General features: G+C 41.1%; 11 protein-coding genes and 2 long non-coding RNA genes across 39 annotated transcripts in view; 7 read left to right on the top strand and 6 right to left on the bottom strand.

Annotated features, from left to right (window-relative positions):
* MEX3B (mex-3 RNA binding family member B) overlaps nucleotides 1-2068 on the bottom strand; it is a 3355-nt gene extending 1287 nt beyond the window's left edge. The window contains exons 1-2 of the mRNA XM_073304085.2: nucleotides 1420-2068; nucleotides 1-622 (exon numbers count right to left, since the gene is read on the bottom strand). The exon at nucleotides 1-622 is cut by the window's left edge and continues 1287 nt beyond it. Of these exons, the coding sequence (XP_073160186.2) occupies nucleotides 1-622; nucleotides 1420-1672 (875 nt within the window). The 5' untranslated portion in view covers nucleotides 1673-2068. The remainder of the gene's footprint in view (nucleotides 623-1419) is intronic.
* LOC140895004 (uncharacterized) overlaps nucleotides 1-25784 on the top strand; it is a 26581-nt gene extending 797 nt beyond the window's left edge. The window contains exons 1-4 of one of the 2 annotated variants that reach the window (XR_012154026.1): nucleotides 9445-9494; nucleotides 13175-13262; nucleotides 14152-14213; nucleotides 24190-25784. This is a non-coding gene — a long non-coding RNA (uncharacterized LOC140895004). Of the gene's footprint in view, nucleotides 1-9444; nucleotides 9495-13174; nucleotides 13263-14151; nucleotides 14214-24189 lie in introns of those variants that run through there. The other variant, XR_012154027.1, reaches the window with a different exon arrangement.
* Nucleotides 25785-40782: 14998 nt separating this feature from the next.
* Nucleotides 40783-57935, bottom strand: LOC140895003 (uncharacterized). 2 transcript variants are annotated; one of them, XR_012154024.1, is made up of 3 exons: nucleotides 57156-57935; nucleotides 55762-56182; nucleotides 40783-40850 (listed from the first exon to the last, which is right to left on the bottom strand). It is a non-coding gene; the product is annotated as an uncharacterized LOC140895003 (long non-coding RNA). The 2 variants fall into 2 exon arrangements; XR_012154025.1 differs by lacking the exon at nucleotides 40783-40850 and adding an exon at nucleotides 52758-52869.
* Nucleotides 57936-67731: 9796 nt separating this feature from the next.
* Nucleotides 67732-223211, bottom strand: EFL1 (elongation factor like GTPase 1). 6 transcript variants are annotated; one of them, XM_073304079.2, is made up of 21 exons: nucleotides 222928-223199; nucleotides 222524-222607; nucleotides 221876-221978; nucleotides 220250-220317; nucleotides 220014-220098; nucleotides 214689-214822; nucleotides 213868-214005; nucleotides 212704-212918; nucleotides 205495-205618; nucleotides 204343-204419; nucleotides 204065-204201; nucleotides 202256-202378; nucleotides 199002-199101; nucleotides 173748-173899; nucleotides 172512-172687; nucleotides 167936-168071; nucleotides 112697-112828; nucleotides 106552-106699; nucleotides 97031-98043; nucleotides 86237-86421; nucleotides 67732-68801 (listed from the first exon to the last, which is right to left on the bottom strand). In XM_073304079.2, exons 3-21 carry the CDS (start codon nucleotides 221964-221966, stop codon nucleotides 68613-68615), a joined length of 3423 nt encoding a protein of 1140 aa, XP_073160180.1. In that variant the 5' UTR covers nucleotides 221967-221978; nucleotides 222524-222607; nucleotides 222928-223199; the 3' UTR covers nucleotides 67732-68612. The 6 variants fall into 6 exon arrangements, with proteins under 6 accessions (XP_073160180.1, XP_073160181.1, XP_073160182.1 ...); XM_073304080.2 differs by having other exon boundaries at nucleotides 223140-223190; XM_073304081.2 differs by lacking the exon at nucleotides 222524-222607 and having other exon boundaries at nucleotides 223140-223211.
* A 67-nt stretch (nucleotides 223212-223278) lies between these two features.
* SAXO2 (stabilizer of axonemal microtubules 2) lies at nucleotides 223279-243404 on the top strand. Of its 2 annotated transcripts, XM_073304084.1 has the most exons (4): nucleotides 223279-223410; nucleotides 239308-239487; nucleotides 240452-240654; nucleotides 242332-243404. In XM_073304084.1, the coding sequence occupies exons 1-4, from the start codon at nucleotides 223370-223372 to the stop codon at nucleotides 243321-243323; spliced, it is 1416 nt and encodes a 471-aa protein (XP_073160185.1). In that variant the 5' UTR covers nucleotides 223279-223369; the 3' UTR covers nucleotides 243324-243404. The 2 variants fall into 2 exon arrangements, 1 of the variants encoding a protein (XP_073160185.1); XR_012154023.1 differs by lacking the exons at nucleotides 239308-239487; nucleotides 240452-240654 and having other exon boundaries at nucleotides 242332-242416.
* A 5201-nt stretch (nucleotides 243405-248605) lies between these two features.
* On the bottom strand, nucleotides 248606-527932 carry ADAMTSL3 (ADAMTS like 3). Of its 5 annotated transcripts, none has more exons than XM_073304072.2 (31): nucleotides 527853-527932; nucleotides 525522-525611; nucleotides 485574-485693; nucleotides 399450-399577; nucleotides 395133-395178; nucleotides 384050-384286; nucleotides 359102-359228; nucleotides 342335-342409; nucleotides 332732-332889; nucleotides 328835-328946; nucleotides 325279-325417; nucleotides 323294-323344; nucleotides 319257-319461; nucleotides 317818-317965; nucleotides 315150-315234; nucleotides 307875-308161; nucleotides 297379-297508; nucleotides 295117-295309; nucleotides 294265-294444; nucleotides 292565-292718; nucleotides 286793-287885; nucleotides 281980-282107; nucleotides 281543-281671; nucleotides 265606-265788; nucleotides 264809-264928; nucleotides 263268-263480; nucleotides 259462-259651; nucleotides 255602-255806; nucleotides 254138-254247; nucleotides 251987-252201; nucleotides 248606-250297 (listed from the first exon to the last, which is right to left on the bottom strand). In XM_073304072.2, exons 2-31 carry the CDS (start codon nucleotides 525594-525596, stop codon nucleotides 250188-250190), a joined length of 5346 nt encoding a protein of 1781 aa, XP_073160173.1. In that variant the 5' UTR covers nucleotides 525597-525611; nucleotides 527853-527932; the 3' UTR covers nucleotides 248606-250187. The 5 variants fall into 5 exon arrangements, with proteins under 5 accessions (XP_073160173.1, XP_073160174.1, XP_073160172.1 ...); XM_073304073.2 differs by having other exon boundaries at nucleotides 525522-525614; nucleotides 527853-527918; XM_073304071.2 differs by lacking the exon at nucleotides 527853-527932 and adding an exon at nucleotides 527352-527482 and having other exon boundaries at nucleotides 525522-525614.
* Nucleotides 527933-540880: 12948 nt separating this feature from the next.
* On the top strand, nucleotides 540881-560179 carry LOC140894996 (lamin-B3). Of its 4 annotated transcripts, XR_012154022.2 has the most exons (13): nucleotides 540881-541530; nucleotides 545204-545360; nucleotides 546690-546815; nucleotides 548082-548252; nucleotides 549783-549908; nucleotides 550077-550297; nucleotides 550972-551200; nucleotides 553752-553859; nucleotides 554613-554729; nucleotides 554825-554932; nucleotides 555076-555143; nucleotides 558381-558415; nucleotides 558546-558595. XR_012154022.2 is itself a non-coding variant. In XM_073304069.2 (12 exons), exons 1-11 carry the CDS (start codon nucleotides 541061-541063, stop codon nucleotides 558390-558392), a joined length of 1845 nt encoding a protein of 614 aa, XP_073160170.1. In that variant the 5' UTR covers nucleotides 540881-541060; the 3' UTR covers nucleotides 558393-558415; nucleotides 558546-560179. The 4 variants fall into 4 exon arrangements, 3 of the variants coding, with proteins under 3 accessions (XP_073160170.1, XP_073160169.1, XP_073160168.1); XM_073304069.2 differs by lacking the exon at nucleotides 555076-555143 and having other exon boundaries at nucleotides 558546-560179; XM_073304068.2 differs by lacking the exon at nucleotides 558381-558415 and having other exon boundaries at nucleotides 558546-560179.
* Nucleotides 560180-565290: 5111 nt separating this feature from the next.
* On the bottom strand, nucleotides 565291-639075 carry SH3GL3 (SH3 domain containing GRB2 like 3, endophilin A3). 3 transcript variants are annotated; one of them, XM_073304065.2, is made up of 10 exons: nucleotides 638759-639075; nucleotides 595348-595554; nucleotides 582916-582984; nucleotides 581539-581611; nucleotides 579360-579503; nucleotides 576408-576541; nucleotides 574861-575019; nucleotides 573039-573142; nucleotides 571916-572043; nucleotides 565291-566137 (listed from the first exon to the last, which is right to left on the bottom strand). In XM_073304065.2, exons 3-10 carry the CDS (start codon nucleotides 582922-582924, stop codon nucleotides 565932-565934), a joined length of 957 nt encoding a protein of 318 aa, XP_073160166.1. In that variant the 5' UTR covers nucleotides 582925-582984; nucleotides 595348-595554; nucleotides 638759-639075; the 3' UTR covers nucleotides 565291-565931. The 3 variants fall into 3 exon arrangements, with proteins under 3 accessions (XP_073160166.1, XP_073160165.1, XP_073160167.1); XM_073304064.2 differs by lacking the exon at nucleotides 595348-595554; XM_073304066.2 differs by lacking the exons at nucleotides 582916-582984; nucleotides 595348-595554; nucleotides 638759-639075 and having other exon boundaries at nucleotides 579360-579496; nucleotides 581539-581603.
* A 64149-nt stretch (nucleotides 639076-703224) lies between these two features.
* BNC1 (basonuclin zinc finger protein 1) lies at nucleotides 703225-803537 on the top strand. The gene is made up of 5 exons (XM_073361478.2): nucleotides 703225-703328; nucleotides 795827-795929; nucleotides 796086-796321; nucleotides 797547-799471; nucleotides 802038-803537. The coding sequence occupies exons 1-5, from the start codon at nucleotides 703320-703322 to the stop codon at nucleotides 802720-802722; spliced, it is 2958 nt and encodes a 985-aa protein (XP_073217579.1). The 5' UTR covers nucleotides 703225-703319; the 3' UTR covers nucleotides 802723-803537.
* A 55154-nt stretch (nucleotides 803538-858691) lies between these two features.
* Nucleotides 858692-917785, top strand: HDGFL3 (HDGF like 3). 4 transcript variants are annotated; one of them, XR_012154020.2, is made up of 7 exons: nucleotides 858692-859344; nucleotides 898153-898229; nucleotides 901316-901454; nucleotides 906007-906165; nucleotides 908192-908338; nucleotides 913497-913691; nucleotides 914226-915210. XR_012154020.2 is itself a non-coding variant. In XM_073304061.2 (6 exons), the coding sequence occupies exons 1-6, from the start codon at nucleotides 859261-859263 to the stop codon at nucleotides 913554-913556; spliced, it is 666 nt and encodes a 221-aa protein (XP_073160162.1). In that variant the 5' UTR covers nucleotides 858692-859260; the 3' UTR covers nucleotides 913557-914163. The 4 variants fall into 4 exon arrangements, 2 of the variants coding, with proteins under 2 accessions (XP_073160162.1, XP_073160163.1); XR_012154021.2 differs by having other exon boundaries at nucleotides 858693-859344; nucleotides 913537-913691; nucleotides 914226-915209; XM_073304061.2 differs by lacking the exon at nucleotides 914226-915210 and having other exon boundaries at nucleotides 913497-914163.
* Nucleotides 917380-950097, bottom strand: TM6SF1 (transmembrane 6 superfamily member 1). 7 transcript variants are annotated; one of them, XM_073304055.2, is made up of 11 exons: nucleotides 949827-949885; nucleotides 948140-948186; nucleotides 945914-946017; nucleotides 944232-944329; nucleotides 942799-942902; nucleotides 941609-941691; nucleotides 940051-940172; nucleotides 933701-933805; nucleotides 930949-931041; nucleotides 929547-929666; nucleotides 918658-919025 (listed from the first exon to the last, which is right to left on the bottom strand). In XM_073304055.2, exons 2-11 carry the CDS (start codon nucleotides 948163-948165, stop codon nucleotides 918834-918836), a joined length of 1047 nt encoding a protein of 348 aa, XP_073160156.1. In that variant the 5' UTR covers nucleotides 948166-948186; nucleotides 949827-949885; the 3' UTR covers nucleotides 918658-918833. The 7 variants fall into 7 exon arrangements, with proteins under 7 accessions (XP_073160161.1, XP_073160156.1, XP_073160154.1 ...); XM_073304060.2 differs by lacking the exons at nucleotides 918658-919025; nucleotides 948140-948186 and adding an exon at nucleotides 917380-917742 and having other exon boundaries at nucleotides 949827-950097; XM_073304053.2 differs by lacking the exon at nucleotides 948140-948186 and having other exon boundaries at nucleotides 949827-950094.
* A 12557-nt stretch (nucleotides 950098-962654) lies between these two features.
* Nucleotides 962655-987788, top strand: BTBD1 (BTB domain containing 1). Its single transcript, XM_073304051.2, has 8 exons — nucleotides 962655-963143; nucleotides 974076-974232; nucleotides 974868-974973; nucleotides 980236-980433; nucleotides 980703-980895; nucleotides 981474-981561; nucleotides 983539-983685; nucleotides 984883-987788. The coding sequence occupies exons 1-8, from the start codon at nucleotides 962773-962775 to the stop codon at nucleotides 985039-985041; spliced, it is 1419 nt and encodes a 472-aa protein (XP_073160152.2). The 5' UTR covers nucleotides 962655-962772; the 3' UTR covers nucleotides 985042-987788.
* Nucleotides 987789-990816: 3028 nt separating this feature from the next.
* On the top strand, nucleotides 990817-999435 carry C10H15orf40 (chromosome 10 C15orf40 homolog). The gene is made up of 4 exons (XM_073304052.2): nucleotides 990817-990925; nucleotides 991456-991582; nucleotides 993908-994035; nucleotides 997976-999435. Exons 1-4 carry the CDS (start codon nucleotides 990824-990826, stop codon nucleotides 998066-998068), a joined length of 450 nt encoding a protein of 149 aa, XP_073160153.2. The 5' UTR covers nucleotides 990817-990823; the 3' UTR covers nucleotides 998069-999435.
* Nucleotides 999436-1015689: the final 16254 nt, after the last annotated feature.

Raw genomic sequence — 1015689 nt, 5'->3', positions numbered from 1 at the left:
TCGGTGGAGGCGCTGCCCAGCGAGCTGGAGCTGTCGTTGCGGTAGCTGCAGAAGGGCTTGCGGCCCGGGCTGGGGGTGATGCTGGGCGGGGTGGGCTTGCTCCACAGGCTGCCCGGCCCGTTCAGCTCGAAGCCCACGTCCGTGCCGTTGGCGTGGAAGTCGTTCTCGTCCGTGAGCTCGATGATGCCCCCGGTGCGCATGGCGATGTGCGCCTCGATCTCCTCCCGGGCGCGGTCCACGTTCTCCGGCATGCCCGTCACCTCGAAGACCGGCTCCTTGTCCCGGCTCGGGGTCACGATGTAAGTGTGGGTCTGCTGCTGGATGCGCTTGATCGTGGCCCCCTTGGGCCCCACCACCAGCCCCACCACCCGGTAAGGCACCCGCACTTGGATGGTGGTCTGGCCGGGCAGGTTAGGGGGCCCCGGGACGGTGCCGTTCAGAGCGGTGTTCTTGTTCCTGGAGGCTCGGATCATGGAGAAATGCTCGGCCGCCGAGATGATCTCCCTCCTGGCCATGGCCACATCTTCCTTTCTGCCCGTCACAACAAAGAGCGGCTCCTCCCCGCGAACCGGGGTCTTGATGTAGGTGTTGGTCTTTGCCCGCAGAGCTTTGATTTTACAACCTGGGAACGAGAGGTGGAAGCGGAGAGAAAAGTAGGTTACAAGCCATTATGGGGGTGCAGCCAGAGAGGGAAAAAACCGCCCCCCATCAGGTTATAAATGGCATTTACTTCGCAAGCCCAGCCCTGATACACCCCCCAACACATATTGCAGTTGGCCAACAACATGTTTGCAGTGCAACTGACCAAATCCATACAACGTGCGGTTCAACTCAATAAAAACAATTCGTGTGCAGTGAAACTGGACAAGCAAAAATAAGCAGCCCCCGCCCCACAAAAATAAATTAGTAATTCCACCCTCCTGCTAAACACATTCTTCCGGGGGGGGGGGGGGGAATAATGGTTTGGTTTTTTTTTCTTTATTCGTTAAAGAAGGTAGGAAGCAGTCGCTGTGCTGAATGAGCCAGATTCCCCAATGCGGATGCTTTATTCCAATCCTATTGTTCCACTTCCCCACTCCATTTGTTCCTTGTTTTAAAAAACCCCGTGATTTCTAAATTTGTGGGGAGATCAAGACTCCGATTTTTTCAGTGCATTTGCCACTGAGCTTTCTCTTTCGTGCAAGGAGAAAAAGACGGTTTTTATTTTTGCTGGTCGGTGAAAGTGCATCTTGAAATTGATGCATACTGCGCCTCAGAAGCACCACGTCTACTGCACTTTCTTTGTCTGTGGGGAAACCTAGTACTGGCCATAATAACACTGCAGCTTTACCGGGGACAGCCAGTGTCGCATCTCAGACACGGACCAGCCAGCATGGAGGGGAGAAAATCTTTCACACACACTCACATACAGTTACCCACCTTGCCTCCCCACTATCTCAGCGACATGCTCGGAGCTGGGCACCGGGACGCATTCTGTCATGTTCACGCTCTTTTTCCGAGGCTCGTTGTCGTAGATGGAGCTCGTCTCGTCGTTATCCAGCCCCAGCAGGGAGAGCTGATCCAGGGCTATCTGAAGGGCTCTTTGGTCATCCAGGGTCTCTCCCCCTCCACCACCTCCTCCGCCACCGCCGCTCCCGTTCCTCTCCATGTCTGCAAAAAGCGAGCTGGGCATAGTCCCGGTGTGTGTCAAACCCTCCTCCTCCTCCTGCACTCGGTTCAGTAGTAAAAGATCAGACACAAAGGAAAACCCAAGGCAGATGGCCAGCAGGAGAGGAGGAAAGGGAGGGAAGGCGAGTGCTGGAGACCGGGGATCAGTTGCCTTTTGCTTGTATATTTTGTATCTTTTTTTTTTTCAGTGCAATCCGGTTTATAAGATGTTTTCAGCACCCCCCCCCCACGACTCCCCCCCGAAGTTTTTTTTGGCTGGGGGTGGGGTGGGGGGAAGAACAGCGAGAGGAGCTCCGATGATTTCCCCCCCTTGAGTTCCTTGCTGGCCACAATGCCAAGCGATGGCAGCGTTTCTTTAAGGAGCCCCTCCCAGACTCCACTCCACTCACTCAGCGTTTTTTCCTCTTCTCCCCTCCTCGGTCTGACCTACTGCTGCAGCCAGACAGCACTGGAGGGGGGCGTGGGGGGGGGGGGATCAGGGAGCCGCCGCGTAAGCGGCAAGAGCTGACAGCACAATGCTACTGACACTATCGCTGTGTGAGGCGATTGGACAGGCACAGTGCAGAGGGGCCGGCATTAGGTTGGTTGACCCACTCCCTCTTCTTCCTCCGCCCCTCCAGGCAAACTCCTCTCTTTGTTGTCTAATGCAGAACAATAAAGACTCTCGACACTGGTTTGTATGGCTCAACCTTGCATGCATCACTTTCCCCACATTTCCCTTTCCTGTGTGTTAATTATTTTGTTAAAGAGACCGACTTTAGTTTTAATCGACTGTACAAAAGGCCGGCCCGGAGGTCGATTAACCTAATGGACCATCTTCCACACACCCACCTTCCAAAAAGGAACCCACGTTTTTTTTCCCGTCTGCTCATAAATCCCTTAGTTAAAGGTGCTTCTTGGTGGGGGTGGGTTATTGTACAGCAGCCAGTTGTGTGCATTGCATTGGTTGATGAACCGTTTCCCCGGGCGGAAAGCAGCCACTGAGTGAGTTTCACACTCATCAATGGCAGAGAGACTCAGGGCAAGGGGGTGTGACAGCAGAAGCTGAAAGCCAGCCACTAAGGAGAACAATGCAATCGTCCTTTACACCGTGCGCTGGCTGCTAAACGGGTACTAATCACACAACAGACTCATACTGCAATGCAACAACAACAGAGGAAAGAGACAACAGTCGATTTCACACCGGAGGGGAAATATATTGCATTGCACTCCTCCAAGCTAGTTAATAGGAACAGCCCCGGTGCGGCAACATCTCACGGTAGAAAACTCCGCTTGCAACAGGGCTGCAGCCCAAATTCCCAGGTAGGTCTGATGTTGCCGGTCGTTTCAGTACAAAGAGTCCCAGCGCGGCTGCGAATATGCCGAGCAGACAGAAGAGCGCAGCCCGCTGCCTACTCGGACCGGCTGGCTTTGCGCCTGCGCCCCCCCGCTCGGCTGGCGCTGCTCCGCCATGCGCACTGGGCTTCCACGATAGGGTTAGGGATGAGCCGACTCCTGCCGCGCTCCCCGCAGACAGCGCGAGCCGGCGGCGAGTGAGGAGCTGTCAGCGCGGCGCGGCGCGGCGCGGCTCCTCCAGGGCAGCTGCTGGAGCGCGCCCCTCTCCGGGAGGGGCCCGCGCTCCCCAGGGTGGGAACAAGGCACCTCCCGCGGGATTCCCCACAGAGCGGGCGCAGCGCCTGAAGTGAGAGCCCCCAGGGAGGGATCACAGCATTTTAGGGAGATTCCAGGTTGGAGGGGCTGCGGGGCATAGCACCCTAAGAGAGATAGACCCCCCCCGCCCCCCCCAGCAAGGAGGTGGAGCACCTACCAGCCACACACCCCAGGGTAGGGGAAAGCACCCACAAGAGACACACCCCTCTGCGTGGGCTTAGTACTGATAGGGCAGGAGTGCAGCGCCTCCCCTGAGACACAGCCCCCATGGAGGAGTATAGGGCCCCAAAACCCCTGGGGAGGGCAAAGGGGGAACCATGCCCAGTCACAGCCTTCCTGGGGAGGGAGTACTCCAGCCTGGGTGCCTACTGCCTACCCAGGATACCTGCTGTGAGAGCTCCCCCATCAGCCCTGGGGTGCATCGCTTTGGGAAGGGCAAAGAGCTGGCCACCTTGACGCTTGCTGGTCTGCAGACTGGACTGGTTTGCACATTACTGAGGTTCTACTGGACACTTCTTCAAAGTAGAATTTTTTAAACGGATGTTTATTTGCAGTGACCTTAGTGCGACAGAGGAGAGGAGTGCGGCGCCCACACTATGAGCCACCTGAGGAGAAGGAGATCACAGTCCTATGCCCTATGGAGGGGAAAGGGATGCAATATTTGCAGTGAGATGGCTCCTAGGAGGAGAAATGTGGCCCACACGGAGACAGACCTCACACAGGAATGGGCCACCGTGCCCGCAAAGGGCCTCTTCTCCATCCTAATGATTTGGATCATGAGGTTTAAGAACAAATGCCCCTTGGAATAGAACAGCACAACAAGCACAAAAAAATGCCCTACCGGTACAGCAGTTGGAAGGAATAGCTGCTTCTCCAAGACGCCATCCCGGCCTATCCTGACAATCTCATGGAGTTTGTGCATCTTGTACTTTATGAGATTATTGTTATACAAGTGTCAGTGTGTGCTGTATGAGTCACAAATAAAACCACGCTTTCTTCATCAATCATCCTTCTACTTGTTCATTATCATGCAGGGGTAAAGCCAATCATTTACGGTCTACAGTGTGACTGGTAAATATTTATGAAGTGGCTTGGCCCTGTAATTTTAACATTTCTATTTAATAGAATCAAACTGGAAGGAAAACACCAAACATGGCAAAATGCAAATAGGTAAAATAGTGCCTGGAAAGGCAAATTGAAAGCAAAGCATATTGTGTCTGCCTGCCCCTTGGACGATGATCTGTTGGAATTGCTAGAGACATGTTTGCATTATCTCTTTCAGTGTCTCCCTGTTTGATTTGGTTGCTTTGTGCTCAAGTCCTGCCCTAGGGTCTCACCCTGACCAGTCACTAAAGCATCATATCCACCTAGTACCTTATTAGGCTTCAAGATCTGATGGTGGATGGCCAGAAAAGTGTCACTGTTCTCAGAAAAATGCCACCATTCACTTACTTATTTTTATCCTTCAGTTTTTGTAAAATACATCTATAGGCACCCACATTTGCTCACCCAGTTTCCTTGCCAGCTGTCACGTAGCACAAGACTGACTTTTTTCTGACTTCAGGGAAATTGACTAGTAATTGTTTTCCAGTGTTGCGTTTGATGGGCACAGACGTGTAAGTAGTGTGTCTGTTTAGCCAGCTGCCTGTACAAATAAGTGTAACAAGTCACAGGTAATTGTTTACACCTAGGGTTTATTGCAAATTGCTGTCATTTCCTCAGGATGTTTGCATGTTTTATAGCAAAGCTCCAATGGCCTGTTTTCTAGCAAGGACATACTTCGAAGATGAACCTTTTACAGTGCCTGTCCCACTCCCATGGCCTGATTGATTAACAATCAATTTTATTGACCACAGTAAAAATGAAATAATGATCAGGATCCAGGATCTTTCCCTGGGTTTCATGACATGTTCGAAACACTCCCATTCAAGAGATTGCTTATTTTACACATTTGTTATTCACTGCTATGGATACCAGTGATGGGTTTCATAGGAAAAAAAAATGCATAGATAAAGACATTTCTTATAAGATCTCCTCAAGGTTCCCTAAACTTCTTAGCTATTTCAGTATTAGACATCTTTTTAGACACTGTGAGATAAACAGGATGAACCAGACATTTGCTAATAATGCATCCATACAATAATTTGCTAGTAATAGCAAATAAAAACAATACTTTTCTCTTCTGTAAGGCTCTTCACCCCAGGAGCTCAAAGTGCTTTACATAGATGAAAGATCAGTATCTCTGTGAGGTAGGGAAGTACTATCCCTATTTTATAGATAGCGAAACTGAAACACAAACCGAAGTACGGAGGTGAAATGATTCTCCACATATCGGGGGCTGAATAGTGGCATATACAAGGGGGTGGAACAGCAGTTAGTTCAAAAAGGTGAATTGGTATTAGCAGTGAAATCCTGCAGTGCTTTTCCTTTTCCCTGACTTTTAAGGTTTCACATAGTAGCATAAGCGAAAGGATCGCTCATAAAGAGATACTAGACTAGTGCCTGGGATGTCACCTGTTCTTTGCATTTTTATGTGATTTCTTTCATCATTGTGTAATCCTTGCATTTTTTCCAGCATGGGCTGAGCCTGCTCTCTGACTGGGCTCCTGCCCAAAGGTGAGAGAGAAATGTTTTGTTACTAGCCTTTCCTGCCCCACATAATAGGGAAAAGAAAAACAGTCAACTCTAGGCTTATCTGCCCCCTCTAAAGCGCATATTCTACTCTCAGTCAAACTAGGGTTTGAAATGGCTCTAATTTTAGTTTTTACCCTGAGTCCACAAACTCAAATTAGTTCAGCCTTCTCTGCAGAATGATTTTGATACGTCTAGTGCAGGTCATTTTCTGGGGACTAATTACGAGACAGTGTTTCTCGCCTGCCATGAATCCCAGGGAAAGATCCTGGATCTTGAGCATTATTTCTTTTATACTGTTGCAGGAAACATTTGAGAGTAATCTACTAAGGGAGAAAAAAGTTACACTGATGTGCATTTGAACATGGCTACACGGAGAGAGTGGGGAGATTCAACAGGGTTCTATGGAATCTGGAATTCATACGGTTGTGTGCTTGTATGGTAGTGACCAAAATATATAAGATTAATGTGGATCCTCATTCTTCTATGAATGCAAGGTACTGTTCAGGGTCAATTCAGTCCCTTAAAATAACCAAAGACACTAAACGAAAATATTTTTGATGTGCATATTTCATACCATAAAATGCTAAAGCACAAAAACTCTATTCATACGGAATTACTGGAAAGCACCTGCCTCTGGGGTAAATGCATCAACCAACCAGTTTACAAGAGGGGAGGATGCATTTTGGTCAAGCACGTTGGGGAGTGCGGGGGACAGAATGTCATTCTCAGCCCTTTTAGCTTCTCTGTGCTTCCATTTCCCATCTGTAAGATGAGTTAATACTTGCTTTCTCCAGCTGTTTGTCTTGTCTAGTTAGATGGTAAGCTCTTTGAGGCAGCAGTTGTCTCTTGCTGTATAAATGTACAGCATCTCACACAATGGAGCCTTAAATTCATCTGGGTAGTCCTATAAATATAAATCATTAATAACATTAGGATCTAATGTCCATTCCATTTTTTAAAGTCTCATCTGAAAGAGTACAGTACCGTATCTCAATACAGGCACTTTAACCAACAGGTATTTCAAATTCCAGATTTACACCTCTAAACCATCCCCTCTGACTCCATGTATATTAAAAAGAAAAGGAGGACTTGTGGCACCTTAGAGACTAACCAATTTATCTGAGCATGAGCTTTCGTGAGCTACAGCTCACTTGAGCTGTAGCTCACGAAAGCTTATGCTCAAATAAATTGGTTAGTCTCTAAGGTGCCACAAGTACTCCTTTTCTTTTTGCGAATACAGACTAACATGGCTGTTACTCTGAAACATGTATATTAAGACAACACTACATGTATACTGTATTTTACGCTAGTGCAATTACTGGAAAAGTTTTTGTGCAATAATCTTGCAAATGAACATCCTTAGCACTGTGGGCCAGATAGTCAAATCAATTTAGGAGTGCAGTTTTGTTCATAATTTATGTATGCAGTTCCATAACACATACAAAGGAGCTTGCAACAATTAGCAATCTGTAGCCAAACAAGTTTCGCCATTTCTTAAAATATGCAATAGTATTTATGTCAGGATTATTATTGAATGCTTATTAACCTACATTCAACAGTGAAATCACAGAATAGTATTGGGTCAGAATTTATTTTCTTTTAATGATGTCAACTCCACCCTTTGACAGTTCTAGATATTTACAAACAGCTCATCCCAGAATCTAACCAACTGTAACTGTAAATATTTATCAAATCATGTATCCATAAGTTATTCTTAGGGTTCCAGACACTTTACACTATGGTTTGTGTAGAGATTTTTCAAACTATACTGTCGTGGAAATAAACTATAAGAAAGCAACTGGAAACGCAGCAGTTGCTTCAGTTTTGTGAATTCCGTATTTATATAATTAACTTTCCTTTAATTTTCAGAACTCTTTGTCCAAATTAAAAGCAACCCTTTAGGGCAATTTCTGAAAGAGCAAAAATAATCCCCAAACCATAGAATGGCAGTGGGCTGGTAATGGTCACGCTACCACATTATCTGTTTGGAATCACATTAAACAAAATAGAGCTGTGTCTCTCATCCTCCTACTGCCATAGATATGTTATATATAAACGTCTTTAGGTTAACAGTTTTCTTGCATGGATTTGGTTTCAGAAGATTGAAGTTGAGACACACACTTTAAAAAAAATCATATACTGTATTTTCCTTTATATTCATTTTTCCATTACGCGGCTAAGAGCAATGGTCAGGGTGTTGTAATTGCCTTGTAAACTTACAGTTTTGCTTAAAATGATTATATGTGAAAATCATGAAAATCACTTCTGAAAGGATAAATGCACCTTTACAATAACACATAAACAAGCAACCCAGGTTGCCTGCTTACTTTAAATTCTCTCCAAGTTTCAAAAGGCGTCCATCATTTTACATTTTCCTCATTTTTCACTTTGAACATTGTAGTTTAAGCAGAAGAACATAGTAAATTAATGCATAGTAAATTTAAGTAAAGGAGAAAGTAACAATAATATTGGCAAGGGGTTAAAAACTAAGGGAGGGGGAATCCCCTCTGCCCCTCTTTGTATATTGTCTGTTTAGGGCCCATTCCTGCAGACCCATACTCGTGTGTGGTCCTGTTGAAATCAATGGCAGCACACATGTACATCAGGGGTGCAGGATCAGGCACTTAGCTTCCAACTTCCTTGGGCAAAGAATCTGGTTTATTCTTGGGACCCAAGAACCTCTGAATACCAACTGGCAAAGGGGTTCAGAGAGGTTACAGAAATCTCATGAGTCTGGTGTGTACATTCTAATTCACCAAAGAATGTTATGCGAGGTCTCAAAGCCAGTGTTACACTGATATTTCACAATGATATTAATGTATATACAGATACTATGTAAGGAGATACGTATATACAGAGACTGGAAATATGTTTTAAAGTCTGTATCCAGTTATTAGTCACAAACAAAGGTGAAAAACCAGTTTTTCTCAAAATAGGAAATAGAAATGTGTATCTCTATGTCAGGATGTAAATTAAGCATTGTAAGCTAACACAACAGATGCCCATTTATATACAAAGACAAATCTTAAATGTTAATGTTATAAACAAAGACAATGTTAAAGTCAAAAGGGAAGCAGCACACAGGAAAAAGCAAACCACAGGGAGTTATCCTGTCTAAGAATACAGACAGTAAACTTTGGGGGTATTTCTGGAAGCAGACACCCTGGTACACTGCACTTAGGAAGTAAATGGACAGCATGCTTGCATTCAGAAAAATGGGGTTTCCACCAGCCTTGGTTGAAAATGCTGAAGTGGACTCTGAGTAACAAACATTTTTAGATAGAAGGTTACTGTTAATTATGTTTAGTGTTGTCATAAATATAAAGGGAAGGGTAAACACCTTTAAAATCCCTCCTGGCCAGAGGAAAAACCCGTTTATCTGTAAAGGGTTAAGAAGCTAGGATAACCTCGCTGGCACCTGATCAAAATGACCAATGAGGAGACAAGATATTTTCAAAGCTGGAAGGGGGAGAAACAAAGGCTCTCTCTGTCTGTGTGATGCTTTTGCCAGGAACAGAAAAGGAATGGCGTCTTAGAACTTAGTAAGTAATCTAGCTAGATATGCGTTAGATTCTGTTCTGTTTAAATGGCTGATAAAATAGCTGTGCTGAATGGAATGTATAGTCCTGTTTTTGTGTCTTTTTGTAACTTAAGGTTTTGCCTAGAGGGATTCTCTATGTTTTGAATCTGATTACCCTGTAAGGTATTTACCATCCTGATTTTACAGAGGTGATTCTTTTATTTTTTTTCTTCAATTAAAATTCTTCCTTTTTTAAGAACCTGTTTGCTTTTTCATTGTTCTTAAGATCCAAGGGTTTGGGTCTGTGTCCACCTATGCAAATTGGTGAGGATTTTTATCAAGCCTTCCCCAGGAAAGGGGGTATAGGGTTTGGGGAGGATTTTGGGGGGAAAGACGTTTCCAAGTGGGCTCTTTCCCTGTTATATATCTGTTAGACGCTTGGTGGTGTCAGAAATAAGTCCAAGGGCAAAAGGCAAAATAGTTTGTACCTTGGGGAAGTTTTAACCTAAGCTGGTAAAAATAAGCTTAGGGGGGTTTCATGCAGGTCCCCACATCTGTACCCTAGAGTTCAGAGTGAGGAAAGAACCTTGACAAGTCTCTAGAAAGCATGTTATGATTTTGTTTTATAGGTAACCTTTAGTTTCCAATATCCTTTTTATCTCCTGCATCTGGTATTTGATGATAAACTTATTCTTGTTTTCACTATAAATATACCTCAGTGCTGTGGTGTTAAGCAAAGTGCTGGTCCTGAGCTGAATCTTACAAGCTGGTGTATATATTGTTCCTTTGGGAACTGCTGGCCTGGTGGTTCTGTGAGTGTTCAGTGATTAAGGGAATGGACAAGGAATGCTCAGAGAGGGCTCTGGGATTGGCAGGTGCCTTTCACTAACTGCATAGAGGGAGCAAGGCCTGTGAAAACCTGGAAGGCAGTACTTGTGTTGCCAGAGGCTATTGGTTTTAGGGAGCTGATCCACAGCAAGCACAGAGAAGGTTCTTTATGCTAAGGACAGGTAGTGGTGAGGTGCCTCATATCCCTGGATACCCCTGGGGAATGTCACAATTCTAAGACCCTGCTCTTGTGTTGGGAGCTGCCAGCATGAGCCCCTGTGCCATTAGAAAGTCCCACTGAAAGCCCAGGGGTTCCCCAAAAGCACGAGAGGGTCTACACTTACCTCTCCCAATGCAGGATTTGGGCCCAAATCAGTAGAGCACCTAGCATGTTCTTGGGCATTGTACAATAAATAATAATAGATTTTGCTTTAACAGGAAAAAAAAAAAGAATTTTCTGTGTTTTTATGCGGAGCTCAGTCTTTTCCTCAATTTTACTCTCTGGAATGGTAGGTCACAATTATGGTGATATCACATGCAAACACCTTTGTTTTCTTCCCTCGTCCCCACCACCTTTAAGAGTCTATCAAGAAATGCAGCATATAATGGTTCCTTTATTCCTGCTTAGAGAGCAAGCACTTGGCAGCAGAGAGCATCTCTTTGTTATATGTTTGTACAGTGCCTAGCTCTTTAGACACACTGCACTACTACTAATAGTAAGAGGATGCTGTAATAGAGACCCAAATTCCCTGATGGGATCTAATTCTTGCCACAGTACTGCCCTTTAGCTTGAAGTTCAGTCACATATAGATGGGGAAGGATTATGAGTTAATTGATAAGACTTGATCATCATCAGTTTTGGTGTCCACACAAAAAATTATTTTAAAAAGCCTAGGTAATGTACTGCACAATATATAATCAGGGGACGGGAGGAGGGAACCCCTGAGCCTGTGTGTATCCAACTGTAATGCCACTCTTTCTTACGATAGCATGACATCCCTCAATTCTGAATTGAGTTTCTCTCTACTGGGACTGGTCCTTCTTGACATTTTTCCAGGTCTGAAGTAGATGTGGGCCTGAACCCAAACCCTATATGTGTGCAGCCCTGAATTTAAGAGTGTTTGAAGTGTGGATCTAGGTCAGAATGCTGGATATGGGCACATGGCAGTTCTGAAGAAATATACTTCTTTTGTGAAACTCTCAATGCCCCAAAGGATTTATGGCAGCCAGAATATCATTGGAGTTAAGCAGACGGCTCAGGGGAACGATGCCATTAATAATTAATACTTCGCTAGTAGAAAATTGAGCAGTATTTCTGGGTAGTTGAAAGATAATGTTTTTCCTGTACAAAGATTCCCCCATACCTGTAACTCTTCCTACACTGGATGATTCGTTTTAGCTCTGCATAAATAACTGAAAAAGAAACCGGCACTAGATGAGATTTGCACATCTAAAATTGGACATGTACAATACGTCTCTCTCTCTCTCACTGGCCCAGCAGATGCAGAGCACGTTTATATAACACAGACATTACTGTCCCAGCAGAGGCTGGAAAGTTTTGTGAGACACAGACGCTACTGTCTCCACAAATCTGTATTTTTTGGTAAAATTTTCGTACCACAGACACTACTGTCCCTACAGTTCTGCATCTGCTGGAGAGTTATTGTTCCACATACTCTTCTACCCCAGCAGATGCTGAGAGGCTGCAAGAACGACAGGCAATTTTTGTCACCACAGATCCACATCTGCAAGGAATTAAATTGCCACGAACACGCCTATCCCTGCTGATCACTAAAGCCATCCACTACTGATAGGGAGGAAACAAAATGAGTCAATGAAACAACAATGCAGAGAACCTAGAACCCCAATACCAAATCTGCCTGCTCATTAGAATCAATGGCTCTATCCTTCAGGCTATTTCAGGAAAAAAGATTTGCTTTGTTTTTAACTGCATGTTTGAAAGTTTTTAAAAACGAACATTTATTCTGAAAAGCATTGAGGGAACAAATATCTGAAGGCTTTTTTATGTGCCAAACCAGCAGAAATACAAGCTGTCCATCCCTAGTATGTTAACTTTAACCCCATGCTGCAGGTACACGTCACCTGTGCTAGCTCATTCCCAGCTTTCTTTTGAACAGATGCTTCCAATTGTGTAGGGGGTTTAGTGAGGACAATAATATTTAGGTCCAGACTCTCAAACACACCTGTACCTTTCGCACATGTCCATTTTAAGGGGACAAATACACAATGTGCCTCCTTTAATGATTTTACATGCTTAAGGTGGGAACACACAAGTGTTTCAAAATTTGGGCCTTATTGTATTTATGCACTTCAGATGAATTTGATCCTTCATTGCACTGGTGAAAGACGACAGTAATAAAGAGGAGTTATGGTTTATGTTAGCCCTACATTATCATGGCCTGCCCCCTCCCCTCATGGAGCTGGAGAGGGCTCCAGTCCTCTGTATTTTTAGTCATGGGCCTTGAGCAGATCCCCGGAGATTGATGTGGTTTGGGGGTAACATCCCCTATTCATTTTGCAAGAGGCCAGTGGGCAAACCCTACACCCCAGTACAATGATTTGAAGAAATGCTGCAAAGGGAATCTCAGAATTCTCTCTTCAGGGTGTTCTTGCCCTTAGTTCATGGGTTTTTGGTTGTTTTTTTTTAAATCTTCCTCTGAGGCATCAGGAATTTTCAACTGGGGAAGCCAGGGGAAGAATACCAGATGTAAGAGAGCAATGGTCTGATACAGCACAGCAAATCCTATGCTCCTTTGGAACTGATTGTGGGAAAGTGTTAAGATTTTGGTTATTCGGCCAAAGCAAATGACATCTTAAGCCTGGTCATATACTTGCCTGTGCTATCTTTTTCAGATCTCACGTCCTACTGGTTAGTGGCAACGGTCTCAAGTTTGATTAATTCCGTTTACTGGAAATCCGATATTCACATGCTTCGTTTAAGGTTGGTTTGTTTATTTAGCCCTATCATCCCAATGTGCACTCATCTTGTGTTGCTTGTATGTACATTATTTCATTTCAAATTTTGGAAATGATATCTTTACCAGAGTTCATTTAGAGAACAATTTCATCAATAGTGCATACTAAGGAATTGGCTCTTTCCAATGCCCACTGAACCCTTAGTATTTCCCCCCTCACTCCTGAAAAAAATAAAAACAGATGGGATTTAGAGAGAGAGATGATAATGTTGTCTTCATTCCAGGGTGTGTGGAACCCTAGGCTGGAACAGAAGCCACTGAGGAGTTTTGGAGTTAGAGTGAGTATTAAGGGTGGATTCTAGCACACATTCACTTGAGCTTTGTGCAATCCAGAGTACGTGAATCTCACCCAGAAAGAAAAATCTCTGACTTCAGAGAAGAAACAGTGTCCTTATAAAAGCTGGCCACCTATTTCCTGAACAGATCACATTGCTACATTTACTGTGGAGGTTAATATTCATTTCAGCATGAGTGATAAACCAACATAATTAGGAGAATAAACTGACTGCTAGAAGAAGTCAACTCTGCATTCTTTTCCTGATTATGAAATACGGAATAAAAATATGTGTTTTTAAATGGCATTTCTTTGTACCAACAAATGAAGGAGAAAGTTTCATTTTTACTTCCTGAAATTAGGTTCAGAATCATACAAGTTTTGATTTTCTTCCTTTATGCTGAAATGCAGGTTTTCCAAGCATTATGGAATAAGTGTTACTATGGCAGCCTGGGTGGGGTCAAGTCTTGCATAGCGGACTGTGTGTTGACATGCAAGCTATGATCACTACAGATTCCAATGCTAAAAAGTCTCATAACTGTCTGAAGATACAGTCGAATCCACTTTTCTTTCATCTCTAGCTGAAGAAAATAATGGGAAGATTTAAACAAAAGCCATACTTATGAAAAAAGGAGAGAGGCAGGTAAGCCATTTCCTTGTTAATGTTAACATGGCTTAAGTATTTCTGCAAATATTTATCACCATAACAAACTAGAAATATTGAAATTTTCTGGTCTAGGATTTTGTCCTTTTACACTCCTGCCACCTCATTGACTTTAACAGGCTCACGTGGATGTAATTGTGGACAGGAGTTTGTCCCTTTTGGTGTAATAGAGATTTGAGCACAGCAAAGTAACACAGTTTAGGGGAGGGGAAAGAAGGAAATAAAGACACTAAGTAATTAAAGATTATTTTGAAAAAAATGGTACTGACCTGTGGGCCCTGGTTATGTTTTTTGTTATATTTTAAAGCATTTTAAAGCTTGCTGGAATTGTCAGATGATTTGAATAGATATCTGTTTTAATTTCCAACCCCAGTAACAAGGAACAGCTGCTATCCTCCAGCATGGCCCAAAATAACAACTAAAGGCAGTCACTGAGAAGTGACTCTGAAAATGGCATTGGAGGCTTTCATTTTTATTGCCTTTCAATAACTCAGACTTGCTCACTTTACAGTATAAAGAGTTGAAACCTGCAAAGTACCTTCCCTCTCTCCCCCACACACACCAGTTTACACTGACTCCAACAAGAGCTGGGGGTGCTCAGCACCTCAAAGGTGAGGTTGCACAAAGATGTTTATCCTAATTGCTAGCACGGCAAATGCCCTGTGATCTAGAAGTCAGGCGAGGTTCTTTCTGGCTCATGCATCATCATCAGGACTGAAGAGTCTGTAATCAAAGCATAACTGACTTGTACTTCTCAAATCTGCCTGAACAAGGACTCCTGGTAGCCACAGTTCGAGCAGGAGAAGCTAGGAGTGGGAAATGGATTGTGTTACTCCCTATTGCTTCCTGTGCAGGGTGGTATACATTCAGAGGGCAGTGGCCTGACCTGATGGCACCCATGAAAAGACAGTGGAAGGGAACAAACAGCTGGCACCCCAAAGAGCTTAGTGGGAGGTTGGAGGTCTGAAGGTCCCCCTCCCCAAAAAAAGCAATGGTGGGTGGGGCATTTGGGAGGGAGAGTGCTGTAAACATCCGTGACATCCGGCAGAAAGACAATGCTGTGGGGAAGGTGGATATATCACAATGATATATGTTGCCATGACATTTTTGACCATTTTGGTTCAGAGCAAAGATCTACATCCAGACAAAAAATCTCAGCACCATATTCCAGTTCTGGCAGCATCCTGATGGGGACATCACTGAGTCAACCCATCTTCTCGTTTACATGCAAGGATCAGATCAAACCTACTTTTCTGACCATAATCCCACTCCAGGTTTAGTCCTAGAAGAACATCTCCTTTTTTAAAATACTGCAGTTAATTACCATGATGCTGCTTGTTGACAAGCTGTTTCTGTTACAGGAATAATGCCCTGCCTGGTTCAGATTTTACTTTCTGTACTTCGTAGAAATTTAGATGAAGTCACCATCATTCTGTCCCAGGAATATCATTAATCCAGATAGGGAGGTATGAAGTGTACTGTACATGTTGTGTCATGTCACTCTAAAGCATAATGTCTCAGATGAATTGTTAAGAACACATGTACATGTTAAACAGAGATGCTATCACGTAAGGATAGATAATTTATTTATACACAAATAATCCGTATATTTAGCATATCCAATTTCCACGTTGCTCGTTCAACATCCCTTTCACATTTAATCATACATTGTCCTGGCTTTGTATCCTCTATTCTTCACTTTACACTATTTTTTCCTCATCACTTCCTTTTTTGGGGAAAGTTTTCCACTTCCTGTGCACCACCCAGTACTTCTTGCAAATCCCTCCTCAAAACCCACTTCTTCTGTGAAACATCTCACCTTTGATCTCATTTGTTTAATGATTAAATATATGTGTAGGCTTTTCTTTTCTATTACATCACTGTAATATCCGAGTCCCTCATGTAGATTAATGAATGGATCCTCACAATAGTTCTGTGAGATAGGAGAATCTTGTTATCCCCATTTTATAGATGAGAAATAGAAGGACAGAGAGATTAAGGCCTACATTTTCAAAAGTGGCCTCTGATTTTGGGTGCCCAACTTGAGACACTGATGGTCTTGATTTTCAGAGGCTCTGAATACCCACAATGCCTATTGTAATCAGCACGATTTATTTCCTAGCCCCACCAAATTCAATTCCACATTTCACCACAGAAACACACACACACACAATCAATTTACACCCTGAGGGGGTAGGTTGATAACCATAGGACACCCAAGAATTATATTGGTGAAGGATGGAAAAGGCTCTGACCATATTTGACTTATGCCTTAGATGCTTATTTGTTGCCTAGAGAAGCTCAGACCTCAAATACATAGCTGGGTGGGGTCAGAAGCAGGCCACAGGCCCATGCAGTCAGATATGACATCCGTACCCTATTCTATCTTCTGTTAAATTTTATTGTCAACTGAGGGCAAAATCACCATTATACCAGAAACCCAACCAATCCCAACTACAACCCCCACCCAATCTGCAGAAAAATGAAATCTGAAAAAATCCCCTAAATCAGGGACCAGAGCTCTGTCCAACATCCCCGTGAAAGTATTATATTTCAGGGACAAAATTCTGCTCTCTGTTACTGGTCTTGCATATATATGTAGTTTCAGACAAGCCAACATGTCAGGACAGGACAAAAATCTTCCCCATTGAAGACTTTAGACTACTTTTTTTCCAGTTAAGTTAATCAATATTCCTGAACTTTCCCTTTTCACTGGGATTGCAGATCACTGCGTCTAAGGGCAAGCTGCTTAAACTGAATTGGAGAGGGTTCAGAGAAGAGTCACAATGATTAAAGGATTACAAAACATGCTGTCAAGGTTTCTTCCCCACTCTGAACTCTAGGGTACAGATGTGGGGACCTGCATGAAAGACCCCCTAAGCTTATTCTTACCGGCTAAGGTTAAAAACTTCCCCACGGTACAAACTTTGCGTTGTCCTTGAACAGTATGCTGCCACCACCAAGCGTTTTAAACAAAGAACAGGGAAAGAGACCACTTGTAGATGTCTTCCCCCAAAATATCCCCCGAAGCCCTACACCCCCTTTCCTAGGGAAGGCTTGATAATAATTCTCACCAACTGGTACAGGTGAACACAGATCTTAAGAACAATGAAAAATCAATCAGGTTCTTAAAAGAAGAATTTTAATTAAAGAAAAGGTAAATGTAAAGGTAAAATCAGGATGGTAAATACTTTACAGGGTAATCAGATTCAAAATGGAGAATCCCTCTAGGCAAAACCTTACGTTACAAAGAGACACAAAAACAGGAATATACATTCCCTCCAGCACAGTTTATTTTACCAGCTATTAAACAAAAGAAAATCTAACACATTTTCTAGCTAGATTACTTACTAACTTAACAGGAGTTGGAAGGCTTGCATTTCTGATCTTTTCCCTGCAAAAGCATCACACAGACCGACAGAACCCTTTGTTTCCCCCCCACCCCCCAGATTTGAAAGTATCTTGTCCCCTCATTGGTCATTTTGGGTTAGGTACCAGCAAGGTTATCTTAGCTTCTTAACCCTTTACAGGTGAAAGGGTTTTGCCTCTGACTAGGATGGATTTTATATAACTGTATACAGAAAGGTGGTTACCCTTCCCTTTATATTTATGACACATGCCTTCTATATCTATTTAGTTTAACAAAGAGAAGGTTAAGGGGCGACTCAATTACAATCTGTAAGTACCTACATAGGGAACAAATATTTAATAATGTGCTCTTCAATCTAGCAGAGAAAGGTATAATACAGTCCTGTGGCTGGAAGTTGAAGCTAGACAAATTTAGACTGGAAATAAGACATACATTTTTAATGGTGAGAGTAATTAACCATTGGAACAATTTACCAAGGGTCATGGTGGATTCTCCATCACTGACTATTTTTAAATTGAGATTCGGTATTTTTCTAAAAGATCCGTTCTAGGAATTATTTGGGCCTGTGATATACAGGTGGTCAGACTAGATGATCATAATGATCCCTTACAGCCTCAGAATCTGTGAATCTATGAATGAGAGACAGAAATCTCTTCCTCAAAACTCTTCTGAGCTATGTTAACTCTACTTCTGGGAAGGCCCCAGAGCTCCACCCTCCCTCCCTCTACTTTCACTACAGCTCATGCCACTGTGGCTTGAAGTCAGTGGGGGCACAACCAGGAGTATGCCAAGAAGAGTCTAATCTGCTGAAGAAGTCTGAGTTGTGCAGGTATTCAGATTCGCAGTTGAGAGACATGTCTTCCCCTCCACCCATCTCCCTCTGGGCTAATTTGCTTCCTGTAACAGCACACAGACATACTGAAAAGAAAAACAATTAGAGAGAAACCTGGAAGGGACTGATTAAAAGCACAAGCAGCAGAAGGCCTGATTCCTCAATCATTCATGTTGGGCAGTATTTGCATAAAGTGTCCATGTGGATTCAGTGGGACTGTTTGTGTGAGTAAAAGTGCTACTCAGCCCAAGTAACAACTGCAGAATCAGGCCCCGAATAAACAAGCACGAACAAACAAGAACAGGGATGGCCCCAAATGAATCAGAGTGAACACAAGCCATGGATCGGGGAGCCTCAAATGAGAGATTGCTCCCATGCACCCCAATTAAAAAGTGTCGTTAGCAGTAATGGATTCCTCCATAAATATGCATCAAACCTATTGGTAGTCATGCCTGTCCTCTTGCTTCAGGGAACACAGACTACACCACAAAAAGAATCCCCTCCTTCCCCCCTCCTATTTTCCGGCACTGAAAAAAAAAAAGAAAAAAATCTAGCAACAACCAACAAAGGCACAACTAAAGCAGTAATGGAGACTAACTGAGCTGGAACAGTTGTTTTGATGTTAGTCAGGGAAGGGTGGGGGGTCCAATCAGAGGGAAAGAGAAACATGTTCATAGGAGACCCTGTAACCTTTCACAGGGAGAAGAAAAAATGCATGACTGTTTCTGTCTGATGAGATGGGGAAACAGCAACAACTTTACAGATGTTGCTTTCAGTGAGTAACAGCACTGTGGGTGAAGGAGTGACAGATTTGACCAAGGGCCTGGTTTATAACAGATGCTCACTTCTTTTCTTCCACTATAAAGCACAATCTCTCTCTCTCTCTCACACACACACACACACACACATACACAATCGGATTTCCAGTAGCTGTATTGTCCCATTTCCTGAGAGCTGTTGCTGCAACTCTCAACACTGCTTCTATGAGACAGAACAATTCTAAGTTTATAAATCATTAAAACAATGCATTCATTTATCAAACGTTGGCCACCCCAAAGATAAAGCCATTGTCTGGCTAGAGAGGCAAATCCAATCATTCTAATGAACGTATGTATTTGAAATCTCAGGGCTCATGCTAGTTGGATCTGTTTAAAATGTTTCCTGTTAGGTTTGTCCACAAGCTTCAAAAAGAAAATCAAAATATGCCTCTCAAAGTGATGCGATGATGCTTGTGAAACAGAACTGCTAACTCACATGAGATCAGGGACTGAATTCAAAGCTAGGATGTTTTTGAGATCATACATTAAAGATCACAGAACTGTTATAAATCACCTCAAACTTTAAACATTTGGCATTACTGACTTAAAAATGTCTCTGAAAAACACACACCACCTACTGGCAATTATGAAAATAAATTATTTATATATATGGATACACAGATACATACACACACACACAAAGGTGCATTAAAATGGATATGACCTAAAAAGCAAGCTTTATTTTTACATTATTATTTCTGTACATAAATGTATTCCTGTGCATGTGGCTTCCACATATTGTAACAAAATAGATATATTTTAAATGGAAACTTACAGAAAAATAGTATAGAGACAGGGCAGGCAAAGTAATAGCTTTCATTGGACCAACTTCTGTTGGCAAGAGAGTCTGAGCTCTTAGAACTCTGTGTAAGTTCAAAAATTGGTTCAACAAGATACGACCTCACCTACTTTGTGTCTCTAATATCCTGGGACCAACATGGCTACAACAACACTGCACAGAATAATAATAGTTTATTTTGAAGCTATTTCATGTGTGAAGGAGCCTCTTTCATTAATGGATCAGTGGAACATATAATTTACAGTTTAAAGCCATTTCTGAGTTGTGGTGAATTACTGCGCTGAACAACAGAAAGTTGGCAACAGGGTTCAGGGCCAGACATAGTGGGCTTTATACTCTCCTCCGTTCCAGCACACTTGTAGGCACAACATTTTCTCTCCACTAACTATGCAGTAACATCTGAAATAGGAAATGGCTGGCTGGAGGGGGCCAGCACATGGGAACAATCACTCTAGGCAGCACATTCCACTCTGCATGCGGTGCATGGAACACTGCTATTTGCTGCTCAATTTATTGCTGTTCCAAGAAGCACTGCATCTACCCCTGTTTCCTCTGACTCGCACAAGGTAAGATAACATGAGCATTTCTGCTGCTAAAGAACTACCGGTGGTAAAGCAACTGAGCAGGAGGTAAAGCTGCCGTCAGGAGGTGCTGTAGGGTAAGGGGCTACGTGTGGATGCCAAAGCCCTTTGACACAGTTTTCACCATCTGTGCCATCCAACTTTGACCTTGTATTTGGCTGGCCATATCCTCTGTCCCTTGGGCACCCACACTAGCTCCCAGATTCCAAGGGGATGTTGTGATACAATAGTGGCTCCTGAAAAGCCTAACAACATTTGAGGTGAGAGCTTCTTTTCCACAGTGAAACACATCTTGAGCAAACTCTCTGCAAGCTCTCTCCCTTCATTTAAGTTCAGCTTTCCAGATGGTATCAGTTCTGATCCACAATACTCTCTACTGACCCATTACTGAGCAGAGACTGCCAATCAAACCACCTTATGTGATGGTTTTGTGGTTGCAGGCTAGGGACTAAATCAGATTTCAATCTGACATTAATTCACAGCACCACCTAGTCACCTAAAATTTACATATGAAGCACATATACAAGAATATATACACTATATCCCTGTGCTCACACACAAATAAGCAAGGATTAACTAAATGTAATAAGACAAATGGTATTAAAACTTGGACCACCAATTGCAAAAATTGATTTCCAGATATGAAATCCTGCTAAAAAAGCAACCATATACGCTGTTATTATTCTACCAGCTCTAAACAATTTATCCAAAGATTTTAGCATTTTATTTTAATATTTTTATTATTACTCACCCAATTTTAAGATCTGGGTGAATAAGTCCCAATGGTATATTAATGTATGATTTTTTAAAAATGAAATATTTGCAAAATTATTTCTTTCATTATCCACCCAGCTCTTACCCTTATACAAAGATATTCTTTCTGGCAAATATTTGACTAGCTATACAGTGGTCTTCAGATGTGCTATGCTAAAGGATGACACCCAGTAGCAGACACACTGCTCTCTCTTCAATATGTGCATTACAAATAGTATTTTAATTGGGTTTGCAATTCATGAAAGCTGGAATGGGCTTATAAATCAGTTTAGAAGCTGAAATACAAAGCAATCCAATTCACAGGCTGAAAAGCTAAAGAATTTGGTGAAAAAAGGATGCAGTGTGGGTTTGTGAAAAATTGCTATCAGTGGGGGGAAAATGGGAATTTATTTCTTGTGCCTAGCTGTGTCAGTCTACAGTTGTGTTAAGGAATTATTCAGGTGAGCCTTATTGCAACTATAACATTGCCTGAAATAGGGCATGGTTCCATTCAAAAACTCCATCAAGAGAGGATGCTCTTCTTGAAAAGTTTTCTTCAGTAGGGGGTAATTACCAGCACCTTTAAATTATTGTGATCTTTAGCATAACTCTCTTTCTGGAAAGGAAAAAGAATAACATCTCATTTATTGTGTTTCAGGGATTCCATTTAATGTGCGCTCAATTTACATAGCAAAGTTTTTTTTTCTCGTTGCCAACCCTGCAAACTCAGCCTGGGAACCAAGTGTACAATGAAGTTATCTGCTTATTGCACATCAGACCAGTTAAAAGTTCTGCAGGCCCTAATCTACACATGTGCAACTCTGTTATCTTCACATCATGCTCTCAGTGTCACTTGTACAACCTCATTGCTTCCAATAGTTTTCACAGGTGTAAGTGATTGGAATTCAGTAAACTTTCTGATGCACATGGAATCTCTCTCTTTTTCTGCTATGTCAGTTGTAAACAGCAGTAAAAAACATTTTACTCACTAAAGCAACCAAATATGACTCTGAACACACAGAAGCAGCAGGGCTGTTGAGTAAGAAGGTGCCATTTTTACATAGTCACTTTTCCAAGTAGAATTGCACTTCAACATTTTTGTCTCTCTGCTCTCTATGAGAAATCCATAAAATACACAAATGAAAGACCGGTTCAGTGAAGGCAGAAAATGCCAGGGTGTTTTTCACTGTCCTGAGGCCAAGTGCCAGGGCCCTTCTGGGACATGCAGAAAGTCTAGTCACTGTATCTTATTCAAGAGAAAAGCCATCTGTCAACAAACTAATCACTGGACGGATTCAGAAACAACTGAAAATGAAAAGCCAATACAAATGTGCAGATGAGCCTTCAGTCAGATGCCAGGGATAGAAAACACGAATCCCTTCCGCACAGCATGGCATTTGGATCCAGCCATTTCCGTCTAGAGGGGGAAGCAGAGCAGTGACAATGCAAAATGAACGTCCAACTATGACCTTTTAAATCAATCAATATAATCACGGAGAGATAAGCCCAAGCCAAAGTCCTATATTCAAATACCTCCTGCATCTGCCAGCAGCAAAGCCAAGTGTGAGCGGATGTGCTACCACATGCCATTTAGAACTGGAGGAAGCTCTACCCTTTTTTAATTTAAACCCCGGCTGATACAGGAAAAATTGATGTTTAGTCCTGGTCTGACAGCAGCCTTAGAGTCCTATTGTTCTATGGATTTTCTCTGCTGAGTGGCTAACCCTCAGACTGACCACTGTGTCCAGTGCTAGCCAGAAGCTGGGAGCACCAGTTTCTTCACTCGTCCCCTCCCTTATTCCCATCTTTCCTCAATGGGAGTCTCTCTCTCTCTCTCTCTCACACACACACACGTCTACCAACTTCCTCTACAGAAAAGGAAAATTAACTTTATAGCCACTACTCCAGTCCCTAGTGCTTTGACCAGAGCAGTGAAGGTTACCATGGATGATCACATGTTTTGCATGTGTGTAGCTTCAACACAGACCCCTGGCTTAAGATGCACTCCAGCCTCCACTTGACAAAGGTAATCACAGAAACATAGGACGGGCAGGGACCCCAATAGGTCATCTAGTTCAGTCCCCTGCACTGAGACAGGACTATGTATTATCTAGACCATCCCTGACATGTGTTTGTCGAACCCGTTCCACAAACTCCCTAGGTAATTTGTTCCAATGCTTAACTGTCCTTATAGTTAGGAAGTTTTTCCTAACGTCTAATGTAAATCTCCCTTGCTGCAATTTAAGCCCATGGTGATGATTTTTTATTCGTATTACAGTAGCAGGTAAAGGCTCCAGCTGAGATTAGGGCTTCATGGTGCTGGCATGGAACAAATACACCGGGAGAGAGACTTCCTGCCTCAAAAAATTTACAATCAAAACAGATAAAAGAGACAAAGGGTTAGGGAAAGGAAATATTATTACCTACATTTAACAGATGAGAAACTGAAGAAGAGCGTGATTAAGGCCCTGATCCAGCAAAGTGCCGAAGCATGTGCTTGAAGTTAAAATGGGACTGATGTGCATGCTTAAGAGCTTTGTTGAATCAGAGGGAAGGTCACACAGGAAGACTGTAGCAGAACTGGGAATTGAACCCAGATCCTTTCTCCTATTCCAGGGCCCTAATCACAAGACTATCCTTTCTCCTGAAAGGAGAATGTGTTTTATAAAATCATCCAAAGTGCACTTTTGCCAGGTTATTCTCCCCATAAGACAGATAATGCTTTGTGAAGCAGATCCTTCAGTGAGAGAGAAAATGTGTGTGCAGTCACTTCATTTCCTGATCTTGACTTTATATTTGCAGGTGGAAGATTACTTCATTCATTTGAATTCTGCACCAACTCTGCTTTCCTAGTGGTAGAAATATTGAACATCGCTGAGAGAATCAGGATGATTCAGAACACCAGACCATGCCATGTTAAATATACAATATACCTCAATTTCAGCAACGTTTAAAGAAGAGGAATTTCAGCCTTGCACTAATTGAAATCAACCTGAAGCAGTCAGAGCTTTTTGGAGAGCTAAAATCATAATTGCATTCCCAAAGGCAGCACCCTGTGTAAAATTAAATGTACTTGAGTATTCTGAAAGCTTGACTAATGCAGTAAATGATTGGTCCTTGAGGATTGCTGTAGATATTTGTCATTCAGCATGGAATCAGGTCAGCAGCTAAAATTAACTACCCACCTCTTACCTGTACAGCATATGGAATCACTGCTTTTCGTTCTGCTCAGTTTGGGGCCTCCCAAAATGGGTTCATTCTTACTGTGAGCCTAAATTATGGATAATCAATTAATACTGACGGACACCAATCATTCCTATTGTGTTGGGAATCAGACTCTCCCTTTGACTCCAGTCTGTATTGATTGGTTCTCGGGCAGCCTGCCATTGCTGTTTGCTGCCTCCTATTCCATCCCCTGTTAATCTGCCTAAGCAAGGCCTGCAAGCCCTACATAAATGATCATTTCTCTTCATTAGTGTGATTCTGCCTGCATGAATTCGGTAACATATGGGATATTATCATAAAGCAGCCTATTTCTCCAATTCATTTTCTCCTTTATGAAGATTATTAAATGTACTGCAAGTGTATTGGACACAATAAGACAGGAGATTCTACTGTATAGTTTATCGCTGATTTCATTTATCAAATGCAAATAGCCTCCCTTTCCCCAGTAACACTGTGCTAACATATTATAAAAGCTGCTGACTCTCCCTCCTTCATTTCCTCTAATTTATTATGGGTCTGATCTGTAATGCAAGGATGAGATTTTAGTGATCAACAGAACTAGCAGATACAGTCTGATGGAAAAACTAGAAGTACAATAACTGTCTAGTCAACTCTAATCATCGCCACAATCTGACTACGCATGAACATGAAAGATAATCATTTTGACGATGGATTATGTACGTTCAAAAATGTGCTTTATACCCCTCTCCCCTTCCCCGATTTCCTGCCTATTACAAGAAAGAGCAGATAACATGAGTCTGCTGGGGTGAGTTGTTTCCATGCTACTACTGAATGAGCACTTTGCTTGGGAATGTTGTGAACATCGGTGTAGTTCCATCTACTTGTGAGATTTATTAATTAGTAGGCGTGTCTCTCCATTTAATAAGATGTGCATGCCCTCTACTGGTGCATGTATGCATTTTAAAGAAAAAAATCACATTCTACACATCTAAATTGTTTGATAACATAAACCAGGTAAGAAACAATTCTTCAGTGCATGCAGCTGCCCATTGCTTTCTCTGAGTGCAGTACGTAATCATGTGTTTACTAACTCCACTTTGATCCAAGTTAACTGTTTTGTCATTGTTTGCGATTATTAGCTTTTTTAAGCCTGGTCACTTATGCCATTATTGCTTGGGTTTGATTTAGAGGATTAAAAACAGGTCATTGTGGTTCCACGTCACATGCATTTTTAAGAGGATTTTTTGTATGCACTGTTCCTTTAAGAGGTGCGTTGTATGAGCGGGCAGAGCAGAGCCACACAAACCTCGCGCTACTGACTACAGACTCATGGGCTGAGCTGCTCCTGAGTCTTCAGCTACAGCAGGACTTCAAGAAAAGACCTCAGCTTTCATGGATTAATCAGTTATCAAAAGCTGCACTAGCTACTGGGTAATCTGCATTAATTACCAGTAACAAAAATGCAGTAAGCCATTTTAAGCAGCAGTTTGCTCCTTAAGTTGTTTCCACCACCGATCCCAGCAAAGATGATGAGGGTTCATACATACGACGATGTAATCTGTAATCTTTACCCTGTCCCCATCTCTCAGGCCTTTTACAAACATTTTCATCGACCTATATTGGTAAGCAAAACAAAAACAAAAGTTGAATTTTAAACAGGAAAAATAGAAGAGAACGTGGTGAATCCCACTGGAATACCTCTTTGAAAAACTGGTTTCATGCCTCACTAACAGCAATAAAAACAGAGTGGGTGGTTGAGGCCAGGGCTAGAGAATTGCTCTGGTGTAAACTGATCTGTTCGTAACAGGTGCACAAAATCATTGGCACAGTTGCCACCTGCAAAAATGGAGAGAATGGGTTAACCATAGCACATCCAAAGGGAAACTCAGGAGTGAGAGTAATTGAAGGCTTTCCAGCCCAAGGCAAATTAGAAGTTGCATGAATTTTAAAAGCTTTTCATCTACAGCACTAGACTAGCAGAGCGCAATGACGACTGATGCACTGACCTGCTCCAGTGATGTTTGGGTTATCCGAGGAAATGTTTATTTAGATGTGTATCAACGAGTCCTATCTTTTTTCTTTTAGACGAAGTTACTTCCTGCCTCTGCAGAAGTGTCTGCATGCGGGCTAGAATACAACTCCTGCACAGAGGAAGAATGTCAACAGTCATTCAGTAGTAAAAGGTACCATCTTTAGGCTTCATTTCCACTGTGTCCTTGACTAGACTAGGAGAGTAGGTCAAGTTTGAAAATGTGTTAGTGAGAACAATTTTTAACATGACTTTGCACCTAGTGTAGACATATTTGAACACCTCTCAAAAAGCATTAGTTGGGCATGATCAGCACTGGAGCCAAGAGAAAGGAGCTTAGGGGCAGCCATGACCAGAAGACACATTATGAGAAGTGCTAAAATGTATCAATAGTAGGGGAAAAGTCATGTTTAAAATGGCGTTCGTTAACTCCTGTTAACCAGTATGTTTTCAAACATGACCCACTTCCCTCATCTAGATAAAGCCATGGGTAAAGTGTCATTTAACCACTGCCTCAGTGGAGTCTCTCTTTTCTGCACGTACCCATTCTCTTTTCAGATACTTGTTGCTGGCTAGACCGGCTTTTCTGGTGGAGCCATGTGACTGGCAGGGTAGCATACAGTTCCTATTAGCGTTAAACCGAAAGTGATCCCCCATGCCTTCACAGCAATGGTTGAAGTAGAACGCCTGCTTACAAATCAATTCTTGTTAGGCTTTTCCATTCCGGCAGCGCTTCCTTCTGACAATGCCCTGTCTCTCTCAGTGGTAGGGGTGTTTGATTGACCTGGTTGAGGGTGCAGGGCACATAACTTCTGGCACCAGTGCCCTCTCCCTTTCCTAAGCCCTGCCTTGAGTGCACATGAGGATCAGATATAGGCAAGGGCTGAACTCCACCTCCCCTAGCCACCCATTGGCCAAATCAGGAGGGCTGAGAGAGCTGATTAATTGCAGCAAACCACCACATCCCCTTTGTATTTTAACATTCCTGGATACATAACAACCATTCTTGCTACTGAAGGCTGCCTCATCCAATGTGTGGTGTGGGTATCAGAGCAAGGTTTGCAACTTTGCTGTGAATGTAACCCCAACATCTTATGGGGTCAGGAAGGAATTTTTCCTTCCAGGAAAGATTAGCAAGGTGTCACCTTCACACAGCATCCTAGAGGCCCGATAGGTGAGGATAGTAAAGATAAGACAAAGCATCTTAAAAATCAGCTTGGGGGCAATAAATGTCAAGAAGCGTTGTCAAGAGGCTTCCTGGGCCAGCTCCTGGGGTAAGCCTGAGCAGGGGCCCAAGACTGGCCGCTGGACTCTCTTTGCCTGTAAGGAACAGCAAGCCTTAAGTCTTTGTAGACACAGCTCCCCATCATTACTCCCGAGATGCTGGTGGGATTTAGCAATGTGCTAAATCATTAATTGCAAGAGTTTGGGTAAAAGAGACACCCTTCATTCCCCACTTGTATGGCATAAGGCCCTTCTCCCCTTCACTGGACCCAACTAATGGCTGGCAGTTTGGGGAGACGGAGTTAGTCCCCACTCCCTTAATATTAAAGTTTATAAAGCTGGAGCCTAGTGTGTCTATATGCCGGTTTCTCCTGTGTCCCCTGCTCAAACACCATGTTTTTTATTCTTTTTAGTCTCAAGAACAAGAGACGAACTTCATTTCCTGTGAATAGATCTGGCTCAGCTAGTGGTTTTAAATCTGATCCTGAGTTTAGTATGGAACATAACACTTAACAGCACTATTGTTTGTACCACTCTCTACTAAAAGTCAGCAGCAAATCAGAACACTCATTGCAGGCATAAAGCTTGATATTTAAAAATAACGATCCCATTACTTAAAGATCAAAAATACATTTTTAAAGTGAATTTACTATACTTATTAATGGGGACAGATGGATAACCCTGGAGAATAAAATCTTCTTTATATCCACCTACCAGCTGCAATCTGAGCAGTAGGAGCTGCCTGTTTCCACCTCACTCCTGTTCCGGTATCACATCTAGGAGTGCAAAAGTAGTTTGGTATCCATGTCCATTCAATTGGTATTACAGTAACACCTAGAGCAGGGATACTCAGGGTTTCAGGAGCCAAATTAGTGATCAACATTACCCAAAAGAGCCACAGGAGTGTGAATTCACTGTTTCATTTACTATAGTTCTATATATTCCTATTTAAAACAGAATGACAGGAAATTTTTAGTTTATATAATAAAATAATAATACATAATAATATGTATATATTATTCTCATAGCAAAATGACTGAAGTATTATTATTTTATCAACTACAATTGGTTAGTAACATAGTAAAAGCATCCTGATTGGTTAATAAGAAAATCACACAATGTTTTAGTATCATATGCTGCAAAGAGCCACTTGTACATCACGAGCCTCAGTCTGAGTATCACTGACCTAGAGCCTCCGACCGATTTTGAGGCCCCATTGTGATAAGCATTGTACATGCACATAGTACGAGAGAGTCCCTGCCATGAAGCACTTACAGTGTAAATAGACAAGAGCACACATTCAAGTCTTGGGCTTTTGTATGAAGCATGCCTATTAGTGCCGATGTGGATGTGTGACATGAAAATCTGTCTCCTGAGAACCAGATTTCACAGCTAGTGAGCAGCCCTCAGATAGGGACTCTCTTAGGCTACTTCTGGCCTTTTGAAGAGCAAATGTTTTAAAAGATGATGAAAGTATTAAGTGAATCATGCAGAATAGTCTGAGGAAAATAAGTTCATTTAGTCTTGCATAATGCTGCTTGTAACATGCTTAGGTATCTCTGGCCTCTGGGAGTCAAATTTTCCACTGCAATATTAGGAAGTTACTTGGTCTGGCTATTGAGTAATAGGGAAATTGTTTTCTAGTTTGTGCCAGCTTCTTAATCTTCAAGAGAACACAGACTCGTCAACAACACTGAAGAGTCTGTTGCAGTGAGATGCAGCCATAAGAGTTATGGGGACTCCTGCAGGGTGGGACGGGGATCAGGTTTGTGAGGCAGCAGTATGTAAAAAGAAAGTGAGAGGAATATGAGGAGAGGGATTTTTCAAAGAAAAAACTGATGTAGTTTTTAATGTTGGGCTAAATGAAAGAGGCATTTAGGAAACTTTAACAACAAGACTTGCAGAATGCAAGAGAATTATTCTATTGTAGGACTAGCTAGGAGAGAGACGGAGTGTGAAAAAGCCACCCAGTGAATAAGTTTGTTATTTAAAACACCAAAAGAGCTTTCAAAGCTAAAGAGCCTAATTAAAATAATCAGAAGTGTGACTTTTAACTAAGTCTTCATCTCCTTCATTGCTGCTTCAAGAAGCTTCTTATGTCAGTGCAGAATTGAAGCAAAAAAAAGACATTGCATATGTCTTATATTAAGGTGATAAGCTTCAGGGAGAAGTGATATGGTGCAGCTTTCCATCCCCAGCTAGATGCAAAATCTAGATAATTCCAAGACACCAAGGATAGAGTTTTCAAAAGTGCTCATCATTGGCCTAACTCTGTTCACTGGTAAAACTCGCATTGACTTCTATAGGAACAGAGTTAGGCCAACACTGAGCACTTCTGAAAATCCCACCCAAAGACATTCTAGGTATGTCAAAGGAAGGATTTGAAAGTGATGGGATCAGAGGATCTAGAACAGTGGTTCTCAAACTTTTGTATTGGTGACCCCTTTCACATAGCAAGCCTCTGAGTGCGACTCCCCCCCCCCTTATAAAAACACTTTTAAATATATTTAACACCATTATAAATGCTGGAGGCGAAGCGGGGTTTGGGGTGGAGGCTGGCAGCTCGCGACCCCCCATGCAATAACCTCATGACCCTCTGGGGGGTCCAGACCCCCAGTTTGAGAACCCCTGATCTAGAACTATGTGGATCTCCTGGCCATCTACCCCTGCAGAGCTGCACATAAATTGCAGGGGTCCTGAGCCGAAGACATCCTCTACCTCACATTTAGGATGTGTGCTGGGATCCTGAACTTGGGCCTTTACAGGACCTGCAGAGGTGTCAAGGAAACTTTTAAAAGTATTCTGTCCATAGGGAATTCTGCTGCTCATTTGCAGATTACATACTCTTCCCTTCATGAAATATTTTCATGAAAGCAGGTTGGTTTAAGTGTTCTTGTGCTCCTGCTGCCTGACATCATTCGTGATAGAATCGTGATTTAAAGCAACCAGCTGAGAGGCGACAGACAGATCATAATTACGGATGGGCCAACAAGCTTTGAAAGCTTTACAAGTTTGGTTCAACTTGGATGCTTAATCAACCTTGGAGAGAAGCCTGTGGAGTTTCCCATTTCTCTCTCTTCCAGGCCTGTGACAGGATACCTTCAGCTTGCCAGTAGGCTGCCAGCCCCTCCCCCTCTCCTCTGTCCACATCAGGATGCGCTCGGTCTGCTCTGAGCTGCTGTGCTGACTCACTACATTATGGTTCACAATGCAGAGGAGGGTATAGCTAGCCAAGGCTCAGTGCTTTATAGGTCCCAATAATACCAAGCTCCAGATTACATTAGAAATATCTGGATCTGGAAATACCAGGGACCCAACACTGTATCTTTCCAGGTAGGTGAATAGGGGAGCGAGAGGCCAGCAGATAGAGCAGCCAGCCCTCAAACTCAGAAGGAGCTGAACTTGGAAGGGGAGGATCAATTGTCTGGAGAACAGGTGAGGGGGTAAATGAGAGCTGGAAGCAGACGACTGTGTGGATTGTAAAGAGGAAGCCTGAGGCCTAGTGAGGAACCAATTCCGAACCTTATAGGTCAGAGGTCCTTTTTAGAGGTCGGAGAAAAACTATGTTCAAGCTGGTTCTACTATGACGGTGTGTCCAGACCTACACAGCAGCTCTGCAAGTGAGGAATACAAACAGCAGGGTCAGATGAACTCAGAAACAAAGGTCCTGTTTTCAGCAAGTAACCCTAATAATAAGGAGCAGGGCACAGAAAATGACACCAAAGCAGAATGGTCTCTCAATGGAATGTTTTGCAGAGTTTTCCATGGGTTGTCAGCAGCTCTCTAAATAGTTCAGCACAGCCCAAAAGCCACAGTCCAACATGAATGCAAGGAAGGCAGGTTCAGCACAGAAGTCTGAAAAGGGCATCCCTGAGCAGCTGCAGATCTCTAAGAAGTCAAGTGTCTGAAGGATTAAGATTTGATTTTTGAAATATCCAGTGGTTGGGGATGCAGAGGTTGAGGGGGCAGGTGGAGGAAGGGAGCAGAACCTGGGGCTTTGTGCCAACCAGACAAGATGCACACAGGGACAGGAAAAAGGAAGCCACAAAGCTCTGCAATAAACACTGGGATTATTAGTGGGGAGGATGAGCCAGTTGAGATGAAGTAAGTGACCCAAAACTTTTTTTGCAAAATTCAGATAGGGTTTGAGTTTCAAAAACATACAATTCATTTTTTTCCTCCTATAATTTTTGCACTTTTTGGTTTTGGCTGGAACGGATGAAAAAGTGCCAAAATGCTGCAAGGAAATCTGTCTGTTCTCACAGCATTTTAGGCCCAGCCAAGAGGAGGAGGAATCAGGACTCTCATGAGAGTGTTTCCATGCCAGTTCTGCAGACTCCAGAGGTCAAGGTAAGGTGCCAGACTGTTGGGTGCTGCTGAAAACCCTGAGCCACTGGAAATTTGCTCATTGGTAGCTAAGAGGAGAGAAATTGTAAACACAAAGGGAAGAGGATATAAGGAAACAATGGTCTAACTGGTGTCACTAGAGAGGATACTGGCTTCCTGCTAGGAATGTGGAGGGTTAGTTCCTGAGGGTAAGCCAGCCTGACCAGAACTGGTAGAAACAGCCGAAAATTGAAAATAGGGATGGCACAGCTTGCTTGCTTGCATACCACAGAGATAATAATGTAGCCTCTATGCTGTAGTTCTGGGGAGCTCCACCCAGGGAAAGCCTGGAGGTGCGTAGTGGGACCGAGAGAAGAGATAAGGGAATTTGGAACATGACTGATGGCTGAATAGAGCTGCTGTGCCCAACATCTGCTCAAGCAACATTCAAGTGCCACCAGTTTTTTTATATGGATACTATGAAATCACACAATGAAAGGGTTATGATGTCACATTAGCTCCCTCACCCTACTTAGCCAAACTAAGGGGGGAACCTAGAGGACATTGTGGGGTCTCATCTAATCCATTGTACACACTTGACAAGACACACACTTTCCCCCCCTAAATTTCTGTGACAAGAATGGCACCAGGATAGGTTCATGTCTACATAGAATTGTAACGAGTGACAGCGACCACAGCATGAGCAGGCATGAGTAATCAATGCATGAGCCAAATGTCACAGAAATGCAGTTCTTTGCTTAAGACCACAGTGGTGGAGTGAGAAGGGAGCTGTAACCAATACACGAGACACGAAGGATTTTAAAAGGAGACACCACATTAAATTTAAGACAGCAGCAAAGTGTCGTTTAGTTTTACTCACACCCTTCCCCACACACCCTCAAAAAGGGAAAAGAGTATGTGTATAGGAAAAAGGGAGAAAGTAAACCTCAGTCATACTGGGCCCAATCTAAAGGTCAATGGAAAGACACCCACTGATTTCCAAAAGTGTTGGATTATGCCCCTTGTCAACCATTTCAATAAAAACAGGACGGAAGGAGTATTGAAACAGTAGCCATGACAGGATTGAAGAGTGTCAGAGACATTTGAAAGGCAACCCAGAAACACCAGAATTGCCTCAATGAAAATTTTACATTACGATCCTGATTCAAAAAGCTTTAATATTCACAAGACCAGTGGTGTCAGTAAGTGTTTGTAGGGAGCCTTTGGCTGACAGGCAAACTGGCTGTTCTAATTGTGGGTACGTATGTGACTGTGGAGTAGCTTGTGAGGAATGTAAAAGCACAATGGACCTCAGTCATTTACCCTCCTTGGTCCTTTTCATGACCCTTCCTCCTCCGCCCCAGAGACAAAAATACCTAGCCATTTCTTTGACAGAGACAGAACCACGCAAGCAGAACCATGCAATGTTTGCCTTTTGGTGAACTCCCCTCCATGATACCCCCTTTCCCAAATCCCATGCTACTTTCTTTCCCCTGTCCAGTCTCTGATTCACAACAGTGGCTCATAGGACATTGTATGCAACCCGGGGTCAGGACCTGCTCTTCACTGTGCTGTAAATCCCAGACCAAGTCACTAAATAAGAATACTTTCAGCCACCCCATTCCTGAACTCACTCCAGAATCCACCGGTCAGGTCTACTGGTTTAAGAAAAGGACATTGGGGCTATACAGCTTCTGGGGGAGCTTAGCAAGTTTAGTTAATGTAGTGGTAAACATGCCAGGAGATGCTGAAGGCTTGTCCGCAGTAGGGCCCACCACTAGTGCTAAGATCAGTGCACCTAAACCAGTGGTAGCCTTGGCAGGGATGGTTTTCTGAAGTTCCCTAGCAGGGAGAGGAGTCAGAGGGAGAGGCATGGCAGGTGCTTTGTGGGAATCAGGGAGAAAGAACAGGTGTGGACTTGTTACTGGAAGACAAGGAAACTCCCAGTGCAATCAGACAAGGAGCAGAAGCAGAGCCTCCTGGGCTGTTTCAATTTGTGTGTTTAGCTTGTTCATCTTTGCTTTCCTTTTCCCATGGTAGCGGAGCTTGCATATCAGTATCATTCTGACATTCAAATCTTGTCCTGGTATTATTTTGTCGTTGTATCTCAACTCCACAGACTAGTCCTGACAAGATCTTAAAAAACGTTATGACAATTCTAAGTGCCAATAAAGTGAATGGTGAAACAATGCTGAACCTGTCACACAAAAAGATCTGAAGAGTAGTAATTAGGGCTTCTGTAGCTATGTTTTTCCCTCACAGTTAAAAATCTCGGCCCTCTGGAATAGATTTCTTTTCTTGCAATATACCAAAGAAGCCATCCATTTAAAAACATTTGCTTAAAAAAACCACCCCAGTAAATAACTAGAGACAAGTCACAAAGCTTCCCAAATTTTAGATATTTAAAGCAATGATAATCTTTCATGGACTATAGCCTTATAGACTTTAAGGCCAGAAGGGACCATCACAATCTCTAGTCTGACCTACTTCACATCACAGGCTATAGAACCTCACTCACCCACTTCTGTACTATACTCATAGCATCTGTCTGAGTTACTGAAGTCCTCAAATCCTCATTTAAAGACTTCAGGTTACAGAAAATCCACCATTTACTCTAGTTAAAACCAGCAATTGACCCATGTCCCATGCTGCAGTAGAAGACAAAACCCTCCCCAGCATCAGGGTCTCTGCCAATTTGATCTGGAGAAAAATTCCTTCCTGACCTCAAATATGGTGATCAGTTGGATCCTTAGCATATGGGCTATACCCACCAGGCAGACACCTGGGAAAGAATTCTCTGTAGTAACTCAGAGCCCTCCTCCTCTAATGTCCCATCTCTAGCCGCTGGAGATATTTGCTAATTGCAGTCACAGAGGGGTCACATGCCATTGTAGGCAGTCTCATCATACCATCCCCTCCATAAACTTATCAATCTCATTCTTAAAACAAGTTAGGTGGTTTGTCCCCACTACTCCCCTTGGAAGGCTGTTCCAGAGCTTCACTCCTCTAATGGTTAGAAACCTCTGTCTAATTTTAAGCCTAAATGTATTTGTTCATGATCCAACATTGTCCCGTAACTTAAATAACTCCTCTCCCTCCCTGGTGTTTATCCCTCTGATGTATTTATAATGAGCAATCATATCTCCCCTCATCCTTTTTGTTAATGCTAAACAAGTCATGCACCTTAAGTCTCCTCTTATATGGTAGGATGATCAGAGGAATGGAGAACCTAGTAGCCCTTCTCTGCACCTGTTCCAGTTCAAATTCATCTTCTGTAAACATGGAGACCAGAATTGCACATGGTATTCCTGATGTGGTTTCAAACCTCTGCAATTGTCATGTTTTAATAAGAAATGTTTACAATGACAATACATTGTCAGCTCAGTCCCTTCTACTTGCCAGTGCCACTTTCATCAAGTCTCAAGGAGTGTGGAACTCATCCCATTCCTCCTTTAGTTATATAAAATCTCTTAAACAGAATGCTGAACTGATAAATGCAACAGCAGGCATGCAGCTAGCAAGAGACTGAAAAAAGGAACAAAGAGGTAGCCAGGTTAAGTTTAGCTTATGGGGTGTTATGGCAACACATAGCACATAATAAATGAATGTGAAAGAGCACCTCAGAGTGAAATGTGAAAGCATACCAATACTCCAAAGTACTTCTAAAGAGAAATAAATCCAGAATGAGTAGGGCTAAAAGAGAGCTTATGTTGAGCTATTGAGAAGCACAGGAAGAGTGGGACTCTTCTTTCAAATGTCCAAAATACGGCATGTGAAGAAACTAATAACCAATTAATTGTCAGTTTCCCGCAGAGAAACAAGCTGACATCTCATCATAAAACAAAAAGAAGATGACAACAACTACAATACAATACTAGGATATACAACTTGAATATGGATGTTATAGGAGACCCTGAATATACCTGGCATGTAAATGGTTTGGGGGATAAAAACACTGTAGGGCTATATGATAACAGGGAATTAACAGTTATTCTGGAACTTCTCTGTGCATTTCTAACATTTGGGTTTTTTAAAAGGTGTAGAATTTTTGTAACAGAAGTATGATATTGTGATAAATTATTCAGAGATGTAAGATGTCATCTAACAACTCAATTGCCAAAGATATAGAGCACTCTCCAGAAGGTGGCATCTGAAATGTTTTTGAAGATGGGTTCCTGAATCTCAGATATTGTTCAGAGTGTAGTGGGCTTATATTTCAAAACCTGTTACCTGGCCTTCATGGAAACACACGTTTCAACCTTAACTTTTTAACAAAGTTTTTTGTTTAGGAACTTCCCAGGTTTTTTGAAGAAGTGTTAAAAGTTTAAATCAGGTTGGCATATAAGATCCACAGGAAGGGGTGCTCTGCTCTGACACATCCTAAGAATCTAGGTTGGGTTCCCTTCCTCAAGTCTTTGGCAAGTCTATTGGAGGCATGTGCATGAAAGTGAGGGCACAGCCAGGATTGGGGTATAGAGGCAGTGGACAGTGACAAGGACTGGAGGTGTAGAAACATGTTTTATCAGCACTGAACATTTGGAACGCCTATCATATATAATGTTGAAAGTTTTAAGTGTTTGAAGTGTAACATGGTTCAAAACTCTGCTTTTCCCAGTTCCCTCCATGCTCATCCCGTTTGCTATACCCTCTTATATCTGTGCCCACACCCAGTCTCCTGTCCCCATCTACGTGCCTGCTCCCCCACCTCTGTCCCACCATTCCAAAATAGTTAGCATAGCTCTATGCCACTCAGTTACCGGTCCATGTCCCTCCTGGTCTACTGCACTTTTCTCAATGCTCTCTACCCCCAGGATACCCACCTCTCCACATATTCCCTCCCTCCAATTTCCTGTCTTCCATCCCTACTTCTCCACCTCCAGCTCGCTCCAGAAGCAGCAGCAGCACAGTCTGGAGCCAGTGGGAGGGCAACGCATGTTTATAAACACATTTTAAACATGTCTACGTATGCATGTGAGAATAGCTCGGTGTGCGTTAAGGCCGCAACCTTAACTACAGGTAACAGAAAAAGGAGCAAAAGCAAAGAGAACTGAAATTATTACTACATCTTGTCAATACAAGGAATGCACAACCACCACACAGGGCATTTCTCCACCCTGGTCTAACAGCAAGTCAGAACTAGAGCTCTTCACAAGATGGTCCAAGAAAAGAGCTAAACAATGAACAAAGGATGGTTTACTTCAGCCAGAGAGAAAACAAACAATCATTAGTTTACAGAGTTTTAAGCAGTATTGACTTTCCCTTTCCCTTCTCCTCCTTACTTTCTGACCTTACTACAGACTGGGCAAATTCAAGGCCAAGCTCCTCCTGTTCCCTTTGTCCATCTTTCCTTGCCTCCTCTTTATATATCTCTGCTCTAATAAGCCTCTAGTTAATTCCCTTCCCTGTTTACAGTAGTATACGGGGTATGTGCACCGATCACAACTATATGCATTATATACATTTGCACTTCTCCCTCCACCCAATAACGTTAAAAAGGCACTTCTCCTGAGGAACATATGTGGAGTTTGTAGCCCAAGCCATCTGGGAGTTCAGGTGAGCCAAATACTCATTAGGAAAACTTTGAAAAGTCAATGACAGGAATGTATTTCAAGCACCACATCTTTTAAACCCATTTGCCGATTTTTTCTGAGCTTCCCCAAAATATTCTATCCCGGGGCGAGATGTGACGTGTTCCATTTAGAGGGACTGACTTCTTTTTGAAGAAGTTGTGGAAGAGAAGTCTGAAAAATAGGTTTATCTTGGGAAGCTAGTTTCAACCTTAACCCTGGTGCACTTACCGCCATTCCGCAAATATGCATTTCCGGTCACCAATTATGCAGAATACAGCATTACAAATATGTAACTCTTTTAGATGGTAAAGAGCATACAACTCTGAAGGCTCAAGGTTCAGTTATAAAATTATGAATCTTAGACATTTTATGTATTGCAAAAAAAAGAGTGAGGGATAATATTCATAAATGATACAGATAATGTCAGCCTGGGCTTTAATTTTTAGCTCTGCACAGATGGTGAGAGACAAGGGCACAAATGAATATTACAAAAATGCATAAACAAACATTTGATTATTTTTCCCCACTCTGAGCATAATGAATATATGGAATGGCTTTCCAAGCATGCTTGTTAAGGGAAAGTCACTGCATTCATGGCTGCTAAAATAAGGGCCAGGCCTGGAGACAGACCAAGGATAAACTATACTTAGGTGTTGTGTTCATTATGTAAGGTGTCATCTAACAACTCAATTACATTAAAGATATAGAGCACTCTCCCAAAAGTGGTACCTGACGTGTTTTTGAAGGTAGATTCCTGAATCTCAGATAATGTTCAGAGTGAGGTGAGCTCATGTTTCAAAAATGTGTTTTGTCTTTTCCCCAGACATTGGGAGGCAGTGACCATGGGATATAGGCTATAAATGACGACTCTCTTAAATGGTATTGATTATCAGGTACTTATTAGAATCATATAGATGACATACCATAGTGGAATTGTTTATTGTATTTAAGTATCCTGAGTTTTAATATTTGTAAAAAGTGTCCACAGCATCAGTTGGACACTTCTTGTTATAAATCAAATGCAGTAATAATTAATTAATATGCTGAGTGCCTTGCAGTCACTCCATAAATTCCTTGTTGCTGTAATGATTTCTGCCAGTGCATTTAAGCCTTGACCTAACGATTACCCTATAGTGGTCTGAGAGCATAGCTTATATTTATGGGGATTGAACTTTAAGGACTCCGTTGAACGCAGGCCATAATAAGACAAATAAGTAATGCAACTAACAATCCACCAGGGAACTGAATTCAAGCCACTAACACTTCAGCCAGCTATGTAGCTGAAGCAAGGCTTCAGAAGATACAAGACTAATTCCCTAAGTGCTAAACCACTCCGTCATCCTAATGTATTTCAATCAGAGATTGAATAAACATTTTGGCCACCAGCTTAATGACATAGACATCTAGGAAAGAAATAGTTAATTGACATAACAGATGATGGAGAATATTTCACCAACCTTCCTAGAATACAACGGCTGGTAGGCCTTTGACAGCAGCAGCAGCTGCAGGCTAGCTTGCAGTCTGATCCCTAGCTCAGCTGTCACATTACATACTGGGAGACAAGGAACCTCTGCTAGCCTAACAGCTGTCTCATTTAATGGATTGCCCAGTTCACTGCTTCCAGACATCATCAATTTTTTCCTACTTAAATCCTCTTTGCACACTTCAGTGTGGTTTCTAGTTCAAACCTGCCTTGGGGGATAAAGAAATGGTCAAATTCCGGACTACCTCTGCACAGGCTAGAAACAACATCCTTTTGTTCTGGCACTCAAATTTGAAATCAGATAATCCTAGAGGTGATCTTAACGGATCACAATTCAGAACTTTCAGTGAAAGCTGTTATGATTTGATAACAAGCTTCATATTAATTTCTAAATGGTAAATGTGCACAAGGAAAAGAGCGCTCTTTGCCTGAAGGACACCACAGATAGCAATCTTCCTACCCCTATTTTTGTTTCCTTCAGTGAAAACACGAAAAACTGTGGATGAGTGCTGAAGCACAAGACGAAGTCAACTGGTATGCATAAGAGTTGAGGCTCTTATCTTCACAATCTTCTAACTGTGCTAGGAGTTGGGTAAACAAAGCCAAGGTTAGAATTCTGATCTGGCTAACAATAGAAGCATGTGGTGCTTTTCAGAGGATGAATGCCAGTTTCTTACTGCAGGTGCACTTGTGGTGTGGCCACAGGAGGAAAGCAATAACTGACATCCTTTTCTAGTCAATTCACAGTCAAAAGAGTGTTTGTAATTTCGTAGTTGTCTAGCTGAAGCTCAGCACATATGGTAGCTGTTGTATGGCAAAGAGAAAAACAGTACAGTACTTAAGCAAGAAAGATGATGCAGTCTGCGTATTAACTCTGCACTTAAAGTGAGCTCCAGTGCAGTTTCTTTCTTATTTAAATCTCTGTGTTCACACTTTGGATAAGGACACAAAACCACATTTCCTGATACCACAATTTACTGTTTTCTTTTACCCATTCCTTTTGCCTCCTCTTTATTATATGAGAAATCTGGCATGTTAACTTGCATATAACCCCCTTGAGAAATGCTAAGGATTAAAAGTAAAACTAGCTGGAAGGAGATTATGTAGCCAAACACAAACTAGTTTGGTTATTTTTCCAGAGCATTCTCCCATTTTCCTGCAAATGTGGTGTTCTAAAAGCCTTCATCTTTAGCTTTACCCCTAGATGCACAAGTAGAACAAATGAAAATGGCACAGATCCTTTTATATGACCTGGGGGAAAGAGGAATACAATTTTGAATAACAATGTCTGCATTCATTAGGAAAATCTCACTCAGTTTGCTTTATAATCATTTGGGGGGTGGGGGAGAGGTCACCTACTGTTATTTCCTTAAGAATATGAAAAGAATGTTTATTATATCAAATACCACATGAAGCAGTTTTAAGCAAGGGGGTGGACAGTGAAAATGATCCTGAAGTGAATAGTGAATAACAATGATTGCAGATCTAAGTGTAGTTCTGGTTTTGAGGTATTTCAGAATAAATTAACAGATCAATTCAGTGCACACAGACTCATAGCAAAAAAAAAAAAAAAGTGAACTTACTTTTCTTTGATTTATTCTCTACAACTGTTCTTGAAATCCTCAATGGAACGATGGAGTGGTGGCTGAAATGAGGGAAGAGGAAAAAAAGGACAAGGAGAAAGGGGAGAAAGGACAAGATGGGAAAAGAAATCTAATTTGGTTTCAGGTTTCATTACATCCTCAAACTCAAACCAGGTTTATCAAAAGGTTCATGAAATCACTAAACTTGAAACTGATTTATGGCTTGGGAGTGAAAACCAGGCAGAACTGGGCAACTGTGATCACTTTTAACAAAAATTCTGGTGTTGAGAGTTCACGTGTACCCACACTACCAGTGCATAGTTCCAGATTAGCCAATGTGCACTCGATGCACTTACACAGGGTCCCCATCTCAGGGGTCCCCTGGCCACGAGATTTGGGTGGGTAGCAATGTGAACTGGCATATGTGGTTGCAATGCCACTCAGGTTTGGCCTGGCTGTCCTGACAGAGGGGTGACTAAGCCAAATTTCAGTGAGTGCATTGTGACCTAGTGCACGGGCTTGCAGTGCCACTCAGGTTTGGCCTGGCACAACCTTCATCATGATGGGGTGGGCAGCCAGGCCAAATTTGAGCCAAGGTGAGGGCTTCCCCGCCCCCCCTAATTTCCATAGTAAGGGATCACAACTCTTTAATCCCACACAGCCAATGCACACCAGCCCCAGAGATGGGAACTTCCACACTTCACACTGCAACATTAAAGAGCACTAGGCGAGTCCACAATTACACCATCAGTATACATACAGGCATCCGCTTACGGTATATAATCACTTCTTGCCCATTTTCCTTTCATTTTGAACAGGAACTAGATCCTGTTAATAAACTTAAAGGGATAGAAGTCAGCCTGAAATCTAGTTTAAAAAAGTTATAAACCATACACCTGCTTCTGAGTCTCTCTCTGTCAAGTTATAGCAGCTTGCAATCACATTTTCCTATTTTTTAAAATGCTTTTCTCTTCCTTGAGCATGTGAAAAAACCATAAAAACAAAACAGGAAACTGACTGAATATTCAGGGGAAACAGTGAAACTGACTACACATAAAGTGCTGTCAAATGCACAAAGTGACTTGAAAACGGAAGAGGAAAAAAAAGTTTGTTTCCTCTAATCTCTTTCAGTTATAGTAGTCTCAGTTGTTGTAACAATAGTAGGAAAAACATTTTCCGACATAAGCATGAGATGCTCAGATACTATGCTAATGAGACCCATATACATAGGTCAGTAAACAGACAACTACACAGATATTTCTAAATTGACATTGCCACTTTAAGCATTTACTGTTTAATCCCAATATATATGAGAGGCGATTTGGGGAATCTGTCTACGTACAATTTATGAATTCTGTTTGGTGTTGCAATGCTGTTTTTATGAAATTGTTACATCAGGGAATTCCTCTCTGGGGAATCCACCATTTGCTGACGGGGCTGTAGCAGATGCCTACAACCAGACCAAGGACTGGGCAATAGAGCGTCAGCGTCGTTAACCTGAACAACTGTGCTCTGACTGAATAATGGGTATACTGAAGAGGTTGACTAAACAAGGAAACCAGTTCAACCAAGTTGCTCCGCAGGGGCCTGGTGGAGTTGAGAGTGACAAATCCCTAGCAGCAGAACAAAGAAACCAGGTGTTGGCAGGGGGACAGATAAACTTGAGGGACTCACTGAGTGAGACAGGAAACTTTGAGCAGGAGAGAGAAAGAGATGGGCATGCTTTTGTAGCAGGGGGTCTTGTTTAACAGTGTGGCCAGACAAGGTCAGAGAAAGCTAATTGACCTAGAAAGGCTCCATAATTCTGAAAAACCACAACGACCTGTGGGGGAAGGATCCAGGACATCCCAGAGAACTCTGCCCAAGCCCAAAGAACTCTCCAGAATAGTGAGGAACCTGAGGCAGGGAAACACATATAAGTATGTCTATTACTCTGTATAGTTCTGTGTATTCTTCATGATATCTCAGTAAAGAGTAATTGTGTTTAGAATTGTGCACAAAGTCTGTCCATTGGCTTTTGCAGGCCCTTGAAGAGTTAAACTACAAACTTGGAGTGCCTACCTGGCTGGTGTTCTGGGAAAGGGTGTGTGTTGGCTGTGGAGAGCCTGAGGGGTCAGCAGTAGGGGGCTAGAGAGTTGGATCGTGGGATCCCAGCTCTCAGGAGGGGATGCGAGACAGAGGCTCTGCAGCCTGAGAGTGTGGCTACAGATCCCAAGCCTGGGGCAGTGCCTATGCTCTGTTCAGATGCTGAAGTTGTATGGGCTCAAAGTATGAGAGGGGCTCCAAAGACAACAGCCTGGGAAGTGTCCAGTCAGAGGGGGAGCTCTACCAGGGCTCCATGTGTGTGACAGTATGAGTTTAGCTAATATTCCAGAGGCCAATTTAAGCTCTGGTGTAACTCTGTTAACTTGGTTGATTTAAATGAAGTTACACCCGGGATTATTTTGGGCCCTCGCGCATAAGGCATCTAATATAGTATCATAGGGCCAGCCCCAAAGGGCAAAATACAAGCACAATTTAAAATAAACAAAGAAAAGGAGCCATCAGGGAAATATTTTCTTGTTCCGACCCAGTAATTGGCTGTACACAAAACTCAGTTCTTAGGACTCTCAAAAATCATTCATCCTCAACTGCTTACTTGAGGTTTACAGAAGTCTGAGCCACATTAAATGTTCTGGAGTACAACGTGGAGGTGTGTAGGAAGGAAGTGGATATACATCATTACAGAGATCTTAAATGAACCATTTTCAAGAAACCCAACTGAAGATAAGTTATTTTAAATGAGAAAACTCTGCTGTGTTTTGTTGTAAATCCATTTTTCAGTTTACATGGAAGCCTGCTTTTTTGATGAATGCAGGGTACTGCAAGTTGCAGAAGGTAAATGGATACATTTTGAGTTCTTTGCTAGGATGGAAATTTAAAAAGTGACTCCGAATGGAAAATACTTTTTCTCTTGGGTCTTATGTTTCACACTGTGCTGATAAATCTATTTAGATCATAGAATTAAAAAAAAAAAAAAATCCATGTTAGAACTCCGCAAGAAGAAGATAGGAATGTTAAATGAGACTACACACCTCCCTCATTACTAGCTTCTTAAAAATGTTGCCTCAAGTGGTTAAAAATAAATAAATTGCATTGCCGTCTAACAATTTCAAACAAGCACGTTGTAGCTGCAGGCTCTATCTCTGCAGGTTTTATTAGTAAAGCAAGGAGTCAACGGTTGTGATTTACAGTCTGTAGAAAAGATGATGTCATTGTAATGTGAACAAGGTCAGAGTCCCCAGAGACACATTACCCTGACAATAGGATGAGATCATACCATATACTTGTCTGCTCCAAGGGAAAATAATCAAGCAGACTTAAATGTAAAACTGTGCTGAGCATTAGTCAAAATCCGTAGAGGCAGCATTTAGTCTAACGTAATACAGTAGAGTGCTGTAGATTTCTTTCCGAGCTTTACTCATGAAAAAGCTTGCTCAGCAAGGGCCCAATCCAACTCCGACTCAAGTCAATGAGAAGTTAATTGGAGACTTCCCGAGGAGCTGGATCATACCCTGAGGGTCTGCCACAGGATACCCGTAGCACATCATAGGATGTGGCACCTGATGCAGAGAAACTCATTTTTAATGTACGTAGTTTTTTTAAAAAAGGTAAAAATGTGAACTCAGAATTACACAACCTACACAGATTAATTACACCACATCCCTTAATACAAAATGCTGTAAAGAAGGAAAGTGTTCTCGAGCAATTCTTTGAAGTTATGAGGGTTTTGTTTTCCCAGCAGTTCACATGTAGTTAACATTATATTTACTTTTGTTAAAATATTCCAAAGACAATGTTAAGTAGAAGATCTAATTTTATCTGTGAATGTTGTGATGTGTATGGAACAGTACTAAGGGGCTTAATGGAGAATAACCTATCTATACATTATTCATATCCTACTGTAAATTTTATAGAAATGTATGTCCCAGCAATAAAATTATATAGGCTGGTTAAAAAAATTCAAACCTACAGAAAGTATAAAATGGTCTGTAAAATTCAGGTCAGGTCCTCAGCTGGCACAATTTAGCATAGCTCCATTGACTAAAATGGTGCTACAGTGTTAACTACATGTTAACTCTGGAGACTTCAACACAGCTACATGTATTTACACAAGCTGATGAAATAGGCTCATAAGGGGATTTTTTGTTGGTGGTGTGTTTTAAAAAAAGTAATTTCTATAGATCCCTATTGACTTAATCCCCATATATTCTATAGCTCCTTTCTATAAAGGGGAATAAGTTAGATTTTTTTTGGTTGAAATGGAAAAACTGTCAGTACCTAGCAGGAGATACACTGATCATCTGAAACAAGAGTGATCCAGCTAGTTTATTAATGCACTGATTCACAGATTAAAACTGAGTGTTTAAAAAGAAAGTTTTATAAAATTGGGTTTTCTATCCAAGAGATTTTGTATACCCCTTGGAAGTGGTACGTTTGAAATTATCTGAGACCAAGACAAGAAAGCTAAACAAACAAATTGCCAAAATTTGGTGCCACTGAAGTGAAAGCAAAGACCTACGTGGTGTGCTTTATAAAGAATTACAATTGTGTTTCTGCTTAAGATGACTAGCTTCCTGGATGTGGGTGTTTCATTTAAACTTTGAAGAGGACATCAAAACACATTTACATGAATATAGATCATTGCTTCCGCTGGGAGATTTAAATGTATCCAACAGCTGTGGGGAAGGATTTTCTCACTTCTCTAAACATCCTTCCTTTAGACAAAGAATTAGTAACTTATATTATAGTCTTGTTTATATACTGTGACCCTAACAGCATCCCAGTGCAAGAGGGCAACAGGCTCATTGGTATCTGGTAGCGTGTTTCAGCTGGTCGGACCAGGTCAGGGCACCCCAATTAATTTAGGTCATAAACTGCATCTGATATGTGTCATACAAGGTATTATTGGAAAACTAATAACACACTGATCATTAATATTCTTGCATGGTGTATGTATGGTAAACGCCCACAGGACCATACAAATATGAAGGAAATATGGTGTTAGAATGTATTGACCAGACAAGTCTGAGAAGTGGGTAAACAGGTCTCTCCCAGAAAAAGAACAGGCCAATGCCTTTAGCCAGGTGTCGGAGTCAAATGTCAAGTGGCTGCTCATTTACATCAGAGAGGGCAAGGACGGATCAATTTGCATTTTATCAAACAACAGTGGAGGAAGAAACCAGCATGGAATTTCCTTCATCACGAGACTCCATGTCTCCTTCTGTCCAGCTTGAATTAACTTTACTTTGGGAGGGAACCTTCAGAATAATCCATCTCAAAGGTTCAATGGGCTATAAAAGACAGGGACAAAGAACCCCAAGTTATCATTCACCTAAGATGACAAAGGAACTGGGCACTTTGGACTTTATGGGAGATCCTGAGCAAAGGCGTGGTCAGTCATGTTGCTGAAAGGTAGTGTGGTAAAAATCTTATCTTGAACCAAGACTGTAGTTTTGTTATGTCTTAGTCTCTAGAAAGCATTTTGCACTCTTATTTGCTTGTAACCATTTGTGACTCGATCCTTTATACCTGAACTCTCTTAAAATCCTATCTACTCTGGTTAATGAACTCATTTTACTTTTAATCTAAACAAACCCAGTGATGTGTTTGAATTGAAGTGATTGTTAACTCCAGTTAAAGTGATAAGCTGCATTTTTTCTCTTTAGAGGAGCAAATGAACCTTCTTATTCCTCTGAATGGTCCAGGAAAGGACACTGCAGAGCACTCGGTGTGGGGAAAATTCAGGAGTGGGGGGCAGTGGCGTCATCTTGCCCCGTTTAACCAAAAAGCGGGTGGATACCAGAGTGTGGCTGGAGTGTAACAAGCAGGCTGCTGGAATCAGAGTTGCTAGTCCAGGGTTACTTATCACACAGACACTCATGAGCACTGGCTCTAAAAGAGAAAGAAACCATAGAAAAAGAGGATAGGCAATCTAACCTGCACAATTGCCAAGCCTTTCTTGTGATGAGATCAAAAGCTGCTAAACTTGGCTATATCACTGACAAAGGCCATTATACAAAGTCCTGCAATCTGTTTAACGCTTTGTTGACCAGCCTCTGAAAAGTGGTTCCTGCATTAATTAACCCACATGTAACATTTTGAATTCATCCATATCAGCAATAAAAGCAGAATTTTTCTGTGCATCAGGGTCCAAAGAAATCCACCAATAACCTTTCACAAGGTCAAACATGCCAAGATATTTAGCATTGCTCAAGATTTGCAGCATGTCATCAATTCTGGACATGGTATAAACATCTGGCATGCTGAGAGCTTTGAGTTTTCTACTCTCCACACAAAATCTTACTGTTATCTTTCTTAGCATAGGTCTTCACTGGCAATGGCAGCGCTTTAATGTGGCTTGTGTAGTCATGGCAGAGTGCTCTAAAAAAACCCATCTCCACAAGGGGCGTAGCTATACTGTGCACTGTCTATACTGGCATGTTACAATGCTGAAACCTGCAGCGCTCCGGGGGGTGTTTTTTCACACCCCATAGCAAGAGAGTTGCAGCACTGTAAAGTGCCAGTGTAGACAAGCCCTTAGGGACAGATACAATGGGCGATGTCCAAGAGCTGTCAAAGTCTTTAATTACCCTCAAGTTCAGCGTGCTCCGTATTGCGATACAGATTTGCTCTTGCACTGTACCAGTGGTAGAATAAGCTTAGCTGGGTGCATACTGAAGACCTACTGTGCCAGTTTTATGGGTGATCTCATAGGTCTTCCCAGTGTTGCTGGAGAAAACTTGTCTGTGGCTCTTCAGTATACACAGCAACACACAGAATCTCTTTTCAGTCTGGCTTAGTACTTTGCATATCTTAATGCCTTCAAGTGATAAGTCATCTTGGCATTCAGCCATCAAATCTATGCCTCAGTTTCCCCTTCAACACAACAAATCATGTTTATCATCGCTTCTCTATGGTATGCTTTAAGCCTGTTGGTATGTAAAAGCTGTGGGGCAGCATAACTGTGAGGCCTTTTGAACTATATGTATATTGTCACCTCTTCCATCACTTCAAAAGGTCCCTCCAATGAGCTTTGCATTTTGTATTTTTTCGCAGGGATAAGTACCAATACCAATTCTCCTACTTCTAAAGAGTGTTTATTGGTATGTTGATCATACCATGCCTTTTGTTTGGACTGACTGTCCTTGAGCTTAGTGTGAACCACCTCTGTCATGTCCTTTAACTCTTGCCTGAAACTTTGTACATATTTCTGCCTCAGTGGCCCTTTCCCAGGAGTCTCTGATAAGATCCAGGGGTCCCCTCATTTTCCTTCTGTACAAAAGATCAAATAGGCAAACACTGTAGATTCTTGGGGGCACCTCCTTATAAGCCAATAGCTAGGGTAACATTTCATCCCTATCCAGGTCCCGCCTGTTGGCAGACATCCCCAGCATTGATTTTAGTGGCCCATTAAACCTCTCCACCAGACCATTTGTCTCTGTGTGATACAGGGCAGCTTTTACTTGTTCAACCCACACAACTTCCATAACTCACCGAATAGCTGAGACATAGAAATTTGGCCCATGATCAGATAAAATCTTTTAAGGGAAACCCACTCTGCTAAAAATAGTGAAAAGGGCTTTGGCTACATAATCCGCTTCTATGTTATTTTGAGCAACTGCTTCAAGGTATCTAGTGGCAAAATCCACTACCACCAAGATATACTTTTCCCATTTGGGTAGGACCAGGCATAAGGCCCACAATGCCCATTGCTACCCTATGAAATGCCTCTTATCTCACAGGCAAGAGCGGTAGAGGGACTTTTGGGGGTCCTGCAGGTCTTTTCCTCTTCTGACATAAGTCACAAAATGTGCAAGATTCTCACATTATTCTGTATCCCTTGTCAGAAAAAATTCTTCCTTAACCTATCATAGGCTCCCGAGTGACCAGCAAAAGGGCGATTGTGGGGTAGCAACATTAACACCCCACAGTGCTGGGCAGGCACAACTAGCTGTTTGTGAGGTTACCCAGGGCTTCCGTACTTCCCTGGGGTGCTTCTCTGTGCAGCTTTCCTTCCTCTTCAAAAAACACTTCCCCTATTTGCCTTCCCTCAAGGATGTTCCCAAGGATGTGGTTCCCTCAAGGATGTTCCCAAGGATGCTTTCTAGCATGGGGTCTGCTCTCTGTTCGTTGGCAAAACCTTGGCAGCGGACAACCTGAACAGACTCTCCAGTCGCAGGGGAAAACTCCTTCCCCTTTAGCTTGGTATGCTTGCTACCCTCCTCTGCTACGAAGAAGCTGACCTTCTTGGCCCCTTCCACACTTGAAAGCTCATTGCTTTCTCTTGCTGAGCTGGGGCTGGGGCCATCCCCTCCCACCTCAACGACATTTTGTCTGTACAATTCTCTCCTGAGATCACAGAACAATAGTCCTTTTTCCTGCGAGTTACTACATTAACTGCTTAGGACAAAACCAAACTATCATTCCCCACAAGAATTGCCATGGAAATACTATCCAGCACACCAACTTTCAAAATTCCCTCCAGATCTTCCCATTCCACATGTACTTTAGCTAAAGCTACAGTGATTTCATGTAGTCCCAATGCTCGGTTCTGCTTTCTTGCCAGGGATCATGTCTGACTGTTTAACCGTGCCCCCCCTGATCAGAGTAATCTCCATCCACACATTCTTTGCCATGTACCTTGGCAGCTTTAACAAATTCCTTGTCTACCCCCCATGGACAGGAATGGGTTATCCCTAAAGTGAAGTCCTCACAAAATTAATCCTATAACCTGCAGGTATCTCTTGGGATTCTAGGTTAAGGACAGCTGCTTTAACTTGGGTTGGATGGGGTGTGGGCTTAGCTTCTTTCATTTTAGGGCAATTATTCCTCAGGTGTTCGGGGAACCACAGGTTAAACACCTTCTTGGATTGTTCTCCTGCAAGGGAGATTCCCCAGGGAGAATCTATTTTAGGGAGGAGAATACAGGGACTCCCAATAGTTCTCTTCCTTCCCAAGGACAAAATGGAGCTCTCCCGTAATGCTGGTCTTCTGCACTCCCCCTGTGGCTTGCAGTCACTGTATGCTTTAGCTTGCATATGTGCATCAGCAAGAGACATAGCATTTTGGATCAAATCCAGGGATTTATCCCTCATAGTTTGTCTGATTTTTTCAGAACATATGCTCAGGAATTGTTCTTGTGCACAAAAATCAAACAACTGATCATAACTCTCTGCCACCTTTGCCTTGGCCCATTTTGTCTTCACAGAATTTGTATCGATATTCTCTATGACTCATTTGCTCATGCATATTGAGACATCTAAATTTTATTCTATACACTTCAAGGGTAATTTAAAACCTTTGCATTAAAACCCTTTTAAATTCAGCGTATTTCAAAGCCTGTTCAACTGGCTTTTCATTAAACATTTTTTTCAGTGTTTTACCAGATAGCTTTCCAATCAGTGTGGGGACTTTCTTGTCTTCTGGAATTTTATGCAATTCACACAGCCTTTCAAAAGTAGTGAAATATTCTTCAATACAGCCTGTGTGCGCAGGGCACGGCTTCTCCCAGTTAGATATTCCTTGTGGGAGGGAATACCTGGTGTCTGTGGAATCTTTCCATGTTGCTCCATCATGATTAGGTTATATTACCTTTCCTTCTCTTTTTCTATGACTTCCTTTTCTTACCGCTCCAAGGCTTATCAGTGGGCTGTTTCCTCTGGTCTTAAAGTGTAAGCCTCAGGTAAAATAGCAAGCTGTGTGGAAATGCTGGTTCAGCCAGACCAATGTCAGGTTCTGGGGTGCAATCCAGACTAGCGAGGGTTGTCGTCACTACCTGCCCTGTAACCCTGGGTGCCTTAAATTGCTCTGCTGCTGTAGCTCCTTTGTCTAGATTCCCCAGCCAGCATACAAGCATGCACTGAGTGTCTGTGTGATAAGCAACCCTGGACTAGTAACCTCGATTCCAGCAGCCTGCTTGTTACACTCCAGCCACACACTGGTATCCACCAGCTTTTTGGTTACACCGGGAAAGATGACCCCAGTGCCCCCCACTCCTGAATTTTCCCAAACTGTGAAATTTTCCCTGCTCTGCAACAGGGGTGCTGGAACTAGGGGTGCTGAGGGTGCAGCAGCACCCCCTGCTCTAAAGTAGTAACAACCACCAAATCCATGGTTTCTGCTTTCAGCGCCCCCAGCTCTCTCCTGGGCCATTCAGAGGAATAATAAGGTTCATTTCCTCCTCTAAGGAAACAGCTTATCACTTTAACTGGAGTTACCATTTCAATTCAAAACACAGCACTGGATTGGTCTGGAATAAAGTAAAATGAGTTCATTCATCAGAATAGATAGGATTTTGAGAGAGTTCAGGTATAAAGGATAGAGCCAGAAATGACTACAAGTAAATCAAAGTGAAAAATGCATTCTAGAGACTAAGACATAAAAAAACCAGAGTCTTGGTTTAAGGTAAGATTTTTACCACGTTACCTTCCAGCAAGATGGCTGATCACCTCTCTGGTCAGGATCTCCCACTAAGTCCAAAGTGCTCAGTTCCTTTGTGATCGTAGGTGAATGATAACTTGGGGTTCTTTGCCTTCCTCTTTTATAGTCCTGTGAACTTCTGAAATGGATTATGCTTTGGGTTACCCGCAAAGTAAAGTTCATTCAAGTTGTGCGGATGGAGATATGGAGTCTCATGGTGAAGGAAGTTCCATGCTGGTTTCTTCCCTCGCTGTTGTTTGATCTGTCCTTGCCCTCTTTGATGCAAATGAATGGCCACCTGACATGTGATTGCTAATTGACTCTGATGACACTTGGCTAGAGGCTTCAGCCTGTCCTTTGTCTGGGAGAGACCTGTTTACCCACTTCCCAGACTTGTCTGGTAAACACATTTTAGTTCCATAATTTCTTCATTTGTACAGTCCTTTGGGCGTTTACTATACATGCACCATGCAAGAATATTAACCATCAGTGTGTTAGTTTTCCAATGATACCTTAACATGACTCTCATCAGATGCCATTTATGACAAACGAATTGGGGTGCACTGACCTGGTCCAGCCAGCTGAAACTCGCTACCAGATACCAGGGAGCCTCTGGCCATCTTGCATTGGGATGTTGTCAGAGCCAAATATACACTATTAAAATCATAGCTACCCTGGCCCTTCTGTCTACTATTACCAACTCCTCCCACCTCCCCACATGCCCAATCTTTAGAATTAAAACCAAAAGTTATACTTATTGCTAAATCTTTGAATGTATGTATATAAACCACTGTAATGACACATTCAGCCCATAAAGCCATTTTTATCTCAGGCATCAGGTGCTTTTTTCTGCTTTGCACCCATTCTCCTCACTTATTTCATTTCCCCCGACAGCACATCCCACAGAGTTTCAAAAATAGGATCATTCCATTACAGTTTAATATATTGTTGCACTAGTAAAGTTCACGTCATGAGGTGAGAGACTTTTTCTTCAAATGTCACCTCTGAACATCTTTGAGTTTACCTACCAGGAGGTTGTAATCCATCCTACAAAAGTCATTCTTTTGGAGGAATCAGAAAAAGTTATGAGTGGAAACTGACAGTTATGGATTCATTTTGTTTGGGAGTAGGGCGTTTGGCTTCCTTGAAGAAAAGGGAGAGGTGATACAGTGCTACGAAACCAGCACATCTTGGAAGAGTCCTTTAGACAATATGGTACATTAAGGAGCCATGCTGCTTAAAGCAGCAGTAACTTCTGATGGGATATTATAATATAACCTTGAGTAGACAGTGTATAAAAAACCCTTTCCGCTCTTGGAATCTTTACTGTAAAATCCACAAATCATTCATTTTACTTCCCACAAGTATGTAATTCACTCTTTAAAAATAATACACGCACACACATACACACACACACACACGTACGTATTCAGTGTTGAAAGAGAAATTCGCAAAGGCTAGGGAGAAGGATACAGCCATTTTGGCAGCAAAAGGCATTTCTAGGGCATCCTCCTTTATTTTTGGCATTCTGGTACAACCTAAAGGCAAAAAAACATGCTCTTGGGAACTATCATGAGCGAGGGATAAAAGTCACCACTGGGAGGGATGGTTTGGCAGCATCTAAAGAGTAAAGGAGGAAATCCATCAGTAGCAGGGAAGTCCCCCACCTTTGTCCTGAAACACTGAGAATATATAAGATATTCAATAGATTTCTTAAAAAAAATTAAAAAAAAAAAATCAAGACGCAGCTGACTTTTTCCACCCACAGAACAAAGGGACAGAACATATCAGACTCTCCCCACTTTCCCATTAACTTCAAGTGATAGTTTAACATGGACAATAATGCAGAACTCCTCTAATGTAGCTCGGGAATCATGGAAGAATGTTCTCTTTTGGCACAGTCTCAAAAGCTACAGGATTCTCCTCTGTTATGATCAAGAATAGAAGTTATTATCCCGCAAACGCTCTTCAGCATACTTCATCAGCCACTCCAAAATGCCATTTGTAATTCCCAAAAGACCTTTGAGCTGTTTAGATCAAGACCAAATTCTTCTTCCCCCTTCTGTGTGATCCATACTTTCTTCCAGTATGCTTACTTCTAGTCCCAATACTTTCTAAACTAAAGTTTGTCTGTTTACACAACTGTCCCTCTTTTGTGGTCATGATTACTGCTGCATCCAAAGAGTGTTTATTACTAAAAAAAAGGTGAAATGAAAAGAAAAAGTTGGGATTGTGTCTTTTTATTGCTCTTTTTATGATGAATAAGGATGCACTGAAATATTTTAAAAACATTTTGACTTGATTTTAATACAATATTTGAACTATCAAACATACCAAGTCATCATTTCCTTCTCCTTTGTGGTCAGACTTTGCCTCCTGGATAATGTCATCAGACGGGGCTATAATCTTAAATGTCTGTCTCTCTGAGTGACAAAGGAATGCTGACTCATAAAAATCAGCAAAGGGTGAGAGCCACATTAGAGTTGCTAGTATCATGGGATATCCCTCCTCAGGTCCCCCAAACCCTTGCCAAAGTCCTCCAGCAAAGTCAAGGAAGTGAAGACCTGATATTTCCACATGAAACCACAAGCACAACACAAACAGTTGTTTGGGTAGAGGTTTTTGTTTATTTTTGTTTCTTTTTTGGAGGGGTGTTGGAAAAAAAACTTTGAAAAAGTCTTTATCATAAAGCACCAATGAAGGACAAAAGTTAAACCAATAGTCCTGATCCTCCTGTCACTTGCACTGGTGTAAGTCAGGAGTAAATCCAGTGTGAGAGGGGAATCAAGACCAATATTTTCTTCTTTGTTGTTCACTGTCAATATTGTAGGTGAAGATTTACTACTAGCCTCTAGCACTTTAGTTTCAAATCATCCAAATCCAAATAAAGCTTAAAGCTGGAGAAAGAAGTGTCTGTACAGTCGAAAATAAGTCTCATTTTTGTACTTGTAAAAGGAATACATGAGGGCTATAAACAATGTTTCCTAAAAATGGCACAAGCTTCTCATTTTAAATGTCAGATAAGGATTTTGCAGCATGCATTTCAGATTTGTTAAACATAGTGGCTCTTCTAAAGAGTATACATTTTAAAAAAATAAAATGTAATAAAGTTGCAATAAGACATTATACCACAAACTCCAGTACTGCCAACCACAAGTGTTAAAAAATCATATTGGGCCCTAAAAATAAGGAGATAAAAAAAGTATACCTAGGGGCCCTTTTACATGCCCTCTGGGTTTTGCACTTGGCTTATCTTCAAGCTTCTCTTTGCAATCCTGAGGGCTGGAAATGTCCTTTTTAAATATGAAATCATATGACTCCAGCAGTTGGGACATCAAGAAAAACACCAAATATTGCAAGATGTCTGATAAAATTAAGAAAATTGGCAACTTTGAAACTCCCTTCCTTCATGCACAACTGGTTTGCTGTTTATAGGAGTTATGATAAACTATGCAGAAAAATATTTCTACTGTCCAATAGGATAGGTTTTATCTAGAGAGAGAAATGGCATAGCTAGCTAAGGTCTGGTCCACACTGGGGCGGGAAATCGATCTAAGTTACGCAACTTCAGCTATGTGGATAACGAGGCTGAAGTTGACGTATTTAGATCTATTCACCGCGGTGAGTCGATGGCTGACGCTCCCCCGTCTACTCTGCCTGCACCTCTCGCTCCGGTGGAGTACCAGAATTGATGGAAGAGTGCTCAGGGGTCAATTTATCATGTCTATACTAGATGCGATAAATCGACCCCCACTGGATCGATTGCTGCATGCCAATCCGGCGGGTAGTATAGACAAGCCCTTAGTCACAGGTTACTTGTGTGCTCATAAATTGAACACAAAAAGAGTTTAACATATTAAGGGCCAGATCCTCATCTGGTGTAATTCAGCATGCTTAACTGAATTCTCATAAACATTAGTTTATGTTAGCTGAGGAGTTGGCCCTAGAAATCACTCTATAGCTACCAAAAGTTGACAGCTAAACTGCATTCAAACTACACTTCCATGTAATCAACTGCTGGAAGGAATTGTGATAGAAAAAGGATGCCTTCTGCAAGGGAAGGAACACACAGACACTTATATATCATGCTAATGTTAACGTCATGCTCAATCACATGGGTAAATGCAAATAAGTGCTATAATTAACTAACAATTGATAAAAACAGACTGGAGAAGTAAACAAGAGTTTCTGTGCAACAATCTCAGTGCAATCTATTGATATTTTGTTGCCCTTCTCCCCCTCCGTCCCACACCCCTGGTGAAGATTAAGGTCAGTGCCCAACTCCCACTGAATTTCAATGGGTTTTTGGCATCTAACTCCCTTAGGCTTTTTTTAAAATCCCAGCCTAAAGCAATTGCACTTTGCTGTGTTAAGCAGTGGAATATTACGGATTACCCAATCTTGCTCTCTAAAAGTAAACCACATGTAATATGACAACGACCTCATCAAAGTCCAAAGACTGCAAATAATGAACAATAAATCTGTTTATAGAGCAATAATAAGTGAACCTACCTGAAAACCACATGATCTTTATACCAGGTTTGAAAGACGCAGCTGTTTTTCAGTCAGTTATGACTGGATACATTGTGTTGTTTTGCTTTGGCCAGTACAGTCTGTCACCTGCAGGCTTTAGAGGAAAGGCTAAGTCCACTCCATCATTTTGGCAGCTGTCAATTCTCTCATCTCTATATTCCTCAGTTCCCCGCTGCCAAATGCAACTGGAGCACTTTCTCCTTGGCTGGGATTGTGGTATGCAGACCTCAAGTGCAACTGACAGCTAGCAGGGAACATTCATACAGCTGTGCAGTTATTGCAGTTCTCCTCTTCTATAGGCCAGGTCTTCACTGGCTGAGAAAGCAGAATGGTCTTCATGGGACCTAGCAATATTCTATTATGAGTTCGTTCAGGGGCCTAGGCAGCTCTGATGAGACACCTGCAAACAAGGACCAGAGGGACAGGAAAATTATTAAGTTTCCTTCATGGAGTTTCCTACACATCATTCCCTCACGGAAGAGGGGTCTGGACTCAAAGGGGTGAGGACTCCCAACCTCTCAGAACCTGTGGATCCATGGGGAGGGACCCCTTTCACAGATCCATGTAGCTGCCAGGAGTCTTTTACATGGATAGCTACTGTTCTTTAGGCCTCGCTGTCCCCCAGCCTCTAGCAGCATGCTCCAACAGGAGCCATGGTGTCATTGCCTGGGTCTCCGCAGAGGGACTTGCCCACAGAGTTATTCTGATACAGCTGTGAGCTGTTTTAAATGTCCCTGCAGAAGTTGGACTGCTCTGAGGAGATGGCACTGCAGAGAGCCTCCTGCCCCTTGGTCTGCCCCTTCCCATCATGTTAACTAGAACCATAACCCCAAAGAGCTCCAGTGGAGGGGGTTCTGTGAAATCTAGAGGAGTGGGAGTAAGATGTGTAGACATGCAGGTTAGGCAGTTTCCTTTCACGCTGGTATGAAGATATCCACCCATGGAAGAGATTCTCTGAGCCCAGATAATTATGTTCTGCCTCCTAAGTTCCACCATACGGTTTCAACTCAGTGCAATAACCTTCTCTATTTCAAACCTGTGTAGCATTATTTTGCGCTCTTAAACAGTGTACATTTCACCCAAAAGTAAGTAAGGGACTAAGTAATCCCTATTACATAATTTACCAAAGTAGTTAATACACAGGATCCTCAGAATAAAAGCACCAAACAAGTGCAATGTATTATTTTTTCACTGGGTTTTTACAGCCAAATATTTCAGACGTACCCTTTTTTCAGCAGCCACAGTTACATTACTCACTGGACTCCACGTTCATAAAGTTTGAGTATGATAGGAATTGACTGGATGTTGTTTTGATATATAAAGGTTAATTTAAAATAATGTAAGAGATCTATATTGCATGACAGCAGCATTACCAATGAGAAGTCTTGGATTCAGAAACAAGATCAGCTTTCAAGCCCCCAACCAGCGATAGCTGCACTTGTCATGAACATACTGCACTTAGTCCCCAGGGGAAGTGCATCTTCAGCTGTCATGTATGCAGCTCCTTCTGTTAGTCAATCCATGAAGAAATACTGACTTTTTCTTCTGAAGAGTCAGTCACCTGACCTCCTAAAGGTAAGTGCTGCTGTGACAAGAGACGAAAGGCAGAGAATTAGCTAAACAGTGTGCTTGGTAATATGCTCATAGCCTGCTACAGTATTACATTACGAGTTGGTTCTGGATATATCTGTCTATATCAATGAACCAAAAATCAGCCCTTGGAGTTAGGTGGCTGTTCTAAACCACCTCATCTTAAGGATCATGAAAAAAACCACAATCAAGCGAACACAGCAGAGGCAGCCAGAACCCATTCATCTTTCATATCATTATTCATGCTATGCAAACTACTGTTGTTTTTGATCAAACATCGTAGTCCCTGTCCCGGTCCCTAGAGGACTGATCTTGTCTTTTCATCTTTGAATCATCCAGTCTATTTCACTATATTGTAAAGTTCTCTGACTTCTTGCTTTATATATAGTGATCTCCCCAGTCTAATTAATTTCCATTCACTAAGGATACTGCAACCCAAAGACCCATTTCAAGCTGCACATTTTTGCCTCTGTTGTCAAATGATTTTTTTCCCTCTTGAGCAAAGATGGACTAAAATCTGGGAAGAAGAAAGCAGCAATTTGACCAAACAGTACTTTGCCTTTAGTTCTAACATTTAAAAGAATAGTATTTTAAACACTCAGAAATTCCCAAGCAACTGTGGGACCACACTAAGTGCTCCTTAGGCTTTATTCATGGAATCATAGAATAATATCGTAGGACTGGAAGGGACCTGGAGAGGTCATCTAGTCCAATGGTTCTCAACTAGGGGTACATCAACTCATCTAGATATTTGCCTAGTTTTACAACAGGCTACATTAAAAAACACTAGTGAAATCAGTACAAACTAAAATTTCATACAGACATTGTTTATAGTACTCTATATACTATACACTGAAATGGAAGTGCAATATTTATATTCCAATTAATTTATTTTATAATTATATGGTAAAAATGAGAAAGTCAGCAATTTTTCAGTAGTAGTGTGCTGTGATACTTTTGTATTTTTATGTCTGATTTTGTGAGCAAGTATTTTTTAAGTGAGGTGAAACTTAGAGGGTACACAAGACAAATCAGACACCTGAAAGGGGTACAGTAGTCTGGAAAGGTTGAGAGCCGCTGATCTAGTCCAGTCCCCTCATGGCAGGACTAAGTATTATCTAGTATTATTGGTTCTCTCAATGCCATTGCCAGTCTCCTTGCAGTTCCTTCTAGGGGCAGTGCTTGCAGTGGCATTTGACAGCAGCCCATTACACTGCTTACACCTTTCTTAATGCCAAAGACAAATTATTGGCTTCTTTTGAGAGCATCCAGCAATGCTATTCTGCAGACAGTCTGTCCCACACAGTTGCAAACACCTTGGCACGGGATTAAAAATAAAGAGAAAATTCACAAAATAACATAGCAGAATGAAACCTAGCTAGAGTAAATCTATGGGAAACACAGGTAGTAGCTAAGGCCTGACCACAAATGCAATCTAACAGTGAAACGAGTTGAAAAAAACACACATTTTAGACCATCTCTGTTTGTCAGCAGCAGTATGTTGTCGCCTTCTGGTCTGGTTCTGCATTTCAGCCAGTTTAGGTGCCTCCCCACCCATAATTAACATCTCACTGTGTAACTAGGGACCCACATATATAATTCTCTGGGACAATGTGCAATACGTGCAAAACTCTTTGATTAGCATGATGCATATCACCTCACCCTGTAGTTCTAATCTTAGGACACAATTACAGATGTATTTCCAAGTGAAAGCATACTCGATCAGGTTCATTAACCCTTTTTAATTTCCTCCTAGTCTGCACTGACTGCATATTGGGCATTCCAAATTTTCTTGAACCTGTGTATAAGGCCACTGTACAGAAGACACACACCTTACAATGGACGATTTCACACTTTAACGTTGTGTTAAGTGCTACTATAACATACAACTGGTTTTGAAGCAAGTAATAATTTTGCTATATCCTTTTCTAAAATGCTGCCTATTGCTTTCTGTATAGACATCTTATTAAAATGAAGGCACTGAGATTCTCTTTTGAACACCTTATAGACAAAGGCTATTTTTTGCAAGGTAGATTTCAGAAAAACACATCTACAGGAGTGTGTGACAGAGGAGAGACTGGTACACACAAACATTACACAAGCTAAAGAGGAAGCTACATGCTCATTAAGTCCTGTCTCTGGTTCTGAGGCTTTCTACTCCAGCAACAGAATTACAGAACATTCCTGGGTAGTTTACGTAAGTCTAAGTCATTTGGAGAAGCAGTGAAACGTGAGTGATTCACTACCTGATTTCATTTGTTATTACAGTGCAAAGGACCATATGAAAAATACTGGAAAAGCTCTCCGCAGATGGGAAAAATGGGCACTGAATTGGTGATGACGAGCAATTTGCCTTCCATTTGTAGTTCTGCTTAAGGATCTGCATATTTTAGATGTGCTGTATGCCCATCTCACAAAAAGATTACTGACGAGGGGGAAAATCGTGTTTGTGCAGATTTAGGAAATGTGGGGGTTAAAAAGTCTGTAGATTCTTTTGACAAAAGTCCATTTCTGCTTCCTGTGCAGATGATTATTTATTGTTAACCTTTTATCCTATCAGCTTTTCTGGGGGAAAATGTACCTAGAAATCTCACTGGAGAATAGTGAGACATCCCAATTTCATAAGGGTGAAGGACAAGCCTTTTATATTGCTGTCAGAAATTCCAACAGGAAAACACTATTGAATTTTGCTTTCTTTTGTTCGGAATTCAGTATCAGTAACTCTTACAAAGACATGCAGTTCCCATATAAAAATCCCTGTAAAGAGTAAGGCAAAGGGTAGGGGGTCAGCTCCCTGGAGAAATGGAAAAAAAGGCTAACGAGAGGTAAAAAAGAAAGAAAAAGCTTCGGTAGAAAAACAGCATCTGTTGAAACAGTATTCTCCTTGCCAAACAGCCCAAACCACAACATTTCATGGCGTCTATTTTTTTTCCCTCTTGTTTGTTAGGGTTTGAGAGATTTTTATAATCATGAAGTGATACAGCTGTAACAGAGCAATAATCCCAAACTGGCTCTCTCAATAGCAAGAGTATGTCAATCAATACTGACTACCCTCTTTATTAATAGAAATTTTCATCAAACTAGATTTTTCTCCCATTCTCTTTTCAGTAAAACACAAACCAGCCCAGAACATAAATAAAAGCAAATGTTCACAACATTGTTGATACCCGTAAAACAGACTGGCAGAATCGAACTCCATTATAGGGAATTGGGCCACCGGTCAAGAAAGTAACCTAATCAGAACAGCACTTAAGCATGTGTTTAAATATATACTTAACTGCTACTGAAATCAACTGGGCTTAAGCACATGCTTAAAATTAAACACATACTTCCGTGCGTTCCTGAATCAGAGCCATAATGGCTAAATAAGTCAGATGCACTTGTGAATTTGCTGAAGATAGCAACAAGCTCCCTGATAATGTAACTCCTTCCACAATTGCATTATCAAACTGGTAAAGACAGAACTAACAAGAAACAGTTGTATACATTATTAATTGTTATTATATATGCACATTCATGCAGGCTTTAAAATAAAGAAAGCCTAATTTGGCTGGGCATTCGCTCTCCTCCCCAAACTCCTTTGAACCCAGTTCTGCAGAAAACTCCCAATAAGTGAGCGCTAGGGATGAACAACTGGCATTAGCTCTTCATAAAAGCAACTTTCTGCCTGGTAATAGTATAAAAAATAAATAGGTTGACAGGTGTCAGTCACAAAGCTGATGTGCAACAAGCAAATCCCAAGATGTCTGCCCACTCAAATTACAAGCAAAATAAAGTTAGAGAGTATTTGTTCTCATTTGAACTATTTCCCCCTCGTTTAAACATGATTAAAAGCCAACAGAGAGGGGAGGGGAAAAAAAGATGGAAAAATCCACCAGTATGAAAATAAAAACATTGGGTCAGCCATGCTTTACTACAACACTTCATCGGTACAGGGACCATGTTTGTTTTGAAGTAGTTTTTTTTTAAAATACGAAAACCAAGTACGCTGCCAGAGAAAAGCCATAGCCATGTAAAATGACTTTTTGATTCATAATCAAAGTTTTGGCTGCACTGAGTTTAAGTATATAGCGGAGTATAACAGTCCATTGATATCTCGGCAATGATAGAACACCATCACCTTACAAGTTTACATAAATATTTGATCTCCAGAATCACACATTTCAGAGAGGTTTTCATTCCCATGGATTTTACATATCAAAGGAGATGACAGTTGATTGAACTTTCTTGTAAGTATGCTGTGAACATGTGTTCAATAGTAGGTAATGAATAAATACTAATGATATTTTGCACTTTTATAGCACCTTCCATGAAAAAGACTCTCAAAGCACTTTGCGAATACTGATGGATTATGGTTCAACACCCATCTCAGGTACAGACAGTGAAGGGTTTTGGGGTCCCTCTTTGTTTTTAATCATTTTTCTACAGAAGGGGCAACAAAGGCACAGACAGTTTAAGCTATTTGCCAGTGTCACACAATGATGGTAGAGACTGGAATCCAAATCTCAACTCCCTATCCTGCATTTTAACCACTAGATTGTGCTTCTTCTCATTTCCACTAGACCTATGTTTTTTTTAACAGTAAGGATGGATAAACTGGTTTGAACAATCTCTGAACCAACCTGCGGCTGAGACAGAACTCAAACTAAACACCAAACATTTGATGGTAGAATCATAGAAGATTAGGGTTGGGAGAAACCTCAACAGGTCATTTAGTCCAATCCCCTGATCAAAGTAGGACCAACCTCAACTAAATCATCCCAACCAGGGCTTTGTCAAGCTGGGCCTTAAAAACCTCTAAGGATGGAGATTCCACCACCTCCCTAGGTAACCCATTCCAGTGCTTCACCACCCTTCTAGTGAAATAGTTTTTTTTCCTAATATCCAGCCTAGACCTTCCCCACTGCAACTTGAGACCATTGCTCCTTGTTATGTCATCTGCCACCACCGAGAACAACCTAGCTCCATCCTCTTTGGAACCCCCATTCAGGTAGTTGAAGGCTGCTAATAAATCCCCTGCTCACTCTTCTCTTCTGCAGACTAAATAAGCCCAGTTCCCTCAGCCTCTCCTCATAAGTCATGTGCCCCAGCCCTCTAATCATTTACGTTGCCCTCCGCTGGAAAAATAAGTTAATTCATTCACATATTCCCTGCACGTCCACTTTTGTTTCTAAAGAAAACCAGGGAGTGACACAAGAAAGACTCTCAGTATTTTTAACTAGGTCACAACGAGAAATAGGTGGACATCTAATGAAAAAGCATAATCTCAATACTTTCAGTTCAAAGCATTTTGCCTGAAAGAAGCTTTGGTTCTATCCCTAGCAATGGCACCAAATCACTGAGAGAGAGACTTTGAGCAATTACCCAACTGTGCCTCCATTTTCTCTTCTGTGAGATGATACTTTCCTGCCATTAAGACATTATACGTGAAGAATATTTCATTAATGTTTCTAAAGCACTTCGAAGGGTCTCTGATGAAAGCAGCTACTTGTACGTGCACAAGTGCAAACTACCGGTCATATTTTCCTTCTGAACAAAAACATACAAAGGGAACAAATTACTGCTTGAATTCCACGGCTTCACTGGAGATGTGGAGTCCACATATTCTACTCCCACCATCCCTCACCAGTCTCTGGGACTGAGGAACATACAGGAGTGGGGCTCAAAAAGAAAGTAAAGGTTGAGGCCCTGCAGAGAACTTCACCCTGAGTTTCACTGATCTCAGGCAGCTGGGTGGCTTCTTGCTTCCATGCAGCACACCCTTTTTCCTCGATATGGCAGCATGGCAAGTCCAGAAGCAGCAAAGCACTTAACTCACTGCTCCCTTTAAATCTGAGTAGGACTGACAGAACACCCCAGTAACATTAATGTTCCTGCAACCAGTAACCCTGCCACTTTTTCAGTGGATCAAGCCCACAAGTTTTCATGGGAGGTGGGGGAAATCATGTTGCTTAGTGTGTCATCTACTCCAATCCCTGGCCCCACCCACTTTTTCCACATGCCCCAGGAGCAAACTCAGATGTTTTACAAAATGGCAAGGTGCCTGAACTGTGCTACTTTCAGCCCCCAACACATGCGCCCACTGCAGCTCTCTCGGCAGATTGGTTACTTTCCATCATGGACAATCAGGGAGGAGCACATGGTTCTACTATACATTGCAACAAATTCAGAGGACATCCAAACTTTTGGATGCTTAGCCAAACCCAGTTTGGAAATCTGAGGTTCACCCCAAACTAGTTAATGTTTGGAGTCCAAACACTTTGAAAATCCATCTGTGCTATCAAAATAAAAACCTGACTAATTAAGGGAAGAATCCCAAATCAGCTACATCCAAAACTGCCATTCAGGGCTCAAAATTGTCTTATGCAGTGTATAGCTCAATATTTCTCTCTTCTCATTAGGTCCAATGACAAGCACGACAGACCTTGTGAATGAGTGAGGTGCTCTATTTCGCTTTGAGTATGATTCCAAGTATAATATACTATCCTGTACCCTGAAAAAAGGGTGGGTTAGTCCCCAAGAACCAGGGGGCTTGATAGTTATTTAACCAGAGCTGTTTTTGGAATTATACATTTTGGTGCAGAAGAAGTCTGCTTCTTGCCCATGTATCTTCTCCCTTCCCCACCTCCCCTGTTGTAATACTCTAGGGACTGCCTAATTCCTAAGCTAATACAGAAAAATGAGAAGCAGGGAAAAGACCATACTGCTCAACATTCCTGCCATGCTTTGATTACTATTAACCTACTGTTCTAGTCTTTTAGCTGAAAGTTTTGTCTTACTGCACTCTGCAGACAGGTTAATCTACTAAATTATTTGTGTTTGAGAAAAGGAAAGGTTTCCTAATGTAAGAAGATAAAAGGAGGACCCTATAGACAACTATTATAAGGGATCTGAGTGCCACTGGATGGGCCTGGTTTTCTCCAAGTAAACCCAACTCTTACTCCTGCTTGTTCACATCATGATGCAAAATAATCTGGGGCATCAAGAATGGTCATTGCTCTGTGAAGGGTTATAACTGCACAGCTATGCAGAAGCTTGATGTGTTTTTGCACACTAAGGGGCAGACCCTCAGCTGGTTCAAGTTGTCACAGCTCTACCGAAGTCACTGGAGCTATGCCAATTTACATCAGCTGAGGATCTGCCACTGAAAACTTAAAAATGCATGGAAAAATAAAGGCTGAGAAATACATCTTAAAAGCGGCTTGTATTTATTTTAATCAAGCATTACGTTTAGCAATAAAGCTGGCAATGGAGGATCAGTTGATTTAATGGTTGAGCTCTCCCAATTAAATCTTACCATGGTTTGCTTCATCACCAAGTTATTTGTCACGCTTAGCAGAGAGTTTCCAAAACTCTGTCATATTGTCATATGCATGTAACAAGCAGGGAAAAACTGTTCCACGAAGTTGTTTTTGGAATAAAACAGAGAAGTGTGGTTTGAGATTCATGCTTCATAGGCAATCGGATTCTCCTCCCACCAGTGGCTGTTACTGAGAAAACAGATTCTAGATAGAGCCGCTAGAGTGTTTCCAGGTTAGTTACATTTTCTCAGTTCGGTTACTTATTTCAATACATTTTATTTAAAAACTATTTATATTAAGCAGGTGTCCAAGAAAGTTACTCAGCTTTATTCATTACCTGATCATTTATAGCAGCATCTTACATTGTCCCCATGCTGCATATTTTTTGATGCACTTGAAGACAGACCATGGCAAAATAAGAATATTACTGCAAAATAACATATTTAAACAGCCTCTCCCTGGTTAGTCAAGTTTAATAGCTCAAAACCATTTAAATATTCTAGAATCACCCCTGAAGAGTTGCTGAACGTGGGCAAAATGAGAGGTTTTACCCACCCATCTCTCATGTAGGCACTGCTCAGAAGACAAGTAATTTATGGATCAACCTTCTGGAGAGGGTAATATTTCATCTGCTTGAATAAGGTTTCAATAAAATCGTTAGGTGAAACATTATATTTCTATAATGAAAGCAAAGAGGTTGGAAAAGAAAAAGGGTTACTATTACAGTAAAAGTTAAACATTACATCAATTATACACTTGTGCAACACTTAACAGTTGCCTTTACCTTAGGGAGCACAGGCTGTATAAATTACTTCTGACTACTCTCTCTAATTGCCACTCAGAATATTTACATGGAAATGCCAGGTAGGTGCTAAAGAAACAGTGCCTAGCAGTAGCGTATTAAAAATGTGGAGATACTCTGGGAAGAAAATAACCTGGACAACTATGGTTTTATGGTTGTTTGAAACAGAACACATACTGTCCTCTTCTTCACTATTTGCAGTAAGGTTCTAAAAATAGTTGGAAGAAGACTCTAAAGAACTTATCCCCCTTCAGCTTTATGAAATATCAACAGCCCTCCAAGGATACTTATCTGGATTATTCAGCCTTAAACCCTCCTGAATACACAATAGTTGTCTCCCCTTGGTTGCAGAGCTCTAAACACTTAACAATTAAATGAGTGGATACCTTATGTAGTATGTTTTCCCTCCTCTTTTCAGCTTTCTATTTCGTTCAACAGCAAGTTATGGCCACTGAAGAATTTCTTTTCATGTTAATTTAGTTCTGACCCATATAGAGCCTTCTGACTACCACACAGATGCCTGAATCAAATAGCAAAACATCTTGTATACTTTCCTAAGGGGATTCACCTTCACTGGATTTGAGGTTCACTGTGTTTGAAATATTTTCTACTCTAAGACTGAGTGGGCAGAAATTTATTTTATTGTAAATGTGAGTATGTATAAACGAGTGAGAGAGTGCACATCCCAAGCTAATAGTTAGTTCAGAGAGACCAGCTGTCTAAACTTAATTACTTGAGATTTTTGATGGATCTATGCTGGGGAGCAGTATAAAATAAGACAAAGCAGAGTTTCATGTGGCCACCGTTGCAAAATATTACGACTTTTGAACAGTGGCGGGAATCTTTTGCTGTGGAACAGAAGCAGCTTGTAAATCCAACAGAGCTGAAATTACAGATTAATAAAGTATTTATCATGTTTGGCTCTAGGTGATGTGGTGCATTAATGCACCAGCCTTTCAACTCCAGAAAGCTGAATCTAAATCCACATTAAATCGCAAATTACAATGAATTCGGTAGTCAGCACAAACAGCAGTTGTTCAAGATAGGTCCAGGGACCATCTTTCTCCTCTGTGTTTATATAGTGCCTAGCACAAGGGAACCCTAAACCATGACAGACTCCTAGTTGATATTGCAATACAAATAAACAAACAGTAATAATTGCAGTTGAGATTCACATCGTAACAAGGGTAAAGGTAACAAGATAAAGATTGAGGTGTTTGAGCAGAGCTCTGAGGAAACACACACAACACTACTGTCAAGGTTCCTTCCCCACTCTGAACTCTAGGGTACAGATGTGGGGACCTCCATGAAAACCTCTTAAGCTTACTTTTACCAGCTTAGGTTAAAACTTCCCCAAGGTACAAACTATTTTACCCTTTGCCCTTGGACTTCCACTGCCACCACCAAACTTTATCTGGGTTCCTGAGAAAACGTAGTTTGGAAACGTCTTTCCCCCCCAAATCCTCCCAACCCTTGCACCCCACTTCCTGGGAAAGGTTTGGTAAAAATCCTCACCAATTTGCATAGGTGACCACAGACCCAAACCCTTGCATCTTAGAACAATGAAAAAGCATTCAGTTTTCTTACAAGAAAACTTTTAATTGAAGTAAAAAAGAATCACCTCTGTAAAATCAGGATGGTAAATACCTTACAGGGTAATCAGATTCAAAACACAGAGAATTCCTCTAGGCAAAACCTTAAGTTACAAAAAAGACACACAGACAGGAATATTCATTCTATTCAACACAGCTATTTTCTCAGCCATTTAAAGAAATCATAATCTAACACATACCTAGCTAGATTACTTACTAAATTCTAAGACTCCATGCCTGTTCTGTCCCCGGCAAAAGCATCACACAGACAGACACAGACCCTTTGTTTTTCTCCCTCCTCCCAGCTTTTGAAAGTATCTTGTCTCCTCATTGGTCAGGTGCCAGCGAGATTACCTTTTGCTTCTTAACCCTTTACAGGTGAAAGGATTTTTCCTCTGGCCAGGAGGGATTTTAAAGGTGATTACCCTTCCCTTTATATTTATGACAACTACCAAGCCAGTGCTATTAGTTCCATGCTTTCACATTAGCTCAAAATTTGTTTGTAATTTTTGGAGTTAAGAACCGGTGACATTGGCAAGTCTGTGACCTTGTACTGATCCCAAAGTTCAATTGGTTACAGTAATTAAAAACTGCAAAAATTTGATTTTGAATATTTTTCCCCCCGCAACCCCCCCCTTGTTTTTTAAAAACAAAGCCTACTTTATAATTGTTTTCCATGTCAGCGTGGGTTATTCAGAACATATAACAAGAATTTTTATTACCTTATCTACAAAACAGGCTAATGAACTGTGCAACTTTATTGTGATTACCTGCAAAAAGAGTGCTGGTGAACTACGACTATTGGCAAACATGTTTAATAATGAGGTTTTGTTGACACAAATATTTGGTGAATAGCTGTTCTTTGTACAAACAATAGTATTCAAGTGAGTAACAGGGGTATCCATGAGCTAACAGGAGTATTCACTCTTTCCTATTTGCTATTCCTCTCTCTCCTCTTGGAAAAGTTTATATAATCCAATTTGGGAGCAGAAAGAATACCATATGATTTAGATGACAACTCACACACCATGAATAGTGCAGAGTGAACAGTTCATGAACATCACACAGGCTGAAATGTGTAGTTATGGCAAATACTTGTGAACCATAAACGCATAAGAGAAATCAGGATCAGTTTGCAACAGAGTTAAGAACAGAAGAAAAGAGCTAAATTCATTGCCTAATTTATTTGCAATGAATAACTGGACCAGGTCTAGTTTTGATTATATCAGGTAAATTAGAAAGAAAAAAGTTTAAGCAAATAACTTGAAATCCAAGGACAGCAGCTGGGGGACAGTCTGAAAATTGGAGAGAATAATTCCATTGAATTTCTTGTTATGTCTCATTCAAATAAATTACACAAACTGTAGTCTCTATATAAAAGGTTGGAGAGACTCAAGTTTATTAAAACTGAAGCCACAGACAAATTACAGCATATAAGAAATCTTGTGTAAAACCTGAAGTCCAAGATGACATTCTGAATCTGCTGTACAGAAAATAATCCACCTGCACTTAGCTGAGTTAGTGTAGAACTGAAAGTAGGGGCAGTTACTTATTTCTACTGAGAGTTCTTTGCTTCTCAGCATGCTCCACGATTTTTTCTTCTACGTACAGTCCTTTTCGCTTTCTCACTGAATTCATGTACTTGCGGGCCTGGTTCTCAGAGTCTGCCTTTTCCCCAAAGTGCAAATATTCCTCCTCAGTAGTTGGTACCCAGAATGGGTCACCTAAAATTACCTAAAAAGAGAAAATTATAGAAAGAGGTACATAAATTTTTTAAAAAGCAGATTAGAGCATTTTGGGTAAGTTTTTGTGTTCTAAATTACCATATTTTTATAAGTGAAATCTGAAAGAAAAGAAAAGAAAAGAAAAGAAAAGAAAAGAAAAGAAAAGAAAAGAAAAGAAAAGAAAAGAAAAGAAAAGAAAAGAAAAGAAAAGAAAAGAAAAGAAAAGAAAAGAAAAGAAGGTAGGTATGGCTTCCTAGGTGGCGTACAATAAGCTATTCAAGCCAAACACATTTAAGCAGCCTTAACATGTTCAATGAGTGGAGTACTCACTTTTTGTAACTTATCTTTATGCATTTGCTCTTGGATTTAAAAAAAAAAAGCAGAGATTTGGCAGAATGATCATAGAGGCATTAAAATCAAACTAAAAAACTCATTTTCAGTTTCAAAAAGCCACTTCTCATTTAGATTTTTGTTGGATTTTCCCAGCCTGTGATTTTACTGGCGTTCAGTTGCACTCAGAGAAAACACTCATTTCTATGTCTCAGATTCCTCAATCCCTGTGCAAAACCTTAGTAAAACCAGCCAATGTTCTTGACAAGGCCTGGGGAGAGATGAAATCCTCATTCCTGGAGCTAAAGCTTGCCCCTGGAGCTGCTCTTGTAGCCTAAAGTCTGTCATAATGCCTGTGGGACTTGTGAAACCTCCTCTACAGGAGGTTTTGGTTGGTGGATCTACATAGTCATGGACTAAACAGACATGCCCTTATCTCAGCCTTGTACCAGAAACGCAACACTCAGCACGGAAAAAGTGGCAGAGGTGTAGAGACCCCCCTGCATAGTCTCCTTGAAGCCTTCCCCACTTTACCCTGGACAGAAGCTGGGAGACTCTTTTTATCATATAATGATACATGGTATTCATATTCACCGTCCATTCAATGGTGGGCTACCAGGATAGCCAATCTTCATGATAAAGATTCTCTGTGCTCTTCAGTAGCACGACACCAGATTGAAACTGGTCCAATATGCCTCCTTACAGTGTAAAAATGACACCCACAACCTATGGATATTAACTACGGTAAGCTGTGTTAATATTATGAATTTAAAAGGTAAATAGGGACTGAGAACGTATTTTCATTTCTTTATTAGGTCAGAACAAATGGAATATTTCATGTGTGATGAAACAAGTAATATTGGATCTTATCATTGGAATTCATATTTTTTAAAAGAACACATTACAGAAAAGAATTGAATGGACAACTCTTAACTCACTAACTGAATGAAGCAAACCACAGGCTGGGTCTGTAGGGCTATATTCACAAAGGGGACTTAGGGACCAACATCCAACTTTTAGGCACCACTGTCATTCACAAAACCACAACTCAGCTGCTGCATAAAACTCTGCAGGGATGTAAAGTCTCTACGCACCCAATTTGCCACTGCTAAAGTCCTTAAGGTGCCTCAATTTTGGTGGCTGGGCATGCATAGACACTTTAGTCTTGACACTGCTCAGCAGTTTGGCATCTAAATCATGCCTAAACCCTGGCAAGATTCACAAACTATGTTCCCCTGCCTATCTTGTCTCTGCCTGTCTCTTCCCCTGCCTATCCTGTCCTGATCCGGGACGCATGCTTTGAGCACACCTAAACCCACCTTCTGCCCAGTAGTTAGGGAACCCTCCTGGGAGGTGCGAGAACCAAGTTCAAGTCCCTGCTGCATGTCGGGGAAAGTGGGGAGTCAAACCAAGCCTCCCATCTCCTGGGTGAATGCTCTAACCACTAGGCTAAAGGTTATAAGGTGAGCAGCCTTGTCACCACTACCTCTTTTTTTAAGGACTGATTCAGCTTAGGTGCCTAACTCCAGGAGAGGGTTCACAGTTGTGAATCCTGAGTGGACCTAAGTGTCTCCCTCCCTGAAGTTAGGCACGGTCCTCCATTTGAGGGGCAGGACTTAGGCAGGCCACATCCTTGTCCTTAGCTTTTCTTACGAGCTAACTCAAGCAGCTCTCTGTTCAATGTGCTGGCTTTTGTGAATCCCTGTTTGGGTGCCTAACTCTCCCCATGCACTGTAGAGGGAGCCAAGGTGCAGAACTTGGGACGGCATATTCCACTAGGCAGGCATGGTGCCTAAAAGTGAGGTGTTGCAGTGCCTAAGACCTCCTTGTGAATCTCAGTGTAGGCCTCTATTATCTTAAAAAAAAATTGGACTTTTTGATAAGCCACTGGGTGCGTGCAAGAGAGAAACAGCCATGATAAACTGATAAAGAGAAGACCTGACAACAATGTGTTTGTTCCAGTTATAAAAGATACTTAATTCAAGAGCTCTCAAGGTCCCAACTGATATATCCAGATAAAAAGAAAATGTTGACTTTTATACTGGATGGTCAAAGCAATTATTTTTGAGTTCTTGGAAGTCCAAAAAGCCAAGAAATAAACACCAGATAACATGAAGGTCTAGTAACCTGTAGGTGCCCTTTGTTGCTGCTGGGATTCTCGTACAAAGACACTTTAAACATGTCTTCTACACTGACTCATTGAAGATCTTTTCTTGGAAGAGACATAGCATAGGGGGATGTACCCCTCAAAACAGAATAGGGCTGCTTGTTCAAATTAATTGCTTTTCTTAAGCTGAAGAACATATGTGGACAGGAGATTGGAAAAAGCTGGATTCTCCTAGATTGAAGTCACAAAGAAATCCTTACTGGAAACATAAGAAGATTTATCATGAATACAGCTACCTGTTAAATGTATCTGTTTTCCAGTCTATAAGGAATGACCGCTAGAATCCTAGACTAAAGATTACCATTATCTCCTTCATTTACATTTGTAATACAATTTTTAACTGAATTGCTGAACTACAAGTTCAGCTAAATGTGGACAAATAATCAAGATCTTGTAATAGTTAACAGATATTTTCCACTGGATAATTATAAATTTTTTTTCTTAATCATGTCCTGAATAAGAGCACTTAAATCAATAACTCTGTGTTTGTATGTGTGAATGAGAGATCAAGTTACATTCAAGCCCAAATACAGACAAGTACTACTCAGACTACTGTGTTTGAACTTTGAGTTAGTACAGTGCTATCATCAGCTGAGATTGTGGAATTCTGTACACTGAATGAGTATGCAATAATGAAACACATTTGATTTTACTACTGTTAGTGACTATCATACTGAATTAAAAAGTTATAGATGTATACATGAATGTTCTAAGGACTACATTTAAGAATCCACTTTCGACTTATTCTTACTTAGTAAACTTTATCATAGGTACAAGGAATTAGTCCTAAATCATTAAGAGTGTTCATCAAATCTTAGGCTCATATAAAATGTGTGTGTAATCAAATCTGGGAAATGGTCCTTGGTGAATTGATGTTTGGGTAATTAACCAAAATTGTATGGGGCTTTAGTCCTGAGATTCAACTTTTCCTTTCCATTAGTGGACTATTATCTATGAAGGAGCCTAAAAGTAACTGGAATTAATAAGGCATTGAGGAACTTATAGTTACAATTAACAAGGTCACCTTGCAAGAATGTTACATACGAATACTGAATGATAAATCTGACTACTGAATGTCAGTTTAAGTTATTCAGTTGATAAGTTTCAAAATCATATGTTAAGTTTCTAATAATCATCAATGCACTACCCCTAACAGAAATTAATGAAATCAATACATTTGATAAAAGACCATGTTTCTTTAATTAAATCCCATGAATTACTGAGAACAGCAGTATAGGTAAATATCAATTGTGTTTTACACATTTTTCTCACAATAATCAAGGACATTATTTTAAATTATTTTTGAAATACATGGTTAGAGCTGTTTTAGTACTGAGACAAAGACCAGGAACTTCCAACTTTAGACAGTTTTACCCCCAAATCTGGAATTTTTAAGTGTGTGTGTGGGGGGGAGGAGTCTTATTGTATTTATTGTACTTGACTCCGTTTGTAACTGCCATATGGCATTTTAAGACAAGGAGGGCCATTTAAAACTATTTAAATTGAACTAACAAAAACAGGAAAGGAGATATTGACTTAAAATTGGCAAAATATGAAGAAAAATTCCCTAAAAGCATCACATTTTATCAACTATTAATTTAAAAAAACCCAGGTTTTAGAAAGCCCAGTTTTGCTGACATACTTGTAAATTATGAAGCTTAGTGTAATTCAAAAGTAAGAAATTACATTGCACTGTAAATCATGCAGTATCTGTTTCATAATGAGGTTACAGTGACTAAAGCTGGAAGTGACTAAAGCTGGAGATGGCTATTTTGGACAAGATGACTTAAAAGTGCACCATAAGCTCAATCTTGCAAAGCACTGAGCACACGGACCCGGAGCCATCAAAGTGCTGAAACATGCTTAAAATTAAGCATGTGCATAATCCCAGTGAAATAAATGGGATGATTCATACACAAAGTTACACCCAAACTCCCACTTCTATTGGTGGAAACCGAACATGCTCATGGTGGTCTGGCAGGAAACCAAGGAAAAAAATCAGTGCACTATATTAATATGAAAATTAGCTTCCCAAACAGGACTAGATTTTTTTTTTTTTAATATGCACATTTGTGATTCACTGACCACAGGAATATCTGTGAAAATAACCTAAATCTGCATATTTCTACTGTCTCTGGCAGTGGCACTTCTGATTAACCAAGGCTCACAAGCTCACAATGCATAGCCATTCTGATATTTTGAACAAGAACTCATGCTCTCATAATCTATACTTAAAACACAAAGACCGTCTCTTGTTTATGCTTATAAGTATGGGAACTTGGCTGCACAAAACTTCCAAAAAAGATTAGAATGATCCAGACTTGGGCCACTTACAAGGCATGTTACTAATTGCTCCACTTTGCTGAAGCTTCCCCATCATCGCAGGAAAATTAACCCAGGCATGCACATATCCGCATGCACACACAATATGCCTCAAGAAAAGCCTCCTCTAACCAAGGAAGGGATATGACAGAACACTCTATGGAGTCCATTAGAAACCTCATTATACAGATTTAATTTAATTGAGAAATGTTTAGATACTATGTGGATGGGTGCTTGAGGAAAAACCTAAGACCGACACGTTTTCCCATTAGTGTAGGAAGAAGTTATTTCACTTACATTAACTAAAATTTTATGCCTGGATGCCTTTTCTGTTGATGAAAGAACAGGAGCTATGGACTTCACAGGCATTTCTAGCTCTCAAGAAAGTAGACTGTATAGAAACAGGCTCCAAGAAAAAGTAACCACATTGTAGTAACAGTTAACAATAGGTTACGAAAAGGCATGGCTGGCCTGGGCACATTAGATAATATCATGCTAAATTATATAGCATGATAGATAATATCATGCTAAATTATAGCTAAATTATGGCAAAGAAGATACAACTAGAAAGAATTTACGAGAATTCAGGAAATAAATTGTGCATTTTCCCTGAGAAGTCACCAAACCAGCCACAGAAGTATGACCCTAACATAGCGTGCAGAGTCCTTGTGTGAGGCACAGAAAAAGAAAACTTTACATTGTCGGTCTGTGAAATATCCCCGACTCTGTGGGATGAAGGCAAGAGCACAGAAGAGAGATCATCTATCTCTTAGTAACAATCAGCCAATGGACCGAAGCAGATGAATGTACCTGGTGGTGACCATCCATATCCTGTTCAGAGAGTGCAGGCAGGCATAAGAATGAAACACTTCCCTATAATACTGCAGAGCAGTTCTCATTAGTTTGCTTCCATTGGGGAGCTGTCAGAACACTGGGCATAGGTTCCATAGGAGCAGTGCTGAGTAAGTTTTTGGCTCTTGAACTACTGTTTGTATATTTGGGGGCCACACAGGAAAAGGTTCTCGATGTCTATGTGGCTGAAATGGAATTTTTATCAAAACAGAACCCTAAATGATTCATTATGTTCTCAATGGAATAATCCTCTTGGCATAGTCTGAGCTGCTAAAGAGAAAGCAGTTAAGGTTGATCTTGGAGAGAAAAAAAAAAAAACATCCACAAATGTTATTTATCTTATGCTCCAAGTCATTTTCACTTAAAATTCCCTTTGTAAGTTTCCAAATATATTTTAAAGTTTTGCATTGCAACAAAAAGTAAGATAAAAGTATATCTTATAATACATTTTAAAAATAGATATACCAAACTATACTGCACATACATGTTAAATATGACTGACAGTTTATTAACATTGCTTTTTGCAGTGGAAAATGTTGTTATATTCCCACACAAAAACCTCTGTCAAAACAGAATTAGGGTTGAGAATATACTGCCCTAAAACAATAAAATGTTACAGTTAAAAAAAAAATCAGGAAATTCAATTAACAATCTAACAACCTTTACTCTGCCCTATTTTCTATGCCCATCCTCCACTTGGGGATTGATAATGCTGACCAGAGGCCACATGAAACTTATTTTAGCCTAGCTATTCACACTGTAATTCTAATATTGTCTAAGAGACATTGCTGGGAGGCACTATATAAAATATGAAGAGAAAAAATAAACATTGTAATTTGTAAATGTAAACTTCACTTGAATTTTTTTCAATCTGTGAGATTATGGTTTTCCTGCCATTATGGAATAAATGCTTTTGAGAGAATAGCAAGAAATCCAGAAGTATATTTTAAAATGCCACTACAGTGGATGCAATTTGACAGAGTTACAGAAATAAACATTTTCTTTTCTTTATGCAACTAAGAGTTCTCACTACTATATATGAGCTGATTTTTGCTGTAGCATGACCCAACCACTATCTGGTCAATGTTCAAAGAAAGTAGTAGGGAGGACAGTGACAATCCACAGCTATGCAAATATCATCTCAGAGTGGAAAATGGCTACTTCTCAAAAGGGCATACATTATAATTAGAAGAAAAAATGATTTTAAAGTTGATTTGCAAAGCTAATTAAAATTGTGGCTTTTAAAAAGTATATTTTGATTGAACATTTAGGTAACGGATCGTTAAAACATAATTTACTTCATTACAGGTGAAGTACTTTTCTAAACACATCAATATAAAACATGATACAATAAAATGAACTCGAGCACACTTCTGTGATAATAGATTTTGAGAATGGGATTTCTTAAATGCAAAGCAATCTGTTTATGATGGAAGTGTTTTTATTCTTCCATTTAATAATTATTTCACTGATCAACTTTATATAAAGATTTTGGAATTTATATTTTCTCTTTATTTAAGACTAAACTACAAGCAAGTCACTACTAAAATTCCAATATAATTAAATACATCAGTGAAATACATGCTGAAAATTGTGACAGAATAATGGCTAACCTCTTGTGTTCACCAACTCCCTTGCAAAAGTATAAGCCAACTGAAGGTATAAATAAGTGGTGTTTACAATAACATCAGCCAGGGGGTCATGTATTTTTAGTAGATGAACACATTAACTAAAATACTGTAGGGTATTCTTGAGAAAAAAAATTGTAAAGCATAGAAAGATTTAACTACACAGAATCAACAATCTTTAATACCAAATTTCCTAAACAAATCCTCAAAAGAAAGCACACACAACTCATTTACTACAGCAAGCTGAATTCTAAAAAGAAAACGAACCTAATTTTCTCTTAATCTAATTGTCTACATGTTAACCATTCAAGGCAGAAATGTCTTTGTGCCTTCAACACAGACACAACTCCTTATTAGAGAGACAGTCTCTAATAATTAACTCCTAAAAATGTTCATTTCTATTTAAATACTATTGAGAATGGATTTTTTCTTAAATCCTACAAACAGGTATATAACATGCTTATATGTAAATACAGTAAATAAATGGTTTAACACTTGATATTAATAAGGATTCATTTCAATTCTAATAATACTTGGATTATATTGGCATGGTTTTGATGATGGTGATCCATGTGTATTGCAGTAGCACTCTTGGCTCCATTGTGTGAGGCACTGTAACAACATATGGCAAGAGACATTTCCCGAGCCTTACAGCCTAATTAGACAAGACAAAAATGACCAGACACCTCCATTTTCTGAGTCCATTAAGAAGACAGCACTTATACGTTATAGTGATAGGTGCTATTTAAAAAACAAACAAACAGAGCTCTCCCCTTCTTAGTCTCCTGAGTTCAAAGATCACCATCTGATGGGGGCATATCCTCCAGCGTTTCAGTGAGGGATATTGCTTCTCCCTTATCCATGTCTGAAGCCATCTTCGAATTTTATTCGGATACAGTTAATTTGCAACTTGTATCCAAACAAACATGCACTCTTTCTCATACACACATGCTTTTTTTTGGTTCCTCGTAATTTCTCAAGCAAATTCCTTTGAAATTATTTTCCATACTTTGTGCTGGCTGAAAGTTATTTTTGGAAAGTTTGAGCCAAGTCCATTCTATTTTTTGAGTTGTGAGTGGAGGGGAAATACTTTCCCTATAGTTCCGATTGGGGTGTCTGTTCTTGCATATCTTTTTAAAATGGCCGAGATTAAAAACTTCAAACCTGACTTCTTTTATAGTCCTCATCAAGACGAAAACAAAAATGAAGAATCCACTTTTGAAGAAAACTGGGTTCAGCAGTTTTAAAGTTGTGTATGTTTAACCTCAGCAGTTCTGTATGTGCCCATTACACTGTTTCTGTTTTGGCTTTGAAGGATCCCCTTAATTAAAGGTGCACTACAGTTTAGCAGTCTTTTTTCATTATTTCTACCTTCCAAAAAGGAAGGAAATCCAAACAGCAATATTTGATCCAAAAAGCTAGTGTTAATGCAGTTTTAAGGATGAAAAATGTAGCACACAAGTCATACAAAATCCAAAGGTTAAAGTTTCTGTGACATTAATTGATACTTTTTTTTGGCTGGGAATAAAACTGCTTGCCAGATAGTAACTGTCCCATTCCCTAGTGTATGAACTGGATATATGGTTGTTTTAGGGCCATTCATCAAATACTATGGTGAGAAGTGTGGAACATAAGTAGAACAAAACAGAAGACTAATAGTAGTGAAGAGAAGGAGTACCTGTGGCACCTTAGAGACTAACAAATTTATTTGAGCATAAGCTTTCGTGATCTACAGCTCACTTCATGAAAGCTTATGCTCAAATAAATTTGTTAGTCTCTAAGGTGCCACAAGTACTCCTTTTCTTTTTGCAAATACAGACTAACACAGCTGCTACTCTGAAAGTAGTGAAGAGATATCTTTAAAAGGAAACGGGGGGGTGGGAATACCCAATAAGTGATTTCTCTCCAAATTTACTCTATGCCCAGAGTGAGGAAATAAGAGTAAAGCATTGCACTATATTCTGAATCAGCTGCTGGTGACAAATGTGGAGGATCTTTTCCATACTGACTCGCACTCTTTGCCACTTATCCTCATCCCCAACTAGATGTTTTATGTAAGACCTCAGAATCCAAGATCTTTAATGACTGTGATCGCATTTGTTCCCATTATTTAGAAAAAGTAAAGGCCCTGGTTCAATATTGCTCGGTTCAAGAATTATATCACTTTGTATTGCTGCAAATATGGAATGGGTTAACATACAACATAACAAGTTCTGAACCAAAGAATTATAAAGAGTACAATATTTTCTTTTCAAGTCTATTACATGTACTTTCATACAGGTATCTGAAGAGTGAAACTGTAAAAATAGATTGCTGACTTCAGTGACTAACTTGGGAAAGGTATGTAATTTTATTTCTGCTTTCTACTCCTTAAACTATTTTCCCTCAAAAGCTTGACTGGAAATTACATAGGTTTGGTAGAATACAATTGAAAAAAATGACAGAAGTCAGAAACTGGAGAGCAAAGACCATTTATTCCAATTCTAAAACCAACTTCCAAAAGCCTCTACAGACCAAAGAAGTATTTTGATCCATGATATTTAATTCTCTTTCAGTGGCTGGAGATTTCAAGAGAGTCCTACTCTCCCATCAAATACTTTATGGAAAAAGTTTACATTTTTACGACAGTTTTTCCCCCAAGCCAAAGAGCAAAAGTGACATTTTGGAGTACTCTGTAGCTCTTAATATCCTCTGAGGGGACTGATAGGTGGTTTTTCAATTTCTAAAATTTTCCTGGGGGTCAACCAGGGTTAATATCTGCATAGACCATTCAGCACCTTCTGGTTATCAGACCAACACTCGAGGTACCTGATCACTCAATGCTCTGAAAAGGTGGTTAAAAACCTAAAACAGGATGTAGCAGCCAATGAGATTTGTAGCTAGAAGTCACAAATCAGTTTGTTTAATGAAAACAATGACTAAGAATAATGATTTACATTTGTGTAGCACCCTTCAGCCTCAAAACTTATGTCAATACAAGGATTTTTTCTATAGGATTTCCCAACATAGCAACCACTGGTGCATTCCTTTGGTGGTAGCAACAGTGGCAAATTTTATTTTTCTACTCCTTTGACTTCACTTATTCCACAGCTTTTATTTCATACAATATGCTGACCTATTCCCAAAATGAGAGGAAAAAAAGATAGCATAAAACCTTGGCAGGTTACACAGCTGTCAGAAAAGGATTAGATCGTTTGGCAGTTCACCAGTATATGTTTCAAAGCCAGCTTAGCAAGATATTTAAATTTTAAAATGTGTTCTTCAGTTATGGAACTGCCCTACCACAAAACTAAAGTAACTGAACTAGGGCATATAGTTGCTTGTGTTTATAGTACTGAATTAAGAACAGCCCAGTTTCTCAGCTCAGTGTTACTCATAACATTAAAGTCTTTTCATGAGGTGTTAGACCCTGATCCTGCACTTTGACATAGTCGCCAAGAAATCAACGAGATCACTTGTGTGTGCAAAATAAAGCATATGACTAACTACGCATTTGTGTGGGGTTTCTGTTATTTGCATCCAAAACTGGAACGGAGACCTTCGTTTGTAAATGCCATAAAGCCAGGCGCACATACTTACATTTGTAAGTTGTGAACTACAAACTGACTAGGTGCATGAGAGATTTTAAAAAAGTTAACCAAAAAAAAGAAATTTACTAACTCACCTAGGCAGACACACATTATGTTATTTTTTAAAGATGTTTTAGTGTGTGGGGAAAAACTTGAATTTGGTATTTCTAAAAATGACTTATCTTTACAGACAGCAAATTCACTGCTTTGTTCTTCCTCTGTTTTGAATATTAAAATTATCTATCATCTTAGGTAAACATTAAAATTCTCTTCGGAGACATATGACATTTCGAGACTTTAGAAAATTTCCCTAATTAAATTTCTTCAGCTCCTGTTAGGGTGACCAGATAGCAACTGTGAAAAATTGGGACAGGAGGATCGGGGGCAATAGGCACTTATATAGGAAAAAGCTCCGAATACCAGGACTGTCCCTATAAAATCAGGACCTATGGTCACCCTAGGTCCAGTCCCACAAATTGATCTGTTAAGGTGGACCCTTAATGCCTCCCTTTGCAGTACAAGAGGCTTATGCAGCAAGTGTGAAAGTAGAAGCCGCTATATAAAGATGGAAGTTTCTCCAGTGGCACTCATCACATAGTCTTAATGTTTTGCAAAAACACAGCTTTTTACAGGATGGTGAAGGGTAATATTTTTCAATCTTAATTACCCAGAATGAAATATTTATGTATCAATTTATATTTTACACTCACAAAAACTGCATTAAAAGAACACTGAGGTTGCGAAGTCAAGCGCTCGAAAGACAGGAATGCCAGAATGAATGTTGCCCAGGCAACCCTAGTTCAGGCTCCTTGTGTGAAAGCATTGTGATAATCTTCAATTATATGACCACATACTAATTTTTCTACAGTACCCTTCCTCTTTCAGTGCACAGGCTGGACTTGCTCTGGGAATGAATCAGGGTTGTTTAGTGAAGAAGACTTATCTGTAGTAGTCCTGACTTATTTGTTGAAGAAGTTAGAAAATGTGTATTATTATTTTTTCCCCACATATTTAACAAGTGTGAGTGGAAGGAAAAGAACATTATAGCCACACTTTAATGAACACTAAAATCACAAAATCGGCTCAAGGAACCCTCTTTTCATTTTTATCTATTTTAAAACCCCACAACTGTTCTGGCTAATTAAATACCCACCATTTAATATGCCTAACATCTGGAGACAGGTTTGAAAGGTTCCAGATGACTTCTAAGAATTACTTAAGTGTCAGGACTACCATCAAGATGATGATTCATTTGGACCTCAGTCTGATTTCAGATTAAATAGATTTTAAGGAAAAAAGAACTGTTATGTCACCCCTTGTCTGACCACCTCAGACAATAGCACAGACCAAAGAACCTCACCCAATAATTTCTGCATCAAGCCCATAACTTCTGTTTGAGTTTTAAATTTTTAAAAGATACAGGCTTGATTTAAAGACTTCAGGTGAAGAAGAATCCACCATGTACCACATTCAATCTTCTTTTCCTCTAACTTTTCCTTTAACTTTATAGTAAATTGTGTAGATTATTCTAATATTTATCTAACACTACTCTAAAGAATTTGGACAAAGTCACATATTTACTTTTGAAATATGTTTCTTTTACCTTGAAATAATTAAAACACTAAAATAGCAGCTATCGTTGCCCAATTTGGAATGTGTAAATTAGCTTCAACAGGAGAGATTGAGAGAGACATGCCCCAGAATACCTTATGCCCCAGTAGTTAATAAGGGAACTTTCTTGGTAGGAAGGAGACCAAGTTCACATCCCTACCATACATCTGGCAAAGCAGAGACTTCAGCTTGCGTCTCCTACAGCCTGAGTGAGTGCCCTAACCACTGGGCTAAGAATTACAAGTGGGGACCATCTTCCCCACCATGCTGCCCTTCTGGCTGTTTTGTGAATCTAGCCCTTTCAAAATGCCCAGAAACAAAATATTGTGTTGAATTACATTTCATTTGACACAAACTGGACTTTTTATGTTTGCTGGAAAATGTTGGCATTTTTGGATTTGGTTCAATGTGAACCAATTTTTCCCTCCCGATTTTACAGAACTGCCAGCTAACTGAAAAATCAGTTATTCTCCCAGCTCTAGTCACATATTTCTTCTGCCCTGACCAATGAATCAGGATATCATTTCAATCAAATCTAGAAAATCCCATGACAAACAGATAGATTGTACAAAGATTGTATAATGCCAGAGAGTCGTTGTCCGAAACAGATTTGCCCACATTTCCGTAACAGCAGCAATTACATTTTCGGAACTGGAAATTTGCTAAGCAGTTACTGAAACTATGGCTCAGCTGCAGAAACTGTGATATCATACTACACATGAGCATATTCTTTCCATCCTCTTGCGAAAATCTGGGTATTTACGTACATATGGGTTCATTTAGTGGGAGCATAGTAGTTACGAATCCTAAAGAAAGTCAAAGGGAAAATTCATTTTCTGGAAACTTCCTATCTGGAATTAACACCCCCCCGATTGATTTACCTGCTGGGCATGGATACTGGAGGCATCTGAGATTTGGTACAAAGGTGCTCTGGAGATAAGCCACCCCCCATCAGTTGCTCATAACCTCAGCCATGCAGAACACAATGCCATCCACAGCCTAAGGAACAACTCTGAAATCATAACGAAAAAGGCTGACAAAGGAGGTGCTGTCGTCATCATGAATAGGTCGGAATATGAATGAGAGGCTGCTAGGCAGCTCTCTAACACCATATTCTACAGGCCATTACCCTCTGATCCCACTGAGGCTTACCAAAAGAAACTACACCATCTGCTCAAGAAACTCCTTGAAAAAGCACAGGAACAAATCTGCACAGACACCCCTAGAACTCCGACCAGGGGTATTCTATTTGCTACCCAAGATCCATAAACCTGGATATCCTGGACACCCCATCATCTCAGGCATTGACACCATGACAGCAGGACTGTCTGGCTATGTAGACTCTCTCCTCAAGCCCTATGCTACCAGCACTCCCAGCTATCTTCGAGACACCACTGACTTCCTGGGGAATCTATAATCCATTTGTGATCTTCCAGAAAACACCATCCTAGCCAATATGGATGTAGAAGCCCTCTACATCAACATTCCATACAAAGATGGACTACAAGCTGTCAGGAACAGTATCCCCGATAATGTCACAGCAAACCTGGTGGCTAAACTTTGTGACTTTATCCTCACCCACAACTATTTCACATTTGGGGACAATGTATACCTTCAAACCAGCGGCACTGCTATGTGTACCCGCATGGCCCCACAGTATGCCAACATTTTTATGGCTGACTTAGAACGCTTCCTCAGCTCTCATCCCCTAACGCCCCTACTCTACTTGTGCTACATTGATGACAGCTTCATCATCTGAACCCATGGAAAAGAAGCCCTTGAGGAATTCCACCATGATTTCAACAATTTCCATCCCACCATCAACCTCAGCCTGGACCAGTCCACGCAAAAGATCCACTTCCTGGACACTACAGTGCAAATAAGCGATGGTCACATAACCACCACCCTATACTGGAAACCTACTGACTGCTATACTTACCTACATGCCTCCAGCTTTCATCCAGACCACATCACACAATCCACTGTCTTCAGCCAAGCTCTAAGATATAACCACATTTGCTCCAATCCCTCAGACAGAGAAACACCTATAGGATCTCTATCAAGCGTTCTTAAAACTACAATACCCACCTGCTGAAGTGAAGAAAGATTGACAGAGCCAGAAGAGTACCCAGAAGTCACCTACTACAGGACAGACCCACCAAAGAAAGTAACAGAACACCACTAGCCGTCACCTTCAGCCCCCAACTAAAACCTCTCCAGCGCATCATCTACAACCTACCCTGAAGGACGATCCCTTACTCTCACAGACCTTGGGAGACAGCTTACAGACAGCCCTCCAAACTGAAGCAAACACTCACCAGCAACCACACAACAAAAACACTAACCCGGGAACAACAAACCCCATTGCCAACTCTGTCCACATATCTATTCAAGGGACACCATCATAGGACTCAATCACATCAACCACACCATCAGGGGCTCTTTCACCTGCACATCTACCAATGTGATATATGCCATCATGGGCCAGCAATGCCCCTCTGCCATGTACATTGGCCAAACCGGACAGTCTCTATGCAAAAGAATAAATGGACACAAATCTGATGTCAAGAATTATAACGTTCAAAAACCAGTCGGAAAACACTTCAGCCTCCCTTAACACTCAATTACAGACCTAAAAGTGGCAATTCTTTAACAAAAAACTTCAAAACCAGACTCCAATGAGAAACTGCAGAAGTGGAATTAACTTGCAAACTGGACACCATCAAAATTAGGCCTGAATAAAGACTGGGAGTGGATGAGTCATTACACAAGCTAAAAACTATTTCTCCATGCTAACTTCCACCCCCTACTGTTTCTCACACCTTCTTGTCAACAGTTTGAAATGGGCCATCCTGATTACCACTATAAAAGTGATTTTTCCTCCTGCTGATAGTAGCCCACTGTTATTGATTTGTCTCATTAGAGTTGGTAAGGCAACCCCCATCTTTTCATGGTGTGTGTGTGTGTGTGCGCGCGCATATGTATGTATTATATATTTATATTCCTACTGTATTTGATGAAGTGGGTTTTAGCCCACGAAAGCTTATGCCCAAATAAATTTGTTAGTCTCTAAGGTGCCACAAGTACTCCTCGTTCTTTTTTCTCCAGATGAGTACTCCCAAAATCGTAGAAACACTTAACACAGTGGTTCGAACCCTTTTTTTGGTTTGGAGCATCTCATTTGTAATGAATTTGAATGTAAATCATTCCCCCACCCCCTGCCCATATTCCTAAAGCTGTCACTGAATCTCACCTATTTTCTGTCTCTTTTCTCTCCCTTCGTTCTGGTCTGTTTTTTAAGGTCTCCTTTTTCCTTTCTAAGTACTTTTGAGGTTTTGCTCTCCATTTTTTTAAACTTTGTTTTCTTTCTACCCCATTGTTTCCCCAAATCTCTTCTCCTCTTCTTTGCCTTTCTGTGAAGCCTGAGTTCTCAATCTTTTCCCTTTCTTCCTCTCTACAGGTTATTCCATGACCTGTATGTATACTGAACTAAAATTACATAACGCTGGAAGAAGCTGAGAAAGCTACAGTATTATTGCTGCCTGAGAAGGTTAAGCACTTGGCACACCACATTTTGTAATACTGGTGTATGGTACCACCACTGAGAAAGAACAAAAGTAGTTTCTAGATGTACTACATCAGGTGTTCCCACACTCTTTCACAGTGTGGACCTTTCCATTGTGACTGCATAGACCCTTCCTCCTTTCCACCATTAGTGACCACATAGTATTCCTGTTGTGATTACAGCAATAGTTCACACAGAAATAATATTAAGAATGTATTTTTAGCAGTCTTTCAGTGCAATTTAGAAGCTGGAAATAAAGAAGAGGAGCCAGCATCATGACCAGCCATTTTCTCTGTGGATCACCAGCAAGCATTTCATTGACAAAGAGTGCTCTACAGACCATAGTTAGCAACCACTGTTCTACACTATCACTGTAAGAAACAGATCTCAGACACACTGGGGAGAACTGATTTATGAAATCACAAAATAGCAACTCCACAGAAGATAAAGATAATATAAATTTAATTTTTAATTAATTTTTCGAAGTCTGATTTCTCACTTTGAAAACAGATTTTAAAAAGTAACCAAAAAAGTTAAACTGCAGCTAAACATTATTTTAAAATATACAGTTTAAATGGATAGTACAGACCTGCTGACTGTTGTTACCCATGAACCTGCTTTTAGCTCCTTTGATGGGTCTGCTGAGTCTTTTTACTATTCACTTTTGTTCCTCTTGAACAAAGAACTGAAACTGAAAGCTTGCCCTGCCTTCTATACTTCAAGATCAACTATCCCTATGATGGGAACAGAGTAGCATGTCTCTGAACTGATTTCATTTCTTAGAAGTTCCCCCACCCTCATTTGTCCCTATGTAGAGGCATCACTTTCATCTCCCCATTTCTTTCTGAAGTGCCAAAGGCAGACACCATTTCCTTTCCTGCCAGTCCTGGCTTGGAATTATCCAAACATATTTAGATACTAGAAAGCACAAGAAATAGATGTTGATTAGTGCCTTATAACTACTGAAACACGAGTATTGTCTAGAAAAGTTTGCTGATCAACAACAGAATATTTTACTGACCAATAAAAAGATTACTTCTGATATGCCAGGAATTATATTTATTGCCACATTTTTGTCTTAATGGTAACATTTATTTGAAGCAGGTTACCACAGAACCCACATGAAAACAGCAGCATATCAACTCCAGAGAAAATATTTTGTGAAAAAGTTATTTTGTTATCCAAAACACTTTTTACTTTTCAGAACAATCTAAAAATATCCAAACAGGACAGAAATATTTATTTCTGAAGAGCATAAAAGCTACTTTTTCATCTTTATTTTGAAAAGAATGAATCAAATGCATGTCTTGACCAAACCTTTTCTCCCCCCCTTTTTTTTTTTTGCTGCCACATCTACAGGAAATAGATCACCAAGACAGATGAAATGAATAGATCTTTTACCTCCCAGTGGCTGAACACCAGCTGCGGACTGGCCAGGCCACTTGTCCTCTTCCTGATTTCATCGGCAAACCCAAAGCTTTCTGCTACTGGCAGCACTGCCTTAATAATAAACATGTCAGTCCCCTCTTTCATCTCCTCTTGTAACACTCGGCCCTCTCTTTTGGACAAGACAGCATATACACGACCTGCAAAGGCATAAGTCTTATTAGTTTGCTGAGCCTTTCTCATCCTTTGCTTTAAGGCAAATACATATTTATTTATTTAGGAAAGCTAAGTACTGAATATGGGATATATTTTCTATGACTCCGTCTCTTTCCTGTAAGATTGTGGGTGGACTAATTAAAATCATACAAGGCATACATTTGTTAGTTAGTAAAACATGCAAATCTACAGTATATACATGTTTAATAAATTACTACTACTGTGTGGTTGTTACACTGTGTACATTTTATGACAATACTATGTATATTTCTCAAAGGCATACTGTAGAAAAAAAGATTTTGCATAAATATCCATTAAGCTTGAATATTTTAAATTGTATTACCTGAAAAGAACGTGGGAGTGTGCTGTTAGGAATATTTTATTTGTAAATAGCCCCACTGTCAGTTAACTCACCTTTGCTACAGTACTTGAAAGTTATTATCTGTCACTCCTCACTACCTATTACCTATTCTCACACACTGTATAAACATTCCACACACAAAGATATAGATGCAAAGAGCAATTATTATAAAGTGAAATTAAATCCTCCAAGGCCAATGAATTGGGCTTTCTGTGGGGAACTTCGCAGAGGATGTGAGGTGATGGAATCTAACCCACAGAGAGGCCATAACACTTCAGTGCAGCCCCTATGAATGGGAACAATGGCTAGTGCATCTTTGCAGCCTCACTGCAGGATCTGCAGGACAGTAGATTCAAATAACGTGGATCCAACAGCTCTTGCCTATCACCTCCAATGACATTTTCTGCTCTTGCCAGGACACCCCCCACTCCTACCCCACCCCTCATTTGGTCCTCTGCATGTGGATGAATTTCACCTTTATAGTGTATCTTGTCTTCTTGTTACTTACAAAATTTGAAAAAAAGTGTTTTAGGTTCTAAACTGAGATCAGACACAAAGGTCAAAGCATTTTCAAGACAAATGTACTGGATGTGGCATGCACGTATGAGATTTGTTGATATAAGCTAAACAATTTCAAGCCTAAGGAATCCTTGAGAGTGTGTAGAGAATTCTGAAACACCAAAAGATTATATTTTTATACAGCTCACAACTGCTGATTTATTGTACAAATGCACATTACTGTAAAACACAAGCTTAGACATACATTGCTCAAGAGCATTATCAAGGTCACTGGAAATATTGATGGTAATGTACAGAATTTATTAAAATTATTAAAGGCAAATAAGTTCCAAACTACATTACAGGATATTATTATATTTTAAAATATTCATTTTATTCCTTATGTTTAATTGCAGAGCTGAAATCTTATATACAGATACACCAGATATTATCAGCACCATTTATTACAAAGAACTAGTCTGTCAAACCTACTGTAGAGGCACATGTTGAGCTATATTCTGGGCTAAGTGTTATTGAAGTCTGTTTTCCCAAAACATACAAGCTAGCAGAGATTTTTTTTCATCTCTCTAAAGGTTTTTCAATGATATGTATTTCATCCAACCAGTCTGGATTGTTGTTTCAGTCATTTCTACCAGAGAGAAATTATAGGAGGATTTGAGTCTAAAAAGTACAACTGTTCTTTGGAATAAATCCTGAAATCCACCCCCCACGCCACTCCTCCTTTTGGACTGCACTGAATGGAGAACTGGGGTAGGTGAGGGAGTCAGGATCTTGGAAGCCACAGGGGTTTGTGTGTAAATGTTCTGAATGCTGCAGAGCCTAGCCCTTGAGGAGAGGAGGGGGATTCTGAATCACTGGAAGAGGTGCTGAGGGTAGGCTAGATTAGTATACTGTTTTACCTAATAGGTTAAATACTGGCCACAGAGGGTCTGATCATAGCTGCATGCCCAACTGCAAGTGGGTTTCTAACCTGTGCTAAATTATCTTTTTGACTGGTTGTGTATGCACATGTACTTGTATGTATGCTGGAAACACTTTTTTTAATCTCTAAATACCTGAAAAGGAAATTTATTCTGAAGTTATGACAGTATCTCAAAAGTAGAGCAATATTGTGATGCTGCAATATACCAAAAAGCCTGAATAAGATGTAATTTACTTATGCTTTTGCTCTTAATGAAGTTCAACTCTTTAAAAATAAAGATGCAAACAAAAGTTCTAAGGTATCTATTCATAGCTATATGTACAGTAAATATGAAATTAACATGAAACTGACTACTCAGGCTCTATGAAGTGAACAGAATTTCTTCCTATATAGTTTTATCTATATATGAGCTAGAGCTGTAAAGAACAATACCAATGTTTATGTTATCAGTAGAACAGTGCTATGGTAAAAAGCATTTCATCAAAATTTCACTCACGTCAGCAAAATCCAAGACAGATACTTGCCAAAGGAAAAAGAAAAAAAGATCAACAGCCTAAATGATAAATTTCTTACCCAATCATTTTCTTACTGTTAGCAGCTTCTCTCCGAATTCATTACTAATGGGCTAATGCCATCGCCCCCATCTGTGGAATTCAGAAGTGGTCCAATGTTGTTGCTGGAGGCTCTGAGACTAAGCTCTGCCCTTCAGCTCAGGCCACCAGAAGAGTTTTTCCACAGCTGTAGAAACACTTCAGCAGCCAATTAGCATTAGGACAACTTGACAAAACATATTAAATTAACCTCTCCCTTTTGGTTAAAAATTCAATTTATATTCTGGTCATTGAATCTGAAGAGGAGCAGCTAAACAAAGAAAATTATCATCAGGTAAGAAATTTCTCATTCTGTTGCATACCATCTCTCGTCATTCGTTACTAATGGGAAGTAGTGAGCAGTGAAGCCCAGAAGTAAGGAGGGGAAGGATAAGCAGAGTTTAATTATTATAGTAGAAAAACAGACAGGAATGGAAGTTCACCCCATATAAAGCAAGTGCTTTATAAATTAAGTAGTTATTTGAGAACCAACCCAGTAGCACCTTCCTGCCCAAGGATGCCTCTGCAGAGGAATGGAAACATAGTTTGCAAATCTTTCTCTGATGAGGCTCACACACTTTCCCCCCCACTTTCTCTCTGGACTTCTGTGAACAGCTTTCCAGATGTGCAGCACACCGACTGCTGCAGGATTCTTACATCTTGCCTGCAGCAACCTTGAGGCCCTAAGGCATTGGCAATTTGGATACAATGAGATGAACAGGGTAAAACTGACATATGTAATCCATATGCTTAAAATACATCTTTAGACCTCTAGGAATGCCCATTTATGCCACAACTTTCCAAGGGTCAGAACAAAGTGACGAGAAAAGTTTTTCCCAGGAACTGTGAAAGAGGAGCTTACCTTGAACTGAAAGGTTACTGGAGCTATATGAATAACCTTTTCCTCATGACTAAAGCAGCATGGTTCTTGCATAGCTACGGTAGCTAATTGCAAAAATTACTTTTTGGAGATTATGGTGACTAGAAAGGACAGCCACAGGCTTGCCTAATTTGTCACTGTGATTAAACTTGGCAGCTGACACTCAAAAGGAGGATCCGATGTACTTGTCTACAAGATATTGCTAGGGCTGATATCCATGTTTTTAAGGTGCTTCTCTGTAAGATCTAACCAGACTGCCTAGAAAAATGCTAGTGTAGCTGAGATCACCACAGAACTTTGAGATTATTATAATATCTGTATCACAACAGCATCCAGAGCTCAGGGACCCACTGTGCTTGACTGTGCACAAAGAAAGAGGCAATCACCTATGCCCCAAAGAATTTTCTGTTTCCCCTCACATCAGACACATACATTTGACCAGATCAATGAATAAAATATTCTGGCTGAGTTCTGGATACTAAACTCTATGAGAGGAAAATGGAGAATCTGAAATGAACTACAGTTCTCTTCCAGTGCCCATACTATTAGCTGTAGGTGTTCCCAGTCTGAATGAAGGAGTTCCTGCTTCAAGAGGTCTGATGTTTTCTGCATGGGCAATGTGAGATCCTTGGTTACCTAGCAAGTCCCAAGTGCCTTCTGGATAGGTGGAGGACTACGAGGACCACAACTCTCCCTTTTCCTCTTTCCTGTATCCTTTATGTGAACTGTCTTGAAAGGTAGCAGATTCTTCTCTATCCAGGACATTATTTCCATTGCCATGAAGAAGCTTTGCCCTTTGTTTATTCCCTGGTTTTGGAACATATATAAACACTCACCCCTCAGTCATAAGCCAACCTCAACAGGAGGTAGGAGGAGGTTTCTTCTGTGAGTACCCACTACATTGTTTCTTGCACGTTCTACTGATGCAGCTGGTACTGAGCACTGTCATAGACAGGATACTGGGCTCAATGGACCACTCATCGGATCCCATTTTGCCATGTTTGTTTTTTTAAAAGACACTCAGAGAGGTGTAAAAATGAACTAACAGGATGTGTAACTGTGGGATTTTTGAAAGTTGTTTTTCCAATGCTTCCATATTGAGTACAGTATGCAAAGGTCTAGAATGAAAGTTGAACTGGCTCTCAGCATGTTGTTTGTACCTACCTGCCTACAAAGGGGCATTCAGATGTGATCTGAAAATGACACCTAATTTTGCACTGCATAAAGTGCATAGTTCTATGCCCAAAGAAGAAATTTCAGCAGGTACATTTTGAGAAAACCATGCAGCGGATGAAACTGATGCATGGCACCAGCAATCCTAGGCATTGGAGAGAATTCACAACTGATGACATCTCAGGAAATGAGGGGTACAATGAAGTTTTGGATATTTGCAAATACTTACCATTATTGTAATTATGCCCAGAGCCATGTTTGTTTTGACCTATGGATTAGCAATTCTCTGCAATAGGATCAGAAGCTCTTCTTGATTTTGAAGAACTGGTAGCTATGGATCCTTTCCAGCAACTGTTCACTTATTGTCCATGCACGGATATAGGTGCATAATATGCAGCCTGTGCCTTGCTCTGACTACAGCAGCCACTTCATACTCTGGGTGCAGCTGGTGGATCAAAAAGGCGAATCTGTGGGGTCTTGTACACAAATGTTTTTTTTGTTTGTGTTGTGCTGAGGATTTTCTTAGTTTGGAGGAACATCTATCTAGGCATCCTTGGAAACTTCTGCTCCAGATTTTTCCGTCTGCCAGGGGAAGAGATCCTTCCCGGAATTGCTATGGTGGCTTTGACAGTGAGGATAGAGGCCTCTCTGCAGTCCAGCTACTAGTCTCTCTAATGTTTCCCCAATAGCTCCTCCCCTGTAAGTTTACATGCACAAAATATCCATTTAGGATGACCAATGGCTATTCCCGGGTATAACATGGCTGCCTTATAGCCATCAGGTTAGAATGCACTGCTTGTCACAAATCACATCAAGGGTTTGATCAAGACAGAACCTAAGACATCTTGCTCCAAGCAAAGTTCATACTCCTAGAAGATAAGCCACTTTTTTGCCACAAAGTAGGCTTTACTTATTAAATATATGAAAAACCTTTGGTCTGAATAGCTACAGCTGTGCAGCGTGTCATCACTTTTATGGTCTATGGGGTCTTTTGGAAGGAAGTCCCTTTCTGACGGTGTGACTATGTCTTTCACTATTGGAGCTACTGCTGTACCAGAATTTGGCTCCCAAAATTATATAAAAAACAAAGGAATTCCTTAAAATGGTTGAATTTAACATTTAGTTTAATCAGGTGTCCTCATTTGGATCTTATGACTCCCTTAAGGCATCAATGAGAAAACAGGTATCTAATAAAGCTTAACAGGGAAGATATTTGATTAATATTAATGAGTGCCTTGCAAGCCATTGATGGACGTCCTGCTCTGGAAACGTTATGTAGGTTTTTTGTTTTTGTTTTTAATGCATGTGTGGTACTTCTTTTCTCAGCTGTTTACAGGTCGGAGGATAGTACACTATTCATCATGGCACTGGGATCACACAACAGAAGAGGGGTGCTGGTACACCTCTCTCGACTATGGCAGGCAGCCTTTCATTCTCACAGGGACATCTAGCACCCAAATAAGTATGGTAGGAGCAACCTAGTACTACTCGGAGCTTTACTCAGTAAATCAGTGTCATTTTGAACGTCGGAAGGGATTTACCTGTCTGTAATCTCATGAAGGTGCAGCTTCATGGGGAATGGAATCCTCATGTGCCTCTGTTCTGGTCACAAATGGCCTGAAGTGCTCCTAAGGCTTTCATGTGGCGTCAGCATGTGGAATGGTGGTGTGGAGGAGAGACTGTTTCCCACCTTTCAGCACCTCAAGCACATTTCCCTGCTAGAGCAAGGGTTTATGGCTGATGATGATAAGGCACAATTCCCATTCTGCTCCTGCCTGAAATCTGAGTCCCTTTCCCTGGCAGAATGAGGGCCTTTGGGTTGAAAACCAGATAGGCAAAATTTGCAGTAGGTTGCAGCCTGATGCAGGGCTACACAGGCATGCTGCAAGGTAGGGGAGAGACAGTGAGCATGGTACAGAAGAGAGAACTTATAGGAGAAGTTCCAAACACTCTCCTAGGGAGAAGGCAAAGGAGAAGGGTTTTAACCCCTAATTTTCGTCTCACCTCTTCATTAACAATATTAATCGCTGCCTTGGGAAGGACAAATTTGCTTTTGCCTTTTTGAGACCTGGAGTTTTCAGAACTTACTCCTGATTATCATGAGAATCCCCTGGTTCACAGTGGGAGGAAGGGGAGCTGTGTAGGAGTTCTGATTCTTTCCGCAAAGAGCTGAGGATCCACGTTAGTATCTGGGGTGGGGGACGGGAGGAGAGGAACCTCTGGATCATTTCAGGGTTTCTTCTCCATCCAGCCCAGGTCACCTGTGGGATTTATCCCCTGAGCTGGCCGGATAGCTTGCTCCTGGTCCTTTGACTCTTGCCCCAAAAGCTCCGAAGGCTCCTCATTGGGCTTTTCTGCAATGGACTGGCGCTCCTCGGTGCAGGGTGGGGACCTGACATGTTTGTTTGACTCCAAGTCCTATGCTCTAGCAGTGTGAGGATTGGCTGGCTGGGAACAAGTAGGGCATAATTCACTCTTTGTAGTGCTTGTAAATGCTGCCTCACATAGGGAACACTGCTTAGATTTAAGGCAAGTGTTTTCAAGACAGCTCTGCCATGCCTGAGTGGGAGCAGAGTCATCCAGCAAGGAGGTGCTGTAGCAGCAGATCCAGGTGGCTGAAATCACTGCACTGCTATTTACCCAATCCAGGGGAGGAGGAAGATTCTAAGTTGCAATTGCATGAAAATGTATAAAAATAAAGATTTTACAACAAAATGGTCAAGAGAAACTGAACCATGAACTTGTTCCATGCCAGAGGCAGCAAATCTGGTAGCCTGAGCTTAGTCCTGGGGTTTCAAGCAAAAACAACCTCTTAATTCGTCACAGGTTCAGGAGCATTACCTCATTAGTAACGAATGAGGAGAGAAGCTGTGCAAAAGAAAGACAGCAATATCAACAGGGAGCACCAGTTAAATAATCATTGAGCATATGATACTCAGAAAGTCCACGATGTATTTGGAGTTTTCCAGAAGAGAGAGGAGAAGTGGGTATAGAAGGAGTTTTGCAGTGAATGACCTAGAGGAATCAAACACTAAATATACAGTACAATCTACTGGAAAGGAGCAGGTGCTTGTGGGAAAGTTTGAAGGTGTTTGTGAGAGCCAGGTATATAATTTAAAATGAAGTCTCATTCAATTAGACATATGCAAGCTTACAACATATTTCTGCCCCTCCCCCCATTTTCATAATGTCTTCACTGCCAAAAACAGTGGGCTTTTACAACGAGATAGCTAACGGGTGTAAAATCCTAGTGGAAACATGGCGCAAGCAGTTTTTACTGCAGTGCGCCTTGGCAATATCAATGCAATACTCCCTATCCAGGTTTGACCTTACCTAGCTACATCATGGTAAAAACTGGCTGTGCCTTGTCTCCACTAGGATTTGAGAGTGAAATAGCTAATGTATATTAGTTATCTCGCTGTAAAAACCTCACCTTTTTTGGCAGTGAAAACATAGCCTTAAGCCTGTAAATTACACTGAATTTATAGTTTCAGAATTGCTGTATTTACTTAAAATCTTATGTAGTCAGGGAACCAGGAAGTTTTAAAAGGTAATATATATTGCTGAAGCAGTAATGGGTAATACTTCTAAAACATGCATTTGTTGGAAAAGTCTGAAATTATTTCCAGGGCTACACTGAAAAATATAAAATTGCTCTTACATAACGTCAGGAGTTGTTTCATCTCATTTTTAAAACTCACTCACTCTCTTCTCCAACTTTCCCATCTTTCTTAATAGCATTATTAGCCATTTCAGTCCATTTTGGCCAATTTCCATTATCTAGCACTCAACTCAAGTAGACAAAATGGACACTGAGGAGATATGCAAGCAGGAGGCTGTCAGGGTGGAAGTGGGGGATGCCACGGGGTGAATGACAGGAGGATCTGAATCAGCAACTGTCGCAGATGCCCCAGTCTCACCCACATGCTGCATTCTGCTGCATGGGAAGCTTGCACGGAGCAGGGCACACTGCTGGGCATGTGCATACACCTCAGCATCCAGCAGGACTATACCAGTTCTGTTGTACATGGGCAGTCTGCAGAAGAGGAAGATGGGTGGCTGAAATTACCCATTTATGTTCATAAGTATCTCTTGCTTTGATGTGAGGTCTTATATGCACAGAACAGATTAAGTTATAAAAGCTACATTATTACATATGAAAGTCATATTTCATAATACACTTTTATGGAGAGACACACTTTTATGTTAAGTTTGTTGTGTGCCTCCTCCCGTGTATGAGACCTATTCCAGGCTTTTGGATCTCAGAGTGTCTCTTGCACCAAACGGAAGTATGAGAGGTATACAAAGCACTACCTAAATCCAAAGCATCTCTCTTCACTAACTACTACCACACACATTCATTCTCATGTTTTGCTCATGAAATGAGTTTGTTTTGTATAACTGCTACCAACCTATATCTATTTACAACCTTAACTCTATTTTAAAGTATTGTGTGTGGCTTCACTTGTGAGCAGTAGTTTGTACTTAGTCAAAGTAGATACATTTGTGGCTTTGGGGCAATGAAAAGTTAGTTTAAATATAACCTGAATGTACTGGGCCAAATTCATTACATCAGTAAGTGGCTGCAACTCCCATGGAAATCTCTGGGTCAAAATCAGAAGCAACAAATGGTGATGAAAGTAGGTCATAAAATGGTGTAAGTAATAAAGTAATATCAATTACACAGGTTTGCATTCAATGGGTTTGCCAAATGAGTAATTTACACACTAGTGGGAGAAAAGTGAAGGTTTAAAAAAAAAAAGGCAGAAAAAGCTACCCAACTGGATATGAAGAAGGGTGTAGAATTCCCTTTTTATCTTACTTTTCCTGCTATCCTACCTAAATACACCACTGATTATTTTAACTTCTTAAATCAATGGGGACCTGGGACCTACAATCAAGACTTGACTCCGTTTACAGCAAGGAGACATTTCCTTTCAATCTTTTGAAGCATGATTTCAGCTTTATATTTAGCGCTCGCTGCCTCTTGGATACCACAAAAGCATAAACATTTAAATTGTGAAACAGTATTTTAAATATTTGTGCGCCTATTAAAGCTGCAATTTAATTCTTGTCAGACAATGAATGCTTTCACCTGGCGTCTCCAGAAGCATAATATATTCCTATTGCTGTATGATGCAAATGCATAAAGATCTTTTGTAATTTTTCAGTATGAAAAATTTCAAAATTTCAATTTTTCTAATCTCTATTAGAGAACCAGAGATTCATGGCAGTCATCAACTGGACAATTATAAAATACTTCTGGTAAAACTTTTAATTAAGTTAAGCTTTCTGACACAGTCTAATGCAGGGGTGGGCAAACTTTTTGGCCTGAGGGCCACGTCGGGTTTCCGAAATTGTATGGAGGGCCGGTTAGGGGAGGCTGAGCCTCCCCAAACAGCCAGGCGTGGCCTGGCCCCCACCCCCTAACTGACCCCCCCCGCTTCTCACCCCTAACAGCCCCGCCCAGGACTCCTGCCCCATCCGCCTCCCTCGCTCCCTGTCCCCTGATTGCCCCCCCCAGGACTCCTGCCCTATCCAACCACCCCTTCTCCCTGTCCTCTGACCACCCCTGGAACTCCTGCCCCTGACTGCCCCCCGCCACCCAATCCAACCCACCCTCTCCTTCCTGACTGCCCCCCCAACCGCTGCCCCCATTCAACCTCCCCCGTTCCCCGCCCTCTGACCACCCCACTCCCATCCACACCCCCGCTCCCTGATCACCCTCCCCGAAACTCCCCTGCATTCTAGCCAACCCCCACTGCTCCCTTACCGCGCCGCCCGGAGCGCCAGGACAGGCAGCCGCAGCTCTGCAGCCCCGCCGCCCAGAGCGCCAGGACAGGCAGCCGCAGCTCTGCAGCCCCGCCGCCCAGAGCGCCAGGACAGGCAGCCGCAGCTCTGCAGCCCCGCCGCCCAGAGCGCCAGGACAGGCAGCCGCAGCTCTGCAGCCCCGCCGCCCAGAGCGCCAGGACAGGCAGCCGCAGCTCTGCAGCCCCGCCGCCCAGAGCGCCAGGACAGGCAGCCGCAGCTCTGCAGCCCCGCCGCCCAGAGCGCCAGGACAGGCAGCCGCAGCTCTGCAGCCCCGCCGCCCAGAGCGCCAGGACAGGCAGCCGCAGCTCTGCAGCCCCGCCGCCCAGTTCTTTCTTACCTAGAACTTCTGCAGTGGCCATAATTTCACACGTGTACATGGCTGCCATAAGTCTCTGTGGTTTCACTTGTAACGCGTAACGACAAGCTTCCTTCATGGTGGCAATTAGTTGTCCAGAGAAAGGGCCATAACAATCTGCAAGCAAAGTTTCCCCCTTGCGTTTGCTTGATTTCTCAGATGAATTTAGACTACCTTGACAGCTATCTTGGAGTTCTTTATTTTCGCTGGATGATTCAGTGGTATAACTACTTGACAGAGAGGTGACTTTGTCTTCATTTTTTGTCTGTTCTGTAGCATCCAATTCCTCTGAATCCTGCCTATTAGCTGACATTTGCTCTTCTGCTTTACTCATGTCCCATTTCTCCACTATAAAACAGACACCCATGAGAGGTTCTTCACACATGGGACCTGAAAGCGTCGCCAACTGAAACCCACTTACTATGCTGTTGTCAAAATCGCGATATTTACTCACTTCTTTAGTAGTCTTATCAAGGCATTGCCACACAGTTTTTTTGTAGCCTTCACATTTACTTAACAGAATATTAGGCCCACATTTCCGTGGGCCAAATGACCAGATCTGATCAACAGCATTTCTCCACCTTCTTCCTTGCAGATTTTGCTCTAATTTTTGTTTAAATTCCTGGATGCTGTCAAGGATCTTTTGATTAATTTCATGCATTTTTTTATCGTCATTCAAAGATGAGTTGAACTGCTCCATAGTACGAATTAAGTCACTGTTTTCTTCAAGGAGTTGAGTTACCTCTTCTGGAAGTGGCATGGCTCTTACACTGAGAGTGGCATATTTATTTGGGGTAGACATTGTTATGAGGCCATCAGAATCAACCTGAACTCCTTCAGGGATTTTATTCTGGTCCTCTTTAGCCTGGTGTATGACTGCGACTTTCTGCTGTTTTCCTATTTCCTCATTCACCATGTCAACTTTTGGGGGTCTTGTTATTGTCTCCCTGAATGGGATAATTGGTTCTGATACACTAATTTGTATCTTTGCAAACCTACAAAAAAATTGTAAAAATATTAGTTTATAAACTTCTTAAAATAATGCTCTATATTGTGAAGCAAATATCCATAAATAAACCCAATTACTAAAAAAGGGCCAGATTGTGGCATTTTGGCTTCTGGCTGCGGTAGAGTTGGTGCAAAAGCACATCCACAATGGCAGTGCCCGAAGGCACTGCACTTCAAAAAGAAAGCATGGACACTGTGATATTTTTTAAAAGATAAAATTGGGCAAGCTTAATTAGCTCTTGTGGAGAGGCGCGAGGCCATCTCCCTATGCCATTCTGGGAGGTGATTACCACTGTGGGTATTAGCCTTGCTCCCTGCATGCAAGGACTATGATTAGGAAGTGGAAAGCGTCTTAGCCACCTCTCCCTCTTGCAGACCCATAGATCAGATCATAATCTAGTCCAAAACATATTTCATAAAGCACTGCTCTGACGCTAGAAGTTAGTAACAATCTCTTCTATGCTTACTTGTTCAGTTATACAAAAATCCCTTAACTAATACATTTCAAGTGAACAACATTATATTATACAGTAGCTCTAAATGGAAAACATCTGAAAGCAAATAAATGGTTTCAAGTGGCCTTCTTGTATAAGCAAGAAGACGACCACACAAGATTGTCAGACACAACAACATAGAATGTAACTACAGGAAATAATTAAAATAAATTTGACACACTACAGAAAAATACTAAACCTTTACACAGCAGCAGGAATGCCAATAACCTATTACTACAGCTCCTAAAATAAGAGTCCAGAATGTTAAAAAAGGGAAAGGTTTTTGATGAGGGTTCTAAAAATCAAAATACAATAAAAATACCACCAAGCTGTTGGTGAACCCCTTTATTGGACTACGTGAAGAAAGGCAAGTTTTTGATCATTGCCTTCATCAGGTCACAGAAAAACAGAGCAGCAAGGGTGGGGATACAGTGGGTCAGGGTGTTGATTAATAATTCATTTATTAATTAATCATAATTAAAATCTATTGAAAAGTTTAATCAATACTTTCAGATATCAAAAGAAAGGAAAAAATCATCTAAACCCAGCAGCTCAGCTTCCATCTGCCCATTATGCTGTTTCTGTTCTTCTCTGCTACTCAGCATCTCAGAAATCTTTATGCAAGTAATTATTTTAGGGTAAGAGTTTGAAGATATGCTCTGAAAAGGACTTTTTATAAATTAATGAGTGTTGCTGTATACAGCTCAAAAAAGGTGTTTTGTAAGCAAAAGACAAACAGAGCAGAGCAAGGGCAAAGCAGGAAACAACTAGTCCGAGTTAAAAGAAATTTCAGCAACATCACAGTATGCTCATAAAACATTTATAAGCACAGTTATTGAAGTGCCAATATATCGTTCACCACCAAAATAATAATGAATGGACATTTCTTTTCAGATTTAGCTTCCATTAATTCATTTTCTTGGAGAGTATTCTCCATGAAAACCTTCACCTCTTTTCAATCTTGGGTGCTTGTAGCAGCTTTTGAAGGCACAAAGAAAAATGCTTATAATGTCAGAAGCATCACGGGACTCAAACTGCCACTTGTAATTTTCTCAGACAAGAAATTATACTTAAACAAAACTTCATGAAACTACTAAGAAATATTATACACATAATATTCAACAAGATAATGAAAAATTAATGTATTAGATGATATGCAAGATTTAAAGACCCAGTGGGTTATGATTTGCCTGGGCAAAAATGCACTTTTGTGGGACCAGTACTAATGCTTTCAGGACCAGTAAAAACTTTTCTAATCCTTGATTCTAGTTCAATGATCAGAAAGAAAACGTGCTTCAGCATCAAAGTCCCAGACAGATCAACCCTAACTGAGTCAGTAACCCCACTACTGACCGGTACCCAGTAATCACAATGCAAGTAAATTAAGGTGGGACTCTGCACTAAAGAAGGTATACCCAAAGAGAAGGGTCACAGTTAAATTATCAATTTTGAGCACCTTGAGTAACAGTTGACTCCTCCATTTTACTCTGTGTGGATTATATAAATTTGGGGACTCTGATACAGTTTACTCCAAATAAACATAGCCAAGCCTTGAGGGCAGAGAGATTTATCCTTAATGCATATTGACCCTTTCCCTTTGACCGGCAATGGTGGTGTGTTTAAATTTTTTGATTAGGTCTCGTACTGAACCTTCACATGCAATTCCTTGCAATTCCTTGCATTGGAAGTTGTTTTGAAACAGATTTTTCAGAAACAACTGGTATCTGCCAAAAGTCAGGAATCCACAGGGTAAGGATCTCTTGGGGGAAAAAAAGAGAGTCTGACCAGGATTGTGTGTGAGTTTGCTCTGCATCCAAGCATGAATATAAAGTGCCAGGATGGTTGCTTCAGTGGAACCTGAAATGAAGCACAGCATCACTGAGACAACCAGCACTAAATTCAATATTTTTACCTTCGGTCTAAGGACTTCCATTATAATGCTTTCTCACTAGAAGGTGATAATGCCTTAAATTAAGTCAGATGAAAAGATTCTAAGCCTACAAAACATTGGATGTGGTGGTATGAGGCAAATGCTATCACAGGAAAGAGCACATTTTTTACATTCCCCTAATAATAAGGATCCAGAGCACGGGCAGAGCTGTGAGGTTCCAGGCAGGTTGGGGAGCAGGGTAGTTGGGGTGCCCTGGCATAGCTTTGGAATGCCTGGGTTGGAGCTTATTGGCAGAGCTGGTGGGTTGGGGTGCACTGGCAGAGCTAAGGGTGCAGGTTGGTTAGGATGCATGGATGATGGGGTGCACTGGGAGACCTGGAGGGTACAGAGAGTTGGGGGGCAAGATGGTTGAGGTACAACTGGCAGAGTTGTGCAATGTAGGGTGGTTGGGGTGCCCTGGAAGAGCTAGTACACCCGAAGCAGCCAATGAAGGATGCCTGGGGTGTACTAGCAGTGCAGAGGGTTGAGGTACACTGGCAGAGCTGGTGTGGAAGGTGGTTGGGGTGCAATGCCTCCCTCATCTGAGTCCCTAACCACTCTCAGCTCCCCTAACATCCCATTTGTCTTCCTCCCGTCATTGTAGCCCCAAATCTCTCTTCCCCAATACCTCTTCCCCTACCATCTAATGCCCCTCCTCTCCCAGAAAGCATTCACATGTCTAATTATTTCTCCCCAAAGTCTTTGATTACTTTCCCCCTGGAATGAAGTTGCTACCAATGACTCTCAAATTGTAGCAACTTCCAGCCACTCAGTCCAAAATTCCTTCTCTCCTAGGTAAGGGCTTGTGATTAACTTCTCCTTAGTTATGTTAATTGAAGGATGATTTCACAGCCATCTAGAGGTCTGTGATTCATCTAGTCATTAGTACCTATGAGGTTAACTGTACAAGGTAGCAAAGTGAAACTGATTTTGGGGGGAGCCCTGCAACTCATGAACAACTCAGTCAAATAACCCCAAATGTGGACCACTAATGCTACCCCAACAGGTACACCAAGTTTCAAAGTAATCAGAGTAACCATTTGGATTTTAGAGCACTTACAAGATTAAGCTTTAAATCATATAAAATGACAGGAATGGCAACCCTCCAGCACTTTTCTTATATTAGTGCACATGCCATTTAAAAATGTACATTTTCTTCAATACCATTCTCAGTTTGGGTCCCTGTTGCGTGGTAGGAAGAATCAAGGAGAATAGAGAGGCACATCTGTTTGCATCTGAGATAAATGCTTTATAAATGATAACTCTAAAGAAACACAGATGAGTCAATACGATCTCCAGACATAGTGAAATATACAACATTAAGTCTATGGCTACACTACAGCTTAAGTCGACATAAATTATGTCGCTCACAGTGTGAATTAGCCACCCCCTGAGCAACATAATTTACGCTGACTTAAACAGCGGTTTGGACAGCACTATGCTGGCGAGAGAGCTTCTCCCTCTGACATAACTATTGCCACTCCCGAGGGCTGGTGTAATTAAGCTGATGGGAGAGCTCTCTCCTGTTGGCTTAGAGCGGCTACACTAGAGAGCTTAGAGCGGTGCAGCTGCATCACTATAAGCTCTCTAGTTTAGCCATAGCCTAGTTTTCAAGTGCTTTCCAGCACTTGTACCTCTTTGTGGCAGAGATAGAGGCCTCTCTCCTAATCTGTATTAGATTTAGATAAAATCCAGTCCTTCTAATTCCTGGCACTGCGCTTTCATCACTAGACCGTTCTTCTAGGAACTTTCATTAACAACTAGGTTAAAATAAAAGAGGAGAGACCATCTAAAGCACAGGACTAAAAGCCAGAAAATCCACATTTTATTTCCATCTTTTTCACAGACTTCCAGCGTCACGAGTAATACACACAATCTATGCCTCAGATTCCCATCTGTAAAATGGGGATAATTACATCTTAAGGATGATGTGAGGCTTAACTTTTTACTGTTTGTAAAGTGCTTTAAGAAAAGGAGTACTTGTGGCACCTTAGAGACTAACCAATTTATTTGAGCATGAGCTTTCGTGAGCTACAGCTCACTTCATCGGATAGCTCACGAAAGCTCATGCTCAAATAAATTGGTTAGTCTCTAAGGTGCCACAAGTACTCCTTTTCTTTTTGCGAATACAGACTAACATGGCTGTTATTCTGAAAAGTGCTTTAAGATACTTGAAAAGTTCTACAGAAATGAAACCACTATAAAGTAGAAAAAATGCGAAACATTAACTGCGATAGTGAGTCTCCTGGAAAGATCTGATATGTTAGTCTATAAACTCAGCTAAATAGGAAAGAAAATAAAAGCAATTACTAAAACTTTGAAACATGGATTCTTAAAATTAGGCTCCTGAATACATATTTAAGCACTTGAACAAAAGTGGTTTGATTTTCAAAGATGCTGAGCTCCCACTGGCGTCCATGACAGTTCAGCATCTTTGAAAATTAGTGCCCTTTTTATCTGGGTCTCTAAATATATAATTAGAAAACTAAATTTTGTTTTCCAGATTTGAAAAGTTCGACTAACAATGTTACATCATAGCCTCCATGATGGAGATTCTGTTCTGTGAGACTCAGTCACTTAGAATTTCCTTTTAATCTCCAGACTTTTAAATCTCTTTTCTGTACATTGCCACAGATATAGGCCAATTTCCTTTTAGATCCATATTTATTGCAATCAATATATAGGATAAGGATTCAAAATGACTAAGTGACTTCGGAGCCTAAATCCTATTTTCAAAAACTGCACAGGTACTTAGGAGGCTAAGTCTCATTGATAAGCAATGGGACTTATCCTAAATTCTCCTGGCTGTACAGCAGCAATTTTCTTAAAGAAATTGCTTCCAGAGTTCAACTAACATTGATTAAAAAAAAGAAAGACAAATATCTTAGAAAAGGAAAGTACTACAAAACTGTAACAGAAAACAGTCAAGATAATTTTTGCTCTTTGCTGCATATTGGGGTAATATGGGAGGGAAAAATACCGTAACACTTATATTTTGAATGTACATTTAAATCATTGATCCTCCCATCAACCTTGTGAGGTTAGCAAACATCTCTGTTTTACAAATTAAATACTGTTTAACAAATAGGAAATCAGCTTTGGAAATATTAACCTGATCCTACACACACATACCAACACATGTGAATAAGAAAGTAAAATACTTGTGTGTAAGTGACTACAAGGCTGAGCCCTTATATCTGTAAGGCTCTGAAATATTAGAAAGAACAAAAAGAGTAGAAAGAGTTGAAAAAGCTATAAAAATGTTTTGATGCTGAAGCTTTCATGCTAAAGTTTATTTTCCATCTACCATACATATTAAATTTGGATTATGTAATAAGAGAGAAATTAACACAAACAAAATCCAAAATAAATAGGGATTATTTTTTCTTAGTGTTATCTTCTACACATTGCTTTTTCGTTAGAATCTTAGCCATGAATAATAGTGAGAATGAAAGTTACTGCTACAGTTATGGTTACATGAATGTTTCTATTCTGACTTTTTTTCAGTCAGTCATTCATAAAACTTTTATCTTTCATAGAATCATAGAAGATTAGGGTTGGAAGAGACCTCAGGAGGTCATCTAGTCCACCCCCCTGCTCAAAGCAGGACGAACCTCAACTACATCATCCCAGTCAGGACTTTGTCAAGCCAGGCCTCAAAAACCTCTAAGGATGGAGATTCCACCACCTCCCTAGGTAACCCAGTCCAGTGCTTCACCACCCTCCTAGTGAAATAGTTTTTCCTAATATCCAACCTACACCTCACCCACTGCAACTTGATACCATTGCTCCTTGTTTTGTCATCTGCCACCATTGAGAACAGCCTAGCTGCATCCTCTTTGGTACCCCACTTTGGGTAGATGAAGGCTACTATCAAATCCCCCCTCACTCTTCTCTTCTGCAGATTAAATAAGCCCAGCCTCTCCTCATAAATCATGTGCCCCAACCCCCTAATCATTTTCGTTGCCCTTTGCTGGTCTCTCTCCAATTTGTCCGTATCCTTTCTGTAGTGGGGGGCCCAAAACTGGATGCAATACTCCAAATGTGGCCTCACCAGTGCTGAATAGAGGGGAATAATCACTTCCCTCAATCTGATGGCAATGCTACTACTAATGCGCCCAATATGCCGTTAGCCTTCTTGGCAACAAGGGCACACTGTTGACTCATATCCAGCTTCTTGACCACTGTAATCCCCAGCTCCTTTTCTGCAAAACTGCTGCTTAGCCAGCCTGTAGCAGTCCATGAGTTTCTTCCGTCTTAAGTGCAGGACTCTGCACTTGTCCTTGTTGAACCTCAACAGAATTCTTTTGGCCTGATCCTCCAAATTTGTCTAGGTCACTCTGGACCCTATCCCTGCCCTCCAGCATATCTACCTTTCCCGCCAGTTTAGTGTCATCCGCAAACTTGCTGAGGGTGCAATCCATCCCATCATCCAGATCAGAAACTTTCTGAAACTTTCTAGAAGGAAACTAGAAACTTTCTAATTAAAGTTTCCCAGACTCGCTTTTTGCTCAAAAGGTGATTTTCTTCTTCTTCTTCTTCTTTTAATATTCAGCAAAAACAGTTTAGCCTATTTTCAGTAGGAGAGTAAAGTTTAACACAAGCACAAGTAAAAACTTTCGCCATTACGAAAAAAGTTCTTGGGACTTATCTACCTCTAGCTATTTTGGCTGTTCAGAATGATAGCCCTCACTGAAGGCCCCTTTGGGTGATCTGGTGAAAAGTGCATACTGAATCATACTTATAGATAACCTACAACGCAAGCTGTATAACAGAGAGTAATAGTAAAAAATGTGTATATGTCATCTAATTTTATAACTATGGGCCATTCCAACTTCCATAAGAATCAAATGGAAATAGGCTTTGATAGGAGTCGGAATGGGCCCAGGGCCCTAAATTAGCATCATAGTAATAGTCTCATTTCCTGAACTGCACCTAAGGCAGGTTGTGCTGCTGATTTAAAAGAAAAGGAAGTGCAATTATGTGGGTGCTGACATTACTAATAAAACACACCTTAGGCTTTGTCTACGCTGGCAGTGGCATGTTCAATACGTGTAGCTACATGCCACAGTGAAAAACAGGCTGCGTCCACACTGTTGCGTGCAGCCACAAGTGGAAGTGAAAGGCTCTGGCACTAGGCAGCGGGAAAAGGCTCTGGCTGTGGGGAGCTGTTGGAGCCTTTTCCTGCTGCCTCTCCCTGCTGCCTGAGTCTTTCACTGCAACAGGCAAAGGCTCTGTCATCTCCTTTCCCTGTAGTGGGGAAGGACTCAGACAACGGGACACTACACTGCTAAAACTAGCAGCACAGATGTGGAAGCAGGGGTTGAGCGTGCAATGAGCCATGTAGGGTATACATCCTAAGGTTCTGGCATGCCTTTACTCTGTTTGCCTAAGCAGTACCTCACCATCTACACTGTTATTTATACTCGTGCTAAGGGAGCTGTGCAGTGTACGTACACTGCACATCACTGTAAGTCTAGACATAACCTTAGAGAAAAAGTCTGAGTCAAGTAAGGTATACGGGGGAATGCAAATAGCGTAGGAGTAAAAAAAAGAAGAAATAAAACAAGATTCTTAACATGTGTCTCTAAGACTGGAGAAAGTTCAGTGACATATAGTATATGAGAAATAGCATAGGTTAATGCAATTAAAAACTGTCTTCTGCACAAGGGAGCAGAGTTAAGGGTGCATGTGCAGCCCCAGGCTTTGTTATTTCTTGACTCTAGAGGACTGAACTCTGAAACCTAACCATCTTCCGAACCATTTTTTTTTGGTACAGAATGTTTACTACAATTCAGAATGAAACTCTGAAACTACTGCAATTTATTACTTCTGCAGAGAAATAACCTGCCAAAAAGGTGTTTAAGCCATGCATGAGTAGGAAGTCAGTGGCATTTTCAGTTGTAGATAATTTTATAGCTATTAAAATTTATATTTATGATCCAACAGTAGTGCAAAAAGTCTTGGCTGAGGAGGCTTCAACCTCACCAGAAAATTAATCACAGTTAACTGACTGAGAAATACCACACAAAGCCCTTGAACCTGAAATATTTCTTTTTTCCCCTCCTAACCTTTCTTTCAAGTCATCCAAGCAGCGCTGGAGATGGACTTCTCCTGCTGTAACTAATACATGCTCTCCTGTCTCCTGGATTAAAACTTGGACACATGGGTCAGCTTGGTTTAAAAGCTTCATTCCTCTGACCAACTGAGGCATCTCACCTAGGAAGATAGAAATAAACCACTCTTAATAAACTACTATTGAGGAAACAAATATTTGTATCAGGACATATTTTGGGGCAAAGAGAAAAATCTAGAGGATACTTTTTAAGATAGCACCAACAGAATAAATACATAAAACTGATTAGGGGAGGATTAGAAATTTTTTATCAGTAAATGCTGTTAACAGTTGATTTCACCGTATGCATTCAAACCGATGAAAAACTATTATGATGATGATCAAAATTTACAGACAGGCAAAGGAAGAAAAATGTTGCTTGAAAACAGAGTTTTATTTAAGGTTATTTACTTTGTATATGTTGACAGTTTGTGCTTTGATTGTTATAAAGCTTTAACTTTTTGAATCTCAGCATTTACTGTCATTAAATTATTATAGTCTGTCCGACCTATAATTTCCCGTAACTGTGAAAATTTAAATAAAAATAAAAATACTTAAAAATAAACATCAATATTATTTGTTGAAATTAAAAAAAAAAAGAAAAAAGAAATGGATTTCTACCCAAGCCAAGTTTAGCAACACTTGAATACCCTGAACTCGGTCCTGAGGTCCTTACTTACCACTGATTATGAACTAAGTAAAAACTGATCAAGAACCTCAGGATTTGGCCCCTTATTTGTACTGATTGTCAAAAGATAATATATACAATGCTAAATAGATACATTTTGATGTGTCAAAAAGTACCACGACCACTTATTTACTAAAAGCTAATTTAAACTATACACACAAAAAATGATTTGCAAAACTCTACTTGCAAACCTATATGATGCTACGAAAAGTACTCAAATTTAAATAATACTGTATCATTGTTACTAATATCCAAACAGAAATCTTCCAAAAGCACTACTGGAAGGGAGTAAGATTGAAGGAAGCACAGAAAGGATTTAAATACACAAACTGGAAAATACTCAGAGTTATCAAGCTGTGATATTCCGAAAAATGGAAAACTCCCCTAACTATGAGATTTTCATTATTTTGTGTGAAATACATAACAAATTTTTTAAGAGGAAGATGCTTTAAGAACAGAACTGTCTTAAAATTAATGGAAAATTAGGGAATAACCCTCCATATGAGGGAGGCATGGCAGGTGTATGCTGTAGTTGTGCGCAGAATTTTTTTAAATCAGTATTTCATATGTGTCAATAGATTTTCATAATGTAATTAATACAATTTGAAAGCTTTAATTGTTTTTCTCTTTTCTTACTTGACATACAAGGCACAGAATACACACTGATTTTCTATGATCAAATGTTCATATTCCAAGGAAGAGTTTGACATCCTGTTTGTTGTCTGCTCCCAGAGGTTATTAAAATAAATATGACTTTACTCATTTATGCTAAGTTCATAAATGTACAAGACAACGTGGGAAGCTGGATAAACTGCAAACATGGAAAAAAAATGAGGGGGAGTTTCTTCAGGCCATATGCCCTAGGATTGCAGGTTTTTGTTCAGCGTCTTTAGCAACTGGCTCCTCAGGAACAGATAAGTAGGTGGACTTGTGTTGAGAGCTAATGGAAATTCTACATGAAGATGTGCAGGACTTCCATTGTATGTGCAGGACTTGCACCCAGTGCAAACATTTGCAGGGACAGTTATCAATAATTATATTTATTAACAACAATAATTTTCTCCAAATTAAAACACAGATGCCATTTCAGAGCAGATTAAAAGGAAACTTCTTTCTAAAAACATCCGAGTGGTAACTGTTAGAGCTACACAACATTACTGAAATTGATCTGAACATCTTCCTACCAAAAATACTTTGCAGTGCCACAATCACATTTACTTAATGTTTTCAAGTAAGAAAGAGTTTTACACAAGATAAAGTCTTAATGTGTTAGTATAAATGGATTAATGATGGACCCACCCCTAAACTCAGTGGATCTAGAAAATTTCAATCCAGAACACTTCCAAAATTGCATGAACAACTGCAGGATGCATGAGATGTTCTTATCTATTACTCCAGGAGTGAGGAACCTTTTTTGTAACAGTGGCCATAGTCCAACTGAAAATATAAATGGCAGGCCATGCATGTTAAACTCACCTGCTGGGGAGGGGGCTGAGACTCAGCTTCCTGTCCACGTCAGGGAGAGCCAGCGGTCGTGCACCCTGTGCACATGTGGGGTGGGGTGGGGTGGGGGGGGAGAGGGCCCCATGATTCGGAGTCCCGTCCTGCTCCCTGCAGCGGGGCAAGCCAGCGCTCGTGGCTCCAGCCCCGCGGGTGGGAAGCCCCGAGTTTCAGCGCCCCAGGGCCGGATCTGTGAACACCAGCTCGCCCCGCTGCAGGAGGAAGCCCCAAACCTTCGCTCTCCCCTGCCCCTCAGTTGAGTTGAACATGTGTGGATGAAAATGAGTAAGGGGCCAGATCCGGCCCGCAGGTTCCCCACCCCTGCATTATTCAAAACACTGGAACAGTCAATGGTACACTGCCCAGTAATTTGTAACCCACTAACCCCTCTTTTTGTCCTATGACTACAGGGGTGTTAATGGGCCACTTCACCTTGAATGGTCCCTTAGAATATGTGCTAACTACTTATGCTGAACCATTTGTTCAATCTTGTATGTAGCTGTGATCCTCTCAGTATCTTTCTCAGACCTGAAGAAGAGCTCTGTGTAGCTCAAAAGCTTGTCTCTCTCAACAACAGAAGTTGGTCCAATAGAAGACATTACCTCACCCTCCTTGTCTCTCTAACTGTCCAGTAATACAGTCCAACCCTAATCTGAAGAACATGTAGTCTTAATGTTACAGAAAATTTTGTAATTGAATAGAAAGACAGTTACTTTGATTCTGTCAACATTTCAGGAGCAAACGGAAACTGGACAAATTGAAATATGATGAGATTACAATAAAAGTATTCTTCAGCAAAAAAGGTTATTCAGTTGGAAGTAAGGTTGTAAATATGTATCAACAGACTAATGATATACATAAAAAAACAGCAGTGTTAAAAAGTCAAAGCCAGGGGCATGTTTACATTTAACGAAACAAAAGGATTTTGAAAGTATGGAAATAAAAAATCCAGATATCAGGTGGTTCCACAGTTGTGGAACTCTGAGGCTAGAAAGTTCATCAGGAGCATGGGTACACCATCACAACTGCCGATCTACTCAGGACCAGAGATGACTGGCTCACACAGTCCACAAGGAGAGGATGAGGCCAGGCCATTCAGGAGATATGCTGATTCAGCACATGTCATGTCAACCTCTCCTAACAGGAGTTCAATAGTCAGAATGAAAAGGAGTACTTGTGGCACCTTAGAGACTAACCAATTTATTTGAGCATGAGCTTTCGTGAGCTACAGCTCACTTCATCAGATGTTTACCGTGGAAACTGCAGCAGACTTTATATGCAGTTTCCACGGTAAACATCTGATGAAGTGAGCTGTAGCTCACGAAAGCTCATGCTCAAATAAATTGGTTAGTCTCTAAGGTGCCACAAGTACTCCTTTTCTTTTTGCGAATACAGACTAACACGGCTGTTCCTCTGAAAATAGTCAGAATGTAAAGCTATTTCCCTTTTCCCCCCAAGCAAATCCTGGCAGGGGGAGGAAGCTGATACGGTGCTGCAGGAGTGAATCTTGCCCACTAGCTCCATTCAGCTTTATGCATGCATTTTTGTTTGATATGCAGTTAGTAACTATTTCTTTATTCAATTTAAAAGCGATATACCATCCGTCTAATGATAAGGCAGGAGTTTCAAAGGCTTATGGTTCAAAAGTTTTACTACCCCCCCCCCCCAACATAAGTTGTACATGTACAAAAAACAAAGTTATCCTCTTTGGCGTATTCAGTGATGTAGTCCTCTCAGAGGATCTGATAGCATACTTCTCTTTTTTTGGTATGTTGTCTGAGTTCTAGTACCAGCACAGATTCATCGCTAAATAATTCTGTTACTAACCAGATTTCATATTTGAGCTGAAAATACACCAGCAATGTCTAATTTGAAAGTTGTTAACAGTTTTAAAGTATATTAAAAAAGCATGAACTAAATGTTATTGTTTACTCTCTATTCTGTTGGAGGCATATTTATTAAACTTATCTTTGGCATTATAATGGAATTGCAGATCAAAATGTGTGCGAGAGAGGGTGAGAGAAAAAGAGTACTTCAAAGAATGAGTCTTGAAGTTCTGAGAGTGCAAAGAGGCCTCCAAAACAAAAGATGGGGACAAAAGGGCCTGATTGCACCTGACCTAAGGGATGAGTGTAATGGGAGATGCGTCAGATAGTGACAATGACAGGTAAATCATGATAAGACCTTAAGATCATTTAGCTTAGCATTTACATTTTCTTGTCTTCCTTACTGCAATAGTCACTATTTTAAGATAGACACAGGTGAAGGATTCTGTTTGTTTAGACTTATTTCTTTATGTGGAATGTTTTAGCCTTATTTTCATAAATATCTGTAAAATAAATGCTAACAGTCCATGACTGAATCCAAATATGAGAGACAAGGGAGTGAGTTACTATCTTTTATTGGATCAACCTTTGTTGGTGAGAGAGACAAGCTTTCAAGCCAGACAAAACTCTTCTTCAGGTCTGAGAAAGGTACCAAATATGGTATGCCTAAAGAGAGGAACTATCACAGTTAACATTGTCAGCCTACGATCTGGGGACCAAAGGGGAAAAACATTAATCTCAGAGTCTCTAAGGTGCCACAAGTACTCCTTTTCTTTTTGCGAATACAGACTAACACGGCTGTTACTCTGAAATCTCAGAATACAGAAGGGAATTGTATTTACTAGTGCAACTCCTGAGTGTCTGAGGCTGTATGTCTGAATCACAATGATGAGTACAAATGAGGGTACTCAGGGGAGACAGAGGGGAAAAAAGTCTTTCAAATAGATAGTTCTTCTTTGTTTCCATGTAATAACATATTTAATCCCTTTGTGATTCAATGACTGTCTTTCTTAATCTTTTTCTCACAGCACTTTTCTCCACTACAGTAAGAAATGTGTCCCATCCCACATTAATAAAATGAAAAAAACACAAGTTCACACAAATATTTCACAAGTTAAAAAATTCTCCAGTTACCATTAATTTTGGTGAGTGCATGATACTATAAAAGTTAAGCACATTTGTTTGGTTCTGTACATTATATTTTCAATATGTAAACATAGGATGAAACTCATGAACCATATAGATTTTAGCTGGAGTTTAATTCTTTAGGTTTTTCTCTCACACCCTCCATTTGTCCCTACATTTATTTTGGGCTGTGTTTGTTTGAAGTTTAACTCAGCTTTAGCTTGGTAATCACGATTGTTTTCCAGTAGCTATGACATTTACCCTGTTATCGAAGGGGCTGATTTGGATTTCCAGTAAAAAAAATGTAACTTTAACAAATAAAAAAAGTCTTACATACATCATACAGCAGCCTTCTGAAAATATTTTTGTTCTCTTCTGATTCCATAGAAACTAGAGGAATTTGTTTTATATTCCTTTTTAGTATACCATAATTACGAATAAAAGTGATATTTTAAAAAGATGAGTCCTATGTTCCATAGTTCTAATGCAATTTTTAAAAATTGTTAGAAACAATTGCCCTGATTATGGGCAATCCTGTAAATACTTTTGCAAATGAGAAGTTAATGGCACGAAAACCCTTGTACAAGGGTATTTTCTCTTGGAATGTAAATAAACTGCTATTTGAAAAAGACAAAATTTACAGTTCAGAAATATCTGTGAGCTCAAGAGAAGGCCTTCCCTCCAAGGAAAGCTTATGGCAGTATGTATGCACATGTAATATATATGCATATGATTGTTTTTATTATTTATTACAGTCGTTTCCAGAAATGTATATCAGTATCAATGCCTCCTGTAGGACTGGAGCCATGAATAACACCACATTTTATACTGAAAAACATGATACTTCCCTTCCTGCTTAAGGAAAAAGTTAATACTCAAAGACCACCATGTCAAAACTTCACTTATAAAGCTATTATTCAAAAATGAGTTTCACTTATAAAAGAAAAAAACTAAACTCTTACTTGGATGTTTTGGTTCAACAGCAACTCGCACAATAGGGGTAGCTTCAAAGTTGAGAGGTGTAAATGGTGGGCAAGCTGGTGATGTTGATAAAGTTGCTGACTTCAGTACGAACTCTTGCAAACCTCCTATTCCTAATAAGCACGGAAAACAGAAGTTTGCATGTATAAAAGAGGAAAAGTTACCATAATAAAGTACAGTATATTTTAACAAAATCGAATAAAAATTACCTTACCCTGTCAAAGCAATACTAGAAAAAAAATACTCTGATTACAACAAGGATGTGGCAACAAGAGTCTTTAAAAAGTTCTCACTGTTCTTACAAGATATTTGCTAAGCTACCTTTATGCAATTTGGATATGAAAAGATTCAGTTTGGGGTGGGGAGATCATATTTTTTGGCCTCAATACACACTGATTTCCCTTTTTATTTTTTGAATGAACTATGTATACTAGATACAAGTTAAGAAAGGCAGGTTTTAAAACACAGTGATACATGCTAGAAAAAGGATGAGGACTTTTTCCTCTGATATTCTAACTTTTTCCATTAATGCGAAGTTATTCTGTGGTGATTTGACTTTGCAACATGAAATACTCGATGTAACCTGTCAGTGAGTCACAAGGTCTTAACCTAAAACATTGAGTCCTGTTGGAGAGGATGAAGGGAATTAGCCCAACATTTAGTGATAAAAAAAAACAGAAAAACCACTGAGGAGACAAATGAATAACAGTTGTACTTATGTAAAATAGCTGTTGTAAATGCACATTTAGTTTTGGCTGCCAGGTACAGTATAGCTGGTTCATGCCTGCTGCCTTCAAATTATAAATATGAGGAGCAAACCGCCCAGCACACACGGACATTGTTTATAACTCACTAGTTATAGCTGTTCCAATGACAACCTGACATAGTAAAAAATGACAAAGGTTATATAGATAAATGCAACCGTTTTTACTGGTTTTACAACAAATGCTCATTGAAATTTTGAAATTGGAAACATATCTGAAGCACAGGATACATTAATAATGCACACCCTTAATAACTAAGGATTTCAGAAGCAAACCTCTTAAACTTGAAGTTCTCAATTTTAAGTGTAGGAAATTAAATTTGAATGTGTAGGATGAGCGTGTGCTCCCATTTACGACAGACCAGCAACCAAGTATGAGCAGAACAATTCTTTCCTTGAGCCTTCACTGCCACAACTCACTTATACTTTTTTTTTTTTTATACACAAGACTGGTAGACTTGAGGCCAGGCCCAGAGTTGGTCTGTTCTCACACCACCACCTTGGCCTGAACAAGGGAGCTACTGCATCTCTAGAAAAGCCAATGCATCGTGGAATCAGCATCTGCAGCATTAAGCTGCTTCTACAGCTCAGAAGGCTTCATTTTTTGGCCAACTGGATACACTGTATCTGGAAATGGTACTACTTGGGGAAAACCTGCCTGGAAGTAACAGAAAATCCAAATGTTTAAAAATAGCACAGCAGATGCTATGAAGGAAAAACTTCTTCATAAACAGATCCTGCACCTGACCTATGACCTGCATACACTTCCTCTTTTTGCTCATGAAATGAAAAACAAACACTGGACCTTCATGATCACCAAGGACTGAGTCAATGGATGTTCAGTTTTTTCTGTTCTTCATCTGGTAAAGAAATGATGTACAGGGAAGTGAGCTGCTTCTTTTCACAGCACAATATGAACCAGAGGAATCAAGTTACCAAATCTGTTATCTCAGATCAAACTTACCTCTTTGCTGATGCATATTAGAGTATAAAAAAATCAAGTAAAAAACTAAAAAGGCACAGAGTGAGTGTGTATTATATTGGCATCTGGCAATGCAGTCAAAACCTGTCAGTGTTTCTATCAAAATCACAGTATGAGAGGTTTATAGCTTTGCATGCTAAGTTACAGCATGAAGCAATTACAATAGCCAACTCCCAACCCAGATGTGAGTTTTAATTTATTTAGTGTGGCCAATTTTGATGTAAATCTGTGTGAAACCTATAAAGATACAGGGGCTTCAGATGTTTTGCCTGCCTAACAGATTTCAACAGGACATTGCAGATTTACAGGTGACATTTATGTGCACCCATAAGGTGATTATGAAAGTGTCATTTTTGATACATATTTTAGTACACAAAATTTTGATGACGGGAGTACATAACTAATTCCAATTTATCAGATAAAATGGGAATAAAAGGATTATAGTAGTTACATAGCCATCATGAAAATACCTTAAACATGTAATCATTATGTTTAAACCACTGCAAAGTCTATAAAGATAGCTTATTTCAGATATTCTAAACAACAATACTCAATATATTAACAACTATTTGCATTATGGATACAGAGCAGCTACTCCTTAGTTAAGTCGGTAATTGGTTTCCATTGTATGACTGTTTTTGTTCCCTCCAGCACCTAACTTCATTAAAACAAGGCCATTTTGCCCGACCATTCTTATTTGTGATGTGATCATCTTGCAGAGGAAGATTTTGGGGGACCAGAGGGAAGATGGAATTTGACAGAAAAAAGATAAACTGTTTGAGATAAGAATTTGAAAAATTATTGGTATTTTCCTTTTCAAAATGCTCTCTAAATCATTTTGAATAGTCATCTCTCAAAAACAGTCTACAAAATGTAAATTTGGTTAATTCATGAAGAATTATGCCTTTAGGAAGTTTTATGGTTAATTTTCAAATTATTTGGTATGATTTTTTCAAACCACTCCAGTCAGCAAGGTCAGGAAATGTGTTATAATTTATAAACTCTACAGGACTAGTATATGTCACTTAGGTCATGGTGTGACATTCCCCTCTGGTGTTATCCGGACCAGTGATCTGCTAGGTCATGCCAATCCTTGACTCTGGGAGCCAGCCTTACCTGCTCTGCTGTGAGAACCCCCACTCCTAGGCTGTTCACGCACAGCCTCTGGCATGTAAGGTGCTCCTTCGATTGTGTAACCAAATGATACTAGCTAATATCTCTGGTCCCAGACACAACCCTAGGAACCTCCGTCTTGCAATGTCCAGTTATGCCCGCTGGACGCTGCAAGCTTATATGAGTTTGTCAATTTAACAAAGAACTTGACATGTACCAGACTTGTTATCCAAGGGGAGTCTCTGACATACTTCAAACCAAACACACTGCTTCAGGTAGAATAAACAAACAAATTTATTAACTACAAAGATTGACTTTTTGCCTATCACGTAATATCACTTAAAATCTGAATGGTTACCAAACGAAAAGAAAATATAAGGACACAGTCTAAGCTCTCAACCCTATTAGACTGGGTAACATCTAGATTAAGCAGTTTTTCTCAGCCCACTGGATTATATTAATGTAACACATCCTCATTTTATTTCCTAGCTGAAAGCAAGGGCTCAAAGTTCAGTTCTGATGGTAAAGAGCCCTATTCAGCAAACCGTTCTTGTCCATATCTTTTCTCCTGTGCATAGTCCCACTGACATTAAAATAACTACAGTTGGGAGTAAGGATATACATGGTACTGTCTGTAAGATCTGGCCCCTAAATTGAAATGTGGTACCCAGGGATTGGACAGGAAATGTCCAAACAGGAGGTTATGTGAAGACACAACACTACAAAAGGTCCCCCTCTCTTCCCCCGCTCTCCTGCTGGTAATATCTCACCTTAAGTGATCACTCTTGTTACAGTGTGTATGGTAACACCCATTGTTTCATGTTCTCTATGTATATAAATCTCCCCACTGTATTTTCCACTGAATGCATCCGATGAAGTGAGCTGTAGCTCACGAAAGCTTATGCTCAAATAAATTTGTTAGTCTCTAAGGTGCCACAAGTACTCCTTTTAACAACAGAACAGTCACTTCCCTCACTCTCTGCCTTCTACTCTGAGGTCTTGTTTATACTACAGATTTCAACCACCTAGGGTGACCAGATGTCCCAATTTTGGGGTCTTTTTCTTATATAGGCTCCTATTACCCTCCACCCCCTGTCCTGATTTTTCACACTTGCTGTCTGGTTACCCTACAACCATCAGAGGTCACCTATTGGTGCAGCTGCACTAATGCAAACATTTGATGAAGGTAGGAAAAACCACTATAAGCTATCTTTGCTCTGGTACAACTGACCCCTGCTTGAAACCTGAGTAAGCTACATCAACGTAAACTGTGGCTTATACTGGCCTTTTTACTAGAGATTTGCACTGGTGGCTGGCCACTGGCTCCTGAAATTGGGGACCATTCCCAAATTGATGAAGTCTAAGGAGCAAGACTAGGAAGGCAAACAAAAGAGTAGACCACAGTGCAAAAGCATTACTGTTATATTTACCACATACAAAACTATTTAAGAATTTACTTGTGCAAAAATCAGAAAAAAAATTTGTAAAAGATAACCCAACTTCTTATGCAAAATAAGACATACTGATACCTTTTGAAATGCACTGTATCTTGAATGTCATCTCTGACTGTAGCAGAGCTGCTCTGTAATACTTTATGAATACTATACTTTATGTTGAACGGGTTATTGGGATATTTATTTTATTAATATACTGGTTTAATTAGGGAGCCATGGGAAAAACAAGCAGGATAGGAACGGATGGCTCAAGACAAGCCACTTCTCACAAAACACTTGAGATTTGTTAAGACTCTTGGAAGTACAAGATATGAAAAGAACTGTGGCACATTTAAAAAGAAAAATACCCTCAAGAGATTGGAGGAGTTGTTTGGGGGAACTAGACTGAGATACATGAGACCTACTGGGGGAGTCTGAAGAAATTAGGTCTGCCTAGTTTACCATCATGGTATAGTAAACCTGTGGGTAAGGTAGGCATGTGTGTTAAAATCCTTCTTCTGTAAATGCTTTGTTCCAACTGAAAAACAAAAAACGCTTTTGTATTAAAAAAAGACTGTATGATCACTGTGTACCACTGATCACAGATGCTCAAAGAACTGCAGATGTACAAACTCAGTCGGACTTGCAGAGTAAGAATGGTTGATGCACAAGGTATTTCAGTACATGGTCTAAGAGTTATTATTATTTATTTGTATTATTGCAACTTTAGGCACCCCAGGCATGGACAAAGCCCCCGCTCCCCTTGTGTTAGGTGCTGTAAAAACACAAAACTAAAAGACTGTTCCTGCCTCAAAGAGCTTACAATTTAAGCATAAGAGGGGAGACAATAGATGGATAGACAGAAGGGAGAGTACTAGGAAACAATGAGACAATAAGAGTGGTAAACCTGGGGAATTCTACCCCAGGTTAGTTAAAGGTAAGAGGCATCAGACCTGAGGGCATGCATACAGAGAGTCCAGAAAGGGGAAAGAGGTGCACATTGGCCTAGCAACTGTGACATCATGCATAACAAATACAACCCGGATTTTTAATATTTGGCATAAAGGTGAGATTTCAAAACTGCTTACCAGTGGCCTTACTCTTGTCCCACTGAAATCAATCCTGTCCAGAATTGCTAGCCGAAAGTCCTACACATTTTTAGCTGCTTTTAAAATGGATTTTTTTTTTTTTTTTTTTTGGTTTTCAGCTTTTCAACCAAAACAGAATCAAGACAACAAAAGTTTTTGATGAAAACAAAAAATCCTGTTTTCTTCAAAAATGCTTGGTGGAAAATAAAATAGATTTTTCAACCTGCTGAACTCAGAAGGCTGACCATGCTACAAAGAGAACCGTACAGAAAATAGGGAAGGGAGAATGTTTAAAAAGGATACAAACGAAGGTCGTTTTCTTTTGGGATTGGATCATTTTGATTTTAAAGTTACATATTAAGAATACAGTCCACATAAAAGCGTAACTACAACCTCATTTTTTACATAGGCTATGTTCAGATTGGTTTGGCGAATTGTTCACATTGTGAAAGTAAATTTTAATTATCATTAGAGATAGTATCTCTATAGTGGTTACCAACCTGTGAGTTCAAAAGAAACACTGGATTAACATAACTGCCCTACTATACAGACCATGGAATAGGGTTAAGAAAAATGCTGGAAGCCCAAATCACTTGTACGTTTATAACTAGTCTGAACAAATCACTAGCAAATGTGCAATACGGAGCAAACCTGCACTGATAGGAATAGATTAGATTAACTAAGGTCTTTCCTATTTCTAGAGTATTATAACTATTTATATTAGTAGCTTCGAGCAACAAATCAACAATATGTGTAGTTGTATGTTCTGGCCAAAGTATGAAAAGTAAATAATGATGTGGTTAACAAAAAAAGTAAATAAAAGTACCAAGATATTATGGCTGAAATTTTCAGAGTGGTCTAGGAGGTTTAGGACATATCTTTATTTGCTTTTTGGTTCTGTATTTAGCTGTCACCCATCACACCTGACACAAAACAATTGTGACCTTTAAAGGTAAAGTACACCTTGTCAAGATATGGACACATGATAGATATATTACAGGATACAAATAATTAATCTCTCTTGAGGTGAAAAGAATTAGTATGTTCCTTCTAGATGCAAGAAAATGCAGCAAGGCACAAGCTATTAGAAAACTATTTTGATCAGATAAGGAAATCATTTACTTTGCTGTGTGAAAACCAAACAAAACAAAATAAGGGCTGTTTAAATTTTAACCTCTATCACATTGTTATTAGTCTCAGCACATCAGTTCAGAGGATCTTTATCCACTCTCAGGGATGACATCACCACTTAAGGATCCTTGACTGCTTTGGAATGGAGACCTGTCACGTTTTGGACTAACACTTTAAGTGAACTGAGTAAAACAAAGAGCTAATGGAATAAGCTTCCCAATGAGATACTGTCTCCACTCAAATGTATCACTTCTTATCAACGCTGTTTGTTTAGAAAGATTAAAGTTTCATGACACACAAAGCCTTGGGATTGAAATGCTACAGGCATACCACTCTGGTCAGTGAAGAAAGACTGAGTAGTAATGCTTGGTTCATGTAAATAGAGACATGATAAGATTTTCTGTAAATGCACAAAATCTTAAAACTAGTATTTATACCTCATTTTGAAGGGTTTAAAAATAAAGGCTTTTATAACTCTTTAATACAGTACAAAAAGACCAAAGTCAGTATTATTTTCTAAAATATAAGTGATCTATTTGGAAAGAAACATTTTGTAAAGAGCTATTATTAGAAACATCCATGATTACAACTGTCAGCAGGAGACTTACAATTCAAGCAAATCTAGGTTGAAAAACTGTAATTGACTCGGAAGTTCCTAACCTCTTTTCAAAGCACACTGAAAATAAACTTACTTCTGCATAGTATTAGTTTGTCCAATACTGCTAATATCAGCTAATATTCATATATTTGGAAATAATATATTTATGAGGCTTTCCCTATAAACATCCACAAATCTACCTCATTATTCTCCTTTAAATCCCTTCTTAAAACTCTCCTTTGCAATAATGTGTACAATAAACTTGACAATGTCTCGGCCACTGGTGTGCTAATACCACTGCCTATCATGCCAAGCAGCGTTGTTTCACTGTTGCCTTGTATTCCCATCTCCATCTGTTGCCTCTCATCTCATACTTAGATTGCAAGCTCTTTGGGGTAGGGGTTCTGGTCATGACACTATGGATATACAAATAATACATAATAAGATAACTACTGATGACATCTGTGTTATTCTGAAAATTTGTGAAAGCAGTAGATCCAGGGCTATAAGGCAGAAGAGAAGACGTTGTTTCCTTTACTCTGCCCAACTACTTGCCTCCTCTCTTTTTGGAGAACAGGATTTCCTCCGAATCCCCACTTCTGGGGGACTAGAGTGCAAGACACCCATTTCTGTATTTTACACACACAAAGCAGCAACTGTGTTAACACAGTCCACCTCATTGCATGTAATTTACAACCATTTTACCTATTACATTTAACTTCCAAGGCGATGATCATAGGGGAGGAACTCCACTGTCATTTTAAGAAGAGACCTTTTTTCAGGGAGAAGAATGCTTTTGGTAAAAGAGTAGAATTTGATTTAAGAATATGCCTTTCATATTCCAGGTATCTCAAAGTATTTTACAAAGCAGAGTTAAATAATGCTAACTGAAGTGACTTTAGGCAAGCCAAAGTAGCTATTACTGCATAACAATAGTTCACATACAGCTTTGGACACCTATTATGACCTCAGATTCACCATGGACTCCAGTGAATCCAATAAATGTTGCACTCTGGACATCTGAGGGAAGAATTTATCCTTTATATATTAGAATCTGTTTTACTAAGGTGAGGGCTGGAGATGGGGAGGGTATGCTAGTCAAGACAAAAAGGCTATCTCCTAGTAGAGATTTTATCAACCTTTTTCCAGTGTTGACACCTTTACTCCTATTTGTGACTGTCTGGACCACCTCCCTAATCAATCATGATCATATGATCCCTGCAGCAACTTCAGAATTGCTAATGTGGAAAAGTAATATCAGGAAATTATTTGTGTGTTCATAGCTGTTTTCAGCATAACTGCTTTGTTCTTTCTGAATAAAAGAGTTAACCACATCATCTTTTTATTCTTCGTTTCCTTGTCCGATCAGTTCTATTTCTCTCAGCAGGAAAAATGTGGAGCCCATATCGTGTATCCAAGCCAGGTCTCTTAAAATCACCACAGACCACAGCTTTAGAAATCTTTGCACTAAAGTCTTTCAAGAAAACGGACTTCTATCTCGAACTCTAAAGAAGCTTTAAGTCAGTGGTTCCCTAATGGTGGGCCATAACCTACCAGTGGGTCACATAAAAAAGTTCTAAGTGGGTTGCAAAAACAGACAACTTGTGGTTGGTGCGTCGCCTTAGGGCTCGTCTACACTGGCAAATTCTGTCGCCAAAAACTGCCTTTGGTGACAAAACAGCGATAGCGTACATAGTGCACTGTGACTTTTTTTGAAAAAAAGAAAAAACCCACGCCCAGTTTTGGCGACAAAAAACTTCCACCCCTGCGAGAGGCTTTTGTCTTTTCCCCTCCCTTTATTGTCAACAGTCAGCCAGTGTAGACACCAAAGCTTTTTTCCCCCGATTTTACTGGCCTCCAGAAAGTGTCCTACAATTCCCATGCTGCCGCTCTGGTCAGCAGTTTGAACACCGCTGCCCTGCAGCCAACCCGCCCCCCACCTTGCAAGCCCCAGGAATTTTAAATCTCATTTCCTGCTTGCTGGCTTCCCAAAGGAGCTTCTCAGGTGGCTTCCCAGGTGAGCATGGCTGACTATTGCACCAAACGCGCCCCTGCTTGGACCATGGCTGAGTTGTTGGATCTGATCAGTATATGGGAAGAGGAGTCTGTTCAGTCACAACTGCGAGTGACCCATAGGAATCGGGACACATACAGGCAAATGTCTCGAGGCTTGTGTGAAAGGACATGTGTGATCAGGACACGCAGCAGTGCAGAGCGAAGATAAAGGAGCTGAGGCAGGCGTACCATAAGGCGTGGGAGGCGAACCATCGCTCTGGTACTGTACCTAAGACCTGCCGCTTCTATAGGGAGCTGAATGCTATCTTCAGTGGTGACCCACCTCCATCGCCGATAGCCCGGTGGATACATCAGAGGCAGCAGAAAGAGCGGGTAACCCAGAGGCTGAAATTCTGGATGAAGAAGTCGAACTAGAAGAGGATGTGGTGCTCCCAGTGGGGCAGGCAGCCAGGAACTTTTCTCCACTCCAGAATTGCTCAACGGGGAGCAGGAAGCAGATGAGACGCCAGGGAAGTTGCTGTGGCTTGTGTAGGGAATCGAGAAGTGGGAGGCAGATAGTGTTTTCTGTGATCTGGACACTGCCCTTTGTAGTTAATCTGCATGGCCAAGCAGGGTGTTCATGGACCTTGAGACCTGCAGAGAATTCTCCAGAGAGAGTCTCTGGAAAGTTTCCAAGAGCTACTTGTTAATCCTCTGCTACAGATTCCAAGGGATTGCAGCCTTGTTAGTTCTCCCACTGTAGGAAACTGTACCATGCCATTTGGCAATCACCGGAGCTGGGACCAAAGTGGCACAAAGCTGAGCTGCATATAGACTGGAGTGAAAGATGCAAGCATGCAACAGTTGTGCCCTCGCTTTCCTGGCAGCAGTGAGATGTCAGCCAGCAGGTTGGCTGCCTGTGAAAAAGTGTGTGATAATTTTAGAATGAGTTCCCAGCAAAGCTGCCCTGCAAGCCGTGACCGTTTTGTCCGTACGCACAACCGCCTTCCCTCCACTCCCGACACTCATCATGATTGGGGCTGCTCGCAGAGTTGTGTGCCTGCCTAGAGTCTCAGAGAGAAAGTGACTTCTACTAGAAAAAGGCCCTTGTTACTAAAATGTTTCAATCATTTGCTGGAATGTAACAATCCCTCTTCTATTCAGCACAGACCTTGAGGAACACACCACACAGACCAACTTTGCCAGATAAGGAAGAACCAAGGCGCAGCAAAGACGACGTGCTGCAATGCGATGAGAGACAGACCAGGGAATGCAAAGAGTGCTGGGAAGCCAAAAGGCAGGACAGAAAAGAGAATGCTGTGTTTGCTAGGCAAGCGACAGAGCGGATGATAAAAGTGATGGAGGATCAGACAGAGATGCTCAAGTCTTTGATACAGCTGCAGACTGAGCAGATCCGTGGTCGACCTCCACTGCAGCACATGCAGATGCACAATTCTTTGCCAACCCCCACCCCTATGCCCACACATTCCTTTTCACTTCACAGCACTCCTGAGTTTCCCCATCACTCCACCCCCACTCACAGCTTGCACAATGATAGCTGGAGCTATACACAGTTGTGAGATTTTACCCTTTTTAACAATAAATAAATGCTAAGGTATTTAATGGTACAACATTTTTATTCTGTGTTCTACAAAAGCATATAGCAAACAATTCACTCACGGGAACAGGTTCTAGAGCATTTTGTTGCATGGATCTTGGGCCCCAAAATTGTACATGGATGCACCAGGGAAGCAACTCCAAAGCAGACATGTGTTACTGCCCCTCATTGTCAAAGTGGTTCCTCAAAGCCTCTCTGATGTTAATAGCAGCCCTCTGGGCTCCTCTGACAGCCCTAGCATCTGGCTGTTCAAACTGTGCAGCCAAGTGCTCTGCCTCAGTGCTTCACACCTGAGCAAACATTTCACCCTTAGATTCACACAGATTATGCAAAGTGCAGCACACGGCTATGACCACGGGAATATTATTCTTGGTAAGGTCTAGCCTGCCATTGAGACACCTCCAGCGACCTTTCAAATGGCCAAAGGCACATTCGACTACCATGTGGCACCTGCTCAGCCTATTAAAAAGCTCTTTGCTGCTGTCCAGGAGTCTGGTGTAAGGTTTCATGAGCCAGGGCTGTAAGTGGTAAGCCGGGTCTCCCAGGATTACTATGGGCATTTCCACGCCCCCCACTGTGATCTTGTGGTCTGGAAAGAAAGTCCCTGCCTGCGGCTTTCTGTACAGGCCACTGTTCCTGAAGATGTGTGCGTTATGCACCTTTCCAGACCAGCCTGCACTGATGTCCATGAAATGCCACCAGTGATTCACAAGCGCCTGCAACAACATGGAGAAGTATCCCTTCCTATTGATGTATTCAGAGGCAAGGTGGTCTGGTGCTAAAATTGGAATGCGTGTGCTATCAATTACCTTGCCACAGGGAAACCCATCTCTGCAAAGCCATCCACTATTTCATGCACATTTCCCAGAGTCTCAGTCCTCCGCAGCAGGATGCGATTTATTGCCCTGCACACTTGGAGTAATACAGCCCCAACAGTGGACTTTCCTACTCCAAATTGATTTGCAACTGACCGGTAGCAGTCTGGATTCACCAGCTTCCATACAGCAATTGCAACACGCTTCTCTACCAAAAGGGCAGCTCTCAATATGGTGCCCTTGTGCCGCAGGTCGGGGGACAGCTCCAGGAAGGTTGCTTTACGCATCGTAAAGTTATGTACCCACTGGTCTTAATCCCACACCTGCATGACAATGCAATCCCACCAATCAGTGCTTACTTCCCTAGCTCAAAAGCAACGGTCTACCATATGTAGCTGCTCTGTGAATGCATAAAGCACTGATAAGTTGCTGCTGTCCGTATCACACTCGAGTGCCTGCGATTCATCCTCTGTCAGTAACTTGCGAGTAACTCTGAGAGTAACTGTGCTGCTATGTGCGATGTTGTCACGACAGTTAACAGCACATAGGAGAGAAGTGCAGGATCCATCCTCTCTCACTGCAGATGCTGGCACACACTACAAAAGAATGACAGTTGGAAAACCTGCACAAAAGGAAGCCAGAAACCATTGGAGGGCTGGGACAAAAAGTGGTGCATGAGGGTACACTTTGCACATCCCAGGATGCGCTGCACTCCGTTTCCACATTCCCGCAACACCTAGCGATGATGGTGTTGTCAGGCACTGTGGGATACATACCCACAGTCCATTGCTCTCGCTGTCAACAATGGTGCCCCGAATGTGGGCACAATCTGTTGACAGAGGGAGCAAATGTAGACACGCTTTGACGACTTTGGCTTTGTCGATTTTTCCATGTTGACATTAGTTTCATCGACGAAACTTGCCAGTGTAGACAAGCCCATTACTAAAAAGTTTAGGAACCACTGCTTTAAGTCATACAAAAAACACCCAGGACTGAAGTACATTTGAGGTGGGACTTGAACATATGACCTTCTGGCCAGGGTGGAAAGAACGATCAACCAAGGCATTAGCTCAGCTATAATATATTCCCCACTTAAGGATTTCGATACTGTGATGGTGCACTAAATGCAGTTGCATGAAAAACCTCGATTTTTATTGAAGTAATGAGAAATAAAACATACCAATGAACCAAGATAGACATCTAAGTTTTTAAGAACAAAAAAATTGACAGTTCAAAAGCCAAACGGTATATGTGCTTTCTAAAGAGCTATGTAGGTTCCAGATAAAAATGAGAGTTTTTAGGTTGGAATACTTTAGGCGGAGCTAGTATCGCCAACTATTAAGATTCCCTGACAATTTACATAAAGTCCTTTATTCAGTTGTTTTGTAATTCTGACAATCTTTAACACTTAGGCTGAAATTTTCCATGCTGGGTGTCTGCCTCAGCCTAAATTTTTTTCTGGAAAATTTCTGAAAAAATGGTTTTCGTTTCCAAGAAAGAGGATAGACAAGAATACATTTTGCCCATGTTAAAAAGTTATGGTGACTCTTTATTGGAACAGTTCTGGTGCCCCCTTAGCAGGGACTTCGACTTTGGCACTGGGGTGTGTGCCGTTACACTCCATATTCTTCATAGAAATACTGTTATGATATGAATATGGCATAACTAAGATATGTTTTATGCAAGACTGGTCATGTGAGGTATCATTGGAAAAGTTATGATTTACCCAACGTGATTATCCAATTTGTATGCATGTATCATTTCTGTATCTAAAATTAGGAATATTGACTATATAACAATTACAGCTGTCTGTGTACTTGGGAAACACTCATCAGATAGCAGGCCATCAGCCTTGATGGGCCATTAGAAAGAAACAATAAGACTTTGAGGATAATCAATCACTTTCCTTCCTGAGAAGCTAGGACATTGCTTTGACACTACAAAGTCAGGTGGTCATGTCACCTGGTACTAAACACCATCTTGAACTTAATGATTTTCCACTAAAAGGAGGGAGAGGTCAAGACTGGGAAACAAAGGGTTCCCGCCTTATGTAAATTCTATTTAAGGCTGGGCAGTAAGTTGATCTGGGTACACTCCTCACTGAATCCCCACCCAAGATGACAGCTGGAAAGTTCTGAGAAATAAAAAAAACGGGGGGGGGGGGCGCAAGGAGGAGTTCAGCTCAGGCTGGAAAACGGATTTGGTCTGTGAATATGGTGTTTGAAGATTTAAGTTGCAAGCAGGGTAGCTAACCTTCAAGAATTTCTGCACGCTGTCCCAAAGCAACATTTAGGGTGAGAAATTACTTCTTGAAACCAGTCTCTTTAAGATCTTAAGCTTAGTATGCGTGTTTTGTTTTATTTGCTTAGTAATCTGCTTTGTTCTGTGTGCTACCCCTTAAAATCTGCCTTTTGTAGTTAATAAACTTGTTTTTGTTTATTATAAAACCCAGTTTGTGCAATTTATAACTGGGGAGGGCAAGAAGTTGTGCATATCTTCCTCCATATTGAGGGAGGGGGCCAATTTTGAGTTTACATTGTATATATTTCTCTACAGCGCAAGACAATATTATTTTGGGTGTACTTTCCAGAGGGGAGCTGCACTTGAGTGCTGGGTAATTCCCATAGCGAGTTATCTGCAGACTCTCTGTGATTCTACAGCTGGTGCATCCCTACCTGTGTGTGTGTGCTGCAGGAAAGCTTGATTCAGCAAAACAGGGAGAGGGAGCCCAGGTTGGTGGAGCAGGCAGGCTCAGTGAAACCCCAGTACATCAGGTGGCATCTCAAAAGGGGGGGTCCAACCCATTACAGGGTGGACTTGCATAATGTGCCTCCTGCAATTGCCATTAAAAATCCAGCCAAATTTGGCCAAGTTATATGCCTTTGAAAAATTGCAATTCGCACATGCTCAGTAGAGACTTTGATTTTAGCAGCTAAAATCTCCAGAGTCTGTCCTCACTGACCAGGCTCAAACTTTTTACACTTCTTCGTGCTGAACAGACCGTGCATCAGACACAGACCAAATAAGCATACTCCATCCAGTCCTGGGTTAGCAGGGTGAAGTTGGACTTTCCCTGGAATGGGTTCTACCAGATGTTCCAGGGTGGGGCTGAGCACTGGAAATGAGAGGGTCTGTCTCTCTTGTGCTCTCAATGACATCCTCCTGCTCCTTGCTAGTACCTAGGCACCACTGAGGAAGGAAGCTGTCGGATTTGAATGCCGAGGGGAGGGGACTGAGGAACGGAGAGATTAAGGTTAAGTATCCACCAATTCCAGGTGCCCAACTTGAAACACCTAGGATCTGATTTCTCCAAGTACTTGGCATCATACAGCACTTGATAGGTAGAAAGAAGTACAGCTCCCATTGACTTCAGCTGCAGCTCTGAGTGCTTAACATTTTGGCAAATGTGTTAAGTTGGGCACTCGGAAAATGAAGAACACAATCAATGATCACTTTAGAAAAGCTTGGTTTAAGTGACTTGATGACCATCACACAGGAACTCATTCATCCCCAGAGCAGGGCTATTCTGTGCACTCAGTAAGGCAGAGGCGCTGCTGAAAAATAGTATGTGATCATGTAATTTAAGACTATATCATAATGCATAAACACCAGGGGCTGAATTAAGGTTGCACAAGAAATCTTACTTTTGCCATTTCTTAACTTCTGAGTGCTTGACTTTGCAACATTAATTTTTTTCAGCATACAGTTTTTTGCGTTTAATTCTACATAAATCCTTTTCAGGATTAGAATAAGAACTAGGGAAGAAAATGTTTTTTAGAAAAATTATATAGAAATATGAATATTTCTTAAAACTCTTGGTTAAAATACTTTTAAGTGATAAAATGAATATATGGCAGACAATATGGAAAGCTGACATCCAAAGACATGCTGATGTAATCAGGAGGTTCTTTGCTAAAACATACAAATTTACTCTGAAGAGTGTAAAATCTGAGGCCAACATTACTTGATAGTCCATATAGGTTGAGTGGATTTCACAAACGGCTGACGCCAAAATTAACTTAATATACAATTCCAAAGTTTTAACATATTATGTTACATTTAGCTTGCTAAATATTACTAATAAAATACATACAAATTGTCCAATTATATTGTGAATAATGTTTCCCCTGTACTGACAAACACATTCAAGGAACCTATACAAACATTCCATGTGCCATGCGGAGCTAATCTCTGTGGCTCAGAAACAAGTAAATGAACCTGATTTTCAAATAGCTCCAGTTAAACTTCATTTTAATCTAACATTCTTAAAAAACCTGCATGTAATAGTGTGTTAAGACTGCACAATTAAGCACTAAAAAGCCATGCAATTATAAAGTTCAGGTTTGTGTTCATAACTTTAGCTCTGTTCCGTTATTTATATGCACCGACAGACTTTAAGAACACGATTACATGCTACATGATCAAACAACGCAATTTATATATTTTTTATATTTATATATTTTATACTTATTATTCTTATCAGCATGACTCGGTGTCTTTTTGTATAATATATTAACTTCTCTTCTCTCTGAGCTATACATCTAACAATTTTGTCAAGAGTCCACATACTACACATTTCCTTTCTGATTAGCAGCGCAACCTGCTTTAGGCGCAAGTCAGGAGATGAAGCAGTGAAAGATATTTCAGCTGCACATATATGCTAATACACTGGAAGTCTACTGCAGTGGTGGTTTTTGTAAGGTGACCACATGCCCACTGTAAAATAGACTAAGGACACAACAAATAATTTAGTATGAAAGTTTAAATCTTAATAGGTAGCCTGTCCATTAAATTAATATTTCCATTATTATATGTGGAATGTGTTTAACACTATCCAAAGCATCTTAATGCTAAAGGCTCTCTGAAACAAACCAAATTTTAGTGATAATTACTTGGACTAAATTATTTTAATTTGACCTGACAGGGATACATCTGAACTTACTTAAGACTTGAAAAAAAAATGACCATCAGAACTTTAGAGGCAGTTTATTGTGCTTGCTATAGCAAACAACTGAGATGTAGGAAAGTTTGTTTCAATACAGTCAGCCTGAAATCACGCTGAAATCCTGAACTAGTATCTTTCATTTCACTGTGCTTGAGGGAAACCATGAAACTGCATTTTACTAAAAAAACAGATGTTCCATTTGAATTGAGTAACCATAGATAAAGGAAATAACTTTGCCTAAAAGCATTAAGATAAAAACGAAGAAAACCTTCCATAAAACTGGAGATACTCAACTTTCTGACTAACAAAGTCATCATTTTTTCTTTCAGCATGATAACAGTGCTTTTCTAAGGGTGTCAAACTGACAGCACTGGAAATTGCTGAGAAGCTTCCTTACACTGCTGCACCACTGTCTCAGGGCTCACCTGGAGATAATCAACTTTAGGCCTGAGGCAAGAATAATTCAGTCAAAAATGTTCCTTCCTTGGCCCCTATGCTGACACCATCAACAAAGGTTCCAGTTACAATGTGGACACCTGCCCACTAGAACCTGAACAAAGAACATTAACTGATCATCAGTGATACTTCACAAGACTGCTCTGCACAAATTATAAGATATAAAATTAATACTCTTAAAATTGCAGTTGTGAAAATTTAAATTAATCCAATCCCACAAAAAATGAACAACGAATGAACTAATTTTCCAGTACAGGACTGGTGATAACCACAAAGAGAGATGAATATGATGCAAGCCCAGAGATATTTCCACAAAACCACGATTATATTTGGCCTACACACAAGTTATATAAAGAAAGATTTTTCTGTGTATATTTGGCAGCTGTTCGTCCCTTTCAGCTGTGTTTCTGGGTAATTTCTTCAAAACTGGCAAAACAATCTGATTCTGCAGCTTTGAACCTGTGTATTTATGATTTTTGAAAGCTTGAGGTTTTTAACTTGTTTTATCTTGATCTTTTATTTACACAAGTAAGCCTTACAACAAGAAACCAAGAGAGAAAATAATTGTGAAAAAGAATTGCCTACCACTAATCTGAAATTAATGCCTGTCCTATTAATATTGAAATTATCAAAGATGAAAAATAGGCCAAAAAAAAAAAAAGCCCTAGAATGACTGAAATTTGTGACCATCTGCCCTCAAGGTTAGTTTTTTAAATATTAAAAAACGAACCTCGAAGGTCTGTCATTAATGTACTTCTGATTGCCCAACACAAATATTGCTCTTTTTCAACTACCCCACAGTCATATGGCAATGAGCACACATGCTATGTACCACAATGGTGCTTTTGTTTACATTCAATAATTACATATACTGTAGGAAAATTAAATACTTCAAGCATGAAAATTCAGTCTCCAACCTTAGGCTCAAATCTTGAGGACCCTAAAGGGTGGCTACAGAAGATCAAAATTACAGCAGGAAATATAAAGAGCAGAGGCACTTTGTGGAGACTCCACGCCATCCACAATACCCAAAAGAACTATGCTACATGGTGGCTTTTTTCGTGGGCCCATGTTGGGATTTGGGAAGGCTATTGTAGGTGAGTCTGGAAAGTAGAAGACTGTTGCATGTGCTTTCATTAACTAGAGAAATTCTCTGAGCACTAAGATGCATGTATGTACGGGGGGTAGGGTGTGGCTGCTACTATCACTCATGTAGTCATTATTATGGCCATGCTGTGCAATAGCTCAGTGTGCCACGCCTCTTGGTGAGGAGGGAAGATTCAGTTCCTGACAGACTTCTATGATAGTTCTATGATAAAGTTCAATGAGCTGGATGGATGAATGCACTATAAGGTGGGTAGAAAGCTGGCTAGATTGTCGGGCTCAACGGGTAGTGATCCATGGCTCCATGTCTAGTTGGCAGCCGGTATCAAGTGGAGTGCCCCAAGGATCGGTCCTGGGGCCAGTTTTATTCAATATCTTCATAAATGATCTGGAGGATGGTGTGGATTGCACTCTCAGCAAATTTGCGGATGATACTAAACTGGGAGGAGTGGTAGATACGCTGGAGGGGAGGGATAGGATACAGAAGGACCTAGACCAATTGGAAGATTGGGCCAAAAGGAATCTGATGAGGTTCAATAAGGATAAGTGCAGGGTCCTGCACTTAGGACGGAAGAACCCAATGCACAGCTACAGACTAGGGACCGAATGGCTAGGCAGCAGTTCTGCAGAAAAGGACCTAGGGGTGACAGTGGACGAGAAGCTGGATATGAGTCAGCAGTGTGCCCTTGTTGCCAAGAAGGCCAATGGCATTTTGGGTTGTATAAGTAGGGGCATAGCGAGCAGATCGAGGGACGTGATCGTTCCCCTCTATTCGACATTGGTGAGGCCTCATCTGGAGTACTGTGTCCAGTTTTGGGCCCCACACTTCAAGAAGGATGTGGATAAATTGGAGAGAGTCCAGCGAAGGGCAACAAAAATGATTAGGGGACTGGAACACATGAGTTATGAGGAGAGGCTGAGGGAGCTGGGATTGTTTAGCCTGCAGAAGAGAAGAATGAGGGGGGATTTGATAGCTGCTTTCAACTACCTGAAAGGGGGTTCCAAAGAGGATGGTTCTAGACTGTTCTCAATGGTAGCAGATGACAGAACGAGGAGTAATGGTCTCAAGTTGCAGTGGGGGAGGTTTAGATTGGATATTAGGAAAAACTTTTTCACTAAGAGGGTGGTGAAACACTGGAATGCGTTACCTAGGGAGGTGGTAGAATCTCCTTCCTTAGAGGTTTTTAAGGTCAGGCTTGACAAAGCCCTGGCTGGGATGATTTAACTGGGAATTGGTCCTGCTTTGAGCAGGGGGTTGGACTAGATGACCTTCTGGGGTCCCTTCCAACCCTGATATTCTATGATTCTATGATCAAGGGAAAATTGGAACAACTTTTCTAACCCCCACATTAGATACAGTGATGAAAAAGGTGTTAAGGTGTATCTACTAAAAATATGCTTTCTGTGCTACAAGGATCATGAATATATTTTTAAAAGTGATGTTGAAAGGAATTTTATGACATTAAAAAAGACTTGAGAAGTTTGTTGTTGCTGCTGCTGCTTTAAAGGATGATTACTATTTTTCTGCATTTGAAATTCAAGTCCCATCTAGACTGGAAGAATCTACGATGCCTGGAGAGCTTGTGAAAACCACCACAAGAAGTAAACAAGTGAAAGTTGAGCTGGTCAGAGGGGAAGACGTTTTTAGTCAGAGTGACTACAACTCTTTTTTTGGGTTTGTTCACATCTATTTCATTCCAATAGCTAATTAACACTGTGACTAAAGATAGCTTCTGTTAAAGATCCAACTTCATCGACCTTCAGTTAAAGTTCCAGGAGCTCAAAATAAATCTCCCATATTTTCCAGTGGTCCTCCAATAAAGCCAGGCAAGACCAGACAGTACATTCATTACATTTTTAAGGTTGAAAAAACGGAGGGGGAGGGGGAATCAAAACTTTTTTTAAAAAAAAAAAAACTTTTCCGGGCCACTTCATACATCATAGGAAGCAAACAAAAAAACAAAAACAAAACAAAACAAAAAAAACCCCAAACAAATAAAAACCCCAAACAGAAACAAATAAAAAACCAACCCCTTCTCCCACCCCCCTAAATAAATGGATACACCCAATTTTACGAAATCCTTTGCTGGTCACCTTTAACAATTCTCTATCCTATAGAGAAAGTAAAGTGACCATAAAACCACAGATTTGTTTAGTTCTGGAAATATAACAGATAAATTTGGATCTCACATGATTTTGTCAGATATACACACACACACACACACACACACACAGAGTGTGCTGTTTTTTAATGAATTTCAAAAGGGTAGGAGAGAGAGGAGGGAAGAAACTGTCTGATCCAAAATTTGCTTGTGGATTTAAAAAAAAGGCATCAGCATTATCTTCCTTGTTTGTTTACATACAACTGGAAATCTCTAAAGGCCAAGAACAAAAGTGTTTAGTTAATACATGGCTTATTCAAAAAATAATCTCTTTCAATAGTAAATATTTATGCAAACATAGTGCTGTAATAATATCCATGTCTGTCAAACTAAATGGTAGCAAGAGTGACACAGGCTTTAGCTGAAAGCCCAGGCACTGCAAAATCATACAAGTTAGAGAAATAACTACTGTGTGAAATTCAATCCTGGTGTAAACTCACTGCCTTCACTGAAGATGTGCCTGTTTATGCTAGGACTAGATTTGGCCCACTAAGTCATCTTTTCTCGTTCCCTGCTCACTCCAGAAGATTCATCACAGTGCATTTTTTCTCCTTGTAGTTTAGATTTTATTTAAAAATTATCTATTTGTTTTTAAGAGACCCTTTTGAAAATGTACCCCTTGGTCTTTTGTCGCTATCAATCCCTCCAGCACTCCTCTTTGAAGTTCCTGAAATTTGTCAGTATCTTCCTGATAATGTAATGATCACACTGAACACAATACACAGTGGGACAGATTACATTACTAAGGATTGCAGGAACCCTACATTTATATATTTTTCTTAATTTCCCCTTCAAAATAATGATCCTCATGCTGTCAGCACACTACAACACTTGTACTCACCGTTAGGCATGGACCAGTCTGTGCAGGCCTGTTTTCAAAATGGGTCTATTCTTGATGCTTCAAATGGAAAGTGTGCTTTACACATTTAAAGAAACCAAAAGGCCTGTTGAGCTATTCAGGCTTCTCTTACCAGAAGAGACCAAAAATTAAGTCCCTTTTTCCCTCAATTCTTTTATTTTAAACACCAAAGACTGGTTTTAAATGGTACTGAAGTCAGAAGGAGCTGCTCAGCACTTCTGAGAAAATAAAGTTTAATTTTTTCCCCTGCAAATATTGGGAAGGAATGGAAAATTCATATTATAGCAGACTCATGCTCTATTTTCATTTCTATATTGACTCGTGTTATTTTTTTTTAAAAAGCCATACAGTGTTGGAGGCCTGATGTAGGTAAGTGTTAAGAGTAAGAATATAGTAACATATTATACAGCAGAGACTCTACAGTGCACTAAATTTTTTGATCCAAATATTTCCTACAAGTAAACAAACTCACTAATTTCAATTCACATATTAGTAACACGAAAGGACTTCTCTTACAGTTAGACAAGAGCAAATGTGGTCTAACCATTCGCAGAACATTGGGAGGGACTGCTGTTTTCCTTGTTTTTACCCTTAGCGCTATGCCCCAAACATGGGCAGACTGAATTTAGATACTGTTTTCTTAATTTGCAGATTATAAAAGACAAGTAGCATCTGTTACTTGCCAGATGTCGACTATAAATGGTGTTAAAATTAATGAGGCCTTCAGGCAGTGAGCAAAAAATTTGTGGTAATCTGTAGGAGTCTTGGAGGTTTTGTCTTCTTTGCATAGAAAGGGCTAGAGGAACATATTGCTACAAATTCTGCCATTGGAGAAACAGAGAATCTTTGGGATTTAGAAATTAGCTAACTCCTATTTAAAATTTAGGTGGGAAGCCCGGAAGACAAAATGAACTAGATAATTCAAAAACTTGCTAAAAGTCTCTGCTCTCACATGGTAGATTTACAAATTGTCTAGATTAAGGGTCCAAATTTGGTTGATTTGCATTAGTTGTTAAAAGTATTCCTTCTAGATTATAAATCGCATTCCATTCAAATGCTAGGTGACTGCAAGAATAGAACAGTCAGTTACTAATATGTTTTAAACATTATAAAGATGCATATAAATTAACATCTATGTATAATATCCTGTGGGAGATGCCTTATTAATCGTATTTGATCATTTATCCTGTGAACTTTCGAGAGATGCAAGTACAGTAGAACTTCATAGTTACGGACACCTTGGGAATGGAGGTTGCCCAGAACTCTGAAATGTTCCGGAACTCTGAACAAAAGGTTACAGACTCCAGCCAAGGGGAGGCTGGGGCAGCAGCCGATTAGGGGAGGGGGCGTCAGGGGCTTAGGGCTTTAGAACCGGGGGGAGTGCTGGAGTTTGGGGCTTCAGCCCCAAGGCTTCGCTCCCGGTTTCAGCCTCAGTGCTCCTGAGGGTCAGAAGCCCCGAAGCCCTCCCTCTGCCCTGACCCCGCCTCCTGCAGCTGTAGCCACCCCGCACAATGGCTGAAGCCCTGAGCCCCAGGGCCAAAGCCCCTAGGTAGTACAGTATTTGCTGGGGGTTTTGGGGGGTTTTTTCGTCTGTACTGCTGCCTGATTGATTACTTCCTGTTCCACAAGGCTTTAGATAACTAATTTGTACCTTCAGTCAATATGATGGGGGCATCAGCAATGAGAAGAAATATTCTAACAAAGCTATCTTTCCAACTCCTTTGACAGAGCCTTTGACACAGTGGGTGTGTCAAGAGATGGCTTGAAATGGAACATGGAGAATGTCTTAAATACACTTGAGAGACAAAGTAGATGAGGTAACCTTGAGTTCCAAACTTCAGATCTCAAAACGCATCTTCTGTTTTTATCTAGTGCTCATTCTGAAGGTATCAGAGCAGTCTACAATTGCATGTGAATCCATATAAATGGAATACTCAAAGACTTAATTTACTCAAAGACTATTTCCAAGGACTGGGAAAAAATAAACTGGGGAGAAATTGTCTAGAACGGACCTGTCCTACGATTCTTAAAGTCCTTTTGAATTTCTTTTTTTTAAAAAAGGAAATCTTATTATCTCACAAGTCTTCCTATATGAAATAATTACCTCCCCAAGTGTGTTCCATCAATTGCTAAAAACCTATACATATGCAGACACACAGAGAGCGAAATGAAATGTTTAAAATACCAACTATTTTATAATCACTAATTGAAAATTGGTCTGAGGTCCAAGGTCTTCTATATTCAGTCCTGGGCCAGCACTCAAACAAGCACTTCTAGAATAAACACCAGAGGGTAAAAGTCTAGCCCCACTGACTTCAGTAAAGCCAGTATTTCATCCCTGGAGAGGCTTGACAGTTTTAAGATCTGACATCTCACAAAATACAATTTCAGTATTCCAATGCTATAAAACAGTATCTCTGTCTCCTGGCTTATGAGATAAAGAAGGGTAAAAAAAAAGTGAAATGATAGCTGCAAAAGCAATTAGTTGGTGGGCCAGTAAATATGCTATCCAGACCAGTAAGCTGTTCTAAATATATTTTTTTCAGGGATCAAAAAGATTTGATCGCCAATATCATCTAGTCTGTGAATATTTTTTCATACATATTTGAAAGGATTACACACTTTAAAAAATTGATTGACTAAAGGAGAGGTGGGATGAGAAAAGAGTAATTGTGTTTGAGTGCAGTTGAGAAACAAAGCCTGTGGCCAAAAGTGTGTGCACTTCTAAAGAGTAATAAGAAAAGCAAATTACAATTATTACAGCAAAAGACCTAGAGGGTAAGAAAGCCAACAGGAAGAAGCAACAGCAACCTACAGTGTTGCTTTAACAATCAGTCCATTGTATAACTAGTTAGGAGACCTCCTTTCCTTTCATCCTAGCAGCATGTGGAGCAAACACCTCATGATACTGAAACAAGCTAATTTCTCTCAGTGTCTCCCTGACACCAAAGGCCCCTCAGAAACTAGACTGGTCTAGCTAATATTCTGCTGACTTAACAGAGTGCTTCACAAGCACAGTATCACATATCACCCACAAGCAACCCGTGGCTGGGCTGCCTCTTCAAGACAAAGTAAAACCTTAAAACTCAGAATGTCAGCTGCTTTTCTGAACAACAGAAATTTGACCATTTGCTACTGCTAGATATCAGCTTAATATATTGTGTAGAAGTACAACTCAGGCGCCTTACATTTCCACAAAAATGGTTCGTGTGGTATTTGATTACTTTAAAGTCTATCAGTTGCGAAGAAATGCCTGTAACACAATGTCATGCCTCCCCACTGGGATAGAACAGGTTCCTTTAAAAAGAAAAGAAAAAAAAAAGAAAAGGGTCCATAAAAATTGTACAGAAATCCCAAAACAATTAGCTTCTTGTGGAAAAACTCCGAAAAGTTTTAGACTTCAGGAACATTTAACTATTAATTCAGACTCAACACTTTTGGGGTCTGGTTTTGAATGGGTCTGCAATTGAAGTACAACGTTGCTCCCAGAATTATGTGCAGGCAAAAATCAGATAGTCTGTCATCAGAACATATCATTTTTCCTTACAATTACTTATACTCTCTAATTGGTTAAAAACGGGAAGACAATTTTTAAGACTCTAACCTTGGATTTTATAGCAATATTATTTCTTTGTAAGAATCAAACTTAGGTTCATGTTACCCATGTAAAAGATGTGAAATTATGCCACTGCCAAAGGATGACTCAATTTAATATTGCGTAATTTATTATTAATGAAAATCTCAAAATGCTGCGCTTCCAAAGCGCTTTTCCAGGGAGTGTATCAAAGAGCAGTGCTCAATAAATTAAAAACTTTAAATATCAGAATAGTAAAGAATGTAGATCACCTTTCATTCAAACCAGAAATGGCAAAGCTTTACCCTCCTCCATTTATAATGATAAAGACAAGATTATTAAATGAAAGCTTTACTGAGCCACCAAAATTTTAACCAAAAACTCTCCAATATTATAAATTGTACATATTTTCAGTATAAGATTTTTTAAAAAGTACACAGTGCTGGCTTAACTCTGTTCCCACTGAAGTCAATAGGGGCAGGATTAAGCCAAAGCTAAGTGCTTTTAAGAAACTCACATTTCAAATCTATCTTTAGAGAGGAACCTCACTAGCCCTGAAGGGAAGCCTTCACTAAAAAATCCCTAGCCTGTTCCTTTATGTCATTATAGGGTTACTGACGAGTTCCCACTACCTCTTACCCTCCAATTCAGCTCAGGATCAAAAGCTGGCAGTACACAAATTTCAAAATTAAATTGGTTGAACAATTTACACTCACATCCCCCCACTACAAAAAAATTTAGCAAACATCATAACAAAAAACAGAAATCAAAGTCCATAACTCCTATGGAAGAACTACAGCCTTAATAATGGGGCATGAAGTCTTTCATTTTGAAGTCACTTGTTTGTTGTGATGTGCTATGGATCTGGACCTAATTCAGAGGGAAGTAGATTGTAGAAATGAGAAAGAACTGTATGTATTTCAATTTATATTACATAGAAAAAAGCTTCTATCCTTGGTTCCAGGTGTCTTTGCCAAAAATGTAAAATACAATCAAATTAAGAGTAAAGCCAGCAGCTGCTCCTCTTCTTAAGCCAAAAAAACCCCAAAACAAATAACCCTCCCACCAAACCTCAGCCCTTATGCTCTTTCTTACCTAAAAGCCTGAGTAAAGAGAGAGGTTTTCATTAAAAAATTAAGTTCCTTTACTTTTGTTACCAAATTTAGTTGACAAATAAAAATAATGTTTTATTTATGTGGTTTGCTGTTTGCAGTTTCATTTTCATGAAACTGGAATAGTTAATTTCAACTTTGTTTTCACTTGGCTGTTAGTCAGTCACACTATTTGGGCTGTGAGATCTACAGCAAAATGTGTCAACTAAAAACATTTTTGTTTGGATATAATTTTACTTTTGCTTTCATGAAAGCATTTCTATTAGCTTTTATAATTCCTTTTTCTTTAATAACACACCCACACAACATCTAAATTTGGGGTCTAAGCTATCTGATGGTGTCCCTTTCACATTGCTGATTTTTGCAGTGTTCCACAGAGTTTGACATCACTTGATATTCCTAAATATAGCTCTGTCTTAACTCCCCCCACAGTTCACAAACCAGACAAAGCCAACTTTATGACTCACACCCTTCTTCAGGCCAAAACAACCCTCAAAAACACTTTTGCAATTTACCGTGCCGCATAAAACAAAATGGAAATCTCAGCAAAATACTTCAAAAATATCTCATTAAACGTAGCCTTTTATATTAACCTTCTGACTTACAACTTCCACTTTTAACAAATAGGATCTCAATCATCTCACCTCTGTGCTGACATACACCAGGATTAGCTGCAGAAAGGAATCCAAAATTGGTAGCAAATATATTTTTCTCTATTCTGTTGAAACTCCTTCAGCAAATTTTAGAAATGGTAGTAACAAAGGATAATGAAAATTATGCAGAAGTAAGCAAAGCAATAAATGGCTTTTGTGGTTAGTTAAAATGCTGAAGTAGACTGAGGCATTTCATAACCACATTACAACAATATCCCACATATGAACACTAGACCTATTACACAAGATACAAATTTAAAATAAACATTTCTTCACATCTGAGGGTCTGAAAGAGTATATGATGCTCTATCAGTTACAAAGGTGGCATGGCTAAGATAGGAACTCTTCTAGGAGAATTTAAAAGGGATTCAAGGGAATGTCCCTTATCAATTAGTGGTTTAAAATACATAAACAGTGTAAGTGAATAGGGGATAGTATTCGAGTTTGCTAAGCTGTAATTGGCTAAAATGCTCTCAGACAGTATCTCATTAACGTGGAATAACTTGAGAGTCATCAAAAAGAAAAGCCAGGGCACAAGAGGGACCAGCATGTGAAAAGGAGAAGAGAATGGAGGAGTCAGAAGAGGAAGATTTGCTTAACATTAAAACTGGAGAAAACATGGGAGAAACGGGGGTGGAGGGATTTCAAAGCCACATCAACACTCCACAGACAGGCTGACAAGAATTGAAGCCTAATTTCCACAATCTGCCTGTTATTTTGTGCGGAGAGCAGCTCGTGCAGACACATCAAAGTTCAGAGCTGCCCTGGAGAAGGCAGTAGCACCACCTGCCACTGAAATATTTGTGGCAGCTTTTCTCAGGCCAGATAAAGTGGCACTTTTAAAAACAAGATTCTCATCCCTACACTTCTTCTGGTAATGACAGTGCTTCAGCCTCAGCCATATTGTCTCTGAAGCCATTATGGTATTCATGATTTGGGATAAAGTAGAAAACCAAGTGCCACACACTGCAGATTTTAGGCTCCTAGGGTTTTACTTATTTAAATTTATTTATTCAATTTAAAATTATTATGATTACGAGGTTGTGTGCGCACATATACACAAAGTTTTTAAAAAATAGATCTGGAGTCAGTCTGAATCTATCTTTATAACTTTATCCATGACTGAGATCATTAGAAATGCTTTCATTTTATGAAAGCTAGTACCCACCCTATGACTGCAGTCCATAAATACATCAGGGGGTTAACACCTGTGAAAGTGAAGAGCCATTTAAGCTAAATGACAATGTTGGCACAAGAACAAAGGACATAAACTGGCCATGAACTGTGTCCTAAATATAAAGGGAAGGGTAAACCCCTTTGAAATCCCTCCTGGCCAGGGGAAAGCTCCTCTCACCTGTAAAGGGTTAAGAAGCTAAAGGTAACCTCGCTGGCACCTGACCAAAATGACCAATGAGGAGACAAGATACTTTCAAAAGCTGGGAGGAGGGAGAGAAACAAAGGGTCTGTGTCTGTCTGTATGCTGCTCTTGCCAGGGACAGAACAGGAATGGAGTCTTAGAACTTTTAGTAAGTAATCTAGCTAGGTATGTGTTAGATTATGATTTCTTTAAATGGCTGAGAAAAGAATTGTGCTGAATAGAATAACTATTTCTGTCTGTGTATCTTTTTTGTAACTTAAGGTTTTGCCTAGAGGGGTTCTCTATGTTTTTGAATCTAATTACCCTGTAAGATAACTACCATCCTGATTTTACAGGGGGGATTTCTTTATTTCTATTTACTTCTATTTTTTTATTAAAAGTCTTCTTGTAAAAAACTGAATGCTTTTTCATTGTTCTCAGATCCAAGGGGTGGGTCTGTGGTCACCTATGCAAATTGGTGAGGCTTTTTACCAAACCTTGTCCAGGAAGTGGGGTGCAAGGTTTTGGGAAGTATTTTGGGGGGAAGGACGCGTCCAAACAGCTCTTCCCCAGTAACCAGTATTAGTTTGGTGGTGGTAGCGGCCAGTCCAAGGACAACGGGTGTAATATTTTGTACCTTGGGGAAGTTTTGACCTAAGCTGGTAAAGATAAGCTTAGGAGGTTTTTCATGCAGGTCCCCACATCTGTACCCTAGAGTTCAGAGTGGGGGAGGAACCTTGACAAACTGTTTCAGGCTGGAAATCAGAAAGTTTCTAACCATCAGAGAAGTGAAGTTCTGGAACAGCCTCTGAACAGTAGTCATGTGGGCAAACAATTTAACTAGCTTTGGAGAGAGAGCTGGACAAATGTATGACCACGATTGTAAGATTGGCTTGCTTGTGGTGGTAGGGGGCAGGGCTCAGCAGCCCTGGGGCTCACTTCTGGTCTACATCTTATGTTCCTAAACGCTTCCTTCAGGGCTTCAGCTGGCCACCTACAGGTATCAGTGGTTTGAGCATTGGCCTGCTAAACCCAGGGTTGTGAGTTCAATCCGTGAGGGGGCCATTTAGGGATCTGGGGCAAAAACTGGGGATTGGTCCTGCTTTGAGCAGGAGGTTGGACTAGATGACCTCTTGAGGTCCCTTCCAACCCTGATATTCTATGATTCTATCATCAGGAAGGGGAACTGCACACACACTGTATTCTGAGGGGTTTTGGTCTTCTTCCTCTCAAGCCTCAGGGATGGCCACAGCTGGATATGGGACACTGGATAAGATGAGCCAGTGCTCTGAGGTGGCACCAGGAATTCTCTCTCAACCACTTCCCTGACATTGCATGTCGTTAAATTTGGTATGTGGGTGGTGTTGGTGGCCTGTGATATACAGGAGTTCTGACTAGATGATCTAGTGATCCCTTTTGGCTTTAAACTCTATGACATTATATTAAATGGAAGACAGCATGGCTCAGAGGATATGGCAACAGTCAGATCACCTCGGTTTTGTTCCCAGTTCTTTTAAGGAGACATTGGGCAAGTCATGTGACCAGTCTCCTCCTTTAAGTTTCCCATCTGTAAAATAGGGATAATAATAATTAACTGTTTTTATAAAGCACTGTGAATTTTACAGGTTCTATGTCATTGCACAAGCACTTTCTATTGCAGGTAAACTAAATTACTGCCCAACATCAATAGTCTAAAAATGCATCCTGTAAAAAAAACAAAAAACAACAAAAAAAACAATCGTAGTTGAGATGGAATTTTCACTCAAAACTTGCAAGATTCTTTTCCCATCAACAGCAAAACCTGACAATAGAAAATCTAAAATATAAAGGTGAGTCATAAATAAACTAATAGAACCTTGTACTTTTTAGATCAGTGGTTCCCAAATTAGGGGTGCCGCTTGTTCAGGGAAAGCCCCTGGTGGGCCGGGCCAGTTTGTTTACCTGCGGCGTCTGCAGGTTTGGCCGATCGCGGCTCTCAATGGCCGCGGTTCGCCACTCAGGCCAATGGGGGCTGCAGAAAGCGGCGTGGTCTGAGGGATGTGCTGGCCGCCCTTCCCGCAGCCCGCATTGACCTGGAGCAGCGAACCACGGCCAGTGGGAGCTGTGATCGGCCGAACCTGCAGATGCAGCAGGTAAACAAACAGGCCCAGCCCACCGGAGCTTTCCCTGAACAAGCAGCACCCCTAATTTGGGAATCACTGTTTAGATTATTCAGCTCTTCCAAAGTCCACAGGGGCCCTCGCATGCCCTGCTATAGCACTATTTGGTAAAGGGGCAGCACATGTCCGTGACCTTACAGTCAGGCAGTTAATGATTTCAGTTAACTCTCTTGCGATAGGCCTCTTTGCAACTTTTCTAAATGCAACTGCTCCAACCAAATCTCCAATCATAATTATTTGATTTAAAATAAATAATATTTTATTGGCACCTGTAGAGAAAGGCAGAACCAAATATACTCTTAAGACTATGATTTTGTGGTGATCTTCCGCAATGTAACTGGATGAATTTCTGTGATAAATTTGATAAAACAGTGGTTTCTAACAGATGAGTTTAAGTGTCTGGCCTGAGTGAGGCAGAGCATATCCACATCCCAGGTGAGCGCCACAATCACTGAGCTACTGGCTGACTGGGGTGAGGTCATTTTTACCAAAAATTCCATCCTGGATTAGAGAAACTTTCCCAAAGAAATTTTTGTAAAACTGATATCTTTTATTGAACAGTTTTGGTTTTCATAAATTTGGCATTTAAAAACGTTTAGTCAAAAAGTTCCTCTTCAGCTCTAGTTTTAATATTCAAAAACTTAAAAGCACAAAGACTGAGAGCAGTATTATTTATACAACTAGGGCTCAACATACAACTGTCTTCAAGCGTTTGCGTTTTCTGTGCACCTGAAAACCAGGGAATTAGATGGGAATACAGAATTTTAGCAATTAAAGACCCCTAATTTAAATTCTGATTTATGAAGATCTGCATAGGTTGAGACAGATTTCAGGATAAATGAAGGACCAGGAAAGGGAGGATGGTTAAGGAAAAATTAGTTAAGAAGCATGAACTGAGCCACCTAAAGGGCAAACTGCATAAAACCTCTGAAATTTAGGCTGGCCTTTCCCAGAAGTTATTTTTCTGCACTATAGATGCACTGTCCACTTACATGCATGGAGTGAGGACAGCATACTGAGGTGACCAAAAACTTTAATTTCTGCATCCCACCTCTCCCAATTTGCCGAGCAAATTAAAATGTGATATATTTCAAAATAAAGGGATACTTCCTAAACATCAGAAATTAGAGACGAATGGCTCTTTGTATTTGCTTTGATTAGCCAAAAATACATTGGAGAGTAGAGCAGATGGTTAATGTAGTTTAGAGAAGTTTTGGGAAAAGCACATTCTTTTCCTTCATGTTGAAGGAGAAGGAACACTTTATGTAGCAAGATAAAACCTAACTCCAGATAGGAGGGTGAACAGAAATATAAAAAGGTGTCTTCGAGATGTATAGACAAGTTATTTAAATTGACCAATTCCAGGACCTAATCAAAGGAAGTCTCCACTTCGAATTTTGCCTTTCTATTCCCATGTCTTACTAAATGCCTCAGCTGACAAGTATGAAGTAAGTATGTGGTTTCTCTCTCTGGGTTATTCAGTGAAGGGGAAAAAAAGAAAGAAAGAAATAACTAAGCCAGGCACTATAATATGGTAGATATTTACACTTTATAACCACCTTACCATACATCACTTGATTACCTCTTCAATGAAAGTAAAGGCCTTACTTCCTCTGATAGAAAGTAAACCATATCTGAATTGGAACAGATGCAGCAGCATGAGCTGATTAGAACTGCAGATGACTTTTGTAAAGATGTCACCATCTGATTAAAATAAAGAGCACTTCTAAAATAAGACTATAAAAATAAAGTTGCATTTTTCATATAGTCTGTTAAATATAAAGCTGAAGAGGAATTCTAGTCCACAAGGATTTTCTTTCAGTAACATTCACACATTTAAAATAAAATTAAGTGGATTCATGGCGTCTCATTTCATATCTCGAGGCTTTTTTTTTTTTTTTAAATAGACACATTGGTCCAAACTCGTTCCAATGTGTGGCTCCACTGACTTCAATCGCAGTACACCAGAATTGAGTTTTGTCATGAGTTTAATGTTCACAAATGTGCCTTTTTTCCATGTATCATTTGGATGATATATTTCCAACTAAATCATCTGTCAGTAAGGGTTTGGAATAACCACCACGAGTATAAAACAAATTGAATTGAGCTGGCTAGTTTAAAATTAAAATAAAAGGGAAAACATATGTATTGGTACAATTTTCATTTATTCACTCAGATTTAAAAAAGCCATTATTAAAATTAAACCACACATTAGTATTAAAGCACCTTTTAAACTGCTGCATATGAAACAGAGATATAATTTATTAATCATTTTAACCAGTTTGTTCTATTCTACGCAGAACACTGGAATTCTCAATGCATAACAATGTTTTCTCCAAACATTTAAGTGTGCCAGCCTCACCGAAAAATAGAAGGTTAGTGGCTCAAGTGCGATAGGGTCGAGTTAAAATCACTGTGCTTACCTGGATGTCAGATGCACATGACTACATTATGGAGGATGTAGATGTATATAAAGGGGAGGAGGGGGCATGGCAGAGATTGGTTACTATGGAATACAGTTGGGCAAATACTTCAAATGTTCTGCAAGTATTTTTCCATTGAAAAACTAGATTTCCTGTGTTCATACTCCTGGTGTGTTCATTTCCCAGGCTGTTTCTGCTAAACAAGTCTGTAGGCCAGAAATATTCACAAAAACAGCAAACATTCAAAAATAATCACTGAAAGAAGATTTTACACTCATATATGCAAGAAGTTAGACTGGAAACATGACTAAGATTTAAGCTCAACCATGCTGGGAAGGAAACAATACTATTTGTCCAATCAAAACTAAGCAGCACAGCTTGAATCTCACATATGGGATATTTAAATCACTGCTTGTTATTAATCTACAGACCAAGAACAATTTATAGAAAATATTCAGCAAATAGGTTCTGATTCAGGTAGGTACTTGTGTGAGCCTAATTTTAAGATCGTGAATAATTCTATTAAGACTTCAAATATCCCATTGTACACTCCACACATCCCCTTTCTCTTGTAAACTTCTCTTCAGATCTTCAACTTAAAACTAAAATAAGACCAAAAACTTTATTATTTCAAACATTTGGCACTTATTTTGTGTCTATATCTGGAATGTCCATGGGTATGTTCAGATTTTGAATAACAGAAGACGTTTAGCTATATGTAACAAAGGAAAAGTTCAGAAATACTTCTTCAAACAGCTTTCTGAAAGTTTTGTTAGGCAAATTTTTACAGCAAAATACTTCTGCAAAGGAAATCGTCTAAGTTGGTTGGTTATTTTAAACAAAGGAAAACAATCCTAATGCCTCTCTCCCCAGAAGAATAAAAAGATCCAGCTGCATAACTTACAGGGGGATCCTTGTTAAACCAGCAGCATGCTTCTGTGCTCAAGACTGAACATTGTACACTAATCCCTCAGATTACTTATGCTTAACTTGTTCACCCTGGGGCCTGAAAATCCAGGTTCCTCACTAAATTGAGGTCTCCCAGTTCATCATGGAATATTTCTCAGATACACCCGTAGGCAGGATGCAGTTACATATGAGATTCTAGTTGATGCCCTTGAATCCAGAACTGAAATAGGTGAAGTTCACCAATGTTTTCCAGTTTTAGAGGCAGGTACAGTCTTGAAACTTTCAAACATCTAAGATAAGTCAGATGGAAGCCTTCAGAACTGCATCACAAGAATGTAGTGAACACATGGCTACACAGCAGACTCATTTATTGAATAGCAGTACTAACATTTCACTCAAGGAAAAAATAAGTGATATTACTGAAGACAGAAAACTACTATGGAATTTATTTCTCATATAGATTTAGGATACAATTTTCAGAATCTGAGGAGTACTTCTTTAAATGAAACTTTTGAATGAAACACACTGAAAAATATCAAAATAATCTAAAGGCATTCAAGACTGCATTGTAGTGAATCTCTACAAGCAGGAAAAGGAGTACTTGTGGCACTACAAGCAGGAAGGCTTCAACTCACATTTTTCTCCTTAACAGGAGTATATTCATTTCCACGGCAGACACTGCTGTAAACGGCTCTATTTTTACTATTGTCAAAATGATTGAAAACAATGACAATGACTTCTATAACACTTGTGAGCATTTAGAATATGTAATTAGCATAAACTTGGTTGGCTAGACTCAGAGGAATTCTTAAATATAAGGCAACAAGCACTGTCTGCTTCTGCTTAAAAATTAATGAGTTCCTCAAATTATTAAGTACCAGGTGTCATCATGGGAGTTGTATCCCTTTCAACATTCAAAAGATCTGCTGCTAAGTTTATGGACTTTTGAGAGCCACTATGAAAACCCATCAAAATGTACATCCTCTATCCTTAGTTCACTGGACAAGTAATTTGAACATTCTCAAGGTGGCTTTGGTAAGATTTTATTTAAACCCACTATATTACACCATTCCCCCATCTTTGCTGTATGGTATTTGTCTATATTGATCTTTAGTGGGAACTATATTCTTCCACCAGCTGTATTTAAGCTTGTTGGCAAAACAGCTAGGAAGTAACTGATTTTGTTTTTCAGCAGTGACCCATCCTCTTTAGAATAAGTCCTTCTGAACCTGCCTTTTGATTTAATGGAACTAGCCAATGCTAAAAAGGTACATATTAAAAGATTTAAAATGTTAGTTATAGTGAGATCCTAACAAAAGGCGTCTGTGTATTTTGGGGAAAGAATAAGAAGAGGCTAAACCCAGAACTACACATAACAGATACATTTGAAAAAAAATTAAAGAAAATAAAATTAGCCAGTTAAACTAGTTTCTGTTCCTTTAGTCAATTTTTTTTTAGTCAATAGCTTGCCTTGGTATTTTCTCATTAACAACTAATTCTGTTAAACCATGATGAAAAAATATACATAAAAAACCACCTTCCTTCCTTTCGTCAAGTACAAAGGTGTGGAATTTCTATACACTTTTTAATGGTCTTTTCCATAAGTAGGATTAGTCTGGGATTCAAAATAAAGTTTTAAGACTGTACAGGCTGACATGGTTTTAACACTGTTCACTCAGTAGTTACCCTATTATTTTTTTCTTAAATATGTCCACTGCTGCTTCCATGGGGTGCAGCTCCCCCAGGTGTGCGTGTGTGTGAGTGTGTGTGTTTGTTCCTGCCCAGGTAATTTAATACTTCAGGTCTAGACAATACAGTGGTTAACATGCCAACAGCTACCAGCACTCTGTATACATACATTGCCACTCTCATTGGTGGAACTATGCAAGCGATAACAATGGTGGGAATCCTTTGTGAAAAAGCCTTGTATAAACAAGTTCTTGGTGTGGACCAGGCACAGAAAGTTATAATAGTCAGAGATAGGAATGACCTACTAGGTTAACTAGCCCATCTCCTGCAAACACAGATTAATACCTATAGTCCACATTCAAGCAATGGTTTTTCCAGTGCATTTTTCCAACGTCCAAAAGCAACGGCATTTCCATCACTTGGCAGATCCTTTTACAGCCTAAAAGAGTCATTAGAAAATTCTCCGGATAGTCATCCTAATTTTTTCTTCAATGTTAAGTATATTGCACAGGAATCAAATATTCTTATATCACAATGCAACAGAATGAAGATAGTGTTTTCTTTAAAGAAAACAATATTAAAAATGACATTCTAAACAGAAATTCAACAATGAAATAATCTGTACATCTCAAGAAAGTGTTTTTACATACTGCTTTAGAAACTAAGGGTGGGATTTGCAAAACGTTCAGCGCTGGCCTGACTCTGCTACCACTGAAGTCAATGATAATACTCCCATTTGATTTCAATGGAAACAGAGTTAAGCTAATGCTGAGTGCTTTTAAAAATCTCACCCTATTTTTGTTTTTTTTGTTTTTTTTAAAACTATTCTCACTCTATGCTGGTGATAGTCACAATCCTAATGCTCTTGTGCTATATGAGATTCACAAGTTTTCGAGTGAAGTGCTGTGAAAAATAAAAGTCAACAATAATATGTTTAGCATTAGCCAAAGGAAATGACTGTCAGATAATGGAAAAGATCACTATTCTCAGATATAAAAGGCACTCACACCCACCAGGCAGTCACACAAAGGGTTCTGAAATTTTACAAGACAGCTAGAACCAGAGGACTAAACCTACAATCAACACAGGTATTGAAACGTCAAGGACCAAGTGTGCAGAGGCAATGACTAGGTAAGAAGCCAATTCTCCCCTCCTCTCTTCCCCACCTCCTCCGCAGTTAGCGTACTGGGATTCCTCTGTAGGGGTTGTCCCTGAGTCCTGCTCAGGACTCCACTTTTTGTGCTCTTTGACTGGTAGGAGTCTGAGAATCTGAAAGCCCAATTCTCCAAAAACTTCTCTTGCTGCAGCAAGGAGGGCAGAGGGAATGTCTGCTACTCTAACCTCTCCCAAGTCTAGTTTTGGAGTCCTCCTCTCCACTGCAGTAGCTGCAGTGCTCTCTGCTGCCAGCTTTCCTAAGCAGCAATGGTGTGTAATTGAGCTGATTCTTGTTAGTTTCACTGCTGCCCAGAGGCATATGAGTAATAGCAGTGAACAGAGGCAAGCCCAGGCAGTTTTCACTCTGCTGCTAGGAAAAGCTCAAAGCAGTATTGCATTAGAGCTGTTTGCACACAGCCTCCACAATATCAGTTTGTACTTGGCTCATGTAAGGAAGGTTACCTAGAAATATATTATTTTAAATGAAAGCTCAAATTCTGCAGAAGATGATAGCACTTGCCCAGGAAAGATTACTACTTGCCCTAGGCAAGTTGATTCTTCAAATCCTACTTACATTACAGTATTATATAATCATAAAAATTTGCATCCTTAGCTTTAACAATGTTTTGCCACTGTATATTTTGTGGTATTTTTATGTTAGTTTAAAAGTTACTAACTTTAACTTTTACATATTATAATCCAACAGCCAGGAAGAACTAATTTAAAAGTTCTTTGGCCATTTGATCAGTAATATTACTTAAGTTTATAATTATCCTACACAGCTTTTTTATTTAAAAAAACAGTAATGCATAAAAAGCTTTCCCCCAGAGCTGAAATAGAACAAGTTTTTATGACCTCATCACAAGAGCCTGGAAAATTAGAGCAGCGCTTATAAAAATTTGGATAGCTATAAATTGCAAAACTAGAATATTCCAGGTAACTAACAAAATGAAACTTATATGAACATTTATTCACAAAAAAAATTACTAAATTGACGTGGTATTTTCTTTGGTAATCTTAAACAGGGAAGGCCCATGAGTGTAGAAAAAATACACAATTTCCTAAAAGCTCTTGAAATGTGATACACAACCCTACTTAAACTTCATTAAGTTTTTTTTAAAGTCAGCAACTTACATCAGCTGTAGATAACCTTCAAAAACATTAGTGTAAAATAAGTTATACTCACATTGTTACTGTACAAAAGATATAGAAGAAATAGACTATTAGAGACATGCATTATGCCTCTGACTCTCAAAACCTCTTACATTTCCTCCTCTCCGATATCTTACATTCAAATAATATGTCAACATTAGGTACAACCACAATGTAATAAACACTTGTTCCTTCATTTTTGCAATGGAGTCTATAAAATAAAACCCTTTGAAATTAGATCATCAATACAATAATATGCAGCACTGGTAGAAGCAGACAGTTGCTTGGAAGCATAAAACTTAACAAGTGATAAGCATAATACATTTCTAATTGCACTGGATACCAGTTTATTACCAATGTACTATACTATGCAACAATGCCCTATAAGCAACACAAGTGACACGCCTGTTTCTTGGAACTATCAGCACGCAAAGAACAATAATTTAACTGAACAATGACTGAGCACACTGCACTAGACAACTATACAACTGAGACAATGGCATTAATATAAAGCACTAAGAAAAAGGCAAACTGGATTCAAATGATAGGTTTATGATTATTCCTTTGGTTCAAAACAGCAATGTGAATATATTACAGTTTGACCAATTTAGTGTTTCATGATATTTATAAAACACTGTACCCAAATGGGAGGCTAACAGACATGAAAAGATACTGGATAGTCTTGATACTTAACAGAGATACAGCCCATTAAATAACAAAATCTATTCAATTATGTATCTTTAACCCAGTAATATTGTCAATGTTATACACCTCTTCAAAATGCTATGCTTCTTGTTTTTGTAATCAGCAAACAGCTACTAGCAAAAATTGCCAATATTATAGAAATAAAGACAAAGGTTCCAGCTTTCTTTGTTTCCTTTACTGTTTTCCCCTCTGTTCAATAACATTCTTGAGAAAGACTGCCCTCCTGTGTTCATTAATCAAGGCTGAGTCAAGATACTCCATACAGTCGGAATCACTTTAAGCTGGCTACTTTTTACAATCATATCACAGATTCAGAGAGCAAAATTAGTCCACCAAATGTTTACACAGAAGTAAAAGGCTGGTATAACAGCAGGACTGTTCCTAGGGCTTTCACAGAAGGTGGTAACGGCTTGCTAGTTGGCACTGATCCTGGAAAGCCTTTCTGGGCCTTTAAAATGGCATCATGGCTTGCAGCTGCTCTTAGCTCTAAGCAGAGGCTACTTATGAAAAGCTCCCAAATCGTTAGAAGAAATCCCAAAGGGATAAAATACTTGCTAGACACCCTGCAATGAACATAGCCATACTACTCTATACCCCACTCTACGTACTGCCTATAGCATCCTGTGCTTACCTTTAGAGAACAACAAAAAAACTGGCCATCCAGTAAAGTAAATCCATAATTATGGCGACTCTAGATTTCTTAGTAATGTGAAATTCTAAAAGGCTTTTAATTCCAGAATCTTAAAGTGCTTTACAAAACAACTAAGCCTTGCAAAGCCACATGAGAGAAGCAAGAATGACTGTTTCACATGGGGAAAACTGAGGCACAGAAAGGTCAAGTGATTTGCCAACAGCCATACAGAAAGTCTGTGGCAGAAATGGGAACAGAAGTGACTTCTAGTCCTCTGATTTTAACAGGATCCTTCCCCCTGTAATAGCAAGTTAAAGAAATAAACTCTTAGTTTTTCAGAACAGTTCAAAAAAATTCACATGCCCAAATAACTGCATGTGAAAGAATCAGAAAATCACCTCACCTGTTACGAGTGTCTAAAACAGATCTTAGTTAGGTAACAAGTCACACAATTCTAGAAGTTAGCGAGAGTTTCCCTCTAAAACTTACTCAGCAATATACCAACCTCACTGCAATAAACAGCTATAAGAATGTACTGATTATCGCCTAGTATGTCAGCATACAGCCAAACATCACTGTGGTATATCAGGCAGAAAATACAGTGCATGTACTTCTCCAGGGTGCAAAAGCTGTTCTGAACTGTAAACAGCAAACCCTTCAATTTACCTATGCTGATATACATGCTGCAACTGAGAGAAGTGACTCACTTTCCCCTGGAGAACAAAGTCACGCTAAGTATTTAAGTTATTGCTCCTTGAATTAACATTTGTTGTGAGCTAACTGTATGAGCAAAAATTGCTAGCACGAGGTACATATACAAGTTAAAAAGATCAACAATTAGACAGATATATAGATAGCAATGAGTTTCTGAATATTTGGTACTGATTTACAAAGTGTCAAGTTCTGTTTTCAGAAATATGTTATTTTGTTTGTAATCAGCCTTTAGCCTAAATCACTTGGCAATATAGCATGCATTCTGAAGTCTATGAAGCATTACTGTGACTTCCATATTCACCACAAAAATACCAAGTCAGCACTTTTTTTGCCTGCTTAAAATAAATCCTATGCATCACCACAAAGACAACTGTTTCTGAATCAAAGAGATTACAAACTTATTTTCTTCCATCAAAGAAGAAAAAAAGTGCATTTTGCTTCCAATTAAAGGACAGCAGTAAGAAAAATAAAGTCCATGCCAAAATGCTTTTAAGAAGCAGATGCACATGGTAGCTTCCTGTTTTTCCTCATGTGGGCATGGCCTTGCACAACCTCTGAGCTTGTGAGCCAAATTTATTTTCTCTTCAAACATCAGAATCTAATTTTTAACTGTCACCTAGGGGACAGCTGACTAAATTATTTTTATGCTCTTCAATCACAAAAATATCAAAACAAGGGTTACAAAGCTACCAGGCTCTATTTGTACTTTTCTTCTGTCTTGCTGAGAAACAAACATGTTCTGACATAGAAACCAGCAAATTATCCTTCCCTGCTTCTCCAACTATGTTGCTCCAAAAAGAACTTACTATTGCTTTATAAATCATATTAACCCTGTTATAGCAGCAATCACTGATTTGGACAAACCCTTCTTAAAAATACTTTTAACTAACTCCAACTATAAATGTTTGTGATCATCTACTTTGGGTAATTAAAAAATAATAATCTTACTCTCCTTTGTTTTCTCTACTCTCGTGGAAGCAAAATTTCTTCATTCTCTAAAGGTCTTTTCCTACCTGGCAAATATTGCTTTTAAAACTAATTTCACATGCAGTCCTGTGTTCATAGTAGAAATGAAATTTAGTTGTATTTTGTTAATGTCTTTATTTGTGCACTTGCTTCATCAGTCCAGTTATATGTATTTAATAAAGATTGCCCAGCCAACAGAATAACTTACATGTTTTGCATAAGAGATTTAAATTACATCTATTAACCTTTCAGTAATGAATTATTCATTTATACGGTTTTCTGTTTTACCTTTTTGTGAGTGAATTTAAGTAGTATTAATAGGTGCTGAGTTTAACACTCCTAGTGACCAAAGAGGAGGAATTCAAAGGGATTCACTCTGTAGCCATAAGACCCTCCTTGAGAATACCTCTGATGTAGAAGCTTCAATGGTAGCACAAGACCCTAGTACAGCAGATGTTTCCAGGGTGGGAGATGCCTGGCTGTTATGTGTAGAGGCTATTGTAGCCAGGAGGAGACAAAGATATTTTTTAAAAAGCAGGGGCTATCCTAATGTACTACTATTTTCAGGGCACTGGGCAAGAATAGCAGTGTCAGTTACAAAAATCTAAAAGGTGTGGTGAGATGTTACTCAAGTACCATTTTGGAGTTTATTACAAAATATTAATTGTCTCCTTTTTTTAAGAAATAAGGCCAATATTTTCAAAACAATTTAAGCACCTCAATGACCATCTAGGTGCCTAATAAATCATCTGACTTCTATTTGGGTGCTTCAGTGATTTTTCAAATGATGGGCACTGTATGTTCTCAGGATCTATGGGCATCCATAAATGATCGTGCCTATTTCTGGAATACTCAGGACCTGGCCAAGCGTTTAGGAATGGAACTGGAATTTTCAAATTTGATGTGGGGGAGCCAAGGAACACTTGGAAGTTAGGTATAGTCAGGATATACATAACTCATTAGGTACATCTTATATTCAACTCCACACTGGCTGATGAGGCTATAACACAACTACAAAAAAGGCCACACGTACACAAAAGCAGAAACAGAAAGAGGTGGAAGGGGCAAACTCAGGGACAAGTAGATGGACAATGTGCAAGATAGCACACAGAGTCAGGGTTTGTGTTGCATTGTGGTGGGGAGAGGGAGTAGAGGAAGAGGCCAAGGAACAACCTATAAACTGTGCCTCTACATTCTAAGGAAGCTGAAGGAGGAGGAGGAAATGCTCTTATCTTTTTAACAGCATCTACCAGCTGTACCAAAACTTTCTGGGGTTCTCAGAGCTGGAGACCAAACAGGGGTACAAAATCAGCCAAAATGCCAAATCAGTGTGATATTCTCAAGGATGAACTAGAGAACATAACACAGGTAAATAAGCCATCCTCTATTTTTCCTGAGAAGGTGACCATAGGCATGGGCAAGCTGGCCACCATCTCTTTGCAAAAAACAATGGGTGTTACCACAGGCATCAGTTAGTCAATTTTCTCACCAGCTCTAGAGCATTTCTGAAGGCTCGGATTCTTAAGGTTAATGATATAATCTTTCCCAATAACAGGCAAAACAACAGAGGAAAAGAAACTTATGTAATTATGCTCTGGGACTGATTCGACTACTGGGGCCATGAGCAGGCACAATGGGATAATCCACAACTCCCGTAAATTAGCGTTGACAGTAAAGGCATTTGTCCTGGAGTTAGACCCATAAAGTGGGTATGTTTTAACCCAAACTCATAATGCAACTGGAATATAGTCCAGGGATCTCCGTTATTACTCTGAGGGCAGGGTTGACAATATATTGTTTTCAGAAGGTGTAAGATGGCTACTAATAAACTATTTTCCAGAAAGTGCCAACCATAAAGGGTTTGGAAAATTTTACTGATACCTGCTAGCCCAACCCTAACAATCAGGATGAGAAAAAATGAAAACATGAACAGCCATGTCCAAGCCCCAATTTCATGATTCCTGCAATTGAAAGGAAACATTTTGTACTGTTTTATGCAGTCTATATTTTATGGTAGTATTATCATCATAATTTACTAGAGTCTCAGGCTGCATTAACTTTTCTGCAAATTTGCTGTTTCTTGCAGCTGGAATGAAACATAGCACAGCTATCCTCCTCACATGCTGATCTCTGGACAAGAAGTGGAAGGGGCAAGCTCGACAAGAGGTGGAAGGGACCTCTCTCCTATACTGATTACCAGACCAGAGGAGGACCATAAAACGGTCACATATGGTGCAGTCAGTTGATACTTCCATATAAGATGGGACAATACTTGTATGGATTCTCGGCCTGTGACAGGGGCACAATGAAGCCCTCTTGTGTTGCAAATACCTCAAATGCAGCAAGATGCTTAATGATGAAATTAAATAAAAATATACTTTCTAGATTGGCTAGCTTCATAGACAATGGCAAATACATGTTATATGACAACATAATGTAAAATAAATGTTTATATTTAAGACTCCATTCTGAATCAGGAAGTTTTCTGCCTAGCTATTTTTCTTTTTAAATCATTATTTGCTAGTCTAATTTAATCCACACATTTACCTCAAGCAAAAGATGTCTTGGCATCGTATTCTAAAAAGAGTTACTGTTTGCACAGTTAAGATATAGCTGGCATATGCTTATGATTCTCAAACTTTTTGCATTTTTAAAGGCCTAGTTTTCCAGTAAGAAATTTATTTGTGTAATAAAAATAAAGAAATGGGCAGCCCTTCAAGATGCTGAATTATATAGTAAAATTATAGGCAAGAAAACATGACTGAAAAGATTTAGATATCTAAAATTTTAGAGCAAAGCCAATGAAAGTATCTAAAATTAAACAAAATTAAGTAGGTTTAAGTTACTGGCTAATTATTTTGCCTTACAATGTTTTCCAAAGTTTGCCTGTATCAATATAGTTGAGGAAGAGTATAATGAAAACCATGCAGTTTCTTTCCATTTGATTTTGTGCTTATGCAAAGTATTATCAGTTGAAAGGATCTGGCTGTGGAACTAACTTCCAGAGCAGCTTAGACAATCCCAGATTCTGACCATTTTCAGAAAAAGCAACAAATAGAGTTGGCTGGAAAACCAGATTTTTGCTTGGTGAAAAAAAAAAAAAACCACTGACATTTCAAAATTTGTTTCCATTTTACATCAGAACAAAAATGAGACCTTTCAAAATGTTTTGGAAAAAACATGAAAGCCTTCCACCCCAGAAATAGCCAGTAGCATGGTTTTGGCACTCACCTGGGATGTGGGAAACCCAGGTTCAAGTCCCTGCTCTGAATCAGGCAGTGTGCCCAGACTACTGGCTATTCTGGGGGGTGGCTCTCTCTCTGAGTCCATGCATGGGGGGGGGGAAGATGATGTAGTCATATCATATTTTAACACTCTTCCCATTCCACTAGTATCTCAGGAGGATGTTAAACTGCAGTTACTAAAGTTAGACATTTTTAAATCAGCAGATCTGGATAATTTGCATACATGAATTTTAAAAGAGCTGACTGAGGTGTTCCAGAAGACTGGAAGAAAGCGAACGTTGTGAAAATATTTAAAAACGATAAACAGGATGACCCAGGTAATTACAGGCCTATCAGTCCGACATCTATTCTGGGCAAGGAAATGGAGCAGCTGATAGGGGACTGGATTCATAAAGAATTAAAGGAGGGTAATGTAATTAATGTCAATCAACATGGCCTTATGGAAAATAGATCCTGTTTAACGAAAATAGATTTTTTTTTTTAAACGAGCCTACAAGTTTGGTTGATAAAGATAACACTGTTGATATAAGATACTTAGACATTGGGTGAGGTGTTTGATTTGGTATTGCACAACAGTTTGATTAAAAAACTAAAATGATATAAAATTAGTAAGGATCAGTTCTTGGTGTTACAATATTTAACATTCAAATCAATGACCTGGAAGAATGTAGGCCAGGGGTGGACAAACTTTTTGGGCAGAGGGCCACATCTGGCTGAGGAAACTGTATTCAGGGCCAGGGTAGGGGGTGCCCAGGAACCAGCTCAGGGCAAGGGATTGGGGCAGAGGAGGGGTGCGGAGTGTATGAGGGGATTCAGGGAAGGGGGTTGGGGTGCAGGAGGGGGCTCAGGGCAGAGGTGCAGGAGGGGTGCGGACTGCAGGAGGGAGCTCAGGGCAGGGGGTTGAGGTGCAGGGACTGCGGGAGGGAGCTCAGGGAAGGGGGTTGGGATGCAGGAGGGGTGCAGTGTGTGACGGGGGTCAGCGCAGGGAGTTGGGGTGCAGGCAGGGGGCTTAGGGCAGGGGGGTGCGAGGTGCAGGCAGGGGGCTTAGGGCAGGGAGTTGTGGGGGCCAGGTGCAGGAGGGGTTCAGGCTCCGGCCCTGCGCCACTTACCTAAAGCGGCTCCAGGGTGGCAGTGGCATACATCGGGGCCAGGGCAGGCTCCCTGCATGCCTGCCCTGGCCCCATATAGCGCTGCTCTGGGAAGCGGCTGGCATCACGTCTCTGCGCGGCCCCTTGGGGACAGTGGGGCACAGGCTCCATGCGCTGCCCTTGCCACATCTCCAGGTACCTCCCCCGAAGCTCTTATTGGCCGCGGTTCCTCGTTCCCAGCCCACGGGAGCTGTGGGGGGCGGTGCCTGGAAGCAAGAGCAATGCACAGAGCCCTGTGCCCTGCCCCTCTCCCAGCCCGGGCCCCAAGGACATGGTGCCGGTTGCTTCTGAGAGCAGCGCAGGGCCTGCGGCACCACAGGGGGCAATCCCGCGGGCCGGATCTGGCCCGTGGGCCGTAGTTTGCCCACCCCAATGTAGGCCAGACTTACAGGATGGGGAACTCTATCCTGGAAAGCAAAGACTCTGAAAAAGACTTGGGGGTGGATAATCAGCTGAACATGAGTTCCCAGTGTGATGCTGTGGCCAAAAGGGCTAATGCAATCCTTGGATGCACAAACAGCGGTATTTCGAGTGGGAGTAGAGAGGTTATTTTACCTCTGTATTTGGCATTGGGGTGGACTGCTGCTAGAATACTGGATCCTTTTCTAGTGTCCACAATTCAAGGATGTTGACAAATTGGAGAGGATTCAGAGAGGAGCCATAAGAATGATTAAAGAATTAGAAAACATGCATGATAGTTATAGACTCAAGCTCAATCTATTCATTTTAATAGAGAGAAGGCTAAGGGGTAACTTGATTACACTCTATAACTACCTACAGAACAAATGTTTGATAATGGTCTCTTCAATCTAGCAGAGAAAGAGATAACATGATCCAATGGCTGGAAGCTGAAGCTAGACAAATTCAGACTGGAAATAAGGTGTAACATTTTTTTAACAGTGAGGAAAATTATTTACCAAGAGGCATGGCAGATTCCCCATTATAAGCAATTTTAAAATCAAGATTGAATAATTGAAAGATATGCTCTAGGAATTATTTTTGGGGAAGGTCTCTAACCTATGTTATACAGAAGGTCAGATTAATGTTCCCTTTTTGCTGGGAATCTATGAACCTCCCTCTATATTCCATGCTGGACTGGAGAAACCTTCCTCACATAAATTTAGTTGAGTAATTCTCTTCAAAAAGTTTCAGTTTCAACAAACTGGTATTTTTTTTTTTATGAAAATGTTTTGTCAAAACATTCCTGACCATCCGTAGCTGCAAAGCCTTCTGTGCTTAAACTTTTCCACCAAAACCAGAATGACAATATTGAACCATCTCCCACCCACATTCTTAAGTGTTTTGATGGACTGGGACTTTTCACTGAAAAAAAATTTAATTCCTACATTCAGTATATGTCCCTTAAAATTCTCTCTGTCCTGCAAGAAGACAATGTGTTTTTAAACAAGAAGTCACTTTTCTGAATGGAATTCATCCTTCAAGGAAAGAAATCCCCTACAGGACAGGAGGAATTTTGACACCAGGACTGAATGAACTCACTACATTCATGCAACCAGACGATGCCAGTGTAAATGATAGTACTGTGATAGTAAATATTTGATTACGAGTGTCCTGAATTCTGCTCTTCAGTTGTTTTAATATGAAACTTATCAAGATGAAATGGTGGTGGTCCTTGAATTTTACAGTTTTATTCTAAAATAATGCTTTTGTATTTGGTAGAAATTAGAGTTTTTCTGCTTAGATTTTTAAGAAAACAGTTTCATGTTCTAGGATCTTCAAATACCCTTTTTTTCCTTTTGTATTACCTGTATATTGCCACCATTTATGAAAATATAGTTCAAGATACCCCAGCACTTCCATCCTACACCATAATATGCAGGAGCATAAAATTACATTTGCAGAGTCAGTTCAGGATGAATTTAGGCATACAGATTTAAAAGATTACCTGCAAATATTTTAAAAAGCAATATTTAAAGGCATAAGTATCAGGACACACATTTAATTTATTCATTTGGTTATTGAGACTGCACACATTATATACGCGAGGGCAGCTAAGTATCCAGTTTTGAGCTCATTTAGCCATCTGTACATACAACCACTAATTGGATGCAAAATTAGGTGCACAATAGCATACCTAAATTTTCTGAATATTTGGACTTTCAAGTTCCAGACTGAGACTGCAGGACCGGCAGTTTGAAAGAAAACATTTTATTTGTAAAATGCATAAATGTGCAATTTTTATTTCAATTTAATTAATAACCTTCTCTATGGTATTCCTCACCACAGTGACTCAACCCCTCAAAACTTTCATGAGTGTACAGTATCCCTACAACATGAAGGAAAAGTAGCATTATTAACTTCATTTTACATTTTAGGAACTCAGGAACAGAAAGATTATGAGACCTGCCTAAATTTACACAGTCTATGGCAGAACCAGGAACTGGACTCAGACCTCCCGAGTTCTTGTCCAGTGCTTTTAACCACAAAACTATCCTCCTCTTTTGCCTATGAGTAAGGCTGCGAGTCTGTCACAGAGGTCATGGATTCCGTGACTTTCCGGGACCACCATGCGCCTCCCTCCCCACCCCCTGGAGCACCATCAGTGGTCTCAGACTGCACACCCTCCCCTCCTGCCCAGAGCACCAGTGCCAGTCTCAGACAGCACACCCTCCCCTCCTGCCCAGAGCACCAGCAGTGCCCCCAGGCTGCCGCCCCAGCCCCAGAGCCCCCACGGCGCCCCCCGGGAGCCCCCGCGGCGCCCCCCGGGAGCCTCTGCCCCAGAGCACCCAAGGTTTAGTCAGGGGTATATAGTAGAAGTCATGGACAGGTCATGGGCTGTGAATTTTTGCTTACTGCCCATGACCTGTCCATGACTTTTACTAACAATACTTATGACTGAATCTTAGTCTTACCTATGAGAAATAAATACATTGAAATTAATGGGGATCCTTATCAGAAGTGTGGATCAGTACTGAACTGATCCAAGGGGAAAAAAAACTTCTATGCATAACATTCATGGACCATTTGGGCTCAAGTGTTTTCAAATGGATTTCACAACAGCTTTCATGGGGCAGGGGGAGGGTGAGACAGCTATGGCTGAATATGTCTTAGTTACCTAAACCTTTCTAGCTATATTATAAGACAGGCGGGCATCACCACTGGAAGAATGGGAAAGTGTGAATAAATATTAATTTAAAAATAAAGGGGAAAAAAAAACTTACTTGAGGTGAATATGAAAAAAGTGTAAGTTTTATAGGATGGCCAGAGGGTCAGTCAACCTTTAAGGCCTGAGGAGAAAAATCAGGATAAAACCAAAGGAGGCCTCAGCCTCCCTCTCACTGGGTGAATATGCACAACAGATTTCCAGAAAAAAAAAAAGTTTAAATACCATTAAACAAAAGCCTACTAAGATGATGCGGAAATGGGCTATTCAAAACAACTGTGCATACACATAGTTTTCTATATGCAACTCTGCAAGGTCAAAGACCCAGAAGGGAACCTTGCTTATAAGTAATTGTTTGTTTGTCACAGGTCTCTTTTCTCCCATCCTAGAAGAGAAAGAAGACTGACGATGGTAGTTACTTCATCTACCAGAAAGGAAAATATCTATCAAGGATAAGTACTAGCCAACCAACTTCCTGTCAGAGAACTTTGAAAGTAAGAAACGAGTGCATTAAATCTCTCTCAATAAGCAGCATGTCTTAAAGGGGAAGGGAAGAATGCAGCAGAAGAAAAACTACTTTAAATCAACAGAGTTATCACCCTTGTTTTATGACTCTCTCATTCTATCAGAGACAGTAGGGACTGACAAGTGATGTAGCAAGCAGTGTACCAAAGAAAGAGGAAAAACTTTAATGTGCCACTTGAAACTTTTTTCAGCTAAATTAAGTTCTTGGAAGTTGACAGATCCAAATGGTAAAGCTGGATAAATCCACATCCAGAAGACAAAGTGGCCACCTTCTCAATTTGAATGACCAGTGCCCCACATCAAGAAGTCATTATGCTCCTGCCAAAGTGATATTGAACACATTTAGGATGGGGGTGTTTGGCCAAATGATGCGGCAAAAAATACATTTTTTAAAAATCTACTTACAGTGCTCTTACAGGCACCTATTGATACAACAATCAAAATATAAAATAATGTTTTAACTCCCTGACACTATTTATGGGTCAGATAAAACTTCAGGGCATGCGTTACGTAGAAGAGATACGGACTGCTCTTTCCTAAGAAAAAGGCTCAGAGCACTAAGAAGTCAAGTCAAAAGATTTGTTATGTGGAAATAAGAATTAACCTTCAGAAGAAATTTCTGGGAAGTGAAAAATACATACTACAATGATAAGCACAGGGCATATGGGCAGTCAGGTAAAAACTGCCCTGTCCTTTAAAAATTAGGGGCTAAAGAAGAGAGGTAATCAAGAAATATCTGTGGAAAAGTGGCTATAACAAAAAGGGCTACAGGACCTTAAAACATCTTGTACTGAATAAGTCCTTAATGATTTATAAGAGACAGATTTAGAATCCAAATCACTCTACCTCTTGGTCATAAGACAATACTTTAAGAGTTATATATGTTATGTTTTTAGATATTTTTCAGTGTCTTAGGATTCCGGTCAAGGCTTTTTCTCAGCCCAACTTAAAGAATTTTTCCAAACTTCAGTTCAATGGCTCTTAGCTTTTTCAGCCAACAGTCTCAACTAAATCATGCTTCCTACAATAGCCCTGAAAACATGTGTATTCTAATACAGTGACAACTCCTAAGTGCATTTTTCCAAATCTTTTCCGAGGACTTTGTAAATTTAAGAGAGTACAAGTAGGATCTTAATATCTAACTGCTGGCACAGGACCTCTCCTGGAAGTAAATGCAGAGGAGAAAGATGAAAAGTAATTAACTGATTACAGTAGCACTCACACTATTGACAAAAGAAATTTTTCGCACATACACATTTGTTGTTATAAACCTAACAGAGTAGATCAATCATTAGTGCATATAAATCTCTGGGTTTGTCTACATAGTTAGTGCACATCAGCATGTTGCACACCACCTGGCTGCATAGATCCTGCTGGCGTACAAAGTTCCTTAATGCGCATAGATGTAGCCCTGTTTGAAACAAGCAATCGTCAATGCACATTAGGGAACTTTTAGTGTGTTCCAGCAGATTCCACATGGCCAGTTAGTGTTCAACACACTGGCACGCACAGGAATTTATACCCCACCTGGTATACACTAACACGCTATATAGACAAGCTCACAGAGTCTACAAGTCAAATGCTTTTGTTACCAAAGAGCATTCCACATAAGAAAGCAGAGCTCCTGATAAGCAAGTAGTTCAAAATGACCACACTCTTATCCAAGAGACCCCAGAAATATTTTTATTTACTCTGACTGTAAGATATAACTAATTTCTTAACCAAAAACAGTGCAGAAATCGATAACTCATCCAATAGGTTTTGGAGAACTGAAATTGCAAATTGCAGGGGGGTACACTGAGGGAAACGGTATTTTGCTTCTATCAGGATAGATTATGCATGGAAATAGGCCTACTGTTTAAGAGTTTTTAAGAAAGGGTCTATGAAGAATAGTAAATATACACAGAACATTCTTGACAGTAAGGTTCTAATACAAATTAACAAAAGCAAAATGGAATCTCACTCCTTATACTCTTCTACTTCTACATAATAGCATACGAAAATACGTTGCCCACCTCTTGAAATTCCCTGCAACACATAGATATTAGGGAAGGATTGAGAATGGTGTTTCAGTCCTAACTCTGAATCTCTTTGATTTTGTTTGTCTGTGCTGTAACTCATAACCTTACTGTTATTTGAATACAAGTTTGACTTGTTAGCAAAGTTCCTTGCAGTACTAGGAAGAAGTTTTTGCACATTACAGACATCAACCCCAAATTTCTCAGATTCATAAACACTTATAAAAATCTTAATTTGTCAAGGAAAAGTAAGTTGAATGTAATGACCAATAGGTGAACACTTTCTCCATCTTCATTTATATACCTTCACATCAACCAATTTATTTGGCCATTACATCTGATTAGAAACCAAAAGGTAATGCAAGGCTGCTCATTAGGACATGGCTGAGATTATGACTTGTTAGAATTCGATCAGATACAACCTATAGCAGAAAAAGTAAAAACTATACAGTAAAATTTTAAAAAGAGAAACAGGCAGTCATGATTAACTCTATATTCCATATGGCAAAAATTTAATTACAAAGGGTAAAACTCAGCTTCCTTAATTTACTAGATAATTTACAAGTAATTTCCTTGTATGGCTGGAGAGAAAGCACTTATGCATCCTTTGAAGCTGAAAGATAAATTGGCTTTGAAACAGAAATCACTGTTATTAACTGCAGTCATAAAAGCCTAGCACCAGCAATTATTACAAGTTCACTTTTATATGGAAGATATTGCATTCTGTCTTTGAGAAGTCAGAAAAGGTGTTTGTTCAAGCTACATAAATTAACAATGTACCTTTACGGGAAGAGAAAAAACAAATGAACTAGAAGACAGACAGGGCTTTTAACTCTTTTGGAAATGCTTAAAATGACATCAGATTATTACTGATGCTTCAGTTTGCATGTTCTAGATAAGTATTAATTCAAACCCATTTGTCAATATACTCAGAGATCAGATGTAAGTGTGCTAAAAGTGTGAAATACTAAATATATTTTGGCTAACAGCCTTAATTGCTTTAGTGCCAATTCTGATCCTATGCTACTGAAGAATAATTCTGGTCATAAAATCCAGACAAAGCTTGGGATGTTTCATATTTCTGAAAGGATCTACACTTCAGTTCAATTAAAAAATTGCATATCCAGATGTTCATTATACAATGGGTGAACTTAATGAAGTTCCAAGATTTTGAAAGAGTTTTTTTGATTTCAGAAATAGTCCTAAAAAAAAAAAAAATTAGGAATTTTCTGGAAACAGCAGACTTTCAGACCAGCAAACTTTTCTAAGGGTACCTACTGCACAACGGTAAATTGCAATAACAGCTATAATAGACTGTTTTTATGGGTCAGATCAACACTTAAAGAGCTGGTTTTGTTCTTTTAAATATTTCATACTCATTCAGTTTACTCTTTGCAATATCAAAAATATACCGGGTGTATATTTATCCACTTATTTTTAACTGAAAAAGGGCAACCTAGCATATTCAAACTGCTTTAAAATCCAGTACAAAGCTCTAACAGAAGACGCTTGCAAATAAACTCAGGCTTTGTCTACATCAGTGGTTCCCAAACTAGGGGCGCCACTTGTTCAGGAAAAGTGCCTGGCGGGCCGGGCCAGTTTGTTTACCTGCCACATGCGCAGGTTCGGCCGATCGTGGCTCCCACTGGCCACGGTTCGCTGCTCCAGGCCAACAGGGGCTGCGGGAAGCGGCACGGGCCGACAGACTTGCTGGCCACCCTTTCCGCAGCCCCCATTGGCCTGGTGCGGTGAACCAAGGCCAGTGGGAGCCGCGATTGGTCAAACCTGCGGACGCGGCAGGTAAACAAACCGGCCTGCCGTGCCAGGGACTTTGCTTGAACAAGCGGCGCCCCTAGTTCGGGAACCACTGGTCTACACTACCACTTTTGTCAGTCAGGGGTGTGAAAAAAACCACACCTCCTGACCGACCTAAGTTTCACTAGCAAAAGTGCTGGTGTGGACACGCTATGTCAGCACGAGAGGCTCTCCTGCTGACATAGCCAACGCCGCTCATTGGGGGTGGTTTAATTATGCCAGCAGAAGAGCTCTGTCTCTCCAGCTAACAAAGAGCAGCTACATGGGAGACATTACAGCTGTGCTGTTTTAAGGTCCGTACTGTAGACATAGCCTCACATTCACCAGCTGCTGAGGATTTAGACAGTAGGCAATACACAGTGATTAGAATGTGATACTAAGTGATTAGCATGGTTAAATGCCTAGATTACTGGAATCCAATCTTAAGCCAGTATATACTAACCTTTCTTTAATTTTTAAAAAGGAACACACTACAGTACAAAAAGTTGGAGCAGGGTTATTTCTTCTAGCACCTGACCCAACATGTACAGAGGGTTTTTTTTCTTTTAAAAAGCTGGGTAGCATTTAACAGTCACTGTAATGCAACATCTGGAATTCTTTAGGTTAGCATGAGAAAGGTAAGTTTATGACAGAAGTCATATTGGCAGAAATCATGGCTTCACCTTGCCCTGATTATCTGAGCTCCATTTGCTCTCTGTCCACTCTGAGTCTTTGTTCCCAGCAGCAATCTGAAGAGCAGTCAGTTCATACCTGCCTTCCCTTTGTCTTCAGCTCAAGAGTCAGTTTTTTGGGAAAGTATGAAGTAAAATATAGCATATAACATAAGCTGCTTCAGTCTATGTTCTCATTTAGATGATTATGCTTTATTCAAATGCACTGGATTCATGTAATTTTGAATAATTTGTTTTACACTAAATGTATTAAAATATACTGTTCTTAACTATAGATCCACAGGGTATTGTGTAGACCTTGGTAAGAAAGTGTCATATACCATGATGTGTAAGCCATAACTACAATGTCCATTTGAATGGAATAAAGGCAAATAACTAACTATCACCACGTTTCAGCAAAGGACAAAAATATATTAAAAGGGATTAGCTAATGTCTTCTACAAATGATGGATTTCAGCTATCATTTACTAGAGAAATCTGATACTTAGGAAATGTTCCAATAAGGAAGGGAACAGCATCACTGCTTTACATGAAAGAAGCTTTTTAGACTTAGTAGGACACATTTACTCCTTGAAATATAGTTGAAACAGTTAACACACCATCTTTACATTATTATATGACTAAGTATCTACACAACATAGGAAAGTTACTTACTAGCACTACACTAAATGGTCCTCAAAATACATAATCATGACAAGTATGGACAAAAATGCAGTTTATTGGTATTCATTAATTTCTCAACACTGACAAAAGATTAATATATTGTGTCTGAGGATGTTTCTGCAGCACTTTAAAGGAGAATGACTTAAAAACATCTGGAACGGATTTAAGTTTCCATGATAGGTCTAAAGATTTGGAAACTTAATTTAATTTCCTGCAGATTTTATGAGAAGCTAGCAAACATCTATTTTTAGAAATACATGTGTGCTTTCACAAAAAGATGATGTATATTAAGAGACTGTTAGCCACTTCTAATTTCATCACTTTCAACCATAGTTAGATTAACATTGGCTGGTATTAAATGCTAGATCATCAACAGTTTCACTTCTAGACCATGAGCTGTTTTTATACTAAATCACTTCAAGACCTCCTACTTTCTGTAGCTGAGGTCAAATGTGAGAAGTGCTATATTTCCTGGGCTTCATGAGTCACACAAAGTGAACCTTCTACTGTTTATACAAAATACAGTCACCAAATAATCATGAATTGTTCAAGCTAGCCATATGAAGTATTTATCTGTTTTTTTGACAGAATTTTACATCTGGAATTTATAAGCCACACTCTTAAGTATCATATGGGTATTTTTATAAACTGGTTTCTATTTTTCTTTAAGCTTCTGTTACAAAAATATGACTGATATTTTACTGACGCTGGTTAACACAAGAGCTACAAAATAATGAAAAGTTAGTTGAATCAGTAATACTACGTAACAGTTTGAACATGGAAGTTCTCAGACATAAAAATTAGTACCCTTGTTTTAAAAATACAACTCTAGTAATATATACAGAAGACCGACCATACCAGATTGCTGTGTTATATTCACAATATGAAACGTATTTTTACATTTCATATGAATCAATTTATAGATTTCAAAATGCTAAGTTTTATTATAATGCAGGCAAATTTTGAAGGAAAACCATAAATATAATGTCAAATTAAAGCCAGGATCATAAGAACAAAATGCTGTTTTTGAGGTAAAAAGATAATTAATAAAAGAAATAAGTAGCAGGAAATGGTCAGTAACTGAAGCACCAAAGCAAAATGTTCAGCACGGAACATTCAGTATAGAGCAGAACAAAAGGATGAGGGCAACTTATTTATCCTTCAAAGAGTTAAGGGCGGGGGCAGGGAGAGAAGTGTGAGAATTTGTCACAGGCATAAGAACGTTTCTTAGCTATCACTGGTCTGAGATGAGGATTTGAAAAGTTTAGTGGTTGGGAAGAATCTGTATTGCTCGAAAGTATTTCCGGAATTGACAGGTTGGGAGATAATCAACCTTAAAAATCACAATTATTTCCAAATACCATATTGATTAACTACCGTCTTACCCCCTCAAAAAAGTCAATGATGATATGATTTTAGCAACCAGTATCAAACAGACATTACAATATGCGTGTAAGCACTTTGGGGGAAGAAATATGTAGTTTTATGATTTGTATACAAAAGCTAACACAATGGACACCGATCCTGATAATGGCCTCTCGATGCTACCAAACCACAACACAAATATTGCAATTAAAATGGCCTAGTCCTTTTTCATCTTCAATTCACTTAAACTATGAAGTTCAAAGTTTTAAGTGAATATTTATTTCTTATAGACTTAAATCACATCTGAAGGATTTCTACATCTTTTATATACTGAATGACCTCAGGATTCAAGGCTCTATTAACTGAACCATTAACACAGTCCTACCTAGAACATTGCCTGAAGGCACTTCTTCTAGATCCTCCAGTCCTCTTCCCATCAGCAAATAGAGATTCTCTAATGTACAGCAAGCCATGTGAGGTACTGATGGCAGATCATCTGCAGCAGAACAACCTGACGGTAACTAGGTACAGAGAAAAATAATCAATGCTGGATATTTATCTCTAAGTAACTGCTATTAACTTGGTTCTGAAGTGACTCTAGAACTCCAGAACTGAAAACAAATACATACCTAAAGCATTTTTAGTTTAACAAAGTTATCTGTCAGAAGAAATTCTGATAAAATAATTTGATTAACACTGATTTCTAATGACAGGTTTCAGAGTAACAGCCGTGTTAGTCTGTATTCGCAAAAAGAAAAGGAGTACTTGTGGCACCTTAGAGACTAACCAATTTATTTGAGCATGAGCTTTCGTGAGCTACAGCTCACTTCATCGGATGCATCCGATGAAGTGAGCTGTAGCTCACGAAAGCTCATGCTCAAATAAATTGGTTAGTCTCTAAGGTGCCACAAGTACTCCTTTTCTTTTTACTGATTTCTAAATCAAACTTGTGAGGAAACAGAGTTCATACAGGGAACCCATGAAAAATTACTGTTAGAATGACATAGTAGCAAGAGTATAATGTGATTTGTTACTTTGATTAATTTTTAGCTCCGAACATATTTTATTTTAAGGGTAACAGATATTTTCATAAGTAAAAAATTAGCTTTTATGAACACAGTTCCAAAATACCAAAAGCCAAAATTGATCACAATTCATTAACTAGTATTTTCCCCTGCAAAGGGAAACATTTCCTTCCTAATCATTTTCTTGAGATCTTCTAATGGTCTAGATATTGGAGTTAGCAGTGGAGACAGTACTCAAACTATTTTGACAACATTAACTCTAAATATATGTAACGAGATTGTTGGCTCAACACAGTCAGCTGAAACTTCAAAAACAGTCAAAAACACCTTCACAGCAACATACTTGCAACATGACATTAGACTATAAGGATATAGTGGGTGCCAGAGTAATGGAGTCTGGACTCAAGCATCAGGGGGTAGCCGTGTTAGTCTGTATCCACAAAAACAACAAGGAGTCCGGTGGCACCTTAAAGACCAACAGATTTATTTGAGCACAAGCTTTTGTGGGTAAAAACCCCACTTCTTCAGATGCATGAAGTGAAAATTATGGATGCAGACATAAATATACTGGCACATGAAGAGTTACCTCACAAGTGGAGAACCAGTGTTGACAGGGCCAATTCGATCAGGATTGATGTAGTCCACTGCCAATAATAGATGAGAAAAGGAGTACTTGTGGCACCTTAGAGACTAACCAACATGGCTGTTACTCTGAAACCAATAATAGATGAGGTGTCAATTCCAGGAGAGGCAAAGCTGCTTTTGTAATGAGCCAGCCACCCCCAGTCCCTATTCAAGCCCAAATTCATTCAATTTGCAAATTAATTTTAGTTCTGCTGTTTTGCAAATTTAACACCATTAATTTGGGCTTGAATAGGGACTGAAGAAGTGGGGTTTTTACCCATGAAAGCTTATGCTCAAATAAATCTGTTAGTCTTTAAGGTACCACCAGACTCCTCGTAGTCTGGACTGGATTAGAAGATCCTGAAGAAGAAAGTTACCAAATAGGAAAAGTTTCACATTTTGTCTTCCATCTTTTGTGTCAGTCCAGACAGTATTTATGAAATAGAAGGGAACGATTAGTGTTAACAATGCACGCAAGATGTCCACAGAAGCCAAATTTTCAAGTGACCTCTAATTTGGGGTGTCTAACTTCAGTCATGTAAAGCCTGTGTTTTGTAAGTCCAGAGCACTAACAATTCCAACTTTAACTAAAGTCAGTATGAGTTTCAAAAGCTCAGCACTTCTGAAAATTAGGCTATAGCTGTCTGGCACTGAACAACCAAAATTAGCTGTCACTTTTGAAAATTCAGGCCTAATTCTATAATGCATTAAAGCATGAAATGAAGCTCAAGTAGTTACATTAAATATCAAAAAACACGTGTCCACCTTTTCTGTTCTAGAAGAGACCATTGATCTAGTAGACTGATCTCAAAGATTTTAGTATTTCCTTTCCATTAATGCAGTAAGCCTCTCGGAGGAATTATTTTATCCAATTAGGTAAAATAGACTTGGCAGAGCCCTTGTGCAGAATGAATATACTTTCTGACATTTACGGTCTTGAACCTTCCTAAGATAAATCATGCTCTAGTAATGTACAAACATTCCTGGCTTCTTAAGTCTTACTTGGACAGGACGAAATAGGGTAAAAGGCTTTGTCATGCCTGAAATACAAGGAATTGACTTTTAGTGACAGTGTGGAAGAATCCCGGCACTACCTTATCCAAAATAAAAAATACGATTGCAGCACAGGAATTAAAGTTCACTAACTTGTCTAGCTGAGCAGACATCTATTAGAAACAAAACTCTGACAAATCAACTGGGCTCTCTTCCAGAGTTTCAAAGCCTCTCGGAATGCCTTCTAAGGAACATGTCATCATGCTCCCTGCTAGGAGATGGGGAAATGCTAATGAGCAAACAGGGTGGAGGGTGAGAGGAAATGGAGCACAGTTTGGCTTTGAAAGGTGAAGAGCTGGAAGGAATACAAGAAAGAATGCAAGTGTGGGAGACTCCTCTAGTTTCCTCCCAATGAGCATCTATGCCACTGAAGGAGGATCACAGCACGGATGACCTGAAAGCCATTCATACCTCCCTCAAAGGCAGCTTAGTCAGATGCACATTATTGGATATCCAAACCCAAAAGGTGATCCTCTTAAAAAAGATCTTAGCTGTTTTTGAAAAAGCAACAAAATCAATTTGGCATAATTTAACAGAAAAAGGAATTTAGAAACATCACAGTAACCTTCATAATACTTACTTAATATACGCACTAACTTAAAACCTCCTGCTATAGCATCCAAAAAAAAATCCCCCAACAGATGCTACCCATTACAAAGTAGTTTTTTTTATTTATTCTGCATTCAAAACTTAGGTCAGTTCTTCTGTCTGTGCCTGTGTGTCACAATCCAATTATAAAATATGAATTTGCATACCGAAATATAGATTCTAGCAATTCACTGAAGCTAACAGTAAATATATACGTTTTAAGTAAATTCTGTGTATGTGCAAGTGTGTGTTCAGATAGTGCCTGTGTGTGTTCTGTATGACAACATCTACATCAAATTCTATTTTTACCTTTCCGAATTTCATATTAAATTCAACCAAAATTTATTGAAATGTATGCATTTATCACAAATCTTTATGCATTCATCTGAAAGTACAGCACAAAACTGAGCACTCTTCACTAGCCTGAAATTAAACCAAGATACTTTGTGCACATTAAGTTTTAATTAGTCAGCTGTCCCTTCCTCCTCATAAAGGTGACCTGCAAAGAAAAAAGAACTTGGACTTATGTTCTATCTTGATAAAGAAGCAGAGAAAGTTCAGAATATTCACCTCCCACACACAACTTTTTTCTTCCTGCTTATATTTTACATTAGAAATTCAGGTTCTGTCTAGCTTGAAAGACTCCGAGATGACTGCAGAACTAGTGAACTAAATGACCTTACCAAAGTCAAAAGAGTGGAAGTTGAGTAACTGAGAAAAGAATTTTTAGCCAGAGCAAAACTAGACATGATGAGAAGTGAATTGTCTGATATTCCTAAAGGTAAAAAACACCAAAAATGAAAAAACTTTACACAAAAATTTTCAGGCTCTTTATCATTATGAAGCAGCTAAAAAAGGCACAGGCTCAAATTCTTTGAAATCCTTTGCAGGTCATCTTTAAGCTACCCTACTGGCTTAGTTCTAACATATAGAAAAGGCTAACTGTTATAGTCATCAAGCTAAGGTTTATTATCTGATTTTTTCCAGTAAAATCAAAGGGTGATCCACTATGAATTGATGAGCTCAAATTAAAAAAAATAAAATAAAATCACAGCTGTAGATTTTTGTGGAATAACTACATAAACCCTACCCTAGAGCGTAGTCTGGTTCTCCCATAAGAACTAGGACCCAATCACACATCCATAAAAAGGCATCTCTTACATACTAGGCAAAATCCCATCTTTCATAGATTAACGTTCAGAAATCCTGATTTAAAACCTCCAAAACTTAAGTGATAGCAATGAGTTGGCATTTAGACAACATACAACAACATTCAGATACAAGCCAATTGATTAAAATAGTCACATTATTACAAGTCACATGAAAAAATAGCTAATATAACACACACACTATGCATAGATTTTATATACACTCTTAAAACAGGATACACGACATACAAAACCACCAAATTTCCACTCAGAACTACAATGCAAGTGAGACTGATAGCCCCTCATTTTACAATCTATGATTAGGCACATAATGCTTAATTTTGTTATAATAAAAAATAATAAGTAAACTTTTGGTAATTAAGTTTCCTAACTCACTTTGACATTTCTGAAAAAAAAATTACCTGAAATTATTAATTGGTGAACAGCATTTAAAAAGCTGTTTAAGTTATCAATGTTGTGAAACAATCCCAAACTATGTTAACATTTTACTATCACCTCTTACCTTGTTCAAAGATTCAGCAGGATCATATTTTGGTCCCAAAACGAAGATCTTTTGCCCTCTTCGCACCACACCACTGAACACTCTAGCAAAAGCAATGAAAGACTCTTTGTCTGCTTCTTGTTTCACAGTTTTTGGGGCCATGCTCTCTGTTTGACTAGTGAGCTCCTGCTCATCACCTAATCAAAGTTAAAGAATAATGAAATGTTAAAACAGTTTCTGTACCATCTTGAGAAAAAATAATAATGAATCAAAGCGTCCAGTCACTTATGAAGAAATATTAGGAGAAAGCAAGGAACTGCTGTTATGACTCAAGAGTCAGGCCTTATCCACACATTTTTTGTTCTGGTATAACCATTTAGGTTAGGGGCAAGATTTTTGTATCAGAATAGTTTTAGCAGTATAACCCCTATGGTGGGCAGAGTTATATTACGATAAAGGTGCCTAACACTAATATAGCTTATTCCCCTCCCACATAGGAATCTCTATCCAGGTATGAAGCACCTTTATACTGAAATAACTGCACCCACACTGGGGGGTTGTACTGGGGGTGAAGGCATACACTGTGTGTGTAGATAAGCCCTCAGACAAAGCATTACTAAGAACCACGGAGCCAAATGTCCCTACCAGATGTTCTTTTAAATAGACAAATTAAATGCTTTTGGGAGGTGAAGGAGATTGGCGGAGACAGTCTGTAAGTAACACCACTACCATTAGGGATTAACCTTTTCATTTATTTAAAAGTCCATCATGCATACTTAACAGGCTATAACCACACTCAGGTTAAAGATAATAGCGATTGACTAATTTGATTGGTTATTTGCTCCAACCACTCCCACTCCTTCCCTTATACTCTTCTTCACCTCATCCTCACTCCATCTGGCCTCGAGGCTCCTCTCTTTCCTTCCCTTCCTTTTCATCCCTGCCCTACCCTCTTACCCACCTCCCTTGTCTTTCCATCTAGTTAATCCCACATCTAGAACATTTAAAAAATGAAACAAATACCTAATATGGTATCTGCAAACCATCACTCTGTTTGTGTATATATCCCTTTGTCTTGTCTATTTAGATTGTAAATTCTTCAGGGAGGTAGTCTCTCCAATTCTATGTTTGTACAGTGCATACCCAGCACAATCAGGTCCTGTTCTCAGCTGATCCCCAAGCACTACTGTAATAAAAGCAGAGTATCTCCCCATAAGAAAAATGGATGACAAAAGACAGTCCTGTGAAATACTGTACCTTTTGTCTCACCAGTCTTCACAGTCAATTCAGATTCATTTCCAGAAAGGGCCTGTTCTGGTAGCTCTTGTCCTTGACTGGCTATCAATTTTTCTGCATGTCTTTGTCTTGCAAGCTCACGTCTTTGAGCAATTTCTTCTTGTGTTAAAGGCCTATATTCCATTTGAAATCATTAACATTTGGAAATACCATTCATTTTCCAATAAATACAAAGTAACTGAAATATTATGTCTTAGAGAAACAAAACTGAACTTAAATTTCCCAAAAAATTTCAAGGTTTGTTAGTGAAGTATTTCCGGCAGTTTTTAAGGCAGTAATAAAATATCCCATTCTTCTGCTAAATCCAGGAGGAATCTATTATGCTACATTTCTGCTGATACTTGTGGTGTTAAAACAAACCCATCACATGTGTAATTGTTCTAGGAATTATCACTCTTTTGGTGAATAGTGACTTGATAACAGTCATGATAACTAGAATCACAAGCTAGTATGCTACACTAGTAGCGGAGAATAAAATGGAGTAAGTGTGCAGTTTAGAAATATTTAAACCACACTAACTTCGAACAAATTGCAAGAAAAATTACCATCTATCAGTGAATACATTCATTTTAGATTACTTGTACTACTTTTGGCATTTAAATTTATTTCTCTAAGCCAATATTGGAAGCTACCCAGAGCAGAGAAAAGATTTTGTTTGGTTTACCTGCCCTCTAAGCTAGTATCTACCCTAAATAGCATGTGAAACCATTTACTTTAATGAGCTGAACAGGAAACAGTGAAGGAACAGCTTAAAAAAAATTCCTAACAAATATGCAGAGTGAAATCCTGGCTTCACTGAAGTCAACGGCAGTTTTACCAACGACATCAATGGAACCAGGATCTTACTTCCTGTATTTCATACACCAATTCACTGGTTACTTCTACCTTACACTAATCAAAATTAATTCCTATCCAAAATAACTGCATCTTATGTGTCTTGTGGAGCAAAGGAATTGTGTTTAAACAGCCAAAGAGAATTTTAATATTCCCTTTCCTAAAAAAAAACAAACAAACAAAAAAAAACCACAACCTATATTTCAAACAAAAACAAATGTACTAAGTCACAAGCACAATAACCAGGAAAAAAAACTAGATTTAAAGAACTTAACAACAAGATTAGCTAGCCCTGAGGGAACCTGATCTTTATCATTTTTAAATTTTCCTTAGCAGCATAATTCCTTCCAAAAGGTAATATAGGTAGAATTCCTTCTAAATACAATAATAAATTTTTTCTCAGACATTTTCATTGCATGTCAATGGCTTATTTTAAATTTACTTTTAAATTATCTGTGCATTTTTCAAAATCTGGCCATAAATAAAACTTGTGATATGAGGCACTCAAATATGTGAAGGCCATATAAACACTTAATTTCAGTCCAACCACAGTTGCTCCCAGAACACCTTCCATTAGCTTCCCCTCTGTGATGGCTAATCTGTGAGTGTACCTGTGATCTGTTCCGTGAGCAGTTTCCAAGTGACAGGTCTCTGCCTGAACTCCTTCCAGAGTGGAACTCTGCAGTTCATTAGGTTGTAACCATCCCTATTCCCACTGTACCACCAGAGTTACAGGGTAAGTGGTACTTTATACCTCCCTGTAATCTCTCATGAGGGCATCCTCAGATGACAGGTTTTGCTACCTTCACCTCTTTCAGGGTGGAACCCACAGTTCTACCAGTCTCCAACTGGATCATGGGATAGCAGTCCCCATTTCCAACTGTGTTAACAGGGCTGGCCCAACTTTAGTTGTTAACCGCCAGATGCTTCTATCCAGGAGCATATGACTAGTGGCTGATTAAAGTGATTCAAAACAGCTCCTTCCAAACAGATGTACTGTCCCTATTCTCAGAGGTCCATGGCAAACAGAGAAAAGGGTGAAGACACAAAAGATCTACATGTCTGGGTCCCACCCAAAACTCAAACTCCCTCAAAGCTCAGGTGAGCCCAGTTACCTCACACACATCACACGGAGTTTATGCCTTACTTCCACCTCCCTAGAGTACTGAGCAAGGTATAGAACTATTTCTGGGCAGGGAGAGACAGGCTGCCCTCCTGCACACTCTCTCTCCCCCTGAGCAGCTGCTGGTTGAGCTCCACCTCCTTCATTCTCTTGGCAGAGCTTTTTAAGGGGTTAGTGTTCATCTGATTTTAGGATCTGACCCTGGAAAAAATCAGCCAGGTTAACCTGGCTGGAAACAGGCAGGTAGATAAATAGGTAGGCATTTTCCAATGAACAGCTAACCCACTGTCCTGTTATGGACTGCTGGTATTTTCCCCAGGTGATACACCTTATCTCTGTTATTGGTTCATTTCCTCCTTGTTTTCAGCTAACAGCCTTCTTTGATTTAACTTCATGAAGTCAGACAAAAAAAAATCAAACAGGTAAAATGAAGTACACATAATATTCATACAAAACACTACAGAACTCCCTCATCCTTCCTATTATAGGACAACATTCAATTCAAAGTCCTCCTCGAATTCAAGGCCCCACATAATTTGCCCCCATTTAGATCTCTGCTCTCATTTCCTCTTAGTCTGTACATCTTCAAATCCTATTGTCTTTCTTTCCTTTTTTCCTCTTCCTTTGTGGTTCACAGTCTTTATCATGCTACCCCATAAGCTGGGAAGATTCTCTCTTTTCTTGTCCACCTATCACCTTTCCTCTTCTTCACAGCTTCTGATAGTACTTCCAATATTGTCCTCATAAATCGTTCCATTTCCTCAACTATTGAGGCATGTCTTGTCTTGGTTTTTCCAAAGGAAAAAATCTCTTTAGGGCATTTTGTAAACATACAAATAGTAATGTAAACATGTTTAGGGCATTTTGTAAACATGTACATTTATGGAAATTATATAAATGACTTTTAATATTACTATGATGTGTATACCAGGTCCTCCATACCTGATGGTGAATGGCTTTGAAATTTAATGCTGCAAAATACACTGCTGTTAAGAGAAGGTTTCTGTTATATCTGATGTTGAAAAAAATAAAGCAAAAGCCACACGGAAACTTGAACAAAAATATAAGACTGTCCTAGTCACCTTAAAACCGATTCAGATTTTTCTCCCACCCCCAATTCTCTCTCCACCAACTTCTCTTCACTGAAAGATAGGTCACACAAAGTGTTAAGAATAACTAGACAATAAGCGAAAATTTTACCGGACCAGTATGGTGAAAGCTGGGAAACTAATAATCCCCTCTTTAAACTGCTAAAAAGAAGAGGAAAATGACAAATGAAGGTCATGACACACTACAAATCTGTAACACAGATGTTTCAACAGGCACAAAGAGGTGGTTTAAAACTTTGTAGACCCTAATATCATGCCCGGAGAACAGGAGATCCTAAGGTTCGGGATCATTACTTTAAGGAATTGCATTTTCCATGAAAAATGGATGAAGGGTCCACCCAAACTGATATTCAAGCCTCAAGAGAAGCTTACTTTTTGCTCATGTGTTTCCACTATTAAATCCTCACACGTAACTTTCTTTTTAAGATAAATACTGTACTAAATGTTAACAGTTCTTTCTGAGAGACCGCATAGCTCAACAACTATCACGGCCCAAATAAATCCACTTTGTTGTCCCCCTCCTTAATTTTGAATTTTCAAGCTGACAACTGCTGACATCGTCTCAATCAAACAGCAACCTTACGGATTTTTACACTTTAATAGATATTTACAACTTGAACTACATCTTAAAGATTTTCCCCTAAAATTCAGATTAGTGAAGTAATATACTATTTGTGATATTGTTTATATATTTTAAGGTTCATTTACTCTCTCACTGTAGGCAAATCTTTAATGTTATGCTATGATGATAATTACCAATTATTTATTAGAAATATATCCCATCATAATGCTGCAAAACTGGAGAGAAACTATGGTCAATGGTGGTTGTCATAAATATAAAGGGAAGGGCAAACCCCTTTGAAATCCCTCCTGGCCAGGGGAAAGCTCCTCTCACCTGTAAAGGGTTAAGAAGCTAAAGGTAACCTCGCTGGCACCTGACCAAAATGACCAATGAGGAGACAAGATACTTTCAAAAGCTGGGAGGAGGGAGAGAAACAAAGGGTCTGTGTGTTTGTCTATATGCTGGTTTCTACCGGGGACAGACCAGGAATGGAGTCTTAGAACTTTTAGTAAGTAATCTAGCTAGGTATGTGTTAGATTATGATTTCTTTAAATGGCTGAGAAAAGAATTGTGCTGAATAGAATAACTATTTCTGTCTGTGTATCTTTTTTGTAACTTAAGGTTTTGCCTAGAGGGGTTCTCTATGTTTTTGAATCTAATTACCCTGTAAGATATCTACCATCCTGATTTTACAGGGGGGATTTATTTATTTCTATTTACTACTATTTTTATTAAAAGTCTTCTTGTAAGAAAACTGAATGCTTTTTCATTGTTCTCAGATCCAAGGGTTTGGGTCTGTGGTCACCTATGCAAATTGGTGAGGCTTTTTATCCAACATTTCCCAGGAAAGGGGGCGTGCAAGTGTTGGGAGGACTGTTCATTGTTCTTAAGATCCAAGGGTCTGGGTCTGTAGTCACCTAGGCCAATTGGTGAGGCTTTTTACCAAACCTTGTCCAGGAAGTGGGGTGCAAGGTTTTGGGAAGTATTTTGGGGGGAAAGACGCGTCCAAACAGCTCTTCCCCAGTAACCAGTATTAGTTTGGTGGTGGTAGCGACCAATCCAAGGACAACGGGTGGAATATTTTGTACCTTGGGGAAGTTTTGACCTAAGCTGGTAAAGATAAGCTTAGGAGGTTTTTCATGCAGGTCCCCACATCTGTACCCTAGAGTTCAGAGTGGGGGAGGAACCTTGACAGTGGTGGTAAAGGGAAAAAAGGAAAGAATGGACAAAACAAAGAGGTGGAATACCTCCAGTTAAATACTGGCTTATATTTCAACTCCGGAAGCAAATAATAATATCTAGTTAAGATTAAAGGGGCAACACATACACAACCCTAATTCTATTAATGTTTTAGTGCCAAGCTGTGCATCATGAAGAATCACTTCAAAGCCATAATGGTACTTGACCAAAGTATGTCATAACAAATCTTGATATCACACATGCCCGTAACTAATTTTGTTTTGTTTGGGTAACATTTTAGGATTTACTGGTAGAATTTAGCTAGTGAGACTCCCAGTTCAGAAAAAACAACGAGGAGTTCTTGTGGCACCTTAGAGACAAACCAATTTATTTGGGTATAAGCTTTCGTGGGCTAGAACCTACTTCATCAGATGCATGGAGTGGAAAATACAGGAGCAGGTAGGTATAAATACATGAAAAGATGGGAGTTGCCTTACCAAGTGTGAGGTCAGTCTAACGAGACAATTGAATTAACAGTAGGATACCAAGGGAGGAAAAATAACTTTGGTAGTGGTAATGAGAGCGGCCCATTTCAAACCCTTGACAAGAAGGTGTGAGTAACAGTAGGGGGAAATTAGTATGGGGGAAATTGGGTTTAGGTTTTGTAATGACCTAACCACTCCCAGTCTTTATTCAGGCCTAATGTGATGGTGTCCAGTTTGCAAATTAATTCCAGTTCTACAGTTTCATGTTGGAGTCTGTTTAAGTTTTTTTGTTGAAGAGTTGCCACTTTTAGGTCTGTTATTGAGTGACCAAGGAGATTGAAGTGTTCTCCTACTGGTTTTTTAATGTTATAATTCCTGATGTCAGACTTGTGTCCATTTATTCTTTTGGGTAGAGACTGTCCAGACACAAGGAGCCACAAGGACTCCTCATTGTTTTTGCTGATACAGACTAACACAGCTACCACTCTGAAACCAGTTCAGAAAAGCACTTAAGCATGTGCGTAAGTCCATCCCTATTCAGGATACCACGTGCTTCAATCATGACTTCAATTAAGTGCTGTCCTGAATAGAGATGGACTTAAGTACATGCTTTAGGCTCCAATTCAGAAAGCACTTAAAGCATTTCTGCATGCTTTATGGATCTGGAGAGAAGTAGAAAGCCTACTCTGAGAAAAGAAAAGGAGTACTTGTGGCACCTTAGAGACTAACCAATTTATTTGAGCATGAGCTTTCGTGAGCTACAGAAAGTGAGAAGAGAGCACTTCACAGGGCAGTTGGGAAAGGAGTGCTCCCATATAGGAGGCAGTTTAGAGGAAAAAAGTTTTCTCTTTCTCCCCCCAATCTGTCCATGAAGAGATTACTCTTCAAATAAACCCACTTTGTTGTGGTCCCCCCCCCCCAAATATTTGAATTTCCAAGCTGACTACTGTTGTGTTTCAACCAAACAGGCAATATTAGGATTTTTACACTTTAACAGATATTTAAAACTTCAAGTACATTTTAAAGATTTTTATTTATATCTAATCTCCACTGGATACATACATAAAAAATTGATTTGATCCAAGAACAAGATGTCACCTTCATTAGCACAGTGCGGGAGCAGAGCTTTATTACAGATTCCAAGAGAAGAATGAAATCTAATGGGTCACTAGCAACACTCCCTGAAACATCTGGTTATCTCTGGAGGGCTTCCAAAAGTACTGCCTACGCCCAACAATATTTAGTTTATTAGAGGTCATCAGATTACAGAGATTATGTGGCATTATTATTCATTATTCTATCTCAAGAATTAAGTAGTCATCTCAATTGATTACATCATATAAGCAGTGATGGAAAGTGAAATTATTTATTGTCAAGTGCATAATTTTTCTTAAAAAAGACTCTACTCCTGTGCTCTAAAAGACAGAACACTGGTAAATTTATGAAAGGCATATTGTTTTCTAATTGAAGTGGTACTTTTTCTATTTTTAAGAAGTTCACATTTTTTGCCGCCAGACTCATAAGTTACATAACTTCTTTGGTACATTTAACCATTTTTAGTTAGCAAACCATTTTGGGGTGGGGCGGTATGGAGTGCAAACACATCTGAATTGCACATTTATTCTAGTGCAGCTTTTTAGACAAAATGATGAGGGGTTCCTAAAAATAAATTTGTCATTTTCCACTCCTGGATTTTCCTGTATAAAGTTTTATTTGCCATGCTTTCTCTATCATTCTCAAGAATACCCTAAATAGGCACAGCTTTAGCTAAGCAAAGAAACATAAGCATGACTGATCAAAGAACATTTCTTCCGAACTAAAATTCCTATTATAAGGTTATTATAAAGTATTAAAAATGGACAGAGATTTGAGTCCATTTGAAAACATATAGCAAATTCTATACAGAACTTCTTAGTAACCTTTGCACAAAGTGAAAATTACAATATGCAGATATTTATCAGCATAGTTCTGTTTTTAAGTTTATGCAGAATGTCATGGGAAGAGGATTTAAAACAGTCAAATGTTCAAAGTCAAAAGACAGAGTGGTTAACAATATGCAAAGAAAAGTCAGTTTGTCTGAAAAGATGAAACCAAAAACAGAGATGATAAAGCAAGAGTAAACAATGCAGATCAGCTTGCGGTGTCCTTCCTTTCCCTTAGTCTTATTTTCTTCTCCTGTTTTTCTAGTTAGTTTAAAATAAAGCAATGGTCCAACCACAACTCAAGAAATAATCACTTGATGCTGGTGTTCTTGCTTGTTATCATCCAGTATCACATCTTCCTTTTTAAAGCAAGCTGACCAAAAAGTCAGAAAAAGAAAGCCTCCATCATCATCTGCCAGTACCCCAAATTCCTCTAAGATCAGGCTTTAAGCCATGGAACACAGAGCACCTACTGAACTCCTCAAGTAGAGAGTCATTCAGTCTAAATGCAAAACAGATCTCTTCAGTTCATCAGGAGAGACAGACTCCTTTTCAGTTCAATTATGATAAATTTAAGAAAAAAATATTTGGTGTGAACAAAAAACACAATTTTGAGATCAAAATAAATGCTACAAATAAAAGAAGTGAGGATGGCTATTTAGGACTCTACTTTTTCTATTTAATATGTAATAGATAGAAGAACACAAAGAGATATTTGCATACATTGTGCCTAACTGGAAAGACCAGTTAGGAAGAAAAGGAGTCGAAAGGTGGCTGGCAATTCTTAAAAGATGTAATACTAGAGGCTCAACATCAAGCTATTCTGATGCAGAGGAAACATAAGAAGAGCCACGGGTGGCCACTGTGGCTGCACAAGGAGCATTTTAGCCATCTAAAAACCAGAAGGGATACATACAGAAAATGGAAGGAGGAGCATGTCATTAAGGAAGTTTACACAGGAAAAGCGCAAGCGTGTAGGGACAAAATCAGGAAAGCCAAGGTAAAGAATAAGTTACAGCTGGCAAGAAGTGTCAGAGACAACAGGAAGGGGGTTCTTCAAATAATAAACTAAACTAAATAATAATAATAAAAGAAAGATCAAGGATGGTGCGGGTCCACTGCTTAATGGAAAAGATGAGCTGGTAACAGAAGATGACAGGAAAGCAGAGCTGCTCAATGTCTACTGTGCTTCAGTCTTCTCACAAAAAACATGTGACCGGACAACTAGCAAAGTTACCATAGACAATAAAGGGGAAGGGATGCAGACAGGGATAAGTAAAGAACACATCAGAGAGCCTCTAACCAATCTGAATGAATTCAAATCAGTGAGGCTCGATTAATTAGCTGAAGAAATCTGGAGCCACTGGCAATAATATTTACAAATTCAATGATGACAGCAGAGGTCCCGGAAGACTGGAGAAGGGCTAACGGAGCGCCCATATTTAAAAAGGAGGAGCTCAGAAACTACAGACCAGTCAGCCTGATTTCGATAGCTGGCAAGCTACTAGAGCAATGCATAAAACATTTAATTTGTGAATACCTGGAGGATGAAGGGGTAATCACCAGCAGCCAGCACGGATTTACCAAGAACAAATCATGCCAAACCAGGTTCATTACCTTCTGTGACAGGGTAACTGATTTGATGGATAGGGGAAATGCAGTGGACATAACATACCTGGACTTCAGCAAGGCTTTTGACAAAGTCCCACATGACATTCTGATAAGCAAGCTGGAGAAATGTGGGCTCAACAGAACTACCATTAAGTGCATACATAATTGGTTAAACAACCACAAAGAGTAACTTTTAATGGAATGATGTCTGACTGGAGGGAGGTCCCAAGTGGGATTCCAAAGGGGTCTGTTCTGGGTCCAGTGTTGTATAACATCTTTATTAATGACCTGGATATAGGTACAGACAGCATACCGATCAAGTTTGCAGATGACACAAAGCTATGCGGGGTTGCCAATATTTTGGAGGATAGAGTTAAAATTAAGAGGGATCATGATAAATTGGAGAGCTGAGCGATAGACAACAAAATGAAATGAAAAACAAAATGTAAAGTGCTATACTTAGAGAAGAAAAAAAAATACACAGCTACAGAATGGGGGAAAATTGGCTTGGCAGCAGCACTGCTGAGAAGGATCTGGGAGTTGTGGCATATCAGCACCTCAACATGAGCCAGCAATGTGATGCCGTTGCAAAAAAAAAAAGGGGGGGGGGGAAGGGGGCAAATTCCATTCTAGGTTGCATTAACAGAGGCATAGCATGCAAGTCATGGGAGGTGACAGTACCACTCTACTCGGTGCTGGTTAGGTCTCAGAAGTCAGGCAGAGTGAGAAGGAGCTCTTGGCTGGTTGCTGGGACTCCATCAGGACAAGGCCCAGAGGTGAGGGCCTAGGGAATTAGAGCAGCAGCATGGCTTAGATAAAGAGACACAGCAACAGCTCCTATCTACAGGGTCTCTAGGCTGGGACCCGGACTGGTGGGTAGCCCCGGGTTCCCCCCACCCTCAGTTAGCTACTGGGGGAAGTGGCCTGGACTTTGAGGCACCCCAAAAGGGGAACTGAAGCCTTTAGTGGGCCAGCAGGAGAGCTGGGGCCTGAAACACCCAGAGAGGGTGAGGACACTACCTCCAGGGGGAAGCCCTGGAGTACAGCTCGATACCAGGGCTGAGACCATTGACAGACTACAGGACTAATTAAGGACCAAAGCCGAAGGAGCAATTAATACAATTTACCACATGTGGTGCCATATATATATATATACACAGTATGTGTGTGTGTGTGTGTGTGTGTGTGTGTGAGTACGCGCACACACACGCATGCACCCACACACCTCACCACACCTTAAAAAACATATCCAACAATATTCGTTTCGAGAAATCAACCCTGAGATTCATAGGAAAAAAAGCATAATGTATACTTTAAATAGCGTATAGTTTGATGTAGGACAGCTCTGATTCCAATTCCTAAAGGAAGAACTAGAAAATATCATGCGTGAGCTGATTTAAGTTAATTATATTCCTGGTCTGATACGTAATCCATTAAATTAGGGTTGTTGTTTAGCCAGTAGGTTCAATCGGGATTTTATCCTGGCTCCTCTCAATGTCAATTCCCACATGACTAGTCATTCCAAGTACCATTATTAGAAATTATATTTAAAAAATAACGCTTTCAAATGAAGTTTATATATGTTACAGCATAAGGGAGCAGAACACAAGATTAATGCACATCCGCCAGGCACTGGATCTATAAACATAGTAATGACAGTTCATATTTTGATTTTAAGGCCTATGTTCTGCCCAGCTGGTAAAATCAAGGAGAGGTAAAAGCAAACTTGAACTACTGGGTCACCCACACAGACAACCTCGGACTTTCAACTCTCAAGGAAGAGGGATGTGCAGCTAAATGGAGTGGTCAGGAAAAAGAGAACTGAAATTGCACAGGAAAGACTGAAAGAGGGAACTAGAGCAGGATGAGAGGCCTTAGGTCCCAATTCCACACATCACAGAGAATCCTCATGACACAAAGACTAAACACTGCTCAGCTGGCACAAGTAGCACTGCTCACTTAATAGGGCTTTCACGCTGTCACTGACTCCTCTGCAGCCGCATACTAGTTCTGCTGCAAGGTAAATAAAAGCCATGAAAACGTAAGGGGGGGCAGCAATAGCTTAGTGGTTTGAGCATTGGCCTGCTAAACCCAGGGTTGTGAGTTCAATCCTTGAGGGGGCCATTTAGGGATTGGGGCAAAAATTGGGGATTGGTCCTGCTTTGAGCAGGTGGTTGGACTAGATGACCTCCTGAGGTCCCTTCCAACTCTGATATTCTGTGATTCTACAATGTGTACAACCAACATCAAGCATTCACTGAATTACTATCAAGTAGGTTTTAGCTTGGAAATCCATCGATCTTTTGGGCAAAGCAAGCTACCCACTGCTTTGCTTGTTCTCTTGCAGGCAGCTCAGAAGCAATCCATGGACTTCCAGCTGCAGAGTGTTTGTGAAGAGGGGCTGAGAGAAAAATCAACCTCTCCCCCACAACTTCTGCTTTTTTGATGACCTTTCAGCCTCTTCAGATTCTCCTTTCCTCCTCTCTGGACCTCAGTGCTATGGAAAAAAGCATTCTATGCTAGGATTAAACCATTGCACTACAGTATTAAGGACAGGTATTTCAAATTGAATAAAACAAAAACTCACAAATTACAGGTTAATATAGTTATTATTTTCAAAATAAACTTGAGGCTTATTAAACTTTTAAGTTTAAACTTACATTCTAGTAAGGAACTATTGACTTTGTCTGACATATTAATCAAGAAATAAGTAAATATTAGATTTTAAAGGATTAATTAGATTATCTATGTAGAAATAATAGGTAGTCGGTAGTATTCTTTAGGTTGCAAAAGCATTTGAGTTCCTTAACTTTTCCCTCATTGACTAAAATTTTCCATGCTTGATCTCAGCCTCAAAATGGTTTAAAATAAATAAATAAATAAATAAATAAGGGGGGAGCAACATTTGTTCATGAACTATTCCCCACTCTCAAAACTCAAACACTAATTGAAAATATTTTTCAAAATTTTTGATTTTCCACTAGGGCTGTTGATTTATCGCAGTTAACTCACGCCATTAACTCAAAAAAATTAATTGCATTGTTAAACAAGAGAATACCAATTGAAATTTATTAAATATTTTTGAATGTTTTTCTACATTTTAAAATATATTGATTTCTATTGCAGCACAGAATACAAAGTGTACAGTGCACACTTTATATTTATTACAAATATTTCCACTGTAAAAATGATAAAAGTAGTATTTTTAATTCACCTCATATAAGTACTGTAGTGCAATCTCTTTATCATGAAAGTGTAACTTAGAAATGTAGATTTTTTTTTGTTACATAACTGCACTCAAAAACAAAACAATTTAAAAAACTTTAAAGTCTACAAGTTCAGTCCTACTTCTTGCTCAACCAATCGCTAAGACAAACAAGTTTGTTTGCATTTTCGGGAGATACTGCTGCCTGTTTCTTATTTATAATGTCACCTGAAAGTGAGAAAAGGTGTTCGCGTGGCACTTTTGTAGCCGGCATTGCAAGGTATTTACATGTCATATACGCTAAACATTCGTATGCCCCTTCATGCTTCGGCTACCATTACGGAGGACTGGCTTCCATGCTGCTGATGCTCGTTAAAAAAATTATGCGTTAATTACATTTGTGACTGAACGCCTTGGGGGAGAATTGTAGGTCTCCTGTTCTGTTTTACCCGCATTCTGCAATATATTTCATGTTATTGCAGTCTCGCATGATGACCCAGCACACATTCGTTTTAAGATCACTTTCACAGCAGATCTGACAAAACGCAAAGAAGGTACCAATGTGAGATTTCTAAAAATAGCTACAGCATTAGACCCAAGATATAAGAATCTGAAGTGCCTTCCAAAACCTGAGAGGGATGAGGTGTGGAGCATGCTTTCAAAAGTCTTAAAAGAGCAACACTCTGATGCAGAAACTACAGAACCCAAACCACCAAAAAAGAAAATCAACCTTCTGCTGGTGGCATCTGACTCAGATGATGAAAATGAACATGTGTTGGTCCACTCTGCTTTGGATCATTATCGATCAGAACCCAACATCAGTATGGATGCATGTCCTCTGGAATGGTGGTTGAAGCATGAAGGGACATATGAATCTTTAGCACATATGGCATGTAAATAACTTGCAACACCAGCTACAACAGTGCCTTTTCTCACTTTCAGGTGACGTAAACAAGAAGCGGGTAGCATGATCTCCTGCAAATTCTAACCAAACTTGTTTGTCTGTGCGACTGACTGAACAAGAAGTAGAACTGAGTGGACTTTTAGGTCAAAAAGTTTTACACTGCTTTATTTTTGAATGCAGGTTTTTTTGTACATAATTCTACATTTGTAAATTCAACTTTCATGATAAAGAGATTGCACTACAGTACTTGTATTAGGTGAATTGAAAAATACTATTTCTTGTTTTTTACGGCGAATATTTGCAATCAAAAATAAATATAAAATGAGCACTGTACACTTTGTATTCGGAGTTGTAATTTATATCAATATATTTGAAAATGTAGAAAACATCCACAAATATTTAAATAAATGGTATTCTATTAACATGATTAATTTTTTTAATCACTTGACAGCCCTAGTTTCTACATATCTCAAAGTTGATGTTTAATATATTAAGATGTTATAATTACTTAAAAGTTATCTGAAAAGGATTAAATAAAGTTGCGCATGTTCGCTGTTTGTTCATTTATGGTATACAAAGAAAGTTTTGATTTTTAAAATTTTTCCCTATTTGTTTTTTTACCTTAGAAATACCAGGAGCATCAACACTGGTTTCCTGTGGTTTTCCTGAAGGAGTCGCTAGAATGTCTCTGAAGATGTAAGCTCTCACATCTTTACTATGAGGGTGGCCAGTTGACTCCCTAAAAGTCTTCCTTTTTCTATAATGTGGGAAATTAGTAGAGGAAGAGTGGGGCGCTATATTTTCTTCTTATATTTTGAAACTTAATTGTACAGCATAAACTTTTAGATAATAAAATATTCCTCATGTTTCTTTCTTGGGGCTTGAAACACCCTACCAGACACCTGGTCATTGGGGAACTATAAAACGGAGATAAAGAGCTACATCCTCAGTCCAACTTATGGCCGCTTTGCAGAACCGGTCAAAATAATTTTGACAATGCCAAAACATTTCAATGAAAGGTCTCTCAGATCCAGAATGGAATTTCTGGTGGAGAAAGAGAGAGACAGAAAGAGAACGAGAGACAGACAGACACATACACACACCCAACCTCCACTATGACCGCACCCCCTCAAAAGCCAACAACCTGGGGGTTAGGACTCTCACCTGGAACATGTGACACCCAGGGTCAAATTGTTGCTCTGAATCAGGAAGTGCAGGGACTTGAATCAGCATCCCAGGTGAGTGCCCTTACCATCAAGCTACTGGCTATTCTGACCAGGTCTGGGTCTCCCTCTTTCTTAGGTGTTTTCACACTTTTTTTTTTTTTTTTGAAAGATCTGATGGGGATTTAAAACACAAGAGCAAAAAGTCTCAAAAATTTAAAGTTTTTCCTGAAATGTAATTTCATGCTCTGTTTTCTGGCTGTTCCTTGACAACAAAATAGCCTGTATGGGGCCATTTCTAGCTAAAGTTAGGACAATTCTTACTTATGACAGCTTATAATGGTCCTCTGACTCTTTCCATTCAATTGCACCAAGGACTGGCTGATCCACTAGTAGGCCTGGGCAATGTCTTGGTGAGAAAATCTAGTCCAGCTTCTGGGAAAGGGGAGGGTGTGTGGGACTGAATCTTTAGTATTAGCTACTATTAGATATGGTCATTTGAAGCTGCACTCCCCTCGAGATAAATGTAATCTTAACTCTGCCGTCCTTTGGTCCTTCTGTATACACCTCTTTACCAAATTATTTTTCCCCTCCAGCAGTAGCTGTGGATGTTTGGTGTAGCAGTTGGTTCTGCACAGTGCTTACAAATGTGATTGATTGGGACTGGGTTTACATATACCTGATTAAAGGCTCGTGGGCACACAAACTGTCAGATGAAACTTTCTCCATCAAAAGCTACTCCTTCATGTCAGATATTACTGTACAACAGAGAAGGTGCACAAGGGTCCATAAATAGTTGCTGATGGCTAAAATCTTCTCTGACAGCAGAAACAGCATTTCTGACACAAACTCACAAAACCAAGGAAATCGAAGGTTAAATAAGTTAACACTACATACCTTCTTCTCCCTCACCCACAAACACACACAAAACCTTTACTACAACTACTGTACACTACAGACCATGCACTGCAAACTTAACTCTGTTTCCCAAGGGTTGCCAGCTAACCATGTCTCTAACTGAGGTACTTATATGGCCCACATCATCACAGAATCTGAACACTTCAAAATCATATCCTTTCAACACCCATGTGAGGTAGGGAAGTGCTATTATGCCCATTTTACAAATGGGGAAAATGAGACATATAGAGACTGACTTGTCAAAGGTCACCTAGGAAATCTGTGTTGGAACTGATACTTCGGCGAGTGCCCTAACCACTGGATCAGTGCTTCCTCTTCTGCACAAACGCCTTTACTAAAGTTCCCTCTCCCAACACAACATTCAGTTATAGTTACTGAATGAACAATGGCTAAAAAATTACCCTAAATCCAAATATTAAAACAAAAATAAAAGAGCAGTTAGTTGTAACAGATTTACTCAAGATAGTCCTCTTTTTTAACAAGATTTCAGTCAATGAAAAGTAGGATTAACATGGACAAATTTCAGACACAACCCAATATCAGACTTGGCATTAATAACTTATGAAGAAAAACCAAACAAAAATACAAAGAAAATTTGAATGGCATAAAAATTAACACGGTGTGAAATTTCATACCAATTGGCCATCTACTTTTAGAGGTAAACAGGAATTTTTGTCCTTTTAAAATAGCAATCCTAATGGTGAAGTTACCAGGCACCTCCATAATTTCAGACTCTGATAGTTCTTTCAGCAAATGTCTAGAGATACCTTTCCTATGTACTCATGAATAGCTAAAGAAGCCTTGTGATCAAAACTGTACTTTAACAACGAAGTCTGAGGGCAATATGTCTCCAATTTATCTTTTCTAGTTATTTAACTGCCATGAAGTCATGGACACAAGCAAAATCCTAGCTATCAAACTAAGTAGGAACCTGCCATCTATAAAAAGCCTTAAAACTGAGCAAATTCCATGAGTGCTATGAGCTAATGCCATATAGAGTGCTTCATGATTATGCTCTTTGTGATTAAATCCAACCCATACAAGCTTTTCTGCCTGGTAAGAGGCAAGATAAATATTTGTTGAATTACATCCTTAACACAAAACTCACAAGGGCAGATTCTGTTCATTGAAATTTAGTGCACAGATATGACCAAATAGTCTTCCTGCCCCTTCTTAATTTCAAAACTTGTTTGTCAGTCTGAGTCCAAGAAAACACAATGCTCAAATCCCAACCATGAATTAATACCCAGAAAGCTGACTTTGTGTACAGCAACACCTTAAAAAGCTGAACTTGTAAGAGCAATTTCCATTCATAATAATTTAGAACATAGTAATAAGAAAAATATTTTTTGCCTCTGCTAGAGATAACTAGAAATTCTAGACAGCTCGTAGTAGAGATAAATGTGGTATAGCAATAAACCAACCAACTGAAAATAACTACAATCAATATATAAGAAAACATAAAACCACAGAGGTCTTATAAAGATGATGCAAAGAGAAGGTGAATTGAACAATTTTTCCATGCTCTCTTATAATAGCAGCAGTCATTAAATTTAATTTCACTATGTATACTTCAAAATTCAATAAGAAGCTACGAAGTATCATCTAGAAAAGTTCTAGTATGCAGCTCAGTGGTTTGGGCATTAGCCTGCTAAACCCAGGGTTGTGAGTTCAATCCTTGTAGGGGGCCATTTAGGGATCTGGGGCAAAAACTGGGGATTGGTCCTGCTTTGAGCAGGGGGTTGGACTAGATGACCTCCTGAGGTCCCTTCCAACCCTGATATTCTATGATTCTATATTCTATATCTGAACTATGATTAGTATGCAAGAGCAACTATAAATGTGTGATTGTGAACCTAAGAGCCCCTCAATGCCAGCTGGTAAAGGGTCCACCATACTGTAGCTCATATCAAGCCTGACACCCTCATTACCTCCAACATACTGTTGCCATAATATGTATCTAGAAGTTGTCATGTAAGGCAGTGGTTCTCAAACTAGGGCCGCTACTTGTTCAAGGAAAGCCCCTGGTGGGCTGGGCCGGTTTACCTGCTGCGTCCGCAGATTCGGCTGATCACGGCTCCCACTGGCTGCGGTTCACCGCTCCAGGCCAATGGGGGCTGCAGGAAGGGCAGCCAGCACATCCCTCGGCCCGCACCACTTCCCGCGGGCCCCATTGGCCTGGAGTGGTGAACCGCGGCCAGTGGGAGCCGCGATCGGCCAAACCTGCGGACGTGGTAGGTAAACAAACTAGCCTGGCCTGCCACGGGCTTTCCCTGCACAAGCGGCGGCCCTAGTTTGAGAACCAATGATGTAAGGTATCATATGTAAACTGGTGACACACTGGTCCTGAAAATCACTGCGTGATGTATGTACAGATTGGGTACAACGAGTTGTATATTTGCACTGGAAATATGTTCTTAAAATTGGTTTGGGAGGCAGTGCATAAACCAAGCTGACAAAGCCTAGACAAAGGAATGTGGATTTACCGGTCTAACCAATTTGATTACAGGCAGAGAACAAGACAAGTACATTTACATATAAGGTAAACAAAGCTATCAAGTGGCAGAGGAGACAGCTTAGTAAGCATGCTGGATGACAGAGTCTGCACTCTAGGACAAATTCCTGGCTCTTGAAGCAGAGACAATGGACTTTGGACAACAAAAGGGAGAAAAAAGACATCTGAGTTACCCATCACTTAATGTACAAAAGAGACCAGAGCCCTTGGAATCTATGAACGGTAGATCCTCCAACCATGTGGGCTGAAGACTCTGAGAAAGGAATACAGGTGAGGAATTGCCTGAGGCCAAGTTTGTAATCTATTAAATTTTAGATACTAGACAGCATGCTTTATTTGTTTTGTTTGTAACCATACCTGTTTGTGTGTCTCTTGCTTAGTATCACTTAATGTCTGTTCTTTATTGATGAATTTATTCTTGTTTTATTATAAACCCTCTTAAATGCTGTGGAATATTGTGAAGTGTGAATCTTCAGCTAACTTAACAGGCTAGAGTGTACACTGTCTCTTTGGAGGCAGCACAAATTTAACAATTTCTGTGAGTGTCACACAGAGGGATTGGACAACGGAGAAAGATGTCTCTGGGGGAGTCAGGTTCACTGACTATTCCCTGCAAGGCCAGGTTTAAACTGGCAGAACCTTGAGGAGTTTGCTGGTAGACCTGTGTGGCAGGAAGCTGATACACATTCTAATCTCCAGCTGAGGCAAAGGGATAACACAGTGGTTTACTGTTCTGGGTGTCCTGAACAGAATGTCACAACGATAAATAAAATAAAATTAATGTTTGCTGTGATACTTTTGTACGATGCTTTAAGCTACTCCTTTGTAATCTCACAAATACTCAAAGAGATCCAAATTTCACCCATTAATGCAAACTGTACCTTCAATCAGTTCCATATGTTTTAGTTGAACTCAAATGTAGCATGTTTCCATACAAATGAAGAATGTATTTCAAATCAAACACATTAAATAGGTTTTTTCCTTTTCTGAGACCATATTTTACTTTGTTAATTACATAAGTAGGTGTCATTCCCAAATGTTGGCCTGTAATTCTGACAGGATGTTCAACTGAATAGTTTCAGTGTTCACTGTTACAGATTACTTAAATAAGGTTCAGTGCAAACCACAAATGCAATCCAGGAACAGATCAGCTCAGAGCAATAATTGTAGCTGCACTACAAGGCACAGAGCACTTTAAATGCAAGTGTCAATTTACCTGCAAGAAGATGGTGAGTTTTCACACACTTTAGAACTTTATAAATGTTCACTTCTTTTGATTAAATACATTCGCAATGTTGTTCGTTGAAGTGTAGCAAATTGTAACTGTTTATATTTCTTTAAATATAATCTTTAGGGAATATCAGACAGGAAAGTGAGTGCATTAACAGTTGAAGTATACACCAACCTGTTGATTTAAGACATGCAAACAAGCAGCTAGCAGAAAATGAGGCAATCATCATAGTAATTTCATAGAGAACTGTTGGGGAAGTGCCAATTTAATGGTGATATCTAGGGAAAAATGCCGATTTCATGCAGATGGAGCAGAAAGTATCTTTGATATCATTCAGAGGAAAGTGGTAGGGATATTATGGGATCCATACCACCTGCAATAGTCATAAAAAAGGCAGAACCCCTATAGCTTTTATGTGACTAGTATATGTGTTCTGTAGGTAAAACTAATCAGTTCAAGATAAATGGAGCTTTGGAACTTTTGTATATTTTAATCCCAAATTAGGTGGATAATACCTACTAACCAGGTATAGCCTGGGTAGATTCCAAGCATTTTCCATCTTGCACTAATGGCTTAACAGCAGAAGAACTATTTGTTTCAATAGTAAGAGATTAACATATTTCTGATTACAAACATATTTAATCTTATCATTGAACAGTGTGAAGGTAGAAGACATTACTTGTTAATTTCACAACCTTTCAGCAACCTTTCACAACCTTTCAGATAAAGGCTTCTAGTAGCAGACTCAGAAGAGGGAATTTTAACCAAAATCCTCCCCCACCCCTGACCTCCATTACAAAACATGTTTATACAGGACTTAGTAATACTTAGTAATACCTACTTTTTAATTACTCAATTTCTAAAATACTCTACTAGAGTAAAACGGGCGAGGTCCTCTTTCAATGTTTTTTCTACCTAGAAGGCAGGACACATCACAAGGATGAAGTTCTTCGGTTTTGTGAACTCATCCTCTCGCTACTGAATATCTCATGAAAATGCATTTTAAATCTAAATATGATATGGATTTTATTTACTCATATTTGTGGTACTTGAGGTTTATCAAATTAGAAGATTTCAAGTCAACAGAATACTACGTCTGAGCTACTTCTCACATGAAACTGAAGGGTTGGTTAGTGAATTTCAATTTTATGTATATAACATGAAAAATTATGTAATGCTCTCCTTATACTTCAGGTTTATGAAATTAGTATTCAGTACTAATTTCTTGGCACTGAGACTCTAATCTGGTTTATGATGGGGAGTTCACAAGCTAAAAAATGAAGCAGGTAATGAAAAAAAAAAAAAAAAAAAAAAAAGCAGTGGTTGGCCCAGAAAACAGTTTCATGAATGAATGTAATGTGACTTTAAAAAAACCCATGAGGTTACAAAATTAGACAAGTCTACTTTGTGAGACAGATGCCTAGTAGGTAACCTACATTGACAGTGACCTTCCACAATGCAATAATATTTTCACTCTGATGAACTACTGTTTTCTTCTTCTTCTTCTCTACTAGGCACAAACATGCTTTTCTTCAGTTTCATGGCTTCTTATCGGTCATCCACCTACCCTTTACTATAGTAAAAAATTTCTGCGGCCCAAACAAGAAAAAATGTCCAACCATTCATGTATGTTCGAATAGCCATATTCCTCTCATAAAGAAGGGTCCGCCTCCTCTCTCTTCTCCTTCTTGCCTTTTTAAGAATTTAGGACTGAATGTTATAGAGCAGACTTATGACAAAAGCTGAGCCAAGAATAATCATCACTTTTATGCCCAAGTCATGCCAAGTTGTAGAACAAAGCACATTTACCTTGAAGTTCTAAACTACTAAATGCAGTTGTTTATGACAGATATGCAGGCAAAATACAGTAGATGCTCATCTCCCAGACCTGACACCTTTTTTTCCAGTTGCTGATTTTACAGCAAAGAAAAAAATAGGAAGTGTCATCCCAGAAAGCAATTCAGGGCAATTACATGTCACTAGCTGTGGACAACTGGTTGTTCACTTACAATACACTATCAATAGGTTCCTTAACAGGCTGAGCCTCTCCACGGACTAACCTGCCACGTCCATTGCTAATTCCCAGATTCAAAATTTAATTATCTCCTATTCTGAAATTATACAGAATTTATAGGAGTAGGAATATTCTGTTATATGAGAACCCAACAGTCATGAAAAAAAAATACAATTTTTTGCTTTGAAGTTTACCCACACAGGACAAAGCCATCACAAAGTGTTGAGCAGGGAACAAACCTTCCTTGGAAGGGAGATGGACACCCAAATTAGTCTAATCTATTTCCAGCCTGTATAAATCCTGTTCTAATTTATTTAGTTTCTTCAATTTATTATTTCAGTTTGGTTTTGTTATTATAACTAATGCCCTAACAGATTAACTTTAATGCTTATTTCTAGATATTAATTTTTATTTAAAAGATCTAAAAGTATTTCCCCATCCCCGTTTCTTCCTATTGTTGAGCAAGACCCTGTCCTCTTCATGTTAATCACTCCCCGTCTGCACAGGATGGGAAGGTTAACCACCCTGAAGCACTGTTGTACCCCAAACCCAGAAGAGCCTTCTCCACCTGGTACTGGAGTTAGTACAGGGAGCAGGGAATTAGAGACTGGGCCAGGAGACAGGCCAGGAGGAAAAGCGGATGGCAAGAGATTGCAAATTGTCTCCCCTCCACCCTCTACAGAACTTATGCACATAACCCTTCCCCCACTCTGGGGAACTGTCATGGCCACAGAAGAAACTGTGTGCACTGTGGCCAAGTTAAGATAGCTGGAGCAACTTTCTGGAATTCTTGATCTTGCAGTTAGTACTGCCTTACAGCTATTTTTGCTGTTAACTATGTATATAGAACACAATGACTGCTGTAATTACAAACACACTTTCAAATCTCTCTCTGCAAAATTAATTTTTTTTTAATAAGGACCATACTTTGCTTCACTGAGGTATTTTTTCTCTTAAAAAAATGAATCGCATATATTTGTGGATTGTTTAGGAATTGTTTAGCTTTAAACTCGAAGACTAAATACAAAAGAATTTATAATTGGCTAAGTCACTGACTTTCATAATGGCATTCAGTGTTTAATCAGATCATTATTTCAATGTGAAATTAATAGAACTGTCTAATCACTAAACCTCTATGGTTTTGATAATGAGAAGAAGTCTTGGCAAAAACAAAAGTGTAATTTAACGATACTATTCAATTATCAACCAAGTTAAACACTTTAATTGGCTCGTTAAAGCTAATCATCTATTAAAATACTTTGGATGTGAATATGAAAACATGAGGCATTAAGTATTTTAAATGTATTGAAAATGCGGGGAACACTTTTTTTTAAATCTTCACAATCATGAATATATCTAAAGTCTTCCAGGAAGAAGTCAATTACAACTAACACCTGATTTTGATGAAAGTTCTGAAACCTTAACTTTTGATGAAATAATCCAGATACCAAAAAAAGATTAGATCAGAGGGTTTCTGTACCAATAATACATTACTTAAAAACTGCCAGATAGATGCAGGTTTCTCCAGATTTATGGAAGTAGCTTACTCAGCACAGATGCATTGTTAGAGGTTTTTCAAAGCAGGTCAGTGATACTCAGAACTATGGATTTATGTTTCAAAATACCTACCAGAGTGGAAAAGCGTAATCCTATTTGTGACTACATGTATTCAACTAATACTAGCAGAATTTATTCAACTGAAGAGAAAATGCAACAAACATTAAAATTTTGCAAATACATTTTGCACGTAAGTGCAATTTTCACAAACTACAGTCAGTCATGCATGTCATCATGTTACAAATCATTCATTAAAAGGCAGATGGGTTTGTTTTGGAAACATGACTTTTTAAAAAAAATACATATCCTAAAGAATAAAAAGTTGGATACAAGTGTCTACAAATATCTGAAACATGTAAAGCATCAAGGAGGGAGATGAATGGCTAAGGAGGGTAAAACAGACAAAAGAAAATGTAGGCCGAATACCCAGGGAGAATGGGGGTAGGAGGTTAAGAGTGAATTCTAATGAGCAGTGGAAAAAGTAAGGGGAAGAAGAACATAGATGAATGCTGGCGTCTGAGGAATCCATTAGCTTTGCAAAGTCAATATCAAACGCAATCTGTTTTTTAGGAGCCCAGATTCCACTTAGAGCATAGGACTGACAATTATTACCATGTAATTTTGGCCAGAAATTTGAAATTAAAACTAGCTTATTAAGGTTTTAGCCTTTTGTGATCCGCTTGCGTAAAAGCTGACAGCATTTGTCTGAAACACCCCCATTTCGTAAACAGGTTTTGATCCTGCTGTGAAAGTGGGCTCTTCTTTCTAATTATTCCACTCAGATATTGGAGTAGCACAATTGGCTCACTAGGGAGAAAATATCTAAGGTTTGGACTCTACATAGTGTGTGGGCTATATTTGTAAAGCAGGCTGAGAAAGGTGCCTTCTCATGGAATGGAAGAAAAAATAGCCACAATGAATGTTAATTAAAAGTTAAGACTAAGATGACGACAAAGTTGGTAAATTACATCACAGATATGAAAAAAACATACACTAGATATGATTTGTACCATATGAAATAATAAACAGAACAGCACCATCTAGTGTTCAAATTCATTCTCCATAAATCCAATGCATTATTCCCATTTGTGAATGACTATTCAAATCGACATAATCTAAAGGAAAATACTTTATAAGCATAATAACTGAAAAAACAGAAGAAGCTAATAGCATAGCTCTCTTTGCACATCACCAGCCAATAATTCATTTTAAAAATGTAGTCAAACATCTCATCTCAAACTTGTTTCAGAAAATGTATCTATTTTCAGGAAAGGAAATATATCTGTGTGCTGGAAAGGGAAGATTTTATATTGCCTTCATCTGGAGGTTATTTTGGCAATTAAGCATTTGAGTTCTCGAAAAATCAACTGTGTAATCAGTTTAAATGTAATTGTGCTAATTGGTATTCTCACAACCAAAATTACAGCTTAAAACCAAGTATTTTTTTCTTACAAAATTCCGAAACTCTCAGCAGTCGATCATAAACAAATCTTTTTGGCATAATATCCAGGTAACTATATTAAATCTATCGCTATATTAAGTCTAAAGCTGAATGGAATATATTAAAATGATCATTCAAATACTATATATTACAACTGTGATGTTTCGCATTTCACAATGTTAGAAATGCAAAACACATTTAGAAATAGTTAACCTTATGATCAAACCGAAGTTTTTAGGGCCTCCTTGAAAAATAAATATGACAAGAGAAAAATGGTTTGCTTAATTCACTGCTATTATACCTCTTTTTTTAGGCTGGATAGGGCAAAAAATGAAAATGTAGAGATTGTAAATTACAAAACTGTGTACTGAATTCTTTATCAGTGTTTACAAATGAACATGTGGAGAAAATAAAAATATTTAATTAAAGAATTACAAAACTGTGGTTACACAAACAATTTCATTGCCAATTCAGACTCAAATGCAGATTTAAAATAATCTCCAACTAGGAAAATATACCATAAAACATTCAGAAAATATAAAAAGACTTAAAATGTTGTCTAGAAGATTTTGTTAGATCACAATATAAAGGAAAGAAAATTCATGTGAGATTTTAGCATCAATGAATTGTCTGTGTGTAAAAACTATAGAGATAGTAGTCCTAATTTTCAAACATTAAATATGGCAATAAGCCACACCAAATTCCATTAAGTAAGCAAGTTTCAGCATATGAAGACTAAGTGAAACAGTAATAGGCAAAGATCTAATATAGTAAGAAGACAAGTATTTTCTTAAATGCTTTTCCACATCTATATTCATTCATTCTGAAAAAAGCAGTCCTAGTATTCACAATGATACAGATGTGAAGAGGCTACTTAATAGAGTTGTAAACTATTTAAAATGCCCTAGAGATTTACAGAGATTAAAGGTTACAACTAATCCCATTATTATGAATGTCTCAAGGAAATGTAGTTCCTCTTAATAGAATCTGATAAATTATTTGAGTCCGTTTCATCTAAAGCACTCCACTGTCACAACAAAAGGGTGTCAGAGAAACATGTTACCAGTGATCTTTGAATAATAATGAGCAATATAGGTATCGTGATGGGCTTTTGAGTAATAATGTTGTTTTCCAAATAATAAGAGTGCTTTTCAGATTTTGACAAAAGATTTAAATTAATCTTCAATTAATCTTCAACATGTACACTAAATTTTCAAAATGAAACATGAAGCAAAAGAGTCAGTCTTAAATTTATTTAGTGCTCCTTCTCCTTGTTTAAACCACTTGATATTATTTCAAAGAATAATTAATAACTTCCTTACACCAAAAGTAATCTATCAAAACTTTCATTATAACTTAGTTACACTGGAGTGATGGAACCTTAGTTGGAGGTGTCTAGTGTTATCAACGTGGATGATGGCCGAGTGGCACATTTTTCTTACCTTGGTTTGTTGCGTGGTAATGTTTTAGCGTCAATTGCAAACATTTTGGAAACAAAGACAATGACAGGGGCTGTGTCTTCACTGCTGCATTTCATGAACACTAAACAAATGTGAAAGGAAATGATGACGCAATTTTCCAAAACTGTGGATAAAGATGTCTATTTTTTTTATACATACTTTTTCTTTCTGTTTTGTATAGAACATGTCAAAGGGTAAATTAACAGGAGCAGGGGACACTGATTTAGCATTAATATTCAATAAGTTTGCTTATACCTTCAAGTCTGTTCCACAACATGAAATCAGAAGGGGAGAAAATCTGTGAAAATGAAAATTCTGAGTAATGGATGACAAGTTACACTCAAATAAAATGAAATAATCTTAAAATATCAAAATAACATTTAGGACGTTGGTTTAGATTAGACTGAAAAAGAAGGCACAATTTAACAGTAGAATGCTGAACCATCTAGCGTACTGTCTCAAGTTCTTTTATTTCTTTCAAAAGTAAGGCCATGGTCCTCCAAGTAGCTATAAATGAACTGGATGTCAGTGTCTGCATGAATCTCCACTGATTTTAATGGGAGTCCAGCAAACATGGAGCTCCTTGCAGGATGACTGACCTAAAACCTCAATACGAGGTGTTTGTATGTTATTTCCCTCTTTTCAAATTCTGTACTTTTGAGACCATTGTAAATGAGTTCCATGACACTACAACTGCCTTTACGTTTATTTTTGTACATCTCTGAGCACATTTTGTATATCTACAATAATTTTTCTTTAACTGGTAAAAAACAATGTCAAATGGTAAACAAAATAACAAATTCCTCTGACCAACTTATAAACATGGAAAACTAACTCTTCTCTTGACCTGATATAGTCAGAAAACACCCTGTAAATTATTTGGCCAAACAACCTACAGGACTATTACTATGAAGCAATAAGACACTCACTAAAATAGCTAGGAATACAATTGTATTTTCATAACTGAAAACAATCAAGAGACATAACAAGGAGGAGATTTCCTCTGATTAACTTTTATTGCCATAATTTTCAATGTGGCTTATGGAGGTCAATATATTTGATTGTCTTGCTTCATTAAGGAATGCGTTAAACAGTTCCCACTAGTTGAGAAAACAAAACCGAAGGACTGTCAATTGAACAATGATAAGCTCCATCCCCATGGAGTTCTCTCATCCCTTGAAGTTCTTTCAAACATAATGTCTTCACTATAGAAATGAAGTTATGTAAATATTTTGGTAGCCAATGTTCAGATATATACTTTGAGCCGTTATTAGCATTTTAAACATATATCTCCCCTCTATTGTTAGTTCTCCTGGAATACTTCCTAAAGCCGAACAGAGGGGATCTTTTTTATTAAATTGTATTACAATCGTATTCTGTAATAAACATGGGTCCAATGCAAATCAAACTTTTCACACAACCCAAAAATGTGTGGTTTCCTATTTGATTATATCCTTTCCTACAGAAAGCTGAAAAATCTGATTACATTTTCTTTAGGATTACTAGAATGTAGGGGGAAAATAAGATGTTTTCTATTGAAAACCTAGAACTGACAACTATTAACTGATCAAATGTTCTCCTATACAGATAAGTCATAACTATTCTTAATAGACATCTGCAACACTCAGTACAAAAAAGGCTTCCCCATTCAAATGCCAGAATTAATTTCTACACTATTTTTAAAATAAATAATGAAGCATTTTCTCAATAATAAATCCATATGTAATCATGGTTTAAATTCTTAATGCTATCTTCAAGCTTTCTACGATGAAGTTATTGCCTGTACAGACTCAACGGAACAGCTTTCTTTGTTATGAACAACAGTTTCCCATGGAAATAGGTGAACATGAGCCTGCTAGACTACCTTTCCACACATTGCTAGGGTACGCCAGACTAATTTGTTCTAACACAGAATGAAAGGTTATTTAAAGACACAGCCAATTCAACTGAACATGATTTTTACACTATGATAACATCAGATGGGCATAGCTGATCAATACACCTATAAACATCAGATCCAAGTTTAAACGTTGTGACAAAGTTCCTCCTCTGCCTTGGTGGGTTCTGCGCTTATTGGCGGATTTGCTCACCTCAGAGGTTCACGGCAGCCCTCAGTTTGGCCACTTTCGTGGCTCAAAACTGCCATTCACTCAGTTAGCCTCATCACTTGCCAGCATCGGGAAAAGAAAAAAGAACAATCCCAGCAGTCTCTGCTGATCCACCTAGTGGATCGGGGAACAGGCCAGAGACCTTCCCTTCTGGTGGAACCCACAGTCCAGGTCAACTCCTCTGGTATCAACTAGGGAGTTGGTTGGATGGAGGGATGGGGGGAACCCGGACCTGCCCTCTACTCTGCATTCCAGTCCAGGGCCCTGTGGATTACAGTTGTCTACAGTGGCGCCTGTAACACCTGTGTGACAGCTATAACTCCCTGGGCTACTTCCCCATGGCCTCCTCTCAACACCTTCTTTATTCTCACCACAGGACCTTCCTCCTGATGTCTTATAATGCTTGTACCTCTCAGTCTTCCAGGAGTATGCCTTCTCACTCTCAGCTTCTTGTGCCTCTTGCTCCCAGCTCCTCGCACGCACCCCACAAACTGAAGCGAGCTCCTTTTTAAACCCAGGTGCCCTGATTAGCCTGCCTGTCTTAATTGATTCTAGTAGCTTCTTGATTGGCCACAGGTGTTCTAATCAGACTGTCTGCCTTAATTGTTTCTGGAAAGTTCCTGATTGTTCTGGAACCTTCCCTGTTACCTTATCCAGGGAAAAGGGACCTACTTAACCTGGGGCTAATATATCTGCTTTCTATCACTTTCCTGTAGCCATCTGGCCTGACCCCATCACAACACCTAGTGACTATATATGTAACTTGGTATAGCAGTCAATTCCCTCTCCATTACATTTGCATTTAGTTCTAGACAACAGGAGACAATGCTTACCTCCTACCCTTCTCTCAAAACCCTGTACACATAATTTCAAGCCATCAATATATTGTATTTGCAACCTGAGGGGGTCGAAAAGCCATGCAATACACAAGGTCTCAAAAACATACTGAACAATAAAATAAGACGCCTAATACTCTAGCACAGCATAATCAAAGATCTGGTGAACGACAGCATGTTCACTAAATGACAGTGGCAAAGCAGAGGTTATACAGATACTTAAAGACAGATATGGTGAGTGCATTTAAAAAAAAACTGACATTTTCAAGCTGTTGAGAGAACATTTACTTACCCTTTTTCAGTTCTTGAGTTTCTGGGGGTAGAGAATCAAAAGTTCTAGCTCCAACACACATCAACTTCTCTACCCTCTCAACAGTAATATCAAGAGGACTGGGAAGTTTACTACACACCATAGCTAAAGCACATTGTTAAGGATGTACAGAAACTTCATATACGGTTCTTTATTAACTAGAAATTAGGTATATGCGTCAGATATTGTATTTATCAAAAATGTTACCATTTGTGTGCACCAACTGCCAATGTAGTAATCCTTCAAAAAAAGACTTTTTAAAATATATATATTTATGATCAAATAAACTACAAAATAGAAGCATATTGTAAGCCCATCCGACCTCAAAAAACTTCATAACATTATTTCTTTCAAATGTACACATACATGCAGGAACACCAAGATGGTGGAAATCAGAGATTAAGTACTTTTATGTCACTGAATATTAGAACAGAGAAAATAGGTCAATCAGTATACTTATTTGGATAGTATAAACTGCTTTAAATTTAAATCTCAATCATTTTATCAATAAGGGAAACAGACTGAAAACATAACAGGTAAGATTTTTTTAAATTCATTAGGACTATATCAGCAAACATCAGATTACAAAGGAACAAAACCACTTCCAGTGGTGACAAAATAGAATTGAAACTAGAATTGATACGGAGTGTAACCCTGGTGAGAAGATGAATCAGAAATGGAAGACATGCAGGGAAAGATGACTCCATGCAGAGAGATGCCATGTTCACATGCCTCACTAACTAGTCCACAACAGATACAGAATTTAGAAAAATTTTATATGGATAATTAATGGACAAGACCTACAAAGTGACTTGACAAAAATGCAGCTTACTAGAAAAAAGTAACAGGAAAAGAAAGAATTAAAAGGGTATTGAACTGATAAAGTAGACTAAATTATTAGATGAAACTAACAGGAATTTATTGCAGTCCCAAGACATCCTCCCTTGCCAACAGAATAACCACTGAAACAAGTTCTTGGAAGACTGGAGCAACTTTTGACATCAGTAAGTCCTCCCAGCATCAGAAAGCAAAAGTGTTTAACTTGCAAAATATGGCTAAACATGATCTCTTTTTGGAAAAAAATGACTTTTTTTTTTTTTTAACATAAACACCAGCTTGATTAACTTATTAGCTTCTTTTCAAATAATTATAGTCAACTGTTCGATATACAGTGGGCACCCTTACAAACTATTTCCCAGTGTGCAGTGATTCTGGTACAAATCATATTCCATGTTGTGATAGGTGCAGGAAAACTATCTGGGCCCATTAAACAAAGAGTTAACTACAGTGCAGTTTCCTTCTCCCCTTGTGCAGGTGCTCAAGAGAAAAACTATAAAGAACAGCTATCTTGGAAGAAGGGGATGGGAGGGAGAATGCCTTCAACTACATTTTTATAATCACATATATTAGTTCAGGGGTTCTCAGACTGGTGGTCAGGACCCCTCAGTGGGTTGTGAGGTTATTACATGGGGGGGGGTCACGAGCTATCAGCCTCCACCCCAAACCCCGCTTTGCATCCAGCATTTATAATGGTGTTAAATATATAAAAACAGTGTTTTTAATTTACAAGGGGGATCGCACTCAGAGGCTTGCTATCTGAAAGGGGTCACCAGTACAAAAGTCTGAGAACCACTATACTAGTTAAAAAGACAAAGATGTATAAAACTAGATTTCTAGGTGATACCTTTTTTTAAAAAAACATTTTACACAAATTATACAAAAATACATAGGTAACCCTTTGAAGTCTAAGAACTGCTGGTAAAAACCAAATAGCTTTTTTCTTAAGGATACAGAGCACTGCCTGGGATATGGGTAACCATTGACTGCAAATGGCATTGAGATGAACTTTAGGATCCGCATGATGTGACTCACGTGCACCAATTTTCAATCCCAAAGAGGTGACAATTTTGTCTATTTTCTCTTTGTCTCTATGGAAAAAAACAGCAGCAGAATGACGTGTCACAAGCATCTACAGTATTTGATTGTGATAATCAGAATATTTCAAGAACCTTCATCTCTGCAAAAAGCATGTGAAAAGGATTCAAAGAGAACATTGGGACTTCTCCTACCTTTTCAGAACAGCTTCATATAGACTCCAGATGTTGTCCAACACCAATTGCACGAACAGAGGTTTCTTTCCTTTTGACTAGAAGAGCACACACAGTATTTAGGAGCTTGAATAAACATTACATAGCCGATAGCTTAGCATTGATCAGTTTCACAATGAATAGGTCTGTATGATTAAACTACAAACCTCCATAAGTAGTGTTTAAAACTAGTCATATTAGATGAAATCTGTTGTTAATCTGTCTGTATATAAAGTGAGGTTAATCAACAGCCCTAATCAAATTTGGATGGAGTAAATTATTGGACCACATGCCATCAAAAAAGTCAAAGGACAAAAGGTTTAATTTTTAACAAGAGAGACTTATCAATACTGATCATGCCTGTCCTGAGTCTGGTTATACTTAATAAGTATTAATTCTCACTTCTACAGACAGAAGAAAAACTATGTTAAATGAAGAGGGAGAGAAACTGCTCTGCTCTCCCAGGTTTAATAGTGGTTTAATACTTCATACAAGAGAACTAAAGATTCCCAGCCATGGTCTTCATAGGCTAAAAATACCATATTCACTCCATGAAGCAATGGAGTGACTAATGAGGCAATAATCTCTAATCTGGGAGGGTACATTTATGATGCTTTCCTGGAGCAAAACTGCTCTAAAGCTGGAAGACTCCACAAATAGCATAGAACTGCCTTAGTGGCTCCTACACACCCTTCCTCTCCTACCAGCTCTCATCTTTCATTATAGAAGCATAGCTAGCATCTCTGTACCCTGATGCCTGGCTGCTGGTATGCCCTGTATGTTGGGCATAGAAATGAGGCATGTAGGAGGGGTTATGCTGGCTCTAAGATATCTGAGGGTTCCTTTGTGCAAGAATAATCCCTCCAATAGCCAGATTCACCACCAATCTCCTGAGGCAAAGCCGCCCCAATGAATGAGAGGCTATTACTTCTATTTATGCAATATGAATTTTAAAAAATATTGATGGCAGAATTTTCATGCCATACTGTGAGGAATGGAATTAGAGACTATCAGGCTACAGCTCAAATAATGTATTACCCATGGATATTTGACAGAAAACCTTTTATTTGTTGGAAAGAAATTATAAAAGGTCAACAAGGAGCTTCAAAGTAACATGTATCCCAGCAATATTACCTGGTCACCCTTCATTATCTTCTTTGCCTTTGCATTTAGATAATAATCTCCCCACAAGGTCTTCAAAAGTACTCCATGTTTGATTCCAATCTTTTGGCTATACAGTTTTGCAAAATGCTCAATGCTAAAAGAAAGAAAAATCTATCTTGATACAAATTGGTATGCACAACATTACACTTATCAATGTAAGCCTGTGTCAACTTATGTGATATTCATATCTAAGTAGTCTTGCATCCCTATTTTACCCCCACAGTTTCTACTGTTTTCTCTTTAGTTCAGGACACTTAATTTTAAAAATAACAATATTTAACATACATCTGTATTAGTTTGAACATTTTTTTTTTTTTTTTTTACATAAAGGCCAACTTGAAGTCTGAATCTGTATCCTAACTAAAGTAACTGATGTTTGTATAATGTCTTGCAACGTGACAGGACACAACATAAATTATTATTCATATTAAGTCAGGAATTTCAAATTCATTCTGCGGAGAGGACCATGTTGTTTTTTAATTAGGTCCGTGACCAGAATCGCAAACTTAAAACCTAAAGCCACGTGAGGATTATGATATGCTACTGATTATTTTTATATATACACAAAAAAAGAAAGAACGCGTATCCACAGCTCCCCGTGACTTTGCCAACATTTATAGATACAATTTAACAAATCTATTAGCTGCTTTAACTACTCCAAAAATTTCTCCCAACTCCCATACACATCTATATCAAGGGAAAAAGAAAGAACTAAATAAAAACCCTAACACCTGCATAATGGTTCCTCACATGGTTTCAACAGCAAGGGAGAATAAATGGGCTTTACAGTGGACACTGAAAGACAACAAATGCAGGCTATTTCAGACCAAGGGAAGAGAGTGAGTTCTAAAACCCCCTTGCTGAGAACACTACCAGCAATTCCCTTTCTTTTATTTTGTGAAGTCTCCAGCTTGGGCTCCTCTGCTTATCGGGACTGCAGAGGAGTAATATCTCTGCAGTACAGTAATATCAAAAGGGAATAGAGGCACTCTTTCAGACAGGTAGATCTTAAGATATTAGCCCTAAATGGCCTAACTCCCACCCAGAAATCAATGAATAGCTACTACAGATCATAGATCACCTGAGTAATATACTCACAGGAAGATCTATGTAAATCTTGTTAAGCTGTGTCAGCCATAAAACGAAAACATCTCTCTTTAAGTATAGATTTCATGATCATATATTCTTCAATATCGCTTTTGGCACTTATGGAATATGCTTCCAAATTTTTAAAATACACACTACTATTGTACTGTCTGACCATACTAAAAATACATTCATGGAAAAAGGCCAAAAGCAAAGTATGTTATATTTTATAAAATAAATCTTTTTACATGACACTTTTGGCAGTTTTTCTTGGTATTTATATGACTTAATTATCCAGTATATTCAAACAAGAAGGATATATCTATTTTGAGTCAAACAAGTCTTGCTAATTGACTTCTAATTTGATTCACTGTGCACCAAAAAGCTATCTTTTCAATCCAAAAAGATTTCTCTTTGAACAGTAAGAAGGGAGATAGAAATAATCATTGTAAAACATTTCATTTCTACATATTGTAGTTTGTACATTATCCCTTGTAAAGAGAGGAAATAAAAGTGAGATTTTATACAGAGAGGAGACACAGACAAATCACAGACAAGCAGGGAGAACTGGAGGTCCTGGTGATGTCAAGGAACTATGACGTGATCGGAATAACAGAGACTTGGTGGGATAACTCATATGACTGGAGTACTGTCATGGATGGTTATAAACTGTTCAGGAAGGACAGGCAGGGCAGAAAAGGTGGGGGAGTAGCACTGTATGTAAGGGAGCAGTATGACTGCTCAGAGCTCCGGTACGAAACTGCAGAAAAACCTGAGTGTCTCTGGATTAAGTTTAGAAGTGTGTGCAACAAGAGTGATGTAGTGGTGGGAGTCTGCTATAGACCACCGGACCAGGGGGATGAGGTGGATGAGGCTTTCTTCCGGCAGCTCACGGAAGCTACTAGATCGCATGCCCTGATTCTCATGGGTGACTTTAATTTTCCTGATATCTGCTGGGAGAGCAATACAGCGGTGCATAGACAATCCACGAAGTTTTTGGAAAGCGTAGGGGACAATTTCCTGGCGCAAGTGCTAGAGGAGCCAACTAGGGGGGGTGCTTTTCTTGACCTGCTGCTCACAAACCGGGTAGAATTAGTGGGGGAAGCAAAAGTGGATGGGAATCTGGGAGGCAGTGACCATGAGTTGGTTGAGTTCAGGATCCTGACGCAGGGAACAAAGGTAAGCAGCAGGATACGGACCCTGGACTTCAGGAAAGCAGACTTCGACTCCCTCAGGGAACGGATGGCCAGGATCCCCTGGGGGACTAACTTGAAGGGGAAAGGAGTCCAGGAGAGCTGGCTGTATTTCAAGGAATCCCTGTTGAGGTTACAGGGACAAACCATCCCGATGAGTCGAAAGAATAGTAAATATGGCAGGCGACCAACTTGGCTTAATGGTGAAATCTTAGCGGATCTTAAACATAAAAAAGAAGCTTACAAGAAGTGGAAGGTTGGACATACGACCAGGGAAGAGTATAAAAATATTGCTCGGGCATGTAGGAATGTTATCAGGAGGGCCAAATCGCACCTGGAGCTGCAGCTAGCCAGAGATGTCAAGAGTAACAAGAAGGGTTTCTTCAGGTATGTTGGCAACAAGAAGAAAGCCAAGGAATGTGTGGGCCCCTTACTGAATGAGGGAGGCAACCTAGTGACAGAGGATGTGGAAAAAGCTAATGTACTCAATGCTTTTTTTGCCTCTGTTTTCACTAACAAGGTCAGCTCCCAGACTGCTGCGCTGGGCATCACAAAATGCGGAAGAGATGGCCAGCCCTCTGTGGAGATAGAGGCGGTTAGGGACTATTTAGAAAAGCTGGACGTGCACAAGTCCATGGGGCCGGACGAGTTGCATCCGAGAGTGCTGAAGGAATTGGCGGCTGTGATTGCAGAGCCACTGGCCATTATCTTTGAAAACTCGTGGCGAACCGGGGAAGTCCCGGATGACTGGAAAAAGGCTAATGTAGTGCCAATCTTTAAAAAAGGGAAGAAGGAAGATCCTGGGAACTACAGGCCAGTCAGCCTCACCTCAGTCCCTGGAAAAATCATGAAGCAGGTCCTCAAAGAATCAATCCTGAAGCACTTGCATGAGAGGAAAGTGATCAGGAACAGCCAGCATGGATTCACCAAGGGAAGGTCATGCCTGACTAATCTAATCGCCTTTTATGATGAGATTACTGGTTCTGTGGATGAAGGGAAAGCAGTGGATGTATTGTTTCTTGACTTTAGCAAAGCTTTTGACACGGTCTCCCATAGTATTCTTGTCAGCAAGTTAAGGAAGTATGGGCTGGATGAATGCACTATAAGGTGGGTAGAAAGCTGGCTAAATTGTCGGGCTCAACGGGTAGTGATCAATGGCTCCATGTCTAGTTGGCAGCCGGTATCAAGTGGAGTGCCCCAAGGGTCGGTCCTGGGGCCGGTTTTATTCAATATCTTCATAAATGATCTGGAGGATGGTGTGGATTGCACTCTCAGCAAATTTGCGGATGATACTAAACTGGGAGGAGTGGTAGATACGCTGGAGGGGAGGGATAGGATACAGAAGGACCTAGACCAATTGGAAGATTGGGCCAAAAGGAATCTGATGAGGTTCAATAAGGATAAGTGCAGGGTCCTGCACTTAGGACGGAAGAACCCAATGCACAGCTACAGACTAGGGACCGAATGGCTAGGCAGCAGTTCTGCAGAAAAGGACCTAGGGGTGACAGTGGACGAGAAGCTGGATATGAGTCAGCAGTGTGCCCTTGTTGCCAAGAAGGCCAATGGCATTTTGGGATGTATAAGTAGGGGCATAGCGAGCAGATCAAGGGACGTGATCGTTCCCCTCTATTCGACATTGGTGAGGCCTCATCTGGAGTACTGTGTCCAGTTTTGGGCCCCACACTTCAAGAAGGATGTGGATAAATTGGAGAGAGTCCAGCGAAGGGCAACAAAAATGATTAGGGGACTGGAACACATGAGTTATGAGGAGAGGCTGAGGGAGCTGGGATTGTTTAGCCTGCAGAAGAGAAGAATGAGGGGGGATTTGATAGCTGCTTTCAACTACCTGAAAGGGGGTTCCAAAGAGGATGGCTCTAGACTGTTCTCAATGGTAGCAGATGACAGAACGAGGAGTAATGGTCTCAAGTTGCAGTGGGGGAGGTTTAGATTGGATATTAGGAAAAACTTTTTCACTAAGAGGGTGGTGAAACACTGGAATGCGTTACCTAGGGAGGTGGTAGAATCTCCTTCCTTAGAGGTTTTTAAGGTCAGGCTTGACAAAGCCCTGGCTGGGATGATTTAACTGGGAATTGGTCCTGCTTTGAGCAGGGGGTTGGACTAGATGACCTTCTGGGGTCCCTTCCAACCCTGATATTCTATGATTCTATGAAATGTATACAGGTGTATAAAATTAGACCAATGATATTTGTACCACACTGGTACCTGATAATCTATCTTCGGAACCTGTAAAAGCTTCTAGTTAGGACTTCACACTCCTAACAAAAGACATTAATAACCTGTCCAAGCCAGCAACATATAAGTTATGCCTATAAAAAAATTTCAAAAATGTACCTTTTTCAGCAGCTTACCCTAAGGCTTTGGAAGGGAAAAAACCCTCATGATTTGTTGTATGTCAGTGACTGCTGTATATAGATTTACTGCATCCTTTCAACACCTGGACTTGATGAGAAAAGCAGATGAACCATTCACTGCACTGGATCTGGCTAATACTATATAATGACTTCATTTATTCTACCATGAAAATATGGAATCTCCTTAGGAATCATACCACAAAACACTATAACAGTCAGAACCTGCCTTGATTAAGGCAAATGCTTCATTGATCCACATTTCACCAGATGGTCATGCTGGCAGCCTGGACAGATCCTCCTGAGATTAATTAAGAAGAAAATGCTCCTTTTTTCATTTAAAGGAAATTCTACCACTGCCATCACTAAACCAGACCATGCCAGCTACTAAGAAAGAAAGAAAGAGAAAGAAAGAAAGAGAAAAAGAGAAAGAAAGAAAGAAAAAGGAATGGTCCCTTGGACCAAACAGTTTTCATCCAACTTTAGCAAAAACAGGAAAGCATTTTTCTGATGACAGAAAAATGACAGAATAAGCAGCATGAGGAAACTACTATAAACACCACCATCACTGTTCTGTTTAAGCTGTAGGACACTGTATACTTCGGAGAACAGGGTAACAGAAGCTATTCTATTACTTATATATAGATGCAAGAATGAAAAAAGTTGACTTAAGTCAAATAGGATTCCAACAGAAGACTCATGAGCTCCTGGAGTGCTCCCTTGGCTGAAATAATGTCCTGTACACAGAGAACCCAAAATAATTCACTAAGAATTTCAAGTCTTAAAACCGAAGGAAAAAGCTTCTACATTTTAGTAATCCATCAAATTAACCTGTGGGGAATTTTAACATTGAGTTGTATTATCTTTTTGTAAACAAACTTGGGCCTATTTTCAAACTTTTTCTTATGTCTGTATTGTACTGCCATATTATAATCAAAAAGCTTCTCTATCCTCTCTAGCACACCAAGGTATCAAATGCACAAATGAGCTCAGGTCATATTCTTAAATCCTTCTACCATGGGAAGCTTAAACAACAATAAATCAGTTTGTGATTATTTATTTAGATTTCAGTCTTTCAAAAGCTTCACATCCGAAGCTCTGGGCACCCCAGCTTAAATTTTAAACACACAAGAACCAGCCCACAGCAGATACAAAGTAAACATTAAAGTAAAAACAGACCAACACAACTCCCTACCTTACCACACTTAATTTAATCACCAGTCACGTGACCAATAAAGCTTAAAAACCCATCAAACTTTCTACTAGACAGAAATACTATTTTGTTACAGCTACATATCAAACATTAACTGATTTGAAATAAAGCACACACACACAAAAAACCACGATACACAAAACCGGTGTCCGAGAAAAAATAATTTGAGCTCATTATGAATTGCAGCTCCAATCTCTATCAGTGCCCCTTTCAACTACTTCCATCCAATTTAGCCTTAAAAATTCCCACATAAATGATTGTTATGAACACTTTTCCCTCAAAGTCAAATAAACTTTATTCTACACCATTCTCTGTGTGTGAATCAAGCCTACATCAAGAATGATATAGGACAAGTGCTCCCTGAAAGTATAACAGGGAGTTTTCACCAGTGTCAAACTCTCAAGACTGAGGTCCTCCCATATTCTTTTCATCTAGCTCTTTGTGTTAGAAAAATAAATAGATTTTCTGACATGTTTGCATACAAACCATCTGCAAAGGAACTATTAGGGGAACAGAAGTGACAAAAAAAGAAGTTAGCCAATCAGACCATGTATAGCATCGCTTTTACCAAAAAGTATTACATTCACCCAACATTTATGAACAAGATATATTTAACTTTTTTTTTAAATAAACAGATTTTAATTTTGTCAAATCAACAATAAAAAATATAAAATTTGAACCTAAATTAATGGGTTGTATCCCTTTAAGTACATGTTAAAGACAAAGACAAGCACTCCACCTTGTGGTAAACAATCAGAATGTTTACAAATCTTTATTACGACCCACCTACCCTTTCTGAAACAAAAAGCTAAAAACAGACACTTAAGAACGTAAGCAAAGAAATTCAAAAAACATATGCCCTTAACAACACACTATGAAATATGGAATTCTAGATTTCTTATGATTTAATGTAATATCTCTGCCACCACTGTGTATCTGATTTACAAATATCTGCTGAAATACAAAAAAAAAAACTTTATAGAAGGTCACAAGAAAACAAATATGAAATTTGTGTGCATGCAGAAACCTAAAAGAAAGACAGCAACTAAACATCATAGTATAAGAAAATATTTTTTGAAGAACATAAAATCCTCGAAACTGTAACTGTTAAGAACCAAAATAGTGATTTATTTCAAGGTCACGAATTGAAACTTTGGAAAAAAAAACTATTCAGCTTTCACATGCCATTGGATGTACAGGAAAATGCAAAATGGTTACCTCTAAAAAGTATTTAGACCAGTTCAAAAGATTTTCCAGCTGCCTTAGTATTAAATATGGTAAATGACACTTTAATGAAATCCTACACTTATTTACTTACCCAAAGCCCCAACCATCAATTGCACTGGCAAATACCACATTCCCCAGGTCTGGCGAGAAATAAAGATGTGAATCATCAGTATCTTCCAAGCCAGCACTCCAGTCATAAACTTGATCTCCATGTATAGAATCTGAATTCCCTTGAGTTTCTGTTTCTTTCTCAGCTCTTTCTTCTAAGACTTTAGAGGTGAAAAGAGCTCCAGTGATTGCATTAACCTAGGAACCATACGTAAAACCACAGAAAATTATAGCTAGTGCTCTAAAACACTGCAACCAACCTGTGAAATCTTTTCACAAAGAAGATTTCAATTATCTAATCATATGACTGTTGCTTAAACATCCAAAGGCAGTTCGCTTAAGCTTAGCAAAAAAGTTTATATATAGACATTGTGGATGAAATCCTGGTCCCACTGAAGTCAATGGGAGTTGTCCCATTGAATTCAGTGGGACCAGGATTTCACCCCATGTCTGTAATACTTCACAAATCATATCTAGTCTTAATGGGATTTAGTGATTTAGTTCTCGGCTTTAAAAAAAAAGTATCCTTTTTCACAATGAGAAATGGTGAATTATTATTTCCAATATGTAAAATAAATAAAAACAGAAAGGAAGATATGACATATAAGGAAATAGCTGTAAATACAGTTATCTCAAACCATTAATGAGAAATCAATTTATAATTAAATATTTAAAGATGACTATTTAACAATTCCAACCCCAAATCAGGCAGTCAGTATTTTTGAGATTATAAATATAGTCTTATTTCAGCCTCCAAAAAACTCAAAATACACAGTAAATAGGGGTTTTAAAAATAGTATTATATCGATCAAATCTCTGAGATATGCCATTAACACTGTTAGTATGCCTCCTGCTGACTTGTAGAGAAGAACTCAATATTCTTTTCAGAGCTGTGTACATTATAAATGCCCAGAAAGATAAAGAGGAATAGGTATTAAATAATCATACGTATTCTTAAAAAAGTTTAATTAAAATAGACAACAATGCATGACTATCAGAAGGTAGGGAAAACTGGTTATCTCACACTACAGTTTGCACTGTTTCTAGTCCAAATAAAAAGGGCAGAAAGTGGCAATTAGAGCATTGAGAAAAAGGGGAAAAAACTACAAAAGGTGTTCTCTTAGTGTTACACTGTAAAGCCTCATACCTGTTCTAAGATATTCTTAAGGTGAGAATATGCTTCCTGAGGAGTTAACTTGAGCTCCACTATCAAACGATCAATTTTATTAATCACCAAGACTGGACGGATATTTTCTAGCCATGCCTGTCGCAGAACTGCTTGAGTCTAGCAGGGGAAAGAAAGTGTTAAAAAAGGCAGGAAAGAGTTAAGGAAACCCTAACATCACAAAATTAATACTTACAATGTTAAAGAAAAAGCCACTAAGTTTAGAAGCAAAATTTAAATAAATACATTATCGACTTCTGGTTCTAAACATCTGTGGATTGTATCCCAAAATACATGGAGTTAGTTATTACAGAATTATGCCATAGTAAGCATTTTCATAGCAATGTAAATTTTAAAAACATTTCTTACAAAAAAACCTTATAATCATAGGAGAATAAATATACTAGAGATATTCTTTTATTTTGGACAATTTTGCTCTTTAAATACACTAAAATAAGAAAAATATGTAACCTTTAAAAAAAAACCACTCTATACTCCCCTTTATTTTTATCTCTTCTGTGCAATAATATTCCATTGCCAGTGAGAGCACGTACTTGTATCTCCAACACCAAGGCAACAGTATCTCAACCACATATTCATGAACACATTCTATGGTTAATCACTCAGCAGTAAATCAGACTTCATATGCAATACACAATTTATTAAAAGAGAGTAGCATTTTACAGAAATTCTGACCGTTGGTTTGTATGTCTCTTCTGTTTAATGTATTTAAGACAGCTAAACAGTAACATTTTTGTCTAGTCTCATCTCCATCCTTTCTCAATCATTTTTTAAAATCTCACCTGTGGACAGACTCCTTCCACAGCATCCAGCACTATGATACAACCATCACAGAGTCGGACAGCAGTTGATACTTCTGAAGAGAAATCCACATGCCCTGGGGAGTCTATTAGATTAATGAGATACTCCTGATCACCTAGAATCAAACAATTTACTTTTAAATACACAAAGTGACTGCTATAAAAGTTTCTATGTTCCTTACTTAGCTATAGACATTAATATTAGCAAGGACACCAGGAGCCTGATTGTCAAACATATTTAGACAACTAATGTAGATGGTGGAATTTTCAAAAGTGCCTAAGCAGGTTAGGAACTCAACTCCCAACGACTCCTGCTTAGGTACTTTTGCAAATCACAATTGGTGCCTAGTTACATCTTTAGGCACTAAGTACCTTTGAAAATCTGGCCCCACCTAGCTCAGGAGAAAGCATACCAATTTTGGAATGCCAATAGCCAAATCGCCAAACAACCATATTAACATCTGTGTTTAAAAGACACTAACAGTTGCTCACCATGAAAGTCAACCCTTTACTCTTAAAAGATAAATTGTTGAAGTATCACTTAAGATAGAAGCTACATTTTTTAAAACAATTTTCATTATCTGCATTACTAGCATATATCTTTAGATTATTTAAAAATGGAAGAATTTTTTAAATCTACTGTCATTTGTTCATTTTTGCACTCTACTCATCTTAGAAATGACAATATGGTCGACTACATTTCAATTTCTAATTTTCATGTATAGTCACAAAATTAAAATGCGTCTGCAAACACTGGAGGGGAATGTTTCTATAATAATAGTTGAAAGAAGTTTTCCTCAAGCTTAAAGAAAACATTTGCATGATGCTGTTAGACTTTATTTTTACAAAATTTAGATTTCATTCACTATTGAAAGTTGCCCTTTAAAAATATATACCTGAACACTGAACAACTTCCATACCTAGCCACCCAAATTTTTATTTCAGATATAGTAATATATTTAATATTGTAATACCTTCCTTTAATAAAGTCTGAAAGAAAACAAATATAGAATATAGCAGAATATTCTAACCAGTTACAGCAGTTTTCATTTCTAATATGCCTACTAGGTAGAAAAAAGAAATAAAGACTTATGACATCTAATCCAATCCCCCCATTAGCATAGGTTTGTTCACCACTAGTGTTTTGTCCAACTTCATTTTACACATCACAAGTGAAAAGCTTCTAACACTAACCTTGGGAGGATAAGTCTTCTCTACTACAACTCCTAGGAGATTATCACACAGCCTAACAGATCTCCCAGTCAGGACATTTACCCTGATACAAATGGTGCACTTAACTTGAGCTAGAAAGAATGTTTTTAATTGAGGACTTGTGAACCCTTTCCCCACTCCATTCTACTGCTGTTGGATGGGACAAGTGGAGGAGAAAGATGTGTTTGCCCAAGAGCTGCAGTTGTGTTGAAAGAGAAAATACACTCAAAAGCAAAAATATACACAAGACAAATCAGGACCACCAAAAAATAAATATTTAAAACAAAACAAAAAACAAATCTACATTTGTAAATAAGAAATCCAAACCACACTCATCAGCAAATAACTAATGCCTAAACAACCAAGAAAAATTCACACTCTAAAACAGTGGCTCCAGCATAAGATGCGTCTCTGAAGACAACATCCAAGTATGCAACAAAATTAGTTATGCAATACTCCTTAATAAGCCAAGAGAGACTAACAACAGCCCCAACACCACTTAAACAAGATGTGCTAGCCAAGAATCTTCATCATGCCTTGATAAGTCAAAAAAATTCGGTTTATGTATCACTTTTACTCCTGAACAATATTTATTGCACTTTGAAAAAATAAACATAATTAGTTTCAGTGGCTTTTAGCTGTTTATTCTTTACATACTATGACTTAATTATAGGAATTTCCTAACCAGTTCTTTAGCTTGGCCAAAATTGTAGAAATGTGTTTAGGACAGAACAGACAGCATATTTAAGAACATGTTTTGATAAAAAGTGATGCATATTAACTATTATTGCATTAAATTATAATTAATGGAACAAAAATTATTCTCTGTAACTGAGTCAAGACAGTAGGTACTGCAGCATGTAAAGATAAAACACAGGAAGCTATCACTAATGGGGATAAGCTTCACTCATGATATCCCAAATTCAGAAGTGAATTTTCCTTATTGAAAATTGTTGTTTTTTAAGTAACTTTAAAAAATACAAGTCTGAGCCAGAACCCTAAATGTTCAAATACTATAAAACACCATAAAATTACCAACAAGATTTCCAAATTCTGCAGCAGGCTAGCACCAAATTCGTATATTCTTCTTCATTAGTTTTGTGGAGTTAGACACATTGAGATTCTTTAAATTTCATATGAAACTCTAATCTTAAAGCTGGTTTTGTGTAACAGATCCACAAAGTCTCACAATGCTCAAACCAACTGTCACAGGACAGTTGGCCCTCTAAGGGGAATTAAGTCCTCCCCACCTGAGATTGATCGGCTACCTCCCAACTAATATTGATATCACTATAATCCAATGATTATAAAAGCCAACTAGTGGATTAGGTGAGTAGGGGAGCTGCTGGAAGTAAATGGGTCCCCTATGGCTAACCCTAGAGCTGGGATGACAGAGACAAGAAGAAAGGCCTCTGGACTCCTGAAGCCTGCTTTGGGCAGGGAAATAGCTTCATGAGTTTTAGGATAAAGAATAAAGCTATGCCCAGAAGGAAGAGCCTGAACAGATTGTGGGCATGGCATTAGTCCTTCCTGGGCTGGGGGAAATACGCCAGGAGCCTCACACCAACATACATGGAAATGTATTTTAATTCTTTCATGGCTATTCTTTTCAAAATGGACAATCTAAGCACAAGTGAGCCAATTCCCCAACACCTTAACCAAATGGTTAAACTGAAACCAGGAAGATGAAGAAAGAATAATCACAGTCTGGAAGTTCTCTGGTTGTCATTCACAAATAAGTAAATAAACAGTCTCCCACTTTCCCCAGAAAAGTTGTCTTGTTTTACAGAGACACCAGTAAATGCCTCATGGAGACACTGAAAGCTTAGTTTAAAACTGCTCCCTAACTGAATAGGAAATTAAAGTGGAGAGTTCAACATTTCTATTTTCAAAATGTCACAAATACTAATGAAAAAGATGCATGCAGTTTTATAAAAATCTAACCAATTCTGTGTTAAAGAAGCAATAAAAGAATTAATCTAAATGTCAGCACAAAAGCTAAAGAGCATAAAGATAGTGGAAAAAAATTAAAAGCAAGGCAATGCTATTCAAGCATAAAGCTAGCCATGTCTTCCAATGCTTGTATACCCCACATTGCCCTCAACTACTTTATAATCACAATGTAACTAAAACGGAAAGGCTTACATACATTATTAGTGCCCATGTGTTTATTTTATCTCTCAAAGTTAGCTCTACTATATCAGCCTGGTAGAAATCTACTCTGCCCAATCGCTCCCATACTTAAAGATGGGGGGAGAGAAAGAAGAAAGGGCACTCGGGCAAACTTAGCTTATCCAAACCTACAACTAACATTGTGGCAAACAGACATCCTGAAATAAAGAGTATAGCAGACTCTAATTAGGACTGTGTGCAATTATTACAGAACTAGTCAGATGTACTTAGAGAAGTGGTCAAAAGAAGATGGTGTTCATTGATGCCATTGTTTCAGGGCCGAGGACTAGAAAAATAAAAATAGGAACATTTGGACTTAAAGTAACAAGACATCAAAACCAAAATATACAGGGAACAAATATGGAAGATAATGAACAGTTGATCATCCTACAATGTAGTATTTTTAAGAGAAAATACAAAATACAGGTTTGTACAAAAATTCACCCCACACACTTACAAAGGCGAACTTTAACAAATCCCACTTCTTACATTTTCCCATCATCATTTCCATTCCAGGAGACAAAGGAAAATAATGTAACTGTAATGAATAATATCTAAAAACAGCATGGAGAGGGTAAGGGAAAGTTCAAATATTAGCAAACTCAGAGCAACAGCAGGTATTTGGGTCTCATCCAATGACGTTCCTATTGCTCTCAAGAGTCAGCAGTTGGGAAATGTGTGGTTAGTTTCATGAATTATCAATGTGGGCAAAACTTTTTTGAGTAACTTCTTCTATATCAATAGACATAGGCATGTTTTTACTACAAAAAACAAGCATTTCTCTCTCTGATGCTAAGATATCAGCATCACTTACTCAGCACAGGTGACCACTTACTAAGTTTAGTGAAATAAAATCTAATTATCCAATCTGGGAAAATTCTGTATATCCATCAAATAGTACTAATGTTGCATTTGCCTACGATCATTCTATCAAGAAGTTAATTGTTCTAAATTGTGGCCAAGTTATTTAAAAAACTGATGTTATTTCTGAGTTCGGCAATCTTAGATAAATAAAAATGCTAATTAAAAACTATTTCTGTGCGTATGATGGAAAGTTTCCACAACTTTGGGAGCAGAGACTGAACCATCCTCCCCATCAGTTCCACCTCTAAAATAAAAGGTAGCATGAAAACTGAAGTTCCAGGCATCCACAGAACATTTACACTAGAGGTAGAAACTTCCCAAATACTGTTCCAATCAACATGCTTCCACCATGTAGGAGTGAAAGGACACTTCATTTCCACATGATTCTTCTTGGAATACTCAGCAGAGAAAGGTTTCAGAGTAGCAGCCGTATTAGTCTGTATTTCGCTGTAGCTCACGAAAGCTTATGCTCAAATAAATTTGTTAGTCTCTAAGGTGCCACAAGTACTCCTTTTCTTTCAGCAGAGCAAAGATTTCAACTTTAAAGGGGATTTAAGTGATGAACACTTAACCAGTTTTCAAAAAATTTATGCTACGTGTTACATATTTGCATACAGTGGCCATTTTTGCATGAAGAGGTATAGAAAAAAAGATCCTTTCCTCCACAATTCACTTGTAAAGCAGACTCCAAGATGAAGAAAGATATGCTGCACAATGTTCATACGATGTTATCACTCATAAATGTCTACATCTGACTCATTTAGGCCTTGATCCTCCAAAGACTTTCTCACATCCTGAACTTTAAGCACAAGTGGGTCCCACTGAATTCATGAATGCATGTGCACCACACAGAAGTAAAACTGTGGTTATGTTTTTTAATTAGAATGATTAAAAACACAAGGTTGCAAAATGTAAATCTCTGCAGAACCAAGGCCTAAGGGACAGATCCAGGAGTTAACTGCAGGAAAAAACTTGAAAGGGATAATTAATAGAAGGAAAAGCAAAGCAAAAAAAAAATCTCAGTAGTCTGTACATTTTTGTGCAGCCTCTCTACCTTACCTTTTGCAAAGTGCAGTGATATAGCACTAGATTTCATAGTAATTCCTCGGATCTGCTCATCTTCTCTACTGTCTAGATATCTCAGCTAAAATAAAAGACCACAAAAAGAGGTGATAAATTTGTACACAGATATTTCCCTAAGCTATTCTTTTAAATGTGAAAGGGTATGTCTGGAAGAAAATTTGTAGGAACTCTCAAAAATGACACTAATTAATTATATTAGATTATAACTGTACCTTTCCTGCCAATCGATTGGAGATTATTCCATTGCTAGATATCAGACAGTCAGCTAGAGTGGTTTTGCCTTTAAAGAAAAATAAGTGACTTTGTTTAAATACACACACACCAATGGGTTATCAAACTTGATATTGTTACAACCTAGTAACTATCAACAGGCACACAGGTTTCTTTAAAAAAATTAATAAAAATGCTTTATTAAAAACCAGTTATGGTTACTCAATATCACCTACATCTGCCTCTGACAAGATATGCCTCTCATCTCCATCTCCACAAAAAACATGCAACCTTAACTGTGACCAAAAGAATATGTTGAAGAAGAAACAACAACAACAAAAACCCAACCATAACTCCTCATTACAACATGGAAATAAAGATTAACCACTACTATTAAACAATAACCTCCCAAAACAATAAACACTATTTCAAATTATTTCCACTTAAACAGCAAAATATTTCTTCCATTAATCATCCAGCACAACACAATTAAAAAAAAAAAAATCAAACTAAAAAAACACTATATAGACACCTACCATTTACTACAACACACTACCAATTAAACATTCTAAACAATAAAAAAATATTAATTTCTAACCATCCCACATGATCAAAGTTCCATGTTTTACGTAGAAGCCATAGGAAAAGACAACTTAGGTGGGCAGTGAAAGCAAGATAGGTAAATTCACAGTTTTCGGCTTAACTAGGGATTTCCTGGCTTTTATATGGTTGTGTTGGTCATATGTGCACTTGAGTAATGTTAACCAATTTTAAACAAAGTTCTTCATTTTCTGGAACATATATATCATTTAATGTGTGCATGCACATACACAGCCTAGTCCCATGTACACACACGTTTTGATTACTTTTATTACAATGTGGCTTGGGAGGGGTTTTTTTTTTCTATAGCCTACTCCCCACATTTAAAAGCCACATATTGTAGCAGCCCTCCCATGCCCATTAATGCCACCCTGCCTTGCCACAAAAATGCAAGGCAGTTAGTCTATACCAAGGGAAGAAAGGGACTTTTCAGATTTCAATGTACGCTGATCCAGCGAGTGAAGAGACATCACTTGACTGCATTATACTTTCCCTTTCATTTTTTCCCCCCCAAATAGTATGGATGAGCACAGTTTTCACAAGTAATGCCACTGCTCACTAGTGCGGTGTGAGGCTGGGGGGCAATTTATACCACCTTTCACCAGGGATCAGTGCTGCACCCTACAGCAGATTCACACTCCACTAAAGGTTTAAGTTACAGCCAGAGTTCCACAGCCAGCTATGTAAGGGGGAGGGGGAATATGAATAGCATATCACCCAGCAGTTGTTGAGATGCTCCGTTATTGGCCATTACTGTCCACTTTAAGGGCTATATTGTCAACCACCCCCACCAACACCACAGAACATTGATTGCAAGGGTGCCTTCTAGGAGGACTTCTCACTATCAGTGGCCCTGTGCCTAGGGTCAAATCAGCCCTGAACTGAACCCATGAATTTAAACACATGAGAAATCAATGGTTTGAAACACTTATCTTCAGCAAAATGACAGAAATATTCTTTTACAATTTAATCTGAACACATAAGAACATATCTCTAAATGACTGCTTATAGCAAAAAGTCCCTCTTACCATGGTCCACATGAGCCAGTATACAGATATTCCTGATACTGGCAGGCTTTTTCTGGAGTCCAATCATCTTCTCCAAACTAGAGAGAACCATGATTACCTATTTCTGTGAATAAGGAAAAAGCATTTTATACTAGCATCATAACTCAAGAAAGATCTGAATTTTTTAAATGCACACACAAGTATTTATAGTTTAGTTTATATATAAATATCAACTAAACCTAAACCCATCCATGGGCAGTACTTAGGTAGCTAATAAATTATGTTTCTATAACACCAATCACTCCAAATCAGATACCAAAAAGATTTACAAACAGAAACACAAATTTTCAGTTTTTAATCCTATACATTTTTCATGTATTTGTTTATAAATACAACAAATACACAGTGGAAATCTGTCCATTTAAACTGGGCAGAACCACACACAGAATTTAAAGGGACAGTGTAAATTTGGCAGCCACCACTCTTTAAAAAATAGGTAAAACAATTCCTGTGACGACTATAATGGAATCACAGATCTCTCTTTTTCCAATGTGCTTACTTTGTGTGTTTGACAGCACTCTGCATACATAATACGTTTGACTGTTTCCCCAGACAGTTGTGCAAGCCCTGATCCTGCAAACAATTAAACAAGCGCGCAACTTTACTCACGCGAGTAGTCCCATTGGCATCAGTGGGAACGCTCATGAGTAAAGTAACACGTGCTTAGATGCTTGTAAGCTTCATCATGTGCGTCTTGCAGAGCAGCAAAGTAGAGAAAATCATTTTTAAAGAAGGAAAAGCGCAGCGTAAAACCACAATGGCTGTCGCGGGGCTCGGGGAGCACATGTGCAGTACCCACAGGTATTTGATCTTTATTTATGTTTAACTGATTGCAGGTCACACTAATGGTGCCCCTTTCGTGCAAACCCCTCTGGCAAGGGGGGCAACGCAACCGCCAGGTAGACAAGACACTGCACAGCGGAGCGCGGGTGTGCGTGGGGACACCCCAACTCCTATTACGAGTGGCCGGGCCCACCCACCGCAGGAGTGACCGTGGGCCCCGCCCGCTGTACCGTGGGTGTGGAGGATGAAGAGCCGGGGGGACGCCGGAAGGCAGGGCCGGTGGAGTGGATTAAACACACCGGCTGCCGCCCACCCTGGCTGATCCGGAGATGACCTCAGCCTGGTGTGAGGCAATTGAGAGACCCCGCAGCTCTCTTCCACTGGGGGCGGGGGGCGCAGGCCGGGCCCCCGGGCGAAGGACAGGGCCCGGCTGGTCACTCACCCCGCGAATCCCCCCCTGTCCTCGTGACAGCACAGCCAACTGCCCACGACCGGAAGTCGCTGCGACTGCGCGCACCTTTTGTCTCCACCCCCTTTGTGACGACTTACGGAAGCCGGGAGAAGGCTGGCGGAAGCACGCCGAGGCGGTTGCCAGGCGACGGGGCGCTTGCCTGGTTACCATGGCTCTGGGGGGCGGGTCAGGAGAGCCGGGCAGGCAGCGGTAGCGGGAGGATGAAGGAGAAGCGGTGCCTGTGCGAGATTTGTACCTGCGGGTAAGAAGCAAAGGGGACCTCCGAAGAGCGGCCCCTTCCCCGAGTCCCCTAAGCCTGATCCACTGGGAGACCTAAGTCCCCCCACAGGGACCCGCCCTCCCAGGGCCGAACCCCCTTCCCAGGGAGCCTCAAACCGCGCCCTCCTCCCCCGTCCCCGAGCAGCCCGGGGACCAGCGCCCCTTGCCTCCGGACCAGAACCCGAACGCCAGCCCCGTAACAGGACCCGAACTTCCTCTGCCCCGGGACCGCGCCCAGCCTCCCTGGACACGAACTTCCCGGGATCCAAAACCTCCTGCCCCAGCCCAGGCGCTCCCGTGCCCCTTGGCTGGAAGTGGTTAACGTTATATACAGGGTTTACAGTTTGGGTCAATGGCTCTTACAAATTGTTCCGGCACCATTGTGCCCCAGGACCCGAATCAGCAAATCCCATCAGGATCCAAAACCCCCCTGTCCCGAGAACCAAACTTTTTGGGGCCAAACTGCCCTAGGGCCAAAGCCCAAACCCCCTGGACCCTGGGTCAAACCTCGCTGAGCATGCACCTCCCCTACCCTAAACATGAACTTTCCCTCCACACACCAGATCCCCTGCGTCTGGAGACTGAACCTTTGGGGCCCAAAATCTGCTTTTTCCAAGCAGCCCAAACTGTCCCTCCTTCCCTTCAAACACTCTGATACTGTTCAAGAGCAGGTTTCAGAGTAGCAGCCGTGTTAGTCTGTAGCCGCAAAAAGAAAAGGAGTACTTGTGACACCTTAGAGACTAACAAATGTATTTGAGCATAAGCTTTTGTGAGCTACAGCTCGCTTCATCGGATGCATGCATGTAGCTCACGAAAGCTTATGCTCAAATAAATTTGTTAGTCTCTAAGGTGCCACAAGTACTCCTTTTCTTTTTGTTCAAGGGCAGTTTCATTGCGACCCTGTCTAAGGGCATGTGCATTTTACCACCATCTCTTCTAGACCCAAGGTGGAAGATTTCCCTAAATTTTTGAATGTAGATACAGCCAAAAAGGAAAAAAAAAAAATCTACAGAACATTGTTTTACTGTGGATTAGCCAGCTTGTATACTGCTACTCACACACCCGTATATGCTTTATCTCAACGTAGCCTAGCATAGTGGTTTTCAAAGTGCGGGTCACAACCCAGTACTGGAACATGGAATAGAAGGCACTGGGTTGCGGTGGCTCTGGTAAGCACCGCCGACCAGACTATTAAAAGTTCCATCAGCGGTGCTGCCCGGCTAAGGCAGCCTAGTTCCTGCCTATTCTGACACTGCGCTGTGCCCCGGAAGCAGCCAACAGCAGGTCTGGCTCCTGTGGGGGGCCCATGGGGCTCCTCATGGTGCGACCGCCCCGAGCACCGGCTCCGCACTCCCACTGGCCAGGAACCAGCCAGTGGGAGCTGAGAGAGGGGGTCGGTGCCTGCAGATGAGAGCCGCAAGGAGGCACTTGCACGCCTCCACCTAGGAGTTGGACCTGCTGCTGGCTACTTCCGGGGCACAGCATGGGTCCGCAGCGCCAGGACAGGCAGGAAGCCTGCCTTTGCACCCCCACTGCGCCGCTGACTGGGAGCCACCCAAGGTAAGCCTGCGCCTCAACCCTGTGCCTCAATCCCCTGCCCCAGCCCTGAGCCCCCCACAACCAAGAGCCCCTTCCTGCACCTCAAACCTCTCTTCCATGGCCCCAGCCCAGAGCCTGTGTCCCCAGCCCAGAACCCTAAACCCCTCCTGCACCCCAACCCACTACCCCAGCCAAGAGCCCCCTCCCACACCATCAACCACTCATTCCCAGCCCCACCCCGCAGCCCTCACCCCCGCACCGCAACCCTCTACCCCAGCCCTGAGCCCCTCCCATACCCAAACCCGTCATCCCTAGCTCCATTGGGTCATGGGCATTTGTCACGGTTCCTCCCCCACTCTGAACTCTAGGGTACAGATGTGGGGACCTGCATGAAAAACCTCCTAAGCTTATCTTTACCAGCTTAGGTCAAAACTTCCCCAAGGTACAAAATATTACACTTTGGACTGGCCGCTACCACCACCAAACTAATACTGGTTACTGGGGAAGAGCTGTTTGGACGCGTCCTTCCCCCCAAAATACTTCCCAAAACCTTGCACCCCACTTCCTGGACAAGGTTTGGTAAAAAGCCTCACCAATTTGCCTAGGTGACTACAGATCCAGACCCTTGGATCTTAAGAACAATGAACAATCCTCCCAACACTTGCACCCCCCCTTTCCTGGGAAATGTTGGATAAAAAGCCTCACCAATTTGCCTAGGTGACTACAGACCCAAACCCTTGGATCTGAGAACAATGAAAAAGCATTCAGTGTTTTACAAGAAGACTTTTAATAAAAAATAGAAGTAAATAGAAATAAAGAAATCCCCCCTGAAAAATCAGGATGGTAGATATCTTACAGGGTAATTAGATTCAAAAACATAGAGAACCCCTCTAGGCAAAACCTTAAGTTACAAAAAAGATACACAGACAGAAATAGTTATTCTATTCAGCACAATTCTTTTCTCAGCCATTTAAAGAAATCATAATCTAACACATACCTAGCTAGATTACTTACTAAAAGTTCTAAGACTCCATTCTTGTTCTGTCCCTGGCCAAGACGACTACAGACAGACACAGACCCTTTGTTTCTCTCCCTCCTCCCAGCTTTTGAAAGTATCTTGTCTCCTCATTGGTCATTTTGGTCAGGTGCCAGCGAGGTTACCTTTAGCTTCTTAACCCTTTACAGGTGAGAGGAGCTTTCCCCTGGCCAGGAGGGATTTCAAAGGGGTTTACCCTTCCCTTTATATTTATGACAGCATTAACAATTTTCTTCAACTGGGTCACCAGAAAAAAAGTTTGAAAACCACTGGCCTAGCACACCCTTGTTCCAAGGGCTCCAGGGAAAAGGAGGCGTTTCAGAACCAGTTATGCGAGTTCTGACTGCCCAGGAGGACTTCTGAAACCCAGTGGAGAAGGCTTTACAGCTGTTTCGCGGTCTCTTACACTAGCAGAGTTGACATAAAGGGGACACAATACAACTGTGAATTCCTGCCCTTGACTTTTGTTTTAAGCTCTGTGAACTGTAGCCACATTTTACAGCCCTAATATACATCTGCCACGATGGCCTTATTAAGTCTGGAGAAGTAAAAACAGCTTTTTAAGAAAGTATCTGGTTTCTTTAGAAAAGGGAATTCAGAGACAGGTTTCAACTCTCTTTGGAGTACTGTTCTGAAAAAGGAAAAGAATGTGGGTTCTTCTTAGTAGAAGTGAAATACACTTAGGCTTTGTCTAGACTAAGAAAAGGTGGTTTTAAAATGTTAATTCATTTTTTTAAACACCTTTTTATGTAGTCTAGACTGGGTCTTAAATTTAGATTGTGCCTTAAAGCATGGCCCTACTTTAATGTGTTTGCAGACGGGCTGCACAGCAGTGGGAGCAATTCTGGCTAACTCGTCTAGAATTCATCCTGGGTAGAAAACACTGCCACACCAGCTCTTCATCCTTTTTAAATAAGTGCAACATGCTAATCCTTTCCCTGCTCACAGCCAACTCTGCTCACTATTACGGAGCGGAGCTTGGCCATTGTCTTACTTTCAACCATGTCCTTTGGAAGAGGCCCAATTCGTCTTGTCCTACAGCCTGTTCAAGCCAGTGAGGCTCATGCAAAAGGGTAGGTCAGGAAGAAGGCGTCCTACAGGGAATACTACCTCCTCCCACTATGGGTAGTACACTGGAATGCAGTATTACCTACCTCAGAAAATTTCAAAATCATGACTCAGACGTGAAAAAAATCATATGATTGGCTTAAAACTTATGAGATTTAAAAAAATAATACAAGTTGGGGTGTTTTTATTTGCATTTAGTACTGGAACTGTTAGGGTTCACATTTTAGCCCTCATTCAATCATGAGAGCTAAACGTTTACAAAGCAAGCAAGCAAGCTGTGATTCTCACATAAATCCTGGATCTGTGCCTTTAAGAAAAACATCAAGTATCATGAGACTTGTGAAATAAAACCATGAGAGTTGGCATCACTTTGTACAGGAGGCACAGAACCAGCTTTCCCAACTCTCTACCACCTCTCTCACATGCAGGGGGCATCGCAAGTTCCAGGACAAATAGGACAGGCCAGATTAATTGGAGAGGGGAGGGGAGGGGTGGTAGTAACCATAATACAGTGGTCACTTGCAAGGACACAGAATCATCAGGGCATTTGAACACCCCAGCCCTGTGGTGGGGCATCGGCTTTCTGCCCTTAGCCGCTAGTGAGTCTAATGCTGGTCCTCCTTGGCGGACCCCCTGAAACCTGCTCGGGGCTCCCTGGGGGCCCCTGGATGCCTGGTTGAGAACCACTGGGTTAAAATACACATTGCTGAAGGTTTTGCAGTCAATAAAATCTCAAGAGGTTATTGTTTGAGGCAGCTCATTAAGTTTGCTTTGCTGTAGCACTACAGTGTTTCTGTTTTTATGGGAAGACTAGTTGCTTGGCAATGTTACCTGGGCATTATGATGTACACACAAGAAAACGGGGATATATTGCACAAGTTCTATTTAGCAATCTGCTAGAGTCTTACATACTGTAATTCTGAATTATTTTAGATACATTTATATTTCATTCTGAATATTAAAACAGAGGGAATAATTCTGCTACCTGTAGTTAGGTCCTGGGAACAAAAATGTCAGCCAGAAGGTGTTTCTGTGTCTCAGAATAGACAGTGCATTAAAGGTTTGATTCTGCAGCCATTACCCATACTGAACAGCATTTACTCATGAATAGTCCCTTTTAATTCGGGTAGTAAAGTCTTTGGCATTTGTATCCAGAGGTTCTAGGTTCAATCCCCACTGCCAGCAATACAGTCTGGGGTATGGTGTTACAAATGGTGGCCCTGGCCCATATAGTGAATTGAGCTTGGGTGGTGAATCTCTGAAGTTCAGGAAGAGCTTCCCTAGGGGAAGTGTGTAACCACCTCACTGTAGTACTTAGTGGGACTTCTCATGTGAATAAGTGCTAATCACTATAGCTAAGGATTGTAGGATCTGGCCCTTATTTGTTGAATATTAACATTACTAAGAGTATTTTAAGAATATGGAGAGTAGACACCCTTCTCCCTAGGCTGAATCCCCTTTTCAGTGCCAATTAAAAATGTATGCTTTCAATAACTTTTTCCAACAAATAATTGTGCTGCCAAAAAGACTGGGTGTCTGCAGGGGCTGAGCACAATCAGCTCCCATCAGCTTGTAAATGCTTAACACTTCTCAGGGTCAGAGTCAGTGCTGGAGACTTTTCTGTATACCAGTCACCACTAAAGTTCCTAGCTTCTCAAGTCTAGGATGTGTCTAGCAGTAATATAGGATTGCGCCAAAGTGTACAAATGATCATCTCCCAGTTGGTTTGCTTAAAAGGCAAGTTTTGGTTGTTATTTTTTAAACCAGAAAAATGTTCTTGTAACTGCATTTGTTCAGAATAATGGTTAAATCCTTTATTGCTATCCCTGGAGTATATATCCCCAGACCCCCTTCCCAGTTTCCAAGTGATATTTTTTGAGAATGGACCAGGTATCAACTACCAACTGTTCTTGGGATATTTCCATAATAAAAAGCAAACATTTTTATTTCCTTATTTCCCATGGGTTGCAAATGTGCTACATTAATATTAAAGAAAATGAACCCCTGCCTGTGAACAGAGTCAGGATTCAGATTGCTTGCTTGATATAAAAGTCGTTAACAGTTGGCAAACAAAGGATGTGAATTCTGGCCTTCAGGAGCAGAGAATAGCTGTGCAGTAGTTAGATGACCTCCCAGACTATATCTAAGAGTAATATTTGTTTATAGACAAGAAAGTTGCCCATATACAAGAGTTTCTCCCTATACTTATCTTCATTTTGGCATATAAAGATATAGAACTATTTACTAAAACTTATTTTTTTAGTCAATCTCCCAGTCCTTTCACAGTCCCCTCATGCTTTTTATAATTTCCTGAAGAAGATAATAATTTCTCAATAAATGATAGATAAAAGGAAAGGGGTAGTTTGAATGAAATGTTAGATACTTAATACTCAATACATCTAAATGCTTGTAAACCCAACAGAAAATTAAGGATGGAATTAGGGAATACTAGAGCACTGTGGAAGAGAATGTTTAGTCTTTGTTAGGAAGTCCATCCACTGTCGGAAAAGGAAACAGGAAAGATTAATCAAATGGAACACTACAGAACAGTTCACAGGAAAATGGAATAAGCAAGAAAGTCCCAGGAGCTCTTCATTCAGCAGGTAAATGGAGAATTTAAATATATATTTTTCAGTTAAAATAATCAGAACAATTAAAAAATAGACATTCCAAATAGTTAAAAAGAAAACAAACTGGCCTCATTGCGGTGAGGAGTGCCCTATGGGAGGATCCCTGCAGCCACACACAGCCTCACTGACTTCAATGGGGCTCCACTCAGGCACAAATATCTGCTAGTGCAGAATTCCTTGCAGGACTGGAGGCCTAAATAACCTTCACACACACGGTAAATTATGCAATCTTTCAGTTTTTATTATAGGTTTCCTGACACTTTCCTTTATAAAACTGTTTTCAGTTGGATATAACTTTGCCAAATTTTAACCGTTTGGTTTGAAAGTTTCCATGCTGGGTGTCTGCCTCGGGAAGATTATTATTTGTTTGTTTGTTTAATGTAATCAAGATCAGTTTAGCTATTTCTCAGAACGAGGTTAGGAAAAAATAAGTTATTTTCCCATGTTAAAAAATTCTTACAACCATTTTGTTGAGACATTCTAGCACCTCCATGCTTTAGAGCAGGGTCTTGAAATTTGGCAGGAGGGTCACTCTGGTGTCAGGGATATACCTTTTGCTGTCCCTGGGAAAATAATTGAAAATTTTGCCAAATTATGAGTTTACATGTGCTTGGTAAAGGCTTGTTAGCATTTGGCAGCAAAATTCTCCGAATATTCCATTTCTACTGAGCATGCTCCATTCCAGGGCTACAATGGCTGAGCAGGACTTTCCCTACAATAGCTCTACTGGCAGACAGAGACTGCTGTGGTGACAGGCACAAGAACTGAGGGCACGGAGACTGTCTCCCCAGTATTCTCAAACTTCCCACTGCTGGTGCTCAGGCAGCAAGGAGAAGGAGAAATAGGTTGATTGGAATGCAAAGAGGGTGAGAAGCTGAGCCTATGAAGGTGGTGAGTCAGGGAAAGCGAGACAGTGTCCAGACAGGAATAGGAAGAGGAGCTGAGGAGGGATTATGGGGGCTGAGTCAAGGGAGAGTGGGGAATTCGGACATGGACATGGACCTGGGGAGGACTGAGGGTGTGGCAGTTAGGCACTGAGGTGCTTTTGCAAAACCCACTAAGTGCCTATCTGCTTCTTTAGGCTCCTAAATACCTTTAAAATATGCCCCATAGTCTCTGCTGAAGTCAATGGAAGTTTTGTCTCCCAGGGGCTTCAGGAGCAGGCCCTCTGAAATGACTAATACAGCAGCCCAGAGCAATGTTAACCAATCAGAATACATACTCAAGGTGCCTCCTGATTGGCTACAACTGACTTTGGTGAAAACTCTTCATAACATTGGCATCAGTCAGACAATATATGCATCTTGATTGGCACTACAGATAATAGATTTCTTTCCGGACTTGTAATTCAATCTCCCACTTAGAATGCAACTTTTTAAAAAAATTGTTACATGTGGGGCTGTATATACATACCAAAAAACTGTCCAGATATTTCTGATGAGGAATTTCAGAATGTATGTAACAATATACTGATCATCACTACATATTTAAGTAAATATAAACATTTATTGTTCCTCAAGATAACAAGCATTTTTTTTCAGTCCTCCTTACCCTTCAGGTAAAGAAATCTTGATGTTCAAGAGAAGTGAATGCCTGGTTAATATTGGTGAATTGGATTTGTCTGATATTATTTATACAGAAAAAACAAGAAAAGCAATAGGAAACCAAGAGAAAGCACAATAAAATGGTGGAAGGGAAGGATACAAGGGGAGGTCAGATCAGTGATGTCAGAAGAGACAGGCATGTAGGCTACAAAGCAGTAGGTTCGTCTCTAGATGAATGGAACAGGCAGTTAAATTAGGGTGTGGTTTGAGGATTTTTATGCTCATAAGCAAGGCAGGCAGCAAAGCCCATGATTCCTCACTTATAGAAACATTAGAAACTTTTAGAGACATTTATCCTCCTTGACATCTCAAAGATACTATATATTATATTTTAGCTGTCTTTATTGAGTCTTTTTGTTTAACTTTTTGTATCTATTTGCTAGCGTGCTAGCACCAAGCAAAGAGTAGGCCTGAGACAAAGATAACAGAGAGCCCAGTACACAACTACTAATTCTCCCTTGGGGGATAGTCTGCAGCTGACTCAGTAGAGAAAACAAACCCACCCTACCTCCAATCGCATTGGATGAATGAGGAGTCCCCTTCTGTCAGTCAGTCAGTCAGTCAGTCAAGGGATTGCCCTGGGAATTTTCATACCCCAGTTTCTCCTCCTTCTGGTAGGCTGGCAGGCTTCCCCAGTGACATTCCAGAACTGAAGAAAAATAATGGGAAGCCTACACTACTTAGGTTATCTAGCCATTTTGCCCAGAGCATCCTGGGTGAATGTCCGTAGTGGTGTGCTCCCATAATGGAAATTAATTAGCTAGGTAGGAAAATTTCACACTCAGCCTTCTATTCATACAATAAGGTTTAGGACTTTAAACACTTTCAGACAGAGGCTTGCAGTGTGTGAAAGGATGAAGGGAAAAGAGGAAAGAGGAAGACAAGGAGGAGGATGACATGCTGTCTTATCTTTAATGTTACAATCCAACCCAACATCAAACTGATCATCAAGCAGCACCAGAGGCAAATGTAGGCAGGAAAAGAGGTTACATTTCTTCTGACTGTGCAGGTATTCATCTAGCTGTTTGGAGCACTTTGAGATAGTTGCAAGAATATAACTATGTAAATATCATAGATGAGCTATGACAGTCACAAAAATTCTCTTTATAGAATCTGTTGTCCCCTCAGTCTATGTGTATAACGCTCATTGATGTTAATGTTTCAAGGTGTTGTCCTTTGGCAGGCAGATATACAGTATGCCTCTCTCAATGGTAGTCAATCCATGACACAATTATAAAGGACTCTGAGGAATCAGCAAAAACAGACAACAGCCTTCTCTTTGCACATTCACATAAGAGAATAACTACTTGCTAAAGATTAATTTTGCTTTTGTCATGAAAACTGGATTTCCACATTCCTCAGTTTACTAGTTCTACTTAAAGAGATTCAATGAGATGTTTCTTTGTCTATAAATCATGTATGTTCCCCCCAGAATTATTTTTCCTGCCAACACTAGGGAACTCAGGTCATTTAAGCAGCAGAATAGTTTCAGTAATCTAGTGTCCAAATATAATTTCTTTCACTCAGATGGTGATGTTTACCTTGGCAATTAAAAAACGTATTGAGATATTTATTTTGTTTATAAACTCTTAATGATTTAAAGTCTCCTAAAGGAGACTTTTCTCATAATAAATCTTATTCTATGGGAGGGAATGCTCTAGAAAGCTCTCAGGGATGAATCTTTTTGGCATGAGAAAACAAATTATGTGCCAGATCTTTGGCTGATGTAAGTCAGCATAGCTCTGTTAAGTCAACGGAGCTACACCAGTTTATACAAGCTGAGGTGCTCGCCCAAATGGTGTCTATTTACATTTTTTGAAATTTACCTGTTAACATGTTATCTAAGCAATAAATTAGCAGTCTTGCTCATGGAAGGAAGAAAACATAACCCACCAGAGCTGACATCAATCATTCATGAGTCAGGAACACATGCACTTCAAAGTACATTAAAAGATCAATAACTCTAGCATAAAAGATAATAATGAAGTGTAGGTAACATGTTTGTAGGCAAGACACATAAATCAGAGACTCAAATAGTTCTCAATTAGCCAAATTATAAGTAACCTATTTCATTAGTCATGTCCCATCCTTTGATTGATGGGTTCTCAACAGATATTTAGAATTCAGATCTCATTCTCCACTCTCTCTCTCTCTAAAAGTTGTGATTTGGTTGTAATCATTTCTAGAAAGATAGTCTCTTAATGATCATTTTTTTATTATCATTTGGATTAAACCCCAAACTGAATTTGTCAGTTATCCAAAGCCATGAAGTATACTCTCTGAGGCTGATTCCCATTTACATTAAGGCCTCCTTGACACTGCCACTTACTCCCACTTTCAGTCCTCTTTACACTGCCAGGACAACGTAAAAAAGCCTCAGTGTCAATGAGAATCAGGCCATGTATGTTTTTTGGTGCATATATTTTATATTTCACAATTTGTAAGCCCTAGTCTGCTACCATTACTCACATTGATAGTACCTTACTCCTGAATAGTCCCATTAAAATCCAGTAACTGTTTGTATGTTATGGGATTATTCAATCTGAGTTAACAATTTTGACTCATCAGAAATAATGGAGTCTTACGCAGTCATGCATAATTACTTTTTGCTAGAGATGCTTTGGCTCTCTTTGACAAAAATAAAATGTCATGGCACATTTTGATCATTCAAACATTGATGGACTCCATTTAAATTTTTAATTCATTATAATCTTCAGGGTCCTTCAGGAGGAAAGTATTTTTCTAATGGATGTTGTTTCTGCTTGTAGCAAGTATGATAAGTGCAGGAGATATAACAATGATGAGGGGAGTGTGGGGGATGTTGCAGAACAGAGTACAGAATGTGGAGACAGCTGAGTGTATGAATCTGATGATATCAGAACAGCCATTTAGAATAGATAGGGTCCTATCAAATTCAGAGTCCATTTCATGGTCATAGGATTTTAATAATCATAAATATCAAGATTTCAGCTATTTCAATCAGAAATTTCATAGCATTGTAATTGTAGGGGTCCTGACCCAAAAAGGAGTTGGGGGGTCACAAAGTTATTGTAGGGAGGGTTTTGCAGTACTGCTACCTTTACTTCTGTGCAGTTGCTAGTGGCAGCACTGCCTTCAGAGCTGGGCAGCCTGAGAGCAGCAGCTGCTGGCCAGGATCCCAGCTCTGAAGGCAGAACCTCTACCAGAAGCAGCACAGAAGTAAGGATGGCCTGGTATGTGTGACAGCTTGGATCACAGAAAGCCCCTTGGGAACTGCTAACTTGTAAATTCCATCCTATTCAAATTATGACCTGATACTTGGTAACGGTGTTTAGATGGTTTTGTTTATTGTTCGCCCTTTTGTTTTGTAAAGAAGAAGTAGGCCACCGTGTTGGAAAGGAAACAATAGGCGGGAAATCTAGTAGCTAGTTGCTAGGCAACAGAAGGATTATATAGGCTGGGAAAGAGCGGGAAGGCATTGCTTCTCCTTTTGCTCTCACCTTGGAAGGAAGGGAAGCGATCAGACACCAGTTATCTGCCTATTTAACAGCTCACCTCGGAAGGGAAAAAATTTAGATTATTGTTGGGGTTTATTATTTGAAGGGAAGCATCCATCCATCCATGGGGTTCTACCTCGATTGGTTAGGGCTCTCACCTGCAGACAGGACGTCGCAAAGGGGTTAGGGTGGGAAGTTAGTTGGGCCTCTCACCTGAATCATCGTCATTCATCGCCTTTATCCGCTGCAGTAGCTGTTCCAGTGGTGATCATGGTCCAGAGAGTCGTCATCATCTATTGAGTCCTGGTCTCAGCAGCAGCTCCTGGACAGGGTAGAGAGAGCAGTTATCACTCGTCCCGTTGTAATTCCTGTGTGAAAGAGTGCATGGTTGTTAATCTGTTCAGTATTATTAATCCTTCCTTTCATTCCTTTGTTCATCCCATTCCTTTTCCCCCAATGAATAAAAGTTTGGTTGTTTCACTTGTGGTTTCTGTAATAATTTTATATAATCTCTGATAGATAAGCTACACTGAGGGAATCTTGGGAGACTTCTGTTGGCTCCCCTCAGTTTTCTGAAAGTAGGATCCTGAAATAAACAACAAAAACTAACAAACTGATGTCTCAAGACTACTTCTGCCCCTGCTTTCCTGCCTGGCAGCTTAGGACTTCAGAGCCCTGCCTGATTTGAGCCAGACCTGCTAGCCTGCTGCAAATCCAGACCCAGGTCTGAACCACATCCCCTAACAGCTGTAGACTTAACTGAAAGCAACTTACAGAAGTGTTCCTGAATTTAACACTCAGATGCCCAACTCCCAATGGGGTCCAATCCCTAAATAAATCCTTTTTACCCTGTATAAAGCTTATACAGGATTAACTCATAAATTGTTCGCCCTCTGTAACACTGATAGAGAGATACGCACAACTGTTCCCCCGCCCTCCCAGGTATTAATACGTACTCTGGGTTAATTAATAAGTAAAAAGTGATTTTATTAAATACAGAAAGTAGGATTTAAGTGGTTCCAAGTAGTAATAGACAGAACAAAGTGAATTACCAAGCAAAATAAAATAAAACATGCAGGTCTAAACCTAATACAGTAAGAAAACTGAATACAGATAAAATCTCACCCTCAGAGATGTTTCAGTAAGCTTCTATCACAGACTGGACGCCTTCCAGTCTGGGCACAATCCTTTACCCTGGTACAGCCCTTGTTCCAGCTCAGGTGGTAGCTAGGGGATTTCTCATGATGACTCTGCTCTTTTTTCTGTTCCACCCACTTATATATCTTTTGCATAAGGCGGGAATCCTTTGTTCCTCTGGGTTCCCACCCCTCCTTCTCAATGGAAAAACACCAGGTTAAAGATGGATTCCAGTTCAGGTGACATGATCACATATCACTGTAAGACCCCAAGCCTTTATTCCTCCCAGCCTGACTCACAGGAAGGCCTGCCTGCAAACAGAGCCATCCACAGTTAATTGTCCTGGTTGATGGGAGCCATCAAGATTCCAAACCACCATTAATGGCCCACACTTTGCTTAATTATAATAGGCCCTCAGAGTTATATTTCATATTTCTAGTTTTAGATTCAAGAGTGATACATTTATACAAATAGGATGACCACACTCAGTAGATTATAAACTTTGTAATGATACCTTACAAGAGACCTTTTGCATGAAGCATATTTTAGTTACATTATATTCACACTCATCAGCATACTTTCATAAAATCATATATAGAGTGCAACGTCACAGTATGGTATTGCCACCCTTACTTCTGCGCTGCTGTCTGCAGAGCTGGGCCTTTAGTCAGCAGCCGCAACTCTCTGGCCACCCAGCTCTAAAGGCAGCAGTGCAGAAGGAAGGGTGGCGATACCATACCATGCCGTCCTTACTTCTGCACTGCTGCTGGCGGGGTGCTGCCTTCAGAGCTGGGTGCTCGGCCAACAGCCGCCGTTCTCCAGCCAACCAGCTCTGAAGGCAGCACAGAAGTAAGGGTGGCGATACCGTGACTCCCCTACAACTCCCTTTTGGGTCAGGACCCCCAATTTGAGAAACAGTCTCCCCTGTGAAATCTGTATAATATAGGGTAAAAGCACACAAAAGACTAGATTTCATGGGGGAAGACCAGATTTCACAGTCCATGACATGTTTTTCCTGGCTGTGAATTTGGTAGCGTCCTATTCCTAGTTGTGCATGTGGTTGGTGCATGGTTTTCTGAAATAAAGTGATGAAAAAGGTATGAGGATGCAAAAATGAAGCTGCTGTCTGTGTGAATATTACGCTGTTTGTTTCAACCTCTCGTGGGCTGTATGCTTAAAATCCATGTGATAAGTGCCTCTTGGAATAAACAATTTCTGATGGCATGTATGAATCTGATAGTCTGTTTTGTTAACTAGCTTTTGATAGTTATATATAGTATTTTCTATTTGCTCCTTAAGATGATGTTTTTAGTTGTGAAATCTGGAGTACATGCTGTACTTTGTGAATGAATATTATACAGCATTGATGACTCCCTGGAAAAATTCAGGGTGGGTGGAGAGCTATGTGATCAGAAGAAACACCTTCTCACTTCCCTTTTAATCTCTTCTCTTCCTGTTTTTCCTTCCCTCCCCTAGTGCTTTTCAAACTGCTCAGTTCATTGTTAAGTGGTGGGATTGTGACATCAGAGGTAACTCAACCTTCTCTTCTCTCCCTCCCATTTTTTTCTGCTGCTGCCCTGCCGTCAGGTCGCAGTTAATGGTGGGATTGGGGCATTAGTGATAAATAGGTGACATGGGAGTATTATCTTTTACAGAACCTTCTACTTTATTGTGCAATTTTCAGTTGTTATTGTTATCCCTTTGGTAGACCAGTTTGATTGAAAATAAATTGGCAGCTTGAGGCTCAAACAGACCATACACTCCACATGAGGCATCTGCTGAGACTGACTTGTTATGTAAGGTTATTTACTTAACCATTTAATCTAACTAGTGAGCTCCAAAATCACATGGCCCAAAGTGCAACTAAAACTAGCTTTAGGGATTTCCAATCACAGGTAATTCCTTTCTCTGTTTCCTTTTTTACTTTTCTCAGCAGGAATCCTATATGCCTGTTTCTTTAGTCTATTTAATTTTTTATTTCACTTTGATTCAGTTTTTTCTTCTTAGTATTCACTGCTAGCCCAATTTTTCTGCAGGTCTTCACTCTGTTCTTTGAATGTCTAGTTTCCTGCGGTTGAAGGGTATTTTAATCTAGTAATTGACGTACACTTTTGCCCTTCCAGATCTTGTCACTGTGTCTGCGATTCTTGTACAGCCTTTCATTAAGTTCACTTATTCACCAAGTAACATTTTATATTTGGTAACCTCTCATTAGCTTGTACCTGAACCACTGCTGGAATTGAGCTAGCAGGTATAGGAGGACCTACTTTCATTTCGTCTGTCCTCTAAAGGAGAGAGAGGCTAGCATAATTCCAGTGCACACTACACAAAGCAAATTAAGAAATTCTGACCATTCATTCTTGATTAACGAGTCTTCTCTTTGCCAATGGTTCATTCAATCAAATCTGAAGAAGTATTTTTTAATAAATACTTCAAGAGACAGAAAGCACCCACTAGTTCCTGTAATACTGTTCTATACAATCCGGCTGCATTTTGTGTATAAACTGTGATTGAGATTAATGGAAGATGATTCTGAATCACATTTAAACTAAGCTCCTTTATCCTGCTAGCGAGGTGTAAAGAAGCTCTGTGTAAATGACGATTAGGCCCAATGTGTCTTAACCTGTATATTATAATTTCTTGCAAATCATATCCCAAAATTACTAGGGTTAAATAGTACAAGACATAATACAGTATATACACCCAAAAACAAAAATAAAGCCAGTACTTTTGGGGGTTAGAGAATTTCAGAGATATGGGTGTGAAAAAAATTAATTGAGATGAGAATTGAGGAGGGATAGATTCAGGAGATTTATTCTAGAGATCTGGAGCTGCAGTTCAGAACGCCATAGCACCGACTGTGATGAGACTGTGTAAAGTAGGGAGGTGGCTGGCACTGTTATGAGAAATGGTGAAAGACGTATTGAAATACACAGGGAGAAAAGGAATGAGGAAAAGAGAAAGGGCAAGATATCAGAGAAGTAGGGAGAGGTATTGAGTTATTGTTACAGATTAGGGAAATAATAGCATGAAAGAAGGAAGCCAGTGCTTGGCAGAGAAAAGAGTGCAAGTAAAGAGTGAGTTGGGTAGGTGACAGATTACCATTTAGAAGACTGACAGCTATATTCATCCTCCCTATTCTGTACTAAGGATGCAATAAATATTCTTTCTTCCTGTGCTGTTGTGGCCTATGCAGTGCTACATAAATGGTAACATCCTTCATAACTACAGAACAAAATAATTTGTTTCCCTTTCACACTCAAGAAGTGTTCTAGATGCAAGATACCGGTGATGACAATCCTATTTCTTGTTATACACTCAGAATATCTGAAGTGTGTTTCCCATAGATAAAAACTATTTGAAATTATCTTGTTTCAATTTCTTATATAGGCGCCATCATTGCCCTCATAAATCCACAAGGATTTATGATACTGGAGGACAAGCTTGCCTCATGACAGAATACGTGGACAAATATCCCCAGTATGGCAATCTCCCTCCACCCCAGAGTCTTAAGCCAAAGGAGGAGTACCAAACACATCATGGAAGAATGGAAGGAATCACTACATTTAAGTAAATATTTTGAAGCAATGTGTTTTGGAGCTGATGTTGTTCTACAGTGTCCTCATATTTTTTCATTTAGGGAAGACAGCTCTGTTTATTGGAATCATTTTCCATTGTGAAATAATTTGATTATTCATTCTCTTCAAGGATATATATGCATAAAGTTTGAGTATTAGATGGCACAAGTCAATCATTTTTTAGAGTTGGCAGATGGCATGCAAAGGAATTTTTTTTTTTGTCCTTTGGGGATTCATTTTTATCTCTAAAAAAGATCTGAAAGGTTTTTTTGTGGTGGGGATGGTTTTTCTGCTTGGTTTATACATTAGAAATCCAGGTCTCACCAAAAGTCAGTACTTGTGTGCTGAAACAGTCTTTTGCATGTAGATATTGTACCTGTTTGGGTGTCCAATTATCCAATGTCCATATACAAAAGCAGTTACCCAGGAAAATGCTGGATCCTTTTGCTTTCAGTTCTCCACCTGCACTGTTTAAATGCTTGGCCCTGAATGATGTTTAATTTTTTCCCCTGGGTTCTCTCTACTTACTGGTTGATCACTTTTTATATAACTGCATAGAAGTTTTTCAAGTCAGATAAGGTATGAAACAATACTGAAAACACATTTATTTTTATTTATCAGAGTTTAGAAATCTGAATATTTGTTAAATTATGAATAAAGGTAAACTGCTGTCAGGTTTGACAAAGGGATTCCACCACCTTACTACATACAAAGAATACACCATATGTCAGACTCCAAATATCTGTTGAATGATTATTTTCTCATCGTTGATCCTGTGATGTTGATGATGCTGATCCTAAATCAGCAATTGCTTTCAAAGAGTTAACATTTTAGTCCTTCCACAGTGGATACAATATAGTTTTTGTTAAGTTTCTATATATGGAAAAAATGTCACAAATGTCTCAATCAGAAAAAGGTAACATTGTGAAGCAGTACTGCATGTTTCTCCTTTTCAGGTCTGATTATCTTCCATACGATGTTGTAAATCGACCTCTTCGGGTACAAGAAGAGTATAAACCAAAACCCGGAGAGATTGATTTTGGAACTACATACAGGAGAGATTATAATCTTCATAAAATACAACCAGTGACATTAGTAAGACCATTAGAAAGAAAACAGATTAAGGGAGGAAAATTAGACACCATACCAACCTATCAAGGTAATTACATATGCCATTTTTAAAAAGAGAAACAGCCACAATGATGGTAGTATTCTGAACTGCCATATTGGAGTTGAGGTTTGATTTCTGACTTTGGTCTCTTACTCTGGCCCAATAGGTGACAGTAGTGAAGAGGGAATACCCTATGTTTCTCAGCAATGGATTCTATTAATTTAAGAATTAACATTAATAGGCTCTGAAAGAGAAGCCCTCTCCAGGTTTTCCCAACTGGAAGGAGGGCAGCTGTTAGATTGTGGCAGAAATATAGGAAACCAGCTAAGGGAAGGAGAGGGAAACTTTGGGTTCTAATGCTAGTTATAATCTAAGCACATCTTCAAGATACATTTGGAGAAAATTGTAACTCCTTTGGTAAGAAAGATTATTAAACAATGTCAAATAGAAACATGTTAATATTATTATGGACGCAATGTGCAAAGAGTCTCGCTTTCCTGCTTTGCTGCTGGACTTAATTGAAGCTTTGGATATCAATAATATTTAGCAATGCTTTTGGAAGAGCTAACATTTGGTACAACTCAGGTGTTTTCAGACTCGGCATGGTGATGGGCACTTTGTGAATCCTGTTTTTAGAATGGGACTGGAGCTTGCTGGAAGGACAATATACCTTATTTTAAGACCATCACTGTCTCCACTATGAGGTCCAAGCATACCTTAGTTTCTATTGTGGTGGAGTTCACAATTACTGTTTTTCTACATAGACTGATGAAACAAACTTGATTTCAGATTCGTCTTTACTATATACTTGGTATAGCATTCTGCTGATGACCTGTTTCAACAAGATGATCTTCTATTACTTATTGATGCAACAGTTCCTAAACAGCCTCCCTGTAGATTATCCTGACAGGTTACCTTGGTATACAAATAATCTTTTACATATGAGATGTTGTACTTAAAATTTGATTGTAGCACATCTGCTCTACAATCAAGATTAAAAATATCTGAATGTGGATTATGAGCTATGACCTATTAGATCTGCCTGCATGAAAGGCAAGAGATGCTCTGATGGTAAAGACCAAGGACTAGAAGAGAAAGATACTTAAGATGCTGAAGATCAGGCGAGGCCACTCAGAGTAGGAAGTTAGAAGAATCGGGGTAGAGTTGGTAGAAAGCGAAGAGCACGTAGTGGCAAAAGTAGAGGTAGTAGAAAGAATTGGGCAGCACTGGGCCTGAGGGGAAAGAACATCTTTGATAACAATATTATTATTCACCAGCTTCTGTACACTTGTAGTTTAAGATGTCACCAGCATCTGTCACTAAAATTATAGTTCATAATTCACTCATCTTTTGTTTATATGTATTTCATCCACAGTCCTGAGATAAAATGTAGACTTTTGCAGACATATCCTCTATACAGATATTTGTGTGCAATAGAAAACAGAAATCAAATATGTACATAGAAAATATTTCCTTTTTCTAAAAGAAATAGTCATCTTGTGGTACCAGGTGGCATTTTACTGGCTGTTTGGTCTATTCCCATAGTAGCAGGTAAACAGAACTCCTGTATCTAATAGTAAAACAGAATTATCTTTGTTACTCAAACTCAACTCTTTTGATCAAAAGGGTTGGTGGGGGAAGAAATTAGATTTTTTAATATGGGACAGCCACAAATCAATAATAAAATCTATAATCTTTCTATCAAGTATTGTTTTTGTTTTAAAGATGACTATAGATCATGGGAAGTTCAAAGAAGGGAGCCAAATAAATTGGGACACACCTATCATCCCCCTACAGAAAAGTTTGGGAATTCTACTACATTTCAAGATGACTTTGTTCCTAGGGAGCTGAACCCCAGACAAAGCTTTAAGCCTCCAGGTGTCGCCAAACTTTCAGATGTACCTTTTGACGGTGTTACTAATCATCGCAGTTCTTACATCGCTCATCAACTGGAACCAAAATTTGTAAGACCAAAGGAAGAATACAAGCCAAGCAGCCAACCCTTTGAAGATCTGACAACCCATCGGAATGATTTTAAAGGGCTACTTGGAGAGTTTACAAAAAGCTGCAAGCCTGAATACACTAAAGTGGGGTCTAATGCTCACTTTGCTGGATGCACTGAATTCCGGGATCGTTTTCAGCCATGGTCAGTCTCCTTGCCTGAGGCTCGCAAGATAAGAGATTATGTTCCACCTCCAGGTAATATGGATTTACACTCCACAAGCCATCTTGATTATGTTCCACACGTGATCTGTCCTGTTGCCCCCATAAGACCAGTTTCTTATGGAAGAAGAAGTAATGTCCCTTTCCAGGGGAACACCACAATGAAGGAAGACTTTCAAGCTTGGGCCAGCTGTCGGCAAGAAATTATTAGAAGACATCAGGAAATTCCAAAACCTACTGGAAAATTTGATGGCTTGACCACATTCAGGTCTCACTATATACCACATGAGATAATTCCAGTTCAGAGTTTCAAACCTCTACGTGTTGTAGTCCCCAGTTCAGCTCATTTTGAAGATGAAACCATGTATCGTACAGAGTATACTCCAAAGAAACAAGAGATCTGCCCAGCAAACTATCCATCTCCTCCAGGATACGTCTTTGTAGACACAGATTCTCGTGGTCACAAGTTCTTCTGCAGAGTTACTCCAGAAATCAATACATTTTCCCAGTCAAATGGTAATCATATTCCAAAAGAAGTAGCTGTTACTTCATAATTTTTTAATTTTAGTAGTTTACATATTTTAAAAAATGTTTAGAATCCTATAGCTTAATTTTTTTCCAGGCTAAACCTCAATGACAGTTGGCAAGTACAAGTTGTTATTGTAATTTTAAAATTGTTAAATCACTTAAACTCATTATAGCTTTTTTAAAAAAACTGGGAATGACTTTATTACAAGATTGATGAAGATTAGGCAGCCTGAATATGCATCTGAACATTTTGTATGGAATCTGTTCTCCCTAATTATGCATTTTACAATTACTGTGCTTTTCAGTTTTTACTGTCTTCCAGCCCAAGCACATACTGTGTACATTTAAATGAGATTATGACTTGCTGGAAATCATTTTGGAATCACTGAATCTGCCCACACTACTTTTGAAATGTTTTAACATGGCTTCTGTGACCAGTATGGAAAATAATTCCTCCCCCTCCTCCCCGGAAATCTTGATAGCCAAATTGCATTACAAACTAGCCTCGCACGTAGCCTATAACATAATCATAAGATAGACTTCAGAAAACAAATATCCTTTTTATGCTGGTCCAGGAAACTATGCTAGGACACTGCTAACACTAGTCTTTAACTTAGCTATTATTAATACAGTTTCAGCTACTATGGCCAGAGCCTAACAGTGAGATTCTAACTTCTGATGCATGGTACATATTGACCATATAATAAAAAAGATAATCTGCTAACTTTTGCATACAAATGCAATAGCAGATTTTTTCTGAGACACAAAACAGAGCTGATTTGACTTTGCTCCTTAGTTTCCCAGCTAAAGAATTTTAACAAGTTTCAAATAAGTAGACGAAATAAATGGTTTATTAAGATAATGTGTGTGTGCATATAGGAGATGTTAAGCATTATTTCAAAGTATTATCTCAGTTTCAGTCATCATGTCCAGGATTTACAGTGATCCCTTCTTACAATACTTATTTAACAATATTATGTTGTCTTATCACTTTCAGTATGAGTATCAGTAACTTATAAATATATTATCTTTTACTCATTACTATAGGAAAGCCATTTTAGCTTTGAAGTGTCATGTATTTGTATGTATACCAAATCTCCAATAAAAGGACTGAAATCAAGTACAGTACGATGTTGAAAGCAGGAACTGAATCATATGAGCTCCACTCAGAAAGGCAGAAAAAGAGACCAGGACTGCTGGAAATGCTTGTTTTGTATAACTGTTACACCAGGCTCCCGTTGTTCTTACAAGAGTGGTTGTTTTTAAATGTTCTTGTTTCTCTTTGTGCTATGTCAATTTGCTTTAGTCTAATTGAAAAATCAAGTCAATTAAAATTTTTTTTTAAGTTCATACATGTTTTCCAGTCTGTAAAGAGATATTTTGGATTGGATTTTTCATTAAATGTTTAGGGCTGGACTGGCTTGAGCAAGTAGCACCATACAGCGGGGCAGGGACTGAATTCTGATTTAGTTGCAGTTATGTCCCTGGGAGGTATTTAAGTGCTTTGCTTCGCTGACTGGACACTTCCCTGAATCAGAGTCTGACCACTGAGTCCTTTTCATTTTTATTTAGCAGATCTCAAATTTCTTAGTCCCACTATAGATATATTATCCTGATATGCATTTTCTTTTCTTGCCTAAATAATTTAAGGAAACTCATATGCTGACTCTACCAGCTACTCACAGATACAAAAATGTAATGATAAATACCGAGGGGAAACAGAAGTGCAAACTCAAATAGATGTAATAGAGTTTGAAGCAGATGTATTTGGAGATCAGGTATTTGGGGGGATTTTTTTTCTCTCTCTCTTATGGCCCTGAATACTGCCTCTAAACTCATTATTTGAAGGATGGAGTGCCTAGGGTGGGGATCCCTACCCATGGGAACCCAAACCCAAGGGCAGGGACCCTACCCATAGGAACCCTAACCTTAGACCCAAGTCCCCTACCCATAGGAACACTAACCCTAGGGCAAGGACCCTTTCCCTTGAGAACCCTAACCATAGCCCCAAGTCTCCTACCCATAGCAACCCTAACCCTAGAGTGGGGACCCCTACCCATAGGAACTCTAACTCTAAGGCAGGGATCGTACTCAAAGGAACCCTAACCCTAGGGCTGGGACCCCTATCCATAGGAACCTTAAACCTAGCCCCAAATCCCCTGAAATAGGAACCCTAACCTAGGGCGGGGACTCATACCCATAGAAACCATAACACTAGTGCAGGGACCCCCTACCAATAGGAACTCCCAGTACGATTTGCACCCTCCAGACCTTGTTTCTACCTACTGCAGACCCCCCACACACACACCCCCCACGGGCCTCAGCTCACCCCACTGAGTGTAGTCTGAGCCCAGAGAAGAGTGGCAGGGCAGAAGAGAGACTGGACCGTCCCTCTACACACCAGTGCCCTGACACAAACTGGTAACTGACATGTAAATATAAACATTTTCTGTGATGGGGATGTGATGTTGGATTATGAACTAAATTCTCTGCCTGCTCTCTTCTGGGTGAGGGTTTTTATTTTCTTAAAGGTAAAAACAAAATTCAGAATATATTATCTTAATATAGTTGACTTAATATATCAACCACAGTTGCCAGCTTTCACACAGTAAATAAGCACCCCGACTTTCACAATAAGCCAAAAATCAAGTTAATCCCATTTCAAAACAAGGCCAAAATAAGCCAATCCCTAAGAAGCCCAACACTCTATGTAACTAGATTTCCACACACCCCCCCCCCCCGACATGCAGTCTGGGACTGTGGTGGGCCTGCTGTGCATTCCTGACTCTCTCCACCCCTTGCCTCTGCTTGCCCCTTGCCCCGGCTTACCAGGAGCTGATAAAAAAAGAAGCAACAAGCTACACCAAGCCACAAACTACAAGCTACACCAAGCAACAAGCTACAAGCCAAAAAACTAGCCAGCAAGCAACTCGCAAGCCAATTAAGCCAAAAACAAGCCCAATTCCTGTGGTTTTTTGCAGGTTTGGCACTTCTGATATCAACATGTTAGTGCCTTGTTTTGTTAATCTTGAGATAGCTGGTATCAAATGTAAATTATAGTATCCTATAGTTTTTACATCAATTTTGTCATGGCTTACTAATACTCTGCTAAACATGGCAAATGGTGAAACTGTAAGCATGCAGGTTTATGTTTGATGTGCTCGCTGCAGCCGTTTGTGCTGTTCCCAGGGGGGGTGCTAATTAAACCAATGCAAATTTACAGAGATGGCCTTGCAGAATTGGATGTTACACAAACTGGGCAAAATACCTACGTTAACTTTAGCTCCCCTGAAAACAGAAAAATTGTAATTAAGCATCCACCTTGGGTTTATGCAAATACTATGGCACAGATCAGATCAAATCAAACAATAAAATCTCACCATCATTTTCACTACACTAGCAGGTTCTAATTTAATTATAAGTCAATGGGGAGATTAAGTGAACTCAGGAAAAACTCAGTACAGTTGTACATTGAAATAGAAAGAATAGGAAAGGGGAATATTAAAAGGCTGTGAGTGTGCTAACCAGGGGTAGTCAATAGGCAGACCGCGAGCCAAATCCAGACTGCCAGACGCTTTTGAACAGACCCCGAAATCTTTTTATTTACTTATTATCATCATTGTTGTTTTTTATTATTTTCTCTGGTGTCTGGATCTCCACTATACCTTGACCAAGAAATGTGGCCCTTGACAAAAAACAATTGACTACCCTGGTGCTAACTGTGCTCCTTTTCTGAGCCAGAGCCCAACCACTGTGCCCCAACTGGGCAGGTGGGCAGGCTCCGCATCAGCTCTTCCCAGCCAGGCTCTGCAGGCAGCAGGAGAGTCCCGGGAGAGAGGGGAGTGAGCGAGGTGGGAAGTGGAAAGCGAGGGACAGAGGGAGGGGGCACAGGAGTGAGCAGGGGTGGGGCCTCAGGGGAGACGCAGGGCCCCAGGGAAGGGATGGGGCAGGGGGTGGGGCAAGGCTGTTTGGTTTTCAGCAATTAGAAAATTGGCAACCCTTTGCCTTTCTGATGTTACTGTTGAAAATACCGGAGGTGATGCTTCTAAGAATAACAACATCAAAAGCACAGCAGCTCAACAGTGCTGTAGGTAGTTTTGGTATTATCAAGATTCCTACAGCAACAGACATTTTCAGGTTTTTATGTCAATTCTTCTCCATACAAAGTGGTATTAAAAATGTCAGAATAAATAGGTTGGAATACTAATATTCCCAGTGAAATATCCTTCTTGACCATTAAAATGAAGATTTTATGGTGCCCCAGTATTCAAAGATGAAAAAGTAGAAAAATTACTGAAACAGGCTCAATCACAATTCTAAAAGACATTTTATACACCATGCCACCAAAATGGTCTGTATAATGGTTATGCAGAATTCCTTATCTCTAAAGGCTAGTCAGAAAAAGAGCTGGTTGGTGGCACATAAACGATACTGAAAATAGGATTCCATGTATAGTATTTCATTATTAACATCTAGGATTACTCTTCAAACACAATTATTTCCTCAGCAGGGAAGAGCGGAAGGGCTGTACTCCACATTTACATGCAATCCTGGTTCAGTGCTCAGTGCAACTTATGACAGCCCCAGGCGTGTTCTAATTCACACCCATCTGCAATGGCGTCCAAGGAGCTGTTTCAGCATCTGGGGTTGCTAGTGCACAGCAGCATTTTGGCTATCTCCTCTCCTCTACCACCCACACATATTCCATATGCCGGGAGTTACAAGGTGTGAATGAGAGAAAGAGTGAGAGTGTATTATAGAGCTGCTCACAAGAATCTGTTAGTACTGGAAGAATCTCCTACCTATGTAAGGCAGTTTTAAGTCTGCATCACATCTCTAGAGCAGTGTCACGCAAACTGTAGTGGGGCTGAAGATCTGGTCCAGAAACCAGCAAAATTAGAGAAATACTGCTCTTTTTGAGAAGTTAAAAATAGGGAAGGAACAGAATGGTAACATAACACTGGTAACAGCAACATATCCTACCTTCTATGAAAATGACTTAATAAACAATCTCTGTATAATAGTGCAGATGAATAACTAAAGTAGAGTTTATTTCAGAAATATCAATGAAAAATAAATGTTAGCCATCTTTGGTTACTGGAGAAGCAGTAAAAATAACCTATAGGAATGTCATGCCAATTGCAATAACAATCATTTACAGCACTGCCTCCAAATAGCATGCATACTTAACCAAAGATAAAATAAAAAAAGCAAAGGAGTGCTATGTGTTAACATTTAAAAACTTTAAATACAAAGAAAAAACATGAATAAGAAATTTTGGTAATAAGAAAAATATATGTCTCAAAATCTTTATTACACACTGTACAAAACAAAATATTGCACTTTAAAATCAGACAATAAATATATACAAAAGTATTTTACAAGTGTTTTCTTTTAATTTAAAAAACTGCTTAAGCAATCAAGACCCATTATTGATTAAAAAGGTAATGATCAGGAATATCCTCCCTTTGCAGTCAGCTAGGACACAACTGCCCACTTTAAACACTTTCTATACAGTAGTGCTAGTCTAATTTTCAGTGATGCAAACCCATGGTATAGGAATACTGTTTCTAAAATTGTTCTTACAGCATGCCTACTAATCACAATTCAATGCAGTCTAATAATCTACTAACGCAGGCTCCAATTCAAGATATGCATTCAGGCTTCCAATTTGTGCAACAGTTGGAAGCTGCAAAAGAAAAAAAATGCCATCTTCAGCCTTGTGCAGGCTTCTCTGGGGTAAAGCAAAATGTTTAGCCCTATCAGGCATATAATTTGTAGTCCAGAAAAAGATTTACTTAAGAATGTCATGGTCAGAATTTACTAACACACAAAAGGCTTGAATGGATAATGATCATGATGAAAAATCAGCTTGAATGGAATTGATTTCTTACACATTTACCTTCATATATAACAACTCTTTCCTCTTACTTTTTTCCATGACTGGAAAATAGAAAATATTTATTGAAGGGATAGAGTTGGACAGGCACATTTGACCAGTTATTGGCTTTAGGTCCCCAATTGACTATGAGCAAGAGAATAGTGCTCATGAACATTTCATTCACAGCTCTTATAAGAAAGTCTTGAGTCTAATTTAAGATCAATAGAGAAGATTAATCATGCCACTATTTTGATCATATTTCAGTGAGACTGGAGTACAAAAATAGGAGCAAAGGAAAATGACACCTCATTTATTCAAAAACAGAACCATTGCTGTTTTGAAAATCATAACAGCATCTACAATGCATACACATAATACAGGAATGAAAAATGAAATGTACTGCTGTGTATCCAGCCGACAGCTAATCTCAATAAAATTGTCCTGTGAGATTGACCCTTATTCATAGTTTAAGCTCAGGCTGTTTATGAAAATGTAATCACTGCCAAAAAACGTTATAGCTACAAGCCACTGCTTCTATAGATTTAAATATCTTGTTAAATTTGATAACACAATGAAAATAAAAAGGGACCTCAGTTGCTGCATTCCAAAATTCTTCAAAGGATTTTGTGATTTAGACTTTCTTATAAGTAAAGGGAAGTAAGCATTACCTGGTGCTTTCTAGATAATGTTGTTTTTCCCCAATAAAATTATACTATGATGACCTGTGACGTTCCACAGATGATGTGCCATGATATTCTCCTCTTAATCCAGACATGAAAATCTTTAAAACATTAAAAGTTCCACTGCAGTAGAGTGGCCAATGTAAGCTTCCAGCAAAATTTCCGCTCAAGCACATCAATCTACAATGCTGGTTTTCATCAATCCCATGCATCCATTTAACTATTATGCCTACTGTCTTATTTACAAGTACATCCTTTGAACAGTCTAGATTTAATGAACCTGTTTTCTCATCTCTTCACTGCAGCATCATGAACTTTCCATAGAAGAATTACACTTCTTGACATGACTGACAACACCTTTGTTTGTAGAGGTCTATTAAGCATAACTTTAGATGTTTTACAAATGTACAGTAGTGAGTTGTATCCTTGCATTCGCCTTCTGAAAAATATATTTAAACATTAAAAGGCTTTATAATGAATAAGGGATAAATAGTAAAACTAATCATTATAGTTTCACACAAACAATAGTTTGATGGTAACCAGTGGTGAGCTGGAGCCGGTTCGCACCGGTTCACTAGAACCGTTTGTTAAATTTAAAAGCCCTTTCAGAACCGGTTGTCCTGTGAGGGACAACCGGTTCTAAAAGGGCTTCTAAAATTTAACCACCGGCCAAAAGTGGCGCCTTAGGCGCCGACTCCGTGGGTGCTCCAGGGCTGGAGCACCCACAGGGAAAATTTGGTGGGTGCAGAGCCCCCACCAGCAGCTCCCCGCCCCACACCTGGCCCCAGCTCACCTTACCTCCACTCTGCCTCCTCCCCGGAACGCACTCCCCCCTGCTTCTCCGCCCCCCCACCCTGGCTTCCTGCAAATCAGCTGTTTGGCGGGAAGCCTGGGAGGGCTGAGAAGCAGGCGGCGGCTTTGCGCTCAGGCCCAGGGAGGCAGAGGTGAGCTGGGGTGGGAGGGCGCGAGGAGGGCCGCCCATGCCGCAGCAGGTAACCCGGGGGCATGCAGGGGAACCGCTCCCCACCCCAGCTCACCTCCGCCTTCCTGGCCTGAGCGCGAAGCAGCCACCTGAATCTCAGCCCTCCCAGGCTTCCCACGCGAACAGCTGGCGGCGGGGGGGCCGAGAAGCGGGGCAGGGCGGCGCGTTCAGGGGAGGAGTTGGAGGCAGAACGGAGGTGAGCTGGTGCTGGGCGCGGGGCAGGGAGCTGCCGGTGGGTGCTCTGCACCACCAAATTTTCCTCGTGCAGGCTCCAGCCCTGGAGCACCCAGGGAGTCGGCACCTAAGATGCCACTTTTGATGTGATCAGTGCAGGAGTGGCCACTCCCCCTGCTCCCCCCCCAGCTATGCTCCCCCGCCTCTAGGAGCCAGAGGAACCTGCTGGATGCTTCCTGGGAGCTGCCCCAGGGAAGCACCTCCGGGACTTCCCATCTCGCCCCAGCAGGTCCCTCTGGCTCTTAGGGGCGGGGTGGGCACCCACTACAGTGGCCCACGAGACCCTCCTGCCCGGTTCTGGGCGCAGTCAGGGGACAGGGGAGGGGGTATATGGGGCAGGGCTCCCAGGGGGGCGTGCGTCAAGGAATGCGGGGGGTTGGATGGGGCAGGAGTCCCGGGTGGCGGGGGTGGGCCACGACCCTCTCGTGGGGTGAGGTGGGAGCCAGTTTTTAAGATTTTGGCAGCTCATCACTGATGGTAACAATTATTATGCTAGCATTTCATCTCTAGCAACAGGGGTTCAAACGCTGTCACAAATAAAATGACTGGTGATCTCATCATATCCACTTATCTATTGTCCATTTCACAAAACTACCCCACAATTTGGTAAAATCAGCAATGTGCTCAGAGATTCATAAATGAGTTGTACTGGTTGTGTTGGGTAAACCTATATATGATTAACCCATAATATGCCTGATGCTAACTGATGCTTTTAATTCTTAAATATCAGAGTGACCCAGAACAGGAGAAAAGTATAGCAGGGATAATGAAGTGTTTGTTGGAGAAAATAGCTTTACCTTTGATGTGCAATCAGACGCTTGCAAAATTATTAGGGTACAGTTTGGAGTTGCTCTCTAAATATAACTACTACAAACTATGATTATGCTCAGATATAAATAAATGTTTACGTACTGCCACAGGAAGCGACATTGCAATGTTGCCAGGTCATTGGTCTCTTCCTCCACCCACAGTACTGATCAGCCACAGGTTTATTCTTCTTCCTGTGTACACAGTTTACTCGTCGTGACTGGAATCCACTTCCACAGTCTACACTGCAGGGCCTCCATGGACCTGTCCGCCAATACACATCACACATCTCTGAAGAACAGTTTCTTCTGACAGCTGATCTGTGGAGAAAAAACATGATAGTTAAACAGTTGTGTGCTAGATGCTTCTTAGCACAGAGTTATTTGTTATATGTCAGTCATCACAAAATGAGAAGAAATATGTCCCAGTTTATTTTAACTACTGCTCCTTTACCTTGGGACAGAAGAAACTGTTGGTGTTTATGCAAAATATCGACAAGAAAGTTTTTAGTTAGAAAACAAAACCCCATTTTAAAGTCAATTCACCATTTAACGTATTGAATGCTATAGATGCTTTATACATAAGCACTCCGATACAGAATAGCATCCTCCTATCCCACTGATACTAAAACTTCTCAAACATTTTTACCTTCTGGGGTGAAATCTTGGCCTGTTGAAGTAAGGGGGAGTTTTGACATTTACTTTCTGGGGCAAAGATTTCAGCCCTAATGTTTAGTGAAAATGCCTTTAAAATGCTCACAATTTAGAAGGACAAGGTGGGTGAGGTAATTTCTTTTATTGAATGAAGCTTATCTCTCTCATCAACAGAAGTTGGTCCAATAAAAGATACTGGATATTACGTCACTCACCTTGTCTCTCTAATATACTATATTATGGGGCAAATTGTCCTATTAATTTTTGAGGTTATGCCCACCCTATGTAGGCCCTGATTTAGTAAAACACTTAAGCATATGCCAAAAAAATTTCACATACGCTAACACAATCTGCTGGAATTAAGATCTTGTGATGTCAAAGCTGTAATTTTCCTTTAACAGGGAGCTACTTAGAAGCTAAAAACAAAAGGAAAGGATGCCTAGAAAGAACACGGCTCTGGAGAACAGATTATCAGAGTCATATGCTCATATTTATTCAATTTTATATTTCTTGGCCTAAATGTAAAAGGGTGTACAGCTTTGGCATCATACACTTAGAGGAAGCATAGTGTGTGCTTTCAAAGAAACATCTGCCTTATTTCAGTGCTCACAAAACATCAGATTGATCCATATGCTGCATATTATGATGCCCAGAAGAACTTTGTAATTTTACAAAACTTAATCTTCAGCACAATACTCTGAGATCAGTATTATCAGTAGAGGCCCAATTCAACAATGACATGAAAACTATGGCAGGCCTCTACATATTTAATAAGATTTATTTAATTTTAATTTTTTACTGGACCCAAACATACAGTAGGATATTAAAAAAGTAAAAATCTATCACATACAATATATGCGTGTCACAGAGCAAAAAATACCCCATTTCTCTTGGCCTGTTTAGTCATTAAAGTTGTTCTAAGTCAAAGACACACACTGTGGCCTATTTAGGATTCAAACAGTGAAAAGGCAAGTGACTTTTCTGTTCTGGAGGAATGTAGGGCTTGGACTGTATTGTGGTATCTGACAAGTAGTTCCCTTACCCTCTCTTTCAGCAGGAGAGGGTTTCAATGCAAGGATGAGGGGGATTCAAAAATAGTAAAGGGTGGTGTTTTATTTCTAATTTTTTTCAGCTTCCATTACAATTAACAGTGATAATTAATTTGAGTGATGCCTGAAAAAAACTCATATACAATCTCTAACCTAAAATTAAGCAGCTTGATTCTATATTTTCTCTCCATCTCTCTTTCTTGTCCATCATCCTTAGATTTTTCTGGACCTGCTCCCTATCCTGGACTAACATCCTTTGTGTGGTTAATGTTGTCTCGTGTGCTTTAAACATGGGACTGGGACTCAAGACTCCATGGTTCTAGTCCTGGCTTTGCCATTAACGTACTAAGTGACACATGGGAAGTCAGTTAACTTCTCTAGACCTGGAGTTCACTCAATCTGTAGCACTGGAATATTAATAATTACCTATTTCCTGGGGGATTGGCTTAATTCATTGTTTATAAAAGTGCACTGAAATATTGGATGAAAGATACTATAAAGTAAAAAGTATTATCTAAAGCAGGATAATTTCTATACTATATCAAACTGCGTACCTTTTTCTTTCGTCACAATAAGAATCTGGAACGAGAGATCCATTGTGATGTTTACATATAATGTGACGGTGCTGTAAACCCACAGCATGGCCAACACAGCGACCAGAACACTAAAAATAAAATTTAAAAAATCTTCTATTAGAAAAGATAATCTTTATGTCCATATAAAGTGTAAGTTTTACCTGCTTGTTTGGATATGATTGTGCATGGTCCATTAAAACATTTTTTCTTTGTTATACCATAGTAAACAGAGCTAAGAAAATAATTCAGAATGAAAACTTAACTTGCCAAAGTATCTTTTTTTTTTTTTTTTGTGAATTGTCCATCAGAAGCTTTTGAAATTACTACTTGAAATTATTTGCAAATAATTCTTGGTCTGTAGATTGCTCACAAGCAGTTTCTTGTGAGTATTTGATATTTAAAATTCAAGCTGTATTTATTAATTTTGACTGGGCACATGGAACGGAATCTGTTCCATGATTGGTTATATGTATCACTTTGAATCAGGCTTTCAGTATGAATGTTTGCAAGTACAAGTTCAAAATTTCATTTTACAAATAGTTTCTAAAATTCACTTAAAATTAACCATTTCTTCAAGCTAATTCTTCTGGTAAATGCCTTTGTTAAAAGAACTGCTGACGATGGACATAAAAGGGAAATAATCATAACTGAACACAAATCAATTTTATTTTGAGTGAATATTCAGGGAAATGTTTCTGAAATGTTTATTAAGGTCAAATAGTAAACACCATACCAGTCCTCTTGAAAAGACACAGTAAATTCAAAAGCTATTGCAATTTGTAACATGAAAGTAAAGAGCACAATTCCTCTTGTTTAAATATTGTGTCATCTACTGTTAAAGCACATCCACATGCTGCCTTTTCCCAGATACAGTTCCAGTACAAGTGCAATAAAAGCAATGTACCAGTATTGGGGCGGGAGAGAGAGCGAGAGAAACAGACCAGGTTATAAAATAAAGTGACGCTAACATTAGGGTTTCAAAGCATATGTTTTGTTTTCTGTGCAGGACTCACTTGTCAGATAAAACCTGCATATACCCTGCCTACATCTCCACAGAATATCTTTTCTTTGACCGATAAAGTAAACTTACTAGACATAGCAAAATAAAGGAGCCAAGACTTGTAAAACATTGTTTGAAAGCTAACATTAACCACATCTTTGGGGCTCTTCCTATATGCCAGTGTACAGCACCTTGCACAATGCTGATTAAGGCCTAATCAGTGCTGATTAAGGCCTAATCACAATGCTGATTAAGGCCTTCTAGGTACCACCACAAAACAAATAATATTAACTACTATAATATGAAGAAATATCTACAAAGATTTCCAACAGTAAGAGAACTACCAAGCATGGAGGTCAGAACATAAATTTGAAGATTGTGGTATGATGGCATAGCTGTATTTACAGTGAGTTTCAAGTCAAGATTTTCAAAGGGTAGATTACCTGTCCCCATGACTGAATTATCCACTCTGTACATGAACGAACTGTGCACCTTTTCTTTCCCAGTGGACTATCCTTGTTGACACAGGCATCTGGTGACAACATCAATGTAGTGCCATTTGCTTTTGTTTGTTGACAAGTTACTTGTCGTTGGCGAAATCCATTACCACAAGAAGCAGAGCACTCAGACCATGGACTAGTTACCCATCTGAGGATGTAAGATAAACTGACAGTAAATAGGAAAGTAATGCAAACACAATAGTATATCACAGCAAATTCTCTAAAAATAAAAACTACAGGAACTTACTATCATTTGCCTAAAGTCAGCTCCTTAACATGAGAAAAATATGAGCCAGTATTATGACCTCCTAAGCAATGTTTCGTCTGAGCCAGGACTGATAGGGATGATTTTCAGAAGACATCCTTTTAAGAAAATATGCCATACAGAAGTTATGGACTTTATGTAGAAACTATTGGATGAATTTCTTTGGCCTGTATTATGCTGGAGGTCAGGCTACATGATTACTCATAGACTCATAAACTTTAAGGTTAGAAGGGACCATCATGATCATCTCATCTGACCTCCTGCACATTGCAGGCCACAGAACCTCATCCACCCACTCCTGTGATAGACCCCTAACCTCTGGCTGAGTTACTGAAGTCCTCAAATCATGGTTTAAAGACTTCAAGTTACAGAGAATCCACCATTGATCATAATGGTCTCTTCTGGCTTTAAAAATCTATGAATCTAAGAGATTCTTTCAGAACTGATAACAGACCTCTCTTTCATATCTTATAAAATGACATGTAGTGACCCAAATGTAATTAATATAACAGGTGTCACAGGTCACCAAAATTTGCTTGATAAAGCGCTTGTTATATAAAGGACTGACCTGAACATTTTTCTATCGATGATAAGTTGAATAATTTAGTGTTTATCTGAACAGCTGGGAACAACGGGCACAACAGAAGAAGCAAGAGGTGGTTCAATTTATTCTATTTAATATTTTTCTAAATCCAACCTAAAAATAGGGATTGGGAAATTACTTGTCGTATAATTGTGAAAATAGGAGGGATATGCTATTCTAATCAGCAATTATCTAGTTCCCTTGTGGCCAAGTAGTTTGTCCACTCAGGATGGATTACTGCCTTTAAAAATAAGACACCCATTCTTTTCTTCATTTTACTTTTCTTGCAAGTACTGTACAAATTTACAGTATCTGTACAATAGGTCAGTAAGGCCCCAGTTCAGCAAGTACTTAGTGCATTTTAAGCATGTGCTGAAGTCCCAGCATGAGCTTAAAGATAAGCATATGCTGAAATGCTTTGCTGAATTGGTGCCTATGACTTTGACCTTACACTGAAATTCCATATACTTCTATGAGTCATCCTGGGAGTGGCCCAGTGGGTTAATAGCAGTGCACAGGCCACTTATGTGGGGAATGGAGTTGGAAGTTCAAATGCTTTCTACTTCCCTTCCCTGGTCAATGACCATACTGGAGGCAACAGGAAAAGGGACAGTTTGTGCCAGTCACTAGCAGCTCCTGCTACACCCATTTCTTAGGGATCAGGAGGCTCTCTTTATGTAAGAGACATGAGATTCTTTTATTAAAGGAAATGTTTTTATTAAGGAAATATACTCAAATATTTTCATACTGCTCTAATTCAAAATCCCAAAATAAATATAGAAAAATTTAAGTACTGTAGATATGGAAACAAACATTTCAATTCATGCAAACAAATGCAAAATTCTAATTCTAATTAACTATATACATATTAATAGATATATTCTAAAATTCTAATAATTCTATGCAAAATACACAATACAAGTAAAACAGTACGTTAAAGCACTTTAGTGAATATTTTAGGTCAGAGAGAACTTAGGTATTAGTATGTTTCATCATATGAATTAACTGTGAGAGTTTTGATGTAATTGCTCTCGGACCAGTTTAATACAGTTTGCCAAGTTGTGTGCCAGAGTTCACTACATGTTCGGAATTCTCCTCAGAGGTGCATTAGTGCCTCAAGTATTTACATTACTCTCTCCTTCTTTCTTTCACCTGAGTCGACTGGCCTGATTTTAGAAGAAAGCCTGCAGTGGAGTCCATGCTTCTCAAACTCCTTCAGATTATTATTTCTGTTTTAGTATTTTTCCATTGGCAGGAAATTCACTTGTTATGGGATGGCTTGAGTTCAGACTCACAATTTCGAGTGATCTGTTTTTTGGCTGCCAATATTGAAATATAAACACATTTCTTCTTATATTTATCTGTTGCTATGTTTTGTTTTTTTATATATTTAGAATACAAAGTTTAGAACATACTGGCAATTGTACTTCCACAATGTCAGTTAAGGACTTAACACTTCTTGCCAACAATTTTCCAATGACCAGCAACTCCAACACATGTGCATGAGTTTTCCCTCCCTCGTGAATTTTACATTGCTGGCAATTAGGAGACGCCCTTTCCTGACAGGAGATGCAAAGTGCTTGTATTCATGTGGCAGCAAGTGTTGCTGCTGCAGGCTGGGAACAGAACTTTGACAGGGAGGAAAGTTCCTTGCAAGCCATGGGAAGTGAGTGGTAAAACTGGAGTTGAGTTCTTGGCTGTTACAACTAAAGCTTTTGGTGTGTCTGCATCACGTGCACAGACATGTTGTCCCAAGAGCAGTTCCCAGAGGCATTCTAGTTGACTTAGCCAGAAGGCCAACAAGATTGGTGAGGAACTGCATGCCAGAAAGCAAGCTGCAACACAGTCTGAAAGACTGAGATACTATGGTGATAGGTCCTGTAGGTATATGATAGGTAGATCAAACAGTAAGCAGTTACAGTACATATTCCCCCTCTGCATCAACCCTGTTCTGCTAGCCAGTGGGTAACAATGTTCCATGGCAAGCTCCGCTGTCTAGCACCACTGTTCATGATACATTTCAGAGTAGCAGCCGTGTTAGTCTGTATTAGCAAAAAGCAAAGGAGTACTTGTGGCACCTTGGAGACTAACACATTTATTAGAGCATAAGCTTTCGTAAGCTACAGCTCACTTCATCGGATGCATCTGCATCCGATGAAGTGAGCTGTAGCTCACGAAAGCTTATGCTCAAATAAATGTGTTAGTCTCCAAGGTGCCACAAGTACTCCTTTGCTTTTTGTTCATGATAAACACACTCTAACTTTGTCCTCTGCAAGTGCAAACACCAAGCCTTTGGCTCCTGTGCAAGTGCACAAGGAAGAGAAAGAACACCTTGCACCACTCTCTTCCAAACACCTTGTGAACCCAAGCAGAGCTAGACACAATCTACTTCACAGACAGATTAGCCAGCCCTGGGGATGTCCCCACTCCACTCGGAAACTGTCAGGAATTTTGGGAAGGCCTCAAGTCTATCTAGGACAGGATGCATGGCCAAACTAGATCTCTATCTAAAAGTAATATGCAAGTATATCAATATTTTAGCTGTTTGATTGATTACCATTAACACTTCCTTAGCAAGTATGTTTTACAAGGAGTTTACCATCTAATCCACAAATATGAACTGTTCCATCTTGAGAGTCTACTTTGGTGTTAAAAATGACTTCAGGATGACCCCTTTGGTAGATATTTTGAAATTTAGAGCTCTGAACCATGCTGTTCTGATATCAAGTTGCTTAAAATTCTGACTGAATGCTGCCCCGTCTCTAAAAGAATTAGTATTCCTATAATTGCTGATGGCGGGTCTTCACATCTCCCTTGCCTTAGGACTCATCACTGCACAAAAGCTAGAATATTTCAGAGTCACAGTAGAACACATGGAAACAATTTCAGGGGTTCATGTACATATTTTAAAAGGAAGTATTAATAGAGATTGAAACACAACACGAAGGGGTTTACCTGGCAGGGCAGTCATGTATGTTGCAGGACTGATAACTAACCACTGGCTTCTGACGGTCTTCACATAATGATTCATTCACTTTTTGGTCTTCGGAATTCACACACTGCAGCCTTCTGAAGTGGGTTCCTGAATTCCCACAGGTAGCAGAGCAAGGCCTCCACTCAGCATATTCCCATTTATAGTCTGTCACTAGGAGAAGAAATGCAAATGAAAATTAGTGAGAGAAACCATTATAGATAGTAACTGTGTAACAACTGTGTTTATGCTACAGCAGTTTCCGTGAGACAGAAGCCGCCATGCTCATTGTGGAAAAAATCTTAGTTCCTGTCTAACATGTAAGGTCAAATTCTGCCATCAGGTATGCACATGAACCTCCCAAGGAAGTCAATAGGATCAGTGTGTGTGCAGAAGGACAGAATTTGCTCACAGTAGGAACTGATGAATCTCTTTAAAGGCTTTCATAGCATTCTTTATATAGTGAGCATTAAAAAAGGAAATGGTAAATAATGCTCTCCATGTTTCTTGCTGTTCTGTAAAGAGCCAATTCTGTATAGAGCTTATCAATACTCCAGACCCCTTGCATAATTTCAAGATTTAAGAGAATCTTGCCTGGTATAAACTACAGAAAATGCACCTAATGCATAAATAATTAGCCACTAAAGCATATGGCAAGATGAAAAAGGATTTTTTTTTTTGAAAAAAGAACCCACTATATTAAAGACTGGTCATCTCCAACAATTATAGCCCTTATGTTTGATCACAATTCCAAATGAGTTCCTTTCCACACACTCTCCCCCCCCCCCCCCGTTTTTTGACACTTGGTAAAAGATGAAGTACTATGCAATGCTGACAGATTTTTATATGATTACAGAAGGAGTCAGATTTTTCTGTAATAACCAAGAATAATTGATAGCTACCAGCTGTATCCACAGCCTCAGTCCAACAGCACATACTGAATTCTTTAACTCATTGTTTTTCAGTGTTTCCTAATTACTTCTGGGTTTCTTAAAATAATACCAAAGGGCTTTTTTCAAAGTAGAAATGGTTAAATTTACTGGCTGAACAGTGATGGAGAAACTGTATTGTTTGTTTCAGAGTAACAGCCGTGTTAGTCTGTATTCGCACAAAGAAAAGGAGGACTTGTGGCACCTTAGAGACTAACCAATTTATTTGAGCATGAGCTTTCATGAGCTACAGCTACATCCGATGAAGTGCTGTAGCTCACGAAAGCTTATGCTCAAATAAATTGGTTAGTCTCTAAGGTGCCATAAGTACTTCTTTTCTTTTTGTATTGTTTGTTTAACTATGATGCCACTGTGCAGCAGTGCCCTCAGTATGTCTACTGTACAAAAACCACCAATGAAGTCCTCACATTTTCAAAAAGGTTTGGATACATAAATGATGAACCATCCTCATGTGCAATTCTCAAAATCAAAGCTCATGACTGAAAAAAAATCCCCAGTAAAAATACTGACCAATATGAATATGAAATGTATTGGTAAACAAACAAAATGCAGGCAGACAAAAGACACCAGATGCCATATACTTAACTAGGTCTATACGCAGAACTCCACTAGCTTCAATAACATACACACTCATGGACTGAGGGCAGGATATGACCCTCACATGTAATGTTTTCTAATAGTTTTAATAAATTAATACTTAGCTTTACTTTTAATTTCAGATTTGTCATCAATAGGCCATATTTTGACCACGGATACATTTCTAGTAAAATCACTACACTGTAGTCAGATAACTCTGGCTCTGATCCTGCAAGCACTTACATACTAAAGTAGTCCTCATTCACACACACAGTCTAGTGGCAGTCATTGGACTACTCCTGCTTATCGAAGTAAAGGATTGCAGGATCACACATTATATCTTCTGTTGATCTTTTGTCCATAAACAGTAAGCCAAATCATATTGCTATCCGTAAAATATGAGCAAGGCCCTTTATTTCTGATTTTTATGTTGTTTAAAATTCCTCAGGAATTTATCAATGCTTATAATAAAAATTTAAAAACAGGTGAAAATCAGTGCCAAAAATGAACGTCACAGTTTTCTACATAAATATCAGAATTATTAGGGGATAGGAGGACAACAAAACAGCAACAAATGGAGAAAAGTAAGAGTACTTCCAACCCAGCTTCCCACTCCAGCATGAGAGATGGCTGCTTGGTAACCTGTATGGACCCCAGGGATTCCCAGAGGGAGAGATGGCAACTGGTAACCTGTGCAGCCCAGATAATTGACCTGCCATCTCTCTTTCCAGAGCAGGCCTAGAAGCAGAAGAGGTGGAGGAGGCCAGGGTGCCATCTCACACTGCCTTCTCCACCTCTTCTGCTTTCAGGCTCACTCCAGAAGGAGAGATGGCAGCCCAGAATTACTTGAACTGCTTAGGTTACCAAGTCACCATCTTCCCTTCTGGAGCAGGGAGCTGGCTCTGGCGAGTTCCTACCCTTCTTTTTTTGAGGAGCTGAGCACTGACATATGCATACATACGCCTACATATACACATACCTCTACCTAATGTAATGTACTGGATTTTTTTTTAACATAATCAGTATTCTCATGTTCTTGAGTGGTCCAAAATTCAGGTGAAAATTGGTAAAAAAAATCCATAATATCTTTTGTAAACCCTGGGGGGGTTTTGGTTAAAAAAAATCAGTAAAAACTGAAAATGAAAGGCCTTGTACATGAGATATATGATAAATAACTGATTCCAATTTTCAAAAACATTTGCTTTTAAAATCCCTTTAGAATTCTCCTGTTATTGAGTTATTGGGTGAGAATTTCAAAAATGTCTAAAAGGGAGGCAGGTGCCTAACTCCCAAACTTTCAATGGGACTTGGGTACATAGCTTTCTTAGGTGCTTTTCAAAATCACACTCCCTACTCTTATTATTTATTATTCAATATGAATGAATTATAGGGCACATTGAAGACTTATGAACTTCACAATAAAGTGTTTGCAGATGGGGTCTACTCTCCTGTAAGCACGTATGTAAGGTAGCTCTTTAACACCCTCTCTCTCTCAGGCCCCATTCCTATGCTCTGTAGCTAAATGAAGCTAATGGGGCTCTGTACATGCACATATCACAATGCAGGATCAGGGCCTTACTGGTTACTCTTAAAAATTTAAAATAGCTTAAAATTTAACATTGCCTTGGTATCTTCAGTATTTTCCAGGTATGACCTACAGTAAATACAGAGTAGTATAGTAATACAGCCAGTACTGAGGTTACCCTATCTATGTATTAAAGGCAAACTGGTAAATTTAAGGGAAACCCCTGGAATAGATTTAACATCATATTACCAATGAAATGTTAATATTCTAATTAATATCTTTTCATACACATTCTAAATCATCTAATATTTACAATCTTTATCCGCAAAACAATTTTGCTAGTCAGATAGTACTATCAAGATGATAATATATATGGCCTGTTGAAGCAGAAGTTTGTGTATGATTGGCCTGATTTAATATCTGTGTAACATATCAAGTCACTGAATTGAGCAGCATTATCTTAGCTTTTTGATGACATACTATAAAATAAATTAATAAAATAAGCATTCACATCAAATTCAAGGCCTTGATCCTGCAAACATGTATGCACCTGCTTAACTTTAACTGATTGAAATGGGACTACTCACATAGATAAAGTTGAGTATAAACATTAGTGTTTACAGAACTGGGGGCTTAATACTTTATATATAAAAACAGGCAATAGAGCAATACAATTCTCAAAACATTAGGGAGAAATATTATTAAAAGGTAAGAATTTGTCATAGAACTTTCAACAAACCTTCCTTCTTGACATTTACCCAAACAGACAATGGCTTTACACTAGCTGAAGTGTGACATCTGTATTGTCCAGCAAATTGACCAGACACAGTGTTCACCTCTAGGATACGTCCCCCAACCAAGGCTCTATATACCAAGTCTTCAACTTCCTCAACCGGACGATTCCTGAAGAACCAACGAATCATGTTTCTGTGATTAGGATGCACTGGACAACCTAGAAATAAATGGAATTTTAGTATTTTTTCTAAGTTTAATGTATATATTGTGATATCTGTGTTTTCTATTTGTGCACGGGTGTGTGGAAGCTTCCCGCAGTATAAGTAAAAAGAGGGGTATGTATTAATTTACAAAAGTCTGAGGTAAGGCAAAACTAGTCTCAAGTGCTCCCAGGTGAGCTATCTTCCACATAAGCTAAAGTGGAGGATCTTTTGTATATTTGCCACAATAATTTACATTCTCCCTCCACTTTAAGTGAGAGTTTATTATGTTCTTTACGAACCATCGGTGAAACCCTGATCCCATTTAAGTCAATGGTAAAACTCCCATTGACTTTGACGGAGTCAGGATTTCACTCCAAGACTGTGAACCATGTTTAAACGTGGCTTAAATGTTGCTGCATACCACTTTATAGAAACAGAAAAGAATGGAAACAGACATATTAGTTTAGATGGAGAACTCAAAATCAAGTCTACAGTCCAGGTGGATCTCTCACAGTTTTCAAGGGCAGCTCAAAGAAAAACTTCACTATTCGGTCCAGTGATGATTCATTTAGATAGACCCTATGATACGGAGAGTTACCATTTTAAAAACAGTTTTTGAAAAATTCCTTATATAAAAATTAGACTCCATCATTTCTTACTTTCTCCCACCTCAGTAAAAATCTGGGAGAGCAAATAGCATGTCCTGATGGCTAAAAAATCAGGGCTCTGACAAACCAAGGCAGAAGTAAAGACCATGACCCATAGGAAAATTGGAAGAACCCTCAATATTTCAACAGGAATGACAAAATTTGGCTGAAAACAATACATCGGTTTAGCATGCAATCACGATATATTGGCACAGCTATATTTACATGCAGGATCTACACTAAATAGCAAGATGGTTGTGAGCAACTAAGAACCAACAAAATAAAATCACTTATATGTCTGTTATATCTTTATTGTTCCTCCTCCAGTTTTGTTTCTATATTTTTAAGTTTTAAAAATCAGTCCTGAACTACTATTGCCTTTGTTTGTCAGATGGTACAATTTTTAACAGCAGTTTTGATAATGTTGGAGAATTCACTGCGGACCATAACACAGCACCATGGCTTCTTCCATCACAATGCACCACAGTTGGGGCAGTGTAGAATGTGGTGATGAGGCAGCGTTTCGGGACATCCTCCAGTTCCTGATTGCAGATGTTTCTCAAGAGATAAAAATAGATACTTCTAGGGGTTTAGTCTTTGTGATGGGGCCAATCTAATCATGTCCTTTCCATTTTAATAAAATTATTACTAACAAAACTTTTACTTCTAACAAGAATGAAGCCAAGGCAACATACCTATCCTTAGCAGGTCACCACGTATCACACTAATATTTGTACCAATTCCAGATGCCATCATGACACGCTTCCTCCTGCTACCTTTTGTTGATACAGTGTTAGTCTCTGGAAACTTTTGTTCTGGAAAACAATGCATTATAATACTTGATAAAAAATATTTACAAGGATGATTTTGATCAAATTGTCCAATGTTCTATTTAGGAAAAGGAAGAATTACAGTATTTTGGAACTCTTTAGGACCATCATCTTGTACATTAATGCACCGGAACATCTCTCTTTCTTTTGGAGGCTTTTCAGAGTAACATTTGTAACTGACTCTCTTTCAAAATTTCATCTTTTAACAGAACAACCTTGTTATCCTTCCACTGTAATAAAAGATTTAGCAAAACTTTGGCCTTGTTTATTGTTTCTCATGACAATGCCATTTATCATTTCATTATCAGACATTCATATAAAGCAATTTTTAAAAACCCTCTCAGTGGAGTCAGGTCAACTCTTTGGTTCCTTCTGATGGAAATATGACAAATTGTTAAAATAATAAAAAGAAATCTCTTAAAAATCTGCTCTGCCTGGTAGAGGTTGCATAATATGGATGAAATTATATGCCTGTCAGTATAGTACCTTCTTTTTTCACATTAATGCCAGAATAACTGCTAAAAACATGGTCAATCTGTCAATAACCCATGTCAGGATTAAATATTTCTCCAAACACATCCCTATACATTCTAAGAACAACACTTTATAACCACAATGGTTTGTCATTGCTTATGAATGATGAACTATGATTTAACACTTACCGAATAAGTAAAGGACAGATGTGGCTACTGCTTTTCCAAGAGCACTGGTTGCTGTGCAAGTATATGTTCCTGCATTTTCAAATGAAACATTCTGCAGAAATAAGGACCCATTCAAAAGCAAGAAAGAATTGTTTCGTAGGGATTCTTTCTTCTTAAGCCATGTTACTTTCGGTTGGGGAACACCTTAAAAAGGCAAATAATAAAAATGCTGATTACCTTATATAAATCTTGGGTTTTATCTTTTGCACTGCTGCCCTTCACTGTAGTATCTAAGTGCCTTGAGTTCTAATGTCATTTTTCAGACAGCGCAATCTAAAACAACAACAGTTTTAACAAAATAAGCACATTTTTGCATTCACAACAAAATATCCTCAAATGGCTAGTTCTCATTTATCATACTCAGTTCTAGTAGTACTTCAGCACAGAGCAGCGATGAAAGGTTAAGCACTCTGGGGGATGCTAACAGAACGGCTTTACAAATGATTGTGAATCCTTAGAAAGTAATATATTACAATTTAAGGGCCTAAGCTCTATACCAATGTTCAAGTGATTATTCCCACTGGATGACATGAGACTGCTCACATGAATAAGGACAACTCATGTAAAGGTTTGCAGGATCAGGTCCTTATTTCGAATAGCATTCTTTATACAAACTACATCCCAGAACAAATCACAGGATAAAATAAAGTTACAACATTTTAAAAACAAAAGCAGAGAAAGAGAGAGTAATTAAGAGGCATAATATACACCTGGGGTGAAATATACACATATTTGCACATGAGATTTGAGAATAGATGGGGTCAATGTGTACCAAGAATACAAGAAGGCTGTTCCATATGACAAGAGCTGCAGAGATTATTTATATCAGCAGCATGTGAAGGGATAGAGAGGGGAACAGTCTGACATAGAACCTCAATCATTAACATTCTTATTTGTTGTGCTGCAGAAGGCTAACTGTATTCTAGTTGCTTTTTAATTAAAATTCTGTCATCTTTCCTATTATAACCATTAACTTCCAAGAATTCACTCTTGTCTGATACTTGACATCCCAACTGTCAAACTATGAATTTTTTTTCTTTTAAAGGAGTGATGTTTGTCAATCAAATAGCATTATCAATCCTGGATGCTTTCTAAAGTTTCTCCTATCCCCAAACATCTGCCTTTAAATGGAAATTTTGCAAGCCATTAATTCCAGCACATTAAAAGCACTTTGTTGCTGGCTCTTCATGCCTGCTGCTGGATCAGGGGTATTCTTCTGAAGTCCCAAAGGTCCAGTGAAATCACACTGAATCATTCTGTCATATCTGGCACAATGGCCAACCCGAGAGGGGCACTAAGCATGATGCATATGAAGAAGCTAAATTGTCTTCTGCACAGTGTTTTCTTGCCTAAAAACACTTATCATTGGCCATTTAAGGATCTATAATGGGTGGACCTACCTGATTATGTGGGACATTTGGAAATATTAACCATATTGAATGCTAATTCAGCCCCCTTTCTTCACAGATCATTGTGTGGTATTATGTCTTCATGATGTGGAATGGCCCTTAAGAAGAACTTTAACAATTCAATCACTGGCTTAGTACTTTCAATGCACACCTCACATTTTTCCTCCAGTTTAATAGAAACCAGATATATTTTTTGGATTCAGCTATTTCACTGAAGGAAAATGTTCCTCACACCAATTTGTCTAGAAAGCCACCAGACAGAAACACTCTACCACATTATCAGATATTAAAGCTAGACAATTTAGCAACTAGTAAAAGTGTTTTTAGGTTCAAAAGATTGTGTACCACTGAACAAAACAGCACAAAAGAAGCTATGGTCTGTAGAGTGCACAAGTGTCCAAAATCAGAAGTTATCTTTCTACTTTTCCAGAAGAAGTTTTACACCATTTTGAGAAATCCTGCTGGGATTAGGAAGAGCTCCTGTTTTAAGTGTCCTTTTTGTAATTAACTCAGACTTTCTGGCTAACATAAATCCTTCTCAGATAATAATGGGCCTGCAATGGGCCAGTCTAAATCAGAGATAGTGTTATTTGTTTGATTCACTAAGCCCTATGGGACATTGCTCTCAACACAGCATGCACCCACCCACACACACACACCCCCATCCAAACTATACCAAATTCCTAGGTTTATCTGTATTCTTAATTTAAATAAAATATAAACCACAAAGTGCAGTCTAAGCTTTCTTACAAGGTAGTCTTGTTTCTATGGTTTCTCCCTGTGAGGTCGCTCTGACCCTGCTCCTCGTTCTTTCCAACTCTCGTTGGGTACATCTACATAGAGAGTGGTAGCCTGTGGCAGCAAGTCTCAGAGCCAGGTTAACAGACTTGGGCTGCCAGGGCTTGGGCTACCGTGCTAAAAATAGCTGTGGATTTGTTGTGACGTGGGCTTTGAAGCCTAGGGAGGGGAGTAGATTTCAGAGCCCAGGCCACAACATCTAAGCCTTTTTTGGGCCTGTACTGGAGCAAGTGAGCTCCCCCGACCTGGGCTCCAAAATAAACAAGGAGTCTGAAGAACAGTCCTGCCTCTTCCAGCAGGTCCCAAACCCCACCACCTGTCACACCCCCTTTGTAAATCAACTGGAATTATTAGTAAATAATCCTTCTTTCTGCTTCAACGGCCTCTGTGAATTTCTGCCCGGTGAAAACTAGCAAGCAGTACTGCCCATGCTGGGAGATGTGCCGAGTTCCTCAAGCGAATAAAGATTGAAGCGCTGATTTTTCAGACCCTGCCCCTGACAAGGAGGATGGGGCTAAGGAGTAAACAAAGCTTCATGTGGCTGTTTTGCAGTTTACCCCCAACAGAAATGCACAATTATCCTTAAATCTGCTCCGTAATGTCACCATGAGGGGAAAAATATGAAGAAAATCTAACGTCTTTAAAAATGTAATCTAATCTGGGACAACGAACACTATTATGAATTAATCATGATTGTATGGTTATTAAATCGTATCACTACAGTGCAGAGCTGAGGTTGTTTGAATTCCTTTACTGCTCATTTCCATGCCTCAATATGTTTGGATTTCTTTTAAGGTTAACCTTAGCTCTGAATTTCCTAGGATGATAATATTTGTTTTGCAGATAACTGCAATGTATTTTACCTTAAATTACTGAATGATACTTGCGTGCATGTTGTGTTTTTATCTGGAAATTGATAATAATTAAGCTTACCTCTGATACAGAGTTTGTTTATATTACATTTAGTTCAGTTGGCCTCCTTGAGGCCATTCTGGGGCTCCTCCCCTAGTTTTTGCATTTAATATTCTTTTTTCGTTTCCCCCAATCTTCTTATTAACTGAAAAATGATCCTTCTGTGAGTGGGGCTGAGGGCTACTGGGCTATTTGGTTAAGGGTGGATGGATTTGCCCTTGGGCTGTCTTTCTCGTTCTTTTAAACATTGAGTGGCAGCACCTGCATTACACAACACACAGCTATGGCCCATAAGACATCCTCGGGGCCATACAGGTAGTCGATATAGTGTGTGGATGTGGCCCACAATAACACATAGAGAGCTGCATACGCAGCCTACAGTGGTAAATAGGTTGAGAATCACTGCCTTAGGGTATATCTACACAGCAAAGAAAAACCCGCGGCTGGCCTGTGCCAGCCAACTCGGGCTCACAGGGCTCAGGCTGTGAGACTGTTTCATTGCTATGTAGGCTTCTGGGCTCAGGCTGGAGCCCAGGCTCTAGTTTCCAAATCCTGCTATGTCTCTGTCATACTATTCTGGCGGTGACCAGAGGCCATAGAGGACATGGAGCAGGGCAGGGCAGTGCGGGGCCAGTGTATGCTGCTGTGCTCCACCATTCAGAGCAGCCCATAGGCTGCAAAGTCAGATTGCTGTAAATTAGAGCAGCCCCATACTCCATTCCTTGGTGCAGCCCAGAATCTGGGAAGCATAAGGATGGCACAAAGCTTTCCAGGCTGTGCCTTATGAGATGTGTATCCAGAGACATGAAGCAGTCTGTCCAGAAATTGGTTTTTATTGTATGATGCTTTCAGGTCTGGAGATATGCATCCTACAAATGGATTAAAGAAACAAAAGAAAAATATAAAGCAACCCTTTGAACTGCTCCTTTACTTTCTCATAGTGTCCCCTGGCCACTCTTTGCTCTTGGGTATGGAAGCATGCACATTGTAAGCTGTTTTGCACCCCTTCAGTTTATCTGTATGTTCATGCTTCCAGTGACAGATCTATTTCTGCCCTGCCTCTCACTCAAGACACTGAGTTCTTGCACACACTGTGATTTCTCAAATTCCTATCAGTAGAAACTCTGACTTTTGGAAAATACTCTCGAAAAACTATTTTTAGAAGTGCATTTACCTTTTGCATGTAGCCTACATTCAACAGTGCCTTAAATACAACCCTTTCTCTCAAGATTACACACAGTGCCAGAGCCAATTCAAACCTCATTTTTACACTTTTGTTGATTAGCCTTTCATTATGTAGCTTCCCTCTAATTTGACTTCAAAAACTACACCATATTTAATACAAATGCGCTGAGATATTACTTTTATTTTTGCTTTTGTGCTGCATAACGAACGAACTATCATCAGGTCTTGTGAACAGCGGGGCAAGGCATACTGATTTCTCCCATTCCTCCCGTGACAGGGCTCTTACAGTACTACTTTAAGAAGCAATGAATCAGCTGCCCAGAGGATTGTTCACATACTCAGGATGTGGTACACAGCATGGCATAGAAATCAAGAGCTGCCTTTCCTAGAAAGAATAGTTAAGGCTTGTGTTTTACCCTTTAAAAGCTCATGTAAATAAGCTTTAAAAGTTATTATAAATATTAAGAAGGTTTCTTTGCCAAACTAGTAATAGGACTATGTGGAGGTTTTCCCTCTTAGCAGTGACAAATTGAACAGAAGCCAAAATGTTATGTAATCCTATTTGCTTAAGTAGGACTTAAGCAGTACCTAGCCCTCTGCACAGGAGTGAATTTCACCCTGTGGATCTGATTCTCATTTTCACAAAGGGCCATTAACTCGGCCTTCAAAAAAGCATAAATTATATTTACTCCCGTTTAGGGCCCCTTTACATTCCCAGAATGGTGTGAAGCAGGGGTGGGCAAACTTTTTGGCCTGAGGGCCACACCAGGGTTGCAAAACTGTATGGAGGGCCAGGTAGGGAAGGCTGTGCCTCCCCAAACAGCCTGGCCCCCGCCTCCTATACACCCCCTCCCACTTTCCACCCCCTGACTGCCCCCCTCAGAACCCCAAACCCATCCAACCCCCCTCCTCCCTGTCCCCTGATTGCCCCGACCCCTATCCACACCCCCGCCTCCTGACAGCCCACCCAGGACTCCCACCCCCTATCGAATGCCCTCTGCTCCTTGTCCCCTGACTGCCCTCTCCTGGGACCCTCTGCCCCTAACTGCCCCCCGGGATCCCACCCCCCCTGCTCCCTGTCCCCTGACCACCCCCCCGACCTCTATCCACACCCGCGCCCCCTGACAGACCCCCCGGGACTCCCCTCCCAACCCTCCCTGTTCCCCATCCCCTGACTGCCCCCCCAGAACCTGCAGCCCATCCAACCGCCCCCTGCTCCCTGACTGCCCCCCGGGACCCTCCGCCCCCTTACCCAACCCCCCTGCTCCCCGCCCCCTTACTGTGCTGTTCAGAGCAGCAGGAGATCGCAGTCCCACTGCAGCCAGCTGCGCTCCCCGCGCTGCCCAGTAGGAGCGGTGGGCCAGAGAGTTGCCCATGCAGCGGCGACAGATGGGTGCCAGCAGAGGAGGGGCTGGGGGCTAGCCTCCCCGACCAGGAGCTCAGGGGCCGGACAGGAAGGTCCCGCGGGCCGGATGTGGCCTGCGGGCCATAGTTTGCTCACCTCTGGTGTAAAGTGTCCTTAGCGTACGGTATGTCTGCACTGCAGATGGAAGCGTGCTTTGCAGCTCGAGCAGACAGACATGCTAGTTCTGCTCAAGCTAGCATGCTAAAAATAGCCATGCAGCTGGGAGTCGCAAGGGTTGCAGCTCAGGCTAGCCACCTGAGCACAAACTTGCCTGGACCCGTTGGGTACATATTTGTGCAGCTAACCTGAGTCACCAACGACGCTACCCCAGGCTATTTTGCTATCTTTTTGAATCCACGGCCCTGTGACTGCTTTAACTTATGCTGAGGGCAGGTTTGACTGTCAGATAAACCAAGAATTAAGGGAGGCAGAAAGGTAGCAGTCACCCTCCCTGGGATCAGTGCAACTGAGGAACAAACCCATGGGTGTCTAACCTTCCCCAAACAATCAGAAGGTTCTGAAACTCTGGGCACAGTCCAGTTCCCACTGATGTCAATGGGAGTTTTGTCATCATACCCTATGGCTTCAATTGAAGAAACCACCTAAACACATGATTAAATCCATCCCTATTAGGGAAAGGAATTAAGCACATGCTAAAAGTTCAGCATGTGCATTACTGCCCTTCCTGAACAGAGATGCTTTCCTGAACTGAGGCCTGATTAGGTTTTAAAATAATCTTTACAACTCTAAAAATCAGAATTTTAATCCTGCAATGGATCTAAACCCTCTGATGTCAAAACTGTGTGCTATAGACCTAAGGAGCTATAAAACCAATTTTAAAGTTTAATCTATTTCTCTGACATCAAACAGAGGTTACTTTCCACCAGCACCAGAGCAGCTCTAAAACACTCAATGTTCCATGGAGGAAAAAGAAAGTTATTTCCTACAATGAGTGGCCTTGGAACAGCAAATATTATGGAAAAATATTTCAGCTCTGGAGGGACTGTGAAACAAGACTTTTAAAAAAAATCTGCACTATAGGGTATCCTTAAAATATTCAGTGTTCAAAAACAAATTTCCTCCAACCTTGAAAGCCCTATGAATTATTACACACTATAAAAATCTTGGCCTACTAAATGATTACTCTAAAACATTAGATATTTCTTAAGAACTTTTTCCCCCAGCCATGTGGAGTCTCATAAAGTATACTGTATTTCCCATTCAAGAGCAAGGCAGAATTGTGCTGGCACAAATCACTTATTGCTGAACACTTTCTTTTTCCAAAAGTTTACTTAAGAAGCTAAGCTAGCATGTCTTTAAGAGGAAAATACCATGGCTCAGTAACTTACTCCATGAAAGTCACCTGAATATTGCTTATCCTACAAACATATTTACAGCAGTCAAACTTTTATTTCTGATAAACTTTTTGAGCTCATTTAAAAAATTCTTCTCTCTAGCAGAAGTGACTTAAATCCTTCTTTACTCACCTGAATTATCTCATAGTGAGCAATGCTGGGTCACAAACCTTCTATGGACCCATTAATTGATTCTATTGAAGTTCACTGCAAGCTAACACTGACTTCAGAAGGAGTAGAATCTGGTCCGCCCTTTGGTTCTCTAGCTGCCACTCAAGGAGAACTCAATCTGTGCTCCATCTACCGAAATTTAAGGCCAAGATTTTTAAAAATAGGTGCTTAAAACAAGGCTGTAAATCCCTATTTAGGCATCCAAATAAGTGGACCCACTTTCAAAAGTGCTAAGTTCTCATTAGCTCCTTCTGAAGTCAATGGGGGCTGCTTAGTGCTCAGCTTTTAAGTCAGGTCACTTATTCAGACACCTAAATATTGATTTAGGAGCCTAGCATTATTTTTGAAAATCATGACCTATTTCTAAGGGACAATATAAGAATTCATAATGTCTGACTGTGTCCCTACAAACCAAAGTAATCACAGCAACAGTAATTCAGACAATTGTTGGATTATCTTGCTTCTACACCTGTGAGCTGCTAGTGCAAGTAATCCCACTGACAAACATTTTGGTGGAACCGAACACTTGCAATCCTGCAACATACCCTTGACTTCAGAGAGTTTTGCCTGAGCAAAAACTACAGGGAAAAATGCCACCCACATGCATCAATGTGGAGGGAAAATTGTTGTTGCATGTGGTGAAAGGGTGAGAATCTCGGTAGCAAGGAAGGAAGACACTTGCCAAGGGTCAATAAATAGCTCCTTCCTCTGGGAGTCTCTGGCAACAATTGGCCAGCTGGAAGACAGGGGTGCTGATGGGTCAGCATTCTCCTGGCCTCAGGATTCAGCCCAGTGAAGCGGTCATGTGGAGCTTCTTTCAGCTCCGTTCCAGCAGCTCACTCTATCCACCTGAACTAGGAATGGGAACCTGGCCTGACAGATGCTATGGGTTGAGCCAATTGTGTGATTAGGGAATCAGTAGGAATTTTCTCTCCCCTGGGGGAAATGGCAAAGGACCAAGGAGGTGTTTTGCCTTCCTCGTAGCACCTACAAGCCACTATGGGTTAAGTAGGAACGTGCTTAGTGCCTAACTGAGGTACTAAAGTAGTGCTGTTTATTCGTCGCAACTTGCGGCCGGTTTCCAGTGCGGTTAAGAGTATAAAATGAATGGATCCCAGAGATAAAATACCTGAAGTTTCAGTGATGGACCTTGGGCTCATGTGAAAGAGTGAGACCTTGCGGCTTTCACAGGCCAAGGTCCCCACTGTGCTGCACTCTCTGTCTCCCTTGCATGGGGAAGGATGCTAGGATTAAGGGAGAGCTGGGTCCTGTCGGTCGGCTGAGGAGAGCCACCCCACATTATAGGTTATATGTTTAGGAGCCCTGTAAACCTGGCACCAGTTACAGGTTATATGGTAAGGAGCCCTGTAACCCACACACTGGAACCAGTTAAATGCCTGGTATTGGAAAATATTGGTGACGGGCGAGTAGCGCCCCTCCCGAGTTAAAGTTTAATGAAAGTTGCAGGCTGCCGCTTCAGTTCATGCATTTGTCTGGCCTCATTTTGCCTTTGTGTCCACATCAATGGCCTTTAGTTTCTAAAGTGTAATTGTTCCTCACCAGGCCTCCTCTCTGACCAAGATTAACATTGCCTCAATTCATGTTTCTTTTGTCTTAAAAAGGTAATGCAGCCTCAGGATGGAGAACCCCTCAATGTCATGGAATAATTTCCCCAGGCCTTTTTTTAGGGAGGCTCCAATGGCAATGGTCGCAGGAGGCATCCTGTCCACAGGAAGTGGAGGGGACTGGTGAGCCACAGGTGTCCAGGAGTCAGCATAAAGCCAAATGGACTATCTGGGCATCCACCAAGATCCAGGCACATTTCTGGGGATCTGTGTGTTCTGGGTTTGTAACTCTTAGCCATTCTTTGTGGAGGTAGTGCTAGTGGGGGAGGGGAATTCCCCTTCCCAGCCCCCTCCCACTCCTACTGCAGAATAATTACTGCAATCTCCATGTCAAAATCTCACTGACTTTTCATTCCCTTGTGCCCTCCAGTGGATTTTTCAGCAGGAGAGGCTAGTCTGCTTCTTAATCACTAATGACCAATATATCTATGGTCACAAAGGGAAGTAAATATAAAGATTTGGGAAAGAGAAACATGCCAGAAAGTTTCCTTGACTGGAGTGTGTTGTCTGCTGAAGGGAGTTGAGGCAAATGAGGTGGTGGAGGGGGCACAAAAAAGAAAAAAAACAACGATGTGAACAGGTAACTTTTTACAATCAGTCCATATAAAGGACAGAGAGATAAGATTAAGACACTTTCCCTTCATTAAGCTAGTTAGGAATAGGAACATTTTGTTCTGTATTCCTACTACTATATTTGATACTTTTTACAAAATACTATAGTGCTTCCCTTGACAGACTTTTGAAACCCACTATTAATTTGCATTTAGAAGCACAAAAAGGAAGCTAAACAACATAAATGATTCATAAACCCAGAGATTTTACTGTTATAGTCTTCTCATCCCCTGCCCCGATTTTTCTGAAGTGAAAAATAAAATATAAAGGATAGAATGACAACATCAAAGGCACATTTGGAATAGTGTAGCTAAATGAAAACGAAAGATGGAAGATCAAATTGTTGGTTTCATCTGCAACGATTTCAATTGTGTAAAATTGCTTATCTGATACTCATGGTATATAACTGGTTCATATTTGTTTAATGTGTGTAAACAAGAACTTCTAACAAGCTAACACAGAGGTTCAATATGTTTCAATAATGTTTGTATCATTAATGGATTTTAACAGTATATTACTATATGTAGAGCAGCAAAAGTACGTTCAGCGCTATACAAAATATGGATTAAAATGCGGTCCCCTCTCTGAGAAGCTTCCAATACGAAATAAGTTCAGAGGTGCAATAAAATGTGTTTCAGAGTAACAGCCGTGTTAGTCTGTATTCGCAAAAAGAAAAGGAGTACTTGTGGCACCTTAGAGACTAACCAATTTATTTGAGCATGAGCTTTTGTGAGCTACAGCTCACTTCATCGGATGCAGTTTCCACGGTATGCATCCGATGAAGTGAGCTGTAGCTCACGAAAGCTCATGCTCAAATAAATTGGTTAGTCTCTACGGTGCCACAAGTATTCCTTTTTTTAATAAAATGTGTGTAATCTATACCACTTAATACTCAGCAGTTTTCCTTTCTATTTTCTCACCAGAAGGTGGCACACGATGCACAGTTTATACATATTTGTCCATTTCCCACTCCCCCATTTTACTTCAGCTTAGAACTTTCAGCCTTTTAGAACAAATAGAGTCTGACAGGTTTAGTTTATTTTGTGTAATAATCACAAAAGATCCTTTCTGCAAATACAATAAATGTTATCCAGGCACAATTTGGAGCAAGTGCTATTGATATTTACACCATATATGTTGATTGAAAAGTAGCTGGCTGTAACAGTGCAATATAAATCTTTCCAGAATGCTGTAAATATCTCCTAACATACGTGGTGTGGGACCTATAAAAGTGAGTTTATTACAATTAGTGGGAAAATATTTTTATTATAAATTGAAAGGAAAATAGAAATCTATACTCTTAGCTTCAGCAAATCAGTAGAAATAACTTTCTTAGCCCTTGCCATGATGGTCTGTTACTTATTAGAGTATATGCTTTACACGACATATCTCCATTTTTGTAATTTGAAACTGATGATTAGAGCATGAGAGAAAGTCTTTTGGAGAGAGAGAAAATCAAATTAATGAAACAGTGAGACAGGAAAAAATATGAGGCACATATACATAATATTAAACCTTTTTGTTTGATGATGTTAACAGATACTTAAATTGCTCCATGTAACACAGGCTAATAAACCTAGCATCCCAAAGCATTTTGTTCAGAGGCATTATTTTTGTAGGCTTGTTGGTCAAGAGTAATTCAATTACAGAGTATACTGTACAGCCACTAGCTGGCCACTAGGGGATGCTAGAAAGTTCATCCATCCCCCAGTCCTCACATCTGCAGCTCTCAGCATACTCTTTGCCAGTTTGCGTGGCAGGCTGCTCCTAGTCCCAGAAATTCTGCACTGTGGAACAGTGTTCTGTTGCATGAACCACTAAGGTGTCATTTTTGTACGGATCCATCACTCATATTTTCTCTATGTTGCCATAAGAAAATTGCTACATGCACATCCACATGGCAAGAGAGAGGGAAGTGTGTGTACAGTGAGACGGAGTGCAAAAGTACAGTATGTAAAGAATTTCCCAGAGAGAAACCCCTGGATTGCACAGCTGTAACTGAAAGTAGAATTTGGTTCAACTTTAAAAACACCAAAGCCAAGAAATTGCGTAGGCATTTAAAAATTCTGCCAAGAACATGGCACTACATAAAATATGCCATAGTGTACACACAGACAGACACCTTGTGGTCCTCTCTAAATACATCCTTTTTTGTGGCATGGCAAGCATCTAAATGGCCCACAGGCAACCATAGTAGCTCAACATCAACGGGACAGCTGCATGAATAAGTCTGCAGGATAGGGCCTTGCTGAGCCCACCTCAGCATGCCTTACTGAGCCTTGTCTGGTAATACTTAATGTGCAAAAACAGGCAGGCTGTCATTCAAAGAAAAGAAGTTAGACATTGCAGCTGTATCCTTCCTTTTGCCTACTTACGAGAAAGGATAGTGGGGGAAAAACTCCTCCAGGTCTAATCAGGGTCTCCTGGACACTAAAAGAAGAAGCCTACCTTCTAATCAACATTATCTGTAGGTACTGATGATGAGGAGAAAGAATGTGTAAACCCATAAATCCTACAGACCTACATTTGATATCAGATATGTTGGATACTCATTCCAATGAATTTCCTAAGGGATGAATGAATAAATAAATACAAAAGTAACAATAACAACAACATGTGCTTATCACTTTTCATCCTAAAGTCTCAAAATCACTTTGCAAATATGGGAATATATCGACATTTCCTGTTTGCAGGTGAAGTAACTCAGACACAAGTTAGTTACACAGCAAGTCAATGGCAGAATCAGGAATGGAACCCAGGTCTCCTGGATTGCAGTCCACTTGCAATCATGAAACTATGAAGATTCTACATGAAAAGCAAAGCCATGATTTTATCAAAAGTATTGGATATGTTTTATTTACTACTTGAGCTTCAGGTGAACCATTCACAAATAGGATATAAAAGATAAGGCCAATAACATAACATAGTACACTATTTCCTTTTCCTACATATATGGACTAAGCAGTTTGGAAACTGCAACTTTAGCCAAAAATTGCTTATTCCTCAGCTAGGCCCCTATTCTACATAGCACTTAGAGCATGCTCAACTTTAAGCACATGATGTAATCCACATGGGGACTTGTAGCGAGGCGGTGTGGCTCCCCGCCGCCACGGAAAGGGTCAAGCCCCTCCAGACACCAAAGTGGGCAGAGCCAGGAAGCTCTGAGCCCAACCCTTAGAGGGACAGGTGGTGACTCGGAAGTAGAAAGACGCGGCCTGGAAGTATATAGGGGGGCCCTCAGAGCTCACTAGAGGACCAGCCGCTGGGGAGGCCAGACGTAGCCAGCCTAGCCCGCGACTGGGAAAACCCCACGGCCCCAGGTCCACGCCAAGACTGGCCGGACCTGCCCTGCGCCCGCTCTCCAGGGGACTTGCCAGGCCTGCCGCTTGTCCACTACCCTGAGGAACCCCTGGTGCTGGACCCCCCGGAGAATGCCGCTGTGATCCAGGTACCAGAAGGAGGGGCGCTAGGAAGTAGCCCAGGGACAGCTGACCCTAGTCTGGCTGTAACTCTGCCAGAACCCATGTCAGTGTGTTGCAGTCAGGATCCCCACTGACCCAGCAGTGGGTCGTTTGCCGTGCTCGGATGCAGTGCAGTGGGTGGGCCTGTGTCCCCCCTGCCACGCAACTCGTGGGTGGCAGTCTCCCCCTCTTCCAGGTCCTTGGAGGCCTGGGCCAACTCATACATGCTGTGCTGCTCAGCCCCTGCCTGAGGGCCTGAGCTATTGACTGTTTGTTGCCCTGCCCTCACCCAGGGCCTGGCCTGCTAACATTGGGCTATTTGTTCAGCCCCTGCCAGAAGGCCTGAGCTACTGACTGTTTGGGGCCCCGCCCTGACCCAGGGCCCGAGCCTACAGTGCTCCTTCCAGTTACTGCAAGGGCTGCTGAGGGAGACTCTGGTGGCCAGACAAAGTCCCCGCCAAAGTCAATGGTGTGTAGCAAGCTGGTGTGGCTCCCCGCTGCCCTGGAGAGGGTCGAGCCCTGGCCTAGCCCCTTTACAGGACTACTTACATAAGCAAAGTTATGCGTATGCATAAGTGTCTGGAGGATCCGGTTTTAAATATGCTGTCCTTATAGCAGTGGTTCATATTATGTAATATGTGCCACATATTTCTTTTGGGGACCACTTGAAAATTGCTGAGCGTCTCGGTGGACCGCTTAATGATCTTTCCAAATGTTGTCTGTACCGTTAGCTAACTATTGTAAAGTGCTTTGGATAAAAGCGCTATATAAATAAAAAAAACCTTAATAATAAACGTTTGTTTGTTCTACAAATAAAAGCACACAACTCATATTTTAAAATCAGTAGCCTTTCTAATGTGATGGATGTGCCCTCTCTCCCTGGCTGCAGCAGCCCCCGAGCTGGAACTGGGAAGGAGGGGGGGGCGTGTCTCCCCTGCCACAGAGCTGAGGCTGGGAAGGAGGGCCATCTCTCTCCAGCAGCCCTGGAGCTGGGGAAAGTCATCTATTTCTCTGGCCGCCGCAGCCCTGCAGGTCCCAAATTCCCCCCACCACCTTTTCTCACCCCACTGCCCCCTCCCACCTACCCCTATTCCCCCCAAGGCCACCACCTCACCTTCTTCTCCAGGGTCCAGGCACCTAATTAGTGGAGCTACGCCAGCGCGGCTCTACTCATTAGGAGCGTGGCTATTCATTCTCTCGTGTGCGGCCGCCCAGGTGCGCACCTCAGAGGGAAGTATCCACGGACCACCTGAATGGACCTCGGATCACAGTTTGAGAACCACTGCCTTACAGAGTACAGAGACAGTCAATTCATTTCCAGTGCACTTTTTCAGAGATCAATCCCTAAAGTGTCCTGCATTTTCACCAGGGTTTGAAGAAATCTGTAAACATTGTGTTACTAATAGTCTTAACAAAAGTTCTCATTTTTGCTACAAAGCAAACTCTGGCAGGTTTCTTCCCCTCTCTTTTAATAAAACAGATTAATAAGGCTATTTAGCTCTCTACTCCTGGCGCAATTCAGTGGTGCACTATTTTTGATTAATGTGTCCTTACCTCATTTTCTAAGTTAATTTTTCTGCTATTAATTTGATGGAAGTTTTAAAAAGTGCAAGCTACATGTATAATTCACAAATAACTTCTACTTCCTCAGCAATTACAGGAAATAAAGCAATAAGATGAATCATTTTTAAGTCAACAGCGGTGTCAGTTTTAGCATAACAACTAAAGCCTGCCCCACTAACCTACACAACTCCAAAGTGTGTGGAAATCAAAAGTCCCATGTGTGAATATTAATTGATATTTAGATTACTAAATGCTCACCCGTCCTAAAAAAATTAATACTAACAGTGTGGCTTAAATTCTGCTGACTCTGAGATGTAGGTCAGTTGTACAAAAAGTTGCCAAAGTATAGCTGAAAAATATTACTTCCCCAAAGCTATAGCTTTGATGCGAATAGTGGGGCCATATGGCCCAATATCCGTCTGTCTGGCACCACCATTATTTAAAGCTATTTGCAGAACTATTCATGTTCATATATTTCTATCACTATTTTGGTCTAATATCAACATCTTTCTTCTGGACAACTGCAAATACAGTTTCCCAAAAACAATAAAAATGGAAATGGCACACTGACTTGTCTAACAATTTATTTTCAATTAGTTGTAACTCTCATTGTTTCCAAATGCATGTTCTTGATTAAACAAGACACGAAATGTTGACGCATATTTTATGAAAATAATTGGCAGGATACTATTGTTACGGTGAATTAACTTTTAAGGTGATCAGTTTAAAGCACAGTGATGAAGAGATTAACAGGTAAAATATCTACCTTGCCTGCACAAACTGAGATCAAGAAAATAAGATGAGACACAGAATTACTTAATATATGTAGCGTCTACTCACTGTAAGTGCTGCTCAGAGGTGTTGACCTAAAGAAGCCTATAGACTTTTGTGACTTGGCATCTAATGAGCCTCATCCTCTTTGTTTCTTTCCTGCAGCTGCAAAATGCTAGTTGTAATAGACAAACTCATTTTACCATCAAGTTTAAAGTTCTGTGAAGGTGAGACGGGAGATTTTATTTGCAGTTCTATACGGCCGAGACACATGAGCATTTCCTACGAGGGCAAGAGACCAAAAGGGTGCAGCAAATTTTCTGATGAGCAACTCAGCTAGCTGTGGAGCCAGTACTGAAGATGGGCATCAGTTTTGTGGTCCTTAAGTACCGCGGTGGATCACAGACCATTTCACGGAAAAAAATTTTCAGAGCGAGAGAGACTCTGTGTGTGTATGTCTGTCTGTCTGTCTGTCTGGAGAAAAGAAATAGAGAGATGAAATAGAGTGACCAAGGTTGACGTGCCTAGTAAAAAGGAATAACATTCTGCTGCTACTGGTAACTTTTTTCGAGACTCCAGGTGAGCTTCTAATTCCAACACAACAAGGAACTCCACTGGTGTTCTTGCTTACCTGTCACGGGACAGTCAATTGTAATGTTTGCTCCAATTCTTCCCACTATCACACCTCCAACAGTTACAGAGAGATTACTAACTTCCAGCTTTGTGACATTTATTCCAGGGGACAAAATGACAGGAGCCTCTTCAAAAGAAAAGGAAAGGAATTATATTTATTTTAAGTTTTATGTGCTTTATAGATCTTGTATTCAAAATGATCATTTAAGCAGAATTAAGTTTGAAAAGAAACATACAGATAGTAGGGTGGATCAGCTAACTTAGCTCATGGCTGTTGTGGCTTTAGTTGAAATACAATTTAACAGCGATCAGAAATCCTTATTTCTAGTTACTAATTCAGTCAAACTCAATCCAGATTTGGGACTGGAGGATGGGTGTTAGTGCTAAACAAAGAAATGACACTCACGATACTACAGATGCCATGATCAACATTACCTGCATACAACAGCAAAGAAGTTTCCATGTCAGAACCAAAGTCATTGACCACCATGCATCCATACACGCCAAGTTCCTTTCGGGTAGGACTGAGAATCTGTACTTTTCCAGTGACATCCAAAACCACTCTGAAGAATGTTTAAGGGGAAAAAGAGGTTTATTCATGTAGGAACAAATCCCATGCCCAGCTCACATATCTCAGCTGCAAACCAAGTCTCCCTTCAAGAATATAGGAGAGAGAATCTTCCCATCAAGGATACAGAACAGAAGCAGAACTGCCCTGTAGAAGCTACCCTAATCCAACGAGGAGAGCAGCCTCCATGCCTGCAGTGTGCCCTCTTTCTGGTAGCAAGGAGAAGCACTGAACGATATGTGCAGAGATGGCTCCTCCAACTCATCCTCTCCTCTCAAACAGCAATGGAGAGTTGCAGTCTGTGCCATGCAGGAGATGGACAGCATCTGCATGTCCTCACCAAACCCTTCCTCTTCACTGTGCAGCAGAACAACCCTGCTTCTGCTGCCAAGAGACCCCCCCCCCATACCCACAGAGGAAGGAGCAGGATTGGACCTGAAATGAACATGTTTCTGTGGGACAATAATAAAAAATTATGAGCAATTTTTAGAAAAAAATACTGTATGCCCCATGAACAGCCCTCTAGAGCAGGGGTGGCCAACCTGAGCCTGAGAAGGAGCCAGAATTTACCAATGTACGTTGCCAGAGAGCTACAATAATAGGTCAGCAGCCCCCCATCAGTTCCCCTCCCAGTGCCTCCCACCCACCGGCAGCCCCGCTGATCAGTGCCTCCCCCTCCCTCCCCCACCTCCCAATCAGCTGTTTTGTGGCGTGCAGGAGGCTCTGGGGGGAGAGGAGCGAGGGCACAGCAGGCTCAGGGGAGGGGGCGGGAAGGGGTGGAGTGGGGGCAGGGCTTGTGCCAGAGCCAGGGGTTGAGCATTGAGCACCCTCCGGTACATTGGAAAGTTGGCGCCTGTAGCTCCAGCCCCGGAGTCGGTGCCTAGACAAGGAGCCGCAGATTAACCTCTGAAGAGCCGCACGTGGCTCCGGAGCCTCAGGTTGGCCACCCCTGCCCTGGAGCATAGTGCGCTTGTCACCTCAGACCAGCAGGGTTGGGAACAACACGGGCAAGGTGGCTGGGGTATGACTTACGGAAAGTCTGAGTCCTGGCACATGGTGGGACCTTGGGTTCTCAGCAGGGGGAGGAAATAAGGATCAAGGATTTACAATTTTAAGGGTTACCTGACTTTGTGTATTGATATAGTTTAATTATTTTTTCCCATTAGCAATAAAGCTGCAGTCTTTCCACAAAATACTGTTTTCCATCTGAACCCCTTTCCTAGTATCTCAGTGGCAAGGTATGTGACCCAAAACCATGTGGGAAGATTCTGAGAATGCCAACCTGGTGTATTTATACTTTTTTCCCCTTGTTGGATTTCCCAGCACTTAGTAACTTCAGCTACAGTGTGCACCAATGCATACATACATTGTCGATCTGACATCCTACTTGATTGGCTAAACATACAAAAATGAAGCTATATTATGTGGTGAAACACAAAAGCGTGTTAAAAATGAAGTCCTGCTTCATGTATGGGACAAAACCTGGCTTTCCCCCACCCCTGGGGCAAATTAATACTTGTATAGCACAGCACGCATACCTACAACATATTTTGCAGAGACATTAGTATTTGTCTCATACATTTCTAAATATATAGCTATAGATATAATTTATCTTTAAACAAAAAAGAAGGGAATGGAGACCCAGTTGCTAGTGAAACCCTCAAATGGTAAGGATCTCTACATTAGAAAGTGCAGTTTATAATTGTAGACGTTAGAAATAAAAAAATACTTACATATCATCAAAACGTACTAAAAATGAAAACATCAGTTGCAACAAATAAATGGGAAATTACAAATGCCCCACAAACTAAAGAATAATTGGCAGGAGCATCATGCTCCAAAAACATTTTCATTCTTAAAAAAAAATCTTATTTTTGGCATCCCTGCTTTAACTGATAGCCCTGCAGAACTATATTTTTCTTGGCAATTGGGTTAATCAGTTAAGTATGTTGAGAAATGTCCAAAAATGCCTTTTATCATTTCAGAATAATTCCTTCATTACTGAAAGGCTAGTTAAAATTCCAGCAGGCTAAACCATGAAGCTAATGTTAATGTTATCCGGTGAGTTTCTCAATTCCCAGCAGTGGAGTAAAAGTATTTGCTCAAAACTGAACAAATATCTGATAATATGATAACTTTTCTCCAAATATATTTCCAAACTGTGGTTGTAATATAAATTTTAAAATATAAATTTTGACATTCCATTATCTTTAATAGAAAGATCTGTAGGTAATGAAGGATCAAAAAAATTCACAAGAATTTGTGGTTTCTTTCTAAAACAATATTGTGTTGTACAAATTATGCACAGTGGGCACATCTAAAAGTTCATTCTAGTTCATTCTAGTTTTAGAAAAAGTAAAATTTTCAGAGATGTTTCCTGTACATAAAATGGTGAATAATATGAGAATTGGTAATATCTCTAGAACTGGAAGGAACTTTTAAAGTGATCCCCCTATCTGGTATAGAATCATAGGACTGGAAGGGACCACAAGAGATCATCTAGTTCAGTCCCCTGCACTCATGGCAGGAATAAGTATTATCTAGACCAGTGGTTCTGAAACTAGGGCCGCTGCTTGTTCAGGGAAAGCCCTTGGCGGGCTGGGCCAGTTTGTTTACCTGCTGCGTCCGCAGGTTCGGCCGATCGCGGCTCCCGCTGGCCACAGTTCGCTGCTCCAGGCCAATGGGGGCTGCGGGAAGCGGCGCAGGCCAAGGGATGTGCTGGCCACCCTTCCTGCAGCCCCAATTGGCCTGGAGCGGCGAACCGTGGCCAGTGGGAGCCGCGATTGGCCGAACCTGCGGACGCAGCAGGTAAACAAACTGGCCCAGTCTGCCAGGGACTTTCCCTGAACAAGCAGCAGCCCCAGTTTCAGAACCGCTGATCTAGACCATCCCTGACAGGTGTTTGTGTAACCTGCTCCTAAAAATCTCTAATGACGGCGATTCCACAGCCTCCCTAGGCAATTTATTCCAGCGCTTAACTACCCTGACAGGACGTTTTTCCTGCTGTTCAGTTGGTTTACCTCTTGCTGCAATTTAAGCCCACTGCTTCTTGTCCTATCAGAGATTAAGAAGAACAATTTTTCTCCCTTCTCCTTTGTAACAACTTTATATGTACTTGAAAACTGTTATGTTGTCTTCTCTTCTCCAGACTAAACCAACCCAATTTTCCCAATCTTCCCTCAGAGGTCATGTTTTTTTAGACCTTTAATCATTTTTGTTGCTGTTCTCTGGACTTTCTCCAATTTGTGCACATCTTTCCTGAAATGTGGCACCCAGAACTGGACACAATCCTCCAGCTGAGGCGGAAGAATTACTGCTCAGGTCTTGCTCACAACACTCCTGCTAATACATCCCAAAATGATGTTTGCTTTTTTTTTTTTGCAACAGTGTTACACAATGACCCCCAGATCCCTTTCTGCAGTACTCCTTCCTAGGCAGGCATTTCCCATTTTGTATGTGTGCAACTGATCATTGCTGCCTGAGTGGAGTGCTTTGCATTTGTCCTTATTGAATTTCATCCTATTTACTTCAGACCATTTCTCCAGTTTGTCTAGATCAGGGGTTCTTAAACTGGAGGTCGGGACCCCTCAGGGGGTCATGAGGTTATTACGTGGGGGGGGGGGTCATGAGCTGTCAGCCTCCACCCCAAACCCCACTTTGTCTCCCGCATTTATAATGGTGTTAAATATATTTTAAAAGTGTTTTTAATGTATAAGGGGGGGTCGCACTCAGAGGCTTGCTATGTGAAAGGCGTCACCAGTACAAAAGTTTGAGAACCACTGGTCTAGATCATTTTGAATTTTAATCCTATCCTCCAAAGCACTTGCAACCTCTCCCAGCTTGGTATCATCCACAAACTTTATAAGTGTACTCTCTATGCCTGCGGTTCTCAAACTGTGGGTCGGGACCCTGTTTTAATGGGGTCACCAGGCTAGTTTAGATTTGCTGGGGCCTGGGGCCGAAGCCAAACCCTGAGGACTTCAACCCTGGGCAGTGAGGCCCAGGTTGGGCTTTGGCTTTGGTCCCCCGCCTGAGAGGGTGGGGCTTGGTTGGGCTCAGACTTCAGACCTCCCTCCTGGGGTTGTGTAGTAATTTTTATTGTCAGAAGGGGGTCACGGTGCAATGAAGTTTGAGAACCGCTGCTCTATCCCATTATCTAAATCATTGATGAAGATTATTGAACAGAACTGGACCCAGAACTGACCCCTGTGGGACCCCACTGATATGCCCTTCCTGCTTGACTGTGAACCACCGATAACTACTCTCTGGGAACTACTCTCTCTACCCCATGGTATATCAAAAATGCTCTCACACATTTTTCCCTTTATATTTACTTTAGTACACGTCTATTTATTCTCTAATGCAGATAAGTTACTTTAGGCAGAATGTATAAAACACACACAGTATAGCCTCATTTGTGGTATAAAATTCAATCCTGCCATATAATATCATAGACTTATATGTGCACTGTTTCTTTAATAAATGATTTGTGACACAATCTAACACAAATTTCAAATAAAAGTATAAATGTCGTAATAAAGAGATGAAAAGCACAGTGCTCACATTGACTTCATTTTCACAATACATTTTTAACATTACACAACACAGTAGATTTTAGTTTTTGCCAATAACAACATAAAGAAGATCCATATAAAACCGAAAGAATCCATATTTACTTACTTCTCAGAGGATTTTAATGCTTCTCCATCTTTTGTCCAAGTATATTTAGGCTCATTAATGTCTGCAGTTTCACACAGTAAATTGACAGCGCTAGTACTCTGGGTCAGAAAAACTGTATTTCCAATTCGTGCAGTTATTGTTTTATTAAAGGAAATTCCGGGCACTTGTTTTTGCCTTATAATACCAGGTCCTTTTTGATTGAACATCGGCTTGGCTAGGGTTTTTGTGTTGAAACGTTCAGATACGTTTGGTGATTTACTGGTGAGCTTTGAGGCTAACTTTTCTTCATTCAAGCCTTTCCATTTTTCAGTAGTAAGTTGTAGTGGTCTAGATAATTCAGCAACTAACTGATATATGACTTGGGATGCCAGATCATCACTGACCTCTCCAGCTTCAATGAGTTGACTCATGTTTCTTATCAGTCTGTCGAACTGTACAGTGTCCATGCTGTAAGCTCCTTGAAGAATTGCTGCCTCCAGATGTTTGTTCTCGAATTCATGAGGGCTGTATTCTTCTGCTGAATTACTCACATGGGTTTCACCATGTCTCAGAAATGGCTGATCATTAACTTGTCCATCCCTGAGATACAGCTCATTCTTTTTACTCCATATTTGCCACATTTTGCTCATTTTATGCCATTTGGCTCCAAAACTGTTCGCTTCGTTGTGATCTGTACCTCTGGTCTCACTTGCGTGTTTTCTAAAAGTTGGAGGTTCTATCAGCCGGTTGTCAGTGCCAATAAGTTTGAGAACAAATGTTTTATGCACAGAGCCTGCAATGCACCTGTACACTCCGATATCTGTAGCCCCAAGGCTATGTATTTTCAGTGATCCCGATTTAGTGATGCCAAGTCTTTTAGAGTTTTGTAGATGTTGTCCATCTTTCTCCCATTGGATAAGTGACTTTTGAAACCTTCGTACTGGGCACTTAATTACAACGGATGTTTTTGGAAGCAGATAGGCTCGGCTTCCAATGGTAAAATTAATGCGTTTCTCTTGTCGTGTCTGTATGTAGACTCGGTGTATACTGACAATCTGAGGTCCATGGGCAGCATGCTTCTCTGGACGCTTGGGTTTAATTTCTTGTTTAATCTCTGAAACAGTAATCAAGTGTTGAAAATGACTGAATCACTGGCACTCTCCCTAACAAATTCTGCTTTTCTGAGAATGCTGGTTATAGCATTTTCTCTGATTTGGTTCAGGTAAGCTCCCAACTTGCTGACTTTTTATCTGTGTCACATACACACAAACAGGAACAATGATATAGTGAAATTTTCTGGCCCCAATTTAGGCATTCTCCTGCTTCTCTCTAAATCTCCTGCAGGTCTTATCATATCAATGAGAAAGCACATATAACACATATCTGTACAGAGGACAATACTTGGAAGAGGGGGAAAAGTGCAATAAGGTAGGCATGCTATATCTGCTATTCTTATTGCTGCCAGTTGAAAGGGAAAGAAAGGGGGTAAAGGAAGAGGAAAAAGCAAATAAAAGGTAGAGCACAACATCACTCTTCCCGCATTTGGGCACTGCAGCAAGTGCAGGGAACCTAAATAACACAAAGTCCATTAGAAAACGCAGGACTCTTTTTTCTCTGGCCGTTAGACCTGCTGGCTGGCTGGCCTTACTGGCTGGCAGGCAGATTGCAATCGAGTAGACAGCAACCCAGGAGATGAGAACAGGAGTCAATGAATGGGCAGTAAGGGAACAGAGAAGGCCAAGCTACTATCATTGGACTAGTGATCACTTTCTTTGGCTAGAAGAGGCTTTGGTCACAGAGTCCTGCTGTTGGCAGGGGTCAGGAATACAGGAAGGAAAGGGGAAAGAAAGAGAGAAAAAAGTCAGATCCCGGAGAGGGCTGGTAAGTCAGAAGATGGCTGTGGGCAAGCTGAAGAGAAAACTGAGGAGAATTTCATGCAGGAAGGTGCGGAGGCAGAATGCTGAGTATGGTGAAGCGCCTCCTGATTTACGCAGCAGGAATTTGAACTCTACATGGTTTCTGGAGAGCTGCCTCCATGACGATAGCCAAAGACAGGCCTTCCCAGCAGTGGCCGGATAGACACGGGAACACAGTGTGAAAATGACTACAGTATTTCAGATACCATTTTGTTGACTCATTACTGGCCACTACTATGCCCCTTTCTGATCAGCAGAACTAATCTTCCTAAGAAAGCATTAGGTAGCTGAGAAACAGAACAATGCAGAAGGAACGTAACAGAAGCATACACCTCAGCTATTCACTTTGTGCAAGGCAAGGTGAAACTGGCCAGCCAGGGGAGTCAGGAAACTCCCTAGACGAGTGTTAGAGAACACTCAGTTTTTACTAGTGACCCATTCTGTTGGTATGTGACAGAGAACAAAACCCAGCAAGCTGCAGAATGACTTGAATGAGTCAGAGAAAAAGACAAATTAATCAAACACTCCTGCATGTGATTGAATCTAAAATCATTACTACTCTACCATTTGGTGAGACCATAAATAAATAAAATGACAAAGCTTGACAGCAAGTTATTGCAAAAATTTGAGTGCTTCAGATATCATATACTTACATTTTGGATAGGTTGTAAAGGAAGAGGTAAAAAGCTAAATACTTCAAGCATTCAAAGAGTGTGCATGCTGTCTGAACTACAGCCCAGAGTGCATTCTTATGCTTATAAAACAGAATAGTTATTTTCGATATTTTGGCTAATGAGTTCTGACCAATGTGGATATCCTGGTTTCATAATTACATAGCTCTTAAGTCAGTATTTGTTATCTAGATGCATGGTTCCCTCAACCAACCATTTTATATTGTTCAACAAATAAACTGTTTCAGGCACTGAGTGGAGTAAGATTATTAAAAGAGTGTCCTGTTTTTAATAACTATTGGGCTCAAAATATTTGTTTTAATGAAAATGTTCCAGTATTAAAGCTTCAATTTCCAAAATCCAGCATACATACACAGTAAGTGTAACTTTATACACACAAAATACTTTGTGCTATGCTATGTTTACATTAGTTATTCCAATACAGAATTAAACCCAGCACGTGTTTATAAATATGTTCAAGTCTGACTGATCAATTGTTCTTTTTTTAAAGAAAGACGTCATCAATTCTTCTTAACAGTGCAACAACAGAGGGCACGTGTGTGTGTGTGTGGGGGGGGCTGTAAGTATGTACTGGCGGAAGAGTTAAAAGTGAGAGAGCATTCAGTTTTGTGTACTGCAGGAGAATAGTCCACAATGAACTTTCTGGATCCCTGGAAGCATCATAATTTGCAGCTTTGGAAGGGGTGATCTTTTTGGGAGGGATTCCATGAAAGGTAAAGCTGCTGAATACATTAGCCTGCACTAGTGCCACAGGGCCTGATCCTCAGCTGATGTAACCTGGTGTAGCTCTGTTGCCTCCAACGGAGCTACACACATTTTTACCAACTGGAGATCTGGCTTATAAACTGTAAGCTCCTAAGCTATTTCCCAGGACCTAGGAAGCCCCAGAGATATTTCTGCCTGGATTGGGCCTTCATAAAGTAAAGAGCATGCCCAGATACTGTGTCTAGGGAGTCAGGCTTAGACTAACAAGCCCCATCACCATAAGCAGATAGTAAAAATTAAGCGCTCAGTTGTGCCCTGAAGACTGAGCCCTGAAGAGGGGGCATTGAAGAATGCCACTTTAGTGCAAGCTCTGGGAGGCACCAGCTCTCCCAAAGCAGCCCTGCTTGGTGACAAAAGTGTGCATGGTGCACCATCCCTAAGAACAGTGCAGCCTGCTCTCCTCTTTGTAGCCTCGAGCTCTACTTTTTGGGGTGATGCCAAGTTCCTGTCTCCCACCCACTCCCTTCAGGTGATTTGAGGTGAGCCCCTGGATGTAGTAGGAGGAAACAGTCCCTGAATGTTCCTATGAATCCCAGGATTGCTACTGTCCCTGGGCCCTGGTGCAAGAAGCAAAGTGAGGATCTGGAGTGTGCTCTCCACTCTCACCTTTTGTGTACTCATATAAATGCCAGGCAGAATCCAACCTTAGAGGCTAATACATCTAAAACCTTGTCCTGAACAGTTTGAGAACTTGAAGGGAGAGGCTGGTCACTGGCCTTCTTTCATCATTTCAGTCTGCACCCCATTACCTGCCCTAATAACTACTGTATGTCTTCACATGTTGCTCCCTTCTTACTACAATGGAAGCTGAAATGTTACTTTAACATCACTCTCCACTAAGCAATTTGCAGGCCACATTGCCATTCAACTATCCACAATTAATTAAATTCAGATAGATATGCAGCTCAAAATATTTTATTAAAGCTTATGCCAAGGACATTCCTGAAAGTCCACGGGGCTTTATTTAAGTGGTGTTTTGAACCTCAGGATTCTGGCATGTTAATCTGAAATGAAGTCCAGGAAAAGAAGTTTCATATTATGTATGAATCAGAATTGCACTATTATTTTGTGTTGTGAATAACCATTTATACAAAGCTAGAAAACACATAATCAAGTAGCTATTTCTGGACAAGACCATTAACTGGATCAAAACCAAAAAGACTGCACATATTACCGGATATTTACAGATCTGTATGATGCAAAACTTTCAATTCTTCCAAACCTAGAGTGAATGTTTTCAATTGAATAGTTGTCATTAAATATATTGTGTTCAGTAGAGTTTTATCAACTTGTATCTGACATTTAGGCCATTCATAAGAGCCTTCTTTTTTAAAGGCACAAATTTATATCCTCCTTTCTAAAGGAAGAAAAACAGAGGCCCACATTGAGGAATGGTTGCACATTCTTCACTGTAACTGTACCTAAAAGAAGAAAAGGAGGACTTGTGGCACCTTAGAGATGAACAAATTTATTTGAGCTGTAGCTCACGAAAGCTTATGCTCAAATAAATTGGTTAGTCTCTAAGGTGCCACAAGTCCTCCTTTTCTTTTTGTAGATACAGACTAACACAGCTGCTACTCTGAAACCTGTACCTAAAAGAGACGTCTACCTGGCTATTTTACATGTGCAGTTAACACAGTAGTCTACCTTGCTATTTTGCATGAGCTGTTGGCACAATTACAATCATTATCATGACAAGATCATGCTCAAATTACAAAACATGCATTTTTCTGGGAACATTTCTAGAAGTAATGAGCCAAATGTTGTATTTTTTTAAAAGGTATCTACTCCTGCTACGACTGTGCCTGCAAAACACCTTGTGAAGCCAAAGGGAATAGGTTTCACACTCCCTTAGGCACTGATAGAAATTATTTCTGCACCTGCCACTGGAACGGGAGTTTTGTAACTTTTAACAGCATTGACGGGAGTGTAACGCCCAGTGTTCTAAGAACACACACTGAACAGATACACATTGGGCCCAATTCTCATTTACACCAAGGCCCCCTTTTACTGCTCTGGCAGTGTAAATGGGCTCTATAGCAGGTATACAAATAATTTATACCCACTCAAAGGCACCTTTATACCATCAGAATGGTGCAAAGGGTAAATAAGAATCAGGCCAAATATATTTAAGTACATAGAGAGACCAAAAAACCAACCCCTTAACATGTATTCGTATATTACATTTAAAAAAAATTTAAACTGGAACCATTGCTTTGGGCTGAGAAGGTATAAATTTCATAAAATTAAAATAATCCTATTATTGTTGGTCTTGTGATCACAATGCCTAAGTTGCTCTCAGATCAGTAACGTTATGAAATGTAGCAAGGATAGAGAAATGAATTAATTTAGCAGCACATACACAGGTTTTTCTTGATCATGTCAAATCAGCAGGGCACTAGGTAAAGTAATACACTTACTGTTACAGTCATTCACGTGACAGGACCTTACAAGTGAGGAAGTAGGGAGACTGCTACACATTGATACATTTAATGTGACATTTTGGCCCTTTGCTGTTAGCTTTTGGCAGGCAAGTTTCCTTCTCTGGATTCCAGCACCACAGCTTAGAGAGCACTGTGAAAGGAAGGATGTAGTCAGAGTGAATTTTGTGTCGTGTCTCATACATGCTACTTTTAAAGTGAATTCTTTAAAGGATGCTGTTTCAGATGGATCCCCATGCTCTCCAAAGCTCTAAGTGCTCTCCAGGCTTTAAGTCAATATGAATATAAAGTGACTAACCCTTTCCACCAAACAGCTCAGAAACAATGATAGGAAAATGACAGTATTTCTTATGGTCCCACTGTGGACGTAATGCAGAATGAGACTTGTTATTCTCAGATGTAGAATTCAGCAAGTTCTAAATTGCCTGGGCCAAGTCTCTCAAGTCACTCTGCATGTTCATATTACATTTGAACAGGATTTTTAATTGTAATCTTTAACTATTGTGACAGGGTCGGGCCGGATGGCTACAGGAGCGTAATAGAAGGCAGATATATTAGCCCCAGGCTAAGTAGGTCCCTTTTCCCTGGGTAAGGTAACAGGGAAGGTTCAAGAACAATCAGAAACCTTCTGGAGACAATTAAGACAGGCTGATTAGAACACCTGCAGCCAATCAAGAAGCTGCTGGAATCAATTAAGGCAGGCTAATCAGGACACCTGGGTTTTAAAAAGGAGCTCACTTCAGTTTGTGGTGTGCGTGTGAGGAGCTGGGAGCAAGAGGCACCAGGAGCTGAGAGTGAGAACGCGGACTGTTGGAGGACTGAGGTGTACAAGCATTATCAGACACCAGGAGAAAGGTCCTATGGTGAGGATAAAGAAGGTGTTGAGAGGAAGCCATGGGGAAGTAGCCCAGGGAGTTGTAGTTGTCGCCCAGCTGTTCCAGGAGGCACTCTAGACAGCTGCATTCCACAGGGCCCTGGGCTGGAACCCAGAGTAGAGGGCGGGCCCGGGTTCCCCCCAAATCCTCCCAACTCCTTGTCAGACACAGGAGGAGTCGACCTGGACTGTGAATTCAGAAAAACAGCCAAGCTGAGGGCTGCCGTGAAGCTCCAAGGTGAGCAAATCTGCCAATAAGCGCAAGACCCACCAAGGTAGAGCAGGAACTTTGTCACACTATATTTATGCCTTTTAGTGGATCTTTTTTAGGAGGAGACTGGAGGCTTGGATTAAAGGAGAGGGAGAAAAATAGCATTCAATGCACTATTGTGCCTTTCAGAAATTCAACTAGGGAGTAAATCTGAGTGGTTGGAAGCTAAACATGCTCCAACCCGACGCAACCATACTGGAAACAAACAAGAAGCATTATGGCCTCTTGTTTTTCAGTTTAAACATGAGTGCAGAAAGGGGCTACGGTTAGTTGGGTCTCAGGTAGGGAGCTATGTTTTGGGCCTGGGTGCACCTGGATCTGTTGTAGCAGGCCTCTTGAAATGCTCTACCTCCTTCCTCCCCACAACTGCAGGAACTGCTTTGGGTGGGTAGGGCCTTTTGCCTAATTGCATTCCCTCTGGAGTCCACGCTACTCTATGTACTTTAATGATTATCTGGTAGTCTCCCAGCTAGAAATCCCTTGAGTTCCCTTTGTATTGGGAGGTTTGGTGAACTCTTACTCTGGACCACTCACCTTGGACCATTCCCCTACAACTAGCTGAGGGGGACAATCAACTTTGGCACACAATTTACGAGCAGCCAATCTAGGCTCCTGGCAGATCTCATCAGAAAGTTTCAGGAAGCTTCCATCTGTCAACAACTGCTTACAGTGAACTTTGCGACTCTGAGTCCCTCCGCCACAGGTACGGGAACACTACAACGAAGATAAGAATGTGGAAAGCCTAGCCGCATGCACACCTGTCTTCACTCATTTATACTGTTATTTTATACAGGCATTTTTAAGGCAGCTATCACCATGTTTTCTTTGAACACTACTGGTTTAGATTAAAAAGTGAGCAGCATTTTCCAAAAACCAAGCAGCATATGCTCCTGGTAGCACTGATTTAGTGAATGGGCCATGAGCCAGGAAAACCTAACGAATGAGCTCAGTGCCAGACAACTGCAATGCAAGTACTTAGTGGAAAGCCTAGAAAAAGATGTACACTTTACATTTGAACTGGCCAAGTTAAGGCTCAGGTGCATATCTGGCATGAGCTTGGGAAGTTGCACCTTTGGGACAGGTAAGTTAAGTATTGCTTCCAAATGCAGGTGATCTCACTTGTGGGGTATGGGGAGAGAGGTGAGCTCTGGACTAACTGGGATCTAGGCCTTTTTGGACTTCCAAGATGTTAACTAGCACCTTGAATTTCACCCAGAAGTGAAGTGAAGAATGGAGACTACGAGTGTAATAAGTTTGATGTCAGCTGAAACCCTGAACAATCACAAACTTCTGAGTGACCTTCCAGGTTACTCTAATTAGAGCACATTAGGAAACTAACCAGAAGAAAAATGCTTACAACTAAACCATTTCCATAATCTGTTGTACCTGCTGCCATTCTTCAACATGCCAAGCAGGGGGACAGTCAATCTGGTTACAGGCTTGTAAAACATGAGGCTTTTCATCATTGCAGTCTTCATGAGTAACAATGGGTCCCTCAGGTTGCTGGCAGTACACATCTCTTGTCTGAATCCCAACTCCACAAGTAGCAGAACACTGTCTCCAAGGGCCAGTTTCCCACCTGTGCCAAAAACACATCGGCAAAAAAATTCACTCTAATTAAACAATGCAGAAGAATGGGGTATTGGGGAGGGATTATCCGGACACAAATGATACCCATACAGAGCAAAACAAAGCAGAAGCAAAGGCATATTTATATTGCGAGGGTTAGACTATCATCTACATTTGCCATAAAAAATATGAATTACATTTATAAGCTTGAATGTAAGGAAAATATGTATTTTATTTACTATAAATACTAAAGTCGTAAAGAGCTAATCCAAATAAATGTTATGTGGTTCCAGAATTCACATTTAGAACATTCCTCATACGATAATCAGTTCCTGTTAGCTTCATGCTGACATTTATATGGTTTAAGGGGACTTTTCTTATATCTATTACATTTTTATTACATTTGTATACATTTTCTATCAAACATCCTGCTCCTGTTAACTTTCAATCCACATGTTTTGCAGGAGAAAGTCTCTGTAAACAACTTATTGTTTTTTGGCTTTGACCTTTTCCTCTGAACCATAATTTTCTCACTGAATGCAATATTCTAAGTTTTTGATAGTTTAATTATATTTTACAATTAAAAGGGGAGATCAGAGTTTCCTTCACAAAACATATATCACTTTCTGAACTAAGGCTACGCCCTTTAACTCTATGCAATTACTATTTAACACTGGGCTCTTGGGAAAAGGAATCTCTCAGAAGGGTTAATGCAAGGTCTGTTGAAGAGCGTTGTATAAAAGTGGTTTCCACAAAGACCTCTGCATTGTGAAGCTAAAAAATTACATCACAGTATATAATATCTTCATTCTGTTTTCTTAGGTGAATAAAAAAGGCTCTGCAGCTGATGTATTTGTTAAATCCTGCCCTGCCTTTCTGAGATGGCTATATTTTCCAAACAATAAATTGTACTGTTTGAAGATAAGAAAAATAATCCAACACACAGATCTACTTTAGCAATAAATAGTAAATAGATAAGGAACCACATTTATAGATTTTGCACACACACTTATTTTCAAGGAATAAGACTATCTTTTGTTCTTCCCACAGTATTCCCTCAGAAGACTAACTCAGATTAGTTAAAGAAATGAAACTGAAAGTATTATATGGCTCCTGAAAAGAGCATTCCATAACAGGAGTATAACATTCAATCTACAAGAGGATTTCATTTGGGTTATTAATTTCTGCAAGTGAAAGAGTAAACAGTCAGTCCATGTAAGTGAGGATGTAGCTAGTTTCAAGAAAAGTGAAACACTGTGTCTTTGCATCAAATTTTTATTCCCCCCCCCCACAAAAATGAAGAGCAATTTATTTGGTAATATACTATTATTCTTGGGTATTGTGCTGTTTTCACTGAGAAAATGTGGCTTTTTCACTTGTCGCGTTGTCTGAAGATAGTGGGCGAGAGGGGGATCAGGGCTGGGGCAGAGGGTTGGGGTTAGGGTGTGTTGGGGGGTGAGAGCCGGAGCGGCTGGGGGTGCGGGCTCTGGGATGGTGATGGTGATGAGGGGTTTGGGACACAGGAGGGTGCTCTGGGCTGGGACCAACAGGTTCGGAGGGTGGGAGGAGGGAGCAGGGCTGAGGCAGGGGGTTCAGGAATGGGGCGTGGGAGAAGGTCAAGAGTGCAGGCTCCAGGAGGTGCTTACTCCCGGAAGCAGTGGCATGTCCCCCCTCCAGCTCCTATGTGGAGGCATAGCCAGGCAGCTCGGTGCACTGCCCGGTCCGCAGGCGCCGCCTCCGCAGCTCCCATTGGCCATGTTTCCCAGGGGCAGTGCACAGAGGTGCTTGGGGTGGGGGCAGCGCTTTGGGGTGAGGGCAGTGTGTGGAGCTCCCTCGCTGCCCCTACATCTAGGAGCTGCAGGGAGGACATGCTGCTGCTTCCAGACTTTTAACATCGTGGTTGGCAATGCTGACTGGAGCCACCAGGATCCCTTTTCAACAGGGCATTCCGGTCAAAAAACAGACACTTGGCAACCCTAAGCCTGATCCTTGTCTGAGAAAGTCAGTAGACAATGTATGGTTATTTAAGTCGTATTAACCATTTCTTTTCCACAATGTGATTTCATTATTACAGCGTACCTTGGTGGGCACAGTTTCATGTTGCAAGTGCGAGTCATTGCTGGTGGTCGCATGGCATTGTCACACAGGGTGTCGTTGACAGCTTGTTTTGTCAGCACATGCAGGCACACTGCAATGGCTTCTTGTATCCCTGGATTTAAAAATAAAAACACACACGAGATGCTCTATGGACAGATGAACAATTTTAATAACCTCTTCTTTCTTACCCCCAGTCTCAACCTGAACTCATTCTGGATGCCAAATTAGATGGCAAGTTTAAAATTAACAATCTGACTCATAAAAGCACTGGAAATATTTTAGAATATGTTTGAAAGTCAGAAGACGTTTTTTAAATTAAAAACCGAGTTACAGTGCAACATTTCTGGGATTTCTTATTCACAGGCAGCAATGCCCCAATTTAGGATTTCTTTTCTAGATTCAAATCAGCTCTTTGAGTGGATACAAATAAGCAATATTTATAGGTGCCAGTTTGTCATTGTGCCCCTCAGAAAAACAGAAAATTGGTGACAGATTTTGTCTTTCTCACTGTAACACCCAGAAAACAAGAAACCATGACTGGCACCCCGATGACACTGATTTTTGGAAAGCTCTCTCTATTTAATCGTGCTACCCCAAGGCAATTAGAGTGATTTGGTTGGCAGTCAGTATATAATAAATGCCTTTTCATAGAGCTGGAGTCACCCCATAGGAGCAGAATGCTGTTTTATTCCTACTGATTTAAATGGGATTTCAAAGAGCTAAGTATTTGAAGAGACAAAAATTACATAAATCTTTCTAAACTACAGCCAAGGCAATGGCTGACTCAGCATGTAGAGATACCCGCTGGGCCAGATCCTCAGCCGATGGACACTGATGTAGCTCCCTTAAAGCCAATGGATCCTCAGCTCCAGCTAAGGGTCTAGACCCAGTGTATACAGCATTCCCTGACACAGGTTTTCCCTCAGCTTCTCTCCAAAGTGTAGCTATAATTATAGTTATGCTGAGACATGAAAGAATATTAATAATTAAAGTTTTATCAGTCAGAAAAAATGAAGTCCGATAAGTCTGGTTTAGATCAACACAACTCGGTGAACACTTGTCAATTAGTTAGCTTCATCGTTTATTTCAAAATTGCATGGTGTATTCCATTTCACATATACCGTTATTCTGCAAGGCAGTATTATGTCTTCAGTGTGCAAACCCTATTCACTTAATGGCGAAATGCACGTAGAAATAAAGGACACAAAACTTAGTGAAGTGCTTTGGAAATCTTCTGTATCTATGCAATAAAAACAACAGTCATTATCATTGACTTATTGAACAGCACAGCACTGAAATGCACTCTAACATGCACTTTTGTTGGTACCATGTGAAAATGGCTAATGTAATACACAACAGGTAACATGGTCACAGTTCAGAGAATCTGCTTCCTTCCTTCTAAATTTACTTTCCCCCCAAGAGATCTCCTAGGGCTACAAATGTGTTTTCCATAGTAGGTTATATTATTTGTCTTATGTCTAAAAGCGTGAAAGGTTTCTAATATGTTTGTCTTTCTAACTGGAATTCCTCTTGTTATTTATGTATGGTACATTAAAACATCACAGGTTTTTCTGTTTTATCTAACTACCACTAGGTTATAAATACCCTTGCTTCTAGATAAATTCGTACACCATTAATTGTTTCTTAACACTTGTTGGTTATTTAATAATCCGTTTGATTTCAACTGACTCCATGAAATATTCTGTGTTGGAAAATTTTCTGCCTAAGGTTAGTGGTGCATGTTTTATGACTTTCAGGTAATAACTGGTCTTTTTCTTTCCTAGTGAGAGTTACAAATGATTTTAATGTGCTCTGAAATGCTTCCATCTGCCACTATCATCTCAGACTTTGCACTTGTATAGCCAGTGACCATCATAATGGTATGTAGAAGAACAAACTGAGCTGCCTCATGCACTTTAGCCAGAAGACATATTTTTCTTCATTATTATAATTTAGTAGCAGGTGCCCAGCATTTGAATTTACTCTGTTAATCATTATGGTAATTGTCTCTCTGTCAAGAGCTAGTACAATCCATTCTTGAACACTGGCAATTCCTATCACAAACCAATATTGCCCACATCTATGAATTATCTTGATACAATCCAGCATATTTATTCTTTCAAGACCAAGGCTGCAAGTCTTCATTGTGATGATACAGGTACCAATGTAACAATTTCAAGCATAATACAAACCATACGTGTAGCAGGAGTGGATGTATACAACACTATGGACTCTAGCTTTCTTTTGGGCTTTCACTGGGATCCATCTTAATCCCTTTTGGGGCTCATGTTCATTCCAGGAAGCCTTTGCTGTGTAATTGTTTTGACTATGTCTGCACAGTGCTGAGTTTTTATGTAACAGGAGCACTGACCTTGTGCATAACTGACCGCCTAGTCACTTCTATTAAATAAAAGTCATTAAGTGTTGAAAATTGCGTTACCAGCAACACATACATTTAATAAAATGTTCTTTCACACTAGGGACTGGATTATATCCTTTACATCAAATGTCCGTACAACATGATCCAAGGGTGAAAATGCAGAATCAAAGCAAATCACTACACACAAGTTTTACAGAACTCCAAGGTTCTATCCCCGAGACTAAAAACCAGGGAACCATGGATACTGCAGCACCTCCTAAATGATGGATGCGCCTTCAGAAGTATTTATTCAAACATTTTGGTTTCCTTCAGTTTCCTTGAATAAGAAATATGTTGCTTGTAATGTACAATTCAGAAATAAAGATCCAGATGTACAGTTTTGCTGAGGTATAGCTCTGGAAGAGGTTATCAGATGAGCACTGAAACATATATTTATCATTCATCCAGTTGCAAGGCCCAGGCCTTCACTGAGGATAGTGTTAAGGGTTTGTTTCTGCTTCAAGTGCCTTGTTCTGGCTAGCAAGACAAAATTGGCTTCTTAGTTGTTATTTTAGAACATAACATGAGAACATAAGAATGACCCTACTGGGTCAGACCAAAGGTCCATCTAGCCCAATATCCTGTCTTCCGACAGTGGCCAGTGCCAGGTCCCCGAGAGGGAATGAACAGAACAGGTAATCATCAAGTGATCCATCCCCTATTGCTCATTTCCAGATTCTGGCAAACAGAGGTTAGGGACACCATTCCTACCCATCCTGGCTAATACCCATTGATGGACCTATCCTCCATGAATTTATCTAGTTCTTTTTTGAACCTTGTTATCGTCTTGACCTTCACAACATCCTCTGGCAAGGAGTTCCACAGGTTGACTGTGTGTTGTGTGAAGAAATATTTCCTTTTATTTGTTTTAAACTTGCTGCCTATTCATTTCATTTGGTGACCCCTAATTCTTGTGTTATGAGAAGTAGTAAACAACACTTCCTTATCTACTTTCTCTACACCAGCCATGATTTTATAGACCTCAATCATATCTCCCCTTAGCCGTCTCTTTTCCAAGCTGAAAAGTCCCAGTTTTATTAATCTCTCCTCAAATGGAAGCTGTTCTATACCCCTAATCATTTTTGTTGCCCTTTTCTGAACCTTTTCCAATTCCAGTATATCTTTTTTCAGATGGGGCGACCACATCTGCACACAGTATTCAAGATGTGGGCACACCATGGATTTATATAGAGGCAACATGATATTTCCTGTCCTATTATCTACATTTTCTTAATTATTCCCACCGTTCTGTTCCCCCCACCCCTTTTTTTTTTAAATTTTAGGCCAAATTTTGCCCTTAGAACAGATTTAAATTACATCTCTTTTACAGGGATTGGAATGGAAACATTCATGTTTGTGCAAAAACAAAAAACAGTCAAAGCTGATAACCAAAAGAGCTATTTTGCAATGGGTTATGCTGTATAATATTTTCTAAACTTCACACACAGAGGGTGATATGATAAGAGATTCCTATATTGAGCCCTCTGCAAGTCAGCATTTCTCTCATCAGCAGTTTATATTACAATGTTGTGGTGAGTATATCCAGGGGGAAAAAAAGGCATGTCACACCTTTTCTTTTCTTTTGGCTGTGACATGCCACCTTGGTTTGGTCGGTGTATGAGATGTCTTTCATTTCACTCATCAGAGTACCACAGACTGCTGCAATTCTCTACTCCAAATGCTTTAAGAAAATAAGAAAATAAAAGCTATAGTGTTCTGGTGTTTTAAGGTATAACAGAACAGATATTGTAAAAAGTTTGTACAAAAACAGACTTGTTTTTCAGATCTATGGTGCTTTCCAATAAACAGTTACGCTCCATTGATGCAGCATTTCCTTATAATTTACTTATAAAATGTGTAAGAGATTGATCTTAATTATAAATTTGTTTGCCACCACAATTTAATATTGACTTGTAATGTGAATCAGTGACAAAACTTCTTATATTGCAGGGTTTGGGAAGCATCTTGCATACCATAATAGTGATAAAATCTTCAGGCAAACAAACACAGTGTCATATGTGTGAAGTTCTTGCCTTGTGATGCTAACATAGTAGAACATTTACACCCCCCCCCCCAAAAAAAAAGTATTAGATAAGTTACTCAGGCAGATCTCAATAAAGCACTAAGTATGTTTACAGTATTTTGATGTACTATCAGTAATTTTTCTACTAATCAGTGCAACAGAATATTTTCTATTTTAACTGAGCACACAACCCTCACAAACTCACAGTTTTTGACAGCTGTGGGAAGAAATATACAGAGCACAAAGTTGTGTTTAAAGATCAGAGTGTTTGCAAAATGTGTACTTTACTTTTACTCTAGAAAGGGAAAACAGTAAAGAGTTAGGACAGAAGATGCTAAATGTAAATAGTAGAAGGATGGTCTCTTCACTCAACCTTACACCTAGAAAAGGAAAAAAAAAGTTTACTTATTTCAGATTACTTTTGCCTTGCTGTCAACTTAAAGAGAAATTGTCGTCAATTGTCAATTAAAAAGTGAGTTAGAAGAAATTTCATATATTACACATGCCTGAGTCTCTCTGCCAATTTTTGTAGATGTACAGTCATATTTCCCTCTGTTAAGGAACAGATTGTAAATCGACCACTCAATGGTGAACAGTTTTTCTCAAAAAGCCAACAGGACTACTCATGGGAGTAACTGCTCACCAGCAAGAACACCACAGTATTGCCAAGACACATCATTTTATTGTGAGTCCTGTAATACTTGGTGCTTTACTTAAAGCCCCAGTGCCTGGAGTCCTGTGATTTTGTAAGAATCTCATGTTTCATAAAATAATAATTTCTAGCCCTCAGGATTAGAGAGAAAAGCTTGAAAATGTAACCTAAGTGTACCCTAACATCACAAAATCCAGAAAGCAAAGAAAAAGAGTTGCACATTTATTGTTTGTTTTTGTTTGTTGGTTGTTTTTTTTAAATCTTATGATTTTTAAACCAATCTCATGATTTTGGGGGCTTGGCTCCAGAATGGATGTTCAGTTGTATAGAGGTTCAAAGTCTGTCCCTCTATGTTTTTCTATCCCCTGTTACTATGTGAAAGGTCCACACAGCTAAAGCACAAACAGTGAAATCAACTATATGAAAAAAGAAAAGGAGTACTTGTGGCACCTTAGAGACTAACCAATTTATTTGAGCATGAGCTTTCGTGAGCTACAGCTCACTTAGCTCACGAAAGCTCATGCTCAAATAAATTGGTTAGTCTCTAAGGTGCCACAAGTACTCCTTTTCTTTTTGCGAATACAGACTAACACGGCTGTTACTCTGAAACCTGTCAACTATATGAAAAGTGCTAACAAATTCCAAAAGTACAAGTAGAGGTATTTCTCCAGTCTCTTTCACCTTTCTTAGATGTTAGGTACAACAATTTAAGAGACAAGCGGGATTCTTAAGCTGATGGCATCTTTTAAAGGGATTGAGTTAAATATGGTCCAATTTTTTTGTGCAAGCAAGCTTTTGTAGAACCTTCAACTAAAAGAAACTTTCCCACAATTTAAAATGAAATCCAGTGAAAACAGTTGATAAACACACATTCCCCTTCCATGTTTGAAACCCAAATATTGCAGCTCTAGGAATCTTAAAATGAAACTGGTAATTACTGAAAGTGAAATAGAGTTAACTCATTCCTATTGTCCAAGTAGAAAGAAATGCAAAGACGTATTCAGAGCATTAATAATGACAAGTACATTGGACTGGCAATTTTTCTTTTATAATCAAAAGCATTATTAGGAAAGTAGGTAAAGAAATCTGTTTTTAAAATTAGACTGTATAATTTTGAAATAGAGAGAATCTATTTAGAATACTGCATATTCATTAACTAATTGACATAAAGACTGAAGAAATACTGCAGATTTAAAACAAAAACAAAAAAAAATCTCATAACCAGGAATGTTACAAGTACTGGCATTATTTCTTGCAGACAGTATCATGAATATCAATCTTATGCATACGTCCCATGTGCTTGCATCAGGGCCATAGTTCTTCAAACAGTGAAAAAAACACTTACCCTTTCTTTGGACAAATGAGGCAAAACCTGGAGTTCCCCACACAATTTTTACTCAAGCCAAACCCTAAATAAATCAATGCGAGTTGGGCTGATTAATGGCTCATATGAGCAAAGTCCTTGAGATCTGACCCATCATTTTTGTGGTGTGTGGACTTTCTTCAGGTACTAAATGAAATATAGACAATTCTTCACATTTCTGGAAATTTCTCTCTCACTAGGAATCTTTAAAATGATGCCTACTTCATAATTAATTAACATGGAAGAACTCTTACTTGCCTTCATAGAAAGACTGACCACAGAAGTAATAATTCTGATAAGAGACATAACATAGGCTAATGGTCAGAAGGCAGTAACTTTTATGACACCCAAAATGCTGCTGCATCATGGGCCGTAATGGTTTATATAGATGCAGTGCAGAATAATCATAAAGAATAACTAAAGAGTTCTTGTCAACAGCACTATTATAATTATTATTACTTGTATTACTATAGCGTGTAGGAGCTCTAGTCAATAGATCAGGACCCATTGTGTTAGGTGCTGTACAAAGAGAGACCAAAAGAAGGTCTGTTCCTCAGAGTGCATACAGTCTAACACAATAAAAAGCCTGGCTAAAATAATTAATTTGAAGAGAAAGAAGCTGTTGGATAATGAATGGAAGACAGGTCTTTCTCCATATTTCTAATAAAAAAGAATGTTACTACGTGCATTTTTACCTCTTTTTAGGAGGGGCTGAGGGAGTTTACACTGAATGCATAGTTAAGGTTATGTTTTAGTCACAGTTATTTTGAGTAAAAGTCACAGGCAGTAAACAAAAATTCACTGCCCATGACGTGTCCATGGCTTTTACTATATACCCCTAACTAAAACTTGGGGGTGGGTGGTGGCTCAGGGGGACGGCCCGGGGGCTCCATGGGTGCTCGGGGGATGGTGGTTCTGCAGGTGCTCGGGGAGGGGGCCAGCCTGGATGGGTGCCCTGGATGCTCGTGGGGGAGGGTTGGCAGGGCTGGGACAGGCTCCCTACCCGGCTCCTGAGCTCCATGTGCTGCCTCTGTTCTACCCCAAGCCCTGGTTCTGCAGTTCCCATTAGCTGGGAACTGCAGCCAATGGGAACTATGGGGGCGGTGCCTGCTGGCAGAGGCAGCACATGGAGCTAGGAGCTGAGGGAAGGGAGTTCCTGTCGCCTTTCCAGGAAGCCCGGCCTAGGTAAGTGCCACCCCACAGTCCAACCCCCAGCCCTGAGCCCCCCGACACCCGAACTCCTGCTGCTGGAGGGCGAGGGGGGAGCGAGATTGCACCAGCAGTAGCTGGTGTGCCTGGCCCAGGGGCTGCCTGAGCTGCTCAGGTGGCCCCTGGGCCAGGCACACCAGCCGCTACAGAAATCACAGAAAGTCACAGAATCCATGACTTCTGTGACCTCAGTGACAAACACGGAGTCTTATGCATAGTCCACATGCGGATTTGGGGGTAAGGTATAATAAAAATGACAAGCCTTGCAACACAGATTCATTCCTTGCTCAAGCAATATATGACATAGTGACAATAAAATCTGCAGCTTGTTTAGACTGAGCAGGCCTCCTCTCGGTCAGGGAAAAGTGGGCATTAAGAAACTGAGCGAAAAGTTCCAAATATAGAAATCTTAAGGAAGGTATTTTAAAAGCCCTTGATAGATATATGCATGTTAGAGACACAGAAGCTCTCATACTTCACATTAAATTTTGATATTCCTATCTTAAAATGTTATATTTCTTTCCTTATAACTAAAAAGTTAATCTTACTGAAATGAGATACGGATTTAAAACTGAGCTGAAATTGATCAGGCCCTTTGAACTACACAATGGAAAAAAAACAGACATTGTGAGATCATTAGTTAGTACACTGCAATCAGTTGGAAACAGAAGAGAAGTCTGGTTTCTTAAAACAATTTATCCACAGGTAATTTTTAGTCTGTTTGAAAGTGTCTGCTAAGGCAGCTAGATGAACAGCATTGATAGGAGAACAAAGTCATGATTATCTAACTAGCATAACAGCAAAGGTATTGCTGTTCAACTTTGATCAAATAGTCTCAAAACTTCCCACATTTCCTAGGAGTAGCACTTATGAAGAACATCTAGACATGTTGTGCTATAGATTCTACAGAAGTCTCAAGAACACGTATGAAAAGTCTCTTCATTTCAAACGTTCTGCATTACATGCTGAAGAAGTAGTTTCAATTCATGTATATCCAGAGGCAAATGTTTGGTTGAACTGCCTCTTTAAATCACAAAGGACCAATACTGTTCTCAATGAAGTCAATGTCCAAACTCCCATTTGGCTATAACAGGAGCAGAATCAGGCCTTGATTCTGATTCTGATTATTAGCCATTTAAAAAAAACGCTTTTTGCTTCTCGTATATGAAATTATGGGCCTCAACACAGCCTCTGAAATTTAATCGTCAACTTGCAGGTACAATTTTTCACATGTAAGTTTTTACACTTACAAGGCATATATATGATATCAGTTAAAATTTGAGAGGCTGTTTTTGAAAATCTGGCTTATGTGTCCCCCGTTCTATGCTCAAAATTCAAAACTACCAGAGAGAATTCAACACCTTTTGAAAACAGGTGAGTTGAGAAGTCCTCCAGAAGTATTGGTAAAATGGATTAAAGATGGAGATAAAATGACTAAATCTTACAAAATTAAATGTAGATAGTAAAATCAAGAGAACTGAAAAAACTTATAGCTAGTGAAAGCCTTGTTGCTAATTTAAAATACCATTTCCTTTATTGTTTTTAAATATTTTGTCAATTTTTTAAAGCAGATAGATATAACAATCAATCACAATAGTCATTGTCAAAACTGCGAACAAATCATACATACATATAACTCATATCCTCCTGGGGCTAAGTTCCTGTAATGCCCAATGAAACAAGTGAGGAATGGCAGAAAGCAACACTTTTCATGATCAGGTACATTGTCATTATTAAAGATCAATGCCATCAATAAAACAAGAATGTTAAATGTTAAGGGAGGCTTTTATATTGGTCACTTACCATCATGCTGATAGTTATCTGGGCATCTTTTCCAACTTCTCCTGTCTTCAAACTTCCAGATGGTGACCACTACAAAGGAGGCCACTTTCTATGAGCTCCAGATTGGCTCTTGACTTCCAAACTGTTGCTGCTCAGCCCTTTTCTACTTATTATATTTCTTCTGTGGGTACAACTGTCTTCACTTCCCATTGATGTCATCATTCCTGTCACATACAGGTGTGTTCACAATTCCACTGCTTCCACTTCGCACTTCATAACTCACTTCTACGGCCAGTTCCAAAGTACAGTACATAGTAGCAACACTAGCAACATTGTCTAGCAATATGTACTTCAGAGAGATTAGATTACATCTAAAGGAGGAATGTGCCTACTTGCAGACAGATGTATGGCACAGACTTCCTACAGAAGGATACGCTGGACCAAATCCTAAACAACATCCTATTTGAGTTCCATCTCAGCCATTTCTGGAGAGATGTCTCCCTGTGCTACCATACCACAGGTCTACAGTACCATAAAAAATGGCAGCATTTTGAAGACAGTGAATAGTTAATATGCACATTTTAGTTCAGAAACTGCACATATAAATTCCTTGGAGAAAAATGAACATTTAGGCATATTTGTCATTGATTTGTCACATATATTTTCATTTATCTAAACCCATAAACCAGCTGATAGTCTGAAGTGATTCCTTGTAACTTATCTTTCGATAATACAAGACTAACTGCTGCATCAACATTGACAGAAACTTTCCGTAACTTGGTTGACTGAATACAGCCCAGTTTCTCATTCAAAGATTTATAGAAAACCAATTTTATCTCTATTACTACCTTGTGAGGCATGTGGAAGCAAGGGACATTTAGATGCTATCGTCAAAGGTAAAAAGAATTAACACAAGTTAGAAGTTCAGAATTTTTTTTAAATGCCAATGGTAACTAATTTGGAATAATATCAAACAGTTATTTGACAATGTCAAATTTAAACACCATAGATGAAAACATGTTTAAATTACCTCCAACACATGTGGCTGAACATGGAGTAAAACCAATGTATTCCCAATCATAAATCAAACTGCTATCTTCCGCACGTGAAAATTCTGGGGTGTATGGGACAGGATCACTGTCGCAGGACGGCTGGTGGCATATTCGTTCTGTTGCTGGTTTGGGGTCTTCACATTCCTCATCAGGCAGATCCATTTCAGTCTGAGTAAATGTGAGAAGAACACGGCACTTCACATCTCGCACCTGAATGCCACGACCACAAGTAGTACTGCATGGAGACCAGGGTTCTGGAATAAACCTGCAAATAATCATAGTGCAGCAACTTAAAGAAAACTGAAGGAGGAGAAATTTGCACTTGATATGTGTGTGCACGTGCAAATGTATGTGGAGAGTTAAAATATTGCTACAAAAAGTTAATGTAACATAACACTGCAAATGTGGCCAACATGCTAACAAAGCACATGATGAATAATATGGGTTATACTGAGATACAGTTTCAGCACGTACCCAAATCCTATCATTAAACCCCAGGAATACATCCTCTTCACTTTCCCCCTACCCACAATTCCACATAACTAAACGAAGACAACAGACAAGATTGTGGGGGAGAGGAAGAAAGGTCATATGGAGCAATGAAAAGCAACTCACCTTTCTGGGGAAAAAAAACAATACCGAAAGGTAGCTCAAAACTCCTGGAGCACTCAGCGGGCCAAACTGTATATATAGGTCTACACATTGAGTTACAGTAGCTCTCAAAGCACACAATGTCATACATATGCCAAAAGCACGTCTGCACTCTATTCACATCTCCCAGAAGGGCTACCACAGGACATCATTGTAATGACATTTAATAGACCTAGTGAAAGGTACTTTTTGAAAGTAGCCACCTCCAATGCAGAACATTACAGGATGCTATTTAGATTTCATCTTGTAGGAGGCCCAACTTTGATGAAGTGATTAACTTGCTCAGTGGACTATCACTTTCATCTGTGTGTCTTTATGCTCCTGATTAACTATAATTAATTCTTATTTGTACACATCTCATTAATATATGGACTAGAGGTAATATTTTTAAAAATGTGTAATCTTCTATTACTTCAAGGGCCTTTATTATGTCACATATTAATGTTCAAACTAGACCATTACAATAGGGCTGAATTCCACAAATCATCTTGGGTGGATTTGTGGATAATTTGACAATAAGTTAAATACATAATTGCATAGGTCATTTTCTTAAGGTTTCAAACACTTTGGTGAAAGAAATACATTTTTTTTAAATTTTCCATCTGGAGCAGATGTACGTGAAACAGAGGAAATGAAAACATTTCTTTATTATCTCCTAAAATATCAGCAAAGGACACCTCTTTAGGATCCAAATTAGACATCTATTTGTTCCAACAGCTTTTCCTCCCCTTTCTTCAATTAAAAAATCCGTTGGTTTGTTGCAGAGAATTTTTTTTTTAAATTTAAAAGCAGCCAGTTATGTAAGACTGAGACATGTCTACACAGGATGGCTGATACTCTGAGCTCAAGCTCAGAGTGTTGCTAAATTTGAAGAATAGAGTTTGCGGATAGACTACTATGTCAAGCCAACTGTCTTCTGCCACTGCAGAGAGGCATGAGGAGACAAGAGCATCTGATGACACAGTAGTTATGCTATAGATATATTCCCACTAGGCCTCTGGGCTACTTTCCAAAGAGCACCTGCTGTGGAGAAGAGGGAAGAGTAAATCTTTCCCCTCCTCTAAAGAGCACTGGCTAATACGGGTTAGGAAGAAGCTGATCACCCTTGAGGAGCTGCTGCTGAACTTCCCTGACAAGTTCTGCCCAATAATGATTTCCAAATTTGTCAAGATTTGGCCTTTTTTGAAGTTTACCTGAATGGAACCATCCCAAACTTTGGCCTGATCCTGCAGGATGCTGAGTGCATCCAGAAAGGTGCTGAGCACCTTCACCTCCTACTGAAGTCAACAGAAACTGAGAGTGTTCAGCATGTCACAGGTTTGACAACATTTGAAGTGCACTAAAAGAATCTTCTACATTGGAAGAGTATTGCCAGAAACAAATTACAGGTGCTCATTTACTGCAGTGACAGGAAACATAGGAAATCCCATACTGGGACAAAATAGTTGTCCATCTAGTCCAGCAACTTGTCTCTGACAGCTGCTTATGAGTGAGAAACCCTGAAGTACACAGCAATGGGAAAACCTGCTAACAAAGAAAGTTACCTCAGAACCTGAATAGAGACTAGATTAAGGTCCAAAGGGAGCCATTTTAGAAATCTAAAATTAGATTTAGATTTTAGAAATCTAAAATTTCTAGATAGTTATGTCAAAAATGGCCCTGATGCTCCAAAACAATAAGCATGTGGTTAACTTCAAGCATTTTAGTAGTCCCTTGAAATCAACGTGATAGTAACGTGCTTAGAGCTAAACACGTGCTTATGTGTTTTGTTGAATCAGGGCAATTGTGCATAATGCTTTGACAAAATTCTGATCTTCTCTCCATAAAAAGAACCATATCTGGGTAATATTATACATACATAGAATTTATAAAGAAACTCAGAAAATTCTAAGCAATTATTCCTTGACTTACACCTGACCTAAATTTTACTAGTGGGTTTCCTGTTGAATATTTGTGCATGGGATTTCATAGCAAAGTTCAAGATTAAAAAAATTAAAACATGGGTTTTGAAATTCTACTTTGTCATTTGCTAAACCAAATCACATGACTGTAGGGTTAATTAGAACGACCCCATATTACAGCAATTCTTTTCAAGTTGATGACCTCATCAAAGGCATGCTGTAGTTGAAATAGCTAAAATTAAGCAAAAGCCTATGGAGACTACTAGTACAAAATGAGTTCATATAGCTGGTTGGGCAGCATTACAGAGCAGTAGAACTCTGGAGACAGGACAGTACTCTGTCTAAATCATGAATCTGGATCAGGTGCCAGTTTTATATTAATTAGCTAAATCCACAGCCTGAAGCAGAAATTATGGAACTTTGCCTTAAATGTGTGACTGAGATAGTAAAAAGGAATAATCCACCAACATCAGAGGCTGTATATTTTTCATTGTGTGGCATATTCAGCATACAATTGGCAACATATTGAGCCTGATACTTCTCCATTGAAGTAATTGGTAACTTTGCCTTTGACTTCAATGGGAACAGGCCCAGACTGAGTTTAGATCAGGATTAGGTTGCATCAAAGCAGCTCTCAAATTATTGTCCCTTGCAAGTCATCAGGTAGATTATAATGGAATGTTTAGGATTCTGAAGGTTTTTTGAGGCCTTTAATGAATTTCATAGACAAGGCTCCAGTTTTTAAGATATGTTCATAGTGATTTGCATGAATGCTTAAAAAAAATCAACCAAATCAAATTGAAAAATCTATTTATGCAAGTCACAGGAGGCCTGATTCTCCACTGTCTTGCCGTCTTGTGCAATCACTTACGTCTGTGCAAAGTGGGGGTAAAATGCTATCATTATGATTTGGCACACTTTGCACATGTGTAAATGACCAAACACAAGGTGCAACGCAGTGGAGATCAGGCCCACCAATCATGACCTAATGGGGAGGAAAGTGGGTGTTCAGTAGGGCCATGTTGGGATGGCTGGGAAAAAGAAGCAGTGATCTAAACTATTGATGAGCAAATTGGTAAAGATAAGGCAACAGTCAACCCAAACCTTTGCTCAAACTCAACCCTCTCTGTGTTTCAGAAGATCTGGAAAACTTTACTTCTCTCATTATTATTAAGTTTTCCCATGCCTGCACTTTTGGGTTGGGACCAAAAATGCCAAAATCCCTCAAGAAAGGCTGTTCTTTTGATATTTCCAGTCCAACTTTGCAAATCCAAGGAGACTGGATAAGGTTTGCAGAAGCATCTAAATGTTTGGGTGCTTATCTGAATAGAACCTTTGAAACATTGGAATCCTGCCCATCACTGAACTACCTCTTTAAAATCCAGAGCCACAGATTTTATCATGTTGAGTGGTTACTTATTGGGCAAAATATATGACCACCTTTCTGTGGAGAGGCTGCAAGAAAGACTGAAACACATGTACTTAAAATAAAAAGGGCACAAATGGGGGAATTTTTCTAAATGCAATGAACAGGAACCTTCAAGGACCCCACCACATTTCAGTTTTAGTAAATGCAATTCTATACAAACCCAGTGAACAATTATTTTTGATGTTCTCATGTTGCTGAGAAAACATACCAGCTTTTGAAAGCATTCTAAATTTATCCTCTATTTCTCTAAGTTATTAAAAGAAAAGGCTGCAGAGGTGTCTATTTCTTTAACTTATTATTAAAAGAAAAGGTTGTAAAATCTTGCTGAAGCCTCATTGCGAATCCTACTGTAACTAAGAAGGCTCAAGGGAGGAACATTTAAAATAATGATGGGTATCAACTGTCATCACATTCCACAACTAAAAACTAAAAAGGTCAAACCTACATTTTTCTTGGCCTTGCTTTACAAGCAGTCATTTTTAAATTTTCCTAATAATAATAAAAAAAGGCTTTTGAACATTCACCCTCTATGTAAATTCAGGACATCAGCCATGGTAGACCACAGCGGCAGAGGTATTTGTCTTCCTGGTTTGGCAAATCCCCTGTTTGTGGGGTTTGAAAACACAGCTGCATTTATTCCCTTATTCATTATCAACTAAAATATCGCCTGAAGGCACAAAAGACAGCTGTAATAAAAGGATGAACTAGGAGCTGAGATTTCATGTTGCGGTTTTAGTTCGGATGACAAAAGAATAAATAAAGCTAAAAGTGGCAACGTACCAAGGAAATTGTAAACCCTATGCTAGCCAGAGTTGGGCTAGAAGTTGTCATACTGTGTCATGTATAAACTACAAAAGCAAAGTTAAACATACTCCAAGCAGGAGGGAATTATTGTTACTGTTCGCTCTGGGGGAAGTAACAACCGTGTGTTACAGTTTTCTTTAGACCCTATGCTCTGCCCCCAAAAAGCTTATTCCAGCTGGAAAAGGCCAGATCAGATAGAATACAAGATTCAGAAAGGTGGTGTGACAAATCGTTGTGATTGCAAAGCACTGTTCATGTACCTGAAGGGCAAGCGGAGAGAGAGAATGAAGGCAGAATCCTTCCATTTTGCTGGAAAATGGTGGCCTCAGTAGCCAGTCTCAAGGACTGTAATGAATTTTAATCCATATTCTACTGTTACAACTTAGTACTACATACAGTATTTTCATTCAAATAAGGAGGTTAGCTGGGAAGTGGCCTACTCTAGTTCATCTACTTTTGTTCAAGGTCAGCTTCACTTCTAGATCTATTTAATGGTGTTTGAGTTCCCCTTACCTACCAGCCTCCTCAGAAGAATGGGAAAAGAACAGGTCTAGCATCCTAGTGGTGATAGGAGAAGACAGCAGCAACTTATGTAGGTGAATGGGGGATCTGGCTGGGGTAGTAGAGTTGGGTCCCAGGGGAGCACAGAGTACCCAGAGTAGTTAGTAGAGGACACCATAAAAATTAGTAGAGAAAAGGTGTGTCATGGACTCACTAGTGATGAGTGGCTGAAGGGGCCTTTTGGACCCAGGTCCAGACATTTTTGCTATGACAATGGTAAAGTCAGATCCTTGAAGGTGGGGCAGGGTAGGATGGTTGAAAGGTGAGCAGGAGTTAAGTCTCCAAGGTGGGAATAAAGATTGTTCAGAAGGGAGGACCAAAGGCAGGAGAATGAGGAGATGTGACAGGGCATGCACTGAAAACCTAATTACATGCATGGTGTCTTTCAGAATGTGGGACACCTGAGAGAAAAGGCATCAGTACAGTAATTCAGCCATATAAAGTGTGTATCTGGTGTAGTTGTATAAAAGTGAACCCATTAGAAAGTTTCTGGTTCTGCTGCCATTTTAAGACATTCAGACTGCTAAGCTGGGATGACCTGTTGCACTAGTTTGTGCTTTGCTTGTTCTGTAGGGATATCACTGAGAACCCTAAGGGCCTGGAGAGTACATTAGTTCTTGCTTCCCACCAGCATACACCAGCACACCTGATTTTGGATGGCCAAAGAAGCATTTCTTTATTTTTTCAGGCTGAATCCTCTTTAGAGGAGGTTTCACATCTGTCCATTCCCAGATGCAGACACTCAACATGAAGAGGCTCATTCAGCTAGCATTACTGTCCTCAACAATCACAGTTCACATTCAGACATGGCCTCTGCATTCATGGCCACCAATTTAGAGAGGAGGGTAACTACTCACGAAAAGTCAACTCTTGGCCATAGGTGCCAGTCAATGAAAAATTTCCAATGGCAGCTAGCATAATAGTGCAAATAACACCTGTTTGGCAGGAGGTTTCCTTTGTGAGGCAGTGCAGGTGTCAAATGCTTTATTATTCTTACTGTCATCTGTTAATATGTATGAGCCAAAATAAAGAATAGCTAAGCAGCAGAAGAAAAATAAAATATCAGGGGCCCATATTCTTGCTCTCAGGTACAGTGGTGTAAATCTTGAGCTCCTCTGAGTAACTTCAGATTTACATAATTATAAATAAGAGCAGAATTTGGCCCAGACACAACATATTACAGTGAATGCCTTGGAAACCCATGTAAACACCTGCTGTAATTAAAATATATGAAGGAGATAAGCACCACTCGCAGTTATTCTACACACACGTGATTCTATGAATGCTCATTGCATCACAGATATGAACTAAACTAAAGGGGTGTGAATAGAGCTGGACTCAAGAGAATGTCAGTTATGCACATGCTGCGAACACAACTATTTCTCAGCCCCAGGGCCAAAGTGGTGGGTGGCTCAAGCAACATCTTCTGAATGGCTCAGATTATTATAATTAACTCCCCTCAATTCACGAGCATGGTGTGTAATATTTGAGGGTGGAGGCATAGGGGTATTTCTCTCTCCAGCAATGTGCCCCTCTCCATCTCCAACACAATGATTACATTATTGAGAGGGAGGGAATGGTTAGCTTAAAGCAGCATACACTTGCTTTACATCAGTTGAAGATTCTCCCACACTGGGGAAATCCTCAACAGCTTTCATGGCTAAATTAAGGTCCCCTTGCTACTGCTCCACTGATGCATAGGGAGCCATCAATCTGGCCCATATATTCTATGCCACTCAGGACAGCTGTTCCAAAAGCCAGGCAGTCAAAATATAAAACCAGGAATAAAAGCCCACAAGGTAGCCCAGTCCCACAGAGCGTCAAATGCCAAATCCATCTGCATGACAACAGGCTTGACTTGTACAATATATAAGCAACATTTTTTCCACCCAGAAAGGGGAACTTACATTGGTTCTTCTGATGCTGTTCTGGTCTCTTCTATTTCTTGTGCTTGTTTGAACCAGGGTAGTTTAGCTTCTACAGGAATTTTTTCTGGTAGGGAAAAAAGCATAATTAATTCCATCAAATTCAGAAGCATTTAATACATATTGCATTATTCACTTCAGCACATTAGTATCTACATAGTGCATTGATTAAAGATGGGTCCAAAACAAAATACCCAGATCCAAAAATCCTCTTCTGAACTATAGAAAAGTTTGGAACTGAATCTGCCCACAGGTCCATCTCTGCTATTGAAAACACTTTTTCTTCTACTATTATCCCACACTGTGATTTTGGAAATTAATACTAGTGACACATATTACAGTTGAAGTATTAGCTGTTACTTTTTGAGACTGTCAGGTGCCTTAATCGCTATTCATTAAGTTTTTATATAATATTCCATGTGATTTGTCTGCACCTGGGCAAAAGTACAAGCATTTTGCTTGGCAGGTCTCACATCAAGAGGGGAGAAAGCTGCAGCAAGAACAAATTTGGCGTTGCTTTGTTTTATTAATAATTGTTGGCATTTTAAATGCAAATTTTGTATTATTTACTCACTTCAGTGTCACTCTATCTATGGAAAGGTAGAACTTAAACAGGAAATGAATGAGTATTTATGGCAAATTGAATACGACTTGCCACAATTTCTATTCCTAGCCTTTTCCTTATTCCAACAATACTAAACAAAATGCCACAATATTTCTAAATCTGCAATTTTGAGCATAAAACATCTTAGAATTCTTTATAAGGTAAAATTTATCATTCAGATAAGTAAACTGTTTTCTTTTTACATTTTGTTTGCCTTGTAATATTCATTTACTATTTGAGAAATGTACCAGATAGGCAGCACTGCAAATCTTTTATTCAGTAATACAACTACCACCACATTGTTATGACATTGTTACTAAACCCTGACCTGCAGGAATACCTCTGTGGGTGGGAAGGTACCAGTAATTCAATCTCCATATCCATTCAATCTTTGGCTTCTTTTCTGAGTTTCCCAAAAGTGCAGCTGGTTAGTGCCAATTGCAATGATGTTATTTTGTGATGTGGACACCCAAATCTTGAAGTAATAGAATGGCAATGCCAGCTCACCGTATATGGTTAGAAGAATTGTCAAAGGGTAACAAATTTCAATCATAATACAGATGGACTGGATTCAAACTAGAGTCTTGGATGTGAAACACTTTCTCTCTTGATTGCCTAAACCAGCGTATCTCAACTGGGCTTAAGTTTTTTTTGGGGGGGGTGGGGAGGAAGGGGTGTTTCAAGCAGGGCTGGCATAACGGGGTAGGAAGCAGGGCAATTTCCTGGGGCCGCACAAAGCTAATTTACTTGTTTCAGCCCTGTGCAGGGCTGAAGCCCTGTGGCCCAAAGCGTGGAGGCTGGAGTCCCACATCCCATAGGGCTGAAGGTAAGGGGTCACAGTTTTTTTCTGGTAGCGGGGGGTCACAACCTTTTTTTTTTTTTTTTTTAAGTCCAAAGGGAGTCGCCAGCACAAAAAGGTTAAGAAACACTGGTCTAAGCTCTGAAGTCTTCCAATATATTCTCCATGTACTGAAAAGAATGAAACTTCAAAGAACTTTATCTAAACTCCTTTTGGACTGTGCAGATACACACCACATTCATACCAAGTTCTTCTCCTTGCAGGTCCCCTGAAGTTCCATAATACTTTCATTACCATTTTTACTGCAAGACTTAGAGAATTCTGTTGTATTTGTCCCTTGATGGTTTTTTGCCTGGAGAACTCCCTAAAACCTCAAAATATCCTGCTCTACCAACTTATCTGTGGTAAGTCATTGGGTTTCAATAGCACTTAACTACATTTGCTATTAATTTTACTATGTAAATCTTACTGTTAAGTTGTGAATATTCCCAACAAGTTTTTCCAATAAATATGAAAAGACTGAAAAGACCTTCCAAGCCTAAGGTTCAGGGACCAGGACTGAGACAGAGAAGCCTACCTAGCTATCTACCTACCGATCTACTGTACTTATGAGATAAGAATGGAATAGGAAATGTCACTTTTATATCACTTCATACCTCTTGCTCTTTGTTTCCCCTTATTTCCCTACATCATCTCATCTATCTTTTATTCCTCAATTAATTTTTAAAGGACATTTGTTAATCCATGTCATTAAGCATTAAAGATTATTTTAAAAAAATTAAAAAGTGGAAAAGAAGAGGAGAGGGAAATCAGCATGGACATTATTTAAGGTTTTTCCATGTTGCCTGCAGAATTCTGTAGTTCTAGCTGTCGATATAGAGGAACAAGGGCCATGGTTATATGTACCATAAGCTCTACGAACATATTACTCTTCCCATTGAAAATGTTATTGAGCAATCCCCTGGCACCTAATGTATTGCTCCCACTTTTCCCCTATTTAACTTAAGTTATGTATTTTAATTTAGAGAGCTTGTAGTTTTCATTACATGGTATCAATGTTATCAGCAAAAAATATCACACATATACCTTTCTTACCACCAATGGCAACAACACTTCCTTTTACCAACACTGGAACAAGTCCTGGCAAATTTGAGCTTCTGGTACTTTTGGGAGAGGTGACCACGGACCCTTTACTTCTGTTAACAAAAATGCAAAACAATAACACATGCAGACAAAGTTCCAGTTACCTCTTGGTTTGCAACATGGTACTGGCACAATGCACTCTTCTTTTATATGTAGCTTAAGTTGTGGATTACAGCCCCCGACATGCTGGCCACGGTGGTCAATACACAATACCACTCGGTAACGTAAGCCTCGGCCACAGGTCACCGTGCACTAAAGGAGACAATACAATAATCTTACTCCACAGATTCTTTTAAAAATATTTTTTAAAAATAATGTCATTCATAAATATGAATTTGGAAGCTTTAAGTCCTTACCCAAAGCCCACACTTTGGCATCAGGCCTTAAGTGAAAACTATAATAGCTGTTCCATCAGATTTCAGATGAACATTATTTAAATATAATCTTGCATTGCCAAGTGACTAAAGGATATTAGTGATGGCTAGTAATGGACAAACCTCTAAAGATGTGTGTGTGGGGGGGTGAAGGGGGATGTCTTCCTGGGTTCTGCAACGCCTATCTGAACAGCTACAGTCTATAATGGAACTGTGAATCTACTGAGAATAAGCTCTCTCACAACATTTTTAGTGGTTTTTGGTTTAAGTTGGGTCAGAAAAAACATCAGAATGCTTCTCCAACTGTATTTCAGTGATCTTATTTGGATGAACTCAGGAAACATAGAAGTGTTATCTATCCATGTCAGATAAGCAGAACCAAGATATGTTGGCTCTGTATTCCTGTTACTATAATGAAAGGTAAGGAGAATGCTAGGAAAACCACCCATACAGATATCTCTCAATTCCCAAACAGCCATGTTCTTGGCAAATTATCTGCAGTGGAGGATTACATCCAGAGGTGAAAGTAAGCCGGTACAGTCTGGTACGGTGTACCAGTAAGAGCCGGTACACAGTTGATCCTACCGGCAGGGGGCAGCTTCCCCAGGGCCTGGCAATTTAAAAGGGCCTAGAGCTCCCAGCAGTGGCCAGAGCCCCTGGCCCTTTAAATCGCCACCAGAGCCCTGGGGCTCCCAACCGCTGCCACAACTATCATGGAGCTCTGGCGGTGATTTAAAGGCCTGAGGGCTCCCAGCCGCCGCTAATGCAACTGGAGCCCCCAGCCCTTTAAATCATCATCAGAGCCCCAGCGTGGTGGCAGCGGCCAGGAGCCCCTGGCCCCAGCCCCCGCCCCTTCTGGTTGAGCCACCCCCCACCTTGCTCAGGACCCCGGCTGCCCTGCATACCAGTAATTCCCTTAAGTTACTTTCACCCCTGATTACATCTATCAAGAAGTGGGAGACAAAAGTCCTGAAGTATAGTTCTGAAGGCACAAAAACCTGCACATGCATTTTATTCCACAGAGATATCTTACATCATGAATTGTAGGCTAAATATCTACTGCTCAGTGCCACAAAATGTGCCTGCAATTATTTTTGCCCATAATTATATCACTGTATACAATTGGAGGCTGCCTTTCAAAATTAGGAACAAATAATTTTTCAGTTTACCTGAGACCATTCCATAGCTACCCACTTAGGACAATCAAACAGATTACAGGTTTGCATGACCTTGGGCTTGGGAGCATACATGCATTTCCATTCCTCCACTTGCAGTATCTCTCCATGTATGGTCTCCTCTACACAAACAAAGCTCCTCCTCTGAATTCCACCTCCACAGGAAACAGAACATGCAGTCCAAGGATTATGTTCCCATCTAGGGGGAAAAAAACAACCAAACCCCAAATACATTAAAAATAATGCCATCTATAAAGCAAAGCAAAATATTGAACCCAATCTTATTTCCACTGATGTGAATGAAACTTTTGCCACTGACTTCAAAAGGGAGCAGAATCAGGTCTATTTTCTGACATTTGTACAAAAATGTATATAGAATCAGAAACATATTGTGCCTTTGTTTCAGGCTTTCTTTCTGCTGTGTGCCAAAATGAACACACAAATAAATGGACTAAAGTGCCCAGGTAAATTTCCTGAAGTGTTTGGAATAACCTGATTCTCTTGTATACATTTTGAGGAGTTAAAGCAGGAATACAATGTATTTGATTATTTGAATAAGTCTAGAATGAATCAATATAATGAAGTGTGTTCCACACTTAGGCTACTACTTTACATGGCTACATGTAATTTTTCATCATTATTATTTGGTTAGCACCAACAATGTGCTTGAGGCGGTCTAAAAACAAAAGCCCCTGCTCTGAAAAGCTTACAGCCCGAGAGATAAACATACTGAAGATCAAACTTGCAGTGACATCAGAAGTGGGGAAGACAGTAAAGTTATACATTTTCAGTGGCTTTATCTCATACTCTAAGCACAAACCACACATTTAGGCATCTACTCTTTCACAAAAGACAGTAAATAAATATTGAAGACATACTCAAGGATCTTCCTGACGTAAGTGTATCATTGACAATTACAAACTACAAGGCCTCAATCCTGGGCTCCCACTTTGGTTCTCACACAGCCCTATTCAATCCCTCATTGCCCCATCCACCTGCCCCCAAAAAGAAACCTGGGGAAATAGTTGGGTCCTGCACCTGGTCTTTAAAGCTCGTCATATCTTAGCTTTGGCAAATCAAGGCAGGAAGTGAGTAAGAAGACTTTACTATAGCCAGTCTAAAACCTTTAAATATTACAATTGCAGTGGCTCAGAAAAGAACTGTGAAAAAAATTACATCATTTATGAATGATAGACTCAGCCAGTACAGAAATATCCCACCTAAATCAATTCATCAAGAGTAACATAGGTTTTGTAAAGGAAGTCATAATATCAGAGTAGATGGAGCAGAAGCCTATAAATCAAAGGCAGACGTCAGTAAGTACTACCTACTCCCTACAATACAGAAGGTAACTCAAGAATACTTCCTATTTTAAATAATTCATTAAACTGTCTACAAGAAACATATCAATCATGTTCAAACACTATAGCACAGAGTCAATTTTAAACATACAAAAACCTCCTTTGAACTTTAAACATAGGATATATGCTCAAAAGCAGGCAATATATAGCTGACTGACTAAATATTCATTTCACATTACCAGAGAAAAAGGCTTTTAAAATGTCACAGTTATACTTTTCACTGTTTTACCTAAACAAATGGCCAGTGTTAAAATCAACTCATTTTCTTTGAAAATATCAGGAACTAAAGAGCAATTAGCTGTTCAATGAGTTAGCAGCTCATGGATTCATCTGTGTAAGGCTGACTGTACTAGATGTAATACTACTCTTAGAAGTGTTTATAGCATAAAGTTTTATAGTTGTTTTTCTTTATCTCATCAGTTTCGAACACACTCCAGTTCCCATATTCCCTTGAGCATTTTCAAGATGGAGTGAGGTCCAGGGCTACTGGGGGGAGGAGGGGAAGTGTCGTGGGCAGGCAGTCAAGGAGACACTTTCCAGAACCCACAACTGTCAAGGGATCCTCAACAGTCCAGCAAGTCTGAGATATATGGAGGCATTCCAAAAGCCTTAAAAGAAAATTTTTATCCTGGGAAATTTTTCTGTTTATTTCAAAGATCTCCATCTGTAGAAATATTTCAGTAGGACGTTTACAGCTCCAGCCGCAAGAGAACTCTTTCAAGAGCCTGCAGTGTGCATTGTGACTTTCTCACAACTTCCTCATTTGAATGAGAAAATGGTGGTGAATGCCACAGGATTGCAAAGCAGCCCTCCACGTGGCCTTTGTATTACATGGGAGGTGATTGCTGCTCAAGAAAAGCGAGCCAGTAAAGCTTTGGTGAAGAGCATCTACAGCACTTTGTTTTATGCCTGTTATGTGTGAACAGCCGGGCTCAGCACTTGAACAGGTAAAAAGCAGAATTAATGTGGAGTATGTGCAACAACTTTACAGGCAACAAGCACAGAGTGTATATATGTGAGAATTGCTGCAGTATTTAGCTCCTGACTGGGCCAGATTCACCAGCTGGTGCAAGAATGTGCAAAGCGGCCAGGTGTTTCCACCATCGCCCTCTTCTAGTTCTGTTAGAGAAGGGCAGCTTTCTTCTCCCACTGAAGCGCTTTAAGAGCGCTCCCAGTGAAGGCTAGAGCAGCAATACATTGAATCAGCCTGCCTTGTTCTCGCCCCTTCCTTAAGCAATGCCACCAACTTTTGGGTGTATGCTTGCTGCTCGCTGGTCTCTGAGTAGATGGGGTGATCATGACTGCTTTAAACCAACAAAACTAACACAGCCCGCAGTGAGATTTCACACATGGGGACTAGGCCAGTGTCTGCTGGCACAGACCTGGAGTGATGTGAGCCCTTATCTGCAGTTCTTAATGCTTGAAATGAGAGCAGCTGCCCATGACTTCACCCTCCTTATGATCTCCTTCACCATGGACAGTGCTGTACAGACTCTATAGGCATAGTGCAGCACAGAAGGGAAACGGAACCTTAATTTCAACTGGTTTCCTGAGCCACTCAGAACACAAAGCATTGATATAAAGAAATTGTGTTGAGGTCAACACAGAGAAATCTGCAGTCTGGCAGCAGAAGGAAGAGAGGAAAGGGGAAAAGATAGGAGCAGGATAATTGCAAAACTCCAGTACTAAGCCACAGGAGAAAACATCTCCACCTATCTGACACAGCCAAAAAACATCAGAGAGCAGCATATCCTCTGCTGTGTAAATTGTCAAGTCAATGGAGCTATGATAATTTACACCAGTTGATGGAATCCAAAGAGTTCCACTCAGTCAAGTGAGTCTGCAAGTTCACTCTTCTCCCACCATATTCAGAAAAATATATTTTTAATTTTAGCTTTTCATTAAACAATTGACCAAATCCTCAGATGGTGTAAATCTGCTTACCTCCACTGACTACACGGATTTAAACCAGCTGCAGATCTGACCCAGTGTTTTTAAATTGAAGTCCCTAAGTTCTTTATAAAAAAAACCATCTAGCATGTTTCAGAGTAGCATTAAATTAATTTTCTGACCATCTCAGGTGAAACAATGCTCTCAAACCACTTAGGTAATGAAGAAGCACAGAAAATTCCATATCGGCAAAGCACTAAAGCAGTGTGTATATGAACAAACAGCATGTAGGAATAAACAACAAAAAGAACAGAAGAGCAATATATTTTAACAAGCAAAGAATTCATTCCCAGAGTGCCACATTACATGAATAGTTACACTGAATGCATGCATTTTTTATTAATCAAACCAAAATATACCTTCACAGAAAAAAATGAATAAATACATGAATTTTAGAGGAAATTTTAACAGACTATTACTTCTGCACTAAACAGTTATGCACTTAGCAGGTTTTTGTTGCAGTAACAGAGGGCCCAATCCTGCAATGCTTTACTTAGGAATAGTCCCATTCAAGTCACTCACATGCACAGTGTTTGCAGGATTGAGCCCAAGATCTACTCTCTTCTGTATAACTTGGAAGATCAACTACTACGATAGTATGCAAAGACAGTAGATAATGTTCTAAACTATACAGTGATTTGAGTCTTTGTATCTGAATCTTGAATTCCCACGGAAATCTCATCCTAATGCTGACCTACATGTTTTAGTCCCCATACATACCGAGGAAGAGGCTGGAAGTGATCATAGGGCATGATTTCTTTAAATCCATCACTGTCAATAAAAGAAATATGGCATCATTATTTCTCATATCCGAGATGGTATTTGCTCTACATGTTATGCACAATCATATTTAAAAGTGAACAAATCCCACCATGAGATCAGGAAATGTGAGACCAACTACAGGATCTTCCTGTGGAACAAGCTGACCCATTATGTACCCATCATTTCTGAAGATGCTGGAAACGCTCTATTAACTCCTTAATTCATTCCACAAAAATGGAAAAAGCAATTTCTCCTCAAAAGGCAGTGAATGACCATTAAACAGTTCTACGTAATCCTCCTGTGTGTGACTCCTCCCAGGTTGTGCCACTTCCCCGGGATGCACAGTCATTTCTTAACAAAGAAATGGACACCACAGAGAAATCTGTAATGAAGGGATCCGTGGAAGGTGCATGCAGCTGAAAAAATGCATGATAAGGGTTCAATCTATGGAGGTGCTGAGCACTTCCTGGAAGGTGCTCAGCACCCTCAACTGCTGCTTACTTGAATTACAGAAGTTGCTCAGCACCTAGCAGGAGTAGGCTCCGAGGTTAAGGGAAGGTCTATTCCTCAGGTCTGCAAGGAGAAGTGAAATAGGACATTATTTCCCCTCATCCCCTGGTCTGTCTTTGTAGGGTAAATCTGTATAGCAAGAGCTCATAATTTCTACTTTTTTACCTGTCGTGCTCCCACAGCTTTTTCAGATATACTGTATTAAAATCTTGCCATTCTATCAACTAGCATTTTCGAAAAGAACTTTTAAAGTCTGTGCATCTATACTTAGCAGAGGTCACAATCAATGATTATATTTAACACGGATTAAAGGAAATGGACAGGTTAGCTATAGGAAATGAAATCTATTCAGAGTGTTTCCTCCTTTTCTTATATATAACTCTAGTCCAGCCAGATGGCATATTAATGTGAGGTTCTGGGACCTGACACTGTGAAGTATTTTAAGATACTTCAGCAGAGCCAGGAAACCTCACCAGACAATCCAAAAGTAAGTTAGTTTTAAATACCACTGTGCAATTCAATACAGTTTATGTATACTGTAGCCTTTATAATTTGGCAATAATATTCAGTGGTATTTGCACCAGAAGTACCTTTATTTGAATTGATTTTTTCTGACTATCTTGTAACTTTAAAAAATATCCCCCCAAAACTTTAAATATTATGTGACCAATTGTAGAGTGAAAATGGCGAATGAAATTTTTATACCAGACAGATGGACAAACCAGAATAAACCACGTGCAAAAACTTCATGCTGAATGAGGAATGGAGCTACTACCTGCCTTTAATGGGAAATCCTGAATAACATATGACAGCATCGATAAATCCAAAAGCAGACATACAGTCCCTCATGTTCACATAATCCTACAAAATGTGTGCACTGGTGCCATAGGGTATGTCTACACCACAATCGGGAGGCACCAGTACAGCCTGTGTAGACACATCCAAGCTAACTTTGATTAAGGTAGCTTGCTAAAAATAGTGATGTTGCCACAGCGGCCCAGGCAAGCTATCTGAGTACAACTTCACCTGGGACCATAGGCACATATTCGGGGGGGCTAGTCCATACTGTTGTTTGTGCCACAGCAGCCATACTGCTATGTGTAGTGAGCTAGTTCAACCAAAGCTAGCTTGAATATTTCTGCATGTGCTGTTCTGATGGCAGGGTAGACATATCCATAGAGCTCAGCAAGAAATCTGCAGCAAAGGTAGGCCACGAACAAAAACAAATGGACTATTGAAACCACCTCTGTGTAAGATTGAGAAGTGCTCCAAGTCTGTTCGTGTTGGTGCAAATGCCAGACTTTCTTTAATGTCCTGAACAATTAAAATTAAGCAGTCCTGAAGATCAAAGTGTGTCAAAAGTCAAATAAATATGGTTACTTGCTCCTTAGTAACTAAAAATACCATCCCACTTGCATATTTGTCATACAAACCTAGAAGGACAGGGATCCATGTTGCATTCCTTTAGTTTAGGCTTTGGTTTCTTATTTTCTGGGTAGTAGTGACAGTAGTGATCAGGAACAACTCGCTTCAAACGAATATCCACACATTCAGCAGAGTTAAGTTGATAACCTAACATGGGAGCAAAAGATGAACATGCTAATGCTTGTGATGAAGGAAGATAAATTCAAACGGCTTTCTTTTCTCAAATACTAAACTATACATCCAGTTAAATACAGTGATTTTTGTGGGTTTTTTTTTTAAATAAGGAAACGCTGGGGTTTTTTTAAATAAGGAAATGCTGTACTCGGACATATAGGGCCAGATCTTCAGTCAGCAACTGAAGTCAAGGAAGCTATATCAATTAACATCAACTGAGAGTCTGGCCCTTTGTTCCGGGAGTGTTTTAGGAAGACACTCAAAATAACAAATTTTTAACAGATGCAGTTATACACCTACTAGGACACCTCACTGGTCACTTTCTTGAGGTGCACAATTGGATGGCCGTGTTGTACGTCCACATTTATAAAATCCACACAGAAGTGTTTACTGAGTGCACTACTGAGAGGTGTATTAGGTGGTCATGTGTGGTATGAAAAATACTTAAAACAGAAAGCCAGAGGAATTGGAGATGAGGTCCAAAGACATTGTTAAGTTAAACTTTAGAAAACAAAGAAATATTTTCAAGAACATTCCTAGTTAAAGAGCCAAGAAAAGAAAACCTGAAGTAACTACTTGGTGCAAATATCTGCATAAAAGGACTGGTTAACAGAAAAGATCTGAGTTTAATAAACCACTAGGTTGCTTTCTTGGCTAAGAAAAAAAAGCTTATTCACAGGAATTGTCTTTCACTGAAACAGAGAAGACAAGAAGGATGTTCTGGTATGTGCTAAAAAAGAAAAAGGATGAAACCACAAGAATGAAAATCCAAATAGAGTCAATAAACTAATAACATAACTGTGTCTACTGAAAATGCTGAAGTATCATATAGCAATAGCTTCACTTATGTGTCTCTTGGCCGATCCAAAGTGTCATCATGCATGAGAGTGATAATCATAAAGAAAAATGAAGCAGTTCCAGCACCTTAAGCATGCATGTGCCAGTTCTTGTAAGCACCCAGCAGACCAAGAAGAATTACCAGCTGCAAAGAAAATTCAGGTTTTTAAAACTTTCCTGTTTATTTGTATTTGTTTGTACAAATACAACCACACCTCTCCTCTCTGCACTCCCGAGACTCTCCCTCACCCACACAGAGATTACAGAACTGAATGTGGAGTGATCCAACTGAGACATGATATCCTGGTGAACAGCTGATTCTAATTTTTTGTTGCATGGAACTTTTTCTATCTGAAATGTCTGAGTCATTTTAGTGCTGGTGAAAGAGCTCAGACAGCATCTGGAGACCAAATCTTCGAGAAGATAATAGGTTCAGGCTGGGCAGCAGCAGTGCAAGTTTCCCCAGTAACATACAGCCCTCAACACTGCCGCTGTCTGGGGTCAGTGTGTAGCTTAGTCTCCAGGCTCATTTATTTACTGGCCTTTCTCTCAGGACTGCCAACAAGAACACCAAGCTTTGTTGATAAAGATGGTGTGATTTCCTAATAAGGACATCCATCCACAAGGAATTGCACTGAAGCTACCAGCTAATTTCAAAGAGAATAAGCAGCCATTAGATAGTAATAATTTTTCAAGACAACACTCTCTTAGATTGGATTTGAGCCATCAACCTAGAAGGGAAGATGTCCATTGAGCTATCCAGTGTTTGCAATGCTCACAATAAAAAATATTATACTGTACACTTCTTCCCCTGTGAGGAACATCAGGGAAAAACACTTAGGCTTGCAATTCTACTTCTTTGACAATACCATCCCACAGGATTAGCATTCACATTTCAAATGAGGGTCATGTTTCAGAGGGCCAAAAAATCTTCTGAGATAGAGGAGTTTCCCACCATGACTCTGGCTAGAGGCATGGGACCTAGGAATAGTAATTGTGAGTGTATGTTATTTCCATTTTTTATGGTGGGGAAACTGAGGCACAAAGAGATGTTGTGACTGGTCTGAGACAGCTGCAAAGAGAACCAGACTCTTCACTTGTACTTTAAGCACTTGACAAGGCTCTCTTATTTTTTTAACAAACACACGAGCCATTCTTTGAAAAACAGCATTTTAATGGGTCCTGCAATAGTGGGGTAATTATTTAGACTATTTTGATTTTTTTAGTCTATATGAATAATACTAGTGTAGTCTCTAAGAGAATGAGTATAGGAGTGTTACTATCAGACTCCCCTGGAGAACTTCCCTGTATCAGATGAATCTGCACCGGTGTAAAACAGGTATAGGTTGTATAATCATTTCCTATGCCAACTACTTCTCCAACCACCACCTCTGCATAAGGAGAAGATAGCCTTGCACTTGTGATGTCCTGAGGCAGGAGGAGAGGGGGATGGTGGAACTGAACTATCTTAATCCCCTGGTTGTATAAATTGTGGAGTTTAAACTAGCAGTGGAAGTTGGAGTAGGCCCCCTGCTGGTCTGACTTTCACCAGGACCAACCTGCTGGGGTTCAGAGTGCCATACAGGGGTCACTGCAGCTACCACTGTCTACATCATCCACTTGTAGTGGAGAATCAGGGGCAAAGCAAATAAAATTGTAGTCAAGTGAATAAGCTTTAAAAGTGGATCTCAAACACTGTGCTATTTCTTTTGCATCACTCCATTTCTATCCCTCACTCTTTCTTCTTTCCCAGCTTTTTATTGTCTATAATGTTCCTGTCTTTCCAGGTGGTTCCACTAGAAACTCTGATGTTACCTTTGACCCTCAATGTCCTCTCTCCATACACATTTCTCATGTTGCTAAATATTAGAAATTTCGCCTTCTAAACACTTCACATATCCACAAGTTTCATATTTTTGATACAGCAAAAATACTGCCCATGTGCCTCTATTTCTGCAAAGATGAGTATGCTAGTTTGTCAAAAAACCTCTGTTTGGCCACTTCACTTGGTCCAATACCATGCACCAAGTCTACAGTGTTTTGCCTCATTGTTCACCTACCTCATCTCTCTTTTCTTCACTCCACCGACTTTCCTATCTATTAGCACCGCTCTAACATTCTCACTCTAACATTTAAATTTATAGCCAGAAATGCCTCCTTCCTCCCTTCTCGCTCTTAATCTCTATCTTCCCATTTGATCTCTTTGTTCATCTTCCTGTGATCTTCATACTGCTATCCATTTTTTCTCACTTCTAGCCCCACATCACTCCGACTCTCCTCTCTTTATTTTTCTGAATCTCTTTCTCATAAGGTAATTCATTATCTGTACACTGACATTTGATAGTATGTAAAACAATAAAATATGACTAATATGTTTATATTAACTGCAGCTATTACCTTGTACTCAGTCACTTATTTATCTGAACAACCACCAACGTGCAAAGCGGCATAACCTTATTTAACTGATTTAAAAAATGACACTGTATGAAAGTTATAAATCAGCCATGTATAATCCACAGTTGTAAACACTCTTGAGCCACAGCCATTACTTACCTCCTCCACATGTTACAGTACACGGGAAGAACTCTGTCTGTCTCCACTGATGACTTATGGGTTGATAGAAAAAGAACTGAACCACACTGTCTTTTGGGGCAGTATACCTGGTCTAAAGAGATTTCCATTACAACACATTTGTATACTGTATGCCAATATTCATGACATTTCACAACATAACTCATATGTAATAATAATGCAGAGAGCTATTTGGCAATAAGGCAGAAAACCACACAGAAATCTGGAGCAATACAAACAGAAGTTTCTAATAATCAAACATTTGCATGTTGCCTTTTTCAAATTATTCTCCTGTAATTATGTAACAGTGCTGAGAAGCCCCTCTGGCGATTTTTCTTCCCTGGCTGGCCAAGCTCCTGGGATGTGCCCTGCTGCTTTATAGCATTATAGGCTACATTTTCAAAATTCCGTGGCGAATATATGGGTCTAGAACTTGAACTGAATATGGGGCATACAGATCAGGTTCAGATAAGACATTGATCAAATTGGATGTGCACACAATATCTGAGGTGTAAAATATTGTGCATTAGTGTATTTCTACAACATGCAAAACCAATGGCCTGCATCGAAGTGGAGTTAGGACATAGGATCATTTGGCCTCAGTGTTGTTGTAGCTGTATTGGTCCCAGGATATGAGAGAGAGACCTGAAGAAGAGTTCTGTGGCGCTTGAAACCCTGTCTCTTTCATGAACAGAAGTTGGTCCCATAAAAGATACTACCTTGTAAGACCATTTGTCATTTTCAATGGAAAAAAACTATGAGTACCTTCCTTTGGGTACACGCAAATTATTGATATTTTTGTGCACTTTTAATAGCTGCACAGAGTCAGCCTGTGACCTGGGCAGATCAATAACTAATAACCTGGTATAATCAGCACTTGGATGGGCAACTCCAAAGGGTACATCTATGCTTGATAAAAGACCCATGGCATGGCTGTGGCTGTCCTGCATCAGCTGACGGGCTTGCGGGGCTCAGGCTGTAGGGCTATAAAACTGCACAAGGTGGGAGCCCACACATCTACACTGCAATTTTTAGCCCACGCTCTGCAAGCTCAAATCAGCTGACCCACGCTCTGAGAATTGGTGCTGGGGTTTTTATTGCAATGTAAAGATACCCGAAGGGAAACCTGGGGTGCTGCCGAAAGTGAGGCTGTTGCTTCAGGAAGTGGCAATCGTCCCTTTGATTTAATACTGAACCAATGCTACATCGTTTTGCCAGGGAGCATTGCAACACCATCTGTTGGATTACATTCAGAACAGAGATCCTGGTTGCTTGGGTCATTAATGATCCCATGATGCTTTACGCTACAGTAAGGCTGTTAGCCCCAGAGTCTGGCCAAATTTCAGTTTGGCTCGTTATATTCTGCCCATCTAAATTACTTCCGCAGCTTTAGTTAGACAGAATTTCTCCTTCCCTTTGCTTCCTAAACTCTATTGTTGTGTTTGCTGCATGCTGTAAAACAGCTTCTACTTTCTACCCTAAAGTAGGTAAAAGAACATCTATATATAATTTGTACTGTACTTTGGCATCTTGGGGATGAAGTGTGCCCTATAAATGTAAGACATTATTTATAAATTAAAACATGACAGGCTCCAGTCATTCGCCTTAGCTACTAAATGCTTTTCTAGGGCTTCATTAGAAAGATTAGAATGCTGAGTCCTATCTGGGCCCATATCCACACAGGAATAATACCTACAGGATCTTCACAAAGAAATGAAAGTGTCAAGCTAATAGGAGTCAGGCTTTGTCACCAACAGTGAGAGCTAAATTATCTATCCCCATTTGAGCAACAGTCTTATTTGAAAAGTAGCTTTAAAAAAAAATAAATCACAATTTTGTTCTGCTGTCAAGGACGGAGGCTGGGAAATTTCAGTGCAGGGACCCTGACTGTAGAACGGGCTTCCCTTGCATGATCCACCAAAGACAGAGTTTAAAAATCTTCAGAGCATGGAAGAAGGCACATCTTTCATATTAGACATTTGTTTGATTATGGATGATGTTTCCTGGGGAAAATCTTAATTTTTATGTTGGTGGATAGTTTAATGTAAACACTGTTTGGTTTTTTTCAGAGGTGCATATGCCATTGTGATTAGTGCATAAAAAATCATAGTAATAACAATAAAAATAATTGGAAGCCATAAATGAACTGTATTAAAGCTTAGTAATTTTCCTTCCCTCCTGGGAGTTACGTGTTATGCACCTAGAACTTTTGGCATCGTCTTCAAAGAAAACATTATTTTAAACTCAGAAAGGCATTTCATTCCTTATATATATTACCCAAAATGGGAGAGAAAATTTCCAGGAACCAATCAGCCAATGGCAACTTATACAGAAATTATTTGAGGGTGCAGTGAAAGAAAACAATTCAGAAAAAAGAACAAACATTTTTCAGTGTATCTTAAATTTGGAATGTTTTAATAGTTAGGGAGACAAGGCGAGTGAGGCAATATCTTTTATTTACTTCACCCACCTTGTCTCTCTAATATTCTGGGATAAACATGGCTACATCATCACTGCATCCTATTAATAATTAGGATTATTTACCTTGCAATTAACTCAACCTAGACAAGCATAGAGCTCAAACCACTACAGAGAGGAAATGTTTAGAAATGCTAATAACTTCCATTTTCAAAACGGGCAATTAAAATCAGAGTCCATAAAAATACAGGCCCGTATGTTTGAGCATACCAAATAGGAATGTACAAATAATGCATGTGCAAATATGTACATACATTTATCACCATCTTCATAGTCCCCTGCTTGACCCAATATTTATTAGAAGGCATGCTTTCACCCAGTGCACAAAGGCCCATAGAATGTTCTTTACATTTAATTCCTGTAGGAAAAACCTCGCCCACACTCGTAAAAATGTAGTCTTTAATCTCCTGATTTGCACCGACCTGAATTTGTAAATCTGATGATTCTGGGAATCTTCAGACACAAAATTCAGTCTCTTAAGAGAATGAAGCTAGGATTGTTTCATATTATTTTGGGGGAGGGGAAACTCACCAATCCTGCAGTTTCTTTATTAACTTGAATTATCTCATATCAGGGCTATAACATGGCTTTGAAATGAAATCATGTGAAATTCACTAGTTTCAAGTGAATTTCACTTTGAGAATTTAAGTTTATTCAAACTTTTAAATTTAAAACAAAAACTAATATGTGTGCTCCCTGATACCTCCCTTCTCTTCCCTTCCCTTGTGAGATAAGCAGGCCCTAGAAAGCTAAAAAGATTAGACCCAACTAACCTGCTTCTTCCAGTTCATCTCAGTCTTGCCTTTCTGATATCTGTATGCACCATTCAATCCCCCCTTTTAATATACATATATCTACTTTTAAGATAGAGCACTAAATTCACCACCAGAGTGAATGCCAGAAAAAGTGTTTACAGCATTTTGTGCCATTGTAAATAATGGTGGAGATCCTTAGGAATGGACAAGGTTCCCATAATGACTGGAAGAAATTAGTTGCATCTTTCCTTGTGTGAAAACTGTGTGTAAAATCCTTCACCATTCTCAGTGGCTTATTCAAAGCTGATAAGGTTCTGACTCTGCAATCAATCAGGTTTGTGCACACAGACTGCTGCACTTATGCAGACCTCCACTGAAGTCAATGGAAATACATACAGGAGTGTGCCCATGCGGATCTGACTGACGTATCAAGGCCGTATCAAGGACGTATCAAGTTCAGTGCTATATGCAGTGGTCCATTAGAACAAACATATAAAGAACAAGGGAATATACAAATTGCCTTGTAACTATAGCACAGTTGCATACACTTAAGTATAACATCTTCACTCGCCTTTGCTTTACGTCCCAATATACTTCAAATATATTGGCAGACACAGCTTACAGCATGCCTAAACACATATCCTACCTTGATAATGAAATCTGCTCCCAGAGGTCCTTGAATTTTTATAGTTTCTCTATCCAAACTCTTCTGAAATTCAACAGTTGTGTTTTCTACGATAAATATTCCAGGGACATTAAAGCTGTGTTCTCCCTGGTCTCCCTGCAGTGTCTTTGACTCAATAACTAACAAATAAAACATATAATTGATTAGGTCAAACAGAGTATATTTTTTATTTTCAAGTAAGTCAGAAAGCAATTTGAACAAATCATGACTTGCAAGAAGGAGTAGGTGTGTGCATAGGAAAATTGCATGAGCAGAGAACACTTCAGCTTTTGTGTTGTAGGATGATATATACATTCATGAAGTAGTTCGCTCAGCATTCTTTGGACACAATAATTATCTGCCTGATCATGCCATTCTTTTACATGGGATATAAAGAGAAGTACTGTTAATACCATTTAACACAAATCAATTGCCTCAATATTATGTATTAAGCGATAGATTCAGTGTGACAAACTGCAGGTGTTGATACAAACATTTACATCTTGAAGTTTCCACTATCAATGGACAACCACCTCAATATCTTTACCCTTCTAAGCATCTGAAAGCCATAACATAATTCTGAATATTTACTATGTTAACAAAGAGTTAGGCGAGTAGGGATGTCATATTCTTGGAACAGGTGATGATAAAAACCCTTCCACTGCTATTTTGCATTCTTTAGAAACAGAGTAAGCCAGTAAGCTACAATTTCCAAAATACAGAAAAAACTCCCACATATTGACTGTCCTATGTTGTCCGACACTGGATGAAAAAGATATTAAGGAAGGAAAACTTCTGGGCACCCCATAACATGGTACGTGCCAGTGCTGAAAGGTAATATTGAATGCATGCGTTGGAATCAGGGGTTGGCTACGCTCTTATTGAAGGGGTGTTTCAGAGTAAGGCATGGTCTATGCACAGATTTTGTATTGCATAACTATGTCAGTTATGGAAGTGATTTATAATGAAATAGTTATACCAGAACAACCCCTATCATTGATGCAGTTATACTAGTTTAAGGTGCCTTATACCAGTAAAGTTTATTCCTCTTCCCATACTGGAATAGCTATACCAGTATAAGAACCTTTATGAAGTTACCTTTATGTCCATATGTGGGGAAGCTGTACTACCTTATATATAGCATTACAGTTAAAGCAATACAAATTGTGTGTGTAGACAAGCCACAAGAGATCAGACTGGAGGAATTAAGGGATCTTAATTAAGTCATTTCTCCCTACTATCTTCTTTAAAATGACTTTGGATTAATCACCTCTCAGTTTTTTCTGTCCAAAGTGCCAACTTCTCTCCTCCACTCCGAACATCTTAAAGGATAAAGCAATTATTTTGCAACATAGAAATTTGTGTTTTTTTCAAGAAATATGCAAAGGACAATTGATGTTCCTAAACCACATTTTTGTCACATATTTGTACATTTGATGGAGTGCCTATTTCCTTTCTTTAGTGACCTAAGTTTATTAGTGAAAGTAGGCCCTTAACCAGGCTAGAAGGGTCCTGTCAAAAGCGTCCTTTCAGTCCAGTTATGACAGAGGAAAAGTAGTCGTCATAGGAAAGGGCAAATTGGTGGACAATGAATGTTTCAGGGAAAAGAAAAGGCAATTGTTTAACGATTAGTAACTGAATTTATATAATTCACTCCTCAGCACTCATGAGTTGGTTTATCAGCCCACCGAACAATTAAGAGTATCAGCAGCAAAGGGACTATGGGTCAGTGTAGTTGAGGACCTGTCTTCATAATCTCCGACACTGAATGTCTTCTGTAAAGTGTCTCCCATAATGCCTGGTGAAGGTGCTACTACAAGCCCAAGCTAGAGTCTTACAAAATATCCAGGAAGAAGAGCATTTGCAAGAGTCAACTGAGAAATCTGGATAAGGTACAGTGGACCAAATCCATCACTGGTCCACTGAAAGCAGTGGAGTTAGAACAGGAAATAATTTGGCTCACTACATCTAGACAGTAAAAATAAAAATATTTGCTTTAAGGGATACAGTTAATTAGTTTAGATTTCTTTAAAAAGAATTGACATCATTTAAATAGCTTTTTGAGCCATTCTAAGCCTTAATGAGATAATAGAATCTGCCCTTTTGGAGACTTGGTGGACATGCAAACAAAGCTTCAAGACTTACTTTGAAATAGATGTTAAGATCTATGTTTACTTTGTGGGTTAGCAGAAATGTTTTATATGATAAAAATTATGAAAATAATTTTTTTAAAAGGCCTCTTGGTGACAAGAGCCTATACCCTTCACGAAGAAATGTAGTTTATATGCCACAGTAAATATACTAACTCTTCCCAATCTGGAGCCTTGGATTAAAATCCTGAATAAATCCCAAAATGAAATAAGTGTCGAGAAATTAACCTATTTCTTAATTTACTAGTTAAAAAAATCCCTTTGATTCATAGCCATTTTCAGATTCTGTTTTAGAAAGACCTGGGAATGCAGTGGTGTCTAGGTGAGGAATGAAGTACATAGACAGAACCGTGTAAGGAGATTTTTTTTAAATCAGAGCCTATAGCATGATTGAGTCACACAACTTCCCATAAGTCACACAGAAATGGCAAAAAAAAAAAAAAAAAAAAGGGATGGATAATAAAAAGGATACTTTACAAAATACATACCTATGTTCAAGAGGGATTAAAGGTAGCTTGTTAAGGCACTTTAAAATATTACCAGATCCAAGCATTTTGGTTAAAGTTTTCTTCAATATGGATATAGACAGGGTCTGATCCTGCTCCCACTGAAGTGGTTTGAGTTTTGCCATTTACTTCAAAAAGAGCAGGAACAGACCCTTAATTCCTAATCCCATTACTGAAATAAGATCCAAGAGTGTTAAATTACTCTCAGAGACTGTACAGGAGCAAGGAAAGCTGAAATTATGCTAAAATTGCCTTAAAATACAGGGTTATATTAAATTAAATTTTAAAAGGTTAGTCTAAAATACTGGCATTTTACAGGTTGTGGAATTTTGATGGCTATCTAGGCACAAGGCAGGAAAGTGTTGTCATTTGGTGCAATAAATTCTGTACTGTATCATACAATAAAACTTTTTGTTACTGTACTTATTATACTCAAATTATTTAAAGAGTTACTATTTTGCTCATACTTACCCTGATCATGTGACCAGCATTGTCTCAGGGGAGTTTCCTGCAGAAGTCAAACTTCTAAAACCAAGCTAGGAGTTGACTAATAGACTAGCTGTAAATTTCAACTTAATTTCTGTGGCAGTGATGCTCTTGGACTGTTAACACTAGAGAATTACCTAGATCATAAATAAAAGTAAGGAAAATGGCTATTGGACACTCCTTTTCACGTAAGAGATGCATTCCTGAAGCAGCCTCTCTCATTTTCTAATCTCTTTTTAGACTCAAAAGTAGCTTCTTGTATCCCTAACCAAAAAAGGAGACATACAGTTGTCACTTTAGAAGAAGCAGTCATATCCTTGAACAACTACACGTGTAAAACTGTATAAAATCTGTATTAATCTAACCAGTGCCCACCAAATGCTTTCTAAAGATTGTATTCTACTCTTCTAATGGATAGAACAGTGAGGGTATCCTGTACATGCTTTGATAGAAATTTCAGTAAAAGAAACTCCTCCAAAAAACAATTCCAGCATGGTCATGGGTTAGAAATGTAGCATGAAGTTGAATATAATTATTTTGAGAGCCATCAAAAAAGTGATCAGAAATTAAAAAGCCCCATTTTCTAAGCAATTACAACCAGGAAGAGATAAGAAATAACCACAGAGAGATCAACAAATATTTTATAATACTTTAACTCTTATTTCAGTTTCTCTCTCATGTCTTTTCCCAGCTATTATTTTTATTTGAGTATTTTTCCTATAATTTCGGGAAAAGACTGTGTGCCACAGGCTTCAGAGATACTGGTACATTTTGAGGTTCACTTCTGCTAAGAAAAAGACAAAAACCTATTTATGGGTAGCAGTGACTTTTTTATTTTTCAGGAACTGAGTACATGGCTACACTAGAGAAATTCATTAAGGGAAATTGCTGAGCACTTGCAACTCTTGATCTAGTCAATGGGAACTGCAGGTGTTTAGCACCTCTCAGAATCAGGCCTTAGAAGAGCATAAAAAAAGACACCCGAGTATCAGAGAAAGACGTGAGACACCTGAAGGTTAATCCATCCAAGGAGCTGAGCCAAATCAGTATGTTAACGTTTCCAGTCTCTGAGCTTTTCTTAATAAAGTAATTAAACACAATTTACAAAAAAGGTCAAATGGAGAATACTGGCTAGGAACTGACAATCCCGAAAATACAGTGGGTCAAATTCATCCTTGGTGCAATGCCAGCAAATGTAATTAAAGTCTACAGAGCTACACCAGAGAGGAATTCAATGTGTTTAACAATTTGTAAGATACAGCTGTGCAGAGACAGTCTGTATTTCAGGGGCAGGTCTCTGCTGAACTTAGAACTAGCTACTCAGATTTTCCAAGGAAATGTGTCACCCAGTGAGATGAAGAAGTGTTCCACAGCACAATAGATAACCTTTGCTGCAATATATTCTCACTCAGCCTAAGCCACTGCTTGTCATCTTAAGCATCCCATACAGAGTAAAATCAAACAACTGACGTAACATTATAACATTACCTCTGAAAACACTTAGGTAAAACACTGAGGATTTTTTTTTTCAGGCTACCATCTAGGCATCTGGAAATATCTACAAATAACCTTCCAGGGGCTTCAGCAAATGGCTCTCTGAAAAACAAATATTTAGAATAGCCCTACATTTACCACTCACATCTAGAGAGCTGTGTGTATGTATATAAAGTTACTACCCACATAGACTTCGATTGTGAACCCCCTATTCCTATTGGGGAACAATTACCTGCCCAAGTGCTCCCACTGATTTCAATACAGTAAGTAACTGCTAGCTGAGAAAGGAGTCCACAGGGAATGGTAGGAAAAGAGTTCACCAAACACGCACCCAAAACTCAGAAGAACTCTGAGCCCTGTGCTCCTGCAGAAGTGGGAAGCTATACCTCCAGAGCATGCTCCCCCAGCCCTGACCCATGGAGCCTTTCAGGGTGGGGAGCGGAGAGTTCTAACTTCAGAGAGTCAGATGGGGTAGGAAACCCAGCTGGGCTCCTACAGATTCTCTCCTTGACAAACCTCTGAGGAAAGCAGTCCAAGTTTATATAGGCTAAGGCTGAGTTAACCTGTTTTGGTGCCTTAAGGGTTTTATCAAGTATGCTGAGGACCCAGGGCTGTACTATCTTGTGCTGTTTCCCCCTTCACACCGTAGAACCTCTCTTTCCAGAGGGGAATTTGTGGGGCTAGCTGTGGTTGTGGGATCCCCTGGAAAAATGGCTCCCTGTGCTTTCAGAAGCAGGCTACAGCCCTTAGGGCTCAGCAGCACAGGAGCCAGTACTGATCAGCAGCTCTGCAGTGGCTTGGGACGTTCACAAGGAAGCTCTGTGTGGATCTCCCATCTTCTGCGTAGATATTAGGAGAATATGTTGGTTAAATAGGGGGAAATCCATAAGTGATGGCTATTCCATGCCCAACGTAAGGATGCGCAGGAAATTCTACATGTTAAATTAATGGAGTTTCCTCTCCTCTGCATAGACTATTCTCACATGGGGGAAATGGGACCCTGGAATAAAAGCAGCTATTCTTTTCCAATTATAAACTGCACACTACTTCTTTTAATACTAGCCAAGAACAAAAACAAATATTTGTATGTATGGCTAAATACTTAATAGTTCAACTAATGCAAGTAGCATAATCTAAAGTAGAAATCTACATAAGGGGGAAAAGATACAGCATCTTTCAGTTTCTTCTAGTTAAGCTCACTCTCCCAAAGTTCATGAACTCAGTTATCTAGCATTAGCCACTTGTAAAAATATTAGCTTCTGGTTTTCCTGTTTCTTCTGCAGGAGGATTATTTTCAGAGGACTCTCTGTCTTTCTTTTGATTCTAAAGCTCTTTAAACAACTATTAGAAAACCCATAATTTATTCCAAAACAAAACAAAAAATGTTATTTCATAAACCAATCAGGTGCAAAGTGACAATGCTGTTGCCTGTTGCATTATTCACAAAAGGCGGGCATTAAAAAGTGAGGCTATGAGAACTGTAAGCTCCCGGGAACAGGGACTAGGGTTTCTTATGTGTTGCATCCGATGAAGTGAGCTGTAGCTCACGAAAGCTTATGCTCAAATAAATTGGTTAGTCTCTAAGGTGCCACAAGTACTCCTTTTCTTTATGTGTTAGTAAAGAGACTAGTGAAATGGAGTCCCCTCCTGATTGCTTCATAATATGTCATACATCTTAAACTATTCACAAAATAAACAAAAAAAGTGGACTCTTTCCAGCATGCTTGGATACCGACAGAAAACCAATTTTGTGGAGCACTTTTTTGTTTGAAATTTGCTACCTGCTACATGAAAGACCAAATTTTAGTCTATGAATCACCATGACAGCTGTGCTATTCTGGGACAATGCAGATCACAGAGACCAGGATGAAACATGTGAAAGCTGGGGCATAGCATTCTCTGTCAAGGAGACCCAGCTGTGGAACTATCTTCTAGAGGAGATCAGGCAAATCCAAAGTCTGATCATCTTTATAAAATGCTGCAACGCCTTCTTCTTTGAGAAAGTCTTTCCACCATAAGTGGCAATCACAATTCAAAACCCCCTTTCATTCCCAAACCTCTCACAATTCTTTTCCTCTCCCCTCTCTGCACAAAAATGTACCCCAAACAGAGTTCTGACTCCCTAAAAGGGAGAAATGCCAGACTCTATGAAGTCCACTAGAAACATGGCTACTGCTATTGATTTTACATAGAAGGCGCTCAGACACTCTGACATGGGTGGCAATAAAACTGAGAGAGAGAGAGAGAATCTACCCCAAAACAAACCGACAAAAGAGCCTCAAATAACAGAACAGTGTCTGGTATTTTAAATAAGTCTTCCTAAAATTCTACCCATAAGTATGCGAACACACTCCCATTGAAGTCAATAGAGTTGCATGAGAATAACAGAGTAGCATTTGGCTCTGTCATTAAGTGACCTTTACAACATCAACACACTTCAGTCACAGGAGGGGGTCAGGCAGATTGTTCAGTAGCATATTTCCAAGTGTCTCTACTGTAAAGATTTGACCACAGAGTGAGAAAAATTGTTGTTTCTGCCCAGCACTCACTTTTTTCACTTTTGTCATATTTAAGATTATAAGTGAAATGAATGTGGAGTGTGAGCTAATGGTTTAAATGTGTCTGACCCCTCCCAGATTTGCAGAGGGATTGGTTGGGGAGAGGGTAAGAGGAAAAAAAGTAGCCTCCCTTAAGCTTTCTACCCCAAAGGTATGTCTAGACTGCAGCTGGGAGTGTGCTTCTCAGCATGAGTAGACAGACACTGGCTAGCTCAACTGGAGCTAGTGTGCTAAAAATAGCAATGTAGCTGGGGAACATTGGCTCCACTGGATTCATTGAAGCTGAGGCAACAATCAGCTCCCTTCTACAAGTACTAACAACTAAAACAGGCTAAAACAAAATCAGAGAACAATAGTTCTGCTATGAACTAATCATGATCACTGCATTAAATAGCTCTTGCAACATTTTAAAAAAGCAATATCATTTATGTTGACAGAAGTTTCTGTTTTGTAGACAGTATGGGAGGAAGAATAGCTTATTTTATACATTCATGAAACCTTTCGAAGTTACACTCAGGGGTTACATTAATGTTCTCAGCTGCAAAATTTAAACCTAATGTCATTTGAAGTCTTTTAAATAAAACCATGATGACATTGTCTTAGACCAGTGGTTCCCAAACTTGTTCTGCTGCTTGTGCAGGGAAAGCCCCTGGCAGGCCAGGCCGGTTTGTTTGCCTGCCATGTCCGCAGATTCGGCCGATCACGGCTCCCACTGGCCATGGTTCGCTGCTCCAGGCCAATTGGAGCTGCTGGAAGCGGCAGCCAGTATGTCCCTCAGCCCACGCCGCTTCCAGCAGCTCCCATTGGCCTAGAGCAGCGAACCGCGGCCAGTGGGAGCTGCGATCGGCCAAACCTGCCGACGTGGCAGGTAAACAAACCAGTCTGGCCCGCCAGGGCTTTCCCTGCACAAACAGCGGAACCACTGTCTTCGAAGAAACGCATGATACACGGAGGCAAAATATGTTTAATTCTCACTGTTTACACTTCTCACAGAAATAGAAGTCCTTTTAATGATCATGATTCAGACTAATAGCCCTAAAATATTTTAATTTCACTAATAAAATATTGTTTGAAATATCAGATTAAAAAGTTTATTTCATTGTCTGCGGGGATGTTCACACTTTCCATTTAAATGATAAGTTCGATATGGAAAAACTGCTCATTTGTAAAGAAATGAATTCTAAGTAATAACCACAAATGTAACCAAGAGCCACCCGGAAAACATTTGAAAATAAATGCTTCACAAAGGCACCAAACTCTTGATGAAAGGTGGGAAACACACACAAAGATTTTATACATCAGTTAGAGAGGAAGTACCACACACCTGCATCAACTGTTTGGGGAACCTGTTGAGGTCGGTGGTGAAAGAGGGACAGCCACAGTAGCAAGTGAGGGAGACACTAGGTAGCTTCTCCTCCTGGGAGTCTCTGGCACCCACTGGCCAGCTGTGGGAGAGGGTGCTTATTTGGCCAGTGTTCCCCATTTCCCAGGATTAAACCCGGTGCGGGAGCCACGTGGAGTCTCCTTTGGCTTTGTTCCAGGATAGGCTTTTTGTAAGTTACTTTACTAGTTTTCTTTGCATTCTTTAACTTTGCTCAGACTTTGTTTTTTCATTTATTTATTTTACTGAGCAGCAGATTTAGGGATGTGACACTGCTCATACACTTAGAGTTAAGCATGTGCTTAAGTGCTTTGATGAATCAAGGGCAGAATGCTCAACACCTTTTGCAGGATCAAGCCCTCAAAACTCCATGGTCAGTCATTCTTTGGCCTCTATGCTAAGACTGCCAAGAGAGGTACCTATTAATCCCAGTTGTAATAATGGTAGGTTTTGTAACACATATCCATGGGGAACTAGTCTGAGATCACGTTACTCATTTCACAGAGGCCATGGAACCCATTTTGGGTCATTATCAGCCTTTTCTGGGTTTGAACTGGTGACTTGGGCTCTAAATCCGATTACCAGTCGTCTCTCTCTCTCTCTCAAAGATCTGTAAATAGTGCCTATTACTGGTGTATATAAGTGTGGTTGATCTAAATCCCATTCAGTCCTCCACTGAACACAGTTTTGATGGAAGTTTTTCCAAGTCTCGTGAACAGTGTACTTTATTTTAGATACTCTATACAAGAATTCTTGTATAGTTCAGCATTATAAAGAAACCAAAACTACACATATATTCATACCATTGTGATTTTTAAACCAACTTCTTTGAAAACAAGCCAAAATCAATGTAATGTTAATGTTCTGTATGAACAATTTGGGTTGAAAATTAAAAAGGGGAAGAGGAATCAAGGCTTTGACCTTGCCAAAACACTTCAAGTTGGATGCACTCAGATAAAAGTTTCTGGTTTTATTCTCTGTCTAGTAATAATATATAAAACTGTTCATACCAAGGTGTGCTGGTCCTTTCAGTGTAAGTCTCACACTGCGGCTCCCATGAGGTATAGCAATCACAATTTCTTCCCCTAGGAAAATTAAGAAACTGTTTTAGAAATCATCTTGCACCAGGGAATTATCACATCACATAACTAGACTGAAAACTGTCAAATGTGTCTCAGAAAATATTTAACAGGTTCCACAATTTTTCTATTAAAAATAATGTGTTATTTTATTAAGTATAATACACCAAGTCTGTTTGCTGAGCTATGCAGCTATTAAGACCTACATATGGACTTGTAAATCTTTCCTGCTATTGGTAAATTATTTTCTATTAACAAAAACAACTAAAATGTCAGTAGTACATTAAGTACATATTTATACTTTGTTGTCCTAGTTTTATTTCCTAATCACTGGACAGACTTAAGGGATTTGCTAAGTTGTGTTTCCCCTGGCAAACCTTACATACCCCCAGCTGTTCAGTTTCATTTTGCCCACACCTCATTTCCTAGAGCAGGTCACAACTTTAATAAGTGGTAGGATTTACAGGAAATAAATCATCTACATAACACTAACCCTTAACCAATTACAGACCAGTTAAGAGAAAATTATAACAAGGTCTGCTTGTAACTTGCAATATAAGATCATTCCTTCCAGGAACAGTCCCAAGTTAAAACTATAAACCAAACCAGCATCAAACAGGACAATCCAACAGAAAAAAGCTTTTGTTTGCCTGAAATACCCCTTAACAATAATCACACTTAACACATATATAACTATTTTTATCTGTAGATCTCGGGGGGGCTTTACAAAGGTGGGTGGGTCTTACTACCTCCATTTTATAGATGGGAAACCTGTGATTTACCCAAGGTCCAATGGCAAACCAGTGGAGAAGCCAACAGACCATGGGGTCTAATAATTCTGGATACTGGGCCTCTCCACTCCATCATGTGCCACACCAAAGAAGGAGGAAGAGTCAGTGTGCAAAAGGGATCAACACTGTCCTGAGTTTTAAACCCCCATAGGTTCTGGAAGGGAGGGGGATGATGCCACAGAGACCTGACAGCCCCTAGACCTTGCCCCTTTCCACATCCATCATGTTCCAATCCAAACATCATAAAGCCGCAAACCCATTTCTGCACAGATCAACCACATTGGCCAATATCTACCCAGAGACACTCTCTGCAGACACATCCCATACAGGTTAATCTGTCCTTTAAATTACCTACAATAACACCCAGGTGCTATTAGGTTGCATTGAAGTAGGTTTCTACATCAGAAGTCCATGAAAAAATGTAGAGAGAGATGGAAGATAGACTAATCCTACTTTCATTTAATTCAATAGGAAGTTTGCCATTTGATTCAATATAAACAGCGTCAGGCCCTCAGAAAGTTAAAAATAATGTAGCTGAGGCTAAAGGAATGGTGAATATCTGATAAGGCTTGCTAGCCCAGTGCCTTGAGAGACCAAAAAAACATAACTTTTCTTTCGCAAAAGAAGAACAAATCCTGCAAAGTTATCACAAAACCATGAACATAATGTAGGATAAACACATTTTACATTTCTCCTAGCAAACTGCCCTGGTATTGCCAAATACCCAGAGGAACAGTAAAGTCTCATATTCAATCACTCGATTCTGTAGATAAGTCTACCCTTATGCTATGTGTTTGATGAGATGGATTTCACTGTAGTGGGTTCAAGAAAATAATGGTAACTATTCACTGAAGTTCAGTGGTACATTGCTTCAGAAACACTCACACAGTATTTTGAGAATATTTGGGTTATAATTTTTACCTAAAATAATTGAAGAATTTTTTCTTTCCATGTGAAACGAGGCCTTTTTACAGTAGATGCTAAATTATCAGTTTCGGGTTTACCTCTCCTTAGCATAAAGTATAAAATGCTTCCAAATGTTCAGGATACTTCAAGCAAACACTGCAATTATTTTCTTCTGAAATAATCACCTTCTTACATTACAGTTTTTATATTTCCAATCTCTAGGAAGGTTATTTAAATATAACCATTTATTTTGGACATAATGAAATGTGATCCTTATTAATTTCATATATAAGTATTCCATCAGCGTGCAAAATACTACAGTCAGAACCATAATACAGCTAAGGAGCCCTGGAAAACACATTAACTACTCAGCCACTTAATATCTCTTTGCTTCTTGGTTTTTCATCAACTGAATTGCAATCAATAGCCAAAAGGTAATGAATGACTATACCTTTAAATACAATGAAATAACTGCTGAATTCGGGACTAGGCATTACGGTGATACAAATAATAAACAAACAATAATAAGAGCCCTCCAGCATTAGAAACAAGACAGGTTTCCAGGGGCCTGTCTGACCCCACTTAATCGATGACTCTACCTCTCCTTGTAAGCCAAACAGACCCTGGTCAGGGCACACAGCCTCTAAGAAGGGTTTGATCCTGGAAAGCACTGAGCACCCTGAGCCACTGGTTTCAGTGAGACTTTGGGCGTAATCTGTGAAGTGCTTCAAAGTGGCAAATTTGTAGGGTTGTGTGCTAGGGGTGACTATAACTCTGGTCTTTTAAGAGGGTCAAGGGCCGATCACAGGGTGACACTGGCCCTAAGAGGGAAGAGGCCAGTGCACCTGTGACTGGTCAGCTGACCCCAACTGGGGCTCAGAAGACGGTCTGGGGGCCCTAGAAAGGAGGATACCTGGTTAGTCAGAGACCTAGCAAATCACAGCGTGAGGGAACCAGGAAGGGGCAGGTGAGAGGTGCTTGCAACCCAAAGGAGAGAGAAGCAGCAAGGAAGACCTGCCAGGAGTTACTTGGCAGAGGCTGAGTTTGGAAGCAGAGCTGTAACTGAGTTGGAGGAGTTTGGAGAAAGCTGTTGGTAAAAACTGACCAAAGCTGGGGACCCCTGATTAGGAGGCGGCTTGGGCAGTGGCCCCAAGGTAAAGGGGAAGATCCAGCTTGGTCACAAGAAGCCAACTCTGGAAGCAAGAGGGTTGTTGCAGGAGGGTGGATCCCCTGAACAGGGGTATGACTCCCAGGCAGGGAGGTTTGCGGGAGTGGAACCATGCAGGATGAGCAGGCCTGAAGCCTTGAGTGAAGGGCACTGGGAAGACTGGTCAATCTCAGTCAGGGAGTCCTAGAGAGTGGTGCCCTGGATCAGAGGCCAAAGGAACTGAGAACAAGTGCTGCTATTGACTCTTGCTGGTGATGTCTGTGGAGAGAGGAACAGGAAAAAGGTTTCTTTACTGTGGCTACTGGAAGTTGGTTTTACTACAAGGTTTGGGGGAAGTATTGCACTGGTGCATGTGAATAAATTATGCCCAGAGGCAGGCTTTGTATCAGACACAAAGAAATAATGTTCCTTTGCACTGGCCGTGGAAAGGGGAAACTAAGACAGGCACGCTTGTCATGCTGCGGCCTGCTGAAGGAGGGTGCTCCAGGCGAAGCCACCCTATGACTTCTGCCATTCTGCCCCCACTTCACTAGTCTAGTTCAATCAAGTAATCCTGAAAGCTCCTGTTTCACATTCCTTCAGCAGAACCTCCGGCATATTCCACACTTGCTGCAATGTTCCCTGGTATGGCCCAAAGTTCTGGTGGGGGTGCTCAGTTTGCTAGCATGCTACTTGGGAAGGCTGGCACCACAACAGGACTTTGCTTGCCTCGTGGGAGACAAAGTGGGCATACACAACAATGTGTTGGACCAGCCCAGCCACTACTGCTGCTCAAAACAATATTTCCAGCTGCCAAAGAAAAACTGAGGAGTTTGAAAATGGGACACTCCCAGAGGCAATGATGAGCTGAGACTGCATTCAGAAACTCAGGCAAATGTTCACTCTTACCAGCAACAGAGGCAAATTTCAGGATAAGCAAGGACCATCAGTGTTACTGTGGCGAATGCAGGGAAAGAACATGATGCTGCTTCTCTGCTGGGCCTGAGCTACTCCTGGAAATCACTGGGCCAAGCGTAATGCTTGTATGCACAAACAGGGCTCCTTTTCCTGGAGTTGGAAGCCTTCCTACACCAGTGGTTGCCCTGTATCCAGCCAACAAATGAATTAGTTAGAGAAGGCCCTCAGGAAATGGGCTCATTATAAGTGGCTTCCCAATTCATATTATGATCATGGACAATAATGCTGGCAAGGCATAGCAGTGTGAGCTTTTGGATTGTAAGCTCTCTGGGGACAGGACCATCTTTTGTGTTCTGGGTTTATACAGTACTTAGCACAATGGAGTCCGGGGCTATGACTAGGGCTCCTAGGCACTACAGTAACATTAATAATGGAGGGGATGAGCGGATATGGAAAGAGCTAGCCTAGGTAGCTCCACATCAACCGAGAATTCCCCATGCCATGGGAATCCTTAGCTACCTCTGCCTTTAGGGGAGCTTTATATCAGTGCAAAGGGAACTTAGCATGAGCCAAGATCTGGCCCCAAATCTAACAATTTAAAAAGTCTCTGGTTCTCACTGTAAAGTACATACTCCACATGCTTACTGGAACACGAGCCCTTGTATTTCCAAAGTGGTGTGCAGTGGTTTTTCAGTGGCACAGTTCCCATTAAATCAATGGGACTCCTACTGTTAAAAGCATACAAACGCCTATAAAAATTTAAGAGGAAGTGGCTACTCCAGGTTCTGTACTTAGAGATTCCAAAACCATTTTTATACTATTTCTGTATCTTTGAAGGTTAATTAGTAGCTTTTCTCTACAGCTGAAAATCAAATGAGCCAAAAATCATAACACTACCATGCACGAAAGCTGGAAAGAAATGCCTGGCATTAGGTCACCACCGTTCCCATTAAAAACCAAGGCGCACATGACTAGCATCTTGTATCTCCTGCCTGAGACTGCTTATTTTATGGACTCCTGTTTTTTTAAAGTCATCATTATCCTGCATCTTGCTGTGTTGGAGTAATATTCCACCTTCTGTCGTAGCTCAAGGACTGGTCATGATCCTCTGTCAAATATCTCAAACACACACAACATTCAGATGCACGTAATAAATTTGGCACTCACTTTTCAGCATATTGGATCACTTCAATTTTAGATGATAATTTAAGATGATCCTGTGGGAGTTTGGACATTGGATTTCAGAAAGAGCCTCAGCGACAGTAAGATCACACCCAGATTCCCCTAGGACTGAAAATGGGGGAGCCACATTCCTGAGTCCCCTCTGAGACTGTTATGCAAATACAAGTGAGAACCTAAAATACATCCTTATCTTCATCAGCTTCCCAATATATGTGATGGAACAATGTAGTCTCTCTCCTGTCTAATTATAAAGCAGACTTACAAAAGGCTCCTAGAATATTCATGCTCTCCTGGAATGCTTTCCAAAGGGAGTTGCATGAAACACTCTTATTACAAACTTGAAGACTGGGGCAGAGAAAGGGTGGCATGACACAATGCAGTAAAGCTGCTCAATTTAAGTTGGTCCAGCCCAGCATAGTTAAAAGTTAAATACATTGTGAGTGGAAAAGTGAACTCACTACAGGCTTGTCTACAGAGGAAGCTAGTGTTGTAAATTTAAAGCACAGCAGCTATTTGGCACTAACTCCCTATGTGGACACTCATATTCCCACACTAAAAATGCCTTTGTGCCATTTAGCCTAGTTCACTTCAACGTGTACTAAAGCTAAACTGCAAAAAGGTTCTCTCAGCGTAGAATAAGGAAGTGCCCACACGCGGAGTTCATGAGTAGCTACTGGACTTCAAAATCACAGCCTAGCTTTTTCATGCTAACTTTCTGTGCAGACAAGCCTTAACATTGAAACATTTATGGCAAGTTTTATAAAATAAAAAGGATAATGAATCATTAGAGAGAGGAAAAAAATCAGCTGAGACTGGTGCCACTCAAGACGATGAAATACCAGTTGCTGACACTTCTTCTAAGCTAATGTTGGATCTCCAAGCAGAATCCCCAGAGATGTCCTAGAGTAGGGGATGGGGTGAAATTACATAAATCACAGAATAGCACCAACATTTGGGAATGCTGTTATATTTGCGTAGCCTGCGGCAGAAGCTTAAGTTATTGTAGCTTTAGGGTATTTGTTAGGATACAGCCTTTGAGTCAAACACATATGACTGGTTTAAGGCAAAAACCAAGATGATTCTCATGCTGCCTTTGGACAGTGACTAGACTGTTGAATAGTTGCTGAAATTATTAAAAATATTGTTCCTATAAAGGACACTAGATAAATGAAACTCCATAACTCCTATGAGCTCATGAATGGAAGCTCTAATGTCACTAGCAATGACTCCACATCAAGTAAGGCATGAATCATGCGCAAGACTGGAACTGGCTGTCGATTGTGCATTGGAGAATACAGACTACTTCTGCAATCTCTCCTCTTTCACATATATATATAATCTTTAACATTTATATAGCATTTTGCAATAATTAGGTGACTATTAATCCCATTTTTCACCGATGGGGAAACTGAGGCAGAGAGAGGTTAAGATACTTGCTGCAAGTCACTGGCAGAGATGGGAACAAACCCCAGGTGTCTTGAATCCCAGTTCCTGCATCCAAGTCTGAGAGAAATAAATACTGAAGGTTTTATTTTTTCTATCTTTGTCTTATCAGAACCTGATAAATTTAACAAATGAAAGCATTGCGAGTGTTTGTTTTACTAAATCCTAACTTGATTGTTTAGGGTGTATCTTATTTAAATAGCTCGGCAACATGAATATTAAGTATCCTATTGCAATGCACATCCAAACCGCATATTGCCTATGAATGCCAGTACTTCACCACATCTATGGTGCTATGAAGGTGCAATCTCTGGAGTCAAATGATTTGAACAGCAGAGACCGCAAGTCTGCTTTTCCCCTCTAGTAGCTGTCTGGAAATCTTGGGCTTTTTGTTTGCTTATAGCTTTTTATAGATCACATTATCTGCCTATGCTATAAAATTATTATTATAAAATTACACCCACAATTATTCCCTGTAACTACAGTATGAAGGAAAAGATAACCCACTTCACAGTATCACTGCCAGTTATGTCAACCAACAAGCAATTTATAGTCAGGTTCTAGCCAGTGACCAGTGTGCACATCACTAGCCCACGTTCCTGTGCGCGTTTTACTGTTATTGTCATCATTTCACTTTCATGTTGTATCTTGTCATAAATTAGATAGAAAGCTCACTGGGGCAGGGGCCACATCATCCTGTGTGTTTGTACAGAGCCTAACACATTAAGGGTGCCTGAGCCTGACTGAGGCCTTTGGGTGCTACTATAATAATAATAATTAACAGAAGAAGAAGTCCAACAGAAATATTACATGGCTGTGCATTCATGGCCAACACCACTTGGGACCTTGGCATGTTGGGGCACCATTATCTTAACAAAATCAAAACCCAAGATGAGTAGAAAAATGGTCTCTTTGTGGCAGGGTTTAATCCAGTTGCCCTAACCTAAATTAATAGTTGTATAAGAGCTTCCAATCAGCTCCCATTGCAATAAAATACACCAGCCCCCAATACTGTCCTAACAACTTTCTCTTGATACAAGCTATTGCTGGGCGCTATCCAACTTGTTATCAGTCCTGGCTCTCACCCCTGTATTCTAAGTGATGCCCTAGCCTGGATCACACTTTACTTTGCAGAGGCAGTGAGGCCATTACATTAGTGGAGCAAGTTACATGATGCCTTCTACACTGCTCTGATTGTGTCTGATTACACTCGAGTACATGACATGTCTTTACAGAGGAAAGCTGGACAAATATAGAAGTGTTTGCTTTCCCTCATTTGACTTACTTTCTAGACCATACCCTGCTCAGATTACTTACGTGAGTAGTACCACTGACTTATGTGGGACTACTCACAAGAACCAGCCATGCTTTGGCCCTTTATTTTCAGTTCAAGCAATGTCTCAGCTATCCGGCATAGGCAGACAACTTTTGGTGTAGCTCTTAATTCAAAGACAGGTTATTATTCAGTGTTCTTTTTTATTGCTATTTTTAATTGTTTGATAATCACCCAGCAGTGCAGTATTCTGAACGATACAGGAATAAAGACCACTGATCTGAATGAAAATGAATTGTATTATTATTATCCTGTGATATAGCCTTTATATTGAGATTATTGATTATTATTATTAAAAGCTGATCTACAAACAGAATATACAGCATAAATCATACTCAAATAACATAAAACAGGGGGTCTATATAGCATCCTTGCTTTCTGGTATTCTGTGGCAAGTAACTAGCTTGGCAAGTGAGCTCAGGCTCTGAGCCTGCAATGAACTCTGCATAGGTAGATCCTCACACCCATGGTGAATTTAATTGACACAGGGGTCTGCTTGCACTGACCTCATTGCCTAAGACTACAAATGAAAATACTTATTATATACTAAGCTTCTGTACTATGCAACACAGAGACACATTTAAAAAACAGGACAGACACTGTTGAGTTTGAGACCAAGCTTTGTTTTAGATCTACCAGAAGTATCATCAGCCTCTTTTATAGGGAATTTTAGCATAGGAGTAAGAATTTTTTCCAGTTAAAATTTGGAACATAACGACTCAGGCTGTCACTTAAATCAACAAAACTCTCTCACTGATTTTTATGAATAAAGACATACAATTAGCAGCCCATCAGGCAAATGGATCTCAGGGAAATGAAATGTACAATACACAATGGGATAGCCAATGTCCATAAACCAGAGTTTTTCTACACAAGCCAAGACAGATCAGGAAAGCAAGCAAGTCTCGTAAGTCCCAGAGTAATTCCAAACCAACCAACAAAAGAAACTCCGATGAAGAGAAAGTAATAGACTGTTCTTCCTTCACAGAAGTATGGCTATTTAGAAAAGTCTGAATGGATTTCACTCTGTAGAGTTACTGGTTCATTCTCCATTTGGGGAGGGAATAAAGAAGAGAAGAAAACAGCTCATGCATTACACACAGTGAACAAGCCTTACATTCTAAAATGCGTTACACACACACACAAACACTCTTCTTCAGGCAACCACTTACAGAAACACAAAGTTCCTCTGCATAACAGACTACGTAATGAGAGCTGGTCAAATAGCACTGAACATTTTTTGTGAGCTACTAAGTGAAATACATAATGAATTCTGGGGCACAATGTTTCCAAACCAATTATTTGTTTTGTATGAGTCAAGAACTCAAAAGTTAGAAAATGCCAGAATTAATGTTTCCTTAATTTGTCCCCGTTGAGATTATGTATTATGATATTGTGTTTAATTACATTATCATATGCTATTTTTTCCACAAGATCCCTTCTTCATTCAGTGCACACAATGGACAGTGCTCACTCACTTTTGTTTACTCCTCATTGTTCCAGGTCTTATTTGCTGCACACTAATTGAACCTGCTCTGAAGGAACTCCCTAGAAAGAAATTGATAATTCTGGAATTTCCTAACTTTTGAGTGCTTGAATTGCAACGTAATTATTCTCCTATAACACAGTTTTTGTATGTTTAACTTCCTAGGTTTTTAAAGAAGCAAACTGAAAAAAATTCCACACTCATGAAAAATGCCCATGAAACCCCCCCATGAAAAACACGTCATGGACCGTGAAATCTGGTGTCCCCCTGTGAAATCTGGTCTTTTGTATGCTTTTACCCTATACTATACAGATTTCACTGGGGGAGACCAGTGTTTCTCAAATTGGGGATCCTGACCCAAAAGGGAGTTGCGGGGGGGGAGGGGTAACAAGGTTCTTTTAGGGGGGTTGTGGTATTGACACCCTTATTTCTGCACTGCTTTCAGAGCTGGGCAGTCAGAGAGTGGTGGCTGTTGGCCAGGCGCCCAGCTCTGAAGGCAGCTCCCTGCCAGCAGCAGCACAGAAGTAGGGTGGCAATACCATGCCACTGTTACTTCTGCGCTGCTACCTTCAGAGTTGGGTGTCCAGAGAGCAGCGGCTGCTGACTGAGGGCCCAGCTCTGCAGGCAGCAATGCAGAAGGGTGGCAATACCATACCATGCCAGCCTTACTTCTGCGCAAGTCCTGATGGCAGCTCTGCCTTCAGAGCTGGGCTCCCAGCCAGCAGCCACCGCTCTCCGCCTGCCCAGCTCTGAAGGCAGCTCCACCGCCAGCAGCAACACAGAAGTAAGGGTAGCAGCACCACACCCCTCCCTACAATAACCTTGTGACCCCCCCCCAATTCCTTTATGGGTCAGGACCCCTACAATTACAACACCATGACATTTCAGTTTTAAATAGCTGAAATCATGAAATTTACAATTTTAAAAATCCTATGACCGTGAAATTGACCAAAGTGGACCATGAATTTGGCAGGGCCCTAATTATGTGGCATTATATTGATACCCATGTGGGTCATCAGAGGGGTGGAATCTTTAGATGCATTGCACAGACTTCAGCCTTTAAAGGAGTAACTAATAGCAGGACTGTAATAGGCCACCATGCTCCATGTGGAACAGCATGGGGGATGAGATACTTTGCCAGAGGGTTTCACAGATATGTGCTGACAGAAGAGGAATAGTGAGACTTAGGAATCTTCCATTCCAAGCTCTGGAGGGAAGTGCGCTCTAGTGGGCATAGCCTCTTCTGGCCATTTCCTCTAAGCTTGACTCCTTCTGCCTCGTCCTTTTCAACCTGTCCCTGACCCAGTCCAGTCTCTTCCTCACACCTGTCTCTTTGTCCCAAGTCCTCTCGCTGATCGAGTCCCAGTCTCCACTCCTCTAGCTTCTCATCCCAGTACTAGTCTCTTTACCCAGCTAGTTCTATTCTTCCCCTCCAGGCTCACTGTCTGATTCCTAGTTTCTTCTCCTTCCCACACCCAGCTCAAGTCTCCTTGTCCAGCCGTTCCCAGGTTTTCCTCCCAACTCTTTGTCCAATCTGTCTCTCCCCTCCCCACCCACTGGCTCACAGTCCTGGTCTCCCTCCCCAGACTTCTTATCCAATCTCAGTCTCCCCACCCAACCCTTTGTGGTTTCTTTTCCAAGTCTCTTTGGCCAGCCACTCACAGGTCTCCCCAGCTCCTTGTCAGATCTATCTCTCCCGCTACACTCCTGGCCCTGTTCTTTGCATTAGTTCATAGTCCAGTTTCCTTGTCCACCCAGCCCCAATCTCCCCCTCTCTCCCCAGCTCCACATCCAGTCTCATTGTTCTCCCCACAACAAGCCAACTGGGTCCCAGTCCCCCATATTTCCCTCATAGGCTCCCAGTCTTTCCCCTTCCTCCAGCACCCAGGATGAGTTTCTCTCTTCCTTCTCCCGTCCCAGTTTTACTAGACTCCTTGTCCCACTCTACTCCTTTTCCTCCCTCCAGCCTGGTTTCTGTCCCCAGGGCGTCATTAAGAGTACAGCAGAGACAGGCTTTCTGCTCTCAATTCCAATGCCCAGCCCCACCCTGTCCTCGAGCACCTGGAAGCACAATTACAGGGAAAATCCTTCTGATCCACTGCAGCCTTAGGCTGGAGCATGCTAAGGCACTCTGTAGGGCTGGTGCATGCACAGAGGGATCAGCACTATGTAAGCACTGTCAGGATGAGCTCCGCCCTGACATCTGGTGGTGAGGTGTGGCAAGTTGTGGAAAAGAACTTCAGGGGCCAATCTCATTTGCATAGGCACACCCACCCAGCCTAGAAAGAGGCCATAGCTGCCCAAATGGTCACTTTGGCTGCTGTGGGATCCCCAGTTTCTCTGTTATTGGGGCAGGAAGAATAAATTGTTATTACCCTGATTATGGGAACTGTGCTTGGAACTGTACTTGGCCTTTTGTTATGATGGAGGGACTCACCATCAACTAAGTAGCACTCGCTAGGCAAGGGTCATGGGTTCCAAAACTGTGTGAATAGAGAGAGGTTGGGGACAAGTATTAATACTTGGTGGCATGGGCCCCTTGGTGAGGGCCTTACATGCTAATTGCACTTCCTCCTCTCTCCACTGTGGAATATCAGAGCTAATTTTGATTTCATTAGAAGTCTAGTTACAGGCCACTGAGCTCACTTTGGGCTAATAGTGCACCAGCACTGAGGCTCCCCTACTACATGCTGAATTCACCTAAGAGCTGAAATCACTGAGCGTTGTGTTAAGTAGTGGAGGAGCCCGAAGATATATTGTGGAGCAGTTCATAGGACGGCGGGAGCTGCTGGTGGGACGTGGAGCAGTTTGTGGACCGGCTGGTGGAGCAGTTCAGCGGGAGCTGCTTGTGGGCCGTAGAGCGGAGCTGAGCGAAGCCATTCGTGGGGCGGCTGGCGGAGCAGAGCCCTATGGAGCTGTGGGGCGGTCAGCTTCAGATCATGTAAGGTGCCTCTGACCCCCGCTCCCATCTCCACCCAGGTTGGGAGGTAAAGCTCTGCAAATAAACTTTCGAACTCTGGGGCTGCCCTGACCAGGGACAGAGACTTTTGCGTCATTGGACTTTTGGGACTTTGGGTGATTTGGGGTTGCTGGACTCAAGAACCAAAGGGAAAGGGCATGCCCCAATTTGCCTGGGGTGGGTTTTTTTGCTCATCGGTTGTGTTATGAATCCTGTTGGTGGTGTTTCCCCAACATAATGCCACATTGTTTCTCTCTGTAGCTTTTTGCTACACTCAGACTCTGTGCTTGCGAGAGGGGAAGTATTGCCTCTTGGAGGCGCCCAGCGGGGGTGGTACCTATTTGTCCCAGGTCAGTGGGTGGGGGCTCGAGCCGGTTGGCATTGTGTTATTGGAATGGATCCCCTAGATATCGAACCCGGCCCTTGTTGCTGCCACAGAAGGGTTACAACTAGAAGCTGTGATGGGTGGGACCATGCTGCTAAAAATCAAATAATTCTCTACTGGGCATGTGTGAACTGCAATTTTTCACTGGCTTATAACTTTGCCAAATTTGGGCAGGTTTTGACGGGGGTGGTAAAAGGGATCCCTGATGCAAAGGCCCCTTCTCTGACTTATGTGAACTCCCTGCTTCAAAGCATGGAGGAACTAGAACATTGCAAAGATATCTGGAGGGAAAATTTCAGCCCTAATGGTCATCGTTTGGCAAAGTTATAAGCAACCAAAAACAAGGCCTTGTAATGGGAAGTATCAGGCTACCTTAATAATAGGCGGTACCTACCAGTCCTAGCTATAGTATGGTCAAATTTAAATTAGTTTTGTGATTAAATAAATTATGTTTTGGGATGAAATTGGAAAGTGACCATCAGTGACCAACTGTAAAATGCACATTGACAGTGAGAAATAATAAATAATGAGAAAATTAAATTATAATAGTTTGCATCTAAAATCTTTTGTGTAAAGTGTTTAGTGAAAAAAATGACAAAAATTAAAACTCTGCAGCTAACAAAGAATTTTTATGAATTGAGTAAGGCCAGATTTCATTAACTCCCCATTTCAAATTCTACTTCCTGTTAGTGTCAGATCCAGAATCTTTCCTTCTCTGTTGCTACAGAACCAGAACACTTTCCTATCATCTCTTGCCAGTCACTGGGCAGAAAACAAACAAATGGCCCAATCCTGCAAGCTTTCCATGTGCACAATTCACTTGCAAGTTAACGGGAGTCCTATGTATAGAGTACCAACCACACCAGGCCCAGGATATTCTGTTTCCCAATGGGATGGTACATTTTACAATCTATTTCACTTTCTGTTTGAATATCATTCTATTATTATTATTAAACATACCCTGAAACTCTACTTCAATTGTCACACACTGGCCACATTCCTCAGTCTGACAAATTTACTGTGTGCTACTCAAGTGGCACAAAGTGCATTTAAACCACCTGGGTTTTACTCCTACACCAGAGGTGGGCAAACGACGGCCCACAGGACCCGGCCCCGAGCTCCTGTCCCGGGAGGCTAGCCCCCAGCCCGTCCCTCACTTTCCCTCCTCCCCTGCAGCCTCGGCGCAAGGCTCTGGGAGGCCGGGCAGCGCAGTTGCAGAGCCACAGTCTGACCCGGTGCTCTGGGTGGTGCGGCTGGAGCGCCGCCAGCCACTGGTGCTCCAGGCAGCGCGGTAAGGGGGCAGGGAGCAGGGGGGGTTGGATAGAGGGCAGGGAAGTTGGGGGTGGTGGTCCGGGGATGTGGGTGTGGACAGAGGTCAGGGCAGTCAGAGAGTGGGGAACAGGGGGGTTCAATGGGGCAGGGGTCCCCGGGGGGTAGTCAGGAAGGAGAGGGGAGGTTGGATGGGGCAGCGGGGGGCAATCAGGGGCAATGGTTCCGGAGGCAGTCAGGGAACAGGGAGAAGGGGTGGTTGGATAGGGCAGGGGTCCCAGGGGGAAAGTCAGGAATGAGAGCGGGGGTTGGATGGGGTGGCAGGGGGAAGTCAGGGGTGGGGTTCCGGGAGTGCTCAGGGGACAGGGAGCAGGGGGTGGTGGATGGGGTAGGAGTCCCGGGGGTGGGGGGGGGAGATCAGGCAATGGGGGGGGGATTGGACGGGGCAGGAGTCCCAGGGGAGCCGTCAGGGGGCGAGAAGCAGGGGAGGTCAGATAGGAGGCGGGGGCTGGGCCACGCCTGGCTGTTTGGGGAGACCGGCCCTCCATACAATTTTGGAAACCCGATGTGGCCCTCAGGCCAAAAAGTTTGCCTGCCCCTGCCCTAGACAATTCACACTGTGCAGAGCTTATGCCAGCAGCATAGAATAGGCCTCCTGCCACTCTGACTTCCACTGGGGCTAAGAGGCTGGGGGTCAGGAAGCCACAGCCTACGCCTTCTGGCTGCCACTGTTCACTATGTCAGAGTTGTGCTAGGATGCATCAGAGAATCAAAAATAGACTTTACTTAGAAATGTTGGGCCAAATTCTATTCTCAGTTACATCCATTGCAAACCCCATGGAAGTGAAGGGAATTGGAGAGGTACAACTGAGAACAAAGTTTGGCCATGCATAAAGAGGCCATATGTCTTGATTTTTCATATGAAGTCCAAATGTCCCAAGAACTTGCTTGGGGACACCTGAAATGTCCTGTTTTGATTACATAAAAAACATTTGGTTTTGTAATAATTACCATTTTTCTTCCTGCTAAATTAAACAGAATTTGCTCTGTTTACTGGGGGCAACCAGTCTAGTGAAATGAGCATTCAGCACAATGAGCAGTGCGTAGAGTGAAGAGAACAGTCAAATGAGCTGCTGTTTTGCTCTACATGAACATTAATCACACCTGTTCAATGTTTCATGATGAACACATTCAGAACCCTAAATTACTCAATAAACTCCTCCACTCCAAGAAATATGCCTGTGTCTCTACTGAGTCAGAAGGTAGCACTAGCAATCACCAGTGCAGACAAATAAATTATGTGCTTTTGTCTTCTAGAAAAGAATTCCTTGACCCTAAAAAGTATTGCAACAAACGTGTCCCTTTTCAAAATTTTGTTACATTCGCTATACATAATTGTCAAATAACATGAAATATAAATCACAGTGTTGGGGAAGCTCTGGCATGAAATTTTACAGCCCAATCTACGTCATCACAATGTAATGTAATGTGCATCACCAAGACAAACTAATATATTTCAAATTACGTTCACATTTAAGCAAGTGTAATATACGAGCTATGACACAAACAGCATAAAAATATTTAGAGCTCCTGCAACAGGTATTACATATGACTTTACGTACAACAACTCTTTCCAAATCTTATTGATAGTGAACTGTTCACAGGCTGAATTACAATGATTAACCCCGAAACGCGACAATTGGTGTAGTCCTCCAAGATGGGCAGTTACTCCACTCTTGATCATTGCTAAAATGTCTGTTCATACTTGCACTGATCTCTCTGATTTCAGAGGGGCTAGACTGTCACTCCGCCCTATGCGGCTCTGCAGGGGAGTAAGGAGCCAACAGGGCCCCATTCCACTGCATGGTACAGGATTTATCCACACTGTGAGTCCAGGAACAGTTGTGGGGAGAACAGGCTCCATACAGCTGCTACTCACCCACTGTGAGCAAGTGGGAAGGGAGGAGGTGAGGATAGAGGCAGAGAGGGAGTTGTGAGGACTGGAGAGCAGGCAAAGCCACAGCTCTGTCCACGCAAACACCTACTACCAGAGCTGGTTGAACAGGAGAAGCAAAACATGAGCTGTGGAGAAACAGTCAGAGGGGTACCTCTGAGCCGCAAATCCTTCCTGTGACTCCTCATGGGGCAACACAACTACATGCCGCCCTCTACTCAATTCTAACCCAAAGGGCCCAATTCTGCCTCCTTCTCACTCTGGTAAGTACCTTAACCCATTAATAGTGTTCCTGAGGTCGACAGAACCACTGGCAGGGTCAGGTGCTACTCACCATGAGTAAAGATGGCAGAATCTGCCGCAAAATGTACAGATTAACTCAAACACACAATAATGAGCGGACAAAATCTTACTCCTAATTCTTTAAACCTTGTATGTCCCGCACCATGGAAGTAGTTAACTTGCCTCTGAACCACAATTGTCTCAGAAGCTTAAAAAAGGAGTAGAGTTAACTTAAAAACCAGGCATTTTCAGTCACATGCAACAATTTCCATAAGTCTGTCCATAACATGTTTCCCTGATTTGAAAATGTTGCCACAGTGTCACATACATTGCAACATGAGGATACCCTATAAAATGAGATGCATATCTTGATGGTTATTCCTGAGAGAATAAATTGAATGGCTCTTAAAAAAAAAAGGAGAAAAAAAGCATATCTCAAATTCTTTCCTAGCTATACTCCAATGTGTGGTATCCCTCATGGAATTTCAATAGACTAATCTAGCACAGACTTTATATTAAGTAGCTTTGGATAACTGCAAACAAGTATACAGTGAAGAGGTCAGACTCTGCAATAGGTTGGGTTAATATATAAGCAGAAAACATAGGCAAGGATAAATCAACATAGGATCAATTTGCAACCTACTTTTTTCTGGTGAAACATGAGCCTTAGCTTGCCCCCTCACAAGCCTGCATGCGGAACCATCTCCTGCGCAGATTCCACAGTTGTCTTCCTTGGCATTACTCCCAAGTTGTCGATCACAGCCTACTGCCTGCCAACAGCAACACCACAGTCAGAAGAGGGCAAAGCTATAGTAGACATGCTCAGGTTTCTGGAATTTCATTTATTATGTTATCCTTTTGATTTTATGAGCTGGCCTCATTCTTTCAAAGCATACCTTGCTTTTCAAATTTAAGCCACATAGGGTCTTAAAAGCAATTTCTATGATTTTAATGATGAGCTACAACAATCAAATACATTAAGATATCCAAGCACAGAAATACAGGAGTCACTTTCCCACTGTTTTTCCAAATGTATAAAGCTGGGTGTTATTCGCTATAACATAGAAGGGTCAGCTGTTACTTGGTTATTTAGAATTTGTCTTTCATCACCTGCTAAATTCAGTCTGAGAGAAGAAAATCATTTAAACAACCAAAGCTAAATATTAAAGAAGCACATTGGTTTTAGATCCGTAGTTAAGAAACTCTTGGCAGTTTTCATGATCTAATATCTTGGTTTTTCACAATTTAACTGATATGGGCCCAGATCACTAGATACATTTTTTTTCCAGTTAGTTAGTTCACATCAGTTATTTTGGATTTAGAAAACCCTAAAGGTTTCAGTTCTGTTTTATCTGAGTTTATTTTGTGCCCCTGTCTCCAAACTAAACTTCTTAATGCTGATGCAAATTCTACCTATGGGAAAAAAATCTTCAGAAAAGCAAAGTGTTAAAGCAGGCTCCTTGAAAAAATGTTAAATGAAAACCCTCCAAACTATAAAGCACACAGATGTTATATCTGTCCATTTTTATTTGAATCAGTTTCTTCATAAGAAATATGGGGCTCAGGAGGGAAAACAGTTGAAGAGCAGTACACAGAATTTATTAAAAAGGTCTATTTGTTGAAAGGGAGATCAATATTTTGTCCCACATTTTTTTCACCTGAGATTTTGTACCAAGCCATGTGCAGGTGGCATCAAATATTAAGTAACATGTTAAGTACTATCTTGCAGCCTTAAGCCTGCCTTGTATGACAAGCTGCTCTAAGCAAGTACACCCCAAAGGTGCAGCTAATCCATTATAGAGAGAAATTCTTTGCAAACCCAAAAGTGACAGTGTGAAAAATGCCGTGGAAACTCACAACTTACAGCCGAGTTAAAACTGTGAAATTGGCCCATACGTTCCCTTTGCCATATAAAAATGCATGGAAGGGGCAAGGTTAGCTGCCAAGAAATGACACATGCTTTCCTTGGAGAATTAGGGATGGAGTCAGCACATAAAAGGCAGAGTCCTACAATTTCTGTGTAAGCCAGAGATCCATGAACATAGAAGGCCCAAATCATGCAGACAGGTGCTGGAACTAGGGGTGTTGCCACACCTCCTGACTTGATGTGGTTTCCATCATATACATGATTTACACTTTGGTTCAGTGGTTCCCAGCACTCCCACTGCAGGCAGATCCATAGCCAGACATGAAGAGGTGGAGCTGCACCATGTCTATGATTTTGTTCCCCTCTGTGCTACATGGTAGAGAGGCACAAATAGCACATTTTGCTTGGTAGTTCAGAACTGGGTAATGTGTCACAACTTGCTGAGTGGCAGGAATCTAAAGGATGTAACCAAGGAACCCTCTTGGGCTAGCCAGCTTCTACCTCCTCCCTCCCAGCAAAAGGGCCATCTGGGGGAACTGGAGCCTCATGACTGGATCCTGAGTGTTGGGGACACACAGTGGTTGCCTCACCACAAATTTGGACCCCTTAGACTTTTGCTTTGAAGGAGACCACAAATATTTTATTAGATAGCTGGGTAACAGATATTTGAGATTCTGACTACTCAGCTATGGTTTATTGCTTAAACCAAGCAGGACTGTTTGGCATTGCTATATAATTAATGAGTAGCAGAATCAACATTAACTTGCTTTTGAAGATCAAAAAACAAGTGAAAGATAAGATACAAGAAATAAGGGAGAAGGAGCGATAAGGAAAAGGGGAAGGAAGCATTGTGAAAAAAGAGAAAGGAGGAGAGCGTAGGGAGACGCAAGTGTCTCAGGACAGTACCCATTAATTTAGCATTTTACTGTTAACAAAGAAACAATCAGTGTTTCAGCTCTGTTATTCCTGTCTCCAGGAGGCTTACCAGCCTTCTCTGAATCTCAAATCCACAGCTGAAAGGAAGCAGCTCCAGAACTGGAACAAAATGATGGGAAGGCCAGGAGGCTTCTCAGAGTTACTGGACTAGATTCTGTCCTCAGAGTGGCTTACAGTCCTCTTGAGACAAAGGACAGTCTCCCTGAAGTCAGTGGTAGAATTCCACCAATTCCAAGGGATCAGGATTTGCCCCATTGACTTCAATGGAAGGTGCATACAATTAGCTGAGTTCTGAATTAAGGTGAATGGCAAAACTAGGGTTCAGTATGAAAGGCTCAACACTGTTCCTACTCAGGTCAGTGGGAGATTTACTATTTGTCTCAGAGAGAGCTGAACTGGTGGCAGAAAAACAAAAACAAAGCAAACCCTCAACTGATCTGCAACTACAGATTGTTTATGACTACTAAACAGTGTGGAGCATGACACACTGCAATTTTGGGCACATTTTTGGGGCGCAACTCTTCAACTGATCAAGGCATTTTCCTTACCATTCTATGGAACATATGCTCCTCTATGTACATATGAAGTTGACTAGCAGAAAAAGGGTTATGAATATGCAAAGCAAAGAAAGCAGACTTCCAAATGCCTGCCTTTTAGGCTCTGATCTTTGATTTCCTCGTTAACTGTTTTAAGAAACAAAACTTGTCAATTCTTAACCCAAGGTCAGATGGTTTCTGAATTGGTTTTCTCTAATCTAGACATTATTTTGTATACTGTGATATCAAGATAGAAAGAAAAACTTAGTTTAGGTGTACCAGGAAAGTGCTTACTTAAAAGGAAGTGGCTTTAGTATCATGGTAAGTACTGCTGCAGAATAATACATTTCCAAGAAGAAACTTTTCTTTTTCTGCAAGTATAAAGGACTTTGGTGTGTGCTAACCTGAGAGGTTTAAACCCAGTATTAATTTAAAAAAGAAATACGTGCCAGTCTTGAGCAATTATGCACAGGTCTATAAGAGGGTGCAAAACAATTTAGACAATGTTGCCCATAAACAGCTTAACCCATGAAAAGTTGTAGAAGATGACAAATGCTGCCAACATCATACATCAGGACTGGGTTAAGGATTTAAAAGCCAGGACCTCGGATCTTATACTATGAATCTACCACCTTAGATAAAAGACTGGATGTAAAATTTTACAGAGCCTAGGATGCTTTTATAACTTCCACTAAATGCCCATCTGCATCTCTAGGTGCCTAAATATGTTTGAAAATTTGGACCTTAGTCCCTTTGGAAATTTTACCTCAGGTCCATTACTTCAGAGGTAGAATCAGACTCATAACCCTCAATACTTGGTCCAGCCACTAGAGGGGGACAAAGAGTTACAGTGCGTTAATGTGTTACATTTGCATATGCTTTATAAGGCAGAGAAGGGGTATGTTCTTGAGAAGGAGGATGATCCAGTGGTCAGGGCACAGGGCTGCAACTTGGGTTCAATTTCCTTCTCCACCACAGACTTCCTGTGTGACCTTGGGCAAGTCATTTAGTCTTTTGGGATATATCTACACTGCTATAAAAAGTCCACAGCACCGAGCATTGGCCTGCTAAACCCAGGGTTGTGAGTTCAATCCTTGAGGGGACCATTTGGGGCAAAAATTGGGGATTGGCCCTGCTTTGAGCAGGGGGTTGGACTAGATGATCTCCTGAGGTCCCTTCCAACCCTGATATTCTATGAGTCTATGAGTCTATGAGTCTCGGAGCCTGGGCCAATGGACTTGGGCTTATGGGGCGTAGACTGTGGGGCTAAAAATTGCAGTGTTCGGGCTTGTGCTGGAACCCAGCCTCTGAGACCCTCCCTCCTCATAGGATATCAGAGTCCGGGCTCCACCATGAGACTGAATTTCTACACTGTGATTTTATAGCCCTGCAGCCCAAGCCCTGTGAGCCTGAGTCAACTGACCCAGGCCAGCCATGGGTCTTTTATCACAGTGTAGACATACCCTTTGGGCCTCAGTTCCTCAGCTGTAAAATGGGATAACAACACTTCCCTACCTCACCAGCATGTTGTAAGGATAAATACACTAAAGGTTGTGAGGCTGTCAGGTACTACAGTGATGGGGGCCATCAGGGCTTGATTAACCATTTGTGGGCCCAGTGCCAAATATATTTGTGGGCCCCTGTCATAAATATAAAGGGAACGGTAAACCCCTTTAAAATCCCTCCTGGCCAGAGGAAAAATCCTCTCACCTGTAAAGGGTTAAGAAGCTAGGATAACCTCGCTGGCATCTGACCAAAATGACCAATGAGGAGACAAGTTTCAGAGTAACAGCCGTGTTAGTCTGTATTCGCAAAAAGAAAAGGAGTACTTGTGGCATCTTAGAGACTAACCAATTTATTTGAGCGTAAGCTTTCGTGAGCTACAGCTCACTTCATCGGATGCATACTGTGGAAAGTGTAGAAGATCTTTTTATACACACAAAGCATGAAAAAATACCTCCCCCCACCCCACTCTCCTGCTGGTAATAGCTTATCTAAAGTGATCATTCTCCCTACAATGTGTATGATAACCAAGTTGGGCCATTTCCAGCACAAATCCAGGTTTTCTCTCTCCCCTCACCCCCCCCCCCACACACACACAATGAGGAGACAAGATACTTTCAAAAGCTGGGGGGAGGGAAAAACAAAGGGTCTGTCTGTGTGATGCTTTTGCCAGGGACAGAACAGGAATGGAGTCTTAGAATGTAGTAAGTAATCTAGCTAGATATGCGTTAGATTATGATTTTTTTAAATGGCTGAGAAATTAAGCTGTGCTGAATAGAATGGATATTCCTGTCTGTGTGTCTTTTTGTAACTTAAGGTTTTACCTAGAGGGATTCTCTATGTTTTGAATCTAATTACCCTGTAAGGTAATTACCATCCTGATTTTACAGAGGTGATTCTTTTTATTATTACTTCTTTTTTACTGTTACTTCTATTCAAGAACTGAATGCTTTTTTTTATTGTTCTTAAGATCCAAGGGTTTGGGTCTGTGGTCACCTATGCAAATTGGTGAGGATTTTTATCAAACCTTCCCCAGGAAGTGGGGTGCAAGGGTTGGGAGGATTCTGGGGGGAAAGACATTTCCAAACAACACTTTTCTAATAAATAAACCCAGATAAATGTTTGGTGGTGGTAGTGGAAGTCCAAGGGCAAAGGGTAAATAGTTTATACCTTGGGGAAGTTTTAACCTAAGCTGGTAAAAGTAAGCTTAGGAGGTTTTCATGCAGGTCCCCACATCTGTACCCTAGAGTTCAGAGTGGAGAAGGAACCTTCAGAGCCCCCATGGCGAGGCAGGGGCCAGGGGCAAGAGCACAGCAGGACAAAGGGAGGGAGTGGTCCCCAGAACGAGGCAGAGGCCAGGGGGAAACGCACAGTTGGACCAGGGTGGCGGTCAGTTCCTGGAGTAAGGCAGGGGCCAGAGGAAAGCACAAGGGGCGGGGGGCAGAGAGGATCCCCCATCAGGGTGGCACGGAGCCGGTACCTACCTCTCTCCACTGGAGCTGGGTCTTTGAGAGCGGGGAGGCTGGTTGCAGTTACTCCTGTAACCAGACTTTTAGTGTCCAGTCAGCAGTGCTACTCACAAGATTATAGTTAAGTATATGTGTACATATTTTGCTGGATCAAGGCCTTAATGAACATGGCATACATAATAGGTCAATGTTTTCCAATGTGGATGCCTGAAGTTAGCCTCTTAGATCTGTATTTTGATACCTATATAGAGCTGGCCTGAATTTCAGAGTTGCTGAGCACGAACTAATCCCACAAAAACCTGTAGAAGCTGCAGGTTGCTTGGCATCTTTGAAAGTCAGGCCACTTCTACTTGAGTGACAAAATATGCATTTTGGAGCCTAACTTTAGACACTCAGGTTTGAAAATTTTGGCCAAGGGTTTTATTGAAAAATAGTCAGAAATCACTAATTTGGGATAAACATTTAAAACAGGTAGTGTTATATTTTGTTTCAGGAGAGAAATTCAGTGTGGAATCCAGCAATATGCAATAATGAATTACCTTCCTCAGCTTGATACTCCATGTCAGCCAGCCAGAAAGGTCTGAAGATTTTAATGATTAAGGCATTTGTTAGGGTTAATCTACCCCATATTGTTGGCTATTTACAGAGCAAAGGGATCAACTATAAATATTATAGGCAGACTGGGAGAACATCTGCAGGCTTTCGGGGCATATTCAGAAATAATGATATTAGGTGATTTTAACATAGATTGCATAAATGAAACAAGTGACAATATAAGCTGTGTAATGTAAGAATAGGGACCATATTAAGTTATAAAAGAACCAACATGACATAATTATAAAAAGTGATAAAAATACTATAATGAGTGGGTTGTAAGTAAATATCCCCAAACAGATAAATTGAACTGGTACATTTTCAGAGAGAATCAGTGGCTAATAGAATATAATGTAACATAACTGGAAATTTAAAATAAAGAGAGTTTTGAGAAATCAGTGCACAGTGTATCTAATAAAGTTTTTACAATAACTGCATTGATTGGGCACCTGCAAATTTGGATAGACTGCAATTATTTTCAAAAAATGTTTCAACTAGATAACATTTTAGGGCTGTATCTGAATAAATTATTTTGTTACTGTGCTCTCTTAAATAAAAAGGTACTCAAAAACTATGCCAAGGACCCAATTCTCTGCTGGTATAAATAGGCAGAGTAGCACACGCTTATGCTAACAGTGAATAGAACCCAAATGTTCAACAGCTTTTCCAAAATTTAATATAAGCTGAATATTGTTTCAACTGAGGAAGTAGATTTAAATGAAAAACACAAACATAGGATATTTAATTTTGATTTGTGAAGGTTAACGTACAATCTGTTTCAGAGTAACAGCCGTGTTAGTCTGTATTCGCAAAAAGAAAAGGAGTACTTGTGGCACCTTAGAGACTAACCAATTTATTTGAGTGTAAGCTTTCGTGAGCTACAGCTCACTTCATCGGATGCATACTGTGGAAAGTGTAGAAGATCTTTTTATACACACAAAGCATGAAAAAATACCTCCCCCCCACCCCACTCTCCTGCTGGTAATAGCTTATCTAAAGTGACCACTCTCCTTACAATGTGTATGATAATCAAGGTGGGCCATTTCCAGCACAAATCCAGGGTTTAAGAAGAACGTCTGGGGGGGCGGGGAGGGGGTAGGAAAAAACAAGGGGAAATAGGTTACCTTGCATAATGACTTAGCCACTCCCAGTCTCTATTCAAGCCTAAGTTAATTGTATCTAATTTGCAAATGAATTCCAATTCAACAGTTCCTCGCTGGAGTCTGGATTTGAAGTTTTTTTGTTGTAATATCGCAACTTTCATGTCTGTAATCATGTGACCAGAGAGACTGAAGTGTTCTCCGACTGGTTTATGAATGTTATAATTCTTGACATCTGATTTGTGTCCATACCAGCAGGAGAGTGGGGTGGGGGGAGGTATTTTTTCATGCTTTGTGTGTATAAAAAGATCTTCTACACTTTCCACAGTATGCATCCAATGAAGTGACCTGTAGCTCTCGAAAGCTTACGCTCAAATAAATTGGTTCGTCTCTAAGGTGCCACAAGTACTCCTTTTCTTTGTACAATCTGTCAAATTCAAGAATCTCCATTTTTTAAACAGATACTTAGATTTAATTATAATGAGAAAATGGATAGGACTGGAAAGCATTAGCATTATTAATTAAGGCCCCAATCCTGCAAAGAGAACCATCCTGGTGGACCCCTTTCGCCATGCCAAACCCCTTTTAGTCAACAGGGCTCCATGCAGGCACTTGGGTTTGCCCATGCAGAGCTCAGTCTAGCATCAGGTCCCAAGCTTCAAATCTTTGGGAATTTGAAAGGTTTTCAGAGCTGCATTTCTTAGAACTGCTTAATCTTACTTTCCCCCTGCAGCTTCCCACTCACCCACCCACAGACACATCCAGTTTACTTGAAAATATGAAGTATGCTCTTTTTTTGGTGTGGAATACTAATGCTTCTTGGGCACTCGAGCATCCTGGACACATACATTTCATGAAGCATTGGAGTTAAAATGCACTAACTCCATTCTGAGTTTGTTTTATGCCTGTGTTGTCTTAGACTAAGCTCCTCAGCACAGGGACAACTTGACTTTTCAGAACACTTCAGGACTGAAGACGTTATATACAATAAATAATAATTACTTCCCTGAACTTTCTTTGATGTTACATAGTGCCCTAATTTAATGGAACTGCCTGTCACTTATTCATGTCCTGTTTCATTAAAAAATTGACACTAATTCATTGTGCTTTTCAATAGTCTATATTCCACTGGGCAAGAGGCAGTGAATGCATCATTGCTCTTTCTTAGCATGATGATTTTTTAATAGAACAGAAATAGAAAACCAGTTCAGTCTTATCTTACAATGACACAATTATCGCTTCACTCACTAGTGATGTATGGCAAGCCAAACAATGCATTCTGAAATTCAATCTGCTCCCTGTACATTAGTACCTTTGAGTTTCTACTTGCAGTACTAATTTTGAAAGCTGCGTAAATGTTTGCACCCATGCAAAATGCTGGTAAGGAAATGAGAAATAGAAACATGAAAATGTAAGTGAAAATCTCCCAAAGCAAAACAAAAACAAAAAATAATTAATTTCAGGAAAAGTCTTGGCTTCCTCTCCACTGGCACATAAGGGTTGAAATACAAAAGGAACACCACATTTCTGCTGAGCAAGAAGACAGACCACAGACAGGCAGGGTAAGGGATAGTCCAGTGATGCGCAAACAGGGGGCAAGAGATTCTCCTCGGGAAGCGTGAAGAACCTGGGATCTCGCGGGTCCCACAGGGTTCACTGTCATAATAGCGGCAGTGGGATAAAAACGGAGTGGGTATTATGGGGCAGGATTGAAAAATAGTCCTCCTGCTCTGCAAACAACGTGAAGACCCAGCCAGCAGCCGCTGCTCTCTGGCCACCCAGTTCTGAAGGCAGTGCTGCTGCCAGCAACAGCGCAGAAGTCAGGGATTACTTCCGATTACAAGTAATGGAGGGGGGAAGTGACAAATTCCGTGAACGGTAAGGGAGACCATGATTGGAAGTTTGCACACCCTTGGGGTAATATATGATTCTCCGTCAAATGAGCTCTGTAGAAGTGCTGTACATGGGAACATGGCATAAGGCATTTTGTTTCAGGGCATAAGCCAACTTCTAGCTATCAGGGGGTAGGAGTAAATTTTCTCTGATGGCAGGTATCCCACAACTGTCTATTGCTTTTTTTTTAAACCTTCCTCTGAAGTACTATATCTAGTACTGGCCACTCTTGGTGAAAGAATGCTGTATTACCTGGACCACTGGTCTGATCCAGGATGGCAGGTTCCATGTTCCTATATTCTGGGTGGACAGAGTGTAGAAGGGAGGCAGTCAATGGACTTGCCCACACTATGGATCCATCAAGCCACAAAACCCCACAGGAGGTGGTGATCACAAAGAGCAGTAGCTGCTGCTTTAATCCTGCAGCTATCTCCAGGTTGTCCCACCATAGTTTCCACACCCAAAGTATTTTTAACTGGGCTTTGCATGGGGGAAACCAAGATATGACATTTAATTTTGTATCTTCAGCCTTACAATACTAGGAATTAAAACTGAGCTCAGAAACAGCTACATAAGCTACATATTGCAAAAGACAACAAGCACTGTGCAAGATAAACATTTCCTCAGCAGTCTCTGGCAGAAATCTCTCCTTCAAGCATTGAATAGGCTGAAAAGGGCCATAACATTTATTTCAATGCTTGTAGTTAAAAAAAAAAAAAAAGAGTATGGCAAATCCCTGAGTGCTTACTCAAGCAAATTTCCTTTTAAATCTGCTTATGGCTGATTATAATCCTCAGGACTTTGCAGAGAAAAAGGATTTAATTTGTTGTTTTTGTTGTAAACCACAAAATTGAAAAACAAAAGCTGTAGTGGAATTTATGCTCACATAAGCTCACACACTGCACAGCTCTTATTCCATGAATGACAGTTACCTACTGTACTTTCTCCTGCCTTATTTGTCTGACAACAAAACCACATGACAGGCAGATGGTAAGGATTTTGGCATCTATACAACAGATAGTGAATTTTAAATATGGTCATGGGAATTCCTTTTTATGACCACACAAGCATGATTATAAAATCCATCATGGGAAATTTATATTGCATCTTACTCTACCATTTCCCATGTATCTTTGCCCTGTTGTAAATTGCAGGGTTCTATCATGTAAAGCATCTCTCTTTACTCACAATGTAATCCATACTCAACCTTCTGAATTATGATAGAATCAGCAGATAGCTTATGTGAAAGTAGAATGAATTATATTGAAATTATAATTCATTAAAGAAATGCTACTTGAAGGGTTTGTTGAAATATAGTTGTCAGGAAGAGAAACATTAAAGAGTGTGAGACAATGGGTCCTCAAACCAATTAACTTAGAGCTCCTACTGAGCTAGGAGATTGGTAAACGTTAGTATGCAAATAAGATATGTATGTATATTTGTCAGTTTCTGCTTTCTTTTGTCTCTTATGTTAAATTGGCTTCAGCTTAGCTGTATAAATAAGTTATCTTGAGCCTCAGAGAGGGGCTCACATATGGGTGCATTAGCAAAGTGCTTTGTTAATAAACAGAGTGGTCTGACAAATTATGTGAGTCCTGAATCTGACTTTGACAATTTGGAGGTTCCACCAAGATGGCAACCATCTTCACTGAGGCCTTGTGACTCCTGACTGTTCTTAGGATGGCCGTGGCAAGCCGGCACCTGGGCATTTGGCCCGAGCGGTCCTCCGCCAGAATGGAAGGGTGCATGACCACAGTGAAGTCTATGCCATCGAACCTGTTGGTTCCCACTCTGTTCTGACAGGGATCCCGGGATCTGACATCAGGAATCTGGTCAGGTAATTATTTCTGTGTTTTGTCCGGACTGAGGACTGTCTTGTCTCTGTGTCTATCCGTCCTCCCTGTGGTGTGTTTGAGTCTGGGCGCCGTCTCCATCCGGGGATCAGCTGACCAAAGGGTTCCTGTCCCCACGGTCTGAGTGAGTGAAATCTGCACAATCGCAGCCGCACCGTGCCTTGGGTAAAACCTTTGGTGTGAAAGCAAGGGCGATTAAGGCAGCAGCCTGTGGGCTCCTTTTGTGTGTTGCACCGGGCATCGTTCTGATGAACCCGACTTTCCTTCTTGTGTGATTGGTGTGTAAAGACCTCTTGTATGGGTAACTAGACGTCTAAGTTGGGACAGTTCCCTAAAGGAACGCCGGCTCAGTTTATGTATGTTAGGAAGAGTCTGGACTCCTGTAAATTTCTGGAAAAATTTTCTAGGCTAAGGGGGTCAGGTAGAGTTGCTACTACCACCACTACGCTTCCGTCCCCAGAAGCCTTTACAGCTATTCTGAGGGAAAATGGGCCCTTTTCCCACAGAAATGGTCTGTAAGGGACTGTTGCAGGCAGCAGGAAGAGAGAGAATCTGATCAAAATTGTTTGACTATTGGGTAATGTAATCAAAATCACTAAAGGATGTAAGGGGTTTCTATTGGAACTTAACTTGGCTGCTCCTGGGTGTGTCTAGTTGTACAAGATGGAAGTGTAATCAGGGTACAGTTGTGTAAAAGAGTAATCACAGTGCAAGGGATGTTAGGCAAAAGAGAATTTTGTGTGTGTGAATAGTGCTAAAATCTGAAGCTGTGTCTCAGCTATTACCTGAGAATAAATTTATTGCTTGGTACAGCAGAGAAACTATTGCAAACATGGTCTGTTGCACAAGAGGGGAAACTGAAGTACACCACCTCATGAATTTCATAAATGACCAGTGAGTGGGGTAATTCACTAGCCTGACTATAGAACAGCCTGACTATAGAACAAAATAAGTACAGCCTGGAGATAATTCTTCTGTTTTTCCAGCAATTAGCAAGGAAATTTGTAAAAGAAAGTGGTATTATTATTAAGCAATAATCTGTCCCCACCAGGGGAGTGGAAATTGTTTCTTTTGTTTTTAGACTCTACAAGCAAGCTGGCAACAGAGGAAGAATAACTCAGAATACCATGGATCTATGTTTTGTGTTGTTTGTCTGTGGTGTTTGTCTTGTTGCTAGCATTGTTGTGTTTTAATGAACAGAAAACCTCATGACATGGGTGGGGGATGGCTTCAAAAGGCTGACCTTGAAGGGGGAGGGGGAAAGATGTGTATGGGAATTCAAAAGGCTAACTCGGGAGAATCCCAAAATTCAGTGGCCACTGTTAGGATCTTGGGACAAAGACCGAATAGACATCTTAAAAGATAAACTCGGCCAACCTAAAACTAAACTGGCAAAAGGAGAGGTTGATTGTTTCATGCAGTGGTGGGAAGAGGCATATCATAGGTGGACAGAATCAAAACTTGCCTCTCTAAAAGATTCTGGCTTCTATCCCACCAGACGCAACTCATTTTACTGTTGTTGATTTGTGCTCTGCTTTCTTTTCTGTCCTGGTTCACCCTGACTCCCAGTTCCTGTTTGCCTTTTCTTACAAGGGGCAACAGTACACATGGACCACACTGCCCCAGGGGTATACTGAAAGCCCGTCATATTTTTCCCAGGCATTAGCCCGAGACCTTGCTGACCTTGTTTTCCCGTCCAGGTCCACACTAGTCCAATATGTAGATGATCTACTCCTCTGTTCCCCTTCATTGTCTGCCTCTGAAACTGACTCTTTAGCGCTCCTTACTGCCCTAGCAAATAAGGGTCACAAAGCTTCTCACTCTAAACTACAACTCTGTCAAGCTTCTGTCACATACCTTGGCTTTCTCCTCTCCCAGGGTTCCCGTGCACTTTCTCTCACCCATGTCCAAGCTATGCTTAGCTTTACCCGACCCCACTCCCCACGCCAGGTCCGGAAGTCTTTAGGCATGGCTGGATTTTGCAGACAATGGATTCCCCAATATGCCTCCCTTGCAAAACCTCTCCAGGAACTCACTCGATTCTCTGTGCCTGACCCCATGCTGTGGCCCCCTGAGGCCAATTCTGCCTTTGTTTCCCTCAAACAGGGTTTGGCTTCTGCCCCTGCTTTAGGGCTGCCTGGCTGTTCTAAGCCTTTTACCCTTTTCTGTCATGAACAATCTGGGTCTGCACTTGGAGTTCTCACTCAGATGCATGGAGAAAAGAACCGCCCAGTGGCTTATTTCTCTGCCACTTTAGACCCTGTTGCCCAAGGCTTACCCTCCTGCCTGTGTGCTGTGGCTGCTGCAGCGTGCCTAGTCGAAATGTCTGATTCCCTTGTTCTCCGCTCTCCTCTTACCCTCCTGGTCCCTCACTGACCTCGCCCTGCTCCAAGACTCTGCCCCAGAAACTGAGAAAGAATCCTGGGTTGCCCAAGGTTGCTCTCTACATCCCGATTCCTTTTGGCGCTCGCCTACTGGCGCCTTTGTAGCCCCCTTTTCACTCTACCCATCTCTGGCCGTCCTGCTACACAGTGTTTCGCATGTCAGAAAGGGGGGGATGGTCTCTGCTGTAACAAAGACAGGATGGTGGCCCCCGACCCATTTTAGCTGTTTTGCAGCCCGCCACTGTGCAGCCTGTACCATTTGCCAAAGCCATAATATTGGTAAACCTGTAAAAGTGGCCCAGGGGTTCCGGGGCCTTCCTCAAGCACCGTTCTTGCACAAATGCCTAAGTGTCAACAATATGAATTTATATTGGTTATGGTATGTTTATTCTCTGGTTGGATTGAAGCCTTTCCTTGTCGCAAGGCTGACTCACTGTCTGTTGCCAAATGTTTGTTAAATCATATTATGCCTGCCAAGGGAATTCGTACTACTCTGTCCAGTGATCGGGGTACACATTTTACTGGACAACTTGTTCAACACCTGGACCGTATATTGCATACCAGACACCTGTTGCACTGTCCCTACCACCCACAGAGTGCAGGTGCAGTTGAAAGACGAAATGGTGTACTTAAGAATAAGCTTGCTAAAATTTGTGACTCCACAGGATTAAGCTGGCCAGTAGCCTTACAATAAGCCCTTATGGACATGAGATCCACTCCATCCCAAAGGCATAAATTAAGTCCCTTTGAAATTGTTATGGGACGCCCTATGCGAGCTATGACTACCATTACTCCCGTTCCAGATTTTAACTTGACTCACAGTGCGCTCCTTCAGTATTGCAAGGGACTAATGCAAGCTGTAAATCACTTCCATTCACAGGTTCGAGCTGCCTGGCCCACGGAACCCACCTCCGACGGTTGCCACAACCGTGAGCCACGTGATTGGGTCTACGTACGGCGCCATCATCGAAAGCACGCCTTGGAGCCCCGGTGGAAGGGTCCTCATCAGGTACTGCTTACTACACAGACGGCTGTTAAACTATCTGGCATCGCAGCGTGGATACATGCTTCACAGTGTAAGAAGGCACCATACCCAGAGAACCAATCATCACCTCAGGACAACGCAGAGTCAATTTTGACTCCAGAAGAAGACGTAGAGGAACAGTCTGCAATACCTTACAATCTACGCTCTCGTAAGGGTTGCCAGAAGCAGACGCTGTTCCTCGGCTGCTAGTATCTTATGGTCTGGGGAGACCACAATGACAATTCTTTTATTCAGCAGCAGGTGTGGATAGCTCAGGCCCTTAATATTTCTAATTGCTGGGTCTGCAGCCACATCCCAGCCCACTCTCAAACTGGTGTTCCTGTCCTGGCTACCCCACGCAAGTCCCTAGACCTCACTGGAGGGCCTCGTCCGTTAACAAAATATGGAACAGCAATGACACTTGGGAAGCGGTGGGAATAAATGCATCTAAATGGATAAGTGTGGTGGAGGGAAAAGGTCATTGGTGTTGGGTGTGTAATGGGACAGGGCTGGATCTGGGGAAAAGCCATTGCCTTCAGCATATTGTGGCCAATGGTGTATGGGATTATTCAAACAAGACTAAAAAGTGGTGGGCCGGGTATGGAGATATGAATTCAAACAGAGAAATCAACCTCATGTTCCCCCTACAGTCATGCAAATAACACCACTCCTTGTAAGGAGAATTACCCTGTACCCTTTGGGGGATACTCCTCCTCCTTTGCAAACACCTATATGACAAATGGGCGCAATCGACCCTTCCCGGCCTTAATAGGCCATCACTGGGTGTGTGGGACCAGAGCTTATACCGCACTATCAGCTAATTGGTCAGAAATCTGTTATCCCGCCCGACTCTTCCCACAATTCCGAGTGCTAGGAACCATTTCAGGCATAAAAGAAGGGACTTAACAGATGCCCAATGATATGTAAATAACATAAGCCCCTTAACCTGGGAAGAGGCCATTGGCGGTTCCTTCATACCATTGGGGGAGTAATACACCATGCAAAAAGGCTCCTAAGGTTATAAGCAGTAGTTGAAACAATGGCAAATGAAACCGGAGAAAGTTTAAGAGCCCTGGCCAAAGAAACAGGGGCAATCTGACAGATGGCCCTCCAAAACTGTCAGGCCTTGGACATAGTGCTGGCGGCAAAAGGAGGGACTTGTGCTCTCATTGGAAAAGACTGCTGTGTGTATATACCAGACAACACCAATGAGGTAATAGATCGTGCTAGCCACTTAGAACAAATCGCATATCTTCCCCACAGAGCCAAGTTCTTTATGGAAGTGGCTAAGTAACCTTTTCAATTTCTCTGGCACAGGAACTGGTTGTTTCAGGGAGCCCTAACTCTCCTGTTTGGAATCCTAATAATTTTTATATGTTTTCAGTTACTTATGTGAGTCCTGAATCTGACTTTGATGCTTATTTCTAAAATGGGTGAAATAAAAGTCAAGTAGAACATGGAGAAAAGGCTCACAAAGCTCCTTCTCCACACTGAAGATCAGCAACTCAGTCCCCGCAAAAAGATGGACAGATAACAAGACCTGCATACATTAAGGAAAATATCTAATAATTTCCTGCCATCATTAATAGCACATCACCTACACCAGTGTTATCCCTAGTTTGGATGGCTCATTAGCTGCCACAGACATTTAAAAGTTTTGGTTTTGGTTTCACTGGAGATGTAACTCAGTGAGAGACACAAGATTAATATGCTCTGTTTTCAGATATCAGTACCTTTCAGTCATGCCACACTGCTTTGGGCATGAATACATGACACAGCATTAAAATGGCTTCAGATACCAATGGGTTGTCTATTCTTGGGCTTCCAACACCCCCCTCCCTCCCACCTCATGGAACTGGACTGATATTAGCGGCAGTGGGAAATGTTAAGAAAATTTCCCTGGAGTGAATGTGGCCTCTCATGTATGTATGGGGCAAGGAAGTTGGGGGTTGAGAGATAAAGAAGGCAGGGAAAGAAAAAATGAGGTTTGAAGCTTGGGGAATAGGAGCATAACATAAACCAGATTAATGGGGTTTACCATCAAGAGACATAATCAGATGCCCAAATCCCTCTGTCCTCAATACCAGGGAAAGGAATGTTAAGCAATGAAGAAAACAGAAGAAAAAGAAATGCAATACCAAATATTCACTGCGTACTAAGAGGGTCCTCAAAAGACTTCCCACATATTTTGCAACATTTTATATATGAAGGCAAGAAGCTAAAGAATGTGTTCCAGAACATTAAATCCACTTCCATCAAATAAAACCGAGTATTTCAAAACTATTCAATTTTTATGAAAGAACATATTAAAGCAGTAGGGGCAGCTCTGAGATTACAGGACCCACTATTGGAGCAAGTGCCCCTTCCCACACACCGATGTTTCCAGTTCATAAATATACAGGATAGTACAATAGGATTCCATTGAACTCAGTGGGAGTGGGTTTTGGCCCAATGTGGTTAATCTATAAGAATGCTGTCAACTAACTAACTAAATAAATATACAGAATTCAGATTACTCTGTCTCCTGCTTTTCTGATTGGGTGCATACACTTTTACTTTATATTAAGGCAAATTTGGCTTAGAGAGATTTGAAGGTGATTAAGATCCCAATTCAGCAATATACTTAAGCATGTACCTAACTTTAACCATCTGAGCTGTGCCACTGAAGGAAATGCCACTACCCACATGCTTAAGTACCTCACTGAATTGTGACCTACAACCACATCTGTGCAAAGCTAACACAACCCCCCCAAACAAAAGAAAACATAGCAAACTGAGTACTAGCAGTCTCTTAGATAAGAAAAGTGTGGATAAGACAAATTAGAGATCAGAGGGAATCCACTACATATTTGACAGCTTTATAGAAAGAAGGGATAAAGTGGTAGGAAGTAAAAGTGCCTGCAGGCAATACTCCAGCATTAGCAACAGTAGTTTGGAAAACAAGGTATCTGGCAAAAAGTTACAATGTCAAGCAAAAGTAGAAAGTTACTAGGAACAAAATATAAATAAGGGCTTCTGAAAGACCTTAAAAATGCCTTATTAACACCTTAAATGCCTTCACCATAAGCGCTTTGTGATGCTTGGTGAAGGGTGTCTGATGTGAATCACTGTATATACACACCCCGGGGAGTTCACACTGCAGGCACTTTTGGATGTTAGTAAAGTATTTACATACACACACACACACGGTAATGTATTATTTTATTGTTGTGTGTATAAAAATTCAGGCTGAGAATACAAAGAAACTGCCTGAATTTAGAGGTCCATTCAAAAGATAATATACTTCAATCAAAAGATATTTCCTCACAGATCCAGTTACGTCTACGCTGGAGCTGGAGATCTGGCTTCCAGTTCAGGAAAGCCTACATGCACTGACTTTGATTGCTTCAGCACACTAGAAATAGCTGTGCAGCCCCTGCAGGATAGGTGGTGGGAAAGCCTCGCTGCACCAAGTACAATCCCATCCAAGACCCTAGTTCGTCACTTGGATGGCTAATCCATCCCTCCACCTGCCCTACTGCAACTACACTGCTACTTTCAGCTTGCTAGCTTGATCAAAGCTGGCATGCGTACATGTACCCGAGCAGGGAACGACACCTCCAGCTCCAATGTAGACAGACCCACCTTGGGAAGTGGTTATATTTTGAGACAATGCGAAGCAGCACCAAGGAGAGCATTTTTAATTGTATATGCCCCAAACCTTTACACGCTATGAAAAAAAAATGAGAGGAAGGATGGTCTCGTGATTAAAGCACTGGGTTGGGATTCAACGGATTTGGGCTGAGTTCTTAACTCTGCCATAGACTTCCTGTGTGGCGATATGCAAGTGCCTCAGATCCCAATCATTAAAATGAAGTTAATAAATCTTCAGCCAGCCTTGGCCTTTCTTGTCTATTTAGATTGTAAATTCTTCAGGGCAGAGACTTTGTCTTACTACGTGGATGTATAGTACTTAGAACAACGGGGTCCCTGATCACAGTTGACACTTCTATTTGTGACTGTAATATAAATAATAACAAAGACAAGGAATACACAGACATTATTTCCATGCATATTAGTGGCAAAATTTTCCTACCAGATTTACATAAACGTATATCTGAAACATATTTTAACTGAGGTCTGTTATGGACCAATCCATTTAACTGATACTTTTTGGGATTCTTTATACTCCAACATGTGGTTAGCTCCTGACCCATATTTGCTGCATAATGCAGCTAATGCAGCTCACAAAGAGAATATGATTTTGGCATAAAGGCTATCTTAGCACAAAGCACCATGAAATCAATTCTTCCCATCAGTAACTTGCTTTAAGTTGAACTACTAAGAGGATGAGGAAGAGGACTTGTGCCTTTTTTTGCTTCTTTCTGCAGCATAAAGAAGACCTGAAAGGTTTTATTTCCTGCTGTTTTTCTTAATTAGAAATTCAGCTTCTCTATAGCCTACACGTATCTAGGAGGACTAGAAAACCAGTGGCATCACAAAAGCCAGGAGCAACTTTATTTATTTTTGTTAGCAATTAAGTACTAAGACCAATTAATATTTTGGAAAAGGGACATTTTTGGTGAAACCTCAACACTACTTCCCCATCAATTACAGTGTGAGAATAATAATATATACAAACTCAGATTCCAGTCAAGTGCTCCAGCAAACCCAGTAAAGAACGGACTGGAGATACTTGATATTTTAAGGTTAAAAAAACAAAAACAAAAAATCTATTAAAAACAAATTAAATCAAAATATTTTCTGTGCTTCTTTAGACATAAGAAAGCAAAATAGGAAACAAGCCCTTTTTCAAAATATTTCTTGAAAGTTACATCTGAGATTGAACAAGCCCTTAGTGAAAATAGTTGCACATTAACAAACAAACCCAAAGGGAAAGTACACAAAATACCTCAGACTAGCACTCTAAAGAAATAATATTCAGAATGAAGGAAGTCAGGTTCAGATCAGATGACTAATTCAATCTGATTTTAAGAATTAAGCATAGAAAACAGGCAGGACAGACTTCTAACAGCTTATGATAACCATATTTAAGAGATAAAACCAAGAAATATTTACACCTGGGTCAAAGTGTGTTTTATTATTAATTATTATTATTATTATGTGGCAAGTGTGAAAGGTACATGACATACCCAGCACAGAACTAATATGGCAGAAGTTGATGGCACTCCACATGACAGCTAAATTTATACCATATGCTACAAAATATAGCACAGTAACTGTCTTTCTTTTAGACCACAGACTGGCTGACACTTGATGGAAAGTTCAGCTGAGAGTTTATATCAGTTTTGACCAGTTTGTGACAAAACTGCCCTGTTTATTCATTAGGACTCCAGTCTTTCAGCAGATGCACATACATGCTTCCAAAAGTATTGTTTCAGGTTGGGAAGATTATCAGTGCCAGGTGGTGAAATGAGTAAGGTTTCTGTGTTTGGCAGACAAAATACGGCTTCATGAGTTAAAAAAAACCAAAAAAACAAACCACACACACAAAAACCAAAATGAAGGGTTGGCCCTGATACAGGGATTGTCACTGGTTAAATGCTGCCCACATGTTTCTGACATGCAGATTTTTTTTAAACCTCCCTGCCCACAGACCTCCCGCACCCAGACGGACACAGCAGGAACACATTATAGGGAGAAGTAAGGTAGGAATTGTGCTGCTGTGCTCATGTACAGAGACCAGCTAAGTATCAGAAGTTAAGTGTGAAAATCTTCTTGACAGCAGAACTTTGACTCATTCCTGTTTAACATAAGAGCTCCAGATATTTTCTTTGGTAGCAGGAGCTAGGCAGTGGCAAACGAAGACATGATTGAATGGTTTGGCTGAGGTGAGCCTCAAGCAGCCCCCAAAATAACTTCATGGTTTTCCCCAGAAGCTTTTCCTTGCTGCATTCTCCTCAGATTTTACTCTCCCAGAAGCACCAAACCTCTCTTATCCAGAGAGCAGTTTTGTGGTCTCATGTTTTTGTTTGATAAGGGGTTTTATTTAGTTTGAATCCATCTGTTACGTGAAGTACATCTAGTGAATGAGAAATCAAGCTGGACAACACTGATTTAATGCTACAGTAAATATGTACTGTACTAAGGAGAGTATATTAGGATCTGGGTTGAATGAGAGAATTAGTGAACCAGATCAACCCTACCAAGAATATGAAAACAGATGGAAGTGAAATCATGCTTATGTTAACAAGGCTGAGAACTTATAAAACTTGCCAACATTTTAAGACACTAAATGAGCAAAAACAGGAATAGTTGGAGAAGAGAATCAGGCAGGCCCATCGCCTCATACTAGTTTTTAGTGCTCCCAGGCACAAAAGCAAAGATCTCCACATCAGCAGTGTGACATGTTTATTTAGATGAGTTAACTATAAAAACACTTGCCAAGGTATTTGCAGTCTATGCCAAGTATATGTCAGGACTCAACAGACTGATCTTATAGCAACAACTGTGGAGAATCACAACTTGTGCTATCTCTCTCCCTAACAGCTGTTGACTACGCAACCACATTTTTCAGGAAAGATTATATAGCAATTTGTTTATTTTCCCTGCTTAAGTAGAGGTATCGAGAAACATTTGTGTCAGCTTCTGAGGAAGCCTCCAAATATTACTTTTTACTAGAGCAACCTCCCTTTTGCCCCATACCAAAAAAAATTCCACTCCCAACTTTTACAGCAATTGATATTATTACACAATAAATGCAATGTCCTGTCATTCAATATGATTCAAGATGTAAGAAGTAAGGACATCAATTAGTCACACTTCTTTAATAAGAGAGTTCAAGTACTAATGAAACAAGAACTACAAGTTAATAAATCCTTTAAACCACAGGTTCTCAACCTTTTTCTTTCTGAGCCCCCCCCCCCCCCATGCTATAAAGGCTCCACAGGCCACCTGTGCCACAACAATTGCTTTTCTTCATATAAAAGCCAGGGCACACGTTAGTGGGTAGCAAGCATGGCAATTGCCTAGGGCCCCATGCCACAGGGGAACCCACAAACCTAAGTGGCTCAGGCTTTGACTTCAGCCCTGGATGGCAGGGCATGTGGCCCCGGGCTTCAGCCCAATGGGATGGGGCTTCAGATTTCTGTACTGGGCCCCAGCAAGTCTAATGCTGGCCCTGCTTGGCAGACCCTCTGAAACCTGCATGCAGGCCCCCCTGGGGCCACGGGCTCCTGGTTGAGAACCACTGCTTTAAACTATTCATTCCATACCTCACCAAAGTATAATACATTTTGATTTTTATTCTCTCTATGGAGCAAAAGCCCATACTGGGTTGTGCAATCACAAAAGGATTTCAGCAGCAAGAGCAGGCGAAAGAAGGAATCTTATGTTTGTGCACAAATACTGTGGCAATAAGCAGTAACTTAGAGGGATCAGAGAAAAAGTGTCTAACAGTTTATTGAGGTTGGATGAAATTAGGAAGCACTCGACCCAAACCCACAAGTCATAGCACAGGGCACACTAGTGTTCTAAGCATTTATTTTTTCCCCCAACAGATGCTGAAGAATCTTCGCACTTAAATTAGTAGAAACAATAATGAAAAGAGGCACGATGAAGAAGAGTTCTTGGGTCATTCCATTACCTTTAACTATGTAACAGGGCTCCCTCTGCCTGTCTCAGGAATTAAACTAACACTACCATCTGGGTTATTCTAATAACTGAACATATATAGCTCAAAGTACTTGGTGTCAGCCATACAGAGCATAGGAGCACCTCGTGATACTAGAAAGAGACACTCAGGGAAGCTCTTATAAATATATATTTAAATTGTTCTCCACAAGTTCAAATACTGGTAGGCTGGATTCAAACTTCTCAGATATATAAACTCCATGCAGCATACTTGGGGAGAGGGTAGGAACTTACAGTAGACACTGGAAGTCCCATGGCGTTCTTTGTGAGAGCCCCAAAATCCTGGCAAAACACACCCTTCTGTGCTGCTTGCAGTGTGTTATATCCCACATGCCTGCCACTCTGCACCCCAACAGCAGTGGTTGTGTTTAAATGATACTCTGGGCACCTCAGTGATACTCTGTGAAGCACTTTGTCATCCTCCAAGATGAAAGCTGCTCTAAATACTGGAGATACCACTAAAAAAAATAATAAAAATCAATATTTGCCAACTGCTCCCACAGTTACTACAGTTAACTTCTATTTCAAAGATAAGGGGAAATGGGGCAGTATCAGAGACCACTGTGTGGTTCTGTTGGCAAATGCTGACTCTTTAATGGGATCACTGTATAAAATTGTTTTTCTATTTCAGAGGCAGCGGATGAATTATGTGTTGGCGTGACTGGTATTGGGAGTACAGAATACATAAAAGTCACATAAAACCAACAGTAAGGTCCAGATCACATACTAGGGTTGCTGTAATCCATGCACCAGTCTTTTGCCAAATGTGTCAAATTTTCCCCTATAACAGAACTACTTCACTCATCAGGCCGTGTCATTCATTTCTAAGTCACACAAGTTTTAGGCATTTAATATAGCAATAGCCACTTGCAGAGAGAAGGAGTCTAATTGCAATACCATATCCATGCTATATAAATGTGTACTATACATTAAACCAGGGGCACAATATTCCTTTGCTAATGGGAAACTGGCAAGGCTGGCAAGCCTCAAATATGACCATTCTTTTCTTCTTCTGTTTTTGCTTGCATGGATGATATAATTCCAATTATATATATTATTGCGCCTAGTAAAATTATCCTAAAAATCTATTAGCTTAGGCATAGCACATACTGACTATCCCTTCTACAATGATTCTCAACACCTGGAACGATTGCTTCTTGGAACAGCTAGTTCTACAGTACACAACAAGAAAAGTTATTCTCAACATTGTCCTAAGTAAAACAGGTGAGTAGGTTCTGGTTGAGCCACTAAGAAGTATTGCCCACAGTGGCCCAAATAATGCCTCATATAACCATGCATGCAGAGCACCCTTTGTACGTTTATTTCACCCCTTCCATGCACTAGTGGAGCTCACTTGCCTGTGCACCACCATCCCCCACCCACCTCTAGAAGCCTCTCAGCCTGGGTAGTTTCCAAGTAAGGAGAAGGGGTGTATACTGGGTAGGCTAGAGGGAGCGGGGAAGGAACATGAGTGGAGCCAGGAGGGTTGCACACCTGAATGAGTATCAGATGGCTAAAACAAAAGCAGAGAGGAGAAGAGATGATTAAGGTAAGAGGGAAGTTTTTTAAAGAACTATGCAAAGCTATGGCATCCCCCCATCATGCATATTTGTCCCTGGATTGTCAAGGTAGCACACAGTACTGAGGCCCTGCTGGATGTCTTGCTATTCCAGGACACCCACATAATAACATTAGCCAGAAATGCTGTGTACATCTTTGGGTTCCAGGCCTAGCCATGGAGATCCATGCATTCATCACCACTAGGCTCGGGTACTGCAATGGGCTAAACCTGGATATGAAAGTAAAAGCCACAAGGAAGTTTCATTTGGTTCTACAAGCAGTGGACCACCTGCCAGCTAATACAGACCAACAGCAAAATTTCACTCTGATGCCGTGGGTGCTACATTCATTTCCAAGCCAATACTAGATTCACTCCAATGTTAGTCTTGCTCCTAATCTACAGAACACTCCCTGGACTGGGTCCTGACAGCCAGGCATTGGCTCTCTCTTCAAGGCACACCACAGCAGCCATGTTAAGCAGGAATTTGGTGTCTGACAGAGCTTCACATATGGTTCTGGGTGCTGTGGGTAAAGCTCTCTCAGTGCCAGGTCTTCTACTATAGAATTTCTGTCCATAAATGAGAAGTTCCCTGGATCTTACTATACAGAAGCATGTCTTTGTGAAAGCCTTCTCACAATAAGAAGACTTGGTGCACAGGCTAGGAATGCTTCCCTAGAAATAAATAATAGGAATAACACACATATTACCCCAATCCTGCAGCCACAGAAGTTAATAGCAAGCCTGTTATTGCTTCAGTGGGGACAGGAGCGAGGCCTTAATGAAATACAAGGCTAGAGTGAAGAATACACTCCTTCAGAACAAGTGTTATTTTATCCAATTTGCTCAGATGCCAGAGTGATGGGCATACTAGAGAACAGCGAACTAGCTCGTTTTGATAGAGTACACAGATTATAGTTGGCTAGATGTCTGAGAACCAAGCTCTGAATATGGATGCTATTTAATATTATTAACCTATACAATATCTATGGCCATGACAGTTAGGTGCTTATGAATAAACGTAGAAGACAAAACTTTCTACAATGGGTTGTATTTAAGAACTGCTAGTGCCTACAGAAATGTTAGTAGTCATGTTCCAGGGTATAAAGATAAACAAGAACAGAACAAAACAATTTTACATGCAAAACCCAAACAAATGTGCCTTCCATCATGCCTTAATATTCTATAATAAAAGAAAAATGTCTCATGAAAGGACACTTTAGACAGACAATACTGACATACCTGACATATTCCACTGATACACATATCCAGGGATTCAATATTACAGCGAGTACCGTCTAGTACTTTTGGGGCAAGCTCCACAACCAATTGTTTCCCCAAAGCTTGACACTTTAAGGCACATGGTGCACTGGGATCATTATATACAGGAAGCCACTCATAAAAATGTCCTTGGTACTTGACATCATTGTAGGCTGAACACTGTTCTGCTCTGAAGTCACCAACATCTGAAGGGCAGTCCTAAAAACAATAATAGGAAATCATTTAAAAAAAGAAACCACCTCTCATTTGCAATCATTGTGTCTGATGAATTATATAGAAACTACCCACGTTGGCTTGGAGAAGGATTGGCCCAACCTAACAGACAGCCCATATTAGAGGTCCTACTTTAAGGATTAAAACAATCTATTTTGCTTAATCCGCTACTTGCTATGAAGGTTACAGTGTAAAGCATGTTACCATAATAGTGACCCCACTGGCACAAGTTCATATCCCTAGCTTTTTTACAATGGTCCATACAGCAAATAAATTGTTTTTCAAATTGGATTCTGTAGGAAAAATTGGCTCTAAAAGAATACATATTTTTAATCACTAAGATGAGGTCTCCAATATATTTAATACTTCATACTTTCATAGTTCCTTTTCACCTCAGGATCTCAAAGTGTTTTACAATCATTCAAGAAGTTTCATACAAGGTATGGCTTACTAGCCCCATTTTACTGATAGAGAAACAGAAACACAGAGAAGTGAAGTGGCTTGCCCACTTTCACACAGGGAGCAAGTGGCAGAATCAGGAGTAGAGCCCAGAACTTCTGATTCCCAGTCCTATAATCTTACACAAAAACATGCTCCTTTTCATGGGAAAACAGTTTTAAAAATAAAACATACCTCAAGTTTGTCATGATGGATCATGTAATTTAAGTTTTATTTAGAGAACTCAATATCTTCGTTCCCCAAGCACATACTGCTGAATTATTAAATATATGGAATTTTTCATTTACAAACATTTAAATAAACGATTTTTAAAGGTTTAGTACATGTAAGCATTTAACCCAAACATAATATAAAATTCTAGTGGCAGCAGTGAAGGCATACATAGATTAATATGAAAAGAACTTTGGGAAGGATCTGACAAAAGAATTTGGTGTGTCAAACAATCTCTCACGAAAGACTCCATTTAAAAGTATGGCCAGTGTCAAAAAGTCTATATGTTAGACTGAATGCATATTCTTCCAAGAATTCCAACCACACGTACATACCGTATGTGAGACTGATTCCAACAAACAAAGTTTTATTTTCATTTGACATAAAAATGAAAGACTGTGACATGTAAACTAAATTCAAGGAACTAGTTGCTAAGTGTCAGCTAGCCGTGCTGCACCTGAACAATGCATCAATGCCATTCAGATTGATGGATTTAAATCCTCTCTGGAAAATGCTAATGCATTTACAACTACATTTCACAGCACTGGCTACAGCTTGCAGTAGCTGGAAGAGAGATTTATATGAGAAGGGTAAGATTTCCTCTCCGATTATGAGTCCCTTTTAAAGGCATCCTCTTGCCGCCGCCTCAACCACATGCATACAGCAGGACGAACTGCAGAGAAGCCATTTCATTAGCCTACACCACTTTGCAATGCTCTACCTTGTTTATTTTAGTTTTAGTACGAAGTAGTAATCAAATTATGTTACTGGCTTCTTTGTACAACGTGTAAAATATTTTATTAAAACAATAATCCTTAATGTTTCAGACTGGTGTGCAGAGTTTTAGCCAAACATCTTCTGTAAGTCAATGGGTCCCATGCAGTAAAACCCCTGACAGTGCTTTGAAACTTCATCCAGCGCTAACCCTTATCAGTGAAAGTAGCTCAAAAAGATGTTACTACATTGCATTATTATTGTATTTAACATAGGACAATTTCATTTGGCAGTTATGAGTCAGATTTGCTTAGAAAATCCACAGTGAGTGAAAAAGAGAAGTTACTTAGCTGTAGCTCACGAAAGCTTATACTCAGATAAATTGGTTAGTCTCTAAGGTGCCACGAGTCCTCCTTTTCTTTTTGCGAATAATGACTAACATGGCTGCTACTCTGAAACTTAACAATTACTGTAGCTCTTTGAGTGTGTTGCCTCTGCACATTCCTACAAATGGGAATATGCAGAGGCTACCTCAAATAACATCATATATATGCTGCACCAAATTCTTCTCTCATGTGCAGCACTCCCACTTCAGAGAAATTCACAGGACTTTCACTGTTATAATTGACAACAGAATTTGACTGTCTCGTATCTTCCACAGAAGAGAACCTAAAGAGCAGAGAGGAGTCAAGAGACCCTGAAGTTTTTATGGGCACAGCACAGTTCTCTTCTGTCACAGCAAATTCAGTTGCAGCTAGAGGAGAAGAATAACTTATGGAAGTCAGTTCTGAATCAAGTTAGAAGTTGCACGTCAGACTACAGAGCAGTGCCACTCAGCTCTAAGCAGCTGCAGAGCCACCTTTCCATCACACAGACACAAGCATAGACAGCCACCCACAGAATAACTAGGGAGTGATGTCATTAGACAGGGTTGTGACATGATGTTGTTACAACTCATGATCACCAGGTGCTGATGCAATGTCAGGACATAAACATCATAATGTCAAGACATCACTCACCGGTTATTTTGCAGCTCCCACCAGCTCAACACTACACAACAGCTACTTTTTCCTCCCACTCACTTCTTGCTGCTTGAAAGAAGAGATATTTCTCTTTTTTCCCTATTCTCTCTTGGCTACTTGGAGGGACATGAAGGAACCATAGCAGCTCTTGTTTCTTTGCTCAATCCACCTGCCTCACATTTCAGCTTTACTGAAGCAGAGACTCAACAAGTGCCCCAGGAGTGACCCCAAAGAACTACATTTTTATTATTTACTATTTGTATTATAGCAGCACCTAGAGACCAACCAAGATCGGGGCCCTGTTGTGCTATGTACAGTACACATATATGGAGAGAGCAGAGCTTACAATCTAAACAGAGAAGATAGACAAGAGGTGGGAAGAAAGGGATGTAGAGGATACAAGCAGAGTGAACAATATAATGATTTGTGAAAAATATGACGGTTTGCAAACGTTAGTTCCAATTTTGTGGGAAGAGGGCGATTAGATAAACAGAAAGGAAAGGAGAGAAGATGTGAATGGAAAGAGTTTCAAAAGTTTAGAAAACAGGCATGAAAGGCGGCCTGAGGGAAGTGATTGCACTAATCAGCTACGTGTGGCCTGAGAGCCATAGGTTCTACGGTGATAAGTGCATCAGCGGTATGATTGCTACAGCTAAAATTAAAAAGTGAGTGATACAGGAACATAGATGAGAGATATACAGATAGAAATATTATTGGACTAAAAATATTTATAGGTCAGCCAAGATGCTCAGAGTGGGGTACAATGAGGTTAACATTACTTAGTGATTAATATGTGAAAGCGAAGGAGAGAATTTGAATGCACTGTATTTTGAACAGGTGTAAGAATTATCTGTGCATAATGGAAGTTGATAATGGAGTTTGTGTGGGCAAATCTCTGTTACTACATAGTGTTATTTCTGACTCGGGGAAAAGTCACTCTGGCAAATAAACGTGACTTTCTGGCACATAAGAACACAAAATTTATGCAGAAATGGCCCAAACAACTTGTTCTATGAATAGGACCCTAAGGGATTATCTTTAACACTTCCACATACTGCACATCATAGCATTAGAATTTAACAGTGTATATGAAAATGGAAATATAAAACAGAGGGCTTAAGAAAGATTGAAAATCTCACTGGGTAGCGTATAATGAATAGCCTATATAGTTTATTTCTCTGAAGTACCCATAAAAAGGTTTGACACATGCATACATTTTTAAGGAATCAAGTAACTGGAATCGGAGTTATGATCAAAAAAGGTAAGCAGGTTTATAATGTAGATTTCTTTTGTTCAAACTCATTTTCTGATTGAAATATCATGAATATTACTCTGGGACCTCCATACAGTGCTGGAGTTTTGTGAACTTCCTACTATTTTATTAGAAATCCAGATGAAACCAATTTTCTGGTAAAATGATTCTTGTTCTTTTCATTAAAATCACATATATATTAAGTTGTGCTTCATTTGTACTCCTCAATATAGATTTTAGTGGTGCAATGTATCATGTAGCAAAATTACATTTGCAGACAATCAGTTTTACGCAGTATATATACTGAATTTCTCATGTGGTTAACAATAACACCTACTAACACAGAAAGAAGATGGTATAAAATCCTAATTTTCGAACTAAAATTGTGCTCATAGAAGAAGTATTCTTTTAAAATAATACTATAGGTATAACAATTCATTTTAAATAAAGTCGGGCTGGATTGGTCAGATCTGGATTACATGTAGGCTGGAGGGTTGCATTCAAGCTAAAATCGGGACTAGAGTTCAGGTTTTAATTCAGTGGGGCCAAAATGTCATGAGCTCTTTTCTTGAGATTTCAGCCCAAATAAGTGGTAATCTCACCACAGCAACTCTTCTCAGGAGTTTTCCCATCATCTATGCTGAAAGCTCAGGAGAACAGCGGTCCTTGAGAGATTCTGGCCACATCTGAACTGAAATTGGAAACTAGGCTCCTTCCAGACATGGCACAGAACCAGAACTGTAAAGGCAGGTTCAGACCTCAATCAGGTTCTGAACTACCATAACATTCAAAGGGATTCAGATTCAAGGTTCCAGTTTGGGGCCACCTGTCACTTTAAAATATAAAATTCAAACACTCATTGATTTCAGTGGGACTAGGAATTCACCCTGAATCTCTAACTACTTCAATTTTATAAACCAGACTGTTAATTCTCAAAATCAATCCTTTAAATGCATCATCCTTTAAATCTGGAGTGCCCGCAATAGCTCTAACTTTGTGATTGCTCAAGCTTTCGAAAATGCAGCCCTCCATTTATTACATAAAGATGCTCACAGATGGGTCTCAAATGTTTCTTCCCTTTTTCTATATGCTGCATGTGTATTTTTTTCTGTTGTTGCTTTTGCAAGATGAGTCACAGATTTTATGTTTAATTTTTTGTATTAGTGTGTAGGTAGAGTTACAGTACATATGTTCAAATGAGCCTAGGCATTATTTCTTTATACACGGCACAGAGTTTATCCAGATCAGGAATGCACCAAATGTAAAATTTATATAGTGGCTTGTTTATTTTAGTGCCTGAGTACTTGTTGGCTGCATTTTTGTTTATGACAACTTAAACTACTTATGTTATTTTCTTGTACATGGTATTTTCATTTTGGGATCATAGCTGTTGTAGCACTGATATTACCCTTTTACTCTTGAAAGGGTGAGTGACTGGATTTATTTCCAGAATCCAATGTTTGCATGCATTGGGCTTGACTCAAATGGTTTCCACTAGCTTCTGCCAGCAGAAACCTGGGCTTCTGGCCCCAGTGGTGGAAAGTTAAGCCCAAGCTGGGGTGCATGGTATCAAAGCAATTCAAGGTGCTTGTGTGCCCCATTCTGCAGGGTTCTACTAGTGACTGGAGAATTGGGAGCCCTAGGGCCTCACGCTCCACTAAAGGTACCACCCACAGGGAACTGACTGGAGTATCTCTGGAGTCCCTGATTGAGCTGGGTGCAGTATTTAAGCTGGAGAGAGACATAGGAAATTATCTGTGCAACAAGTAGAACCTAGCTTGCTGCTGATACAGACTCTGCCATATGCAACCTGACTCCCTGCCTCATCCTGTTTCCTAACTTTGACCCATCCCAGTTCCTGCCCTCAGCCTTGTTCTGCCCCTGAACCCTGTCACCTTGGTGACTGACTGATCTGGTGCCAACCCTAGGCTAAGGCTCTTCGGCTTCCAACTCAGCGCTGATCCTTGGCTTTAGCTCCTATTTCCTGTCTGACCCCACCTCCAGCAGCTGACTCCTGACCTATCCATTCATTTCTGATTCCTAAACACCACAACAGGTCAGAAGTCCCAGTCACTAGTACCGGTCATCCACAGACCCTGATAGCCAGATGGCACATCAGAGAAAGTAGATGTTCCTGCTTCTCCACGTGGGCACCAATGATACTGCCAAGAATGACCTTGAGCGGATCACTGTGGACTACGTGGCTCTGGGAAGAAGGATAAAGGAGTTGGAGGCGCAAGTGGTGTTCTCGTCCATCCTCCCCGTGGAAGGAAAAGGCCTGGGTAGGGACCGTCGAATCGTGGAAGTCAACGAATGGCTATGCAGGTGGTGTCGGAGAGAAGGCTTTGGATTCTTTGACCATGGGATGGTGTTCCCTGAAGGAGGAGTGCTGGGCAGAGACGGGCTCCATCTTACGAAGAGAGGGAGGAGCATCTTTGCCAGCAGGCTGGCTAACCTAGTGAGGAGGGCTTTAAACTAGGTTCACCGGGGGAAGGAGACCAAAGCCCTGAGGTAAGTGGGAAAGCGGGATACCGGGAGTAAGCACAGGCAGGAATGTCTGTGAGGGGAGGACTCCTGCCTCATACTGGGAATGAGGGGCGATCAACAGGTTATCTCAAGTGCTTATATACAAATGCACAAAGCCTTGGAAACAAGCAGGGAGAACTGGAGGTCCTGGTGATGTCAAGGAACTATGACGTGATTGGAATAACAGAGACTTGGTGGGATAACTCACATGACTGGAGTACTGTTATGGATGGTTATAAACTGTTCAGGAAGGACAGGCTGGGCAGAAAAGGTGGGGGAGTAGCACTGTATGTAAGGGAGCAGTATGACTGCTCAGAGCTCCGGTACGAAACTGTAGAAAAACCTGAGTGTCTCTGGATTAAGTTTAGAAGTGTGTGCAACAAGAGTGATGTAGTGGTGGGAGTCTGCTATAGACCACCAGACCAGAGGGATGAGGTAGATGAGGCTTTCTTCCGGCAGCTCACGGAAGCTACTAGATCGCATGCCCTGATTCTCATGGGTGACTTTAATTTTCCTGATATCTGCTGGGAGAGCAATACAGCGGTGCATAGACAATCCAGGAAGTTTTTGGAAAACGTAGGGGACAATTTCCTGGCGCAAGTGCTAGAGGAGCCAACTAGGGGGGGCGCTTTTCTTGACCTGCTGCTCACAAACCGGGTAGAATTAGTGGGGGAAGCAAAAGTGGATGGGAATCTGGGAGGCAGTGACCATGAGTTGGTTGAGTTCAGGATCCTGACGCAGGGAAGAAAGGTAAGCAGCAGGATACGGACCCTGGACTTCAGGAAAGAAGACTTCGACTCCCTCAGGGAACGGATGGCCAGGATCCCCTGGGGGACTAACTTGAAGGGGAAAGGAGTCCAGGAGAGCTGGCTGTATTTCAAGGAATCCCTGTTGAGGTTACAGGGACAAACCATCCCGATGAGTCGAAAGAATAGTAAATATGGCAGGCGACCAGCTTGGCTTAATGGTGAAATCCTAGCGGATCTTAAACATAAAAAAGAAGCTTACAAGAAGTGGAAGGTTGGACATATGACCAGGGAAGAGTATAAAAATATTGCTCGGGCATGTAGGAATGATATCAGGAAGGCCAAATCGCACCTGGAGCTGCAGCTAGCAAGAGATGTCAAGAGTAACAAGAAGGGTTTCTTCGGGTATGTTGGCCACAAGAAGAAAGCCAAGGAAAGTGTGGGCCCCTTACTGAATGAGGGAGGCAACCTAGTGACAGAGGATGTGGAAAAAGCTAATGTACTCAATGCTTTTTTTGCCTCTGTCTTCACTAACAAGGTCAGCTCCCAGACTGCTGCGCTGGGCATCACAAAATGGGGAAGAGATAGCCAGCCCTCTGTGGAGATAGAGGTGGTTAGGGACTATTTAGAAAAGCTGGACATGCACAAGTCCATGGGGCCGGACAAGTTGCATCCAAGAGTGCTGAAGGAATTGGCGGCTGTGATTGTAGAGCCATTGGCCATTATCTTTGAAAACTCGTGGCGAACGGGGGAAGTCCCGGATGACTGGAAAAAGGCTAATGTAGTGCCAATCTTTAAAAAAGGGAAGAAGGAGGATCCAGGGAACTACAGGCCAGTCAGCCTCACCTCAGTCCCTGGAAAAATCAAGGAGCAGGTCCTCAAAGAATCAATCCTGAAGCACTTGCATGAGAGGAAAGTGATCAGGAACAGCCAGCATGGATTCACCAAGGGAAGGTCATGCCTGACTAATCTAATCGCCTTTTATGATGAGATTACTGGTTCTGTGGATGAAGGGAAAGCAGTGGATGTATTGTTTCTTGACTTTAGCAAAGCTTTTGACACGGTCTCCCACAGTATTCTTGTCAGCAAGTTAAGGAAGTATGGGCTGGATGAATGCACTATAAGGTGGGAAGAAAGCTGGCTAGATTGTCGGGCTCAACGGGTAGTGATCAATGGCTCCATGTCTAGTTGGCAGCCGGTATCAAGTGGAGTGCCCCAAGGGTCGGTCCTGGGGCCGGTTTTGTTCAATATCTTCATAAATGATCTGGAGGATGGTGTGGATTGCACTCTCAGCAAATTTGCGGATGATACTAAACTGGGAGGAGTGGTAGATACGCTGGAGGGGAGGGATAGGATACAGAAGGACCTAGACAAGTTGGAGGATTGGGCCAAAAGAAATCTGATGAGGTTCAATAAGGATAAGTGCAGGGTCCTGCACTTAGGATGGAAGAATCCAATGCACCGCTACAGACTAGGGACCGAATGGCTAGGCAGCAGTTCTGCGGAAAAGGACCTAGGGGTGACAGTGGACGAGAAGCTGGATATGAGTCAGCAGTGTGCCCTTGTTGCCAAGAAGGCCAATGGCATTTTGGGATGTATAAGTAGGGGCATAGCGAGCAGATCGAGGGACGTGATCATTCCCCTCTATTCAAGATTGGTGAGGCCTCATCTGGAGTACTGTGTCCAGTTTTGCACCCCACACTACAAGAAGGACGTGGATAAATTGGAGAGAGTCCAGCGAAGGGCAACAAAAATGATTAGGGGTCTGGAACACATGACTTATGAGGAGAGGCTGAGGGAGCTGCGATTGTTTAGCCTGCAGAAGAGAAGAATGAGGGGGGATTTGATAGCTGCTTTCAACTACCTGAAAGGGGGTTCCAAAGAGGATGGCTCTACACTTTTCTCAATGGTAGCAGATGACAGAACGAGGAGTAATGGTCTCAAGTTGCAGTGGGGGAGGTTTAGATTGGATATTAGGAAAAACTTTTTTACTAAGAGGGTGGTGAAACACTTGAATGCGTTACCTAGGGAGGTGGTAGAATCTCCTTCCTTAGAGGTTTTTAAGGTCAGGCTTGACAAAGCCCTGGCTGGGATGATTTAACTGGAAATTGGTCCTGCTTCGAGCAGGGGGTTGGACTAGATGACCTTCTGGGGTCCCTTCCAACCCTGATATTCTATGATTCTATGATTCTATGTGGTGGGTTGAGTATTGGGTGTAGCCAGTGCTCCCTGGAGATGTAGTGATTCACCATATCTCCTGTGTAGCCACCAATATCAGGCCTCTGATAGTCACACTTTACCGCTGCCCACTACTGAGGCTGGCAGCGATGCAAACACCGTCTGCACTTCATTGGGTAAAATTGCACTGCAAGCCTCACTGGTTAAGGGGTGCTTGTGTGAAAACAGTTGCCCCTTCCCCAGAATCAGTGGGGCTGAATCAAGTTCACAACAACAAAACATAAATGGGGATCTTTTTAAATAATAAAACTATATGCTTCTGTCTTAATTTTTTAACAACCTTCCCTCCTCTCTTGAATGGGATTACCTCAGTGTCAAATTACTCTGGGAGGTAAACCATGATAGGAATTCGCAAAAAGAAAAGGAGTACTTGTGGCACCTTAAAGACTAACCAATTTATTTGAGCATAAGCTTTCGTGAGTAACAGCTCACTTCATCGGATTAAATTGGTTAGTCTCTAAGGTGCCACAAGTACTCCTTTTCTTTTTGCGAATACAGACTAACACGGCTGTTACTCTGAAACATGATAGGAATTGAGTGCTTGTCATGAAACCAACCTATAACAATTTACAGTACATTTACACACAGGCTTTTATTCAGAGGGATCACAAAGTACTTTACTAACTACAAACCAAAGAAATGCAGCAACTTCTGGGAGAAATGTGACAGCTATTTAACAGCACAAAACAACATAACAAGACAATTTAGCACAACACAGGGATAATTTAGTTGGGGATTGGTCCTGCTTTGAGCAAGGGATTGGACTAGATGATCTCCTGAGGTCTCTTCCAACCCTAATCTTCTATAATTCTATGAAGTGTGCCATATACAATTGATTTTCATAAACACGTGCAAAAATGCATGCAAAATTTCCACATGCAATTATCGCAGTTATGACAACAGCATACCCACATGTCAACTCATATATGAATTTACTGAAACTGCTTACACAATTGTGGGAATTGCGCATGAAATATAATATACAAAATTGTGTGTGTAAGTAAGAAAATCTGGGCCTGACAGTGCAGAGGAAATACTGGTAGTAATTACTCAATTTGAAATTTGAAAAGGGCACAGGGGTTAGTGTCCTTGCTCTTGTGAAAAGTGCCATGGGATCTTTCATGACCACAAGTGCTCAAGAACTCAGTTTTATGCCTCATCTGAAAGGCAAAAGCACTAGCTAGTTTAGGATGGAGGGAATAGCTCAGTGGTTTGAGCATTGGCCTGCTAAACCCACGGTTGTGAATTCAGTCCTTGAGGGGGCCATTTAGGGATCTGGGGCAAAAAAAAAAGAATTGGGGATTGTGCCTGCTTTGAGCAGGAGGTTGGACTAGATGATCTCCTGAGGTCCCTTCCAACTCTGATATTCTATGATTCTATGATGAAAACAGATTAATTAGCCTAATAATTCACATAAAATATTCTCAAGCATAAATGGCATAAAATTCCACAATATAATGTCCGTTCAGGAAACGTAAATTCAAAACCTGATGGTGTCAATTAGGCAAAGAGTCAAATCTTTAACAGTGGGCAATAATACAGAATGGGAAGAAAATGATCCACCATTAGATTTCAAACAAGAATTAGAATTTATGAAACTTTACGTATTATTTGATTTGAAGAAATAAGAAAAGTAGTAAAACTAAATTACAGGCCAGACTCACGTTATTGCTGCAGGTTTTGTATCGAATATTCCGACCTTCACAATTCCTGAAAAACACAAGGGCTTTGACTAGAAGTAATAGTTAAAAAAATAGCATGTTTTACAACTAGTTATTCTCTTGAAAACTGGAATTTTATTACTACAGCCATTACATAATCTGTCCCCAAAATGCAAGGTTTAAACACAAACCTCCACCATAGGTTTTGGGAACTGAATAGGTTACATTGCTGTCCACCTTATGAAACACAGTTTGGCTTTTCCTGTTAGGTTTCATTTATATTGTGATCCTAACCCTTTGCAAAGTTTATGAAAGACAAATTTACATTCTGAGAAGATTTCACAGTGTACCCTACACCTGATTCTGAGCCTAACTCAATGGACTTTAACAGAATTTCTTCTGATGTATGTGGGGCAAGTCAGAGAGGAATCTACATTCTGCACGTAACTAATGTGTATTGATTTCATTTTGATCATTTTTGTTTTTGCAAAGAAACAGCCGCCTGCATTTCAACCCAAACTTCTTCCTTTTCTCTCCCATTTTTCTCCAGTGGTGTGCGCAATTCTCCTGACCCACAGCCAAATGAGCAGAATGCATTAGAAAAAATTCCTCTATACTCATACCAGTCTTATTTGAACTGAAACACTATAAAGGTAATGTGTGTATTTCTCCAATGACCATAAAATGAAATGCATGTAGCCTAGACAATTCAAGTCTTTTACAGTCTTCTGTTGGAAACTGAAATGGCACTGATTTAAAAAGGGAATTGTCATTTCATTCAAGCACTGTAACCTCTTTGTATTTATATATGTATCAGTGGAGGCTTACACACCACTGATTAAGGGCTAGGTTTGCCACCCTTACACAGAGCACTTAATTCATAAGCAGCCCCACTGGCTGGAACTTTTCATGGAATAAGGCACTACCCATCATGAGTACAGGTGATTGAATGTAGCCCTAAATCCTAAATTCTAATTTTAAATGACTTGATAAGCAATTAGTTAAAATTAACATTGTTTCTAAAACTTAGAATAGTTTTAGTGTTGATAAAGAACTGCTTTCCATGGAGAGAAAATGAGTGATATCCAGTAATTTGCATCTAGTGTACTGAATTTCCTTCTTTTTGTATTATTTCCATTTCAAAAAAATTAGAAAAATATCCAATAAAATTTATATGAAACTGAAAAAAATATTACTAGAAAAAGAATGGTCAGTGGAGGCTAGAGCAAGAGCAAAGCCAGCTGTGCTGAAGAGACAGCTCCCCTAGCTCAGGATAGCACTGCTTTGTTGCCTCCAAATCCCTACCTTGCACAGAGATGGTGTGTGTTAATTATGTTTACAGCATATAAAAATGTGAAAATGTTGTCTCACAATGTGTATTTCCTGGACATAACAATAATAAAAAAAATACACATAAAAAGCTTGGAAACTATAAATTTGTCAAGGTATAGAAAACATGTGTTTTTCCCACAGGGGAATATATTAAAAATATTAATGAAACCACACTGGAATTTATATTGCAACAATTTATTGCATTCATTTCACAGTTACTAACACATTGATAGAGTATTGTGGCTGTTTTCTGCAAATGTTAGTACATTCAAAGATCCCTGTGCAAAATGCACACTGGGAAACAGGAACTGTTTTAATAATGGTCAGCTTTAGCCATGTATTTCATATTGCTGGGACTTGACTGGCATATCACATTACAAGCCTTCATTAAGAGAAGTTGACTTTCTGGCTATCATACCATATATTGTGTAATCATAACAAAATGGGAATTTAAATACAATTGATAAAGGTTTTGAACAATGTAAATCAGCAGGAATTCAATAACAAAAGCAATTATGGACCGAATGGTGAAACCCTTAACCATGTCCGTAATCCTTTCTTATAGTAACAGACCCACTGGATTACTCTTGGGTGAAAGGACCACAGGGTCAGGACCTATATTAATCCATCTTTACACTTCTAGGAATATTGAATTTAAAGGGTTACAGTCAAATACTTTTGTACTGTTTGGTGGTTGGTTTGCTTTTCTGATTGTTTTGTTTTTACAGACTCTTCACTGAGGGCAGTTTCCTCCCAGGCCCAATCAAGGCTTGTTTGTGAGATTTGTGTGAGCTTTCTGGGCTGCAAGGTTATGGGTAAGTAGCCCTTCTCTCACAGATGTGGAATGCTATATTAGCAGGGCGGAAAAAATCAATTATTTTTTTAAAAATAAATGGATTTATTTACTTTAATTTAAATAAAAATTTAATTTAGTGCAGGTTTATTTAAAACAATAAACCTATTTAAAATTAGTGTTGAAATTGAAAACCTATGTCAAGGACTAATCTATTAAAATAATTTAAATTGAATAGTAAAATATTATTTAGCAGTACATGTTTGCTGCCAAGTTTTAAAGAAAGTCAAATCCCTGAATGGTGGAAGTCACTGACTTAAGCACTTGGCAACAGAATCTGTTGAAGAATTAAACCAGCTTTTGACAGCAGTTGACTCTTCTGCAGGTGCAGAGAGAATATTGTCTTCAGTTAATTCAACTAGTCCAGTTCAATGGCTGACTAATTCAAAGTTTAAAAAGCAATTGGGAGATGTCAAGGTAGGAAAGTTTGTTTTCTTCTTCTGATCTGTGGATAAAGGCAAGGTGTGAGAAGGCAAGATCTACTGGTTTTAGAATCTTTGAGGACATGGTGACCAGAAACAATCAGTTCAATTCATTATCTAGAGATACTTCCTTTGTTTAATGTATCAGTCTGTTTTAAAATTTAAAACATTTCAAAGTCCATTTTTTCTTATGTATCCAGCACTTTTAAGATAGCTTTAAAAACACATTAAAATGCTGGTTTTGTGCATTTATAATTGTATTCAAATTCCCATCCGAATGCAGCTTAACACAAATCACAAGGAAAAAATAATCATCCTCTAGTAAATAAGAAATGCATCATTCACCATTTTCTAATATAATAAAAATATAAAAATTAAGAATCTGAATAAATATAAGTTAAGTTAAATAATTGCTTAAATAAATACATATAAATATAGTGTATTCTTCTGGCTATCAAAATAAAGCCCCAAAATTTAGTGTAAAGGCTACATTTAGTTCCAAATGAATGTATTCTAATGGTTACCAACTGATGACAATCAACCTTTCTTTAGGAAAATTACTAAAAGATACAAATACAAAACACAATTAAAATAATCCACTTTAATGAAGGTTTCCTGCTTTCAGATTTAAATCATGCTTAAAATCAGCAATTTAAATTGCTTTGATTTAAATCAATCCACCCTGCTTACTACACATTCTACAGATACCCCTTCGTCATGCAGTCTGATCACACAATGTTAAACTCAGGGGAAGATATCCAGGTACTACTGGGGACAGACTGTTCACTAGCAGTCTGATCTAGGAAAAAATTAAATGCACTGTGTATCTGAAGTCTTTGTTCTCTATACTTCCTTTACAAAGTATAGCTAGAGAGAGAGAGATCTGAGGCCACAGTGATGAAGAGTTCCTGTTTAGTCCACCATTGCTCATCCAGGGATAGGCACAGGAGAAACTACAGTTGTTAGTATGGGATAGATGGACTGAAACCCCCTAGAACTGCATGGGAGGGCAGGGAGAATTTGAAGCCCATCACCGCTACTAAATGGGACAAAGCCCCCGCAGGCCATTACCCATCTCCAGTGACTGGGGATGGGAAAGCCACAGGAGACAGCTGCTTATGGGAGTTACTCCAGCCTATAAGACTATTGTAACTTCTGAGATCTTCATGGCCCCAGCAGGGCAAAGAGGACAGGAGCCACAAGGGAGAGAAGCAACATGATACATCTCCTGTATGTGGAATGAGTTGTTTTTTATAAGAAGGTGGTCACGGGCGATCTTCCCCTTATACACTGGGCTAAAGTACACAGCTAGTTTGACATAGACTTGCATATCCCTTTTTATACTGGAGGGGGCTTTTCTGCTGTGCTGAATAGGGATGCTTTCCTGAATCAGGGCCTTAAATAGCAAGAATGACACACTTAATGTTATAGAAAAACATTGAGTCATTCTTGTCATTTAAGGCCCCAACTCAAGAAAGCCTCCCTGTTCAGCACAGCAGTTAACCATGTACTTACATTTTTTTCCTGAATTGGGGCCTAATTATTTATCTGACTACTCCTAGAGAGTTATAAAAAACACTAGATTTCACACACACGCACAGTCATTGGTTCACAAAGAGAATACAACAATACTTCCCAACATAGTATGGGAGGAGAGGAAATCACACCATAGTTGATGAGGAGTAAAACCATAGCTGTAGGTATGTGGCTAACCTGCCATTTAAACATCTCCTTAGAGAATATGATGCTCCCCCTCCACAAGTCCGCGAGCAATCGCTCCATGCTCCCCACGCATCCCAGGCCCCTTCTTTATCTTCATCAGAACGTGCAATTCTGGAGGTCTGTAAATGCGGGGGGGAAAAAGAAAGTAACTGAATTTGCTTGGAGTATTTTACATTCTTTTGCTGATTATTTACCTTTGGAAGATTACTGCTCTGGTACATGGCAACAAGATTCATATTCAAAGATTTAATGTTTCAGATTAAGTTAATATTTTAATGAAAAAGATGTGATAGTTACAATGAGAAAAGAAACAGACTACTTGAACATGAGGTTTCCTCAGTACCAGGCCCATTGTTTTACAGCTATTGGTTTGTGCTGTCCAACGCCACACTGAAGTCTGTTATCCACTTCCCCCTTTATTACATGCTTCAGAATGTAGCTCTCAAGAGAGCACAAAGAAAGTGTGCATAGTTTTTCTGTGCCATCTTACTATTTCCTACATTTCCTGTAGTACTAATAGGGATGGAAGGATTAGATTTTTATCAGTAAATGTTGGTAAACATCAATGTCACTGTACACACACAAACCAATGACAAAATTTCCATCCATAATAATAAAAATGTACAGATAGCAAAGAAAAATGCTGCTTGAGTTTAATTTAAAGATACTTACTTTGTATATTTTGACAGATGATGTGAACAATTTGTATTTTAATGCGTTATAAAGCTTTAACTTATTGAATCTCAACATCTGTCGTTAAATAGTTATTGGTCTGACAAACTCCCCGTTATCTGAGCTCCTCCCATAATATCCCACAACTATGTACATTATTTATTTATTTAAATCTAAAAATTTGCTTAAAACAAAAATATATATTTTCCGTCAAAATTTAAAAAAATTGTATTCTGCCAACCCTAGGTATCAGGCAGTTATATTCCCATACTCAAATGCCAGAATGGGGATGTGGTGGTGTCATGGTTACAGGGCAGGCTGTGCTTTAGACACCTTTCAGTCCCTCTAAAGTGCACCCTTCAGATGACAAGCCTGGCTCATTGCATATCTCCCAAAGAGTGGGACCCCACAATTCAGCCACTCTTGGACTGGATCTCTGGCAGCCCCCTGTATTTAAAAACGGAGAAGTCTGGATGTCCAGCAAACTGTTTCCAGGAAAGAAAGGGAAGACTTGAGAGGCAGGTTGGGTCCTGTGATTAAGGCACTGAACTGGGACTAGCAAAGCTGGGTCTAAGTCCTGGCTTTGATATATACTTGCGTTCACTTATGTTCTGTGCCTCAGTTCCCGCTCTGTAAACTGGAGATAATACTTCCTTTGTCCCACCCATTACCTGTCCCGTAAAATCTTTGGGGGTTTATGTTCTGTGCCTCAGTTCCCGCTCTGTAAACTGGAGATAATACTTCCTTTGTCCCACCCATTACCTGTCCCGTAAAATCTTTGGGGGCAGGGACTGTCCCTGACTAAGTTATAAGCATAAAAATTAGCCCTTTACTCAGCTGGGGCCTCTGGGAGCTACTGTAATACAACTAGAATAGTAATAAATTATTATAAATAACATATGATAACAATAAATGCAACTAACAACAATAATAAGCGTCAGTAAAAGGAAAGTAGTCCAATGTAAAAAAGCTGCCATATCCATTAACACAGCAGCCTGAATAGTTTCTTTAACTAGAGACAAGGTGCTAAGAAGACTCTGAAGGAATTATGGAAGATGATATAAAGTACAAAGAAAAAGCCAGTAATCCTAGTTTATCATTCAAAATTTTAAGCAGAGTCTTTTTTCTTCCCCCATAATATTAATATTAAATGCCCCCAAGATGGAGTTGCTGCGAAGTGAATTTAAAACATAATTCACAGTTTTTCATAATCTGAAATTTTGCAGATGAGCACATTATATTTTGTCCTAGCAGGGTACACAAATGATAATCCCTGCACAGGAAATGTACTTCCCAGTACTACAGACTGTCAAGAAATCTATCAGTCTGCACATTAGACCATTTGGCATGAGAAGGATCTTAAACTGTTTTCATTGGCAAAACAACAGTATTTTGACTTTTGCATAAGTTATTGTATGCATTCCAATTTGGTTACTTTTAACAATTTCTCTTAGATACAATTAAAAACACATCATATTATCCATACTCATTTCCTATACAAACAAAGACACCTCAAGAACTGCTGATTATTCACAGTTCTCACTGAGGTCACAGGGATCTGCAGAGGCTCAGCACCTATCAGGATCAGGGCCACTGTGAATAGTTCCATGGTTTTATTGAAAATGAGCACGACACATCAAAGACCGAGTAGCTTTTTATCATTCAGAAGAGTGTTGAAATATATGGATGCATTTCTGTTACTGTGGTGTGGCAGGACAAGGGCAGGCTCTGCTGTGGGATACTTTTCCAAAGGAAATCAGGCAGAGTGAGATTCTGATAATTTTCAGGTCCATCTCTTTCATAAGTGCTATGCAAGACCCATCTCTTTCATAAGTGCTATGACCAACCCCCAAATGAGAAAACGGGACAGAGAGAAGTAGAAGGTAAGAAGAAACAATACCAAAAGCAAAATAAAATGCATATCTAGACCTAGGGCAGCCTGTGAAAGAATTGCCTTTTTGATCACACTGCGTTCTATCAAACTGTTGTATGAGCTTAGACACCACTGTGTTTCTCTCTAGACATCTTTTTGAGGTACTTATGTGGTCACCATTACCATACCATCAGGACGTCTCATGAGCATTTGAAAATTACACCCCCCAAGCAATCTTGGAGGTGAATCAAGTCTTGAGTTTTACAACCAAATTCTGGTTGCAGTGAAGTCACTTGGAATTATTCTAGTAACTTTTAAAAAAGGACCAAGACTAAAGACCTAAGAAGTAATTTTAAAGCTATTTGAAAATTGAACCACTTAATTAGGGAGCCTGAGGCTCCTCCAACAGACTTCAACAGAAGCAGAGTAGACTTCCCCCAACAAACTTTGATTTCTTTGAAAAATGAATAAAATTATGTTCCTCCCTATTCCCTGCTTTATAAAACACACTGCCTTTCCATTTCGCAGAATTATCCAAAATCCCCAACAAGCAATATTTTGGAATGTGGCAATTCCTTAATCCAAGCAGGCCCCAGTTAAAATGTAATATAATCAGAATTAAGGGCTAACCATATCCTGTTTAAAAGAATTGTGGTTCTGTTCATTATTCTGAATCTATATCCAGTCTGTGCTTCATGATGAAAGAATGGGAAAATCAAGTAGCAATTTTCTCAAGCATTCCCCTCTGTTTTCAGTACAATTCTTTAATGGCTGTTCTATTTACATCCTACTTTTACCCTTCAATGTTTGAAATTTCTAAAAAACTTTTCCCTGGGGGAAAAAAAAAAGACACACTGTGCAGATCTTCTGTAACCAAGAGACAAACGATGACAAATCCATGATTGCTAGTGCATTTACATGATGGAACTGCTATCCTAAGAAAATCAGAATTTTTATAAGCAAACTACACTCTATGAGGAACAGCAGCCATCAATTACACATGGAATGAGAACATCACAATCAGGTGATTTCTGTGTTCCACAAAGCTAATGCTTAGTTATCACCTACTGTAAACTCATAATGTAAATATGCTACTAGTATCACTAAAGAATGAAAGATATATTGTGGATAAAATGAAATAAAAGAAATAGCTTCCCTAAGATGATACAGAATCATGAATCAACATCTACCTCAGTACAATCATAGATTGACCGAACACAAAAAATATTCATCAAAGCTTTATTGAAATGATTATATATACAGTCAGTTATCTCAACAGCAGATCATTTCAACCAATCAACCCATAGCAAACCCACTTATGTAATTAAGAACCTTAAATCTCTGTACTAGAAATTAAGAACCTGATTCAGTGGTCTACGAAGTCAGTGGAGATACTCCCATTGATATCAATGGGCATAGAATTAGGCCTCATATAGCTAAACAGGAGCATACAACCTCATGTAAGAATGGTGCATCCTATCAAAAGGTGCTGCAGAATCCTAACCAATCACTCATCCTCTCTCTCTCTCTCTCTCTCACAAACACACAAACAGTCTCCAGTAAGAGGATGAATATATTGCCAGTAAACACCATGAGACAAATTAGAAACTACACGAACCTCTGCTCCAGTTTAGAAGAGTCTTTAAAATAGACAAAAATATTTACCTTGATCTCAGCTGTATGAATAAAGCCAGGCAATTTCAAGAAATTAGGCCATGACTTAACACCCAAACTAATGAACATGTAACCATCTGTTTGCTCCACATATCAAACAAAATTTCCTGGATCCTTACCTAGTCCATTTACACAGCACTGCTGAGATCAATGGGATACTAGGGAAAGTTCTCTGCAGAGCCACAAGAGTACTTCTTAAGTTTATTCAACTATTTTTAAGTTTGTCTGAAACTAGATGGTTCTGAGAATGGACCATTTACCTCTACGTAAATAGTTTACGTTTAAACCAGGTCACTAGTGACCAAAAGCTGTTACCAATTGATGATCGGTGGCTTACTATATGGGAAATGTGTTGGTTGTCACTGTCCTGTTCCTTGAGGATACTTTTAAATAGGCAAATAGACAGACAGACCTGGGCTGGGATGCTTACACTGCTGCTGTCAATTTTATACTTGTTCTAGGGATACACAAAGGACTCCTTTTTTCACTTCTGTCAACATGGCACTTTGTGCTAGCATTAAACTTATTTAAAAAATAAGCAATATCATTGTTGGATCACCTGATTCAACCTGCTGGGGATAAACCTCACTGAGCAGTAGCCTTAAAAGTTTGCATTAATTATTTCTATGGCCATCTCCTTTCTTCGCCTCATTTACCAATCCAGATGTCAAAATGGATTATCATCCTGCTACTGACAAAATTTAAAGTAATCCTGTAATGCAGAATATAAGTAAATGTCTAGTCTGTTACATTTAGCCAACACTGTTACTTTACCTCTGCCTCACTGATCTTTTTCTCTCACTGCTATTGTAAGGAGTGACTGTTGAACCAAGCAGCATTCTAGATATCCAAAGAGCAAAAATTTAATAACCTTGCCTTACACCAATAAAGTTAAGAACAATTCAGACAATTCTTTAGAAACTTCAATAAAGGCAGTCAGATCTACTGTAATAGAAGCATTCCCAATTTTAAAGTATATTCCTAGCCACAGATGGGTAAGTAGGTTTCAGAAAAATAAAAGAACAAATCTCTTGTCACCAAATTTATTATATAAAACATGAACTAAGCAATCTCCATTTGAGCAATAATAAACTGCAGAACTTGGTCTAAACATTTAAATTAGCAGCTTCCTTACCTTCTTGCTCCCAAAGGTTAAAATTTAAGAAACACTTACTATAAACTTTAAAAATACACTCAGGCCATCTTACTGTTCCAGAAATGATAGAGCCTTGCTCTGCCAAGATCCCCTAGGAATTTTAGAATCTGCATTGGGTTTACTTTCACATCAGAAGCAAGGCCAGTATTGAAATGCCTGACACAGACAACTGAACCAACTGACTTCAGATATGGATAGAGAGCTCTTTAATACTACTGGGAATCATGTCATAATGGGAGACTAACTTCTCAAATATAGATTGGAGAATAAATGCTACTAATACTGGTAAGGCCCAGTTATCCCTGAATGTGATAGATAATAGTTTTCTTAATCAAATCATCACTGACACGATGCAATTTTAGACTTGGTTTTGGTGAGTAGTGAAGACATAATACTCAGTCTTGTCTAGAGTGCAAGGGACTGGACTAGACCACCTTCCAGTCCTACACTTCTATGATGCTATGATATCATAGAAGGGCTAGTCATAAGAAATAAACTTGGATCAAGTGATCATGAGTTGATTCACTTTAAATTAAATGGAACGATAACCAAAACCAGACTGACAACTATGGTTTGTGATTGGGAAAAAGACTTTGGGAAATTACGGGAATTACTTAAAGAAGTCAACTGGACTGAAAGGCTCCAGGATTTAAATGTGGAGGAGGCTTGGAGTTTCTTTAAATCAACTATGAAACAAACCCAAAAACTATCTGCATCTTGAGCAAGAGGAAACAACTTGTTGGGAAAGACGCAACTGGATGAATAAGCATATCAAAAAGATTATTAGGAGTAAGCAGAGATTCTACAGGAAGTGGAAAAGGGGACTGATCAGCAAAGAAAGCTACATTTTGGAGGTTAGAAAATACAAGAATAAAGTGAAAATTGCTAAGAGTCCAGCTGAATTAGCTCTTACCAAGGAAATTAAAAATAAATAACAGAGGGGTTTTAGTTATATAAATAAAAGGAGAATAAGGAAGGATGAGGTTGGGCTGCTATGCTGGGGAGGAGATTAAAGTTAATCTAGATATGGCCCCAAAACTCAATGAATACTTTGCCTTGGATTTCAATAAGGATGATAATATGGAACACGGGTATGAAGCCAGAATGGATGATGGAAATGAGTATACAAATATGGAAATTACCACATGAGATGTGGAAGCAAAACTTTCAGAGCTTAATGCATTCAAATCAGGGGACTGGGTAATTTGCATCCCAGACAGGGCTGGCTGTAGGCACCAGCAAAACAAGCGGGTGCTTGGGAAGGCACATTTCTAGGGGCGGCATTCCGGCGCCGGCCATGCTATCCCTAGAAATGTGCCCCCGCCACTCCAGCTCGCCTCTGCCTGCTCCCCTGAGCGCACCACCACCGCTCCGCTTCTCCCCACTCCCTCCCAGGCTTGCCGCGCATGAAACAGCTGTTTCGGGGGAGGCGGCGATGGTGGAGCGGAAGCGAGCTGGGACAGGGAGTGGTTCCTCTACCCCCCCCCGTTACTTCCTGCGCTCCCCCCACCCTTGCTCACCTCCACTCTGCCTGCTCCCCTGAATCCTCCCTCGCCTGAGAGGGAGGGGGGAGAAGCAGAGCGGCGGCGTGTTCAGAGGAGCAGGTGGACCAGAGGTGAGCTAGGGCGGGAGTTGCAGGGTGGGAGCCGCAAGAAGCAATGGGGGGAGGGAGAAATGCAGCACACCGGGGAGAGGAGGCGGAGCCGGGGATTTGGGAAAGGGTTTGGGAAGGGGCGGAGTTGGGGGGGCACGGAAAAAAAGCAGGGGCGGTCAAAAAATTTTTGCTTGGGGCAGCAAAAATCCTAGAGCCAGCCCTGATCCCAGAATACTGGAGAAATGACACATGAGATTGCTAGTCCAGTAGCAAGGATTTCTAATAAATCTACCTATTTGGTGGTAATACCAACTGGAGAATAGCTAACATTGTACTTATATTTAAGAAAGGGGAAAAAATGTGACTGAGGCAATGACAGACCTGTTAGTCTGACCTCAGTAGTATGCAAAGAAAAAATAATGAAGATAAACTGAAAAGGGGATGTAAAGCAATATGGGTTTTCCAAAAGGTACATCGTGCAAGACTAATCTGATTTCCTTCTTTGAGAAAATAACTAGATTTTTTAGGTGACAGGAATGCAGTACATCTAATATACTTGGACTTCAGTAAAGCATCTGACTTGGTACCACATGGGAAATTCTTACATGTAGAAGATGTACAAAAACTGTAAGGTGGATAAGGAACTGGCTAAAGGGGAGAGGGCAATGGGTTGCATTGACAGGTGAATTACTGGGGTGGAGGGAGGTTTCCAGAGGAGTTCCTCAAGGATCAGTCTTAGTATCAATCTGATCCAATATTGTTATGAATGACCTGGGCACAAAAAGCAGAAGTGTGCTAATGAAATTTGCTGATGATGCAAAGTTGGGGGGCATCATCACTGCATGGTAGAATTGGCATATTATACAGGAAGAGCTAGATGACACTGAAGTCAGAGGTAACAGATATGGAATGAAATTCAGTAGCACAGAGTGCAGGGTCATGCACTTATGGTCTAATAATAAGAATCTCTGCTACAAGCTGGGGGCTCCTCAGCTAGAAACAACAGAGGAGGAGACAGCTGTGTGTGTTGGTCCATCAAAGTATGACATTCAGCCACCAATGTGATGAGGCTGCAAAAAAGGCAAATGCAATCCCAGGATGTACCAGGTAAGGCATCTCCAGTAGACATAGAGCAGTATTAATGCCATTGCACAAGGCACTGGTAAGACCTCATTTAGAATACTGTGTACAATTCTGATCAAGCATGTTCAAGAAAGATTAATTCAAACAAACAGGTCCAGAGAAGAGCAACTAGGATGATCAGGGGAATGGAGGGCCTATCTTACGAGAGGAGACTGGAAGACCTTGACTTATTAAGCCTAGCAAAAAGAAGGCTGAGGGGAATATGATTGTGCTTTGTAAACACATTACGAGTGGAGGGGTAAAACCAGGGAGAGGGAAGAGCTATTTAAGCTAAAAGACAATGTTGGCACCAGAACAAATGAGTATAAACTAGTCCTGACCAAATTCAGGCTGAAAATTAAAAGATTTCTAACTATCAGAGGAGTAAAAAGAAAAGGAGTACTTGTGGCACCTTAGAGACTAACCAATTTATTTGAGCATGAGCTTTCGTGAGCTACAGCTCACTTCATCGGATGCATACCGTGGAAACTGCAGCAGACATTATACACACAGAGATCATGAAACAATACCTCCTCCCACCCCACTGTCCTGCTGGTAATAGCTTATCTAAAGTGATCATCAAGTTGGGCCATTTCCAGCACAAATCCAGGTTTTTTCAGTTTGTGTGTGGGGGGGTGGAGGGTGAGAAAACCTGGATTTGTGCTGGAAATGGCCCAACTTGATGATCACTTTAGATAAGCTATTACCAGCAGGACAGTGGGGTGGGAGGAGGTATTGTTTCATGATCTCTGTGTGTATATAATGTCTGCTGCAGTTTCCACGGTATGCATCCGATGAAGTGAGCTGTAGCTCACGAAAGCTCATGCTCAAATAAATTGGTTGGTTTCTAAGGTGCCACAAGTACTCCTTTTCTTTTTGCGAATACAGACTAACACGGCTGTTACTCTGAAACCTATCAGAGGAGTGAAGTTCTGGAACAGCCTCTCAGTAGGAGTTGTGAGGACAAACAACTTAATTAGTTTGAAGAGGAAGCTGGACAAATTGGTGAGTGGTGTTGTATGCCAGAGTTGCTTCTGATGGTAGGGGGCAGGATTCAGCAGCCCTGGGTACCTACCTACTACTTGCAAGGTAGATATTCTGGGTTGTTTTTTTGTTTTTTCCACTAAAGCATCAGAGATGGCTGTGACTGGAGATAGCAAACTGAACAGGGTGGGCCAGTGCTCTGAGGTGGCACCGAGCATTCTTTCTCTCATGTGCTTGGCAGACTGGTTCTTGCTCACATGCTCAGGCTTTAACTGTTCGCTATATGTGGGGTTGGGAAATAACTTTCTCTCAGATCAGATTGGCAGTGACCTGGGGGGTGGGGGGTTACTTGTCTCTGCAGCATGGGGTACAGGTCACTTGCTGTCTTATCTGGGAATATCTCAATTAATCAATTCCTTGCCACTGCAGGGGCCTTAAGCACTGATGAACATCGGACTCTCCTATTCTCTGCCAGTAGCATATAATAGTTTAGCCTCCTGTCGGCTGCAATACTTCAGTCTAATTTCAGTTGTTTAGTGTGTGGATGCTGGGTAGTATTGGTGGCCTGTGATATAGAGGAGGTTGGACTAGATGATCTCTGGTCCCTTCTGTCCTTCAACTCTATGACTCAATGAGAGTAGAAGGTGCTCAGCACCTCTCAGGAAATCACATAACAAGATCAGGCCCTAAAGCAAATGAAAGACAAAAGGAACACAAGAATTATATCATTTAAAATCTATGCGCTAAATCAGAATGTATAATTACCTCTTCCAATCCAAAGATAAATGATATTTTATCCTATTACAAAGAAACCAGAAAAGTGAAGAACCTCATGATACCAAAGATGACAAGTCAAACCAGTCTCTCGCTTTCAGAATAACTGGCTTCTTTGGACAGTGCAGTGATAACATCTAACCTAGTCATCATAACTTCATTATTTGTATTAAAACCAGTCACATGATGCTAGCAGGCAGAATATCATTTAGACCCCTAAACAATGTACAGTTGTTCACTTACTAAATGGCTTAGATAAAACTATTGTTCTGAACTGTAACTAATTCAAAAACTCCAACTACTAGGCTGATCAAAGCACAGGTTTGTGCCAACAAAGCCTTCTTCATAATCACCAACCTAATCAGTGCCCAGAGTGTTGACTTAAACTTCAGCCAGTTTAAATAATTTATCCCATGGGAAAGAGTTAAAAGCAGCTTGAGCTGGCCTGGTAATTTACTAGCAAAATAATATTGATTTACTAGCTGTCAGCTTTCATAAACTTTATATATTACATTTGTCTACACTGTGGTACCAAATTCAAGTATAAGAAAGAAAAGATTACCAAAGCTATGATTTAAATTCAAAGAGCTTGAAAGTTCACAGTTAGGAATTAAATCAAGAGCTAATTACAATAGGACACAGAAGAGCTGAATTGTGCATAGGGACCATATTCATACTTTGCTTCTGAACTCTGAGTTTTCATGCTTCTGAGATTGTAAGACAGGATTCTAATGCTCTTTGATAATGAAGGTTTTGTGTGATTTTCCTTTCAAATTTTTTTTAAATGAAGAAGTGTTATGTATATAAGTGTGAGTATGTGTGAGAGTGAGAAAGAGAGACAGAGAGAGAGATTGAATAACATCACTGCAGCTATAGCGAATCCAGACACAATAACTGACAACGGCTACAAATGTAATTTGGTGGAAAACTTGGGTGATTTGGTGGTTCTTTATATAGAGTTTGATGGCAGTTGCGTCCCATACCGTCACACTTCTATTTAGTCCAGCTAGTCTAGATGGGATTGTATCCATTCCCAATGTACTTTATATGAAATCACGATTAGAATACATTCATTGCATTTAACAGAATTTTACTTCAAAAACCAGTGCAATGTGTCACAAAAAAAGTCACTCCGACTTATAGGCAACAGTTGTTTTTATTTAATATTTCATCACAATTTTCACTTCATCTATAACCATTTCTTTAAAAAACAAGACAACAATCCATCCCAATGCAGAGGGTCTGTGCAAGGCTTTCCACAATTCGGAAAGGTTTCAGAGTAGCAGCCGTGTTGTCTTTCTGTATCCGCAAAAAGAACAGGAGTACTTGTGGCACCTTAGAGACTAACAAATTTATTTGAGCATAAACTTTTGTAGGCTAAAACCCACTTCATCAGCTGCATGCAGTGGAAAACACAGTAGGAAGATTTTATATACACAGAGAACATGCAACAATGGGTGTTACCATACACACTATAACGAGAGTGATCAGTTAAGGTGAGCTATTACCAGCAGGAGAGAAAAAAAACCTTTTGTAGTGATAATCAAGATGGGCCATTTCCAGTAGTTGACAAGAATGTGTGAGGAACAGTAGGGGGAAAAATAAACATGGGGAAATAGTTTTACTTTGTGTAATGACACATCCACTCCTAGTCTTTATCCAAGCCTAATTTAATGGTGTCCAGTTTGCAAATTAATTCCAAATCAGCAGTCTCTCATTGGAGTCTGTTTCTGAATTTTTGTTGTTGTAATATTGTGACTTTTAGGTCTGTAATCGAGTGACCAGAGAGATTGAAGTGTTCTCCGACTGGTTTATGGATGTTATAGTTCTTGACGTCTGATTTGTGTCCATTTATTCTTTTACGTAGAGATTGTCCGGTTTGACCAATGTTAGTCTCTAAGGTGCCACAAGTACTCCTGTTCTTTTCACAATCCTGAAAGTATCTGAGCAGCTACTGAGAGGTGCTAAGTGCTCTCAACTCCCTAGATCTATGGCTATGTCTGCATGGCAATCATGAGATGTGACTGCAGCTCATGTAGACATACCCAAGCAAACTTTAATCTCGCAAGCTCAGGTACTGGGAGGAGTAAAGTTGTGGCAGCCACACAAGCTTCAGCATGGTCTAGCCAGGCAAGTAAGTACCCAGGGTTCCAGCAGGGTTTGTACTGCCTGCATTAATGCCTGCGCTGCCGTGGCTTCTCCGCTCCCATACTCGCGATAGATAGACTAAAGCTAGCTCAGGTATGTCTACCCACCCTTCAGTCAGACGCAATGATTGCAGCATAGACATCTCCTGTAACAGGAGTTGAGGGTGCCAAATATCTTGCAGGTATGAGGCCCACTTAGGTATAACGTGAGCCCCTAATATGGTCCTTAAGTAGTGAAGAGGGCCTTGCCCTTGGCAAATTTTACTGGAAGTGTCACACTATCAAATATGAATTTGTATGAAGGAAAGAAAGCCTCATTCTCACCACATCGCTCTCTCTCTCTTTTGGGGCCCCATTCTGCCTTTGTTACCTTAGCTCATGTTTAGCAGCACCTTATTCTGAAAGCAACCTCATTCATTTCGATGGGACTAAGTGAGTAAGCATTGTAGAAGCAGGCCCTTGAAAAAGCCCTGGGCTGCTGATCAACATAAAACAAAGTGATATTGTATTGTACAGTGTCACGCCCAGTAATCAGTCAATCATAAGAGCTGCACTGACATATATTACAGTGTCAAATACAAAGCTGTAATGTGGCAGAAAAATGGTTATTTGGCCAAACTTTTGTTTGGCTATTATGAGGAATGACATAATTGTATTGAATTTGGTCATGCAGGCTTCAAAGGAGATATGGTGCCAAAGAATGAAGGTCAGTTTATGTAGTTTTAGTATTATTCAGACATCCATTACATAAGGCTTGGATATGTGAATGTTTAGCATTCAGTGGAACAAAGATTCTGCTTCTTAACACAAATGCCCTGGTACATTAAATGTTTGTCTTTTCACAATTGTTATACATAATTTAACTTTAACCATACACATACACACAAGACAAGTACAAACATTTTATTCTGTGCCTCAAGTTTGGGTTCTGAATACTTTTATATGTTTGAATTGGTGCAACTCACAGAAAGTGCTGCAACTGAAACTAAAATAAATGAGAGAGAAGAGGCCAGATTCACATCCTGGGCCCGGACACTGGTAAATCCATGTGCAACAATGCAAGCTGCCCTAAACTCCTAATCCACCAGGAGCCCAACAGCCAGTGGGGATAGACCCAAAGTGGACAGGACTGGCCTGGGAAAAGGAAGGGCCAGATCAGCCAGAATTACCACCCTCCTGCATTTAACAAATCCTGCTGCAGGGGCAGTGTGAATGAACCAGGGAGCAGCTGGACTAAGAGCTGCAGGATGGAACTAGAGTCCAGCTCCTGCTGCAGAACTTGGAGCCCAAGCTCATCCCTCAGAGAGTGAGGAGATGGTCATAGCTGTGGGGTGGATATGTCAGGGCAGGGGAAGGGGTTCAGAGCTGCAGCACTGGTGGAGAAGAAATGGCTGGAGCTGGGAATTGTGGCTGGCCCTTTGACACTGAAACTTTGGGGTATGTTGGTGCATGGGTGGCTTCAGAGGTGGTGTTTTGGGGAGACCGTGTTCATATCCAGCATTTTGGGTATGCTGGGAGTTAGACCTGGGGAAGTTGTGAGGGGAAATGTCTGAAGCTGCTTGTTTAGGGTATGTTGGTGGGGCTAGAGGATGTTTGGAGCTGGGGTTTTGGGCTGCAACTCTGTCACATTGCCACATGTTCCTGATTTTTTTCCTCTGGAAAATCTGGTCCCCTTTTCAACATCCCACCTCAAAACTGACATAAATTGGGGGAGTGGTAAATTATGAAGAGGAATGGTCATTGATGTAGAACAATCTGGATTGCTTGGTAAAGTGGTCGCAAGCAAACCTTGTGTTTTAATACAGCTAAATGTAATATGCATCCATCTAGGAACAAAGAGTGTAGACCATAATTATAGGATGGGGCGAGGGGCAGGGAGCAGGGAATGGGTGTGGGGGGAAGGGCGGTTCTATCCTGGGAAGCAGTGACCGAAAAAGATTTGGGGATCGTGGTAGTTAATCAGCTGCAAATGAGCTCCCTGTGCAACATTGTGACCAAAAGAGCTAATGCAATCCTTGGATGCATAAAGGGTAGGAGTAAAGAGGTTATTTTACCTCTGTACTTGGCACTGGTGTGACCATTGCTAGAATACTGTGTTCAGTCTTGGTGCCCACAATTTGAAAGAGATGTTGATAAATTGGAGAAGGTTCAGAGAAGAGCCATGAGAATGTTTAAAGGATTAAAAAACATGCCTTAGAATGATAGACTCCAAGAGCTCAATCTGTTTAGCTATACAAAGAGAAAGTTAAGAAGTTAGTTGATTACAGTCTACAACTACCTATATGGGGAATGAATATTTAATAATGGGTTCTTCTTCAGTCTAGCAGAGAAAGATAAAACTTCAATATTTGGAAGTTGAAGCTAGACAAATTCAGACAGGAAATAAAGCATAAAACTTTTAACTGTGAGAATAATTAACCTTTGGAACAATTTACCAAGAGTTGCAGTGGATTCTCCATCATTGATCATTTTCTAATCAAGGTTGGATGTTTTCTAAGACATATGCTCTAGGAATTATTCTGGCAAAGTTCTATGGCCTGTGATATGCAAGAAGTCAGACAAGATGAACACAGTTGTCCCTTCTGGCCTTGGAATCTACAAATTTGTAAGAGCAGATTCACTGCAACTTCCTGGCAGCCTCTGCATGTGAGGTGCTGTGGAGCCCTGAATGGATTTTAAAGATGCCTTTGTCCAGCGGAACTGGTACTCAAAGGGACGAGGCTCATGAGTAAAGAATAGTCATGGGAGTAAGGGCTTTTCTACATGGGGAAATTTACTGGAATAGCTATAATTATGCCGGTATAACTCTTCATGTGGCCCCTCTCAGGATTTAGATGGCTTTCTTTGGTTTCACCTTATGTCTCTTTGGAAGTGGTTTATTCTAAACTGAAAAAAGGCACTCTAAATTACAAAGGATATTATACCACTCTACCTATGCTGGACAATTATACTGATATGGCTATACCAGTAATTCCCCCACATTGACAAGCTCTAAGAGTTTATAGGATGAGGCCTTTCAACACATAAGGTGAAATTCACCCCACTTCAGAGGTCCCACTCAAGGGTATGAAAACCATTTAAACCCCGTTGAAGTTCTAAATTACGGAGATAAGTGGTACATAGGGCCTGGTGCTGGCCCTTTGCACTGAGATGAATTTCATCCCTTGATGGTATTTTGAACAGAGATTAAACCATTTCATTTTTATTAATTCTTTTCATTCTGGCAACCCATAAATATTAACTCCATCCCAACATTCAGGGTCTTCCAAACCAGAAGGGTATTTTGGTATTCACTGACCTTTATGCATAGGACAACACACTGCAATTTCTTTTGGTCACACTTATGATGCCTCCAAACAGAGGTAGCTCAAGGAATTATGGCATTGCAGGAAAAATATGCTTCCTGAGTGCCTCTGTGATGTGATTCCCAGATTCTTCTTTCCAGACACTCGACTTAATGGGAAAGATATCAAATTGCACTGTTGAGTGTATCCATGAGCAGAGCTGGTATCTGAAAGAACCAGTACTTACCTGTGGATAATTGGTGGAAATGCTATTCGGTTGTACAATCATATCTTTTTTGGGCTGTTATGTCTATGGCTTCACAATAGTCTATACTAGAACTTTGTCTACATGTTATGATCACATGAAAATGATTTATTCCTATAGGTTTAATACAATTTAAATAAGGTATAAGATGTAGATTACATACTTGAAAGGAATGATTTGATTTATTGCAGCAACTAAATAGGCGAACAGTCAAAACATATTTCCTGACAAGTAGGAATAATGAGTGAAATCCTGAGTGCATTGAAATTAATGACAAAACTCCCACTTGACTTCAGCGGGGTTAGGTTTTCATCCCATATGCTTATATTTTTGTGCCATTGTTCATGCATTATACTGAGCTGTTTGCTAATGTAAATGCCATTTAATTAATATTGTTGACCTTATTTTACCTCTTGATAACAAAGGGTTAGGGGTTGTTTTTTTTACCTTAACAGGGTTGCACCTGGAGTTATAAGTTACTGAACAGGAAACCAGGTGGTGGGGAGGGGGAAATAGAGATATGCCCACTTTTGATAAAGGTAAATTATGATGTTGTATATACTTGGAAATAATTTTACCCACTTTAAACCAATTTAACATTTTTAGCTACCAATTATAAGTAAATCATTTTAGTATTACTAACATTAACTTTGTTTACACTTATTAATAATTCCTCGTTTCAGGCTTTGCCCTGCAATTGTACTCAGGGATCCCTTAACATGAATCCAGGTGCAGGATAGAGTCCTTAATTGGGTGTAGAAAAGAACATTTTTAAAAACCAACCTGGTGAAGTTATCGGTCAAGTGGAAGTACCAACACTAAATGAGCTGCGGAAACAAAGGATAGCTCCACCAAGCAGCACAGGAGAATACATGTAGAGCCCCACATAGTGTGGGTCCTTTAGTGCTCAGTCCTGCAGCACACTGACATTTCTACAGCAGCTTTGAGTACAGTACATTGAAAACTAGGCTTTTGTGGAATTAAATATGCAAATGAATCATGCACCCGGAGAGCATTCACTGGATAATTGTATTTTGATATTAAATTGAAAGCAAATCTCTATATTGGAATGCTTTTTAATGTTATACTGTACCCTAATTTTCATTTGTCAATGTGCTGCAGAATTTCATATTGACAACACAGAACTGCACCCTAAGAGTTGTCAGGACAAAGATGGATGTTTTGGCAGCTAGACCTGGGATACTTGAGGCTTTTGGTATCCAGAAAGGGATGAAAAGTAGTTTGGCTGCTTGGCATCTAGGAACCAGCCAAGGCTTTTGGCACTGTTGAGAGTCTGTGTCTCCTCCTTCCCTTCCTGTGAGCAGCAACAGAGGGGAATTGGAATCTGTGGGCATGAAGGAGTTGAATGCCTGGTTCCCATTCCAACAACCTGAGACAGCAAAGAAATACAACTTTATCCCACCCCAAAATATATCACTGTGTCCAACAACAATGGGTAACACATTACCCGCATGTTTCTGCTCAAATGATAAGCAGTGATGTAGTTAATAAAATATTGACATTTAAATTAGTGTCAGTAGGGTTCATGAGACAGAAGCCTATTGAAATGGATGAAAGAAGATATGGTACAGCTCAAACAGAAGTTATGGGCTTGATAAAGAGTTTCTGGGTGAGATTTTCAGGCCCGTATTATGCAGGTGGTCAGACTAGATCAGCTGTCCTCAAACTTTTGAGGGTCATGTCCACCCCTTACCCCTGTCTGTGCCCCCAGCCCCTCCCCGTCACAGAGCTGCGGCTTGGGGGGGGGCATGGGCAAGGGGACTGAGCTGGGGTTCCAGCTGAGGGTGGGTCTGGGGCTGGGAGTGGGGCCACAGCCAGGGGCCAAGGCTGGGGGAAGGAGCAGAGCCACAGCCAGGCTGTGGTGGGGGCCAGCAGGAACAGAGCCATGGCCAGAGGTGGGGGAGGAGCTGTGGAGACAAGGCCAGGCGCAGGGACGGGAGCCAGGGACGCAGCTGGGGGCAAGACCAGAGCAGAGCTGGGATCAGAGCAGTGCTGGGTGGTGCTCCCTCCTCACCCACATGGGGGCTGGCTTGCCACGCACTTCCAGATGTTCCTCCCCGCTCCTCTATGGGGGCACACCCTACAGTCTGGGGACTTCTGGACTAGATGATCACAATGGTTCCTTCCAGTCTTAAATAGTTCACTCATTCTAGGCTGCCAACACTGCACTGGTTACATTCAGTTCATAATCATTAGGCAAAGAAACTTAGGCCAAAATTTTCAAACCTGAATATCAGGCCACTTATTTAAATGTCTAAATATGGATCTAAGCAACTAACATGAGGCATACAGAACTGAACATTTCAATCTTTAAAGAAAAACATGTTAGTTTCTATAATAAGAGGTGGATTCTGCCAATTTCACCTACAGATTCACAAATAATTCACAAACAACTCAATACTCGAATATATCTTCACTCTAGACAAACCCTAATAAATTCATAATAAGGTCAGGCTTGACAAAGCCCTGGCTGGGATGATTTAATTGGGGATTGGTCCTGCTTTGAGTAGGGGGTTGGACTAGATGACCTCCTGAGGTCCCTTCCAACCCTGATATTCTATGATTCTGTGACTGATTCACTAAACCAGCAGTAAAAATCTTGCAGATACTTAGGTGATGACAGCTCCACACTTTGAGGTTGCCCATCACTGGTAAGCACACAATTCTGATTATTTAAGACAGGAGTGGCCAGCCTGTGGTTCCAGAGCCACATGTGGCTCTTCAGAGCTTGTATAGGCACCGACTCCGGGGCTGGAGCTACTGGCGGCAACTTTCCAGTGTGCTGGGGGGTGCTCACTGCTCAACCCCTGGCTCTGCCACAGGTCCTGCCCCCACTTCCCCTCTTCCCGTCCCCTCCACTGAGCCTGCCGTGCCCTCACGCCTCCTCCTCCCCCACATAGAGCTTCCTGCATGCCACGAAACAGCTGATCGGAAGGTGCAGGAAGGGAGGAGGAGGTGCTGATCCACGAGGCTGCCAGTGGGTGGGAGGGTGGAGCTTATGGGGGGCTGTTGATGTATTATTGTGGCTCTTTGGCAATGTACATTGGTAAATTCTGGCTCCTTCTCAGGGTCAGGTAGGCCACCCCTGATTTAAGCCAAAACACAGGGTAGAATCATAGAATCATAGAATATCAGGGTTGGAAGGGACCTCAGGAGGTCATCCAGTCCAACCCCCTGCTCAAAGCAGGACCAATCCCCAACTAAATCATCCCAGCCAGGGCTTTGTCAAGCCTGACCTTAAAAATATCTAAGGAAGGAGATTCCACCACCTCCCTAGGTAACGCATTCCAGTGTTTCACCACCCTCCTAATGAAAAGGTTTTTCCTAATATCCAACCTAAACCTCCCCCACTGCAACTTGAGACCATTACTCCTTGTTCTGTCATCTGGTACCACTGAGAAAAGTCTAGATCCATCCTCTTTGGAATCCCCTTTCAGGTAGTTGAAAGCAGCTATCAAATCCCCCCTCATTCTTCTCTTCTGCAGACTAAACAATCCCAGTTCCCTCAGTCTCTCCTCATAAGTCATGTGTTCCAGTCCCCTAATCATTTTTGTTGCTCTCCGCTGGACTCTTTCCAATTTCTCCACATCCTTCTTGTAGTGTGGGGCCCAAAACTGGACACACTACTCCAGATGAGGCCTCACCAATGTCGAATAGAGGGGAACAATCACGTCCCTCGATCTGCTGGCAATGCCCTGACATAGACATCCCAAAATGCCATTGGCCTTCTTGGCAACAAGGGCACACTGCTGACTCATATCCAGCTTCTTGTCCACTGTAACCCCTAGGTCCTTTTCTGCAGAACTGCTGCCGAGCCATTCAGTCCCTAGTCTGTAGCAGTGCATAGGATTCTTCCGTCCTAAGTGCAGGACTCTGCACTTGTCCTTGTTGAACCTCTTCAGATTTCTTTTGGTCCAGTCCTTTAATTTGTCTAGGGCCCTCTGTATCCTATCCCTACCCTCCACGGTATCTACCTCTCCTCCCAGTTTAGTGTCATCTGCAAACTTGCTGAGGGTGCAATCCACACCATCCTCCAGATCATTTATGAAGATATTGAACAAAACTGGCCCCAGGACCAAACCTTGGGGTACTCCACTTGATACCGGCTGCCAACTAGACATGCAGCCATTGATCACTACCTGTTGACCCCGACAATCTAGCCAACTTTCTTTCCACCTTATAGTCCATTTATCCAGCCCATAGTTCTTTAACTTGCTGGCAAGAATACTGTGGGAGACCATGTGAAAAGCTTTGCTAAAGTCAAGGAACAACACGTCCATCGCTTTCCCCTCATCCACAGAGCCAGTTATCTCATCACAGAAGGCAATTAGATTAGTCAGGCATGACTTGCCCTTGGTGAATCCATGCTGACTGTTCCCGATCACTTTCCTCTCCTCTATGTGCTTCACAATTGATTCCTCGAGGACCTGCTCCATGATTTTTCCAGGGACTGAGGTGAGGCTGACTGGCCTGTAGTTCCCAGGATCCCCCTTCTTCCCTTTTTTAAAGATGGGCACTATGTTAGCCTTTTTCCAGTCATCCGGGACTTCCCCCGATCGCCATGAGTTTTCAAAGATAATGGCCAATGGCTCTGCAGTCACATCTGCCAACTCCTTTAGCACTCTCGGATGCAGTGCATCCGGCCCCATGGACCTGTGCTCGTCCAGCTTTTCTAAATAGTCCCGAACCACTTCTTTCTCTACAGAGGGCTGCTCACCTCCTCCCCATGCTGTGCTGTCCAGTGCAGTTGTCTGGGACCTGACCTTGTTCGTGAAGACAGAGGCAAAAAAAGCATTGAGTACATTAGCTTTTTCCACATCCCCTGTCACTAGGTTGCCTCCCTCATTCAGTAAGGGGCCCATACTTTCCTTGCCTTTCTTCTTGTTGCTAACATACCTGAAGAAACCCTTCTTGTTACTCTTAACATCTCTTGCTAGCTGCAACTCCAGGTGTGAGTTGGCCTTCCTGATTTCACTCCTGCATGCCCGAGCAATATTTTTATACTCTTCCCTGGTCATTTGTCCAATCTTCCACTTCTTGTATGCTCCTTTTTTGTGTTTAAGATCAGCAAGGATTTCACTGTTAAGCCAAGCTCGTCGCCTGCCATATTTACTATTCTTTCTACACATCGGGATGGTTTGTCTCTGTAACCTCAATAAGGATTCTTTAAAATACAGCCAGCTCTCCTGGACTCCTTTCCCCCTCATGTTATTCTCCCAGGGAATCTTGCTCATCAGTTCCCTGAGCGAGTCAAAGTCTGCTTTTCTGAAGTCCAGGGTCCATATTCTGCTGCTCTCCTTTCTTCCCTGTGTCAGGATCCTGAACTCGACCATCTCATGGTCACTGCCTCCCAGGTTCCCATCCACTTTAGCTTCCCCTACTAATTCTTCCTGGTACATTTTAATTCAGGATAGATTTTTACAGATACAGTATTTGCCTCTGCTCCTCATTCTACTGAGATCTTGCTTCTCTGAATCAAGACAGTCAATCTTATTTTCCTGAATGATATTCTGTAAATCATGACATTTCATACAACATATGTTTAACAAAGAAAGTTCCATTTTTTAAAAACCATGCAAATTTTGTGACAAAAACAGGTGTTTCCCACTAGTCATACAACACAGGCAGTCTACAAATATAGATAGACCTCTACGTGATAACCGTGACAGCCATGCCAAATTTTCTGACTGCAAAGAAAATTCCATGGAAATGTGATGCAATTCTCATGTGATAGTAAGGGGTGATGAAAAATCCATTAAAGTGTAGTCTTGTTTTGCAGATGAGTTACTGTATTTAAGCATTTGTGCAACAGAGGAAAATGTTAGCTAAAACCACAGTAAGACAATGGATGTGGCTGTACACCAAATGTAAAACACTACAAGGTTCATGATAACATTGGACCAATCTCGAGGCCCCTTACTCAGGCAAACTGCCATTGATTTCAATGGACTGAGAACAAATGGAGCAAGGACCTCAGGATTTAACTATCTGTCTAGATTTTATTTCTAGCCAGTAATGCTCGTTCTGATGCTACACCCTTTGCCTACAGTGCTTACTATTTGAATGCACTGTTCAATTAAACTGGTAACCAACTCTAAGAGCTGTCATGCTTCATGCCTCTGACTGATTCAGCTTTAGGAAAAGAATACAGAAAAAAAAACAGTTGAAAGAAAAATGTAATTTTATGTCGGTTGAGCAGAGTGATGAGCGAATTTGGAACTTTTCAGAGTTCATGTTTGGATAATTACCTAAATGTTAGGGGAGTCCATCCGATGCTTGTCCAAGCTCTCTAAGGTGGAAGCCCAATCCCCCTACAAGCTCTAACTCTGCTAACTCTGTCCCCATGCACACCCAGAGTGATATCCTGGTCCCACTGAAGTCAATGGGAGTTTTGTCATTGACTTCAACGGGGCCAGGATTTCACACACTCATTCCCTCACGATTTCCAACAGACCCTGCATCCATCCTATCCATCTAAGGATTTATTCCACATTCATCAGTGCAATATTTGAGAAGAGGTTTCATCTTCTGGGGTGTGTGAGAAAGACGAGTAGCCAGCCTCATCTACAGCCTTGGTGGTATCCATTTCAGAGAAGCCAACGCTCCACTAATGCTTTTAGGTACTATCATCCAAGACAGAAACAAGAGATCTCAGGAACTTCTCTACTGGCTGCCAGTACTTTATCTTGTTCAAGATTTAAAAGCACTAGCACAACATGGCTACATGACTGGGAATATATATTTGAAGTCCAATAATATGTTCACTCCACACCCAAAGTAGAAATTACACTGAGACAGTTCTAAGTGTCACTCTATTTCTCTCTATCTGCAGAACTAAGCTGCTTGGAGAACTGTGAAATAAAGATTTGTACATGCAATTGGCAAACAATCTAAAAGCCACAAGACCTGGGAAACATGCACAATTTCTGAAGAGGAACAGAAAGCAAGAGAATAAAATGAACTGCAGCAACCTTTGCACTTCTCTTCAATAACCAGCCAGTAGCAGATACTTGCCTGGGCCTGGAAAAGAAGACGACAAAAAAGGAAAAAGCAAAAGGGAAGGAATGGGATTCTTTAAAATCTTTATATGAAACAGGATATTCGTTTTAAAAATACCTTCTATTTTATGTTAATATTCTCAATGCAGAATTTAAAATGCATGATGCATTATTCAAATAAAATTATTTCTACTTTTTTCATGGCAATGAATTACACAGGAACTTGTTACGGTATTATATATGAATGCAAGGACCATTTCTTAAACCATAAATAATATTTATTAATTATTATTATTATCAAAGAAGCAGTCCTTGCATTTGGTTCTGTGGAAGAATTCTTGCCACTCATTCTTCTTCATGAAGAAAAAAAACCCATTTTCATGTTATAACATCTAGTATTACATAGTGCTTTTCAAAAGGAAGTATCATTGTGTCCATTTTACAGATAGGGAACCTGAGGCTCAGAAAGGTGAATGATCTTGCCAAAGGCTACCAAGCATGCTAGTAGCAGAGGTAGGAATAGCACCCATGTCTCCTGCATTCCGTTCCAGTGTCCTATCCATCGGACTACACTGCCTCCCACACTGTGAATACAATCATTCTCCCCCATAATACTGAGTCTATGATAATGAATACAAAATGTGAATGGGAAAAATAACATATTCTTTATGACCTTTTGGATATGATTATTTCTCAGTCCATCAATAAAATCTGCGTTAGCAACATGCCATATCTAATCTGGAGTCCATAAAAGGAATAAAATTCATCCATGTCTTATTGAATGCTTCTTTTAGAGCTGCAGTTGGATACACTTTCCCCTCAGCACCAAGCACACACACTTTCACACTGTGCACTGCATGGTCCTCATCCAGCACAAATGTGTGTATGGGGGAGTGCAATATGCAGCAGTCCTCAGAAGCGTCACAGAAAAAGGGATTCCCATTTCAGAAACATGTCTGGCATTATTTCTTCTAACTCATTTCACAGATATATTTGCTAATACCTGGGTAAAGTTACTTTCAGTTTATCTCTCAGTTTCATAACCTGGGCCCAAAAGTTACAAACCGCATCACAGTCCTGAACACAGTGGAGGGAAAACAACTACTACTGATTATGAGAACAGGGACACTTGCCTCAAAGTAGGGACCTATTAGGCTGTGGCTTATTCAGACATGCTTGCTAAAAATGAGCTACATGAATAACACTGTAAAGTGCTAAATGCAACCTAATAAAGAACAATATGGATTAAAGGCTGATCCTTCTTCCACAGAATTCAGGTGCAATCTGAGCAGGTTTGGGCCCAGACTCTATTAGTAGATTTAAAACAATATTATATAACTGACACTCCACCCATAATATCTGGCAAAGAGTCTGTGGTGTGCTCAGTTTGTTTAAGCATTGGTTTAGCCTCTGCTCTTGCATACAGAATTTGCATTTCAATTATAGGTTTGTAAATAATATGAAAACTGAGAGTGTAGGTATTTAGATAACTTTTAAGCTACATAATTATTTACCTGACAGTCTACAACAGCTTGTTTGGACACAAAAAAGGTGTTATCGGTCTACGATGACTCATGTTACAATGACAGCATGTAGGTGTAAAGTTTAATTTATAATGTTATTCTAAAAGCAAATCACTTTGCAGTAGGTGAGCTATTAATGATTGAAATTTTGCTACTATGCTTATTCAAATATACAGTAGTTAAGAAAGTGCCTAGTCCATATTAACTAAGGAACTTGTCAATTCTTTGGGGGCAGCATGACCAAAAGCACCCCTGTATTCATACCCTGCACACTAATAATCTTTGTGCAAAATATGCCTTGTGAAGTATCATTTAAAAACTAAAAATACACAGCTCATCAATATTCTTGTGTAATGTATGTACAAAATGCATATTAAGAGTTTTTAACATAAACTGAAATTATGACTACGATGTGTTTACCAGACAAGTCTGGGGATGGAATAAACCGGTTTCCCAAAGACAAAGGACAAGCTGATGCCTTAGCCAGGTGTCATAAAGGTGATTGTCAATCACCTGTCAAGTGGCTATTCTTTGTCAATGAAGCGGGGGCAGGAATACATTGATGTGCATTTTGGCAAACAACATGGAACCTCTATCACCACTAGACCCCACCTCTCCTTCCTCAGAGATGGAATGAACTTTATCTAGGGGTAATCCTTAGGAAAATGCGTTTCAAAAGGTGACTAGATTATAAAAATGAGGTTGCGGGGCAGGAAGTAACAACCTCTCACTGGTCTGGATTGCACCCCAGACATGACAGGCAGGGACTATCTTTTTGTTCTGGGCTTGTACAGCACCTAGCTCAATGGGGGCTTGGTCTAGGACTGAGGTTCCCAGGCTCTACAATAATATAAATAATAATTAATATTATTAATTAGATTTTTATAGATTAAACATTTGAGTAACAGGAATTAAAATAAAAAAGGATTGAAAACAATACATTTACAATTTATTTATTTAAAATTTTAAAATGCTCACTTCTATATTACAACATATATATTTAAAATTTGTTAAAAATAATTTTCCTCGCTTGAGATGATGTCTACCAAATTTAGCTAGAAGCAAAAATTTATGGCTAAATTCAAAACCCATGAATATGGGAATTTATAGGGGAAACATGAACATGAGAATAAACTGTTGCAGAACTAGCTGCTATAGAAAAGACTTCTCCATATATTTTTGCCTGTTCAGAACCTGTAAAACCCTGGTATTCCAATCTTGACTCTGTCTAATGCAGAGATTGTTGTGCCAAATTGTTTTGATAGTTTCATTACATGTTTTTATACCACATCACTCAGATGAGACTTTCAACATCTTCTTCATTTGTGACCTAAACAGAGATTTGACCCACATCTCCTGACTCACCCTGCTATTTAATACTATATATAGAATTTTAAATAGTAATATTTCTATAAAACTAATGCAAAACAGATCATAGAATATGTAGCAGATACTCCTGGCAATTGAACAAATCTGTCAATCGGGAAAAAAATTAAAGCCATATTGTTAGCTGACAGCAATTTTAAGAATCTAATTCTCCTTTCCAGAAAGGTTAACAAAAATAACAAAATTCAGATTACAGAAAATCTATTACATTATTTCATAGCAGCTTTGTCCTAATTTGTGGTGGTAACTACTGAATTGTATGGGGCTTTTGTTAATTAATAAACTACAGCATAATTCTGTCTTTTCCCTCATCTGAGAAGTGGTTTGAGTGTACTTTATGTTGTCCAAAGTAAATCTAAGATCTATGAGCCTCATTATGCTGTCATTTATACCAGCATAAATCCAGAGTAACTCTACCAACTTTTGTGGAGTAACTTAGTTTACATTTATGTAAGAAAGGGCAGAAATTGACACTAACTGCAGGCTATTCTATCAGCCAATGTGGTATGATTGATTCAGAATCTAAACATAGTTTTAGGGATTCTCTTTATTAACCCCATTTGGCAGCAGCCTCTGTCTTAGGGCCAAATTCACCTCTAGAAGACACATGCTTAGCTCCACTGCCTTCACTGGATTTGCTGCTACTTTACCCAGGTATGGATTTGGGCCTTACTGTGAAAAGTACCCTTTACACAATGGTACTCTGACTCAAAGGGGTTGTGAGAATGAATCAGTGGTTAAATGTGCAAGAATGACAAATGACTTTCAGCCAAGAAAAAATGTATGAATTGCTTCTATCTTTGCTGATGACCCTGATACTGCCATATCTAATGCTGAGAGAGACAAGGTGGGTGAGATAACATCTTTTATTGGACCAACTTCTGTTAGTGAGAGAGACAAGCATCTCTCTCACCAACAGAAGTTGGTCCAAAAAAAGATATTACCCACACACCTTGTCTGTCTAATATCCTGGGACTGACACGGCTACAACATTGCATATCGAATACTTGAAAGATGTATCTTTCCATACTCTGCAAGTGCCAATCCATACTCAAAGGCTTGCATCCATTCTACTGTCTCCATCCTCCTTTAGATTTCCACACTTATCTACCTCAGAGAATACAGCAAGACACACACCAAAGTTTTGGAGGAAGCATACACCTTTCATGTAATTTAAGTGCAAAAACTACCTGTTTCTAGATATTTTTCCGATGGAGAAGTCTAAGATATGAAGGTGTCAAGGCAAAACAATGTTCTTGGTGTGCAGATTTGTGATGGCAACTCTGTGTAGGTTGCAGTGGAGAGATTTGTTAAGCAAAAATTGCAGAATTAAGGCCTATACTCAGTTTTATAGAACAGTCTTGTTATTTGGGATTTTTAAAAATATAATATTCTTGTGTGAGGAGATGTACGAGGCTCTCTCTGTCCCCTGCTGTGGGCAGTACTACCATGACACACCCACTAGAAGGAAAACTGTCATCTAAGAAAGACAGGCATTGAGTTTTTACCTCCAAGCAGCACCTAGAGAAGCCACTCAGACTCTTGTACCAAAAGAACCACCAAGACTTGGTCCTCCAGTGGCTTGAAGGGCTGAAGGAGGCAATAACCAATCAGGATCTACAGGGCTGGCCCACAACATTTTGGCACCTGAGGCGGGGAGCTCAAATGATGCCCCCATGCCTCCTCGCTTGGGCCAAAACTTTGAAAGGTCTCAATTCTGCCTTCTTCCTGTTCTACTCCTCTAATGGTACTGCTCTGCTACCTACCCCAAGAAAGGAGAACTTAAAATGCCTTGTTCAAAAATTTGAAGTAACACTTAACTTTTAAACGCCTGAACAGCAAATGTAACATTTCTTGTCTGCGTAGTAAACACTGGCATTTTTATCTGTTTGAACAATCAAAGTGGTGCTTGCCGTGCCTTCTTGGTTGCAAAGATTTGAACTGCTTCCTGAAGATCCACAGTCTGGGCCAGCTCATGCTCTGTTGAGATGGTTGCAAGGCCGACCAGCCTCTCCTGTGTCATTGTGGAGCGTGGATGTGTTTTTATTAACTTCAGCTTGGAGAAACTGTGTTTTCCCCTGGCAACTGTTACAGGAAATGTTAGAAGTATGTGCAGAGCAATAAAAGCATTTGGAAAGAGGGTGGTCATCTTCTTTGTGCACATATATTCCAGAGCAGCCTTTGGAGTTGATCCTGCTGAAATGTATCTTGAAAGGGCTTTTGGTTCATCACCTAAATCACTCACATCAATATCGCGCATGTCATCATGTGTCAACACTGTCTCTAGTGCTGTGCATTGCTGGTGTAGGTCTTCTTCAGGTATAGTGAGGAGTTTTGGAATATCATACAACATCCCAAATATACTGCTGTGTTCCTTGAACAGCATGAAACGTTCTTCAACTGACTGTATTGCACAATCTAGCACCTTGTTAAACAATTCAACTTTGAATTGTTGTTTGGGGTCTCTTATGGGATTATCCTGTGTCTCGTAATCAAAATGTCGTCTTCTTCGGTGACTCTTGTATTCTTGAATGGGAAAATAGCTTCAGTGTGAAGTTCCTCTGCCAACTTCTGTGCACTCTTCAGAACGTTTTGAAATCCCCCATCTGACCAATAAGACTGTCGGTATGACTTTGCTTTGTCCAGTTGTTCCATTGTTCCAGATATATCGAGGTCAATACCTTGGAGTCTCTTGCTTACAACATTTATTTCAAACAGTATGTCATGCCACAACACTAAGCCACACAGAAATTTGAAGTTATGTATGTTTCTGGTGATTCCGTTTCCCTCTGCCACTGTTCTCCCACGAACAGTTCCTGTCATAGCATTATCCTCCATAATGGCAATTATGGCACCATCTATCTTCCCAGTTTGGTGTTTGATAGGCTTTATTGCCTCCACATGACTTTCCCATCATGTGGCACTCAGTGGTTTCAGTGTCAGAGAGGATGTTCCCAGATGTTGCTTCAAAATTTGCCATCGATGAGTTGATGCAGAGAAAAATACATAGATGCTTTGAATTACATTAAAAAATTCAGCAGCCTCACTAGAAACTGATGCTGCATCACTGACCACCAAGTTCAATGAATGAGAACTGCATGGGACAAAAAAAACCTTGAGGCTTTAACTCTCGGATCTGTGTCTGCACTCCTCTGTTCTTTCCTCTCATGGGCACCATTATCGTAGCCCTGACCTCTCTTGTCAACTATTGCAATTCACGTATCTTCCAGCTTTTAAAGAAGCACATTTGTCATACCAGCTCCTGTAGTATCATCAATGTCAATAAATTATAGAAAATGCTCTCTGACAGTCACCATTGCAAGGACATTTTCACTAGGTTCTGCTGTTGTTACAAAATGCACCATTAATTTGTTCCATATGGCTGATGTCAGGTGTGCAGTCCAGAATAACAGAGTAATATCTTGCTGACTTCCGATCTGCCACAATCTTCTGTTTGACTTTTGTTGCCAGTAACTGTATGATCTCATTTTGAATTGTTTTTCCAAGGTAGTTGTGTGTGTACGTTCTTTGGGTGGTGACTCTTCTTCGATGCTCCTGGAGTACAGCATCAAAATTAGCCATCAGCTCCACAATTTTAAGGAAGTTTCCATTGTTTGGCACATACAGCTGATCTGAAGTGTCACACTATGCTAGATTTTGGGTAGCAAGCATTCTCACAAGGGCAATGAGCCTTTTCAGAACATTTTGCAAGTAAAGAGACTCTGATGCAATCTTCTCTTGATGGTCATCATCTATGGTGGCCTTTAACCTTTGTCTCATCTGAAGCTCTTTCCACCTATGGAATGCTCTCTGGTGATTTGCTGCCTTCTCATGGCATGCCAGATTCCTAGCCAGATTTTTTCAGTCCTTTGTTCCTGCAGAACCCAATGTGACTGGAACATTAGACTGGAAGAGTTTGCAACAAAAACAGTATGCAGCATTCTGGGTTTTTGAGTACATAAGCCATGGCATCTCCACTTTGTCACCATTGGGGATTTCACACCAGTTATATGTTGGATGGAAACTTCTATTTTCATTGTCTTTGGGGAACATGACGTTTTTCACTTGCTGTGGCCCATGGAGTACAAGGAAGTCCCTCAGGCTACTGCTCAAGTGGGTCCACGGCCCTGAATCATCTAGACCAGAGGTTTTCAAAGCTGGTCCACCTCTTGTTCAGGGAAAGCCCCTGGCAGGCCGGATCGGTTTGTTTATCTGCCGCGTCCACAGGTTCGGCCAATCGTGTCTCCCACTGGCCTCAGTTCGCCGCTCCAGGCCAATGGGGGCTGCGGGAAGCGGCGCGGGCCAAGGGACGTGCTGGCCGCCCTTCCCACAGCCCCCATTGGCCTGGAGCAGCGAACCCCGGCCAGTGGGGAGCCGTGATTGGCCGAACCTGCGGACGCTGCAGGTAAACAAACCAGTCCGACCCACCAGGGGCTTTCCCTGAACAAGTGGCGGACCAGCTTTGAGAACCAATGATCTAGACTTAAGGAACTAAACTTAGCAGCAGCTGTTTCTTGCACCTCCACCATACTCTTCTCTGATCTACACTTTTCTTCAGGAAAGTGCATGGTTACATCCATTTGAGATGGAGATATGGACGCTGCAGTAGCTGCCAGGTTACCCACACTCTGACTAACTAGACGATCAGGCACCTCCTCACATCCTCACTGGGGCCGGAAGGCTCCCCATGAACATTTGTGTCTGTGTATCTCAGGAGAGCTCCTTCCTGCTTAGATATAAAAGCTTCCTTTGCTTTCTTTCTTTTTCTGAATGCTGCCCCAGGGGGGCATTTTTTTCTTTCACTCATGACTGCTGTTCTGTGCCAGCTATAGTGGCTCTCAACACTCAATTGAACGATTGAGTAGCAAGCTGGTAGCAGGGCCTGAGTGAGGGGAGATATCAGCGTCTTAAGGGCCTAACTGGCTCCTACTACTTCAGTTGACTGCCTGTTCTCCTCAAGTGGGTTCAGGGAAGCAGCAGGAAACAGGAAGCTCCCTGAGAAGCTGGTGTTAATCAGTTCAGGCTCCTGGGGGTGCTAGAGAGGTACATAAGAGGCTCCTCCTCCTCTCTCTCCCTGCAGCTCCTGCTGCTTTCTGTTATTCCCTCTCACCTTTTCTCCTGCCTGCCTGTTATGTCTCTTGTGCCCTCCTTCCTCCAGCACAGCACTCCACCATCTCTGTGCATCTAGAGCAGAGAGAATACATATGCACCAGCAGCAGACACAATTTTCTACACTCTGGGTCCTAGTAGTGCCCCCCCCCCCGACACACACACACAGCCTGGCACCCGAGGCGGCCGCCTCAGTTCACCTCATGGTAAGGCCAGCCCTGAGGATCTACCAAATGAAATAAGAAGGCTTGCTTGATACCCATATGGAGAACTGCTGGGTGGAGCTCAGGCAGGAGAGGAGAACCAAGCAACAAGCCCTGGGACAGTGCCTCACAACCTGACTGCACTTTGTTAAACTGCACAACAAACTGTTTCTTTTCGTTGTGGCATTAGAAGGCCAGGCAGCCATTTTGTAGCTAAATTTCAACTGTTACGGGAGTAGCAAGGGGCATACAGCATGAGACTCCTTGTTTCTGGTGAGCTGTGACATCTATATATTTCTCCTGTTATTTCTTTCTATTTTATTGCTACAAATAAAATGTAGTCTAGTGTAACTTACTTGCTATCTGGAGAATAATATTTTCCTTTATTGATTTCCTAGCTCCTAACTTAAAAAATAGGCATCCTGGGAAAAGTTGCACATGAATCGTAGGGTTTGGTTCAATTCCCAATTAAGTTATTAACAAAACTCCCACTGACTTCAATTGAAGCAGGACAAAGGCCATACTACATATTTTGTGTAATGCAATACATTCTCTGTTCTGAAACAAGTTAGAAAGTAAGACAGTTTATATTATTTTGTGTCTGGCTTCCCTGTTCTTATTCCCAGAGCATAAAAATTTCAAGTCCTAATTATGGATGATCAGGGAAGAGAGATTATTTTATCTTGAGTCTTCATCTTGACTTTATTCCAGATCTCTACGACTGTGTATACCTAATTACAGCATCTTTAGTACTGGCCCAGGGTAACTAGAAATAACCAATATTAGCACAGGCTATCTCAATAACTATCCAGTGGTACTGTTTCCTACTATCAGTCCAATATGTTATGGTAACTATATTAGCTGCCCACCAATATTGTCTGAAGTTCTGTCGCCTGAAACCTCCATTAGCAGATGCTAAATACAAAAGTTAGTTTTTTACTTCTAGGTCTTGCAAAAGGCCATAAAAATGAGTGGTCAGCTTGTCCAATTTCTAAAGAATTTTTCCAAGATTTGAATGGGCAACATATAAAAATACTAAAAGTGCTCTTGGCAGGCTGTTCATTTGGATTGAGTTCCTACTGCCAAGCCAACTAATGAATAGCTTACTCCAAGATAGGACTTCCGTATGAATTTTCTATAGCAATGGTAAGAGTTTCTATTTATATAATTCTGATAGGTTGCCAGTATGTGAAGGTTTTTGGGATTTTTCCCTCCTTCCTTTCCCTCTTCATTAAAAGGGACATTAGTATTACAGCTTTGATGTCTTTGGGACAAACCTGCCAGCAAAGCTCCAAAATTCTGTTGCTAAACTTTATACTTTGATAAACTCAATTAATTTAGAACAGAAATAAGAGTTGGCAAGACATTTCTGAGTTGGCAAATAAAGCCTGATCCAAAGCCTACTGAAGCCAATGGAAAGCCTCTCATTCCCTTTAGAGGGCTTTGTATCAGGTCCTAAAAGAAGAGTTGAAATTTGTGCTCTATTTGACATAAAACCAGAGATTCATATTTCATTTCATACTTGTATTGCTAGATGAAGATCAAAGGGGAGAAGGAAAGCCCCTGTTTAATTGCTCCCCTAAAATGTAGTTCTTTTGCCAGTTCCACATTTATAAGGATCCTGCTATAAAGTAAGACATCCAGTATCTAAATCTGAGTCCAAAACTATACCTCTCCAAACATCCCAAAAGAAAGGAACACTTAACCCAGTCAAATGCTTTATTTGTATCAAGAGAAAGGATCAGTTACTTGTTATTTAATCAGCCCAAATGGATGCAGTTCAAGGTATGCCTCAGATTATCAAGGATTCCCCTCCAATAATAAAGTCCAGTTGACAGTTATTAACCAATTTATGGTTAATCTCAAGCCTCATTTCTAGAATATTTGCAGAGATCTTCACATCCATGTTGAAAAGTATGATTGGAACATACTCAAGAGGAAGATTTCTGATTGTTAACATGTAACTGGAGACTTTTCACAACCAAAGTCTGATATGCTTCTAAGCAACCTAAAAGAAATGTAGCCACAGGTTTTGCTCCAATTTTAAGCTAACAAAGGACTTCTCCACTACTTTAAACAGACAGAAAAGCTCATGTAGTGCTGCTTTTTTAAAATGATCAAAATCAGGTGGACCTGTTTTTATTTTATCATTATAATGGGATATGTGCAATTTTGTTTTCAAATCTTAAAAACTTGCCTAATGATCTTTGGATCTCTGTAATCATTTCAAATTTTTTCTTATTCTTCCCTATAATCCTTTTCTTCAGAAAGATTTTCCAGAACAATAATAAGTTTTAATTAGACTATCCATTCTATTAAACCCACCAGGTAAGAGATTTTACCAAAGTTCACCACAGTATTGTTTAATCTTTCTGAATCTTTTATATCCTAAGACAATTCTCCTCCTTCTAAGCTTCCAGGTGCATATCTTTCCCCCACAAATAAAGATCTGCATTTCATTCCATATCAATATAGTGATCACTTCAATTACATTCACACTTCTTAACCTACGATGGAGACCAACATCCACCATTTTTCTCTTTAGAGTGTCATGGTGCTTCTAACAAACAATTTCTTCTCTCATATACAAACCCACATACCATACATATCTACAAGAAAATATCCGTGTAATAGTAACAACACAACATCTCACTCACTCAACATCTCATGTCATGCACATTGTGTAAAGAGTTGTCACTTTGGATGGGCTATCACCAGCAGGAGAGTGAATTTGTGTGGGGGGGTGGAGGGTGAGAAAACCTGGATTTGTGCTGGAAATCACTTTAGATAAGCTATTACCAGCAGGACAGTGGGGTGGGAATAGGTATTGTTTCATATTCTCTGTGTATATATAAAGCCTACTGCAGTTTCCACGATATGCATCTGAGGAAGTGAGCTGTAGCTCATGAAAGCTTATGCTCTAATAAATTGGTTAGTCTCTAAGGTGCCACAAGTCCTCCTTTTCTTTTTGCGAATACAGACTAACACGGCTGTTACTCTGAAACATCTCACTCAGTTACACATAAAAAAAGAGACTTGTGTGTATCTTTAAAGAGAGAGATAATTGTGAAAGTGAAAAAAATAATACTTGGTTTGTGTTCTTGATCTCCTTTTTCTTTGTGTATCCAGAGCAGGATCCATATAAGAATAAAGGATAAATAAATAAAACCTTTTCTTTCCCCCCGTTTTGTCTCCCATGTGCTTATAGTGTTAACAACTTGAGACTTTTTTCCTACTTCCAATCTAATGTAGTTAGCAAATGTAAATAAATCAAACATTATTTTCTACCCTATCCAGGGAAAACTTCCAGTAGTAATTACAGAAAATTCAGACTTGATCAGCCAGTGTATATGATGCCATATTGGAAATTTGTTGCATGGCCTGGAGGGTAGTTTAGTTTCTCTACGAGAAGTGAGGCTACCCTGCCTATGAACATATTCTTGGATGTCAAGAAATGTTTTGGCTTCCTCTGACATTGTCAAGAATTTGGACATTCTACTGTGACTATAATAGTACGGTTGTGCCAGATACTAGAGTGCAAATTGCATGCCCAAGTCCTTATGCTTTTTTCCCCTTCTTTTTTCTGTAGAAGCATGGGAATAAATTCTTTCTCTGGGTTTCTGCACTGAAATCAGGAAAAAACACTTAATGATTTCCATTATATTGTACAGAATCCATCTCATGTTAGCCATAGGAATGTTTCCCTTATCCTAATATTTTAATTACATCTGCACAAGTTCTATATCTCGGGGTAGATTTGGCTGTACGTTTCTATGAGTCCATTCCAGGAGCAGTATTTTTTGTGGGAAAATCCCCTTTAGCAAAGAGTTAAATGGAAGGATGTGACTATCCCATCTCCCATCTGTTTATCCAACCAGTCTGTAACTGATCTGCAGAATCTTCCATATTATCAGACAGTCTTGAGTTCAGTTTTCCTTTTACTTAGGTAGGTAGAGGCAGAGAACTTGCCAAGCTACTACATTTCCCATCCACAGTTCAGCATCCGACTCTTTTGTATCCTCCCCCTCATCTCTTCCAGCTTGAGCAGGGAGCAAGATGCTGACTTCTCTTCAGATTACGCCATAAAGTCTATCCAGAATTCTATTGTTTTCTCACTCCCACTCCCCTGCCCCCCACTTGTAGAATGTTTCCCCCAGGTTTATATTTGAGTTATACTTCGGGGGAGGGGGATGGATATAATGTAGTGATTCTGGTGGGGCAGCTGGGATTCAGGAACCCAGAGCTTAGAATGAATCAAGTTACTACCATTTGGATCATCCCCCCACCCCCCAGCCCCCATTTAATGCACCGAGCTGGATTCTGTGCTGCACCTCCTAAGAAGGGAAATACAGAAGGCATGGGAGAGGGGAAGGAATGGGTGCAGAGTGAGTTTTATAACACCTTTGTCCCATCTGGATTCTGGGCTGCTGCAGAGGTCAAAATGCCCCCTGGTATAAGTTAAAGCATCCCCAGTGACTGCTCTAGCTTACAGCAGCTTCCCCACAGCTGTGTGTCTATGGGCTTTACTGAAGCCCAGAATCTCTGTAGCACTCAACTCTACAGGCACACCCTTTCTTACCTATGGAACCCCCCTTATGCTATTAAAAGAGGGCAGCACGGTGCAGCCCACAACAACCCTATACTTCTCATGCCAAGTGATTTCTCCCAAGCCCCGGGTATCTCCTGCAGAGCCCCTATGCACAGCGGTGTATAAGGGCATGAATGCAAGGCAGAATCAGTCTCACTGTTTTTGATTCCTATTTTAGTCATCTCATTCAATCAAGATGGTTGCTCTCCCTACTGTTAAGTACGGTCTTTCTCAGCTATTACATATACTGCTAGTGTAACCCACACACCTTACACTAACAAGGTGGCAAATACAATTTTTCATATCTATATCCTAGCCAGGAGTTTACAAATACAGGAACAAAATCCATAAGATGTCAATACAGGGTTTTAAAAATAAAACTATGAAAACATGACAGGGAAGTTAAACCTACTTTGTGTAATTTGGCTAAAGTTATCAAGTTGCAAGACGATTTATTCATGGGCAATCACAAGGGTTTTTAAAGTCTAGTTCTCACTAGAGAATAAGAAAAAGTATTATATAATAAGGAAACAATGCCTTTTTATAGTCTTGGCTAAATCCAAGAATATTTTCAGTTTAAGAGTGTTCATAATCTCATAAAAACTGACACAATTATTGCATTACTTATCCATACAAGTAAGACATCTAAAAATATGTTTCCTGGACAGTTTTCTAAATGTGACCTACAGTATGATAAACAGTACTGTACGCTTGAGCCACATTTACATGTATGTCCTATCCTGTAATTAAAGACAGATTTCAAGTGTGTCTGTGCATACGGGGAAAAAAAATACATAAATATCCCAGAGTCAAAGATGCTCCAAAGGAAAGTAAGGTTCTGCTGGCATAAGGCCCCTCAGACATGCAATGAATATCACGAAATAAAATACATTTCCTCCGTTAACAGTAAAACTCCTTATGGTCTCAAAAAAGCTTCCCTAAAATTACAGCTACTGAAAAGATTTTTCTAAACAGAATGACAAGCAATAGGACATAGAAAGGTCCAGTCAAATTAACCTTGGTTCTGGTACAAAGTATAATAATAAAATAAGATATAATTTGTATTTATATAGCACCTTAAGAAGCTCAGGATACTAAAGTGCTTAAATCATTAATAAATTAAACCTCAAGCACTTCTGTGAAATAGAAATAATGTTGTGGATTCACAGATTTTTTAAGGCCAGAAGAGACCATTATCTCCATTTTTCCAGTCTGACCTCCTGTAACATACTGAAGAATCTGGCACTCAGCTGGCACGGCTGCACCTGTTATAGTGGATTCATAGATTTCAAGGCCAGAAGGGACTGTTGTGATCATCTAGTCGGGATTAGGGTGACTAGATGTCCCAATTTTATAGGGACAGTCCCGATTTTGGGGTCTTTTTCTTATATAGGCTCCTATTACCCCCCACTCCCTGTCCCAATTTTTCACACTTGCTGTCTGGTCACCCTACATCGGATTCCTGTATAGCACAGCCCATTTAATCTAGTTTCTCCCATACTAAGCCCAATACAGGAATAAGTATAGAAACATTTCCCAATTTTTCATATGGGAAGAGATGAGGTACAGAGTTTTTCTTGACTAGGCTAAAAGGCACTATTTTAGATGGTGTTAGCTAGCCTTTTCTAATTAACATGTTCTTTTGCAGAACAAGGGAATTATAGTTTAGCCCATGCTAATTTGTTAGAATGAAGTTTATGCTGCCTGCATAGGATGATACTGTGTATCTGCTTCCTAAAAGTTACACAACTTTTTTTTTTTAAAACAGACTCAACATATTACTTTCATTTGCTCTCCAATATGGAGAACCTGGCAGTCTGGATAACAGCTCAAGGATACGAGCAAGTCAGTTTGTATCAAAGCACAGCTCTATGAGAGAGCAGCACAAATACCAACTAATGAAACACTTATTCTATTGAAAACTAGTTCAGACATTACACTAATTAATACAAAGGATTATAATCAATCCAATCACTTCATGACTACAACATGGTAGTTAAATCCACTTAATCAGAAAGCCATTAAATGCGAGGACTGGTTAACTGGGATGCTTGCTAGGGAATCCTAATAGCTCTTGATGTTATCTTAGAAGACAATTCTATGGTTAATTGGTATAGGTTTGCCTAATTACCCACTTATAGCCAAATCCTGCAATCCTTTCTCTGTCCTTCAATAGAAGTTTTGAATAAAGACTGAAGAAATTGGCTCTCAGTTGGCACAATTGCACCTTTTTATAGTGTATTCATAGATTCAAAGGCCAGAAGGGATCACTGTGATCATCTAGTCTGATTCCAGAATAACACAGGTCATAGAACTTCCCCAAATAAATTTCTAGAGCAGATCTTTTAGAAAAACAATCAAACTTGATTTAAAAATTGTTAGTGATGGAGAATCCACAACTCTTGGTAAATTGTTCCAATGGTAAATTAGTATCGCTGTTAAAAATGTACACCTTACATCCACCTGAATTTGTCCAGCTTCAACTTCCAGCCATTGCATCCTGTTATACTTTTCTCTGCTAGACTGAAGAGCCCATTATTAAATATTAGTTCCCTTTGTAGATATGTATAGACTGTAATCAAGTCACCCCTTAACTTTCCCTTTGTTAAGATAAATAGATTGAGCTGTTTGACTCTATCACTATTAGGCATGTTTTCCTAATCCTTTATTCATTCTTGTGGCTCTTCTCTGAACCCCTCCAATTTATCAACATCCTTCTTGAATTGTGGGCACCAGAACTGGGCACGGTATTCCGGCAGTGGTCACACTAGTGCTAAGTAGAGAGGTAAAATAACCTCTGTACTCCTATCTGAAATTCTTGTTCATGTATCTCAGGATGATATTAGCTCTTTTGGCCACTGTGTCACACTGGGAGCTCATGTTCAGCTGGTTATCCACCATAACCCCCAAATCTTTTTCAGAGTCACTGCTTCCCAGGATAGTCCCTCATCTTGTAAGTATGGCCTATATTCTTAGTTCCTAGATGTATACATTTAGCCATATTAAAACACATTTTTTGCTTGCACCCAGTTTACCAAGTGACCCAGCGTGCTCTGAATCACTGACCTGTGCTTTTTATTTACCACTCCCACAATTGTGTGTCATCTACAAACTTTATCAGTGATGATTTTGTGCATTTTTCCAGGTCATTGAATAAAATGTCAGCATAGGGCCAAGAACCAATCTCTGCGGCATCCCACTGGAAACATACCCACTCAATGACTATTCCCCGTTTACAAATACATTTTGAGGCCTATCAGTTATTCAGCTTTTAATCCATTTAACGTGTGCCATGTTCATTTTATGTTGCTCTAGTTTTTTACATCAAAATCTCCTGCAATACCTAGTCAAACCCCTTTCAGAAGTCTAAGTTCCTTATGTTAATACTATTACCTTTATCAACCCAACTTGTAATCTCATCAAAAAAAGATATCAAGTTAGTTTGATGTTATCTATTTTCCATAAACCCATGCTGATATGCATTAATTACATTACCCCCCTTTAATTCTTTATTAATTAAGTCCCATATCAGCCTCTCCATTATCTTGTCCGGGATCGATGTCAGGCTGACTGGCCTATAATTACCCAGGTCATCTCATTTAACCATTTTAAATTGGCACAATAGTTTTCTTCCAGTCTTCTGGAAGTTTCTCAGTGCTCCAAGACTTATTGAATATCAATATTAATGGTCCAATTAGCTCCTCAGCCAATTTTTCAAAAACTCTTGGATGCAAGTTATCTGGACCTGCTGCTTTAAAAATGTCTAACTTTAGTAGCTTCTAACATCCTCCAGAGATACTACTGGAATACAAAAAGTGTTATCACCATATGATGAGACTATATCATTTGTTTTTTCACAAAATGCAGAACAAGGGTCTTAATTGAACGTGTCCGCATAGTCTGCATTATTATTGATAATTCTGCCATTTCCATCTAGTTATGACCAATACCATTGTCAGGATTTTTTGTTTGTTTCTAATGTATTTTAAAAACTCCTTATTGTCCTCTACTCTGCTGGCATAGATTTCAGCTTCTATCCCTTTGCTTCCCTTATCAATTTCTACAATTCCTAACTTCAGATATGTATTCTTTACTGTCAGCTTCCCCTTTCTTCCATTCCTTATATTTTTTATAGCGGTCTTCACTTCCCCTCTAAACCAGGTTGGTTTTTTAACCCATACAAGCCTTCTTCCTTGACTATAGCTTTTTTTGGGGCATCAAGTAAGATGTTCTTAAATTTTCCCAATCATCATTCGCATTTTTCTGATCAAATTTTTCCTCCCAGCTGATTTGGCTCATAATTGTTTTCAGCTCTGTGAAACTGGCCCTATTAAAGCTCCAAGTACTTATATATTACTTGTCTGGACTTTATTCTGCTTGCACTTTATAAATATGATAAGTCATGATCACTTGTCCCTAAGCTACCATTAATTTTTAGTTCTGTGATCAGTTCCTCTTTATCTGTTAAAACAAGGTCTAATAAAAGAATGCCCCGTTTTGGCTGCAGCACCTTTTGAGTTAGGAAATTCTCATATATAATGTTTAGAAATTCCAGGCCTGCTTTATTACCGGCAGCATGAGACCTCCACTCAAACTGAAGTCCCCCCATGATTACACAGTTTTTTTCCCCCTATAATGCGCATAAGGAGGCGGCCATCCTGTTCCCTAGTGTGAGTCACTGGTCTGTAGCAGACACTAACTAATATCCCTATCTTGTGCTTTATCTGTTAGGACATTGATCCATATGCATTCAAGATAATTTTTTTCTGCATTATCAGTGAGGGTGTATTGGTAATTTCCACCCAATTTGGACCTGTTAATAACTTGCCTTCTTCCTGCTGCATTGCTAATCAAAGCAATCTGATAAGACTACAGTGTTTGAGACACCTGAACCTCCCCTCAAGTTGCCCTCATCATTAGTAAGGGATTTTAATATTTCAAAGGGCCTGTCTCGGAGAATTACACCTCATGCAGGAATCTTATCATTTCAGGGTCATAAAAATGTTAGTTTGCAATATAAATGACAGGAAGAGGGGACAATGTGTTGAAGTGACCAAGATGTCTAGCCGAAAAAACTAGGATTTCTGGACCAACGTTGATGCAAAAGCCATTAACTAGCTACAGTCAATGATTAGGCTGCTTGTAGCTAAGCTTAATACACTGACTTGTACTTCCCAAATCTGTTTGTCTGTTTACAGCTGGTGGCTCTTGTCTTATACTTAGATTGTACACTCTTTGGGGGCAGGGCTTGCCTCTTTGTTCTCTGTTTGTACAACACCTAGCACAGTGGGGTCCTAATCCATGACTAGGGCTCTTATGCTCTACAGTACTATTACTACCTATAACAACAATAATAAAAGTGAAGAAAACTGTTAACCAGTCGGCTGCCACACCTGAGTGACTGATCTATTACTGATCTATTACCTTCCTCAAAAAATAAGAGTTAGGTGAACAAACCTACACACTAGTTCCGTTCTAAATAACTTCCAATAAAGGGAATTCTCACTTAACTGGCACATTTGGCTGTCCATGGAAGCCAGTGAATGAGATATCATAATGTTAATACAAGTCCTTTTTAATAAAATGATAAAGGTGAAAGACTGCTTCTGGAGAAACAGCGAAGTGGTGAGCACAAGGTGAAGATGGACAACACAAACTATTCAGCGGGTCCCATTCTTCCACTACTACATGCAAGTCTCAGGCAGTCTGGCTGTGGAGAATGGCGGTAGCACAACGCATCCTATCCGATGGAGCTGAGCAAGAGAACAGACTCCATTCCAGGTACATATACGTCCAATGAAGACAAAATGGGTCACCGAGGTGGTGGGCACTGTTTCTTTCAGGGAAAGCGGTGCAGGCTTCACAGGACGATATTCTATAGTTTATGGTTCTTTATTAAAGGTAGAAACTTAAAAAAATGGGACAGCAAAATTCTACAGTGAGATGATCAATCACCTCACTAGCAGCAATAGAAGGTTACTATGAATATCAGATTAGTAGGGGTCTGGAGAAACTAGGGTATCTCAGAGCTAAAACTAAAACCAATACATAAGGATGCTTTCCAATCATGCAGAACAAAAGGGGTCAAATCCTGCCCTCAAATGGGTGAAGGTCTGCAAGACTTCAGTGCAAATTACATTCATGGATATGAGGGCAGGATTTAACCCTAGGGCTCCCTCGTTAAGATTTTAATTTTATTGTTGTCTGTCAAGGGATCTTCCCACTGAGCCCTTTCGAATGGGGAGTGCCTCAGATTGTGTGTGTGAAGAGGAAAAACCAAAAGATTAGAGGGAAGGCTTTATTCTAACTCTCTCCCACCAACCGAGGTAGCAATGATAGCTAGTTGGGACTGATAGCCGAAAGGAACTCTGATATCATCAGACACTGTGAAGGTTTGCTTTTATTTCCTGCACTTTCTCGGGCCATTCCTGCTTCCTTAAGGGTTAGGGTTGCCAATTTTGGTTGGAGGTATTCCTGGAGGTTTCATCACTTGACATAATCTTTCATTCCTAGAGACTCCAGGACAATCCTGGGGGATTGGCAACTGTATTAAATGTAGTTCAGTTCCCCTTTTCACAGTTCCCTGCCCCCTACTACAGTGAACTGCTAGAGCGGCTTCTCTGTAATAGAGCTGCCGCCACCATGTTTCTGCCCCAATTAATTAAAGAGCTGAATGGGGATGTAGTTCCTGCTGCTGCTCGGACAAAATCTTCCACATCCTTTGTACTGCAGAAGGCAGTGGGGGAAGGAGAGGCTTTAGGCCACACTCCTTGTTTTGGCACAGTAGCTAGCGAGTGGGGACTTCATCTTCTTCTACCCTTCTCAGAACTGGTGGGCACTGAGGCAGAAGAGCTCGGAAGCTGTCACATACCACAGATCCAGCCGTCCAGTAATTGTCAGGCAGAGCCACAGCCCCTGTTCAACCCTGACTCCAGGCCCACTCTTACCTAGTAGTAGCCTCCACTGGAGAACAAGAATTGCCTTTGAATAGCCATGTGCTCCCCACAGTCATGCAGGGACTATAACACACTGCTCGATACACTTGCATAAGTCTCAGTGATGCCAAGAGAATAGTTCATGTACTGGGGAAAAAGACCACACTCCTTAGTTGTTCAAAACCACAAAGCAAAGGTATCCGTTCACACCATGTATTATCTTCCATTAATTTCATTTTTCTCTGTGCCGCCTTTCAATGAATAAGGAAATGGAAGCATGACTTCTTCCAAAGTGTTGTGATCTCAGCCAGTTTTGTGTCTCTCAGTTATATTTGAAACATAATGACAGATTACAGGAAATGAGCATATGGACAGGGTGATTTATAAACTTCTTTAAACAATGTAACTTTTATCAGTCGTGCTACATTAATCACAAATATAGGAACAATTATTTTCTTGTATATGATACTCACAAGAGTGATCAGGACAAGATTTGCTGACAACATATTTTAAAAACTAAATAATACATTGCATTTGCTTTCTGGGCCAATTTAATAGTTTCATACAGATAAGAGAAATCATGTACTTTCTGCAAACAGCCAAGAGTGAACACAGAATCAAAGAGCATTTTGTTATGTATGCTGATGGAAAATAGGTCTTGACAAACAATTTTATTCTTTGATGAGATTAGAAGTGTGGTTGACAAAGGTAACTGCATACATGTAGTGTACTTAGTAAAGCCTTACAAAAGGTTTAGGCTTCAGTACTGCACAATATTCCAGTTAAAAATTAGCCCCATACAATATCAATAAAGCACACATTAAATGGATTAAGAACTGGCTAACAGACAGATCTCAAAAAGCAGCTGGCACTAGGGAGTCATTGAATGGGGGTGTTGCTAGTCGGCTTCTGCAGGGATCGGTACTAGGCCCGATGCTATTTAAATATTTTCATTGATGATCTGGAAGTAAATATAAAATTGCTGTGAATAAAATTTACAGATAACACAAAGATTGGAGAAGTGGTAAATAATGAGGAGGACAAGGAAGTCAAACAGAGCAACATGGATCACTCAATAAGCTGGGCCCATTAAAACACATTTTCTTTGAACACAGCCAAATGCAAAGTTATATATCTAGGAAACAGGAATGCAGGCCATACCTACAGGGCAGGTGGGGCAAAGGGGCACTATATACTGGAAAACAAATGCAGGGGGGGGGGCGGGGTCAAAGCAAACAAGCCACTAAACTGTGGCCAAAATTGCTAATGAGATCCTTGGATGAATAAAATGAAAATAAACAGTCCAGTACTGACTAGGCATAGGGACCTGATTTTACCTCTGTGTACAACATTGGTGAGACATACTGGAATACTGTGTATGGTTCTGGAATCCAGATTTTTAAAAGAACATTGAAAAACTGGAGACTGTGCAGAAGAGATCCACAAAAATAATTCAAGGGCTAGAGAAAATGCCTTACAGTGAAAGACTTAGAGAACTTGATCTATTTAGTTTATAAAAAAAATTTCTTTTTTCAGCGGTGACTTGATTATTGTGTATAAGTATCTACAAGGGGAGAACATACCAAGTACTAAAGGGCTCTTTAATCTAGCACAGAAAGGCATAAGAAGTAGCAATGGCTGAAAGCTGAAGCCAGACAACTAGAAATTAGAAATAATGCAGAATATTTTTTTTAATTTTTAATTTTTATTTTTAAACAGGGAGGGTGATTAATCACTGGAACAAACTACCAAGGGAAGTGGCAGATTCCCCATCACTTTTTGTTTTCAGCTCAAGACTGGAAGCCTTTCTGAAAGATATGCTTTAGCCAAACCCAAGTTATTTGGCTTTATACAGGGGTAACTCGGTGAAATTTAATGGCGTGTGATATAAAGGAGGTCAGATGATCTAATGTTCCCTTCTGGCTTTAATCTCTATGAAAATTGTGAAAAATTAAGGCTAATGTGAATATTTATTAAGGGAATGAGAGAGAGAGAGAGAGAGAGAGAGGCAAATAGCTTAGGAACATTAAAAGAGAATACAAGTGTTTGTTTTGTCTCTGTATAGCGGTGTGTAAATAGATACAAAGACTGCTCATTAAAATAATGCTACTAAGGTTGAGAAGTCAAGCACTCAAAAGTTAGGAAATGCAAGAATGAAATTTGCCCACTCCCTATCTGTACATATCCTGAAAGAGAGAAAATATATTCCATATTATCATTTGGGGTGTGAAGCAGTAATCAGGTACTTCTGAAGTGTGCTCTTCATCATTCACACAAGTACCAAAATGAAACATAGCGGGCTTGTCATAAATATAAAGGGAAGGGTAAACCCCTTTGAAATCCCTCCTGGCCAGGGGAAAGCTCCTCTCACCTGTAAAGGGTTAAGAAGCTAAAGGTAACCTCGCTGGCACCTGACCAAAATGACCAATGAGCAGACAAGATACTTTCAAAAGCTGGGAGGAGGGAGAGAAACAAAGGGTCTGTGTCTGTCTATATGCTGGTTTCTGCCAGGGATAGACCAGGAATGGAGCCTTAGAACTTTTAGTAAGTAATCTAGCTAGGTATGTGTTAGATTATGATTTCTTTAAAGGGCTGAGAAAAGAATTGTGCTGAATAGAATAACTATTTCTGTCTGTGTATCTTTTTTGTAACTTAAGGTTTTGCCTAGAGGGGTTCTCTATGTTTTTGAATCTAATTACCCTGTAAGATATCTACCATCCTGATTTTACAGGGGGGATTTCTTTATTTCTATTTACTTCTATTTTTTATTAAAAGTCTTCTTGTAAAAAACTGAATGCTTTTTCATTGTTCTCAGATCCAAGGGTTTGGGTCTGTGGTCACCTATGCAAATTGGTGAGGCTTTTTATCCAACATTTCCCAGGAAAGGGGGGGTGCAAGTGTTGGGAGGATTGTTCATTGTTCTTAAGATCCAAGGGTCTGGGTCTGTAGTCACCTAGGCAAATTGGTGAGGCTTTTTACCAAACCTTGTCCAGGAAGTGGGGTGCAAGGTTTTGGGAAGTATTTTGGGGGGAAGGACGCGTCCAAACAGCTCTTCCCCAGTAACCAGTATTAGTTTGGTGGTGGTAGCGGCCAGTCCAAGGATAATGGGTGTAATATTTTGTACCTTGGGGAAGTTTTGACCTAAGCTGGTAAAGATAAGCTTAGGAGGTTTTTCGTGCAGGTCCCCACATCTCTACCCTAGAGTTCAGAGTGGGGGAGGAACCTTGACAGTGCTCTTCATCATTCACACAAGTACCAAAATGAAACATAGCGGGCTAAAATTCCAAGCTGAAACCACACTAATTCAATCACCTGAGGAATTCAAAATTAACTGGCAACCTGCATGGCTGGCTGTCAGGGAGCCTACCAGCAAATTGTACATTTAAAATGCTGAATGAAATGGAATGTGTGGTCTGGTGTATATATAATTACACACAAGAGGTGCTAAGCTCCCCTAGCTTTGCTTGCCCTGGAGGGAGAGAGCTATAGCTGGAGGAACCAGGGGTGGGGAAGTCAGGGTGTCATCCAAGGCAGCAGCACCCACTCTTCTGCTTGACTCCATTGTGTGGAGTCCATGGAAATCCTTTCAAAGTTGAAGGTCAGTAGAAGTGGAGGGGCAGAGCAGGAGGAACAGCTAGAGTATGTGGAATGCTCTCTATTGAGCCAGTTGGATTTCTCAGTGGTAATTAACCCAGAAGGTAATTCTGGGCCAAAGAAGCATTAACTTACTGTCTGAGCCTTCTATCTCCTCTGGGGTGTTGGATGGGTTGGGCGCAGCACAGGGGCTGGGACAGAGCTGACTGCAGTGTGGCTGCAGAATAAACCATACAGCAGAAGAGAGGGAGCAGCCACAAGAAGCCAGAATTCTGTGCCACAACTCTTGGATCATCAGGATGGCAAATTGGTTTCACAATGTTGCCTAGGGATATTTTACATTTCCAAGCCACACATTTTGCTGATGACACAAAACAACTTAGGTTAATCTGGAAGGGATAGGTGGGGATGGGGGAATTTATGAATTCCAGAATAACCTAAAAAATATTATTTGATCATCTCAGTTTACAGCATTCACTGTTGGTCACTTCATCTCAGGAATTCCATATGGAAAGCCAGAAAAGGTGCAAAGCAAGTGAACAGAAATTGAGGCAGTGGTTTCCATAACAGAAGAGATTCCCAAAGACTTGGACCCTTTTGTATGGAAAACAAAATACAGAAGATTACAGAGAGTTAAGTCTCCGCACTGTTCCCTAAAAGAATGACTATAAGGATACTTTCCACCTTCCTACAAAGACTATCTCAGCTCAGTCTGCATGGCAGCTCCTGGCCTACCATCCATCAAAGATTCTGGAAAGGATGTTGCAAGCCACCAAACCATAACCCAGTGTGACAATATTAATCTGAGGGAGGGTCTATCATAGCACCTATTGGAAGGATGGAGGGTCAAGGGCATGATATGGGTCTCCATGTATTCAGGTAGTCTGGATCAGATAAGCACCCAAATTAAAGCTCTTTAGCCCTGATTTTCAATTTAAGGTTATGGACACCCACTTCAGTGGAAGCTGTGGGTGCTTAGCGCCTCTGAAAATCAGGCCCTAAACATTTCCATTTTGAGATCCAAAAACCGAGGCCCCCACCGGTAGAAAACATTTGTGAAAATGTCTAATCCTTTCTCTACTCTCTTGCTGTAAGCAAGTTGACACAAATAAAACACACCAGTGCTCTCAGTCTGAATCATGTTGTAGTCATAGAAAGAAAAAACATCTCTTCAGAGAGGTGAATTTTTAGCACAATACATATAGTTTTTCAGCACAATACATATACAGAGACACCCATGATTATCACGAGGAATTTCACAGTGTAGTGGCCATTAGCCCAAAAGAGAAAGTAAAACAAAATTAAAGAGACTATGGCTTTTTTTAAAAGCAAGAAAATAGCACTATTTAATAGAGCAGTAGAGGGCACTAAAGCCCAAATGTCGTTCTGGAGAAAAGGAGCTGCCAATATCACACTCAAAGCATGGTCTAATGGTTAGAACACAGGATTCCGAATCAGGAGACCTGGATTCTAATTCTCCTCTGACAGCGACATGCTGGGTGACCTTGAATAAATCACTAAGCCTCCCTCTGACTCAGTTTCCCCATCAGTAAATGGGATTAAATAAGATTTACCCTAACAAGCTCACACAGGCATTGTCAGTCTTAGTAAACTAAGGCCTGATTTTCAGAGATGCCAAGTGCCTGCAGCCTCCACTTTAGTCAATGGATGCTGAGGATTCACAACACTTCTGACTATCAGATTAATACAAAAGAACGACCATACTGGGTCAGACTAAAGGTCCATCTAGCCCAGTATCCTGCCTTCTGATAGTGGCCAATGTCAGGTGCTTCAGAAGGAATTAACAGAGCAGGTAATCATCAAATGATCCATCCCCTGTTGCCCATTCTGGCTAATACTGGAGAATGTTTAAGAAGCACTTTCTGAGGCTCAGAGAGGAAGATGCTATTTAAATGCTAAGTAATGTTACTACAATATACTCCTAAGGGCTACAGTTAGATTATTATTATTGTATATTAATCAAGGCAAGGCTACTTGAAATAAGAAGTTTTGACCTTTGCCACTTCAAATAGCAAGTCATACCACAAGGTCTCCAAAAGGAGAGCCTTCTATTTGCATAAACACTGCATGGTCCCAGATTTTATAGAGGTGCACAAATCTGATTTATGTTTGCCCCTAAATGCTGATGACTCTAGATAAATAGTTGCTATTAAACTTTGTTACAAGGCCTAACCAGCATAGAAGAAACCAAAGTCAGTGGAAAGTATATTATGCAGGAAAGTCCTTCCTATTATACTGATGCATTCTCACTAGCCAGTGTCATTTAAAAAAGGGACCATCCCCTAGCCCCAAAACAGGAGACCTTTCAAATGACTCGCTAGAAAGAGAGCTGGGTCTGCTCTGTGATATTCGTGTCTGACTTCAGCATCAGTAATGAGGTGAATGATAGATTTGTAGACCCTGAAGCCATACTTGACACATCTGGAGGCTAATGCAAATAGTATATTTCTGAGTGCATATATATGAGTGCATATATAATACACCAGATCTGCATAGTAGGCAGGGAAATCAGTCATTATTTTATCTCTATGTACGGTAGAGGTTCTTCTGCTCCATTCATATTTTGCATGTGAAATGCTCAGCTGAGAAAGCCTCCACCAATAGTATCAGTGACTGCACCATGAGCTACAAATCAATCACTTCATTATTGCTGCTGAAGCACAGAGTCAGTTTCTGATCGCTGACAACTATTCTGCTCATTTGAGGAGGTTAGGGAAGTAAAAATACATCAGAAAGGGTGAAATACACACACCCACACACGCCATATTTCATACTCAGGATATCCTGAAGTATGTTGTTATGATAGATATAGGTAATGAAGTGACTCAAAAGGCCACTGGCATATAATGGGGTCAGAGTAGCCAAAAGAAGCACTATAGAGTTGAGCTCCCAGGTTCCCAAATGATTTCCTCACTCCTTACTCGCTCCCCAGATCTCTACCTGCTGCCCAGATCTTGTGTTTGTTTCCTTTCATGGTTCACAGTACCTTCCACCCAATGCATTCTAGAATACTTTGTGTAAATGGGATGTTGCCACGGTACCTTTGATGACCTGGAAAGTTGAATCCAGGTGTAGCAAGTTCTCTTGCTTAAGGACATATTATATTTGTTTCAGCACATGCATATCAGCAGAACCCAAGAGCTGAAGAATGTTCCTGGGGGACTATAACCAAAAGGCAAAGGCAAAAGTCAGAGCTTTGCAGAAGAGTTATTGCTCCCTGGGTAGATTTAAGGGACAAAGACTAAAATCTGCTAGAGGCCAGATTATTAAAAAGTGTCATGTACAAATACAAAAAGAACCTTTCTATTCTTCAGTACATAGACTATCCACTCTCCCTATAGAAGGTGGATTTGTTCCAAAACACTGTTTTAGGATCTTCTCCTGGTCCCATTGGAGACAATGGCAACACTCTCATTAGCTTCAATTGGAAAAGGATCAGGTCATTACAGACAAATCCAACGTGTGTGTGCATATTAAACATGGAGGTCCCCAGATGCAGTGTACCCAGTGTGATTCCATTTGCACAGGGACCTAGCTATCTTTGCAGACTCATGTGAAGGATCTGCTCTCCCTGTAAAGATCTCAGAGGTACCACAGGGTCTGCATGTTTTTTCCACATCTACACTACAATTTACAACCATGTTAGTTAACTAGTGTAGAAGAGCTGTAACTGAATACTTCTTGATTTTCTACTGTTTGGATTTGAAATTTTGATGTCCCACAATCCAGAAGGTACTAGGATAAGGTCCTGTTGTGTGGCTGCAACCTTCATTCCACCTTCATGTAATTTTTCTATATGTGAATTTGCTATCCAAAGAAAGATAACAGAAAGAATGATAACAACAGGATCTGACAAGGATTTACATGTAGCCTAGAAAAGAACAAATGTTTGTTTCTGGTCATGATTAACCCTCAAGTTCATGCAGCATTTGGCATCCACCTGGGGGTTAAACATGACTAGGATCAAATATCTGTTCATTTTGTCTGCACTACAATATACAATCCTGTTAGCTAACACCACTAGTTAAAACTCAATTAGATGTTGTAGTCTGGACTACTGCACAATGTCTCCAGACATATTCCTGAAAACCTGGAGAGTGACTAGAAGAAAACCCAAAAAACCCCAAACCTTCTGAAGACCAGCAAATGTACATGTAAGGTGTGGATTCACATACAGCCCCATGACTTTTGAAAATAACTCAGGAACCCCTTGTTCAAATAACTTCAACTCCCGCACGCATCCTCCCACCTTGGAAATCGACCTCAGCCTCAGATGAAACTTTCCAACTTTCAGGCTGTTTCAGGAGTTTTGTTTGTTTGTATGTTTGTTCGGGGTGGGGGGGCGGGAAATAGATCTTGGATGGGACATGAAAATGTGGCTTTTCACAGAAAACCAGTTGCAACCTTGCTAGCAAGAGGCAACTACCTTCCTACTATCAACAAAGCCTTAGGAAACAATAATCTAGCCCTGTGGCAATTGACACATTTCTTTCATTGCTGTCCAGAGAAAGAAGTTAAAGAATGCTGGTGCAGCTAACAACAAGCTTTTGAAATTGAATCTTAAAACCTCAAACCCAGTAGCTGACTTCAAGTCTTCACCTATCAGAGTCTGCCTGAGCACCAGGCAACACATCCTTGTTTGAAAAGTGGCTCTGGCAGTAACAACTACAACTGTCATTTTACAGTTAGGGAATAAAAGAAGACAATTATATTGCAGGGGAAAATCACCCCCAACTCTCATCAGGTGAAGGGAGATTTTCAAAGTTCTACCCAGGCTTTGTGCCAAAGATACACAATATTTATACTATGTCTACACTACTACTTGTGTCAGTATAACTTATTAGTCCTTCAGGGGTCTGAATATCCCTCCCCCCGAGCAATGTAAGTTACATTGAAATAAGCACCGGTGTGGAGAGCACTATGTTGCTCTCCCACCAACATAGCTACCGTCGCTCATTGTGGGTGGATTAGTTATGTTGACAGGAGAGCTCTTCTCCCATCGACATAGAGCAGCTACACTAGAGATCTTACAGAGGCGCAGCTACTTCGCTGTAGTGTAAACATAGCCTTAGTGTACATAAATGGATGCAATCTTTTTTTAAGCCATTTATGGTACCCGTCAACCAAAGCTCCTGTTGAGTGCAAACCTTCCACAAGACAAAACACCAGAAGTGGAGATATGAGATAAAAATAACAAACTGGGTTATTTCATTTCTGGGCTGTCAAATAATGTTTCTTCCAGAAGCTTGTTTAAAAACAGTGCCCTAAAAAAATTGATCTGGGTTATGTTCCCAATGATTTTTGGCACAAAAAACAATGTTTCTCTATATTAAGTAGCCAACGATGAATAGAAGTAAATCACCAAGTTAAAGAAAAAAGCTCTCTCTATATATTTTGAAACATTATAAAGCATGTTTATTCCCTTGGCCATAAGAAGAAAAAATCACTTGGGTTTCTCAGTTGATTTAGTGTCTTCATATGGATTTAAGATTTTAGATTAGAACTATTTCTGAAAAACAGTTTTGTGGTACTTACAGTAAATTCACAGGGCAGGACTGTACTCAGTCCTTCTGTAAAGGGGAGGAAAGGTCCAAGGAGCACAGGGATGCAGGATAACAAGCAGCTTTGTGTGGAGGGAACACAAGAACTGCTCAAAGCTAGCACTGTTGCTGGGGCAGACAAGAGCAGGTGTCACACCCTCGTCAGTGGCCGTGCTCTTCCTGCCCACCTTGTAACACAATGCCTTCCCACTGGGACAACTGGTTCCACCTACAACAATGGACAGCCATATTCTCATACAACATTCATATGCCAAATATGGAAAACAAAAACTTATTGATATTATCATTGATATTAACATGAAATACCATTATTTTAAAAAGCTGAGCATTCTCCCAATGGGGAAAAAGGTAAGTCTTGCTGAATAAGGAATAAAGGAAAGTTGTCTGGTGTCTACATAAGAGAAGCTGGAGTGGCTGGAGTCTGAGTGTATCAGAGAAGGAGAGTGCCTGGTAGGGCCTACTGTCTAGTGGGAGTTAGGGAGCACCTAGAAATCTGAAGCTCTCACTGGGGGGAAGAGTGAATGAGTGGAGCAGACGAAGTCTGATCCTGCAACATTTAAGTCAATGTGAGTTTTGACACTGACTTCAATGAGAGCAGGATCTGTGCCCTAAAAATGAGCAGATGGAAGCAATAGTCTACAGGCTTTAGGAGCAGATAGGAAGCATCATTTCAGACATCAACAAAAATCCAGAGTTAAACCCCACATAAAAAGGTCAAGCTGGAAACAAATGTGCAAACAAATGGAAGAACAGGGTGGAAAGCACTTAAAATTAACCCTCTTAAATACATTTCTTTTCAAAAATTCTTTCAGTAACTTGCCCCCATAACTACATTTAACCTAGCAGATTCTGAATGCTTAATTAAACAGCAAAAGTTACAAACTTTCCATTCATTTAAATGCCTGTTTTGGAGAAAAATTTGTAACTGAGAAAAGGTCATTTAAATTTAATGACTATTTTGTTGCTAGAGTTAAATAAAGTGATTTTTTATAAGCTGGGCAACTTAATAAAAAGTATCAGTGCAATAGAAATATAATTGAAATAATAACCCAGAGATGGCTAACAATATAAGCTAAAAGAAAAGGAGTACTTGTGGCACCTTAGAGACTAACCAATTTATTTGAGCATAAGCTTTCGTGAGCTACATCCGTGATACATTTCATGATGCATCCGATGAAGTGAGCTGTAGCTCACGAAAGCTTATGCTCAAATAAATTGGTTAGTCTCTAAGGTGCCACAAGTACTCCTTTTCTTTTTGTGAATACAGACTAACACGGCTGCTTCTCTGAAACCTGTCATTATGCAATATAAGCTAAAAGAACACAAGAGTTTGTGAAGCTGAACTAAATTTGGTGAGACAAACTTCAAGGTGACAAAGCAAACAAAGAGCCCACAGTGTCTATGATTTAGTTATGAAGCAGTAGTACAGAAGGTACTAAAATAGTTTTTCCTCTAGCCTATTGAATTACATGTTAAGTTTGTCATTTCTAATTAATTTGGTCATAGAGTATACATGTGGAGAAAAGATTTATTAAAGAAAAATAAACGTTATATATACACACATGATCATTCATTCTAATTAAACAGCATTCCAGACAGAAATACTGTTCCAACTATAGACTGCTTCATCAGGGAAGATGGAAAAAGCACAGATGAAAGGAGCAACCAGAAACAGGCCTGATTCTGCACATAGAACAATACTGCCATGAACACAAAAAATCTTAACCATGGTAATAAACCCAGGCCCTAGCCCTCATGCTAGCAATTTTAAAAACTCCTTGTGTGTTGTTGGAAGGATCTTCAGGTGGCAGGGGATACACAATTATTCTGCAAATAATGTAGTTTTCCCCTAGCATCAGTCTCAGAGCTGTGACTCAACATGAGAGGGTAGCTATTCTGGGAGCCTGACATACAGAGTAAGTGGGGAAGAACGCAATATAGTGTAGTGTCGCCAAATCTTGTGATTTTATCATCAATATCTCTATATTTGGAGGTTTCTGAAAACCCCACCTTCTGAAGTCATGTTAATACATCAGTCTCAGCTTTCATTTAAAAGAAAAAAATACAAATATGTTTCTAGCCCTCATGGTTGTAGAGAAAAGCTTGAAAATATACCCAGGAAAAAAAACTAAATTATTGTTTTTTAGAATCTCATGATTTTTTGGGGACTTGGCCTGTGATTTTTGAGGTTGAAAATACTGCACTGCCTCTCCATTCTCAAGCAAGATAGACAGGGCTTGCGAGGGGGTGGGTGAGAGGTGAAAAAATACCATACGTAACAGGAGCTATGTAACTACCTACCTACACAGGCCAACAGAACCCTCTGCAGCACGTAAAGTAGCCATTGATCCAATATGTGGCTTGATTTAATACTGGAAGCAGCGCATAGGCTGGAAAGTACTTTAAAGAGTTAATGATGTACACAACCAACAGAAATGCGGATTCCTCTGTTACTTCTGGGTAATTGCCAATGAAGTATTTAACAGGTGTCTGCGGTCCTTACTCCTGCACAACCCAACAGTAGCCTGATCCAGATGATACTACCCTAGGTGGAGGATGAATCCAAATTACTCCAGTGTAGTTCCCCACATCTGAAATCAATGGGATTATTTTGGTGAGTAAACATAGGCAGGATTAGGTGTTTGTATTGTTTCCTACTCAAAAGAAAGTGAATACAGTGGGCTGTTTGATACTATACTATGGGGTTTACCAACAGTGCCTCTTACAGCATGTACTCAAAGGTAACAGGCGCCTTCACAAATCACAGTCTGTCATGCTCATTGAAATATCAACCCAACCAATTTTCAATGCCTATCTCTGTGTTTGGCAGCAGCACCACCTTTCCTTTGGAGCCATTCTGGTTTATCGTAACTGTTTAGGTAGGCAGTTCATAAAAAAGATGCTTTTGGAACTGGCAGACCTCACAGCTCCGCGTCAGACGTTATGTGACTGTCTAAACAAGCTGCACTGTCTCATTAACTCAACCATTTTCATTTTTAATGTCAACTCCAAATAAAATAATGACTGATACCACTTTGACCTTTTACAGTGCCTTCCATCCATGGATCTCAAAGCACTTACTAACTCTCACAACCCCCTGGGAGGTAGGTATGTGTCATTTACCTCGTCTGTTAAAAATAAGGGACAATGAGATACGTACTAGTCACAGGGGTATTGTGAGGCTTCATTAATTAATTACAAGACTTCTAATGGCATCTTCCCTTTGGAATAAGTGACATGCTCCGTATCACACAGCAAGATAGTGGCAGAGCTAGGAATATAATTATAGATTTCAGATTCGCACGATTTTAGTGTAACTGTCTGATTTTAGTGATGCCTTTCTGTGATGAGCATCAATAAAAACTAACCGTATATTTTTTGGAAAACAAGAGTGTTTGGGGATCAAATTTTACAACAATCATTAAAATAAAATAAAAAGTCAAGAAAATTTAAAATTCCTATAATTTAAAATCGTGACCAAATAGATTTTTAAAGCCTCTGAAACTTAAAAGGGTAGAAAGGAAAAGAGCCATAGTGCCAGGCCCAAGGTAGGCCTAGTTTCAGTTCTGAGCGTGCTTTTACAACCAACTGAAAACTTCAAGGGGAAAAAAAATAGGGTTTATAATGGAAAAAGGTGGCAACTAAAAGGTGAAGAATATTTCACTCCTTTTAACCATGTTAACAGTACAGGAAACAGTATTAAAGCATTTAAAAATCATTAGTGTTAACAAATATTAACAGAGATGGAAATACAACAAGAAGGGCTCATCCCTTGGTAGGTCAATGAGAATTTTTGAGCTGCTTCTCCACTGATAGCACCGAGATAGTCTTTTAAACATGATCAGCACTCCAGGCAGAACGGTCAAGTTCAAATGCACAAAATGGGCAACTCTAGTAGGCCTTGCTCACGCAAACCTTTCACTGAAGTCACTGTGAATTTTGTTTGAATAAGGATTGACAGAATTATCCCTCTGTCTCCCACAATAGTGTCCTATTTCCTTGGCTAGCTCCTTAAAGTTCATAAACCACTGATGTTAACAATACAGAAGCAGAGTTCCAGACTTTTTACATATGCGCACCAATGGTTTTACAACCTCCCTCAGCATAAACACAGACTGTGCTTCTATTTGGCATCTTTCCTTTAATATGAAGGAAAATATTGTACCTTTCACTACTAACTAAGAGAAAACCTCTGCTATTAAACTCTGCCACCTCTGACTCAGTGTAGGGCACTCTAGTCTAGTCTCATTTAGGCATAACACCTGACCAGAAGTCAGCCCTGGATGTCACAAACTACCCAAGAAATGAATATTTTATGTATTTTGTACACTACTGAATTATCAGGAATCTACAAAGTTTGGGCTAAAACTGTGAGAAGAAACAATGTTACATATTAATATTTACAAAACTAGCTCAAAGATAAATTGGTCTAAGCAGGCAGTAGCTTATTTTTAGAAAGTTATCTTCAAATGATATTCAGATAGTCAAATTTGTACAGTATTGTAGCCATGTCGGTCCCAAGATATTAAAGAGACAAGGTAGGAGAGGTAATATCTTTTATTGAACCAACTTCTGTTGGTGAGTCAAGCTTTTGACCTGAAGAAGAGCTCTGTGTAAGCTTGAAAGCTTGTCTCTCTCACCAACAGAAGTTGATCCAATAAAAGATATTACCTCACCCACCTTGTCTCCCTAAATTGTAGAACAGCAACGTTGCTAAGTGTTACATAACTTTATCAGTGTTGATACGAAGCATTGAGCCAACATTTAATAACCAAAATGGCAACAGATTAGGGCTCCAGTGTCTGTGCATAAACAGAACCTTCCGCATGCAAATATCCTTTTACACCTCCCTCATGGAAAGGGGTTAGCTGTACCTATGACACTGTCCTGTCCACTCCCATTCCCACCCATCATGGCCCACCAACTCCACAGAACATGTTCAGAGAAGCTGATACTATTTTCATCATAGAACTGTAACTATAAGGAAATGTTTTGCCCTTGAATGCAGCTCATTCTTAATTATTGCAGCATGGTATTGAAGCACAGCAGAGGTACTGGTTGGCACAGCTCAGTCACAAAGACTTTTGGATCTCAAGCACTGGAAAGTGTTCATTTATATGGAAAAAGGGCATAACACTTCTCCATTCAAGAAGAACACAACAGGAATAATACAATGAACAGGGATGATGGATACTTTCACATTATACAGTAGTGAAACAATTTGCTTTTACCATAAAAGGGGCTTTGCCTTCAGCTCATATAAGGAATTTGTATATAGCCTTATTCTCAAATGCATTGTAGCCAATAGCAAATTCCCTGCAATCACAGATGAGTCAAAGGAAAAATGTCCAGAACCACGTGCCAACAGACGACTGATTATGCATCAGACCCATAGGCTGTTTTGCAGCCAATTTAGGAGCCAGCAGTTAAGATTAGCCAAAGGAGCAAATCAGTGCCAAATCAGTACTGCAATTGTTTGTTCCATTAAGCATAAGGAAAGCCTTTGCTTCACAATTTGATATAGCAAAACGTAATATAGGGTTAATGGTAATTACTAGCTCATAAACTATCCTTTAAAAAGTCAGTCATAATTTCACTGATCAGATGTCAGAAAAAGATTTTTCTTAACAGTTTTTAAATCTGTTTTTAGAAATGATCACAACAAAATTATTGTAAAAAATCTGACTGTAGGATTCTGTATGATGAAGGTTTTCAATAATGTTTCATGGTGTGGTTTCTCCCTTGAATCCACTATCATATATAAAAGTAAAGCGGTAATGAAATAGTGAAAAAATTTCATCAGCGAGTTCTGGTGATGTGATATAAACTACTCAGCCTTGCCTACTGCCAGGCCTGCCAACAAGGATTATCTGAGAAGCAAGAACAGAACAACAAGTAATTTGCACTGTTGTGCCATAAAGATACACACAAACTTTCCACACTTATACAGGTAGAACTCAGTTTGTCTTTTTTGTCTATCTTGTTAGAGATATGTATTACCAGTGTACTGGTGTGTATCTTTGTCTAAATGGGAATTGGTATCCTGAGTGGGAAGCTGGCATACAATACCTTTAGCAAATATGTGTCTATTAGCATATGAGCTCTGTATAATGAAACAAATATCATTACTATTTTTATATGGCTATGTGTCTCAGACACAGACCAACCGTAAATTTTTTCTCAAAAAGAAGAGACATAAAGAGAAAACTTTTATGCCACAAAATGAACTCAATTATCCTGCCCCATTTTCCTCAAATACCAGGACCACATATACACAGTCTTACAGAATTCTGGCAATTCCAAAGTGAAATACTTATAATGTCATTTTTAATTAGCATTTCTAAAAGCATTTATTTAATAAGTCTTTTTAAAGTTCAGGATGTTGATTTTTCACAACACTGGCTCATTTCAGTTGAAGCTTTGGGGATTGTAGCAGCTTCCATTCACTACTAATCTAGACTGTCTTTGAACCAGTTAGTTTGAGGTACAAGACTCCATACCTATCACTGACTGCTTGGACCATTCCATATTCTGTAAGAAATTTTTTTAAAAAAGAACTTCAGCACCTCTGCAGGGAAAAAATAATACCTCCCCTTTAAAAAAAAAACAAATAAAGCATAAAATTCAATATATATTTTGACTTAATTATGATGTATGCACGTTACTCATTGATTTTGGGAGAACACGTCCCGACGTGTTTTTGTTCAACGTTTTATTACTTATGCACTAACACAGAGGTTCTCCAAATTCTCAATCTGTGGACTGTTTTAGAACAGGAACAGTCCTCAGGGATCATCTTCCTTCCAACTGGCCTCTGGGCATGCCTTGTCCTTTCTGATGTGTTACAAAACTAAGGACTGTACTCTGCAGTTCTTAATCAGCAACTCTAACTTCAAAGGAAGTTTTGGTCAATTAAGGATGGTAGAAGTTTGGCCCCCAGTTTGAGAAACATGGCACTAGCATACCCAGTTGTCTAGAAGAGGCAGCCTCCCTAATCTTAGAGGAAGACGTGCCATATACTGCACATTTAAATCCTGCCTGTGTTAATCCTCTTTTCAGTACCTACTTAAATAGAAACTTAGATAAAGGCATTCCATCTGCATGCAGCAAGAACTTAACCTCCTTTCAGTACAAGTGGATGTAACTGGATACAGTCTGAAGTGCACAGAAAGCAAGAGTTTCTCTGTCTGTGCTGTCACCCTCTCTCTCCTACTTCATCCTAGATTGCCCACTGGAACCCTGACCGTAGCACCCAGACAGAAAACATGTCTCTTCAGAACTCACAGGTAGTCTAGTGCTATCTTTGGAAGAAGGGCACCAATTCTCTGACCAATTAAAAATAATGATAATTAATGCCGGAATAATAAATGAGTTGAATTCAGGTAATTTCACAGTGTTTACAAAGGTTAGTAGTGTTGCGTTAAGTATTTAATTGACCCTTCTAAGTAGAAGAGAGAACTGTGCTACCTATAGGCATTGGGTTATGATATTCTTTTACTGCTTTCTCTCCCTCCCCCCTCCCATCTAAGATGTGCCTATCATATCCTATGGGAACATGTCCAAAAATAAATGAAGTACATATGTCAATATAAATTGATGTATGATCTTCCAATAAGAACTACTCAAACAAAAAAACTACTTAGACCAGCTTCATGCCACACCTTCAGAAAAACAGGGGAGAAGCAGAGTCCAAAGCCTTCCATTGAGAACTCCAGGCCCCTGTGTGTACGAACTGAAGGACAATCACCAACACTTTTCCAGTTATTCTCAACTGCCAGACAGAAACAAGGAGATGGCATTCTAAAGTACACTGGAAATGAACCTCAAATGGCTTTATACATTAGACCAAAATCCATCACCTGGAAACAAGCTGTCAGTCAGTGCTGTCAATGGTGTTACAAGCGTAATATGCTCCATTGTGAGAAACACAGGTAAAGTAAGTGGGCGGCTGCACTGTGCACTAACTGACGTTTCCATGTAATCTTGAAGGCTCACCCTATTAAAGCATATTGCAAAAGCCAATTTGGATGGTGCAAAGGCATGGGTAAGAATGATGAAGTCTGCACATGAAAAGGAGAAGTTGCAACTCTTCTCAATAAAGATGGGACTCTTGGAACTACCATCATCAGGACATCCAGGTGGAAATAAGGAACCATTAGGAATTCAAGATTGCAAACTTCGTTAACCATACTAAATGAGCACCATTTCCTCTATATGTAAACTTGCAACACTAGGTCATGGTAAAGCAAACTCTGCATATATGCGCCTGTTGACATATTGAAACCAATGGTTTAGAATCTGGAAAGTTTCCCCTGCTTCAAAGGAACCAGTTATTTTTTCTGAAATACTGAAAGCATTGCATCATATTGCTTATCTAAATTCTTTCATAAATTCAAACATTAGCCCTGGCACAATCACAACATTTATGTTTAAAGCACTGTTCACAGTCATGGCCTGTTTGCTCTGTTATTTCAGTAATTTTGTCCCGGTGAAAACTGACCTAACTCTCTCACAGTCCTTGGTGAATAACTAAGCTTGCTTTTAAAGTCTGCATTAGAAAACAATTTACTGATAACTTAAGCCCTCAAAAGGGCATCACTTTTTTGGGATTTTTTTAAACCACGCATACTATAAACTGCCTTTGTTGTTAGGGAAGTCAAAATAAAGTTCATTTTCCAAAACAATACAAAGATTTCTAACTTAAAATGTAGCCAGAATATCTCTAAGGGATACATCAAGGTAAAAGAGGCACAAAAATTGAGTTCAGTTTTTTTTTTAAATGCAGAACCTGCTAAAGAAATGTTTAATTAAAAAAAACCCCCAAAAATGAGAAATTAAATTTGCTCCCCCCACAACATTTGCAACCTAAGCATTGCAGCATTGTGTGAATGCAAGAGAATCAATAAGAGAGACTAACTAGTTTACTTCCCCTGTTCCAAGAAAGTGAAACTCAAAGACTAAACAAACAGCATGAACAGTGAAAACTGACTTTGATTTTTAAAGTATTCCTTCTTTTCGTAATTTAAGGAATTATAAGTAGATAATGTAAGGGAATTTTGAATAAAATAAATAGGACTTTTCACCTAATATTATTTTACACCAAAAATTATATGCCATGTGAAATAAATAAAGTGACTACTGATTTTAGACCCTTGTTACACAAGAATGTACGGTGTATATATATATATGTTGTAAAACAAAGAAACAAAACAACAACAACAAAAACTTTGTTTAGGCCTATGGAAGTTTGAAAGCAAAGCATGAACTGTATGATCAGTTGCTAATATGTTCTGATCTGATCTGTATAAACATACAAGCAAAGCTACATAATAGGATTTTTTTCTCAGTTTTGTCTTATTGGCATTGGTATTAGGGGGTGACATAGATACTTGCAATGTAAACATTGTTTACAAAATTGCCTTTGTGAAGTTATTAATCCAACTGGCTGATGATTCGTTGTGTAGGAATCTGACCTAACTGCACAGGTCCCAATTCATTAGCCAGCTGTTGCAAAAATACCAACAGAAAAGCTCTACAAAGACAGTCATTTAGATACCAATGACTCAAGATCAACCTCCCCATGAATGCTGGCTCTGACAAGCAGTGGTCTGAGGGTTTTTGCTTGCTCTGAGCTTTCTGAAAGTGCCCTGCAAGTTCTAGAGCTCAACCTGAAAGTCCTGGAGAACCACTAAAATTAAGAGAGCAACAGCAGGGCCTGGCTAAGAGGCTATCAGGCCCCAACACCATGCTAGGTGACTTTGGGGAGACAGGAGGTGCTTTTGGGAAACATCCAGCTTCCCGCCTCTGCTGAAGATATTCTCCACTAGTAAAGCCCCATAATTAGACTTTGTTACTCTCAGCAGCGAGAGAACAAGAGAGAGAGAAAAAAACTGTTATACAGTAACCATGCACACACACTAAAGATATATTCCTACCAAAAAGACAGGGATGACCACAGGTAGGGTAGGTATGTCCCATTCAGAGGATTTATTTGCCTGCAAGAAGGAAAGAAACCATTTGAAAGGGTTTCTTATAGATTAAGTAAACTGAATTTTTAGGGGTTTCTCTAAAAGCTGAACCTTCAGACTATTCTGAAGACTCTTGCATTGCTACAGATCTGATACACTGATGAGCATCTCCTAGAGGCCATCTCTGCTACAACAAATGACTTCACCACAACTAAAGTGGGGCAAAGTTTGTCTGGGACTTACCCAAAGAAGGGCAGCTCTGCTTGGGGGAGATGAATAATATGTGTGAATAATATGCACAGGAGGAAGTAATTAATTGCTACTGGAGATTCAAGGGGGGGAAGGGGCGGAGGTCAGAAGCTGCTGTAAAAAAGGTGCTCAGCGGTCAGTGACTCACCCCCAGCCCCCAGGAATGTGCATAAATGTACGAAACCTGAGTGGGACTAGTCTCTTTGCTCCATGCAGCGAGGAAGCCAGCACCCACCCTCCCTCCTCTAGTGGATGCGAATGGCAGGCTGGGATGGACCTGCTGTGGGCTTTACACGAGTTGCCCCTTTTAAAGGGGGGCTGGGAAGGAATTTTTCCCGCACCACAATTGGCTTCGGTGGAGTGTGGTTTTTTCACCTTCTCTACAGCGGGTGTGAGGGAAGACCTTTTCTGGTGAGAAGAAAAGGTGGTAGGCTATATGTCGCAACTTATTTTGTAAGGTTGGGTGGATGTTCAGTGCAGGTACTCCATAGGGAGGGCAGCCAGTGACCGGATAAGTGGCCTGGTAAAGGACTTAAAAGGAGGTACTGGATAATGGAACAGAACGGGGGAGGGGGTTGGGGACTCCTATGATTGGTATGATGGGGAGCCAATCCCCCGGTTCACATAGCCCTCCTTAACCCTCTTACGAGGGTGGTGGATGGTAAGGTCCAAGCCATGGCTCGGCTGGGGGACCTGGATGGAAACAAAGAGGGGCTGGTGGAAGCCCCGGAGAACTGATTTGAATAAGCATAGATTTGCCTGCACTGTAAACTTAATCTGCTGGGTACAGTCCCAGACATCTATATAATAAAGTTGCGGCCTGATTAAAACCCATAACAAGTCTCCTGTCCTTCTTGCAGTGTACCCAGACACTCACCCAGATAGACTGTATATCAGGTGCTCCATTATTAGTGTCAGAGAGAACAGGCAACACACTCCTTTTAAGTTCTTTTTCTGCCGTTGCATGTTCTTTGGATGCTCAATTGGAGGATATCTACTTCTATAAAAAGGGTCTAATAAATGGAAAACTATACACTTTATAAAGTAAGTGCCCTATTCACAATTGACACATGCCAAGAAAAATCAAATTAATTTTAAGTTACAGTAATGCAGAATTATTATTTACCTCTTGTGAGGTACGTAACTTTCTGTCTCTGACTTCATCTCCTCTTTCAAATGTTGCTTCCTCAACAGAAAGAAGTAATTAAGATTTGCAGAGCACTCTGGAGATGCAGAGCACTATTTTAGTACCTAGCACTGTATCCTACTTATTATTTTGTCCCCAACCCCCATCCAGCCTCCTATCACAAATCGGGAAAGAACATGCCAACAGAAAAGTTCCCTCCACATCTGTCCCATTTTAAGGGAAAATGAAAGTCAGTTCAAGTACTTTCAAGTGTGCCCTTAATTCATCAGTTATTGTATTATAAAGATTTTACATTTGTTTTTTCTTTGTAATTGTCATTTTCATTTTCATTCTGACATCCAGTACCAACCTGGCTGTGGTTTCATTAATGCTGCCCACAATAAAACATTAATGAGGCTTTTAATTTTATTAAAATATCAACACCAGAAGAGTTAAACACATCCTGGTTTCAATTCTAAATAATCATTTAAAAGCCACAGCGGCAGCTTGAGAAAACTTGTGTCTTTGTATTTTCAATACATTTTGAAGTTTCCACTCTCCTGCAATTTATCCCATATAAAGCTTTAGAATAGTTCAAATAAAGAGAAATACAAACCCATTTCTTGACATTTTTATTTTTGTATAATGAGTCCTCTTCACATGCTAGTGTTTAAAGTGATGCAGTTTTTAGTTTCATAATAAGTGTAACAGTTGTGACAAAGCTCTGTCCTTGTCTCCATGGGTCCCACGTTTCCTGGTGGATTTCACTAGCCTCAGAAGCTCACTGTGACCCTCCACGTAGCCCTTCTCTCTCTAGGCAAGGGTCAAGCCTACTGAGCCATTTTCATCATAAGCCAGCGAGGGAGGTGAGGAGAAGCTATCCTCCCTTGCACAGTCTCCATTGTCTCCCAGTCTCAGTGATTAATCAGGGGGCGAAAGGGGAGCCTCTACTCCAGCCCAGGGACCCTAATAGTATCAGCTATGGTAGCTGACTTTTTAGAAACAGGATGTGTACAATTCCCTGGGCTACTTCTCCACAGCAGCCCCCATTTCCTCAAGCTCCACTTGACCCTTACCTCAGGGCCTCCTTCCTTGTGCCTAATATGGTGTGTATTGCTCAGTCTCTCCAACAGCACAACTTCCTCCTACAGCTCCTGACATGCACACCAATCTGACTATCTGGGAGGCTTTTAACTAGTTTCAGCCAGCCCCTGATTGGCTTCAGGTGTCCCAATCAACCTAGCTGTCCTCCCTGCCTTCTGGAAAGATCTTAATTTGCTTCAGGTATCTTAATTAACCTGGAGCAGCTGCCATTTGCTTATTCTGGTAACAGGGATTTGTTTAGCCTGTGGCTAATATATCTGTCTCCCATTACTTTACTATAGCCATCTGGCCTTGCCCCATCACACAGTATTGTCACTAACTATGTAGCACCTTCAATCCACGGATCTCAAAGTGCTTTACAAACAAATATAGTCCCATATCACACAGAGGATGTGTGTCTGACCCATCAAACCCTTTTCTATGCCAGAAGTCCCACTATAAGGCCAACTCACATGAATAAGGCTTTGACGATCAGCCGCATCCTGCAAGGTGCTCAGCACCTTGTATGATCTCACAGAAAGCCTGTGGCAAAATCTAGACTATATCCCAAAATCTGATCCCCGCTTCTGTGCCTTAACCACAAGAACATACTTTACCTTCTTCTGGTCTTTTAAAACCACCACAATATTGTTAATTTTTAAAAAATGAAACAACAGCAACAGGTTTTTGATCTTGTGACTTAAATAGAGTGAGAGAGATGGGCATGGAGATTTTTTTCTTGCTTTGATGGCCTCATTCAGCATTCTAGATCTCTAATGACAGTGGCAGTTCTCTCACACATGTGAAGAAATAAATACAAGAGCCAACAAGTTTAGTTTTGTCTCTAATATATATTTGAATGCTGAAAAAAATAAGTATAAGGAAGCCAGCTTAATTCACAAGCCTCATCAGGTTGTATTCCCAGGAGGCATTAAGGCAGCCTTTGCATTTAATTCATGCTACTGTAATAAACGCACCATCTCCTATATAAAAAAGAAGCTAGTGACTCGCTCTTTGTTTTTACATTTAAAGTCACAATAGCAACCCAAACTCAAGTTAGAAGAGGAGCATTCAGTTCCTACCTGTGCAGGCTCAAAGCTGATGACTGTGACAGTATCCAGCACTGAGGCATTCTGGGCATGCTTTTGAACAAACATATTCCTCTCTCAGATCACAGCCAAAGAAAGGTGGCCATTCTTTCAGCCATCCGCTTTATGACTGACAAACACCTATCAGACTTCATAGTGATTACTGCTCAATCTGAGCATACACAGAATATCCTCAAATGACCTTATCTATAGAGCAAAGGTTTTTAAGGCTGTGCAGAGGAGCTATGCTGCTGATGTCAAGTGGGTCCTTTTTTATCTGGAAGGCCAAATGTTACACGTGCCTTGCAATCAGGTACCAAATTAAATTATTTTCAGCCAAGTTTACAAGTGCAACTTCTAAAGCCCAATGGATATATTTACACCAAGAGTGGTAAAACCCGTTGGTTTTCATAGGATTTTCTGCTTGGCAGAAATGTGGGATAACATAATCGCTCTCCATAACTGGTCAGAACTACTACAAGGAAATTGCTGGCAATATTTAAGCAGCTATTAGTGTTTCTAAGGCAAACACATAAAATGCAAGGATGACTGATCAGAGATGGAGACACACCTCAATACTAATGCAAAAGTGATATTAATAAAATGGTTATAACTTTTTTTGTCATTAAGCTTGTGTGTGCCTTTACTGAAGCTTACAATATATTTATTATTACTTTCATATATAGGGTGCTTGGAGAAAAAGTACCTCACATACATATAATTTTGTTTATGTAATTATATGAAATATTCATGTTAAACAAAGGCATTCCAGGAGACTTCTACTTTGTCTCCTAACAAACAAAATGTCCGGAAGATAAACAGCCCTTAACAATAAAACCATGTTTATTACCCCTAAAAGTGTTATACAAACTCAGAAAAGCTGCATTTTAAACTTCACATTGCTTTAACTTTGTACTAATTTCTTTTGTGCTATGTTTAAAAGATGTATTTGTTATTGAAATTTGTGCTTTTATTAAATATTTTGTATGACGTCTAATTGCTGTAACACATTGCAATTCTAAGGAGTTTGCGTCAAGAGATAACAAACCACTAAGAGTACAGTGCTTTATGTACCAACATGGAATCTATAACCTTGTTAAATTATGAAGAAGCCATTTAAGTAGAATATTTATATTAATCGGAAATTAATTAATTATTGGTAGAGCTCAAGCAATTCTCTCACCCAACTCAGGCAGTCTTTTATATAAAGAACAGGAGCTTTTGGACTTTTTGACAACAGAATTGCATTTTCTGTCAAAATAATAAAATTGAAGAATTTATCTCAGAAAATGGACTGAATAAAAAAAAGTTAAAATTAACGTAAAAAGTTATCTTATGTTTTCCTGCCATGAGAAGAACAAAGGCAAGTAGAAGAGTGTGGCATATTCATTAAGCAGACGGCATATTCAGGAGCTGAAGGTGTCATCTAGACCAACCCTGAAAGCATGGAGCTAATAGAAGAGTGAAGGCAACCAACTCTGAATCTAAACTACCCTGAAAGAGGTGCATTTTCCTAGTTTCATAGAAATAGGAAGGAGAAGAGCATAAAAAAACCTCTCTCACACACACACACTCACACCCCCTCTTAAAAGCAAGCACTCTACAACTTATCCTCATCTCTACAATCAAGCTGCCATGACAGCTAAGAAGAACAGAAAAGACTCAAGAAGAGACCAGCCCAAGAAAAAACACCCCAACATAGGTGAGAGAATGTTACTAAAATGCTGCCAAGAGATTCGATTTTAAAAATAAACAAACTGTCCAGTTATTATTCTGACTGATTAATAATTATTGATAATAATTTGATGGGCTCCACTTGTCCTTAAACAAATATTTTGATATATAAAAAGTTTTCAAGTATCTATAATAAGATACTAAGATTGAATTCACAATAATTTTGGGAAACAATACACTTTGGTCTTAACTTACCAAATGAACAACATCCCACACGTGTCCACTCTCAAAAGATGTAATCTCTGCTTAAAGCTCTCCAGCAGAAAAGGTTGTAATGGAAATAACCAGTTTATTATTTATTGACTGTCATTTGTGTTGTTTTATTTAATGTTTTCTTCTCCTTTCTTTAAAAATAAAATAACCATCAGTATTAACCGGGGCTATTTTGCTTGTTTTTGATCATGGTGTCCCCTAAGGAATGTAAAAGAACCCAGGACTAAAATAGCGGAAGTCATATGCCCTGAGATAGTCTTATGAATAGCCTGTATCAATAATTTCATCTTTTAATTCTTGTTTTCCCTAAATTGGCAGTAAGACAAACCATTAGTAAGAGCTGGCCAGCCATTTTCTGTTTCTCTGGAATAAGTGTTTTAGTAATTTTTAAAATAAAATTACATGGCTGCAGCAATTTAAAATTACACTTTCCACCTCACAGAATATTTTCCTTCCATGCTTTTGCTTTAGTTTTTAAATCATATTTATGATTTTAGCTCAGAAACCTGAACAGAAGCATAGATGCAATGGCCTGCACTAAGAACCATCTGTGCATTAGTTTCACATTAATGGCTGAATTACACATCTCTCCTCATCGGAGCACTAAGCAGCAGGGAATCGGAGCACTAAGCAGCATGCAAGCCCATGCAAAATCTGTCTCCAAGAGCACAATGGATGACAGCTAGTGCTGTTCACATTTCTGGGTGAGGGCAGATGATTGCCCCCTGGACTGTACTGAGGGAGCTCTGGACACACCTCTTGCTACATCTGTTAAGAAAAGCACATCTCCCTATGCTCCCCATGAGGCCTCTCAAAAGACACGGTATTTCCAACCACTACCATTTAATGATCTTTCTTCCTTCCCCAGAGTAGTTCAGGCTTCAGAGCCATAACTGAGTCCTAAACTTAAAACATATTGATCCCCAAATTTTCTCTGACGGTACAATCCAGTCGTAACTACACCAAAATGTCAAAGAAAGAACACACAACATATTAACACTACGATATCACATCCTTCTGCAAAATTGTAACAATAAAATAATGCATCATGGCTTGGGGCCAGATCCAATACCCAATTAAGTCAATGAAAAGACTCCCACGGTGAAATCTTGGTCCCAATAAAGTCAATGGGAGTTTGGTGACTAACTTCAGTAGAGCCAGGATTTCAATGGCTTTGGATCAGGTCCTTAAGCAGCAGGGCAGGGTACACGTGAGACGCAAAGCCAAGACAAAAGGAAGGAAGGAACCAAGTACACCTTTCAGCATCAACATTTTAACAATGCTACCTGTTGACTTGGTAAGAAATATATAATGTGCTGAACAACTTAGCCCAATACGTGGTTCTCAAACTGACCTGAAGCACCCTAATCTTATCATGATTTAAGTAGCTTTTGTGTCTCTTGCATGAACCAAAGGTAATGCCACTAAACAGGAAAGCAAAACCCTGGCTTGACATGCAAACTTGCATGGGTGATCAGAGTTTAACCAAATCATGCGGGTTTGGAAGTGCATTCCATTTGCCATTCCATATGAGCAATAACAGAAACCAGGTAAGTAATACCTTTACTTATTATACACTAAAACAAATGGTTTCAGGCAGGTTTTCATATGACAAAAATCTACCCTCTAGATAATACTTAAAATCAGCAGAAGCCATCCTACTCGAAGGCAAATATACATAGAAAAAATCAGTACTATTGCCAAACAAACTTAAATAGTATCTGCATGCATTTCTGTTACTATTCATTGGCAAAAAATCTGCTGGAAATGCATTCTTCACTATATATCACCTATGGTATGTTAATTTAGTGGAAAGAATTTTACTTTTAACAAAAAGGTTAATAATTATAAGGGTAGTAAGATAAACTGTAGTAACAAGGGAACATAAATCTTTATAAGTAGTACATGGAGTACTTATCACCTAACAGCAGCCCAGGAATGCTCCTAAATCTAGTTTTTTATGTGTATCTTTTCACTTTTAATTTGATATGCATTGCAAAAAATAGTTACAATTTTTTTTAAAGAGGCAATTTATATTGTGGACCTATGTATAATAAAACTTGATGGTCCCTGTATAACCATCACGGATAACTATTTAAATCAGCATTCCTTCATGAAGTGGTAGCTAATTAATTCACACATTATAAAATGTGAAATGCTGCTGCAAGCTGAAGGCAAAAAAAAAAAAAGATCTAGATTATTCTTTACAGTGTGCATTTTATTTAACATTATTATTTTCATTCTGTTCTAACAATTACAACAATTAATTCTGTTCAAGACATGAAACGTATCCTATTTATGGCTCAGGATAAGTGATAAGTAGCAATTATGTGTTTTTTTTTAAATGCAGTAAGCCAGAAAATATTTCCACTTTAAAATATAACTACACAGCTCAAAGAAACAAGCAGAAAAATGGGCTACACAATACTCTAATAGTTTGCTGTTCACAGGTAATGCAGATTCAGAAACATTATATCTCACGTTGTATTGTATTACCTTTCTACTGAATCAGCAACATAGAGAGTACAATATGAAAGAGAGTAAATCATTTTGCTCCTGGCACTAGTATTTTATGCCTACAGTAGAAATTGTTATATCTGGACACAACAGATAATATAGAAACACAGCTGTCTGCTGTGGCTGCTGCTTTTTTGTTCAGGCAGCAAAACTGAAACCAACATGAAAGTGAGGTTTTGCACTGGAGAAGTGTTTGTGCTCAAACGTTTAAAGGGACAGGACATTACAGTCCTCTACCCTATTTTAAAATCTTTCCAAATACATAAACATTATTATTCACATAGCTAACATAAAACACTATATAACCTAACTAAAAGTTGTGGGTGGACTATCCCAGACTCTCAAATTGCAAGGGATTATTCTGCCCTGGAATAGCAACTCATTAATTTAACAATTTATAAATTCAGGCTCACAACTGGTTTAGCAGGACATCACAGAATTTGTTACCAATTTTTATACAAAATGGTCTTTAATAGATAAGGTGTTGACACTAACTATAGATTTTCTCCAGTGGTTCTACAGCTGGTACAACATGATTATTAAATTCCAACTGAGAATCAAGCACACATCCTTTATTTTTAATCTGAAACTACTCTTCTAAGCAAGTCCTCAGTATTAGTAACAAAATAAAGTTGTTCTGTATGGTTTAACTTAATCCATATAATCTAATGCTGTTCAGATAATATAGGGCCCAACTGGGAGTTCTGTCTGTATCAGGAACACAGGATCAGATCCCTACAGTGAGAAACCTGACAGAAACACAAGTGAGTCTGTCTTGCTTTTAAAAATATCCCAGTTCCTTAGTCCCCTTTGCACCCCGTTCCACTGCTGCCTCTCTTTTCCTCCAGCCAATTCATTTTGGTTTGTACTTAACAGATACTTGCTCAAGTATATATTACTCAAGCCCAAACCCATGTGGAAGTGCCTTGTAGTTAGTTGACATCATATTCTTGCTTAAAATAATGTTTTGATTCAGGCAGAAATGTTGTTTTTCTAAATGCACCTCATTTATAGTCTCTAAAGAAGTGAAAATTATTCTGAATAGAAGAACAACTAGCTTGCAGAGATGGAAAAATGTTTTACCTGAGCTGACTGGAAGCCCTAGAAACAGATGACTGAAAACTTACATGTTTCAGAGTAGCAGCCCTGTTAGTCTGTATTCGCAAAAAGAAAAGGAGTACTTGTGGCACCTTAGAGACTAACAAATTCATTTGAGCATAAGCTTTCGTGAGCTTAAATAAATTTGTTAGTCTCTGAGGTGCCAAAAGTACTCCTTTTCTTTTTGCAAAACTTACATGAATCTTGTTAATTTCATAGCCACTCACCACTGAATAGCAGTGATGAAACTGACCAGACTTGTTGACTTGAAAATGTTCATGTTTTTGGCTTTTTGTCCCAGTTTGGGAGAACAAATATTCCCAAAACCTCAAAAATTTTCATGAAGTTGAAATCAGACTACTTGGCTAGCTGTACTTACATTCCTAAGTCACTTAGACACTTCTGAAAATTTTACCCAAAGCCCCATAATTTTTATGGCTCACCTCTCATAGGGGAAGTGCTTCAGTCAATGGCCAACAGCATCTCAACATGAAACAAACGAAAAGAATCCTTACTTAAGAATGTAGCATAAACCAGGGCATGGAGCGCATGATCCTTTTTTGAAGAAAGCAGCTCCCTCCTTGTCTGATGTAACCTTTTGAGATCTGGTCTTACGGTCTCCCAACTCTTATGAGAACATAAGAATAACCACACTGGATCAGACCAATGGCCCATCTAGTTCAGTATTCTGTTTTACAACAGGTTTCAGAGTAGCAGCCGTGTAGTGGCCTGGCCAGTGCCAGATGCTTAAAGAGAACGAACACAACAGGGCAACTATTGAGCAATCCATTCTCTAGCATCCACTCCCAGCTTCAGGCAGCAAGAAGTTTAGAGACACTCAGAGCATAGGGTGGTGTCCCAAACCATCTCGGCTAATGGCTAGAGACCTGCATGGATACAAATTTATATCTGTGGATGCGGATATAAATCGGTATGTGTGAAACCGCAGGGCTCTCCTGGGAACCACAGCAGCGAAAGGAGCAGAATGTGGGGCGACTGCTCCCAGGAGCCAGTCCCCCACGCTGTCAGCTCCTCTGTACACAGCTGTACTGCCCTCAGCCCCTCTCACTGGGGTGGGCAACAGGTAGCTGTCCCTTGTCACACTCTTGTGTTTAAGCAGCACACATGCCCCAAGACAGGAGATGCATACACCTGTGTGGAAGGGATCGGGGATGGGGTTGTGGCAGTGCGGCCATGTCAGAGTAGCTGCCAGCACCGGGCACTGGCTCCTGGGAGTGGCAACCCCACATTCTTCTCCTTTTGCCACTGTGGTTCCACAGATACCAATTTATATCCACGGCTATCTGCATCCACGGATATAAATTTGAATCTGCACAGGGCTTTACTAATAGCCATTGATGGACCTATCCTCCATGAACTTATCTGATTCTTTTTTGAACCCAGTCATGCTTTTGGCCTTCACAAGATCTCCTGTCAGCAAGTTCCAAATGTAGCAACTTAAGTTGTTTCTAGTCAACTCATAAAATCTGTCTTTAGCACTTTTTTCCTACAAGAAAAAAAATTAAAAGAAAAGAAACCCTGACATACCTTAAGATAAGATTCTGGATATAATACCAATATGACTTCATTGAGTATCTCGTAAAGCTCCAAAACAATACTAGATGAAAGTTTATATATAAAGTATGAGGCATCTGCCAAAATGAAAGCAAAAACCTAGCAAATTGTATTTCAGGTACGTAGACTCATTATGTATGGTCAGTTTCACTGTCCTTTCCTATGCTGTAGGCCGAAATCTTGAATACCAATCTTATTAAATTACAGCTCTGAATTTATCCACTATATGTAACATTCCAGATGTTGTACCAGCTGGGAACAGGCCCTTAGGCCATCTTAGTTGATCTCTTAGTCACTTTCCAGCTTTTGCCAGGCATTCTTCCAAAAATATGAGGGAAAGTGTTAAAAACAGATGTCAGAATTAATGTTTTTTTCTTAGTGGTAGGAAATACAGAAAACTTGCACCCCACACCTATTTTATGAAATATGAATGTTGTCAACAACCATAAGTTAATTTAAAATTAAATCATAACACAGTCAACTTAATTCTTACAGTGCTTTTTTGACAACGGGCCAGTCTCCATCAGTTTGTTCTTTGAAAATATTACAGTCATTTGGATTTTTTCGTAAGTTGGAGAAAACCTCTGATGTTGTCAATGCACAAAAAGGAATTTATATCCCTCATTCTTAAAAAACAAAAGTAGCATAAAATGTAAAATGTAGGCTAGAATGACTGATTCACTATAAGCTTTATGAGAATGCTTAAATAACCATACATCATTAAACTAGTCTTGTGCATTGCTGTATTGTGTGTAAAAGAAAGCATGATGGACATAATCACGCAAGATGAATTATTTCAACTTTCATTCACTACAATGTGAGTGGAAGGTGCTTGGTTCCTCTCAGGAGCTGTTTGCTATGGTCAGGAATGGGTCTGATGGGAGATTTGCCATGTACTTCAAAAGGACTGAATTGAGAACTACACCCCCTGATCCCTGAATCACTTCTCCATGTGTGTAACTTATGTGAACAGTCCCACTGATGTCACATGAATTAAGTTATACATGTGCATAAAAGTGTTTTCAGGGTCAGGTTGTAGACTGTAAGGTTTTGGGGGCAGGGACCATCTGTTCTGTATGTTCTGTGTACAATCCTAAAAACATTCTGTCCAAACTCACAGAAGTACTTAATAAAACCATGCAGAATGAATCTTCTGACAGACTTCAGCAAAACCTTTGTGCCCTATGTAGTACTTTAAGTCTGCCTTGCAGCATATTTCAGAGGATGATTTGGGATGTGATTAGAAACTGCAGAACTTTATACCCTGCTTTGGGACAAGTTTTACACTGTCTCTTTGTACCCGAAGATTGGGCCCAATCTTTTAAATAGGGTTGCCACCTTTCTAATGCTGGTAACTGGATTCCCAGGGCCCCATCCCGCTCCGCTTCTTCCCCCCACAAGGTACCACCCCCATCACTCACAGGGTCTTCAACAGCACAGCCGAGGCTGCCTTGCCCACTACCTGCAGGCTACACAGAGCCATGCACCACCGCAAGCTGCGCAAGTAACCTGGCCCCAGAGGTGGAGTGGCTGCTGCTGTTGTGATGCCTCCTTCCTTCTGCTTAGCGTTGCCATCTTTTCCACAGATCAAAAAAAACAGAACATCAGGGCTTGTCAAATGGCATCCGGACACACAAGCCGAAACCCAGACTGTCTAGGTGAAAACGGGATGGGTGGCAACCTTACTTTTAAACCAGTTCTGGGGTGTAGTCTACTAAAAGACAGCAAGTCAACTTGACAGGGGCATTGGATACACAAGACTTTCACTCACTCCCTTCATGTTCATTACAACACAGAGCTGAAAATATGAGAAAAACAGAACATTTTCTAGCCTTAACATTAATGCTGCAAAGAAGAATGAACATTAACTGGCAGGTTCATGGCAAAAAGTATTAAAAAAATTTGCAGAAGGAACAAAACTTCTCTTTGAATTGGAATGATAAAAAGGGAAGGGCAGGCTTTGATTTAGCCCAAGTAATAAAATTTTCTCTTTAGGAGCCAATTCTGTTATGTATATTCACCTAGAATATTACCTTGCTATTGCAAGTAGACCCCCCTTCCCGCCCCACACGCAAATCAACATTTAAGGTGGCAGAACTGGGGTTTCAGAACATAATATTTACTCGTAAGAGAATACATTTTGTACCGTCTACTATTACTATCCAAAAGGGCAAATTAGAAAAAAAATGCCTTTAAGCCAGTGCATCCTATTACAAATATTGACACGTATTTTAAGTACTTAATTTTTGCAGTGTAAGCAATATGCGAAATAAGTTTATTTTTGTAGGTGGTGTAACAACAAGAAGTATTTTGTTACAGTGCCTCGTACTGAAGTTTGAAGAGTTGGCTTAGGGAGTGAGGTTTGTTACAACAGCTTAACTACATACAAAATTATCAAAATTAAAAGCACCCAGAAGAACTTCACTGATCCACAGGATACATAAATAATACAAAATGTTATTCACATTGTCACTAAAGATGCAATAGAAGCGTACTAAAGAGAGGTCCATTTTGCTAAGACTTCATGATGTGCTGTGGCACATCATACAAATAATGAAGTAGAAAATCGTTAGAACTAATATTATCAAAACACAGTACATTTCATGATTTGTGCTTTGTGTGTATTTGCTCACTTACTTGCTAATTCAGAAAATTCTATTATTGTCAAGGAATCTGTCCATCACTGGTGCAACTTAGTGAGGTTTTTCTATGTGATGTGTTTTTTCCTACAGCTTTTTGCATTTATTACATCAGATTTGAAAATATTATAGCTAAGGGTCTTTCCCTGAAAAGTAATGAAGCAACAGGGGTGTTCATGTTCTCTAGTATTTATCCAATTTTCCATTACCTGCTTAACCTGGCATTAGACAGTATTTCTGTTGGTGTATCTATAACACCTCAGTGCTTGATCCTGACCCCACTGAAGTCAGTGGCAAAACTTCCATTGATGTTAATGGTGTAGGGCCTGAACCAAAGCCCATTAAAATCAATGGGAGTTTTTGGATCAAGTCCTAAATCAGCAAGCAAAGTGAAACCTATAGATTTCTTACTACACTCACAACCAGCTCCTACAGGTTAATTTAAAAGCTACACTTCAGAAAATTTTTGCTGTTGAGCCTAATCAGTCACAAATTATCTTGCCCGTCCTTCATAAACTGGGAAAGCAGTTGCCCATCCTCCAGCCCACACCGTGGATGGGTCCCATTACAGTTTCTGCAGTGGGAACAGTCAACTGTCATCTTTTCCTTTGCTCAGGAAGGGACTTTTTGACCTTCTCTCTGAGCATCTGTCAAACAAATGTAGAGGCTTTAGACACCATATAACAGGAGTGTTGTTCCAAACTGAGAAATTTGTTTATAAAGCAACCGAACATTTTAGCATGTATGGAATCATGAGGAAAGGGAGAGAGTGGCTACCTTAAATCACATTGTGACTGGATCACTGGTTACATTAACAAAGACATATTATTACAGTATTTATAGGTAACATGGCAGCTACTGAGAGCTGGGAAATAAAGAATGTAATCCCCTTTTTACTGTTAATTAGCAGCACTTCAGTATTTCATGTTACAAAGCCTAGTACAGTTTATGGTTGACATTAAGAGCATTAAAAGGCTCAGAATGCCTCTTAGTCTATGTTGACATGTATCACAATGTGTAATCCTTGGTAAATGTTAAAAATAATAATAAGAAACACAGATGTCAACAACTACTAAAATTAATCCAAAAAGGAGAAGATCCACTCAGATATCTACGTTTAGTGTTTTGGCTATTTCCGCCAAAATCTTTAATGAGTGTATGCAATCCTCCTTGTGGCCAAACAGCTTTTGAAGACCCTGAGCCGGTGTAAATAAATCAAAATCATTGTCAATGTTGACAATTATTTTTAAGATAGTGTGGAGTGAAATAAATGTTTTAAGTGGCAAAACTACCATACGTTAGCTGGAATTAATGGGTCTGTCCCATGGCTGGTTCATTATACAAGTGTTAACAATATCTGCCACTTTAACTATTTCTAGAAATAGTTAATGAATGCAGATTAATAAAAGAATGTATCTGCAAAATTAGTAGCAGATATAAATTAAACAGGACTTTGTTTAGCTTCAAGTATTTGGAGATCGACATGACATGCAACATGTACCATAAATTTACTTGCCACGATGGAGAGACATTGAAAGGATAATTGCTGATTCAATGTGAATGTAAGGAGATTTTTCCACATAACCATACGCACTATATTGGTTCTGACACACTATTTTATTTAAATTATCCAGACTATCTTGCAAAGTGATGAGACTATATTATTTGAAACTTCTTCAGCATGGTGAATTCTGCAAGGCCACAGTTGCACTCAGAATCCTTCTTGAGCCAAATTAACTGAAACATCTTCAGGGTTGTTTTTACATTAAGTATTTATATGTTTAGCATGTCGCTAACATACAGTAGCTACTACAGATTCTCACAGCAACTCTAAATGTTGTCTGTGATGAAAGCAGCCCAGAAAAGATATCAAATTAAACATACATATTTTTATTAAAACACTCAGCAATTAAATAATTATTTTACTTCTTAGCTTTTCAGACAGCTTTTAAACAGTTTACCCTTATTATTTAAAAATAAAATGCAATCTATGTTTTCCATGACTGAGAAAAGATATCCTAAAATAAACCTGTGAAAAACTATTGCTACAAAATGTATCTATACCACTTTAGTAACAGAACTGTGTTAATAAGTTGATTATAGGCAGAAAAAGTCCATTGACATATTAATGTCTTCTTTGGCCATGCAGAGGCCAAAGAATGGCTTTCCTGGACATACAAATACAGCTCCAAATGACATGCTTCCTGCAGTACTTGAAGTATATCTTTTCTGAATTAGAAGCATCCACTGCTCTACTGTATTTCAATGAACTCTCAGTGATAGGTGAGAGCAGTGATGTGTCAGAGCTGTTTAAGCAAGGGATCTCTTCAGCTAGCTCCAGCCTTTTTAGCATCTTAATTTAGAAGGCAAAAGCTAAACCTTTATCAATGTCACAATTCTTGGATAAGTACATGAGCCAACTGGTGGGGAGGGAAATGTGCTAATTATCTTGTACAAATCTGAAAATAATGCTCCTGTGCAATGCTAAAGAGGGTTTAACAATTTTTACATTTCACTCTATTTATTCATCTTTCAGTCAAAGGATGTCATGTAAAAGATCTGGTATATACATCGTTAATTTAAATCATATGTTTTCTTTGTTACTAACGGATTATAACAGAAACAAATACAAAACTTCAAGATGGATTTATTTTCATGTGCACCACTTTCTAGTAGCTCTTAGAGAATTAAAGCGCTAATCTAAAAATACCACTAGGAATTTAAAAACAATTTGTGAGTTATAAATAGAAAGTCTTGAAACTGGAAAAAATTAGTAAAGTGGAATTTAAAAGAGAGTGTGAAACATTCACAGTAAGCACAGAAGAGGATGGAGAGATAAAACAGCAAGACAAGAGATGAAGGGTTCTGTCCTACTGCAAACCATACTTATGAGAATAGTCCTGACACATGCACATTCATGTACTCATCAGGGTGGATCCTGCAGATTCCCGTCTCATGTAACTCATGTGTTTCAGTGAGATTACTTGCATGAGTAGAGGTCTGCAGGATCACCCCATTCGGGAGAGAGACAGGGCAAAAGAGAGAGAGAGAGGCACACACACAAACTCACATCACACTCAAACATATATTTTCAAAATAAAATTAGACCTCAAATACAACTGAGAGATACAATTTATTGTTGAAAATATAATTAACCAAACAAGGAAAATACTAAAGTGGACAAAAAGATCAGAAAATAATGTTTTAATAATCCAATTGTGTTCACCCTATTAAAAAATAAATCTAAATCAGCTGTCATAACTAAATTGTTTCTTCTCATCTTAGGGCCTGATCCTATTCCCACTCAAGTCAATGACCCAATCCTGGGCTGTGCCCAAGATGTTCTCAGCACAGTGCAGCGTCTGGCATATGGGAGAAAAAAAGCTAACTTTATGCCACCCTCATTCTTCCTCTTCCCCGCTCTCCCCTGATCCTGGAACCAGCTGGAGTCAGTTGGTCCCTTGTGTAAATTAGAGCAGCCTCAGAGACCCAATGAGCCCTTCCAGCATCCAAGAACTGTTACAGAGTAGGGAAGTCTTGGCCATGCTCCTTTCTTCCCAGACAAGCCCTCTCTGGGAAGCACCTGGAGAAGGTTAATGCAGCAGCTTCATGCTATGGGGAACCTCCACCACTAGTTAGGTAAAGACAGCATTATCTCAACCACAATAAGGCCAAGCTTCTGGCGCAAAACAGACTTCATGGGGACAGGACCAAACTCTTACTTGCTGTTTGTGGCAGGTATTTAATTAACCAAACCTTAAATACTATAGTTTATAACTGGCTAACTATATTTTCAAGCAGACATAGGGTTTTCAAACTCTATGTTAAGGCACTGATCTTGCAAAAGGGCCTGTGCAGAGACCCACTTGCTGCAGCGCATAAGGGCCCACCTGCACTGATCTTTTTCCAGAGTCAGAACTTATACAGTAATACTAGGTTTGGAAGCCCTTCCCTCCCCCATCCCATTGTCTGACCCCCTATAACTTCCCACAGCTGTGAAAATTTAAAATGAATAAAAATTGAAAACTATGCTTAAAAATAAACACCAAAATTATCTGTCAATTTTTTTTAATTACAATTGAATTCTGCCAAACCTAAGTAACATGAACAAAACCAAACCAAGAAAAGTCTCTACCTACTATATGTGGCATTTATAGTATAAAGTGCAAACAACAAAACCCTTGAACCTAAAAATGTTAGTCAGAGCTTAAAGAATTACCAATCCACAATCCACTTTGCCAAAAGAACTAACATTTGTTTAAAAAGACTATTTAGCTCATCAATCTATCATGCAAAGAATATACTACTACTGCTTTAATTACTCAGGAATCAGCTGGCTACAAACTACCCACAAGTGGTTAACTGAAATGCAGCCAACCAGTTAGCCTAAACAAACGTAAACACATCTAAAATTTCAAACAAGGCTATAATGTTTGATTTATAGTATATCAACTCATGAGACAAGATCTGCCTTGAACTGTAAGTGATTTTCATTAGTCTTTCATTGATGCCTCCCAGCCCCAACTTCTGACTCCCCAAATCAAAAACACATTTCAGCTGATTAAGGAACTAAAATTCTTTATTCAAATATTTAAATTATTTTCTTTAAATTCATAAAAAAAATAGTGACAAACAAACCTAAAAAGACAGAGAGTAAAGGAAAGGGAAAAGAGAAGTCAATATAAATGAGCACCTGAAATCATCCTTAGTTAAATTTCACAAACAACGAAACACCTATTCATGATTATATCTTTACACAGCTTTATCAACCTTATGACCTTATTCAACTCCCTTTGAAGTCTGAGGAGCCATCAAAATGCCAACCTCTTCATAAGCCACCTTGAAGAAGAATTTCGAGACAAATGCACCAGTAAACCAATGCTGTATCTGAGATACATCAAAGATATTTTCATCGTCTGGACAGACAACTTAAACTCCCTCATAGATTTCCATCACAACTTCAACAACCACCACCCATCCATTAAACTCTCTGTGGAACACTGCCACACCAGCATCAACTTCCTGGACACCACAATCAGCTTCAACAATGGAACCCTCCAGAAACCATATACAAGAAACCCACGGATCATCACACCTACCTTCATAGATCCAGTAGCCACCCCAAACAAACGAAGAGATCTGTTATCTACAGCCAGGCACTCAGATACCACAGAATATGCTCAGAGGAGAAAGTCCAGGATATATACCTCTACACACTCAGAACCGCCTACACCAAACAAGAACACTCCACCCAAGAAGTACATCGCATCATGGAATGGGCCACACAAATACCCTGAGAGAACCTGATTCAATACGGAAATAAAACCCCCTCCAACCAGACACCCTTAGTTGTCACCTACCATCCCAAACTGGAACCCATACCAGATATCAAACAACTACAATCCATACTCAATGGGGACTCCATCCTGAAAGAAATCTTTCCTGAACCTCCTCTTCTGACTTTCAAACAACCCCCCAACCTCTCCAAGCTCATCATCAGTCACAAGCTCCCTACAGACCAGAACACACCAACACAAAGCGGCACCAGACCCTGCCATAACAACAAATGAAAAACCTGCAGACATATCTCCACTGCTGCAATGATCAGCACCCCCACAACATACCTTATCCAATCCATGGATCCTATACATGCCTATCACAACATGTGGATTAACTTCATCCAGCAGTCTAAATGCCCCAATAGCAACTCCATGGGTGTAACCAGACAATCACTATGCTCTTGAATGAACTCACACAGGAAAACGATAAAAGACAAAACACACTATATCACCTGTGGGTGAACACTCTATCTGACCAATCAGTCTTCATCCTTAAAGTAAACCTGCACACCCCCTTTAAAAGATGAGCCTGGGAGCCTAAATTCATAACTTTGCTAGATGCTAAAAATCATGGACTGAATAGACAGACTGGATTTATGGTTTATTACAACAATATATAACCCAGTAACAACCTCCGTCCCTTTCCCCCCCATGACTGAAGGGGTGTTAATGAGCCACTTCACCTTGAATAGTCCGTTGAAATGTGTTAATTACATATGCTAAACAATCTGTTTAGCTGTGACACGCTGAGTAAGTTTCCTAGACCTGAAGAAGGACTCTGCGTAAGCTCAAAAGCTCATCTCTCTCACCACCAGAAGTCGGTGCAGTAAAAGACACCGCACCCACCTTGCCTCTCTGATATCTTGGAATGGACACAGCTACAACAACACTGCATACAGTGTTCCTTGTATGTTACACAGTAAATACAAATCTGTTGCTAACTGCGCATGGACACATGAGAAGTAAGAGCTGGCAAATGAGGATTTACATCAGTTCGTTAAATTTCATGTTAAGGCCAAAGACATATAGCTAGCTTCGAAATGTGTTTGAAAACATGCACTATAAACACAGAAGTGGAGCCCATGGTTTCACTGGAGAGAATATGAGTCCAACAGAGAGATAATCCAGTTTCACCTATGCTTATTGAACAAACTGTGGTCACTGATCTCAGATTCTGATCTCAGTTACACTAGTGAAAATCCAGAATAATTTATGAAGTTACTCCAATTTTGCCCCATTGCAAGCGAGACCTAACACATTGTTTTCTGTGTTTTACTATGGATTACAGCATCTTAAAAGCATTGTGTTATTACATGAACCTTAGCTTAATATGTACTTGGAAGAGTAAAAGGAGCTCAGATATTCTTCTCTTGACATCCTTGAGGTCCTCCAGGTCTTTATAATATCATTCCGATAGTTTTAATTTACAAGACAGCCAGGATGTGTGTCCTCTTGGAGGACCAGGCATACATAGACATATTTCAGTCTCCCTAGTTTGACCTGCACCCCACGGTAGATTTCTTTTGCTGGCAAATCCAGAGGAAGGCTAGATATTATCATAGCTACACCAGCTTGTATATTGCAGCATATACTGGAAACAGACACACTGGCCTTCATCTCACCTGGAGCATCCAAACACACTCTCTGAACTCTCCAAGTGCAGATTTCCATTATACTAATTTCTTGCTGGGTGATTTCTCAAGAATCTAATATTTACCCTCTTTTCTGCTCAAAGTTTTTAAAGATTTGTTTAGAAAAACTGTTTCCTTGCCAAGATTTGACAGTTTAGCTCCACATCTGATGCCAAAATCATGACTCTCTTGTTAGGAGTTTAAGATGACACACACATCACAAAACTTAGATGATGCAAGATCCACTAGAGGCAAAGAAGTCAAGAAAGCCTTTTCTCACTTAACAAGGGAAGATACCCTCTTTATTCAAAATATGTCTTCCCCAACCAACCAAAGTGGGAAGGTGCTTCAAATAGTTTTTGACCAAACAAATTCTCACTGCTGTCTTTGTTGGTGGTCTGTCATATGGAATGGTTTTAATACTTGGAAGGTGTACCTCGAGTGTCAGAAAATAAGAACATTTTATTTCTGAAAGAAAAATTTCCAGTACTACTAGTATTTTGGAAAAAAAATATTTCCTTGTAGTAGATTAAAAGGTGAGAAGCCAAAAAAAACCCCAGCACAGTAAACTATTCCTTATGGCAAAGTACAACTAGCATCTCAAAATGGGATGTGTTTTTTTTTGTTTGTTTGTTTGTTTTCTTAAAAGCAAATTCAGAGTGAGGGGGAATAAGTGAAGTTTTCTTTCTGGTCTGGCATTTCTCAGGGCAAGCAAGATCTTTGGCCACATACCAACATTTATTTCAAACTAAGTTCGATTTAAATGACATTGACTCAATAGATTTTTAGAACTGTGGTACACAAGGTACCAGTGCACGATGTAGCTTATTTAACATTCCAGGAGCTATTAGAAAATGCATCCTTCTATGTTTGAGCAAGTTTCTGCTCTTGGGAAACCCTTGAATGTACCAGTTTTAATTTACTGTCTTCATTTTTCCCTGAAGATAAAAGAGAAAATGTGCAAGAAACCATGTTACATACTATTTTTATACAGACATTCACAAAAATATCTAACTGTGGACAGGCAGGCCCTACACAGTTTCTTCTGCAATCATAGATTTCCTTAGAAAAACCATTTGATCAAACATATTTAACAGTGGTCTCAGAAGCCATCTAAGAAAAGTACTTCATCTGCTTGTAATTCCTTAGTATACTCACAGCAACCCAACATGTGAAAGGTTTAGTGTAATCTTGTAGAAAAATTTAAGCACACTCTTGCCAGACCAAACCAGAACAAAACGTACTATGTTGTATATCCATATGTAATTCTGTCGGGCTAGAACAGAGTACAATGTGTTCCCATTAATACTTACTTGCTTTAAGCTTGTCTTTTAAGATAGCAAATACTATTGAATATTTAAGTAACAGCTCTATTTTACCAAGATTACTTACTAACAAAGGAATGAACGGTCCAGATTAAACTGGCTCACTGCTTGAAAAATATCACACACAACAGCCAAAGAAAACTTCTTTGAAACATTCCTGTGTTTGGAGAACATAAGGAAACTAATCTTGGATCATGACAATGATGATGATGCTAAAACAACTGATTGCTGAACTTGTCCATATTTTCTAAGCATTAAAACTGAATACAAAATAAATGCAACTCAAGATACAGACTATTTCATAGATACTTGGGAAAGGTGGGAAATGGTGCTCCCGAGGTCTGCCAACGATTAAACCATATCAAGAATCTGACCAAGATAATCATGGTTCAGATCTTACGCTGGTGTTTTTCTACTGATTGATGTCAATTTATACCAGCTGACGATCCAGCCCAGAGACTTCAGAGAGAATTACCTGGTGAAGAATTTCATATTCTGCCTTTAGAGTTTCTTCCATTCCAGAATGAAATATAGAGAATTAATACATTCAAGGTTTCAGCTTACTAACAGGCATATGGTAAATTCTGTATTATACACACACATACACTCACATATATAAATTCATAGGAATAATCTATCTTTTATCTCAAACATGTGTCACTTTCATAAGTGATAGTAACAGTAGCTTTAATTATTATAAATTCTTTTATTTATATCATTAACCAATTCTGCCAAAGAGTTTTCCCAATCATTTAAGAGTTCTTAATTTACTCACAGGAGGCTCAGCCATAGAGCTATAGCAATTACTGTTTGAATTCAACGGTTTGATATTATATTAAAAAATCCGATAGGACAGACTTCCCATTCTAAAGCACTAGTACTGTTATTTGTATTTACTTTTGAGCTCTTCATTTGTAGGTCTACTATTTTAAGAGTTCCAGGAATCCAAAGTTATTTTCAAGATGACTAATTTTAATTTCTTGGGAGGAGCTGTAAGTAGTATAGCATCAGGCTAATTCTAAAAAAAAGCCCTTTTCCTGCCAGCAAGCTCCAGAGTTACATGTCGTCTGTGGAAGAACTACTCAGGTTGTTCACAGGCAGGATTTGATCCAGACTGCATTGAAGTGAATAGGAATCTTTCCACTGACTGCAATGGGATTTGGAACAGGCGTTTTCAGAAATGAGCTATTGTGTTCACCATACAGTGTACTGTGATTGATTAAAAGTCTCTGAAATGCACTCAATTATGTTTGGATTTATTGTCTTCTTCTCTAGATGTTGCTCCATTCAATGGAAGCTATTTTCATCAAAATGTGTATAATCTTTATTGGGTTTTTTACAAGTTTGTCATTAAATGCAGCCTAGGCTGCAGCTGTGGTTTACTATTCTGTAACTTATTGCTTTCCCAGGTGTGGAGTCCAGGGGACAGCTCCTCTAGGTACCTTCTCTATAAATCAATCAAAAGCCTCTAGGGTAACAAAGTACGAATTACTGTTCATACATTTCAACAGTATTCAAACAAATAATTTACAGTAGTTGAGCATGTTTTCAGATTCTAACTACTCCTTTAACTCTTCCTAAACAGATACACAGTTTTAGGCAAGAGGCTACAAAGCCCATCTCAGTCTTTGCCCTTAGAGTCAGTGGTTAAACACGACAATATTTTTCCTAAAAAAAAGATACCGTGATGAAATCGCCCTTCACAATAAAATTGGCAATCAATTGCAGACAGCATACCCAGACCCGAGGGCAAGAACTGCTCTGCTTTCACTTTCGTGCCTTGTTTTCTAAGAATCTTCCTACTTCGCTTACATTAAAAAATGCACTCTGTGTGTCTACAAATGCAACTCAGACAGTTTTGAAGTGAAGTTCAGTAGGTTTCTGGAACACATTGTGGTATGAGTAAATTTCCACAGCATGGCATACACTTCCTAGGTTTACTTTAGATCTTTTGCCAAGATTAACAGGATTTCTTTCATGTACTTTCTGTACATTTATATCTGTATTCCATGTTTAGTATAATTTATCTATAGGGTCTGGAGAAAGCATTACTGTTTTTTAATTACGATACAAAGTTTGTTACTTTCCAGATACCCTGCTTCATCCATTATGATGCTCCCTGTGTTTATTTCTTTGCAATTCACTTTAAGAACATGCTAGGTCACTGACCTCTTAAATAAGCTAGAAATACAAAATACCCAGTAACATTCAAACAACTTATAAGATACAATACTTCATTTTCCAGTATAATTCAGCCCATAATGCTAAGTCAGTTCTTTTGGTCATTTGGAAAACTGCATTCACTAATCTTTCTTTATAAAAATAGGCTTTCTAAATAATAAATATTTCTGATTTCTTTTTAAAGTGACATATGAAAACTAGCAGCAAGTTTGGGGCAACTAAGCACAGGATCAGGAACTTCTGGGTTCTAATCTTGGCTCTACAATTGACTGTGTAAACTTAGAAAAATTGAGAGACTTGTCACAGAGGTGTTATGAAAATCACTTATTGTCTATATGCTGTTATACAGTTGTAAAGTATTAACATACAAACAAGTTTCCCCTGTGAAAAAGTCATAGAATTTAATGAAATATGATTTCTGTAGGTTTTTTAAATATCTCAATAGACGTCTTCCTTAATAGAAATTTATATCCCTGCTACAGAATTCTTTTAGATAGTCCAAATGACCCACAGAAAGAATGCCAATTGTTATTAGTTGCATGTATTTTAGAGTACTTCTGTAGAAATCTATTAAATATCCTCACAACATTATAGAGTTCCTCTCAATTAAACTCTATCAGACTTTTCCATAAGTTTGTTTTATTTCTACAAAGTGTTGTTTAATTTCTACAATTAACTTCTCTAATTTTGCTTCTTGTTTAATGTGTTATCATTTGATTCACTGTATTCCAACCTGATGCACCATCCAAAAGCAATACAAAATGAATGACTAATTTGTTTCACAGGAACATTCAAACAATTCTTAGTGTGTCACTATGGGGTGAATATGACAAAGCTCTATTGTTTTTACATACAGCATACTGACCTGATCATCATAGCGGTAAATGAGGAATTGTTCTCCTGTTGTATCTTCAAGAAAACTCCCCTGTGGAGAAAGTGCAAACTCAGGCAAGAAGTATGCACCTTGCACCTGCTCTGCTCTTATCTGTAAGAGATACAAAGAGGTCACTTTATGGCTTCTGGTGACAAGCATCAAAACTTTCAAACACTACATGCACACAGTTGCAACACAATTATGGTGACCGCACGCCCACATATGAGCAAATTACGTGATGTATTTTACGCACAATTTTGTGCACAGGATTTTGAGCATTTGGTCCTGAGTATATGTGATGAGAATGTTACAGACAGGCTGATAGATGCTACCAGCTTGATTTGGACTGTTGACTTGAAATGGAAGTATCAATTATAGGGTCAGTAACCTTAATGGTCAATCAGAAATAGACACCCAACATATCGAAATGGTCTACAAAATTTCAAAAACGTTCCATAGAGTTCGAACACTAATTCTCTGGACTGAATGGAAGAGAGCCATGATCCTTTGCAAAGAGGCTGAAGCCTGCAACCTGTCTCATATCAGTAGAGTGACAATATCCCTGGCAAAGTAGTCTGGAGAACCTTACATTGCTACTGCTTTCCATGAATCCTTTCTGCAGTGAAGAGGGGATGACAGATGTTTAGGCTATAAACCCCATCACATATCAAGAGAGCTAAGTTAATTTGTTTTAAATTAATGAATCATATAACTAGAAATTGTTTGTAAAAAGCATGTCTAGAATAGGGACAATGGTAGTGTTTTAAAAGTGTGTTAGCAAACAGGATTTTAAACAGGGCTTCACACCTCATGTAGATAGGGCAAGACATGATTATATATGTGTTAGCTGGTCATGGTCAACTTAGGATTCCCACTAAAGTCCATCATACAAATAAGCATAGTTTTCAGTAATGCTTCAGTTAACCCAGCTACTTTTGGAGGTCTGCTCGTGGTGGCTCCAAAATGCCCACATCAGTCACAACCTTTGACATATTTCGTATGACACTGATCCTAAATCTTCTGAAGAACTCGCTGAGAGATTTTCCATTGATTTCAATGGGCTATGGATCAGGCCTTATATGAGAATATAGGAATAAATTAGAAGAGCGTAATCTAGTGGTGTGAGCAAAGTATTGGTGGCTAAGAACAGTGCTCTTGGATAAATTACTTAACATTTCTACCTCAATTTCTTCAGGATTAAACAGTGGATAGCAACATTCACTGACCTACTTTACAACAGTGTTGTGAAGGTTAATTATGTTTGTACAATGCTTTGAAAGTGAGCAGTGCTAAGTGTTGTTGTTATAAATTGCTAACATTTTGGAAAGAGTTGCTGAGCTCAGGGATAGAAGAGAATCCAAATTATTCCACCACACTTTCCAGAAAAGGGTCTATAACATACTGCTGCTTAATTTCCCATAAACAAGTTTGCCAGAAGGATATGCAGTGATTAACTAACTTGTGTTTCTCATCTTTATAAGGTAAATATTTAAACTACAAAGCATTCAGACATATATCATTAAGCTTTGAATATATAAGATGCCAACATTTGAAGCTGAAATAACAATTTAATAAGTGTTACAAGAAAAATTGAAATATGTTTCACACACACATTTATTTAAGTGTCAAAAGCTAATGAGCAGTTAGCCACTGGGTGAAATACAAGACTACTTGCTAGATTAAGGCAAGCAAACTTTGGCCACAATCATGGAAAATTTCAACCCAAGAGGTGAGTGTTTTAGAAAGTGATATGTGGGGATTATAAGAGAAACTAGTTTGCTTAACTATTGTGGGTGCTACTAAGTACCGAATAGACCTGAAGAACACAGAGATATATAGCAAAGATTGAGGTAAAAAATAATAATCTACTAGAATCTAATATCAGTCAACTGTCATGGCAAGCCAATGCTGAGATCTAATTGATTGAGCTCTGTTAAAAAACACACACGAAATCATGAATAGCTTTCTAAGGAATTTCAAAAAAGTTTCAACAAAGCTACCAGCTAGTCAAAAAATAGAAAAAAGTTCACCAAAAGTCATCTAAATTTAGACATTTTTTCTACCAGTTCTACTAATAACATTTGAACAGCTTTAATGTGCATTCATTCCTACACTGTATTTATTTGAATGCAGTATGTCCTAGTTTGTTCCATGGTCCATTTTTTTCTATGTGGGATCTTTCAGGATTCTTTATAAAACTTTTATTATTATGAGTATTTTGCTTAGATAGTAATTCAAATTTTAGAACTTTGTGAGAGTTTACCACATTTTTTAGTTGATGGCATCAATTTTAATGGCTTGGCTAGTCTGCAGTAAACTCATTACTTAAATGAGAGCTGAAGATTTAAAGTGCCTCTACTTTCAGAAAACAATTATACATCATCCTGGTTTTTTAAGAACACTTAACAGACAGTTTAATGCTATTCACTTCAAGTTAAACCTGTCAGGTAGACTATAAATGTACTTAAGATTTAGAACAGTCATTTTAAACCAGATTTTATGCTGTTCTTAAATATTATTGTGATGAAGTGGAAAGGTGGTAGGTGATAATATAGGTGGGCAACCATAATAAAAATAGTAATTGCGTAAAATATTTTAAAAATAAATGTCAGATTGCCATTAAAGGAGGAAATATGGCATAGGCATTACCATACCTGGCAAGAAGATTTAAAGGCAGGGAAGAAACAGACAAACAAGTTTGAAAAATTTCCCAGATACCTGCTAGCCAGAGACCAAACAAACAATGGAGGTCTCCCTTGCCCTTCAACTCCATTCCATCCCACCAGTGAGGTCCAGGAGACATGATGAGATGACCAGTTCACACCTCTGACTGCTGAGAATGGGAAGATAGTAGGATTTCTATTAAGGTGCTCATCTTCCTGAACCAAGCTTGGTATCAGCCTGAGGTTGGTAGATACTTGCTCAAACCGAATTTCCCCAGCCCCCTGACTACTGGAAGGGAAATCTCTCTCTATTTTTAATCCCTTTCTCCCCTTATCCCTGAACCACTTCATAGAATATCATGATTGGAAGGGACCTCAGAAGCTACTGGACTGGTGAGGAATTAAACTATTCTCACGTCTCCAAACTTCTGATTATGGGAGAGGAGGAAATCAACCGATACCCAAATCCTCATTCTTGCAGTTCTCCCAGAGACTGCCTCTGCTTCTACTGTAGAGCAAAAGAGACATGTTTTTTGTCAATTTCATTGCTACCCACAGAGTTCTGAGCAGCAGCAGTAAAGCCATCTATCTGTTTTAGGGTTTTCTATAGCTACTACAGCAATGAATGTTAAGGGCTCTGCAGATAAATTAGATCTACATAGCCCCTAGCAGACTGTATGGAATCTTCCAGAGTCTGGTTAATTTCACTCTGCGGCTGCCTGGAAAAGCTATGGGCTGCAGCAGAAGCAATGGAGCTGTCTGTCTGCAGACTCAGTCAGACAACACCACAGCAGTTCTATTCAAAAGGTCTTCTTTGCAACCACAAAAGCTGGAAACCTGACTTTTTTTTAAAATGAAGGCTTAAATTATGCAAAAACTGATGTCAGGAGACTTTTCCTCCTTAACTTGCCCGGGAAAGTTTCCTACTAACCATTGCCGGTAGATTTTAAAACTCTTGAATTAACGAATCAGTTTTAAAGAGTTCCATAAGACTATTCCTCAAGTTCACACAGGAAATCTTTCAAGTAATGGTCCTTCCTCATTGTGCAATTATGTTAGGGATGTGAAAATTCCCTAAGCCACAATCAGTTTGCATGCAAATCTGCCCATTTTGCTGGATTCATATTCATACAAGTCTGATTCTAAAATTCACTCTGGATATTGGATATGTAAAATGGCTTCTTCCAACCATGTTCACCAAGCCTAGTCCCAGTCCCATTCATTCCTTATGAGAGTGACTCCCTCCCCATAGCTGTTTGACTCTTCTCCATTCACTTTTCCTGTAATTCAGGATTCATATTTAGTATCAATATTCAACTGATACATATTAGTCATATCTAATGAATCCAGAAGTGTGGATTTTCCCTAACCCTAAACATTACAGAACTCTTATATGAATATTAGTCTTCAGCAGCATATTAGACACTATATGTTGAAGAATTCATCCAAGTACTATAATCCATAACTATTAGTATGGTTTCCGATTCCTAATTAAATTGAAAGATACAGTTTTGTTTAAAGTTGTTGTAGTCAGTTTGATATGAAGGTTATTACAAAGTTCAACTGAACGTTACGTAACATGCCTCCATTCTATTTTACTATAACCACCAGACATCTATAGTAATTGTTTCATATTTATATATAAACATGTCTTCTGGTATTAATTTGAGGTTTAGAATCAAAACAGCAGCACTAGGATTTAACTTCTGTTAATTCTTACTGATGAAAGGTCAAGAATGGAGGTGGAACATCTCAAAGAAATGACTTGAGCACAACTCACTGAATTCTTTCATGCCTATGACATGGGTATGGTGACAAGTTCTAGATCTTCAGCACAGGTTTCTGAGAACCAAACACTCATTAAAAGAAAATGAATGTACCAATAAGTACATTTTCACTTCACACAAACCTACATTACCTGAGATAAATCAGCTAGTCCCCCTCTAAGCCTATGTGGTGTGTTAGCTAACAGGGGGAAGCATAAGCAAGGTGTACTCTGCGCAAAACAAACTGTACTACATAATGAAAAGATAATGAGAAAAATCAAACAGATTTTAAAAATGCCAAAGATTATAAAATACTATACATTTTCCTGGAGCTTCTTAAATGCTTAAAAACAATGGCTGATTTGAAGAAAAGAGGCCAGATTCACTCAATTCACTCATATTGCACAATATAATTTTACCTCCCTGCCTCAGCTAAAATTTTGTACCACCTTTGTAATTCAAATTTGCTGTCTGACATCTATAGTTAATTATTTCTGGTATGGTTACAACAAATAACCTGCTCATGTTTGAGGTTAGAGATTTTAAGATAGGGTGTTGCAAAATACTTTTTAGTCCAGAAGGGTGTTAGTAGCTCCAAAAGTTTGGGAAACCAAGATATAGTATAAACAATTACACAAGATTACATTATTTTCCAAGAAAAGCTCAGTTCAAAAGTAGCTTCAGGTTTTCAAAGAGGTCCTGTATTTTACCTAATTTATATTTGGATTGACTGAAGCACAAGGAAGCCAAGTGACTTGCCAAAAATTAGAGTCACTCAGTGGTTTGAGCAGCATTAGCTCCAAGATACTCCTGGTTCCCAATACCTTGCTATAACCAGAAGACCACAAATTCAAAGCACAACCATAAAAAAAATGGTATATGTTGATTATGTAACATTCAGTCAAGGATCCACTATAGGGGGAGAGCATACTTAAGAACAAAACAGGATAGACTGAGGTTCACCAATATTTACCTTTCTCTCACCTTCATGCAACACTGTTAATGCACAATAACACCCACGTAAGCCTAATAGGTAACTGGTTTTCGGTGTTCCAAGTGAAGGTTAAAAGCCCCAAGGTCTATGCCACAAAGTAAAATTCCTTCCCAGCCCTCTCTTGGCAATAAAGTTTAATCCTCTACATCCGAGGGTAAAAGGCACTCAGCCTATTCAGTTTACTACTAAAGTAGCAGCAAAGCCCCAAACCAGCAAAATACTTATGTATATAAATAAGTGCTTTGCTGAATCATGGCCTCATACACTAGAAAATGTACAGTAAGAAATAATCCTTCATTTTTATCAAGGACTGGATGAACTATGAAGTCTCTTCCATCTCTAACCCTATGATGAAACAACAGCCTAAGAGAATGCAGCAAGTTCCCTGTGACTTGATGAGTCTTGAACTGGCAGTGGTTGGAAAGGGTAACTTGAAGAAAATTGGAGATGAGGAGGAAGAAATGGTTAGTCTCCAAAATCAGTCAAAGAATTTTTTTTTAAAGAAAGAACAAACGAACAGATGGCAAACAGAAAAGAATTGGAATCACATTCTTATTCACTTGCAAATACATGTTTGTCAGATTACTATGCACTGCAAGTCCCATCATATACCAAAAAAGTGTGAACCTTTGATTTGATTCTTACAGTTAAATATCTTCCAGTCGGTTAAACTGTAGTAGCATATGATTTGTGCCCTAGGGAAGAAATATACCAGCTAACAAGAAGCTAATTTTAATGCACTTTCAAGGAATCTAGCACAGAAGAGTTGGGTGAGCTATGTCACTAGACTTTATCACAAATCATCCAGTTGTGAAGTATTTAAATAAAGAAAATCACACTGAAAAGGTCCATAGTTTCACAGCATTTCTATTGTTAATAATTATGATGAGCAGATATTAAAGTAACCATGACTAAGACTAGCTATTTGTCATGGCCAATATTTTCAAAAATGGGTTTGTGACGGGGTGATGTCTCTTAAGGATAGTGGGGCCCAATGGTCAGCTCACCCCATCATGTAGCATGGCCCTTTAAGAGGCTGAAAGGTCTGGTTGTATATATAGGAACCTGTCTCCCAAGACTCATTGGGAAAGAGGAAGCAGTCCCGGGAGTGAGAAGCATTTGGGAGGAAATCCTGTTACTGTTTCTTTGATGACCTGGGGCCAGGAGCCTTCCAGAGAGGGCAGGGCAAGGCTCTCCTCTCACACAGCCAGCTGGAGGATAAGCTGGGAGAAGGGGACCAACACAAAGGCTGCCTCCTCTCTCATAGCAGGATAGACACCAGGAAACATCAGCAGAGAAAGGCTGGGCTTGTGAGCACCCTGAAGCCTAATTAAGGAAAGGGGTCAGTGGGTGGAAAAACTGGGCTAACCAACAACTCAGCTCCAGGGAAGAGAGCTAAGGGCTCCTGCTTAAGAAGGAACAGAGGATTGGATTAATAGAACCTAGCTCCAGAGAGGAGAACGGAGGGGAAGGGGGATCCTGTTTAAGGTGAGAACAAGAGACTAAATCAATACAGCCCAGCTCCAAAAAGGAGAGCTGCGGACTCCTGCTTAGAGGGACTGAAAAGGAGTAACCCAGGGTGGTACTAGGAGTGGTTCCAGAAATAGAGATTATTTACAAGAGCAAGAAAGACCAATTTCCTGACAGAAGGAGCCAGAGACCACTAGTTGGACTAAGCCAGAGATGACAAATGTCCCCGGGTGTATCCAAGTGAGCTCCTACTTAGGTTTATGGCTCTTGATAATAAACACGACCCTTGGAAAAGGGGTGCTCCTTGATTTAAAAGGTCTGTCTGGACTGGTTTATAACCTAGGTGAATAGAAGTGAGGAAGGGTTCACCAGCGGCACGACACCTGACCAAAAGGAAGCACGCTGGAGTGGCCTCCACTCTACAGGGTTCCTAAACTTAGGCCTTTAAATCTACATTTAGGCACCTATATAAGTGAGCTGATTTTTCCATGAGAGCTGCCAGGTGCACTGCACTTATGAAAACAAGGCCACTTATTTAGAATATTGAATAATATTCAATTCATAGTTAAATCCTTGAAAGTTCACTTTATAAATATCCACTACAATTAACATTTATAGGTCCGTATCTGTAAAATATTCATGGAGGAATTTTGCTCAGCAGCTGACTGTAGTAACAGAGACCAAGCATTTTTATTTTAAAACCCCTCCCTAAAATGTTTCATTTTTTGGTCATAAAAACCATGGTCATGACGGACACACAGTGACATGATCAACAGTACTTCGAGTGTGTGACTCTCCAATCCCTCTCCCTAGTGTTCACTCTGACTTGCTGAAATCAGACTTCAAACCTCTCTGGTTCAACTAGAAGCCCTAATGTTTTTCCATTGTCAACTAACTCCTATTCTAGACTCCCTTAGTCCAAATGTAAATGGAATGTGCCTCGGGGAAATGTCCCAGTGGCTCTAGAGAGTCATGTGTAGGTATCTGAAAGGTATTTCACAGAGCACATTTGGTTTTGAAAGGAGAGTGAGGCACCATTAGTGAACAACTCTAGTCATACATGGACACTGACTATTTCTAAAGAACATATTTACAAACCAGTCCTACAGCCATCAATCCATGTTTGTGAGAAGGCAACATCTGATACAAGTTCTGCTGTTCAAATACGGCCTGACCCAAAGCCCATTCAAGCCAATGGGAGCCTTTCCATGGCCTTCAATGTGCCCTAGATTAGATCCAGAGCACACAGAAAATAGGGTTTAGAGTGAATTTTTCCATTGCCCTAGGTTTGCTCAATTGAAGCCAAAACTGAAAGCGAGAAGGACAATCCAGATGATTTTGTTTTTAAAAATATGGTGTTGTCATTCTTTCAGGCTCTTTTAGAAAAAGCCTATTTTCTCCAAAATTCATCTTGATTAAATATAAATACATTTCCTTTGGCAAAACTTTTGCTGCAGGCTGTAGATAAAATAAATTTGAACATTTTTCCTGTGCTTTTTAAAATTTATCCTGGTGATTAAGCTTTTGGATATTTATCAACAACTAATTGTATTTTCTCTTGACATAGTTTGGCTAAGAGATTTAACTTTTCACTGAAATGCTTCAGTAGTGCTTAGCCAAAATATTATTTAGTTTCAAAAATCCAGCTTAACTCTCAACTCTGCTTCATGTTTCCAAAAGAAATGAATTCTAGAATTTTACACTTCTTTTCCCCAGATGAGCATCTTCTGAACATTGAGTCAGGAAGAGTGTACTTCTTCTCCACATGATTGGATATGTAGGGTGATCATATTTCCCTAAACTGAAAACTGCACACATGGGGCTGGCCCGAGCTGCCTGGAGTTGCCACTTATCTCCCATGCCCCAGCTCATCCCCCCATTCTTCTGGGCCCCTAATTGGGCCAAGTAGCAGAGATGGGGGCAAAGGGAAGAGGAATTGGTATAAGCTGGGATCTGGGCAGCAAAGTAGGGTGTGAGTGTGCAAGTGTGAGAACTTTTGGGCTTGGAGCCAGGAGTTGAAGCTATTGGACTATGATCCAGATAGCAGTGTCATGCTCCTTTGGGGGCTGGGATAGCAGAGGGGCAGGAAGGAGGCTCCGGGTAGTGGGAGGGACCAAGGACACTCCAGAGGGCAGCCCTGGGGAGGTGAGGGAAGGCCAGAATGCAGGGCTACCATTTCAGATGTTGGTATGGGGAGGGGCCAACCCCCAGCTGGTGAGGGGATGGGGGAGAGGAGCAAGCAACAGGGGACCAGTGGGGGGTTGTTCACAGCTGGTGGTCTGACACTCAGAAGGCAGAGCAGGTGACCCCCATTTCCCTCCCTAAATGGCACCCTTTCCAGAATGTGGCAGAAACAGATGACTGGAGGAAGACTGTGGAGGGAAAGAAACAGGTTGGGGTGGGGTAGGCTGGAGAGGACTCTGGAGACTGGCCCTGAAGGATGGTGGGTGGGAAGGACATGAGACCGGGATGGGGGTTCAGTGCCCTGGCACAAGCGGACGCTGCAGGACCCCGTTGGGCACTTACCAGTCGGGCTGCGGGATAGGGCCCGGGGCCCATTAGTCATAACTCCATGGCCCGGCCAGATAAGAGTTTGAATTAGGCCCCTAACCATGCTGCCCTCTGATTGGGCTGCAGAGTAAAACGTGACACCCCATCACTCCCCAACTGGAGGAACAGGGCATAACAGACACAGTCGGCCAAACTCTTGTCCCCCTCCTCCAAACATTGCTGCTCCCCCCCCATGTTCCTCCACACCCCACTAGAGGGGTGCACCCCACTTTTTTGGCAAAACTGGGCATTTTTCCCATTTGCTTTTGGCAACTGATTGGCAAGAGCAAAAGGGACAAATGCCGAGTTTTGCCAAAAAAAGTCAGAACACCAGGGATAGGTCTTAAAAAGGGAACTGTCCCGGCCAAATCAGAATGTACAGTTACCTTAGTGACACGCCTATATTTAAATCACCCACCTGAGGGGCTTGAGTTGACCCTACTCTCACTGAAGTCAATGGCAAAGTTCCCATTGACTTCAGTGGTGCAGAATCCAGGCCTAAATGTAGGCATCATATTTTCAACAGTACAATACTACATAAAATTAACTGTTCGTTCATTACTATTATGACTGGAACTGGTTACCCAATGCATTTCAGTTCTAGATAGCTAAAAATGAAGGTGAAAAATATGGAGTAATCCATAGGTGCTGGAACTAGGGGTGCTGGGGATGATATCGCACCCCCTGGCTTGAAGTGGTTTCCATCATATCCAGGGTTTATAGTTTGGTTCAGTGCTCTTAGCACCCCCACTATACAAATTGTTCCAGCACCCCTGGAGTAATCTCCAAGAGAAAAGCTGGCCCTGGACTAGATCTCTTCATATCAGTGTCAGAAAGTAAATGGCTGTGGATCAGATTCTGCCCTTAAAAACATGCACACCACTCCCGTGCATATTCTTAGTGCCTCAGTTTCAAGTGTAAAATGGGAATAGTGAGATTTACCTCCATTTGAAAGTGCTTTCAGCTCTATGGATGAAAAGTTCAATATAGGAACCAAGTATTATTTCTACTCATCTGAGGACAAACTTTTCTCTGTCTAACCAAAAGGCATCCAAAAAGTGTATTCTTCAAGAACTAGAGCACAGATTTTTATCTTCCATACAAGTCACTTGACTACTCTGACATATAATTTTATTGTGTTGCCTCCGCACAGAAGAAAAAATATATTGGTTTGTGTGACTCTTTTTCAAAGAATGTATTTTAAATAAAGTATTTACCTTCTGTATTGTGAAAGTGTAATAAAGCACATTCTTTTGAATGAGAAAGAGTGCAGGGAGGAAGAGCAAGTCCACCTACCAGCATATTTTCTTGATAAATTTCATTTAAAAGATCAAGTTTAGGTTCTCTCAAAGTCTTGGATGAAAATTCTCAGTGGAAAGCACCTCAACTCTTAAAACAGTAAAAGAGAAGAAATCTCTTGTAAAAAGTCTGGAAATGAGACAGAAAATACTATTTCATTAAAACTCATGTATTTTCTATATAAAAAAAGAAAAGAAATCTTGTGAGCGAGACACAGACAGAGTTAACTAAAGTCTTCTGAAGAGGTTTTTTTTCCTCCCCACGCCATATGTTCAGCCCCTTTCCAAACAGAAACCACCTTTTTATTATTTATTTAGTAACCTAATAATTGCCAAAATTCTTCTCATAAATCAAGCCCCTTCAGCATTATTAGGAGCATGTTCTCATAGAAATCTATTTATCTCTTACTCAATGATATTTTCTAAGGGTCTTTATAGTCTCTGTAGAAAAAATATATTATAAAGGGATATTTTGTCAGAGCCTTTAGCAGAATCAGGATTTTTTAAAGATTTGTTAAATGGCCCTTTAATGTCTAACATTATACGGTGAAAGAATTTCTTCTTGCCACATTGGCAAACTGCCACAGATTGAATGGACTAATTTGTAGAAAACAAACAGACCATCTTGCTTGTTTATTTATGGGCACATGACTGCAGTTCGCTCTGTGATATTCTGAAGGAGGCTGGAAGTATACTTGGGGAAGAGCAGATTTATTTTTGAAAGGCAAGAAAGGAAAGCAGCTAAAGTAATGTTGGATTACTATCAGAGGTAGCTGAATAATAAAATCCTATGAATGAATACACGCTCTGGAATGAATATAGCCCAGTAGTTTAAGTGGTACAAAAAAGAGGAGAACAAAAGAATCTGGTGAGAATCTCTAGTGGGAAAAATAGTCTTGAAGAGCAATGATTCTCTCAGCAAATCAGCTGTGGGTAACTGCTCCAGTGAAGCTGAAGAGAGGGGAAAATGAAAAGATACGTATATGCCAAATAACCAAAAACTTTGCTGGAAGTGGGAAACCAGATAAAAATAAATAAGTGTCAGGTGTCGAGCATGAGAGACTTGACACCACAATCTTGGAATCAGATGTGCATAGGTGGACTCTTACACTCACAAGGTATCCCTTTGATTTCAATGGGGGTGTGGAGTGGGCACAGGGACTCACCCACAGAGATGTGATTGCAGGATCAAGGCTTTAACCAGCAACATCTTGAAGTTCATACCAGCCACATGTCCACATGCAGTTATAAATAGAATACTAAAAGTTACACAAAAAGCAAGCAAGTAATGGTCTCTATGTGTACTGTAAAGGCCGTAGCACAGTTCTGGGCACTGTAGAAGTAACCAATTACCAACAGATATACTATTCCCTGATGAGAGATAACAGAACACACACGCAAAAATGAATACTTAGCTCTTATACCGTGCTATTCATCAGTAGAGCTCAAATCACTTAACAAAGGTGTCATTATACTCCTTTTACAGTAGGTAGTTTCAAGAAAGTCCAGCTAAAGGGAACATGGGAAACCTGACTCAATTTCCTTATACTTTTTAAATTAAATTATAACCTTAATGTTATTAATGTTATGTTAGTGTAATTATTTGTATTTAATTTCCTTTGGAGTTTTTTTCTTTAATAGTGATATAATTTGAATTGACATAGTAACATGCTTTTCATATACTTGGGTTGAAATTGTGCCCTAGGGCACTGAAATTCTCATCCATAAGCCGTGCAAGCAAAAACGCCACAGCATTAGCTGCCAAACACCTGCTATGTCTACTGGACGATCCAGATTTTTAAGAGGATTCCTGCTGCATAACGAAAGAATGGAGGGAAATGTGTGAGGCTAGAGAATGGTATTGCAACCAGAGCAGTTATGGAAAGAAAAGTCCTGTCACCATGAGACACTACAGAGCTAAGTAAACGCAAACTTTCATGGGTACAAATATAGATGGCAGGGGGGGAAATGGCAAATATTCCAACCACAACAGAAGACCAGCCAGAGGCACTACTGGTTTTCATCAAACTACGTATGCAGTGTTGTCACTAGCAATAAGATATTATTTGTCACTAACTCAATGTGTAGGTGAAGAAGTGCATGAAGTGGCACAGCTACAATGGAAGAATTCAAGTTCTAATAAAAGGTATCAACCCAAGTGCAAGGCAAACTTTCAGTCCTGAGAGACAGACACTCCTTCAAAAGAAAAAATATCCTTTGGGGCAAGAAAGACAACACATACCTTCTATTAAAATATACATCAAATATGGGGCCTAAATCCTGCACAGATGCAGCCGGCTAACAGAGATCTCAAGACGAAAGGAAGAGGTGTTTGGCAGTCAACACCTAAGGTCACAGATACGCTAAAATTACTCCATAAACGACATTTTCAGTAACTCCTGTAAATATCGCATGATCAGCTGTAGTTCATGTAACAACCAACCATGCTATTTTCAGGAAATGGCAGCTAATATAGCACAAGAAGCAAATAATCATCTATGACCACAGCTAGGTCACTGGGACTTGCAGTTTTGGTCAAGCCATATCAGCTCACAAGTGGACCCAAAGAATATGCTTCCAGCATACTTGCAAAGATGACCAAGTCATTGAGGCTAAACAGTGTAGAAAGTGAAGACACTCTAATTGCTTGTTGGCCTACTTCAGGGACTTTCACCAAGAGCAAACATATGCAGATAGGACTAAGTACAGGCTAATAAGCACAGATTCACAGAATGAAATCCTGGCCCTAGCAAAGTCAATGGGAATTTTCCACTGACTTCAAAGGGGGCAGGATTTCACCTATAGATTCCAAAAGGGACCACTATGACTTGTGCACAACACAGGCCATGAAATTTCACCAAGTGATTCCTGCATCAAACCCTTAATTTCAGTTTGAGCTCAAGTGTTCCATTTAGAAAGACATCCCATCTTAATTGAAAGATTTCCATGTAATAGAGGTTCTATCACATCCCTAGATATGTTGTTCCAATGGTTAATTACCTTCCCTGTTGAAAATTTTCACCTCATTTCTATTGATTTTGTCTAGCTTCTGTTTCAGCCTTTGAACCTTATTATGCCTTTGTTATATTAAAGAGTGTTCTGCTATCAGAAATCTTTTCCCTTTGTAAGTACTTCTAAACCACGACCAAGTCACCTCTTAATCTCCTCCCTGTTAAGACAAATAGCTTAAATATAGCTCTCCCCCCTGTTAATTCTAGCAGATGTCTTCTTACCAGATAGAAAGTGTGGAGTAGAGAATGTCCCAGCCCAATGTTCACTCCATCCTAACTCATGGCCGGCTCAAAGCATGACTACCTCTAACACAAAGGGGAGAGTCTCAATTTTCCCCACCGCTAATGATCCATCACCTCTAATAATTATTTTCGTATTAATAAGAGTCCCCTTGTTCTTTGACCATTCCTCGGTCTTTCTATTGTTCTATTGTCAATAAGTATCTTATACGGATCATGGTCTGAGCAGCCTAGCACACAGACTCAACCAGCCACATTTTCACAATCAAAGAAGCAGTTAACTGGTCATGGCTCTGCTATAGGAATGTTGGTTTAAGACTAGTAATGAGGCATGTGAGGTGAATGCCTCCCAGCCATGCACCCTTCACTCAGGCACACCTGTTTCAGCATGATTTTTAAGAGACATTTCCCAAAGAAACTCTGTGCACAACATGCAACCCATTACCCATCCAGCCCCACTATAGGTCTCATAAGTATATTTACAAATACTCCACTCATCTAGTCTTTTTTGGACTGTGCTGACCCAAAGAAACGCTAACACACCAGGAGACTTAAGAAGCATGCTAGTTCCTAGTAAACTATTTTTCCCCCTAGGTGGAGATGATCATATGATGTTAATGTCATAAGTTTGTCCATTCCCTCATCATTTCCTACTTCTATTAATGCCTACCCTCCCCGTGGTCCTGACAACCAGATAATCCCCCATCTAATCTGTTACTGCTAAAATTATCTTTCTGACCCATTGATCAGACATTGTCACACCCCTCTGCAAACACCTTTCCAATTGTTCCACATTTAAAGTTCTCATCCTCAACTTCAAGGTTTTGCATAACACTCTTGCCCAGTATCTTTGATCTCCCCTCAGTCCCTTTCCTGCACCAATGATGCCAGTCTCAGTAGCCCATTCCATTCCCCTCTCCAGTTTCTTTCCATTCCTCTACCATACTGCCCCATATATATGATATGATCTCAACGCCAGGCCCCAACCCTCTCCTGAAACAAATCCCTCCTGAAGTCTCACTTCTGCATAGTCAAGTAACACTAAGCCACAAACACCTTCTCCTCTCCAACTTCACAAAGAGATTAAGTGAGTTTTAAAATAAGCTAAGTTAACACTCTCCTCTGGATCTCCCACTGCAACTTTTCTTCTCAGTGTCTTTTACTGGGTACATGCCTCAGGTGGATGCTGTTTTTAATTTGTGTGCCTTTTATTGCACCAAGCACAGAGGTAAGATTTAACATAAACAGTAGCTTGGGAAAATGCCTGCTTTTTGTTTATGTTAATGGACAATATAGAAAACACAAATAGTAACCAAAATACATTCCCTATGGCAGAAAAATATGGGCCACACATCAAACTAAAGAGATGGTGGGATTTGCACAAAAGGGCTAGAGAGAATATAGATGAACACACATTTGTGAGCAAAATGTGCAGACACCCCAAAACAAATAATATCCCAAACCCAACACCCTAAAAAAGATTCATGTTTCTCAATATGAAAGGGGAGTTATCATCAATCCTATGGCTGTTTCTGGTCACAGCTGATCAGCTGGAATTAGGTTACAATAATTAATGTATATGCTTAATAACAAGCCAATATGTAGGTGAGTATCTAGTATCTGTGCAGAAAGACTTCACTGGAAGGTATTGCAATCATCTGGTCACTGGCAGCCATTAGTAGTAAAGGTCATTAGCTTAATGGACTGTTGATTTTTCTTCTCTCCAGGATGTATGCAGGAACTCAAGGAAGAGCAATTAACCCAGCTGCTGGCCACTTAGCAAATTCAGAATGAGCGCGTACTCTCCATTCTAATTCTTCATCTCAGGGATTTGGTGGAAGGTACTTTAACATATCAGGGGCTAATACTTCTGCTGCTAAGGACCAGAAGTCTGAGGAAGATGAACTCAGAGGTCCAGAAGGGATAGACACTTCGAAGAATGAAATGGGCCTGACAAACCCAGAACAGAAACGTAGGAGGAAATCACAGTCAGAATGGAAAAGAGGGGGCTCTTACAGGAAGAGGCTAAAGATAGCCATGGGATCGCCTACTGGGAAGAGTAAGTAAATAGACCGTGGGAGTGAATAGAAAGTGTTAAAGAGTTAGAGAGAGAGCTGAGCAGTTATATGTAAAATGGAACCAATCTATTGATTCAAAACAAGATGACTGCCAGAATAATAATTAGAGTGATCCGAACGTAACTATCACACCACTCATCTTCTGTAGCCAGCAATGAAAGTTTAATAACTAACTGATTCAGTTGACTAGACAGACAGACATAAGGCAATGAATGAGGCGGAAGAAGGATGGAGAACCTATTAATGTGGCTGTAGCTTCTTATAGTATATAATCCATGGATGAGGAATTGTCCAGTGTCTCAGTACCAAGGAGAGCAGTAGAAGCTGCAACAGAACATGGCAGAGAACCCATTGTGTTGCCCTGTTTGCTGTTTTGTAGTGTGTATGGAATGGAGCATGAAACTGATTGAAACTCCTATCTACATATGAAATTGACGTGCCAGCTCATACTTAATTTTATGGTATTTGTTTTAGTACCTAAGGATCTAGAGAGCAGGTGCTATCTTCTTGTAACTGATCAATGTCCACGTTTATGATGTCCACTGAACACTGATGAGAATTTAGCTGCAAAAATTATATTCGAATAACTATTGCCTGACTTTTCACATCTCAAATCATTTTCCATAGAGTGAAAGAGGAAGTGTTTTCACCTCTGTCTCATCTTAAGCTGAATTCCCCCCTTCATCTCAGAATATGCTATAGGTTATTCATTAGCATGCAGAACATCACTCAAGGAACTTTGGGCAGTTCAGAGCAATGTGGCCCCTGATCTATCCAGGCACCTAAGCTGCTTTAAGTACCACTGTCTGTACTAAAACTGATATGGTGATCTTATAAGCCTCACTGTATCTTTATACTTTAACTCTGTAGGTGTTTGGGGATTTAGAAATTATATCATAAGCCACATCTTCAGAGGGTGACCAACAGTCAGGGCCATTCCATGGGGTGGAAATGACGGATTCGTCTCCTCTGGGACCGGCCAATCACACAAGCCTGCAGGGCCCCCCGAAGCGTGGGGCCCCAAGCAGTCACTCCAATTCTCCCTACCCAAGCTATGGCTCTGCCAAATAACTGCAGGTGGCAAAAAACAGAATTAGGTGCCCTCAATTAAAAGCTTAGAAAGAACACTGAAAGAATAGCTATGGGATTGTGTTACTTACTAATTAGCCAACCATTTTTTAGTCTAATTCAAAGAGCTGATGTAGGCCAAATTGCCTCAATACCTATGCAACATGATACAATCCTGGGAACTTGGTTACTATGTCCAAGATCTGTGATTTGGCAACACATACAACCTGCATGTTGAGGGAACTGAAGACTTCCTGTTGCTGAAAAGCTCCTCATTCTGCATTGGGTGTTTAGAAGCAGATGTGTATGTACAACAGATAGCTCCCAGGACAACTGAATTGAGACGACATGTCATAAGTCATGCATTGTTTTCCATTAGTGGTGTCTTTCTTTGGGAATGTTAATATGATTTTACTTCTTCAGTGTAGCACAGTGAAGTTTATGATGGCATGGCAGATGGCTAGTAAGCTAAATTGTCTTTTGTCTCCTTTTATAGCAGGTTGTCAGGCTGCCCAGTCTCAATACAGCAAGGTACTTAAGTGCGTGCCTAATTTTAGGTTTGCAAGTAGTCCCATTAACAATCAGTCCCATTAACATCGGTGGGATTACTGACATGTTGAAAGTTATACACATCCTTGAGTATCTTGCTGAATTGAGACTAGTCAGGAAGCTTAAAACCACCTTTACTTTGATCACTACAGTTAAGGTGTAGCTGGGCTGACTTTCTCTATGTCCTTATTACTGCTGGAAGAAATCAAACTGGTCTCTTTGTCACATTTGTCCTTCAGCAAGGTTGAGAAATGCATCTTTTATACACCACCCCTTCTTTCATATTCTCAGTTGCTTCAACCACATTGAGATCGTAATTGTGCCTCTCAGAGGTAGCAGCTAACAGGTGGACAGCTGTTCAGAAGCAGCTTTATATACACCGAGGCTAACTGCCAAATCACTTCTTTCATCCCACTAAAGTAGTACATATTGTTTTGATTTGCCCCCTTATTTTTGTATTTTGGAAAAATTTTACATATGTCCTTATGCGTATATCTGCACTGCAATTAGATACCCACAGCTGGCCCATGGCAGCTGACTCAGGATCATGGGGCTGTTCAACTACGGTGTAGACATTCGAGCTCAGGCTGGAGCCCAGAGACCTTGCCTGAGCCTGAATGTCTACACTGTAACTGAACAGCCCTGTAGCTTGAGCCCCGCTAGCACAAGTCAGCTGGCATGGGCCAGACATGGGTGTTGAATTGCAGCATAGACATATCCTATATGATATGGTACACTCTTCCAACTGCCTTTACAATGCCTCGTACCCTAAAACAGCAGGGGCATTGGGAATTGTGCAATTCTGTGAATATGTACAGGACATCTAACCAATAGCATATAAGAGACTATTCTTGTGTCTCCTACAGCCTCTCTTGCTTGTATTTGCACATAAAGTTAAATAGAATTGTTGACAGTAGAATTTAATTTAAAAAGTTAACCAAAAAGTAGCTTTACCCCCACACTTCCCACAGGATACTTCTTAATAGTTCTTCCTTAGTATGTTTGGATCAATCAGTGGCAATAACTTATCCAGGATTTTCTTATCCATAGCCAGTGCTTGGTTTACTAACACAAGCTAAATTTAACTATGAGACTAGATACACAGGAGCTCAAGTCTACAGTTCTAGCATGGTTCCAGATTCTTATGTTTACCACTTAGCCTTCTCAGACTTTTCAAAATCGAGAATGTACCCAAAAGTGATGGATCATGAAAACATTAAGGAGCCAAATTCATCCATTTTAACTCCAATGAAGTTACACCACTGATTAATTTAATTCTATCTCGAAACTCATGTAGGAGGAGCTCACATCACCAGAAGCTGTTGAAGCTTCGATTTGTACAGTGTAATCAATTATCCTTGCAAACAAGACTGCAGAATGTTATGCCACCAAATGCCCGTGCTGATCTTACTCTGCCTAACTATATGGTGCTCCACATCTTTTGCTGCCTTACAGGTAAAAATGCTATAAAATACTCTTACTTTCATAGCCAAATCCTGCTGGCCTTAATCAAGTAAATAATCCTGTTGACTTCATTGGGCCTATGTAAACAGTGTAGCTCCCACCCTACTCTGAATAAAGTAAATACATTATATATAATCCAAACATACACACTCCCTGGGATTTAGTGACTCAAACAGCAGCCAAACGTAAATCTCAACCCACATTTTCTTCCAAAGCTTGGCTGTGCCTAGGATTATCAATGCTGGACCTCTCTGTCCCAGATCTTAGTTCCCTCTATCCAGAGGGTGAGAAAACCTGGATTTGTGCTGGAAATGGCCCAACTTGATGATCACTTTAGATAAGCTATTACCAGCAGGACAGTGGGGTGGGAGGAGGTATTGTTTCATATTGTCTGTGTGTATATAAAGTCTGCTGCAGTTTCCACGGTATGCATCCGATGAAGTGAGCTGTAGCTCACGAAAGCTCATGCTCAAATAAATTGGTTAGTCTCTAAGGTGCCACAAGTACTCCTTTTCTTTCTATCCAGAAAGATACTCCAATCCATTTTATCCTGGCTAGAGAATACAAAACCCACCAGCTATTCTGGCTCAGCATAACTACACTGCACCTTCATGCAGGTTCATGCACCTGACATCCAAAGGACTCAGACGAGTCCTGCACCTACATATAGGGTACTGAAATCTGCCACCCTGTTTCAGAGTAATTTGAGAATAAGTTGAGCAGGATTTGTCCCTTACTCCTGATTTCTCTCTTCTCTCAAGGTTCCTATATGCATCTATTTTCCTTATCTTCTATTTTATTCCAGCTTTAATAATGGCAGCAGGAACATATTTTATAGAAAACTAAATAATGTAACATAGCAAATTCAAAAAACAGAAGGTTAAAAATGGAAATTTACCCACCTATATAAAATTACTTCCTGGAATAAAAAGGAGCTGAATACTTTAGAAGGAAGTGTGAAGCAGTAATAAAATCTCCAAATGTCTGCAAGAAGTCAAAGCCCTCTGTTGAGATAACCTAATAAGGTTTCTAAATCCCAAAATAAGACAAAATCATTCATCACTACTATTTACAAACAAGGAAACATCCCAGCTTGCTTAAAAGTCACTGAGATCCCCAAACCAGTCACTTACATTATGCAGATTAATGAACTTTTTCTGTAGACTGGGGAATACTAGGTTCCTAGAGCCTCAGCCCCAAGCCAAAATGACACTCATTCTTAATTAACAGGCTTAAATTCCTCTGTTTCCTGGGTAAGCAGCATACAGGGGTCTTTATTTTCACCCCATTAATACATATGAAGTTTACATGCAAAACTCCCACTAGCATTAAGGTAAGCTGCATATCTAAATCCCCAATGAAGCAACAAGTTGACAGAACTCTGTGGTATTCTATTATAATAAATACTTACCTATCACCCTACTAATATTTTTCTCCTGTCAAACATGTAAAACACAGGCAATCCTGTACTATTACTTGGATTATTATTTTTCAGGAAATAATAGAAGTGATGGTAGCACCACTTCTTTAAAAAAAAAAAATCTAAAAAACCAAACCCAATTCAATTTCAGTTTTGAAAAGTTTTAAAGAAATTGAAGTTGATAGAATAAAACCCCCTCTGTAAAGCTCTTTTTATAAATTTCCTTTAGTTAAAGATAACATATTGGATTTAAGTCCATATATAACATATTAAATACTTTTTTGTTACAGAGGATCTATTCATAGCAGTTTGTATTTGCAACATATGCAGCAAATTATGCTATTAAACACTTAATCCTAATAAAGCTTAAATTTCATTCTTAACAATAAAGCTTGTACAAAGCTTGCTATGCTTGAAATAGGAGTCTAGAACTAACCTATAAAAGAAGTCTTAGGTAGCTGAAATGGCAATATTAATTGGACGCTGGGGATGTAAAATTAGCTGGCAGAATTTTACCTGTTATGATTGAAAATCAACAATAATCATGCATAAAAGTTATTTTTTAAATTGCATATTATTTTTTAAAAGCGTGTCATTTCCCCATCTTTTAGTTCAAAGATCTCTGCTGGAGAATCCAAAGGAAAAAACAACAACAACAAAGGGTGAAATTCCCATGGGTGTACTGGGTTCACATGTGGCCCTAAGAACCACTAGAGCTCCAGGTTTACCTTCCATAGGGCAGCGCAAGCAGAACTGTCCAACAGAGGGGGCTCCACAATTCCTGTACATCCTGGGGTACCTGAGCACTGTGCTAGTCCCTTACAGAGCAGTGGAGGGCAGTAAAATGGCTATTACAATTACAGAGATCCACTGGTCTCAACTCTTCATGTAAAAGGTAGGAAGAGGCCACAGCTGCCATGGGAGCCCAAGAATGGTATAGTGATTACAGATGGGCTGTGCCGCAATCTCATTTTGGGTTGAGGGAATAGATTTCAACCCTCTAGCCCCCAGCCATTTCATCACATAGAACTTGTGGTGCTGGCTTTAGGCAGACAAACTAAATGTCATCCTAACTGAATAAAATTCTGGAAAAAAATATTCAAATGAGACAAAAAAGAGACAGTAAACTATGACAGGTTTCAGAGTAACAGCCGTGTTAGTCGGTATTCGCAAAAAGAAAAGGAGGACTTGTGGCACCTTAGAGACTAACCAATTTATTTGAGCATAAGCTTGCATCCGATGAAGCGAGCTGTAGCTCACGAAAGCTCATGCTCAAATAAATGGGTTAGTCTCTAAGGTGCCACAAGTCCTCCTGTTCTTTTTACAGTAAACTATGTATACAAAACTGCAGGGTTGGGCCTCAATTCCACAAATGCTTATGTCCATGATTAACTTTACACATGTGCTTGAATTCATTAGAGCTACACATCTGCATAAAGTTACTCACGCATGTAAGCGATTGCAGGATCAGGGCCTTCCAATGTACTTTTAAAGAGGGCCAAAGGGCACTAGAGTATCACAGAAGCACTTCATTTACCTGCTGTGTTATAAATAAAAAAAATTAATTTGCTGAACAGAGCTGAAAAATATTGATATAGCAGATGCCTCTACAGAGACTATTAGAGGTCTGTGAAAGCAGGATCCATGATAATCTGTCATGCGTTTTAGTGCATTCTAAATTTCATATTTAAAGTGACATTACCTTTGTACCTCCTAAGGACTAAGTATATAATATTTGTCTTAGAATATGCCTCCTCTAACCAGTTCCTAATATATTTTACTGAAATCTAATGAAATTGCTATAAAAAGGTATCCGGAGTGAAGAGATTTTTTCCCCTACTTATACAAGTGCACCATAAGAGCTCATTCTAATTCAACATTCAAGTTTAGGAAGCAGGCCTATCTTCTTACAAAACCTGTCATTCCTCAGTATGAAGCCACAAATCAGAACAAATATTCAAGCTGCCTGGAGCATGAAACTCTTTTTCGATCCCCATTTTTTAGCAGCAGTTGTTTAAACATGCTAGGACATCTGAGTGTGTCCACTTTCTCTATTTAAAATAATTCCAGAGTGTGACCACAAAACCACATACATGTTGTTCTTGCATAGCAGTCTTGAAGCTTAACTGCAGATAAGAATCTATCATCAAGATGCCCACATCTGATATAGTGTCTCTAACTAAGTTCAGGTGAATGCTGTACCTGATTCTATGTTGTTTTGTATACTTTGAAAAGAATATAACAGAGGCTTTGGTACTGACTCCATAGCTAAGGTTGCACTGAGATTTTGCACAAACAGGACTACTATAATCCCTTTGTTTCACACTTTAATGATGAACTTGGTCTCCAAATTTGACATAATAATACTTCAAAGGGAGAATGAATTTTTAAATGCTCCCTTTTTTAAATTTATCCCTTCTCCCCCCCTCCTTTTTTTTTTTTTTTTGGACTACACAGACTGCAAAGAAACACTCTTTCTCTTCCCCTTCATCCCCAAGGATTTATGGGACATAAGTCACTTTTGAAATGTTAAAATTAAACATATAAAGAATTAGGCACCTAAATACCTTTGAGGATCTGGGCCTTCAGGTTTACAACCCTGTGACTGGGACTGAAGCCAGATCCTCAGAGATATTTAGGTACATAATGCCTGGTAGTTAGGTACCTAAATACCTTTGAGGATCTGGTTCTTAAACCCTTTCACAGGATTGCAAGTCCCTTATGGGAAGCTGGACCCACATTTACCTGTGACTTATCAGCTACCTCCTAGCTGAGAATCAGGTGATTTTAAAAGCTAGCGAGTAAGTCTGGGTATGTCACACTTTGAGCTAGGAATCACAATCCCCGTTCAAAGACACATACTCACAGCAGCTCTCACTGAGCTAGCGCATTAATATCAGAACACAGTAATGGGAGCACAAATGGCAGGAGGGGCTCACAGCCCTGACTGCATGCCTGTCAGAGACACCATGATATTCAGGCTGGCTTGCCTCTCCTGTCTCTTGCACTGCTGCAACTACACTCTATTTTTAGCATGCAAGCTTGATGAGAGCTACCTCAGGTCTGTCTCCTCAAGTGGGAATTATACCCAAAGCTCAAAGCGTAGACGTACTCACAGTTGGGTGGGAGAGCTGCAGGAACAGATCAGTGCCTGTGGCAGTCTGACTCCCAATCAGACAGCCTTTAGAAGGACTAAGGAAGAGCTTCTAAAAGCAGAGAAGCTGTGGCAGGAAGCCCCTGAGTCATGGGAAGGAACAGGTTTGAGATGTGGTATTTGTGTTACCAGTTTTACATGGAAGAAATAGAGCTAAAGACTTGAGAAAAAGGGCCTGAACCAGGCCGGTACCAGACTCCGTGCATGGTGTATATCCTTTTTGGGCTGGAGAGACAGGCCAGCAGTTTATAGTCCTCTACTTAGCGAGAGTCTAATTAAGTTTTGACAGTATCACCTAATTGAACTGTCAAGTTCATTGGCTACTTCCATTTTCTAATGCTAGAAGTCTGCCTTCTTGACTCCCCATGGAGGAGTCACTTCCTCATGGAGAGCATGTGGATCCAAGGAGGCAAGATAGGCTGTGGGAGAAATGGGGGTGAGCTCTAGGGGAGACACAGTACTCAGCATGGTAAATAGAGAAGTGACCAGAGCTTTGGGGATCATGAGGGGTTGAGAAACACATGAGGAGATGGTGAGGTTAGTAGGGATGCACAGGGGCCATGTGGGTGGAAGCAAGCTAGGGGAAGTAAAGAGGTAGTAGTCTATGGATGTATACAGTGCTATGGGTTGCAAGAGGGAACAGTTTATTGCCCCTGCACTGAAATATCTTCAGCACATCACACTCCATTAAAATATATAAGGGCCTGATTCTGATGTCACTTACACCAGGGTAAATCAAGATAAGCTCCGTTGCAACCAATGAATTTAGATTAGTGTAAAACATATATAGTTCAGATTTGCATTAGGCCCTAAATGTTTTCCCAGTGTTGATTTACAGCTTTAATCTAGATCATAATAATGCACAGTTTCCATAATATTGAAAGCTTTCTAAAAGGATTGATTTTTCTATACAATTACTGTTAAATTATAGGGGCCAGATTATGCCCCTACAGCTGAATCATGTTGAGATATATCTCTTCCATGAGTAGCCCCATAGAAATCAAAGGCAGTACTCAGAGTTAGGTACGACTCATCTTGAGTAAGGGTGCTAGAATCTAGTTAATAATTATCTTTGATTTTTCTGATGAAGGCATGCATGTTACCAGTTATGAATGAATTATGCAAAAATTATTTTATGCTGGAGCAATCTCTTATTTCATGAGTTAAATTTTATTCATAGTTGAATTCCACATTCAAAATAATACTGAGCTATTATGGAGACAAAGACTTATAAAAATCAAAAACTCCCTTTGAAACACATGCTTTCCAATAAAAGCAGCTTGCAAAATGCAAAACATGGTCAACATTCCAGCACAATGATGTCAATTTTCATATGCATGGACAAAATGCTATATGTGGAATTCAACTCTATATCAGATCTTCTTTATTTATGATGGGCTCATGTTTTCCTCTTTACTTACATCAGAACAAATGCACTGTGCAGTTGAGAGTACAACCAGTTAAAGGGTTCAAAAGTATCTTTTAAATACAGCTTAGATGGCAAAAAGCCACATAGATTTTTAAAAGTGAATTTCCATGTTCTGCTTCAATTCTTTTGAAAAATAGCATACATGCACTAAGGACCATTTCTGATGTTTCCCTTTGCAGTAATTCAGGGAAATCCCTGCCAACAGAGATGGTCTGGAACACCTGATAAAACGCTCCTCAATGACACACAATAAAAAGTGGCTGTAGAAAACGGGAATCGCTTCAAATTTTGCAAGGGTTATAAGCAGTAAGCAAATTATTTTTCTGAAGATCTCTGTTGTTCTTCCCCAAAAAGAATAAACAGAGCCAATTTCTAAGAAAACTAACAGCTGTAGAAACAGCTTTAAATGTCATCTAACCTTTGTAGTACAATGAAGAAAAGATAAAATGATTCACACCATCCAAGAGGATCGGCTATCATAACCAACTAGTTAACACTAATAAAATTCAGCCTAGATTTGCTTCTTATCGGTAGGCCTTACTCAGAAAAAACTCGCACTTATGTCTCAGGCAAAGCTCCCATTGACTTCACTGGGAGTTTTGCCTGTGCACAGCATTCACTGGACAATCCTACTGAAGTAGAAATCCTGAACTTTATACATTTAAATCCCAGGCTTGGAACTGGCCCACTCATCTGGAGGTTATGCCTGCATAAAGTCCCACCAAAGTGTATGGGGCTCTGCAAACATGGATGTGATTCCAGGATCTGGGCTTATGTCACCAGGCCTGTAGTCCCCACACAGGCAAAACTACTGCAGAAGTCAGTTAATGGGAATTTTGTCCAGATAATGAATGATCAGGCCCTTATTCGCCATTCCTACATTACAGTCAAAGAGAGCAGTGACTTCCTTTGCACACTACACTGATGGAGTATTGGCATTTCAGGTTAAAATAATAAGCAATGTTGGCTTATAAATTCTTCTACTTTTTTGCAACCATTTTTTTTAAAATAATGGTTTCTAAATGATGGCTGGCTCACAAAATTCTAAAGTCTGCCACAAAAATAAGCATTTTTGTTTTAACATTTCACAGGTGGCCATTGAGGGTGAAATTTTCTCCTGTGCAAAAGATCAGAACAAGCCCATGTATTACATATGCCCCACTATACTTAAGGGCTTAATTGAGGCCATAGTGATATACAGGTCCTGTGCTGACCCTCTGCAAAGGGGTGTGTCACCACTGAAGGTTTAGTTTTTCTGAATACATTTCTGTTATCCCTAGAGAAACTGTGTGACTTTAAAAAAGTATTACATTTAGCCTACACTGGTTCTGGATACAACCAATCATATTTCCTATTGCATATTAATCATGTTTCCATGAGGCAACTTAGACCCATTAAGTAAAAATATGGATAATTTTCACTTTCAAAGAACAACTGTTATTTAAAACTATGTAAAGATTTAAAAGGTTGTGATTTAAAAAGGTAATATTAACAGGATATTCGAAAGGCCCAGGAGACTCACAAAACTAAGTAAAATGTGTTTTCCTACTAATCTAATTGCTTACTAATTTTCAAGCTATTCCCACAGGGTGAGTAATGCATTTTAAGTCTAACTCTTGGCATTAAAAATACATTTATAGCTTCCTCTTAGCATAAGACAAACAGCTACACAGTACAAAACCATACATTAAGATGGCATTCTAGAGCCTTTGTTATAGTATTAAACTAACCTATTGTATTCTAAAATCTAATTCAAAGGGGTTGGAAAGGAAAATGTAAAGTTTGAGTGCCCGATATCACACTGAGGTTAAGCAAAACACGCAGTCATGCAGGGAAGAAGTCTGGAATATGTGCATCTTACTCACTGGACCAATCACATGGTGAAAGTGCATATTATGCCAAGACTTATTTAGTAAAATATCAGTAGCCATTACTTTGCCGTGCTCCCTCAGTAGCAAGAAAATATTAGCATGGGACTAACAAACAAAACACCACAGCAATCAGTCAGCATAGCCAGTCTCTCTGCAAACCTAAAAGAATGGTCTATAGAGTTTTTGAGTAGAACACAAAGAGAAAAGAATATGAAACAAATAAAGAGTTACTTATTAATCAAAAAATCTGGTACCAACTGGCATTGAAAGTCTGGAGACCAATTTAAAAAACAAAAATGTAAACTTTTAAACAGTGATTTGAGAGTGAATGCTTCACAGACTGTACACTCTAGACAGAAAGTGCAGCCATTAACCACAAAAGGAATCTCATTGGCTTCACTGAAACAACTCTTGTGAGCAAGGGTTACAGAAGCAGACCACTTTTGAGTAAAGTACAATCATAGACCACCACCCAAATGGTGCATCAGCTTCTGGTATTATTTGACTCCATAGTTCTACAGAACAGAAATTACATGCTAATACTACTATAGGAAGTGTCCAGAATCTATAAAGCACATACAGAACATATCTCTGGTAGTAGGTAGACTCTCTCCCTTGCCTTTTGAACAAGTGTTGATGGGGTCAGCTGAAAAAGCAGCAATATGCTGAGTGTACCCTAAGTGCTCCAACTAGATCACTGCCCTATAAGCAGTCTATACTAAAGACAATACTACACAACTGGCTGATCTCAGCCAGCAGCCATGTCAGTCAACCAGGGAACAGTTTAAGATTAATTGGGGTGTTTTCTGAGTCTCCAAATGAATGAGTAGTTCAAGACCTTTTAGAAAAAGGGACTCTCCCCAAGGAAGCCAAGTCATGTTTTAAAACAGGCCATTATTTGCATTAGTTTTTCACATCTCCTCTGCATGCCAATATATGGCCTGCAGTATCCACAAACAAATACACAAGTAAAATAACTATAACCAAAAGAAAAAAACAAGTTATTTTAGGAGCTAGCTAATTTCTCGCTGACTCAGCAAGCTCGGAGTGAAGCCAATTTCTGCAAACTTGTAAGGGCTTCTCCTGCAAGGTGCAGGTCAGGAAACATTTATAACTGAACAGAGGGATACCCTGACTTACTCCTCCATTACATAGAAGTGCAGGTATGTCAGTATCAGCCCAATTCTACTTTGCATTAAGTAATAAACGTACAGACCATGTATTTAAAACTCTTCTGCAGTTTGCCATGGCCCAGACAGCTAACCACTGTAGGTCACCTGACATACACAGTACATAATCCAAGCAGCTTGCATGTACCGACAGAAGAATGTATCCCATAAATCTTAAGCAATCTAGGTTTTTGACAGCAATCTTGGTTTTTGACAAACCAGCTGACAACAGAAAGAACATTGTACAAAGAGAGAAACAAGACATTGTTTCCCCAAATAAATAAATGCTCCACTTACTTAGTTCTATAAAATAGCATTGATAAACAATGGAGATCTCCCACCGTGACAGTAATGACAACAGTTAGCATACAGCAGCAATCTAGTAATTACACCCTTAAGTGCATTTTTAACATTGTTTTACATTTCAATCAAGTTGACTTGTGTTCACTGTTTTTCTAGTGGATCCAGAAGTATGACAAACTGACAATTCTTGGAAACCACATTACTCAAAACAGACTGGGAGTACTGTTTTCATTTTCTTTCCATAATGATGTTAAATCTAATAAATATAAATTAGAAACAGAAATAACACCATTCCAAAACAATAATTTATATAACATGATGTCTGGAAGTGATATTTCAGCCCAAATTTTCCTTTTGTGCACATGTAACGTTTGCACATGCAATTTTCAAGCACTGGCCGATATCTGCATACGTCACAAACCTATTTTTCAGATTTAAGAGTAAAATTATCAAAAGTGCCTAAATGACTTAGGAGCTGAAGTCTCAATTCAAAAGTGATTTAGGCTCTTAAACCCAGATTTTCAAATGTATTGAGGTGCCTAGAGATGTAGATATATGTTTTTGAAAATCCCAGTAGGCACCTAAGCGGATTAAGTGCCTGACTCCTAATGAATTCCTAGGAATTAGACACAAAGTAAAATTTACAGAAGTGCCTAAGCAGGTTAAGTGCATAACTGTATCACCTGTGTGCTGGTGACAGTGGTCAAAAAGCGAGCATGCAAAATTGCATATAAAAACAGACTGAGGACGTTTTGAAAATGTGGCCCTGAAATTCACCCCACCCCACCCCATCGGAGCCTCTGCTGGACATGCTGGCCACTTCCGGGAGCAGCGCAGGGCCAGGCTAGGGCAGGCAGGGAGCCTGCCTTAGCCTGCTGCGCACCACGGCCACCCCGGAGCCACTCGAAGTAAGCGGTGCTGGGCTGGAGCCCACACACCGAACCCCTCCTGCATCCTGCACCCCAACCCCCTGCCCTGAGCCCCCTAACCCCATCTTGAGCCCCCTACCGCACCCCTCCTGCACCCCAACGCCCTGCCCTGAGCACCCTCCTGCACCCCAACCCCCTTCCCTGAGCCGCCAACCCCCTTCCCTGAGCCCTCTGCCACACACAGCACCCCTCCTGCACCCCTGCCCTGAGCCCCCTTCCACACCCCGCACCACTCCTGCACCCCTGCCCTGGGCCCCCTCCCACACTCTGCATCCCCTCCTGCACCCCAACCCCCTGCCCTGAGCCCCCTGCCACACCCCACACCCCTCCTGCACCCCAACCTCCTGCCCTGAGCTCCCCTCCTGCACCCTGCACCCCAACCCCTTGTTATAAGCCTCTTCCTACGCACAGCACCCACTCCCGCACCCCTGCCCCAGCCCTACATTCATGGCCCTGCATACAATTTCCCCACTCTGATGTGGCCCTCAGGCCAAAAGGTTTGCCCACCCCTGTTCTAGATCCTAAACTGCATAATTCACATGCAGCCCTGTGAAGAAGGATGGGTAGATCTTAAGTAGTGCACATTACTTTTGTGGATCCTCTGCACAAAGGAGAATTTCATTTGTATATGGATATTTGTACAAGTGTGACAGGTTGATCTGAACAACGCACACAAGATTCACAGGATTCCAGTGCATTACTGCACAGCTAAGGAGTGAGACCACATTAAAAACAAATACAGGCTTTATTTGTGTCTGTGTATTTTCAATTTTATAAGCTTTTGATATCCAGTCCTAATATATGTACAAAGGAAATGTTGCAAAAAGAGAAACAGAAACAATGTTCTTATCCCTAAACTGACAAAGATTTAAAACCTCTTTCAGGACCCATGCACCCAGTAAGGGTATGTCTACACTAGAAACGGTACAGTGGCACACAACGGCTATGCTGCAGCTGCACTGATATAGTGAGTCACTTACTACAGAGATTGAAGGGGTTCTTCTATTACTGCAGTAAATCCAACTTTCTGAGAGGCAATATCAAGGTTGATGGAAGAATTCTTCCATAGACTTAGTGGCGTCTATACAAGGGCTTAGGTCAGCTTAGCAACGTCTGTCAGGGCAGTGAATTTTTCACACCCCTGAGCAACATAGCTCGGTCAACCTAAGGCTTAGTGTATACTAGCACTTTTGTCAATCAAACTTTTGTCAGTCAGGGATGTGAAAAAACACACCCCGACCAACATAAGTTTCACCCACAAAAGCGCCGGTGTGGACAGCACTATGTCAGCAGGAGACACTCTCCTGCCAACACAGCTACCGCCGCTCGTTGGAGGTGGTTTGGTTATGCCGGTGGGAAAGCTCTCTCCCGCTGGCATACAGCGGCTACACAGGAGACCATACAGCAGCGCAGCTGTGCCGCTGTAAGGTCTGTTGTGTAAACATAGCCTGAGTTTTAGGTGTAGAACAGGCTTAAGTAATAATTGAGTGACCAGATTATTGAACAGACCTGCCTTCAAAATAAGACCCCTCTAATGTCAAGCTGCATGCAGAAGTTGACCTAAGACCCACTCCAGCCTCACTCCTTTGAATGCCAACTCCAGTTCCACCAGCTCTCTGCTTTTCCTTTCTAAGGCCTGCCTTCACAACCAGGCTACACTCACTCAGTGGTTTCTGGAGTTGCCATGGCTATACCCAATGTCTAGTCTGGAATGCTGAGCTCACTAAGAACACTAATGAACTGCACTCCAAAAACAAACTAACTCTTTCACTGTACACAAACTATTTCAGGAGGATTTTGCATCTTAAGAATTATCCTGCAACTGTTCCATTAAGACTGTATTGGACTGAAGATAATGTACAGTGGCCATGCACAATTTATCAGCTATACAAAATTTTGGCAGCCATTGATTTAATGGCACATTTGAGCTGTTGTAATGTCCAAAATTTGCATAGCATTAATGCAACACTATTCCATCTCCAGAGGTTTTTTACAGTATTCTTATGAAACAAATACAAATAGAGAGCCCAATTAAATACCTGCTCCCAAGGAAGTTAATAGGAGTTTTGCAATTAACTGTAAAATGTTGCCAACTCCTGTGATTTTATTGCAACCTTCATGATAGCTGGTGTTTTTTAAAGCCCCAGCACCTACAGTCAAGTGACTACATAAGAATTTCAGTTTTCATTGTTTAAAAAAAAAAAAGAAAAAAGAAAAAAGCAAGATTCTAGGACACACAGTTGCAGAGGAAGACTTGAAAGTGGCTCAGAAACCAGAAGGTAAATTTTAAAAATTAAAATAAAACAAATAGTTTTTTTAATTATGACATTTAAGGTAATCTCATAATTTTGGGGGGGCCTAACTCATGATTTTTGATCAGCTGAGGTTGGCAATACTGCTTTAAAAGGAGCAGAATCATGCCCTCAGGTTTTCTGTGGGACAAGGGCAGGAATGGAATTTGGTGTGCTACGCAAAACTGCAGCCTCAATACTGGACTGATTTGGTAAGGAGCATGAAATATCCATTTGAACATAATATAGGCTGAATGAGTAATTATCTGTGATTAAGCCTTCACATATCTACTAAAGCAGGGGGTGGGGGGATATCAAACCAGAGCTATTCTTAGGTTTGTTTACCTAATTTATCTTGTCAAAGTTATGTTATTCATTTACAAAACATTATTCCTACACAGAGACTCCTAGGCAAGTTTTTGATATCTTGGTAGCCCAGCTACTATGCTGGTTAGCAGGAGGTCAATGTGTAACTAGCTGGGTGATCTCAGTGCAATTCTTTGTGTGACCACATCATAAAACTACCAACAAAATTAGTACTAACTGGCACCATTTTTGGAAGTCTCAGGAAACTCAAGATCAGAACGGTGATGGAGACTGAATCACCTTTTCCCCATTAGGGTGGTCTCTCTAAGACAGTTTTAAGACACATTTGTGAGACAGTATAAGTAAGCTTTACTTGCTTGGACTGTGCCATTACAAGACATCTATGTATGTGACACCACGCACAATCACTACAATAGAAATATTCACTCAAAAAAATGGAAAATGGACAAATAAAATCATAGAAACATAGGGCTGGAAGGGACTTTGAGAAGTCAGTCATCAAGTCCAGCCCTCTGCACTGAGGCAGGATCAAGTAAATCTCCCCCATTCCCAACCATCATCTAGACCAACCTGATTCTGAAAACCTCAAATGATGGGGACTCCACAACCTCCCTTAGAAGCTGATTCCAGAGCTTAACTGCCTTTATAGTTAGAAAGTTTTTCCTAATAACTGATGTAAATCTCCCTTGCTGCAGATTAAACCCATTACTTCTTGTCCTACCTTCAGTGAACATGGTGAACAATTGATCGCCTTCTCCTTTATAATAACCCTTAACACATTTGAAGAGTTCTCTGAGGGGGTCAACAAACATGTGGACAAGGGGGATCCAGTGGACATAGTGTACTTAGATTTCCAGAAAGCCTTTGACAAGGTTCCTCACCAAAGGCTCTTGCATAAATTAAGTTGTCATGGGATAAGAGGGAAGAGCCTTTCATGGATTGAGAACAGGTTAAAAGACAGGGAACAAAGGGTAGTAATAAATGGTAAATTTTCAAAATGGAGAGGGGTAACTAGTGCTGTTCCCCAAGGGTCAGTCCTGGGACCAATCCTATTCAACTTATTCATAAATGATCTGGAAAAAGGGGTAAACAGTGAGGTGGCAAAGTTTGCAGATGACACTAAACTGCTCAGGGTAGTTAAGACCAAAGCAAACGGTGAAGAACTTCAAAAAGATCTCACAAAACTAAGTGATTGGGCAGCAAAATGGCAAATGAACTTTAATGTGGATAAATGTAAAGTAATGCACATTGGGAAAAATAACCCCAACTATACATACAATATGATGGGGACTAATTTAGCTACAACTAATCAGGAGAAAAATCTTGGCGTCATCGTGGATAGACCTCTGAAGACATCCACGCAGTGTGCAGCGGCAGTCAAAAAAGCAAACAGGATGTTAGGAATCATTAAAAAAGGTATAGAGAATAAGATGGAGAATATCTTATTGCCCTTATATAAATCCATGGTACGCCCACATCTTGAATACTGCATACAGATGTGATTCCCTCATCTCAAAAAAGATATACTGGCATTAGACAAGGTTCAGAAAAGGGCAACTAAAATGATTAGGGGTTTGGAACGGGTCCCATATGAGGAGAGATTAAAGAGGCTAGGACTTTTCAGTTTGGAAAAGAGGAGACTAAGGGGGGGTATGATAGAGGTATATAAAATTATGAGTGGTGTGAAGAAAGTGAATAAGGAAAAGGGGCCACCAAATGAAATTAATGGGCATCAGGTTTAAAACAAATAAAAGGAAGTTCTTCACTCAGCACACAGTCAACCTGTGGAATTCCTTGCCTGAGGAAGTTGTGAAGGCTAGCACTATAATAGGGTTTAAAAGAGAACTGGATAAATTCATGGACGTTAAGTCCATTATTGACTATTAGCCAGGATGGGTAAGGAATGGTGTCCCTAGCCTCTGTTTGTCAGAGGGTGGAGATGGATGGCAGGAGAGAGATCACTTGATCATTACCTGTTAGGTTCACTCCCTCTGGGGCACCTGGCATTGGCCACTGTCAGTAGATAGAATACTGGGCTGAATGGACCTTTGGTCTGACCCAGTATGGCCATTCTTATGTTCTTATGTTCTAAGACTGTTATCAGGCCCGCCTCAGTCTCCTTTTCTGAAGACTAAACATATCCAATTTTTTAAATCTTTCCTTACAGGTCAGGTTTTCTAAACCTTTTATCATTGTTGTTGCTCTTCTCTGGACTCTCTCCAATTTGTCCACATATTTCCTAGAGAGTGGAACCCAAAATTGGACACAGTATTCCAGCCTCACCAGTGCCAAGTAGAATGGGGACAATTACCTCCCATTTCTGACATATAACACTCCTGTTAATTCACTCCAGAATTGTACTAGCCTTTTTCACAACTGTATCACATTGTTGATTTATAGTAACTCCCAGATCCTCTTCAGCAGTACTACCAAATAGCCAGTTATTCCCCATTTTGCAGTTGTGCATTTGATTTTTCCTTCCTAATTAAAATACTTTGCACATATCTTTATTGAATTGCATCTGGTTGATCTCAAACCAATTCTCCAATTTATCAAGGTCATTTTGAATTCTAATCCAATCCTCCAAAGTGCTTGCAACTCCTTCCAATTTGGCAACATCAGCAAATTTTATAAGCATTGCACTCCACTCTATTATCCAAGTCATTAATGAAAATATTGACTAATACCAGTCCCAGAACTGATCCCTGTGGGACTCCATTAGACATGCCCTCCCAATTTGACAGCACACCACTGATAATTCTTCGTAAAATATTAAAGCAAATCACTTCATTGATACTGGTGACAAACCCGTCCCTTGGTCATCTTCCAGTGTTGATTTTAGTCTATTTTTGATCAGAGTAAACTTGAAAAAAATGAGCATTCATCCTCACAGTTTGTGACTTGACTCACAGACTCAAATTCATAGAGAAATATTCTGGCAATCCCATTATTTTGAATTGTAAATTGGGGGCAGAAGCAGTTCAAATCCTATGAATATTAGTTGAGCAACCACTATTCGTCATAAATTCACGACAGGAATTTACATATGCTTCTTGGTAAAGCTCTCACTGAATAACTAATCCGTCAGTGATAACAGATACTTCAAGATAAAGTACATTCTGCAGAGTCTTTTAAGTGCTGCTTGTCTGAGGGAGGGGGAAGAGCAGGGTTCTATCTTCAAAACATACAGAATGAAATCCTGTACCCACTGTGGTCAATGGCATCACTCCTATAGACTTCAGTGGGGCCAGGATTTTACCCACAGTGTCTTAAAACTGCACCGAAACAGTTTAACTGTTGTAGCTTTGGCTCAGGATTTGCAAATCTCATCATGACATTTTTTCATGAAGATTATTGAGTGGGTTAAGCATCCTGATTCTCGTATGGTATGTGGATCATAATCTACTTTCTGAACATTAGTATACAATACACTCAGTTACTGTAAAACAGTATTCCAAAAGTTTTCCATGAATATGGTCTCCAAGTTCACTATGTCATATAATGGACATCAGATTTTTGGACTTGCAACATCAACCTAACTTTAAAGACATTTACTATGTTGGTAGTTTTTGGCAGAATCAATTTGAGCAGATAATGTTTTCAGCATGTATATCTTTTGAATCCAGAATATTACAGATTAGAAAAAGGAACAGAATACATGTAGGGATTGCAGAAACACAAATTAAGGCAGCAACCAACACTAGTTCCAATTATATGTGGACTATGAAACTCACTTTTCGAAAGAAAGCCTGGTTTAATACCCTTTTAATGTCCAGACAAGGTGCATTTGTTGTTATTCTATCCTCAGATATTAGCAATTCCATTTCTCAGAAGATAAAATGAACAGATCCAGAGAGGGCTTATCTAGTACAACTCTCAAACAGTAGCATCTTAAACTGTCATTGTATCTGTGCTTTGAAAACCACACAGCAAAGAGTAACTGAGTGCACAGTATGAAATCTGGGTGTGAAAATTATTGATGGAAATAAATATTTTATCTATTTAAATTTGCTAGTGATCGCTAATAACCACAGATAGTCCATTATTAAGGATATAAATTAGCATATTTCATGAAAAGTGTAACTGTGTGTACCTAACAAAACTACCTTAACTAAATGGTATCCCATGATGTTAATCAGGAGACCAATCCCATGATGAGAGGGAGAGGCTGTCTCCATTATCACCGTGCAGAATCAGGTCTCCTTAAGAAATAAATGTAAAAACAACAAAACTGCATTTAAGTACTTCTATTTTGCGTATTAATTTTCAAACTATTTGTCTTTTCAGCATCCATCATATCTACAACACATCCTTTGTACCATTGCAATCTAGCAACACAAGGGAGCAGTTCATTTTTGTGCTAGAACATTGTTTGCATACTCAGAAACATATACAAGTGAGTGTTTAAAACCAAGTCAAGGGCAAGTGTGAGCTCACAGAAATATTTAGTGAATGGCCACAAATTCAAGTACTGATTCTGTGACAGTGGGAGTACAGAAATCTCTGCAGATACAGAGTCATCATCCTGGATCTTTGAAAATAATTAATGCTTTAATGACACTTCTGCTATCCTTTTCACTTAAAATGGCGAATAAAACTGTACAGACCTATTTCTGCTCTGATTTACACCAGTTTCATACTGGTGTAGTTCCACTAACTTCATTAGAGTCACCCATGATTTAAGAAGTCACACCTATGCATACAAAAAGCCCAAAAATCTAAGGTCTAGCCTATGAATGATCAGTTGATCAATTCTGTGGTCCCAAAGAGTCAAATTTGTGCTGCAACCCTTGATAACAACATGGATTTCTTCAAAAGGAAGCCCACACTTAAGTATTCAGTGGTAAAATATTTACTGGATTATCCTATGTAGGTGGAGAGATTGCCAGTAATATCGTCTGCCATTATAATGATTAATCTGCACATGACAAACTAGTCTTGCCGCAACTTGAGACAGAAACTGAAAACCTATGGAATGTAATTCCAGAGTCAGAATCTATCTAGACATTTATGCAGTGCTCATCATCATGGCATCCAAGAATCAGAATGACCTGCTATAACCCAAGTTCACTATATTTCTTCTCAATAATAGTACCCTCTTTTGACAAGTTATGCTGCAGTTTTCTTTGCATTACATTCATGCTACATTTCCAGCAGATTCTTTTAACCTGGTCATTATTTGATTCAGTACCTCCTTCAAGCAGGATAAAATTAATCAATTTCACATAAGTGGCATGGCACAGACTTCTGACCTTGCCCAGCATCCAATTGTTTGAAATTGATGAGCTCCACACATAAGCATTTTAATAGCCAAAAACAATACAACTGTAAATTATGGTACAATATGTGGGTAGAATGGCTCTGTGTGGCCCACAGAGTATGGCCCTAAGCAGCCAACTGAATAATTAATGGTTACTAGAAACCAGAAATGGTATGTTAAATAATGTAAAATAGCTATAACGTCACTAAAAGTGCGAAAAAACAGCTAAAACTGAGGAGCATAAGGGGCTTCCTGCAAGGTTGGGTTTAGCATCCATGCCTTATACTGCCCAAAATCATGGCAAATAGATTAGAATACTAAAAAGGACGATCAAGACCAAAATTTGACCGGGCTTAAAATGTTCGTGAAGCTACTCACAATGGACTATTGATTACTTCAATGTGTTCTTTAAAAAAAGAAAGAGAAACAGAGACAGAGACAAGTGAAGCAATGCCAAAACCATTTGTGGGGATGAGGGACCTGTGCCAATACTGGCTTCAAATCTACAGTGAAGAAGAAAAAAATGTAAGGTTTAGGTTTTGTCCATGATCACAAGATTAATATACAGAAACGTAGATAACAGATCGCTCTTTACCATGGACATTGATGCAGAAGCTGTCTGCCCTGACGCTTTCGGTGACCAAGACCCAGCCATGGCTGGTGCAGCAACACATATGTCCCTTGAGACTCTCAGTGACCAGGATCTTGAGGTAGATGGGCACTAGCAGAACTCCTCGTCTTGCATTCAGGGGATTTTTCAGCACTTGGGTCAGAAGCCAGACTTAAGGCTTGCTCCATTAAGAATAATAATTTAAACTTGATGTCCCCATTTTTTCAAGATCTACTTTTAAAGGACTTTCAGATTTTACACTTGCTAGGGATATCAGTTCCTCCCAAACAGGCGAGGTACCAAGGATGCCCATCACTGACCAGGATAGCATCCCATCAGGAAAGACACCTCTTAAAGCCCAAGGATCCTACATACCCCAGAACAAACTCCAGAACAACCCCTTTAAGGGGGTAAAAAACAAAAAAGGGGAAACGGTCCCAACTAACACTAACAATACAAAAACTTAGTTGTGAAGACCACAGGCACGCTGTATGCTTCATCTCAGGCAGAAGGCAGTTGATGAGGACCTGAGGGCAGTTTACCCACATAGTCCTATATATCCTTATTACCACAAGGCACAAGGATGTGTAGGGTGCATGTGCAGGTCAACCAGGCACTGCTATCAAAAATTTCTGATCAAAGGCACAGCGGCCCATGTGCCCTGGAAGTGGAAAGTCTGAAGCAGAGCCCCCACAGGGACACTCCTTGAAGAAGAACCTCATTTTATTATCCCATTCGTAAATTTACCAAGCTCTGGGCTTCGCTATGCTACAGGCACGAGAGCAGCCCAGCTAGGTGCTGCAACTGTGCCTCTGTAGCATCATAGTGTAGATATTTGCTTCAGCAACAGCAGGGTTTTTCCATCACTGTAGTTAATCCACCCCCTTGAGAGGTGATAGCTTGGCTGATGGAGGAATTCCTCGATCAACCTAGCGGTGTCTATACTGAGGCTTAGGTTGATTTAACTACGTCTCCCAGGAAGTGACTTTTTCACATCCTGGAGCAACATAGCTAGAGCAAGCATAGCTAAATTCTGTGTGTAGACTAGGCCTTATTAATCTTATAATTAGCTAGGCTGTCTGCCCCACATTCCTATTGAATTAGATTGTAAACTCCTCAGGACCTGTGTTTGTAAACAGCACAATGGGGCTGTGGTCAGTGACTGTGGGACCTCAGTTACTACCACAATACAAATAATAAATAATAATAATATGAATATGAATAGCAACAACATTATCTATGGTTGCTTAATTCAAAACTATTGTTTTATCAGGTATTTATTTTAAAAGTTTCACCACAGTATGATTTTTGGAGACTGGTAAAATATTGTTTCAGCAATGTTGTCAAACTCACTTTGCTTTCTTCTTCTAAAGGGATTTAGACGGGGATTTAAAACTTCAAAGAGCACTTCACATTTACTGCACTATGGGAAATATTAGTGCAGAGAATGACATACTGTGATGACATTATGCTGTATGGAAGCACTCAATTTTTAAAACTACTCATTTCTTGGAACTGATTAGACTTATGTGTCAGGCAATAGATCAGTTGACAGCCAAGGCTTTCCTCCATGGATCCTGAATGCAGGAAGGACCTGATCCAAAGCCCATTCTGAAGTCAGCAGAAAGACTTCCACTGGCTTCAAAGGGTTTTGGCTCTAGCTACCCACACACTTATATAGCCCTCTTCACCATAATAACTGAGCACTCTCTGTTCCTGAGTCTCCTGGGGGCAAGAGGCAGCTGCATCACCTTGAAGCAGCCCAGCCACTTGACACCTAGCAAGAGAGTCCCCAAGTTGTAAAGGCAGGTAGAATGTTACTAGCAAAAAGGAAAATACCGATTTCCTGCCTTGATTCCTTTGACTCTAGCTTCAATGTCAGGAAAGTCTTGTTCATGGCACCACTGGATACTGGGGCACACAGTTGCCTCAACAATTTTCCATTTAAAATCATAAATGGTAGTGTCTAAAATGCTCAGCAGACCAATGTCTGGCTGTTAACACGGCAACATGATCATCACCTACCTGTAGATGGGTACAGATGACAACTGCAAGCCAAGTGATCTCCCAGGAAAGCCCTGTGGTTTTGGGGCTGGCCATCTTCCTTCCCGAGCTCTGCTGAGAGAGGTGGTTTCAGTTATAATTAAACGAAGTCAAGTGCCTCCTGCCAGAGTCTCAGTGACTAAAACAAACTGGGCAAGGACAGGGAACTGGGCTTTGGAAGGAATGCAACCCAAACACCCAAGGTTTGTACTGGCCAGCAAAGCAGACTCGCAGCTTACGCCATAAGCACAGCCTGCAGGGTGAGGCAGTTCCAGTTAGGGACCAGAACGGGAAACAAATATGTTTGGGGACGCTGGCAACACGGGGCGAGTTAGATTCTCTCCTACGTGTGAGTTAATTTATCAAATCAGCAACCCCTCCCATCCCAGACCTCAGAGAAGAGGATTTCTCATGAGCTCTTTCTTCAGCATCCTCACCCACTCAGAGCTGAGGGCCCAGCCCAGGGACTTGGACATTCATTTACACCGCTTCCAAACGTGCTAGCTCCACGCAGCTCATAGGCAAGCATCAAGAAAGGAAAAATAAGCCCATCAATTTAGCAGCGATCACCCTGAATTAGAAGGCTACATCCATCTGTCTGCCGTTTTTACTGCAAACTTCCATTTAAACCCTCCAAAGGAATCATGTAATAAGCCCACTAATTGTAACTGATCTTTAATGTAAATAAATCTTTTCGCCTCGTACTTAAAGCTGGAGTGGGCTATACAGTCATTACCAAAGTAATCACTTTAAAAAGGTGACCGCACGCTTCCCCACCGCCACCCTCCTCCTTCCAGGGACATTGTGCAAAGCCTTAAAGTGGTCTAAATGCAAATCTGATCTTAAAAAAAAAAAAACCCTCCCCCCCTCCGCCCTTCCCCCCCCCCCACCCATAGACCCTTCTCCTTTTTTAAATAGGCCAGATGTCCCGAAGGAAAACTACCTATCCAAACAGCCCAGTTCTTGCACCTGTCAACTAACTCTCATTAAGATTCCTTGCGGAAATCAGGCTGTTTACCTCCTTACAGTTCGGCAGGGCTGCCGTATGCTTTTGTCATTCAAAAGTTGTAATCAACCACAACATTTCAAGAATGAAGATTCCCTCCCCCCACATTATTGCTCCGGTCTGCGATTGACACAACTGAGCCAAGCTGTCTATTTGACAGGCTTTGGTGTATATAGATTCCCAGGAGGTTTTGTTTGTTTGTTTGTTTTTAAGTGATCTGCCGGTGTAGCAAATGAAGCCCTGCGATGCACAACAAGCGAAGGGCAGGGCGCCTCTGTTTACAATGAACATGACCTGCCTATTGTGGTGGATCGCTTTGTCCAATCTGGAGAATGAGTTACCGGGCGGGGGGCGGGAGGGGGGGCTAATGGAATCCGCAAATGTCCGAGCATCGGGCCAGCTGAGGGCTGGGTCAAAGCGCCTTGGGGTGGGGGGCGTCCCTGGACACAGCCCCGTTCTCAGCACCCTCTTGCCCTCCCCTGAAGCGAGCGCTACCCCCGGCGCTGAGCGGGGCTGCCACCCGCGTCCTCCCCTCCTTGCATCGTGCCAGCCACATTGCCTCGCCTCTCGCTGAAGCGCTCTCCCCTGGCCAGGGAGCTCATGCACGGCCCCCGAGTGGGAGCCGCCGGCCCCTTTCCGCGCCCGCCCCCCGATTTCAGTAGCCCCCGGACGGCTGCAGCGGGAGCCCCGCAACAACCAGGGGCGCCTCCCTCCCGGGGCAGGCAACAGCCCTGCGTAACTGGCAGCCGCGGCCGCTCTGGTCCAGGGAGCTTCCTTCGCCCAGCAGTGGCCGCGACCTCACCCACCTTGTGCAGGGCCGAGCGCCCCGGCTCCTCGGGCAGCGTGTGCAGGGCTCGGCGGGACGCTGCTCCCCACCGCCCGGGCCGGGGGACGCCTCTCCTGTCAGTGCCCGCGGGCTACAGCATCCCGAATTAAAAGCGCCTGCCCCTCCCTCGCGCCAAGCCCCAGCCCACCGCCGGCTGCTGGAAACGGGCCGCCCCCGTCCTGTCACAGCGAGCCGCCCCTCCCTGCACCCCGCCGGCGCGAGCCGGGAGAGCGCGCGCGCCTCCACCTGCAGCGCTAGGGCCAGTGCGCTGGGGCTCCCCGCCCCTGCCCTGGGAGCGCGGCTGCCAGCACCCCCTCCTCGGTGCCACCGGCCTACAAGCCGCGCTTCCAACTGCCCTGCAGCGGGAGTCCGGCTTCTAGCTCCCCGGCCCCAGCACCCCTATGTCGGGAACCCGGTACCCAGCGCCCCAAGCCACTACCCTGGGGGAGAGCCACCGCATCCGTGCATCAGGTACCCTCACCTTCCAGCTCCTCCGCCCCAACTCACGGGGCTGCCGCCGTACAGCTTCCTGCAGCAACGCACAAGATCCCGCCTCAGCAGCCCCCGGCCAATGCAGACCGATCCCTGAGCTACAGGAGTCCCAGCTTGTGCAGGTAGTTAGACGCTCAGCCGGTCCTGGAAACCTCTCAGCCAGTTAGCAAAAGCCGACTCTCACTCACTGCCTAGCCCATGTGCCCTGCCGGGACAAAGGAACCTGCACTAGCAGACAGTTCTTCTTCCCCAATGTAACTTAGCCAGCAAATTGAGGCTAATCAATTCCCAGACCTCAACAATCCTGATAACTCTCAATACAGCTGCAAATCTCTTTAGACACCAAAGACGGCTTTAATCACTCTGTCTTTTAAGATATTTTAGGTCTCCGACTGTGTATGCCCCAAACAGCACTTGGTAACATTTTATCCCCTTACTTGAGACGGATGAACTATATATAACATTGTAAAAAGCTTTTGCCCTTGCACTGTTGCTTCCCACTCATGGGCCAAAGGACATTTTCAGTTATACAGCATCAATACTCAACAGACAGTAAAAAGGTCTATTATTTTATCTGTGCCACTGAAGTTTAAAATATACACCAGTGAACTAAACAACCGATGAAGGGTTTGTTCAAATACGTTGCAAGGGAAACTTTTCCAATTTGTTCAGACTTCTCGAAAGCAAGCTAAAAAAAGTCTCTTCCATAGTTAGGACCCGAGCGCCCTCCAGTGAAATAACTAGTTTGTGAAGAGAACCAAAGAGAAGAAGATGGACGTTAGGAAGGTGAGTTGAAGGGTCATGTTGAGGGAGGTCCTCAAACCCAACTGTAACATCTTTCACAGTGAAGGTTCTAATGAACTTTACTGACTTTGTAAAATAGCTTTATGGGGTCCAGCTTATTTGTGTCTCTATCAAACGTGCTCAGTTTTCAAGTAAAGATGTCTATCTAAATATCAGCCGCGGAAACTCATCGGGAAAACTGAGAAATGCTGTCTCCTTTCCTGTTCACGCATTACCATGAATAATAGGCTTGTGCTATAACAGGAATTATAACTAAAACTAAGAGATTGGCCTGTCCTAGTCACCTGACACAGGACTAGAAGGTTAGTACATCTGCTTCATGACAGAGTTCAGTATCCAGCTGAAGTGAGCTGTAGCTCAGGAAAGCTCATGCTCAAATAAATTTGTTAGTCTCTAAGGCGCCACAAGTACTCCTTTTCTTTTTGCGGATACAGACTAACGCGGCTGCTACTCTGAAACTTGTACAACACTATTACCATTTGTGAGGTTGCACAGATTTAACTAGGCTATGCATTGATGCCAATCAGGTTACACAGGTGGCCCAAAATTGGAAAACAGTTAGCAGTTCTGTTGAGTCAGGAGCCACAAAAAGATATAGTTCACTGTCCCAGAGCTGTGTTGGTTCTAAAGGGCTAACAACAATAAAAAGTGTTTTCACTAAAGTAAGCAAATCTGACTCTGAATGCAGACAGCTCAGCATCTGCTGTATAAGGAGGTGCCCTAGTTACATAATCACTTTTTAGAGCAAAACTACATGGTGAAAATGTGTAGCACTCTTGAGATCCTAAAATCTCTCTGTTCCCAGAATAAAGGCTGCAGAGTAGGGAAAAAACACTTTGCTGTGCTATCCTACAGTAAATAACTGACAGAATACACAGTTTGTTTTCCAAAATGGGCATATTTAGAGAGTATAGCAACATGAACTGCATGAAGATATAGTAGTGCCTATTTGCTCTCAGTTTCCAGAAGTACTGAAATTAGTGAAATTGACAAGGTTTGGAGATGTGGTTCTAATAAATATTTTCCATTTGAGTGCTTGTCCAAGTGTTTTTTTAATTGTTTCTTTTCCCTCTTCAACTCTATGCTTTTCAATTTTCTTCTTCTGTCCTCCCAACCCAACCAAATTCTTTCTCTAAGGATATCAATTGCTTCTGACACCCATTTCCAGACTGGTAGGCACAATCAGCTATTGCACATTATACCCATTTTCTACAAAATACAGTGGCACCATGTGCCTGCATATCAGAGGAAACTATCAACCCGAAATACGACTCTTGGAAATTTTGATTCATCTTCAACACAGTTGTGAAATGGGAGAAAAGTATTGTTATGGCCAGTAAAATAAATTATAGACTCAACCACCAGCAGAGTGTTTAATACAGAAAAATAAATATGGATTCTAAGACCCAAATCCTAGCTTTATGCATGTGACTAGATCCACTGGCTTCAGCTAAGCTACTCATGTGCATAAAGTTACACAGATGCTTAAATCTTTGCAGGGCCTTCAACTGTAAATTATTTGGGAAAGAGACCGTGTCTACCTTAGTGTTTTTATAGGACCTAGCACAATTGAAGCATGATCTTGATTGCGAGCTCTGAGCACTACACATTGTATACATAATAAACACTGGTTTCAGAGTAAGAGTGAGTTTGTGGGGGGGGGGGGTTGAGAAAACCTGGATTTGTGTTGGAAATGGCCCACCTTGATTATCATACACATTGTAAGGAGAGTGGTCACTTTAGATATGCTATTACCAGCAGGAGAGTGGGTTTGGGGGGGGGGGTGAGAAAACCTGGATTTGTGCTGGAAATGGCCCAACTTGATTATCATACACATTGTAAGGAGAGTGATCACTTTAGATAAGCTATTACCAGCAGGAGAGTGGGGTGGGAGGAGGTATTTTTTCATGCTTTGTGTGTATAAAAAGATCTTCTACACTTTCCACAGTATGCATCCGATGAAGTGAGCTGTAGCTCACGAAAGCTTATGCTCAAATAAATTGGTTAGTCTCTAAGGTGCCACAAGTCCTCCTTTTCTTTTTATAATAAACACTACTAGTGCTTGATGGATTGATGCAGTCTCCTACAGGTATTCTGTAAACAATACATCTATTATAGTTAATATTTGGTAGGAAGTGCTCCTGACTTAAACCATCCAGGTGTCATGATTTTTTTTGTTTTGTTTCTTCCATTCCACGCCACCCTCTGTCTGTTTTTGACTCTCTTGGATTAGACTGTTGCTTCTTGTAAAGTGTCATAAAAACTCATGAAACAATAATGTAGTTGGAACATATATTGCACAGATAATTATCTTGTATACCCCAAATCTTAATTCAGAGTTATCCCACACTGGATATGTGGGACTTAGATGTACTCTTTTTAGTGGGAAACAATTCTGATATGCTTGTAGACTCCAAAATTCACATGCATAATTTCTTTATTAATCTGTTGTCAGTAGTTATGTTTTTCATAATACATATTCTTTCTTTTTGCTGGACTGTAAAATATGTATAATTTAGATTAATATTAAACATGGCAATTGTGAGGCCCCCGCTGTTCATAAAACTGTGAAATATGAAGATTTATGCTTATTTCATTGAACTATTGCAACTATGATCCTGTCCATCTGTGCAGCTGGCATGTTCCCACAAGGAAGCTGGTTGGAACTATGATAGCATTATCCTTTATTTATTTTGGGTTAGTTTAAAACCATGGGCCTTTGCAACTGATCCCAACATTGAAACACTTTCTCACACCCACACTTAGGCTTGATTTTAACTACTGAAATTTCCAAATGAGACTGAGCAGTGCAAACAGGAAAGACATGAGAAAAGAGGTTTTTTTGTGGGGCATAATCAAAGGCAAAATCAAAGAGGAAAAAAAAATCTGATTTTAGCCAGTCTACTGTTATTTACAATAGCTCAGTTTAAGTGAATTGTGACCATCAAAATTCAGCCCCTAGGTGTATGCCAGCAGAGGATGTGCAAGCCTAAAAAGGAAAATTGCACATTTTTTTAATATGTCATCATCATATTCAAGAGCAGGAGCGGACTATCGCTCTCTTTGAGATACTTCAACCCATTTATGACACAGTTCTCTGAAAGCATGCTCAGCTGAATCAATCGGATGTTCATGAGGGCCAATTTCACTACATAGGGAAATTCTACGATAGTCAGGGAGTGTTTGGCAAAGCTGGAGTCTAAGCTCCATTTAAACAATGCAGAACAGCTTTTGTCTCCTAAATCAGGATTCAATTTAATGAGTACCAAGCTGCAAGTGACCTGCAGAGGCCTCGTGGCTGCAACTGCAGAAACTAATTTTGGCTTCAGATCCCTAAATAATCAATAACAGCAACAGCTGATAGACTAGTAAAAATAAAATATTTAGTTTCATGTAACCAATATCACGTGCACCCCTATATTGTATAACTTGTTTTGTGGTTTTGTATTGTACTGGTGTTTGCTTTTAAATGACAAGCTCTTTGAGGCAGGGATCATACACTGACAGACCTCACAAGTGTACAATGCTATATAAGGACCAAATTCTTTGCAGGTGTAAGTTGGTGCAGCTCAAGTATGGTTGTGTAGCCTTGATCCCCAGGATCTGTGGAAGGCATTGTGCTCCACATCACCCTTTATCCAGCGATATTAGTATATGGCCAGAATAGCAGGTAGGAAACAGTGCCTTTAGTTTGAATGTTTTAGTTTATGGTTAAATTAGTATAATATTAACTCCCGCAATGAATGCAAATGGTCATTGTTTCAAGTATTTTAATAAAAATTGTCCATCTTTTCTGATCAAATTCCTTTTCAGCCTCAACTGAAACAACTTGTGACGCATTTGCATATTTATGATCCTGTACAGTAGTAGATGTCTTAAATGTCACCACTTTCCTCTCCAAAATAAGCACGACTTGATTCAGATGGGATACATTTTCATTTTTATTGTACTTTAATGGTCAAAGCCCTCAATAAAATGTTAGTACTGACATTTGGAGTTCAATTTTTAACATATTTACATGATTGTTATGTGGTTTTGTGGCACATCTTTTTACAGAGGGATTGAGGTGATTATTGTGTGCATAATTTGAAAATGTGTAAACATGCACAGATGAAGATCTGTATGCAGAGAAGTCAAAGGGAAAGTATACTGCAGAGGCAAAGTATGTTATGTTTACTTATTCATAATGTCTGTATTCCTTACCAATTTTTTTCAAACTTTGCAAAAAATGCATCCCTACTGAGGACTATGAACATGCCAAATTTGAATTCCTGAGCCTGTGTTTTCTGTCCTCCTGCAAATGTGTCACTGATCTACTTCCCCAAAGTCTCTGATTGCGGTGACTTCTGCAGTTGTCAGGAGTAAAGTGTTCTGGGGTACATCAATGCCACATCAGGTCATGGTAAATAAATCGGCCCAGGAGCTCTGGGGAGATCAGTGTTGTTGCAAGCCATGGACAACAGCAAATAAACAAAACTCAACAGTAGGTAAAGAGTATTACTTACTTTTGCTCACTGAAACTCTGCAGTGATGGTGATGGGAAGGGCATGAGGGCAGCAGGTACCCCAAGTATGAGGTAGTTTTACTTGTCCTGTCACCATGCAAATTACTGAAATGCAGATGAAATGGGGAGAAGGAAATGAAGAGTGAACCAGAGGGGAGGGTACCAGAAGCATGGAGTGGCTGAGGGAGGGAAAGAGGGATAAATAATGAAGGAGAGGGAAGGAATAATTGAGGGACCATTGGGACCTGTGAGGAAAGAAATGCAGTGTGAGTAGAGGAGGTTTAGCAAGGTTAAAAAATTAAAAGCAGACTACTTGGAAATTCTGGAGATTCAGACTTTGAGGATATCAAATACAGCTGGTAGGAAAAGAAGTGTGAATGTTTCTGTTTTCCAATATTTTTGTCAAAATTTTTATTTGATAGCAATTTTTCTACCAGCACTGGGACTTCCTCTGCCTTATAACCTGGGCCATTTTTCCTCAAAGTGAAAACACAGATTCAAATATGACCTAATATTGAAGCCTGCTGTCATCCTGGAATGAATCCACAGTATCTCTGTTTAAGTCAGTACCGTTATAAATCTGGAGTAACTGAGAGCAAAATTTCGGCCCACTTTCTTATTCCACACAGGGATCTTGTATGGATATCGATGTGTGTTCTTGGCAACTGTCAAGGGATGAGAGCATGAGGAGGTAGATATCCTTACAGACTGTGGTCATGTGGATAGAGTTATTCTGTATTTGTAACTGAGAGCAAAATAGTTTAATACACTGATAAGTAAAGAAAGAATATGACACTATATCAGACAAAAAAAGACACCAATGACCAAACACTGCTATCAGGTACACACATCTTACTTCAGATTTTGTCAGGAAAAAAATCAATTGTTTTATTTTTACACTTGGCTCATAAATTGATAAAATCAGTGCTAAAAGTTCTATAATTAAAAAAACTAAAAGAATCTTCAAAATATAAAACATATATAGGGATGGGGAAAATGTACACAAGAATACTTGTGTGTATAAAGAAGTATAAAGTGCCACGACTCTGGGTCCAAAAGTAACTTTTGAAAGTCATTTTATTTTAAAATAACCACTCTTAAATGTCTGTCATTTTTCAGTTCCAAAACCTCATTTTTTCTGACTGCTTAACATCTATTAGTAAAAATATATGAAAAGAAAAGGAGTACTTGTGACACCTTAGAGACTAACCAATTTATTTGAGCATAAGCTTATGCTCAAATAAATTGGTTAGTCTCTAAGGTGCCACAAGTACTCCTTTTCTTTTTGCGAATACAGACTAACACGGCTGTTACTCTGAAACCTAAAAATATGTGATGTCTAGCTGACGCTGAGCCATCAATTCTGCAGTATAATGGAAGAGAACGGATCATGAGGCAAATAAAGATTTTATAAATAGCTCAGGTGCTATTGCTGTTTCTTTGTTTAGTGCTGACCATTGTGAAATAAGGCAATCTTTAAAAAGAAGCCTGTAGTGCTGACAGAAGACAAAAAACACAAGCACTATGAAACTCGCCCTGATTTATTTAGACAGATAAGTCAAGTATTATGTGTACGATACCACATAGAAATTTCATGTGTGGATATTTTGTATGATTCAAAGGCCAAGAAGGGAGTTAAATCCCTATTTGTGTATATTACAATCAGTGACATGAAGACAGTACTTGCCTTTTCACCCCTTGAAGTGAGGTGTGTTCCAATCCATTTTATAAGCCACACAACTCTAGTCTAGTATTTAACTGTGGTATATACTACTTTTCTAACTTCTATTGCTCTAATTTCCTGGTGGGAGACTCTTGACTTTCTCAAGGAGTTTCCATCTCCCATCCAGTTATTATTAGTAATACATTAGCACAACCATTATCAAGCTGTCAGGTCTCACAATCCCATTTCAGTGAGGCTCGGTACAGAGACAGAAGCACTGAGGACTAATGCATGAGCCAGAAGTATTAGAATGTTTACAGGCTGATTTGCGAGTGTCCTGTCCATAAACTGATCATTATGAGAAATGTTTATTCATACATTCAAATGCATCCAGTTTAATCCTCTTCACTTAAAACATCCGATGAAGTGAGCTGTAGCTCACGAAAGCTCATGCTCAAATAAATTGGTTAGTCTCTAAGGTGCCACAAGTACTCCTTTTCTTTTTGCGAATACAGACTAACACGGCTGTTACTCTGAAACCAGGAAAATAGTAGTGGTATGTAAACTGGGTTTTTTTGTTTTGTTTTATTGTTACAATACAATTCTGGAGGCTGTCCACTGTTCTGTTTTGTCTCCAAAAGCTGGTTGAGGAAAGGGTCCTCTTGAATGAAAAAGGAGAGAGGATGTAAGAGAAGGGAAACTGCTGATAGGTTGTGAAAACCTCTGCTAACTATGTAAACTCTGCATTCACTCCTAGAATTTGCCAGTGCAGATCTCATTATTTTTATATTAATGAATCCAGCCTGCCTACTGTCTTTAGCCTCAAACATTTTTGTTTAAACAATATTTGTAAACTATATCAGTCTGAAAACCTGTTCAGATCAGTCATATATCAGGTGGATATGTCCGTCTAGAGAGCAGGGACTTCTAGAACCTTGTCAGTTCATGATTATTATTGATAGAGTTAGTCAGAAAATGGGGGGGGAACCTGCAAATAATTTTGTTGGATTTTTTCCCCCTGATTTTCATTCTCATTTTTCATTTTCTTTCACCAGTTCTAGATCTGGTAAAAGAAATAGGGGAAAAAAACCCACAAACATTTCAGAGGGTTTTTGATTTTGCTGTATTTCATTGTGATTGTGAACTTTTCTGTGCAGCTCTAATTATTTATTATGGGTCAAATTCATTCACTCATGTTGAATACTACCTTACTCCATGAGTAGCCCCGCTGCAGCCAATGATATCACACATGGAGGAAAGTCCTACTCCACCCCAATAAAAGTGTCAGAATCTGGCCACATTTTTGTAGCACTGCAAGTTAACCAGCTCTGTACAACAGATGAACTGTGCCAACATATAACCAATCCCTGTCCCAGAGAGCTGACAGTGCAAATGCACAAGTGGAAGTGGGATGATGCAATGCAATATACAACCCTTAAAAAAAAACACTGGGGTTCAATGGCTGAGAGAACATGAATCCAGAAAACAACCATGGGCCAGAATCTGTATTGTTGCCCAAGAGGGAAAAGAGCAAAGGGGGTTTTATGCCATCTTTGCACCTTCTGAATTCTGGCCTGATCCTGTGGAGCCCAGGGCATAACTTTGAGTAGTTCCAAGGTCTGCTCTAAATTATGGATGTCTGCCTACATGGGTATTAAACAGATTGGCATGGCTGCCTGTGGAACACACAGGAGCCCAGAATAGCCATAGTCTAGTGTACTCTGGTGGCATCTTTTCCTGCTCCTGAGACATTCCTGACATACCTCTATGCCTGGAGCTATTTGGAAATGTGGTATAGAGTTAATCTAGCCTAATTTGTGGGGATTCCCCAATGAGGAGCTCCATCTGGATTCCAGCCCCTTTCCTCCACCCAAGTGGTGTAAAGAGCCCAGACTGCAATCCTGAATAAGTGAGGTTAGGGCAGAAAATCAGAATCAGCTCTTGATTTCCATTGTCCACTCATAATGTACCTTCCGCTGTCTTCTCCTATTCTTGCATGGGGGGGTTAGATGAAGAATACAACAGATAAAACTGATTGTGTCTATTTTTGAACACTCTCCTATAGCACTTTTTGTTTGATCTATTACATAAGTTTTGGGAAGCAAAGTGAAGATTCTTAGAATAGCAGATTACTTGCTTTCTTCTACATTTGTTCCAAATGCATCAGAACAGCTGGATAGTACACGACACCCTCACACATGATCATGACATAGGATCATACTGAGCCTTTGTAGGACACTGAGGATTCAGAGCCAATGTCTGCCCTTACATGTCATGTAGCTCCTGAAGTCACATGTTCAGATTTAAGTCATCCTCAATAGTTTTCTTGAATCAATCTTTATATTGGCAAATAACAATATTAAAGTAAGAAATGAAGCTGATTTGCAGAAAAGAAGAGGAAGAAGTTCCTGTTACTTTTACAGGGATAAGAACTAGATGATCATATGTCACTGTCATGTTGCATATGGTTGCATGAACTGTGTGCCACTTCAAATACAATCTTATGCTTTTGGTCTTTTACAGCTGTTATTTGACCAAATTAAGAAGAGTAGAATAAACCCTGAGTCACCCATTCTTCAATTACCCCATCTATTGTATGGTTTCAGAGTAACAGCCGTGTTAGTCTGTATTCGCAAAAAGAAAAGGAGTACTTGTGGCACGTTAGAGACTAACCAATTTATTTGAGCATAAGCTTTCGTGAGCTACAGCTCACTTCATCGGATGCATACTGTGGAAAGTGTAAAAGTGTAAAAGATCCAGGGTTTAACAAGAACGTCTGGGGGGGGGGTAGGAAAAAACAAGGGGAAATAGGTTACCTTGCATAATGACTTAGCCACTCCCAGTCTCTATTCAAGCCTAAGTTAATTGTATCCAATTTGCAAATGAATTCCAATTCAACAGTTTCTCGCTGGAGTCTGGATTTGAAGTTTTTTTGTTGTAATATCGCAACTTTCATGTCTGTAATCACGTGACCAGAGAGATTGAAGTGTTCTCCGACTGGTTTATGAATGTTATAATTCTTGACATCTGATTTGTGTCCATTTATTCTTTTACATAGAGACTGTCCAGTTTGACCAATGTACATGGCAGAGGGGCATTGCTGGCACATGATGGCACCCCCTCCTCAGACGTTCTTGTTAAACCCTGGATTTGTGCTGGAAATGGCCCACCTTGATTATCATACACATTGTAAGGAGAGTGGTCACTTTAGATAAGCTATTACCAGCAGGAGAGTGGGTTTGTGTGCGGGGGGGTGGGTTTAGAAAACCTGGATTTGTGCTGGAAATGGCCCAGCTTGATTATCATACACATTGTAAGGAGAGTGATCACTTTAGATAAGCGATTACCAGCAGGAGAGTGGGGTGGGGAGAGGTATTTTTTCATGCTTTGTGTGTATAAAAAGATCTTCTACACTTTCCACAGTATGCATCCGATGAAGTGAGCTGTAGCTCACGAAAGCTTATGCTCAAATAAATTGGTTAGTCTCTAAGGTGCCACAAGTACTCCTTTTCTTTTTGCATCTATTGTATGTAACTCTTAGTAGTTTTCTCGTGTATAGTAGATATGATTAGATAGCTGGCTCGTCACTCCAGGGATTGGGTCTTCTGGTATGTTTTGTTAAGTGCCTAGCAGCCTGTGAAGTGGCTGCCATGAATAAATAATAACAATGAAGAATGCAAGTTATAAAGTGCTTCCATAAATTTACTAAAGCCCTGATTATTCCTTTAAGACATTTTAAGACTTTGGGGCCCCACTCCTGCAATTTACAATGCATGCAGACCACTCATACATTGTAAACTGTAGGGTAGGGCTTAATTCATTTGTACATAAAGGGCCAGAATGTCCTGGGCATGTAGCAGTAGGGTATATAAAATGGGGAGGGTGCAAGATGCACTCCACAATGGCCACCTACAACACTACTGAGAGTGCAATCTCTGCTCCTTCCTACCAACTCTGTGAAAGCTAAGGCCCAAATCCACAAAAGCATTTAAGCTCCTAAAATAAAAGTTAAGACCATAAATACCTTTGTAGATCTGAGCCTCGGAGTAAAATCCTTGCCTTACTGAAGTCCATCAAAGTTTTGCCAAAGACTTCAGGTGAGTCAGTATTTCAGCCTCGCTGCCTAAAAGGAGGCAGCGTGAGAGCACAGTTGTGACTGCTTCTCCCCAGCATAGTACCTGGCCGGCAGAGCTGGTTAGGGGCAGAATAGGCAGCTTGCTATACCCCATTCAAAGTAGTGTAGCTTCTTCATGGGCCTACACAGCTGAAAGTACCACAGTCACAAACTACACCTAAACCATCTCCGAATCACCTATGTCGTATTATTAGTAAAGAAAACAGATGTTGGAATAATTTTCTTCAGAGACTATGATGCAGTCTGAGTGATGGAACCACATTAAAATGGATAGATGGCACTTATTTGTCTTAAAATATTACCTGTTTTTTATGCACCTGGGGCCCAATCTAGTGGGAAGCACCATGGTATACATAGGGCACTGGACTAGGAGGCCTGGGTTCTATTCTCAGCTTTGCTATTAACCTGCTCTGTGAATTTTGGACAAGCCACTTCACCTTTCTATACTTCGGTTTCCACTCCCACCCTTTGTCTGTCTTGCATATTTGGACTGCAAGCTCTTTGAGTGCAAGGAACTCTCTCTTACTTTGTGTAGAGACAGTAGTTAACACCTGGGGTCCCTGATCTTGATTGAGGCATCTTGGAACTACTGCAATACAAATGATAAATAATGTTAATAACAACATTCTGAAATCCTCCCTGCAATTTTACTCAGGCAAACTCCCAATAAAATTTGTGGGAGTTTGCCTAAGGTTTGAGTATGCAAAGAACACAGGCTCTGCCCTCCAAACAGTAGGAGTCATCAATGGAAATTACAATCTCAAATAAGAATAAAGGAAATTGACAACCGCCAGTGAATTTCCTTATGAAAGGGACATTACAAAAATAAAGTGTTGTTAAAAAAATCAATTTTATCAAACCTTAAAATTAACAGAATTGTTTTCAGGTTGGCTTCAAATTTAAATGACAACATTTTTGTTTGGATGTAAAAATCCCCCAAGCAATTTGCATCCAAAACATTGCACATTGTGGTACATGGATGAGAACCAGAACCAGAACCTGACCTTAAAGCTAAAAATGGCTAGAAACAAACAATGAAAAAAGACTAATTTATTTTTCACTGACCAGTCTGACTAAAATGTTAAAATAAAATAAAGGTAAACAAAGAGCAAAGGACCAACCGGACAAGGTAAGTGAGATATGAAAGATTATTTAGTGTGTAATAATCTGAACACATCAGTGCTTAATTTGAAATTTGAATTAAAAGATGTGCACGGGGTCCAGGGGCTCAAGCAATTAGGTGCCGGGGATATAAACTGCCAAACCTAGAGGGGGAAGGGGGATAGACCTGGCACAAATTAAGCCCTGGAACGGGGCTGTGGGTAGCACAAGGAAGGACGCTTTTCTAAATATGAAATTTTCAATCTGTCCCTTTATGGTGCTGAATATAAACTCAGAGCTAGCAACTGTATTAATGGGCTCTCCCCACTCCCATGAGTGGCATGTCTTAGCTCACACCTCTTGACCAGGACTATATCCAACTCAACTATATCCAATTGCCTCTGCTTCCTGGGCTGGTGCAGCCCCCTTGTGCTGGAAATGGCCCACTTTGATTATCATACACATTGTAAGGAGAGTGATCACTTTAGATAAGCTATTACCAGCAGAAGAGTGGGGTGGGGGGAGAGAAAACCTTTTGAAGTGATAAACACCCATTTTTCCATGGTCTGTGTGTATAAAACATTCTCACTGCATTTTCCACTTTATGCATCCGATGAAGTGAGCTGTAGCTCAGGAAAGCTCATGCTCAAATAAATTGGTTAGTCTCTAAGGTGCCACAAGTTCTCCTTTTCTTTTTGCAAATACAGACTAACACGGCTGCTACTCTGAAACTCCTCTATCCAGCAGCTCTATCCCTTTAAATTGCCGCCGGGCCGCAGCCCGTGCCGGAAGGACCCTGGGACTGCAGCTGGTGGTGGCTATTTATACCCGGGCCGGAGCAGGGGAGCCGGATTGCGCCTCTCAGTGCGAGCGTGGGCAGGGAGAGGCCGCGGCGCGCAGGGGGCGGGCAGCGGGATTCCATGTCTCCTTGGCTGTGCAGGGGCTGGGTTTGGGGGTGACCTGCAAAGGGGCGTTTCCTTCCTGCCATGGATGCAGCAGGGGCCTGAAGGTGCCCGCCCAGCCCGAGGCGCCCCGGGTGGCGGCGGCGGCGGCCGCGCTAGCTCCGAGGATCGTGCCCGTAGAGACGCTGCCATGGCCACGGCCGTGTCCTCCACCCCGGGAGGCAGCGGGCGAGCTGTGGGTCGCTCGGCCGCGTTCTCCCCTCTCAGCCCGACCCGGCTCAGCCGGCTGCAGGAGAAGGAGGAGCTGCAGCAGCTCAATGACCGCCTGGCCGCCTACATCGACCGGGTGCGGGCCCTGGAGGCCGATAAGTCCGCGCTGCAGCAGCGGCTGGCGGAGCAGGAGGAAGGGAGCAGCCGGGAGCTGGGCAACGTGCGGCTCCGCTACGAGACCGAGCTGGCCGATGCCCGCAAGGCGCTGGACTGCATCGCTATCGAGCGGGCCACGCTGCAGGTGGAGCTGGGCAAGCTCAGCGAGGAGCACCGGCAGCTGCACGCCAGGTCGGTGTCCCCTCCCTTCCCTCTGCGCTAGCCGGGCTGCGAGAGGCTGCTCTTCAAGGCCTGGCCCCGTCACATGGCAGGGGGAGTATCCTGTGGCTCCAGCGGCTACTGGGAGCGCAGCCTCCCCCCTCCTCTCTTCCAATAGCTAAATGCCTCTCGAAATTCCCTGCTGGTCTCTGCTCCTGCAGGCAGCTCGCAGACTGGTGCGTGCTACTGACCGGGATTTCCCGGGAACCGGTGCTTAGAGCCCAGAGACAACGAAATCTGCTGCATCTCCCAGAACTGATAAAAGCATAGGGGGATCGCTCACCTGTAAACAAATGACAGGCCTCAACTGCGTTATGAGGCAGCCCGGTTTTAATGGATTAACCGTGTGGGGTATGGCATATAGATGCCTGATTTAACTGACTCCTGTCGAGAAGTACCTATTAGGTTAAGACTCCTACCCTAATGTGTCCTTTACATGCCAATATGTATTCCTACGGTTTAGCTGTTGACTAGGTGGCTAAAGTATTCCCATTCCAAACCTGTACAAGACCCTTGCCTGCTCTTGGCATAAAGCCTCTGGGTGTTCCTAGACTGAAGTAAATCTTTTCTCTACTTAACTACTTTCAGCAGCTTACAACTCTTGGGCTTGTCTTGCATGCTTGGTTTTGGTTCAGAAGTTTAAGCTTCGTAAAAACTTAATCTCTCATTTTGTGATTGGAGAGCAAGGAAAGGGCTGGTGCCAGTTCTGAAATTTTTCAACTACTTTTAGTGTTTAGATAACTCCGCAGGCTTTGTTTATGGAACCTTAGACTTGGCTGATCTGTAATCCTGTGAATTGGTGCTTTTTACTTTCTGAAGCAGCTAGGCTTTAGAAATGACTTTACCGCCTCCTGAAAATGGTGAAGTGCTTACATATGCAGTGCATTCAGCAAAAGATGTACTAGATCGAAGTCCTAATATTTAGAGGTGCTTGTTTCTGTGCAGTCTAACTGCAAGCATCTCCGATGTCTTGGAACAACCTTATCTTCCTGGCTGTCATGAACATGATATACCCTTTAAATAGCTTAGAACTCTTATGGTGTGAACAGTATCCAACACTCCTCCTGCAAGCAATAACCATTAGTTGTTTATCTTGGTTTACTACCTAGTGCTTAGTACAACTCGTTTAATGTATATTAAGAACTGAGATGCAAGTGCATACTTAGATGAATAGTGGTAACTGACGACAAATCAGTTGCAGGATGCTTGAAAGGAATGACTGGCATAGTCAAACCAGCTCACTCAGTCTCATCGCATTTGCAGGAGAAGGATCAGAACAGGAGTGACGGTACAGGAAGAGAACATGTGTATTAAACAGGAAGATAGTTGGTCTAATTGGTTTTAGAGATACAAATATAATAGTTCCACCTCAATGTGTAATGCAGTGATGCAAAATGGGGCCTCTTAAGTGAATCTTATGAATGTTTGGATGTCCTCAGATCTTAGACACATAGGTGAACCCCAATGTTTTGTTTTCTTTAGTAAGAAACAGGCTTTGAAAATACTGGCTTAAGCTCTTCTAGTCAATCTGAGATCCACATCTCAGTTTGAGGACTGAAGGAAGAATAAAAATAACTCTGTATATGATGGGGTGGCATCCATTATTCCTAGTAGCGGGACTGTCTTAGTGGTTGGCTAATTATGAAATGGCTTATACAATTCTAAAAGCCAGCATAGCTGTTGAATGACTGTCTATGTTAAGGAGTAATGTTTAATTTGGTTTTAAAGGAGTAAAGTAGCCTTCTAGATGGCAGGAATATGGCAGCACATTTCCACAAAGGGAAGATGAGTCTAATAAAATTCAACCTGTAGAATAAGAATTCCACATGAATGGGAACAGATGACCTACAATGTCTGTCCTCTTGCTCATGACTACACAGAATAAAGATTTATTTGAATTTTATAGTAGCTGTTGGCAGGGGAATCAATTGTCTTAATTTTTTGTATTAACAGCAATAATACACAATTGTACTGTGAGATAGGGGAGAGAGGACAAATTCAGTGTCCAATTGGAAACCCTGGCGCTTAAACTCTCACAACTCATCCACTTTCCAGATTGTTTTCACCATGAGAAAACAAGGGATTGTTCCTTACAATCCTAAACTTGCGCAAAGGACTGTCTGACAATCAGAAATGTCACTTTCCAGTGTCTGTTCTAACAAATCTGTCATAGCTGTTTGAGGCCAGAAACCTTATGGTGCCTTCAATGAGTCCTCTTTTGTGCTTGGCCAAAACCACATAGCCACTTCCTGCCCTAGCACTATTTATTGCTGGGGGAAAGAGGTGGGCATGCCATACTTTCCAGTGCATACCTTCATGGCCCCACCAAACTTCCTACACTATATTTTTTTTCCACATAAAAATCACTTTACCAGAATCCTCTCCTGGATGCTGGGGTCAGATCTCCCTCTGAGAATAAAGTGGAAGTGGGTGAGCCTGGCAGCCCGTCTAGTCCTGAGGCAGAGGCCTACTGGCTGTCCGATACCATTCTCCTGGCTCATCTCTTCTCTCCTCTCCCCTCCCCTTCCACATTACCACACTCTATTAAGCCCTAGGCTCCAGGAGGCCAGTGACTGAGCATCTTTCCCAGTGAGCATGCTCAGCTTTGTGCCCTACTCTGACCCTAGCCAGGATGGTGGTCTCTTGGGGCCAAAATTCCTCCCTCTCTCATGGGTGGTGCCATTACAGGCTGCTGGCACTTGGATTAGTGGATGGCCCCAGAAATGTTTCCTGTCAGCGGAGCTGCTTTACCAGAGATTTGGCTAAAGTTTGAGGCAACAATTAAACATCCCTAATGTTAGTGTCCACCTGAGCCAAGTAAGATGCTAAGCACGTGCCTGGTGTGACACGGGGGTGTAACTAGGGTGACCAGACATCCTGATTTTTGGGGTCTTTTTCTTATATAGGCTCCTATTACCCTCACCCCTGTCCCAATTTCACATTTGCTGTCTGGTCACCCTAGGTGTAACTGAACTAACAGTTCAGCTGACTGAAATTCCCCCTCTGTCCTGGCATTACATGTTAAACCTGGGCTTGAAAAACTTACCAAATGTGCTAGTCAGAGAAGTAAATCACCTAGCCCAGAGGAAGATGTGAAAGAAAAGATTTTAAGGGTCCTATTTGAAGGTCAAAGGGGCAGTGCCCATTCTCACTCCCAGCTGGTGAGAAAAGATTGTTGGCATTTCTACCACTGCTGCCCTTTCATAGGACTCACTTTTTTCCTTCTCTCTGGCTAGCAGATGTCCTATTTTAAAGATCTGTCCTCTAGCTACTTGAAAGGAGAATTGCTCTCACCATTGTCACAGCCACTGCTACAAGAGCTTCTAGCTGCTGTCTGTTCCGAAAACGCTCAATGGGAGATAGTGAAATTTGTGACTACTTTAGATGGGTGGGTGGGGGTCAATGCCACTGCAGTGAGCACTGTAAGAGCATGTACAAAATGATCTAGTGACTCTAGGGTACAATGAAATACAGATGTCAATGTTTGCATTTGGGTATTGTCTAGTTTACTCTTTTGGGTGGTGGTGGATAGTGAATTATACTCCAGTGCTACTCTTAACCTTTTATAAATAGACAAGAAAGCAAGATTAAATAAGTTCCCTTCACACCAGCAGTAAACTTATGAATGTAAAACTTTCACTTGCAGGAATTCTAAAAAAGAAGCTGACTTAAACCTGGCACAGGCTCGTATAAGAGACCTTGATGCTCAGCTGAACTCCAAGGAAGCTGACTTAGCAACCGCTTTGAGTGGAAAAAGAAGTTTGGAGGGCAACCTTCAAGAGTTAAAGGATCAAATAGTCACTGTAAGATTGTTGCATAGAATCTACCCTATTTCATGGTTGATACCAGAATTTCAGTTATGACTTCCCATACTGGACTCTATATTTTGCTTTGAATTGCTGTTCAATCTTATTGTCCCCAAAAAGTTCAGTTTTTAAAAACTCATGAAGTTTGTTGTACTTAATAGGTAAGGATTGGGAGAGACGGACTTACAGAATTTTGATGAAAGCACATATCCTGGTCACCCATCTGCGCTGACCAAAATATTGTGCCATGGAATCCTGTTGCAAGGCTTGTAACCCTGCTTCATAACACGAATTTTTAAATTATGAAGACAGAAGGGCCATTGTCGTCGTCTAGTTTTCATTTCTATAACTGAAGGACCCTCTTTGGTCCTGTCCATGTAGATGAGACTGAACTTTGCTCTTAACATGCAGTTACAGCCTGTGTAGCCTCCCCTGAAATGGCATACTAGGGAGAGAAAAATTCATGTTTACCTAGTCACCTGGATTGAAGGACCTTCTTACTGTATCTTAAGTACTTTACCCTAACTTTAAGAGGAAACCCTCTATCCATTTGATGTTTTTTTGTTAAAGGCTCTTTCTTACTGTAAAAATTGCCTGAAATGTATTAAGTTTTGGGTTTAGGATTTTATTAGCTCAGTTTAGAGTTCTTTAGGAGTTGGAGATTAATATAATACTGCAGTTTGGGGTCTCTTAGATATGAGGTAAGTGTCTGTTTCACTAGGATGGTTTAAAATGCTGCCATAAAATGTAGACATGTTGGCTTAGTGTAAGAATTACACTTGCAGGATATAATTGAGTTTTAGAAGGAAGACTTAATTATAATAAATGCAAACCATCTTGGCTTCAGGCCTTTGGATTTTCATAATTCTCCTCTCAAATTAAGAGGCTTGGATCATTTAGTGTTATGGAGGGAAATGACAATGGTCTTGTACAACTGATAATCCTAGCATAACTGGGTTCCTTGGCTGGGTAGGGTTAGAAAACAGTAGTTCTACAACTTAGCTGCTCAGTGATTAATGAGGCTTCTCTATACTTGGTTTAAGAGGCCTAGTTCACTCTGGAGATCTCATCACTTATGGAGCAGAAAGCAGCCCTGTTCCATTAAGCTTTATGGGGCAAGACTGCAAGTGTCTTCTGTGTGAAGAACACCAAACCTATTCTGGGCCTTATTGATATAAATTAATAGTGAACTAAATCAGAAAGGTTCCTTCCTTTACTCAAAGTTGTTGACTGTAGGAGTAATTCTAAAATCTAATCTTTGACTGTTTAGTGTAAAAATGTCACTTCTTGCATTCTGACCTATGACAAAAATCTTTACTTTCCTAGCTTAAGTTGGCATTGGAAGATACCAAGAAGCATCTCCACGGAGAAATGTTGAGGAGAGTGGACCTGGAAAACCAAATGAAAACTCTGCAAGAACAAATGACATTCCAGAAACGCCTTCATGAAGATGTATGTCTAAGTTAATTTTAGCAAGGATTTCCTAGATGCCAATTGCTATTGCCCCTGGATACCCTTACAAAATCAATGTTAAAATGCACTTATTCCTAAAAAGGTAACTAGCTGAATCAACCTTATGACCCTCTGCCAGCCAGCAAAAGCCACCTAGGTGGGTAGACTCCAGGGATGTGCATAAATTTAGGTAACATCAGTATCTCATATGATATTTGAGCATGTCTCTCCTTCCACATCACAGCTTCATTGAAATCCAGTAGTTACTATTGTATTATGCTAGTGTAAATCACCCATAAAGTCTAAGTTTATTTTCTAATACATGTGGGAGGTGTGTGTGTGGTTTTTTGTTTAAACAATTACCAGCTGGAGGATGAGATTTGGTTTACTTTAGGCTTTCTGCAAACACCTGGAAACCTTTACAATTTTGACTGTTATATTTTTAGCTTTCTCTCAGATTACACCTGCTAAGATAACTACAGTCTAATACTACTTGGATGTTTAATTTAAAAAACAACCAACCACTAACTTCAGAGAACTTAAAAACAAGAACTTGTGTTCCCCTATTTCTTTTTGTATCTTTCATGTGACTCTGCATAATCAGGTTCTATATACTATAGGATTAATTACATTTAGTCTCCATTCAGGTGTAGAATGGAACTTTTAGGATGAAATTTTCAAAAATGTCTAAGTGACTTAAGAGCCAAAATCCCACTGAATTTCAAATAAAGACAAGTAGGGGAAAAGACACTTCTGATTTCATTTTAAAAAAAGCACTACTGTCTTTTCTAGCTAGAGTGGTAACTAGGAAAGTGTGACAGCATAATGAACAGGCAGGGGAATACACTTTCAGCTTGAGACCCATCTGGAGATCTTTAAAACAAGAATGGAAAGTAATAGATTTACTATGGGGAAAATAACCCAGCAGGGTCAGATGAACTTGACCTAATGAGCCTTTCCATCTCTAAATCCCCTGTGATTGAAAAACAAATGACCAAGTACTTGACAGTAGACATCTGCTTTAGTATTGAGTATGTGACTTGCTACATTGTTTATTGTTAAAGCAGTTGCATAAGATCAGTTACTCAAGCTAGCTGTAGCTCATGAAAGCTTATGCTCCAATAAATTGGTTAGTCTAAGGTGCCACAAGTACTCCTTTTCTTTTTGCAAATACAGACTAACACGGCTGTTACTCTGAAACCTGTCTAGCTAAATGGTGGTATTTCATTTGACCTTTAAGCCATATATATTTTTCTCCTCCTCTAGGAGCTCAAGGAAACAAAAAGATTCCATGAGAGCAGGATAGCGGAAATAGAATCTGGCCGTCAAAGGGAATTTGAGAGCAAACTTTCAGATGCTCTGCAAGGACTTAGAAAGGAGCATGAAGAACAAATTCAAGAATACAAAGATGACTTGGAGCGCACATTCAGTGCCAAAGTGAGTCTTCAAAAGTTGCAAATCAAGTGAACAAGCTGTCATGCTTTCTGCAGCTTCATATGACAAGGAAGCATTTAACACTTCCTTAAACTAGTTGACTAATGTATTTGACACAGAGTATGGTCCATCTGCTTCAAGGAGGAGAGGCCCATTAATTGAAGACTTTCTGCAGTAGGAGCCAGTATCCTGAATCCCTTAATCTCTGAACAGTCTAAGATCTGCCAATTGAATTTGCTGTCTGCTGTCACTTCCCTATCCTATAAAATTGGTTGAGATGCATAAATATATACTATCCTCCATAACAGGAATAGTTAGTATGAACTATAAAACTTTATACATTCCCATCAGCAAACTTCAGTCTTGGTTCTGACGTGCTTATTACAAATCTAAACTTTCTGCATAGATGTTATAGGCACAGGGCCAGGTCAATCATAACAAAGCTAATGTGGTATAATTGAGCAGAATTTACTCTATTGCCAATATCATGATCTTAATTCCTAGGAAATATGGTACTAAGTTTGAAACTGTGTACCAGTTACAGCAGAGTTAATTATTCCTCTAACAGAAATGTGTGCAGACATGTAATGAAGGTAAATTAACTTAATCTACCAGTTTTAGTAGCTGATAGAATTTCAACCTTCCTACCAGGACAGGATTACACAAGTACCTTGATATTAATGGTGTCACCCCCAGCCCAGAACAGAGTCCAGTTACAATAGATAATGTCACCAAAATACCACAGTCACAGGTGAAAAATCTGGAGTGAGATTGGAATCTGGTCCAAGAATTTTATTAACGGAGACACTTCTAGTATTACAAGCCCTCTGTACTATCTGCAGAGACATGCTTGTACTCCTCTGAGTGGATTCCTTGAACTGTTTTTTCTCACTTTCTTCCTGTTTAGTTTTCAACTCACTAACTTTACCTTTACCCTGCTTGTTCTCTTTTCTCAGTAGGGGTCCTGCTGCTGGCTGTTCCAGTTTTTTCCCTTTTCTTAAAGGAACATCTCAAACTCTCTGCTTTCTCTAGGACTAGTTTGATTCCTGAATACCCTGTTAAACATGGCTATATAGGCCTGTTTGTTCCCAAAGCTCTGGTACCAGCACTGGGGTGAAAGAAGCATTTGATTACTGGCACTCAAAGAAACCTATCTAGTGTCCTGTACTGTCCCAAGGCAGCTTCCTACTCCATTAGCCATGGTATGGCTAGTGAACTTGAGTTTCTTCTCTAGTGGCTTCATTTCTATGCCTTTTCGACTTTTCTGTGTAACAGGAAATATTCCATAGTTTAGGCAGTGGTGGAGAGCTGGATTAGGGTTATGTGATGTTGAATTGTGTCTTGGTAAATTGATTTCAGTGGAAATTGATGATAAAATATCTTCTGATTTTATACCAACTGTGACACTCTACATCTTCATACACATGCAACTAAATCTGTATCTGTAAATCACTTGGTAACCCTTTCTACTAGAACAAAGGGAAGGGTCACCAGAGTCTTAATCAATTGTCATTAACAACTGTTTCTTCACAGATGGAGAATGCCCAACTTTCTGCTGCAAAAAATAGCGACTTTGCCAATGCTGCTCGGGAGGAGCTGATGGAAACAAAGATGAGAGTTGACACTCTGACATCCCAGCTTAATCATTATCAAACCCAGGTACCGTTCTTCAATGAGGTCATTAGATTTTTTTCCTTAGTGACACTTGTATTTTCTGCACACTATCTGCTTCCCCCCCCCAAAAAAATTGCTCTTCTTACTGAGCTCTATTTTTAGCATCTTACTCAAAATAATCACTGATAACTAAACCTATTCATTAAATCTAAGAACTGTGTATTGGAGAACAGAATAAGAGAGTTACAGGAGACCCTGGATTATGACCGTGAGATGCATCGAAGGCGTATGGCTGAAAAAGATAAAGAAATGGTACAAACGCGGCGGCAGATGCAAGCACAGTTGGAAGAATATGAGCATTTACTAGATGTGAAACTGGCTCTAGATCTGGAAATAAATGCCTACAGAAAGATGCTAGAAGGAGAAGAACAGAGGTATGATACAATATGAACAATACAAGAAGACTTTTTCTTCCTCCAACATACCTTCATTCTATAAGTCTATGTACTGAGTGGGAGGGGAGAAATCTGAAGTTAATCTTGTTCCCAGTTGGCTACTGGGAGAACTTCAACTACTGGCTTCAGTATGTAAAATACTGAAGATGGGCTCTATGCTGTAATATATGCAATCTCTTCTAAATGATAAATGCATGGATTGAAGGTACATGAAGTTTCTAACAGCAATTAGTAACATTATGAAGGGACAAAATGGCAGCAAGGGATTCAAACTTTACTATAGACCATATAGTAATGTTAACTCTCAATGCTTTAAGTCCCTTGGCTGCCTAACAACTTACCATAGAGGGTTTGTTCCTGGAGATCTTAATTCCTGCAGTGCCCATGAGGGAAAGAAACTAATGCAACAGCTGAGGGACAGGGAGAGGAGGTAGAAATGCAATAGCTTGCTCTGAACTCTGCTTGCAAAAATTGGAAAGCAGGCCATAAGCTTTCGCACATTGTTCACTTGAGAGATTCTTTGCCATAAGATAAAATACCACCTTCAAGACTTCAACTAAGCTGGTGTGGGCAGAGGGGAAGCTACACTAGGTCTGGGCACAATGGGGTAGGCACAACTTGCATACCTAACATGGTCACTTCACTCTTTTTAGGCTAAAACTGTCATCTAGTCCATCTTCCCAAAGTGTTGCAACCCAGGCAACAACCAGCCATGGGCATCGCTTCCTACATGGAAAAAAGAGAAAACTGAAAGAATCCAAAAAGGGAGAGCACAGTGTCAGCTTTAAGATTGTTCAGCATGCATCATGTTCAGGAAATGTGTCCATAGAAGAAATTGACACAGAAGGGAATTTTGTCAAACTTAAAAACAACTCGGATGAGGTACTCCTTCCCTGCTCTCTAATGGCAAATAGCCCATCAAACTTCAACCACCTGTTCCCATGCATAAAACCAATGTCAGCACATTAAACTAAGTGGTGCCATCTAGCCTAGTAACAAGGCCCAGTTTGTTCAGCATGTTGCTTTTTATTACTCCTCTCTCGATCCTCAAGAACCAGTTTAAATAATATACCCATCTCCATATTCAAGAAATGGTCAATAGCAACTGCTGCTAGTTAGAGCAGCCACAAGACCGTTTGTGGGAAACGGACACAACTTTACTGAAAGCTATAGGTCTCTTTGCATCCACAGACACCATCAGTCCAGCTTAATCAAGGATAAAAGCACTTCTGATAAGCTACATAAGGTGCTTAGTGTCAGATAATACCAATAGCTGTTTAGATCCCTTGTAGCTTACTGTTTTAGCTGTGGCAGGGCTCCTACTGTGCTGCCCAATTAATCGTATAGCTTTGACCCAGTCTATCCAACAGTCTACAAATATCTAACTGCTTGGTGTTGGAGGGTTCTGCTCACTCAGTTAACTGTTTCTGTGCTGGGAGGCCTGGCACAAGCCACAGTCAAGATTGATATCCCAGTGTTCTTCAACTGGCATGTTAAGAATGTGTGGAGTAACCTACCAAATTAGGTAGTGGTCCAAAGTAGGCTCTCCCAACCCTGGCCAGTTAGTGGTTAGCTTTAGGCTGACTACCTGTCAAAGGCTGGACAACATCCACAGCTCTCAAAGTCACTCTTGTACATTCTAAACGTGACTTGCTGAACCAGAGCAGCAGAGTCTCTACCCAGAGGCAGCTTTTAGTAGCCCAAGCTGCCCACAATCCCTGCCTCGCTCGTGCTGAGAGTTAATAGTTTTGTGGAGGTGTTCAGAGCAGAATGCCCAGGTGAAGGTCAGACAGACCAGGAAACTTTTCAACTTCTGACTGCTACAGATTCCCTAGAGGAGTAACAAGTGGAATGGGTAATACTTGTATTGCTGTTCTGACTGAGGACAATTCAGGGGCATAAGATTCCTAACCAACTCCATGATATCTGTTCACACAGAGGCTAAGGATCTTGGCACAACACCCTTGCCCCAAGAGATCTTGGCTTCTGAAGGTACAATGCCATTGGATTACCTTCCCGGGGCAGGCTTTCTACTGCCTATGGGATGGACAGGATGATTGTGGACCAGAATGTCTTAAACAGGGAAATCACAGATTTGAAGGATGATTCTGCAAATAAGTGGTTTGGTCCTATTCCCAAAAATTGCAGAGCCCTAGACACTAACAGGGACAGGAGGGAAATTCTGCATTACAAGGGTAGCTTTTGCTCTAAGCAGAGGGTATGACTTGATTAGTTCTTAAAATGGCAACTGGACTATAGAAAAGCTCTGCAATTCAAATACGTCTTAACTTGTAACGCTGCAGCCAAACAAGCCTATGTGAACAATGAACTATAGCTGCAGGGTAGGATAGAGGTTAGATTCTCAGACCATACCTCTTGGTCTCAGTTCTTACCTTGGGTAGAGAACTTTAGAACCATTCTAAGTGTCTGGAATCCCCTTATTGACTGGGACTGTCAAAGACCTGTCTTCTGAACTAATGAATAACTTGAAACTGAGAAGGGGAGTCTTAATGTGGAAAAGTTGATAATTAAAAAGGATGTTCTGAAATGTCCCAAATAGTCAGCATAATCCTAGCTGAGAACACATGTAGACTGAAATGGTGAAGAAGCCTGACAGAGGTGGCATTCTTCATTGGAGAAGATGATCCAGTCTGACTTTCATAACCACTATCCTGAAGTAATGTCTCCAAACACTCTTAAACCAAAAGGAAGAAGTGCTATTGACACCTGTTACCCTGAATTAAAAGCTGCTTATTGGCTATCCTGAATGCTTCATAAAATCTAGTGCATGGTGAGGCTGAGACAAACATGTATATAGTTATAAAGTCTAATATTTACTACATGGCGGCTGATTGCTGTTTCAGAAACTCTTATGGGATCAACCACTGCTGCAAGAATCTTCAGTGTTAATATGGAACATAGTGTTAAATTAAATTTATACTTTAAGAATGACCCCTGTCTTGAAAGGAACAGTACCTTGCAGACCAGAATGTAGAAATGTAAAATGGCCTAGACCAGGGATCAGCAACCTGCCAGGGAAAGCCCCTGGTGGGCAGGGCCAGTTTGTTTACCTGCTGTGTCCACAGGTTCGACCGATTGCAGCTCCCACTGGCTGTGGTTTGCTGTCCCAGGCAAATGGTGGCTGTGGGAAGGGTGGCCAGCACATCCCTTGGCCTGCACCGCTTCCTGTAGCCCCCATTGGTCTAGAACTGACTCAGTAGGAGCTGCAATCAGTTGAACCTGTGGACTCAGCAGGTAAACAAACCAGCCCAGCCTGTCGGGGCTTACCCTGATGGGCCACATGCCAAAGGTTGCCGATCCCTGGCCTAGACTAACAAATGGCAACAGCACATAGGTGTGATCTCTTTAGGTTGTCCATCTAGTTACAAACTTCATATCCTCTTGTAATGGTATCTTGCCTTCCTAATTGCAGGATCAATCACTAAATGGCTGGGTACTAAGACGACGACTTGGAAGCTTGTCTGAAATAATATACAAATTCCCTGCTCGGTTTGTCCTTCAGGCAGGCCAAGTAGTTACGGTAAGTAACTTAACACTGCCTTGCCAATCTGACTTGCCAAGCAAGTAATTGTTTGACTTTAAAAGTTTTTTTACCATCATTTAAAGAAGGCAAGTATACTTAGTGCCCGTGCTGGGGAACTTTTTTCTCCTAACAATTTGGTAAGACTGAGATGGCATGACTGGTAAACCTAAGTATAAGTTAGCACCATTTTAATAGTTGAGGCCTGATCCCAACTTTAGAAGCAACTGCACTTGCAATTGTTGAAGTGGGGCATAGTCTGAGCCTAAGATGTTTAGTTTTCTTCCATTACAAGCTAAGAATGGGCCAGTGGGGAATGGGCTAGGGGAACATAAATGCTCACTTTCTAACCTGTGCAATTTTTCCTGTCACCTTCCCACACAACTGATTAGGGCACTAGATAAATGACCTCAAAAGTCTGGCTTAGTAGGACAAAGTGGGTGGCCAGAAACAAGAACTCTCTACATTCAGAGGGTATAGTAGGTAGAGCCTCCCATTAGCAGCTCTTCCTGCTGCACTTCTTCCACACCACTGCCCTAGTGGGTAGACTAAGTGTTCCACCAACTCAGAACTGTTTCTGAGCACCTCACAGCAGATTTTACCCTCAACACGCTTGGTGTAGATTACATGGGAGCTATAGACACTTACTCCAAACTGAATTTGGCCTTTAATGTTCCAATACCAGTCTACTGACTGTTAAAATGAAGATTTTTTTTAAAGCTCATCCGTTAAATGTCTCCTCTGTGTCTCAAGATCTGGGGTGCTGATGCTGGTGTAAACCAGAGTCCTAGTGATCTGGTCTGGAAATCACAGCGGTCTTGGGGAACTGGGGATAACATTGGTGTTACACTCATCAATGCCGATGGAGAGGTAAGTGAAGCAATAACCAGTTGCACTTTTTCTAGTCTTCAACTTGCTTAAGAACAAATAAGCTTATTTTGTTGGGGGGACACAACTTATTGCAGGAGACTGCAGAACGGAAGATCATACATGTATCCAGAGGAGAAGGTGAACTGGATGATGAGTTTGATGAAGAAGAAATAACAGGGAGCGAAATGGAGTTTCATCGTCGGGTAAGAATCTTTCTGCATTCAGAACAGAGTAGCAACAGAAGTAATCAATGGCTTTCGCTTGTAATAGTTAACAGTACTTAAAACATGCCCCCAAAGTATTGCCCATGGCCTACAACTCTTGCCATTTTTCTCCCTGATGTCAGACCAAAAGAAGAAAAAAGAAATGTTGTTTGGTGTCATGATTGTGTTTCCTGTGAGCATCACAAAATAGGTGAGACCAGAGCAAGCATCATGCATGTTTCAGAGTGCACATTGTGCTTGTTTTCTTGCAGAAATGTTTGCTTTATCAGTAGTGCTGAAATCTCTTGCCTCTATTTAGTCTCTGCATGGCTTTGCACGTGAGTTGAAAGCAGTGCTTCACATATCTGACCTGGGAGCACAATGTTGCTGTAGTTAGAGGTTCACATTTTATTTAACTTTCTGACCAGTAAAAGATTGGTTATTTAACTGAAACTACAACTAGCAGAGCCTTTCATGTTTGTTCATGCCCAGGAACAAATTCACCAGCTAACTGTAGTATAAGACAGGAATGATGGCAAAATACTTATGCCAATATTGTGCATCTAGTGTATTGCAACTAGAAATCTTGTGTACTGTAACCTAGTTAAATCTTTTGTTGGTTGCACAATTGTGGAAACAGAAGAGGGAATGGGGAGTGACTGCCTTCATTTGGAATATCCAATTTCAGTGTGTCCTTGCTATTGTTTCAGAATAGCAACTTCAAATCTGGACTATAGAAGGAAAATATTTCCACTGAAATGTACTAAAAGCCCTTGGATACTCCTAAGTGCCTTGGGCTCCTATGGCCATTATTAATAGGTGCTTTTGAAACTTATCCACTGCATATAGGTATCTGCTTAATCCCCACCTCCCACTAGCATCTACTTTTCAGATGGGATCAGAGAACAGATGGAGGTCTTACTGTTAAGTAAGCCCCCTGTTAGAGTAAGCATACTCATAATCCTACTGTTAGAGTAAGCATGTTCTGGCTTCAAGTTAACTAGTGTCTTCTGTGGCCACTTTCTGGATCAGTCTCAAGTGAAAGAACTACCCCACACACTCCAAACAAGCCTTGAGTTGTGGATTGCAAAACAGCTAGTGATAAATCTAATACACCAATTAATCTTTGTGCTGGTCACCTAAATCACTTAAAAGTGAATTCTAATTAAAGTTTGGTACAAAGACTTGTATTGCATCACTTATTCACAGCTGTGAATTCCTCTAACAACTTTCAGCATTCTGACTGAAAGTGCTGACTCCTGTAGGACTTCCCAGTTTGGCTGGAACAGTCATGCAAACCAGTAGACTGATTTATACTAGCTGTGTTGGGAGGGATATCTAGGTATCCCTCCCAACTTCAGAGCTCTTACCACCCCAAAAAACAGTCAAACATTAGAATAAAATTGGTCTTTGGAGTTGCACCTTCTAGTACAGGAATCTAGTATTGAGCACTGACTTGCAGCCCTGGGTCTTAAGAGTGTCTACAGTCTGTCTCATCCTAGAAAATGACTGGCTGTACTAAACCAGTTCTTGCTCCAAGTCACACATACCAGGGATACAGGAAATTCCACACAGAATGAACCAGTTGTCTCTCTTGTTCAATATACATCCAGGTGCTTTAGAAGGGAAAATAACAGGCACTTAATTACAGTACTAGGGTCTTGGAAGAATAACTTCTTCCTGATGTTGGTGACAACCTTACAGTGCAGAACTAAGGTACAGAACTTTCTGAAATGTTGCTGTAGATGAGGAGGGATTTTAAATTTTTTTAAAACCATGTACCCCTAATCTCAACTTGGAACTCCCCAAACACACTAATGTAGAATCTAACTTAAATAAATCAGACCTTTTGATTCTACTGTCTAACTGCATAGGCTAGGCAACCTTTAAGTTCATTAATACCCTGAAATATTTGTAGGTATCAGAGTGCTAATGGGTTTTGTGACCCCTATGCACCAGGTCACATTACTCACTGAAATTTGGCCCTCTATCATAGAGAGGTGGCTGGGCCAAACCTCAATGAATGAGTGGCATTGCAAGCTCTATGAGTAGGAAGGCTCATTGTGTCCCATACCCTCCAGTTGAGACCTGCTGGTGTAGATAATGACCGTCTACACACAAACTGGACACTCTAGTTTGAAGAGAACGTTCCCCCTCAAGTGTTTGGAAGCTGTGGTTTTAAGAACAAATTGATACTGAATCATTGTTCTCTAATAAAATGGTCTTGGTAAAATTGTTAATCAGCTTGGGTCCAAAACATCTGTTAACCTTCATGAGTGGCTTATGGTGTCATGTAAGTGAGCTCCTGAATAAAAACTGGAGACAAACACATTTTGCCATTCCTTAAAGGAGTGCAATTCTACACTCCTAAGCTATTTTGGAAGATACTTGGACTTCATATTAAACATTATGAACTCTGTCTGAAACTAGATTGAGACAGGTTGCTTAATTAGTCTAAAATTAAATTGACTCCTTTTCCCAAGTGACACTGTCCTAGCAGGATGAGCAAAATGGGATAGAAATCAAAGGATATGCAGGGATTCAACATCTTTCAGCTGTTTTTGCTATGCAAACTAGCAACTTCTTGCCCATCCACAATCCCATGATTCACTTAACTCATGCTGGGTTGGAAAATTTTCAAATTCTTTAACAAAATGTTTCTATGAAAATGTTTCCATTTTTCAGTCTAGCTCTATTTGTTAAACTGTAGCTCCCATTTTTAATTGAGCACCAATACTCAACCCTGAGGCTGACAGCTTTGCTTTCATTAGCCTCACTTCAAGCTGAGGAAGGAAAACTAACCCCTCTGTCTGCTGCTATGAAAGCTTTGAATCTAGTACGTTTCTTGTGGCTCATCTTAATATATCATTAAACAACTCTTATTGATAGCCAGCATCTTTCTAAGATGGCTCTACTTAAGATCTTAAACCAGGTTGAAATTCAAATACAGTACATACTGAAGATTTTTTATAATCCTGTGTAAAAATACCAACACATCTTTGCTAGCAGCCTAAAACTTTGAAGGCACTATTGACTGTGTAATAAGAATGTCCAGCTAAAACCTGTTTTGCTACCATCTGTTAACAAAACATGGTTTAACTAGCAAGACTCCATACTGTGAGAGCCATAAGGTCCTATAGTATTACAAGAGGGAAAAGCCAGAACAGTAGTGAAGAGATTTGTAAAAATTCATCATGCATTGTATAGGTGAAAAGAATATGTGCTGTAGTTTTTAACAAGGCTATCTTACAACTTTTTCTTATTGCTTTGCCCTATGCCATTTTAGCTATCTTAAAGCATGAGTTTTGCATGTATGTAAGACCAGCTTTGAGTTCTCTACTGTCTTGCTTGCTTTGAGCAGTTTGCAGTTCAGAAGTCATCTTCTATGTTACAGCTTTTCCTTTCCTTTCATGCAGAAATAAATTTAACCTTCAAAATTTTTCTCTAGGACAAAGAATAAACCACGTGGGAATTAGTTAGAAGGTAAATAACTAAACTCCTAATCATGCACTTTTCTCCATTCTTTCTTATGAATCTTGATTACAATAGGGATACTAAACTGTGTATACCCAGTAATTCATCTGGTTTAACCTATTTAATTTTCTCTTTATAGTGTCTCCAGCAAAATGAAGATCCTAGCTGTTCTGTCATGTAACTAAACCCAAGGTAGTGACTACCTAAAACCACTCCTTAAACCAAAGTGACCCTTCAGACTGCATGAATTTTCAGCAGCTTCTGGAACATGTGAATCTAGGAATTTTTTCCCCTATCAGATGTGTTTGGCGAAAGGAAGTTTCCAATTTTGGAGGATGCTATTTGTTGATATTGGGCCCTGCCTTCAATGAAACTAGATCAAAGTGCACATTTCCTTTTTCTAAGTCTCTTTCCAGGACAAATAGAAGTATTTGATTTATTCACCCACAACTACTTGCCCTAAAGTTTACAATAACCTCCTGCTAGGCATGTCTCTTCCTAGCCAAGGATGGTAACTGCTCACAAATGTAATAGCTCCAGCTTTCTAAACTCCTGATTTATTCAAAATATTTTTCTCAAAAGCAGACTTAGAAGGAAAACTGTTTCAAGCCTGACTGAAATTTAGGTGGACCAAATACTGCCTTGACTTACACCTTGTGCAACTCCACTGAATTGAAAGTCAGAACAAATTGTTATCCTTGTTTCAAACACCCCAAGATCTAAGCCAAATGATATGATGATCTACTGGTGTAAAGTTTTAAAATGAGCAATCTATTTGTAAAACATGTGTTTAAATAAACCAACCATTATACTGTTTCTATAGCCTAGTACCTGTTAACCTCAAAATCTGTATTTATTAAACTATGTATAGTGAAGTGTTAAACTTTGAGGTGAGTAGCTTTGTACTATAAATGTGAACTGAGTCTGATGCCAACATAGCAATACTGTGGTTAAATATATCCATACCTAAGTTAACGGCTTACTTGGCAAAATATTAATGGGGATAGAATTTAATTGAACAGTTTGGTATAGCTAGAGATCTTGCACTCCAATGATTGCTAAGTCTTCTTACCCTTTTAAGAAAGTTCCTGTGCTTATTAAACATGTGAAATACAGATGTGCAGTTTACACTGTCACTTCAGTATTCATAACTGAGGTGAGGACAACTTCTGTTTTTGTCAAATAGCTAGATATGTTCCCTATTAGAGCACTGAGTTCAAGTGGATTAATATTGCATTGTAACAAGGTACAGCTAAAATGCCTAGCACATAGAGGGGTTGATCATGGGTAGCCACTACAGTTAGCCACTGTAGCTTTATTTTTTTGTTTACCTAGTGGCTATACTAAAAAGGTAGGAAATGGCCCAGCAAGAGTCCCTAGTTAAGCAAAGCAAGTCTGTTTCCTTGCTTAAAAAGTTAGCTGATAATGCAGCCCCATCTGAGCACCGGAGCAGCTTTCAGCATTTTGTTGCCTTGCCAAAAGTCTCTACTGCATAGTATGTCTGAACTTTTAAGATCTGGCCCATGTTAGGACCATGCTTTTTAGAGTGCTTTAGAGTTCCCTTCAATTGGACTAATTAAAATATAGTATTTTAAGACCCTGGAAACCTAAATGGTGACTGAATTTGGCCTTTCATATTTTAGCAGACCCAAATCCTTCATTTTGTTGCACCTTGTCACTTTAGAATTTAAAATAAGCTCTGTTTATGATCTTGCTGTGTTTATAATCTTGGGCTGTTCAATTATTTTTTTTATTAAAGATATTTTCCATGTACAGTATTACTCTTGGGGGTTTATTGTTTAAACTTAAACTAAATCTTTCTAGCAAAGTGAGTATTTTAACAGCTGTATTGTCTGAATTCTAATTGTAGTTAAGAAACATACACCTAAAGAGCTAAGTCTTCTTTCCCTTAAGCAGATAGAAGCTTTCAACAATAGACTAATCTGCTTTAGAAACTATTGCACACTGTTCACATTAGTACATTTTCTGAATAAAGCTGAAATTGCAATGACCCTACTGCACAAAGAAAAGTGGCTTTTTACATGCCAAATAGTAACAGGAATTACTAGTATATTATGCTATAGGTATTTGAGAATGAAATGCTGAAAATGTTTGCATCAAACTGTTGCAGCTTCTCTAATTCAACTGTGTTCAAACAGCTAGTAATTTGGGTATTTGAAAATGAGTCTTCTAGAAAGATGTAAACAGCACCATAAACATTAAACCACCCCAATTTTTTTCCACTATTAGGCTAAAAAAGCCCAGTCAGCATTGCTTAAATATCAGTTGCATAAGAACAGCCATACTAGGTCAGACCAAAGGTCCATCTAGCCCAGTATCCTATCTTCCAACAGTGGCCAGTGCCAGGTGCCCTAGAGGGAATGAACAGAACAGTAATCAAGTGATCATCCCCTGTCACCCATTCCCAGCTTCTGGCAAACAGGCTAGGGCTACCATCCCTGCCCATCCTGGCAATAGCCATTAATGGACCTATCCTCAATTAACTTATCTAGTTTGTGTGTGGGGTTTTTTGTTTTTTTTTTTTTTGAACCCTGTTAGTCTTGACCTTCACAACATCCTTTGGCAAAGAGTCACACAAACTGTGTGAAGACATACTTTTGTTTTAAACCTGCTGCCTATTTCATTTAGTAACCCTTAGTTCTTGTGCTTTCTCCATACCAATCATGAGTTTATAGACCTCAATCATATTTTCAACCTCCCACCCTTAGTCTTCTCTTTTCCAAGCTGAAAAGTCCCAGTCTTATTAATCTCTCCTCATATGGAAGCTGTTCCATTACCCCCAAATCATTTGTTGCCTTTTTCTAAGTCTTTTCTGTTTGGTGTGTTTTTTAGATAGTATTCAAGATGTGGGTATAACATGGATTGATGTAGAGGCAATCTATTTTCTGTCTTAAATGCGTTCCACAGTCAATGTTCCAGTCCTACTGTAGTCAACCCTAATTTAAGTAACTTAGAGCGGACACTTCCCCATAGTTCTAGCCATAAGCAGAGGAAAGGCATGAAGAGGAAAAAAATTGTTTGTCTAGATAATATATTTTAAGTGAGCACCAGTTTTGGTTACATCTTTGGAAGAGACCATAGTCCCTAGGACAAGGGCTCAAGTTTTAACATCAACCAATGAGGACTTTGCCCTCATGTATGGAGGAAATTCTGAACAAGGTGAGTCCTCCTGCTGTCTCTGCACTCCTGTTTCAAAATAGTTCCAGGAAGACAAACTGCCCCTTGTACAGATAAAAAATAGAACCAAAACTACTTAAATATCTCTCCATTCCTCTTTCCCACTAGAGTGAGGACTTCACCACCATGCCCTCTTTCAAAATGTAGACCCTTCCTGGGCCCTTTGAGACTATCCACTTCCCTTTGTGTAGCTGTCCTTCCTGAGGACTAGTGGGCTGCAGATCTTATCCTTACTTTATTAGTTGCTGGAGTTAAACTCTATTCTCAGTGCATAGTATCCCCACTGAGGGACTGAGTGAATAAATTAAAATGCAACCTCTAGGACACACAAAGCACAAGTTTAATGTGAAAGGTAAGGGGGAAAAGCCAAGGAAGAGCTAGATGAACAGGTTAAACCCTGCACCTAATGCTCAGATCCACCTTAAAGGAAATATCTTCAGACTATCGCTTCAGAATAAAAAAAATCAGATACAACCTCAATCTGTCCCTAGCCATAGCTGATCTTGTGGTGGAGGTCTAGAGGGCTGCCTGAACAGAAAGGAACTATACAAAAACTGGAAGCTACAGGCCTGTTGCTGATGTGCAATGGAGGTACCCTCCTCCATCTTTAATGTGCCTGTGGCTCCCTAGCTGGAGCCCTTTCCTTTCTAGTTAGGTGAAGTATCCCCAATACTTACAGTTAAAGCTGCAAGGCAGATCTTTCAGTGGACGGAACAGGTCCCAAGTGGCTCAAGCTCTGGACTTCTGGAGCAAAGGTGGCCTAACAGGTGAGGTCTGAGGAAAATCCTTTCCAGCTCAGGCTGTTTAGGCTGACAGGTTTTCCTCCCTGACCAATGCTTGTAACAGCTTGGCTATTTCAGGGGTAGGTAGCTAAGGGGAGATGCACCTTGTGAAGCAGAGTGCTCCTGGTCAACTGGGCCATGCAGGTGAGCAGCAAAATGGAGTTCTCTGCCTACCCCTGCAGGGAACAGCTCAGTTTCATTCTGCTGATGCCCAGTAGCCAACTCCCTTCCCCTGCATACTGGCTATCCGGATGGCATACACAGGACTGGGCTGTCCTAGAATGTCAACCTAGCCTCCCAGCTTCTTCTGCTGATTTGGGGTTCCACATGCAGACTCAGCCCAGCAGTTGCAGCCAATCTTTGGGAGGTGTTTCTCAAGATCCTAAAAAGGCAAGTGTTACTCACCACTTGCTGTATAGCTTGTACTAGTTGTTGGTAAACCAGGCTACCTTAACACAAAATAGCAGCTCTGGTTTAGGGCAAAGTTGTATTCCATATTCTCATCTCTGCTGTCCCCTTGGCACCAAGACAACCAAAAGCTAGCTTAAAATGCTTTTCCCTAGGGGTAACTCCCAGGTGGCATAATATCAGCTCACATCCTCCCATAGTGGGTCCTAGGACACTTAGTGCTGGCCTGGGGCTAACTGTTGGTTAATAGACACTAAAGCTAGCATATTCTGAAAGTACTAGGTCTCGCACAGATAGTTCTACAGTTATACAATGGGGCAAAAAGAACATGTACTGGCTATAGGCAAAGTAATAAATCCTAACCATGTGTTTAATACTGGCTTCTCTAGGGCCCATCTTTAGAAGCTATACCAACCTGCCTTTGCTAGATCTCCTTGATGTCTTGTACTTAAGACAAGCTGTGCTATGAGGGGCATATGATAAATAAGAGCCGTGTATGTAAAATTTCTAGACTTAGGCACTGCAAATAACCAAACTGGAAGCCATTAAAGTGAAAGCTCCCCATTTCCCAATTAAATGCCCCTGGAAAGCACCCAACAGCGGCGACAAGGATGTTCACTGGGTTGCTGTATGTTGTGCTGCTCTTATGTGGCTGAAGTGGGCATTAAGGTCAAGGAAGTCTCACTCTGACTTCGTCGTGCTGTCTATTCTGGAAACTTCTTTTTGCTAGAACAAATCAGGTGTAGAATATCCTGATTTTTTCCCCCTACACTGCCCTCAGCCTCTGGATTGTGCCCTTGGTATTATTCTGTTCCTGTACAAGTTTCTGTCCCTTGTTGACTGCACTCAGTGGGAGGAGACCATTCATTCTCTGGTCTAGAACTAGGTTAGCCTACCTAAAGGTATCAATGAAGGCTTTAAGCATTTAAAAGATGCATTTTCCTGTTGAAATAGTATCACTTAGCTCTGATGAAGAATGGGGGAGTTACATATAATAATCAAAGCATACTATCTGTGGGGTTAGTACATTACACTGTGGAACAGAGTTAATTCCCACCAGAGCTTTTTGCTCACACACACACGACAATGATTAGTGCACCTGGGAATACTCAAGCAGGCATGGAAGAGAGAATTCTGACATTCACCTCTACTGTTGCAGACTAGGAACTGGCTGGGGGGAGCATAGTTTGAAACTCCCAGGATTTCAAGGTTGTAATTTCCAAATGAAGAGCTTGAAAGTAGTTTAAAAGCTGAGTCTGAGGCAAGGGAAGAGAAAAAAAGGTCTGCAGAGAAACAGATAGGGCCCCAGTGCCTAGATACGGAGGCAGACCCCCACTTAATCTTCATGCCTGTCTTTATGAGGCAAATGTTAAGTTTAGATAAGACAATGTGTTTAGACTCATTACTTTAACTAGTTTCTCTCTGCATGTTAAAATTTTTATGAACAAATAAATCATACTCTTTGAAAAAGAAGCTGCCTTAAGTCTCTGCTAGTTTTATACTAGTTACAAGCTCCTGGAGTTAATTTTGTAGTAAGGTCCAAACCTAGTTAGGGCTGCAGAGGTAATATAGTTGGTAAAGGAGTACTGTCAGCTAGTGATCTAGTCAAAGAGTGGAAGTGAATTACAGGATTCCATAGTGGAAGAAACAAAGGTGCAGGCCTCTGGCTGGAAAGGGTGCCCCAGAGGGAGGCTGGCTGAGAGAGCAAAGGTACAAATTCATCCCTGAATTGTACCACCTCTACTTTCAAATCACTGGCTCTGGTGTCTAAGCCAGTGGGCAAGTTGGCTAAAGTTCATCTGTTCTTCCCTGCTAGCTGATTTCTTTGGCTATTGCTATTCAGAAGGTCCATAATTAAGGCCAAGGCAGCTCAAACAGGCTATACCTCCATTGCAAAAATAGACTAAGTCTCTGTCCCTGCCTCGGTTTGTGCCTCCTGGGCTATAGAGTGGCTTGCATCTTTCGCCGCACATTCTCTGGTGCTCCTCTTCCTCCCTCCCCCTTTAAAAAAAAAAAGTCAATTAGCACTGTCATTTCAATTGGCTACAACCCCATCTCTAGAAATACACTTCCGCATTCATCTCAATCAAGTTATCTTCTACAGCTCTGGCCATAGCAGACATGATCTAGCATCACTTTGTACTTGGCTCAAATTAATATGAGGAGAGAGGCTGCTTTTCTCCTATCCTGTCAATAAAAGATAATATAAACAGACATTATGAATGAATGTGACTGAGCTACATTTCTATGATTCTATTTTAAGTGAGACCCTTATGTTACAAATGCAGCCGTCGAAGATTCAGGGAATTGGTCCTGACAGTTCATTTTGCACAATGTCATTAAAGTGTTCTGAAAACGGAGGTGCATCTATAGAGGAAACAGAGTAGCAGCCATGTTAGTCTGTATTCGCAAAAAGAAAAGGAGTACTTGTGGCACAAGTACTCCTTTTCTATAGAGGAAAGTGCTCTTTCACAGCATTGAAAACAAGTGCCAGAAATCCAACTGTATAAGCAGCAGTCTTTACACTTTCCCCGCAGTAATATTTATTAAGTATAGTCAGTAAATTAGAGGAATATTCAATTCTAAGACTTTGTACTTAGTACACCAACACCTTAGCCTTTTGTCAACATACAATGTGAAATACAGATTAGGTCGTTTACAGTAAGTTACATTGCGATGGATGAGAAAGGCTGAGAGACATCAGTAATTCTTAAGAACTGGTTACAGTTAGCTTTACTCAGTGTTTTTAAAAATAGTTTCCAACAGTAAAATCATTGCAGCCAGAGGATTATTAAAAAAGGCTCCACATACAGTAAGAGCACAGGAATGCATTTTTGGAGCAACAGTGAGCTACCAGTAAACACGTCAGACAGTAATCTTCCAGGCACAAAGCAAAAAAAAGTGGAGGTTGAGTTTTTTGCATTTTCATGTAGCCAAGGAAGGGTGGTTGGTGGTGGTGGTTTTTTTTTTTTGTTTTTTTTTTACAAACTAAAGGAATACAAAATAAATACATTTAAAAAAGATGCATACAAAAATCTGTAAGTCAAATAGCAAGGCTTTCACAGAATGCCACACTGATGAAACAATTGTGAATCCATTTCAATCATGAAATTATGTTCACAGTTTGAATTAGGTGTTCACTGAGGCAAAGGTACCATCACTTCGACATAATTAATGGGAAAGAAGCCAGACTCTCCATTTAACATCCCTTCGTACCAATTCTCATCAATTTGATTGGTCAAAGTAATGATGTCGCCTTCCTTAAACCCAAGCTCGCCTTCATTTTCTGGGTCAAAGTCATACAGAGCTTGGCAGCAAGGCTGATCCATGTGCACTGAAGAACCTGCCCCAATGACAGAAAATAAAATATTTAATAATAGCTTTAAAGTACTCCACTTACCTATTGAGCATGAGAACAAAGAGACAAACTTAGCCCTGCTATGAGTGGCAATGGGCTGAATGGGCCCATATTGTGGGTGCTGTTAGTTTTCCACCACTTCCACCTACAGAAAATCTGCTCCTGCCATGTAATGTCCTGTACAGCATAGAGGGTGATGAACTACGGGCAGGGTAGCTCTCTTTTCCTCCCCTTAAAAGCAAATATATTTTTACTGCCATTTGAATTCCCTTGGGAAACCTGAATCACTTTAACATTTGGGGTGGTCATGAATTATATTACCATGGATTTTTTTTTAAATAGGTGAGTGGACAGGCATGATGGCAAACAGCTGAACAAACGTCTATTCAATCTGTAAAACTAAGAACTGGGCTGCATGGAATCTACTAGAGGAGAAGAACTCAAAAAGAACACTATACACCAGAATTATAAACAATAGTTTAAAGATCCAGTCCTACAAACATGTATGCATGAGAGGGGCCCTACTGATTTCAGCAGCACCACTCTCCTGTGAAAATGTTTTCAGGACCAGGACCTTAATTACCAAATGGGGACATGAGGTTCTATCCTCTTCACCACATGAAGAGAGACAATTATCTCTAAGTTGTATTTACAGATGTTTGCTCTGATAAGGCAGCTCATGTATTCAAACCACTCACTGCATCTGCCCTTTACCTCAATTAGATCAATAGTTATAATAGGAACAACAGTGCCTCTTAAAGTTTTTAAAACTATTTTTTGGACGATGATTAATTGCAGCCCCACTCACACAGTATCTGACTTTCTTTGTGATTTTAGTATATTGTGTTCGGCTTAGTTACACTGTAAGATGTTCGCTCCAAACCTTCTCTTGTGTTTAAATATTAGTGGCATTCTATACATAATACTAAAACCAGTACTTAAATTTATGGGGAAAAGTCAACATGGATAATTATTATACATGTATGATTAATAAAGTACAAGGAATTTTCACTGCTCGCCAAAGTGGCTAACTTTACAAATGTAATCTTTTCAGTGTTATAGACATTCTCATGTATGCATGGTTAGCATAAATCCAAGCCAGCTAGGGATATGTGAATAATACATTATTATAGTCATTCACTCAATCTCTGAATAGCAAATTATTCTAACAGCTCATCCTCCGCTAGTCATATGCTAGAGATCAGTTCCATGGGCAGAGGGCTACCCATAGGTTCAGCTGAGGTTCATTTTTTTCCTATGATTTTGGTTTTTTAAAAAAACGTTTACCTATTTTACTAAAAGAAAAATCCAGTGATTTGGAATAAAGTGTATTCACAAAGGGGAAATGCGGGGAAAAGGTTTCATGCTGCCTCTTGCCAATTTACAGTAGGAAAGTGCATTGTATCAAGACAAAGAAGTTTTTAATGCTCTCTTCAATACTTACAGCAAAACAGCTAATGAGACTCTTTAATATTAAATTATTCTAGCTTCCCTTTTTGCTCAAAATCTTCACTATTCTCAAATATTCTAATCTTGGCTGTCTCTCCAAATTATCTAGCATGCTAATCAAGCAATCCGATTGAGGACTAATTTCTGTCTGGAATAGTCTATACATTCTGTTAAATATTGCAATACGCATGCAGATTTTCAAAACCAATGAAGCTGTTAAAAATTGCATGTCACTCATTAAAATTTGTTTTTAAATCAGTGCTATTGTTATAAAATGTGAGCAAAGGAAACCATTAAAAAGTAGCTGCTCAGACAAATTTTTTAGCAACGAGAAGCAGAAAGAGCACCTTGAGCAAGCAAAACTACTCAACCCAGTAAATACTTCCCTTGTATCTGTGGATGAACATTAGCAAGGGACGTTTAAAGGGATGATGACAAAAGTAGGGGCGCAATGTTACATTTTTTTTGCCTCAAAATTTTAACATTATGCTTCATGGATGGATTCTCTACTCCTTCCCAGCTGGTTTACACCACTCTAGCAGTGTAAAAGGGCAATAAACACAGTAGAAATTGCCCCCAGGGAATTCCCTCAGCAAAAGGGGGTTTCCCTTAGATGCTGAAGAAAAGATGGAGTGCTTTTATGCCATTTCCTTCACAGCCCTGCACTAGGGGACATAATGGGGTGGGAATGGGGTGTGGCCAGAATGAGCTGTGCTCTGGCTATTTCCATTCACAGCCACAATGGCAAATCAGGCAATTCCATGTCAGATGGTTGTTTAAAGCTACTTTTGTACTCTCTTCCTGACCTGTGCTAAGCCCAGCTCGGACGCAAGCCAGGATTTGGGCCATAGTCTTCCACAGAAATAGGGTGAATAGTTTGAAAACACTCAGTTATTCTTTAAACAGCTTCCTCGGTATAGAATGTGGAAGCTGTATCTACTCATATGAAATTTCAACAGCAGAAGAAGCCTTTCTCAATAACTGAAAACATTTCTTGTTTTCACCAGCTGTTCTGGCAGGGTCTTGATATACAACATTTACTCCAGCAATCAGTTTATTTCTGATTCAGCAAGATGGGTAATGTGACATTGATAACGCTGGGTGCAGAATTTATTTTTTTTAAAGCTTGAGCCTTTTAGGTTCATAACTACACAATATATTGCATTGGTTTTGTTTTTCTTAAAGAGAGGAGGGATAAAAGGATTGGGAGTGGGGAAGGAACTTTTTGCCTTTCTCCAAACATTGCGGGGAGGGGGGAAATCTCAGACAACACAGAAAGATCTTAAACTAATGGCCACAGCTACTTCAGAGCCTAACATCAGTCAAGGTCTTCATTAGAGTAATGCAACTGCTGATAATCTACTGCATCTGGTGTCACTGCTATACAGTCCGGCAAAACAAAGCTCCCCTCCTGAACAGAACAGAGGCAGCGCTGGTTGCTAGTTTTAAAACACAATTTAACGAACACAAAGAGGTCACATGGCTCTGTCCTTCTCCACTGTGCAAACTACAGTATCTGAAGGCTGTTGGAGAGATTTAAGAAGCTAAGGAAACTGCAGCAGCATTTCTATTAATTTATAGTACTGCACCTGCCTCTCTAACTGTAGCTGAAGCAACATGCTGCCTACTGCAGTTGCTGAGTTCATGGATTTAGACTGAGAGCTCTTGGGACAACAACTGTCTTTTTGCTCTACACTTGTCTAGTGCTTTGCACAGGGGGGTCCTGGTCCATGACAAAGCTCCCTGGCACAATGCTAATGCACATAATGAATCATAAATAAACATATCTAAAGACTATTTGTGCTGACCTACTGGACTTCCCAAATGCAGATTGAATTTATAATGAACAAACATGGAGAAAGTATTGCAAAGCATGAAGCTGAATGTATTTTTGGGACTGTACTAGCTGATGCCAGATGACCATCTAAAAATGCCACTTTTCCTCAAAAGAAACTTCCAGTAGGTGTCGCTCCTCTGTTTGCTGCACACTGAAGTACACATACAGTAGCAGAAATATATAGTAAAGAAAGAATCACATGCTAGATGTGCCTGAGGATAGGATTATTCTAGCCCTCTTTTCCAGCCTGATTCTGTAAACACTTAGACAAATAAGTAACTTTACTCCCATGAGTTAGTCCCATTACATTCAAACATAGGACAGCTAACCACAACTACTTTCCTTTGATGAGCAAAATGCATGAAAGGCAAGATGTGACTCTGCATTTAAACTGTTTCATAATGAGCCAGATGATACTCTCAGCTTCTGCTGATTAATTAGGACAACAGCAAATTAGAACAAAACATAGATTTGTCATCTGCACTTAATCAGTAAAGCAGTTAAATCATCCAGGACTTTTTTCCATAAAATAACATTTCTAAGGACCTGATACTTCACTGTGTTTGCATGTCACTCCTGTAAGTAGTCCCACTGTACTAGGAACCATACAAAGGAAAACACCACCCCTATTCCAAAGAACTTGCAATGTACAAGGCACAATGTGATGAAATATGGAATAAAGCATTCCAACATACAAGCAAAGGGCTGGACTATGATAGCTGTTACACTTAACGAGTAGTATCTTACTTTGCAAGAAGTCCCATTGAATTCAATGGATATATTTGAATAAGGTTCTATTTAGTATGAGAAAGAGTGTCGGGATCTAGTTCAAAGTGACCAGAGGGATGCCAGACACATATTTTGATAGTGTCAGCCAGGATGGAGGGGTGGGCAGAGAAGTTAAGTGTGAAAATGCTCGTTTTTGTAGAAAGTAGAAGAGAGTTTAGAGGAGTGATCTGAATGAGGTGAGACTGCTGAACATATTGTCAAGCTTCCCAGCTCCTAACATCTAAACCACTTGGCACCATTTTGCATAAACTGTCTGAACTGTATTTTCTAAATCATATAGTATAAGTCAAATCTGTTTCAGTATTCTTGTTTAAATATAAAATAAGCACAGCAAGCTTCCCAGGTTATACTGCCAGAGCCACATTTATCCCTGGCATAGAACTCAATAGTGTTAGTGCTCACTTTCTAATGCAGGGAAGGAAGAGACAGAGGAGAATTACCCATGGCTTTACTGATGATCACACCTGCTGGAAGAGGTAAGAATAAATAAGAGGTAAGGACAGCACCCAAGTCCTCAACTCTGAAAAAAAAATTCAGAGTGCTAGAATAGGTAACTACAATATGTACCTTTCTGGTATCATTAGAAAGTCTACAGAACAGTTACAAAATATTTCCCTCAATCCTTCTCTTTGCAACATCCACACTGCTATTTGTAGGGCACTAGCTCAAGCAGAGCTAGTGAGTCTATCTACCCGGGCCACAAGGCACATTCCCAGCCTGGTGTAGATATACTGTTAGCCTTTTTTCTCTCTTCAAGCCAAGAGCATGAAGTATAGCCCCATATTTCCATCCTCCTCCATTTCTAACTCTCTCTCTCTCTCTTTGTTTCCATTCCAGCTCTCTGTAAAAAGAAACAAGACAGGAAGAAAGCAGAAAGTGGAAAGAGTGAATAAAGCCAGAGGGTAGAAAAGTAGCCCAGAGAGTAACTGTGTCTCAGAGTCAGCAGCCAGCTCCTAATGCTCAAGCCAAGTGAAGGATGGGACCCTTTGGATCACTGCTTCCTTGGTGCTTTCGTTTCAGATCCTTGCCTATTCTGGTTATGGGAAAAGTGCTGGTGGCTTCTCACTCTTTTCCTTTTGCCTTATTATTGTTTGTCTTTTGTGTTTCATTATTTGCATATAGCTCACAAAGGGTATAAGAGACAGAGGAAAAGTGCCTCTGATCAGTGAGATGAGAAATAAAGGGTCTGATCTAACATTTAAATCAGTTATTACATTTAGCTTCTCCACTGACCAGTGACAAGATTAATAATATTAAATAACTTGAAGAGAATTTCAAAAAAGGTGACCATAGTTTTTTTCATGAGATCAGGGTCTATGCATGTGAAGTGGTGACAGATACATATTAATAGGTACAGCAGTCTCTTCTACACAGACTAAGTTTGCATTTTATTGATCGGCTTTTCGAAACCAGAAGTGGTTACATGCTAACAAAATAAGTTGTGTTCATATTTTATTTTATGTGTTACACCTAAAGTTTTACCTTTAACTGTTTTAATAAAAACATAAAGGAGATCATTTTCAAGTGTGGGGGCTAGCTGTAGGCATAGGCAGCCTAGTTGCATGGACAACAGTGGGACTCTACGGGTTTTCAACTAGCATTATATGAGCAATACTTCAACTCCAGTAACTATAATTCTTCCATAAAATGCACACATCAACACGCTGATTCCACAATCATGGGCTCACCTGATGATTTCACTGAAGAACTGTATGAAATCCCATTGTGCTGCTGATTATCACTGATTTCCAGAGTTGAAGTTATTACAGGTTTTGGCTTGAATTCATGCTTCGGACGACTAGATGCTCCATTTATTCTGTAACACAGAGGAAGATTGGCATGCGATTTAATTCTGGAAGGCAACAGGAGCTATGGAGCTTCTACTTGGATTCAGTGCTTTAACAACTGAAGGACAGATGGTTTAAAAAATACAGTTTGTAATTTATTTACCCAGAACTGCTTGACTCCAATGTAACATTTCAGAAAGTGTCTACTTTTACGCAGTTTTATAGCTGTGTTGACTGAGGCACAAAGATTAATAGCATGGCTTTCAGAAGTGCTGAGCACCCACAGCTACCATTGAGTTTAGTGGATGCTCTGGGTGATTGAGCACTCCTGAAACTCAGGCTACAAAATGACATGTGCAGAAACACAGCCAGTAAGCCAATGATGAGTCAGACCATTTAGAACCCAGATCTTTGTTGGTTCTAACTATGAGAGCATAAAGCATAACGACTAGTGGTATTTTTTTTTCTTTTTGCTCCATTAGTATCACACAAAGTCTCTGTGGCCAATCATCAACATATCACACCAGAACTGTGCTCCTAACTGGCGATTTCTTGATGCATTGTAGGATTTTATGTTTACAACCCTCAGTATGATAAATATGTCAGTTTTTTAACAAGGCTTCCAAAAATGTGTCTCAGAAAATGTACGGCCATGTCTGTTTGTACGTACAAAACCCACTGGTAAATGGGAAGCTCCTGATTAATTCCTGTATATGTGGGTGTGGGGTTTGGCATGTGCACAAAAGGATGTATCCATAAGCTTTGTGGTCGTATTTCATTGTACAGAGGGGCGTGAACTTTTAAAGGCCTATGGTGCATCAAGAAGTGACAGTTAGCAAGAGTTTAAGGTGATTAACTCCACTGAGATACAGAGATATAACAAATGAGTATGGATATAAAAAGATGCATCTGTGAGGTATCTGTGAGATGCTGCTGCTTCTGAACTGCAACTCAATGTCTTCTCATACTCCTGAACGTTAGCTCCAAAAGATGTTGAGAATTCTCTGATCAGGTTTATTCTTACCGGTTTTGCAGTGTGCTCTGCAGTTCCTCCAGAATTTCTGTGGACTGTTTATGGTAGTCTAATGCTGCTTCTATAAATACTGCCAACTGGCTAACTTGCTCTACCTAAAGTATAAAGTAGAAAATGACTTTAAGGAGTCTGTGTGCCAGCTATGGAATCAACTATGAGGATTATAAACAGACAATAATAAAACCAGTTAAAAACACGCAATATAGACCAGGTATCTCATAAGATCTTGGGATCTTACAGGTCATATTTCTATATAGTAAGGATTTGACATAGCCTGCAATGAGCTCTATGTGGGCAGAGCCCTGTGACTATGCTGACCCTCAGTGGGGCTCACTGCAGGATCAGGACCACAATACAGGGCATGTTCTCGTGTCCATAATGGGGCTTATTCAAATAAAGTAACTTGATCGAATACAAGTATATTTTCCCCTAACTTAACTGGGAAATATTCTGAAACAGACAAGGACAAGATACCATTTCAGTTAGCAGTGGTTTTTCAGATCAATGAGGTCTGGCTAAGTGAGGTTATACCATATCTTATTACACAACCCATTAATGTTGTTTTCTAATTGCTTTAGCCCACAAACTGCAGTCCTAAAAAGGTCCAGACTTATCTCACTAGGTGGCAGCATTTATAAACTGATAAATTAAATGTGATTTATTGGCTCAGATTTAAAAATTGCAGCTAATTGTTCCAGAATCTGTATATTGACATGGGGAAGGGAGGAGGGAAACACCGTTCTCTCATGCATTCGCAAAAAGATTTTTAAAAATGGTAAAAATACTCTCCGCCCCACAGCACAAACTGGCCAATCCAAGAATAGCACTCTGATAAAGTAGTCTTTATTTCTTCTCTCTCTCTCTCTCTTTTTTTTTTTTAATACATGACATTTAGACAATGAGCCCCAACAAAGTGAAATGCAACATATCACGCTTTCAGGCCTCTACTGGGTCTGATTAGGAGAAGGTGTCTGGGTAGATTTGTTAAGGTTAAATTACTGGTTCGTGTTGAATATTTTATCTGCTTTTTCCTACTCAAAGTGTTTACTGAAAACTCTGCTAGAACCCTAATGAAGCAAAACATTGCCATACTATGTACATAATTTAAATACATGGGGCCAGATCCTCAGCTGGTGTAAACTGATGTGGCTCCACTGAAGTCAAGAGACCAACACCAGCTGAGGATCTGGCACAAATTTTTTTCATTTTACAAGACTTCACATATGCATTTCAATACATACATAGACATGCCTGCCAGTCCCTCCCATTACAGTTCAAACACTAACCTAAACGGCCACAGCTGCTGCATTAATTTAGACATAATTTGATGATGTACCTCCATGCTAAGCAAACTCTGACCCTGAGTAAGGCCCAGATGAACAAATTTTGTGCATGGGACATGCATGGGCTGGTGGGGACAGAATCCTCCCTTCCAAATCAGCAGCAAGATACTCACTAGGAGCTCAGCTACTCAACGACTGCTGTTACTGCCAGCTGTCTGTAGCAGCGCATGTACCCTGCACATTGGCTTTGCCTAGTTCTGAGCACGGGGGCCATGACCCTGCCAGCTTCCTCCCTCCGACAAACTTTCCACATTCACAGCCCCAGAGTGTGCTGCTCCACAGTGCAGGGTTGTGGAGTCCCCTTCCGTGGCTCTGCAGCGCATCCCTTTCTGAGCCACAGAACCATAGCTGCTTCTCTGCCTTTTAGTCCTTGCACATCTAGGAAGGAGAGGAGATGATTTATCCTATCGCACGTACCAACTCTCCCTTCCATGTGCGCCTCAGGACTTGCAGCAGCATGACAGACTTACATCATTTTCTAAAAAGTTGAACATGCTTCTTTCTGCCAGCTCCTTTGACTCTTCAAATTTTTCTACTGCCTGTTTAACTTCTTCATCTGGGATCTTCCCTAAACGCTTCTTTTTATAGTCATAATCCAAACGACGGCCTTCTAGCTTCTTCAGGTGATGCTAAATTAGAGAAAAAGTTTCCCATTAGATCAAATGGAGACAAACCCAAACAAGCATGTTGTGATTGTAAGTAGGTTTTCGTTATGAATACAATTAGACTTATTCATATATGAAATTTAAAATTGTACAGAAATCAAGAAGCACCACCTATGAACATTTTGAGAATTGGCTACCTAAATTTGCTATACAAGACATCCACCTCATGAACTTTGCTAAACATGCAAAAGCTGCAGCTTGTCTAAATTAGAAGCAGGATCCAGACTAAATGTGCTTTTCGTTTACAGTCTGGAGGTAATTCAGTTCTAGTGGTTGTATTATTTGTAGTGACAGCTAAAATTTAAGGGGCTATTTTCTCCTCCCACTACAGGAGCGGAACTCCAACTAACTCCTTCATTCCTGAGTTCTTTGTCAGTTATTAATCTTACATTCCTAGATGAGCAAATTGCACAAAGCTTTCTTACCCCCAAAAATCCTGCACTTGACAAACTCTCAAATTTGAGTGAAAGCAACTGCATGAGGTGCTTAAGGCATGTTAATGGTTTTTTTCTCTTTTAGTCAATTCAGAACAACAATAACTGAGAATAGAGTCATCCAGCACACGAGAAATCTGCAGTCATTGAGAGATTACTGTCTCTCTGCTCTTTAATTTGGGGCACAGGTTTCTAAATCCATTTCTGTCTCAGTAAATATGACTTCAATTTCTGTGTTTCATCAGGGTTTTAACTTTCTTATTACTCAAGTCTATAGGAATCCAGAGGCCCAGATTTAAACTGTGCCTGGCATTCTGGACAGTTGTTCTATTTTTAGCAAAAGCAATGAAAAACGTTCTTCTGAAGGCTAAAAATTCATTCCCCAGTTTCCTATTTTTTTTGCCACAATGGTTCATGTTATTTGTCGTGCTGCTCTTTGGTCTCATATATGCCTCACTGTTGTTGTCTATATTAGTAGTCTTATTTGACTGCTTCTTAGAGCTAACTCCAGCATGAGAGAGCCAGAGGCAGGCAACTCAATAACACAATAAACCAGGCAACTCAAAATCAACCAGAACTAAACTGAAATAATTGGCTAATAACCACCATGCTAATAACAATTAAGGAAATGTTATATTAAAATAAGCAACAGAAAATATTAATATTCATTTTCTTTACTGTCCTTTACTGTATTCAGCTTTATTATATTGTACATAGAATAAAATAGGTGCCCATGAGCTATATATCCTGATACTAGTTTTTAAGTAGATTTCATCACTGATTTCACAGGAGAGTTCTGCTTAAAATTTGATGCCATTACATACTGCATAAAAAGTTCCTGTGGATTTGGTTTCTAATGACCTTGTTTATTCATATATTTTCAATGTCATAGGACCATTTTTAACCTCAGAAACTCACCACAATCTCTTTTAAGTCTTTGTCCTGTAATAACTGTAGAGGATCAATGAAGTTTTGCTTGACGTTAATATCGAGAGAGTCCTTCACCTCTGCCATCTGCTTCATGCTTTCACCAACATCCAGCAGTGCATTGCCTACAGGGAAGAACATGATATTTATACACAGTAGATAGCACTTACTGTAAAAACAGAAGACATTTTTTGTTAGATAACTCTTAAAAATGTTGGCTGCAGGCCCTTTAAGATGTAGAATATAAGACTACACTCTTGCCCTCTTCTCCTAGAGTTTCCAGAACTAGAAAGAATTTTGTCCTAATGTTTTCCATCCTTCTTCACTATCCCTCCAAGAAAACTATTTTTGCCTTGCATTATTGTCTCCATTCTTGGATTATTCAATATGGGATACACAGTTTCTTCTGTAGCTGCTTCTCAAGATGGTAGGACCGCAGAAATATCACAAGGCCAAAAGATACAGTATGTCACTTTAACTTGACTACTGTCACAGTTTTAGGGCAACTGCACTTGGTATTCCCCCTCCATGTCCCTCAAGGGTCCCACTTAGGGTTTCGAGTTCCCACCTGTCACCTCTCTTGGGTGGAGACAGTTTCCCTCTCCCTCCTCTTTGGGGGATTGGAAGCTGCACCGCTCCCTGTTGTACACTGTGATACCCCCAGCAAGCCAGTCTGCCTGAAGGCCAGTGCCCGCACTTTGCTTTCTCTCTGAGGGCTATGAGAAGTATATTGCTAGGTGTTACAAGTTACCACACAGCTCTTTCTAAGCAAGCATATTTATTCTTAAGGTAAAAGCATTATAGAGAAAACATTAAAAACAAGAAAAGTTCCTTTAACACATGCTAAAAACTTACCAGAGGTCACCCAGCACTCTTATGGGCCCCTTTCCAACCCTCCCACAAGGGTTGGAGCCTCCCTGCACAGAGAAGGTGCTGTCTCATTTGTTGGATCAGAAAGAAGGCCCCAAGTCAGTTGCAGCCTTTTTATGCCAAAAGCCTTTTCTGTTTGTTGGTCTCTGGAAAACCCAGTATATGCAAACATCTCCAGCAAGTGGTGCCTCTCTGGATGTGTTTACAACTAAGGTGAGTCACTCAAATCACCTCCCACTGTTTTTAGTTCCTGGAGAAGCTAAGTGCCACCCTCCCCCCAGAATTGCATAGAATCCTTAGCCCACAGGGATATGTAAACTATTCATAATCTTAATACAGTATGTTCCCCCAAAGATACTGCATGAGGTCGCAGTAAGTGTACCTACAAGTCTGAGAACTCTTGTTCTCAGGGCAACAGATGTGCAAACAGAACAACATGAAGACAGTAAGTGATCTTTTACATTTTACAAGTTGGAAACCAAAATGGCTAATTTGTGTTCAAAGTGCCCCAAAATATGAATATCTTTTAGCTCAAAAATGTAATTTTACAGTATCTCAGATTCATTACAATTACTTTTCATTTATCCCAGGTTTTGGCCAAAGCTGTTATTGCTAAAAAAAATTTTGGAACAATGGAACAAAAAAAACTAAGCATGTTAGTAATGTAGCTGATTATTTGTTAAGCATGCAGAACATGCTCAAGTGTGCTCATGCAAAACATTTTGTTTGATATTTCTTTTCCCCTGGCCTTGGTTCCAATTTGCATCCCCATGGCACCTGCAAATGCACAAATATTCACGGCTCGTGACTGGGATTGCACCACTCACTCATTCCTAAGAGAATAAACAAACCCCAAGAATATAACGGCGTCCTCCACAACGTGTCTCACAGCCTGGAAAGCTAAGCCTTATCTTGAGGCCTAGGCCTCCAGTGCCTATCTTGCTGTTGCTCTTTCAGCAAGGCCTTCTTATGCAGTACTACAGATACAAACTTACATAATGTAATACCAGCTTCCCCCTCCACACGGCTTGGGCACCAGCAGGGAAGTGGTCACAGAGCATAGCAGAGACTTGCTACCTGCTCTCAGTTCCAGTACCCAACCCCACCCCAGCCTGGAGCAGCCATTACAAGGAAAGGTTTCAGAGTAGCAGCCGTGCTAGTCTGTATTCGCAAAAAGAAAAGGAGGACTTGTGGCACCTTAGAGACTAACCAATTTATTTGAGCATGAGCTTTCGTGAGCTACATCGGATGAAGTGAGCTGTAGCTCACGAAAGCTTATGCTCAAATAAATTTGTTAGTCTCTAGTCTAGTCTCAAGTCCTCCTGTTCTTATTACAAGGAAAGTCCTTCTGAGCCCCTGTAGCCCTAGATTGGAATATGCTCAGTCACTCTGTACTTCATGTGCAGTCTGTTCACATGGAGAAGCTGTGAGGGGATGAAGCATACTCAGTTGCTCTGTGGGGATGGTACATGTGCCGACTTGTCAGCCCTAGGTGCTGCCAGAGGCTTTACCATGCTCAGCAGTTCTCTACTGAGCATGTGCACACTGCAATTTTTCAAAGTCTGATAACTTGGCCAAACGTCAGTTGGATTTTCCTGGGAATGGTGAGAATCACAACCCTGAAACAAAGGCCACCACCCTACCAAATTCTAGGTCCCTGCTCCAAAGCATGGGGGCCCTACAGCATTTCACAGAAAAGGTTGCTATGATTTTTTAACATGGGCAGAACATATTTTCCCCCAGCTTCGTTCTCAGAAATGACTGAACTGTTTTGTCAGAAATTTACCGAAATCAGCTGGAGGCAGACAGTCTGAAAAATTTCAGCCCAAACAGTTGAAGTTTGACAAAGTTACAAGCAACTGAACACAGAGTCTTATAATGGGAATTATCAGGCAACCTTGAGATAGGCCATAATACTGGCACCACCTATAATATAATGGAACAAAAAAATGCTTCAAGGCGTCATATATTTACTGTATCTATCAATACCTAATCACTATATATATATATAAGTAGTGTTACTCCACGTACAACATATGCTGAGACATGCACAGGAGAGCTATACAAACTCACCAAATGTAGAATCCTCCCCAAGTTCTCTGCCATACCGTAGCATACAATCCCCTAATAGCCCTTCTGTCTGGGGATATCCTGTGGTTTTAACTTGTCCTCTGATCTTCGACATAGTGTTCAGCATTCCCAGCTTGGCTCTATATGCTTAGAAGTATTATAAATCATATGAAAAAAGCATCCATTTATAGCATGATTTTCTGTAATTGGTATGTTACTTTAAATTATTTGACAAATAATTTCAGTGAGTGAAAAGAAAAGGAGTACTTGTGGCACCTTAGAGACTAACCAATTTATTTGAGCATGAGCTCACGAAAGTTCATGCTCAAATAAATTGGTTAGTCTCTAAGGTGCCACAAGTACTCCTTTTCTTTTTGCAAATACAGACTAACACGGCTGTTACTCTGAATTTCAGTGAGTGACTGTTGGTCTGTAGATTAATGAACATTTTGTTGCAGGAATTCGATAATCAAAATGTGAGAGATGTTTTCATATGGGTCATATGAAACTGTTCCATTCACTGATTGGATAAGCTTAGCTCTTATAGGTTTATGGTGTCAATACTTGCACTGAAGAGTTCAATAATCACCTTCAGTCAATATATACTAATATTCACTATTCCCAGGAAGATTCTGACTAGTAAACTCTTTACTAGAATTTTTACAGAAAGCAAACACCAAAAGGGATATGAATGCCACCAAAGTCAACTTCATGGTCTTATTTGATTTAACATTTGCAGACCTACTTTCCCTTGGAGTATCTGCTTGGCTCCACTGGCCAAGACACCGGGAATTAATTTTTTAGAACAGCTCTAATGCTGAATAATGCTGATTTCATCCATGTTCTATGCATGCAGCGTCAAAAGCAGACAATTATTTTTAGAGTTTTTCTCACTCCACTCTTAATTTTCGTCACACAATAGCCTCATAATACAATAATGGACTTGTGCTGGACATTCATGGGAATTATTTAAGCTCAGTACCAATGTGGACACAAGAACAAATGGATATAAACTGGCCACCAGGAAGTTTAGACTTGAAATTAGACGAAGGTTTCTAACCATCAGAGGAGTGAAGTTCTGGAACAGCCTTGCAAGGGGAGCAGTGGGGGCAAAAGACAAATCTGGCTTCAAGACTAAGCTTGATAAGTTTATGGAGGGGATGGTATGATGATATAGCCTAATTTTTGGCAATTAATTGATCTTTGACTATTAGCGGTAAATAAGCCCAATGGCCTGTGATGGGATGTTCGATGGGGTGGGATCTGAGTTACTACAGAGAATTCTTTCCTGGGCGTCTGGCTGGTGAGTCTTGTCCACATGCTCAGGGTTTAGCTGATCGCCATATTTGGGGTCGGGAAGGAATTTTTCTCCAGGGCAGATTGGCAGAGGCCCTGGGGGTTTTTCACCTTCCTCTGCAGCATGGGGCACGGGTCACTTGCTGGAGGATTCTCTGCACCTTGAAGTCTTTAAACCATGATTTGAGAACTTCAGTAGCTCAGACATAGGTTAGGGGTTTATTACAGGAGTGGGTGTGTTAGATTCTGTGGCCTGCGTTGTGCAGGAGGTCAGACTTGACGATCATAATGGTTCCTTCTGACCTTAAAGTCTATGACGCTACGATCTCTGGCTTCATCTGGAGCCTCCCAGACAATCATTAAGCTTTGATAAGGGCAGGCCTAATTCTACACTCCTTACTCAGGGAAATCCATTGAAATCTCCCTCTGGCCATGGGTTTCATAATGCACCCACGCTGGGTAGATATCTCACTGAAGTCATTGCATAAGGAATCTGGGATCAGCCTCTGTTCTAGTGTTCTTGTGAAGACAATGGAGGTCTTTCCATTGAACTGAGTGGACAGTGGATCAGTCTCTTAATGCCCTGTGTCTTGATCACATTAAATCAAACCAATGACCAACATCAATGTCCCTCCTTTCTTTGTTCTCAAACTGAAATTTGAAAAATCCTGTAAATGAACTTCTCAATGTCTGTTATGGAGACTTCGGAGTGCTCAGAAAAGGAGATGAAGTCATTCAAAAAGGGAGAGAGAGACATCCTTATGTTTCACTGATATGTTTCATATTCCCTAAAAATATTAGCAACCCACAGGGGTTCAGTATATCCCTTGTTCAAGTCCAACTCATAGGCTAAGTATGATAGAGGAACTGTAGGAGTTCAGTTTACCTGGATTTGGCTGAAGATACTCTGTGGATTTTGACAGAAGCTCTGCTACAGCTTTGCTGGTGACATCAATTTTCTGGAAGAGAAATGTAACAGGACATTAAATACCACAATCCCTTATTGAGTATCCTCCCACTAGATACAATGTATTATTCTGGCAAACTAAGACATTTTAATTAAAATTAGTCCAAAACATCATCATTTTAATTTTTGTGGTGCCAAAGCTTTCATTATTGATGGTGAAAAGAAATGAAGTTGAGTGTTGTGTTGAGTAAGCCCAGTTGCCAGCATCGAAGTGTAGAAAGATAATTAACCCTTCAAGGCTCAGAGTTATTCTTCATGAATAACACTTCCCACATTTTGGAATCACAATTTCCTCCCCAGCCCTCATCACTACTATATCAACCATCTACCTGGGAAGCAGATTCAGCAATTCCTACCTCCCAGTCCTATGTCCTGTTTACTTCAGTGCATGAGCCCATATTGCATCTCCAGTCACTACTATCTAAAATATACGAATATCTCTTCTCTTTTCCAGTCTACGGCTCACATAGTGTTTTCTTCTTATCAAACAGATGATTATTTTGGAACCAAAGAAAACTGAAGCTTAAACATGTTTATAGATACAAAATAAATGTGTTGAAAAAAGAAACTATTTATGCAGGACATTTTTCTTAATCCACCAATAACAAAATATCAGAGAGAGTTATGGGGGAGGAGGGGTGAGGGCTGTTTTCCCCCAAAAAATTTCAAGCTTCAGGCAGGTGCAGAATTTGCTCCCCCCCCCCCCCCCCACCGCTCCATTGGCCTGACTGGAGCTGCTCCCCAAATATAGAAGTTAAACTATGCCCATTGAGAGGAGTCTGTAATTTATGTAACAAATACATCTGACAAAGAGCCAGAGCGAAGGACGGAGAGCCAGAGAGCAGGAACAAAAAAAGCTGAGAGTGACATTGTTCCAACTGCCATGCTGCAGTGCTTACACAGTGGACAATTCTTACACGTTTTTAAATTCTTGCAATTTTTTACACTTCTACCAAGATTATATCTGCAACACAAATACTTTACTGTTCATGCTAACAAATTAAATTCTTAGAGCCCAATGTTGTTCCTGATAAAGTCACAGACAAAACTTTCAGGGTCAAATTCTTCTCTCAGTTACAAGCGTGTGATTTCATTGAGTTCAATATTCTTGTGTTACTGTAAGAAGAATTTACCCCTTATGGACTTCAAGGAGGACAGGATTGGATCATATAATATCTATGAATTTTTTTACATACTTATTTTTTGGATTACATATTTTGTTTATGCTAACGAATGAATGAAAAAAATTATTTCATCAATGGTGTAACCTTGAAAAGCTTATGTTGGCTTCCTTACCCTTTCCATCTCTTGAAATTCTTCATCTAGTTTTGTTCCTTCTGCTCCACTAATTTTTTCACTGAACAACTGCAAAAAACAAAATGAGGTATTGTTACTTTATGAAAGAATACATATACCTGAGAGACAGAAGAAAGTTATTAGAGATTGGAAAACATTAGTCAAGTGTGTATAGTAAGTACAGGAGAAAAGAAACATTCCTTTCTCTTCAAGGGAAATACAATCTATAGGGAAGGGCAAATGCCCATCAGGGATTTTTAGGAAATCACCAAAGTGATCTAGAAGAACAAGAAAGGATTTCTCATTCTTGAATCAGTTGTACTCTAAGAAGCTACACTGTAGGTTTCAGATATAGAAGTCTACCGGCCAGATCACATTTAAATTGGTGCAAATCCAGAGTAATTCTTTCAAGTCAATGGTGTTACTACAATTTAGAATGAGATTAGATTCTGGCCCTGGATTCCTGTAAGTGCATTCATAAAACTCCCTTTAACACTAATGGGAGCTATGCATGCACTCTCCAATCAGATAGCAGATTTATCAACAATGGTGCAGTGTAACATATCTGTACAATCCACTACCTTTTATGCTATTTAAAGGGACGGGGGGAGCACACTGCCTTCAAAACTATGCATCTCATAAAAGCAACTTTAATTGCAGGATTCCAGAACCATTCTAAGATATCGGAAATGTCACCTCATCTTTTGTATGCAGGATACATCAACCCATCAGAATTATTTTTGGTCTTCACAAAAAAAAATTGTCAAAAGACTTGTGCTCCTAATTCACTTAGGTGCTTTAAAAAAATCCCATCTGACATCACACACAAGTCATTGCTTCTTGTAATTTAAGATCTCAGCACTATGTTACTAATAGGATGGAAAATCACAAAGGGCAAGATCCTTTGCTGGTGTAAACTGGCATAGCTGAGTGTCACTGTACTTTGGACAGTGTTTTAATACATCTTCCAAAAAACAGTAAGTTTTTTCACATGAAATTTGCTCAAAGGTTTTTACCAGTTTAAAGTGAGCTCTTTGCAATCATTTGAAAACAGCAACAATAAAATGTTAAAAACAGAGCACAATAAGAAGTCTATAAAATCATGACTGGTGTGGAGGAAATAAATAAGAAAATGTTATTTACTCCTTCTCATAACACAAGAACTAGGGGTCATCAAATGAAATTAATAGGCAGCAGGTTTAAAAACAAACAAAAGGAAGTATTTCTTCACACAATGCACAATCAATCTGTGGAACTCTTTGCCAGAGGACGTTGTGAGGGCCAAACTATAACAGGGTTCAAAAAAGATCTAAATAAGTTCATGGAGGATAGGTCCATCAATGGCTATTAGCCAGGACGGGCAGGAATGGTAGCTCTAGTCTCTGTTTGCCAGAAGCTGGAAATAGGGGATGGATCACTTGATGATTACCTGTTCTGTTCATTCCCTCTGGGGCACAAGCCATTGGCCACTTTGGAAGACAGGTTACTGGGCTAGATGGACCTTTGGTCTGACCCAGTATGGCCGTTCTTATGTGTTATATCTTCAGTGCTATCAGATATACACAGTGTAGTAACTCCAAGTGATGTATCTTACACACGCATAAAATAATCTAGTTACATATTACCTTTTCAGGTTCAATTTTGCTTTCATTTCTGAAGCACAGCAAAACACTTTTCAGTGTTCTTTTGTACTGGTGCAGTTTGATCCCACTGATACAAAGATGGAAAATTTACAGTGACAACGAGTCACCGAATATGAGGAAATCAGTAGGCCTGCTGGACTGCCAGGGAGTAAAGAGAGCGATTAAGGAAGAACAAGATGCTGCAGAAGAGTTAAGTGATTTCTTTGCATCAATCTTCATCCAAGAGGGAGCTGGAGAGATATTTATCCAACATCTACTATTTGCAGATAATAAATGAGCAATTTTGCATTCAAAATTAGTTGTCCAAATTATATAAATTGAATCCACATATAAATACTAGATTTGCAGGCAGTGTCACATTACATACTTAAACATCTAAATGACCTACATCATGCTCACAACTCATTCCAGGCACAAAAGAATTGGCCAGATTAAAAAAAAAAATCCAGCTGTACAGCTTCAAAGTGCTGTACAAACATCAACCAGTCAGGCAATTCCTGGCTCTGCTGCATACTTCCTGTATAACCTTGGAAAAGTTGTCCAGCTGCTTTCAGCCTTAGTTTCCTTAGCTGTAAAATGGGGTTAGATACCTCATTACCTCACAGAGATGCTGCAAGATTTATTCCTTTCATGTGAATTAAAGATCTAGATAAGTTCATGGCCTGTGAATTCCTTCAACCCCCTCAGATGGAAGGTGCTATACATGTGTTATTGTTATTATTAAATTTTACAATTACAATTAATTTCACATTGGTGCAGGATCAGTTTTACTACCTACTCTCACATTAAGAAACGTAAATTCTTCTGCTGTTTCTGCTCTGATCATACTGAAGTTAACAGTTGTAACAGCGGCACTGCTAATTTGACAATGAAAAGTCACAGGATACCCAACGAATTATTGAGAATGGATGCACCATGGAAATGACTGCTGAGTTTTAGTTATATGACTATCTGACAAGCATCATTTACATGTATGCAACATAATGGTTTGGATTTAAACAGGAACATGGTTGACCATGGACCTGTGTAATTATAAGGCTATATATATCGGTTTTGATAAGTCGGCCAGTCAAGTAAAGAACCCACTACCACAATTTATATGGGCCTGTGCACTGCAACCATTTAGAATTATTTGTATGGGGCAAATCCTGACCCCTCCCTCAGATGCAGTGAAATCAGCGCAATTCCACTGCACAGTGCAGGGGCCAGCATTTGGGCATCTAACTAACTGTATGAGACCATTGCAGGGCCTCCCTGCACATCCATCCTCAGGGGCAGAGCGAGAGCTATGGATTCACTGGCTATTCTGCTGGTGGAGCTAATGCAGTTTCACACCTAAATAGGGCTGTAATCTGGCTGTCATATATTACACTGATGACTAGAGAGGAGCTCCACAGTGTGGGAATGGGGGAAAATTCCTTCATCTCAAACCTCTGTGGAACCCCCTGCACCAAATCTAGCCACTCACGCTTGGTCAGGGAGTAGAGTGAATAGAGCCTTTATTCACTTCCCACAATAATTCTCCTGTCCTAGATGAGGGGAGCAGAAAAGGGTTCACGGCTCAGAACTTGTTTTTTTCTTTTATACAGTAGGCTGAAAATAATGAGTGAAAAACTGTAATATTATAGGATACAAATTCCACAAGCTAGCAAGAGCCTCCTTGGGTAATACACTGTACATGCTTGTACACTAGGGCCTGAGTGACATCAGTGGCTGCATTAGAGCACAGAGTTGAGCCCAATTACATTACTGCAATAAAACCCTTTTTACCATCTCTATTACTGTTCTGATTAGTTCTTATTCATAATTACATACTACTGCAAGCTACCAAGCCACAGTTTATAATAGAGCCAGTATTCTGTCTAGCATACAAGGGGATAGTTTCTGCATGAAGAAATACAGAAATACTGTACTTCCATATGCATAAACACCTCTTGGCTCCAATCACTTTCCAGATCATGCTGTTCTTTTTCATATTGAAACATTAAATATAATGTAGCAGACACACAAGCTAAAAGCCTTTCTCTGGAATGTGCCTGACTGACAGATTTGGAGAAAATATTCAACTGGGATTTGAAAAGAAACAAAACATTGTGATGCTTTAGCTAACTCCATATGCGCAATTAATGTTGAAAATATAAAAGACATTTCTGTAGTACAGCTTCATGCAGCACTGTGAACATCCATCTTCTAAAGAATTAACACCTCCAACATCCTCTGGCTTTTGCTGTGTGGAAAAATTCTCTTCCATGAACTAAAAGATACACAGGGCTCAATTCTGCTCTCGTACCAGTTTTACGTAAGTGCAATTTTACCAGTTTCATTAGAATTCTGATATACATGGTCTAAACGAAATTAGAATCAGGCCCAGAGTATAATGATCCTCGATAGTTTGAAATAAAACCTACAGCTAACTAGCTATTTGCAGTCAACAGGACCTATCTTCCATCTAGCTTTTTAAATATACTTGTTTCCTTTCAACATTTTACGAGAGCGATCTAAGGAATTATAATCTATGTTGCACAAGCAAGTGCAGTTACATTTCCACCATCATATATATTGTAATACGAATTTTAGAAAACCTTGTCTTGCAAAAATGATTTATAATGTCAGATATACCAAGTAATCACCATTTCAAAACATGCTCCTTCTTCAAACTCTGCTAATGGGGGTTAATGAGCATTAGAAATTTCCAAAACAAAAAAAATCTTATTTACATCTTCCGGTAATGCTGCTTTGTCCCTTCAGTGCTAACTACTGAGCTCTGATGTACCACTGTTAGCTCTTCCTTCTTCCTAGCTCTTGTATTGCACATAGGTTAGTTGATATACTGGAAAAATAGGGTAACATTTACTGGAGACGCTCTAGGTTTATAATGGTGTAACCGAGCAGACTATCCCCTGTCAACCAATTGAATCTTCAATACAATTTGCCTTAAAGAGCTGTAACTTAGAATGTACTTAGGAGCCAAAGGGGCAGATCCTCAATGGAGCTGTGATAATTTACACAGGTTAAGGGTCTGCCTGCCCAAGAATATCTAGTCTGGAGGAAAGTCGGCCCATGCATTATTGAGATCATTGTCAGAAGCATCCACTAATTTTCGATGCCCAACTTAAGACAACTAAAGCCTGATTTCCAGCGCTCCATGGAATTTTTGGGTGCTCAGCACTTCTACAAAAATCAGGCTGTAGGTGTCTCAAACTGAGTTTCCAAAATTAATATATTTGAAAATATTAACCTAAATAAAAGGCTCCTATTTATGTAAGCCAGTTGCATGGTACTTTGCTGCAGAAGTTCCAGCTGAGGGCATGGAAACAAACAAAGAAACAAAGCCAAACTTCAGAGCTCCATTAACTAGGGCTATGCACTCTTCGTGCGTCTAAAATTCCCAACGAATACAGGGTTAGGCCCCCAGTTTACACTAGCTGATGTAAAGGAATAAACAGAACCAGGAAGTTTTATAGCAATCTCTATGGCAGGGGTGGTGGAACAATTTTTATAGTGGGGGTGCTGAAAGTAGAAACTATGTATTTGGTTATTACTACTTCAAAGCCAGGGTGTGCTCCTGCGTGCGCACACACACACACACACACACACACACACATCACCCCTGCTTCATGGAGGAAAACAAAAACAGGGGAATAATTATCTGCAAATGAAAATGGGCAAAATATACAGAAAGATTTAAACAGTGGAGCTCAAAACAGTCAAACCACAAATGTACCAGCATTTGAGGGTGTTCTTTTAATTAACCTAAATCACCAACTCTGAAGAACATATATCAGTGGTTCCCAAACTTGTTCCGCCGCTTGTGCAGGAAAAGCCCCTGACGGGACGGGCCGATTTGTTTACCTGCCGCATCCGCAGGTTCGGCCGATTGCGGCTCCCAGTGGCCGCAGTTCGCTGCTCCAGGCCAATAGGAGCTGCTGGAAGCGGCGCAGGCTGAGGGACGTACTGGCCGCCGCTTCCAGCAGCTCCCACTGGCCTGGAGCAGCGAACCGTGGCCACTGGGAGCCACAATCAGCCAAACCTGCGGATGCAGCAGGTAAACAAACCGGCCCGGCCCGCCAGGGACTTTCCCTGCACAAGTGGCAGAACAAGTTTGGGAACCACTGCTTTAATGGATCAAGATCAGCATGCTCAGCTCCTTGCAAGACAAAGCCCCCAATGGGCATCACCTGTATATTAAATACTTTGGGTCATCTTCTCCCACTAAACAGTTGGCCAACTGTAGTACTAACTCTCATTTATGGGAGTAGCCCACATTATTTCTCCACAAGGAAGTAAAACCTTTTGTTTAAAAAAAAAAAATTGAACAAGTAATTGAACTGGGTCCATTCATATGTACAGATCTATTTTCTGTTCCCCTGTTCCTATGTTGTGTTTTATGCTTCTTACCATTGAAAAAATTAACAAACACACCAAACCAAATTTGTGCTTATTTCTAAATTTGCTAGTTTCTCCACACATCTTTAAAACATGTGCCTCAGAGCAGTGGAAACTTGTTTTTGAAATGCAGGTGCCTTAAGCCTCTTCACATGGAAAACTATTTTTTAAAATATCCTGTGCTGCCATCATGTTTCTCCAAATATTTGCTTTCTGTGTCAAGCTTTGTGTTATATATGTTTTTTTTTTCAGAAATCTCTGATTTATGGCTGTTTGTACCTTTGTGGAGGCAGAATAGTGAGGTGCAGAAAACAAATATGGCTCTCTTTTTTCATGAGGGGTGTAATATTTCTGATACAAACAATGCCTTACACGTGAATATTTAAGGGACTAGCGCTGTCGTTTTATATCAACATTTTTTCAGGTTTTTTTTAAACTAAAGTGTATAAAGAATGATGTCGACTTTGTGGACAATATGTTCAGAGGTAAATTTTCATTGGGATGCTTGAGGTTACAGGCAAACAATTATTAAATATAATGGGATGGTTATATAATGCATGGTTCTTCTTGTAATTTACTAAGACTCAATTCTACACACCACAAATAGAGAGTCAGTAAGACTAAGCTCTAAAAATATACCCTACACATCCAAGGGCCCTTAGATTCCCACAAGGGACCTGATCCTATTACCACTGAAATGAAAATTTTAGGCATATATACATGCACAGGGACCCTACAAAGACTGAGGCAGCTGCCATAGCAATACTGTATTTCTGTTTGAGAAGGTAGAAAGATCTGTTTGTGGCCTGAAGTATTCATTGCTGCTTTTCGGTGGATCCACCTGCAAACCCTGATCCACAGCCCAGTGAAGTTAAGATCCTATTTAAAGAATACTGAGAGCCTCACATCCCAAGATACCAAACATGTCTTCTCTGCCCAGGTAGCTCTGAATCTGAGGGACACAAACACACACACACACCAAACACAAACAGGAAACAGAGCAGGGAGTCTTGGATTTATTTCCTATCTGTGCCCCAGTCTGTCTACCTACTCTTTATAAATACTTCATTTCTTAATTCAGTATTTCTAATGTGAACAGTCTACAGTAATACAAATGAGACCACAAAAGGTCAAAGGTAAATTTAGGCCCAGAAGACGGGTGTACAGTAATGAGCCTTATGATGAGGAACAGTGGAAAAATCCATTTGCAATGTGACTGGTCTCCACTTGCCTTGGGAGCAGGGATCTAAGGCTGTCCCCATGAGCATGTTTCCTGCATAGTGATATTGTGTGAGCTACTACTACACCACTGTTAGCCTAAAACATTTTTACTGGTAATGGGTTGCATATGGATCTACATAAATCATTATTATTAAACCTACATTATAGCAAGGAGCAAATCTTTCACAGCTAAGCATGATCCAAAACCTAAGGCAGTCCAGCCAAGCAATCTGCTGAGACCAACTAGAGTCAATTCTACAGCTGCCAGCATCAACAAGGATGGACTCAGTCCACCAAAAACCCCATATGCTAGTACAGGAGGGGGAAAAAAATTCAGACCTAGGAATGCTAGTCTGTAGCTACCAAGTTCAATCAATGAACAGCTTACAGCTGTTGAGCTGCAGGAGCACAGTCCTGGCAGAGAGTCAGAACTGGCAGTTAGGTTTTATTTAGAAAGGAAGCCCAAATTGTGAGACCAGTCCATGCAGGTCTGAAAGTCTCTACATGTGCCTTTAAATACATGGAGCTCACGGCCAAATTATTTTTTGCAAACCAGACGTGTCTATGTAAACTCTCACAATATAATCACGGGCCATTACCATGACATTTGTTATTCAGCAAAACTCCCTAATGAAGTCAATGGGGAATACTGCTTCCAAACCAATGGCATGATAAGACCTCTATTAAAGTCCCAATCCTACTCACACAAGGAGCCCACTGATTTCAATTCCCTAAGTACAGTCCTATTTTGCTATTACATTTTCAGTAGATCTTCCCACTCACTTCAGTGTGACTCCTTGTAACGACTACTTCTGGGGGAATTCTGCACCAAAAAATTAAAAATTCTGTGCACAATATTTTAAAAGTCTGCATATTTTATTTGTCACAACAACACAATATAATCATGCCAGTTTCGATTATTTTGGCAATTTATTTCAAAATACCTGTCAGCAAGTATATCTGTGACAATACAGACAAGAAAAAAGATTCAGGAAATGTTTTTTGAAGAATACATCAGCCACCCCCTCCCCACATCTCCATGTGGCCCTGCATCCCCACTACCATTCAGCCCTCTCCCCAGTCTGTCCCGCGACTAGACCTTCTGAACCCTAATCTGTGACCCCCCCAGTAGTCCCCTGTGCCCATGCTGTCTATCCCTCCCATATCCCATGCCTCCCCATTGGCTCCAAGGTCAGGGTGCTGTGAAGAATGCAGCCTCTTTTCCTCCCTATCCACAGAGGGCTGCTCCCGCCCAGGAGCGGCTGCCCTCTGTTCTGGTGCCACAGCAGCCTCTGGTGGGTGAAAGGCATAACTGCAGCGCCTCTCCAGCAGAACAGATTTTCTGTGGAGAAAAAGAATTCTGATGGGGGCATGAATTTTGTGCATGTGCAGAGGTGCAGGATTCCTCCAGAAGTAAGCTACAGTAAGCTTTGGTGACTATGGGTTGCAGATTCAAGTGCTAAAATAATAGCTTTGACATTTATTTTATCTAGTGGCCTAGGCTTTAGAAGCTACATCAAACAAAAAAGGGGGGAAGGGGGGAGGGAATTCAAGAAGTGAGAGACATTGGTTAGGAATAGAAATGCATTAGGTTAGTTACATTAGGTTAGCGATAGAAGTTCCTTTCATTCTTTCAATAGGATTTTTAAAAAATAATTAAAAGAAGGATACATTTTGCACAGTTAAAACCAAAGATTTCTGCATATGAGTATTATTTGTCAAGAAAGTATTAGGAGATATAACTGCAGACTGTTTTGACAAAGATAAGGATTTTTTTACGGTGACATCAGCTGGTATGTGATACATGAGATGTGGGTGTTTGACCACTTTTGAATGTCCCTAGCAGCCTTGCAACTATTTCTACTGATGTAACCATCATGTGCCTGAAACATTATTGATTTCTGCTTTTTAAAATAAGAACAGGACAAAAGTGCACAGAAGGCCTGGAAAATCTTTGGAGACTCTGTGTAGGTGCTTTTGAAGTTCCAAAGGTTTGAACTAACTGGGAAACAATGCACTTGACTTCTGGTTGCTCTAAAGAAGATCAATAATTACACAGGCAACTTGAAATGTCCAACATTAACAGTTTAATCAGCTGTAAAAACACCACATTGTGCCAGTCATGGCCCTATCATTTATGAAGGTCAATGATGACTTTTACTGGAGTATTATTTATGACTCAATGTGTTATGCCCCATAGCTGTGAAATAAATTAATGCTGAGTTCTGTTTCCTCTGGCAACAATGCTTTAAGCTTTGCCCCGTATTATACCTATATTATTTCTAGTATATTCCACATATGTAACTTTTTAAAGAAGCTGCTTTTTTGGTCATAGGAACATTATCAAGATAAGTTATACTGTGGCTGTGATTCCCTTTCATCCCTGGTCCAGTGGATGCAGGATCAAGCCTCAAATGAATCCAGATGCAGTCTTTTAAATGAATCATCTTCAACAATCTACCTTATTATGATGTAGACTTTACTAATCTGCCTGAACTACATACATTTTACAGTATATATGTATGTACTGTATATACATTGCATTACATTGCATTACAAAGTATATACATTGCATTACAAAGCTCTCTTTGATCTAGACTATAGAATCCTTTCTTATGTTGGCAATCACTTACTCACAAGAACAGTCAAACTGAAGGCAATGTAAGTAAAGGTTGCGCAGTTTAGACCTTTGGGAATTATGCTAACTCCTCCTCTTCTAAAATATTCCCTTTCAGACGCCATTCTCTTGAATTCTTAACATATTTCAGAATATTTTATCTTCACCATGCATGAAGGTACAGTTGGTTTGGCAATTCAGATGGAATTCTCAGCGCCCGGGGTATATCATAAAAGAAATACCATGCCCTGATCAGTAAATTCTACTTCTCATATTCCCTGCTCAGCTTCTGACTTCCATTCTGAGCTCTGCATTCTGAATGGAAAGTCTTAATAGAAGAGAAGGTATGCTGAATATGAATAACAATGCTTCTACAAACATTAACTGAAGTTTCCCAGTAATGTATGTATTGAAGCCACTTGTTTACAGAAGGGGAAACCTAGGCAGAAAAAGCTCGTCTGCCAGTAAAGAGCAGATCTGGGATTAGAACCCAAGAATCCTGACTCCTAATTCCCTGGGAGTTCCATGCTTCCTCTCATATGCTATTCTGTTTATGTGCTTTTATGTAGTGTAAATAAGGTCTAAGTTATATTTATTAGGGAAAAAGTAATGACAGCGCAATAACTGACAGTCACAAAATTAATTACAAGAATTCCAGATTTTATCAGGAAACAAGATTCAAACGCACACAGTGCATGCATGGTACAGTCTGTTGAAAAACTGAAGTTGAGAATGATGTTAATTAAACTAATCTGGCCAGATGTTTCCTCGGTCATCTGGATTTTCAGATTTGGAATGATAACACTTTTATTAAGATCTGAAATCTGCAAAATGATGATGGTTTACAGTGCTGACCTATGTAATCACAGATTCTAAATAATTCCCGAATTCCAAATAGTTCTATTTTCTAAATAATGGCAGATATGTACACATTTTGAGAAGCTTTCTTTAGTCTGGTTCTCATGGCTGCAGTTCTTAGAAATGCATGCCTTATCTGTGACTAATTAGAAAGAAACTGTCAAACATGACATCTACAAGTGAAACTTACAAAATGGAGCAGAAACTCATTTTTTGTCCTAGACGCACAATTCCAACGATAGGGTAAACTAGACATGCAACTCCCATCAAAAATACTGGGAGCTGTACTGAAAAAATTTACCCTGTGCATAAATAGCACTGAGGTGAAACCAGACATTGCAAGTACACAATATTCAAAGAAGTCATGACTATGGCATAAAAATGAGAACTGCAAATATAACCTAGTGAGAAGGAGGAAAAGAGAAAGTAAGCAGCTATAATAGGACACTTTGCACTGAAAAGTATGCAACTACTTAGGAGCCAGAGAATTTTTGTTAGCCTTTTTTAATATATTTATATTTATTTCCCACTTCTGTATCTTTGAGAGTTGAAACAACAAACTCTGTAATTCCTCAGAGCCTTATTGCTAGGTGCAGGAGTGAAAGGGAGAAATATCAGAACATCTGTGCTCCTTGTTTAGCTCCTTGTCTAGCTTTGCAGATATATCCACCTAAATCACATTGGATTTTATAGTATCTTTTAAACGGCCAAAAATTAACAATCATTTTAAAAGTGACTAATTGAAACATCAACCCCTGTCATGTGATAGCCACTGTTAAACAATTAATGAAACCATAAAATGAACATGAGCTTTCTGCACCCAGTGCAAAAGCAAGATGTTCTTGAATGGAATCCAAAGAATAACTATAGATGTGTTCCCATCTTTAGTGCAGACACCAACACAGAAAATTGTTGTTTTTTTTTAAATCTGAGGGGGAAGAAAAATGGCAAAACATCAACTGTAATTATGAAAAGGTCACTTTTAAACCAATACAAGATTGAGATCCCGAAATAATTCAGAGAATAACCTTTGAACTTAATGTTCATCTGCAGTTGTGGAATCAAACTAATGACAAGTAATGGGAAGAAGAGCTGTAAGGACATCACAGTGGAATACACACTGTGCATGAGCTGCATGCTAAGACCACTCAGTTTATAATGTTGTGCTTTCACTGGTGTAGATCACTTCACTAGCCCTGAACAAAATAAACTATCCTGGTGAAAGCACAGTTTTGCCAATATAACTACAACTATACTCCATCAGGAGATCTTTAATGACCCTGTCACCGTGCCTCAGTGGGCCACAACTGAGAATGCCAAACTCAGGACGAACTGCTGAGAAATAGGGCAGATACACCCCGAGACTTGTGGCTAATCCCCCATAGGATATGCCAAACCAGCAACAAAAGTAAAAACCTCTGTTTCACCACACTGGCTATCAAGAAGTCATAAAAGCAGTTTCCTCCAGTATTCCAGTCCTCGTATTACCACCAAAAACACTGGATTTAAAGGTGAGTGGTTCTTTACAACCAGTCTCATCAAATAAAAGATTCTTCTGATCCCAATGGACCAGCCATACACCCAGGTCAATACAGAACTTAGATCTTACCCAAAAATCATGCTGATGCCAGCGCTTTAGTATCTAAAATCTAAAGATTTAATCAAGAAAGAAAGAGTTGAAATTGGTTAAAGAAATCAAATACATACAGTAATTGCAAAGTTCTTGGTTCAGGCTTGTAGCAGTGATGGAATAAACTGCTGGCTTAAGTCAAGTCTCTGTCTGCTTCCAAATCATTGGAAGGTCCTCAGTCCATTGGTTAGAATTCTCCCATCAGCATTGTCCATAGTCCAGAGGCTTATATCTTCTGCCATGTGGAGGGAACCCCATTGTTTTAAACAAACACCTCAGCACAGCTAGTGGAAAATAACAGGTAAAAGATGGGAGTTTGTAGTCACATGGGCAAGTCACATGTCCATGCCCAATTACGCTCAGTCATTGCAGGAAGCCATTACCTATATTCCAGACAGCACATTTACAGGACAGTCCACTCAGTGTAGATGGGGATTTCCCATGGTCCACTGTGAGTTAAGTGTCCTTTTGATGCGCCGCTCAACTTGAATAGTCCCTCCAAAATGTGAGGGCTAACTGCCTTGTTAGTTACCCCAGAACCAAACATTTGAAATCCAGATATAGAGCCAATACTCATAACTTCAAATACAAAAATGATACATGAATAAAGATAGCATAATCCTAATCGGAAGAGCTGTAGCTCACGAAAGCTCATGCTCAAATAAATTGGTTAACCTTTTTATTGACATCTTACATGCCACATTTTGTACAAGATTTGTTGCAAATATATAACAGTGGTTGCAACTATGATCTATATCGGGGGAGGGCAAACTACGGCCCATGGGCCGGATCTGGCCCATCAGGGCTTTCAATCCGGCCCACGGGATTCCCAGCCCTGTGGCGCAGCGGGTCTAAGGCAGGCTCCCTGCCTGCCCTGGCCCCACGCCTCTCCCGGAAGTGGCCGGCACCACGTCCCTGCAGCCCCTGGGGTGGGGGGAGCAGAGGGCTCCATGCGCTGCCCTCGCCTGCAGGAACTGCCCCCCACAGCTCCCATTGGCCGGGAACGGGGAACTGCGGCCAGTGGGAGTTTTGGGGGTTGTACCCACAGGCGAGGGCAGTGTGTGGCGGAGCTGCATGCCCCAACCTACCCCCAGGAGCCACTCTCAGACATGCTGGCCACTTCCAGGAATGGTGCAGGGCCAGAGCAGGCAGGGAGCCTGCCTTAGCCCCACTGCCACCCTGGAGCCGCTCGAGGTAAGCGGTGCTGGGTCAGAGCCCGCACCCCAAACCCCTCCTACACCCCGCACCCCAACCCCCTGCCCGGAGTCTCCTAACCCCCTGCCTTCAGCTCCCTGCTGCACCCGTCCTGCATCCCAACACCCTGGCCTGAGCCCCCTCCCACACTCCACACCCGCTCCTGCACTCCAACCCCCTGCCCTAAGCCCCCTCCTGCACCCCGCACCCTTGCCCTGAGCCCCTTCCTGCACACCACACTCCCTCCCACACCCTGACCCCCTGCTCCAGCCCTATATTCATGGCCCTGCATATAATTTCCCCACCCAGATGTGACCCTCGGGCCAAAATGTTTGCCCACCCCTGGTCTATGTGGTCATATTTTAATCAGATAATGTCACAGACCTAAAAATCAAAATGGATGCTATGCCTAGCAAGGGACATAAAAGGGAATAAGGCATTATAAATACATTAGGAGCAAAAAGATGATGAAGGAAAGTGCAGGTTCTCTACTTAGCGACGTAGGAGAGCTAATAACTGATAACATCAAGAAACCTGAAGGGTTTAGAGCCTATTTTGCTCCAGTCTTCACTAAAAATGTTAATGGTGATACTCAACACTATTAATATTAACAAGAAGGGGGAAGGAATGCATGCCAAAACTGGGAAAGAACAAGTTATCTGATATTTTAATCAGATAATGTCACAGACCTAAAAATCAAAATGGATGCTATGCCTAGCAAGGGACATAAAAGGGAATAAGGCATTATAAATACATTAGGAGCAAAAAGATGATGAAGGAAAGTGCAGGTTCTCTACTTAGCGACGTAGGAGAGCTAATAACTGATAACATCAAGAAACCTGAAGGGTTTAGAGCCTATTTTGCTCCAGTCTTCACTAAAAATGTTAATGGTGATACTCAACACTATTAATATTAACAAGAAGGGGGAAGGAATGCATGCCAAAACTGGGAAAGAACAAGTTAAAGAATATTTAGATAAGTTAGATGTATTCAAGTTGGCAGGGCCTGATGAAATCCATCTTAAGGTTCTTAAGATACTAGCTCAACCAATCTTGGATCTATTAGCAATTATCTTTGAGAACTCATGGAGGATGAGGTCCCAGAGGACTGCAGAAGGGCAAACATAGGAACTATCTTTAAAAAGGGGAATTATAGACCAGTCATCCTAACTTCGATACCTGGAAAGAAACGGCAACAAATTATTAAACAATCGATTTGTAAGTACCTGGAGGATAATAGGGTTATAAGGAATAGCCAGCAACGATTTGTCAAAAACAAATCATGCCAACCAACCTAATTTCCATCTTTGATAGGGTTACTGGCTTAGTGGATGGGGAGGGAAGCAGGGGACATGATAGATCTTGATTTTAGTAAGGCTTTTGACACCGTCCCTCATGACATTATCACACAAACTACGGAAATGTGCTCTAGATTAAATTACTGTAAAAGGTAAGTGAATAACTGGTTGCAAGACCATACTCAAAGAGCAGTTATCAATGGTTCACTGTTAAACAAGGAAGTTATATCTAGTGGTGACTTACAGGGGTCAGTCCTGGGTCTGGTGCTATTCAATATCTTCATTAATGACTTGGAAAATGGATAGGAGATTTTGCTTATAAAATCTGTGGGTGACACCAAGCTGGGAGTTGTTGCAAGCACTTTGAAGGTACAATTAGAATTCAAAATGACTTCAGCAAGATTTGAAGAATTGGTCTGAAAGTACTTCGGAAGGAAAAAATCAAATGCACAACTACAAATAGGGAATAACTGGCTAGGTGGTAGTACTGCTAAGAAGAGTCTGGAGGTTATAGTGGATCACAAATTGAAGGAGAGTCAACAATGAGATGCAGTTGTGAAAAAGGCTAATATTCTAGGGTGTATTAACAGAAGTGTCATGTATAAGACACGGGAGGTCACTGTCCTGCTCTATTTGGCACTGATGAGGCCTCAGCTGGAGTACTGTGTCCAATTTTCAGTTTTAGGAAAGATGTGGACAAATTGGAGAGAATCCAAAGGAGAGCAACAAAAATGATCAAAGGTTTAGAATACCTTACCTTTGAGGAAAGGTTTAAAAAGGTTTAAAAAGTTGGACTAGTTTCGCCTTGGGACAAGAAGACAGACTAGGGGTGACCTGATAACATTCTTCAAAGAACTAGATAAATTCATGGAGGATAGGTCTACCAATGGCTATTAGCCAGGATAGGCAGGGATGGATCACAAGTAACTTTACCCACCTAAGTAGTCCTACTGACATCAATGGAACCACTCACCTGAGTAAAGTTACAGCTCAAGCCCATTGTTATACATTTTGTAAAGAATCATACAAACTTACAATGCTATCTTTTAAAATAAAATAATAATAAATAATAACAAAAAATAAAGCATGAAAGCTTGTAATATCTGTGCTTATAAAAGTTGCAATTACATTTTTCTTCCTATTCAGTACTGATTAGCCAAGTAAATACAACAGTCTCTCACTTTTTCTGATCAGGAGAACCATGAAAAATTAGCAGAAACAGTAGGACAATACACTACAAAATATTTGTTGTTCATTAATTCTTACAAATGTATTTTCGTTTTAGCTCTTTACATATAAATCCCTCATAATGCACTAATAAAAATGCCCTGTAAAAAAACTGACATCTCAGTAATAAATAAGAGACCATATTGCAGCACTATGATATTAAATGTGTGGGGAAAGACTACCACTTTTCATGTGAGCCACCAGGGGTAAGGATTAGTGAGATTCTGCTCCAGTTTGAAAACGAAATAATCAAACAAACGGGAAGGAGAAGAAAAACAACAACAACAACAATGGTAAGAAAAAGGAAGACTGGAAGTTACTCAAGCTCAATATGTATATTTATGAAGTGACTCAGTAAATTGGTGTTGGACTATTGAGCTTTTCACCTCTCCGTAGCTCATTAGTTCAAATGTGAGCTAGGAAAGGTAGTAATTGAATACATTATCTGTTGACTGTTTTGTTCACTATGGGAAATGAGCTGGAGGCCTCAGGAAAGAAGCTAAGTATTTCACGAGTAGTGAGACTGAACTATCTTCTTGCACCAAAAGTTGGTCTCTCTGAAAAATGAGATTGAGACACATTGGCAGGGCAGTGTGGGCAGACTGCTTTGCTGTTACCTTTGTTACATCTATTCTGTGGATAAGGAGAAGATTTCTGCGCCAGGCTGTGAATCTGGTATCTTTCACAAACACTAATTTCACTTAGTAATTTGAACATATATGCAGTTGGCAAACATGATCTCCATTTGCTTTGTTTCAAACATGTATGAAATCAATGGGAGTTAGGCTCCTAGGTGCTTTTGAAAGTCCCACTAGGCACCTATCTGCATCTTTAAGCACCTAAATACCTTTGAAAATCTGGTCCAGAGAGACATATTAGAAAAGTGTACACAAGTAACAGTCCCAGGGTAACAGATGTCTATTTTATTTCAGATTCCGGCCATAAACACCTAGCATAAGCTTGATTAGCTTCTACTATAGCACCTTATTTTTTTCAAGACGCATTTTCTTCCAGACACTGTTGTTTCTGCACAGAAAAGTCCTTCAGACCTCAAAGCAGAACATACTGTGTTTACAAAAAAGGAGTGGATAGGTACATAGGCCCAGACTTGCAAGGTATTTAGGCTCCTTACTTTCACTGATTTCAGTGGAAGTTATGAGCCTAAATACCTTTGAGCATCTGGGTCTAAGAGTCTCTTTATTTAAATAATCTTATTCACACACACACACATCACCATGCCATCTGGATGAATGAGAAATGAATGAGAGTAAAAGAGAAACACAATCATTCGTGCTGTCCAGTGTCAGCAGTTTGAACAACCATCTCGCTGCCTGGTTCCAAACGATCATGAAGAAAACCACTCCAGAGATGATCCATAGTCACACCAATGCTTGACCACAAAGGTATGTGGACAAACATGCAAATTTGTACCCATTATTTCATTTGTAAACTATGTTATGTGTAGAGATCTACAAAAGAGCATCTAACATACTTGAAATATCCTCAGAATTTTGAGCACAGGACCTGAGAACAACACCGAACCTTTTTTCCCAGCAGGATAAATCTCACGTTTAAAACTACAATACAGTATGGAAGTTGATAAATATTTTTAAAAAGGAAGGAATTTGTACTGCACCTATCACAATGAGGTCCTGGTCTATGACTAAGGCTTCTACAGTCTACAGCAATAATAATTATAAATGGATAAAGTTTTGTAAAGCGAATCAGATACTACGGTGATGAGCGCAGTATAAAAGCCTATATAGAACAGAATAAGACATTGCACATTTACATCCAAACTAATGTAAATTTCTCCTTGGACAAAAATTGCACAGATAATAATGTTAAATTAATTAATTAATTATTACTGCAGAAGTCCTATAGCAATCCTTTTCTTTCTGTAACGGACTCATTTATTTCTTTTAGGAATTTTCCATTCTGCCTTACCTACTACTTCCCAATCATTAGCATTCTCTGTTAGGTTAGTACAGCTTAACCAACTAGATATTTTCAGAGTTGGAAAGATTTCCAAGCCAACTTTCCAATCTGTATCATTAGTGACAGCACTAGGAAAATCAGAAAAATGTTAAAGGAAACTGCAGAGGTGGAAAATGTTTCTATGAAAGAGCAGTATACTTGGTACACTGAAATAAATGGCTTAACATTATATTTATTTACTATCCTAAAACTATGTGGCTCAACTTCTACCTTCCATTTCGCTTATGCAACTCCCATAGGCAGAATTTGTACCTAATACTTTAAAATGAAAGGTAATTGGCTAAATTCACCCCAGGATTATACCATTTTATGCCAGCATAACCCAGGGGTCAGGGCATCAGCTTGCAGAAAGTCCATCCCTACGAGGGCTGTTGCTGTACAAGTGACCATTAACTAGTCAACACAGCTCGAAAGGTGAGCAGAAGTGACAAAGGATGGAGCATGAGTCAGGCAGCCAGGGATGCACTCAGAATATTCCCAAGGCAGCTTCTGACAGCAGGGTTCTTAAAAGCCCTAGCTACAAGTTAAAGCTTTCTTACCTTAGTGGACTACCTAGGGAAGGCAGCAGTACAAACGCTGCCCACCTTCCCTGGGGAAGAGAAGAATACAGTTTAAATTCCTATGTATCATCAAAGGTGAACTGATGCCAAACAAGTGTAAATGCCTTGGGCCAAACCCTGCTCTCTACTATTTTCCCTTCAGTGGAGCTGATGTAACTGAGATCACAATTTGGCCTAATGCTCACAAACCTAATTAAAAAGAAGGGGGGGGAGGGATCACTTCATCATTGACAACTATTGTATTAGATGCAGCTACATTTCAATGGCATTCAGTTGAGTTAACTGATTGAGCTATGACAGTTTTTCTTTGCAGTCCTATTTGCATGCTTAACTACACTGTAGTATATAATCACAGAGCTGTCACTTTCTCAGATCTCTCGAGTATTTCTACCAAGCTCTGTAGCTTTCTGATACTTCTCTTTTTTTAGTTTCAGGAATGTGAGATGGCTGCCAAGTACCCTAAATTACTGGTATATCGTTTAACCCATTGTAAGCTTTAGATTTCACCTACTCTGCATTCCCCGACCACCACCACCACCACCTTAACAGGCAGAATATCCATCTGCTTTCAGTATTTTTGATAATGTGTACACATTTTTTGCCTCATGATAAGAAAACTATTTACCTCTTAATCTCACCTCCTTGCCTTGCAGTTTATTCTCTTCTCTCCCTTGCATTTTACCTCCATGTAGTCTGCTCTCAGTTGCCTCACACCTTGTGATTTTTTCCTCTCTCTCTCGCTCTCTTGTTGTTTACTCTCCTCTTCATTTCCTCTCTCTCTCTTTTAGTTTTGTCTCACTTTCCTCTCCTCACCTAAAGAGTATAACATGCTTTTCCTGGACAAAAAGGCACTATTTCTGATCTGGTATAAATCTAGTACAGGGGATGGTGTAGAATCCCACACTAGCAAACAAGAGATGGCACACAGTCAGAAAGGACATGCCCAGGATGCATGGATCATTTCCCCTAACCCCTGCAATTTGCTATCATAAAACCGCCACATGAGCAGAACTATCCATGGAATAGTCTTCAGTCTGTTGCGGTTTTAAATTTAAACCTGCCTAAGGTGATTTTCCATTCATGCGAACCATAAAAAGAACTGGTATTGCTGCACTGCAAAAGCTTAAGACCACAAAAGGAATAGATGGCAAAGCTTTCCGTTGCCCTTCAGGTCAGTGACATAGTGATAGGTGTCACGGACACCAGTGTAAGATAAAACAGTGTGGGCTGTCATCAGAGTAGGCTACTTGATCATATCATTATTTATCTAATCTATCTATCTATCTATCTATCTCTCATCCAGAAATTTCATCATCATCATGTTTATGGGCCAAATTCTCTGCCATAGTGCCATATTACTCTAGCAACACACCTTGCTGATTTACCAGAGGCTTCAGAGGTTGGGTAAAAGGGAATTTTCCAGAATGAATTAGAATGGGAAATAGGCATCTTTATTCCCACTCCAGAGTGAGCTTCAAAATTGATTCCAGAAACCATGTTTTTTTCCCCCACACAGAAAAGTGTGGGTGGCTATATCCACTGTTTCTGTAGATGACTTGTTTTTGAATGCTTACGTTTTCAAGAAGTTTCCAGAAGCATGTAAGCCCTGGAACAACTGAATATGTGATTTAAAATGTACATAAACTGAAAAAAATTAAAATTAAATATTTCTCAGATGCATGGAACTATGAGCAAAATTAGTATTTAAATCTAAACTGTTTTACATATTTATTGTGGATTTGTGGGGGTCACTTCCTCATTATACACAGTACTGATATTGCAAACTTAGGGCTATATTCTTTTCCCCACACATGCAGGTAGCACTCAGTAATCATAATGGGGTGATGCATAAATAAATAAAGAAGAACAAGGCCCTTTATTTTGATGCTATTACATTGTCACTATTAATCCTAACCAGCCTTAAATATGGTTTCTTATATTTTCAATTTGTATCTTATGGGAAAGAAGATTGCCTTCTGTTAGTTTTTTCAGTAGGACTTCAAGGTTAGTCTGATGAGTTTTTAACAGTCTGTACATTTCGCAACAGACTCTGTGAGGAATCTGGCATTTATGTACTTATAGATGTTCCTATCTGGTATAACCAGAGATGGGCTAAACCATTCTTGAGTAGCTTGTTTCTCAGAACACACTGATATCTATGTTTGTGTGTGTGTATAAGATAATTATTGCTATGCTATCTACACCTCATTTACTATCTTATGATAAAGTCAGTAATTTTAACCACTACTTCAACTGGTCCTGGAGGGATTCAGTTTACAGAGATGCTATCAACTTCAAAACAACATGTTTGCCCGAAAAACGTTTCTTATTATTGTTACAAAACTAGCCACTAAGAAAGCTACATCTGGAAGGAATTGGGTGGTGAGCAGGGATGGAATCTCTTTTTTTTCAGTTGATTTTGTGCAATTGGCAGCTCCTTCTGTCCAGTTATTTCCACTGTTTTCCCTTCAAATCCAGGGCAGTGGCAGTATCTGAAACTAATTCAACTATTTAAAAAATATCCACATTTCAAACTGATGGTGTCCGTTTATGCGAAAGACCTCCTGGTGTTGTAGTGCCCTTTTTTATTTTGCCATATAGTCAGTCTGTCAGCAAGTTCTGCGTGCTGACGTACACTTCCTGGTTGTGAGACAAGAAACACTGTGGTACAGTAAACTCAACAAACGCTAACACAAACAAGACAATGTCATAATACTCAGGTCAGAGGTTAGTTCTGGGGATTGCTAAAGCGATAGGGATGAAGCCAGTTCTATCTATGCCCAAGCTATTCTTAAGTCATTGTTTAGAATGTATTTTTCCCAAAGCATGATAGAATAGATGTATAGCAGAATATTACTTTGGGGCCTAAAGTTTCAATTATTGTTGAGTGATAGAAGCTGAAACTAATACAGCTGTTATCTAGATGTGCCAACACTGTGATTATGAAGAGCTGGAAATCTGAGGTAAGTATTACAAGCCAACAAAGCTCAGAGCTGAGAGTGATGCCACCACCTGCAGTTAGCTTGCTTCAGCTGCACGGACAAAACAATGTATAAGAATAACAAAAGCTGTCAGAAAAGCTGCTGGAAACTTATGTATTTGATAGGTTACGGCATGAGAATAGGCTATTTCTGAAGCTACAAATTATAGGGTTTACAGAGGTTTTGTGTGATCTGTAATCCATTATATCTACCAGCAGGAGCTGCATAACAAAAGTATTGATTGGGGATCTGTTCTATGCAGCATTAGGGCCCTTGGCAATTTGTCCAACAGGCAGATCTGGTACAGAGATTTACATTGCACTTAGTTCAAACACCACTTACTTGCCTATTCCGTCGTCCTTGGGATAAGAGTAACACCAATAACAATTAAATACTCCTCTGATAAACCAACACTATATAATACCATAGACTTTTCATGACTGCCCTAAATAAAATTAATTCTCCTTTTTCTTCCCAACAGACTGTCAAACTTGGGCAGGTGGCTATTGCTGTCCTCTGCCCCATGAGATTTCTTTGACTGCATGCAAGCCATAATACAGTTTTATTGGAATCACAAGGAAAAGATTTAATATAAAAATGAAAACAAGTGCAATTACAGGGGCAGAGATAGAAGAAATACACTATGAAAGTCAAGAGTAGCCTATTAAATATGATTTACACAACACTGTGGGGATTAATTCAATCTACTGGCATTTTCAAATGCCCTGGCTTCTACCGCACTCATCAACAAATGTCCATCGTTCATTTACTGCTTGGTGTAAACCATCTAAATCACTTGCTTCCAAAATAGTTTTGAGGTTTGCAATCCAAGGGCCACAGCTTTCTGGCCTTTACTTACAAAAGTAGTCCTTACTCACCAGAGTAGACCAATTAAAAACCAAGAGTTTTTATTCATGCAAGTAATTGCAAGACTGTCCCCAAGTTTCCAATCCACCTCCTTTTTACTGAAGTTCAAAAAATTGTTCCAGATCCTCATATGCAAGTCCTCTAGCCTTTGGCACTATGTGTCAGAATTCACTGTGCTAAGTGCCAATTCAAAATTAATCTTCACTTAGAATGAAATTTGCCCCTCTGCAGAGCACCAGCACAAGGTCTATGTGCCAGTTAAGTCTCACTTATATGGTATCTTGAGGGCCTAAATGGTGCCAACGCTTTTTGTTCTGGCTTTCTGCACAATGATGAATTTCACACTTAGGGTATGTCTACACAGCAACTAGAGACACATCCTAGCCAACTTGGACTTGCGGTGCTCAGGCTGGGTTCTAGGAGCCTGTGGGGTGGAAGTGTCCCAGAGCTTGGGCTCCAGCCTGAGCCCAGAAGTCTACACAGCAATGAAACAGCCCCACAGCTCAGATTGGCTAGCATGGGCCAACTGCAGGTTTTTCTTTGCTGTCTAGACATACCCTTAGTGTCACGAAAAAAACTCCACTGCCAAGAGCATTTGGTTGACGCATCTACAGGAGGCAGCTTTGTTATATTCACACAAGAAATGTGATGTTTTTAGAGTCTGTGAGTTAATTAGTGATTCTATTTATGATGATGATAGTTTGTGCAGCCTTCTTTCTCAACCACCAATACGCCCTCTCTCTCCTTCCTCTATACCGAGACTATAAAAATAGGCTACATATTGCATGGCTTTTTTTTCAGGCTCTGCTCAGCAGATGTTTATTGGCTCGCCCTTATGCTTTTCTCTCAAACTAGGAGCCTAGTTTATATTATCGATTTATGCTGCCTCAAACTCAAGGCTGAAAGAATAAAACGTCCTAGGAGACAAATACTGTAGCAAACAGACCAGAGAAGAAAATGTACTTGCTATTATTTTGAGAAACAGATAAGGAGGGGAGAGGGGGAAAGAAGAGGTAGAAAGAAATATAATGTTGCTCTTCTGCTTCCAAGGAGAAGAATAAAAAAAACTTTGTATGGAAAAGCTACTTGCTTTCAGCTTTAACCTCTATCACAATGATATGCTCTGTTTATGATTCTTTGTTTGATTACTCTGGCCTTTACTGACTTTAAATTGCCAAAGCACTTTCTCACAAACACACTGACACTTAAACTTGAGACCACAACAGATTAACGCCACCCTCTTGTTGCTCACTGGAAACAGCTAGCTATTAGGATGCCTATTCTGTTATGCCTATTCTGTAATGCTGGGTTCCGGAAAAGATTGTATTCTCATGCCTCCATCATCTAATAGGAGTAGAGGATTCCTATAGAGTTCAGTCACTTGGACAAAAATACCAACACTAGGTATTAAATGGACAAAACATTTAACTCCGAGCATGAAAAACTTGTTCCTTAGGGTCTTATCCTGCTTTCTCTGAAGTCAATGGCAAAACTTCCTTTGACTTCAGCTGCAGCAGGTCAGACCCTGAAATTCTGTCAGATAAGATTACAAGACAAACGTATAGTCTGAAGAGCATGTGAAATGCTTAATGTTATTCTAACATGAAACTATTAAATATGTTTAAAGGAGTCTATTTGGCCATCTGTAGCTTAAAGAGATTAAATGTTTTTTCTTATCCTGCACACTGTACATGGGGCACAATATTTCCATTTAATAATCTGTATTTGTTGCAAATTATTAAGCAGTCAGTGGCAAGACAGCGTGCTATAGCTGTAAAAGTGTTGTCTTTTATTTCTTCCTGATTAATATATAACAGCTTCTCCCGCTTCCTAATTACATACATCCCTTATTCTTTTTAAACAGCACCACAGAATGTAAACACTAGTTGTTGAATAATGTGAAAATATATGGGTTATACACTAGAAGAAAAAGATCAGCTGTCATCGAGCAGAAGCTAGATTCCCAATAAAGAGAACTAAGAGAATGTCTCAACTCAGATGATCAGCTTTAGCTAATCCAACCTATTTTGGCCACATGAATTACACTCTGCTAAAAGAGAAGAGTAATTTGCTATTTGAGCAGAATGATAGGCTTTTCCTCTATCCTAAAAAAATTATTAAAAAAAAATCAACTCCCTTACATAGCAGGCAAAATATCATCACTAAGCAAAAGAACCAACCTGCTTTGAATTAAATTAGGAGACCATCTGAGTATGCAGTACAGTTGTAGCCATGTTGGTCTGAGGATATTAGACAGACAAAGTGGATGAGGTCCAATAAAAGATATTATCTCACCCACCTTGTCTCTCTAACATCTGAGCACACAGACATCAGACCAGCCTTGAGTCAAACCCAATCCCTTTAGGCTAGATTTTATTACCTGTACTCACATGGAGTCATATCATACATATCAAATAATCGCATTGAAATCAAGTGGATTACTCATGAGTAATGGTCTACTTGTTACAAACCGGTCTGGTAACCAGTAAAGTCACCATTCTGTAGTCAGTGGACCTAATCATTGGGTTCCAAATTCTTTCAAGCCCACAGGTCTGGGTAGAGTCTAAAGTCACTAATTCTAGCTCTCGACTCTAGGGCAAACACCCGAGTCTCAGACCTCGTCTGATGCCCTTCCTTCAGACATGGGACACCTCAATCCAGTTGTCCTAGACCTTGAAACCAACATCGGACTTCCAAAGGCCCCAGTCACATGCACATGCTCCCTCAGAGCTCCACCTAGGCTCACAGGCACTCTGTGCTTATTCATTTGACCCTTCGGAGAAAACATGGCAGAAAAGCAAGGAACACAGCCTTAGCAGAGGAATTTCTTAACCAAAATCTCTGGAAAAAAACAAAGTTCTGAGATGCACCCTCCCCTAGTCTGAGCTGATTCCTTCTGAGAGTCCACGGTTTGTCAGCATTTCAGGCTTGACAGAGTCCCTCTTGCAAGACCTTCTTATGTTGGGCAATGGACAGCCCTATGCACAGAGTAAAGCCCACTCTTAAATAGGGCCTCCATTTCTGTGCCACATGCTCAAAATGTGGAGTGGCATATCTTCCAGTCACCCTTGTCTTCCTACACATTGGCCTCCAAGAGAATGGTAATTTTTCCATGGGTGGGCCAGCAGCTGAGATTCAGTCAAATTTGACAGGTTTCAGAGTTGAGACACCCAGATTGCAGCCTGGATGTTGGTCCTAAGTTGGTGCTTAAATGACATGTCAGATGTCTGGACTGCAGCACACCAGGCTGTCCCTGAGCAAGTTCAGTACTCTATGTGGGTTTACTTTAAATGCCTGCAGTTACTGAAGCAAAACTTAATACCATGGACAAAGGAACTTTTTGTCCATATGTGAATAAAATAAAAGATTTTGGACTACACAATGTGATTTTGCATTTCTGCATAGAGTGAGTCATTTCACACCAGGCAGTGACACATCACAGCATTACTGTGCCTTCTAGTCAAATCTGTCTGCTAAAGCTATTCTTTAGCATATGCACTGTACAACAAAAAGTACTTAGTTATTCCAAAACCTTCAAGACTTGCACAATTCTTCCCTAAAGAACATGCACTGAGGCCTAAACATGAATTTATAAATTAAAATCATCATTCATGGCAGATGTCCCAAAAGGAAAGTGTCTGGCTAAAACAGGGGTCGGCAACCTTTCAGAAGTGGTGTGCCGAGTCTTCATTTATTCAGTCTAATTTAAGGTTTTGCGTGCCAGTAATACATTTTAATGTTTTTAGAAGGTCTCTTTCTATAAGTCTATAGTATATAACTAAACCATTGTTGTATGTAAAGTAAATAAGGTTTTTAAAATCTTTAAGAAGCTTCATTTAAAATTAAATTAAAATGCAGATCCCCCCAGACTGGTGGCCAGGACCCGGGCAGTGTGAGTGCCACTGAAAATCAGCTCGCGTGCCACCTTTGGCACGCATGCCATAGGTTGCCTACGCCTGGGCTAAAACCTCAAATCTAGCAAACAAATCTGACATATCTGAGACACGTAATATATACTCAGACATATACATTAAAAAGGAAAAATGGATATCAACAGCCACTGTGGACTTCATGGTCATAATAAGGGACAGAACTGAAGTCCTTCTGCTCCTAAAGAAAAAGCATTTGCTTCCTGCTCGAACGTGGAATCAGCAGTAGTTTTAGGGTGAAATCCTGACCCTGCTGAAAATCAATGGCAAAATTCCCATTGACATCGGTGGAGCAGGATTTCGCCCTTAGGGCTTATAATAGACAGTCTGATATTCCACCTGCCCAGGAGCAGTGGCACACTGTAAATTACAGGCTCCCAAGAGCCAGAAGTACTTTTTCATTTCATGGCCACTATTTGCAAATCATCACAGGATTGTTCCAGGAATCTCTTTAAAATCTTGATGCATGTGAACATATCACACAGGACGTTTTTAAAAGGCACCTATCAGCTCCCATTTCATTGCTACCTGCTAAGAATTGTAGCCATGCTGTAACTGAGGAACTGGACATTGCACACATATACATTCCATTCTGCTGATGCAAAGTTGGCATAGCAAGGCAATGGTGGATACTCTTGGCATGGGAAGCCCTTAGTTGGTATAGAGTTATATGGTTTCCCCCTTCATAGCTACTGGTCATAGTCAAGGAAAAGTGGTGGGCCTGGGGCTCCTTTACACCCAGCTGATCCCTGGCACTCAGCACTGGGATGGCCCCAGGAACCGGGTATCAAGAAGGTGATTTAAAGTCACATTCCCCCCTCCCAAGTTGTGCTGAACACCCCTCACCTGCAGCCCACTTTCTGCCTCTGGAAATTTAGTCATTCTAATAGGAGATACATAGGAACAATGACTAGGAAGTGTTCATTTGTTTTATAATTATTTTGAGGTCTCCTCACTAGAGGCTGAACCTCCAATTAAACAAGGGAATCACCTGCTCCGCTTGCTTTGACAAAACATTAAAGGAATGGATTTGTATTTCTAATATTTTATGTAGAGCTTTAGAATGAGCTACATGAATAAGAAACTTGCTACCTAAAAAAGCAAAGGCCTTCTAGGCAGTATCAGAGACTGCTAATGAATATTAATATGAGGATTGGGTAAACTGGTTTGGGTAAAATAAATAAGTTTAAGGTGGTCACCTGAATCTTGAACCTAACCTTTTTTGATGTTCAACGGGTGCAGCTAACTTTTATTTCTCCTTATGAATTCCAGTGACTTCCCACTCAGTTCTGCAGACTTTAGAGGAGCAGGTAATTCAGATAGACAGTTGTACTTTTGAGTTCTTATTCTGAACTGTGAGCCTTTTGAAGTTCACCTGTCAGACCTGAAGAAGAGCTCTGTGTGGCTCAAAAGCTTGTCTCTCTCACCAGTGGAAGCTGGTCCAATAAAAGATATTACTTCATCCACCTTGATAAGCTAAGCATGATTATGAACAGAAAGAAGATGCATCATGTCTGAAATGAAGCATGTGAGCATGCAGGCAGCATGTCACAGCATTCATTATGATGAATGAGAACTGAGAGGGAGAGTCAAGGCTAAGCATGTAACATGGCATTACATTTTCTGCATTTCTTTCAAATATCTTGTTTAAAAGATAGAACAAATGGCCAATACTCTTCCTCTCCATAGAGAAGAGTTGGGTTTATGAAAACAGGGCAAGGGATTACACTGGGATTTATCATACTAAATATTTCCTTTTACGGGATACCAGAGCAACTACTGAAGCAAAAATTCAGTTGGCAAGGACAGAATTACAGGTTCTAACTCTTAACTCGGCCTTAGAACAATCTCTGCTTTTTGAGATGTACTTTGTACTTATAAGTAGATTATGCCTTTCTGATGGCATCCTCTTATGTGTCCTTTAACAAAACTGAGAAGGACTGGTTTGGTGATATAAACACAATCCTCAACATTCATTTAAGGTGAGTATCTCACTTAACATGCATAGTGCTCTGCTCCCCTCCCTGTACACACAAGGACTCTTCATATTGTCTTTGTAACTCCTCCAACTCCTGCTCGACCTCGATCTCCCTTAGAGAAGGCTCTCAACAGCCAGCTTGAAGCTTGTTTCTATGGACAGGAGCAAGCCATCATTAAGAGGTCCCTGAAGAGATTTAATTTTACCCCAAAGAGTATCTAGAAGAAGTTTTTATCCTTCAGTGCAATGAATATTTAACAAGCACATGTCTACATTACACATGTTACTAGGAGGGTGACCAGGTTGCTTCTCCAGGTTTCGGTTGGGGGGTCATGCATGGTGTTGCAAATGCATTCATTAGGTGGAAGGGAAGTCAGGTTTAGTTGCTTCTCAGAGAGAGTGTAGTGGGGGGCCTGGGGTGTGTTGGTCAGCAGGTTCATCTGAACGGGGGGTTCAGATCTTGGGGACACCGGGCCCAGAAAGTTTTGGCAAGTTCAACAACTGGGTAGAGCAGATTATACTGCATGAACATACATTTGTCTCTGGTCATTCTGGAGGCATTTCTTAGTAATTTATCAGTTTCAGTTCTGCCTTGTTACCTTCTAGTCTCTTTGGAAGTCTGTCTCTACCTAGGGGCTTGTCTACGCTTACATTTTATAGCGCTCTAACTTTCTGGCTCAGGGGTGTGAAAAATCACCCCCCGAGCGCAACAAATCTGAGCGCTTTAAAGAGCTAGTGTGGACAGGCTCCGACCATTCCCGCGACAGCGCTTTGAAGTTTCCAGTGTAGACATACCCTTAGTCTCTTCACTCATTTCATCCCACACCACCTTCAGATCCTCTAGTCTACTGCTCAGGATCTCCTTCCATGCTGCCCCTTACACCTGAAACAGGCTCCACTTCCCATGAACCAAGCATCCTCTCTCTTCCCTCCTTCTTCAAAGGCCTGATCAATTGACCATTGAAGTCAACTGGAAGACTCTTGTCGACTTTAGTGCACAATGGATCAGGCCTCAAATTAATGCCACCTTAAAACGTACTCTATCTGCAAAGCTTTCATGCATTGATCTCACCAATGTTTCCCTATTTACCTGTGTCTGGGGTGTTTTTGCTCCAGTTATTATATTCATTAATACCATTTAGACTGTAAGCTCTTTGCAGAAGGGATCTTACTTTCTGCGCGCATTGTAAAGCACTGTGTACTTGCATATGGTTATATAACCACAAGAATCAAGATTAAAGTCATAGTAGTTGACAACTCTATTGTTAAAGCATTAACAGAGTTTCCTTCTAGTAGGCAGTGTTTTATACTCATACTGTAGCCTCTTCTAGTCTGTGTTAAAGCTTTCATTCTTCTTGTCAATAATAAATTAAGATCAAATATTTTTACTGATTCAAAAAACCTAATGCTTTTCTGCCTAGTAAAAATAATTGAGCACAACAGTAAGCTAAAACCCTGCTTTTGAGACACTTATCTCCTGTATGTTGGTGCCTCATTGTCTAAAATAAATTAATATTACCTTACCTGCACAGTGTCATTGTCTGTCATTTACATTACATGACATTCACATCTACATTTCTGTCATTGTCACAGGGCAGTTATCAATTCCTCCTCCATCTAGCAAGTATTCATGCTCTGTTTTGTCCTAGAAAAAACTAGCAGATGTCAGTCACAATTGTGGTAGACCTGAAGAAGAGCTTTATGTAAGCTTGAGAGTTTCTCTCTCTCTCTCTCTCACACCAATAGCAGTTGGTGCAATAAAAGATATTACCTCACCCACCTTGTCTATCTAGTATCCTGGAGCCAACATGGCCATAACAAGACTGCATGGAGCATATTTTAGTAGGACAGGGTGGCTACTAGTGGCTGCCTCACATTTTAATGAGTACACTATAGAATGCTAAAAGTACAGCCCCCATTTCAGCACGGTGCATGACAAAGGCCACAGCAACCATACAAGCGAGGGGTGTGATTCCCAGTTCGTGCACACATACTTGGGCTAGCTCTCGTTGAGCTAGCGTGAGTATACGTAGCATAGCTGCAGTATCATGGGCAGTGCCAGTGGAGGCATGGCTTTGCCATGCCGAGTACCTACCCACTGGTTTCAGGCAGGTTTGTGCACAGCACAACTTAGCCATGCCACTGGTGTTGATGCCCATGCTAATGCCATTACACTGCTATTTATACTTGTGCTAGCTCAGTGAGATCTAGAGTGAATACACCTACACAAGCGGGGAAATCACACTCCTAGCTCAGGGTGCAGACATAGCCTAACTTTAAGCCCATTGACTTCAGTCGGGCTATGCACATGCTTTAAGCTGGACACATCACTTTTTAGTAGCTTGCTGAATCAAGGCCATAGTGATCTGCCAGTGTATTGCTGGGTATCTACCACAAATACTATGTGTAGCATTAAGTCTCACCTGGACATTTCAGAGAGTTGTGATTAACCTGCAACATTTTTCTGCTAAAAGTAACATAAGCTGGATTTCAAATCAAGAGTTTGCCCAGTGCAACTCCCAGTGAAGTCAATGGCAGTCTTACAGCACCTCTGGCTTTAATGGGAGTTGGATGAGGCCCTCGGTGAATTGGGAAGGAACCTAGGATGTCTGCTCTCTGTACTGATGCCGCCCAGAGGCTAATTACAGTTCTCATGTATTATTTAAAAAAAAACAAAAACAAACCCCCCAGCCTCAAACATTACTGAGACTGTTAAGGATTCTATGCATTCTACAGCACAATTCAATAACAGAAGAAAAAACAAAACACAAATAAGCTTGCTGTTTGCATCATTGTCCCTGATCCCACCTCAGCTGCTACTGTTGTGACTGCTATTGAGATGAGGAAGACCCTGCTTCTTCTTGCTTTACTTTATTGCTACACCTCAGAGCAAGCCAGTGTTCAGCTGTCACAACTTTGTTACATGCAATCCTGCACGCAGAAACATATGTATGTCTGGCTTGTGGTTCTTAAGCCTTAGCATGGGTGGTTCAGACCTGCATTGCCCAGCTAGGGTTCTGCTTCTCCATCCCTCTTTGCCTCTCTTTTCATAACCTGCTTTCAGGATGGGTGGGAACGGGTCCAGGAGCAAGCAGTCACTGATGTGGTTGTGACGTTGCACTCCATAATGCTTTCCAGAAATAAGCTTATGAGTGTAAATATGACATGACTGAAATATGTTTTATGCTAGATATGCCATGTAACATAGATTAGAAAAGGTTATGCTTTACTGAATATATTCACACTATTTGTATGCATGTATCATTTTTATATCTGAAGTTATGAGCATTCTATGCTTGTATTTGAAGTGTTTGCTGTAGGACCCGTTCCCACCCAGATTTGGTCAACATAGTGTGAAGGGGTTATTCAAGTAATTGGGAGTACTTAACTAACAATGGACATTGAGAGACACCAATCCACATCTGAGCTTTCCTGGGAACATTCAAACTAACATGTAAATGATAGGGTCGGCCTGCAAAAAACTTGAATCATTCATAGACATGTGACTTTCTCAGGTGGTTAGAGAACCTATCTTGTGGCTGTGATGTTGCACAAAAGAAAGACTATATAAGGTCCTGGAAGCCCCTCCATTTTGTCTTCAGATGGCTCAAACGATAACCTCTCCACCTCAAAGAGATGCCTGAGAGAAACTGGAACAAAGGACAGTAACTACAGGGGTATGAGTGATTGCTGGACCCAGAGTAGGAGGAAGTCTAGTCTGTAAAAGAAGCGTATTGGAACATTTCTAAGAGTGAGATTTACCTGCATTTAGTTTCCTATTGTATTAGGTTTAGACTTGCATGTTTTATTTTATTTTGCTTGATAACTTACTTCGTTCTGTCTATTATTACTTGGAACCACTTAAATCCTACTTTTTATATTTAATAAAATCACTTTTTACTTATTAATTAACCCAAAGCAAGTAATTAATTCCTGGGGGAGCAAACAGCTGTGCATCCCTTTCTATCCGTGTTATAGAGGGTGAACAATTTATGAGCTTACCCTGTATAAGCTTTATACAGAGTAAAATGGATTTATTTGGAGTTTGGATCTTATTGGGAACTGGGTATCTGGGTGTTGGAGACAGGAGCACTTCTTAAGCTGTTTTCAGTTAAGCCTGCAGCTTTTGTGGGACATGGTTCGGACCTGGGCCTGTGTTTGTAGCAGGCTAGTGTGTCTGGCTCAACAAGGCAAGGTACTGAAGTCCCAAGATGCTAGGGAAAACGGGCTCAGAGGTAGTCCCAGCATAACAGGTGGCAGTCCCAGGGGAGTTTCTGTGACCCAACCCGTCACAGTGGTGTGCCACTCTTGTGCTGTGGGGCAAGCGGTGGGGGTAGGAAAGATTCTTGTTTACTCCTCCACATCTGTGCAGCCAGTCGGGCCCATAGCATATAAGACATGCAGAAACTGATTTTCAAACAGTGACCTCCTTCTGTGTTTGTGAAAAGTTGTGTGTGAGAGCACCGATGTACAACTTGGCAACACTAATTCCTGAGCAGGTAGACAAATGATTTTAACATCTGAGTGTCGACCAACTGCACATGTAGCCAGGTAAAGCTCAACACACAGACAAAGAAGAAATTATAACTGAAGCCCCTTTGAAAGGCAGCCCTGAAATGCTAGTGCAAGAGATCAAGAAGAATTTCAACCCCTGTGTGGGCACAATGCCTTGTAGTCAAAGATTCCTATTGACGACCAGTGAGAGAAAGGGATAAATGTGCTTTGCTACAGAGCATAGCTGAAGGAATGTAAAATAAGATCATTTAACCACAACTTGAGTGATCACTTAAATCTAAATCCCTGGAGCTTGCAAAACTGCTTCCAATGGGAATTTTATGATAGATGCATTGTAGACACATAGTGAAGCCATGGATGAGGTCTTGTACATTCTGACCAAGTGATAAGGTGACCAGAAAACATCTATGGAAATGAGCTCATCATTTATTAATAATGTTTACAACTTTAAGAGTGTTTTTGAGATTTCAAAAGAGTCTTTGTGGAAAAATAAATGAAAGAATAAAAAAAAAGCTGGGATCAGTCAACACCCGAGTCCCTTTGCTAAATCAGCTCATTGTTTTTTTTTTTTAATATAAATTTGATTCCTGACCCAGACATCTATTCAAATATATTTTCAGTGTCTGCTATATTTGCTTGGTATTAGATATTTTTGTGGAGGATGACAAAATTCATTCAATATTCATGTCATTGTTCTTCATTAATTAAGACTTTAAAAATGAGTAATCCTTGCAAACAGCTTGAATGAATTTTTCTAAATGAATGAAATCTAAGCACATATTGCAATTTTTATGTGTATTGAATACTAGAAAGGCAAATAAAAGGCAGGCACAGGCAGGCTTCCTGCACAGCACTACTGAATCAACACTAATGATAAGCTATGCTGGAGAGTTGTAATTGTCAGACTTAAAATTAATTCACTTTACATTAAAAAACTCCAAGACAATAGAAATTGAACTTACTTTCATGCAACTTAGAATAGTTGGATTGTATGGGCGTGCTAAACATAAGAATTACTCCAGTTTCATCTGTTAGAATAACAGAAACTGTTAGTGGAGTTATAGTCTTATTGCTCTGTGCATGTCAGAATGCTTATTTAAAAAACGTTCATTTGAAACATTTAGCATGTTACATCTGAGAAACTGAACATATAAAAAATACTCCATCAAGCAATGCAATGGCAACATCTTTAGGGTTGCTGTATGAATGAATTAAAAGATATGCCATGTGAATCAATTAAATTAGCCCATTTCTCTTTTTGAGCTGCTTGTCAGCTAGGACCCCTAGATCCTTTTCAGATTCACTGCTTCCCAAGCTACAGTCCCCTGTTCTGTATGTATTGCCTACATTTCTTGCTCTCAGATGTATAACTTTGCATTTGGCTGTATTTAAACACATTTTGTTTGAATGAACCTAGTATAAACAAGTGAACCAGATTGCACTGTATGGCTGCTCTGTCTTCATCATTATTTACCTTTTTGCCAATCTTCATGTCATCTGCACATTTTATCAGTAGTCATTTTATATTTAATTCCAGATTATTGATGAAAATGTTGAATAGTGTCAGGCTTAGTACCAATCCATGCAGAACCCCACTAAAAAAACACCACCATTCAATGATAATCCCCTACTGACAACTTTTTGTAGTCTTTTTGTCAATTAGCCAGTTCTTAATCCGATTTACAAACATCTTCTTTTTATTCATGCTATTAATATTAGTATTTACTCTGGTACTAAACCTCAAATAACTCAAGGAAAGGGGTTAGGCTTTCTGGTTATATATTTTAGCACACACAGGACAAATGTTCATAAATCAAAATATTCCAACTAATCTTCTTGTATTTTATGCTGAATCTCTGTGGAGTATTGCTAAGGTCTGCTTAAAGGCCACCATCTCTTCCCCCCCTCTCTCCAGTGGTGCCTGCAGATATTGCTGTAGTTATATCATATGTATAGTTTGTGGAGCACATTGGGATCTTTAGATACAAAGTGTTATATAAAAGAGATCCACAAAGCTTAACTCTGGAGTCAAACTTCCCTGCAGTTTGGGAGCACCTGAATGCGGCAGTTTGGTTCAGGCCCATCTCTAATATATATAGCACTTATCTGTCTCAGGATCTACATTTCAAAGCCATAATGTAACAAGTTAGTAGCTCACCCATCTTGTCTCTCAGCCTATCTTTTATTGGAACAACTTCTGTTCAGACTTCACACCTGAAGAAGAGCTCTGTGGTATGTCTACACAGCAACTAGATATTCATGGCTATGGATCAACTCAGGATCACAGGGCTAGGGCTAAGGGGCTGTTTCATTGCTGTGTAGATGTCTGGGATTGGGCTGGAGCCCAGGCTCTAGCAAAGCCTGCAAGGACCTGAGCCCCGCAAGCCTGAGTTTGTCCTCAACTACAAAGAGTGTAAATCACACCGTTCAGGGCTTAATCCAATGATCACTGAAATCAATAGGAGTTCTTGAACTAATTTCAGTTGGGTATTGGGTCAGGCCTTTGAATAGCTTTTAACATTTCCATAATTATGAACCATAATCTCTTTTTATGGATTATCGCAATTTTTTATCATCGTCAGTAAGCAGCAGTTTCCACCAATTATTTTTACAAATTGAAAGTCCTCAAAGAGGAATACAAACTATAATATCCAAAATGTATTGTTTGACTCTATAAAAATGGATCATCAAACCTCAAAGGATAACTACCAGTGAATTTATTAATGGCTTATGAACCATACAAAATATCAGAAGCTATAACTGGATTTAAAAAGTCAAGATACTTCACTTTAAAAAAATTGGTAAGGACTATCCCCTTGAAGGGATATAAGGTTACATTCGCACTGAATGTGCTGTAGGAAAATACACTTAATCAAAAATAGACAAAATTAATTGATCTGGAAATACAGCTTGACTCCTAGAGTAATCAAAATAGAGATAATTGGTGGAAAGACTTTGAAGGAATCTCTACAAAAATAAAGTATTTGAGGGCAGAGAAAACTGGGGGCAATTACCTTATAAAATGGAAAGATGACTGGAAGAGCAAATAGGCTAGACAGCATGTTAAGGAGGTATAAAGGGCTCACAGCTACAGAAACAAGCAAAGTAACTAATGACAATAAGCCAGCTTCTAACACACAAAGATCATTAAGGCCGCCAATTTTGCACCATTTTTTACTTTCCTCCAATTAATGTATATTGTCTTATCCCAGAGAACTCTGTGACAAAACAGGCCTTATAATTAAGCATTGCAACCTGTTGTAGCATTGGATATGTGAGTGAATTTTATCTTAGAGAGTCACTAAAACAAAACCAAGGAGACACATTCAGTCCTCTTCAACTTTGCCCCTCAGAGGAAGGCAAAAACAAAACTGCATTTTCGAATGTATATATACAGACACTTGTAACTAACTGACAAAACTGCGTGCTTTTGTTGGTCTACAATCTGGAACTTCAGCAAATTCATTCATTTGAAACCACTGAATACATAAGAAAATCTGAAACTTAAATTCTATCAATTGCTTGGGAGTTTGGGGTGTGGGGTAGAATGGACACTGAAATCCTTAACGAACATTATATCCACCACAATCTCTCCACCACCCAGAGGACAGTCCCTAACATCTAATCACAACATACCAATCAAATCAACAGACAGACAAAGAGGGTGCCATCATCTCAATTGTGATGACTATGTCAACAAGGCCAACCAACAACTCCTCAAATCCACCTACTATAAAGAACTGAAAGAAGACCCCACGCTACAATTCACACAAGAATTTAAGGATATCATCAAATCCTTCCCCAAACAACTCCAAGAGAAACTCTACAATCTCATCCCCCATGAATCCAGCTCAGGGACCTTCTACATCTTTCCCAAGATACACAAACAAGGGAACCCAGGCAGTCCCATCATATCTGGCCATGGCATTCTTACTGCAGGAATGTCAGGACTCATAGAAGCCATCCTCAAACCACTGACCACACAAAGGGCCAGTTTCCTCCAGAAGACAGCCAATTTCCTTCAAAAACTGTGCAACACTAACAACCTCCCTCAGAACACCTCCTTGCCACCATGGACATCACACCTCCCTATATGCCAACATCCTTCGCCATGATGGCATCGCTGCCTGCCTCAAATATCTACAAGATAAAGGACGCTGCTCAGAAATCCACCCCAAACATCTCCAAACTCATCCATTTCATCCTCACCCATAATAATTTTACATTTAACATCAAACACTTTATCCATCATGGGAACAGCCATGGGTTCTAGGATGGCTCCTCAATAAGCCAGCCTCTTCATGGACCACCTTCAGAGAGAATTTCTGAACAAATGTGCCACAAAATTAGTGATATACCTGAAATACCTCAATGATATTTTCATTTTCTGGACAGGTGACCTAGACTCCCTCATAGATTTCCATCACAACTTCAACCACCACCACCCATCCCTCAAATTCTCTCTGGAGCACTCCCACACCAGCATGAACTTCCTGGACACAATGGAATGCTTCACCAATGGAATGCTACAGACAACTATATACAAGAAACCCAAAGATCATCACACTTACCGCCACAGATCCAGTAATCATACCAGATACACCAAGAAATGTTATTTATAGTCAGCGTGACAAAGTTCCTCCTCTATCTTGGTGGGTCTTGCGCTTACTGGCAGATTTGCTCGCCTTGGAGCTTCACGGCAGCCCTCAGCTTGGCCGTTTTTCTGAACCCACAGTCCAGGTCGACTCCTCCTGTGTCTGACCAGAAGTTGGGAGGATTTGCGGGGAACCCAGGCCCGCCCTATACTCCGAGTTCCAGACCAGGGCCCTGTGGAATACAGCTGTCTAGAGTGCCTCCTGGAACAGCTGTGCGACAGCTACAACTCCCTGGGCTACTTCCCCATGGCCTCCTCCCAACACCTTCTTTATCCTCACTATAGGACCTTCCTCCTGGTGTCCGATAATGCTTGTACACCTCAGTCCTCCAACAGTCCGCGTTCTCACTCTCAGCTCCTAGTGCCTCTTGCTCCCACCTCCTCACACGCACACCACAAACTGAAGTGAGCTCCTTTTTTTAAAACCCAGGTGCCCTGATTAGCCTGCCTTAATTGATTCTAGCAGCTTCTTGATTGGCTGCAGGTGTTCTAATCAGCTTGTCTTAATTGTCTCCAGAAGGTTCCTGATTGTTCTTGAACCTTCCCTGTTACCTTACCCAGGGAAAAGGGACCTACTTAGCCTGGGGCTAATATATCTGCCTTCTATTACGCTCCTGTAGCCATCTGGCCTGACCCTGTCACACCAGGCACTCAGATACTACAGAATATGCTCAGAAGAAAAAATCCAGGATACACACCTCCACCAAAGAAGTAGATCACATCATGGAATGGGCCACCCAAATACCCTGGAAGAAACTGCTTCAATTCAGGAGAAAAAAAAAGCCCACCAACCACATATCCCTACTTATCATCTACCACCCCACACTGGAACCCATACAGGGTATCATTAAATAATTACTACACATATTTGATGGGGACCACCATCCTGAAAGAAATCTTTCCTGAACCTCTTCTTCTGGCCTTCAAACCACTCCCAAACCTTATCATCAGAAGCAAGCTCTCCACAGACCAGGACACACTAACTCAAAGCAGCACCTGATGCTGCAAAAACAACAGATGCAAAACCTACAGACATATCTCCACTGCTATAACAATCAATACTGTCAGTCCGTCTGTCCCCCCGCCACCAAACACACCTCTCAAGATCCATGGCTCCTACACACACCTATCACAACACATGAGTATCTTATCCAGGGCATCAAATGCCCCAACAACTATGGAGTGAGACTGGACAATCACTACACTCTTGAATGAGCTCACACAGAAAAATGATAAAAGACAAAAAGCACTGTATCACCCATAGATGACCACTTTTTCACAAAGCAATCACTCCATATCTGTCGTGATCCTCAAATAAAACCGATTCAAAAGATAAGCCTGGGAATTTACATTCATCACTTTGTTAAGTCCATAGTTTTCATTGTCCAGCAGAGTCACTGATTTTATGGCCCATTACAACTTGTAACACACCCTGCTGCCTATTAACCCTCCATTGTCCTGTGACTACAGTGATGTTAAATTGCCCACTTAATTTTAACCAGCCTCCAGTGACATGTGTGAACCCTTGATGCTTAACATTCTGTCCCATCTTGTATTTAGCTTGGACACTAGTTTCTTTCTCCAGACCTGAGGAAGAGAAACTTGAAAGCTTGTCCCTTCCACCAATAAGAGTTGGTCCATTAGAAGATATTACTTCATCCACCTTGTCTCTCACAAAAGAGAAACAGTCATTTTTACTGGATTTTGATTTTTCAGGCACTCTTAAATGAGCATTATGGATAACAATTTTAATTTCTTCCATGAGGTGCTCATGTTGGGTCAATGCCCCTGAAGTTTTGATAGGCCCAGGCCTTATTTACTGTAATCCCATTTCTGATTCCACAAGAATATGTGTAATTTTCAGTACAGGAAGTAGCTATTAATGGAAATAAATTACTAAGAGCAACCATCTGGACAACTGCTATCGTAAGCAGGGTCTGAATGAGCTCTCCCCTAACATCTAAGTGATGAGATGGGGAAAAGACTTCAGGAGCAGACCGTGTTTGCGTAGACATGCCTGCTCTGCCTAGCACACCAGATGGAGCTGCTTTGTCAAAATGTTCAGTTTTGCCTGGTTTGGGGCTACAAATCACTCTAGTATTTTGAATGCGGGGGTAATGAAATGTTGTTATCCTTATTGTGTGAGTAAAGGGTAGCAGAACTGTGTTTAGTATGCCCTGGTTGAAGGGGTCACCCTAAACTGAACCCCACTTGCTAAGGACGTAGGGATGCCAAATCCCAGTGAAAAAGAGAGTGGGTGGGGACAGGGGTTCCTATCTAGTGCTGTGGATTCTGCCCAAAGAGTCTTAGACACCATTTGAACTGCCCCTCTCCAGCATTTAATATCAGAGCTGATTAGAATCACTTGAGGGTCCTCGTTTCCAGCTGATATTTCCTAGAGTGGGCATCACTGCTGAGCTGGTCTAGGAGCTAAGCTTTCAACCTTATGTAGGGACAGTGCCCATGGAGACTGCACTGGCTGTGAGGTTCCCCACTATCTGCTGAAATCACTGAGAGCTGAAATTGCTAAGAGCTGGGTTAAATGGCAGAACCTCAGCATATGATGTCATGGGAGCAGGAAGCTCCAGTGGCTAGTGAAAGAAGAGAACAGCGACCAGTAAGTGGAGAAATATTGCCTCAGAGGCACCATGGGACTGGTGTTAAATTTTCTCAGATTACTGCGTGGGGTTCAAGCCAGTTCTGTTTTGTAGTGTTAAGAGGAACTCCTCGCTATTGAACCCGGCCCTTGTTGCTGACTCCTGCACCTGGCAGAAGGGTTGCACTATAAACAATCTTTAGAAGAGCAGAACAAATATTTGGAATAAGAAGGCAGTTGTACTCCACAATTCTGACTAGAGAAAGCATCCACTAGAGAAATTCACATTTCACTCTGTGTGTCTTCTGTTGCATTTTCCTCAAAAATTGAGATTTCTGCCAGTTTATTTTTCCCTTGCCTAATTCAATAGCCTGCGTTTCCCAGTGATGGTACTCTGGAATATTGCCAAGGTTATGTTCCCAAGCAACTGCAAGGAGTGGAGTTAGAGTCTAAGTAATCCTGGAACGTCTTTAATTTGATGATAAAATGGAGCACGACCAATTGAGTTCTTAGTCTCCAATATTCCTCTGAACTTCTGGCACTATTTCATTTGAATGACGAATTCATGCTGGATTACAAGGTACTCTTATAAAAGAGGCTACAATACCATTTAATACGAGTGCATTGGGATTAGTGACAGTACAGTGAATATGAAACTAATTTATTTTGATGGTGCATTAAAATTAAGGCTTAAATAACAATACTCCCCTTCCTCCCGCTCAACCAAAAACAGAGAGAAAATAGCCTTCAGATTCCTTTCAGTCAACTTTGTATTGATATTTTTTTTAACTGTAAAGCTGCAAATCAACGTCACTTGTGTTTCTATGCCTGTCTTTCCAACTACATGCCATTAATTTAATAAGAGGGGAAATGAAACACTGAGGAGAGAGGCATCAAGATTCAAGCTAGCATGAATGTAAATTACATAATAAGAGGGGCCAAGTTCCACTGAGTTGCAGCATTGTAAATGATGGTAGATCTTGGCCATTGCATATGTGTGTTGGGGCTGCAGAGAAGGGTGAGGAAAAGGCCAATTTTTTGCTATTATTTTGTTTGGTTTTACTATATTTCATACTTTTTGCACAGCTATCTAGTTTGAATCAGTTAATGGTCTTAGTATTTTGCTTAGAAAATTATACTAAGTGGGAAAATTTAGCTTTTGAAAGATCACAAAATGAGAAGCTAGCAAACTCTGTGCTGAGTAAAGGTTGAGAGTCAGATTCTCTCCGCATTTACAACCCGCTTTTATTGACTTCTGTGGGATTTACTTTGGATTTACACCACTGTAAATGACAGCAAAATTTTACCTGTTTTCTTTTAAAATCTTATCATGACTTTCTTAGGAAGGGATTTCTAGATAGCAAAATGAAATCGCTAGTGCTGAAGAGGATGAAAAGTTATAGGCTTTGATTAATAATTTATTTTCATGTGGTTTCTTTTCCCCTTCCTCCCTCTTTGCTGTGACAGAAGCCAGACTGAGAAGTGTTATATCCTCTTCTGGAGATGGAAAACAATGCGTACTGGCAGCATGCTGTGACTTAGGAGACAGTGAGGCCACCTTCCAAAGTTCTGTTTCTACTTCTACCAACAGGAAAATTAAAGGACAAGTATAGAATTTTGAATGGGAGCAACAACCTGAGACAGATATCCTATATTAGATAGAGTCTGGTTAATCACTACCTGAAAATCCTAGCTCTTAAATTGTCACTTGACAGTAATAGAAGCATTTTAAAATCAGAAATGTTAAAGGAAAGGGCGAAATTCATCCCTGCTGTAATTCTGATTAAATCAGTGAAATGACACCAGCAACAAATTTGGCCCAAAATATTTATATGAAGGTCATACCAACAGTTTTATGCCAACCAGCAATTGCATGCAAAATTTAATGGGGGGAGGGTGGGGAAATATACTGAGTGGTGGATTGTACCTTTCTACACTGATCCAAATCCCATTAAAGTCGGAAGGCAGTATTTCTAACTGAAGGGCACTGGATTTGGAGTAAAGACAAAAGAAATCTAATACTGACTTTGCCACTGACATGCCATATGACCTTGAACAAGTCACTGCACTGCCATGTACCTTAATTTTCCCAGCTGTAAAATGGGAACAATGATACTACCTTCCTTTGTAAAGTACTTTGAAATCTAGGGAAGGAAAAGGCTAGATAAGAACTAAATATTATCATTAAGCATTGCTTATATTAGAGTCATAATATTCTATTTCATTAAGTTTCAACAAAGAGAAGAGGAAAATTTCCCCTTCCGTTTGGCTATAAATCTCTAATACAAGCATGCACACAAAGATCATTGGAATTGCCATTCATAGAAAAAACCCCTAGATTTCATATAAGGTCGTAGCCTCTGTACTTAGTCATACTCTCTTCCTAACTAGACTGATGTCACTACAGTGATGGCTCTTTTGTAGGATTCATTAACCTAGGTACAATATAAAAAATATAGTTTAATTAGTGTAGTACAGAAACAGAACTTATTCTCATCGGAGACTCAAAGCCCTGTTCTTTGGAAAGGAAGCATACAAGGCCAAGTTATTTTTGTGTTTCACTTACACAGCTGTTGATAATTGAGATGCTTTAAGAAATTAAAGTATATATGCTCATACATATGAGTAACGCATATGAGTAACCGATCTTAACTTTAATGGTAAAAACGTGTATGACGATGAGAGAACGGGGCTGTATAGTGTAGAATTCAACATACAATGTGACAGCACTCAACAGTCCACTTTCTAATAGGGCCTGTTAAAAGTGTTATTAAAAATTGTATCTTGTGCCCTTCATCTCCCAATTTTCTAAATGTCAAACCATAAGAGAACTCCAGAAGTGGCTTAATTTCTGTGGTGTGTGTGCATGAGATCCATTTATAATAAGAATGGTACAGAATACAAAGTTCTCCTGTTCTAATATACAAACATGAAAGTGGTATTAATATAAAATTGTTTTAACAACACAATTACAAATCAAGGCAGCAATTTTGTTACAAAGGGAGTGACGAAGGAGACATTCTCTAACTGTCAGGTTTCTTACATGTTTATATGCAAGTTACAGAGGGGCCAGATTCATGGAACGCACAATAAGCAGAAGGAATATATATTTCAACTCATTCTTCACTTTAGTTTTGTTCTTAAATTGCAACTGTGTCATGCCCTTGAACACACAGGGATCTCCCATTTATGTCAACAGGAATGGTGCATATAGAATGAGGCTGTGAGGGGCAGATTCTGATCTTGCTTATACTGTTTCTTTTATTAGTACATATGCATACTCCGAGTCACTGCAGATTTACCCCAGTGTAACTGAAAGCAGAATCTGTCCTTTTGTATTTAAAATATGGCTTCTGGGCTAAATTCTGCATTGGTGTAACTGATAAGAGGATTTGGCTATGTTTAACAAATAAGTAATATTTAAGACAGATTCAAGTAGCATTTAGGTAGTGATGCAAACTAATAAATACAAGGACATTTAAAAGTGACACTGTTATTTGTGCGTAACTCGTCTACTTGTCCTTAGTATTGCAGGTTCTCAAGAGAACATAGTGTAATATATCACACAGTATGTTCTGCAGTGACTCAGACAATAATATGAGTTAACAATGGAGTGTCAGCTTCAGCCTGGAGTTTCATTATGCTTGTGTGACACGCTCCAATAAAGCAAGAAAATTTTAAAAGGATACGTGACTTAAGGAAGACAGTTCCAGATCTGACTTTATTACAAAACAAATTTTCTCTACTGTAATGATTTTCTGAGAATAGTATTTAAATACACACATGCAAACTCTCCAAATTGCAGGCTGCGTCAATACTAGATTCTCAGCTCCCAGACTTGGTGACCCACCTACTGCAAGCCTTAAGAGTTCCATTTCTAGAAATCGTAAATGCATGTTTACATTACTACTGTCGTCTTCTGCTAGTTCATGACCTGGAAGGAGATTGAAATGGTCACAACTGCTGCTCTTGGAGACATGCCCTTATATGTGGGTTTCCTGGCATGGGGATTTAAACATCCTAGCACCCCTAATTGTAGAGAGCAGACAGTTTTTAGAAAATATCTAGTCTAAAAAGACATTTGAAAACTGGAAATAGGCTTGCACAGACATCAAATAATGTAATCATTTGTATTTCTAAAGCCCCTTTCATCTGGGGATCACAATGCATTTTACATGTTTGGGTAAGAAAGCCCCAGGCTGAAAATATTCCAGGACAATAGATATTACTGTCACCAGTTTACAAGTGTAGAAATTGAGAGACAGAGAACTTAAGCAACATGCCCACTATTACAGAGGTAGTAAGTGGCAATGCTGGGAATAGATTCCAGACTGGCTTTCCGTTTGGTGATGAACTACAAGTTCATCCTTCTTTCCTTTTTTTCTTGTCCATCTTGACTGCAGTCCTTTTATTGTGCCCTCGTTGTGAGTGTTATTGATGTTTAAAGTTTTACATGCATTTCCTGCTGTGCAAATGAATGCCTTAAAAATTAGGGAGGCTTCCCCTCATCCCTCACTGTCCTGCCACCATAGACATGCAAATTTGGCAAACATTTTGCTAACATGCTGACTGTGCAGACTAGCTAAACACTTTTATGACAGGTGTAACTAATTCTGCCTTGCTCAGGATCATCCCATAGTATTTCAGTGTCTCAGGGGTTAACGGATTTATCCTCACAACACACCTATGTAGTAGGGAAGTACCATCCCTGTTTTACAGATGTGGAACTGAGACACAGGATGATTACATAATTTGCTCAATGTTACATAGGAAATCTGTCACAGAGCTGGGAACTAAACCCATATCCTTCTTTAACAGGGTACTAAGGCTTGTGAATAGCTCAGATATGAAGCAGTAGATGTGATATCTCGACTTTAGTAAAGCTTTGATACTGTCTCACATGGTCTTCTCATAAACAAATAATGGAAATATAGTCTCGGACAAACCTACTATAAAAGGTGGGTGCACAAATGGTTTGAAAACTGCACACAGAGAGTAGTTATCAATCAGTTCACAGTCAAGCTGGAAGGGCATATTCAAATGGTGTCCCACATGGATCTGTCTTGAGTCTGGTTCTATTCAATATCTCCATAAATAATTTGGATAGTGACATAGAGCGTACACTTATAAAGTTTGTGGATCATACCAAGCTGAGAGAGATTGCAAGCATTTTGGACAACAGGATTAGAACTCAAAATTATCTTGACAAACTGGAGAAATGGTCTAAAATAAATAGGATGAAATTCAATAAGAACAAATGCAAAGTACTACACTTAGGAAGGAATAATTAATTGCACAAATACTAAATGGAAAATGACTGCCTAGGAATGAGTACTACAGACAAGGATCTGGGGGTTATAATGGATCACAAACTAAATGAGAGTCAGCAATGTAATACTGTTGCAAAACAAGCAAATATTATTCTGGGATGTACTAACGTAAGTGTTGTGAGCAGGACATGAGAAATAATTCTTCCACACTACTCACCACTGATAAGCTTCAACTGGAGTATTGTGCCCATTTCTGGGCACCATGCTTCAGGAACAATGTGGACAAATTGGAGAGCAACAAAAATGAATCAAGGTCTAGAAGTTCATGACTTTCAAGGAGTGTTTGAAAAAATTGGGTTTGTAGAGAAGAGAAGTCCGGGGAACAGGAGGAGAAATTATAACAGTCTTCAAGTATTTAAAAGGTTGTTATAAAGGAGAGGGTGATAATTTTTTCTCCTTAACCATTGAGAACAGGACAAGAAGTAATGGGCTCATATTGCAGTAAGGGAGATTTACATCAGACATCAGGAAAATCTTCCTAACTGTAAGGGTAGTTAAAGAGAAACGAGTTACCTAGGGAGGTTGTGGAATCTCTATCCCTGGAGATTTTAAAGAACAGGTTCGACAAAGACCTGTCAGGGAAGGTCTAGCTAATACTTTGTCCTGCCTCCGTGCAGGGGATTGGACTAGATGACCTATTGAGGTCCCTTCCAGTCCTACTTTTCTATAATCTCTGAAGTCCCAGATCAGGGCCTTAGCCACAGCACCCTACTTCCTCCCAGTTCTTTACACTCTTCTACTAAAACAAAATATTTGAAGAAAGAACTTCTCATTTTCCAAGGACCATTTTCTCTAGAAAGAAAAAAATATATTTTTTAAAATATACAGAAGCCTACAGTGTCTCTCTAGAGCCTTTTGCCACTGAAAATCTACACCTATTGCATTATAACTATCAGTCTGCAGCTTACATGAAAATAAACCACCAACCACATAACATCATCTAATATGTGTGGAAGAGGAAGAGGATACTGCAGATATTGTCTGGTTGAATATTTATCTCTATGTACATGGAAAAAAGAGACACTGAAATTTTGACCTTGGCAGCAGTATTTTTTAAATATTCAAAGATGTAATATTCCACCATGCATAATTAAATAATTCCAAACCAAAAACACAAGACAACAGATGGAACAATCAAATTCCTTTCCCCACTCTCCTTTCCTACCCAAACTTCTGATCATTGCTACCCAAAAGAGAACAGCAGACAGCGCTCTGACATCTAGCTACAGGATACAAGGGCTTTCTCTGTAAGTTCCTGATTCATCATACCTAATTCAGATTGGTAGTGGCTGAAATACTCCACCATTTGATGGACTATGTGATAAGACAGGTTTCAGAGTAACAGCCATGTTAGTCTGTATTCGCAAAAAGAAAAGGAGTACTTGTGGCACCTTAGAGACTAACCAATTTATTTGAGCATAAGCTTTCGTGAGCTACAGCTCACTTCATCGGATGCATACTGTGGAAAGTACAGAAGATCTTTTTACACACACAAACCATGAAAAAATGGGTGTTTACCACTACAAAAGGTTTTCTCTCCCCCCATCCCATTCTCCTGCTGGTAATAGCTTATCTAAAGTGATCACTCTCCTTACAATGTGTATGATAATCAAGTTGGGCCATTTCCAGCACAAATCCAGGTTTTCTCCCCACCTTCCCCCACAAACCCACTCTCCAGTTGGTAATAGCTTATCTAAAGTGATCACTCTCCTTACAATGTGTATGATAATCAAGTTGGGCCATTTCCAGCACAAATCCAGGTTTTCTCCCCACCTTCCCCCACAAACCCACTCTCCAGTTGGTAATAGCTTATCTAAAGTGATCACTCTCCTTACAATGTGTGTGATAATCAAGTTGGGCCATTTCCAGCACAAATCCAGGGTTTAACAAGAACGTCTGAGGGTGGCGGGGGTAGGAAAAAACAAGGGGAAATAGGCTTGAATAGAGACTGGGAGTGGCTAAGTCATTATGCAAGGTAACCTAAGTTAATTGTATCCAATTTGCAAATGAATTCCAATTCAACAGTCTCTCGCTGGAGTCTGGTTTTGAAGTTTTTCAAATCGGAACTGTCATGTCCGTAATCGCATGACCAGAGATTGAAGTGTTCTCCGACTGGTTTATGAATGTTATAATTCTTGACATCTGATTTGTGTCCATTTATTCTTTTACATAGAGACTGTCCAGTTTGACCAATGTACATGGCAGAGGGGCATTGCTGGCACATGATGGCATATATCACATTGGTGGATGTGCAGATGAATGAGCCTCTGATAGTGTGGCTGATGTGATATGTGGCTGATATGTGGCTGATCATAGGCCCTGTGATGGTGTCCCCTGAATAGATATGTGGGCACAGTTGGCAATGGGCTTTGTTGCAAGGATAGGTTCCTGGGTTAGTGGTTCTGTTGTGTGGTATGTGGTTGCTGGTGAGTATTTGCTTCAGGTTGGGGGGCTGTCTGTAGGCAAGGACTGGCCTGTCTCCCAAGATTTGTGAGAGTGTTGGATCATTCTTCAGGATAGGTTGTAGATCCTTAATAATGCGTTGGAGGGGTTTTAGTTGGGGGCTGAAGGTGACAGCTAGTGGCATTCTGTTATTTTCTTTGTTAGGCCTGTCCTGTAGTAGGTGACTTCTGGAAACTCTTCTGGCTCTATCAATCTGTTTCTTCACTTCCGCAGGTGGGTATTGTAGTTGTAAGAATGCTTGATAGAGATCTTGTAGGTGTTTGTCTCTGTCTGAGGGGTTGGAGCAAATGCGGTTGTATCGCAGAGCTTGGCTGTAGACAATGGATCGTGTGGTGTGGTCAGGGTGAAAGCTGGAGGAATGTAGGTAGAAATAGCGGTCAGTAGGCTTCCGGTATAGGGTGGTGTTTATGTGACCATAAAATGGACACAAATCAGATGTCAAGAATTATAACATTATAACATTCATAAACCAGTCGGAGAACACTTCAATCTCTCTGGTCACGCGATTACAGACATGAAAGTTGCGATATTACAACAGAAAAACTTCAAAACCACACTCCAGCGAGAGACTGTTGAATTGGAATTCATTTGCAAATTGGATACAATTAACTTAGGCTTGAATAGAGACTGGGAGTGGCTAAGTCATTATGCAAGGTAACCTATTTCCCCTTGTTTTTTCCTACCCCCCCCCCCAAACGTTCTTGTTAAACCCTGGATTTGTGCTGGAAATGGCCCACCTTGATTATCATACACATTGTAAGGAGAGTGATCACTTTAGATAAGCTATTACCAACAGGAGAGTGGGTTTGTGCTGGGGGTAGGGAGAAAACCCAGATTTGTGCTGGAAATGGCCCAATTTGATTATCGTACACATTGTAAGGAGAGTGATCACTTTAGATAAGCTATTACCAACAGGAGAGTGGGTTTGTGCTGGGGGTAGGGAGAAAACCCAGATTTGTGCTGGAAATGGCCCAATTTGATTATCGTACACATTGTAAGGAGAGTGATCACTTTAGATAAGCTATTACCAGCAGGAGAGTGGGGTATGGGGGGAAAGAAAACCTTTTGTAGTGGTAAACATCCAATTTTTCATGGTTTGTGTGTATAAAAAGATCTTCCGTACTTTCCACAGTATGCATCCGATGAAGTGAGCTGTAGCTCACGAAAGCTTATGCTCAAATAAATTGGTTAGTCTCTAAGGTGCCACAAGTACTCCTTTTCTTTATTTGATAAGGAGTTGGTGGTCCCTTGGCACAATTATAAGTGTTGTTCAGTCAAAGCGAGTTTCTCTCTCAATAGTGAGAGAGACTTAGGGTTTCTTTCACATATATTATTTGCCTCTTTTTGGTTTATCCAGGTACTACATTCTCTGCTTCTGTTAATATTTATAAACTCTTATTAGGAGATACAAGATGTGGGAGGTAATATCTTTTACTGAACCAACTTCTGTTGGAGAAAGAGACAAGCTTTTTAGCTTACAGAGAGATCTTCTTTGGGTCTGGGAAATACATTCAGAGTGTCACAGCTAAATATAAGGTGGACATTGGGTAATTCACAGGAAAGTTTTATTTACTTAAGACATTATGTATGCAGTGTTGTAGCCGTGTTGGTCCCAGGATATTAGATACAAGGTGGGTGAGATATCTGTTATTTTAGTCCTTTTGCTTAGCATCACTTAACCTATGTTATGCAGTTCAGGGTATAATCCAGACCAGTAAGGAGTTGAATCCCCACCTACCCTGTAACCCTGAGTGTTCCAAATGCTTTGCTACTGTAACTCTCTGCCTGGGACATTCACAGGTAGCATCAAGCATGCAAGTCACACCCTAAGTGTCTGTGTATAACTGCAGCAACTCTGACCCCAGAAGCCTGCCAGAAGCACATAAGTCACACTCCCTGGTCTCTAACAGTCTTAGTTACTTCTTGCAGGCTGACCCCAACACACTCCCAGTCCCAAATTTTCCCCAAAATGGTGTGCTCTGTAGTGTCCAGCCCTCTCCTAGACACTACAGAGAAATCAGAAGATTTGTTGGTTCCTCTAAAGCAGGGGTGGGCAAACTACAGCTCAGGGGCCACATCCAGCCCTCCAGACGTTTTAATCTGACCCTTGAGCTCCTTCTGGGGAGTGGGTCCGGGGCCTGACCCACTCCAGCCAGGGAGCTGGGTCAAAGGTTTGCCCCACTCCGTACAGCTCCCGGAAGCAGCAGCATGTCCCGCCTCCAGCTCCTTTGTGTAGGGGCAGCCAGGGGGCTCTGCACACTGTTCCCGCCCCAAGCGCTGCCCCCGCAGCTCCCATTGTCCAGGGAACCATGGCCAATGGGAGCTGAAGGGGCGGCACCTGCAGACAGGGCAGGGTGCAGAGCCGCCTGGCCACACCTCCGCATAGGAGCCGGAGAGGGACATGCCACTGCTTCAGGGAGCTGCTTACAGTAAGTGCCACCCAGAGCCTGCACCCCTTACCCAGCTCTGATCCCCCTCCCACCCTCTGAACCCCTCAGTCCCAGCCCAGAGCACCCTCCTGCACCCCCAACCCCTCATCCCCAGCCCCACCCCAGAGCCCACACCCTCAGCTGGAGCTCTCACACACCCCCACACCCCAACCCCCTGCCCCAGTCCAGAGCCCCCTCCTGAACCCTGAACTCCTCATTTCTGGCCCCGCCCCAGAGCCCTCACCCCCAGCCGGAGCCTGCACCCCAACCCCCAATTTCGTGAGCATTAATGGCCCGCCATACAATTTCCATACCCAGCAGGCCAAAAAGTTTGCCCACCGTGCTCTGAAGACACACAAGCACATTACAGGTTATTAACTTAACTGGGGTAAATACACCCTTCCATTTCAATACAGCACTGAGTTAGTTTATAGTAAAAATAAAACAAATTGATTAATATCAGGACATTGACAACCTATGTCAGCCCTGATTTAAATAAAGGTATAACAAGTGGGGGTGTTACATGCAGGCTAATGTCATCCACCTTTGAGATATGTACATTAAAGAAAGAGGAAAAGAAAGACATACAGAGACACATTCTTCCGTAAGGAAGTAACTAAGCTCTTGATTCTGATCATACTTACATTAGAGTTACTCCTGATTTAGTCCACTTAAATCAGTGTAATTAGAACAATGTCAAAGAGATCAGCCTCTGGCCTGAAAGTAGGCATTGGCGACAGCAAACCGTACAATCAATACAAGGAGGCCTTCAAAAATATTTGCTACAGATCCATTACCTAGAGAGACGTTTGTGTCATTAAGGGCATATAAAGAGACAAGATCACAGGATAAAATTTCCTTTGACATTGTTAGATGAATCATCATTAGTCTTTGGGCATCAATCATTAACATCTACTACTGCTATCTTTCAGAAGCCAATGCAAGGAATATCCTTGATAACTATTTAAGCAGAGTTGTTTGAGTAGGCTGTAAATACAGAAGATGTTGTTGCATAAGGACTCCTGCACTAACCACAGGTTTTATAATCATAGTATATTTTTTAAAAAGCCAAAAATGTATTGAGAGTTCAATTGAAAGCTCCCTGACTCAGACACCAAGGCATTAATTCTCAAAGGAGAATAAGGGCATGAGGCACTCAACTCCCACTGAGTGGTGCCCAGCCCCTTTGAAAATACCAGCTCGTGTCTCCTTATATTCAGCTGCTGGGCCTTACACAGTTTTGGAGCTCAATAAATAATAATAGCTCCTAAGTTTAAGGTACATGATGCACCATCTCTGTTTATAGCTTTATTAAAAACAGAAACCTCTCTCTAAAAAACATTCCTAGCTTAACCTGAAAATGAAATACAACCACAATTTAGGTTACCACACACCTGTAACTGTGATATGAAAGGATTACAAAAGCAGTACAAAAAAGTAAGACAAACTTACTGTGGCAAAATGTTTTTGAGTTAAAAAACAGGAAACAGAAGCTACAACTGTGGTAGACAAGCTATTGATCAAAAGGAAAGTTCTCTGTAGGTTGCTTTTTTTTTTTTAATTTCAATTTGGAAATATATCAATAAACAGGAGAAAACCTGTGTTGTAAATGAGGCCCATAATAGAATTAATCAGCTCTCAGAAATGTCCTGCCCTCAGAGCCAATGATAGACCAATGAGAGTTATTTTGATGTTCCAGTGCTTCTATCTTGTGCATCATTGGTTAAGTGTCTTATCAGTCAGAGGAGGTACATGGGAATGAGAATGCTCCTGGCTCCAGTTTGCTTGCATTGTCTGTATTTAAATTCAGCCTAAATAAGATACATAATAAAGTGGTTGTTGCCTTTCTAGTTTTATTCAAGATTCTCAACTCTTTCACTACCACCCCCAAAAAGCTATTATGTATTTAAGGCCAAATTCTAACTTTACTTACACCATCTGAAACCAGAATGAAGTCAATGGGCTTGCACAGGATATAAGGTGGGGCAGAATTTGCCCCTAGAAGCTGAAATAGGCAAAAGTACAATTGATATAGCAATGAAGAGCTGAGTTCATGTAGTAAATAAAAGACAGACATCTCATGGCTTTCTATCACTAACCATCAAAAATTACTACCAAATAGTGGGCTGATGAAATGAGGGTCATTGTGGACTTGTACTTCTAAAGGTGGGGGGGAATTCAAATAGGGCAAAACTTCAGGAAACAAACATTTATCATGAACTAAAAAATACAGTTACAAATCCACAGGCAAGAGAATCTTTTAGTACCCTGACCAAAGAAGTAAGACCATGTCATCAACTTTCTGTGAACTCCTTTAAAGCAGTAAAAACTGGCCACTTTTATTTAGGACCTTTAAAACAAAACAAAAACAAAATTTATTTGCTCACAAGTTTTGACAAACTACATTAACATTTTAAAGTCATATCCATGTTATTTAAATAGTCAATTCAAATGTTTGTGGTTTATAAGACATTTTGTAATTATGTTTTTTCCTGAAATTCAGAACTTGTAAGTAAAATTAACGGACAAGAAGCTTGTAGAAAGGTAATGTAAAAACTGCAACACAGAAAGAAAATGAAAAAGCACTCTCTTTTTATAGAATGTTCTGAAGTCTTCTCTGGTCCCAAGAGCAGCAAGCAGTTCAATGACAAATTTTGTAAGTTATATTTACAATAAATGGAGACATATACTCATGAAATTCCAGGTTCAAGAGACTGGAACAGAGAGCTTTGGGTTATGCCAGCCGAACAGAATATCCCACCTGTTGTAACAGGATAAGAATCTCTTGTAACATGAAATGCCAAGATCTCTGTATTTTCAACATTATTAATGCATTTGGTAAGTGTAGACTCTGATCTCACTTGCTTCTTTCTTTAGATTTCTTGTCTTCAAGTTCTGTCAGTCTTTAAATGTTCTCATTTCTTTATCACATGCCTGGCATGATCCTCATTCCCTTTAGTATTTCCTCACCCTCCTCTGGGAAATTTGCCTGTTTCTGTCATCTGCCCCCATCCTTCTTTGGGAACACTAAGGCAAAGAATTAATTTCATTTTTCCCCCCAAGCAAAGCCTTCCTACCTCTTCTGTCAACAGTTATCCTTGACATCTCTTATTCATTCCATATACAGAGAGATACTTATGCCTCCTTCAATGATCTCTTATTCTTTATGCACTTACAAATAAAAAGCCCTTATGAGCAATATTCCGTTCATGCTCCACATTTGCTTGTCTTGTAATTATTATAAGTACACTCTCTAAATTTAATTCTATCATAATATTTTCATTTGGCATAACCTCTTTATTGCCCTGGCTTATTTTTTGCTCTCCTTGTTTGTCTGCTACAAATTAGTTTAAAGTATATGAGTATATGCATGGGGAGGATGGATTGGTGAGGGTTAGTCATATTAGTTAGACAGCATATCAATTTTGATGATACATAAACTCCTAATTTCTCTTGCGTGTTTTCCATCTACTACTTTACCCTGTTCCATGTCACCCAATACTAGCTGCTGAATTCTTCCAGAATTTGTTCTAAAACGACTGCCTTGGATTTTGTTCAGCATTTTCGAGAACACGATGCAATATGCCTTCCTCGCTCCCAGCCCACCTTGGAATTTCAGCTATACTATTGCTTTTACTTAAGAATCACAGGTGTCTTGAGTCACTTTACTTCATACTATGGATTCAATCCTGCACCACAGAAAGAAGTGGGAGCTTTGTCTTGACCACAATAGGAGTAACATCAGGCTCTGGGTCATGATGTGCTTTTTAAAATGTCCTAGTTATATGCCGTACTAAATATTGGAAGCAGTGCAGTATCACATCTCACTACATTTCTATTATCTTGTTCCAGACATACACCACTTTGGTTTCTGTTAGCTCATTATCTCCAAGAGGATTGGGTAGATTGCAACACACTGTCACTGGCAATTTCTACACTGTATGTTGCTTTTGTTGTGGGTTACATCTCTAACTTCCTCAGCTATGGGGCTTTTGTTGTCTGTATTATGAAGGCACCACACTTAAGGTTGTACCATTTATCATCATAAGAGATCTTACACTCAAGGTGCACAACAAGCCTGAACTATCTTAAAGTTACCCCCTAAATATCTTTATCTAGGGGTCTCCACATTTTGTCATGGGCATGATGAGAGTTGAGCAGAGCATGTAGATTCGTAACACTGTTTCATCCAAACATTAGTCAGATGCCTTGAAAAGACATTATTGCAAGGAAAGACAAGAACATGACTCCCTTCCAAACATTTTTGATGTGTGTGCATTGTTCACAAACCATCAGATACTAGAAATAAAGACAACAAAACACAACAAAATGAAATCAATCAATCAAATCAGGCAGTGAACCTTCATTTTCCCCATTCACAGCAAGAACAAGCTGAGCCTAACTAGACTCAACAGGTTACAGCTGATTTCAGTGCTGCCATTATCATTAATAATAGCAAACCGAATTACATAGCTCTTGGGGCTTAGAACAAACAAACAAACAAACAAACAATCTAACCTACACAGGTGTCTGGTGCTCAGCATCTTCACTGGACAGATTTCTATACACTTCAGCTATAGAGAATGGCTCCTGAAACTATCAGCAAAAATACATTCTTTTCATGTCAGCTCATGATACACTGCAATCAATTCACCTGCTACCAAAGGGGGTTTCATATCCTGGAGAAAATCAGCAAAAGTATGTAAGAGAGTCACATGACATAAAGGTGGTAGAAAATAGGAGGGGAAATGATCACGGTAAAAGATGAACCATGGGGAGAGGAAGAGGAGAAGTGGCAATTCCTTGGAAGCTGAGAGTGGTAAAGTCCCCTAGAAATGGATGATAGAATATGACACCTAGAAATGGGAGAAACTCCTTGGAAGGGGATAACCCCTGTAAGACAAGAGGGTGACATCCCAGAATGGAAGAGTAAATCCAGGAGAACAACAGGATAGTCCCCCAGAGGGACTAGTAAAGGGGCCATTTGTGGAGGGACATGATGTAACTAATAGTTTGGATAAGAGAGACCTGTATACAGCACCTAGCACATCCTTGATTGGGGCAGTGCCACAAAACAATTAATTAACATTAATAATAGCATGGGGGGGGGAGTAATGTCCTGGGTGAGGGGTGTAATCCAACCTCAGGAAGGGCAGATTCAAGGGGGATCATCCTTCCGGGTGAATAAAGGGATAAATTCCAGGGTACAAGGGGGCGATGAGAGTAGTTTGACAACTCTCTCCCTGGAAGGGGAGGGATTGGAGGTAACCCCCCGGGTGAGTGGGTAACCACCCCCAGCAGGGGAGGGTTAAAGTGTAACCCTGTATGGGAGGGGGTAATCCTGCTACCTGGACAGAGAAGGTGAAGGGAAACCCCTGCGTGAGAGGGGGTAATTCCCCGCAGAGGGCGCGCAGGGGTTACCCTTGCATGCCAGTCAGCTGGGGCACGCCCCGGGGACCGCTGCTCTGACCTGGCTGGCTTTGTGGAACTGCTTCTTCAGTCCCGCCACCGACATCCTGTCCCCGCGGCGCCCGCTGCTCTGGGCTCAGCAGCCGCTCCCAGGAGCCTGCACCGCAGCCAACAACAGGCGGCTCCTAGCGCTGCCCAGGCCGAGCGCCCGGCCCGGCCCGTCCCTTCGCGGCTGTTCGTGCCAGCCCGGCCGCTGGCTCTGTCACGGGCACCCCCCGCGCTGGAACCCCGCGCGCGGCTGGAAACATCGCCTTCCAGACGGGCTCCACAGCTGCCAGCCCATTGGCCCCCGGCGCAGTCTATGCAAATGAGAGAGCCGCTGCTGTCTGCCGATTGGGGAATCCGATGACGCCCACGCTCCAGTGTTGCATGGAGACGGTAGAAGGAGGGAGCGAAGAGCTTCCAGCACCTCGGGGAGGGAGGGAGCGTTGAGTAGGCCGGAGAGGTCCCTGCCAGGCTGCTACCAGCCCGAGAACACACACACAGGAACGTCTGAATGCAGGCTGGGGCATCATTCCCACGCTGCACACTTCTCCAAGCACCCGGAGGCCTGGCCGCCTATCCCTTTATCCATCTGGCTGGCTGCCCAGCTCCCTAATCAGTTTCCCTGTCAATCTCTCAGCCACTCTGTCTCATCTTTCTCTTTCTTTATCTCGCCTCATCTCTAACCAGTAACTCTGTCCAGTCAATCCCATGCACCTTTCCCACATCTCTATTATTGTTATTTATTGTAGCACCCGGGAGTCCTCATCATGGACCAGGACCCCAGGGTGCTAGGCGCTGTACAAACAGAACAAAAAGACAGTTCCTTGCCCAAAGCATTTAAAATCTAAGTGTAAGACAAGAGACTGCAGCTGGGGAGAGAGAAAAACAGTTGGGGGATTGCAAGGAAACAATGAAACACTAATGGTGACCATGATAGGCTGTGGACTTAATACACCAGCAGCCTATATTTCTTCTCATCTTTTTCTAATTTTTCCTCTCTTTCTATTTTCTTCATTTACCCATCCCAGACACCCCCCCCCCCAAGACCTGCTTACCTATCTATCTATGCTACACCTATGTCATTCATATAGTGCATTTCACTGTTGCGTTTGGCACAGGATTTTGATTGCTACAAAAAACTTGGAAGATGTAAATACAGTAAAGAAGAGGCAAGGCATTGCCAGAGTGATTTGGAACTGATTTGGTTAATAATAATGATCAAGGGATGGGGCAGCAGCAAGACCACGCACCTGAACTCAGCCAAATTTCAAATTCCGAAGTCATGGATCCAAATTTTGCAAATAGGGCTATCTGTATTCAGGCAAAAACAAAATTTCTGATCCAAATTTGGTGTAGTCAAAATTCACCTCCTTTAATAGTAAGAGAAATGATTAGTAACACTAATAGTAATAATACTATTCTTTAATTGAGCAGTGCCCGTGGCAAAGGAATAACGTGGTGGGGCTTGACTCAGGATTCTTGAATGCTTGGGATGGGCAGTGCCGACTATAGTACTGTCCCTCTAAAGCCTTCAAAAAATGATGAGTCAGGTCCCCCCCCCCCAAGTCATGAGACTGTCTTAAAAGACATAAGATTTAAATATTTTTTCAGAGGGAGGAGATAATTTGCCTTGACATGTTTGAACCTTTGCGGGAAGCCACTCACCCCCAAAGTGTGTGTATTTCAAGGTCAAAGTTCAATCTGAAACATGCATAAAAAGATGTCAAATGAAGGGATCTAGTTGTCTGCTGAATGGGACTCTTCTCTTAGCCATTAGAATGGGGCAGTTGCCATTCTACCCTCTCCAGGCTCCTCCCTTATCTTGATCCCGTCTCCTTCACCTCCGTTTTCCTCCTTAGCTCACCCATTCACTTTCCCTACTCTCCTCTAGTCAGGCCCCTGTCCCCAGCTCAGCCCTTATAATTACTGCCCTCACATTTTTTTTCTACCAACCTTTATTCCGTCCCCGCTTCTCCTAATTTTAACTTTTTATTAAAACAAAGTTACAATAAAATGTTAATATACTACACTATGTTACATATTAGGGACCAGGTTAATATTTAAAGAACCGGGCTAAAGATATTGGCTTGTTGCCTGGGGAGCCCTCCTCCTCTGAGTATGCTAAAACTGTAAATACCTGTCCTCTTTTTCTCCTGATCTTCAGTCTCCCTCTTGCACCCCACGTTCCCCTTCATTCCACTCCATCTCTCTGCTCCTATTCAGACTCTCTCTCAAATCCCACATTCTTCTCCCTTGCCCCTGTTGAGCAGGAGATCCCCTGCTGAAGAAGTCATGAACACTAATTCTTGGCATAAGTGGGGAGCTTGTTTGTTTCTCTGGGTATTTTTTTTTAAGTTTGTTTAAAGTTTACAGTGTGGTCTGTTGAGGACTGCGTGTTTGGAAGTAGGAGCCCAGGGGCTAGCTGAGTGGGTGCTAGTGAGGTTCTAGACTCCTCTGCTTTGATCTTCACCTCTGATGACATTTGCCCCAACATTCTTCATCCTCACCCTCTCCACCCTCTCCTCCTGAGGGAATTCTGTGCCAAAAAAATAAAAATTCTACGCACAGTGTTTTAAAATTCTGCAAATATTATTTGTCAAAGAAATGTGGACACTCCAGAATGGCAGTAGGGAGCACAGGCCACTGGCCGCATGGAGGTGGGAGATCACCCTGCAGCCCTCTCCACGCGGACTTGGCATTGAGGCTGCACCTGACCCTAACACAGCGCAAGGACCAGGCCTGTCCCAGAAACACTCCAGGACCTTCCCCTCTACACCAGGCGTGGGGCAAGCAGGTTCAGCCCAGCAGAATCAAAGTGTGGAGGGACTTACTATGGAGGGATCCAGGTGTGGAGTGAGAGGGTTCTGTGTCGGGCAATCTCTGCGTGGACAGCTCAGTAGGGCGTGCGGGTACAGGGGGATCTGTATGCACAGAGGCTTGTTAGGGAATTGCGAGGGCAATGGGACTCTGCAGAGGGGTCCAAGTGAAGGTGGCTGGGGCTCGGCAGGTGGGTCTGGTTGCTAGGGGGGAGTGGGGCTTGTGCTCAGTGGGGGGCTCTGGGTATGGGGGGATCCAGATGCACAGGTGGCGGGCAGGGGGAGTAGTTCCCCTCACAGTGATCCTTCCCTCCACAGCTGAGGAGCAATGGGACAGGAAGGGGGAGAGGGTGCAGAGCTTCCTCCAGCTGGCCAGGGGAGGTCTGACCTGACCCCAGCTGCTCCTTGAAGGGAGAGAGGAAGTCCCGTCTTCCCCCACCCTCAGCCCAGCCAGAACTAGCAGGTAGGCCCAGCACAGGACAGGACATCCTAAGCCCTGCTCCCCGCTGTGATTTACCTCTCCACCTGCTGCTCTGGGTGCCTGAAATGATGTGCCTGCTCTGCTGGGGAGGGGTGCGTGACCACTCTTGCGACTTCCCTTTGCTTCCTTGTCAGAAGTAATTTTTCTGTGGGGAAGCAAAGAAATCTGCAGGGGATATGAATTCTGTGCATGCACAGGGAGTAACACTCCTTGTGCCAACTTTCCTAACCTGAAATCCATCCCCCACTCTTACTATATTCCCTTCTCTTGTTGTCCTGGTCCATTCACAATCTCTTCATATGTTGCTCTCTCTCCAGCTCCTGGCTCTCAGAGAACTAGATTGCGCCATTTGACACGGCCTCTGCAGCTGCCCCCTCTCTTATGGAAGCCCCTCCCAGATCAGACCATGGTGGGGCAGTTGGGCTGCTTCTCTCACATCCCTGCTGTTTGTCGCCCCAGTCCTCCTGCTTCCTACTATCTCCTCTTTTGAGCAGCACTGCATCCAATACTTCTCTCCTCTCCCCCTCCATGTTCCTGTCACCTACCATCCACCCAACATCTTCTCATCGGCCTTCCTCTCCGATTTCAATACCTGGTTCTCCCTCTTCACCAAGGATGAGCATGGGAGACTGTGACTTCAGCTTCCATGTCGATGACCTATCTGTCCCCCTAGCTGCACATTTGCTTACCCTCAGACCTTCATTTGACTTGCAGGCCTGTTTCAAATGTCCCACTCACCAATAGGGCTGTTCACTTGACTTTGCTTTTGCAGAGCTCTGCTCCCTTTCTGATATCGCAGTTGTTGAGTTCCCCCATCACCAGGTCTCTTTCAGCATTGCCCATTAGCCCACTTTGTCCTGTCACTCAGCCTTTCTGTGCCTCCTTGGCTGCCCTCAGGCCTCTCCTCTAAACTTTTTCTTCCCTTTCTTCCACTGATACAGCTGTTGAATTCTCTCCATGTTTCAGTGTCTTCCATCCTTGACACTTTTGCCCCTCTCTCCTATTGCAAGGTCCACCCGGTCAATACCCAGTTCTGATTCACTCCCAAAATCTGCTTCCTCTAGTCCTGCTCTCATGCTACAGTGTCTCTGGTGAAATTCCCATGACCATACTGACTTCCTCCACTCCAAATTTGTTTTGTTCTCCTTCAGTTCTTGACATCATCCAAGCTAAACAACTCTACTTCTCCAGCTTAATTGAATCCCTGCAATCCCAGCTGCCTTTTTACCACCTTTGATCCACTCCTCAAACCTTCCCCTCCTCCTCCCTCAATTTCTCTCTCTACACAATATCACACAAATTTCATTCAAGAGAAAACTGACAAAATATGACATGACACCCTTCTCCTTGGATTGCCTTCTCTTCGCCCCTACAACTCTCTCCAGTTGTAGTTTGGGTGCCTAATGCCCAATTCTTCCCTATAGGTTAGGCTCCCTAGCTAAACTACATCTCCCAAGATGCACCTGCAGTCACATGAGTCCCATAATATACCATGTTTCAGAGTAACAGCCGTGTTAGTCTGTATTTGCAAAAAGAAAAGGAGTACTTGTGGCACCTTAGAGACTAACCAATTTATTTGAGCATGAGCTTTCGTGAGCTACAGCTCACTTCATCGGATGCATACCGTGGAAACTGCAGCAGACTTTATATACACACAGCAAATATGAAACAATACCTCCTCCCACCCCACTGTTTCATATTCTCTGTGTGTATATAAAGTCTGCTGCAGTTTCCACGGTATGCATCCGATGAAGTGAGCTGTAGCTCACGAAAGCTCATGCTCAAATAAATTGGTTAGTCTCTAAGGTGCCACAAGTACTCCTTTTCTTTTTATAATATACCATGTGGCTCAGTCAGAGGGAAGACTATTTTGCATCATGGAAGATGTAGTCCAGCCAGGAAGGACAGTACATAGAGGAGAATGGAGCATCATGTATCCAAACTACAACTCCCATGAGGTCCTGCAGCAGCTTAGGAAGAGGCAGCTTAATGTTGAACTGACTCAAAAGGTCATTCAAAACACTGAACACAACCATTTTGATTCAGCAATACCCAAAAGGTTAATTTTCTGATTGAAAATTCCAAAATGAAACATTTCATCTTTTCCAAACTGAATTTTTTTTTATATTTTTCATTCCATGAAAAATTTAGTACTTCCACAGGATAAGAATTCTTATCTTTGCTCAACATTAATTAGCCTAGTGTCAAAAGTGCCTTCTAAAAAAAAATAATTGAAAACGGTGACTGGACTAAGGCAAGTGTTTTAACAGAAACCATCTTCATTCATTTAAATGCAAAATTAATTTGTACATTGGTATACATTACATATCTTAAACCGATAAGAATCAAACAAATAAGTGCAGGGATGCAATAAAGCTTAGTCTGCTCTTATATTAGAAGGTAAGAGCAGACTAATTATTCAGGAAAGGTAATGCATATACAGTATTTTTTTAGTAATAATGTTCTGTTCAGCTTTGTCAGGAACAGGTTTGCAACCAGCAGGGGTTTGAATAAAGATCTTTTGGGGTAATGTGTTTAGAGATTTTTTTTGTTAATTACAAAGGGTGAAATATTAAACATTTTGGCTTAACCGCACTCACAAAAATACATGCTCAATTTTCTTTCAATTGGCTCCAATTCATACTATGGAATGCAGGGTAAAAATCATTCTTGTGACAGACAGCACCTTATATAATATAAATTCAACTTAATGTGACATGGAAAATGTCTTTTACCTGTAATGCGGATGAAAGTAAATTGGATATCTGCATGCCCTGGATGTTTTAAACATTCTTGCATCTTGGTAGGAGTTTGTGAATATTTACATGTGCCTAATTTTAACAAGTTTTACAGCATGGACATTGTTTTCCTTTCAGTGTAATTTAATAGACCTTTTGGGAGCTGCCATGTTTGAACATCTGGGAATCACACATGTTATCTGTTGATCATTGAGGCAACAGGAAAGACCTGATAGGTCGCAGATGTTAAATATGGCAACAGTCCATAGACCCACTGGATCACGAAAGGGAACAACCAGATTTTCAATATCTCATTAGGCTTCATTGACTGGATCAAGTTCAGATAAGCAACACAAGCAGAAGACAGACCTTTTTGTGACAATGGTGGAGATTACTGGGATTTATGATTTATTCAAAAATGTGTGGATTTGGGGGAGTAAAATGACCTTACTGAAGCGCTTTTACTATCAAATCTTTACAGTGAGATAAGAACCATTTTAGAGATCCCTGCTTAATAGAAATGGTGATGGTCTGTCTGCTAATGGGTAATTCTGCCATTCCTTACAACATGAAAAGAAATACATGAGGTTGCTGGGCACATGACATTAACCACTGTAGTTAACTGTGTAAATTATATTATATTAGAGAGACTGTATTGTTCTTCCAGATGCTTTTCTGACTAGTTATATACACAGATGTGCAAAGAAGAAATGGCATTTAGTAAACTATTAATGCCACCTTCTGGCTTTACAAAGAAATTTTAAAAAAATTCTAGAAGAAAACATAGGGCCTTCACTCAATAGTTACCAGATATAATTTTAATTAAATTTAAAAGGATAAAATTGGTAAAATTTCACAAAAGTTTAATGTACAAATTTCTATGCATTTTCTAGCTCGCTAGTTGAAATTTGAAGGTCCTAATATATTTACTTTCCTAAGGAAATTGAATAGTTTTAAAAAATAAACACACCTGACATTGAGTTTTTATAGAAACAACCTGGAAACTATTGCAGCGTGTCCTTTACAGTTACAGCTGAATCAACATTATGGGTGAAATCCTGGCTCAACTGACATCAATAGGAGTTTTGTCATTGACTTCAATGGGGCCAACATTCACCCTCTAAATTTAGAGAGTTGCACTTGTGCATTGAGATTGGGATTTTCAAAGGGCCTTAAAAGGAGTTAAGTACCCAAATCCTATTACAATTCAATAGGATTTTAGTGCCTAATTCCTTTAGGATTATTTTCAAAAAAAGGTCCAATTCTGGAAAGTGCTGAGCAGTTCCTGCAAGAAACTGCAGTTGTTTTCAGTATTCTCAACTAAAAGATATTGGGACAGATTCACTATTGCACTGTGGCTACTCTGTGCTGTAAAAGATTTATGGATGATTTGTTCCACTGGAGCAGCTCTATGCGGACAGAATGTACTATTTAATATGACCTATTAAGTATTTGTATTAAGGTGAAATGAGTTGCTGAGTTAAAACAGAATCCCTACCCTGCTATATTATATGGATGCACAAGGAGAGGGGAAAAGAGTCAGGGAGCTTCTCTAACTTGGGCAAGCCGCAGAGGACGACTCAGGAGAGCGTCAGGGTAGATGGTCAGCTAAACTCCCCTGCACATGCAGCCTATGTGAACCTCTTTTAATTTCACATTCTTTATCCTGCTATCCTAATTGGGTGATCACTTGCAGATTGTTCGATCATACTTTTTTTACTTTTTCTTATCCTTATTGGATGGTCATTGTCAACCTGAGAGGAAAGGAAAAATAACTTAAATGGGCCTAATCCTGCACCCATATAAATCAATGGGAGTTTAGCCATCTTTCTTTCCTCTTACTCTCCCCCTACTTCTTGTGTGTCATATGTATAATACTGTTGGCCTAAACTAGCAATTCATGTCACCTTAATACAACAAAACTTTAACAGCTTTTCATATGCCCAAGCTGACAAACAGATGTCCTCTAAATTTAAAGATTCAGTGAAACCAAATAAAAATGGAAGAGATTAAAGTAGTCACTATTAGTGTACTAGCAACCACTGTGTATTCAGATAACAAAAAATAATTGATACAAAAGTGAAAACATTTTGCAGACAAGCTAACCTTCCACCTGCATTTTTCTGTATTTAGATATGGAAGAACCCTTGTTTTTACACTCTTGTTTTTCTGTACAATTTCTTTTAGATTCTATATTAAATGTAATGGGCTTTTATATTATGTACATATGTATAGTTCTATTTCAATATTTTAAAAGTGCACCAGGCTTCTCCAGAAATTCCTTAGCATTATCATAGTGGGGAGAATGTCATATTCTCCCTATCTTTCAATCTAAACTATAGCTCCAGATTTTTATAAGGGCTTCTAAAAGTGCCTCTGCATTTGTGAGTGTATCCAATTGCAAATACAACCGGGCACTTGTGCATGTAATTAGGTGTCCATTTGCCCAACCCAAAACCACAAATATCCACAAAGTTTTCAGTCACTGTTTGAGAGGCCCTTCAGAAAATTTCATTCATAATGAATTTTATTGTAGCATGTGAATAAAAGTCATGGGTGACTTTTTAAAGTCAGCATGAAACTTCAAGGTTCTCTAGACTCTTAAATACTGTATGGCACAATAGACACAGTGCACTTTTCCTACAAGATGAAAGTATTACTTCAGGAAATAGGGAAAGTGGCTTTTTTTTGGGTGAGGAGGAGCTGAGTAGAGGAAGGGGAGAGTGGAGACAGGGAGGGAAATGGGATAGAATCTCTGGGCCAAAGACCCTTTGTACTGCTATGTGTTTTTCATTACAGTACATACTAATACAGAGATACTAATTCTAATCCATAGGTGGCAGTGACCTTCCACTATTACATTAGAAAAAAATTACACTTGAAAATATAATGTCAAATGGATCTGTAAAAACAAGTTAAAAACATAAAATTAACTGTAGGGGAGGGATGCTGTATCCAATATTAATACTGTAAACCTGGATTTTATGTTTAAAGAATGCATATCAGAATTAATATCGCCTATCTTTTACAAAATGGAAATTATGTATTGCCTTTAATCCACAGAGATGATCCCATTAATAAATATAAATTAAACAGTTTCAAGTTAGATCAAAAGATGGTGGCATAATCCATGGAATGAAATACAAGTAGATTAATGTTGTCATCAGAAACCTGAGATGGAGTTCTCCTTCTCGTATGTATACCTGAGACATTGTTTTATTTATTAAATATGTTAACTGAAATATTTCCCTCAGGTCTTTCTCTGATGCTTTGCTTCTTCCTAGACAATGGTTTTAAAATAGGAGCAAATCATCTGCATTAATTTTCAGCCATTTCCGTCAGTAGTTAGGCTCATGGCAATAGATACGTTTTCAGTTTCCAGTCAAATAAAGAGATAAATTGACAGTTTATAATGCTCTCAATGTACTTAGCTGGTGCAATTAAGGACCTGATCCAAAGCCCATTGAAATCAAAGACAGTCTTTTCATTGATTTCCACGGACTTTGGATCAGGCCTAATGTGATAGGAACTCTTTTAGTGGGGTTGGGTCTTGCTTGGAAGTATTTTCTCTTCCCAAATCCCAGTGTTTGCTCCACAATCTCTTTCCCTGATAACTAGTTGAGAAGCCTTTCAAAATATGACAGTTATAAAATCCATCTGGCTGCAGGATTTTAAAATACAGTCCCTTATGATGAAAATTAGACTGAGTAAAAATGTGAAGAGTGCCTACGTGACATAGGAGCCTTTTTCAAATCTCACTTAGGGCCAAATTTTAAAAGGTATTTGGAGCTAAAGATATGGGTAGGTGCCTAGTAGGGTTTACAGAAATGCTTAAGCAGGTTAGATTCCTAACTCCCATTTATTTTTAAGGTAGTTTGGTAGCCTGTGTAGTCATTTTTGTAAATACTAATAGGTGCCTATCTGTATTTTCAAGCTCCTAAAGACCTTTGAAAATCTGCCTCCTAAGAGTCTAAATCACGTTTGAAAATGGGATTTGGGCTCTTAAGTCACTTAAGTGCTTTTGGAAGTTTTACCCTATTGCTGAGAAGAGCAAAAATACAAAAAGTGCCCTTCTGCTTTTAAGACAGTGGTTAAAGGCCAAGATGGTTTTAAATGGGACAAGTGTTAGATATCACAGGATGAGTCATTTCTGAGACATTTCTGTCACTTTAACAAATGCATGAAACATGCATGCATTGTGTCAGATTCTTGCAGGGTCATTGGAGATTATACTGTTCTGTCTGTCCACACAGTAAGATCTCTGCAATGTTAGTAGAACTAGGCTGTAGACACAGGGCCTGTCTTTCTCTCATTGCAGTCAACTGGAGTTTTGACAGATGCAGGTCTAACTATTACTCGTGTAGAAAGCCTGCATAAGATCTGGGCATCACTTAAGATGTTTTTGAGGGCTTAAGTAGGAGTTAAATGATGCGTAGGACTTTTCTGCACAGAGCTAAATTTTAGCCAATATAAGGCAGAGTAGAGGGGGGCTCACATTTCTCATACTATTGAAGTAATAGTATCTTCTACCACTCCCACTGGCAATTACCATAGCGTAAGAGATCTCAATATCTTGAGGTTTTTCCTGATACTCTGCCTAAATTTGCCTTTTCTTCATTTCATCCAGTTTAGGTATTTAGGTATCCTCCCCTCTTGCTGTGCTAAACATCTCCTTCCTCACTTTTTACACAAACTCCTCATCAAAGGGTGCCCATCCAAGGCCCCGATGCCCTTGACATATATTTACAAACAAAAGAACATAGGAGATATGAAGTGTTAAAAAAAAAAAAATCAAGCAAAGCAACAGCACTTCTTTCTCCTAACTTACCACCTCATTTGTATGTACCTTGTACACTCCTTAAAAAGAAGTTGCTTTTTAATGAGACAGTGAATATTTTGCCTCTTACATTTCGTTGTCAGACGAGTAATCCTTCAATCTTCCCTAGATGTACTGCACCTAGTCACCCCTTTCCCCGCTAAAAAAAAATCCCAAAATGTGAGCAGCCATAATGACTCTCTCCTTGAATGCCCTCTTTATAGACTTCACTCCTTTAATTACATACACAATCTCTCTCTCATGCAGTAGGTCAAGAAAATAAAGCACAGTGAATCTAACCCAAGTACTCAAATTGTTTATGTCTCTAAAATAAAAATTAATGTAGTAGACAGAACTTACTTGAGGTTCAATGAACTAACTTCCTACATTCCTAAAAAAGAAAAGGAGGACTTGTGGCACCTGAGAGACTAACCAATTTATCTGAGCATAAGCTTTCGTGAGCTACAGCTCACTTCATCGGATGCATACCGCGGAAGTGAAGAAACAGATTGACAGAGCCAGAAGAGCTCCCAGAAGTCACCTACCACAGGACAGGCTCTTCACTTCCGCAGTATGCAGCCAATGAAGTGAGCTGTAGCTCACGAAAGCTTATGCTCAAATAAATTGGTTAGTCTCTAAGGTGCCACAAGTACTCCTTTTCTTTTTGCGAATACCGACCAACATGGCTGTTACTCTGAAACCTGCCATTATACATTCCTAAAACACATACATTAGCTAGCATTGAAGCAACAGCTCCTCCTGTCTCTGGGAGATGCTCTTTGCCACACAGTGAACATTTCAGAGGGATAATCCGGTAAAAGTTGTAAGCTTACATTCAGATTAAGATCATTTAATTCAAACAATTTGTTTTTTAAATATACCAGAGACCTTAAAGTATGTGCGTGCACACACTTAACTTTATTAGACTAAAGGTATGCAGCGCCCTGTCATGCTCTGTTGTCACACTTGTGTTTTTTGTTTATCCTTTCTCCTATTTTACTTATTTTCATTTGCATTCTCCCACTTCCTCTTATTAATTCCACAACAATTCGTGTGTGTGTGTGTGTGTGTAAATGTATGCACACCATCTACAGTTACTTTTCTACTTCCATGATTTGTATGTCTGGATACTCCTCAGATACTATGAGGAGGAGATCCATAGCACCTAACAATCATTCATGGATTTTATCTTATAACATCCCTGCAAAGTAAGTAATAAATCCATCTCACAGACAGGGAACTAAGGTAGAGAGCAGATTAAGTAACTTGCCCAAGGTCACACAGGAAGTCTAGAGGTCAGCCAGGAACTGAACTCTGATTTCGTGAATGCCAATCTAGTGCCATATCCACTAGACTAGCCATCCTACTTCAAGATTACAGTTTATAGTTTCCAACGTTTCTGGCATTTCTCCATCAGCATATGACCTCTTGCCTCCATGAAATGTGTCCTTCTAGACAATTGACAACCCAAGAAAGTTAATAGGACTTTGGAAGAAATAATAGCCTACGCTACAGAAGTATCAATTACCCTTTATACCCTATATTCAGAGCCAATCAGAAAGCAGATTTTTTTCCTCATGTCAAATTTTGAGTTTTCAGTGAAATATTGAAAACCGAAATATATATTTTGATTCTGAAATGCTGACAGTACATTATGCAAATTGTCATTTGGAGGTCTTATGCTTCCATTATTCTCTATGGGCTGGGCTCCCTGGTTTGACTACATCTCCCATGATACCACCACATTCTGGTCTCTTGGTAACAGAAGATCCTGCATAATAGCAGTCACATGGTTGCAGTGCACAATGGGAGACGTAGTCTGGCTGGGGAGTCCAGCCCATAAAGGAGAATGGGAACATGAAGTACTCAAACTACACTTCCTATGAGGCTGCGCAATGGCATTTCAAAATATTTCAGTTTTCAGGTCTTCAGTATTTCAACAAAAAATTTAAAGTATTCTGTGGAAAGCAGATCCTTTTAGTGAAAAAAATTCATTTAGCTGAAAATCCAAGTTTACACTGAAAACCAATTTCCACAAAATGTTTTAGACCAGCTTTACACATATTACAGCATATAAGAAAGGGCTGACAATTAGGGAGGAGTGCTTTGTTGGTAATGCAGAGTGTCCCCCTCAGTGTAAGTGTCCAGTGGAAGGGCTGCAGATTTAGGAATACAGCAGCATCCTCAGAACAGCATTTTAATATCAATTCTAAATTAAAAAAAAAATTTAAACATGTGAATTTGCATTCAAATATTTTAAGATTCAAGGTGGGGACTTCTAAAGCAACAGAGGCTAATTCTCAGGATCACTGAAGAACTGTGGGTGGCAACACAGAACATCTGGGTGCCAAACAATTAAATATGATTCAGCAGTGTTGTGAAGCTCCATAGGAACCTTGTCATAAATATAAACGGAAGGGTAACCACTTTTCTGTATACAGTGCTATAAAATCCCTCCTGGCCAGAGGCAACATCCTGTTACCTGTAAAGGGTTAAGAAGCTCAGCTAACCTGGCTGGCACCTGAACCAAAGGACCAATAAGGGAACAAGATACTTTCAAATCTTGGTGGTGGAAAGGCTTTTGTTTGTGCTCTTTGTTTACATGTTGGTTCTCTCTTGGGACTGAAAGAGGCCAGACAGAAATCCATCTTCTCCAACCCATCCTAATCCAAGTCTCCAATATTGAAACCAGTATAGGTAAGCCAAGCAAGGCAGATTAGTTTCTCTTTTGTTTTATGTGAATTTTCCCTGTGTTAAGAGGGAGGTTTATTTCTATTTTCTGTAACTTTAAGGTTTTGCCCAGAGGCGGATCCTCTGTGTTTTGGAATCTGAATACCTTGTAAAGTATTTTCCATCCTGATTTTACAGAGGTGATTCTTTTACCTTTTCTTTAATTAAAATTCTTCAAGAACCTGATTGATTTTTTATTGTTCTTAAGATCCAAGGGTTTGGTCTGTGTTCACTTGTACCAATTAGTGAGGATTATTATCAAGCCTTCCCAAGGAAAGGGGGTGTAGAGCTTGAGGGAAAAGACATCTCCAAGTGGTCTGTTTCCCTGTTCTTTGTTTAAAATGCTTGGTGGTGGCAGCATATTGTTCAAGGACAAGGCAAAGTTTGTACCTTGGGGAAGTTTTTAACCTAAGCTGGTAAGAATAAGCTTAGGGGGTCTTTCATGCGGGTCCCTACATCTGTACCCTAGAGTTCAGAATGGGGAAGGAACCCTGACAAACCTCCACAGACATTTCTGCTGATCCTAGGTAGACCACCTGCAATCCTATCTGGTCCACCAGGGTGCCACTTCCCCTTGATTTACTTTTGATTCTGAGGAATTTTTTCAATGCAATAAGAAAATCTTATTCAAATTCATTATTACACCACCTACATTGTCTTTTATGAAGTGGATAATTCCCAGTGACTAGATATCTACTCTGCATGTGCGCATCCCTGCATTGACTAGAAAACACAGCCACATGAGAACTTAGTGCACTTGGATAGCTGTTTTATTTTATTAGTTGGGAAAGGGGGAAAATAGATAAAGTAGTTCTGTTCCATTAAAAGAGCTGTGCAGCTTGGGGTAGGCTACTACTGTATAAAATGTACAGAGAAAATATGTAAAGCAGAGTAAATCAACTTTCTTGGAACAAACAAATTAATTTGTTTATTTGGCTCATGGTGAATTTTGTCACCCAAAGTTAATGCAAACAAGTATCTCAAGTAGCGCTACTACTACATTTCGTACATGGTTGCAAAAAGGACAGAAGCGGAGTGTAATTTTTCCTTTGTGTTAGTTTGTGAGGACTGTAGGAGACCCCAGTTCATCAATCTCAAGATACAGACTGCCTGGCCTAGTGAAAACCAGGCATGTTTTGGAATGGATTCTTACTGAGCCTGCATTCCTTCTGCATGTATAATTCCCACTACAGTGTATAAAACAATGTCAGGATAGGAGCGATACAATTTTTAGGGAAAGCAGTGTCCAAGTTCTAGAAGCGCTCCTAGGGCCATAGCACAAAGAAAGTGTTTCGTCTTATAGAGGACTTTAGCACTAGTGAATGGTTCAGCATTAAGAGCTTTGTAACCTAACTAGAAGTTTCCAGTTTGTCCACAAAACAGTCCCAGGCAGTGCAGACTTCTCCACACTATCCTGCCAGTATGCTTCAACTGGGGCCCATAGAGACAGCTTAGGGTAAGAGGGAACTTCATTTTCTTTGCTCACGCAACACTTAGTCTTTCTGCTGAGGTTTCACACAACAGTTTGTTCCTTTTACAAAACACAATAATTTAGAGCAAACAGAACCTAACCCTAAACCACTGAAGTAAACAGAAGGAGGATCAAGACCCTAGATTGTCAACTCTTAGTGGGAGAGGCCATGTTTTTGTTCTGTTTGTACAACAGCTAGCACAATGGGTTCTGGTCCATGACTAGGACTTCTAGGAAGTACAGTAACAAATAAATTAAAAATTACCACCACCATATTATGCAGTGGGGATAGGGCTGGAGACATGGTCATATTCTGCATCTTCACAATAATTAAAAAACAGCTTACAAGGCAGTTTGATGTACATTGAGGAGAGTCCAACTCAGTCGCTCTTAAGTGTGTTGGTTCTGCATAGACAATGGCAGTAAAAGTGCCAGCAGACATGAATACGTACAGGGGGCACAACATTTTAAGGGATTTTGTGCTAAACCTTCAAAAAAAATCTCACTCCTGGAGAAGATACAAAGTTTAGACCACTTTGTAATGTTCAGATTTTTTTTTCCTTAAAGTTATGAGCATGTACCACAGGGGAAAGACAATCCTTGTTTTTAATTAATATCACTTCACATTTTTACGTCTCAATGATTCATCACTATTACTTGCAGTCAAAGCATTCATGTTTCTTATTACCAAATCTCTGTGCTTAAGTCAGATTAGATCAATAAGGTTATATAAATTGAAGATTTTTTAAAAGAGTTTTAAAAAAATCCTGACACTGAACGGACCAGTTATATGGTTCTTAGGGTGTATTCAAAACAAAAAAAAAAAGTAGGGAAAAAACCCACACATGTTAAGCAGAACCACAAACCAGTTGTATGTAAACTTAAGAATGCAAAGAGGTTACTTATAAGAGAACAAGATTTTTTTAAGTATTTTTACATAGGGCCAAAGGTATGATGGGTTCTTGTCTATTCTTAGAACCAGCCCTTCATTGACTTATGGAAAGAAGCATCTTGAAGACATGGCAGCTAATCCACAGTAATTGTGTTATAATGATAGGTAAAAGGTGCCAATAAAGTACCTTTTTTATGTGTATGGTAAACCTAGTTGTGATTGAGAGTATACCCATTGCTACACCTATACAGAACCTATAGGACTGATAAACAGAGGCTCCCCCAAAAGACTCAACGGTGTTAGATCTCAGTCACACAAGTCCTGAGAGACAATTTTTGTGCCTCAGCTCGGTCTGTAAAATGGAAACAATTTCTTTGGTCAGTCTTGTCAGTGTAGACTGTCTTCCCGTGTATTTGTACAGTACCTAGTACAATGTCTCCCAGCTTTAACTGGGGCCTTTATCATGTTCCCATTATGCCTCTGGCATTTAGGGCAGTGACAAAGCTCCTCCAATCCTGTCGGTTTCTGACAGGACTTTCAATGCTTCCCCAACTGTGCCCCAAGTTTTTCAGCTCAGCTTCCACAGCTCTTTGCCACATTGTTTTCGGGCTGCCTTGTTTTTTCCTTGCCTTCAGGTGTCCATCTTATTGCTACTCTGGGGATGGAATCAGATTACACCTGAAGCACATGGCCAATCCTGGCAAGGATGGTGCTCATATCCTCAAAGCTGCACTGTATCAATAGATCTAGATTTGAGATTTTTCTGGGCCAAAAAGATATGGAGGATTTTTCTGAGGCAGGTTGTATGGAATGAAGACAGTTTGGACATGTCAGACTCTCTCATTCCCCAGTATTCTGCACTATAAAGTAATGTTGAAAGTATGCAGCTCTGATAAATCTTGAGTTTGGTTTTGGTGTTGTATCTTGATTTCCAGACTGAATTTAAGCACCTGAAGGTGTTCCTGGCTTTATTGATTTTGTTCCGGATGTCCTGGCTTGTTCCACCTTCCTGGTGGATGGTGCTGCCCAAGTATGTGAATGTTTCTATCTGTAGTGGTGATGGTGAGGCAATATTAAAGGCCATGATATCTGTCTTATTGCGGTTTATTTTCTGTCCAATTTGCTGGCCGGATGTGTTGAGTTTTTTCCTTTTATATGGTGTTGAGTATGTGATAGGAGCTCGAGATCTGCAAAGTCTAGGTCTTCAAGGGATGAGAAGGGTGTTCATTTAATGCCTCATGGCATGTCTTCTGTTGTACGCTGCATTACTCAGTCAATAGCAATGTTGAAGAGGCCTGCAGACATGACATGCCCCTGACATACTCCTGTTTTGACTTAACTGAGCTCACTGTAATAATATAACATTAATTTTCCACAGTGTAGATGCAGCCCTTGAGACTTAGAACAAGTGTGATGCAGCAGGGACGGGGGAGTGTTGACCTGGGAACATGGCAGGGGAGTTTCACTGGGGATGGGATACCTAAGAGCCTGTAACCTGAGCCAGGAGGGGGAGGTAACACCTCTGCCTGGGAACGTGGACAAAGGCTGCAGGAGAGAGCCTGCTAGAGGGGAGTTTAGTTTCAGGCTGGTGCTGGAATGCAGGGAACCCCAAGGCTGGGGTCTAAGCTCCCTGCTCCCCCAGAAGGGCTTAACTGAGGGGTCCTGGTTGTACCCACAAGCTGTGTTTTAGACTGTGTTCCTATTGTCTAATAAACCTTCTGTTTTACTGGCTGGCTGAGAGTCACAGTGAATCCCAGGAAGAGGGGTGCAGGCCCCAGACTCCCCCACACTCTGTGACAACAAGGAAGGGACAAAGAATGTCTAACCCCAAAAATACACAGGACATATTTGAAATGTGCTTTTGTATATGTTAGCATATCTATAAGGATCACATTCCTCCTCCAGGACTCTAAGCTAGCACGCTCTCATTAACTTTCACAAGTGAATAAAATGCACTATAGAAAAATGTAATGTTATTAATGAGATATGGACTTTTACTACTCACTGTTATTTCCTGTCATTCTCAGGGGTAAGTAACCATGCATCTTTTTAAGAGGGACCTGTACAAGATAAGTGGAATCACTACACACTTGTCTACTGTCCCGATAGATCTTGATTAGGGAGTGAAAATGGCAAGGCCATGTTAAACCAAAACTGAAATTCTCCTCATACTCCCCCTGCCCAAACTGATGTAGCAGTGAGTGCTGAGAACTTATTTTACCATCTTTTTTGTTTATATATTTAAGAAAGTAATTTCTGGATAAAGGAGTTTATACCATCCGTGTTCTTGAATCTATGGCAAGACTAAAAAATTCTATAGAAGAAATACCAAGGAAGTGAGTTGGAATTCTACCCTTATATTACCAACCAGGGAGTTTTTGGATGTACAAGGAGTGCAAAAATCAGGGTATTTAAAGTTAAAAACACTTGCAAGTCACACTTTGTATGTTGTGCTATCATCCATTTTGAATAGCTTACCATATTAGTCCAGACACCTAATAACAAATGTTAGAGAAAACAGACTATGTTAATAATTTTTACATTTGAAATTTTGCTGCAGATTAGATTTTTGAATAATTAAATATAAAAACCCAACTAAAAAAAGCCCCCCCCCCCCGAGATATTAAACTGCATTATTGCCTTTAAGGAAAAAAGGGGAGGGGAAAAAAGAAATTGTTTTTGCTTAGTGAATGTAGCACTGAAATGATCTCACTGAGGTCTTGTCTACACAGGGAAATAGCCCACAATAGCTAGTGAGGGATTAATCCACTTTGGAAGTGGACTGAACTAAAGTTCAAAATGACACATTTTGTGCCATACAAGAGAGCCCACATGGGAACCAGTGCAGGATAGCTATTGTGCTCTAAATTTATACCCAAGCTTATTTTGCAATAGCTTTCCTGTGTAGACAATCCCCTGCCTGGACTTTGAAGGTCACACCTCATTGAAATAACCAGGATTAGGGAAGTGGTAAGCTCCAACTTTTGCTGTTGTTGCTATTTGCCTGTAGCCTGTCTTCTGCAAGGCCAAACTAACAGCACATCTATCTGTATCTATTTAAGTGCTTATATAGTCATGGCAGAGGGTTTAGGAACTGAACCCTTAATTCAAATTTCTTTTGAAAAAGAAAAATTGTTTAGGGGATTTTAACAAGAGGCCTGACTGAAACTGCAGACAGTCAACCAAGATGGTCTGTGAAAGGTAGTGTCATGGTGCGAGACTCACCCCTGCAGCACCTCCTGCTGGTCTCTCAAGGAATTAGCTCTTCCAGCCTCCAGAGTGCCCTCTGCAGGTAGTGTCCCACTTGTCACAGGCCCCCCATGTCCCTCCCAGACCCCACTGCCCCTTTTACTCAGGGTGCTGCCACCTGGCAATACCTCCACAGTTTTGGGTCTCCCCTCCCCCAGGGAACTCCCACCCACTATCCCCACCTCACCTTAGTCTTTAGCTACTGCCAGTCACCCTTGAGGCTGCACACACTGGGGCAGACTGTAGTGTATAAGCCAATTATCAGAGGCAAGGGGAGTTTGGACCTGCTGCCTCTGCAACTCCAGTACCTATCTTAGGCCATCTGCCAGGCCTGCAGCCCAGGGCTTTTCCAATCTGTAGCTTCTCAGGTCCTCTAGCCTTCCCTAGACCTACTCCATGCCAGGTACCATCTCAAGCTCCCCAGCAGCCAAGCTCATCTCCCTCCCCCAGACAGAGAAGACTCTATCTGTTACTAGCCCACTGCCCTCTTATAAGGGCCAGCTGAGCCCTGATTGGGGCATGTCCACAGCTGAGCCTGCTTCCCCCCATCAGCCTGGGAACTGCTTGCTCCCAGCCACAGCCCTCTCCCAGGGCTGATTTCAAGCCCTTTAGGGCAGGAGCGGGTGACCACTCTGCTACAGGTGGTATCTGAGGTAGATCATTGAGCCTTTGAAAGTCATATATTAGTCACTGTTAATTAGCCTTTTCATCCTCAGTGGTTCATCTCCAAGAGAAAATGGTGAGTCTAAACCCTACTGTGTGTATAAGTAACAGGAGAAAATCACTTTGGAAAGTGAGGGATAGCTGCCCTCGATCAAGGGATCTGGGACAGAACATAAAAGCTGACCCAGCTACAAGGGCTTGATAAGAAAGATCTGTGGATGCAAAGGTGTTGCTATCTGGACAGCAGTATGATGGTGAGAGGCTGACCATACAGGTTAGAGAAAGGAAATTGCTTTCAGAAGATGTAAGCTATCTGCTGTTTTTCTTTTCTGTTCTGTAAGTATGCTGAAAAGGCCTACGTAGTTTAGCTTTTGAGAACAGTACATTTAGATAGGTTAAGCAAACCATTCCTTTGTTTTAATTCCATTTTCTCTCTGGATAAGGTTTTAAAAAGTGATTTTGAGTGTCTCCGTTTTTATGTGCCCAATCTGAGACAGCTGAAAGGGGCCTGATTTTCAAGGGCAGATGTTCCGCACTTTCTGCAAATCAAACCTCTTGAAGTTATCTCAGGTTGGGCACCAAAAAGCAGAGGCATCCAGAATCACTAGCCACTTTGGAAAAATCTTGGACGCGGGGAGAGGGGGGGAAACTTTCTTACGACAACTGTTGTATTGGTAATAACATGCAGCTCTCCTGAAAGAAAAGAGAACTCTCAGGAGAGATGCTAAAAGACCATAAACCCCTCAATCAGTCTCACTCTAAGGACGTGGATAGAGGTGCCTTCTCCCAATGAGTTGTGTTGCCATGAGTCTGTGGCAAGTGAACACATGGGAGAAGCCAAAAGACCAATGAGGAGACAAGAGATGTTGATGGGGTTGGTGACAATGGTTCATCAGTGTAGTATTGGAGCATGTCCCTAGTATTTAAAAATAGACATCTGCCTTGCTCGCTTTTCTCAGTTCCTTTGCAAAGAAAGAGTGTTTTATATTGATATCTAATAACTTTAGAGAATGTAAAGCCTACAGAAATGACTAGAAGAGTTAGGAAACTCAATTCCAGTTAGTGCGATGGATCTGCATAACATGGGTCTGATTAAAAAGTCCATAATATTTACTTTTTGAAAGTGTCCTTTAAGACTTACTGCCCCATCAAGCTTCCATTCATCAGTGAAGAGTCTGCTGAAACTTTTTTAAAGCATGATCGGTTCCCTTGACTTGTTTGAGTTCAGGGAAAAAAAACCACTTACTTAAGCCACTGGTCAAAAAAATGTAAGGCAAACTATGCAGAGCAGACCAACCCTGGAATTTGAGCCAGCTCATGTGAATTTCAGGTCAACCAATGGCTAATAGCATCTCCACAGGGATTAGAAGCATTGTCTGCTAGTAAACTGAGCAGCCACAAATGTAAACTCACTCATCCATTGAAGTCATGTTGAACATTTATTGAAGCATGACTTGAATCAATATACAGAATTCCAGGCAACCTTTGGTGAAAGTTTGCTGAGCAAACTAATGAAACGTGATTTAAAGTACGTTGTCAGAAGCCCATTTGTACCTGCTATTGTTCCAAGTTCTACTTTTCTTTAAAGGCTTGTTTAATACAAAATTGCCTTTGTAGCACCTAAGGGAGTTTTCAGGTCTCCTGACCTCCAGAGTCAGGGAGGCTACTCACAGTTTCCACAGGATAATTTAAAAATGCCCTCCCTCTTTGGCATCTTTGGAGTACCATGTCTGGCATTCAGTCCCTGTCCCATGTGTAGTCTATGTCTCTGCTGAAATCCCTTTCCATAAATGGGATGAGTGCCAAGAATATCAGATGATCCCTCCTATAAACCTAACATGAGAGTGTCCTCTGTTTTGGTTGACTGACACAGCCATCCCTTAGATTAACCAGGAAGAACTGCACAGAATACATCAGTTACACAATTGGCCCTGCTTCTGAACTCCTTTACACCAGTTTTATACTAGTGCAAATCAATTGACTTCCATAGACTTACTCCTGATTTACAGAGCTACAGATCTTCTACCTTCTACTGATGTGGCTATTAAAACAACATGACTTGTTGAATTGTATTGAGTTCTACATTTCTGTTTGTGTAAATTCCCGATTAATGATAGATCCTGTACTTTTAGAGTGATGCCCAGACAGATTTTTGTTCCTTATTTATTTATTTTATTTATTTTGACAGATCTCCTTAATAAACTTTAACTTCAAGTTCCTTTAAAAATGTGCTAAAATGGATGTGACAGACCAACTACGGTCATTAATAAATTGATATCTGATAACCAAGGAAGGTGAGGAGGTTAAGATTTATGGGGGGAAACATTCCACCCAGCCAGATGAAGGTATGCTCCGCAATGACAATGAGTATGCCCATCAAAAACAAAAGCTTGGTGGGTCAGGCAGAAATTTACACACCAGCCTGTGAAATGCAACACTTAAGGCCCAGCAAAAGGGTCATTTGGAGGGGAGATGACCTAGCTCAAAGCGTTAGAAAGAACGGGTCTGGGAAGAAAGATGACCCCACCTGATATGAAATGCTAGACCAATGGTGAAACTTGGATATAAAAATTATATTAAAATATATTTTGGAGACATGGGAACACAAGCTATGAATAGATACAACACAGATAAACCCAAATCAATTGTAAAGGTATTAAAGTATCTAAAAAAAGCCATGTTCTGAAGAAAGGATTAGCTGTTCAAATGACCTTAGTAAACAACGTGAGTAAACTGGCTACTGGACCATTGAGTGAGTTCTGAGGGCACACTCCACCAAACTGTATAAAACTAGCTTTTGCGCCATTACAACAGCACCACATGCCAGCACACAACAAAGTATAGGGCTGAATTTGACCCTTTAATATTTTCTCTTTTTTATTCTGCTTACAAAAAAGTGGGTTTTTTTTAAAGAAAAAATAACAAACCCCCAAATCTGGGGGGAAAGGCAATTTTCTACAGAAGGTTCTCACTAAAACATTTTAAAATATGCAGAAGTTCACAAGTCCTGGAGTATTGTTAATGTTGCCCTGTTCACCACCTCTCCCCCCGTCTATTCTGCAAGAACAGAACACCACACAGCCATGGCATATAAATACTGCAGCTTTAATAGCCATATCTATCCATAAAAAACAAGCATTAGTCATGAACGCTACATCAGCTTAACATACACAAAATCCATATTATTCACCTTACTCAGAGCCATGTCCATAGGACGGACCAGGGCAACTGCCCCAGGCCCCGTGTTGTGCGGGACCCCGCACTTCAGGATGCGGGGTCTAGGGTGCTCTGGACGGTGACCGGGGGTCTGGCACCGGCAGCAGCTAGCAACTCAGACTGCCCTGCTCCACCACACCCTGCCAGCTCCCAGTGTCGCTCAGGGGAGGGGGCGGAAGCCGGAAAGAGGCAGGGCGGAGGCTTGGGGAAAGGGGTGGAGTGGCGGCGGAGCCTGGGCCAGAGCGGGCGTGAGGTTGTCCCGGGCCCCACAGCCCCCTAGGGATGGCCCTGGCCTCACCAGAGAGCAGAGCTTTCAGTCCAGAATCACTATGCACTTCAAATGAAAGAAAAGAAATCTTCCTGCCCACAAGCCCATGTACAGTACTATGTGATGGAAGTGCTCACCTCTCCAAATGAGGCATACCTGGAATTCCTGGCATTACATAAAACAAGCTCTGACCTTCCATATTCCAAATATAATGTAATGACACTTTGCACTTCTATAGCACCTTACACCCAAGGATCTCAAACATTTTACAAATGTTAATGAATTAAATCTTACAACTACCTTCTGTGATAGGCAAATACTATCTCACTTTGCAGATCAAGAAACTGAGGTCCAAAGACATTAATTAGTGAGACGAGGTCACAATGGATATCAACAACAAAGTTGGAGGTAGAACACGTTCCCTGATTCCCAGGCTTCTGCTTTAGCCATTCAATTATCCCAAAGGCTGGCTAATGCTCACACCAATGTGTGACTGAAATGATGGATCTCATTGCTATTTGATGACCAGAGCCTCACCCCACTGCATTGGAAGCTAAAGGTAAAACTGTTTTTGCTATTATCATGTCTTGACTGTGAAAGGAGAATTCTGAAAAGTATCTTTGACCCAACATGCTCTCTCAGGTGGTGAGCATCACCTCAACAGTTTGTTCCTTTTCCCCAGACATGTGTGTAACATGCGCTTTAGGAAAAGAACAGTCAGTACTTCCCTAACAGAACAGTCAGAATCAATGATTCCTCTGCTCCGTGGGAGCAGTCACTTCAACCTGACCATTTTGGATACAACAATTAAATGTACAGGCCTGTGAGTGACATGTACAAAGTACAGCTAGTGCCATGGTCCAAGCAAGACAAATTCATAATTTGAAAATTAATTATACAAAAAGTAAAAATCGTAAGTGTGATGTTGGCAGCCCAGGTGCCAGCTCATGCTAAGGCCCCCAGCCTCAGTGAACACTTACAAATGCATAGCTGGAAACCAGTTTTGGTTACCTGTGAGTTAGCATTAACCAAAGAGATATTAGATGTTAAGTTGTTACGAGTCTGTTTAGTGTTTAGGCTTTATGAAATGCTTGTAGAGTGCAGCATGTATTGATCTCACTTGTAGCCTCCATAGCCCAGGTATAACTTTATACTGGGTGTTTCCATTGTAAACCTCTGTAATTGTGTAACTCACCAAACAGAAAAAGAAGCATTAATTAAGGTAAAGTGCTCATCCTGCATACAAGATGGCCCATTGGTGGCAGATGAGGTATTGTGTAGCATCAAAGGACAAAGACCCTGTTGATTGCATTCCTAACTCCCTCTAGGAACCAGAGAGCTACACATGAACTCATCCCATCACTTTGGACTCTGGGATGGAAGAGATAAAAATCCCTGACAAGGAGGAACTGGATCTCTCTTTTTGGCTGTTTGGGCTCTCACAGGGATGGAGCTATGAAACAAAAGCAGAGATCCTTAGGGTATCAAGTGGAGTGCCCCAAAGGTAGGTCCTGGGGCCGGTTTTGTGCAATATCTTCATAAATGATCTGGAGGATGGTGTGGATCGCACTCTCAGCAAATTTGCGGATGATACTAAACTAGGAGGAGTGGTAGATACGCTGGAGGGCAGGGATAGGATACAGAGGGACCTAGACAAATTGGAGGATTGGGCCAAAAGAAATCTGATGAGGTTCAACAAGGATAGCAGGGATAGGATACAGAGGGACCTAGACAAATTGGAGGATTGGGCCAAAAGAAAATCTGATGAGGTTCAACAAGGATAAGTGCAGAGTCCTGCACTTAGGACGGAAGAACCCAATGCACCGCTACAGACTAGGGACCGAATGGCTAGGCAGCAGTTCTGCGGAAAAGGACCTAGGGGTGACAATGGACGAGAAGCTGGATATGAGTCAACAGTGTGCCCCTGTTGCCAAGAAGGCTTTCATAAATATAAAGGGAAGGGTAAACCCCTTTGAAATCCCTCCTGGCCAGGGGAAAGCTCCTCTCACCTGTAAAGGGTTAAGAAGCTAAAGGTAACCTCACTGGCACCTGACCAAAATGACCAATGAGGAGACAAGATACTTTCAAAAGCTGGGAGGAGGGAGAGAAACAAAGGGTCTGTGTGTCTGTCTGTAGTCTGTTTTTGTCGGGGATAGACCAGGAATGGAGTCTTAGAACTTTTAGTAAGTAATCTAGCTAGGTACATGTTAGATTATGATTTCTTTAAATGGCTGAGAAAAGAACTGTGCTGAATAGAATAACTATTTCTGTCTGTGTATCTTTTTTGTAACTTAAGGTTTTGCCTAGAGGGGTTCTCTATGTTTTTGAATCTAATTACCCTGTAAGGTATCTACCATCCTGATTTTACAGGGGGGATTTCTTTATTTCTATTTACTACTATTTTTATTAAAAGTCTTCTTGTAAGAAAACTGAATGCTTTTTCATTGTTCTCAGATCCAAGGGTTTGGGTCTGTGGTCACCTATGCAAATTGGTGAGGCTTTTTATCCAACATTTCCCAGAAAAGGGGGGGGGTGCAAGTGTTGGGAGGATTGTTCATTGTTCTTAAGATCCAAGGGTCTGGGTCTGTAGTCACCTAGGCAAATTGGTGAGGCTTTTTACCAAACCTTGTCCAGGAAGTGGGGTGCAAGGTTTTGGGAAGTATTTTGGGGGGAAAGACGTTTCCAAACAGCTCTTCCCCAGTAACCAGTATTAGTTTGGTGGTGGTAGCGGCCAATCCAAGGACAAAGGGTGGAATATTTTGTACTTGGGGAAGTTTTGACCTAAGCTGGTAAAGATAAGCTTAGGAGGTTTTTCATGCAGGTCCCCACATCTGTACCCTAGAGTTCAGAGTCGGGGAGGAACCTTGACAAAGGCCAATGGCATTTTGGGATGTATAAGTAGGGGCATAGCCAGCAGATAGAGGGACGTGATCGTTCCCCTCTATTCGACATTGGTGAGGCCTCATCTGGAGTACTGTGTCCAGTTTTGGGCCCCACACTACAAGAAGGATGTGGAGAAATTGGAGAGAGTCCAGCGAAGGGCAACAAAAATGATTAGGGGTCTGGAACACCTGACTTATGAGGAGAGGCTGAGGGAACTGGGATTGTTTAGTCTACAGAAGAGAAGAATGAGGGGGGATTTGATAGCTGCTTTCAACTATCTGAGAGGTGGTTCCAAAGAGGATGGTTCTAGACTAGTCTCAGTGGTAGAAGAGGACAGGACAAGGAGTAATGGTCTCAAGTTGCAGTGGGGGAGGTTTAGGTTGGATATTAGGAAAAACTTTTTCACTAGGAGGGTGGTGAAACACTGGAATGCGTTACCTAGGGAGGTGGTAGAATCTCCTTCCTTAGAGGTTTTTAAGGTCAGGCTTGACAGAGCTCTGGCTGGGTTGATTTAGTTGGGGATTGGTCCTGCTTTGAGCAGGGGGTTGGTCTAGATGACCTCCTGAGGTCCCTTCCAACCCTGATATTCTATGATTCTATGTTCAATGCTGACAGATTGCTACAATTCTGTCACCTTTTGGAACCATAGCCTGTAACTCACTTGTGTATATACATTTGCCTGCTTTAACCTGTAAATAACTGTAAATTTTTTTTTCTAGTTAATAAGTCCTTAGTTTACTCTAGGATTGGCAACAAGCATTGTCTTTGTTTGAGATCTGAGGTACAAATTAACCTGGGGTAAATGACTGGAAGCAAACTGAATCTTTTGTGTATGGCACCCAACTATCACTAAGTCCAGCTTGCCTGGATGACCAGTTAGTGTGGAGTGCCCAAGGGGACTCCATCTGGGAACAATGTATACCTTCAAACCAGCGTCACTGCTATGGGTACCCGCATGGCCCCACAGTATGCCAACATTTTTATGGCTGACTTAGAACAACGCTTCCTCAGCTCTCGTCCCCTAATGCCCCTACTCTACTTGCGCTACACTGATGACATCTTCATCATCTGGACCCATGGAAAAGAAGCCCTTGAGAAATTCCACCATGATTTCAATCATTTCCATCCCACCATCAACCTCAGCCTGGACCAGTCCACACAAGAGATCCACTTCCTGGACAGTACGGTGCTAATAAGCGATAGTCACATAACCACCACCCTATACCAGAAACCTACTGACCGCTATTCCTACCTACATGCCTCCGGCTTTCATCCAGACCACACCACACGATTCAGTGTCTACAGCCAAGCTCTACGATACAACTGCATTTGCTCCAACCCCTCAGACAGAGACAAACACCTACAAGATCTCTATCAAGCATTCTTACAACTACAATACCCACCTGCTGAAGTGAAGAAACAGATTGGCAGAGCCAGAAAAGTACCCAGAAGTTACCACTACAGGACAGGCCCAATAAAGAAAATAACAGAACACCACTAGCCATCACCTTCAGCCTGCAACTAAAACCTCTCCAATGCATCATCAGGGATCTACAACCTATCCTGAAGGACGACCCATCACTCTCACAGATCTTGGGAGACAGGCCAGTCCTTGCTTACAGACAACCCCCCAACCTGAAGCAAATACTCACCAGCAACCACACACCACACAACAGAACCACTAACCCAGGAACCTATCCTTGCAACAAAGCCCATTGCCAACTGTGCCCACATATCTATTCAGGGGACACCATCATAGGGCCTAATCACATCAGCCACACTATCAGAGGCTCGTTCACCTGCACATCTACCAATGTGATATATGCCATCATGTGCCAGCAATGCCCCTCTGCTATGTACATTGGCCAAACTGGACAGTCTCTACGTAAAAGAATAAATGGACACAAATCAGATGTCAAGAATGATAACATTCAAAAACCAGGCGGAGAACACTTCAATCTCTTTGGTCACTCGATTACAGACCTAAAAGTGGCAATTCTTCAACAAAAAAACTTCAAAAACAGGCTCCAACGAGAGACTGCTGAAGTGGAATTAATTTGCAAACTGGATACAATTAACTTAGGCTTAAAGACTGGGAGTGGATGGGTCATTACACAAAGTAAAACTATTTCCTCATGTTTATTCCCCCCCCCCAGGCTCTCCTGCTGGTAATAGCTCACCTTACCTGATCACTCTCGTTACAGTGTGTAGGGTAACACCCATTGTTTCATGTTCTCTGTGTATATAAATCTCCCCACTGTATTTGCCACTGAATGCATCCGATGAAGTGAGCTGTAGCTCACGAAAGCTTATGCTCAAATAAATTGGTTAGTCTCTAAGGTGCCACAAGTACTCCTTTTCTTTTTGCGAATACAGACTAACACAGCTGCTTCTCTGAAACCATGAAGAGATTGTTATAGTGCTTCAGGAATTCACATTTGTTACTGGGTTGGTGAAATCGCATTGTAGAACATACCATCAGTTTGGGATGTGTGCCCTGCTTTTTGACAATCTGTCCTGAAGTTGACAGTCACAGTTGTGAACCACTTCAGACAGCATATACAATAAGTACAGATAACAATATGTTCTTTGCAAGCATCAGGCCAAGGCTTCCCAATACAGGGTGTGACCCAATGCCTACTGATGTTAGTGAAAAAGACTCCCCTAGACTTCAACAGGTATTGGATCAGGCCCACCGTGAGCTTCATTCAGAGGTGTCAAAAATAAAGGCCAATCCCTCTTTTGGGTCCAGCTGGTGTAAACTGATGTAGCTCAGTTGACTTCAGTGGAGCTAGACTGATTTACACCTGCGAAGAATCTGAGGTAAAATCCGAGCCCCATGTAAGTTACTGGGAATTTTGCCATTGACTTCAGCGTGGCCAGGATTTCATACCTGGTCTTTTGTCTCTGCCCCAGTTCCCACTAGCGTATACATTTTGTCATATACCTCACATCCCTACACCCCACATATCAAATTGACCCCCTTAAGCAACCCGCAAATGAACACTTCACTGGGCAGCAGAATAACCTCAGCTCTCTGCCATAAGGCCAACAATGAATCCTTGTTGAGCTTCATAAAATGACTGATTTCTGCCTGATTCTTCTCCTGCTTGCCCAACGGTGTGCTGGGGTATGACAGACAAAAATCTGTCTTCTTAAGCAAATTCCCCACTTTTAATTTGTAATATAATTTCCAAAATTTCATTGCTCCCCAGTGACTTTTTCTCCCAGAAGCACATCTGGAGCAGGGAGACAGTGTTGTGCAGGAAGCAACTGTATGTGTTAAACGACGTCCTTCTGTGCCTTTTTCTACCCTATGTAATCTGACCATTTCCACCGTAATGGCCAGCTAAATGTCATAACTTCTGGCCAGTATCACCACTTGCCTATATGTCTAATCCTGTATTCTGTCAGATGTAAGGATTTAGCTGAGATGACTGCAATAATCCTAAAGGAATACGTGCCATATTCTACTAGGTCAAAAAATTCAAAACCCCAAATATGCGTATTAGAAACATCACTTCATTACCTGTACAATTTGGAATCCAGATAAAGGTGTTCCTCAGCCCCCAAACAAGTGTACTTGCAGATGTATTCTGAGAAAACTGGGTGCCTCCAACATGGAATAAAACAAGGTCCAACAGTTTATGAGAACAGGAGTACTTGCGGCACCTTAGAGACTAACAAATTTATTTGAGCATAAGCTTTCATGAGCTACAGCTAAAGCTCATGCTCAGATAAATTTGTTAGTCTCTAAGGTGCCACAAGTACTCCTTTTCTTTTTGCAGACACAGACTAACACGGCTGCTACTCTGAAACCAGTTTATAAGAGTGGCCCATACCTCTGACTGCTTGAAAGCGCTAGACCCATTTCCCTGAATGAAGAATGAAATAAAATAAAATGTGATTTAAATAATTTGGGCACCCTCTAAAGTGCATCCAGAAGCCACCAGCCTCTCTGTATTTCTCAGCAAAGATTTAAAAAGAGAGGTACGGAATAGTCGCCACACTGAAGCAGGTACTTAACTTTATAAACGTGCTTAAGTGCTTTGCTGAATTAGGGCCAGAGTGCTGTACTGAAGTTTCGTATTACCAAGACTTTGTTGATTTTATAGTCTAGACTATACTATAACATGGAGATTTACAAAGTATTTTCATAAATTATTTAACTACACTTGCTAAATATGGACCCAATCCTGTACAGTATTGAGCAAATTGTAGAGGTGCTGAGTGCCCTCAGCTCCCACGGGGAGCTGCTTGGCAACTTGCAGACTCAGGATGCAAATGAATAAGTTAATTTTGTCTTATAGGTTCCTTGGAGTGTTGTTTGTTTGTTTTTGTTTGAATATTGTGCTGTTTTCAGTCTTGCCTGAACCACAAGTGTTCAAAAACCATGAATCAGGCCATAAAATAAAAAGGGATTAGCTTAATAATCATGATATCTTTAAAAAACAATACATTTGGGGTTCTTTTTAGTTGTCTTCTGGTTTTGAGTCTTTAGAGTTCACCTGGGTCATGTTTTTTCAAACTCACTCTCTGCAACCATGAGTGCTGGAAACCTAGGTTGTTTTTGTTTTTAATGGAAGCAGAGATTCTCATGTAATCACATCTCCCAGAGTTGTGACTTTCAGAAAAAGCACCAACTATCATTAGATTAATAAAATCACAAGAGTTGGCAACACTGTTTGCTAACTCACTAATTTGCAAACATAATAATTGATATTGGTGTTCCCAGTCACTGGTGTTTAATTAGTAAGGTTCTATTGCATAAAAGAAAAGAACAGTTAATAATTTATGTTCCATTATGGGATTGAAACTACCAGGCACTAGAAAGCCTTCTGTACAAGTTATAGATAAAAATCTTTTGTCATCAGACTGTGAAACCTGTTACCATTGGCCTTAAGAAAAGTGAGGGTTTCCTTCACTTTGTGAAACAATACCTCAGGACTAGAAATTACTCTGTTTTGACAGATGAGAATGTTGTTCTTCCCACTCTGCTTCAGTTCTGTATGCCCCTGGGGCAGTTCCACAAACCCACTTTTTCTTCCAATTAAATATAAATATCTTGTTAAATTTGCTCTTCCACTTTCTGATGGATTGAAAATAATCAGGGCTGGGTTTTGAACCAAATTCTACATAGGACTGTAGACCTGTGACCAAGCATCTGACAGCTGTGCACAGTGTTGGGAAGAGACAAGGTCACACGGATATGAGAGAGGGAGTGGATTTGGGGGGGGAGGGGAATGAGAGACTGAGAAGACGGGGTGACTAGTGTCCAAGGAGGCCATTTCACTGAATATAAGCAGTGTTTTTCCAGGGGTGAATCCTTCTGAAGATGTAACAGTTTGGGTTGCCATGTTTTTCCCTCTCATTTTTTCAAATGGCAGGATTCAGTTGATGCCTTAAGACACTAAAACACGCTCTAAAACTTCTGGACCAGGTTTGCACTCTGTGTTCTGTGGAAAGAGTGAACAATTAGAAAAATTTCTAAGTTGATTTAATGCAGTAGCTGACTGCTGGATGGTGTAGATTAACCTACAATACCACATTTTGTATGTCTGGATGTTCCACTGATTTCAATGAGACTTCAGTGGAAGGAAATAGTATAAAAGGAGAGATTTTGAAAGAGGTGAGAACCAGTGGGAGTGGGGGGCCCCCACTGTTCTTTGAAAATCTCCCCCAAAGTTGATAACCTCACTTAAAATATATTTAAAGTACACAGATAAAACAGCTTCCATTTAAATAGCCTCTTTTAACAATGTTAAACAAGTAAAAAATACCAGACATCTTCACATTTTAAATCATGAGGTAATTGAGCCCTTCTCATTTTATTACTTCATTCATCTGTAATTTGTCTTGGAAATTACACACTGCTCTGGCTTGACAGAAGAAATTTAGCTTGTTCATAAAAGAATTGAAGACATATTTCTGTAGCTTTTACTATACAATACAGTTTGATGACAGACATTCCCGTATTGTCATATATCAGCATACAAGAATTTTGGGCCTTGTTTCTGAGCATAAGTAATAGTATTAAGGCTTGTCAAACTGGTAGGAATCTATTCACCAGTTTTTCCATAATGTTCCAATGTCTGGTGTTTTAAATAAGTCACTGTCAGTATCAGTGCTGAAAGCTTTAGTGTATATTTCATGCAGAAGTGTTTTACTTCAGAGTCAACTGAGGAATGAATGATTTTGTATTTAGTTCATCTAATTCCCTCTGCTGGGCTCAGTGAATTTGCAACTTGCTGTTCCTTAGCAGGATCTGCCAAAGTCCATCACTCAATTTTCATGTAGGTTTCAGTTGAGGTCCATGACCTTTTGTTATACGTTTGATGTGATTTATAATTCCATATAATTCCAGAAGCTGGGAATAAACGACAGGGGATGGATCACTTGATGATTACCTGTTCTGTTCATTCCCCCCGGGGCACCTGGCACTGGCCACTGTCAGAAGACAGGATACTGGGCTGACCCAGTAGGGCCATTCTTATGTTATGTAATTACCTCATTATTAGTAACTCCTTATAACTGCTGTATTATATTATTATGGTTCATGTTTCCTGTATGTTCTTTTACAGCTGAACTTCCACCCTTCATCATAAAGGAGGAAATTTTAAGAACATTTAGGGTATGTCCTCTTTATTAATTCTATTGGGAGTTACCAATGTAAATCCCCAAAATATTACCACCTTCTTGGTGTTATGTTTTTACAAATGCACAGTGCAACCACATTCTATCATTCTAACTTTTATATTATATTGAGAGAATGACAGTAGAAAAGACCAAAAGTGATGTTTTCATGAGACTATAGTGCCTAGTTCTCTTCTGTAACAACAGTCTGCACTGAAGTGAACACAAAATGTCTGCTAGTTTCTGTAGGAGACAAAAACAAAGTCATAACAGTTACATAGAATTTGGGCTTGTTTACAGTTATAGCACTGCACAGCTACCCCAGTACAACTGCCCCACTGTAGTGTGCTTGTGAAGATGCTACCTATGCTGATGGGAGAAGCTCTCCTGTTGGTGTAGACACTCCACCTCCCCAAGAGATGGTAGCTATACTGACGGGAGGGCTTCTCCTGTCGACATAACGCTGTCTACGCTGGGAGTTAGGCCGGTATAACTACATTGCTACATTGAATTTTCCACACTCCTGAGCAATGTATTTATACTGACATAAGTTGGTAGTCTAGACCAAACCTATATACTTCATTGTTGCTGTGTGAAGTCAGTGGAAGCTTTGAGTGAGCAAAGAATGAAGGATCGGGCTTTTGATTTAGAATGCAGTACTTAATTACATAGATATTTCCCATATTCTAAAAAATCTACTCTTTCAGAAATGAAGGGCTGCATTTAATACAGGCGAGGCTGTTGGGTGTGTGGTGTTGCTGTTGTTGAGTTGTGGGTTTGTTTGCTGTTGTTCTCACAACATATGTCTGAGAGATTCTGGGCCTGAACGTGTAAGCCTTCTATGTGTAGTATTCCCATTGAGCTATTGGCTGGAGTTCTGCCCAAGAAGGGTGTTCAGGGCTGAGCCCTTTAACTAAAAAAATACTTCAACTCTTTAAGAATATGCAACTCTCACTTTTAAAAAAAAATGCAGTCTCGGCTGTTTGCACTGTAGTGTTAGGAGTGTTTGGAATACAGGAGAAGGCTGATGTCTTGATGTGTGAGTATCCGGCAGTAGTGCTTCAGGTAGAAGTTCAGAAAAATGCACAAGGAGAACACAAAGTGAAACTACTTAATTTTTTTTAAACATCAGGGTCACAGATTTTAAAAAGGGGACAGGAATGATATTAGAATTAAAATGACCAGAATATATGTACTGCAGCTGTATTTTAATTTGTACATTGTACACATGCACATCTAAATTTGTTTTTATATTGCGACAGGCAGTTACACAATAACTCTTCTGTTATATTTCCAAACTAGTTAATTACAGTTATCCCACTTAAGATGTCAAAATGTGAGCGTTGTGTGGATTGCTCTTTGTTTCTTTTATAAGTAATTATTATTATAATTTTTTCCTCAATCACACAGGAAGTATGTGTGAATGAAGGAACTGTCATTCTGGATCTGACCCTTTACTCCAGTATCTTGCCTCTCACAGTGGCCAGTATCAGCTGAAGGTCTATGAATCAAACCTACTGATTTTCGTTTGTGAAATCCTCATGAACTAAAACTGGCAGATTTCACAGAGCCTTAGAGAAATGCTTATCCTCTTTTGCAGACTCAAGAGCGTGGGATGGTTTAGAGAAGTACCTCATTGTTTGGGTCCTTAGCCAAATGGACCCAAACCATTCATGATTTGCTTATTGATACTTCTCATTTTGTATGATTGTCCATGATATCTAGTTGGAAGAAAGAATAACTACTAAAGTCTGCCCACACACTAACTGCTAAGACTACTCGGACTGACTGCTAATGCTCATTACTCACTTACATGACAGCGCTGCCCTATGCATTGCAGTGAAAGAAAACCTTCCACATTATTTGTTTCTTGTTATGCAGGAACAAAAAATAAAATGACTGGGGGCCTGTAAATAAAATAATTATAAAAATTTAAATAATATTCCACGCTTTTTCTCTTCCTCCATAACCTCATACATTCCTTTCAAACATGAAATAACTTTTGAAAGAGGGATGGCTGTGGTGAAAATCAATACTTTTCCTCTAGCTGGGCCTACTTCAGAGAAAAGTCAGATCCTGCCCAGGCTCTGTGCTTGAATCTAAAAAGTCTAGGTTTCATTCCCTGTGGTAGCTATCATCACTATACAGCTACTTCATACCGTATATATTGACTTTGCTAAACTGTGGTTGTTCTCTGGTGCATGGATCAGTATTCTGGACTGAGCATCCAAGTGTGGAAACAGGAAAAGTCTGACATGTTATTAGATGCATCCTTACTCATGCTCTTTGTACAATTTCCTGCGTATCCCTGGATAGAAAATCAATGGTTACGTATGAAGTATCAGTAGTTACCTATTGGAAAATAGAGAGATGCTTCCCCCACTCTTGAAAGATGCTGGGATTTCTTATGTTCTCAGCAATGGTGATAAAAATGTAGTTGTAATATAGTAAGTCTTAGGGCTGCTATGCCAACCTGATAGTGGGAAGCACCAAGTTTGTAGTGAAGGGCTAAACACATTAAGAAAATCCTCTGCCATAACTCTAGCATACAATTTTGCCTTTGAGCAGAGCAGAACCTACTGGTATTACAGGGCAAGTCATAAAAAGAATGAAGTGTTTCAACTGAAGCAGACAAACAAGTACCTATAAGAAACAAAATAGGAAAGAGGAAAGAATTAAGGACAGAAAAGGAGCTTTAATACCAAAGCCATTGATAAGTCTCTTGGACCCTACCCTATACCAAATGCTTGGGGCCACTCCAGACTAAGACCTTATAGTACATTTAATTGTTATTAATTATTGTGGTAGAAGCTTGACGTCCTGATCAGAATTAGAGCCCCATTGTGCCGGGCACTATCTAAACACAGAATAAAGACGTGGTTCCTGCTCCAAAGAGCTTGCACTCTAAATATCAGTCAGACAAAAAAAGCAGCTCGCAACCAATTATAGTTGGTTATTTTTCCTATAGTTCTTTAGAAACCAGTCTATATTCTTATCCTCTAGAGATTATCACATATCAGCAATGAGCTCATATGTTTTTAAAGGGGCTAGCAGTTGCCGCTCTGAAAAGAGCAAGAGCCACTCTTCACTGCTTTTCAAATGTGGAAAACAAAGCAGAATAGACGCACACGTTGGCCTGCACTGTTTTTGGTTGAGGAACCATATCTTACTAAAAATGATAGGCCTGATTCTGCCCTTGGTTATGCCCCTGCGCCAACCCACTGATAACATTTAGATTGCAGATTAATATAAAGTGACACACAGATTAAGCATTTTCACAGCTCAGAGAGCGGCGAGCTCACCAAAGAACACCTAGATAGTCTAAGTTTAACTAGTAATATCTTGCAGCTGCTAAATGTGCTTACAACATAGAGTATATATATTACCTATCATGCAGGTGGCAGTCATATCCTATCACTATTGTAAAACAGTTTATTAGGCATACACAGTGTGACAAGGAAATGGAAGACAGCCAGGAATCTGATCTTACCTGGTGCTTTGTGCTGCTGCTTCACGGTCTCTTAACATGCTCTGAAGTCCTTTGCTTTGTATTTGCTTCAGGCCTACAGCGTCAAAGTGTATCAGTTCTTCTACAAAGCCACACAGCATCAGTATGACATGTGAAACTAGCCAGTTCTACAGCACTTTACCCTTCAAATGCTTTCATGATATTGAGCCTTACAAGAAAAATATCAACCAGGCCTGATCCTTAAGCCTTTCACAACTGAACCAACCCATGTCTGTCCCAGATATGTAATAGCAAACGTAGGGTTGGGTGAACCAATTTGGAAAAATTCCTGACCCAGCATGTGTCCGTTCTAAAAACCTTCTGAACCCTTTTTAAAAGCTTCGGTTCAGGGAGGGCTTTTTATTTCCCTTTGTTGCCCCTTGGCTACTTCCTGGTTGTCATCCCACCTCCTGGTGGTGTAGTTAAACCACCATTCAAAATCCTAGCCAAGCCCATTAGTTTGGGCAGTCCCTATCATGCGGTCACTAACCCCTACTAGGGCTCTAATCCACTGAGGGATTTAAGTATGTATCTTACATGAGGCATGTGAGTCATCCCACAAAAGTCAATGGGATAACTCATAGGCTTAAAGTTAGGCAAGTGCTTTAGTACCTTTCTGAACTTGGGTCCAGGCTTCTGTGCACTAGGAACCTGCATTACAGGGGACGGATTAAAACAAAAGGAGGCCAGAGCTGTTTGAAAGTGTAGCTCCCTCCTCAACATATTTGCTTAGTTTTGCCATCTCACTTTCTGTTCTCTTCCTCTCTCTTCTTCTCCAGCAACATTCCATCACCTTACAACTCCATCTTGCCTTGTCCCCACTTTGGTTCTCCACCTCTTTACCTTCCCTTTCACTGAGTTTTTGCTCAGACTCCACGCGGCATGAGGGATTTACTTGGTAGCTACAACTCTACTTAGTAGAGTATGTTGAGTAGGGTTTTTTTGTATAATGTAACATTCCAGCTAGTACATATGCATTCCACTGTCTGCCCAGAAGGAAACAGACTTGCCTGTTTGTAACTGTCTTGTCCCCTGCGGCTGGTACAATATAAGACTTGCCACTATTAATTGCTGACACAAGTGCCTTTTTTGACTTAAGTGGTAGCAGCCTGTGTTTTGAAGATGTCAGTCATGAGTTACATAGTCTTTTCCAGGCAGTACACATATGTTTTAGCTCAGGACTGCAGTGTCTGTGTCTGAAGCCCTGGACCGTTACACCAAGAGAGAGACCACCAGCTTATTTGACATAGGCCACCAAACAGCCATTAACTGGTAATGGCTCTCAGTCACTACTGACCTGGGTCAAATTCGTACTCATGACAGAAGTAAAGGGCTCCATATCTCACTACTAATACTCTGAGTCACCGAGTCCTACAGTTTTGTGCTCTCATAATGAAACAAATATTCATGTGGTTTAAATAAAATGTTGCAAGTCGTTAGTAAATAATAGGGAACTAAACCTGTTGGCATTTTAGCAAAATATATGACTTAGCAATCTCATGTTGAAAGCTGGTTAGTGCATACACAATTTTTTCAGTCAAAATTTCATAATGAGTTTTTAGCACATAGACTTTGTTCTCACACAGGGCAACTGAATAATCTATGGATATAAGTCTCTAAGTATTGGTATGCTAAAGAAGCAGTTACAGTCCGTTGCGTAAATAATAGGAATTTTAAGAAGTCCCTAAATACTTATTTATCTGATAGACCTTAACTTTTCTGGAGTCATTATGGTCTGTTGAATTCATACTAAGCCTCATAAAAGTCTCCGAAGTACATTTTAACACATGAATAGGCATTTGAAGGAGTTCCTAAATTCACATGCTATGAGCTGAAAAGCTTTCAAAAAATTAAATTACTTAAAATCCCAAATCATTAATAACATTTATTTGTAAACATAAAAATGGAAAATAATTATGTTTTAAAACCAAATAATTTCCTCCTTTCTGGTACCTGAGTCTTAACTGTGCCTTCCGTTCTGTGTCTGAAACATTGGGGTGCAAATAACTATTGCACACTTTAAGCCATTTAGACATGGAAGGCTCAATCCTGCAAGTGCTGAGCAGTCTGGCCCCAATCCAGCAAAGCACTTAAGCACATGCTTGACTTCAGAGGGACTGCTCATTAAAGATAACCATGTGTTTAAGCTCTTCCATGGATCTGGGCCACAGCGTTCAGCATCTTGCAGGATGAAGGCCCCAAGAGTCTGATTTGTGGGTGCATTTAGGTCCTCTGAGGTCTAAATTTTTCCAGCAGATAACTGTGGGTGCAAACTAGACAATGCATTCACAATCATGTGTGCCCACCAACTGCAAGTGCAAAAAGGGAGGGCAAGTTTAGCAAATCTGTCTCTCATTGTTTTTCCTGGCACAACTGATGGCAACAAAGTCCTAAACCAGATCATTTTCCTGTATTCCTGTCACTGCTATATAGCACCATAATGCAGTCTTAATACAAACAAGAAACCCATCCAAGTCAGGGGAATTTATAATCCTGTAAATTGCTGTGTGTCCTCAACCACTGCTGAAACATGGAACCATAAACTCAGACCTAGGCAGGTAAGTGAAGGGGAAACTAATTTTCAGTATTTTGTTTTAGACTAGAAATATGTTTGTAATGTTGAGTTTGCAGATAGCACATATTCTGTGACTGATTTGGGCCCTTATGGGTGTTTTATTTATTTATAGGAACTTTTCAGTCCGCCTTTCACATGAAAACGTTCCCCTAAATACTGTGGTCTAGATTCATTGTACTGCCTGGGGCAAGTGGGGATGGCCTAATGGCACTAAGGGTCACTGCAATTATATATCTGCAGCTGGCCTGTGCCAGCTGACCCAGGCTTGTGGACTCGGGCTAAGGAGCTGTTTAATTGCAGTGTAGACGTTCATGCTCATCTGCAGCCCAAGCTCTGCGACCCTCCCACCTCTCAGGGCCCTAGAGCAGGGGTGGGCAAACTTTTTGGCCCGAGGGTCACATCTGGGTGGGGAAATTGCATGCAGGGCCATGAATGTAGGGCTGAGGCAGGGGGTTGGGGGGTGGGAAGGAGTGCGGGGTATGGGAGGGGGTGCAGTGTACAAGAAGGGGCTCATGGCAAGGGGTTGGGGGGCAGGTGGCATGCAGGGGGAAGGAGGGGGCTCAGGGCAGGGGGTTGGGGTGCAGGAGGGGGTGTGGAGTGCAGCAGGGGGCTCAGGGCAGGGAATTGGGGTGCAGGGTGCAGGAGCGGTTCGGGGTGTGGGCTCCGGCCTGGCACTGCTTACCTTGAGCAGCTCCGGGGTGGCAGCAGCACGCAGCAGGGCTAAGGCAGGCTCCCTACCTGTCCTGGCCCCGCGCCACTCCCGGAAGCAGCCAGCATCACGTCCCTGCGGCCCCTGGGGGTGGGGGGAGAGGGAGCAGAGGGCTCTGTGGTACAGCCCTCACCTGTAGGTACCTCCCCTGAAGCTCCCATTGGCTGCAGTTCCCCATTCCTGGCCAATGGGAGCTGCGGGGGGTGGTGCCTGCAGGCAAGGGCAGCGTGTGGAGCCCTCTGTATCTCCCCTCTCCCCCAGGGGCCGCAGGGACGTGGTGCTGGCCACTTCTGGGAGTGGTACAGGGCCAGGGTAGGCACAGAGCCTGCCTTAGCCCCGCTGCGCCACAGGGCTGGCAATCCTGCAGGCCAGATCCAAAGCCCTGATGGGCCAAATTCGGCCCGCGGGCCATAGTTTGTCCACCCCGTCTTAGAGCCTGGGTGCCAGCCTGAGTCTGAAGGCCTACACCACAATTAAGCAACCTCTTAGCTGAGCTCTGTGAGCTCATATCAGCTGGTACAAGCCAGCTGCAGGTTTTTAATTGCAGTGGAGATATACCCAGAGGTCGCGTTGCAGCTCCACCGTCCCAGCACAAGATAGCAGCACAGGCACCCCCAAGTGCTCAAAATACACGAGTCAGGCTCCCCAAAGTCCCAAGGTTGTTTTAAAAAATCATGGATTTTTCTTTTAATTATAATTTTGGTTCTTTTTATTTGCCTTCTGGTTTCTGGGCCTTGATGGTACACTTGGGTCACATTTTCAAGTTTTTCTCTGCAATCATGAAGGTTAGAAACTTTTTATTTGGAAATGAAAGCTTAAATTCTCACCTACTCACAGGATTTCAGAAGCTGGGGCTTTGGAAAAACACCAAATATAATGAGACTTGCTATGAAACCATGAGAGTTGGAAATAACGTGATGGAGCAGCCTCAGGGCTGTTTAGTCTTGTAGCACCAGCCTATGGCCCCAAGGGGCCCTTCTGCCTGGCAGCTGGGAATCAGGTAGGCCACGGAGTTCCTTGGCCACACACTCTTTTGCCCAGCCACACCTCTTACACTGCAGCTAGAAGGTAGGGGATACAGAAGTCATTTCCTCAGCCCTGCACCACTTGGAGATGCTCCTACATCCAATGAATCCCTAGGTAGCCCATTAAACTGGCTTTCAGTCTGCTCTTTGCTGTGGAAGCAGACTTAATGAGCTTTCAATACAGGACCAAATTCATCTCCACATTCTCAGTAGCAATAATGAGCAAAACTTCTTGAATCTTAAAAATAAAAGCACGCGCTCCAAATGTCACTCAAAGCCCCACAGAAACTAATGTAAGTGCAGTGTCGCTCCCATTGCCGCTCAGCTCCAACAAAGCTTTTCTTTTCTAAGTCGTCAGCAGGACTGGCATGCCAGCTCTAAATGTCTCTTTCTGCAACATAGCACTCCAGATGCAGCACTTGTAGCACTGATCCCAGGATTTGGTTACTCTAAGGGTTTGAAGTGTAATACAAACAAACCCTGCTGTTGATACAGAAAGAGATTTCTAGGTTGGTGGCCTCCTATTTACGGTAAAGCAAACCAGATCCTGACACACACTGGTAACCATTTTGCATTTAAATCCAGCACATTATTCCTACCAAAGTGTGGGAGTTTTGGATCATCTTGAGAGTTTTGATTTGGTATATTCAATAGAGAGGACCATGCTATGAAGTCTGGATCTATATCTACCTTGTTAGAGAGTTCTTCGCAACTGTATAATCTAAGCAGAAGAAATGGATGCTCCTTGCTTGCCCCAGAGGCATTTTGCAATTCCAGTGTGTGCACCCTCATTTCTTCTATTTTCCTAGAGATTATCTCCAGTTTTTTCAATCAATGACTGATAGTCAAAGTATCCTAAGATAACATCAAGGCCTGAAATTCTTTTTCAGCAAGAGAAAAAAGCAGACACACTCATTGAACAATGAACTGCAAAAGGCTAAAGACCCACAGGCAAAGGAATGAATATGTGTACAGTCATTATACAAATTAAACAAACAAGCCAGTATGGACACCTAACTGGAACGTGGCTGATACTGTAATACAGATTACACTGATTTTTATAAATTTCAGTATGATAGCATGAGACTTTAATAACTCTGTTCATAACCAATCTAATTAATTACTAGTTTGAATCTTTTAAGCTAATAGCATTCTACCATTTCTGTTATAAACTGAAGCTCTTTTGTGATACTATGACAGACACGGTACAACCATGCAACAGCCAAAAAATATCAAATATTATATATTAATGAATTTAAAAGACAAATGTAGCAATTTGGGATTTATTGATGAATTCTTCCCTTCACTCAGTTTTTTAGGTGATATGAATAGTCATTTCATTAATTTTACTATCTCTAGTAAACACTGAAACAAAATTTGACTAGAGAAAATCTGAGCTATATTCAAAATAGTCGTGCATCAAAGCCACTGGACTCTAAGTAAACAGGCTATCGTTATATATTCTGAGAGTGATTGTGTTGGAGGTGTCAAGCAAACAACTCTGTTACCAGACAGATCCCATGGACATGACCATAGAACCAGCCTGTTTGGACTAAAAACCCAATAAATAAAGGAACTAGGATCAGGAAGAGAAATACCTCAGTATTGACCTCAGCCCCATTGAAGTAAATGAAGCTGCTTGCATTTTTAGCTGCTCATCAACGTAAGTGGTTCACAATCTAGATTTAAGTAATCTGCATCTTCTCAAGCTTTTTGGGATAAGGCTTTTCTTCAGTTATGGCTGTTCTTTTGATCCAAGAGATATTTAAGTAATAAAGGTTTTAAAAAAATTTTTTTTAATTAAAGGCTGTAAAGAGCCATTAAGATTATAGGCACAGTAGAATTCTCACCAGAAATCAGGTAACTTTACAGTATGGCTTCACTACAGCTAGTAAAAATTATGTACAATTAGCTCCAAACTTAATTTGTATTGAAGGAGATAAAAACATTGTTTACTTAGCCCTCTCGGTAGAAAAAATCCACAAGGGCATTGTAGTTCAGTGGGAAATGCTGTACTGTATATTGACTTTCAGACCCAAAAAATAAACTAAAGTAATAAGGACGAAGTGATGTAACTCACATATTGACTGGTAACTCCTATATTGGTGAAATAGTGCATCAAATACGAGTTACATAAGGAAATTCACAGCTGGACTCTTTCTTTGAATTGATTTACATAGCTGAATTAATTCAAGCTTGGAGTGTTACATTAGTGTATTGATACTGAAGAGAAGTTTAATGGGTACTTTCAAACTGTGGTTCAAAGAATGTATAGGATGCCAAAATAATGGCTGAAGATGAACCAAATTCATCCTTGGTTTAACTCCACTGATTGCGACAGATTTACAGCAGAGATTTATTTAACCCATTTTGTCCACATAGGTTTACTACTTTCCTGTTCACATAAGACTTCTGGATTTATAATAAATTAAGCTATTTGCTTTTTCTACTTGAAGGGTATACATCTATTAATTTGATCATAAACGGACAATGCTTCACACAACTGGTCCTGGTTCAACAATGAGTTAAGTGGAACAACTAACTCCAGTTATGGCAAATTTGGAATAATTCTGCTTCGTTTAGACACCAGGGGTGAAATCTTGGCACTACTGAAGAAAATTCTCATATAAATCCAGGATTTCACCCCAGATGCCAACATCAGCCTAGAAAAACAAAGGGTGCATAAGGCCAGTATTCTGCTTCTGCACCCAGAGTTTGTGCCATGATGCAAAACAGTGAAAGAGGTGTGGTGTGGGAGTGTGGTCATGAGTGGGTTTTCTTGTGCCCAATCCTGAAGCAGCATTATGTGCAGCATTTAGGAAACTATCCGATCCCTCAGAGTCTGTTTATTGGGTATCAGTGCACTATGAAAACATTGCTGCATTTTTCACTTGTTCACCTAGTCAAAGTGGAAATTTACATACTGACTTGGAGCCCTCAGGTTTGGACACAAAGAAGCTTTGCTAATAACATTAAAGTAAGCTTCTTGTGACCATTTCCATGATAAATGTCTCCTGTTCTATTGTGTATGTTGGGAAGGGATGGTGAAGAGGAGACCATGCTGTGATTGTTGTGATGCCTAAAGCCTCTGTTATTGTTTTGTTTTTTAAAAGAAGACAACCAGACCACAAAGTATACTCATCCTCTTTGATTTCTAGGGAAAGAAATGTATCCGTCTTTCAAAGTCGAGCTATACTGATTTACTAGTCAAGGATGGTGAGAGTGGAGATCGCTAAGAAGAGTTTCTTTACTGCAGCCTGTTTACAGTATAATATAGAAAGACAATATGCTATGATGCCGGTTACCGTGATAAATTCTGTCTTAGCTGCACCCTTGTCCACCCCATTAAAAACAGGGTGGTTGCATGTATCCAAGGGCAGAATTTGGCCCCAAAGTGTTTTGCACGTTCCCACTAGTCTTCACTGTTACTGAATACCATGTACACTGGTGATACAAGTTAACTGCTAAATTATATAGGTACCTGAGGTCACTGTTCATAACCTACCAGAGTAAGTTAATTGATTAACACTGGTGACACGGCATGATATTTGTGATATCCTATAGAAACCATGCAAGTCAAGTCTTGTCTAGCAATGTGCAACATGAGTTATACAGCATTTAGTTTATTTTAATAAACAAAACTAACCAACCTGCAGTGGTCATGGTCATGCAGAGAGAATTCCATTTAATATTCTCAACTGTTACAATATTCTGTACTTGGCATGTTATGCTTTGCGTATTCTCATCTTGACCTCAAGTGGCTCGTTTTCACAGCCTGCTGAACAATGCCGAAGAAAAATGTGCTACTTAAGATCACAAGTGTGAATGTACATTTTCAGTTCTCATCTTTTATTTCCATAATTATACAAAACTTTTATATCATATTTTCCCTTATGATAGGAAAAATGTAGAGTAGATTGTCTGATGTGCCCATTGCTCATTGGGGGCACACAGGGTGGGGCATGTTGGGAGCTACAAAGCAGCTGATACTGCTCTCACACAGGTTTTACTCTGGTGTAACTCCACTGACTTCAGCAGAGTTACTCCTGATTTACAGTGGGGTGGGTGAGATCAGAATTGAGCCCCATATCTTTCCAACACAGGCATGTGATGCAAAAGCCTTTCTTTGTGTTTATAGCAGTAAGAATAATCTAGGAAAGTAATCGACTTGAAAAATAGCTTTTGTAATGTATGCTTCACAATGTAGCAGACCCAACAGAACATTTGAGTAGACACCAGGGGCGCTTGACTTATGAAACCTTTTTTAAAATGTTATTGTTGTGTTCTCTCTGAAGCCAGGGAAATTTGTGACCATGCAAATAGTATAGTATGTGATAAGACAGAATACAAGCCTTGATCCTGATCCCTCAATCCTTATTCATGTGCATATTCTCATTGACCTCAGTGAGACTACTTACATGAGTAAGGAGTATTTGCATAAGGGTTACAGCATTGAGCCGTTAACCAGGAACAAGAGAAGAGCCTCAGTTCTCAGCTGTGCCCAGTAAGTACTGGGGTCAGCTGAGGGGGGAACCGAACCCAAGGACTCCCAGGGGCCATTTCATCCCTTGGCATAAATCAAAGCACCCTCAGGACTGCTCTAAATTATGTCTATCTGGCTATGGGCCCCAAGTTGCTGGTGCACCAGCTGGGGATCCCCAGAACACAGTGTGATCTATCCATACCCACTCATTGTACTGGCATACTCCTCTACTGGGGCAGTGAAAGGATTGTGTAGGAGGGTACCATAGTTTTTATTCAAGAGGAATCCCCAGGTGGGAAGATCTGCCAGGTTTATGGCCTCTTTAAGCCACCAGAGTGGCACATGAGCCAGAGCAGGTCTCAGGATTGAGTCCAAGAACAATCTATCTACCCATGTACCTGTGTATTTATACTGTGCTCATCACCATGATATCTTGTTCTGATGTGTTTCATGCTTATTTATTTTATTATGACATCAGCATTTCTTGGGGAACTTTCAGTGAATTTACAATTAACCAGTGTGCATTAAAGCTTGAATTCACATATTGTAGGCATATGCCAGTAGTAATGAGGGGGCGCTCTTCAGTTCCTACCCATCAGTGTGAAACGAAGATCACTACCCCAGCTGGTATCTTGCTGTAGCCACCCATACAGCAAATTCTGCTTCTTTTTCTTCCGCAGTATATTAAATTATGTCTAGTGTATCTCCCTGGAACAGATCAAAACTGGTAAAAGAAATACCTTGTAACATTTTCTTTAATGAAAAACTGTGCTCTAAATAGTCTCTACACAGAGACTTTGCCTCTGTATTGAATTCAAGAAAGAGACATCACACCGAAGCTTAAACACTGGAACCTGTCACTTAGGAACGGATTCTGCAATGTGTAGAATGACTCCCATTAGGGTTGGAGGATGTGCTTAGCACATTGGCAGGATTGGCCCCTTCCTAACATATTGTTTACTTGGGGCAGAAGATACATTATGTAATGTTCAACTAAGGAACGAAAAAAAGAAAAAAGATTAAATCTACATGCCCTACATTATCCTGTTTGGCAGTGAATATGACATCATAATGAGGAGTGTAGTGGCATATTGTTTATTGTTTCGTTTTTTAAAAGAAGAGAACCAGATCACAAAGTATACTCATCCTCTTTGATTTCTAGGGAAAGAAATTTATCTGTCTTTCAAAGTCGAGCTATACTGATTTACTAGTCAAGGATGGTGAGGATGGAGATCGCTAAGAAGAGTTTCTTTACTGCAGCCTGTTTACAGTATAATATAGAAAGACAATATGCTATGATGCCAGTTATCGTGACAAATTCTGTCTTAGCTGCACCCTTGTCCACCCCATTAAAAACTGGGTGGTTCCTAACCCTGACCAGTCCTTATTTGTGTAATAAGGGGCTGCTATGCTGGGGTTTATTGCTTAAATAAAGCCTACAACTATCTTGTATTTTGTACTTGTTTTCATAAAGAGTCCATTAGAAACAACCATCCTTGGGTTGCTTCTTTTCCATATAGTGTAGATTAGTTTTATGAAAACTACAATCATTTTTGCAATAGCACGAAAATAGATGATTTATGTCAATCTATACATTCCCAGCAGCAAGACACTTTGTCACAGAGCCATTAAAGCATTTGCATTCCCAGGGACAAATTCCTGTTCCCTAACAGATTTATCATTTGTTTAAGACTTCTGAAATCATGCAAAATTTATAAAATGGTTGTTAGGTCTTTCTCCAAATGACACTTAAAACCAACATGCAGCATTGCAAAAATGTCCCAGTTCACTTTTAGAATCAGATCTAGGGTTAATCTCAAGATTTTACCAATTGTATGTCTTAAATCCACTCATTCCATCTGACCTGCAAGTACACATCTGCTGCATGTTAGCCTGAGCCTGCCATCTGACAGTGGCACTCATTTGAATCCTCATCATTTTGATTAAAGACTTGGTTTTGTTAGGATGTCATACACAGTATATCAAAGGAGATCAGTAACCAGTCTGAAAGTCAGATGACAAAGAAAACAATCAGCACATGCACAGTTAAGCATAGTTTCATGAAGAGAAGGCTTAATGTAATGAGTCATCATTTGGAAAAAGTGTCCGTAAGTGGTCTCAGCACTCCAACTGCACGGTGGGCACTTTAGATTTTGGAAATAATTATAGCGTATAGAGATATAAGAGATGTGTTGTCTTAGGCTCTGCCCCAGTTTAAGTACAAATTGGTCATCTCAGATAATCAAATAGTATAAACATCCAGTCTGAATGCTCAGGACAGGCAGGACATAGTATATTTCAAAACATTTGGCAATAATTTATCTAAAAAGTATTGTGATTTGTCCAGCTGTTCATGGATCTAGATTAGGAAACTCGTTTTCCTTTAATCAATGGATAATGAGGAGCATTTGTTTCTGACTTGTAAGATTATCTGAAGTACTAACTCTCCCTTCCTTTAGTAAAAATATGCATCCCCACCCCTCAAACACATACATTGAAAAAAACAACAGCAAATTCCTTGTTGGCTTCTACTCTTCTGATTCATTTCTCTTTTCAGCATCTTAACCCATTAAGTTTTCTATTTTGTGTATATTAGTTCTAATTTGTGTGCATATGTGTGTATGGAAGGAGCATTAATCACAGCAATGGCAGGAAAATGAAAGAGAACTTCTAAGCCTGTTGAAACAGCAATGCCGTTCCAGTAAATTCAAGGTCTGCCAGGATTAACATTTGGCTGATCTGAGCCACCTGTTCCGCAAGTGAACACACAGAGATGGAGTACTATTCCTGAGGAAGAGAACATGGATTAGCCTGGGGAAAGGAGATAGCCAGACCTCTGTGTAGAAGTAAAAATGGTCTGGGTTATAGGTCTGCTGCAGATCACATCAAAATAAACTGCAGTGTCCATTTTTCACTGTTGCTATTCAGATGGTTACATCTCAACCTGTCTTTGTGGCATGATTATTTAGGAGGTAATAACCATTTGTATAGGATCTTCATGTATCTTCTGAGGAAACACTCTGGTTGATGCTTGAGATTTTCAGGGCTGATTAGGAAATTTAGTTAATTTAAAAATTAGTGTGTGACTAAATTCCCTGCACCGCTTCTAAAATTGCAACCAGTGCTCAAATGGTCCCTTACTCCTTTGAACAGTACTGTTTTCAGGCTGATCCTGCAAACTCTTAGCTATGTGAGTAATCCTTAATCATCTAAGTAGTCCTGTTGCAGGATCCTATTCTTCCACGGTATATAAATGGCCACGTCTCTCTTAAAACTTAGGGAGATCTGTAAAGAGTTGCAGGGAAGCAAAAAATGGTGGACTACCTATGATCAAAAACATGTTCATTACAGAACATCTCTGAAGAAAGAAAACAGTAGAACTGCAGGGTAAATTATGATTGCGCCAGGACAGTTACCTGCACCACTATGTTAAACTCATTTGGAAGGATAAAGAAAAGTTTCTTATACACTTACAAAGATATTACATTAACATTGCTATTTAATAGGAAATTATAATCTTGTACATTTGGCTGATGTATTTCCCAGGTTTTCTTTTAAAATAATTTGTGTTGTTTTATTATAGTTTGAGGATATCCTGTGTTGTATCTTCGACACTGGTATTTGCACAGAAATTTCCATGGTATTTTAGTATTTATGCATGATTTTCAGCAGAAAGGTATCATCTGGCCCTGTAAGTCCAGTGCCAACTATTATGGAGCAAGGATAACAAGTGGTATTTTCAAAAGTGATTATGTTACTTAGAAGCACAAGTTCTCATTGATTTTCAATGAAACTCGTGCTTCTAAGTCACTTAGGTGCTTTTGAGAATTTCACCTAGCAACTTTTAAACAAACTCAGGTTTTCTTCATCAAATCATCTTGATGATTTCACATATCACTCTGATTATGCTGTGAATTCAGCCAATTACCTCCTCATTAGTCATGGAACTAACGTAATCACTGTTGAAAATACCACTTGTTATCCTTGCTCTGTAATAGTTGGAAACATTTATCTTTCACCATGGACTTTAAGAAACTGAATCACTACATGTATTCATTCTCTTTTTGGTTCTCTTTGTAGGGATGCTTTTCTCTTTCTAGCTGTTAGATTCTAACTTGTTTACCACATTTCAAAAGTCCTGCAAGGTGGGACAGTCCCATAACCAAGGCTTCAGCCTGAGCCCAAACATTTACATTGTAATTAAAGAGCCCCACAGCCCAAGCCCCATGAACCCAAGTCAGCTAGCATGGCCCAGTTGCGGGTTTTTAACTGCAGTGTAGACATATCTTAAGAGGCTTTCTTCCTTCAAATTGAAATGCGCCTCCTGTTGGTTGGTTAGGAAATTAGCTCTTTCAGCGGCGTGCCTTTGCTAGTGGTGTCTCGTCCTCCATTACTTTCTTGGTCTCCACCGTCCTCACAGTCGGACCCACGTCACTCCCAGACTGCAGCGTCCCCTTCTGGACACAGCCCTCTCCCCCGTTCCGAGGGACCAGCAGCTTCTGGTTCTATGACTCGCCTCAGTGGTTCACTGCAGTCCTCAGTCTAGCCCCTTCCTCCCAGGGCAAACTGCAGTCTGGCTTAGCCACTCTCATCACTGGCTCCTCTCTGCCCTGCAGCTTTCTTATAGGGCCCAGCTCCTCCCTGCCCTGCAGCTTTCTTATAGGGCCCAGCCTGGTCCTGATAGGCTGCTTTCAAGCCTCCACTTAATTGGCTCCCTCTTTTCCCCCCACTTGTCCATGGTGTAAGATAAGTGTTTACAGGTTTATTAGTATCCTAGGTTAAATAAGTTTCACTACATCAATGGGTAAAATGTGTAAATAAAAGCTGGTTTTCAGAAAGGGCATGGATGCACAGACCAGGTCTTCACTCTACGAAGCATAATAGAACAGTACTTAGAATGGCAACAACAACTCTACATAAACTTCATAGACTTTGAGAAGGCTTTTGATAGCATTCACAGGACCAGCCTATGGAGCATTCTGCAGGCATATGGAATTCCTTTCCATATAATCAATGTCATCAAAAGCTTCTATTTCAACTTTATGTGCAGTATTGATCACAGTGAGCTCAGTTTTGAAGTCAAAACAGGAGTACATCAGGGGTGTCATGTCTGCAATCCTCTTCAATGTTGCCATCGACTGAGTAATGTGGCGTACAACAAGACATGTCCAGAGGCATTAAATGGACACTCTTCTCATCCCTTAAAGACCTGGACTTCGCAGATGATCTCACACTCCTATCGCATCCCAACACCATATACAAGAAAAAAACAACTCGACTCAATGCATTCAACCAGCAAACTGGACTGAAAATCAACCACAATAAGACAGATATCATGGCCTTTAATATTGCCTCACCATCACCAGTACAGATAGAAGATTATGTTCTCACCAATGTAGAAACATTCACATACTTGGGCAGCACCATCAGCCAGGAAGGTGGAACAAGCCAGGACATCCGTAACAAAATCAATAAAGCCAGGAACACCTTCAGGTGTTTAAATACAGTCTGGAAATCATCAAAATACAACACCAGAACCAAACTCAAGATTTATCAGAGCTGAGTACTTTCAACACTACGTTATAGTGCAGAATGCTGGGGAATGAGAGAGTCTGACATGTCCAGACTGTCTTCATTCCATACAACCTGCCTCCGAAAAATCCTCCGTATCTTTCAGCCCAGAAAAATCTCAAACCTAGATCTATTGACACAGTGCAGCCAAGAGGATCTGAGCACCATCGTTGCCAGGAGGCACTGGAGATGGATCGGTCGTGTGCTTCCGATGTAAACTGATTCCATCCCCAGAGTAGCAGTAAGATGGACACCTGAAGGCAAAGGAAAACAAGGCCACCCGAAAACAACATGGCAAAGAGCTGTGGAAGCTGAGCTGAAAAACCTGGGGCCCAGCTGGAGAACCACTGAACGACTTGCCAGAAACAGACAGGAGTGGAGGCACTTTGTCACTGCCCTGAACACCAGAAGCATAATAGGAACATGATGATGGTGAAATGTGTAGTGAAACGAATTAAAAAATGCATATTACTATCACTCATTTACATCATTCAGAGCAACCTCTAAAGGGAAAGCTCTGTAAAGACTTCCACCTATCTGCTTTTTCCTCTAAATATGAATTTATCAGCCACACTCACTAAACCAGCACATCTGCATTGCGACATGCTTAGCCAGGGGGATCTCTGCTGCAAATTGCATGCATGCAACTGACCTTGATGTCAACAATAATTATTTGTGTAGCACATGCCTTCCGGAAGGCTCCCAAAGCACTTGGTAAATTGGCCCTATCTTTCCTTCATTGGGCATCCTAAACAACCATTTAGACAACACTGAGACAAACCCCTACAGTTACAAAGAAGGCCACGTACCATTATCCTATGGGCACACTCAGAGTCTACGTGCATTTGTTGTTTGGATATCTTTGCATGCACAGTTGCTGAGCTCATGGACGCAAATTAGATATTTGTCTTACATATGCTTGTTCACAAACATTTGCAGGTGCAAATGGCCAGTTTGCATCCATAATTACATTGATTGCACATGCACAGATAGGTACACAAATATATAATAGATGTAAAAATGCAAGTGAACCCTATATATCACTTAATGAAAACCAGCCCCTTCATGTCCACCTGCAGACTACTGTTGTACTGGTGTCAACTGAAAAATCTAACACCCACCCACCCACCCCCGAGCATTCAGAGGAGAGTTCGATTTATTTCCTTGAAAGGATGATGGAGCAAGTCAACCCCATAACAATTTAAACCTGTGGTTTCTGGCTGTCTTTGGAGGTCTAGGCATGAAAGAAGGAAAGAATCTGCAATACAGAGTCTCAATGCAGATAACAGATTTGACCTGAAAGTAAAACTTTGTCCTATGCATTTCCAATTTATTTTCCAGAGGTCACTGCCAGCTACATTTAGTCTGAATTTCTGATTTCTGCGTTTTCATTACTTGAAATTGTCTTTTCTCCTTGAGTAGAAATTTGTGGAATGTTTTGGGAAGACGGCATCCCACAAAAACCCATTTTATACTTATCACTAAAAAGGCACCTTCCTTCTGACAATCTCAAAGCTCTTTACAAACCCAAAATAACTAAGCTCCACAACTTTGTGAGATAGGTATATCTGTCCATAGGTTGCAGTCCCCTGTTTTCACTTGCCATATCTATTTTATGTCTCACTCAGTGGGAAACCAAAACTCCTTCAGTAACAAGTTTAACAGAAACCTTGTTAAAACAGAGCCACTCAGAAGCATGTGCTAAGTCATTCCTGCTAGGTTAGCTATTAAAATTACATGAATGAAGTAGAAAAATACAGTCACTAGCAAAAATACTTTTTAAAAGTGTGTGTGTATTGGAGTGTGGTCTGAGATGAGCTGCATGTGTTAGAATATGTAAGGACTACTTTTATTCATTTGACTCATTCTCATCCATACAAACAGTCCATTTACTTCAATGTACTATTCGTCCAAATAAGGATTACTCATAAGAGTAAAAGTTTCATGATTGGGCACTAAGTACTAAACCAAATAATTCCAGTGTTCGGAAATGCCATGGGAATATCTTAGATTTCCATCAAGTTAAGTCTTGCATAGATAGTAATGCTCCTTTTTTCCTAATGTGACTATGGTCACTCCCTTCTCTGACTGTTGTTTGGGTGTAATTATAAGGTGCCTGCAGAAATCCCATTAAATATCTTTAGTTTTTGTTTGTAAATTATCTGGTTTGTATGGGTTATATAGTGATTTATGTGTTCAAAAGTCACAGCAAAATTCCATATCAAGAACTATGTCATCTTAGAACATCTTAGAACATTTTAAAATGAATCACAATACTGTAACTGCCATTTCAGTCTTTGAAATTGAACATTTAGGGTTTTTACTTTTTCCAGCTCAGTAGAATCTGTCTTTCAAATATTACCAAGGACACATGAACATTGCCTAAGAGGTGGCAGTTTGCCCGCAAAGCAGTCAGTGGGCAATTTATTTATTAAGGGTGCAAGAGATACAATATGCAACTGCACATCTTGCCCAGACCTAAAACCAAAAATATAGCTAAGGCCCTGAAGTTCTCATTCTCACTCTGGCCCTAGTTCTGAGTTGTATTTGGTGTACTGCAACTTTGTGGCCAAAACTGATGCACAGAGAGACAGGAGAAGGAACAAGACATTTTCCTAAAAAGAGTTTGAGTGTGCGAGGATCTGAATTGCTGAGGATGCTGCAGAGAACAAATGAAAGAGAACAACAAGCGAGGGACACGCTTTTCCTTATGAAAGAGGAGGTGAAAATGAAGTAGTGGGGTAAAAGTATGTGAAATTTCTTCACTTAGGTGGACTTGCTGAGGATTTATACTAATCGTCCTGTCTTAGCAATCTCTTCTGTTTCCTTATAACATTGTGAATGTATCTTATTTCTGCATATACCTTATGTTTGGAAGGGGAAGACGAGTACTGACTGCAAGGTAATATAGACCCCAAAACATTCAAACTGTGCCTCAGCCTGTGGCTGAGGTTCGGTTGATAGTTTGAATGCAGATTCAACTATAACCAAGATAGGGAATGGCATTAATCTTAACACAGTACACGGCATGCACTTTATACAGCATCTTGCCGTTCACAGCAGCGCAGAGTCTCCCTTTAGATCTTTTTCTACTATACTGCAGTAGTGTCAAGAGTCTCCAGTTGGGATGGGTGCCCTGCCAAGCAAGGTGCTGTACACATAAGAAGCCATGGTCCCTTGCCCTGAGTTTTTTACAGTCTGAGCTCTTGTAAATCTTCTCTTTTCTTATTTCGATTTTAAACTCTTCCGGGAAGGGAACATATCTATATGTGAACATTTACTTCATATTATCAGAATTGGGCCCAGTGACTAACAAAACTTTTAATACTGTCAGCTGACTATGGCTCTTAAGCACCTGTGTAGTCAATGAGACTATTCCCATGCTTAAATGTATGCATGTGCTTAAGCGCTTTTCTGGATCAGGGCCTAAGATTTTAGAAATTCCCCTAAAAGCTTGAATTAACAGATGTATTTGAACAAATCATCCATCACCTGCATAACAGAATACTGGATATAAACTATGGGTGACACATTATCGGTTCTATTTGTAACATGAAATAGAATTGGGAAAGGGTGTGTTTTTGCACGGAATCCCTCTCTATTACCTCTTCTTTGCAGTGATGATCAATGACACAGGATGTGATTAGAGGTGTCAGGAGTTCCTACATTCTGCACTTCTGGCAAGGTTTTAAACCTGGGCAGACTGAAAGCCACAGAATCCTCCACAAAAAGACCTTATAAGATTACTTTTGCCAATGACAGTGCTCTTGTTGCACACATTCCATTAGAACTCTAGTTATCATTGAAAAATCTGCTGAGGTAGCTAAAATCTATAGACTTTTACCATTAATCTGAAGACAACTGAGGCAGTGTAGCAACCCACCTCTTGGAAAATGCATCACACTGAGTATAGCAATCAGTAGTAATGAACTCTACGAGGCAACGAATTTCACCTCCCTGGGAGGACTTTTGTCAAAAACTGACTTAACCGATTAAAAATTGTTACTTGAATTTTAAAAAGGCAGGGTTTGAGTATGGCACATTGGAATGCCAGGTCTCCATCTCCTTTATACTAGTTTTAAACTAATGTAACTTCACTGACTTCTGTGAATTTATTCCTGATTAATATAGTTTTAACTGAGAAGGTCCACTGAGTCTGGAACCAGCATGGTATCACCCAAAGGACGAAAGACAAACTTTGCCATGCTCCACTGATTTCCAATTTGCTCTACAGCTGGAAAGCATGGAAATGGCAGAGCTGGCACATCAAAGCACTGGAAAAAACTTAATCAACGGCACCTTTGAGCTATTATGCATATCAAGTGGCAAGATAAAATCATTAATAAAAAAGTTCTGGAAAGAGGTTGCACAAACAGCATTGAAGCAATCTTATAAAAGCACAACTTTACTGGACTGGACATGTCCTTTGCATAGATGACAAAAGGCTCCCAAAGAAAAATATTCTGGAAACTCTTAATGTGTAAAAGATCAAGGGACTGATAGAAGCAGGAATACAAAGATACCCTGGAAAAAAGAACCTCACCCACTATGACACAGATAGCAACATGTGTGAAGCTGCAGTGGCAAACAAATCATTTTGGTGAGCCAAAATAAAATCTGGTGTAGAACACTTGGAAGCAAGACAAGTCAACAAAAAACGAGGGTAAATGGCAAGCAGGGAGAGTGCACAGGAGTTGCAGATGCAAGCAACAAAAATGAACTCTTATTCCTGCCCTACTTGTGGAAACTGAGGAGTCTTTTAGCAATCTGCGATTCCAGAAATGCTTCTGCTTAATCTGTTGTCTTCAGCATGAAAGACAACTGCTGATGTTGACAATTCCACCTCTGAGACTAACTGCCAACACTTAGCATTAACCACTGTCTGCTAAAATTCTCTGAGCTGTGCAGATTCCTCCTGATATCATCCGGTGCCTAAAATTAGATGTAAACTAAAAGAGCTATTTAAAAAATTAGTTTAAAAAAGCATTTAAAAAATCCAAAGGGAAGCTCCTTTCAAATTTCTAAAATGGAATTAGCAATGACAGATTGTTTTTACAAAAATAACTCTCTAAAAGTTGTTATGAACACCTCACGTTTCCGAATGATCAGTGTGTGTAACGGAAGTGGCTGATTTTTACATTTTGTCCTTTTCCCTAGTAGACCCAGTTCCACTTGTACACGTTACTCCATATATGAGTCTTACTTGCATAGGAGACATGAAAAAGGACATTAAGTTCACTTCCCTTCTGTGAACATGTTGCCATGTCAACAAGTAGTACTGTATGGCTTAATTATTGATTGACTCATGTTCCTTTAGGACATAGCACAAGCATTAACAGCACACTGAACAGCTTTGCTAGCTTAGATACTTATGCCCACGTAAAAGGTGTGGCACTCCTAACCTAAGGACAAATGCACCCTATATTAAAGTCTTCCTAGAAGACCCTAACGCAGTCAGCTTGCACAGAGAATAAGTTTCACTGTTTGGATTAAATCTCTGGGTCTGATTCTTCCCTCACTCCAGTGTAACTCCATTGACTTATTCCTGATTTACACGAATGTAAATGAATGATGAATCAGGCCCTCTCTTCTCTGGAGCACCAACTACAGTAATCCACTGTGTCTTCATCTGCTTTATAGTTGCCCCAATGTCAGCTACAACAGTGCTTGTTTGGGTGCTTCATCTGATATGTAACAAATCCCCGGTTTGCAGAAAACAGACACAATAAATACACAAATCGCAGTCACACACATAACTGAGATTAGAACCTTTGTACTTCAGCTCCAAAACATTGGGCTCTACTACTTGAGTTAAAGAAAAACTCCTTTGGCCGCTGCTTGTATCAGCTCACTAGCCTTTCTGTGATGCAGCCCTAGAGAACACCTCACATACTCATTCACATATTTCAGAGTAACAGCCATGTTAATCTGTATCCGTAAAAAGAAAAGGAGGACTTGTGGCACCTTAGAGACTAACCAATTTATTAGAGCACAAGCTTTCGTGAGCTACAGCTCACTTCATTCACATATGTGTGCACACGCAAAGCCAGTAATTTACAGATGGGCAAGTAGCAGAGCAGCAACTATCAATGATGTTGAATAAAGCACTGTCAGATAGCTGGCACAGCTGTCAGTAATAGGGGGGAAGACAAGCGTAATAGCAGAGAGGGTGGCAACTCTTCTGAACACAACAGACCTGAATCAGATCTAATAACATTGCAAATCAGGAATACCTCCACTGAAGTCACCTGAATGACATGAGTGTAAGAAGAGTCAGGTCCAACATCAGTAGTATAATCAGGCAGGGTTCATGGATGGGATACTTAAGGACAGGACAAGAGCAGGGTTAGATCAAAGGCATTGGCTTCAATTTTCAAAAGAAGTCACTTACACTGTCTCCAGTAAAAGACACTTAGGCATGCAAAATATGAGCCTAAACCATCCATTTGTGCATACAAATGCATGATTTATACACTTTATTTAAGCAGCCACTTTGAAAACTGGATCCCCAGTTTAGATTGTAAGCATAGTATGCTAGGAATTAGGCACAAGTAGGGAGAACAAAATTCTTGGAATATGTGTGCTGTCATGTTCACATCTTGCATAGTTTTATATTTCAGACCCAAGTTGTAAACATAGCAGTTCCCACACTTGCTCACTTTGTCAGTGCTGTTCTATCATTTGCATATCATGGGACAAAATAAGTAATGTGCACAGTTGGGTTCTTTTATTGTACAATGGTTACATAAACAGGCATGAAATTTAAGACAAGGCTTCAGGTTATAACTTAGTCATATATGATTCAAGCTAGATTTAATTAGGAATGTTGTATCATTTTTTGTAACATTGTTAACCCCACAGAGAGCTAACTACTGTACATATTTTAATGTGCTCTCACAGGTCACCCAATGTATTCAAAAGACTTTGCTGCAGCTGCATATTGGGGTGACGCTGCAAGATATCCTTTTACAATAAACCCCAGGTCTCTTTCCTGGTTAAAATGTTTCAAAATATCAGTGTGGAAATACATTTGACATCTGTCGAATTGGGGATATTTCCCTTTCAGTGCATGGCTCTGCCGGGGTGCTGGAACAATTTTTATTGGGGGGGTGCTGATGATGGAAACATGCATTTGGTGTTTGTTATTACTATTTCAAGCCAGGGGGTTCAGCAGCACCTCCAACCCCTCTAGTTCCAGCACCACTGGGCTGCTTTGTTGTTCCTCAGAATTTTCTGTTGTTCCCTATGAAATGTCATCCGCAAACTGTAACATCTGTGATTCAGAGAAGGGATGGTTTTGTGACTAAGGCACTGGACTGAGACTCAGGAAAGCTGGTTCAATTTCTGGCTCTGACCATTTTTCTGTGCAACTTTGGACAAGACACTTACTCTCTGCGCCTCAGAAACTCCTTTGTAAATGAGAGAAATAATACTTCCTTTCGCCTACTTGTGGTCTGTATTGTCTATTTAGATGCTAATCTCTTTGGAGTGTGGACAGTCTCTTAGGGTATTCCTGCACTTGGAGCTGGGGGGTAACTCCCAGCTCACACGGACATGCTCGTGCTCGCTCTCATCTAGAGCACTAAAAATAGTAGTGTAGCAAGGGTAGCATGGGCAGTGGAGAACGGTGGCCTAAGCTAGCCGTGCTGATTACAAGCCCACCTAAACCCTATGGGTATGGAGCTGGCATGGTTAGCCCATGCTGCTGCTTGCCACGGCCCGTGCTACCCCAGGTACACTACAATTTTTAGCATGCAAACTTGGTAAGAGCTAGTGCAAGTACGTCTATGCAAGCTGGTAATCACACCCCTAGTGAATACTGCAGATGTAGCCTAAGTATGTGAACGTACAATGCCTAGGACTCTGGGGCCACAATCTCATTTGGGGCTTCTAGGCACCACGAAGAAATAATCGTACCATTTCAGGTTCAATACTGTACCTCCATCCAGATAATTTAATTAAATAAGTTAACTCAGCATAGATATGTGTGGGGGCCTCACATATATATTTTTTCTAGCATATAAAAATTTTCATTTTCAGCTATCAATTGTTCTTGCCTTATAGCTACTTTTCAATTTAATGAGCCAAATGTTCTCCTGCTCCTTGACCCTCTTCTCCTTAAACATTAATCTCCTGTGTAAAACATTGTCAAATAGCTTCTGAAAATCTAACAATATAATGTCCACTGTATACCCTCTCTTGGCAGTGTTATCTTCAAAGAATTCCAAAAGGGTAGTGAAGCGTGACTTTCTCCTCCTAAAGTATGTTGTCTATCCTTAATCAGGCTGAAGGATGCCTTTACTAGGTACTCCTCCTCTTAATCTGTTAAAGTACTTTCTAATATCTTCCCTACATCTGAAATTAAGCTAACTGGTCTGTAATTCCAGATGCTAAGCGCTTTATTAAACAAGGTTCACAGTGAAAGAAAATAATGACTCAGAAGAACATATAATTTGTGAGGGTTTCACAGTTATGCTGCCATTGTGGCTGTAGCAGGGGCAGAAAAGTCCTGGTTTGCATAAGAAAAGATTAGATGAGTCAATATTTCACAGTGACTCAGACTTTCTGTTTGTTTTTAAACATTAGAATTATATTGACCATTGGCCAACCTTCAGGAATCCCTCCCAAACTGAGGCCAGATTCTGCTGGGCCCTTATGTGGGTGGGCAGAGAGGTGACCTTAAGAAGTCTTATTGCACCTTTTGCATAGCCTGCTGAAGGCACAATTCCAGATTTTTCTCTCCCTACTCCCACAGGAACATAGATCTCCGGGGGGGAAGGGAGGGAGACATACAGATCCCCTCCACACCATCCAGGCCACCCATGTGTGGGGTAGCATGCTCTACTCCATAAATAGAAGAGTAGAGGGAGCACAGAATGCCTCCTGGTGCTCCCTCTGGGACAGTGCAACTGGGCTCTGCCCACAACACAGGGCTATATCTACAAGACACAATCAAACCTTCAGTAAGTTTTGGCTAAAAACAACAATAGTGTTTTCCCTGTTTTCTACCCCTTTGCTATATGATTTGACCTGACAACCTACCTATGTGAACACCCATAGCTACCTTACAAGCTTTTTGTAACAAACCAAGAGTTTGAACACATAGGACCTGATTCTGCCACCACCACTCACATTCCAGGTCTCTCAGAATGAAGAACCACTCAGCCTGAGTAAGGGTGGCAGAGTCAAGCCTTTAGCTAGACTGGCATGAGTAACCATAAATTGAGTTGAGGGTCATCACAACCTTGCAAGTTTAGACCCATAATAAAGGTACAAGAAGAAACAAGAGTCAGAAGTGAAGCTGCACCATATCATTTTCAGAAGTATGATTAGACTGTTTGTCCTTCTGTGAATGGACATGTATCTTACTCATTTGCTGGCGGCAGGGTAAGCTAAAATACCAAAAGCAGAATATGTGGTCATGTGTGAGTTAAGTCACCATGGCACTGGATAAATTGCTTTTTATGCCCAAATGCCATTATCCTTTAAGCCATTTTTGATTCTAAGGAATTTACACACTGCTTTATGTTAAAACTTTACACACAAATTCTTTTACTGAAGACTCATGCAGTGGACTCTTTTATGATGATAGCAGGGGCTCAATAATTATATTCATCTGGTATGATCATCTGATCATTTCACAGTGCTTAGATCAGAAGCGATCACTTTTGTTCCAAGCTGCTTTACTCCAAATAGTTTTGAATATAAGTGATTTAGTAAATTTGTTTAAGAAGTACTCCAGGTAATATTTATTATGAAGTATTAAAAGTTATTATTATAGGACAAGGTTGGCTCTGGATTCCTTACACAGCTGCTACTGAATATGCAGTGTTTGTAAAACCTTTATAGCAATGTGTTTTTCTAACAAAATAACATGGCATCCCAAACAAATTATGGGCCAGATGTTGCTACCCACTACAGACCCTGTGTGATGCTGTGTCCACCTATTATTCAATGAAATTCTGACTGCTTACAGCAAGTCTGAATTTAGCAAGGTGAGATGGGGGAACCAAGAGGTATCCTTCAGAGATCTCAGAATGCCTCCCTGGGCTCTTGGGTTTGCATATTCCCTGGCGGGGGGAGGAGGGGGAATGGAGCTCAGTATTTCTCCAGGCAATTGGTTGGCTCTGTTGGCTAGTGCACTGGGTGGGGAGGAACAGAACCCTGGCCGCCTTCTCTCTACCCATTTTAGGGTGTCATGCTCCTCTGGAGGAGTAGCAAGAGACATCCTTCAAGCTTCCCCGAGTGCAGGGATTGCAACTGTGCCTAGCTCATACACAGGCTGCACAAGTGTGGGAAGGCTCAGCCCCTCCACTCACACATGCCTGCACAAAGCAGAATCCCAGCCTCCATTTGCAAATGGTGTTCAGGATGCACACATGCTCCCAAATCTTTCCACTTTGTTCCAGAACTCAGAAACCAGCATTCTAGGAAGCAAATGGAAAGGGGGAAAGAATGATGGACAAAATGAGCATATCAAACCATTTCATTTTGCTTTGGACTTCCCTTTTGTGGAAGATCTCACACAGCTGGTCATGGTCACGGTCACGAACTTAAACTCACTGCACTGAAAAGTGTTCAAGAGGCTGGCCTGGTAGACTGGAGTTAGTCCTGCAAGCTGCCAAGAAGGAGATCCTGATTCAGTTTCAAGTGCTTTGACCAAATTCAATGGGAACTGCACACTTCTATGAAGGAGCTGAATTCAACGGCTTCTCTCTAGTACTCTTTGATCTACCAGTCTAACAGTGCTTTCAGCCCTTCACTTTCATAAGCATCAATTCACCTTACAAAAGAAAATAAAAGGGTTTTAAATTCCTGTTTACAAAATTGTAGCAATACTCAAATTCTTAAAACTGCCATTCATATATTTATCCAATTCAGAATCATTATTTGTCTGTGTATTTAGATTTTTTCAAATCATTAGTATTTAGTGACTTTTAAAAATACATAGGTACTACAAGAACTTTGTTCTTTTATATAGAATAAAATTAAACTGATTACAAATTTTCCACTACCCTTGTAAATCCTTAAATGCACTATATTTGTACAAGACTTAATTTTCTAGACTTTCAAAGCAGAAGAAATTTCATGGCTTAGCTCATCCCAGTGTCCTGCTGATACTATCACAAATGTCAATTAAAAATTTGTCCTATCAAATGTCTTTGTGGTGGTGTTTAATTTCAAAATTCTTATTAAAGAAAGATATAATTAGTAATAATTCAGATTACGGTACTAAATTGCGGTGATATTTTTTACCAAAAAAGTTGCACCTCTTGTTCAATCATTATTACAATATACTGTATTTTTTTAAAACTTTGAGTATTAAGTATTCTTAACATATTCATTTTTTTTCTAAAATATATTCATTGTAGTAGCTCTGATAGAAATATGCAGCAAATACAAAAGGCACAAACTGAAAAGGTCTAATAGCTAAAGAAATTGCAGTGATATTTTTAAAGCAACAGCCATATATTACTCTGAGATTACCTGCTTTTAGTTTATTGCTTAATTTTTAGTTAATTAATTAGCTGAATATTTGTTTGTGTGTGATTAATACTCTGATGTTGCAGATACTCCCTCATGTGATTACCTTTACATACTTGAATATTCCCATCAGGAAGTCAATGGGATTACAATATGAATAAAGAAAAGGAGGACTTGTGGCACCTTAGAGACTAACCAATTTATTAGAGCATAAGCTTTCGTGAGCTACAGCTCACTTCCTCAGATGCATGCATCTGAGGAAGTGAGCTGTAGCTCACGAAAGCTTATGCTCTAATAAATTGGTTAGTCTCTAAGGTGCCACAAGTCCTCCTTTTCTTTTTGCGAATACAGACTAACACGGCTGCTACTCTGAAACCTGTCAATATGAATAAAGTTATTCATGTGTAAACGTTTTCAGTTTTGGACCTAGCAAGAGTACTTAATCATATTTGTCAGCTGCTGTGTAAAATATCATCTCTGTGATGTACAATATACCTGTTCCATATAAATTACAAAACATTTATGTTATAACTGTGTATTACTGAAATGGTAGTGCTGCACCTGTACAAGATTACCTCCCAAAATAGTACATTAGAATCTCGACACTCTCTTTACTAGTTATTACTTCCAGAAAGAGTTAATAGATTTTTTTCCATGTTCCCGCACACACAGTATGTAGGGTATCCTCAAAGAATAGGTAATATCCATGCTGTATTTATATTAATTTTGTCATGGATGTTTGTTGAAAGTTCCACTCTTAGACTCCTGTATTTCCACATATGTATGTCTGTTTGGGAAAAAAATATATAAATCATTCAGCAGTTTACATTTCAATCTGTGAGCACACCGGACTAAATCCTGGGCCCCTTGGGTAAGTGTAGAAGACCCAAAGATGAAGGGAAAACTCTGTGGGCCAGATTCTCCTCTCACTTACACTAGTTTTATAGTGGTGTAATTCCATTGATTTGAATGGAATTCCTCCTGATTTATATTGGTAAGATTCATAGACTTTAAGGCCTGAAGGGACCATCATGATAATCTAATTTGACCTCTTGCACATTGTAGGCCACAGAACCTCACCCACCCATTACTGTAATAGACCCACAATCTCTTGCTGAGTTATTGAAGTTCTCAAAGCATAATATAGAGACTTCAAGTGCCAGGAAATCCACCATTTACTCTAGTTTAAATCAGCAAGTGACCCATGCTGCAGAGGAAGCAAAACCAAACCAAACCAAAAATAATAAACCAAAAAACCTCCATGACCTCTATCAATCTGACCTGGGTGAATATTCCTTCCTGACCTCAAACATGGCAATCAGTTAGACTCTGAGAGTGTCAGCAAGGCCCACCAGCCACACTCTTTGGAAAGAATTCACTGTAGTAACTCAGAGTTCTCCCCATCTAGTGTCCCACCTCCGGCTGCTGGGGATATTTGCTACTAACATTGACAGATGGCCCCCGGAACAGAATTAGGCTCTGTGCTTCAGCTGGAAACTTCTAACGAGATACAGAGGACACAGTAACTGCATAGGTGGATAGATGGGTCTCTAAACCGTATCTTATAAAATGGGCATTGGGGGTCTGATCCTGAGAGGTGCAGTCTCCATAACTAGGGATAAGGAGACTATGCCACCGTCTAAGAGCCCAGCAGAAAGCCCAGCTCCTTAGCAGAGTTGAGGGCCATGCTGAAGAACTTTGTGGGCTGCCTGGAGATTAAATTGTAAAAATCCTTCAGGCCAGGAGCAGCACCCAACTTTCCAAACGTGGACACTACAGTTGGGTGCCCCAGCGGCCACTTGCCTTCGCCTTTTGGCTCAAGTGGCCCAGCACCAGCGGGTCCTTGGCACCCCCTGTGTGAGGACAGCTGAGGAGGAAGCTAGCAGTTGGGGCCAGAGCAGTTTAGTGCAGGGAGAGCCCCGGCCTGCTCCCTAAGAGAGCGGGGCTGCTAAACAGTCGTCGTTCTCCTGGAGCACACCCAGCTAACCCTTCCTGCCCCAGCGGGAGGATGTCTCACGCTCACCCCCAGTTCGGGACCCTCCCCGCCCGGGAGGGGCACTTGGCCGGGGTAGGGCTGAAACCCGCGCTCCAACCTCGTGTGAGCCTGGCGCTTAGTTGCCCCCCCCCCTCCCCTCCCGGGAAGGTTGGAGGCGGCAGCCCCCACGCAGCGCTCCCAGGTGTGGCTGGGCAGGTTCGCCCCCGCGCCGGGGGACATGCGGGGCAGGTGACAATCAGCATGTGTGTCCCCCACCCCCCCCTCCTTCCCGCTGAGCAGGCAGGGCCATTAAACGGCGGGGCCGCTCAGCCGCCCTCCCCTCCCGCAACGACGGGGGGTGGCTGCTGGACTCCGAGCCGGGGCGCTGGAGATGGAGGCGGTAAGTACTTTCCAGACCGGCTCAGGCAGGCGGCTCTCGCAGCAGCAGCCCCAGCGCTCCGGCTGCGGGACCAGCTGGGTGACTCCGCAGGTGATGCAGAGATGCGTGCAGCGGAGCCGGGGAGGGCTGGGGTCCAGCCCCATTGCTCACAGAGCTAGGCAGGGGAAAGTGTAAAGTGCCTCCCTCCCCCTGGCCTGCAGCCCGGGGCAGGCTGAGGGCGGCCCCTGGCTGTGGGGCAGGGTGACCAGACAGCAAGTGTGAAAAACCAGGACAGGGCGTGGGGGGTAATAGGCACCTATATAAGACAAAGCCCCACATATCAGGACAGTCCCTAAAAAAAATCGGGGCATCTGGTCACCCTAGCTGGGGGCCACGGGGTGTCATGGGGACTGGAGGGGTTTGCCAGCCGCTTCTGCACCAGCGCCACCACTATGAGCCCCCTTCAGCGCAGACGCGCAGGGGGCTGCGGCGAGCCCGCGGAAGCGCCGCCCGGCTCCGCCCCAGCGGTGTCTGATTGCAGCGTGCTGCGGAGGCAGAGCCAGGTGGGGAGCCGAGCCCGCTGCGTGACCGGGTCCCAGCTGCCCCCTCGTGGGACATGCTGCCCCGCCGGGGAGTCCTGGGGAGAGGACTCCGGGGGGCCGCCCAGAGACACTGCAGTGTGCTCCGGCGAGGCTAGGACCCTGCCAGGAACTTTCTGCAGAGCCCCGCGGGGAAGCCTGGACGGGTGGGTGTCCCAGGCTCAGCTGCCCTCCAGTGAGGGGGGCGGCAGAGTCCAATGAGGAAGTTTCAGGGAGCAGGAGGTGAACAGCACAGGGGGCAGTCACAGCGCTCAGCTGCTCCCCAGGGCGCAGGGGGCACAAGCAAAAACACAACACTTGAGGCTGCAGTTAAAGCCTTTGGCTTCTGCTGCTGTTGCTGCGACCGGCCTCCGGAGGACTCCCTCTTGGCGACTCGGTGTTTTAAACTTTTGTCCGATAGGCAAGCGTGGTGCAGCAGATCGCTCTCTGAGCAAATGGCACTTCCATGATTCTTGAATAGCTTGCATTTATCGATGGTAGGAAAGAATGAAAACTAAGGGGAAAATATCTAAACAAGCTGCAAAGGTACTGGGGGGATGCCGACTACAAAGGTCTCCTCTTGGAGCTTCTCCAAACCACTGTGTGTGGGGTGGGCTGTGTCCCCTCCCCCTCTGATACAAACAAAGGGGATGGGGAGGAATCTGTCAGTGAGATCTCTGGTGTGCTGACCACTTCAGGGACCATGGTCCCATACTGCTCTGAGAGGCCACATTTGTGTTGTCTGGCAAAGGCAATACGCTTTATTTAGACTGTGGAACTGTGTTCTCTGTCCCAGAATCATCTTGCGCTAGGGTTGTGAGGAAGAGGGGCACATATGGATGTAGCTCCTTAAAGAATTCACAGGCAGACTGGGGGAATATTACCCTTGGACAATGCAGATATTAGAGGGGCAGATTCCAACCCCAGGGCCCTCACAGAGTAGTTTGCTGGAATCTTTTTGACCTCAGGATCATTGAATTTTCTACTCTTACCCTCTTTGGTATTTATTGCAAGAGGGCATGATTTGGCCTCTGATGTTTAGACACACATGATGTGGTTAGATAATGGCTAATTGTTAACAGATGCAGAACACTCAGAAACAGACAAATGGAGTTTTTCTAGTGCACAAATTGAGAAGAGTTTAAAAATCCTTACAATGCTTTAAAATTTCAACAGTAATTGCTATAGATTTGCCAAAAGTAATAATCCACAGTGATCCTCCACATCATTTTAGTGACTGGCTGCTAGTCCAGCTATATCCTCAGGTTAGCCTTGAAAACTCAAATTCTAAGAAGTCATTGTCACAGCAAAGGTCTACGTGTTATGAGTTTAATTACTGTATTAAAACATTCCACCTCGCCTTGCTGGGAGTGTCCCCTGCAATTACAGGGAGTCTGGCACCAAGATGAGCTCTCACTTGCTAACAGACTTTCTGATTATATTTATTACTCAGAGATGAATATGACCTTTTCATGTACAAAAGTCTACAAACCAAAAACATGAAAGGCCTCTCTAAAGCAAGTGGATGTAGACATGGAAATGTGCTTTTATCCTTTTTGCTTTATATCCTAATGTATTTTCTCCTTGAAACCTTGCTATAACTCTTCTAACAGCCAAATCAGCACGTGTTAGGCTTCAAAAAGACTGAGAAGCTTATCTGTGGAATGGGATGTCCTAATTTCAGAATTTCATTTGATGTTGGCATCTGTTGATCACTTCTCCGATTGCTGTGTAACAGCTTTGAAGGGCAGTTTTGAATTATGCAAAGTTTTTTGTTTCATTTATTTATTAACTTCCATCCTCTGGATCTTTTATTGTATTTTCAAGGTATTTTCATAACACTCTGGGTTTATATTTGTTATCACTATTTTTGTGTTTTTCCCTCTCTTTTTTAAAATTGCTGTCATAAAACCGTTTTTTTTTTAATAACTCTAATTGGAGATGTCAAAACCAAAAAATCCACATGTGCTTGAGTTTTAGGAATGCTACTTTAATTCTCCAATCAGACTGAGACAGGACCAAGGTGTAGTAGAGGGTTGCAGGATTAGGGCCACATTCTGATCTTGAATCATTGGGTCTAAATTCAGAGAAAATAATTTTAAATCAATGAAGTTAGTCTGGATTTAGGCCTGTGTAGCCAAGATCAGGATCTGGCTCTACAGAGCAAACATAGCAAACCACAGGAGGATGGCCACAAAATATCATTGTTCAGAGTCAAAACCCCAAAAGATTGCTTCTTTGGCGGTCTGCAGAGAATCAGACTCTTAGACAAGTACCTGAAACGGGGGAAGAAGGCCAGGGTTTAACTATGTACAATGTAAGTCACTTGCAGTTTCCTGTGAAGGCTAAACATCCACGCTCTCGTCATGGCTGATGGGTGCTTGGAAATTTGCTACCATGTTTCTATAAAGCATACAAAAAATCCTGTGTTAAAAGAACATTAAGACTATGAAGCTAAGCACTCAAAAGTTAGGAAATGCCAGAATGCCTGTGCTGCCTTCATCCAGCCCCATTGTGCATGTAGATTATGATACAGTCTTTAATTACCTAATCATATATTAGTTTTTTCCAGAGGGCCCAGCTTCATTCAGTGCACATAATGGATAGCGTTCACTGAATGGGGAAACCATTTAATATTTATTTTTATCCTCATTCAGTGTGGCCTCATGCCTTATTTACTGCACACTATTTAAACTCTCACTAAATACAGTATTATTCATTTTCTCATTGGCTTTTCTAAAACACTCATCATAGTATCTGAATGCTTTGCAAACATGAATGAATTTAGCCTTGCAACTAGGGTTGCCAACTTTCTACTCTCACAAAACTGAACACCCTTGTCCCGCCCCTCGTCCGATGCCCAGCCCATGACCTGCCCCTTCACGCCATTTCCCACCCCCATCACTTGCTCTCCCAACCCTCACTCAACTTGCTCATTTTCACGTGGCTCTGGCTGTGGGCTCTGGGGTGGGGCCAGAAATGAGGAGTTCAGAGTGCGGGAGGGGGCTCCAGGCTGAGGCAGTGGGTTGGGATGCGAGAGGGGGTGAGGGGTTTGGGGTACAGCAGGGGGGGATCTGGGCTGTGGGGTGGAGCCAAGGGGTTTGGAGTATGGGAGGGGGCTATGGGCTGAGGCAGGGGGTTGGAGGAGGTACTGGTTCTGGGCTGGGGGTGTGGGTTCCAGGGTGGGGCCAGAAATGAGGGGTTCAGGGTGCAGGAGGGGGCTCTGGGCTAGGGCAAGGGGTGTGAGGGCTCTGGATGAGGGTGCAGACTCTGGGGTGAGGCTGGGGATGAGGGGTTCAGGATGTGGGAGGGGGCTTCAGGCTGGGGCAGGGGTTTGGGATGCAGGGTAGGGTGTGGGCTCCAGCTGGGGTACGGGCTCTGATGTGGGGATGAGGGATTTGGGGTGCAGGAGGGTGCTCCAGTCTGGATGGAGCACAGTCTGGGACTCCAGTTTGGAGTGTGGGAGGGGGCTCTGGGTTGGCGCAGGGGGTGCGAGGATGTGTGAGGGCTCTGGCTGGGGCTGCAGACTCTGGGGTGGGGCTGGGGGTGAGGGTTTTGGGGTGCAGTGGAGTGAGCCAGCGCTTGTGGTTCCAGCCCTGTGGGGCGGGCATCAAGACTCAGGGCTTCTGCCCCCTGCAACAAGGTGAGCTGGCACGGAGGGGAGAGGGCCCCGTGGGCCAGATGAAATGAACTACGGGGCCAGATCCGGTTCATGGGCTGTAGGTTCCCCACCCCTGCCCTAGGCATAGGAGCTGGAGGGGGGACAAATATGCCGGCTACTTCCTGGAAGCTGCACAGTGCGGAGGCTAGGAGGGAACCTGCCAGCCCCCCTGCGCTGCCAACCAGACAGTCAACGGCCCACCGGGATCCTTTTTCGACCGGATGTTCCAGTTGAAAACCAGATACCTGGTCACCCTACTTGCAACCCCCCTATGAGGTATAATGGTATTGTCTCTGTTTTACATCTAAGAGTCTGATAGGATTATGGCTGAAAAATTGAGATGGGCCTGACTTTTTCACAGTACTTAGCATATTTATGGCTCTTTGTACGTTCACACAGCTCTTACTGACCAGTTGACCGAGTGCTCAGCAGTTCTGCAAATCAGTTCCCAGGTGTCTCAAGTTAGGCACTGAGAAAACAAGGAAGCCACAGGGGACACCTGTGAAAAGATTTATTTAGTGATTTACCCAGCATTACACAGATGCTTTTTGGGAGAGGCAAGGATAGAATCCAAATCTCCAGAGTGATATTCAGTTGCCTTAAGCACAAGGCCATCTTTTCTCTTCCCTTGCCTCATTCACTGTACATCTCCTAGTTTCTGCAACAAATGAGGCAAGATCATACAGGCCATAACTTCACCCAGCACTGTCCATCCTGTGCACTGAATGAAGCAGGGGTCCTATGGAGAAAAAAAACAAAAAGTGTGACCATGTAATCAAAGACTATCATAATACAGGTATAAAAGGAGGCCTAATTAAGGTTGCACAGACAACCTTCATTCTGGCATTTCTTAACTTTGGAGTGCTCAGTGTTGCAACTTTAATTTTGTTTAACATAATGTTAATGTTCTTTCCTAAAGTGTTTTTTAACCAAAATGAAAAACCATCTTGACCACCCACAGCTGGGTCATCAGCGAGGTTGGAAACTTAGTTTAGAACCTTATACAGTACAGACCTGTAACTTGGGGTTAGTGGTGGCAGTAGCTGACTATAATCCTATGTATAGATCAGCTATTTGAGGGGGATTAGACATGCATTTTCCTATTCAGTTTCACAGCTATTTGGTAGCAGCAGAGAAGTGTTGGTAATCAGGAAGACTGGGTTCTACCTATGGGTTTCTCTCCCCACCCCACTTCTATTTCCCCCACCTACATATACAGATAGATATATATATATATATACAGCCTATCCCTGTCCTCCTCTGCTCCTTTCTCCCTTGACCTGCACCCCCTTCAGTCTGCTGCTATCCTCACCTCTCTACATTCAAGCAAGTCAAGATGCTTCCTCCTTTTCCTTCACGCTGCTTGGATACCAACAGGGGGAGTATTGAGAGCATAGGAGAGAGAGTCTCCCTGCTCTCAGTTCAGTACATGGTGCTAAACTTTCACAGTTGCATGAAATTGGGAGGGGCAGAGAGTCAGACAATTATTTTACAACAGTAGACACTGAGATTTGGAAAATTAAAGCTTTATAACCATTAAAACACAAATTGTCAACATCACATGTCAAAATATACAAAGCAAATATCCTTAAATCAACTAATCATATCGGTTTTTACTATTATTTGGTAGTCCATTTGTAACCAGCCAAATTCAAAGTCTAAATCACTGGATTTTGTCTCTAAATTCTCAGGCAGCATTTTTCTTACTTTGCTTATTTGTAAATTTCAGTTATTATGGGAGGAAATATTTTTGTCTCCAGTTTGTGTGTGTGGACAACGAAATCAACATTTACTGATTAACATTTAATCCTTCCAAGCCTACCTGTAATCCAGGGATTTTGCACATCTGTAGCACCTTCTGCCTAAGAGTGCTCTATAAACAGTGGTGAATTGACCTTTGCAACACCCCTGTGATGTAGGGAAGTATTAGTTGTCTTTATCCATAAAATAGGAGATAAGTCACACGAGGTTGAGGGTCTGATTTTTTTTTCAGTTACTAAGCACTGGCAACTCCAATGGGAGCTATAAGTGTTCTGTGCTTCTGAACAGCATGCCCTTATGAGTGACTTGCGTAACACCACACACAGGTGTTAGAGCCTGGAGCAGAACCTACAGCTCCTAAATGCAACTCCTGTGCCTTAGCCACATGATCTTCCCTGATAGCTAGTGTCTGGGATTTTTAAAATTACATCTGTTATCCTATTTTTCTCTCTCTGGGTCTCAAGTCCCAGGAGCATATGTGACTGTCCTGCACAGGAGAAAACTCATGGAATTTCAGACCTGCCTAGCTGAATCTACCCTTTGTATTTTGAATAACTTTATAGGTGGATATTTACATCCTGGAGCATGTAGCTGCAAAAGAAAGTAATGCGATTACATAAATATCTATGAAGTGCATTAGCATAACTCATGTTTTCCTGTGCGCCTTGTCTTATGTAGAATTTAACCTTCAAATACTGTTATGTCAATATTTTCAAAATACAAACTAATGAATACATACATTTATAAAAAAGGTTTACACTTTAGGAACAGCTTGTTTAGCAGACACTAAAAGAGTTTAATTTTCTGGCACATTCCTTATTGCTTCACATCACCAAGGCCAGGTCTTATACCATGACTGGAACCAAATGTTACTTCCTAATGAAAAGTAATGCATGATGCATGAAGTGTCAGGCAATTCATCAGGAACAAGGAGGAGATGGCCCTAAGGCGCAAACAGTGTGCTCTTTAGAATATTATAGCTACTTAACCCTTTAGCATGAAATGGAAGATGTGTAAAGAGACAACTTTTTAAAATACATTTGCCTCTCAAAAATATCAACTTAATGCAGAACATGCAATGAAATACAGCTTCTGCAACTTAAAATGTACAATAGCCAGTCAGATGTTAAAAGTTAGTCCTGAATCCACCAGTGTTAGTGTGTGTTGGAGTGGTAGGGGTGGGGGTGGTTTAAACAATTGTAATGAATCTCAGCTGAAGTTTTCTTCTTTTTGTAGATGAAATTATATTTAGTGTTTTAGCACAGTCAACGGCATGTTACTGAGATTAAAAATAGTTACAGGAAATATTAAACTTAATTTTTGTGACCAACATTAATTTTTGAGTCCAACACTAATGATTGCCATGTTGCTGAAAGCAAAACTATTTACACTAAAAGTTTTGAAAGAGTTCTCTCTCTCTCAGTATAACTTCAGTCACAAATGGCAGAAAATTGAAATGGGATAATTTATAATCATTTAAAGGGATACTGTCAGCTTGAAATCTAGTCAATCTAAGAAGTGAATAAGAAGCAGTTCCATGAAGTATGTTGCTCATGAGTTCCCTTTCCAATATTGCTGTTTGTACCACATTTTCCTTTGAATTATATTTTTCTCTCTATTGCTGTAAAAAAGAACCACACAAACTGGGGAGACTAACAAATGAAATGCAGGAGAGACAGTGAAATGAACTAGACAAAGTGCTGTCAAATGCACAAAGTAAGCTAAATGAAACAGAGGGACCACTTTTTTTTCTGATACTTAAGTCATTGTAGGTGTTACCTGTATCTGTAGTCACATTTATCTACAATACTAAGTGAAGCAATTTCAGAGGACATTTGATTTTTTTTTTAAAGTTGACTCTGCCCTTTTAAGTCAAACAACACACATTAATGTTTATGGTTTCTTGGTTACTGTTTACCTCGTGAATAGCTGCTGTACAATTTAAGATGCAGAATTTATATTTTGTTGGATATTTTGCATTAAGATGCTATTTCAGAAGGAAAATGCTTTTTTTAAAAAGCTCATTCTTTACACAACCTCCATTTCATTCCAGAGTTAAGTAGCAGTCCCAGGCCCTCATTCAACAAAGAACTTAAGCATGTGCATAACTTTAAGCCAATGGGGCTATTCACATGATTAAAGTTATGCATATGCTTAAGAACCTTGGGGCCTGATCCAAAGCCCAGAGAAGTCAATGTGAGTGCTTTCATTGACTTCAAAGGGCACTGGATCAAAAACCTTATGAAGTGGGGCCCTAAAGAGCTCACTGTTTGGCTTAAGGCCAATTAATGGAAGTTCTGTGTGCACAATGAATGCGGAATTGGATCCCAAATGTAATAATCCTAACGTATTACTCTGGTTTTTTTTATTGTCTTATAGTTGAGTAAACTACATAAACTATGTTTTGGTAATCAAGTCAGACCATGGAATGTAAAAGATGTAACAAACACCCAAGCCTTTGCATTTGTCTAAGGAAAACTTATTCAGGTATTTCATATATTTACATAAAGTTTAAATGACTTAGATTTAATTGTTCATTATCATTATTAGCCCATACCTATTCTTTCAGTTAGCTTAGTTGTGCTGAATTAACTTGTGTCAAAACAGTTATTCTTATTTTTTTTTAAAAACTACTCTGCTTAGTAAGAATTCAGCATAAGAACGCTACTTCTTCCTGAAGGGGTTAATACCATAAAACAAAGACATCTGGCAGAAGCTGTGGGTGTTGGCTGTGGCAGATCCAGGTCCGTACCAGTCTCTACAAGGGAGCTGTCATGCTTGTTGATTTATCCTTCCCTAATGTCACGGAGTATGGGATGTTGAAACTGTGGCTAGAATGTGAAATACTAAATCATAATCGTCATTTTTTGTGTGTGTCTGGGGAGGCTCATTTTTGGCCTCTGCTCACAACTTGTAAGAATTGGAGGCAATTCCACATATTTACAAAATCTGGTATATAGCACAAAAAGGCTACGGTATTTTGGCTTTCAAAACTGCATATATTAGTGCACAACAGAGAATGATGGCAACAATTTAAATCAAGGCATACACTGATGAGATATTACAATAGACAATATGGAAATACATGGAAAGTACTTGTAAATGCCATATTAAATGAAATGTATTCTGTGGTGTTGCAGTGGAAACCACATATAACTCTCACAATTTCTACACAGTAAATTAATTTTCCTCCTTCAACACAGTTTGGCTAATTAATTAAGCTTAGCTATAAGCATATTATGTTCGTTGCTCAACATCTTCTTGAAAGCATAACAGGTTTTCATGTAAAATTTATGTGAACCTAAGTTTCTGCATTGTAGATAGCAGAAAATATGCTATGCTAGCTTGCATTAAACTTTGCCTATAAGCCTTAATTTTTGCCCCATTTTCTGTCACTGTGAGGCATACCATAAATGGCTGGTTATGCTACTGAGCAGAAAATGAGTGTCATGATTTTTCATCAATAGATCCATATAATAAGAAACTATCGAGCAAGGTAAACTTAACAATTCATGTTCTTCTGACAGAGTAGATTAAATGACATTTTTTCTTATACTCAATGAATTGTTTTATTTTTTGGTTTCCCAATATCTTTAGCTACTTCTCAGGACTAAAATAGTAAAGAAGGCATAGCCCTGGACTAGCAAAAGTTTAATGCAAAAGATAATATTTATGTTCTATTCCTACCTAATACACAGTTGCAGCATAATTAGTTTCCTTCTGCTGCTTTCTTAAATCATGATGGTGATTGTGCACTCACAATGGTAGAATGAATGTACAGTGATAGAAACTTATAATGCTTACAGAGGTCAATATTATGTGTAACAGCTGCATCTTTCTTCTATGTCATCATACATAAGTTTTACACATTGGGCTGTGTTCTCTCCTGCATGCATTACTTTCATAAGTCTTAATAGATGCCTTGCATGTTAACCAGATGAACATATGCACTTAACTGTAACATTTGGAATCCAATGTCTAAAACGTTGCTTGTTTTATGAATATTTTCCAAGTTAAGAAGTAAATAATGTTTTTCACTTCTGCCAGAATAAATCCAAATTTACACCGGTATAACTGAGATCAGAGTCTGACCTGGAATGAGCAAGTTCCAAATAAGCGGTCTGCTTGAATGTATTCAAATATAAATTAAAGGTCAAACTCTACATCAGTACAAATCAAAGGTACTTGCATTTAAGTTAAGGGTTATTCTATGTTTGGACCAGTGTAACCGGAAGCAGAAATTGGACCTAAGCAACCAATCCTACTTCACTTAACTCTATAATAAAACTGCTATTGATGTCAACAAGAGCAACAACGGGCTCTAAATCCTTATTTAGGAAAAAATGTAAAATGATTTTTCTAAATATGACTCTTTGAGATTCCAAATGCTGTGTGTTCACTTATTCCCATATCGAATTTGCTCAGTTCACAAATAAAATTTGTATCCCCATACTTAGTAGACCCACAAACTCAACATGAGCTCTGACAGCCAAACTGGGTTCTTTCCATTTCATGCATCTGTATGAATCAAAGATTCTGCTGGCCAATTTATACCCTTAGCTATACCTGTGCAACCTGTTGTCCTTAGTGATAATCCTTTTCCACATTTAGAGTGAATGGGATTGCATAGCCATTACTGAGAATATAATCTGAAGACAACAGAATTGCACAGGCATAGCTGTGGCTACATTTTAAGGTAGAACTGCCCTTTAAAACATGGCTGACTGTCTTGTTTCATGAGATACTGTACATTCTTCTTTCATATGACAACTTAAAAAGCAACACAAAAGGTTAATGTTCCAGTTTGCCATCCACTCTATGGCTTCCAGTGACATAGAATGAATCACTCACAGCTAACCCTCTGGAGAAGAATCTTAGAGGGCAGAGGTTTACTCGATATTCCATGGTTTGGCTATCTTCTTTACACTCACATATCTGGCTGTCCTTCATTTTCTATTTGTGTAATAGGTCATTGCAACACCCTTGTGAAGTTCTGTTGCAATTTGCTGTGATCCAGATCTTAAGTGGCATGGTGAAGATGGGTGGTTGGTCTGTGGGATCCGTGATCTTGATCCCTCTGTTTTTCCATAGTTTCCACTTCTTATCTTTTGACTACTGTCTTAAAATTGTCAGAGCTTTGGCCACTAGCCAGATGGGTTTCCTGGACTTATGGCAGCATCTGGGGCTGACTAAGGGGTTGGAGATCTTCATAGACTGACAAGTCTGGGTTCATTATCATGCAGTCGTATTCACATATTATTGCTGCTCCTCTTTGGAGGGACAGTGTTAAGATATGTACAAGGATAGGGAGCCAGATTTTCGGTATTGACCTCAGCACTCCTGAGACGGTTCTCATAGCAGTGTTTAACTGCCTGTTGACAAGTTGACATAGGTATGAGTTTGTTTCTCTTTTGATGTTTGCCCTCAAAAGGCTATTTTGCTTGAAATCCTTGCTTTTTAGACTGTGGAGCCATCTATCTGTATTCAGCCGCCACGTTGTGGCATTGGTCATGCCAAAGAATGTAACAACTAGAACCATGTGGATATTGCCATCTTCCTCCCCTCTGAATTGAGGACCACATTTTAATTCTACTTTAGGCAAGGTCAAATAGTTAAGAATCAGCAACTTTCCTAATACTTTTTTTCTTGTGAACCCAATCTTTGTTACAAGTTTCATTCTGAAGATCAACAATGGAATGTTAAGTATGGAAACAAAGAATTTCTCACCGGGAGGTCCTGATTCTTCTCTGCCTTCCACCTTCAATCATCACTGATGCTTACTCATGAGGAAGGAGAAAGTAAAATGCTACTGTTTGATTTGGAAGCATTTTACATCCGCTCTACGGATGTTGGTGACAACACAAGCTGCAAGGCAGTGAAGAATCAGGCACCACATGTTTATTCAGTGTGTTGTCTTTCTGATGCTTACTGCTTTCAAGTCTGAATCACAGCGTCCAGATTACTAGCTATTCATTTGAATTTTGTTGTTATATTACCTGGGATCATAGTATCTACCCAATCTAATCTTTGTCTCTCCAGGTTCTTGTACTGTGCCCATAGTAGTGGTATCTGAGTAGATACAGTAAAATTGTTTCTAGCAACGATGTTTAGATCCCACAGAATGTCATTTAAGCAACACCTAAATAGTAAGAAGAGAATGTACAGTGTTGTGGACATTCTCTCTCAAAGCCATGTAAGCCAGGACAAGTCAGGACATTTGGAAGTAGCCTAAAGCCAAGGGATATGGCTTGGCTGTATGAGCCCAAAAGTGGAGCTACAGAAATTTAGGAAGTTAATGAAGTGTAAAGTGTATAAGCTCTCACAGTGATGTGCCAATAGATAACGTCAGCATAGCCTCTCTGTCTTGGCATGGCTTATCTTTCATAAACACAAAGCCAAGCCAGACACACTAACTTCCCCACCTCTGTTATTCTGTTGCCTCCCCATGTACATACAGGAAAATGGGTTTGGAAGGCATGTACAAGAAGGGTTCTCTTTTGCTTATTCTGGTGCCTTCTCAGTTCTGTATGTGACTTGAAATGCCACACATTACTGTTCTTCTGAATTGTGTTGATCAGGCTATGTCCCTTTTTAATATCCAAAGAGTGTTTCCCCTGTAAGTATTGTATGGGCACCTAACAATCCGATTGTGCCCTTCTGCATCACACCTGCCTGCAAAAATGAGATCAGCTTCTCTTGCATTTAAAGAAGGTAGAAGTTTTTATTTGGGAGATATGCTGAACCAAGCTCTAAAAGTTATTATCAAGCAGAAGGTTCATTCTTCTCTTTGCTCTAGAAAGCCTGGGGATGGAGGGATGGTCATGATTTTTAAGGCCAGATATCTATAGTAAGGGGTCTAGGCACTCATCTAGAATCAGAGGTGTTTGTGGTCGACATTTTACAAATCATTTCTTTCATCCTCCATTTGGTAGAGGTAGAACCACAGAAAGTGCCCCTACCTCAGATATCTTACTATGTGAGGGCATTAGTCTGCTCCATTGAAATTAATGAATGCAGGATCAAGTCATTACTTTAAGAGGAGACACAGCAGCTGAGTGAAACAAACAAAGGAAAGGAGCAAGGGTCCGGTAATAGTAATACACACATTTGTGCAGACTGCTACTTGCCCTGCTTTCAGGGACAAAGTTTTAATTTGTTAATGGAGACAAATAAGTAGATCAGAAGCACTATTTTACTATCTGGGAATGGTAATGTTAGAATTATTCAGAGCTCAAGACTTGTGTTTGCTATTCTTAGTACAGGAGCATGAATGATTTCCTTCATAGTCAGTCTTTCTATTTCCATTGAATCTGATTTTTCAGAGAGTTACAGCCTAGGTTGACTAACGAAAAAAAGGGACAGATTCTGGGACATGAGGGACACAAGTGTAAACTGGATGCCATTAGACCTATTATGTATTTATATCATAAATAAGATCATCATCTAACCCAAAGTGTAAAATTTCATAAACTCAATTATATCAGAATAAAATTTCATAAAAAGAAATGTATGTTCGTGAATAGAAAATCAACTAGCAAAGAGATCTGTAAAGTATGGTTTCTGAGTTATATCTCCATTGAGATTCTTCATTAATTTCTAATAAATTTTGATATTTGTTTGTACATTCAGAAAATAGCTTTTTTGAATGTAAAATTTATTCAGCTTTTGAAGATGGTTTCTGTCCAAAGTTCTTTATATGTAGACTTCAAACCTGAATTTTAAAAATATTTGGAGGAAAGTGCACCACTTCAAGATTTCAGTGTAAATTGCATTTTTTCAGCACTAAAATAGTTTGTTAAAAAGTTATGTCAAAAAGAGTGATGTTTGGGAGCAAATTTTCCCACTGCCTTCACTGGATCTCAGTTATTGTGGGTGCAAATAACCATGGGTCAAATTTAGTATATACAGTTATTTGTTCCCAGACTTTGGTTCACTTAGGCTACTAAATCTCTGTGCCTGGAAATGAGGGGCTTAAGCATTTAAGAGGTCTAAATTGAAGGTTCAAATAATTACACTATTATTTGCACCAAGTAAAATGGAGGCCAGTGCAGAAAATCTATATCTTTTAAGGATCTAGGGCATGGTGATGGGGATGGAGAATGCACCTGGGGGTAAGAAGAGACATGGTTTAAATGGCAAAAATTGCCCTTGTCCTAAATCTTGTCCACATGCAGTTTTGCACATGGAGTATCTGGTTTATTTGTATATGACAAAATGATCAAACCCTGGTAGAATATCACTCTGGGTCTGATCCAAAACCCATTCCAGTCAATGGGATTCTTTCTGTGATTCTTGAAGGCTTTGGATCAAACCTTCTCATAAAAGTTTTTATCACAAATTAAGTCTGTTTAACTTTATTTGCTGTGTTGAGCCTTTAAAAAGAGATGAACTGTCTGAGTCACATGATTATTTTTCAATGCCTGAAGTCTTTTCTTTTATAATAATGCTGAAGACAAGTTGTTTTTGTTGTTGTTGTTGATTAGATTAAATCTGTGGGGAAAATACACAGGGAAATGTGATACATAGCCGACTTCAAGTCTTGACATGATTGTCAACCTCTGTACAATTAAAGGTAACACCACTGAGATTTAAATTTGACCTGTCAGTTGGTTGCCACATTGTGCTAATTTTAAAAAAATCTCTGTCCCCTCCTCAGGCTAATTACTACTAATGCTCTGTAGTTTGATGTGAAATTAAGTTTGGGGTAAGATATAAAATTTGATACTTTAACTTAATTAGCTATACTTTTCTTAATAAGAGTGACACAGTTCCTGTTATAGTCCAACATACTTGGGTGAATTAGTACTTTTTAATCACAAAATACAGGCTTTGGGGAACCCCAGTGATCCAACACATTCTTGACTGTTGTGATAAGGGTTAGATTGTGAACCCCTTACTCACACTGGTGAGCATTTACTCCCTGCAGTAGTCCCATTAAAGTTCAAGGGAACTGTTTCTGTGAGTAATTGCTCAGCAGTCTGTCCCTAAAGAACCACTGCTACCTTTTGCAAGAGTAAGGGATATTGGCTTCAGTTCTCTGGCCAAATTCTGCTCAAGCAATTACATTCTGTCTACCTACATCTCGCTGTAGTTTAAGTTGATTATTACCTTCTTTGCTCTCTGCCCTCAGCTGTTGTGTAGGGGTGCTGTCAGCTGTTAAATAGATATCACTCTCCATCCAAACTTCAGTTGCATTTCACTGAAGAGTGAAGTGATTTCTATAGATCTCTTTCCTCACTTACCTTGCAGGGGTGCTGCAGCTTAATTAATTGGCTGCAAAGGATTTCAGGTCAGAGGAGAGGTATTAGAGGTACAAAGAGTTATTTACTTATAAATGAATAGATGCTTAAATTATTCAAACAGTCTGACTAATATACAGGGCTTGTATATTATCGTATAACAAATGCACTGTACTGATGAAACCACCTAGTCTTTCCCTCCATTTTCAATTTACAGCAATAATAATTCTCAGGAAAAGCCTTTGCGGAGTTTAAGAACCAGCTAGGGTAAACGGACCTCAAACTGTCCTCCTAACTAGTCATTTGTTTTCAGGGAAGGACTTGGGCTTTGATCGTTATTCCTAAAATGGCCAAGTGCAGCCTGATCTCAAATGCCAGTAAAAGCTGGACAATACACAACTACATTCTTTTCTTTTTGAACGGCACCATACACTAGATCCACTCTTTGTGTGTGTGGTTACAGTGGGTCAGATTCTGCACTCCGAATTACACCAGTATAAATGAATGAAGATCTGACCAAGTATCTTTGTATGTCTCAACTCATTATCTAGTTTGGGTGCATCTTAAAACGTGAAAAGGTGGATCAGGCATCTTTGCTTTAGCAAATCAGTAAGAAAAAATTTACTTCTAGATGTGGGGGCTGCTTTAAATTATGCCATCTGCTGTGATCTCACAGAAACCACTGTGCCAACCAGATATCAGGCAAAATGCCAGGAACTCCACCCCGGAATGCTTTCTACACAGCTGGATGCGGAAAAGAGCAGGTAGTACAGAGCTGGCTATATGCCGTCCCCGCGTCCCTCTCTGATGCGGAAAGTTGCAGAGTAGGGCTGAAAATCCGTTTATGATCCCTATAAAAAGGGTTTTGGACTATTTTTGTCAGTTTGTTTCATGATAATATTTCTATTTAACAATTTATTGCATTTTTAAAATGTAAAGTAAGACTAAAGAGTGGTCACTTTGGCTGGGCTATCACCAGCAGGAGAGTGAATTTGTGTGTGGGGGGGTGGAGGGTGAGAAAACCTGGATTTGTGCTGGAAATGGCCCACCTGATGATCACTTTAGATAAGCTATTACCAGCAGGACAGTGGGGTGGGAGGAGGTATTGTTTCATATTCTCTGTGTATATATAAAGTCTGCTGCAGTTTCCACAGTATGCATCCGATGAAGTGAGCTGTAGCTCACGAAAGCTCATGCTCAAATAAATTGGTTAGTCTCTAAGGTGCCACAAGTACTCCTTTTCTTTTTACATTTCTAAGTGTAATCATTTATTTGATTGTATTGCCTTTGAAAACATGTTTACAATGAGTGCATATAGAATGTGTCAAAACACAGTACTAATTGCAGATACACATTAATACCCCTCAGGCTTGTAGCTTAACATTATCATCAATTCTGTATTCAAAATCAAAATCAAATTTGGTACTTGATCTGCACTTCTAGGTGCACAACATACAGAAGCAATACGTGGCAAGAGGAGGAAATGACTGCTGTGTTCTCCTGCTTGCTGTCACCAGCAGCATTATCCCTAATTCCGTTAAGAGTGAGCACCATGCAGAGGGTGGGAGGGGGAGACACAAATCCTGCAGATCCCTGAGGCTGCCTCCTTATCAAACACACTGAACAAGGACTAAGGGGGTGGGTGTGAACCTTCTGGCCACCCCTGAAAGCACCAGAGGGAAGTTACCAATCAATCAGGCCTCGCTGTGAGAAAATAGGAAGTAGTAGGAGCCAAAAACTGCTGTAGATAAGGGGCCATATGTAACATATTCCTATATAGTATGATGGGCACATATAAAGCCTCTCCTCTAGTACAGTCTTTTTACTGATGTCCGTATTTTTACTTCCCAAGTGGTCTATGGCTGCAAATCTGATTTGTATCTGCAAATCAAGATGTAAGCTGATAGTCTCTTATTTGCAATAACAAGGTTTTTTATACATGTCCGATTGGGGCATATTATGATTAACTTCAATGGGCAGGATCAGGCCCTACAGTTTAATTAAGGCTCATTACTATCAAGTCCCTGCATTGCCATATAAACAAGTTGTTTACAAGATAATGCTGACTATAATTTTATGAGTTTTCTACCAATCTTTGTTCCTTTTGTGTTGTGTGAAACCCATGACGCTCAGAAACAGCTAGGCCCACAGCCAGGTAGATTTCTAACTAATTTAGCAAGTAAGGACAGGTTTTTTGACTTCCCCAACCCTATAGCAACCACAGTCCCAACTCTCCCATTTATTGGAGCACCTTTAGTGCTACATATTTCTAATTATCCTGCAGTTTGGTTTCAGTCTCCTCTACCAGGAAAATTCTGCCTTTGGGTTCTGTCAGCAGTTTACACAATAAGATGTGCTAGATATGGAGTATCTTTTTGAAGTGTACTACCAGTATTGCCCTCAATAGATTTTTATTGTACTTCTCTATCACCATTTATCACTCATCATCCTGAGTTGAGATGCATCCTTCCCACTTCCAAACCTCACTTCCTCTGTATAGCTGGTACACTCAATAACCCAGTGCTTAACCATCTCTGCTGCCTTTGTTGGAATGTCAGCTGCTCAGTAAGTACGTCAAGGTGCCCTTTTGAAATTCATTCCAGAAGCAACATCTTTGAGGCATGAACAATCAGTATCCTCCTTCTTTACCTCACTCCATCGTTCCCAACCTTGCAGTTATATTCTTTTCATTTTAATTTGCATATCCTGCCTGGAAATCTGTTTGAGAATTTCCGCCTGCTTCCTGTACTACAGGAAAGTTGCCTATATGTGTCTCAGAACCAGTGCCAGCATTTTCTTCTTGCTTCCTAGCAACTTCCAGAGTGGCATAAACATGTGTGCTGGAATGTGAACTTCAGTGTGTGCCAATGCCACAGGAATGAGGAACTGCGTGTACGGCATTAATGGGTCCACTTCAGAGTGAACAGACATCCACATCACCAAAGCACAAGCATGCTTGGAAATTTCGGTAGAGATTTTCTCTGGGTAACTTGTGGATTTGGTTCTCCTGTACTAGCAATCTTGCCCTCCTAGACTGCCAACCCTAACTTTTATTGCTTTGGTGGGCTCTGTCCACCAATTCTAGTGATCAGACAGACTTGCACTTGTAAAAAGGAGTAAATTCAAAAGTTTTGCACTTTAACACAAAAAACAACCAACAAAAATCACACATTTTCTACAGCTGAATTTCTCCATAGTTTTGTGGCAAGAAATCAACAAGCAGCCTTCTCTGCACTGAAGATTTAGAACTATAAAACATTTTTAAATGTTTCATTTCTAGAAGCACAAAACTCAGAGTCTAACATAAGAAATGGCCCATTCATTTTCTTTTAAAATCTTGGGTATATGTTTGTTCCCTAGCTGAGAACTTCTATAAGACATTTCAGACTGCGACAAGTTTTTTTTTTATAAACACTGAACAATAGGACTTATGATTGAAGTGACAGCACACCTTTAATTGTAACACCACTGGCCTACCCCTGTATTCAAAAGCACATTTGCTGCAGTTTTTAAGACTAAAAGGTTGATATCTAAAAGTTGATATCTCCTGTGCTAAGCAGTGACTTTTATGCTTTCTGATGGTTTCTCAATTTAAAATGTTTTCCTATTCAAATGTGTAAAGAATAACCCTAGCCCTAAAGAATATTATTTGAGTAGGATGAGCTATCTTCTCAGCTGGAGTAGGTCAGCATAATATGGACTTCAGTGCAGCTATGTTGATTTGCATAAAGCATGATGACTTTAAGGAGCAGCTAGAGTTTGCAGTGCACAGGAAACTGGGGTTCTCCAAAAGATAAATTATGTTGATTTCTGTAACTTATTTGATTGAGTGCCACATAAGTGAACAATATTGAGTGTGGCTGAAATTCACAAATCCCACTTAATCCCTATTTTGAGTGCTTAGCTGGGCCTTTAAGAACTGCCTAGGCCTTGTACTGTCCCTCAGCATATGCGTGTGCAGAGGGCCAGTTCAGCTTACATGAACTATCCTAATGGGCAAAGCAAGGCAGCTCCCATAACGACATTTGATTGTCAGGCAAAGGTCCATTCTCTCTAAGGTAAAGTATCTAGTCCTGGGAAACTGAAATTGGTGACTTGAGAATTTGAGACCCTGATCCTGCATTGGGATCCACTAAATATTGTACTCTATCTGTTTCATAATACTCTGTGTGAGAGCACCCAGTAGCATGGAAACTGCCAACAGCTGAGAGCAATTACTGCCATGCCTCTCTGAGACAGTTCTCAGGCCGGAATGTGGCTAGCTGGTCGGAATGTGGCTAGCTGGTCAGAATGTGGCTAGTTGGGGGACAGTAGTGCATTGTAGATTTACTCCCAAGCTTGCTGCATACTAACTTTGTGTCTAGATAAGCCCTCTCAATGTGGGTTAAGATAATTTGGAATAAGGCATTCTTATTTGAGAATAAGAAGTCCACACAGGAAGTTATTCTGGAATAACTATTCCAGAATAACTCCCAATGTAGACAAGCCCTTAGCTACCTGAAATTTTCTCTCATGGTGTAACATCTTTCTGAGATTGACAACAGCCACAAAACCTAACAAGCAAAACACAAAATACCTAGAATTGGCTCAGGTGTAACCTGATGATCAAAGATTGTTACCATTGATGGCTGTTTGGTGAGCTATGTGAAATGGGCTGACTTTCTCAGTACAGTTCTCTGAGGTCATGCTCGTAACACAGAACACAACATACTGTTGGCAGTCTGAGAAGAAAAACCAAGGATTGAACGGGCATGGAAACTGAACAATAGTGCTGCCCTCACAAAGGTTTCTTCTCATCAAGATCGAGATCCGCAAGTATGGGGAGAAACTTGTATTGCGTATACTATTGTCTGTGCTGTATCTGGTATGTGGATTGATAGCTATCTTGCCTCTAAAGGGATGTCAATCTGGCACACTTCACAAGCATTATGACAGGTTTCAGAGTAACAGCCATGTTAGTGGCCACAAGTACTCCTTTTCTTTTTTCACAAGCATTAAATTCCCTTTAAAATGTAAATAGATGAGTCTGAAATAATAACATGTCTGGCACTAGAGTCATGCTGACATGTGTTTGGAGTACTTCTACTGGATAACTGTTAATTTATTATTATGCTGCTTAATGTTCCTTGGTAGCTATTGGTCTACTGTCAGTTCTATCCCCCAGAATTAATAGTACCATACTGCCCATGTGGTCACTGTGCAAGCTGTTTAAAATCACTTGTTTTTGCAGAAGACTGTAATGTCTCATCTCCCTTTAAGAGTAGGTTTAAAAAAAAAGTAAATATATCCATAAACATTTCAGTCTGCATCATTTCTAGGAGCAGTACTCAGTGGTGTTCTCTGATTCTTGGACTATCTTTTGGTAACCGTGTAACATCATGAGTAATAATCTGTTGTTAACATACTGTCCATCAAAAATGTTTACTCTTAGAGTGACAGTTAACACATCTGGACTATGTACGGTGTTTGATCTGAAATACCAGATGCCATCTACTAGTAACAATGACAAAACCATGCTCTGCCTGAGCAGTTCAAAGCAAAAAAAAAAAAAAATCTAAGGACCATTCTGATACTCAGTTAGACTTTTCTTTTTACGTAAACTGCATTTGAAAGCAACAATAGTCTCTAGTGATGTACTTCCCTAGCAGTTATTTTAATGCCCAACTTTAAAGCAATAATGAGAATATTTCAAAGTTAAGCCAGGAAAATTATTCTTCTGAAGGATCTACATTGTATTTTTGTACTGGAGGAGGCATTATTTAGTGCATATAGTGTTTATCTTTACAGAGTAGAAAATTAAATATATATATGTTCAGTTAATATTGGCAGAGAGGTTGGGTAGAAGGATGGTCCATTTTTAATTCAGAGTAACTCTGGTGGCATCTGTGCAGTATATCGGTGTAAATCTAGCATAACCGATGGCCTGATCATATCTTTCTGATCCGAAAGATCCTCTCACAGCAAGGACCCTCTGTGAGTGGATCACACCCTCCCAATATGTAAAGGAGACTCTGCCTCCTCCATGGCAAATATCACCTCACTCACCTCCCATGGACCTCACAGAGGGTGTTATGTGGGCCCACACAATAGGGAAAGGAACTAGACCTGTAAAAGACACCATTTCTCCATTTCTCCTCCACACACACCTTGCCTTTGGAGATCAAGAAGGAAAGATAATTTAGCCCCCAACCTGTATTATCTTTCCAATGGGCCCCTTCACAGTGGAGATCCTCCCTTTAAGTGCAATTCCTGGGGCAGCCACTAATGGTAGAATCCCTGATAGCAAGGCTCCAATGGAGTTGCATTCCAGGTGGATGTAGGGATTACCAGATGCACAGAGCTCCGTGTGGATGACCATGATGTGCTGCTAATGCTTGTGGGTCTGCAGAGTTTGTGGGCCATCTCCTGTGAGCTGTTCTTTGGTTGGGGCAAACATCATTTCCTCACCCCCACACTTGCTCCCAACCAAACAAGGTAAATCTGTGAGGAAAAAACTATGGATTTCCTCCCCTTCATCCACTGCCGGTGACTTTTCTAGCAGGAGATGATGGTCAGGCCTAGAGCAGGAACAGGATTTAGGCCCCCATCCAGAGTACCCTGGTCCAATAGCTGGATGCTTACCCTTTTAACTTCAATTCAACAAAACACTAAGTTATAAAATGTGAAATCTTTAACAGCAAAATGTGATGTCCATAGAAACAATCTTGAAATTTCAGATTAACATGCCCAATAAATTGTTGCCCAGGGACTTTTTTTCTCTCCCCACTCATTTAAAAAAAATACAACTATAGACACTTCAAGCTGAGAGTTTATGTAACTAATCCCTTACAGAGCCTAATGGTTGTAACCATGGCTTTATTACTCATAGTTGCCACGGCTATTTCATTTTTCTATTAATGTTTCCATCTCTAGTTGACCTATTCATCTTTGGCTACAAAAGTGCCATAATTTCCACACACAATATATAGATTCTCCCTCTAAGGAAGATCCTACACTCCCAGTCTTTGAAGTGTGGTCATATGAGTGAGAAAGACATAAGAAGGGGATAAGTTCAAAGATCACCTGAGTGAAGACATTTACCCAGTCTATAAGGTCAGCTTTAGCAAATGTGCCACGTAATGAATTCTGTGTGCATTGGAATAGTGTCGATGATGCATACATTTCTTGTTTAAAGTGCTGAGCGTCTAAAATAGTGCTGGATATTCATTGTGCCTGGTGCTAAAAGGCAAGAAAGAGTACCCTCACATGCCCCATGAAAAATGATCAAATAGATACTGCATGATAGAAAAATGTGTAAGAAGGTGTGTTGTAAGACAAGAAAAGAAATTACAGATGCTGTTTTGTTCTTGAGTCCACGCTGAATGATCATCCAGGTTGGACAAACACCTGTCAGGGAGGTCTAGGTTTACTTGGTTCTGTCTCAGTGCAAGGCACTGGACTCAATGACCACTCAAGGGTCCCTTGCAGCCCTGTGTTTCCATGATTTTCTCCTCTTCCCTAGAAGAACTCCACCTTTAGACAAAAATAATCATCCAAAAGATATTTAATTAATAGATTTGTATGTTTGTCCTTTCAAAGCATGAATCTTTGGGAGCCATAAAGTGGGTTGTTGTTGTAATTATTTGGGAGGAGGGGGCACGTAAAGTTGCAGGGATTTTTTTTTAATTGGATCTCTTATCTATTTTAGGTTTGTTGACAGCGTAAGGTGGCTATATAAGGTAGAAAGAAAGACCCAAAGAGAAAAAAATACTAATCTTAAAAGCAATTCTGGCATGACTTTTTTTTTTGTTTAAAAAAAGCACCATTTCAGAATTAGTATTGAACTAAAACTGTGCAGTAATTAAAGACTGCAAACAGAAGTAATTTGCATAGGTTCTCCTGAAAACAGCTGGAGTAAGCCCCCGTGTTGTAAATAGAGGCCATTGCAAAACTGTGGGCCTAACTGAATTCCTCAGAGGTATAATTTGCTTGCTTTCCCTGAATACAGCTGTAGTCCTGGGACTGTTCTCTCAATCCTGGGATCACAACCAGGTGTCAGGGTTTATGGCAACCCTGCCCTTCCCTGATTGTTGTAAAAGATCTGAGACCCACTGCACTGGGACATAGTTTTGTGGTCTTATTGACCCACTAGAGGATTTGGGGTGGTACATACTGGAGGAAGCGTCGTTACATTACTGAGTGTAGCCATGGCCATTCCTGTATGCTCTCCTCCATGCATTCTGCCTACTCTTTGTTCTCTGGAGGCAGCACATCTCCAGGAATTACAGTGTCTCTTCATGCAATCGCTTACACAGTATGACTTTAAAACTACAGTCTGGCCCTATATCTTCTTTCTAGTTTCAGAAAGCAGATATTTATGGGGAAGGAGAGAATATTGCAAATCTTATGAGCCTGAATCTCTACTGCCTGGCACCTTCTGTAGTCATTTACAGGACATGTGCAAACTGAGTAAGAAGCAATGCCATTCTGTTTTCATAAAGTCTTATGCTCACTGTGCACAGGTAGTAATGATAGACCTACTGTAGAGCATGGAGAAACAGGCCTATGATCTTGCTTCTTTTTCCTGCATAAAAATAACTCCCTCCATTTTGTAAAAGGGAATGATTGGGTTCAGACTAGCTGAACTTCATACTAGTTAATATAATATACCTGATAAATATAGCTGATGGTTAGAAATGGCATTGGGAGAGTTACTATTACAGTGTGTACCTGGACCCTGAGCTAACAAACAGTCACCTTTTTGGTGGCTTTACTTGATTTATATAAAAAAATATATAGTAACTTTTTATACTAAACTAGACTGTCACAGCTTGTTGTTTCACAGTCTTTGCTGTGGCTGGAACCTGCACATGGTCTGGCATCTGTCACCTATGCAATCTCATTTCAAACAAATGTAACATCAAGATATGCCAAGTGTGGCCAGCCACATTTGACACCAGCATTTGCTAACTGGATCTGATAGGTCATTCAGCAGTGTACCAGTGTTGTAAGAGGGTCTACCACTTCTTGAGCATCCCCTTGTGGTCAGCTGTGCCCTTCTAGCAAAAGGCCTTCTTAAACACCACACAGCCTTTCCTTGTCTATTGGCCACCCCTTCTCAGGGGTCCAAGTTTATTCACATAAATAAAGCTCCAAAATAAAACTAAGTACCAAAACAGTCCATCAGTTTTACCCTCTTCTCAGGTCATTCCCAGGCTTTTCCTGCCTGTAGTCTCAGCAGGAAAACCTCTAATTCTAGGTCTTTCTGCTGGTCCCTGTGCACTCTCAGCAGTCTCCAGTTCAACCTACTCCAAGGTGTTCCTGCTTGGAGCCTTTCCTGCTTTGGCAGGCTAATCCCACATGACCCTACCTGTCTGGACTCTGTGTTTTCCAGACCCCCTGGTAACAGGGTCTTCCTTCCAGCAGCCTTTCCTGCTTTCTGCTGTTTCCCTCTTCACTGTAACTACCTGTTGCCCTTTATAGGGAAATACCTGATCCAACCTAGATGTGCCTCTTGAGTAACCAGGCAAGGACAAGCCATCCTGTTACAAGTGTTAACTATTGTGGCATCTTGGTAGTCATAATTAGGCTTCAGAGTTCACAGCTCATTAATGTAAATGGAAAACATTTGTTGCTAGTATGGCAGTTTGTCTGGCTGCGCGATCGACATGACTGTGGGACATTAGATTGTGGGAATGGGATTGTGAAGATTATTTCCATCATCATAACGTCTAGAATGAAAAATCAGTCTTTTACAGGGAAAGCTCTGCTTCTTGAGAATACTACAGAATACTTGAGAATGCACAGAACATCACTGAAATATGGATTGGCCTGCCACTGAGTTCTGTATTGTCTTTGGTAATTGCACATTGCTAAATAATTGCCCAGTTGGCAAGAGCTGAGCTGGAAAGCACTGTGGTGATTAGTTCCCAAACCTCAGGATCAGATTCTGCTTGGACTTTATACAGGTACAGTGTGTGCTGAGGGGGAGTTAGCAGCATAAAGACCAGGTGGAATTGCGCTGCACACCATGGCATAGAAGAACTGCTTCATCCCAGGGTTTACATTGCCCCAAAGGGTTAGGGAGGAGGCAGGGCCATGTCTTTGCTACCCCCGATACCCTGGCTCACTGAGTCTGCTGGCCACATGGGTGGGGAGGGGTAATCCTGTACCGTGAAACAAAGGGGTTTAATAGCAGGTGTGCTGACTCTGCAGTTTGAAGAGATCCAGAGGCAGAATGCTTTCCAGGCCTTCCCCGGTGCAGAGCTTCTCAGGTGCAGAGCTATACCTACAACACACAGTCACACCCGCATACACAGAATACTACATTTACTCACAATCACTAGTGCCTTGAAATGTCTCTATGTGAGTAAGGATCTAATGCCAAAAGCTTTGTATCTCATGAGTCATTACTCAGTCCTTGCACAGGCCAAACAATTGCTGTCTGAGAGTATTGCAGGATTGATTTTTAGTAAAAATTCATTTAGGGCCAGGTCTTGAAACCTTTACTTATATTAATTATTCTGAACTCTTTGAGAGCAGCCTCATTGAAATCAATAGGACAAGTCACAAAATAAGGTACTTATTACTCAATGTATTTGGGGGTTGGGCAGAAGCAAGTGTTTGATGAAAAATCTTTAAAATAACAAACGTACATAAAACACATACAAATGCACATCTTTGCTTGAAAGGAGCAATTCAGTAATGCTTTATGGTCAAAGTATCAGTACCCCCTGATACTTGACACCATGCAAGGCACTAAATTTAGCTGTATGGAGTGGAAATCCATCAACCTCAACAAAAAACTCACACAGATATCGACAGACATCATTTTCCTCTTCAAGTGCAAACAGATGGACATCATACCAAATGGACTGAAGGTAAAAAATCCATTGCAATTGACATACTACACTGACTAGGGTGAGAGACTGTGCCACGCACTCTCAAAGAAACTGAGGAACCACCTGATCAGCATCCTGTACAGCAGACAGGAGAAGATCAAGAATGAGCTCTCAAAACTGGAGACTCTCATACAAAACCAACCTTCCACAAAAACTTCCACATGGCTGGACTTTACAAAAATGAGACAAACCATTTACAACGTACACTTCACTTCTCTACAGAGGAAAATGGACAGTAAACTATCTAAACTCCTATATGCCACAGGGGGCTACAACAGTGGTACCCTCAATTCACCTAACAATACTGTTAAATTATCCAACCACATACTTAGCCCGGCGGAAGAGTCTGTCTTATCTCGGGGACTCACTTTCTGCCCCCCCCCCCCCCCCCTCCACGAACATGATACAGTTCTGCGGTGATCTGGAAGCGTACTTTCGTCATCTCCGACTCAAGGAATATTTTCAACACACCACTGAACAACGCACTGACCCACAGGAACCCTCCAACCAACACTACAAAAAGAAGAATTCTGCATGGACTCCTCCTGATGGTCGAAATGACAGACTGGACTTCTACATAGAGTACTTCCGCAGATGTGCACAGGCTGAAATTGTGAGCAAACAGCAACTCTTGCCCCATAACCTCAGCTGTACAGAATGCAACGCCATCCACAGCCTCAGAAACAACTTTGATGTTGTAATCAAAGGGGCTGACAAAGGAGGTGCTGTAGTCATAATGAACAGGTTGGATTATGAACAGGAGGATGCCAGGCAACTCTCTAACACCACATTCTAGAGGCCACTATTCTTTGATCCCACTGAGGAGTACCAAAAAAACTACACCATCTGCTCAAGAAACTCCCTGCTATAGCATGGGAACAAATCATAGAAACATAGAATATCAGGGTTGGAAGGGACCCCTGAAGGTCATCTAGTCCAACCCCCTGCTCGAAGCAGGACCAATTCCCAGTTAAATCATCCCAGCCAGGGCTTTGTCAAGACTGACCTTAAAAACCTCTAAGGAAGGAGATTCTACCACCTCCCTAGGTAACGCATTCCAGTGTTTCACCACCCTCTTAGTGAAAAAGTTTTTCCTAATATCCAATCTAAACCTCCCCCACTGCAACTTGAGACCATTACTCCTTGTTCTGTCATCTGCTACCATTGAGAACAGTCTAGAGCCATCCTCTTTGGAACCCCCTTTCAGGTAGTTGAAAGCAGCTATCAAGTCCCCCCTCATTCTTCTCTTCTGCAGGCTAAACAATCCCAGCTCCCTCAGCCTCTCCTCATAAGTCATGTGTTCTAGACCCCTAATCATTTTTGTTGCCCTTCGCTGGACTCTCTCCAATTTATCCACATCTTTCTTGTAGTGTGGGGCCCAAAACTGGACACAGTACTCCGGATGAGGCCTCACCAATGTCGAATAGAGGGGAACGATCACGTCCCTCGATTTGCTCGCTATGCCCCTACTTATACATCCCAAAATGCCATTGTCCTTCTTGGCAACAAGGGCACACTGCTGACTCATATCCAGCTTCTCGTCCACTGTCACCCCTAGGTCCTTTTCCGCAGAACTGCTGCCTAGCCATTCGGTCCCTAGTCTGTAGCGGTGCATTGGATTCTTCCATCCTAAGTGCAGGGCCCTGCACTTATCCTTATTGAACCTCATCAGATTTCTTTTGGCCCAATCCTCCAATTTGTCTAGGTCCTTCTGTATCTTATCCCTCCCCTCCAGCGTATCTACCACTCCTCCCAGTTTAGTATCATCCGCAAGTTTGCTGAGAGTGCAATCCACACCATCCTCCAGATCATTTATGAAGATATTGAACAAAACCAGCCCCAGGACCGACCCTTGGGGCACTCCACTTGATACCGGCTGCCAACTAGACATGGAGCCATTGATCACTACCCGTTGAGCCCGACAATCTAGCCAGACACACCCCTGGAGCCCCGATCGGGGTATTCTACCTGCTACCCAAGATTCATAAACCTGGACGCCCCATCATCTCAGGCATTGGCACTCCTACAGCAGGTTTATCTGGCTATTTGGACTCTCTCCTCAGACCCTACGCTACCAGCACTCCTAGCTATCTTCGAGACACCACCGACTTCCTGAGGAAACTACAGTGCATTGGTGATCTTCCTGAAAACACCATCCTGGCCACCATGGATGTAGAAGCTCTTTACACCAATATTCCACACAAGGATGGATTACAAGCTGTCAGGAACAGTATCCCTGATGAGGCCATGGCATACCTGGTGGCTGAGCTTTGTGACTTTGTCCTTGCCCACAACCATTTCAGATTTGGGGACGACTTATACCTTCAAGTCAGTGGCACTGGTATGGGTACCTGCATGGCCCCACATTATGCTAACATTTTTATGGCTGCCTTAGAACAACGCTTCCTCAGCTCTTGTCCCCTAGCGCCCCTCCTCTACTTGTGCTACATTGATGACATCTTCATCATATGGACCCATGGAAAGGAGGCCCTTTAAGAATTCCACCTGGATTTCAACAATTTCTACCCCACCATCAACCTCAGCCTGGACCAGTCTACACAAGAGATCCACTTCCTGAATACTACAGTGCAAATAAGTGATGGTCACATAAACACCACCCTATACCAGAAACCTACTGACTGCTATACTTACCTACACGCCTCCAGCTTCCATCCAGGACACATCACACGATCAATTGTCTACAGCCAAGCCCTAAGATACAACCGAATTTGCTCCAATCCCTCAGACAGAGACAAACACCTACAAGATCTTTATCAAGCATTCTTAAAACTACAATACCCACCTGGGGAAGTGAGGAAACAGATTGACAGAGCGAGACAGGTACTCAGAAATCACCTACTACAGGACAGCACCAACAAGGAAAATAACAGAACGCCACTGGCCATCACGTACAGCCTCCAGCTAAAACCTCTCCAGCACATTATCAATGATCTACAACCTATCCTGGAAAATGATCCCTCACTCTCCCAGACCTTGGGAGGCAGGCCAGTCCTTGCTTACAGACAGCCCCACAACCTGAAGCAAATACTCACCAGCAACTACCCACCACACCACAGAAACACTAACCCAGGAACCAATCCCTGTAGCAAACCTTGTTGCCTATTCTGTCCCTGTATCTACTCTAGCAACACCATCAGAGGACCCAACCACATTAGCCACACCATCAGAGGCTCGTTCACCTGCACATCCACCAATGTGATATGTGCCAGCAATGCCCCTCTGCCATGTACATTGGCCAAACCGAACAGTCCCTAAGTAAAACAATAAATGGACACAAATTGGATATCAGGAATGGTAACATACAAAAGCCAGTAGGAGAACACTTCAACCTTCCTGGACATTCTATAACAGATGTAAAAGTAGCTCTACGTGGACAAAAAAACTTCAGAAACAGACTTCAAAGAAAAACAGCAGAACTAAAATTCATTTTCAAATTTAACGCCATTAATTTGGGCTTAAATAGGGACTGGGAGTGGCTGACTCATTACAAAAGCAGCTTTGCCTCTCCTGGAATCAACACCTCCTCATCTGTTATTGGTAGTGGACTACATCCACCCTGATCGAATTGGCCCTGTCAACACTGGTTCTCCACTTGTGAGGTAACTCCCTTCCCTTCATGTGTCATTATATAATGCCTGCATCTGTAATTTTCACTCCATGCATCTGAAGAAGTGGGGTTTTACCCACGGAAGCTTATGCCCAAATAAATCTGTTAGTCTTTCAGGGGCCACCAGACTCCTTGTTTTTATGGTCAAAGATTGTATTTAATTATTTTTATTTGTTTAGTTTTAAAATAATTAAAGGACTCCTATGTAAGGCTCTGGGAACTGTTGCATCAGTAATAATACAATATTTTAATGCTCCTATGAATTTAGAGATAAAATCCCAGCAGTATGAAAGATAATACAGTAATATACACAACTTGCCATATATGTCCTTGCGTTCGCCATTAGAATTCCAACTTGCTGGAATGACAGTATCCCACAACCAATACTAGAAAAGAAGTTGTATACATGCCGACTCATAGAATTGCATATTTTGGGTGGGTGTCTGACCTTTTTTTAATTATCTCTAAACATGAAAATAAGACATTTGGGTTAGTAGAACTAATAAAGATTTTGGGGGAGCTGGTTCTCCAAGGTACAAAGTTGAGCAAGAGTGTGTTTCTGAGTGTATGAGGCCATTCTGTACTAAGGAGCAGAAAAAGAGCATCTACGACTAATTATTTTTGAATATGCATAGGTGTAAGCTCCAGCTATGAATCATATGATCAGTTCCTCTGTGGGCAAAAGGGGCATTTTGTCCTGTTTGTTTAGATGTGATTTCTACATGCAGCCATGTATTTTCATAAGTTCAAATGAACATACTTTTCTAAGGGGAGGTCTTTAATTTTCCATCTGGGTTTCAGCAATTTGCACTCAAAAGATCTATAGCAACAAAAAAAATAAGTTGGTATTTTTATTAAGAAGGTTTACAAAGACCTGCATCTACACACTTCATTTCAGAAGATCAACATCGCCCTTCAGATCTGTTGTAGATAACAATTATGGAAAGCAGTTCGCCCACACATATACAGTAGCTTAACTCTCTCAGTACAGCTTGTTTGAATAAAAACAAATGTTTCCCAATTGCTTAAATACATTACATATTTAATTAAATTAACAATATATTGTTGTCCTCACAAAATTTCTGTTTCCTTAAAATCACTGGGAGTGTGCTCATGCTATTGTATCCTGATAGCACCAACAACATGCTAAGTACTGTCCAAACATGCAGCAAGACACATCTCTTCCCCTGAATTTCTTCACAATTTTTTCACTTTATAGAGTAAAGGAATATATTTTGGTTTCAGTGGGGTGTGTAATTCAACAGGAAGCTGGTTGTGATCTTCTAAGCGAGGAATAATTGGAATGTATGCTGCCTTTTAAAAACAAATGAACACGTACATAAAACTGTAAACCTCAATGTTACAGTGTCCGGTTACTATGACATCTAGACAGTATGATGCTTGATGCCACATTAGAACCTAAACTAGAACAGAAAATCATTTAATTTTCTCCTCCTTTTTGACTGTGGTTGTTTCACTGTTATTTTGTCCCCACCTCTGTCTGCAATGTTGGCAACTCTCTCGTGAATTTATTGCTATTTTGACCTCTGCTGGGGCCAGTCTTGCCATGATGCAAGAAGCTCCAGCCTAGGAGCAAAATTGGAATGCCCTCTCAATTGGCTGCCTTCCCTACTCCCCACCTCCTGGGGAAGAACAGCCAATTACAGCTGTTGCAGGTGGTAAACAGCATGCTCCTCTCCCTACTTTCAGAAGTAGAGACAAGGTTTAGGGTGGAGACTTAGGAAGCAGCCAACACTATTCTCAAAATAGTGGCAGAGAGATCTCAGGATGACTCTGTACACTCCTTTTCCAGTCCCCTCCTGTGAAAAATGGGTCAGTCTGTTCCCTGCTACCCCCGCCCCCCGCCAAGTCCCTGTGCTGCAAAACCAGGTCTGGGAAGGGGGAGAGGAGCTCCCTTCGGCCTGGGAGAGGTGAAACAACTCCGCTGCTGCAGGAGAAACAGAGGTTTGCTTGGGCAAGAGGCAAATGTGAGGTTGGGCAGTTTATGGGAGTGCAGAATGGTTGTGTGGCTGAGGATGCAGAGTAGATGTGGGGCTAGTGATAGAAAGAATATAGATTTGTCCAGTGAGTTTCCTATGTAAACCAACAGATCTTTATTTTCTTAAATCTGATATTGTTTTATCTGCTCAGGAGTTAACTTTTAAATATCCAGGTATTCCTTCCAAAGAACCTATTGCAAGACTGATGCTTCCCAAGGCAGAAAAGTCCTGTTTATTATTTTGAGTTTAAACACTGATATAGGTAAATCTGCCTTTTGTGGTCTTTTGGGCATAAATGGAACAGGTGTGTGACTGCCACAGACACAGGGGAGGCATGTCAAAGCACAATGAAATCATTGTGAAACATCAGTGTTCTTCCAAAGGTCTGGGTATTTACAGATAGAAACATTTTAAGAAAGCTTTTTCTGGACTGGACTCCAGGTGATCCATAGAGAAGACTCTCTTTTAAAAAAAGGCTTTCCATCAGCCTAATTGTGTTTGCCCAGTGAGAGCTACATCTTATCACTTATGTCTGGACAACCTGTTTGAAATGACTGCTGCTAACTGTTGAAGTGGCGCTCTGCACTTTGTTATGTTGGTCCTTGGATGCTATGAAGTTTTGATTTCTTTAAACCAGTCCCTCTGTGTGGACAAGGCAGATAGTTCAGTGCTAAATTGTTGTGCGTGTGCCAGGAAACACAGTACCCCACTAAAAGATTATTAAATGGAAAAGAGGGAGGAGCTCCCAGGCAGCACGGAGCCAGCTGCTGCTGCTGGACTCCTTGCTGACACTAACAGTACTGGCTGGGAGTGAAAGAATAGCCTGTATAATTCACTGGTTCTACCAAGTACATGGTGGTACACTGCAAATAAACTTTCTGTTCAGGTATTTTTGGAGTTCTGCCTCAAACCAAGTGGATAAGGAGCATTTATGGCTCTAGCAATAAAATTCTGCAGATGTTCATTTTGTGTGTGCCATGCTTAAAAGGAAAGCCAGGTTATGCCTTGATCAGATTGACTCTGAATACATACAAGTGTAACTCTGGGTTGGGGTTTGTACTTTCAAAGCTATGTATGTTGTTTTTTTTTTTAAGCACAAATACTGAAAACCTTGAAGTCCCACATTAAGCCTTCCAAGTGACAACAAGATGGTTTTCTTTGTAGGATTTTAATATCTGGATTAGGTCACTTAGCTCTTGTATAGCTGTAACCAGCCTCAGCTTGTACTGTGGTGACACACATCTGCTGACTCGATGGATCAGCGCATTAAGCTTCAGGCTGACTGGTGGGCCATGCTTGAAAGACTTTTGGCATGTGCTGGTGCCTGTATTTTCCACCCTTGACTGAAAGCATATGCTTCATACAATTGAGACTGTGTTAGCATGTGGGTCTCAGGCAGCTTCCTACACATCTGGCAGAGCCTGGCCCTCCTTCCAGGTGAATCATCTCTCCTGGGAGGGTGGCTTGCAGCATTGTGGGATCTGCAGAGTGGCAGGAAGTATCTGAATTCATCTGAGAGTGATTTTTATCTCCACATGCTTTTCCAATTTCATCAGACCCCTCATGCTACATTCCAAGTGACATGATTAAACCTGCCAAAGACAAAAAGAGGCTGATTGATAAAAATTATCTTTGACCCTTCACAATCTGTCATGGTTTAAGACAGCAGTTGTAATAACTGTCTGAAATAAGTGTTATGTAAAGAGAACCTGTGAATTCCTTGAATAATATTCTCTACCGCTGTTTGTGTTTAACCTCTTTGAATCAAGATTATTCCCTTGCTTTTTGTTTCCATTTTATCACCCACATTAACTTGTCATCAGAGAAACAGAAGAATGCATTGCACTTGATGTATAAACTTTACACTGAAGTTTAAAGTGGCACTTTAGATACTGATTTCCATCACCTTGGTTTATTATTTTTAATATGCAAGCTTAAGGTACAGTAAATCCACAGACCAACAGTAAATCCACAGACCAACAGCTAAGGATCAGTGTTCACAAAGAAGTTTAGGTATTTTACAGGGTAGTTGCATTTTAACAAGGAGCATGTGGATCTATTTCTCAGTCTGAAATGAAAATCCTTAAAAGAAGGCTCTAAACATGCCAGGTATTGCACAGTGAACAGGACATTTTATAAGCATAGTGTATAAAAATATTTTCATTATTCAATATGCTGTACTAGTCCAGGTGCTTGGGTTACATTTCCTCCCAACCAAACATCTGGTCTGGTATAGAAAACTACAAGAAAGGAAATTAACTCCTTCATATCTTCAGATGTATGATGGGTTGCAGCTTGCCTTTGGGGAGGGGGGCTGGGCTAACAGCAGTGATGCCAGTGATAGAAATGAAAGTTTTGATGAAAATATATTTGAAATATCTCCCTTTCTTTTGCATCTTCCACAGTTTTCATCCAGCTCAGAACAGAGACATCCTTTTCTCAAAGGAAAAAAAAATAGATAGACAATGAAACGTTTGGAAGACTAAAAAAGTACAAGTGCCACATCTGTAAGGGTAACAGGCTATAGTGGAAAAACAAGTGGAGTAAATTCTGTTCTTGGTTACACCAGTGTAAATCTAGAGTAACTCTGTTAACTTCCTTGGAATTACTCTGTACTAACAGTACTGTAGCGAGGGCAAAATCTGACTCACTACATTTTAAAGTGCACTTGGGATCCTTCTGCTGTCAGTAACTGCTAAGCTCTTTTGAGATCCTTGGTTGAAATGATGTACATATTCTTCTGATGCACAAGATTATTAAAAAGATCAAGATGACCAAGCCTGAGCCATTCACATAGCTCCAGACTGGCCCAGACAGCTGCAGTTTGCCTGTTGGGTGTACTTGGGGATGGACTCTCTGTGAACTTTCCCTCAAAGGCTAGCTGTGCGTGGGAGCATTCTGTATCCTGACCGGTGCCAAATCTCACCCTGATGGCTGGACGTGTGACAGGCAGAGATTACAAGTTATAGCTTTTTTTTTTTTTTAAACAAAGTGGTAGATTCCCTTCTACCTAGGAGGAAATCCACACTGGGAGACACTTGCATTGCTGTTCCAGGAGAGTCAAGGCAACAAATAAATATTTGCTTGGCATATTGTTCCTAAAGGCTTGGTGGTTAGTATTCTCTAGAGCACTGTTGGCATCTCAAATATACTTGGCCAAGTTCAACAGTTCTACAGTTTGTTCATTTTGTGTATTATGTGTTTGTAATTTAAAATGTTTATAAGAAATACACCTACCTACTCTACTTGTATGTGCATTCAAAAAACAACAACAAAAACCTTTATGCTAATTGTTCATTGTGCTACTGTGTCATTCCAAAGAAAGTTCAGTTGGGCCCAATGTGGCTCAAAGTATTAGAACACGTTACATGAAAGTTGAATTCAAGTTTTACTTTGCTTTTAAGATTTAAAATTGCATGGAGTGTTCTAACAAATTACAAATTTGGGGTCTGCTCTTAGTTGAATGCTGTTTACAAGTATCCATTTTTCCACAGACCTTGATGGAGGAGGGGTGTAACATATATTGGTGCCATTTGACCTTCTTGGTAACCCTCTTTCATTAGGGAGTTGCTGATAGGAACTGTCATTCGACAGCTATAAAGCCCACAGCTCATAGATAGGCCATCTGGAAAGACTACAGCCTAAGCTAAATCTGAAGTCCACTGAGTTGTGGAGGGAAGGCAGGTGTGGGGAAGGAAAAAACTGGAGACGCAGCTCTGAGGAGTATTTTGTCAAGGCTTTACAGTGCAGTAAGCAAATTAATAATACATCAGGATGAGCTGGTAGAAAATGTCCAATCCACACCCCGATCGATACAACTGTTCCTGATCTTTAGAAATGTTACAGTAACTAACATATATTGGAATTCATGCATAAGGTGATTAACATCTAATTTTTTAATAGTGCCTGTTAGTAACAGAGGTTTCTATGTACTGACAATACTTCTTGTCATTCAGTGTGTATCACAGTATTTCTTATATATACACAATATTTCCTATATATGAAGGAATCCTCTAAGTAGTCAAGGACATAAACAGAGGATATACTTACCAGAATTTTCACCTAAAAGCAATGAAGCAAGTGTAGCTACAAGAATCTGTCTCCTTCATTTTTTCCATTAAATAGTCTTCTGCTAACACAGCTGTAGCTAAGGTTATGTCAGCATTTCCACTTTCAGTATTTCTAACCCAGCCATAAAAGTTAACTCTGGGCTGAAACTTGGCTTACATATTAGTTCGGCAATGTTCAATAGGTGGGGGAAGGAACAAAAGATGAGAAACCCTATACAAATGCAACCTTAAGATTGCACAGTTAAAAGTATTAAGGTCAAGAAATGCTAAGGTTTAAGTCTGTACATCACTATCATCCCACACGTGCTGCACATATGTAGTAGTTCCTAGCTAAAGTCATAGGTTGACAGGTTACTGATTTTGAGTAAAAATGAATATCATAAAAAATACAAGCTGTGCAATCAGGGCAAGTTAATGCTGCTGTAGGAAAGTTGAATTTTGCATTTCCTGAGAAGTAATTTTAACTAACCGTAAGCCTGCATAATGTAGGGGGGGAGTTGTACTTAATTTCTTTGATTTTTTTTTTTTTTTTTTTTTAAGGAAGAAGTGAAAAATATTGCTTCTGCAAAGTAATGTCAGCATTGAAACACTCAGCAGGAAGTTTTGTAGTACACATTTAATTTATGAGATGTGTGAGGGTGTAGTGGGGTCTTCTGCAGCCTGTGTGCTCACTCAAGGCCAGGGGTACCTCTGTACTGATAACAATTGATCCTTCTTCGAGTAATTGCTCATGTGTATTCCACAGTAGGTGTGCGTGCTTGCCACGTGCACCGGTGCCGGAAGTTTTTCCCCTAGTAGCACCCATAGGGGGAGCACCGCTGCACCCCCTGGAGTGGCACCTCCATGGCGCGGTATAAAGGGAGCTGCGCACTCCCCCACACCCTCCATTCCTTCTTGCCGCCAGTGAAGGTGCGTTGGAACTACTCTGCTCCAGCTAATCTGTAGCTTGTCCCCAGAACTTTTTCCGTTCGCTTAGTGCTAGTACCTGTTGTTAGTCAGTTCTTTCAGTTGGTTCAGTTAGCTAGAATTCCCGGGCCAGGGCATGCCCCTGGCTTCAAGGCGTGCGACACTTGCAGGCGTTCTATGCCAAGAAGTGACCCGCACGTGGACTGCCTGTGCTGTTTGGGTGAGAGTCACATCAGCGACCGCTGTAAGATTTGTAGATCTTTTAAACCCTGAACAAAAAGGGAAAGAGACATTAGACTCCCAGCCGTTCTCCCCAGCTCGGGCATGCTGCGCCGATTCAGCTCCGATCACCGCGACTTCGGTGCGTGGCAACCCTTTGGTGCCTTCCACTAGCCGGCACCGCTCCCCATCTACGGGACACAAGAAGCCGAGGAAAGGCCCATCTTCACAGCAGCATTGAGAGAAAGTAGGGGCAGAGGCTAGACCTATGTCGGGAAGCCCTCGTTCCCCTCCGGCCCCTAGACCTCCGACTCACGTTGAGTGGAGTAGCTCGGCTGCGTCAGGTCAGGCCTCTCCGGATGTCCGGATGCGTTCGACGCCGGAGGCCTTGCAAGCGGCTCGAGACGTCATGACCATGCCGGTAACGGGGGCGCCGCCGGTGTCGGGCCCCCGCTCTAGCAGCAAACCATCACTGGGCTCCCCACAATCGCCCCCAGCTCGGCGCAGGTCTTGGTCAGGAGACTGCTCCCGACCCTGCTTGCCACCCAGCAATCGTTCGGGACGCAGTCCTCGTGCATCGCCGTCAACGCCCGCTAGACTGTCTGGTTGGGTGCTGTCCGAACGGGGCTCCCGGCACCATTCCACACCGCGGAGTGATTACCAACGTGACCAAGAAAGACGTCGCAGACAGTCACCGAGTTGTTGGGGCTACCACAGTCAGTCACGGCACGGGCGCCATTGCCGCTCCCAGTCAGACTCCTGCTCCCGCTCCCTGCCGAGACACCGCCTCCTCAGCTCAAGGCATAGATCTCCGGCAGCGCGCCATCGAAGGTCTGCGTGTCAGAGTAGATCACGGAGCAGAAGCTATGAGTGGTACCGCTCCTTTCCGTCAGGGTCATGCTTCCGTGGACGCCATCGCTCCCAGCACCACTGTTCCTCCCACGATAGCGCCAGGTCACTTTTCAGCCCAACCTCCACTCGCAGCCGCCCCTCCTTGGGTCAACCTAGTCAAGCCAACCAGCTGGTGCCGCAGCAAAGGCAATGGCACGGGGCCCCATGGCAAGGGCAGTGGTACCAGTGGGCACCGTGGCCTCCGACGTAGCCCCAGGTAGCGGCTCACTTGGTAACTGGAGCTTCAGAGGCGCTGTTGTCCTTGCTCTTTAGGCCCCCAGGAGCTAAATCGGTGGGACATGCGTCCTCAGCGCCACGCCCGGAGTCTGACCAAGGGCTGGACCCTCCGGTGCCAGCAGACATTCAGAGCTCTGTGCCGGCCTTCTCCCCCACTCCGGATGACACAGTTGAGACCTCTCCGCCCAGCAGGAGGACTTCAGAGCACACCAGGAGCTCCTCAAAAGGGTAGCATCAAGCCTTAACCTCCAAGCAGAGGAGATGGAGGGGCCCTCGGACTCCCTTTTTAATATTCTGTCCTCCCCGGTGCTGGGCAGGGTGGCTTTGCCCCTCCACAAGGGGGTGGCAAACATTTTGAATGTCTTGTGGCAAACGCCGGCTTCTCTGGCCCCCACTTCAAAGAAGGCAGAGCGCAAATATTTTGTACCTGCCAAAGGGCATGAATACCTTTATACCCACCTGGAGCCCAACTCCCTGGTGGCCAAATCTGTCAATCACAGAGAGAGACAGGGCCAACCAGCTCCCACGCCCAAAAAATAAAGATTTAAGGAGACTGGACTCTCCTGGTTGGAAGCTGTATTCATCTTCAAGTTTCTAGCTGCGGGTGGCTAACCACCAAGCTCTCCTGAACAGATAAGAATTTAACTTATGGTGCACACTGCCAAAATTTGAGGTTTCCCTCCCACAGCGAGACAAGAAAGAGTTCAAGGTGCTGCTGGAGGAGGGTGTAACTGCCGCCAAAGCTGCCCTACAGGCAGCATCGGATGCGGCGGACACGGCTGCTCGATCCATGGCCTTAGCAGTATCCATGCGGAGGGCATCATGGCTTCTGCTGTCCGGGCTATCCACAGAGTCCCAGTCAATTATACAGGATCTTCCGTTTGATTGTAAGGCCCTGTTCACAGAACAAATGGATGCCAGGCTGCATGGCATGAAGGATTCCCGCACGACCTTGCAGACCCTGGGGCTTTACATACCGCCGGCCAAAGCCAACTTCAAGCCGCAGCAGGCCCCTGTTCAGGCTTCTCAGCCTAGATATGAGCCCGCCTATAACAAGTCTAAGGACTGGAAGGGGCGCCCTCAACGGCGGTCACATCCTGCCCTGCAACCTGGGCCCTCTAAGGGCAAGCAGGCGGGAAAAAGGCGCTTTTGATGGGCGCCAGGGGGTACCCAGGCAACTCCCAAGGGGATTCCCCCTTCAATAAAGCTTCCCTTCCACAGTTGCTTGTGTGCTTTCCTCTCGGAATGGTCATGACTAACCTCAGACCAATGGGTCCTCAACACCTTCTCTCTGGGCTACACGCTGCAGTTTGTCTCGCCTCTGCCCAACCACCCCCATCCCTCGCTCTTCTGGGGGACCCATCACATGTGGACCTGTTAGAGCAGGAGGTGTGCTGGCTCCTCAGTCTGGGAGCTGTGGAAATGGTGCCCAGGAAGTTCAAGGGCAGGGGGTTTTACTCCTGTTATTTCCTTATCCCCAAGGTGAAAGAGGGTCTAAGGCCTATCCTGGATCTGCAGGACCTGAACCAGTTCATGGTCAAGCTCAAGTTCCGCATGGTCTCCCTGGCCTTTATCATACCCTCCCTGGACCCCAGGGATTGGTACGTGGCTCTGGACCGGCAGGATGCGTATTTCCATGCTCATATATTCGAGGGGCACAGGCGTTTCCTCCAGTCCCTAGTGGAGCAGAACCACTATCAGTTCACGGTCCTCCCATTTGGCCTATCCACTGCCCCCAGGGTGTTCTCTAAGTGTATGTTGGTGGTGGTGGCCTACCTCAGGCACCGGGGGGATCCAGATCTTCCCCTACCTGGATGACTGGCTGGTCAAGGGCAGCTCCTGGTCGCAGGTGCTGGACCACGTGGTGCTCCCTTTGTCCACTTGTTCCAACCTGGGTCTGTTAGTAAACAAGGCCAAGTCAACATTAGTTCCAGTCCAGCACATAGAGTTCATCGGGGCGCTCCTGGATGCCTCGATGGCCATGGCCTCCCTCCCACTGGGCAGGTTCGAGACCCTGAAAAGGCCAATCGCCTCAGTCTCGAAATTCCCTGTGACAATGGCTAGGGTGTGCCTACAGCTCCTGGGTCACATGTCGGCGTGCACGTACGTAGTATGCCACACCAGACTCCGGATGAGGCCCCTCCAACTTTGGTTGGCCTCACAGTTCTCCCAAGCCCAGAACAGTATGGACAAAGTCCTCACGGTGCCCGACCCAGTGATCGCCTCCCTGAGTTGGTAGCCCTCCCTGAGCAACATGCTCCAAGGGGTATCCTTCCAGGACTCGGCCCTGTCGCTGGAGCTAGTGTCTGATGCATCAGACCTGGGTTGGGGGGCCCATATGGGGACAGTTCAGACCTAAGGTCCGCTATGGTTGACCACGGAGTTGTCCCTCCACATGAACGTCAGAGAGCTCAGGGCGGTACGCCTGGCATGTGTGGCTTTCCGCTCACACTTAGAGGGCAAGATAATCAGGGTCCTCACGGGCAGCACAGCCTCGATTGTTTTACATCAACAGGCAAGGCGGGACCCAGTCCTTGGCCCTCTGCCAAGAAGCCTTCAAGCTGTGGGACTTCTGTATAGCCCACAACATCTCCCTGAGGGCCTCCCACCTGTTGGGAGCCCGCAACACGCGGGACGATGGTTTGAGCAGGGATTTCTCCTCCCAGCATGAGTGGTCTCTCCACTCAGAGGTGGCTCACCAGACCTTCCGAGCGTGGGGAATTCCCCAGGTGGACCTGTTCACGATGAGGCAGAATAGGCGTTGCCCCCGGTTCTGCTCCGGGGGGGGGGCGCTTGGGATGGGGTGCTATCTCAGATGCCTTCCTCCTGCCATGATCAGGCCAGCTTCTTTATGCCTTCCCCCTTTCCCCCTCATCAGCAAGGTCCTAGAGAAGGTGAAGTTAGACAAGGCATGGGTCATTTTAATCACCCCGGCTTGGCTCCGGCAGCATTGGTACGGGACCCTCATGAGCCTAGTGGTGGCCCCGCCACAGCCATTGCCTCTCTGCCCAGACTTGCTCTCCCAGAACTGAGGCCGTCTCCTCCACCCCAACTTTAAGGCTCTCCACCTCATGGTGTGGCTGCTCAATGGCTAGGCGAGGAGGAGCAGGTGTGTTCGGAAGGAGTCCAGCGCGTCCTCCTGGAAAGTCGGTCGCCGCCCACACGCCAAGCCTACTTGGCAAAGTGGTCCAGGTTCTCCAGGTGGGCTGTCAAGCAGGGTGTTTCCCCGACAGCCACCCCGATTCAGCTTATCCTGGATTTCCTCCTCCTCCTTAGGACCCAGGGCCTGGACCCCACCTCGGTCAGGGTGCACCTGGCAGCCATATCTGCCTTCCATCCACCGGTGCAGGGTCTACGGTGTTCTCCCATACTTTGACCAGATGGTTCCTCAAGGGATTGAACTGTCTTTTCCCATATGCTAGGCCCCCTGTCCCACAGTGGGATCTGATCTTGGTGGTGTCCCATCTCACGGGACCCCCTTTGAACCTTTGGCCATGTGCTCCTGGTCTCATCTTTCATGGAAGGTGGCCTTCCTGGTTGCCATTGCGTCGGCCAGGAAGGTACTGGAGCTCAGGGCTCTGACCTCTGACCCCCGTACATGGTTTTTCACAAGGATAAGGTCCAGCTCCGCCCACACCCCGTGTTCCGCCCTAAAGTGGTCTCCACCTTTCACATGGGCCAGGACATCTTCCTGCCTGTCCTCTGCCCCAAGCCTCACGTGCCCAATGAGGAACGCCGCCTCCACACGTTCGATGTGCGAAGCCGTTCAGGAAGTCTTCGCAACTGTTTATTGCTTCGGCTGAGCGCATGAAGGGGCGGTCGATTTCCACCCAGCACCTCTCTTGCTGGATCACCTTGTGCATCTGTACCTGTTACAATCTGGCAGGAGTTCCCGCATCACCGATCATGAAGGCACACTTGACATGGGCACAGGTCTCGTCAGCTGCCTTCGTGGCCCACATCCCAATTCAGGACATCTGTAGGGCTGCTGCCTTGTCCTCTGTTCACACGTTCACCTTGCACTATGTGATTGTCTCCCAAACCAGGGACAACGCTGGGTTCGGTAGGGCTGTACTCCATCCGGGAATCTGTGAACTCCTACCCACCTCCAACAGATATAGCTTGGAATCACCTACTGTGGAATACACATGAGCAATCACTCGAAGAAGAAAAGACAGTTACCTTTTTCCATAACTGGTGTTCTTTGAGATGTGTTGCTCATGTCCATTCCACATCCCGCCCTCCTTCCCCTCTGTCGGAGTTGTCCGGCAAGAAGGAACTGAGGGTGGGGGGAGCGTGCAGCTCCCCTTATACTGCGCCATGGGGGTGCTACTCCAGCCGGGCGCAGCGGTGCTCTCCCTACAGGTTCCCCTAGGAGAAAAACTTTTGGCACCGCTGCATGTGGCGAGCACACACACCTACTGTGGAATACACATGAGCAACACATCTCGAAGAACACCATTTACGGAAAAAGGTAACTGTCTTTTCAAAGGACTTCTTAAACGCCACAGAGGCTTTTCTTGTCCGTTTGCCCCTTTTTTCAGGGCTCTGAGCTTATTCACCTAAATAAAGCTCCAAAATGAAACTCAAGGTCCAAAAACACAGTCCATCAGCTTTACCCTCTTGTCAGGTCACTCCCACTCCCTGTAGTCTCACTGCACATGTTCCAGGTCTTTTTGCTGAAGCCTGCTCATTCCAAGCAGTCTCCATTCACTCTGCTCCCAGGCCTTCCTGCTTTGGCAGGCCACTCCCAGCCCCTGGCTGGAGCGTTCGCTTTCTGGCTTTTGCCTCCAAACCCCCCGCTGTCAGGGTCTTCCCTACAGAAACCTTTCTTGCTTCCCCCTTCACTGCAGCCCTCTGCTGCCCTTTATGGGGAATTATCCTGCTCTTGCCCCGATGTGGCTCATTCTGTAATCTGGGTTGGCTAGCTCCAGGGCCGGCTCCAGGCACCGGCTTCCCAGCTTTTGCAGCTTTTGCGCGGCAGCTCCGCTGCTCTTTTGTTGCGGCTGCGGCAATTCGGCGGCTACCGTTTGGGGCGGCAAAGTTGGTGGCGCCGCCCCTGGCTAGCCCCATCCTTAATGGGTGAGCCACTTGATTATAGAGGGGATAGCGGCAATTCACACCTCATGGGGTTGGGGTTGAGTAGTGTGGATCAGGGGTAAATGACAGCCTTTGCTACAAGTTCATTTTTTTCTGGAATTTTTTTCTACAAGATTCTCTACCTCTTCAAATTGCCCTATCTCTTCAAGTTGAGTTTAGTCCTTCTGCCATTGAAGTCAATGTCAAAAATCCCATTGATGTGAATGAGGGCAGGACTGAGCCCACTGTTTTGGCTGTATCTGAGCATTAAAAAGGTGTGTGCTTTTTAAATACTAGAGAGCCTGGAATTAATGGGATTTTGCAGAATAAAACAAATATTGTAGAGATACCCTAACCTTCTTGATCTGCCATTTTTTTTTCTTGTCCTCGACGTTAAGGCAGTGGTTTTATGGAGAACTTTGCTGACACACAGTATCTTGCAAAATATCACTTCAGCATCCTGGCATCAGCGGTCAGTTTTAATACCTGCCTGAACCCCCCTGGGAGGGCCAGGAATGGAGAATGCATAGTGTGATCTTACACATTGGGCAGGGCTTTGTTAGATTAATTAAAAACTCCTACCCGAGCATACCAAGGGGTGTTTTTTCAGTCACTTTGATAACTTTAACCATCACATTAATTTTTATAACCAATTCCCAGATGTACCTCCTCCTTTTTGACAACTATTCTACATGCCACATCCCAAAGTTCCACTATTTTTTGAGTAAGTTCAGACTTTTTTAAAAGGTGATTTTTTTCACCGTTGCGGAACAAATCCTCCAACTTTTTAAAAACAACATTACTCACCTTTGGACGCTGACCAGGCATGAAAAATTTCAATACAAAAGGTTAGGTTTTTTGGCCAGGGTGAAAACAGATGGTTTTAACTGAAACTGTTATGCAGCCTCAACTGCAGCGGTCACTACCAGATTATGTTCTCTCTCTCTCAATATTTTGAACAAATCATAGCCAAAAAAATTACTTGGCAAAATATGTAAAATGACAGTATGAGCTGTTATTAAAAAGAGTGAGGATATTTGTGCATTGAAATACACTTAGTAATAAGTATTTTATTGTGGTCGGGCTCAAAGCCCCAATCTTTTACATTACCTATATCCTGATTAAACTCTCACAGCTACACATTTTAAATTATTTTTAATTCTGTTACAGCTGCACTATAGAGTCCCTAATAACATCAAACACCTGTTCACAATTCACAATGTTTTGCCAACTTCTTTCCCTTCCCTCAACTATTCTCCCTCCCACAACCACCCCTACACACAGTCTGCAGGGTGTGAGACCAGTTTGCTTTAGGGTGAGGAGGCCTGGGAGATAGATAAGATTGTGTGTGCATGAGGCGGTGGGGGCTTGGCTCTATGGTGACCAGATTAAACGGAGAAAATATCGGGACACCTGGGGGAAGCGCAAAAAAAAAAAAGCGGCCCGAGTTGCCAAAGCAAAAAAATAACCAAAAGAACGCTGGAGCTGCCAATATCAGGACAAATGGCGATGCCTGGTCAGGACATGGGACAAAGACCTAAAAATCAGGACAGTCCCGATTTTATCCGGATGTCTGGTCACCCTACTTGGCTCCCTTTTGGAGCCATTAGAACTTGATCCCTCATTTCCCATTGGCTTAACTAGGAGCACCTTGCAGAAGGCATGTGGTCCCTCACAGGATCAGACCATCATATGGTAAAGGAAAGGGTGCAGAATCACATGACCTTAAGCACTAACTACATACATCTTTATTTCCATCTGTTGAGCATGTTACTCCCACAAAATTCTTGGCACTTACTGCCTAGTGTAACGCGTTGGGGGAGTGTGTGTATATGTACCACCTGTTTTCAGGTGTTTCAGCTTGTTAACAACCTTAGCCTGTAGAATGTGGTTAGATGTGAGAGTCTCCATCAGCTCAAGCATCCGAATTCACGTGACTCTGTTACACACAACCACACAATGGCATTTATGTGGCTATGGATAGTTAAAGTGAAACTGGGAATTGTGTCTAGTCCTTTTGCTCTTGATAAAAACAGGTTTACTAATGTTAAAATTGTGATACAACCTAAATGAATTTCCCTCTCCCTCATTTTCTATTCTTAACTCTTCTTGTGTGCCAGTGGGCTCTCAGATCAGCACGTGAAATTTATATTTAATTTTAGGAAATTTATAACCATCACAAATTTGAGTCAAATACACAAAAGCACAGGGCAGACATTAGGCAGAATGAACATCCCAAAAATATTTCTATTTAATTTTTCACTTCTTGAGCACAATTATCTTGCTGATATGGAATGATGTAAGGAATATACATATCTGGCTAATGCCAGTTGTAACTTTGAAATTCTTTGCTTTAAAGCATTTCTCAAAACCTATTTTTTTAAAAAGCTTGAGCATGAATTTGAAGTTCATGCAAGTAAGAGTATAATAACAGTAGCCTCACTTGATCCCTGTCCAAACTTTCCCTACAGAGCTTGGGAAGAACTCCTCTGGGCTGGATTTGTGTTTCATCAGGTACTGCTTTAATTGAGACAAGGGACACAGTTTCAGAGTAAACCAACAGAAGGTATTAACAGAGCCTTTTGGGTAACATGAAAGAGTGCCTCAGTCCTTCTGTCTCTTGAGAGTCTAAACACCAACTGAATTGTCTCACTTCATTTTCCCTTGCGGAAATGCTTAGCCTTACCAAACACTGCTTAGTCTTACAGGTATATTCCCACCAATTAAAGAGGAGAGGTTCCTCACAAGTTCTGCCAGTGCACCCAGCTAGCTTCAACAGAGGTTGCCAAACGTAATAAACAGTGTCAAAGTGTGTGGTGGTTTTGGGATCTGTTCCAATGGGGACCAAGGTGAGATGATCACACCCATACTCACAATCTTAACTATCCATAAAACTAGATCCTTGTGTATTTCTACAGAATAAACTTGGGGCCATATTCATCAAATTAGTGGAGTTGCACCAGGGATGCTTTTGGCTTGATGTTTTATAGACTACTTTTCCCACTGGCACAGTACTACCTACAGAGTGACCTACAAGGCAACGTTGAGATCTGAATTAGGTTTAGTTTAGGTCTTGGGCCTGAGGTATGAAGCCAAATCAGATTTTGGGTTCAGATTTGACATCACTAAAACTTCACAAAGTCTTCTTGTTATGTTTGAGCTGCAGATGGCAGAAATTTTATAAGGTTCCAAGACGTCTCTGCATCTGAACCAAAAAATAGGTGCCTTCGAATCTTGGATCCAGTCAAGTACTGAAGCCAGAGGTTCGGATTTGGAGGGAGAATTGAATCCAAAATCCCCTTAAATTTGAAGGGAGTTAGCCCAAAATCAGAATTCTGAATCTATCTTTAGTAATCTACAACTGTGCTAAGAGCACATTAAAGCCTAATTACTATTAGCATATTTACTAAGCTCCTTTTCATATCTTGCCAAATGGGAGCTTCTGCACAGCGATAATACATTTGGCATAGTGGATATGCATTGCTGTTTTTGTTGCTCTGTGACCACTGAGAAATGAGGAACACTAGTTGTAAAACACTGCTCTACTCCACCTCCAAAGCATTTGAGTGATTCAGCTATTTTCTATTCGAAAAACAGGTACCCTGCTTAATCTGATCATACATTAAGCACTACAATAGAACAAAAGACACAACCACAGATAATGCCATAAACGGGAAAGACAACATCTAGGATGGATTCCATCCAGTTAGCTGGAGTCATCGCTACTCCTGCAAAAGACCTGTCCATGCTTGAACAAAGCCCCTTGCATTGCTGGGGGGGATCTGCCATCATTCTCCCCTGTGGAAGATTTTGCCACGGACAGCTTTAAAATCTAGAACAACCCTGTCAGTAGAGGCTGCAGAAAGCGATGCATTGATCAGGGCATCTTGGGCTGCCATGGGAATGAACCTTCTCTGGCCAAGTGTTATATTAGTCTTATTTTGGTACAAAAGGAAGGCAGTGGGTCCTTTCTGCTGGTGTGACCTCTTCTCTCCCTGGCAGAAGTCCTGTGCCTTGCTTGGATTGACAGAAGCCAACATAGTAGCCCCAGGGTGAATTTAGCCCATTGGCTCTCTGTGGGGAGCTGACTCCGAGTTGCATGAAAACTACAAGCTGGTTCTCCGATTACTTTAAACTCTCCCAAATGTTTAAAATTTCAAATTTTATTTTTCTGTGAAACAATGTTCAAGGTGAGTACTCAGTCCCCTAGCATGGGCTAGAGCTGTAATTCAAGAGGAATAATAATAATTTACACTGTCAGCACCGTTCACCTGAGGATCTCAAGATAATTTAGAAAAAATAAGGTCTTACAACAGCCCTATGAGATGGGTAAGATTGTTGTATTCATCTCACCTGTGGGGACACTAAAGCACAGAAAGGCTTAGGTGACTTGCCCAAGGTCACATGGTGACTCCAGATTTTGTCATGGACTTTAGTTTCCCACTGTGACAATGAGAGAATACTGTTGGCAAAAGAGCCCACCCTGCCACTGTGTCCCAAAATTATTGTTTTTCAGCCACTGGACAACATTGGGGCTGTCCGGATTGGATTAAGGCATAGACCCAGTGGACATAGACCCAATGCTTAAGGCCCAGCTCCTGGAATCATGCAATTACCTCAGAATGGCAGCCCTTTCTCCCTCTTATTTTTTAAGAAAATTTTTAACTTTCGTGGTTATGAAGAAAAGCTTGAAAACATGACTGGAGTGAAACTGATGCAGGTATATCTGCCTGAGACTCAGGGCACGTCTACACTACAGGGCTAAGTCAACCTACATTATGCAACTCCAGCTATGTGATTAACGTAGCTGGAGTCAATGTACCTTAGGTCAACTTATTGTGGTGTCCATGCTGGGTCGATGGGAGACACTCTCCCATTAACTTACCTTACGCATCTCGTTCTGGTGGAATACCAGAATCGACGGGAGAGCAATCGGCAGTTGATTTAGCAGGTCTAGATCTGCTAAATCGACCCCTGGTGGATTGATTGCTGTGCATCAATCCCCCAGTAAGTGAAGACAAGCCCTGAGACAATAGTTCTGAGAGGAGTGATAGTACCCATGCAACTCAATGGGGTGTTAACTCCAAGACTCATTGCTCTGTGAGGCCCTGTCAGTCCCAGCAGAGGACTGTGCGTGTCACAGGAGTAGAACTGTGTAACAGGCTTAGCCAACCCACCTAAGCAGATGCATCTGGGCTTCTGGGGCATGTACTGGGAGCTACTGCTGCTGTCCCTGCCTCTCAGCAGAGGGCAGAGGAGAAAGGGACCACTGCTGCCACTCTGGGAGAAGAAGGGAAGCGCTATACCACTGCCCTGCCTCTCTGGGAGGGGCAGAGGGATCCTCTATCACTGCCACTCAAAGTAGGAGGCAAGGCCACATGTCCTGGGATCCTTAATCTGGCTCTGGGGATGGTAAGGATGCATGTTGCCACCTGGAATCACCTGCACACCTGGCCGTGATGGAGTCCAGCCCCTCCACAGGGGTACAAGAAGGGGAAGGCTCCCATCCACTTGCCCATCTGCAGTAGGCTGTGTGCTCTCTGGCCCTGTGTATCCACCAGTGTTTGGAAGTTAGAAATAGGGACATCTGAGTAGAAAAATAGAGACACACCTTTTCTCACCATTGAAATGCATTGGCTTAGCAGAGAGCTTTTGAGAAGGACAGAGAGGAAACAAGGAAAATATTTTGCTTTTAAAAAACAATTGCACTCTCTTTCTTAAAAAGGGCTGGCTGGCTCACGCTTACTTACTGCATCCTTGCTAACTGCCTGGGAAACCGTTTCCTGCAACTCTGTGCCTGACATAATTTATGTCAGAAGCACAATTGGTTGGGGCAAGTTTGTGATTGTAGCTGGCATTTCTGCCATCCCTCATGCTGACTGCAGTCTCTCCCTGCATCCCTGGTGTCTGAACACATTATATACTTTGCATGAGGAGAGCCTCAGAAGTCAGTCCTAGGGAGGAGAGCCACAGGGCAGACAACTGCACAAGCTGAATGAAAACTGAGTTATAATCCGTTCTAGGCTTATTAGAAAAGAGTGGGGGATAGACTTGCTACATCATGTAGAAACTGCAATGTAAATGCTGCCTAGCAGAGAAACCGTTTGATCAGAGGGAACATTAGCAAAATATAACCGCTGATGGATGGTTCCTGCAGAACTAGAATACAGATCATTATACTGATGGTGCTATTAACACACATTTTGTTATAATAGGCTAACCTATTTAAAGGACTATAGGGAAATGAAATGGCTGTTGCAATTTGCAGTGGGATTATATTAATTCCATTAATAATATTTGGCTGAAGTGCTATCCAACGACTGTATATTGTCATTTTTTTCATTTAACCATGTCATGACTGGCCTTTCAGAATTCTTCTCCCTGCCCCCTCCCTGCCATGCAGGCACAGTGGAACTGTTCTTTATTATTACAGACAACATGAAAGTGAATGAGGCAGCCTCTACTCAAGTTAGGAGGGAGTTACACCAGTAAAGATTTCCTGGGCCTAATCCTCCTCCTGTTTGAAGTCAATGGGAGTTTGGTATTGACTTCATTGGCAGCAGGTTGAAGTCCACTATTGGGCCTCTTCTCAGTGGATACACAACAAATTCAGATATAGAGCAGAGTGGAACTGGAATGTCTGTTCTGTGGGAAATTCCAGAACTTCAGAACTTGTTCTGAATGGGAATGAAAAAAGCAAAATTTTGAAACTTCCTGCAAAAGAAAATAATGGTCATTCAGGACCATCAAATCATTTCGCTTTGATAGTGTTGAATTATTTCAATAATGTCAATATGTTTCATTTTGACTTCTATATTACACTATAAAATTTAATTTAAGATTTATATATATATATATATTATAACATTTAGTTTTGACTTCATTATTTCATATAGTTTTAGACTTATTTTAAACTAAATTTTAATGTTAATATTATATATAATTCGACCTTATCAAAATGAAACATTTTGACATTATTGAAATGATTCATTTAGATAATGCAATTCTAGGGTGCATCAGGCAAGGTATTTCCGGTAGAGAGGGAGAAGTATTAATGACATTGTATAAACCACTGATAAGACCTCATTTGGAATACTGTGTACAATTCTGGCAGCCCGTGTTCAAGAAGGATGAACTGTGTTTGGAACAGGTGTAGAGAAGAGCTGTTAGGATGATCGGAGTATGGCGATCCTGTCTTATGAGAGGAAACTGGAAGAGCTGGTCCTTTTTTTTTGTCTAGCAAAAAGAATGCTGAGAGGAGATATGCTTGCTCTCTATAAATATATTGGCGGTTTAATACCAGAGAAAGCTAAGAGCTGTTTAAACTGAAAGACCACCCTGGCACAAGAACAAATGGGTATAAACTGACAGAGAACAAATTCAGGCAGGAAATTAGAAGAAGGTTCCTAACCATCAGAGGGGTGAGATCTGGAACAGCCGTCCACAGGAGTTGTGGGAACAAACAACTTAATTAGTTTCAAGAGAGAGGTGGATAAATTATTAATGTGATTGTAGGATGGAGTTGCTTGTAATTGTAGGGGGCAGGGCTCGACAGCCCTAGGGCTCACCTTTGGTTCGTGTCTGAGTTTGTTCCTAAAAGCTCATCCTTTAAGGTTTCAGCCAGACTTCTGCAGGAGTCATGAAAGGATTTTTTCCCTCCCAATGTATTCTGGGATTTTTTAAAAAGTGTTCCTTCCTTTGAAGCGTTAGGAATGGCCACAGCTGGAGATGGGGCATAGGATGGGATGGACTAGGGCTCTGGGGTGCTACTGAGTATTCTCTCTCGGCTGCTTGGCTGACTGGTTCTTCCTCACATGCTCAAGGTCTTACTGATCGTCATATGTGGGGTCAGGAAGCAATTTTGCCCCAGGTCAGATTGGCAGTGATGTTGGGGGAGTTTTGCCTTCCTCTGCAGCTTGTAGGTACAGGTCACCTTGCCATGATTATCTGGATATATCTCACTTAATCCTTTCCTTCCCATTGTGGGGACCTCAGGCATGGGTGTACCTTAGTCCCTCCTATTCTCTGCCTATGGCACATAAGTCTAGTGTTCTGTGGGCTTTAATACTTATGTCTAATTTTGGTTGTTGGGTTCAGTGTGGGGGAGTTGGGTGATGCTGGTGGCCTGTGATATACAGGAAATCAGACTAGAAGACATAGTGGTCCATTCTGGCCTTAAACGCTGTGCCTGTCTGACTCTTTCACGCTGAAATAGACGTGTTCCTACAAAATGATTTGATCTCTGACTAAATTGCATTTTTTGAAGGAAAACTATTCTGTAGAAAATTGGTTTTGGTCAGCTCTAGCCAGATACTTTAAAATACATAAATGCTTTGACTGAATTTTATTGCTCATGAAAATGAGAAGAAATGATAGTAGCTAGGTTCAAGTCAAAACGCTGCCAGACTGTGCAAAGATTTCCACACAGTTCTTTTAAGTCTTCATCCAGAGACCATTCAGTTCAGTAGAAAGACTCTCATGACTGAAGTGGGCTTTGGCTCAGGCTCTCAATGTCTCAGTCTAGCCTGGCAGCAGTCGTGCTGTCCTATGACTGGGCTTATTTAAACAAGACTGCTCAGTTTGAAATTGCCTCAGACACTGGTGATTTTGTGATGTAGACAAATGCCCACTAGGAACTAAAGGGAGTTAATCAAACTCACTTCACATTTGACCCAAGATTTCAAAGAGGGAAAGGCTGGTGTATTAATCCATTAGGCCACCAGCCCCTCACTACAAGCATATGTATGCTACTGTATTAAATATCTACAATATGATGTTGCTGTGCAGTATTTTTGTAGAACTAGTACAAAGTCGCATAGTGAATTCACATGAAAATTAGAGGGGAGTTAGATGGTCAAACAATTACACAATTGAGAATTGGAGCCCTGGTCTGAATTTAAAGCCAGGTCCTGTCTTTTTAATTGACCGACCCAAAACTCGAGATCTGACTCGCTCAGGACTTTGGGAATAGGAAGGAAAGTGGTGGAACGTGGCTCTGAATTTTGCACTCTAGTCCCTTCTCTGCTTTAGACTATAAAGTTATATTTCTTTGTCAGAAACCAAAGTCCTTTTGAGAAATCCAGTTTGTAAACATGCATGTAGCTTCTTGAAGTGGGTTGTTAACAAGGAAACTTCAAAATTCTATCAAGGGTTTTGGACTGTGAGGGTATTACTCTGTGTGTGTGTGTATAGATAGATAGATTGTTTATGGTTTGTGTTTTTTTATTTTTGGTTTTCTGGATATCCTTTGAAGTATATGGGAATGGGGAGCTCAATAGGAAAATCTAGTGACTGGCATAATTCTAAATCTAAACTGAAAAGCAGAATTCAACTATAGGCAGATGTTTTTTATACTGCAGGATTTTTGCTGCGTTTATGCTAAATGAGACTTCCTGAGATAAGACAACAGAGGTTACATTCTGACATTAGTAACCTCATTGAAAGGAGATTGGGTGGAGGGGGAAAGTTTAGGGAGCTCTCAAGTATAACTTGCAACTTCAGGCACTTCTCTGCTCCTTTTATCTTGGAGAACTGAAGAGCACAAATGGCAACAAAAAATGGCACATCTTACAGCTATGAGGGCAGGAACTATGAAGGGAGCTTTAAAAAATCATTGATTTAACATGTTACTTCATATAAACATTTATATTCTAAAATTTTGTTTGGCATCCCAAAACTTGGCATTTTGATAAGGAGAAGAAGCAGATTTGGGTGTTAGATGAGTGAATCAGGTCATTGGGCCACAGAATTCCTGTAATTTCATCCTCTGAAAATAAATTAATATTTTAGAGGGCATTAGGAGAGAGAGGTTTTTTAAAGTGAGTAAATCTGACTTCTGTAACAAGACTTTTATTTCACGTCACCTGTCTGTTTTTATTATATCTTTCACTTTGCAAGAAGCATAACAAAAATCTGAAGAGGACCCTTGCCTGTAGCAGGAAGCATAATCTCTGTCTCATTATTATATGCTGGCATCAGCACACTGACATTGCTAATTGCCTCCACATTATACTGGCTGAATTCCAACCATAGTGGCATAAAAATTAATGAACAACACACAGCTCACACATAAGGAACATATGGTGCAATACTGGTCAATTACATTTTAGTTTAAAATAATGTCTTGAGGGAGTCCTGATCAAAGCATTTTCACAAAATGACAAAGGGCCCAGTTCAGCTTGCCTTACTTATACAAGCATTCCCATTGTCCTGACTGAGACTGCTCATGTGAGCAAGGCTGGTACAATATTGCCCAAAATTGTAAACAGAGTGCCAAAAAAGTTGTTTCAGTGTAGCAGCCGTGTTAGTCTGTATTTGCAAAAAGAACAGGAGGACTTGTGGCACCTTAGAGACTAACCAATTTATTTGAGCATAAGCTTTCGTGAGCTACAGCTCACTTCATCGGATGCATTCAGTTGTTGGGTTTTTTAAAATATCCTTTTGTGCCACTTTATTGGGAGAAATGTTTTGTTTTAATTTACTTCAGTGAAGCATGTTACAGGAAATAATTGTTGACTTCTTTGAAATATGTAGTGAATTCTTTAAAGATTTTATCTTTGTCTACAGTAGACTGCATAACTTGCTCTGTGAATGCATTGTTGCAGAAAGATAACACACAATTATTTCCCATCAGAAAATGCATAACCCAAAGTTTAACTGCATTGTTTTTATCTATGTAGATGCTGCATACAAAATCCAGATTTAGAATTAAGATTTTAATACAAGGCTCTTTTAAAGTTTCCTTCAAACTGAAAAGCTTACTCAAGATTAATGGTAGACTTTGGGTTCTGCTTTCTTACTAAAGCACATGCTGGGTAACCCCTTGTTAATGTTATTAGGAGTTAAATATTTGCAGTGAGCGAATTGTGACAGGGTTTTACAGCAATTATACAAATGTATAATGTAAGAACACTGCTCACTTAATACTCTCTGCTGCCCTAATCTGAAGTAAATAGATCCCATAATACTGCGAGGACTGCCTATTCAATAGAAATTGTTGACTTTGTCATGCTGGCGATTTCCTATTGTTACAAATACAAGACCTGTTCTTGACCTAACAGGCACTGAGCATCAAAAATTCCCATTAACTAATACAGGCCCTATCCCATACGACTGAAATCAGCAGCCTAAATTAATTCCTGGGCAAGAGCTGAGCTCTATGCAGGGCTCCAGGGCAGATGAAGCTGACTTTCAGTAACCTTTGTGCTTCTTGTGTCGTGGGCCAGACAGGTGCCAGCTTGGTCCCTGCTGGAGGTTAGAATAGCCTGAGGGTTTCCCAAACCAAAGTTTGGCTTCTGATGGCCCCTTTGGGCCATTACAGCAGCTGGAAAGAGCTGGGTATAAAAATGCTCAAGCTGTACCCCCAAAATATTGCCGTCTGTGGGAATTCTCTGGGGACAGTATCAAGCTGCTTTATAGTCCTTTCTATGCTGGTTCTGACAGCGTAAAGAATCCATGAGACAAACATGAATTGGGACCAACGGGAATTTAGTGTGGCAACTCTTCACCTATTTTGCTGAATATTTTACTATTTTTAACCTACTACAGAGGAATAAATCTTTCTTCTTGAAAAGACCCTTAAAATACCCTTTCTGAAATATTTTATAATCTGGATTTTCTCTTCAGTATATGCTGACATAAAGCACTTCAAGTATGCATTTGTTTACTTGTTCTGGAACTGTAGGAAATAATTGTATAAGGTGCTGTTTTTCAATTTTTAAAAGCAAGTTAAGATTTTTTTCCTTTTTTTAGAAAAAGATAAACACTAATGTCTTAAGAGGAAAAAGTAAAGCAGTAAATAGTTGAGAACACAGTACAGGGAATGCAGTATAATGGCACTGATACAATGCTTTTTGATTGGAATGCAATTAGACATGTTATTCTATTGCAGTCAACAGACCAAATGCCACTGTAAGTATTGCACTTGTATAAATCTCAAATAACTCTATTAGCTTCAATTGAGTTTCAGTATTTGTTTTTTACCACTGCTGTAACTATGAGTAGAAGGAATCATAGAATATCAGGGTTGGAAGGGACCTCAGGAGGTCATCTAGTCCAACCCCCTGCTCAAAGTAGGACCAATCCCCAACTAAATCATCCCAGCCAGGGCTTTGTCAAGCCTGACCTTAAAAAGCTCTAAGGAAGGAGATTCCACCACCTCCCCAGGTAACGCATTCCAGTGCTTCACCACCCTCCTAGTGAAAAAGTTTTTCCTAATATCCAACCTAAACCTCCCCCACTGCAACTTGAGACCATTACTCCTTGTTCTGTCATCTGCCACCACTGAGAACAGTCTAGATCCATCCTCTTTGGAACCCCCTTTCAGGTAGTTGAAAGCAGCTATCAAATCCCCCCTCATTCTTCTCTTCTGCAGACTGAATATTCCCAGTTCCCTCAGCCTCTCCTCATAAGTCATGTGTTCCAGTCCTCTAATCATTTTTGTTGCCCTCTGCTGGACTCTTTTCAGTTTTTCCACATCCTTCTTGTAGTGTGGGGCCCAAAACTAGACACAGTACTCCAGATGAGGCCTCACCAATGTCAAATAGAGAGGAACGATCACGTCCCTCGATCTGCTGGCAATGCCCCTACATATACATCCCAAAATGCCATTGGCCTTCTTGGCAACAAGGGCACACTGTTGACTCATATCCAGCTTCTCGTCCACTGTAACCCCTAGGACCTTTTCCGCAGAACTGCTGCCTAGCCACTCGGTCCCTAGTCTGTAGCAGTGCATGGGATTCTTCTGCCCTAAGTGCAGGACTCTGCACTTGTCCTTGTTGAACCTCATCAGATTTCTTTTGGCCCAATCCTCTAATTTGTCTAGGGCCCTCTGTATCCTATCCCTACCCTCCACGGTATCTACCTCTCCTCCCAGTTTAGTGTCATCTGCAAACTTGCTGAGGGTGCAATCCACACCATCCTCCAGATCATTTATGAAGATATTGAACAAAACCAGCCCCAGGACCGACCCTCGGGGCACTCCACTTGATACCAGCTGCCAACTAGACATGGAGTCATTGATCACTACCCGTTGAGCCCAACAATCTAGCCAACTTTCTATCCACTTTATAGTCCATTCATCTAGCCCATACTTCTTTAACTTGCTGGCAAGAATACTGTGGGAGACCGTGTCAAAAGCTTTGCTAAAGTCAAGGAACAACAAGTTCACTGCTTTCCCCTCATCCACAGAGCCAGTTATCTCGTCATAGAAGGCAATTAGATTAGTCAGGCATGGCTTGCCCTTGGCGAATCCATGCTGACTGTTCCTGATCACTTTCCTCCCCTATAAGTGCTTCAGAATTGAGGACCTGTTCCATGATTTTTCCAGGGACTGAGGTGAGGCTGCCTGGCCTGTAGTTCCCAGGATCCTCCTTCTTCCCTTTTTTAAAGATGGGCACTACATTAGCCTTTTTCCAGTCGTCCGGGACTTCCCCAGATCGCCATGAGTTTTCAAAGATAATGGCCAATGGCTCTGCAATCACATCTGCCAACTCCTTTAGCACTCTCGGATACAGCACATCTGGCCCCACGGACTTGTGCTCATCCAGCTTTTCTAAATAGTCCCAAACCACTTCTTTCTTCACAGAGGGCTGGTCACCTCCTCCCCATGCTGTGCTGCCTAGTGCTGTAGTCTGGGAGCTGACCTTTTCGTGAAGACAGAGGCAACAAAAGCATTGAGTACATTAGCTTTTTCCACATCCTCTGTCACTAGGTTGCCTCCCTCATTCAGTAAGGGGCCCACACTTTCCTTGACTTTCTTCTTGTTGCTAACATACCTGAAGAAACCCTTCTTACCATCTCTTGCTAGCTGCAACTCCAGGTGTGATTTGGCCTTCCTGATTTCACTCCTGCATGCCCGAGCAATATTCTAGCCCCTGCAGGACTGTCCCTCGCTAACTAGCAGCCTTTGTTTCGTATTGGCCCCGTTCCTCCAACCCCACTCACAATTCCAGCTTTACGCACCCATCTGTCAGGGTCTCAGACAAACATCTTCCAGGCCACCCTCTGCTGGGACCGAGCATTCCAGTCCCTCCTGAAAATTCCTTTGTGTCAAGGCACTTCTTAACTGACCAGGTCACCCCTGGTACCATGTACCTATCGCACATATTGGGGGGGCAGAGCCCTTTACAATGAAGACACTAAGATCATGCGGTGTAAAAATTCTTAGTTTGTTTTTTCCCCAGGAGTTCTAGTATCTCCACGGTTTGCAGCAGGACTCTGAACTCTGGCTGCAAGACAGCCCTGAGGTCAGGGAAGTACCTTTTGCAAGCCTGCTAAAAAGGTATGCAGGTTTGACAGAGCTATTGCAACTTACCATTTCCTGGCCGTGGATCACATCATGCCATGGCTGTTGGCAACACACCCAGCATGCTAACCATTCCATAGCACTGCATACTCATACACAAGGAGCCCACAATTTCAGGGTGTTCTGTACCCTCTTTGGAATTATTCTGAGTTTACACCATTGCTACTGACAGCAGTATTTGGCCCATTGAGTCTAGATCTAAATATGTAGAAGCAGTCTTTCAGCAGTAAGAAGGCCAGGGGACCAGCTGGCATCTGGTAGTTTTCCTTCTAGCATAGAATTTATTTCCAAGATGTAGAATTGTGAGGATTCCTTAAGTCATCCCCCTAGAGTCACAAGTTTGGTATCTTGCCAATGGCATGTAATACACTTCCTGGCACAGTAAGAGAAGTAAAATTAGTTCAGAACTTTAGAATTGAGTTTTGTTTACTATATTCTTTGAACAGGCCTGGTAAAGGACCAGTAGTTAGGTTTTCATTAACCATTTTACTTCTGAGTTATTTACACCCGAACACCATGGTTGCAGGTTTGGACAATTCCAAAAATATATAAACAATTGAATCTTTAGCATTTTGACACCATCAGCAAATATCATCCACCATTTAGCCAGTTCCTGGTACATAGCAAAGCATGTGAGTAAAGGGGGGAAATGGGAGATGTGGTATTTTGGAAAAACCTAGATTACTATTCTTACAGAAAATATTGCTGTTAGAATGTTTTCAGGAATTGCAGTTTCCAGCTGAACTTTTATAGATGTTTTTGCAGATGTGGGGAAAGAAAGATAGGTAAATCCGAGTGATTGATTACTCTAGGCTATTTCTTTTAAGTAAAAATTTTATTGGTTTAAAGATATGGGAAGAAAATCCTTTCTAAAAGTTGTTGAAGCCCAGTGATTAATTTGTAAAATGGCTATTTCTTTGTTTTACAGATTTCAGTGAAACTTTAACAACTGATTGAAAGTCAGGAGAAAGTTTCTCTCAATGGGATCATGAAATAACTTCACTACATTTAGCCATTGGATGTAGAAATACTTGCCATGAAGGCATTGTGCTTGAATATTTCCCTATAACAGGGATACTTGAGAGTGATGACCAATACCCAGTGCTGTTTTAATTTCTCTGCAGATTTAAATGAAGAGTTTAATTACAATGTCATGTGCTTTTCTGCCTGTTGAATCTGCTGGGAACCTGAACAGTAGGTGTTTTTTAAGTTTAAATTGTTTGTTTTTAAATTGCATTTGCCTCTATGAAAATGTTGGCTTATTTCTTTTAGAGAGATAATTCTGAGTCATTTTGCATGCAGCTGAGTCCCCCTCCCGTTTTTTATTTGGTGCTGTGGAGATGAAGTACTTCCTATATTGGTTTTCTATTTTCCCCTTGTAAATCATCTCAGAGTGCAAGTATTCAGGCTCATCACTCTTCACACATGTAGATGTGTTAGCTCAGTGCATATTTATGCATCTTTAAATAAGTTTGTTTCTGTATATTTAGACTTGCTCTAATCCACATTTCTTCAATGTCTGTAATTGTTTTGAACTCCAAAACCAAATGACAGCTAGAGGAAAATGAACTTTCAGCTCTGTCCTTCTGTGACAGATTCCAGAACATCTCTACCTTGAGGCAAGTTTGGTCACCATTTTGCCTGTGTGACCCTTCCTAACCTGTACCAGTCAGCAGGCTAGCACTAATGTCAGTACTGTTTACTTGGACAAGACTGATAGCATCCAGGTGGGGTTTCCAGTCCTTTTATTTTTTTTTAAATAAAGCCATGGAATTCAAATGCTAACCTAAAAGTTAAGCAGCAAACTTCTTAGCAGATCAGCCAGGTCTTTACTTTCCAAGCTAACGCTCTGTGATGACTTTCCTTCACAAAAGCATAGTGCCAAGTCCTCCGTTGGTGTAAACTGGCATAGTTCCATGGACGTCAGTGGAGCTACACCATTTTCCACCCACTGAGGAGCTGGCTCAAAATTTCTGAATTTTCCGCTTATTTTACCTGTTTCTAGTATGTTTTTTATTTTTTATTTTTTTTTGCGCTTTGCAATGTGTTTACAATGCTTCAGTAAGCAGCTGGAGCCAATGACAATGCCACGGGTCTTTACGGTATTATGCAACCTTAGAGTTGATTCCATCATCTGTATGCTGATTTAATGATAAAGGATTGCTCCTATGTCTTTTCTCTGTTTTTTTTTTCTTTCATTTTTCACAACTTTTTCTCCTTGGTGAACAGAGCTGTGCAAATTAGCATAAATCCGTCCACTTACGACTTCTGACTTTTATGATCTAGCTACTGAGCTACAGCCCTTGATAACTAAGGATTGTGCAGTTTTACTCCCTTCTAAATTTTAGAATGTAATTCCTATCAATTAATAATAGATCATTAGAGTCACTCTGAAAATACCATGGCTTTGAATTGTGGAAACACGTTGCCAGAGAAGGGACATAGGCTGCAGTGGGTATATACCCACCACTGCTAGATTAACTCCCCTGGCCATCATGAAAGGGGAGAGGGACCAGCACTCAGTCATGTTTTTGAGAACCACTCCTTCAAAGAGTTGGGTGATAATTCAGCATGGTAAACTGTGCTTAGCACATGGCAGGATTAGACCCAGGAACCCCACTGTTCAGTGTATGCTACACATCCCCCTTTCTGTGTTTGATCCATAGAGGCTATAAGTCTGTTATAGCTGCCAAGCAAGGGATTTAGACCTCCAGTTCAAGTTGTGGAGGCTCACGTCCTTAGCTATGGAGAATGTATTCATTTCCTGGTGACAGTTATGCAAACACTGGGTTGAGGCTGGTCCCTACTCAGACTCCTTTGCCCTCACCTGCATGACCTGACAGAACTAGCCGGTGTGGCCTTATACCATTAGGGGTACTTAACTGAATGGACCATTTGATCTTTCAAACAAAATGGCCATTGTCAACAAGTGAGAATCCCTAGTGTGTTTTGTTACATATGACACTGAAACTGTCTTCTCTTCCTGTTTTGTGGGTGGCAGCAATTCCTCCTGCTTCCTTCTGGTCAGGGCTAGGGCACCTTTCTTAACCTGGCATTAAAGATTCCTGCATGGTGAGCTGAGGTTAGGATGAAAAAATAAACCCTGTAGGTGTCAGCATGTCTGCAATTCAGAAATAAGCCACAGAACAGCCAGAACTGTCCTAGAACAGCAACTATTATAAATGCTAGTGCCTTTCATTTTGGACAGAATTAGAAGGAGGTGCTCTTTTGATACTTTGGAAGCTGAGGATAGGAGTGTCTGTGACTGCATAATCTGTACTTTAGGTGATCCCTGACTACTTCTTCCCGGTGACTGTGACATTTAAGAGTTAACTCTTATGAAACATGACCTGAAGAAGAGCTCTGTGTAGCTCACAAACTTCTCCCTTTCACCCACAGAAGTTGATCCAATAAAAGATATTACCTCACCCACCTTGTCTCTCTCATATCCTGGGAGCAGCATAGCTACAACAACTTGCAAACTTGTTTATTGTCGCTCCTGTTTTCCTATGCCTAAGTGAGGCACATTTGGTTTCATTGTGTTCAAGTCCCATCTCTCATGACAGTTGCAGATCCAGTTGTAGTCATGTTTCAGAGGAGCAGCCGTATTAGTCTGTATTCGCAAAAAGAAAAGAAGTACTAAGACTTAGAGACTAAGTCTTTTATAGATGTTCACAGAATAATTATCTGATATGGCTCTATCTTCACTTGAAAAGTTTTCAGGAAGAAACAGTGAGTTTGTTGTAAAGTGCCAGTTCCTAGAAATGGACAATTTTTTTAAAATATCTCTTCATCTGGACCTGAAATTGAAGTACAATATAATGGCAAATGAATTCATCCTTGTTTACATTTTTGCCTTGTGGCAAACGTGGTGTGTTTTTGTGCAGCAGCATTAAGTTGCTTTATTTGTAATTGTTTCTCTCACAGATAACGTACTGGGGCCCGGTTTTAATTATATTTGGGAGAAAATTTAAATTGGTAATCAGACTGAAGAAAACACTGCCAACTCAATACTTGTCAGGGTATTGCGAAAGAATTATAGAATACATGGAAATTCACTGAACTATCAAGACAAGAAGTTAGGAAACAGCTTAGAAGCCTTTTAAACTCATCTGCTATTTCATTTGAAGAATCATTTACTGGTTAACATGAAAATTAAATAGGAGAAGAAAAATAATTCCTAGCTCTGATATAGTGCGTCTTCATCAGTAGATCCCAAAGTGCTTTACATAAAAGGTTGGTATCGTTATCCACATTTTACAGATGAAGAAAGTGAGGTTACAGGGAAGTGATCTTTCCCAAGGTCACCCAGCAGGCCAGTGGCAGAGCTGGAATGGCTTCCGCTCTCCCAACTCCCAGTCTAGTGCTCTATCCATTAGGCCACACTGCTTGGAAAACTATGATCAAGAAGATATAGCCGTGCAAACCAAAAGTATTTGGGCCAAACTGGTGTCCTCGGGGTTGCTATACCTTGTATAAAGAATTGTTCAGAAAAGTTAGCTTATTGTTGGACAATATGGTGTGTATTTGATATCTAGTATTTGGCAGAGAAATTATTTCCTTAACAGGTAAATGCTTATTTACAACATTAAAGTTGCTACTTTGAAAGCTGTGAAACACCCGTCACCAACACCACCAGAAAAGACAATCAAACAGAAACAAAACCAAATAAATAAGTTGTGCACCATGCACTCAGGTCACTAGACTCGTGCTCTGGCAAACTGCCAAGGGGAGCAAATTCCAAAGGCTGGGGCCATCAGTTGAGAGAATCTTACTGCCAGCCCCAAGGGATTTTACCTTAAAACCTGACAGCGAGAGCTTCCTAGTTGATCTTAATTGCTGTGACTGAGGGTTTATGGTCAGAGGCTGTCTCTGATCATTTGGTCCAGGGCCATTCAAGGCTTGAAAGAATTTTACAGCCCCTTGGATGGCTCCAGGAAGTAAACAGAAAGCCAGTAATAGACCTGAGCCATTGTGTTATATGCTCACAGAGGCTACAAGCTACAAACAGAGCCCTTTGGAGGCCAGTGTTGACTCTAATCTGATATTCACCCTTGCAGTGGTAACGTGTGATACAATGATTAAGATGGTTTGATGCCTATGGTTTCCCTTGCAGATGGTGATGTAAGGTACTGTAAACATCTGATGTATTGTTATATGCCAAATCCTGTCCTATACTCATGCAAATCCCTTCTCATGCTTTCCCAGCCTACCTGTAATGGCACAGACCTAGCATGCATTTGGACATGAAAGGGGCCTCCAGGTATCGAACTATGGCCATGTTTGATAAAAGTGTGTGTAGACAAACCACTCCCAGAGCTGTATCTGCATGCTAAGAAACACAAAACAGTGAGATTAGAAATCTGTATGTGTGTTGCTGCAGATGATGAGATATAATGCATCTTTCACAAACACGAACCGCCACAGAGAGAGAATATGGCCATTAGTGCTTAACCACCTGTGGCTCATTATTATTCTACATGAGATCCTTACATGACAAAATTAAATTTCACTAGTCTTAATACGTTTAATTTGAATACAGTGTGTTTTCTTTCTTTCTTTCTTTCTTTCTTTCTTTCTTTCTTTCTTTCTTTCTTTCTTTCTTTCTTTCTTTCTTTCTTTCTTTCTCTTCATAATATTCTCCTAAATCCAGTCCACATCACTGGTGACAGGAAATTGTTCTGATGTACAGAAGTGATAATGGTGGGGTCTCAGGCTAATTCCCTCCAGACAGGAGTTCACATCACAGAAATCACCACCACAATTTTTAATAAAGACACCATGTTTGGCAGTCCCAGGAAAAGCCCGTATTTGGATGAATCATGGAGCGGGAACTACCCTTTCATGTGTTCCATGAATTGTCCCTTCAGAACTGGATTTAAGTGCATAAGTAAGGCAACATGGGAAAGTGTAGACTGTCACTGCTCACGCTGTACATGTTCTGTGATAAACCGGGCACCTCAGTTTCCAGGGCTGTCCATTTGGTGCATTTCACATACACTAAATTCAGACTAAAATAAAATCTTAAAGAAATACTTCTTTACCCTTTCTGCAGTCAGCCTGTGGATGTCACTGCTGTAGGAGCTCAGAGAATCCAATTTTTTAAAAGAACTTCATAATTTTTTGAAACATTTGAAAATTAAGTTATTTTTAAAAAATGCACTGATATAAATTTTTTAAAAGGGTAACAAATTCTTATATTTCATGGCATAAATGGATCAGTGCAAGAGTCACTCACACATGCATGCATACACCATGTGGCATTGCACAACTAGCTATGTACATTATGGGTGGGAGTAGGATTTATCTTCTTCCGCATCAGAGGCAGCTTAATGACTTAGTATTCCTGTTGTCCGAGATCCCTTTTAGTCATTCTCAAAGTCCTTAGTAAAGAAACCTTGTGATTTTAGCATGTGAGCAATTTTTTTTAATATGCATGTGTGTCTTTTCCCAAGATGACTGTTATTTTATCAGATCGTTTATATTTTTTCAACCACATTTCAAAGTTAGCTGAGCATTCAGAGCTTGTAATAGATGGTATAAGGCCAATTGATAATTTAAAACCCTGTATACAATTATCAATCACTTAGGGGATTACAACACAGAATTCACACTGTGCTTATTTACTAGTGATGTAATCAGGCAGGCTTCTGATATACACTCTTGCTCACAACTGCTCACTGTGGCAGTTTTTCCAATTGTGACTGGCTAGTCATGGTGTAACATTTTAATTGGTAAGTAAAACTAGCAGCATGTTCGACTGCTGCTAGCTGGGGCTCTGCAGAGCAGCTTCTAATTAGACTAAAGTAGTGCCAAATATTGGCATTTTCACAGTCTGGCTTTGCAACAGTTTATTTACACCACAAAAATTCTATATAAAAACATTTTGCATCCCTCCTCCCTTGCAAACATCCCTTAAGCACTTGGTGGTGATGATGCTCCCAAGTGAATGGTGCCCAAATAAGGTAGTTTGGAATACAGAGGAAACACTTTGATAACTTCAGTTCTCTCCTTAGAAAATTGTATATATTGGGTTTTTTAGAGCTTTTTCTAAAGAATTTTTTAAGAAGATAGGTGAATACATTTCAGAGGAAATAGTATTTCTGTTTACTGGTTCATATAATAGGGTGGTTCTGCAGAAATGTGATTTTTATGTTTAAAGAACATACTGTTGTAAGTCTACACAGAGAAAGAGTCTATATGAGCAAAGATTGTATTCCAACTCTGCTATTTACAGAAATAAAGACAAATCGGTGTGAAAAGTGCTACACTTAGCAAGGTGGCTGGAGTACAATATTGATAGATTGACTGTTTGGGTTCTATTCTTAGCTCTGTCACTGACCTGCCGTGTAAATCACCAGACTTCTCTGGGACTCCATTTATCAATCTGTAAAATGGAGATATCGTGATTTATGCCAGCTGAGGATCTGGCCCCCTGTATTTTCTAACAGGCACTTTTTTCTCCAGTTATAACTTTTTAACTATAGAAAAAAGTAAAATCTAGCCTAAATATTAGTTTAATGCCTATTTTTAAAACCCTCAAATGCACTTAAATAAAGATGGTTCTGACTAAATCTGAAGTTGATTAACTTCATTATGGATATTCAAAAAGGAAGAAAGCACAAAATAATGATTATGTACAGTATAATGTTTTAATCCTATTCAGATTTTTGTGATCTGTTGGGTAAATGAGGATAGAAGCATATCCTGGTGTGTAGTTAATGTAGGAAAATTTGACCAGTCAAGGGCTTTGGAATAAGTCATAGAGTAAGGTGAATAAAAATGTCTCATGGTTATGCTCTAGGGTTTGATCCTACTCTTCTTAAAGTCAGTGGCAAAATTCCCATTGGCCTATATGGAAGCAGAACTGGTTCTTTAGTTTGTGGAGACTCTTTGCTACAGGGGGGCTTTGTCTGAGTCAATGAAGAAAGCACTATAAAAGTAGCCTTGAGTTCCCATTAACCTCTTTGGAGCTGCCGTGTCTGTCAAGTTATATTCTTGTTTGTATTCCATGGTGTGGAGATTATTGGTTATGAAGAGGAGAAGCAGATGGTGAGAACCTAGAATAAGTTAGAATGTCAATGAAGTATTAAGTATTCATGGAGAACGATATTGCCGATTTGTGCCCGGTGAAGTAGCAGCACATGGGTCATGAGAGGAAAGCAGGAATGGACAGGTGAGGGGAAAGATGAAGAGAGGTTGCTGAGAGACAAGATTAAGATGCCATTTTATGATGGATCAAAAAAGAGACAAAAGGAGAAGGCTCAGAAAAGGGATGGGGGAGATAGGCCAGCAACAGCAACCAACAAAAAACAGAAAAGTGAAACAAAGTATCATGGGCCACAGGGTTGCATGTGTCCATAAAAGACTATGTAACCCTTCTGGGGGCACAAACTTCTCTGCACACATACCTGAAGGTGCCTATCGTACTTATGGACTTTATGTAAATCATAATATGCTGCACAGTTCCATAATGAGAAGAAGCTGACAGTGGCCGAGGAACAAATTTTGCCGTGTTACATAAGTGAAACCTAATTCAACCCAATAACCAGGGCTGCATACAGGTAACTTGGGGGGAGGAGGGGAGATTTGGCCCAGGCTGTGAAGAAGAGGGCCAGAGCTACAGACAACACACAATGTTTTTATTGCCTCCAAATAGGTAAGACTGGAGAAGGGAAGATGGAAACTGAGGTAGTGATTGTAAGCAAAGAATTGTAACTGTGTTAATAGATTGGCAACATGAGTTGAAATCTGAGTATGTGAACTGGAAATATGTATGTCTTCCAGCAAGCACTGGAAGAGTACAACAGAAAGATCACCCTTGAAAGTAGATTAAAGCAGTACAATCAGCATGTCTTTTTAATCACTTTCTACACACTACTTGTAGAGGATGTACTTCCCTCATTTACAGACCCACATAAAAAACATAGTTAAACTATGACATGGTTACAGAGCTAACTGCACCTCTGTCCCTTTTGTCTCTGAGTAGACCTCCTCAAGTGTCATGCCCTCATGCCTTTACCTGTCCTGGGTGGTATTCCACGATTAACCCACTCTTAGACTCTGTATCATCCATGATTCCCCACCAAGTCTGACTGAGTTCAGATCCCAGTCGTTGTTCTCTTTGGGAGTCTGTGACCAATGGCATTCATCCACAAAACAGCTGTCTTAAACACCTACCTATTGCTTATTTTAAGGGTAAGAACAAGCATAAGAGGAAAAATGGACTGTAAAACAGATGGTCTACATGCATGTCTATCTTACCTAAATGTTTACCATTCCTGATGGTTACCTAAGCAGACTTAACTTCTTCAGATATCCCAGCGAGTGCCTGTCTCTCAGTCTAGTTGCCCAATTCCCCTGATCCACTGCCTCTTGAGAGAGTCTTCATTTTTACACCAGCCATATTTCTGTTGATCTTTTAGTTCCCAGGCCTCTTCCAGATCTGGCATTATCTCTTAACAGTTTGCAAGTGTTTGATGAGAAGTGACTTTTCTTTGGGCCATTCTTTCCTTTCTTGCTTGCTTTTCATTACAGACACCCATTAAATTAAACCAATATATGCATACAGAGAGCATCCCAATGGCTAGGTCAACATACAGTATTAATCAGTTTTTATAGTGCAACTTCACTTCCATCACAAACTCCAGTTAAGTTTGCTCAAGTAGATTTTTTTTGATCAACACAGTCACTAAAAATCAAGGGACGCAATAGTTAAGGCAACATTACAGTTCACCACTTCATTGTACATGTGTTACCACCCACACAGCACGATTTCCAAACCCTCTCACTGGCTCCTTTGCTCCAGAACAAACTAACTGTCAATTCCAACATTCAATGAGCCATTATGCATAAAATCCAGTTCCTCAAAATCATACTCAAATACATGAGTTTAATGCCAGCCTCAGCAAGTTTAAGATATCTAACCAATAGACGTGCAGTATAAAAATCTAGAATGGGTGACCAGAGAGGTTGAAGTGTTCTCCTACTGGTTTTTGAATGTTACGATTCCTGACATCAGATTTGTGTCCATTTATTCTTTTGCGTAGAAACTGTCCGGTTTGGCCAATGTACATGGCAGAGGGGCATTGCTGGCACATGATGGCATATATCACATTGGTATATGTGCAGGTGAATGAGCTATGATGGTGTCACTGATGGTGTGGCTAATGTGATTAGGTCCTATGATGGTGTCACTTGAATAAATATGTGGACAGAGTTGGCAGCGGGCTTTGTTGCAAGGATGGGCCATCTTGATTATCACTACAAAAGTTTTTTTCTCCTGTTGATAATAGCTCATCTTCACTAATTAGCCTCTCACAGTTTGTATGACAACTTCCACCTTCTTTGTATGTATATATATATCTTCTTACTATATGTTCCATTCTATGTATCCGATGAAGTGGGCTGTAGCTCATGAAAGCTTATGCTCTAAAAAAATTTGTTAGTCTCTAAGGTGCCACAAGTACTCCTGTTCTTTTTGTGGATACAGACTAACATGGCTGCTACTCTGAAACCTATGAGGAGTAGAGAGAGTTTAGGAGGCGAGATCTGGAATTCAGTTTTGACCACGTGGAGTCTGTGATGACTATCACCATTTTTGATCAGTGCATTGTTCATAACTTGCTGCTGGGATTCCAAATTTGTACAACATGGTAATAAAATAAACTCAGTTATGTGCACTAGAATTTTTGAAAAACATTCTGAATTTTGACATATAAAGCGAGTGGGTGGGCTTAAGTCATTTTGGCTGGGATTCGCCAGGATTCCAGCCCAATACAGCATGCTAACACTACTTGCATTGTCTAGGTATGTTCAGGGATGTCACCAGCTTACCATACAACTTTATCACTGCAAATTTTCTCATATAGTATCTTTCTGTGCTCTTATCTCCATTGCCCATTGCCAAAAGCTCCTAGCTTGGAACAAAGTGCAATCAAATCTCAAACATAATGAAAAAGGAGAAATCACAAAAGGTGGAGTTATGGCTGTAGCTGCAGCTGTGGATCCTATTGCCACAGGCTCTGGACAATCTGGAAAATTAATCAAAGTTCAGTCAAGGATGTATATACAGCAGGATTTTATACTGCAGCAATGTCAAGTGGCACCTGGGAACTGTCCATTTTAAAAAAAAAAAAATAACAGCTCCCTGAAAAGAATCGTAATACTGACATTTGACTCCCAGTTGAAGGGTAAAGTATGATAGTATACCAAGAGAGCACGGTGCCTTCTTCCTTCACCACTGAATAAACTTAAAAGATCCACGTGTATTTTAGAGGTAAACAGAAATGGACAACTAGCAGGAGGTGTTTAATGTGGAATTAGTGACTTGGGAGTTTTCAAAGGAGTCTGTTCAGTGGGAGTCAGGCACCTAACTCCCTTACACTCCTTTGAAAATCAGTCCGAATGTCATTGTGCTGTGGGTACGTGTAAAACTCCATCAAAAACATCTGCTGCCCAACCAGGGAGAAGGGTTATGAAACTGGACAGAGACTTGCTCTGGAGAGGGAAAGCAAGACCTGTAGCCCTGGCGCAAGCACAAAGCCTGATCTGAAAGCAGATTGGTGTTCATTGTGTGTGGGAGTTGGTAATGCCCATCCATAATAAATGTTGATTTAAAAAAATTTAAATGGCTGATAGGCTTGTCCAGTCAGGAAATCAGAACTATGTGATCACTGCAACCAACTCAGATTAAAATGCGAAAAGGCTTGCAAAAATCTGCTGCAATTGTTGTTAGTTCTTCTCATATTAACACTTTTCCACCAAAATTTTTCATTTTAAAAAGGAATGTTTAACGGTTTGCTTCCTTTTTGCTACCTACATAACAAACGCTTAACCTGTCGCTAAAAGAAAACCTACATGACTTTATGACTAAATTCTGGCAACGCTTTAGGCAGGCAAAATACTTGTCTCATTCATTTTATCAGTCTGCCACTGAGACACATCATAGTCATCTGTGTAATATTCTAACACTCCCAGGAAACAAAGCAAAATTGCCACCATTGGCATTGCTGGCATGTTACTCACTGGCTATTATACTCCATGCTTTAAACACGTAATAAAACCACTAACTGGTACTAAACAGAGTGAAAATCCCAGTGAAACACTGGAAGCTGTGAAAATGAATGAGGCTTGTTTCTGTAGGCAAGGTGTCTGCCGTTATGAGATATATTGATTTGGGCTTGCATCACCTTTACTGGTGCAATATCAGTGTTAAGGTTTCAGGGTACCATACTACCTACCCTTCTTTTTTTAATTATCTGTACCTTGATTTTTCCCAGTTTTGTGACAAGTCTTCTGCCCAGACTTTGGCACACCCATTAGCCCAGTGTCACACCTTTTAGCCCAGAGATAAAAACAGGGTTGGTGACTCTTCCTTTTATGACAATGCAGTGTCTCTGGCATTCTGTCTAGGATGCTTTTAATTAGATACTGCAAAAAGAATCACCAAGCTAGTGTCTGTTCCAATTGTATGCCTGGTTTAGTGTAACTTCACTTACTGGTATTTTTGATAGGCCATTAGAATTAAGAGTTTTTTTGTTAATTACTAAACTCTTACTGACAGACAAATCCTGCCTGTTAAAACTTGTGTTGTAATTTGAGGATTAAATGCCGCACCTCTGGGAAATGTCAGTATCAAAACTGATTTGTTGTAGGAGACATATGTTGTTGGAAGCTGCAACTCAACAAAGTAGATTCTTCTGTAATGCTGTTAGTAATTAAATTTTGTAAATTGTTAAGTTACAAGATTTGTGAGAAGGCAGTTCTTAAAAGTGCACATTAAAGGGAAATGCATAAAGATAAGTTTAGTTTACTCTTCCTATCCTCCCCAAAAATGCCATTATGTAACTTCTGCTCTCCTGCCTTTTTTGAAAGTACTTTTAATTGTTGAGGGGCTAGTGGAGAAGAATGGAAAATGATGTGTTTCAATTGACAGTGGAGCCGAGTAGATTTTTCAGACAAATAGTTGACTTGCTGAAAAACGCAGTTTGGGTGACCTGAAACGAGTCACAGATTTGACCCAAATTGGTTAAACAGTTTTCGCCAAAAACATTTTTGGGGAGTTAGGCGCCATCACAAACCAGCTGGAGGAGTAGGTGGTATATTTCTTATATCCTTTAGTACATTGGTCATGGCATTCACCTGGGATGTGGGAAACCTGTGTTCAATTCCCTACTCTGTCGGATGTGGAGCAGGGATTTGAACTTAAGCCTCCAGCACTGCAGGAGAGTACCCTATCCATTGAGCTATCCTGTGGCAAGGCTCTCCTGATGAAATTGTTCCACTTTGTATAAAGTACTTGACTAGTCACTGAGCCAGAGAGCGTGAGAATCACACGCTAGCCTGCTTTTTTTTTTCCTTTCAAAACTACCAGTGAACTGAACAATCACTTATTACCCAGCTCTAATTGATAGGACTTTTTCATATTAGCCAAAAGACTGTGGGTTCAAATCCTATACTAGCCCTTCATTGGGCACCAGATCTGAATCTTCTTTAAATACCATAATGGCTAACTCACACTTTATTACTTTAAATACAAATTAGCAGTGAAGATAACTAATGTACCAAACACTTGCCTGAAAATCATAGCCTTGGAGGGTGTGCCAGAGTGACTAAATGTTAAACAAGCTCCCTACCTTATCATGTTCTTGAGCCCCATGGACACATGGCTTTAAAGCAAGATAGGGATCAGTTTATATGTGGTTCAAGCTACAACAGCTGTGAACTCAGTTTGACTGGTCGCTGTGACTATGGAGCCAAACAACATTAGAGGCAAAATTTTCAAACACATGTAAAATGACTTAGGAAACCAAGTCCCATTGTCAAAAGTGATGTTGGGACTTAGGAGCCTGTATCTCATTGAAAGTCTTCTAAGTGCCTAAGACACTTTTTAGAATAGGATTTGGGCTCCTAAATCAATTTGGTGCTTTAGAAAATTGTAACATAAAACTGGAGATGGAGCTGAGGAGGAGAACCCTCCTCACTTTTGAGACAGTTAGGAGCTATCGGCATAAGTTGTGACACAAATGAGCCCATCTCTAGTTAAAACAGTGGTTTTAAAAGTGTGTTCTTTGAGGCTAGCATGTTAGTCCTTGTCCCAGTGCATGCAAACTAGTCTGATTGCTAGAAACGATTGTGTTTGGAACCCTATTTAAACTTGGGTCCCTAACTGGATTTAAAATCAAGCTGTTTGAATAAATGACTTTTTCATTTGCTAGCAGTTCACACCAAAAAAGAAATCCTTATGGGTAGAACAAAATATTTTGTTTGACCTGAAACTAAACATTTCATTTCAATTTTGAGTATTTTGTAACTTAAACCAAAAAAAAAAACAATAAAGTTGAAGGAAAGTTTGAAACAAAAAATTTCTTCAAATCAAAAAATTGAAACATTTTGACATTTTTGGAATTTTGTTTTGTTTTTGTGTGCCGTCCACCCATCCACCCCGAAAATCAAACAGTTCATTGGAAACAAGATGAACTAATGAACTATTTCAGAGTCAACAAATCTGCAGAAAAAAAATTTTAGCAAAAAAAGTTTCAGCCAAAAATTTTACGCAACTCTTGTTTAAAGCTAAGGGCCTAAATTCTCATCAGTGCAGAAAAAAAAAGAGTTTTTTCATTATTGGGCCTTCACTCACCTTTCACTCTCTCTTCTTCAGTATTCCAGTATGGTGAATGTGTTTTCTTTGTTTCAAGGTTCAAAGCCCCCTCACACCTTCTCTCCTATTCTGTCTCTTGCAGATTACTTCACTGACTTCCCCCTACCTGAAAAACAAACCCATCCCAGCCTCATTCAGACTGACCCCAGGGCACAGAGTTCACAGTTTGAGTAATACTATGCAAAAGGGCTGAGACACTTTACATAAAATGTAGCTTGAAAATTGTCGCCATTTTGTTTTGGGTGAGGTTTGTACCCCTGACATTTCACCTGTCTGCCACATTTCAGAGAAGCAGTTCAGTTTTGCTCTTTGCTAAAATCTGTGTGGGCACGTGCGTGCGTGCACATGAATGAAAGGGAAATAATTTTCACTTGAAATTTCACAAAATCTCAAGCAAAAGTGATACCACGGCCATCTGTGAAATGTTCCTTTTGTGTACTGTTGGTGAGGAGGGAGGGTTAGAGAGGCAGACAAATTTATTATGCAGCAGATTGTTGCTACTGATCCCTGTCACAGAAGAAACTCTCCGCTGCCTTTGCTCCTGTATCCTTCACTGCACAATGTTATAACTCCTCTTCACCAACTTCTTGTGTTCCCTCAGTATTGAACCACACTGTAGTGTGACAACTCTCTTATCCTTGTCATACTTCCCTCACCTAAAAGTGACCCATTGCTCTGCAGACTGACCACTCTCTTCTCATGGCTGTTGTGAGGTGAAATGTCTAACCCACACAACTCCCCAAGGCAACGAGTCAGCAGACGATAAGGTAAGTGCCAGGATCTTTGCCAGCATTGAGTTAAATAAGAGGGACACCGGGCATGTGATGGAATTTAGGTCAAGCAGGCATGACGCAAAGGTCAACATCACTGCAGCAAACTCCAGCAATAGGTATGAGAGACAGGCAGCGCTCAGATGAGAAAATAGGTGCTCATTGGAATACAAAAAGCAGCTGCAGCAGTTAGACCAGTTCTGTCCTCTCAGTGTAATCAAAGCATTAGTGGGGGTGGGGGGGTTCTATCAGTAAGATGAAGCCACAAACTTCAGATCTGGATCTGGATCTCAAACACCTACAAGTTCCACAGTGTTGGGGTCTGGGGGTTCCGTGCTGGGTCTGTCTTTGTGTTGCACCTACACAATCCCAAAAGCAATGATGATGTCCTTAAAAAAACAACCAAACTGGAGCAAAAGCAACAGCCTTCCAGCCAGCTCCCCAATAGGAGCTCTTCTCTTTGCTATAAATAAGTAATTGAAGCACTTCACCTTCTGACCTACATACTCATAAACACTCCTGTGCTGCACTGAATGTACAGGCTGAGCCATGGGATGGGGAAGAGGGTAGGGTAAAGGGGGAAATAGGCTGGGGCAGAGACTCAAAGAGACTATACTGGAAAGAAAGGAGCTCCCCTTGAACCTCCATTATGCCTTGATTCCACATACCTATTATCACTGCTTGGTATTATGTTAGCACCTAAAGACCTCAACCCACTGGACTGAGCTTTGTGCACACAAATAGACAACCCCTGCCTCAAAGAGCTCACAGTTCAAATAGACAAGTCAAAATGGGAGAAGGGGAAAGAGGTGAAATAACTTCCCCAAGGCTAAACAGCAGGTCAGGAGCAGAGCCAAGATTAGAATGAAGGCCTCCTGACTCTGAGTCCTGTAGTCTACCCCCTAGACCACACTTCCTTATACCCCCACTTTTTCCCTCCACAGCTGTATCCCCTTTAATCTCTGTTCTTCAGCGGAGCTTTGCAAGACTTTCCCCAGTTTCCATTTGTCTTAGTTTTTACATAGGTGGATAATCGCTGCACAAAAACAAGCTTGTCCATCTCACTGAAACATATGATGAAAAAGCTATTATAAATGTGTTATGTGTAACATAAATATGTTAATATTCTATCATTTCAATAGACATTGATATCAAGATGGATATTGTCACTAGCACATGTGAAGGTGCAGCCAGAGCTCATTTGCTTAGACTGCAATGGGGCCAGACAGTAACAAGTTGGAGAACCACTGACCTAGTCATAGTTGATAGTTTGCAAAGAACAGGGCCAGAATATGTTCACACAAAGTGTTCATTGAACAATTCTGAATAATGAAAAAAAGTGTAAAAAATCAAAATCTGATTGTGGATAATACATGAACAGAGAAAGCTAAATTAGTCAAATAAATGGTTCACTATAGCTAGTTTGCCAATTCTGTAATGAGAATTAAATCTCTTCCAGGTGAGTGGCAAATAGTTAAGAAAGAGTTTCTTCCTCTGAGCTGACTAGAGAGGAGAACAGCTTGCCACAGATCTAAATTTTAATCACTTATCATTTTTGAAGTAAATTCAGGCCACCTGGCAGTTTATATAATCTTAAACCACTCTTCTTGCTTTTGTTGAAGAATTGTCAATGAGGTAGACGCATCCCTGGTATGACATTCTGCATTGCTGCTTATTAAATTAAGAATGAAATATGGTCTTACTAATAAGGAAGGCCATTGGCTTTACAAAGACTCATACAATAGTGAACATGTGGTTAGACTTTGTCTTCATAACAGAATTGTATCATGTTAGAAGACAGCTGTTGAAGAGTCAGGTTAGCTAACAGTATGCTGATCACAACTTTATGATTGCTGTTTTGTGTTGGTTAAGAAACTATTTTTCCACACAGCTTACAAGCTGAAAGACATTGACAGTAACTATCAAAGGGCATTCTCTGAGGGGCTGACGTTCCAGTGCAATCTCTATGTAGACCCATGGCAATTCAAGACTAATTATTATTATTTATTGTTTGTATAACCATAGTACCTAGGAGCCCTCAGACAGATGGGGGAGTACAAAATAACAATGGGTATGTCTACACTGCAGTTAAACACCCATGGCTGGCCTGCATCAGCTGACTTGAGCTCATGGGGCTCAGGCTGCCAGGCTATAAAACTGCAACATAGACAGCTGGGCTTGGGCTGCGGAGCCTGGTCTCTGGGATAGCCCCCCACTGTAGGGTCAGATGTTTACACTGTAGTTTTATAGCCTTGTAGCCCAAATCAACTTACATAGACCTGCCGCGGGTATTTCATTGCAGTGTAGACATAGCCAATGAAACAATACTGGTCAGCTTGACAGGCAATGGTATCAGCATTGGTAATAGAAGCCTAACTATTGTCAAGTTTTTTATAAACATCAAGGTAAAGGAGAGCTTTGAGGAGAGTTGTGAAGGAAGATAATGTGTATGTTTTGATGTTTATGAGGAGCTTCTCCTGAGGGTGAGGGGCAGCTTGGGAGAAAACATGAAGGTTCTTGTTTGAAAATATAACAAGTGGGTGATGGAGAATGGCATCATGGGACAAGCAGAGGCAGAAGTCTAAATCTCACTGGTGAATGAGAGAAAATAGGTAGAGGGGGATAGATCATTAAGTGCCCTGAAATTGAAGACAAGCAGTCTATGTACCTATGTAGCCCTAAGCAGTTGACTGTTCAGACACAGATACTCTTTGTCAAAAATGACCAGCAGGCAGTGGTGGAAGCTAAATCTCCCTCACTGTTTTCTGTTCTTGTTAAAGTTCGGTGTGAGAAACATCATGGGGTGTTGGAAAGCAGAGACTTAGAGGAACATGTGCACCTCACTGTGAGATCTTGGGGCTGATTCTGATCTCACACTGGTTTTATGCTGGTATACTCCATGGACTCCAATGGGGTTATGCTGCATTTATACCAGTAGTAAGTGAGATCCGAATCAGGTTCTGTCTGTAAAACATCATACACACCTATAGCAAATAACAAATACAATTAAAGGAAGAAAATCCTGTCAGTAATTGTTACCTAAGCTGACTTCTCTCCCCAACCATCCTACTTCCCGCTGCCTCTAGTATGGGGGTACAAATCTCCTCCTCAGCAAATATTATCCTCAGATGCTCATAAAAAAATTCCCCTTGAGTTCAGTGTGAGTTGTCCAGGTATATCACAATTTGTCTCTATAGGAAATACTACATAATATAAAGGAGGCAGAACAGGCACTCAGAGAATGGGATTGACAATGTATTTATTTTATTTAATTTTCATTTATTTTTGCTTCCTGTTTCTTGGCAGTTGGAATCCTAACAGCTCAAGGAATAAAATTTATCAGATGAGGGATGACTAGGAGACCAAAATTCTGTTCTATGTCACCTGCGTACAACCCCACATGTGGGTAACTGAGAACAGATTTTGGCCCAATTATGGTAATTAATTCTCTGCTCCTCTTTATTGCTCATATTTTTACCCACTGGAAATCTCCAATTAGTATATTTTTATCAAAGTCTTTCAAACCTTTATGTTCTGTTCATAAAAAGAAATAAAACTCAATTAATCTTCCTGAAAAGTAAGCTGATGGGGAAATTTTAATCAATATAGCTTTTTTTAAAAGAAAACAGATTCCAGTTAAAATGAATTAACATTTAAGACCTGCAAATGCTAAATAAATAAATAAATAATCCACACGTCCAAGTCTGGGGAAAAAAACCCTACTATGTAATGTCAGTGCTAAAAATAAGTAATTTAAAGAATAAATACCTCATAGCTTATTTGCAGATAGTTGTACATTTTTAGAGGAAAATGGTAATAGGCCTTAGGTCAGCTGCATTGATTTAATGCATTTACTTAGGCTGCCAGAGCAGAGTAGAATCTCCTCACACTGCATTAGGAGTGCCTCAAGCCTCTGTGACTCCTTTTGATCAAATCTCTGTGAAAGATGAGTGTCATGGCCTCTTCAAGCCAGCTGTGAGGGGGCTGCCCTGTGACTGGAGGGACATGCTGGAACACACCACTCTGGGGCATTGAGGTGAGAGCTCACTGCAGAGGTGAGATGCAGACACAACTTAGTACTGTAGGTCTGGAGAACACCAAGAGGGAGGATCTTATTTCACTCCCCTGTGCACAGTCTGAGCATACATCAGACCTGGAGGTGCTCAGATTCAGACAAGAGTAAAGAGGCGTGTGATGATTCTGCCTTAGTACTTGTACAGACAGGAGTGTTTCCAGCACTTCTTTGTACAACTCGCTGAGGGAATGGGAACCTGTTTTTTATAGCTCTGGAAACATATGCACAGTAAGAATGTCTGAGGTAAGGAAAGTTCTTTGCAGTTGTATATGAATGTATATTTTCACTGTACAACTTCTACTTGTGGCTATGTACTGTGGAAACATGAAAATCTAAGGTGGTGTTGATTTGGATAATACCTTTAGTGATTCTTGAACCACAGCTCTCCATTTCTGCCTTAATTACTAAAAGAAACTGTGGAAGCGTTAGGCTAGTTTATTTACAAAAGCCTGTTATTCTACCTGAAATACATAGTGAACAGCTCTATGGTTCTATGAAAATAAATAATGCAAAATCTTAAGAAGGCTGTAATAAAACAACCGTTGCTTGGATAATTGTTTTCCTATTGAAGTAGTGACATCCGTAAATCATAAATACTTAAGAATGTTTAATTGTACAAGTCCTGAATATACATTAATAGCAATAAAATCTGTGATTTGCGACTTAAATGTATTCTGAGCCAAGTGCTTTAAGCAAATACATTATCATTATTGTGATGTATATATGCACTGGAGACCAGACAACAATATCACTTCACTATGAAGTTATAGTGGAATTAGCACAAATTGGAGCCTAATGTATGCCCTTTATATACAATTCACTGCTCACTATTCAGCATCCAGAAAAATAAGGCAGTAGTCTTTTTCTTAGAGATCCAGTCTGCATGTCTGTATTTCAGTTTTTACTTTGAAGTAATTAGGAGGCTTAAGTAGTGAATCAGAATTTAAGACATTCATTTTATTTCTTATGATTTTTTGCCACGAAGAAAAATAAATATGGCATTAACTGTCAACTTAACCCAGTGCTATTTTGGTAGATGTGTTTAAAGAAAAAGCATTTTACTTTCTGCTCTATTAATTGGTCAAGTACCCTAGCCTCCAGTTTCAGAAATGCTTGTTTTAAAAATGAAGAGTCGGCGTATTGCAAACCCATGGAGAGGGTTTCTGATATATACATACTATGGTTAATCGTGTTTTAAAATGCTATGGGTAATAAATGACAGCTGCTTTAAAAAATGTTTCTTTTACATTGGATAATTTAGGAACTCATGGGTGACTGTGATTTCGCGGTTTGAAAGGAAGAGGGAAAGGGAAAATAAAAGTCACTCTTTTTCATTGTTTTAATTTAAAACTCCTCGTTATTTGAAAGGCAACTAGCACTTAAATTGCACAGCTGATCTGGAGTGGTAGACTGTGCTGGGTTCATTTGGTTGAGTTTGCTATTAAAGCGTTTTATAAATCCCTTTTAAAAAAAATCATGTAACTACTTGGCTTCTTGAACCTCAGGAGCTGATTGTTTGTCTTATCTTTTGGTGAGCTAGCTCTGTGTTATGTTGCAAAACCTTCAGGCATGTTGTGTTTCTTCGTGTTCCTGCAGTCTGCAAGTGAAGTCAGCTTCATTAGTTTCATGATGGCACATCAGTGCATGGCTGGTGTTGCCGCTTCCTTCAAGCTAGTCCTGGAGCATGATCTGGGTTGCCTTGGTTTGGATAAGCTTGTAAGGATTTGTCAGCCAGATGTGACAAGATTGTCAAGAGGCAAGTAAAGAAGGAGATCTGATATTAATCAGTGCATAGCTTGGAGCCAAACTTTCTCAAATGCAGTGTAGTAACATGTTCTTCTCATTTACTGCTTCTCTTTGTGGCTATGGAACTGCCACTGTCTGAATTTGACGGTTAAAGGGGATGCCAGCTAATAGCCTTTAATTGTAAGGATAAAATTCTAGGTGGAAAAAAGATCATACGTTTTTATTTTTTTAACGTCTTTTCAAAAATATAGTTCAGCATACTGAAAAATACATAGGCACTTGATTCAGGTAAGAGTCTCAATATTTCTATAGTCAGATTTTTAAAATACTAAAACTGGGGTTCAGTTCCAAACATTCAGGGAACATGACTTGGAACATGACTCGGGGAGCCCCAGTGTTCTTTCTGGTTCCAGGCTGATGAAGGATGCCAGGGATATTTTCAATTGCTGAGAATAATGTGGGTTGTTTTTCTTATTTTGGTGATGGTGACAGAAAGAGACCAGTATATGCTGAAGAATGCTCCCCCTCCCCCTGTTTTTTTTTTCAGCTGAAAAGGATCATTAGTATATTTAATTGACTTTCAAAGAGCATACCCCCAAATTATTACGTTGTCTGTATACCATTAGGTTTATCATGCCACTAAGTTTTTCCTAACTGTGCATTTTGGTGAGAATTAATCTTTGGTATTAGTGAACAGACACAGTATTTCATAAACAGAGTTATATTTTAGCAATAGGTGAACAAATGTGAAAGACATTTCTAACCCTATACATGAGGAAATTTATTTTTTCCTCTGAAGACTCCAAATAAAACTCCTAGAAACACTAACTGTAACAAGAATGTTTAATTGTTTTCCATATTCTTTAATCTTTCGCACCTTTCCTTCTTGTACTTTTCCTTCATATCTTAACAAGAATGATAAATGCAAACACATACATACTCACCGGAAATGTGCATCTTTAAAATAACAGAAAAGTTTTCTCCAAGTTTTCTGCACTCACTGAAAATTGAGGTGAAATCTTACCTGACTGCAGCAAGAACAGGTTTGGGCCTTTTGGTACCAAATGTCCTGAATAAAGCAGACTTGTACCCTCAGTAACATTGAAAAATATTATAAAAATCTGTTCATATGAATGTATAGTTTCATTTCCAATCAGATAATCCACAAATTAAGATATTTTCAGCAATAAAGTAGCAATAGTTCATCTAAATAATATTAAGAGTGCATCATATGCAAGCAGATCTCAGTTCTTTTTATTTTAAAACATGGTTTCTGCAGCATGCTTTATTTTTTTAAAAGCAGTTTTTATATATTGTGGTATATGGTAAATGTTACCATGCAGTTAAGCTGAAATTCAGGACTGAATCTTGAAGTCCTTACTCAGGCAAAACACCTAGTGAGTAAGGACTACAGTTTGGTCCTTTGGGCCTTATCCTGTTGTAATTGGCTTCTTGGTGCAGATTCAGGCCCTCTATTTTTGTTATGTTCTCTCTCTGCAGTCACCATTTCTGTCTTAGCAAGTGCTAGGGGTAAGATGGTAAAACAACTTTCATTGCAGCCCCCTCTGTTTTTAATTGCCCATAACTGCCTCCAAAAAATTTTCTCATTGGACTAAAACTTTCCATGCTCACGCTCTGCCCATAGATGAATTTTTTTTGGGGGGCGGGGGGGAGGGAAGAAATCTCCATAGACATTTTAGAGTTATGAACAGTGAATATCCATTTCATGCCTTAAAATCACTTTAAGATTTTTTTAAACAAACACATAGATAATGAAAAAATGCTCACACTTTAATGCTTCAAATTTCACATGTGGCTAGCCCACAATGAGAAATAGTCACTGTGTGTATTTGAAAATAGGTATTAAATTACAGTGTTAGAAGTCATTTTAAAATTGGTCTCATTCATGCTGAGGGAAAAATTACTTATTTTTAAATTGTGTATCTGCCTGCAGTGCTGTGGATTTGCACAAAATATTATGTAAATTTGTAGCATCACAGACAGTATCGTGTGTGTGTACACACAGTGTGACTGAGTTTAAAATTTATGGAATTGTGTAAAGCAAAATTGTGCAAAGCAAAAAAAGTCTATTGCAGAGCATGGTTAGTGTTTGTTCCTTTTTAAAAATATAAATATTTAAAAGTATGAGAGAAAAATTAAATGAAAAAAATTAAGTCCATACAACATTATGGCTGCAGACTTAAACAGCGAAGTGAAGAAAGGAAAAAGTTAAGATTATCTTTGCAACATTAACTCACCTACATTGCTCATCTATAGAACTTTTTAATACTAGTAAGACTGTTACTGTACGTTTTCAAGTGTGCATTTATGTGCAATGTGGGTAACTTAATATTTGTATTTTTTTCGTTTCCTAACTATTGTGTGTAAATTTGACACATTAAATTTGTGTTAACCTAGAATTTTGGTTTTTTAATTAAACTTTAGTGGTTCTCTAGCTTCAATGTGTAACATGGTGTTGTATATGTAGGTATGCAGGGTACACATAAATATGTGCAAACTGTATGTATGCAACATCCTATGTATAAGATTAAATGAGAAGCAATCAGGTTTATTTTAATAACTTTCACATTGTTCAAATTCAATGACCTGTCCCTACCTCTCAATCCTTAACTAAAAACTTTACTGTTAAACAGCTGTGGTTTGTCAAATGAGTATGCAGTGATCTATTATTCATTGTTGAATATATATATATATAGTGGGAAATTTTCCTATGCTACCAGAAATAGGTTGCCTTATAAATTTACTTTAAAAGAAACTTCTCTGCTTCATGTAAGGGGTATTACATAATCCCTTAAATTTTGCAGGGTATTACAGTCTATACATTCCAGTATTGTGGGCAGTTATGTAATGTGCATTGTAACATTGTTACTGATTCAGTATGTATGAAAATAATTTCAGTTTGGTTGTAGGGTCAAGCTTAAATAATACCCATGAGATGATGACACTGAGACAGTTTCTAGCCCTAATTCCCACTTCTCTTTGTTCTGTGCTAATTGGATAATAAAAAAGTATATGAATCTTTTTCATGGTTTGAGAAAACAATCGTTCAGTGCACACCTGTTATTTATAAATATGTAATATTAATTGCAAAGATCATGTATCTATAAATGTGTTGTCTAACAGCAAATTTGGGCTTTACTGTCCAATGTGCTTTGCTTTAAAAAGTACCAGTTGTGTGTATGTCCACGTGCGTGTGTGTGTGCTTTCTTTTGTCTTAGTAATTATTTTGACAGTAGCCATTAATAGAGGTTGCCTTGAGGGGCCCTGGAGGGTAAATGGCTTGCATGAGGAGTGTTTTTCATCCCACAAGTTATGTTATCATTAAGGTCTGGCCTTCTGGTATGTTACCTTTTTGAGAAACTCCTCCATTCACTTTCTCTCCCAGTTGCACTATCTGAGGCTCTCAGTTCTAGACACCTAGCCATCAGTTACTAACGTTGCTGTTAAGCAAAACTGAATGCTTGCATTAAATTTTGAAAAAGTCTTTACTTTGTACAATCCTCTATTGCAGACATTTGCTTTCAATGCAATATTTTATCAGGAGAAGTTTTTAACAAAGAGACTGTGTATGTGTATGCATTTATAGGCCCATAAGTCTGAGGTCCATTCCAACCCTTGAAGTTAATGCATACGGGTGGTTTGACTGAGTAGAGTCATCAATATTGGGCTCATATATAGAAAACATACGTAGACAGTACTAATTCCATCTTGCACCGGACTTCCTTTGCATCTTCAATTTTATGGGCACAAAATATTGCAGAGACAATTTAAGCATTTCAGTATCTGAGCATCAATTTTTACCCACAAGTGAGATACTTGGGGTTAAATTCAGCACTGACGTATATCTTGTTCAAGTCAACAAAAGGCAATGGGATAGCATCAGATGTAAATCTGAACTTAGTTTGTAGACATTCAAATTATATAAATTGTACCTCCATATACTTGTATCCTCAAATTGTGGGTGTATAAAGGGAAGTCAGGTTTGATTATCTGGCTCAAAATACAAAATATTGTCCATAATTGAATGCATACACTCGGGATCCAGATAATTAACTGTGTTTTCTGCAGTCTTCTTTTATAAAATATACTCAGAACTAGTAAACATTGTGAATGAAAGGTGTATGCCTACGGGGTGTAATCTCCCAAAAATGCACATTTATGCTGAGTTTAGCGATGTCACAAGACTGGCCAAAATTTTCAAACTTGAATGCCTTAAATTAGACTCCCAAATCCATAGTTAGCTTCCTACGTGAAAGCTTTTTTGCTCAGATTTTCAAAGGTGCTGAGCATCTGCCGCTCCTTTTGACTTTAGTGAGAGCTTGGCTGCTCAGCACTTCTGAAATCGCGGTCATTTATTTAGGAGCCTAATCATGGATTTAGGAGCCTAATCATGGATTCAGTACTCAGGCATGACAATATTTGTGTGTAGGTGGGATTTTCAAAGGCAGTCTGCTGTCATTGAAGTCAGGGGTTGAAGTTGCATGTGCATCATGGCCTGCCTCCAGTTTGGGGAAGAGGAGTCTATCCCATCCCTGTCCTACATGCTGGTCTCTTGCATAAAGCCCTTTGTGCAGGGGACCAGAATTTCACTGAACCCTTTTGCTACTGAAGAAATAGGTTGCCTTATAAATTTACTTTAAAAGAAACTTCTCTGCTTCATGTAAGGGGTATTACATAATCGCTTAAATTTTGCAGGGTATTACAGTCTGTACATTTCAGTATTGTGGGCAGTTATGTAATGTGCATTGTAACATTGTTACTGATTTGCTACTGAAGAATGTGCAGAAATTATCTGCGTCAGCTGGAACTGATATTCATAGAAGTTCAATATGGAATAAAGCTCTTGGGTCATGCAGTCCATCCTAGTGTCCTTGTAGAAACATTTTCCTACCATAAAGACTGTTACTCAAAAGTTGTATATGTTCAAAATATCCATGTGTATCTTCTCAGGTCAAAACACTATAAAACTTGTTCACTGGAGATTCATGAGAGAATTTATATTACGCTGTCTTCTTTTCATAAAAAGAAAAGTACTCATTTTGCATTGATGATACATTTTTTGTGGGCTCTTAAAGGATCCATGCTTGAGATGTACTCTCAGTTTATCATAATATCTTCTCGAGAGAGATTTTGTTTATAAAACAAAAAGATAATGTGTCAAATCCTGCAGGGCTTTAGAACCTCAGTATTTGGACCAATAGAAATAGAAATCTTAAGGATTCTTCCCCCCCCCCCCCCAATGAAAATAGCTTCATTTATTTTAGTCTAAATATTCTTCAGTATAGTGGTGAACCTAAATACAACAACATGATACTAGTGCATGAATGTTAGAATCTGAAATGGACAAGTATACTTGTGTTGGATATAAACACACCATGAACTGAAAACTGATTTAAGTGCAGAGATTTTCAGAGGAGTTTAGAAGATTATCATTAAGGGAAGATATGGGGGAGGGATAGCTCAGTGGTTTGAGCATTGGCTTGCTAAACACACGGTTGTGAGTTCAGTCCTTGAGGGGGCCATTTAGGGATCTGGGGCAAAAATTGAGGATTGGTCCCCCTTTGAGTAGGGGGTGGGACTAGATGTCCTCTTGAGGTCCCTTCCAACCCTGATATTCTGTGTGGCTAAATTTGAGGCATTGTTCTGAACAATCTCAACCAAGAACCCAAAAAAAGAAGTATAATAAACACTGAGTGTCCAGAGGAGGACCGTAGAGCAATATATGAAGCCTGGTCTTAATTAATAGACCAGATCCTCAGCTAATGTAAATCAGCATAACACCATGGACTTTCTGGAGATATGCTAGTTTACATCAGCTGAGGATCTGGCCCATTCCTTTAATTCCTGCAGCCACCTCAAAATCCTTTAATGATCTAGAAGAGGGATTCAAAATCTTTTTGATTCTTTCCCCTGTATAGAAAGGTTTCAGCCATCCAGTCTGGGAGAAACAAGAATACCATGTGACTTAGGTGACCAGTCACACACTATAAATAGTATATGGTCAATGACATATATTGAGCAAATATTTCACAAACAACCCCTGGGCTGCAATTAAAGGTAAAATTCACCACTGTGGAGAGGACCAGCACAAGACCTATATACCACTACAGTGTACCCGAGAACATACATGGTCCTCATTTTGGCCTTCTTCACAGAGGTCAGCCTCACACAAAGTGTTGACTGAATAATATGCAATAAGTTGAATTACTAAAGTCTGTTCTCAGATGGTTAACAAATAGAAAATGGGTGAATTTTATCTATTCACATTACGCCCTAAAAATAGTTTGTCCAATTCTAGGCATAAGTTTACAATGTGATATGGCAGCCAAAAATGACAGTGCAGTTTTGGGCTCTGTAGAAAAATCATCATGTAAGAAAGCAGGGAAATCCTAGTCCTGGCTTTTTTGTGTCAATATCTGGTCTATTGCGGTCAGTTATGATAAAATGTAGGAAGCTTAGCAGAGCAACAAAAATTAAGTGCTGGAGGAAAGATTGCAAAAGTTGAATATATACAGCTTGAATAAGAGAAGATAAGATAGAACTCTACAAATATGAGGATATTAATTATCGGGGAGGAAGCAATATTATTAGGTAAGACAAGGAAAACGGAGGCTGAGTATTTGTAAAGCTTTCTGACAGTGAGACCTATCAATCTGTGAAATAATTACCTAGGGGAAGTGGTGGAAGCCTCATTGCTTATCAAAATTAAAATGTGCTGTAGGGCACTGTCCTGCACTGACAAGAAGATGGGCTAAATAACTTAATAGGGCTGTGCTTGCCTCTAATTTCAATGATTGTCCAAAGTGAGTGAAATGTAAAAGTAAATGGCCATAAACAGGGGAAGAAATCAGATTTTTTAACTTTTCAGTGGTAATAACCTGAGTTATTAGCAATACAGGACAAGAAAATTAGATAGGAGGCCCAATTTTGGCCTCAGATCCCCATGTGTAGCTCTCATTTAAATCCGTGAGAGAGAGAGAGACATCAGATCTGAATCAAACTTTGATTTTGCATTTTACAGTGTTACTTTAAAAGCACACTAGGATGTGTACATCCTTTAATGTTGTAAATTGTTTAACAGATATAAGCAGGAAAATATTTCCTGGTAACCAGGCACACATCCTACTTTTTGTGTTATTTTTACCAACCAGAAAAGGGAACTGAATCTCCATGGATCCTTATTATCCAGTTTCTTATATGAAGGTATAAAATCCTTCACATTCTAGCCGGGGGAGAACAAAAAGATGATAATTTACCAAATGATCAGCCCATGTCTTTGCTGTAAATACCAACCCCTCCTCCACAGGTGCAGAGGTCTCTCTTACACAGGAACTGGTGAGATTCTATTGCACAGAAGTTGGGCAAGTTTCAGTTCGCTCCCACATATGATGCGCATCTCCTGTACTCTATGGAGCCCAGCTCCACAGGGGGGGCTACGTGGATCCAGTGGGATTTTTTCTCAGGGTTTGTGTCCAGTGGCTGGAAGACCTTCCACAGGGTGCACATTTCACATGCAGTATTGAAAGTTTCTTTCAGATTAGGTGTAGTTCATACAGAAACCACAAGGACACCTCCCTTTAGACCAAGGAGGGAAGCTACTAATCTATGGCAGCAAGAGACACTGACGGCATGCAAGCTTTGGCACTTCATCTGTAACACCATTTTGTTAGTGATCTGGGTGACAAAATAGTGATGAGACAGAGCCAAAGTCTAGAGCACCCCAAGCATTGGCAAAAAGCCCCAAAGTGGCTTTGCAAGGTGAAGCTTTATACCATAGAGAAGATCTCTTTGGTGGATGTCTACAGCTTCCCTAAGAGGGGAGTAAACCAACGTGTTGTCTGTGCATCATAGAGATGAACTAGGCTAAACTGCATGGGAGAATGAGCGACCTCATTCTGCTATTTCTCCCTATGCCTGCACTAGCAGCTATGACCCAGTGCAGATATCCTGGCTGGTTGAGCTGGGAATCTGTCCCTCAACCATTAGAGTTTTTGCACATATTAAATTCCTTTTACTCCAAATCTGAACCTCGTTGAATTAGATTCCTTTTAGATTTTAATTCTGAATGTGCAATCAGACTTGAGACAGATGAAAAGTCTCCTCTTAGCTACACGCACATACACACTGGTATGTTTTGTATTCCTATTATTTTTGTGCCATTCTCATTTTAAAGTCGCCACTGTTGCAAGGTGAACTTATAGCCCACAAACACCTAGTATTAACTTCAGGAAACAAATGTTAGATGTATGCCAAGTATCAGGATGAACTTGTTATCTTGTGCCTCACTTTAGCTACAGAGGCTGAAGACTGGGATATGAAAAGAGATCTTCAGTGTAACCTCACAAAGCATAAGCCATGTCAATATCGCAAGAGAGAAAAGTCAGAGGTCATTACATTTAGGTAACATGTTTTGGCAATGATCTCTGCCTTTCCAATGATTAGTTGTTAGCTTTTGAGTATTCATTTTGATAATAAACGTATACCTCTTGTGACAATGGCTAAGATGCATTCTTACTAAAAAGTTGTGGGCCAGATTCTTGTCTCAGTTGTGCTGATGTAACCAAGATACAAATTTGGCCCCAGATCTTCAGTACTAGTTTTAAAAGTATCTGTCTGTGTGGTGATAGTTCTGGAAAGGGCACGTTTAGGAAAGAGGGAATAACTGGAAAGCAATGATAATATCCTTGATAAGATCAGAAGATTTTAAACATCTGCTGTATGTTTCAAGAAAATGAAACAAAGTATTAAAGATCTGAGTGAAAGGATTACACTTAATTTTTTTTTTCATTTTAATTTCCATCTGTACTTCCAATCCTTTAATTAGGCATCTGAATTTTTACATGTATTAAATGTGGAAAATTATTCTTTTCTTCTACAGAAAGAAATTCTGTGTACATTCTAGTTGGTGGGATAACAAAGCACATCAAGCAATTATATATCAAAAATATTCTAAAGCCCAGTAATTATGTGTTTCTTTATAAAAGAATAGCATATTATTCTAGATGCTTGATAAGTTTTTTGGTCATTAAACCTTGTTAACATTAGTTAATTTCGAACTAATCTGAACACAGCTTCCACAAATTTCTTTACTAGATTGAATAATGAATGAAAACTTTTGAGATCTTGAATCTCAGTTGAATCATGTTAAAATCTAGCGGACCACATTACATTTTGCTCTTCTCTGTACAACTTGAAAAATCACCTCTCTGAAAATGCTGTACCTAGTGTATTTACAAATAATCCAAAGATGACTATAACTGAAAAAAAGTATGTGGTATTTTTCTCTTTTTCATGGGGGTTGTTTGTATGTAATTTTTTTTAACATTGATGCATTTCCCAGCACGCTGAGCATTTATGCACATGGAAGATTGGGGCCTGTCACTGTTCCTTCTCATGGACGTAGGCCTCCTGGTATCAGGGCATGGCACTGCATTGATCTGCACCTCTAGTATCCCCTTTGGCCACTTACTCTGCCCTACACCAGCTTGCCTTTTATCTTTGTGTCCTTTAGCCTAGCCTGCTCACTTCTCCAAAGACCCGTGTAATAAGTTCCAATCAACCATAAACAGAAAGGTCCTTCTGGCCCTCCTGAGGTACAAGATTGCCAGCTTCCCTCTCAGTCCTCCCATCTGAACTTCCCTCACGAGCCCTTCTTGTCCCTCATGATTCTCTCCTTGCAGGAGAGTGCTGCCTTGTCTGCAGTTCCTCCCCTTACTGAGGTCCTTCAGTCTACTTATAATGTCCAGATGTCCAGTGAATCCTCATCTAGCTGTGCCCTCTCTGGCCAGAAGGCAATCAGCCAAAGCACCCCAGAGATGTTGAACATGCATTCTAATTGGCAGTTTTCTCCCTTCTCTAGCCGGTGATGGGAGAACCCCATCACAGGGCCATAATCAGATTCCTTGCTGGAAAAACCCCTTGTAAACTTCACTTAGAATGGATAAAAGACCTTTATAAACATGTTTAAAGAAATGTTTTAAAACAAATTTCAGGCCTTGCTATTCAGTGAGTGCACTGTCAGTAACTGGAATGTTAAAAATGTAGCCAGTTTAGAAAAATTTGATTTAAGAGTTGTTTTTTGATGAGAGACCAATTCATGAGCTAGCCACATCTAAGCATGCTTCCAATAAGCATCAATATCTGGATTTTTTTTTAAATACAGTTTTTATTTTGAGGGGGGACTTATATTTGCCCTTCTAATAGCTACTTACATGCATGTAAAAGTCCCTCTTTCTTTTTCCAGTTTTTTTTTAATCGAAGAAATTTTACATATCATATATACACAATAAAGATAAGAGGTCAAGCGAAACAGATACATGCATCATACAGGAAAGGTGTATACAAACCTCTGAAGTGCAAAATTAAATGCACTTTAACTATCTTAGTTAACTACTAGAAAAAGAATTAAAAACAGGTTTAGAGGTCAGTAGCATACAGAATGCAACGGAGGAAAAAAGAATGTGAAAGCTTGTGAAATAACCTCAATTAACTTACTATAATGATAGCAATTTTTATTGTACATCTTTCTATTATTCCTCACAGCGAAAGAAAGTTCCTCTTTTTAACATTGCTTGGAGGGGCTGTTAAAGAGACATTTGTGAAATTCTGATCTAGTTTATGGGACTAACAGAATAGCCTTATGGAAGAAGGTGCAATCTATGCACGTTATAGTATATTATGGCACAGGGAGGTAGCAGAATTGAACTACACTTTATAGTTTGACATCTTGTGATGTAACTGAATCATCTGCCTCGCACAAAATGCTTTTTTTAGCCTTATAAAAGAAATTTATGGCTTTTTACTGTTCTATTAAAAGATTTCAGCATCCAAGCTACAATATATCCTGCACTAAAGTGAAGCAATTCACGGTGCCTCATGTGTATTTTATGACTTTATACGGCTCTCAAAACTTTTCTCAAGAATTTAGCATTTTGCGATGGCTTTTTTAAGGGATTAAGCAAAAAATGGTTCCGTTGGCTGAATGGCCATGTTGCCACTTGTTCCTTCAAATAAGAATGAATCTCAGCTTGTAGTCTTTAGAACCTAGTCATTTGTGTGCACACTAATATTCATCATATTTCAGGGTAAGTACTGTAGATACTCAAGCAGCTGAGATTTAAAATTCTAAATCTAGCGACAAAAGGCACTGTATGCTGGAGTGCCATGGACGTGAACTTCTAAGGTAGGGTTCTCCCCTGCCCTCAGTGAGGATCAATGGCTGAAGAAATGCTCATGGCAAAGAGCCCCATCTCATGTGTGACATACTGAGGTATTTGGTCTTTCCGTCCTCTCAGTCTGATGGCCATTTACGACCATTTATTAATAAATACAGCAAATTCCAACTTTGCCTAAAGTTTGAAGAAACTGGAACAGTCCCTGAGACCTGCTGAATGGCAGATAATAGCAAAGCTGTTTGGGAGTAGCTCCTGGCTGTTGAAACCATGCAGGTTGGGAGAGTGGCCCCAAATAGCTCCTCCGTGATGAAGTACATCCAAGGCCCCAGTCCTGCAAAGAGTTTTGTACATGAGTAGCTTTACTTACATGTCTTTACAGGATTGGGGCTTCAGGTGGAGATGGTGTGTGAAACAGAAGGCCCCATGAAAGTGGTTGCTTTTCAGTTTGTATATTTTCTTAGGTGTGGGTCTCCTGAAGAGCGGAAGAGGAAAGGAGAAATGTTTAGAAAGTTCAGCTACTGAAAGCCAAACTTATTTGAAGTTCAGTATGTTGAAGGAAAACTGCTTTGAATTTTTACCACTGCTTTAGAGGGGTACAGAAAAATCCATTCTAAAAGAAGCATTTTCAACTATGAAACTCTGAAAATGTTTCAAAATCTCCATTAATATGAATTGGACAGCTGTGGAATCCCTGGGGATGCCTTTTATGAGAACTGCAACAGGAAATGCAGCCTGATAGCATTACATACATACAGGAGGGCTAGAATTGGAGTGAGAGACAGGGAACAAGAGATTTCCATAACGCTTTGTAAGTAAGATCTCCATTTTTCTGGTTTGGAGGGAAAAGGCTGTTTGTTTTATGATTTGGTGTTAAAGAAGCCCCTCCCCCCCCCCCCCCCGCAAAATCAGAACATACTTTAAAAGAGCTGCAGAAATTTCGTAAATCTCGTCCTGTTTCCTGTGTCTCTTGCTGCAGCTCTTAATGTCCTGTTTTGGTGCACATCACTGGGATGACTGTTTTCCTTCTTCATTATTTCATATTAACATTTTTTGTTTTAATATGTATACCCTGTATTTACTGTACAAGGTGCTTTAAAAATAGAGTAATCCAGACATGTTTTAGATCAGATCCAGTCACTATGAAGTGTGTTATATTCCAATGCGCTTTCTGATGCATGAATTCCTTCACGTTAACTCCTCCTTAATAAATATTTCATTTATGTAAAAGGTATATTCAGGACACTAAGTGCTGTACTGAGAATAACAAAGATAAGAAATATTTGATTGTGCAAATGCTGTACTCTGTAGCAATCCCTGTGGAGATTTAACCAGGACCTCAAAGTTGTCTGTCCACTTCCTGCACAAGATGGGTCTGTAAAGAGGGAAGTATGTATTCCAGGAAACACAGCTACATTGGCCTGTTGCAAATGAGCATCTGAATGCTAATTTGGATTTGTATTATAGATGACCCCAGTGAAAGCAAAGTGGTACACCCATTAAACGATGCAACAGGTTGCTAATCTATCTGTACTTTGTGTTTCATCTATAACCCCTCAAGAATTTCTCTTATATTACCTAATATTAAACATGGCTACCCGATGTATTGAATACATGGAATAAACATTAATGAGGATTTGTAGTACTTATTCTGAACTACAGTGTTGCTACTGAGAATGGGGCGACGGACTTCTTTTGCCGCTGGGAGAGTACATCCACCATGTGGACACTGCTAAATAATCCCTGCCAGGGATAACTTTTAGCCCTGGATCTTAACGATGCTCTGTTGAGCAAATATGTTGTTTATACGATGCACTAGATTGCACTAAATGTCGTTACCTCTCACCTAGAACTGGGTGAAAAGTTTTAGCTGAAACTTTTTTTTTTTCAAAAGATGTAATTACCATAACACTGAAACTGTTCTTGAATTCACTTTAGTTTCACTGAATTGTTGTGGTTAAAATAAAAAAAAAATCCAAAAAACCCCAATGTTTTGTTTTGACATTTTAAAAATAAAATATTTCAATTTGGTTTGAAATAAATTTTCATTTTAAAATTTCCTTTAATTATATAAAACAATCAAAAATATTTTTAAATGGTCTAAACTAAATGTTTCATTTGCCCTAAATGATCAGGGAATGGAACTTTTATCTCTCTGTGCTCATTTCTCTTTTTAAACTCTGCTGGAAAATGGATTTAAAGCTGCATGTAAGCATAGCATAATTTTCTAACGGATAACAGCAATTTATTTTAATGGTTATTTAAGTTATTTATTTGACACACATCTAGGGACAGCACTAGCAGTTCTACTGCTGCTCACCAACCAGCCCCAAACCACCCACAAAAGTGTTGCTGAATATTTTGCTGCCCATAATATTCTGCTGCTCTAGAGGGTGACCTGTAATGGCAGTTCATAGCGGCAGCCCTGTTGACTTTCACAGCTCAGGTGGTAACTGGGCTGTCCACCTGGCTAAATCTATATGTGTATTCATATGTGATCTATATGCATTATCCATATGTATTTTTATACTTCATTAAAAAGTCTGTATGAATATATAAATTTAGTGTGCATGCTCCAGATGTTGCTTGTTACCAGTAAACCTGTTTTGTTAATTTCCAGGCTATCCGATGCACTCTGGTGAACTGTAGTTGTCTGTGTTTCAAACCTGGAAAAATAAACCAACGACAATGTGACCAGTGCCGACATGGATGGGTAGTGCATGGTAATATTGCTTTTGTAAATCTATCTATCTAGGTTCTTGTATGGACCTCCTCAACACAGTATCTCAGCTCTTGGATTTTTTAATATACATCACACTCAGTTGTGTATAACTCTTGCCATTCATGTCTTTTCTACTTTGTTTTAATTTTAATTTCAGCCCTAAGCAAATTAAGGATCCCCAACCTGTATCCAACAAGCCAGGTAGAGATAGTACAATCCAATGTGGTCTTCGATATCAGTAGCCTCATGCTGTATGGAACCCAAGCCATTCCTGTCCGCCTTAAAATCCTGCTAGATCGTCTCTTCAGTGTCCTGAAGCAAGAAGAGGTGATACAGATTCTCCATGCACTGGATTGGACACTGCAGGATTATATACGTGGATATGTGCTACAGGTATTGTAGTGAAAGCCTAGTCAATACCGAAAAAATAGTTGACCAAAGTAATAATTTAAAATGTCTTTCAGTTGAATCTTGGTATCCATGGATCACATTGAGCCATCTATTTTTAATTGAATTCAGTGAAGAATTCTGCTTAAAAAGTTGATCGCATGAGATGACTTAAAGTCAGCTATACACTTGTACAAATTATGTGGGCCTGACTCAGTTTTTATTTAGTTTTTACTCAGATAAATATCTACTGACATTGACCAGCCTAAGGGGAAAGAAGTCAATAGCAGTCTGTCTAAGTAAAGGCCTCAGGAATTGACCCAAAGTCTTGTTTAACAATTTTATTTTGTTTTTGTATGGTGGGATAATACATTTACAAGTTAACCTGTCAACATTTAAACATTATGGCCTATATTCATCTCCAATGTAACTCCACTGACTTCAGCGGAGCTACACTAAAGATGAATCTGGCCCCCTGTGCTTACACAGATGCTACTAGCTGGAAATTACCTTTTATGTAAAGTAGCATTATGATCTTATATTATGACACAAATCAATGTTTAATGGTCTTGATAATCTTGCTTTTTAGTGTTAGGATTAAAAATATGGAATCAATTACCTTGAACCTCTATCAGATAAAAAATTTATGATGTTACGTTCATCATCTTAGAAACTCTTACATGCACTGTGAAAAATCTCAGTAGGCCATCAAATACATGTTCTGTGATAAAATATTTATTGTAGTTATTGGGAAAAGTTAGGCATAGCTAGAGTTTGAAAGAACTCCAACACTCTAGTGTAATTACAGCTATGCTCTGTGAACACTGGCGATAGATGAATACAGGTTCATTTGTTCTCTGATCTTAGTTACTTGGAAGATTATTAAACTTGCAGTGAAAGAATACTTGACTTAAATGTGGAGCTAAATATTGGTCTGATTGCTCCATCTCTGCTCTTTGTACTTACATGTTGCTAACTGTTCAGATTATACGTGTCTTAATTTTTGTGAAAAAAATTTACAAAATAGCTTGTTAGACAGTATTACTATTAGTTCAGAAAGAAATAAGATCACCACCGTGTTGAAACTCAAAAGACAATATCACAAAATTGCCATCAAACTGTCTGTAAGTAGAGTAATTTTACAGACTTGCTGGAGAAGGATTTCTGAAAAAGGGGATTCTGAAATATGTTTAAATGAACATATCACTCTTTTAAATATGTTCTGTTTTAGGATGCTTCAGGAAAGGTGCTGGATCACTGGAGCATAATGACTAATGAAGAAGAACTGGCTACTTTGCAGCAGTTTCTTCGCTTTGGAGAGACTAAATCTATTGTAGAGCTAATGGCAATTCAAGAGAAAGAAGGTCAGTCAATTATAATACCTACAACAACGACTAATTTGGATATTAGGGCATTTATAGAAAGTTGCAATCAGAGAAGTTCTAGTCTTTCTTCTTCCATGGACAAAATGAGCCCCGCCAACATTCATCACTTTGAGAACATTGTAAATAATATGGCTTTCATGCTGCCTTTTCAGTTTTTCAGTCCAGTGCCTCCACCTTTGATAGGTTCACCACCTGAAAGACATTTGCTTGAGCAAGGTCAAGACCACAGTAATGAAACTAAACAAGATGTTCCGATACCATTTTCTGAAAGCAGCTTCTTGACTTCCAGTTCTACTTCATTTCAAGTTGAAAATGAGAGGAGCATAAACAGCCCAGATGTCACTACTAAAACAGAGGATGATGCCCCTTTAAGTGATTCTAGCTCACATCATACAGTAACAAAGCTTGAAAGGACGCAGTTATCTCCAGAAAATAAAATGAAATCTGAAAAAAATGGCATTGGGCCAAGAAAAGGGCGCGTTTTCTGCACGGCCTGTGAAAAGACATTTTATGACAAAGGAACTCTGAAGATCCACTATAATGCTGTTCATCTGAAGATCAAACACAAATGCACAATTGAAGGCTGCAATATGGTGTTTAGTTCTTTGCGAAGTCGAAATCGCCATAGCGCAAACCCCAACCCAAGACTCCATATGCCAATGAACAGAAACAACAGAGATAAAGACCTGAGGAACAGTTTGACTATCTCTGGACCTGAAGAAACTAAAAGGACGGACTTTACCATTTTAACCCCAGATAGTAGACCTATTACCAACTATGTCAGCTCTTGCACAGATTCAAAGGTGCAATCCAGTTTTCCCAGTATTGGACAGAATGGTGTTCTCTTTCCAAACTTAAAGACTGTTCAGCCAGTTCTTCCTTTTTATCGCAGTCCAGTCACACCAGCTGAGCTTGCTAATACCCCAGGCATACTCCCTTCTCTACCTCTCATTTCTTCATCAATACCTGAGCAGCTGGTTGCTAACGGATTGCAATTTGATGCACTACCCAAGAAAAAATCTCGTAAATCGAGCATGCCCATCAAAATAGAGAAAGAAGCTGTTGAGACAGCTAATGAAAACAGCAACCTTGCCAGCTCGGAAGATGATACACCTCTGCAGGTGGTAAGCGATGGAGAGCTGGAGACCTGTGAGCATAGGATTGAAAAGCAGATGAGCGACAGGGTGGAAAAGCACCCCATTTCAGGTAATTCATGGAAATCTCTCTCTGGGGTAGAGGGTCCAAAATATTTTGATTCTGTCATTGAGCCAAATAACACATACATCAAGGAAACCTCTGAGAATGAATTAGATTACTCTAAGAGAGAGGTTATGCCAGAAGACAACCAACCATTAAAAATAGCTTCTCGTGAAATCATGTATGAAGATCCAGAACAACACCACAGTGATGTTATAAAACCAGTGACTACATCCTCTCTTTATATTAAAGAGCAGTCAAAGCACCGGATTCCTAATAACGATTGCACTGAATTGCACCACCACTTGCTAACTGGGGGCCTTTTCAGTGCTTTGTCAAACAAGGGTGCTGCCATTCCTTGTTTAGAAGACCCTAAAGATATGGATCATATCAGTCAACATGCACTAGGGATTCAGAAGGCAGAAAGCCGCTTTCATTGTGACATCTGTAAGAAGACCTTTAAAAACCCTTACAGTGTAAAAATGCATTATAAAAATGTACATCTGAAAGAAATGCATATTTGCACAGTTGAGGGCTGTAATGCTGCTTTCCCTTCTCGTAGAAGTCGAGACAGGTAAGAAAATTACAAACAAAATTATATTTATTTTACATTCACAATGGGGGCCTAATTTGAAATGTAAATAAGTGTTTGAGGAGTATGGAGCTGCAAAGATTTTCTGTGTATCCACCTATAACAGGTACGATAACTTATCAGAATGTTCATAAAATGAAAATCCATTGAAAGAAACATTTTCTTTCCATTAGACTACAAGGTTTTAAATAAAGCCTTGAAAATTTCATAACTGATAAAGATTGCAATAGTTGAAAGAATACTTTAGAATATCAATGAAAAGGCATAAGGTGTGACTTCAACACTTTTCCAGCATATGCACATGTGGGTTCGTGAGTCTAATATGTACTTGTATGTATCTTAATGTTTTTTTTAAAATGCAAAAACTATGGGGCAAGCTCATAATAGCTTCACTCCGTTTTCATTCTTTCCTTGCTTTATGCAAGTAAAGTCCCACTGAAGGATTTTAAACCAAGTGGAGAGAAAAAATAGATAAGGACAACAGGATTTTTCCCTTGAGGTACTGCAAAGTTAATATTGCACGGTACAAGATCAGCATATGCAAACATTAAAGGTGAACATGCAGCATTAACTACCCCTTGTGTGTGTATGTGTCATGATACTGTCTTTAATAACAAGTTCATATAATACTTCATAGATAATGAAATACCATGGGCCCAAGTTACTGCTGGTACTTCTGTTTTATGCCACTGTAAATCCATTGATTTCACTGATTTCAGGTCTGATATGCGTAAGTTAATAGAGAAACAAAAACTTAAAATGCTCCATATGTGCAACTTTATGTTGAAACCCTCAATTTTGTATATTTTATTGGGAAATGGTGGTAACATTGTTAAAGATTATGAACTTGACTCATTGCATTGATTCCACTGTGTAACACCACTGTAACTCAGACTGCAGGCCCTGGTTGTAGAAAGTCTGCCTGGATGGAGCTCACAGTGACACAAGGTACCAGGACTACATATTCTACTGGGAGACCTGAAGCCAGTTGATGCAGTACAGGAAGTGGGCAGAGACAGTCAGGGAGAGGTGTGGCCATTACAGCCAGGAGATGCGCTGAATTAATCTGCTGCTGGCAGGGCTTCTGTGATGTCCTGATTAGAAATGAAATCTACTCCACAGTGGCAGAGTCCCAAGGGAGGGCAGTGACAGGGCTGCTTCTTCTCTTTTCCCTGCAGTGAATTCCCTTCCAGTGTAGCTGTGACAACAGATGGGTGAATGAAGCCCCATGCTGCAGTTCGTACACCTGTACTGCAAATGCTTTTCCACACCACTGTGTTGTTTTAACTTTAATTCTGCTACCCTCAAGCACCTAGTTTAAAAAGAGAAACAAAATGATCCCACAAGAAAGTTCCTGAACTCTACATAGGACAAGAATTAACTGCAATGCTGTTCTAGCCTATAGTTACAGGGCAGAAAGTTTTCAGCGATAACCCCCTGTTTTCATGTGCTGATGATGTTCTGAATAATCCATCCTTTTGGATGAAACTGTCTGTTGAAAGAAATTTTTTTTCTTGTTAAAGTCTGGATTACACCCTTGCAGCCATTTTTGGAGTTAGATAAGGGTAGAAGTAAAAAAAAACAAAAAAACAAAAAAAAACCCTCTTCTTTTTATATCAAAAATGGCTGAGGTCTGGAAGTTAGCTATCAGAGATGAGCAACAACTGCCCATGTGTGAAGAAAATTGGTTTAGCTTGAGCAAAGTGATGCCTGTTTGAAAATTGCATTGTGGATATAGCAAAACATTCTGTCGAGTGCAGAAGTGAGCTCTTCAGTGAGACACACCAGACAGATGGGTGCAGCTGCAGCAGGACACATGTTTCATGGTATCAGGCAAAAGTCTTCAGTGACTTGAGCCCTCTATTTTCTGGCTATGGAGCAGGTCCAGGGGCCAGTCTCTTTCACTTCTTTGTCCTGGGGGGAGATAGGTTCAAAGTCCACTGTCTGGCTCATCTAACCTCACTCAATCCACTCCTTGATATCTGAGTCCTGCTAGAAGAGGTTATCTAGTCTAAGCAATTTATTTGAGCATAAGCTTTCGTGAGCTACAGCTCACTTCATCGGTTGCATACTGTGATGAATACATCCGATGAGGTGAGCTGTAGCTCACGAAAGCTTATGCTCAAATAAATTGCTTAGTCTCTAAGGTGCCACAAGTCCTCCTTTTCTTTTTGCGAATACAGACTAACACGGCTGTTACTCTGAAACCTGTTATCTAGTCTGTTCACTAACCCCTCTCGGCCAGCAGTAGGTCTAGTGTGTGAGTGAAGCATGAAATAGCCACACCACAGGAGAGTATCTGGGCTGATGACTTCCATGGAGTTATTCTTGATTCACACAGGTACAAGTGAGATCCGAGGCAAGCCAAATACCTGTACAGATGTTTGAATTTTCTCCTTTAATCTTATAGTGGCACTTGATTAAACATACACAGTTCACGCAGACTACCAAATATTGGTTACTATTTCTTTATTAATAGTTTTCAAACAATTGATGTTAGGTATTGATGAAAAAATCATTTTTGCTAAGCTTCTCTTTGTTCTTCTAGACATAGTTCAAATTTAAATCTTCATCATAAGCTTCTGACCAAAGATACACTGGAATTCAAGGACAACTATTTCAATGCAACATACCTCTTGAAAGACATGGCTAAGGAGGTTTGTCAAGATGTGTCTTTAAAACAACATGTTGGACAGACTTCTGTAATCTTCAAAGGAATGAACAGAACAGGCAGCTTGGTTTTTCCACTGAGCAAAATCAGAGAACCCTGTTCTGAGAATTTTGGATATGATCCAGTGAATGATGGTGCTGTTCTGGATTTAAGCACTACTTCCAGCATTAAGTCTGAGAGCAGTGCACGTTCCTCTTGGGATTCTGATGGAGGAAGCGAAGAATGCATCATGCCTTTGGATGACAGTGATGAAAGCTGTGAAGGACCAAGCCTAATACCCAATGAAGAGCTCTACCCGGGCTGTACTGTAATTGAGAAGGCTAATCAAAGCTTTACAAATTTACCTTCCAGTTTGCCAATAACTTGTCATATATGCCAAAAAAATTACAGTAATAAAGGAACCTTCAGGGCCCATTACAAAACTGTGCATCTCCGCCAGCTCCACAAATGTAAAGTCCCAGGTTGCAACACAATGTTTTCATCTGTTCGCAGTCGAAACAGGCATAGTCAGAATCCCAACCTGCACAGAAGTCTGACCAGATCACCAAATAGCCTCCAGTAACAATATACTAATCCCAATTGACTTTTTGCTAAGTGTAAATCATTTCAGATAAGAAAGAGTTAGAATGATTTTTAAACAAAACAAAAAAAACAACCTCATTTGATGCTGGGCCCATTGAACATACGGGGTCAAATTCTGCTCTCACTTATATGGATGCTCTTTCGCAGCTTCACTGAGCAAAATGTGGTGCCATCATTTTTAAACCATTATTTTGTTTGACATTAAATAATAGAAACTTCTTTAAGGAAAAGAAAGCAGTACTGGCATTGGGATGAATGTGGCACCATTAACTGAAGTTTTTTTGACAGTTTGCAAAGTATTATTCACTTATAGTACGAAGTTCAAAGGAGAAACCTCCATCCCATTGGATCCTGTTATGTTTACATGTTAAATGGGAGTAGTATTCTAGGGTGTCAATAAAGATGGGGGGGAGTACTTTGGTTGTGTTGGGGCTTTGGGGACTGTCATTTTATTCCTGAGGCCTTTGTCAGAGGCTCACTTGCAGTATTAAATATATTATGGTGTTTTCAGTTTAGTTTTCACTGCATTTCAAAAGCCAAAATACAAATTTAGGAGAATGTGGGATGAGATGCAAATTCTCTACAATTTCTGCAGTCCTTACTCCTTGATTTCAATGGGAATTTTACTTGGATAAAGATTGCAGGATTCTGGCCTTTGAGAATAGACCAGAACTAGATTTAAAACAGGAAATATTTCTTTCCATGCAAGAGGGTCTCTTCGTTAAATCTGAGAGATCATGACATGTATCAGCAGAAGAAAGCTAAGCATGTTGGTTCCAGAACCACAGCAAATATCCTGGAAGTAGAAAAAAGTAAATCCTATATTTTTATTGCATTTTTTTACCTCTACTTTCACAAAAAGTGGAATATTGGGGGGGAAATCCCCCTAATTATTCATAATTTTAAAGGTATAGTTTCAAACCTGTGGGAGCTATGGAAAAAGAAACAGTTTAAAAAAACCTGCAGTAGGTGTCCTTCATGATCTGTTGATTTTCCTCATCTGTGGGAAGAACACACTGATCTGTGTAGTAATAAGAAAAAGAGTGCATTTATTCTGATTCACACACTTTTCTTGATATTAGAACCTTGCTTGAGATCTGTTAAAATGTTTAATATCCCTGTACTTGTCACTGTAATTAACAGTATTCTGCATTATGTTCTATGCACTTAAAAAAGACTGGTTTGCATTGTATTTAAAAAAAACCACTTGGATAATATTTAATTTGTAGTTATGTCATACCAATGCTGTGTGTGTATATGTGGTGCAACAGTGTGCTTGACTGAATCATTTTTCAATAGCAGAAAGAAATGCTAAAAATCAGGCTTTATAAAACCACTTTTTAAAAAAGTTTAGTAAACTTTTACATTTTGAATCAAGTGTTCATGAGTTGTAGTGGGCAAGCATGATAATGACAGCACAATTTGTACATATTATACCAAAGTGCTTAGAGTATTTGTGGTTCCTAGGACTAGTCTGGGTTTCCAGTGTAACTGGATCTTCATCTTTATGCATCTTTGTGACTGAACAAGATTAGACTGAATTTCTGATTTAGGTTTTAGGAAGACTAGTACAAAGCTATTGCCATATGTCTTGATGTTTAACTTATTCTAAAATATACTACAGTATTGTAACCATTTTATATTGTATAAAGGAAGCTGAAGTGGACTAAATATTTCATTAATTCTTTTGAAAATCTGGGTGTGTGTGTGTGCACAAGAAAAAACTATGACATTTGCAGTGTTGTAAATTTTTGTGCTTACTAGAAATGTGTTTCATATGTTGTGTACAGTAATTTTATTTTATTTCTACAGTAGGTCTCTGTGGTATTGAAACACTCACTAAAACAATTTGGGCTTGAAGCGGTTAAAAATGTTGTTAGGCTAGAACCAGATTGTGTCCTCACTTTTTAAGCAGGAATTAATATCGATGGGGATTTTAGCTTAAAAACCAATGGTATAATCTTGGATGCTACAAGGTCTTCTGGTGGCACAAACAAATGACTTGTTACCAAGGATTTGGTGTGCTTTTTACATATATATGTGCTGGCTTAATCATTAAGGGTCTGTTTGAAACCAAGTGTGATGTAAACAAATACTGTAATGCCCAGTTATTTCGTTTTTCACTGTTTCCAAAAAGGTAACACAATTTGTATACCCTACAAATTTTGTATGTGTTAATAAAAACATATGATGATGTCTTTGATTCAAAGCAAAGAGGTTTCTATAACTGGAAAATTATCATTCTGCCATTTTATTTTTAAATAATCCTTTAAGCACATTCTCTCTACTAAAAGAACCTTGGTTTGACAGTTGTAGTAACTGCTGCCACAAAAAGGAAGCATAATTACTTTAACGAGCTATTATAAATTAGGAGGTAATTGTTACCAGATCATGTATTGATTCTTCACCCTGTAATGTGCAGTTCATTTAAATATAGTTGCACACAGTACACAGAGGTAAATCACTCAGCATTGAATATTGATTGAGTTAAATATTTTGGCCTTACCTTAAGTATTTATACTTGAGAAAGTTTTATCTTTCTTGAGACTTTGTTGTTTACTCTCACAGTTTTGAAAAGATGCAAGATCCCCTAAGATTCTTAAACTCACTTAGTCTCCACACTGCTAGCCTTGGGGGCATGGATCAGTGTTCATGTTGCACTCCCTGTCAGTACCCAGTGGGGGAAGCTAATGATCCAACCCGTAGACCAACTTCGGTGATGAATCCTGGTCACGTGCCACCTGTGGCACATTGGACCTGTGCTGAGAAGACTGCCTTCCTGTAGTTTTGGAAATATATGGTGCTTAGAACTGCCTGCATCCCCTATCCAGCATGGAAGTCAGGGAAATAACATCATGGCAGAGCGATAGCCCTGGTACTTTTGGGGCATGTTACACAGATGCATAAAAGTTATATATTGATATTGCTCTTTTGGGGTCTGACCCAAGAGTAACCCTGCAGTCAATGAAAATCCTTCCATTGAACTAGGGCTCAATCAATCCTGCAAATATTTACAAACATGCTTAAATGGATGCACAAGTGGTCCCCTTGATTTTAATGAGACTGCTCATGGGAAAAGATAAGCGTGTTGTAAACATTTTCAGGATGAAGGCCTTACATGGGAGTTGAAATGGGCCTGTACATGCTAGCCCTAATAAAACAAATATTGTTTCCTCTGTATCTGTTTCCACTGTGCGCTGCCTTTAATTTTTTTATTTAAGCTGGATCCTGTCACTACTTTGGGATTCCCCAGGAGATAGCATTCAGGAAAACTACAGTATAGCCAAGCTTTAAGTTTGAACAGCTTATCTGCTCAGAGGACAGCGTTGTTGGTTTTTTGTTTTTTTGTTTTTTTTTTTGGGGGGGGGAGGACTAAATAGTGTCTGATGTCTAGTAGGTGTAGTTGTGACAAAGTGTGCACTCTAATATACACAGGAGTATACTGCAAAAGGCCTTTCTGGAGTAAGTGGGCCTGATCCCCTGTTGGTGTAGACTGATGTAGTTCCACTGAAGTTACCCCAAGGATTCAGCCCAGCCGTACTACTTTATGTACTATGACAAGAACTGCAGCAAACCTCAGGCCACTGAGGATGGATTTATGGTGGATTTATCTTTCCTGAGTCTTCAATGCAGTTACAGTGATGTAAAACTGGTTGCGTGGTGTGGAGTGGAGAAGCGGGCCCTGAAGCAGGGGCATACCGAGAACTTTCCTAAGGAGGAGACCCAGATTCAGGGGACCTGGAACAATGTGTATGGGGGAAAGGTGCTGAGAGCCATTGAACCAAACTGTAAGCCCTGCATATGATGGAAACCACTTCAAGACGGGATTTGGCAGCACCCCCAGTTCCAGCACCTATGCCCAGATTACCTGCCAAATAGCAGAGGTGTATGAGGAGATTAGTCCCAGCTGAAGTGGTGACCTGGGGGTAGTAGGGGAGCTGGAAGGAAAATAAGTGCAGTGGAGGAGCTAGGTTCTCTGCCTCCCCCCATCATGCCCCTGCCTATTAGCCTCCTTGCATTGATGTAAGAGCCTAAAAAACACTTAAAATTGCATCAGCAGGGCCATGTAAATGTACTAAGAGACCTTCAAAATCTGGGTTGGTTCACAGTTAACTCCTGTCCCACCAGTAGGAATGGCCTGAATTGCAAAATTAGTTTCAACGCAGCCTACCCCCATTTGAGGTGTACACATTCAGAGTTGTAATTTGATCTACTAAAGAGGGAAGCACTGTTTGCAACAATCAAATGTGGGTTTGGGTCTGAAAATCAGAGAGAAGCCAACAGTTTAAGAGGGGAAGGGAGGCTGGATCAAGGAGTTTGTGGAGAAAAGCAAGACAAAGGCTATGTGTGGAGGCATACTAGGGGAAGAGTCCGTTTGGGAGGGAGAGTTCGCAGGTATGATTATGGAGGTTGGGGGATGGGGCAGTGATGTAAAGTGTGGTGACTTTCAGTTCCGTTAGTCCCAGCTTTAGTCTTTGAAGATACTGTAAACTCTTTCAAATGGTCCATTGTTGCACTCAGGTTTCTCTAACCTAATGGCAGTCCAATGGCAGACTTCGGCTTTTAATTCTTCTTTTGCCATTTCCTTTTCCTTAGACTAGTAGATTTGCTAACTTGCAGAAGTGCCTTTAAAACCCCATCTTTGTTGAGCTCTAAGCGTGTCAGCCCAGTAAAGTCCTTACAAGTTTGTTTGTTCTTTAAAGCCGATGGCTTGTTTAAAACAATCTGTATTCCTGGCGGGCAATGCTGATTCAGTAAAGATCTTAGCTAACTAATTCTGCATCAATTTATGGCCCTGGAGATGCACACAGACAGGTGAGAATTGGTTACAGTGTGCCTCAGTAGACAAACAGACTGTGGTCTGAATGATACCGCTTTCTGAAGAAGCGTGTATGCTCTTCAGCTGCTGCAGGCAGCTACATAGGTGTGTGTCACTTGCATAGTACTTGATCCTGTCCCCAGGGCTGGCCCTAAGTGTTTTATTGCAAAGGGCACAGGGGGAACAATATAGCTCCTCCCAAGATGTTGATTTGGCACCAGTGGCTGCCACCCAGATCGCTGGCCCTGCCTGCCCCCCACTGATACATTAATAACAAAATTCTCTTACTGGCTTCAGTGGGAGCAGGTTGGTCCATACTATGCCATTAATATCTGTCCGCAATTCTTATTTAGCTTCTCATTTGTAATAAATTAAGTCCCCATCCTGCTTCTACTCACATCATGTCAAATGGGAGCAAGGTCTTTAGATGGGAACTCTTAAATGTTAAGTCAGTTATCTCCTCATTTTATGGCTTCTACTTTTGTCTCCTGTGTAGTTTCTGTTACTATTGCTCCCAGCCCTCATTATCATCCTTTATTTTTAACTTCACAAATGTAGGTACATTTTTTAAATGTCCAATTGAGCAACATAGAGCAACAGTCCAATGGCCGTACAAAGTGTCAGGGCGGGGTTACAGCACTGAGTCACAACTCTGAGTAAATAATTGCATGTTAGTACATTGCCTGAGCAGGAAACCCAGGAGGCATTGTGCTTTAGAGAGAACTCCTCAGGGCAGTGGGGGGAGGGAGTAAATTACTTCAGGCCGAATCTAAAGTACATTTGAGTCAATAGGAGTCTTTGACTATAGTGAGCTATGGAGGCCTTACATCCTTTTTGGGGTGGACCATGCTTCCTGCCCTTATCTCAACATCTAGTCAGCCATATCCCTTCCAAATCACTTCCAGGCCTTTGCTCTCCCTCCTGTGCTCAGAGTCACAATCCAGGTAACAGTAATGCTACCGTGTTGGGGGGTGGGAGACTTAGCCCCCTTCCCCCACTTCTCTATGCAGCCACTTTGGATCAGGGCACAAGCTAGTCCAAACTAATTAATTAACCTACAGAATTGCTGGGCAGTAGGTATTAGCCTAACTTTCCATACGAGACAGAGGTTCATAAGCTGTACCTGGAGTACGGTATGGCTAGTGCCTACCAAACAGCCCATATTGTACACCTTCACTTCCTGTGGGTTAGTAAAACTCTGCTTAGCATTCTGGCTGTGACTTGCCACCTATATCTCAAAATGATGATGATGATTTTTAAATGATAGCTATTCAAATAAAACAATTAAAGCTTTATAATTTTTTTTCCTTTTTTCTGTTCCTTTGGGACCAAAGTTATTTTGTTAGGGTTTTAACTGAAATTGTCAGCTTTTATAAATGATAGCATTGTTCCACACTAGAAATTAGTTTCATGTTTATGCCCAGTATCTATATATGTGCATATATTACACAAATATTCACAAGATTTTTAGCACATAGATTTACTACAGATATGAATGGCTGGTTACACACATTGAGCTCCATTCTGCTCTCTGTTACACTGGTGTAAATTAAGAGTAACTATTCTGAAGTCAGTAGAGTCATACTTGTGTTTTTGTTTGTTTTTGTTTTTTAAACAAAGGGCAAATGTGATCAGAAGCAGGCCTCTGGGGATTGTTTAGTTTCTCACTCTAAATAGAAGAATGTTCATACTAGCCCAAAACACTAGCCCAGTCAAGCGGGTGACAAATAACATTTTGAAAGTGCAATTAAGTTCTACCGTGATATCTTTTTTTCCCACATATAAAAGCTGGTTTAGGGCTAGATCTTCCCATGGCCCATGCACTAAAATGCCTAGCAACTGCCACTACTACAAGAAATGGCTTGAGATCCTGAACAAAAGCCAAAACCACCCTTCTGACAGGATGTCATGGGGTAGATTAGGTATTAGTGGGCATAGCGGCTGTGAATTCAACAAAGCTGTGCCAGTTTACACCAGCTAGAGATCTGGCCCCATTTTTCTTATATTAAAATGGTCTCCAGCCAAAGATCTTCAAAACAATCCTCACAGAGTACAAGCCTGAGAGTGTAGGGCCTGTGGAAATATAGGAGAATTGGCAGCTGCCAAAATGACTTCAGAGGAGACTGTAGGAAAACAACATAACTTACTAGAGAAGAGACAAGTTATTGCTGCTCTGGGAAGCAGACATCTGCTTGGCAAGGGATGATCTAAACCTTACCATGGATTCCTGAGCATAGAGGGGTCATCTGCAAACAACGGGTGTGTATAGACCTGTCATACAGCAAGCAGCTTGGATGAGCCCTCTCCAGTGTTACAGGTATCCTTGCCCCTACATAGCCTGGCGCAGGACTCCATAACTGTGTCCGCAAACTTTCTTCTCTCTCCTCAGTGGATGCTTAAACCAGGCTGACAACTCTAGGGGGTTTCCTATATTGTGGTTTTCACACCCTACTATAGGTCTGAGGGAAGAACCTGTGGAAATCACCCTCCAGTTCACTCCCTTCCCCACTCCCCAGCCTCCTGGCAAGGGGCAGCCAGTCAGAGCTGCTCCATATGCTGAAGGCATTTCTTCCTCTTTCAGCATACGAAGCAGGCCGAGCTGCTTCTCCTAAAGGCTACTAGAGCTACAGGAGTAGTTCAGCCCTGTTCCTCTGTTGGCTCTGCAGCTCCTCCTCTCCTGCAGCTCCCAGCACTGGGCCTCCTGACTCCTCCCAGGAGCATGTGTTTGAAGAGACTCCAGACTGGCCCCACTTCTCCTCAGCCTAGTCCAGTACCAGCAGGGGAGTGAGGAAGAGGAGCCACAGCTGGAGATGAAGTTGAGGCCCAGCATTCTGGGGAACAGCAGCAGTTGAAGGCTTGTGTGGGGCACACAGGTATTAATAGGGGAGTGGGATCTGTGTGGGAATCTGTGTGAGAGTGGCACCAGCAAAACTGGGTGGGGGGGGGATTTGTGTGTGCAGGGGTAGTATTAATTAGTCAGTCATAGCATATCAGGGTTGTAAGGGACCTCAGGAGGTCATCTAGTCCAACCCCCTGCTCAAAGCAGGACTAATCCCCAATTTTTGCCCCAGATCCCTAAATGTGGTGCTTTCAGGGGAAATTACTCTACTGGGAAAACTAAAAGCAAGAGTGAATGTTTGATCTTAGCTTCCCATCCCATCCCATCCCACCATAGAGTGATTGGGGGGCAAAGCAATCATTGTTAAACTTACATTTAAATAGTTTTGTCATGTCACATTTTTACTAGCCAGGAATTGGTACAGTTTGTTAATCTTTCTTCTGTGTCTACAATAGTGTAATGATCTGGGCACGTGTGTGTTTGTGCACGTGCTGCCCTCTATTGGGTAGGATCAGAGCTGGCCACATCAGGCTGTACATTGCTTAACTAATAGAGATTCTCTTTTCCATGACCGTGTTCTTGGAGAAGAAAGATCTAAATTCTATTACCATGTTGAGGTGAAGTTCATATGAAAGACCCCTGTGTAGTGCCTACACGGCTATGGATTTGTTACAGTACAGTGTGTTTTCTGTTACTGGATTTGTTGGTCATTTTTAAACAAACCAACCCAAACATGCAGCACAGATGAATGTAGCTTAGAGCTGCATCAGGAAAAATAAATAAATAAATGTGCAATGTACTGATTAGCAGTGTGTTACAGAGTTCAAGTATTGCACATCTGGTACAACCCAGACAAAGACAATACTCATACAAGATAAAGGAAAGTGGAATCATTTCCAGGTCAGTAATAACAACTGTTAACAACACCCAGGGGCAATCAGGCATGTGCGTTTGCATTCAAATACATACTGCAAACCTCAAGCAGTCTGCATAGCCTTTTACTAAAACATGCCAAAGTCAATTTGAAATGCTGTGTTTTAATAACATTGTAAATACGTATTGAAGATAGCTGCTAAGGGTAAAAGCTCACGAGCACATACACCATTAACAACTTGTGCCTTCTCTAACATAGAACCAGTGTGCGTACAAGTGCCCATCTGAACCTTTACAGCACATGCCTGAGCAGAACAGACCATTACAATTGTCTAGTCTGGTATCCAGCTGATAATCACAGATTCTTTAAAGGAAAATCAAACACCCTACAATGCACCTGGCCATTGCACAGGGGGAGAGCAAGAGAATCCTATTCTGATCTTCAGTCAGCTTCCCCTTTTGTACTTACAATCTAAATTCTAATAGTCAATAAATTGCAGTCATTAGCCACAGGTATTTCTCAAGTGCAAAAATTATTTGTATTGCAGCTGCTGTCATTCCTCTAAAAAAATTAGCTCCACAAACTTATAAAGAGAGTGAGCAAGAGTGCACTCATGACAACATGAAAGGAGAGTCTCAAGGCATTTCAAATAAAGATAAAAGTGTTTAATCCAATATACAAAAAGTATCCTCAAGTGAAACAAGCATACTAAAGAGAAAACTCCCCAATGTTCCGGCCCAGCAGCCTCTCAAAGGCCAGAGTGCTGAGCACTAGGTCACAAATAGAATTGATAGTACCTTCTTGAATCTTATTTTACTGGTCCAAAATGATTGTCTGCTGCCCTGTTAAGTGGGAACATTACTGTATGGAAGACACACCCAGAGATAGTCAGATATACAAGGCACATGAATGTTTCAATACATGAATCAACACTCATTATTAGATCAGAAGAAATGTTCAGATCAGTATGTTTCCCTCTAAATAATAAAATGACTGACTCCTATACTCCTTCTTTCTCCTCTTCACCAGCCCTCTCTAGCTACAGTCAGTATAAGTGACCTCACATGAACACGCATGAACAAAGCAAGACGGATACATTTCAGGCCTTAATTCCAAATGGTGGAAGAGAGTTTTCCCAGAGCATTGCGCCCTGGGCAGTTATCTTCCTTTGCCTCATCTTTGTTTTTCTATACATAAGTACATTCTTATCTGTTACAAATGGCCGTATTTTAGACTCCCTTTATTACTGTATTTTGCAATCAGATACCATAGTGATGAGCGTGGTATGAAAATCAGATAGATAATAATATAATTCATTGTGATTATATGGTCCCATTACCATGGTATCTGATCCCTCTTGCAGAGAATCCCAGACATTTACCTTCATCATAAAGGTTTACACTGCCCTGAAAATCTCTGTATTTCCTATCCACGACCTCTGTAATCTTCAGTAAATTCGACGCTCTTCAGGAGGAAGCTCCAGCTTTTCTCTCAAAGCTGAAAAAATAATGTCTCACAGCAATGGTGATTAATTTTGGACTGAATTCTCTGAAAAGAAATACTTTTAAGTCCGAATAAAGGTGCTGCCATTGTCTGTGGAAAAATACCTACCAGTTAGGCACAGCTCTCCAGCTTGTGTCACGTCACAGTTCCATTGACTTCTGATGATTTACACCAGAGGAGGATCTGCCCCAAACACTTTTAATAAAATAGCATGTCTTATTCCAGGGTCTCAGAGTACTTTACAAAGGTGGGGAGCCTGAGGAATAAATTTCTGGGTATTCATATATGAAAGTGGAGTCTGCACAATGAGTATAAACAAACACATAAAGTAAGAGTCAAAGGCAAAGTAAGAAACGGAACTCGGGTCTTATGACTTCCGGAGGCCTACCTGAACCATCGTAAATAGAAATTTTATCTTAAACTCCAGACTCTTTTTTTCAGGGGATCCCCACATTTTTCTCCATTTGTTTACTATCCCTTTTTATTTTGATTTACTTATTGCTGTAAAGAGCAACAGAAATCCACCTAATGACCCCGTGCTGGTGACCCTGGGAGCAGCCCGCGTGAATAAACATTTACAGGCAAATCCTGCCCTGTCTTCCCTGCACCAGCTAGTGAAGTTGAGCACATTTTCCCTGCAGATTAGGGAGTACCTCGAAGCATTGTGTCTCTCAGAGCACTCCCACTAGGGTGTTGTGGGGTGGCTCAGCATTACACACACACACACACCCCGGTTGTACCTAAAGGTAAGATCTGTCCTAAATAAGGCAGCCACTACTGATGCTAAGTTTCAGAGTAACAGCCGTGTTAGTCTGTATTCGCAAAAAGAAAAAGGAGTACTTGTGGCACCTTAGAGACTAACCAATTTATTTGAGCATAAGCTTTCGTGAGCTACAGCTCACTTCATGAAGTGAGCTGTAGCTCACGAAAGCTTATGCTCAAATAAATTGGTTAGTCTCTAAGGTGCCACAAGTACTCCTTTTTCTTTTTACTAATGCTAAGGGATCGTGTTGATTCCCAATAAGACAAAGTGGGCAAATGAGAGGATACTTTGGTTTCTCCAGGGCTGTGTGGCGTTTAGTGGCCTGTGATATACAGGAAGTCAAACAAGATGATCCAGTGGTTTCTTCTGGCCATAAACTTTCTCACTCTAATGCCCACATTCCCCAGAGCATATACTATGTATTCATAGGGCTGTCTGAGTGTCACTTTATGGAGGGATGATGCAGTCATGTGACACCCATATGGTTTGAATTAGCTGGCTTTTTTTCAGTTTGCATCTCAGCTTTTAAAGGTATCAACAAATAGGCTAATCCTATTGGATCGTACCGTGGAAACTATCAGGGTAGATATATTCATTCAGGAAAATGTTTTATGAATTGTTCTATTGTGTAAAGAAATTATCTATCTATAGATATATCTGGGGATTTTTAAAGTGTGTATCTTCTCAATTTGCTGTATATGACCATTGCAAACAGGTATTGTCTCTTAAATTAATCCTGCTCTCATGCACATGCACCAAATTAGCAAGCAAAAAATTTTTCAGCAGGAAAACGGTTTCTTTTTTTTTTTCCTCATTCTGTGTTGCAGATTTTCAGTTTAAAAGAAAAATTGCTGGCCAGAGGTTTTAGAAGTAGATAAAAGCATTTAAACCCGAAATTGGAGTTGCAGCCACTTACACTGGGTATCATCTTAGATCTGCTTTAGCATGTGTATAGCACCTTAGCACCTTTTATTTAAGAATCACAAAGTACTCAAACATTAATAGGAAGCAATATAACTATCTTTATACTTATTTTCTAGCTAGGTCAACTAAAGAAGCGAGAGGCTGGATGAGTTGTCCAAGGTCACAAAGAGAGTACACAGAATAGAACCCAGGAGTCCGGGGGCATGATTTTTAAAGAGATTTAAATGTTTAAAGTTGCAGATAAGCACCTAATGGGCTTTTCAAAAGCAGCCTAAATCAATGGGAGTTAGGCATCTGGACATCTTGAAAACCCCATTGGGCGTTTATCTGCATCTTTAGGCACCTAAATCTGATCCCTGTAACTAGTCCTATGTTCTAATTAGTAGCCATTACTACCTCTCTACCCCAATGTGTATTTTCTGAACTATAATTTGCTTAAAAGGAAAGAGAAAATTATCCTGCTCTTCGTATGTCACATTTCAAAGGTTCGTAGGTTCCAAGCCAGAAGGGACCATTGTGATCATCCAGTCTGATCTCTATAGCACAGACTAGTGAACTTCCCCAAAATAATTTTGTGAGCGGAGCTTTTACAAAACATCCAATCTTGATTTAAAACTGGCCAGTATTGAGAATCCACCACAACCCTTGGTAAATTGTTCCAAAGGTTAATTACTCTCAATGTTAAAAATGTACACATTATTTCTGGTCTCAATTTATCTAGCTTCAACTTCCAGCCATGGTATACCTTTGTCTGGTAGACTGAAGAGCCCATTATTAAATATTTGTTCCCCAAGTAAGTACTTAGAGACTGAAATCAAGTTTCCCCTTAGCCTTCTCTTTTTTAGGCTGAATAAATTGCACTACTTGTGTTTATCACTATAGGACATGTTTTCTAACCCTTTACTCATTCTTGTGGCTCTTCTCTGAAATCTCTCCACTTTATTCCTCTTGAAGCGTGGACCTCAGAAGTGGACACAGTATTCCAGCAGTGGTCGCACCAGTGAAAGTATGAGAACTTTTCCAGAGCCTGCTGTAAAGGGGGATTCAAAGTGAGGAAACTGACACACCCAAAGCAATGTTAGTGTGACTGGCACCCTCGCAATATTTACAGTGCAGAGTGTTACCATATCACATACATAATTTAAGCAAATAGGCTTGCAAGGACTACAATATGCCGCGTAATATTCCTCCACCCCAAAATTTGATTACACTGAAAAATTCAAATAATTATCATTACATTTGCTATTAATGTTGTTTAGAAACTATTGACTTTGACCAAGCATTCATAGTGCCAAAACCTGGCCAGGTGTGGCAAACTCTTCCCGATGCATGGGATCCTTAGTCAAGCCAAGTAGACTACGGTATGGATAAAGATACTCACAAGTGCAGGATCAAGCCCTATAAATTTTCCATAAGCCCCTTGCTCTGAAAATCTAACTGTCCTATTTTTAAAGTATTAATTTTGAGTAGCTTTAGAGACATAAAAATAAAACTATCTGTGCAACTTTATCCATGCACAAAATTACAGTGACTGCTGGTATGATACCATCTAATCTGTTGCAAACCATGAATACACACCTGCATGTAACTGAATTAATCTCACTCACAGATTTGTAAAACAGCTAAGTAATAGCAGGATTACAACAAATCTGTGACAGGTGCAATACAGAAAGGCCTTCTTTCCCTACAAGTTTTGAAGTACTGAAAAGCTTTAATGTCCATAGCTCTAAAAATTCTGACCAGGGGATTATCTTGACTCATGACTTACCCCTTTCTCCACATTGGTCGGCAACGTTCCTCTGAGAGTTTGGCTTTTTGTAATGTACAGTTTAATATTCAGGATCACATTCCAAACTCAAAAGTCAGGATCCTGTATGACTGGGAATTTCTGCTTCTGAATCCTTTCAGTGCCAGCTTCTCCTCTCACATAACTCCTGCAGCCCTGCTGACATCATTTCCTAGGGAGAATCCAATTTTCAGAGATTTTTTTTCCAGCCAATAGGGAGCCCTATTATCGATAGAAGAGCCCTCTTGCCCCAACACGACTATACAGTGGCTGTTAAGTAACAGTCCACCTTTTCAGAGAAGGGCTACACACTAATGCTTGGGATCATTCTAATTGCATGCCAGAACTGCTCCAGGGAAGCTAGGAGAGCCCAGGCCAGAACAGGACCTGCACCTCCCTTTTACAGGGCGTTTCATGCTTTCCCCTTCTTAAGGCTATTATAGAGAGGACCCTGCCTCACCCATTCCCCATGGTGAGTCTAGTGCTGCTGGTGGGGTGTACCTCTCCCAGTTTGAGCACAAAGACAGTAACTGTGATTAAGCCCTCCATAGGGACAAAAGAGAAAGGGTCTTTATACTTCCATCCCTCTCCTGGTCCGGTCCAAAGGTAGGTTGGCATAGGCAAGTGGTCTGGACAGTGGGTGTTACCATATCTGCCTTCTCATGAGAATTTTTTTCTCTTGCCTCCATCTTTCTGTAGCACCCTGCATGCTCTCTACTCCTGTTTTCACCCTTTCTTTCCCTTCCTGTGTCCTGTCTCCTCTTTTCTTCATCTGTTCTGTGGATCACAAACCAATAGTGTTTCTGTTCAAGCCAAACCTTCAAACCACAATACTGTGTTGAGATTGAAATCAGACAGAACAAATTTAACTGTAGAAATGCAAGCAAAGAAAGGCCAAACGTGACAACAGTACCTTTGACTTAGAAGCACAAGGACATTTTCCCTGCCCCTTCTTGAACCTTTGCAAAGTGTGAGCCTACTGAGCAAGCGTGACCTCAGCCTCTTGAGTCATCTTGTCCTTTGGGAAGACACAGGGTCATGCAGAAAGATTCTTTTGAAACGATAAGAACCTCAGCCTAGCAAGCAGGAAGGATCAGATGAGCAAATGTATCTACAGATGTTTCTATGGTGCTCACAAGAGTTGATGAAATAGCCCTCACAACACCCCTGCCAGCTACTGTTATGCTGGGGGTTGGCCAAAACCTCCTTGAAGCTGGTGGGTGTCACAGCTGCACTTCATTCAAGATAAATGTAAAAAGCTCCTTGATGGACCAAAGAGCTGCAACAATAGGAGTCTCCACCCAAAACACAGGCCCCATGCAAGGCTGGAGAAGGAGCTGGGGCATGTGACCCAAAGAGTTCCCACCCTGGGTCTAATAAATGCAGGGGGATTGAATGGTTTGCAGCCGTGTAGGAGAGAGAGCAAAACACCAGAGACAGACACAGAGAAGGCCGCAAACAACCAAGGACAGCCAGGGAAGAATTTGTAGATAGAGCTGGTCATAAATTTTTGGACAAAAAATAAGGTTTTTCTGGTCATAAAATGGTGATTCACTGAACCTGAAATGTTTTATGAAAACAATTTGGGTCCAAATGCTGGCAGGGAACTGCCCTAAGTTGGGACCCCAGGCTTCTAGAGTTACTTACTATGGAGCCGGAAGCCCTGACTTTAGTTGGGTCTTTCTGGGTTTTTCCCATGGTCCCTGTTAGGGAGCTGGGGTCTGGAAGCTCTGGGAGCACTGGATCCCAGATTCCTGGCTCAGCCCTGAAAGCTGTGTGGCAGGGAACCTGGCATCCCTGAAAGCTGAGAGCCCCAACGTGATCTGGGGATCTCAGGGTTTCCAGGTTCCTTGCACCTAGAAGACTCCTGTACCAGCTGGCTCTTTGGGTTGCTGGTTCCCCATACTGTGGGAGTCACCACACCAGACTGCAGCCAAGTGTACATAGCCAGCAAAGGGCTTGGCACTGAGAGAATAAATCTCTTTCCGTGGGGGAGGGGAAAGGTCTCTACCCGACCCTACAGACGTTATCTGAGCTGTCAGTGATGAAGGTAGAAGCCTCCATTTCAAAGTTATTAAGGTTTCTCAGCAGATCAGGATCAGACAGAGAGGAATAACTGTGTAATAATCTGTGTTTTCAGAGTCCCTCCCAATCACTCTGTGAAGTAGATTAATAAATAGAATTTTATAGATGGGTAAACTGAGGCACAAATCAAATCATTTGCTCATAGCCAGACAACAAGCCAGGATTAGAATTAAGGAGTTCACCCTCCCACCTTGCAGGGTCCCAGAGCCCGGGATCCAGACAGAGCCCCAAGGTCAACACAGCAATGAAACAGTCCAAACCCTGCAAGCCCAAATTGTCTGGCACGGGCCAGCTGCAGATGTCTAGTTGCTGTGTAGACATACCTTCATGTCACTGTTTCTCAGCAGCTGCCTCCAATCCCAGTTGTGGGGTTTTGCTTCTACTCTGAGAAGGAGGGAATAGTTTATTTTCCTTTGAAGAAAAGAACCTGTTTGCTTTACAGCAAGGAGGAGTGTGCTCTTTACAATTTAACCCTTTCTGGAACCTAAAAATAGCTACCACAAGAGTGCTTTTAAACCCCAGCCTGCTTGTTGTGTATTGTTTTCTGCAGATGCGATAGCACCTGTGCCCTATCTCCTTGCCCAAACCTAGACACACAGTCATTCTGAAATGCGTCTATCCCGAATGAGGGATGTCACAGTAGATGTGACATGGAACTGTTAATTATCTCCTAGCAGGATGGCTTCTGGCTTTAAACTACTAGCATCTACAGTCATGGAATCATGTTTTTACTTCTCCCAGTAAATTATGTTCAGCTCACAGAAGCTGCTTAACCTGGTCAGAGGGACTAAGTGTGATTTAACAGGATTTTTGCCCATCTTGTGCGTGCTGTTTCCAACTAGTCTTTAATTCTTAGTAGGCAGAGACCTCTGCTGGAAACAGTGAGGTACTACAAGAAACTTTAGATACCTGTTAACAATTACAGTGGAGCTGTGAAAAGAACAGGAGTACTTGTGACACCTTAGAGACTAACGAATTTATTTGAGCATAAGCTTTTGTGAGCTACAGCTCACTTCATCGGATGCATGCAGTGGGGAGACTTTATATACACAGAGAACATGAAACAATGGGTGTTACCATATACACTGTAACGAGAGTGATCAGGTAAGGTGAGCTATTACCAGCAGGCGAGAAAAAAAACCTTTTGTAGTGATAATCAAGGTGGGCCATTTCTAGCAGTTGACAAGAACGTGTGAGGAACCGTGTGGGGAGGGAAATAAACATGGGGAAATAGTTTTACTTTGTGTAATGACACATCTACTCCCAGTCTTTATTCAAGCCTAAGTTAATTGTGTCCTGTTTGCAAATTAATTCCAATTCAGCAGTCTCTCATTACAGTCTGTTTTTGAAGTTTTTTTGTTGAAGAATTGCCACTTTTAGGTCTGTAATTGAGTGGAGCTGTAAGGGCTTGGAACCCCACCTGGGGAGCAAGGGCACAAGCCTAGGGAGGGTTACATTAAAGACAATAGAGACTGTCTTCATGTGGCTTTCTCTGTCTCTCTGCTGTCAGGGTTCAAGCTGCACTTTTCAGAGAGTAAATACTCCAGTTTGGACTGGATTGACTTTATCTTTTGCATTTCACTGTTACCCTACACTTGAATCAACCAATGGCAATAGAAACCACATACCTGCCTCTGGGCAAAAACTCACACATCACAAGCCAGTGGTGTGCTAGTGAGCCACCCTGTGTGTGTGGCATACATCCCCCCATAGCACATAATAGTACCGGGGAAGTAAGGCTGGCCACTGCTCTAGAGGACAGAGCATAGCCCCCAGGGCACGTGGTTAACTGGGAGAAGGGTGAGTCCAGCCCTCCAGCTGGCTAGTACATTACGTTGCTATCAGCAGAATGTGCTAGGTGGTTTCAGAACTATGAATGGCAGTAACTAGTGATTAATATGCTGCAATCACCCTCTCTGAGCCATTGTGCACTGCAAAGCAGGATGCCTCCTTATTCTTATTTCTGATTCTGTTTGCTAGTTCATTCAGTGCCTTTTGTTTCAGATGCATGACTGGCAACTGTGCCACCAGCCTCTCATCAGTGCAGGCTGTGTCAGGTGAGAGCAGGGTTTGGCCTGTTGGGTTTTCCCATTGGGTTACAAAACAGGGGAACTACTGCATTGTTTTAAAATCTCTTTCTGAAGTAGTCCTTGCTCATAAGAGAGAAGCACGTTCTGCTCCTGGGCAGCAGCATCAGGAGCTCCTGGGGTTTATTTAATGTTCAGTAGGTATAGTCTTAAAGAGTCTTATATTTGTCTCATGACAATAGGATTCAGGTGGCTCCACTTGGAAGTAATGATGGGTGCATTTCATTATTTTCCCCAAATGTTCATGATAATTGAGGTGTCTGGATCAGACCCAAACAGCATCACCAGTGGCTGTAGTAAAGTAAGACTTCCCAAATAATTTTCAGCCCATATAGTAAATGACATTTTAACACATTCTCCCAATCTGGGCATCACATCTACTCATTACCCCAGAGCAGCTCTCCACAGTGTTAAATGAACCATAAGCAGAACATGCTGGTGGCTATGTGTATAAAGAATAATCATTAGAGTTTCAGTGAGATTGATAGAGTGGGACAGACTTCTTTTGAAGTGGGGATGTTAGCCTTAAAGCAAAGTTTGGTTGGTTGGTTAATCTGTCTATGATAGTTTGAAACATGTGCATAATGAAAGAGGCGGAAAGCAGTACGCTGATGGACAGTGATGATCCAGTATCACAGCAGTGGTTAGAAACATGCTCATTTTATTTATATGCAACAGGAAATAACATTTGTGGAATGCTAAATGTATTAGACTGATCAGTTTTGGCACATGACGGAAACTGATCTCTGTGAGCGGTATTGTACTTTTAAAATAGTCCCCTGTCCTATGGCCATAAATTCCGGTTCGTCCAGAATAATCATGATCTTAGTCTTCATCCAGAAAAATCAGAGTCAGGACATTGGGAAGGAGGATTCTATGCAGGATAGGAATTTTTCCACTCCCATGTGTGTCTATATGAGCACTAACTGAAAGGAGAATTAGTATAGCCACAAAATACTACTGAGCAAGGACTTAAAAATAAGGCTTCTGGTTTGGGGATTAACTAGAACTTTTTGGAATCATAGAAATGTAGAGAGGTCATCTAGCCCAGCCGCCTGTGCTTGGAGACTCTGCCACTTCATTACTCTTGGAAATGAAAATTAAATGAAATTGTCTGTGGTTTGCACATTTAGGGGCCATCCTCTAAACAAGAAACAGAGGAACTGCCAGTCTGGATCAGGCCAGTGGTTCATCAAATCTAGTATTCTGGCTCTAACAATGGTCAGTATGACATGCTTGTCAGGGGAAGTTGCCAGAAACACCATAGTTTTCAATTATGGAATAATCAGCCTTCAGGGGAAGTTTCTTCCTCACCCCCATCAGTTAGTGGCTGGCTTGTACCCTGAAGCATGAGGGTTTATATTCCTTTTTTTAAAATGTGACTGCTCTTTCCTGAAGCTGTGGATATTCCTATTATCCAGATCAATGGCTAATCCTTTTTTGCATCCTTGTAAATTCTTGTTTTCAGTGATGTACTGGGACAGTGAGTTCCATAGGTTAATTGTGCATTATGTAAAAGTACCCCAGAAGGAAATGCGAATGTGGAGATAGGCCACATGTATGCAAGCAATATAAACCAACTCAACTACCTGCACGTACACAACTTACAAGATGTGTGAGACTTGTCTTTCAAAAGGATGTAAAGTGGGCATATTTTCTGCTGCTGACAGGTGCATAGAGCAGTTTTTGCTTCAAGGTGCCAGAGAAGTCCTAGGCTGTACTAGACTCACCCCTCTGCTCAAACTGGAAGCAGATGAGGTGGGATAATTCATTTGTATGGGTGACACATTAATAGGTGCAGCATTTGTTATCTCTGTGCTACACCTCCAGTTCCTGTTACTCACCCCAGTAGAAATTTGCAGTGGACCCTTTTGCACTGTGCGTAACCAAAACCTCTGTTCTGTTCTGTGTGGGCAGCATGTGGCGCATGTCAATAGGAGTTGCATTCCTATGGAAGAGAGACCATCAGCTTCTATTTTAGCCTGCATAGGATCAGATTCTGCAAGGTGTTTCAACTCCCATGGACTTGCAGGTGCAGGACAGTAAATAACAAATTAAGATGTGTACTGGAATAGCATGCAGTAGGCTTAAGATACCTACAAATATTGAACCGAATCCTGAACTCTTTACTCAGTGTCTAGCTTGGCAAAATTCTCACTGAAGACTTCAATGGGAGTTTTGCCTAAGTAAGGCCTACAGGATTCGGTCCAATAGGAAGGTGCAGTTTATAGATGCCAGCCTAGTACAGGCCTGTCATTGCCAATTCTATCTGACTTTTCATCTCATAATATTCTCTTTGACGTTCTTAATACTAACCAGACTAAATATTTTATATACATTCCTTGCAGCCTCTTGCTAAGCCCTTTGCTCCCACTCACTGTGAAGATGGGTATTGCATTGCTGCTTATTCTGAAACATTACAGCCCTGTGAACTTTTTTTGTAAAGGTTTGAGCTGATATTTATTTTTGATAAGCAAGGATCCACTTAATCAGAAACAAAACCACCACCAAGGAAGAAAAAAGAAGCCAAACAAGTGATCCACAGCTAACAACAAGCTGTGTCCTCATCAACTCATTATAGTCTAATTAAAAAGTAATGCCATCACTTCTCTGGTAACGTCTACAATTCCTGCTTGTAATAGTGTGTCTGAAAAATTTATTCAAATGTGTATGTATTATTTAGTAACATTTTTATTCTAACAGCTCAATAAGTTACAAAAGTGGTTTTAGGGGGTTGTTTCACTTCACACTGATGTAAATCAGGAGTAACTTCATTGTGTCCAAAGGAGTTAAACTGATGTAACCAAGAAGAGCATTGGGCTCATTAGCCTCCCAGGGCTTGGTGTATATTGGCTGTTTGTTCGTAAGTGCAGTGACCCTGATTTATTATTATTACTGTTATTTATTATTTATGATTGTGTAACTTTCCAAACATCAACAAAAAAACAATCACTGCCCTGAAGAGTGTACAAGTGTAGAAAGACAATGTCAGATTCTGGGTGAGGGAAAGGGATTCAGCATACAGAAAAGTGATCAGGGAGCTGATAGATACATATCATATTAGTTATATGTTTGTAGTAATTGTTATTAGCAATATGCACTAATTTCCCCTCCTTCCATCCACCATTGCCCATTCATCACCCTTGTCTCCCTGCCCCATTATCCTCCAGCTCTCATTCCAGTCTCCTTACGCCCCTTACCTACCAACACTTAAACCCTGGATAAGTAGACAACTTAGCCATCTCTTATGGGTGTCATGAAAGAACCATGTCTTTGAGAGGGATTTAAGAGACGATAAGGTGATGATTTTGAGGAGCAGCTCAAGAAGGACATTCTATGAGTAGAGGGGTGATGGTGTGGAAGAAAATACTGAGATGGTTCTGGGAGAAATGGATAAATAGGATGTTGAGTCTGGCATTGCTGGTGAAGAGGAAAACACCATGCGGCTGCAACATGATAAGAGACAAGGTTAGATAAGCAGGAAGTGGTGAAGATATGTAGGGCCTTGCAAAGCATCACAAGAAGCTTGACTTTGATGTAGTGGTTATGGGGGAGCTAGGGGAGGGATTCCAAGAAGACTATCATGGTCAGAACAATGGGCGATGATCTCAGCAACCGTGGTTTGTGTGAACTACAGAGAGGCCATGTGAATATTAGAGAGGAGGAGGTTATAGTACTCACAATGGGGAATAAGGGCCAGATGGAGAAAAAGGTTGGATCTCTAAAATGTTTTGAGAGAAAGAGAAGCAAGATTTGGGCAAGGCCTGGATGTGTGAGGCCAGGGGGAGGGAGGAATGGAGGATGACATCCTGGTGACAGGCTTGAGTTACTGAAAGGTGGGATGGTGTTCTTGTCTGCAACAATAGAGAATAGGGGCTTGGAGAAGATTTGAAAGGAAAGATTGGGATGAAATCCAAGCCCTACTGAAGTCAAGGGGGCCAGGATTTCACTCCAGGAGTTCAGTTTTGGCCATGTTAAAATTTTGCTTATGACATGAGATTAAGGAGCAGGTAGCAGATAGGATTATTATTAATAATAATATAATTTAGCATTTATATTGTGGCAGTTCCTGAAGTCCATAACTAGCTTGAATTAGGTGCTGTACAAATGATGAGATGCAGAACTGGATGAAGGATGCTGCAGATCTAGGAATGGATGTAGGTAAACTAGATTCAAATCCCAGACCATTATTTCTGAACATGTTATTATGGTCTAAGTGAGACAAAGACAATCCAAGGGGCTACCTGTGTAACCCTTCTGCCCGTCAGAGTTGGCAGCAACAAGGGCCGGGTTCAATATCTAGGGGTTCCATTCCAATAACACAATGCAAACCGGCTCGAGCCCCCACCCAGTGACCTGGGACAAATATATACCACCCCCGCTGGGCGCCTCCAAGAGGCAATACTTCCCCTCTCGCAAGCACATAGTTTGAGTGTAGCAAAAGTCTTTTAATAACAGAGAGAAACAATGTGGCATTATGTTGGGGAAACACCACCAACCGGATTCATAACACAACCCATGAGCAAAAACAACCCCACCCCAGGCAAATTGGGGCATGCCCTTTTCCCTTTGGTTCTTGAGTCCAGCAACCCCAAAAGTCCAATGCCCCAAAAGTCTCTGTCCCTGGTCAGGGCAGCCCCAGAGTTCGAAAGTTTATCGGCGGAGCTTTACCTCCCAACCTGGGTGGAAATGGGACAGGGGTAAGAGGCACCTTACGTGATCTGAAGCTGACCGCCCCATAGCTCCATAGCGGCGCTCCGCTCCGCCAGCCGCCCCACAAAACTCCTTCGCGCAGCTGCAGTCCGCTCCACCAGCCGCCCCACAAACTCCTTCGCTCAGCTGCGCTCCGCTCCGCCAGCCGCCCCACGAACTCCTTCGCTCAGCTGCGCTCCGCTCCGCCAGCCGCCCCACGAACTCCTTCACTCAGCTCCACGGCCCACAAGCAGCTCCTGCCATCCACACACTGCTCCATGTCGAACTGCTTCACCAGCCGTCCCGCAAACTGCTCCACAATATATCTTCAGGCTCCCCCACTACTTAACACAACACTCAGTGATTTCAGCTCTTAGGTGAATTCAGCTTATAGTAGGGGAGCCCCAGTGCTGGTGCACTGTCAGCCCAAAGTGAGCTCAGCAGCCTATAACTAGACTTCTAATGAAATCAAAATTAGCTCTGATATTTCACAGTGGAGAGAGGAGGAAGTGCAATCAGCATGTAAGGCCCTCACCAAGGGGCCCATGCCACCAAGTATTAATACTTGTCCCCAGCCTCTCTCCCTTCACACAGTTTTGGAACCCATGACCCTTGCCTAGCGAGTGCTACTTAGATGATGGTGAATCCCTCCATCGTAACAAAAGGCCACGTACAGTTCCAAGCACAGTTCCCATAATCAGGGTAATAACAATTTATTCTTCCTGCCCCAATAACAGAGACACTGGGGATCCCACAGCAGCCAAAGTGACCATTTGGGCAGCTATGGTCTCATTCTAGGCGTGGTGGGTGTGCCTATGCAAAGGAGATCGGCCCCTGAAGTTCTTTTCCACAACTTGCCACACCTCACCACCAGATGTCAGGGTGGAGCTCATCCTGACACTGCTTACATCCTCCCCCCAGCCGAGACTTTGTCGTCCCGACAAATCACACTCCCTTTATACCAACTCATTGGTTTCCTCCAAAGGGCCTCAGGAAGCCCACTTTAGCTTCCACAAGCCTGTGTGCTAAATGTATTGGCTCCTCACTAGTCACCCCAGGTGCATCATAAGTTAACCGTTTCACTGGTCTTATCACCCTGTCTCGTCTATTGAGAATCTCTGTTGCCGAAGTAAGGGGAACATCCTCTTGAGTGACGGATGGAGAGGCTTCCCTGGAGGGTCCCTCGGCTACTGGCGTAGGCCCCTGCACTCCTAGTTCTAACGCTGGAGGGTCCAAGGTGCCCAGGACATCCTCTACCTGTCTGTCCCCATTGTCCAATAACCTGTGTGTGTCATCACAGGGGGGTCTCATCAGCAGCACCGGGGTATCAGAAAGGGGCCTAAATAGTTCCGCCATTGGGTTTAGGGCGGAAGAGGGAAAACTCTCGTTTGGTTCAGCTGATCGAGACTGAAATCTTGTCTCCATCCCAGGATACACCAGGGTTGTGTCTTCCTCCTCAGACTCACTCTCAGATGTGCAGAATAGGGGTAAGTTAGCTGCAGGGGGCCCACTGTCTGTGTTGGATGGCGGCTTTGGTCTAGCACCTCTGTTCTGCCCGGCGGCCCTGCCGTGGCCCATCTCACAAGGGGTGCTTACCAATTCCCCCACAGGGAGCAAAAGGTTTCTATGCACCGTCTTTATTTGCCCTGGACCGTCTTCAGGTTTGATCTTGTAGACCGGCAGATCTCCCAGCTTTTCCATCACCAGGTAAGGTATTGCCTTCCATCTGTCAGCTATCTTGTGTTTGCCAGCAATACCCAAATTTCGCAGCAGGACTCTGTCCCCCAGCTGGAGCTCCTGCGAACGCACTCTAGCATCATATCGATGTTTGTTGCGGTCTGCGTTCTTCCGAGCCGCAGCGGTAGCTAAGCGATAAGCATCCCGCAGCTTTTCTCTTAGTCGGGATACATATTGCTGATGAGTTTCATAGCTATCTCCATCCTCTGATACACCAAAGCACAAGTCTATGGGTAATCTTGGTTCTCGCCCAAACATCAAGAGATATGGGGTGACTCCCGTAGCATCGTTCTTTGTGGCATTGTAGGCATGCACCAGAAATGCGACATGCTGGCTCCAGGTTGCCTTCTGCTCTGGTTGCAAAGTTCCCAACATATCTAATAGGGTTCGATTGAACCTCTCTGGCTGAGGATCACCTTGGGGGTGATAAGGCGTTGTCCTAGACTTTTTAATTCCTGCTATCTTCAGCACCTCCTTCAGAAGGTGACTCTCAAAATCCCGCCCCTGATCAGAGTGTATCCGAGCCGGGAATCCATAGACTGAGAAATATTTGTCCCACAATACTCGAGCAACGGTGGTGGCCCTCTGATCACGTGTGGGATATGCTTGTGCATACCGTGTAAAATGGTCAGTCACTACTAGAATGTTTCCAACATTCCTCTTGTCTACCTCTACAGACAAGAAATCAATGCATACCAACTCCAAAGGTTTGTTGCTGGTGATGTTCTTGAGATATGCAGCCCTCGTGGGCAGAGTTTTCCTTTGAACACATCGAGCGCAAGTCTCACATTTCCTGCGAACATCTTCAGCCATTCGGGGCCAATAGAACCTACTACGAATAAGTTCCAGGGTCCTCTCCATCCCTAAATGCCCAAAGTCATCATGCAGGGCCCTCATGGCCAGGGCTCTGTACTTTTTTGGCAGTACTAGTTGTGCTCGTTGTTTTTGTAAAGGGTCAGTGGTCATTCGGTGTAGCACTCCCTGAATCAGTTTTAGTTTGGTCCATTCTCTCAATAGTAGTTTACCCTCCGGGTTAGGTGGGACAACCGCAGTTGGGCTTCGCCCCTCCCTTTTGGCAAGTAGTGTATCACGAATGTCAATATCTTGCCGCTGGGCTTCTTGCCAGTCAGCCGCATTGAGCATGGGCAAAGGAGATTGATCTAATGCAATATAGTTCACCGAAGCAGAAGGCATGCATTCAGGGGGCAGGCCCAAAGCTTCTGCAACACATCCCTGAAAGTCTTCACGGGCCTCTGGCTCTCGGCGACTCACACTGCAAATAGCTCTCACTCCATCTGTGGGTATCACAGCAACTTCTGGAGCCTGCGGACGCCTGGACAATGCATCTGCATCTACATTGCTTCTCCCTGATCGGTACTGAATGCTGAACTCATAGCTAGCCAAGGCGGCCACCCATCTCTGCCCTGTAGCATCCAGCTTAGCACTTGTTAACACATAAGTCAGTGGATTGTTGTCTGTCCACACCTGGAACTGAGCACCATACAAGTAGTCTCGAAATTTCTCAGTGATGGCCCATTTCAAGGCCAAAAACTCCAGCTTGTGGGTGGGATAGCGAGTTTCACTATCAGACAATCCTCGGCTGGCAAAGGCTACAGGTTTACATTTGCCTTCCACTTCCTGGTACAGGACTGCTCCCAGACCCTCCAAACTGGCATCAGTATGCAGGATAAATGGTTTGCTTGGGTCAGCAAAAACTAGGACTGGAGCATGAGTTAGGCAAGTAATGATTTCTTGAAAAGCCCTTTCACATCTCTCATCCCACCGTGGCCCAAATGGTGCAAAGGGGCCATTGTGTCTCTGCACAGGAGGCTTTGGGGACCTCCCCTTATTCTTGGACTTAGATTTGTTCTTGCTGGACTGATGTCCCCTGGTAAGATCATTCAGAGGCTTTACAATCGTAGCATAGTTTTTCACAAATCTGCGGTAGTAGCCACTAAATCCAAGGAAGGTCTTGAGTTCTCTGTAGTTACTTGGACGTGGCCATGTAGTGAGTGCTTCTATTTTATCAGGATCAGTACTCACACCTTCTTGGGACACAATGTGACCCACATACTTCACTGAGGTTCTGCAGAACTGGCATTTGTCAATTGAAAGCTTCAGACCATAATCCTCCAACCTATCAAGCACTTTAAGAAGTCTTTCTTCATGCTCCTCTAAGGTTCTTCCAAACACAATCAGGTCATCCAAATAAACTAACACTTGCAGTAAATTCATGTCTCCCACAACTTTCTCCATGAGACGTTGAAAGGTGGCAGGTGCTCCAGAAATCCCTTGGGGCATGCGTTCGAACTGATAAAACCCTAATGGGCAGATGAAGGCTGTCTTCTCCTTATCTTCTTCTCCCAGAGGGATCTGGTAGTATCCACTTCGAAGATCCAACACAGAGAACCACTGGCTTCCCAGCAAACAGTCTAAGGCGTCTTGCACTCGAGGCATAGTGTACTGGTCGACCACCGTACGGCTGTTTAGGGTGCGGTAGTCAATACACATCCGGATTTTCCCATTCTTTTTGCGGACTACCACAATGGGTGAGGCGTATGGGCTGCGGGACTCTGTAATGATGCCATTCGCAGCCAGCTCCTGAAGATGATGTCGCACATCTTCCATCTCAGAGAGAGCAATCTTCCTAGATCTCTCCCTGAAAGGTCGAGAGTCATGTAGTCTGATATTGTGCTCTACTCCTTTTGCACATCCCACATCCCACTCATGCAGTGAGAACACCTTGGATCTTTCACAAAGTTTCTTCCTCAGGCGATCTTTCCAGTCCTCGGACACTGGTGAATCTCCAAAGTCAAACTTTGCTGGGTCTATTGCCGGAACTGGAGTTTCATACTGGGGTTTTACAATCGACTCAGGCTCAAAGAGGTCTGCTATCTTTTGTCCTTGCTTCACAAAAATATCACGACTCGTTTCATTAACAATCAGTATAGTCACCCTTTCCTGGGCTTCAGCAGGTAGGGTTATGACTCCACTGGGGACCAGCACTCCTTCAGGGAGCTCTCCTCCCATCGGCTGCTCTATCATTGCTAACGTCCCTTTACTGCCTTTCAGACAGGTACTCATGACAAGCACTTCTTGCTCCGTCCTTGCAGGCACTACTAAGGGGGTTGTGCCCGCGTACTTCAGTGCCCCAAGCGGTAGCTCAGATGTGTCCCTTTTAGCGCTCTCAATTTTCCTATAGGCTTCAGCACAAAGCGTATGGATCATCAGGGTATTCAGGTACTGGTCCCCAGCCCGCCTTCTGCAGTAATCCGCGAGTACCTTGAAGAGACTGGAGTTGGTCCCTATCAGCACAGACACATCAGAAGTCCCTTTAGGGTCAGGGCATATTAAGGCAGCTGTGTCTACCTCTTCTCTTACCCCAGCAACCTCCTCTGGGAATTCCAGGTGCACTATGACATACCCTTGATAGGGGTATTCATCCATGCTGAGGCCACATAGGCCAAGGCCAGTCAGTGGCTGTATAGGCAGGTGCCTAAGCATCTGTTGGTAGAATGACTGAAATATAATAGTCACTTGAGATCCAGTGTCAAGCACTGCTTTACACTCCACCCCTTCGATCCTCACCATGACCTCTGCTCGAGGCCCTATCAGTCCTGCAGGGATCCCAGCTGTACAGTCTTTTCTGGGGGAATCTTCAAATCCTGCAGACCTGGGGGGTCCCCGTCCCCAGACCCTCTGGCAGCTACCGGATCTCTCCCAACTGATCCTCAGCTTTCCATACACTAAGGAGGGGTTTTCTTCATTACGGCACTTGGCAGCACTGTGTCCATCCTGACTACATCGGTAGCAGAAGAATTGACCTTTCCCCCTTCGCCTGGGGGGGATGGTGGCTCTAAGTGCGGGCTTCTCAATCGCCACAGTTTGAGGCTTCTTATTCCTAGAAGTCTTAACTCGGTCAACAGTACTTTGCAGCTCAGCTATCCGTTCCGTCAGGACCTGCATTTGTTGGGCAAGTTCCTCTCTGGTGCTCACCATCAGTACACTGGCCATTTGCAGTGGTGTTGTGCTGGCTGGCTCCGATGTTTGGGCTTCCCAAAACTCACTGGCAGCCTGCCTTTCTTCCTCCTCTCGGACCTCTTTTATCAGCTGGGAGTAACTTGGGGGATGTTCCCGTCGTTCTCTTAGCCGGAGATGAAGTAGAATCGGGTTCTGATACTGAGTTCCTCTTACAATTTGAGCCAGTCTGGTCTGATCCATCTGCTCAGCAGTCACTGCTCCCCTCATGACAGCTCTCTGAAGCAGTCTCTCCAGTCTCTGTATGTAGGCTGAAGCCTTCTCGCCCTTTTGTTGTCAGGAATTAAGGAACTTACAGTAGCTGTCTTCAGGGCCCTCTACGCTCCCAAAGTTGTGTTCAAGGGCCTCTAGGCAGTCCTTCACACTGACCCCAGGGTCAATGAGCTTCAGGGTGCGAATCACATCTAATGCTGGGCCGCCAAGGCTCTCTATAAGGCATCTTCGCTTTTCTGCATCTGGTACGGCCCACTCTTGCAGCATTTCAGTGGTATGCTCTAACCAGGGTTCAAACTCCTCCTCCCCAGCAAATAATCTTAACTTACGACAAGAGTCTGACTCAGCATGGGGCAGCACAACCTTTTCCAATATTTGCCCCAGAGCTTTTGTCCAATCATCAGCCGAGGCTGCAGCCTCCGAGCTAGAAGCTGCTGAGCCAGGGTCCAACAAACCTGACATATTAGCCATTATACAAACAGTAATTTCCTCAAAATATAAGCACAAACAAAAAAATATATAAATTGTTTCCCAATGTAGTGGATCACTCAACAGGTGCTTGCGAGGGGTACTGACCCAGGCAAATCCCGGACAAGCCCCCAAAAATGTAACCCTTCTGCCCGTCAGAGTTGGCAGCAACAAGGGCCGGGTTCAATATCTAGGGGTTCCATTCCAATAACACAATGCAAACCGGCTCGAGCCCCCACCCAGTGACCTGGGACAAATATATACCACCCCCGCTGGGCGCCTCCAAGAGGCAATACTTCCCCTCTCGCAAGCACATAGTTTGAGTGTAGCAAAAGTCTTTTAATAACAGAGAGAAACAATGTGGCATTATGTTGGGGAAACACCACCAACCGGATTCATAACACAACCCATGAGCAAAAACAACCCCACCCCAGGCAAATTGGGGCATGCCCTTTTCCCTTTGGTTCTTGAGTCCAGCAACCCCAAAAGTCCAATGCCCCAAAAGTCTCTGTCCCTGGTCAGGGCAGCCCCAGAGTTCGAAAGTTTATCGGCGGAGCTTTACCTCCCAACCTGGGTGGAAATGGGACAGGGGTAAGAGGCACCTTACGTGATCTGAAGCTGACCGCCCCATAGCTCCATAGCGGCGCTCCGCTCCGCCAGCCGCCCCACAAAACTCCTTCGCGCAGCTGCACTCCGCTCCACCAGCCGCCCCACGAACTCCTTCGCTCAGCTGCGCTCCGCTCCGCCAGCCGCCCCACAAACTCCTTCACTCAGCTCCACGGCCCACAAGCAGCTCCTGCCATCCACACACTGCTCCATGTCGAACTGCTTCACCAGCCGTCCCACAAACTGCTCCACAATATATCTTCAGGCTCCCCCACTACTTAACACAACACTCAGTGATTTCAGCTCTTAGGTGAATTCAGCTTATAGTAGGGGAGCCCCAGTGCTGGTGCACTGTCAGCCCAAAGTGAGCTCAGCAGCCTATAACTAGACTTCTAATGAAATCAAAATTAGCTCTGATATTTCACAGTGGAGAGAGGAGGAAGTGCAATCAGCATGTAAGGCCCTCACCAAGGGGCCCATGCCACCAAGTATTAATACTTGTCCCCAGCCTCTCTCCCTTCACACAGTTTTGGAACCCATGACCCTTGCCTAGCGAGTGCTACTTAGATGATGGTGAATCCCTCCATCGTAACAAAAGGCCACGTACAGTTCCAAGCACAGTTCCCATAATCAGGGTAATAACAATTTATTCTTCCTGCCCCAATAACAGAGACACTGGGGATCCCACAGCAGCCAAAGTGACCATTTGGGCAGCTATGGTCTCATTCTAGGCGTGGTGGGTGTGCCTATGCAAATGAGATCGGCCCCTGAAGTTCTTTTCCACAACTTGCCACACCTCACCACCAGATGTCAGGGTGGAGCTCATCCTGACACTGCTTACACCTGCAAATCACATAATTTCTTCCTATTCCCCATCTTCTGGTATGATCATTCAGGTGACATAAAAGTAAAGTTACAGCACTTCTTAAATATGTACTGCTGTCCACTTCAGGACATAATTACTGTACTCATTAAGTCACATTTAAAAAAGCACCTTGATGAATTTACCATAGGATGTGTAGAGGAATGCTTTCCTCCAGTATTTATGAGAGGAACATATGATGGGGTGAGAGTCATTAATGTGGTACTAAATTACTGTTCCCATCAGCTCTCAATGTATTTCTCACCCAGTACATTTCCATAGCTTTAGATGACACATTTAAAAAATTCTTCTTCTGAAGAGAAACATCTATTGCAGTTTTTCTTTCCTAGGCACTATGTCTTTGTAACTTTAGGGGTGGAGTGTCACATGGCTGTAAGTGGGACTGCTTTAAGAGCCATATAACCGTGCCTCCGTGGGTCACAACTGAGAAGACCAAATTCAGGACAAACTGCTGATAAACAGGGCAGACACACTGCAAAACTGGTGGTTATTCTCCCATAAGGTATACCAAAACAGCAACAAAGGTAAACTTCTGTTTCACCATGCTGGCTAACAAGAAGTCAGAAAAGCAGTCTCCTTAGGCTTTCCAGTCTGGATTCAACACCCAGACACTAGACTTAATGATGAGTGGTTATTTAAAACCAATTTCATCAAACAAAAGGTTCTTCTGATTCCAAAGGACCAGCCACACACCCAGGTCAATATATAACTCAGATCTTACCCAATAATCATGCTGTTGCCAGTCCTTTAGTATCTAAAATCTAAAGGTTTATTTGTAAAAAGAAAGGTGAGAGTTAAAATTGGTTAAAGGAATCAAAAACATACAGTAATTGCAAAGTTCTTGGATCAGGCTTGTAGCAGTGATGGAATAAACTGCTGGCTTGTTAAGTCTCTGGTTGTTTCCAAATTATTGGACAGTCCTCAGTCCCTTGGTTAGAATGCTCCCATTAGTGTAATTCATAGAGGTTTGAGCAGGAAAGAGGCAAAATGGAGATGTTTCCAGAGCCTTTTATAGCTTCTGCCGTGTGGAGGGAAATCCATGGTTTCAAACTAAGTCCTCAGCACACCTAGTGGAAAATTACAGGTTGCAAGATGGTGTTTGGAGTCATATGGGCAAATCACATGTCCATACATGATTTCGCTTAGTCACAGCAGAGGTCATTACCTATACTTCAAATGGAACATTCATAGGGAAAGTCCATTCAGTGTAGATGGGTGTCTTCCATTGTGAGTTAAGAGTTCTTTTGATGGGCCACTTAACTTGAAGAGTCCCTTCAAGATGTGCAGGCTAAATACTTTGTGGGCATTACCACAGGAGCAAACATTTGAAATACAGGTTTAGAGCCAATGCTCACTACTTCAAATACAAAAATTGATACATGCATACAGATAGCATAATCATATTCAGCAAATCATAACCTTTCATAGACACCTTACGTGACATAATTTGTACACGATTTGTTGCAATTATATAACAGTGGTAGCAACAATGATCTACATGGTCATATTTTATCAGATAATGTCACAAGGCGTTTTATAGATTGGCATAGCAAAGGATGAGAATCCTTAATTTAATGAACAATGCTTCTACCAAACAGAAAGTTAAAAGCAAGGGAGCAGGGATGTTAAAGGAAATGGCTGTACAAAATCTATCCTACAAGATAATCCCAGTAGCACAGGTGACTACATTTAGGGTATGTTAGCGGAAGCTACCAGTTTGTGATATGTGCTTCTCAACATATTTATAGTGATAATGACATACTGAAATCTATTGCATTCAGAAAAAATTGCATTAAAAGAACATTAACTTCACAAAGTCAAGTACTCAGAAGTTATGAAATGCTAGAATTAATGTTGGCTCTGCAACTTTAATTCAGTCCCTTTGTGCATATGCATTATGATGCATAATTTAATTACATGATCACATACTGCTTTTTCCACAGAACCCTTGCCTCAGTCAGTACGGAGACGGTTGTTTAGGACCCCTGTTCATTTGTTGCAGATGTTGGAACGTGTGTAACGAATAAGGCATGGGACTGCAGGGAGAGAAAGATCATGGTCTCATGATTAAGGTAGTGGAATACTGCCCTGGAGAACTGGATTCTATCCCTGCCACAGAGTTCTTATGTGGTGCTGGCCAAGTCACTTAAACCAAACTTTTCACAGGTGTCACTAATTGTGTGTTCCTCATGTTCTGAGTGCCCTAACTTGAGACCCTGGGTCTGATTTGCAGACATGCTGAGCACGCACAGCTGAAAATGAATTCAGTGGGAGCTGTGCTTTGAACATAATGCTAAATACTCTGAAAAAATCAAGCCATAGGCATTGCAAATTGAGCATCCAAAATTAGTGGACACTTTTGACCTTAATCTCTGTGTGCCTCAGTTTGCCATCTGTAAAATGGGGATAATACCCCCTCACCTCACAGAGGTATTGTGAAGATACATTTGTGAAGAGTAAGAAGCACTTGGCTATGATCGTGATAAGCATAATAGAAAAGCCCATGAGGAAATTCTGAATTCAGTGCAGGGTTTGGAGTGTGTGCAGTAAATAATGCATGGGGGCCACATGCTGACTGATGAGGATAAAAAGAGCTATGGAATACCTGCTCATTCAGTGAGCACTCAGCCATCTTGTGCTCTGAATGAGGAAGGGGGTGTGTGTGGACAAAATCAGGCATAATCATGTAATTAAAGACTGCACCATATGCATGCTCACAAGGGGATGACGTAATGTTGTGTAGGCAACCTTCATCCAGGCATTTCCTAACTTCTGAGTGCTTGACTTTGCTACCTTAACATTCTCTTCACATAGCTTTTTTTCAATGTATTTTCCTAGGTTTTAAAAAAAGCAAATTGGGAAACCCAGAAATTCCCTTGTGTGTAGCCATACTGATTCCCACACGAGTCATAGGCAGGACTGGAACCTTTAGATCCACTGCCACTTGAGCTAATGGATAAGTCTAAGCAGAATAGTAGGCAGCTATCCTCTGTGCAAAGCAGCCACTAAACAAGAATGAGATGTGCACTTTGCCAGTGGGCTTCACAGATATTTGCTAGACAGCAAAGAAATGTTTAGACCTAGGAATCCTGGATTGTATTCTAGGTTCTGAAAGACAGTGTGTTGCTGTAGTTACAGCCCCTTCTGCTTCTATCTACCCTTTCCTGCCCCTGTCCCCTAGCCTGATCCTCTCTGCCTGTCCTCTTCTGTTCCGATTCCCCCTGTTCCTATCCCGCTCTGCTCTTGTCCCCCCGATGGTACCACGGGCAATGGAAAGCCGTGGCACGTGCTAGCCAAGCCGAGCACAACCTGCCAGAACCCACTGGGTATAGACATGGCATAGCTAGCGCATGCCACCACTGTGATGTTACTGGGGCTGTACTACTATTTTTAGTGCACTAGCCCTCATTGAATAGCATGAATATGGGAATCCTGTCCCCAGCTCCTAGTGCAGACATAGCCACACACACACAATTTGTAACATGCAACGTAACCACTATCATCAACCTGTAGGGTACCTAGTAGATTGCATTAGTAACATAAGGAGGTGCCTGAGTCTATGTAGTTTGCACCTGCTGTGATATGCACCCTCTTCACTCCCAAGCTTATGAAAGAGAATATTTGAGATCCCCTGGCGAACTTCCTCTCCCCAGTAATTAAGGGTATCCTAATGGGTATGGTAAGTGCCTTTCTGGGCATGTTGGGATGGACATATAACATCATGAACTCTTTCTGCCTGACAGGAAGTAGTTCTGTAATTGCAAATAGTGCTTTCAGACTTGCCTCGCACAAGGGAATGCTACAATTGTGGTCCAGAACAATTTCCTATTAAAATATTTATCAGACAATCAGTAACTTATTGTGGACATAAGCAAAATACTAAACATTGCAATCTATGTCATTGCAGACATATATTTTCCTGCAGGAAAAGGAGGTGCAGAGGTTAATTAAACCTGGTCCCTGCCCTACAGTTTACAGCATAATTTCAGAAAGGATTCAAGGGGGAAACAGAAAAGTGGTAGCAAACCACTAGAGATGGCTAAAGACAGAATTTCAGGGAAGAATATAACAATAATTTTTATAACTTTTTAGTCCTGGGGGAATTCTGTATCACTGCATGTGTGCAGAATTCATGTCCCCTGCAGATTTTTTTGCTTCCCTGCAGAAAAATGACTTCTGATGGGGAAGCAAAGGGAAGACACAAGAGTGGTCATGTGCCCCTCCCCAGCAGTGCAAGCAGGTCAGTTCAGGTGCCCAGAGCAGCCAGTAGAGACATAAATCACCACCAGGAGGAGGAGACTGGGCAGTGGTGTGTGAGAGAGAGACACTCTGTTCCTCTCACTCGCTATTGCAGCACACTCGGCATGGAGGGGCAAGGCTTCAGGGTGTTTCTGAAGAGGTAGACGTGGGGCAGGCCTTGTCCCCTCAGGCTGAGGAGAATGTAGCAGCCTGCCTGCATAGTGAATTGTTCCCATTGTCTTTGTGAATTCCCCCAGGAATATAAAAAAAGTGTAAAGTTTTAAGGCTTCTTTATATTGCCAGAGTGGTGTAAAGGACAGTATGGCCTTATAAATACTTATAGTGCTTTAGTGATTAGAATTAGTCTAAATTTTTGGACTGAAAACATTTCCTATCAAAATGTGCTCCATGAACTGTTCGCTACTGACCTTTTTGGAGATGGTCAGTAGCCAATATAAATTGTGAGTTTGATTTCCCAGCCCTCAGTTGCTCTTCAGTTGACTATGAAGTAACACTGAGCATATGGCTGTATATATTTGTTGACTAATAACTAGAAATAAAGGGTCAAACCTAGCTACATTACTATTAGACAGAGGGGGGCTTTGGCATTTCCTCCAATGCTCTCCACTTCCATTCTCCATCCATTGTATGGTAGTTTAAATAAATTACCAAAATAATTGAAACCAGCATGATTATATTGCATTACTTTGACAAATAAAATATGCGGAATTTTGCAGAATTTTAAAATATCATGTTCAGAATTTTTAATTTTTGGTGCAGAATTTCCCCAGGAGTTGCTACTCACCAACTTTCACAAAATGATCATATTTACTGACATGCTTATGCTATATTGGAACTTGGGCTCCCAGGTTATGTAGTTCCATGTCACAATAGCAGCCACCTAGTTTGTATGCAGTATCCAAGTTGTATGTGATAAAACTTGATCATCGAATGTTTCATGCACAAAAAATCTGTGTGCTTAAAGTTACAGTCATGACTTCAGACACTGCTTTTGATAGGCCTTTTATGTCCATACACTTTTCTCTTAAGGTTGATCCAAAGCCTACCGAAGTCAACTGGAGTCTTTCTTGATGAAAATGTCGACCCAGCTATAGGGCCAAATTCTCTGCAGGTGCAAATGGGTGAGGCTCCATTAACTTCAAAGGACTTGAGGTCATGCTAGAGCATTAGCACGTGCACCTTCCTAGCACACTTATGATCCTACCCTGCTCCTTACACCCTTCACTCTCCTTCCCACTCTTGCTTGTGCACTGGCAGGAGCAAATAAAGTCCCCTTAGTAACAGCATAAGAGAAATAAATTCAATATATGATATAGCAGCAGAATTGTCTCTAAGCAGAATGTTTTGCAAATTTCTCTAGGTGGTGTCAGTGGCCTACGATACATCTTATGTTATTATACAAACTAAGGAGTTGCTAAACACACAGAGCTTCTTTTCTGTTTATGCTGGGTTTTCCATGCATCAGCAGAAATATTTGTGCTGATGCATGGTTATTACTGAATATTACTGAATGGTTTGTCTGTTTTTTTGTTATCAGAAGTGCCTTCCTTCCTTTTCTTCCTATCCTAACCCACATTCTTAATAATGTGTTGAAAGAGGCCTTGCTTACGAAGATAGGTTTTCAAAGTTTTTAGAATTGTTCTGAGTTAATTAAGGTTAGTAGAGTTCTTAAATTGGTGGCAATTCCACCTGTTTCAGTAAATATGAAAGCAGATCAGGGCTACATCTTCTCATCAGATCCAAATAGCTCAAATAAAGGATTATCGTCACTCCACTGCAGAAACATTTATCCACCTGATGCTTCCTATACCTCCTGCACACACCTGCAGTGGCACGCATGGATCTCCAAAAGGGGTGTATTTTGGTGAGAGATGTTTGTCAAATATTTCAGATTCTGCTGTCCTAACACTGGCTGCACAATAAGGCATTGCAGGCAAAATACACCTGTATATTTAGATTTTCCTCCTTGTGGGAAACTGACATGCATCCTCGTCCGCCTCTGATATGGGATCACTAGACAGGACTGCACAGATGTATAAACAATTGTCATTGCAAATAGGCTAGTCCCAGGGCAAAGAACATAAAATACAATGTGGGCCACTTGGGGCAGTTATGATCCAGCATGTATTTGTTTCACATTACCTCAAAGCAAACTGTACTCATTCTCCTCAGACTGACTCACTAAGCTATCAGTGATAATAGCTACTGTAATTGTCCAGCAAGCATAAACTCAGAAATCTAGAACAAAATCCATTTGGCCTCAGCTGGTGAAATTGCAGGCTTGTAGGATAAGCCTAATGGGCACAGCTTTTGTATTTTTGATAGCCAGAGGTGAGAGTCACTCCGAGTCTGCGATAACGTCCTGTCCCAGGTCCCTCAGCAGCAGGTGCCCACCTGGAAGGGGATCTGCAGTAGTTTCTGTAAACCTCCCTGCCTGGGTTCTGGGAGACCCAAGAATGTGTGAAGCTGGCTAGTCAGGAAGGAGGTGTGACAGGAGCAGCCAGGGATGTGATAATTCAGTGCTTCCCTTGGTAGCCTCCACAAGCAGGACTCCTGCGTAGACCTTATCTGAGATGAAATCCACTCTCCCCTAACAGAAATGCTACAAAAAGGCAGATGGTGAGACCACTGCCTGCCCTCCCTTGGGTGAATGCCCCATAAGGCACAGTGGGCCGGACCGGCACAAGGAGGTGCAATTCCCATTCCACTGCTTCAGAAGAGTGAGTCTGGCCCTTTGTATGACACGAAACTGCAGAAGAGGGAAAAAGTCATCAATACAGTGTGTGAGAAGGCTTCAGCCTTTTGTGCCATGGTTCATGCATGTCTGGGAACTGACAGGCATGTCACACATCTGCTTCTTGGCTGTGCTATGTCACAAGACAGCAGTGACACAGCCCAGCCTAGGAAACATGTCACAGTCAAAGAGCAGGTGTGTGGCCTTCACTCAGTCACATGCATGCAACATGACACACAATGCTGCAGACCTTTTTGCTTTCTCTGGGATCACAGTGAGCATGGCTCTATGAAGGGTCCAGGATAGGAAGTATACAGTCTTTGGCCTGCTGTGATACAAAGCATTTGGGGTGGGGAGGAGTATTTTCTGGTGTCATCCAGCAGCTTAATCCCAATTCAGTAGCAGAATATATGTGTAGACATGATAAACACAACTACTTTCAAAAAAGAACTAGATAAATTCATGGAAGATAGCTCCATCAGTGGCTATTAGCCAGGATGGCAGGGATGGTGTCCCTAGCCTCTGTTTGCTAGAAGCTAGGAATGGGCGACAGGGGATGGATCACTTGATGATTACCTGTTTGGTTCATTCCCTCTGGGGCACCTGGCATTGGCCACTGTCAGAAGACCGGATACTGGGCTAGATCAGTGGTTCCCAAACTAGAAGCGCCACTCGTTCAGGGAAAGCCCCTGGTGGGCCGGGCCGGTTTGTTTACCTGCCGCGTCTGCAGGTTCAGCTGATCGTGGCTCCCACTGGCCACGGTTCACCGTTCTCGGCCAATGGGGTCTGTGGGAAGCTGCGCGGGGCAAGGGATGTGCTGGCCGCCCTTCCCGCAGCCCCCATTGGCTTGGAGCGGTGAACCGCGGCCAGTGGGAGCTGCAGTCAGCTGAACCTGCGGACACAGCAGGTAAACAAACCAGCCCAGCCCACCAGGGGCTTTCCCTGAACAAGCGGCGCCCCTAGTTTGGGAACCACTGAGCTAAATGGACCTTTGGTCTGACCCAGCATTGCCATTCTTATGTACTACTGCACACCTTTCCTATAAAGCTTTATAACAGTGGTTATTATACCTGTTCTGTAGATGGAAAAAGGAAGCAGCAAGAGACTAAAATGAGTTGGCAGGTGTCATGCTGTCAGGAGTAACTCACAACTGTGAGTACCTAACTCAGACAGCATGACAGTTGGCATAGTTGTGACAGGATTCAAATGCCACAGGTCAATTGAGATTAAAGATCATAACCCAATGCTGTCAAAAGTTTAAATTTGATATTGAGAGTCTTAAGGGTTAACCATTAGTCACAATGAGTGTCTCACAGTCATATGAGGATCTTGACACACAAGACCTTGAAAAATTATGTAAAAATAGAGGACTATCCCGTAAAAAGAAAGCCCAAGATCAGGAACTGAGAGCTTTGCTCATAGACTTTGACCAAAGAGCAGGATCTGAGCATCCCCATACCCAAGGTGCCACAAAGACCACTGCATCAAAACTAGTTCATCTGAGGCTCCTGGAAGGCAAGAAAGAACGTGAGCATGAAAAAAGAATGGTGGAATTCTGGAACAAGGAGAAGAAAGAAGCTGAGGTGAGAGCATACCAAAGACACAAAGCCGACGCTAAAACTGAGGAGAAATTCCACCAAAGATGCATGGAGCAGCTCAGGAGAGAACTCATGTATAGCAGCTTAAGGTCTTGGAGCAGCAAAAGGAACCGCCTCAGACTGTGAGTACATCTCCTCTCAACAGCCAGGAGTGGGAGAAAGCCTGCCCAATTTATAAACAGACTGACTGCATTGAGGAGTTCCTGTCCAATTTTGAAAGACAGTGTGGGATCCATAAGATTCCAGAGGATAAATGGATGCCTATCCTCAGAACCAGGCTGATTGGGAAAGCCAGACAAGTTTTTGATGATCTGGAGGTGGATGAAGCTATGGTGTATAAGAAATGTAAAGAATATATATTGGAGAGGTTTAAGATCACCCCTGGTCCTATTGAAGTACAGAAATCTTAAAATGTTTGGCAATGTCACTCATGTGGAACTGGTGCATAAAATGTAAAATTATATGAAAAATAAGTAGTGGGGCAGGGGCTGAAAGTACCTATGACAAGCTGTTTGATTTGGTGGCACAGGAGCAGTTATTGTGAACGGTTACTGATGAGGTAAAAGCGGCCACCTGTGACAAAAAACCTTCCATAGCTTTGGAGGCAGCAGAAATTGCTGATGAATATATTGTGTCAAGAGCTCATGATGGACACAAACCCCAGTGGAAAGATAATCCCTCTGCTCTCCAGGTTAAAAGAGATGAGGGGGTCTAGGAATAAACCTAACCCCAACTTTGTTTAAAAACCTCAAGGAAGCCTGAGATTTTAAAACCTCTTACCCGGAAGGAAGACAGGCAGTCTGCCATCACTGTGGGGCTCCTGCTCATAAAAAAACAAATTGCCCAAAACTTAAGGTCACCCCACAATCTACACTCACAACCCCCACCATGAGTATCAGTGCTACCGCCTTGATTCCAGAGGAAATTGTGGAGGAGGAGAATGGCCTCCTAAACAATTTTAGGATTGAGTCTTGGGAAGTAGTGAAGAATTTATCAAGACTGTGAGAGTGAATGGCATTGAATGTACAGAGTGGAGAGAGTGCATCACTTTAGTTACAGAAAGTTTGGTAAGGGAAGAGGACAGACTTCCTGGCAAAAGTCTAAATGTTTTAGCTTTTGCTGAATTTTCTGTCACTGTACCTCTAGCTAAAGTCCACCTTAAGTGGGAAGGTTTTAAGGGTGATGTTATGGTTGGCATCAGGAATTTACTGCCTGCTGATCTTTTACTAGGTAATAACATTTTAGCCATGACTAGGCATATTGTTATAACTAGGTCCCAGGGAGAGTATGGATCTGATTCACCTGCTTGGTCTGTGGTCAGCAGGGAAGGCTGTGAAGGGGAGGGGAAATGCCCTTCAGTAGCAGCTTGCCTTCTGGGGAGGAATTTGCGAAGTCTTCTGTCATGCCAGAGTCTGCTCTGAGCTTAAGTGAAATGCAAAAGGAGTTTGTGACTGCCCCAGAAGCTGACTGTCTTCTCTGGAGCAAGAGAGGGTTGCAGCTGAGAATAATGCCCCAGCTGGGGAAGGAAAGGGTAGATTTATTTATTTTTTTTTTGTAGAAGGATTGTTGTATAGAGAGGCTCCTAGAGGTGTCCTCATGAGGTTTGCAAGCAGGTAGCTGTGCCTGAGAAATACGGGAGAGAATTGTTCCAAGTAGCTCATGATTGTCCATTTGCAGGGCATTTAAGAGTGGGAAAAAAACTGTGACAGAGTGAAACAGAATTTCTATTGGCCTTGCACGTTTGAGACAGTAAAAGATTACTGGAAGAGTTGTGACTTTTGTCAGAAGCATAAGGGATTAAAGGGACCTTGCAAAGCACCATTGAAGCCTTTGCTCATTATTAAAGAGGCATTTGCCAGAGTGTCTGTACATATTATGGGACCTCTCACTAAACCTTTCAGGACTGGAAAGAGATATATGCTTGCCTCCAGGTACCCTGAAGCCACAGCCTGGTCTAATATTGAAGATGAGACCATGGCTACAGCTTTATTCACCATTTTCAGCAGAGCAGGTTTTCCCAGAGAAATCTTGACAGACTGTGGTGCAAATTTCATCTGTAGTCTTTAAAAAGTTATGGGAATTATCTGGAGTGAAGTATATAAAGGCTGCTCCCCATCACCCATGGGCTTGTGGAAAGATTTAATGGAACTTTAAAGGCTATTGTAAGAATATATGTCTCTAGGCGTGTGAATGACTGGGACATGTTACTCCCTTATTTTCTATGTGTGTACAGAAGTATTCCCTAATAGTCTACTGGCTTTCCCCCCTTTGATCTGTCGTATGGGAGACAAGAGAGGGGACCCCTAGATTTGATCTGAGACTCTTGGGTGGGCAGTACTGAGGAAGCAGGACAGCTGGAAGGGCAGTATGTCATTCATATTAAGTTTGGTATGATCAGCATACTGAAGAAAGATCATTTGATATTGGTGTTAGTTCTGATCCGTGTAAGGAAAAACAAAATGCAGGATTATTGGGAAGGACCTTTTGAGGTGATTGAAAAAGTGAATAAAGTTACACGATGTAAGGAAGCCCAATAGCACAGGAGCTGTGCAAACCATGCAAATCAATAGATTAAAAGCTTACCATGAAAGGGAGATGGCAGAAAACATTTGTTATCCTGATGAGGAAACATTCTCCACCCTTTTAATTGATTTGGTCAAAGAGAGCAGGGAAGAAACTTGTCTGGGAATCATTGAGTTTGGGGAGGGTTTAAATCCTACCCAAAAGCAAGAAATGCTGGCCCTTTTAAAGCACCACAAACAGGTATTTTACAACTGGCCAGGTTTAACTAACAAGATTGTAGACTCCATTCAAACTTCCCCCCACCCCCAGCTCCTAGCAGAGCATACTGGGCTAAAGGGGAAATGCAGAAGCAAATCCAGGAGGAGGTAGAGAGCATGCTTGAAATGGAGGTAATCACTAAGTCAAAAAGCCCCTTGGCATCTCCTGTTATAACGGTAGCCAGAAAGTACAAAACCATGAGATTTTGTTGGATTACAGGAAACTAAATGCTATCACCCAGTCTGGCCCGTACTCCACACCCCGAATAGAGGACTTATTGGACCTTACTGGATGCTAAGGGAACCAATTCTAAATTACTTTGTTGGAATCTAGCCCTACAAGAATTTGACAGAAATAATTCATATCAAGGGAAAGGAGAATGTAGTGGCTGATGCCTTATAGAGAAAAATGTCAGTAACACTCCTTCATACACCAGTTTTGCATTGTGGGTGTGACACTGGCAGACCAGGTGCCAGCTCATGCCAAAGCCCCAGGCTAATTCACTTGTGTATTAATATAGATCAAAATGATTGTTAAATGTATAAGAATGTAGTTGGTGTTTAAACTTCATGAAAACTAATGGGATGTTACCTGAATTGTTTTCACTTATCTGTATCTTGTTACAATGTAGTAGCAAACATTTACATTGTGTATACCCTTGTAACTAAATAACCCATCAAAGGAGAAAGAAGCCGTGTGGAATGCAAATGAAGAACTTTAACAAAAGCATGCAAACTTCAAAGCAAGTGGTCATTGTGTGTGATGATCAGAGGTCAAAGACTCAAAATGCATTCTTCACTCTGTCCTCAAAGGAAAAGCCCATGTGGGTAGTGACACTCTCAGCTTGTTTTCTTTGAGAAGAAGCTATAAGTATGGATTGAAGGAAGGATTCTGGCTCTCTGGACTGTTTGGACTCTCACAGGGAAGTGTACCAGATGCAAAGCGGAGATCCCCAGAGACAATCTGGGTAGATGAAAAGACTTTTTTGGGAAACTAGCAGTTTATTACATCACTTGCCACCATTTAGAATTACAAACTGTGACTCACCTGCGCATATATTTTACTTGCTTTAACTTCTCAATATCTCTCACTTCCTTTTCTTAGCTAATAAACATTTACTTAGTTTACTATAATATTGGCTATCAGCATTGTCTCTGGTGTAAGATCTAGAGTACCAGTTGGTCAGGGATAAGTGACTGGTCTCTTGGGACTGGGAGCAATCTGATGTTGTGTGATTTTTGGTTTGTGACCTTTTATCACAAAGTCCGGGTGGCAAGATAGAGTGGAGAGTCTACGGGGACTCTGTGAGACCATGGTAGTGATCCAGGAGTTCACATTTGTCACTGGCTCGGTGAAATCCAATGATAGTACATACCACCAGTGTGGGGTGTCTGCCCTTTTTTCTGACAGTCTGCCCTTAGGTTGGTCTTCACAGTTGTGAGCCCTACAGTGTGTCAGCAGGGTCAGTCAGGAAGCCAATAGCAGAGCCTGGAGAAGAACCTGGTGTGACATTGCACCCCCTAAGGCTTTATGGAAATATGCTTAGGAATGTATATATGACATAACTGGAATATGTTTTATGCTACATATGCCATGTAACATATCTCTGTAAAGTTTATGATCCACTGAATCTATTCCTCTTATATGTATGCATGTATCATTTTTGTGTTCGAAGTTATGAATATTGGCTGTGTACTTGCTTGATTTCTAAATAGCTTTAGTAAAGCATTTGGTCAGCTTCTTGAGAAAGGAATGTGCAAGTTAATTGCCCAATCAAGAAATACTTAATGGACAATGGATCTTGGAAGGCTCCAATCCACATAAGAAGTCTACTTGAGGATGTGCAAGGTAGCATGTGAACCATGGCTGCTACCTGTAAATTCTGAGTCAGGCATGGACATGTGACTTCCCCATGTGACTCCAAAACTCCATCTTGTAGCTGGGATTCTACGCAGGGGGAGGGAGGGGTGTCCACCCACAAGAGAAAGTCTATTTAAACCCTAGGGAGACCCCTCCATTTTGTCTTCAGCTGGCTCAAGACATAGCCTCTCCACCCCAAAGGATACCTGAAAGAAACTGGAACAAAGGATAGTAGCCACAGGGGGTGAGTGATTGCTGGACCCAGACTAGAAGGAGACTAGTCTGTAAAAGGAAGCTTACTGGAACACCCCTGAGGGTGAGGTTTTATCTGTATTTAGTTTTCTTACTGTATTAGGCAGAGACTTGCGTGTTTTATTTTATTTTGCTTGGTAATTCACTTTGTTCTGCTACTACTTGGAACCACTTAAATCCTACTTTCTGTATTTAATAAAATCACTTTTTACTTATTATTCAACCCAGAGTATGTATTAATACTGGGGGGAGGGGGGGGGAACAGCTGTGCATATCTCTCTATCAGTGTTATAGAGCGTGAACAATTTATGAGTTTACCCTGCATAAACTTTATACAGGGCAAAATGGATTTATTTGGGGTTTGGACCCCATTGGGAGTTGGCCATCTGAGTGTTAAAGACAGGAACACTTCTTAAGCTGCTTTCAGTTAAGCTTGCAGTTTGTGGGACGTGGTTCAGACCTGGGTCTGTGTTTGTGGTCGGCAAGCGTGTCTGGCAAGACCAGGCAGTGCTCTGGAGTCCCAAGCCGACGGGAAAGCAGGGGCTTGGCACATCAGTTGGCAACACCAAGGGGGTTTCTGTGATCCAACCCGTCACAGTGGCATAATCGGCAGGATCTGTGCACAGCTGATTGCTTTGAGATACCGGTAGTGATTTTAACTGAGTTTTGGGTGTGGTGGCTGGTGAACAGACAAAGTGGTTACTGGTTTGTTATTTTCTGTTTGCTTATTTTGGGGAAGGGAACAGAGGCAGGAAAATCAGCAACATGAGTGAGAGCGAGGCTCAGAAAAAGCTAGAACTGCACAGGTTGCAAATGGCAGAGAAAGAAAATTAACATAAAAGACTGATGCAATTAAAACAAATGGAAATTAATGCAGAAACAGCCAGGGAGGAGGCTGCCCACAAGAGAGCTATGGAGGCAGAAGCAGCCAGGGGCAAAAGAGCCCTGGAGTTAAGATACAAAGAACTACAGGCCCAGATTGAAGCCCAGAAGCATGAACTGGCTGTTATGGAGTGGAAGAGACAAACCCCCCCCCCCCATCTGCTGGCTCCACTTCCTCAGAAATCCACAAATGGGAGAGACTGTATCCACAGTATGATGAATCCAGCGATATTGCTGAGTATTTCATCACCTTTGAGAGACTGTACACCCTCGATGCAATTCCTGAAGATCAAAAGATGACCACATTGATAGCAAAATTGACTGGCAGAGCTCTGGACATATTCAATAAGATGTCTATTGATGCTTCAAACTATGGTACATTTAAGGAACTGGTTTTGATACAGTTTCAGATTACACCTGAAATTTACAGGGTTAAATTCGGGAGTTTTAAGAGGGGTTCTGGATTCAGTAATGTGGCTTATGTAATGAAATGAGAGATTTGGTAGATAAGGGGGTGAGGGGGAAAGGCATTACAAGCTTGGAAGAAATGTGTGATTTGGTTACTCAGGAATTATCCCTGAATATGTGCAGTGATGATGTAAAACCGTATTTGTGGGACAAAAAGGTGAATGCAGTGGGTGAATTAGCTGGGTTTGCAGACTCTTATGAGCAAGCACAAGCTGCAATTAAACATAAACCATTGGAAGAGGGGTACGGGGTTGGGGGAAAGCAAAATCACCGTTTTACCCCTGGGAAAAAGGAGGCGGGGCATTCGTCTCCCCATTCCCCTGTTACTCGTCCCAAATCTCCTGTACAAGCAGGGGAGCCCAAGAGGTGCTATAATTGTAAGTCCACTGGGCACCAGAGGAATAAGTGTCCCTTGCTGAGTGGAAACAGGCAGCAAGTAACACATGAAGCTGCTGCTTCTCAGAGGCCAGCTGCTGCCTCTTTCCACTCAGCAAGGGACATTTATTCCTCAGGTACCCAGTGGACTTCCCAGAATCCTATCAAACAATCTGTGCTTGTCATAAATCTAAAGGGAAGGGTAAATACCTTTAAATCCCTCCTGGCCAGAGGAAAAACCCTTTCACCTGTAAAGGGTTAAGAAGCTAGGATAACCTTGCTGGCACCTGACCAAAATGACCAATGAGGAGACAAGATATTTTCAAAGCTGGAGGGGGGGGGACAAAGTGTTCTCTCTGTCTGTGTTGCTTTTGCCGGGACCAGAGCAGGAATGCAGGTCAGAACTCCTGTAAAAAGTCAGTAAGCAATCTAGTTAGATATGTGTTAGATTCTGTTTTGTTTCAGTGGCTGATAAAATAAGTTGTGCTGAATGGAATGTATATTCCTGTTTTTGTGTCTTTTTGTAACTTAAGGTTTTGCCTGGAGGGATTCTCTATGTTTTGAATCTGATTACCCTGTAAGGTATTTACCATCCTGATTTTAAAGAGGTGATTCTTTTACTTTAATTAAAATTCTTCTTTTAAGAACCTGATTACTTTTTCATTGTTCTTAAGATCCAAGGGTTGGGGTCTGTGTTCACCTACGCAAATTGATGAGGATTTTTATCAAGCCTTCCCCAGGAAAGGGGGTGTAGGTTTTGGGGGGATTTTGGGGGAAAGACTTTTCCAAGTGGGCTCTTTCCCTGTTATATTTGTTAGATGCTTGGTGGTGGCAGCAATAAGGTCCAGGGACAAAAGGTAAAATAGTTTGTACCCTGGGGAAGTTTTAACCTAAAGCTGGTAAAAATAAGCTTAGTGGGGTTTTCATGCAGGTCCCCACATCTGTACCCTAGAGTTCAGAGTGAGGAAGGAACCTTGACATGGTGGCAGAGCAGTGGGATTAACTTGAAATCATTTTGAGATTTTTTGAACCAGAAGCACAGATTTTAAAAGGAATTTTTTTTTTCCTTTGGGCTGCTGGAAAGCAGGTTTTAAGCTGAAAGCAGTTAGAGGGTTTTTTTTTTTGTCTCTGCTTGGGGGCCAGAGCAGAAACAAAAGGGAATTGTCTTTTGTGAGCTGGAGTTTTCTCTACCTAAAGGCAGGATAGTTAACCTCCTGCAGGGAAATTTACAAGTCTTCACAGACTTGAAGAGGTGGGTTGTTTTTTTTTAGCTAAGAGCAACTAGAGGATTTTTCTGTCTATTTGCCTGGAGACAGAGGTGTTAGGGGTTTTCTTAAAGGATTTTTCTGTAGGCTGACAATCACTATCAGAGAACATAGGTATCCGTTTACAGCACAATCTGTTTTTGGGGGTTTTTTTTGGACAAGCCAAGTTGTTTGTTTGTTTTGTTTTTATTTCTAACTCTCGGGTGTAAGGTTAGTTAAAAACAGAGAGGCAAACATGACAGAAACCAAGGAAAAAGCCCAAGAGGCTGCCCACAGGAGAGCTGTTGAGGCAAAGGAAAAAGAATGGAAGCCATGCTCAGGAGGAAAGGAAGGCTGATCACAGGAGAGCTATGGAGGCAAGGGAAAAAGAAATGGAGGAAAAGGAAAAGAGAGGAAGCATGCTGAGGTGAAGAGGGAAAAGGCAAAGGCTGAGCGGAATCTACTGGATAACCCTAACCATCCTTCCCCAACAATCCACAAATGGGAGCGACTATGTCCACAGTATGACGAATCCAGTGATATTGCTGAATATTTTCTCACCTTTGAGAGACTGTGCACTCTCCATAAAATTCCTGAAGCTCACAGGATGACCACATTGGTCGCAAAATTAACTGGAAGAGCTCTGGACATATTCAATGAGATGCCTATTGATGAGGCTTCTGACTATAATAAGTTCAAGGATTTGGTTTTAAAGCAATTTCAAATTACATCTGAAAAGTACAGAGTAAAATTTCCAACCCTTAAGAGAGCGCCTGGACTAAGTAATGTGGCTTATCTAAACCAGATGAAGGATCTGTTAGATAAATGGGTCCAAAGAAGGGGAGTCACTAGCTTTGATGGAATGCGTGATTTGATAGCTCAGGAGCAATTCCTGAATATGTCCAAGGAGGAAATAAAACAGTGCTTATGGGATAAGGAAATGGACTCAGCAGAAAGTCTTGCTTCTTATGCTGATCGATACGAGCAGTCCCAGACCCCCAGAGAGGCGGGGCAAGCCGGAACAAAACGGGTGGAGAGAGGAGAAAGGAACAACCCTGGTCGCAGTTGGAGCGCATACCAGAAGGGACACCCTCAGATCACACCCCACTACCGGGGGCAGCCCAAGGCCCCAACTACACACCAAGGAATACTCCAGACACCTTATCGTCCTGCCACACCATTCTCCAGCAACCCACCTCGCCCCAGTGACCCGTCAGCTGGATGATGTTTTAAATGTAACAAGCCGGGGCATGTAAAGGCCAACTGCCCCAAGAACCCCAACCGATTACAGTTCATTGTACCGGAATCACAGCAGAGGTCCTCACGCCCAGATACCTCCCAGATACTCTCGGAGAGGAAGGAAACTGTGAGTGTGAGCGGGAAGAAGGTCACCACATGGAGGGACACTGGAGCACAAGTGTTGGCTATCCATGCTTCCTTAGTGGACCCCAATTTAATCAACTCAGAGATCCAAGTGATGATTCAACCCTTCAAGTCCAACTCTTTCAATTTGCCTACAGCCAAGTTGCCTGTCCAGTACAAGGGCTGGTCAGGAACGTGGACTTTTGCAGTATATGATGATTATCTCATCCCCATGCTGTTGGGAGAAGACTTGGCCAATCATGTGAAGCTAGCCAAGAGGGTGGGAATGGTCACCTGCAGCCAGACTAAGCAAGCCGTCGTGCCCAGCTCTGTTCCGGAAACTTCTACCAGGACCTGGTCAGAGGTGATGGACCCGGACCCCATGCCAACGTCTGCAACAGCAGTAGTGGATCCAGTCCCAGAGACCCAGACAGAGCCAGTCCCAGAACTGGAACCAGCGGAACAACCAGCACCAGACCCATTGCCAGCACTGAATCCAGTACTTGCAACCCCAACACCAGAGGCCCCACCAAACCTGAACCGGCAGCAGCTGATAACCCTACACAAGAGGTTCAGCTGGAGCCTAAACCCCAACATAGTGCACCAGTGGAGAGCGGTTCACAGCCAACGGAAACAGCCCCATCCCCTACATCGCTTCCAGAGGGACCAAGCCTAGGTCCACAATCCAATAAGGAACTGATGTCTCCAGCATCAAGGGAACAGTTCCAGATCGAACAGGAAGCAGATGAAAGCCTCCAGAGAGCTTGGACAGTGGCACGGAGCAACCCACCACTTCTCAGCTCTTCTAATCGATCCAGGTTTGTTGTAGAAAGAAGACTTTTATACAAGGAAACTCTTTCTGGTGGACACCTGGAAGACTGGCATCCTCAGAGACAGTTGGTAGTTCCAACTCAGTACTGGGTAAAGCTCTTGAACTTAGCCCACGATCATCCTAGTGACCATGCTGTGGTGAACAGGACCAAAGACCGTTTGGGGAGGTCATTCTACTGGGAGGGAATGGGCAAGGATGTTCTACCTATGTCCGGTCTTGTGAGGTATGCCGAAGAGTGGGAAAACCCCAAGACCAGGTCAAAGCCCCTCTCCAGCCACTCCCCATCATTGAGGTTCCATTTCAGCGAGTAGCTGTGGATATTCTGGGTCCTTTTCCGAAAAAGACAGCCAGAGGAAAGCAGTACATACTGACTTTCATGGATTTTGCCACCCGATGGCCGGAAGCAGTAGCTCTAAGCAACACCAGGGCTAAAAGTGTGTGCCAGGCACTAACAGACATTTTTGCCAGGGTAGGTTGGCCCTCCGACATCCTCACAGATGCAGGAACCAATTTCCTGGCAGGAACTATGGAATGCCTTTGGGAAGCTCATGGGGTGAATCACTTGGTTGCCACCCCTTACCATCATCAAACAAATGGCCTGGTGGAGAAATTTAATGGAACTTTGGGGGCCATGATATGTAAATTCATAAATGAGCACTCCAATGATTGGGACCTAGTGTTGCAGCAGTTGCTTTTTGCCTACAGAGCTGTACCACACTCCCGTTTAGGGTTTTCACCATTTGAACTTGTATATGGCCGCGAGGTTAAGGGGCCATTACAGTTGGTAAAGCAGCAATGGGAGGGATTTATACCTTCTCCAGGAACTAACATTCTGGACTTCGTAACCAACCTACAAAACACCCTCCAAACCTCTTTAGCCCTTGCTAAAGAAAACCTAAAGGATGCTCAAAAAGAGCAAAAAGCCTGGTATGATAAACATGCCAGAGAGCGTTCCTTCAAAGTAGGGGACCAGGTCATGGTCTTAAAGGCGCTCCAGGCCCATAAAATGGAAGCGTCGTGGGAAGGGCCATTCGCGGTCCAGGAGCGCGTGGGAGCTATTAATTATCTCATAGCATTCCCCACCTCCAACCGAAAGCCTAAGGTGTACCATATTAATTCTCTAAAGCCCTTTTATTCCAGAGAATTAAAGGTTTGTCAGTTTACAGCCCAGGGAGGAGATGACACTGAGTGGCTTGAAGGTGTCTACTACGAAGGGAAAAGTGCTGGTGTCATGGAAGAGGTGAACCTCTCCATGACCCTTGGGCGTACGCGGCGACAGGAGATCAAGAAGCTGTGCACTAGCTACGCGCTGACGTTCTCAGCCACCCCAGGACTGACTGAACGAGCATACCACTCCATTGACACAGGTAATGCTCACCCAATTTAAAGTCCAACCTTACTGGGTGTCTCCTCAAGCTAAAACTGCTATAGAATGGAAGATCCAGGATATGCTACAGATGGGTGTAATCCACCCCTCTGGCAGTGCATGGGCATCTCCAGTGGTTCTAGTTCCCAAACCAGATGGGGAGATACGTTTTTGCGTGGACTACCGTAAGCTAAATGCTGTAACTCGCCCAGACAAATATCCAATGCCACGCACAGATGAACTATTAGAGAAACTGGGATGGGCCCAGTTCATCTCTACCTTGGACTTAACCAAGGGGTACTGGCAGGTACCACTAGATGAATCCGCCAAGGAAAGGTCAGCCTTCACCACACATGTCGGGCTGTACGAACTTAATGTACTCCCTTTCGGGCTTCGGAATGCACCCGCCACTTTCCAAAGACTTGTAGATGGTCTCGTAGCGGGATTAGGAGAATATGCAGTCACCTACCTTGACGATGTGGCCATATTTTTGGATTCCTGGGCAGAACACCTGGAACATCTAAAAAAAGTCTTCGAGCGCATAAGGGAGGCAGGACTAATGGTTAAGGTTAAGAAGTGTCAAATAGGCCTAAACAGAGTGACTTACCTTGGACACAAGGAGGGTCAAGGAACTATCAACCCCCTACAGGCCAAAGTGGATGCTATCCAAAAGTGGCCTGTCCCAAGGTCAAAGAAACAGGTTCAATCCTTCTTAGGCCTGGCCGGATATTACAGGCGATTTGTACCACAATACAGACAAATCGCCGCCCCACTGACAGACCTAACCAAAAAGAAACTGCCAAATGCCATTCAGTGAACCGAAGAGCGTCATGGAATCATAGAATATCAGGGTTGGAAGGGACCTCAGGAGGTCATCTAGTCCAACCCCCTGCTCAAAGCAGGACCGATCCCCAATTAAATCATCCCAGCCAGGGCTTTGCCAAGCCTGATCTTAAAAACTTCTAAGGAAGGAGATTCCACCACCTCCCTAGGTAACGCATTCCAGTGTTTCACCAACCTCTTCATGAAAAAGTTTTTCCTAATATCCAACCTCCCCCACTGCAACTTGAGACCATTACTCCTTGTTCTGTCATCTGCTACCACTGAGAACAGTCTAGAGCCATCCTCTTTGGAAACCCCTTTCAGGTAGTTGAAAGCAGCTATCAAATCCCCCCTCATTCTTCTCTTCCACAGACTAAATATCCCCAGTTCCCTCAGCCTCTCCTCATAAGTCATGTGTTCCAGTCCCCTAATCATTTTTGTTGCCCTCCGCTGGACTCTTTCCAATTTTTCCACATCCTTCTTGTAGTGTGGGGCCCAAAACTGGACACAGTACTCCAGATGAGGCCTCACCAGTGTTGAATAGAGGGGAACGATCACATCCCTCAATCTGCTGGCAATGCCCCTATGTATACATCCCAAAATGCCATTGGCCTTCTTGGCAACAAGGGCACACTGTTGACTCATATCCAGCTTCTCGTCCACTGTAACCCCTAGGTACTTTTCTGCAGAACTGCTGCCGAGCCATTCGGTCCCTAGTCTGTAGTGGTGCATTGAATTCTTCCATCCTAAGTGCAGGACTCTGCCCTTGTCCTTGTTGAACCTCATCAGATTTCTTTTGGCCCAATCCTCCAATTTGTCTAGGGCCCTCTGTATCCTATCCCTACCCTCCAGCGTATCAACCTCTCCTCCCAGTTTAGTGTCATCTGCAAACTTGCTGAGGGTGGAATCCACACCATCCTCCAGATCATTTATGAAGATATTGAACAAAACCGGCCCCAGGACCGACCCTTGGGGCACTCCACTTGATACCGGCTGCCAACTAGACATGGAGCCATTGATCACTACCCGTTGAGCCCGACAATCTAGCCAGCTTTCTATCCATCTTATAGTCCATTCATCCAGCCCATTCTTTAACTTGCTGGCAAGAATACTGTGGGCGACAGTGTCAAAAGCTTTGCTAAAGTCAAGGAACAACACATCAACGCCTTGTGAGAAGGCCTTTAACCAGCTTAAAGCGACACTCATGTCTGACCCTGTGCTAAGGGCCCCAGACTTAGACAAACTGTTCCTAGTGACCACAGATGCGTCCGAGTGTGGTGTGGGAGCAGTTTTAATGCAGGAAGGACCGGATCAAGAATTCCACCCTGTAGTGTTTCTCAGCGAGAAGCTGTCTGAGAGGGAAAGCAACTGGTCAATCAGTGAAAAAGAATGTTACGCCATTGTCTACGCTCTGGAAAAGCTACGCCCATATGTTTGGGGACGGCGTTTCCACCTGCAAACCGGCCATGCTGCGCTACAGTGGCTTCATACCGCCATGGGAAATAACAAAAAACTTCTTCGGTGGAGTTTAGCGCTCCAAGATTTTGATTTCGACATCCGACACATCTCAGGAGCTTCTAACAAAGTGGCTGATGCACTCTCCCGTGAAAGTTTCCCAGAATCAACTGGTTAAAATCATCCTTGAGATGTGAAAAATATTGTTAGTCTTTTTATATACTTGGTAGTATATTTAGAGGTGCATGTGTCTTATTAACTCGGTTTTCTCCTAGAGTTCCAGGAAGAAATCACAGCCAGCGTTTCACCCTATCTGTGATTTGGGGGGGGGCATGTCATAAATATAAAGGGAAGGGTAAACACCTTTAAATCCCTCCTGGCCAGAGGAAAAACCCTTTCACCTGTAAAGGGTTAAGAAGCTAAGATAACCTCGCTGGCACCTGACCAAAATGACCAATGAGGAGATTAGATACTTTCAAAGCTGGAGGGGGCGGGGAAACAAAGGGTTCTCTCTGTCTGTGTTGCTTTTGTCAGGACCAGAGCAGGAATGCAGGTCAGAACTCCTGTAAAAAGTCAGTAAGCAATCTAGTTAGATATGCGTTAGATTCTGTTTTGTTTAAGTGGCTGATAATATAAGTTGTGCTGAATGGAATGTATATTCCTGTTTTTGTGTCTTTTTGTAACTTAAGGTTTTGCCTAGAGAGAGTCTCTATGTTTTGAATCTGATTACCCTGTAAGGTATTTACCATCCTGATTTTAAAGAGGTGATACTTTTACTTTAATTAAAATTCTTCTTTTAAGAATCTGATTGCTTTTTCATTGTTCTTAAGATCCAAGGGTTGGGGGTCTGTGTTCACCTATGCAAATTGGTGAGGATTTTTATCAAGCCTTCCCCAGGAAAGGGGGTGTAGGTTTTGGGGGGATTTTGGGGGGAAAGACGTTTCCAAGTGGGTTCTTTCCCTGTTATATTTGTTAGACGTTTGGTGGTGGCAGCAATAAGGTCCAGGGACAAAAGGTAAAATAGTTTGTACCTTGGGGGAGTTTTAACCTAAGCTGGTAAAAATAAGCTTAGTGGGGTTTTCATGCAGGTCCCCACATCTGTACCCTAGAGTTCAGAGTGGGGAAGGAACCTTGACATGTATCAAACAATCTGTGCTATAACCACTAGTCAGCATTACTGCCTCCCCTACCACATCCTCACCCATAGCTTGGAGAAGGCTGACCAAGATGTAAGCATGCACAGCTTCTGATGGATAAAATATTCTCCATATCACAACCGTAACACTACCCCCTAGAGATGCCAGTCGCCCATTGTCCTCTTTAACTGCCGTCCTGCAGGTACCCCTTTAACAAATTATTTTTCCCCAACACTTGTAGTTGTAATTTAGCAAACGGGTTTGTGCAAATGGGTGAAAGGGTGCAGAGTTTATATTGTGGTGAGGTTTGTGGTGTATGGTAGTTGCAATAATGATAAGGGGTGGGCTCATAGATGGAATAGTAGAGGATACGCTTTGTTGCGTGGCTTAACTTTTCACTTTCCATGCTTTTCTGGGTTTGTGCTGGGAAGATTTTGTATAAAATCATCGAAATGTAAGGCTGGAAGGGACCTCAAGAGATCATCTAGTCCTTCCCCCTGCACTGAGGCATCTATGTAGCAACCTTCACTGCTTCACAGTGAAGATTTCTGCATATTAGTTTCCATGGGTTTTTAAGGCTTAATTAGTCCTGGAGTTGGCCAAGTGGGGTATAGAAATTCAAGTGCTGATGGACAATAGTTTAGGGTGAACAATGACTTTCAATTACCCTACCTCTAATATTTAAAAACAACCCGAAACTACTTGTTGCACCAGCTCTACTCAAGCTCACCTCTCTACCAAGTGTTGCGTAGTCATTAGACAATGATTTTTAGGAGACACTGGACTTCAGTAACTCAGTCAGAGGTTAGGGGTCTATTATAGAAGTGCGTGGGTGAGGTTCTGTGGCCTGCCATGTGTAGGAGGTTAGACTAGATGATCATGATGATCCCTTCTGATTTTAAAGTTTAGGAGTCTATAAAGAAAAGTGGTACTGCCAAGAACAAATTCCAGCCCGAGGCCAAATTCAGAGACTTCCTGTTAAATAGTTTTGAAGAGAAATGACACAAAAAACATGTAGAAAATTCAAAGGGCCTAAAAACAAAGGTTGTGTGAAACTTTGCACTGACTGGCCACCTATTTTTAGAAGGCCAGCAATTCATGCCCATTTTAAGCTCATTTAATGCAACATCTTACTGTAGATTCTCAAGCAGGCACCACCACAATATAAATAATAATCAAGTGGAAGTGGAATTTCTGCAAATTGCTACTTAGCTCATAGACTTTTGGGGTAAAAAAAAACTTGCAGGATCCAGGTGCTGGATTGGTGATCTTGGGATACTGCCATGTCAGTTTGCAATAGGGTCTGGAATTTTTTTAGTGTTAGGAGCTGGTGCATTGTGCATCTATTTATAGAGCAGAATGTAGGATATTGCAGTTAAAAATTAGCAGGATCCATCAGGATCCATGTCCCAATCTGGGTCGTTGCATCACTAGGACATGCTGGTGTCCAGAACTTCATAGTGAAGTAGGAGCAGCTGGTTTGTTCTGTATTCAGACAGTAGAATTTGGGGGTCTGAGCACAAAAATCTGCAAGATCCAGCAGGATCCCAGAGCAGGTCTCTGTAGCATCAAGATGCTAGACAGTTAGAATAATCTATTCTAGAATTTTTGTGTGTGCCCTAATAGGGGTTGGATGTGTTTTGTAGTAAGGTTATGGGGCTTTGGGGGCTTTGGGGCTTTGGGGGCTTTGGTGCAAATGGGGAAGAATCCACCAAGACTCCATGTCCCAGATCTAGGCCTGGGTAGTGCTATTGTGCTGGGACATCTGGGGGTCTGGAATTTTTTGGTGCACTAGAATGGGTTGGATTTCTTGTGAATGTCGGCTGTTGTTTTGGGGAGCAGGAGTGCCATACTCCATGTTCTGGATCCAGGCTTTTGCAGCGCTGAGATGCGCTGCAGTCGTGACATTTTGGTGCAGTAGGAGTGTGGCTGCATGTGTTCTATACTTGGGAGGTGGAATTTGGGGGTTCAGGCCCAACCACCAACAAGCTCCATTTCCTAGATCCAGGTCTTTGTGGCAGGAGGGCACACGGGGGGGAGGGGGTCCAGATTATTTTAGTGCAGTAGGAAAGGCTTGGACGTGTTTTGTATTTAAGTGGTGGAATTTGGGGAGGAGGAGGGTTGGCTGCAAGGATCCGGCAGGATCCACTTAGATCCGGCTTTTCCCTTTTTCCTCAACCCCCCGTGGAAACGGTGCATAAAGAGAGAGCCCCGCGCCTCAACCGGGGAGGCCACCAGCGAGCAGACTGAGCCGCTCTGAACTCTGCTGTTTTTCCTAGAAACGGATCCGTGCACCTAGAAAATAACAGGAAGGGAAAGCAGGGAAAAAAAAAAAATCACCACCCGAAGATCCTGTTGTTTTCGGTCGCTGCCCGAGGAATAATTTGGAGGAGAAGGATCCATATTTCTGCGGCTGCCGAGGCTGCGGCGCCGGGGATGGAGCGCGGGGCGCGGGCCGTGTAGCGGGCTCGCCCGGGGGCTGCCTTTCGGCCAGGCTCGCTCCGCCCGCAGGGCGATTCCAGCCTCGGCCCGGGCCCTGCCGCGGCGGCAGCGGGATCCCAGCCATTGGGGGCCGGTGGGGTTGAGTCCAAGGCCTCCCCCCTCCCCCGCTACACACACACACACACGCCCCCCCACCTCTGCCGCCGCCGGGGACAGAGGCTGGTGCCGGGGGCCCGACCCTGCTGCGGCTGCCGCTGCCTGGGCGGATCGCACCCCGCGAGGGGCGGCCGGGTGCAGGGGGGCGCGGGGCGGGCGGCGGAGGGAAGCTCCCGATGGCGCGTCCGAGGCCCCGCGAGTACAAGGCGGGAGACCTGGTGTTCGCCAAGATGAAAGGTTACCCGCACTGGCCGGCCAGGGTGAGTGAGGGCCGGGGCCGCGGCCCGGGGGCTGGGTGGGGGGCAATGCAGGGAGCCCGATCCCCCTCCCCTCCTCCCAGCGCAGCGCCCGGCCCGGCCCCACCATTTCCCCGCTGCTTCTCCTCTGCCTCTCCCGGGGCGTGTGGCGGCGGCGGCGGCTGCTGGGTCCATTGCAAGCCCAGCCGCAGACACAGACCACCCCCCCCCCGCCCCAGCCCTCCATGCCTGCCGCGGCGGGGAGCGACAGGGGAGCGGGTGTCTGTTCCCCGCTGGATTATTGTGCATCTTTGCTTGAATGTGCAGATTTCTCCGCACCCCCGTCCCGGGAGAAGGGGAGGGGGCGTGTGGGGATTGTACCTAAATTATTATTATGGGGAGTTGGCAGCTCTGCATGATAATGATGCCATTTATTATACGCCCTCCCCTCTCACAGTTCCCCCCCTCCCCACTAGTGAGGGCTCCCGCCAGCCTTCCCACATGCACATTTCCAGGCAGTTGCAGAAAAGCTGCCTTTGCCCACAATATGAAGCCACAGAGGGAGAGAGAAAGAGACAAACAGGCATAGCCATCAGGAGGCCAGATCTGTTTCTCTCTCAGCCCAGGAAGTGTCCACTGCATGGGAAACACACATGGGAGGAGAGCAAGGCCTAGAATTTAGGCAACAACTCTTTGCAGGGTGCTTGATGCACGGAATACACCATATTTGGGGCTGCAGGGGGCGGAGGAGGCATGGTCTACTACAAAGAGATTAGTGGTAAACATGGACACAATCCGGAAGGATGCAACTTATTAATTGAGAGGAGGAGTTGCTCTACATGGCCTCCATTTTTTCCACGCACCCCTCCAAATGCAGGCTCATTGGGGAGCTGATCATGTGGAGAAGTTCTGGGCTTGTGAGGCAGTGGCTGGTTTTATTTTGTGAAAAGAAAAGGAGGACTTGTGGCACCTTAGAGACTAACCAATTTATTTGAGCATAAGCTTTCCTGAGCTACAGCTCACTTCATTGGATGCATTCAGTGGAAAATACAGTGAGGAGCTTATGCTCAAATAATCAATCTCTTTGGTCACTCGATTTCTGACCTAAAAGTGGCTATTCTTCAACAAAAAGACTTCAGAAACAGACTCCAACGAGAGACTGCTGAATTGGAATTAATTTGCAAATTGGATACAACTAACTTAGGCTTGAATAGAGACTGGGAGTGGTTGAGTCATTACACAAAGTAAAACTATTTCCCCTTGTTTATTCTCTCCGCCACCCCCCCCCCCCCCCGCCCTCCTCAGATGTTCTTGTTAACTGCTGGAAATGGCCCATCTTGATTATCACTACAAAGGGTTTTCTCTCCCCCCCCCCTCCCGCTGGTAATGGCTCATCTTAAGTGATCAGTCTCCTTACAGTGTGCATGATAAACACCCATTTTTTCATGTTCTGTGTGAAAATAAATAGGGGGAGGGATCGCTCAGTGGTTTGAGCATTGGCCTGCTAAACCCAGGGTTGTGAGTTCAATACTTGAGGGGGCCATTTAGGGATTGGGGCAAAAATTGGGGATTGGTCCTGCTTTGAGCAGGGGATTGGACTAGATGACCTCCTGAGGTCCCTTCCAACCCTGATATTCTATGATTCTATGAAATCTCCTCACTGTATTTTCCACTGAATGCATTCGATGAAGTGAGCTATAGCTCACAAAAGCTTATGCTCAAATAAATTGGTTAGTCTCTAAGGTGCCACAAGTACTCGTTTTCTTTTTGGGAATACAGACTAACACGGCTGCTACTCTGAAACCTTTTATTTTGTGGTGGTTTGGGGTTGTGAATTTTTTATTTTATTATTCCTTTCCCATCTTTGATTATAAACTGGTTTGAAATAACTGAGTTGGAAAAGCATCATGGGCATTTGGCAACCAAATAAGCATCCCACTGTATATTTAATGTCCATATTCAGGAGAGCCACAAAACAGAGCAGGGCATTCCCAGGGGCGATCTGATACTATGGCATACTTACAGCCTTCTCTTCCCCCTTTTTTGGTCACCATGGTGTACTTTGTTATGTTAGCTGCATTCTGTTTTCATTCACAAGTAAAAGAAAGTTGTTGGTGTTTATGATCTGCAAGAGCTTGAACTTTATAAAAGGTTAAGCATCAGAGGGGTAGCCGTGTGAGTCTGGATCTGTAAAAGCGGCAAAGAGTCCTGTGGCACCTTATAGACTAACAGACGTATTGGAGCAAAAGCTTTCGTGGGTAAATACCCACTTTGTAGGATGCATTATAAAGGGTTGTACACATCGTGCAGGAAAGTACAGGAGAGTAGGGTCAAGGTAGCATGGACTTTACCAATGCCCTTGAGAAAACATGGTGAAAAGTGAAGCAAGGGTCATTATGAGTGTGACTGAGAGTGCGAGTTGAGTGTAGACACAGTACAAGGAGGGAAAACCAGTATCGGAGGCTTAAATGAAGGTTGATAGAGAAGGGAAAAATCAGAGGATGCTAAATGTTAAAGGGAACAGAAATAAGGAAGCACACCCAATTGCTTTGGCAGAGCGGGCTGAAATTCATTCGTGAATAGGCATAATAACATAGAACTTAAGAATGGCCATACTGGGTCAGAGTAAAGGTCCATCTAGCCCAATATCCTGTCTTCAGATAGTGGCCGGTGCAGGTGCTTCAGAGGGAATGGACAGAACAGGTAATTATCAAGTGATCCGTGTCTAAACTTCACATTGTATTTGTAATTAATGTCTCTGATCAGCATTTATATTCTTATATCTGCTTGTGATGGCCAACAGCATGCTAACGGTGATGGAGTCTATTTTAAATCAATTTCTTTCTTACTTCAATAATGGTTTAATTTAATCTGAAAATGGAGTAGCAAGTGACTTTAACAACTCAGATAATTCCAGCTTTGGGTTTGATCCTGCTCCCATTGCAGTCAATGGCAAAACTCCCATTGACTTTACTAAGAAAAGCTGTAGTCTTCTCCTCACTTGAATGCAACAACATTCTCCTTGGAGTACAGTGAAGACTAGCCCTGTGGCCTTGTCCTCATGTGTAAAGAGGGTGTGTTGTTAACTTGTGTTAGCTAACAAATGGTAACTAATTGAAGTAAATGGAAAACAGGATAGGGCTCTTTGTTGCAGCAAACTTTTCTTTATTTTTTTATCATACACTGAGCACAGATGGGCACATCTTTGATTGTGTGTCCAGCAGGCTAGTCAAAGGTTTGTCCCTCAGGATACATCTTCACTAGGAAAAAAGGTGTGTTGTTAACTTGTGTTGTTAAGTGAAGACCCCAGTGAAGACAAAGTCATCTATGGTTTTAACATGAGGTTTTGCAGGTTGAGGTAAAGGCTATGAGACTGCTTTGTCTTCAGTAGGATTTTACTTTGTGTTAGGTACCATGTGTTAGCGAACACAAGTTAACAACACACCTTTTTTCCATGTGAAGCTAAGGCCACAGGGTTTACACTAATCTTCACTGTGCTCCAAGGAGACTGTTGTGTCATGCAAGTGAGGAGAGAAGTAGAGATTTTTGCAGGTGAGACAGCAAGTCAGCTCCCCTGATTAACTGAACCCCAGTTATCAAGAGGTTTTGCTTAAGCCGAAGATTTTTGTATAATCAAAGTTCAGATTTGTATATACTGCAGTATAACATTTATAAACCATTTGTATGCTTGATCCTTAAACTCACATATAAAAAAGCTACATATTTTATTTTAAAAATACTGGTTTAGTAATCCAAAGGGTTTGTTATTTATTGCTGTATTTAAATAATTTCTAGTTGCAATGGCCCCTCTCAGAGGCCGTGTTGAGACTCGGTGGTCCTTGGCAGGAAGTGCTATAGAAGGGCAAAATAGTTTCCTGTATTTAGTGAAGTGGAGCAGTATTAAAGCAGGACAGAAAGTGAGTAGCCAGCTTTGACACTAAGCCAGCCTCTTACCAATATGAATCTGCCGTTTAACTCTATTGGCTTCAGCAGGAAGAAGATCAAGATGTGTGGGCAAGAGCAACATTCTGCACAGTGAGAGAAGAGGTAGAAGTGGCTGATGTGTAGAGAAACCAATAGGGAGCTCTGCTTAAAAACGGATGGCACGCTGTGACTCTTGAGTTTCACTAGCTTATGATATTGAGCATCATCTCACAAATTAATAACTTGCAAAGGGCCAAATCCTGCAGTCCTTAGTCAAAACTCCAATTGACAGTCACTCAGGTCGTTCCATGCTCTGTTGTAAAGTCTCGCTTTACAAAACCCATCTTTGTAAGGCACTTTTGGATACTTGGAATATGAAAGATGCCACTGAAGTCATATTGACTTCTCTCTGTTTTGATCTTGCAGTCTTTACTCAAAGACAAAACTCTCATTAACCTACATTGGGGCCAGTGAATAGGGATGGCAGGAATTGGGCCAAAGTCTGTAAGTTTGGTATCTAAAGTGACTTATGTGAGTGGATTAAGTCCAATCTTGTATCAAAAAGAAGAGTAGCAGTTTGGTGTAATAAGATGTGTGTAGCACTTACAGCCATGAGATAAATACTAAGCGGCTAGAGCCCCTGCTGATGTAAACATGTGAAGTTCCATTGATGTGAATGGAACTATGCAGATTTACTCCAGCTGAGGATCCAGCCCTGACAGTACATTGATTACATAGGCGGAAGAGGCATTTAGTATGCATGGAGGAAGCATGCTCGGATGGTTGAGGTACTAGGCCGAGATTTAGGAAATACAGGTTTGGTTCCCAGCTATGCTATTGGCTACCTGTGCAACCTTGGGTTATGCAGTCTCTCTGGGCCGCCGTTCACTGTCTGTAAAATAGGAACAACACCACTTCCCTACCTAACAAGGGTGTTGTGTCAATAAAGTCATTAACGTTTGTGACTTGCTCAGCTACTACCAAGATGGGGGCCATATCATTACTAGACACATAGAAAAATATCCATTGCACCTTCCAGATATATTCTTCTAGTTTGTTGAAAGGGTGAATATTGGCCATTGGTTAGCCATTTAAGATTAAATGAAAGGAAGAATACAAAAAATCAATAATTGTGTTCATTTCATCAGTGGCCCTGAAGAAATAATAAGCAATTAGATGACACAATATGAGGGTGATTAAAAAATAAGGAGACCATTAATGCAAATGTAAAGAGAGGAACAAAATTCTGAATGACCTGAATAATGTAGGAGTTTGCCCAGGTAAGTGACTTATGCAGTTCATTGAACTAAATGTAAAATAATGTGGCTCAGGATAAGAGAACGAGATTTGGGTAGACTCAGATAGCTTGTGCAAGGATGGTTAAGTTGGTTTGGAACAGTACAAAAGAGATCTAAAGAGGTATTGCAGTAAACTTTAATTTGCCACACACAGAAGGTTTAGATGCTTTTCACTTCTCAATTAGGCGAAAGTATGTCCCTTAGAGTGATGATGTTACACTAACTAATCTAAAGTTTGCAGTCTCTTGGGAATCTGAATTTCTTCTCTTCTAGACCCACATCTCTCTCCTTCTCCTTATAATTTCTTGCTGTTGCTTTATATTGATAGTGCCTTGTATATCATATTTGTTAGATATGTTTGACAGCACATGTGATGCTGCCTGGTACATGTACAAGAGTCACGCTTAAAGAAGATAGGTTTTCTGAGGTATTTATACATTTTAGGGAATCTGTGTTTGATCGATACCTCTTGCCAGTAACTGTTAGTAAACTCTGGCATTGTAATGGGGACCACTGTCGGTGATATGTTCAGCTGCAGAAATTATTTTAATAAAATACAAGGGTAGGCTGGTAATTTCCAGCCCAACACATTTAAAAATTATTGTTAACTATGACCCAATCCAAAAACCCCCGTAAAACATGTTTAACTTTAAGCACTGAGTAATCCTAATGTGGCACTTAAGTTAAAGTTAAGCATGTGCTTTGTTGGATTGTTGCCTAGAAGAGTAACACCGTTAATACTATGGTATTAAAGAACCTAAAAAGATAAACTACCAGAGGGTGAAATAATTCCAGCAGTCTTAATTTTCACTCTTCAATAAAACAGTGAAGAACAGTGTGGAAAAATGCATTTAAGACACATGCAAAGAAATTTTAGAAACAAACTATGGCCCTGATGTTGAAGTAGAAGTCCACATTAGTGGATCCCACAGGACTGTGCATGGTCACAGTGTCTTCACTGATGGATTCTAGGGCAGGACCAGGGCCCTGGTTTTGACACATTGAGTTAATATGCTAGATACCTAACTAACAACAACTTACTAACTACAGTTTGTATGTATGGCATCTTGGAAATATCATCAATCCCTCAAACAATCATGGAAGTACAGTTCTACATTTTAAAGTGTTTGATATTTTAAAGAGACCATTTGTTTTCTTATTGGACAAAGGACAAGAGAAGGTAGGGTTTCCCTGGCAGAGTTTATCCTGTTTGGCAAAGAATGACAGACAAAAATCAGTTAGATCCAGAAAACTTCAAAGAGCCCATCAAAAACAGACAACAGATCTTTCTCTATATTTTAATGCCAAAACCAGTTACAATCTATGAGCTTTTCTCTTTGGCCATTTGGGACCTGTCCAGTCCTTTCCTATTTGCTTAAAGATCACTCTGTGCTTTTTCTCCAGCCTCCCCTTGTTGTTGCTCTGGTCTTCTGCTATCACTTTTTGCCCTGCTGCTCAATCTGAGTCTCTTATATCTCCTCCTTCTTCATCACTCTCAGCCTAGTCCTACTTTTCCTCCCTCTCATTATCTATCTGTCACAGGGCACCACTGTCGCTACCCAGTGTATTCCACTGCCTGGCCAGCTTGCATGGTGTCACGGTCACAAACACACAGCAGGTTGTTACCTTTTCACCAAGGTGGGTGTTTGTTCTTTTCTTACAAAGTAACAAGTGTAATGCAGGCATGCAGCAATGGGAGACTTCCATGCCACCTTCTTTCCGCAGCCCAGGCTCACCTTCTGAGCGGAGCCTTGCTTCCTGTTCATCCCACTTACATCCTCCCAAATTGCCTCATTAGCACAGTGATTACCATTCAGTTGCTCAGTCCCCCAACACAGTGTATATTTAGCTTCAATTCAGCCTGTACTCTTCCCAGTGCTGCAGCAAACCCAGTGACCAGAGTGCTACTAGTTGTGCCCTGTCTCACACCTTCCCACTTATTTCTCCTGAGGCCTTTTCTTGCCTCTGGAAGAGGTCTTCTTTGCTGCCCGTGCCCCACCCTCTTTCTGGGGCTGGGGTTCTACTAGAGGTTCCTGTTCCTTTTGCAGCTGGCCTTCCATGGACTACTGGTGATGGTCTCCTGCCTTCCACCAACAAAAAGTTTATTTTGAGGGTGGAGGTTTTCCCCACATCTCCACCTCGGCCCATAGGTCATTGCACCAGTCACACCTCACTGATCTCTCCTCCAGTTTACTTGGCTCATGGTTTATATCTACCTGCATGAATTGTCCCTCTAGAGCCACATTTTCGGGATCCCTGTCTTCCCCTGACTTACCTTGGTCCTGGTTTGGGCCTATCGGGGTAGGTTCACCCACCAAGGCTTCCTTGTCGCGACCCACCTCTCTCTTCAGCTTGTTCTCCATCCTGAGCCTTGCCCAGGACTTATTCCTCCTGGGAGTTGGCTGAGCCTCCATCCTCCTTCTCTAGGTGTCCCTGATCTAGCATTCCTGGCTTCACTTTCCCCTTCTCAACTTTTCCTCCTCCTTCCCTCAAGTCTTCCAGTGTGTTTCATCTTTCTAAGCTTGTTACCATCTGTCTGTTGTCACATACTGGACCTGGAAGGATCGACACTCGTGAGCTTTTTGCACAGATCCATCGGTTGGGGTCCCTCCCCCCATCATCAACCCTTTTTACATAAAGCGAATGGAGTCCAGTCTGTTGTTAACTTTACCAACTAATGCAAAGACTTTATTAGCCCTACTCACTGCCATCTACACTTTTCTTCTACTTCCAATGGGATAACCGCCATGGGATAAGGGCTCTCTTCCCCACGTATATAATAAATAGTTATCATTGACCCCTCTTGTCGTTACTGCAGCTTAACCAAGGTGTTCCATATGAGGGAACTCATTGCCGCTGAATTCATAGCACCCCTTGTCGTTCTTCAGCCTACTTCAACCAGAACTGTTCTTATCTCAGGTCCCCTTTCTAGGCCTGTCCACCCAGAGAACTCCACAAACTCACAGTTCATGCAGGGGCAGTCTCTCTTTATGTGTCCTTGGCCCTTGTACTGGTAGTGGGCGGCTGGGCCATCATTGTTTGCCCCTTGCATCCCCTTCCCAGGCTTTGCTGTATGAGGTTCTTCAACCTTCCCCTCACCCTTGATTATAAGGGTACGGAGCTCTTTCCATGGAAAGTTTGCCTCCACAGACTCCTCTGTTAATTTTTCTGCCACCACTAATGATTCTGGCTGGTTCCTCCAAATTCAGACCCATGTAGTTGCAGGGAGGCGCTGTTTAAATTGCTCCAGAATAATGGAGTCCATTGGGGCCTTGGTGCTGTCTATCCAGCTGTATGCAACCATCAGGTGGCCTAGTCTGATCATTTCTGTGCAAAGGCCCTGGGACATATCCTGCCGTTCCAGCTGGCTGCCCTGAATTTTTGGCATATTTGTCAATATTTGGTGGTATTCAGACAGGCCGACTCTGTCTGAAATAGCAGTCCTCAGCGTATCCTAGTCTTTGGTCTAGTGTATTTGCTCAGGGCAATATAGGTTACCTGATCCTCACTTCCCAGATAAGGGGTTGGCCTAAGTGCTAGTAGCCACCTGTGCAAAGGGTAGTAAAAAGGCATCAGAGTCATCCCCCGGGGCCATCTTACACAGAACCAGGCCCACATTTCAATTTCCAGTCCCCTCACTGGAGCTCACCAGCCTCTAAAGGAGCTGTTCCTGTCCCCGGGCCTGCTCCTTGATGAATGCTAGCAACGTTTTCTGGGGCTGCACTTGCCAACGCAGAAGTGCTTGCATCCCTGTCTGCTGGGTCTTCTGCATCTCCTTTTGTTCCGCTAGCCAGCGCTGTGTCTTGTCCATGGTGCCTGGATCTTCTGCCTTCGCACAGGTCCCCTTCAAGTCTCCTTCTCAGCTAAGGGAGTTACTAATCCTGGAGAAGCCCCCACGTGTCACAGGGCGCCTCTGCCACTACCCAGCGTACTCCACTGCCTGTCCAATTTGCATGGACTCACGGTCACAAACGCACACCAGGTTGTCATCTTTTCACCAACGTGTATGTGTGTATTCTTTTCTTACAAAGTAAGACCATGTAATGCAGGTATACAGCAAGGAGAGGCGTCCATGCCGCCTTCACTCCTCAGCCTAGGCTCACTTTCTGAGCTGCCCCTTGCTTCCTGTTCCTCCCACTTATATCCTGATCCTTCCAAATACTTCATTAGCTCAGTGATGATCACCTAGGTGCTCACAATCCCTCAACAGAAAGTGTATTAATGGCTTCAACTAAGCTTGTACTCTTCCCTGTGCTGCAGCAAACCCAGTGACCAGGGTGCTGCTAATAGTATCCTGTCACACTATCTTACACCTTTGTCACTATCAGAATTGTGCAAACGATACTCCCTGGTAGGCTTTCTTCATTATTTTGTCATATTGGATCAATCTGTGCCATGATTTCATGATCAGCTACTAAGCTCCTGCATTATAAGGGGTTCTGCATGCAAAACTCCTGTGGCTACACCTGATGTTCTACGTGTCAAATGTAGTGAGATAAGCCCTTTATGGAACCCTTTCTTACCTTCAAGACTTTTTGCACATTTTGCTTAGATAATCTGAATTTAAGCCTTATTTTCAGATATTGGAGCAGATGTAAGAGGATGCTCTTTTATTGACGTCAGTGGTTCATTGTATTTATAGTTAATATTGTTAGCTGAATATAATGAGAAATGTAAATGTAAATTTCCCTGTATTTGGGAGTTGTGGGATCTCCTCTAATTTCACGCTCTTTGTCTTGTGCTCTGTTTTGAAGCATGCTTTAAAACAGAATTTATTTGAGGGTCATGGCAGGGAAGAGTAATGACTGCTATAATTAGGGTTTAATGTAACTTTCTTGAAAAAACACCTTTTCAAATTGCTCTTAACTTTTGACAAACAAATTCCCTTTTGGACAGAAATGTTCCATGGTTGGACTCAGTCCAGACATAACTGTTCAAGGGAAATTTCGGCAAAATTCATCTTTTTTTTAAAAAATTCAATGGCTTGTTGTTGTTTTAAATAACCATCTCCAAGTGCTCAGGTGAGAGTTTTGTACACAAATAACGGTAGCTGAATCTATTTTGTTTAACCATGGCATGTTTTTTTGTAAATCTGAGTGAACTCAAGGAATAGGCAAGAATGAAGGATATTGGTTCAATAATTTTGAAGCTATGAGTATTGAAAGTTTTTTGCACATGAGCACTAAGTTTTCTGTTGGACTCCTTTTTTCCCCTCATAACTTTAACACTACTGAGCTGATGTTCATCAATCATTACTTGTTTTGTGGATTTCAGGTTAAAGCCATTATAGTTGTAAGTGGACGCAATTGCATGGAAAGCTTGCTTATGCTAGTGGTTAATCTGTCTCCTGAGTGAAATTTGTAGTGAATCAGATTCTCAAAACTGTATGTACTAAATTGTAACTCACTCCAGAGAGGTATAAAAATTGCTAGTTTATATTATAATTGACACATGCTCTGTTAATTGACAAATAATGTATGATGATACTGGCAGAGTATAAATTCCTCTTCTTATTATATCTTATTTGCATTAAAGTAACTTTTAGAGGCTCCAACTGAGATTAGCCTCTGTGGTGCTAAGTGCTGTACAAACTAATGTAAATGTAGGCAACAACGCTAAGGTTTGTGCTTTCAACTTCAACTTTGCATTTCCTGCTAGTGAGTGCTTGATTTCCCAACCTTAATGTTGTGTTACACTAAATGTAGAAAGAAGAGTGTTAACATATAGAAACATATGTTTATAATAGCTTGCAACAGTATGACTGGGGATAAAAAACACTTTCAAATGATATATGATTGTCCTTTGAGGAAAGATCAAGAGGGCTTCCTGACAGTGATATGGATTAATCAGTGATGGAGAAGCAACTCGCTTTGGAGATTTAAATCTTAATTTGAACTGTAAACCCTTTTGTGGCAGAGACCTTTTCTACATGTGGGCTAGCGTAGTAGCCTCTAAGTGCTACTTGAATATGCATAATAAATGGTAACAACAACTAGAAAATACACCATAAGGAACAATCCTTCACTGGCCAAATGTTGACTAGGGACCATATTTTTAAAGATATTTACATGCCTAACGATGCAGATAGGCACCTAGTGAGATTTTTCAAAAGTGCCTGGAAGCCTGTTTGCATCTCTAGGCACCAAAATACCTTTACAGATCTAGCCCTAGATGACTTAATGAGTCCTTTAAATCTCTAACCTCTATGAGTCTGTGAAAAATATTTTAGTGACATATACCAGAGACAGAAGCCTAAAATCTAGGTGGTGCACATTGCAATGAAAGCACACCATTTAACTGTGCACTCTGACGGAGGCAGCATCAACAAAAAAGGCTCCAGTAGTTTGGATGATTCACAAGAGGAGCAACTAGAATAAACAGTATTTTAAAGGAGTCCAAGAAATACTTGGCAGAAGAGGTAGTTTCATGAGGCAAACCTTCTAAAACTTAAAGGAGGAAATCGATCCAGTCTCCCCTCATTTCCTACTCTCAGAAAAGGCTCTTCATTACTGGCTTTGGGTTTTTCAGAGTGTTTTACATAATTTTTTGTAACTGTTATTTCTAAACCTGATACAGAAATTGGAAATAAAGTGCAGATTCATTTCCAGTCTTGCTTTGTTTTTTCTCTTACTGTCTGACATGGAAGCTGAAGGACCCACATAAACCTGTAGTTTTTTTTCTTGTGCTGAAAACAAACAAAAAGAAAGTAACTAATTAGAATAAATACTACAGCAACATAAAATAGCAGACTTCCATGGCTATGTTGTAACTCCCATTTCTCCATTCCAAAGTCCCACATACTCCAGATGATCCTGGGTCAACCCATATATTATCTTTTGCATCACTGCTGATCCCAAAAGACACGGAATGTTCTTGGATTTCAGCAAGATTTAATACTCATCTCCCAGCCTTTAGTAAGACCTCCCTAAAGTCTACAAATGCCTTCAGAAGTCAGCATAAAAGATTGGACACAACGTGCTGCAGTGTTATGTGCAATACAAACCCCCCAGGTTGAAGGGGTATAAGTCTGGAGAATATGTTTATGAAAATGCATTATATCCCTAAATCCCTTTAAATAGCCTCTTACACCAGCGTGGAGAGATAATTAGCGTACAGCTGCAGCCCTAAAAATACAGACTGGAAACAACAGGTTATTTTGCCTTGCAGCAGCATGTAAAAGCCTAGAGAGAAGCTAACTGCCAGCTTCGTTTAGCAGCTTGAACTGAAGGCACCATATAACACCAGAGAGAAAAAGCCAAGCCATGAATGTTATATACACCAAGGAATTTCCTTAAGACCATAAGTTAACAAAGCAATGTGTGTATATATAACACCCAGCCAAAGTGAGTGAGCAGTGAGGGAAGAAAGGGAAAAAAGACAGATGAACCATGAGATGGAGAAAAGGTACCAGACTGCACTGAACTGGTTGGGACTGCTGGGAAGGCAGTGATGCTAATCATAAAAGGATGTTCGAGCCCAGGAAGCTAATACACTTGCCTTCGCTCTTAGGACCCCGTAATGCGCGCCTACTTACAAATGCGATTGCATGGGAACACATCAGCAACTGTCAGACTCAGATACCATGTTATGGGGCAGAGGAGACTCAGCTTACCAAAAGGCACAGCTAATTTCCAGCTTGCACCAGTGTAGCTAGTTAAACGGAAAAGCATGCAAGGGATACAAAAGGAACAATCTCAGTAGGTAAAACTCTTCCTTCAGTTCCCCCGCCTCCTCCATGAAGTGCCAGTGAAGTCAATGAGATAGCACAGGTAGCTTCTGGCCTGAAGACTGGTGTTCTTAGACTGTCTCTTCTACAAATTCCCATCTATCTATAACCAAGACCAGTTTCTACATTTTTTCCTTTCAGAGAGATCCCAGAGGATGGTGTTGGGGCAATTGCACATTTGCCTCATAGACTCTCCTGTGATGAGTTCCACCTGGGTTCTTTTCTGTCCCCACGCCTGCTCTACTCAAGAGGCCAGCTGGCAAAGCAGTGAGAAAATTTGGGCTACCAGATCCATCCATATTTGCAAGGCTACCAGCTTTTGATACCTTTGAATCACAGCAGGACAGCGCAGTCAGTCTGCTTTCAGTCACTCACCGACAGAGGGCCTTAAATGAGAACAAGTGGGCTGAAAGGCTCCATTCAGAAAAGACAGAAGAGATGCAAATGGGCTGAGTATCAGAGTCCATTATTGAGGAGATCCACACACTGGCCCTGATTAATTGGGAAGCTCTGGGAGTTTTGCATTGTTCTGTGACACACAGCAGCCATCGCTTAGCTTAGCTGGCCAGGTAAGTCAGGTTTGCAGCTGTTCTATGTCACTGAAGCAGCACAAAGTATGCGGAGTGAACCATGGACACCTTTGTTTTTCTAAAAAAAGTCACAACCTGGGTGTGACAGGTTCCCCCCGGGATGCCACCTGGAACTGGGGTACCACTGAGCCCGCCTGACCTACCAGTCTGGGCTCTCTTTACACTATACTGCTGCAGGACCTCAAGCCCCCGCCAGCACACATACAGGCAGGGACGCACCCAGCTGCAGCTACATACAGACGCTGAGAGCTCTACATAGAAAGGCTTCAGCTAAGGAACTGCCCAGCTACTCAAGTGCACATCCCCCTCTGGAGGGTAAACTCAAAATTATACCGTCTTACACTGCACAGAGATCTGTACAGCGTAAGCTCATGAAATTTGCCCCCTCCCTCAATGGGGAGAGGAAATGTACAACAGCTTTTTGCCCCAAGTTATGACTCCCACACTCACTGGTTTTAGCCAAGGCAAAAATAAATCTATTAACTACAAAATATAGATTTTAAGTGATTATAAGGGATAGCAAACAGATCAAAGCAGATTACCTAGCAAATAAACAAATACACAACCTAAGCTTAATATACTAAAGAGATTGGATATGAGTAATAAATTCGCACCCTAAATGATAATTTAAGCTAGCTGCAGGCTCTTAAGGGGAAAGCTGCACTTGCTTGCAGCTTAAAACCCCAGGTATTCCCTTCACAGGCTAGAAATCCCTCTAGCCTGGGTCCAGCACTTCCCCTGCAGTTCCGTCCTTGTTCCTCAGGTCTTTCCAAGAGTCTCCTTTGGGTGGAGAGTCAGTGAAGAACCATGATGATTTCACTCCCCTGCCTTAAATAGCTTTTGCATATGGTGGGAACCCTTTGACTCCAAGCTTGGTTCCCATGCCCAGTCAGTGGAAAAACACTGGTATTCCAAGATGGAGTCCAGTACCAGGTGATCTGGTCACATGCCCCTGTAGTGTCATAGCAGCCATGACTTGGAGGCTGTTTGTAGCATCCTCAGGAAGGATCCCCAGTGGGAGATTAGCTTTTTCTAAGGCCTGTTGTTTTTTCTAATGGCCTTTCCCAGCCAGCCATCTAGACTGAGTGCATTCTGGCTGGTGGGCGTTCCCCAGGTGTAAACATATTTGTGATACAAATACACAGTCAATATTCCTAACTCCAGATACAAAAATGGTACACGCATACAAATAGGATAATCAGAGTCAGCAAATCATAACCTTTTCAATGATCTCTCACATGCCCTACATTGCATAAAATACATCAAAATTATACCATACTCATATCATCATAATATTATATGAAGAATATGGAGTGTTGTGTCACACTGGGATTGTGCCTGGGTCTCTGGCTACTCATGGACTGGACAACAGTGGGCACTATTGCATTTTGACACCTTTGACACCATTTTGACACCTTTTGTTTTCATGAATCCCTCTAGTGCTGCAGTTTGTGGGATGGGTTTTCAAGGTCTCTCTTATTACTAGCCAGGATACTGTATAGCTCCCCAAGTATAAATAGCATGGGTATTGTTTTGAGAGAAAAATCCAGTCATAAATATGTATGACTCCTAACCCAAAATGGAAGTTCAAGTGTGAAAGTACTTTGAGTCAGACATACCTTAGTCTGATTAAATGGGACCCTGCGCAGGTGGGTTCTGTGCAAGGCTGGAGATAGTTATAAGCTAAGAAAAGAAGTAAATCCCGGCAGGGGTGGTGGTTTGCAAATGGACCTTGAGGAGCTAGGAGAATATGTTAGACCTAATGTTACCTATACATTGGTTTGTTAGGACGCTTGGGGAAAACTAGACATAGGGACGATGCTCCCAGGAAGTTTTGGTCTCTGCTTTTCATGGGAGGTATATGATTTATGCCCTCCCCTCCCTCCAGTTTATACCATGAGACCACCCGAGTTCTGCTGCCAAGGAAGCCTCCATGGCTATGAAAGCAGAGGTGCAGTTTGCCCCCAAGAGCGGAAGTGATGCAGACAGCTGTATGTGGTCCCTCTGCACTGGGATAACAATCACCCTTAATCATTACTTGTTTATCCAGCCCCTGCATTGCTTTTGCTGCTTCTCTGTAAATTCTTTTCACTTTATTGTGGTGCACAGAGCTGGAGCAGTGTACTAGGTGTGGTCACAGCAGGGCAACAGAGAGCGTAACTGTCACCTCCCTGCTGGGAACAGCCTGTGTGCCCCAGGCTGGCAGTACCACTTAGTGGTGAGTGTCCGGGGCCGCTTGCCTAGCAGCTACAGCTCACGGTAACATCACCCAACAGTGAGAGTCCAGGGCTGCTCTGCCTAGGGGCTATTGTCCCAAGCGGGGTGGAACCCGGGCCCACCCTACTCCACCAGATTTCGACCCCAGGGTGCTACAAAGCAGTAGGCCATATACATGGCATAGGGTCTGGTACCCTTACTCACGCTCCCTGGGTCACTTCCTACCCCTGTTTTCTGTACCTCCATTGATGTCACGGCTTGGTCTCGGGATCCCACCTGGCTCTCTCCCTGGTTCGTCTCTGGAGCCCCTTTCCCAGGCGATAGCGAGTCGTCGCCCTTGGCTTCGTCGTCGGTAGGCTTCCAGCAATTTGGTGGGAGGCTCAGTCCCAGCAGCTTGGAATCTTGGTGGCATCTCAGCAGGAGGCTGCTGAACCCAACTGCTCCCCTTAGTCAGCCCAGACTGAGCTGAGCTGCTCCCTTTTGAATGCTCCAGCTACTTGGAGCATGCCCAGCAGAGGTGAGGGGGCATGGCTTCCTTCGTCCAGGGCAGCTCCTTAATCCTTGCCTCACCAGTGTGGGGTTGATACACCCCGTCACACTCCCTGCTCTGTGACAGGCTGTGTATCTGGCCAAGAAGCCCAGATTGCGCTGACCTCTTTGTAGCCATATCACATTGCCAGTTCATGTCTAACCTGCACACCGCTATCTTCGCTAGGCCCCTTTCAGCATTGCTGCTTCCCAGATATCTCCCTCGCATGGTGTCTGATTGCCTTCACTTTCACTTTTCCAAACAAAATTTCTGTTTTGTTATTTTCAGCCCACAGTTCAGGTTGGTCAAGGGCCCTCAGTCTACTCTCACACTGTTGTTAATGCCATTGGCCTCAGTGGAGTTTCTCCATGTTTATGCTGGTGTGAGAGCTGAATCAAATCTTTGTCCTCACTGGTGTTTGCAAACTTTCCCAGTGTACTATCACTTCCTCCCTCTTCCAGAACCGAGTGAAGCTATTAAAGGAGGCTGGTCCTATTAGTGAACCCACTCAAAGTAGACACCTCCTCTGAGTAATTTATGATTTTATTTTTTATCATTATCATTTGCTTAAATCAATCAGTTATTAGTCAGTTTTCAGTCCAGATGCCACTGTTTCTATCTGAGCCAATGTGAATTCATTTTTCACTAAGGATTTTATGAGGTGCTGTTATCTAAAGTCAAATTAGATTACATCTATTCATGGATTACTCATATGTGGAAGTGTTTGCAATATCAGGGGCTCATGTTTGTCTTGCTTTTCATAATCCCATGCTTCCTATTACTCGTTTTTCCATTATCCTACCAGATGTTTGCTGATTTTTTTTTTTTACCTCTCCCATTATTTTACTCAGCCCTTCATGCATGCATAGCGGTCAGTCAGTGCAGATCAGTTTGCAGGAGAGGTGCCCTGGTGCGCTAGGCACTGTGAGCCATACGGAGGAAGGAGCACAGTACTTATCCCAGGGAATTTATAGTCTAAGGACCTGATCCTGCAATGCTGCCTGTGGAATCAGACTGCCCTGCCTGTATAAAGCTCCATTGAAGTCAATGGAGCTGCATGCAGGTGCCAGGCTCTGCATCTGTATTGCAAAGCTGGAGTCTAAAATGCACCCACTCTTCTTTCCTTTCATGAAAATCAGTATGACATTTGCTTATTCCAGTACCTCTCCAACTACCCATGATTTTTCAAAAGTAATTGTCAGTGGTCCAGCAAACTCAATAGACAGTGGTTCCCTTTGTGTATCATCTGGACCAACTGATTCACGCATGTTCGCATTGTTCAAGTATTCCCTTCCCAGCTCTTTAACTATAGCTATTTTTTCAGGGTCTTCCTTCTTTACCAGTGTTCACACTTCTTATCTCTATTTGCCCTGTTGATGACAAATGCAAACATTTCTTTGCCACATGTTTACAGCTTGAAGAAAGTTAGTAAGCCTTGTGGTTGAAAACTGAGAAATGGCAATTATGTAGCGCTGATAACAAGCTTCTTTTGTAGGTTAAAAGATTTGGATTTCCCTGCATTTGTTCGAATGAGTCTGTCCTGGAGCTTTTGTTTTTCTGGAGGATTTGGGTCAGGTTTCTGAAGGAGTTTTTTTTAAATTGGTGCTTCTGTCAAAATGACAAAAATTCCTATATTAAGAGGTGAAAACATTAGAAAGGTTGTATTTATCAGACATCGGCTCCTCATTAAAACACTGTTAACATTTTGTACCAATATTTTGCGAGGCCTCTTATACAATATCGTGCCTTATGAATGAATCCATTCTCTTGCTATGATTGCCACATTATTATTCTGGAGGGGATCTGATCCTGCAAATACTTACTACCAGTTTGGTGCATACTGTGAAGCCCTGTGCTCAGCAGTGCTTGTAAAGATTTTGAAAGGCAAGACCATAAATATTTTAGGGATAATATATTGTGAGGAGTTCCTGATCCATGATTGGGGCTCTTAGGAACTACAGTAATGCAAATAAATAGTAATAATAATAATAATAATATGCTGGATAGGAAGACCCCAAACTAGATGGATGGATGTTATACAATAGGATCTGATTTGCTGTGGATTTTCCAAGGAATTTCTTCAAAACAGAGAAGGACTCAAAGAGCCAACCCCATATCGATGGGACTTAGGCTAGAAGATGATGGTGATGATGAGAGGTCAGTCTCTTTAGAGAGATGAACCACTGTGACATTGCTCGACTTATATCTCATCTTCCAGAGTGGCAATACCCTTAGAGGTATTGAAAGAGTTGATTCAATTGGAAGTTAGCTTCTATGGCAGTTGCAGCTAGATGATGATTGTTGTTATTGTTAGTTACCTGTCATGCACCAACAATAGGGTTGGCCTTGTACATGACACAAATTTCAATATAATTTCTGTCCCAAAGTTTATAGTCTGGAAGACCAACATAATGAGATGGTTGCCATCTTGTCCAACACTTGAAGAATTGAACTGGGGACAGCCAGAGCTAAAAAGCATAGTTTGTTACAGCTTGAGCTAACGTGCCCCTGGCTCTATATACTCGCTGTAAAGGCACAGGGGAGGACCTGTAACACACACTCACCAGTGGGTTACAGTAGCAAAATGAGAGACCCTGGGGATTAAAATGGTGAAAGCAGACGTACAGGCACACATCTGAACTCCATAGAGATGCATGAGGTCTAATTCAGCACAGTATTTGGATCCCAGCATGAATTATATACGTTTAGTGTTCCCTGATGTTCTTATCAGCTCCAAACATATATCTTAGTAACCATGCCTTCTTCTCTATGTAATTGCCTTTGCCTAGTCATTTGCACAAGATGAGTCAGTGTAATATGCTGTTTCTTCACAGCTGCTGTATGAAACGAAATAGTAAACTGATGTAAAACATGTTTTTGATCACCTACTGTGGTAGCAGCATGGTGAAAACCAAGTTCTCTTGCATACTATGTATGTCATTTCTGTTTTAAAGGAAAAACAATTATAATATTTAATATTAACATGCATGGAAAAACAACAAATTAGATTAAGTTAAGGCTGTCTAAAGTCAGGTTGCATAAATGTAACATAACATGTATTTTATATAGGAAAATACAAAATATATTAACATTTTTGGAGGGGAGGGGGACTGCAAATTAAGGCCCCAATCCTGCAAACCATTAAGCGTGTGCTTAATTTTACCACTCGAGTTTACTGGGAGGCTAACAAGGAATCATTCAATCTAAGCTAAACACAGTCACACTTCATTTAAAGTTGTGCAATGCTCCACTATTATGTTGTTTGGCTGCCTGCTTTCTCCACAGCTGGCAGCCTCTCTACTCCCCCTCCCCACAGCGCCTCCCACCCGTTGGCAGACCCCACGGATCAGCGCCTTCCTCCTCCTCCTCCGCCTGCCTCCTGCCCGCAGCAATCAGCTGGCTTGTGGCGTTTCGGAGTCAGGAGGGAGTGGGGAGAAGCAAGGACTCAGCGCGCTGGCTCCCCCTCTCTCCCCTGCCTCCTCAACACCGCAAACCAGCTGATTGCCCTGGTCAGGAGGCGGGGTAGGGAGAGGGAGCATGCGTGCCAAGTCGTCGCTCCTCCCTCCTGCCTCCTAAATGCTGCAAGCCAGCTGAGTGCCGTGGGCAGGAGGGAGGGGGGAGGAGCAAGGACTCAGCGCGCCTCCCCCTTCCCTCCCCTGCCTCCTGCCCACAGCAATCAGCTGGCTTTCCGTGTTCAGAAGGGAGGGGAGGGAGGGAGGAGGAGCGAGGACACAGCATGCAAAATAAAGGGGGAGGAGGTGGGGAGGGAGAAGAGGCGGGTCAAGGGTGGGGGCTTGGGAGAGGGGGTGAAGTGGGCGGGCTGAGGGTTAAGTGATGTCGATCCTGACAGCTCCAAAGTGATTAGGGGAGTTGGTCATCTAATGACTTGCTATAAAGAAATTTACCAAGAAAAAAAAAGTAAAGCAAAACAACAATCTCTAGATGTGTTTTTTCGAGTTCCAAAAGTTCAGCAAGAGGAGCAGCCAGACAATCCACTCTCTGACTCCACCACCTCAACCAAGCTTCATACTCAGCAATGATGATTGTAGTATTAAATGGCTTGTTTAAAATTGTTTAAAACTTATACCTGTATTAAATTGCTTGTTTAAAATTATTTAAAATGTACATAATGCCTTTTGTCTGGCAAAAAAAAAAATTTCCTTGGAACCTAACCCCTCCTATTTACATTAATTCTTATGGGGAAATTGGATTCGCTTAACATCGTTTCACTTAAAGTTGCATTTTTCAGGAACATAACTACAACGTTAAGTGAGGAGTTACTGTACTTGCAAATAAACAAGAGTAACTGGGCTTTATGGAGAGACTTTAGTTTGGGAGGCAAAATCCATTCTGGAACTCCCCAGGCTAGAACGCAAGACTACAGTACATAGCTCCTCCCTCCCCTGGAGTCACCACTCCAACCTTTGGGCTGGAATAACAGTTGCAGGCCATCCACACTGGACACTAGGACCATGAGAGCCACGTCATCATGAATCCTGTGGCCCCTCCTCCAGCCTGTCTTCAACACAAGTCTGTATGGGGCCAGTGCAAAGACTTTCTCCATAACATCCAGGGGCTGCAGAAGCCACCCCTTTACGTGGCCACTCGACTGATACTGCACTAGTGCATCTGTTGCAGAGTGCCTTTGTCTCCAGAGTGAATTTCACCCTTGGCTACTAACACCTTTATTCCGTGAAAGGTATTACACAAATTAGTAAATAAGAGTATAAAGAATGTGACCCAAGTGACTGAACTGTGAAACTAACAATAGCCCAGATCTTGCAAACAGCTACATTGGTGTGGACGTTTGCACCTGTGCTTTTAAATAAGTAGGCTCTGCACCGGCCCTTGCAAAACACTGCTACCCATCATGTGTCTGTTAGGTGTCTGTCCATTCCTGTGGGAATGACAAATACACCCCTGGCATACACTGTAGTGTTGAAGTAGAATTGATATCAAAACAGTATTGTGTTGCAAGGCACTAACAATGTTGTAATCCATTGTCATCTTATTGGATCAGAGCTCGTCAAGGCAATTTGTGGTAGACTCATTAGCGAAGTACACAGGCCTCAGCCCACTATCAGATCTGGTCAGAGGGCAGTGGTCAGTGATGTGAGACAATGACTGCCTTTGGCCATAGCCGCATGTGGGATCTTCTTGTTGGCCTCGTGTGAAGACTGCCTGCACACTGACCCTGGCCCGTTCAAAATCCATTCAGAAGGGCCCAGGAGCATCATGGCAAATCAAAGCCTGGCACATGCATGGTTGAGTCAGTTATAAGAGACTGGTTTCTGACATCAGCTGCAGACCATTCTTCTTGCCACATTGATGTCACAGAGAAATCTGGGCAGGGCAAGTAGGCCCACAATAGGTGCCTCGATGACAAGTGTGCTTTTGGGTGATAGAAGAGGTCTGTGTATCGTAGTAGGCTTGAGTTTGGCCTGAACATCTCAGCTATTCTGGCTGTAGCATCTTCATGGCGGACGTGTGGGGGAGTGATGTTGCTTGACATTGAGAGCCACAGGACTGGTGTGGGTCGAATTGTCCCAGTTTTGATGCTCATAGTTGAATATAGTTGTGCGTCAATCAACTTGATGTGAGAAGAATGGAACCAGAATGGAGCACAGTATTCTGCTGCAGAGTAACAGAAGGTTAAACTGGATACTTGGAGAGTTTGAGCAATTGCTTCCCATGAAGTGCTGGCCAATTTGCTTAGAAGGTTGTTATGAAACCTCACCTTAGCCGCAGTTTTCCTCAGGTGGTTAAACATGTAAGAGATCTATCTAGGGGTTGGTCTGTGTTAAACTGGGTGGGATTCGTGTTTCAAGTGATGTCCATTGAGAACGATGTCCAATTCTTGGGCTGCTCTGGAGTTGTAAAGGTGGAACACACTCAAAACTGTCTTGGTTATACTTGGTTGTAAATGCCACTGACTACAGAATTCAGCCATCTTAATGAAGTAAGCGTTTAAGGCATCTTCAAGTTCTGGGCGTGACGGTGCTTGGTCACCTAAGGCAAATACCATCTGTGTACATGAACTTGCGGGACTCAGTAAGTGGAAGGTTGTTTGTGTACAGGCTGAAAGTTGTCAGTGGCAGCACAGAGCACTGAGGTAGACCATTGGTTTGTCTTCTCCATGCACTAAATCTGTCTCCTGTGTGCACTCAGAAATGTCTGTTGCAGAGAAGGTCAATGACTTCCCATGCTAGGAGTGCTCTTGACAATTTGACTAAGAGCCCCATGTGCCAAACTCTTATATGCTGTTGTCGGGTCCAGAAATATGGCTCCCATCTTCAGATTTTTCTGAAAGCCATTTTCGATTAATGTTGTCAAAGCTAGCACTTGATCTTAGGTGCTCCAACCTCTCAGAAAGTCTGGTTGCTCAACGCTGAGTATTGAATCCACTTCTAGGGAGATGCACTGAAGAATGAAACGCTCCATCACCGTGAAAGGCACAGACAAAAGAGATATCGGTCGACAGCTTGCAACATTGTGGGTCTTGTAATCAGTGCTTTTGAGGGACAGAAATTGTATGTTCTTTTTCAAGGTAGGAGTATTTTCACTGCTTGCAATTCAAGAAAAAGAGTGTTTCAGTAATCCCAGCATACTCTGTAGCTATAAGGCATGCACTAACAACCCAGGCAAGTGAGGGGCAAGCAGGCATATTTTGTGTTACACCTTCCTTAAGGAATAAAATTAAGTGTGTGACCAAAGCCCCAAATAGCATCTGATACAAGAGTGTCAAACTGGGAGCCACTCTGGATGGAGCCTGGGGGCTGCATTTAATTTGCAGAAGATGGAGCAGATTGCACCCTCCCTCATCTTTAGTATGTTTGTGTCCATTCACAACGAAGTGGAGCATCACATTAGAATCATAGAGCAATAGGGTTAGAAGGGATGTTATGAGTCATCTAGTCCAACTCCCTGCCAAGATGCAGGATTTGTTGTATCTAAACCATCCAAGACTGATGGCTATCCAGCCTCTTTTTGAAAACCTCCAGTGAAGCAGCATCCACAACCTCCCTAGGCAGTCTGTTCCATTGTCCAGCTGTTCTTACAGTTCGGAAGTTTTTCCTGAGATTTAATCTAAATCTGCTATGCTGTAGTTTGAACCTATTTTCTCTTGTCCTGCCCGGCAAGAGAGAACAATTTTTCTCCATCTTTTTTATAGCAGCCTTTCAAGTATTTGAAGAGGGCTACCATGTCCCTTCTTACTCGCCTTTTTCCCCAACTAAACATCCCCAGTTCCTTCAGCCTTTGCTCATATGGTTTGCATTTCATCCCTTTGGTCATCTTTGTCGCTCACCTCTGGATCCTTTCCAGTTTCTCTGCATCCTTTCTAATATAGCAGTGATCAGAATTGGACACAGCACTCCAACTGAGGCCCAACGAGCACCGAATAGTGCGGTACTATCGCCTCCCATGACTTGCATGCTATGCCTCTGTTAATGCAACCTAAAATTGCATTTGCTTTTTTTGCAGCAGCATCACGTTGTTGACTCATGTTGAGGTTGTGATCCACCACAACTCCCAGATCCTTTTCAGCCGTGCTTCCAGCAGCAAGCCAGTTATCTCCCATTCTGTATTTGCGCATTTGGTTTTTCTGCCCTAAATGTAGCACCTTTTCTTTGTCTTTGTTGAATTTCATTTTGTTGTGGATAGCCCGGTTCTCCAGTTTATTCAGATCCCTTTGAATTTTAGCTCTATTCTCCAAAGTGTTTGCAACCCCCCCTCCCCCCCCCCCCCCGCCAGCTTTGTGTCATCTGCAGATTTGATCAGTATGCTCTCTATTTGTACATCCAGGTCATTAATAAAGACGTTAAATAACACCGGACGCAGAACACACCCCTGTGGAACCCCACTTGAGACCTCCTTTCAATCTGACATCATTCTATTAATAGTTACTCTTTGTTTGCAGTTGTTTAACCAATTATGTATCCATTTAATGATAGTTCTACCAAGCCTGCATTTCCCCAACTTACTTATGAGAATGTCATGTGGGACTGTCAAAATCCTTGCCAAAGTCCAGGTATATTATGTCCACCATATTCCCCCTATCCACCAAACCAGTTACCTTGTCAGAGAGGGAAATCAAGTTGGTTTGGCATAGTCAGGGCTGGCCTTACCATGAGGCAAACTGAGGAGGGGGGCACCACTAGGACCCAGAGCGTAGAAAATTGTGTCTACTGCTGGTGCATATGTATTCTCTCTGCTCTAGATGCACAGAGATGGTGGAGTGCTGTGCTGGAGGAAGGAGGGCACAAGAGACATAACAGGCAGGCAGGGAAAAGGTGAGAGGGAACAACAGAAAACAGTAGGAGCTGCAGGGAGAGAGAGGAGGAGGAACCCCTTATGTTCCTACTCAACGGGTAGTGATCAATGGCTCCATGTCTAGTTGGCAGCCGGTATCAAGTGGAGTGCCCCAAGGGTCGGTCCTGGGGCCGGTTTTATTCAATATCTTCATAAATGATCTGGAGGATGGTGTGGATTGCACTCTCAGCAAATTTGCAGATGATACTAAACTGGGAGGAGTGGTAGATACGCTGGAGGGGAGGGATAGGATACAGAAGGACCTAGACAAATTGGAAGATTGGGCCAAAAGGAATCTGATGAGGCTCAATAAGGATAAGTGCAGGGTCCTGCACTTAGGACGGAAGAACCCAATGCACAGCTACAGACTAGGGACCGAATGGCTAGGCAGCAGTTCTGCGGAAAAGGACCTAGGGGTGACAGTGGACGAGAAGCTGGATATGAGTCAGCAGTGTGCCCTTGTTGCCAAGAAGGCCAATGGTATTTTGGGATGTATAAGTAGGGGCATAGCGAGCAGATCGAGGGACGTGATCGTTCCCCTCTATTCGACATTGGTGAGGCCTCATCTGGAGTACTGTGTCCAGTTTTGGGCCCCACACTACAAGAAGGATGTGGAAAAATTGGAGAGAGTCCAGCGAAGGGCAACAAAAATGATTAGGGGACTGGAACACATGAGTTATGAGGAGAGGCTGAGGGAGCTGGGATTGTTTAGCCTGCAGAAGAGAAGAATGAGGGGGGATTTGATAGCTGCTTTCAACTACCTGAAAGGGGGTTCCAAAGAGGATGGCTCTAGACTGTTCTCAATGGTAGCAGATGACAGAACGAGGAGTAATGGTCTCAAGTTGCAGTGGGGGAGGTTTAGATTGGATATTAGGAAAAACTTTTTCACTAAGAGGGTGGTGAAACACTGGAATGTGTTACCTAGGGAGGTGGTAGAATCTCCTTCCTTAGAGGTGTTTAAGGTCAGGCTTGACAAAGCCCTGGCTGGGATGATTTAACTGGGAATTGGTCCTGCTTTGAGCAGGGGGTTGGACTAGATGACCTTCTGGGGTCCCTTCCAACCCTGATATTCTATGATTCTATGTACCTCTCTAGCACCCCCAGGAGCCTGGACTGATTAACACCAGCTCCTCAGGGAGCTTCCTGTTTCCTGCTGCTTCCCTGAACCCACTTGAGGAGAACAGGCAGTCAACTGAAGTAGCAGGAGCCAGTTAGGCCCTTAAGATGCTGATATCTTCCCTCACTCAGGCCCTGCTACCAGCCTGCTTATTTGTCCCCTTCAGTTGAGTGTTGAGGGCCTCTATAGCTGGCACAGAACAGCAGTCATGAGTGAAAGAAGAAAACGCCCCTCTGGGGCAGCATTCAGAAAAAGAGAGAAAGCAAAGGAAGCTTTTCTATCTAAGCAGGAAGGAGCTCTCCTGAGATACATAGACACAGATGTTCACAGTGAGCCTTCCGGCCCCTGTGAGGAGGTGCCTGATGTTCTAGTTAGTCAGAGTGCGAGTAACCTGGCAGCTACTGCAGCATCCATATCTCCATCTCAAATGGATGTAACCATGCACATTCCTGAAGAAAAGTGTAGATCAGAGAAGAGAGTGGTGGAGGGGCAAGAAACAGCTGTTGCTGAGTTTAGTTCCTTAAGTCTAGATGATCCAGGACTGTGGACCCACTCGAGCAGTATCCTGAGGGACTTCCTTGTACTGCATGGGCCACAGCAAGTGAAAAACTTCATGTTCCCCAAAGACAATGAAAATAGAAGTTTCCATCCGACACATTACTGGTGTGAAATCCCCAATGGTGACAAAGTGGAGAGGCCATGGCTTATATACTCAAAAACCCAGAATGCTGCATACTGTTTTTGTTGCAAACTCTTCCAGTCTAATGTTCCAGCCACATTGGGTTCTACAGGAACAAAGGACTGGAAAAATCTGGCTAGAAATCTGGCATGCCATGAGAAGGCAGCAAATCACCAGAGAGCATTCCATAGGTGGAAAGAGCTTCAGATGAGACTAAGGTTAAAGGCCACCATAGATGATGAGCATCAAGAGAAGATTGCATCAGAGTCTCTTTACTTGCAAAATGTTCTGAAAAGGCTCATTGCCCTTGTGAGAATGCTTGCTACCCAAAACCTAGCATAGTGTGACACTTCAGATCAGCTGTATGTGCCAAACAATGGAAACTTCCTTAAAATTGTGGAGCTGATGGCTGAGTTTGGTGCTGTACTCCAGGAGCATCTAAGAAGAGTCACCACCCAAGAAATGTACACACACAACTACCTTGGAAAAACAATTCAAAATGAGATCATACAGTTACTGGCAACAAAAGTCAAACAGAAGATTGTGGCAGATCTGAAGTCAGCAAGATATTACTCTGTTATTCTGGACTGCACACCTGACATCAGCCATACGGAACAAATGACTTTAATGGTACATTTTGTAACAACAACAGAACCTAGTGAAAATGTCCCTGCAATGGTGACTGTCAGAGAGCATTTTCTAAAATATATTGACATTGATGATACTACAGGAGCTGGTATGACAAATGTGCTTCTTAAAAAGCTGGAAGATACGGGAATTGCAATAGCTGACATGAGAGGTCAGAGCTACGATAATGGTGCCCATGAGAGGAAAGAACAGAGGAGTGCAGAAACGGATCCAAGAGTTAAACCCTCAAGCTTTTTTTGTCCCATGCAGTTCTCATTCACTGAACTTGGTGGTCAGTGATGCAGCATCAGCTTCTAGTGAGGCTGCTGAATTTTTTAATGTAATTCAAAGCATCTATGTATTTTTCTCTGCATCAACTCATCGATGGCAAATTTTGAAGCAACATCTGGGAACATCCTCTCTGACACTGAAACCACTGAGTGCCACATGATGGGAAAGTCAAGTGGAGGCAATAAAGCCTATCAAACACCAAATTGGGAAGATAGATGATGCCATAGTTGCCATTATGGAGGATAATGCTATGACAGGAACTGTTCGTGGGAGAACAGTGGCAGAGGGAAATGGAATCACCAGAAATATACATAACTTCAAATTTCTGTGTGGCTTAGTGTTGTGGCATGACATACTGTTTGAAATAAATGTTGTAAGCAAGAGACTCCAAGGTGTTGACCTTGATATATCTGGAACAATGGAACAACTGGACAAAGCAAAGTCATACTGACAGTCTTACCAGTCAGATGAGGGATTTCAAAACGTTCTGAAGAGTGCGCAGAAGCTGGCAGAGGAACTTCACACTGAAGCTATTTTCCCACCCATTCAAGAATACAAGAGTCACCAAAGAAGAAGAAAACATTTTGATTACGAGACACGGGATAATCCCATAAAAGACCCCACACAACAATTCAAAGCTGAATTCTTTAACCAGGTGCTAGATTGTGCAATACAAGCAGTTGAACGTTTCATGTAGCTCAAGGAACACAGCAGTATATTTGGGATGTTGTATGATATTCCCAAACTCCTCACTATACCTGAAGAAGACCTACACCAGCAATGCAGGGCACTAGAGACAGTGTTGACACATGATGACATGCGTGATATTGATGCGAGTGATTTAGGTGATGAACTGAAAGCCCTTTCAAGATACATTTTAGCAGGATCAACTCCAAAGGCTGTTCTGGAATATATGTGCACAAATAAGATGACCACCCTCTTTCCAAATGCTTTTGTTGCTCTGCGCATACTTCTGACACTTCCTTTAACAGTTGCCAGTGGAGAACGCAGCTTCTCCAAGCTGAAGTTAATAAAAACATCAAGGACATTGCTCCACAATGACACAGGAGAGGCTGGTCGGCCTTGCAACCATCTCAGTAGAGCATGAGCTGGCCCAGACTGTGGACTTTCAGGAAGCAGTTCACGTCTTTGCACAGGAAGCACCACTTTGATTATTCAAACAGATAAAAATGCCAGTGTTTACTATGCAGACAAGAAAAGTTACATTTGCTGTTCAGGCCTTTGAAAGTTAAGTATTACTTCAAATTTTGGAACAAGGCATTTTAAGTTGTTCCCCTTTATTGGGGTAGGTAACAGAGCAGTACCATGAGAGGAGTAGAACAGGAAGAAGGCAGAATTGAGACCTTTCAAAGTTTTGGCCCAAGCAAGGGGGCATGGGGGCGTCATTTGAGCTCCCCGCCTCAGGTGCCGAAATGTTGTGGGCTGGCCCTGGGCGTGGTTGGTTCTTAGTAAGTGCATGATCAACCCTTCATCCTCCAGGTATTTGCAAATTGAATGTTTTATACATTGCTCGAGTAGCTTCCCAGATATCGAAGTCAGGCGACTGGTCTATAGGTCCCCAGCTCCTCCTTTTCTCCTTTTTTTTAAAGATGGGCACCATGTTAGCCCTTCTCCAGTGTTCTGGGACTTCTCCTGTCATCCAGGAGTTTGCAAGTATTATAGCCAATGGTGCAATATCTTCAGCTAATTCCTTCAGCACCTGGGGTGAGTAGCATCAAGCCCTGCTGACTTGAATTCATTCAAATTAGTCAGGAGATCTCTGACTTATTCTTTACTTATCCTGATCTGCATCCCTTCCCCTTTATTGTCTATGGTAACTGCGCTAGTCATCCAGTCACATGTTATTTTTTGTGAGAAGACTGAAGCAAGGTGGGCATTGAGCATCTCTGCCTTCCTATCATCTTCTGTTATCAGCTCACCACCTCCATTGAGCAGCGGACCCGCACCATCCTTGATCTTTCTTTTTTGTCAGACATATTTGTAGAACCCCTTCCTGTTGTCTCTAACCTTTCTTGCTAGCTGTAACTTGGCTTTCCTGATTTTTGTCCCTGCACTCTCGTGCTATTCCCGTGTAAACTTCCTTGATGACATGCCCCTCCTTCCATTTCCTGTATGTATCCCTTCTGGTTTTTAGATCGCTAAAAAGCTCCCTGTTCAACCATATTGTTCTCCTGTGGCTCTTCTTATCTCCCCTCTGCGTCACAATAGCTTGATGTTGAGCTTCTAGTATTACATCTTTTAGGATCTGCCAGCTCCCTTCGGCATTCTGATACCTGCAGTCTCCCTAGGTCCCATTGCCTTTTCAAATAGGGCTGGTCCTGGGCCACATAATATACAAGACTTTGTGTATTCTGCAGTAAGCTGGACTGAAACTCTGCAGCAAGACTCCTGACATCAGCTGTGGCAGATTGGAAATGGTGTGGCAAGCCCATATTAAAAAATGGAGGGATTTTTAAAAATTAATTAAATCTGAAAATGATTAGTAAAAGTCAGTCCGCAGACCACAGGAGTCAGCACAGGAGCTGTTTACATTTTTGAGGTTACCCTCACCATGGTAAGGGCTAGCAACTTTTTTTTTGTTTTGGTTTTTTTTTTTTTTAATGAAAGTTGGATTCTGGAGCACAGGGGTGTGGAATGCATGAGGCTCTGGTTAAAGAATTTGGTTTTATGTGTTTGGCCAAAGGTCCACACTCAAAGCACTCTTCATGTAGATGAAAGAATTATGATCCAGTGGACAAGCCCAAATATTTGATTCAGCCCTGATTTGACATTTCCCACTTTATCCCTGCCCCCCAGTAAAGTAATAAAATCGCAGTTTCAACACTGTAAAACCCAACAATAACAAACCCAGTATTGTGAATGAGCATATCATGCCTTCAGGCCACCCTTCCCGACAGCTATGGGCAGACAGGATGTAGAACGTGGCAGAATTTTTGATCTCTGAGCATAGCAGAGAGCAGGACTTTTGTCAGTTTTAATCTCCCACTGGCTCATGAGAATGAAGCTGGCAGGAGAGAATGGAGGTATTTGTGCTCATGCAGCCTGTAAAATTTGTCATTTGTTGTTGTTTCAACAACTTAGCTACCTTGGTTTTTATTTTCAAGCTCGTTTATTCTTTACTCAGGATTCACAAACCTTTATATCTTAGGGGTAAGACCACAAACCAGGGTGGCCAAATTTTGCCCACTCAAGGACTGTCCTGTTTTGGCAACATGTGAAGCTTGGTTTGCTTGGGTGCATATAACCTGCAGGCAACGTCTCTGCATCAGAAGCGATTCAGTCGGACAGAGAAATTCAGGCACAACAAACTCTACTCTGCTTACTTGTTGTTTTAACCAACCTCCAAAGTTAGCAACAAGATTTCTCTCAACTCAACTCCTATACCTTCAAAGAAACAGACCTAGCAATTGCGCCACCTGGTGGCTAACAGTAATATTGCAAAAACATCATTGAGAGCTTGCTGGGGATACACTTTGTTAGCAGAAAATGGAGCAATTTGCAGCTGCCTTCATGTGACCATCTGGATCAAGGTGGAACATTGCATTCTGGGAAGGGTAGGTCCTGATCCAGACAAAAAATTAAGCATGTGCATAATTTTAAGCACATAAATAGTCTTGTTGGCTTCGAAGTTATGTAGATGCTTAAGTGGTTTGTTGGATCAGAGTCATAAGCTCCTGGGTCCCAGCTTCATATTGAAGATTAAGGCAACGCAGCCATTAATAAATTTTAACTATCGGGTTTTTTGTAAATATGGTGCTAATTAGAGATGCATTCAACTGCAGGACTGCTGCTTCTGCTTAGCAAGGCCATGCCCGCCTGGATTATTTGGGCTTCAGTTAACTCTTCATTGTCTTCTTTAAATCTTGTTGTGGTCCTGAGCATGCACAGAAGCAAAGGAAGGATTGATGCCTTTATATTGTCATTTCTTGCTGTGCGTACAGTAATCTTCAGTCACTTCCAGCAGCAGAGATGCCATTTTGCTCTTTTTTCTTTTTTTTTTGCTGATTCTACTTTCACATGCCTAGAGTCTTTTCTTTTTTTCACTTTTAGAGTGGAGTAATTATTTTTTATTGTTAGATTCTGTTTGTAGTCCCACCCTTTTGTGAAGTTTTTTTTTTTTTTTAAAAGCCGGTGAAAAATGCATTGCCCACTTGTAGTTTTAGGGTATGATCCACAGCAGAGGAAGAATTATGCTTTGGTTAAAGTGATATGCAGTCTTGAAAATCGAGGGCCAAATTTTGCAGTTCTTAGGCAATTTCTATGGAAGTTTGGCTTGATTTAAGTACCACAGAATTAGGATAATAGAAACTAGTGATGGAAAACATTTGTTGGACCAGAGTTTCAAATAATGGAGGTGAAGGTCTACATGCAAAGTATGCTGCATGGAAATTATATCCATGCACATCTGGTATTTGCCTGATTACTTAGACCTGCCCTCCATAGCACAAGGTGCAAGGAAGACTACATTTGGTGAAGCTGTGATGGTGATTGCATTTCACTAAAGCAATATGTTCATAATTTGTGAAGTACTTTGGGTTCCTCTGGGAAGAAAGACATGATATTAGACATTTGTTGAAAGATGTATTATTTTAAATAATTGCTGAAAAAAGGATCTGTTCATTCTGGTGGCTCCCAGTAGCTTACACTACTCTATTTAAAAAACATGTATTTTCCTTCTTTAGCTGAAATGGGTAAATTGATGGAGATAAAAACGCCAGCATGGTGGAAAGCGAGTAATCTGTTCCACCAATAGATTCTGAATAAGGTTGCTTTTAGCCATTCTTTCTGTTAATTAGCTAATTGCAGAATATCAAGATGCTTTGTCTTTGTTGGTAATAATGAGCAACTTTAACCAGTTTGCAGTTTGACTTGATTGCTGTACTCTGACTCCAGAAATTTCAGTGGGAGATTTGGATTTCTGCAGTGCTTCTGTGTGCTTTTTCCAGTCAAAGGCACTTACTGCATATCATAAGTCAGTGGTTACTGCTCTGCAATTTAAATGCCCTGTTTTTGTGGTTTCTACATCCACATATGTATCTATGCACAGTCAAGTTAATCTTTCCTGTTTGCGTCACGTTTTCGTGATAGCAAAATACGTTTGCCATATAGAATACCTTGTCAAACATAATGGGCCAGCTTCTGCTCTGATGGCACCAAGCAGCCAGAAAACCATCTCAGCTGATTGCTTCCCCCTACATGGGGTGATTGCCACACCGCCAAGAGCCAGAGCCGTGGCTGCATACCGTGCTACCTCCCAGCACAGGAGGCCTTCCTAAGGGAAAGAGGATGTGGCTGGGATGACTATGTGCTGCGACTGCCTGTATAGACCCTTGGTGGCCAGGTGTAAGTTAGTGGGGCTCTAGGAAATGTTCCATTATTCCAAATGTAGAGCCAAAATCTGCTGTTTTCTCCCTTGGGTAGCTGTGCAAGCACTGCTGATAGTAACAGCCCCTGAGCTCCAGGCACCGTAGGGCCTGCTGGGAAGCTGAACACCCGAAAAGGGGGGCAGGGAGGAAGAGGAGGGGTCATGGCCCCCCCCACTCTGCACTAGCCTGCACAGTGGGGCATCACACAAAAGGGAACAATCTCTTCTATCCTAGTGGATGGAACAGGCTGCATCTCCCCCATGTGCAAGAAGCAGCTCTATGAAGGTTTGGGCTTCTCTGGAGCACAGTCTCGCCAGTGCTTCTCCTAGGAACGCGGAGCTCGGCACCACCCCCAGACAGGACTGTGGTTTAATCGCCACAGTGTAGCCCAGAGAGTTAGTACCTCACTCTCCAAACAGTCTCCTTGCTTCCAGTGGAGCTACTTGTGGCTTAAATGCTACAGAACCCAGCCTTCAGGAATGAGCTGGGAACACTACATGAGGAGCCAGCTAGAACGCTGCAAGGCTGGGCCCTTATTGAGGTTGTTTACAAACTAAAAGGATTTGTGCATGAAAAATTATGGCAAAATTGTCCTTTATGTGGTTTTGCAGTTTCAGGACAACTGCACCTGTGTTCTTCCTCCATGGCCCACCAAGGGCACCCACTGGGCCTTCTCGCTCCCAGCAGTCACCTCTCCTCTGGGTGGAGACTCACGTTTCATTCCCTCCTGACCAGGGATTTTAAGGCTGCACAGCTCCCTGCTCGACACTGTGATATCCCCAGCAAGCCAGACTGCCTAAACAGGCCAGTGTCTGCACTTCGCTTTCACTCTGAAGGCGATGAACAGTGTATTGCCAAGAGTGATAAGTTACCACCCAGCTCCTTTTAAGCAAGCACACTGATTCTTAAGGTGAAACCGCTTTAGAGAAAACATTAAGACAAGAAAAGCACCTATACACATGCTAAAAGGCTTACCCCAGAGGTCACCCCAACTCCAACCTAGGACTCTGGTAGGTTTTAGTGCTTCAAACCCCACAACGAGGTTTTTTCCTTGGTTACAAGTTCATCCATCTTTGCTTCAGAACCAAGGCTGGGCAGATCAGCCATTTCTTCATACAGCTCGGGCCTCTGCTCTTGGCCTTCTGTAACAGGTAATCACCAGACAATGACCCTTTCTTGAGGGCATAGTGTCAAATGACTCGGTTTTTGCATTAACCTCTCCATATGGATTTCCCGGGAAATCCACTTAACACTTATTTTCCCAAAAATCCATACTGGTCTGGCACATTCTTAGTATTATCTAGACCAGGGTGGGCAAACTTTTTGGCCTGAAGGCTACATCAGGTTTTGGAAATTGTATGGAGGGCTGGATAGAGGAGGCTGTGCCTCCCCAAACAGCCAGGCGTGGCTTGGCCCCCATCCCCTATCCCCCGCTTCTCACCCCCTGATGCCTCCCCCCCCCCCCCCGGGACTCCTGCCCCATCCAACCCCCCGTTCCCTGATGGCCCCCCGGGACTCCTGCCCCATCCACTCACACCCCCGCTCCCTGTCCCCTGACTGTCCCCAGAACCCCACCCCTGACTGCCCCCTGCCGCCCCATCCAACCCCTCCTCTCATTCCTGCCTGCCCCCCGGGACCCCTGCCCCATCCAACCATCCCTTCTCCCTGTCCCCTGACTGCCCCCATTCAACCCCCCTGCTCCCCGCCTTCTGACTGCCCTGAGCTCATCCACACCCCCGCCCCCTGACCACACCCCCAAACTCCCCTGCCTTCTATCCAACCCCCTACCCCCCCCCGCTCCCTGCCCCCTTACCACACTGCCTGGAGCACCGGTGGCCGGCGGCACGGCTGCACCAGAACAGGCAGCCGCACCGCTCAGCCGAAGCCAGCCACGCACCGCATAGCACTGAGCACTGGGCTCTGCAGCTGGACTGCCCCGGGAGCTCGCAGCCCTGCTGCCCAGAGCATTGCACTGGCGGCGGAGCGAGCTGAGGCTGCGGGGGATGGGGAACAGCAGGGAGGGGCCGGGGGCTAGCCTCCTGGGCCAGGAGCTCAGGAGCCGGGCAGGAGGGTCCCGCGGGCCAGATGTGGCCCGTAGTTTGCCCACCTCTGGTCTAGTCAGTATAGTCTGTCCCATCTGCCCCCACAGAAGTTACGTACAATCCCAGCCCACAATCATATATAAACTGAATACAATAAGGTCTTTCAAGGAGATTGCAGAAATTGTCTGATCTGTTACTCATGTTTGTTGACCTTAGCAACATGCTTTTCTAAAACCCCTGCGCCAACTAGTGCTGTGGGGGGTGCATGTACCACTCAATGTGGGGAGTGCATGTTCCACTTGCAGACCTGCACCTCGCACGTTGCATTTAATTACCACAAGCCTAGTAAAAGGGCTCCAAAGTTGGGCCATTTGGCGAGCAACCAAATGCTGGGAGGCGCTACTGTGCTAAGCTTGTTTAGAAAGAAAGCTGTTGTTATTCATTAAGCAGCTGAAAGCAACAGAAGTAAAGGAGAGAAAACTGGAAATCTGAAACCACCTGCTTTATTTTAGGGGTAATTGAACTAAATGATTATGATGTGGTCAATGCACAGATCAGATTCATGCACAGCGTGGCTCAAGAGTCAGTGCACCGTCTGTTTTGCTTCAGAAAAAACAACCCCCTCCAATTTGATTGCAGGTTATACCAGGCACTTTAAAATCTGTCTGTTTCCTTCCAGAAGCAAAACAAAGCAGCAGTTAGGCGGTGTAGTAGACAGTTGCTCCTTTCATTCACTATGTTTCTGTGACTACAGCACACTGTCTTAACATGGGTGCACTTATCTCTTTTGTTCCCGGTTTGAGCAATTCAGGGTTTTTCCCCCCTTGCATTGATCTTGCTGGCATTGAGGGAAATAGCAGATCCAAATCTTAGTGGATTTAATCAAAACATCCTGGACGATGGCAGTGATTTGGGGCTGAGCTCAGCAGCAGGGAGCTGGCAGCGTGGCTGCTGTCCTCCTAAGTATCCCTTTGTGGAAAATAGTAGTCGTTTTCAAGGAGTGCTGAAGTTATTCAGTTAGTTAAATAAGAGGCATTTGTAACTTCAGCAGTCAATCAAAAGGGGCCCGTCATGTTTCTCTTTTGTATGTTTCTCTTTTAAGGTCAGGCTTGACAAAGCCCTGGCTGGGATGATTTAACTGGGAATTGGTCCTGCTTTGAGCAGGGGGTTGGACTAGATGACCTTCTGGGGTCCCTTCCAACCCTGATATTCTATGATTCTATGATTCTATGGCAGGTCATGCAGGTTTTCCCCTAATAGTCTCACGTGGGCAGGCTGCACAGAGTCTTATCAAACCGCAAAAGAACAGAGAACCTTCTGTATTACTGAGTTCTGTTTCCCCCTAAACTCAATGAAAATTTTGCCTTTGAGTTCAACAGTAACTGGATGGGGTCCTGCATGACACTAAGGACATGCCTATTTTGCAATAAAAGACCCATGGGATGGCCACGACTGACTCCAGTCAGCTGACTCAGGTCGCCAGGCTCGGGCTGTGTGGCTATAAAATTGAACTGTAGACGTTCAGCCTTGGTAGGGTGACCAGATGTCCTGATTTTATAGGGACAGTCCCAATATTTGGGGCTTTTTCTTATATAGGCTCCTATTACCCTCCACCCCGTCCCGATTTTTCACACTTGCTGTCTGGTCACCCTAAGGCTTGGGCCAGAGCCTGGGCTCTGAGACCTTCACCCCTTGTGTGGTCTCAGAGCTCGGGCTCCAACCCAAGCCTAGATGTCCACCCTGCAATTTTGTAGCCCTGCAATCTGAACCCTGCGAGCCCAAGTCACCTGAGCCGGGCTCTGAAACTCAGTGCCGCAGGTTTTTTATCACAGTGTAGACATACCCTTAGAGATGGACTCCACCCCCATATAGTATCTAGAGACCTTAATCTGAAGGGTGTAGGTCACAGCCCTGTCAGTGAAGGTAGGAAATGTCTGGTCCTCGGCAACACAACGGAAGGTTGGAGTGTACATGTAAGGCAGTGGGAGCTTTACAAGCTCATCCTGGAGCTGTCCAGTGCAGATTTACGTTTAATAACTTTTGGAAAGATTGTGGTGTGCACAATTTTCTAGAACAGTGAAAAGCTCTTTGATGACTGCCTAAGATGACACAAAGGCAGTGGGGTGGTCAGTCAATGGATGAACGTACTGAGGAATAGAGAACAGGTGAGCAGCAAGACCGAGAGAGAACTCAACACCTCCCTTCCCCATACCTCCTCGTTGCTGCTCATAGCTGGCAACAGAAGCTGCCAGGGAATGTGGCAAGTGGTCTGACTGCACTGCAGACAGTGCTCGGGATAGGATCCTCACTCCTGCAGAGTCCAGAACATCATCTGATATAACACCCCATCCCCCTGTCTCAGGGTCATGTGAATATCCTTCCTTGGGACTCTGTGTAAGAAAAGTTCCTCCTGATCAGCATTCAACGCTAAGCGTGTCTTCACTCTTCAGTATCAGTCTTCACTCCTCAGATGATTTGCAGCTGTTAGTTTTATTCCAGGAAAAACTCCACTGGCATTGTACGCCACATCTTTCTACAATGCAGTCCATGGCTGACTTCAAATTTAACATGGAGATGTAGCTGCAGAGACTGCCACTGTGATCCCATGTGCAGTGCTCCTTTTAGCCACATTGTCTGGCCCATTCTGGACCTAGTTTCTCTCCTGTTCATACTGAAGATGAGGGGTGACTGCAAATTGGGTGCATCCCCCAGGCTCCTGGTAAATTATCATCGTAGACCTTGTTAGTATGAAGTTTAGACACTTCTAGCTTTAAGTAGCATAATATTTGTTGCAATCTGAAAGCCATGGAAACCCTGACTGGCTACCAATCTGCATTTGTAAGTGAGTGGCAGGGTTTGAATGTTTCCCTTCACATTCTTTTTCCTGCAGTTACAGTCTGGTACCTGTATTTAAAATAGGAATTAACCAGGAAATAATCTGATTGGTGGGCCCTCATTTAAACAGGTTATGAATGTCAGTGAAAACCGGGGCTTAGGTAACGTCCTGGACATCTGTTTCTGGTATTGAAGAATGCACAGAATAGCTGTGAAGTTCTTGCCAGTGGCCATACTGAGGTCAGCTAAGGACTTGCTACTAGTCTGAACCCCCAGTCACTCTTTGCTCTTCCTTTATATGAGTTTAAATAAGATCCCTAACACTTACATTCGCGTAGACAAAATTTTGAAAAGTTTTCATGAAATGTCTTAGAAGGTCAGGTTCCTTGCTGGCTCAGAAGCCAGATCATCAGCTGATGTAATGTGGCACCACCAGGCTTAAGTCACTGGAGCTACTCTGATTTACATCCGCTGAGGATCTGGCCCTAGTTCTGTATTGAAAGTTGTTGCCCTATGTCTGTTTGGTGACGAGTGTGACATGAGCTTGGTGGTCTCTGTCCAGTTCTTGGGAGATAAGTACACACCTCACAAAAACCCACAGCACAAGGAGCATTCCTTCGTAGCCTTGTTAGTAGCCTCAGCAGAGACCATGGACCAAATGGGGTATGGAGATGAAGTTATCATTCCTAGTCCAATAGAACAGGAGATGTGACTTCTCTGGAAGAGGGTTGAGAGGAAGGTTGGTCCGGTGGTTAGGGTGCTAGCTTAGAACTCAGGAGACCTATGTGCAAGTCCCTCCACTGCCATAAATTTCCTGTGTGACCTCAGGCATGTCATTTAGTCTGTCTGGTCCTCATCTGTAAAATGGGGATAATGATGCTTCCCTACCTCACAGGGGTGTTGTGGGGAAAAATACATTAAAGATCGTGAGGCCCTCAGATACTGTGGTTATGGGAGCCATATAAGTACCATCGATAGATACATAGGTAGTGCAGGGTGGTAGAAGGTTGCCATATGGCTGCCCCAGTGTCCCTGTTCTGTGGCTAAATTGAGGAATTGACTCTTCAGTTTTGCCACTGAGGTGCTTCGCAGACACATACACTTGTTATAAAATATAAACTAATTAAAATAAACAAGCCCCAAGCACAGAATGGGACCTCCAAGAAGTTGTGAAATCTCCAATCACACCTTTGTGGTTTGTCTGGCTTCTGAGATTGGATGGAACATGGTAACAGTCCTGTGTCCCTTTCTATCCCACAGATTGATGAACTCCCTGAGGGAGCTGTGAAGCCTCCAGCAAATAAGTACCCTATCTTCTTTTTTGGGACTCATGAAACGTAAGTGAATGAACATGGTGGTTTCTTTTGAAATGTGTGGGCCTGAATCTCCTTTCACTCAAACTGTTCTTATTCCTGTGTCTCTCCATTAACATTAATGGAGTAAATCTTGATTGAAACCAGTGTGAGACTAGAGGTAGATACTATGGGCCTGAATCTGGCATTGGTAGTGTAAAAGAGCCTTAACGTGGGTGTGATTGTGAATGTCATCCTACAGGGCCAGGGTGGTGCATCGGGGCCTGCATGTCAATGGGAATCAGGGCCCAGGTTTCTTTCATGTACACATTTTGACATGACTGTTAATGGATCACCGGGAGCTAGATCTATGATAAAAGTACATTGTACTTGAGGTAACCAAGATGAATGTATTGTATTCAAACACCTTTTTGGGCACAGTCCGATCCCATTGAAGCTGGTACCAAAACTCCCGTTGACTTCACTGGGATCAGAATTTGTCCCTTCAGCAATAAAGAGTAGTTTAGAAAGTGTTTTTTCTTAATTGAAACTTGAGTGTCTCTAATTTTGAGCTCAAGTTAATATTAATTTGGGGGAAGTAACTGACTCAAAGTCAGTGAAAGAGCAAGGATTTTCTGTTGACTATGGACCAGATTTTCAAAGGTATTTAGGCACCTGGTGGGATTTTCAAAAGCCCTTTGGCACCTAAAATGCATTGAAATCAGTGGGATCTTAGGCACCTGGGTGCACTTTAAAATCCTGTGAGATACCTAAGTACTTTTAATAATCTGGCCCTGTACACTTGTATTTCTACATAAACATAGAACAGGATAGGGTGAGAAGATTGGTGGTGGGCAAATGGAAAAAGAGCAAAGCTGAAACAGGAGTCTCACGCTATTTCCACTTAGTGCTTAAAATAAATATTCTTCTGTGTTGTGGGGTGGAGGAAGGTGGAACAGAAGGGAGGGTGGAAGAACTGAGCTGGGTGGGGCCATGGGGGGGGGGAAATGAGGAGGGGTAAAGAGTCGCTAAATAATTAATTACCACATCTTAGAATAAGAATAATATTAATTAGATGTTGCTTACTGTTAACTCTGCAGAGGCTTAATTTTGGGCTAATGACTTAGTTTGCCTCAAAGTTATTATTAGCCTGTGATCTGGTTTTTACCTCAGGAATAGAAACGTATTGTGCAATTATCTCCATATTTTAGAAAGAATAACTAATAATAAACTGCAGAGTGCGTCTCGTTAGCTCTGTTATGGCAGAGCAGTGAAAACTATCCTCCTCCACGAAGGACAATGGAAAGGTCTCAAACCCAGTTTGGGATGATTTTTATTTTTTACCTTGTGTGTAAAAACTGAACTAAAATTTCCATATGTTATGGATGAGATAAATTCAGGTGTGTCAGGGTGAGTTTCACATGATCCGCTGTAATTGTTTTCCCTATAACTTTGGTGTGAGCCCTTGGCCATATGAAGAGAGATCTCTCAGTAGCAGCAAAATTAGGGAATACTTTAGAGATAAAGGAAAGTTAACTTCTTGGGGTTCTTTGCTCTGATGTCACTTTTATCATGTATGTTGGGAGATTACTCGTTAGCTTTTTAAGTAAATGTACATACTCCACATTTGTATTATTATTGTACAAGTGTGGATTTCTCAAAGGCCACATTAGATCCAGGTGCCATTGTGCTAGATGCTCTACAGACACATAGTAAGAGCAGATCCTTGCCCCAAAGAGCCTACAGTTTAAGGCCTCAGTACAGCAGCTCTCTCCATGCTGTCAGGCCCCTGAGGGAATGGGACCACTCATGAATAAAGTTACTCACATGCATAAATGCAAAAAGGATCAAGGCCTAGTTCAACTGAAGCTGCACAAGTGGGAAGAAGGATGGCCCAACGGTCAAGGTGCGAGCATGGGATGATGAAGATCTTTGTTTAATTCCTTTCTCTGTCACTGACCTCCTCTGTCACCTTAGCCAAGTCTTTTAGTCTCTCTCTACCTCAGTTCCCCATCTGTGAAATGGGGATATTAGCCCTACCTTACCTCACAGGGGTGTTGTGGGGATAAACACATGAAAGACTGTGAAGCTCTGAGACTCTACAGTGATGGGGGCCATAAAAGTACGTAGGAGGTAGGAAAAGGGTTACAGTAAAAGATAAAGTGGTTAGGTAGCTATGAGCTTATTTTGATGGGCAGAAGGTTCTCCAATGGGAATGAAGTGGATTTTTTCCCTCCATCATGCTTGATACAAATTATGACTGGCCATGGAAGTGTAAAAATACTAGTCTTTGAGAAATAGTAAGCGAAGAAGAAATGATGGGTTTTTTTAGGTTTTATGTATGAAATTATTGGTATATTTTCCAAAGTTTCTTTATGCCAGGAATTGCCTAGAATGTGAGTAGGATTTTATAATCCAATGATAGCCATGGGTTTTGTAGGTAAATTCTTGCTAATTTTATTTCTTCCTCCCTGCATCGTGATGTCCATTTTTGGGATGGGTTGACCTGCGGCAGAAAGGGCATAGTGCTAAGTCTTTTAGCTGTGATGCCTACAAAATAACTTGGCAATAATTAGGCACCAGGTGTGTTGATAGCACTGCTAGTAATGCCGACCAATATCGTCCCATTGTTTTCTTGTATCCCCTATCAGTTGTCTCTTGTTATACTTAGTTGTAAGCGTTTGTGAGCACAATCCATCTTTTTATTCAGTGTTTGTACAGCGCCTAGCACATTGGGGCCCCTAAGGTAATAATAATAAATACGACAGCCGTTATGGCCACATAACCAAGGGGTAAGTTGTGGCGCATGGGTTCTAGCAGTTCTCCATGCACTTTAATTTTTTATACAGTATTATTTTTAGTCTGTTCCCGATTTGCAGAATTCTCAGCAGTAATTAATATAATACATGAGACTAAGTAATCATTGTTTGTAGAGATGCACAGCATGATTTCGTAACATCAAAAGCTGAGGTCCTGAATTCAGATTCACAGCACTAACACAAAACCAGCCAGAGTGTAATGATTTACTGTGATGAACAAAAGAATAGGCATCACATCTGCAATATGGGTTTAACTTACAGGGAAAAAAATCCTAACAATAGTTTTTGAATGTCAATTTTGTTAAAATGCAGTGCGTTTCTGGGGCCCAAAGACCTCTTCCCATATAAAGAATATAAAGATAAGTTTGGGAAGTCGAACAAACGAAAAGGATTTAACGAAGGACTGTGGGAAATAGAAAACAACCCTGGAGTCAAGTTTACTGGATACCAGGTAAATGACAGCTTCCCTTCCATTCCTCCTTATCTTACTTATATTCCTTTTGAGGGTGTCTTATCCGTGTAACTACTGGGTGGCTGGTGCTAGAAGGCCGTGGTTTGGATAGTATTGAGGGGTTTCTGAGCTGGTGATGGGAATGTAATTGCATAACATAAAGATAAGCATGGTCCCGTACTCTATGACAAATGGGATCTTAATTGTACAGCACAGCCCCTCGGTCTGTGCAGTAGTCTGGAAAATTCTGCAGCAGGTATAGGTGAATTAAAATATAGAGGCTGTTTATTGAATTCTATGTAAATATGGTGACCAGTTCCTTTTGTTGTTTATTTTTATAGCACTGTGCTGCCCTCTAACTTGACATTGTCAATGGGCTGAGGATTTTTGCATTGACAATGCATAAAGCATTATAGAAATTTGGGGAGGGGAGAAGGCAGAGCAGGAGGTTTTGATAGGAGCAGTGACTGCATTTAACAGTTGTCCCTGTCATATGTTAGGGACAGAGTCAGTCAGCCAGAGAGGAATAGTCAAGGGGCTATAGAAACCCAGATTATCTTCTATGGTCCCTCAAGAGCATAAACCACCTCCAAAAGATGGAGGACAACTGTTATCCAATGAGCACTTTCCAAAGTATGGAACGTCTGCAGCTGATCCTGCTATCCTGTATTCCTGTCCCTCATTCTCAGTCATGCAGAAGATGATCTGAATGTTGATAGGGGTGGTATTCAGGGGCGCCTCTGGACTGCTGGAGGAGGACAGGGTGAGAGTTCTCCACCTCCTGGTCAGATCTGAAATTTCCCTCTAGGGAGATGTTGGTTTTTTGGGCTGCCACCCTTTCTACTGATTGGGTCACTTTCCCATACAGCCAAGATCTCTGAGTTTGCATTGCCCAGCACAAACCAGAAAATGACAGATAGATCCTATTGGACTGAGTCATTGGTTTTCCACTCTGCCGACTGCCGTCACCAGCACTTCGGTTTTTCTGTAAACTAGGGCTGTCGATTAATTGTAGTTAACTCACCTGATTAACTCAAAAAATTAATTGCGATTAACCACAGTTTTAATCACACCATGAAACAATAGAATACCAATTGAATTTTATTAGATATTTTGGATGTTTTTCTACATTTTCATATATCTTGTATTCTGTTTTGTAACTGAAATCAACGTGTATATTATTTTTATTACAAATATTTGCCCTGTAAAAATGATAAACAAGAGAAATAGTATTTTTCAGTTCACCTAATACAAGTACTGTAGTGCAATCTCTTTGTCATGAAAGTGCACCTTACAAATTAAAGTAGTTCAGGACACTGAGGTCAATGGTAATTGGGACAAAATACAATTGGCTTTACAAAAGGTAGATAGCGTCAAACCAGCCTGATCTCCTTTGAGAAGGTAACAGATTTTTTAAACAAAGGAAACGCAGTGGATCTAATTTACCTCGATTTCAGTAAGGCATTTGATAACGGTTGCACATGGAGAATTAAGAGCTAAATTAGAAAAGATGGGGATCAATATGAAAATTGAAAGGTGGATAAGGAATTAGTTAAAGAGAGACTACAGCAGGTCACACTGAAAGGTGAACTGTCAGGCTGGAAGGAGGTTACTAGTGGAGTTCCTCAGGGATTAGTTTGGGGACCAATCTTATTTAATCTTTTTATTACTGACCTTGGCACAAAAAGCGGGAATGTGCTAATAAAGTTTGTGGATGACCCAAAGCTGGGAGGTGTTGCCATACAGAGAAGGACCGGGATATCATACAGGAAAATCTGGATGACCTTGTAAACTGGAGTAATAGTAATAGGATGAAATTTAATAGTGAAAAGTGCAAGATCATGCATTTTATGGATTCATAGCAAGAATTTCTGTTATAAACTGGGGACGCATCACTTGGAAGTAACAGAGGAGAGAAGGACCTCGGAATATTGGTTGATCCCAGGATGAATATAACCCGCCAATGTGATATGCCCATGAAAAAAGCTAATGCCGTCTTGGGATGTATCAGGCAAGGTATTTCCAGTGGAGATAAGGAGGTATTAGTACCATTATACAAGGCACTGGTGAGACCTCATCTGGAATATTGTGTGCAGTTCTGGTCGCCCATGTTTAAGAAGGATGAATTCAAACTGGAACAGGTACAGAGAAGGGCTACTAGGATGATCTGAAGAAAACCTGCCTTATGAAAGGAGACTCAAAGAGCTTGGCTTGTTTAGCCTAACCAGAAGAAGACTGAGAGGAGATATGATTGCTATCTATAAATATACCAGAGGGATAAATACCACGGAGGGAGAAGAATTATTTAAGCTCAGTACAAATGTGGACACAAGAACAAATGGATATAAACTGGCCACCAGGAAGTTTAGACTTGAAATTAGATGACGGTTTCTAACCATTAGAGGAGTGAAGTTCTGGAACAGCCTTCCAAGGGGAGCAGTGGGGGCAAAAGACATATCTGGCTTCAAGTCTAAGATTGATAAGTTTATGGAGGGGATGATATGATGGGATGGCCTAATTTTGGCAATTAATTGATCTTTAATTATTAGCAGTAAATATGCCCAATGGCCTGTGATGGGATGTTAGATGGGGTGGGATCCGAGTTACTACAGAGAATTCTTTCCTGGGTGTCTGGCTAGTGAGTCTTGCCCACATGCTGAGGGTTTAGCTGATTGCCATATTTGGGGTCAGGAAGGAATTTTCCTCCAGGGCAGATAGGTAGAGCCCCTGGGGGTTTTTTCACCTTCCTCTGCAGCGTGGGGCACGGGTCACTTGCTGGAGGATTCTCTGCACCTTGAAGTCTTTAAACCACGATTTGAGGACTTCAGTAGCTCAGACATAAGTTAGGGGTTTGTTACAGCAGTGGGTGGGTGAGATTCTGTGGCCTGCGTTGTGCAGGAGGTCAGACTAGACAATCATAATGGTCCCTTCTGACCTTAAAGTCTATGATTCTAAATGTAGATTTTTTTTGTTACATAACTGCACTCAAAAGCAAAACAATATAAAACTTCAGAGCCTACATGTCCACTCAGTCCTACTTCTCGTTCTGCCAATCACTAAGAGAAACAAGTTTGTTTACATTTACAGGAGATAATGCCACCCTCTTCTTATTTACAATGTCACCAGAAAGAGAATAGGCATTTGTATGGCACTTTTCTAGCCGGCATTGCAAGGTATTTACGTGCCAGATATGCTAAATATTCGTATGCCCCTTCATGCTTCAGCCACCATTCTAAAGGACATGCTTCCATGCTGATGATGCTCGTTAAAAAAATAATACGTTAATTAAATTTGTGACTGAATTCCTTGGGGGAGAATTCTATGTCCCCTGCTCGGTTTTACCTGCATTCTGCCATATATTTCATGTTATAGCAGTCTCGGATGATGACCCCAGGACATGTTGTTCATTTTAAGAACGCTTTCACTGTAGATTTAACAAAACACAAAGAAGGTACCAATATGAGATTTCTAAAGATAGCTACAGCACTCGACCCAAGGTTTAAGAATCTGAAGTGCCTTCCAAAATCTGAGAGGGATGGGGTGCGGAGCATGCTTTCAGAAGTCTTAAAAGAGCAACACTCCAATGCAGAAACTACAGAACCCGAACCACCAAAAAAGAAAATCAACCTTCTGTTGTGGCATCTGACTCAGATAATGAAAATGAACATGCGTCGGTCCACACTGCTTTGGATTGTCATCGAGCAGAACCAGTCATCAGCATGGACGCATGTCCCCGGGAATGGTGGTTGAAGCATGAAGGGACATACGAATCTTTAGCTCATCTGGCATGTGAATATCTTGCGATGCCGGCTGCAACAGTGCCATGAGAATGCCTGTTCTCACTTTCCTGTGACACTGTAAACAAGAAGCAGGCATCATTATCGCCTGCAAATGTAAACAAACTTGTTTGTCTGAGCGATTGGCTGAACAAGAAGTAGGACTGAGTGGACTTGCAGGCTCTAAAATTTTACATTGTTTTATTTTTGAATGAAGGTTGGGGTTTTTTTACAAAATTCTACATTTGTAAGTTCAACTTGCATGATAAAGAGATTGCACTGCAGTACTTGTATTAGGTGAATTGAAAAATATTATTTCTTTTGTTTTTTTACAGTGAAAATACTTGTAAACAAAAATAAATATAAAGTGAGCACTGTAGACTTTATATTCTGTGTTGTAATTGAAATCAATATATTTGAACATGTAGAAAACATCATCACAAATATATAAATAAATGGTATTCTGTTATTATTTAACAGTGCGATTAATCATGATTAATTTTTTTAATTGCTTGACAGCCGTACTGTAAACCTTTCTGAGCGTGTCATCTCAGAATATGCATCTGATAACTGTTTTCAAGTGGCTACTGAAGAAATTGCCTCTGCCAGCCCTCTATTTTGATGGTTGTAAGATCAGGCTGATTTGTTCCTGAGTAAAATGATTGAAGTGCAAGCTCTCTCTTCTTAGGATCTCCCTGTGCAATATGGGACATGGCAAAAATTAATTATTTGGGAGAAGTTTTAGTTAATTATTATTATTATTTATTATTTCAAAGGCAATCCAGCAACAGAGCTCTTCAGAAACTGAGGGAGAAGGAGGAAATACGGCCGATGCAAGCAGTGAGGAGGAAGGTGATCGGGTAGAAGAGGATGGAAAAGGCAAAAGAAAGAATGAAAAAGCAGGCTCAAAACGAAAAAAATCTTACACTTCAAAGGTGATCCAGAAGCTTTTCCATTGTCACTTGTGCATTGTAATGGCAGTTTAGCCCGGCCTTCTGCAGGTCTAGATTTCTGACCAAAATAGTGGGGTTTATTGAACTAGAGAGAAAAGCTGGTCTTGTGGTTAGGGCTCTAACCTGGTATTTGGGAGACCTGGGTTCAATTTCCTGCTCTGCCACAGACTTAATATATTACTTTGGGCAAGTCACTTGGTCTCTCTGCATCTCACTTCCCCATCTGTAAAATGGGGTTATTAGCATTTCCCTACCTCACAGGGGTATTGGGAGGATAAATACATTAAAGCTTGCCAGGGGCTCAGGCACTGTGGTAATGGGAGCCACGTAAGTATTTGAGATCACTATTCATTTTCATATTTGTCTGTCTGTCTGTCAGCACAGTAGCACTGGTGTTCTATTCAGTGGGCCAGATTGTCAGCTGGTTTAACTCAACACAGCTCCATGGAAGCCAACAGAGCAATGCCAGTTTACACCAACTGTGGATCTGCCCCAACATATTTTACACACTTCCCGGATTATCATTTTTATTAGATCAGAGAAATTGGTGGTGGTGAAGGGAAGCTGGATGGTTGGCAGCTGTGTAATGGGTATTTCTGGCATTAGTAGCTGAGTGGGGACCAAGGCAGCTGGGGTTGTGGGACAAGCACATTTAAATAAGGTAAATATAAATATAGATGAGGGAAACATTTAACAAGGTCAACATTTGAATTCTCATCTTCAGTTTTCAGAACTAACTCTGTACTGGGATGAATGAGGCAGTTCACCCCTCTCTGAGCTCTTATTTTAAGCTGTCTGGAAACTATGCTTTAATTTACACCCAGTTCACATTTCAAGGTTATTTTCACAACCATAAGAACTAGAAACATAGGGCCGTATCATGCCATTGGTTTTAAGCAGAGCTCCCAGAGAGTTAAAAACTGGTAGCACAATATGGCCCATATTTTTCTTTTAACGAAATATTGAGTTCTGTAGTATGAGTCTGCAACAAGGGGTGGATTCCACAGCAAAAATCTATGACTGTAGAATTGAGGAATACATGGGCACTGATTATAATCGAGTGTATGATGAAACTGCCAGAACAGTCATGTTTTGATTAATGTGCTCTCAAGAACAGCTCAAGATGGCTTTGCTCTTCTTTTTCGTTTCTTTTTTAAACCTGGTTTAACCATGAGCCTGATCTGAAGCCCATTGAAATCAAGGGAAAAAATCCCCTATAAGAATTAGTGCTTGATTTATTTTGTCTTATTAATCTGGCCTCTTACAATGTCACTGAAAAATATTCCATTAATTATTTCAGGACTAGTTTCAGATTTGCTGAGCTTTGCATGAGAGATGGGCCAGGATCTGAACAAAAACCTTAGATCTCAGCACTCAGGAACTTGTAGGTTTAAAAAAAAATACATAAAAAGATTTTTTTCCCCTGTGTGTGTTTCACATTAGAAATTCAGGTCCTGTCTACCCCTTTTTTTTCTGGAAGACTCTGCACAAATGGAGAATTAGTAAAGCCACGGTCTAGCCCTTTGTGCTGGAGAATTGCATAACATAAAGGGAAGAAGAATGATGTATGGTTCCGTATGGCTTTAATGTTCATATATTAAAACTGACAGCACCAAGAAAGTATGGAAAGCAGCTCTGTCAATTCTGCTCTCGTTTTGCACCTCTGTGTTTAATCAAAACTTTTGTCAGTCTGGCACCATCATTTCATTAACTAACCAAACCTACAGATGACCCTTCTCCTGTTATCATCTCTACCACTGATTAGCAATGCTACCCACCTATGTCAGCTGTTAATTTCTCCTCGTTTCATCGGTTGCTGTAACTCTGAACGTTGAAACCAATCTATGCTTTCCACTCCCATTGACTGTATCTAGGAAGAGCTTCAAACAGGGGCCCATGAGCTAGGACAAGAAGAATGGACTTGCACGCACATTGTAAAACACAGGCTATGTCTTTCTCACCCTGAAGTTTGATTTTTGTTTGTTAACTGTGTTGTTGATCTGTTTAGAAATCCTCCAAGCAGTCACGGAAATCTCCCGGAGATGAAGATGATAAGGACTGCAAAGAGGAAGAAAATAAGAGCGGCTCTGATGCGGGAGACGCAGGCAATGACACAAGAAACACTTCTTCAGATTTGCAGAAAACCAGCGAAGGGGTAATCTTCCGTTCACATTCCCTTTGTGTGCAGTTTGTTACCACTGATCCTCAGACTCAGCCCCTCAGTGGTGAAGTGCACCCTGTGCAGAGGCCTATACACACTGCAGAAGTCCTGCTCAACTCCTGCTTTGAGGGTGTAAGTGGCATTAGACCTGAACAGGAATGAATGTCAACCTAGATGAGTGAGCAAGCCTTAGCAAACACTCTGGGTATGATTTCTCCTCTCGCTGTAAATCAGGAGTAGCTCCAGTGAAGTTGCGCTGTTACAAAACTGAGGCGAGAGCAGAATCAGGGCCTGGGCATGCTGTACTGTGACGTACTAAATGCAGTGGGCTTGCTTGTTCGCTCCCATGATTTACACCTACATAATTCTGCCAGTTTCTTTGGAGCCGCTTCTGATTCAGACAGGCTTAAGTCAGAGGAGAATCAGGCCTTGTGCGTGCAGGTTTCTGGGCTGATCCTGCTCTGGGTTTCACTGTGCTGAAGGGGGCATGTAATGGCATTGTGCCCCAGAGCAGCAGGGCAGCTGGCACAAAGAAGTAACCTGCACATGCCTCACAAGCTTGATCCACATATACTTGTCCCCACTGCACTCCCTGGCACTGTTACTATGAGCCCAGCAACAGACAAGGAGAGTGTTGGTCAGGAGAACTGATGTGTCTTGATGTGTTTAGATCGTATCCTGGTCTGTCCCAATGGGCAAACGGCAGCCACCTTTAAAAAAACAATTACTCCTGCTCTGTATTGTCCTACTCTGTTCACACTGCACAGATAACAGGCCGGGTTGTGGGGAATGATGCAGTGGGACACCGCACACTCAAATGTATCTTCCGACCTCCCCTTCAGAGCTCTTTATGATTGAGGAGGGTTTGTCATGATTATACCCCTTTAACTGCTGGGCATGCTCTCCAGTATACTGGGAGCTGGCTCTGGTACTGGCATACAGAACACTAAGTAAGCACTGATCCTAGGGGTGGGGATTGGTGCAAAGTGTATGCCAAATGCTTGGGTCAGACTCCCAGACACATACCTGTGGGAGTAACATGGCGGTAGGCTACATCTCAGGTGACCAGACAGCAAGTGTGAAAAATCGGGACGGGGGTGGGAGTAATAGGAGCCTATGTAAGAAAAAGACCCAAAAATCGGGACACTCCCTATAAAATTGGGACATCTGGTCACCCTAGCTACATCCCATGTTCAGCGTATGGTCAGAAGGTACTACCATGCATGGAGTTTTGCCTGCTCGTAGTAATAAGACTGGATAACTTTTCAAAGTTCAGGATTCGGTACCTAGTCTCTTGGTCAGGTTTGAAATGCTTAATGACCAGTTTCAGTGAGTAACTATGGCATCAAATGTGTGAGAGAGTTATAACTACATGGAGGTTGGAGTGGGATGGAATCCACCACCCAACCCACACACAGGGAGAGGCACTGTCCTGCAGCACTTCCAAGCCCTGTGCTGGAAGGGGGTCCACAATCCCTGCACAGTTCCTCCATGGGGATTTATAAGCACTGTACTCACTCACTCAGAGCCATGTCCCCAGGCCACTACAGACATTGCCACGCCACAGTTTCTGAGGGGCTGATAAAGAGCACTGGGGGCATGGTGTCCCGAGTCATGCTTATTTAGTGGCGGCCCACCTTGTATGTAGTGGAACCACTGTGGTTCTGCTGTGCTAAAGGACTTCTGCGCCCCTGTACACTGGGTAAATTTCACCCTCAGTCCTCCTCGGGATTTCTCTTTGGAGCTTTCCAGTAGCTCTTAAAGTTCTGTTTCAAGGAAGGGATGGAGTCTTCATCTCTTGATGTCTTCAGATCAAGACTGGATGCCTTTCTAGAAGATGTACTTTAGTCAAACACACGTTATGGAGCTCAAGACACGGGAACTGGTACATCACAGACCAAAGAATTTCACCCAGAGGTGACACTAGCTGATCTAATGGTCCCGTCTGGCCTTACAATCTATGAAAGAGCAGTTGAACAGTAATGCACAACTTGAACAGAGTGGGCCTGCTCTTCTTCTCACTTACCCCAATGCAACTCTCTTTACCTCAGTGAAGTTAGACCTGGTTTATGTGGGGAGGAAAATCAAGCTCTGTGGGTTTATCTGGTCATAAGAAGGTGCCAGGAACATAATACAAAAATATACCTTAGGCTGCTCTTTCCATGTTAGGGAAGCTCAGGTTTCATCAGGTTCCTGTGCAAGACTGGAATTAGAAAATTAGTTGTTTTGTTACAGTTTTCAGTGTGGAAAAGATGCTGACTTTGGCACCTCTAATTATATATAACAAACGGCCTCTTTAAGCTGCTCTCTGGAATGTGCTTGGTCAGCCCCACCATTTTGGTATGGTGCTGAACCATGCAAGGATCACTGCCTAGCCGCGTGGCCTCCCAAGCCGTGGAAGGCCATGGAAACCTGCTAGAATGATGGGAGGCCTACAAACATTCATCTTAACTTAACTGCAGTGCTGCCCAGAGGAGGAGAGCTCTTGCAGATGAGACTCCATGTCTCTGGTGCTCCCAGCATGCATCCTCCTGTGGCCATGCATGAGTTACCCAGAGGACACAGACTGCTTTTTGTCTTAATAATATCACAGTAGTCACTCCATTTATATAGTGCCTGGTTGCTTTTCCAGTGTGCTGAAGGCACCTCTCCCATCTTCAAAGGGGACAGGGTTTGTCTTTTAATCATCATTGCTTTGACTGAGAGGTAGGAGATCAACATGTGCCCTTGGGTCATAGCGCCCCTTAAAAACCTTCGCCATCTGACTGATCTTTGTTTAGCCAGAGAACACCACCTTGATATTAGATCATAAGCCAGACTTGCTGGCTATCACACCAGCCCACAGGTTCAGCTCCTCTTGTAGGCTTGCTGCTAAATTCATACTAGCCTCCCAGCTATTCCCAGGATCCTCTGTCTCCCCTCCCTTGCTGCTGCTGTTAGCATGGCTGCCTCTCCAAAATGATACCGCAGAATTACTGCATCTTGTACCTGAACCTCAAAAGTCTGTTGGCTAATAAGAATCTTAACAGGGCGTCTATAAGCTAGCAGTCACTGAGACTGCTTGCCCATTGGATAGAATCCTTTGCTGCGTACCTATGCTTAGGCTTCCTCAAAATACCTTCTAAGCAGAATATTCCAGTGTAACATTTCTCATTTCTAATTTCATTTAGCTTTTACAGTATAAAACCACAATAACAACTTCGCGTCGCAGCATGTTTAGTAAGGGTTGGATTCTGCAATCATTGTGACCTCAGAATTAATGCCCGATTAATTGTCACGTGTATGAAGAAGGTAAACAAATATCACTATTCCCATCTTACAAGTAGAGAAACTAAGGCATAGGGAGATTAAGTGAATTGCCTAACACCACACAGGGAGGAAGTGTCAGCACTAGGATTTGAACTTGGCAGTAGTCCCTACGCCCAGGCCACTAGCTCCTCTCTGACTGGATCCTCTGTTCTTCTGCCGTACTTCCATGTGCAGCTTTCCTGACTCCACACACATTTTTTACCTACAGGAGGCCAGATTCTCTTGTGCCCAGTTTCCGGTAGGTGCAACAGGGATGGTGGGGCAGCAGGGAGCTGGTTTCAGGTCCCTGATTTTCAGGCCAGTTTTGTTTGCTTCAGTGCCAGGGTGGTTTTGCACTGTACTAGCAAGATGAGTGATTGACTCAAAGCAACGCAAATAAAGGCACTCAAAGTTGTAGCTGTCATTGCGTGGACACCGTCGTGTTGAAACCCTCACTGATCTGGGGCAGGGTGGGCACCAGGGTAGGGTAGCAGGGGGTTAGCCATCCTCCCAGCATCATAATCCTCTGTCCATCAGTTCCATGGGGATGAGGCTCTCTGATCAGACCTGTGGTGCTGGCTGCTCCCTGCAGCATCATGCCCACCACTACCCCCCAAGCCCCACAGGTAGGGCCCTGCCAAATTCACGATCCATTTTGGTCAATTTCACAGTCATAGGATTTTTAAAATCATAAATTCCATAATTTCAATTTGTCTCAGATTTCACAGTTTTGTAATTGTAGGGGTCCTGAGCCAAAAAAGGAGTTGTGGGGGGGGCGACAAGTTTACGTGGGGGGGTTGCTGTTCTGCTACCCTTACTTCTGCGCTGCTGCTGGCGGCGGCTCTGCCTCGGAGCTGGGCAGCTGGAGAGCGGCGGCTGCTGGCCGGGAGCCCAGCTCTGAAGGCAGAGCCGCCGCCTGCAGCAGCGCAGAAGTACGGGTGGCCTGGTCTGGTACTGCCACCCTTCCTTCTGCGCTGCGGCTGGCGGGGCGCTGTCTTCAGAGCTGGGCATCTGGCCAACAACCACCGCTCTCTGGCCGTCCAGCTCTGAAGGCAGCGCAGAAGGAAGGGTGGCAAGACCACGACCCCCTAAAATAACATTGCAATCTCCGTGCAACTCCCTTTTGGGTCAGGACCCCCAATTTGAGAAACGCTGGTCTCCCATGTGAAATCTGTATAGTATTGGGTAAAGGCGCACAAACAACCAGATTTCACAGGGGGAGACCAGATTTCATGGTCCATGACGTGTTTTTCATGGCCGTGAATTTGGTAGGGCCCTACATTTCAGACGTTAGCAAGTATGTAAACACTGCTAGGGTCAGCATTAACGAAACCTCTGCCCCATCCATGCAGTGGAGCAGCTCTGGAAGGCAGATTCTGGGGCAGCAGCCAGTGGGGGAGCCTGGCAGCATGGCTTCAGCAGGAGCAGTGGGTAGATCAAGGAGCCTGAGCAGAGGCACAGATTTCCAGAGGGCAGTGTGGGCCATCAGGGGAGCTGTGGGCTTGGGGGCCAAACCCCCTGCTACATTTGTGAGTAGGCAAGACATGCCCTGTGATGGGCGGGGGGTGTGGGCGGTATCAGACTGAATTTCTGTCACCTGTGCAGCAGCAGCCATGTTGGGGAGGATCTGACCCCTTCGTCTTTATCCTATCTCATGTGCTAAGCTATGGCCCAGCACTTAAGTTGTAATTCTGAGCCGTGAGGAGGAGTTGCAGCGTTAACGTGCGACTGAGTCCGAGCAAATAGTTACGGCCACCACTACCCCCTCAGTTCAACCCCATGGGCACATTATCGTTGGCAAGAGCAAAGCCTTAACACTATGGTGGGATAGCTTTGTATATTTCATGTAACGTTTTCATTGTAGGGACTGACTAGTGCAGCCCCTGCCTCTCTCGTTAATGCAGGAGAACGACCATGTCAGTAGGGATTTGTAGTAAAAGGCAACCGGGATTTGGTTGACTAATCGGTCTGTAATTGTTTTAACGGGTGTCTGCACCTCCCTCCGGAAGGAAGCACAACAGCAGTGAGAGCATCTTCAGGCAAAGGCTCTGACACACCTGTAAGTATAACCTTAGCGAGCGACACATAAACAGGAGAGAGAAGAAAGTTAGTGTGGGAGCTCTGGAGAGCAAAGCATCACTGGCCTGGGAAATGGAGGGGGAAGGGCCGTGAAGAACATTGCGCATGTGGTATGGGACATATTTTGTAAGAATCCCTACCAGGGATAGGGGACAGAAAGCAGGAAGAAAAGCACAGACCTCTACTAATTAGATTGGTATTGCAGAGTGCCTAGGAGCCCTGGTCACAGACCAAGCCCTCACCGTGCCAGCTGTCGTATAAATCAGAACAAAAAGGCGGTCCCTGTGCCAGAGAGCCATAAGCAGCTATAGGCTACAGCCATACTGGGGGCCCATTGTGCTAGTGAGCTCCCTTAGCTGGCAGCAGTAGTCAGCTGAACCGCTTGGTTCAGAGAGACATGCTCACCCACAGCCATGGTGTGATTGATGAATAACACTGCCGCAAGGGCTTGTACAGGGCGGGAGCTGCTCTTGCTACAGTGTTAAAATGTTTTCTTTTTCCTGTTCTCTTCCAGATCCTGTGTAAAATGAAAACCGCACCATTCCCTGTGGATTCACCCTCTGGCCCCCTTTTTCCTGATGTTGATTTTTTCGGAATGAACAAAAACAAATATATTGTTGATTGCTTCACGTTGACTGTGTGTGGTGTGGTTCTTTCCTTCAATAATTTGTGTGTAGGTAGATAGGTCAGGTAACATTCCGAATCCTTTCTTTACAAGTGATTTCTAGAACAGTTCCCAAAGGGAAGCCCTGCCTGAGTGTGCAGTACTCATATAGCATCTCCCATGAGAGAGACAAAAATTAATGGATCCCTGTGAGGTAGGTAGGTATCACTAGGTCCATTTTACATGGAGAAACTGAGACATGAAGACAAGAGACTTGCTATGACCACACAGAAAGGGACTGATTCTCTTCCTATTAATGATAATGGGCACAAGAGCTGGCCTTGACTCAATAGTAACATGGGAGTTTCTCCCGCCTATGTTTTTCATCCCACAGAGCGCTCCAAGCCAGGCTATATCTTCAGGAATAACATACACACCCCTCAGTTTTTGTATTTCTTTCATTGTGGGCAAGTGTTCATTTGCTTGAGCAGAACACACAGCCATTTCTAGTGACTTCTTGCAAGGCCCAGGAGCTCCTGTGTGATCTAACCTTTTGCGTGATGCATACCAAGGGTTTGATGAAACAGAAAACTACAGAACTTGGTTGTGTTTGGTGTATCCTGCACCTTTCATAATGAAATTATGGGGGCAGGGAGACAAAATCCACCAACATAAATGGAACAAAGATTTTTATTTGAATAAAGTCCGAAATGCTCAAGCCAGGTTCTTTAATATTTTGTCATAATGTGTGTTTATGACGCAACACAAACTGTTTCCTTAAAAATAATCTTGCTATTGCCATGTATCATGCAGTGAGTGTAACTGTGACTCTGAAATGTAAAGATAAGGCATTCATTTGAATCTTGTTCTCTGCAGCTTGATGCATTAAATCTTACATTAAATACATTTTTTCTTCTCTTTCAGACTTAACCAACATATTGACTGCTGCACATGAAGGGAAAACACAAGAAGGTTACGTGTTTGGTTGTCTAATATTCTTGGATTTGATATGAGTCAACACATCTATTCATTGGTATCATCAACAGCATCCCAGTTTGTATGCACATTATTCACATTCCTATCTGTTGTGTTTGCAGAAATGACATTTTACCCTTTTTCTAAGGGATATCTTTTGATTTTCATATTATTTGGTTGCATGGAGTTGCCCTTTTCCAGTGACTGAGGTTTATGGAGATGTTGCAGAGTTGTACATGTGGTAGAAGCCTTTTCTAAAGAGAAGAGGCAGAAACTCCAAATTAAATAGTTCAAAATCTGCATTTTTGTAAAACAAGCAAACCGTAGGAGTTAATCCCCTACATACAAGACCACAAGAATCTATTCCACCTACAAACATAACTTTAAATTACACTGTATCCATCCTTTCTTGTTTTTTGATCCGTTTACAAAATGAAAGAAAAATTCTTCTTCAGCTGAGATCATTGCAACGGTCAATACTGTAATAAAATATCTTTCCTTATTAGAAATACCTAGCTAGTTATACTCGTTAATATTTCTCAAAATCACGATGTAATGTACACTATCTGGCTTAGTACCTATATGTGGAGTTAGTGAAAGTCTTTTTGTGTTTCTTTAGATTAATACAAGGATTTTTTCCAATGCCAACACAATTTGAGCTCATTCATTTGGATGTTTTCCATTTCTAAGCTTATTGTGATACAGAAACCTTATGAAACCAAACCAAAACATCGAATTTTTAGTATTGAAAGGCTTAAAAAAGGATCCTGTCATTCTTCTGTTTTTGGTTTTTGGTTTTTGTTTTTAATTTTGGAAATAGATCTAGACTAGGAAGTAAGCATTCCAAAACCATTATTCTGTGTACATTATTGTTGCTATTGTGATAATAGAGAATTTTATTTATTTTTATGCCAGCTTTTATTGTGAAAACATATTTAGTCTGGTTTTATCAATCCTTGTTATGCTTGTCCTTGGAACATCTTTTGCGTATTCAAGGTTTGTAGTTGACAAGTTTACTGTAAAAAACAAAACAAAAAACAAAAAAAACAAAAACAAAAAATGTATTGTTTTTACAGAATAAATTTATTGGAATGTGTATTGGGAGTAAGGTTTGAGGTTGTAAGCAACTAAGTTAGCGTCATATTTGGCTTCATACGTGTAATAATGTGAGGTATTAATGTAACTCAAGTATTAAAGCAAAACATTCTGTTAACACTGAGTTGACAATAATAGATACAAGTCCAGGTGAGATCTTTTTTTTTCTGTACATTGCTTTTTTTTTCTGGATAACAAGAGGTTATTAAATTCACCTTGACCATATTCAAAGTTTCTTTGAAAGCACTAGAGGAAACATTGGGGGCGTGATACCTATTTGTGAGACAGTAAATCCTGCGACGGCTGAACAGCTCTTGTTTTGTTTTCCTGGGGAGAATGTGCTGGGATGGAGCTGAATTCAAATATATAAGGGAGGACTCTACACCCAGGAAGGTTTGGATCCTGGAGGAAATAAATGTTATGAGCTCCTTTCTGCCGGTCAAACATTGACTGACGTGTGCTACGGTAGAGACAAAGTGGCTGGGGTAATATCTTTTATTGGACCAGCTTCTATTGGTGAAAGAGACAAGCTTTGAAGCTCCACAGAGCTTCTCACCCATCTTGTCTCTCTCATACCCTGGGACCAACACGGCTACAACAAAACTGCAACCAACACATGCTCTGGGAGTCTTGAATCCTGCCCTTTTGGCTAGAGTTGTAAAGCGTAGACACCCTCTTCTGACCACTGCTGTGAACTTCCCCTCAGGGTTTGACATTCTCCAGTTAAAGTATGTAAGTCCCCCCGTATAGGTTGAAACATGCACATGGATGAGCCAACACTGTGTTTAGACTATAAAAAAGAACTCTCCAAATTTAGAAATTCTAGAATACCGAAGCATGAAATGTTTCCCGTTAAGTTTATCCTCTATTTTCATCCATAAATGAGACAGAAATGTACTATTTTTAGTATAAAGATATTCTGATGTAATAGAAATACTTCTAACTGCAAATAGAAATGTACGCTCCACCAGCCAAGGCCTTACTAAATTCTATATTAGCTGCTGCCTGTTTATGGCAAAATACCAGGAGCAAAAGCAGCTGTGTAGAGAAGTGCAGTGGAAAAACTCTGTTCTGAAAACACCTGGAAATGTTTAAGACCTGGATTCTCCGAAGTGCTGAGCCCTCTGACGCCCCCTTCACCAATGCAGTTAACCATGTGCTTAAAGTTAAACATGTGAATAGTCCTGTCAATTTCAATGATTAAGCATGTGCATAGATGCTTAGCTGGATGAGACCTGGAGTGCTCACCACTTGAGCAAGACTGAATGCTTAAACAGCATTTCCAGAACCATATGATTTGCTTTTCGCATGTAGAGTCTTCTTTAAGAGATTTCTCAGGATTTTTAACAGGGCTGATCTGCAAGAAATGCTTTTTGATCAATAAAACATGTTCGTAACCATGTTATGTATGGTAATTGTTCATACTTCCAAATATTAACCAAAACAATCCACCATAGTTTTATGAGAATTGGTAATGCTGAAACAATCCAGTCTGTTACTGCTGGGGGAATTCTGCACCAACAAATTAAAAATTCTGCAAATTTGTCAAAATAATACTATATAATCATGCCAGTTTCAATTATTTTGGTAATTTATTTCAAAATACTTGTCAGCAAGTATGTCTGTAATAGGAGTAGAGAATTAAAGAAATCCCTATGACAACTCAGTTCCTGTTACTTTGCCCCCAGAGCCCAACTGGGGGAACCAAACACACCCTCCCTGCCCCCCTACCCCAGAGCCCAGCCATGCCTCCCCAGTCTAGACACTCTCCCCCACAGAGCCTAGCCATGGACCCCCCCTGGCCCAGACACGCACACCCTCTACCCCCTAGAGCCCAGGAATCCGAGGGAGAAACAGCTTGATGCTGGGTCCCGGTCTTGCACAGAGTTTCCTGCATGCTACTGCCTCTTTTCTTCAGGGCATGCTGGGAATTGCAGCTGCTGGGAACCCTCCAGTTCCCTCCCTCTCCCGCAGCCTTGTCTTCTGTTTGCAAGCTGGGCTCTGCCAGGTCTAGCGGACCCTAGTAACGGCCAACAGCTCTGCAGCCCATTTCTGTGGGGAAGAAAGGAAATTCTGCGTGCACAACATTAATTTCTGCAAAATTCTGCATTGCGTAGAAGTCTCCCAGGAGTAGTCTGTGCGGGCAGAACATTGAAATAATTATTACTTAGCTCCATGTGGTATTAATAATAAAACTCAAACTGCTTACTTACTCAAGGATAGCTTTAGAAATTATCTCCATGACAGAGTAAAAGCAAAATGTTGAGAAGTGTTAACTGAAGGCAGTTCCCTTTATTTTCTCTCTTTACAGTAATGATACACAAAGCGGACTGGGCAATCTTACACATTTTTGATAAACCACATGTCATTTGGATTCTATAAGAGAGTCCAGTTACCTCAAAAACCAATTATATACATAGCAAAAAAGAAGAGGTGGAAGCAATCTTTCTATTGAGCTTTTTCTTCTTCTTTTGCTTTCATAAAAAACTCTGGTTTGTTGACACACCTATAAGCCAGCAGTTGGGGAAGGATTCCATACACTATGTTCAGTACTAGAAAATAGAATTTTGCCTCTTCGGGGACTCTGTAGATGTAAGGTGTTCGAGCATGAAGAGAAGCACCAATATGGGAAAACTGAGCCTGTGGCAGATACATATATATATATAAAAGAATGGGTAAGCATGATGTACATTTTGGAATGACAGCATAATCTGCATTACTATATTCACATGCACGCATTACCAATAACATTTTTTGTGCAGCCCACTTTATGCCTGAATCCCAATTCTCCATCATTCTTTTGGACTGCAGTATAAAAATACTCTCTGATCTGGACATCATTCTGGCCTTGATATAATACAAATAAATGGTACCTCCCATGTGATAGTAGCAGCTGTATTTTGTGAACAAATTCAGTATTCTCTACCGCTCTCCCATACGTCTTAGGCCCTATTCATACAGGAGGGGCCACTAACGTGGACCCATGCAATGTGCCAGTGAAGTCCTCATGGACACAGAGTCTGCGCTAATAGATCCCAATGCAGTAGCAAGTCTATAGATTTTGCCTAACACCCACAGGAATCAATGGTAATATTTCTGTTGACACCAATTTGTGCGGGATCTGACCCTTAGTTTGTATTAAAATGTTAGAAAATAGGAAAACTAAGGAGCTAATTAAGTCTCACTAAAATATGTTTTGCCCCAGTCCTGTACACCTGACTTTGGTAAAACTCCTGTTGACTTCTGTAGGAGTTCTGCAAAATCGGGCCCGGAAGGGCTAGTGAGCTGGGAGTTGTTGGAATATAGGTTAATTGTACAGCTAAGGTTATATCTAGAGGAGAGCTCACGGCACTGAAACATATTTTTAGCATAAATAAACATTTATAGATAGAAGCACTCAGGATACTTGCTGTCTTTTGTCTCCATCTGTTATCTACTATATCAAGCAACATCTCACTTAAATTAACTATCATCTGCCCAAATTGATGGTTTGGCAGCAGGAGGAACAAGGGAAGATAAACATCAGCTTGATTTTGAGGGGACAGTGAGGGAAAGGAACACTGGAACTTAATGCAGTATTAGACTATGGGCCAAACCCTGCTCTCAGCTGGTGTCAGCAGGAGTTATCCAGGAGTCCGAAAGCAGAGAATTTTGCCTTTGCCTAGCAAAGCAGAAAGGTGCAAGATGCATACAGTCTATGTGCTTGTTCTAATACATCATCTTCTGCAAGGAGGTTCCATAGAGAATGTGCATTAAAACAGAAAAGGTACTAGTGGTTTCAGTATATTTAACCACCCCAGCTGACAGGGGAGAGCTGCTCTGGAAAGCCCTAGTCAGGAAGCAGAGTAATCAAAGAAATCAAATGCAAACCCATGTTAGCAGAGTGGCTCTTGGTATTTCCCTAAGTATCTGTTACCAAGCAAGCCTCACTCAGGGGCACTCCATATATTGCATTTTTTTAATAACCTAGCAACTCAGTCTGTCTCATTCACATTCCTAGCTCCCACCTCTGGCAGCTCACCACTGCTGGGAACATGGCTCAACCTCCCATTGTTCCTGGGGCCCCCACCCCACTCCCTACTTCACACTGGGAACTGCACTGGGGCAGGCAGCTCAGAGAGCCAGCAAAGGCCAGGGGCAAGGTGCTGAAAACATCAGCAGCAGGGGTAAGGAGCGGAAGGCTCTTTGCTGTCTAAAGTGGGCCTGTCTGTCTAGGCACTTATGGCCACCCTGAAGTATCTAGGGGACCAGAGAAGAACATTCCTCTTCATCTCAAGCAGTGAGAGCTTGACACATAAGGGTTTATAACCCATCTACATTTTTATCTGAGCTTAATGAAACTGGCTATTTTTATTATTCACAAAAATAGAATTTGGATCCTATCTTTGGCCTTATTTCTATCTCCATGGACTGAGTTTCACTGACTAATTATGCATCATGTAAAATGAATTATTTCTATCAGTCTTAGGTTTGTGGTCTTTCAGTTTCATTGTGGCGCCTCTGTTTCTTGTATTAGCAGCGAGGATCAACAGGCACACCCGACAGATCTGCTCTCCTTATTACTCTGTGTGCCTCCACTGTGTCACTTACTCATCTTCCTCTCAGCCTTTATACTCTCTCCTCGTCTGGAAGCTGTCTCATGCCGCTAATCATTTGCATTGATCTGCTCTGGGCCTTTTCTATTGCTGCTATCAATTCAGATAATGGAATTCTCCTTTAAAAAAAAAATCAAATCGCTTTATCTGCCTGTCAGTCACCAAGAGCCTGACCTAGCTGTAATTATAGGCAATAAGCAGAATCACATTCATTTCAATTGGGAGCCAGATTAGGGCTCAAATGGCAAGGAATGTGTCAGTCCACATTTGTGCATCTTTTTGCAGACGCCCAGTTTGCAGGAAGGGAGATTTCACTCCACTGGGGTCCAGAGTTCACCCATGCTCTCTAACTAGAAACAGGGGCAGGAGGTGGGGCATAAAATACACATTGACAACTGCATTAGCACCAAGCTGGCAAGAAAATCTAGGGCTGCTTGGTCCAGATTTCCATTTATGGCTAAGGGTTTTCATATAATGCTGGCAAATGTATGCCACATAAGGTGAAGGTTCTGTGGAGGGGTGGGTCATAGAGGAATTGTGAGTGACTGGATGGGGAAAAATCCTTTAGATGGGGAAGGGATTTGGACAAGTGAGACGGAGCGGGGGGGGGCGATTGTGTAAATTTAAGAGTGCCAGTGTGCCATGTCCCATTTTTTATGCAATACACTCATGCACACAAAGGATTTTCCCTCATGAACATGTAATGTTCCCGTAGAGGGTAATAACATGTCCTTTTTGTGTGTAGGATGTATTTCCAATAGATGATGAAAATTTAGCTCTCCCCTTGTACGCAGTGCATTAGCAGGGACATCCAGAAGATGTGCACGTCTTGCCAATGGGCTGGCACTCATATAACTGAGAGCAAGATCTGCCTTGCTGTGTAGGATTTCTATAATCATACGTCATCAGGGAATAAGCCATTCCTAGGAACCCTCTTATATCAGACCTTTAGAATGGGGAATGTAGGGGTTTAACATGGAGACCCCTTTAGAGCTGAAGCCCAGGCTGGACCATTAGGGTGCCCAGACAGGAAGTGCGAAAAATCAGGGTGGGAGTGGGGGTAATAGGCACCTATATAAGAAAAAGTCCCAAATGTTGGGACTGTCCCTATAAAATCGGGACATCTGGTCACCCTGCCAGCAAGAGGGCCATATCTCAGCCTTTACTAATCTGCTGGTCATTGAAGCTCACAGCAACTTCTGAGCTGCTAAATGCCAGGGGTGCAGGTGGCAGTTTGCAGGTGGCAGTCACAAATAAAGCGTCTCATCTACAGAAAATGTTTTTTCACCCACATTTTGGCTGCAGACCTATTACGAATGCTGTTTGGCGGGTGTCTTGGTGTTTGTATTGTTCTGCAACCAACAAAGCAGGCTGAGACAGGAAAAGAGGGCTGGGCTGGACAAGGGGAAGGGGCAGGTCTCCCGCCATCCTGGACCTGATCTAAAGCCAACTGAAATCAGTGAAACACTGTCACTGATTTCCAAGGGGGTTGCATCAGGCTCTTTGAGCTCTGTAAGGCCAAGGAAAGTCAGCAGGGAAAGACAGGGGATATGTGGCAACCAAGCAAACCCTTCTGAGCACTGTGTGTTCTCATTTAGATAAGAGCCTGCAGACTAGCCACTGAAGCAGCGGGGGTTGAGTGGGCCAGGTTTTTCTATGTCTCAGTGGCCTAGACAGGCTGAGGGAGGAAGGAGGATGTGGCCTGGCCTCTATACTCCACAGCTGGGCCTGATTAGCAACCTGTAGAGAAACTTCCTGCTGCTCAGATCTGGGAAGGGAGAATTACTTGGGCTATGTCTGTATGGGGTGGGGAGGGGAACTGTTTTGCTGCAGCACAGGAGCTGAACCCTTCATCACTTGACATGTAAGTCCTGTCTTCAGTTTCTCATATAGATAACTGTTCGTTTTAGTGAGGTCTTAGAGGATAACTAAAGTCTTTGTAAAATCAAGGCTCCTAAAGTGCTACTCTTGTGATTGTTAAGTAGCGTCACAAGATCAGTGACCCCAGAAGGTCATAACCCATATTTGGAGTCTCTGTGAACTGACACTGCAGTGTAATTCAAACTGCGGCCCATTACGTAACTTTTAAAATGACAGGGTTCTGAGAAAGATGTCTCCTCTCCCATGCTAATGGCTTGGCCCTTTCAGGTGTTTTTTTTTAACCTAGGAGACACTATTCTGAGATTTACATTTGCAAAAACACATAAATTGCAAAAGGACAGAAACAAAAAAGTCTCCCACTTAGTAGCAGTGTGTGAGCTCTCACCAGGGAGATTCCCATGGGATAAAATGCTTTGGCTTTCCATCTTTAGTTTTCTACTTTTTTGGGGGGGGTGGCTCTTTGTCCATAACAGAACACAAACCATAAGTTTTAATTAATAATTACAAGTGTTTTAAAATTTAGCAAATACAATTCTTGAAATAGTGTCACTTGTATTAAAAAGACCAAAAAAAGATGGAAAATGACACCCCCTCCCCCCAACTTCCTTTAAAACACAACCTGTCTCCCTCATTTTCTTCCTGAGTAATTAACAGGTATGGGCTCTAGACCAAATCAGTGTAATCGCTTTTAGTTGGACAATTATTTCAGTTCACTCTGCAGTGCACTAAACCATTTAGAGGAAATGCCTTTGCATATTGGTAACTGCAAACTACTGCTTAAATGTTGAGCAAGCTGGTACATGTGTTCTCGTTCTTGGGTAGGGAAAGGAAGAGTTGGGAGTTATGCTACAATGTGTATCACTTTTGACAAATGGTTTAGCTACTGCTATCAATCAGCAGAATTTTTGCTTGGGTCCCAGATTTGCTTAAATGACTAAAAAGGAAATCTATAAGCCTCACTTCTGCATTGCAAGTGGCTTTCCCTCTCCTTCCTCCTTTTTTAAATCAGCAGTGTCCTTTAGCCAGACCACAAACGAGATCAAACAATGTTCTTCGGCCTTCAGCAAGAAAATGTTGCACATGACTTAATAACCCAGATGCATACAGAAGTTATGAATATTTGCTGTGAGAAACATATGGTGAGAAAAGTTTTCAGTCTGATGTCTGCACATGAAGTTTATGGAGCTATGACAGAAAGACACAACATGTGTTTTGACTTTTGATTTCATTTTCCTCATGGTAAATAAGGTTTGAAGAAGTTGTTTCTTCCCCAAGAATGAGTGAAACCTGAGTAATCTGTTAAAAGATGTGGTTTACTGATATGCTTTTGCTGGACATGTTGACACTGGCTTGCCTATATTAGCTTGTTTGCATTGTGCCAGTTCAAGCATATAACATCAATTCTGATATCTTTTGACGCTCTGGTTCTTTCCATTTACAAATCTTGCCAAATTCCACTCTGATATGTGAGTTATGATATACGTGGCTATCATATATCTCTGGGAATAAGCAGGAAGAACTCGAAATGCTAGTAAATAAACACGACTATGACATAATTGGCATCACAGAGACTTGGTGGGATAATATACAACTGGAATATTGGTATAGAAGGGTACAGCTTACTCAGGAAGGACCAGCAGGGAAAAACGGGAGGAGGTGTTGCCTTATATATTAAAAATGTACACACTTGGACTGAGGTTGAGATGGAAATAAGAGACAGACTCTGGATAAGGATAAAAGGGGTAAAAAACAAGGGTGATGTCATGGTAGGGGTCTACTACAGACCACCTAACCAGGACAGGAGTGGCAGGTTTGTGTAATTTTTGGTGGTGCCCAGAACAGGTCCAAGTCTCTCCCCCCTCTCCGCTCCCTTCCGACCTAAGGCTCTGGGAGGGAGTTTGGGTGCGGGAGGGGGTTTGGGTGCTGGGTGCAGGCTCTGGACTGGGATAGAGGGCTGGGGTGCAGGAGGGGGTTTGGGTGCTGGGGATGAGGAGTTTGGGGTACAGCAGGTAGGCTGCCCTGGGGCTGGGGTGGGGGGCCAAAGAGGACTCCCCCCCCAGCCCTTTCCCTGTCGGCAACAGGGAGCTCTGTGGGAGGGGGGACCCTTCCTGGTCCCCCCAGCATGACACTCACCCAAGCCCCCCCCAGGCTGCTGCTCAGGAGGTCCAGCCAGGATGAGTCCCGTCCCCCCGCTCAGAGTCGCCTGCTGTGGGAGGGCTGCCATGCACCTCCTCCCTCTGCAGGTGCAGCAGCTGCCTTAGCCTGCCCTCAGCGCTGCTCCCTTGTAGCCGGAAGCGGCCGGCAAGGGAGTGCAGTGTGGAGCTGCAGGGGGCAGCCGCCCGCTGCCTAGGGCAGGCAGGGACGCTCGGGGGAGGTGCATGGGGGCGGCAGGTGGGGCCGGGGGACACTCCGAGGGAAGCGCGCGGGGGCGGCAGGCAGGGCAGAGGGAGAGATCCGGCCCCGAACATTGGCGGAGCCGGGCCCCCTGGGCCCTGAATTTGCTGGAGCCCAGGCACTATGGGCCCATACAACTCACTGCCCCAAACCAGGAAAAAGAGGTGGATGAGGCTTTTTTTCAACAACAAACAAATCGTCCAAAGCACAGGACTTGGTAGATAAAATCCCATGGGAAGCAAGTCTAAGGGGAAAAGCAATTGAAGACAGTTGGCAGTTTTTCTAAGAGACATTATTAAGGACACAAGAGCAAACGATCCCACTGCGTAGGAAAGACAGGAAGTATGGCAAGAGACTACCCTGGCTTAAGCAGGAGATCTTCAATGATCTAAAAATTAAAGAAAAGTCCTACAAAAAGTGGAAACTAAGTGCAATTACAAAGGATGAATATAAACAAATAACACAAGTATGTAGGGACAAAATTAGAAAGGCCAAGGCACAAAATGAGATCAAACTAGCTTGAGACATCCTTTGAGACATAAAGGATAATAAGAAAATATTCTACAAATACATTAGAAGCAAGAGGAAGACCAAGCACAGGGTAGGCCCATTACTCAATGCGGGGGAGGAGGGACAATAACAGAAAATGTGGAAATGGCAGAGGTGCTTAATGACTTCTTTGTTTCAGTTTTCATCAAGAAGGTTGGTGGTGATTGGACGTCTAACATAGTGAATACAAGTGAAAATGAGGTAGGATCAGAAGAGGCTAAAATAGGAAAAGAACAAGTTAAAAATTACTTAGACAAATTAGATGTCTTCAAGCCACCAGGGCCTCATGAAATGCATCCTAGAATACTCAAGGAGCTGACTGAGGAGATATCTGAACCATCAGCGATTATATTTGAAAAGCATGGAAGACGGGAGAGATTCCAGAAGACTAGAAAAAGGCAACTATAGTGCCAATCTATAAAACGGGAAATAAGGACAACCTGGGGAATTACAGACCAGTCATCTTAACTTCTGTACCCGGAAAGATAATGGAGCAAATAATTAAACAATCAGTTTGCAAACATCTAGAAGATAATAAGGTGAATAGTAACAGTCAGCATGGATTTGTCAAGAACAAATCATGTCAAACCAACCTGATCGCTTTCTTTGACAGGGTAACAAGCCTTGTGGATAGGGAAAAAGCGTTAGACATGGTATATCTTGATTTTAGTAAAGCTTTTGATACTGTCTCGCATTACCTTCTCATAAACAAACTAGTGAAATGGAACCTAGATGGAGCTACTAGAAGGTGGGTGCAAAACTGGTTGGAAAACTGTTCCCAGAAAGTAGTTATCTGTAGTTCAGTCATGCTGGAATGACATACGAGTGGGGTCCTGCAGGGGTTGGTTCTGGGTCCAGTTCTGATCAAAATCTTCATCAATGATTTAGATAATGGCATAGACAGTACACATAAAGTTTGCGGATGATACCAAGCTGGGAGGGGTTGCAAGTGCTTTGGAGGATAGGATTAAAATTCAAAATGATCTGGACAAACTGAAGAAATGGTCTAAAGTAAATAGGATGAAATTCAATAAGGACAAATGCAAAGTACTCCATTTAGAAAGGATCAGTCAGTTGCACACATACAAGATGGGAAATGATTGCCTAGGAAGGAATATTGAGGAAAGGAATCTGGGGGTCATAGTGGATCACAAGCTAAATATGAGTCAACAGTGTAATGCTGTTGCAAAAAAAGGAAACAACATTCTGGGATTTATTAGCAGGAGTGTTGTAAGCAAGACACGAGAAGTAATTTTTCCACTCTACTCTGAGCTGATTAGGCCTCAACTGGAGTACTGTGTCCAGTTCTGGGCACCACTTTTCAGGAAGGATGTGGACAAATTGAGAGACTCCAGAGAAGAGCAATAAAAATTATTAAAGGTCTACAAAACATCACCTATGAGCAGGGCCGGATTAACGCAGGGGCTTTAGGGGCTGCAGCCCAGGGCTAAGGGTGCCCCGGCGCAGCAGGGCTCAGGCAGGCTGCCTGCATGCCGTGGCCATACTGGAACTGGCCAATGGGAGCTGCGGGGGCAGCATTTGCGGACACAGGTGGTGCACGGAGACATGCTGTCCCCCTCCCTCCTGGGGCAGGCAGAGACGTGCCAGCAGCCGTCCGCTTCTGGGAGCAGCAGAGGCCACGGCATGGAGGCAGGCAGCCTGCCTGAGCCCTGCTGTGCCGCTGGCCGGGAGCTGCCTGTGGTAAGCATCTCCCGGCCAGAGCCTGCACCTTGCACCCACTCCTGTACCCCAACCCCCGCCACTGGTCAGAATCCCCTCCTGCACCCAAACTCCCTCCAAGACCCTGCACCCCCTCCTGCACCGCAACCCCCTGCCCCAGGTCAGAATCCCCTCCTGCACCAGACTACCCCCCAGAGCCCGCATCCCCTCCTGCACTCAAACTCTCTCCCAGAAAGAAACTAATATAACAGCTGTTCTAAGGTAAGAAGTAGGCTATTTTAAATTAAATTAACTATATTCTACATGTTTTAAGACTGAAATGTAACCACAGAATGGCTTTTTGTTAATTAAAAGGCAAGTTTAGTGTAGCATTAATAGCCTCGATGCCATAATTGTGATAATTTTGTTTTAAATTAGGAAAAAGACTTGTATACAGGGGCCCCACAAAATCTAATAGCCCCGGGCCCACAGGAGAGTTAATCTGGCCCTGCCTATGGGGGAAGATTGAAAAAATTGGGTTTGTTTAGTCTGGAAAAGAGAAGACTGAGAGGGGACATAACAGTTTTCAAGTATGTAAAAAGTTTTTACAAGGAGCAAGGAGAAAAACTGTTTTTCTTAACCTCTGAGGCTAGGACAAGAAGCAATGGGCTTAAATTGCAGCAAGGGAGGTTTATGTTGGACATTAGGAAAAACTTCTTAACTGTCAAGGTGATCAAGCACTGGAATAAATTGCCTAGGGAGGTTGTGGAATCTCCATCATTGGAGATTTTTAAGAGCAGGTTAGACAAACACCTGTCAGGAATTATCTTGATAATACTTAGTCCTGCCATGAGTGCAGGGGACTGGACTAGATGACCTCTCAAGGTTCCTTCCAGTCCCATGATTCTATGCTATCTCCATGCTGGGAAAAATTGGCAATCTTGGACTGTATACTAACAGCTTGTAGTTGAGACAAAGTCTTACTACTCGGTTGCTAAAGACAATTCTTATCACCGTATTGGGTAGTTAAATTGTGTTGTAAGCATGTATAATCTAACCATGTAATCACAGATATTCATCTATGGCCCAGATGCACCAGTGCATTCAAGAATCTCAATTAGCCCAACAGCATGACAATTACCTTTGTATCCTTGTGTTCTAGCACTATCCTCGAGTTGTTGTGACAGCTTCAGGCCCAAATTTTCTCCATCCTCTAAATATTATGGGGTCCTTCATTTTGCCACATATAAGGCAAATCAATTAGATGTGTTATACCGGACTTTTTATAAGTGTCCTGTCTCAAATGGTAAATAGCTCTGTATGTGTACTCTAGGCCAGGTCAATTTACCTGTGTGGAATTTTTTTTTTGACAAATTATTTTGTCTTATGGTTTGTGTCACCAATTATTGCACATTATATAAGTCACCATTTAATCATAAACATTTATTTAACAAAATCAGGATGGAATGAGTTGAGCAAGTGTGGGTCTTGGGAAGAACATGAAATTTTTTGGAGATGAACGTGAATATGTGTTAGAAATGACACTGGAAGCTCCCCTGTGCTGTAGAAGTAGCTGTAGTGCTAAGAAAATAGCTGATATTGTCCACCGTGCAACTAACAGCTATTCTCACCAATGAGACTCTTTTTAAACCATTCACTTGACCAAAACATTGAGTGTCTCAATGAGAATATTTAACTATCTTTTTAAAAAGTGGGTAGATGTTATGGCTTAACACCCCCCACCCCATCCTACCCCAAATATTTGGTTTCTTTAGGGAAATGTACAGCATTTAATAAGGCTTAAATAATACAAACAAGCCAGATAAAAATATGCAGCTAAAGAAAAAACTGTCTTCCAAGGCAATGATGTCACACCTGAGATGCACCTATTGAGCCTGATTCTCTACTCCCTGATGGTGGTTTTATGCTGGTGTAATTGTTGAAGTCATCTGAATTACTTTGGCATAAAACCAGCATAAGGTTGTGAATTGGTGCTCCTTACCTATGTGAGATTTCTCTAGTTACAGCATTATCAACTAGAAATTCACCAATGAATATCTTTACAAAGAAATAACTATAATACCTGGGCTAGTCCTCCAGCATGTATAAGGGTTAAGTCAGGCATCCAAGAACAACCAGGCACCAGTAGGCCATACAGTGCGATCATATAATAAGGCACAGAGTAGAACATGTATGTCAGCATCTGCATTTTAAACAGAAACATGAGCTGTTTTGTGTTTTCAGAGAGAGGTCTATTTAGGAATCAGCCGATTGCTGACAGAGAAATTGGAATATTCCAAGATTATGTTCTCTAGAGGATGTTTGCAGATGATGAAAGATATCCCTGTAGATAAACAGAACACTCCACAAAGATTCTCCAAATAATGAAATCATAATACTCCAGAACCCCACCACTTTCCAGAGTGAAGCTTCTTCATTCAGCTTGTTGCCAGAATGGATTTCTAACAGAAAAGGCAAATCCTTCATTTGAGGTTTACTCATTTGGTTGCCTCCCTATAAATGACACTATGCATCTCAGTGTTTGTCATTTTTAAAAATAGAAGTATTGTGGGTATTAAGAACCCTCAGGTCAACCCTCATGCGATGATCAAGTAAACAGGCTTGGCAAAGGATGCTGTGTGGTTTTACAGGAAAGAGGAATGTGTCAGTGGTGATACAGAAGAGAAAGGGTAAATATAGGGCTAGATTTCCTATCTACACCACCCTTTTACCTGTTTAGGTTGCTATTACATTAGGGCAGTGGTTCCCAAACTTGTTCCACCGCTTGTGCAGGGAAAGCCCCTGGCGGGCCGGGCTGGTTTGTTTACCTGCCGCGTCCGCAGGTTCAGCTGATCGCGGCTTCCAGTGGCCGTGGTTCGCTGATCCAGGCCAATGGGAGCTGCTGGAAGCAGCAACCAGCACATCCCTCGGCCCGTGCTGCTTCCAGCAGCTCCCATTGGCCTGGAGCAGCGAACCACAGCCACTGGGAGCCATGATTGGCCGATCCTGCGGATGTGGCAGGTAAACAAACCGGCCCAGCCCGCCAGGGACTTTCCCCGCACAAGCGGCAGAACAAGTTTGGGAACCACTGCACTAGGGAAATCCTCATTTGGTGCCTTAAAGGCAACTTTAAGTCCACTTTGCACATGCAGAGCAGCACAAAGGGGACTAAAGAGGGGCTAAGGATCTGGCCTGGGGAATATATTAAAAGGGACTGGGTGGTCAAATGATAAAATACGTAACCCATCACTGCTAGGTCCCCAGTCTGAATCCAACCCAGCTCAATGATAAACAAATGTTATCTTGTCATGGCTGTTCAGAGGCCGATGTGAAATGCACAATGGTCTCAGTCTCACTCCCAGTGGGCAGATGCCACATCACAGTTAGCACCCTCATTGGTAAGCCCAGTGAAACCTGTTGCTTCATATTTGTGCCTGTTCACCCATAATTTTAGAACATCCCATACGTAATAGTTAGTTCTTTACCTGAAGTTTAGGATAAGCAGCAGGATCCTTGATATAGGGCTCGTGAAGTTGAATATATGACCGGCAGAGTTCAGCAGGGCAATCCAAAGCAATCTACAGAGATGTTAAAAATTGCATGTGATCAAAGAAGTCACTCTAAACCAAACTAACCTCACCCTTACTATTGTGGGCCCTACAACTGTGCTCGCGGTTGCCACACAGAAGGCTTGCTTACAGGCCAGAAGGGACTGGGTCCTTTGCCAAGGTGATCCACTTGGTCACCATCACAGAAATGGGCTGACGTCACTGTTGAAATCTAGTCTTCCCTTTGCCTGCCTCACAGGTCCCTTGAATGGTTCATAGAGCAAAAAAAATGCTATATAACAGTTAGATAGTATAGTCATCAGTAGATCTCAAAGGCACTTTTATAAAGGAAGGTGAGCATCATTGTCCCCATTTTACAAATGAGGAGACTGGGACACAGAGAGGGGTAAGGACTTACCCAAGGTCACCCAGCAGATCAGTGACAGAGGCTGGAATAGAAGCTAGGACTTCTGAGTCCTAGTTTAGTGCTCTAGCTACTAGGACAGCATTAGTAGTCTTAGTTTTTCACTGGAAAGTATTTAAGCTAGTATACCAGGTATGTGTGGTCCATAACATTATTTTATTTGTACTGACAACTAGGCTTTGACCCAATCCATAATGCCTAATGGAAATTCACCCAATAGTAGAAAAATCAGGTAAGCATATACTGTAGAGTTTATGTAGAGATTTAAACAAGAGCTGTGCTGCAATAAGGTAATAGTGGAGAATGATGCGAACTCCAAAACCAGCTACTATAAAAAACTGTAATGAGGAAAAAAGAGAGAGAGAAAATCCAACAAACTAAAGAACAAATTTGCCAAAAAACTCCATGGTGACCCAACTACTATGTCAAGGAGCTGAATTCATGAAAACAAGCAATGATTACAAAGTACTCAATACTTTTCTAAAATGATCCATCAGTTTCAACAGCAGCTTAATAAGAGCTTTCCCAGGAGACATTGCTGGTGTCTAAATTACTGACAAGGCCCAGCTGTGTGTATTGCAGCTGACAACTACACTGGCTTTTGTAAGTCTGGGTTTGGGAAAAATACAAAGATTCCCACTGTACATGCCAATGGCACATCTTGGAGAGGGAGACACATCTGAAAAACAGGTGTATGTCTGTACTGAGGAACCACAGTTTATTGGCCAATAACATATTGCCACAATTACTGGAGCTTAATAGAAAGCTGTTCATTCCATCCATGGCTGAGAAAGTGATGTCACTGAAACAGTTCCTACAATGGGAGAAGAACTGGGTAGTGAAATGGGATAGGAAAAGAAGCTCAGAAAAAATGAGGAAGTGGCATGGCAGCCTGTAGCTGGGTGCTTGGGCAAGAGATTACACTGTGAAAAATGTGTCATCTCTTTCCACATTGCTTTGTGTTTTATTCAGTTAGCCAGCACCAACAGAACTAGGGAGTGTCCTGAGCGGCAACAAATGAAGATGCCAGTAACAAGACAGAAGTAAACAAAAATTAAAAGATTTCTGAAGGCAAATTTTCTCAGAAATATGACCAGAGAGCAAAAGTAAAGCAATAATACAAGCCAGAAGAACTACAAAAGAGTGACATGCACTAAGTAGAACAAATTGCTGATAAAGTTACTTCTGATCACCTGATATATGAATTAAGGTCTAAACAGGGTCAGCGCAACCAAATATGCAGACCAGGCAGTTGTCTAGGGCACCAAAATGTTTAGTGATTGTTTACTCAGTAGTGTGCAATTTCCATTTTGCCTAGAGCAGCAAATACTTCAAAACTGACCCTAGGAGTAGGTTTACCACTGCTCCAAGAAGAAAGTATTTTAAATTCTGTGTGATTCCCTCTGAAATTTCAAAGCTATCAGATGTATTATAAATCCATAGACAAAGTTAATTTAAAACAATCTATACTTGATAGGCAAGAATGAGACATTTACAATTTCAGGAGACTTGGGATAAACCCAACATAGTTCTCAGATAAAAAGATTCTACTCTCTCACTCATAATGCAAGCTGCATGTTTTTCTATGTGAGTTTAGTTACGTGTCTATGTTTTAGAAAGACATGAATGCAGATTTAATTTAGCTTGTGTGCATCCATGGTATTGTTCATTAATATATTAACAGTAGACCACCAAAAAAAACCAATGAATGACATGCTTTTTAGGTCACTGTGAGCCACACTTGGGCTGTCGTTACTCTGTTGCTCTTTGGGGGTCATATAGCTAGTCTCTTTCAGAAAACCAATTTCACACAATGCAAATGGAGAGGCAAAGCTACAGTAATTACAATAATGCTACATGCAGTGTTGTAGCCGTGTCGGTCCCAGGATATTAGAGAGACAAGGTGGGTGAGGTAATATCTTTAATTGGACCAATTTCTGTTGGTGAGAGAGAGAAGCTTACAGAAGAGCTCTGTGTAAGCTCTAACACTTATCTCTTTCACCAACAGAAGTTGGACCAATAAAAGGTATTACCTCACCTACCTTGTCTCTCTAATAATGCCACAGACACTTCATTTCTCCTTCATATTCTTAGGGCCCAGTCCTGCTCCCACTGAGAAGTTTTCCATTTTGTTGGGAGCTAACTGGGCCCTTGGTTTGCATATAGTACATACGTTTTCTCACTTCCTTTTGAAGAGCAACAGATGTAAAAGCTTTGTGAATAAAACTTAAGAGATCCCAGGTTGTTATTGCCCCTTACACTTACCATGCCCCTAAATATGCAAAACCCAGTTGCTAGGATGAGATATATAGCCAACATTAGATCTAGTGGTCTTCTCAGTAGTCCTTTCTTCTGGACTTTCTGAATCACCTACAATACAATATAGGGTTAAGAGTAGATCACAAATTCTACATTAAATGTATTTCATTTCAAATCTGTCTCTAAAGAAAGTTAAGGTGGTGAAACACCCTGACAGGAGCCAAAGGGACAACATCTTCTCTCAGCTATTCTAGTGTAAATGCAGAGTCAGTCTATTGATTTGAGTGTATGAGGGGAAGCAGCAGCATTTCTGTATATAATGACAGGTTTCAGAGTAGCAGCCGTGTTAGTCTGTATCCGCAAAAAGAAAAGGAGTACTTGTTAGTCTCTAAGATGCCACAAGTACTCCTTTTCTTTTTGTATGTAATGAAGTACTGTAACAATGTTACAATGATATAACAGAAAGCAGAATCAGGCTCCTACCATTCAAAGTTAAAGCTAACCCACACTTTAAGAAGATTCTCTAATGGTCCACCTGAGTGAGGATCAGTGTCAATCTTCATGTTGAATGGCTTACCTTTCATCAGTCTGTGACACTTTACAAGATAATTTACACAAAGATAATAAAATGGCTTCCTCATACCCGCTCTTATTGTGCCACTGAGTATTTTACGTATGCCATTTTATTTCTAAAAACCATAGTGCATATCCACTTACGTGGGGTCATAAGAAAATGTATTATGTAATCATAAATCCATATCCAATATTTACTTATCGAAGGGCTGACCAGGAGAGGAAGGATGGCCCAGTGGCTAAAGTGGGAGCCTGGGACACCAGAGACCCAGTTTCACTTCCCTATTCTGACACAGACTTCCTACGAGATGTTAGGCAAGTTGCTTAGTTGTCATAAGTCTCTGGTCCCTTGCTGTAAAACTGAGATGATCCCTCCCTCAGAGGAATGTTGTGGGGGTAAATATGTGAGGCATGCTGATGTAATGGGAGCTATGTAAGTACCTCAGATAAAACCTGGTTTGGGGCAATCACGAGAGCTCACTCACTGCAGAGTTTTCATTCAAACTTTCATTCAAACCTTCAAGGATGCTTTTTTTTTTCTTCACCATTATGCACTCTTGCCCAACATGCACACACCAGATGCAATCTCCTTGCAATTGAGAGAACAAGCCATCTTCCTCATTTAAAAGCACTGCATTTATATGACTCACTCACTTCCACTTCCCTTTTGAACGATAATCCATGCATTGATATGCACACAACAAAAAGACCTCCTACAAAACGGATTTCCTTATTATACATGATTGCATTACTGTCTCAAAATATGTTGTACAATGACATAATCATAAACATTCATGTTCAAATGACAGAATGGAAGAAAATATTTTTCAGGCAAAACTCCAAAGCAAGGACTACAGAATTTGGCTCATAGTTTAACAAAAAATAAAAAACTTCCTATATGTAGGGCTGTTTACTTCATAAAATTGTTAAAACCAATGGTAAATTTTCAGAAACAGATCTCCGAGGCAGTTCTGCTGTGTCTTCTTCTTGCTTCCTCATGCTAGATCAATAGGTAGGCTCATGTGAGTAAGACAAGTATGATTTAGATCTGTGTTACTCTATAATATTTAGTATCCGAGGGGTAGCCATGTTAGTCTGGATCTGTAAAAGCGGCAAAGAGTCCTGTGGCACCTTATAGACTAACAGATGTATTGGAGCATAAGCTTTCATGGGTGAATACCCACTTTGTCAGATGCGACGAATATTTAAGGTATCAAAGCCTGCTGCTGTAGGAGTGTTTACAACATCATAGACAAAGAATGTGTTTAACCCAATAGTATTAACAGGAAAAACAAGGGCTTTAAAAGGAAGTAGTGTTACAAATACTTTTAAGATGGAACTATAAAAGAATAATTGTAAAGTCAATGGATTGTTTCCATTTTACGTTTGCGTGAAGGCTGAACTTTAACTGTATATATTACACCCTTTTCTAAAAGGAAACAGTAACCTGACATACATATTTATGAGTGACATGAAACCACAGCACTGTGTTATGTACAGAGCAGTTAGAATGATTAGCCAAGGTGACAATGAGGACAAACCTACCCAATAGAACTTGTCTGTTAAGTTACTGTAGGGATACAGAGAAGAGAACGCATGCCTTTTCTTTTCTGTATGTATATATTTACATAAAGGCAATGCAAATGTAAAGCTCTAAAGAAAGTAGAAAGATAGGCCAACACATTGTGCAAAGGCTTAGTGCTGGACTGAAATACCTTGTCTACTGAGTTATTGTGCCCATCTCTCTCTTTTTAATACAGCAAAGTCATACCAATGTACCCTGGCATGAATTAAACAACAGTTCCTGCCAGATCAAAGTTGATCCACTGCTGGCTTCCCTTCTGCTGAAAACAACAAACCAACTCCTCATAAGTCGTGCTCATGCTGCTGTTTTGTATGTCGGAAGGAAGTCTGCAGGTGCAATTAGAATTTTCTCCTAATTCCCTAATCCTTGCTGAGTGCCTTGTTTGGAGCACCTCCCAGGATCAAGCTTTAAGAGCTCAGAACCATCTACTAGTATCAACAGGCTGAATGCAACAAAACCAGTCCCACCAGAATTCGTGTGCAAAGCTGAATTTATGCTTTGCCCTCCAGCTCATTAACTTTTCCTGAACTTAAATTACTTGAGACCGTTCCCTGAGTTACTAGTACATTTATAGACCTATCCACCATGAGCTGTAAATACCATATTACAGCTCAGTTTGATTCTAAACTGTGGCATAACTCCCCTATGCTTCTACCTCTGCTTTGAGAACACCTGAAGCTTCTCTGTTATCCAAGTGTATGTATTTAACTGGTTTGTAGTAAGTCTGTAACAATAAATGGCTTACGCAGCAGTATATAAATTGATTCCAATCATGTTTTAATGTAAGTACTTTGTATATATTTGTACATTTTTAAGAACTATCATGCCATTTGTTTCCTAACTCCCTTATTGTCTCTGAATAATGCTAGTTCAAAAATTAAAATTGGATTTTCAAGCTGATTGTAAATACTTAAAAGATCTGCTGAAAAGGGGCCAAATCATTGTAGGATTTAGTGTGGTTAATTGTTAATTAAACAAATCAGTATTAATAACTCACAACTATTTTCTGAAAACTAGATTTCAGTTAGGATAGCCTAAAATATTACAATTGGTTTTATTTCATTTTCACAGAATTTTGAAGTATACAGTTACTAAACATAAGTATGTGTGCTAGGTTCTCAACTATTCTTGTCTTCTACAGATCATAAATTAGCTGTGAAGATGTAGTTCTATTTTCCCTCAGGAAAGGCAATTTCATGAAAAAAATCGAAAGCATGGATGAAAAGATTCTATATTTAGAATTACACTGAGGACTTACTATGACCTTCAGAGAATAGAAACTAAAAGGCTCAATTTTTACACACAAAAGAGCTGTTCAATAAAAACGTAAATTAAAAAAAGAAGTGTTTACAACACTTGCTTTCCATGCATTTGCCTTTTTTAAACAATTTTTTTTTTAAAGTTAAGCTTGATTGAAACATGCATCAATGTGACACATTAAATCCGGTTAACAAAGTAGTAGTAATTACCAATCTCATAAACATAAGAAGCTTGGCCATGCTTCTGCAAATGAGCTACCATATTTTACCATATAATAGGCAGCAATTTCTGTACAGTTCTTGGGGATAGGAAGAGGGCAAATCGAAACCTTTATCCACCTCTACATGAACACCATATTCACCTCACTAATGCATGTTGTTGCATAAGGAGCAACCATCAACATGACCAAACAGTGCTTTGGTCCATATAGCTTGACTCTATCCCATTTTTATGCCTTTCGTTAGATTTCTGAGCGTTCTGTTTACATATTACTCAAATCCTCTCTACAGTTGCAGTTTGGAAGGTTCACTGAGCTTTCCCCTATCTGGCTTCCATGGAAATGAATCCTAATTTATAATGATATTCAGAAGTGCCTCCTGGGACTCAGATTTAGGAGTTGTACCTGCTTCATTGCCCCAAAAATCCTTTACTGCATTATAACCATTATTGATGTGTCTTTCACAAGCTTCTTGAAAATCTTCCAGTGCATCATCTTCAACTAGTGTGTCCTGCAAGATCACCTGTACGCAGAGAGCCTGTTAGATTTCTGGTTTCAGAGTAGCAGCCGTGTTAGTCTGTATTCGCAAAAAGAAAAGGAGTACTTGTGGCACCTTAGAGACTAACAAATTTATTTGAGCATAAGCTTTCATGAGCTACAGCTCACTTCATCAAATGCATCGAAAGCTTATGCTCAAATAAATGTGTTAATCTCTAAGGTGCCACAAGTACTCCTTTTCTTTTTGTTAGATTTCTTAATGTTCAGGGGTAGGACCTGTCTCCTATTATCCATATATACAGTGCCTACCACAAAATGGACCTGTCTGAGGCCTCAAGGTGTTTTTGTAATACAAATACCATTAATCCATTATATGTTGACACTCAAAATGGGTTTGGAATGTGCTCTGGCAGTAAGCCTGGCCACCTCTAGCCCGAAATAGAATCATAGAATCATAGAATATCAGGGTTGGAAGGGACCCCAGAAGGTCATCTAGTCCAACCCCCTGCTCGAAGCAGGACCAATTCCCAGTTAAATCATCCTAGCCAGGGCTTTGTCGAGCCTGACCTTAAAAACCTCTAAGGAAGGAGATTCTACCAACCCCTCTAGGTAACGCATTCCAGTGTTTCACCACCCTCTTAGTGAAAAAGTTTTTCCTAATATCCAATCTAAACCTCCCCCACTGCAACTTGAGACCATTACTCCTCGTTCTGTCATCTGCTACCATTGAGAACAGTCTAGAGCCATCCTCTTTGGAACCCCCTTTCAGGTAGTTGAAAGCAGCTATCAAATCCCCCCTCATTCTTCTCTTCTGCAGGCTAAACAATCCCAGCTCCCTCAGCCTCTCCTCATAAGTCATGTGTTCTAGACCCCTAATCATTTTTGTTGCCCTTCGCTGGACTCTCTCCAATTTATCCACATCCTTCTTGTAGTGTGGGGCCCAAAACTGGACACAGTACTCCAGATGAGGAGGGATAGCTAAGTGGTATGAGGGGGAGGGATAGCTAAGTGGTATGAGCACTGGCCTGCTAAACCCAGGGTTGTGAGTTCAATCCTTGAAGGGGCCATTTGGGATCTCGGGCAAAAATTGGGGATTGGTCCTGCTTTGAGCAGAGGGTTGGACTAGATGACCTCCTGAGGTCCATTCCAACCTGGTATTCTATGATTGCCAATCTTAAGCACTTTATGAGGCCTCACCAATGTCGAATAGTACTCCAGATGAGGCCTCACCAATGTCGAAATAGCTAAACATCATGTCATTCTTTGCTCTACTTTTCAGGTAACCATTTTTCTCAATGCATGAAATTGTGCATAAACAAATGTTGCATATTGTGACTGACCAGCTAATCCTATTGTTGCCGAATTACAGAGTCCTAGCTAGTTTGTGAGTAGATACCATCTCTGTAGATGAAGATGATTGTCAAAATGAGCTTTGGATAGGTATAAGGTGTTTAACACAAAATCACTTCCTTACTACCTAGCATGATAATATATTTCCGCTATAAAACCCAATAGCAAGCAATGCAAACATTTTAAAAAGCAAGCAGGTGTCCAATTATATGAAATCTCACAGTAATCTACATAATATTACTATCTGTAGTTATATAGCACCTTTATCTTAGTATCATAAGGAGCTTTACAAAGCTGGGGAAGTATCACTATCCCTGTTTTACAGATGGGGAAACTGAGGCACTGGGACTATAAAGGTCATAGATTGAGGCCAAGCCTATGTTAAAAATTTACATCAGTAAAACTATGTTAAAAAAAAAAATCCACACCCTTGAGCGATGCAGTTATACCTACCTAAAACCCTGGTGTGGACAGCACTATATCAGCAGGTGGGCTTCTACTATTGACATAACTACTGTCTCTTGCAGAGGTGGATTAACTATACCAACAGGAGATGCTCTCCCACCAGCATAGTAGCATCTACTGTACACCACGGCAGTGTTTTAAGCGTAGATCTGCCCTGAGCAAATGGCAGTCAGGAACAGAATACACACATCCTCACCCCTAGTCCTTCATTCTAACCAGCGATCACCTTGCTTCCCTCTGCACTCCACAATGAAACTAACAAAACAACTAACTAAAATATTATCTCTATTACAAACATAATAAATCTTTACAGTGCACTCCACTAAAACTCTGCAGGAATAATGAGCAAGTTTTTAGTCTTTTTAATGCTATTAGTATAGTAGTTTACATTTAATATAGTAACATTACCTTGATGGGAGTATTGTAAGTCACTGAAGGATGATTATAGATTCTGAACCCAGCCCATATAGGAAGACAAATATACGGTACACTTAAGAAAGAAGCAGGACACATTCTTGCTCCATATTTACCTATTAAAAGAAATAATCATAAAACGTGAAGAATTTGTATACTAACTGTATATGCAGACAATTATAGCATATCCCATGGATCATCCACACCAAACAGTTACAATAATGCTGGATGTTAAAAGCTTTTTTAAATGCTTGCAACCCAGCATATAAATTTGATGGAAAAGCCTGTGCTGGCAAATGGAAGAGCCACATGCAAGCAGGTAACAACTAGATACAGTACAGCGTGTTTCAAAGATGAGATTTTCTGTTTGTGACAGTCAGCTGCCTCAGCTGACCTCTTTGCTACATACCCACAGGGATGGAAGAGCTCAGAAAGCTGTTAATACAACCTGCTCTAGATAAAGGCATCTTTCACAAAGGAAAAACTGACACTTTTAAGTCTGATATGCTCTGCTTACTAAATCTTGGTTTCTAATGCAGGGCAGTGACAATGCTTGGAAAAAGTGTCACAGAAAATTCTGGGCCAGATCCTCAGCTGCTATAAATCAGTGGAGACTGTGCCTTTTACATCAGCTGAGGATCTGGTCTGTATGTCAAAATCAGTGGCAGAGAGGACTCCCTGAAAATCAGAGATCTTGAGCTTGTATAGGAGAAAGGTGAAGAGCTTCTGTGGCATAGTAAACATGCAACATGTGTGTGGAGAGAGAGAGGCAATGGACTAATCAGGCTGAACCATGAATGCTCCATCCTAGCTATAAATACCTGGGCTGAGATTTTCAAAGCCAACTAGTGGTTGTAAACACATTAACATTCATTTATGGCAGTAGTGTGTCTAACCTCCCTCTCGCCCGAATCATCTTTGAAAAATCATAATGTTAGGCTTTTTGCAAGAAGGAAATCATTTATTTATGTAAGAAAAATTTAAAGCATTTCAAGTCAACAATTGTATGACATAAACATGATTTAATAATGATTTCTCAAGCCGCAGCAGCTGTGAATTCATTTGTCCAAAAGTGCCTATGGATGCCTTTTGCCTGACCCCTGACAACTGTATTGTAAAGCAACAAGTGCTCTTTATGCTAATCCATAAATGAACAATTTTTAAACACTATTAACAAACAGATATAGTTATTTTTTCATATCCCAAACTAAAGCACATTAATTCAATGAGAATCTTTCTATTGACTTGTGTGCTTTGGATCAGGGCCTTATTGCCGATAGCAAAATAAGATGATAAACTTTTTCTTGTCGCCATGGAATGAATGGTAAATCCACAAACTTCCCAAAGTAAAAAAATCCTTGGTATCTGGTTAACTGATCTGTTTATATTCCTGAAGTCCCTCCAAGGTTATATTAAAGTAAGGAGCAATATACTATATTTTGGTTATGAGATTAGGTAGCCTTATTTTTTATTAACCCAATATAGGAAGTAGAAAACAAAACAATGTTAATGCTTCACATGGCAAAGTTGGTTATATGAATAATCTTCTTACCCACAATAGTTCCAGGCATAAAGACAATAATGCTCATGACAATGGATCCTAACCAGTATAGGCCAATGGTTCTGTAACTTTCTCTGAAACAGAAATAATTGATTTAATGCACAATCCCTAGAACACTACTATCAAAAACTGTCCTCAGATTATACTGATTTCTGCTGATAGCATTTTAAGGGAGAAGGCTGAGATCCTCAAAGGTATTTAGATGCCTAGCACCCTTTAAAGATCTGGGCCTAATGTGGTGGTGAATGGTGGACACAGAGGTGTGATAGAAACAAACCTATGCGGGGACACTGCATTTTTGTGTATAAACAAGATAATTATATGAGCAATATGGGATTCTGTGTTTAATTACCTGTTTTGTGGGAGGTTTTACTCACAGAAGGGCTCAGTGGGCACCTGTTGTACAAGGCTTTGAAAATAATTTGCTTTAATGATTGTTACCAGAAGGTTGATGTTTCAAAACAGTATATTTTGAAATATTTTCCCCTGCAATGTGCATTTAAATCATTATTTTCTTTAACTCTTTCCACAAGAGTAAGCAACATAAGACTCTTATATTCCAGAAATTATTACTACCTCTTTATTTAAACAGTACTTCCTGGTAGAAATGAAAGAAAGAAGACCATGTAGTCTTGACCAAGACACTGTTCTGCTCTCTTGAAATAATTATACCACGGAGTTGGAACATGCATTCTCTTTAGGATTTCCACTTTCTGGTTAGCTAATATAAATTGTACAAATGCACTGTGTTTTGTCCTGTACAGTAAATCATCCAGATAAAAGTCATGGTAGAATTTTTATTCTGCTGCCTACATCAAGTTCAGCAATAATGATAATAATTAATAAAACCACCACCATCAACAAAACACTCATTAACTAAACTAATTAACTGTGTCCATTTTGAATTATAGTGCATAGGCAAGAGAACACAGGTTGTTTATTTGCTCCCCCTTGTGCATCTGAAACAAGAGGCCAAATCCAGTTGTGATCTAACTCTGCAGAGAGTAATGGAATTTCAGTAGGGCTTAATTTGGCCCAACAAAATTTACACAGTACAAAATAATATTTAAAAAACTCAAACATCTAAACATTGCATAGCCACAGGAAATTAATTTTGTTTGTGGCTTATACAGGGGTGTGGAAAGCTAAACAAATGTTACACAAACATCAGACTGACTTACTCCCACGCAATAGCTGCCACCATTAAGAGATACATCAGATAATGCACAGAGCCATCCCAATAGCAGATCACATGGCCATATGCAGTGTTCAGATGAGGCTCGCCCTAAAGAAAATGGATTTTAAAACAGTGCAATGGCAAAGGAAATTCAATAAACTTTAGAACTGTATTAAGAATAGCCGGTAAACAGGCTGGAATAAAGTGACTGGTGTTCATTCAGTCTAGGGATCCATTTTTTTCTGGCTGTCAACTCTCGTTTCAAGGCATCCATATCATTATCTGGGGTTAGGATGAAATAACTTCCATATAGACATACCTTTTAGAGTATAGTATTGCAAAAGTAAGTGCATTCTGGTGGGGAGGGGGTTATGCCTTGCTCTTATAGAATCATAGAATATTAGGGTTGGAAGAGACCTCAGGAGGTCATCTAGTTCAATCCCCTGCTCAAAGCAGGACCAACACCAACTAAATCAGTATCTGGGGATCCAGTACTGAAACAGCAATCATTGGTCTGCAACGTTATGGGAAATTCCTGTTTCTAAAAAAACTGATGTTCAAAAATCTGAAGTTATGACATATATATATCAGTGATGAAATGTAAAGACTGGTTGATTTAATTCAGCAAAGATATTTTTAACAATCTAGAGACCCAACAATAGTGTTGAGCACATTAATGATGGTAATATTTAAGCTCATAGGGCTGAACTAATTTCTCTGAAGTCTATAGAATCTTTTCAATTACACCAGTGAATGTTGGATCGGACCCTCATTGTGCTATTTTTGGTGGACACTGAGATTCAGCAGGGAACAGATTCTGCCAACTTGGTATCTGGCACCATCAGGTTTTTCACTCCATTTTGGTCCCTTTTATTAAAAGGATTAAGCAAAAACACAAGATTCATTATTTTTCTTCTAGGCTAAGCTTACAGGTTTTGTAATATTTCACTTTCACTCTCCATTAATGACTGCTGAATTTCTATGGAGTTCTGCAGAAATGCATGCTTTAACTAGTTCAGTAGAAATGTATGCATTAACTACACTGATGCCATAGAAGTCCCCTATGAACAGTATTATTGCAACTAAATGAAATAATATGCTGGGGCTTGAAGCCAATGAAAGTTTTGTCAGTGACTTTAATGAGAGTAAAATCAAACCCAAGAAGATTCTTTTGGACATATAAGTACTCTTATTTATATTATTAAGAGAAAAGCCAAATTGCAGTGGTAAATATACTTCATAGCCTATATGAAAACAAATAAATGACAGTATCTTCCTCTTCAATGTCCAAGGCATATGAAATAAATTATAATACTGAACTTCATATCCTGTTAACTTTCTAATGGCTTTTTTCTGCCTTGGGCATTTTTATAATAAAGATTTTATCCAATCATCAATAGTAAAGATTTTAAATTCATAAGATAAATGATTGTTTACCTCTTTCAAGTAGTAGGTCATGAATCCATCAATAATTCCATCCTGTTCAAGTCCTATTATAAGGTTCACTACACTGGTAAAAGCGAATACAGCATAAACTGTAGTAAAATGAAAAGAAATTAGTGTATATAAAAAGGCTTGCAAATCGCAGGTTGTCAGTACATAATCTGAAATATTAAACTGTTAAAAGATTAACATCTAATTGGGGGGAGATTTATCTGTTGTAAGGAAAACATCCAGACAGATATATAATGGACAATATAACTTGCTACCTAGCAATACCTAGTTTAAATACTTTAAGATACCAATATTTTGCCACAAGGTGTACTCTTCAAGATAGCTACACTTAATTACATGTACTCCATACATCCACATGCACAGCTCCTACTGACCTCAGTGGGTGATCAGCATCACATGAAGAGGACTGGGTAGCCCTTAGAAACTACCATATAATGTAGACAGCCTCAATTGCAAACATTTGGTCTTGCTTGAGGAAAACTGAACATTCCAGTTATACTCAGAAGAAAGAAGGGGAGGGGCTGGCAGAAAAGGAAAGGAAAATGTGACTTGCCCTTTCTGGGGTGGAGCAGGGCGAACCTGCTTTGCCATCATGAGCCATGACCACATAGGAAACCTAGTCTGAAAGGTGTTCAGTGACTCAATAGGGAGTGACTTTTATGAACTGAGAGTTGTCAGCACCATGCAACATATGCAGTACCTTGGAGGATAAAGGTGTATGGTTATGGGATGAGTAGCAGAGGGTAAAAATACATAGTAGGTCTGGGCTATGGGCTCTGCCTGCAAGGTGTGGAGGGGTCTAGGGCTGGAGCTTGAGGCAACTAAATGTGCCAGTAGTTTTTCCTGTAGGTTGCCATATGGTGCTCCAGAATCTAAGCTTTCACTAAAAAACAATTACATCTCCCCAGCCTTAAGGTAGTGAAAATAACCTTCAAATATGAAAAGAGTATACTGATGCTGAGATGCTTGCCTGAGTCTGTGGACAGCCTAAAACGATAGCACTGAGAGGTGAGAACGACTCCGTTCATCACACTTTGGTGTTAACACTGAAGCCTAGTGATGGTTATTAGATATTATTAGTGGAATATTTATTGTGTAAGAATGAAGACAGATGATCAGATTATGACAATCTGTATCATCTAGGGGCAGCCAGCCCTATGGAGCCCAATTGGGAATCCAAACCCTCCTGCAGGGGCAAAAACCGCAAAAGAAGCCCACTGGGTCCATTAGGAGAATGGGTCCTAATGAGGAGGAGCCAGGCCTGATGTGTTCAATAAGCTCCACTGTGTCACCTGAGCTCCACCAAGGGGAACAAAACTGGATGGGCCCAGCAGAGCAGATTTTTAACTCTTCTACAGTCCACTGTGAGTATCTCATTTTGGCTTTCAAGTGGTGGAGTTGGTTTGTTGGCAGAGGCTGAAGATTAGCACTACCTTTCCCTCCACCCCCTATTTCAACCCCTGCTCAGCTCCTTCAACTTCCAGTGGAAGTTGAGATCCACTTAGCACCCTCCATCATCGGGCCCAAAGTTATTAAAAGGTTTCTATCAGGTTAAAGGCGTGTTACCCTTCTATAGACACAAATGGTAACAGCCATAAAGTATGTCCACATGAGATGTAACTTTCAAACCAATGAATAAATTCTTTGATTATATTAATACATACCATAAAACAGTGGGTCTTTTGGAGGTTTTCTTTTGACCAGAGTACGAGCTACTAGAGCAATGAAAATCAGAATCAGGGATCCAACTGCTACAATTGCCCAGGAACTGAAATTATTTTTAAAAACAGGGAATTAAAAACAAGCACCCATGTGCCCCCTTCAACTCTGCAGTTTTTCTTATCAGCTAACCTCAAAAGGATCACTTTTCAAAAGCAAAAGTGTACCCCCTTATTCTTAAATTAAATGCAATTACTAATGAAAAATTTTGCTTTTTAAAATCCTTGCAGAGTTTATAATATTATACATTTTTACTGTTTTTCAGAACTTCCATGCCTGCTTGTTACATGTCATCATCTATAACAAGTTGCATCTGAAAAAGTGGGGTTTTTACCCATGAAAGCTTATGCTCAAATAAATCTGTTAGTCTTTAAGGTGCCACCGGACTCCTTGTTGTTAAAATAGCTTGATAAACAACTAGTCCAGAAAGTTAGATTGTCAGACTAAATTCAGTTTCTATGCTGACATTAGCAAAAACTAGGACAAATAGGCTGTGAAAGTCATATATGCATAGATTTTTAGGTCAGAAAGGGCCATTATGAACATCTAGTTTAACTGCCACAGTAAAGTACCTAGCTGTGAAAGGAAATGTTTTCAAAGTAAAATTACAAAAAAACAAATTGATCAGCCTGGTGAACTGGGGGTAGCATTGTGCAGTGCCTCACGATAGCTCTGGGTTCAATTTCTGGCCTCCCTCTCCCAGGCCCTAGATTGCCAGGGGCAGGAAATGCTATAGAAGTGTTCTCAGGCGCTGGAGAGAAGTGCTATGTGTGACTCATGGTGAATGCTTTGCAAATAGAGTTGATGGGGTTCTGCAGGGAGGGCTTCCTTTTCCATAAGGATGGAGGCCATAATACAAGGCCTGGAGGATAAATGTCAGAGGCTGTGTAAAGTGCTGGTAGACAAATGATGGAAATACTCAAGACGCAGAGAGAAAAGAGAAAAACATTAGCTTCCCCAAGGAAAAAAAATTTTTCAATAGAATTCATTTAAAATCTATTTACATCTCTAGATTGGCAAATTGTTCTAAATTCACTTTAGGGCAGATTCTTGAGATCAATCCATCCCCTTTGTGCTTACATACAAAATAATATGGGGAGAATTAAGTAAACCATAAGGTTGTTCAAAAAACATATTCTGAATATTGGAGACATCAGGATATGGTTTCAGAAGATACACTAGTTACAAGTCTGATTTTTCTCCTCAAGAAAATAAATTAGAAAGTTATATTTAAACAATATGAAAACTGACAAGAAATTAAGAATGGTTTTACATTTCAGACTTGCTCCTTCAATCTTAATCCTGCTATTCAGCCTTAGTGGATCTTGCACTGGATCTATTTATTGAGTAAAGATTGAAGGATTGAGTACTTCAATTGAATAAAATGCAGACTTTCTGCACAGTGGTGAGTACTTACTAGAAAGAAATATTGGCAATGAATCAAACATGCACTAACTTTTTAGAAATCTGCACACTGAATATTACAAAAATATCTGAAGTACCTGGACCCTTCCAACCCAAACCAGCAACACAGTCTATTACATGCACTGACTTTTTGAAAAACTTTTAGGCAGTGGAGCATACTGACATGTCTGATGCTAACTGTGGCCCTATGCTCCATTAGTCCTGAAGTGTCTTAGGAGAAAGACTCTTGGGATCCTTTTCTACATTTTAAATCCAAAGTTTCTCTCAAGTTTTTGTAGAACTTTGTAGAACACTGGAAAATCTTCAGGGACATCTTGTAGGGCGCAGCTGAGGAAACTCTCCCTTGGATGCAGGGCTGGTGCAAGGATATTTTGCGCCTTAGGTGAAACTTCCCCCTTGCCCCCCCCCACCTCCGAAAACTAGTAAACTTAGCATTATAAACAGCCTGTCAGAAGGGCTGTTGTAATGTTTCTTTTTTACCCTTAAGGCGTTTCAGTTGTTTGCCATTGCCTCTGATGGTGTCCCACTCAAAGTCTTACTATTGTGCAAAGCTAAATTGAGCCTTGCACTGCATCACCAGCCAGGTTAGGCAGGGTGACAAATCCCCCTTGCCCCAAAGGGCCATTATCCCCTGGTGACTAATTTCTACTCCAAGTCTGTAAAGCAGACTTTTAAGGTAAATACGTTATTCTTTCAATATTACCCATGCACACATCTCACAAAGATTCTCACTCTTGACAAGTTACCAGCCTTGTGTGGATCCCTTCCACATTCCTCTTTGTAGGTAGGTGCCCTGCAAGAAACGTGTGGGGTGCAGTGAGTTTGTCAGGCCTGCGATGACAGCTGTGAAGGTCAGGGGGCCCTTTGCCCAGGGGTGCTGGTGTAACAGTGAGCTTGGGGTGTCTGACAGTATGGGGCAGGGGACTGAGGCTGGTGGGGCAGATAACACTCTCTGGGCTGGGGGGCAGGTGGTACCAGGATGGGGCAGGGGCAGGTACCTGTCAGTCTCCAGCACTCGGGCAGCGCCAGGGCCAGCAGCCTCTTCACCTCAGAATCTCCGCCGCTTGCCTGGGGGTCACTCCTCCTCTCAGGCTTCCCGGTCGCGGCCGCCCGGGAGGACGCGGGTGGGGAGCGCCGCAGGAACCGGGCGCCCGTCAGGGGGAGCCGGGTGGCCCGAACCCAGGGCGCCTGTGCTCCCCGCCTGCCCCTGCTGCTGCGGAGGCTGCCGCCACACTGGGCTCGGGCCACCTGGCTCCTCCCGAGCGGCGCCCGGTTCCTGCTGCTCTCGGCCGCCAGGTGCGGGGCCCCAGCTGAGCCCGGCCCCTTGCGTCTCCTCCACCGCGGCGCCCCCGGCTCACGTCCTCCCGGGCGGCTGCGGCGGCAGCAGCCGGGAAGCCTGAGAGGAGGAGTGGCCCCCGGGCAAGCGGGGGAGACTCCGAGGTGAAGAGGCTGCTGGCCCTGGCAGGGCCCGAGCGCTGGAAACTGACAAGTACCTGCCCCTAAGCAATAGTGTAAAAAAAAAATTTGGGAGCACTGCTTTTTAGCGCCCCCAAATCTTGGCGCCCTGGTGGTTACACCGGCCCTGTTTGGAGGGTGAGGTACAGAAAAATTGAAACTACTCCCATGCAGTAAGACTTAGGGCCTGATTCTTCACCCACTGATGTCAATAGCAAAACCTTAAGTGACTTCTTTGGGGGCATGATGGTGACCTTAGGCTCTGATGACTCTGGAACTGACTATGAATGATCCAGTGATGTGGGGACTTCCACAGTTTTGAAAGGGAAAACCCTGAAGGATTTTTGTGGCTGGGCACAAAAACCCATTAAGAACTTATTGGGGCTGGGTTTGGATCTGCAGTTTCCGAAGGGAATTCCACCCACGATCTCTCCTCCACCCCTTTCCACAGCCAGGGTGCTGACAGGTGAGAACTTGATATAGGATCTCTATGTCCTTCCATGCCTCTTGTTTAATCTCATCGCTTTACCTGAGATATTTTGCCCCAACCCAGGACAACGCCTTGCTCCAGCACCCCAGCCCCACACCCTGGAGCCCGGCTCCAGTGTTCAGCTCCCCAAGCCCAGATCCCCGCTCTCAGCCTTTTGCGCCCATTTCCCGCCTAAATCACTTGGCGAGGTCCCCCCTTAACCCCACCTTCCACCCCCAAGCGCTCAGCCTCCAACCCTCCTGGCCTCCGCTCCCCCCCCCCCGCGGGGCCTCAGCTCCCAGCCCCTGCGGCCTCGCCCGCCCACTCCCTTGGCGCTGGCTATTGTTGTACCTCTCTCGGGTCCACATTTGTCCTTCCCCTGCCCAGCTTCTAAAAATACGCTACGCAGTGAGCAGCCTGGGAGCGCGCCCTGCCCTGGCCCCCGCGGGCGCTCGGCTCCCCCTACCCAGCCCAGCCCGGGCGCAGGGGACCCCCGCCCCCCGGCTCACCTGCTGCTGGCGGCTAGGAAGTTGAAGAGGTACGTGACGGGGATGGCGGTGAGGGACAGGACGAAGACCCCGGTGGCAGCCGAGGCGCTCATCCCAGCAGCGGTCGCAGCTGCTCCGCTCACAGGGCGCTTGGCATGGTCGGAGACACTGGCCCGGCTCAGCGGTTCTCCCCGCCCGAGCGCCGCTCTCTGCCCCTTAGACCTGCCTTCCGCGGCTCAGCCCGGCTGCCGCGCTCATCCCCCGCGTCGCTGGCAGGCTGCGCGCCGCAAAGGTTAACGCGCCCCCCCCCCCGCTCCCTCCGCCCCCCCGCGGCAGAAACCGGAGCCCCCCGTTGTTCTTCCAGCAGCAGTGACGGGACTGACAACTGCGGCTGCCTCGCTTCATTCCACAGCCGCCCGCCCGGGACCTCTCCCCTCCCTCCGCCCGCAGCCAGCGGCATGAGAGCTATTGTGGCCTGGCTGGCCCGAGCGAGCCAAGAGCCAGTCATCACCCCCTGCGGCGGCACATGGTCCCAGACGGCAGGGAGGCCGGGCTCTGGGGGATCGGGACGGGGAAGCCTGGAAAAGTCACTTGTCTTTATCGTCCCAGGCTAGCTGTCCTTGCAAACTACTGCGGGGCGTTATTAGCTCGGTGGACTGGAGCAAGGCGTCCCCAACGGGACAGTGAGCGTGCAAGGCAGTTGTTCCAGCTGTAGTGGTTAAAAAGAGATAGAGCCACTTAGAACATTGCCGTCTTCCCCTTTCTCCCCATGTTTGTAACAATAGGTATAGCAATCTTTTCACTTTTTTTTTTTAAACAAAATGTGAGTAAAACCAGACTTGGGCTTGGACTTCAGCAGTATTCTCGTTGTAGCGCTGAATACACGAAACTCACAAGCAAGCTCTCTGACTGGACTAGAAACAAAAGTGAAACCGACTTGTCTGTCTTCTTCCAGCAAGTTGAGTGAAGCACACAAAGTCAAAGGGACTAGGCAATTATATTGAAAGGCGGCATAATTAAAACTGGTAAGGAATATTCTGTCCAGGGGACATTTAGCCTGTGGAACTCATTGCCACTAGAAGTCATTGAAGCCAAGAGCTTCTCAGGATTCAAGAAGGGATCATGGGAAGGTTATATAGATTATAACCAGAGTTATAATAGCAAGGATAAAAAAAACCAAACCCAAAATTCTTGGGGAGCGGGTGTTTTGTTTTGAAGAGATCTATAAATCCTCATATTTCAGGATATATAGCAATCGCTAGTAATGGGATAAGGAGGAAACTTTTCCTGTGAGTAGGTTATTTCATAACTGTATCATGCAGGATTTTCTGCATTTTCCTCTGAAGCAGCCATGTTGGTAAGAGGATAAGTGACTAGATTGGCTACTGGTCTGATCCAGTCTGACAATTCTTATGTTCAACAAATGGCAAGAATGGTGAAAAGTAAATGAGAGTTCTAAAATTCTTTATGCTTTAGCAATCAACCATCTTATTAGGCAAAATAGATATGGAAATTTATATTTAGAATTGTTTTATAACCTGATACTTTCCCTTTAAGTGTGGAAAACTTGTTTTAAATGAAATATATTTAGTTTGTCCCAAAATAAAGTAATGCATAAGCCAGAAAATACTTGTACATGCATGAGAAACTTCAGCCACATAAAAGCTCTCAAAGCTGCAAACCAAGGTAAAGGGTGAGTGATAACATATATAGCAAATTAACTGTTCAAAGGAAAATATTATGGCCTAAGGTCCTTCACCAAAAGTTCTTAAGCAAAGTAAGCAGTCGTGGGATAAGAGGCAAGGTCTTGTCATGGATCAGTAACTGGTTAAAAGAAAGGAAACAAAGAGTAGAAATAAATGGTCAGTTTTCACAGTGGAGGGAGGGAGGTACACCAAGGATCTGTACTGGAACCAGTGTTGTTCAACATAGTTATAAATTATCTAGAAAAAGGGATAGACAGTAAGGTGTCAAAGTTTGCAGATGATACAAAATTACTAAAGATAGTTAAGTCCAAATCTGACTGTCAAGACTTACAACGGGATCTTACAAAAGTTGGTGACTTGGCAACAAAGTGGCACATGAAATTCAGTGTTGATAAAGGCAAAGTAATGCACATTGGGAAACATAATCCCAACTATGCGTACAATATGATGGGGTCTAAATTAGCTGTTACCACTCAAGAAAGAGATCTTGGAGTCATCGTGGATAATTCTCTGAAAACATCTGCTCAATGTGCAGTGGCTGTCAAGAAAGTTAGCAGAATATTAGGAACCATTAAGAAAAAGATAGAAAATAAGACAGTAAATATCATAATAACTTTATATAAGTCCATGGTATGCCCACACCTTGAATACTGTGTGCTGGTAACCACATCTCAAAAAGACCTATTAGAACAGGAAAAAGTAGAGAGAAGGGCAACAAAAATGATTAGGGTTATGAAACAGCTTTCATATGAGGAGTGATTAAAAAGACTGGGAGTGTTCAATTTGGAAAAGAGACAACTAAAGAGGGATATGATAAAGGTCTATAAAATCATGAATGATGTGGAGAAAGTGAATAAGAAAGTGTTAATTACCCCTTCACAAAACACAAGAATGAGGTGTCATCCAATGAAATTAATAGGCAGCAGGTTTAAAACAAACATAAGGAAGTACTTCACACAATGCACAGTCAACCTGTGGAACTCATTGCCAAGGGATGTTGTAAAGTCCAAAGATATAACTGGTTTCAAAAAAAGAATTAGATACGTTCATGGAGGATAGGTCCATCAATGGCTATTAGTAAAGAGGGTCATGGACGCAACTGCATGCTCTGGGTGTCTTTAAACCTCTGATTGCCAGAAGCTGGGACTAGACAACAAGGGGACAGATCACTCGATAATTGCTCTATCCTGTTCATTTCCTCTGAAGCATCTGGCATTGGCCACTGTCAGAAGACAGGATACTGGGCTAGATGGACCATTGGTCTGACCCAGTATGCCTATTCTTAGGTTCTTATGCTCTTAAGCTGTTGACCATTTAGGGCCAGAGAACAGATAACTTTTTGAGGGTGAGAAGAATTTCTTTGGCTTTCACCATCATGTACAAATAAATCAATCTATAACTTTTTTATTTTAAATTGTGTGAATTTTGGTGGATGGGCTCGAGCCAGATTCAGTGCAGGCAAGAGTTCCCATCACTGCTCTGCCAAGGCAGCTTAATACTGTCATGGAACACCCCTTGCTGTTCCAGCCCTCTTCCAGCCCTTGAGCAGAAAGTCCCAATCATGGCAAACAGTGTGGTGAGCAAATATCCACTAAAGAGTAGGGAGCAGTTTCACTGCCTGTCTCTGTCTAGTAGCAGAAAATACTCCCACAGTGTGGCTGCAGTAACCCAGACTGGCCACAGCTCCACTCAGCTGGGGCTGCACAATACAGTTACAGAAGGGCTGCCCAGGGAAACAGGATCCAGGAACCCACGAGAGGCTCTGAATCAATACATCTTCCAAGGTAACCTCTTCCAGCAGATCTCCTGTGGCAGTAACTCTGCTTGTCTTCCCTGGAAAATCCTCCTTACCTATTATGAACAGCTGTAATGGGGAACAGCAGGACTGAGATTACACCAAACCATAACAAAGTTTATGTGAGGTGAGTATAGGCAGGCTCCAGTGAGGCTGTCTTCTTCTCCGCTACCATAATAGTGCTCAGTTATTCTGCATCATGGCCCATTCCATTCTCTTGCATGTGCTCAACAATATGTGTGTGCGGCTGTGAGGGACAGCAATGACCTAATGTTTTACACAGCTTCTTGTGACCCCAGACAAGTCTTGTCCTCGTTGCTAACAGAGTCTCCATCTCTATTTCTCTTTGCATGTCTTCCAGCCAGCTTACTGGCTCCCAATTCCATCCTCTACTGTGCACATTTCACTGATACTTCTCCCTTTCCCCTATATGCCCTATCACTCCACAAGATTGTGATCATTACTATTAATTATTATTTGCCAATACTCAAAAATGTGCTCAGTATTATACACAAGCCCTGAGATGCTTGCAGTTTGTATAGTCAGACAACCAATTCAGCCACACCCTGCGTGAGATCATGAAGGTTCTGTCTTAAAGTAGGGATTTGACATTCATTTGGTGGCAGCATTTTACTGATCTGGATTAGTGTTTGTGGCCTTCATAGAAGACATCAGTTTTCATTTTGGATTTCAAAAAAGAGAGTGGGTACCTGGCACAGTGGAGTTGGAAATAAACTCTAGGTATAGAGGGGTGGCGGAGATGAATGCATGGAGATAAGAATGAAAGTGATGAAAGGAGTGGAGAAGTGGGAATTCCATCCCTTCTCCTGTTATTGGGAACTCCAACTGACTTCTCAACCACCATCAAACCAGCAGCTTCAAACAATCCAGCCCGTCTCCAGTTACAGGACCTATTGCCATTGAGCTTTCCCCCTTTCCAATACTGCATTCCTTCTACTATTAAAAGAGCTCCACTTGTCATTTCCCATGGTCAAAGAACTTTCTGCCTCCAACATTCCACCCATTCTCCTCTCAAAGGGGCCCCCAGATGTCATGCCTTACAGGCAGAGACCATTCAAAGATTTCAGCATCCCAGCCTTTGCTTTAGAGAGGCTCTCCAGGGTCATTCCCGCCAGCCACAGAACCTTCTGATTCCAATATACCATCCCTTCCCAAAATGTCCTGCCTCCTTGTTCAGTCAAAACAGAGAGAATACCATTCACTGTATCCCCTGTTATATATGCTCCCACAACTCAGTGACATTGCATATACTCTATATACTATTGCCTCTTTTTCCAACCACTTGTCTCATTCTGACAACGTTTTCCCTCTGCCAAGCAGATGTCAAGGGTCTTGCAGGTTGACTTCTCAGTGCAGGAGAAATCAATGACATACAGTTTGGGCATAGTCCAAGTGTAATTAGCTTTATTTACACTATATGCACTAATCCTAGAACAGAGATACTGGCAATCCTTTCTTTTACACCCCTGACCATCTCTCAGGGAGCAACTTTGCCTCAAGGTTTGGCTCTAATCAGAGACCAAGGCAGAAAGCAATTACTTTCTTGCCACTCACTCAGCAAACTCTGCCCAGAACCTTCTATACCCCTAAATTAACATAGGCACCCACATTTCTTCCAAGATTTAAGAACTTGCTTGCACATGAAGAAAACAAACTTTGAAGACTATGTGTAATAGTGCCACCTGGTGACACGTGCAATAACAACATTTACTATATAAATAAAGGTAGGTTTACAGTCCATTTAACAGTCTAACTAGTACTCAAAATATTATATATGTGCAATGTTGGTGAGTTATTGTTGCCATGAGAATTGTAATCTTTCTATTTCTTGTCACTTATGCATTGAAATTTGTCATTTTAATGTTGCAAAATCATATTTGATTAATAAATAAATAGGAACTTTATCATTAGCAGTTGGAATGCCACCACTTGTGGATGCTACACAATAACTGTTTGACTTTGCACATCAATGCTGCACAATAGCGTGTGTGTGTGGCGGGAGGGGAGGAAATTATCTTAGTATTTGGCCCTTTGTTGATCATGAAAGCAAGCAGATGAGAATATGCAGATGATAAGAATAAGCAAAGTGATTCATAAGATTCCCTACACACCTCATTGTGGACCTATAACTGTCCTGAATCCAACCTATTCCACTGCTGAAGCTCTAGTGACTGGGAACCATACATTGCACAAAATCATGCGATGTTGTAAATCCTGTCAAATGGAGCACCAGTTTTTGGAGAGGCAATGTGACATTGCACCGAGAGTCAGGAGACCTGTGTTCTGTTTCCAGCTCTGCCAATGTCCTGCTGTGGACCTTTGGGTACCTCACTTCACTTGTCTGTGCATCTATTTTGTTTGCCTTTTAGATTGTAAACTCTTTGGGACATGGACTGTCTCTGTGCTAGGTACTATATATACACCTATTATAAATCTCAAGGCCCTGATTTTGGTAGTGGCATCTAAGTGCTACTATAATGTAAATAAGAACAGCATGATGTTTTTGTGATTTGGACAAATGGGGCTAAAAATCCAGACTCTAAACTTATTTTCATAAGCATATGATCCAAAGACTTCAGAGATGTTGTGAAAGACCATTAGCTCACTGTAACATGTAGTGCACAATGTGAACCAAAAGACATCTCATAAATTGATGACTTCCAAGAATCCACCATCATATTCAGGGGTGTGCCTGAAACTCCAACAGTAGTGAGTAACTAGCAGCAGAAAACATAGATAGAAGCTCATAGTTTGCATAGAGACAGCCTATGCAAGACTGTCACTTGCTCGATCCATGCATTAGAGGCCAACATTTGATCCCATTTAAGCCAGTGACAAAAGTATCATTAATTTCAATGAGATCAGGATTTGGTCCTGTAGACACATTTTGGTAAATTTTACAGGGCTGTAATTCAATCTTTCAGGATTCTGTTGGCTCACAAGCCAATTGAATTTCATTTTCCAGTTTAGTGGTATCACCAAAACCTCTCAATGGAATTACAGCCCCATAATTCACAGTTGCTTGTTGTGTATGCTGTTTGTGCCACCTAGCCCTCCAGTTGTACTCAGTAACACAGGAGCAACATGCAAAGAGGAAGCAAACAATGATAAAAGTCCATTTCATGTTAAACTGAATATCAATGATACATGGATTTGAAGCAAACATTAGAATATATTTATGGTAAGTAAACTTTAAAATTGTAAACATGAGTATTCTCACTGAAAACCAGAGTCTCAGAACTACACTCATCCAAGATGGGAAGGGAACAGATACATACCACGTGACCTACATATCTAACCACAATTAACTTTTTGTACTGACACTGTGCTTGGGGTTCTTCAAAACACAAAGATAAAGTCAGTCCCTGCCCCTAAGAGCTGTGAATCTCAGGCCCTGATTCTGTGTTTGTCTTTTGACAAGCAGAAGTCTTAGAATTCCACTAATTAATCTAGGCTCCATGCAGCTGCAGGGGGTTGCCTGCCTGGACTCTTGTGGAAGAGCAGTGCCTAAGAGAAGAGAGGACACACAAAGAGTTCTAAAGGAAGGGATAACTTTATCATTTTTTTAAAATTATTGTTATTGTAAACTCACAATTTGTGGAAATTGTGTAACATAGGAGTTGTGACGGTGGCAACATGAGTGTCTTCCTTTGCCAGTTACAACAATCATATCCATCAGATACATGAATGTTTATCAGCATCAAACTGAATATGAAAAGGAAAGGACTCCATCAAATGGTTCCAGATACTGACCTCCTTTGCAATTATACTGACCTCTTTTGTAAAGTTCTTTCAGCTCTACTGATGAACAACACAATATTAAAGCTAGGTTTATTATTATTATTCCTAACCAGGGAGCACAATAAGCTACAAATACATTATTTGCTATGAAGCATTCTCTCTGTTTTGGTAGTGGGGAAAGGATGCTGACTGCTTATCGGAACAATCTGTAATAATTTAAAAAATATGTGCCAGTTCCAAAACTCGCATCAGAACAGCAAACATTGACTGAGTACATGCACACAAAATTGAACCCTTGTGGGGAAAATGAGGAGCTGACAAGATCCGTAAGAGAGAAGAATGAAATAATTCCAGGAACAAATGGCTGAAAACAATACCCTGTTTCAGCAGAAACCTTCTGAGATCTCAGTTAAAGAGCTGGCCTTGCCCTGCCAGTAAAGTAGAACAAGGCCACTTGGCAGACATCTTTGTGCTTCTGGTAGATCCCCAAGAATCGTGCTTATCTCAGGAATCTGTGAGGCATGAGAGCTGAATTTCTGCTTCTTCTGTATCATGTGCAAATAGACCTCCTCCTTCACCCCAACCCTGACAGGATTCAAAGGAAAACCCATCATGGGAAAGTCCTACTGTGACACTCTGTATCTCAGGGGAACACCCTGCACCCCCATGTTCATCCTAATAATATGATTGTGTGGTATCCAATGCAAAGTTTGTCATGTTGGGTGTCTTCGGAAAGCTCATGATGCACTGAGTATTGTTGTTATAATAATGTTATAGGTTGTAATTTCATAGGTTATGAGGCTGAAAATGTGTCCTCATGGCTTAAAACAAACCCAGGCAAAACTCTCCAGGAACAGAGTTTTTCTTTTATTTCATTTGACCAAATCTGACTTGTTGTGCTTTGACTTATAATCACTTAAAATCTATCTTTTGTAGTTAATAAATTTGTTTGTTTATTCTACCTGAAGCAGTGCATTTGGTTTGATGCATGTCAGAGACTCCCCTTGGGATAACAAGCCTGGTACATATCAAATTCTTTGTTAAATTCATGAACTCAAATAAGCTTGCATCGTCCAGCGTGCATAACCGGACAATGCAAGACGGAGGTTCCTAGGATTGTGTCTGGGACCAGAGATATTGTCTAGTGTAATTTCGTTGCACAATCCAAGCAGCGGCTGGCCAAAAGTGCTCACTCATGTGCTGGAAGCAGCTTACATGCTAGAGGCTGTGAGTGAACAGCCCAGGAGTGGGGGTTCTCACAGCAGAGCAGGGTAAGGCTGGCTCCCAAAGTCGAGGACTGGAGTGACCTAGTGCATCACCAGTCCAGATAACAGCAGGGGAATGTCACGCCTACTCCCAATGGTTTCTTAAACAAGAAAGGCACCATGGTCAGCCTGTGCTGGCTTAAGCTATTGTGCAAACTTCAGAAGCTTGTATCTCAAATGCTCTGCCACACTTTGACCTTCTGTAGTGCTTGCTACTGATCAGCAAAACCTTCTCATCCATATGAATTTTGTAATCTTTTATCTGTAGCTGAGCCATTCCATATACATAATGAAATCAAATGAAAAGTTGCTCTTGGTCAATTAATACTGTATGTTTCATATAAACACTTTCCTCTTTATTAATTTATGTTGCACTTCCTAGATAGAAACTGAGTGTACTAAGAAAGCAAAGAACAGAAAAGGGTTTAGTAACATTTACTTGTACCCCTTTTGGGAAGTGTGTTGTGTGTTATTTCTGATTTGTGCAGGATAAGTACAATCCCATGACATCACCTTTAAAAATGGCTGTGATCCACATGCTGCTACCGCCAAAGAAAACTGGCCAACATTTTTGAACCAGGGAGCTGGCACAAAGATTACACGGTAAAACAAATGTCTGATCCTCTGTGTTCACATACAGGAAAGCCAAGTTTGACAAAGACAGCTGTGATAACAGTTTTCTTTCTTAGCCCTGTGGATTGCTGCTGCATATACCTATGTTTTCTCTCCCTTTCTATGTCTCTTTTCCTTTGTTGTCTCCCGTGTATTTTTGTGATTTTATTTTCATTCTCATTCCTTTCTCCCTTCTCTTTTTCTCTATCAATTTTCTTTCCTTCTGTGTTTGTCTCAAAGTTATTTTCCCTTCTGTCTCTCCTGCACATCCTTCTCTCTCTCTCTCTGCAGTTACCCACCTTGTCTATGCTTCTCTATCTTCTAGCCCCATTTTTCTCTCCTTTCCCTCTGTCTCTCCTTTACCCTAGTTCACTGCCTTATCTTTGCTTTCTCTTCTCCTCCCCCCTCCTTTCTCCTCTCTTCCTGGTGCATAACTGGCAATTTGCATACATTTTACCAGGGAGAATTATTTTAATAAGCAGGAAGTCTGGAGGCTGCTAGGGCCCCCAGCTGATAGACAGTTTTGCAGGGGCTCTGGTGAATTTTAGGTTATTTTCTTTTTATAAGGGAAGAGGGGAAAATAAAAATGCCCATAACCCCTCCCCCCAGTGATGCCCAGATCGCCTGTTGATTTGAAAAAGCATCCATGGAAAATAAAGTTTGGTCTCCTATATAGCCTCATTGCTCTCATTTGCAGCTTCTTTCTTTCTCTTCATGGTTTGTACCATCTCTCCATGGCAACTGACTCCTTTTCCTCCTTTAAATCTGGCTCTTGACTCCCACAAATGAATTGTCAAATAAGGGCACAGCATTGGTGCCTTCAGTTCCACTAGAATCATTCTGGTGGGATGGAGTGGGATAGTGGGGATCCTCACCCTCTTGATCTTTGGGGGCATACTCCTGTTAAAAGTTGCATTACAGCCCTACCACTACTCTAAGTGTAGCTGGGGACCTGTGTACATCCATGTCCATCCAGCTGCACCACAGATCAGGAGAAGCATAGAGGTGATGATTTCTCTAGCTGTATTCTCTTAAGTGAGTAGAGTGAATGCATTTTGAAAATAGATCCCCTGCCCAGTGCTACTTCTGGCCAGTGACTGCTATGCTGTTTCTCCTTGTTGTGTCCTTTCCTGCTTTTGCCTATCACATTGAAATTGCCTCTGCCTTTTCTAGGGTCTTCTGTTCACTGAAATAGTCCATTATTGCTCTGACTTAGTTTTGTCCTAATTATAAACCTGCACACAGGACGGTGACATATTATTTTCCTCTGATAGGCACATGCTTCCACAAAGCCTGCCAAGCCATGAGAGATGATAAATGGCATCAAGTGCCACAAGTAATTTAAGGTTTCAGAGTAACAGCCGTGTTAGTCTGTATTTGCAAAAAGAAAAGGAGTACTTGTGGCACCTTAGAGACTAACCAATTTATTTGAGCGTAAGCTTTCGTATGCATCCGATGAAGTGAGCTGTAGCTCACGAAAGCTTATGCTCAAATAAATTGGTTAGTCTCTAAGGTGCCACAAGTAATTTAAGATTGCTGTTGTACTACAGCAAAACTCCAGCAGATGGCAAAAGGATCCAGGTTATTTCTCACCTGATACTTCTCTGCCAGACTATTGTGCTAATGATCTTGAATTAATATAGTTTCTTCCGAACAATTTCTTCCATAGTCTTACTGATATACATCTTTCTAGTTGGGCATGTTGTAAAGGACATTTTATCTAACTGAATTTATGTGGGGAATGGTAGGTAGGCAGAATATAATTACCCCTCACCTTCCTGTCCATTACAGCTGCATTGTGGCTGTGGCTGCACTAGAGTACCCTGAGCACATGACATCAGAAATTGACACTGAGAGTGTACCATTTTTTGTCTCCCAATCAAAACGTGCATTCCCTTTTTCATAGGCATAGGAGTAGTAAATTAAAAAGGAGGTGGTCTTTGTTTCAGAATTTGCTGCACCTCATCTTTCCACATCGCTGATCCAGGCATTTCAGATCCTGTTGGATGGTAGCTTCAGTGCCAAAATTTGCAACCCTCAGCTGTATTCACTGAATTTTAATTTCAGAAGTGCATAATCATTTCTATTTCATTATTTCAAAACTGCACATATGCAATATATTTTAAGTAAAATAGTTATTAAACTTAAAGTTTTATGTTGTTCGTCACAGGTACATTAAAATATTAATTTGGTAAACATTGATTTATATTTCAACTGCAGAATTTCAATAAACTGCAAAAATATTTATCTTAAAATTATTAAACTGTAAATTTGAGTTTTTCAGTCCCATGTGTATTATGTTATACTTTCTATAGCTATCACAACTCTGTACACTTTGTGCAGTTATGCTTTTCCCTCTTATTATTTAAGGTGATATTTTGAGTATTTCCCTCCAGAAGACAGGACACGTGCCCAATTGCAGGAGTCATACACTAACTAAGCACCCTTAATGGCCTCCACTTAATATGTTTATATCAGTGATACAAGTTTATATCTTAGTCTCCTAACTCCAGATATAATAGAAATAATACATGCAAACAAATAGGATGAGCACAAATTTAGTAGATTACAAGCTTTCTAATGGCACCATACAAGGGGTATTTAGCATAAAGCATATTCCAGTTATGTCATATTCATAAGCATATTTCCATAAAGCATATGGAGTGCAACATCACAGTCATTTTAATTTATTAGTTATTCAAAAAACCATTTAACTTAATTCATACATGAGTATAAAATATTTCTTTTACTGAACATTGGCTAGAATTAATTTCTATGAATTTCACTTTCTAGGTGGCTATAACCTGTGATCACATTAGGACTCTACCAGATGTGTGTGAGGTATTTATTCATGTGGTGATATTACCCAAGCCTGATCCTTATCCAGGTTTTTCCATGGTGTCTATATGTTACTGACCATGCTAGTTGTTTTTAATCTAGGAAGTCGTTTTGTTTCCTTAACTGCTCTATTATATGGTGGGTGGGTGGGTGTATACTCCTTTTTCCCTTTCTTACCATCAGCCTCTCCAACATTAGGAGAGGTGTGTGTCAAATATTTCACTGAATCAAGTTTCTTTCAGCACCTCAGTGCACCGTTTCAGATAGAGAAGGGCAGCCTCATCTGGGCTTTACACTACACTGTGCCTTTCACACACAGCTGTAAAGAGGGAATGCTGACATCGGGGCTTAAATTCTTATAGAGTATTTCCCAGAGCGCCCCCGCCCCCAGCATACTACCAAAAAAACAAACAAACAAACAAAAAAACCCTCCAGGAAGGTTGAAAATATTCCCCAAAGCTCCGCTCGGAACAGCTCTGACTGCATTTAAGCCCTGGCTGGGATGCACCATGCAGTGAGTAACGCAGCCCCTCGGCCACCTGCGCCGTATCCTGGCCACCACTGCCCAGCGCTCACCCCATACACAGTAACTTTTACACACTGTGCCCTTCTCTCTCCTGGGGTCTCTCGCCTCTGCCACCCCCTGGCAGCCCTCTCCCCCTGCTCAACACCCTCCTGCACCCTGTCCCTGACGTGGCCTGTCTGCCCCCTCCTTTCCCTCCAGCCACCTCTATTGCCCCTTCAGCCCCTGCACCCATGCTGCTCCCTCGCAGCTCCCACAGCAGCTCGTGAAGGCCAGGAAGGGCAGCGTCAGGGCAAGGCCTTCAGCCGATCGCACCGGGCACGCGCAGATCGCTGGCGCGGCATGCGCAGTAGCGCCCGCTGCGCGGACGGGAGGCCGTTTGTGACACTGACGAGTGTTGGAGGCCCCGGCGGCGGGGATGTGCGTGCCTCGGGCGGAGTGAGCGGCGCGCGGGGCGGCGGCGGCGATGGCGGCGGCGGCGGCGGCGGCGGCGGCGGGGGGGTCGGGCGGGCCCCCGGAGGCGGCCCCCGCGGCGCTGCAGCGGGAGCCCGTGTATAACTGGCAGGCCACCAAGGGCTCGCTGCAGGAGCGCTTCGCCTTCCTCTTCACCAACGAGCTGCTCAGCGACGTGCGCTTCGTGGTGGGCAAGGGCGGCCCGCGGCAGCCCGGCGGCGGGGGGCCCCCCGGGCCCGGCCAGCAGCGCATCCCCGCCCACCGCTTCTTGCTGGCCGCCGGCAGCGCCGTCTTCGACGCCATGTTCAACGGTGGCATGGCCACCACCTCGGCCGAGATCGAGCTGCCCGACGTAGAGCCCGCCGCCTTCCTGGCGCTGCTCAGGTCAGGCCGGGGCTGGGTGGGGGAGACCCGGCGGCAGGTCAGGGCGCCCCTACTAGCCGGCGGGGGTGGGGCCGGGGGCTGAGGAGAAAGGCGGGGTCCGCCCTAGCGCCGGGTTGGAGGGGGTTATCCGCTGGCGTTGGGCTGCCCTGAGCGCAGACAGCAGCTGGCGGGTTGGTCAGCCTGTGTCCTTGCACTTACCCCCGCCCCTTTCTGATCGCTGTGTGGGGCTGAGGAGTGAGTGTCACTGCTTGTAAACCAGCCGGCTGCAGAAGCCCTAATTATATCCCCTCATGGCTGCTGCTGGTGCCTGGCCCTCTCCATCCTGCACCTATGCCTGCTTGCTTCTGCATTGTCCTCCCCTCCCCGTTCTCTTGTCACTGATTCAGCATGCTTCATGTATTCGTGACCTGTTTGTACCTAGCACAAAACAGATAGAAACCAGGCGCAGCCATCATGTGGTCTGGCAAACAAGGTCAAACTGCCAGTTCCCTGCACAAGAATTCTTGTGATTTTGGACTCTTCTTTAGTTTTGGACCCTCCTTAGGCTTTATTTGGAGTTGCCCGTTGTGCAAATTATTCTTATACCTTCCTGGAGAAGAAAATGCTTACTTTAGGAGAATTAAGTGTCCTTGCAAAGGGATTGCCTTTGAAGCCAGACAGTGGGAGATGTAGTTTAATAATAGATCTCTTCTGTGTGTGTTGCAATTACTTTTTTCCAACTAATGCATAAAGGAAGAATTGGGTCTGCTGTACTGTGTTGTGGTTTTTTGATCTGTTTCATGGATTTTATTATTCTTGGGTCAAGTAAAAAAATGCTCCTTGGTGTCAGATCATCGTTTTTGTTGTTGCTATTCTTGTTTATTAAGTTATTATTGACCCACATGTTGTCTATGCTATCTGGCAATTGCAGAGATTACAGGGTGGGAAGGAATGATCATCTAACCTATTTCAAACCTACACAAAACTAGCCAATTTGAGGCCTAGGTGGCAATTGTCAATGGCAGTTTATATGAGGAAAAAGGTTACATTGTACATCAGGGTTATTACTGAGAATTGGTAATTTGAATAAATTGCAGATAACGCTTAAAATTCTGTTCAAAATCTTCAATTAGGCTAAACTTTTTATAAAATATAAAAACTGATTAAAATCCCGAATTCCATAGAAATGTAGGGCTGGAAGATAATTTCTTGAGGTTCCAAGTCCAGACCCCTACACTGTGGCAGGACCTAGTACAACTAGACCATCTATGACAGGTGTTTGTCCAACCTGTTTTTAAAAAACCTCCAATGATGGGAGTTTCACTCCCTTGGAAGCCTATTCCAGAGTTTAACAATCCTTCATGTTGGAAAGTTTTTTTCCTCTGATCTAACCTAAGTCTCCCTTGCTGCAGATTAATTCCATTACTTCTTGTCCTTCAGCGGATGTGGAGAAATCAATTACTGTTGCTTTGTAACAGCCCTTAAGATATTTGGAGACTGTTTGCAGGTCCTCCCCCAATCTATTTGTAATGGAATACAGTGGAGCTGGTGTAGGTCCTTCTTCATAGTCAAGGTTTTGGAGAGAAAGTTACTGATTTAGGACCCTCCAAAGATTTCTCCAGTGGAGTAGTACAAGACTTCTAGAGTAGAGTGGGGACATCCTGCCTTTTACACTAGGAACCAACAGAGAGAAGCAATGAAGAGTGAAGAGAATGGGGCACCTGCCCATACTCTTAGCCAGGAGCATCCTTTTGCCAGATGTGGACTTTTAAAAGCCCCATCTCCTGGGAGGAAAAGCAGAGTGGAACAACAGCTGACCTTTGCTCTCCTCATTGGCTTGAGGATATTAGTAGAACATCCCCTTCCTGCTCCACAAGTGACCTGGACTTACAGCTCCAAAGTTCAGTCATGAGTAAGGCTACGATTTTATCATGGAGGTTGCAGAAGTCACGGAATCTGTGACTTCCAAAGACTGCCATGACTTCAGCCTGAAGGCGGCGAGGAGCTGCAGGATACCACTGCCACCCAAGGTAGCAGGGCCCCTGAGCTCAAAGGTGACGGGAGTACCCGCTAGCTCCCGGCACTGCGGGCAGCAGGACTGGCTCCTGCAGCTCCTGGGCTCTGGGGGACTCTTAAGTGGCCGTGGGGGGACCCTGAAGCTCCTGGCTGGGCCCCCAGCCTCTGGCGGCAGAGGACCCCACAGCTCAGGGCTGCGGGGTAGGGGGACCATGGAGCTCTGAGCCCCAGTTTGTGGTTGGGGCCCCTGGAGCTCCCAGCCAGGCCCTGCAGCCTAGTGGTTCCCCATTTTGTGATGGATATTTTTAGTAAAAGTCAGGGACAGGTCATGGGTTTCTGTGAAGTTTCCTTTTTTGCCCGTGACTTGTCTGTGACTTTTACTAAAAATATCTGACAAGATCTTAGCCTTAGTCATGAGGGAATGGCAAAACTGGGTAGGCACTGGTGTACAGGGAATAGGTAAAGGTGTATGTTGCAGATAAAATGTTATTTCTCATGTTAAGAATGAAAAACGATGTATATGCAAGGTTTTTTTTAAAAGAGCAACAGCCATAGTTAGAGGTCAAATTTAAGTAGAAAAAGTTTAGGATTAAAGACTTAAGTTTCAATTCTTAAGTATATTTCTTAACTTTAAAAATTTGAGAATGTGTTAAAGAGGCTACAGTTTGAACATTATGAAAATGGATGAAGAATAGGGGCCTTAGAATGCGACAGGAGCCACCGTGTATTTGTAGAGCTACTAGCACAGTGGGCTGATTGGGGTCCTGCAGTACTATAGTAAGAAAAACTATATAATGATCCAAGGCCTTATTATATTCAGCTCTCTCTCTCTCTATTTTTATAAGCACTGGCAGACTAAGGGGTTGGTGATATTTTAAAGGTTACCATATCTTGGAAGCCATTTGGTCTGGAAATATACACTTACGCCATTAGAATGTGTCTGAATTCTAGATATGCCAACATAAGCACAAAATAAAAATTCAGTATGTTTTTAAAAAAAAAAACACCGTCCACTGAAAACTTTAATACAAACAAATGCTTGACATTTCTTTCTTCCTACTGTACGCTTTTTGAAAATTGACTTCAGTATTATAACTGAGAATACAAAAGTTAAAATGAGCCCATTTCCTAATGCATACTGGAAGAGAATGCAAGGATTATATGTAATTACTAAAATTAGTGTTCTTTTACAAGCCTGTATTGTAATAAATATCCAAGAGGACAAAAATGAGGCTGGAGTGGCAGGGGATGATGCAGGTAGTGATCTCCTGCCTATGTAAAGCAAATGAGTTGCCAGGTGAAGAAGAGGTTGTTGTTGAGACCCTAAGTGAGAATTTCCTAGCTATTTGATGTTGGGCACCTACCTACACTTCTGTGTCTCGGAAAGTCTCCCTGGTAAGCTATGCCAGTAGAGCTATACTGGAAAACCTTAATGTAGATGCAGTTATACCAGCAAAAAAGGCCTTTTGCTGGAACAGTTTATACCAGATCCCCAAGTGAAATAAGCTATTACCAGCAAAAGGATTTTTTTTGATGGTATAACTGCATCTGCATTGAAGTTTTGCTACCATAGCTATGTTGACCAAAAAAAACCCCCCCAACCAACCAAACCATCTCTAACTGACATACGCTATGCCAGCAAAATTTTCCAAGTATATACCAAACCTTTAGAAAATTCTCACGTCAAGTCCCCAAATCAATCTGAACTCTGCTTCTTCCCCCTACCACTGTAAGGTTAAAGTTAGTTAGTTTTTTGTTGGGGAAATGTACAGGACTTAAATTACAAGTAATATTTCAAACAAAGAACTTGGAAATTAATTCCCTCTTATCTACCTACAGAGACAGGAGTTTGTCTGTGTTTTGTAAGGCACTCTTCTTTACTGCTTTAGTTTGTGAAGGCTATCAATTTCTGCAGAAGTACAGATTACTGAACTCTGAAATCAGATTAAAAACAAGAAGTCAGTTCTCCCTTTTCCTAAAATGCTATTTGTTGTAGGTCTACATGTGCAACTGGAATCTACATCAGAATTTAAGAAAGTCTGCCTCTATCTTCTCTGCTTGCTTTTAATACGGGGGAGGGGGGAAGGGAGTTATTAAAATACAAAACTTAAACATATTTGCATATAACAAATTTAAGCAGAGGAAATAATAAGCATGAAGTTTAGTCCATTCCATTTGAAACAGTCTATTTTTAGCTCTGTTTTCTGGGGAAAGTGTAGAGATTACTAAGAACAATGCCCATCAGTAAGGCTAAAATTTTGTCATGGATATTTTTAGTTAGTCACGGCCAGGTCACGGCTTCTGTGACTTTTTCTTTTTTGCCTGTGAGCTGTCCGTGACTTTTACTAAAAATATTCCTGACAAAATGGGGATCTGTGGGTCCCCACACCACCTGAAGTGGGGCAGCAGAACAGGGGCTAGGAGCTGCCTGCAGCAGCGGGGGGCTGCAGCGTGTGGGCTGGGAGCTGCGGGGTACCCTCGCAGCTCCGCGGGGCCTGCAGCCACCCGGAGCTTGGGGGTTCTCCCACCACTGCCCATGGCCGCTGGGAGCTCCAGGGGTTCCCTCGCTGCTGGGAGCTCTGGGACCCCCACCTCCCCATGGTGGCCGGGAACTCGCAGTTTGAAGTTGTGGGGTACCCCACTGCCTGCGGTGGCTTGGAGCTCAGGAGGCTGCCAGAGGCGGCAGAGGTACCCTGCAGCTCCCCGCCCCTGCAGGCAGCCAGGGACCCTGTCGCTCCCGACCACAGCAGGCTGAAGTCACTGAGGTTGCTGGAAGTCATGGATTCCGTGACTTCCACGACCTCTGTGACTAAATCGTAGCCTTACCCATAAGTAATCGAACAGCATAAACAATTGCTCATTAGTTCTTTTATGCAGTAATTAAGTATTTTTTCTGTGCCTTTGTGAACATTTATTTTTGGCTAAAGGAAAACTGCTTATTTTGGTTATTAGAGTTGTCGGTCTCTGATAGATGGTTCAAAAAGCCAAACCCTAAAAGTATTAAGGTATTTAGAAAATGACTTAGAGATGTTGGAAGGAGGGTATTGACATTCAAGCTTAAATTTAAAGTATTTATATAATTTAAAGTAATAGAATTATTCCTTCAGTAATAACTTTTTTTAAAATATGATTTTATTGTGGGTTTACTTTTTGCAATCAAGATTATAACTAAACAGATAAAGGAGGAGACTGAGGACTTATCTCTGGGGAAAAACCATTCTGGAAAAAAACGAACCTATTATTGGTTGAGGTCAAAGGTTTAAGAAATAAAAAGACTGTGTTTTTGGGCTGGCCTACACTACTGCTTAAGTCAGTGTAAGTTACATCGCTCAGGGGTGTGAAAAAGTTACAGCAACCTGAGCACTGTCCACACCAATGCTGTGTCGGCTGGAGATGCTCTCCTGCCAACATAGCTTCCACCTCTCGCAGAGGTGGAGTACTTATGCCGAAGGGGAGAGCGACGGTGCAGCTGCGCCAATGTAGCACTGTAGTGTAGACTTGCCCTTTGTTTGTTGACTTACCATCCAATATTCCTCTTGCCTGTAGGGTTTTTTAAACAAAGGCCAAAAGAGTTCTGGCAAAGCAACTGCAGTGGTTGTGGGACCATTGGGATGATTTTGTGTGCATCCTGGTGAGTTTAGGTAGGGTTCTCTGCTTTTTTTTCTTGTGTTCTAAGAAGATAAAATTCACCAGTGTCCACAGAACTGATTGCTGGGGGCCTAATAAACATCCTTGAAAAATTTTCTGGGGGAGGTTCTCCTTAAGGAAGTGGTCTGGTCTGGTATGGGGGACTTAGTGAACTTAATTGCTTCTTTTATAAAAGAATTGCCTCTGAACATTTTCTCACATTCTTACCGATACACTGAGGGAGAGAAAATTGATACTGAAGCCTTACAGGAAGAGACAATGAGGTATAAACCTGGAAAGAGGGAATATGAGAATGCAGGACCTGGGGAAGAGAGGGAGAATGGGGAGAGAACTTTGCAAGAGAGAGGCTGAAAATTGGAGGCAGAGAAAAGTAGAGGTGTTGAGGAAATATAATTTTCTCTGAAAATTTTGTGTACTTAGAAAATGGATAGAAAAAGAAAGATTGTGTAGACAGGTGAGATGCAGAAAAGGATATGCAGAGGGCAAGTTCAGACCTGTAACAAACAGAAGGCTGCAACACACAAAGTTTCAGAACTACTGACTCTCTCTCACACTCACTCTCTTCAGAAGCAAGCCACTCAGACAGAGTTCCCCATTCTGGAAAAGGAGGGGTACTGTGGAAATGCTCCAGGATCATTGACCCAGATCTTCAAGTCAGATGTTGACCATCCCCTAGCAGTTTGGAGAACACTCATTGTTTTGCAATTTTTTAATAGTTCTTGTGCCTGTCTCTCTATTTTCTAACTCAGCATTTTTAAACATAAAGCATTTTGAATAAATTCTTAATTGCTTGTCTCAGGAAAATCCCACAAAAGGCATTGTGATGGAAAAAAGAGACTGTCTTGGTATAAAGGACTATGTGCACACTAGAAACATTCAGATAAGAAATTATGCACCCAACTTTTCCTAATATAGACGAGACAAAGAAGCATAAATCATATATTGGTATGTTGACATTTCTGTCCTAGTGTGGATTAAATTTCCTCACTCTAAAAGTATTTGGTTATATCGGATGCTTCATTGCTACAAGTTGCTGCATTCTTTTTTGGCCTCTGGTGGCTGATTCTTAGGAGTATATTCTCAGAGCATCCCAAGCCTACCAAGCTGATATGCAACTCTCACTCTTTTTTTTAAAAAAAGAAAAGGAGTACTTGTGGCACCTTAGAAACTAACCAATTTATTTGAGCATAAGCTTTCGTGAGCTACAGCTCACTTCATCGGATGAAGTGAGCTGTAGCTCACGAAAGCTTATGATCAAATAAATTGGTTAGTCTCTAAGGTGCCACAAGTACTCCTTTTCTTTTTGCGAATACAGACTAACACGGCTGTTACTCTGAACTCTTTTTTTAAAAAAAACAAAAACAAATGAATACTTGTGGCACCTTAGAGACTAACAAATTTATTTGGGCATAAGCTTTCATGAGCTAAAACCCACTTTATCGGATGCATGCAGTGGAAAATACAGTTGGAAGATATATATAGACAGAAAACATGAAAAAATGGGTGTTGCCATACCAACTGTTGTGGATAAAGCTCTAAGCAATAAAGTTAAAAAAATATACCCAAGCCAGCCATGACTTAATGAATGTGCTTATAGAAGCTGTACTAAATGAGTGAACCAAAATGTTTTTTCTGTTACAGTAATGCTCACTAACGCCACTATATTTAAATCTGCTAAAGTTTAAAAACTCTTTTGTAAGCTTGATATTCCAGTCATTTAAAAAAATCCACACCCTATGAGAGAGAGTTTTCAAAATGAGCTATTTTATTTTTAAATTGAAAAATCAGCTGCTTAATTTGTAGTTTAAAATACTCTATCACTTTCCATTGTCTGCTGTTTCAATCCAGACAGTTCCTGCTCCAGCCTGTTACTTGTTACTCTCTTGCTCACTGTCACACCCCAGCGTCTGCAGTGCCACTATCTGAGCACAGAGGGTGTCTGACTCAGCCTTCAGGCTGGATGTCTTTGTTTTTCTCAGTTTTATCTTTCTTTAACTCCTCTATTTCTGCCTTTTAACTGATCTTTCTCGTTATCTACCATCTCCTTACAAAGCTGCAGGAATGCTCCAGGACCAGTAAAGCTCTCAGGCTTCCAGAGACCATTATCATGCTCCTGTACAAAATCAAACTGTTTCCCAAAATCATTTTCAACTGTTCTTTGTTTCCAACTATTTCCCTTTCCTTCTGACATAAGCCCTCAACAAGGGTACCAGCCGAGGGCCCTGAGTCACAGTAACAAAATATATCCATGACACGGGGAAATTCCAGGTTTCTACCTTGCCCCTGCTGTCTTCCCCTTTTGCACAGCAAACCATTTGTTCTAATCGTCCCCTTCCTCTCCACCATTCCTGACAACTAGCTCGCTAAATCTTTATCATATATACAAAAGTATCTATCTACAGTGCTTGTGAAATAACTCCGAAGTTTTATTACACAGCCTATGTTACAGACTAATTCAAATCATGCTTTTGTTAGTACCTATTAAAAGCATATAAGCTGACATGAAAGGACCAGCTGTGATGCGTGCTGTCCATTTTTTCATTAACTCTGTGGCTATAATATGGGACCATCAATTCTGCAGTCTTTTTTTAAGTTTATTAGTCAAATGATATTACTAGATAGCTGCCTACTGTTGGAGAGTCTGGATTTTTGAGCAGTTGTTACATGTTGACCTAAAACCAATAGGAAATGAGGTAACCTGTTGATCCCTTTAACACCTTTTACTCATGAAGAAATTATCAGATTGCAGATCTAGAGCATAGTAGCAGCTATGTTAGTTTCTTGAGTGCCAACAGTTCTCAGCTACTTTTTCATAAGCCCTATAGACTTTCAGGTTTGTATACACAATATAGCAGGGGTAGGCAAACTTTTTTTTTGGCCCAAGGCCACATCAGGGTATGAAACTGTATGGAGGGCCAGGTAGGGAAGGCTGTGCCCCCCAAACAGCCTGGCTCCTGCCCCCATCCGTCCCTATCCACTCCCTGACTGCCCCCCTCAGAACTCCCGACCCATCCAACCCCCCTGCTCCCTGTCCCCTGACTGGCCCCTATCTACCACCCCACCCCCTGACAGGCCCCCTGGGACTCCCATCCACCCCGCCCTGTTCCCCATCCCCAACCGCCTCAGAACCTCTGCCCCATCCAACCGCTCCCTGTCCCCTGACTGCCCCGCGGAGCCCCCTACCCAACGCCCCCCGCCGCCACGCGTGCGCGCCACCACCGCCCCCTTACCATGCTGCTCAGAGTGGCAGGAGCTCGCAGACCTGCTGCCCGCGCGGTGGCGTGGCTGCAGGGGAGGGGCCACTGCAGGGGAGGGGCCACTGCAGGGGAGGGGCCACTGCAGGGGAGGGGCCACTGCAGGGGAGGGGCCAGGGGCTAGCCTCCCCGGCCAGGAGCTCAAGGGCTGGGCAAAATGGTCCCACGGGCCAGATGTGGCCCACCTCTGCAATATAGGAACTTATCCGCTTCTTTCTCACACTTTTTATATTAAAGTAAGCACCAGAAAAGCATTGTATATTTTTAAGTACATTGAAGAATATGTTGAGGGACAAAATGTTGGTTTTTAAGCAAGGAGATTAGATTGTTATGGTTGTGACAAAGCCTGGGGATTGTTACCTGCTTACGTTCCAGGTTTAGCACCTTGTTGTGCCTCGTTGCAGGAGTCTCAGAATAGTGCCTGAGGTAAAATAATGGATATTTAATGAAACCAAAGTAACAAGAGGGAGAAAGGAGGCTTAGGGCTTGTCTACACTAAAGGTTATGTCGGTATGATTTATGTTGCCCAAGGGTGTGAATAAGACAATCCCATGAGTGATGTAAATTACACCAACCTAAGTGCTGGTGTGGACAGCGCTATGTTGGTGGGAGACATTACTACTGCCTCTCAGGGAGGTGGTTTTATTATCCTGATGATGCTCTCTCCTGTTGGCATAGATCATCTTCACCAGACGCACTACAGTGGCATGGCTGCGTCGGTGCAGCTGTGCTGCTGTAGCACTTCTAGTGTACACGAGCCTTTAGTCTTGACTTAGGAATTCCTGCCTCTGTTAGTATGCACTTATTTATTATGTTTAAACCAATATTGGTGGATTTTTAATAACTTGTAATAGCCAAATCTTTTTTGTGTATTTCTGTAACCAACAGAGCATTTTTGATTAACTTTCCTGGAAATTAGAGATGCTGTAGTGAAAGACTTGGAAATACTTTCTTCAGGTCAAGAACAGATTTTAAAAAACAAACAGTTCCCACCCCGAGTGATTGGTATCTTAGAATCAATACTCCTGTCTGATCTCAACAACTAAGAGCTTTCAGGAAAGTTGGTTTTGCTGCCTTTGGTGCATACCTTTTGTCTCTTGATTCACTGTTACTATTAAAACTCCAACCTATCCTGCATTCTCAAAAACAGTGGAGGCAGGTCAGAGTTTCAGCTTGTGGCAGTCTCTGTCGGAAAAACAGAGACTCAAGGTCATTATCTGAAATATTAGTTTCCTGCAGAGGGAAAATGCTGACTTGGAATTAAGATGTTATCACAGTGGAAGTCCTTGATTTGTGTCCCCTCATGGCTGGATGGATAGTGTGCAATTTCTTTGAATTGAGAACAGTGGTATAGGACGAGAGCAGGGGTCAGCAGCCTTTCAGAAGTCTTCATTTATTCACTCTAATTTTAAGGTTTTGCATGCATATTAACATTAATACATTTTAACGTTTTTAGAAGGTCTCTTTCTATAAGTCTATAGTATATAACTAAACTATTATTGTTGTATGTAAAGTAAATAAGGTTTTTAAAATCTTTAAGAAGCTTCATTTAAAATTAAATTTAAAATGCAGAGCCCCCCAGACTGGTGGCCAGGACCTGGGCAGTGTGAGTGCCACTGAAAATCAGCTCGCGTGCTGCCTTGGCACGCATGCCATAGGTTGCCTACCCGTGAACTAGAGGCATTGATACTCAAATTGAAGATGTTCTTGATATTGAACCAGATCGATTTAATGAACTAAAAGTAATTCTGCCAGCTCAGCTGCTCTTCACAGGTTGTACATATCTAATAAACCAGTACAGAAAGATTAGTTTTTAGGGAGTGTTACACTTCTTATGCAGCTCTAATGGCATAAGCTTTTCATAAGCTAACATGCTGCCACATCTTAACTAGTACCAAACTTTTTTAGTGCACTTCTTTAATTTGTTTTGTCAACACGAAGAGGCTGTTAATCATGTTCTTAAATTTAGTTGGTATGTTCAGCTCTCCCTCAGTTATATCCCTTTTATCCTTCTGTATTTGTGAATTATTTCCAGGTTTCTTTATTCAGATGAAGTTCAGATTGGTCCTGAAACAGTTATGACTACTCTCTACACTGCCAAGAAGTATGCAGTCCCAGCCCTGGAAGCACATTGTGTGGAATTTCTCACTAAACATCTTAGAGCAGATAATGCCTTTATGCTTCTTACCCAGGTAACCTGAATAAAATGTTGGTTTATGAAAATATTGCTTAATAAATCACCCCCCAAAGCTAATAATTTACACAATGTTAGATATCTAGGTAGTTTAGTCTGTGGTAGAACTATCTGTGCGGCATATCAGTCTTTTTGCGAGCATCTTATTGCAGCTTTGTCACTCAGCTTCTTGAGTATGAAATAATATAAAGGAAAATGGCCTTGTAAATAAATGTATTTTTATATAGTTATTGGAACATCATAAACATGAGGTCTGTTCTCTCTTCAGTGCTATTAATATTAATATTCTAATGAGTTAATCTGAGGCTCTTTGAGAACATTGTCTATTTTGATCCAATATTGTAGTTTTGACTTGCAATTTCAAATATAGAGATTTATCTTTGGCAGTGTAATAATAATATTCAGGAAGGAGAATTGGAGAAATCTGATACAAAAACTCTTAATGAAGTACATCATTCAAGGGCTGTTTGACACAAACTCAAGGAATACTTGAAAGGTAAATTGGGGCTGTCTGAATAGAATGTATCCATTATTCTGGAGTAAAAACTTGTTTGTTTGGGTTACTTCATAAATCTGTTGGTTGCAACACCAGACTCATACCATTTGTCTGTAAACAATATATTATCTCCATAGGCTCGATTATTTGATGAACCTCAGCTTGCTAGTCTTTGTCTTGACACTATAGACAAAAGTACAATGGATGCAATAAGTGCAGAAGGTTTTACTGATATTGACATAGGTAAGTTGCCTTCTATTACCAGAATATGAATTTAAACTTTGTAAAAGAACTGTATTGATTTGCATTGTTAAATGGTGTACCTTTTGGTCAAAGCTTGCCCTGAAACATGTACAATATATAGGCTCTAAAAGATTCCCATATATAAAAACCATCACTCTGCTAAAAGGCTTAGCCATTTAAACAAATAAATTAGTCCTGACTGACTTGTTTAACTTGACCCTTTTAATAACTGACCCTCTTGTAACATAGTGGTTTACAGGTATCACATAATGTTGAAACTGATGTTTTAACTTGACAGGTTTACGATCAGATTTTTGGTTTAAAAATCTATGCTCACATTGATTAGAATTAGTTAGAACTTTATTAAAAGTACAAGGATTTTACCTCAATACCATTTTGAAAGACGAAGCAAACATTTTTATATGCTAGTCTACATTGTCTAATTAGTGTAGGAATTTTAGTGGTTCAGTATTATTTTGGCCACAGTAGTGCACTCATTTTTCTATCACTGCAGAAGAAACATTGACTAACATAAGTTTGAATACAAGAGCAAAATGCATAAAAAATAAGTTTTATCTTATTGTGAATGTTACTACTTTTGCATCTTCATGTATCTTTGAAGAATTTTTCTGAATTTTGACTATACATTTCTGTTACAGTAATACTTTGTGTGTGATGTCTGATTAAATCTGTGGGAAAATACTAAAAAAGCTTGAGTGTCTGACTTGAAAACAGTCCAGATTTTTATCTGGTTTGGTCCTGTTTTAACTATATATGACATATTTATAGTGCTGCCTCTAATTTTGCTTTAGGTTACTACTGCCTATCATTGGATTTACCAAAAAATTGCTGCCAATATGGCAAAAAAAGAGAAATTGGTTTTCTAAATACCTTTGCTGCATGTTCAGTTTTAGTTGAAGCATTATGGTTAAATTAGTCTTCTTCGAGTGTCCATTTGCCAATCCCGCTCAACTACTGGGCTGGTCCTGCCTACTTTCAGCTAGGAAAGCAGCATATGTATATTCTTCTTGACTAAACTTAGTACTGTAAATAGCCCAGACTGACATCAGCTTCCAGCCTATGAGTGGGCTTGAGCCTAGACTCCCAGGAGGGAACAGACTATTGGCAGGAGAAGCACTACATTACCTGACCCCATTGACTTCATCACAACCAACCTCAGCAAAGTGTTAAGAAGAGTGTCTGTGTCGAGGCAAGGGAGAGGAAATAACCATGGTGTATTTTAGTCCCAAGAAAAAGATGGGACTAAAGCTTATTTTGCTTGAGGCCCGGGAAGGAAGAAACAAATGGGACTCTATACTAAGGTTAACTCATGTATTTTTCTTGGGGTGGGAGAATAGATGATGAGGAATTCAGAAAAGGATTAAACAGTGAGTAAATGAGGTTCAAGTTGATTCAGGATACACTTGTTTATAATTTATCCCTTAGTTTTATATGCAAGAAAATAAGTGCTAAGAATGTAACACTCTTGTTTGTATCTTTTTATCCTGCTGTCTGTAGTTTATATGTTGTCTGTTTAGTATGCAGACTCTCTGGGACAGGAACCTTTCCTCTTTTCTGTCTGTAAAGCACACAGCATGCCTTTGAGTGCTGTATAAATACAATCCTGCCTTTGCAGCTAGTGCAGCTGCATGCTTTCTCAGACTTTGACTTACTACTGCTGAAAATTTGCTAACTTTCAACTACTGGGTTTCCTCTCTTTTTAGGCCTCTTTCTCTGCCCTACATTTTAAATACATCTAATTGCAATATAAGCTCATGGTTCAAACTCAGGCTGAAACATAACATCCATCCATCTACATGCAAATTGCCCTAATTGAGGGCTCTTACTGAGGGTCCTGCACCCCATGGGGTAGAGCGTTAGAGCCTAAATCAAGCTGGGACCCCGGGTTCAAGCCTTATTGCGTTGCAGTGTAGACGCAGCCCCTCTGGACTAGTGCTCTGAGAGTCTGCCAAAAGTATTCCACAATCCCAAACACTGACTTTGTTCCCTGGACAGTGGATTGGTGGTGTAAGGTTCCTTGGATCTCTTCCAGGGCACCCCCTTTGGCAGTGGGGAATTGGTGTTCATACTTAAGTGGGGCAACCAGTCATCCTGGTTTGCAGCTGAGCCCCTAGGCAGGTGGTAGCTCCAGTCTCTGCGATGGGGGCTGGGCCAGTAAGAAGTCTGTGGCTTGGGGCTCCTACTTGAGGGCTAAACTATTAAATAAACAAGGACTCAGGCCTTCGGGGCATAGGCTAAGCAAACAAGCAGGCAACGGCTCAGGCCTCTCGAGGGAGGGCTGAGAAACAAACAGGCAGTGGCTCAGGCCCCTTGGCCTAGGGGTTAGTGCTTGCCCAGCCCTGAGTGCAGGGCCAGGGGTAGGGAGATCTGGGCCCACCCTGCTCCACCGGGTCCCAGCCCAGGACCCTTGGAGCAACTGGTGATCATATCGTAAGGTCAGCAGGGAAACATGAGGTCACTGCCTCGTCTCCTGGCAACACAACAGACCCAAAGTCTCATTTTCCTTGGCTGCTTCCTACTGGCTTCTGGTTGATTTGTTCTCTGCAGTGACTGGGGCCTGGTTCCCGGTTCCCCTTCTCTGTGCCAAGCGGCTCACTCTATGCTTCCTCTCCTGGTTCCTCCATCTCCTGGGACCATAGCTTGCCTTTTTTCCAGGCTGGCTTAGAAGTGTCGTCATCATCTGCTGCAGCTAACGATGGGCTCCACGGGTAGTTCAGCTCCCTGGAAAGGACATCTGGCTCCTTTCCTGGTCTGAACCCAACTGAGCTGCAGGGCCTGGCCCTTCTACTTCCTGCCCTGCTAGGAAGTCTGGGATATGGCTGGCTGGACTCAAACCCACATAATACAGCGTAGATGCTGGAGCCCCAGTTTGGACCCAGGGTTCAACAATTCTTAACCTGGGGTTACAAATGAGTCTGTAGATGCTCAAGGCCTAGGTTAACAAAGCCAGAGTCTACTGACTCGAGTTCTGCTGAGCCAGGGCATAGATTGTGGTTTAGGCATACCCTTTGTGGCCTACAGTCTCCCATGTGCAGGCATGATCTGGCCAGAGATGAGTTATATTCACTCAGAATCCAGATGCTTTGTCAATCCAGTTTGAGATCCAGTCATGATGGAACTTATGTCCAAGACTTGTTTCAAAATCAGCTAGAATGCAAAGAAGAAAGTTCAGATTGAGGATGGATAATCTGGCCTTATTTTAAAAAACGAAAATTGCACCACCCTCTCCTTAAACTGCTTGTGTTTGGATTTGTGCAACTGCTTGCTTGTGCTCATTCCAACTTTTCACAAGTTTCTTTGATTCTACCCAATCCTTTCCATTTGGCACCTACAATGTTTTCTCCGTACTCAGGGTATTGTAGTAACAGCCCTTAAGGAGGAAGGTAATCTGATTTTCCGCTATCTGAATACGTTTCTTCAAGTCCAAACAATTAGAAACAGCTCCAATAAATCTTGTTCAAAACATCGGTTCTACATACTTTGTGTGTCTTTTTTGATAAATGGGGAGGAGAGCTGGGTACATTTTCAAACTGTTTATTAGAAAAAATTCACAGGTCCTATTCATAAAATGCAAAGCTGGGTAAACAATGAAGAAAATTTTTTTAACTTCTTTAAAAAAATCGTAAAATTCATTGCCTAACTTACTTTAGGAAAAAAAAATCCCTTGTTTTACCGCAGAGCTTTCTCACCCAGGAGTTGGTTTTCATATCATTATCTTTCTCATCCTCTTCTCTAGACAGAGCTGTTTGAATCATTCTAGTTTGTTTGGGAACTCCTACATAGTATATACATAACTGTCAGGGCCTTCAACTATTCAGTCTTATGTTCTCTGGTGTAGACACTTGTCTACTTATCTGTTCTGCACCCTCCTCAAGCCTTTGTGGGCTCAGCTGTGAACGCTAGGAGTCCCTCTCCAGGTAATCCTTCCTGATTGGATCGTGAAATCCTTACATTGGGTGACTAATAGACGAGACTAGAAGAATCTCAGTTGGGAACATCTCTAGTCATCTTTAGGTTCCGGAATCTCAACTACTGCTGCTATTCTTAGTGGGGCTAGGTTCATGTAAACCTTTAAATCATACCAAGACTACAGGAAAATGTTTCTTGAAATTCTCTACGGAACTGTTCTGTGTTTGTACAGCGCCTAGCACAATGGGGGCCTGGCCCATTACAAGTTGCCACTGCGGTATAAATAACATGCCTTTCCACCTAAATCAGGACATCTTCCAGTCTAAGTAGATGCAACTACATTCTCTGGATGTCAGAAGTGACACGGGAACAGTTTTCTGTTTTCCTTTTTCTTTTTCCTTTTCCACACGAACAGTTTTCTTTAGGAAATTGGATGTGGTCTCATTTACAGAGGTTTCCAAAAAAAGGACAAGTTATCTATGGTCACATGTTAGATGGCAATCAGAGAAGCTTTTTCTAGTATTAGCAAGATTCCTGACATAGATTTCTGCCTATTTTAATAGGTCCTGTATGAAGAACAACAGACTTTCATGTGGAGAGGTCTGCAAAGCCATGAGTTAAATGTCCCACTGATCTTCGGTAAAATCTGAGATGTGTATATAAAAAGAATTGGAACACTTAGTACTGCTTTTTTTGGATCCATATGTTTATCTGTTTAAAAGGTCACTTTTTTCTTTTTGTGCATTCTGCTGGTTGTTGCATTTCAATAATTGATCCAGATTGGCAGATGGACACTCAAATGAGGACAACTTTATATTATGAGTAATTTGGCTTTCCCGTAGTTGTACATTCACCAATCTGCTTGATCACTTCCTTTCTTGATCTTGCTCTAGCTTTGGAAATACTCTTTGGGACATGAGAGCAGCAGTTTGGCACTACCTATCTATATCTATATCTATAGTCCTAGTCTTAGGAATCAAGAAGAAAGTTCATATGCTGTTTTATAGAAGGAGGCGGGCAGGACAAAACCTGTTGGATTGGATGCTGTACACTGTTCCAGAAGACTGATTTACACGTAAGACAGAACTGTCTTATCTGTGGTGGGTTTTTTGCAATAAATGTATTTAGTCCTTAAACAGATCTCTTTCATGTATAGTCAATCAGTTTTCTATTATATTAAAGTAGTTTGGGCTTTTAATCAAATACTTTATTCTTAACTAAAGTTGTATAATTTAAAAACTACTTTAAGATGACTTAACATATGTAAAGACAGAAATTGCTATGAAAGGAGAAAACTGACCTAAATTTATGAGTAACTTTTTTTTTTTAAAGACACACTGTGTGCAGTATTAGAAAGAGACACACTTAGTATTCGAGAAAGTAGACTCTTTGGAGCTGTTGTTCGCTGGGCAGAAGCAGAGTGTCAAAGACAGCAACTGCCTGTGACATCAGGAAACAAACAGAAAGTGCTTGGAAAAGCTCTATCTCTAATCCGTTTTCCACTAATGACTATTGAAGAGTTTGCAGCAGGTAATGTGGGTTACTTTATCTTACTAATATGTTAATGTAAAGAGAAACACACTGTACTAATAAGGGACTAACTTTACAAACCTTCACAACTACCCTGTTAGTAACAAATGCATTTCACTCCTTCCTATCAAAACAGTCCATCTTGCAAAAGTTGTTCTGGTCTGAGACAAATCATGGTGGACTTTGCACTGTTTATTTAAATACAACAATTCAGAATTAAAATTTTAAAGCATATCATATTCTCAGAAACATGCTTCTTCTATTCGTAGGTCCTGCTCAGTCTGGAATTTTGTCAGATCGGGAAGTGGTAAATCTCTTCTTGCATTTTACGGTCAATCCTAAACCTAGAGTTGATTATATTGACCGACCAAGATGCTGCCTCAGAGGAAAAGAATGCAGCATAAACAGGTTCCAGCAAGTGGAGAGCCGTTGGGGGTACAGCGGAACAAGTGACCGAATCAGGTATTGGTCATGAGTTGTCCAAGGAGAAGAAGACATGTGACTCAAATGCTGCTTTGTAGTATTAAAAGCAGTAACCTACTGCTTCAGCATGGATATAACATTTGCACTGTCTATTTTAAAAAGTAGACTGTGCGCACACGCATAGATAAAAGCATTTAAAAGAGAATAAAGGGAAATTCTTGAAAAATCGTTTAGGCGGATTCTAGAGTATAACTTATTAATAACATGTATTGCTACATTTAAAATCGGAACCGCTAAAATGTTTCCTTTCAGAGCTGGTCAAAATAGAGGTATTTTTGTTATTTAGTATACGAGTCCTTCAGAATGATCCTTGTGGAATATTGGGGCCTTTAGTTGTAAAATTGAGGTCTTAGGATGCCATCTCTTTAATAAAACTTCATTTTACAATAAGCCTGGTTTGCTTTATTAAATAATGTTTATAGTACTATATCCTGAGCTTGATCCAGCACCATTTAAATCAATGGGAGTCTTTCCACTGACTTGAGTGGAAGCAAGGTCAGGCCCCTGTGACTATTGTTGAAATGTGATATTTATAACTTACCTTTCTCCTGTGTCAGGTTCACAGTTAATAGAAGAATTTCCATAGTGGGATTTGGATTGTATGGATCTATTCATGGACCCACAGATTATCAAGTCAATATACAGGTATAGTATATTTTTAACTAAACCGCTTAGTAGAAACAAGGCTTACTGTGAATTTGATTTAGGATGGAGCAATTACTCAGTCCAGATAGATCATGACAAATTTACATACAAAAATGTGAACTGACTTCAACAATATGATTCTATTGTTTGTCCCTTGGGTGTGACTGAGATAGAAAGTTAAACTTCTAAGTCCTGCTTTCCTATTTTTAGCAAGCTATTCCTATTCTCCCCTTAAAATTAACACAGGAACTGGGAGATTAATAGAATCTCTAGTCAGAGTATAATCTCTAAAATGAACACAAAACAAACAGAATTTTGTAGTCGTAAAGTACTATAGAGGTGTTGCTACATTCTTGGAAGAAAGCAGTGTTTTGTAGATCTTTTTGTGAGCCCCTGTTTGTTCATGAAGTTATTTATTCTTTAAAGGTGTCTTGGACAGCAGTATAGGTTTACTTAAATCTTAGTATTTCTCCTGGAGGTATTTTTTTGTAATAGATCAACATTCCTGGTTCTTGCTCCCAGCGCATGACAGGGTGAATTCCCATTCACTAAAATTCCGGGTGTTAATTCTGTCACTAGTAAATGGTACACGCCTTCCCCTACTGAGGATGTACTACGCTTTGTGAAATTGGATGGAACAGGGAACTGTTATCTGTAATGCTTATTCTAATGTAAGTAGTCCTATTGTGACTGAAAGCACTCTTTGTAATCACACCTGACACACCATTGTAATAATCTTTGTACAAAATGTGCTTTGTGAGGTACCATGGGAAAACGAATAACTCGCTGGTCAATAATACCATGGTGAAATGTATATAGTTAACAGTATATGTAAAGTTATGAATTCCCCCTGTATGATTGTTAGCACATGTTCAAAACCAGACAGCCTTGCCTAGGCCAAAGTTGTTAAATAGGCCTATCGTAAACGAAGGAATGTGTGTTTACATACAAGTAGCAAACAGGGTCCTTGACAGCAGGGGGAAGAGGTGGCAGGAAACAGAAAAATTTGCATTTCAGCCAAAAAAAAAAAAAATGGAGCCTCCTTCACCATCGAACTCCATGTCGCCTTCCTTCCTGCTTGGATAAACTTTACTCTGAATGATAACCTTCAGAAGAATCTACTTCCAACGTTCACTGGACTATAAAAGAAAGGGGCAGAAAACCCAAAGTTCTCTTTCACCTAAGAAGACAAAGGTATCAGCACCTGTAGGCCACTAGGAAAGAACATGACCGAGGAAAGGGTCAGTTACCATCATGCTGCAAACTAGTGAGTGAGAAAAAGGCCATCTTGAACAAAAGCCTTGAACCAAACTTGCTAGATTAAGTTTTAGGCCTTTAGACACGTTTTCATTTTTATTTGCTTATAACCATTTCTAACTTTATCACTTACACTTGAATTCACTTAAAATCCTATCTTGTTTTTCGTTTTATTCCAAGGCTGTGTTTAAACTGAACTGTTTGATAACTCCAGTTAAAGTAACAAAACTGTTGAATATTAACTCCTTACAGGAGCAACAAACCTTAATATCTGAATTGTCCAGGAAAGGGCTGGACATTACAGAATGCACATTTTGAGGAAAATCTGAGACTTGGGAGTTTGTTGGGGTCATCCTACTGGTAGTAACCCAGGCTGGTGGAAGCCAGTGTATGACTGGCGTTTTGCTGGCAAGCTGCTGGGGGTCAGAGCTGCTGGATCAGGGCTGCAGCTATACACAGACACTGAGGGTGTGACCTGCATGCTGGTAGGCTGATTGTGAGCAGCCCAGGTGGGGAACTACAGCAGCAAAGCATTTGTGAGGTACCCGGGTTACAGGCAGCGACAAAACCCTTCACTGATCCGAATTGTACCCCAGAATGTAACACTTACGTATGTTGATGCTTGGTTGGATTTTTTGTGACTAGCATTTTCTTCAAAATTGTAAACTAATTAACGGGTAAAAAAACACTTCTATATGTATAATTTTTTTTTATATGCAGATAATTGAATATGAAAAAAATCAGACGCTGGGACAAAATGATACTGGATTTAGTTGTGATGGAACTGCTAATACATTCAGAGTTATGTTCAAAGAACCTATAGAAATTTTGCCAACAATCTCCTACACAGCTTGTGCAACGCTCAAAGTAAGCATGCTTAAGAGTAAGAGTGTAGAAATGAACATAGTGGAAAGTTGTTTGGAACCAGTATTTTACCCAACTTTTAAACTGTTACCTGGTAGGGAAACATCCTCTAAGTCTCTCACTCTCTCTCTTTTTCTTAAGCACTTCAAAAGCAAAACTAGACTATAGTTTTTGAGTTGGCTTTCAAGGGGGTGGTGGAGCTGACGTGGCTTTATGCCTTCCCAATGCTTAGCTGATCCAGGAACCAGAGCAGATCCCAATGTAACTATCACCTACTACCTTTGGGCAGCTGCACTACCTACATTCTCAGCATTGCAGCTCCTCCCTCTCTCTCTCTCCTGCTCCCAGCCCATCTGTGGCATGCCCCCTACATCATGGTTTGCGAGAGAGCTCTTGGAAGACAGCCTGTGTCTGTCTTCCTCAGTGCCTACAATGGGGAATTTCTCCCCTAAGCCAGACCTGGGATTTCTACACAACTCTGTACTTGGCATACTGGGGCTGGAATAAAGGTGGGAATCCCCTACGGGGTGCTTTTTTTTTAATCTTGGTTGGTAGGTTTGTGACTTATTGTTTAAAAATGTTACTTCCGGATGCAATTTTGAAGCTATTGGTTTACTTGCAGAGGTGGAAATGTGCATTTGTAATAGATATTAGTGGAAATTTGCATCAAAACTCGACTCTATCCTTTGTGTTAACTGTATTCTTTCTTGCTAATCAATGATATACTTCAAAAAATGTTTTACATTTTCTTAAGCTTAGGTTTAACTGTTATGCATATTATCTCTTCTAATAGTCCTCCATTAAACATAATAGGCTGCTTTGTCCATTACTAAGAGTTCGTGTTTTGGGGGAGCTAATCTAATTCTCTATCCAAAAATCAAATATGAAATTTCGCAAATCTGTATACCAGAAGTTTCAGACACTTTAAAGATTAGTACAGGCTTACCCAGTAAATACACACAGTAAAAACATTCTGGCATATTAGTTGCCAGATGAAGAGCAGACAAGCTGGTGTCTGAATTCTCCTTTCAAAGGTTATAACAAGATCCAGCATTCCTTTACTCTGTGGTGCTTCTGGAGAACCGTGAATTGTATTAGTCTAGCATGTAATTCTATCTAGGTAATAGCTTTATATAAATTAAATCTCTAAATAACTGAATTGGAGAAAATGTAGCCAACTTCTTTTGTTGTTTATATTAGGGTCCCGATTCCCATTATGGTACGAAAGGATTGAAGAAAGTAATCCATGAATCTCCTACTGCTAGCAAAACCTGCTTTTCCTTCTCTAGTTCACCCGGTAACAACAATGGTACATCGATAGAAGATGGACAAATACCAGAAATAATATTTTATACATAATTACATAGGATAGTTCATCTCAGATAATACAAGTAGCAATGTATAGACTGACAATGGCATAAAGTACTTGCTATTGGTGGCAATTTTTAAATTCTATGAAATTACATAAATATATAATCTCCATGTGTAATATGAAACTAGAATATTTCTTATAGGAGGTATCAGAAAAATCTATTTTTCTCTCCATGATTATTGGCAGGACATCAGTAAGTTAACAGATGTAGTTCTTTTTTTCTTCACAAAACCTTGAAAGTAAGAAGTACTCTATATTTTAAACATTATCTTGTGTTTTGTTGGTTTATTTACTTCCTGACTCCTTACATTGTCTTCAAAGGTGAAATTCTCCTTTGATCTCCTTGTTTATTATGGAATTTTGGTATATTATTTTTCTTTGTCCCAAACTTGCATTTCCCTCTAAAATACCCTTGCAATGACCATTATGGACTCAAATGACAACTTTTTTTTTAATTGCAGCAACAAAACTGGATTTATATATTTTTTTTTATTATTATTATTATTATTATTTTATTTTAAATGAGCCATGAAGAAATACCTGGGTTAACACTGTAAACAGTATCTGAAATTGTATTAAAGAAATATAGCACATACTTAGCTGAGATCTGCAATGTACAATACTTCAATGGTCTTGGTTTCATTCAGAAATGTGTATTTTATAGTAATGTACTGGAGCGTGTAAGTTGGTATGGTGATGACTATTGTGTATAAATATGCCTGCAAAAATGTATAATGTGAAGATATGAGAATACAAGACTTCTATTAATAGTATTCTAAGACCTGGATGCTCAAGCATTAACCAACACTAAAATCTTGATCTGATTTAACTTCATCTGTTTGTGCATTTAGTTCCAGAGAATATTTACAAGTAGTATGACGCAGTGCAGCCAATTGAAAGGTGCAATGAATGTACATAGATGGTCAGCATACTCTGCAGCATTCTCTGCAGTTGTTTAAACAGCAGAAGTGTGAAAATTCCCATTCACACCACAGGATCCTGTACACTCTTACAAACCATACCACAAGAAATTAGTGTGTAGTTGAAAGCAATGAATGTTTCCCTAATGTTCTACATTACTAGCATAGGTATGGTACAGTGTGTACACTTACTTTTGACTTTATTTATAGTGTCACTAATGTTATCTTAACAGATAAGGAGTAATTAGATCATATAGTATGTTTATTTTAAAGTAAGCTTAAAATGAGTGAAATCCCATACCATTTTTTGCTTGCACATAAGTCTTGTAATTTTTTTTAAAATACAGTAACCACTGAGGTAGAATTAGAGCAGCTTTAAAGTTAAAATGGCATTAATAGCAATGTAAGAGGACTTCAATTAAACTATGTAGTAAAAAAAAAGTTCTTCAAAAAAACATCTGCAATTCTTTAGTTTAAATAAGCTTTTTTGTGATTAAGTGAAATGCATGTCAGTTGAACTTAAAAGAAAAACTTCCTTTAGATTGCTGTTCCTAGTGCCATATGTCTAGATATAGATATTGGAAGTCACTGAAGTCCTGTGACATACAGTATAGTAATAAACCAGTTATTGCTGCCTTAGCCAATATATATTAGATGAAAAGAGAAATGCAACAGTAACTGTGTAAACCATGATGACTTCTGTTACCTTTTGTGCACTTGAATTCTCTTTTTTTGGTCTAACCTGTATTTACAGGCCTGACAGCTAGAGCTGGGGAGAGCATTCTACAGTTGCTTTCAAACTATACTGTCTTTTTAAAAAATAATTGGTGTACTGATATACACCTGAGCTGAGACTTACTATATTCAGTCGTTGATCATTACTACAAAGTTCTGCTGAGCCAAGGAGCTGGTATTGGCCTGGTAGTTCTTTAGTTTGGTGGTGAGTAATAAGAATGGATCACATCAATTTTCTTTCAGCCTTCCTATGTTGGGGTATGGAAAACTGTTTGTGTCCAGTAGATCTCCTTTTAATTGTCCTTTAAATCTTAATATTTTTAGCAGTAGTGAATATAATTGGTAATGTACAAGCAGCCAGCCTGCTACCTAGAGGCAGGGACATTTAACAAAAGTGGGGTTTCCTTCTCCAGCTGCTGAATGGAAAAATGTTAGGCTGGTATAGAAGAACTCACAGAAGCCTAATTATCAGGTTGGAAATTCCCCTTCCTCCTTAGTGTTACTCTTACCCACTCTTATTACTTACAAAGATAAGTCATTAATATGTACACTTCAGGACTGGAGAAAATGCATCTGGAGTAGAATCATAGGATAATGTTGAATATTCAGCATTAGCCTACCTTGAAATGTAATAAGCTACTGCAAGATGAATCACTGAGAAGTGCTAAGAAATCTCCTCTAGTTCTGTCATGCTGACAGTAACCACTTAAAAATGTATTTTCTTCAATACCTATTTCTCTGATAGAAATAGTTCAGCTAATAGATTATTTTCCTGTCTGGTAATGATGAATTACTTAGGTACATTATTTGGCACTGAAATTTAAATATAAGAGCTAATGTGTCATTTCTCATATGAAAGTCACTAGTTAGCTTAAAAAACCTGACCAAAACATCTTGTAAAGCGGGTTACTAAAGTTTTCAGTATTCTTTGTTCTATTGCCCTAACTCTTAAGTGTATGTATCTTCTTGTGGTTCCTAACTGAAGATAGCAAAAACAAAGAAAATAAACCCTTAAAAGTTAATGCAAAATAGAGGGTTAACTGTTGAATTAAAAATAAATCAATGTATGCCAGTCACAAGCACTGTTTCTCATACCTTTATTCTAATCCTTGTCATGGTCTACTACTGCAATAGTAAATACCTCTTAGTTATCCCACCTGAGTATGTTTGTGCCAACTTTGACAAATCCACTTGCATCTATTTTGTGAGTTAAATGACCATGCATGTGGAATGTAATAGCAAAGTTGTGCTTATGTATTCTAGAGGAAGGCTTTGGTGTTGAGGGAGTCAGCTTTCCTTTTATTCTTTCCAAATCCTCAAGGCTTAGCTGGTGAGTAGGATAAAAACTGTTGCTAGTGATCTGCTGGATGATTTGTTGAGGGTTTTTAGTAAGTTTTTTTTGCAGTGGTTCTTCTGTGACTAATATAAGTTAATACCTGCATCATATAGGCATTACAGCAGAAAATTAAAACACATTTAAGCCTATGATTACTGCTACCTGGTAATTAAAATCTGTTTTCCACCTTTGCTCATTTGGTATGAGGTAGTTTTTGGGGTGGGCACCAGACTTTGGTGCACTTCCAAAGTGTCTTTCATCTGATAAAGTGCTTTAGAAATGTTAATTCAGCCTCCATTCTGCCTTTGTGTCAGATGCTATATACCAGTTTTACAAATGGGTAAACTGGTGCACAGCCACTTCGGCAGTATTAAGTATAGCAAACTCCTGCCAGCCAAAGAACTTTGTATGTATTATGTTGCACACCCTGGCTTATCTCATGTCTTCACTTCTGTAGCCACCTCTTCCTTTCTATCCTTGATACTGTAATCTTGCCGCCTCCCCCCCCCCCCCCCCCAGGTCTATTTAGAATGTTTCTGCTGCCTTTCTGGTTGTTACTCTGTCACCTTCCCCCTGTTACTCTGTCTTCTTTTGTCTAACAGCTTGTCTACATTTGAGTTCCTTCATGAGTTGGCTGTGCTCCACCTCCTTCCTCTGTTAACTTATTGTGACTGCTACCTGTGCACAACTGTCATTCCTAATATCTTACCACCTAACAATCAGCTTCTCTGAAAAATGTTTACACTTTTTCCCTTGGCAGTCTTTTTCAGTTGCACCCTTTAGTGATAAGTTTCACTCCCTTCCCCTTGTCCCTGATTTAGTCACTCATAGTCTATAACTCAGGGAGTCCAGTCTATCTTCCAACAGTGATAATTTGACAGGCCTGACTGTATTTAGCACCTACAGGAAACTTCCCTCTGTGACCAGTGGCTGAGTAAAGTGACTCAAAACCAATTAGTTTCTTCAAATGCATTGTTTATTCAGCCAAAGGTACACAGCAAGCAGAAAAGGATTAAGTCTAAAATCCATCTGATTTTAAGTAAACATAATTTTTGTTCAAGTTTTAGTAAATTCTATTAAGCTGGTTCTTTATATGTCCTTTTTAACTATATAAAGTCCTTTTCTTCTCTTGGCTCTGGAACCTGGCTGTTGCCTTTTCATAGCTGATAAGGTAACTGAGATGAGTATTTGTTTTGCTGTTCCTTTTTCTAGGTTATGGGTTTGCCTTCACATTAAACTGCACCAATACATTAACACAGTCCAATAGCTATATGAAGTTTATGTATTAACTATCTTAGTAGCTTGGTCATATAGTCATGAACATTATCACAGACCACCAGTGCATTCTGCACACCTTTTCCTACTACTTCATCCTTTTTCAGATTATTTAGGTTTCAAAGTGTGACTTTTGTTTTCTGTGCAAAATTTGAATGTGTTCTTGCTGCCTCATAGCAATTTATGAAGGAGAACTTTTTGCAATAGGGACTGTCTTTTTACTTCATGTCTTTATTGTCTGTTGCGGAATGGGGCCCTGATCCTTCAGTGGGGACTCTAGGTAAGACTGTAATAAGGAGCAGGCCACTCCACTAGCTACCAGGCTTGCAAGGACATAAAGAACACTGGACTAGAGAATCTCAGGGCTATAGTAAACATATTTTTTTAAAAAGGATAAAGCATTGTTGCAGCAACAGCTGCCCCAGGGTATTTTACTTACAGTTTGCAAGTGCCCCTGGATACTGGCTACTTCATGTAATTATTTCTAAATTATGCTGATACAATAACATAGGGGCTACCCCTCTAATTATTTTTAACTTTCAGTAAGGGGGCTTAAGAGGGAAAATTCTGTGTAAAGAGTGGTTACAAGCAGGTAACCAGTGCTGGTTAAAGGGGTAGTATAAGGCTAAGGGATTGTTTTTTCTAGCCAGGATCCACCAGAGCATTCTGAATTGGAGATTCTGAATGCAGGGGCCAGGCCTTGGCTCTAAATTACAGGTGTACGCAGTCAGTTGTACTGTGATATTGAAAAGAAGCAGACCGATCCCCAGGTTTGGGGCAGAAACCTAGGGATCTCCCGCCCGAGCTACCTGCTTGCTTGTTTGTTCCTAGTGCTGGTCAGGGTAACAGGCCTCTGTGTACGTTTTTTAGAACAGTTCAAGAGCACAGATTAACGTTGACTCCCTCTCACCAATTCTGGGCCAGGGCAGCATATTTCCCCTTTCTATCCAGTCCAAAAAAAGGCCACACATTTTATTCCTACTTCAAAGTGCATAAACCCCGCACGAGGCAGGTGCATCGGCCCTTCAGAGGCGGCGTGCTGTGCAGGGGGGTGAGACGGTGGGAGCCGGGCCCTGCTCGGGACAGCACAGGCTGGGCTGTACAGCGGATCCTGGCCCTGGCACCCTGCCGTGCGCGGCGCTGGCCCCCTCGCTGCAGGACAAGCCAGTGGCTGGCGGGTGCCGGACCCGGGATGGGGCTGAGCGCACACGTGACTGCGGGGGGCGGGGTTTGCAGCCTACAGCTGAGGTCCAGGCCAGCCCAAGCACCAGGACGCCTGGCTGGCGGCTCTGCCCCGCGCGCGTCGGACCAGCCACGCAGCTTCCCTGCTCGCTGCCTGGATTCGGACGGAATCCTAGCGCCTGTTCAGTCGGCGCGTGCGCAGCACTCTGCCGGCCCCGGACCTGGGAAGCCGAACGGGGTTTCCCTGCAGGCCCCGCGGGGAGGGGTGTACCGGTGTTGCCGGAAGTGCGGGTCGGAGCCGCCCACGGGTCGGTCTGTGTGATGCTGCTGGCCCTGGCCGGCTTCCGTCGGCGCGGCGGCTGGGGGGGGCAGGGTCCCGTCAGTGCCAGCGTGCGGAGCTGGAGCGGGGCCATGCCACGCAGGGTCAGTCACTTGGGCCAGGGCCGCTCGCTCTGGGGGGCAGGTGGGGGGAGGGGAGAGAGCTCCTTGCCTGAGCCGGGCCGCCCTGCGGGGCGCTGGGGTGAAGCCCATGTAAGCCGGGCGGTAGCTCTGGGTCCCTCCAGGCTCGTACCGGCCGTTGCTGGCTCAGCGGGCCCTGGCCTGGCGCCGCTAAGCCACCGCAGCGCTCTGGGTTCCTGCGCCGCCGAGGGGCGCGAGCGAAACGGCCTTTCCTGTCCGCGCCCCCGGCTACTCCGGGCCTTTGGCGGGCGGCTTCGCGTGCCTGGGCCGCCGCCGTGCGGAGCTGGGCCCCCCGACCGTTGGGTCGGTCACACAGCATCAGGGGGGGGGAACCGTGATTCTAAAACCACTGTCATCGCTGGGGAGCGGAGGGGAGACTGGGAAGCAGGAGGAGTGGCTGGGACTAGTTATAATCTCTGCCTGGGTTGGCTAGATTTCAAGTTTGCAGTGTCACTTTAACAGCTGCTGGGTTTTTGTTTTTGTTTTTTGTTCAGGGAAAAGAAAAGTGTAAAGACTCAGTAAAACCTCCTGTTCCTTCAGGTCCAGTTGTAACTGACAAAAATGGTTCTGTCACTATTGCTATTCATGCCAAACCTGGATCCAAACAAAATGCTATAACAGGTATATGCTAATGAAAAGTGTAATTATGAGGGAAATAGCTTTGCTTAATTAAATGAACTATTTGGGAAGGCAGTTTTTTCCCTTCTCTCCCTGCACCCATTTCTTTGCACAAGTTTATGGTCCTGCAGAGGTCCAGGTGATAGTGTAATGTGGGTTCACAACTTTCATTATATCAAAATGACCCGATGTTCCTTGTGCTCTGTTTGACTAGGTGTAGTTGATTGTACTGGCAAAACTGGAAAGATGTGTTAGAGTAAATCCATCTTTTTACAAGCACAGGGAGTAATTCCTGGTAATCACCTGATTTTAGTTATATTCCAGTATAACTGCTTACATAAAAGACTGCAGCCTGGGAGTATATCTTCAGGTGAGTGCAAAGCAAAAGACTTGTTATCGTGGACAGGATCCGTTGTTGTTGTTGTTGTTGTTTTAAAGCTGATCTATGTAGCAAGTATGTTGATAGATTATTTCTCACAATTCAGTTTTACAATCTATATATATAATTTGTTCCATCCTCTTATGAACACTACAGGCATATACATAAACACAAACGAAAATTTCTCTTGTTCTTTTTCTCTTCTGTTCAGCAGGGGGAGCCTAGTTACCATTTATGATGAAAAGCTCAGTCAAATCTGATCTCTTTATAGCACGGGTTTCAAACTCAGTTTACCTTAGGGCCAGTGCCAGTCCTCAAATCCTCTTAGTGGGCCAATAATGTCACTGAAGATGGTGGTCAGTCAGAAAAGAAAATGTTTATATTGTATTTTTTTATTTCAAATTTCTTAGAAATAATAAAACTGTCGTACAACTTTATACAGTTCTTCGCCTGCCAGAGAGTTTTTAGTGTTTGCCAGACACCTGGCAATGCTTCAGTTCTGCCAGTTTGTTGATGTTTGGCCTCAGTGACTAAGCAGTTGAAACCTTCAGGATTGCAGCAAGGTGTGCATCAGATAGTTGTGTTCAATATTTTGACTTGTTTATATTCATTGTGGAAGAAAGTGATGCTGCCTCGATGACTGAATCTGCCCAGCAACTAATGATGCTGCCTCTGCCTGGTGACTAGAGATGGTATCTCTGTCCCTCTCCCCCAGCCAGTGGGATCTGTGGGGTGTGGTGCCTGCAGCAGACATTGCTGGCAGCGTGTCTGCAAGCGTCTCTCCTCCACGGGCCGCAGTGGGGAGGTTCTCGGGCCGCAGATGGTCCGCGGGCTGGGGCTTTGAGACCCCTGCTTTATAGTGAACCATCCTTTGTTACAAAACTACAAGCTTTGTGATCCTTGTTATGATTGGTATACACACCCATTCTCTTTCCCTCCTTTCCATTGTAGATACGGGAAGAATCAAATATAAATAAAGTACTAAAACTCAGCGTGACAGACTTGTGATAATCTGAATTCAAAGGTCCCCCAAGGTAGTCAAAACTTGAACTTCTATAGTGAAACAAGCAGAGAATTTAAAAAAAAAAATCCTTCAAGCTTTCTTTAAAATAAACAAAACAAGACAAACTCTTTTCCTTTGCAGATCACCTTTGATGCCTTGTTTGTGCTTAGTTGTTATGGTGATAAACACAATTTAAATGCTCATTGACAGTATGTTTTTAAAATCTTCAAATGCTTTAAACCAAGGAGCAACTAATAAAAGTCTGGATAGTGCCATCATCTTCATGCTTACATGCAAACAAGAAGTATTCATTATGTAGGTATGCACACTACACTAATTAGATGGGTCTGTTACCTTTAGGATAATTCAGCATATATTTCATCTTAGAGGGACATTAGTAGGTATTGTGACAAAACAGATGATAATCAAAACTGCAATCATAAAAACTACTGAGACATTAACCACCATTTCAAAATCAAATTGTAGATTGACCTCATGTCTGGAAGCAGGGACGGTAGTAAAGTGGTAGTGAAGGGCCCAGTATCTGACCTTCACACTTGGGGAAAAAATTATGCAGAGTCTGCAGCCTGGCAAAGCGTCTCTGTATCCAGCAAAATCATGGAACAGGATCCAGATAACTACAGAATGAAACTTGTTAATTCTTAAAAGTATCACATCCTAGAATCTCAGGCCCACTCTTCCCTATTTATAAGGACTGTCTATTAATACATGCATCTGAGGAATTGACTAGCCTTGCTGATAAAGGGGAAAAAATAGTAGAATTAAGTGCATGTTCTTGATACAGTAAAAGTCATAAGATCTATCATCAGGTGGACTGTTTCAGGAGTTGTCTACTTGGTTTCAAATCTTTCTTTAAATATATGAAAGTAAAAAACTAGGCATCATTAATGCTTTGAAAATAAAAATCCTAAAATATTTGTTATAGATGTGACAACTGAGGCAGTAGGTGTAGCTATTGCTGCACCTCCATCAGAAGGGGAGGCAAATGCAGAGCTGTGTCGTTACCTTTCTAAGGTTCTAGAAGTGAAGAAGAGCGAAGTTGTTTTAGATAAGGTACAATACTTTTTTCTTTTCTGCTCTGCTACAGTTAGATTTCTGAAACTTGTAATAGAGACCACTTTCCACATACAGCAGACCAAGTTTCTAGCTTTCAAAATACTAGTATGGAGATATATTAAGGTGTGTAACTCAATTATGGAAGAAGAACCTATTTTAGTCTTTGAATTACTAACTCAAAATAATCTGTTTCTCAGTGGCCTAAATCAAGCATGCTGCTACTTTTTCTTGGCATTTTCTATGTCAGTATGTGGTTCATGTGCTCTGTGACCTTTAAAGTATTCTTCATACTGAGTCTAACTTCTTAGAAAATGAGACTGTCTTGCACAAAACACCTTTGCAAGTTACTTTGTTCTCCTTATTTTAGAAATGTTTATATTTGAGTAAAGGATCTCTGCTGGGTCACTTGATTTCACAGTGATGAGCATATCAATTCCGAGAGAGCTTTGCTTCTGTTGTGAAAACAGTAGTAACATCAGATCTCCTACACTGACTACTCTGCATGATTAAACAGGTGGAAAATGCATTAATTTCTTCTGCTGTCGCTTTTGTTTAAAGTCAGTTTTCTCCAATATCTCTCTTTTACAATTAAGATCAGATTCGGACAATGACAACTTCTGTGAATTACATGTTTATGTAGGTTTCAGAGTAGCAGCCGTGTTAGTCTGTATCCGCAAAAAGAAAAGGAGTACTTGTGGTACCTTAGAGACTAACATTTATTTGAGCATAAGCTTTTGTGAGCTACAGCTCACTTCATCAGATGCATGCAGTGGAAAATACAGTAGGGGGATTTTATATACACAGAGAACATGAAACAATGGGTGTTACCATACACACTGTAACAAAAGTGATCAGGAAAGGTGAGCTATTATGAGCAGAAGAGGGAAAAAACCTTTTGTAGTAATAATCAAGGTGGGCCATTTCCAGCAGTTGACAAGAACGTGTTTCAACAGGAACAGTGGGGTGAGGAAAGGGGCGGGGGGGGAATAAACATGGGGAAATAGTTTTACTTTGTGTAATGACACATCCACTCCGTCTTTTTTCAAGCCTAATTTAATTTCATGTTCTCTGTGTATATAAAATCCCCCTACTGTATTTTCCACTGCATGCATCCGATGAAGTGAGCTGTAGGTCACGAAAGCTTATGTTCAAATAAATGTGTTAGTCTCTAAGGTGCTACAAGTACTCCCTTTTTTTATTTTTAAGTAGATGTTTGTGATTGAAAAGATTAAATTCATTATCCTTTTAAAAAAACAAGTATTAAATCTTAACTGATTGTAATAGAGAACTTCAGTATACAAACAAATTAAGAAAATAGCAAATAACCCCACTTCTACTAACTTCTGTCATAGTCATACTGAGAAGTCAAGAGTTCTACTACCCAACAGTGAACTGTTCATTTAGGGTGGCAGCAACAGCAGAAGGGACATTGAGAGGAAATAGAACACTCTGTGTCCTGTTTTGGGAAGACTACCAGTTAGTCTTTGGCTTATGTTACTCTCATGTTTGTGTGACATATATGAAAAGTGGATGAAGTCTGAGCCATCTATTAAATGTATTCGTTTATAGGGCCAGGAAGATAAGAAGAGTGTGTGGATGGATGCTTTTTTATGTTGTACATAAATCTAAATGCATACATTTTTAAAAATAGCTGTTAGAGGCTACATTGTCTAATGGACTGAGCACTACTTGGCTGGTAGACAGGAACTCAGAGATTTTATATCTTGGCTTTGCTGCAGACTGGACAAGGTACTTAACCTTTATTTTGGTTTATCCCACCTATAAAACGAGGGTAACACTTGCTTACCTACCTCACAGCCATGTTGAGGATTAATTAGATTGCACTTGAAAAGCACTATATAATTGCTAAGCAGCATCAGGCATAATGAGGAGCAGCACTGTTCAACCTTTTCTAGTCAGCTCTGGTAATTCTAGTCTGACCTACAGCATCCAGACTATTTTATATTAGGACTTGTCAACCATAGACCTTCAGTCATTCTGAACTGTGCCTAAATTGTGAAGTGGGTCTGTCTTGTGACTCCAGCCAGATTTTCAACCTAGGTGTACAAGGCTAATACCATATGGTAACTGTTACCTAGCATCATTCTCCCTTGCCTCCCAGCTGCTATATAATCAATCCTCAGCTGGAAAAGGAGATCCAAGCTAAAACTGAAAATGCAGAACTTCATTTGTTGGTCTTATTTATCTTGCCTTACAGAATTTTAATCCTGTAATACAGTGCAATGTGACTATGCCACAGCTTGAGAAACTGAAAGTTTCTTAACAGTGATTATCTTCAAATAAAGGTGGAGAAATTGTACTCAATAGATTATGGGATACTGTGGGGCAGTCTCTTAAGATGGAAAGCTGCTAATTTGTGCTTTCAGGGGAACTTTTATATATGTACTGTAAATGTAATTCTAGATTTGGGATCTTAATTCAATCTAGAAATGTGGCTACTGGATTCTTACATGAGAGAGGAAGCATTTTGTTAGCTCATCCTTATAAAAAGTAAACACCAGTTGGCCAGACTATTGTTTAAAGATTGCCTTGATTTTCCTTTTCTGAGTAAGTCAAACGCAAATGGACATGCACCTTAGAAATGTAAAATAAACTTTTATACTAAAGATGACATAGGAATGTTTTCTTTTTGCATGGTTGCTTTTTTTTAGTTGTATACAAGATAATGGAAAGAAATGGCTCAGTGTGTACACCTGCAATAGGTTTTCACTTGGCATGAGCTACTCAGTGCTTCTGTATAGACAGGATGTGAATAATGCATACAGTTTAACTGCTCTGACTTAAGACAGCAGTTATATGCAGACATCCCAGCTTGTTTCTGCATTTCATACAATGCAGTTCCATTTTCCTCTTTCTTGATAATGCTCAAAATGAGAATTTGGCTGAAAAGCAACAACGGGCATATTTGAAGTGCATCCTCAAGGTGAAAATACACTGAAGTATGTCAAAGTATAAACATCTGTAGGTGGCATCTGCATGGTCCCACTTGCAGGATACATTGCTGAGCTTGGAGAGCATCCTGCTGTTCACTCCCCATCCCAGCTCATGGAAAGAGCAGCAGCTCAGGGCATGCTCTAAAACCTGCCTGCCTACTTTGAAATATGTAGCAGATCCAGTGACTCTGCTCCCTCCCACCCCAGGAATAACTAGTGATGATATTGGGTCCCTGGCCCTACGCAGCCCATTTATCCAGGGAGAAATCATTTTCTTCCTGGGTAAGCACATGAGTGGGTAAGTGGGTTTTTAAGGCCTGTCTTAAGGCTCACTCTGCTATGGCCAAGCTGGCATCCATGGCCTGCTTCAGGAACGTTAGAGAAAGCTTACACTTTGCAGGGCTGCTACCTGCAGCTCATTCACACATTTACTCAGAGTCCTCGACTCATCTAGATTCAGTGTTTGTTTTAGAAGAGTAGTTCTGCAATTCTTGCCTAATTGCACACCCCAGTCTGCCTTCTCAGGAGCTCTATCTCTTGTTAGACTTGCACAAGTCAGACAGCGGCATCTTGAAGAAGAAAAATGTTACTTAGCAGTAAATATCTAGTACTTTGAGAATGGTGTCTGTGTTTTTATACTAGCTACCCATCATCCTCTGGTATGGTGGAAGGAATTGTGGCTGCTGCACTTCCATGGCCCTCTTATAACCTCAACTTAGAATGCCACAAGAAGGTGCTCACAGAATCCCTATGCACACCATTTTCCATAAGGTCCCTGAAGCACCCTGGCACTAGAGGATGTGTCTCACAAATGTGACTAGACAGAGGAAATAACTCTGATTAGAATTACTGGTGAATAACCTTTTTTCGCTACAGTTGGTTGTGTGTAATCTTAATACTATATTGGCACTATGATTAGTTTTTAAAATGTGTACTTAGAAGTAAAGAAATAATTCTCTGAATTCATTTTTGTGTTGAAACAGGGTGGTAAATCTCGTGAAAAAGTCGTGAAGATTTTGGTGTCGATGACTCCGGATGAGGTTTTAGAGAAACTGAAAAAAGAAGTTACCAGTTGAGACAAAACAAAAGCAGGAAATGGAACAGTGTGTCTTGAAAATCTTTCATTGAATGTAAAGAGGAGGAGGGACATTCTTCAATGAGAGCACACAAATGCAGGCTATGGGTCACTTACCAGATTCTTTTGTGTAAATGTGTAGATAAATTTAAGTACACTGTAAATTACAAATCTCTTCCCTATTCTTCCATACTCTAAACTTTGGTTTAAATAATCCCACAAAACTAAGGCCCAAGCTAGAAGTGGAAACAGGATTTATCGTTAGGTAGGAAAGCCATCTTAACCCTGAAATTTAGCTGAATCTACATCACGAATTCAGCGTGACTGGGCTCCTTTTCTATAGTTATCTTCAAAATAGCCTCCTAAGCGTAAACCCAGTCCTGATGAGTATTTGGGCAATGTTTTTGAATGCAGGCATAATTATTTTTGGTTCACAAAGTAAAAAGCTTGGAGTGACAGGCTTATGATAAAGCACTGGAACGATGTCAAGAAAAATATGGTGCAGAAGAAAAAATCAATTTAGAAGTGAGAGCCTAAAAGAGCAATCAGTGTAATATATAGTGGCATGCGTAGGGTCCAATTCTACTCTTGTCTACACCACTGTAAATCCAGAGTAATGCCTTTGAAGCCAGAGGCATTGCCCTGGATTTATATAGGAGCAGAACTTTTCCCTTAAGCAGTCAGAAGAATTGAGTCTGCAATATGAGAAATTGATACAGTACTTAAGCAGCAAGTACACAAAAGCTTGCTTTGATTCACTAGGAAGCCTATAATCAGAGTTGCCTAATAAAGATAGAGTTTCTAATAGAGTGGTCAGAAATGGTATCTTCACCTTATGTGCCAAATGTAGCAATTTGTTTTGTATAATAAAAACACAGCACTAAGTTTCATCAACAGTTCTTGTATTTTCAACGAGAACAGATTTTTTCTAGCTGTGACTTGACTAATAAAACAAAATTAGTTTGTTTTTAGACTGTCTTACCAAGAACAAACAAAATTGCTGCTGACCTTCTCTTGATCTAAATAAATGAGTTGTGTTCAAGAATCAGTTTCCAGCTCATAGAAAACTGAGCAAAGTGAAGAAATACATGGAGTGGTGTTAAAGAGTGCAAAGATTATACATGGGATGAAGTGGGAGAAGTAGATGTAATTAATCGCTCTTGACAAAGTACTGGAATGCAAGCTTGTGTTCCCCACTAATAAATGTGATGTCACTATATTTGGCTGCTTCAGCTATCCTCTTAGGTTGCAGCTGTTACGGGTTAGATTGTGTTACTTTCTACATTGTTTCTATCTAACAGCTGTAATGTGTAAATGTGATATTATAAGTTTAATGCCTAAAAGTCAATAAACCGGTCTAAAAGCCCACTAAGCTTCTGCATCTTCCACTGGGAAAAATCCATATATTAAAATAAGTAGTAGAACTGTATCAAAAAAGGCTTTCACCAGCTGTGCATAATGCAACAAGCTGCATATCTCAAGTTTCAGTTTTCCATGATCAAAAACTGCTTTTCACCTTAAGTCTCTCCCATCCCTTCCATTTTCAGCAATGCAAAAATGTTGCTAATGGTTCTATCAGGATGTGTCTCTCTACTACCTATGTGCTGATAAGGTTAATTGCTAGAGGAATAAAGGAATAAATATATGCAGCTTAGGTCATGTTTTGCTTCCTCAGGCTGATGGCCATACATTGCTTTACAGTCCTGACCCACTGACATTTTGGCTATCAATTGCTTTTCTTCTAATCCAGTTGGCATTCTACTCCTTAGCTTTATGTTGATGCTTCTCACTGCTCCAACTGGTTTGCTCAGCAGAGGGCTTCACTCTCTTGATCAAGGGGAAACTGAAAACAGATGCAGGTTTGCTTTCATTTGTAATCCTCAGTGCTACATACTCATGTTCTGGGTGGAGTGGAAATGCCCTAGCCAGAAAGAAATTAGGGGGTTCCCTCTGTATAACTCTCAACTACTTATCTTGCTAAATATATGATGTCTGAATTTCCAACAAGGGAAAGAAACACAAGGAACACTGCAGTAGTGACTTACAGCTTGAATATATGAATTTCTCCAGTATGGGCACCTACACATACTGTTTTATAAAGACAGGTTTCAGAGTAGCAGCTGTGTTAGTCGGTATTCGCAAAAAGAAAAGGAGTACTTGTGGCACCTTAGAGTCTAACCAATTTATTTGAGCATAAGCTTTTGTGAGCTACAGCTCACTTCATTGGCTAAAGAGTGACTAAAATATCCCAGGCAGCAGCTATACACCATTATATCAAACTCCACATTTAACATGTTAAATTTTTCCACCACTTTGACCCCAAAGCTGTGTCTAGTCTTGGAAGGAGACCAAATCAATTAATGTATAATGAAATCAATCTTTTAACAGTTCTCCACTGCAGTATTAACACGACCTCCACCCCTCTTTTTTTCTGAAAGTGATATATTCTGTCCAAGAGCTTCAGCAGCTTCTGCTGAGGAGAATTAACGTTTCCTAAACTCAAGCTGGCATTCTGGATTCCTTCTTTCCAATCAGTCAGGCTCTGTCTTTTGTGACTTGAATACAGCAAAGGTGCCTTAGGTACCACACGCTACAGTTTATGTAACGTGGGCCTGACATATACTGTCATGTTGATCACTGATGTCAGTCAGACTTGCACTATCCAGCAGGGAAGATTATTAGTTCTTGGGAAATGAGCATTTTCCCCTTTCCTTATGCATCTCCTTGTTCTCACCTACCAAGTTTTCAGTCCCTGACACTGTCCCTTTTCAGGCGGTGGTAGCACTCCTGGTGAGGACATGCACCACTGCAGTGATTGTAAGTTGACCTAACATATGTCGACTAATGTTCGTAGTGTAGACATGCCTGGTGTGACATACTGTTTGTTCTCCTCTGTATGATAATAGTAACAGGATTTCCTAAACCATTTTTTTTCAAAAGCTCTAGTTTGTGTGTATTTGTACCACACTGTATGAGAATCAGTTTAGTTCAGTCAGGTCACTATGATACCTATATCGACACAGCAGCAGAGACAAGGTTTCATCCCACAATTCACACCACACTTACCAGGAAGAAAAGATCGGGCTGTATGTTAGGCCCAACCTCCTACTGCTCAACTCCAGGCTTTTTGATGGCCTCAGGGCAGGTCCTGGTGTCTCAGAGCCATGACAAATGGCACCGTCTCAGCAGAGGCATGAAACTAAATTCTCTTCTTGTCCTTAACACTGCTTTCTCCTGCCCAAGATTGAGAAGCCCATGAGGAGAGTGTGGGAGAGCTTGCAATGTGGCTACTTACCCTGTACTTGTTCTGTGAATAGAAGATTTATTTGGCACCAGTAAATGAAATTACATGTTTTTAGAAATCAATAGGATACATAACACTGACATCCGATGAAGTGAGCTGTAGCTCATGAAAGCTTATGCTCTAATAGATTTGTTGGTGCCACAAGTACTCCTTATAACACTTTCCAGAGTAACAGCCATGTTAGTCTGTATTCACAAAAAGAAAAGGAGGACTTGTGGCACCTTAGCGACGAACCAATTTATTTGAGCATAAGCTTTCGTGAGCTACAGCTCACTTCCTCAGATGCATACTGTGGAAAATACAGACGATGTTTTATATACACAAACCATAAAAATGGGTGATTATCACTACAAAAGGTTTTCTCTCCCCCCACCCCACTCTCCTGCTGGTAATAGCTTATCTGAAGCAATCACTCTCCTTACAATGTGTATGATAATCAAGGTGGGCCATTTCCAGTACAAATCCAGGGTTTAACAAGAACGTCGGGCAGGGGGAGGGGTAGGAAAAAACAAGAGGAAGTAGGTTACCTTGCATAATGACTTAGCCACTCCCAGTCTCTATTCAAGCCTAAGTTAATTGTATCCAATTTGCAAATGAATTCCAATTCAGCAGTCTTTCACTGGAGTCTGGATTTGAAGTTTTTTTGTTGTAATATTGCAACATTCATGTCTGTAATCGCGTGACCAGAGAGATTGAAGTGTTCTCCGACTGGTTTATGAATGTTATTCTTGACATCTGATTTGTGTCCATTTATTCTTTTACGTAGAGACTGTCCAGTTTGACCAATGTACATGGCAGAGGGGCATTGCTGGCACATATCACATTGGTGGATGTGCAGGTGAACACTTACAATACTGAGTGTGTGGCATCTTGTCTAATACAGGAAAGCCTCTTGCAGTATCAGACTTTTTGCATGAAATAGAAGAACATGCTCACTTTCCCAAAATTAAACATCTTCCATCATACTGGGGAAAAAAAACCAGAAGCAAACATTCCCTGAGCTTCCATATTCTTCAGTAGGGTAACACTTGACATTTCTGTAAAATTATTCATCCAAGGACTTCAAATATTGTGTCTCAACATGTCTTTAAAGCAGCTTGTAAAATTTGCACAGCAGCTACTATTCAGGGTTAACAATCCGTGGATGCCATTCAGCTGAGGGTGTAAGCAGTACGACTGAATATATACCTGCTTAAAGTTAGGCATGCACTTAAGTAAATAGTCATTTTTCCCCCCTAACATTGTTTGACAAATATCTGATATTTGTCACACAATCATGAGCCAAATAGTATTTTAGCAGTTATAGAGCTGACCAGCTACTGCAGAACTGTATTTTCAAAGAAGTTATTTAAACATGGATGTAATGTAAGGACTGTATTCCCTGAGTGAGTACCATGCTAGCAGCCCTACTACATACAGCGGTCTTGCTTTTTCTAGGACTCTGTCTTCCATGCCATATGCTCTCAGTTTTCTGATTCTATAAGATTTACTTTCTGGAATCTGACTTTGAAGGGGTGTGTTTGGTTATATTATCCTGCTCTAACCTGCTAATTAAGGATATTTAATTATATATTCCCTAGCTGGCTTGTTTGCTCTTTTCCTTTCAAGTCCAGTCCATTTATCATCTGCAACTCATTTCTACCCTTCCCATAGTCCCATGTGTCTCTAAATCCACATTGCCTCCACCTTCATCAATCTAAATAGTCTTGTATAATTGACAGCTTTGTCAATAACTGGCAGTAGCAATTTACCAGAAAGTGCAGTTTAATATCTTCTTTCTTCTAGCCTCCAGGAAGATAGATACACCTGATCTTTCTCCTCATTATTTCGGACTCCTCTTGCCCTCATTATTTCCCCTCTCACGCTGCTTTGATGTGTATGTAAAACCTGAACCAGCTGAGACCCAATTGTTTATCCCTACCTACTGTATTTCCCTTTTTAATGTTTTTAACCTTTCTCTCAGTAGGATGATCCATTGCCATATTAGCCAGTATGGAAATGCACCACTCAGTCTCCCTCTGGGAACACAGCACCTTACTTGCTTGTAAAGCATATGCTGCTCATTACTCTCTGCTACAAAGTGCAGCAAATTGCTGCTAATATCAGAGTCCTTCACCCTGGCATTGTAAGCACTCCCAGCAACATTTAAGAAATGAAACACTTGCTGTACGTGGGAGTCTGATACTGCTGTTGTGAAGTCCTTTCCTCTCCCTCCTTTGGTTTTCAGTTGTTCAGGGAGTCTTTAAAAAGCCACAGCGAGGTTTCCCTTTAATCTGTATGTCGGCGTAAAAGCTGGGCGAGCTTGAGTGAAGTGGTTTGAGAGGGAGATTCTTAAAGGAGACCAATATGGGCTACTTCTAAAAATGCCAGGCAGCTGTAATTTGGGGCTTGCTTTTTGGAACATTGTTTAAATGATAAATTGGCTTTTCACTGCTATCCTAGACCCAAATAAAACAGCCATAAAGTGTAATGCAAACGTGTTGGTTTTCCTCTCAGCATTCAGTCTCTATAGATGCACTTGTGGCACCTTAGAGACTAACCAATTTATTTGAGCATGAGCTTTCGTGAGCTACAGCTCACTTCATCGGATGCATGCCGTGGAAACTGCAGCAGACTTTATATATACACAGAGAATATGAAAAAATACCTCCTCCCACCCCACTGTCCAGCTGGTAATAGCTTATCTAAAGTGATCAGCAGGTGGGCCATTTCCAGCACAAATCCAGATTTTCTCACATCCCCCCCACCCCCATACACACACAAACTCACTCTCCTGCTGGTAATAGCTCATCCAAACTGACCACTCTCCAAGTTTAAATCCAAGTTAAACCAGAACATCTGGGGGGGGGGGGTAGGAAAAAACAAGAGGAAATAGGCTACCTTGCATAATGACTTAGCCACTCCCAGTCTCTATTTAAGCCTAAATTAATAGTATCCAATTTGCAAATGAATTCCAATTCAGCAGTTTCTCACTGGAGTCTGGATTTGAAGTTTTTTTGTTTTAAGATAGCAACCTTCATGTCTGTGACTGCGTGACCAGAGAGATTGAAGTGTTCTCCGACTGGTTTATGAATGTTATAATTCTTGACATCTGATTTGTGTCCATTTATTCTTTTACGTAGAGACTGTCCAGTTTGACCAATGTACATGGCAGAGGGGCATTGCTGGCACATGATGGCATATATCACATTGGTGGATGTGCAGGTATACGAGCCTCTGATAGTGTGGCTGATGTTATTAGGCCCTGTGATGGTGTCCCCTGAATAGATATGTGGGCACAATTGGCAACGGGCTTTGTTGCAAGGATAAGTTCCTGGGTTAGTGGTTCTGGAGACAGGCCAGTCCTTGCCTACATACAGCCCCGCAACCTGAAGCAAATACTCACCAACAACCACATACCACACAACAGAACCACTAACCCAGGAACTTATCCTTGCAACAAAGCCCGTTGCCAATTGTGCCCACATATCTATTCAGGAGACACCATCACAGGGCCTAATAACATCAGCCACACTATCAGAGGCTCGTATACCTGCACATCCACCAATGTGATATATGCCATCATGTGCCAGCAATGCCCCTCTGCCATGTACATTGGTCAAACTGGACAGTCTCTACGTAAAAGAATAAATGGACACAAATCAGATGTCAAGAATTATAACATTCATAAACCAGTCGGAGAACACTTCAATCTCTCTGGTCACGCAATCACAGACATGAAGGTTGCTATCTTAAAACAAAAAAACTTCAAATCCAGACTCCTGCGAGAAACTGCTGAATTGGAATTCATTTGCAAATTGGATACTATTAATTTAGGCTTAAATAGAGACTGGGAGTGGCTAAGTCATTATGCAAGGTAGCCTATTTCCTCTTGTTTTTTCCTACCCCCCCCCCCCCCAGATGTTCTGGTTTAACTTGGATTTAAACTTGGAGAGTGGTCAGTTTGGATGAGCTATTACCAGCAGGAGAGTGAGTTTGTGTGTGTATGGGGATGGGGGGGGGGGGGTGTGAGAAAACCTGGATTTGTGCTGGAAATGGCCCACCTTAATTATGCACATTGTAGGGAGAATGGTCACTTTGGATGAGCTATTACCAGCAGGATAGTGAGTTTGTGTGTGTGGTTTTTGGGAGGGGGGTGAGAGAACCTGGATTTGTGCAGGAAATGGCCCAACTTTATTATCATGCACATTGTGTAAAGAGTTGTCACTTTGGATGGGCTATCACCAGCAGGAGAGTGCATTTGTGTGGGGGGGTGGAGGGTGAGAAAACCTGGATTTGTGCTGGAAATGGCCCACCTGATGATCACTTTAGATAAGCTATTACCAGCTGGACAGTGGGGTGGGAGGAGGTATTTTTTCATATTCTCTGTGTATATATAAAGTCTGCTGCAGTTTCCACGGCATGCATCTGATGAAGTGAGCTGTAGCTCACGAAAGCTCATGCTCAAATAAATTGGTTAGTCTCTAAGGTGCCACAAGTCCTCCTTTTCTTTTTGCGAATACAGACTAACACGGCTGTTACTCTGAAACCTATAGATGCACTGTGACAATTGATAGAGCTTTGTGGGGTGAGAGGGAGGTTAAAAAGAAAGGGCAAGACCCTTGTTTTGTGCTGCTCAGGTAAGACAGCTGGAAAGTTACCCAAAAGGAACAGCAAGAGTCTCCTGGTATAAATCTGGCACAGTTGTTTCTACTCCCCATTACTTACCATAGAGGAGGGAGAGGCAAGGCAGCAGGAGTCAGGGCACCAGAAGAGGGACTTAATTCACTGACACTGTTCACTTCCTAGAGGAACAGTGTCAGTGAATTAGGTCCCAAATGTGGCCTACTTTAAAGAAACACTATCAGCCTGAATTTTTAAAAAGTAATAAATTCTAAAAAGCTCAATTTCTAATTGGGCCCCCTTATAAATGGCAGGACTTAAAATCGCTGAGGGTTGGGGGGTCAGCTGCTGCTCTCAGAAGTATAAACGTGATAGCAACAACGCCGGACATGCCCAGGTCACCCTCCCTCTTCCTGCCATCTCCACTTCCTCTGTGGACATACCTGTCTGCTGCCTTTCAGATTCAGTGTTGTTCCTGTTCCTACAGGTAAAAACACCCTCTGGCAGGGCCTGCCTTCTTATTGCATTGTAAGTTGCTGTAGCCCTTCCCGTCCTTTGCTATCTTTTCAGTTACAGGTGGTGCTCATGCCCTCTAGATGTTTACATATCTGTAAAGCCTATTTTTGCTCTCCAGTTTTCTAGGCCCAACAGCATTTTGAAATGCTTTGTCTAGGGAAGGAAGATGTCTCCATGCAAACACAGAGCAGCCTCATTCCTTCTGGGAGGGTCTCATATAGAGGATCTTCAGCCCCTTAGCATTTGCCTTTTTAATAAAATGCCTCCTTCAGCAATTCTCACAGCCATAATCCTGAGCCTGTGTGAGGTCAGTTTCCTGCTGTGAGAAAAATTGCTATTAGCTACTATGATTCACTTACTTCTTAGCAGAGAATTTTCTTCAGTATCTTAGCTGGTTCTTGGCAGCCTTTTTACAGTGAAAATGCAAGTCTGTTCTTAATAAATTTGATGGATTTTCACTTATCTTGAAGACCATAAGTGAGCCCATCACTGATTGAAAAAGCATCAGCACTAATGTTCATATGGGACCAGTTAGCCAAATTTTACTTAGGTAATTTCTGTGTAATAAGGATGTCTCATTCTGCTCAGTCCCCTCATCACTAGGTTCAGGTTAAGCTACTGAAGCTAAAGCAGACCCAAGGAACCCAGGAGTTTTGAGTAGAACATTTAAAAAAGATAATGAGCAAATTATAATGATGTCTTCAGCCTGCCTGATTCTGTAATGACTCTGTGATTGTTACTCCTATATCAGTTCAAATCAGAGTTACTTTCCATGCATGGTGATGCCATGCAACATTACTGACAACCAGAGCTAACGGTTTCAGAGTAACAGCCGTGTTAGTCTGTATTTGCAAAAAGAAAAGGAGTACTTGTGGCACCTTAGAGACTAACCAATTTATTTGAGCATGAGCTTTTGTGAGCTACAGCTCACTTTGAGCTGTAGCTCAGGAAAGCTTATGCTCAAATAAATTGGTTAGTCTCTAAGGTGCCACAAGTACTCCTTTTCTTTTTCCAGAGCTAAAGGGTCTCCAGTGTGAAATTAGAGCATTTGAAAACACTAATTTGATTACAGCAGTCAATTTAATAAGCTGTGTACAGTTAAGGCCAGTCACTCAGTATCCAAATCTGTGGCTGCAATAAGCAGGAAAGGGCTCTAATATCTAATTTACATGTAGCTCAGTAGTGGTTTTACTATATTTCTAAGATCTCTGTGAAAGCACTTGCTCGGTGTGTGGGGGTGTATGCTACTAAAGAGACATGGAACTTTTTTTAAACTGTTTATTTTATTGTATTGTCCAAGTACCAGACCTCCCTGCAAGCCTTTCAGCCAGTTCTTGTGGATTTGCTACCACATTTTCTTTTTTTTTTTAAATTGGTTTTTCTCCCCGTTACTGTCAGAGAGATGCACTCAGACAACAGGGGACACTGACTAACTCACCGGCTTTACAGCCGGACTGGCTGAAATATCGCCATTGAAACCATTTTGGATGGAAAATTGTGTTTTTCCTACACAACAATTTTTCCCCCCGTAAGTATCTCCTGTCCATGGAAAAATTTGCCTTTTAGTCAAAAGGCTGAACAACTGAAAACAGAAACATTTTTTGTTCTTCAGTGTAAAGCAGAAATTTTCTGCACAGAGAAACAATTTTCTGACCATCTCTATTATACATCAAGAAGAGTGAAACAGCCTACAAGGTGTCAGCAAAGGAACAAAGTGAAAGAAAGACATCTTTTTTTCTACTGTCTTTCACTTGTAGTTCCTTTAAACATTATGTGTAACAATAGCAGGTAAAAAAGCCTTCAGGCCAATGTGGTTTTGAGGTTGGAAGGTGTCCTTTGAATTAGTTAAAATAAAAGCCAGGAAGCTTGGTTTTCAAGCAGATGTTCATTAGGTGGTGCTATGCTGAGATGTCATCAGACCATAACATTATATTCCTCTGGGAGTTTTAATCTTATGTTTATTACAGCCTTTTTAAAGCAGTTAGTGGAAAGGGAGGAAACTTGTGAAATGAACTAGTCATTAATAGTTACCTTTACTGCTGTGAAACTACTCCCTTTGTGTCTGGGAGATCTTTGTTTCTGTCTATAGCTTTCAACTAAGCGATGTTGTTATATATTTTCTTTAGGAAACCAAACTGGGACTGGGAAAAATACCATAAACTATCTTTACTTTAAAGAGCAAATGTGAGTTAGCAAAAAGTTACACTTGTGATAAAGACAATCTATGTGAATGCTACTATGGTTGGGCAAAAAATTCCTGCAAAAGATAAGGCCCCTTTTTAAATTGGCCTGTTCTCAAATCTTCCTGGAAATTGGAGCAAATTTTTTTAAAAGGGTGATTAAATTTCATGTGAAATATTTTCTGCTTGCTTGCCAGAAGAACTGAAAGGCCACGGTTGCTAAGAAATCACACCCTTGTGGCTTGAGAAGGTGGTAGGAGCTCCCTAGCACCCATGTGGTCTAGCAGAAAAGCATCGGGCTGGGAGTTCTTCTCTGCCATTCATTGGCCTTTGGAGTGATTTACACCTAGATAGCCTCTACAAATGTTAGGTTTCGTGACACCCATGTAAGGTAGATAAATATCACTATCCCCATTTTAAAGATAGGGAAACAAGGTCAGAGCCTTTGTGTGTGTCCATGGTTCTTGTCAGAACAAGGGTTAATTCTGGCCTCCATCCCTATGTATAATCCATTAGTGCTCCCTAGCCAAGGCAATTAACCTCCCTGAGCCACTGTCTTTCTATCTGGAAAACGGGGATGATGAGATTTACCAGAAGTGAAATCTGAAAAAAAAAACAAAAAAACCCAACCCCACTGGATTTTAGATGTTAGCAGCCTCAGATAGGAGGTAACTATTATCCCCATTTTACAGCTCCAGGCTGACAAATCCCTTTCACTGTCAAATCCACTTTAAAACAATCAAGTATAATCAAAACCCTATACAGCCTTGAAAGGTGGTTTTTGGAAACACTGTTCTGGAGAATTTCCAGATTTCAGGCCAAGAATCTTTGCTCCAGTCTAAAAGTTCTCAGGTGGTTTGATTTGCTATTATAGTTAGTGTTTAACTAACTTCTCACAAACTAGCAGCCTAAAGATTTTAAAAGTAAATGATTCAAATTATATCTTACCAAAGCCATCTAAGAAGTGCTTATATATACAATCACAATTTTTCCATATTAAGTTGGATGTTCCACTTTATCAGTAACTAATACAGTAGAATATTCATCTGAACATGGAGACATTTGCTCTGTCCATTGCATATGTTCATGTTGCTAACACTGATAATTTGGGTCGAGAGCTGCAAACCCTTACTCACTGACTCATTTAAGTAGTCCCCAGGCATTAAGCAGGTCAACTGATGTCACCTTTTTTGAGTAATAACTGCTCACAGGGAGAAGAACTTGCAGATCCAAGCTAAATTAAAGATGCTCATGTTTCTTCATTCTTTAGATGCAATCTTTGTGATTTCCAGGCTCCTGTTGCAATACATTGTACCCAGCAAGGGTTAACTTCATTAGGCTTTATAGCAAGCCAGGAGAATCTGATTTTGGATATCTACTTGTGCTAGCCTCGTGTAGAAGTGTGTGGTTTAAACTTAAAGAAATGTAACACCTTACTAGGGTGGCTAGAATTCTTCCTAGCTCCCAGTTGATTGAGCTACTAGCCATTTTGCTTGGCTTGTTGGAGGTCATTTTACTGCATTGGCTGCATGTTGCTCTGTCTGTGCTGTGCCAGAGGGAAATCTGCCAAGTACAGGTGACATGATAGAATGTAAATGTTTTACAGCAGTGGTTCCCAAACTTGTTCCGCCGCTTGTGCAGGGAAAGCCCCTGGAGGGCCGGGCCAGTTTGTTTACCTGCCTCATCCACAGGTTCGGCCGATTTGCCGCTCCCAGTGGCCGCGGTTCGCTGCTCCAGGCCAATGGGAGCTGCTGGAAGCGGCGGCCAGGCCCGACCCACCAGGGGCTTTCCCTGCACAAGTGGCAGAACAAGTTTGGGAACCACTAGTCTATAGCATCTGGGTTTCTGTTTGACAGTAAAGTCAAGAGTGGGAGAAAGAGAATATGTCACAGGAATTACATGTTTCTAGTCATGTTTTCAGTGGCCTTGTAAATCTAATAACTCACTTCAGCATCAAGTAGGTTGCTTTTATACATATTCTCTATTTAAAAAGGATAATGACCATTTGTGTCAGTCAACTCTGTGCTGATTATAGCGCTTGATCAACTGGCTTTATGGATATGTGATTAGAATGCTAATATCCCATGTATATAATCAAATGGGCAGAATAATCTGCTCACACAATGTCATATCTAAATGCCTTTGACTTTCAAACGGTTGGTTGATATTGACACTGAACTTATAAATATGGAAAAACACTAGATTAACTTTTTGATTGGCAGATATATGGGCAGGCATGTTCTGGGGTATAAGACCTTATTAGGAAATATTTTCTGTCAGACTTACTGTGTATATGTTTAGTGCATACACAAAAGAACATTATTAGGGTTGCAAAGTCAAACCCTCAGGAAATGCCAGAATTAAGGTTGCCACTGCAACCTTAATTTGGCCCCCTTTAGGCAACATAGGCATTCTGATACAGTCTTTTTTTTTCATGAGCAAGACAGACAGGCTCCGTCCTCTCAGTTTTGTTGTGTGGCCTGCAGCAGCCAAGACCTGCAGTTGCAGAGAAAATCCTGCTCAGCCCCTGGCTGGAGCATCCCCAGTGTGGACATACATTTTGGAGAATTTTGCTGTGAAGTTCTAACAGGTCTCTATTGAGTATGTGGAGACTCTGATTTTTTTCAAAGGCTGATAAATTTGCTGGATTTGGGTGGATTTTCACAGGGACAGCAAAAGGCACATCCCTGAAACAAAGGCCATGTTCTGCCAAATCTCAAGTCCCTGCTCCAGTTCTGCAGAAAAGGACCTAGGGGTTACAGTGGACGAGAAGCTGGATATGAGTCAACAGTGTGCCCTTGTTGCCAAGAAGGCTAACAGCATTTTGGGCTGTATAAGTAGGGGCATTGCCAGCAGAGGGCAACAAAAATGATTAGGGGGCTGGAGCACATGATTTATGAAGAGAGGCTGAGGCAACTGGGATTATTTAGTCTGCAGAAGAGAAGAGTGAGGGGGGATTTGATAGCTGCTTTCAACTACCTGAAGAGGGTTCCAAAGAGGATGGATCTAGACTGTTCTCAGTGGTACCAGATGACAGAACAAGGAGTAATGGTCTCAAGTTGCAGTGGGGGAGGTTTAGGTTGGATGTTAGGAAAAACTTTTTCTCTAGGAGGGTGGTGAAGCACTGGAATGGGTTACCTAGGGAGGTGGTGGAATCTCCTTCCTTAGAGGTTTTCAAGGTCAGGCTTGACAAAGCCCTGACTGGGATGATTTAGTTGGGAATTGGTCCTGCTTTGAGCAGGGGTTGGACTAGATGACCTTCTGAGGTCCCTTCCAACCCTGATATTCTGTGATTCTATGATTCTAGAGCTTTGCAGAAAAGATCTCCATAATTGTTTAACCTGGACAAAACAATGTATTTTAGCCTAGCCTTGTTCTCAGAAATGGTTTAACCATTTGGGCCGAAATTTTCCAAAAGAATTCAGCCTGAGGCAGACACCTGGCTTGGGAAATTTCAATGCAAACATTTAAAATTTGGCCAAGTTATAAGCAACTGAAAACAGGGTATTATAATGGGAAGTATTGGGCCACCTTAATAAGAGACAGCGCTACCAGCCTTGCCCATAGAATAGGCATATATGGAAAGACAGTGAGAGAACCATACAAGCGCAATTTGAAAAAAAACCTTTCCAATTTGAACAGCTGTTGTTAATGTCAGGTCTAAGGGCCAAATTATCTGCAGGAGTAAGTGGGCACAATGCAGGGACACCAATGGAGGTGTTTTGTATGAAGTTTTATGTTCTGTTTCCATGTGGCCTATTATAGCACCTGTGATCCCCCAGAAACCTAAGCTGTGTCTTTGCAGACCCAGTAGCTCCCCAAGGCTGTTGGCACTGGCTCCATGCCCCTGCACTCTCCCTGGCAGTGGAGTTCCATTAGAACTGCACTGTCGGGGTCCCCTTAGCTGTGGCTGCCCTTGAGACCTGGTAAGGGGTGTTCTGTGAAAAACATAATATAGCCCAAGGGTGTGTTGCTTCTTTTCTGTCAACAGGGTAGGAGGGGAGAAGGGTGAGAGTCCCCTCTGGCCATTCCACTGCCTATGGCCCACCCTTTTGCAGGGGGAAATCTGGGTGCAGCTCCTGGGCAGGGGGAGGAGGAAAATCTGGGGCAATGTACATATAGCAATGAAAGGCCATCTCCTTGGGCTGGCCTAGTATAGGAGTATGTGGGTTAAACTAGAAGGGTGGGGGAGAAACATTTGTGAACCCCTCAGGTATAGTTCCCCCCCACCTCCAATCTAAATCGCTTGATTCGTGCAAGGTGGCTGCTGTTTGCTATGGCCTAATGTTTTTCCCTTTTCACCCTCCCCCCCCCACCCCGGCTGAATTATTATCTTGCACAGCAAGGCAAGTGTAACACCCTGTAATTGCTGTGAGAGGCTGGCGCATCCCACTGCTGCACAAGCCAGCCCACTGCATCTCTAGGGTCTCGTCTCGTCAGCAGGGCTGCCTGCAAAGTGTTGCAAAAGCTTCTGCAGATTCCCGTTGTGCTAAATTGGCAGCTCTGGCAGAAGTGCCTCCAGCCATTGGAAGAGGGAAGAGCTGCCTCCTGAAGTGCTGATTCAGTTCAGTGGACGCAGTGAGAGCCCTTTCGGCAGGGGGCATGTAGCCTTGGACTACGGTCCAAAAAAATTGCTATAGAACAGGAGCATCCCTCAGTTCAGAGTCTGCATCAGAAAAGGCAGCATCACAGTTCTCATCATAAAGCAGAGCACTGGGACTCTTACTACGAATCTGCCTTCTTCGAGCAATCAGTTTTGGACCCACCCTTCTACTATATCAATTCCTTCCCCCGCCCCCCTTACCACACGAGTAAATAGCAAAAGGTGGCTACACTCCACAGTTAAGGTGAAGTCCCTGAGGAATGGTAACCTCCGGTCTTGGGATGAATTTGCCTCCTGAAATAATCCCAGTTGCCCTAGAGTAGATCAGAGACCAGTTTTCTTTCACTCTGTTTTCCACCTGGACAGTATTAAGCAGAACCGACATTGGTTTAGTGCTTCATCCAAAATGCTGCTCATCCCCTAGTGCAGGCCCTGTCCTCATTCTATGATTCAGTGTCAGCTCTCAGTAGGGGTCCACATCTCTGTATGGGAAATTAAGCCGTGACTTTTTGGCTACAAGAAAAGGGTCTGACCAGCTGAGCTACAATGACGATAGCGGGCAGAACAGGCAGCAGATAGTGAGCGACGAGTCTACTATAAACTGTTGAATTGGCAGCAGGGGCGATTACTTTTTGTTTATGCACCTTGAAAGAGAGCTTGTTTGAAACCATACATTCCGAGCAGGTTTCAGAGACTGGTCAGCTTTGTCCCCAACCTCATGAAGGATGGAATTGTTCCCACAGCAGGATTTAAAAAGTCAGCAGTGAGAGGATCAGAGCATATAAAATGGATGGCAACTCACTGCCCACTTTGATCTCCCACCCTTGTTCCTCTCTACAGTTTTATACCCCGTATAGTGTCTCGTCCTAAATTAGATTGTAATCATTTTGAGACACATACTCTTATTCTTTTTGTGTACAGCATGGCCTTGAAGTCTCTAAGTACAACTGTAATACGAATAATTATTAATAATAGGACTGTAATCAAGGCTGAATTAGTTTTGTGTTGATGCTGAACAGTAGAGACTTACAGTAATTATAATGTCATTAAGTCATTTGAAAATAAGTAAATGCAAATCATAGGACGCTAAGAAGCTGAAATTCCTACTCGGCATTCTTCTATTACACAAACATTGGATGCATGGCATGGAAAACAACCTTGAATCATTTTCAAAAGGTTGGGGCCCAGATCAGTTGTTCTGGGCCAAGGGGACCACACATAACATAGTTGGTTATTCACTTGGGAGATACTAAGCTGTTCTAACAAGGAAGAATTACAGAAGACTCAAAAATATCTTCCCAGTTCTCAGCATTTTTGGAAGCTGTTGTCTCTGCATTAGGAAGTGCCCAGGTAAAAATCATTTTGAAAATGGAAAGACTTCTGAATAACCATTGACATTACACAGCTAGGGCCATGTCTTCATTACAAAATTTGACTGACTTGGGTGATTTGATGCTGAAGACCATTGGCCCACCTCTGGGCCATGTGTAAGCCAGCCCAAAGCCATGACACATTGTGGTTCCTTTTCTCCCTACCCGTGAACAAGGTTTTTAAAATGTGCTGACTTGTGCAAAAGCTATGTTGTGAATTAGAGACTCATTGCATGTGTTGAGAGTAAGGAAGGTAAATACCTAGAAGTCAGGTCTCTAAGAGACTGTGATCCTGCTAAGTTCTAGTCTAAGCAGGCTTGTGTATAGTTTAATTCTATGCGGATTCTGTTGTGTTCATCTGACCTTGTCTTATGTGCTTATACCAAGTTACCCCATGGAATTTGTGGACCCTGTGTTGTAGCCTTTCACACCATTCAGTTTTCATTGGAGGGCTTGGTGGCCCCAACAAGCTGGTATTTATACTATAGAACTAGCAGGGAAAGGAAGTGTATATTACAGAAAAATAAGCCAATTGTCATTCAAATTGTTTGTGTGTAGTAAAGCATCAGATAGAACAAAATGTTCCTGCAGTTTATAACATCCTTCCTGATGTTCATCTTAATTCCTTTGGCAATTCAATGTCTCCTTTGATTTAGAGTTAATAAAACCATTCACGAGATTAGACTTTGGTGCGGAAAAAACAAGAGTAACTGTTTAATTGTAGGCTAAAAGTTAAATGGAGGCTGGCTTTTTTCAGTTGTATGTTGACAGTCAGTGTCCTGTCACTGTCTAAGCTAAAGCTGTGTCAAACACAGCCAGAACAAGATCATGGAGCAGCTGAGTTAAAAAAGAACCACAGATGTGAAACTGCTCCTTATTTCAAGGTGTATGTAGCTGCTGTAGAACAGTATATTAAATAGCATCCTTTTAATTGTCCCCTTTTAAGTGGTGGACTCTCCCTCCATCTAGCCTGAGAGCCAAATATGGTTATTTGAAATGTCAAAGGGACCCTCCCACTCCCTCTGTGCCCTCATTAGAGGGTAGTTT

Source organism: Lepidochelys kempii, chromosome 10 (assembly GCF_965140285.1).
Source record: "Lepidochelys kempii isolate rLepKem1 chromosome 10, rLepKem1.hap1, whole genome shotgun sequence".
Taxonomy (NCBI): domain Eukaryota; kingdom Metazoa; phylum Chordata; order Testudines; family Cheloniidae; genus Lepidochelys; species Lepidochelys kempii.
The sequence above is the reverse complement of the archived record's forward strand: the minus strand, read 5'-3'. Positions and strand labels throughout refer to the sequence as shown.

Excerpts from the sequence above, each read along its gene's own strand:
- EFL1 (XM_073304081.2), bottom strand. The coding sequence starts at position 221,966 with ATGGTTCTCTCTAGTTTGGAGAAGATGATTGGACTCCAGAAAAAGCCT. Across the intron at positions 212,919-213,867 it reads TTAAGAATATCTTAGAACAG|GTTAATGCAATCACTGGAGC; the intron begins GTATGAGGCTTT and ends TATGGTTCCTAG. Across the intron at positions 173,900-199,001 it reads TTACCACGCAACAAACCAAG|GCCTTTAACACAAGAAGAAA; the intron begins GTAAGAAAAATG and ends AATGGAATATAG.
- SAXO2 (XM_073304084.1), top strand. The coding sequence starts at position 223,370 with ATGAAGGAGAAGCGGTGCCTGTGCGAGATTTGTACCTGCGG. Across the intron at positions 223,411-239,307 it reads TGCGAGATTTGTACCTGCGG|GCGCCATCATTGCCCTCATA; the intron begins GTAAGAAGCAAA and ends TTTCTTATATAG. Across the intron at positions 240,655-242,331 it reads CACCATACCAACCTATCAAG|ATGACTATAGATCATGGGAA; the intron begins GTAATTACATAT and ends TTTGTTTTAAAG.
- ADAMTSL3 (XM_073304072.2), bottom strand. The coding sequence starts at position 525,596 with ATGGCCAGCCCCAAAACCACAGGGCTTTCCTGGGAGATCACTTGGCTT. Across the intron at positions 323,345-325,278 it reads ATGGATCCCTGTCCTTCTAG|TGATGGATTTAAAGAAATCA; the intron begins GTTTGTATGACA and ends TTTTATTGACAG. Across the intron at positions 317,966-319,256 it reads TAGCTATGGAATGGTCTCAG|TGCACGGTGACCTGTGGCCG; the intron begins GTAAACTGAAAA and ends TGTCTCCTTTAG.
- LOC140894996 (XM_073304067.2), top strand. The coding sequence starts at position 541,061 with ATGCAGCAGGGGCCTGAAGGTGCCCGCCCAGCCCGAGGCGCCCCGGGT. Across the intron at positions 551,201-553,751 it reads TTAAAAACAACTCGGATGAG|GATCAATCACTAAATGGCTG; the intron begins GTACTCCTTCCC and ends TCCTAATTGCAG. Across the intron at positions 554,730-554,824 it reads TCATCAATGCCGATGGAGAG|GAGACTGCAGAACGGAAGAT; the intron begins GTAAGTGAAGCA and ends AACTTATTGCAG.
- SH3GL3 (XM_073304064.2), bottom strand. The coding sequence starts at position 638,803 with ATGTCGGTGGCGGGACTGAAGAAGCAGTTCCACAAAGCCAGCCAG. Across the intron at positions 581,612-582,915 it reads AATTTCAAGAGATGGAAAGG|AAAATTGATGTCACCAGCAA; the intron begins GTAAGGAAGCCA and ends TTTCTCTTCCAG. Across the intron at positions 579,504-581,538 it reads GTATCTTCAGCCAAATCCAG|CATATAGAGCCAAGCTGGGA; the intron begins GTAAACTGAACT and ends AATACTTCTAAG.
- BNC1 (XM_073361478.2), top strand. Across the intron at positions 795,930-796,085 it reads ACATGGATGGGTAGTGCATG|CCCTAAGCAAATTAAGGATC; the intron begins GTAATATTGCTT and ends TTTTAATTTCAG. Across the intron at positions 796,322-797,546 it reads TACGTGGATATGTGCTACAG|GATGCTTCAGGAAAGGTGCT; the intron begins GTATTGTAGTGA and ends GTTCTGTTTTAG.
- HDGFL3 (XM_073304061.2), top strand. The coding sequence starts at position 859,261 with ATGGCGCGTCCGAGGCCCCGCGAGTACAAGGCGGGAGACCTGGTGTTC. Across the intron at positions 898,230-901,315 it reads TTTTTTGGGACTCATGAAAC|TGCGTTTCTGGGGCCCAAAG; the intron begins GTAAGTGAATGA and ends GTTAAAATGCAG. Across the intron at positions 901,455-906,006 it reads TCAAGTTTACTGGATACCAG|GCAATCCAGCAACAGAGCTC; the intron begins GTAAATGACAGC and ends ATTATTTCAAAG.
- TM6SF1 (XM_073304060.2), bottom strand. The coding sequence starts at position 949,918 with ATGAGCGCCTCGGCTGCCACCGGGGTCTTCGTCCTGTCCCTCACCGCC. Across the intron at positions 940,173-941,608 it reads TATGCCTGGAACTATTGTGG|GTAAATATGGAGCAAGAATG; the intron begins GTAAGAAGATTA and ends TTCTTTTAATAG. Across the intron at positions 933,806-940,050 it reads CTTACAATACTCCCATCAAG|GTGATTCAGAAAGTCCAGAA; the intron begins GTAATGTTACTA and ends ATTGTATTGTAG.
- BTBD1 (XM_073304051.2), top strand. The coding sequence starts at position 962,773 with ATGGCGGCGGCGGCGGCGGCGGCGGCGGCGGGGGGGTCGGGCGGGCCC. Across the intron at positions 974,233-974,867 it reads CCTTTATGCTTCTTACCCAG|GCTCGATTATTTGATGAACC; the intron begins GTAACCTGAATA and ends TTATCTCCATAG. Across the intron at positions 974,974-980,235 it reads TTTTACTGATATTGACATAG|ACACACTGTGTGCAGTATTA; the intron begins GTAAGTTGCCTT and ends TTTTTTTTAAAG.
- C10H15orf40 (XM_073304052.2), top strand. The coding sequence starts at position 990,824 with ATGCTGCTGGCCCTGGCCGGCTTCCGTCGGCGCGGCGGCTGGGGGGGG. Across the intron at positions 990,926-991,455 it reads GCGGGGCCATGCCACGCAGG|GGAAAAGAAAAGTGTAAAGA; the intron begins GTCAGTCACTTG and ends TTTTTTGTTCAG. Across the intron at positions 994,036-997,975 it reads GCGAAGTTGTTTTAGATAAG|GGTGGTAAATCTCGTGAAAA; the intron begins GTACAATACTTT and ends GTGTTGAAACAG.